The sequence below is a fragment of the Temnothorax americanus genome, unplaced genomic scaffold (genome assembly GCF_048541705.1).
Source record: "Temnothorax americanus isolate GAGA-0224 unplaced genomic scaffold, ASM4854170v1 Scaffold31, whole genome shotgun sequence".
NCBI lineage: Eukaryota > Metazoa > Arthropoda > Insecta > Hymenoptera > Formicidae > Temnothorax > Temnothorax americanus.
In genome coordinates this window covers 1,384,656-2,465,454 of record NW_027509453.1, presented here as the reverse complement: position 1 = coordinate 2,465,454, position 1,080,799 = coordinate 1,384,656, and the positions used below count along the sequence as shown (strand labels likewise).

At 42.1% G+C, this 1,080,799-nt stretch overlaps 81 protein-coding genes, 17 long non-coding RNA genes and 2 pseudogenes across 264 annotated transcripts in view; 52 read left to right on the top strand and 48 right to left on the bottom strand.

The window, feature by feature from the left end:
* The first annotated feature begins 312 nt into the window (after window positions 1-312).
* On the top strand, window positions 313-3,577 carry LOC143900951 (52 kDa repressor of the inhibitor of the protein kinase-like). Of its 2 annotated transcripts, XR_013257922.1 has the most exons (4): window positions 313-967; window positions 1,055-1,677; window positions 2,017-2,210; window positions 3,459-3,577. XR_013257922.1 is itself a non-coding variant. In XM_077412749.1 (3 exons), the coding sequence occupies exons 1-3, from the start codon at window positions 696-698 to the stop codon at window positions 1,290-1,292; spliced, it is 441 nt and encodes a 146-aa protein (XP_077268875.1). In that variant the 5' UTR covers window positions 375-695; the 3' UTR covers window positions 1,293-1,307. The 2 variants fall into 2 exon arrangements, 1 of the variants encoding a protein (XP_077268875.1); XM_077412749.1 differs by lacking the exons at window positions 2,017-2,210; window positions 3,459-3,577 and having other exon boundaries at window positions 375-751; window positions 821-967; window positions 1,055-1,307.
* A 19-nt stretch (window positions 3,578-3,596) lies between these two features.
* Window positions 3,597-5,412, top strand: LOC143900948 (uncharacterized). Of its 2 annotated transcripts, none has more exons than XM_077412746.1 (3): window positions 3,597-3,905; window positions 4,580-4,988; window positions 5,234-5,412. In XM_077412746.1, the coding sequence occupies exons 1-3, from the start codon at window positions 3,713-3,715 to the stop codon at window positions 5,409-5,411; spliced, it is 780 nt and encodes a 259-aa protein (XP_077268872.1). In that variant the 5' UTR covers window positions 3,597-3,712; the 3' UTR covers window position 5,412. The 2 variants fall into 2 exon arrangements, with proteins under 2 accessions (XP_077268872.1, XP_077268873.1); XM_077412747.1 differs by having other exon boundaries at window positions 3,684-3,905; window positions 4,584-4,988.
* A 3,394-nt stretch (window positions 5,413-8,806) lies between these two features.
* LOC143900952 (uncharacterized) lies at window positions 8,807-9,535 on the top strand. Its single transcript, XM_077412751.1, has 2 exons — window positions 8,807-9,028; window positions 9,224-9,535. Exons 1-2 carry the CDS (start codon window positions 8,891-8,893, stop codon window positions 9,419-9,421), a joined length of 336 nt encoding a protein of 111 aa, XP_077268877.1. The 5' UTR covers window positions 8,807-8,890; the 3' UTR covers window positions 9,422-9,535.
* A 3,000-nt stretch (window positions 9,536-12,535) lies between these two features.
* Window positions 12,536-13,262, bottom strand: LOC143900944 (uncharacterized). The gene is made up of 2 exons (XR_013257917.1): window positions 13,122-13,262; window positions 12,536-13,053 (listed from the first exon to the last, which is right to left on the bottom strand). It is a non-coding gene; the product is annotated as an uncharacterized LOC143900944 (long non-coding RNA).
* A 116-nt stretch (window positions 13,263-13,378) lies between these two features.
* On the bottom strand, window positions 13,379-13,767 carry LOC143900946 (uncharacterized). Its single transcript, XR_013257919.1, has 2 exons — window positions 13,581-13,767; window positions 13,379-13,500 (listed from the first exon to the last, which is right to left on the bottom strand). It is a non-coding gene; the product is annotated as an uncharacterized LOC143900946 (long non-coding RNA).
* LOC143900947 (uncharacterized) lies at window positions 13,768-14,273 on the bottom strand. 2 transcript variants are annotated; one of them, XR_013257921.1, is made up of 3 exons: window positions 14,256-14,273; window positions 13,881-14,145; window positions 13,768-13,780 (listed from the first exon to the last, which is right to left on the bottom strand). It is a non-coding gene; the product is annotated as an uncharacterized LOC143900947 (long non-coding RNA). The 2 variants fall into 2 exon arrangements; XR_013257920.1 differs by having other exon boundaries at window positions 13,881-14,133.
* Window positions 14,274-14,386: 113 nt separating this feature from the next.
* LOC143900945 (uncharacterized) lies at window positions 14,387-14,763 on the bottom strand. Its single transcript, XR_013257918.1, has 2 exons — window positions 14,588-14,763; window positions 14,387-14,467 (listed from the first exon to the last, which is right to left on the bottom strand). It is a non-coding gene; the product is annotated as an uncharacterized LOC143900945 (long non-coding RNA).
* A 1,721-nt stretch (window positions 14,764-16,484) lies between these two features.
* Pa1 (PTIP binding protein Pa1) lies at window positions 16,485-19,038 on the top strand. Its single transcript, XM_077412745.1, has 3 exons — window positions 16,485-16,711; window positions 16,928-17,088; window positions 17,148-19,038. The coding sequence occupies exons 1-3, from the start codon at window positions 16,643-16,645 to the stop codon at window positions 17,371-17,373; spliced, it is 456 nt and encodes a 151-aa protein (XP_077268871.1). The 5' UTR covers window positions 16,485-16,642; the 3' UTR covers window positions 17,374-19,038.
* Window positions 19,039-19,702: 664 nt separating this feature from the next.
* Window positions 19,703-20,509, bottom strand: LOC143900950 (uncharacterized). The gene is made up of 2 exons (XM_077412748.1): window positions 20,180-20,509; window positions 19,703-19,984 (listed from the first exon to the last, which is right to left on the bottom strand). The coding sequence occupies exons 1-2, from the start codon at window positions 20,507-20,509 to the stop codon at window positions 19,817-19,819; spliced, it is 498 nt and encodes a 165-aa protein (XP_077268874.1). The 3' UTR covers window positions 19,703-19,816.
* Window positions 20,462-21,050, top strand: LOC143900953 (uncharacterized). The gene is made up of 2 exons (XR_013257923.1): window positions 20,462-20,573; window positions 20,769-21,050. It is a non-coding gene; the product is annotated as an uncharacterized LOC143900953 (long non-coding RNA).
* A 6,837-nt stretch (window positions 21,051-27,887) lies between these two features.
* LOC143900936 (uncharacterized) lies at window positions 27,888-32,847 on the top strand. The gene is made up of 2 exons (XM_077412732.1): window positions 27,888-29,263; window positions 30,347-32,847. The coding sequence occupies exons 1-2, from the start codon at window positions 28,155-28,157 to the stop codon at window positions 32,784-32,786; spliced, it is 3,549 nt and encodes a 1,182-aa protein (XP_077268858.1). The 5' UTR covers window positions 27,888-28,154; the 3' UTR covers window positions 32,787-32,847.
* A 148-nt stretch (window positions 32,848-32,995) lies between these two features.
* LOC143900873 (ester hydrolase C11orf54 homolog) lies at window positions 32,996-37,946 on the top strand. Its single transcript, XM_077412611.1, has 6 exons — window positions 32,996-35,429; window positions 35,536-35,634; window positions 35,701-35,936; window positions 36,084-36,405; window positions 36,496-36,701; window positions 36,992-37,946. Exons 1-6 carry the CDS (start codon window positions 35,381-35,383, stop codon window positions 37,130-37,132), a joined length of 1,053 nt encoding a protein of 350 aa, XP_077268737.1. The 5' UTR covers window positions 32,996-35,380; the 3' UTR covers window positions 37,133-37,946.
* Window positions 37,947-38,411: 465 nt separating this feature from the next.
* LOC143900937 (speckle-type POZ protein B-like) lies at window positions 38,412-40,907 on the bottom strand. 2 transcript variants are annotated; one of them, XM_077412735.1, is made up of 4 exons: window positions 40,830-40,907; window positions 39,311-40,221; window positions 38,801-38,957; window positions 38,412-38,700 (listed from the first exon to the last, which is right to left on the bottom strand). In XM_077412735.1, the coding sequence occupies exons 1-3, from the start codon at window positions 40,902-40,904 to the stop codon at window positions 38,867-38,869; spliced, it is 1,077 nt and encodes a 358-aa protein (XP_077268861.1). In that variant the 5' UTR covers window positions 40,905-40,907; the 3' UTR covers window positions 38,412-38,700; window positions 38,801-38,866. The 2 variants fall into 2 exon arrangements, with proteins under 2 accessions (XP_077268861.1, XP_077268860.1); XM_077412734.1 differs by having other exon boundaries at window positions 38,412-38,687.
* Window positions 40,908-44,377: 3,470 nt separating this feature from the next.
* Deaf1 (deformed epidermal autoregulatory factor 1) lies at window positions 44,378-50,880 on the top strand. The gene is made up of 5 exons (XM_077412874.1): window positions 44,378-44,442; window positions 45,380-45,737; window positions 46,372-46,863; window positions 46,985-47,443; window positions 47,872-50,880. The coding sequence occupies exons 1-5, from the start codon at window positions 44,393-44,395 to the stop codon at window positions 48,070-48,072; spliced, it is 1,560 nt and encodes a 519-aa protein (XP_077269000.1). The 5' UTR covers window positions 44,378-44,392; the 3' UTR covers window positions 48,073-50,880.
* An 8-nt stretch (window positions 50,881-50,888) lies between these two features.
* On the bottom strand, window positions 50,889-53,749 carry Wcd (U3 small nucleolar RNA-associated protein 18 homolog wicked). The gene is made up of 8 exons (XM_077412873.1): window positions 53,479-53,749; window positions 53,105-53,262; window positions 52,768-53,028; window positions 52,518-52,692; window positions 52,262-52,447; window positions 51,773-51,964; window positions 51,531-51,699; window positions 50,889-51,449 (listed from the first exon to the last, which is right to left on the bottom strand). The coding sequence occupies exons 2-8, from the start codon at window positions 53,254-53,256 to the stop codon at window positions 50,986-50,988; spliced, it is 1,599 nt and encodes a 532-aa protein (XP_077268999.1). The 5' UTR covers window positions 53,257-53,262; window positions 53,479-53,749; the 3' UTR covers window positions 50,889-50,985.
* Window positions 53,750-54,935: 1,186 nt separating this feature from the next.
* On the bottom strand, window positions 54,936-66,273 carry LOC143901004 (sperm-associated antigen 6). Its single transcript, XM_077412872.1, has 10 exons — window positions 66,145-66,273; window positions 65,383-65,645; window positions 64,986-65,196; window positions 64,710-64,888; window positions 64,462-64,635; window positions 64,246-64,398; window positions 64,020-64,169; window positions 63,781-63,939; window positions 56,754-56,899; window positions 54,936-55,160 (listed from the first exon to the last, which is right to left on the bottom strand). The coding sequence occupies exons 1-10, from the start codon at window positions 66,167-66,169 to the stop codon at window positions 55,022-55,024; spliced, it is 1,599 nt and encodes a 532-aa protein (XP_077268998.1). The 5' UTR covers window positions 66,170-66,273; the 3' UTR covers window positions 54,936-55,021.
* Window positions 56,049-63,701, top strand: LOC143901010 (uncharacterized). 3 transcript variants are annotated; one of them, XM_077412883.1, is made up of 3 exons: window positions 56,049-56,261; window positions 59,756-60,886; window positions 62,037-63,701. In XM_077412883.1, the coding sequence occupies exons 2-3, from the start codon at window positions 60,704-60,706 to the stop codon at window positions 62,118-62,120; spliced, it is 267 nt and encodes an 88-aa protein (XP_077269009.1). In that variant the 5' UTR covers window positions 56,049-56,261; window positions 59,756-60,703; the 3' UTR covers window positions 62,121-63,701. The 3 variants fall into 3 exon arrangements, with proteins under 3 accessions (XP_077269009.1, XP_077269010.1, XP_077269008.1); XM_077412884.1 differs by having other exon boundaries at window positions 59,756-60,916; XM_077412882.1 differs by lacking the exon at window positions 56,049-56,261 and adding an exon at window positions 56,348-56,643 and having other exon boundaries at window positions 59,756-63,701.
* A 453-nt stretch (window positions 66,274-66,726) lies between the features above and the next one.
* Window positions 66,727-68,400, top strand: Pldn (biogenesis of lysosomal organelles complex 1 subunit pallidin). The gene is made up of 5 exons (XM_077412880.1): window positions 66,727-66,956; window positions 67,572-67,679; window positions 67,762-67,849; window positions 67,968-68,054; window positions 68,136-68,400. Exons 1-5 carry the CDS (start codon window positions 66,892-66,894, stop codon window positions 68,250-68,252), a joined length of 465 nt encoding a protein of 154 aa, XP_077269006.1. The 5' UTR covers window positions 66,727-66,891; the 3' UTR covers window positions 68,253-68,400.
* A 470-nt stretch (window positions 68,401-68,870) lies between these two features.
* On the bottom strand, window positions 68,871-86,617 carry LOC143901003 (adenylate kinase isoenzyme 5). Of its 2 annotated transcripts, XM_077412870.1 has the most exons (14): window positions 86,472-86,617; window positions 84,090-84,182; window positions 83,791-83,971; window positions 79,037-79,604; window positions 74,211-74,378; window positions 74,007-74,117; window positions 73,654-73,796; window positions 73,329-73,511; window positions 72,812-72,934; window positions 72,597-72,750; window positions 72,143-72,411; window positions 71,822-71,986; window positions 71,398-71,656; window positions 68,871-71,101 (listed from the first exon to the last, which is right to left on the bottom strand). In XM_077412870.1, exons 4-14 carry the CDS (start codon window positions 79,056-79,058, stop codon window positions 70,857-70,859), a joined length of 1,842 nt encoding a protein of 613 aa, XP_077268996.1. In that variant the 5' UTR covers window positions 79,059-79,604; window positions 83,791-83,971; window positions 84,090-84,182; window positions 86,472-86,617; the 3' UTR covers window positions 68,871-70,856. The 2 variants fall into 2 exon arrangements, with proteins under 2 accessions (XP_077268996.1, XP_077268997.1); XM_077412871.1 differs by lacking the exons at window positions 83,791-83,971; window positions 84,090-84,182; window positions 86,472-86,617 and adding an exon at window positions 80,512-80,807.
* Window positions 86,618-86,859: 242 nt separating this feature from the next.
* L(2)37cd (general transcription factor IIIC subunit l(2)37Cd) lies at window positions 86,860-91,341 on the top strand. The gene is given in 8 exon segments (XM_077412869.1): window positions 86,860-87,000; window positions 87,886-88,041; window positions 88,122-88,695; window positions 88,771-89,346; window positions 89,440-89,648; window positions 90,119-90,302; window positions 90,373-90,452; window positions 90,455-91,341. Coding segments are annotated over 8 exon segments (1,992 nt in total). The 3' UTR covers window positions 90,527-91,341.
* Window positions 90,706-101,783, bottom strand: LOC143901007 (uncharacterized). Of its 5 annotated transcripts, none has more exons than XM_077412877.1 (7): window positions 101,461-101,783; window positions 100,684-100,796; window positions 97,768-98,636; window positions 93,908-94,257; window positions 93,010-93,170; window positions 92,055-92,239; window positions 90,706-91,315 (listed from the first exon to the last, which is right to left on the bottom strand). In XM_077412877.1, exons 3-7 carry the CDS (start codon window positions 97,861-97,863, stop codon window positions 91,022-91,024), a joined length of 1,086 nt encoding a protein of 361 aa, XP_077269003.1. In that variant the 5' UTR covers window positions 97,864-98,636; window positions 100,684-100,796; window positions 101,461-101,783; the 3' UTR covers window positions 90,706-91,021. The 5 variants fall into 5 exon arrangements, with proteins under 5 accessions (XP_077269003.1, XP_077269002.1, XP_077269001.1 ...); XM_077412876.1 differs by having other exon boundaries at window positions 100,705-100,796; XM_077412875.1 differs by lacking the exon at window positions 100,684-100,796.
* A 1,826-nt stretch (window positions 101,784-103,609) lies between these two features.
* Ckn (CRK like proto-oncogene, adaptor protein) lies at window positions 103,610-128,062 on the bottom strand. 3 transcript variants are annotated; one of them, XM_077412718.1, is made up of 7 exons: window positions 127,712-128,062; window positions 108,787-109,065; window positions 108,299-108,622; window positions 107,834-108,171; window positions 107,312-107,698; window positions 106,738-107,199; window positions 103,610-106,623 (listed from the first exon to the last, which is right to left on the bottom strand). In XM_077412718.1, the coding sequence occupies exons 2-7, from the start codon at window positions 109,055-109,057 to the stop codon at window positions 106,366-106,368; spliced, it is 2,040 nt and encodes a 679-aa protein (XP_077268844.1). In that variant the 5' UTR covers window positions 109,058-109,065; window positions 127,712-128,062; the 3' UTR covers window positions 103,610-106,365. The 3 variants fall into 3 exon arrangements, with proteins under 3 accessions (XP_077268844.1, XP_077268843.1, XP_077268841.1); XM_077412717.1 differs by lacking the exon at window positions 127,712-128,062 and adding an exon at window positions 125,925-126,562; XM_077412715.1 differs by lacking the exon at window positions 127,712-128,062 and adding an exon at window positions 118,339-118,678.
* Window positions 111,156-117,615, top strand: LOC143900930 (glucose dehydrogenase [FAD, quinone]-like). 3 transcript variants are annotated; one of them, XM_077412721.1, is made up of 7 exons: window positions 111,156-111,880; window positions 113,557-113,733; window positions 113,879-115,735; window positions 115,827-116,095; window positions 116,190-116,343; window positions 116,986-117,149; window positions 117,244-117,615. In XM_077412721.1, the coding sequence occupies exons 3-4, from the start codon at window positions 113,969-113,971 to the stop codon at window positions 115,971-115,973; spliced, it is 1,914 nt and encodes a 637-aa protein (XP_077268847.1). In that variant the 5' UTR covers window positions 111,156-111,880; window positions 113,557-113,733; window positions 113,879-113,968; the 3' UTR covers window positions 115,974-116,095; window positions 116,190-116,343; window positions 116,986-117,149; window positions 117,244-117,615. The 3 variants fall into 3 exon arrangements, with proteins under 3 accessions (XP_077268847.1, XP_077268846.1, XP_077268845.1); XM_077412720.1 differs by having other exon boundaries at window positions 113,557-113,751; XM_077412719.1 differs by having other exon boundaries at window positions 111,157-111,880; window positions 113,557-113,747.
* A 2,642-nt stretch (window positions 128,063-130,704) lies between the features above and the next one.
* On the bottom strand, window positions 130,705-135,513 carry Sirt7 (sirtuin 7). Of its 4 annotated transcripts, XM_077412690.1 has the most exons (7): window positions 135,350-135,513; window positions 135,100-135,277; window positions 134,704-134,827; window positions 134,532-134,630; window positions 134,266-134,363; window positions 133,538-133,753; window positions 130,705-133,023 (listed from the first exon to the last, which is right to left on the bottom strand). In XM_077412690.1, exons 4-7 carry the CDS (start codon window positions 134,628-134,630, stop codon window positions 131,868-131,870), a joined length of 1,569 nt encoding a protein of 522 aa, XP_077268816.1. In that variant the 5' UTR covers window positions 134,704-134,827; window positions 135,100-135,277; window positions 135,350-135,513; the 3' UTR covers window positions 130,705-131,867. The 4 variants fall into 4 exon arrangements, with proteins under 4 accessions (XP_077268816.1, XP_077268814.1, XP_077268815.1 ...); XM_077412688.1 differs by having other exon boundaries at window positions 134,704-135,277; XM_077412689.1 differs by having other exon boundaries at window positions 134,787-135,277.
* Window positions 135,514-135,911: 398 nt separating this feature from the next.
* Window positions 135,912-137,918, top strand: LOC143900914 (testis-expressed protein 9). The gene is made up of 6 exons (XM_077412694.1): window positions 135,912-136,088; window positions 136,350-136,737; window positions 137,115-137,288; window positions 137,359-137,493; window positions 137,555-137,689; window positions 137,778-137,918. The coding sequence occupies exons 2-6, from the start codon at window positions 136,354-136,356 to the stop codon at window positions 137,871-137,873; spliced, it is 924 nt and encodes a 307-aa protein (XP_077268820.1). The 5' UTR covers window positions 135,912-136,088; window positions 136,350-136,353; the 3' UTR covers window positions 137,874-137,918.
* A 2,902-nt stretch (window positions 137,919-140,820) lies between these two features.
* On the bottom strand, window positions 140,821-147,152 carry Cul1 (cullin 1). Of its 2 annotated transcripts, none has more exons than XM_077412687.1 (13): window positions 146,830-147,152; window positions 145,540-145,772; window positions 145,263-145,425; window positions 144,966-145,184; window positions 144,638-144,892; window positions 144,266-144,559; window positions 143,906-144,169; window positions 143,637-143,816; window positions 142,604-142,753; window positions 142,274-142,513; window positions 142,097-142,200; window positions 141,796-142,015; window positions 140,821-141,532 (listed from the first exon to the last, which is right to left on the bottom strand). In XM_077412687.1, the coding sequence occupies exons 2-13, from the start codon at window positions 145,698-145,700 to the stop codon at window positions 141,452-141,454; spliced, it is 2,331 nt and encodes a 776-aa protein (XP_077268813.1). In that variant the 5' UTR covers window positions 145,701-145,772; window positions 146,830-147,152; the 3' UTR covers window positions 140,821-141,451. The 2 variants fall into 2 exon arrangements, with proteins under 2 accessions (XP_077268813.1, XP_077268812.1); XM_077412686.1 differs by having other exon boundaries at window positions 145,540-145,757.
* Window positions 147,153-148,983: 1,831 nt separating this feature from the next.
* Fwe (calcium channel flower) lies at window positions 148,984-155,902 on the bottom strand. 2 transcript variants are annotated; one of them, XM_077412707.1, is made up of 6 exons: window positions 155,712-155,902; window positions 155,488-155,608; window positions 154,912-155,119; window positions 154,703-154,810; window positions 153,616-153,777; window positions 148,984-152,488 (listed from the first exon to the last, which is right to left on the bottom strand). In XM_077412707.1, exons 1-5 carry the CDS (start codon window positions 155,712-155,714, stop codon window positions 153,654-153,656), a joined length of 564 nt encoding a protein of 187 aa, XP_077268833.1. In that variant the 5' UTR covers window positions 155,715-155,902; the 3' UTR covers window positions 148,984-152,488; window positions 153,616-153,653. The 2 variants fall into 2 exon arrangements, with proteins under 2 accessions (XP_077268833.1, XP_077268832.1); XM_077412706.1 differs by lacking the exon at window positions 153,616-153,777.
* Window positions 155,903-156,754: 852 nt separating this feature from the next.
* Atg18a (Autophagy-related 18a) lies at window positions 156,755-168,311 on the top strand. 7 transcript variants are annotated; one of them, XM_077413015.1, is made up of 11 exons: window positions 156,755-157,311; window positions 158,089-158,171; window positions 158,667-158,833; window positions 159,644-159,838; window positions 159,926-160,042; window positions 160,123-160,277; window positions 160,357-160,533; window positions 160,623-160,730; window positions 160,908-160,990; window positions 161,907-161,969; window positions 163,610-168,311. In XM_077413015.1, exons 1-11 carry the CDS (start codon window positions 157,151-157,153, stop codon window positions 163,723-163,725), a joined length of 1,425 nt encoding a protein of 474 aa, XP_077269141.1. In that variant the 5' UTR covers window positions 156,755-157,150; the 3' UTR covers window positions 163,726-168,311. The 7 variants fall into 7 exon arrangements, with proteins under 7 accessions (XP_077269141.1, XP_077269144.1, XP_077269140.1 ...); XM_077413018.1 differs by having other exon boundaries at window positions 156,756-157,311; window positions 161,907-161,963; XM_077413014.1 differs by having other exon boundaries at window positions 156,756-157,311; window positions 158,658-158,833; window positions 161,907-161,963.
* Window positions 167,282-173,022, bottom strand: LOC143901054 (transitional endoplasmic reticulum ATPase TER94). The gene is made up of 13 exons (XM_077412996.1): window positions 172,825-173,022; window positions 171,204-171,563; window positions 170,620-170,812; window positions 170,315-170,549; window positions 170,079-170,212; window positions 169,754-170,002; window positions 169,504-169,668; window positions 169,308-169,430; window positions 169,005-169,217; window positions 168,628-168,936; window positions 168,333-168,494; window positions 167,807-167,961; window positions 167,282-167,622 (listed from the first exon to the last, which is right to left on the bottom strand). The coding sequence occupies exons 1-13, from the start codon at window positions 172,839-172,841 to the stop codon at window positions 167,532-167,534; spliced, it is 2,406 nt and encodes an 801-aa protein (XP_077269122.1). The 5' UTR covers window positions 172,842-173,022; the 3' UTR covers window positions 167,282-167,531.
* A 1,116-nt stretch (window positions 173,023-174,138) lies between these two features.
* Window positions 174,139-175,610, top strand: LOC143901069 (leptin receptor overlapping transcript-like 1). Its single transcript, XM_077413030.1, is given in 6 exon segments — window positions 174,139-174,170; window positions 174,172-174,192; window positions 174,304-174,378; window positions 174,464-174,662; window positions 174,817-174,979; window positions 175,194-175,610. Coding segments are annotated over 5 exon segments (426 nt in total). The 5' UTR covers window positions 174,139-174,153; the 3' UTR covers window positions 174,931-174,979; window positions 175,194-175,610.
* Window positions 175,611-175,882: 272 nt separating this feature from the next.
* On the top strand, window positions 175,883-185,412 carry LOC143901055 (transmembrane channel-like protein 5). 4 transcript variants are annotated; one of them, XM_077413000.1, is made up of 11 exons: window positions 175,883-176,163; window positions 181,877-182,051; window positions 182,125-182,258; window positions 182,342-182,664; window positions 182,750-182,901; window positions 182,998-183,082; window positions 183,163-183,311; window positions 183,393-183,783; window positions 183,842-184,524; window positions 184,606-184,739; window positions 184,817-185,412. In XM_077413000.1, the coding sequence occupies exons 3-11, from the start codon at window positions 182,171-182,173 to the stop codon at window positions 184,945-184,947; spliced, it is 2,136 nt and encodes a 711-aa protein (XP_077269126.1). In that variant the 5' UTR covers window positions 175,883-176,163; window positions 181,877-182,051; window positions 182,125-182,170; the 3' UTR covers window positions 184,948-185,412. The 4 variants fall into 4 exon arrangements, with proteins under 4 accessions (XP_077269126.1, XP_077269125.1, XP_077269123.1 ...); XM_077412999.1 differs by lacking the exon at window positions 175,883-176,163 and adding an exon at window positions 181,174-181,761; XM_077412997.1 differs by lacking the exon at window positions 175,883-176,163 and adding an exon at window positions 181,174-181,771.
* LOC143901065 (uncharacterized) lies at window positions 176,406-180,551 on the top strand. Its single transcript, XM_077413023.1, has 5 exons — window positions 176,406-176,615; window positions 176,714-176,928; window positions 177,341-177,542; window positions 178,051-178,253; window positions 180,440-180,551. Exons 2-5 carry the CDS (start codon window positions 176,776-176,778, stop codon window positions 180,494-180,496), a joined length of 615 nt encoding a protein of 204 aa, XP_077269149.1. The 5' UTR covers window positions 176,406-176,615; window positions 176,714-176,775; the 3' UTR covers window positions 180,497-180,551.
* Window positions 185,413-185,557: 145 nt separating the features above from the next.
* Window positions 185,558-200,632, top strand: Dnah3 (dynein heavy chain 3, axonemal). 2 transcript variants are annotated; one of them, XM_077412981.1, is made up of 13 exons: window positions 185,558-186,250; window positions 186,363-186,592; window positions 186,971-187,240; window positions 187,379-187,741; window positions 187,816-188,026; window positions 188,147-188,374; window positions 188,636-192,460; window positions 192,671-192,976; window positions 193,262-198,304; window positions 198,390-198,547; window positions 198,916-199,121; window positions 199,527-200,089; window positions 200,245-200,632. In XM_077412981.1, the coding sequence occupies exons 1-13, from the start codon at window positions 185,735-185,737 to the stop codon at window positions 200,539-200,541; spliced, it is 12,216 nt and encodes a 4,071-aa protein (XP_077269107.1). In that variant the 5' UTR covers window positions 185,558-185,734; the 3' UTR covers window positions 200,542-200,632. The 2 variants fall into 2 exon arrangements, with proteins under 2 accessions (XP_077269107.1, XP_077269108.1); XM_077412982.1 differs by lacking the exons at window positions 185,558-186,250; window positions 186,363-186,592; window positions 186,971-187,240 and having other exon boundaries at window positions 187,562-187,741; window positions 187,833-188,026.
* LOC143901061 (UNC93-like protein MFSD11) lies at window positions 200,556-211,537 on the bottom strand. The gene is made up of 2 exons (XM_077413019.1): window positions 211,125-211,537; window positions 200,556-204,379 (listed from the first exon to the last, which is right to left on the bottom strand). The coding sequence occupies exons 1-2, from the start codon at window positions 211,209-211,211 to the stop codon at window positions 203,084-203,086; spliced, it is 1,383 nt and encodes a 460-aa protein (XP_077269145.1). The 5' UTR covers window positions 211,212-211,537; the 3' UTR covers window positions 200,556-203,083.
* A 118-nt stretch (window positions 211,538-211,655) lies between these two features.
* LOC143901052 (rho GTPase-activating protein 44) lies at window positions 211,656-219,520 on the top strand. 3 transcript variants are annotated; one of them, XM_077412987.1, is made up of 10 exons: window positions 211,656-212,606; window positions 213,038-213,191; window positions 213,328-213,613; window positions 213,928-214,152; window positions 214,268-214,565; window positions 214,627-214,866; window positions 214,972-215,762; window positions 215,848-216,020; window positions 216,306-216,353; window positions 216,435-219,520. In XM_077412987.1, the coding sequence occupies exons 1-10, from the start codon at window positions 212,554-212,556 to the stop codon at window positions 216,732-216,734; spliced, it is 2,568 nt and encodes an 855-aa protein (XP_077269113.1). In that variant the 5' UTR covers window positions 211,656-212,553; the 3' UTR covers window positions 216,735-219,520. The 3 variants fall into 3 exon arrangements, with proteins under 3 accessions (XP_077269113.1, XP_077269112.1, XP_077269115.1); XM_077412986.1 differs by having other exon boundaries at window positions 216,306-219,520; XM_077412989.1 differs by lacking the exons at window positions 216,306-216,353; window positions 216,435-219,520 and adding an exon at window positions 216,097-216,139.
* Window positions 219,521-219,576: 56 nt separating this feature from the next.
* Window positions 219,577-220,532, bottom strand: LOC143901064 (acyl-CoA-binding domain-containing protein 6). The gene has a single exon (XM_077413022.1). The coding sequence runs from the start codon at window positions 220,380-220,382 to the stop codon at window positions 219,663-219,665; it is 720 nt and encodes a 239-aa protein (XP_077269148.1). The 5' UTR covers window positions 220,383-220,532; the 3' UTR covers window positions 219,577-219,662.
* A 51-nt stretch (window positions 220,533-220,583) lies between these two features.
* Window positions 220,584-222,212, bottom strand: LOC143901063 (histone-arginine methyltransferase METTL23). Of its 2 annotated transcripts, none has more exons than XM_077413021.1 (2): window positions 221,883-222,212; window positions 220,584-221,303 (listed from the first exon to the last, which is right to left on the bottom strand). In XM_077413021.1, the coding sequence occupies exons 1-2, from the start codon at window positions 222,066-222,068 to the stop codon at window positions 220,719-220,721; spliced, it is 771 nt and encodes a 256-aa protein (XP_077269147.1). In that variant the 5' UTR covers window positions 222,069-222,212; the 3' UTR covers window positions 220,584-220,718. The 2 variants fall into 2 exon arrangements, 1 of the variants encoding a protein (XP_077269147.1); XR_013257963.1 differs by lacking the exon at window positions 221,883-222,212 and adding an exon at window positions 221,676-221,874 and having other exon boundaries at window positions 221,161-221,303.
* Window positions 222,213-222,326: 114 nt separating this feature from the next.
* LOC143901067 (protein dj-1beta) lies at window positions 222,327-224,496 on the bottom strand. 2 transcript variants are annotated; one of them, XM_077413024.1, is made up of 4 exons: window positions 224,256-224,496; window positions 223,432-223,593; window positions 223,161-223,350; window positions 222,327-222,890 (listed from the first exon to the last, which is right to left on the bottom strand). In XM_077413024.1, the coding sequence occupies exons 1-4, from the start codon at window positions 224,361-224,363 to the stop codon at window positions 222,763-222,765; spliced, it is 588 nt and encodes a 195-aa protein (XP_077269150.1). In that variant the 5' UTR covers window positions 224,364-224,496; the 3' UTR covers window positions 222,327-222,762. The 2 variants fall into 2 exon arrangements, with proteins under 2 accessions (XP_077269150.1, XP_077269151.1); XM_077413025.1 differs by lacking the exon at window positions 224,256-224,496 and adding an exon at window positions 223,989-224,012.
* Window positions 224,497-226,645: 2,149 nt separating this feature from the next.
* On the top strand, window positions 226,646-239,864 carry LOC143901050 (uncharacterized). 3 transcript variants are annotated; one of them, XM_077412983.1, is made up of 7 exons: window positions 226,646-227,866; window positions 230,214-230,573; window positions 230,671-230,751; window positions 231,683-235,289; window positions 235,741-236,034; window positions 236,588-236,786; window positions 238,909-239,864. In XM_077412983.1, exons 1-7 carry the CDS (start codon window positions 227,819-227,821, stop codon window positions 238,979-238,981), a joined length of 4,662 nt encoding a protein of 1,553 aa, XP_077269109.1. In that variant the 5' UTR covers window positions 226,646-227,818; the 3' UTR covers window positions 238,982-239,864. The 3 variants fall into 3 exon arrangements, with proteins under 3 accessions (XP_077269109.1, XP_077269111.1, XP_077269110.1); XM_077412985.1 differs by lacking the exon at window positions 238,909-239,864 and adding an exon at window positions 236,890-238,667 and having other exon boundaries at window positions 235,756-236,034; XM_077412984.1 differs by lacking the exon at window positions 238,909-239,864 and adding an exon at window positions 236,890-238,667.
* On the top strand, window positions 239,676-241,132 carry LOC143901068 (basic helix-loop-helix transcription factor scleraxis). 2 transcript variants are annotated; one of them, XM_077413027.1, is made up of 3 exons: window positions 239,676-239,817; window positions 240,100-240,331; window positions 240,609-241,132. In XM_077413027.1, exons 1-3 carry the CDS (start codon window positions 239,741-239,743, stop codon window positions 240,717-240,719), a joined length of 420 nt encoding a protein of 139 aa, XP_077269153.1. In that variant the 5' UTR covers window positions 239,676-239,740; the 3' UTR covers window positions 240,720-241,132. The 2 variants fall into 2 exon arrangements, with proteins under 2 accessions (XP_077269153.1, XP_077269152.1); XM_077413026.1 differs by having other exon boundaries at window positions 239,682-239,817; window positions 240,055-240,331.
* Window positions 241,133-243,240: 2,108 nt separating this feature from the next.
* Window positions 243,241-257,506, top strand: LOC143901053 (uncharacterized). 6 transcript variants are annotated; one of them, XM_077412990.1, is made up of 8 exons: window positions 245,131-245,204; window positions 245,616-245,716; window positions 246,948-247,232; window positions 247,339-247,474; window positions 247,943-248,125; window positions 248,601-248,704; window positions 250,875-251,291; window positions 251,649-257,506. In XM_077412990.1, the coding sequence occupies exons 2-8, from the start codon at window positions 245,690-245,692 to the stop codon at window positions 253,131-253,133; spliced, it is 2,637 nt and encodes an 878-aa protein (XP_077269116.1). In that variant the 5' UTR covers window positions 245,131-245,204; window positions 245,616-245,689; the 3' UTR covers window positions 253,134-257,506. The 6 variants fall into 6 exon arrangements, with proteins under 6 accessions (XP_077269118.1, XP_077269119.1, XP_077269116.1 ...); XM_077412992.1 differs by lacking the exons at window positions 245,131-245,204; window positions 245,616-245,716 and adding an exon at window positions 243,241-243,546; XM_077412993.1 differs by lacking the exon at window positions 245,616-245,716 and having other exon boundaries at window positions 245,118-245,204.
* Window positions 257,452-261,559, bottom strand: Zyx (lipoma-preferred partner zyxin). Of its 5 annotated transcripts, none has more exons than XM_077413001.1 (7): window positions 261,158-261,559; window positions 260,798-261,076; window positions 260,592-260,735; window positions 259,882-260,380; window positions 259,372-259,709; window positions 258,655-259,070; window positions 257,452-258,567 (listed from the first exon to the last, which is right to left on the bottom strand). In XM_077413001.1, the coding sequence occupies exons 1-7, from the start codon at window positions 261,182-261,184 to the stop codon at window positions 258,315-258,317; spliced, it is 1,956 nt and encodes a 651-aa protein (XP_077269127.1). In that variant the 5' UTR covers window positions 261,185-261,559; the 3' UTR covers window positions 257,452-258,314. The 5 variants fall into 5 exon arrangements, with proteins under 5 accessions (XP_077269127.1, XP_077269129.1, XP_077269131.1 ...); XM_077413003.1 differs by having other exon boundaries at window positions 259,882-260,356; XM_077413005.1 differs by having other exon boundaries at window positions 260,592-260,740; window positions 260,798-261,124; window positions 261,208-261,559.
* Window positions 261,560-263,676: 2,117 nt separating this feature from the next.
* Window positions 263,677-265,925, bottom strand: LOC143901070 (uncharacterized). Its single transcript, XR_013257964.1, has 2 exons — window positions 265,840-265,925; window positions 263,677-265,019 (listed from the first exon to the last, which is right to left on the bottom strand). It is a non-coding gene; the product is annotated as an uncharacterized LOC143901070 (long non-coding RNA).
* Window positions 265,926-265,983: 58 nt separating this feature from the next.
* Mvl (solute carrier family member malvolio) lies at window positions 265,984-272,460 on the top strand. Of its 6 annotated transcripts, XR_013257962.1 has the most exons (14): window positions 265,984-266,142; window positions 266,672-266,864; window positions 267,073-267,195; window positions 267,332-267,558; window positions 268,019-268,157; window positions 268,238-268,399; window positions 268,484-268,642; window positions 268,726-268,776; window positions 268,885-269,267; window positions 269,355-269,565; window positions 269,755-269,825; window positions 270,945-271,108; window positions 271,360-271,394; window positions 271,508-272,460. XR_013257962.1 is itself a non-coding variant. In XM_077413008.1 (13 exons), exons 2-12 carry the CDS (start codon window positions 266,691-266,693, stop codon window positions 271,391-271,393), a joined length of 1,734 nt encoding a protein of 577 aa, XP_077269134.1. In that variant the 5' UTR covers window positions 265,984-266,142; window positions 266,672-266,690; the 3' UTR covers window position 271,394; window positions 271,508-272,460. The 6 variants fall into 6 exon arrangements, 4 of the variants coding, with proteins under 4 accessions (XP_077269134.1, XP_077269135.1, XP_077269133.1 ...); XR_013257961.1 differs by lacking the exon at window positions 271,360-271,394; XM_077413008.1 differs by lacking the exon at window positions 270,945-271,108.
* Window positions 272,008-276,132, bottom strand: LOC143901062 (prostatic acid phosphatase). Its single transcript, XM_077413020.1, has 7 exons — window positions 275,730-276,132; window positions 275,289-275,387; window positions 274,504-274,926; window positions 274,257-274,380; window positions 273,943-274,154; window positions 273,688-273,865; window positions 272,008-273,544 (listed from the first exon to the last, which is right to left on the bottom strand). The coding sequence occupies exons 1-7, from the start codon at window positions 275,826-275,828 to the stop codon at window positions 273,408-273,410; spliced, it is 1,272 nt and encodes a 423-aa protein (XP_077269146.1). The 5' UTR covers window positions 275,829-276,132; the 3' UTR covers window positions 272,008-273,407.
* Window positions 276,133-282,273: 6,141 nt separating this feature from the next.
* LOC143900999 (uncharacterized) lies at window positions 282,274-288,722 on the bottom strand. 2 transcript variants are annotated; one of them, XM_077412865.1, is made up of 8 exons: window positions 288,564-288,722; window positions 287,514-287,815; window positions 287,244-287,423; window positions 284,865-285,058; window positions 284,628-284,790; window positions 284,072-284,220; window positions 283,647-283,997; window positions 282,274-283,414 (listed from the first exon to the last, which is right to left on the bottom strand). In XM_077412865.1, the coding sequence occupies exons 3-8, from the start codon at window positions 287,302-287,304 to the stop codon at window positions 283,271-283,273; spliced, it is 1,062 nt and encodes a 353-aa protein (XP_077268991.1). In that variant the 5' UTR covers window positions 287,305-287,423; window positions 287,514-287,815; window positions 288,564-288,722; the 3' UTR covers window positions 282,274-283,270. The 2 variants fall into 2 exon arrangements, with proteins under 2 accessions (XP_077268991.1, XP_077268992.1); XM_077412866.1 differs by lacking the exons at window positions 287,244-287,423; window positions 287,514-287,815; window positions 288,564-288,722 and adding an exon at window positions 285,553-285,580.
* Window positions 288,723-289,945: 1,223 nt separating this feature from the next.
* On the top strand, window positions 289,946-292,634 carry LOC143900998 (uncharacterized). 3 transcript variants are annotated; one of them, XM_077412863.1, is made up of 7 exons: window positions 289,946-290,180; window positions 290,286-290,565; window positions 290,650-290,807; window positions 290,886-291,076; window positions 291,185-291,455; window positions 291,560-291,815; window positions 291,944-292,634. In XM_077412863.1, exons 2-6 carry the CDS (start codon window positions 290,309-290,311, stop codon window positions 291,799-291,801), a joined length of 1,119 nt encoding a protein of 372 aa, XP_077268989.1. In that variant the 5' UTR covers window positions 289,946-290,180; window positions 290,286-290,308; the 3' UTR covers window positions 291,802-291,815; window positions 291,944-292,634. The 3 variants fall into 3 exon arrangements, with proteins under 3 accessions (XP_077268989.1, XP_077268988.1, XP_077268990.1); XM_077412862.1 differs by having other exon boundaries at window positions 290,283-290,565; XM_077412864.1 differs by having other exon boundaries at window positions 289,946-290,197.
* A 473-nt stretch (window positions 292,635-293,107) lies between these two features.
* On the top strand, window positions 293,108-312,187 carry L(1)g0196 (inositol hexakisphosphate and diphosphoinositol-pentakisphosphate kinase). 14 transcript variants are annotated; one of them, XM_077412850.1, is made up of 32 exons: window positions 293,119-293,392; window positions 293,632-293,774; window positions 293,935-294,046; window positions 294,144-294,239; window positions 296,912-297,109; window positions 297,189-297,329; window positions 297,410-297,500; window positions 297,664-297,839; window positions 297,974-298,266; window positions 298,669-298,863; window positions 298,973-299,059; window positions 299,137-299,325; window positions 299,438-299,535; window positions 299,728-299,865; window positions 300,342-300,371; window positions 301,068-301,302; window positions 301,381-301,816; window positions 301,895-302,028; window positions 302,118-302,232; window positions 302,320-302,559; window positions 302,638-302,751; window positions 303,026-303,201; window positions 303,323-303,471; window positions 304,449-304,496; window positions 306,758-307,063; window positions 308,258-308,479; window positions 309,193-309,433; window positions 309,666-309,757; window positions 309,830-309,938; window positions 310,224-310,601; window positions 310,692-310,839; window positions 310,915-312,187. In XM_077412850.1, the coding sequence occupies exons 3-32, from the start codon at window positions 294,014-294,016 to the stop codon at window positions 311,155-311,157; spliced, it is 5,151 nt and encodes a 1,716-aa protein (XP_077268976.1). In that variant the 5' UTR covers window positions 293,119-293,392; window positions 293,632-293,774; window positions 293,935-294,013; the 3' UTR covers window positions 311,158-312,187. The 14 variants fall into 14 exon arrangements, 13 of the variants coding, with proteins under 13 accessions (XP_077268972.1, XP_077268976.1, XP_077268973.1 ...); XM_077412846.1 differs by having other exon boundaries at window positions 293,118-293,392; window positions 310,692-312,187; XM_077412847.1 differs by having other exon boundaries at window positions 297,673-297,839; window positions 303,044-303,201; window positions 310,692-312,187.
* A 4,342-nt stretch (window positions 312,188-316,529) lies between these two features.
* LOC143901000 (protein Fer3) lies at window positions 316,530-320,216 on the top strand. The gene is made up of 4 exons (XM_077412867.1): window positions 316,530-317,240; window positions 317,915-318,069; window positions 318,543-318,702; window positions 319,199-320,216. Exons 1-4 carry the CDS (start codon window positions 317,193-317,195, stop codon window positions 319,349-319,351), a joined length of 516 nt encoding a protein of 171 aa, XP_077268993.1. The 5' UTR covers window positions 316,530-317,192; the 3' UTR covers window positions 319,352-320,216.
* Window positions 320,217-323,279: 3,063 nt separating this feature from the next.
* Window positions 323,280-357,742, top strand: Actbeta (inhibin subunit beta). Its single transcript, XM_077412861.1, is given in 7 exon segments — window positions 323,280-325,469; window positions 325,471-325,539; window positions 325,541-326,204; window positions 348,644-348,864; window positions 349,643-349,871; window positions 350,693-350,870; window positions 351,036-357,742. Coding segments are annotated over 7 exon segments (2,379 nt in total). The 5' UTR covers window positions 323,280-324,692; the 3' UTR covers window positions 351,277-357,742.
* Window positions 357,743-357,798: 56 nt separating this feature from the next.
* On the bottom strand, window positions 357,799-361,837 carry LOC143901001 (uncharacterized). Its single transcript, XR_013257937.1, has 3 exons — window positions 361,321-361,837; window positions 360,429-360,569; window positions 357,799-358,888 (listed from the first exon to the last, which is right to left on the bottom strand). It is a non-coding gene; the product is annotated as an uncharacterized LOC143901001 (long non-coding RNA).
* A 700-nt stretch (window positions 361,838-362,537) lies between these two features.
* LOC143900980 (cyclin-dependent kinase-like 4) lies at window positions 362,538-367,766 on the bottom strand. 4 transcript variants are annotated; one of them, XM_077412816.1, is made up of 6 exons: window positions 366,079-366,993; window positions 365,722-365,998; window positions 365,357-365,551; window positions 364,089-364,380; window positions 363,408-363,759; window positions 362,543-363,153 (listed from the first exon to the last, which is right to left on the bottom strand). In XM_077412816.1, exons 2-6 carry the CDS (start codon window positions 365,887-365,889, stop codon window positions 362,847-362,849), a joined length of 1,314 nt encoding a protein of 437 aa, XP_077268942.1. In that variant the 5' UTR covers window positions 365,890-365,998; window positions 366,079-366,993; the 3' UTR covers window positions 362,543-362,846. The 4 variants fall into 4 exon arrangements, with proteins under 4 accessions (XP_077268944.1, XP_077268942.1, XP_077268943.1 ...); XM_077412817.1 differs by having other exon boundaries at window positions 365,722-365,978; window positions 366,208-366,993; XM_077412815.1 differs by having other exon boundaries at window positions 362,544-363,153; window positions 365,722-365,978; window positions 366,079-366,992.
* A 654-nt stretch (window positions 367,767-368,420) lies between these two features.
* LOC143900962 (zinc finger CCHC domain-containing protein 24) lies at window positions 368,421-378,295 on the top strand. Its single transcript, XM_077412789.1, has 4 exons — window positions 368,421-370,049; window positions 370,366-370,617; window positions 375,582-375,746; window positions 376,422-378,295. Exons 1-4 carry the CDS (start codon window positions 369,855-369,857, stop codon window positions 376,542-376,544), a joined length of 735 nt encoding a protein of 244 aa, XP_077268915.1. The 5' UTR covers window positions 368,421-369,854; the 3' UTR covers window positions 376,545-378,295.
* Window positions 373,071-374,693, top strand: LOC143900865 (uncharacterized). The gene is made up of 3 exons (XR_013257898.1): window positions 373,071-373,952; window positions 374,438-374,537; window positions 374,621-374,693. It is a non-coding gene; the product is annotated as an uncharacterized LOC143900865 (long non-coding RNA).
* Garz (Sec7 domain-containing protein garz) lies at window positions 377,490-385,780 on the bottom strand. Its single transcript, XM_077412765.1, has 15 exons — window positions 385,507-385,780; window positions 385,096-385,294; window positions 384,793-385,020; window positions 384,618-384,724; window positions 383,884-384,529; window positions 383,443-383,813; window positions 383,177-383,354; window positions 382,984-383,099; window positions 382,697-382,888; window positions 382,291-382,626; window positions 381,964-382,172; window positions 381,631-381,876; window positions 381,055-381,553; window positions 378,863-380,983; window positions 377,490-378,543 (listed from the first exon to the last, which is right to left on the bottom strand). Exons 1-15 carry the CDS (start codon window positions 385,627-385,629, stop codon window positions 378,439-378,441), a joined length of 5,676 nt encoding a protein of 1,891 aa, XP_077268891.1. The 5' UTR covers window positions 385,630-385,780; the 3' UTR covers window positions 377,490-378,438.
* Window positions 385,781-386,667: 887 nt separating this feature from the next.
* On the top strand, window positions 386,668-388,836 carry LOC143900964 (uncharacterized). Of its 2 annotated transcripts, none has more exons than XM_077412792.1 (3): window positions 386,668-386,849; window positions 387,918-388,060; window positions 388,520-388,836. In XM_077412792.1, exons 2-3 carry the CDS (start codon window positions 387,929-387,931, stop codon window positions 388,715-388,717), a joined length of 330 nt encoding a protein of 109 aa, XP_077268918.1. In that variant the 5' UTR covers window positions 386,668-386,849; window positions 387,918-387,928; the 3' UTR covers window positions 388,718-388,836. The 2 variants fall into 2 exon arrangements, with proteins under 2 accessions (XP_077268918.1, XP_077268919.1); XM_077412793.1 differs by having other exon boundaries at window positions 386,673-386,849; window positions 387,946-388,060.
* On the bottom strand, window positions 386,794-388,009 carry LOC143900965 (uncharacterized). The gene is made up of 3 exons (XR_013257931.1): window positions 387,869-388,009; window positions 387,008-387,180; window positions 386,794-386,931 (listed from the first exon to the last, which is right to left on the bottom strand). It is a non-coding gene; the product is annotated as an uncharacterized LOC143900965 (long non-coding RNA).
* A 1,423-nt stretch (window positions 388,837-390,259) lies between the features above and the next one.
* On the top strand, window positions 390,260-392,302 carry Gxivspla2 (phospholipase A2 group XII). Its single transcript, XM_077412790.1, has 3 exons — window positions 390,260-390,649; window positions 391,282-391,349; window positions 391,686-392,302. Exons 1-3 carry the CDS (start codon window positions 390,415-390,417, stop codon window positions 392,010-392,012), a joined length of 630 nt encoding a protein of 209 aa, XP_077268916.1. The 5' UTR covers window positions 390,260-390,414; the 3' UTR covers window positions 392,013-392,302.
* Window positions 392,303-392,534: 232 nt separating this feature from the next.
* On the top strand, window positions 392,535-393,837 carry LOC143900872 (uncharacterized). Its single transcript, XM_077412610.1, has 3 exons — window positions 392,535-392,599; window positions 392,933-393,292; window positions 393,559-393,837. The coding sequence occupies exons 1-3, from the start codon at window positions 392,535-392,537 to the stop codon at window positions 393,566-393,568; spliced, it is 435 nt and encodes a 144-aa protein (XP_077268736.1). The 3' UTR covers window positions 393,569-393,837.
* On the bottom strand, window positions 393,668-417,989 carry Enok (histone acetyltransferase enoki mushroom). 4 transcript variants are annotated; one of them, XM_077412762.1, is made up of 6 exons: window positions 416,940-417,989; window positions 408,633-409,412; window positions 404,040-404,506; window positions 402,357-403,870; window positions 400,003-400,355; window positions 393,668-399,926 (listed from the first exon to the last, which is right to left on the bottom strand). In XM_077412762.1, the coding sequence occupies exons 2-6, from the start codon at window positions 409,176-409,178 to the stop codon at window positions 395,577-395,579; spliced, it is 7,230 nt and encodes a 2,409-aa protein (XP_077268888.1). In that variant the 5' UTR covers window positions 409,179-409,412; window positions 416,940-417,989; the 3' UTR covers window positions 393,668-395,576. The 4 variants fall into 4 exon arrangements, with proteins under 4 accessions (XP_077268888.1, XP_077268887.1, XP_077268886.1 ...); XM_077412761.1 differs by lacking the exon at window positions 416,940-417,989 and adding an exon at window positions 416,043-416,907; XM_077412760.1 differs by lacking the exon at window positions 416,940-417,989 and adding an exon at window positions 416,049-416,907.
* An 862-nt stretch (window positions 417,990-418,851) lies between these two features.
* Lark (RNA-binding protein lark) lies at window positions 418,852-440,977 on the bottom strand. 27 transcript variants are annotated; one of them, XR_013257930.1, is made up of 7 exons: window positions 440,830-440,977; window positions 435,559-435,722; window positions 434,903-435,448; window positions 434,691-434,760; window positions 434,477-434,576; window positions 433,786-433,869; window positions 422,175-422,447 (listed from the first exon to the last, which is right to left on the bottom strand). XR_013257930.1 is itself a non-coding variant. In XM_077412785.1 (7 exons), the coding sequence occupies exons 2-7, from the start codon at window positions 435,700-435,702 to the stop codon at window positions 423,897-423,899; spliced, it is 915 nt and encodes a 304-aa protein (XP_077268911.1). In that variant the 5' UTR covers window positions 435,703-435,722; window positions 440,830-440,977; the 3' UTR covers window positions 423,752-423,896. The 27 variants fall into 27 exon arrangements, 20 of the variants coding, with proteins under 20 accessions (XP_077268897.1, XP_077268895.1, XP_077268908.1 ...); XR_013257927.1 differs by lacking the exon at window positions 422,175-422,447 and adding an exon at window positions 423,752-423,906; XM_077412785.1 differs by lacking the exons at window positions 422,175-422,447; window positions 433,786-433,869 and adding exons at window positions 423,752-423,906; window positions 431,695-431,739.
* A 2,277-nt stretch (window positions 440,978-443,254) lies between these two features.
* On the bottom strand, window positions 443,255-454,795 carry Tkv (serine/threonine receptor kinase thickveins). Its single transcript, XM_077412714.1, has 4 exons — window positions 454,638-454,795; window positions 445,371-446,379; window positions 444,955-445,270; window positions 443,255-444,861 (listed from the first exon to the last, which is right to left on the bottom strand). Exons 1-4 carry the CDS (start codon window positions 454,720-454,722, stop codon window positions 444,730-444,732), a joined length of 1,542 nt encoding a protein of 513 aa, XP_077268840.1. The 5' UTR covers window positions 454,723-454,795; the 3' UTR covers window positions 443,255-444,729.
* Window positions 448,531-461,559, top strand: LOC143900928 (uncharacterized). 2 transcript variants are annotated; one of them, XR_013257914.1, is made up of 4 exons: window positions 448,531-449,418; window positions 459,469-459,651; window positions 460,797-460,872; window positions 461,009-461,559. It is a non-coding gene; the product is annotated as an uncharacterized LOC143900928 (long non-coding RNA). The 2 variants fall into 2 exon arrangements; XR_013257913.1 differs by having other exon boundaries at window positions 448,531-449,502; window positions 456,745-459,651.
* A 5,929-nt stretch (window positions 461,560-467,488) lies between these two features.
* Window positions 467,489-468,795, bottom strand: LOC143900923 (large ribosomal subunit protein eL34). The gene is made up of 4 exons (XM_077412712.1): window positions 468,706-468,795; window positions 468,467-468,538; window positions 467,898-468,095; window positions 467,489-467,728 (listed from the first exon to the last, which is right to left on the bottom strand). Exons 2-4 carry the CDS (start codon window positions 468,529-468,531, stop codon window positions 467,632-467,634), a joined length of 360 nt encoding a protein of 119 aa, XP_077268838.1. The 5' UTR covers window positions 468,532-468,538; window positions 468,706-468,795; the 3' UTR covers window positions 467,489-467,631.
* An 87-nt stretch (window positions 468,796-468,882) lies between these two features.
* Cox17 (Cytochrome c oxidase copper chaperone COX17) lies at window positions 468,883-469,583 on the top strand. The gene is made up of 2 exons (XM_077412713.1): window positions 468,883-469,058; window positions 469,334-469,583. The coding sequence occupies exons 1-2, from the start codon at window positions 468,958-468,960 to the stop codon at window positions 469,416-469,418; spliced, it is 186 nt and encodes a 61-aa protein (XP_077268839.1). The 5' UTR covers window positions 468,883-468,957; the 3' UTR covers window positions 469,419-469,583.
* Window positions 469,584-469,791: 208 nt separating this feature from the next.
* On the bottom strand, window positions 469,792-478,656 carry LOC143900922 (zinc finger-containing ubiquitin peptidase 1). 4 transcript variants are annotated; one of them, XM_077412708.1, is made up of 9 exons: window positions 478,400-478,656; window positions 475,961-476,206; window positions 473,677-473,963; window positions 473,292-473,595; window positions 472,583-473,013; window positions 472,096-472,498; window positions 471,898-472,025; window positions 471,589-471,812; window positions 469,792-471,491 (listed from the first exon to the last, which is right to left on the bottom strand). In XM_077412708.1, exons 1-9 carry the CDS (start codon window positions 478,417-478,419, stop codon window positions 471,447-471,449), a joined length of 2,088 nt encoding a protein of 695 aa, XP_077268834.1. In that variant the 5' UTR covers window positions 478,420-478,656; the 3' UTR covers window positions 469,792-471,446. The 4 variants fall into 4 exon arrangements, with proteins under 4 accessions (XP_077268834.1, XP_077268836.1, XP_077268835.1 ...); XM_077412710.1 differs by having other exon boundaries at window positions 477,832-478,655; XM_077412709.1 differs by having other exon boundaries at window positions 473,695-473,963; window positions 478,400-478,655.
* LOC143900925 (uncharacterized) lies at window positions 474,685-475,347 on the top strand. Its single transcript, XR_013257912.1, has 2 exons — window positions 474,685-474,879; window positions 474,955-475,347. It is a non-coding gene; the product is annotated as an uncharacterized LOC143900925 (long non-coding RNA).
* Window positions 478,657-483,569: 4,913 nt separating the features above from the next.
* Window positions 483,570-501,991, top strand: Reck (reversion-inducing-cysteine-rich protein with kazal motifs). Its single transcript, XM_077412704.1, has 8 exons — window positions 483,570-483,967; window positions 493,277-493,329; window positions 497,395-497,478; window positions 497,784-497,820; window positions 497,892-498,239; window positions 498,413-498,845; window positions 499,008-500,382; window positions 500,540-501,991. The coding sequence occupies exons 1-8, from the start codon at window positions 483,880-483,882 to the stop codon at window positions 500,921-500,923; spliced, it is 2,802 nt and encodes a 933-aa protein (XP_077268830.1). The 5' UTR covers window positions 483,570-483,879; the 3' UTR covers window positions 500,924-501,991.
* Prp5 (pre-mRNA processing factor 5) lies at window positions 501,746-506,153 on the bottom strand. 3 transcript variants are annotated; one of them, XM_077412701.1, is made up of 8 exons: window positions 505,952-506,153; window positions 505,653-505,865; window positions 505,354-505,501; window positions 504,753-505,061; window positions 504,360-504,684; window positions 503,160-504,282; window positions 502,546-503,077; window positions 501,746-502,468 (listed from the first exon to the last, which is right to left on the bottom strand). In XM_077412701.1, the coding sequence occupies exons 1-8, from the start codon at window positions 505,969-505,971 to the stop codon at window positions 502,046-502,048; spliced, it is 3,093 nt and encodes a 1,030-aa protein (XP_077268827.1). In that variant the 5' UTR covers window positions 505,972-506,153; the 3' UTR covers window positions 501,746-502,045. The 3 variants fall into 3 exon arrangements, with proteins under 3 accessions (XP_077268827.1, XP_077268828.1, XP_077268829.1); XM_077412702.1 differs by lacking the exons at window positions 505,653-505,865; window positions 505,952-506,153 and adding an exon at window positions 505,552-505,588 and having other exon boundaries at window positions 505,354-505,472; XM_077412703.1 differs by lacking the exons at window positions 505,354-505,501; window positions 505,653-505,865; window positions 505,952-506,153 and having other exon boundaries at window positions 504,753-504,863; window positions 504,953-504,976.
* A 1,301-nt stretch (window positions 506,154-507,454) lies between these two features.
* Window positions 507,455-765,656, top strand: LOC143901042 (uncharacterized). Of its 15 annotated transcripts, none has more exons than XR_013257956.1 (8): window positions 507,464-508,012; window positions 532,971-533,121; window positions 585,943-586,050; window positions 613,192-613,315; window positions 759,505-759,627; window positions 761,503-761,675; window positions 762,279-762,540; window positions 763,009-765,656. It is a non-coding gene; the product is annotated as an uncharacterized LOC143901042 (long non-coding RNA). The 15 variants fall into 15 exon arrangements; XR_013257949.1 differs by having other exon boundaries at window positions 507,467-508,012; window positions 763,006-765,640; XR_013257950.1 differs by lacking the exon at window positions 507,464-508,012 and adding an exon at window positions 508,567-508,581 and having other exon boundaries at window positions 763,006-765,641.
* LOC143901031 (aminomethyltransferase, mitochondrial) lies at window positions 509,866-512,497 on the bottom strand. The gene is made up of 5 exons (XM_077412959.1): window positions 512,124-512,497; window positions 511,565-511,905; window positions 511,167-511,486; window positions 510,906-510,988; window positions 509,866-510,699 (listed from the first exon to the last, which is right to left on the bottom strand). Exons 1-5 carry the CDS (start codon window positions 512,407-512,409, stop codon window positions 510,362-510,364), a joined length of 1,368 nt encoding a protein of 455 aa, XP_077269085.1. The 5' UTR covers window positions 512,410-512,497; the 3' UTR covers window positions 509,866-510,361.
* On the bottom strand, window positions 522,409-605,639 carry Dati (zinc finger protein datilografo). Of its 3 annotated transcripts, none has more exons than XM_077412934.1 (13): window positions 603,929-605,146; window positions 602,084-602,194; window positions 573,526-573,814; window positions 550,557-550,750; window positions 546,622-546,651; window positions 536,691-536,850; window positions 534,941-535,108; window positions 534,577-534,699; window positions 534,287-534,427; window positions 533,630-533,821; window positions 532,568-532,788; window positions 532,167-532,320; window positions 522,409-532,040 (listed from the first exon to the last, which is right to left on the bottom strand). In XM_077412934.1, exons 1-13 carry the CDS (start codon window positions 604,970-604,972, stop codon window positions 531,913-531,915), a joined length of 2,955 nt encoding a protein of 984 aa, XP_077269060.1. In that variant the 5' UTR covers window positions 604,973-605,146; the 3' UTR covers window positions 522,409-531,912. The 3 variants fall into 3 exon arrangements, with proteins under 3 accessions (XP_077269060.1, XP_077269062.1, XP_077269063.1); XM_077412936.1 differs by having other exon boundaries at window positions 550,566-550,750; XM_077412937.1 differs by lacking the exon at window positions 546,622-546,651 and having other exon boundaries at window positions 550,566-550,750; window positions 603,929-605,639.
* On the top strand, window positions 552,101-553,363 carry LOC143901035 (uncharacterized). The gene is made up of 2 exons (XM_077412972.1): window positions 552,101-552,323; window positions 552,490-553,363. The coding sequence occupies exons 1-2, from the start codon at window positions 552,230-552,232 to the stop codon at window positions 553,041-553,043; spliced, it is 648 nt and encodes a 215-aa protein (XP_077269098.1). The 5' UTR covers window positions 552,101-552,229; the 3' UTR covers window positions 553,044-553,363.
* Window positions 607,038-636,465, bottom strand: LOC143901041 (uncharacterized). Of its 2 annotated transcripts, XR_013257941.1 has the most exons (3): window positions 620,440-620,721; window positions 618,425-619,022; window positions 607,038-607,177 (listed from the first exon to the last, which is right to left on the bottom strand). It is a non-coding gene; the product is annotated as an uncharacterized LOC143901041 (long non-coding RNA). The 2 variants fall into 2 exon arrangements; XR_013257940.1 differs by lacking the exons at window positions 618,425-619,022; window positions 620,440-620,721 and adding an exon at window positions 634,421-636,465 and having other exon boundaries at window positions 607,044-607,177.
* LOC143900863 (uncharacterized) lies at window positions 637,582-639,961 on the bottom strand (annotated as a pseudogene).
* On the bottom strand, window positions 685,505-757,148 carry LOC143901046 (uncharacterized). The gene is made up of 3 exons (XR_013257958.1): window positions 756,909-757,148; window positions 752,626-752,753; window positions 685,505-686,116 (listed from the first exon to the last, which is right to left on the bottom strand). It is a non-coding gene; the product is annotated as an uncharacterized LOC143901046 (long non-coding RNA).
* Window positions 765,657-766,432: 776 nt separating the features above from the next.
* On the top strand, window positions 766,433-776,139 carry LOC143901025 (ATP-binding cassette subfamily G member 4 pseudogene; annotated as a pseudogene). The gene is made up of 2 exons (XR_013257938.1): window positions 766,433-766,742; window positions 771,422-776,139. The product of XR_013257938.1 is annotated as an ATP-binding cassette subfamily G member 4 pseudogene (transcript).
* LOC143901023 (transcription factor 12-like) lies at window positions 775,507-893,461 on the bottom strand. 12 transcript variants are annotated; one of them, XM_077412942.1, is made up of 17 exons: window positions 893,273-893,461; window positions 876,993-877,042; window positions 874,758-875,010; window positions 874,436-874,464; window positions 874,018-874,062; window positions 793,225-793,306; window positions 790,178-790,314; window positions 787,528-787,812; window positions 787,078-787,236; window positions 786,211-786,269; window positions 785,460-785,613; window positions 785,238-785,355; window positions 783,748-783,904; window positions 783,360-783,449; window positions 780,963-781,108; window positions 780,716-780,870; window positions 775,507-780,636 (listed from the first exon to the last, which is right to left on the bottom strand). In XM_077412942.1, exons 1-17 carry the CDS (start codon window positions 893,352-893,354, stop codon window positions 780,592-780,594), a joined length of 2,046 nt encoding a protein of 681 aa, XP_077269068.1. In that variant the 5' UTR covers window positions 893,355-893,461; the 3' UTR covers window positions 775,507-780,591. The 12 variants fall into 12 exon arrangements, with proteins under 12 accessions (XP_077269068.1, XP_077269074.1, XP_077269075.1 ...); XM_077412948.1 differs by lacking the exons at window positions 874,018-874,062; window positions 874,436-874,464; window positions 874,758-875,010; window positions 876,993-877,042; window positions 893,273-893,461 and adding an exon at window positions 851,351-852,503; XM_077412949.1 differs by lacking the exons at window positions 783,360-783,449; window positions 874,018-874,062; window positions 874,436-874,464; ... (1 more) ...; window positions 876,993-877,042; window positions 893,273-893,461 and adding exons at window positions 781,701-781,790; window positions 851,351-852,503.
* A 5-nt stretch (window positions 893,462-893,466) lies between these two features.
* On the top strand, window positions 893,467-893,954 carry LOC143901045 (uncharacterized). Its single transcript, XR_013257957.1, has 2 exons — window positions 893,467-893,606; window positions 893,692-893,954. It is a non-coding gene; the product is annotated as an uncharacterized LOC143901045 (long non-coding RNA).
* On the bottom strand, window positions 893,821-898,726 carry LOC143901040 (type-1 angiotensin II receptor-associated protein). 3 transcript variants are annotated; one of them, XR_013257939.1, is made up of 8 exons: window positions 898,482-898,726; window positions 897,987-898,134; window positions 895,703-896,027; window positions 895,408-895,442; window positions 895,191-895,302; window positions 895,029-895,104; window positions 894,668-894,867; window positions 893,821-894,426 (listed from the first exon to the last, which is right to left on the bottom strand). XR_013257939.1 is itself a non-coding variant. In XM_077412977.1 (8 exons), the coding sequence occupies exons 3-8, from the start codon at window positions 895,739-895,741 to the stop codon at window positions 894,356-894,358; spliced, it is 471 nt and encodes a 156-aa protein (XP_077269103.1). In that variant the 5' UTR covers window positions 895,742-896,027; window positions 897,987-898,134; window positions 898,482-898,726; the 3' UTR covers window positions 893,821-894,355. The 3 variants fall into 3 exon arrangements, 2 of the variants coding, with proteins under 2 accessions (XP_077269103.1, XP_077269104.1); XM_077412977.1 differs by having other exon boundaries at window positions 894,730-894,867; XM_077412978.1 differs by lacking the exons at window positions 897,987-898,134; window positions 898,482-898,726 and adding an exon at window positions 897,199-897,540 and having other exon boundaries at window positions 894,730-894,867.
* Window positions 898,727-898,888: 162 nt separating this feature from the next.
* Window positions 898,889-901,711, top strand: Mccc2 (methylcrotonyl-CoA carboxylase subunit 2). The gene is made up of 9 exons (XM_077412955.1): window positions 898,889-899,143; window positions 899,442-899,695; window positions 899,778-900,049; window positions 900,141-900,288; window positions 900,352-900,767; window positions 900,848-900,982; window positions 901,063-901,199; window positions 901,260-901,345; window positions 901,412-901,711. The coding sequence occupies exons 1-9, from the start codon at window positions 899,030-899,032 to the stop codon at window positions 901,527-901,529; spliced, it is 1,680 nt and encodes a 559-aa protein (XP_077269081.1). The 5' UTR covers window positions 898,889-899,029; the 3' UTR covers window positions 901,530-901,711.
* Window positions 901,712-901,957: 246 nt separating this feature from the next.
* Window positions 901,958-926,234, bottom strand: Qsm (Zona pelucida superfamily protein qsm). The gene is made up of 8 exons (XM_077412960.1): window positions 925,823-926,234; window positions 909,195-909,296; window positions 909,004-909,113; window positions 908,675-908,850; window positions 904,058-904,288; window positions 903,366-903,513; window positions 903,068-903,212; window positions 901,958-902,959 (listed from the first exon to the last, which is right to left on the bottom strand). The coding sequence occupies exons 1-8, from the start codon at window positions 925,893-925,895 to the stop codon at window positions 902,712-902,714; spliced, it is 1,233 nt and encodes a 410-aa protein (XP_077269086.1). The 5' UTR covers window positions 925,896-926,234; the 3' UTR covers window positions 901,958-902,711.
* On the bottom strand, window positions 909,536-914,007 carry LOC143901048 (uncharacterized). Its single transcript, XR_013257960.1, has 3 exons — window positions 913,905-914,007; window positions 913,719-913,819; window positions 909,536-909,855 (listed from the first exon to the last, which is right to left on the bottom strand). It is a non-coding gene; the product is annotated as an uncharacterized LOC143901048 (long non-coding RNA).
* A 2,698-nt stretch (window positions 926,235-928,932) lies between the features above and the next one.
* Window positions 928,933-939,100, bottom strand: Conv (insulin like growth factor binding protein acid labile subunit convoluted). Its single transcript, XM_077412823.1, has 12 exons — window positions 938,739-939,100; window positions 935,203-935,460; window positions 934,797-935,084; window positions 934,316-934,553; window positions 933,995-934,241; window positions 933,658-933,912; window positions 933,222-933,538; window positions 932,850-933,147; window positions 932,285-932,765; window positions 931,903-932,166; window positions 931,499-931,727; window positions 928,933-929,591 (listed from the first exon to the last, which is right to left on the bottom strand). The coding sequence occupies exons 2-12, from the start codon at window positions 935,450-935,452 to the stop codon at window positions 929,246-929,248; spliced, it is 3,213 nt and encodes a 1,070-aa protein (XP_077268949.1). The 5' UTR covers window positions 935,453-935,460; window positions 938,739-939,100; the 3' UTR covers window positions 928,933-929,245.
* A 916-nt stretch (window positions 939,101-940,016) lies between these two features.
* LOC143900978 (uncharacterized) lies at window positions 940,017-941,819 on the top strand. Its single transcript, XM_077412814.1, has 4 exons — window positions 940,017-940,212; window positions 940,295-940,332; window positions 940,477-940,742; window positions 940,824-941,819. Exons 1-4 carry the CDS (start codon window positions 940,140-940,142, stop codon window positions 940,957-940,959), a joined length of 513 nt encoding a protein of 170 aa, XP_077268940.1. The 5' UTR covers window positions 940,017-940,139; the 3' UTR covers window positions 940,960-941,819.
* A 168-nt stretch (window positions 941,820-941,987) lies between these two features.
* LOC143900977 (uncharacterized) lies at window positions 941,988-949,662 on the bottom strand. Its single transcript, XM_077412813.1, has 3 exons — window positions 948,548-949,662; window positions 944,630-948,358; window positions 941,988-944,543 (listed from the first exon to the last, which is right to left on the bottom strand). Exons 1-3 carry the CDS (start codon window positions 949,617-949,619, stop codon window positions 942,718-942,720), a joined length of 6,627 nt encoding a protein of 2,208 aa, XP_077268939.1. The 5' UTR covers window positions 949,620-949,662; the 3' UTR covers window positions 941,988-942,717.
* A 1,584-nt stretch (window positions 949,663-951,246) lies between these two features.
* On the top strand, window positions 951,247-953,838 carry LOC143901037 (uncharacterized). The gene is made up of 3 exons (XM_077412973.1): window positions 951,247-952,601; window positions 952,827-952,961; window positions 953,491-953,838. The coding sequence occupies exons 1-3, from the start codon at window positions 952,373-952,375 to the stop codon at window positions 953,685-953,687; spliced, it is 561 nt and encodes a 186-aa protein (XP_077269099.1). The 5' UTR covers window positions 951,247-952,372; the 3' UTR covers window positions 953,688-953,838.
* LOC143901047 (uncharacterized) lies at window positions 953,598-958,082 on the bottom strand. Its single transcript, XR_013257959.1, has 3 exons — window positions 956,262-958,082; window positions 954,466-954,719; window positions 953,598-953,674 (listed from the first exon to the last, which is right to left on the bottom strand). It is a non-coding gene; the product is annotated as an uncharacterized LOC143901047 (long non-coding RNA).
* Window positions 954,771-956,105, top strand: LOC143901038 (uncharacterized). The gene is made up of 4 exons (XM_077412974.1): window positions 954,771-955,043; window positions 955,285-955,522; window positions 955,590-955,678; window positions 955,750-956,105. The coding sequence occupies exons 2-4, from the start codon at window positions 955,318-955,320 to the stop codon at window positions 955,960-955,962; spliced, it is 507 nt and encodes a 168-aa protein (XP_077269100.1). The 5' UTR covers window positions 954,771-955,043; window positions 955,285-955,317; the 3' UTR covers window positions 955,963-956,105.
* A 583-nt stretch (window positions 958,083-958,665) lies between the features above and the next one.
* On the top strand, window positions 958,666-960,295 carry LOC143900972 (uncharacterized). Its single transcript, XM_077412807.1, has 5 exons — window positions 958,666-958,776; window positions 958,849-958,987; window positions 959,101-959,232; window positions 959,324-959,524; window positions 959,588-960,295. The coding sequence occupies exons 1-5, from the start codon at window positions 958,762-958,764 to the stop codon at window positions 959,968-959,970; spliced, it is 870 nt and encodes a 289-aa protein (XP_077268933.1). The 5' UTR covers window positions 958,666-958,761; the 3' UTR covers window positions 959,971-960,295.
* Window positions 960,296-961,982: 1,687 nt separating this feature from the next.
* Window positions 961,983-967,481, top strand: LOC143901034 (uncharacterized). The gene is made up of 2 exons (XM_077412971.1): window positions 961,983-962,754; window positions 965,076-967,481. The coding sequence occupies exons 1-2, from the start codon at window positions 962,439-962,441 to the stop codon at window positions 965,417-965,419; spliced, it is 660 nt and encodes a 219-aa protein (XP_077269097.1). The 5' UTR covers window positions 961,983-962,438; the 3' UTR covers window positions 965,420-967,481.
* Window positions 967,482-968,070: 589 nt separating this feature from the next.
* LOC143901044 (uncharacterized) lies at window positions 968,071-969,108 on the top strand. Its single transcript, XM_077412980.1, has 3 exons — window positions 968,071-968,398; window positions 968,508-968,714; window positions 968,872-969,108. The coding sequence occupies exons 1-3, from the start codon at window positions 968,294-968,296 to the stop codon at window positions 969,106-969,108; spliced, it is 549 nt and encodes a 182-aa protein (XP_077269106.1). The 5' UTR covers window positions 968,071-968,293.
* Window positions 969,109-969,570: 462 nt separating this feature from the next.
* LOC143901033 (uncharacterized) lies at window positions 969,571-978,615 on the bottom strand. 9 transcript variants are annotated; one of them, XM_077412965.1, is made up of 6 exons: window positions 978,313-978,615; window positions 978,009-978,122; window positions 974,457-974,656; window positions 973,065-973,262; window positions 972,403-972,555; window positions 969,571-971,770 (listed from the first exon to the last, which is right to left on the bottom strand). In XM_077412965.1, the coding sequence occupies exons 3-6, from the start codon at window positions 974,571-974,573 to the stop codon at window positions 971,249-971,251; spliced, it is 990 nt and encodes a 329-aa protein (XP_077269091.1). In that variant the 5' UTR covers window positions 974,574-974,656; window positions 978,009-978,122; window positions 978,313-978,615; the 3' UTR covers window positions 969,571-971,248. The 9 variants fall into 9 exon arrangements, with proteins under 9 accessions (XP_077269091.1, XP_077269093.1, XP_077269092.1 ...); XM_077412967.1 differs by having other exon boundaries at window positions 978,009-978,085; XM_077412966.1 differs by having other exon boundaries at window positions 978,325-978,615.
* A 4,187-nt stretch (window positions 978,616-982,802) lies between these two features.
* On the top strand, window positions 982,803-986,259 carry LOC143900932 (U-scoloptoxin(01)-Cw1a). The gene is made up of 5 exons (XM_077412722.1): window positions 982,803-982,976; window positions 983,226-983,300; window positions 985,467-985,589; window positions 985,929-986,030; window positions 986,114-986,259. Exons 2-5 carry the CDS (start codon window positions 983,226-983,228, stop codon window positions 986,189-986,191), a joined length of 378 nt encoding a protein of 125 aa, XP_077268848.1. The 5' UTR covers window positions 982,803-982,976; the 3' UTR covers window positions 986,192-986,259.
* A 3,067-nt stretch (window positions 986,260-989,326) lies between these two features.
* Window positions 989,327-1,010,727, top strand: LOC143901018 (uncharacterized). 2 transcript variants are annotated; one of them, XM_077412914.1, is made up of 8 exons: window positions 989,327-989,623; window positions 998,497-998,543; window positions 1,001,313-1,001,449; window positions 1,002,541-1,002,756; window positions 1,005,882-1,006,567; window positions 1,006,707-1,006,900; window positions 1,006,982-1,007,150; window positions 1,007,540-1,010,727. In XM_077412914.1, exons 2-8 carry the CDS (start codon window positions 998,504-998,506, stop codon window positions 1,009,347-1,009,349), a joined length of 3,252 nt encoding a protein of 1,083 aa, XP_077269040.1. In that variant the 5' UTR covers window positions 989,327-989,623; window positions 998,497-998,503; the 3' UTR covers window positions 1,009,350-1,010,727. The 2 variants fall into 2 exon arrangements, with proteins under 2 accessions (XP_077269040.1, XP_077269039.1); XM_077412913.1 differs by having other exon boundaries at window positions 989,329-989,623; window positions 1,006,701-1,006,900.
* A 1-nt stretch (window position 1,010,728) lies between these two features.
* On the bottom strand, window positions 1,010,729-1,019,546 carry LOC143901039 (uncharacterized). The gene is made up of 3 exons (XM_077412975.1): window positions 1,019,031-1,019,546; window positions 1,013,632-1,013,853; window positions 1,010,729-1,013,244 (listed from the first exon to the last, which is right to left on the bottom strand). The coding sequence occupies exons 1-3, from the start codon at window positions 1,019,101-1,019,103 to the stop codon at window positions 1,013,063-1,013,065; spliced, it is 477 nt and encodes a 158-aa protein (XP_077269101.1). The 5' UTR covers window positions 1,019,104-1,019,546; the 3' UTR covers window positions 1,010,729-1,013,062.
* Window positions 1,019,547-1,020,171: 625 nt separating this feature from the next.
* Window positions 1,020,172-1,023,163, top strand: LOC143901026 (uncharacterized). Of its 3 annotated transcripts, XM_077412952.1 has the most exons (4): window positions 1,020,172-1,021,498; window positions 1,022,220-1,022,423; window positions 1,022,516-1,022,908; window positions 1,022,985-1,023,163. In XM_077412952.1, the coding sequence occupies exons 1-4, from the start codon at window positions 1,020,427-1,020,429 to the stop codon at window positions 1,023,047-1,023,049; spliced, it is 1,734 nt and encodes a 577-aa protein (XP_077269078.1). In that variant the 5' UTR covers window positions 1,020,172-1,020,426; the 3' UTR covers window positions 1,023,050-1,023,163. The 3 variants fall into 3 exon arrangements, with proteins under 3 accessions (XP_077269078.1, XP_077269077.1, XP_077269079.1); XM_077412951.1 differs by having other exon boundaries at window positions 1,022,516-1,023,163; XM_077412953.1 differs by lacking the exon at window positions 1,022,985-1,023,163 and having other exon boundaries at window positions 1,020,175-1,021,498; window positions 1,022,220-1,022,335; window positions 1,022,516-1,022,660.
* LOC143901028 (UPF0415 protein C7orf25 homolog) lies at window positions 1,022,932-1,024,981 on the bottom strand. Its single transcript, XM_077412956.1, has 4 exons — window positions 1,024,628-1,024,981; window positions 1,024,040-1,024,472; window positions 1,023,405-1,023,931; window positions 1,022,932-1,023,342 (listed from the first exon to the last, which is right to left on the bottom strand). Exons 1-4 carry the CDS (start codon window positions 1,024,979-1,024,981, stop codon window positions 1,023,256-1,023,258), a joined length of 1,401 nt encoding a protein of 466 aa, XP_077269082.1. The 3' UTR covers window positions 1,022,932-1,023,255.
* A 309-nt stretch (window positions 1,024,982-1,025,290) lies between these two features.
* On the top strand, window positions 1,025,291-1,029,417 carry LOC143901029 (zinc finger protein 346). 2 transcript variants are annotated; one of them, XM_077412957.1, is made up of 8 exons: window positions 1,025,291-1,025,431; window positions 1,027,211-1,027,726; window positions 1,027,833-1,027,906; window positions 1,028,055-1,028,207; window positions 1,028,298-1,028,392; window positions 1,028,513-1,028,820; window positions 1,028,899-1,028,958; window positions 1,029,057-1,029,417. In XM_077412957.1, exons 1-8 carry the CDS (start codon window positions 1,025,392-1,025,394, stop codon window positions 1,029,206-1,029,208), a joined length of 1,398 nt encoding a protein of 465 aa, XP_077269083.1. In that variant the 5' UTR covers window positions 1,025,291-1,025,391; the 3' UTR covers window positions 1,029,209-1,029,417. The 2 variants fall into 2 exon arrangements, with proteins under 2 accessions (XP_077269083.1, XP_077269084.1); XM_077412958.1 differs by lacking the exon at window positions 1,025,291-1,025,431 and adding an exon at window positions 1,025,487-1,025,637.
* An 8,026-nt stretch (window positions 1,029,418-1,037,443) lies between these two features.
* Eph (Eph receptor tyrosine kinase) overlaps window positions 1,037,444-1,080,799 on the top strand; it is a 100,551-nt gene continuing 57,195 nt past the window's right edge. For 13 of the 18 annotated variants that reach the window (XM_077412931.1, XM_077412927.1, XM_077412919.1 and 10 more), the window contains exons 1-2: window positions 1,037,444-1,038,844; window positions 1,076,389-1,077,062. In XM_077412931.1, coding sequence (XP_077269057.1) covers window positions 1,076,933-1,077,062 — 130 coding nt within the window. In that variant the 5' untranslated portion in view covers window positions 1,037,444-1,038,844; window positions 1,076,389-1,076,932. Of the gene's footprint in view, window positions 1,038,845-1,070,497; window positions 1,070,572-1,076,388; window positions 1,077,063-1,080,799 lie in introns of those variants that run through there. The other 5 variants (XM_077412932.1, XM_077412923.1, XM_077412925.1 and 2 more) reach the window with 4 other exon arrangements.

Below are 1,080,799 nucleotides of genomic sequence, written 5' to 3'. Positions count from 1 at the left end.
GTAAGAGCTGAAGTGGACTAAGAAATAAAAATAATTTATTTTGCTTACGCCATTATTTTAGTTTTATTTTCTACTTACTTCTCACTTCTTACGCCTAATTCTTACTCCGTGTATTGTAGACGACGCTTCAGAGGTTAGTTTTTTCACAAGCGATCAGCTGCGGGCCCGATGGGAACCATGGTGGGAGTATAGGACTCTAGGTGGGGGTAGAGTTGTCGCTTCTCTGATTATCTAGGCCTCTAATCCCCTCTAACTGGCTAGTTTGGACACGAACCATTAGCACGGACGCAAACCATGTGCGGTTACCGAGCGAAACGACGTAGTTGAGGCGCACTTTCTCAGCCGGCGCGTTGGAAAATGCGACACACAAAAATTGACAAAAAATGCCGGGATGGCCTCTCTCAGCTAGGTTTTCCTCTGGTAATGCTGATAAACAAATGTGACTTTAAGGTGGCTCTAAAGTGACATCGTTAGTCAATAATACAACTCACATAAAACTTGATAAAATACATTATGATTTTTCCTAAACATCTTATCTAAATAAAAATTATTAATATTGATAATGTTCCCATTGATTTTCATAAGTAGTTTATAAATTTATAATAACTATAAAAGGTCGATTGATTAATGTCACAGTATAACCATACCCAGTAGCGACACTCAGCCGTCCGACCCGGAATAAAATTTTAGTGCGCATGTGCGAGTCCGTACATCTCACAACATGGTTGCGCCCAGTTGCGTCTCGAACATCGTAGGTAACCTCAACCTCCACAGTTTTATGACATATTTTTTATTTGAATAAATTGTGTCTTTTTATTAGTGATAAGAAAATTCCGGGTGTGACGTGCTACATTAAAATGAAGTTAATGAAGAGAGGTGGATATAGTTGTGCCATGAAGAATTGTTCAAATATTTCTGGGCGTGAATCTGGTCCCAGTTTTTTTCGTTTTCCAAAAGACCCAGATAGGTAAAAATAATTTCCATTAGCGGATTTGTTAATTGAATTATATATCAAGTGTTTTTTCATTAATATTTTATACAAAACATCTTTCAGAGCAAAATTGTGGTTGGAAAAATGTGGTCGCGAAATTAACACGTCACCAGAAAATTTATATAAAAATTACAAAGTTTGTGGTGATCATTTTAAATCGTCGATGTTTTTAAACGATTTGAAAAACAGACTTCAACCACATGCAATCCCCGAACAAATGGAAAATGATAAATCTTTTGAATTATCAAGTGAAAACAACGCAACATTTAATTTGAGTGATGATTCTGAGGAAAATACATAGTAATATCAGGTAAGCAGTTTTGAACTCTGTGTGTGTGTGTGTGTGTGTGTGTGTATGGTTGGAAATATCAAAAATTTTGTGAACATAATTACTATATTTCAGTTGAGTGTGATATCATTAAATCTAACTATGATAAGCAACAATTGGAATACTTTTTTTAACATTTTTACTATTTTTTATGTAAGTATTATACAGTAACAGCACATAATGATAGTGAATATTACATGTTTTCACTTATTCCAATTATTGTTTCAGTTGACATTGACATTTGGAGCACATTCTTTCTACTGAAGGATGTCCATGAGGAACAATTAATTAAAAAAAAATGGATATCTTAATATTTATATATTACTAAAATTTTCAGTAAAAATTATGAAATTTTAACGCAAGTATTCGGAATAAACATAAGTATTTTTTTAAATATTTTTATGCATTTTTACTCAATGACAGAACAAATAAAAATATTAGCTTTTGCGCCCAATGATCTATATTCGCTTTTGAGCTCAATAATTATATATATTTTGTATACATTTTACAATTCTATTTACACAATAAGTTACGAAAAATTTTGAAATAAAATGATACAAAATACACAGAAGTATTATTTTCATTTCTTCTACTTCAAGAAATTCTTTGGATTATAATTAAAATTGCGCAAAAAATCTTTTTTGATTATATATACTCATATACATTTTTTAATTATATATGTACATTTCAATTGTAGCGCCGGTACATCTGACAATATGGCGACGTACCACGTGACTTGAGGACAACTACATCAAAGGTGCCGACACTCAGTGTCGCTACTGGGTATGGTTATACTGTGTTAATGTTGTCTTGATTCTTTCGCGTCAGTGCGCAAGTACTGTGTAGATAGTGTAGATGATCTAGCAGCCGACTCGCCGTCTCCCCGCTGGCGTATATAACCTCTTAGCATGTCCATGACATTTTACTTCCGTGACACGCACATGCATCATCACTTTCTCGATCAAATATTTCTTAAAAATCCATGGCAACACACAACCTTTCATATACCACTGGAAAGCTTGTGATTTCATCTTTCAATGTTCAGTTTTTTATTAACACCTCTAGTTTTTCTTAAAAGATATCATATCATTTCCGGTAAAAATTCAATAACCTCCCATATAAAAGCTATGTTAAAAAGTGATTTTTTATATTGCTCGTTTGCAATAATTTACATGGCAACAGGGTCTCAAATTTTAAGAGATGGTTTATTATATGTTAAAAAACAACCTCCCAAAGTTTTATTTATATGGCTAGTCTTTTAGTTTACTTTAGAGCCACCTTAATAACGTCAAAAAAGATAAATATGTATCATATAAACGATAATTTTGAATATTATTTATTATAAACATTGTTATGCGACTCTCAAAAGAGACGTAACAACGATTCACGTAGGTTGGCAGCCTTGCACAGTACTTGATGCGAGGTGCGAGGTTATGTCTGTTCGTTTATATTTTTACAATAATCCCGCTGTTTCTCATTTCCCCTTTCTATCTCTTCACGAGTGCGGAGACAAAAAGTTAGCTAAAAGTAATAGAGAAGGCATAGATATACGTGTAGCAACAGCCGTATGTTATGCTCCGCTTGCCTAGCTGATTGCGACGTTGCCGCGCTTTCACGAGCCATCGAGATACATTTCGTGCCGACAGCACAATTATCTCAAGTTATAATTTATTTCTTTAAAACGGTGTAGTGAAGACAATTGAAACTTGGCAGATATTTTCATCTATTCGTATACTAGATGTACAAAAAAATTCAAAATATTAAATTAGTATAGCGCTTCTTCAACATTTTTTTTAGTTGTTTTATCCGTCAAAATCGTCTCTTTCCATAAGAATATGTGTAAAATCAGTGAAAATTAAAATTTTTATATCTCAACAACCGTTTAATGGATTTGTTTCTATTTTTTTGTAGCATCAGGAAGACTAAAAGAACACAGTCTCACAAATTTTTATCCACTTGGTAGTTGAAAATAGGTCCGATACTGTGACCGGACGGAGGTTCGGTGTTACCATCACTTGCTCTTATGCTTGGTTCATACGGTCGCCACTCGGTTTTGATCTATGCCTACCGAGAAAGATTAATTGAATTTACTGACCCTTTCGATGACTTGCACTAATTCCCCTTTTCTGCTTGTTTCAGGTTCTCCTCGTGGACTCTGGATCTCCGCTGGACCGCTCCGTGGACCGTCTCAGGACTGCAGCTGCGCACCACTGACTACGCCTCAGGACCTTCGCTGGACCCATGGTAGAAATACAAGGGTATGCTCATACCGTGTCAGACCACTGCGCATTCCCACCACTTTTGTTTAAGCTTACGTCATATTCGTGTAGCATCGGAATGAATCGGATGTACTCGGTGATTCGCAATGGCTGCGTTCGCTCGGTTCGCTGTTTATGTCGAGTAATTCGTTTGTGATTATTACAGTGTACGCAATGACGTGTAATGTGAAAGGGTGTGGGAACTATCTGGCAAAGACCAGAAAGATCGAAGGAAATAAAATAAAATATTTTTCCTTCCCAAAAGATCCAGCACTGTGTAATAAGTGGCGTCAAGCATGCGGAAAAGAAAATATTTCACCAAAAAATGGTATGTACTTTTGTATAGTAATAGTTGCTTTCCATTTACACTCAAGTGATCTGAGTCACTCAGATATGTGAGTATTTTTATACTCAGGTAAGATATGTCATTTTGTATTTACTTGCTTATTTTGGTGACAAAGCTATCGCATAATAATAATACCGGTCCATAGCCTCACTTTTAATGTGAGTTTATTAGATTCATTAAAGCACATGGTCTCTGTTGAGGACGATTAGTTTTCGCGCTTCTCGAACTTTCGCGATCGGAATGCTGACACGAGGTCGGCACGAGGCGGGCCGGGATAGACCAAACCACCCCTCTCTTATCACCTGTGCTCCTGCTCCGAATTCTGTCGCAGATATCAGCTACCGGCGTGCGAGTGTGTATCGTCTTCAGAATAAATGCGACTTTCATACATAACGATCTGATTTCTCTGTGCTACCCTATCTCTCGCAACCGTGCGTTCCCAGATTATCGCAACAGTCTCGATTGTGGATAAAAACTCAGCTGAATCTCACTTGCCATCATGCAAAAGGAACGTGCATTTAACTGAGTTATGACGTCACAAGTGAGAATTATCTGAGTTTTGATGTAAATGGAAAGCAACTAATATTGTACCACAGATTTCTCTTGTTTATTATTATAAGCATATATTTAAGAATCTTAAACCTTGTTTGCTTCAGCTAGGATATGTTCGAAGCATTTTGCTGATGAAGCTTTTACGAAGCCCTTACAAGAACATCTACTAGGTTATTCACCTACACGAACTAGGAAGATACATCCTGATGCTATCCCGACGTTGCATCTCCATGCAGTACCTCCACTAACATCAAACGAAAATGTGTTAGCTGAAACAATGCCTTTGCCTGTATCAAATGAAGTTTCGATGGATGTTGAACAGACACCAGCATCGTCCAGTACAGAAGAACAGACACCAGCATCGTCCAGTACAGAAGAACAGACAGCAGCATCGTCCAGTACAGAAGAACAGACACCAGCATCGTCCAGTACAGAAGAACAGACAGCAGCATCGTCCAGTACAGAAGAACAGACACCAGCATCGTCCAGTACAGAAGCTATCATGTTACAAATGTAAGTTATAAATTACTGTTCCCATCAAGCACAAAGTATACCCAGCAAATAAGAACCGTATATGTGTCAGTAATATAACATCGATATGTAATGTCAGCTCAACCATATTTACACAGTTACATAACAAACCACATAAATGTGCTGACATTACATATCGTTATTATATTACTAATACATAAATATATATAGTTCTGGTTTGCTGGGTGTAGTTTTAAAAGTAGCACTATATAGTTTTATGCTTTCAGACGTCGTCTAGAAGCCCAGGTAGCCGCACTGAAAATACCGAGAGAGGCATTACTATGCCTCATTAGGACTAGGACATATATTAGGCTGCGCGAAATGAACCGAGCGATTGCAATCGCAAATCACAGGCAAAAAAAAAGAAAGATGTCAAAATTTACTAATAAAAAACCTGTATATTAAATATTTGCATTTATTGTTATTTGATCTTTTATCTGCATCTTTCCTCTGCATATATAGTTCTTTATGTCGTACGCCACAATATATTTTTGTTTTGCGTCTCAGCTGACAATTCTTTTCCAATCGTTTTCCGACCAGTTTTGATTAAAACTAATAATTCGCAGAATTTTAATAATAAATGACTGGAAATTAAAATCTCGTTTTATGTGAAATTTTTCCGTACGTCGCAATGATTTTTATTCAATGCACACAATTCTTTTTTTCTTAATAATAATAATATTTTCTGTAATATCATATATTTAAACAAACCCACATAAAATAATTATAAAATTCGTCAAATAACAATAACGTTTCTAACATCTACAACGAGAGACAAATTCGGGAAACGATGAGCGTTTATCCGTATGTCACGTGCGTTTTTTATATTTATATATTTTCGTTTATATATATTTATTTATTTATAAAACAGAATTTTCTCTCACATAAATGATCAACATTATTTTGTATTCACATATTGTCCGCTCAAAATGCTTTTATAAATGACTATTATAGATTCGCTGCTTAAATGTGCCGCTCAGTGTGACGTAAGCTTGAACAAGTCGCTGATTGGCTGGGTTCGGAAATATGCGCAAGAGCATACCCTTGTATTTCTACCATGGCTGGACCGTCGCGGGATCTCACGCCTCTGATTGGATCGTGGAACGCCGACAGGTAAGTAATAGGAATCAGGTACGGGTCTCTTATCAGGATCGTCGCACACGAAATAAATTTGTAATCTTTGTAGCTGATAGAATATGTAATATATTTCTTCGTTTCAGATTACAATTACTAATCGCGCACACGAGTTTTTCGAAGTTGCCGTATACGACTGCGTGTACTTTGGCAAACGTTAATGTTCATTTCTATGTCGCTACTCCGACAAGTTCTTTTCTTTACGCGCCCGGCGCGGGATCTTCCCGTCTCAATCGTAACTCTACGTCTCCTTATTGCGAGGAGATGGAAATCGTTAGCCGACCGTTCGCTCCGATATCTCGGGAGAGACTCCCGAATCTTCCACGTCGCTCGACTCCCTCACTCTCTACATTGGTTCCCCACTATCGTTCTGTGATCACGCTATCCACAGATGTGTCTGCATGATCGTTCGGAACTACGCAGCAACTGACGCAAACAATTTTTTTTGTGTCGCTTTCACTTTTCGGAACAAAAGCTGTTTTTCGACCTTCAACCACCATTACATTTCTGTATTCCGGACTTCCCCTTAATCGCATTCTATAAGAAAATTCATGGGGATACGCAATCAACGACATTAGTTTTTTTTTTTTTTTTTTTTTTTTTTTTTTTTTTTTTTTTTTTTACTAAACTCAATGTTTTTATTGCTGAAAACCCGCCTTGCTTTTGCTATCAACCAACAAGTGATTTGCAATTGTGTATAAATCTTATACTAGTTTCAGGGTTAATAAACGTAAATGAACAAATTGGCGAGGTATTGATTCAATATATAATCATCAATCTTTATAAGAAGAAAGAACTTTGTTTTATTCACATGATCCCGACTTTAGTTACTTATTGTTAACTAACGCTTACATCTACCTTAATTCTAACGGTCTTTATAATGAAAAATAATCGTACAATATTTCTTATACACAAAACAAATTGATTTCGATCATGTCTCATGACTCGCTATATTCTTTAATAGGACAACATAATATGAAGTAAACTAAACATGATCGGAAGAAACATCAAAATACTTAAGTCGTAATTTTCTTATCTTATAAACGTAAATACCCAACACCATAATATTTGATTCACTTTGGTTAAATCATATTAATATCTAGATTGCCGGATTCGGCATGATGGCTGGCTGAGACTCTTTTGCATCACTGTCGTGATCTCCAGTCCTGGCTTCCGTATCCTCGTCGTCCACCAGCTCCTCGATGATGGGGCCGTCGTCCAATTTAGTGATGATGACCTTAGGCTCAATTTTCCCAACGTCTTTGCGGGCGCCCTTCGTCGGTATGGCAGCTGTAGACAGCAGGCGGCTGCAATACATCATCCTTAATACGACGCTACGTGACGACAAAAAGATGTAGGTAAAACAGACGACTCCCAGCATCATTTTAAACACTTTAGATATTACAGATTGTTTTATTGGCTAAAAAGTCTTTAAATGTGTATCGACTTTAAATGTAAGAATAGATTATAAACAAGCCTTAGTGCGCACTCAGTGTGCATTAGTGCAAGCGCCCGAATTCGCTATAAATCGTCTTAAAAACCATTGCACGTAAAGCCCGTATCAGACTACGGATTGGGATTGAAATTGGATTGAAATTTAATAAATCAGAACAGAGAAAACTAATCTCAAGTTTAGTGAACTTTGCTCTGATTGGTCAAATTTCAATCCAATCTCAATCTCAATCCGTAGTCTGATACGGGCTTAACAAAGTTAGTCATAATCGTAAGGCCGTAAGAAAATAGACCAATAACACTCGATTATTCTTCGAGCTCAAGGAGAATAATCAACTGATTGGTCTATTTTCTTACGGTCTTACGATTATGACCAGAGAGAAACCTGAGAGAGGCCATCCCGGCATTTTTCGTCAATTTTTCTGTGTCACATTTTCCGACGCGCACCCTGATAAAGTACGTATCAACTACGTCGTTTCGCTCGGTAACCGCACATGGTTTGCGTCCGTGCTAATGGTTCGTGTCCGAACTAGCCAGTTAGTGGGGATATGCTGCGGCCTCGCTCGGCCACGCTCGGCCGCGCTCGGCCGGCCCGGCGCCTCGGCAAGCTTCGAGCGAGGAGAGAAGGACAGACATACGATTTACGATTTACTGTCTCCGTCTATGACTGCTAGCTGCCTTGGCACGCGCCGGCTATGCGACGTTGCCACGATGCCACGCATTTCGGATATCGCGTACGGTGTCTCGCCGAGTGCCGAATCTCGAGTTGTTAAATATATATATATATATAATTTATTAACATAAAAATTAAAATTTGTTAACGTAATACTATTTTTGTTAAGTAAGGAAGGAAAGGATTTTTAGAAGTCAGAGGAACAGCTACGCATAAATAAAATATATCACCTATATGTATATTAATATTGTTATTTTATTTCAAAGTAAATTAAAAGAAGTACGATATAAAAGTATGATATAAAAGTTATATATTATTTCTCATAGTAATGAATTTGGATTCCGGTGATTTATTTATCTTCTCCAGCTTCGCCTCTGCCTCTTCCTCTACCTCCACCTCGTCCTCTGCCACTGCCTCTGCCTCTGCCTCTGCCTCTGCCTCTGCCTCTGCCTCTGCCTCTGCCTCTGCCTCTGCATCTGACTCAGGCCGTCGCGGCCGCCGTCGGCATCGTGATCGTGAGGGCCGTCACGGGCCTCGGGTCGTCGTTGCTGTCGTCGGCATCGTGGCCGTAGGAGCCGTCGCGGCCGTCGTCGGCATCGTGGCCGTGGGGGCCGTCACGATCACGATGCCGACGGCGGCCGCGACGGCCTCTAGAGCCACGACGTCAACGACGACCCCGGCGGTCGTAACGGCGCCCATGGCCACGGCGACGATGTCGACCACAGCAACGGCTCCGACGGCGACTCAGCCGATCGTATTAAACGTAAGTGTTGAAATAATGGGATAATTTCTTATCATTATTGATAATGATTATTAACACTTTGCAATGACAGTCGCACATATCACATGTGACGCATACGTGACAGCGTTCGACAAAGTGTTAATAATGAAATTTATTTACGTATATATATATACACGAAAATGTCATTTTACTTAAAATATTTATTTTTTGTTACAGCCTGAAACGTTAAGCTCGTTGGTGCGGGCGGTATACAACGCGATGCGAGGGAGAGGCAGAGGCAGAGGCAGAGGCAGAGGCAGAGGCAGAGGCAGAGGCAGAGGCAGAGGCAGAGGCAGAGGCAGAGGCAAAGGCAGTGGCAGAGGACGAGGTGGAGGTAGAGGAAGAGGCAGAGGCGAAGCTGGAGAAGATAAATAAATCACCGGAATCCAAATTCATTACTATGAGAAATAATATATAACTTTTATATCATACTTTTATATCGTACTTCTTTTAATTTACTTTGAAATAAAATAACAATATTAATATACATATAGGTGATATATTTTATTTATGCGTAGCTGTTCCTCTGACTTCTAAAAATCCTTTCCTTCCTTACTTAACAAAAATAGTATTACGTTAACAAATTTTAATTTTTATGTTAATAAATTATATATATATATATATTTAACAACTCGAGATTCGGCACTCGGCGAGACACCGTACGCGATATCCGAAATGCGTGGCATCGTGGCAACGTCGCATAGCCGGCGCGTGCCAAGGCAGCTAGCAGTCATAGACGGAGACAGTAAATCGTAAATCGTATGTCTGTCCTTCTCTCCTCGCTCGAAGCTTGCCGAGGCGCCGGGCCGGCCGAGCGCGGCCGAGCGTGGCCGAGCGAGGCCGCAGCATATCCCCACTAACTGGCTAGTTCGGACACGAACCATTAGCACGGACGCAAACCATGTGCGGTTACCGAGCGAAACGACGTAGTTGATACGCACTTTATCAGGGTGCGCGTCGGAAAATGTGACACAGAAAAATTGACGAAAAATGCCGGGATGGCCTCTCTCAGGTTTCTCTCTGTTATGACTAAAACTTTGTTACGTGCAATGGCCTTAAGTCTGGTCAAAAGCAGTCTTAAGACTCCGTTCGGCCAATTAAATGACCGTATTAGCAACTTAAGACATTACTTAAAACGGACTTCAAATAAGATCCGACAATGAATACCGCCCTAGGGCCGGTATTCATAAGTCTTCAAGATCGTCTTAAGTAATGTCTTAAGAAGCTAATACGGCTCTGTGATTGGTTCATGACATCTTAAGATTAAACTTAAGACGGTCTTAAATAACTATGAATACCGGCCTAGGACTCTAGTATGCATGGCATGTATTTTCAATGGGGAGCAATAATGGGTCCCTTTCGGTGTAGATGAGTGCACTATTTTTAGGCTCGCAATTGGCTAGAAGGTAGAAATAATGCGCTTATCTACACCGAGAACGGAACTCATTATTGTACATATTGTATGTATGTACATACATATGTATGTACAATATGTATACATATCTTTATATTGGTTGGTTTCCAGTTAATGATGCAAGTCAACACGTCAAGCGTCAAACGGGGAGCACACACTTCTGCATAACGCATAATGCGTAAGCATAAAAAAATTGATTGGTCCATACACATGTGCATAAGGAAATAGACCAATCAATTTTCTTATGCTTACGCATTATGCGTTGTGCAGAAGTTTGTGCTCCCCTCTTTGCTCTGGGAGTTTCTAAAGGTGGAAGCACATGAAAAGCAGGAGCCATGAGCAGAATGAAGAAGCCATATGTGCATGCGCTATGATATCTGCATTCTGCCCATGGCTTCTGTATTTTCAATCTACATAAAAATACATAAGCATAGTTTATATAGATTGAAAATTCAGAAGCCATGGGCAGAATGCAGATACCATAGCGCATGCGAATATTGCTTCTGCATTCTGCTCATGGCTTCAGCAATTTTAGTGCTTCCATTTTAACTGGAAAGCACCTTGTATGGACCAATCAATTTTCTTATGCTTACGCATGAAGGTAGGTTTTTATGGGCAGTGAAATGCAGGCAGCAGTGAACAGCAGTTTAGTAATTTTCTAGAAATGTTTGGCTCACTTTCGGCACAAATTTTTGCTGCTCGAAATTCGGGCTTCAAGCGGGGAGCACACACTTCTGCACAACGCATAATGCGTAAGCATAAGAAGATTGATTGGTCCATACACATGTGCATAAGGAAATAGACCAATCAATTTTCTTATGTTTACGCATTATGCGTTGTGCACAAGTGTGTGTCCGGGCCCTTAGTATTGGCTGTATAGGACCATCAGTTAGCAAAAATTTGCGCCGGAAGTTAGCCAAACATTTCTAGGAAATTACTAAACTGCTGCTGATTCGTATGTATTTGACCGAAAATGTATTTGTCCGGGAAAGAATCTACCATATGAAATCGTTTGTATTTTGTATGAAGACTTTTGAAGTGCAATTGAAAAGGTTTGTGAGTCATTCGTTTAATTGTAATTAATTAATTATTTTTACACCATGCATTTAGCCGAAATAGATAAATTAATAAAAGTTTTTATACGGAATCGTTTGTTTGTATGAAGAGTTATGAAGTGTGATTAAAAAGGTTTGTGAGTCACCCAGATAATTTTAATTAAATATTTATAAACTCGGTAATTAGCCGAAATATAGATTTTTAGTTATTTATATGTTAAAAGAAGAAGGCGCTAGTGTTCCCGAAGGTCCGTCTGCAATTAGAATTAATATAAATGTTTTAAAAATTATTTTATAGTGAAATAAATAAATATACAGGCTAATAAGTCTGTAGCTATAAGCGATAGTTGCTAATTAAGTTTGTAAAGATGTACCAGCTGTGCAGGGTGAAGAGCAGGTTATCTCAAACGCCCTGCCACAACCCAATTAAAAGAGACTTAAATGTCATTACCGCTGAGAAGTACTTCTTGCCATTTAAGTTAGCATGTCAGAGCAAACGAATTGTCCATTGCGTTCCACCTTTAATTTTTTTACAGTCGTTTATTAGGATTGCCCTACTTTTAAATTGAGCGCTTTTTAATGTATTATTATTATTAAACTACCAATATCGATATATTATTAGTAATTTAATATTAAAACTTGACAGATACTACGTTTACGCGAGCGTTACTTCTGTAGTAACTTACGATAATTTACTTCGCGTAAACGAGTGATATATATCGTAAGTTACTACAGAAGTAACGCTCGCGTAAACGTAGTAAGAGTGACGTAAACTAATTCGCTTATAGTATTATAACAAAGTATTATGCGCTCAAATTCTCGAAAGCTAGCTTCTTTACTATGCTCTCTCTTTATGTCGATCGATTCAGATAAAAATCTCCGAAGTCTTTCTTTCTCTCGCGATATTCCTAGAGTAAAACTGTACAAAAACTCTACGAAAGTGGCGATATTTTTCACGGATCTGGTTTGAGTCTCGGCTCTTGGGGAAGGTACGCATGTAGAAAGAGTACGCCAACACAGTTTATCCTGCTAAAATGGTTATCAATCTCTATAAGTTCTTTATTGTTTACACATAAATTATAGAATATCTAAACGTTTCTTTTTTTTCGATGTCCTGTGAAATTGTACAATAGAGTTACAAATAAAGATAAAGCCACACTTTACGTATAATCTGATTCAGTCTTTGCTAATGTTACATAATAACGTGCGAAAGAACTAACAGTTAGACTATTTAAGAGGCTATTTAAGAATTTTAATTAAGATACTGAAAGCATAAAACTGTTCAGCTAGCTTTACACAAAGATATTGGTCTTCTTCTTTATGAAATCGTCAAATTATGATTATGATACATTTCTACATTATCACCAGCATCGAATCTAATCTTATTTATCGTGATACTCTTGAGAAACTGTTAATCCATTGTCTTAACTCGATCGCGGCGCAGAACTGCGTTCACCAATGTTGTTCCTCTCCCTCCAATCGATTCCCGTAAAAGCTGTCTACATATTGAACAGTCGATACAACGACGGCGGATTAGTCTGAAATTAAGCACACGTTAACAATCACTCTTCTTGCTAAAATCACAATTCTCTTTTCAATCGCATACCTTGATTATGACATAGACCAGCACGGGAGTCAGATCGTCGGCAGCAGGTATGCCTCTTTCCGACGCCATGGAGAGGAGATTCATGATGGTAGTCGCGCAACGAAATACACACTGCAACTTATCCCTAGGAGTCTTATACGCCGATATATTCAGCCTGCGCCCATGACCAGTGGCATTCGTAATGATGAACTTTTAAAATGTGTAGGTCCTTGTGATTTGGATGAGTTACGACCTTTGCCAACTTTTTGATGTGACCGTGAAAAAGCTGGTCCCTATATACATCTCCATCTTCATTTAGATAGAGCGCATTGTGGTATACCCGTGCCATGACGGTTCTTTCCACTACGACTCGCCAAATCTAACTGGTCGACGCTCGCCGCTGAAAGTAAGAAATAAGTTCAGACGTCTCTGAGCACTCCGTTAAAATCAATTGCGAGATAAATAATTATATTCATGTACATTGCCAGATCGGATCGTTATCCATTTCCACGTGGACCTTCCCTAGAAAATTATCCACGAGATCCTGTTTCTCGTCTGTTAACGTAAGATTTTTAAACTCTTCGCAGAAACGCAGGAGAAAAGCCTTCTTTTTTCCAAAAACACCCTCACACAAACGGATACAAGATGATTATTGATAGCATCCCGATCGCACGCATAATCTGAAAAATATTATTATTAAACGGTTAACATCTTACATTTAAACATCTTACATTTACTTATACGTTACATACAAAGATGATATTTATATATAAACAGTACCTATCTAAGTGAGCTAATGTCGACAGCAATCCCTGAGTCCCTGACGACATCTGATTAAATATGCGATATAAGGAAATCGCTTTTGATAATCCTCTCGAAGTGATTTGAAGAGCTTTCTACATCCATCGTCATTAAATAGACGCACGCAACGTAAAGTTTCATGAAGATGAGCTAGTAATGCTCTATTCTGCAGGTTTATAGCTTCTGCCAATTGTAGTTGTAAAAACGCAACCAGTTCGTTTTCTTTCTGCAACTAACAATGTCTCTGTAATAAAATGTTATATACGAATATTTGAACATTAAGTAGTTAAGTAATCCATAAAAAAATCACACTTTCTTTTGTACGCCATGATTGAAAAATAATACAATAAATACCTCTGAAGTATTCAAGGTCAGCAGTGCTAAGTACCATACGTAATTTTCTTTTAGCATCCGCAAAAGCATAAGAGTTCTACATTATTCGAATCGATTGAAAGTCTTTCGTCTTCCACCTCTTTTGTACGGGACTGATTGCTTTCGACCGAAGCTGTATCGCCTAGCTGCGCTTCGCTTTCTTCTGTATTTCGCTAATATATCATCGGTAGTATCTGAAATTAATCAAAAGAACAATTTATTACTGTCTAAAACTTGCAGGAAAACTTGTTTCGAAGAACATTCTCTGTTCCAAATAATACACCTATCCTGTCATCCTCTTTCTTATAACGCACCTGATTTGGCGATGCACCTAGCTCCAGAGCTTGACAACCTTGAGCAATCTTAGAGAGATCATTCAGATCATCAGACGAGCTTCTCGAAGAGATTCGCTGCTGAGATCGCAATCGTAGTTAACGTAGATGTCGACGACGCTCTGGGCATCCGCACAGATCCTCGTAAGCGCATGTATGACCACTTGTGCTCAAAAGAGCTGCTACAGGTCTCGAGGATGTTCATAAAGATCTCCTTAAAGAACACCTCAATCTGCATCTTGAGGTGCATCTTGAAACGGGCGAGCAGCGCCAGGAACAGCGCTAACGACAGCTCGAACACTTCCGGCACCAAAGACACGCCATTCTTCGACAGCACGACACACAAGTACTGTTTAATGGCGATAACAAACATCTCGTTAGAGCGCAATATTGGACCGGCATTCTGCAAGATTCCCAGAAGTAACTGAAGCGACAAAATCTTGGAACGGAGCTCGTGCGATATTGGATCGGGAGTGCCGTCCGGCAGCGGTTTCATAGAGAGCTTGCAGAGAGCGAGAAACACCAGGACTGCATCATTTTGCAGCACATGGGTGAATTTTGCAGTTACCATGTTGTCATTCTCAGCGGCTGCCTCGTCACCGTTGTTCTCCGGACTACCGTTCTCCAAACTAACTTCCTCTTCCAATGGCACCACGGATTTTACTACATCATCAAGAATACTCTTAACAATTGTTTGAGAATCAATGTTATCATTACTAGGAGCATTCTCTGGACTAACCTTGGCTTCAGTTTCGCCGTTTGCTATGACAGAACCCTCCTGCTGATGTTCCCCATCAAGCGTCACGATCTCTTCCTCCGCCTGAGTATCCATTCGCTCGAAGATCACGTTGATCATCTGCGTGAGTCGCACGGGCTGTTGTTTGATTCACCAGGTTGCGCGACGCCAAGTAAACGTTGTAAACAGTACGAATTGTTTAACAGTACCGTACTCTCGTGTACCTCCACACCTCCGCTGGCTTGTCATTACAGTCAGCAGAGCTTTAATAATCTGCAGCTGCACACCCTCATCGGTCTGTGGACCGGTGAAGCAACCGCAGATTGTCTCGACAATGCGCACAATCAGCAGCTTGTTAGGCTCCGTTGAATCAGGCACATTGCCAGTGAGATGGCTATATGCGATTAACTTCTGCAGGCAGTCCAGTGCTGTGTCACCACAATCCGTAGTTACTAGCTCTGACATGCTGATTCAAATCGCAAGAAGTACTTCTCAGCGGTAATGACATTTGAGTCGCTCAATTGGGCTGTGGCAGAGCGTTTGAGATAACCTCTTTACCCTGCACAGCTGGTACATCTTTGATCTCGTTACGGAGGTCCTCTGCAAGACAGAATATTAGTCACAAACTTAATTAGCAACTATCGTTTATAATTACAGGCTTATTAGTCTGTATATTTATTTATTTCACTATAAAATAATTTTTAAAACGTTTATATTAATTCTGATTGCAGACGGACCTTCGGGAACATTAGCGCCTTCTTCTTTTAACATAAATAACTAAAAATCTATATTTCGGCTAATTACCAAGTTTATAAATATTTAATTAAAATTATCTGGGTGACTCACAAACCTTTTTAATCACACTTCATAACTCTTCATACAAAATACAAACGATTCCGTATAAAAACTTTTATTAATTTATCCATTTCGGCTAAATGCATGGTGTAAAAATAATTAATTAATTACAATTAAACGATGACTCACAAACCTTTTCAATTGCACTTCAAAAGTCTTCATACGAAATACAAACGATTTCATATGGTAGATTCTTTCCCGGATATTCATTTCCGGTCAAATACATACGAATCTGCTGCTGCTGCATTTCACTGCCCATGAAAACCTACCTTTATACGTTGTCAAGAAGTGTGTGCTCCCCGCTATGGTTCTGGAACCTGGAACGCAGCCCAGCAGAAGGAGACAGAATCAGACAGAATGCGAATAAAATATAACCTACAATGAAAGCATCTCAACCGTCTCAACTTATTTTTTAGAAGTCTAAAATCGCGAATTATAAAAGAAAAATGGAATGCACTGAGGAAGATTGGTCTGTAGAATGTTCCGATGATGAGAAATATGAGGTGGATGAAAAGGTGAAATATCTAACTTATTTGACGTCAAGATTCAGTTAAATCATTATCTATAATCTTGTATATAATTTTGAAAAAGATTTTTATCATAATTTATTATACATATTTCATTGATTATATTTTGACAATTTGCTGATAAATATGTGTGTCTTAGCTTACATTTATAACTTTACCATGTTAATTTTTGACAAGTATCTTTATTATTGTCTGTTTGCATAGCATAAATGGAATATAAAGGCTGAAGACATAGTTTCATTGATTGAAGGTTTAGAAGTAAACAATTGTGTTCTGGAACTTGAATGGAAGTGTCCTGGCAGACGAGGACCTTCTCCTGTTCCTTCAAACAACCTACAACAAGAGCTTGAGTCTCCAGAATACAAGTCAGCATCGATTTTTAATTATCCTTATTCAATTTTTTATATTGATAATATTTTTACAGGACTGAAGAAAAGTCGGACTTCGATTTCATGGATGAAATGTCATCGCCGAGATTACCAGTTCGGAGAATCGGTGAAAGTACTCCAAAAGGTAGTGCCAAAAAAAAGATTGCCAGTTTTAATGGAGTAATATCTACAATGTTAAGACATCGTAGATTAGAGCAACAAGAAATAAATTCAAGTCCAAAGAAGATTGAATCTCCTAGGTTAAAGCCACACCCTACTTAAAAATATACAACGTTTATTTCCGGTTTGCAATAATTTGTATACATATACACAAATTGAACCAGTAGAAAACTTCAGATAAAGTTTAATATAAACATAAAGATACTGTATGAACAGAAAGTTCTGTGTGCATGTGTGTATATATATGTGTATGTGTATTAGACTGCTCTGTATGTATACTGTAATAATAATTTCTAATATTTTTACTAGAAGTTCTATTAAAGAATGAGATGTTAGATCTATTTAAAAATGTCCTCAGTTCATCCTAATACTTCCATACTACATACAGTAATTGTTATGAATTGATATATTTCTGAACAGATATTCATCAAGATATCTATATTTTTCTGTCAACATTTGTAAGAGAATGTAAAGATATACAATAATATACATAAAATATTAAAAAGGTTTCTACAATTAAAATAGCCGGTGTATTTTATTTTATAATTTAAAAAAATATATAAATAGCATCCAGTATATACGCGCCTAAAGAAAAACAGCAACACTTATAGCGTTTTTTCTTGGCTGCACTATCGCCCTGCACTGCCCTGCACTACCCAATAGCGTTGCACTAATGTTGCACTAGTGTTGCACTAGTGGGCAATAGTGCAGCCAAGAAAAAACGCTATTACAATTAGTAGCAACGCTTTCATTATCTTATATTTTAAAAAATAATTTTATTAAATATTATTTCCTTTCCTTAATTACATTGATTTTATTAATGTCACCAGAAGATATCTTTTAAATAAAATAATTTAATGTATTTTTTGATTAAAAAAAAAGAATATAAAAAAAAGGAAATTTAAATAAATATATAAAAAATTTAAATGCTGACCTTTCGCAAAAAATTATATTAGAGGTAGTTCGGGTATTTTGAACCACCCTAAGCCTTTTTCAATGTAACTTGAAAACTATAAGACAGATATATAGGAAAAACAAAATTAGAAATGTTGACATTATCGACATCGAGGAAGTTCGGTCGTCACTGTCGTCAGTCCACTCAGTCCAGCATTGATAGATCATGGCATACTTTCTTTGTAAACTTTTTGAATTTTTGCAATATCTTTAAAATTGAAGAAAATATAGTACACGAAAATGTGCTGTGACGTCATACCTTATATAAGAAATGACGTCATCATACCTTTTGAAGTTGCCGTCATCAAAGAAACTTTAGCAAGCTATAACTTTCTCAAATTTAGGTTTTTTTTTAATTCGAAAAGTACTAAAAATCGGCTTAGATTCTCTACATTAATTATGGATACCGCTTAAGGGGATGCTAAAGCCGTCCAAATTACCGACAATTCATTTCAAAGCTCTCATTTTGAAACGGCTTTACAGATCGCAAAATCCTTTTACAGGAGTAAAGTAGAGGTACTAATGAAGGGTGGGATTGTCAAATAATTAGTAATAATTGAAAAAAATTTTAAAATGCTGTCACCTCAAAACCTTATTTTCTGATATAAACAGTTGTATACGTAATATGTACGAAATTAAACTTTCCCACCCTTCAGAAGACGTCCACAAACAATAACGTACCTTTGAAATTGAGATTGAAAGCCTGGAATAAAAATGAGAGCTTTGAAACGATCGTGTATATTTTTCACAAAAATATTCACGCAGAGCAGCAATTATGTCACAGCAGTAGTTCACGGATCTTGCGAGAGATGGCGAGATGGCGCACGCAGCTGTGGGCAGTTTCTGGGTTGGCTACATTGTCTGGTTTCTACACAGCAATCGAACAGGACAGATATATGATACCAGAGAGAAACCTGAGAGAGGCCATCCCGGCATTTTTCGTCAATTTTTCTGTGTCACATTTTCCGACGCGCACCCTGATAAAGTGCGTATCAACTACGTCGTTTCGCTCGGTAACCGCACATGGTTTGCGTCCGTGCTAATGGTTCGTGTCCGAACTAGCCAGTTAGTGGGGATATGCTGCGGCCTCGCTCGGCCACGTTCGGCCGCGCTCGGCCGCGCTCGGCCGGCCCGGCGCCTCGGCAAGCTTCGAGCGAGGAGAGAAGGACAGACATACGATTTACGATTTACTGTCTCCGTCTATGACTGCTAGCTGCCTTGGCACGCGCCGGCTATGCGACGTTGCCACGATGCCACGCACTTCGGATATCGCGTACGGTGTCTCGCCGAGTGCCGAATCTCGAGTTGTTAAATATATATATATATATATATATATATATATATATATATGTATATATAATTTATTAACATAAAAATTAAAATTTGTTAACGTAATATTATTTTTGTTAAGTAAGGAAGGAAAGGATTTTTAGAAGTCAGAGGAACAGCTACGCATAAATAAAATATATCACCTATATGTATATTAATATTGTTATTTTATTTCAAAGTAAATTAAAAGAAGTACGATATAAAAGTATGATATAAAAGTTATATATTATTTCTCATAGTAATGAATTTGGATTCCGGTAATTTATTTATCTTCTCCAGCTTCGCCGCGCCCTCTGCCTCTTCCTCCACCTCGTCCTCTGCCACTGCCTCTGCCTCTGCCTCTGCCTCTGCCTCTGCCTCTGCCTCTGCCTCTGCCTCTCCCTCGCATCGCGTTGTATACCGCCCGCACCAACGAGCTTAACGTTTCAGGCTGTAACAAAAAATAAATATTTTAAGTAAAATGACATTTTCGTGTATATATATATACGTAAATAAATTTCATTATTAACACTTTGTCGAACGCTGTCACGTATGCGTCACATGTGATATGTGCGACTGTCATTGCAAAGTGTTAATAATCATTATCAATAATGATAAGAAATTATCCCATTATTTCAACACTTACGTTTAATACGATCGGCTGAGTCGCCGTCGGAGCCGTTGCTGTGGTCGACATCGTCGCCGTGGCCATGGGCGCCGTTACGACCGCCAGGGTCGTCGTTGACGTCGTGGCTCTAGAGGCCGTCGCGGCCGCCGTCGGCATCGTGATCGTGACGGCCCCCACGGCCACGATGCCGACGACGGCCGCGACGGCTCCTACGGCCACGATGCCGACGACAGCAACGACGACCCCGAGGCCCGTGACGGCCCTCACGATCACGATGCCGACGGCGGCCGCGACGGCCTCTAGAGCCACGACGTCAACGACGACCCCGGCGGTCGTAACGGCGCCCATGGCCACGGCGACGATGTCGACCACAGCAACGGCTCCGACGGCGACTCAGCCGATCGTATTAAACGTAAGTGTTGAAATAATGGGATAATTTCTTATCATTATTGATAATGATTATTAACACTTTGCAATGACAGTCGCACATATCACATGTGACGCATACGTGACAGCGTTCGACAAAGTGTTAATAATGAAATTTATTTACGTATATATATATACACGAAAATGTCATTTTACTTAAAATATTTATTTTTTGTTACAGCCTGAAACGTTAAGCTCGTTGGTGCGGGCGGTATACAACGCGATGCGAGGGAGAGGCAGAGGCAGAGGCAGAGGCAGAGGCAGAGGCAGAGGCAGAGGCAGAGGCAGTGGCAGAGGACGAGGTGGAGGAAGAGGCAGAGGGCGCGGCGAAGCTGGAGAAGATAAATAAATTACCGGAATCCAAATTCATTACTATGAGAAATAATATATAACTTTTATATCATACTTTTATATCGTACTTCTTTTAATTTACTTTGAAATAAAATAACAATATTAATATACATATAGGTGATATATTTTATTTATGCGTAGCTGTTCCTCTGACTTCTAAAAATCCTTTCCTTCCTTACTTAACAAAAATAGTATTACGTTAACAAATTTTAATTTTTATGTTAATAAATTATATATATATATATATATATATATATATATATTTAACAACTCGAGATTCGGCACTCGGCGAGACACCGTACGCAATATCCGAAATGCGTGGCATCGTGGCAACGTCGCATAGCCGGCGCGTGCCAAGGCAGCTAGCAGTCATAGACGGAGACAGTAAATCGTAAATCGTATGTCTGTCCTTCTCTCCTCGCTCGAAGCTTGCCGAGGCGCCGGGCCGGCCGAGCGCGGCCGAGCGCGGCCGAGCGTGGCCGAGCGAGGCCGCAGCATATCCCCACTAACTGGTTAGTTCGGACACGAACCATTAGCACGGACGCAAACCATGTGCGGTTACCGAGCGAAACGACGTAGTTGATACGCACTTTATCAGGGTGCGCGTCGGAAAATGTGACACAGAAAAATTGACGAAAAATGCCGGGATGGCCTCTCTCAGGTTTCTCTCTGGCTGGGCGCTCGGCGGCGACCGGCGACTCGGCGCGGCTCGGCCAGCTTCGGGCGGGTAGAAGAGCGCATACATAAGCATAGCCAATAGCCATAGCCATAGCCGGTCCGAAAGTCGGCGTATGCGTTCATATGCGTTAGCGCGTCGGCTGACTTGACTCGTCTGTTATGTCTCGCGTTTCCCTTCTGATGTTGATTTATGAATAAAATATATATTATGACATTGCATATGACAATAAAATATCCCTTCCCACACTAGGCGTGAAACACTATCGTGTGTCTCTTATTTAAAATAAGTAATGAAACTAATAACAAAAAATGTTAGTAAAATTGATCAATTACATAAATAATATCTAATAAAACTATATTATCTTTATTTTAAAAATAAACTGTATATAAGAAATAAAAAACAGAAAAAGCGTAAATAATAGAAATCCACTCTTGGCCAATATGTACGCTTTCTTCTAAAAAAAATCATGTTATTAATGTAGAAAATAAATTATTGTTAACACAAGAAAAGTGAAATAAAACATTAAATTATATATTGTTTGTTTTAGAAATATTGTTTTGATAGTATAATTACTTTGCTAATGGCAAATACATGTAATATAAAATTTAAAAAAGGAATAAATTATTTGTGCAACAATATGATAAATTTATTGTAATTGTTCTCAAATAAATGCATGGACACAACGTACATATTGTTGCTCAACGGAAACCGCGAGAAGGTGCGGTGGTCTTTTCCGTCAAGAGAAAATGTAAAAATTGTTTTCTTTAATATTAAAGAAAACAATTCTTTACATTTCCTACGAATACAAATAGAACAAAGAAAGAGAAAGATAGAGAGAGACATAGAATTGGTATAAAGGATAGACATAAAAAAATATAAAAAGATAGACAAAAATATACAGGACAGAACATAGAAAAAGAAAAGATATTAAAAGAGTATTAGTTTTAATTTACACGATTTATAATTCACGACAGTTTGTGACAAAATTGCATATATAAAAAAACATTCAAAAAATTAGAGGTACATGTAAAAAAATATATACAGATACAGACATATGTATACATACATACATTAATTATACATCTTCAAATGTTCTCTAGATTACAAAATACAAAACATAACAAATAGAATTATATAATTCTTCTGACGTGAATTATATTAGATTGTCTAAAGTAACCTTTACACTAGAAATATCAAATAATTTTTTACCGTTTCAATTTTTAAAAGTAATGTTACATTAATTATGTTAAAAACATCGAATAATTTTTTTATTATAATCTACATTTTCTACTTTTACAATAAAAAACAAAATATTAAAAAATAGAAACGGTTGAAAATAGCTTTTGGTATTTCTAGTGTTTAATCGGAAAAAAATGCACATGTTTTATTTATTATAATACTGAAAATAATAACATTCCAGGTAGCAAGCACTCGTCATTTTGACGTCAATATTTGGTCATAATTGGTCAGTAACGTCATTCGTCGATTAAGTGACGTATATTTAACGTCATGTTTTAATACGTCAAAAAGACTTTGTAAAATGACATTATATAGACGTTTACGTGACTACCCAGGTAGCAGACAGTCGTCATAATGACGTGATTGTTACGTCATTTTATGACGCATATTACGTCATTTATTCCTAAAGTTTAACGTAAAAATGACATATTTTTCACAGTATTTTTCACAGGAATATTCCTGCATTTATAAAGTGTTTCGTAATTTTATGATTGACGTGGTGAATTTATGGTATAAGTGGATCTAGTTGCGTGTGTAATTATAGTTTTATGACAACTACTTCATGCAGTGTTATAACTATCAAGAAGATATTATTACAAGATTTTTGAACACTTTAAAGATGTACCTGTTTTATAGATAAGTACAGTTAATAAGAAAGCATCAGGGTGAGAAGATCGTCACTGTCCACTGGATCATCGAAGTCAAGCGACTCCGACGCGGTACTGTACTAGGATGGGTGGGTGACCGCCTTGAGAGAGCGTCTATATGCACATGGCATGTAACGAAACAGTTAAAAAAACTTTTTTTTTCTTAAATAAAGAAAAAGAACATATTTTTATAAACGTTTATCAAGTAGACAAAATTTTTAAGTTTTAAAATTTTAATTTCATAAAAAACATTTCTAGAAACCGGTATGTCGTACATTGAACCTATTTTTGCCGTCAATAAAACGTCAGAAAATGACGTCTTTGGGATGTGACTTAGGACCGTGTAAAATACGTCATTTTTACGTTAAACTCTAGGAATAAATGACGTAACATACGTCATAAAATGACGTAAAAATCACGTCATTATGACGATCCGACTGTCTGCTACCTACTGGTTTATAGCAAAAATATTTCAGAAATCATCCAAACTATTACGACTACAGCCAATTTTTGAAATTAACAAAAGAAATATGTTATAATAAAATCAAAATCGATATAAATAATGTTATTACAAAAAAAACAGATATAAAACTTAATTTATAACCACGGATTAAATACACATATATACATATATGTATTTAATGAAATAATAATATATATATTTCTTCTACATTTTTTACACAATTTAAAATAGAAAAAGTTGTTTGATTTTGCCAAGGGAAACATTCTATAGGAATGTCGTACTTAAAAGTACAATTTTGTGCAAAATTATGTACAGCTGTTTAAAAAAACAACGTTTTAAAGAACTGTCATTTAAAACCCGTTTTTATCTTGAAAAACTAACATGAAATACGTACATTACGTCCGTATACATTCAACGTACGAGTAGGTAGGCTACGCCGGTTCTGGATCAAGGCGAGGTGCTCGCGCGGGGTGCGGGGCGAGGGGATCTCGGCGGCGCGGGGATCTCGGCGGCAACACCGATGACGTCATCCCCTCTCCACGCCGAGATCCCCGCGCCGCCGAGATCCCCTCGCCCCGCACCCCGCGCGAGCACCACGCCTTGATCCAGAACCGGCGTAGCCTTTTTTATAACCTAATTTAATTATTTATAACATAATTTAATTATTTATAACCTAATTTAATTAATATAATCATTTAATTTAAAAGAAATTTACATGACTTAAACTATGGAGTTGCACGCAGGAAGAGATGGCGTCGAAGACCTTTTTTTTTTCTTAGGTCTACGTTCAACAAAAAAAATTAACAAAAAACCATATTTTACGTGACTTAAACTATAGAGTCCCCATAGTGGGGAAATGGGGGTGGAAGACAGGAACGGACGCGTAAGAGGCCGGATTGCTACTTTGACACATGTAACTCTTGCTTCCATTGATTTAGAATTTTTCTGCCTTTCCTTGCTCACTTGCGCGCTTACGAGACGGGATAGATTTTTTATCCAAACAAAGTGTCCGATGTTGTTATCTCGCGTGTCCTGCAGGTACAACAAATTGACGTGCTTGTCTTTTTTATCATCGGCGAGCCGCATTGGTAAAATTACAAGTTCCTCCTTCTTCTCGACACAATACACGTTGATGGATATATTATTGAAACGTTCGAACGTTTTAATCTGACTTAAGGTCATTGGGAATTCAATTTCTTGAAGATTGAGCACCGATGAATAATGGGGGTAGGAGGTTTGCCGTACTGTTTTTTTTTTTTTTTTTGCTGGATGCAGAGCGGCCACCACTGACCACGCGAAACACGCGTTGTCCTTGGAATGCACGTTGACCACCGCTTTCTTCAGCATTATCTCTTGCGGCAATTCTATCCAACATCCCGCGTGCATAGGCTGGTACTTGTTCACATTAACGATCAGATTAATTATACGCGACAACGTCCACCCGCTGTCGCGTTCCTGAAATTCTTCCAGAGATGCTAAAATAGGCTCGGCAACGTGCAACTCGTACCATTCTCGCAAATCGGACAGTCGAAGGAGTGTGAAGCTTTTCGTGTCGACACTTTTTTTCGCACGCTTGTCACTTGTCACAAACTCACCGTTAAATACCGTGTTTATTTTGATATTGGCGTGCGTTTGCATGACATTCCGCACACTATCGAGTACGACGTCCTTCGCATCTTCAAGAAATTTGCGCGGGTCAATGTGCTTGGAGTTTACTACCGCACCGGTCAATATACAGCCTCCGAAAGCGCTATCAATCTCATGCCATCTGAGTACCGCATTATCATCATCATCCTTTCGCGCATCTGCACGTTCGAAACGTTTACGTATCGAATCTATCAAATCTTCGAGTCGTGCGATACGAGAATGTTTGATCTCAAATGACAATCGCGGCTCTTTAGCTTGTCTACGTTCTTCTTTCAACGACTCGAGATACTCGTTGCATCGTTGCTCCCACACACTGAATTCGTCCTTTGAATTTAACAGAGCGGATTGCTCTAACAGGTCCAACTCTGTATTCTCCATGTTATACCGTCGTACGATGTTCGCGAAGTAACCGCAAGCGAGAGAGGTTTGGACAGGAAGAACAGAACTAGGTTAAGTTGCGAGTCTAACTATCTAAATTATTTACACAAATGTACAATGCTCGCAATTAGATTGCGAGGGGCGTTGCGAGATTCTCGGCGCAAGGATTAAGCGCAGATTTACGGTCGTACACTGTGGTACACTGCGAGAACGGAAAGTGTTCGTTGCTTTCGAATTATAAGTTCGTGAGACTGCGAACAAAAAGAAACCTGAGACTCCTGAGAGCGGCCATCCCGCTTCGGGGGACGCCTGTCCTAATGCGCCCTCTGAGTGGACGTCAACTACGTTTATTAAAGACCATCGCACCTAAAGCCCCTTGCACAATAGGCAATAGGCAATAGCTAGCTTTGTCGGCAACCTTGTCGCTGTCGCTATCGCTATCGCTATCGCTATCGCCTATTGTGCAAAAGACTTGAAATTGCAGGCATATAGCATAATGGAGGATTCACATTGGGTCCGATCACGTCCGATGTTCGACGTACGACGATCCGACATCCAATAACAGAATTTATTATTAGAGACAAAAATTTCCTATTGGATGTCGGATCATCGTACGTCGAACATCGGACGCAGTGTGAATCCTCCATATGACCGCTGTACCAATGAGCATCTTATGTACATTAATATAGCGATTTTATGCTAGATGCTCATTGGTTTAGGGCCGGTCTACAATAGGTGTTGTAAGTCACAAGTAGTAAGAATTGGCCAATCACAGTTCATATTATTCTTCGACCGCAAAGAGAATAATGGACTGTGATTAGTCAATTATTACGACTCACGACTTACAACACCCATTGTAGATCGGCCCTTAAGGCCATCGCACACAAAATTGCATAGCTTAGCATAAGCATAACGTAAGACCGCTAAACCAATGAGCATCCAGCATGAAGTCGCCATATTGATTTACATAAGATGCTTAAAGGCCATCGCACACAAAATTGCATAAGCTGCATAAGCATAGCATAAGACCGCTGGACCAATGAGCATCTTATGTAAATCAATATGGCGACTCTATGCTGGATGCTCATTGGTCCAACGATCTTATGCTATGCTTATGCAGCTTATGCAATTTTGTGTGCGATGGCCTTTAAGGCCATCGCACACAAAATGCATAGCTTAGCATAAAGGTGCCTTTTCATGCTGACGCTCGACGCTCATTTTCAGCGGCAAGAAGGTCGCATGACTACAATTGACGCCGGCGTCAATTGAAATTCATGAAAAGGAAAACAGCGTCAAAATTTTGGCGTCTTCGCGCTGCTTTGGCTTTGACGCTTGAAGTTGGAAAAATCCAACTTCTTTTTCTTGACGCTGGCATCATAGTGATGTCACATGACAATGCTCTGCAATGCTGTTTTTCAGCGTCCCATGAATTGGCACCTTAAGCGTAGCATAAGACCGCTAAACCAATGAGCATCCAGCATGAAGTCGCCATATTGATTTACATAAGATGCTTAAAGGCCATCGCACACAAAATGCATAGCTTAGCATAAGCGTAGCATAAGACCGTTGGACCAATGAGCATCTTATGTAAATCAATATGGCGACTTTATGCTGGATGCTCATTGGTTTAGCGGTCTTATGCTATGCTTACGCTAAGCTATGCATTTTGTGTGCGATGGCCTTAATTGGTCCAGCGGTCTTATGCTATGCTTATGCAGCTCATGCAATTTATGCACAGGCTGCATAAATAGTTTCTTTCTATTTGACGTAGTTGACGTCCACTCATAGGGCGCATTAGAACAGGCGTCCCCCGAAGCGGGATGGCCGCTCTCAGGTTTCTCTTGTTCGCAGCCTCGCGAAATGAAAACAAAACCAACGAACACTTCCTGCACTGTCCTGCACTTTCCGTTCTCGCAGTGTACGACCGTAAATCCGCGCTTAATCTTTGCGCCAGGAATATCGCGCCGCAACGCCTCTCGCAATCTAATTGCATTCTCGCGTACCGCGTCACCGCGGTGTTTGAACATTTGTACACATATGTGTAAATAATTTAAATAGTTAAAGACTCAATCTCTGATGGAGACTCGCAACCTAACCTAGCTCTGTTCTTCCTCTCCAAACCTCTCTCACTCGCGGTTACTTCGCGAACATCGACGGTATAACATGGAAAATAGAGAGTTGAACCTGTTAGAGCAATCCGCTCTGTTAAATTCAAAGGAAGAATTCTGTGTGTGGGAGCAACGATGCAACGAGTATCTCGAGTCGTTGAAAGAAGAACATAGCCAAGCTGAAGAGCCGCGATTGTCATTTGGGATCAAACATTCGCTAATCACTCGTATCGCACGACTCGAAGATTTGATAGATTCGATACGTAAACGTTTCGAACGTGCAGGTGCGCGAAAGGATGATGATGATGATGATAATGCGGTACTCAGATGGCATGAGATCGATACCGCTTTCGGAGGCTGTATATTGACCGGTGCGGTAGTAAACTCCAAGCACATTGAACCGCGCAAATTTCTTGAAGATGCGAGGGACATCGTACTCGATAGTGTGCGGAATGTCATGCAAACGCACGCCAATATCAAATTAAACACGGTATTTAACGGTGAGTTTGTGACAAGTGACAAGCGTGCGAAAAAAAGTGTCGACACGAAAAACTGTGAACTCCTTCGACTGTCCGATTTGCGAGAATGGTACGAGTTGCACGTTGCCGAGCCCATTTTAGCATCTCTGGAAGAATTTCAGGAACGCGACAGCGGGTGGACGTTGTCGCGTATAATTAATTTGATCGTTAATGTGAACAAGTACCAGCCTATGCACGCGGGATGTTGGATAGAATTGCCGCAAGAGGTAAAGCTGAAGAAAGCGGTGATCAACGTGCGTTCTCAGGACAATGCGTGTTTCGCGTGGTCAGTGGTGGCCGCTCTGCATCCATCCGAAAAAAGATCAGAACGGGAATCCTCCTACCCCCATTATTCATCGGTGCTCAATCTTCAAGAAATTGAATTCCCAATGACCTTAAGTCAGATTAAAACGTTCGAACGTTTCAATAATATATCCATCAACGTGTATTGTGTCGAGAAGAAGGAGGAACTTGTAATTTTACCAATACGGCTCGCCGATGATAAAAAAGACAAGCACGTCAATTTGTTGTACCTGCAGGACACGCGAAATAACAACTTGGGACACTTCGCTTGGATAAAAAATCTATCCCGTCTCGTAAGCGCGCAAGTGAGCAAGGAAAAGAAGAAAAAATTCTTTTGCGATCGGTGAGGATACATTTTAACAGTATTGCCAACAATTAGAAGAAAGAAAAACTATAGACAGTATTTAAAAAAAAGCTAAATAATAGTTAAATTTTATAGATTTAGAAAAACACAGTAAAATGTTTCTATTTTTAACTCCTTTATTTTTCACTGATTTTGAGAATCAGATGACATGATTTAAACTTAACTTCTTTTCTCACGTTTATCTCTCACTGCTTGCATTTGTCAGTAATCACATCATTACGTTAGAATAAAAAAGCAAGTGAAAAAGATACTTAGTTAGAAGCACTCTACTGTAATACAAATACAAATACTCAATGGCAATTGGAAACATTAATTTGTTCAATAATGAATAATTAGTTTCAAGTAAATTAATTGTTTTAAAAATTATATTAATTGGTTTAATATAAATAATTTATATTATAATTTATCTGAGACTAATTATTCATTATCAAAAAAATTAGTAATTTTTCTTCACTAATTATTAATTTTCAAGTAAATAGCAATTTATTTTTACTAATTACCAATTTACAAAAAGAAATTAACTTATTTTCGACTTTCACGTAACTAGAAATTTTTGTCTGGCCAATTACCAATTTGTTAAGTAATGCATAATTCACTTCTATCTAAATATGATAAATTTTTACGTAATTAGTAATTTTTTGTATTTAATTACTAATTTACTAATTCAATAAAAGTTTAGGTAAATATGTAGAATAACGGCACCCTCTTCGATAGACGCGATAGAATAATAAATAATCCGCATTTGCACATGGCACGACTGAAAATAAGTATAATATATAATTGAAATGTAAATATTTTCAATTAATAGTACATATTTTATGTAATTAGAATTTGTAATTAGCTAGTAGACTAGCTGAAATATTTGTTAAAAACTAAATCGTTTACATACACACATACTTGTTAATATAGTATAAAAACCTTTTAATAAGAAAGAAGCCAGAAAAAAGCTTTTTTAAAAGAAAGAAATCCAGAAAGAAAACTAAATTGACAACGCGGCATTTCAATAAAATTATGTAATATTTTATATTCTGTATAAAAATTTAAAAATTATATTTTTTGCAGTTGTTTACACTACTTTAGTTCGAGCGCAAGATTGGCAGCTCACCCTGCGAATTGTCGAGAGATGAACGACTGTGCGATCAAGTTGCCGTACAAGTCCTTCAGGTGGCTGAGTTTCAACAATGACAACAGGAAATATCGAGTTCCTTTCGTGGTGTACGCCGATCTGAAATTCACCCTAAAGAAGACGGATGGTGATGCGCAAACGTCTACGTATCAGCATCATCAAATATTTAGCATAGGGTACTACGTGCGCTGCGCTTATGACGACTCTTTATCCGTATATCGGTTTCGTCGCGATAAAGATTGCCTCACGTGGTTCGCCGAGGAACTTAGAAGAATAGCGCGTAACGTAAAGTCTATTCTGTCCGGTAATGTACATGACAGGTTTCCCGCGACAGATTTCACGCACAAAGATTTACAATGCATTCCCATAGTTTTTCATGATTTATCGGGCTATGATGCACATTTTATTATTAATGAAATAACTACAGCATATGAAGGAGGTGTAGAAGTGCTTCCCATAACAAAGGAAAAATACATATCTTTTACGAAGAACTTCCATATCAAAAGCACCGTCGATAATGAGAAAACTTTCATGAAATTACGATTTATCGATTCATGTAAATTTTTCAAGACCAGTCTCGATAAATCGGTATCTTTTCTCAATAAGGACAAGCTCCGAATCTTGCAAAATGAATTTTGTAAATTGCCTAGAGAACATTTTGATTTACTGATCCGAAAAGGCGTGTTTCCGTTTGAGTACATCGACTGTGTCGAAAAGTTGGAGGAATGCTTACCACCGCGCGAATCGTTTTATAGTTCGTCGACTGATGACACTGTATCCGAGAGCGATTACGCGCACGTCGTCAACGTCTGGCAGCGGTTCTCCATTCAAACGCTCGGCCAGTACAGCGATCTATATCTGAAAACTGATGTCTTGCTGTTGACCGATATGTTTGAAAACTTTCGCGACAGTTGCATCTCGAGTTATAAACTCGATCCCGCGTACTACTGCACTCTATCCGATTTTACGTGGGATGCGATGTTAAAGCATACGCGCGTCAATTTTGCACTGCTTATCGATATTGACATGGTCATGTTCATCGAACGCGGTACACGCGGCGGTTTGAATCAATGTTCCAACAGATACGCGCGTGCCAACAATAAGTACATGCAGTCGTACGACTCATCGAAACCATCGTCGTACTTGATGTATTTCGATATAAACAATTTGTACGGTTGGGCAATGTGCCAACCACTGCCTTACACTGATTTTCGATGGTTAAAGAACATTTCCGATTTTGACGTGACAACCGTTGCGCTAGACTCGCCGACGGGTTACATTCTCGAGGTCGACTTGGAGTATCCGCAATATCTGCACGACGCGCACAGTGACTTACCGTTTTGTCCGACGCGCGATAAACCACCCGGTAAGCGGCAGGACAAACTCCTCGCAACTCTATATGATAAGAAGCAGTATATTATACATTATCGCAACCTGCAGCAATGTATTCGTCACGGCCTTCGCGTAACAAAGATCCACCGCGTATTGCAATTCGCGCAATCTCCATGGCTTCGCGATTATATTGAGCACAATACAAAATTTGGAACACTGGCTAAGAACGATTTTGAGAAAAATTTGTACGAATCGATGAACATTGCGTTATTCAGCAAATTTACGAAGAACGTGCGCAATCACGTCGACGTACGACTCGTGACGAAATGGAACGGGAGATATGGCGCGGAGGCAATGATCGCGAAACCAAACTTTCGCAGTCGAAGCGTCTTTTCGGAAAATGCTGTCGCGATCGAAATGCAAAAACTCGAGGTAAAGTTCAACAAACCGATCTACGTAGGTATGTGTATCCTCGACATAGCCAAGACCTGTTTGTACGAATTCCATTACAAGTATATGTTACCTTTATATCGCGAAAAATGTAAAGTTATGTACACTGATACGGATAGTTTAATTTATCACATCGAGTGCGACGATGTGTACGATACTATGAAGCGCGACATTGACAAATACGATACGAGCGATTACGCCGTCGATAATGCGTACGGTATCCCGATCGCCAATGAAAAAGTACCGGGCTTAATGAAGGACAAAAATCACGGTGCGATTATGACTGAATTTGTCGGGATTAGGGCAAAGATGTACGCCTTGCGAGTAGATGGTAAGAAAGACACAAACGAGATCAAAAGCGAGATCAAGAGCAACGTCGTAGCCAAGGAGATAACGTTTGACGATTACACGTTGTGTCTGCGTGATGAAATTGAAACGACGCGACAGCAGTCTAGCGTAAAGTCCGAACTGGACGAAGTGCATTATACCATAACTAATAGGAAAATCGCTCTAAATCCGTGTGACGATAAACGATACAATGTACCTAATTCTACTGAGACGTTGCCATGGGGTCATTACGAGATACCTTTGTAAATACTTTAACTGTATATTTTATAAATATATGACTTTTTGGAAATAAAAACAAACTTATTTGTGCATATTATAAGAAAGTTATTTTATAAAACATTATCCTTGCGTATCTAAGAATTGTGTGAACTATCGAATCTCAGTCACTTTACATAAACCTCATCCCCTTTTTTACGCAACACTTTTTAAACGAGATACAGATCAAGATTAGCAAGCGGGATTAGTTTTCTGTACTTTAACGATTCTAAACACTTTCATGGTCCAATTTGGCGCGCGCGCGTGTGTGTGTGTGTGTGTGTGTGTGTGTGTGTGTGTGTGTGTGTGTGTGTGTGTGTGTGTGTGTGTGTGTGTGTGTGTGTGTGTGTGTGTGTGTGTAACCTTTCTCAAAGATTGTCTTAACTTTATTCGTGCGACGCGAGTCGCCCACTTTCAATCACGTGGGAACAGCGATCTTTACGCGGCTGGTACACTGTTGTTATATAAGAACTTTTCGCGATCTCGGAGATAAAATCATCGCCGATAGGTTGCATGCCGATCAGTTTCAATGCAGCTTATGGAAAATGAGAATATATATAATTGTTACTAAAAATCTGGTGATTTAAGAATTACTTGACCGTCTCTCCGCCGAAATTATAGCACTGCCGGAGCATCACTCTGCTCTTCTACCGTTAGGTTCGAGCTGGCCGTCTCCTCGCACGAAAGACTGAATTAGCTATCGCGAATTGGCTACCGTCGTTTCGTGTCTAGATTTTCACGCTTTTTAGAAATTGGTGGACGCGAACATAATGCCTAATTTTCGTTTGATATGTGGCTTTTAAATTGTGCGAGGGAACAGCTCGAGAAACCCGTCATCCTTACTCTCCCGTTCCCCATTTTGATCCGTCTTGCGCCTCGCGCAAGAAAGAAAAAGCGTGACACTACAAATGCAATAATATAACCGTCGCTTAAATGTATAAGTACAAAGAAAGATCTACATGCGTTTTATTAGATATTATTTATTTCAACAAATATAAGTATGAATAGAAAGAAAAACAATATATATATATATATATTCGAATATATAGACACAGTATTGTTTACAATAAGATAATCATGAAAAAGTCGAAACACTAGTAGAAGTAACACGATATATCATGCATTGCTGTTGCAATGATACCTTTTCTTACTCAACGACGCAAAAAAGGTACATACTCATTTAAACTTCAATTATTTTTTTACTCGTTTCCTTAAAGTGCATAATATATTTTAACTATTTACATAAAAATGTTTTTATTAGATGTTACACAAATATCTATATAAAAAAATATTACTTTTTCAACATTTTTCTAATATTTTTAATTAATTTAAAAATAAATACAGAATTGTTCATAAAATACGAATATCCGTTTTACTTTAGGAGAATCTTTATGTATATATGCATTTGTTAAAAAATATTTAAAATAGATATAAAGAAAATTATAAAATAATGATGAAAACAATTAATGTCTTAACTGGATCTTTTATACAAGTATATTGTTTAAATCTTAAAATTATGGAAGTATTTGGCTCTCTCCTAATGGACAAAATTCTCAGTCAAATACATTAAAATAAAAATAACTATTACTATTTTACCCACCGTACTTTCCCCACTATGATCTCTTACTGTTGTCTATACTGTTGTTTTCTGTTTAAGAGTAACGTTCTTGACAAAGTGCCTTCTATTATTCTCATATTCATACAGACTGCGAAAGGATAGACGTGCCTGTTGATAGTGAATTAGTTAGAAATTAAATATTCAGCAATTATATAATAACACTTTTATAGGTATGTAATCTAGCCTTTTCACACACACATGCAGAGAGAGAGAGAGAGAGAGAGAGAGAGAGAGAGAGAAGGAGAGAAAAGGAGAGAAAACATAATATTTAAATACATAACTTGCGTTTGCTTTATTAATATTACATATCAATATTAATATAATACACACTAACAAAATGGCTTTTACAATATTGCAAAGACTAAATGATACATTATTCGTACTATCATCAAAATATATGTACTGAGCATACTTTATATTTTCCATATTATGGCTACGTAGTAATTCCAATAAGAAATTACATATGTAACAAATCACACAAAGAGTGCCTTAAAATGAATAAAAGAAATATAACTATAAAAGTAATACGTACATATTGCTTTTTGTGCAATTTTTATAAATTAAGTTTTTTCGCCAATATAACAGATTGCTACTTAATCAACGTAGTACGTGTTATTTAACATTAATGGTCCTTACTTTTTATAGAATTTGTTAGGGGAAAACTAATTTCTATATAATTTACATAAAAATTAAGTTATTATATTATCTCTAATAGCTCATTACAATAATCTTTATCATACTTATTATTACATAATGTAACAGCTATCACTTTTTCGTATTTTAATTATTCTAAATAATATCATTAATATGTGATTTAGATTTTAGATAATTTGTTAAAAATACTTTTTAATTTAACAAATTACCAATTTTTATGTGTTTTTCATGAATATTTAGTAGCATTGCGTTTAAATTCAAAGTAAACATTATAGCGACAGGAAACGGCAATTCTTGGATTGCAAATTTTTCTATGGACTCGATAAACTTACCGCCTACTACACTTTCAGAAGTCGCAACAAGTATGTATATAAATTTTCATAATTTAATTCAGATATATATATATATATATATATATAATATTTCATGCCCTTATATATCACATTCCTATATACTATGTAATAATAGTTCTACAGAATGGAATGCGTCCCGCTTTCCGCGAGGTGAATGTCGATATAAGTGCCTGCCCCTGTCTAACCAGAAAACCTTTCAATCTTACCGGAATAGGTAAGAAAAATCTAAGAAAGATACGTAATATTTCACTAAGAAAACGATTTTCTTCTTAAAATACAGGTTTAAGCGGCCGTCCGTCGGTAATACATGTCGGTGATTATATAAACATTATACCGACCCCGCGACCTAATAAATCAACTTGGAATATTGGGAAAAGGTGTGAGATATTATTATCAGCTGGCCACGATTCTTTCATCTTCGGGTCTGGTTACGCAGTAAAACCATACATGCCTTATAACGGACACGTATGTCTTATAAATACCTTTTATGCACAAAAGTATGATAATATAATTTTTTAAATACTATTGTACTGGCAGAATAAAGAGAGACAATAAATTGTGCGATAAACTGTGCATTATATTAATTGATTTATTGTTATCTACCATCGTTGTTTTAATATTCTATGATAGTATGTTATGATTTGTTAATACTTGCTTTAATACAAATCTCATCTTTTTACGTTTATTTGTCAAAAACCCGATCACTGTTGTAGCTCATTATGGACGCGATGTAGAGCACCTGCTTTTATCAACAATAGGAGTCGCATTGTTTTCGCAGACGCAAGTAACGGACAGACAAGGATAGAAATGTTAACTAGACCCGACCAAATGATATGCTCCCTTATGGGCAATTTTTTCATCAGCGAGGGCAAGCAGGGCAATGTTCTCAGAGTGCGCGCCAAGGGTCGCGAGTCCATTGTTGATATTATAACAATAATTCAAAGCATTCTCCACAGACACTTCTATGAAGAGGATCGTACTATTGGTAACAAGCATTTCAATCTATTGTAGTTATAATCGATTAAGAGAATAAATAAAAAAATGTTTGTATTATCTTCTGTGCCTGATCTTGCAGCTTTAGGTGGTGTTCTTCAGATGAGAAATGGACGAGTGGCACAAAACGTTATGCCGGAACAATATCCGCCGCGGGTGTCATCATTTATCGATCTCGCTAGATGGTTTAAATGTCACGACCTACAACTTAAATCAGATCTGATAGCTGTTGGTACAATTATTAACACCGAACCGGATATTTTGTATGAGGAACAACGTTACGATTCTGTAAGTAATTTGCACATATGTAGCAGGACAAGTGGATAACAGAGACTATTTATCTTCAAATTACTCTCTCCTATCACCAGCAAAAACTACCGTTAGTTATAAATTTGAATTTCTTATTTATTAATTAACATAATTGTATCATTCGCTTATGTCAAAATATAAGCATTTGTAAATATTAAATTTAAGTAAATTAAATTAATAAATCTTAACACATTTACTTAAGCGTTAATCAAGACTATGATTACGGTTTAAATTGCTTAAACTTTAAGAAATATTTATATGATTTTCAGCCTCTGCCGAGAAGGCACCATCAGTTCCACAGTTTTTCCACTGACGGAGTAGGCGGCCAGTTTGTTAACGATATCATGAGCACGGTCGAATATAAAGGATATTTCAATTTAGCGAACAAAATTTATATGTGGAATTCATGATCTTTCTATTCTTAAACTAATTTCTTAAACAAATTTCTTATGTGTTGTTACATGTAAACAAAAGTTTATGTAATGCAGGGAATTGTCTTGCTGAAGTACTTAAAGATTTAGTTTAGTGTCATACAAATCTGAAAATAATTGTTCAACCATATAAATAATTTTAATTATATACACTCAAACAAATTGCAAAAATGTCTAAACTTTTTGCAGCATTGTCATGTTTGAGTGTCCTACATAATTATTTTGATGTTTCAACGTAATTATTTTTAGATGTATGTCTAGCCTAAGTTTTACATATTTCAGCAAAACCGGTTTTTCCGTGTAGGTATATATTTCTGAATTTGTGACGAACGGATTGTATCAGATTATAATATTTTATAAGTTTTTTGACGCATTTTTAATATAATTATAATGAAGTTTTAAAGTTCTTAATATTCGATAAATGTTCTAATAATTAAGTGCTAAAAATAAGGATTTAAAGGTATAGCACCCAGTCAGAAAGGTGACGTCGATTTAACGTTAATTTGAAGAGTTTGACAGCTGGTTAAATCGAATTAATCGACGTCTTCGACGTCGAATCACTGTGGATCGACGAACTTTTTGACTGATTATACCTGACTCGACGTTGATAATTATCGACATTGATTCGACGTCGTGAACTATATATTTCTCACTGGAAATCTTAACACTCTGTTCCTTGAAAATGTAAATACATTATAATTTAGTTATTTTAAACAAGAGCGATTTAAATTCTAGTATTTTCCTATATAATTGTATAAGAAATTGTGTAGCACTATCTAAAACTTAAAAAAATATGTCAAATAATTATACATAGTAAACGATAAGGTTAAAAAGAATAAATTTAAACGACAGAGAAAAATTTTAAGCATTATTTTTTTATGTTATAATTACTTAAAGCAAGAACAATCCTAATTTTTTTCGATATACAATAGAATAAGAATTTTTGTAGCGCTATTCATAATTCTGAAATGAAATAATATTACATGGAAACTGATAAAATCAAAAGAATAAAGTTTTAAGGAATAAAGAAACATTTTGAACAATATTTCATCTTACATATTTCAAATCAAGGAGAAAGCAATTATTCACGCGCGTTTTCCCACTCGCGCGTGTCTTGAAGGAAAAATTAATATCTTTCTCTGCTGAATATTGTCAATGTTGCGCACGTTTCTGTTTTCGAAATCGACGAGTTTTCTCTCGAGAGATATTTATACTACATACAGACTATTTGTCTCGAAAATAGCTTGTGTTAAGATTTCAAAAACTATATAGTAACTTCAAGTAAAATAAAGGTGAGGAGAGATCAATTTGTATACGTCTCTCTCACATTAAGTGTGATTCCATTAATGTAATTCTCATCATAATTCCCAGAACGATAACTAAATTGCCCGGATGCGAGTAAGCTTTTATTAATTGCAAAATAATCGAACGTATCCAGGAAACCTGGGAAGTGCGGAAGATTATGGATTAAGTTCGCAGAATTTGGCGATGCGCTCCAACTCGGTGCCGCGCGCGAGTTCAACTTCATCCGTCTCTGCAACAAATTGCTTCTCTGCATTTATTTGGCATTACTATACATCATTATTTCACTGTACACAAAGGTTCAAGAGGAATGCAAAAATGGTGGAAGCGATGTAAAGGTCGTACCTGGGGTGAGCGGTGACTGCTTTCAGCGTTGTTTCACTCATTTCCTGGGAAGTCGATATTCTGGGTCTATAAAGCTTGTAAAGTTTCTAACATCAGGTGTGGGTGGGAGTTTGCCAATGACTTGTAACCCTCGGTATTAAGCACATCCGTCAGATGTCTGCAAAAGCACGGATTAGAGATCGCAAGTTCCATTGGGTTTACCCGCACAGCCAAAAAATATAATTTTGATCGTTGAAAAAGCAAATTTTTATATTTTAGTCGATGAACTGACGCGTGTGCGTTGCAACGTTGCAAGCACGCACTTATTCTCTCTAGTGATGCTAGACGGCAGACCGTGCAGCATGCTAACAGTATATGTAAAGGATGGTGCTGGCAACGTACACAAAGCGAAGTATAATACATGGACATGGTCTTCGCTTTGCGTGCATTGCCAGCGCATTTCCTCCACATATGCTGATAACATGCACGGTCCTCTATCTGGCACCGTTCTCTTTCGCGACATTAACTTACGATTTAATGATGTCTAGCGCCTCTGCCTTCAGATAATCGGCCCTATAGAAATCGGCAAGTATGAGGATCTCTGCTACGTTCTCAACGGTTAACCGTGTGCAAAGTATTTTCTCGCACATTACTTTTAGCTTCGTTAACTCATACTTGTCCGCTGCGACTAACAAGTCCGTGATTTTCCTCAGATTCTCGAGATTCTCCACTTTGCCGGTGTAAATAAATCGCAACATTTCTCTAACGGTTCCATAATCTATGTCTTCAATTGTCACGTAATTGTTTTGTGTTTCCGACATTTCGCTTTTTAACATTCTCGAGAAGTAGTGACTTTGTGCAACGAGAATTGCTTTGTGCGCCTGAATCTTTCTTCCATCGACACAAACCGTTATGTCGGAAAATTCCGGATTTTCGAAAAGCAGTAACCCGACATTATCGGGTTTAAACGGTATCGTTACTGGATTGTAACTGGATCTTACATAATCAATTACGCTGATCTCACAGAATATCGTGAGTTTGTCGTCTGGCAGCAGCCCGTTGACCTTGTCCAGAAGAAAGTTTCTCCTGACGAACTGTTTACAACAGTGGTTTCCGTCGAGAGCATACGATAGTATATCATTACTTTCTATTATTTCCTTTTTTTCTTTTTTGGCATTGAGAATGGAAAATTTGTGTTTGGCATTTACAACTTGTGACGTCCTGCACCAGAGAGTAAGTGACAGCCATTCATACCCGCGCAAGCCTTGCATTTGCAGGCACCATTTTATTTTTTCATTGACCCCTTCTGGGAATATAGAAGAGTCTAGAATGTTTAAGTAGCATAAACTGAAATTTTCGATGGTCCATTCAAATAATATTTTCCTCATTTGGAAATTCGTGCGACATCTTGTAACAATATTCGACGGGCCGAAGAGGACACTCTGCAGGCATTTGAAGTGAAATAAAAAAATTATGTGCAATACGTTTTCTAGAGTTCTCATAATATATGTCTATTACTTATAATTTTAACAAAATTGGTGAAAAGTGAATAACTAAATAAAATTGTGTCTTAATCCTGGGTATACACATTGGGGTCTTGACTCCAGATAAAGTTTGAAACTCTACCATTGATAGAATAAATAAATAAAGGAGATAAGACCGTCTGCCTTGTAAAAAAAAGTTTGAAGTCTCTTCAATAGCTAGCAACTGCCAAAGCAATCAATTGTTTGTTGGTTTTGCAACAATTAATACTTAAAATAAGTCTGGGAGCTCTCAAACTCCAGTGTGTATTTCGTGCAACTTTCTTTTACGACTAATGTAATAATAATTAATAGTATAATGTTAGAGCCAAATAGCGCGCGCAAAGCGGGTGTCTCTGTAATGTCTAGTAATGGTTAAACAAATTATGAAAGATTAGAGGGCAAAATTGATGCGTTATAGAAAATAAATTAGTAGTCAATTCTTATTGAATAAATACCGCGCCACGGCATGGTGAACGAGATTGCTACTTGTCGCGGCAAGGTTTGGGAGAGTAATGTAAATTACTCACGGGAGTGACCTCCGACGGTCCAGCGCCAGCGTCCGGCGTCTTCGGCAGAACCCAATGCTCTTCTCTTTTTGACATTTTTCTACACTGAGAAAAAAAATGTGCTTACTTTTAGTAAATATATTTACTAAAATTAGATTTACTTAATTTAAATTTAAAAAAAAAAAGAATAAAAAACTAAAAAAAGTGTGCAAATTAGAAACTTGCACATTGCTTCCTCATTACAGATCGCTATCATTGCTTTTATTTTATTTCGCTCACAAAGCTCCTCTTATGAAGAAGCTTGTATTTCATTTTATGCATAATTATTAGTATATTTATTAGTTTGTCTTCCTCATAGAGAGAGCTTTATAAGCGAAATAAAATAGAAGCAATGGTAGCGATCTATAACAATGAGGAAGCAATGTGCAAGTTTCTAATTTGCACACTTTTTTTAATTTTAAAAATTTAACCTTTTTATATGAATTTAAAAAAGGTCAGCTTAGTAGCACAAGTGAAGTTTTACAATTGACGCAATGTCAAATCGATGTTGACTTTGGAAGTTCAGGCTACATATGGTCCATATGGACTTCGCATATATGGATCTTTGATCGCGTATATAAAGCTGGATCTAATCAACCAAATCTTAAAGAATTATATATGAAATAGGGATAGAAAAGACTGAAAAATATAATACAATTAGAAATAACCTAATATCTCAAAATTTGCGAAAGTTAGGACTGCCACATTTTTCAAAAAATTCAAAATTTTATAAAAAATAAACCCTTTTACCGTTATTATGAAGTATCTTATGCAAGCCAGGGTACATACATACACGATAATAGCGGATTCCGCTTTTCCGTTCAAACGTGCGGGACTCAACTCGCGGAAACGCGGAATCTATAATAGTTACTATGGTTACTATTCTGTTCCGCGTTTCCGCGCTCCATGTAATAGCACCCTCAGCCTAACGTCAATAAGGGCTCATGCACAATGCTGACAGGTGGCGGCGTCGTCACTTGTGAAATAATCAATTTGTTAATTTTTTAATAAAGATGCAATAAATCATTAAGGTAATGATGGAGCAACACGTAGCAATTAAGGAGCAATCGTTTTATGTTGGATATACTTGCAGAAGACTGTGAGAAATGTATTTTTCCAAGAAAATAAACAGTTCTTTGCTAAAATATCATACAAAATTAATTATACGAATGGAGCGATTGAAAATCCCAATAGAGCGAAGCAAGAAATAGTTATTCTACTGAAAATCAATAGGAAATGTTGCCTAAACTCTTTGAGATATAGTTATGAACAATGGAGCTATTATATTACGTTTGAATATTTCCGCCAATGGCTGCCGAGCCATATAGTTGACCACCAGGCGGCCGATAAGTGGCGGCGGCGTCACTTGTGAAATGATTAATTTGTTAATTTTTCAATAAAAATGCAATAAATCATAAAAATTATGATGGAGCAATAAGGAGCAATTAAGGAGCAATCGTTCTATGCCGGATTTAATTGCATAGAGTTATTAAAAATATGTTTTTGAGTAAAAATTATAAATTTTACGTTTTTTTTAATATCTTAAAAAATAATACTTTTAAAAAAGGAGCAATTGTTGATTCTGAGGGAGCAATTAGGGAGCAATCGTTTGAGTTATAGTTTATTAAAAAATATAAACTTGCAGCGCCAACTTATATTTCCGGTGTTGCGGCCGCGGCGCACAGTGGAGCCGTTTGCGCAAATCGCGGAAAAAATTATGTTACTTGTAAAATATGCAATGAATAATCATAGAACTTTTCAATAAATAATGATTCACTAACCATATTAAAAACGATAGAAACTGATGTGCAGCTGATAAGACATTTACAATAAGATCCCAAGTATTTTGTAACGTGAATTTCTGATAGATTATGTAAATAAACGATTCACTAACTATATTAAAAACGATAAGAAATGTTTTATCGTTTTCTATCGTTGGCGGTTTTCAGGAAAATCTCTTGACACACAACGCATTTTGCTGAGCATCGGTAAGTAAAGCATAACGCTTTATTTACCGATTGAAATAACTTCAATAGAATAAATAAATATTTTACTCCGCATTTGCAAATATCTAAATTGATGTACCTTCCGTTGTTTCAATTTTTAAAGCTATAATTTATGCAAAGAAATGTGTTATATATAGTATTGTGTTATACAATTAACAATTATTAGTATAATTTGTACATATATATAAGTATATTTGTAAAATTTCAATAAATCTCCTATAATTGCAAACGTTTGGTATACTTCGTGGTTTACTATGCAATGAACATTAGACACACCTACCAATGATTCGTCGACATAATAAGTACTGTTGTGAGCTTGCCTTCTCCCGTAAGCACAATAATTAAATCGATAAATAATAGTGCTCCAGGATGAAAAGTTTAAAACACAATATATTATTTGTTTTACTCAAGGTATTAAATTAGCGTAATATTAAATAATTAAATAGATAATTAAATAATTCTCAATTCTTATCTAGTAGTCATATTTAACAAAAATAAATTGCGCAAGAAATTGATTAGCTAAATCATCGTGGTCATCACCGAAACAGTTATTATCGGACATATTCGCGTGGCTATACGTACCTATAGTTCAAGCTGCACCTTTCGTGCACATCGAGATCGAGACGGCATCAGTGGACGGATTCTAGCTAAAGCGAGAGTACGTTGACGCCGTTTAAAATTTAAGAACTAGTGTATTAGCTGAACATTATAAATATACATATTATCATGAATTTATCGGCTAGCTCAAATGTCAATAAGAATTGGCGTAAAACATGAAAAAATGTACCATATGGGAGAACGCTAATTAAATCGTCTTATCTACAGAGGAAATTGTACATTGCCTAACTTTTACATGTCAAAAAAATGGTTTATTTTTGTATCCACAATATTATTCAATACGCAATTTATTAATAAATTCTGACATTTTGCTTACTGATCAGTGAGATAGTAAAATGAGAAAAAGTTCTTATCCTTATTAATCATCATGTTTAAAACAAAGAAGCATAAAATAAGTGTAGAGAAAGATAAAAAAAATGAAGATTTATTAAAGATGTTGACAAATCTATTATGAATTATATATATATATATATATATATATAAAAATATATTTGCTAAAGTACTGCAGTTCAAGCTTTTCCCCTATATAATTTCACAATCTCCGCTTAAAAGCGTCTGATAATTTTTAAAACCCCTATTATACATTATACACACACAATACGCATATTTGCTTTTATTTAAAATACAGGAACATCTGAAAATTCATTATTTATTTTTGAACAACATATGGCGTAATATTGCGTAATATGTAAAATAATACATGTAAATATGAGCGGGGTAGGAGGGTCAAGAGAAGATCATGCTGTGCTCGGGATTTCTATCGTCTCCGAATCGAGGATAGAAATCCGTCGCTGTGCGGCGCCGCGGCGCCGACGCCATCACGCAAACGCGGCAAACGAAGCTAAGTATTCGGAAGTATTCGGAAGTGATCCAGACGTTCGGCAGGTAGTGAATTAGTGAACAATGTGAACATCAGTGAACATGGCGCACGAAGACTCGGAAGATGCATTTGTCAGTTTCCGTGACCTACTGTACGAAGATGAATTTTCTTCAATTTCTTCCTCCGAAAACGGCTTAAGCCCCTTGCACAATGCCAAGCAACAGGCAATAGGAACAGGAGATAGAAATCAGAAATCATGTATAAATGTAGAAAGAGTGACACAGACAATAGACGTCAATAGACACAGAAGAGTTTCCGTCACGTTGGAAATTCTGTGCCTATATTGCCCGTTGCCAACCAATCATAGCATTCGAATTTTTTAGGTTGTAATTAACGATTTTTTTGTTATTTCCTGTTCCTATTGCCCGTTGCCTGGCATTGTGCAAGGGGCTTTCCCTTTGAACATTCGCTCTGGCCCGTCCACACACATTCATACGAATGGCAAAGCTCGGATCTGATCCACGACTCGCGGACCGATCTGAGCGCATTCGGCGAACGGTCTGGCCTGGGTCTGGCCGATCTGTGCCTATTCGGCGCGGATCGGATCTCGGGTCTCGGATTGCCTCGGATCATCGTCCACACCAGTACGTTCGTTCGTGTTCGGCTTGGCTCGGATCCGAGCGTGCTCAGGTGTGGACGCGCCATTACTCGAGACTTCGAGACTCGAGAGAGAGCTGGAGCTGATGGGAATCACGCACACGAAGAGAAAGCATGTGTGTGTGCCACGCAACGTGCGTGTGCTCGGAACGCGCTCGGCGAGGCTCGGCCAGCTTCGGAATAGTAAACGAGGACGGCGACAAATGTTCCGTCTCTTTCTCGCGCGCTCGATCCTACCCGTGCGCGAAAGAGACGGAGCAATGAGCCATTACGTGGTGCTCGTCTACCATTCCGAAGCTGACCGAGGCTCGATGGCGGCCCGCCGAGCGTCGCCGAGCGTTCGGTGCGCACACGTACGTACGCGCTTCCTCTTCGCGACTCGCGCGCGCTCTTTGTGTGTGCTGAAACGAACTGTTCGGAACGCGGCGAAGAAGGAGCAGGTGGAAGAGGCGAGGAGACGAGACCGAGCGCGCGCGCGTGGCTTGGCGCGAGGCGAGGCGAGACGAGGCGAGAACAGCCGAAATGGAGGAGAGCCAAACATCGGAAAGTGTCGCCGTGCTACCGGACATGTCCGAACCGTTGACGAGCGAGACCGAGGAGGCGGCCGCGCTGACGAGCGAGCACGAGGCACATCCTGTCGCGGTCACGGCGAGCGTCACTACGGTGTCGGGCGTGCCGGGCGTTCCTGGGGTCGGCGTGCCGGTCTCTCTTCCCGTCGGCTCCATCATCGGCGTAGCGAACTCGACCAATGGCACGACCTTCAACGTCATCACTTCGGATCAGCTGCAGGTGCGCCCGTGGGCCAGCGGTCGTGAGCGGTCGCCGGCACGCTTTCTCGAGGAATCGCGGGGAATCTCGTCGGCGGACGCGGCGCTTTTTTTTTCCCACCCGCCTGCTATCGTTCCCGATGACGGTGGCAACGGGAAGCGTTGCTTGTACGGCGTGCCGTCCCGTCGACGATGTCCCTCGTTCAATTTGTCGTGGGAAGCTTAGCACGAGTTTTAACCTTTTAAAAAAATTTACAGGCTCAACATATTAGTTTTCATTCTTTAACGCAAATTTTGTGCCAAGATGAGGTCGTATACTTGGATTATTAATTCTTGTTATTTATGTCATTTAAGATTGGACAGAGACACTCTACAAAAGTGTTCTGGCTCAATCCTTTTAATCTTACGCAATATAAATAACAACAGCAGTTGAAATGAAACATTGCCGCAGAACTTAATTGTCTTTGTATTTCGACATAAGATTGATTTGGGCAAGCACAGTGTCTGGTTTATTTAGCTGTAAAGCTTTTTTTAATTAATATAATGTGCATCTAAAAATTTGTATCTTATTGCAAAACACATATGTTTAGGAGTAAAATAAAAAGAACGCGCTGGTTTTCAATTGTACATACTTGAGATATATTTTTCATTTACAGCTGCCAGGTTCAGGGCAGTTCAAGCAGATGCTATGCGTCGACAACGGATTCATTTGCGAATCGCGTCACGACAAGGACTCGGATCCTCTGCGTTGGAATGGTGAGCTGAAGGCGACTCACATAGTCATTCAGAACAGCACGGATGAAACGGAATCTGAGCAGATACATGTGTCGACGCCCAGCTCTCAGCCGATATACAGCTGGTCGGATTCGGCGAATCTGGCGGTGCTACCTATCAGATGTAAGAACACGAATGCGGAGTTGCACAAGAGTAGATTCGGTTCCGGCGGTAGAGGACGGTGTATCAAGCTCGGCTCGGATTGGTACACGCCTAGCGAGTTCGAGGCCCTTTGCGGCAGAGCGTCCAGCAAAGATTGGAAACGTAGCATTCGATTTGGTGGAAGAAGTCTGCAGACTCTTATCGATGAACAGATCTTGAAACCTCACGCTACCTCCTGTACCTGTGCCGCGTGCTGCGATGACGACAGCGCGGTAAGCGGATCAGTAGATTACTCGCGAGCCCAATATTCGTGTTCCGCATGTTCCAATGTGTGAAATGTATGTATGCTCGATATATTTGAGTTTAAATTGTATAATATTGATCTATTCACAGACAGGACCAGTTCGCCTCTTCACTCCGTACAAACGTCGAAAAAGACCCAAGGATTCATCCGATGGAGAAACTCCCTCGCGCAAGCACAAGATTGAGACTTCGCGTGACGGCAGCAATAACGATGAGAGCGGCGACGAGGTTGTTGTGCCTGACAAAGAGGTCTGGCCGCAGTTCGTTTCTGCTGATGGACTGGTCGTGCAGCAATCTCAGGAACAGGACACGGTTGTGCAGAATGCACAAACGGAAAACGGTCAAGGCGATGACGTCTTTAAGAAACTGGATGAAATGTCGAGCAAAATGATGAAGTTGGCTTACGAATTTAGACGTATTTTGGAAGAAGCGAAGGAGTTGAACAGGCAGCAGAGAAGGGAGCAGGCGTTGGTCGCGCAACTCGGCGGACGGGCGGATGTAATCGAAACCGTTGGATTACAACCGGCGTCTGATTCGCATAACAAAAAGGTAAAAAATATGCCTTTGCGGACAAAATATTTTTCGCTTGTGTTCTATCTTCAACGTTCCAATTTTTATATTATTATAACCGTCTTTTCTTATAAATAATTCGAAAACTTCAAACTTTATAAGTATAAATAAAATTAGGCAATTCAGACCAACAATTTGGTTCACATTTAATGCACGTTTCGGTGCCGAAGTAGATTTGATAAAGTTTCTAGTCTTCGTTTGTACACAAGTGTTTAATTAAGATTGGAAGATTACAACTTTCAACTGACCTCATTTCAAGCAGAAACTCGGCATCATTATGCACAAACTGCATGGTTTGTAGAGTTATTAGTTACTTGAAATCTACTTTGAAGCATAAATATAAATATAATAATTACAATAAAAAAATATAAGTATAATAAACACAAAAATATGTACAATAATTTCAGTGTGCCAACTGTAATCGAGAAGCGTTCGCAGAGTGCTCTCTATGCAGACGCACACCGTATTGCTCGACGTTTTGTCAACGTAAAGACTGGGGAAGCCACCAGATAGAATGTGTGAGGGGTGCAGCCGAGACTGTGATGCTCATAGTTGAAAGCGGCAACGGGGATACGAGCGCTCTCCCGACGACCGCGACGGACCAATAGCTAGTGTTTCTCACGCCAATTCACCAAAGGAATGCGAAAAACGAGAAATCTGATAGGGAAACATTGAAATTCAAGAAAGAGACGTAGATTTGAAGCGTTCACGTTACGCGAGAATAATAAAATGTATATTTATGTACGGTAGAAAATATTTTATGTGTATATGTTATACATATACGATATGCACGGACGGGCGCGCGCACAGACATATATGTACGTACGTTTATATGTATATATGTATGCGTGTATATATGTATTAATGATTATCAGGCTCTGAGATATGCAATTGACGGAGGGAGACAAGAAGAATCAACGAGAACCATTTGATATATCTGGATAAACATTTAAATATACAATGCTAAATTTATATTAATACTAAATTTGTATTATATTTATTGACTATAACAATTTATTTGAAATTAAATGCTTTGGTTCAAACGTGGCCCTCTCTAGCAATCGAAAATAAAGAGAAAAAAACAAGATCTTATTAATCACTCGCATAATTTCAAGCAAGATAAAATATATAGACGGTTAAGGTACAATGGACAGTGTGCATAAATTTACCAACTAATATTACAGGATTCTTATGTCCTCAGAGTCTTTGTAAACGCTAGGAAAGATTTTATAATTGTAATTTAGCCTTGAAGTGCTACTGTGAGATGTGGTACATATCTAATATCACGCCATTATTGTGTAAAACGTCATCTTGTTTTGTTTATGCACTAGATTTTCGAATCCTCGACTTTATTCTTCGTTATATTTTGCTTGATGCGAGTATTTATCTCACTATCATTGTATATCGTGTTAGTGAGTACCACTGCTTTAATGAACTGGATTACAAATATAAGGCTTTTGTTATTATCGTAAGAATTCTTATATTATCATTTCTAGATTTATTCGTTTGACACCATATATTGACTCTACATATGCATATATGCAATTAATAAGATTGTTTTTCTCTTATTTATCTTTTGATTGCAAAAGTGATGAACTATTGAAAAGAAGCTTTTTCGCGAATTATAAAGCAGATAAATTATACAAAATTATATTCTTTAATTATATTGTAATAAAATTCTAATTTAAATAATCCATAATTATATGTAATGCTAAAAATCGAGAAACTGCGATAAATGATAATCTTTAACAGTTCTTTGACGGTTATCAATATATAAATACAAAACATTCTGTTGAGTAAAATTATTTAAAATAATTTAAATTATCGAAAAAGTTTATAAAACATTAAAATCATTTTTATTTTTATTTTTTAATAAGACCGTATTCTTATACTTATTTTAATATCTATCTTTCTCTCTGTCGAGATGATTTTGATTATGCAAAGAAGCATAAATATATTAACTTTCCAATTTTCAGTTAATTTTTCGGAAATTATCTGAAAAATTGTCTTTGCTTGCTTTTTCATATAAAGAATCATTTTCCTCCTTTACTGTCAGATTAGAAAACTGTACATACATGAAAACGTGTGTACGTGTGTATATTTATGTGCGCGCACGCATAATATAACGTACATCACACACACATATATATATATATTAAATTATGATAATCCGCAGCTTGCTAAGTAAGCTCGTAACGACTCGATGTTTTTCGAACAAAAAAGTATCGAGATGTAATAACGAAACAGTATGTGTATGTATGTATGTATGCGTGTGTACATGTTATTTTAGAAATATTGAGTTCTAAATTACTTATTTAGAAATGTATACGGAGCGCAATATATACGAAGTTCTGGATGATTTACTTTCAATGAACATGCAAGCGACAAATGACCAATGGTGACAATCACCACAATTCTATAAGATAAATTTGTAACTTAGACGTTACATTTCGTATATATCCAGGAATATGTCATTCATTGCACATTATGGGCCGATTCCACAGTCTCCGATTAACTTGATCCTCCGATTAAACTCACTCTTCGTCTCTTTCTAGGACAGTTAGAAAGAGATGCAGAGTGAGTTTAATCGGAGGATCACATTAATCGGAGACTGTGAAATCGGCTCTTAGTCATTTTGCTTTTCTAAACATTCATGTGAAATATTATTTGAGCCTGATTTATTTATAAAACTCTTACACCTATATATAACATTTTTTACTCATAGTACAAATATATTAATAAAGATATAAAAAAAAATATTTATTGCAATTAGATACGCGGTAAATAGGAGAACTGCAATGCGTACAAAGTCTGTATTATATGTAACGTGCAAAAATCCATTAGACTGCACGCGTATTGAGATTTGTTTAAATGAAAAAAAGAAAAAATAGCTTATAGTCTTTATTACTTTGTACAAGAATTTTCATAATGGCAAGATGTATTATTTGTATATAATCATTTTGTGTCTCTTTTAAAAGCGATATTCGAAAAATGATATTTAAATGTTAAGAAACTTTATCTTAATGAAGTGAGGATGATTTAAATGTAACACATTTATCACTTTTCTAAAATTCTTTCTTCAAAAAGAAAAATTGCTTTAATGCGAAGAAATTACGCACTTTACTTTTAATAAAGGCAGAATAAAAAGATTAATTTTTTTTTTCTACTGCACGAATGCGTTTCTACTGCATGATCTTGAAACAACAGTATAACTTGACATGTGATACTATAAATAAAAATATGTACAATTTTGCTTTTTGAACGTGTGTGGAAATTTTTGTAATTTCTTGTTTAAGCGTATGTATAATGTAGCACTAGTATCTTTCTAATGTCGCGTAGCTTTACGACCGTGGCTTTACCTATACTGTGTAATTAATTGTACGAATAAACTAATAGCAGTAAGTAGGATAAAGCAATTAAGATATACCTATAAAAAAATTTAATTACACCAAATCTTATATATTCCATACAGATTTTTATACTGTATACAAGCCATTAGAAAAATTCTCTTATGAATACAATCAATAATTTCCATAATGCCTCAACCTATACAGTAAAGCGGAACCTGTTCTATTTGAAATGCTGAGATAACCACTGCCAGGGGAAAAATCAATCGTTTGTGACATTCCTATGATGGTTTGAAATGTCGGGAAGTTCGAGAACACGGTAAACGATGGTAGATGCAACATCCTAAATGCATTGTGTTTGTCAACCGATGCCGCACTCAGTATCTCGGAAGTTGGATTAAATTTCAGGCTCGTAACACTAGTCACGAGATTCATCATTATCTTTACAGGCGCGGGGATTTGATTCTCCAGTACAGTTTTCATGTTGTACAGATTAACCACACCCTGCGCGCTGCCCGTAGCCACAAATTGACCGCTCGGGGACACGGCGAGCGATGCGCAAGATAAGCATCCGTCATCTATGGCACGATTGATGCACGTGCGAGTATTCAAATCCCATATATACATCTCGTTGCCGTCTGCGGTTTGAATAAGAAAAAAGATATGCCATACTAATCTAGAAATCTCGTGTATACAGAAGATCGTACAAGCCTACTCACCACCGTGCGTGATAAGCGTTTTACTGTCTGGAGTAAACGCCAATACCCTACATTTTGAATTCATCTTGAGTGTGCAGACTAGTTCTTTAGTAAAACTGTGTAACAAATATATCTCGCCCAATCTTCCGCACAAGGCTATTAATTTGCCATCAGGGGATACTTCGTAACGCTGGAAATACCAAAATATAGCCTTCAATCTACAAAAGTTGTTTCTGATATGACAGATCGATGATTCGACAAACCTTCATGTTTGTAATCTTATGTGGCAGAGGTAATTTATACGTCTTGTCGTTCATCAAATCATAAGTATAACAATACGGATAATATTGGGAGCCAAGCAAAATTTCTGTTCCCTCCTTCATAAATGTCGCTTTGCTAATTGGATATTTTTCAAATTGCACGCTATGCAATTTTTCATTTGTATGTCCATCCACCTGTAAAACAGAAACAATTTATTATTAATAATAATCGACGAACGTTCTAATAATTCAATTGATTTAACTTCGGGAGAAATTCTTATCTAAAGGCTCGCTTTCTTAAAGGCGAGTTCAAGTTTAAAATGTTTAAAGATACATTTCTCAAGTAATGTTTTTAAATCGAGATAACGTAAAATAATAAGATTACAGAATCTGAAGAAAAATACAAGCAGAAAGCTTGTAAAGATTTATCACGCTATATATTCGATTACATCTTCCTGTATTTAAAATTAAGAAATCTTTGCATTTAAATACCTGAAATAGGGATAAGACGCCTGATGTACCAGCGACCAAAGCCACAGTGGATGACGGATGAAATTCTACGCTGGTAATAATAGGGCCTTCCGTGTGAGTGCTTCTATTCAAAGCCTTGAGCGCCTTAATGTCGATAACGTTTTTCAGTAGATTCTTTACTTTCGGCGCTTCCAAATGGCAACTGTGCTAAATATGGGAAACAATATTAAGATTACGATCCATTGAGCCGAAGAGGAATTCCAAGACACCAAAGTACCTTCAAGATATCGCTATCCAAGTCGTCGTCATCATCCTCATCCTTTCTTTCGAGTTCAGCCCACTTGGGCGTGCCCACGAACAATTTGTATCTGTTCTTCAAATATGTGCTATACAATTTTTCCGGCCTCTCGCACGGTAATTTGCGATTTTGCATATTCAGAGCTGTATCTACGCTGTTGGAAAATATAAAAGTCCGTACAATAAAGGAAAAATATACAATACACGTATCAAAAGATATTTCTTCTTACGTGTAATTGTAATCGTCCTCGTCTATCCATGCCGCTTTCTTCTCCTTCGACTTCGTATCATCGTTACGACTTGAAACTGAAGTATCCTGATCTGATTCAGCCTCGCCAACTTCGCTGTCCTCGCTGTCCTTCTCATTATCCCTGCTATCGTTTACGATCGTTTCGGAAACATCAACGGCTTCATCTTTTGCCTTCGTCTCAGACTTATTTAATAAGTTATTTATGATATCGCTCGGATCGCCAAAGACTATTTTCTCTAACCTGCAAATTAAATGTACCATTAAACATTCGCGTCAAAAAGATTATCACGCTCGTCTCATTTTCCAAACGTTTTTACCTAGCCTCTTCCTCAGGATCGTACTCATTTTTTCGCTTTTTTCTCAAAGGCGCCGTGAATTTTCTATTGTATAATACTTTCGACCGCTTCTCAGCTTTGCCGTCATCTCTGTCACGTTTAAAACCCTTTTTACGCGAAGTCTTCTTATCCATTTCGCTCTATTCGGCAAAACAAATTTAATGAGGATTATGATTTATGAAATTAACCGCTATTTCCTAGGACTCTATTATTTCCAACGTCTGCTAACCTCAAACCGTTAACTTTCAGACTAACCAACTTCTACTGGTTATTCTGAAAGTTAACTCGGTTAGAGGTTAGCAGACGTTGGAAATAGTGGTCCTTAATTAAATACCGTAATATTTCTTTGTACGTACCTATTATATCTCTTCGTTCGTTCCAGGAGATAAACCTTGTCTCGGTCACATGTAGCGTGGCTGTCGATCGACAAGCACGTCGGCGTGGGATAAGTCAGATTCGTTCCAAAATGTACTGACGAGTGACGAGTGACGGTGCGGCCTACTCGTCCCGAGAAGTGGAACCGAACTTACTCTGAACTTAAACCAACAAATGTATGTATGTACAGTACTAACAGTACAAAAAATTGCAGGAGCCATAAGCAGAAAGCAGAAGGCAGAAGCCATATGCGCATTGCGCATGCGCTATGGTGTCTGTATCTGTAGGAGCTCTACGCGTTCAGCAGACAGCCGCCGGTCGAACATGATTGGCTGATAGTGATTGACACCCCTGTCATGCGTTTTGAAACCCTTTCTCAGTAATTGTCAAAATTCAATCGAAATGTATTTTTCTCACTTGTAACCTTTCTCGACGACTCGCATGATCAGCCGATCAAAACGAAGTCAAATGAAAAAAATCACATAATTTGGAAAAAATAACATACTTTGTCACGTATGAAATTTTACACCATACGTCATCAAATTATTTTTCTCTTAGCAAAAATTGCCTGAAATATATTTCTGAACGTAAAAACCTACAAACAGTCACATGACTAGCACGTAGCGAGACGCCTACCTTAAATTCGCAAAAGTTAAACACAATATTTCCCGCACAACAGACGCACGTGACGGGAATGCTTCACCTGTCTACTTACACCATGATAGTAACTATAAGGAGATTTTAACTGAGGAGCTACCAAAGTATTTACTAGGAAAGAAGAAGAAAAAGGATAGAATGTTGATAGTCAGATACAGATGCGGGAGTGAGGTGAAAGGCAGTGAACATTGGAAAAAGGAAGAGGATAGAAGATGCAAAATATGCCAAAAAGAAGAGGAGAACGTAGAACATATACTAAAAGAATGTGAAGCGACAAAAAGCGAGATACAGTTAAAAGAATTTTTGGGAGAGGAAGGAAAAGGACTAGAAGTAATGAAATGGATAGAAAATATTAGAAAAGAGGCGGAGAAAAGGGAGGGGTTGGAGGGAGAAGAGTAGGAAGGGAAATTGAAGGACAGTTAGAATATTAAGAGAAAGGGAGGGTGAGTACTAACATGTGAGGTCGCCCAAAGGCCAGGGGGCCTATTACGTATCTTTTCACGAGGTAAAAATGCAAAAAGTGAACAGATTTACTATAGATTTCGACCAATGAAATCGTAGATTAATGAATTCTTTCACTTTTCGCATTTTCACCTCGTGATAGGTAATAGACCCCGAGGATTTGAAGAGAAATATGAGATTTGTAAAGGTTTGGGTACGTTCCTGAAAAACGCCTTGTAAAGCCGCGAGGCACACAATAAGAAATATATTATAATTAAATCGCGCAGCCAAAATCATTCAAGATCTTTCGATAAACGCAGATTTAAAATTAATTGAACCGTTATACGATTTTTAATTACAATAATCCATATTCACAAATGCTTCTCGGCTATACAAGCAGAATACAATGACGAAATATATAATTTATCATCCCTCATCGTTATAAAGCGACAAGCTGGACTCCGTGTTCTCGGACGACGATTTGTGATCGAAGACGAAAAGACCCTTCGGCTGGTACTGCTCCACAGCTTCCAGAAGGCTGTCCGGATAACCGGGCGAATAATATCTGAAACAATGTAGTGATATCCGTGACGTAAAAATTTAGGAGATAAAAAAATTTGTCTCAACGACATCTGCCTTCAAAAGAAATACTTGAACTTTAAATTTGATGTCGACAGAGGAGAAGAAAAGAAAAAAAAAGAAGAAAAGAATTAAAATGCAGAGTACAATTGTAAGAGCAGAAATGCTATCTTTTGATGTATTAAGATTGAATCTATAATAGATTGAGACTATATAAATTAGAGATTAGAGTTACATCAATTCAGAGAAGAAATGGATTAAAATTATATAAATTTATCTGAACTGATCGAATTCCAATCTTCCAATTTTTGTATTTCGATTGCGTGTTGAAATGAATGGAAATAGAGGAAAATTAATATTCGTTTCAAGTATGTTTTAGTTTTATTTGCCCTTTTTTTCTCGGAACAGACACGAGAACATTATCATTCTCTTTGCGCCGATCGATACGTAAAACAGATTATCAACAGAAAAACAAGAAAAAAATAAAAGATTACAAGCGATTCAAGCGAATGAAGACAAGCTCTAGGCTCATACGATGGTTATCCGAAAAAAAGAACAGTACAGCAAAATCAGAGGCTAACATGTGAGCAATAAATGATGATGTTACCGTTAAATTATTATAGCAATTTATTGTCTAACGGTAGAAAAAAACGTGGTGCACGTTATTTGGACTGTGCTATATAATTAAAATAATTCAAAGAGAATATTAAACAATGAGAATTTATAAAAAGTAAAAGAGGAAAAGGAAGAAATTATTAATTCAGATCTTATTGCGCGCGGAAATAATAACTGGGACGATTTATTGATCCTGCGCGCGCGCGCGCGCGCGCGGGTCTCGCCACGAAGCGCCACGCGACGATGTACGCACTAAGTACTCCGAGTTGGCGTTTGGCGATCAGCTGTGACAACATGGCGGGCGTGCTGTTTATCGCACGGTCGATTTAAATTAAGACACCGGGGATCCAGAAACGGTGCCGCGGCAGTTATTTGCATACGCTGGCGGCGCGTGAACTGGCGTGAACGCGATGGTGACGGTTAGCCCAGATTTCTAGCAGACGAGGCGCGAGTCTCGCCTTCGCCCACGCGCGTAAGTACCTTCGACGGGCGAAAGCCAGAAAGAGATAAGGTTATACGCGAGCAACTAGTGTTTGTAGTAATTAATTCATTCTGTAAGCGTATCGCGAATCGTCTGTCGCTCCTCTCTCCCAAAGAAATTAGGCCTCCGTCCTGATCCCGCGTACGTAACAGCCACTTTGCGACAGGAATCAATGTATCTCGCGTAGGGAATTAATTATGAATTAATGACCTGACTAGATGGCCTTCCACGAAAGGGACAAGACACTGAAGTTCTTGAATGAGCAGTTGTCGGAAGAGATATTTTGCGTACGCGCGACGTAGAGAAAGCAGAGACTCGTGACAGAGGAGGAATCAAAGATAATTGCAACTTTGAGAGACAGAAGTGACACACGGTGAGGGGAGGACACGTTTGGTAAAATTGTTTTGCAATGGATGTCCTTCTGATTTTACGTTAAACTACGAGGATGAAAGGGGTAGAAAAAGGAGAGCAAAGGAGAGTAACCTGACGATCTCCTCCGGGAAGCAGCAATTGATTATTGTTATGTATTCCGAGAGGGTGGTGCCCGGCTCAGCTTGAATCTCTTGTACCTTTTTCAAGCCGCCGGATGTGACGAACAGCCTCCTCGCCCTAGCGTCGTGCGGCAAGATCTGTGCGCGAAGAAACACGACATTACATACCGTACATATATACCAGAAACAATTCGATTATTACACATAAGAGAATTGCCCCCCCCCTCCCACACCCACCGTCCTCGTTTCCTCTGCAACGAAGAAGGTCAACGTTCACGTGAAACAATCGGTTAATATTTGTCGACGTAACGGGCAGAGGCACCGTGCCGCGCGGAAACGCGCTGTCGTGTATACAGAATCAGAAATACGACGTAGGAAACGTTAGAGGATCGCGTATGTTGCAACGCGCCTAAGAATAAGGCTTCTCTGAAACCTGACCTGCACCACTATCTGAGAGCGCATTCTCCAGGCTCTTCTCATGCTTTCTTATTCTGTGCTTCCGGTAAACTGATACAAGTCAAGGGAAAGCTGAGCGTTGCTTAAGTTAATCGTTATCTGGAATATATGCATATTTCGAATAACCATTGACTTAAGTGCGCGTGCATATTTGTACGTGTGTTGTAAATCAGATCGTGTACACTGTTAAACGATGAAATTAATCGTTCTATTTGTCTGTGTTTCCAAATTTGTCATTTAAAATTGAATGCGCGCCTCTTGGAAAGCGTGGCCCCGGTGTTAAAACAAGATAAATCTTGTTAGAACCACACCGTTCTTCCTGTAACGAGTTCTCAGCTTAAACTGAGAAGATATATAGCACTTGGGTAATGCTGTGCAAAATATAGGGAGAAATGTTTCAAGCAAATGCTGTCACATTAAACAAAATATATCCCCAAAAAATGTCGAGATTTACGTACCAATAGATTTAAGTGCTAAGTTTTAATTTCTCGCTTTTTCAGTCTACTCGACTCCTCACACTGCATATTTGTTCTCGTAAACATATGTCAAACGTCGCGTTACTCATCGTGTTTGTGATCCTAATTCTGACTCATCAGTTAAAGCAATGTTTGCTTCGCATGCAATCGAATGTTCGCCTATTAAATCTAACTATCTTTGACGTCAATAATCGAGATGACAGCAATACATCGGGATGATTGTTTGTATATGGAACAGCCTGTTAAGAGAATCAATAATCTTCCCATTAAACTTCTCTTACAATTCTGAGTCGTACTATCGGGATCAGAAAATTGTTTATTGAGGGAAAGAGAGAGAGAAAAAGGAAAGGGGAGAAAAGTGTGCGTATGTGTGTTTTAAATTGAACTAAATTAATTAAAAATTAAAAGCGAATAAAAAATGATTCCTTTTGTTAATTTCAAATGGTCTCGCTGTCATAGAAATTTATAATACAATTAATAAGCTGTCGAAAATTATGATATTATATTCATTGTATTTTAAAGTTTCTGTTGAACAAACGTGATAAGAAGCAATCGAATTATCATTTTTAATATCGCTAGATATGAATTTTCATTATCGACTCTTATCTTATTAACTTATTATCTTATTAAACTTTATATATATATATATATATATATATATATATATATATGTATATTACGTATACACTCCGTGTACAGAGTACCCACCCCACGTACCATTTCGTATTTAATTTTTAATCAAGATGCTTATTGTTAGAGTCAACAGAGTGATATGTTCAATTTCTTGATTCTTTTTACAAGTTTCTAAATTATGTCCGTAACAATATTTCAAGTTACGTAACGAAAAATATATAATTTGTTTTTTCCGAAAAATGCTTTGCGCTAAGTTGATATCGTAAGATAAGAGATAAGTAGGTGTACACCTTATTATATTGTTGATATAATTAGCATCGTTTAAAATTGATTTACGCCCTAATTCCTCGATAGTTCACATGACACCACGGAAATAACACTAAATTCGCTTACATAAAAGTCGTATAATTTTCATAACCGCGATGTATTAAATTTTGCAATCGTCATTATTTAATTTTACGCATTTTGCATTGCAATCGAATGCAGAAATCGGCCTTATTCTTGGAGGAAAAAGGAGAGATAAAATTGGAAAAATGAAAAATAAAAAGGGGGAAGGAATAAAAATTCGGCAGTGGTGTTTCCTCAATTCCGCGTCGCTGCGTAGCTTTATTGACCGGTTCTCTATCGTTGACATCGAATTTCATCAACAACACACTATCGTTATTAATAGCATCAATTTTGACGCAGTATTTATCATAGAGCACTCTGCGCAGTTTTGAACATAAGAATAATTTATGTCCCTACACATATAGAGTGTTATAAAAAAAGTGTTTAAGTGTTTAAGACTAAGGATATATAGTATTCAAAGAAGAGTATATCAAACCCAAATAAGTTCAGAAAAATTAAGCACGATTAATAAAGTCTGATCTCGCTAGAAACGTTTTCCCATTTTGACAATGCAGCCGACTTGCTTGAATTTCCGCATAAATTCATATAATCTTTTTAAATTGATTTTTGCATACATTTTGTGTGTAAAAGTATTAGGGTGAGATTATCGAAAAGTGAATACTTCTCTTGATGTATTACTTATCCGATATTTTATTCCGAAACGCCTTGCGAGGAATATTCATTTTTCGACGATTATATTTTAATATTTTTATGAGGAACGAGGAGATATGTGTAAGACTTAAGACTCGATTTACATAAAAAGAAAATTATGTACAAAAATTCGAGTAAGTTACTTGTGGTTACTAAAACTGAAAATCATTTCTATCTTCGACGTAGTTAATCTTTCTATGTTAATTAATCTTTTATTTTTATTTTGCGATTATTTTTATACTGTACACGCTTTGGATTTTTTTTTTTAGTATCTTAGTACGTAAACACGTGCCGTGTCTCGATTTTTCAGAGATATTTTATGGCACGTTCGCTCGCGTTCTCTGCGTGTTATTTGTTTAAATTTACATCGCTCGCTCTCGTCTGTTTACAGTTTGTTTCGCTCGACGTTGGACCGTGAGTGGAGCTGCGCCATACTGATGTATAATATAATAGAAGACATTGCGACACGTGCGTTTTCAGCCACGTTGCATCATACCCGATGACAAAGTATCAAAACCGCTCACTCGTCGATCTTACCCTCATTGCAGTTCAAGAGGGACTACCGAACCAACCCGGAAGTTCCATGAAAACGGCTTGACGAACAATTTATTCGTGTGCTTAATTTTACGCCGTATTCAGAGCTAAGTTTGGAAGCCAAAACGTCCCCTCAAGCGCGAATGCGTTCGGACTGGAGAGATGTGCGTTTGAAAAAGATTAGAAACTGCGCTTTTGCGTGTGCGAACGTTCCGTCGTAGAAAGAGGAAAGCTGTACGGAGCTATACGGAGCTACACGAGACTGATACACAATTTAATCGTGGACAATTCGACGATTGAAGATTAAAGAGTTAGGTTTAGTTGACGAAAAACGTACTGATTTTTGCCGTAAATAGCGTCGTTTCAAGTATTCGCGTGTAATCGCGAGCGCTCGGTACATAAAGCGCCGACAACGAGTCGAGATATAGCTGCCTTAAATTTTCAAGATAAGCGACAGTTTGAATGACGAAAAAAAACAGGGACGCTTTATCACTATACTCCTACAAGTTGCACATTACGTATTTGCACATATAGCGTATCTATAAAATCTCTTCTGCGAAGTCTCCTAATCAGTTTTTCCGAGATCACGCGACAGAGACCTAAAAACCTGCGCTAAAAAAACGAGAAGTTGCGGTTTGAAAAATTTTTTCAAGTATCCGAGCATCTAGGTTTTCACATTTGTGACACAATTGCGAGGTTTATTGATTGTATATTCGTGCGAACAGTTACGTTAAAAGGAGGAACGGCTCGGGCGGGTGCGTAATAAAATAATAAGAGACAAGATCGAGGAGTTGTCGCGATCAGAATGATAAATAATCAGCATTGTGTGATCCTTAACACGGGCGAGGCCAACAATTATCATCAACCGGTCTCGGCCAAGCCCTCGGTTGTCTCGGTATCGAGCATCGACTCTGATGTCAGCGACAGAAGGGACGTACGCGAAGAACTGTACGCCGGGATCTTTAGGAGGCACAGAAAAACTATACTGGTATTAGGCAGTTTTCTCAAGATGTTAAGGGTGAATAGGAACATGAACAATTACGCTAGCATTAAACCCAATGACGAAACAGATGAGTAAGCTAAGTCGTTGCCGGATCAGTTGAGTGACCGAGAACTTGCGTTTAATAGCGTTTTCTGCTGGGAAAACTAATGCAACACTAGTGCACACTGAGTGCAATTTTATTGTTTAATGATCTACTGTGTTTAATTTGACAAATTTTTGTCAGTAGAACATTAAATACTGAAAATATGTGAACTGATTTTTCACATTGGAACAATAAAATTGCACTCAGTGTGCACCAGTGTTGCACTATTTTTCCCAGAAAACGCTATTAAAGTGCAATTTGAGTATAAAGATAGACTTTATCGATACGTTTTTCTTTCTCTCTTTTTTAATATATATTATATATATATAACAAATACGGCCAGATATTTTTTTAAACGTAACTCGTTGAGCACTCGAAACGTAAAAAAAACTTCTGTAAATAAATAAATTTGTATAGAAATTTTGTAAGATATCAAATAAGTGGTAATCTTGGTTCTAAATTACTCTAAATTACGATATCAATTCTGTATAAAATTGCTACAAATATTTGCTCTCAATTATTTTATAGATAATTCAAGAGTTACGCTAGATTAAATCCAGTTTTAATATTTAAAATCTCCGGTTTTATATTTTTACATCATTGATTGTTTTTAATTTGTTTTTCTGACTCTCTTTTTACGAATTATTTCTAGAAAAACATTTTTTTCTAAATCACTGATTAAAAAATAACAAGATCAATGAAAGAATACTGCCAATTGAAAGATTTACATAAAAATAGGGAAAAAGTTCTTATATAAATATATATATACATAAAAACATTTTAATTGTTGTGAAAATGCAGAAAAAGGTAGAGAAAAAGTAATTCACTTTGTAATCATAGATCAATCCTGCCTATCAAAAAATCAATTGATATAATATCTTTTGACGTGTTTCTTTAAATTCTCGTCATTGGTTTTAATATTATTCCATGACAGCTAAATGCAATACATAAAGTTTCGGTATATTTTAAAATTTACGTGAATTTTCAACACATTCATTCAACATTCATAAGAGAAAGTTCGATGTCGAATAATTTTCTGTTTTGTTTTTGCAGAAATATTTGGACAGGTTGCACGATCTGAGCCGGATATACGCCTTAATTGCTTTAAGATTTGAAACGCACCAAAAGTTTTGGTAAACTCGCTATATTTTTTCTGCATTTCGTCGTGCATTATGCAGCTGCATTTTAAAATTTTCTCGTCTTAAATACGCGTCGTCTCACATGTTCCACATTAAAATGTGACGTTTGTGTTTTATGGACGTTTAAAACTCTAATGTTCTTCACGCTTTCACAATGTACTGAGAGAGAATTCTTTTGTAGAATTTAAGAAAAATTTCTGTTGAAAAGAGATAAGAACCGCTAATGTTGCCGATACAATCCGAAATGACCCATCAAATCGGCCAGCACCTTAATGTATACTGAAATTACTGTGTTATTGTTGACGAGCTTAATATTTATTAGAGATACATAACTGAGGGCATATGTAACAGTATAAGATTTGTATAATACATATGAACTAATACGAATATCAAATCAATGCCTTATCACTTGAAACTTTAACGTATTTTCTAATTTCATCGGTTGATCGTCGATTGATCATCAACATTTGTTTACTTGATTGCTCTTCATTGTCCTATATCCGAACATTTTTGTACAATTCGTGTCTTTGTATCAGATACTGCCATTAGAGAATAAAACGATAAGGTAGACGCGAATTAGTGAGAGCAACTTGGAAAACAATCATGCGTTCAATTTCCTAAGGCATACCTAAACAACAATTTTTAAATGAGTTTCTATTCAATAAGTCATACATCTCTCTGTACTTAGCCGAACCACTCGCTGTCGTAAGACTGAAACATGTGCTCTTTTGGAACATTAAACGTGCCATACTACCTTAGAAAAAAAAACGTTTGAAAGCGCGCGCGAGAGAGAGAGAGAGAGAGAGAGAGAGAGAGAGAAGGATGAGAGGAAGGAAAAGGAAAACAACTTATGTATTTCTGAGCATACATGATACGCAGCATATCTATATGTAATGGCAACGCAATCGCAATTATATTCTGTACCTAAGTGCAATCTAATCGAAAACTTGTTTTGTGCTTTCGAAATAAACAATCGAAAGTAACTTGGCTGCAGATATCAATCAGAAGATCTGTAGAAATATAAAGTTATTCGAGCAATTGCAATTAAGTATGCGTAAGTGTATGCGTGCGTGTATGTGTGTGTCTGTGGAAATTCTTATATATACGTATGATAATAGCGTTAGAAATAATTCTCTTCGGAACTACCAAGATATACTTGAAATCTACATATATCTTATGGGAGGGTATAATAGTTTTCACGAACCTAAAAGAAAAGGAAACATTTCGCGTCCCTTACGCGCAGCTGCTTCTGACCAATTTTTAAGTAGAGCAAAAATTTGTAGGTATGTTAGTAGCTTCGTCGTATATTCGTTTGCATATATTTAAATATTGTGCAACGTAAAAACATCCACGTAATCACGAAACGCGCGATCTTCATTGAGCGACGATGAGAGGCAGCGCGAGCTATATTTTGCAATCGATTGTTAAGATCCTATGTGACTTTTGTAATGAGCAACTATGTCCTAAATGCGTTGTTGTATTGGATGAGAAAGAAAATTTGTATTATCACTTTGTATAACGTATCATTAGAACGTATGTGAGACACACTTAATAAAGCATTCATATTATGTTTAATAAATTCTCGGATACTGTTCTCTTCGCCACGTTATTACGATCGTGAGATGTTCAGTCATCTCGATTGGATTGTAAAATCTTACCTTGCTAAATTGTCCCAATACATATTTCAGGATATTAGGCGGCACGTCGTGCAACAGGGATTCAAGAGCCTCGACGTACATGCATTTTTGTAGAATCTGCTTTAACGCCGTGTTACATTTCGCCTTCAGATCCTCGGAACTTTTCGGATCGTTATGCAACTAACGAAATTTGTAATGCGTGAGATCGGAAATGTTAGCAAATTCCGACGGAAAGAATAACCGATTGAATAACTGAATACCTCCAGTAGCTTGGACAATATGTTCGCGACCGCAATCGCTTTTGCATGTTCGGGCGTGTGCTTGCCAATTTGCCCGATAGCCCAGACGGTCACCGCGAGAATATGATCTTCCGTTTCCTCTTGCAGCACGACCGCTAATTGCACGACACCCTGACGCGAAATAATTATTCTAGCGTGTTGTACAAAGTGCGAAAAAATTGCCTCTTTACTTCCACTTGATTCGTACTTTGGATCCTATCACAGCCACGGCCAGCTGATCGGAATGACCGGCGATGTAACCGAGCGCCATGATCGCCGGTAATCTGGTCGCCGACTTTGAGGTGTTAATTAATTCGATAAGCGCAGCGATGCCGCCGGAGTTCACCACAAGTTGCGCCAACTGAAAAGTTGCAGATTTAGCGAGAAGAATCTCCGCTGAGAAGTCGTTGCGCCTTCCGTTTACCTCAAACGTGTGTTTGCAGATCTCCCTGGTTAAAATCGCCGCGACTCTACCGACATTCTCATCTGGATGTGCCATGTGTACCAAAATGTCTGGTAAGATCCCTGCCTCAACCACAGCCTCCGCCAAATCTGCGGAGTGCTTAGCTATGCTGCTCAGCGCTAATAACGCTTGACGCTGCAGACATTTTATAATTGTAATCCAGCGTTAATATCTCGAGATTGTTTAACATACGATTTGCGTCAAATTACCTTCGCCTTGGCATCGAGATTGGTCAGAGTTTTCGCGAGGAAGAAGATTGCCCCGGCATCCACCACTGCCTGCGCGAGTTCGATACTGTGTTTACTCATGTCGCTGATGGCCGACGCGCCGATTTGTTTAATATACAATTCGGGCTCTTGCAGACACAATACGAGAAGAGGTATCGCGCCTGACGATGAGGATACGATTAAAAACAGCAAAAAAATATTTCATCAATAAGCAAGCTTTCATCTTCATCGCCGAAAAATTAATCGAGATAATTTTACCGGTATCCACTGCCGCTTGAGCCAAGTTCTTATTATGCCTCGCGATATATCCCAGTGCCCAAGCGGCCGCTTCCTTCACTCCGGGATCGAAGTCTTCCAGGCATCTGACTATAGTCTGCAGGCCGTCGTTGTGTACGACTATTAACGCCAGTTCCGGCGAATGCTTGGCTATCGCTCGCAAGACGAACAGCGCCGCTTTCTTATAAAATTTCTGCGACAATACATTTCTCTTAATAGCTAAAGAAGTATATATCTTTATAATACACGCGTATAAAAGATTCATGGGATGATTGCCCGACTATGTCAAAGTTTTTTTTCCGAACAAGAGGAATACGGCGCTTCGGATTAATTTCATTCTCTATCACGATCGAAGTGCTTACATTTAAGGAGCTCGTACATTTTGTTTGTCTATGTTCTTCATCAAGTGCGACAGTACGTCTTTTCTAACGACGGCGTGCGCCAGTCTGGGATTGTAATTCGCCAGCTTGCCGAGAGCGATCGCGGCCACGTGTTGGATGGACGGTACGGCGTCCGCTAGCAAAGGACGCAGGAGGTCTATCGCACCAGCCGCTTCCAGGCAGTCGATGTTGTTCGACTTTGAGGCCAGATCCGCGACAGACTGCACGAACAGCAATCGCGCCTTTTGATACTGATCGAAAACTATGTACAGAAAGAGATAGAAAAATGTTATTAGTAATATACATATAAAAAAATATAATAATATATAATAATCTTAAAAGGCTCTGATTAAAAATCAAACGTATGAATAATATACATATTATACTACTCCAATTATTTTAATATATTATACATATTAATTACATGCTTTATATATATATATATATATATATATATATATATATTATTCTAATAATATTCAGTATAGAATATATAAATATGTATTAATATACATTTGCTATAATTGAAAACTAGTTACAGAAAAAAATAAAAAAACATGTTATTAGTAATATAGAGCAATATAATAATATATATAATAATATATTGTATTACTTCTATATTATTCTAATATAATATGCAGTATATATAACATATATAAATATATATTAATATACATATAGTATAATTTTTCACACACCCAGAGATGTCAATATATCTTCATTGGCATTTGATTATTATAACAGAAGAATAATAGGCGTACCTTGTAAGATTGAGCGTGCCGTCATATTAATTTACTCCAAGATATACAGACGCTGCATCTAAACATCAGTTCATCATTGCCACGCATCCAACGTACGATTCTTGTCGCGGAACGGACTCTTGACAGCTCTCGGTCTCGGCGAGGTCGTCATCTGTTTAAAAAACGAAAAACTGCCGCTTTTAGGATCGTGGCAAACGGAAAAGCGCAAACAAGTGGGTTTGAAGGGGACGCGTACGCTTGAAAGTTATTAAAATATCAACTTAACCTTTTCGTTTTCTTTTGGAAAAAGTAAATTGCTCCTCCCACATTTTGGACTATACAGAATAATTTTTCACGTGTCTAGATGCCTGAAGAGAGATGAGATCTCGAAGATACAATAAGGCCTCTCTTCGCCTCTCGCGGTCCGAACAGCTCGAAGTTCGAATCTCCGATCTATCGATCGCGCAGGTACAAATAACAACTAACAACCTTCGTTTCAAGCGTATCGATTGGCCGCAAGCTAGAGAGAACTGAGAACCTCTCTATCCCGCGGCCAATCAACACGCTTGAAAAGTTTGTCGTGCGGCCAAATGAATATATCGGCCTACAACAGTAATCAGCTGACATGGGACGTGTTGACGACGTCGACGAGGCTGTCAAGTCTCTCTTCACGATTTCTTCCTTGCGGGTCCCTGAAGCGCGTTATTACGCCCGACACGCGTAAACGGCGTAATTACGAATGAGGTGAGAGGGAGAGCGACGATAAAGATGATGACCGACGTCGGGGAAGCCGGAGTGGCAGAGATTCAATTGAGACCCGGGGAACAATTGAGGTAACCTCTTCGCCTACTCGTTTAGATCGGGCCTTTTATCTGTATGGCACGTAATTAAATTTTTAAGGCACTCGGGGAGCGAGTCCTTCACGTCAAAATATGAGAGAGAGAGAGAGAGTTCGTGTTGATATATTTCAACGCGTAATAATTTTTGAGATACAGTCCTACAAAGTACTCGCTCCCTAAAATCTGTCCTGAGAATGCTGTTATTTATGTATGTACTTTGTATGTTCTAAACAGTTTAATATTTATTATCTGATTTTTAAATGATATACGATAAACAGCTTATTTTAGTCTTAAAAACGATCTGTTATGAATAGAAATGACAAAAAATAAATTATATACATTAATTAGAAAACAAGTATGATTTCCTTTAATTTTATTCTAGATTATAATACAAAGAAGATACCAGTATAATGTATAATTTTCTGTTTATCGTATTTAAGACTTAAAATTACATTGTTGTCAATATATCTAAAAATCCAGTTAGAATAGTTAGATGATAATAAATGAATATGGACAATAGAGATTTGTAATATAAATATAATATATTAAAATTGTATAATGCAAAATATGAAAATATATGATTTAAGAGTATTACTTATTCTTAATTAGCGAGGATGCAGTGGATTTCTCAGAAGCGGTAGAAAAATTGGCAAAAGGTCTCTTGAGTATTTATCAACCTCCGCTGGAGCAAGTTAAGCAGGAACTTTTCGAGCTGACGTAAGCATATAAAATAAATCAGCGACACAAATGATAAAGATTTCATTTTGATCGTTTGTGTTATATATAATTTTTCTTACAGAAGCAAACAGGAGGCCCTGCTCGCTCGAATGCAGCTTGAGAATAAAAAGATACACGAGACATTCGAAGATATAGATTTAAATGATATGGTGAGACTCTTTCCCCTTCTTTTGCGATACAGATTGTGGTTTCATCCGCCATGTGCTTGGAATATTGATATCTCGATCTCGCGACAGAGAGAAAAATTACATAAAAAATTTGTTTTAGTTTTCAGCTGTTAAAATTTATCAAGGAAAATTAGCAGTGGTAAGGAAAGAAATGATTAACATTCACGAAAGGACTTCTAAACTAAAGGTGAATTATTATAAAACTGATTCCTAAGGTATGCGTACACTAATGTAGGTATTTTCACTAATATAAGAAGACTTGTTACAGAAACGCGTGTTGCGTTTGCAACAGATTAAACAAAAGGAAGCGATGAATAGAGAGCAACAACGTGAACAAGAGTTGCGCAGGGAACAAGAATTAATTGGCAGATCTACAAGCAATTAAGCATGTATAAATCTCAATAAGCGATAAATTTATATAAATTATATATATACATAAGTGAAGTATATAAAAAGATTTACGTATAAGAGAAATATATAAGGATTCTACGTATTCACGCTGTTATTTATAATAAAATTGTATGTAGACATTATCAGATCACTTTTCCTGTTAAAGAAGTGGAAAAATTTTCAAATCAAATAAAGCAAACTTTCTAAGCAAATTAATTTTTTATTATAAATGTATTATATTGCTTAAATATTGATTTAATATTTTAAACGTTGACGGTTATAATACTAGTTTTCTATTTTAAAAATGACACAAATGTTTATTATTGATTTACACGTCACATTTTATAGCCGAGTAAATTAAAAAATACGCATAAACAAATTGCGCTGGTCAAATTTAATTTTTTTTCTAATTTAGTTATATAAGTTATATAATATATATATATATATATATATATATATATATATATATATATAAGTCAAAATCAAATTCTAAATAATATAGATGTTTAAATGTTATTAGAAACGGCAAAAGTCCATGTAAACAATAAAAATATCAGTTGAAACCAACTTGGAAAGCGCATTTATATAAAACGCAATGAAACACGAGGGAAAATAATATCTTAAATTTTATTTTATTTTTCAAAATAATCTTTTGTACAATCTTCAATATTCGCAATATATATCGACGTATATGTCGAACGATGTCAAATCCATTACTTGTAGGCTTGGCTTGAAATAGACGAAGGAAAAGAGGATAATAAAGAGATATTGCAAGAAAGTGAGACTGTAATACCAAAAATAGCGTCAAAACCTTTAAAGCGGTCTCCTAGATTGTTTTTCGACCTTTATGTATTTTTTTCTTGGCAAAAACCGAAACCGTTTTTACAATCTTTTTAATCCCTCTAGAAATGGGTGTGTGTGTGGGCCACAATTTAATCGTTCGCTTATAAAAGAATTAATTCAATCAAAAGTTAATCAAAATTACAAAAAAGACTGATTTTTTCAAATTACGGTCAAAATTTAGAAAAAACTTATTTAACAAAAAAGTATCGATCAAGATTTATAGCCAGTCATATAAGAAAAACAATAAAAAATAAGAATAATTTGAATACATTGACCAGCAATGAAAAAGACTTCGCAACTGTACTCCCCTCTTAAGTCTATTGCAAAATTAGTCCACTTACTGAGATCCAGTAATCTGAGGTACTCTTGGATTAAACGGCGTATTAAATACACAGTACGTCTTGCTATTTACTGCGCGAGACACAATATGTCTCTTGACAATTCATACTAGTCTGTTAACATGAACTGAGATAAAATATGTTCACTAGTCGCATGATACACTGAACAAAATTTCGTATTATTATTTCGAGGTAGTAAAAATTAGACTTGTTTTCGGTGTAAAATGCGACTGATGATTATATTATTCCAAATTATCGTCGACAAATCGCATATAAATACAATTATGAGTAATATAAATACGATATAAGTACAATATGCAGTATAAGTACAATTGCGGACCTGCGCAAGTGAGCTCTATGTGATATTATTAGCCAACCCTGATAGCTTACAACTCTCAAAACTATCGTGACCTCGACGTTTTTTTATTAGAATTCTCGAATCTATAACTCCATACGCTATTAAAATATTATCCGGCAAGACGTATGTATAAACATATGTGTGTATGGACAGAATAAAATATCTAAAAAATTTAAGAAAGATATCAGCTGCCAGGAAAATAAGACATTACTTATTCTTACAAACTATAATATTAAGAAAAAGTGTGAGAGAAATTATGTACTTGAGCACATGAATAAAATAAAATAAAAGAGTAATTATTATATATATATAGATGTAATTAATATATCAATAGAATAATAGAAACAAAACTTTGGATAAAAGTAAGCAAGTTGCGTTACATACTCGGTAAAAAATTTTTCATGTAAAAATATGTCCAAATATATGTTTTCCCTTTGTTGTATAATCTGTCTTGTATAATCTTTTTTGTATACGGGAAAAATAATAAGAATTAAAAAATAATTAAAAGAACAATTTTCGCATTGCCTTTTATAAAAAGTAAAGTTTGAAATGAGAAAAATATGCCCATTTATACACATATGTAAATGTAATAATCGTATATAAAATATATGATTATATACAGAATATTGTATAATCTAATCGCTATTTTATTTCTTGTATGCAGAAGTTAGTTTTGTAATTATGTTTCAATGATTCATTTTAAATATAAATATTTCATACATAACAATATATTGTATATTTTTATATGAAAAATTTTTTACCGGATATTCTTAATATTTTAAAATTAACGAGAAATGTACATGTATATATTATTCGCGATATGTTTCCAATTACGACTTTAAATTTGGCCGTTTATATCGAATGTGTGGACGGATTAATTACACCGTTTAAGTCGTATCTTTTTTCAAGGCACGCTATATCGAAAGACATTACGATCAAAGTTATCAAAGTTATCGATACACTTGAAAGTTCCAACACGTAATCCGGACTCCGGACCCTTTCACGCAATAAACAATTAAAATTGTCCAGCAACATTAAAAAAGATCAGCGAACCTTACTTTCACATGTGAAGATTCTGCTGATAACCGTCGATCTCGTTGTACATTTTCCTGATGGGATCTTTTGGCAAATAGTTGTGCATCGCGGGTGCGACTTTATTGTTGCCGGGTACAATGCCGTTGGCTAAATGCGCTACACCGTTCTGCAGCATATGTGTTCCATTCGCGATACCATTTTGATAAGCATGACCGTTTTGTTGAATATGTTTCATATTGTTTAATACACCATTAGAGATGGTACCTACACCTAGAAGACAATAAACATCGAAATATATTATTAATAGATACAATAAATAGATACAACCACACATTTCTTAATTATTGTTATCAGGAGATCGTTAGGTTTCGAAAAATTTTTGTAATTAAATTGTTTTTTTACTTGTCAACTGTAATACTTTTTCTGATTCTTTCTGATTACAGAAGGAAAAAAAACTTAATTAATTTAGAAAAAAATAATTGACCTTAAATTGGGAACTTAAAGTAGAGAGTCTAAGAATAAAAAAAGTCGATTTTATACGCCAAACAAATACAATAATTGTTTACCTTGAGCAACAATTCCATTTTTCGTCGCATTGGCGATCTTTCCAACATGATTAGATACGCCGTTGACTGTTTGTTTGGCATTGCCATTAGGTATGGCACGTTCATTCGAGGCATGTATCCCGTTTGGGTGTCCCTTGATTACGGGCGAATCCGGATCACGTAGGCTTCTTTCTTCTCCGCGACGTGCCCCACGCATTAATTGATATAATGCAGCGGCAAAATCCTGCTGCACACTAAGCACATCCGTATCGCCGTCCACCTAAGGAATACATTACACCTCATAAAAATGGACCTATTTCATTAACGTATATTATTTCTATTATGTAATCGTACCTTTGTATTCCTACTGAGACTCTATTCTAAACAATTTCGTACTACTAATGCTAATTCAAAACTCATCTCAACATTGGTCCGTATTACGTACAATTATTAACCGACTATCGTTGTCCAGCGTTTTCAACATGGGAAGAGACACCTCGCGAAAGAGCTCCAATCTTTTCCTAAATGCCGAAACACTGTCGTCCAGTCTTCCTCTCCCGAGTTGCAGTTTGGAGCAATCAAGTAATACCAGCGGTGGTTCTTGTCCAAACTGTTAATAATTAATACAACGCAATTCGTCAATAATTTGTTAATGCTAAGAGATATTTATCAGATAGACAGGAAGTTACAAAATCATCGATTAAATTGGTAAGCAGAATTGCGATTTTAAGGTATAATAACACAAGCAATTGTGTGTTCTACTTACTTTATTCTGAAATTCCTGCACTTGATTCAAGTCCCTCGGATATCCGTCCATGACGATACCATCCGAGTCTCGATTCAAAATAATCTGTTGCTCTACAAGTTGCATCACGATATCATGTGGGACCATTTCGCCCGAAACAATTGCGTCATTCACAACCATATTAGACGATGCCATCGTTCTTAATAATTCTCCAATACTTATATGCATCCACCTTGGCATATTACGGACGGTTTGAGCGCAAAGAGCCGCCTTATTACTTCCTGGTCCACCTAATATACACAACATTATATTACACAAAATGTCATGCAATGTAAATAAGTTATTTCTCTTTCTTAGAGAAGAAAGCTGACAAAAAATAAAATAATAAAATGGAGAAAAAATTAAACAATTTAATAGTTTTACTTTTCATAATTTAACAATCAACCTCTTTACATTGTATTGAAATAAAACATACCTATGACCCAAATAAATGATGGTAATCCTTTTCTCGGTTTAGCAGCGGTTTTCGGTGTGTCTATCGGTACTGCAGCTGGTATCCTATCAGTTCCCACAATTTGTTGCGGTAACGGCGAACCCGTAGTCGATTCTTTTCTCCTTTCCACTTCGACCTGAAATGCGATATGATGCAGTGTAGCGATATACTACTTTTGATTGCAATTTCAATCTTACCTCGGCTTCTAAAGATTGAGGTATATCCTGGTCCTGAATTTCACCGCTTGACATCCCGAGAATTCTAAGAACGGCATCTCGAAAACTAACGTAGACCTCACTTGGATTACGTTCACCATTTATCTGTAGAACAAATTTTTATTTCTACTTGCAGTAAGCGTAATTTGCACGTGAAATACAATATATATATAATACAATAATACAATTTGAATATGTATTACTTTATTATTCTCATAACATTTCTAAGTTATATCCGGCTAATTATTTTCAAACTTTTTGGTGTATTAAAAAAGATATTGTTTTATATAATAATATTCTCCCATTCTCGACTAACGCATGCACTTGCCGCTTTCCTTTTACCTCTTTTTAAAATGATAATTTTTTTAATAGTTGTACAATTGTGTATCGAAAACAGAAAATATATTTCACGTATAATAAAAATAATTTTTCTTTTAACTGTTACACAGATCAACAAAATTTAAACTTAGCGGAGCGCATTAATAGAGAATTTGCTTACGTCAAGTAACATTCCACTTTGATCAAAATATTCCGCAACTGGCATCACATTCCTATAAAAATTATGCAATTCCATTCTAGCTAATCCGATAATAACGTGGCCGAGTTGCGCACCGAAATCAATTTGCCTCTCCAACACTTCCTGCCTCCACGACACAAGAACGACGCCGTTAACAATTTTTATCTATAAATAATGTATTATATGCATTTAGATTGTTGTCTTATCTGAACACTGTACATAGCTAGCGAGCTATATTGGGAGATGTAACTAACCTATAAAATAAATTAATATTTATATTAAAAAAGAACGAAAGTGAGACACTCACCTTTTCAGCATACTCTACTACATCGCGCATATTTCGCGGATATCCGCTTACAAGAAATACTTTGGATCCCGGGGACATTTTCATCTCGAGCATGAGTACTTCTGTGACGGTTTTGCTACTAAGTTGTCCAAAATCTTGCATATCTACATCAAAAAAATTATATATACGACACGTTGCAAAAATATAGAAATTTCTTATTTACACAGACGTTATTATTTAAATAAAAAAAATTGAGATTTAATTTATATATTCTTAGAAATCTCACTATTCGCAACTAAATCCGACTGATTTATACATGTCGCATGTTAACATTTTAAATATTTATACTTATGAAATAAAAAGCAAACATGTACCATTTCCCAGTGCATATTGTTGAAGAAGATCCATCATGTTGATATGCGTTATACCTTTCTTCTCTTGTATCAAATTGTCGCAATATGTCACCTTACCGCTACCGGGACCGCCTATGAAATAATCGTAAAGTTCAACACGTTGAATGTCGATTCTTAAAATATGATGATTTAATTCTAAATCCGCGACAATTAATTAATACTAACCGAGCACGAATATAACGGGAATTTTTGGTATTTCAAATTTAACTGGGCCAACATTTTGTTTCGGGAAATGTCCATCCGGCGGAGTCGCCAAAAGGCCAGCCTCGCCTCGCCATCTTCCTGTAGCTCGAGCATCGTTTTCCTCGAACATCTGCGATCCATTTTGCTGATCTGAAATATGCATTTGCCACTTTGTAACGTATTATATCAACACGATGGATCGAAATATTCGTGCCATTCGGGGAATTCAATTTAAAGTAAAAATATTAACAAGGCCTCCTTACAAAATTATTATTAAAAACCATATCATTATTCAATATTCTTCGATTCTAATTTCAATTTTAAGAAAATCAGTGATAATTATAACGAATGTATGAGCGCATAAATAAAGAATTCACGCGTTTGTGGATTAACTATAATAAGGATCTTATATAAAGAAATTTAATTTATTAAGCAATCAAAATAAATTTCTGCGGCTTTTCTATGTTATTATTTTAACGAAAAGCACGTAAGCACGTAAGTGATGCGTATTCATCAATACGCAGTTAACACGTGGCATACTGAGCCAGTTTTAATGTAAAGCGAGCATTAAAAGTAAAAAGCAAAAAGATAAATTGGGAAGATTCATGAAAACATATTTGCATGAAATAGTCAATTAATTGAACGTTTCTATTTTACAAATCTAAACTGGAAATTAAAACAGCAAAAACGATAGCCTGTTGAAATAAATTCGACGGTGCATAATATCGTTTCAACCAGATTGTTTCAATTTTAAAATGCTTGAATTATTAATTTTCTAACTGAAAGAGTTCAGTCCATTAATTTATTGAATTTTATTCTTTATGAGAAATCACCACATTCTTACTACATTTTGTTACAACACGTTGTACAATATATTAGTATCTATAGCTCATCAACGGTTGCGTGACAAAACCGAAGACTATACGCAGAAGTCAAAGGCATAAAATATACATTGTCGCACTGATATATTATCTACTACATGCAATGCATGTGTGAAATCAAGTATTTACTACGATTTGAATCAAATGCCAATACTTACAATCTTAAATAAATTGCATAATTCAAAACTTTTTAAATTTTCGCATAATTCTGGTATTTTCTATATGTACAAAAGATATAAAAATGTCATCGCGTACAAACGATGATATCATGTAACTTAAGCGATGCCGTCACTTCAACATATAGTAATTTTTGTAAAGACAATCGTAGATATCTACGATGGATAACTCGATGAGACTTTGCAATTCATTATGTTCAATCTGATCTTGTGCAAAATTTAAAATCTATAATAAGTACCGAATCAATACCTACTCGCTAAAAAATATAATTCTAATAGAATTTTATTGAATAAATTAATTATCTGGATCTTTTATATCTATCTAATTATCTTTTATATCTATTAGTCTAGGAATCACAAAATAAAATTACTTCAAATTTTAATCACGGTTTTGGGGGTAGGTATATCTATCTAAAAAATATGTGAAAATGTACAAAAAAGCTATATTTTAATGAATATTATATAAACATTGTATTAATTAATTTCAAAAAAGTACACATAATAATACATAACCATCTTATTTGACACCTTAGTAGAGAAGACAGTTATTTAAAATATTAAAATCGTTATAATATTGAATTTGCTTAATGTCAAATCGTGCTTTTAATGAAGTGAATCTTTTTAATAACGTTGAAGAGAATATTTGTGATATTAAAAGTTGTTTAAGTTCTAACTATTGTTTGACACTAACAGAATATTTTCTCAAAAATTATTTGTATTATTTCTATAAAAATTTTAATAGCTCAAAAAATATTTATTTGATCGAAAAAATTATTTGTAATTAGAATTTTTTTAATTAAAATTACTTTTCACGTCAAAAAATCATTATAATTTTTATGTTAAAAATAATACCGCATTGCATGTAAATTTTGATCGCTATAAATATTTAATACAGCTGATATTTAGATTCATTTAAAAATTACAAATTAATTAAAATAATGTTGGATGTTTATGAGCCTTGTAATATATGAGAAAGCGTGCCACTATTTATTTAATAATAATATATATATATATATATTATAATAATAATATTAAATTAATATGTGTCCATTAATTTTTAAACCGCATGTATTACGACGTAAGTTTACTGTGATGACAAAAAAGACTTTCCGCTACGACAATGTCACTTGTATAATATCGATCGCGATAATGCATTTGCGATAATCATAGACATCTTGTTACGCGTCCAAGTTTATTCCATAGATATATCGTGAGAATTCGATGATTAGCATAATGGAAGAAGTGGAATTGACAGTGTTAACCGTTTTGACTTGCATAGATAAACAGTTCGTACTCGTTCAAGGCGCGAAATCAGCATAGTATATAAGAAAGGACAACAGAGAGATAAATGCTTTCCTTATTGCACAGTTTGTATACGGAAAAGGGAAGAGAAGAAACGGTCGCTTTTCTTGCTAATGCGTATTATTATTCTCTTTTTCACTTATTTTTAATGCGATTATATCATGTTCGATACTGACAATAAGCGAGAGAGCGGTAATGAGTGGAAGAATAAATAGACATTGGTTAATAACTATAATGACAAAATTACTTGGTAAAAATTTACCTAAAACAAGACAATAAAAATGTAAAAAATTGCTAAATATATTTTCAATCTTAATAGAATTTCTTCGCAAAATCTGTTAATATTTCTTATGTGAAATTTCTGAAAACGTTAATTAACAAAAATAGTGTTTCTATGCAAAACACTTATCCGAATAAAACGCAAAAAAGAAAACCAAATATGATGTTATGAAAAAAGAGTGAAATTAAAATGTTATTTCAAATATATTTAGGAGAATAAGTAATATAGCGGTGAGGTAATTCTTTGCCAAGATTTGAAACAGCGAAACTTTTAGTACCGTAGAAACCGGAACCTATTATCAAATCAATTAAGACTAATTTACGTGGTGAACGTCTAGACTAGATAGAATCAATAAAAAAATCTCCTTTTAATAAGGCTAGCAACCTGCTAAGAAAAAAAATACTTATATCTATTCTTGGCATCAACAAGCCTCGAAATTGAACGGATTTCCAGATGACGAACCAAACGAAAGATAGGATTATGAATAAGAAACGTGAAATAGCAAAGAAAAAAAAGAAACAGCAATGGAGAAAGAAGTGCTATAAATGGGATGTTGGAATATCAAATTGTGATGAGAGAGCTTATTCGGGACTGTTCATGTGTGAAAAATACGAACAGAACGTTTGTAATATCGATAATATGCGAACGACAAGATTCTTCATATCACTCTAGAAACCAGTAACCAACCATATGATAAATGTAATAAAATGTCAAACACGCGTCGGATGCTAGCAAGCTCAAAAAAGGAGAGAAACAAATTACAGAATAAATTCCAAGAAATATTAGAGAACGTTCCGACGCAATATCAAACCAGCAATGGGAGATTTCAACGCAAGGATTGAAAACAAGGTGAGATAAAGCAAAAATTCGATGGAGACATCGTAAATGATGATAGGAAAAGTTCCAACAGAAATCTGTGCACAATATTTGTTGATTTAAAATCAACAACGTATTCTACGAATATAAGAAACAACGCAAAATCCTCCTTTGCCAACAAAAAACAGGGATCTGTTATAGTGTATTGACGAACCGAAACATACGTCGCGTACGGACTCTGTCATCGGCAAACATTGGAAACGATCATAATCTTATCAAGAGATACGGTAATGTCTCGTGCCAAGTGTACGCGCAGTGAGACATTACCGTGTATCTATACGCGAGCCGACAAGTTGAGAGATCCTTAGATTAATATCTAAAACACGAATAGGGATATACAGTATAATAAACAGCAGTATTTAGAATTCATTGAGAAGTGTAACATCGGAGAAGTGTAACTAGAGAACAAAATACCTATGGGAAGCGTTTGGAAGAAAATAATTGACATTGTTATTAGATAATTAACTCGATCAAGAGATAGATGATAACGTGGAAAAGGCCTGGCAAAAAAATCTCAAAGAATATCCAAGAAGGACCAGAAAATAAATCCCAATCGCATCAACAACGAACCATTTGTTTTACCGAGAAATAAAGAAATTAGCAAAATAGAATATCTAAGATATTGAAGCTATTACTTGTTCTATGTTAAGCAAAAAATGTATGTTATACTATTTTATATATTATAATATTTTTCCGTCGGGGATTCCGAAAAAAATACGGTTGCACGATTTCTCAATTATTTAGGAACAAATCCGAGTATTATTGGCACTAATGCCGATAATTGGCGAACATAACTGTCTCGTCTAACTCTTTAATGCAAAAATGTATGCAATAATATAATAGTGTCTGAATTTGTCACATAAAAATCAGTTTAAAATAAATGTTAAAATTTATAATTGGTAAAATAACAGACTTGTTTAATTCTTTAATGCAAAAAATTAAATGTTTAATTATTAAATGTTATTAAGTATATTTATTAGAATAAATAATATCTTGTAAACTATATTTTAGTAATATTTGCAAAATTGAATTTAACCTTTAGAGGCCGGGAAAAGGACTTAGATTTTTTTTTTTTTTACTATTTTTTCCTTATTCAACATACAAATTTTGCCTCAAAACATCAAATAGCCTGTGTTTTTTGGGTGGTCGATATTTCGACCACCCCCGGCCTCTAAAGGTAAAAGGACTATATTTGGGACATAGAATATTTTGGAATTATATAAAACGAAGCTTTCTCTCTCTCTATATATATATTTTTTAAACTATTATAATAATCATTATGGATATACTAACCAGTGTCCAGGCAGATGCCCATAGTAAGCTGTTCAAAAGCTGACACGATCCTTCTACGGCCATTTACTCACATTCCGGCAGACAAACTCAGCCCCTCTTCAACACGTACAAAGTTCCGAAGAGTTACAATGTACAGCTTCACGAAAACTTTCACATTAGACAAGAATGTTTCTCGTATCACGCGTTGTCACTCGGCGATTTTTGCACTCGATTTTTCGGTGGCCGATAATCAAAAATAGTTTCGACGCATACACTCGTTCGATTCTTCAAGTTCAACCTCGTTTATCCATGAAACTTTATTTTCTCCCCTACAAAGCGACGTCCTAACGACGGAGGTGTATGCACTCGCCACGGGTTGATTTGCGTCTGATCTATTCGGCGTAGCTTCTTCAATAGGCACTTGAGAATGAAACCAAGTAAGATCAATGTCCACATCGACGTCGTTTGAACCTTAGAGAGATTTACTCGACGAGTCCACAGCAAATAATTGCAGTTAATGTAATTTCAAATGTCACATCGTATGCACTTGATTTTTATGCTTGAATAACAACTATGTGGATTGAGCATTCTGAAAATAATAAGTTATCAGCTTTTCAAGATGTACGTGAAAGAGAGTTTTTGAATTATTATATCTTCTGACCGCAAGTTCTTATTTTCCATACGTGCCACGTATCCATTTTAATATTGTCGCTGTATTAATTGTGCAATATAATATTTTATTTGTGCTTTAGCGAAATCAAATTAGAACAGATAATTTTGATAACTGTTGTTCAGTGCAAAATTAGCAGAAATGTTTTAGAATTTTTTTTATTAAAAAAGAAAAAAATGTCATTTTTGTCATTTATTCGTCAAATCTATTTTAATAAAATTAAGCTTGTGGTCCGGAAAAAAGATAAATGCGTGTATATAAATGTCAAATAAAATATATTTAATAATTAAGAAAGAAGAAATGTAGTATGAGTGATATGTAAATGATCTCGTAGCAAAGAAAAATTGATTACGAAAAGAAGTTTGAATCAAATTAAGGAAAGTGTTCATTTGTTCGAAAAAACAGTAAAGAAAAATTAACATTAGCACTTAAAATGTAAATTAAACTACTTATTCCAGTGAAAAATACAAAATTCGTGTTAAATAAATTAAATAATTTTAAAAGAAAAATGAAAGAGTGACATGAAAGCTAGAATACATATTAAAATTAATCATTTGTAGAATGCAGAAGTATAACTAATATAATCAAGTAATGTGTTTTGAAAAAGATAAAGGGCATCAGCAACAAGATCTATGTGTTTTTTAAGAATTTGCAATTTAAGCTGACTTAAGATAAACGTATAACGTCGCGATTCAATTGGAGAACATTTGAGCACCAACGGGATCGAGTCAACCCCCTCAAAATAACGACGCGGAAGATCTAAACGCGTCGCATTTCGATAAACATTCAAGGAACATTCGATTGATCTCCCGTAAGTGCGACTCACGATGGATGAGTGATCGATGAGTAAATTCGCACGCTCTTCCCACGTTCCTGTCGAGTGGAGGTAAGCTCGAGCTACCATCCGAGCACCGATCTACGCGAAGAAACACTTGGAGGAACACTTAGATGTTGAATGGAGCACCCTCGAAATATCTCGCGTTCACCCGGAAGTGCCGGCGCAAAGTGTGTCGCGTGCGGCACACCGTAAACGGTTGTGAGTCACGGCGTTACCACGGCGCGAGCTTTTGCGACGAGCTTCCTCGGCACGATAATGCCATAATGATTTGCCAGGAGGAACGAATGGAGGTCGTCGTAAAAACCACACATCGTCATGGATACCGCGCAAGCGCCCCGTTTCTTTTATACATTTTGTCCGTGTACTTTACATACAGCCGCGATAATAGACATTTGTACTCGATGTATGTGTGTGTGTGTGTGTGTGTGGGTACGTACGTGTAATCATATGCGTGTTACATGTGAGGGGTTGTAACGTGGGGGTTTCAATGTCAAGTTCTTGCCGACGCTACTGTTCTCGAACAGAGAGGTTCGATGAGCGGATAGCGAGAGTAACAATGTGAAATGCGAATATTATACATATATATTCAAGTAATAATATCGTTTGCTTCTGCGTCTCGTGGAATATAATAATACAGTATATATACCGTAAATACGAGATAATGTAAGAACACGATGCAATATTGCAAATGGAGATGAAAATGGATTCAAGCGGATGAAAATGGAAGTAAAGGAAGGAGCAACATATTTATTTTCCTCATATTAAATATTTTTTGATATTTGTGTGTGCAATACGTCTGAAAGTGGTTATTTAAATTAATTAAGGTGTCTATAAAACGCCTCAAGATCAAAGACGTCAAAGACGTCGTAAATCGGGTCATAAGACGTCTTTGACGTCTTATAAAAGTATAAGTTCTCTGAATATTTACATAAGAAGTTTTTTATCGGGTAACGATATCATTTGCCTCTGTATCTCATCGAAATATAATGCAACGTGATAAAATAAATATGAGATAATATAAGATCACGCTGCAGTATTGCAAATATGGATCGAGCGGATGAAAACAGAAGTAAAGAAAACAGCAGTGTTATTATTAAGTTTCTACTTTTACGTCTCGTATGAATTCACATCCATTTTCCTGGTATTCAAAATATTTACCATCAAATAACTTAATTAGATCGAATTACTATCGAACATTTAGGGCCGCCCTAAAGGCCATTGCACGTAACAAAGTTTTAGTCATAATTGTAAGGCCGTAAGAAAAATAGACCAATCGCACTCGATTATTCTTCGAGCTCAAGGAGAATAATCGACTGTGATTGGTCTATTTTCTTACGGCCTTACGATTATGACTGAAACTTTGTTACGTGCAATGGCCTTAAGTAGAATTATAAAAATTCGCTTAGTTAAATATATGAATTAATCGCGTCTTCCAACACAAGTTTTCGTGTTGGAAGAACACAACGGAACAAAAGGTCAAAATGGTGTCGAAAACGGCTCCAAAATAATTATTAAAAGTCACTTCAAACGTCACTTCGATGATTTTCGTCATGACTCCTTGTTCCGCTTGGGTATAAGAGTGTGAAAAATAATCAGTTTTTTCTTAGTAAAATTGTAAATGCACATTCATATTTTCGTGGGATCTCTTAGAGGTTGCAACAGCTGCGCGCAGAAATACTTCTTTAACACGGGAGTAGGAATGAGGACGTATCGGGCATTTAACGCGCGCGAAGTTAATATGAAATTTATTACTCCCGGTATTTACAATCGATCGAGAAGCACACGTGAGAACCATAACAAGAAAGTATATATTTACGATAAACCTGGTTTAGAGAAATGTGTAAATTCTGTATGCCTCCATTTGTGCATTATTTAAACCTAAATGCAAATTACACTGTCATACTTGAATATTCTAGCTTATTAAATTGTAACTTTATTAAAATTTGTCTCCTGATGAAAATTTTTTAGCACTTTCGAAAGTTATAGCTCTTTGCTAGCTTTTCTAAACTTCGTCGTTTATTATTATAATATACACATTACACATATATTTTCTGATATTATATGAATCTTCAATTAGCTTAACTTTTCATACGTAGTATAATACGTATAATTCCAATTTGAACTATATATAATAAAAAAGATGGTTGTATAAACTTGTTTTTAATCTGAATTTTAAAGCTTATCGTCGTTCTTGATCTGAACTCTTTAGTTCAATAGATAAGGAAAGAAATGAGAATCTAAATAATACATGCTGCTACAATGTAAGTGATTATGGAGGAGATTATATGGATTATATATATATATATCATATATGTATATTAATTATAGAAAATAAAACTGAACTCTATCTACTTCTTAACATTAAATCACAAAAAATATAAAAAATTTTTTGAAAATTTAACTTTACTGTAATTCGATTTTTCCCATGAATATGTTTGCCATCAATATGTTTACAAAAAAGTGCATTCTTTATTTCTTCTTTTGAAAAAAAACCGATTATACAACAAACATGACATTGTTATAAAGATTCAATGATTAATTATTGAAATATTTAATCTTTTAATTTCAATAATTTCGATTCTTATTTTTATTATATATATTGTCTAATGACGTGCGGGAAGTTATATAAATATATATATATATATATATATATATATTTATTTATTTATTTATTTATTTATAATTTTATTTCTTTGAATTTTCTTGATTTTTTTTATAAGACTTGAATATCTCAACACGTCCATTCATATAAGCGAGAATATAAAAAACGAGAAAAAGTTATGAATATTCCCTGAGACACTTATATTTAAGCAGTAGACATGTCCAGGTAATAAATCCCAATCGATACGTAAAATAGCATATGCTACAATGTGCACTACATGCTTTTCGTAGACGTCTCAATCATTTATTAACGAATGATTGTCCATGTAATATACTCGCCCCTTTGTAATAAGGTAATAGCTTTTCTTACTTTATTCATGTCTTTACTTTATTTTTTTTACTTTTATTTAATTAATTTGTCAATGGTTATTAATAATATTCACCTTTACTTTCTTAAACATTCATATTTATGGACTGTTTTATGATATTTGTTATGTGATATTTATATTATCTTTTGCATGTCAGAATATTTTCATATTGTGTAACAAAATATGTTTTACATCTTTATAGAAATAACTTTAATAAAAGATTTTTACTTCAAAACCCATTGTGTCCTTGTGTCGAATGATTATAACGGCGAAAGTAATAAAATTTATTGAAACTTACGGTTGTTGTACTTTGTACATGTACGTGCACATAAATATATTTTCAAACTGCAACGTCCATAAGCCTGCTTATCGGCCTGACAAGCCGATTTGTTATATAAAACTGTTCTCCTCCAGTAACAATTGCATCTTTTTTGAATTGTGAGTCACTCCGACAGTCGTTTCATAATATACTTTCTCAGCTGCACTCCAACATAATCAAAACATAAATATTAATTATTCGAGAGGTATATAAGAGTCGTTTTCAAGGTATCACTTTAGTACGAAGTTCGCAAGACAATGTAAGACCTATCGACTCACCAATGAATATTTAATAGAGATGCCTGTTATCAGTCCTGTTTCAAGAAATTATATGCTTGTATAAAGCCATCTAACCCATTTTACCATACTCGGCTGAAAGTATAAGAAGAACGTATGTCGATTTAATTGGAATTTAACGAGAAACTGATGGCTCGTGTAACATACGCGGCTATTTAGAGTAACGTATTTTCTAAAAAAAAAAAATACAGGCCTTATATTTACTTCGCATCTTAATGACGTGACTTAATATTTGAAATTTCCTACTTATTCACTTTCATTTCTTTACGTAACAAAATCATCCGCAAAATTTATTGATAGTAAAAACATAGACATGAAGTCAAATAGCTTCGTATATTAAATCATATATGAAGTTCTTTCTTTTGTAGTTTTATACAAAGTACTTCTGAGAGATTAAACACTTGCGTTATTACGGTCTTTAGATCAAAATTTTCGTATTTTGCTTCCTCATAGAGGAAGCTTTGTAATGGTGAAAAAATTTTTTTTCGAGATTTTGATGGAAATAGGTTTAGAATGTTCTAAAATGTCGAAAAATCATATTAGTAAAAAATGTCCGGAAGTATGTATGTATGTGTGTGTGTGTGTGTGTGTGTACGGATTTTTGTACACGCATCTACTTCTACAATTTTTTAGATACCAGTTTGAATTTTTGCACACAAATAGAGTATCATAGAAAGTATGTCCTCCTCAAATTTTATTGAAATCGGTCTACCGGTATAGATTTTATGCAGATTTTCCTTTTTTTGAAAAATGTGTTTTACGCTGCCGCTTTCTCAATATTTGAGATAGCGATTTATTTTTAATTTTATTATATTTTCCAGTTTTTTTTTCTACCCCTATTTCATATATAATTCATTAAAATTTGATTGATCAGATCTCGTATTACACACATTTGAAATTTCGAAGAATTCGTACATACATAGAAGCTTTATAAAACTTGATCTGATCAACCAAATTTTAACCAATTATATATAAAATAGGGGTAGAAAAGACTGGAAAATATAATAGAATTAAAAATAAATCGCTATCTCAAATATTTATAATATCGGGCTGATTTTTTTTATCGATAAAGTGTTGTTTTAGTTTTTAAGTGGACAAGTATTTTTAGTATTTTTTAGTGAATGTATATAATTATTTACGCAGTCCCCAAAAGAGTTAAGTGTGAAATCAGAACCTTTGCTAACAAAGCTTCCTCTATGAGGAAGCCAAAACAAATAAATACTGATAATTATACCTCGAATAAAATAAAAACTTGCACACTTAGGAACTATGAGGAAGCAATGTGCAAGTTTCTACTTGCACAATTAAAAACTACGAGGAAACAATGTGCAAGTTTCTACTTGTTTTCAATTGTGATTTGTTTAAAATACATAGCTATTTGATCACGCTTATCTTTCTACTAGAAATAAATTACGAGTGATTCGGTTGCATAAAGAAAAGTTATCATTTCCTCATTTTCCTATAAATAATTTCTTTTTAAAGACGTTTAATCTCATACCGTACAATATTTTTGAAAATGTTACTAGAAATTATTTTGTCAAATAAAACAGGCTTATTAGATATTAAATATTTCATAAAATATTAGCGGATGCATTTGCGCCCACACGCAATCTTATAATATGAATTATTTCATAGGGCAAATTAACGTACAGCCGGTTATATCTCACGGATTCTTGCATAATTCCATCTTGTCAAAGTAGAGGACATATGGCCATTCTTTTGGAACATGCATATCTATATCTTATAATATGTGACGGCCGTTTTCTACTATACATTCGTTCAGACGAACTAAAAATGATTGACAAATATTTCTCGATGTGTCTCTCATGTGTAATTTCTCATCATTTCAACTTTTTAAATAAAAACCTCTGTCTCTAATGTACTTAATATCGTTAAGCTTTCAAAATACTTTATCAAAGGCTTTTTCATTTTCCAATAAAAAAAAATTTATACAAAAACATAAATAATGTATATAATTATGTATAAAATATATCGATATATATATATATTTTTTTTTTCTAACAGTAGCCAAATATCTTGAAAATTAAGCCCAGCTGGCAAAAATATTTTGGACAAAAGTTGTGTGGTCCGAAGAAAGATATAAATATAAAATTATAAATATAAATAATTCTTTTTATATGTATAATACAAATCTTCTTCATACAAAAGTATTAAGCTAGAGATGAGTTATCAAAACAGTCAATAGTTTACGAATTATATTTCGTACTGTATTCTGGCACATTTTAACATAAAATATAAAGAATCTCGTAAACTACATGACTTTTTAATAATACCTTAATATTTTTACGGACAGAATAATGAAACGAGTCGATTGGGTATAAAGAAAACACATAATAGACTTGCCTTTCAAGGAAACAATATGCGTAATTGCATATTGCAAATTGCACAAACGACGCTGCCATGCGCAGTGCACACTGCACGACGAGCTATTTTGCAATCAATTGAAATTTTCTCGATACGGCTGCTCCTGAAGACGAAGCATTGCAGGCCTTACAAATTGTTACACGCGTTCGGAGGTTCAGGATTGTCAAAACACGAGCGGCAAGAAAAGGGAATAAGTAGTGGGGTGCAAGAAGTCGCACGTCACCGTTGCGGTTGCGTCGTCACCATCCGATGTCAACGATAGAGCTGAAACAAATAAGGGACTTGGTCGTCGATAGGTTACGAGGAACGACGCTTTTGTGAGCGTGATTCGAAAACTTGTTGTATTTATTTAGAGAAGCAATACGATATGAGCGAAGTCGGTGATCCAAGTGACACCGAGATGTCTGATAAACAGGACGACAAGGATCCGGACTTCAACGGGGAGGATTATTGTCGTGAAATCGACAGCGACGACTCCCTCGCCGAATCGCTGGACAACGATATTAACGTACGTCGAAATGCTCCAATATATTTACTTTAGTCCTGTCGTTTTAAATTTGGATAGAAACGTACTTGTTCGATTCGATTTTGTTTGAGAATGAAGGTCTCGAAAGGCAGAAAATCGTTGCGCGATACCGAGAGAAATAGCTCGAATGTTGAAAGCGACGTGTTTTTTGAAGGTTAGAAAATCTGTCGTGCCGATCGAGTAAAACGAGAGCGTGCGTCACGATCGAATTATAGCGCGAAATAAAATATGAAATAATATGACGTTTTTATAGCAGAGATATATTTCATGAAAACTGACGGTGGGGAAGAGTTAAACGTTTATCCTTTGTGTATATTAATAATCTATCTATATTTCCTGAAATAGAACTATTTGTGTAATTTACTTCCCCACGCTTAAAATAAAATACGACTATCATATATATATAATATTGTTTGCATAATAAGTATATACTTTTCACCCTTCTCTTTCCTTTTTTCTTTCTTTCCCATATATAAAGTTTAATTTTAAAGAGTTAAATAAATGTAATCGAATAGATGCATTATTTCGTGGAAAATTATTTTTCCAAGACCTACGTATCTGATAAAAACTAATAATAAATATATCTCTTACTTTTTTTTTACAAAGGATTACATTTTGTTGATTTAGGCTGCGATCCACTTGACGCTACAAATGCTTTGGAGCGTTCTTCTTCTCCTTCTTTCTTCATTGAAAGAAAAGAGAAGAGGAATGCTTCGAAGCATTTGTAGCGTCAAGTGGACCGCAGCTTTACTCGTCACATTCTATATTACAAACTTGTTTAAAATTCTATGAGTTTGTGATTTATGAGATATTGTCAATTGTATGTAGATTATATTTTATATATAGATCCTTTTTGTCTTATCGTAGATAAAGGAAAATAATCCACAAGATGGCAAAGATGCGGGCCCAGTAATTTCCGGACACAGATTTGACAAGAAACTAATATGTATTAAATATCCCGGAAATGTAGTCAACGTCGATAAAGCTATTGAAACGTTGGGTGGCATTAGTGCCATTTCTATGGTATATGATAAAATAATAAATACTATATCCAATTAGTTTAATTACATTATCCAACTCTTATATCTGATTGTGTTTAACAGACCGTAGACGTTCCTAACAGAAGATTAGAACTGCGGTTCAGACCTGACGACGGTTACAGCAAGCCTACTTGCGGGGATAGACATAGTACAAACGGTTTCTTGCTTAGAGTTAGAGTGAAAAAGAATAAGGTAACACAAGTCAAAAGTGCTACGGTGGAGCTTGTAAAACCAACATCTATGGACATTACAAACTCGGAAGCTACTACTTCTCGCATTAGTAAAGATCTTCATACATCCCATTCGGACAATGAACAGATTAATGCAACATTTAATGTCACGAGAGAAAGAGACAATTATGAAGGCGATATCAGTGTCGATAATTCGACCATCCAGGAAGAAGACCGCGATCTTGACTCTACGCATTGTAGCGAAGAAGCAGCTGAGAAAAAATATACTGTAGATAACGATGATAAAAATTTATGTGATACATGCGTAGACAAGAATCCATCGAGAAATAAAAAAAACACATTTGCTTTTGACAACAATAAGTATGAAAATTTATCTCAAGAGACAGACTATGAAGTACCGTACTTGAAAATATTGGGAAGAATAGAGACTGAATTCAAATTTACCAGTATGTTGTATACAAATTATGTACGACGTTATCTCTATATTAATTTTTCTCATATTAATGTCTTTTCTTTTTTAGATTTATGTGATTTTCAATATCTACCAATGACACAGAACAAGTCGAATCCAAAGAAATTGGAATGCATATACAGCTTGATTTATCCAACGGGCATTCCGCTTTACTCTTGGTTAAAAAACGATGTACCTTACTTCCTACCACCAGCTGTCTTCAGCAGAATGGACACTGTACAACAATATATACCGAAAACCGAAATAGATTCAAATCCGGAGAATGTAATTGGTAAAAGCAAAAAATCTCAATCAGGCTTTCCCAATTACATATACTTTTCCACGTCTGAAGTACCCGCCGCGGCGCCGAAAGGCATTGAGTCTGCTATGAGGGTGAAGTTTCTTCAAAACACGCACTTGGAGCAAGTACGCCAGCTCTTCGAGGAGCGTCCAATTTGGTCAAGAAACGCCATTATGTACAAAACACAATTTACATCCGAACAGTTGAAAATATTATTGCCATCTGTAGCATATTATTTTATGACTGGACCGTGGAGAATTATGTGGGTGAAATTGGGCTACGATCCAAGAAAGGATATTAATGCAAGAAAATATCAGACACTGGATTATAGATTAAAAGCTATGCGTAAGTTACATTATTTTTGACTGTCAAAGATATCTGAAGTATCTTTATTTAACATAAAAAATATTCTATGAAATTAATTTTTGTGATCCATAGATGGATTAGGTTCAACTGTCAGATGTAAAAGAAATTATTCAAATTATACATTACCCTATAAATCAGCGCCTGTATCCAAACAGAAACCTGCAGTACTTACTGCCACGTTGAGTCAGAAGCAAAATTTGAAGAAAGAGCGGCATTTATATGAGAATGTGTACATATACCAGGAAGGTATGGTACCTCCTTCCCGACAAATGTTTTATCAGGTTTGTCAATAGTTTTCTCTACAAAAATAGTATGTTACGAGACGAGGGTATTAATTGTAAAATAACATTATAATAAGGCAACTAAAAAAAGGCACAAAAGATTCGAATAAATTATATGATTGAATAGTTGAAAGCAAAAATATTCTATTTACCAGTCAGGTTTAACGGATAAAACTGTCCGAATATAACTTTTAAATATAACGTTCATACTCAAACGATCTGGAGCAATTCTAGATAATCTAAAATATAGTCCTGAAATTGTTTATACTTTGTAATGTTCGTATTTACATTATGAGTAACGCTCAAGTTTTGGTCCGGTCTCGCTCCAGCAACGATTCGAAAGAATAAACAATGAAAGAACATTTGATCAGACCGTGAGCGGAGCATGAGTGGACCGACAGTGTGTATCGGACCTTACATTGATTCCGAGCACTATTATAAATTGTTACTTCCACTCATTCTGTTATTAGTATTGCGACGTCATGGTAGGAGAAATACAGGAAATGCTAGCAAAGCTTCCTGATCCTTTACCTGATGCAAGATGTCACGAGAAGAGAGGATGGCTACCAACTGGTTTTGACGTACAGTGCAGGGAAATTTTAAATAAACAAGTGCGGGCTGTTTTGAGAAAGAGGATGAACATTCCTGAGGACCGTACGTGTCAATTTTAGTTCGCTAAAAATAAAATTATTTATTTGAGGATAAACTTATATTTTTATTACAGATCCAACGTCGCTTCCACGGAAACGAAAACGTGGAATGAAATTAAAATATAATAAACTGATTAATAAAAGAACACAACAATAAAGAATACAACAAATTCTACAGAAATTCAGGCAAATGTTACTTCTACTTCAAAATTAAAGGAACAAGATTAATAATGAAGATTGCAGAGCTCGAATCCAAGTGATGAAAATTATAATTATGTAAAATAAGAAATTTTGATTACATATTTGCAATCAAGTTTCTGTTTTCTTCTGTGAAAATATTAAAATGTAACATTCTAATACTTAACATTTGTTCACGAAACATTGGATATAAGAATATGTTACAGATATATTTATATATAACGTATATTAAAATAAATATAAAATACAATTATCCTCAACTAATAGTCATAGAATTTCTTCGTATTACACGTAGACCTATATACATTGTCTACTCGACTGTACAGCTGCGAATCATAATGAATGAATATCTACATATTCAATCTGAGAATTAAGATGTGAAGGCATACATGGCGTCTGTGAACTTCATCTTCATCTTTTCTCATGCCAAAAAGTAATTTACCTAATAACACTCTACGTTAGGTACATCATCGCTTCAAACTTCGAAAAAAAATGGCAAAAGCACAGATGAATTTGTCGCTTAATCTAAAGATGCGCTAATACTTCGACAGCTACCGGTGGCGTTTGATCGCCACTAAGGATAACCGGTTCGGATTCAGTTTGGACAATCCTAACGAGATTTGCGTCCTTCTTCGAGGATACTAAAGTAATATTAGGCGCGACATTGGATTCGGCACAATAACTTGGCGGTCGACTCTCCCTTGCTGTGCCAGGAGTCACGATACTTCCCGCATTTGACCTGTAGGTCGGTGGCGGCGACGACGTAGGCTGCAATCGGTCCAATAACAACAACCGAAGTCTATACTCTTGCATACTAGCCTGTAATAAAGTATTCATGTACGAAATATTCCAAAATCACTGAATGGTTTTTTAATAATAACAGATCCTTCGAATAATTAAAAATAGTTTTCTTATCTTAGCAAAAGTATCGAAATTATTTATTTCAATCTTCAAATGATTTGTAATATACTTTAATTAAGTAAATTAAATTATATTAACGCTAGAATAGTTTCAAGGGAGTTAAAATGATCTATTTGACATTTTAAAATAATTTAAATAAGAATTATTCATTTTTAAAACATCTTCTATTTCCTTGACTTTTATTGAAATTTTTATTGAAATTACATAGATAATTAATTTTATTAATTTTTCTCTTTTTCTCTTCTCTAAGATTTCTTTAGTAGAAATAAATATAAATTACTCTTCGGTAGTTCTAGTGTTAATTCATAATACATATTTTTATATTAAGTAATGAAGCAAATTAAAATTCTTTTAAAATCTACCTGAGATTAACTGAAGAATATAGTTTTGTTAAGTATTTATCTTCTGAAATGGAGTTCACGAAAAGCCTCTCTTTCTCTCTATCTCAATAACTTGTTACTCGTAAATTACAATTACTCGACATTCTGGCTGATTGTGAGAAAGACTCGACTCCAAATTAGATGATAAATCTACTCTTAAATCGCTTATGAAAGCGATTTGTTATTTAGTGCAATATAACCGAATAAATTTTTAATAAAACGCTTATTTAATAAAACGTTGCTTTATAAATATATACCTGATAGCTCGGTGGCGGCGTTCTAAATTGGAATTCCGGATAGATCATAGCGGCGTATGGATGTATCGGTCTCGCCGGGGGTATTCTACCGGAAATGCTTGTGAAGCCGAATAAGCTGCCGCAATAATCTTGATTAGTTAATCGCCATGCCACTGCACTCACTAATACCAGAAGCACTCCTATACCTGTAACAAAAAATGCATACTATAATTATAATACAAATAAAACGACCTACAATCTTCATTTGTCACTCTATAATGGTCTAAATAACTGAGACACAAGTTGCTCTTTACGTAAAAATAAGAAAGAAAATAGATTCCAATAGGTATTATTCCTTTAGTCAAAAGGCAGCGGCGTCTGTTCGTTTGTCTATTCCTCTATTTGTTCCTCGAGCCATTATTCCCTCGATCTCACGGTTTTCGCGTGTGTAAGTGTATAACATCAATCTCTGTAAGCGGCGTTCCCTCAGTGTGAGAAGCATTCTAAGCGGGTCGCAGCTTACATGCCCACGTTTAGAAAGTAACTGTTGCGAGCTCGAGTTTCCCTATTCTCTCCTCTCTCTTCCTCGATCTTGCTGCGCGCCACGTGCAGTTGATCGCTATGACAATCTACATGTTACGTCTTATTCTTCAGTCTCCGATTACAGGTTTCAAGAATTTCTTATAATTCCGTAATTTAAAAAATTCATTTCTCTTGGGAATATACCGGTAAATGTAGTATTGATATCACTCTTTCATAATCCTTTTTCTACAAACAAATTGTTTGAATTTCAGAAACAATACATCGCCAAATCAGCCGAATATAACGACAAATATACATGCTTTTTTTCATCACATAATTCACATAAAATATCGTAGTCTCTTTTTTAAAAACTCAGTTATTATCGACGCTTAATTGCTAAACTTTTTTTTATTAACATCGACGGTAACGAATGAGGAAAAATGCGTTTATTTACCGGACATAAATATTCCCAAAAGATGATCACGACCAGAGGCTTTAAGAGCGCCAAGGAGGGTGCCTGCACCGGCGCAGACTAGACCTACGAAGCCGACACCCAATATGGACCAGCGTACTGGCGGGGAACCCAAACCGCAACACTGTTTTGGTACTGTGTCCCTGCAATGCAAAAAAAATTGAACGATACATGTTCGTTGAATAAACGTGACATATTATACTCTCGTGACAATTATATGATCGCGATTGCTATATATTGTTACAGCGTAGCATCAACCGTGAAGCTATATAGTTATATGGCTCTTAAATGATATGTACATTGGTCATGATGTCATGAAAATGAAACAAGGAATTCGAACAAATTATGTGATCAAACTATTCGAATGACATGAAACTTTTGTTTAACTAGATGCCAATAATAATTGTCTTCTAAATTTTTATCTCTTAAACATCCAAACGTTTTCTGAACTATTATTTCATTCAACTACGCGCCATTCTAATAATTTTGTAATCGCACACCAATAAAAATTAAAATTTAAAGAAAGGTTAACTATAAATATTGGACAATAACAGTTAAAATGTGTAAATTATTGAATCTCAAATAAAATTTACAAAAAAAAACGCATGAAATGTTTATGACAAAATTTTTCGAATTTTTCACTTGTTTATAATCTTTTGCAAAGTAGATGAAAATGTAAGCAAAATATAGACAAACTGTGGATTCCAGAATATAAAGAAACGCATTTAAGAATGTTCATGACAAATATTAATTTTTTTTTTTCACAAAAAAAAAATATATATATAAACAAATTGCAGATAATCAAATCCCGTATAAATTTCATAAAAATTCGCATTTCAGAGGTGTTTTCCCTACCCGAGAAACAAATTTCGAGGCTCACCTGCCGAAAGCAGACACGCTAGCAGGTACAGGGAATGGTAAACCGAGGCTGAGGCCTCTGAGGCTCAAATGCGGGGGCGGGGGGTGAAGAAAACCTCTGGCGGGTGGTACCAGCGGCACTCCCAGTGCGGTTGATGCCGTCTGGCAACCTGGCGTGGCGGCGGGATACGTCGGTATGGAGCAAGATCTCAGAGCGCGACGATGCTGTCTGCGTATTCGTCGCTCTCGTCTACGCGCGTCTCGAATACCGCTGGGAATCTCCTCGGTCTGGCTCGCCAAAGCCCCACTCTGAAGCCCCAGCTCTGTCTGCGCCTCCGTCGAGGTAAAAAACCGACCACCGTCTCGTGCTTCCTAAAATGTAAACGAGCTGTGAATTTGAGCGGCTCAGCTCGATCTAGCCGCGCGTGACTTTATTACGAATCGTCAACTTTTTGTCGTCAGACTTTAAAATACGAATAAAATCGCGCGGAATATAAAATATATTCATGTAAAATTATAAAAGTATATATGTGATAAATTATATTAAGATTTTATCATTCTCTTAAGTATATCTAATAATAAGACATTTACGTAGAAAATTTTAATATTCTTGTTTCTAATCTAAATTTTTTAATGTAAAAAATGCATTTTTATTAAAAAACAATACGTATTAACGATCCCGATATTATTCTAAAATAAAACATTTTTTAATCCTACTACAGTTTTTTTTTTTTACAAACTATAGGTATATAAGTCACTGTAGAAAACAAATTGCAATAAAAACAATATTCTATTTTTATCAAAAAAAGTAAAATAATATAATTTAATGTTGAAATAAATTATAATATTATAATTATACGTTAAGTACATTTAATATTCAACTAAATAAGAATTTTATTGAAAATTATATTAAAATAGAAAAAGGACGAGAAACCTTTTATTTTATTAAATTATTATTTTACGTAATTTAATCATCGCTCTACGAAAAATTTATTGTGAAACTCTGACAGGGGCGATATTTTTCGCAATAAATAGTCCGCCGTGCTTTAGAAAGATATAATTTATCAATAATATTATTATTAAATTGATTATCAATTTAATTGGGTAAACTTTATTATCCCAGCTTCAGCTCGGGATTGCGTTTCAAGACCGACAAATAATCGGCACGTATAGTTATTTGTTGAACAGAAAATCATATACACACACTTTACGCAAAAATATTCAGTATATAGATTCCCGACTGATTATCGCATTCTTTTTAGCATGGTTGAGCAAAAAACAGTATTTTTTTGTAACTATAATTATTCGTAACTTATAATAATGTGATAGATTTTAAAACCTATGATAGATTTATCTAGTCGAACATAGCAAAAAAAAACATTGTAAAAGTCGGTTTGGTACTTCAAATCGTAATTTTGAAGGAATTTTTTATTTCAAGGCTTTTAATGCGCCACAATCTCGTATGTTCGGGAGTGAAACTGCGGTTTCACACATCAGTTGTTAAGAGTTCAAGAGAATAAAATATAAAAAGTTTCTCGTTTTTTAGTTTAATAATCTTCAATAAAATTCTTATTTAGTTAAATGTATTTAACGTATAATATTATAATTTATTTAAATATTAAAAATTGTATTATTTTAATTTTATACTTACATTATTCTAACTTTATTTCAAATAGTTCTTGATACGTCGGACAAATAGTTCTGGTTAAAGCAAATTACTTTAGGAGAAACATCTTATGTGAGACACAGCACCTTTATCTTACCGAGAGTTTACTTAACAGTCTTTATCAGATTTCAAGAGATTTGCAGTTCTGCACGAGTTCTAAAGAAAGTTCTGCTTTTTAAAAGCAAAAGATATTGGTTAAATAAAGATGAGTTTTTTATGAACTTATTTGAACAAAGGCAAGTTATGCACTTATTTATACATTTTATAAAGCGTTCTAACGATAAATTCTTCTTAAAAAATAATTGTAGTATTCTTTTTAAAATAATTTTTATCGCTCGTGAAAGGACTCGTACCTCTGAATACAGTGGGAAGTGGGATGATGCTTGATTTCCAAGAGTTATTTTAAAATACACTGAAATCGATCAGCGTTTTACTTTTATATCCGCAGATATGTATTTTCCTCGCGCGCGATAAAAATTATTCAAAAAATAAAAAGGATTGTTTATCGTTAAAACTCCTTAAAGTCGTGATAAGCTTAAAACTGTATAAGAAATATTTTAGAATACACCGAAAACTTAAAAATTGATCAGTCTTACTCATGCATAAATAAAAGCGCCGAAAAGTTATTTAAAAATAAAAAAAAACAATTACCGTCAAAACTCTTCATAAAATGTTATAATAAACTCGGAATCACACAAGAACCATTTTATTAGTTAAGTAAAACTGTAAAATTGTAGAAGATACATAATTTTCTTATGTCGGTATATTTAAGAGCGCTTGTGTGTGTACTCGTCTCTGTTCAAATTTAACCAATATTTTTTACTAGAAAACGGAAGTCTTTCTAGAACTATGTAAAACTACAAATTTCAGGAAATTTAACGAAAAATGTCTAACTTCCGTGAGACAAAGTCAAACGCTGTTTCATGCAGTTTATCTTGAAGTCCTGCTTTAATAGCCAGAACCATTTGTTTAATCTATCAAGAACTATAGAACTATTTGAAATAAAGCAAAAATCCTCAATTAAGTTAGTTTAATTCAGTAATTTAATTAAGTTAGTTAAGTTAAAATCAGGTAGTTAATTTTAATTAAGTTAGTTTAATAAAAAATGATTCCAGTTTCAAGTTTCTGCGTCAGTTCCTTACACGACATATTTCCTGCAACAATTAACTTTTCTCTTTCTTTGTCTACTTCAAATCAAGGCTACGAATAAAGGAGAGATTTGACATCAATATATAGGAAATATGTCTCTCGATACGGAAGGTTGAACAAGAGTATTTTGAAAAAACGAGATAAAATGCTGTTCTTGCTTATGTTTCGTTGCATCTTTGGTGCTCGTTTCAAGTTGGTTTTTATCGATACTTTCATCGTTACGGACCTTTCATCGTTTTTATTGACATTTCATCATATTTATTCACATTTTATAACTATATAGTGTGCAGTTCATACCTATAGAGTGTACAGTTTCAGTGTGTTTTTATTTTTTACATAAACTTTCAAAATAAAATCGGAAAAAACCGAGAGCTATATTAATTTTATCTTAATTATTAGTCTGAAAATAAATTTCTTTGCTGTAATAAACGCTGTAATAAACATTTTTTTACACACACCAATTTTTAATTTTTGATAGAATTTTATTCGAATTTATTAACATAATTTTTCTGTTGTTTGAGTTTTCGCAAGTTTTTATTAGAATTATTTTAAAAATAATATTATCATACATTTAAACGTTAGAACTTTATATTCCAAATTTTTGAAAACTTTTCAATTTATTGCAATAAGAAAAAAAACAAAGCTTAAGCTCTCTTTAAACGATTCTTTGTACTTACGATATACAAAATTATATAAATACAAACAATATTCTATTCTGAAATCTGTGATGCAAATTATAAATGTGAATTTTAAAGTTACTTATAAATTAATATAAATAATCTAATTTAATTATAACGGAATTGTTACGTATAACTGAATCAGAAAACTCGTTTGACATTTGCGTGATCCACTCCGCTCCGCGTAAAGACTGTACGTACAATTTCTAAGACATTTAAACGTGTTCATAAATCATGTTACACAGCTCGGAACGCGCAGAAAGCCACTTTCTTTTAAATAAAGACAATCCGAACATTTTCAAGGGTACCCTTAATTCCTCTCAAAGATTTCGGTCATTCGACTGGCTGCGCGCGTGACACGTCGAGAGAGGAAACGAAACGAAACGGTACCTGTGTTTGGTCCGTGCTGCTCCTGGCACTATCCACAGCGGCACCGTCGACGGCGACGACGCTCACGGGTCTCGGGTCGGACGGGGCCTCGGCCATCGTGCGATCCTGAGCATCGGTCCCCGCAGTCGTCGCGACTTCTCCGAAGACACTTTTCCCCGTCTCGCAATATATGATATCTCGCCTGGATCGTCCTCGTTTTATTCCTCCTTAGGCACCTCTGATTTTTTTATTTGTGATTTCCTCTTTTCTCACTCATCCGTCTTGCATTAATCTGCGTCTCGTCACGATTCGATGTGAAACGGCTCCGGTTTCCTCTGTTCAAGTCACCGACGCACAACTTATTGGCTCGATGACGTTAATACTCGAAGGTGAAACGTCGAGGGTCCTTCCTATTTCTTTATCTCCCTCTCCTCTTCTTCATCAGCGATAGACGCTAAGTGCACAATTGGAGAACGTCAGGTATGGCAATTCCGAGAAACGGATATGAACACAATGGTAACGCACTCGGCGCCGTTATCGTCTATTGAACTGGCCGGCCATACGGCAAACCGGTCCGTCACGAAACTAGATCCTTTCTCCGCGCCGAATATCACCGCGCGTGTTAACGCACTCTCAACACAGCCTCCGGTTCCACAGTATTCCGCTAACTCCGCATGGGAGCGGCATCGCGCGAGGATAACGTGTTAGTTCTCGCCATTACGGCGTAAATCTCTCGTAACGCGGCCAAGCGCACGTCCCTTCTCAGCCGACTACCGTCTGATCCGCGGCGATGTTGATCCCGCATGGTCTAAAAACCAAAGCTCTCTGCTTTTTCATTACCCTACGCGACACGGCCATCCTTCAGGATCCTGCGGTCTTGCGTGTATCGGCTGTGAGAAAAAAAAATTCTTTCAGACACAGACGTTTGGTTTGCCGTAAATTGATTCGCTTGAGAATCCACATGAGAGAGAGTGATTTCCTTATCACAAAATTTACTAACTTCTAATTTAAAAAAAAATCATTTTTTAACGCAAGTAAATAGAGAAACGTGTCATATACGATCGGGCCGGATCTTTGGGCCTGATAATATTTTTGCACCAATTTGTATACATGCCTGCCGAGAAATTTCGACGTTATAATATAAAATCATTTTAAAATAAAGATATTTCGTTTTTATTGTGATTTTCAAAAATAAAACTTACCCGGACCTCCGACTATTACAAAAATTGTAATATGTTCCTAATTTATATACGTTTCTCAGCTCATCGAACTACGCGTTAGTTAAAGCCGAAACGCAAGCTGAAACTGGAATAATACAATCACATCGATAATCAATTTAATGATAATGATGCTAAAGCATCTTTAGAACCATTGCGAGAGATTTATTGCAAAAAATATTTTTTATTCTCAATATTTCTCAACTTTATTTTCTATAGCGTAACAAAATTTATTTCTAAAATTTGGATTGTTTTTTAAATAGCAAAATTTCAATTCGACAAAGATTGTCTTTTATTTTATTCTACTCCCCGTATAGATTTAATACAAATATTGCATAATAATAATATTGTACAACACTACGCTTTCCCTCTTCAAATTCCTGTAATGATAAGTATAAACAATGGACACATATATAGAACCTATGTATATAGTTATTAACTTATTTATTGTGTCATTTATCTTGTAATCGTAAAATATGAGAACTACGCATTTTGTAACTTAATAACTGCTTAATAATAAATACATCATAATTAAAAAAAGAGAAACAAATTATCTCTCTATTCTTTTCAACTTGGGACACAGTATATAAAACTTTACTTTTGAACCGAACAATAATACAATGGCATGTACAATTACTCCGCGATGTGTCATCCAACTCAAAAGACTTGAAAGCAAAAATTATACCGTTGTGACATCAAATGGAAAGTGATTTTTTAATATAATCCAACACGAAACATTTGTAATATTAAAATCGTAAAATGTCTTTTAATTAAAAAAGCTGATTTGAAGGAAGAGAAAAGCTTATATAAGGTAAAAAGTTTCAGTATTTTATTTTAAAAATACCAAAGAGATAATTATAATTAATCAAAAAAATAATTAATTAAAGTTGCGAGCAAATTGTTTGCAAAATATCAAAATTATCTTTATTTTAGACTATTGTACTTTTGTTCACATCCAAATGTATGTCTATCTGCAGTAAAAGAGACCGTAATATTTTCTTATTCTTAGAATTTTTAAACCTATTTCTTTCTAAGCAATCTGTATTTTTTTTTTTAATTTGTTTTTCACGCAAAATTATCCTCTCGTTACGAGCAGCCTGTACATCTCGATATTTATTGGCTAACGATCTCCTAGCTAAATGATTCCAATTTTCGTGTAATTTCAAGTGCGAAGAAATCAACAAAAATACTTGTATTTTCCATTTAAATTGGTTTAACATGATCCGTTTTAATTGTTTTTTGTAAAATTTGAAAGATCGAAGTAGCCAATCGAATTATGAATTATGAATTACGAATCACGATCGCTCGAAAGATAAATATGCCACTAGGCTCTTCCGCTAAGCTTTTTATGTCCGAAAAGAAAAAAAGAAAGTATCTTCTTCGCAAAGAAAACACGTGTCTTACATTTCGCGTTTAGTGACGCACTTTAAACAGAATCAAATCGGTTCCGGACAATTGCGACACGCGTCTCTTTGTCAGAACTACTTTCTACTCTGCTCAAAATTACTCTCTCCCCACCCACGCATAATTTCTCTCCCACAATAACCCTTAACGATGTCACTGTAAAAAAAACTTATTATTGTTCCAATAATCGATTATCGATTTAAGTGAATTTGCTGTTTCAAAAAAAAAAAATAAATAAAACAGTGTTTCTCCAGCCTGACAAATAATCGGCGCGCAAGTCACTGAATTGCAAAAAGTATCCGTACAAAATTTATACATGAATATTTTTAGAAGCTACCAAGATCCAGTCCGATCGAAGAGACGGCATCCTCTCTATTTAATCGCGTTATCCTTTCCCCCGTATGGTTCGCTCTGTCTCTCGACGATCACCTGCAACCGCAACCCGCATACATCTTATAATAAACGCGTTTAAATCGCGGATTAAAAAGCACGGTGCGAGAAAGCATCGTTCCCCGCCCTGCTCCACCCGCGTATCTCTCTCTCTCTCTCTCTCTCTCTCTCCTCTCTCTCTCCTCTCTCTCTCTCTCCTCTCTCTCTCCTCTCTCTCTCTCTCTCTCTCTTTCCGCACCGTTGCGAGAGGCACCTTCTCTCGGCACACTTCCAGCATGGCGAGAATACATGCGCGAGTTGCCATCGAGACACGTCTGTAAACCGCACACGTTCGAATCAACAACTTCAGAGCACTTGAGAGTGTCCTGCGACCTCGCGAGCGAGCCAAACCGATCCGCCGCGGAAAGAAGGTGCTCCCGCGTAACGTACGTTCGCGACAACAAACGGTAAATCAGGCCTACGAGAGAGAGAGAGAGAGAGAGAGAGAGAGAGAGAGAGAGAGAGAGAGAGAGAGAGAGAGAGAGAGAGCCTTTTAACCGCGATTGGGGTCGCGGCAGATTTCCCAACGGACCCCGCGGTCAAGCGTTCGGAAAAAGAGAGAGAGAGAAAAAAAGCGATCACTCGCGGGGGACGATGCTCCTTCGCGTGTCACTGTTAATAAACAGCTGGAAACGGCACGTCGCACTCCCCCCGAAACACTCACTGAACGGATCCGCGATCGCGCGGGGTTCCGCGCTCCGATCTCCTTTGTGCCGTCGGCCGTCGTCCGTCCGATCGATCTGCCCGGGAGCGTCCAAGTCGCGCGCGTTATCTCTCAGGTTATATCTGTCGGCGGAGCGAACGCGAGCGAGAAACACTACGCGCCGGGGATAGCGGCTCTACTGATTCGAGTGACTGGGCGACTCGCTTCGCTTCGCTCCCGAGCCCGAGTGCTCCGACCGACTCCCGTTTGTCGAACAGCCGAACAAGACGTGTATGCACGTCGTGTACGGCGCGCGACGCGCGACTGTCACTCACTCGTTCACTGTGTGCCAACGCCAACTGCCACTGTGTGGGTGCGCGCGCCGCGCGGCCGCCGAGCCGAGCCGAGTCGAGCCGAGCGCAAATCACCGTTCGGGTCTCTCCGGCGCGACAAGGACGGCCCGCGATAACTGCCCGAGCGCGCGAGAGGGACGGAAAAGCGAACGCGCAATATGGTGGCGACTTGCCGAGAGAGAGAGATGTTATGGAGGATTCGCACTGCGTCCGATGTTCGACGTACGACGATCCGACATCCAATAGGAAATTTTTGTCTCTAATAATAAATTCTGTTATTGGATGTCGGATCGTCGTACGTCGAACATCGGACGTGATCGGACGCAATGTGAATCCTCCATTAATGCTAGGAACTACCGAAGCGGTGTCGAGATGATAATCTCTTTTGAAAAATTACTTGAATTTGTATAGCGATGTGTTTTCCGAGATCTTACGCGAATCTCGTTCTACATAAAGACACAAATGATTGAATCGATCAATTTACTTCCCTCCTTCGTCCTTCCCTTTTTCCATGTATCTGCGTATAACTTATAAAGATGAAGAATCCGTATCATCTCCAGTTTTTGTCAAAATGGAGCATATTTTACTAATCTACTTAAATGGTAGAAATTAATCGTCGATTATTGCGTTAAAAGAAATGACTGAAAATTGAATGTCGCATAAAATAAAAAAGAAAACTTTGTAATTCAAATTTTATAACTTTTCGGTTTTTTTAGTGAATCTTATGGCCTCTCGCGCTCTCGAAATGATATAAAGGATCTAATTTTGCAATTGAATTAAAGATGTCTAAAGATTGTTTTCCTCCATGTATAAAAGGTTCAATCGGGTTTTCTTTGACAAAGGATATAAAATGTGTTAATCTCGGAGATATCTCGCTGTTCGAAATATTTTTATTGTCTAACTACTCGAGATCGTCACGTGGGCATGCATGTACGTCGGGATATCTTTTACTTTTTTCGAAAAATTGAAATTTTGTCGATCCCGACACCACTGCGGCTCTACGAACGAAAGGGGACGATCGACGATCGTGCGGGAGGGAGAAGGGACGAAAGGTGAATAACAAAGAACGACGGAACGAAAGACAGAATGGAAGGCGCGTTTTTAACGAACGGGCCCCGTCCACGAATCCCTCCAGATTCATCTCGTCGAACGTCTTCGTGGTCGGGGCATTCCCCGTATTAGGGACACAGAGTAGCGTAGAATCGATGTTGCACGAGATGAGTCTGAAGCACCGTCGATTTGTCTCCTTTCTCGCGCTTGAAGCGTAGCGATTAAAAAGAAATAGCTTAGTAAGCTTGATTAAATCGGCCTGGTGACTTTGTCGCGTCATCTTCTTTTGCTTGAAGTTTTGTTCGTCAAAATAACGCTTGTCCATATTTTTTTTTAATTTAATTAATGTTTTTGATTAAAATATATTTAGTTAATATTATTCGAGATTTCTCTCTCTCTCTCTCTCTATCTCTCTCTCTCTCTTTAAATTGTTTATAAAACATTGAAATATATATTATTGGATGAGTATTATATTATCGAATATTATTCAAAAAATATATATATATTTCGAAATATATAAATAGATTTCTCGAATATAATATTCGACAATATAACACTCGAATAATACATTTCAATATTTTTAACGAGAAGAACTTCATTTCGAATCAGTTAAAAGCTATGTGATAAAAAAGACAGTAATTTTTTCGTACGTGCTCTTTAAAAATGTGTTCTATTCCAGTTTAATTTTTTTTTTTTTTTTTTTTTTTTTTAATATATTTGTCTAATCTCTCTCTAGAGGGAAAATAATTTTTATACCAATTGAGAAATGAGGAATAAATGTGTCCATTGGCTTTATTTAAAGATCAATCACCCTTTTCTTTAATCGATAATTCAAATAATATATTTAAAATGCGCATTTATATATATAAACCAACATGGAAGGAAGGGAGGTTGTACAATGTAGTTAGGCGGGCATTTGGCTCGCTGTAAGCGAGATTATAGCGAGACTGTAGCACGCAACACATATGTTTGTACAAAAATTATAACTAATTAATATACTGTGTGTATAGGTATATGTTTCTGTGTCTGTCTATACACCATGTAGAAAGCAATGTGCTCAAGAAACTGCCGATTAACTGCCTAGCCTCTACCTGAAAGCGCAAATTCTGAATTCATATTACCTATAATGTTTGAAATTGGAAAGCAAATTAAGAAACAAAATATTATTCCTCCTCATTTCTATTACATATTACGCGAAGATGAATCTCCAATCTACGCGAAACGAATTTATTTAAAGAGATAAAAATCACTATTTTTTTTTAATTTAATTTTTTTTTAATGGCCAAAGGATGTCATTAAAAGAATAGTTGGATATCCTGTGTGTGTGTGTGTGTGTGTGTGTGTGTGTGTGTGTGTGTGTGTATGTGTGTGTACAATATATATGATATATATATATATATATATGTAAAATATATATGTACACACACATGTATATACTATATAGAATTATAATACATCTACAGTAATTAACAAGACAAATCTCTAATTCTGCACTGGGCAGTCTTCTTCATTTTTCATTAATTAATTCTAAGTATATAATGATATACCTCAAAACTTTATATACGTTTTACCAGGTGTTATTTCCTTATCTACAGAGCGCGATTGGATTTGGTTATAAACAACAACTCTCATTAGAACTAAAAATAGAATGTGTCACGCAAGAATGGTGTTATAATAATTATTTATTTTATCATAAATCATGCGTTTTGCATTTTCAGTCATTAAAACTGGTACGTAAAGTGATCTCTCATTGGGAAAATGGGCATATAGGTCACTTTTGTGTGTAGCAAATATTAGTAATACGTAACACGTATTAATACATTTGTATAAGTATTCAATTATTAATATAATTTTGTTCGTACAAAAAACATTTTTTTCCAGCTTGAAATATCAAGAATGTTATGTAAGATTTTTACCATTTTGTTTCTCGATGGATTCTCAATTTAAATCTCTGCCATTTGCATCAGTTATTGCAAAGATAGATAAAAAATGTTTTCGACGTATCATCTTACAATACTATAAGTATATGCCGTATATAGCACCTTATAAAAAGTTTCTTGCAAAATATTACGTCCAGATCGCAAAACGTACCAGTGACACGCATTTTCGGAAGACCGTCTTTCGAGCGTCTGTCTCAAAAGTGTCCCCGCAGCTACCACTTCGATTTAATACATATGAATACCTTCCAACTGCTTCGCCATATCCAGATGTGCCACACAGTAATGGTAAGCTATGTACGTTTCTATATTCATTAGTACAGATAATAAATACAAAATGTTAATTGGCATACATTACTTGTATCTCTGTACTAAACCATATTGCCTTGAAATTCTAAATACGATCAATAGCATCCCTCATAGACCTCTCTGTTAAAAGAGGAAGCACTATCAGTGTCTCCTAAAAAAAACATGTAGGATTTTATAAATGCATATCGGGATGCAACCAAGTGCAACCTGTTGATTATTTTTCACCATTGTAACAAGCTCCCTACGAATATGTCTCTAACGTTCGGAGTTGCTTTATTTGGGCGATGGAACACATGATTATCTTTTTTTGCACCTTGCTTTCATACAAAGTCAACTATGAGTAAAAAATTTTCGATTTCTATCGTATTATCGATTTAACAAAGGACGGAAATAGAAAAATATAAATTGGAATGTACGTATGTTAACGGAAACCAGATTTTTTTAGAGAAGAGGGGTCGGGTTTGATTAGTTACAAAGTTACAGATATAAAATGGCTTTATACAGAAGACACATGTGTTCTTTTCGAAATGCCTGCAATATGACCCGCATAAATCATAATTATACTAATATATCTGTATCCGTTAGGAAATTTTATTCCCTTTCTCCCCTCCCCCTGCCACATCAGTATTTCATATTCGTTTGAATACTGGGTTGCCCTAATTCATTATAGAATAGAGCGACACGTATATTATCACTCGTTTCTAATATTGTCCATTTTTAAAGAAAAAAAGAATAATAAGAAAAAATATAATTCTACAACTACTCCAAACAAAAATAGAAAAAGATTGTGCATTATCACTATAGATGCAATACCACAGCTGCGTTCAGAAATTTGCTGGAACGTTCAATGTTTCCATGCAAAAATAAGTAAACTTCCTCTTTCAATTAAAAAAAAAGATCAGAGCAAAGTATAAATTACGCAAAAATAATTCCGGAAATGCGTCAATCTACACAATATGAAACAGAATATTCTCATCGATTTCGAGCGACGTAATATGTTATTTGTTCTTTTTTTTTTTAATAAAAGATTCTGTTCTTCCTCGCAACGAAGATATAGATTTATATATCAGTAAATATTTCCGTCTTTAAGAATCTTAGAATTTGAAATCCTCGAGTCTCAACGCGATTCGTACCAGTTTATTCCGTCGTGAATTGCAATTCACTTGTGTCTAATTGTGTACGTTGCACTAATCAAATTTATTTATTTCATGTATCAAAGCCTGCAATCCTATGGCAACTTTAGTTAAATAGAAAAGTGCAAACGAAGGCAGTGACGATTATGAGTTCAGGCCCTGGCGTTTCTCTTCTTCGAGCATTGCGTCGAGCTCATCTGTAAGATTGGCAAGCATATTTCCAATGTCGTTCAAAACATCCGCAGGTTCACCACCATTGGAATGATGATTGATTAAGTGACCGCCGATACCACTGTTGGGGCCACCCGCCATGTATTCTTGTGCTCGACTGGCCCTTTGTTTTATCGTGCCGGCATTCTCGTTGGCAAACGGTAATGAATCTGATTCTGTACTCGAACTTGACTGCAAATATAAAAATAAAATATATATATCATAGAATCCAATGCAATTAATAACGTATGTTACATCATTATTACATCATAAAAAACGGATACATTAAAAACTCTTGAAACGTACTTTAAAACTAGCGTCTGATCCGTTGCGATGTTGCAGGGCGAGAGATGCAATTAGCTCGTGCTCTTCGTTAATATTAACGCTGACGCTACCCCACGAACGTGACATGGAAGAAGACGGTCGATTTAGTTGCGGAGGCGTGGAAGGTGCCGGCGTAGGCGCCGGCGGCGGTGGCGGTGGGTGATGAAGCAAATGGTGATGTTGATGATGATGTTGATGAATGTGATGATCGTCGCATGATGCGGTTGGCACTGGCCCGCTACAGTCTATCACGACGTCACCGACCGCCGAGCCACCGATACCGATTACGGAAGAACTAGTCGTGTCTCTAGAACTTTGTCGTCTTGGGGGTGATGGAGGACATCGTTTTGGAAGATGCGGACTACTCTCGAGCCCGTACGTTAATTGATACTTGTTATCCAAGTCTCTCGGCAAGGACTTATATTGTCCCGGTGTCGCAGTGACCTGAAATTACAAAACAATTGAATCATCGAATCAGCACAAAAATTTCTCTCGCTCGTTTTCGTTTCCATTTCGTTCCACCATACATCCATACGTTCGAAACAATCAAATATACCTTGGCTACGGGCCGCGGGCGAACGAGACAATGTCTTGGTCGTGGAAGAGTGCCACCACCAGCATCAACAACGGAAGCATCATTCGTGGGTGTAAGATCGCCGTCCTCGAAACTGCGGGGACGCCAATCGAGGGGTTGTGGATGCGGTGTTGGTGCCGGTGAAGGAGGATAGCCAAGAGGCGCATCTTCTAGACTCTCCAAAGATTTTCCCCGGGAGCTAGTACGGCCAACTGTATTATAGTCGGTTGGAAACGCGGCGTACATACTTTTCCAAGCAACACCAGAAGTGGTATCGTTTCCACCCCTTTGAAAAGATCTAAGTACAGGCGAGGAACAATCCTCATCAGGCGATGGTAAATCAGGTCCACCTCGTTGAATAACAACGTCCTAAAAAGTCATAAATTATGCGATATTATCTTCTATTCCGTAACATTTTTCGCGATATGTTGATCAAGGTAATTAAGAGATTACACTCTCTTAATGAATTCGATATTGATGAAGATCATAGGGAACATAATTTACCTGTGTATGTCCAGGATGTGGTGGCAGACGCGCAAGGTCGAGTGGCTGTATACGCTTGCCAGCGCGAATATCCTTAACTCTCTTAATTGCTAACAATAATTTTTTCTGATGCCCTAACCGTACGATACCGATGTCTTCAAGGTCCTCCCAAGTGAGAGTTGTCACGTCCTCGACGGATCGCATACCCTGTTGATGAAGTGCGCCAAGATATTCCTCGAGCCTGAGAAGCCTGAGCCATTCTTCCAACGATCCGGGTACATGCTCCGGCAATCCATCTCCTATAGACAAATTGTCTATTTCCGCTTTTAGTCGTTTCCTATGATTAGGTTTCTTGATACCTGTAAAATAATGTGTAAAACTGTATGTACTTGTTTAAATATTTCAACGAGTAACATCTCTATGAATTAAATAAATGCATTTAAGAATGCGCTTAGATTAGACTTGCTAATGCGATATGTGTCTCACCTATAGCCGTGAGATCCTCCGGTGTCATGCGCGTTATAGTAGCAAGATCGTAACCCGCGGAAGCAAACAAGGGGAAGTATTCTTCAAATTGGAGCTCGTTTAACCAAGCGTGAACGACGTCGAGGTCTGCCGGTCGGTCAGGATGACTTCCGAGGGAACTAATAGAACATCTAGGAGATGAGGCGAGAGCGCCAGGTCCTCTAGGTCCCAAGTGATATCCAGACGCTCTTCCAGAATCTAATGACGCTGTAGAGTGCCTAGAACCGGAACCTGATCCGGAACTACCGGGACTGTCTCTGCCAGGACTCTGGGTCATATCGATACCTAAGAAATATCAAAACATTCATATTTTTCAACCATAGCGGTAAAAATCTTTTAATAGCAACGTATACTTGTTATTTAAAAAAACGATGTTTTTTTGCGCTCTTCGCATTAAAAAAGAATTAACCTAATATAATAATAATAATATGACGTCGTATAATTCGTACCTTGATCTTCGGCGTGGGCATATTTGCCGATGACCGGCGGAAAGGCGAAGCCCGAATGGGTAAAAATAGGTCCCGGACTTTTTCCAGATGGCATCCCGTAGGAACCATCGTCCGCCGTGCCCCCGGGGCCGCTTCCGGAAAGGAAGCAGCTATCCTCGCTGCTAGCATATCCAGCCGAGCCAAAAGAGGAACCGGAGTGTCGAAACACGTCTGGTACAGCTGGTGGTGCTACTTTCTTCGCTTGAGTCACGGCTTTGGACGGCCGGCTCATACCGCCAACTGTAACATGTATAACAGAAGGTTAATTTTAAATCAACAAAATATCAAAACGTACATCCGTTTACTCTCTAGTTAAAAGTATGATCATAACGGTGTTCCGATATATATATATATTTTTTTTTTTCCAAATTCTGCGAGAAAGAAAAAAAGATATTTGCAATCTCACTCTTTATACTGATACCGTAATGTAAGTATCAAATTTCAGCAAGTTTTATACACATTCGGTTCTGATAAACATAATGTAAGGCTGGTTTCGTCAGGATAGCACGTAATAAATGCTTTGTGCGTTGTAAAGAGATAAACATGGTCAGTTATTAAAATAAGTAAAAATTGTGTCAAGAAACACGTCTGCACACCACCACAGTTACGGACAACACAATTGTGTAAATAAGTAAAAATTGATTGTGTCAGGAAACACGTTTGCAACTGATCTGCAGCAGGCATCTGACATGCAGGCACATTGTTGTGATTATTGAATTGCTTTGTAAGAATAGGTACACTTGAAGAAGACTCGAATTAGAGTCGAAACATCGTGTTGAATTTTAATTAAATTGCCAGTTATAGTCAAAGAATTCTTATTATTATTATTTTTTATTACATTTTCCATTTGGTGATGATTTGTACGCAAATAAACTTTGGAAATTGTAGCTTGATGTTTCAGGCACCTATTATTACATGTTTAACTTTTCACCAATAACAAATTAATTTGTTTATAAGTCTGTTTGTAACATGCTGCAAAAGGTACAATTTAAGCAACCGGTCGCCTAAATCCTGCCTGTGGGTCTTTTAAATCATACCTCCTTGAAAATATCAAATTTAAAAATAAAAATAATTAAAAATATAAGATTAATGAAAGAAATCACTAAATTATACCTATTTTACTAATAATTTATTTTAAAAAAGTATTATTAAGTACTTGAAATTAATAAATCACAATAATGAAAAAATTAGGACGTCTCTGTCGTGTTAACATAATTTAAATTATGTCGCGTAACGTATAGAGATGCATGCGCATGAGTATACAGCATGATTTCCTAGATCGTATCGGCACAATACAGGAAATCTTATGATAGTGCGATTTAAAAAACTTGGTAGATTTTATAAAAATATAAATTTAATCTTTATAATAATTTCAAATATGCATATGCAAAGAATGTAAAATATTCTACAATAAACCTCTTTTATGAAAATATATAAAAATTTATAAGAAAATTGTATGATTACATTATTATATATATATATCAGCTGTATAAATTGATCAAAAATGTACATCAATTGTACCGGAATTTTTTAAATGTTGTTAGCACGCACTAGGCCACGAGCGTGGCCTAGTACCTAGTAGACAGCGCACTAGTCTATTGAGCCAAAGGTCCCGGGTTCGATTCCCGGTAGAGCTAGAAAATTTTATTCGCTCGTTCTCCTCTCGGAAGGCAATGGCAAACCACCGAGAGTATGTCTTGCCACAAAAACTTCTCTAAAGAATAGCCGTTCGAAATCGGCGTTAAACTGTAGGTTCCATATACAATGTGTATAATCCACGTGCGCAACACATGTATATGAAGAGAAGTCACCACGCTCGGACACGAGTAATAGAATTTGGAATGGAATGGAGCACGCACAAAACGCCGTCGTGCTGTGAAATAGGCGATTGTTGCAAAATAAAGAGTCAGATGTAGCCCAAGGTCTTGCTTACATGCTGCAAGACCTTGGCTACATCTAAGATGTACATCAAAAATATAGGTCTATAAAATAAAAAAATACGCGATTGTTGCGAAATAAAAAAAGTTAGATGTACATCTAAGATGTACATCTTAGATGCCCTGTAATATTTATTTACAGCACGACGGCGTCGTGCGTGCAACATGCAGCTTAAATGTCTATTAAAAAGGATGGCTACTCAAATCAAAATGATATAAGAATTAGTTCTATGGAGGATATTCGTCTATGGAAATCTGTCGTCCATGCCAAAGTTGAAGACAATTGTCTGCACGGTTGTCGAGTAATTAATTATTGAATTTATACTCTTATCTCTCTCATATATGTATACAGGCAAATTTTACGACACCTTTAATGTAGACAATGTAGTGTATATAATCACACATACTCAGGAATGATGAGAATTTAATAAAAATAGATGCAAATAATTATTTACATGTTCAGGAAAGACTTTTACGACGACTGAAATGCCTACATAGTTATAAAAAAATTGTAAAAATAGAATAGTATATTGCTACATTTCAACGTTACATAATAACATCCCAAATAGCATGCATGTTGCATAAGACGTCGTAAAGATAGAAGATCTGAGTTATTTAGTAGGTTTTGACGACATACAAACAACGATTTAAAACCTTAAGAAACAGCAAATTAAAAATGTCCTCCACATTTTTATTTGCTTTCATTGGCTCGTTTATGTTATGGGACGAAAACACACCCACAAGCTCCGCCTGCCCCGCCGTCCACTCGCAACCAACTTCCTTAAAAATTTCTGGAGAGAGGTACTGGTATATAAAGAGACGAAGCTGCGGTGGAGCATACTCAGTATTTCGCATTATCCAAGCTTGTCTGTGACTCTGCGAATTCGAGTCTTGTGTGAGCTGTGCCGACGAGGGCTCTATCCCTGGTGCCGTTGGGATAACGGACGGCTGGACGGCGAGGACAGCGCGGTGTCTCCCGAGGTGCAGGTGTCTGGACACCCCTCCAAATTGGAGGATAAGAAGACAACGAGGCCGCCGCTTAAACGACAGGCCGACGAGGACTTATTTAGCCCAACCGAACAAATTACACTGCGTTGAAACCGATTCTCCTTTACAAGGTAAATTAAATACTACTAATCACTTCCAATGCTTAGCCGAGACGGTATAGAATTACTAGGGCGAGATGACGAGGATTTTATAGAACAACCACTTTTGCATACAATCCAAAAGAAAAAGCTGAATTATTGGGGCAAAACTTTCAAAAAATATATCAAGAAGCAGACAGTTTCATATCCACATGAAAATGTAGTAAATGAGTACGTTGAACTCTCAGATGAAAAGACACCTCAATGTGATTTAATTACTCCTCGCTTAATTTTCGATATCATCAAATCATTTCCTAATAATAAAGCCCCCGGCTCTGATAAGGTCACCACTTCTATGCTAAAAAAATCATCAGATAAAATCGTAATTCAGATCTATTACAATATCTTAAACTCTTTTCGATTATATTATTTTCCTTCGTGTTGGAAGACGGCAAAAATACTCGCTTTTCCTAAGCCGGGCAAGCCACAAACTTCTCCGACTAATTATAGGCCTATAAGCCTTTTAAGCTCTCTAAGTCTCTAAGTAAAGTTTATGAGAGTCTTACTCACGCGGATTGATGCCTTTTTATCAGAGAATAATATCATAATCAACGAACAATTTAGCTTTAAAGCACGCCATTCTACCATTCAACAATTACTTAGAGTCACAGAATTTTTCGCATTGGAGATTAACAAAAACGAAGCTCAGCTATGGTGCTACTCGATATACGAAAAGATTTCAATTATGTCTGGCACAAGGCCTTGCTATATAAGTTAAATGCTCTTAACATGCCAGAGTACATAATCAAAATAATTCGCTCATATCTAAAGAATCGCAAATTTATAGTAAATTTCGAGGGTAAAACGTCATCTATCTGTGAGGCTATCTCTGTAGTCCCTCAGGGCTCTATCTTGGGGCCCATTCTATTTAATATTTTTATAAATAATATTCCCAAGGACTCTAAGACTGAACTCGCAATCTACGCTGACAATACTGCCGTTTACACCTCCTTCTGGAGCCCGGCTATACTCGTCAGCAAATTGCAAAGACATGTTGATGCCATTGTTTAATTCTGTAGAAATTGGAAGATGGCTATCAATAACGAGAAAACCGAGGCTATAATAATTATTCGCAAAAAATTTTCAAGACCTCCATCAATAAAAATGTCAAGTTTTAAAGTTTCTTGGGCCACTAAAGTGAAATATCTCAGCGTTAACATCGACGCAAGCTTAAAATGGAAACCGGCAATTGATGATAGAGTTAGTAAAGCTCAGAGAGCTCTTAGAAAATTATATCATCTTATAAATAAAACAAGTAATCTTAAGACGAAATATAAACTATTACTATACAAGACTTGTGCCAGATCAGTGTTACTTTACGCGGCTCCGGTCTGGGCAACAGCGCACAAATCATACATTGAACGCATACAAATTATGCAAAATAAGTTTCTTCGCATCATACTAAATCTCCACCAAAGTACGCACCGCTGAATTGCACACTCAAACTCAAACTGAATATATAAATGAAGTTATTCAAGAAAAGAGTCACGGTACGGTCTCGCTTCGCGTGTACTTGGCGCGAGACACTACCGTGTCTCTTGATATAATTTTTCCCTAAATTATGTTTATTGTTTTTTTTTTTTATTCAATTCTGAACGAGGCACTTCCATACCTCGAATCTCAATAAACTATTTTCTTTTTACTTTCAGGGATCTTATATATTGCCATCGCACTTGTACCTTTTGGAACAAAACGCATGTTAATTTTCGCTTAAAGAACGCTCCAAACTTCAACTACATGGCTACAAGAATATGCAATAAAAAATAAGGGGTGTTAATTGAAAAATTTGAAGCAACCCTGACTTGACCTTAACGACTCCACAAAAGGTCTAACTAATACAGTCAGTAAATAGATCCTTTTAAATCTTACAACTCTTGTCTAAAATATTTCTTCCGAAAATATCATTTTTTCCGAAATAATGTTCTGACCTTTTTGTTGCACCCTGTATAAAACGCGCACTTAAAATTACAGGCCAGGTATATATGACGAGCATCTAGGCATACTTTCTATCATTGGACATCATTCCATATATTCACAAAGGCCAATTATTATTTAAATATAATGAACAATATTCGAAGGGTCCTCCACGTTCTCAGTATCTATACCATAATCAACTCATTACACGGACACTCATACAGCAGTCTTCATGGCAATAGTAATAGTAATAACGGATGGACGTTGCAAAAATTACTAAGCTCAACTATTGATTTCTTGAAGCAGAATCAACAATATGTAAATCAAGAATTACCGGATATGACACCCCAGTTTGGAGACAGATACGATTTTATAGTGATCGGCGCTGGTACGGCTGGAGCAACCATAGCCGCAAGACTAAGCGAAGTGCCACAAATTAAAGTACTGCTGATCGAAGCTGGTTCCAGTGAAAACCTCTTTATGGATATCCCAGTAATCGCTCCCATCTTCCAGATATACAGTAAAATAAATTGGAACTATCAGACCAAATCATCCCACAAGTACTGTCGTGGCATGAAAAATAATAGTTGCCATTGGGCGAATGGAAAAGTAGTCGGTGGCGGTAGTGTGCTAAATTTTATGATAGCATCTAGAGGCAACGCCGAAAATTACGATCGATGGGCCGAGATGGGGAACGAAGGCTGGGCATACCAGAACGTCCTCCAGTATTTCAAAAAACTGGAAACAATGGATATTCCAGAGCTGAAATCGGATATTAACTACCACGGTACCGATGGACCAGTACATATCACATACCCGCCATTTCATACCCCGTTAGCAGAAGCCTTTCTAGAAGCTGGCAAGGAGCTGGGATATTCACTAGTGGATTACAACGGAAAGAACAAAATAGGATTCTCATATCTGCAAACCACAATCACAAATGGCACTCGCATGAGTAGCAATAGGGCATACTTGCATCCCGCGCACGGTCGCACCAATCTTCATTTGACTCGTGAGAGTACGGTGACAAAAGTGCTAACCGATCGTATTACAAATCGAGCAATCGGCGTAGAATTCATCAAGAATAAGCAAACAATACGTGTGTTTGCGAAGAAAGAAGTAATTCTATGTGCAGGTGCCATTAGATCGCCGCAATTATTAATGCTTTCCGGCATCGGACCAGCAAAACATCTTACCGACCTAGGCATAAATATAATTCGAGATGCGCCAGTCGGCGAGAACCTCATGGACCATCTAACCTTCTTTGGATTGACATTTACAACAATTGCAGCAGCAGGTTACAAGTTTTTCAATCTGATAAATCCGTTTCATATATCGGACTTCTTAATCAATCAAAGTGGACCGTTTACGATTCCGGGCGGGTGCGAGGCCCTCGGTTTCGTCAACACAAAACAGCCAAGAAATAATAATAATTTACCAGACATCGAATTATTGTTTGGCGGTAATACAATGAAAGAGCTTGTTCCCCCAAGGTTGTTCCAACTTAAAGATCCTATAACTCAGGAATGGGATAAGTACAGACTCAGCAATGGCTGGACTGTTTTACCAATACTGCTGAAACCTAAAAGTCGCGGTAGAATAACATTGTTAGCTAGTGACGTTAATGTTAAACCAGAGATCGTGCCAAATTATTTCGATGATCCAGACGACGTCAGGACAATGATTGCTGGGATTAGAATTGCGTTAAGAATTGGTCAGACAAAGACGATGCAAGCGTTCGATTCTAAATTGTTAAACATTACTTATACGGAATGCAACAATTACGAATATGACTCCGACGCTTATTGGGAATGCGCAATAAGGATGCTATCAACGACACTTTATCACTACTGTGGCACTTGTAAAATGGGACCTAGTGGAGATCCGACTGCTGTCGTCAATCCCAGATTAAAGGTATTTGTTTGTAAAAACATAATAGAATATTCATGCGGAATATCATAATAAGCAGCATGTGTTTTATAAATTCATATGTAATATTTCGCAGGTTATTGGTATTCAAGGATTACGAGTAGCAGACGCATCCATTATGCCCGAAATTATATCGGGGCACCTAAACATTCCTGTATATATGATCGCCGAAAAAGCGGCAGATATGATCAAAGAAGACTGGGGTTACTTGGAAAAGTCATAATTATATAATGAACTTTTATGAAAAAGTAGCATTATCTATCAACGACATTTTATAACTACTGCGGCACTTGTAAAATGGGACCTAGTGGAGATCCGACTGCTGTCGTCGATCCCAGATTAAAGGTATTTGTTTGTAGAAACATAATAGTAGAATATTCATGCAGAATATCATAATAAGCAGCATGTGTTTTATAAATTCATATGTAATATTTTGCAGGTTATTGATATTGAAGGATTACGAGTAACAGACGCATCCATTGTGCCCAAAATTATATCGGCGCATCTAAATATTCCTGTTTATATGATCGCCGAAAAAGCGGCAGATAATAATATAAATTCCTTCAAACGACATATTTTATCCAAACATATAAGTAATTATTCGCAAAATGTTTGTAAAAAAAGTTGTATGCAGAAAACAAATGTAAAGTACGCTGTAAATGATGCTGTAAATGATGCAACTAAAATGTTTCATGGAAACTGTAATAATATTATTGAAATAATCTCAACTACTTGCAACAAATAATGATATGAATATAACAGATTTTAAGAAAAAGATTAATGAATCGGCTACTCATCTTGTAATGAAATTGTATGCTTATGGCATACTTTAAATCGTAATATGATTCATGAAATTATTAGAAATTATTCTTCATTTTTTAATAGCATTTGCTTTCAATTTTTAAAAACAAAATATGAAAACATAGACGGTTTATGTAATATATTGCAGATAATAGAAAATGCGTTTAAAAATTTTAAAACTGAATATGTAACGTTTCAATACTTACAAAATATAAAATGCTTGATAATGCCGTCATTTCCTGTTTATAGTTTCATTATTTTAAAAAAATATTTATTAACAATTTGTATATCGTTTCGAAGAAAATATTTCTTTCAGTAAAGAAATTGAGAAAATATATGCATTTAACTTAAGTAAATATGTCATTAGTACCCACCAAATAAATAATTTTATTGAATAAAGTAATTTTTTTTTTATCAAAATATTTTTTTCTCAGTGTATGATCAAAGAAGACTGGGGTTACTTGGAAAAGTCATAATTATATAATAAACTTTTATGAAAAAATAGCATTATCTATCAACGACACTTTATCACTACTGCGGCACTTGTAAAATGGGACCTAGTGGAGATCCGACTGCTGTCGTCGATCGCAAATTAAAGGTATTTGTTTGTAAAAACATATTAAAATTTTCATGCAGAATATCATAATAAGCAGCATGTATTTTATAATTAATTCATATGTAATATTTTATAGGTTATTGGTATTGAAGGATTACGAATAGCATATATACGCATCCATTGTGCCCGAAATTATATCGGCGCACCTAAACATTCCTATTTGTATGATTGCCGAAAAAGCGGCAGATATGATAAAAAAAAGACTGGGGTTACTTGGAAAAGTCATAATTATAATGAACTTTTATGAAAAAATAGCATTATTTTATTATATTTTTACTCATATAAGATATGTTTACTTTATAATTACAACGATAATATAAATTCTCATATTTGATACATTATACGTGAGATATATCTTTTAAAAAGCAATTGTATTTAAAAAGAAATTCAAGTATTAGTTAATTTATTTCATAAATTCAAAGAGTACCTGTAAGTGTAAAAGTGAGAGACAGAGAATATTTAAAAAAATAAAAAGAATATTATATAATTCTAATTTTATAAACTTTTATTTATTTAAATTAATAAAAATTTAAAAAATGTATATTGCAAGGTAAATATATATAATTTGCCAAAAAACCACTTTTGATTTAATATACAATGTTTATTAAAGGAAAACCACACAGAAAACACATAAAAACTCAACTATTTAAATATAGAAGATAGAGAGAGAGAAACTACATAACAGTTTAATTAAAAGAAATTAATTCTCGAGAAACTTTGATCTGCCACCTGACTAAAAGTTCGAATCATTTAGATAAAGGTCAAGGTAAGCAAGATTGCCGAATAATCACATATTTCGTTATTTTATAGCTCTAATATTTATTTATAGCACAACGGCGTCGTACGTGCAACACTCATCTTAAATGTCTATTAAAAATGTCTAGAGAAAAATTACTAGTATATAAAATTACATATAATGACATTTTAAAATTATAAACTTTACAAAGTCTCTACTGTGATCGTGCATTTTGAGCCTTATGTTTACTTATCTCTCATTGTCTCGTTTAAAAATATTTTAGTATTAAATTGGTATGGTAATATGTATATAAGAATTTACTTTCTGCTGAAAATCAAATTTCCTATTTGATTTTAAGACGGTGAGATTAAATAAGAAATTTGATTGCGGTTTAGTTACATATCTCGTATAACATTACAATATTCGCGCACTTACGATGTAAGAGATTTTTCCAACTGCCATAAATGGCTTTAATGCATTTGTTCAGGGGCGTACTACTCAGCATCGCTGTTGTCTCACGTGTACTACACAGATTGCCTTCGGAGCAGCTTCTAAACAGGCTTTGATTGGCGCCAAACCTGCCCGTGGGCATTTCGCGCGAGTATAAATTCGTTATTAAATTATCCGGAATCCCATGAGACAGACAGATCTCTACGGCGGGGTCGCGAAAGCTCTTGTAGGTGGACGACAACTTTCTCGACGATTTTTGCAGAAATCGTTTTCCAGGCGGCAAGGGCGGAGGCCCCAGACAGTTCGTTACGGCAGTGATCGCCATTTGCGTCTATTGTTTGTTCCAAATCCCGTTTCAAACGTATAGATGATTTCTCTTTAAAAATTCTGACGCGCGATTGTCACACGAATTGAATCGTCACGTCACATTGGTCCCTTTTTATAGATTTCCGCGCAGTTGCATTATTTATAAAAAAGCTTATGCATTAAATTCTATATGAAATTCTTAATGTTTCTGATTCTCTTTACAATCTCCGTAATTACGATAAGTCGCTTTGTATGGACTTTTTTTCAAAATATGTAACGTTTATTATAATCACTCAAAAAAAAATTATTATTGTTTTGTTTTAAATTCACCATAATATGAGATACTTTTTTATTATGTTATAAAGTAATTATTTATTGGCTTAATTAGACCAACTTGTTCAATATCATCATTACTATTAAAACCACTGCGGATCGGATCTCAATTCGATTTATATTATGGACTTTTTAATTAAACCACCGAACAGAATATTAAACAAAAACACTTATTTAAGCAATATTTTAATTTAATTATTATAAATCTTATATATATAAAACCGATTATTCAAACACCATGTACGGTAGAAGCACCAATTGGGTTTAATCACTTTTTAAATAGAACAATAATTCGATTTGTGAAGCATTCGAAAATCAGTTTACTCCATAAAAGTTTGAGAAAAATACACAATATAACGTGTTTATCGAATTCGGTCGATCGAACGGCTGCGCTCGTCTTATAAAGGAAAAGCACCGCGACAGTTCCAAATACAACTGTTGGAAAGTGCGGTTTAGATCAGCGCAAGCGCACGTACGGATCGGCAAAACGACACATTGATGGTGACAAACGCGAATGGAGATCGAAGGTGGGTGAACGGGTTCCGGAGCCCTGGCGTGGGCCGCGTGGGCTCTGCTATACAGGATACGAGTGCGGGTAGTGCGAGAAGCACGGTCCATGAATCGACGCGAGAAATGGAAATATTGCAGGAACATATTGAATGAGGGCAGAAGGAAGGACCAAAAAGAGAAAAAAAAACAAGGAGATCGAGTTGACCGCTTGTCAAAGTTTTGCGCAAGGACGACACGTGGTTCGCGATCCGCTGGAAGAAACGCGTATTACCCCTCCCCCTCCCCATTAACGGCCACTGAAACAATTTGCTTTTTTCTAAAAACGCGCTCTGCATTTTAGTGAAAATATTTCGAAAAAAAAAAACGAGAAAACAGATAAAAAATAAAATATATATTTATTTTAATACGTTTAATAATTATAATATATTTTATTAATAATTAATATATTATATACATATATATTTTTTAAATCAAATATATTTATATAGATTGAAGCTAAAAGAATTGTGCAAGTTAGTTTGATTGTACTGCAATTTTAATACGAGTCTTAGTTTTCAATGACCTAAATCTACATTTCTTTAATTATAATAAAAATATTTTAATGTAGAAAACTATACATATATAATACAATACGTTTGTGCGTGGATTAGGGTAAGGAGGAACTATTTGAATCAGTTAAAAAAATCAGATAAAAAAATGTCAAGATAGAAAGAGGCCTTTTAATTTTCACCTACGTGCCATGCAATTTTCCCGTCGATAATAAGTGTATGCGATCATCTCTTGTAATGCTCATTTTATTCGAAGATTATTTGAACATTTTTATGTATCGTGAACAATTAAAAAGCATATTAACATTAAATTACACTCTTACAATTTATATATAAGTGTAATTGTAACATTAACATTTTTTATATAATTTATTCAAGAAAAAAAATATACACATATATTGAATTATACTCTTGAATAAATATTATACTCTAATAATATTTATTCAAAAGTATAATTCAAAACGTCAATCAAGTTTTAAGCGTTCTTTTTCGATTAAATTACATACTCCAGTTTATGAAAGTATGGAAGGCACACACAAAATTACATTATGTAACAATTACATTACATTATCTCCTAATTAATTTAACGACATATTTATTAATATATATCGCTACCTAAACATTGTTATACAGAAATTAAATAGCGATAAAATTAATCTTACAATTAATTAAAGCATATTATCTGGATTTTTTGCTGGAAGTTACCCGTCTGTGTCTGGGTCAAAATATTTATAGAAATAAAAACTCTTTACATCGAGATCAATTTCGTTGAATTTAATTAAATTGATAAATATGCAAAGCTTTATCGAATTTACAGAGAATCGCCGTAGCACGCCAAGTTACGACGACAGAATTGTTAATGTGAATGCAGCTTTAAGGATGCTATGGGCGTTTAAAAGCGCATGAACGAAAAAGAAGAGATAGAAAAGACCCGCAACTGCCCACGACCGGACCGAGCAATTTGCATAATGTATCGAGGTGGACGATCGCTGAAGTGAATCCACTGGATCCTCATCGTCAAGGACGAACGGAAACGAGTTGCCTTGCTCTGCATAATTATGATATGGCTTAATCGTTTTGTATCGCCGATTAACATTCTTTTTTCATTATATTGTTCCTCACAACCAAGGTACAATATAACGCTCGAGAAATTTTTAAGAGAGACATGTCCGCAACATGTCAAAGTTGTGAATAAATCCATCACGATTGACTTTGGTTTCCGAGGCGATTAAACGATCGTGACGAAAATAACAATGATATCGCTGTTTCAACAGCGGTTGGCATTTGATAACATATCGAGATATCTCATGATATAGTATTAGAGCTCGAGTATTATTTGTTTCCGCGCGACTGAAACACCCGAAGAGATCAATACTTCAGTGATGCAACGGATAATTGCAAATAGGGGCATCATCAATAAAATTCTCGCCGCGGTTACTGAAAAAGTATGTCAGCGAGAACATCATCATCTTGATAAGAATAGGAACGAAGTGATGATCGTGCATTATAGCGCGCATTGATTTTCTTTGACGTCTCATTAGAATCGAATATCAAAATGCGCGCGTTATTATACGCGTAAAGAAATCTGATATTTTTGTTTCCAGATATAATCTTGTGGTCTCTAACAGTTGGTTAGCTCATCCGAAATAAATCTCGAAGAGACTAAATCTACAAGTTCTCTCAAACTTCTCTCAAGTTTCTCGGAGCTCCTTCGCCCACGTGTATATACTCTTCGTTAACATACTTGCGTAAACACATGGAGGATTATGATGTAAGAAATGATCGACGTGTATGCGAGACGAAGATTTTAATATCGATATACTTTAATCAGTGTATTTGATCGAAGAAATAAAAATAGAAGAGCAAGTTCCGTGTGTGATGAGTATTTATATATAGCATCACACGTATTTACCTCTTAAATGCACACGGTATCGAGAAAAGCTGTGTTCTATATTTATAAAACTTCTTTTGTTAATTTTAATGAATATAAGGGTTAAAATCTTTTGATTATTACTCAGAATATTTTCTGCAACGTGTCAAGATCAATTTTGACATTTCATATAGTGTACGTTACAAGCGTTGAAGGTTTTGATAGAAACAACTTGCAACAAAACCATCAATTATACGATTTTGAATCATACATCTCAAATTAGCGTCAGCTTATAAATTCGTCGAGTTCGCATTCATTATTCATGCGCTGGTCCGGAGCAGTTTTTAAACAAAACGACAGGATACGAAACATATATGAATCTATATATTATACGAATTATGACTCGCTCGAATGATGAATTTCCACGAATTTATCAGCGAAGCGTGAATTACAGATTACAAATTGTGCATAGTCCAACGTCAATTTCATATCATTGTTAGCTGGTGCTGTTTGAATTGTTCCTTTTAAAGCTAGTAAAGTACTCTATGAAACGTTTCAAATTTCAAAAATCAAAGTCTTAAATATTATACATTGAATAAAACGAATTAATTAAACACTGCATCGATTATTTTTAACGTAGATTTATTATAGCAAAACCCATCAAAATTAGTGAATAATCAGCCATATCATTCTTCGTAAGATTATATAACTGCTATATATTGCAAAAAAATTATTACAAAGTATAACATGCTCGTTAAAAAATTGTCGGATATAATAGTGTTTTATAAATTAATAAAGATTGCCTTAAGAAAAAAATCGTAATATTTATGATTTTTCTCGCAGTATTTAAAGATAATGCTTCTCAAACAGTCAGAACGGCTGTTAAAGCAGTTAAAGCTATTAAAGCTTTCTAAAAAACATTATCTTTCCTTTATCTAGACTTTCATAACGTATAGGAATATTCGTAACAAAATATAAAAAAGGTAATGCTATCGCATATCTTTATGCAAATCGAGTAACGATTGTGAGAGTCGATACTGGAAAGCATTTCCTCCTCTATACATTCTGACGAACGTGAGTTGCAAACCCATTCGAGTTCATCAGCGGTTCTATACAATTCGGTCCTGGGCACAATCCAAGTGCACTCGTACATCGAGAACGCTGATTTTGCACAACTTGTACATCGTGAAAGAAGAAAAATAAAAGGTAAAAAGAATAAAGCGAGGCAAGCTTAGCTCTTAACTTTAAATATTGAATTTGTACGATAAAAATTTAAACTCTTTTTTCGCGTTCACGTGCTACCGATTTATTAATTGAACAATCAGAATACAGAATTGGAAATAATTTCCCATAATTTCAAAAATCTTTTTTTTTTCAATACGTTAATCATATCAAATCTATGCGATAATATTTCACAGTAAAATAAAAATTAATAGAAGTAATAATTAATAGAACCAATAATTAATAGAACTGTAGAGGGATTAAACACAAGCTAAATTATTTTGCAAGAATTAGTTACCCGTCAAAATTTCATCTTTATTAACCGAATGTCTCTAATAAAAAAATTCATTTAAATATATATAACATAATTATGCACGAATAATTCGTTTATGCATCAAAGAGTTCGTAACGACAACGTTTTTCAGTTTTCAGATTTCTTTTTCGAGTCATTTATCTTTGTTATCATTTGCATTTGATAAGATAACATTTTATATAATATCGTTAAAATCATTCAATGTGTGTTAATTAAGACAGATAATTACCAAGATCTTTTTCATCTAATCACTTGGATTAATACTGATTTTTATAAACACATTTACTATCCATATTTATCCGTGTTTGTGCATATTAAGTGCCTCAGAAATACACGTTAGAAATTATGAAGTGCGGTACAAAATTTAATTTCACAAATATTATTTCGTGACCGCTCGCAGCCGCCTCCCTATACCCCCCATCTAATCAAGGCTAATTAGACAGACATTACTACAATCTAACTAAACTAGAACCTGGATTTCCTCTTTTCTACCTTAGTAGTAACTATAGCAATGATAAAACCGGATCAATACAGAATACCTTAACATTTTAACATTAGACGTCAAAATAGTATACTAAAATTTAAAATTAAAAGAAATAAAATAAGCTAATAAACCTGGCTGAGGTTCATTAACCCATTTTTTAATAATGAAAAATGCAGTTGCATGCACATATCTCTCAAATATATGAGTTTTATGCAAGGTAAATGCAATGATAATGCTATGCAATTTGGATTTAAATACAGCATTATACATTTACCAATTTATTTTAATATCACATAAACACACGCACGTGTAAAGAGGGAGGAAGGGAAACGAGGGATACACATTCCTGTTTATCGATGTTTCACGATGGTAATCTCTGTAAAGTTTAGTCCCACTTTCTCAGAATTATTTTTAAAATATTGGACTGTCTGAATATCTCCCCGAGGAGGAGTTCTAGCGTTCTTAAGTTAGTTTTTAAAAAAAGTTCCATCGTTTGAAATAGAGAAAAAACGCCATTTGAAAAACTAGGAGATTAACTTTGCGATGGCTCTCGTTACCTCGAAGTCTTAACTTTCATCAGAGTTCTTAAAAGACTTAAAATAATTTCACAGTTTTATATTAATTCTACATTAGTCGTTCAGAAAATTATGTCCAAGATCTCAAAAATTAACTTAAAAAATATTATAAAAAAAAGCATGATAAAAAGCATAATACAATCATCATATGTTGTTAGATAAAAAAAAAAAAGTACGCTATTATAAAAAACTTTTGCACAATAGTATTGTTTTAATATACGATGTTATTGCGAAAAGTAATAAAATACATAATTTTAACTTTGTGCTCCAAAAGTTTCAAAGCGTTAAAGTAATCTAGTTAATTTTTGAATGTGTTTTGTATAGAAAACCAGATTAAAAGAACATTATAATAAAGCAAATTTTCGGATTTAAAGGATATTAATATGAAAAATATAGAATGTAAAATAATTACCGTATAGTCGTGAAAATTTTATTTAAAAAAATATATATGTATATTATCTAGCATTATGATTTCATTAAAAATAGTTTTCTACCTTAAAAAGATGTTGAAATGAAATAACTATGCCACATAAAAGAACAAAGAATAAGACATATTTAAATTCAATGAAAAGGATTAAAAAGAATTATTAAGATTAATAAGAACATTATTTTTAGAAAAATTTAAGACAAGAAACTAAATCTTTTTTTAATGCCATTTTTGGTTATTTAATATTTCAAATCTAATCAAGCGCAATTATAATGTACGATGCTCCGGAATATATTTTTTCATACAGAACTCTTGTATGGTATACGCTTTTGAACTGTTCGGTTTAAAAATCAAAATATAAAACTGCAAACCTTTTACTTCGTTCCCAGCACAACGATATGAATTCCACTTAACATTTCGACAAATATCATTACTTTCGATAGACAATAAACTGATCGTAAATTATCTACCAACGAAAACGTAACGAAATTACAACACCAACTGTACATCAGAATCAATCGGATAACGAAGCATCTCGCTCCGAAATAAGATTATAGAAACGTAACAATCAGCGTACACATACGCATACACACACAACACACGACGACAACGTATGTACACATGCATACGCACACCAAACAAACGCACGCACACACGCCAACGCGCCGTATGCAAGCACACATACAGCGCGCGCGCACACACGCACACACACACACACATACATACATACATACACGAAGCATATGCGAAATGCGAAGACCAATGTAACATGATCGATCTCGATACGGAAAGGCGAAAGTCGGGAACGATCGTTCCCGGCGAGGACGCGGAGAATCCCGTTTTCACGAAAAGTAAAGGGGGAGGGAGGGAGAAGGAGGGGGGGGGGGGAAAGGGCGCCGGGGAAACCGTGCGCGGGGGGACGGAGGAGGAGGAGGTAACGTTCGGCACGTATAGAGAGATCTCGTGACTGTGACGATGGCTTACCGCTGATGCGTCTCATGGCGGCTCACGACGCGGCTGCTCGCGCTCGAGCTCGAGGTCTCCTTCGGTGGGCAGCAGCGCGCTGCGCCGTCGTAAACGCGTACGTGAGATCCCCGCGCGCAACATAAACAACATACCACGCGGATCCGGGCGCCGCGGTATCATCTGCCGCGCCGTGTACACGTCGCACCCGCGGCGCGTCGGCCCGCACGCGCCATTGCTCTCTCTCTCTCTCGCGCGCGCGCGCTCGCGCGAGTTCGCTGTTGGCTAGCTCTCTCCTTTCTTCCGCGGAGTATTCGGGAATACGTCCGAGTATATACGGCGTATACTCCTCTTCCAACGCGGCACGCGCGCGACGCTGTCACCCACGCGCGCTGCGTTCGGCTCCGTAATCGCCTCCCCCCCTGCGCGCGCGCCCCCGAGCCCGCTGCCGCTGCCCCGGCACACGCGAAACCGCACGACCGCGGGGGCGAAGGACAACACGCGAAACGTTTGACGAGCGTTCGCACAACGCGACTTGCGCACGGGGGGAAACGATGCGACGCGCGACGCGACGACCGAGCACCACCAGACGCGCGATTCACCGCGGCGTGCTGCGCGGTGTGCCTTCTCGACACTCGACACACAAGAGTGCCGATTAGTCCCCGAAACCGCCGCCAGGGTGTGTATCGCCAGCGGACGGACGGGGACAGACAGGCGGTGTTCGAAAAGAAATAATAAATAAACATTATGACAATACTCCACGTCTTCTATAAATAAAGATATAAGCGGGGAAAATTCTTCTTTAGTTATTGCGAGATATAATTTGTGGTATTCGATCGATAGAAAAGTTTTATTCCGCGAACTTGAAAGTAGATCAAAATAATCGATTTCAAAAGTCGATTATTCATAATCGATGATACCTCGAAAGCATTAATATAATTCGTGACTTTTTTGCAGTTTGTAACGGAAGAGTTTTAATTAGAGAGTTTACGACGGAATTTCTAATTGCACAATTCGCGCGTCCTTTTAATTTAATTTCCCTTTCCAATCTCAATGCTATTTGGTATATCGCAATTAATCTCACGTTTCTCGCGATAATTCAAATCGAGGCTACAATTAAAAGATATTATACCGGATGACCAATTGAATAAAAATTTTTAAAACAAATCTTTTTATACTCATTTGTTTACCGATGTAGATTAACTTTAATCACGGTTCAACTCACTTCTTATCTTGTTCTAATTTTCAAAAAACTAGAAACAGATGAAAATAAATTAAACCGAGATTAAAATTCTCTTAATCAGCGTATAATTAAAACGACATTGATGATTTCTCGATCGTTTCTAAAATCATTATTCGAACTACCGAGAAAATATTATATCGCCTTAATCATTCTTTTTTCAAACATCTGAATACATTCGAAAATCCATTAAATATGCAGAAAACGACTGTTTTGTTCGAAGAACAAAAACAAAATGATATATCGGTCGTTTACAAGTGGCATCTTCGGGACGGAAAGCTTCAAAGGACAAAGTCCTGAGATATACAAGTTCGTGCGGCGATACAGCGATGCTGCACGGAATCACCATGGCGACAAGTCGTAGGCCTCTCTCTCCCTCTCTCTCACGGCCTCCTCGTTCCTTTCTCCACGTTCCCCGTTCCCCCGGCATACGCGCAACACCTCTACCTGCCTCTCCGTCGCCCTGCCACCCACCAGCCACACACCGCACACCGTCGACCGTCGTCCTCCGCCTCCCTATGCCATCCCCACACGCGCGGCTTTTTCCCGACTACGTGTTTCGACTCACCAATGTCCGCGAGTTCCGCTGCTCTGCACGTCGCTCGCCCGAATGGGATCACCACCACCACCTCTCCTCGACGCGGTTCACGGAGACGGGGCGGCCGTACTCCTGGCGGCGACCTCGCGCGCACCTCGCGTCATCCTTCCGCCTCCCGGAGTCCCGGTTCCCTGCTTCGCCGTGGGCTCTCTCTCTCTCTCTCTCTCTCTCTCTCACTTTCTTCGTCGTTGACGTTCACCGCTCGTCCGTTCAAAGACGCCGAGCACCGCGACCCGCGACGGCGAAGAACCTCGAGCGCGGGATCGTGGAGCGTCGCGATCTCGACGCAAGAGCTCCGCCGCGGAGGTCCTGCAATAACGGCTGCCTCGGCTAATTTTCCGCCGGGGAAGCTGTTCAATGACGATTCGTCACCGGTCACCGGCGACGAAATTCCGGGTAGCCGGGGTTGGGTTTTGCACCGGCTAACAATGGGATGGGAGCGACAAGGAGAGACGTGGGCCGGGCCGACCACAGGCGCCCGCGCCCGTGGAACGGCAAAAACGATACTCTCCTGAACTCTCCTCTCGCTCTCGCTCCTTCGCGTGCATGTCCCCCGCCAGTGCAGGCGCGAGACCCGCGCGAACCCCGATTATTAATCCCTTTACGTGCCCCCCGTTCAAAGCTTGTCCTGGACTCTGATCACAAAATTTATAGCTTCTAATTAAAAAAGAAATTTACAATTAATTAGCTCCTATTTTTTCTCATTTGATTTTTAATCCTCTGAATCTCTTTGACATATATTTTATAAATTATTTTTTATCCTCACTTCATTTCTACATAACGTAACATCGTTTATATTTCCAACATTTGTACGCTATTACACACGTTAAAAGAAACTAGGCAAGTAATGTAGGATTAATAACGCGTATCAAGATCAATGGAATTAGGCCCCCTTTTTTCAACCCTTACCTATTTCATTCAATAATAATTTTTTAATGAGTTGACGTTTAAAATTCTCTGAAGCTTATTCAGGACGGGGCATCCAGGGCTCGTCTCAGTAAATGTGAAATTTTGCTTTTGAGCGAAAAGAATTTAATTGAGAATTTCTTAGGATGTCTAACAAGACGTATACAAGATTGTACCTGAGCGATATTTCATTTATCGTGAAAGTTTATAAATTCGAGAAACATTCTCTCGCGAAAAAAGAAAAGATAAAGATAAAACGACAAAAGCACGATAACGTGACGAGTATCTGACTACTTTCGCAAAGCGGACCATTTGTATCGAAAATATATTTTAACCCTTCGCGTGTAACGTCGGGTCACTCGTGCCCTGGCGAAAGTGACCGTCCCCTGTGACTCTGTCCCTTGTTCATATAAATATATTGTTTAAACAAATGGAAAAATCGGCAATATAGCGATTGATCCTTAAAGTAGGATAGTTAATAAGGTAACATAAATTTTTTCAGATTTTTTTAGAACACTTAAAGTATTTTTTAGGCGTCGGACACGACGTGACCCAACGTTACACGCGAAGGGTTAAATAGACACGTATTACTTTCTTTCTTGACATAGTGACACACGTTTCTATTTATAAGGGTCTGTTTTCTATTTCTGAACCAGCTGCGCCAGTTTAGAGCTTATCTTTTTTCCTTCCGATGTGGAGTAAAAAAGATAAACTCCGAACTAGTGCAGCCAGTTCGGCAATAAAAAACAGACTCTATGTTGTATAAACTTTAACTTTCTTATCTAATTGTAAGCACTGAAATTTTAACGAAAAAATTCAGGTTTTTATATATAAAAAAAAAAAAAACACGTTACACAGCACATATATGCTAATGGTGTTATAATTTCTAGGAAAAGCATTCATTTTTTTAAGTATACAATACTTGCGTACATATATAGTAACCTGGAAGAATAATAATTACCATATTGCATCAGGTCATTCAATATATTATATTTTATAATTAATATATTGCTTTAAGAGAATTGCCGATATTATATTCGTAACATGTTGAATGATACATTTATAAATTCTCTAACCAAACAATATTTTTTAAATTATACCATTATATATCAGTTTTGTTATTGCTTTATTCACTTTTTGTGCTTCTCTTTTATTATTTCTAATTTTCAAATTAGAATAGGAAAACCTTACTTTTTTAGATTTTGTCTTTATCAAAAAGATAAATTTATTATTTATTCTACCTATTTTATTTTCATGCAGTAAATATTTTCTTAAATCTCTAGAAGACAATTTGGAGAGACAATAAGACAATTATAAATACAAATAATTTAAATTATAATAATTAAATTATACAGAGATATTCAATAGAAATATGTACATAGAATATTTATGTTTGTATTCCTACATTTTATATATATATATATATATATATATATATATATATATATATACACGAATATCGTATTGATTCCCAGATATCAACCAAGAAGTGTAATTCAAATAAACATAGTCACAAATATGTTATATAAAATCATTAAAAAACAAATCATATTAAAACATGTAAGAATAAACACTAGACAGTGTCTTACATATTTTTATACAGTTCGAATTAAAATATAAGAAAAAAAGAGAAGCAAAATATTGGACTCTTTGACATCCTTTACTAATGCGCATTAGTGAGACAAATAACCAATTGTATCTGCACATACTATTGTAAATACATGTATATATTACAAATAAAACGAATAAATAAATGTTAAATAAATACATTTTCTTTTCCGTGGAAGAGTTTACGTGTATATCTTGTGAATTACACCGGTAGCTCACAAGTTACGACTTTCACAAATTAGGAAAGGAAATGGCTCGATATTTCGTACGGTATGTTAAAGACAGGTACATTTGGCCAATGTCAGATCTATCTTTACATGCCTATAAAATACATATCAATTAAATAACATAGATAATGCGCAGTAGCAATAATTTAAATTAGGAAGCTCTTAAAATGATAAATTTGTTTTTAACTACTTTATAAAAATATGTTAAATGACAATGAGATGTTCGCTAGTATTCACGTATTCTAAGACACATCCTAAAAGAGATACCTAACTATAAAATGTCTATATATTTAGTTTTATATTTATTTATGTATTACAATACGCACTTGATAGACAGGAATGAGTATGATCGACTAGGGCAAGTATTAAGCCACTTTTGATTAATTCGAGTAAGGACACTAAATAAAACAATAAATAGAAAAATAAAATAATTTTTCTATAAGTTATTAAAAGAGTTTCTAACGAGTATATGAAATGTGTTGAATTTATAACCATTGTTATAAAAAAATATCTATCGAACTAAATTTATATTGTTTTTACACTTGACCCAACTTATTTGCAAATATAGGAAGGATGACATTCTTGAAAATATTAACATATAAAGTTGGGTTGCAAGAAATAAACGTTTTTCATTATTTTTCGCACAAATTAATAATAGTGCTAAATAATAAATCTATTAAAATTATTAATTTTGAAACATTATATTAGAATATAAACCAAACAATTTTACGTTAAAAATAAATACATTTAAATAAAATAATTTAATTTTTACGTTTTAACAATTTATAGAAAAAAAAAATTTTTTTCAGAAACACATCACATACCACGATTTATATATTATAATAATTACCGAATTGTACAATAGATCATGTAAAATGGTGTATAAAAATCGACAATTCTCTTGAATAAAATAATATCAAGTATCTAACAAAATCAGACAATAGGGGGTACATTTGAGGAAACAAATCAAGCTAAACGAGAAAAACATTTTTGTAGTAAGATAAAGATAAATGTTTTGTTGAAAATCAATAGCTATTGTTGTTCACAATCTTTAATTAAAAATGTGCGCTCCGTTTGCCTATCTTGGAGGAAAGTTGAGATAACCATGGCAGAGCTCGATAACTTCTATTTTGAAGTGGACAAAAATAATAGATTGCTTTTTCATCATTAGGAAATACTTCCAAAATTTCAGTCTATTTCTTTTTTAAAGCTTTGAATACTGGAATCAAATTGCTATAAGTCTACAAAATATCCACGAGTTTCATTATGATATGGAGGCTTTAAATACTTATGTATGTAAATATATTGTATAATATAAGATTATATTGTATAATCCCGGTAAATAGTCGGCCAAGCATATTGCATAGATTTACATAGAGTGGATGCTACCGCTTCCTCTTCATACCCTTACGATATCCTTTGCCAAACCAGCCTGGATTCTTTGGAGATGCTACGGGAGTGTCCGCGCGAATCACCAGAGCACCTTCCTCCTGCTTCTGCTCGTTCTCGGCCTTTATCGGTGCTGGACAGTCCCCGTCACGTTGATAATACAAACAGGTAAGGGAGCCCTCGTGCTCCATACAAAACGAACACGCTGGTTTCGGTTTCGGTGCCTCCGCTGGCACGTTTGGTATTTGTATAAAAGGATAATAAAATAATGGCGTCAACTGGGGATACATGTACATAGGAGGGAATGGCAAGCCCATAGATAGAAACGGTAATGCGGCGAAAAATGGTGCCGGATAAGTGGTCGTTATATCAGCTACCGCTATGGACGATATGCAGTCTTCTTCGTCGGTTTCTCGCACCGCGTGCAAAACGTTCTCATCGCTGCTTTGGCTTAGAGGCTCCTTAACGGCTGGCTCCTCGAGGCATGGCTGAGTTTTGGTGAGTTGCTCGCCGTTTTGAAGCTTTACCGCGTGAAAAAAGATCGGATCCTTCGTGCGATTATACTGCGGTATCTCCAGTCCCAAGTGGCTCATGACTTTCCTCATCACTTCGTCACATTTCCCGTTTATCTTTAAAACCGCATTCTCGTCTTTCGGTGTCCACTGCAAATTGACGATGTACAGAGAGGCTCTCTTCTGCACGGGCTTGTCCATTTGCCACAACCACGGATACTTCTTAAGAACCTTCAGACTAGAACCCAAACACAATATAACATCCGCTTGCTTCGCAGCTCTACTCGCTCCGTTCCAATTGATTGGCCAAGGCAGATTACCCCTCTCGCCGAAATGAACGATAGAATCTTGCAGCATCGAATTACATCTGTGGCATAATCTTCCCGTGCCGTGCTGGTATCGCGCAGTCTTTTCAGTAACGTCGAAAAGTCTCCAATATTCTCTAGACGGCTTGCACGCTCTACAAACTTCCACATACATGTTGCCGTGCACCTCGGACAGAAGATTACGCGGGATACCACTGCGTAAATGTAATCCGTCACAGTTTTGGGAAACCACATGTTTGAGAACTCGCGCTTTATACAATGCGTAAAGGGCCATGTGCGTCACGGTTGGTTCGGCTTGACTGAGATCATGATTCCTGTTGGATAAATGGTGTAACAATAGAGATACACGAATTATAAATATAAAATAATATAATATAAAATGTATAAAAATGTAAATCAAATATTCCTTCCTGTTTAAATTGTTATCGACAGGTATTATATCTATCGTGCTACGATTATTATTGATAATAATTTGTACTGAACCGTACAACGTCAAAGAGATCTTACGGCAAATTGTCTTTATTCATTTTTGCAAAATAGTAAATAATAAAAATGCGCAATCGATAAATGTAAATCACTACAATGGACACAAGGTAACTAGAAATATAAATAGAAACGTACGTGGGATCTTTTGCAAATTTTATCGAGCAGTTTCAACTAGTCGACAAAGATTAACGAAAGAAAATGAAAAAGGAAATATTATTGACCATTATATATGTGAAATTTTATTGAACAGTCTCGACTTATCGAATAGCGAAGGCTGATGAGGCAAAATAAAACAAAAATTATTGGCACGCAAGATTAAGTTTCAGTTAAAATGATTCCTACCCAATGTCCTTCCCTTGTTGCATACGAGTCCAAACTCCGTTAGTGCCTCTATAGTCTGGAATAGATGCCGCCGTGCTGATACCAGCGCCAGTGTACACCGCGAGTGACGTTGCTCTACTGATCGCCGCTGCCAAGCGTATGCATTTTTCCTCCAGGATTTCCGGCGCGTCCTCAACTTCCTCCAATCTTGCCTTTATTTTGTCTCGTTTTTCTTGCCTGCAAGTGCAGATAAAGTGAGTTACACATAATTTTGTATTCCCTTTAACATCAAAGAATATATTGTCAGCGTGTTAATGCGCGTCTCATTGACATTGTGCCGCAACTAAGAATTGTTACATAGCAAAACGTTATTAATATAGATTATATAGATATAAATATATTAATAATAATTTATGCACGAAAGGAATTTTATATTTGTTTATATTCCATTGGAAATTATAATCTATACCAAAATGAAAAGGTATTGATGTATTAAATATGTATATTTACTAGATATCTTTCTATATTATTAGAACATAATTTGTGACCAACAAGATATATTTACGTGTTTTATCACGTAAGTGAAGCATCGCACACAAGAATGTAAAAAATAATACAGAAATATCCGATAAACCTGTGCGAGCCCGGGACAGGATCTTAATCCGTTTCCAAGGCGGAAATTGACTACGAACGACGGCATCGTCGTCTATTCGAAAATCATAAAAATATCCTCGTAATGGCCACATTACCGTAAATTAACCTCCTTCACCACGTCGCTGCACGAGGCGAGTATCCCGGTTTCCTCCGCCGTCCTGTCAATCTCGGATTTGTGCAAGATCGCCGCCACCTGACAAAAGAAACGTCACGCTTCAGTGAGATTTGTTTACACGATATCCCGGAGGATATCTCGCTGGGCGGCGAATAGATTCAAAGGTTCGAAACGTGATTCGCGCGAACCGCGAACAATAGCCCGGCGAGCCGGGGATCGGCACGGTGACGGCCGACGCGCGCGTACCTTCTTGAGGGTGGCCACTCTCTCGTCCTTAACTTTGAACGGCTTCAAAGCGGCGGAACGTCTTCGCGACAGCAACCTCTCGTCTCTCGTCTCCTCCATCTTTAATCAAAACGGTGCGCGCAGTGACGTACCATTGCCCATGCTTTTGATTTTGATACGTTTTTCTCCTTACGTCTCCCGTCCGTCGGTTCTCGTTAAGACAAGGATCGACGTCGGCGGTCGGTGTCTCGCATGCCTCGCGCGAAAAGTAGGTACCTTTCCGAGTACGTTCCTCGTCTTGGGTATATCACTGACAACTGGACAATGACAGATACGACGATAAGCGGCGAGAAGCGAGCGGATCGGTCGATGTGTCGACTTCGAGGATCCTTTCCGCGATTAGATCTTCCGCTTCCGCGCGTTAACGACGATAACACTCGCGTTTTTCGGTACGAGAAGGGTTAGGTTAGGTTAGGTTTAGGATTAGCTAAACGGGGAAACGTCGAAAGAAGACTCGACGAAATGTCAAAAGCGATTGCCAATGTCTGCTTGGAAGGATTAACGAGATTATTCAATTGAACACGCTCACCTCGAATTTTTGGGGCCGGAAACGCTTATTCGCCACCTTGGAAACGTAATTTGGAGGAGTCGGTGTGGAGATGAAATTGTCGCGCGCGGGGTGAAAGGAATGATATTCCGTGCCCTCTCTTTAAACATCACCTTACATGCGTACACGTTTACATTTAGGTGGACTGCTGTGTGACACGCTGCGATAAAAGTGAAAATATTTGATGATCGGATATATTTTGTTGAAATAAAATACGATGGGGAGCACTTACGTGAAAATTGTTGCGTTGCCGAATTCTTTTGTTGCAAATTTTCTCCAGCGTTTCTGGTTTCTTGCCTGGATGAATATACACGCATATATGTGTTGTTATACGCATCGTATAAATTTTACATATCATTCACTTAATAAATCGTATAATTATTATGCAATTGTATTAAAATATGTCTATATATATATATATTTCCTTTCTCTTCCTTTCTCCTAATGTATAACAATCGATAAAAACATACTATAAAAAGAATATAATTATAACTAAAAAATAATTAGAATAACTTTGTAAAAAAAATGCGAAAATTATCCTTTTAATTATTCTTAAATTCTTATTATTTTTCTTGTACATAACAAGAAAAATAACATGTTTTTATATGAAAAATTTTTTGCCGGGTTAAAAAATTCCATGCGATTTTACTAATTAATTACATGATTTTAAATAAGTTTGTAACTTTTTACACAAAATAAAGTTATTTTAATAACTCATTACTCCTTGCTTTCCGTCGAAAAATTTTCGTCGATTAAATTTATTACATTTAATTTCAAATGTATTTATGTACTATTTGCATTACACTATTATCATATTCCATCAATATATTTTCTAACCTTAAAAGGTGTCGCTTTCATATAGTGGCCGATTATTTCTCTCACGGTGTAAACAACGATATTCCAAACGACTTTTCAAGCCTCCTTTTTATTACAAAGAAGCACCGAATGAACGTATTTCTATAAAAACTAACGTAAGTTGGTCAAATCAAATATTTAACCTAATTCCATCGTGTATTTGTAACAAAATATATAACTTACATTCGATATATAATAAGGATATGTGAGACGATTAAGCTAGATCTGGTCACATATATATATATTAACCGAAATGCAGCCTTATAAATTTATCTCAGAATGACTTATATCTCTTACTGAAAGTTATTGTTTTATTAATTGCCATATATTTAATTACAAGCATGTATAATTTGTTCAACAATGCGATATTATTTTAGAGACATGTCTGACGATTTATTGGCAAAGGAAAAGGAGTTCTATCGACTGAATCGCGATCTTCAGCTGAAGACGCGCGACGTAATGAAGACCGTTGATTCAATCATACATGCCCGTACCGAAAATTTATTTAACGATGCGAATCCAAATTTGGAACGTGCGTGTGCAAAGTCTGCGCTCTTAGGAGATACGGCGCTGAGGATAGACGAACAATTAAGAACATCGTCAATTAAAGTCTCCGAAGCTCCATCGGTAGAATGTATCGACGACACTGAAATTCCAAAGAAAGATAGTAACGTCGGAAATAAAGCTGTTATCACTTTGCTCAAGGGCAAGATAGATATGCTGTATAAAAAGTTACAAACGGTGCAACTCGAGTATAACGATAAGGTATACGATGCCTCTTCTCATTTTGTCACTTGCTGTTGTAAATAAGGGAGTGTTTGAAAAAAATTAAAATATGCGACTGCCCCTAAAAATTCTTAGACTTTATGGCCAGTCTACAACGAGTCGTTAATCGTTAGTCAGATGTCGGAAGAAATAGTTATAAGCGTATCGCAAGGCAATCGGAGGCCTGTAATCGGTGATCGTAAGAGATGGCATTTAACCGATCGCTTATGATTGCCGATTACAGACTTCTGATCGCCTTACGACACGTTTATATGACCTTTTTCCGACTCTCTTCCGACATCTGACTAACGACTAACGACTCATTGTAGACTGGCCATTGTGAAAATAAATTTATGAATTATCATGTTTGTACATAGTGCGATTATTGCAAAGAATTGGAGGTGGAGAAGAAGAAGCTTGACGACGCTCAAATTAAACTGCGCAATCAGATAGAAACGTTAAACGATACAGTTGCAAAGTTGGAACGTGTGAATTCGGATACGCTATCAGACTATCAAGCTTTGAGCAACGAAAATATTGTCTTGAAGAAGGTATCTTTATAGCCTCTGTTTGTTATGTGTTACACAACTGTTAGTCTATTACAGTGATATTCCCTTTTAGGACTTGGAAAGTTTTAAGAAAGAGATAAGAACGTTGAATCAACAGTCAACCAATCTCGATGTGAGATTAAACAGATCTCTAGAAAGCAACGAGAAACTCAAAAGTGCCTTGAAGTGCAGCCAGATAGAAGAGAAGGTATAATAAAGTATACCTAAATCTGTACAATCTAAATCTGTAACGCGTATCCACTTTATAGGAATTAAGAAATCAAATCAGAAAGTTACAAGACGATAAGAGATTAGCCGTGAAGAATTTGGAGAAACAGCGGTCGGAATTGGCGCAAGCGTTTAAGAAACAGACGCTACTCATAGATAATTTGAAGAAACAAAACGTACGTACATATTGTATTTCGTCATTAACTTCTTCTATTTGTGCGGCATTACATAATATGAATTTTTTTTAACTTTATAATTTTGTAGATACATTTGATGGCAAATGGGCAAATCACCTTGACGAAAGAAGACTTTGCGAAGTTATTAGAGTGGAAACCTCAAAAAGTCACTGATGTATCGTAATAACGTTTATGGTAATATTGTTCCTAGTCAATCTACATCCCGGGACCATTTCTAAATGTCCCCCTTTCAGGGACACTTTGTATAAAACATTAATCGAATGACCGTAACTTGTGTACTGTACAAAAGATGAAATTAATCCCATATTTTATAGCTACTTATATTTTACAGTATTATATATTACAGCACAAATCACAGATTTGATATACATCTTTTTATAGAAAGCGTGTATGTATTTATTTCACGTATCAAAATCAAGTATTATCGAATCGAAATATTTCATGCTTCATATCAATAAAGACTTACATTCGTGATTTATCAGATATTGTTATTTTTTTTTATTAATAATTCTGCGAACATTTATATTTCATGTTTCTGTTCCATTCCATATGCATGCGTGTGTTTACATCAGCAATTCATTGACTTTATATAAAATAGCAAATGCACATCTGACTAAATAGACCGTAAAAGGATTTGCAGATTTTTTCAACATATCCAACAAGTATATAAGTGAATGTTCTACTACGGTAGACAGGCAGCAGATTGGTATCAAATGTATCCGCATTAAACTTCTACTAACAGAACTTACAAACGTAACAGGACGGTGTATCTGCATCCTAGAGATTTCGTTCGGCCTCTGTCGTCATATTTTATTAGCAAATTGTGCTATATTTCTATTAACGTAACATGTCAACGACATTGCATACAAGTCTCGCATTAAATCTGCAGCCTTTCTGTTAAGATGTGTAGCAAACATTCTGTAAGATCTGTTCTCGACAAACTCCGTTGTCCACGTAATCGTAAGAAAATGAGATCTTCGCAGTCGCTATGGAAATCATACATTTTGCGGATAAAACTTGTTTTTAGGCTTGACAATAATTTTTCTATTTCTCCTATCCGAGGATTAAAAGCAATTAAGGTAATAATAGGAGATCGCTCTAAAAAAAATTGATTTCCATCGTGACTATATCAAATCCAAGTCGTTTTTTTACGTTTCACAGTTTCAAATGTCTCATTCGGTTTATTTACATAACTTCTGCGTTTGGTGCGAGGAATAATAACTGACAATAACAAACTTTCGAGTGTACAAAAATTCGAAGCGTTCAGGTTTTGCCGCGAATATCAACGCGAATATAAATATCCATTATTTGCCTTTACAATTGCGACGCATTTAAAATAGTGTCACGCGACGAGCTATACGAATTAAAAAATATATATATGCAGTTCATCAAAATTATCAATGATATTTCACTGAGTGTTACACATGAATGTTAAGGCCTCCGCACAATGAAAAATATAAGGAACAAGGAACAGATATATTAGCGACTGAGCAAAGCTAAAAATAATCAAAGGCCCGCGTATATTAACGAATAACAATACGATCTCGCTCGACTAATTGTAAGCAAAGCTAAATAATCAAAGGCCCGCGTATATTAACCAATAACAATACGGTCCTAATTAATTAGGACTAAAAAATCAAGAATAAAGTTAGATGCACGATGAAAAATACAGGCAACAGAAACAGGGAATAATATACAGGCAATAGATTTTTAACCTATCGGAAGCCGTGTATTAATGCTACACCAGCTTTATTCCTGATTTCTTATTTGTAATCGCTAATATCTGTTCCCTGTTCCTTGTATTTTTCATTGTGCGGGGGCCTCTAGTGTTCCTTCTGCGATAAAAAGATTGTAAATCTTCGACCTAGGTGATGTATACCGTAGTATATGTCTAAACTTACAAAAAACTTACAAACTTATTTTCGCAAACAATTCGTCGAAATCGCTTCTTTTTATATAGAAATTAAATAATAGCAAATATCACAAGTACATGGATAAAGACCGTATGATAATATAGTCGGTATCCCTCTGCACAACCTATAGCTCGAATAACATTACGTTAATGCTTTCGTAATTTGAAAAGGAAATTCGCAGTACACTTTAATAAAATACATTAAGTTAATGTTTTTCTGTTAAATATGTAGACGTTGTTACACTCACCCTGCGGGCAAGTACGTTAATACAATTTAATTACAATAATTCTCAATTTATTCCTCTTTAGATTTTTATCATCGACAATATGCCATGAAAAAATGTCATTAATATTTGAGTATCTAAGACCATGATACATGTACTTAAAAATTCTAAACTTCTCTCTCCTCTCTCTCTCTCTATCTCTCTCTCGTTCATTTTTATACACATATTGAGTTTCAAAACTCAATCTCGAGATGATCGTACCTATTATGAGCGCTTATAATTACAGGATCTACAACTCTTCTTGACCCTTATTGAGGGCACTAAAGTTAAGATTCACATAAGCACCACTTGTAGCTTACGTTTGTTACTCGTTTATATATATACTTTTGCATTTTTAAATCCTATTATATCATAAATATTCTTACTGTTTCGATATTGCACGAACATCAAGCGTTTCTCGCAACTCTTTACCACAGCAATAAAAATTTTACAAACATATAAACAAATGTATTCAAGATCAATATCAATCATCATTAAGTTAACCAGCATATTAATCTTCAAATCCTGTTTCGGCCCAAAGATAATCGAGACAATCACCTCACCAGACTTTGCATAGAAAAAATTATACTCTTAAATTTAATTGTGTAAAATGTTGATTTCTTTTCTTTAGCGATCGCGTAAATTGAGTGAATTGGTGTTATTATACTCTCGAAAAGAAATTATTAGCAGATTTGTAATTTCTTGTAATTTCAAATATTCTATCTAGGACACGCAGAGTTGACGTCATTATGCTATCGCGCAAAAACATTTGAATTGCTATGATTATGATAGAATTTTACATATATTGATATAAAATTTTCCGGCTTATGTATGCCTATTGTAAAAGTTAAACTTTTGCTAAAATGCATTACTATCTATGTGCTTGCAAATTTTTGTACATTCTGCCTTTTATTATATAGTACATCTTATTGTAATGTGTGTGTGTGTGTGTGTGTGTGTGTGTGTGTGAAGTTGATTTCTTTTCGTATAACCAATTACAATTTATGATAATCTTTTATATATATACATATATAATAGTGGACATAACACATCTTTTATACTTCCTCCACATTTACAATACGCTCCTTTCAGTTTGTAAAAAATAAATTATTCCTAGTATTTTCAGTTACCAGGCTGGAAAATATTGGTGTTAATAATGCAATGAAAATACATACTTCTTTTTTTTTTAATTTTATATAATTATCTATTGATTATCTAAAGTCTTAAATGATGATCTTGTAATACTACAGCAAAGCGATATTCGCCTCGTTTTGAAAATCAGCACAGACAGTAACACACCTAGCATTGGCTAATAATTACGAAATAATTTTATTAACAATCTTTTACGCTATATCCATATATCTTTTAAAAGATATATAAAAAGCCAGACTCTAAATGCGACCAGAATGACAGTATAGTACAAGGGTATTCATACAGAATAAAAACAGGGAAAATTACATTCGAGACCTTAAATAAATAAGTCTGATACGTATATATCAATGAAAGTGAGTGAGTGAGTGTGTATATTATTTTCATTTTGTTTTTGTTGCTGTATCGTTGCCCTGATCATGCCAGATAGCTGTAAGTGTCCTTTTGCCCTTCTGTGCGCTCCAAATATTCTTTTTCAATTAAAATATCTATACATTTCTGCAAGAAAAGTATTTTAGGTTTATTGAAACATTGGTATTATTATTGCGTAATTTTTATATTTACACAAATCAGTAATATCGTCTTTATAAGATTTTTAAAAATATATGAAGGGATAAAAGCCATAGTGGGGTGTAAGTCAAATTTTTTAAAATATTGACTCGTGTGCATAGATGCAATTTATATATTATATAGATTGCATCTGTGTGTGCACACGAGTGATATTGGAAAAAACAGAATCTTTTTCAAATAAATAAACTCACCTTAATGACATGTACTCTCGGCTTGAATCTAGAGCTTAACTGGTTCAATACTTCCGCCACCAACTGTTGATGTTTCAATACTTTCCGCATTTTCATAATTCTAACAATTGCTGCCTGAATTAAAAGTTTCCTATCTTCTTCTATGTGTTTGTGCGTAGTCTCTTGTTCAACCTTTAATTCCGTCTTCATCGGTATATTAATATTTACCCTTAACTTTTTGCTGTTAAACGAATAAATACTGTTGTAGCAATTGTTATAAGTAGTAGTTAGAGATATGTATATACATATAAAAATGACATACTTTTTGTATCCTGTAAAAAGTTCTACCGTCGATAACGGGGTCAGTTCAGCTACATCATCGCTAGCTGCGGTTAAAAGCTTGGCTTTCAAAAGTATTTGAATAACCTGTACGAAGAAACTCTTAAGTATTTTATATTTTCAACATATTGTCTATCACTATATCAGACTGTCACATTACCTGCAGTAAAAAATCCATCTTTATTTGTGTTGCATATTGCAGTTGTTGTATTGTCCATGATGTAGATCCATTGTACGCCAACAAAACTGCCATTTGGAAAGTCGATGCTTGCAATGTATATCTGTTCTTAAAACAATTTGTATGTAGCTCCCCCTTAGACATATTATATAGCCAATTTAACTTTCTGCCGCTGTGTTGTGAACTATAGAAAGTAGTGAACCTATGTACAGATCTTTCTAGCTGCAAGTGAAAATTATGAGTAAGTAAGTAAGTAATCGGCGAAGGTCCCAAAAGAAAAGATTAAGATTCGATATTTTTGGCACGTTTTACCTCGCTTGGCAAAGAAAATGTAAAGGACTGTTGGAATGGCCATGAACCAGAAGATAAAACTTGTATACTGAAATCTATATCTAAAGGTTCAGCAGAATTTGTCAAGTGCCTCCTGAATTGTTCATTTAGATCCTTTGATACACCAATGTCCTATGGATAAATTGTTACAATTACATTTGTAATATTTTTTAAGAATTCTTAACAACAAAATGCGTTATCTATTGATAAGATCTCAAAATTATACACAATCTATAGAATACTACAATAAAGAACTAATTCTTAGAAGTGTATTTTACATGTTAACAAGCATCATATAAATATATATCTGCAAATATTGAATTAATCTTTCCAAATTTTACATTATAAAAAAATATTTCAATTAAAATTGTTCTTAAAAATAAGTGTCTTGATCGTTGAATCATAAAAAAAGATCTACTACATAGCCTATACATCGCTCAAACTTCTGTGCACTGTTTTTTACTTGGGAATATTTCAAATAGCTTGTTTATCAATCAATTCAGAAAATATCTACAACTGTATCGCGAATGTTTATTAAAAAATTCAGAACACTAAAAATAAAGTTACGTTCTCGTTCGATTAATCCTTTGTTGCAAAAATTTTTCTGTTGAACATAATTTGCGGAATTTAGTACATGGAGGTTTTTAGGATTGCTAATTGCAAATCTGAAATCGAAATTTAATAAATCAAAATAATGGATTCAATATAACAGCCAAATTAAAAAAAAACCTGTTTACGTATAAAATTATACACATAAGAGTTTTTTAGGTTTCTGATTTTAAATATGCAATCAAAATTTGAAAATACAAAATGGGTGATACAATATCAAAAATTTTTTTGCTATTTTTTTACGAAAATCTCGCTCTTAGCATAATCCAAATTCGATAAGGACGTAGCAAGTTTCTAGTTCCATGTTCCTTTTTAACAAGTTTTAATCAATGCGAGAATAGAATAGAAAAATTTAATCTCATATTTTAAAAACATTCCGTATATGTGATTAAATAACATGTTATACCTGGAACATGCGTTGTAACTTTGAAGTATACTCAAATCCACAGGCTTGTTTCAGCTTAGAGATCATGGAAGCCTCTGCGTCGTCGCTGGCAGACATATGTTGCACCAATCGTTTTGCTAACATCTTGCTATAGAATTTTTGAAATACATCTTTGTCTTCGATATATTTAAATACTACCATCTGTAAAGAAAAATTATAAATGCCATTAACTCGATTTCTTTGTTCAGAGAATTCAAGCACAGAAATAAATAAATTTATCATATACTTACAACTTGATTAAGAGTGTCTTCAAGTTCCGCCTCTTCTGGATTTTTACTACTCTTTTTAAGTAGCAGATCGCAATATTTGGCTAATAATTCAGGTGACTTACTGCTGCTATTTGCTGCCCTTGTGACAGAATTGCTATTTATAAACCGTCCGCAAGCCTTGTCCAGGGCAGCAACGAAGCCGCTATCATTATTAAATGCGACCAACACTAAAGCGTTGTACTTCTTGTGTACCTCCAAGATCGTGTTTACATAAATTTTCGGATCCTGCGAGTGAGAAAGACCGTCAATTCACTTAGGCGATTCGCGATATATCACGTGTGCAATAGTTACATTATCAGTTACATTAAATAAAAAACGTACGTTAGCTGCCGAGTCTCCGCACTTATCTATAGCTGCGAGACCTTGATTGGCAATATGACTTTCTAAAAGATTTCTCAACTCTCCAAGGCCATTTGGTATTCTCGCTACTAGCTGATACATCCTACCCAAATCTGTGTTCTTATCAGCGTCCAGAAGATTCTGGAACTCAGAATGGAATATATCCAGATGTTTCTCGATAAGTACCCTCTCGCATGTTTTCGCCAGTCGCTCGTGAGTCGTTTGATGCAAGTAAACGCGCACTCGCTTCTGCTCTTCCAATAATCTTTGTTCAGCCTGCACAGAAAAGAAGATGCAAAGAAGAGTAAAATATAATTCTTTCGCATATTTATCAGTATTCTCTTTTGGAAATACCTTTTTCATATATTCCGTTACAGGATTTTGCCTAAGAAATTCGGAACTCTCGCGATTGTAGAATCGTTCCGTATCCTCGAGAAAGATGTTTTCAAATGAATCTTTATACACCGTTAGATTTTGCCCTTTCGCACCCGGGTCTTCCTCGTTCAAACCCAATTCTACGTAACAATTGATGACGCCGCTAACTAATCGGGTATTTATCGTCTCACCATTGCGTTCTCTCTCGATTAATTTAAGCACTGCATTAGTAACCTAGACGAAAACACAGATTTGTTGCATTTGTGCATAACAAATACACCTTGGTACTCGCAAGAATATTATTTACCTGTCTATTTAAATGTTTAAATAAATTATCTCGCCAAGTAACCAAGGCTAATTGGTAAATTTCATAAATTCCTTTACGGCCTTCCTCGCATTCTCTTCGTACCCAATGGCGATTGAGGTATGCACATACGCCGTTTAATACTTTACTACTGAATTGATATTCCTCCCATTGCCTCGTGTAGAACTGCAGCACATCCTCGTCCATCAAGTCAACGCCGTGCTGCGAGTAATACATTACTATTGTGACACTCGTTCAAAAATCTTTTGATCGAAAGCACGACATTTATAATACACTTACTTTGAGTAAATTAATAAGATAATTCCTAAGAAAATCACGCAGGCGTTTGTATAGCTCCAAACCCACTAACTGCGCGCCTCCTTGCTGAATTTGTCCCTTTTTACTCTTAGTTGAAGTCCTGGTTAGCTGCTGATGAACGCTCGTACAATAATTATATACATGCCTATAGAAATTTTACGATGTAATAGGAAAATACATGACAATGCAAACGATCAGTTTGCGGGAGGAAAAAAAAGAAAAAAAATTAGAGAATTATCTTTCGCGATATAAAGGATACGTGTACAGCTCTATGTATCTTGGCTTGGACATGCCCTGCCTGTTATAGACTTGCTCTATGCCCTCGCGCAGATCTCCCCAAATTTGATCCAAATCTATCTGCTTGAGGCCCGGGGGACCTTGATGACTTCCAGCCCCTCCGCCACCTCTGTGCCCCGACATCCTGTTCCTATACGCTTGTCGCGTGAGCGTCACTGCCGCTGTATGCTATTATACTTTCTGTAGAAATAAACACTGGATATCGTTTTTTTAATGGGATTCACTTAACTCTTACAGAACAAACATGGATGTTTCGTGTCCGATTGACTTCTATACATGGAAGTTTCTCGAAATTTCTCGAAATTTCAAAGGATCCCCACTTATACTACACTTAACTTTTTTTCCCAAATGAAGTACAGACACTTGTTTTCTAGAAACTTGAAAATATAAAAAAAAATTTTGTGAATCATTTTAAATAAATGGAAAAGTATAGTCGGACACGTTGATACCCACGTTTGTATGAATAAGGTGCCGTTCTTCACATTGTACTGTAAAGGTTAATTACACACACATACGTTGCACACGTTACGACTCAAAGCGTAAGTTACGGGACGATAAGGTACAAGCTGATGAAAAGAGATCGCTTCTTTACATAAATATGGTACCATCTAGGATAAGGAGCATTTCCGTTATCTTCGAATCATTTGTATAGGATATCTTTAAACTCGAGATTAAAAAAAAAAAAAAAAACGAAAAAAGTCCGGAAAGCCGAACGACGCTTAACACGTGTCGCAAATCGGAGCGGATGTACTCCATCGTGAATATTCCAAATTCGTCGCAGATAAAAGAGCTTTGTGAAAGGGAAAGGTTAACCGACGGATGGGTATTCCGTTACATTGTGATGCACGACTCATTCCTTCGGAGCGACCAAGACAGAGAGAGAGAGAGAGAGAAAGAAAGAGAAAGAAAAAGAGAGACAAAGAGAGAGAGAGAGAGAGAGAGAGAGAGAGAGAGAGAGAGAGGGAGAGAGGAGAGACACGCACATCAGGCACACGGAGAACGAAGTAGGAGCGAGTGAGCGCGACGGAAAAAGAGAGAAAGAGAAATGTCGAAATAAGGCCTACTCGCGTTCTCGTTGTGCGCACCATATTCTTTTTTTTCTCTCTCTCTCTCTCTCTCTCTCTCTCTCTCTCTCTCTTCGTTTCTCGCTACTCTCGCGAGGCGAAAAACGACCGCCGTCGGAGAGGAACAAGAGGCATCGTCGCCTCGTGGGACGTTAAAAGGGGAGAAAAAAAAAAACCCACGCGCTCACCTGAACGATGTTCACCACCACATAACAGGAACAACAACGGCCGAGGAGCGAGTCTCGTAACGAAAATGCGGCGCAGGGCTCCGCTCTGTTTCGCAAACGCGTCGGAAACGACGCGAACGCTTCTCTCCACACGAGGAAATTTGTCGCCGGGAAACACCTCCGCTCCCTTTACCCGTTACAATCAACGTCCTGTGCGACAATGAGCGCGGCGACGGCGACACAACACACAACCGGAGCGAACCCAACGGTGGCTCAAAAAATTATCTACCACCGCGGATCCGCTGCCTCGGTTCTCGAACAGGTTAGGCCGCCAACGTTAACGTTGCCAACCGCAGCGCGCGATCTAACCACCGTCACCCCACTATGAAGTTGGCCGGACAAATTCAACGTATCGAACTTTCATTAATTGGAATCGATTGGTGGTCGTTTGGTGGTCTTTGGTAGTCTAGTCCGATCGTTTGGTGGTTAGTCATTTTCCTGTAAAATAAAGATGAAATTTCCGGTGTGAAGTTAGCCGGACAATTTTTATTTTTCAACCAATTTAACTTTTTTATAGCTCATTCGACGCGGAATCGTTTGGTGGTCACGAATATCGTAATTAAAACGTTTGGTGGTCAATCATTTTCCTAAAAAATAGAAAAAACCGTGCGCTCTCTCTCACGGAGTCATGCGACCAATGGCGTGAGAGAGAGTACGGTTTTTTCTATTTCTTAGGAAAACCATTGACCACCAAACGTTTTAATTACGATATTCGTGACCACCAAACGATTCCGCGTCGATTGAGCCCTATCAAAGTCAATTTGGGTGATAAATACAATTGTTCCGACTAGTGGCACAGAGGTGATATATGTCCGGCATTATGCGCATACGGTTTTTTCTATTTTCTGGGAAAACGGTTGACCACCAAACGATTCCGCGTCGAATGAGCTATAAAAAAGTTAAATTGGTTAAAAAATAAAAATTGTCCGGTTAACTTCACACCGGAAGTTTCATTTTTATTTTACAGGAAAACGACTAACCACCAAACGATCGGACTAGACTACCAAAGACCACCAAACGACCACCAATCGATTCCAATTAATGAAAGTTCGATACGTTGAAGTTGTTCGGCCAACTTCATAGAGGTACCACGTCCCAACGAAACATACGGAAAACAACGGAAAATACTAAAAATCTGTAAAGTGCTAGAAATCGCGCTCCGAGATCTCGGACGGAAAAAGAATTGACCAATCACATTTAAACAATTCGGACAATTCGGACCAATGTGATTGGTCACAATAAAGGCTGATTTGCTGATTGTTCTTTTTACATTCGACTAGGATTGGTCAATTTCTTAAAGATTACGGCTTAAATCAACGGTTATGGCCTCTATAAATCAGCCTTAAGGCTTGCTTCAGCGCTCCTAAAACCGTTCCTAAGCAGCTTTGCAGCTCTAAGCAAGCCTGAAAAGCTGCTTAGAAAAGGTTTTTCCCAAATTTTAGCCAAATTAATTAACGAATCTCATTAAACTTATGCTCGTTTTAATCAGTAAGATCAGCCGCAAGACGGTACAGAGCCGGATTTTCCATTTTGGCTCTTAAAAAATTTATAATAAATAAAATACGGACTCGCAGCTAAGCAACCCGACAGAGGTCGATAGTGTTACTCCTGTCGTCCTGTCGACCCTTTAATAAACAAACAGCATAGGTATAATAAACTGATTTGACATTTTTGAAACAGTCTGAAAATGGCGGACCGGAAAAAGTCCACAAACTTTTACCTGATAAGCTCTGGTCCTCGTAGTGTTTCTAACAAAAGAAAATAAGACGAGACTGTTATACAAGTTAACAGAATAGATCGATTGTCCAAGTGATCGATTTAAATAGAATGACGATTTTTCATAATCAATTATATCAATAATAATTAATACGTCATTTTTTCATTTTTAGCTATTTAATAATGAATTCCATCCACTCCAATTAAATATATGTCACGTATGCCTGTTAACTTGCATTGTCAGATAATATATATGCACAATTTGTTTATCAATTTACACATCTAATCAAATACTACAATTTCTATTACATCCGTGACAAATTTGTTTTCTTTGTATGTACATATTGCAAGTGGCCACTTAAGTTTACTCGGATAAGCCTTAAAAAGTAACGCAAATGATAAATAAACCATTCACTATATATTTATTCATTCTCTTCCTATATATTTTACTTATTACACCGAACTATATTTATTATTATTGGGGAACATTTTTTTACACATCATTCGAAAAATGATCTGAGAGAGAATAGCTCTAAATTGGAAAATTATTTCTTTCAGCAAAAAAGCCCGCCCATTTAATATTTCGAAGAGGAATTGGATATTTAACGAAATATTAATGGCATGTATATCTCCAATTTGACAACACATTTAATCTTAATTCGTTCCGGAAATTATCGCGGATTAACATGTCCATCAATTTATGTTCTCATTAAATTTGCAGTGTTTCGTCAACAGAATTTGCCGATACGGTAAACAGAGTACCGTTAATTAAATCAACAAAGAACATCGATTCGTAGCGCTGACTAAACTTTTAACGAAAAACAAAGTTTTCACTGCAATCTCAAGAGAAAAGGACCAGCTTTCCAATGTGTAAACTTCTCTCTCCGCATTTTTCTCGGTGCAAGCTTTTTGTATGAGGCTTATATGGAAAAGGAGCGCTTATGAGACAAATATACAAGTCCAGCGGAATGAAACCAACACACGCATTACTATGCAATATCTTAAATTTTTACTCCCACAGAGAACATGGTTTTCTATATCTTAAATAAGCTGTACTTACTTAAAGAACATAATTAACTTTTCTCAGCGAATACAGCAATATTGCGGAATCACTCTAATAGAATAATAATCACATATATCCTTCAATTGTTACGTAATGGAGAGCAAGAATGTTATCCTATCTCGAATGTAGCGTGATTGAACGGTATTCATTATCGTTTTTCCTCTATATCGCTCTTGCGACCAATTGTCCGACCAATGCTGGAAGAGAAGGCGCGACGAGGCTATAGAAGAAAAAAAACTTGGTGCAAATGCAATTCTACTCATTACATCTAAACCTCATTTTTGCTCTTCATTATATTTATTAATCGCGAGGACATTACATTCCATTATTCTAATATATGCTGATTAATCTTGAGAATTCAAGTCAAAAATACTCAGCAATATACGTAGCATATACAGGATATTCCACTTTTGCCAATCGATCAATCATTCAATCGTTAATGATAAAATCTATTTATGAATTCGATCAATTTTTTCTTCAACGAGAAATAACGAGACATTTTTATTAATTGACATATAGCTATTTAAATTTGGACGTTAAAATTCAGAAACAGATAAACAATTTTTTTTTCAGGCTCTTGAGAGATTTCCTTCTAATTTCTTGATTAGAAAAAAAACTATTCGCAATTGCTTATAATTTAAAAGACTATCTGTGCATTGACCATCTTAGGATTTAATATTAGGTCTTTAATTTACTTAAAAAATTATTTTAACGGCTCGTTCTCCTTAGAAGTGGGATACCTTGTATAATTAATGACACACCAGACACATACATGCTTTCGATATTTCTCTTATTGTGTGACAGCACACGCACGTAACTGCATCGATCACAAGAATTTATTTTATTATGAGCAATCATTTCTCTAAATATAAATCATTTATCGAGTAAAAGCCAGACAACAATACAACATCTTAGTTTCTTCTTCTTCAATAAATTAAGTAACATATATGAGGAATGTGTGGGATAAGGGGAGAACAATTTGTAATACAAATTTATAAGTTTCGAATACGAAAAAAATGTATACGATATCGAAAAGGTTTATATCGGCACGGATATTACGAATAAAAAATTCAGCTAATGACTATGATGATTAACAAGCGCTTTTGGCACATCTAATCTCAGTAATTTAGAAAGCGCAACGCAGGTAGAACAATACGAAGCTAATATTCATGCGGCTAAGTGCCCTAAGTGCCTTTGCTCACAATTTCTAACATATGCATATTTTCAATCGTTTAAATGAAATATTAGAAATCGTGCGGTATAGACATCCGTAAGAATACATGCATATATACACGATATGTCACGTAGTAATATATAGTAGATATTTGGGAATTCTCTTACACAACCTACTCTCTTTTTTTTTTTAAAGAAAACTTGACTTTAATGCTTTGACTTGACTTTAACTTAATATCGAGAAGGATGAAGAAGCCTATCACTAAAATTTAATACAATGAAATGACACAACCTGTATGTATGCAATATTCAAATTCGTGATTATACAAAATTCGCCTGACATGAAATTGTGCCAATAATAAGGATTATTATGTCCCTCTGCCATATCGCACAATAACATGGTTTTACATATATATGGTATGTGAATTTTCTTTGATATAAACGCGTTACATAACTGCGCTAGTCCATTTTAATTGTTAAAAATAAAAATAAAATAACTCCAATACGTATGCAGCAAAGAAAAATCAAACGGAATGTTTCATCCATCAAAGTCTTAGATTACAATTACATGCCGAGAGATTACAAACGCTAAAGATTTAACTCACCCTGCGCACGTATTTGTGGCTTAATCAAATTGAAGTTTACAATGCTACAATAAGAATTGTAATACCGCATAAATATACAAATAGCGTTTCCAAACACATTTAAATTTTATGGATATACAGTTTCATTTGGCAGAGAAAGGCTTATCTATAGACGTAATATTATACATAAAAGGAATATCAAACTAATATATTATGACTTTCACGCTTCTTGTATGACATTCTGAAAACGATGTGTTTTACAATTCAAATGCGGAAGTATTATTCAGTTTCATTTGTCGGGTTGACTTACTTAACTTAATTGTTTGCAAAATAAAGCGTTTTAATATTACATACGTTAAAATAAGTTACATCATCTACAATTTTCTACCGTTCTGCCTGTTAACGTTTCATGACATACAATGGACAGATGGACCTATTGGATAGCTAGGCCCATGAACATCATTTTCTATGACAGTCTTTGACTTTGGCATTATTAAAATGAAGCAACAAATATTTTTCTATACTGTCTTCGTAATGTATCCCACTCCGTTTTATATACAACATTTCATACAAACATAAGATATAACAAGCGCATACAACTCTTATCAATGTGTTTCAAACATCGAAATAAAGATGGATTAAAACAGAGAAATCCCGGTACTAAGTATTAAAGTTCAAGAACTTGCTTTCTAGATTTCTTCTCAAACCATAACACGTTTGAATTTATATGTTCGTGATACAATTTGTATTCGACCTTGTCCCAAAGTCCCGATAAATGTCTTGTGGAGTTATTATTGGGACGCTTAAATTACAATTTGTATCGACGTTAGAGTAAAACGAAGCGCGCAACGCTCATTTACTTATTTAAACTATTGATCATTTAAACGATTAGTTATCACTTATGATCATTCGTACAAAACAAAAAATTAGATTGCTCACCCAATTAATTCCTAAAGATCAAACAATACTAGCTGGGGTACTGCTAACACCGATTGGCTGAATATTTTCAACTAGTGTGGACCGCATGCTCGATGATGGAGCTGGAACATCCATCGCTGCTGTTCTCATTTCGCCAAAAGGTGCCCTAAAGTATGGATATCACATTAATCTTTTCAGAAATGCTTCTCTTTTTTTTTTTTTTTTTACTATCAAGAACATTTATAGCATTTAGATGTGAGTCTATATTTATTATTTCTAGCTTATCGATATAGACCGTTTCCCATCTATAGCTTATCAAGAGACATAATCATACGTAAACTTCGCAATGTCTTACTTAAATTATAAATGTTAATACGCATTTGCTATCAAAAGCATAACATAGCAGCATTACTTTTAATATAGTTACGGAAATAAATCAATTGTCAATGATCGTTTGACTTTTTGCTTTTGTCAAAACGTTGTCGAATGTATGTAGTGTTATGCATGATAGAATTAATTGTCATACATCATGTACTCATCACATTGCTAACATAAAAAGAAAATTCTTTTATCATTACTGAAATTTTAAATACAAAAGACGATTGTATCCGACAAATTATAATTTGGAATTAATTTCTTTCCGCATAACTGCATGCACACAGGTACAGAGATTAACGCAATCACATTTAATAACTAAATTGAGATGTAGACAAATAAATTAGTTATATAAATAAAAGCAAAAATTATATTGTAATTATAATTCTTATAATAATAAAAGTTTCAACATAATAAAATATAGATTATATTAATCAACGTAATAATCGCGGGAAATAATTAAATGCAGAAACATCACACACAAGACACATAATATTTACTATATTAAACAATTAAATGCTTATAACAGAAAGTTGATAAGCAAATAACGTGGAATGTCAATTAAATAAACAAACTTTACTCTAATTCAATACCAAAAAATCTAACTAATGAAATTTGAAGATATTTCAAATCTAGGTTTGATTTCTCGAAGAATATTTGATTATAAAACAATCTAGTTATTACAATCGATACTTTGTTATTTAAAGAACGTTATTTTGTGGAAATTATCAAACAATCTCCAAATTATATCATACTCGAAAGTATTTCGATTTTCGATTCAGTATCGAATCAGAGCAGCTGTACAATAAAAAATACATAGAATGACAACAAAGAGTATATGCCGAGAACAGAATGGACATTTGTAACGAAGCATTGTACTTAGATTTTGTAATAACATTAAATCTTGTATATTATTGCCTTAGTTAGTGAAGTGGTGCAATGCATGTTTGATGGATTTATGTAGGCCTCCAGACGTCAGGATCCTCCATCAGAGTAGTATGATGATCTGTAGTAGGAGGCACTGTACCCTGTGGGGAACCCACGCCCGACGTCATTCCTGCTGAGTCGGGCCTGGATCCTCTGTTATTATGTTATGCATTAGTAAACACTTTACAAAAACCATATCAAAAACAAGATAAAGTTATTTCACGCCAACGCGATGCGTCTTTCATTAACTCTATGAAGTTTTTTGCGACGATCGTTATACAGCTAGAAACGAAATAAACCGTTATTTTTTCCAAACCGTTGTATCTTCCTTCGTCTCTTCGAGATATCTCTGGCACACGCAGTTCTAACACGCTTTTCTCACAAAACCAAAGCAAGGCAGCATTAAAAACACATACACAATATAAAAATCGCTCTTCCACCCCAAAGCAAAAAAGGTATACGTTAAAAGGCAGAGGAAAAAAGCATACATTATGTAGTTTTTAAATAAAATTAAAAGCGATGATATCTGGATGTGAGACTGTGTAACAAGTATCCTGTTAATCGAAAAGAAAAATAGATGAAATGAATAGGCAATTGATTTACAGCACTCATTTCCTTGAAAATTATAATTATGTTATTTTGGAGCACATTAGCGACTTCTTGTCAACAAAACTACATCAAATTGACGATGTAACCTCACAATACAACATTTTAAACTTTCCATTAAACTGACGTGTACAAAAACATGGAATTATTAAAAACAAATCAATTACAAAAATAGCTGAAAAATTAAGAAAGGTACAATCACAGTACTGCGAGACGTTCTATGCGAAGTAACAATACTGATCGCAATCCTTTTGATACATTTTTGCATCAATTCAATTCGATTGTTTTATCAAGTCAAATTGACTTGGTTTTGGTGATAAATGATTATTTGTATTGACGATTAAATATAAATTATATTTTGTACGTGGAAATTTCTGCAATTGGCTTATTTCCTTTCTTTTTGTCAATAAAGCTTTTATTTGATTGTCTTATAGATTATACCTTGAGAAATCTCCGAGGAAATTATACTTACTTTTTGCCCAGGGACATCAATCCGTATATTATACCCGTTGTAAATATTAAACCGCTGCCAAATATACTACTCAGTCCAGGACATAGGAAGACTGCTGGCAATGCTATTCTAAATCAATAAATACAACAATTCAATTCGATCGTAACATAAAAAAGTGAGTCTATAAATCTGCGATTCAAAAACTATGGAGGAAATAAAATGAGACTTACAAACAGTAAGCGGCCGCTCTATTCCAATAAGGCTTCTTCTCCACCCAGTCGCTTATATTCTGTACAAAATCGATGAACAGGCAGCAACAAGGCGCTTCGACCATTACGACCAGAAAACCAGCTACCATCTGCCACATACCGCTGATCAAGCAATCGATCTGACCCAAGAGTATACCGGCGCAGTTCCAGGCACCGAGAAAGATCGCAACTGCAAATAAACCGGGCGATCTCCATTTATGAATTACGTTCCATTTGAGAAAGCTTGTAGCCTGAAGTCGTAGTCAACTTCTGTATCTAGTATTATACAAATTTCACACAAAATTGGTATGCAAATCAACCTACGAAAGGGTGAAAAGAGGCAAAAGCCACTGCTCAGAAATCAGATAAAAGGGTGATTTTTTCTGGTCGCCGAATCGAGCGATTGAATAAATAATGACATCTCGCATACGTGATACACATGTATGTGCGCGCGCGCGCGCACACGCGCGAGAGAGAAAGATATCGAAATATCGCACGATGTGCGGGAAAGGGAAAGAAAGCTGCAGGCGACACGGTTATCGATATGGACGGGCTTACTTATGCTGCCCACGGTGCCGAGTCCACGACCCGCGTACTTCATCCACCAGGGCACGTCGTCCTTGGCGACAGGGTCCTGTCCGGGCCTCTGCATGATCGATGCTATTTTCTCGCCAAACGACTAAAAAAGGAAAAGAAAAATACGGTCGAACGATGCCGCGGGTGCGCTCGTCGTAGCGCGCGTCGTCGATCGACGTGATTGAAAACCGTATCCGTTTCATTACCATTTTCGACGTTGCACTATTATCCTTTTTGTGCGTCTCAGCTGAGAACGCTGACAGTACCACCGCTGTCTGTTGATGTACAGGAAAATCGACCCGCTGCTTTTGCGTCTGCGACCACGAGGGCGCATCGTATGTCTCGTATATATATATACGGAGTTCCTCAAGCAATGAGAGTTTGGACTTTTGGGCTGCGCGCGTTCCAAAATTCACTCTAGTTAACTAAAATGCTATAGTGTACGCGACGTAAACTATAGATTTTAGTTACCCAGAGTGAAATATGGAACGCAACCTTGGACACACCACTCGCGGACGACTTTTTGATTGGTTTTGATCCGCCACGTGTCCCGACTAATTACGAGGGAAATTTGAATTGTTATCGATAGATATTTATAACGTACTTAAATAAATCATTCTTTTTTTCAAAATCAAACTATTGAATTAGAATAACAGGATTAAAGAGGCAATAAAGAGGTATAAAAAGATATATAAGGGTTATTAAAGAGATATATTAAATTATAAACATAAAAGTTATATTACAGATTTTTAGATTACACACACGAAAAAATTTATTTAAATAAATTTAATATTTTTTATGTTAACAAAGATACAATTTCACTTGTATCTACAATTAATTACAGACAAATATAAAAATAAATCCAAATTAATAATATTATTATTTTACAAACATTAAAATTTCTATTCTTATTAATATTTTTCAAATGGATTTATTTGTAATAGTAATATTTGTACACGTAAAACCATCGAATGAAATTAATTTCTTTATTAATAAATCTCATACATATTAACTTGATTTAAACCTTTTTAAAAAGCGCACCATAATTAATTTTAATATGGCGGACGGTGTCCAAGCTTCCGGTCGAGGTGCTCTACTCGCCAACTACCGCAGGGGGGGGGGAGGACCGGCGCGTCGCCATGGGAACGGAACGCACGGAACGCGGACTGATGTTTCGCGTTCCGTTCCGGCCTGTGTTCCGGTCCGGCCAGCAGCCGCGACTGTCAGCTGTTCGATATGGAACGATAGCCAAGCCAAGCATTTAGCAAAGTGCAGTCACTTGTAGGAGTCGGCCGTCGTCGGACACAGCCAGGAGCGAGCCCCGGAGCCGAAAGCCAGAGGCAGGCAGCCAGGCGTAGCGGACGAGCGCGTGTCCCTCTCTCTCGCTCGTTACCAGCGCGCGAGCGGGACGGACGGCGCGGCGCGGCGGGGGCGGACGGCGCCGACAGCGAAGGGGGAGGGGAGAGGTACTCGGCTCGAGGTGCGCGAGGTACCCGCGCGGCGGACGGCGCAGACGAGAGAAGAAAGAAGTTTACGTTTATACACGCGGGAGAGCGTGTGGGGCCGTGTGGCGTGTGTTCCTCTCTCTCGCGCGCGCGCGCGTACGCACGCATAACACGTACGCACGCACGTGCCGCCGAGATTTATGCGAGAGATCCCGCGCGAGATCAACCTGGATGTATTAACGCAAGGGCTAAGGTACAGCATATCAGGACTCATGAACCTCGCGGCGAACCAGACGTCCGACACGACGTCCGACGCGCAGAGCAACGGGCCCTACTTCGTCAACTTCAATCAGGACTGCACGTAAGTTTCGTACGCCCGCGCCGCGCTGTTTCGACGACCGTCGTCCTTTCTCCGTTCTCCTCTCTCCCCCTCCCACCCCTTTCCGGGGGCCGTCGCCAGATTGCCACCTCCTTTGTCTGACCCTAACCTCGCGCGCGCGCGCCTCGTTTTGATTTTTGATCGTCTCCCCGTCTCTCGCCTCTTCTCTCGCTCCCTCGACGTATACGCGCATATACGTATGTAATCCTAAACGATGTATACACGTATATATACGAATGTCCGCCTCGCCGCGCCAAGGTTCGCGCGTCGCGCGACTCCGCGCACCATCCTGTTTCCCTCGCGCGATGTTTTTCGTCGTTTGCGTCATTCGCCGTTCCCCCTTTCACCGATCAATTGCGCGTTAACGAGGGACCCCAGCCTTCGCGCGCGCGTGGCGAGGCGGGAAGAGGCGAAAAAGGAAAAGTCGCGATATCGCGCACCTCCTTCGTACGCCTGCACCGTACGCGATGCCAGTCCGCTCGGCCTTATCCAAGGACTTAGCCTCCAGCTTCTCCTCGCGCGATTGCGTATCATTCGCGACTCCGTTATTACTTCTCTTTTTTTTTTTCACACGCGATATTTGCACGCGCGAACGACGATGTGACAATAATATCGAGAGATGGAGAAACAAAGAGTACATATATGACTGTAGATAGTCGAGGGCACTCGACTCTCTTTGTGTTTCAAGTACAGTCACGTCTCTTTAATTGAAAAAGAAAGAGGAGAAATAGCTTTATAAGATTCCTAATTGTCTTTCAGGTCCTTGGCGGTGGGATCGAAGTCGGGATATAAACTTTATTCCATCAGCTCCACCGGGCATCTTGAGAAAATATATGAAAATGGTAATAATTGGTTTTCCTGCATTCCAATAATTCAGTGCCAATAATTCTAGGAGGTTGGAGATAACTGCTACAATAATAGATGATTGATTGAGCGATAGTTAGCGATAAGCTTCGTAGGTGAGATAAAAAATGGTATGAATATCTTTTATGTTGAAGATATTTATAGCGTTTTTGTCTTGCGCCGACACGCATTGTCCGTCCAGCAAGTTTTACGTGTCTTATTTTCATTATCGTAGGCAAAAATGACAAGATCTTGTATAATATGAGTAAATGAGACTGTATATTCAAATTAAGTTGCGTATCTTTTTTACTTTGCATGTTACTATTATTATATATTATATTATGATTCAAAATAATTCAAAAAATTTTTATTAAGTGACATTTATTTTTTTTTTTTACTCTGAAAAGCCACGTATCTCTTGTTCATCGTGGCAATGACTAATTCAATAGAAACCTTTATTAATTAGAGTATTTCTTTTTTTCGAGATGATGCAGAATTCGAGGACATATGCATCGTCGAGCGATTGTTCAGCAGTAGCTTGGTGGCAATCGTTAGTCTTAAATCCCCTCGGACGCTTACCGTGTGCCACTTTAGGAAAGGGACAGAAATATGTAACTACAGTTACTCGAATACAATTTTGGCTGTGAAACTCAACAGAGCGGTAAGTTATTTAAATTTATGTTTACGTTTTTTTTTTCTTTAATCGCGGTTAAACAGATTCGACTTAAGTGTTGACCTTTTTACATAGCTTATAACGTCTCTGTTAATTTGAAAGCATTGCAGTTCTACGTAAACCTTGACTTCTTCATTGGTTTCATTACAATTGCGATTTTTGTGGGAAGGGATTGTAAGCCTGCTCGACAAATAATTATTAACACTGCTAGTACTGAACTCTATGCAATACCCCGCTTATATTTACATTCAATCACTTGATATTGACTTTACAACCTTGAGTAGGTCTTGGTTTAAAGATTTTAATTTCCTCTTTATGAACATTTGCAATAATGAGTGTTTTATGTAATGTGGTCCAGGAGCCTCAGAGGGCCAGAGAGCCTTAGAATATAAATTTTATATTCTATATTTTCTATTCTGTATATATTCTCGTATATAGGATCAAGCCTGAGACCTGCTAATTACAAGTCTGCTGTTTCCACACGTAACTACGCGGCATCCAAATTTACATTAACGAATAACTAATATATGCTCTTATTTGCACACAAAAATTAATATGACTTAAAGAATATATATAATATTATATTAGACATATATATATTTATGTGACCTATTTGCTTTTCAATCCTGAATTTATGTCCCACGACAGTTCTCACGTATTAAGAAATACATTGTATATACTAATTGTATATACTAAATCGCAAATTGTCATATTTGATCGTAAAATAAATGAGCTTTGATATGATGTTTAATGTTTTTCATAATTGGAGTATACTGAAAATAATATCGCTTGTTTCAGAGATTGGTGGTGTGTCTGGAGGAATCGCTATACATTCACAATATACGAGATATGAGAGTGTTGCACACAATTCGCGACACTCCGCCTAATCTTACAGGTCTTTGCACACTTTCGCCAAATAGCGACAATTGTTATGTAGCTTACCCAGGATCGAATACGATTGGGGAAGTCCAGATATTTGACGCAAACCATCTTGTAGGTATCTTAAATAAATTTGAATGAATCAAATAGAAACTTTGACCCATCAGCAATTTTAACCTTATGTTTTTTTCAATTGTACAGCAAGCCAAAACAATGATACCTGCGCACGATAGTCCATTGGCAGCGATCGCTTTCAGCTCGGCTGGCACCAAAGTGGCGACAGCCTCTGAAAAGGGCACCGTGATTAGAGTCTTTGACGTAAGATAAATCACAGATACAACGGTTGTATTTTATTAATAAACCGCTGGCAGTTGAAAACATTATTTCTATTTTCACAGGTTCACGAGGGTACAAAGTTATTCGAATTTCGTCGCGGAGTTAAGAGATGCGTCACGATAAACAGTCTTTCATTCAGTATGGACTCCATGTGGCTCTGTTGTTCCAGTAACACGGAAACTGTGCATATATTCAAGCTGGAGGAACCAAAGGAAACGTAAACATCGCATTCCGCCGTTTTTAATATTCCATGAAACATAGGAAACATAGAAACTAATGTGTTACTCGCGTCGTAGGCCAAACAAACAAACTGCAGACGAAGCACAAAGCTGGATGGGATATCTGACGAAGGCTGTGACAGCGTCGGCTACATACTTGCCGTCGCAAGTGACTGACGTTTTTACTCAAGGACGTGCTTTCGCTAGCGTCCACTTACCGTTTCAAGGTTTAAAAAATGTCTGTGCCATCACTGTGTAAGTATCTAAAAATTTGCTATCTTAAATCTACGTATGCTACGCGTTAAATCCATTACATGTGATACATTTACTTGTCTGTGTTTCAGTACACATAAAGTACCAAAACTGTTAGTGGCTAGCGCCGATGGTTACTTGTACGTCTATTCCGTGGATCCGACAGAAAGTGGATGTTGCACCCTTATAAAACAACACAGGTTCGTAATATTATAGTCTTGACGAATCTTACAAAAGTAATCAAATGATCATTATTTTCAATTGTTGATTTCTTGGATCGTTACTTTTAATCGTCATTTTTAAAATAATATTAATAGACGCATATTAATAGAGGCTTAAGAATGAGGATAGATAGATGCTTTACTCACTTTTCACAGATTAGACGATAAAGAGCGGGATGAATCAGATTGTGGCGGTTCTGGTTCAGGGACAGCAGCTACCGCGAATAATACAAATACAGGTATGAAGACAGAAATTTGGACTGTGCATTTTGTAATAGATAGTTGAAGCGAGCTGACGATAAAGATACATTACCGACAGTTAATTTGAAAGTACATTTAATAATGCGCGAAACTTCTTTCTTTATTATATATCCAGTACAGTACGCGCGCGCTTGAATGTGTATAGAGTTTTTTTTGTCTATTCTGTTCAAAAGTTATAGTTCTGTGATTTTGTGATAAGTTTCGCAATTACTCGAGCACTAACAGAATAGTTTAAGTATCTTCTTCTTTGTTTAAAGCATGCCACATATATACACACACAGTTGGTACTGGCAGATACTTGCAGATATTTTACGCCATAAAACTAATGACGAATAAAGTATATTCATGATACAATTGATTTCAATCATTATTGAATGTAAGTAAAAAGAAAAGTATCATTCTTTCTTCAAGTCAATCTCGCTACATCCCATCCATGAAAATGGAACAGTGAAAAGAAATAATCTGTCGACAGTAAATTCAATCAATTAATTTCAAAGAAGCACTACAAGAAAAATATAAAAACTCGTATTTTTGCTCAGACGAAAGTCGTATTCCTATAGATCTCGCTATGTCTCATTGTGTAGTAGACAAATCGTTACTTCCTGTATTTGTAGTTAGATTATAGCATTCATTAAAGTTGATCCAGTATCAGCTCTAGTGAAACGCTTATGTTGTCGGCTACGTACCATGCGTGTGAGTGTGTATGCGTGTGCCGCGTATTCCAGACACTTTTACTTTTATGATTTGCTTTATGTCTTCTTTTTCTCGCTTCTAGCCCCCTTATAAGTCAAATAGCCAGATAAATTTCTTCAGGGGCTCAGGGGAGGGGGGGGAAGGGGCCCGATAGTTGACCTTACTTGATGTACTTTTTTTCTTTTTAATATTCCACCGAAGCCTGCATAAATAGCTACGCGGGTGTGTTGCGTGGCCGCTCGCCAGACTCCATGTCAGGTACTGGTATGTCCTCTATTCTGTCCCTCGAAATTTTTTTTTTCGCTCTCATTCTCCGTACACGAGACACCTAATTCTCCTTTAGAGCTTTTTCTTTCTCTCTGTGTGTGTGCGCTTTACTACCAGCGTTCGCGCATTTATTCCATACGTACACGCAGCGAAAGGAAGAATGAGAGCAGCGCTGAGTAACAATGTGCCTTTTCACGCGGCCTACATCCTCGTTAATACGAGCAGTTTATATTATTGTACCACGATAGTACAAGTCTTATTACGCTTATTAACTGTAAACCGAACGAATTTTTAAGGACGATGTATAAATGAGCATATGATACGCGTATGCACAGGACATGCATGTAGGCACTAGTCTATATTCCCGGGGTATAAATCACTAAGCACACGTTATGCAAGTTGTTCTACTAGTCAGCAGATATAATAATGTTCAGTATTATCGCATCCCGTTACGAAATGTCTTGAGAATTCCTACAAGCAGTAGTCTGTTTTTAGAAGGCTACCTGATAGATATCCTACTGTTATAACAATGTTAACGATTGTACATAATGATCACTAATATATGATTATTAAAGTTGTTAACATAAATGGTTGGTATTAATTATATGGTATTTAATGTCATAATTATACATGGTGTTATGTGGCGGGTAACAGTGACGCGTATTTTTTAGAACAACTTTTTCACTTACTAATCATCAAGAGTACCTGTATGACGTACTTTCGTTAACGGTATCGTTCCTATACGTTAAGCTCAGTATAATGAATGAGATTAATGAGATGTATAAAATTAGATACGGAAAACAGATAGATCTTTTTATCTAATATCTTCTTCCTCTTTTTTTTTTCTCTTGGTCTTCGGATAGTGTAATCGAAAACAGGCTATAAGAAACAGATAATAGTGATTGTTTGTTTGAAAAAAAAGTATTAAACAACTTTGGAAATAGAGTAGTAGAAAATAAAAGTCATAATACTTAAATCTGTCTAATCTTGTAAATATCGTTTCATATTTTCTCTGCTATTCCTACATAGTATTTAATTCTTGAACAAGCAAGAAAACATTCACATCGTCGCAAATACGCCAAAGTGCTTTTCACAAAAGACAAGTGTGCCACATACGCACATATGAACGTTTTTAGAATAGTTTTTACTCAATTGATACATGTAATTTGTTAGTTTTCTTGTTCATTCTCAAATCATGTTTTATATTTTACACTTTGCAGAGAGTGGTGTATGTATTAGAAAATTAAATGCCTGTGTGAGATTACTGATTTTCTTTTTAGAGAAAACCATAATTTCATATTCATTAACAAATTCATTAGTGAATGTATTTCACGGCAATGTGACGTAGACAATGGTGAATGAGATATTTAACATTTGCACTCAGATAGAAACGTATTGTCCTGGATAGTACTCGAAGAGAGAGTTTGTATTTCCAAATTCTAAAGTTGTGGATCTCAGAGAACGAATTTGCACATTAACGAAGGATCCAAATCCAATCGTGAACGTATCTGAATGCATAAAATATATCATGTATCATTGAATGCTGATCGTCTGTATACATCTTTATCGTTATATCCGCTCGAGATAATGCGATCGAGATGGAAACTTGTATAATTTGAATGTAAATGGATTTGTAGAGTCAGAGAAGTATCAAGAGATGATAGCAGCGACGGAAAGCCCACCGAAAGGCGGCGGCCCGTTTCGTCTGGACGACGATACCGAATTCCCACCTGTCACGCAAAGGACAGACTGAGCGTAATAGACACACACACACACACACACACATAATTAAGGCATATCAAAAGTTCAAGCCGAACGGAAATGAGAGAAAAGCCGTGCAAGAGCAACGAAAGGGCAAACGAGGGGCACAGAGTGCAGAGGACGTCCAGTATTTACAGGCGGCCGTATATCCAGTACTCCGAGTTCAATAGAACCAAAAACAAACACAACAAAAATCTGTAGACGTTATTACCGAGATTGTCACATACCTTGTACGCGTTAAAGATTTAAATGGAATGTGCACGCTAATCGTCAGGGAGATCGGTCTTTGATATGCGTACAAGAGAGAGAAGTACCTTTGGGTAGCACTCTCGGTTAATATTAATGAGCTCGCGGATTTTTAAGCGAAATTTCTTTCGTTAGTTAACTAGACATTGCATTTGCAAAAGCAATGCAATATATCGCGCGGGGAATATAGTAATCCAATGATAACGATTTTGAAGCGTTTACCGCAGGAATTGTGTAATGTATCGTACTTTTTACGAACATAGAGGCTATAGGAGCATGAAGTATCGTACTTCTACATTCTATTATTTCTGTGTTTTATATGAAGTACCTTATATAGAAAACGTGCGTTTTTTAGCCTAAGATATAGCCTCCAATATCGGAAATCATGGACCAGTGTAATTAAATTATTTTATTTTGACGAAATGCCATGTTCTAAGCGATTCAGAAAAGCGACGGTTATTATTTGTCTGGATTTTCATACATACACGACATATATTTTACAAAAAAAATTATTTTGGTTTTAAGAGCACAGAGATGAAAAGTTGATAAGTACAAGGATGCTTGGCTAATTGATGAAAACCAATATAACCTATTAGAAGATTATGCAATCTTTTTTATAAATAGACGACGAACGTGAAACTGATCTCATCCAAATTCTGACATCCCGAGTAATGTATTTTAAATATAAATTCAATTGCCCCAAAATCTATATAAACAGAATTGGATTTATGCTTCCTACCCCATTATAGAAACTATACAAAACGGCAGGATGTATTTTTGCTGTGTTTAAAACAAACGATTGAATCTGCGACATTAGCTCACACCTGTTTCATTGGATTGCTATATTTTTTATGGTAAAATCTTTATCTTCTTTGTGTTCAACAAAGAGAGCTCATCTTTGCTAGGTAAAGATGTAAAGACATATAAATATGTGTAGTAAATTGTCGAACGATGAGCTTCAGCTGTAATTCTTGTATAAAATGTAAGATCTTTTGACATACGTTAGCTTCTTGTAATAGAAGAATGTAAAACATGATCAGGAGGTTGTATAATTTTGCCAAAAAAACGAATATCAATTTTGTAACGATATGATGCTTTGTTGGCATTTGGAGTTTAAAAAGTACTTCAGTCTTTTTACGTGACAACTAAGTACGAGACGATGAAGAAAAAGGGAAAAAGGGATTCATTCCATCTTTCTTAAAATCTGAAAACATTTTAAAAATCATTCACATTATCTCGTATCAGGATAAGTTTCAAAACTACGCGTAATGAATTTTAATTCGATGAGAGTTTTGTATCTGTTATTATCAGACATCATATGCTGTATATCTTAATGCTTTATATCAGATTATCATGTGTATAATATGTAATCGTATCGAATGTGCAATAAGTCTCTTTGAGCGCTTTTTCGAATCGATTATCGAAAATTGTCATGACATGTAATTTGTATAAATAGCTAATTAACAGTAGGAACAGAGAATCTTCGATATCTTCGTTTTCGTTTAGTACCGAACTTCGTTAGCAATCGTTTGACTGCGAATAAAATCTCTCCATTGATCGGTGCCAATTTACCGGAATAGAAAAACGACACTGGCGCTGGCGAAGATATTTTGTCGTATAAATTAAAAGTGAGGCACAGCCACGTTTTCTTTTTCATTGATTCTTCGTAGCGTATTGTGTAATTTAATGGATCTTATAATATATCTCGGATTACAATAGGAAGTTTCTCTCTTTCGTGTGAACCGAGGCATTCGACGCGATCGCGAGTATGTCAGTATCGTAGATCCATAAATGTGTAATGTCGTTACGGCGGTTTTGTACTAACGAGTTTTATTTGGTAAATAGTCTTACTTTTATAAAGATAAATAAAAGCGTTAAAATAACCAATGTACATATGAACGTTCTAAGGCTTAAGCTTTGTGAACGTCATTGCGTATGAAGTTTCTTATTAACACACACGTGATTGTGCTGGTCTGCAAATGAAAAAATGGAAAAAAAAAGACACTGCGAGAGTCTTTCCTTATCTACGATTAGTTCAACGTCCCAATTTTTATTTGTATTTAATAAATTCTGACGATTTTTTATAAATCAATCGATGCTTTTTCTTCATTGAAAATTGCGTTATCACAACTCTGTTCATAAGAAAACTTGTGCTAATATTATCTCGTATACATATCGCGCAAGACTAGCAATATAATGGTTACGAGTCTCCGAATCCTCCGAATGAAGAATAAAGGAATTTTTATGATTTTTCCGAATATATTTTTAGCTTTTTTTAATTAACATTCCTATTATGTGCGTAGCTTGTTATTTTCATAAAGATAAATCAAGCAGGGAATAAAAAATATGCAAATGTAAAAACTCGAGAACTTTCCGTAGATTAAAACATGCGTTCAATTTTCTTGTAATTTTGTTCTATAATTAGATCTATTAAATTGCTGTTTTTATGCTGAAATTAAAGTATTACTTTCATTTCAGTGACACTGATATGTAAACGTATAAAAATTCTGCATTGAATATCAGTCGTTACCTAGAAAGAGAAATTTGTTTCTGATAGCAATATATTAATTTTTGCGCCTTTTTTTTATTTTAATCCTAATGTTGGAACTTAACCAAGTATGTCAAAGTGGTACGATCAATTATGGCATAACAATATCAACAACTTGCCAGTCTTGTAAAAAAATCGAACAGATCTTTCTTTTTATTCATATTGTATTTAGCAATCTTATTCGGCTCCTCCATCATCAGAAATTTCAACGTTTATAAAACTGCGAACGGTTATAATGCAGATAATCGCACGATTCGTATGACGAGATTGAAAAAAGGCTCTTTATCGTCGTATATGGATAATCATTTACTATTAAGGGATATTTGTAAAATCGTCAACGTACATCATCATTAGTTGACATCTCATCTCGACACGGCATAATTTTTTTTTTTATATTACTGCAATGCGTGAGTGTGAACAACAGAATGTATTCTCATCGAGTACAGTGATAATGCAGCAAAAGGGTCCATTCCGAGTTCAAGCTCGACAAAAATACGTAAATTGTTAACACATGTAAAATTACGTAGCAAAATTGCAATGGATATTATGCTTATCCTTATAATACGTGCATACGCGGTGTAGCGTCATCTCACCGCTCTGTAATGATCTTCCTGCGATTGTATTTCCATCGCACATTCATGTTACCAAATATTGATGAAAGAGAAAGAACATTTTGTACAACAATTCTGTTAAAAGACCAAGTTCCATCGATATAAAGAATGGTTAAATGCAAAAAAATGATCATCTGACAAAGCAAGTTTTCAATCGATATTTTATATCTGACTGTTTCTTAGCTACATGAATTAGGGTCCGTGCCCTTTTCCTACAAACACAAAGCCGTATATACCTTATATAAAATTTCCATTTTATCTCCATCCATTTATTTACGCTCTTTATATCTCAATTATATCACTTAAAAACGATTCATGTGCAATACATTATGTGGTAACAGACAGGCCCTTTTGTCGTATGCTCACTGTAATGACATAGAAGGAAACGAAAACTTAGCTATAGAGATCGTCATCTCCATCATCTTGAAAGGCTTGATCGCCTTGCGTATTATCTTGAGCACCGCCTGCTCCACTTTGTGGAAATCTGCAAATAAGTTTTTTTTTTATGAAAGAATATTTTTTATTATGTACAAATTGTTCTATTGAAAATATGTATCATATCTTTAGCATTTAAAAAAACAGTATATCCATAAAAATTTATAGTTTTATTTCCTTATTAAATTTTTGCACGCGTATTGGAATTCGAAAAAAAGAAGGAAAACTCGTACCTGAAATTAGTCCCGAATCCTCGAGATTGCTGAAGCGTTTGCGCAAACATTTCGTACTTGCGAATGTCGTTATCGGATACTGAACGACGCGCGAACCTCATTGCTTCCTCGAAGTGAGCTCGCGTTATTTCTGGTACGGGATCATCCTCATCCATCTGGAAAAAGCATAGAAACTTAGAACTTAAGAGTGACATGCATATGTCGATGGCAATTTTTACTCTCATCATTTTAATTTCTACATAACTGTATATATCTTTTAATATTGCCGGAAACTGCATATAAAATATGATTGTTATTGCGTATGCGATTATGAAAGAAAGTTTTTTCCCTCGCAGTCGGGAAATATTGTACAAACTTATCGTGCTTGCATCGTAAAAAAATTAAAAAATGTGTAAGAAAACCCTTTCTACTGATGATTCAAATAAAGTCGAATGCTGATTCAGGTATGAATCATACAGATGATGCAGCAGAAACGAGTCTTTGAAATAAAACGCCGTAAAATGTATTTTATAACAAAACATCTTACGTCCATAGATGCGGATGGATTATTTGCTCGTTCTTTTTCCCTTCGAATTTCAGTCTCGATGCACTGTCTAATGGCAAGTTTGCATGCCCGTTGGCAAATTTCTGTCAAGTCAGCACCGGAAAAACCGTGTGTAACTTTGGCTATGTAGCTTAGATCTACGTCCTGATAAAAAAAGGATTACTCTTGTTTTAATGACAATTAAGAAAGATGCAGAGAAAGATATAAATATACATAAATGTTACATTGATGGTACTAAAAATTTTTTGCTTTATAGACAAGTTTACGAAGTTATTACCTTAGCCACGGGCGATTTTCGGAGATTAGCGCGGAATATTGCTTCTCGGGACTTCTCATCCGGTAGCGGTATGTAAATTAATTGATCTAATCTACCAGGTCGTAAAATTGCCGGATCGATGATGTCGGGCCGATTTGTCGCTCCTATGATGAATACGTTCTTCTTCGCGCCCATACCGTCCATTTCCGTTAATATCTGATTTATCACACGGTCCGCTGCACCACCGGCGTCGCCGACAGTGCCGCCTCGAGATTTCGCGATAGAATCGAGTTCGTCGAAGAACAATACGCACGGCGCTGCTGATCTTGCCTGGAAACAAACTTGTGTTGTTAAACAGCGATTTTGAATCGTCCATCAGAGAATGGGAGAGAACTTACCTTGTCGAAGACATCTCTGACATTGGCTTCCGATTCTCCGAACCACATGGTTAATAATTCAGGACCCTTGACAGAAATAAAATTCGCTTGACACTCGTTGGCGATCGCTTTGGCCAATAGTGTTTTACCACAACCGGGTGGGCCGTAAAATAGTACGCCTCTTGACGGTTGCATACCGAATTTCAAGAATTTATCAGGATGCTCCACTGGATACTGCGCGACGAGAATAAAACATTAATAATATATGTAATTTGAAACATACATATCTCACGTGCGTATATTAGGCTTTGTATATGTTCTTACTTGCACCAATTCTTGCAATTCCATTTTGACGTTTTGTAAACCTCCGATATCATCCCAGGTAACCGTCGGCACCTCCACGATCGTCTCGCGTAGAGCGCTCGGGCTGCTCTTCGTCATTGCATACTTTGACGGGAAAATACTTTCACTTAGAAAACGGTGCAAATCAATTCAATATAAAATCAAGATGGTAACCCACCTTAAAGTTCTCCATTGTTACCGCAAGCGAAGACAAGACCTCCGCATCTATATGGTCGTCCTCCAAGTCTATGAGGTCCATTTTTTCACGAATTTGTTGAAGAGCCGCTTCCGAACATAAAGACGCTAAATCGGCGCCAACGTGTCCGTGAGTTTCTGCTGCAATCTGGCGATATATTTTTTATATTATTTTAAAGTATAAAATGTGATTATTTTTTATTTCTTAGGATTAACGTGGAAATAAGTGGCACCTCTTCTAAATCGACGTCGTCAGCGAGTTTCATGTTCTTCGTATGGATTCTCAAGATTTCCAATCGGCCAGTGGCATCCGGTATACCAATGTCGATCTCTCTATCGAAACGTCCGAATCGACGCAATGCTCCGTCAATGCTGTTCGGTCGATTGGTAGCTGCCATTACAATCACATGGGAGCTTTGCTTCATGCCATCCATCAGTGTCAACAGTTGCGACACAATACGCCTCTCAACTTCGCCGTGCGTCTATGTGTGGACAAGAAAATATGATTTTTATTTCAAAATGCGATTTATAAAAAATATTGAGTTTGACTTGGCGAACCTTTTCACGTTTTGGTGCGATTGCATCAAGTTCGTCGATAAATATAATAGCCGGAGAATTTTTCTCGGCCTCCTCGAACGCCTTTCGCAAGTTGCTTTCGGATTCACCAGCTAGTTTGCTCATAATTTCGGGACCTGTATAGAAAGAGGGGAATTTTTTTAAATCTCATACTTTGCTTCATATTCTTTATTTAATATTTCTCTGGCGGAGGGTATATATATTTACAGATTGCGTACCGTTTATGAGAAAGAAGAACGCTCCAGTTTCGTTGGCCACAGCGCGCGCAATAAGAGTCTTTCCTGTTCCCGGTGGTCCATATAACAATATACCACGTGGCGGCTTGACACCGATCGCTTTGAACAGAGACGGATGTCGCAGAGGTAATTCTACCATTTCCTTGATTTGCGCCAATTGCTTGCGGACGCCGCCGATATCGTCGTATCCCACGGCGTTCAATGCTTCCTCTTCCTCCTGCAGATAAATGCTTTTCACTATCTGCATCGATATGAAAGGTATCAAAAAAACGGAATATTTTTCTGACCTCTCGTTTTATCGGATCACCTTCACAATGTATCACTGTATCAGGCGCCACAATGCAAAATGGTCCCGGATCAGTTTCCACAACTTTGAATTCCACGGCTCGCATACCTCCGCGTACAATGAAGTTGTCATCTTTGTGAATAGGACGGTACGCTTCCAAAAAGTACGGCTTTAAATAGACTTCGAATAGGTTCCTGTAAAAATGTAAAGATATGTATTTTATGTGCTAATATAATATTATGTAATTACAAGTGCATAAAAAATTAATTTTATAAAAAAAAAATAATATCAACCATGATTTTACTACAATTAGGTAGTATTTTAAGTTGTCCTCTTTTACAATTGCTAATAAATTACACAAATAACATAAATATAACTAAATGTTATTGGGGTAACGTGTGGTTCTACGTGAGAACGATTGACTCATAATTTGAGATTCCAAGTTCGATCCCCATGTATGAGCTCTCAATTTTAAAAGATTAATGAAGAGTTGAAAATTAGGTCATGAGTAAAGTATGAGGTTGAAAAGGTGATCCACTTCGGAAAACATTCCATTTATCATCCAAATCTTAATTTTAAATTTACCCTGTAAGACCGTCGACAGTGTCGTCCATTGGCAGCACATGAATACGTTTTCCATACTTGACCTCCGGACAAGCTTGTACGGAAACGACATCGCTCAGGCGCACGCGCAAGTTATTTCTGACAACCCGGTTCATGCGGATCTTCTCGTCCGGGCAGGTGTCGTCCGAAAGAACGATGCACACCGTCTCCTTACGCCTCTTGCCCTTCAGCAGTACGGTATCACCGCGAAACAACTGCAACTCATCCATTTTTGCTTGGGAGAGCGCAACTACGGAATTGTCATCGGCAATCGCCTCGTCGACCAGCAGTCTGTTTGGCCTATCCTTCTTGCGAAGGATAGCCGTCGCCAAATCTTCACCACTGAAACAAATAACATTAGTTAGATATCAGTTGTAATCAATGTATTACCGTATTCGACATTATCTTGTCTAATATTCGATATATTGTATAAAAATAAATTTGCATTAAATATTTTCGTCATAAAATGTTATATTCTCATTGGTTAATTTCACCAATGAGAATATAATGATTCAGACGTTATCGAGACGACAAGAATATTTCAAATCATTGGAAAAAAAATCTAATTAGAAAAATAAGTAAAAAAAAATAAATGAAGGAAACGACTTTGAAAGTTATTCCAAGCTTTTTAAAAGTTTCTGATTAGAAAAATAAGTCAAAACGTAAATAATATTCCTTCTTCAGATGACATTCTTTTCTTGAAGGAAACAGCTTTGAAAGCTATTTTTATAGATTTTTAAAATTATTTTCCTTTTATATTAATTAATTTGCTATAAAATGTTTTCATGATGAAACAAACATGACTTTGTATTCTGAAGAGGAAAAACTAAAAAAAAAAGATAATGACATTATATTATATACATACATATGTATATATATCCATATATACCTATATATGAAGGGATAAAAACCAGTGGTGTCATTGACTTACACCACTATGACTATTACCCCTCCATATATATATTGCGCAATGCAGTTTATTTATCTGATTAATCTGATATCTATGAAAATTCTCGTAAATTATAATAATCTAAAAGAATAATTTCAGAAGACGACGACACGTAACAAGTATGCGAAATTAGCATATTGATCAATTTTAGACACGTAACGCGAATGTTTCTCGTGACAAGGATCATTTGCGTCCACGTTCGCGATTCTCGCGAACAAGCCATGTGACATCGCGGGCGAGTCGAGCGTCTCTCCTTTCCCTTTTGTCACGTTTGGCTCGAAGCACAGCCTGCACAGCCATGATCGCGGGCCATGACGTGCCCGAAAATCGACGGGGGCGCGCGTCCGTTCCCCGGATAACACTCCCCCTCCGCGGGGGAGGTGTGCCATCGCGCGCGAGGCGACGGGGCGCGATCCGCGCGACCGTTCGTCATCCGTCGTCCGGGTCCATCCGGGTCGCGCGCGTCGAAAACGCGAAAAAAGGAACGTCGCGTCGACATGATGACATCGTGAAATTGAGTGCCGTGGTCGGCCGTGTCGCGCTGCTCCGCGCGACACACACGTCGGCGCCGCGGTACGCGAGCGAGCGAGAAAATCGGCGTTGGAACACGCTGGATTAGGGATACTAGGAGCCTCGTCGACGTGGTTTCCTCACCTCTTCGGATCACTCATCGTCCAACCCTCGGTTGCTTCTCCGGCCCAAAAACAAGAATCCGCACGATGCACGATCTCTTCCCTCGGTAGGCGCGATGAATCTAGCAACTAGCAACTGCAAACTGCTAGCAACGGAGTCACAGAAATGCAAAATGCAAATGAAGGAAAACTGTGTGCACGATGACTCGCTTCTACCCGTTGCCAGATCACAGAATAAGGGCGCGTCCACACCAGTCTACACCAGTCCACACGTCGCGAAACGACGTGGGCGACGCGCGCAGGAGGAAGCGACGTGGTGGCGTCCAATCAGTTTGTCGCTTCTCCGAAAACGATAGCGTCTCTCCCACTTTCCTTCTTTGTTCCTAAAGCCCGTATCATAGTACGAATTGGAAGGATTAATGGAGGATTCACATTGCGTCCGATCACGTCCGATGTTCGACGTACGACGATCCGACATCCAATAACAGAATTTATTATTAGAGACAAAAATTTCCTATTGGATGTCGGATCGTCGTACGTCGAACATCGGACGCAGTGTGAATCCTCCATTAGTTAACTAGAGTGAATTTTGGAACGCAGCCCTGGGGCCCCGTCTCGAGAAGACGATTGGTCCGTGAACTGTGCCTACCCATCTCGACGATGTGTGTACGGGGCTTAAGTCGGTTTTACGTTACGCGTTAATTCGCGGTTGACGCGGTTGACGCGGTTCACGTAGAGCGAGTGCTCGATAAATATACACAATTGTCAAATCGATTTGCAATGGCTGGGATTAAAGGTTATTCAACGTATTCCCGATCGTTTTTCACGCGTGCGGCTTTCCGCGGCGTGAATCCTCGCGAAACGTCCTCGCCGCGGGGATCTCGCCGCGCGAAAACCGTGAAAATCGGCTGTCAAAACATAACCTCGCCGCGCCGTTGTTGTCACCGTCGTTTGACGTTTCGCTCGTGCACGGGGCCCTCGCCCTCCTCATTGAGTTTCTCTTAATTTAAGGGCAACGCGCGACTTTCACGTCACGGTTCCTTTCATTCGCCTCTACGATTCCTCCTTAAATTTCGCGAAAAAACGAAAATTGCATTTCAGAAAAATTTCGTTCTGCAATATCGCGTAGTGTTATTTTTTCAATCTATTTCCAGACTCGCGCGCGCGCATTTTAAAACGATCGTTTGTCCGTTCGATACGAGAAAGATTTATATAAATTTATCGCTTTCAAATATTGCTACGGCTCCGAGACTGGACAGCCAAAAATGCGTTATTAGGATTAAAAGGATGTAGTCTTTATAATGCCGTTTAATGTAATATGTAGAGATTAATATTGTGCTTTTCTTATTTCATGATATTCTTTCCTCGTGACGTTCATCCTCGAAACAGCGTAAGTACCTTTGCGAGCCAATGATTGGGATATTTTCTCTTAAAACTCACAGATAACTATGATGTCTATTAATCAACAAAATGTAATTGTTGTACAACGATGTGATTACAGATTGGTACTGCTAGCATTTGCTGGTTCCATCGGAATGACATTTGTCATTCTTGGTTGTGCATTACCCATATACAAGTGAGTGCATCTCTTTGCATAATCAATTCATTTCAGATATTTAGTTCTCTGAGGATTAGAATGTTGCAACACGCACAATTTCTAGAGTATGGTGGCCATTTTTCGTCGTACTGTTCTACATACTGGCACCTATTCCAACTATAGTAGCACGCCGCTATACAGATGATTCGGGAACCAACAGTAATCCGTGTTTAGAGTTGGCGATATTTATTACGATGGGATGCGTGGTGTCCTCCTTTGCTCTTCCAATTGTGTTGGCGCGATCTCCAGAGGACCAGCCAGTGGTACTTCGCACACGTTTTTGCATAGAACATTATTATGAAACTTTCAAGCCTCAGTGATATGATAAAACAATTGCAATGAACAGTTTTATTTTAACTAACAATACATTAGGTTTGAATCGATTGGCTGGATTATGTGATTTATTTGTACTTACAGATACAATGGGGCGCTTGCTATCTGACATTAGCAGGCAATATTGTTGTGTATTCCACTCTAGTCGGATTTTTCATAACCTTCGATCAGGACGATACCGATTACAACATGTGGTGAGGTACTGCTGCATCGTACTTACTCATCGTGATAAAAAAAAAAAAAAAACGTGAGTGATATGCGAGTTGATTCATCTTGAAGGTAGCAAAAGTTGGTCCTTTGAAATACCGAAGCTTATGCGATATTAATTACCGATGAGATAAAATCATTACATTTTAAAAAGTCTCTCACTTATTTTTAATATAGAACTTACACAAAAGACTCGCGGCACTAATTAAAAATACGCCACTTATGTCATATTATAATGCGTGTAATTATTTCAGGTTTTTTATGCGATTAAAGGGAAAAAAATATCAATCATGCAGTGCACTGACTGAAAGCTACATGTTTATTCTAAATTATACTATGAAACTTATTGTACACAGTTTACATAATAACCTTAATATGGATATTCTACTATATTGATGCTGCAAAAAAGGAAAAAAATAGTATTATAGTGCACTAACGATAGAATGTCGGTGAGGTTACGCTGGTACGGCTACGCGGTACATTGGACTCTGCGCGCGTTACGAAGCAGCGAAAGAGGAATAATATGCATTTGATGTCTTAGATTTTTCGTATGGGACTATTCAGGTTAGCCTGAAGCGCAACAATGCAAGGATAATGTTGAAAATATTTTTTATTTAATCTAAGTCTTTCGTAATAATATAATGGTAATAAAAGTTGCGATTTATTACTTATTACACATCTTATCTCTTCAATTATCCTCGCAAAAACCGGGCGGGAATGTTTCCCAGTCACGTTAAAATAAAATAGCTTGAAAATGATTCTCACATATGCATTTCTTATATATAATTGTTAAGTTTTATAGATATGGATTATATATAGTTTTAGATATATTTAGTTATAGGTAATATTGTTACAGTTTTAAATATATAGATTGTTATAGTTTTTGAATAACAAATAATTTGCAATTCTATAATTTCTTAATTTAAATTTGAATAAGTTTCACACGAGCCACTACTTTATATTTCAAGAACGAGAAGAATTTCGAAGAAATCGAGTTTATTTGTTCAATAACAGGTAGAAATTTTTTAATTGCGTACATTTTTAAGTTAATTCGAATGGGCGCTACCGCGGAGATAATTTCCGGCCACTTCCTGTAATCGGAAATCATCATCGCGTCAAAATGGCGCTTGTTTAAGCGTAAGCCGGATTCAACTGGCCAACTGGCGTCCAATTGTCCATTTTCGTAGCGCATTTTACGTTCGAGCAGCACAGATTCGATCGGTGGTAATTGTTCGATCTTTTTTCTCGTCTACAATATACTTCCAGATTCCGAAGGAAGTTCAAAGAGATTCTCAAGCGCGTCTCAAACCTTTCCCCTAGGGATCCTCCAGAGAGGGATCGGACTAAGTGGGTATCGTTGTCTATTGGTCGGTGGCCATTTGTTTCAAGACCGGAAACAGAGAGAGAAAGAGCGAGCGAGTAAGAGAGATAGAGCCATACACACACGCGTGCGCGTGACGCGCGTGACCGTAATCGCAACGAAACGAGGAGAGGAGAGCGAGTAAACAGAAAACCGCGTCGTCACGGTATACCCTGTCGTCGTCGTCGTCGTCGTCGTCGTCGTCGTCGTCGTCGTCGTCGTCGTCGTCGTCGTCGTCGTCGTCAACCTACGACGCAGCGTTCTCTTTTATTGGCGTCAACGATCGGAGAAAGACGAGGACAAGTTAGTCGTGTAGGTTAGTACGCCAGTGAAACGATAATTAGTTAAGGAACTTTACGGTGCCCTTGCCTCGTCTATGATTATTTCACGTGAAACGTTGCTCTGTTTCTGTAGGACTATTAGGCTATTCTCATCTACGCGCCTGACGAAAGAACGGTGGTGTACGATTTAGAAATATGACGGGTTGCAGTGCAGATTATTGTACGAACTCATCGAGCAAAGGCTTCCAAATGTGTAGATTCCCACGAGTAGAGAAAAGAAGAAAAGTATGGATTGTTAATGTTAACCGTGCAGACTGGGTTCCTGGAGTGAGTTCGACATTGTGTTTAGTAAGTACAAACATAATATGTTTATTTGACTTATGTCCATTTCTACCAATATAGATTAACTTTAATCACGGTTTAACTTACTTTTTATCTTTTTCTAGTTCTTGAAATTAGAGAAAGATAAAAGTTAAGCCAAAATCAAAGTTAATCTGCATTGGTAGAAATGAATATTAATGATAAGGAAAAGTTTTAAAATCAATTTTGCTTACTTAAAAGTTAATGTTCTTTGCATTTTTTATAAAAAGATTACTATAAGTATTAACTATTATCATTTTTACTATTAATTTTACTATTACTTATTATTTTTAGGACTAAATATAATTAACAAAAATAACAAAGTTTTAATACACAAAAATAATCTATTTTATTGTTATTTCTTATTTTTTCTAATTAAATTACTCAATATTTTTGTCAGATTCATTTCTCAGACGAGATGTGGAGAGAAACACGGGGAGGTAAACGCCGCTTGAAATCTACAGCAGTTCCAACTATTTTTGGTGATCGTCTGATACAGACATCTGTACAAGAAGAAGATGAACCAAAGAATATTCCTGAAAATGAACATGAAAATTTTAATAATACATCGCAAGAAGCACAAGAAAGACCCATAAATAATGGTAAGATCTCATTACATTACAGTATTTATTAGTGATAATATAAAAACATTTTTTAAGAAAGTAAAGAATTATATGTTAAAATTTTTAATCTTTTAATGTTTATAATACTTGAATTTTGTATACTTTTTTCAATTATTAACCGACATTGAAACTATAGAACTTGTTTTGATTATATGACATAATATCGGAGTATACTATACTACTTTTCTCTTAATTAAAAATGAAACCTTAAAAAATGTTTGTAATAATAATAATTATTTGAAAATTATGAAGAAAATCTAAAGTGTGTTCAAAATTATTTTAAATATAATAAATATATCGCTTTTTGTATAAATAATGAAATACAATACTTAAATTATCATTTTTATCATAAATTAATCGAAAATTCGTACTTTTAAGCTAAAAATAAATATTTATTACTTTGTAATAGGGCTTCTTTTGAAACCAGTATTTAATTTTTTTTCTGCGAACAAATGTCAGCTTTTTATTTCAAAAAATTTATGTGCAGGTGATGTTCACAACAATTCAGAAGAAATTCAGGAAACTGAAGGAAGTATTGAAGAATTGAAGGAAAAAACGCCTTTCGAAGAAACACTTGAACAACGATTTAATAGATTACAAAAATTATATGACAAATCGGAAAAATCTAGGATTGCTTTGAAAAAAAGTCTTATTGCAGCCAATAAACGGAATAAAAAATTACAACAGGAAGTACGTTCAAACAAATTAAAGGAAAGTTTATCTTGCATTCTAAATGAAGATCAAATTAAATTATTAACTCGAGAATATAAAAGAATGCCTCGTTGGTGCAACGAAACTTTGATAAATGCTTACAAATTAAGATTTGCATGTGGTACAGCAGGTTATGAAGAAATATTACGGCAAAAACTTCTTTTCCCTTGTATTAGAGTACTAACAAAAAAATTGGAAAATATAAAATTTTTTAGTGGTGAGGTAATTACAGAAGTATTCGAATTTTTAAAAATTAAAATTGCTTTGAAAAGGATTTGTACAAAGATTGTATGATAGTTCTCGACGAAATGAGTATTACACCAGGAAGGTTTTACGATACATCAACGAATATGTACGTTGGCAATGTAACTCTAGTCGGGCACGATCATACTGCAACGGCTACTCATGCATTAGTTGTAATGTTAGCTGGGCTTGGTGCAAGGTGGAAACAAGTAGTGTGAGATACGATCTTACGGGCGATTCTGTAAAAGGTGCAAATTTAAAACCTGTGATTGATGAAATTATTATAAAAGCCGAAGAAATTGGATTGCGCGTCCACGCAATCACCTCGGACATGGGCCCAGCTAACCAAGCTATGTGGAGAGCGTACGGCATTAATGCTTCGCGACATTCACAAATAATTAATTGGTGTACGCATCTGTTCGATAAGGAAAGGAAATTGTATTTTTACGCGGATTCACCACATGTTTTTAAAAATACAAAAGCGGGGTTTTTAAATCACAAAATTATTACTACTCCTGATAAGTTTTGCGAAAAATATTCTTTACTTTCAAATGTAGCTAATTGTGAACATTTAAATGACGTACTTAACGAAGATGAAATTAACGATTTAAAGTTAGCACCCAAGCTACGTAAAGAAAATTTAGAAACTAGCAATCACTTTCTAAAAATGCGAGTTAGCAATGCAACCAGAGTTTTTTGCGAAGAAATAAGTTTAGGATTATACAATACTTGGTAAATTACAATTATAGTGATGAACGATTAACAACTGCGTGGTTCATAGATTTTATGGCACAATGGTTTTATATCATGAGCAGTAGGAATATTGGAATAGCTTTAAGTCATGAAAGGCCTGAAAAGTATAATGAAGCAATTGAATTTCTTGAAGAGGCTATTGAACTTTTCACATGTATGAAAGTAGGCAATGATGGTAGGTGGAAACCGTTTCAAACTGCGTTAATAATATCTACAAAAAAAGGGTTATTGAATTATCAAAAGATTTATTAAGTAATGGTTTTACTTTCTTTTTAGCATCTCGATTAACACAAGACTGTATAGAAAATTTGTTTTTGATAATTAGACTAAAAAATGTTATTCCAAACGCTCTGCAATTCAAAAATAATTTGAAATATTTCTTCAATTTGTAAAAGTAATTATCACGAAGACGATCGTCAATTCTTATCAGAGTTTTTAGATATCCTATTAAAAAATCGCTCTGTTAACTCGCATTTTTTAACAAGTAATACTAGTAGTTTTGAGCCACTTATTTTTAATCAACGCCAAAATCTAAGTCAGACTGAATTAAATGTTTTATATCACATAGCTGGATATATCGTAGCAAATATTCATAAAAATCAAAAGGTTTGCGATGTATGTATAAATGCTACCAAATCAAATACAATGATTAATGACTCTTATACTTTATTAAGCAGAATCAAAACCAAAAAACGAAAATGCTATTTTTTTGTAAACATTGAAACATTTAAATTTTTCATCCAAATGGAAAGAATTTTCCGAATGTTCTATAAGCAAGTGCATTGGCATAAAATTAATTTGAAAAGTTTTTTGTCACTAAATACGAAAAAATTGCATTTTCATTACCCGAATGCCAAAATCTGAAAAAAAAAAATTATTCTTCGTTATCATGCGTTTAAACTGAAGTTCAACGAAATTAAAATCGAATAAGAATGCAACTTATGCCAGTAAAAATGTAGCAATGCATGAATATATCAAATAAAATATCTTTTATTCTTTGCTTTTATTTGGTTTCGTTCTCTTTTATACTTTGTTTTTATAGAAATACAATAATTGGCAGTTTTAGGATACATTCTTTCAAAAAATGTATGCATTATAAGTCATTTATATTACGCTACATTTGTTTGGAAAAGTAGAAAATAAATTAACATGGATTTATTTTGTTTCAGATGCAATCGTCTGCTGCCAATATACATCTAGTATTGAAAAAAAAATTTAAAATATAAATCGAAAATGTGACTGATCAAGTTGTACAAGATTTTTTTATACATTTATTATACACAAATTAAGTTTACACGATTCAGCAATTTTCAAACACTTCATATACACACTTTTGAACATTTTTGCATTTATATATTTATTCTTTTAAGTTACATCTGTTTTTTGTCATCAATATATATTTTTTACGAATCAATAAATATTTTTTACGAAAGGAACTCTTGCGCATCAATTACCACTGAAAGAATTTGTTTATATTTTATTATTTGTAAATAAACTATAACTGTAAGAATTACTGTACAACATTTTCGGTATTTAAATATGAAATATTTTATTTTTCTTATTGTATAAAAATAATTTACTCATAAAAAAGTCATGTAAGGTTTCATTGTTGAGATTTTTCCGCGATGCTGATTGCTTTTTTATTGCACTTATTTCGTAAACATCTATCATTACTTATTTTGACAGTTTGTGTATTAATTCGTTAATAGTATAATGTAATAGGAATTGTATAATTAAAGCTAAATAACACGCGCGTAGCGCGCGTCTGTCATGTCTAATTATATAAAATATACACATTTGCATTGAAACACGTTTGAGTTTTGCCGCTGAATATACTACTTCCGGTTTTGAAACAAAATGGCGACGGTTAGTCCGATCCCTCTCTGGAGGATCCCTACTTTCCCCGGAAGTAGCTCGCGTCGTATTGCGAAACTTTCGGGCGTGCCCGAAAATCGCGATATTCCCAATCGTGCCTCATCGAATTCAAAGGTGCGGGTGCGCGTCGATATAATCAAGGCGCGAAAAAGATTCGAATTTATATCCCGCTTGTGATCCCGCTATGATGATACACGCCGGCGGCCGGCATTCGGCAATGAAATATCGAACGCTGCCTCATTTATTTAAGATAGAAAATACGACGTTGATCGTTAAAGAGACTCTAATTTGCTTTATTTGCGTGTTTTGTGATGTATATTCTTTTGGTGTGTGAAGCTGAACAGTACTTTGAAGATTTTAATGTGCAAAATTCATTTACTTGAGAGTTAGGTTAGGAATAGCCGAGGCTTATCCGCGAAATAATTGCGATCAGTCATTTTACCGCTATTATCGAAAGAAATTATAACCGAAATAATCACCTAGCTGTGGATTTAAATTCTAACATAATTTGCGAATGTGTGTTTCGATAGATCCAATTGTGCATAGTTAATTGTCAGAATCTCGTCGAGGAGTGTCATCGATGGAGAGGCTGTCGAGTAACGAGAAACACGATTGAGTAGATTTCTGTAAGTATATGTACTATTCGTTCTCGGAATCAAGTTTTATGGAGTGCACATTTTAGAAGGGAAATTAAACGTGTTTGTCATGTAAATTTCCCTTCTGCTTTATAGGCCAATGTGTTTTATCTAACTAGATAATCGCACATCTGTACCAAGTCATTTCCCAGTAATTGCAATGTAAAAGTATACAACTGATGTTTATCTTATTTACTCGCATGGAGGAAACTATCGTCGCTAATCAGCGACTGTTTTTTCTTAATTATTAAGGAATATAATTATATCTTGGGTGAGTTTATCTTAGAATAAGTAATATTTTTTATTGTACACCAATAATATTTACAAAATTATTCTCTTTTCAGAACTTGGTTTTTTTTTTTTTAATATATTAGCTGATTCTCTACCAGAATGTCTTTTGGAATTCGAAAAGCAGAACTTTACGAATCTTCTGACCAATATATCCAAATGCAACAGCTGCTACCAACGGGACTGGCAGGTAAGTACGGTCCTTGAATGTCTGATTAACTAGAATTTTTATAAAACCACCACTAAACATAAAATGGAACATTATGTTTTTAGGAGAAAATGAAGGATACGGTATGTCGGATAATCTAAGCTCCATTATTCCGTATGCTACTTTAAGAATGCGTAACGTTCGTTTACCTAACGAAGAATGTGCCAATGCTATTGCCAATCATCTACGATCAAGCGATAAGTTTATGCACGATGATCCTGAGACGGAGCAGTTTAGAATGGAGACGGTGAGAACAATACCGCAGTGCCTCACCGTGAAAAGAGCTATCAGGTCGCAGCTACAGGCGACTGTTAATCGGAAGGCAATAAGAAAATCGATTGGTTGTTGGAAACTGTTTAAATATAATGTCAGCTTAAAGTTTGCAAAGGTAATATTGATTTTGCCGAAGCCGTTTTTACGTTGTCTTTACGTTACGTGTAAAAAATTAAGAAACAAATCCTTTTTTTATATAGATTCGGGTGGCAATGCAGAACTTTTTATCGGCAACGAAATTGTGGCGCCGAACGATAAAAACCATCGAAAGTCACTATGGAAGCGGTACAGCGACGTATTTTAAATTCTTGAGATTGTTATTCTTTCTCAACGTAATTTCTTACATTTTGAGGTGCATACGTTTTATCCTGTTTTGCAGCAAGAACTTATTTGTGATACGTTGATAAACATTTTGAACAAGATTTTAATTGATACTTTATGCTTGCAGCGTATCTTTTATTGTGATTCCGCAGGCCATGGATCAGACGCATGTGCCTAACAATATTGAAGTATTTGATTTTTTAACAGGCAGTGTAAGTGCAATCATTATTTTATCGTGGATAGCATGCTTAAATAATACGCAAATAGCACGTAAAGATACCTTGGTTTGCAGGGCTTTTTATCACGCACAATAATGTATTATGGTTTTTATTCCAATGGCACAGTAGACACACCATTTGGAACCAAATATAGCATCCCATTCGCCTATTTCCTAACGCTACTTTTTTGCTATATAGTTACATTTGTTATACTGTCTCTCAAGTATGTTACAAAATTAACGTGATACGTGATTAAATTATTCGATTTGTAATTTAATTGAATATAACAGTAAATCTTTTCTAGAGTTATATCCTCTTATCGAAAGTCTTACGTCGAAACACGTGGGAAAGTGCACAATTTATATAGCGACAAAATATTTTGCGGATGGGACTTCAGCGTATCTTCACCAAAGACTGCTGCTTTACAATCAGCATCGATTTATAAAGAATTGGAAGAGCTGTTAGCGGAAACGAGGCACCATATACGTTTGCATTGGTTTGACAAATGTTTGTTAACGATAACGCAACTTGCCGTAACGTCCGTTGTTATATTTATGATTTGCGGTGTTGGTGCACTCGTTTGGGTCCTATTAAGTCATTACAATATAGAAGTGCCCGCAACTATCTCGGTTATGATTGTACCAACAGTCATTACTACCATCATTCACATCTTCCCAGCGATTATCTCCTACCTAGTAAGTAGCCTGCGTTTTCTATTGTAAAAATAGTTCATTATAATATTAATATTTTTAGGCATCGTTAGAACACTACAACAACAAACGCACGGAACTTTATGTGACAGTTGTCAGAAATTACGTGGTTGCCGCGACGATAATCGGCACTTTAATCGCCTTCTGGATAATCAACAGTACATCGCACTGTTGGCAAACGCACTTGGGGGAAGAAATCTATCGGCTTGTCATATTGGATTTTATCGCTTCGCTATTCGGGACGTGTTTGCATCTTGCACGTTCCAAGCTGTATAAAAGATTTTCGACGAAAGTTTGCAGACCGGAATTCGATATCGCTCGCAATACATTAAATCTTATATACAATCAGACGCTCTTTTGGATGGGATTTTATTTCAGTCCGTTGATGTCCGTTATGATCGTGATAAAATTAATTTTTATATTTTACGTGAAGAGGTACGAGCTGAAAAGATACTACCAGCGGCCGTCACGGCCTTGGCGTGCGGCACAAACGCAAACGCTTTTCTTGGCTCTTGCGTTTCTCAGCATTATCATCGTGCTGTTCACGATAGGATACGTCATCACAAACGTGAAGAGTGACGAATGCGGACCGTTCAGAAATCATCCTCACACTTGGAATTTTATTGTCGACGGAATGTTATCGTTGAAAAGAGATAGCCCGTTCTGGAACGTTGTTTCAAAGCTTGCGAGCCCAGTAACCGGCGCTGTAATATTGGTTGGCATGTGGTAAATAATTTATGAACACACGTACATATATTAAAATGATATAAATAGAGGTACTGATTTATTAAGTATTTTTTGTTAAAGTATCGCGGTGTATTGTCTACGGGCAGAAACGAAAGCGAGTGAGGAAATGTTACGAATTTTGTCCGACATGCTTCTCCTGCAGTCTCAAGATAAGCAGTTTCTGTTAAAAAGTTTCGGTAAATGTGCTAACAAACGTAAGTCACGTTTACTATTAAATTATATAGGTATCCTTGTGCATTGTTGTTAACAAAACATATCTTTCTTTTATTAGGTGCTAGGTCTGTTCCTAACGAGATTAATCTTTCCCAGGATGTTAGGCTTGCCGAGGAAAATCGTGGAAATGAAGAAGTTTTACTTTCTCGCCGACGTAACTTACCGTCGACTAGTTTTGAAGAAAGATAATTGTAAATGAAGATGAAAGTTAATAATATGCACTAGTTGACAATTTGATGACAAACTGCCAAAACATGTATTAGAAAGGTTTATTTTCGTACAGTTATATTTACACTTAAATCTCATCTGAGAATATTGCTTTTACGATTGCCTAAGGGCCAAAGCACATATGACAGTCATAGTCGTGGATGTAAGTAACGCACAAGCTTTAGCGTATCCTGATTTGTCAGGTCGAGGACTACGACCGTCGTATATCGCTACGCCATGTTATGTGCTTTGGCTCTTAATCTGAACATTCAAAACTGTCGTATATGATAAAATGAGAACATATTTTTGATATAACAAGTATTTTATATGATATATACAAGTAATAATTATTTATGTAAGTAGATATTTGCGGAAGATATATACAAACCGTAATCTTTTATTTTAATATATAGAATATTCGTAAATAAATCCGCGATTTATCTTTTATATCTTTTTCCGATCGTTTCCAATAATCTCCATTCCGTTGTCATAGTTACGTGATATACATACGTGTAGCATGTTGATTTCAAGCAAATAAGACATTACCTTTGTCGATATACTTGTCACTTAACTGTTTGGATCTGTTAATTGGATATTCGTAGATAAAATAGCAAGTCCTATCAAGAACTTATCCATACATTTTCTAAGATTTAGCAATTTTGAACGATATAATGATAAGACATTTTTTTCTTTGGCTAGGCTTGCTAATGATATTTGCGATTAGAGAATGTGCCTTTGTATCTTCGATATGTTAACTTAAGTGACAGAAATGGCTGAAGGAAAGGAGATACGTGGAACTTCGGGCAAGATAAATGCAATAGCGGAACATAAGGATAATCCGTCGTCGGGAACGTCGAAAGCGCTTGTAGAAAAGCAAAAGTTCATACAGGAGTCTTCGTGGACGAGAACTGTCCCGTACAAACACTGGCATAGCTATGTGAAACCTACCGACAGTATAGGCAGTCTCTTCACACCCGGCATTCCCGCGTATCGAATCAGAACCGTGACCAAACGCGACGTCAAGCCTGCACGATGGCATCCTTTCAGTGCCGACGGAGTTCTTGCGAGTCCCCCTCGTGCTTTCATCGAACGACATAATGAAGAAGTTAAGCGAAGAATTGCAGCCGAGAAGAGACGTGACTCTTTGCCGGAAAATATAGTGAGCCTGAAAGATCTGGCGGATGATACGTGGTTGCGGAAGAAAAGTCGGAGTGCGAGAATCTTGATGAAAAAAAAGTTATCTCTACGCAAGGAGAGGATAACAAAGCGAAAGTTGGATCGGGAGGTAACGAGAGACATTTTTGTAAAACTCACAAGTGCTTCAAATAAAAGAATTTGAATTTTTTTCTAATTCAATTGATAAATGGATAATAAAAATATAGCATCGTATATTATAGATAAAACGTTATGTCGAGGCGGAAATTCCAAAATCCGTGGAAGAACAATTAGCCGAGTTAATGGCGATAATCGATAAGGAACAGGAACGGTTAATAAAACCCGAGGATGTTGCTAAAGTAGTTTATCTTAGAGATCATTGCATAAGCGATCATCACCTACAACCATACGATTACGTTAATATCGACGCAGCGAAGAATCGTATCATTGGCAAATTACAAGAACGGGAAAAGTAAGCATACGTTATTATATTTATTTATGCTATTTATTCGGAACAGTCTAAACGTTGCTCATTGCAGCGTGTTGACTTTGCCAAACGTTATTTAGTTTCCTGATTTGCCTCAGTATATTCACAGCATCATAATTTTACCGGTATGCGAAAATACAATAAAAAAAGTAAAAGTTAAGAATTATATAGGATCATTAAAGGAGCAGAGAAAAAAGAATATTTTAAAGAATGTTAAAGAAAATGTTTATAAAACTAAACATGTAAGATAGACAAGTATATTAATATATTTCAAAATTATTTTCAAAATGTGCCACGCATTTTACCGATTACGATAAGTTCATCATAGGATGCTTTTGTTAAAGAGAAGTGCGTTTCTTGCAGCTTTGACGTTATAATGAAAAGTTTGGAACCGGAAATAATTGATGACTATAAGCGAAGCCTTCGTAGCGCGATAGTGGATTATATCCTGATGGATTCCGATGAACGGAAACGTTTATCTATCGAAACGTTCCCTGTCGAATTCCCCGTTTTATGTGTTCGTGCGCCAGTGCCCTGGCATCAGTCCAAAGTCACGGCATGTCATTTGGTGCGGCATAATCTTTTTATCGGGAATGAAATACTGAGAGACATCCGAGATTTATGGTTTACAAAGTAAGATTGTATGATAGGCAAGCCAGAAAAAAAAGAATCTTATCTCTCTTTTCGATGCTTATAAACAATTGAAATAATTTAAATAAGGTACATTTTTTTTATTATCGAGTTATAAACTAGCGATCTTCTCTACTTTAGATATCGTCAAGTAAGAATAATTCAAATGCAAGATTTCGGCACGCTTCCCGTTCCGGCCGCGGAAATTGAACCAAGACTCGATGCTCTGTGCGTTGCTGCTACCGATCTTCTCGTTAAAGAATGGCTAGCCGACGTGGCGGAAATCTTTCTCGAGAAGAAACACGACTGGTCGCAGTACTTTGAGATGCAACCCGACGCGTCCACCGCGATAATCGAGAAGTACTTTCGTAGTGTCAATTCCCTATTGTCGAAACAATTGCGAATTATGATAATGAAGACGCTAGAAGATGTGAAAGACTTCTTCGTGCGATACGAAGCTGGCAATGCGTTCGAAGGAGATTACACGGATCTCATGTTTCTCGAGTAAGGTTCGATGATTCATTTCTAATACATATATATAAAGGGTGAACTCGAATACAGTAGAAATTACATTGTAGAACTCCTTTCATAACAGTAAAAGTGGAACCGGAACTTCTCACGACACAATTGCACTGCAAACCGAGCATCCTAAAGTTGCACACTATGATCTCGCGATGTTTTGACAAGATCATCACGGTGGGCGCTACGATACCCAAGATCGAAACCATTCTCTTTCCGGAATTGAAAGATGCGGGTCATTTATTTCCCATTTCACGATTTGAAGATACGGTAATTATATGTATAATATATATAATACATTTGTGTGGTGTGTAGGTAATAAAAAGTTGACGAGAGTATGCCAAACATTCGATGAATTAATTGCATGACACTTCTATCGCGTTATGGTAGGTATTGAGCATCATCAGCGATGTCTTAGACGTGATCGGTAGACATGCATCTGGTCCCGATAATTATCTCAAGTGTTACCAGAATTTGCTGTATATTACGAGCGGGGTAGCGGAGAAAAAATTAGATAATTTCTTTAAGCTCGAGCCAGTACCACTGTTGCGAGAGTTTGAGCAACAAATAAAGGCGTACGACGCTCTGCGAAAAGAGATTTGTATGTTTCGATGTAAAGTAAGTAACATAATTAAATATAAATCATAGTTAATTCCACAAGAAGAAAATCAATAATATTGTTTACATCAATACTAGAAAATTATATATCTAATCTAAAAACATTTTTATTTAATGTATTATAATATCTGCCTTTTATTCAATATAATATTATTTGAAATCAACAAATCAGGGTTCTCAGAAAAAAATTAATAACACTGCATAAAGGCATATCCGAAATTAATAATGATTTATATAATTTGGGTATTTCTTCGATAATAGATCCCGCTGAACATGATCGAGATCGATTGCAGTACCGTGAACGATACGATGAGAGAAATTCTGCACGCGCTTCGAAATAGAATATGCGATTTCTTTGCGGATGAATTACGAGCTAACAATCGCGAATTATGTTCGATCTTCGATGAAATAGCGGAGAACATTTCGAAGATGCCGGAAACAACGCAGCAGGTCGTCGAACTGTACAACTACTTGTGCGAGAGCCGCGACACGACAATGTTCAATCTGAGGAGACGATTAGCTCGTTCGATCGAGCTGACATTGTTCCTGTTCGATCATCTGCCGCCCTCGGATGAGGACATCCATTTAAACTCACGCACCATCACCTGGCCGAAGGAAATGGAGGTCGTGATGGAACTGGCGAGTAATAGATTGAACATGAGAAAAGACTTTTTAGAGACCGTACTTCGTACGAGACGAGATGCTTTTGAGAAGAAGATAGTTACGACACAACTGGCGATTGATCAATTCAAGCGGAAGGATCCGCCAGTCCTCACGATAGAAGAGATGGAACAAGCTGTGGAGGAAATTGAGCATATTTCCGTAACCATGACCGAGATTCGTAAAGAAGCCGAAGAAATCAACGAGGAGGAGGGACTGCTGGACATGGAGCTGAGCCCACACGTGGAGCTGCCGACTATGTCTAGCACGGTAGACACCTTCGACAAACTCTGGCATACTGTTTTGGAATTCCATCGGAATTACGACAAATGGTTCTACGGACCGTTTGTGGGTCTGGATTCCGAGCAAGTGCGCGAGGAGACTGAAAATACATGGCGAACTCTGTACAAGCTGTCACGAATGCTGACAGAGGTACCAGGCGCGAGGCGCGTCGCCGAGATGGTGCGCGGCAAAGTTGAGAAGTTCCGGCAGTTTATTCCAGTATTGCAGACTATTTGTACACCGGGTCTGCAGGCCCGACATTGGGAGGCGATCAGCAAGGGTGTCGATGTGACGATAGTACTAACGGACACTAGCAATCTGTCGGAAATGATCGAGTACGGTTTACCCGCTTACATCGCCAAGTTGGAAGAAATAGCTTCGGCGGCCACAAAAGAGTATACTTTGCAGCGGAACCTGCAGAAGATGAAAGAGGAATGGCAGGAAGTATTCTTCGAGTTGACTCCTTATCGAGAGACCGGAGTGTTTATATTGTCCGCCGTGGACGACATACAGATGTTGTTAGACGATCATATTCTCAAAGCGCAGACTATGCGCGGTTCACCGTTCGTGAAGGCATTTGAGGAGGAGATGCAACTGTGGGAGGAAAAACTGATAATGATGCAGGATATCATCGATCAATGGCTGCTCTGCCAGGCCACTTGGATGTATCTGGAGCCGATATTCAGTAGCGAGGATATCATGCGTCAGATGCCGACCGAATCGAGGAACTTCCGTAGAATCGACAAGATTTGGCGTAATATTATGTTGTATGTCTATGATAACAGACGAGTGACCGACGCTACCGCGATGCCAAATATGCTGCAGGAATTCAAGGTTTGCAATTTGCTTCTCGAGGAGATCCAGAAAGGTCTGAACGACTATTTAGAGAAGAAGCGTTTGTTCTTCCCGCGATTCTTTTTCCTGTCGAACGACGAACTCTTGGAGATCCTGTCCGAGACCAAGGATCCGCAGCGAGTGCAGCCGCACCTGCGGAAATGCTTCGAGGGTATCAGCAAGCTCCGTTTCACCAAAGACGAGGAGATCATTGGCATGCTGTCGGCCGAGGAGGAGTACGTGCCTTTGAGCGGCAAGATTTATCCGGCCGATGCGAAGGGTATGGTCGAGAGGTGGTTGTGCCAAGTGGAAGAGCTCATGGTCATATCGCTGCGCGACGTCGCCGAGGAGAGCATAATAGCGTACTTCGATGCTATGCGGGAGGAATGGGTACTCTCGTGGCCCGGTCAGATCGTCATCTGCAGTAGTCAGATACATTGGACTAGCGAGGTGTACGAATCCTTCGAGGAACGTTCCACGGCATCTTACTTGCACAAGTGCACCGATCAAATAGAGGATATCGTGGCACTCGTACGCGGCAAATTAGAACCCGGCGCCAGAATAACGTTGAACGCTCTAATAGTGATAGACGTGCACGCTCGAGACGTGGTAAAGCTGCTGGTTGATAAACAGGTCGACAATCCCTCGGACTTCAACTGGATAGCGCAGCTTCGTTACTACTGGCTGGACGACTGCATTACCGTCTCCATGGTCACGACTAATATCATGTATGCCTTTGAATATCTCGGCAACACATCTAGATTGGTAATAACGCCGCTGACGGATAGATGCTACAGAACCTTGATGGGCGCGCTGAAGTTGAATCTAGGTGGTTCGCCGGAGGGACCAGCGGGTACCGGCAAGACGGAAACGGCCAAAGATCTCGCGAAGGCCATGGCCAAGCAGTGCGTGGTGTTCAACTGTTCCGAAGGACTCGATTACAAGGCGATGGGCAAGTTCTTCAAGGGCATCGCGCAATCGGGAGCCTGGGCGTGCTTCGACGAGTTCAACAGGATCGAACTGGAGGTGTTGTCCGTGATCGCGCAACAGATTCTGTCGATACAGATGGCCATAAGCATGAAGCTTGACAAATTTGTGTTCGAGGGCACCGAGTTAAAGCTGAATCCCACCTGCAACGTCATCATAACTATGAATCCAGGCTACGCCGGTCGGCAGGAGCTACCGGACAATCTGAAGGTGCTGTTCCGAACGGTGGCGATGATGGTGCCGGACTACGCCATGATCGGCGAGATCACCCTGTACTCGTACGGCTTCACGGACGCCAAGAATCTCGCAGAGAAGATAGTTCACACCTACAAGCTGTGCTCCGAACAATTGAGCTCTCAGAATCATTACGATTACGGGATGCGAGCGGTTAAAACCGTGCTGATAGCGGCTGGCAATCTGAAGCTCAAGTATCCGAAGCGCGACGAGCATGTCCTGGTTCTTCGCGCCATTGTGGACGTTAATCTGCCCAAATTTTTGTCCCAGGACGTTGCTCTCTTCACCGGCATCTACACGGACCTCTTCCCGGACGTGCTCCTGCCTCAACCGGAACGTGACGAGCTGGTGGATCTGCTGAGGACGAATCTGCAGAAGCGGAATCTCCAAGCTACCGACTGGTATCTAGAGAAGATCGTGCAGATCTACGAGATGTTACTCGTACGGCATGGTCTTATGATCGTCGGCACGGCCCTGGGCGGGAAAACTCAGGCCTATCAGGCGCTGGCCGACTCTCTGGGCGATTTGTCGGGTATACGAAAAGCGACGATGCGAGAGTATCGCACGGTCTACCGGGTGATCAATCCCAAGGCCATCCCGCTGAGTCAACTCTACGGCAGTTTCGATCCGGTGTCGCACGAATGGAGCGACGGTGTGCTGGCCAACACATTTCGCGAGTTCGCGCAGTCCATCGCGATCGAACGCAAATGGATCGTGTTCGATGGCCCGGTAGACGCGATCTGGATCGAGAGCATGAACACCGTACTGGACGACAACAAGAAGCTCTGCCTGATGTCCGGCGAGATCATACAGATGTCCGGCAGGATGAATATGTTCTTCGAGCCAGCCGACCTCGAGCACGCCTCGCCCGCCACCGTCAGCAGATGCGGCATGATTTATATGGAGCCCTCTCAGTTGGGCTGGCAACCGATTTTCGAATCTTATAAAAAGCATCTCAAGGAGAAACTGTTGTTCGAGCAATACGAGCTCATTGTCGAATTGATCGAATGGTTGACCGAGCCGATATTACGTTTTATCCGATATAATTGTAAGACTTTTATAGACACATCGGAGATACATATGTTCTTAGTAAGTATAGTGGAAAAATCTATGTAATGCTAAACTTATACTCAATTTAATAAGTGATTCTGTTTAAAATAAAACTTGATAGAAAGAGAGAAACCGTTTGAACTTATAATAGTTTTTAAATAGTTTTTAAATGGTTTTTAAATGTATGTGCAATTTTTCATGTATTTTAACATAAAGTTTCAATGTAACATCTCTTTTTGTGTAATATAGTCTTTTACAAGAGTATTCAGCATGATGTTGGCAGAGGAGACGCAAGTGAGCACAGTATGGCTTCAGTGCGTATTGTTATTTAGCATAGTTTGGGGCATTTGCCCAACATTAACGAGCGACAGCAGAAAAACCTTCGACGTATACCTACGAAAACTATTACTCGGCAATATCGACGAGTATCCTAAGCCGAAGGTGTTCAAATTGACGAAGCAACAAATCTTTCCTGATAAAGGTACAGTGTATGAGTGGATTTACGACAAGAGGAACAACGGATGCTGGATATCTTGGATGGATACTATGCAGCAGGTAAGAAAAGCAATCATGTATCGAATGAGAGATAAAATTAGAAGGAAATTAACATTCCTCTTATATGTTTTTGAAATTTACTTGAGAATACGTGGATTTCATGAATTTTAAATATCGAAAAGGAATTTATAAAAATTAAATAATTAATAAAAATAAAATAAAATCTTTAATTTAACTTTAACAAAAAAAATTAATTAAAAAATAAAATAGTAAAATATCTAAAATTCTGTAATTTGGAAATGCAAAATAAGAAAATAATTGGCATGTAGAATACGTGCGTTTCAGGCACCTTTACCAGCAACGGCGAAAGCCAGCGAGTTGATCATCCAGACAACGGAGATGTCCATACAGCATTTTTTCATCAAACAATTTATGCGCCAATCGGTACCGCTTTTATTCGTGGGTCCGACGGGTACCGGAAAGTCCGCGATTGTATTAAATTACCTTGTCTCGTTGCCACGGGAGAAATTCCTGGAGAATGTTATGAACTTCAGCGCGCGCACGAACGCGCCGCAGACGCAGGAGATGGTCATGTCGAAGTTGGACAGAAGGAGGAAAGGAGTTTATGGTCCCGCCATGGGGAAGAAGTGTGTGCTATTCGTGGACGACCTCAGCATGCCGCAGGTGGAGATCTACGGCGCCCAGCCGCCGATAGAATTGCTTCGTCAGTGGATAGATCATGGCTATTGGTTCGATCCGAAGGACACCTCGATACTGTACCTAGTAGATATCTTGCTGATCGCGGCTATGGTACCACCTGGAGGTGGCTCCAATGTCGTAACACCGCGATTCACTCGTCACATGCACGTGATTGGTATCGATTCTTTCGAGGAACCCACTATGACGAAGATCTTCTCGTCGATCCTCGACTGGCATTTTGCCAAGGGCTTCGCCCCAGAGATTTCGCGACTAGGTAAGATGGTGGTGAACGCTACCTTGAATGTGTTTCTCGAGGCCATCAAGAATTTCCTGCCGACGCCGTCGAGGAGCCATTACAAGTTCAACTTGCGTGACTTCAGTCGGGTTATCGGCGGCGTGCTTTTAGTGCCAGCTACTAGAATGAAAGATCCCGACAAGCTTATTAGATTGTGGATTCACGAGGTGTATCGAGTTTTCCATGACAGACTGATAGACGATACCGATCGCGAGACGCTGTTCGGAATGGTGCGACACACGTGTTACGATCAGCTGCGCCAGCCATTAGACAAGGTGCTCGCTAATTTGCTCAAGCCAGGTGAGAAAGCGATCAGGAGTTCTCACATTCGCGACCTCTTCTTCGGGAATTACATCGAGCCCGACGCCGACCCGAAGGTGTACGACGAAGTGACGGATCTGGAGAATCTTCAGGAGAAAATGGATTACTATTTGGCCGAGTATAACGCGGTTTCGCAGACGCCGATGAACCTGGTGCTGTTTCGATACGCCATCGAGCATGTCTCTCGCGTTTCCCGAGTATTGTTGCAGGATAACGGTCACGCCCTGCTCGTCGGAGTTGGCGGTTCCGGTCGCAATTCTTGCGCCAAACTGGCGACCAGCATGTGTGAGTATCAGATACATCAGATCGAGATTACGAGAACTTATGGATCGGCCGAGTGGCGAGAGGATCTAAAGAACTTACTGTTGCGCGTTGGTTGTGACGGCAAGCCCACCGTTTTCATCTTCGGCGATCATCAGATCAAGGACGAATCCTTTATCGAAGATATCAACATGATCCTGAACACCGCGGACGTGCCGAACTTATATGCGATGGACGAGAAGGCGGAGATACTGGAGAAGATGATGACCGTCGCACGAGATGTGAGCGGCGGCAAGAAAGTGGAAATGACACCGATGGTGCTCTATAATCTGTTCATCGAAAGGATTAAAAAGAACCTTCACATAGTTTTGACGATGTCGCCAATAGGCGACACTTTTCGGAATCGTCTCAGGATGTTCCCATCGCTCATCAACTGTTGCACCATTGACTGGTACACAGTCTGGCCCGAAGATGCCCTTGAGAAAGTGGCCAGGATGTCGTTGAGAGATCTCGATATCGGCTCGGAACTGCGAGAGAAATGCGTGCAGATGTGCAAACAATTTCACACGAGTGTCTCTATGTCGAGCGAGGATTATTACTTGACTTACGGTAGACGGTACTACGTCACGCCCACAAGTTTCCTGCAACTAATCAAATCATTGTACAGATTGTATGGACAGAAAATCGAGCAGATCACCGTGCAGCAGAATCGCTACGAGACCGGTCTGGAGAAGCTGGACTTCGCTGCCGGCCAAGTGACGATCATGCAGAACGAGTTGCATCAATTACAGCCGAAGTTATTAGCGCAGTCGCAGTTGAGCGACAAGCTAATGATCCGTATCGAACAGGATACTGTCAATGTGGAGGCAAAGAAAGAGATCGTGGCGGCTGATGAGGCCTTGGCGAACGAAGCAGCTGCGGCGGCTCAAGCAATCAAGGATGACTGCGAAAGCGATTTGGCAGAGGCTACCCCAGCGTTGGAAGCCGCCCTATCGGCATTGGATACTTTGAAGCCGGCAGACATCACGATCGTGAAGGCGATGAAGAGTCCGCCGGCCGGCGTTAGATTGGTAATGGAGGCGGTTTGCGTGTTGAAGGGTGTAAAACCAGATCGAGTCCAGGATCCGACGACTGGTCAGATGATAGACGACTATTGGCCCGCGTCCATCAAGTTGCTGGGCGATATGAAATTCCTAGAAAACTTGAAGAATTTCGATAAGGATAACATACCACCCGCGTACATGAAGCGTATTCGCGAGAAGTTCATAAACGACCGGAGCTTCCAGCCGGACGCGATAAAGAAGGTCTCCACTGCGTGCGAGGGTCTCTGCAAGTGGGTGCGCGCTATGGAGGTGTACGATCGCGTGATCAAGGTCGTGGCGCCGAAGAAGGCGATGCTGGCGGAAGCGGAGGCCGCGCTGGCCACGCAGATGGAGATGCTCAACGAGAAAAGAGCCCTATTGCAGGAAGTAACGCAGAAGCTGCAGTCGCTCAACGACGAGTTCGCCGAATGTATGCGCGAGAAGAAGAAGCTGGAGGACCAGATCGACTATTGCAGGCAGAAGTTGGAGAGGGCGGAGAAACTGTTGGGCGGTCTGAGCGGCGAGAAGAGCAGATGGAGCGAGACGGCCAATAAACTGGGCGCCAGCCTGGGGAACGTGATCGGAGATGTTTTACTGTCATCCGGAATGGTGGCCTATCTGGGAGCGTTCACGGTGGAATACAGAAACAAGCTGATTGACCAGTGGCACGCTTCTTGCTTGCAAGCGGCTATACCATGTAGCGCGAGATTTAATCTAATCGATATACTGGGCGAGCCGGTAGAAATCAGGGGCTGGACAATTCAGGGACTACCGGCCGACAACTTCTCGATTGAGAACGGTATAATTGTGAAGCACGCCGATCGTTGGCCGCTCATGATCGATCCGCAGAATCAGGCAAATAAATGGGTAAAGAACATGGAGAAGCCGAACAAGCTAGCGGTGATTAAGCTCACGGATCCCAATTACGCGAGGGTGATGGAGACGAGCATTCAGCTGGGATCGCCGGTGCTGCTGGAGAACATTATGGAGGAGATCGATGCAATCTTGGAGCCTGTGTTGCTGAAGAACGTGTACAAGCAGCGCGGAGTGCTGTACATGAAGTTCGGCGAGACCGTGCTGGAGTACAACCCGGACTTTCGATTCTACATCACCACGCGTTTGCGAAATCCGCATTACCTGCCTGAGATTGCGGTAAAGGTGACTCTACTGAACTTTATGATCACGCCTCAGGGTCTGCAAGATCAGCTGTTGGGCATAGTCGTGGCCAAGGAGCTACCAACGCTGGAGGAGAAGAAGAATCAGCTGATAGTGGAGGGCGCGAATAACAGGAGGATCTTGAAGGAGATCGAGGATAAAATCTTGGAGGTTCTCACGACGTCCGAAGGCAACATACTCGAGGATGAGACCGCCATCAGGATACTCTCGACCTCGAAGATGCTGTCGGAAGACATTCAGGCAAAGCAGGAGATTGCAGTGAAGACCTCGGGGGAGATAGACAAAGCTCGCAACGGTTATAAACCCGTCTCAAAGCACGGTGCGGTTCTCTTTTTCTGTATCTCCGAGTTAGCTAATATCGATCCTATGTACCAGTATTCGCTACCGTGGTTCCTGCACCTCTACATCATGGCGATAGCCAGCAGCGAGCAGTCGGTAGATCTGAACGCGCGAATGAAGAGTCTCAATTCTTACTTCACGGCAAGCATCTACAGAAACGTGTGCCGTTCCCTGTTCGAGAAGGACAAGCTGATATTCTCTCTGGTCCTTTGTGCCGGTCTGCTACGCGCCGCTCATAAACTAGAAGAAGATCTCTGGGTGTTTTTGTTAACAGGTGGAGTAGCTCTCGAGAATCCTTATCCCAATCCCGATCCCTCATGGCTGTCCGACAAATCCTGGTCAGAGATCGTGAGAGCTAGTCTTTTGCCGGGTCTTGAAAAACTGAGGGAGTCCTTCCAGTCCAACGTGTCGCAGTGGCAAGCATATTATGATCTGTCGAATCCGCAGGAGCATCCTTTCCCACCGCCGTTCGAGCACGAGGACGAGAGCTTGAAAAAACTCGTGATCCTGAGATGCGTGAGAACCGACAAGCTAGTCGCCGCCGTTCAGGCGTTTGTCATCCACCATATGGGCGCGCCTTTCGTGGAACCTCCGCCCTTTGATCTCCAGAGTTCGTACGACGACTCGAGCAACGTCACGCCCCTCATCTTCGTGCTCTCGCCCGGATCGGACCCGATGGCCGGACTGATCAAGTTTGCCGAGGACCGCGGGATCTCGAAGAAGAATCTCATGACGATCTCGCTGGGCCAAGGCCAGGGTCCGATCGCGACCGGCATGATTGAGCGCGGTATCAAGAGCGGCGAGTGGGTCATCCTGCAGAACTGCCACCTCGCCGTGTCGTGGATGAAGGAGCTCGACCGGATATGCGACGAGATTATCGTGCCCGAGAAGGCGCATCGCGACTTCCGTATATGGCTGACTAGCTATCCGTCCAAGGGATTCCCGGTGACCATCCTGCAGAACAGCGTCAAGATGACGAACGAGCCGCCGAAGGGACTGAAGAACAACCTGCTGCGGAGTTATCTGAACGATCCCATATCGGATCCCAAGTTCTTCCGCGAGTGCACGAAGGTGGTGGAATGGAGGAGATTGTTGTTCTCTCTGTGCTTCTTCCACGCGGTGGTGCAGGAGAGACGAAATTTTGGTCCACTCGGTTGGAACATACCTTACGAGTTCAACGAATCCGATTTGCGTATCTGCATTTTGCAATTACAGGTACGGTAACATTTTTTTTATTTTATTTTATTAACATTGTTATAAAACAGAGGATTATTATAATTGTGCTATCTTGTTGATCTAGCTGTTTTTAAATGATTACGACGAGGTACCGTTCGACGCGCTCACTTATCTGACAGGAGAATGCAACTATGGAGGCAGGGTAACTGATGATAAAGACAGACGCTTGCTGAATTCGCTGCTGAAGAATTTTTACAATCCCGAAGTTATTACAAATACAAAGTAATATTGCTCGTTCTCAAGACCACTTATATAGAATTGAACTTAGACTATATAATCTGAGTATTCTTGTCTTCGATCTTTCCATAATGAAAGAATTTAAGTTTAAATAAGAAAATTATTCATTATACATTTCTAAAGAGATTATAATTTCAATAACATTGTAATCTAGTGTATTGTTTTATTTAATTTATTTTAATTCTTTTTAACGAGTAAAAAAAATATTTAAAACTTTGTTTTCAATTATTTAAAAGATAACGTTTAACATGGTTATATTTTTCTTAAAATTACCAAATTTGTCAAATCAAAACATTCTTGAGTCTTTTAATTTTTCCGTTATTAATATCTTGTATAATTTGTAATCTTTGCAGGTACTCGTTTTCCCCGAGCGGAATTTATCACATGCCGGAGGACACCGATTATGAAGGATGTCTGAAGTACATTCGCAGCTTACCGATAAGTCAAATGCCGGAAGTTTTTGGCTTGCATGAGAATGCGAACATAGCGAAGGACAATCGAGAAGCGATGCAACTGTTGGCCGGTGCGCTTTTAACCCAGCCACAGATCAGCGGAGTAGGCGAGTAATATACATACTTCTTTATTTTCAACCTTAAATCAATTTTCATAATCGCTGAAATCTCTTTATTGCTTTTTGCAATTAAAATATTGTTGATGTTAAACTTACAATTAGCAATATTACGTTAAATTTATTAATATACAGTTTTTACGTGGCTCAATGCATTTAGCTTAGGCTTTGTATACACTACTGAAAGAGAGTTATAAAAACATAGCGGAAATAATTCATTGAAAATTATAATATTATAAATATTTTACGCAATTTTTTATTGTAACGTTGCCATATAATACAGCAATATATAAAAATGTTGACCAGAAATCTGTTTGCAGTGATGCAACGTTGCTGTCTCTTCGTGTCACGATATAGCTCGCGTAAAAATAAAATGTTCACTAATTTTTTCATCAGGTATCGAGAAAGACACAGACGAGGTAGTTTTCGCGCTGGCCGGCGAGATTCTATCGAAGATGCGACCACCGTTCGATATTGAATATGTATCGAGCAAGTATCCGGTACTCTACATGAACAGCATGAACACGGTGTTGCGTCAGGAACTCTTTAAATTCAATGAGCTCACCGAGGTCATTAAGGAAACATTGGACAATGTACGAAAAGCCATTAGAGGGCTGGTACTGATGTCACCGGAATTGGAGGATGTCTACCTTAGCATGAGTATCGGCAAGGTGCCGCTTGCTTGGGACAGAAAATCTTACCCCTCGCTGAAGCCACTCGGCAGCTACGTGAACGATCTGTTGGCGAGATTACAGTTTCTGCAAGACTGGATCGACCGCGACGCACCGAATGTGTTTTGGATATCCGGCTTCTTCTTCACGCAGTCGTTTCTGACGGCGGTGTTGCAGAATTACGCTCGCAAGCACAAGATACCGATTGACCAGCTGGACTTCGAATTCGAGATCACCCGTTTCGAGACGAGCGTCAACGCTACGCCTTCCTACGGGGTTTATATAAATGTACGCAGAGTTTTACTAACGTATAATATTAAATAATAGTTGTAAAGTTAAAGTTCGACTTTATATTAAAATTCTATGGTATTATTTTATCGCGATGTGTCGCTTTTATTTATGTTTTTTTTTTTTTATTATCAATCAATCTTCATTATCCTCAGGGTCTCTTTTTGGAAGGAGCTCGATGGAACAGAGAGACGAGATTGTTAGACGAATCTAAGCCTAAGATAATGTTCGACGTGCTACCTATTACATGGATAAAACCTGGCGAAAAGGCTAAATTCGACATAAGAGACGTTTATTACTGTCCAGTGTACAAGACGAGTGCTAGACGCGGTGTATTAGCTACTACAGGACATTCTTCCAATTTTATACTGTACATCCTAATCCCGACGGATCTGGACGAATCGCATTGGATTAATCGAGGTGTAGCTGCCCTTTGTCAACTCGATGATTAATGAAAACGATAAGGTATAAATCATCAGAGCGATTTATATATGATGATTCGTTGTATCAATGGACAATATATTGAAAAACTGATGAAGAGAATATATTTAATGGAATTCATTAAGTAGAAATATTTTAGTTATTAAGGAACTTTCGCGCAGTGGACCTTTACAGCCTTCCTACATATTAAATGGCAGTCGTGTGTATTTTTAAACTATCATATAATATGTTCAAGACTTATAAGTCAGGAACAGGTAGATAAAATTCGCAGAATCGAGAAATTAAAAAGTACAAATATTTTTGCAATATTATAAATATATTTACTAATAACAATCACACGTCATCGTCATTTATAACATTGTTTAATCTCATATATATATATATACATTATAACTGCAGTCCATTTGATGCTGCAAATGCTCTGAAGCGTTTTTCTTCTTCTTTGTTCATTAAAAGAAAGGAGAAAAAGAATGCTTCAAAGCATTTATAGTGTTAAGTGGACCGCAGCCTATATCGTCTAATATGATAAATTTATATGAACATATATATATATATATATATATATATATATATATATACATATATAGATATCATAAAATTTCATTCATAAACTATTTAACAATAAAAACAATAATGATCATTCTTGATTGATCCGTGATCGGGATTATACGTGCTTTTAGAATAAATCGTGATCTTTCTCTGTCAGGTACATGTCCAAGGAGCAAATCTTATATGCAGAAAAAAAAATATTCTGTACAAACATACGCATTTGTATTATGGAATGTAACGCGGACTGTAATATATGCGTAAGAGGAACTACAACACGAAGTCCTCTTTCTCTTTGCGAAAATTATGGAGGCAGGAAATGCGTTCTCTAAAAGTATCACGATGTCTCGCGCGCGCGCGTATACATATTCATTAGTAGAGTATCTTCAATAGAATTTTGATTGTCAAGAGAATAGTTGATCATCATTGATATTTCTATTTGCATTTTTATCCACTATCATAAAATATATCTAACACGTCCATGATTAAATAAAATATAAAAAAAAAGAGTAGAATGCATGGGTATTGCATAGAGGATGTCTCAAATGTCGCATGATTAAACCTTAACAAAAAAGATCTTAGCTTAAAATTTTGTTACTAAGAAACTCGTGTCGTTTTGCGGTTTCAATTTAATACAATTTTCAATTCAATTTCAAGATTCGATTTTTTATTTTGTATTAATTTCTCTTGTGTTTTTTAATTCTTGCTCTAGATTTGCTTTAGGAATTGTGAGGAAAGTGTCCGACATTTAATACATCTTGCATGCATGCCGCAGTTAATCTATACGTCCGCCGCGATCCTTGAGGCAAGCGTCGATCAATGAAGGAACAAGATCCTTAAGTCTGATCTCGGACAATTCAATCGAGTTTCGAGCTGTAAATGTCACGTACCGTTGTGCGCCCACACACATACACACGCATAAACATACGATCAAACGATAAAGTCGATATACTGCGTTACGGACTAGTTAAACGCGAGTCTTTTTCTGGCGAACTCATGTTACAGACTAGTTAATCACAAAATCGCAGTGCGTTGCAAAACTGGTGCGAACAATCGTTGTTAAAAACAAACCTGATCTCGTAATTATTAACGTTACATGTAATTAAAACTTACAAAAAGGAGCTCGCAATGAATGCAAAGGACGCTTACACAGCCTTCGAGTTTGTGGATGAAAAAGATATAAATTATTATCGATTAGCTCGCTATAATTCTTACATTCCGATAACAATATCGAGCAACCGATTAGATCGATGCTTTTAAAACAGCGTCTTTCGACTCTCTGTGAGTGTCGCAACATTTTCAGCATAATGAGAACGTTGACGCCGATAAATAAATGCATATACATGCATCTATTTATTGCATTTATAGATGCATGTTGGCACACTTGCATATATAAAGATACCGCTTTAAAGGAGATACTATCTAAAGCATAGTTATAACATAAAATATATATATATATATATATATATATATGTATATATATATATATATATTTTTTTTTTTATATATAATCCCGAAATATAAAGTGGATATTGAAAAATATTTAGAAACTGGAAGACCATGATACATTTCTGATATCCTCTTTGTCGTTATCGATCGTACGATGATATTTTCATGGACTTGAATGTAGAGACTTCTTACAAAAGCATGGAATTGTCAGAAAATGAAGATCATTACGAAAATTCGCAATTTCTTCACAGTTGATATCCTTAACTATGGTGCATATGTTTACTATATTTAAAATGTTGTAAAGATATATATTGTAAAGAGTCTCCAATTATAGGATTCATGCATCACGTAATACTTAAAATTTGCAAGGTTATCTTATCATTAATACACTAAAATAATTTATGTTAACGTTCGAGCCGACCGTGAGTTGTTCGCTTTACTTTTAACGCGGCTTTCCGTGTTCCACGGTGTTATCTCTCGAGATCTTTCGCGCACTTGATTTGCATCTGAATTCGCTGTGTGTCTTTGCAACTTAACGAATGTATCTAACTAGCTTTATCAATCTTCGCCGCTCGTGGCGTCGACCAACGCCGGGTCAGTCTCCCGCGGGGTCTCGTTGTTCGACTTTTTGGCCTTGTGTTCGACGTAGCAGAAGGCCCCCGTACCGAGAAATATAGTCACGAGTAGCACCGCGAGCTGTATATGCAGTCCCGCCTCGGTGGAGTACGAGAAGCTGATGGCCGCCGCGACAGATTGGCAGAATTTAAAGAGAGCGAAGGCCGGCGCGCTCTCGTTGGCGAACATGACCCCCAGCAGCGAGTAGACCTGCGTGTTGAAGCAGGCGTCGCCAAAACCGAGGGTAACACTGCCTATCAGCGCGAGGGGCGGCGAGGGCTTGATGAAGCCTTCTTTGTCCGTGTCCCCCCACGGGGCGTCGTTTGGCAGATTCAGGAAGATGGTGACGAAGGCGAACAGATGCACTACCAGACCGGTGATCACCACCGGCCAGCCGCCGCACCTGCCGGATATCTTGGACGCGAGGATACCAAAGATCGCGCCGCCTAAGACCTCGCCGACGCCGATGCCGATGCCGGAGTATCCCACGAAGCTCTTGCGATTGGGGCCCATTTCCTTCACGAAGCCAATGCTGTTGGAATACACGCCGGAGTAGAAGGTGAGCTCGAGACCTGTATAGATGAACGTTAATGACAGGATCAGCATGTTCGACGTGAGAAAGAGTTTGATCGCATCCACGAAGGCACGCCACGCGGTCACCAGCGGTTTTTCGCGTTTTGGTTCCGGCAGGCGCAGCTCTTTGTCAGCGTTCGACACCCCCTCAGCCTCGCCCAACGATAGCTTCTGCGGCGTTTTTCTCAGGAAGAGCAGCACCCCTATGCCGATCACCGCGACGCTGGTTAGCACGCTAAATACGATCGTCCGCTGCTCATGGTCGATATTGGGCTTCGTAAAGATTAAGGAGACAAACAAATTGCCGGCGAACTGCGACATCTGGAAAATCGCCCAGAATACACCGGCGTTCCGTGACATGGTCTCATTGTCACTGTTCTCTGTCAGGTATTGCCCGTGACCGGTCCATATCAGGGCGGCGCCGATCCCGACGAGTACGGACATGGAGTACAGCAGGGCTTCGTGCGGATAGAAAAACGAGGCGATGAACAGCACGTAACAGCAGGCGCCCGTGAGTATCGCCACCCGTGGCCCGGTCACTGAGATGTACGACGGTGCTAACCAGTTGCAGGTCGCAAACACGGCGTAGATTATGGCCAGGCTGATATAAGCATCAGCCTTGAACTCTCCCTTTCTTTCCTTTTTGATGCTGTCCAGGATAGTTTGCTGCGAACAGAGGAGATCGACGTGAGAAGATCAGCATACTTCTAATACGCTGTTCCTTGCAACGACGTCACGTAAACTTTCTGCGATTCCGTCGAGTTCCTATTGTATTATATGTATGAAGGTCGGTCACCGTTGGACGACTCACCCATAGCGACCGACTTGGAAATTCCAATTGGAAATAGTCGCGCTGCATGTTATATGTCAGATAGTTTCTCTTTCATATGAATGAGAGACTATTCTGTATCTCATATAGCATTTGCTGTAAGGGCACATTTCCCAATTAATTTGGGAACTAAGTTTTTTCTTCGTGAATTTAGTTGAACGTCACCTCTCTCTCTTTATTGTATTTAGTACAAAATGCAGATTTTACTGAAATGAAGTTGACACATATGTATCTGTTTTATTTTAGCCATTGAACAGTGGTACAAAAAGTATTTCGGATGATGTCGTTGGAAAGTGACCAAACGAGAAACGGGTAAGAATTCGAAGAATGTTAATAAGAAATAAAGCATCAGAAAGCGCATTGTATTGCATATAATTCCGGTATCCTTTTTCAAGACTGAAACTGGTTATTCTGTATTTACAAAAACTACAAAAAACAGGACTATAATTTACGTATCAAGGATAACCACAGAATACCAAGTGATGTAGGAACGTTGCTTTATATTTTTTTGATGTGCCATTAGAAGAATTTGGGATGGTCTGATTTAATGCGCTGCATATTAATTGTCAATCTAAGAGGAAACCTTTCTTCATTTCCTCTTTCTACAATTTCCTTTTTTTAAACAGATAAGGATATATAAAATCATTTCAGAAGGAATTTATCAGGTTGGAAATATTACTCGTGCAATTTTTAAAATAAGGCGAGATACAAAAACATAAAGAAAAATATAGTCATTTCAATAGAAAAATTGATTAAAATAAATAAGGATCGTTAATGTGCGTTCTAATTAATAATCATTTGGGCAACGGAAGATTCGTAATGAAAGCGCATTCGCGTTATTCACGATTTCACCTATCGCCATTATCGTATCAGGAGCGAATCGGTCGAACGTAATCGCGTTCTCATAGTTTCAACTACGCTTTCACACATAGGAAAGCATAGTAGCTTTATTTTACGTCGTATTTCCAGATCTACCGCCAATTATTTCGCGGCGAACATCGTCGAATCTTGTTCGCGCTCGAAAGTTATCAGTAATCGACAGTCGTATCACTATTGGTGATGTAACATGCAACGCATCAGTTTTTCTTTTCATATGCATATTACGCGCAATATTAACGTCATTACAAGCTGTAAGTTTAAGTAAATTCTGACAAAGAAAGAAGCTGTGGATATTTTCGCCGATTTCATTACAATGTATAGATATTTTTTTTTTGTTTATCGCTAATATGATTATTCACATAAGTACAATGTTCTATGTCAAGATAGCGATTGTCAATACGTAAGCGATAATGACGAACAAGGGCGATTTTTCGGTGAGATAACAATATATTTTTTGACGAATATGTTTGTAGCCTCGTTTTCATAAAAATTCGGTGTCAAGTATTCGTACTGATAACGGCGTTCGATAAGATCTGCACTGGTATTGCAAGAGATCATATAGATAGATGTTTACATAACTTTAACATTATTGACCTCAATGCAACTCTCGAAAGAAATCTATAAGAATTCTAGATAAAGAAAGTGCAGCAAATCTGGGACACGTCGTATTTTACTTTTATTACATTATTGCATGTTAATAAAACAATTTCCGTTTCCGATAAGAAATAAGTAAAATTTAAACGCGTAACGTGCAAATTAAAATGCGTCATCAATAATTCTAAATTTTTCAATTTTTTTATTATTACAAATCTCTTAAAAAGTTCAATGATATTGAAATTACAATTCCATTTATTAAATTTCTTGCTTGTAGAAATAAATGTTACAAATGTTTGTAGATTCTTTAATATCATTATCTATATTTTTCAAAAAATGTTCTTTAGCAAATAAAAGCGTTTATTCTATTTAATTTATTCAGTTAAAAATTATCATAAATCTAAAACGGTACGTGTGTTATCTACGAACTTCTCTTATCTCTTCCGGTAGCTATATATTTTGCATAGCAAAATACATTGTATGATGACATTAGAAAATTCAATTAAACTGTTTACACAATCGAAACACATTTATCAGTTAATGAAACATATTTATCGACGGTCGTTTGTGAGTGCAAGTCTATTTCCTTAACTACCGAACGTTTAGTTAAGGAAATATTTGTAGCTAAGAAAATATTTGTAAACCGAGTCCCTTCTTGGCAATGTAAGCTGAAGTAATAAATTTATTCTAACTACCGAACGTGTCGCATAGATAACTGACGTTATTCGACGAGGTCTCCTCCTCCTTTCTCTTATATACACGAGACTAAAAGTGAAAGGAGACTGCGTCGTATCTCGTACAGCTGCATCAACTAACGAGGCATTCTGTTTTAGATATTTCTCTGGGCGCGCTATCAGGGGTCCAGGATTTTTTCGTCGAAGCAATGAATTACGCCTGATTGAGCGTCTCGTCTCTCTTCATCCGAGGGAGTCTCTTCGAGAATCCGAAGTCATTATGATCCTCGGTGAATTGCGACACGGCGAAGGGCGACGCGCAAAGTGAATTCGGCGGGAACCGGTTGCGTCGGTTCAGGTTTTCAGTTCAGGATACAATTATCGAGCACGTCTAGGATACATTTCGTTTTTGCGTTGGCGAACTCTCTCTTTCGCCGCACTCTTCGGCAGTCCGTTTCCAGAAATTCGCTACAATAGGCAGGAGGATTTCGCGTCTTGAGGAGTTCTAGAGTTTCTAATACGAAGTTCCGACGATCAAACGTAAAGAAAGAGGAAGGAACATAGTATCCGCAGTATCAATTTCGTTATGTACAAAAATGTAACACCGTTTTGTCTCGAGATTGAATACTTTGCATAATTTAATCGGATCAATTCCCGGACAATCCCCAATTTCCATTCTACGATAATGACCGGCACGTTATATCGCTCGAAATTAACGCCGAGTTCATGTTTACACGAAGCTCAAAGTTTACACGAAGTTCAAAATAACGAGATGTGAAATAATTGCGTCGATAATTAAAGAATCTGAATGCAATTTAATTTAATCACGTGCATATACAACGTAAACTGCACCTTCCGATGCGCTGCAAGAGGCGATATGAAAAGTAGGTAATCGTGAAATTTTAATTGGAGGATTAATCTTCAAAATCTTTAAAAGAGAGAATTAATATCTTAGCTCTTGAAAGATTAACGTAACCAACCGATGAACTTTTTACGATTAAACGTACAAAATAAAGCTATCACCGCGATTATAAAAACTTTCGCGTAAGAAAAGTGCGATAAGATCGCCCAGAATTATACGTTATCTAATTATCGTTATTCGTTATCGTAAGAATTCGTAATTGACATGAATGTCCGTTATTTTCGGTTAATTGTCAAAAATAAACTCTGACATAGCGTTAAGGATACTTCATTTTGAATTAAGTTTTCGAATTACTATTAATTGGCAGAGAACTTTTATTAAGACAAATATTTTTTAAAAGGCGAGATTACGAAATATCATCGCTCTAAAATCGTTGTACATCTAAAACGACTTTGAAATCTTCGTAAATGATTAATTTTTTCATTATGCAAGTGTTGATTGATCCAATATATCTAAATTACAGTTACAGTTACAATTCTTCGCTTTCTCTTGCAAAATTTAAGGAGGACGGTCCAGAAAATATATCACGGTAGAACTCTGAGAGCGCCGGTGATCCAAGCTACGCCACTGTACGGAATATCAGAGTAATCTATGACTTTTGTGGGCTAATCGGACTTGACATCGTTAGCGGCCGGTGAATTCCCGCGCGCGCGGGAACAAAGACCGTCGATCGCGCCGCGGCGATCAATTATTCGTCGCGCGTCGGGGTGAATAGAAAAATTTCACAGATATCGCGTATCCGTAGATACTTCTGAATTACGGAGATAACGGCGATAATGTTTAATAACATTACCAGAGCGGCTCTCTCCAGAACACGATTCTCGCGCGCTCTCAGATTACCCTCTTACGATATCCCGCGGAATACATTTATGTAAGTCTTTTTCAGATAGTGGTACGAGGTATGAAGTTCGAAAGATCATTCATAAAAAGAAACAAGCGAAAAGCAATTATGCAAGAGGACTGAGCGGCTATATAAATATTGTTATTATATCCTGAAACAATACTCCCTAGTCCTAAGGCCAGCTCAGGCTGGCTCGCTACGCGAGGACAGAAACCTCGCGTAGAGCAGGTTTCTGTCCCGGGGAACAATTTCAGGTCGCGCAGATAAAGTAACAATTACGAAACGTTAAAAGAGCTGAGATAAAAAAAAAACTCGGAGAGTCAAATCATAGAGATAGAGGTAACGTAAACAAATTCATGTATTAAATATGAGGGAAAAAGATAAAAAAGAGAGAAAGAGAGCGACGAGAGAACTTAACGTTCCTAGCGATAGTATTTAAAAGAATCAACGATTTTTTTCTCTTTATCTTTAGAATATTACAAAATAATTGTCTCTAGTCGTCCGGTAGTCCCATTCTGTAACTCTTAACGACAGTGCTATCGTTATATTGCCGCGTTGCGAACCTTTTTTACCATATATTATACCAGCGCAACGCCAATATAATGATAACGACATGCACTGTCGTTGAGAATTGCAGAATCAGGGCCCGGAAATTGTTTAGGTCTCATCCACCAGGCATCGGTTTTGGCTTTTGAGGGAGAAAGCTCTAATATGTAATGATCGTTCACAGACCGCAGATGTTTCGCAATGCAGAAAGTAGTCGATAATGCTATCGTGTAATTTGCAGGCGTTCAAGCCTCGCGGTCGACCGGTTCGCTCTTTGCCTTTTGTGCCTTTTGTGGTAATTTCTAAACCACGCGACTAATCGACTATCTGTACTTTCTAGGATTTTACAGACTAATGAAAATGTTTTATTTTCGTCGCAGCGGTTAAACGTAAAATGAAAGTCAAATCGTTTGTTATCGAGGCGTCCAGCGAAATTAATTTCCCATTCGTTCTGCCTCTTTTTCTCTCTCTGAACTAAAATCACGTTCGCTCTCCCGCATCGAGCGTTACTATACCTTTGGGTGTTCGTCAACGTGGAACACGTGGGCACGGAAAAGCGAAAGTAATTCAGACAAATCGCTTACGTTTGAACGTTTAGTACTCACTTCTATCAATATAGATCAACTTTAATCTCGGCTTAACTTACCTTTTATTTTTTCTATTTCTTAAAACTAAAAACAAAAGAACAAATTGGGCCGAGATTAAAGTTAATTTATATTGACAGAAATAGACGTAAATGCCACGGAGAAACCTCCACCTCGAGCTCGCTGGAAAAGGGATCTCAACGTTGATCACCTAATATTATCCAATCATCGTTAATCCTGCGAGAATGCCTGCGTCAGAGGGAATGAAAGATCGCGTGGCAAATAACGTTTTTCCACGTTCAAACGTTAGAATTGCAAAAATGCATTGTTTTAAAACCAGAGAAATCTTTGTTACGCTGCATTTATTAAAAACAAGTTATTTCACGAATTTTATTGCTTTATTAATTATATATTGTTTAGTTTTACACAAATAATGATTGTCTCAAAGTAAATAGACTTCGATTTTAATCACGCATTACTTCACCGCGGATAAAACTAATTGTACGTTTCGTCGATCGTGTTGTAAAAAATGTTTTTCCACGTTCCAGCGTTTTGGAATTGTAAAAATGCATTGTTTCAAAACCAGAGCAATCTTTATTACGCCGTGTTTATTGAAAGCAAATCACTTCTCGAATTTCATTGCTTATTGTAGTATATTTTTCAATTTTGCAAAATGATTGTCTCAAAAAAAGTAATTTTAAAATAATAAATATAGAATAATTATTTATGTCCGTTTAATCACGCATTACTTCACTGCGGATAAAGCTAATTATAGATACTTTGCCGATCGTGTTGTATAGAAAACGTTTTTCCACGTTCAAACGTTGGAATTGCAAAAATACAGTGATATACAGTGAAAACGAGTTAAAATCAGAGAAGCCTTTATCACGCTGTGTTTATTAAAAGCAAATCGCTTCTCGAATTTCATTGCTCAGCAGTTACATATTTTTCATTTTTACAAATTGATTGTCTCAAAGCAATTTTAAAATGATAAATATAGAACAATTATTTATATGTCCGTTTAATCACGCATTTCCTCACCGCGGATAAAGCTAATTATACGTTTCGTCGATCGATTGCGTAACGTAGAAGATAAATACGATAGATTAATACGATGTGAAATTGTTAACGATAAATTTGTTTTCAGGGCGAACACACTGGATTGCGCCCCGAAAAGAAACAAATTTTTAACTCGCATCAGGGATACAATCGCAGATTGTCGAGCGATCGCTGAAATAGCGCGCATTGTCGCTTACCTGTCGTAATTAGAATACAAACCGTTTCTAAATCAGGTATCGCTCCGAGAGTGATCTCAAGGGATCTTTCAAGAAGTTAAAAGAAAGCTCGCGACGCGCAAAGACCCGTCTCCGTTCGTACGTAAAGTATAACTTTCTACTCCGAACGAATCGAGCCATCATCTCGATAAGTAAGTCGCAGTTTAAGCGACAATGGAAAACGCGGAAATGTGCCACGACGCAAGTACGATAATAATAATAATAATAATAATATCGATAACAATTATGTGCGGCGCTCTTGTCTCACCTCTATATTGCCCATCGTTTGAAACGCCGTGAAGACCAGCATGAATCCCACGCTGAGGAGAATCACGTTCAAAGTGGAACGATTCATGATGATCGCTGGACGGTGTCACGGTTTACACGCGTGTACTTATATACCTGTCGCGCGTGCGGCACGGGAGTGTGATTCGCGTTTTGCGCGCTGCCTCGAAGCGGACTACTCGTCGACGGCTCCGATACTGTTGACCGCCGTTGACTTGACAGACGCCAGACGGTGGCCGCATGGGCGGTATAGAGGAGAAACCCCGCGCGGGAGCGACAGCGCCGTGCCCCGTGCCTGGCATGTTGCTGTAAAAAGAAAAAACAGCTGACGTCGTGAAGTTGGCGGTGAGTCGCGCGACGATCTATCGATCGCGATCGTCGATAAGTCGCTCTTGATTCTCAACCGACAATCGAGTTTTGTTCGATATGCCATCGATCGATCGATCGATCGATCACCTTGGACGAGTCCGGGTTGGGGGGGGCGAGGGGGCTGGAGGGGGCGAGATCGTACTGATCACAGGCGGGCAGGCGGGCGGCTTTTGCGCGGGTTTGACGTTTCAGACGTTTGACCACGTTTGACGGATGAAACGGATCTATCAGCCGTGCGCTATCGCGAAAAGAGTACGCGACGGAGAGGGAGAGACCGAACGGTCGATGAAAGAAAGAGGAAGGAGAGAGAATCGAGTCGCAAAAGCCGAGTGAGGAGACGGTAGGTGCGCGGGGAGGCGGTCGCCTGATGCGACGAGCTTCAGGCCGATCGTGCCGAGGTGAAGCGCGAAGTTCGCCGCGCTACCCGACGAAGAGGACGCTTAAAACGCTCGACTAGCGTGACGTAAGAGCGCCACGGCCACGGTCCCACTCGCACGTCGCACTTCGGGACGTTTCCTCTCGTCTATTAGAATCCGGAGAAAGAGGGAGAGTGGCGGGAGAGAGAGATAGAGATAGAGAGAGAGAGAGAGAGAGAGAGAGAGGAAGAGGAGGTCGGCGAAGAAGGAAGAAGTGTTCAGATTCACTGGATTCACCTAACCCAAATCGATCGGCGCGACCGGGCGAGGCGCTGGCTCGGATCGCTCTTTTATCGCCGGATCTTATCGATGGTGCGCGAGAACCGATCGGCCGCGAGCGCGTCGACTCTCAGCGCCGGCCGTGAGATCATCGCGCAAACATTATGACGGACGCTCGCCCTTGCCGCGACACGAAGGACCCTCCCTGCCCGTCCCGCGCTCTACCACCGTCGCCGTCGCCGCGCGAACACCACGGCGAGAGAGTCGCGGAGGATGCGCGAGCGTGAGTGCGAGTCGCGAGGCGTCGGTGTGTAGAAAAAGCCCTGTCTGCGGGAGGATCCGGACCGGACGACGGGTTCGATTTTTCGACCGAGTCACGACACTCTCTCACCACCGCCCCAGCCAACCATGAAGAAGCAGTTTTTCCGGGTGAAGCAGCTCGCCGATCAGAGGTTCTCCAGGTAGCCGAGCACAGAACCGCCCAGCCCGCATGACTGTTGCTTCTAATTTTATCTATTGCTGTATTACGCCCGCGCTGTATCGCTTCAAGTATCATGCGTTTTTCCTTCTTTTTTTTTTTTTTTTTTACAATAGATTATAAGGGTTGCTGTATGACTCATTCGATTTGACGTTAAAGCCTCGTCTAAGTAGATGAATCTTTTTTTGGAGTATAATATTGTCAGAATTGTCGATGGATTACGTTCTAGTAGAAAACACATAGCCGTCGTGATCAGTCGTGAATCGTGATAAATGGAACCAAAATAGACCTTGAAATTACTTATATTGGATAGATTAGAAGTGATAAAATAAAGACTGCGAAAGATAAAAGATAAGATCTTCTTGGTATCAAATATACAATATCTCAGTAAAAGTTTATTTCTCGTGCGAACAGAGCTGGTAGGACGGAGGTGTTGACGGACGATCTGGTGGCTACCGACAAGCATGTTGAACAGATCAGACTAGCTCTCACCGGTCTCAGCAAACGACTCGGAAATCCGCCGAACCAAACCATCGCTCAAGATCCGGCTCTCAAGGAAAAACGTCTGGTAAATAGATATTAAAGGATTCAAGTTCTTATTAACTGTAAAATTTGGAATATACTCGTTACAGATTATTTATATCCAGTGCTTTTGTTGTAAGATTTATGAAATGGTCGTTAAATATTAAATTTTTATTTCTTAGAAAAAATGCCCCGAGTACACACTCGGGCAAACCATGTTGGAGAACGCCGGCGAGGACGGTCTCATGAGTTTCACGCTGGTGGAGTGTGGGCGAGTGCAGATGTCGTTGGCTAACGAAGCCGTGGAACATGAGGCTAAAGTCGAACAATATGTGGCCGCCCCGCTGCAACATATTTTAGACACTGATGTACCAAATATATTGAAGTATAGGAGAAACTTGCAACGTCTTATTTTGGACATGGACAGCGCCAGAACGAGATACTTCCAAGCGATTAAACACAGTACTGGTAATGATCGTTAAATTTCAAATCGTTGTCTCAAATTCTTTTTTAGTTGAGGTATTCGCAGCACGAATAGTATGTGAAGAATACTGAAACTTTGAGCCTATCATCTTTGTTTTGATTATTTGATACATTGTTATTTCTTCAAGTCATTTTTTATTCACATTATATAAGTGTTTGATATAATCTATAGATTTGGAAAATTATTTGATATGTTATTTCTTTAATTTATTTTTTATTCGTACTATATAAATGTTCAATATAATTTGTGTTTACTAGATTTGAAAAATTATAATCTAAAATAGTTGAACTTTATGCAGGTGCAGGCGCAACAAAGATAGAAAGCTTGAGGGAAGAATTAGAAGATGCCGAATTGAAAGTTGAGCAATGCCGGGATCAATTGGCCGCAGAGATGTTCCAGCTTATGTCGCGAGAGACTGAACTAGCTCAGACGATTATTCAGTATATAAAACTTCAACGAGCGTATCATGAAAGTGCATTGCATTGTCTTGAAGATCTTATACCCACAATGGAAAGCTATATTAGTAAGTTTACGCGCTTTTTACAATACAATTATAAAGATGTTGGTAAAGATCGTGACAAATTGATACGATTCGTAAACGAAAGCGAAATATGCTTGTACTACGATCGCAATTACAGATGATAACGAAATGAAGCCGGTATACGGATATCCTCTTGAAGAGCACCTTAGGGTAACAAACAGAAAAATCGCACTGCCCATACAACTGTGCGTATCCGCGTTACTGCGTCTGGGTATGGAGGAGGAAGGCCTTTTTAGAATAGCTGGCGCTGCCTCGAAATCACGACGAATCAAGTTGAGCCTGGACGCCTGCTGTCTCAATTTAACGACAGCCCTTGAATACAAAGATCCGCATGTTATTGCTGGCGCGTTGAAATCATACTTACGGGAATTGCCGGAGCCTTTATTGACGTACAAGTAAGTATCACATCTAATCAAGATCAATAACTGTCACTATATGACGTCTGTGATTACTCAGATTGTATCCCGAATGGATGGCTGCTGCAAAAATCTCGCACAGCGACATGAGATTACGAGCTCTCTGGGAAGTATTGTATAAGTTACCACCGGCGAACCTAGAAAACCTACGGTTTTTAATTAAGTTTCTAGCTGTGCTCACGAAGAATCAAGATGTAAATAAAATGACGCCGCAGAACATCGCTATCGTCATCGCGCCAAATCTGATTTGGAGTCCGCAAGAGGACGCAAATACAATAGTGTAAGCAATTCTTTCTTCGACATGCACGTATTTGTTTGAGTATTAAAGTTTAACGGGCGATTAACACAGTGTTAGAAAAGCTGCTTACGCTTCCGTTGTTTGCAGGATGAACATGAGTACAGCGAACAACTCTAGTCTTATAGTAGACCAATTAATTACATATGCGGATTGGTTCTTCCCCGGCGAGGTGGATTTTGATCGCGATCTGGAAATCGGGATCGTGAACGATACGGAACATCAGACCATCGGTATGCGCCGTTGCGTATCCAACAGCAGTCTCAGCGATCACGGCGAGAGCCCGACGCAGGGCAGCCCGAAGCCAGCGGCACGACGGAAGAATAAACCGGCGCCGACACCGCCGGGCGGCAATACTCCGGATCGGCACGATAAACCGCCGCCGACACCGGACAAACCACCGAGAGCCTTGACATCTACTCTGAATCGATCAACGTATAAAAGCCAAAAGCACGAAGTGAATACCGAATTGATACGACACGACAGCTACGTGGAGAAATACGAGAAGCATCCGGAGACGGATGCAAAATCGCAGTCAGTCTCAGAATCGATTCCGACGGATGTTCATCCTGACGATGATCCCGAGCGGTTGCGAGAGACCGTCGTTCACCAAAGTGAAATCTTCAATTGCAATGAAGCGGACAAAAGTGTTCAAGAACCGCAGAAATGCGATGCGAAAGTAAATGTGCCGAGTGCAAAAGAGAAACCAAATGGGAACTCGTCCGACAATACGAGTGTTGCTAAAATAATTACAGAGATGGAGCATAACGAGACTATAGTGCAGAGACCAAAACCAGTGCCTACGGAGAAGCCATCCACATTGGAAAGGAGAAGACCGGTCGCAGCACCGAGAAGTATAACGAATATTGTACATAACACAGGTGAGATATTGTTTCTTAAGGTTACTCTGATTCATTAACCCTTTTTGCTTGGTTGTGACGTTTAAATACCTGTGTTTAATTTTAGCGGAAGAAGAAGTGGAGTTGCGTAAAAAGTCAGATAGCAATACGCATATAACACCGAATGACAGAAGCAGTAAACCGGCGATACCCGAGCGACCGCCCGGCTTAATTCGTCCGTCGAGTCTTATCAGGCAGCAGCCGCGTTCTACTAATGACAATACAGAGACCGATCCAGGGGTAAGTAAAGATGATTTAACGCAACCAATTCACTTCGTCTGTACAAATGTATGATAATTATTTATAACAAATGTAGTTACTACGAGTGGACAACAAATAAACACTGCCTGGATATTACATTTTGAGATTACGTAAGCTACATGTGAAGTAAAAAGCTGCGCACCGTCTCTGATTCGAAGCTTTCTCACACATGCCTATTCGCTTTCTATTCACATTCTTTATTATGTATTCCGTTATATAATAATCTACAAGACTAAGTCCTTTTTTTTCTTAAATCGTCTACAGCCTTTAACCCTGGAACGGGCTCACGTGTATTCCGTGGACAAGCAGCAGGTCAGTATAATACAAGTGCGTGGGGGGAACAACGCCTTCCCGGGCGAGAGCACTGGCAACACGGCAACTTCGAACTTGCAGAGAAGCCCAAGCGTGGGTAGCAGGCCGTCGTCAATGTCGTTGTACGGCACCGAACGCCCGGAGAAGCCCGAGAGGCCGGACGCGCCGCACGAGCAAGCGAAGGCGCACACACGCACCAGATCGGAAGGTAATATTATAGACGTCCAAACGCAGACCAACACGGTGGTGACGGTTCTCAAGTCGCCGCAGCAGAAGCCAGCCTCGCCGAGGATTCACCAGCGACCACCGAGGCCACAGCCGCCGCCACCGCCGCCACCCACTGCGCGACCTAAATCGGATCAAGAGAGTACCAATCTCTAGCAAAGCACGGTACGAAGCAAGAGGCAAACGCGATCTTGAGAGAAGGACACTCGAGGATTCACCGATTTATTACAGTTGAGAACGCAGTTTTACACGTGACGATATGTCACCGATGGAAAAGTGGATACGAATTGTAAAAAGTTAAATGGAAATCTTCGTTCGAATGAAAAAGCATCGTGATCGTATTTATACAAAGGAACAACGGAACGTCCGTTTGTTTCGGTTGATTGAAAACGAGGCGATCGTATTCGTAAGTTTGATATAAGATTCGGACACAGAGTTACTCTATTTTTTTTTCCGCGATCTCCCTATTTGTACGACCTCTTATTATATCTCAACGGATAATCCTTCGAAGAGCATTCTGACAATTGCCATTATACGAAAACGAGAGGAGGATCCAAGTGTGTATTTGGACGTTTTTAAAGGTGTTTTGCATTCGGCAGCTGTTAGCACGCTGCGTGTGTGTGTTGTTTCCAAACCGTTTTAGGTACATATCTAATTTCGTAATCAATCATAATATTTTTGCAGCCTATTATCAATTTTTATACTTATTGCGAATAAGGAGAAACGAATTCTAAGAGTAAGAACACTTCGCATTTTCACCGTAAGCATACAAGCGCACAAGACTCGGTGCGCTTAATATATGCGTGAAAATATAATTACAGGATTGACTTCAACCCGCGAAACGTTAAATGACAGCATTTGCGCTCACAGTACGAATTTTCAACCGATACGTCCATTGAGAGAAAAACGAATTAATGTACGAGATGACCGACATGATCAATATGTTGGAATTGATTCAACGGGTGATATTTATTAGTGAAGATTGTTTGTTAATCGTTATGAAACGGAAGAGATGAACGCGTATCCTTTATATTCGACCGATTTGACGTGCGACCCTGAATTATTGTTAATACCTAAGATTCGAAAGAACTTTTAATATAGTTAAAGTATTCATTTTTACATGTTTAAATCACGGTATATTTCTATGCAATGAACTCGTGATCCCGAATTATCAGACTAACAAGGAAACCCACGGAAGTGTCCCCTTCCAATTTTGATGAGTTTTTAGTATGTTGGTCTCTAGATGAAAATGAGAAACACGTATTTTTTTTATTTTAAAGTACTTTAAAACAATGACCAAAAATTTTTTAAAATTTTTATATTTTTATAAAAATAAAAAAAACTAAAATGAAAAAATGTTTATTTCGTCATTATTCTAAAGTGCTCTTCAAACCATTCAACTTTTGCTTAAAAATATTTTTCTCTCTTTTATAGTTTCGAAGATATTCGGCTCGAAAGAGGAAAGCCGATTTTTTTCAAAGAGGTTTCATCCCCTAAACACGCGTATGGCCACGTATAGAAAAAAAAGGTTTTGGGGAAACTCAAAACACGACTAAGTGCCACATCTTCCAGCACAACTGGGTCTGCGCCGTGATCATAGGGACAAAGATCTCCCCTCATGCAGCATCCCTTTTCGTCAAAGTCTCTGCAACGTCTCTTTGCTCGTTGTTGAAAAGAACCTGTCTGATTATTTGGAATACTACTCGCGACAGCGACAACACTTTGTATCGATTGACTAGTAATCACGGAGATGTAGACATGAGGCTGTCTACGATTATAGTTGGTGTACTCCACTATATGCCCGCCTAACTCTTGTCGTCCGAGGAGATCGTAGGTGAGAGTGTCGAGTGTCGATCAGGGCAATGAATATTGCTGTCGAATTTGTTTGTCCTACCACTTGGTAGGAGCGCGCGCGGCCACCACAATGTGTCCCTTATTTTCATCTAGAGAACAACATACTAAAAGCTCATAAAAATCGAACGGGGACCGGGGACATTTCCCGGGGTTTCCTTATAAGATGATCGCGCCGAATGGTTGCGTATGCATATATGTCGTACACATATGTATCTACAAGAGATTTGTCAATCGTATGATTATTATTATATTCTCATATAATATTAATAGGATATCAAATTTATGATTTTACTTTCTTGAAAATTATATACGTAAATTTTTAATTTTTAGCTAGCAATTTAATCGAGCAGCGTTAATATTCTGGATTCCATTTTTATGGCGTTTTCCGCCGAACTTTCGTTTTGTCACACGGGCAAAAGATCTCCGAGTTTGTTGTATTTTGTTTCACTGAGAATGCTAGATTTGTCAAATTTAAGAAATTAGCATATGGTTAACATTCATTACTTATATATAATATACATAGACTAATATATATCTTGATATAAAAGATTAAAGATTCGCGAATAATTAAAAGTATGTATATTTGTTGAAAGTTTTTTTTGTTTAAAATTTCGTGCAATGAATCAATAAAGTTTTCATTTTACAATGAAATCAACACGATGAAATAGTTATCCGTTAAGAAAATAAAAATGCAGTATTATTGAATATTTAATTATGGATAAAAAGATAGATATAATACGTTAACGATGATTATATTTTATGAAATTGTAAGAAATAAAGTTTATCGGAGTAATGACGCGCGAAACAGACTTCCAAATTATATAACTGACAAAAACTGACAGTTTTTTTGTCATTTTTTTTTAGATTTCAGTTTATTTGTTGCTACAGATAACAAACCTTGCATTCTCTACAAATTTCCGCTTATTTTATAATCGGTATCGCTCGCAACATTAATTAGGCAGCGAGTGAATTATAAAAATCTAGTTAATGACAAATCACGCATTTACCTAAGGTGTGCTTAGGCTGTGAATGTAATGGACTATTAGAGGAGTTTATTTGTACATAAATAAAGATTTACTCTATTAGAATGGCGATTGGATTAGTACAATATAAAATAAGGCACGTGATGGATTTCCACGCGAGATTATCAGTACACTGGATTTATTAATATACGTAAAACAGAATTAACAATCGTAAACGCAGTGTGCTTGTGTACAGAATGGTGTAGCATTATAAAAGAGCTGCGATCTGCTCGTTCGCGATTTCTTTAGGTGTCACACCGTCGTTATCCGCTACATTTGATTGAGCTCCGATCGAAAGCAAGTACTTGACCGCGTCCACGTGATCGCAACTTACTACGTAGTGAAGGGCCGTTTGCCCGTACTGATCCCGCGAATTTACATTCGCGCCGCTCTTAATCAGGTAATCCAGGATACCGAGATAGCCGCGATCCGCGGCCCAGTGTATGGGATGCATGCCCTCCTCGTCCGGTTTGTTCACGAGCGCGGGCTCGCCGGTTAAAAATTCTCGTACCTTCGCCTCGTTACCCTCTTTGATCCAATCTAAGAACGTCTTGTCTTCATCGTTCAACTCCACGCTCCCGTACGACAGTTTGCTAAATACGATCCATTTCGGAGAGTCGGCCTTCGCCTCCTCATCGTCCCACGCCGGATTTATCCTCGCGATCCCGTGGACGTAGTTTTCCATCGCGGTCTCGCGGCTCATGTCCCCGAGATTCTTCCATGCTTCCCACTTGTGCTTGGCTTGCACCTGATACCAATTGGGCCTCGGGATGTCGCACGGGCCCACGGTCGCTTGTTTGTACAGACCGTAAAATGCAAGCAGCTGGCCCGAATCTAATTCCGATACCAATGTCTGCAGATACTTGGCAGCTCTGTCGAAGGTCTCCTCCAGATCGGTCACGTCGCTATCTAAATCGCTTTCGGCCATCGTTCACGGACTCGCGCGATACGTCTTCAATCAAACGTACTACTCTTATCGATTTTACTTTATTTCTCTCTTCCTGGAGACGACTAAATCTTTCCCCTCCAAAGAATGCTTACGTTCGAGCACGGAATTTACATTTTCCGCCTTCAAGAACGTTACGTGTCCGTAGCGTTGATGGATACCGGTTTTCTTATCGAACGCTACGAAAGCATCCGTGACGCAACCGAACTGGGAGAAGTACAGGCTGAGCTCGTGACGGCTCACCGTCCAGGGAATGTTGGCGATATTAATTGAGTATCTCGCGAGACCATTTGCAATCATGGTAAAAGTTGGATTCGCTTATTCCGCTCGTTGTATATTCAACAGGTGTATCGTATGATCCTGCATCAATTCGTGCAGGTTGACGTCGGAATTCGTACCGAGACTGTCCAGGGCTATGTGCACGCACGACAGTCCCCACTTGTTCAGCAGATGCTCTATGGACCAATCGGCGCTACGTTCCTGGTAGGTGCAGAGGAATCTCGCGCAGGGATTCTTTTCCAGCAGAAACGCCACGACGACCACTATGTCCTCGAACACGGTGGGCTCGTAGAAGCAGTCGGAACCGATGATCAGATCCAGCTGTCCGAGCGAGAACAAGCTGGATAAGAAGTAGCCCCAGGTAATGCCGACAATTTGGACCTGATCCACCACTCCGTTCAACTCGCAACACCTCTTGATGTGCTGCAGAGTCCTCGGTTGGCTCGCCGAGTCGCTCAAAGTCACGACGGCGCCGCACTTGCTGGCGAGGATGCCGGGCAGCGACGTGCCGGCCCCGATCTCCAGAACCCGCTTGCCAACCAAGTCCTCTCTGTTCTCCCAGAGATACCAGGCGAGCACGGGCGCGCAGGGCCAGGTGTAGAAACTGTAATTAGCCTGCAGCAGCTGCGAGCGGTAAAATCGTTGGTTAGTGATCGGACTATTCGTCGGAAACGAATTTTATTATTTCTTTGGGACTGAGATTGTTGAAACCATTCGCAAACTCGAGTTACGTAACAATCATTAATGGAAAGAATTTGATCTCGTAATAATGTTGAAAATTATAGTGTTAAATTACTTAAAATTACAAACTCGAGAAACAATAAACAAAACAGCGAACTGTTTAACTCGGTTAACATCAACGGTTTAACAATCGCCAGCGGATGACCGCGCGTAACGTTACGTTACAATAGCGCTCGTTATACACGAACTCGCGACGACGCAAAATTCTGCAAACCTGGACAGTCCCGTGCGCGGAAAGGGAAACTATAATCTTACGGGGTGAGGAGGCGAGAGAGAGAAAAAATTTCACACGCGCGCAGAGTCGAGGCCCGACGAAACTGGCTCTTTCGCAGGAGGAGGAGGCGCAGGATCGACGATCGACGACCTAACCAAGAGGCGACGTAACACCGGTAGCCCTACCGCGCGTGGCCGGAAATACGGCGGGCGCGCGAACTCGGTTACCGTCGCCGTCGCCGCGCTCACCTCGGGAATGAGGATCTCCAGGCTCTCCTCGCGCTCGTCGTCCTGCGCGGCGCGGCCCTGCGTCTTCCGCGATCCGAAGACGAACCTTTTCACTTGCTCGGGCACCGCACGATCCCCATCGGACATTGGGGCGCGCGTGGGTCGTGGACTCGTGTCGTGCGATATACTCTCCTCTAGACCGGGCATCACTGACGCGCCCCTACGCACGCACTTAATCGTTCCTCATCGTGCCCGCGTTGATTTACGCGCCGTTCGAGTCGCCGGTATATAACGAGAGCGACGCATCGCGCGTCGCAAGGACCCGGGGATATACGGACGCAGTTTTGTCGCGAGTAGTCGGTGGCGGAATCGTCGAGGCTTCCCGCTCGATATGGCCGCACTTCCTGCTCTTTGTCCTCTCTCTCTCTCTCTCTCTTCTTACATCAATGAATTATAAATGCAAACTTGAAGAAAATAACACGATTCTTTATTATCTGTATATTGTTTCCATTAAAATGCATCTGAATTTCAAGTATAATTAAAGTGGCAACTCTCACTTGCCACCGTGCCTCAGTACGCTTATTACAATTCATCTTCCACTTTCGGTATCGCAATTTCCACGCTTCGGTACATACATTACTTATATAATTTATTTTTTTCACCTTTTCAGTACATATATTCATTTTTTAGTTTCCACGCTTTTTTGGTACATATATGATTTTTTCAATTCCACGCTTCGGTACGTATATCATTATAATTTCTTTGGTTAGAACTACATTTTTTTTTTGTATGTGTGCGTTTAGAGTATACGAATCTTCCTAAAATCAAACACATCAAATACATCAAATTTATGCACCGGGAACTTCATAGCCGCGGCTATAAAGCGAAATTTTGGAGAATTTTATTTGTAGCCTTCATATAGTAACCCGTTCGCGACACATTTGGCTCTCTCCTCGTCCAGCAATTCCTTAACGATGGTCAAGCTAAAATCAATAGCGGTCGCTGGTCCTCGGCTCGTTATGAGATTGCCTGTAAAAATATCAATCCCGGTGAAGCTTGGACGTCAAATCGCCGATCGATTTATGTCCATTTCTAACAATGCAGATTAACTTTTAATCTCGGGCAAACTTACTTTTTATCTTCTTCTAGTTCTTAGAACTAGAAAAAGATAAAAAGCGAGTCAGTTCTAGTTTCTAAGAGAATTAGAAAAAGATAGAAAATAAGTTAAACTGAAATTCGGAATCGACATCAGAGATATCAATATCACTCGACAAGTATACGGTAAGCCAATTGTCATACCGTCAACCACCACTTTATCCTCGCAATATTCGTAGTCGTCGCACAGCTCTTTCTTCATAGACGGGTAAGAAGTGATGCGTTTTCCCTTGCCGATGTTGTGCGTTTTCAAGGCTGTAGGAGCCGCACAGATAGCCGCTATTAATTTGTTCTCCTTGTCCTGTTTTTGCAACAACCTCCCAACTTCCGCTGACTAACAAAATGAACTTTTCACAGTTACTCCGTACTTCGTAGCAAAATCAGAGACGCGCCGCTTGCTGCCGAACAAACTTACGGACGTGAATGCCTTAGATCCGTTGAGACCGCCGGGCAATATGACAATGTCGTAACTCTTATCCTGAGTAGCGTCGGTGAACAAGGCGTCTGTGCAGATCTTAACGTTACGGCTGCACTTCACGCAAGTGCCATCCCACACGCCAGCTATGGTGACTGTAATCTATCCAATTGTATTTCAATATACTTCCAATATGCTTATTCGTTTAATTAACAAACAATATCGCTTACTCCTTGATAACGGCCATAAACTGACACATATATTAATATATTATTAATATAAATTAACAAATTGACAAATTATTTAATATCTGTCGTACAATCAGAAGCTACATATGCTCCTATTATTGTGATATTTAAAATATATAATCGAAAACACTCGCCAAATGATAAAACATGAAAATTTTTATAAAAAGAATTGATTGAACATTATACATATATATATATTATATGACTGTGTCGAGCAATATTCATATACTGCCAGTTCCGAAAATCTATAGTGCACGTAACGCGTGCTATAGATTTCCAGATTCAATGACAGTGAATATCAGGACATACATGACACATCTTATAGTTTAATTTCTGCCAAGGGTATACCGTGAGAGAGTGGGGATTATTGATCGCTCTGGAGCGTCATTCAAAAATAAGATCCTGACGATCGTCGGGCGGCGAGAGACGTGGGGGCCATGCCCCTTCGGAGCGTTACGACGAAAAGAGAGAGAGAGAAAAAAAAGCGAGGACCATATATACATATATGCCCTACAGTTTATTTTCCGTCGGGAGTGTCACGAGACTGGGGATTATCGATCGCACTAGGTGACGTACCCCGGCGCGCCGTAGGACGTCGACAATTATCACGGCCTCCATTTCCTCCGATCCATCGACGAGCAACACGATCGCGGTTTTCTCTTTATCCTTCTCTTTCTCTGCCATGGTTTCGGCGCGGAAGGCCTCTACCTTGTTCGATCCGGATGGGAAAAATCGGGAATCGAGCGAAAATCGTCCGTCCGACCGCGTCCAGCGACCAGCAACGTCACGCACACACGCGCGCGCACGCACGCGTGCGCGGCACGCTGTCGGTGTGTCGAACCGGCCGGAGGGTTGGGTTCGTAGCGCGTGCGCATCGCGAGCAACGAGATACGCAGTACCGGCGAAAAAACCGGTCCATTGGTCGCCCCAAGATCTATCGAGCAAACTTCAGGAAAGTCTTTAACTTTGCGTTGTTCGTCGGCGCGATTAGAATCTTATGGATATGAATGTTAAATGTTGATGTAACAATATCAAAAGGCTGTCCGAAAAATGCTTTGATGTGCCCCGTCTTTCTCCGTCCGTCGAATTTAATCGGGACTTATTTTTCGCGCCAATAACGGCAATCGCGTCGCACGTCGCTGGATCCACCGTTGACGCCGCGCATGCGCGACAAACTGCGTCAATACTTTTTGTTATTGTTCCAGAGAAGCTGTTGCTTCATGTTCTGAGTATTCTAAACATAGATATTAGACGGTGCATTATTCATTCATTTTGGTATGCGACAAGCCGATGACGGCGTTGAAGAACAAAACCAGCCGACTATTGCCTTTCCAACGAGAGCGCGAAATCTGCGTGACATCATCATCATTATCTCACGAAACCATTTATCGAGGAGAAGAATTTGTTAATAATTTTGTCAATAATTAATTTCTCTTTTCAATACGTGGAAAAATAGATTGCATTAGAGATGATACGAATATTTAGTTAGAAATCTAGCCGGAAACAATTCTGCGGTTGATTATCAATGTCCGTTTCTATCAATGCCAATTAATTAACTTTAACTCGGTGCAACTTACTTTTTCATTTTTCTTTCTAATTCTTATATACATTTCTACGAATGCAGATTAATTTTAATCTCTCGGTTTAACTTACTTTTTAAAGTTAATCTACATTGCAACGACATACATAGAAATGGACATTATACACAGTGAATGGACCTTAAGTTGAGATTGAAGTAGATTTGAGGATTGGGATTTGAACAGATTGGGATTAATAAAGGTCTATCCAGACAAACTTGCATAGCGCATAAACATAAGCATAAGGAAATTGATTGGTCCATATACATATATATGCAAGGAAATAGACCAATCCATTTCTTCATGCATAATGCTTATGCACTTATGCAAATTTGTCTGGATAGACCTTGAAATTATTTAATTAATCAAATTTTAATAGAAAATAATCCAATCGCATTTTACGCGCGTCCATATGACAGCAATGCGATTGGATAATTTTCTTTACGCATGTGCTTATGCGCCTGCAAGTTTGTCCGGATAGACCTTAAAGTTTGTTCTTTGTAACTGTTCCATTCTCGGTCATCGTGTAAATAACTTTGCGTTAATACTTTCTACACCCAAAATGAAACATCACGTACATAATTAGACCGTTGATTTGAATTAGAACGGGAGGAATATAATGAAAAGTACAGAAAATTCAATTGCAGAATCAATCGGTCTAATTTCCAATTTGGCGTTCTAAGCCGCGCGTCTCATTGGTCGACACCCTGGCCTGCGCGCTCCCATACATACGTCGATCATAAAATTTCCTCGGGGAAACTCGTCAAACTCGACAAAAGTCAAAAGGTAAAACCAAAACGAGTCCGGTCAGGCGCTTGCGAATCCAAGGTAATAACACGCGAGCGTGAAGTGTTGTACATACATCGTATGTTCAAAGGGACGCGCGGCATTCCGCGAGAGGCCACGCGACAGGCCGGAATCGGAATCGCTGCTTCGCGAGTACGCAGTACGGCCGGGCCGCGTCGCTACCGTGCGCCGCACTATGGCCGCCGCGTTTGGGTGTTGTGGACATTGAAGTACGGGCAGGAGCAGGAGGGACCCTGAGGAATACGCGGCAGCCGTCGCCGTCGTCGCCGCCGCCGCCGCCGCCGCCGCTGCCGTCGAGCGGGGTCCTTTCCCGCGAGGATCCGCACTCCGGCCTGCTCCGGCCCCCGCACTCGACGCTGCCGCCGCGGAGGCAGTGGAGGCACTCTCGCGTGCGTGCGTGCGTGCGTGCGTGCGTGCGTGCGTGGTGCGCGCGCGGGCACACTCGCCCTTGCCTTGCGATCGCGCGGAGCGCGTGAAGGAAGCGAGGCGCGATCGTCCTCCGGGGAAAACGATGACGCGTCGTGCGCGTCGTTGAGCGAGAGGCTGCCGCCACGGAGCGCGGGGACGACAGCACGGGTGAGTCGCGCGTCCGTCGTTCGTGGGCCCCCGCGACGCGACGCGACGCCACGCGATCTTACTTATCGCGTCGTCGGAGTCGGGAGTCGGGATCCGATCTCGATCGCGCGTGACAATTTTTGCGAGCGTGCGTGCGCGCGCGCTCGCGCGCGTTCTCTCGCTCGACGCACCGCGAAGATTGTGTGTTTGCCTCCCGGATTTCGCGATCCGCGATCGAGAATCTCGAATTTGACCGTCGCGATCGTCCTCCTCGTTGAAGGCGCGTCTCGAGCTTGCGCGCTTAATTAGCCTGTTTGCCGCTTTCACCGTGACTCAAGACCACTTTGAAGCAAGAGAGAAAGAGAGAGCGAGAAGGAGCGTGTGAGTGCGCGCGCGCGCGTGTGTGAGAAAGAGGGAGAGAGAGAGAAAGAGAGAGAGAGAGAGAGAGAGAGAGAAATGAGAGGTAGCCATAAATACTATACTTTGAAATTATATATTAACAGATTACACGAACTGTGGATACCTTAATTTCGTGAGTTTACTTTATATTGATATGGTATGAAAATATCGCGAACTTACTTCTTGTGTTTATTTCAGTTTGTAGAGCTTGAGAGGATTGGGCTTCTCATGAGGGATGTAGATGTCTTGTATTTGCTTTGCGTCGGGAAAAACTTTTCGTCATTTTACTTGAAACGCGTGTGTCCGAAACTCGACTAGCGTGTGTTTGTAACTTATATTGGAAGTTCATTGATATTTCACATTCGAGGAAGAAGAGAAAAAAAAAACTATTCTCAAGAATCAACAATAGTTCTGTAGATGTGAGCGCGAACACTGTTTAAACAACAACTGATGCTCTTTCGTATGTTTTCATTTGATAAATCAGTGGTATGCAAATACACTAAAGGTTCGCACTAACGCTGTAGAAAATTATCGCGGAGCTTGAGCCGCGCTCTCCGTTACGTTGTGTCTCTGTAAATAAGCCGCGCGATGCATATACAATGTAGTTTTTCTTATCTTTTACAAAGACGCCGAGATGCGAGCATGTTAGCGGTAAATGTTGTTGCCAAAATCGTCTTTCCAATCATATTGATGGCATAACTATACGGTTCAGGGGGTGGATGATAGGAATTTACTGAAAATCCAAGATCAAAGCCGCTCAAAACGCTGGAGAAAGACGGAGCAGCTTCGGAGGAGGGGGAGATGTCTGCTGGCACCCAGGGCGAGATTCGGGTTGGCCCTTCGCATCAGGTTTGCCATATATATCTTGAAAAACTTTCTTGCTAATTTTTAACTGTCTTGCACAATGTGCCTATCCCGAGGCTTGCGCTATTATCGTAGACGTTTGTTTCGCGAGGTAAGGGGCGTGTGGACGAAGTTTCGAATTGTCATCCTCCCCGCATCGATCGATCGCTATTACGTAATGACTTTATATGTGTAATCGTTATTGTATGTGTGTGGATAAAAGAGTCCTCGTGTTGTCTTAGGTAACGTTGAATTTTTTCCTCGTGATGATAAAGTTTCTTATTACAGAAAGCACTTGTCATAGAAAAACAATCTCCCTATCTCTCATGGCTGATTAAGCAATTCATGGAATCGGAAACTGAGTATCTTAAAAATATGATATACAATTATGAGAAGAGATATTCGAGCATCTGCATTGCAAAGATAATTTCTTACTGCATCGAGCACCATAATGTAGTTCTCCATTTTCAAATGCACGGTCCTGCCTTGAGCAAAGAAACGCGAGAGAGAGATTGTGGGGATCTTCGCACGCTCTTTACGTCAATAAATCAGATAAATGTAAACGAATGTAAAGAGAGCTGCACGTTCGCGCGTGTATGTGCGTACACAAATGTCCACACAGATACGCACGCGCTGACGGACAGTGAAAAGTAATGCTCCGATCGAAAAGTTGTACTCTCTCCGTGGAGAGAGAGAGGAGAGAGAGAGAATATTACATAAATATTAAATATATATATATATGTAATCCAATCTGAAACGTATGAAGTACGCGGATCAATCTTGAAGTTTCTCAGCGATAAGAGCGATAAGGCACTCGGGATCGGCATACACGACTCCGTGCAGGAACCACTTCGCATTTCTTTCGCATAACTTCGCCAACTCCGAAAATTTTTTATGACAGTAAATGTCACGTTTAATGTAAATCCGAGGGATACCTTCGCGAGGAGACACTTTATGCTAATCGGGGGGACATTCGAGCCACGAATCGAAGCCGCGAAAGACACATCGATGCCGCTTTAAGCGGCGGCTTTAATGTAAAATACTTTTGAAATTATTACAAAGATAAGATTGGCATTCCGGTTCCCATCCGATGGTTCAACTAACGCATCACGCATTAAAGAGCTTCGAATGTTTCAGGTGTAGACCTGTCTCGTCTGCTGCACGTGAAATGTATTCGTTAAGCTCTCCTGCGATACTTGTTGTATCACACGAACGATCGCCGTGGGCGGCGTGTATGAACAAAAGCCGGTGGAAAGTCTTTCTTTGCAAGCGGCAACGCGCTGTGCGTGAAACACGTACTTGGGAGCCGATGCATTAATGGTGGTTTAATTGCGGCTCATTCGGCGTGAAGACGCTTTCTTAATTCGGAGTGGTGTTCAGTCACGGTGAAATAATTAATTGACACGACCGATAAGCGGATCGACCATCGCCCTCGCACTGTTTATACCTGTTGGCATACAACAATTATTCGCGATTGCTTACTTGAACCATCTGTGAGCACGAGCGCTTGTACAGACCGTCCTGAAATCTGAAGTCACCTTTCACTTCGGCGCGCTTTCTAACGCGTAGAATATTCCACATATATATATATATATATATGTATATATATATATATATATATATATATTTCAAATATATATATATGTATATGTGTGTATATATATGTATGGGATATTCGAAGCGGTATCAACGAGAACCGTCAAACGAAGAGGTGAAGCTTTGTTCTCCATTCGGTAGTCCGCATTTGTATCTGTGACTAATGGGCAAGCTGCATGCCGATCAGTCACAGATACAACCGCTTATTCTTGCTACATTCGCTTTTTTTTCCTCTTTGTTTTACGTACGTTTTGCAAACACCCATTAGAAAACATGTCGCGGATCATGACTTTGTAAAACGATAAATACATTACGCAACTTATGTACTCGTAGATATAATTCTATTTTTATCGCGTAATTATCATAAACGGAGTGGCCGATTATCGCGTTAACGAAGTGCGTGCATGCTCGCGAATATGTATCTCGCGTTTATCTTTACAAACAAAGAAAAAGGGGATTATAAAATATTCAATGACACAATTTTTCTTGTTTGCGTATAGGATGAAAAAGGAAGACAAAAAAAAATATTTATTTATATATGTAACTTCATTATCGATACCTTCTTGCGAAAAGAGAAAAAAAGAAAAAAAAGGGGGGGATTTTTTACAGGACGGACTTACAACGGACTTGTTACAAAGTGATTAATTCGCGGAAGTTAGGCCGTGTTGAGAAGGCGAGCCGGTGTGTCACACTTAACTAACACGCTTTGGCATCATCGGTGCTAACCGCGCGCAATCCCGAATTTTGGGATTTACAGGAGTTGGTTTCTTGTCAGGCCCGTTTGCCTGAGTATCGGCCGGGTATACCCCCCGGAGAGCTGCCACCCGATCCAGAATTCTCCAAGGAGCGCGAGGAGCTAAAATGGGTACCAGCCATGGCGTTGGACGGGGATCTGCTCATGTACTTGAGGGCGGCCCGTTCAATGGCCGCGTTCGCCGGTATGTGTGACGGCGGTTCTCCAGATGATGGTTGCGTGGCCGCCTCCCGAGACGACACTACCATCAACGCATTGGACACCCTCCACAGTTCTGGCTATGATCCCGGTAGGGCGCTCCAGGCACTCGTCAAATGTCCCATACCGAAAAGCGTCGACAAGAAGTGGTCCGAGGACGAAACTGTACGTGCCACTTCGTTCTCTTTTATTGACAACATTATGACCACAAGAGAGAGTTTTCTAACGGGCGGATTTTTGTCCTTTTCGTTGTTACCCGCAGAAGCGATTCGTCAAGGGCCTACGGCAGTTCGGAAAGAATTTCGCGCGTATTAGGAAGGATCTACTGCCTCACAAAGATACGGTAAAGATTTCATTTTTCATTCTCGGTTTGTTCGTCTTACCTGACGGTTCGTCTTTTTGTAAGCTCGTGCTTTTCACCCGCGTTACGCTTTTTTTCCCCTACGCTTTAGCATTTATATTGCAATCAAACGAATGGTTGTGATAAAAAAAAAAGTGAAAATTAGAAATTACAAAAAGTGTAACTATTTAGTCGTGCTATAAAATAAAAGTGATTCAAAGTTACGTAAATGAAATATTGGAGAAAATAAAGTCGGTTAATGAACCAAGCTGCTAGTGCTAGTATTATAACTTAAATAAATATGAACAGAGACATGCACACGTCAAACGTTTCGACCTGTAATAAGGTCATCGTCAGTGCGCAAATCACAAACAGCGGTGAATATAACAATAATTGTTATTAGAATCATAAAGTATGAACGCAAGTTGTGGAATTTGTTGTAACGCTTATAAATTTCGTAGAAGCTCTAATTGTACAGCAATTTTGTTGGATGAGTTTTATGAGTCTCATGATGTGGAATTTGGAATTGTGTCGCTAGTCCCTACAATTACCATGTTAAATTTTGTTGAAAACTAATACTGAGGTTAGTAAAACTGTGGATGTTACTAAATAAATTTTAAGTAACATCTGTTTGAAATTGGAGGTTTTTATTTCAATTTCATTTTTCAACAAAATTTAACATGGCAATTGTTAAGTTGCTGCAAAGATTTCTCATTCTTTAAAGTCCTGCTTGAAATAAAATTGACAGGCGAAACTTTTTTTAATATAAACAAAAACAGGACTATTCTAATTCATATAAATTACTTCAGCCAAGTAAATTCTGGTTTTGTTTTAGTCGGCAAATACATAAATCTTTTAAATTCGAAGCTTTGTTACGGTAGGAGAAAGTTTTATTGTGGTCAAGTGTCCATTTTTGTACCTTGTCTCTGCACAGCCGGAGCTCGTCGAATTTTATTACTTGTGGAAGAAGACGCCGGGCGCAAATAACAATCGACCACATCGGCGACGCAGACAGAGCTCGCTACGGCGAATTCGTAATACGCGCAATTCACGCGCCGGCACACCTAAGGAGGAGGTACCCACGCCAACTAAGGACACACAGCCGACGGCCAACATTAGCGCGAAGGAGGCCGTGTCCGAGGCTGAGACCGTGCCGGTCGGCACTCCGGCCAGCCACAATCCCGGCGGCGAGATCAGTTCCGTGACCGAGGACGACAATTCGGAGGAGGACAGCGACTCGCGTGACACTAATACGAACGGCACGGCACACTCGTGCCAGCACTGTTTCTCCACCAACTCGAAGGATTATCAGGTGGCCGGCAAGGATCGATTGTTACTCTGTGCAGAATGTCGATCACACCTGAAGAAGACCGGGGAATTGCCACCTGCGCCGCCTTATCTATTCCGCCCGGTGCCGGCGGAATCGCCTGAGAGTCCTGGTAGGATGCGCACGCGGAATAAGGCTAAGGAGACACCGAGACCAGCGAGACCGCGACGAACCGGTGGCACGGACACGCCCGATCAGGAGAAGCAGCAGCAACAGCAGCAGCAGCAACAGACGCCCGATAAGAGTAAGAAGAAATCGTCCGGCAAAGCGGACACGCCCAAGAAGGGTCAAAAACGCTCGGGTCAGGTGGACGACGCCTGCAACGACGAGGACAAGGACGCGCAGAAGCGGAAGCGCGGCGGTGGCGAACGGCCCGAAAGTCCGTCCGAATCTCTCACTACCGACAGCAACTCCCTGATGGATGAGCCGGAGAGAGAAACGGAGGGCGACGCAAACGAGAATCAACCGACGCCGCCGACGGTCGCCGGCGTAGCCGGTGCGGAAGAGCCTGTGAGTAGTCCGGCCGTCACGACGCCCGAGGAACCATCCGAGCCGACGCCGGCGTCCACCCCGGTGCCAGCCGTGATACAGAGCCTGCCAATATCGGTACCGGTGATACACAGTCTGGAGAAGAAGCCGCCCGGCTTGCTGGACCAAGAACCAGTGGATCAAAGCAAGATGATGGACCAGGCGGAAGACGTGCCGTTAGCTATGACTCAACCATTGAAGTTGGAACCGATGCCAATTGAATCGACGATGTCGCCAACGATGTCCAACGAAGAAATAGGCAAGGATCCCGAACCGACGCAGCTGAACCTGAGCACGTCTGCGCAACAGGTTGGACCAGTTTCCAGCGACGCCGGTCCGACTACGGCTCGCAATCTATCGCAAACGATACCTGGTATTATAACGAGCGTAGGCTCGCAGGCAACTATCTCAAGTTCGCAAATTCCGGTAATATCGCCCGGTCAACAGCAGAGTGGTGCTGGCATCGGTGGACTGCCGACAAGTCTGAGTATGCAATACGTACAACCACCACCGCCGCAGTTACCGGTGCAGAACGTGCCACAGAATTTATCGCAGAATATACTACCGCAGATGGCACCGAATAGCGTTCCGCCCAGCGCGCAGAATATGGGACCAACGAATCTTCGTAGTCATGTGACCGAGAGTTTGCAGAGTTCCGCGCAAACGCTGCCGCAGAACATGACGGGACCACCGCCATTGAACCTCAACATCTCGCAGAGCGTGTCGGCCGGGATCGGTGGCCCAATCGGGCAGATGCCGTCGATGCCGAGTCCGCCGTCGCAGCCGCTCGGCCTGACCGTGATGTCGGCCGAGAGCAGAAACGCCGAGAGATTAGCGGATGACAGACTGTCGAACGAGCGGGCTCGAGACAGCAGAGTTCCCGACTCTCGCATGGTGTCAGATCGTATTCCGGAGCGGGCGAGCGAGAACAACGAACCGGAACAACGATCGGAGCCAAGTAATCTGTTTCAGCCAATACAGTCCGGCGGGATGCTGCCGATGGAGAAGCCCGTGGGTATCTACAATCTGGCCGGAACTCCACCGATGGAACCGCAGAACTTGAAAATCAAGCAGGAGATCATCCCACCGGAACTGGATCCTCTGCAAAGTTTGAAAGAAGTCAAGGTACCGGGCTTCCAAAGTTCCTCTTTTCCCGGGCCGAGCTTGGATAACATCAAGAAGGATCCAGACGGCACGAGCAAACCACCAACGCCGAGCAAGCACTCCGTACCACCTGCTAGTCATACGGTACCATCGATACAGCCGGTTGCGGCGTCGCCGACGCCCACGCCGACTCCGACGCCGAGTTTGCCACCGCCGCCCAGTTCGATTCCGCAGCCAGTGATGCATCCCGCGCAACAACCGAGCCCGCACATGGCACATCCCTTTCATCCGCATCATCCGCTGATGCATCACTCGCTGTTCACCGCCATGCATCCGTATCATCCTCATGCCTATCCGGGATATGCGCCGCTCCAGGGAGGATACCCGTCTTTCCCGCCGTATGCCTACGGCCCAGTGCCTCACGCCATTCCGCCGCCTTCGCCGCAGCGTAGCCAGGAGAGCAGCAGCGCCATGATGGCGGCGCATCACGCCAGCACCAGCTCGAGCGTCACGAGCAGGGAGGAGGGCGAGAACCTGATCGCGAGTCATCATCATTCATCCAGCATGCATCAGCAGCCAACCAATTTGCACCACGATAAACTTTTGACCATCTCCTCGCACAGCTCCCACAGTCATTCCTCGTCACACAGCTCGCACAGCAGCCAACGCAAGGCGATGGTCTCGGCAACGTGCCTGACGTCATCTAGTTCCGGGCACCATCATCATCGTCCGCCGCAATCGCAGCAACCGCAGGTCGTGCCAGAGCCGAAGATCGAGCAGGACATGGACCAGGAACCGGAGGATCCCGCCAGCCCCCGTGGACCGTCGCCGGAGCCGCGTATCGAAGATTCCGAGTGTCACCGATCGCAGTCGGCGATCTTCCTGAGACACTGGAATCGCGGCGAGAACAACTCGTGCACGCGCACCGATCTGATGTTCAAGCCCGTGCCGGACTCGAAACTCGCGCGGAAGCGCGAGGAACGCTCGCGGAAGCAGGCGGAGCGGGAACGGGAGGAGCGCGATCGTGCCGCCGCTGCAGCGCAGCAAGCCCGGAAGATGACGACGCCCGAGAAGCAGCCCGAGGTGTGCAAACCGCCCAGTCGTGGTCCCCTCGAGCCCGTCGTTTCGCCTTACGACCGTTACGCCACGCGTCCAGGTTCCTACGCGGATACCCCGGCGCTCAGGCAACTGTCCGAATACGCTAGACCGCACGCGGCCTTCTCACCTGCGAGACATCCAGCTCCGCCCGACCCGATGCTGCACTACATTTACGGACGCGAAGCCGCGGCAGCTCAGCGCCTCGAGTTGGAGCACTTGGAGCGCGAGAAGAGGGAACGCGAGATACGTGAGCTACGCGAGAGAGAATTAAGCGACCGATTGAAGGAAGAGCTGTTCAAGGGCACACCCAGACCGATGCCGGCGCCACCGGTCGATCCTCACTGGCTGGAGATACATCGTCGATACGCTGCCGCCGGCATGGCAGCGGGTCCCTCTGGACCTCCTCAAGCCTTACACCAATTCGGCATCTACGGAGCACCACCGGGTCCGAGCCAACTCGAGAGGGAACGACTCGAACGACTAGGTAATTGTTGACAAATCTAACACACTTCTCGGCGGTAGAGATAGAGACCTCGTCGACTATTTACATTCGTTCGACCGTACGACTTGTATTTTTCAAAATTCGAATTGATTAAAAAATTTATAGCCGAGAGGCTGATGTAAGAGAAAAATCGGGTAGGTCGGGGGTGAAAGAATTAGTAGACCGAGAGCGCCAAGACTTTTGAGGGATGCGACGTAGGTAGAGACTAATTGTTTAAAACAAATGGCCGATTTCTTCAGCGCCAGTTAACTCTGTCCACGAGACGGCTAAGGAGACCTTGGCTCTCTGTATCATAACTGTAGCGGTAGACATTTGAAAGGAGCGACTCCTCCCTCTCTTTCTCTCTGAGATAACTTTATTCCGACGGTTAGCTGGAGATGAAGAAATCTGGCATGAGAATCGTATCTGTGATCTTCGAGTTATGTGATCGAAGCGCTGTCGCGTTTAGGGATTCCGACTGCAGCCGGCGGGGGGCCAGCGGGTGGAGCGGCTGGCCATCCCGTGGCGGCTCATCACCACGGCCAGCTGGAAGAACGGCTGGCTCTGGCCGCTGACCCGATGGTCCGATTGCAAATGGCTGGCATCTCGCCCGAATATCATGCTCACACTCACGCGCATACGCATGCGCATACGCACTTGCACTTACATCCGGGACAGCAACAGGCCCAGCAACAGGCTCAGCAACAGCAGGAAGCCGCTGCGGCTGCGGCTGGATTTCCTTTGCCGGGTAGGTCCTACACAAATCCAGGATGTTTCTTCTAAAAGCTTCCCGAAGAGCTACTCCTTTAAGAAAACCGCCGCTCTTGCTTATTCCTCGTCGCTCGGCAGCCGTGTATTTTCTCATTGATCCGTCCTACGTTACCTACACTTGCCTAAGGTCTAGGTCAGGACGATCCTTCTTTCCCGCACCGTTATCGTCAGCACGCCTGCGATTTTTCAGTTGCTCGACTCTGATCTCTGGCTAGTCGCTTATCACCGTCGCAGGTGCAAGTGCGAGTGAGTGTTGTCGAGGAATAGGCGCGAGTGTGCGTGTGCGTGTGCCTGGAGATGTGAAGTAACACTTCAGGGATTATTTAGCTTAAGGGTTTATTGTTTAATTCCGCGCGCGGAGTTCTCTCTATCTTTACAAGTTACGAGAATACGCTTTCGCTAAGCGAGTACTCTTTCGAGATTAATTATTGTGCGCGCCAGGCAATGATTGAATAACAATGCGAATTAGTAACGTCTCTTGAATTCGTTCTCTTGTTTCTTATAACACACGTGGTGATCTTCGTCCACAGCTGCGGCCAGCGCCAATTACCCTCGTCCCGGTTTAATGCCGCGCGATCCCGCCCTGGCGCTTCACCCGGCGGAACTCCTAGGAAGACCTTATGCGGATATGGCGGCGCACCACGAACAGCTGCAACGGCATCTCATGATGGAGCGTGATCGGTTCCCTCCGCACGCGTCTCTCGTGGCACATCACGAGGAGTACCTAAGGTTCGTCCCTTGAAATCACTATCACAGCTTACCTGACTATGTTGCATAATGCTATGACTTAAGGCAGTAGGGTGTACCCGAACTAACAAAGGGTATTTTTTAGACAACAGCGTGAGCGCGAGCTTAAAGTTCGCGCACTGGAAGAAGCCGCACGTGGATCGCGTCAATAAGCATATTTATATATGTATATAATATATACATTATATATATATATATATATATATATATATAAAATATATATATTATATATATCTATACATATATATATAATATACGCAGATATATGTATATCACTCAAACAATTTAGGCGCGATATGTTATATACATATATTCGCGTATATTAAACGTATGTACGCGTGTAATATACAATACACTTAGCGTTCTTTCGAGGCACGGACGATCTTTTGAAGAGCCATTCGGGATATCGCTGTAATTTACCATCTAAGCTCAGAAGTTATTTTTATGGTCTTTCAGATCGATGTAAGGAAAGAAATTATATATATATATATATATATATATATATATATATATATATACATACACATACACATATATATACACACACACATGCGCGACGAATATGATAATTGTAATTGTCTCGCTATTGTAAATAGTACAAGATATTTTAGACCCGGCGCTACATCATCGGTGCTGGCACATTCTTAGAGAGATTGAGATTTATATATACATAAATACGACAAATGCTTGATATATAAGCTATTTTCAAGTTCTCTAGATATTATACCGTTATAATTGCTCCTTTGCGCTATCAACGTCACCGCTCGTCGATCGCGCCCAACCTCGCGATTGATCTTGGTTTTATCTTTTTTTTAAATCTGATTTTAAGTGGTACACATGCCAAAGTGCTTGTATGAAGTGCGTTTACACCGCGTTTTTTATTCTTCCATATGTGTATATACATGTGTTTTTAAAAATATATACATAGAGAATATATATATATATATATATATAAGATTATATGTATTAAATATATGTAATTATGTATATATATATATATAATTATGTATATTAAATATATAATGTACAGGATGTCTGAAAATTACCGTTCAATCTTTCGTGTCCAGATAGAGCGAATTGAACTGAATAGAAAAGTCCGTAAAGATAATGGACTTTTCTATTCGGTTCAACTTGTTCTACTTGTCCACGAGAGACTGCACGGTAATTACCAGGCACTCTGTATATAATTATATATATGTTTTATAAGAGTTATTCTCTCGTAAGTGATAAGTACGATCATGTAAAAGTGATGAAAAAAGAGGAGTCGAGGGCGACAAGCCGAACGGTCTTGGAGCGAGTGGAACGTTTTGTTTATCCATCTTTCTACACGCCAAAACTTTTACCTAGTTTCAATTAATTTTATATTACGTCGCATTAGTAGTGCGTATAAGTACAATGAGAAAAATGACTATGTCGGTGTTTACCTTACGTAAAAAAAAAAAAAACCCGATGCACGACGCAGAGTCATTTCGAGCATTTTATAATCGCCATACGACAAACCTTCCACATCAATCTGCTCGATCGTCCGCATAGTCGCGTAAAATGTGTAATCTAAGTTTTATTATTATTTTATTAATATATCAGACACTCGTGAATATTTTCTATATGTATTTCTTAAGGTATTTCTTTTACCTACCCGGTAAGCGGCGCGGTTCATCAACGATTAACGATAATGATTAAATTCATGGAAATTTACTTCTGTCTTATATTAGCTGACCCTGCGTAATGTTTCTTCGACAATATCGAACATTGAAGTATAATCTTATATGACGACCACTTGAGAAACATGTAAATTTTATGCTGTGTAACTGATTCGATGTAACCAAGTTATTTAATTGAGTAAATATTTCATACGAAAATCGAGGAATGGCTCAGCACGTTTTTCTTCCAATTATTCTCTTTCTCGCGCTCTAGGTAATCCATGCATGATTATACGTCGCCCAGCGCTGAAGTTTGATCGACGAGCCGACGAGACTATAAATTTTAGTGTTTAGTGTTTTCAGCAGCGTAATCGTGTAAAAAAAGAGAGAGAGAGAGAGAAACTGGAAAAATCGGGGAAACCGCGGGCAGATGGGAGCACGTTGTAACGGGGGACGTTAATTAGTTTTGCAGATGGAATTTTTTCCCTATACCCTTCTCTATCGCCCGGTCGCTGCGGTCATCCACGTTTTTATTGAGCTTAATGCGAAACGCAGCCGCCGTCCACTTTACACGGAATGCAGCGCTCGGCGGTGTGGGTGTGTGTGGGAGAGAGCAGGGACGAAGTTGAATGCGTGTTGTGTGGAGCATTTCTAGCGCTTCTATCGCAAGTATGTACTTCATTGTAAGTTTGACTTCAGTACGCGAGGAGCGATCAAATGTGTAACCAAGATTCAATTATAGCTTCGACGTTCACACTTTGACACTTCTCGAATGCGAACACATTACCTCCTAAGATACATGATATTTTTACAAATGTAATTTATAATTTATTTATTCTGCGTTTTTTGTTTTTTTTCTTTCGCCGCAATTTTAGCGCACTGTGATAGAGCACAGAAAAGGAGGAAAAAGAGGGGAAGGAAAGAGCAAGACAGAGAGAGAGAGAGAGAAGATCTTTATCCGTCCCTGATCGCACACACGTGTGGCTCACATGCGTGTCGGACGACTCGGAAGGCTGAGGGAAAGAAGGAGCAAAGGGAGAGAGAAAGAGAGAGAGAGAGAGAGAGAGAGAGAGAGAGAGAGAGAGAGAGAGAGAGAGAGAGAGAGAGAGAGAGAGAGAGAGAGAGAGAGAGCGATAACGGGACGGGGGGATGTTAAGCATGCGTGACACAGAGAGATGAGGAAATTTCATATTCCGGAGGAACGGAAAGTGGCTGTGCCTGCCGGTCGCTCATTGATGAAGACGGCGTCGTCGTGAACGGTCGGCGTAATCGCTATTCCGTAGTCGCGTCCACGGCATGGCGGCACGCAGGCGGGAGGAGCCGACGAGGCAGCGGTACCAAGCGAACGCTCGAGAGAGAGATCGCACTCATAGGTGAAAAAGCATTTTTGCGACTGTCCGTGCGATTCGCGTCTTTCGCGTCAGCCGCCGAAAATAAGCGGATTATTCATGTCTCATTGCGCGAAAGAGGAAGATAATATAAGATTCGGCGCGCGTTTTTGCCCGCGTGAGATTTCTCTCGAATGGACCGTTTATCTTTGGACCGCTTCTTCCGGTTTTAACGTGATTGTAAACGTACGAGATAGGCCTGATACTGATAGAGCGATTTAGGGACGCGGGTGCGCAGTCTGAAGGAACGCGATCTTCGTTGTGCAGCGTGAACACGGCCTTCGGCGCTCTGAGAACCCTGATCCCGACCGAGCCGGCCGACCGGAAGCTGTCGAAAATAGAGACCTTAAGGTTGGCCAGCAGTTACATTAGCCACTTGGACGCCATGCTCGTCGCGGGTGCCATAGATCAACCCTGCACGCGTCTCTTAGAGAGCAGCGGCGCTTGCCCGACAAGGCCGCAAGTCTGCACCTTTTGCTTGGCCATGCATAAGAGATACGTAAGTCGTCAGCGGCTCGCGCACAGTTTACGTCTCGGACATAGTGACTTTTCTACGCGTAACTTGTAGGAATACACGTATAACGTTATTAAGTTATTATTAAATTACAATTTGTTTAACGAATATCTACGATTAAAATATGTAAATAATTATTCATCTTTATGTCGACTCTTTGGATTAGCGTATACATCCTTCTCATTACGCTCCGTCGTAAAGTGTTAAGCTAGACGATTAGCAATGCGATATATTCTCATATCTTTTCGTTCCGAATTTTCAGAGCTTTGATATCACGCAGGGAATCCCGGGCTATTCGAACGAAGAGACAAAACCGTGCGTCTACGTGCCGACGAGCGCAACACGTTTCGACTTAAACGTGAATGATATCTAAAGCCTAAAAGCCAACAGTGTAACACCTGTATATTTTTTTTTTGTAAATATTTCGTGCGATCTCTCAGTACATCTTGCGACAATGACATATTGATTACTAGAAATAGCATGTAAAATATGTAATTAATGACTACTTATTTCATAATTTTGCGCTGACATATAACCGATATCCAGACGGTATCCTGACTTCGTTGAGGAACAATATAATTTTGATACACCTGAGATACTTTGTATATCCGATTTTTAAGCAATGGAAATATTCAAACTTCTCCTAATTATTAAAAAAAAAAAGTAAAGAGCGATTATTTTACGTTTCGCAATTAAAACAGGACTGAAGCTAGTAAAATTTAAGAGAACAGAAGCTGTTAAAAATTAAAAAGGACAAAGGTATTAAAAGTTGATTTCTAAAATTAATATATATAAGCTTTTTATTTTTCAATTTTTCCAAAATATAATATCTTGAAATTCAATCTTCGCGATTTTCAAAGAAGAAAATCTTTTTATCTTCGTATCAGTCGCTTCAAGCTTCGTAGATTCATCTGCAGATGTCATCACTGCGATTTTGAAGTATAATAGCTGCGAATAAAAAAGGGAGTATCTACGTGAAATACTCAACGTAATATCGGCGACGATCGCAGAATTGCAGAGCAGAACTTCCAACTGTACGATTTGGATTTTTCTTTTCGCGTTGTACGTGTCGAGCAACAAAACGGTAGTTCTATTTGCATTAATTTGTATTGTAAAACGCTGGCGGACGTCGTTCCGACGAATTGGGTCCGGAATCCCGATCGAAATCCGTTCCGAGACAACTCGGTAAACGAAGGGGGGTGGGGGAGGGAATTCGACGCCACCTTTCCGCCTCCGCGCGTCGTCCCCTTTTTGTCTCCGTTCTGCAAACACCTGAACAGCGTTCTCGCGCCAGTCAGCTAATAGCTAATTTGCGGGCGACGCTAGTCAAAACAGCGTCGCACACGGCCATTTCGCGTCGCCGGCGACGATCGGCGCGCCCGATCGGTTCCCCCGCGCGTAAACGACCCCCGTCGAATTTCCCTCCCTCCCCAGGGGTCCTCGCGGCCGAGCGTGGCGACGTTCCGTCGACGACGCCGCGACGCGACGGCGACGGAAGTCACCGCAACCGGAAGTCGCGGTGTTCCCTCCCCCTCCCCCTCGCTCCGGCGAGCGTGCGCTCGCGTTCAGTTTGAGTTTCTCAGTTCCCGTTCTCATTTTCGTCCGCTCGGTTTTTCTCGTTTTTTCGCCGTTTCGTATTTTCGCGTTCCATTCCGAGGTTTCCGTTGAGTTTCCACGATTCGCGCGCGACATCGCGTCGTCGCGGGGGATCGCCGCCGCGATCCGTGGATCATTTCGGTAAGTCCGGAGGCTTCGAGATCGAGACGCGATTTCGGAGCACACATCTGTTAGCGTCCGATTTACTCTTCCTCGTCTCACCTTCGCCATTGCAGAAAAGTTTTCGGCGAAATTGGGCACGTAAGGATCGCACGCGGGAGTCGGGGCACGCCGATCGCGAGAAAGAAACGCGGCACGGACGATCGGGAGATTTTTGAAAAAGGTTAGTCGATAATCGCTCTCGCGTGTGTCACCTTTGAAATTTACTTGGGAGATGAGACAGCAGTGTGGAAAATTCTAGGAAAGAGCATCCTCTCGCAACGTAATCTCCCCGTTGCTTTTCAATGCGCTTAATTTAATCCTTATAAGTGCGCGGCTTTGCAACGTCTGTAAAAGCAGCCTTCCTGGACAGGAAGGCTCGGAAGGTCATTATTTACTTGGGGAAAAAAAGGGGGGGGGAAATACTCGGAATGCTAAAATTGCCCATTTAAGGAGTTATCTCGTCGGCATTATGTGAGGAGGCGAGAAGTGACTTCAAAAGACTTTTCTGAACGAAAAGAAACGCTTCGAGTCGCTTTAGCGCACTTGTAAAATTGTTCGAAAGCTATATTCTTTTCTCTCGACAATTAACGAACAGCCGTAAAAAAATATTATGCGAGAGAGATGTGATATGAGAGAATTCAATTAGAAACATTCTTTCGAGTGCATTTCAAAAAGTAAGGGCTACGTTGCAGAATAAATGCGCCTGTAAGTTTCTCAGTCGTCGTCCCAGTAAATTTTGAAGAGAAAATAATTATTGGCTTATCCTTGTATCAAAAGTCGAGCTGTCCAATTCAAATGTATTTTAAACACATTTCGCCGCGTTCCGCGTACGCGAGAGCGAGATTATATAAATCAGAAATTAAATATAGTAACGTTATTTTTATAGTCGCCACTTCGATCAAACTCCGATTAATTTAATTGGCAATCAACTCAACGAGCAACATTTTAATTTGTTCAATGAAAATTTTTGCAGTCACGTCCGAATATTCGGTGTTTTTGGATTCCGACCGCGCGGGAGGAGGCGTTAATTAACGCGGCCCGGTGTATTACACACATACCCGACGGAAGCGTGCGCGACGACGCGCGATTGGCTTTACCCGCTCACGATAAGGTGCGCGCGCGCACGCAGGCGCGCCGAGAGCGGCGAGAGCCCGAGTTGTGGTTCCGCGGACACGGCGTAACGCGGCGCTGTCGCCCCGGCCGGCCGCCATCTTGTAAGAGCTGCCTGCCCCGTATAGTGTTTGGAGGTTTACAGCGAGACACGGGACACGGGACGGCAGCTTCTCCGCCGGAGGCTGGAAGTGCTGCTGAAGTGGTCGGTGCTACGGTCCTTGGCAGTCCCTGGGCAGTCCAGGTGACTATCGCGCGAGGCCAGGGTACCATCGAGCCGCCGGGACAGCCGCCAGCGGATCCTCCAGCGCGCCCGAATCCGTCGAAAGATGGTGAGTTGGTTGGTTGTGTCCGCCGTTAACACCCTGGCCCGGAGTGGCCCGGAGGAAAGAGAGCGAGCGGAGCGAGTGAGCGCCTAGATATTTATCGCGAGCGTCCGAGCTCGCGCGCGCGCGCGCGCGCGTACACACGCACGCACGGACGCGTCCCTTTGGCACGACGACGACGACGACGACGTCGTCGTCGTCGTCGTCTTGATCTTCGTCGTTGTCTTCGTCGACGGCGGCGACGGCAACTTCGTCGTTGGCACGATCGACCCCCGGCGTCGCGGAATCCGCGTTTTAACCTGTACGTGTCGTCGCTGACAACGACGTCGACGACGAGGAGCGACCTGTCGGAGCGTTCGAAATCGCCGTTCGCGCCAAGTATTTCCCCCCTTCCCCTTTTTCGCTCTCGTTCCCGGGGAACGATCTCGTCGCTTGGCAGTTGCCTCCGTCGCGCGTGTACGCCGCGCGCCCGACCGGGCGACTTCCGGGGTTGTCGAGGGAGACGGGAGAAGAGAGGGCGACGAGAGCGGGAATGGAGTCCCACGGCGAGACACGGATTCTTAGATCGCCGTGGGTACGCGAATCATCGCGTCATCGATCTCTCGTTGCTGTCGCGAGTCGCGAGTGTAAACACGTCGGGGGCACCATTCTCGCGCGCGTGCGGCTCCGCGAAGATCGGAGTACGCGGCGATCTCAGATGAGATCGCTGCTACCTGCGCGCTCTCTCTCTCTCTCTCTTTCTCTCGCTCTCTCGCCCTATCCCTCTCTCCCTCTTGCCGCTCGCTCCGATCTCGGAGACTCGGAGCTGATTGCGAGACGACGCGCGTCGTGCGTGCTGCTCGCTTGTTTGGTCGGTTGCTTGCTTGTTTATTTGCACTTTTGACTGTCATCGCCCGCCGTCGTCGCGAGGGGGAGGGAGGCGGGGGGGTGAGAGGGAGATATATATATATAGAGAGAGAGAAGGAGCAAATGAGAGAGAAAGGGAGGAGTGCAGCGGTGTGTCAAGTCCGCCCGTTTCCTCTCATCATTTCACCCGTCGCGTGCTTCCGCGTGAAATTTGCGTTAACTGGAACGTCGACGTGCCGTCGTCCGTCGTCGCCGCTGCCGCCGCCGCCGCCGCCGCTGCCACGGCCGCCAGTCGATACTCCGCGTAGCTTCGCTCCTCGACGCTGCCGGATGCCGATCGCGGCAGCTGCGCGCGGCGCGTCGCGCGTCGCGCCGAATCTCCGCGAGGATCTGTCATCCGCGAGATCTACGCTTCGCGCGATTTCCCCCTCGTTCGGGGGTCCCCCCGTAACCGACCCCCATGACGCGCGGCAGAAATTCCTAGAGTGTCCCCCGCTCATTCGTAGGGTTCGCCGAGACGGGTGGGACGGGAGGGGGGCGGGGCGAGGAGTTTGACGATGCGATTTTGTACCCTCCCGAGTCTCCCCCCGCCGCGTCCCTATACCCGGACGATTCGCGCGATGCGTTTGCGGGGGGGAAGGTCACCGCTGAGATCGGTCGGTATTTTTCGCGTTGGAGGTCCTCCTTTGCGTATTTATCTAATCGGGAATTATATGCACAGGATGGAAGAATATAAAGGGTGATCACATCGGACAGAACGCAGATATCGCTTCTATCCGCTTCTGAAGAGATGCCTCTCTTCGCGACTATTTAAAATGGTAATTCCGACGCGCGGAGGCACATTCGTGCGTTTCTTCTTCGCATCTGCCGTGTGGCGAGGATTGGGTGACGTGTCAGCTTCCTTTTTTTTTTTTCCGGACGCAGCGGGATGCTTTTGCCCTGCTCTCCCTTTTGTTCCGACTTTTCTCCGGTGGAGCATCGTGGCGTCCCGCCGCCGTGCAGTCGTCCGTCTTTGAGAATCGATGATTCTCCATCGGCCTCCCGTCTGTATCTTCATTCTTTCCCCGGATACATTTTTAAAAATTTCTTTGGACCAGGACCGTTTTGCCGAATGAAATTCCTCGAGATTTTGCACGTGACTTCCGCGCCGTCCTCCCACGCACATCCTCGACGCGTCTCGCGCTAGCACGTGACTTAACTGCGATTTAAATAAATCAACGGCGTTTAAGTGACGGCGAGAATTCAAGGAAACGAGGAAGAGCCGTCGATCGCAAGAGCCAGCGGGTATGACACGTGTCGACGTATGGATTGCCGGCCGGTGTTGAAGAAGGTAACGCGACGGTTACTAAAATCTTGCGATACGTTTCTGATTTCCGTGGTGAATTTACGGACAGTCATGCGGCGAAGGAATAACACAACGGAGACGAAGCTTTTGCGTAGCAAATAAATTCTTTTGGCGCAAAGAGGAACCGCTGGCAGTAGCTAGCTCGCTCGCCGAACACTTCCCGCTCTATGTGCAGACGTGGTGCAGTGACTCATCGTTTAAATCGCTAAACAAACTCCGGTAGTTCCTTAGCCGGCGCATGTGTACGTTCATCTGCATAATGTGACAAAGTCGCGCGCTTTAACTTCGCGCACGGAGAGGAAAGGAAAGGAACAGCCCTCTCTTCCTCTATCGTTTCGCGTTATCCGGTTCCTGGAAGAGATTAAAGGTGAAACGTCGCGAAGTACGAAACGCCGTAAACTTTTCCCCGTATTATACGCATTCTCGGCTCGCACTCGCCCCTCTCGCACGGCGAGAGCGCTCGGTGCTTCTAATTAACGTTTCGAAATCTGGCGTTTGTGTATGTATACAAATCGTCGGGCGGCAATGCCGCTTCTGAATGTATCCCGCTTACAATATCGCCCGACTGATGGATCTGATGAGATTATAATGACAGGGATAGTAATATTGCTAATTTAGGGAAGCATCGTCGACAGCGAAGGAGGGAGAATACAGCGGCGTCGCTCGTATTTGTACTCTGCATTTACGACAGTTTTTCACTTTCATTGTCTGTTTTTGCCTGTGCGTAAATACATTCACGAACGACGCTGTCATTGATTTGCGAGAGGCAAACTGTTGTCGAGGGATATTCCCCGACGAAATGAGTCTAAAGTGGAAGATCGTAGAGAGCCATGTGTCTCAGAGTTAACGGTTAAATAAACGAAAGGCGAATTTAACGGGACATTAAAATTGATAAAATCAAACGGAGTAAATTTAGATAATTTGATGATTAGATAATTACTAATAAGTTTTCATTTATTTTAACTTCACGAAGGGAGTGAAGGAATCCACTAGATCCAAAGTCTTTCCATTTCTCGCAATTGATTATTTTTTTTTATTTTCTATTTTTCCATTTGTCAAAAACAATTATATTGCCCATTAAAACGCACAAAATCGCGTCACATGTTTCCACTAAATTCCAACTCGTGGAATCTCGAAGGAGCTGAAGAATTGGTCGCGCCCCCGCATGATTTCCGCGCGATAGCGAATTAAAGAAAGGACTTTGCTTGTTGCACAGAGCTCGGCTTCGACCGGTGGTACGGAGGGGTCTAGTCCTGCCTCCAGCCCTGCCTCGGCCGCGAGTCTTACGATGGCTGCGCCGAAATACGGTACGCTGGTACCGAACCGTATTTTCGTAGGCGGCATCTCGGCCAGCACCAGCGAAGCGGAGCTAGCTCAGGTTTTCTCGGCCTATGGCAATGTCAAGGCCACGAAAATTATATCGGACCGCGCCGGCGTGTCGAAGGGCTACGGCTTCGTCACCTTCGAAACGGAGGAGGAGGCCAAGCGGCTTCAACAAGAGGTTCGTAATTGACGATTGATGTTAAATTTCTTCGACGAACAATCGACCGAAACGGTCGGGCTGGTTCCTTCATTCGTCGAGGCCCTTCTGTTTCCGCTCGTTCCAGGCTGAATGCATCGTTTTGAGAGAGAGGAAGCTCAACATAGCGCCCGCGATCAAGAAGCAGCCCTTCTCCAGATCCTTTGACGGTAGTACCGGTTCGCCCCCTTCCGTGCCTACAAGTACTTACTACTACGCGAACGGTATGTGACTCTTCTTCTTCTTCTTGATTATGGATTTCCGACCGCTCGGAGTCACATTACCGCGGTTTAAACCTTTAAATTTATTATTACTTGAATTTTCGTTCCTCAATGGACGCAGTATCACTTTTTACCAAGTTATCTTGGATCTGTGATTTGGATATTTTATATTTTTGGATGTTTCTTACAGTGGAATATTCTTCCACTTAAAATTTCATTTTATTTTTTACACTCGTAATATTCGAAATAGATATGCAAGAATATTTGTATGATAACTCGTTGCATTAGAAGAACGGAATTCAATTAGGGAAAGATTTGTAAGAGAATTCTATAAAATTTCCCGATTTAACCATACCATATTTTGTATATGAATGTTCACATTGCTATGTGAACATTAAGAGATATGTTTGAAATTCATCTGTTTTGTAGAGAATTTTGAGATACTTTGTATATATGTTTTTGATGTGACAGTATCAGGGACGATTGAAGATTGCAGAGATCGCGTTTTTAATTTCTCTACTCCTTCGCCGGTAGGTATAGGTCTCGCTTATCAGAATGGCATGACATTCTATAATACGGCAGCTGCCGCACCAGCGACTTCCATCGCTCCACCTACGGATCCAGGAACGATTTATCAAGCCACAGGAGTGTTTGGTAAGCGTCACTCGCCACAATGCAATCTTACTGGAAATTGTTGCGACAAAACCCGAGGGATGCTACGAATTCGTGTTTATCGATATATTTGAGTGAAACATTTGAAAGATAAAATTGAATTTTGTCGTGAGATAAATCCCTCTCACGAATACAAATGCAGACAATTTTGATTATGGATTTCCGACCGCTCGGATTCGCATTACCACGGTTTAAATCTTCGAGTTTATTACTCGAATTTTTGTTTCCCAATGGACGCGGTATCACGTTGTACCAAATTATCTTGGATTTGTAATTTGGACATTTATATTTTTGGGTGTTTCTTACAGTGGAATATTCTTCCACTTAAAATTTAATTTTTTTTACACGTAATATTCATAATAGATATTCAAGAATATTTCTATGATTCGGCCGCGTTAGTCATTTGTCTCGCAACAGCCTGCGATTTAAATTTATTAATCTTCACTTAAATGCCCAGGGCCTCAAGCCGCCACCGGACATCAAACGTTCGCTCCTGTGATGTATCCATGTCCGGCTCCGTCGCTGTATATGCCACAGCAATACCAGTATTCTCCTATGCCGGTACGTAAAATAAATACATATTGCTTACCCAATCGTTTTTCATACTTCTACGTCGTCTTCGATTCTCCGTTTAGATGCTCGTGGGTTTCCCCTCACACGTACATATAGATCCTAGCATAAGATCCTGACCGTCTTTGTCTGTATTTTGTATTTTTATTAAACGGTACATATCGGTTACGGTTTGACAGACAAACGGTCTGATGGGAGAAGCCATACCACCGGCGTTTCTACCCAACCCTCAGCAAATGCCTACTTACGTCCTTCTCGACGCTATACAGTATTGAGGTCTAAAGGTATAAGGTCTAAGCTAAACGACTAGCATGCCGCTCTTTTTTTAGGGCATTTTACTTTTTTTCCCTTTTCCCAGCCTATTGATGCACGGCCAGTCGATGCATGTTTTTCTTCATTGCCTTTTCCGTCTCACGACCTGTACCTTGTACTCACCGGTGTCGCTCATACTAATCTTTGACAACTCGCATTTTGCCGTAACCACAGTATTAAATTTAATCGTGATCTAAACGTATAAGGAAAATTAAGACCGCATTGGGAAATGTGTGTGAATATATATAACAAAGAGAAAAAATTAAATGATACGTAATACGATTGGCAGTTGCGTATAAATTTGATAGATCAATTGATATAATGGAAGCCTAAGGAGAGATAAAGATGATATGAATGTGAATCATAACATAATTCTAATAAAGTTGCAGTGATATCGATAATAGAATAACGTTTTTAATCGTCATAATGATAAACACGTAATAATCAGCCTTGCAATCATTGGAAATAAAAAGTTGTAACAACAAAAAAGGAAGATAAATAATAGATTATCGATGGATTTCATTAACGTTTAAACGTGATCTTAGATCTAGTCCATGTGATCTCTCTAATTTCTTGTCTCTCTTTTTCTCTCTTTTCTTTATTCCTTTTCTGTTTTATTTCTTTCCCAACTTGTTTTAATTTTCATTATAAGTCTTGTTGATATACTGTGATTAAATGTTATGATAGAAATGTCAAGGTGCTTGTCGATTTGTTCAGTATGGTTGTCTGTCTCATTTCTCGTATTGTAGTTCGTTTCAGTTTCTAGAATGACACGAGTTGCACTTAATTCAGCTACGAATCCGAATCACACGCGATCGTTTCGCACGCGGGGCACGTTATTGAAACGATATTGTGTAATTTTATCTTAACAGGTAATTTCTCTCGAACCGAAATTCTATGCTTAGAAGAATAAAATAGATATATTCGAAAATCATTTTCTGTAGATCATTGATAATGAAATTACTATAAGCATGCATATATGCAATATGGGTTTAGAATGATCTCTTCTTTCTTTTACACACACACACACACACACACACACGAGATGCAAATAGACTAAAATACTTAGGGTAGTAAAATTGTTTACTTTGCGTGAATGTTGATAAGTTGCCAATAATTATGCCACGTAACGATTAACGCTTCACCAGTGTACCCAATCCGACTTGTTTCTTAGTTTCGCACACTGCGCTCTTTTCTAATTTGGAATTATCTAGGAAATGACGTATTGTTATATGGAAACAATACACGGATTGAGATATTTCTTAATCATCTTCGCTTGACTTTCACATAGTTACGTTTATTGAGTTATTATTTTCATCGCAATAAGGCTGTTGCTGTAAATGTTAGTTAGTTAGTTGCGGTTCAACCAATGCTTCCTATTTCTTTAAATCAAAACAGAAAGACGTGCATAAGAATGACAATCGTATTAGATACTTAACGATTATGACATTTGCATATGAATGAAGAATTTATTTTCCCGTTTAGCATTCTATTCTAATTCTATTCGTCATCCGTACGATAATGTGGCTTACATGAAAAACAAGTTCATGAACCTATGCGAATGTGCTATAATACGCCGTTTATATCGTCTCGCTGGATAAATAATAGATCGGAGCAGTAGCTGAAGCACACATCTTTTTTACTTGTCAACATGTACAAAAAAGGATGTGCACTTGAAGCAAAGCTTTTCCCTCATGTGATCAAGGAATGAGATTCAATAAAGGAACGACTAACATTTACAGGAATGCTTGTCATAGATGTGAATATTTACGCGAAATACTCGGTATTCATGTGCAAAGCACATTCCACGACGATGGATGTCTAAAGGTGTCTCCGTTTCTGTCTACAGTACGAACCGTACTACGCAGGAGCGACCGCCGGGGCACCTCAGTATTTGTACGCTGCTACCGGCAGTTCGCCGAGCAACACGAATGGTGGTGGAGGTGGCAACAGTTCCGGCAGCAGCGGCAATAACGGTACAGGAGCTACCAGCCCGCCGACGGGTCCACCGCCACCTCTCCCACCACCGCATCCGACGCACTTCTACGCTCCTGCCGCGCCGGCCCCGCATCATCATCCACCTGTACCAACGGGCCCTCCTCCCCAGGCGCAGGTGGATCATCTGTACTATCCTTTTGCAGCCGGCCCGCATCCCGCGCAGCCGCACGCGCCTATGGGACTGACCGAGCAGCAGCTGTTGCTGTACACCACGGATGGTACTTCGTGCCAGCAAACCGCGTCTGACAGCCAGGCTGCTCCGCAGGAGGTAAGTTCCTCTCTCACCCTGGCTGCTATATCGATACCTTCTTGACTTATTCGCGTTTAGCGATCCGTCTTCGCGATGTCGAAATGTGTCTTTGATGCCGCTTCCAAATTTCACGAGAATAGAGCGGCTCGCTATTGAGTCGCAGTTTTTCTTATCTCTGTAAAACAGTAGTGTATGCGTTAGTAATTGTTATTAATGAAATGTCGATGCATGTCAGCGCGATGAAGATTCATTTAATCGCATCCGGGGGATTAGGATTATACAACAAAGAATCGCCGTGAATGCTCGTTGGTAAATGCACGTTTCACTAAAGCCTATTGAGTTAGGCAGGTATTATTCTGTGAAATAAAATCGTAGGATTCACGTCCGACGCCAAGCCACTCGGAGCAACCGCATAGCGAAGTGCAACAGGGCGCTTCAGGTTCACCGGCAACATCTCTGCTGCCCCTAATGCCCGTCAAATTCCCCGTGTCCGGTCGTTACCATACTAATTACCATCCAATCGCGATACACACGCCGCACGGCGCGCAAAACGACAGCGAGGACTGCACCGCCAGTCCGATGCACTGTCGCATCCTCTACCCGACCGTGTACCTACCGCACGCACACCCGCCGTCGCCGTACACACATCACAACGCGTCCGGTACTAGTCTCCTGCCGACACCGTTCTCGGCCTCGCCGCATCAGTCCGGTTACGACAACAGCAACGCGAAAACGTACGGCTACAATTCCAGAGACTACAATAAGTATACGGGCGGTAACAATTTACGCGGTCAGAATCACGGTTACTCGTTGGCACATCATAACACGCACGCCAAGTCGCAGAACACACACGGTTCGCAGTCACACAACAGCAAGTGTAGCGTGAACGCGGCGGACGGGTCGCACAAATATCCGACGATAGCGATGTCGTCGCGATTGCCGGTACAGTACAATAGGAGAACGGCTGGCTCGAACGTGGGCTCGTCGGCGATTCTCAGGTCCGGCGGCGGCTATACCTCGAGTCAGGCTGCGCACAAGGTCAATCACGCAACAGCGTCCAACTATTCGTACGCGCCCAACTATTCGAACGGACGCGCGAGGTATTGCGGCGACGACCAGTATTATGAGATTAACAAACCGTCGATGGCCGGTGGTTACGGCTCGGGTCGTAAGAACTGCCTCTCGAATAACAATAATAACAACTATAGAGGAAACGCTGCCCGGTTAGACGTGCACGGAAACGACAGCAACGGTCGGCCTAACAACGACACGGCTCAGACGGACAGCGCCGTCGTCGTCACGAGCACTTCAACGACGCTGTCCTCTCGCCTGTCTCCATCCGAACGAATAAACGCGGACGCGTCCAGCCAGGAGAAATCGGCGAGCCCACCGCCAGCCCCGTACTCACCCATGACACGGCCTCTTCCAACTCTCTCCCCGCCCACTCCCCAGGTCCAGTTTTACGCTCCGGCTCAAAATCGTTATCAGCCGTCCTCCATGCCCCTGTCCCAAACGCAACAGCAGCAGCAACAGCCCGCCGGCAATCAACGCAGCCGGTACTCCGTCGGCCAGGCATTATCGTCCGCCAACCGGAAGCCGTCCGACAAGTATTCAAGCACTACTGGCTCGCAGACGACCATGCTGCGGCAGTCCAAGTATAAGATGAACGGTATAATGCAGCCGACTGCCACGGCGGTGGCGAGCAAACTCGCCGACGATACTCTGGGAGGCGCCGGCGACGGTCCTGGTAGGCTACCGATAACGCCACCCGGTACACCGCGGACGGCCGGCCATCCCGCGGCCGGCGATCAGAATCAGCTGAGCGACACGTGCCATCAGATGCAGGCGCTGACTCTGTAGACGCTTCCTACGCTCCCCTCCTCCCCGTCTTTATTCTCTTTGCCCTCTTTGTTGTCTTCTTGATAAGAGTAAATATTTATCTTATATAAGAGTCGAGAGAGCCCACGCGCGACCTAAGACGACGGCTGCAAACTGTGAAAAACAGTGCGGAAATCAAGACACGCAACTCTCATACACACATACATCCAAATATATATATATATATGTACACGTATACATACATGCTACGGTATAATTTCTCTGGTGATCTCAGACTCGACATGCTAAAGACATTTTATAGAAATGAAATCTTTCCCGGTTTGATCGACATGGCTCGCTGATCGCTCGAGAATCCTGATGGAGGATTATCGTACGAGCGCGTGCAAAGGACGATATATTATTAATAATATGTGCGGAGGGAAAGAAAGAGGCAGATGTACCTAAAATGAAACACTAACTGTTCTAGATAGATCTGCTTCTTTCTGTACTGTAGCGGAGAATTGACAAAAATAAAACTTCTCTATCTTAACGCATTCACACAGAACACAACACGCACACACACATACACACACATATGTTATAGGTACGATACGTCATTTACATATATATATATATCTACGTTATATAATAATATACATATATATATATAAATATATATCTATTACAGTATATCCGATGTTACATGCGTGATAGGCTCGACAAACCATGAATCTCGCGAGCAAGGCTAGATTAGTTAGCAAAAGATAGAACCGAGAGAAAAAAAGGAGAAAATAACGTTGTTATCGTACAAAGACGATGTGTTGTCATGTGTTCAAAAACAAAAAAAAAAAGATGAAAAACAAAGCAGAAGGGTAACAGGGAGGCGAGATAGGGTTGATTTCATAAACGGTTGCTCAAGGCACTGCCACATCTTCATGATTTTTCGTTTTCCATCCCCCCGTGGGGGGGTATCCGTACTTATAGTTTCTCTCTCTCGTTAGAGTAACCGTGAATTCTATATTTCATCGCGTGTTTGTTCAAACGTAGAGCGGACTAAACAACTGGATTCCGTTATGCCTTTCGTTGAGACAAATTTCCGCGCTAAACGTCGTACATGTTGTTGCTGTTAAATACCGTGGGAAAAAAAAATAATAACCGAGACCCAAGTACGAAAGATGAGACGCCCCGTATACCCAAGTGAAAATAAGATAAGATATTAAAAGAGGAGAGAAATAATAATAATGAATTAAAAAAAAATGTGTCGGCTGTGAGCTTCCAAGCAAATAACAATAATTAAATTATTATAATATTAAAGGTTAAATAATATTCTACCTAATTGTTACGAAGGTGGATTTCTTTTACCTGTAAATGTGAAATAAATTTGTTATCTCGTATCTCGCATACCGTAGCTATGATTGTCCATTCGGGAGAGAAAGAGAGAGAGAAAGAGAGAGAGAGAGAAAATAAGAAAGACAGATGAGATTTGTAGCGCCGTGAATGTGTCGTGGCGCATGTTACCTGGAGATTTCGGCGCTACCCGAACGTCGTGTCGATACGTAGCTAGATACGAACGCGACAGACAAGGCCTAGGAGAAGGCGTAGAGATAATATCCGAGAGTGAGTTGTTATAACACAAAGGAGATTAATTTATTGAAGAAAAAAAAGAAAGAAAAGCACGAGTGCCTTCTATTTGTTTTCGTGATTGTATTGTTGAACATTTGTTGCGTTACGTTCTCCAAGAGCCTCTAATGTTGTTATAAGAAAAAAAGAGATGTTTGAAGAATGTTGTTCCTCTATTTATTTATTGATTTATTGGGCACGTGTGATGCTAGTGCGCCCAAAACTGTAGCCCCCTCACCCCCTCCCCCCCCCCAAGCGAATTCGGAAGTGTGAGAGTATGATGATACTGTTGTAAAAGCGTGATCCGATGAGAAGTACGGGAGTACCGTGTAACGAGAGAGCGAACTGTTAAAATACAGCGAAACGGAGTCATGTCACGTCATGTCAAGAGAGAGAGAGAGAGAGAGAGAGAGAGAGATGTTACGGAGGGAGAGAACGGAACGAGTGTGAAGAAATGTTGCGAGTGCGAGTCGTGTGAATGAGTGTCGCAAGTAGAGGGAGGGAAAATAGAGAGAGAGAGAGAATGAGAGAGAATGCAGCTTATTATGGCACCTAGTACGTATAGGCGGAACACGAGAGAGAGAGAGAGAGAGAGGACATTCTCATATGTCCTCTCACGTGTGTAGCGGTATGTGTATGTGTACATATCCATCGTGTGGGTGCGTGCATTTGCATATACGTACGCGTGTATCGATATGTACATATGCACATAAAAAAATATATATATAATATATATATATATAATGTGTCGAAGCGAAATGAGACAACGTATACCGAAGATATCTAGAGTATAACTGCGAAAGAGATACGCGTTATTTAGTCGTGTGTATTTGTGCTCGCCCGCGAATTTGGATAGGTGGCTGTGATTTATTGCGTGCAAGTACAGGTTTATATGTGAGCAGCGTGGCTCGTGTATCTATTCACACACAGGCACACGCATATTTCATATATATATATTATATATTATATATATATTATGTATATATATATATATATAAAATACGCGTATCTATTTAAGAGAAAGAACGCTAGACTATTAAAAAAAAAAAAAAGTGCAATTCTATGTTGACTTTGGTACAACAAAGCTAACAAATCGAACGAATATTGTTAGATTAAAACGAGTATTACAAAACCTGTGTGTACTAAATTTAACGTAGAATGGTGCTGTAACTTGATTGGAAAAAAAAATATGATAAAATATATATTACACAAGATATATTATAGTTTTAATCTAAAGAGGAAAAAAAATACAGCGGAGTCTAAGATAGACACCAGAGCTACGTGTAGTAAAAAGTATAGGATCTACGAATGTAACATACGCAGCAAAGAGTGCATTTCGGATCGTGGAATCTCGTCCTGGGCTCGCCTGGCGCATCCGCGACGATCGACGTCGCGGCGGGCGAGAGATTTGAGAGACGCGAGCTTTCGAGATAATCCGTGTTAATTTATTTATCTCCCAGCCGGAGCTACGTTGCTTCGGCGATACGAACACCGGCGACTTGGTTGCGGGGTATTATTAACGTGAGACAATCTTTTTTTTTTCCCGCGAGGGTCGACGACAAGATTATTTGCACACTGGATACATCGGACGATAATGAGTATTTGTTAACGTTTATTTACCGTGGACAACACAATTTCAAGATGCTTATCGCTTACTTGATGAAGCGATGCCGGGATTATTTTTCCTAAATTCGCACCGTCGCCAAATACATTGATGCGCAATGTATCCATCGTGGAATTATAATTTGAATATACCTCCGTGTAGATAAGTGGAATCGGTGGTACGCCAGGAGGAAACGTAAAGAGGGTCGCGTTCCACGATCCACGTGTGCCGGTGAGACAAATTTATATATTAATAAACATAAATTATACACAAAATGGCATACAGGTTATATATATATCACAAAAATTATATAAGATTTAAGTACTCTATGGTAATAAAAGAAATATGTTACGCGCATAAAGAAAAGAGATGCAAATATCTAAAAAGAGATGTTAATAATAATAAAGGACAAACATCTGTGCATGAAGATCATAGAGAAAAAAAAACCACTAGTAAAGGGACGATATAGAATGAATCTGCTGTAAATTTCTTCTGCAATTATATGATAATAAGAATTATTAATGTGTACATATATACATCTGGTGTGTGTATGTGTGTGCGATTATGTATGTACAGTTGTACACACACCATATGTCTACAGGTTGTATAATCGCGGACTTCGTTCTCGGTTACAGTTTTTCTCACGAATCTGAAATTGGCTTTTCCATAGTAAAAAATAATCCAATTACAGTTCTCGAGACAAAAATTTAATTTTGAATTTCAGGGAAATGAAGGCCCAACAAACTCTTTATCTTTCATTTAATTTCAAGAAGCTATAACAGACAGGTAATATTGAACATTTCAAGTTATTGCGAAAGAGATGTTGAAAGAAACTGCGTGCTCGCAATATCGAATTTTTTGTTAAGAAAAAACGAACCTCGAATTCTTGAAAAAGTCTGTAACGGGAAAGAAGTGCGGTAGAGCTTGAGCCACCGTGTATAACTATTAACAACAATCACAATAGTAATATTACAGTATATATTAATAGCAAACTCTCATTGGAGTGAAACACGCTCGATCATAGACTGATATGTCATTCGGTAAATGCAAACTAAAGGTGCAGCCTATGTGTCTGCATGCGTATTGAAACCATCGGGTAGGAACGGTCGGCAGAAACGAAGTGTTACTCTTTGGCCATAAATAACAAACTGTATTTTTATTGATACTATAATACAGAGATCATATAAGTCTCTCCTCGATGTAATATCTTACCCGGCCATGTGAAAAGGTTTGGAAACTAATTGCATCGCAAAGTGTTAGGGATTTTTCTTTCCTTTTCGATTAGTCTTGCAAGGATCCGTCTTAACAAATACGTTATAAGAAATGGCACGCTTCCTCGCCGATATACCGATATTGTCAATAACAATCGTACTCGAAAATCTAAAGTCTATCTCTAAGTAAATGGATCTCGAAGCGGTATTCCTGTCGATGACAGACTACACGTTAAATACTTCACGATACATCGAATACTTTACTAGAATCACAATAATAATCACATCTGCAGGAAAATTACCTCGGACGTCGAACTTACATCTACTATCAATTCGTCGACGTTATTCCGTAACGTACTGAGAAAATGCTTCGGTTATGGCAGTGACGGCAAATTCCGGTGCATCGATCTTACAACTGTTAAAGATTAGTCGAATATAAATAATCGCTGACAATCGTTTACTTTTCGTGTCAAATTGTAAAAAAGATACAAATATGGATGATAGTATCGTTCCTTAGCCTGCTAATAGGTAAAGTGTAGAAAAAAAAACAAAAACGATTCTTCGTTGATGCATAGCAAATATCGGTCTCGAATACGTGAGATGTGAATAGTAGTAGCGGAATGGAAAAACTATATGCATAAAAAAAGGGCCTATAATACCGTGTATATAGCGGTACTTAAATCGTTACACAGTTAATCACAACGATAATTGATTTAACGTTCTCTTTCGTTACTCCCGAGTAAGTTTCAAACAGTGTAAATCGCATAAGCTTTGTCGCGCCCATATAGTTTATAATTCGGTCGTCATATGAGACGTTAAGGCTTGGACGCGGGTAGCGTTGCAACTCTTGCACAAAATGTGATCGTCCAGGGGATAGCAGCCGTGTCCCTCCGAGTCGGATGACAATACTAAACCGCAATCCTCGCACTTGTAGCACTGAATGTGGAAACTGCGATCCAGTGCCACCACTCGTATGGTCTCGTCCTTACCAGGCTCGGGCATTATAGGCAATTTACAGACGCAGCAACGCGGAGCGAATTTCCTGCCGGGGCGAGAACGCAAATTAGCTACCAGGGTCGAATGAACAATGATTAAAGAGACGAAGAAAAGAAAGAAGGGATGGACTCACTTGTGGAAACACTGAATGCAGTGTATTTGATTCGTAGCGTCCACGGTGAACGGTATACCGTCCAGGCTTTGTCCACAGACGACGCAGGTGAAGCACGAGGGATGATACGGTTTGCCGGTAGCTCTCAATATTCGATCCAGTATCGGTCTGGTACAGACGCAGCACTTTTCCAGAGTATTGAGATAGTCCTCCTCGCAATAAGGCTTGCCTTCCAACGAGTAGAAGGGTTTCCCCTGTAGATTGACCTTGCACACGAAGCAGCAGAAGCAATTTATGTGAAAGACTTTGTCCATCGCCGAGCATCCGGTTCCTTCTCCCTCGACCTTGCGCCCGCATTGCGCGCAGATCCCATATATATCGCTGTCCTCGGTATTATCTTCCATTCCTTGAACCAACAGATCCGTGAGAACGTCGACCTGTAGATAAAATCAGTCGCTTAATCATAGACACTTATTACTTTACAATTGTGATCGATTATTTTATATAGTCGTCGTGGTCAACATTTGACGAAATTGATCTTTAAATGAAATAAATTATACCCTTGTCTCTTATTGCAAATAAATGAGATAATTTACAATATATATATATATATATAGTTACTTCAGAAATAATAACCGAATTAGATGTGCGAAGTGTTTCTATTTTTACAGTTTCTATTTCAACAAACTAAAGAATTTGGATAAATTCGGTCACGCGGTACAGAATTTCGAGACTCACTTCTTTAACGGGAGACACCTTGCCCTGCGGTTGAGTAGACGCGGCCGACCCGTAGCCGGAGTACATGGAATAGTTACACGACAATTGTGACGGCGGTCTAGGATTAATCGGCTCGTATATCGATTCGTACGTCGAGCTGGACTGAGAGCTCGGGCCGTAGATATCGGCGGGGTAGTTGCCCGACGGGAAGTCGGTCTGGTAAGTGGCGCGTCGCAGCTCGCTGTAGCTCGACGACACGGGACTCGGTGGCGGTGGCAGCTCGTCGGGCGGCGGTGGAAGCGAATTCCCGGGGACGCAGGCGACGTACTCCGACGGCTCCGGCGGCGGTGGCAAGTCGTCTGCAAAGCGAAAAGGTCGGCGATGCTCGATCAATTTATCGAAAGATCGCGAAGCTTCTGAAGACTGCGTGCCCACAACTCCTCAAAGAAATTCAAACGCTTAAACGCTTTCTCAATTCGGTCAATAACTACCGCGACAATTCTTATCTTCCAGATTTAGCAAGATTCTCACCAGCCCCGTGCGCGGCAGGAACGTTGCAGTAGGTGTTCTCCATCTTGGGATTCCACTGGATGTTGCTGTATATAATTTCCTTGTCCATCTCGTACGGATACTCGTACGTGGAGACCACCGCGGGCACCGGCGGCTCTACGTTGCTGTACACCGCGTTCCTGGTCGCCCGACTCGCGCGATCGTCCGCCACGACGGGCACCTGAGGCGCCGGCATGTTTCCGACATTGGAATAATAATTCTTCTCGTCGTATCTATACTTGGGCTCGAACTTCTCGTCCGGTTGACGCGCGTAAAGATTGTCGTTGTTCTGATAGAGCTTCGACGCCTCCTTGCCGTTCGCGGGCACCATCTGCGAGAAGTCGTTCTTTATGTCCAGCGGGACGTACGGCGAGGGAGCGTTCACGTACAGATTTGAAGGCTTGTCGCTCGACGCCGTGTTGTTGAGAACCGTGCTGTACGACGGCACGGGCGGTGTCTTTATGGTGTAACTTTGCGGTATCTAGAACAGATGGTTATCCGCCGTCGTTGGGGTTCCCGTAAACAGTTTTTCCATTTAGTCGAATATGTATACGATCTCTCGTTACCGTTGTTGCATCCGTATTCGGGGATGCGTGCGAACGGGGGGGGGAGGGAAAAACACTGCGTTAGCGTTACGTGACAGGTAAAGATGTAGATAAGATCTTAGAGCGAGAAGCTTATACAGGATTCACCTGTGGCTGAGATTTCTTCGGCTTCGGCGGCACCGCGGGCCCGACCTTCTTGCCGGGCTTGGCCGCGCCCTTGGCCGCCTCGTCGCCGATCTGCAGACCCGCGATCTGCTGCTCCAGATTGCCCATGTTCGACATCCTTCTGTCCTGTTCTGCGAACAGGTTAAGTTAGTTCTGCGAGACTCCGCGGACTTTATCGTCGATCTTACCTGACACGAGAGGCACGCACTTCCAGGAGGTTCGAGCACGAGCCGCGGTATCCCCGGCGCGAGGTGGCTCATAAAAATCAAAAGAGGGACTCCGGGCGGCCACGCGGCCACTCGATCGAACCCACGGCTTTGACAGCGGTCCGCACTCCGCCAGCAGTCGCGTAATGGCAACGACCCAGACGACCCTGCGCGCACACTTTCTACACTCAAAAGAGAGAGAGCGAAGAGTGTATCGTGTATCGCGTATCCGCCTAATATCCGGCAGCCTCTGGGACCTCTCTGTAGAGAAAGAGGAAGTCAGGATACACGAGAGCGCGGAAGGTGTGACTGAAACAGGAAAGAAAAAACCTCATGACTCACAGCACGAGGTTGTCGCCGAGCTGTCATTAACGCTTCGATCGCGCTTATACCTTTCGCAGCGGTATAACGATCTACCGAAGGGCACGTTCTCGACTCGTCGAGGATCCTCGGGGGGTGGGGGGTGGGGGGCAGGAGGTCGTAAGGATGTTCCTTTCTCCGCCCCTGGTCGTGTTCCACTTCGCTTATTCTCTTCGACGATCGGGGCGTGAGCGTGAATCACGGGACCCCGTTATCGGCAAGGCGACGAGACGGAATTTAAGTCGCGCGTCTGGTCGCGTTATCTCCCGGCACCACACCCACGGACAGCTGGTTTCTCGGCTCGCGCCGGTGACGATTCCCCGGATTCCCCGAGACCCCGAGGTATTCTCTTCGAGCACGAGAGCCGTCCGGACGCCCGCGAGCACCACGGCGGACGCCAAGGCGGTATCTACCTCCCGCTCCCGCCCCCGCCCGCGCCGGTGAGAGAGAGTCCGCTGGACCAGTTTGGACGCGCGAGATACTCTCGAGATAGGAGATAGTGCGCGTGAGATGTTAAGTATGACGCATCCACGGATGATATCGTCATCGGGAATAAGAAGCCAAAAGATTCCAGGTTCTCGCGCGTTATTACGATAGATTTACGATTAATTCGCCTGAAATTTCATCCTATTCGCGAGTTAATGAGATTGTCAGGCATTAATTTTTTAATACAAATAGTGAATATTATATTATTATTATTATTATTATTATCATGAATAATATTATTTAAAGCTGCTTTTGATACTTTCATCTAGGAAATAAGACCGATCGGTACACACGTGTATGCATATGACCTCTGATATATTTTTTGCTTTCGTCCATACGGAAGGAGAGAACTCCAGAAAGACTTCCAGGATCGACCCTGTGAGCGACTTGTATTATTTATCAGCTGTATAAATAATAATGTTTGGAGACGCGTCAAGCGTTAAAAAACCCACCATGGAAACAGTGCTACTTATATAACAACTTTTATTTCCCATTTATCATCTTTTTAGTGAAGGAGGAAAAAGATTTTCCATTTATTCTTACTGTAGTATTCGTCGGGCAAAATCACGTCATCAGTATTCCGAGTTTTCCTCGTTTCCGGGATTATCCAGAGGTTGACAATGAATCACGATGAATGTCACGATTTTTCGTTATTTAATGCCGTAAATCGATGCCAATTGAACGCGTCGTTTTGAATGACTGAAAATCAATAAAAATTGAAACCTTATTGTTTCATTTACTCCCCAAATGTCCATTTCTACCGCGATCTCAAATTCTTAGAATCAGGAAAAGATAGTAAAGACAAGTTAAACCGAGATTAAAGTTAATCTACATTGGTAGAATTTAGAATTAAAACGGTTTGACAGATTATGTCGGGCTAAAGTCGAGTAAAAAGTTAATTAACTTTGGGCGCGCTACTCTTTAAGGTTATGCAAAATACATTTAGTGACTCATTAACCTATCACATTAATCTTTCGGTTAAAAGTTTGAAAATTAACTTTTTACCCGACTTTAACCCGACATAACCTGCCGTCAAACCGTTAAACTCCTAACTTATTCGAATACCCCTAATATAGTAATTCCAACAAAAAACTCCGATTAACGTAATCAGCGATTATCTCGTCAAGTAACATCTGTGTTACTGTTTTGTTAACGCGAAGAGAATGAATACTTAATTTCTGCCGGTTTTAACCGCCGACCAAGTTAACTTCACCGAAGTTTATTGCAATAAAATCGTCATATAATTCCTTTGTACTTTGTATATATCCTTCGAAGAAACAAATCGCTATAATAACTGTGGGAGTTAAAATCGACGAAACTGTTTTTTTTCTTTTCGTTCACCTGTTTCGTTCATTTTGCCGTCTTTACTTTAATTGCCATTGTGCCAACCTAAACGATTGCGTAATCGCTTTGCTTAATTGCAGTTATTTGCATTGCTTACATTGCTTATCTTCTCGCGAAAGACAACAGCTTGTCGCGCATTATTATCGTGCATTACAGTTATATCACACTTTGTACTGGTTTATACTACTTGATGATTAGACTTGATGGATATATATATATATTGTAATTTTTCCCTATTTTCTACAGAAAAACAAATAAGTAAGTGGATCAACATCGCGAGCGCATATATGTATACGTGTCATTATCGCGCTATTTATTTTATCGCGATTAAAACTTTCTGTTACTTCATACTTACTCCTAAAATTTCCACACTCTATATTGTAGTAATTGTGTAATATTCTCTTATCTGTTAAAAATTCTGTCACCTATATTAATTTCGTAATAATTCCTTACATCTCTCTGTACAACGGGATAGCTAATCAATTGTGAAACTGTTTTTATTAATTATCTCTACGTGATAACTTACTTATCGCAGCGTCTGTATAAACGATTTTAGTTTCAACGTCGAATACCGAGATAGACTGGAAAAATGAATCTGCTCATCTTTAGTATCTAATCGTGGGACACTAAAATAATGCCGGTAGAGATATCGAGTTATACGCGTGGCAATCGTCAAGCAATACATGTATTTCTTCGTGTCATCGGACAAAATATACTTTTTTTTTTAAGGCATCGCTCTTATTCTAGAGAGAGTAACTCGATTTTGTTTCTTATCTAGTTGATAATGAATTACAGTCACTATTTTCATTTGTGGATATTTAAAGACAATAGAAAAGTGTTGTTTTACTGCTTGCAATAAAATTTCCAATCAAATATTGTGTCTCCAGAAGAAAAACGTTCTCAAAGACGTCTATCCCTTAGACATTCTGCTCATAATGTAAATAAAAGAAATAAAATAAAGTGCCGGTCTTTGAAATTGAAATGCTTGAAGTTACGATTTTTTTCAACCTGTCCTATAATTACATTCTGATACTTTGTCGACTTTCAAGAATTCAGATTTTCTCGATTAAAAATTCCGAACTTAAAATTATTGAAATTCTCGGGATCGAGATTCTTGGAATTCTTGAATCAACTCCTTTTCCCCGATTACATTATAATTTAAAAAATTACAAGATATAATACGATTATTAATAATCGTATATCTGTATACATATATTATATAAACAATCTATAACTGTTATACTTACACATATTGTTATACACAAATTATATATATACGCATATCTTTTCATACTCTACATAGATAATTCTATGACTTCACAATGGAGTTTAGTTCAAGCCGATTTAATTAAAAATTATATACTTAATTGTTATATCTAGTCTCTATTTTCTCAATGTAACAGAATTTAAGTGATTCTTATATGAGACATATATTGTACGTACATTATATATATTATACATATTTTCAACTTTTATCGATATATGTATGAGAGATCGAATTTTCTTTTCGTAAGTCATACACAATTGTTAGAATTAGCGCCAGTATAATCGTCGCATTAATAAATCTATTTTCCTCCGCAATCGCTACATTCTTCAGCGTTACGTATCGCGCTATATGTTCAACCGCGCGCTGACTGCGATTGTGTCAAATGTCGTGGAATCTGCAATATTCCGGAACTGTGATGAGTGTGAATTGCGATACGCGCGCGCGGAAGACACTTCTCTGGCATAATAAAGATGCGGGGGGGCCAGAGTACGGAGGGAATGAAGGACGCGCGTGTTTCGCGCAATTTAATGCCGTTCGTCGACGGCGATAAACCCGGGGATCTCCCGTGTTCGTGTTCTTTTCGTGAACCAGGACACGCGCGCGCGCGAACCTTTTTTGGCCTATTAGCAATGTATTGTTTCCTCATTAGCAAATATATGTTTCTCTTTTGTAATGTCTGACGTCATTCCCGCGCTCAGTGACGTGGCTGGCTGAACCAGGCCCTTCTCGTCGTGGACGAACGTTTTCCTGAAATGCACACAACGGATCAGAATCGCTATTAAATTATAAAAACCTTACCATTAAAAGTCACTTATGTTCATTTCTATCAATGCAGATTTACTTTAATCTCGGTTTAACTTGTTCTCTTTATTTGTCTTATTTCTTAAAACATAGAAAAAGATAAAAAGTAAATTATTTTACATTAAAGTTAAGCTACATCAGAGTAGAAATGGGCATTTATAATTTCGATCCAAGTTTGATCAATTTTGTCGACGTTCAATTCAATTGAAGCAGAATTGCTTACAGCTAGTGTCTGTTTCTATCGATACAGATTAAAAACTTTAATCTGTATTGTCCAATATACTTTTTATTAATCGTTTTCTAATTCTTAGAACCAGAAAGTAATAAACGATCACTTTATTTTATCTTTATGACGGTTATTTTATCAAGACGTATCTACAGACGTATGTTTTAATTAATTGTTAGAACTATTAATTTTCTTTTTGCTTGACACGTCTAGAAAGAAGGATTAGACGTCAGAAACGCTAAATTTTGTACAGCTAGAAATTTCTTATGTCCATTTCTACCAATGTAGACGTTTAACTTTAATTTCAATTTAACTTACTCTTCATCTTTTTCCAGTTCTAAGAATTAGCATCAATAGTTCTATCCGTTCTATCCTAACAAAACACTGCAATGTAGATATACGTCTTGATAAAATAACCGTCATATATATAGATCTAGATAAAATAAAGTTAATCGTTTGGTCGAAGTCGTTCTTCAATGTCGTTCTTCTGCTTTCGATCAAGCTCCGATTAATATAATCGGCAATTGAAATTAACTTTACAATTAGTCAAATAAGAGCTCGTTGATAATCCCGTCCGCCCCGGAATTTCGCTCCGCTACGTCCCTGGCATCAGCGTCCCACTCCGCATACTCGGCCAAGTTCGCAGCGTTCGACTGACTCGACTCGCCGCGCCGCATTCGGCGCATTCAACAGCTGGCCAGTGAACGACGGAGTAGTGGGTGAACGGTTTCTTCGCGCTTCATGGATCGCAACGCGTAGTAGGCTGTATCCGATGACACAGCTAGCACGGACGTGATCTTCAGCTCCAACCTCGTTGGCCCGCGCGCGTTTTTCTTTCTCGAGGTGAGTCTCGAAACTTTCTTTCGGGGGGGAGGGACACTTAGACTCCATGATGATGATGATGAAAGATAATTTCCTCCGTTTTCCTCCTTTTGTTCGTTTTTGTTGCTTATTTGTAAGTAACGGTAAACGGTGTTGTTCTCCGTTAAGCGAGCGCGTTATCTCTTCGACGTCGTCGCTCCATTAAAGTTGTTTCGTCGCCGTCTCCGACGATTTTCCGGATCGAGGACTCCATTCAGCAGAGGGTTGATTATGCATATCTTTTCTTCTAGACTCTAGAGTGGAAACGCGAAACGTGAAAAGTTTCATATAACTGTCTCGATCTTTCTATGTGTTGAATAGAAAGAGGTAGTCACGTGAAACTTCACTTCGCCCTGGGGGAAAAGATACATAATCGACCTCCAGAATCGTGGCCGCGTAGTGGCTCATCTTCGCTCGGCTGCGTCACTCGAGCATCCATCAGCCGCGTATATGCCGTGGACAGGAGGTCGACTCTACCCCGCAAAGTGTCAAGGTGTCTTTTTTCTTTCAGAGTGCCGCATCGATACACCATGAACAACAGTTACGATGTCAAGCCCAGTGACGATGCCGCCGTCACGACAGTGCCGCATCAGCGTATGCACGAGTCGGAGCCGGGAAAGGTCACCGAGAACACTTCCCTGTCGCCCAACAACAATCAGACCTACTTCGCCGACGAGAGGGTGCCGGTGCCGGAAACGGGACACGTAAGTTTGCCTTCGTAGCGCTGCAGGGATTGAGTAAGGCAATGAGAATGCGAGACTATAAATTACAAGATAATTAGACAATGGAAGAGAATAAGACAATGAGAAGACGGCAATAGGAATGCGTGCTCTCTTCCCAGTCAGTCGCCAACAAACTTGACGTCATCGATCTTGGCCCACACCTGACGTAAACTTTAATTCCTTTTTGCAGACGGGGTTTAGCTTTAGGAAACTATGGGCTTTCACTGGGCCTGGCTTTTTAATGTCCATAGCTTATCTGGATCCTGGCAACATAGAATCGGATCTACAATCCGGAGTGGTTGCAAGATACAAGGTATGCCCTGCAGTCAAGGACAAAAGCAAAAACTGCAAAAGCTGCCGCAATCAGTTTTATTTGCTTTACTGTCAAACTCTCTTATCTTCTTTTTTTTTTTTTAAATAATATTCCTTGTTGACGTCTTCGCTTTCAGTTATTATGGGTACTACTAAGCGCTACTGTCCTAGGTCTCGTTATGCAAAGACTCAGCGCGCGCCTCGGCGTGGTTACCGGTCTACATCTGGCAGAGATGTGTTACAGACAATATAAAAAAGTACCTAGATTTATTTTATGGATAATGATTGAAATAGCGATTATTGGTAGCGATATGCAAGAGGTAATAGGAACGGCTATTGCCCTTTACCTCTTATCTAACAAAGCGTAAGTGGCCGATACGATTGCTAAATATTTATCTTTAACACGCGCAAGCTAACGTGTACAAAATATTCCTTGGAGTATGGAGCATTTTAAAGCGTCGTAGCTCGCGATTAATCCCTTCGGTGTCGAATTCATTATATTTAATCTCTGCTTAAAAGAACCTAAAAAACCATTCTAACTAAATGCAAAATACATGGGGAATAAAAAGGATTTCATATAATATACGAAAGATGGATCATAATCCATGATCCATAATCCGTGATATACGTATGTATGTTTGCAAATTACGTTTACTTATTTTGCAGATATTATTACGTTAAATTGCATACTTTTTATGCATTTTGTTACCTCTCTTCGATTATTATCTTCATTTCTCTTTTCCCGTTTTTCTTTACCATGAATTTATAATTGTAAATAACGCACGTAAATATGCAGATTTGTGAAAGAGAAAGTTGCGTTTCAGGATTCCTATATGGGGTGGCGTACTAATCACAGTAGTCGATACATTCACATTTTTATTCCTAGACAAATACGGATTGAGGAAACTGGAGTTTTTCTTTGGTTTTCTCATCATGATCATGGCTGTTACCTTCGGTTACGAGGTAAATTCATTTCTTAGGATATATTTCGATATTGCGTTGCTCATTATACCTTATTGCTACAATGTCTTTCGATGTTTCAGTATGTCGTTTCCGAGCCCTCTCAAATAGATGTTATAAGCGGTATGTTTGTTCCATGGTACAATGGAATGAATTACGATAACAAGGTACTGCTTCAAGCGGTGGGAATCGTCGGCGCGGTTATTATGCCGCATAATTTGTACCTTCATAGTGCCTTGGTCAAAGTGAGAATAATGACCATACTATAAATATATTATGTGATTATGCGCTAATTTCTTAATATATATGAAATATCATTTATTTTTTAGTCCAGAGACATTGATCGAAGACAGCCTGCAAAGATCAAAGATGCCAACATGTATTACTTCATTGAGGCCTGCATCGCGCTATTCGTTTCATTTCTAATCAACGTGTTTGTCGTAGCTGTATTTGCTCATGGTCTCTTTGACAAGACGAATGACGATGTTGTGAGTACAAGTACAGTTACTAAAACCGATTATATAGGTGATTTCGGACGAACAGTTGAATTAATTTCCGTTTTATTTCGCAGTATAAACTTTGCGAAGCAAATAATTATACTCTCGGCATGGAAACTTTTGTTGTAAGTGTTTTATAGCCTTTTATATTTAATTCTTTTCGCTGTACAAGCACATGTAAACTAGTGTTCTTTAGTCAAACGTTTTCAAGTATCCTTTCCTCTAAATTCCAGCAAAACAATGCGACATTCAGTGCTGATCTTTACAAGGGTGGAGTCTTCCTCGGTTGTTCCTTCGGCGCAGCCGCAATGTACATATGGGCCGTTGGTATTTTAGCCGCCGGACAATCGTCCACGATGACGGGCACTTACGCCGGTCAATTCGCGATGGAAGGATTCTTAAATCTGCAGTGGGCACGATGGAAGCGAGTCCTCTTCACTCGAACAATCGCTATAGTCCCTACGTTCTTAGTAGCGTTTTTCGCCAACATGAACAATTTGAGCAGCATGAATGATATTTTAAACGCTATAATGAGCTTGCAATTACCGTTCGCCACCCTGCCGACAATTGCCTTCACCAGCAGTGCTCAAATCATGGGTGAATTCCGAAACGGAATGTACGTAGCTTCGTCCGAATTTTCAATACTTTTAACACATAGAAACGTCCTTCTTTACGTTCCGTAATTATATTATCTGTATTGCAGACTGAATAAGATCGTGTCAACCGCTTTATCGGTCCTAGTGATAGTGATAAACATATATTTCGTGGCACAAACTGTCCAAGAAGACCTGCCCAACAATTGGGCTATCTACTTAGCCATGTCTGTGTATGCGTTTTTGTATCTTATTTTTTGCGCTTACTTGGCTATCCACATGGCTGTGAGTATGGGTGCAACTTCCCTCGGCAATAATTGGGTATGTACATTTTTGCCTATATTTATAATACGTGCGTGTGCTATTTGCTTTGACATTAAATTACGTCTTAGCCACAATTTTTCAGCATCCTGATAATTATATCTAGAATATAATAAACTTTATTTTTTATAATAAAATATGCGATAATCTTTTCTTTTTAATAATTTACTTCATTATTTTTTATTTCAGTTCGTTACTAAGTACATTGGTACGCCCGTAAGTCCGACCCTAGGTATATCAAATCCTGCCGTTTACGCCAGGTAAGAATTTTAGCGACAATCATTTATCGTAATTGTAACCAAATCCAGTAATTTCGCCAAGTAACGCTAATCATGTGTTTGTCCTCACGGCAAATTTTTTTTAAACCGAGAAATTGTAACAAAACTGAAAAACTGTAGTTTTGCATGTATCGCTTGAAATATTTGATGCAATCGAGACTAATCTTGTATATAAAACTATTTGCTGGTATAGTAATTTCATACGTGTGTCTATTTTGTGTGTTGTATGCTTTAGCGTCAACTGTATAATAAAAATCTTTTACAAAGCTGGAAATTTACTCAGAATGTGACTTCATGCGAATAAAATGCATTTATGTACTGTTGCATCCGCGTTAAGTTCGTCGTTACGAACACGCGATCGTATACCAAGCGCGATTGCAACAAATATATGCAATATCTTTCGACTCGCTTTTTAGTTATAAAGCTGGAAAACGCTTAAATTTGAAAAATAACGAATTTAATGAAATGCGTTTATAGACTGCTTAAACATATTTTTTTCTGAGATTAACAATTGGGGAAAAAATATCGTGAATTTAGAGATGATTGAGAGTGCAAAACTTGCTTGCGATGTAACTTTGTGTGTTAAAATAAATAATTGCTAGGTTGACTTGTGATTCATGCTTTCTGTACCTCACTTGTAAAAAGATAATTGTCTTCCTGTTATTTACTAATAATAGAACACGTTTGAATACTCACACTTGTACGTCTGACTAGATTAAGTATGTGACTTGGTACGTTAAGTGCTTTTTTAATTGTAAGGTATTCTTATCGTGCTGTTGTTTGAGAGCTCTATTTTCTATAAATTCCTTAATTATTTCTGTTTCAAAAGTAACTTCTAACTAATGCACGTATTTATAAGTGTATCATATTAAAATGTTTACTTTTACATTACACTATTTGAGCTCTCGTAAAGATATTTGTTTACAATAGTTTGGGAGTACTGTCCTTTTAAGAGTTCTTCTAAATGTAATCCGTTATCATTAGTTGGTGCTGTGTCAAATGTATATAAATGATCTCTAAGGAAAGATAAATATATAAACTACAAGATAACGTAAGTTTAGCTCTAGTTTTTGATACAGACAGAGTTCTTTTCATTCATAGTTTCCACAATACGTCGGAAACCTCGTTAAACGCTTAGTCGGAGTAATGCAATTGAATGTGCAATTGAGACAATATGTGGCCTTTGTGTTCCACGAACACGTGAAAACAATGTCGTGTCGGAAAGGTGCTTATATCGTCTCGTGATGTCAGCATGGTGCCTCATGGTACGTGTACGATCAATGAAAGATATATTTTTACGATAAATAAACAATAATGCTTTTTACCACAAAGTTTGCTTCGTCATCGTTATTGAATGATATATATTCCGAAACGTCGTTGCTCCTATACCATTCTGTTGTCGTCAATTTTCTTCGTTTCTCTATCGTTTGTTTCTTGTCTCTCTAAAAATTTATGTATGACGAGTGATTAACCGAAACTATTTTCATTGCATGCACATTTTTAACAAACACAAAAGTCTGAAAATTAATCGAACGGCTGACTTATCATAAGGTAAGAATGCTATACGTCGAGAAATTCATGCCGTTGCCTCGATTCGACTTAGATTCGTTTCAAGACGCGGGCAACGTTCTAAAAAGTATCCTTAAATGTTAAATATATTGCAGAACAAATCCAGCGTTTACTATTCAAGAAAGCGGCAGTTTTACATCTATATCAGAATGGTAACATCTTCACAAGTATATCAGCATCGGATATGTAAACGATGTATGGGGATAGAAAAAGTCTGTTTTCAATTGCACAATCGAATAAGAGGTAATAATGCCTAATGCATCGCATTGACATCCCATCGTTAAATTTATTAGCATCATGATTTTTTTAATTTTTCATTATATGATGGCTGGATAATTCAAATGTTAATTCGCGCATAAAAAAAAACAACATATATTGATATAATATTACATATTCAGCAATCTTTCTTTCATTTAAGTATTTTCTATAACGATATATATATATCTTTTAAATATTATTAACATATTTATAATATCTAGATTCGTTTTGCAAATTATGTATGTGCATAATAATGTTGGGTCTCAACAAAACATTGAGATTTGTATTAAATACTCATGCATAATTATATACCATGTGCAATATAATGTAAATACAATTTCGAATGAATGAATTTTTATTGGTCTGCATATAAAATAAGTATAATATCCGCAATAGCAGCAGATTAAAATCTTTTTTGGCGGATTACATATTATGCTATTGTTTGTAATATCACAAAAATATTCCTAATAAGATGCGCACGTCATTTTTTTCCCTCTTTATTTATAAGTACTCTAAAGTAAGTCGAGACACGCACGCACTTAGTCGCAAAACTAAGTTGCAAGATGTCAATTTTAAAACAGGAACATGTTCCGCATATTTTAACTTACAACTCGCAGGTGTACAATCGCATTCGCAAAATTCCAATTAATATTATATATGAAAATTAGAAAAAGATGTATTCTCATAAAATGTAATATTATCTGCATGATAAATTGAATTGCTACTGCGCCGGTTTTGAATGACCGAATTTTTGTAAATAAAATTTGTTTACAGGCAGTGTTCTGCATTAGAGCTGTGTGTTTCTCTTTCAAAACTTTTTTTTTGTCACATTTTGAAGAAGCTCGCGAGAGGTCCAAGTTTGAAACATCACGACTAGACAATCACTGTAATATCACATGTATCGGACAGTTAATCGTAACAATAATTAAGTTGTGCAGCTATTCTATAAAGTAGAAGTTCTTGCGTTTCATAAAATTTTGTGACCAAATTTGTTCATTGCATATTTCGCAATATGCTAGATTACTTACATTGAACATTTATTATACAAGACATTTATGCATCTGACGATATATTACAAATACGCGTGTTTTATAAAAGTACCTGATTATTTGTCTCTCTCGGTAGTCATAAAATAAAATAATTTTATAAAATATTATAAAATTTCAATATCCATTTGCCTATTCGGATTTACTATTTCTTAAAATAGCAATATATATATATTATAATTCGCGATGGTCGGACTTTGATCTTGCTCAGTTCCAAATAAGTTATTATCGTGTAAAAGTGAGCAAACCTAAGTTTCCAAAGGAATATCGCGAATTCAACGTAGATGAAAACATATTATTTCATGAAAATGAGCAAAAGTTCGAAATATGTCTCTAATATATCACCATAAAAAATAGCACATCACGAGGTTGATGTGATATAATAAATTATATCACACACATATATGTATATATAATGATTAAATTGTGTTATTCGTTATAAAAGAGCTTCTTTATAAGAAGCGCTTTTAAAATAAAGCATAAAAATATTAAAATAAGAACTATTTAGTGATTTAAGCAGTCAGATAGACATATATATATATATACTATATATCGAACATCTCGTTCCAAATTTTAAGAAAAATTTGTAAAAAAACGCCTTGCTTAATTTTGTCGCAGGCATTAATAATCAATGATTACCCTATATTTTTTAATACTTTTCGCCATATTAATTACTTCTGCCAAATACCCGTTATATGGCATCGTTATAACCATTGTACGACAAACGAAAATAATACTGTCTATGTTCTCTTTTATGTCGCCAATACAAAAAGCCGATTATTATTAGGACCAATAAAACTAGCATTAATATGGACGATGTCAGGATTGCTGAAACAAATAAAAAATGCTAATTAAAACTCACGAGATGAACCATCTAAAGAATAATAATATACAAAATATCAATAGCACGGCATGATATAAAAAGAAGTATATATAGATATTTAATGCGATATATTAAATGCAATAATTACCGATGACATCGCTAGAACTTATATCATTCCGATTAAACATTCCTATTAAACATTCTCTCTCCCAATCTTCAGGTACAACGTCTCTCGTTAAATTAATAAATTCATTTAAGGGACACAACGTAGCGCAACTTGGTAATGTCATAAGTATCGGCTCATCAGTGGTATTTTTATAAGAAACCTGTGGACAAAGAAAGGATGTGTGTCAATTACAAATTGGACGAAGCATTTTGTATAAATAGTAAGCAAAATTCTTACTGTTACAAAGTACTGATTTTCCGAATTCGTCCTTAATTCTACGAGGATCGTAGCAGCGTAAGGTGGACAATGAGGTTCGAATAAGTTCAAAGTCATAAGCAAATTCGCTATGGTCTCATCGTGACCACTGTATACCCATATCTTTCTGTCAGGGTGTAAGGTATGTTGCGCTTTCTTGACCATGTGATCTATCATTTCTCCGAGCAGTGGACCTAACGATACAAAAAATTTTCAAAGTTAAGTTAAAGCATAAAAATATTAACAAATACAAATATAAATAAATTATTAATACAACTGATTTTAACTAATATTACCTGATTTTAACCTTTGAAGTATCTTGTTGTAGGATTCCGTCATAAAACTAAGTATAGCAATAGGTCTCAGTTTATCTGGGAACACCGACTTCGTCCACTGCGGTAGAGTTTTGTTGTACAGTTGCTGTAAAAATAAACTCGTTGCTGTAAAGCGAGCTCTTTGTTGCGTGCTTACTCAAGCCAACGAGTAAATTACGATATGCAAACGTATACACAACTGATAATATAGAATAATCTCGCGACGTACCTCGATAAATAAAACATCGTATAGGTGTTCAACCGCTCTAAACGATGACATATCGTCCCCGGTGTTCTCACCTAAGTAGACATAGAGCTTTGCGTTCGCTTTATTTATGCGTTCCATTTCCGGCGACGTTAACAGCTTCTCCAGCTCGTAATCGTATCGCGCGCAGAATTTGCTTCCCTTCAACACGTAGTCCTGCTTCTTCGGGACGGTGTGCACGGGGATTGGCATCCATTTGAGGCTGTCCCACACCTGTGCCTTCACCGGCGGATAAAGACCCGCGAGATTCGCCTCGGCCGACATCAGGGTACGATCTACGTCTGTACTGTGAACGTAGACGTCGTACGGCGAGTAAAGGTCGCTTAAAAGATGAGAGTAACGTTTTCTCAGCCAGCGTCCAAGAAGCAGGTGTTCATGCTTTCCAATCTACATTGTCCGAACGTTTAGTATCAGTAAAGTTAGCACGAAAAGAAATCGATATACAGCAAGAAAAGCAATCCTTAAAATCTACTCGACATATTGAAATTTTTTTTCTTCTCATATTTGCTGTGTCAATCTATTTAAAACTTATATATTGCGTAGTTTATTTTCTTTATCTTTTTTAGAATGGCAAACGGTCGAAGGTTGTGCCAGAATCGAACGTCGCAATATTATGCTACACTTTTCAAGAAAGATTATGATAAGATAAGGAAAAATGACCAGGAAAAATATTCGCAATATTAGAGGACAAAGCATATTCTCTGTAACCGTTTATGCCTACGTTTGCTTATCGTAATTGTCTTCCTTACATTCGTTAACTGTCCATATGGAACCGGCCAGAACGATTCGTTATTGTAAGGATCGTTCTTGTAAGGCCGAACAGGAGTCCTATCTCCATGCCTGTACAACTGTAAACAAGAAACGAGCTCCGTTATGTATTAGCAATAAAAGTTTCGTAAGTAACCACTTAGCATTAAATGTCAAAGCGAAAACTGTTTTAGCGTTTTGCCTCTAAAATTATCCATATGCATCAATTTTAGCGACGTTAAAAGACACATCAATAACAAAACATAAAAATATCGAGCTATAAATATAAACATGAAAACAGTATTGCGTAATAAAAAGGTATTGAACCTCGGAGTTACGCGTAAACAGCTATATTAAAGCAAGAGGAAAAGAAACGAGCGCCAAATCTATCAGACGTGTAAGGTCAACGATTCGTCGCGCGATTCGTCACTTTGCTCGCTCACCACGTTCGCGAAGACGACCGTGCCCAGGTCGAGGTCGCCGGTGCCGGAGCAGCTGACGGCGAGGATGCTCGCGAGGGCGACCAGCACTCCGATGTCCATGTCCGCGCGTGACGGTCTCTCTTGGTCTCTGCTCTGCTCGGCGTCGGCTCGGGGCGGCGGCGGCGGCGACGACGACGCGACCGCACGTGTTGATCGCACGTGACGTCGCGGGTCCTCTCGGAGCAGATTCACCTATAAGTATCCGTACGTCGCGCGCGCACACTTACACGACGCGCACGCGACGGCGACGTGGCGACGTGTCGTGCGTGTACATACGTACATCCACACAAAGAGTACGTACGACTCCACTTCGTACGCATTTGTGCACAAAGAACCCCGGCGCTCCCCCCCCCTCCCGGCCTCGCCAGGACTGTTGCCCCGTCACCACATTTTACAAGTTTTTCCCCCTCTGCCCGACCTCTCTCTTTTTGTCTCTTGCGTTCTTTCGCTTTGTCTCTCCTTCATTTTCTCCGTTTATGCACGGTCACGTGGTCAAGCGCAATGGGGGAGGAAAGGGGAGGAGCAATGTGTTAAGTGTAAGGCGCACTGCGCAGTTTACGGGGGAACAGCTGTTTCAGAATAGGGGAGCTCCATTCTCCAACTCCAATGCTCCATTATGCAAACGTCCGCGCTTGCCGCTTACGCGGCGAGTTGCACGACGGGTTCTTGCAACGGGGAACCCGATCCGGTGCTTGGAGCACCGTTGTCTTCGCCGGCACTTGACATTGGACGTTGGACGTACGTCGAATGAGTCACCCGATGAATCGCCGAAGGCATAAAATTTGCAGACATATACAATTCTTCCGGACTTGATGCAAAAAAAAACTTGTCAAAACCTTGAATGGCACGAATTCTTAATGTTTTGACGCGTCTATATCTATATTGATATGCACGTAACATAGCTTTAGTAAACTCGAGTTTTGAGTTTGAGAGATAGGTTCCTTATTGTTAGATCCTCTAATTCCCTGAAATTATTTTTCTGACTCTAATGATATTTGTTCGGTACTTAATACTTTATGATGTAGTGGTAAACATTGTTCCCGGCAACTAACTTAATCTTTGCATATCTGAGGAAATAACAATAAATAACAATAAAGCCCGTCTAAATAGTCCAGATTATCGATACAAATAAGATTCATTTTTAGCTGATTACCGAATTATACCTTTGTTGACTGCCTGATTGGCATCTATTAGGGTTTATTAAATCATCTTCCGAAAGTATATTTAATTCAATACTTTGTGTATCTCCTACCACTTCAATTAGTTTAATGATATATATAATCCATTTATCTCCGTTGTTTACAAATTGCATTGTTGGCATGACTAATGAATTTAATGTTTACACAAGTTCAACATTAATTTCATTCGTCATCCCAACAATGCAATTACATGATTTTTCTGTATTCTTGCCAAGAACTACATTCTCTGAAAAATTACGGAAAAAAAAACATTGTTATATCTATCACAGAGAGAATGAATTAATAATTAAATAAATTGTATTATTTGTGTGAATCAGACTGTATTTCCGTATTTGTGTTTATTGAGAGCGATGAACTTATCATACTATTAGAAATATCCTTTTTTCTTATCACTTCTTTACTTTGTATATTTAAATCACTGTAGCTTTCTTCATTATAATAATTTTGTTTATTTTAATTAAACAAACAAAAATAATTATAATGAAGAAAGCCACTGCATGGTAATGTGGGATTTCGTAAAGAAAACGTAAGATCTGATGTTGACGGCGCACCTATTTGTTAAAATTATATATTGAAATTTTAATCTATCCTTTTAAATATTAAAATTGAATATATCAATGTGTTAGATATATCATAAATACATTGAAATTGAAATATCGTGCAATAAAATCAATTTAAAAAAATACCAAATATATTAAATGTTTCACAGAGGTCTCAATACATACCTAAATCTTGATTAAATGAAGATATCACATTTTCACTACATGCTTCCTCCTTTAATATTTTTTTTTTTTTTGGATACATTTGTGAAAGATTTAACATCCTTCCCATTTTTACTTGAAGGAACTGATACTCTCATACGCTCTTGCTGTGTATCAACAATTTCACACACACACACACATTTGCAATCTCACTTTTTTTTACTATTTAGTGATAATTTAGCTAAAACATTTTTTATATTGATGTCATCAAATTTGTTAGAAATTAGGCAAATGGGGTGTAGTGGGCATCGACGGATTTTTTATTGGAAGGCAAATTATAAGTTTCTTTTTTCGCATCATCTTGTATTATTGAATTTTTTTTTCTTTTCTTGTGCCATTAAAAGCTAATGCTGGTAATTTGCCCGTTTTTACAGGAATTTCCGTGACAAGACCAAAACTCGGTCTTACTTTATTACTTCCTAATATTCCTATATATTATCAGACTTTCGTTCAAAGTATTGTCCAATCGATACTTTTCGTCCGGCACAAGACCTGTAATTCAGACATTACCTTATTACATGTATGCTATACAACATACGCATATACACACAAAAATATACATACCGCACCCGCACCGATAATTCTAGGTCTCCAATATATAATACCAGACAGAGAGCCAAAATTCGTGACTGGCATACAATATGTGCGATTTTGCAACCAGCGAGCCTCATCAATCGATAATTGTTCGGCCATTTTTTAGCCAGATAGAAATTCTTCCTTATTGATTTCTGCCATCAACTCGTTATTAAGTTGCGCTATATCGTTTTCGTTTAAGCTAATGCCATTAAAAGATCTGTTCACTGAAGAAAGTCTATCAGCACTGCTGCTGATACCAGACGAACGTGCTGTGATTTCGTTAAGTTCAAAATTAACCTGAAATTTACTTTTTCTAAAATATTCTGGTTTTGAAATCAGATTCGTAAATCATAGATACCTAATACACTAGTCGCGCTAACTTTACTTGTTGAGTGATGCATGCATTCCTTATTGTCCAACTCAGATATATATAAGTCCTAATTGGTAAAGTGTGAAGTTGCCAGTTATATTTTGCACATTGGCATTGTTTTTTTTTTTTGTGTCTAAAACAATTGTTTATCACAATTACCTTCGTGAAATCATTCATGTGCTCACGTATCCTTGCTATACATCTTTTTCTCTCTATTTACCTGTGGTTAAAGAAGAGTTCTTTGTTTCGCTACACTTAAATTCCGAAGAAGTCTCCTGGCATACTCAAGCTCCAAATTGTTTTCCCCTGTGCTTATGTTTGTGGAATGCAATGCTGATAATACTGCTGCGTTAATCTGAAGGAAGAACAGGATCTATAAAATGAGAATGACTCACGGAAAGACGATATTAGGTCCTCGTTAGGTTTTCTGTGCGTTAATCTCATTTGGTAGATTATTCTGCTTGTCCTTATCACCTCACTCGAATGCCGCCTGTCGCCGAATCTGCTCTCCATCGTGGAAGCAAAATATCTTCGAGATCCATCCCCGTACATATTATCTATAATCAACTGCAGTCCACGTGAATGTTTATATGTTGTTCGTAATTTTGCGGGTCCGCACTGTACGCGTCGGGGCGCAATCTCCCGTTCGGAGTTGGTCCGCGAAAAGGAGAGGAAATTCAATCAGGAAACTGAATCGTCGTTGGTAGAGTTCTGCTCACTTTATTTTACAGTTTCGGATTATCGCGCTCGACGTGTCGCTCTTCGTGGCTTCTGAAGGCTCACTAAATTCCTGGCCTGGTGATCAATGGTCTGTCTTCGCAGACGTGGATGTCTTTGTCTGATTTCGTAAATATTCGATCACGCGTTCCGCACCTGCGGCGACGAGCTTCTAACACCGCGTGATTCTCCAAGGACGAGAATGTTAGACAGAAACGCGAAGAATCGGTGGATAAAAGTACAAAGTTATACGTTGCATGTATGCTAGGATAACTCGGCTCGCCCGAAAATCGGCCATCGGGAGGTAGACGTATATCGCACGTCCGGCACGTCCTCGATTAACGTTAACGTCAATGATTGAAAGCCACGACATGAAATATAATAAATCATATGCGAGACGAAAAAGACGAGAAAATTTCGAAGAGAAACGATAGAATTTCATCGTCGTCAGATGATTGCAGATTAATTAATTTCAATAATGGATTTGATAGAATATCTGAACGTCACGAACAGTCCACTTGCTTTTTCAAAAATAAAAAAAAGATTTAAATGATTTTCTTTTAGCGATGTCCCTAATTCAATTAATTTCTTTGTAATATTCTAATTCGATGGCACTTCAAATTGCAACAATTAAGAAAGTAAGCTGAAGATAATTATCGCGAGACTCAAGAAGCAAATTAGGAATTATTTGGTGGCGAAATAAATGTTACTTATTCGGTCAAATTAGGAATGTTCCACCGAAGTAGAAAAAGCGAGGTAGAACAAATTTATTTCACGTCCGAATTTTATACATAAATTTTGTATTATTTGGACTAAATTCGCGTGCTAAGTTAAGTGGTTCATCTGTTCGAATATTATTGACGTTGTTTCTTTTTTTAACAGGTTTATTAACTTGTGGTCAAGAAAAATGGGTCGAAATTTTTTAAGGTTTAATCTACAATAGGTGTAGTAATCCTTAAGTCCTAAGAAATTAACCAATCATATACTACGTTTACGCGAGCGTTACTTCTGTAGTAACTTACGATAATTCCTTCGCGTAAACAGGATTTTGTAGTAACTTACGATAATTTACTCCGCGTAAACGGGTGAATTATCGTAAGTTACTACAGAAGTAACGCTCGCGTAAACGTAGTAATAGTTAATTATTTTCCTCACATTCGATTGTGATTGATCAATTTCTTACAGCAAATCTTAATGGAACACTTAATAAAGTTGTAGGGTAGTATTTCATTGTCGGATCTTATATTTAAGACCGGCTGGAGTATAATCTTAAGATGTTGCGAACTAATCACTCGGGTGCATGTTAGATATAACGGAGCCGTATTATCAACCTTATACATTAATTGTCTTGAAATAAGAGCCGACTATGTATACTAGTCTTAATTTTACTCATTAATTCCTCCTTTGGAGTAACGATTGCTTGTTCGTTGCTTAGCAAAGAAGATTTTACAGAAAAATATTGCTCTTTTTCTTACCTATGTAACAGGAGATGAGGTAATATGCGAAATCGAAATATATATACGCAAGCCGTCCGCGACTTCTCTGCATATATTTACTTCGTTTACTGTTGGTATGGTAATTATGCGCGGTATTATTCACTTTATTCCGTTGAGGTTTCTCTGGGATATCTGTAAACTGCGTCGTAGTAAAATGCTGTGCCAAAGATTCTGGAATATTTATCACAATAGGTTGCGCCGGAAGTACAAGCTGAAATAAATATCAGTGATATATTTGTATGATATTTGTTTTCAGGGAAAGATTAGTTTTTAACTTGTAGCCATATATTACTTATAGCCATACATAAATTACAATCCTTGTATAATTTTAATTTAAATATGAAAAGTAAGTAAAATGCACAAACAGCAGGAATAGTTCTTAGTTGTTGAAAAATGTATCCGGTACAAACGCTTTATAGCTTATATCTGTAGTATATATTTTTATTACTTATTAGATCATAATCTGCCTGCTCTAGAATCCGTTTTAATGTGCTATTTGTATAAAGATCACCGCCTGATTTCATACATATTGTATACATACAATATAAGTTTATTTCTATATTTCATAAATCTGTAATTTGATGTAATTGTTCAAATACAACTTTAGGTTACCTCTACTTTTGCAATCTATATCTCTTTCATATATATTGCAAGAATACTTTTTACTATATAAGTTCAGAATTAAATTTGCATTTTACACTTACCTGTATTTTTACACGTAAAATGTAGCCATCAGGTATTAGGCACAAGCAAATCTGATAAATAAATTGAAAATAGTTTAAGCACGTTTCTCGTTTTGATGATGATGATGTGTGTGTGTGTGTGTGTGTGTGTGTGTGTGTGTATATATATATATATATATATATATATATATATATATATATATATATATATATATATATTATATATATATATATTTATATAACTTTAGCGAGAAAAAAAATATATATATATAATTTCACGTTAATAGTATTATTATAAAATTATAGATATTTTTTTTTTCACTAAAGTTATGTACATTTAACTACAGGAAAAGAATTGTTTAGAGAGAGTGAAAACGTATAGCATGTACGTTCTTTTTGAAGCTATCCGAGTTACATTCTACTTATTTTCGTGTAGGTTTAAACCTAAGAAAGTGTTCTCGCTAACTCACCTTGTATATACACAGCTACATGACTTGCTACTCATAAAGGGGACTAATGCTTTAGCTTCACTTTCTACCTTGTTCTCTTTCCACTTTCTCTCTTCTTAGGAAAAAATGTGGCCAAGGGGGAACGGACGCTCTCACTTGTAGCCTTACTTGTGTCGACAATGACGGGCGAAATTAGTCGTAAAATAAATTTTACCAGCGAGAATATGTCTAGCGTAGTGTAGGACAAATCCTGATTGACAATAATTAAAAATTTGTATATTTTCACATTGCACGTATGTACATAAAATTTTATCGCAATTCATTCGGTACGTATAAATGTTCTTTTGAAACTAGAATTATCATCCGTTAATAGTAATATTTATCATTATCATTGTGTCGGTAGTGTACACTGTAAAAGCCCCGTTTTTTCTTAAAAACCCACGTAATTTACACGTAAAATACATATAACAAGTGACTATTGTACATGCTTGCATGTACAAAAGGATTTACTTTCCCTGTATGCATTACAATCTATATAGAACTACACATAACTATATATAATACATACAATCCACCTTAGAAAATATTAATAGAACTATACTTTTTATATATTTTTATACAGATTGTCCCGGAAGTCACGTACCTCCTTCTAAGATATAAACTTTAAAAAGCGGACATGATGAATAAAATAATTATATATCTCTATATATATATATATATATATATATTTCACATATTCTTAAATATGCGATAAAACACATGATACATCTACATAGTATACGTAATTCATAGACATTTTATTATAAAACAATGCAAATCTGAATGTATAAAAAAAATGCGTTGTACCTTTTTCTACGTGTTTTAAAATAACGTTTGTATTGTTTTACAAAAATGCGTAGCAAGCCACTTTGATCTCTTACTTGACAATAAATGCAGATAAAAGTGTCTTTCGATCGAACTTTCGCCGAGACTCAATTGACCCATTATTCAGCGGAGAATCTACAGACGAGAGAAAGTGTGCAACTTCCGAAACAGGCTGCATTTGTAAAAATATACAGAGACCTAGTTAACTTTTTTTTTTATCACAATTCACGTTTACTAACGTAATCGCAGATTGCATTAGGACAGCTTCGTCTCTATGAAAAGCTTTGTAAAACTAAAAGAAATCTCCGTACGTTTGCTATAATTCAACATTAGTAACCCAAACACTGGAAATAGGTTCTCGGCTGCGTAGGAATAACAGTCGTGACATCACAGTCTTCGTTGGCGATAACGCTGCATAAAGTTGATCAGCAAGTGAGCGACGAATGGCCATAGGATTAGTAAGACAAACAAACGCGGCGGGCATTCTTGCAACGGCCACCATCGCGCATACGTGCGTCTACCGGTGTGCTCCTAAAATAGAAAAAAGTATTGACGTCAGCATTTTTATACGCGATAGATAAGATGCGATGAATAAATAATGAAACGAGAAGTATTACTTCTTATTCTATTATAATAAGATGCGATAAATAAATAATAAAACGAGAAGTATTACTTCTTATTCTATTATATTTCAAAGAGATAAAAAGTACGACATTATTATTTCCATTGAAATTGGATATATCTAAATAGTAATGTTACATACCGTTTGTGGCGCCAGCGCTTGCAGGGCTTGCCCTTCCAAACTTCGTACTCTGGCCGTTATACGATCCAGATCTCTCTGTAGATGCTGCATAGTTGTCGCGATCTGATTTAGGAATTCCGCATTGACTTTATTGTCGTCTTTCTTCGTTCTCTGTCTACCTCTCTCTCGATGGCCCTCCGTTGCCGTTTCCGCGTGACCGTTAGCGTTGCTGTATCCATTAGTCAATTCAGTGTTTTCTTTTACAATATTCTCAGTACTTGAACGATCAATTCCGTTCTTCACGGTGCTTTGTACTTTTTGAGGAGCAGTAGTTGACTTAAGTGCATCTTTTTGTGCTTTCTCCGGCGCTGTCTGTAACAAAATCGTATTATTTGTATAAGACAGAATGGTTGACGTAAATGTAAATATAAATGTTAATGTCGTACTTCAACGGTATCTATAAATTCCTCTTCTTCGCCATCGGTGTCCTGTGGCAGCGGGCTTGCAGTGCGACTGCTGGTCGGGCTGGTTTCCAAACTACTCGTTATATGCCGAGAAGCATTCATCACTCTGTGAGGTGATGTTTCTCTAGATGCTGATGAAATAAGAAAGCATTAGAGACAAAAGATTGTAGAAGAAAATATTTTTTTATTGTGTATGTTGTGTTTAGTCAAGGAACTTGAAACTGTTATCATGTTATTGTATTATATTATCACACTGATAACACAGAAAACATTGATAACTTTGAATTATTTCAAGTATCATAATAAATATCTGATATTCTAAATGCTCTTCCAATATCTTCAATTTAGATCTTTAGTAAACATGATTATATAAATGCGATGTTTTGGTTTATTTCTTGGTATCTGATTGATTAATCCTCGAATAGTTTTAAATAATATACATGCAGTAGATTATTGCTATACATGATATGTTAACGTTGAGATGAGATAATGTAATTAATTGAAATTTAAATATTGCTAAAAGTAAAAAGAAATGAACCTAATGGTGAACCAGACAATGGTGATCCCGGTTGGGAGCGAATACGCTCCAGTACTGGTCCCACGAGTAATTCCAAATCCTCAGCCGGCACGCTTTCGTAGAAGGAGTCCAAACTGCCGAGAAACGTTGCCACATTATCCGTGTAAGACATCGTTTCGACAATCTGCAACGCAATGACGTTTAATACGTTCATCTTTGTGCGCGTTTGATTTTTATTGTTATTTCACAAACGCTTACTTTCTTCAGTTCCTCCACATAATTATTCATGGCTTCTGTACGACCCATATTGCCAAGGCGTGTCCACGCGTCCCATTTCGCTTTCTTGACAACTTCCCAGAATGCGGGTTTAGATTGTTGACAGGGTCCCTCGGTCGCTTGTTTGTAGTACGAATAAAAACGCAGCATAATCTCATGGCTAGGCTGGTACGCTCCTGAAACGTTAAATATTAACGATATATCAGACTGTCAAAATTATAATCGTTAAAAATTATATTATATTTCCGATTGGCATTTTTATTAATTCTTGCTGAATATTCAAGATTGCTTTAACATATTATAGCATCCGTGTTGCAAAAACAAGAAGATAGTATTAATCAAAATTTATATCCTGATTAAACGAGCACTGAACAGAGATACAATGTGATACACGATGATATTTTTATCTTCTATCTCCTTGACCCCCCCAGCTAAAGTGTTGAAAATATTCTCTTAGGCATGACGGAACGGATTAATAATATAGTAATTTATACATCGCATGATAATTACGTAGTCTAAAAAAAACGTATTATTATATATTACAAGCTATACTATGTGTATATATTAATAACAAATATTAGAAAAACTGCAAAAATTTTAAATTGTATTTCCAATGAAATTTATGATTTCAGAAATTAATGTTAATATAGGAAACTGTTGTAACAATTACTGTGAAAGCTCATCGTCTATCTTTGTCACCAGGTGATGCCTCATTAAATCATCTTCCTCGACTTCCTCGAAACTCAAATGTGATATGTCTATATAAAGTTCGCATCTCTTCGATAAAACGTGTGATGTACTTTACACTTTACCATTACAATACAATTATGTCTATATACTTTTTTTTTCAAGACGTTAATTCGTAGTACGAATACTAAGAAATACTAAGAAATCGACGATATCAAGAGACGTGAAATAAAAAGTATTGCAACTTTATCCGATGCATTTTTTGTACTTCGTCTGTTAATAAGTGACCTGGAAAAAAATAATTATTAACAAAATTTCATAACTGCTGGTGCAACACAAGTTACTTTTTTGTGATCAGTGAAGAGTAACATTCTAGTTTTAACTACTAACCGTGTCTTGCGCACTGTTAGAAAGTAAAGTGGGGAGTAATACAGTCACTTAGCTATATGAAGTGACTGGAAAGTACATTCTCGTACGTGCAATATCTAACGTAAAGGCTGCACAATAAAAAAAAGCACATGTATAGATTTTAATGACAAAGCGATCTTGATAATACGACATTAAGATTAATCGCGAAACGTTATTTTGATTTATAGATATTAAAAGATAATTTCTTGTTTTTAATTACAGCTCCTAATAAGACTTTTACAGAAAAATAGTCAACACAAAAGAGCAGACATAATAAACAGCGATAAAAAAAAATGGTTTGCGAAAATAAATATTGTAATTCTATGTCCACCTTTCAAGCTATATACTATGAATTATAGCGTTTGAGAAATGCAAATCAGCAAGTCCGTCACATTTTTCGACATAATTATCAAATGTGAAGGGCATTCGCGTCGCGGCGCAAAGAGTCTCAAAGGTGAAGCTGTCCAGCAGGACTGACGATACGGCGGACATGAAGATTTCTTCCGCACTGCGCGGGGACTCGAAAAATGGAATTATTTTTTCCCCAATAACGTTCTCCACGCCGCGAGAATGAAAAATTGACTTGGGGAACATTCACTTTCCTCGACATGATTAAATCTTGCCAATTTCTCCGCACGGCAGCGCGTAACGACGTCTGCAAGATCTTCGTGCTTGTTTCCGTATATAAAAATAAAACCACCTGCGATAAAAAGAAAAGCTAAAAGTCGCTCGTACAACTGATTAAAGTTTAAAGATCCACTTCGCGTGGGTTTTACCGTGTCGTTGCGCCAATGTTTTCAGATTAAAAAGATATTTGTACGAATCTCGATGGAATCAATTTTTTTCCGACGCTTCTCGAACGTCGCGGAAAAAAGCTTCGTATTATTCATCATCGCTTTTTCAACGTTATGAATAAATGTATGAGCCGTTTTTCGCGCGAGGGCGACAAATCAGCGGCGACATTAACGTGGACTTTAACCAGCACGCAATAAAGCTACACGGCCGAAGAAAGAGAGGCGAGAAAGGAAAAGAAATCAACAAGCGTGGAAGGTAAAAAGCGATTGCACTAGCGCTGCGATATATCTGCCGCGTTCGCGTTCCCAGGCGAACGCAAGAGCGGATATGCGAGGCGTGTGAGAGGCAAAACACATTTCCGAACGCACGGCCAACGAAATGTACCGCGCTTAAGAAATCGAGGCGTGTGTGCCTGCAGCTCGGTCGCGATAACGCCGCGACGATAACGCGGGGCGTAGGGTCGTCTCTCACCATTTTTCGGCAGGCTCCTGATCACGTTCACGGCGGCGTTGAACTTCTCCTCCGTCGTCATGTTTTTTTCCGGAGGGACGAGCGGCGCGGCGTTGCGGTATATCCTCTTTACTTGCCTTCTCCTACGGTATCCCACTGTCCCTTATCGGGGACGCGACGTGGACACGGCCGCGATACCCTCTGGCAGTATAAGAAAAAATAAAAAAAAACCCAAGAAAAGAGGAAAAACACTTCGGGACCGATCTCGGCGGCAGCGCGAGCGTGGCGTACCTGGCCGACGACTGGCGGCTTACTATCACGTCGACTCGTCCACCGTCGAGAACCGGACTGGCCTGTTTGCAAACCGCGGAGGGACTGCCGAACCGACTGCCGTTGTTGACGTCTGTCGGGACGTTGATCATCCAGGCGGGTCACGCGATGGCCGCGATGACGATGACTGGCTGCAGCGACAATGACTGACAGATTGTTGTCATAGATTATCGTACCGTTTGACGATTGGCGGTCGTCCGGGGCAGCGCTCGCGGGCATGCGCGAGCCCGAGTTGTCCAGGAAATTTCAATAACCTCCGTCAGCTGTAAATGATTAATACAAATTAATTTCCACAACTCTTTCGATCGACCTCTCGATATTGATCCCATGCTATCCAGCATGGTCCCGTGCCCTCTCTCGTCACGGGCAGGACAAATTATGTATTCTTCACGAATAATTACATTAAATTTCATTAATAACTATAGATATCTCTAAATTATTGACAAATAAAATCGCACAATCACAGCTTTAGAGAAGAGACAAACTTCTTCTCATTTACCTCTGTTTAACTTGTTCGCACAAGCGAATATCATGTAAACTACAATTATAATCCTTAATAAATTAAATTACGTGATCAATTGTCACGGCTTTCTCGGGGTGAACACTTTTACTATTTTAGCTAGTATTCTGCCTTAACTTGTCGCAAACATTGTGTAAACTATAATTACTTTTACTATTCAACTGATACTCTGTCTTAGCTTCTTGCAAGCAAATATTATGTAAACTATAAAATACAATCCTTAACAAATTAAATTACATAATTAATTATTATAGCTTTCTCAAACACTAACTTTTACTAATCAACCGATACTCTGTCTTAGCTTCTTGCAAGCAAACACATTATGTAAACTATAATCAAATATAATCCTTAACAAATTAAATTACATAATTTATCACAGCTTTTTCAAAAACTTTTGCTATTCAATCGATACTCTGTCTTAGCTTATCGCCAGCAAACATTACGCAAACTGTAAACAATTATAAATTATAATCCTTGAAAAATTAACTTACATAATTTATTAATTGTCACAGCTTTCTCGGAGCGAACATGCATTTCTGTTATTCAACTGATATTCTGTCTTAGCCCGTCGCAATAAGCAAGAATTACGCAAACTATAATTATATACATAATCCTTAGCAAATAAAATCACACAATTGTTATAATTGTCACTCTCAAGGCGTAGATTTCTATTCGTTCAACTGGTTCTACATTAGTCTCAACCAGTTCCATCCTGCTCTACAAGACTATAATTCCTCGATGCGTGTAAAATTGCACAATTATCGCTCCCAGGCGCACGAGCTGTCAGATCCGTCCACGATGACACGCTACGGGAACACGGGAAGGAGCGAGAGAGAGAGAGAGAGAGAGAGAGAGAGAGAGAGAGAGAGAGAGAGAGAGAGAGAGAGAGAGAGAGAGAGAGCCGGTCGACCTGGAAGGAGGAGGCACGAGCCCGCAATCCCGTCCCGATTTTTCCAACTCTATCGCTATCGCACGCGAATTCGCTCGAGCGAGCGTAATTGCGAAGCGTAACGAGCCCCGATCTTCGGGCAAGAAACCTGACACTACCTGACAAACCGCACGTCGCACGGTGCAATTTAATTCGTCTTTTTTCGGCGATGGGAGAAGGCGGGAGAAGGGGTTAAACGCTGACCGTATATCTCGTTGATTTCTGTTTTCCTCTCCCTTCTCTTTCCAGGGGGGGGGGGTCCAAACGGCGGAATCCGAGCAGCTCCAGGATCGCGCGATAACCGCAAATTGTCCGCGAGAGACGGAATCGGAGAAATTTAAACGCGCCGTCACTGGCGGCGAAATCGTTTAACGTGTCTCGCGATTGTCAGGCGGCGCGGGCGCCGCGTCGACAGTTCCGTCTGCACTTTTCTGCACTCTAACTCTATCGCCGCGATGTGCAGCTGCGTACCTTTTGCACTTAAAATAAAATAAGCGTTTTGATAAATCATGCAATTCGACGTTGGGAGGGAGAGAGGGAGAGAAGAAAACAAGAAGTACGAAAGATTCAATTGCAAAGAACCTACATCCTTCCTTCACTTCGTTCTCCGTTGCTCCTCCAACGTCTGAGCGTAATTGTGAAATCTGTCTCGTCGCCGGTGCAGAACAGAGAAGGTACAACCAGGTACAACGTCGTGCAGCTGGAAGGAACAGGTAGAGTTATGGCACAGTATATACTGTGCCGTCGGACACATAGAAAAACTTAAGCAGTAAAACTCAAGCAGTAAGCAAATCAGCCAATCACAGTCAACAACTTAAGGCACGGCCCTGAGCGGTAGCGAATCCATACCGTTGATTTCTTACTGCTTAAGTTTAACTGCTTAAGTTTTTCTATGTGCCAAGGCCCTTATAGTTCATGCCGATCGTAACATTTGTTAGGGCCTCGGCACATAGAAAAACTTAAGCAGTTAAACTTAAGCAGTAAGAAATCAACGGTATGGATTCGCTACCGCTTAGGGCCGTGCCTTAAGTTCTTGACTGTGATTGGCTGATTTGCTTACTGCTTGAGTTTTACTGCTTAAGTTTTTCTATGTGTCCAGGCCTTATAACTGTACTTACTGTACTAACTGTGTAACTTCAAACCCTGAAGCCCTGAAGAAGCAAGTGGTCGAGTCAAGATTGTATGTATCCCGCACGCGTCAGTATTTCTTGAATGAACACTAAATCGCGTCGTTCTTCGATTACCGGAAATATGTCCTGACATACGCAGCTTTTGTGTCTAGCAGGTCGAGCAGGTTTAAGACGTTCAATGATGACTTCGTTCGGCCGCGGTCGCGGATGGTCCAACCACCAGAGCCAGGACAGAGACCAGGGTCTACGTAGGCCAGGAGGAGGAGGAGGAGGAGGAGGAGGAGGCGGCGGCGGCGGCACGTTCGGCAGCAACAAAGTGCTGAAAGACATAGTGGACAAATTGGTTTCCCACGACGAGCGCGAGGGCCTCCCGCCGCAGCTGATCCAGGAGATCGTGGACTTGTTGACCGTCGCGGTCAACGAGGACAGTCTGAGGTATCCCTCGGTTCAGCGAGCTTCCCTACGGCAGTCAAGCGATCGTCGTCTTGCCACCTTCTAACGCGAAGTCGCAAATTTCAGGCACGTGTGCGACTCCCTGTGGAAGCAAGCGATATACCACTCGCTGACCACAAAGCTGGCGATGGTGTTCAGCGACAACAGGGTCGCTCTGTTAGAGGATAATAACAAAAACAGCATACGAAGCCGCTTCTTACGTTTTCTACAGGATAATTATATGTGTAGGTACTTGACGACGCTCTGCCTGTTTGATCTCCCATTCTGTATTCGTGCTACTTATGTTCGCATTGTTCTTTTAGCTAAGGAAAAAGACAGAGCAGAGGATAGAAAGATATTTGCCAACAAAATCTTACTTCACGCAGAAGTCTACTATCACATGAGACTGAACGATGGAAACAGATTAAAAATATTGGCCGAGCCATTAATTCAATATTTGGAAGATCTGTTGCAAGACAATCCTAAGGATAATATTTATTTTATCATGATACAGGTAAGATTTTGATTTGTAACACGTATATAAAAAAAAGGATAAAATGGAGCTTGATCATTTATAAAAGTGTGAAATGTATGATTATCAAGAAAAATCTTGTCTTTTTAGCTTCTTAGATCTGGTAAAGATCTTTTCGCGGCGTGCCCGGGAGGATTAGAGAGCTTAATAATGACAATCAGGCAACTGCTGGTGAAGGAAAACTTGCACAGTCCTGAAAATTATGCAGCTTTATTGCTGGTGATAGAACTAGCCAATAACGACTATGAAATTAAGGACACTCGGGTGAAACATTTTTATTTCTCAAATATCAAATCCCTCTCTTTCGAACACCCGTTCACTCACGAAGAATTAAAGGTGATAGCAACAAAGACTGAAAATGGTAACGATTACTTGTTAAACGTTAAGTGAAGGAATTAATAAATAAGTGAATGATATACTTCCGCTACCATCACAGATAATTGAGCAACTTTTTGATGGTTCCAGATAATAAATTACAGGAAGTAGATAACAGTCAACGAATCGTAAGAGAAGACGCGAAGAATGATGTATCTGGGCAAGGCAATTATTCAAAGAATTCTATTCCAAGAGCGATACGCGGTTCGGGTGCGTCAGACAAACCCAAAAAAGGAACTAATACGAAATCAAATTCACTGAGAACGACACCGCCGAGGGAAAGGAACAAAGCTTGGGGTCACGACGATAGGTTTCACGAGCATTATGAATGAATATATTGTACAAGGTATATAGACAACGATACATTCATTTTAATTTTAACGGCTGAAATGGCAAAGTGAATTTTACTTCGACTAAATGTTTACGCGCACTTGCGTGCATAACGGCAATTATAAGATTGTTTCTACATTGCAGTTGATTGTCGGTCTGTTGACGCACAGAATAAATGAAGTTACAAAAGAGATTTTAAGAAAGATCATGGATACTATGGATGTGTGTATACGCGACGTTATACGCGACGTATATTGTCGTGGTTGCGATCAGTGTGAGCAAAACCATATTGGATTCCTTTTTTCGACAGAGAAAGAGAAGAGAACAGTTCCATTTTGTCCTATTTCGACATCGAAAATTTAACGGAATGTGACATGCTCTGTTATTATCGTGCTTTTATCTTACGCTCAGGCAAAATTTTCAAGTGCCATGCGTTTTATGTGAGCCCATCCCTTGGAAGATCAGAATATACAAGTTTTGTAAGCAGTTTATTTATGAACATATATCGTGTCATTTAGACATTTTAATCTTCTCTCTCCTATGATTCGCAAGGTAGTCTATTGTGGATTATTGTGGATATTACTTTTTTTTTATTCTTATTGTCTGAATAATTTTTGTTATAGCGGCATCATGAAATTCTAGAAGCGTCGACGTGATTTTAACTTTTTTTTTTTTTTTTTACAATTATATTAATCTCTCAGAATAGAAGTACATCTCTTTCGCCCATCGGAACATTATTCGAGATTATCTCACGATTTACTAAGAACAAACGACATCACAGAATGCTATATAATGTATGTATTAAGTATGCAAATAAAGTAAAATTGCAATTCTATTATTTTCTACTCAAATATCTCGCCTGCAAATTTGATGCTGCAAACGCTTTGAAGCATTCTTCTTTTCTTTCTTTATTGAAAGACAGGAGAAAAGGAATGTTTCTCGGAGCAATATTAGTGTCAAGTGGCCCGCAGCTTTAGATTTGTTCCAATTCTTGGAATAAGAAAAAGATAAAAAGGTATACATTAATCCGAGATTGAAGTTAATTCTCATAGCGGTAGAGAAATGGATACTCTGTCAAAAAAAAAAGTCAAACTGCACAGAACAAACCCCGATTCTTGAACTCTCTTACAGAAGCCTGGCTTTTAGCCGGTCAACTTGCAAATTTTTTGTAAGAACGGAATTTGCGCATTTACGTTTATCTCGCAAATGAATTCAAGAATCGGGTCAATCGGGGGGGGGCCCCTGCCGGATGATCGAACGTCTTCCAGCCACGCTGTTGGACGGAGGTGACGCACGCGCGGAAGGCGCGGGAGAGATCCCGCTTTCTGCGGGAACGCAAAACACGAACACACCACAAAATTCGGATCTCGTGGGGCGCACGCAGCACGCACGCACATTTGCCCGATTTGCCGCGGAGAACCCGAGAACCGACCGTGTGCGACACTGCGACGTCAACAGAGAGACGCGAGTTCGAAACGGGCCGGGAACCGGGAAGAGCCGCGATCCGCGATCCCCGATCGCGTCACGTTGCGAGTCACGTGCGAGCGTCGTCGCTGCGGTTCGCACGGATCATTTTTGCGAACTATACGAACGGTAAGTGTCGCTCGATTCACGTGCGAATCCGTCGGCCGTTTCGCACGATATGCGCCGCAACTCCGCCGCGACACCGCTGCTCCGTTTGTCGGATTAAATCGCGGGACACGGAGGCAAATATACGCCTCGACGCCGCTGTTTGCGATTGGTCAGACCTTTACAAACGCGATTATCTCGGCGGATGTGCAAACGTCAACGCGTCTCTGTCTGCCCGACAAACATTTTAATCTTCGTTGCAGGTTGCAGCTCGCTAGGAAAAACGTACGTCGAGCGACGGCGCACATCGTCGCTTATTAACACTGTTAACACGGACGCTCGGAGGAGGGACGCTTCGTAAACGTCGTTGGAAAAGAAGAAACACTCGCGTGAGAGAGAAGGACCTGTAAGATTGAGAGAGCAAAACTGCTCGCGCTTAGCTCGCACACACGTCTCTCTAGTAGTATTTATTTCTCTCGCACTTGTTTGTGTATGACATTAACTTTAACCGATTGACGTATAATTAATTAATGCGATTAATGATTAATGTGAGGTAATATGGTAAGTTTCAGTACGTGGGACGCGGGTGTCTGACGTAAGAACGGTGAAACAGGTGTTTGTTTTATCAATGAAACCGGATCTGACATGTCTTACACTGAACTGGAACATGGTTACCAAGTAAATTCTTTTTATATAAAATCCGTCCGAAGACGCGAGAGAGATTGCACCGCGCTCCGCGCGTTGACCCGGTGCCTAACGAGGGGTTTGTTCGCAGGGTCTCAAGAATGCGAGCAGACCGATGTTCTACATAGGAGACATAAATACGGTCCAGCCGTCTGTTATTTCGTCGATCTATCGTTCGTCGAAAAGAGTAAGTTTTGGGATTGTTGTTTCACCGCTGTTGAAATACACGTGGTTGCGAGCGTCCACGATGTTGCACGAGGCACAGTTGGAAATCTATCCTTCAGTTTCCTAACCGGAGCACATACTATGCACACATGAAATTTTTATAGGTATAAAAGCACACTTTTCCTTCTTTTTTCAAGTTCTATTCTTGTTAGATACGATATACGAGTAATTTTCTCGATCGCGCATCTGGTTGTTGATTGTATGAAATACTATGAAACCGCGATTCACATCTGATGAGGTATCACAGAAATAGAAAAGCAACACGACAGCACGAACAGAGCCACGTGGTATTTGTGACGATCGATTGTTATCCGAGAAACGGATTGATTTGAGATTAACGAAACGGCAATGTTATCTCGTGTTTACGTCACGAAAATGACAAGCGTGCACGTGTCGAACAGCGTGTTTAGAGAAAGATAGCGTACGTTCGAACGGAGGTTAGAAATCTATATTAGGAATACGTTTACGATATATGTTACGTAGATATTTTCTCGCGTATATTTAAAAATACGCACGATCCACGTTTCCTTATTTGCAATGTACCTGCCCCTTGCAACGGTGGAAATGTACGAACAGTTATGTAAACACAGTCGATACATTTTATACGCATCAAACGGCCGCTAAGTAAATGTTGAAACTCTTGTTGGTCGGTTGATTGCTAGTACCTAGATAATCGAGAGACATACCCTTTTATTACGTAATCAGCTTTTAAAGGAGCCAAATCAATCGACACGAGCATTTGCGACGCACATTAGTAAATGTTTCTGCATAGTGGAGTGTAGGAATGCAAGTCGGTGAAAGAGTAGGATAAATTCTGTGTTTTTTTTTCTCCTCATGATGTTTGGCCAGACAGGGATTTATCTCATTATGAGGCACGTTATCCAAGCACGAATGGTACGCACTACGCACATGATACAGCAGTTAAATTTTCTATCGATGCATGTGCAACGCAAACATTTGATCGTTCCGTTTGCCCCGCGTGGAAATACGTTTGTTAACATTCATCGTCAGCCAATTATAACAGTGCTAATATTGACCGAATTATAAATTGCTTCTATAATCGTGCCTGATAACATTATTACAACAGGTAACTGCCTGCGAGTTCATTCAGAAGGTATTCGCCGCTCGTTAACAGTGTATGAATTCAGGCTAACAATTACGCATTGTTAGAATCTAAGTCACTCTACAATTTAACGCTATGTTAGGTTCTTTTGGTGGTACATGAATATGCTGTCGAAAACATATCTGAATTCTAGTTACAATGTGATAATGTTCAAGTGACAGTGATTTGAAAATAGAACTGATAATTCTTCCTTTATCTTTCTATAATCGTGATATGTTAACTGCAATCACACTTCGAGCGATTGATATTGAAAACATATCAATTAAATCGTTGCTTATCAGAACAGGAGACATCAGAATTTGTGGAATTTTTAATTCTTGAAGATACATGACAATGATTTTTATTCCCAAGGTAAAAGTGCGCGTGTACATGTATGTGATTAATGAAATATATATTGTGATACTCTAACAAGAAGGTGGTTTTAAAATTAACCCCGTCAGCAGTTCGTCATTATATATTCATATCAAGACAACTGCGTGTGCATATATTTTATACATATATTTCATGATCATAGGAATAACAATCATAATCAAAAAGAAATAATAAATATTCACGGAATCGTACGTAATGATAAAGATTTATATCTTCAATTGAACGCTAGCGGGTACCGTATAGTTTTCTGTGATAACTCATCGGATATTTTTAATCAGATAAAAATCTGCTGTCACAAGTACTTTTTCTATTCGTTTATTTATGTTATAAATAATAGGAAATGAGGGGATAGATTCCACTACATTTCTTCAGCTTGTTATAATACTTTTTCTTCTTTTTTTTGTTATATTAATCTCAAATCTTTTCTAAATCTTTCATTGCAGTGATTAACAACTAGCTCGTGCTTCGGTTTGCTTGTCGCTGCATGACCGGTATTGCATTTCTCATTGAGTCTGGATTGTAGTGAAGTAGTAAATGGTAAAAACGGAATAAACAGAAATAAGTGAAAATATAAACGTGTAGATTAATGAAAACTTCACACTGAATCACGAATTTAAAAAGATAGCGTGATTTTTCATCTTCCAATTTACATATTTTCACGCTTCGTTGCTTGATATGTATTACCTTTCTATGTAGGCAATAACATATGCGATCAACGTATAACTTACTTATCAAAAGATCAAACTAAAGAGTATAATGAGTAATCTTACGAGAGTTCGCGATGAAAATTGTCCTGCTGACGACAAGCCTAGATTTCTATCCTGCCTAAAGGCATACTGGGTGAGCACTATTTAGCTTGAAGATTTTACGATCTTCCTCACTGCTTGTTATATAGCGGAGTTTAGAAGTCACGTTCATTTTTAAAAACTGTAAAAGTCAGGCTGTGACGTTCTTTCACTTGAAGAAAAAAAATGTGTGTGGTAGTGAATTTAATTTTATATTATATGTATAGAAGTTTTTTTTATTGAAATGTTTATTATTTTCTACTTATTAGTATTGCATTTATTATCAAGATGTGACTTGCCTACACGGTGTATCCTCTTGAATAGCTATCACTGATCGTTTATTTTACTTTCTAGCCCGAATTATCAGAAGGCAACCAAGATGACGCTTATATGGGCGGGAGTGATGTGGAAGGAGAGGGAAAGCAAGTCCTGGTTGGGATATGCGCAATGGCGAAGAAGTCGCAGAGTAAACCGATGAAAGAGATTTTGACAAGGCTCGAGGAATTCGAGTATATAAAAATTATCGTCTTTCCAGAAGAAGTGATATTAAAGGTGATATATATCCGTGTTATGAAGCTATGCTATGCTTCTGTATTACAAAATTTATATCTTTTGCATTTGCTCTTTACAGGAACCTGTAGAAAATTGGCCTGTGGTCGACTGCTTGATAAGTTTCCATAGTAAAGGATTTCCCCTTGATAAAGCTATAAATTATGCGAGTTTACGTAAACCGTTTATTATTAATCACCTCCCAATGCAGTACGACATTCAGGTAGACTTTTAAAAAATATTACAAAATATTAATATATTTTTCTATATGTACCCTCTACGTACTAATGTAAATTGCCGTAGGACCGAAGAAGAGTTTATGCTATACTGGAGAGCGAAGGTATCGAAATTCCACGGTATGCCGTTCTCGACAGAGATTCGCCAGATCCGAAACGTGAGTTGCAAAATTTATTTGCACTGTTCGTAAATGCGTCGTAAATATCTCCCGCGATTCAGTTAAGAAATCAAATAGCTATGTACTCGATTGAGTTTAGGACACTCATATGTTACTTGTGTTGTTTATCATATATTACTTGTGTGTTAATCTTTACATATAGAGAATATAGACTGCATTTTAGAACACGAATTGGTGGAGTCGGAGGATCACGTGGAAGTAAACGGCATTACTTTCAACAAACCATTCGTGGAAAAACCAGTATCTGCCGAAGATCATAATATCTATATTTACTATCCTACTTCGGCTGGAGGAGGAAGTCAGAGATTATTTAGAAAGGTATATATATTATTTTTCTTGAAAGTAATATATGATCCTTCATATAAGATTTAGGAAGCAAGCGTTGTTTTCTTAAATTGAAAAAAATTTTAAAACGAATACTTAACGAATATCTGTTCCTGTTCATTACACAGATAGGTAGTCGTAGTAGCGTATATTCTCCAGAATCTCGCGTTCGCAAGAGTGGTTCTTATATCTATGAAGATTTTATGCCTACCGATGGCACTGACGTTAAAGTCTATACCGTGGGACCTGATTACGCTCACGCCGAGGCGAGGAAGAGTCCCGCCCTCGACGGCAAAGTCGAGAGAGATTCGGAGGGCAAGGAAATTCGTTATCCAGTGATATTGAACAATGCCGAAAAACTCATTAGTAGAAAAGTGTGTTTGGCCTTTAAGCAAACGGTGTGCGGCTTCGATTTATTAAGGTATGTGATTGTATATTCGCATGCAATGCAACTAGCACGACTGTAAGAAATTAAATCTACTTTTTTCAATAAAAAACTTTTTTTATAAACAATGAACGTTGTTGTCCGTTGAAAAGATGCGTTTCTTTTATGTAACATTTATTTTGAACATATCTGTATAACATTACTAAGACATACTAGTGCATTACATGTCGACGCAATACAACTGTCGATGTGGTTATCAGTGTTACTTTAGAGCGCATATCGCGTTACACATTCAATAGCCTTGAGTTTCGTTACAACATCCATGAACTGACTTCAGTCGGAAAACAGATATTGACACGGCCGTGAATGTATTTGCGGCTTACATAAGTAGCTGAAAGTCAAGTGCAATTAATACAGCGAGCGTGGTTCTGGTTACAGAGCAAACGGCCAATCGTTCGTGTGCGACGTGAATGGATTTAGTTTTGTAAAGAACTCGAACAAGTATTATGATGACTGTGCCAAGATTTTGGGGAATATGATACTCAGGGAACTGGCTCCCACCTTGCATATTCCGTGGAGCGTTCCTTTTCAACTGGACGATCCTCCTATTGTGCCAACTACATTCGGCAAAATGTGAGTCTAATCGCAAGTGGCAATTAACATATGAGCAATTAACCTATGAGCGTTCTTAATATTGAAGCATGTTTTTTAATCGTTATTAACTACTTCGATACTTATCCAGGATGGAGTTGCGCTGTGTCGTAGCAGTTATTAGACATGGCGATAGAACCCCAAAACAGAAGATGAAAGTAGAAGTACGTCATCCGAAGTGAGTGAACAAAATCTTATACATTTTCTTTCATGTAAGAACATTGCGAATTAATATACATATATAATATCTCGCAGATTTTTTGAGATATTTGCAAAGTACGATGGTTATAAGCACGGTCACGTAAAACTAAAGCGCCCTAAACAGTTGCAAGAGATTCTCGATACAGCACGTAGTCTACTAACGGAGATACAGCATCGTGCGGCGGGACCCGAGTTGGAAGAAAAACAAGGGAAACTGGAGCAACTCAAGAGTGTCTTAGAAATGTATGTAGCGATAAGCAAAATAGTCTACTACTTTAATGAATTAAATTAATCATGATATAATGTTATTGTATAGTTGAGCAAATTTGTAAAAAGATTATTAACTATATTGTAGGTATGGGCATTTCTCTGGCATAAATCGTAAAGTCCAATTGAAGTATCAACCGCGAGGACGGCCGCGGGGAAGTTCTTCCGACGACGGTAGCGATCTTAGTATGCTTCGTTTACTTTTTCACTATTTTATACAATATATACATATCGAACATATATTTTTAGGGATATATATTTAGTGGATATGTATACATATATAATATATTTAACAAACAAAAAAGATATATTTTAGAAAATTGTGTATCTGAAGAAATGCACGTATCTCTCTCTCTCTCTTCACTCTTTCTTTTTCAGATCGATTAGGAGAACCGTCTCTAGTCTTGATATTGAAATGGGGCGGAGAACTGACGCCGGCTGGACGTATTCAAGCGGAAGAATTAGGACGCATATTCCGCTGCATGTACCCCGGTGGTCAAGGTAGACACCTTAGTGGTTCGTATCTTATGTTCATATGCTTGCCATGCTCGCTTTTAAGTTTCTACACAGTATCGGAGATCGTTTTTGTAATAATTTCCCTCTATTAGTTAAACTTGGTCTGGGTTTACCCCAGTGATATATACGAACTACATAATCTGAAAACCTCTGGGCTTTCGATTTACGAATTGTATTTTGAGAACGCTATATTGTACAAGTTGCAAAACTATTGGACGGCTTAAAAATTGGCGCACTAAGATTGGATTGTATTCTTCCATGATTTATATCGTTATATCTTGTACCATGTGAGACATAAAAAGCTACATTAGATTAATATCGAATTTGTACGAGAGTAACGGCCAGTGTAGCAAACACTGTAGCACTAACAACCATATTGGCAATCATATTGTAACTGGTAGTTAATAGTGAGATGTAGTAATGTTACACTCAAAGAGAGTCACAGATAGCATAATTTATCTCAAATGTTATTTCAGAGGAAGAATCAGAGGTGTTACCAAACCACGGTAACCTTTTATTTACGATCAACGCTTATTACATAGTTCTCTGTAGATTGTTGTCCTTAGAAAATAGTGATGTTATACGGTCGTCGGCGCTAACAGTAAGAGTACACTTGCACATTTTGTATCTCTTTATTTGAACGATTTCCCGAGTTGCCACTCGACTCAGCGGAGACGAGCTGTTGTCGGCAATTTGGGAAGAGCATGGTTTTAGCGTACACCACACTCACCATTTGCCACACGCTTTTTCTATGCTAATGTTACGTTTTAGTTAATTTTGTTCTTAATGGCACTACAACATGTGAAGTGTAAATTTCTTTTATATACAAGCTGTTATGCACGTACACTTTGTACAATATGTTTTCTTCGAAATGTAATTTTTCATTAAAATACCAGCAGAGGAGTTTCAAGGTAACTCTAAAGCATTTAGAGACATGAAAAACTTTTTGCAGTACCTTCCGCGCGTTGTGACACGATATACAACGTTAATTAACGTCATTAATCCCGATTAATGCAATTTTTATGACACGCAATCTTTATCGCGATGATCTCGATACTAGAGCATAGGTCATCTCGACAACTGTTTTTCTTTTGGAGTAATCTCTAAATTGTTCCGTTGTCGTTGTGTTCTACGATTATGATAGCTGTGTCTCGAGGAATCCCGTCGTTGTGTTGATATTATTCCCCCTTGTGTAAACGTAGGTGAATACGCAGGTGCGCAAGGATTGGGTTTGTTACGCCTGCACTCCACGTTCCGGCACGACTTGAAAATCTACGCTAGCGACGAGGGACGTGTTCAAATGACCGCGGCGGCTTTTGCGAAAGGGCTGCTCGCGTTGGAGGGAGAGCTGACACCTATCTTGGTGCAGATGGTGAAGAGCGCGAATACCAATGGCCTTCTGGACAACGACTGCGATAGTAGCAAATATCAGAATATGTGAGTAGAGGATCTTCATCGAACGCCTGAATTGTAACTTTTGCCTCACGGTAAGCGATATTATATTTGTAACTACAGGGTGAAAACGCGCTTGCACGAGCTGCTGCAGCAGGACAGAGAATTTACTCGCGAGGATCGAGAACAGATCAATCCGGGAAATGCACTGAGCATCAACAACGCTTTAGACTTCGTCAAGAATCCGGTTCGATGCTGCCAGCACGTTCACTCTCTCATCCAAAAGCTTCTGGACATCGTGCGTATCAAGAAGGAAGACGCGAAGACGAAGGACACGATACTCTATCATGGCGAAACGTGGGAACTGATGGGACGTCGCTGGGGAAAGATAGAAAAAGACTTCTGCACGAAGAACAAACGTTTTGACATATCTAAAATACCTGACATTTATGATTGCATAAAGTACGACCTGCAGCACAACAATCATACGTTGCAATTCGAACACGCGGAAGAATTGTACACGTACGCTAAATCTTTAGCGGATATAGTAATTCCTCAGGTATCATTTCTTTTCGCCGCTAATTCTATCAACATTTTACTTTTTTATAAGTGAATTACGTTACATATTAATGCATAGGAATATGGCTTGACGGTACAAGAGAAGCTGACTATCGGTCAGGGTATATGCACGCCTTTGCTGAAAAAAATACGGGCTGATCTGCAACGAAATATCGAAGAATCTGAGGAAACTGTCAATAGGCTTAACCCTAGGTACAACATTTGAGTTCTACTTGTAAAGAGTTTTCTTCTCTAATTGAGATCTTTTTAATAATTATACGATAATCGTTAATGATCCATAGATATTCCCATGGTGTTTCGAGCCCGGGGCGCCATGTACGTACGAGGCTGTACTTTACAAGCGAGAGTCATGTACATTCCTTGCTAACCGTGCTGCGTTACGGTGGTTTACTCGATGTAAGCGAAATATACGTTATACACGTTATAGCTGGAAAAAATAATCTCCTACGCTGTCTTGTAATTTCTTATGTATGCGATCCGCAGGTGGTGAAAGACGAGCAGTGGCGACGCGCGATGGAATATGTCAGTATGGTCTCCGAGTTGAACTACATGTCGCAAATTGTTGTTATGTTGTACGAGGATCCAACCAAGGATCCAAGCAGCGAGGAACGTTTTCATGTTGAGTTACACTTTAGTCCTGGCGTTAACTGCTGCGTGCAGAAGAATCTGCCGCCCGGTCCCGGATTCAGACCACACTCGCGCAATGAGAGCAGCCACAATGTGGTAAGACTTTCAATTATCCGCTATGATACGCTAACAATCATACAAATTAAATGAACTTTGCCGGTCTTTCTTTTTCAGGGAGAGTGCGGTTCCGGTCAGGATACTAGTTCACAATGTAGCACCCGGATAGAGGAGGAAGATGCGGAATTGGGTATCATCGAGGACGATGTAATAAGTCTTACGGCGCAGGCTGTGAGTAGAGTTTTGCTTATTAATCGCAGTTAAATTTTTAGCAAATATATAGTTATGTATATATATATATAGGCTCTATAATTTAAAAAAATTAAAACTTGATACGGGCAATAAGAGCCAAGTATGACGTTTAACCGCTAAAATTTACGAAACGTTCGTAATTTTCGTAATTGACATGTATCTTATTGCCCGTATCAAGTTTTAATTTTTTTTCAAATATATACTTTTTTTCTGTTCTCAAAATTCTCTCTTAAATAGTAACACAATGCGATAGGCAAAAATTTGCTTTCAGGATACGCCTCCGCCATTAATGGAAACGGATACTGTGGACTCTATGCTAGACAGTCCGACGACCAGTCGTGGGATCGACATGATGGATCTAGATCCGAATATGATGGACGAACCGTACGATAGTGGATTCTTACAAGGCTCGGCACCGATTCCAATTAGGTCTGCTATTCGCTTGTTAATCTGATTTGCATTGAGTATTTTTCTATGCAAATATTTATCATCTTGATAAAATAATACGTTAAGAATGGAAGTTTTATTTTGTGTTGCAATATATGTGCAGCGCCAGAACTGTGGCCGGGCATGAGGCTGCTAGGCTTGGCAGCCAATTGGCGGCGAGTCAACGACAACGGCGAAGCAGAGAGGCAGGGAGCATCGTGGAACCGCGCGCGCGAAGCTACGATCATCAGCGGCAGGAGAAGCCCGAGAAAGGTAAGTGCGCTTTGATGTGCAAGTTATCTGTATCGGTGAGCAGATTTATGCTGAAGTAAGTGTGAAGGATGTCGCCGATAAACGAGCGATATTTGAACGATGATGTAACATTAACAAACCAATCTGTTCTTGTTGTATATGCGTGCATACACACGGGTATACGGAATGTGTATGACGATATGTAAGACGTGTACGGTATCCTTAACACGTTAATGGTTTGTGCATGATTATAATTATTGATTATTATTGGTCTTCTTTACACACTGATACACCACTTTAATGGTATTAACAGTTATCGACATTTATAGTATATATGAATGCTATATATGAGAATGCCGTATATCCTTCCTCCCAAATTGTATAATAGCTTCACATCACGAAATTTATATTTTATCACGATAAATCCTATTTCCCTCGCACACAAGTAGTGATTAACGAAAGATATATCGATATTTAAACCGTGCTTGGTATTCGATATTTTAACTTAACGAATAGATGGTTCGATATAGATTGCCGTGCAATTTTTACAATTTGAAATTAGAAATATTTACGATATTTATAGAAGTATTACTGTATTTCTCTGAATTTCGAGGTAAAATCACACTGTTACACACACCACACACACACATTTGCAGATTTGATATTTTGTTATCTAAACAAGAGCAGATATTCGAACACCGTGAATTTATATCATTTTTACGGAATATCGCAGATGAATGGGATTTGAATTGTGCGCGATAATGATAGTATGGTATTTGTCTTCTTTTCGAAGAATATACCGATTTGCAGGAACGCGCGCAAATATATGATGACGTTTAATATATATTATGTTAACGTTATAATATATGTTATGTTAACGTTAAAGGAATCGGGCTATTAGAGCTTTTAGGGGCTAATTACTGGCAATTGAGCTGATGGTGGAATGTCGTCATAATTCACAATGCTCCCTTCTGTGTTCTACTGTTCTCTTTTTGTAGCTGCGGACAAGCTGCAGTATCAGAGCTTGGACGCGGTCAACAAAGAAGGTATGTTTGTACCGTCTACCAATTTTTACAGAATAATTCTTCAAGATAATGCACACGTAAACTTTCGGACGATACTTTACGCATATCCTTCTTATTTTTGCCCGTAATCGAGTAGATCCGTTCTACCCACGTATATTTTTTTCTCTTTATTTGGATACTAAATGTATCTTTTTTTTATACCCGTAGAGAAACTCTTATGCACATGTTGCAATGAAATAATTCCGTCGATCGATATTAGCGTGCACAGTTACGCTGCGATGAAATCTCGTATCAGCCGTAGCGCAACTCTGGATCTCAGAGTAAAGCAGACAATTCCGCGGATCTTTAATTTTCGTTGCAATTAAAATGTGCATAGTTGTTGGACCGATATATATATATATATATCAGTACCCGGAATGCGCTTATGCACATCGTCGTACTACGAAGTGCTGATTGAAGTGACTGCTGACTCTCACACCCTACACCTTATACCTCGTAACTATAGTCTCTAGTCTCATCCCTTCCTCAGTTAATGTATATTTTGCCCGTGTTAATTTTTCACGATATGTTGCGACTTGTAATCTGTATTTGTTGATTTTCGTTACTTTTACTTTAATCAGTTATACAAATCGCACGTACTGTATAGAGAAAAGATTGGTCTTTTCTTTTTTTTTTTTTTGTTGTTTTTAATGGCTGGATCTCCAGAACCACGCCAGACGAAGTGCGAACCACGGTCTGGGTTGATCTATCCGGAAAAAAAAACGTCTAATATGTCTTGTTTCATGTAATACAGCCGAGAGATGTGTATTTTGCCAATGCCAGGGTAGGAAGCGGTGATTCCAGTTGAAATAACTCTTTGCTCAGCGATAGTTGTGCGCGTGGAAGCCAACTAATCAAGTATCGGCGACTGTCTGGGCCACACACGCATACACCGTGGTGTGGTCCATTCAGCTGCCCACCCGAATCCTCGATCCCGAGATCATCATTCCCAAAATGGAACTCGCAAGCGTCTTCATTGTCATCGAGCCTTCTTTCGGGGAGTTTCACGTGCATTACGCCATATACGTTCATCGCATACGTTCATTACGTTCAGGGTGTCATCGAATTTCATATCATTGAGTCTTTCGGACGACAATAATAATCGCTCATTGATTATTCACTGCCTCTTTTTTTTTGTACTCGCATATCATTTCATTTTGTTGGTTCATCGTCATCGTCATTTCCATCTTTCGTCGTCGCCACTTTCATCGATCGCGCCGACCTTCTCGTCTTCGAATAGGTAGCTCGCGAAGCATGTAACATCTTCACCTCGCTCCTCTTCTCCATTCTTCACGCATAATTCATAACAATAGTCGAAAGGAAAAAGGGACTCGGACCCAAGAGAAGCATCGTATCTATCCGCTATATCATTACGGTCGTGTACTAATGCCGTTCGAGTTTCGGCACCCTAACAAATGTTAATGTACGAGGCTGTCTATATATGTAAAAAAAAATCGTGTGGTTTGGTTGGCTTACTGGTTGCATGGCTATCGTGTGCCACGGTTGTTGTGTGGTGTGCGTACTCGTGATTCCGACATACTCGCTAAGTTGCGCGCAAAGGGTCGAAGGTATCTACTCTATCCTTAATTTACTTTATTTCTTTCTCGACGAATCTTTAAACACCGAAGCCAGTAAAATGTAATATTCCTTTAAAGTATATTATTCATTTAATAACAATACGAGATTAACTTGTTTTCTATGTGTGTTCAATATTTACGTATTTGATATAATACATTATAGTAATATTTATTTATATTCTACTCTATAAGTATTGTAAAAATAATTATAATAGACTTTAAGAGGTCTTTACGCTGACGATTTTTATCGCGGGTGTTACGGAGATTGTTTTATTTTTCGTACATAATTTTTTTAATTGCTCTCAATTTCAGTAATACGAGAAAAGCGTGAAAGCAAAGTATATCGCGAAGTCATTTTTTACATCGGTGATCACTGGATAAAACGTTCGATTTTGTTTTTATCGCGAGGCGAGAGCAGCGGTTCAAAGATTCGTCCCTTACGTTTCTTTAGCAAAATGGGTTTTTTAATCGGCTCTTTCTCTCTTTTGTTTTCTTTTCTCTCTCCCTCCCCTCACTACACCGTCATACCGAATGCTGCACCGTACCCTGCCGTCACCCTTCTGATAACGCTATCACACCTGGATCTATGTGCCTGCGCATTTCGCACCCTCCCTACGCATCGCACCGTACCGCACCGCACCGCACCGCAACGCAACTCGCTATCAGCCGCGGGACCAACTCCGGTGGAGCCTCGCGGCGAGGAACGCACGTGGAAACCGGCGACACTGCTGCAGTCGTACAGCTCGCCGGAGCTGCCGGTTTCGCCGGACGAGAGCTTCGCTTCCTCGTGCTCGCTTCGCAATGCGCGCAACGATAGACAGCTATCCGCCAATCCTTGCTCGTTGCCCGACCCGTCGTTCGCGACCGTCAGCGGCCTGCCGGAGCGGACTATCACCAGGCACCGTGGCCGCGGCAGAAAGTACGAACGCTCGCGCTCCGAAGTGACCTTGCTTCCATCCGTCGAACTCTGCGGTGAGTTCAGGGGGTAACGACAGAGATGCAACGCGGACCGACGGAGAGGTCGTCGCACATGTCGGGGTGGCACGCGGAGGAATCTGGTCCAGTCCTGGTATCAATGTCGATGAAAATTCTGTTGATAATGAAACAGTAAGGGAATAAGTAAATGTTACCATCTGGTTTATTGATTACTATCTGATGGCGACCGAGACTATCTTCGTTCGTAAATCGGTAAGTAACGTTTCAGATGTAACGTTTCGTCCTCTCTTTTTGTTGGTGATTTCTCTTATTGGCATTGACACACGAGTCGGATGTGACCAGATTGCCTCTTTTCCATATGCTACTCCGGAGTTCCTGCGACCTCAATGCCGGATGTTGGAAATCTCGATTCACGAGACCAATACGAAATTGATCTCACGTGAATCGCCGCATTGTTCTCACCGTATTCCGAATCTGTCGAAATTATAACGTCCCATTTTTCGGGCAAAGGAATTACATAATTAACACGGTGAGCCGAAGGAGACCAGAATTGTAAAAAAAAAGGGAGATAATCAAGGGACCATTTTTTTACCGTAATTAGTGCAACAAATTAGTCCGGCACTCGCAAAGTTTAATTCTTTAGCAATACGTGTTACTGATTTCTTCAATTATGTAGCTTGATATTCTTTTTTTCGAAGGAAGACCAACACTAATTTCTGTTTCCTAATATGGATTATTCCCACTAATCGAGGTTCATTGAGAGACTCGACTGATCTTCTGCCTCTTAAAATATGTTTTCAGAAAGAGGCAGGGAATCAGTTGAGGATTAAGCGTAGCAACTAACATTCGTGGGAATAGTCCTATGCTCACCGATTCGCTTTGCTCGTTATCTCTCTGTCGTCTCTTTCTCTCTGATTATTATTAAATGTCCCTCTTCTTCACCTTAAAACGCGAGCATAAATGCAAGCACGGGCACGAGCACGAGCACGAGTCTGTGATAGATTCTAGAGCTTCACAGCCGATCTCTGCCGGCTTTTAATATAAGGGGACATACTGTTTATTATATAACAAAATGTTTACGACATTCACCGTTATCACTACCACATCGATACCGATCCACGAGACTAATCATCATCACTGTCCGGAGTGTCTATATCAGCGTCTGAGTTCCCTCCCCCCGTCCGTCCAGACACCCCGTGTCCAGGCCTCATTCCTCTTCTCCACCCCTAGACTCGCGATCGCGGATCATTCAACCTGATCCTACCTGCACAGCAAGGCGCCACCGTCACAGTATCTCCGGACAGATGAGTTATTTCAAGCTGTTGGGCTACAACGTCAGCAAGAAGCTAACTGGCTCGGCTAACAGTCTCTTCAGCACGGCGGTGATAAGCGGCTCTTCGAGCGCGCCGAACCTAAAGGACATGGTCCCACCTCACGCGTCTGCGGTCGCTGGTATTTTATATATCTAATTATTTAATAAGTAACGAGTAAAAGAGTTCAACGCGGTTGATGCGCAAGTTAATTTTATATCGATCTTTAATAACTGCTGGGATATATAATTATAAATCGCTTCTACTAATGATCCTAGTTTATTATAGGATTAGCTTGTTTTACTTGGATTTTCCCACGGAAAATCACGCTATTTTTAGACCACTCAATTTTGATCAGTTACTCACTTATTTCTTGTCAAAGAATATGAGATCATTTTGATTTAATTGTTACCGCATCGCTAAAAATTGCTTAAAGTAGAGCCGAAAACGTCCGATTTATATTATATAGTTATTGGATCGATATAACATATCGATTAACTTACGTACCGCATCATCAACGCTGAAGGCCCCTTTTTATTTGGCAGTTATTAATTTCATTATCTCTCTCTCTCTCTCTCTCTCTCTCTCTCTCTCTCTCTCTCTCTCTCTCTCTCTCTCTCTCTCTCTCTCTCTCTCTCTCTCTCTCTCTCTCTCTCTCTCTCTCTCTCTCTCTCTCTCTCTCTCTCTCTCTCTCTCTCTCTCTCTCTCTCTTCGAGAGAGTTCTTTATTATCCAATTATTTATCCAATTATTAGAATACAATTATTTAATTACACGTACTATATATAATAAAATGATCTAGGTGAATAAGTTAAAATAATGAAGAATATTTATAATTAGTACATTTATTCTATAGCGATAGAAGGTTTCGGCGGAGTACCCCCCATCAGACCCTTGGAAACTCTGCATAATGCGTTATCGCTACGTCAACTGGATTCCTTCTTGGATATGATGACCATGGCGCCGTTGTACAGGACTCCGGCCTCGTCGCCGCCTAAGTCATCGCCGGCCGGATCGACGCACGAGTCGCTCAATCCACCCCTTGTCCACGCCGGGATCAGTCGCGAGTACCACTCTTCTGACACAGAAGCTGTCAGGTACCATAAAAAATGACATAAGGCATGCTCGTGAGTATTAAGTTCTTCTCCTGTGCGCCAAGTAAGATCGCTTCCAAACTTATTCCGAGTGTGTTGTATCCTGTTACATCTTTTTCCGCTGACCGTATTAAATAATTTATTTAATTTTGTAATTCTCCATTGCTAAAAACTTGAGTACGCGAGCTGTGATTGTTTGACTTCTGGTGCATTATCGCGTTACCACCCCGCACAGGTACATTATGCCGACACCGATACTGTATAAGCCCCTTGGCGAAGCAGAAACGTGTGACACCAGGAATCTACCGTCACCTACCAGTCCGAACAGTGCGTATCTACCCTATCTGGCTGTGATAGCAATATCACATTTATTTAAAAAATCTTTTATGTATCACTTAGGCACAGGATGGAGTAGCGAGCCGCAGTCTTTTCTGTCCGAGCCATCGTCACCTGCGCCAACATCGACAGGCGAATGCAGTATGTCTATAAGCTTAATTAGCAACGAGAGGTGAGTCTCAAATGTCTTGAAGTGCATAAATTTGATCTATTTCTTTTTTTGTACTTCCTTTCCTTTCATGTTGAATTAATATGAATGGTAGTGATAATTAATATGATAAAACTGGTTTGGTTATTTACACTCTATAGTTCTAAATTTACTAAATATATCATTTTGTAGTTATATTTTAGTTGGTTTACTTATAATTTACGTATTTCTCTCTAACTCTCTATATCTAATTACGGTGTACGTTGGAATGTTAGTAGTGTGGTAGAAATAACACCTATCCATTCACAGTGCTCAACTCTTTATCGCGCCGAAATTCTCCCCGACTTGCCTGGACGTCGACTTTAACGAATTTTGTATTCGTCTCGATCAAGAGAATCGAGAAAGTCGCGGCAGCGTCTCATATACGGATTATTACAGCAACGAGGACGGTCAGATACGCAAAATAACGCAAATACCGCAAGTGATACAGTCAGGTGCTAGCGGTGTGCAAACAAAGCTCGTGTGTGGCGATGATCTTCCCTGTGACAACATCGACGAGGACGAGGATCACACGTTGACTTTAAAACAGAGCGAAGAGCAAAAGAAACAGGATGTTAAATCAATATTCGAACCGAGGGACGACGTTAATTCAGCGAAACTAAGCGGCAGCTACAAGAAGATCGGGCGGTAGGCAAAAAAAATCCGGTTTTACACAATATATAATATATGAAGTGACGTTTACCGATATTTATCAGCGGCGTCGTTTGCTTATTTTAGTTTCCTCGTGGAAAGCACGGATATATCGCACGGCGACGTCCGAATTAAGGACACCGACAACGCCGGTACTTCCGACAAAACTCCGACGAAACTCTCTACCTCTCAGAAATCCGACTCCTCGAGCGCGGATAAATCCATCGCGGAAAGGGTAAAGAAGGATTCTAAAAAGGGCGGCGGCTTGCACATTGGTTCTCAAAAGCGAAAGAACTTTTCTCGTTCGCAGAGCGTCACGACGCCGAAACTGGTCGCGCCGAAAACCGAACAACAGACTTTCAGTTACTCGAGACAGAGCTCGTTCTCGACCATGTCGGATGCGGATCTGGAAAGTTGGAAAGTGAGCGCGGATCCGACGCATTCCTCGGGAACGAGCCAGCAGGAAGAGCCTATACTCACTGTAGCCGGCAGTCTCACGGATAGCTGTAACGTCACCGTGGGCTTCGACATTAAAGAGGAGGAAAAGAAATAGATATTCGATCGTAAATTTTAATTTACTCTGATAGTTTTTTTCGACACCCACGTGATATTAGATCTATTCTTACGACGTAGAATTTTACGAAGAATTTTAGAAAGGGTAGTTTCCTAGCACGAAAAGTATTAGAACACAGCAAGTATTAAGCAGGACTGGAGAGTCATTTTAATGTTTCATAGCATTGTCCATTAAGGCTGATAAAAGTATACAACCAGGACCAGTCGTTTAGAGAGAATTATAATAGCGGAACTTTTAAACCCCCTCTCCTTCCAATCCTTATGGCATTATATAAATGAGATATTAAATCAAACAAAGACAATTTATTCTTGTTTTAGCTCGAGAAATATCTCGAGAAAGTGATTAATCTCTCTAAATCACTTTGCGACTTAAAAAAAATATATTTTATCAATACAGGTAGAATAATTACGATAGCTTACTTGAAATGATGTAACGGTAGAGTTAGAACTTTACGGGTCTTTTCTATTAAAAAGATCAACGAACTACTCGACTGATAATAGTGGGAGAAAAAAATTAATCCTTTTACTTACATATCATCTCTGTGCGCTTTGATTAATTTTTAATTTTGATTCAACATGTATTCATATTATTTGGATATACACACATTCTATGTATTTATATTACTAATATTTTTTTGTGAGAGTCCATATTAAAAAAAATTAAGAATCGAGAATTTTTAGCCAACAAGAAGCAGCTTGATGTTATGTTTTCGATCGTTTATCATTTTAAGATTCTTAGAAAACGATTTTTCCGAAATAATATTCCCCAGGATCATCGTTGTTGACTGTGAATCGGTATTACGCGCGTAGAAGATTACCTCTTTCCTAAAGAGATTACTACAGATGTACAAACGCGATGTAGATAAAGATAGCCATTATGTGTGCTTCAATTAAGTATAAGGATGACTAAATAGAGGAACAGAAGTGAAAAAAAAAAAAAATACATGTAATTACGAATGTTGAGACCACCTAAGAAGAAATGTATATTATTAAATTTTGTTCTTCTCTTTTTAACTAAATTGCAATAGTTTTTTAAATTAGTATATAGCCAGATATTCTTGAAGTTACCGAATGCACGAGACTGAAGACGCTACGTACGCTAGCTTAATGCGTGTCAAGTGACAACGAAAATATCTCTCAGAGATCTTACTTCGTATGACATAGTCGAGAATATTGCGTTCTTTACATTTTTTTTCCGTATAGTGATATAAGTACTGGAGAGGAAGATTTTATCCGAGCCAAAGAAAATATCCCAGTTAAGGCGATATGACTACGCTTGAAGTTGCACGAAGGAACATTCCCTCTATTGGCTTATGGCTTCGTATTGTGAATCAGTAACGGAAAATACGTAATAGTTATTAATTGCAGATTAACCATACTTGTAAAATAGTAAGCAGCGTGCTCATAGATACGAAAAATATGTACGTACATATATATATATATATATATATATATATATATATAATACATATATATATATATATATGTTACAAATTTTAATAAAACAATCCGGAACGAAACTGTTTTTGAGGGTTTATTTTTCCTAATATTCTTAAGTTAATAATTAAACTGAGCGAGCTTGATTACAAAGAAAGCTTATAATATGCCTTGCCAGATGTCTCTTATTTTTTTTTTTTTTTTTAATAACGTTGCAGGGATAACTGGGCAACTGTCTCATCGATGATTTTACGGCGATTTTATTTTTGATAATCCTTCCTGTCTATAATTGGCTTCAAAATTAAACCAACAGCGCAGAGTCAATTTGCGATTTTGACGGACACGTGCGCGCCTTTTTCGTCCGTTCGAGGGACAGCCAGCATATTGTTCACGAGCGAGAGTGCGGTCTGAGGGGTGCGCTCTACCCCCTGAATCAATTAAATAGATATTAGCCGTGTCACTTGACGCGGCGAGAGCGAGAGACCGACCCTTACAACGAGCGCGTATAAACATCGCGCGTTTCCGCGTGTCAAATCGGATCTCGTGTTTACCCTCCCCCGAGGTGACTTCGACGGGGGGTTGCATAAAGTTATTAGTTATCCCTCGGCGCATCCCCCTTTCGTCTCGCGACATTTCCGCGTCCCGGGAACGCTCTAATTACGTCGCGCGAGTAGCGTATGATTTATCCCCCTCCCCGCCATATTTTTTTTCGCCCCCGAAACCCCTCTGGTATTTTCGCCTCGCAGTAGCGCGACGCCGACAAATTGTTTTCCGATTGTCGTTTTGAGTGCAGATTTATCGTCTGGATAGCCGAACGCGTTACGATATTCTTGGAGTTAAAATTAATGTCTCGGTCGAGAGATTTATGTTTATGTAAAACTATTTTGTTCATAAAAGAATATATATACTAAGAGAGATATTAAGAAATTTATGTATCTCAAATAAATAAATTGAATGGTTATGCATGAGCATTCGTTGTATACTGAAGCATGAATGTTTCTGGATTGGCATAAGTAAACCTCTTTTCTACATTTTGCGAATATTTGCCCTTTTCTTGGTAGAAAGTACCTTGAAACTTCTTTCTAGAACACATCGCTTTGACCGAGTCTTTTTAAAAATCTGAGAAAATTAATCTGTTACATATATAATTTATATATTTATACTCTATCTTTTAAAATAAAATTTATAATTTATACATTTATATCTTCAAATTCTGAAAGGGTTGACTGAAAATTTCACAGCAGAACCGATTTTATAATTATGTCGCGACGAAATATCGTACGAACAAATATGACGAGTTCGAAGCGCGAAGAAAAGTATTATGCGCGTAAACGTAATATCATTCAAAATATTTGATAAAGGGAATCCGTATGGAACTGTAGGCGTAAGAGTAGAGAACGACGTGGATGTTTAATACTACCCTCTGCTGTAATATGAACTATATACATAACTGCAAGCTGACGCCCCGGATCGATGTTCCAGGCGTCGGCGCCGGTGAGCTCTAGCTCTTTCCGCCGTCATTTTCTGGAGCGACCGATATGATACGAGATACGATATATAAAATCAAACGCGAAATTAAATTTTATTCGCACATTTCGCAGAAGAAAAACGGGCCAGGTGGAAGTTCACGTCGAGAGAGAAATTAGAAAAATCCACATTAAAATTAAATGACATTCTTCACTCCGTTGTTTCTTATTCCCGGATTTTTATTGTAATTTTCACGAAGAGCGCCTTATAAATATATATTTATTACAAAATCGCTTCGGAACTGAGATTTCATCGGAAAGCCGCTGTTTACCGCATCATTTTCCAGTTCTAGTTATATACGACATTGCTTGCTCAAAGTTTTGTTATTATTGTATTGTTGTTATGTACTATTACTTATTATTTACTCTCTACTCGAAGTTTAATTCATGGAACGTAAATTATTCATTTCTTACTCTTAGAAGTCGTCTCTGTCTATCTTATCAGTTTGAACCACTATATTTTTAATAATAAATAATAAGTCACAATATTTAATTACATGTAGTATGAATATAAGGAAAAATGAAAAGAAATATGATTAAAATTGATATTGTATCTGATCTTTGTTAAGAAACAATCTACGCTAAATCTTTCCCCGAAATTCCGTTCGCAGCACCCTGTACTACCCTCTACGTCACGAAAATAGGGCGATTTCTAGCAAGTTCACGGGAATAAACGGGATAATCGGAGCGAGTCGCGTAAACGCCGCGCCGTCCTTCGGATTTCGCACGTGTTCGTCCGATCCGATTTTGATGCGTCGCTAACAATGCACCCCCGACCCCGTTGCATCGTCGCCCACAACGGGGTCACGCCTATGAGCAAAATTATAGGATTTCGTCACGGATCTTTCCAGACTTTCCTGACGCTTATTACGCGGATTCGTCGCGGAAATCCCTCGAGCAGTTGCGATGAGAGGGTGATCTAACGCGAGAAACCGACGCACGTAGGAAAAAAATAGAAGTCAATTAATATCGCAACGCATAATATAAATTAATATTTAACGATATGATATGGTATACGTTAAGAAACATGTATTCAGGTACAAATTAATGTTAAGTGTTATTAAACGTAATAATGGTTTAATGTTAATTAGATAGATCTCTATAAGAATCGATCTATTTTATTTTAACTACGTTCTCAATCAGAATAATCCCGTAAAACGTCGCATGCAATACTCGCATGCAATAAGAGAAATCTCATTAGAATAGATATTGAATTTAGATGAGATTAAAATTCTCATTTTCAACTTTAAATCTTAACAAACGACAAAGTATACACGCGTACTCTGGAGCTGTAAACACATACTATTTCAAAAAGCAGCAATTATAAAAATAAAAATAAAATAAAATTATTCGAGATGTAGAATAGAGTATAAAGCATATATTTTTTCCGAACAGCTCCGTGACACAAAACTTTGTTACTCTTTATTTGTTGTTTTATATAGTCTTAAATCCATTCTTTCACACACATATATATATGTACTTAATCTTTACAAATCTAAATGCAAATTTTTTAACAATTTGTATTTTATCGTTAAATATTGATAAGTCAGTAACAATACATTGCAATATTAATTTTGATCACGTTTTTTTTAATTTTTTTCCCTTCGAAGTGTATATTAAATATTGTGACCCATTGAAAATATAGCGGCTCAAATTAATTATTTGTGTACGTATAAGTGGAATTTTCAGAATAAAAATCAAATTCGTTATTTGTGAGTTGGAAGTTTAAAGTACGAAAGCATATTCTGTGCAGATTATGAATTATTCGAAAATTTTTAGGTGACGAGTTTTAATATTTAGCTCGTAATGTATCATTTTATCAACATTGTCGACGTAAACTGAAATCAATCAATCAAGGTTTCATTAAGATAAGGCAACGAACTTTTAACTTCTTTATATAATTCCTCTATCTCTGCAGATTCTCACGATAGCTCAATATATTTTTCTCCGAAAAAAAAAAGACTAATGAAGAAGACGAAAAATCCGGCCAACACATTGAATAAAACTAATGCTTTATGGCTTGTTTATTACAAACTATAAATTTAACATAAGATCAATATAAAATCAATTTAATGCGCGGATGAAGGTGCGATAGAAATTTTCATACGTTTCTTTTCTTTTCCTCATTTATCACTTCTACATATCACTCATTTCCTACAACAATAACATAACTGAAAAATTAGAATTTTTAACTTGTTTGCAAAAAATAATGCGGGAATTCAATACACTGAATGAAGAGCTAATACCTATAGTTAGATCTTTTTATTCTTCTAATCTCAATTATTACACCAAAATCACATTTAAAAATAATATTACAAAATTTTAATAAATTCAAAACATTCAAATTCATTTTCCGAAAAACTTAATTTTTTGAGTTACGTTATATTGCTGCAATTTAATTATTCGTATACACACGGTGAATTTCTTTATCTGGTATTGCGATACCGGTTTCGACATTTACCGAGATCCTCGTTAAGTCCTGATTACATATTGATGTGAGAAAAAGGAAAAATCAAAACAAAAAATTCTTATCGTACATACATATTGGCTTTGCATTATATTTATAGTCCAAATAACGCATCCTTATTCGCCAGGCCGAAAAGCTCGATTTTAGCGTTGTTCAGTTCCTGTCCATCGCTTCCATCTTACAATCTTTCGGTCGATACCCGAGATCTGCTCTCGCGGCACCGGTAGGCCGCGTCGCGGTAAGCACCGCCCAACGGGGATACGAGGGGTACGAGGGGGCCCCCAATGTCGTGGCTGCGTCGCGGCGCACGCGTCTCGCGATGAGCGATCCGCGCGCATTCGGTGATCACGAAGGGGGCGGTTACCCCCGAAGGGGGGAGGTGTCCACGAAATTTCCGAAAATGCACTATCCCGGTGAAGGGTTCTCAGAAGAACGGGACGCTTGGGCCCCGAAACGTCGCAGGACGTCGTCCGAGTGTCGTCGCGCGCGATTACCCCTCTTTTTTTTAATTTTTTTCCATCCTCTGTAAGCGAGTGAGTCAAGCACGCTGGTGGTATCCGCTCGTCGCTGGACAGGAAGCGGGATATGAGCTACACCGAACCGCTGTGGGAGATCAATGGAAATCAAGCACCAGTGAGTTCCGCACGACACGATTCACGGTGTCACTAACTTATTAATTGTAAAAAAACAGAAGAGAGGGAAGGCGATCGTTATCGGCATGTTTTCGCTGTCGATTTGACTATAATTAAATTATAAATGAACCGAAAAATACTGCCTGTGTGATAAGCGGAGCAGAGTGATTAACGCACATATCGCCAATAATCAAGTGAGATATACAGGATCAGATTACAATTGCAATTCGATGTGATGCATTTTAATAATTAACAGTTAATTAAGCCGAAATTGAAAGTGACTTCGATCAAACTCCGATTATCTCAATCGGTGATTAATCTATCTAGCTAATACTGGAAGATTGGATTAATTCGATTAAAGTTAAACGAAGTTCATAAAGGTGTCTGATACATTTCACGCGAATATCGCAAGGTACAAGGATATTTAAAAAAATTTCCTGATTGTGTATTCATAATTTAAAAGATTTATGATATTATATAATAGTTATTATATTATAATAACATGTAAAAAAATATCTCTTAATTATTTTTGATACGATTAGAAAATAAATTATAATATTTATATTTTAAATGTAACTTTATTTCTAATTATGTATAATCTATTAGAAGCGCTGTAGATATGTTCCGGATTCTCAGACGAAATCTTATGTATTTTTTGAAACCTGCATGTAACAGGTAATCGCGGCGGAGATGTCGCAGTACGTCGGCAGTGAGATTGCCAGCTACCCGATGTGGGACAGTTCCGTTTTGTACCAGGCACAGCCGCCTGCTCATCCGCACGTAAACGAGCACGGATTGTACAGGCAACCTTGCGCGTTGTTGCACCAAAGGTAATTCATTCCACGAAGCTGACGTGGAACTGTCCACAAGAGAGAGTCGAAAGGTAAAGGGATATTTAGAAGAAGATTTATTAATTCTTACAGAAAGTTTGGTTGTGGTTTTATTGTCATTCTCGCCCCTATCTCTTCAGAAGCCAGAAGCATCTATGCATTTAACGTCCAACACTTAACAATTAAGCTTTCGAATTTTGTTCTGAAAGAAGGATTTTGGTCCGGTGCAAAATTATTTCTGTATACTACGTAGGAAAACGGCCACAACAAAATTTCTGCAAGAATGATTAATTTCTCTTTTTTACTTTCCAAGAATCCCTTTACCTTTTGACTTTTCCTCTGCATATCCGGTTAGAATGATATTATTTTTTATCTGTTGAGCTTTCACGAATGCGCGTGAAAGGTCCTCAATACACCGATTATCATATTGAAATCATATGATAAAATTGTGTATAAAATTCTGAAATTTTCAGTCGTTATACGCCGAACGGCCGTTCGCCAAATTTGCCATCGTCGACGACGAAGAAACCAAGACGTCGAGTGGCGACAGTATCACAGAGGAGAGCCGCGAATATCCGAGAGAGACGTAGGATGTTCAATTTGAATGAGGCCTTCGACAAACTCCGCAGGAAAGTAAGTACTTTTATTTTAAAAATAAAACATTTAAGTTATATTGAACGTGTATTTCTATATTATATTGTGTTTAGTCTATATATCCATAAATTATCAAATCTTGTCAAATTTAATTATATATTTTAAATATTAACAAATTTTAGCTTAAATAAAATAGCTCATTTTTAAAGAGAAGATATAAAAAGCTTTTTAAAACTAAATGTAAAAAATAGAAATTATTAAAATAAAATAATAATTTAATTATACAAATAAATTGATCGTGATAAAATTAAAATAATTGTAGTTATGATGAAAAGTAAAGTTACTACAAGTAAAATTTATAAAAATTCAATTTTTACTTAAAAATATATAGTATATAATATAGTGTACATAATATTGATATAATATAGATAAAATTTTATTTTTTAATTATACAAATTAATATTTTTTATAATAAAAAAAGTGAGTTTTTTCTTCCCGTTTCTGATTCGTTAATCCAATCATTTCTCGTGTCCAGGTACCAACATTCGCCTACGAGAAACGGCTCTCAAGAATCGAAACATTGCGTCTAGCGATCACGTACATCGCCTTCATGGGTGAACTACTCGGTATCGAGCCAAGTAGTCCAAAACCGGAGTACATACCACGGGAGTACTATTTACCGAATTGAATCTCTTTCTCCCCTTTTGGACGATTAACGAGGCGCTCATGAACCTATGCAAGTCAATGTCTTATTGGCGAAAAACTTCTAGTCGGCGAAATCCAGTCTTCCATTATTGATTAGTATTATAGCGTTAAGTATCGAAATGTAATTTAACACACGTTCGTATATAGCACATTCTTCCACAATATTACTCGATCCTTATTTTCGTCTTACTACTCCATTAATTTTTTCGATACTATCACTATTCGACGTTGTTCAGAAAACACTATGTACGAAAGGAATGGAAAAATAGTATATTAAAATTCTAATGAATTTGTCGCGTCCCTCAAAACATGTTCTAGTATCGAAAGGATTAAATTCTCAATCAAACCTTTTCTCTTATCATGCAGACAATAATCTTGTAACGCTTTATCGTGTCGATTATTGCAAATCTCTTACGATTAAAAGGGATGATTGCAATATTAAAGGATAAAATTAAGCTCCATTGTCGTTTATTCTTCGTAAATACACGCTGTATATTATAAGATGGCGTTGAACTGCAGCAAAATAAAAAAAAAAATTTACAAAACTTTGATTTTGAGAACTTCAGTGTTGAGAAAGTTAATCGGCAAACGATGGGAATCTCATACATATCGAATTTGTAAAATTAAGAAATTATACTTCTCCGATACTTGTTGATAAGAATATATTCATTGCGACCCGTACTTGGCTTTGTTAATGCAATGCAACCCCATCTTACATCGCTGCTATTTTTTATTTTAATAATATAATTGCTGAATGTATATATATACTATTTGCCGCTGATTACGAAAACTGAGGAAATAAATAAGTGTCAAAATAAGTTAAAATAAAGATTTAAATGATAATATTATATCTGGCATTCTGCGAGAATTTTACGTTTGTACTTGGACCCTGAAAATAATCTGAAATTGCTTATCACCCTAAATTTTCAATCAGAAAACCATAAAATTTTGAGACTGTATTACTTTTATATAAAATATAATTAATTTTTGTAAAATTGCACGGCAATATTGGATATATCTTTACACTATATTAAGGCATCTTTATGCGTCTATAATATGTATATGTATAACGTGATTTTGTGCATTTAAAAATGCGTTCCAAAGTACGTGAACAAATTCATTTAATGCAAGTGTTTATTATTTAATTGAATTCGGAATCGCGATCATTCAATTTTCCATCTTTTATACGAAATTAAAGTTTACTTCAACGGCAATACGCGACTGAAGGGAACGAACTGTACGAAGAGGAACTCTGCACGTGCATCGCTCGATAGCGGTGGAACCTGCGCGAGATAACCCTTCGATTTACTCGACGTCGGCAAATATACCCTTTCTTATCAACCCTGCGTTGACAGAACGGTATAATCTCGCGAGATCAGAAGACCGACCGTGAGGACGATACTATAGGACGTGATCGCGCTATAAGGGGATAAAGGGTTGACCGGGAGGAACCGGTGGCCACCCAAGAAGGCGGTCTCCTTTCTCTCTGTGCCGAGCCGACCGTTTAACAGGGCCCCCTTTGATCTTTTCTTTTTCCCCCCTTTTTGCCGATTATTTTTCTCTTTTCTTTCTCTTTTAAGATTGCCGCTGGAAGATCGCTCGCTCGCGAGAAAGGGAGAGAAGACATAATGGAGACGCTCGAACGATGCGAGTGAGCTTGTTAGGCTGACGTCTCAATTTTAACGCTCTCGATCGGGAGTCGAGAAGTCGCGGGTATTCGAAGGGAAAGAAAGAGAGAAAGAAAGAGAAAGAGACAGAGATGCTGAGGGTGGGCCCCGCATGCGTGGCGGCGTTCGCATAAGCGCCAGAACGGGCCACACGCATTCACCTTTCGCATATGTATACGAGCGAATATGCATGCACATGTATTTATGTGTTTACACTTGTATATACTTACATGTATACACACATGGCGAGCGTTACGCATTCTAGATGCCACGTTCGGAATAAAGACAAGTCCCGAGAAGACAAGAAGATAAAGTACACGCAGAGGAGAGCGGGGAGCGGTAAAATAACGCGGGCTAAAAGGGCTCTCTGTCGGGTTGTGGGAGAGACAAGGGGGGGGGGAAGAGGGCGAGGGGCAGATGGAAACCCCAGAGGGGACGGAAGGGAGAAAGACAACGGTGGATGGCGTCGCGGGGGGTGAAACCCGCGGGGAAAAGAAGAAACGCGAAGATAGGAGCCTTGGCTCATAATAGGTGGAGAGGCCGGCGCCTCTCGTAGCATCACCACGTGGCATGCGGCCAACTACTGTCTCCTGATCAATATGCTTACGGCTGCCTCGCCTCTCTTTCTATCCCTTTCCTCTCGCGTCTTTCTTTTGCGTCTCTCCGTCATGAGAGAGCGGCGGATCAGGCGTTTCGTTGACGCGATGCGATGCGATGCGTTATCCGGCGTGTCAAAGGTAACCCAGGAACCATGTCGCCGTCCTTCTTCCACGTGATCCCAATGCGCGATCGAAGGATCAACTTCCTATGCGACGTAAGTACACGAGATCAGGTTGACGCGGTGCGTTCATTGTATTATATATCGAATAAAATTGAAGAAATTAGATGTAAAGATAATCTTGATTAATAAGATAGTTATATCATCGTGTGGCTTTTTTCATTCTAAAAAGACATTTCCCAAATTCCTTTTTTAAAACTCAAATTGGTAACCCCTTGCTTACACAATATTAGATAAATAACGAATATATATATATAAATATATATATATATATATATATACCTATTCTTGTGGCACCAATTTCGTAATTAATATAATTAATTGAAAAAATACTATTACATCATTCAATTATTTTAAGTATTCAAAATCGGTAATTATCGCATACGATTATTTTAAATATTAATAAGATAGCGGGGAATATCGCTGGAGCTATAATGAGTAGCTCTACAAATTCGATCTATTTTTTTTTTATCAAAGAGTGAAGAACCATCGAAATTTCTGCATTGCGAAAAATATAGCTGCGATTAAATTTGGAGATCGTTCTCCATGTGTAGGTCGTCCGACATCAATTTTTCTTCGCTCTCCAGGCAATTACAATCTACGACGTTACAAATATGTGCGAGCAATATCGTTTTTGCGAACAAAAGTGAAGATCTATGGCGATCCTTGCTCCCGAGGATTCCGAGATAAATATCTCGCGTGGGTGGGACAAATTGGTCATCCGTTTCTACTCGAGCGTTATCTTATCATCGGCGAAGTATTGCCCGTGATATACCGTTGGCGCCTAACAGGTGGTCTCCGTTCGCGCCGACCGGCCGCCTCTCTTGCGATCGGTCGACGCTGCTAATGACGCCAAGATCATTGCGATACTGCGCGAATCGTTCGCAGTACCACGCGTCAGTCACGTGGTGCTGACTGCTCCGAGTGATCTCTTCGTCTCTGTTTCTTTCCTTCCTCCTTCCTCTGCCTCTCTCACTCACTCTTTTAGTATCATTTTGTTAAAACCAGATGAAAATTCAAATAATATATATACTACGCGACTAAACCAAACCCGCGTTCTCATTTCTTTTTCTTTTATCCTCCTCCTCTTAAATCATCATCCGATCCTGAAGGTATCGCGCTCGCGCAATATCATCATCAAGGGCCGACCCTACATACTTATATGTGCGTACAGGATCTTTAAATATCCCAGCGGTGGATCACGAAGAGCTATCGAGTTATAAGGGACCACCTATATAAAGTTACCGAGAAGTTTAGTCGGCCGTTGTAGTACCTATATCGTGGTGGGTGGGTGAACAGTATCTCGTTGGTCGTGCTCGACACCGCCGACGGTAGTGGGTGGTTGATAGTGGTGGTGGTGATAGTAATGGTGGTGGTAGTGGTGGTGGTGGCTACCGCTGGTTGCTGGTGCTGCTGCTGGCTGCTGCTACTGCTGCTGCTGTTCCTGATGCCGGCTCACAGCCGCTGGTTATGGTACGGTGGTGGTGCCGGTATCGGTAGTGGTGGTAGTGGTGGTTGCCCCTCAGTGTCCGGCGCGCCTCCGACAAGCGTGCTTCGGTCGTTACGAGAGGATCCTATATGAACTCGCTCCCGGCGTTCATCGCGGATGACATCGGCTGATTTCCTGCCGTCGTCGCGTAACAGAGAGACGGCCAGAGAGACGGACCAGGATAATAACGGCGAGTGGGCAAAGTGGAAAAAGCGGCAGGTGGCGGACGAGAAAGAGGAGGAGGAGGAGGAGGAAGAGGAGAACACGTCGAGGAAGCCGGAGTCGGGACGGGATTACGATCGTGTACGTGGAATTACGCGGATTACCGTCGGCTCGGTCGGGTTGTCGCTGTCGCACGAGGAAGGATGCGATTAGCTTCGACCACGCTACGGTGCTCGTCGTTGCTAACAGGGTACGCGGTGATAAATCTGCGCGGGTCGTTCGCGCGGGTCAGGACGGGTCCGCGACGTTTGCCGCATGCGGCAGCCAGGCACCACGACGACGACGACTACGAGTCCTGCTAACCGACGAGCCGCAGGATCCTACGCGCGCGGGAGGAGTGGACCACCGCGTACGGGCACCCGAAGATATCCGGAGGGGGAACACGGGGGAACACCGTAGTCGCGAGCGCGCGTGGGTCATTACGGGCGGAGCGTGCCCGCAGTCGGAGCATCGGCACACGGGGCCACGCCAGACTTTTAAATGGTGCATTATTATCCCGGGGATCTTAGTCGTAGTGAAGAGTTAGATATACATAGGAAGTGTCCGAGAAAGTCGAGAAGACCCTAGTCGATAGCGAGCGACGTCGCCGCTTCATTCGTTCCGAGGAGCCGGCGTGACAGGGAGGAAGAAAGAAAGGGATAGAGAGAGAGAGAGAGAGAGAGAGAGAGAGAGAAAAAAAGCGAGGGAGAAAAAGGGGGAAAGATAAAGAGAGAAGGAGAGAGAGAGAAAGAGAGAGAAAAAGGGGTTAGAGTAGCGAAGTGAAGCGTGCACACACAGTCAAGTTCAACGACCCGCTCGGATTAGCTCGCGCGAACGAGCGGAAGGCCGGCTCAAGGACGGTGTTCAGGAGGAGTCCGGCGGAAAGGAAGACGCACGGAGGGAAAGAGAGCGTGAATAGCGCAAAATATACATATACCTACAATTATATCTATTATATATATATCTATACAAACATACATACATATATATATATATATACATATATATATATATGTACGAACGAGGAAACGCGTTTAAGGGTGAACGTGAGAACGCGGAAGCAAAGCGAGCGCGAATGGCCGAAACTACGAGCGGCGTCCACCGGTCGGTTACGGCGATCCATTGCTTGGGTGAGATCTATCTTGAGGCGCCGGCAATCGGTAGTTGGTGATGGGGGGTTTAGGCGAGGATGCCTTCTCCCTGTCTTCTCTGTCGTCATCATCACCGTCGTCGTCGTCACCGCTACGCGCCGTCATCCCCTACGCCGTCGAGTCGTCGTACCGTTCCGTCCCACGTCGTCCCGTCGTCCCCAGTGACCGCCATCGTCGTCGTCGTCGTCGTGGTCCCCGTAGTCCCACGGCACCACCGCAGGCAAGGAGCAAGCCCGTTATTAACGGCAACCAGAGGAGGATCCTCACCGGCGCGAGAGACTTCCTGTTCTTCGGCGTCGGATGCGTCGGCGGTAACGGCGTCAGCGTCAGCGTCATCGTCGACGGGGAGCCTAACGACACCCGAGGAGGAAGGAAGCCTCTACGCGCATCAGGTAGGACACTCGGGGTACCGGTATCGGATCAAGAGCAGAAGGAAAGAAGGGAGCACCGAAGCAAGAGAAGGAGGAGGTGGAGGTGGTGGGGACGAACGAGGTGACTCGCCGTCGAGATGCACCAGGTGCCCTACGAACGCAGCGGCACCTCGAGCGAAGACCGAAACGATAGGATCTTCTGGGAGCGGGAGCAGCCCGAGTGCGTCAGGCGGGTGCTGCAACAGCAGCAGCCTAGATCCCACGGTCGTGCCCGTGCCCGTGCCCGTGCCCGTGCCCGTGCCCGTGCCCGTGTTCGTGCCCGCGTTCGCGCCCGCGCCCGTGCCCGCGCTCGCGTACGCGCGCGCGCTCGAACGCGCCGATTGTCGACGACGGCGGCGAGGACGACGACGAGGACGACGACGACGACGACGACGACGACGACGACGAGCGGGATCGTCGATCGGACAACAGCGACGACTACGACGACGACTACGACAAGACAGCGATTACGGCGGCACGACGCCGGGCCCCACGTGGACCGCGTGGACTCGCTGCACTGTCTGGGCCCGGTACGCACCGTCCATAGCAGCGCCCCGCCGACGCTGCCGTCCAATTTACTGCTCATAGGACTGGCACTCTGTTGTCTGGCTCTGCCAGCGGTGCAGCCGCGTCTCAGCAACCACCATCAAACGTGTCCGGGTTGCCCGCATCAGCAACCGCAACAGCAACAGCATCATCATCATCATCACGTGCACCACGAGGGCCCAGCGAGGAGCGGCCTTTTCAAGGACACTGTCGCGCCCAGCCCGGACGATCTTAGGCTGGAGGCGATCAAACATCAAATCCTGCAGAAACTCGGCTTGAGGACTCGCCCGGACGTTAACAGGACGTTGGCCACCGTGCCCCGGCACTTGGCCCTGGAGACCCTTTACCGGGCGGAGGCGCAAACGCCGCCGCGCTACTCTGACCGGTCAAGGGTCGACTACGAGAGTGAGTATTCGGGCGAGTTCCTCTACGGCGGCGACGAGTACTCGTATAGGAATCTCGATCAAGAGACCACCACCACGGAGGGTAACGCCAGGACCACCGCCAAGTCCTATCAGGGCTACGACGATGTTCAAGAGGAGCTGGACGACTTCTACGCGAGGACTTCGGAGATTATCACCTTCGCCGAACCCGGTGAGTCCGCTGATACTCCCCTCAAAAATCTTTAAGTGCTTATGCTCGCACTTAAAATAAATCGCATTAATTTCCCTGTTCTCCGCATTTCGCCGCAAAAGTTTAGAAGATTGATTTCATTAATTGTACGAGCGATATCAAGAGATTCAGTAATTCGACGATAAGTACATCGATATAATAAGCGTAACCGACACGTGACCGTGTCTGCTGTGTCTATATGCCATTGGTCTGACGTTTGATTTCTCTACTGAATACTCCGAGAGACGATCAAAGACGATTCAAGCAACGAGGGCCTAAAAATTACCTGTAAAATACTAAAACTATTAAATCAATGGTCCCAGTTTTTATAAAACGTAATAAAATACAAAAAAAATTTAAGATGTTGAAATGTGTAATTTTTAAATATGAATTGTGATATCAAATATGTAATGTACAGTATGGTGCCATCAATTCGATGGGTCATAGAATTCTGACTTTAATAGTTTACTTTAATAATTAATAATTATTAAAGTATCCAGCCAATAAGCCAGAATTCGATAACCTATCGAATTAAGGCACTTTACTGGTACACAATTTTATTACGATGTATCATTTATATAAATCCTTATTAATAATTCTTTGTGCGCGTAATAAAACTGTGTACATTACACATTTAAAAAAACGTTACAATTTATATTTGAAAATTACACATTTCAACATCTTAGGTTTCTTTCGTATTTCATTACGTTTTCAGGATTGGGATTTCGGAATCGGAACCATTGGCTTGCGTTCAGCAGAAAAAGTTGCTTTATAGCTGTTGTAAAATTCGCGAATCTGGTTGGTGTACTCTTCGCTTCGATCAAAATTAAAAGCATCCCAATCAGATTTACAAATTTTACAACAGTTGCAAAGCAGTTTTCTCTACGCAGCCATTGATTTAATAGTATCAACGTTTTACATATATAATTTTAAAAAGTCTGCTACAAGAATCGGAGGTCAAAGCTTCTTGAAACCGATATAATTTGACAGATTCGCACTTCGACGCAGTGGATACGCAGGAAAATGATTTCTTCGTTGTCACATTCGTGACAACAGAAGCGCAACAATTAACGCAAGATGCAGCATGGCAAATTGGATTCATCGTTGTTATACCGGTTGCTATTATCGACCTCACTTTCTCCTCGCATCCTCGACGCGAAGCACATGGTATTTCGCGAGGAAAATTTCCAAGAGAAACGTCGCGAGTGTTCCTGCGCGGCGCCGATATCGAACAATCGAGAACGATCTAGAGAACACGAGTGTCCTTGCCGCACACGAATGCGATTTCTAACGCGACCGATCTCACACGTGTATAAAGCTCGTTTCTGAGAAAACGCTTTCTAACATGACCGCCGGCGCGAGGTGCCGGTGCTCGTGGGGAATCCTTGAAAAAGTTGCAAAGATTTCTGCATGCGAAGCGCGAAACGTCGACGTAAATTGCGGCCGCCGGGTCTTGCAACATTGTCAACTTCGCTCGATAAGCGTCGCGGCAATCTCAATCAAAATATTCCGCCTACATATAAGAAAATTATTCCGCATCGGATAAAGGACGTTGCTGCACTTATAGACGCAGGCTATTGTACATACGTCATGTATGAATCCTGCAATTATTAATTAATCGCGATACATCACGCGAAATCATTAAAATAATCAATAATGCAACGTTTAATACATAATGACGTCTGAAAATCTGAAATCTTACCACCGCTTTTAAATAAATTTTGTACATAATTAATAATTAACAATCGCATATAACCATACCAATTTAAATTGAGCTGGAAGCAAGTTTCTTGGCTTCTCGAGTTGATCGGCCTCTTATTTCTCCAATGATTCAATACAATCTTTTTTTCTGATTTTAGTTGTTCAATGTATGTTTACTTGCCATTGGTGTAAAAAAAAAAGAATCATCGAGGATTATGACATTATTCAATTATGCAAGCAGTTCTATATTATTTTAGAATTTTAGATGTATAATATGAATACGAAAAACGAAGCTAGATTCAACAATCGATAGTAATTCGGGGATGTACTTACAGACAAATTGGAAAAACTCGAAGGCCAACGGCGATTTGATATTGCGCTTTCTTCCTGTCGTTTGACATCGCTAGGATGAAACTATATTGGATTAAACTTATCAAACTATTGAATTGAATGAAACTATTGGATGCCAAATTGCACGAGGAGAACTCATTGATTTCCATGTCTGATTGGATGACCCGGTCACTGGATAGAAGCTTTTCTATAACGGCCATGGTACAGAAAAACTTAAATGGTAATAAGACTTAAGCAAACTGACCAATTATAGTCAAGTATTCTCGGAAACTTAAGATAGCTAATATTATAGTCAATTTGTTTACTGTTTAAATCTTACTGCAAGTTTTTCTACGTGTCATGGCCCTAAACCCTTCCCCGTACGTCTCGATACGCTATAATAACGACCACTTGACTGTATCGATATAAATCGAAAAATATAGCGACGGTTCATTCCGTTCTTCGTCTAATGATCGCCTTTCAAATTAGTGTAACTTCTCGAGGATCACATTGCTCACAATTGATACTCGACATGATTTTTGACGGCTCTTGTTATGGTAAGATATTATAGATGTAATTTTTTATAAGATTATATTGATTAATAATGAACGTTTATTGCTTGCGATTTGTACACGCTACGTATAATTTGATCAAGTTACTGTAAAGTAATCAGATTGCTGTAAAGTCTCAAAGCAATTAAAAACCATTTTAGTATCTAGAAAAATAAGTTTAATTCTTTTAGAAAATAAAGGATAATTCCTTGAAAAAATTTTGCAATTTTTAACATTAATCTCTGCGGAGTTAAAAATTTCCTTTTCTTAAATCTCTCTCTCGCGAATAAAGGTGTGTGTTAATTTTCGATTGTACATTCTGTGATACGTCAAACGTAGATCTGAACGAATAAAACTTTTGTCTTGCTACCGTGAGACTTGTGAAAATGGAGCGTACAAATACCTCTGTGTATTAAATAACAAGTACGCGAATGTGGATTTGAAATGGCAAGTTGCAATAAGCTTAGCCTCCGATAACAGGGCGACTTCCACGAAACGCCAAACAACACGTCGCATGTTCAACACACAGCATGCTCGATGCATACGAATATACAGTGTAATAACCTGTGGTGTGTGTGCAACGCGACTTCGGGGTTAATCCATCCGCGTGTATATATTGCATTATTTCTCCGGTAACGACACGTAGGGTAACGTTTTATTGCCATCTGATATGACGTAACGAATACGTTTATCCATTAAACCCGCATAAATGATTCTAATTAACAATTGATTCCGACGGTTTTACGCGGCGCTTAATTCGCTCGGATTAACATCACCGGTGGAAATCGCGTCAAATAAAAAAAAAAAACAAAGAAAGAAGTTCACAATAGTAAATCCAAAGCTGACTCATCGCAAAATTTCGAGTGGCTCGTCATACCTGCAACTTCTACCATGATTCCCATGCATTATTCACTACAACATCATTTTAGTTTCACTTCCTTGTAGTTTCGCCTAGTTCGGGTCGCGTCCACGACGCGATTCGTGTACGTAATTGCGGAAAATCGCGGTCAGATCTTTTTCCGGTTTCAGCAAATGTCCACGACGTCCACGACGAATTTCGCGGGCGCGAGCGATGGGTGTTGGTGGGAGGAAAGGTCGGGGTACGCGGGGGAGATTCGAGGGTCGATCACGCGGGTCGATCACGCGGGTCGTGCCCGACGAAATTTCGGTGCGGGATTGACAGGAGAGGCGGAACGCACCCCCGTCGCTCGACGGCGAACGCTTGACGAGCCGTTCGCACGCGTCCCCGCCGGAGCCACACACCTGCAGCCACGTGGCCCGCCGCAGTCGCCGCGAGTGTTGCGACAACAGAGAAGCGGTCTATAGTTCACTCCGCAGAGAGAGAGGGAGAGAGGGGGGGAGAGAGAGAGAGAGAGAGAGAGAGAGAGAGAGAGAGAGAGAGAGAGAGAGAGAGAGAGGGAGAGAGGGGGGGAGAGAGAGAGAGAGAGAGAGAGAGAGAGAGAGAGTTCACAGTAACTCTAAGTTTAACAATAAGGGTAATAGAACCCCAAGGTAGAAACGGTAATGTTGCCGACTCGTTGCCGCGAACGTAGCCCCCGGCGCTTGCATCTTCGCCACCGTTAAATTAACGAGCCCCGCGAGTTTCGTGCCCCTCTTCTAGAGCCGCGTGCGAAACGCTCGGCGGTTTGTGCGCATTCGCATCATTAGTTTCTCGCTTGATAGCAGTGATATCGATTTCGGAAAGTCGATTCGCAAATATAGCAGCCTTGCTTTTCTATCAAAATTAGAATTCTAGGAACAAAAGTCTAGGAACCTAAAAACTGGAACAGTTAAAAAATCTGCGAAATTAAGAAATCTTATATAGAAATAGAAATATGCAGAAACAAGAAATCCTCGAGGTCTCGAAAATAAAACTGGGCTTCACAAAACTACACATTGCACACACATTTACGTTTCTAATTTCTCTTGTAATATTTTATTTATATGTATTAATTTCTAAAGGAAAAAAACTTTCAATTTTGTTCTACATGGATAGATATTACGAGGGAAAGTAACTTATAGCGAATTAATTACGTGTTGCGACAAAACGGAAATTCGGCTTAATTACGCTTCAGCGCGGCATTATACTCGGCTCGGACTCGTTCGCGATCGATTCGCGCGAGCCGACGAAGTTTGCAAACTTTTCTCGGCGCGATATCGATTCTTAGATCCTCGCGCGTTCCCGGCGCGAGAATTTCAAAGCGGAAATCGGGAGAGCGCTCGCGGGCGCCTCCGCCCGCCGAATTTCGGTCCCCGCGGGACCCTGCCCGCGCCGTGGTGGTTCTCCGAATGATTTTTCCGGACACCTCGCGTGCCGGAGGCGTATCGTAATGCGCCATACGTGATACTTTAACGTTAATGTCGCCGTGTCACTATACATAGCCGATGAACACGTCATTCTTTTTGAAGAAACTAAAGAAACTATAAACGCGCGCGCGCGACCACCATTGCGCTCGGCCCGGCATCGACCGCGGGCGGCCGGCGGGCGCGCGGCACGCGGGGGTTGCCGCAGGGGAAAGTTTGTGTTCCACATTTTTTGTCTACGTGAAACGCGCGAAAAAATGCCGCGGAACCCGGACAACGGCGGGGGTTCCCACTCCTCGCGGTCTTTTGCCAGTCGTACTCGACGTGCCGCGGGTACTTTTCTCTACCTACCCGGTTGAATCGATATACACCGACCGCGCATACAACTCCGGACTGACGGACGATAATTACTTGTCGCGTCGCCGCGAAATTTTCCCAGCAGACGCGCTCTCGCCCTTCTCGCCCTCGTCTTCCGGTTCGTCGTCGAGCCGCGATCGGTCGCGCGGCATCGCGCGCGCGAAACAGAATTTCACCCCTCATCGCTCATTCTCGCCGATATCACGGCCGGGCCGGAATCGCGAGATCCGGTGACACAATTTGTAACACCACGCGACAACCGGGAGATAAATCAACGTAACCTGTGACGCGTATTTTTATACATATCTTACACTTGTAAATTTGTGCTTCCGGGGCATTCTCGATCACTCTTAACATCTTACCAGTGGATGAAAACATAGTTGGATGATAAAAGTAATATTTCTACATAATATAATTGTCAAAATTTGCACACGTGTGTGACATAGCGGCTAATAAAGTTGCTCAAACCTGACCCGGTTTCTAATATATATCACTTCCAATCAATCCGCGATTTTTTCTTACGAGTTTCACCAATCACGCAACGTGAAACTTAAATGTCTTAATTAAAACATGTTACTTTTTAAATATTTCCGCTGAACACTAGAAAGGAAAAGTTCTCAAGCTCAGGACATATTCGGTTAACTGGGGTCCGGAGACGAGCGATGTTTTCGACGGGCGCTAGAAAAATGATCTCGGCGGGAAAGTTTCGCTCGTTTAGCGCCACCGTCAAAAGCAACATATAACGCGCCGGTACAGCCTGTTAACGAGTTTTCTAATAATAACCGCGCGAGAGTCAAACTCTGTCGTCGAAAACAATTTTATTACTATTATTTCAGGTATCGTTCCGCGTCGCCCTTTCCCTTGCCAAACTCCCATCGATTGGGCCGTCCTCTCCCTTAAATCTCTCTAACGATTACATTGCAGTATATGATTACGGAGTAAAATCCCTCCTACGGGCGCGCGCGAGGGGATCAACCCCGTTCGACTTTTGACCGCGACTTGTCCTGCACTCTTGTTTCTCCCTATCCATTAATCGTATAAAGTAAATCCTAAAATAGAAATAGATAGGTAGGTAAATAGATAAAGAGAAAGCTAAATGTTCGAGCATTCAATTAAGAACATATTCAGTCAATTAACGATAATAATTATTAATTGACTTGTTTTATGAATGTTTTATTATAAATTTATATCTTTTATTTATTATAAGTACAATTATTCTAATAATTATTATTCTAATAATAATTTTAATTGATTAGGGGAGACCGGGGCTAACGATAAGCCGACAACGGAGCTAACTTGACACTAGGCTATTTGCCAATTTAAATCTATCGTAGAAACTTGCCTTTCCTACTGTAAATGCGTCTTTATGTGCCAGTATTATCAACGGAATTTGGTAACATTCTGAGTTATAGCGTAATTTTTAACGCGACATAAGCGTTTTTGATAGTAAAAAGTAATTTTTCTGATCTCTCGAAAATGTCTACTCTTTCATCGAGCTTTACTCTTGCGAATCCACCGGTAAGTGATTTTGATGGGAAATTCGATGCTTTATACGAATCCGATAATAATTTTTGCATATTTTCAAAATTTTTATATTTTTGGAGTAACAAGAGTAAAAAACGACGTTCGGGGCTAAGTCGACAGGGGCTAAGTCGACACGCTGTTTTATTGGTTCCCAATAACAAACGATGCTTGTAATGCAGCATATGGCCCATGACAAATGTGTGCGCACGTGTAATCGCGAATTTACTTGCATAAATTGTTTTTCAGACATGAGTTCAGATGAAAATAATTGAATGTTCAAAAATTTTTGTTCTCATTATTTCCAATGATTGTTTTACTTAATTCCAAATTTTTGTACTTTCTAAATACACGATAAACAAATGTATATTTAGTTTCAGACAATAAAAAATAAGTTCCAGATCAAATTGTGTCGATCAGGCAAAGTGTCGAGTTTACACCCCGGCATTTTTCAATTTGAAAATTTGTCTTCGCGTCACTTTTCCTTTCCTGGCGGCAAAACAAAGCGACGTACAGCAAAACTTCCTGAATCAATTTTGTACCTGAAGATACACTCTTTAAATATATATCATTGAAAAAATTTGCCTAAAAATTTTAATTAAATATTAAAAATTGCTTTTGAAAAAATAGTGTCGGCTTAGCCCCAGTCTCTCCTACAATTTGTTTTATATAAATAATAATTATCCAGTTTTGTTTACTTTTAAAATCATGTTAACAAATGTATCGCAAACGTCTCAAATACCTTATATATTTCTTATAGGATTTCTTATAGGAATATTCTATATATTTCTTTTCGGTGATTAAACGATTTTAACCAATATGACGATCCTCTGTCTATTTCATACGTGGCCGATCGAATAAAACGGGATAATTCGTTGAGCGTAATCAAATTAATTCATTTTCCCGATCTGGTTATTCGGTTCTGCCAGGCTGATGCGGAAAGAAAAATAAAGCGGGGAGATAACGTCCTTTCACGATAATGCAATGGGAGATTGTACGAATGCAATCGACAGTAGAAAAACTCGTAATGGAGCTCGCTGGGCGATCGAAAGTTTCCACGGTGAAGGCTACCAAAAAAGATCGTCAAAACTCGTTTCGATGGAAACCTTTCAGGCGTTATTGCAAATTACAGGGGGGGATGAATTCTGTGCGGTGAAAGCAGGATGAAAATTATCGTCCGGAAACTATCTCGATGTTGAAGAATAAATAACAGAATCGCATATCGTATTTCTTAGAGTTGAATCATAAATTTCCAAGGATACTTTAGCGCGATATTAATAGATTATTTAAATAAGGCGGAATAATCTCGCGACGTGGTTTAAAGATCGGGACGATACACACTTTTTCGTAAAAGAAAACGCAACAAGGCGTATCGCGGAACGCTATTTAAAAATTCACTAGAGAGAGAGGATATCCGGACCTTGTACTCTCGACAATCGATACGAAGTGCCGGCATATGGCCGTGTAAGTCTCCCGATAGCGAGTAAGCGCATGAGGACGTGTTAACTGTCAGCAACAGCGGCAGCAGCAATAGCAACAGTAACGGCGGCAGCAATAGCAGCGTGAGCAACCAGCAACCGAGAGGTTTACAACCCGTGAGTAACGTTCCTATGCAAAAACAACGTTTATATTCTCGCCACCCTTCGGCGGGCGGGCGGGCGAGCCATTCCGAAGCGCTTGGACCATAAGATACCATAAGAATTTATGCGTCTCACTCAACAACGCCACCAACAGCTACCATTTCGTCGGCGTCGTTATCGTCGAGGATGCGAAATCCCGAACTACGAGAACGACGACGGCGACCATGGCGAGGAAGCAGAAGGGGTGGCTGACGGATAACGAGAGACGAAGAAAGTGTCAAGTTACTGAAGAAGATTAGGCTCTAAAAAGGAGAAGAGTATCGCCGATGACGATCCCTCTATTTTTACAGAAAGAAAAAAATATTTTAGCAGCAGATTCGTATTTGAAGTGATATGGATAATAATGGATATATCTCCGAAAAGATCCCTTATTCTCCATCGATCGAGACCGATCTACTTGGAGCTTATTAGAGTTAGTTAGAGTTAATTAGAAAGGGGAAGCAATTCTGCGAGAAGCGCCGCAGAGAGAAAGAGAACACACGATGCTCGATGCCTTCCAACGATGCGACGTATATAGGACGATATGCACGTTATTCCCCTCTTGTCTACTATTGTCTACTATTGTCTGCTCTTGTCCTTTTTTTCACTTCGTCAACCCTATCGCGTTCTCTTCCTCTTCGCGAATTCCATTCCCTTTAGACGCGGCCATTCCATCGCCATTATCAAACGATGCCGTAAGCCAGCAGTCATAATTTTGGCGGTTTATTGTGCCTCGCGTTTCTCATGTTCAAGAGGAAACCATTATCTCTGACAGGGTGTATTGCGTACGGTGTATTACCCAGTCGCGCCCAATGACGAACGGCCGAATCCGCTCCTCGTTCGCTCGCTCGCTCGCTCGCTCGCTCGCACGCGCGCGCGCGCGCGCCACTGGCGGTGGTTGGTGGTCCCCATGCAACCTGCTGCCAAGGATCATTTGCTTCGGTTAATTACACGTAACCACGCGCCTCCGCTTTCATCTAAGCGCGACGAAAGTCACGGAGATTGATTTGCCCCGAAGAAGTGTACGACAACGAAATAAGATTCGAAAGACTCGAAAACCTCGTACCTTTTCAAAAAGATATACATTAGCAACCAGAAAGAATCTGCGGAAGGGTGAGAATATGTATATGGAAGATGATTACTCTTTTCACAAAGTGCGAACAGTTAAATTATTTTTATTAAAATTCCACGGGGTTATCGTTCCTTGCCTCACACAAATTTGCCGTCGACCACAAAGGTCGTCATTGCCAGCTTTAATGATACAGCACGATCGGTTAATCGATTCTGATACGCGAATGCGGATTGCGGCATCGAGAGAGATGATTAATCGCTCGAGAAGACTCGGCTCACTAAAATCCCTGTGAACTCTCAACAACATCCAGTAACAATTTCAAGTACGCATGTTCTATTACATAAGTAGAGGCGATTCCAGTTCTGCATGAGACACGCGTAGCAACGACACCATTTAGCAAAACTTGCCGGGCATCTTGAGAATTTACGAAAAGACAAGGCGCCCGCCATTAATAGCAATAGAAACGATCTTTCGTATAGTAGTGCTTGTTTTGCCGCTTTATTTATTAGTAAAACTAGAAATTAGTAAAGTAGTAGCGAGATAGTAATTAATAGCTATTATTAAGCTATTATTAAGCGTCATCGCCTCTGCAACTTTTTAGATGAAATTGACCTAACAGATTGACATAAATGGATTCATTTTCGGTACTATATAAATTGCAGTTGTAATACAAGTTTTTTATATGCAATAAAGGATGTATATGTATGTGAACTACCTATACCAAATTTTCATAATATCTCTTTATCAACAACTTGCGAGTGGAAATGGGTTCAATGAACTAAATACTCGCGCATTTTGAGTTTTAGGTTGATTTTAGTTGAGGCGCTCTGTTTGCTAAATAATACACCAAGTAATGCGCTATTATACATAATACAACATTATTACATGATGAAAATTAATATATTAATTATACTATATAGGGTAAATATCTTCATCTATATTATATTTCGATATACAGTAAATTTGTTAGAGATTTATTTGCTATACCTAAATCGTTTCCTCTAGTCGGCAGGAGATTACTTTATCAGTATTATAGCACACAACGGCATAAAAATCCGCGTGCACAAACGAATAGCATCGCGACACGATGGGGCAACCTGAAACGCGGGGACGAAGTGACGTGACGCGACGCGACGCGACGCGTCGCGTCGCGACTCGGCGCGACACGATGGGCGAATTGACGCAGTATTTCTCAGGACATTCGTCATTGCCCGGATGAGATCCCGTAGACCAGAAAGATAGAGAAAGAGAGAGAGAGAGAGAGAGAGAGAGAGAGAGAGAGAGAGAGAGAGAGAGAGAGAGAGAGAGAGAGAGAGAGAGAGAGAGAGAAAGAGAGAGAGAGAGAGAGAGAGAGAGAGAGAGGGATTCCTGTCGCGCGCGTAGATCGGCCATTATGCGCGCTAGACGGTTGTCCTCTTTTAAAAGAACTTGGCGGCGGATCTTTATGAAAGCTCGAGCGTCCGTGGCTCGTAACTCGCGGTTAACAGTCACCGACTCGCAAAACGTCCTCCTATTTAGCCTCTTTGACTCGAGGCAGCACATGCTTTAGACTCCTCCACTATTTGGACAGGCTGACTGTCTATTAAGTCTGATCCAATTCGATCCTGTGATTTACTCGTCCTTTGTTTTCTTCAAATGCTTCACACACATGCACGCATCGTTTACATCTTTTATGTATTCATTAAATTGACGCGAGATTTGTCATATTAGTAAAATAAAGTTAAAACAAATTTCAACAAAGTTAAATAGTTTTGTTTTTATGTAGAAATCAATTTTTTAGTTCCCCGTCCCCCTCTTAAAGAATTCCGGTTTGCTAATTTTATTTCAACTTTACTTAACATTATCTAACTTATTTACTAACTAATACATATAGAAAAACGACGAATTCTTTTCGCACCAACTTGCAACCTAATATTTTACATTGCTACCGTTTGATGTATATAATTAATAAAATTCATCGTATTTTTATTGTCCTTTTTCGTTCTCCATCTTACTATTAGTCGTGCATTAATTAACCGCACCGATTGCACATCGTACTCATTGTTCTCATTCATACATGATAATAAAATGTTTGCGTAAACATCGTCCCACTTCTTCGCGAGTGATGCACACGCGAGTTGAGTTACTCCAAGTGTCCAAGAAAGTTTAACGCCGCTAATCCATCTACGAGCTTTTAACGCGGATACTTTATTCAAGGCCACCTCGTGAGAGCTAATACGAGACGGAGACGATCCTCTCGCGGACCTTGAAGCGTCGCCGGGAGCCGATACAGCGATATGACGAGAAAACGAACGGTATCGATTGCGTTTACATTCGTTCTCGCAACACGGCGCGACGCGGAGGCACTTTTGCGGTTCCATTATCCCTTTTTTTTTTACGATTGTGGAAAGATTGCGCCGAGCGTATTATATAGACGGGCATATATTTTCGCGCAACGCCGCGATTCTATAAAAACGCCCTGCCAAATCGTGAAAGAGGACGCGATAAAAGTTGTGCTATAAAAAGTCGATTGAGATACCGAGTGGGGCCCGATAGGCAGTAAACGACGTCGGTTAATTTTTTTCCCCTTTATTATTTATGGAGGCGCACAATGGCCGATGACGTGCGATTTAGCGTGTGTGACGACTTCTCGAGAAATTCGCCAATTTTCCCTCCCCGAAAGGGTCGAGCGTGCATCCCGAATTTCGCTCGAATAGAATAGAGTTCGTTCAACCTGTGGGAATTCCGAGGGAGAATACCGAGCGGATACTACGCGCGGGGGTTGAAATTCGCCCGCCCTCGCAATGCCTCGCGACATGCACTGTCCCATCTCTTCCTCTTTCCCTCCCTCTTCTTCCTCCCTTTTCTTTATCTTACCCTTTCTTTCTCTCGCTTTCTCTCTCTCTCTCTTTCTTTCTCTCTTTCTCTCGCTTTCTCTCTCTCTCTCTTTCTTTCTTCATTCTCTTTTTCACTTGCTCTCTCCCGATCTCTATCTCCTCGCATTTCTATCTCTTCTGCCACTTTTTTAATTCTCTTTTTTTCGCTCCTCCCTTTCATCCCTTTTCTCCTCTTTCTTTTTTTTCTCCCGCCCTTCGTTCTCCATTCGTTCTCTCTCCTTCTAGCCCTCATTCTCTGTCTCTTTTTCACTTTCTCTCTCTCTCTCTCTCTTTATGGGGAGTATTAGAACTGGGAGTTTGACGGTTCAGGATGGGATGAAACGGTTCGGGATGAGTTGGAGTGGGGCAGGGTCGAACTCATGGACGAACGAGCCGACGGATAGGACGGCTGGCGCCTGTAGTCAGATCGATGCACGTGGCTCCAGCTGGGCGCCGCTCTTCGTATATCTCCTACACCCCCTTTATTCCCTCTTGACTCTCCTCATCCTGGTACACTCTCCGCTTCAGGCTAGAAAAGGGTAGGTTACTTCCTCTCGCTCTCTCTCTCTCTCTCTCTCTATCCCCCTCCCTCTCCCTCTCCCTCTCTCTTTCTCTGTTCCCTTCGTATGTTTCCCGATCGTCTCGCGTCTTCACCCTCGTGCTTCTTCTTTCCTTCCTTTTCTTCCCCATTCTTCCCTCCTGTCCTCCTCCGTGTACTTCCCTTCCGTCTACACTCTTATCCTTCTCCCGCTCTCTTCTTCCGCCCTCCATCGCTTTTTCTCCCTTTGCCTACGCGACCTCTCTATTTATCCACGAGTTCATCCTTTTCTCTCTTTCTCTCTACTCCCCGCTTGTCCTTCCCGCATTCTACCCCGCGTGCTATCCACCGTCGTATCTTTTTCCTGGCATTGTCTTTAATTTCTCCGATGCACGTTCGTCTAATGTAGTATCGGGGTCTTGCTGCGTACAATCGCGCAACCCCGTTCGCGTAAAACGCGTAGCGTAATTCATTGTTCCGTTCCAACTCCTCCACTCTCCCTGCTGGGAATCTCTATATGATTCCCGATTCTCAAAACTAAATTGCAAATAAATCGTTCGGTTTATAGTGATACTTCGCGCGAGCGCGCGATAACACCTAACTATCGAACACTGCGCGATAAAAAAAAAAGAACCTTTACCGTAGCCCTCTTTGACAGTTGCTCCGTTTAAGTATACACTTGTACACGGCAACTCTTGAGAAAATCGAGACAGTCGCGTAATTTCGAGACTAGAGAACGTCCGACCTTGTTCGATCGTTTCCACTCGCCTCTTCTCTACGCGCAGATCAGACAGCTCGGTCGCATAGGTCGCGATTCCAGCTTGAACCGCACCAGCCACACCCAAAGCGACGACGGACACCGTCGATTTTTCCTTCAACGGGGGAACGACGCGCGGGTGAGATCGTCGCTCGATCGAGTCGATCGACGACGGCCTGCAGGTCCGGGATGGCCGGAATGGTAAAATCGCGGGATTCGGGGATACGTACGCGTTACCGCGTAATATGATCACGCGAATACGTCACACGTGCTTTAAACAGCGGGCAACGTCGTAGCTGCGAGCGACCACGTGGCGATAGATCTGGATCAGGGTTACTAACTGGCTATATCTGACCCTCTTATTTGACTGGTCGTATTACGGTCAATCGCCTCAGCCCTACACGATGCGAGTCGGATATCGCGCTTGTATACGTGGTACTATGTCTGGAACACGTCAGTGACATGTCGCGCTGTAATTAGATTCACACTGGGCTTATTCGTTGGACTTCTTATCTGGTGACAATACCGCGCGATCTTTGCGCGTTAGAATGTATATGCATCTTATCCATATAACGCGCGCGCGCGCGCGCATGTGTGTGTGGAGAACGCGGTATTATTTTAAACGCTTTATCGACGGACGACGTCGGGGGTGCACCATGCGTTTTCTTCGTCCACGGCGACGCGGCGGACATCGCGAGGTTCGATCGAACTACCTTTCTATACTCCGCTTTCGACAATAATTACTGGACTCGGTAATCACGCGCACGCAACCGTTTCCGCATACGTCGTCGGTTAATGTAACGTTTTACCGTGCACATCGCTAAGATAACTTATCTCGAACTCCGAGGCCCTAACTCGAGCGGCGTCCCGCAGAACCGCCCTCGAGAGTAGGAGAACTCACCGTGAAACCTCACGAACTTCCGGCTTTCCGCCCTAATAATCACTCTCCTACTCGGCGCCCTAACTGCGAGAACTTCCTTCCGTTTCCGCGTGACTTCACTCCCCGGACCCACGAATTTATACCCGCCCTTAAGCGCGCCCCCGATTTAAGCGATGCTTAAAAATCGCATTCTCCTCGTCTCTTCATCAATCTCAAGCCGCAATCTCCTCGCTTCCTGTTACAACCCCGTCCCCCTTGTCTTGTTCGTTCTCGTTCCCGGTAACAGTTGTAATCCCCCTTCCACCCTCCTACCGCGGATCGCTCTTACCTCGAGCCAAACTTCCACTTCCTACCGCACTGATCTAGTCTAATGCACTTTGCTGGTCCACGCGAATTCGTTTCTTCCGTCCCAGCGATCGATCCGATGTCCGTTCCATCAAGCGATCATTTTCAAATACGAGTCCGTCCGAAATGGTTATCCGATTCGTTCTCTTCAACCTCTTCGCAATTAAATTCAATTTGGTCATGTATTCTCTAAACAACTTCGACATTAACTATCATTGTAATTATCAAAGTCTCTCGAAGCTAAAAATACCTAATTAAATAAAAAGATCCTTCTAAATTTTCGTTCCATTATAATCCAGAGGTTGTTGAGGCTGCGAAATTTAAGCCAAGAATCGATTCGAGATCGGCTCAAGAGTCTGCAGATAAAAGAAAGTGCGGGGGGGGAGGGATACGTTGTATACTAGAACTTTTGGAACCACTATCTTAGGGGACCGTGGTACACCATTTGTCCTTACGAAGATTCCTGATGGTACCCGGATGATGAAAGTACGCGAAAGAAAATTCTTCTCGAAGCCTTGCCGTTATCTCCGACCACCGCGCCGTCGTCTCCGTTTTGCTGTCTGGCTTCCAGTCGCCTCAGCAGTTTTTGTGCGGGACCGACTCATTGGGAAACGGCGGAGTAGGGCTTGCTCGGGTGGTGCTTCTTCATTTATTCATCCAGCCGCGGATCCTCGCAACGATGCCGATTCGTACGACAGGATGTGCGATCTCTCCTCTCGTCTCCGCCGCGTCTCGATACATCGGGACGGCCGCGAATTGTCCTAGAAATCGCTGCTTTCTCTCGCTATTTCCCCGGCCTTCGAAGCGGGGAGTTTCGTGTTTATCCCTCGAGGCTCATCCTATCTCCGACGATCTCTCCGTCTCCCGACTCCAAGGACGGACCAAAATCTCGTTCGTCGGCGAGTTGTCAGTGACAAACTATGTAAGCTGCCGCTTACATTCGACCGGATCCTCGGATAGTCTTCGTTGCCGCCCTTTCCTCCCAATTTCTCTCCCGCGAAAGAATTATAGTCTCCGACGCTTCGTCGGGAAACCACTCGCGTATCGACGGCGGAAACATACCGCCCTTGATATCGCCGCGCGTTTCGTCAAAATAGAACCTGAGCAATCGTCTTTGAAAGTCATTGCCTGCTTTCGACGGTGAAAGCAACTTTGCCATTATGTAATTTTCTGTTGAACATTTCCCAACGATCCACTAACAATAAGTTCCTAAGTATGTATACGCCGTTTTCATTAGCATAATAAAAATTGTCAAGCATAAATAAGCTAAAGAGTGTTTAGTGAAATCTTTAACTAAGCGCTAGTATAATACTATCTCTCGTTGAACGTGACTATTGTAATGTCTTCCACATTTCATCATTCACTTTTAATTTTCTCGATTGTCAATTTCGAATCTGTTAACGATATCGCGCCTTTGTTACCGATTTCTAAGCAGCAGTCTTTTAAATATTTTGATTTGATTCCATTTTTTAATTTCATTTTGGTCTCAAAATCTAGTCTAACCTTAGCCCTAGTCTAAACCAAGCTAATCTTATCCCTAATATCGCTGAAAACCGATCCCGATTTAACTGCGGTAATTCATCCTTTCGCAGACACACTTGGCGGGATGATAGCAACTCGGTAGGTACTGCCAGGTCGACGTCGGCAACGTCGCTTTCTTTTCCCAAACGTTTCCCTCATCCTCTCGATCCTCTCGTTTCCCGACCACAATCCCCCGACCCTCGATCCTCCGCGACGTTTTCTCGATTTTCTTCGGTGCCGTCGCGCCTTTTCCTCGATATCCTATAGCGTGGCGCGTTTCAAATGGACAACTTGGCGACGGAAAGACCTTACTTTGCTTTACTGACATGCGCGTGTGCGAAATTTATTTTCCGCCACCGGGAGAGATCGCGCTAACCCCGATTACACGCGGTCGCGACCGATGTGAGGAATATGAAAGGCAAGGACGCGTGCAAAATTTTTTTTTCTCATTTTGGATTCAATAATATTATTTAAAGCAGAAGACAATATAAAATATGCAGGCCATATGGCGAATGTATTATATTTTAATCGATCCCCACATTCTCGATATTTCCACTAAAGAAACATTGTCTTCGACCTTATAAAAATAATCATGATAAAAGAAAGGTTTCTTTTTAATAATTTGTGTTTTTCTTTTATCTCAAAATTTATATTTCTTCGCTCTTCCTAATCGATCATATTTAATTTTCATAAAAAGCATATTTCTCAAATAGCAAGGGTGGGTTTTGGATTGTCTCTTTGTGTGCGCTTCTGGGAGAAGGGGACGCGCGGAAAGACGTCGGGACGATATATCAGCTTCTCCAGGACGAATCCAGAAGACCTACGAATATCGAGCCGTATATCTAAGGTCTAAACTCGGAAAAGTACTGACCTTTTTTTTCCCACGTCGCCCCGTACACTACCTCCAATGAAAAGGCTTTCTATTAAATTAGAGAACGCGGAAATCTCGGAGGGGTTCTTAAGCGACGGTTTCGGAAGAAAGCGCCGCCGGGAAAATTTCAAAAGTAGGACGACGCGAGTTATCTCGCGGCAGTTATCTGACGCAAGGTCACGAGGAGTTTGCCAATCATTTTCGAAGCCAAGTGAGCCGCTCGTGGCATTCGCGATTCTAACATGCCAGCTAGATCTGATTATTTAAGAATCTACCTATTTCGAGAAACAATAACGACCCGCTTTATCTCGGAAGCGTCATTGCTTCTAAACTTAACGTTCGCGGTTGCGATGCACTACGAGGCTGCGTTGTTTTCGTACACACCGTAGATTCACACGTTTACAACACACCCCATTAACCACCCCATCCTCGAAAATGATGGACCTATTTTGTTGTCGGAATGATCGATTAAATCTACATCCTTCGGTGTTTTAAAAAGATTATTTTGTAGCCTTGAAGTTTCTTTTGCATTTTCAAATTCCATTCTGTTTCCTAGTTTTCCTACGTAGCCTTTGTATTGTGAGATTATTCTTAGAGCGTTTCTTGGAAAATTTTGCCCCATCGAGGACATAATAGACATGATATAAGGCCTATAACACTCGAACCTTGGCCATGCTAATAGCTTGATTCGCTCGATAGCGTTTACTCTGCACCGTTACAATCTGGAGCCACGCTCCACGCGCTGTACTTGATCGGTATCATCTTTTACATTTATAGTAACTCTGCCACTTTTGGCAAAACCCAATTTGACATGCAAATAATTTCATTTTTCTGAAATCATCTACGGTTTATAATTGTAGCGAAAATTAATCAATTAAAAGACTCTAAATCGAGATGCAATCGTTTACGAAAATGTTGCTAGAAATTATAAGATAAATGAACATTTAATGTATTGGGGAAAACGCGATTATTGAAGCGTGATGCTTCTGCAGCTTTGACGTTAAACGCGTACAAAAAAAGTGCGCCATGCGATGGACGACCTCTCGTGTGAAATTTATTCCGAATGATATTCGTCGTAGGAGAAAAAAGTCTCGTCGCCCCTGTGCGATGAGAGAAGAGAGAACCGGGCGCAGATTCCCGTGGTGGTGTCGCATTGCGGCGCACGGGGGGCAAAAGTACCACCCGATGTACCGACCTCGAAATGTGCGACAGACGACGCACTCGAAACTCGAGCGAGGCCGTTAGAAAATCGAACTACGAAAATGTAGAACACGCGACCCAGAGCGAGAGAGGGAAAGAGAAAAATAGAGAGCGGGAGGAAAAGAGAGAGGGGGAGAGAGAGAGAGGGCCCAAAAAGAGAGCCCAGTAAAAGAGCGTGCGGAAACTCAAAGATACGAGATTCTTTACGCAGAGCGAAAAGTCGAGACAGAGTTCATCATATCGAGATGTCGAGTGTCGAGTCTCGAAGAATAAGTGACCGAGTGCCATAAGTGCCCTGTCGAAAATTTCCAACATTTCATGTAAAGATGTAAACCAACAAACATGGCGATTTTGGTAAGAATGTTTTTGCCCGGAGTAACAGATATTAAGTTTTTACGACTTAAACATACGCGACGCTTAGTACGACGATCGCTTGGAGACGAGGGGAAGATGTGGAGAAAGAAATGTGGGGAACGAGAAATGAATTCACGGTCGCGGTTGTTGTAATTTTGTGGGAGTACGATATACAGGGATGACATAACCATTCGGCCATCGTGAAACTCACGACGCTTTCTTTCCATCTTAATCCTCATGCAAAGCGTTATGTCTCCCAGTCCGGATGCAATCGGAGAAAAATGAGCGACTTTCGGGACACTCTGTGCGCTAAGGACGGACGCCAGTTTGGGAAGCCAACGCGTAATTTCGGCGTCTTGGGAGCGATCGTGCTACAAGTATTCCGCCACTAAAAATCCGTATTAGTCTTGTTGTCGATCATGTGCCAAGGACGTGGAGCATTCTGGAGCCGCGTTTTATATATCGCGCTTTTTCCTCCACATCCGCATATCCGCCTCAATCTCCTCTCGCTAAATCATGAGACAAAAAAGTTACCCTGTTTCTCAGTTGGACGCGTTTAATTCACAATGCGAAACGTTAACAAATCTTAAACTATAGGTATAGATAGATATATCACGTATTGCTACGCAAATGCCTTCATAATAATTCTCAAAATGCAGAGATATTATGAAAGAAGATAAATGCTCGTATCTACGATAATAATTCATATTTATGCTTTTAATAAGAATAGAAGGTTTATAAGTTAATAAATGTATAAATAAAATTAAACAATAAAATTGTGTTCGGTTTAGTTTAGCTTGATTTAATTTAATTTAAATCTTCTAAATATTCGTAAAATTGAAATATCGTGCAGTTATTCGACAATTTTATCATCAAAAAACTATACCGCTCTGGTTGGCTCTCGATTCCATCTCCTAAAGGAAGGAAGATCGAGTTGAATATGTTCGGGCGTGGTGCCTTCGCGAAGGACGAGAACGTTACGAAATTATTCCATTGTGCTCTCTCTGAATTTCGTAAAATCGATTGAAACCTTCCTTATCTTTTCCTCTAGAATCGTCTGCAATATTATAACGTTTTATTTACGTTTTACCTTTTTAAATTTGACTATTCCTATAATTTTCTGAAATTAAATTCTCTTATAGTTCTGTCATTTTTGGCATTACTCCATTTCCCCTTGATGCAATTTAATTTTTAAATCTACTCTCGCAACTTGACATGCTTTTACAATAGGCCATAATCTAAAAAAGAGAAAATTTCTGAGATATTATCAATATATATATTATATGTGTGTGTGTGTGTGTGTGTGTGTGTAGAGATGGATAAATAGATAGATAGATAGATAGATAGATAGATAGATAGATAGATAGATAGATAGATAGATAGATAGATAGACATTATTTTAATTAAAACATTTCAAAGTTAGAAAATTTAAGAAAATTTAAGAAAATTGTCAAAATATACAACATTAATGCAGTACAAGTAGGATGATAATCCCCTGTTGCGAGTTACTGCGAATCGCAACGAGTCTTCGCGAGGCCTTATCGCGGACAGTTATCATGTGTCGAATTATTCGCGAACGATCGCGAATTATCACATGGGAATTTTCGCGTGACGTGACCGGTCATTGCGAGTCATTACAATCGCAAAGACGACGAACGGCGATATAATCGCGTGTATATCGGCCGTCGTAGCGCGCGCAGCGACGCGGCTAGTTGACTGCGGAGACGAGGGTGCGGGTGGATGGGTGGTGGTGGCGGCGGTGGTGGCGGTGGCGGTGGCGATAGAGGGTTACGGCGAAGGGGTGCGCGGTGAAAGGCAGAAGGCAGACAGGCGGCAGACACCCTGTGCTTATCCCTACCCACCCTGGTCCGTGACTCACCAAACCGTTAAAGGATGAAGCCGCCCTGCTTTCACTCTACGCGCGCCACACAGACGCAAGACGAGTGAGAGGGAGAAAAAGAGAGAGAGAGAGATGAGAAGCGGCGCTTTCGAGTGAACGAGCGTTGAACGCAGCACGTGTACGTGTGCCGCGCGCTTGTGTGTTTACGTGTGTATGCGCGTATATAAAGGGTGGTTGTGGGAAGCGCGAAGCTTAATTACAATGATTAGATTCTTTTAGGATCAATTTAGGATCGGACTTTTTCTTAATTGAAAGATAAAGGCACACTAGTTTCTTTTTTTATATCATAAGATTGAGAATCCAGCCGTTCTCTGGCCTTGTTTTGACGTAGCTTTTGGATCGCGATTGAACAGGATATTAACAATTTGATTGAATAACAATATACATGATTAAACGATAGAACCTGAAAGTCTGATTTATTAAAATTTTAGTTCAGAGCTTGATTAAAGGAGGTTTGATGACTACAACAAAATGCAGAGTTTCATGAAATTTTAATATGTTGTTCTAGAATGCAAAATAGAATTATGTGAATTTTTTAGGAATTTTTCACCGTCCCGTTTTGAAAAAAATCTACTCAAAAAATTTTAAAAGTACAATTTTTGGATTAGATTTTTTTCAAAACGGGACGGTGAAAAATTCCCAAAAAATTCACATAATTCTATTTTGCATTCCAGAACAACATATTAAAATTTCATGAAACTGGCTGCATTTTTAATATAGGTTTTTATGGGAAATGATATATTGCATATACCTTCAGAATGAAATAAGTGCAAGAAAAAATGCAAATGATAAGGAAAGAAAAATATGCACATGTAACTTAATAATTTACAAATAAATGAGCGAAAGAAAGGGGAAGGTTACCGCACATTTCGTAGAAAAATTAATTATTAAAGCATAACGTGCTTGATTTTTCGTCTGCTAGACTGCCACGGTCGTGAACGACGTGAACAGCAGCACGCATTATACGCACGCGGCGACCAATCAAAGCAATCCCCTTCATTCCCACTACTTCAAACGCTAGTGCGCTGTTTCCAGAACCCCCGTGTCCCACTACTCCCTCCGATGAAGCCATCGAACCTCCTTAAGGTTTAATGTAAAACATTTGAAAAATATGCTGATGTGTTCCGGGATGAACTTTTTCTTCAAGGTAATATCAACAGGGAGCCTGTCGTAAAATTTTAGATTGAAGGTTGTAAGACACCCTGTATATGAATGAAGTCCGGCGCGTAATTTCTAAGTACATGGCAAAGGGGAAAGAAAAAAAAGACGAAGTCTGGAAAAATCTATCCATGCGGACGCGACATTTTTATCGTAAACACGCCGGAAATTAGCTATTGCACACATTGCGTTGCACATAATGCATATATATATATATATATATATATATATATATAGTCAACGCTTTATTTTCAAAATTCTTTCTTTCCATAAATGCTAATTGCCCCTCTCCCCTCTCTCTCTTCCTTTATGATTCGTATTATCAAAAATTTATTCAAACGAGAATATTTATACGATTCACCAGTTCAGCAAAAAATGTAAATAGCTTTTAATATTTTTGCCAAACTTTTAGTCTCGTGCTTCTGTTACGACACATGTGGAGAACAATTTTTTAATATAATCTATATCTCAAATTAGAACACCATAGAATCTTACAAATTACGATAATTTAAATTGAATAACAAATTTAATTCCGCCGAATTTTGTATCTAATTTTCCCAAATTAAAATATTCATGTTCTGTTACAGGGCACACGTTGAACGGCCAGCCACTGCTAGAATTCCCAATGGCGAGCGGCGAACCGGCACTGGAACCTCTGAGAATCAAAAGAGCCACTCTGTGGGCGAGAGTTGAGCTCAAGCATGCCCATCACTATCAGCATCATCGTCACAATCAAATAAACCAAAGAAATATCACTCTCTGGGTATTTAGAGTGCACTGCGGTAACACGACGCATCTTCGAGGCAAGGTAATCTATCGATAATTTCATAAAGATCTTTTTTTTTTAATAATATAAATAAAAAATTAGCTTTAGCTTCCGCTATTCTGCTCCATCTCATATCAAACATATGTGTATGGGTCTAGTTTTTATTCTCATTTTTCTTATTCTCCTTAGATCAGATATATCTTCTACTTTTTTTCAAATTTGTGGATCTATTACTCATAAAATAGAAGAAAGTCCCTTATTATGAGACAGGATCCTAATATGAGATATGTTAAGCTAAAAGGCCCTATATAGGCCCTATCTGTTGATCCCACCATGAAAAAACCCCGCCATCTCATATTAGGTTGCCTATCTCATAATAGGGGACTTTCCTCTATGTGTGTATGGGTATATATGAGGTGTAAATGTATGTAAGTATACGCAGTGTACTGAGCTCGGATCCGTAGGTTCGCCAAGCCTAAATGACTGTGCGGATCAGTCATCCCTGCGGAATCATGCAAATTTCTAATAACAGAGTTTTAATATCACGCGTGATCCTTCGTTTTAACTTTAATTAATTGCGGCCCACAATTCGACAAAAAATCCAAAAATGTATTTATTTAACAATCAAAATATTTTTCACAATCAAATTAATTATTTGCGAAAAGATACTACTCCAACGTCCTTGTCTTTTAAGACACACACACACACACACACACAACACACACACACACACACAAAATCATTAATGCAGTCTTACAAAATTATTATATTACGTTAGAATAAAGTTCTCTTTATCTGAAATAAGCGGTTCAATTTACAGGAACTCGGGCAACACTTAGAGATGGTAACATCTCTTGTGGTGAACGTCGGCCAGCTCGGCTGGCAGAAATTCGACGTCACGAAGGTCGTCAGCAGATGGTACACGACGAACTACTCGAAAGATAAACTGACGCTGCTCGTCGACTGCAGCGGATGCGGCTCGCACGTCCACGTATCGACCTTCGACGGGCACTCGCCGCACGTGATCGAGTCGTCCCTAAATCCAAAAGGTAATTCCCGAAGAAAGTCATAGAAAAAATTCACGATAAATTCATTCGTTTAGTTCAGCAGTCGGCAAAGGTAAATTTTTATTTTAAATTTCGTCAATAAAAAATTTGCTCTCTTTATAAGTTAAATGAATATTCATATATCTTCTTGGTCCGCACAAAACTTTTACTATTTTGGAAGATATAGAAAAAGTTTGCCAACCTGATTTTTACGCACTGAGAAAAAAAATTTGTTAATCCCAAAAAATATTTAGTCCGATACGAGCAACTAAACATGTTAGTTAGTTAACTAAACATTAGTTGTTTCAACAATTATTAAGTTGCACTAAAAAAAAGTATATATGCATTCGTGTCAACCTTTAAAATTTTTAAATCAAGAATTAATTAATTTAACTAATGTTTAGTTAAACTACCTAAAATATTTAGTTGCTCGTATCGGACTAAATATTTTTGGGGTTAATAAATTTTTTTCTTTGCGTTGATTGGAAAATCCTTGTAAATATCATCTTGCAAACTAGCGCAGAAATTTTTGCTATAATTATCCTGAATTAATATTAAACTTTTTTTACTATAATGATTTTACTATATTGCAACACATGTAGGATACTACGGAATCCCAACTTTAGCTAGCTTTCAATCAGATAATTGCGAGATCAATAATTGTTTTATTCGAGAAGATTGAAGCATTCTCTGATCAATCGCGTCGTCGAAAGATATTACTGGTTCGACATGATCGATCAAGTAACGTTCCACGATTATTTATAACACAATCACTACTTTAGTCTCACATGGAAGCGTGCTGTAATTAGAATGTTTTCTTTCAGGCGATCACGATCCGGATAGACCGTTTCTAGTCGTGCGTACTGATCCAGCGGCCGCGAAGCGCGTTAGGAGACGGGCAATCGAGTGCAGCGGCGCGATAAAAGGTCAGTGCTGCAAGCAGAGGTTCTATGTCAGCTTTTCTCAGCTTGGATGGGACGATTGGATTATTGCTCCTCAGGGGTGAGTAAACCATTTGTAATGCAAATAATACATTAGCCCTAATCAGTCGGTAATAATGAATTTTCGAGCGATGTATTCCCCAAAGAAAGCACCTCTAGCTATTTCGAGACATTTTAACGCACACGAGTGTCGCTATCGATACGCTAATACGGATTCTCTCGACAGATACTACGCCAATTACTGTAGAGGAGACTGCGCGGCTGGTCACAGAACGCCGGACACATTTCTCAACTATTATACCCACGTAATCGAGGAATACCGGAAGATGGACCGGCTGGCCGGTATGCAACCGTGCTGCGCGCCTCTCAAGTTCTCGCCCATGTCGCTAATCTACTACGGCCCGGACTCGAACATTATTAAGAGAGACCTGCCGAAGATGGTGGTGGACGAGTGTGGTTGTCCTTAAAAACGCGACAGGGAAACGAAAGAGCACGCTCGAGAGAAAATCCGTCGTGCGCTCTGCCTTGTAAAAAAGAAAAGAAAAAGAAGTAATCGCGGAATCGTAACCGCGAGCCCGGACTCGGTCTGACAAATCGGTCCAGAAACCGTCCGAACTCCGCGAGATTCGTCTCGCGTTAGAAAACGGGAACGTCGATGAGCCGGAAATCGATCGAGCGCGCGGAGCTCGAAGAGTAGTTCGCGCGTGGACGGTTTCCTGAAAACGATCGCCCGAGGGTAGACGGTATGCAAAGATAGTCAAAAGAACTAGGTAATTTTGCTAGATTTACACGCCACACATCGACGCGATTGCGTTCCCGAGCGCGTGGTGATAAAATAATAAAAAATTAGCCTTTCTATATATATATATATATATATATATATATATATATATATACACAAAATATAGAACGGTCGAGTACGTAGATTAGATCTTACCGGTTGGTAATTTGTAAAGAAAAAAAAGAGAAGAAAAGAAACGCGGCGTCTCGGTTTCAAAGCGTCGTTTACAATACGCATATAATATATTTATCTATATCTCTCCGGTTTATTTGTACGCGATCGTAAAAGGCAGAGAAGAGATACGCGAAAGAGTTATTCAGAATCGGTATTCTTACCCAAGAGCTTAGTCTTTCTTTATTAGTTGCGTGATGAGAATGAGAGAAAGCGAGCGAGCGAGAATGAGAGAATAATTAAAACGATTGAAAGTAAAAGACGTGACTTTTACGATTATACATATATATATATATATATATATATATATATATGTATATATATATATACATTCTCGGACGCATACACACATACGTGATTCAACCGAAGTATAGAATATTCGCGTACAAGTGCCGCGCGCGCGCTCATTAAGTATAAAGACGAGAAAGAATCTCAATCTCTCTCTAATTGCCTTGTTTTTTATGCAAAACTCGTGAAAGTATCGAAAGTAACGGTTTAAAAAGTAATAAAAATGCTATTTAAAAGTAAAAAAATATACATATATATATATATATATATATATATATATATATATGTAATATATATTATATTATATATTATAAATATATAATACACACGCGTACGCACGCACGCATACGCAACCATATACACCGACACACCTATACGCATAAGTACACGTAAATCCAGTGCCGGGGTCGGGGGTTGGAAACGAGACGGGCGGGATGAAAAGTACCCCATAAGTTTAAAAGAAGCGAGAGAAAAATTATTATTATTATTAATTATATTGTTAAGCGTAAGGTTGGCCCTAGAACTACGATTGGGTGTTGCGAGCGTGCGTATATTTCGACGATTTTTACAGATAAACACATACCGATAATTCGATAATCCGCTAAACGCAAAAATATATGACAATATTCGAGTACGCGCGATTAAAAAGAGAGGCCGCACACTTCTGATATCTCGTACCGTAACGTTAAGAGCAGTTTTTGCAATTTTCCTTAATCTGAATAAAAAAGAAGATACGTGCCCGTGTGTATTTTCGCTGATAGGTATAACGAACTCGCGAAAGTCCTCTGGAATGCATATACCGAAAATACGTCTAATTGCTACGTTTCTAACAGCAAGATTGTCAGAAATTAGAAAACGATTCGGGAAATTACGGGAGAAAAAAAAGGGAAAATATGCATGAACTAACCGATAATTGCGGAAAAACAATAACGCGACAATAAACGAGGAACGGGGGGAAAGATGCCTTGAAACATTGGACGACAATTTTCGAGTGGCGGCATACATTGTTTTCCAAAGCATCACTGAAAAAAGGCTTTGGTTATGATAACCAAGACTTGGTGAAATAGCTTCAACTAAAGGGTTTAATGATTATGACAAAATATTTGGTTAATGTTAACCAAGTTTGTTAACATTAACCAAATTTGTTAACATTAGGTAACCAAATTATTTCGTCATAATCACTAAACCCTTTAGTTGAAGCTATTTCACCAAGCCTTGGTTATTATAACTAAAAACCTTTTTTCAGTGCAGTTCCTGCTCTGTTCCTGAACGCGTTTCGAGACGTGATGCGTCAACGTGATTTATTGTTCCAAAGCGACGCGCGCGAAAAGAATTAAAAAAAGAAAGAAAAAAAACTTAAAGATATAAATAAAATTTTTTTCGTGGGATGTCACGTTCGACCCACGCAGCCTTACTGGGCCTTATTAAGGTATCGTCGTACTATTATTAAATTACTATCAAAGTAACGATAAAGCTTAAGTAACGATAATGAACACAGCGGAGGGACAACAACGGCGAATGTGGTGTGAAAATCAACGGGTGTGAACAGCGCGATAACGTATTATTGTATTCGATCGGCGATGTAAAGTCAATTGCGATGGGTGAAGAACGGTGTGTGATTAAGGGGTTATAGGACCCTAAGGGTTGGTTTATAATAGCCGTAACCGTTGATTTAAGCCGTAATCTTTAAGAAATTGACCAATCACAGTCGATTATTCTTCTCACATTCGACTGTGATTAGTCAATTTTTTAAAGATTACGGCTTAAATCAACGGTTACGGCTATTATAAATCAACCCTTACAGGAGTAAAAGTCAGAAAAAAATTGAGGAGTTGTAAAAAATTGTAAATTAATAAGAGTATGAACTTTTTGTTATGTATGTTGACTATATTTAACAATATATCCTTTGTATAAGACAATTAGATTTTATGATGCATATTAACATCACTGCAGTGACCATTTCAATTCTGTTCTGCGAAAGAATCATACTTCAATGGTAACTATATCCTAGCCTCAACAGAAGTGATCTCTGAAATTAGTATAATTAATTCTTTTTATTCATTAAAGTTATAATTGTCGGTTCACGGAGCAGATAAAAAAAACAATATTTTGCAAAATGAGTGTTATATAAAGTCGAATTTAACTCTTTACTGAAAAATTCGAGCTAATTGTAAAATAAATAAATAAAAAGTTATGAAGTTTGTGAAAAGCATCCATGAAGACCGATGCATACAATTATGATAATCATTTTTGTCAAATATGAAGTTAATTGAATTGATTAAGCCGTTCTCAAGTTATCGTGGTTACAGTTTTAAAAAATGCTATTCTAAAAAATGAACACAGTGATGTTAATGATGTTAATATTCACTATAAAATCTAATTTTTTTAATACCAAGATATTGTTAAATGTACTTAACAGACATACATAACAAAGATAACAAACAACTCGTACTCCTATTATTTTACAACTTTTTGCAACTCCCCAAATTTTTACTTCAGAGTCCTGTAACCCTTTAACGGGATCGTAGAAAGATTCGTGGTGAGGAAGAAAAAGAGGGTGTAATCCGCCCGCGAAAGGGTTCGAAAGTTTCCTCGGTGCGACATCGACTGATGCTTTTTTTTTCTTCAAATTGCTGGTGCAAGAAAGAACTAGTAAAAAAAAGAGTGTGTATGTGCGTGAGTGTATGTGTGTTGAGAGGGAAAATTATAAATACGACTAGAGACATTCCGCCGTTCAGCTAGAAGAAAGAACTACTTGCGTCCATGGTACAGTTTACGAATGACTTTAAGCGAGCGTATTTCTATAGCACCGTTAAGGAACATTTCTTCGAATTCCTCTACTTCTTCATCTTCTACTATTATACTACTATTACTTCTTTTTCTACTTAATTCCTTTTGAAGGAAAAAAACTATAAGTACGTACAAGTCTCGATAAAGAAGAAAAAGCCTTTAACAAGCTCAAGGAGTGCGTTTACGACCATTGTACCGATCGTAATGTATAAAAAGTGAAAAAAAGATAATGATGGTGATGATAAAAATGATACTAATGATAAAAAAAAATAATGACAACAATAATATTAGTAATAACAGTAATAATAATATTAATAATAATGATGGTGGTAATATAAAATAATAATAACGGCAACAACAATAATAATAATAACAATAATATTAATACTATTAATGATTATAATGGTAATATATAATATTACTACAAATATTACCAATAATAACAAAATAACAACAACAACAACAATAACAGTACTAATAATAATACTTATTAATAATTAACAGTTAATGCATAACAAAAATAATAATAAGAAGAACAATAATATATTAATAATGCTAATAATAATAATCATAATAGAGTACCGTTAATATAATACTGAAGATATTGATAATATTCATATTAATAATACTTTAATGACACAAAAGATAATATTAATAATAATATGCATAAGGAAAACGGAGCGCGGGCATCAAGGCTGAGCCGACGAAAGTCTACCCTCCTTAATTTAAGAACGAAAACTCCAAAGGAAGTGAGAGGTATTCGACGCTTTGAATCACTTTCGTGATCGTTTGAGACGCTGATCTCGTCGACCGATCCGATGGGCGACAATACGTCACCTTCGCGACCCAGTGTGCATAAAATTTCAAACGCGAGAAAACGAAAAGAAGAAGAAAAAGGAAGCAAATCAAATTCATAATTCCTCTCGTATTATCGTTCCTGACTTTATATAGATCGCTTACGTGTTACTTGCGCAAGAAATAATAAACGAAAAGTCACTATCTCAGTATTCGAGTAGTTTAACCAACTAACTAATTAATTAATTAACTTAAAGAAAAAGAAAAAACGGAAAAAAACGTCTTTTTTATCTCTCTCTTCCAGTAATTATCCGCCAACTTGGAAGGTGCGATGGTCGCCGCTCTGGATGCGTGCGACGCCGCGGAAAACACACACGACGCGATTTGACACTCTATATATACTATACTTGCACTGACTTCCGCGAGAAGGGAAGGATATTATGAGCTTTCGAGCTTCGAGAAGATGCGACCCGCGTGCGATTGCGCTTCCGCTTTGGCGGAACGAGAACTTCCCACCACGAGGAATGCCGCGTAAAATATCAACCAGATCGCGTTCGCGCGCGATCACACGTCGACTTCGGAAATCTCGGATTCTAGACTGAGGAGACGCGTTTCGGACGAGGACCCCCCCCCCCTCTTGCCCCCTCGCAAATCCAATCGCGCTCAAACGACGTAGGGAAAAAAAATGTTTTACAAGTGTTTGCGAGGAAAGATAATAACGCGCAATTTAGCGAATAAATTCGAGCAAGTGCCCTTGCACTTAAATGCCTTTTAGCGAATTCTCGTCTCGGAGCTTGCGCGTCGATTCCGCGCACTTTTTGCGTTTAGCGAGTAGTAAATAGCGAGTTTTCGGAAAGTACTGATATTTATTAGCGCGCAGATGTTGTTAGCGTACACGCGTCATGTTCATCTAACGATACAATTTCGTAGTGCAGGTAAAAGTGCCTTATAACGGTCCTTCACGAATACGAAGTGAATTCGTTACGCGAATTTTCTCCGGCCGCTGACCAACGAGCGGATTATTTTGCGAGAGGGTCGTCCGGGAATCCGCGCAAAATTTATCTGCGATTAACAATAGGATAACACGATTATTGTGAGTCTAATCGATTTCCGAAGTCGACCGGAAGAAAAAAAAAAAGATTTCGCGTGACGGTCAGAGGCGATTTTGAGTACTGGGGCGAAATGCAAAAGGTCGATGGAAAACGATTGCGCGTGCGTATGTGTATGCGTGTTTTGTGTGCGTATGCGTGAATCAAAATAGAGAGAGCTAGATAGTGAGGGAAAGAGGAAAGAGAATGCGAGAGAAGTATATTGTGTACTGCAATATAAATCTAAAAGGCGCAGTTGGAAATTCTATACTGTAATATATTACTCCGATATATTATCATACAAACATAATAATTTAAAATAACCCTTGCAGTTGTAAGTTTTGAAAATAAGCTTTGACTTGAAATTTGTAAAATTCAGTAAATTGGCAGCAAATCGCTCTTTGCATACGAAACTAATAATATGAAATTGATTATGAATCACGTTATTAAAAGTAGATTTCAAAAGTATGAAAAGGTATCACAAAAATTTCTTTTAATTATACATTCAACAATTCAAGCGTGATGATTTTAGTTTCAAAGATCTAATTGGAAAAATTGGCACTTAACAAATGTACGGTCAGAGTGCCGATATCCTCTAAAAAGTCGAATACGCGAAACACTTAATTGTATATAACTTAAGTTTATGAAAAAAGAATGGAGATGATGGAAGGGGAGAATGAGCGAGAGAAACGGAGAGCGAAAGAGGAAAGCGGATCAATGTAGTGGCGATCATCCCGATAGGATAAAACAGGTCGAAAAGTGAGTGATACCAAGAGAAAAATCATGTTCTCTCATCTTCTCTTAGTTCTTAGTTTCGGCACGGCGTTAGCCGGGGAGAAAAAAAAAGGAAAGGGAGAAACGAAAATGTGTGTCGGTGATTTTTTCGCGTTCGGCGAAGATTCCTTCTTTCTTCCCGTCGCATTTCCTGCAGGGTCAACGCGTCCGTTGCGAGATATTAATTATATATTTCAAAGATGGATGCAATTCCGAAATAAAAACCCCTTAAATATGTCAGATATAGTTGCAAGTTGTTAATTTCTTTTTCAGAAAAAAAAAGAAAAGACAATTATTGCCTGATTCCTTCCGAATGTCATCTTTCTTTTCGATAAGTTTTCACCATCCACTTCTTGTCTTGTTTTATGTGTACGTACTATTGTGACTTTCTCCATATTTTACTCTTCCTATACTTTTAAAAATAAATTTAATATAGGCGTATTACGTAATTGTCGAGAATTTTGATGGCGAGTCTCGAATCACGAATTTAATTAAATTATTCTTTCAGAATGTGTGTAATCCGTTAAATATTAATTTTAAATAAATATATGTTCTTATTACATTGTCAATACGCTTTTAGAATTATTTTTAATATAAAAACATATAAGATAATTCAATTCAATATTACAAGTATTTTGATACAACGCGAAACTGATCGTTTCTGAGATTTATTGAAAAATCTTCGTTTTTTATGTGACACGAAAAAGTTGATGAACATCGCATTATTTTCTCTGTTTTAACTGACATAAGATGAAGATGTTAATCAATATAGATGGACAGATTATGAATGGAGATTGGAGTGGAATCGGCTCATTATCAGACTAAGTACAATTAATAAACATCAACACATTGTCTATTAAGTAAATTAATGTAAACATGCTATGTGATATTAGAACATTTATTATCTTTCCCTTATTTTCGTTTGCAATAAGAAGAAATAATAATTGATCCTGACATCGTTAGAAACGCTAAGAGGGTAAATTTTTCAATGCAGTTTATTTTATTTAAATCATTACGACACTTTTTCCTCAGCCAAGATAATATAATTTAAAAATATGGTGATTTTTATCTTGAAAATGGAAAACAATTCTCGGGGCAAAATTAATTTTATTTAATTGACGATACCTCGCAAACTAGTCATACAAGGTAGGTAATTCTGCACTCGTTCGAAAGAGTAGATTCTTAGCTTCTAAACGAGACCAAGATCGTCTTGTTGCGATTTTACTACGCGAAAAAATCGGCGATTTTTTGTCGACACGTGATTTCGATCTAGTGACGGAGTTAGGCCAACGCACACGTGGTGCGTTTCTCTCGACGGCGGCGTGTCGTGTTTCAAAGCACGCGTGTTACACATGTTTTCGCACCAGCCCTTTTAGTTACGCATTAGCGCACCTGTCAAATCACACGTCAAAAGTAAGTACGTGCGCGTCGGACTTTCGAAACGCTGTAACTTGATGAAAAATTGACGTAGCGACATGCGACAAAAACTATAATCTTCTGTGTTTCGCGATATGCAGATATTTATAGTAGGTGCATATACTTTTGTCATAATACTTATATATGTGTTTAATAAAGAGAAATCGAGGGAAATTTCTCGATGAGAGAAATCAAGATAATTTATATAAAAAATTCTTTCGTTTCGCAATTATCGAAATATTCGTTGAATGTCATGTATATAATCTTTTCAAGCAATGCAATATTATATTTATAATTAATATTATATATCACACTAGTATTTATATGTAATATAAAATCGAGTTAAATATCAGACGTGAATGGATGGGCTACGAAAGATTAAAGTAAAATTAACGTGATATAACAATGAACGCAATTAATAATCATTAGCACATTTTCTCATTAATGAAATTAATTAAAAATACGTTATACGCGTCTGTGAAGTATTTACTGTCGTTTTACATTCACAGAATGTATGTCATATTATAAAAAATCTTTCGACAGTTTATATATAATGTTAAATATTCAATCCTGAAAAGAAACATTGAGGCCAAACGCAGATCTCCTTTGTTAGAAAAATATTTGAGAGAAGAAAAGAAAAAAGTAACCCACTCAATTTAATATATTTCTATATATCGCGCACGGGCTATATATATATAAATATAGTAATTTATCTTCATTTCACGCGCGTATTCCCTCATATAAAAATACCTGTAAACATCTTTCACCTTCGCTATTTATGAAATCACTACAAAAAATAAGTGTGTTCGACGTCACACTTTGTCACGTGTACTGAGCGACTTCTGTGTTGATACTACACACTTATTCGTTCTGCAACGCATCTAAGCGTGTAGTTTCAACATAGTTAGAAGGTGTACACACATAGAAACAGAAAGTTAAAGCGCTCCGCTTTTAAAATATGTAATAAATATCAGTTTTTTATTTTACATTTTTTTCGTGCGCATTTTTCTCTAACAATAAACAATAAACTAAAAAGCTCGGTAAACGACCAGATCGTTAATGCGATAAACTCTATTTCATGAGCATTGTATTCTTATCTGTATACAACAGATCGACAGATATAGTTATATAAACATGTCTAGGATTGAATATTTTCGCTCGAGTTTCCTAGCCCATCGATTTCAAAGGGCAATGGATCTGTGAAAGACATTATATTTTTTAATCTTTTAGCTTATTAAGTCTCTCGTTTTTCTTTAACGTAAGAAGAACCGTGAAAAAATAAATAACGAATTTAGATCTCGTAGACAAAATTTACGAGATTAAATAATACAAAATATTTTACTGTCCCATTTGTTAATATTGCAAATTCAATTTTTTTATAATAATAAATCGTCGAGGGAGAAGAAAGATTTTTAGTCTTTCCGTTTATTTCTATGTGCATATTCGTTCTATATCTAATATGATTTTGATTTTCATAAATCCATTACCTCAAAATTAAATGTAACAAAAGACTCACCAGAGCGCGATGGATGGCAGCAATGTGTATACGCCGCCCCGCCGGTGTCGTTGTTTCTCTGGCCTCCTCCTGCTCCTCCACCTCCACCCCTTCTTCCTCGTGTTTGTCAGATTATTTTCGGAAATCTCGTAGAACACTCACCTACGAAATCAGTTAATTACTATCGCGCGCGCACTAAGCACCCGAATACAAATTACGTGACTTTATTCACGATGCGTATTCTTAACGCACGATGCGCGCTTTCACATCACGAGGGAAAAAAATATCGCAAATGGCAAAAGAGAATCGTATACGAGGCTGCGACCCGCTCTCGACACTTGATGCAGTCTCGCGAAGTCTCGTAATCAGCACGACCGACCGAGCAATCAATCTCGGGGACGAGGAACCTCGGCAAATCGTCGATATATACAAACTACAAACGCCAGTTTCGCGCGATTGACGATTGAGATGTCGGATTTCAATTGGGACTGTACATATCTACATACGCATTCGAATGTAGTTGTACCCGCCAACAATAAGCGGCGCGGCGACGCCGAGATATTATTAAACTTATCGACGAGAGGCTATCGGCTCTACATACATATATTAATTGCAGTATATCAATTGCGAGAAGTAAAAAGTAATCAATCGCGCGGCGACCCTCGTTGGCTGGTCGTCCATCAATCCCGTTCGGAACATGGGGCTCGACGTCTCGCGGTGCCTGCCGGCCTGCCGCGGCCGCGTCTCGGAGGGGAATGCCATTGCCAGGGCCAGGGGCCAGGGAATCAGGGAATGCGCGCTCGACGCTCGGCGGCTCGGCCGCGTGAACGCCAACCGCCAACCGAGCGAGTAAACAAAGGCGCGCGCTCGCGCGCTGCGCGTCGCTAGAAAACAAACGTCGACCGTTACTTACCGCGCGCCGCGCGTCGCCCGTCATCAAATTCGCCGCCGCGTTGCGAAGACTCCGAACTCCGAACTCCGAACTCCAAACTCCAAACTCCGATGAGAGTGATGCGACTGTGATGGCGCCAGGCGCGTAGGAAGAATGTAGGATCTAGGATTCAAGCGGCAACGGCGAGCGAACCGACCAATCGCGGCCGAGATTTTTAAATGGCGGCCGGCGCGTTTTCTCGACCGTGATTGGCCGATCCGCTAATTGCCGTGCAAGTTTCGCGCGTTCTTTTACCGTACCGTTATCGAAGGTAAAAAGACGGATCATTTGGCTTTTTATCTCTACCTTTAATCTTTATATCTTTATGTTTTAGATATCTCACTCTATTGTCCAGATTTTCGAAGAGTAATTTTTTTATTCCTTTATAAATATTAATTGCTAAAAATTTTGCTTAGGATCGGCCTGATTGCAAAATGAATACGCGAAATATTTCGTTTCTCGAATTAATTATCGACGTTATTAAACAGCGCGACGAAATGTAAAAAGGCAACGACAATAAAGTAATTCCTATGAAAAAGCTGTACTTTTCGCCGTAAGGAATTAAACACTCTTATTACTTTCGAAACATAAAAAAAGGCAACGGTAATAAATTAATTCTTATTTAAAAAAGCTACTTTTCGTTGCGTTGCAAGGAATTATGTACTCTCATTACTTTTAAAACGTAAAAAGAGGACAACAATAATAAATTAATTTAATAAAAATATAGATAATAATTAATAAAAAACTATATAACAATTTTTTTAATTAACGCAAACTTTTTGTTTAAATTTAATAATTCAAGTAATTATATTTAACAGTTGAATTTTGCTATTAATAATTAACCTATCAATATACTCGTTGATTATTATAATGCGCGAAATATTTGCGGACAAGAAATTAAAATATCAAATTCAAAATTGCGCAACAGAAATCAATATATTATCTGTGTCAAAATAAAAAATTAATCAAATAAATCGCTAATAATAAAGATCAATACACATATAAGCATAATTACAACTTGAACGTGCAAACTTTATCATTGAACAAGTTTGTCTATTTATAACTCGACTAATTGCAATCTCGATAATTTTGTACTAGAATTTTTCATTTCAATTAATCTCCAGAATACGCTATTAAAGTATGCACATGTGCGAAATAAATTGCGAAATAAACACACGATGTGGCTGCCGAAACGCTTTCCGGAAATTCGGAAACATGAAAATGTGGATATTCATATGTTCCGGTGTATTTCGATATAAAATGAAAGGAAATCTCAGTGTTTATTTTCTTTCTTACAGAGTGCGAATAAATCGCGCATTACAAACACACTATCGACATTTTACATTTACATTTGTCCATTTATAGAGTGTGGAAAATATAAATATGTGTACATACACGCTCCACGTCTCGCACATAATGAGTTTCTCTGTACAGTTCATGAGCTCTCCCTTGCTCTTCCCTCGACGTTAATATTACGAAAAGGAAACGTGCTCTTTTATCGGGCACGATCAACGATTTTTCACGCCGGGCAGCTCGAGCTTTTTTCTCTTGGCGTTCGTCTTCGACGTAAGAGCCGGCAAGACACAGCCCTTCGATTCAGGGATCAGAAGCCCTTTGTGCTCCAGCCGTCGAATATACGTGGTGTTCGGTATTACCGAGACCGGTCCGAAGTAACGTAATTCGCGCGGCCGATTTATCTGCAGCTTACTCGCGGGATTCGCGTCAACCCGATCTCCCGGCGAGCTCTCGCTTTCCGTAGCTTCGAGTTCCATGTTATTCGCCGCTCGTCTCTCTTTGATTAACGTCATCTGCCATCTGAAAAACGATAAACGCAAGTTACTTGTAAGAATAGAAAAAAAAAGATAAAATCTATGAAATAAAACTATAACTTTACACTCATTTTTTATGTTTTTTCTTAATTTCTATATTTACAATTTAATAGCATAGGTATGCATTGTTTGTAACGGAATGTACAACTTATTTTTCACTGCGGGAATTTCACTATTTTTCAATTCATTTAAGCTAAACTAATTTGTCATTGAGTTAGATTAACTTATCATTAAGTCAACCTTCCGATGCTGCTACGGCAGATTCTGGAAGACGTTTCCGCCCTCCTGGTCCCGAGCAGATTCATCGCGGATTCTTTCGCGACGAGTCGCTGTAGTTCACCGAGAAACCTGTCGGCGAAACCATCCTGCGAGAAAAACGGATGCTGCAGTAACGCAAGGCATTTCGGTCTGGCGGCAGGATCTATGCGAAGACACTGTGTCAGAAAATCGATTGCCATCGGACTCCACGTTGGGAAGAGACTTCGGAAAGCCGCTGGGGATCGCGTTAAGCCGGCAACCTCATCGGCTTTCGCGTGCCGGAGAAGTATATGTTTGCCGCTACCGTTTGCCGGCTGCTTGCTGTGAAGAGGACCTGTTTTCGACCAAATATAACCGCATAAAATTTAAAAAAGTGATACAACTAATTGTAAGTAACTTACATTTCCATTTAGCGTAAACTCTAAATGAAAAGTTTTATCCAAAAAAACATTCCGCATAAGAATTATATGTTAAAATTAAGTGTTTACTACTCTTAATGTGTGAAGACTTGCTGCTATCATTTACGAAAATCTCAATAATATAACAAATCAACATTGTTGCGAAAAACAAAAATACAGGTTTATCTCTGAAATTAAAGTATTTAATCGAGTCTCCGGTTAACAGAATTCCGATCATCATTCATCCTCTTCATCCCTAACTCACCGAGCATCTTCGTGATGCGGTACAGCTGATCGACGTCGCTGTCACCGGGGAAGAGCGGTTGGCCGGTGACCATCTCGGCGTAGATGCATCCGGCCGCCCAGACGTCGATCTCTCTGCCGTATCTGGAATCGCCAACGAGGAGCTCTGGCGCGCGATACCATCTCGTCGCTACGTAATCGGTACAGGACTCGTTGGGCCCGGTGACGTAACGCGCGAAACCGAAGTCGCAGAGCTTGATCACGCCATTCGGTGACACCAACACGTTCTCGGGTTTCACGTCGCGATGCATGATCTGTCGGAAGGAAAATCTTTTGTCTCATTCAAGCCAGAAAAAAATAAAACTCTAATTATATTAAAATTCTACTTAGCGAGACCTATAGAATACATAGATAAAGCCGAATCTTATTGTGAAAGTAGAAAGAGAAAGAGAAATTTCTAAAAACAGAAAGGTCAAAATAGGAGAAACCGTTCGAGGAAAAGGATCAAATTAATTGTATGGAAAAGTGCAGACTGTATATCATTTGTGAAATTCTCATTTGAATTGCAAACGGGGAAACGCGTAATGTTTTTCGTATGCTAGAACTTTCCGAGCCAAGCTCGACTAAATGCGGCAACCATTGCCCTCGTTTGTTACAATGCTATCATTCATTAGGTATCCGGCGGTCGCGTGTTACTACACATGCACGGCTTGCTGCAACTTGGAATTTAAGCGTCACGGCCGTGAACTTTACTGTAACGAAGGTGTACTTATTGCCAAAGGTTGCTGATATACGAAAAATGATATGCGATACATTAATATGCGATACAAACATACTTTGTATTTGTATTAATTTAAATGGATAAATTAATCGCCACTTTAAAGGCACTTTTGACGATTTATTTCACGTGCGCGTAACTCTTTAAAAGATTAAATGATATAAAAAAATTCTAATAATATATATATATATATATATATATATATATATATATATTGCCCAAGAATGCCGAAAGCGTTTTATTGTTCTACATCTTTTTAATGCAATAACGGACTCAAAATAAATCGTGATTTTTAGGGAAAAGTATAATTAAGCTTTTATTATATATATAACAGCAATATATATATATTTTTTTTGATAAAATTTATTTTATGTAACTCTAGAAAATTCTTAATATAGCGATACGATATGAGAAGTGAAAATAACCATAATTACAAAATAATTACAACAGAAGATTTCGCTACACTATAACAAGAATATAATTTTATTAAGTCCTGCAGACATTTTGCTCACTTTGTGATTGTGACAAAAATCCAAGCCGCGAAGTATTTGGAAAATATATCGTCTTGATTTCTCCCTGTCAAGACCATTTTCACTTTCCTCCAACTCATCAAGCACGGTATGATCAAGATACTCGAACACGAGATAAAGCCGCTTTCTTCGGCGAAACACTTCGATCATGCTCACCAGGTTCTCATGACGTAATTTCTAAACGATATCACGCCGTTTAATATTAAGCAATGTTTTAAGTAATAAACATAAATAAATATACTGTTTCATTTATTGAATAAATAATTAAATAAAAATTCCACGAGCGCGTAATTTATTTCATTCACAAATCAGTCCTCAATAATATAATCTTAGTAATTAATACCGACCTTTAACATCCTTATTTCACGAAACGCCATTTTTCGCACCTGAACATCTTCCTCCGTCTCCAAGAACTTTTTTATCGCCACTATTTGTCCGGTTTCGCGATGCCTGCATTTCATCACGAGTCCGTAACTCCCCTCGCCCACTATCTCGATATTTTCATATTTCTCCATTTTACGCGCAAGATCGGCGGCGAGAAATTTCACAAACTTTTTCCGTTAGTGAAAAATCGTAAACTCTTGCGCTCACCAAGATTTACACGCTGAAAAGCATATCATGATACTGAGTGAATAATAATATACACAATTATTATTATTTTTAAGTAATTCTATAAGCTAAATGAATTTTGTAATTTGTTTCACCTTTCAAATAACAGTATTAAATTTGTAGAATTTCACATCACGAATAAATTTTAACCAATTTCCGGTCAAATCCATCATTTTAATACCAAGAAATATTGAAAATATACTACGAACTAAAGCTATACGAACAAGCAGATGCGATAAAGTCACAGTCTTGTGTATATTTGATACGATCGAAGAAGCCGCAATTCTAATGTTGCCTCGCTCGCCGACGAGCCTGGACTGCTCCGAAAAGCCTCGTGCACGGCCCTCATCGATGATTATCGATCTGTCGGTAATTAGTAAGGGGTAGTCCTCGCTCGATGAAAGCACAGGTGAACCGGTTAAAGGGCGAGGGGGTCGAACATCAGAAAGAAAGGACACTTCTGTAATGTCAGCGATTCGTTACACAAAATAAATAAATATCGACTTTTTTCAGTTAGAAGCTTTAAGCATTATTATCTTATACCTAATAATAAATTGTGTGAATTTTATATATTTCGTCTTTATGCTTTTGAATACTGTTCGAATATTAAAACGCAGTTTTATGTCAAAGCTGGAAATGTAATATCGCATTATTAAATTAAATGCTACTATAATTAATATTTATTTATCCTATGTCACATGACACATATAGATCGCTACTTACGTGTGTTATTAATAGTACATTTTAATATAATTCTTTGAAGTCAGATTATCTATTAATTACATCAACACTCTAAAAACAAGATAAAAACAGATACGGATGTGTACATAGATGCCAAGATAAAGAAAACGTATACCGGACGTCTCAATAACATCACAATCAATTATCACATGCAATCCGATATGCATTCGAAAACATATATATATTTGAATTCTAATAATAGCGATGTAAAGAGTTGTTGCAAATTCCAATTTAAGACACATCGTAATACCTCCAGCCCACTTTACGAGCAATAAAAGCATGGTATCAAGTGCATCAGATTTAAAAAGCTGGTACTGCGCGCTGTAAGTCTAAAATTCCGTCAGCACTTTTGTCATAAACGTCATCGTATTATCACGCCAGAAAACTAGACGAAGGCTCAACTCTGTAAATAGTAAGTCTCTTTTATAATAAAATCTTTTGGTGATACGGATATCCATGCGTCATTTAAGGAGTTCCAATCTCCTAAGCCGAAAACAAACCTTGATTGTCTATTTCGTTTTACATACATATATAACACGACACGACGAACTGCTGAGACGAAGACTCGACTTTGTGTCAGATGTGCAATGTTCGAAAGAATTAATTAATATGTTGAAATGTGAAAGCAAGAATTTCGGAACGGTTCACGGCGGCTCGATCCTATCGACGGCAACTCGAGCGATCGTTCAGACGAATGCAACTTCCCCGCATTGTCATGTCATTTCGCGTCATAAGCGATTTGTTGCCGCAACTCGGTTGAATACAATCGATACACGCGAATAGCAATTGGAGTTTATTTATAGATGAGTTCGGTGACTTTCTTCTAGATATCGTGACCGAAGGCGCAGCCGACGGTCCTTCAAACGACAAACGCGATTTCGACATTAAATAGTAAAAATACCGATGCAATATAGAACGTTTCTCGTGCATTGCGGCACATTTGTCAAGACTTTCCTAGACGAATAATAAGAGCATTCTAGCCGTATGCATGTCACGTACAATAATTATTTACAGTTTGTAATAAAATATATCATTATTAATTACTTGTAATAATTTATAAATTATAACATATTACTGATATAATGATCTAAAAATCTTTTTAATTTGAGATGTATTCGGTAAAGTGATAAAAATACTAGCTAATATGAAATAATATCAGTAATAATACATAACATAATTTTCTTCAAATAATTATCAACAACAATATATCCATAATAAACTGCGTTACTTATAGTACAATTATATAAGATTATTATAATTATAAAATTAATATTTATTAATATTATAATTAATATTATATAAGATATAATTACTAATAATCACTCCCCAACATTCCGTCAAAGATACATATTTTTCAGTAGTCAGATCGAAATAATAGCGACCATCGGAGAACATCCGGAAGTCTGGGTATTTAAGAGCGCCGAGAGAGATGCATCCAGAATTAAATTATTCGACGGACATCGTGCGTGAACGGGTGCGTCTGTCAAGCCACGTGGGCCACGACCATGAGAAGCTAACGCGGATCGATCAAGAACAGCAAGAAGGAACTCGCTTGAGTCGGGGGGGTCCATTCGGAGGCGCCGTGTCGGTCGAGAGCAAGCACGGAAATAGACACACCACATGGCGGGGCTCAGCTCTCCTCGGCTCTCTCCGCTCCCTGCATGCAGGCTCCGTTCTGCCTTTACGCGTTCGCTACTCCGCACGCATTCGTTAGTCGCGCGTCTCTTCGCCCAAACGCCGGATCGTCTTCAGTTAACATGACGCGCGGCGAGCGCATCATACTCGGACAATCGTATTCGTCGCGATTGAGGCCCGTTTCGAGCCTCGTGGACCCAGTCGAGCGAAACTGCGTGAAAATCGCGTGAAAATCGGAAACTTCGGTTGTAAGCTTCAGATAGTGATCCTGAGAAGACTGATGCGTGCAGACAATCCGAAAATAATCTTTTTTCCTTATATAGAGATCGGATAGATCGCTCGCATCAGTATTAATATGCGAGTTCAAAACGCTTCGAGTGGTGACTTTGACGCGTGCGATCGCGCGGAAAATGGATGTGAGTCATATGCAGGTTGCAATTTAACACTATCGCGACTGATAACGTAGAACTACATATTTTCATTTCTATAAAAATAATACGTTGAAGTAATATAGCGTCCTTCTGTGAGCTAAAAGAAGAGCATCCGCCGTTCCGTTATATTGTATGGCCGCAAACGTTAAAACGTCTCTCAAGCAAGAGATGAGTCATTAAGAATTTAGGACGCAGTTTAACGACGAGACTTTGCTGTCTGGATTAATATATCCGGATAAGCTTGATATCCTAAAATTATAATAAAATCATCAATATCTGAAATCGGGCAAGCGTACTTAATGATAAATGCAAAGAATATTTCACGAGTGGAAGCAAACTTCCACTGTTGCTAAGAGTATAAAATATCGAATCCGAAATATCGAAAGATTTCGAGGAAGCCGTTTCCACAATATGTGTACAAAAATACGCATCCCGGTAACACATGTAGAGAAACGACATCCATCCAACATGTGCGTGAAAGCATGTAAAAGCGATCCCTGCAATGTAGAAGCTAAGCACTCGTTTTGAAGAGTCCGTCCGCAAGAAGATGGCACTTTTCCGAGAACCGTTACATCGCGGGAGAACGACTGACGGTGAAGCGACCCGACAAAATTTCGTGGTGAAAATCCAGAGAAAGGAAAAGAAAAACTCGAGATTGTAATATCTTCATTCCTTGAATACTTTCTTCATCAAATATCTCCGGTTTCACGGTTTCCTCGAAACGCCGACGACTCTGCTTAAAAGATTCGCGACGCTAATTCCAAAGTTAGAAGTCATTTGTGCTAATCATCGGAGTTGACTATCGCATTATTGATCAAAATAAAATCTCAAGGAATGTCAAGAACCTGAGGAGTATTAGCATTCGATAATTTTAACATCTCTTTCCCTATAATCCTGGAAGATTAATGAAGAGATAGAGATCTCGACGACGAGTCAAATGGAAAGAACGTTTGTATTCAAGGACGGGGAGATGATAAACGATTAACGAAGGGAATTGTCGCCGGTGGCACGAGACGACGACACCACCCGGAACCGATAAACTTGCGAACCGATTAGATAAAAATATGGCCGCTTGCCATTCGACACCTGCTGTGCAACGCCTGCAGTTGCAGGACTCGAATCGGATCGGCTACGGTGCGATCAACGGCATAGGTTCTTCGAGTCAGAAGGGTCTTCAGCAATCGACCTACCCGCCGCATCTACTCAATTGGGTTTATCTGGCTTTCGCCGAGCAAAATCCGTCGCAACCACCTGACCAGGTAGCCATCCGCGACGATTGGAGCACTTGACGATTAGGATTTATCATTGAGTCAATCCTTAAATGATTGTCTTAGAAATCAAAGGATTTATTTCCGAATCATCTTAAAACTCTGTATTTTTAAGAAATTAAGATTTGTTGGAAAGCCTCATACAGACATATCGAAGAAATCTCAATCGATGAAATAATAATAAAAATTTCTGAAAGATCTATCACGGTGGAGAAAATCTAGGCAGTTTATTACTCGATGCTGTTTTAAAATAACGAGCCTGCTATTTTAAATAAATCGTCGATTGGATTATCTGTTTATATTTTAGAGCAAGCTGCTTCCTGCGGTCTGGAATAATTTTCCCGGTACGACGTCGCAGGCTTATCTACGTCAGAACGCGTTGAATCCGTCCGGACCTGTCAGACCCATGAGAGATAGCGTGGCGGAAAGTATCGCGGATTTAGCGGTACACTTTAACGAATTAGCTGTAGGCGACCGGAAACCGGCGAAGAAGCCGCCGTCAACGTACCTGTGTCACTTGTGTTTCAAGAAAGGACACTACATCAAAGATTGCCCGCAGGTCGGTAGTTTCTTCCGGGATCTTTGAATATTCTTCTTCCTCTCAATAATAATATGAACTGTACATCAGCGTCCTAAAATTTAATTTTAATACATTAATTTAAAAAAACTGATATTTTCTCGTTTTACTCAATACTTCTATAGATTAATTCCGTATTTTCAACTATTTTATGATTACTTTAAAGTTTAAATGCTTTAGACAATTATTTTATATACAATACGCAGTAATAATAAATATTTAGAATACAAAAAATTATATACATCTTAAGATTTCTTGAGAACAATTTGAAATCGATTAGAATCGGTAATTTTGGGACAATTTACAGAAATTTCTATTGATTGCAATCGTGATTTGAAGTTTGAAGTCAAATGCACGGAGTAAAGGATAGTAGCAATCGAATGTAATCTTTGTGATATCATATGATTCGATTCCAAGATTTCAAGATGCGATTAACCCATTTATCATGTGATTCATTGAAATCCTCGATCGATTATCGTGTTTCATCAATGTCCTTCAACAACAAGACAATGTTTCAAATATATCTTATCAGATCATTGTTACAAGAACATAAAGATCGATTAATTGAATAGAGCATTGGATAAAGCATTGATAGAAAATTGGAATTATATATAGAAAATAAAGATAAAGATTAAATGGACGACTTGTGCTTCAATAAATTGAGTTCAAATCATTAATACGTCTCAAATTTGGAAAAGAAACACGTCTTTTTCAACGTGTTTCTTTTCCGTTGTTTCGTAGAATATTCTCAAAAATTTTTCAGCACAATCGAAGTATTTAAATATACGTGAAATGAACGGAATAACAATAATGTAAAATATATAACAATAAGAAATTCTCGTTTCTCGAACAAATATCCGGAGATTATTCTTAACTACGCTGTAATTTTTTTCATCATCAAAAAATCTGTCTTTCAGAAAGATTAAATAATACAAACGTAAAACATGGAAGAGAACTTTTTTTTTCTCTCTGCCTCTTTCTCGAAGTGACTCAGAAATAAATCACTATCAAACACCAAATCATCATAAGTAGGTAATTTAGCGATAACTCACGTAAATGGCACGCGTGCCCCGATGTAACAACAGCGCGCGTGGCTCAATTGGGCGCTAATTGACAACAAACAGCATCTCTGGGACACATGACGTCACAGGGTTAATCATCGCGATTCGAGAGTGAGCCAATTAAGCCGCTTCTCCTGATGGAGACGTTTTTTCACGTAATTCCTATTAATTGATAGAAAAGTGGAATATTAATGTCATTATTCTCTAAATTTAAAAAAAAAAAAAGAATTGATTGACACTAGATGTTTTGCAAACAACAGTTTCTCGCGCATATCTCGAACATCTTTTAATTATTGTTTGTAATTGATACCTATTATTTGATGAAATTTATTGAAATATCAAGCAATAATAAATGCACGCGATTATTCTCAATTATTATACTATTCCGTGTGTCCAATTAATATTAATTATGTTCATTGATATTATCCCAATCAGCAGACAACGTTTATTAAATGTTTTTTAAACGTTTTTTTTTTCATTGATTTTACATTTGTAGATTTTTATTGCCAAAAAACGTTTATTAAACGTTAAAAAAACATTTATTTTACATTTAAAATCCGTTTGTTAAATAAACGTTTTTAACATGTTTATTTTATATTTATTTTACATTTATTTCATATTTATTAGTTATTTGCAACGTACATGTAACAAATATTTTTTTTACGTTTGTTTAATATTTATTTTAGATTTAATTTACATTTATTTTACATTTACTATTCATTAAAAAACATAAATGTAAAAAAATGTGAATTAAATGTAAAATAAATGTAAATTTAATGTAAAATAAAATTATAATTATAAACTATAAAGTAGATATATAAATATAAAATAAGAATAATAAAGCAACTATAATTTTTATGAATTGATATATAAAATATCCTAGAAATATTCTAAAGACGTTGTTATAAACTTGATTAATCTCTTTATTGGGGGATTTTTCGGATTCAACGGAATTTTCCGCGCCATTTTTCATCGCGCGCCACGCGTGTACCGACTCGCTCGTCAAATCTTTCATCTTTCGTTCTCCTCTCCCCTCTCCGTACCCTCTCCGCCCTAGCGGCAGAAACTCAGGGTGCCATTACATGGAGCGCGGAAACGCGGAAACGCGGAAACGCGGAAACGCGGAAGCGCGGAACAGAATAGTAACTAGATTCCGCGTTTCCGCGAGTTGAGTCCCGCACGTTTGAACGGAAAAGCGGAATCCGCTATTATCGTGTATGTATGTATGTATGGCTGTGTTTCGATATTCACTGCCAGTACTTAACGCAGCCTATGTATGCATCATGTATGTATGTACCCTGGCTTGCATATAAGATATACTTCATAATGGGTGCGTTCAGCCGATACTCTGCTAGCCTAGCAATCGTGAGCAGTCGCTCGTTTTCGCTCGTTTCCTCTCCTTTTAATCCATTGGGTCAAAGGAGAGGAAACGAGCGAAAACGAGCGACTGCTCACGATTGCTAGGCTAGCGGAGTATCGGCTGAACGCACCCAATAACCATCAACATGATGTTTGGATCTATAATATTATACTGCCACTTTTATTAAATAATAAAGTAATCGAAAAGTATGTGTAAAAGCTTTTTTTTCAATGTGATTAAACAGCTCCGAAATTTGATGGAGTATATTGTATCCGCGTTGACAACGGATTTTGACGCGTTCGTTCCGCGAGTTTGTTTCTCCTTATATTACATGGAGCACAATTTGCGCGGAAAAGCGGAACAGTATAGTGACAAATAGACATTTGTATTCATTTCTTAAAATTGTGTTCACTTAATTCATTGCAATTTTTATTAATATGCTTATCTTTTCAGCTTATCTATTGAATACAAGCATTTGCACCTATTGAATACAATCAATAAATACCGTTAAAAATTAATATTTTATAATTCTCCGTTCCGCTTTTCCGCTCAAAATATGCTCCATGTAATATTAAGGCATTCAAAACAGACGGAACGGATCGACGGAAATCTAGTAAATTTTGTCTTCCGCGCTTCCGCGTTTCCGCGTTTCCGCGCTCCATGTAATGGCACCCTCAGCAGCGAGCGTATCGATCGGACGTTTTCTTCTTGTGCGAGAGTGATTATAAGACAGAAATAAACTGTTATAAAATCAAAAGACTCAGTGTTCAGTGTCTTGACCGCGTCGCCCCAGGATTAATTAACCGGTGTGCACACGCGGGAGCCGGGAGCGTCCAAGCTCATCACACCGTCCAGCACAAGGCGGATGGATATACAACAGTATGTATACATCTTTAGTACGTATTTAAGGCTACAACTACATGTTCACCGTAAGCAGTCGTAACGCTCGTCATAATCGCTATCGTAAGCTCATCGTATGTCGTTGATTCAGCTTGAACTTTTTACAATTACGACGCTTGTCTGGCGTTACAACCTAACCTAACCTAACCTAACCTATCAGCTTTTATCTCGGAAACGAAGCATTTTAGAGAAAAATGTTTCAGTTTGTATGGTCTGAAGGGGGACAAATAATGGTAATATTATTTTTCGGAAAAAGTCGATTTTTCAAGGTCATGAAGGTCATTATTATTTTTTTAAATGGAATTGTTTGATTTTTTTTATTAAAATCATTTTACCATTATTTGTCCCCCTTCAGACCATACCACTTTTGTGTAAAACATTTTTCTCTAAAATGCTTAATGATAGGTAAACTGATATTGTTTTAAAATGAGACGTGTATTTGATCTTATCTACGATATCTTCATGTAATATTTATTTACAGAAATAGTGGCCGAAAAATTCCCGAAAATTAATGAGATTATATTTGGCAGGAAAGCCGGGACATGGTTGTCTCAAGCCCCCTCACGGATACAAAAAAAGAAGTGAGTTTTGTTTCGTGTGTGATTAATGAGGCATCCGTATTCATAATATTTTATACCTACACGTTTATTTTTTATCATTATAGATGTAATAATAACGGCGGCGATGAGGAAGAAGATATGAAAAGCGACAATGATTGTGATGCAGAGAGGATGTAACAATAACGGCGACGATGAAGAAAAATGTACGAAAAGCGACGATGATTGCGATGCAAGTAGTAGTGATGCTTCCTGCAAAAGCGATAATAATGAAGAGATAGATCTCTGAAAATCGACAGAAAAACACTGGAAATTTCCAACTAAGCTATATATACTTATTCTAACTTTTATAATATAATATATATATACATATATATACATATAATTATATACATATATTATATACATATAATTACATACTTTTATAATTATAATACATATAATTAAATACTTTGTATTATATGTTGTGTATTTTTGCTAAATACAATACAAAAATTGGTTAAGTATTTCTGATTTATATTTTTTTCAGATTTTACATTCGAGCGGTTTCGGGAGTACGGTATATAGGGGGGTGTAAAAATTTTGAAATTTTTTAGATTACAAACACCTTTTTTTAATGTTAAAAATACCTTTTTTTAACATTAAAAAAACGTTTTTTTTTAATGCTAAAAAATGTTTTTTAAACATTTTTTCTAATTTTAATAAAATGTTTTTTAAATGTTAAAATAACATTGTTTTAACGTTGAAAATACGTTTTTTAAACATTTAAAAAACTGATTTTAAACGTTGAAAAAACGTTCTTTTAACGTTAAAAAAACGTTTTTTTTAATGAATAAAAAAGGATCTATCCCATTGATTAAACGTTTTTAAAAACGTTTATTAAACGTTTTTTGCAATAAAAAAAAAACGTTAAAAAAACATTTCTTTGCTGATTGGGATACGGTCTATTCACCGACTGGAACCAATATGTAGCTTTCGATGATCGATTCAGTCGTTCAATTATTGCCGAATCTAAGAAACTAAATTTTTTAGAGACGGAATTTAGAAAGATTCGTATAATTTTCGCAGGCACGACCGAAGGGTGAGGGCCTGACGCCGTACCAGGGCAAGAAGCGGTGCTTTGGCGAATACAAGTGCCCCAAGTGCAAACGTAAATGGATGTCGGGCAACAGCTGGGCCAATATGGGCCAGGAGTGCATCAAGTGTCACATAAACGTGTATCCTCACAAGCAGGTGAGCGAGGAGGAGGAGCTTTCCGCCCGTTACAGGCCTCTCCCGCGCAATTAAGCTTTAGATATAAAATTAGTCGGGATCCTCCTCGCGGCGAAGTCCCCGGTCGGACTCGCTAAAAGACTCTTGGAACCGTTTCGCTCTCTCTCTCTCTCTCGAAATATTGCGCGGCCGAGAGAACGAAATCTCGTGTAAACCGACGCGAAAGCTAATTATAGTCGCATAATCGCTCGCTCGCTCGCTCGTTCGCCCTTTGCCGCTCGGTGTGCAGAAATACCCGGTCGGAGTCACCGGTAATCGTTACGTTGCGGATCCCAAAAGACGTTCACGAAATTCCTAATATTATAATTGAGCGTTAGCTATCCGCTGCGCCGAATACGTTAAACGATCCCAGAATCGCTGTACAATCGCCAAGTCTCCTAGAAAATCGAAATTAACAGATTATATCAATTTAACAATATTAATGATATTAATATAACATATTAATATAAATTAATAATTAACAACGTATTAATATAAATTAGCTAATTATATTAATGATTTAAATTGCATCGAATGAAGGAAAGATATCTTTTATATGCAAGACGAGAGATATACTCTCTAGCAAAGATTTCTATTATTATTTCTCGCGAAACGCAGAGATAGAGTGGGCGGTAAAATCATTTCTATTATTTTCAGAGACCGTTGGAAAAACCCGATGGTCTGGACGTGTCCGACCAGAGCAAAGCACATCCCCAACATCTCTGCGAGAAATGTAAGACGTTGGGCTATTATTGCAGACGCAGCGCGATAATAACTTAACGATAGCCGCGATAGCTGATGTACAATCGCTTATCATCATAGACGTAGCTCCCTTTCTTGAAGATCTGTCTGTGATTATTATTAGCTCCTAGGGTCAGAGAACATTTTATTATATCCCTGAGAACGATGCCCTCGTTTTTTCTTTACTCGAATAACACGCGTTTCCTCGCGTGTACGAATATGATAATATTCGTTGTCAAATATGTCCATATACATAAAATATTATTCAATATACATAAATATAAAGCGCTGCGATTGAAAATCGTGTCTTTGGTCATCGCCTGAGTCGTGCGATAAAAAAATTCTAATCATAAATGTACATAAAAATATATCATTCATTTCTTTCTCTCTCTATCTTTCTCTTTCTTTCTATGATTTAATTCGTATTTAATCTCGCGAACAGAGACACTGTTCAGATCCACATCCGCATCGGCGTACGTGTTAAGTGTATCGAACGAATTGTCTTTTCTCAGTTCACCGTTAAAATCTTCTTGTTGATGCGATTAATTGGATCAGCGAGATAAATTGGACGGAATTCGAGGAAGGGAAAAAATCAAAGAAAGGAAAATAATGACTGCAAACGAAATATTCGCAGTAGTTCCGAGTTGCATTAAAACACAACACCGACATGCAGCCCCTACGCGTTCAATATTGTTTCATAATATTGCGCAATAATATATGTATTAATTAATTAATGTTTATAACTGATATCAATGATTACATTTACATCAGTATTATTCACGCAGTGGTATTGCACTTTCTCCATATTGTGCAATAATATTAATCGCTTAATACCTATATTGATATTAATATATATCGTATATTAATATTAATAAAACTTATATTATATTGAACGTATCGCATCAATAATGTATTGATCGTGCAGGGACTGCTTTATTTATTGGATATATTCTTTGGCTCTGGGACATAAACATAATACATATATAAAAAAAATCTCTTCTTATTCAATATATTATTTGCATATGTACAGATTGATTTACGATATAGAGCGAATGGAGAAACATTAGAATTGTGTTAAAAGTATAAGTTATAAATAGCGGCTATGAAACCGATGTGATTTCGTAAAGAGCTCAGTTTTCGACGCTACAAACGCATATATAGAACGGATTCTTTTCACCTGTCGGAAACGCGACGACTAGCAAGATCGTCTTCCGCATATTTACATCAATATCCTGAAATCGAAACTCGTCGAAATCGCAACGGTTTCTTGATTCTTGTTCTGCGAAATCATTGTCAATTAATTCGGCATTCTCTACGAATCGCATTAAACATGTACATGTACGTGTCTAACACCATGTATTCATGCAAATATGAGAGAAGTCTCTTACCTGTCGTAGTAGTAGAATTTGTAAATGTTTAAAGAGAATTTGTATGAATCATTATTACAGTTTGCACCATTTTCTATGTGAAACACATGCAACACGCCGATAAAACATTAATGGCAAGGAACTGATTGATCGGTTTTTTCAAAAGATGATTTGGCCTAAGCATTTGGCTTGTTCGCGAAGAGCTCCTTTCGTCGTTTCGTCCGTGATGCAGAAAATTCGAAAACGGAAATATCGAGTGCTGGAAGTGGTGCTGAGAACTGTATTGTATTGTCACTGTTATTGCTAAGATTATACAACGCACGATAATCTTGACAATAACGCGTACACACGTATATAGTACATATATATAATATATATTATTTGTATATAATGAGTGCTTTCCAAATATACAAACCAAAGATAACAATGACTCTGCGTCTACGCTCATCCTCCCTTATTCTCCCTCGTCTATAATCAATCACTCTCACTGTCTCTACACAGAACATAATCACGCATTGTAGAAATGTTTTATATAATACAATTTATACATAGGAAATATACAGTGGTCAAGGATTAGTGACGATGAAGAGAAGATCCGCTGCCGGATCCTCGCTAAAATACGACGCGGAGTTAAACGTCGTCGTCGTCCCCGTGGAATCTACTGTCATCTTCTGCAAATAAAACAGTCGGTTACGTTCTACTTACCACAACTTCTTCCACAACTTTGAAAGAAATGAACCATCTAATTTCTTTCTCTTAAAATACTATCAAGCTATCATATTAATTTCTCACAGTCGCGGTCGCGTAAAGACATTATCAAACATTATCTGTATGTTTCGTCAATGAATCTTTACATAGTGATCATTCTGTTATCTTTAGCGTAAAGAATTAAGTAGCTTAATCGAGACAAAGCAAATGCATTTCGAAGAGTCAATCGACCCGGACGATTGACCCCTCAAGATCCTATCAAGATATAGGACATCGATTCACCTCAGATGGATCCACACGGTATGGAGAATTTTCTGTCGCCGAATGCTGATACTGCGCCGACTGCGTATGCTGCGTGCACTGTTGCTGCATCAGCATTTGCTGCTCCTGTTGTTGCTTCCATTCTTCATATCTTCTCATCGCAAGTATTAAGTCGCGATTCTCGTCTGCCAAACCAACATTTTGTGCCGTGTTCTTTATCAATTTACTGTGCTCTTCCTCACTCGGCGACATTGACTGTTGCTGTTGTTGCTGCTCCTGTAAGAGCTGCTGTCGTTCGTCCGTCTTTTCGGTCAAAGAATTCGCCGAGTAGCAAATGTCAAAGAAGGTCTGAGCTGTCGGTTGCACTGCGACCGGACTAGATACGCTGGGCGCCGGTTGGCTAACTAGAGTGATCACTTGCTGTGTCTCCTTGCCCTCAGTATTGTATATCAATGTCGGTAATGGAACAGGTACCCCGACGGATTGCGCAGAATTTAGAATATCCAAGGGCTGCGTCACGATCTTCGTATCTGTGTTATTCTCGTTAGAGCACACGATGTCCGCCGAACAGAAAGTACTTTCTGGTTGCGGCGCTATAGAGCCCGGAAAAGACGGTGGCTGTTGTGCTTGACCGACCAAGCTGATAACTTGCGGCTGCGATAACTGCTGCGGCGACGGTTGCGGAGGCAGAACCGCAATGGGCGGTTCCGGGAAGAGTTCCGCTTTCAGATTCGGCAGAAACGCGTCGATCGCTCGCCACGTGGGTGCCCAGAGATTGGAACTCGGCGCCAGAACATTGGCCGACGACATCACCAGCAGCATATTCTTCAATGATTCGGGGATCGCTTCGAACAAAAGCTCGCTATTGTCGGCGTGCATGTACGCGCGTAGAAGTTCTAATACTGTTAACCATAGCGGCAAGAAACCGGGTAGAGATAGCAATGGAGTCAGACGTTGAAGAAATACCTTGGAGAGCAACATCGCGACCCTAACTCTCGTTTCCTCGACGCCGATGGGATCGTTGGACGCGATCGGACCTAGTAATTGCGCCAACAACGGGAATAATACCTCCTCCAAACATTGCGACCACTCTATTCCGGACAGCTGCGCCAAATCTTGCGCCATCAGGGTGCTTTGAAGATACGCGATTGCCGAGGTGCGTACCAGTCTGCGAGCGTCGCAACAGAGTCGCGCGATACTTTGCAGCAGCGGTCGCCAGGCCTGCGGCCACAAGGATATACCGTCGTCGATGCTACCTTCCTCTGCCCACCATCGGAATACCTGTGCAATTCTCGTGTGCAGCGTGTATATCAGCTCCAGCAACTGTACCGGGCTCCGTTGATAATCAGCCGATTCCTCCGCGGAGTTGCATACTCTGTTCCGCTTGCCTGCACATTGCAGCACCGCCTCGGCAAACGTTCTCACACAATTGACGCACAGATCGAAGTTGAAGGGCGTCACATGCGCCATGTCGCGCACCAGGAAGTTTAGGCTGTCGCAGCATTTGACGAACGCCGCCGAGTCGTGCGGCTGAAGATCACGCGCCAAAACTATCGTATCGGCGGCTACCGGAAGCGGTGCCTCGGTACCAGTGGGCGACACCAACACCCATTCCGGCACAGGACTGATGGGTCTGGGATCCAAGACCGACGCCCGAGCATTCGTTGTTTCGTCTAGAACCGTGTTAGATCGTTTGGGTGCCAATGCGCCGGCACCCGCGCATTCCAGCAGACTGAACACTACCTTCCAATCTTCCGCGCTATGGATGTTCGCGGCGCCCGTCTTCAACAGCTCGAACAAACCGTAGGCGATTTGTCGTGCCAATGGCACAGTTGTCGCGGACGGCAAGTGGGTCAGAGGTAGTAGAGGAGATAGACACGCAAACTCTTCTCCGCGTAAAAGCCTGATCGCCAATCTCAGCATGCCCACAGCTACTCTTTCGAGCAAATAAGGATGGTTCTCGCGCGCCGCCACCGTTAACAAACGATCCAAGTGACTCTGGACCACGAGCCAGATGCACGTTACTCTGTCACGATTCTGTATAGTTACTTCTAGTAACAGTTCCAAGAGAAATATAGATATATCCTCATCGTTAGGATTCACCGACACCAAAGCGCCAACGAGAGAATTGAGTGATTCACTCTGCAAAGTAACGAGAATTGTTAGAATAAATATTAAAGTCGTAACCCAATAATCACGTATCATCAATTTACCTGAAAAAACTTGCTTTCTTCTATAATTTCCTTGAGATAACAATTAGCAATAAACTCCATAGCCTTTTTTCGCGCGGTCGCCTCGGCGGGATGTGGCAGACGTGACGTATCCATAGCGATATAGGAATAGAAAGTGGAAAGTATTCCCTGATCACCCGGGGAAGTTTTGGGCGTGGTCGGTTCCCGGAGTAGAGATATTTTGCCGGATGGATCGATGAAGTCTTCCGCCTCCGTAAGATTTTTCGGTAACAATCTTGCCTCGTAGAGCGACTGCAAACAATCGATGATGTTCTTCCAAGACGCTCTCAAGGCATCCCCATGTAAATGCGTAATCTTGAAGAGAGTGCGAGCAGCCATTTGAGACTTTGGACTTCCACCGAGATGTAAAACTACTTGCTCGGACTTCCCGCCGATTTGCAGGCCCGTGAATTTGCAGAGGCTCACTATGAGCGTATCCAAGTCGCCGCACATGCCGTGGTAAGCACTGATCGCCGCGCAACTGAGAGAGAAAAGAATGAGAAGCTGTAACTAATATAGGAATCAATTCATCGTAGGTAGCAAAAGAATAAAACAAACCTGAGGAACGTTTGAGCGACTTTGCGTTGCAACGTTCTGTCTGGTGCTTTATCGTAAGCTCGGCAAAGAGCACTTATAATGGGACCCCACGTATGTTCAGCTAAGTCTTTATCGATGAATTCACCGGAATTGCCTACTTTCAAGTATGCACTTTCAGGCCCGCAGCCTCTTCTCAGTAAAACTTTCCATAAATAATTTTCTTTTACTAGTCCAGTTTGTTCGGCCGGCATCACGATTTCCTCTCCTCTGCAGAAATAACAGATAAACAATATTTATAATTAGAATAACATTCGCGCATGGTCTGTGTCTAATTTAAATATTTCTAACACTTACTTAATTGAAGTATATATCTCGTCGAGCATATCCTGATCAAAGTCAACGTCGCCGTTAACTTTCTTCAAATTTTTCTTAAATTCATCAGCAGTCATAGGATTGCTTTGCCTCCTTACGTTATAATTATGTTGATCGACATTTAACATGATCACCGCGTAAGCTAACGCAAAGGCGGCGTCGGCCGAAGCAAAGGGTCTACCATTGCTATCCTAAACACAGCAACGGTTTGTTATTCCATCTCGCGCCTGCGTTATTTCTAATAAATACTAAAATATATATATTTATATATATGTGTTTGTGTTCTAATAAATACTAGAATATACGCACATGCCAATGTTCGGCAAATTTCTCGAGTAAAAGAAATATAAGAGGGGCTTCTCCGGGGAGCCTGAACGATTCCAGGTAAAGTCGCAAAGCCTGATCGATTCGAGTATTTCTTAAATCGAAATTATGCACGAAACAATTGAGAATGTTCATGTTTTCTTTCTTGCTGATATATTCGCCGATCGCTTTCTTGTCTAAACCAGGATTCTCTCTTAAAAGTTTCGCGACTTTTTCAGGATCCGAGTGACCTGAAGTATCGCTTAGCAGACCTTGCTCCGTAAGCTTTGCGATACCCGCCCGCGGATTCTCGTTGAACTTTTCTGTGCCGAGAACCAACCACTGGAAATAAACAAAGAGAAATTTGGTAAATTGTAGTTGCATCAGAAATAAGTGAAAAACAAGTACCTACCCGCTTGTTCGACTTTATAGCGAGCAAATCTTCACGCGTGGGCAGATTTGACGATGCCTCGTGACGCGACGGTTTGCACAATTCCTTGCAGCCTTTGCAACGAATCTCAATGCCGACAATCAGCATCATTATGGCGTCTAAGGAAATCAGTTGCATGGTATGCATACCATTGGTCATTGGCAGAGAAACATTCTAAGAGAAAATTTTAAAGATATAAAGACTCTAGATAATTTAATAACACTTTTATATATCAATCTGCAATAATATATACGAGGAAAAAGATATACCTTAGAAAACATTTTCATAAGTTCCTCGTACAAGTTTGTAGAGTAAAGTCCGCAATCGTAATTTAAATATAATTCAGCAGGCAAACCGGGTATTCTCCATAATCTTACTATGGCCTCTGCAAATTATAGAAATAAAATTTAAATTATAAATATATATTGCACAATCGTTTATTACTACGAAATTGAAACGTACCAAGCGCTAATTCCCGTTGCTCGTACGATATTCTATTAGATTCAGAGACAACTATATCCATTAATTTAATTAAATAATGTTCCAGTTGAAATTTTAGGTGTTCTCTTTGCGACTCAAACAGCAAGTGCGATACTTGAAGATTTACAGCGAGGATCGACAATCTGTCTGTTCCAAGTAGCTGATACATAAAAACAATACATAATGCATTTCTTTATTAATGAACGACGTTATACATATTTATATAGTAGTTAATTAGTTCCTCTTACCAAGATTAGATTCCTACACAAGTCGTCTTTAGCGAGCGCAAGTAGAGACAAGAAATTAGAAAGAGCGTCGGCTGCGATCTCCAACGCTACTTGCAATAAGCTGAGACCCAAGTGAGTCATAATTTCATTGTTCTGCTTGTCAAAAGGACTACACAGAGAAATGAGAAATCTGAACAGTTCGCGAACGCACAACGCACCGTACGGCGCTCGCTGTTGCAACGAAATAAATCGGACACCCTGACTATTCACATACTCCTCGATTTGTTCAGACTCTTTCACTTTAGTCGCCCTAGGCACGTTTTCATCTATTGACAAGTCTTCCACGCTACCAGTCGGAGATTGCGCTAAATCGATGCTTTTCTCTTCGTCACCTGCAAGATTATTCGAAAAATAAGGTTTGGAAATTGAAATTTATTTTAAAATAGTAAAAAGATCAAGTACCTTGATTTTCCGAGATAGACAGCTTGCTCAATGAAGGGGAGATAGATTGCATAATGGAAGATTCGGATTCATCCGCGATTTTCTGATCAGCCGTATCTTCCTTCTCCACACTTTTACTTTCCGCTGAAGTTGCAACTTTATCCTCCACACTTTTACTTTCCGCTGAAGCTGCAACTTTATTCTCCACACTTTTACTTTCCGCTGAAGCTGCAACTTTATTCTCCACATCGATATTTTCTGACGTGCTATTCGCCTCGATCGTTTTTATCTCGCTCTTAATATCTCCATCGCTTCCATCTTTATCAATCTCCCGTTTCTTATCAGCCTCCTGATTATCCGTCGCTTTGATACAGTCGTTTCCATCTTTAGCATCCTCTTTGCTAACATTAATTTTACTCTCACTCTTCTCGTCCTCGTTTTTATCAACACTTGCATGATTCAACGTTCCCTGCATGTCAACTATATTGCCGACTGGTGAAACAGGTGTGGTGGCCAAGTGATTGGCTCGTATTTTGTCAACCGCACTTGAAATACTCGATTCCTTCTCGTCAACGTCTTCGGTAGTAGATTTGGATTTTTGCTTCGTATAACTTTTTTGTTTTCTACTCTTGCCACGAGTATTTTCAATGCTGTTTGTCCTCATTTTCTGTAAAAAAAAAAAAATTATGTTGCTTCACGTACAGAACGTTATTGCTCGTATGTAAATACTTTAAATCGCATATTACAAAACTTACTTTCATATTCGGCAAGACTCTGGTATCTTCGACAAATTGAGGTAGCCTGGTGAACAAATGTTGAACCATATCCCTCAGACAATGCTCCGCTGTTTTTCTAAGTATTTCTGTAAAGATATTTTATTACGACACGCTCGCAACTTGTCAGCAGAAACGTGAGATCGCCATAACTCACCACTAAGACGTGTTTCAAAACATATCCTAAAGCAACTCAGCATAATTTCGCATACACTTTCGTTGGAGAGATGATCGCCAGCAGGCGACAGCACGAGAGCTCTCAGAACTTGCAAGACTCTCATGAGGACCACTCCGTCACCAGACGCATCAGCGCCCACAAACCTTGCGCGTGTAACAGCATCCGCTATGGCTTCTACGCATATAGCTACAGCAGGATGGTTAGAATCTGAAAAACAACATATGTTACGTTACAGAACAAAAAAAAGTAAAAATGTTTGTTGACACAATAAACGAGGCTAACCAACGAGACCGTAAGAAATAATCTTATTAACGGCAGATAGCGCTAGACTAGTCACAGGTCCTGTAGTTTCTTCAGATCTAATGATTTCCAGAAAGGGAGTGAGAAAGACTGCGGGTTCCAATTGGGATAGATCTCGGTGCTCATTTAACACCTCCTTCAAGGTACTCAAGCCCTTCATGAGAGCATCCTGGTCGTCATCCTGAAAATTAAATTACACAATTAGAGAACAAATCTTTAAGATCTTTTGCGAATTGTCTCTGCTTCGTTGTCAAATTTGGAGCGCCTCTACCAAACAATTTCTACAACCTGTTTGATTAGGAACAATAACAGATGTACGTGCCCAAAACACTGACGATAATCGTCTTATTCGCGAGAACAGTTCGTGCAGGTGAAGAAAAAAGATCCGCTAACCTGGTGAGAGTGCGACGACCATCGGGCACCTCGCCGCATCGCCGTCACCAGGAGGCACACCTCGCCCTCGACGACGTACAGGCCACCCCTACAGGGGCCCGCGGGCCTCACGATTCTGCTCATCCTCGCGCGTTTTCACCGTTACGCCATAGCAGAATTCCGAAAGATCGTACAGCACAGCCGGATAAAATTCGATCACCGGACGTTTCGCGAAGATCCGTCACGTCGAACAGCCACTTCCCACCACTGTCCAATACCGCTGACTTCCAACACGATAACCATCGACTTTACCGTTACCGTCAACCGCCGTCGATATTCCACGAGACTCGCAGTTAGCCGTAGCGCCGACGTTCGATTAGTCGATACGCGTGCGTTGAGAGAATGTGACGTGTGACGTCATCTGTACATGGTTGGCAGCTGCAGTATGCAGGCCCGTAATTGCGCGAATCGCCTTTCTGTGCCAGCAAACTCGGCTAAATTTTCGCGAGACTTCCTAAAATTTCAGAAGTTTATGAACCGCGAAAAGCGCCTGAACTGAAATTCCGAAAATTTCAGGAATTCTTGTCTTATCTCAAATACTTTTAGAGAGTGATAAACACCAAACTCTAATTAATTTAACGGATGACTAATTTATCAAATAAAACTTGTATCATTTTGTTAATGTGGATATAAAATATTAATTTTCATTCTTTATGACAAAAAAAATAATTCAATTAAAAATAACCAACTATAAGAATTTCGGTTTATTTCTACCAACGTAGATTAACTTTAATATAATCTCGGTCGAACTTATTTTTATCTTTTCTTAGTTCTAAAAATGAGAAGAGGACAAAAAGTGAGTTAAACCGAGATTAAAATTAATCTGCATTATTGATATAAGTTATTAATCATCAGGAGTTCATGCAGTCACGGTCGCCCTCATATTCTCCTTGTCCGGCTTTCCTTATTCGCGACCTCGCTTATTGACGCCTCGTGTGCACGAGACTTACAATTAGGCCCCGGACACACACTTTTTCGTAACAGTAACAGTAGGATTTCGACCAATCGTGTTATTTGATTCGGGAACGTATGGCCGTATACATTTTCGAATCGAGCAACGCGATTGGTCGAAATCCTACTGTTACGTTCTGTGGAAAATGTGTGTGGCCAGCTAACCGGAGTCGGGAGTGGTAAAACGTAAAACCTGTCGGTCAGCTGCCAGTACAGCAGTCAGCAGTCGCGTCTTATCTCTGGACGGATTTGCGTTCGTTTCTTCACCGATCTCCCATAACTAGCAAGCCAATTCTTGCGGTGTGACACAGCATTAATTTATATTCTTAAAGCAGCGTTAGTCACAGCTGAAGGTAAGGGCGAATTCGAACGAACGAGGTCCTTGATCTCCTGACGTTTGTCACGCATACCGTTAAACCCTGCGGCCTGCTGCACCTGCGTTCCACACGAACAATATAAATTATTATCGATTCTTTTTTTGTCCTCGTGTGCCTCGCGCGCGTGTTGTTACCTTTGCTTACGTTGAACGTTGAACGTTCGCTGTTGTTTCTCACGGATGATATACTGCTGGTTTTTTTTTCCTCTTCCCTTTACACTGACCAAAGTAGTCGACTTGAAAGAGACAGAATTGTCCATAAATGACGATGTCCTTGATTGTACAACTGCATCAAAATCGGCGAAATGCTGCAATAAAATCATTGTATAGAATAATTAGGTGGCAAGTCGAAATTGTCACCCTTTCGAGTAAATAATTTAGACGATATGGTCGGTTTGAAGGTTATGACGTTTGTCAAATCGTCACGTGTCACGTGTGTCGGGTGTTAATGATGTAAATACAGACTTGCAAAATTGAGCGATTAGAATATATAATTGCATTTTGCTTCAATTAATAGAAAGGAATGATTAAAGAAACGATTTTTAAGATCTAATTAGAGTAAAAAGGGGTTATTTGAGTCAGTTGAAGAAAACATCGGATACAAGATTTTCAAGACAAAAAGTCCCATGACTAATAAGCCCCTCCCTATCTTGAAAATGAAAAGAACTCTTTTGATCATTTTTTAGCCAATTTTTTCTTTATCTGACTCAAGTAGCCCCTCCTTACTCTTTCCCCGTAGTCTAGTAATTAATATTTATTTGGACACATTGCTAACGTAAGATATGGATGCTGCATGAATTCGTGTAACACATAATTGTCGAAAGAGTGACCGATCGATTCAAGCCACGTCCGATATCCAATGATGAAATTTAAAATTTTATAGAAAGAGTTACTTATACATATATTACTACTTGAAGCTTGCAGAACGCAAGCTCTCCTTTGTCAGTTTCCCAGACATCGGACGCGATTCGAATCTTACATAATTAAACTGCGTACGTTATAACGCGAACACGCGAGGCATAATCGAGTGAAATGATCCCTTTAGCTCAATATAGAATGGGTTCGGTTTCCAGTACAAAAAGGTCCGTCATGCCGTCGACGCGAGACCTCGTCAACGAGCTGATCGCGAAGGACTCGATCGTCATATTCTCCAAGACGTACTGTCCTTACTGCACAATGGCCAAGAAGGTACTTATGCTCGGCTTCACAACAGACCGATCTCGATAGTCTCTCCCTGTGGATTCATCTCCCGAGAACAACCAATAGAGAAACGATTACGTCAATAATTTATTTTGTAAATTGTTCGACGCACATGGGCTTGATGTTCTTAACATCGGTGTGTCTTTTGAATTAACCGATTCTTATTTTCTTCATAATTTTCAATCTAATGTCTCGGCCATTTTATATCAAAGTTTTTCCGCGTCCTTTTTACGCGGCCAATCTAGAATTTTTAAAAGAATCATGACGCGTCTTCCACAATATGCACAGTTGTATAAAAATTTAAATATAATAATAATTTACTATATCTAAATTACTATCTAATACTAATTATTATCAATATCAATATAAATTATCGCTAGTTTATTTATCGGGATAACAACTTCTTATTTATCTATTTCAATTTATTTAATCGAATTTTATGTGCAGGTATTTGATTCGTTGAAGAAGACGTACACGGCGGTAGAGTTGGACGACAGGGAAGACGCGCAGGAGATACAAGACGTGTTGGGCGAAATAACTGGCGCCAGGACAGTGCCCAGAGTATTCCTCAACGGAGAGTGCTTAGGAGGCGGTACCGACGTGAAGAAACTGTACGAGAGTGGCGAGCTCGAAAAAAAATTTTGAATTTTCCTCGTCGAAGCGTCTTGTGATCAATTTCAAATAATTCGTTTGTAAGAAGGAGCAACCTATCCTACCACGATAAATAAAATATATCTATATGTTGATGCGGAGGAAGAAAAAGATATCTTTCGAGTGAATTTTGATTTCCGTCCGATTTTGCGTCCAACGCAAATTGTCCACTGGCGTTTCGACCTAATACGAACGTTTCGGTTCCTCCTTCTGTATAAGTACAATGAATCATATCGTGCCAACGATACATCACATTGGATCGTCCTCGGGTTGAAGGGATTCACGTGTCTTCGCGATTTCACAATGCGGTTCGTCAGAAATCAAAACTCACAAAGTCGCTATGTCAAAATTTGAAAAAGTGAAAATATTAAATATTCAATTATCACGAATTATCAGCACGGATCTCACTTAGTTGGGTTCAAACATACCTACATGAAAATATTTTATTCGCTTTGAAAAACTCGATTTTTAAGGTCTTAACCCTTTGATGCCTAAATTCGTAATAACTGTCTGATCATCACGTAACTATAGTCTCGTTGGACTCGTCTTGCTTCACTAAACCACGTTATGTAAATAAAATTCAAAATTTATAATTATTTAAAAATTTTCCGAAATTTAACCCTTTTAGGTATGCATCCTGGATTGCGCTATCTAAATCAAATAAAATAATGAGTATCTGGGTTTGGGATGTTAAACTAAATGAGAATTTATCCTTTTTCAGTTTCTCATATAGTTTTGGAAACTATATATATATAATTGTAATTTCAATCTCACTTTAGCCCCGTCTACTTGAACCTTTTGTTTACGGAAACAGCTTATGTCCATTTTCTATATCAATGTAAATTAACTTTAACTAACCTTTTATTTTTTCTAGTTCTAAGATTAAAAATTAATCTACATTAAATAGCAGAAATAAATATTATGAAATCAAACGAATTGTGTTTAGAGTATTATAGGTACCTACATTTCTAAATCGCAACAACTTAACTCGGGAAATTAATTCAATATAGCTCATGGCGAAAATTGCTGGAAATTTTCTTAATTTACCCTTAATCCCTTACTCTCCTTAATTTCTAATTTTTTTTTCGTAAAATAAAAGAAAATGGATAATTCCGTCTGATTAATATGAAAGCTGTATTATCAACGTTAATTAGTGATTAAGTAAATTGCAGTGCGATCCAATAAGTCGTCTTTAAAATTATTAACACGACTGACAAAAATTGATATGTAAAATCTACATAAGGAAATCTATCAACTTCTGCCCCGAATTTATCAATCGAATTACATTAATTAGATCTCAGCACGAAATGGAAAAGCTACGGTAAGTACGCGTGTCTCTCGCGCGACATGACGAAGTACAAAAAAAGCAAGCCCGTCCATCAGCGTCAGCTGCTCTTTCTGCACTCCCCTTCCTTCTCACGCAAATCGGTATATCAATCTCGTAATGTAATGAAAAAGATTTATTAACACAAGTAGACGAGAAGCGATGAAAAGCCAAGGCGCGACAATCGAGTCGACGTCGTCGACAACACGGGGCACCACGTGTCTACCTCGACGACTGCGGTGGGCCGGGCCGGGTGGGCGCGCACAATACACATGCCCGTCTAAAAATACCCGCAGTCCGGCGAGAGTCGTCCGATCGTGTCGATCCGGGGCTGATCGACTCGAAGAAGCGAAAAAGAGGAACAGAAATGGATCTGATGCGGCATCGCAAAATTATAATCTACGTGCTGACATTCCTGGCGTACGCCTGGTCCGGATGGGGCGCCGGGCTGCTGACGAATCTACGGGACGCCGTGCTGGCGGCGGAGACGGTTTTCCACGACCTCTTCGCCAACGTCATAACCGTGGCGAGGAAGATCAAGGACATACACGAGGTGATCGACGCCGCCGTGGAGGAGAACTGCGTCTTCCAGTGTCCCGACGGTGTGTAATGTTGTAATGTGTATTATCCAGGGGGGGGGGAGGAGAAAGGGGGGCTGCGATTTCACATGTGTCAACGCCGACGGTTATCAGAGGTTATCTCCCAACGCCGCTATTGGTCAATTCTCCGATCGATTCGCGCGGATCTCCCTGGCTTTTAATTGCACTTTCTACACCCCCCCCTTTCCTTCTTCCTTCAGATTTGCGGAATGGCTTCGATCGAAGTTCGATTAATTAACTTTAATCTGTAATTCTTTCTAATTCTTAAAACTGGAAAAGGATAAAAAGTAGGTTAAATCGAGATTAATACTGTGTACTGATAGAAATGGACATAATTGTTGCGTCTCTGTCAAATTTCGCGAATACAAATATACAAAACCCGTTTTTTTTTTTTCAATTCTGTTACGCTTTCCATAAAAATCGATCGCAGAAATATCATACATTGCGGAGGAAGATAATAAAACGACGAATTAATTAATAAGATTTCTCCGCTTGTTCCTCGTGAGTGCACAAACGTAAACGCCCGACGGCGGCGACAGCTGCATAATAAGTGCATACATGGTGCGTCGCGATTGGACGAGCTCACGAGCGGCGTTGCGGCCGGACTAATGGCGCATTATTCAAATCGTTTTCAGGATCCGCGCCGAAGGCAGACTGGAATCACAAGCCGCAAAGCGACGGATGCGGTTCCCTCGGGATCCAGGTCGGTGTGCCTCCCTGAGAGAATAGATGAACAATACGTGACTGAGCAATTGTTTTTATAATAAAATGATTTTTGTCTCGTCTTTACATTTGTCAATTAACTGCGCGAACAAGTTGCGCATCATTTGTAATTTATATTATTCATAATATACAAGTTTGGTCAATTCATCATTTGTAACATACAAATTAACAATCTAATCTACGACAATTTAAGTTTATAATTTAATCAGCGTTGATAATTCAATTTAGTCGAGTTTGCAATTTAATTTGGTTGGAGTTTCTATAGTTTAATTTGATTAATCGCGCGGTCATTACATATCGTTATGAATATTTGCAGGTGAATCAGGAATACCTTCCGGTCACCACCGAAATGACCAAGTGCTGCGACGTCCACGACATTTGCTACGATACTTGTAACACGGATAAAGAGAAGTGCGATCTGGAATTCAAGAGATGCCTCTACAGATATTGCGACACGTATCAAAGCACCGGCTACAGCATCGTCAACACGTGCAAGGCTGCGGCCAAGGCCCTCTTCACGGGAACGATCGCGCTGGGTTGCAAGAGTTTCCTCGACGCTCAGAAGCAGGCCTGTTACTGTCCCGACAAGCGGAGCAAAAACAAGAAACCGAAGAAAGCTGCGCAGGCCGGCGGGGAATTATAACGTTGCATATTGGAATATAAAAATGACATTATATATAATATAATTATATACCACAAAGCGTATTACATACAGAATAGGAATTTGTATCGACCCTCTGGCTAACGAAATCTAGATTTTTGTAATGCCATATGTATTATAGCAGTATTAATTTAATAAGAAATCTTAAATTAAGCGTGAGAAATGTGAATTTTATATATAAAAAATAGGGCAGCTACGTCTCTCGTTATAATTATAACGATTATAATTGTTACTAATTAGAAGTTATATTAAAGCGAAGATGATAAGATATAGAGGCACGTGTAGAATTGATCGCGTCGGAATTGAGAATGATTTTCCTCTTGCAAGCCTGAATCGTGTTCGTCTTTTGAAAAAACAGTGGACGGTCTTTCGCGATACAAATGTCAACGTGACAACTGTCCCCGGGCAAAATCACCGGACCGAGACCGGTGTGAATGATAAATAATAAATTGTCAAGTTAAATTGTCGGGACAATCGCTGACACTTCCGTAAGGTGAGGCGAAAATGGGGAACGCCAATTCCGCGCAACCGCCGAAGGTACAGAAAGACCGGAAGGAGGGTCACTGCAAGTAAGATAATTTCTACTTTATGACGCGAAGCGGTATCTAGTCCCGTACGACTCCACGTTTCTGATATTTACGGATTCTTGATTCATCCTTGGCACCCGACGTATAGGCTTGCTCAAGTTGCATCATGCTAATTTACATCATGCATTTTGAATTTTGACGTCAGAAACGATGAAAAGTTGCGCATGATTTTGATGATATATCCATAAAAGAAAAGTTTATGTACACAATTTTAATAGATTTAATGATTTCTCTCCAACTAATAAATTATTTACGCAAACGTAAAAGCGCAAGAATTGTTCGCTTCTGATGTCACAATACAGAATGTTGAAACTTTTCGACGAGATCAACACAGAGCGCAGCGCAAAAGCGTACTTTGCAGTTTCGCCCTTCACGTAGCGCAGATACCGGAAAAGGCAGACAACCCACGAACGAAAGCGGAAAAGCCGCCGGCCAAAGTTCGCAGAATAGGCATAATGTCCGGCCTCGAGCGACGAATCCCTTCATCATTTTCTTCCTGCGACTTCGCAGCAAGAAGCCGAACGAGCATGTCACCGTGATAGCGCGAGCCGCGGGCAAACTGTGGTCCCGCATGACTCCCGAGCAGAGAAAGAAATACGTGGATCTCGCCAACGAGGAAAAGAAACGGCGCCAGGAAAGGAAACGGAAGAGAAAACGTTCGTCCACGCACTCGAGGTAATTCACGAAAAAGAAATGAAAGGACGGCGCGTAAATCACTATCAACTCCCAACCGAGTGAATCGTTCAAGATAAAAGTGAACCGAGTCTAGAAGCCATAATTTTATGTCTAATTTAATAATAAACTATGAGAATGTGACTCGTAAAATTCACGAGAGAATGTACATTTGCCAAGGTATCATACAGAAATTATGGACTTATTTCACTTTTGCTCAGAATCTTTCAAATACAAGCTAGAGATCTGATCGCACTTCCTATATTCAGGATGAAGTAACAAAGCTTGTAGAGGATCGAGTTCGCGCAGGATGATTCTGCACACTACGCGTACGTCGTACATACATAGCACCTGGAAACGAACAAAGACACGATCACGTATTTTTGATTTCTTTTTTATTTGTTAGTAGTCTTTTTTTAGATCTATGTACAATAAATATTGATGTATTTTTATACATTATTAATTATCTTATTCAATTACTCTAAGCTAGGCGATTCGCCGTTTTTCTTTCGTTTTCTTTGCGTTCTCTCGTCTGAAAAAATTAAACTCGTGTAACGTTTCGTACCATAAATATATTATTTTTTTTTGTCGTCACGACCGTTCCGCGAAGCGTCGCCCACAACGAGGGAGGGAAATTACGCGGTTTCGGGACAATGTGTTCAGGGTAACGCGCTCATGTTACCGATGTTCCTCTTTCCTTCGCTTCGCGAAGAGAAATCGACGTACGCGCGCGCTTTCTCTCGCGATTTCGATACAAAAAATAATTTCGGCACGAGTCTCGCGACGCTTCGTGGAAGAGCCTGATTGCGCGCTCCGTTATTCATTTCGAAACTAGAGCTACCCTCTCGCGATATTAGATAATAAAAACATATAATAATGAATGCTCGAACGAAGGCGTGACATCGTACATGTGACAATTAAAATATAACGCATGATTACGTTTCCTGTGTGAGTTTCTGTATATATGTATGTTATGTTTTGTGTGCGTGTGTGTTTCACATCTGTCACAATAGTAATGATTATTAATGGTGATAATAATAATAATAACAATTCATAAAAATTATGTAAACGATGGCGTTGACGATCGAGATTGACGATTTTACACTGGTGAGACGATGTCGGCGACAATTAATCGACTTCCGTAATAATACAATTAGGATTATCATAGCAGTTACGCAGATACCTTTTTTTTCCTTTATGATACAGTAAAGTACAAGTGTGCCAACTTAAACAACAATGCTCAACAATTGATAATATCAAACAGAATATTATTCGTAAATATATTTATATATATTTATATATATAAATACATAAAACGTAACACTGCTGCGGTTTCGCGAAGGAATGCCCTACTAAAAATAGGTGTCCGCATTTTCTTTTCTTTTATTTCTTCCATCCCTTACTTTTCTTTTTTTCTTTCGAATTAGAGGTGAAGGGCAGCGCGGTACCTTAGCCGACGGAAATTAATCCGCCCAAGATAACGTCTCGTCTCCCTTCCCCTTTTTTCCTTCTAATTTAAATGCACAAGTATACGAACTCGTGCCTTCGAAGAATCACCGATCGATAACTATGATTAAATTGTACCTTGTGTGCAATCTTTGTCGACAAGTTAAGAATCAGTTTGATACGAGCCTTCCTCGAGCACAGAGGAGAAACATCCCGCAGTTAAACGGGCGTAAGTGAAGAGGATCGTATCAATTATCCTCCCTTAATCTTCCTCTTCCTGTTTTTTTTTTTTTTTCTAAAATTGAATGTGCAGTTAAAACAGTAATGCGCATTATATATTCGCGTAGCGAATTTCGGACGTACCGGCGTATATAAGACACACGCTGATACACTAGTGATTCGCGAATATATTTTGCTGGGTAAAGAATTAAAATACACTATGTTTGACGAACGGATTTGCCGAACATGGATTCTGCTTCTGTTACAAGTGCGTCACTCAGTTCTCTCGCGATTCGCCGCACTGTTCATTACGGCTATCGACCGTCGGTGTTCGCCAATCACAGCGAGCACCATCATCATCAGAAGCTGCGTGGAGTACCTGGATCGGAAAAAGAGGATTGCTGAGGCAAATAAATCAGGGTGACGAGAAGACTCGAGCAAGTCTGGCTCGTGGACAGAGCTGATGAAAACGGCGAGCAGTCGGTCACGTAGCGGGAAATCGAAGATGGGCCGCCGTCGATGATCGTATCGAAGAGAGCATTAACTTGTCGCGCGAAAAAGTTCGTTCGTCCGTCCGAACGTTGAGAGAGATTGATCCATTCGGGATAGGCGATGATCGCAGCTAGCGCGGCCTCATCGAGCTGTTGAGAGGCTGCATGAGACCGCCGTTGATGTAACCGTGGTACGTGTAGACGGCCGCCGGGTTCTGCTGGTGCGGATCCTGCGGATACGGCGCCGGGACGTTGACCACGCCGACCGGCAGCTGACTCGCCTGGTTCATGAAGCCGCCGAGCTGCGCTGCTTGATTCATGTAACCGGTCGCCGGTTGTGCTACCCGGTAACCGTACTGAGCGGCCATGAGATTCGTGTTGAGAGCGACATTCGGGCTGACGCGGCTCGCGGCGCTCTGCATCTGCGGGCAGGCACCGCCCGGATCGAGGGTCTGCCGATAGAGGCTCTCGTTGGGATACGGCTGCGTGAGCGACGGCATGTTGTTCGCGGATGAGCGCGAGGTGGACCGGCCGGGCGGTCCGGGCGTGCCAGGCGGCACGGTATTAACGTTGTAATAGTTCTTCGTGTAGCCCAAGGGTCCAACCTGAGGTGGCGTCGGCAGCTGCCGCGACGACTGCGGGGGCGTCATGGTGTGTGGGATGGGTGGCGGCGGCGTGAGGTTCATCGCTGGCGGCGGCGTCGGCGGTATCATCTCCAAACCATTGGTGAGCTGCTGTAATTTCGCCAGACTGCACGAATTGGTGGTCTGATGACTACCGCCGGAAACGGACAGCGGAGTCGGCGCCGGGGTATGCGAGTGCGGCGGCATCGCGCTCGTTTGTATGTAGAAATTCGTGGCGGTGGTGCAAGGCGTCGGCGCGCCAGAACGACCGCTGCGATGCTGGATCACGTAGGTATTCTGTGTGGGGAAGCCTTGCGAACCCGCCGCCACTGCCATGTAATTGCCCTGCGAGATCACGGCCATGTTGTGCGAGTGCGCGGCGTGCGGCGTGTGCGAGTGCGGATGCGGCACTGCCGGAGGCACGCTCATCGACGGCGACTGCTGATACTGCGGGGGCACCGCCACGTGCGCCGTGTGCGCCACGGTACTGCTGTGACTGGTCGCGACACTGTGCTGAGAGGTCTGGGTGGAGTGGGACGTCGGTGGAGTGGCCCGATGCGACCTGCTACTCTGTTGCGTCGACCTGGACCTATGTGTGGTCTGTGAACCGCGCTTGCTGTGCGATTGAGATTGTTGAGTTTGCTGCGGTTGCTGTTGAGGCTGGGGCTGCTGCTGATGCGCAGGTTGCTGTTGCGACTGGGTTTGCTGAGACTGACTGTGCGCCATACTTTGACTCTGCGCCTGCTGCGCCAGCGACAGCTGCATCGGTTGCGGCGTGTGCGACTGGGGCAACGGCTGCGGCGTATGACTTTGAGGCAACGGTTGCGGACTCTGCGTAGGTATACTCTGCGGCGTGTGCGACTGCGGCATTGGTTGCGGCGTATGACTCTGCGGAAGTGGCTGCGGACTCTGGGTCGGGATGCTCTGCGGAGTACGCGGCTGCTGGAGAGATTGCGGGGTGTGTGGCTGATGCATCGAGTGAATGCTCGGGTGATGGGCCGGCGGAGTATGCATCGAGCAGTCGGCGTACTGTACCTGCTGCGGCATATTCACCGGCACCGACGACGTAACCGGCGTCGCAATCTGCATGGGAACCGAGATCGGCACGCTTACAGACGGTGGGATAGACGGTAAAGCACTGGGCGGTCTCTCCACGCTGTTTTGCGACGCGAGATCGCTGGCGATGGAAGTGGGCGACTCCAGACCCAACTGACTCACATCTAGGTCGCACTGGCTGTAGTGCAGCGAGTGCACCGAGTTAGTCGTCGAGTCCGGCGTGTAGACTCCCATGGACGGCAGATCCGGTTGCGACGGCGGTGTTCTCTTCACCGAACCCGGATTCTCCAGATGCGGCGTAGTCTTGCCACTCTCCGGCGAATGCTGCTTCAGTTCTTCCGTTTGATTCTGTAACTGCAAGGTCGTATCCTGATGCTCCACAGCGGGCAACGGTTTTTCCTGCGGCGTGAGGGGCTCAGCTTCCGACGTCACCGCCGCGTTGACGAGAGCGCACGTGTCCTTTTTCTCCACGAGTAAAGGTTCCGTTTTTGGTCGCGACAAATCAATTTTGGTATCCTTCGGCGTTTCGGGAACGAGCTCCTCTTTGGGAGAGCTATCACGGTCGTCCTTTTTCGGCTTGACGCTGCTCTCCGACTTCTCGACTTCCTCCTCTTTTGGTGAAGCAACTGGTTCAGGTACTGATTTCGATGCCTCCGGACTGCAAACTGGACGCTTCTCAGTCTCGGAGTCCTTATCACATTCGTTTAAAGTTTCAGTCTGATCGTCGCCGGCCGCTAGTGATAGATCCGCTACTTCCGTCTTCTGCAACGAGCTCTCGTCGTTGTCTTTCTCCGGAACCTTGTTATCCGCTTTCTCGTCCTCAAACAATTCTGTCACGGGATTCTCCGTGCTGGGCGAGGCCGATTGCGTCACGAGTTTAGGCGTCGGTGCGGCTATTTCTTCCTCTTCTCCTTCATCCTCATCGCCGCCCTCATATTCGCCGGAACTCGCGGATACCACTTCCGTTTCCGTGGGAACGGGTAAACCACTATCTTCCGTGGTCTCGCTCTTGTTGTCAATGTTACTGGAGTGCTTCGCGGACGGTGACTCCGACACCGACGATTGCTTGTTTCGAACGGGAGAGTTCTTCATCGACTCGGGTGGTGGAGACAACGAAGGAGGCGGTATCACAGGACTTTCGGCTCTATTCTTCGTGCTGGGAGATTCCGGCGTAAGTTGCGGCATCTTCAGAGCCTCCGCCGTCGTTTTGCCTCTCCCCCGCCTGGACAGTGGCGAGTTCTTAACATCTCGCACTTCCTCTTTACCATTACACTGCGTCGTCTCCTCCAGAGCTTTCTTCTCCTTCGCCTGCAACTTTGTTTGTCTGCTGGTAACTTTCAACAAAAGATCGTCCACTTTGCATTGTTTCTTTGCCGGTTTAGGCGGACTCGACGCGGAATCTAATTTGGGGGGTGTTTTTCTAGTGTCCATCGATGTTTCCTTCAGAGATTCCCTTTCTTTCGCTTTACTATCCCTCTCTCTTATTTTCTCCTTCTCCTTCTCGCGCTCCCGTTCAGTTTCTCGCTCTCTCTCCTTTTCCTTTTCTCTTAGAGATTCTCGCGTCCTCTTCCTACTGCTGACTTCTATTTTCTCTTCCTCGACTTCAAGCTTCTCGGAATGTTTTCGTTTTCGCAAAGGCGTAATGACTGATTCGGACACAAGCGTTTTAGGTGGTCTGATCCTTCTCCTCGACATCGTCATTTGCACTGACTTCGGCGTATTCGTCGGAGTTACGTTCTTTGCCGAGTTCAGGGCACGCGCGTTTCTCGGTGTAGACGTTACACTCTTAGCTTCTGTTTCCGCGCGAGAATCTTTCCGATTCTCTGTCCTCTCGGAACTACGGCTTTCTCTTACGGATTCTTTCGGTTCTCTCAACTCTTTCGCCGCTTTAATTTCCTTCGTATCTTTAACATCCTTCTCTTCTTTGGACGCGTCCTTGTGAGACGCTGCAGTCTTCTGCAAAGTCTTCGGTTTCAATGGTGTCGATTTCAAAGACGTCGGTTTCGAAGGCGTCGATTTCCTTTGACTTACTCTCCTACCGCGTGGCTTCTTCTTTATCTTCACTCTTTGTATTTTCTCGACAACGGCTGGCACGGGCTTAGGCTCTATCGTAGGAGACATTTCCGAGCTAGCGTCACCGCTCTCCTCTGGATTCTGATACGGATTAGGGATTTGCGTGAGCAACGGTATCCATCTGAGACAGTCGGGATCCAACTTGATGCGGAAACTCTTTCGTACTTTCGCCATGTGAACATCTACCTTGCTCCAATCAACTACCACAGCCACTTTATTAGTGTTCGCATCTCCCGGCAGATGAACCGACCTTATAAATCCGAGCAATTGCATTGCTGTTGCAATATCGTGCGCTGACACGCCAGTCTCCTTCGTGATGTCGCTCAGCTTGACATTAGTATCGCTTCGATGCGCGTCCAGATATTCGAGCACTACGCTCTTCCAAAAGGAATGATACGACACTCGACCAAGATCTGAAAGCGGTTTTTCTGGCGTTCCCGGGATGCCTTCGACCTTGGATAACAGGTAACTGAATTCTATGAGAAACCTGCCAAAACCTTGTCGTTGATATTGCGGCAGGGTCATAATGCAGGACACGTTGTACCTCTGGGCCGGACAGTGTTTCTCCTTGCTGAAGTAACCGACCAAATGACAGCCGTACTTGTCGTTTTTGGTCATAGCATAAAAGAGAAACGGCTCTACATCGTAATAGAGAGTCTTGTGATCCAAAAATAACTTTGCCAGTAAACACAGATTTTGACAGTATATTTTGTTTACGTTACCATCGATCTGGAATATCAAAACGTTCCCATTAGTTTCTTTCTAATCAGACGGAAGAAGCGATAATACCTATTATGATACGTACCTCAAACACGGACAATCCATCGCACCTATAGATCTCGGTGGCAGGTGGATGTCTCCACTGACACTTGTCCATATGCCTGTCCAATACTGCCCGGCTTTTCGTATACTTGAGACAAAACTCGCAGAAGAACAATTTCGGTAATCGTGCGTATTCCTGAGGGAACGGGCTAGAATACCATGTCTCCACCTCGTATCGACCGAATACTATCGCAGCGGGGTTCCGCGCATTGTCGGACGATTGTTCATTCTTGTCGTTGCTAACCGTCAGCCGAGCTCTCTCACGAGCTTCCTGGATGAGATCCACATCCTTCTGCGTGACTCCTGGCGGTAAGGTCTGCGGCACGATTAGTTCATCTGTAAAAACAAGAAAAATGATTACGAGTGTTAACCGAATTCCTCCACCGACTATACATTTCAATATTATCATTCAACAATTTGTTTTCTATTTTTTTCTCTGTTGTTATCAATCAGTTTTATAATTAGTCAATGTTTAAGTCATTAATGCAATTGCTTTACGTATGTATACGAGATACTGCTACCTACTGCAACAGTTGGTTGTATGAGAAAACATAAGAAAAACTATGTGTTCCATGTAAAAGAAATCCGACGAACAAAGTCGTAAGTAAGAAATGTCATGAACAATTTGACATGATAGTTAAACGTTAAATATATCATATATTTGTGCATAGTTTAAAAATTATAAATTTTAAAATACTTTCCTAACTTACATTCCTAAGTAAGTTTGAAGTGCGCATTAATGCCGCACGTTACAAGATAAAAATTAAAGTTACTATGACAATGTTCTCTAAATGTTTGTACGAAAAGCGATTTTACTAAGGTTTATTATACATAATTCGAATACTAATGATTTGGGTAAACTAGGTGTCAAAATAACGGGGTATTAGTCACGTCCTGTTGGAGAAATCAACAGTTAGTCAACAGATAAAAATTAAGCAAAATTAATCGAACGGCATTAGCATGGTGACAATAGCAATCTAACGCAATATGACAAAAAAATGCGAATAATAATACAGTTGCCGTTAATAATGTGAGTAGTTTCCAAAGCAAAGCTGTGGGTTAGATTAGTGGGATGTGTTGGCAGAGTATCAAAGTTGGCTCTTCGTCGGCAGGAACTTTTTTTGTTCTTTTTCTCTTTTTTTCGTGAAGGGGTAAGGGGGCGGTGTTAACAGTGCCTGCTAAGTGTCAGCAGCAGCAGGTAGGCTCCGATGTGAATGGTATAAGGAGGCGGCTGAGTGAGATAAGTGCCACCCAGTGCCGTGTTTCTTCAGTGCCTGGAAATTGTATTTCGGTCTTTTTGTACAAGGAGAGGAAGAACAGAGAATCAATCCGAAGTGTTCGATTAAGCGTCGCACAGTATGCAAAACGAATTCCATTTTGCATGAAATGTACAACCAAAATTGACCACTCGTATCTTTTTCTTTTTTGGAAAATAGAACTTTGTAATCTGTAAGTTGACTTGTCAAAATTCAATCAGAGAACTCGTTTTGCGCGATTAATGTACGAAAACCATGTAAACCATAATATAAATCGGTCAATTGGTCAAAATAAAGAATAGTCCAAATGTACAATGAGAGACCAAAGTTTCTCTATAAAAGTGCGAATGTTATATGTACATGATATGATACATTGGCAGATGCGACTATGGTGTATCCTGTACAAGTATCCTGAAAAATGAGAAATAACTAAATCTAAAGTAACAAATACAGGATGAAGACCTCTACATAAGGACGTATTCTTCAAAATTGTTTTAGTATTTCTTGATTTTGACAGCCATCTCCAAATATTATGCATGGACAAAGGAAAAAAAATGCCAGAGCCAAGTAATAATATGATTAACAACATGCAATAGTGTCCACAGTGTAAAACAAATGAAAATAAATTCTTTAAATTGTTCTAATAGAGATGTATCTTCCAATTATTATATCTCCCTATCTCTTCTGCAATAAACATATCTACAAGTCATCACTGGTTTTACACCATGTAGCAGATAAACGTCCTATCAAGAAACCTGATTGTTCGCAATCTCTTCTTAAAATCAGCCATACCACAAGTTGTAATTATTTTTTTATATACAAAACATTTTTCCAGTTGGATGTCTCCAAGCTAGACAATTTTTGTAACTTTTCTACAATATCATCGGAACAATCACGTCATCTTAAAAAAAATTATCGGACATCAGACGCACGTGTACCACACATCATACCACACCACACCGCCAACACATCCACGTGGTCGTGAGCGAGGATTAGATTAGAAGGAAGTCTTCATTGCGACTTTTTTTTAGGGTGCATCATCGAGGTTAGGAACTTGTGAACGGGTGGGGTAGACTCTTACCCTTCCTGGTGGAGCAGGGTGTCGCGCGGGGTGTCGTGGTGGTGTTGGTGGTGGTGGCGCTAGTACAGGCTCGTGGATTGGACTTTGGATTAGGACTTGATTTGACAGGATCGGAACCGAGGCCTGAGGATTTCGCAACGGCGGGTGCAGGGTGGCGTATCTGCGTACTCATATCCGAAGCTGTTTGCTTCTTTCGTGAATGCTGCTGCTGCTGCTGCTGCTGCTCGTGTCTCGACGGTGAGGCTGGATCCGCGGCGCACTTCACGAGCGACGTGTTGTCATGCATCAGTTTTCTCCTCTCATGCTCGTGTCTTTTACTGTTCACCGCAGTTTTTACCAGACCCGAGGGCGTCATCCTCGGTAATTTCTCGTTAATCGAACTTAATACATTCTCGTCGGAAGGTACAAAGATACCGGGCTTCGGTAATCTCGATATCTCAGTGGTAGCTTCAGTCTTTTTACGATCTTTGAGTTTATTCGTGCCAGATGAGTCGTCCGGTTTGTTTCTCTGTGCCTCTCTTCCTCTCGGAATTTTATTCGTTTTAGCAGTATCCTCCGTGTTAGGCCTTTTCCTCCGGTCTGGCGCGTAATTCGGCGCCGGTATACCGGCCGATCTCGCCCTGCTATTTGCGGGTGCTGAAAAAAAGTGACTCAAGCCGTCGAATAGACCTCTCAATTGGCCGCTTCCAGGCTTGACCTTGTTATCCTTATCCGCGCTCGGAACCTGTGCGGTATTGCGCTCGGATTTATCTTTCTTTTTGTTATCTGACAAATTAACAGTAGCTGGCTGTTGTATATGTAAGCCAAATGTCGGCGTATCACCCACGTTGAGTTTGGGTAATGGCGCGCCAAAAGTATTGGTATTGCTGAAGAAAGGCGACTCTACGTTCAGTTTGGCGGCGGCGGCGGCGAAACCCCACGGCTTGTCCTCGTTGAGGTCACAAGCGAATGGCGCCTTCGCCTTAGGAGACTCGATTCTCCCATCCTGGACTTCGTCCGACAAGGAGGAATCGCTGCTCTCGCTCGAGCTATTGCCCTCCTCGTCGTCTTCGTCGTCTTCATCGTCATCCTCATCACTACTATCGCTGCCTTCCGAGCTCTCGCTGCTATTACCAGCCTCGCTGCTGCTGCTACTGCTGCTAGATACTCGCGGCGTTCCGACCTTTTTCGGGTTCGCGGTACCGCCCCGGGTCGACCTAACGTTAACGTTCCGCAAGAGTCTAGATTTATCACCGCCCCCCACCCGCTTTAGTTTACTGTGCTCAGCGTTAAACGCGCTCAATCTAAAGAACTTTTGCTTCTCCTTGGAGATCCTGTCGTTCTTTTCCTCGAGCAGCCTACCCTGGCCTGCGAGTGGGGTGGGGGGTTGTGGTAAAGGAGAGGAAATCAAAGGTGGTTGACGAGGGGAGACAACACCCGCATTACCGTCCGTGCAGCTGTCCACCTGAGCCACTCCCGCGCTGCCCTTCTTGCCCGGATTCGCGTTCGCCAAGCTTTTTCTGGATACCATCGATCTGCAAAAAAAAAATCACCAACAACGTGTACATTAGTCCTGACATAAAATCGTTTTATTACATATTTTTTTATCTCAATTTTTATTTTAAAGTCAAAATTATTATCATAGGGGCAAACACAACGAGTGAAAGAGAGATTTTGTTAATTGAATATGCAAGCAACACTTACTTTCGATTCTCACGTAACTTGCTGAACCTCTTTCTCGCGCTCGTCGGCGTGTCCTCGGTCGAATTTGCATCCTGCGCCTTGCCCCGCTTACCGTCGTCCTTGCTCACCGGCGTGTGCGCCGTTTGGCAGTGTCGACACTTCCAGGGCGCCTTGTTCTTCTTGTCGAGGGCGGGATCGAGGCAGGCGGGATGGAAACATTTCACGCAGCCGGCGCACTTGACAAGATAATTCTGCGACTCCCGCTCCAGCTGGCAGCCGGCGCAGGTTGGCGAACAGTCGTCGCAGGACCAGGTTATTCCTCGATCGACAAGTACCGAGAGCTCCGGTGGCGCACAGGAATTGTGCAGGGCCGCACCGCAGACGCTGCACCTGCTTAGCTTCTCGTTGGCGTTCCGCTTGCTGTTGTTGTTGTTGCCGGCCATCGTGGCACCGAGGCACTCTCTGCATATCGGCAATGGAGCCGGCAACTGCGGAAAACGGATAGAAGTCGATAAATCAATGGAGTAAAAATATCCAAATGAAAGTATTTAAGTAAGTAATTGTAATATAGCGCGTAAGTATACATTAATAGAATTTATAGGATTTATATTTTCAGCTTTATTCTTAGTTTATATACTAGGGTCTCCGAGACTTACTATAATTTTAGATTAATTCTGAATAATTGTATGTATTTTTCAGTTTATTTACAATCGAAAAAAAAAGGAAGTCAAAATACGGTGATTTTCTCAAGAGTTATAATAAAAAAAGTAGTGAGGTCCTTCCAACCTCAGTGGGGTATCTACGTATACGAAAAATAAGTGTGTATATCCTGAGTTAAGTATACATGCTCGTGAGATAGCGTCAATCATTGTTGAGAGTTTCTCTCATCTGGAAGAGGAAAATCCTATAAAACGCAAAATAATTTAAACAGTGAAACTTTCGATGCCATGCCTTCACGCGTCAGTGTATATCAGCCGCCACATATCGGCCGGTTCGATACCATCTATTATTACGTACCACATATACAAAAGACGAGTGAGTCCCGGTGTGGAACATATAATTATTCATTTCGGTAGCGGTAACGCAGAAATACTGGCTAGACACGGCGGTACTCGTATGCATCGGAGGGGTGCATCTTATTAAGAGCGCGTTGCATCAACGGTGCAGCGACGGTAGCGATAATTTCGAAGAAATGCTCTTTCACAAATATTCTCTGCATTCACGGAAACGCGTTATAAACTATTAGCATTGTGTAACATTTTTAAGCTTATATAATTAATTAAAATTATTCATAATTTTAATTTATATATAAATTAAACATTAAAATTATATTTAATTATATTTAATGACTTAATATTATTTATATATAAAATATAAATGAGTTTCAAGAAATATTGAACAGCTATATAAGCAAGCCCTGTTCGATTCTTCGCAAAGGGCAAAAGAAAGCTTTCCATTTCTCTACAAATCGGCTCTTTTAGATAATTTTTGCACATTTTTTAAAACGTTAAATTGTTGAAACATCGTGTAAAAAGAAGCAGCGATCTAATGCAAATACACGCACGGGGTTGTTGTTCCCTTCAGTCCAGAAGAACGGTGAATTAGAGAGAAAGTGTATGCGGTGCGGGCAGCCTTCGTTTCTCGCACCAGACCGCTGCGACCTGTTGCGCGATTGGACGACTCGCTGTATCGGCGCGCTTTTACGCGTGCATCCGCAAATGCTTCACGCGCGAACGTCGCCCCCGTTAATTTCATTCCCCGTCGAAGTCGCGCGAAACACGCTCCGGGTCATCGCAACCCAGGGCGATATTGTGCTGTCGGGCGTTACAAACATCGACACGCTGGCCGCCCAAATTAGCTTACAATTAATCGCGAAACAAGGACTGATGACGGTATCCGAAATCGCGCCGCTCGCATACCTCCAATAAGATCTCGAACTGTTCTAAAAACTTAGACAGCACGCATATAAAAAATCGGGACATAAGACATCTTTAAGACGTCTTAATGACGTCTTTGGACAGGTGCTCTCTAGGAATCGTTCCAAAAAATTTTTTTAATCCGCAACTTATCAGATAGACATTCAATAAGTCACACTAGAGTTTCGATACCCAGACAGCACGCATATCCAAAATTGGAACATAAAACGTTTCAATGATGTCGTTAAGACGTCTTATGTCCCGATTTTGGACATGCGTACTGTCGGGGCATTGAGACTCTCGTGTGACTTACTGAATGTCTGTCTGATAAATTGCGAATTAAAAAATAATTTTGAAATAATTCCCAGACAGCACCATGTCCAAAATCGGACACTTTTAGACATCTTTAAGACATCTTTAAAACGTCATTAAGACGTTCGTTGGACATCGTATTATAAGACGTCTTAAAGATGTCTGTGTCCGATTTTGGACATGGTGCTGTCTAGGTAGTCCGTCAATCGGCATTTGTGACATGTGAAAAAATTAATTAAAATTCAGCTCGAATCTCTCGGTCTTTCAAGAGGGTTGCTCCCCGACAGAAAAACATTTCGAAATATTTCCTCAGTGACTAATACGGGCAATTTGCATTCTAGCGGAGTCTAAGGCAAATGAAATTCCATCTCGCTGGATCGCTCTCGAGGATCAACGACTCTCTGCGTGGAAGGCATTCAGCTCGGACACGGACGACTCGGACTTATGCGTCCCCGCGCGGACCAACAAGGGGGTGACGTCGCCGACGAGCGTCGCGATCGACCGCGGGGCGGCTGGTCTCGCCCGTTGTGTAATTTTCAAAATGGTCGTTCTCGCAAAACAGCGCGCGGTCGGCGATCGATCGCTCCCGCGGCCGACCGGCGATTTGCGGCGTAACGACGAGGCAGCCGGGGAAAAGAAAGGGAAAAAAAAGCGCGGGAAATGGACGCCGAGCGACGTACGGCACCCGTCATCGGCCCCCCTGCGCGCTCGCGTGAACGCGGGGGAGTAACCCACCTGATGCGCGACGGGGACGGTATCGGCGAGGACCCGCGTCGGCGCGCCGCAATTTTTCGCGCTCATAACGCGGTGGGAGAAAGAAAGGGAGCGCGATTCCGCGGACGGAGGATCAATAAGAGAGAAGTTATACAAAACGAACCCACCGGAAGTCGCCCGAGATAGCCCATCGTCCCGGCGCGGCGCGCGATCTCGACCTTTCGTTCCTCCCTCGCCTTCCCGTCCGTTCTCCAGCCGTCCACCGACCCCCCCCCCCGTCGGCCCCGCCGTCGTCGTCGTCGTCCCACTCCAGCGGTCGCCAACCGACATTCCCAACATCGCCGGAACGTGGGCACTACGGCGTGACCCGGCGCAATACTTTTCCGGCTTCGAGCGTTCCTCCGGTTTGCGCGCGCGAACCGAGCGGCGCGTAACGCGAGCGACTCGATGGGAAGAGATCCGCGATTAGATTCGACGGGTACGCCGAAGCCGTCCCTATACGCGTCTCGCAACTTCAACGGTCTAAGCGGTTTGCTCCAATTGTTTGAGAGAAATTTTGCGTTTTCGCGAGAACAATCTGGTCTGACTGGTCTGCGAAGCGTATTAGACTTATGTCTATTTATACCACGGTAGATTAACTTTAATCTCGGTTTAACTTACCCCTTTTATCTTTTTCTAATTCTTAAAACTTAGAAAAAGATAAAAAGAAATGGACATCAGAGATTTTTAGGAACTACCACTGGAGCGCGAAACGCGAATCCTCAACGCGGAACCGCCAGAGAATTCAATGGTGAACACACGCGTCCGAATCCGCAGCGATTTATTCCATGACGAATTACTGTTTCATTCTGATTATTTCATAGCGACAATGCCATTCGGGGCGATTGCAACGCGATATCGAGAAAGCTAAATTTACTCAAGTACGCGAATTTACTCAAGTACGAGCTTAAAGTCGTAAAAAATGCGCAACTGTTGCTCCAAGAGATGACAGCGAAGATAAAAACCACGATACAACGCTAGAAGCTTAAATTAATGAAATGAAAATCATTGCTTCCTTCTGGTATCGCTAATGTCAAGTAGAATTAAATTAACTCTTTTATCTAGCTTTAATCCTATAATAGCTCCAAAAGTTCTAGTAGTAATAGTTCTAGTCGTAATAGCTAGTTAGTCAATAGTTGGAATAGTGTTTCAGTCAGTCTTATTAAATAGAGAAGAATCAATCAAGTTGAGATTATCTACACACAAAAAAAAAGAATATTCTTGATTTGAAAATATCTTTCAACGTGGAATCAATTTAAAATGAGATTATATTACGTTAAACGAAGAAAACTTGCTTGAATTAAGTCATTTATAGTTCAACCAAAAAAAAAAAAAGTCGAAATTCTTATAAGAAGATTATAGATTGTTGCGTATGTGTACGCAACAATAATGCGTTAATTTGAATATACATATAAATTTCGATTCAAAACTTCTTTTCTTCTCGCAGTGTTAATAAAATTAGATTTCTCTCTATCCTTTAACGGACCATATCATCAGAGAAGTAAAATATATGGGAGTATAAAGCTGCAATCAAGTCGACATCGTCGGTAATTTCGACGGGTCACAAGACGCACGTCCCAGAGAATGACTCATCATCGACGCGCGACGTTACTCGCTGGTCAAAATGACTCACCTTGGGCGCGGGCGGTTCCCTGGGCGGCGTATGAGCGGCATCGCTGAACTTCTTGAAAAACGGCGGCCTGTCCGTTTGCCGGAAGAGTTTGCCGTCCTGGAGCACCAGGCCCCGCTCGACCGCTCGCTTGGCAGAGAGCTTGAGGGCGATCCTAAGATCGCCCTCGGTATCCTCCTCGACACGGTGACTCTGCCTAATGTACCTCTCGATGCTCCTCAGATTCGAACCCTCGCGCTCGCCAAGTTCGCGCACAGCCTTGCCCAAGACCTTGCTGATGTCGGTCGATTTGGAGACCCTGAGCTTCTTGGATTGAAGAATCCCTGGATCCTTGTACGAAGACTGGCCCTTGTTGAAGATTTTGAGCACATCGCCGCGCTTCACGGCGACCTCCAGGTGCTCGGAAATCTCCTCCTCGTGGAAATTGTGATGCTGGCGTATCGCGTGACATATCCGTTCGACGCTCGGTCGTTGCTTTTGGCTACGGATCTTACGGATCGCATCTAAAAACCAGGCCGACCACGTCTCGGGCGCCTCGGGTTCGTCCATCGCGTCTCCGTCGGCGGCGCGGACGGCGCGGACGGCGACGACGACGACGACGACGACGGCGAAGTCACGGCCAGTGCTTCCTTGTCCCCTTCCTCCTCCACCTCCTGCCGATAGGCGACGTCACGGTCAACGACGGACGTTTACATTCTGTTATGACTCTTCAGTTTTCCCGGCTTGGATGCTAAGCCCTCACCGCCTCCTCTCACGTTCTCGCCGCGGGCTATTGCGCTGACCCTGAAACGAGAGCACGGATTGAACGGGGTTGCAAAAGTCGTGCGTGGAAGTCTGCCGAGTTTCGACCCCGCCGGCGCTAAACGATCTTTCCGATATGCCGCATCGCGTGGCATATCCGACATTCCCTAACTCGAAAGCTGTCCGGCAACTGGCAATGTATCTCGTGCAAGAAATCGATCGAATTATTCGCCACCGTTTATCGAGATACTTATCCAGAGGAATAAATTACGTGCGGTGTAATTCTAGAGTAAATTTCCTTTTCGATACACCGTAAATACGAGCAAACACTATAGCTTAAGGGGGATGCCACGTGGGAGCGGTGGACTTTTAATTAACGGGTTCGATCCCTCATCCCATATACGGATTTTAAATTCGTAATCCGCGTAAAGCGGCTCCCTGCCACCATTAAGTTGAGGATTGCGCATGTGACTGATACCCACATCTCACGTTAAACAAATATTGCGAATGTTCATAAAAATTCATCTTTAGAAGAAGCCAAGATTTACCTAGGACTATGGAACCAATGTTGATTGATTAATTAAAACACTATCCTACATCACGTATAATAATTATAAATTAATTTCATCATTAAGGAAAGTTTGTTATTTTAATCACAGTTCTGCGCCTTAATATATGTCCGTTCAGTGAGTTTTGTATATTTAATCGCTACAGTAGAATTTTCATTATCATAAGCATATAATGACAAAATATTGCGTAATATGATTAAACAAGACTAGCCTCATGGGTACTGTATTAAATAGCACACTCTTAATTTTTTCCATTTTACGTTATTATCAAGCTATACGCGTCGCTTAAAATGATATATGCTTTTTGCAAACGTTTTAGAAAATGTCGATATCAGTCGACATATCAAAATGAATTTTACACGCTCGTTCAATTCGACTCGCGTTCCTCGCGTTCCATTATCAGGACCGAGCGCGCGAAGATTCCTGGCGTGCCCGCGACATCGGAACTCGCCTGAATTACACCGGCTTTCAGAATCCTATTAGGTGTATCCAGATTTATTTCGCGCGTCTTTGTTCGCCCGCTAACGCGTTATACAACACCGCGCGTTCGATTCTTACGATCGGGTCACGCGATTTTCGACTCCGGTCGTAAACGACTTGTCCGGTTTCCCCCCTGAGCGATGAACTTTCTCCTGCGCGCGCGAAGCGTGCGTGCGTGCGTGAGCGCGTGAGAAGCCGCGGCAGCGCGCGCACACACAGCGCGGTACGGAGCAAATATTTAAAACCACCGTGCCTGACAGCGGGTATTGCGCAACGCGCGAACAGCTCACAGCCTTATTAAAATCGGTCGCGCGTATACGCCGAGACGCACACGAGCGCGGTGAAATCTCCGCGGGATCGTGATACAACGAAATATGATAAGAATAGAGCAGATATGTCGATTGACCCCCGAGATAACTGTTCCGCCAAGAAACTTCGAAGACGCTAAGCGTACAAGGTGTCTCAGACCTGGCAAGCCACTTTTTCACACACGTTCGACCGCCTTAAAGCGGACCTCTCCTTAATAAAAATACCGAGCGAGATCGTCATTTGTTTCAAATGATTTCTAATTTAACGTCAGATTAGTAAAAGTGGTCAAGCTAAAGAGACATGAAAGAATAAACCCTAAGATGGTGAAAAGATGATAAACAAGAAAAAATTAGGAAAACGAGAAGTGAGAAGTAAAGCTCTTATTTATTATCGACAGCGTTTGTAGCAATTTTTTTTCTATAAAATTCAGAACTCTTTTTCTAAAAATTGAGCAAAAACATGTCCAGTAATATGCCTGTCTCTCAATCATTTTGTCTCGTTTTTCACTTTTAATCTAATTCCATGATTGAAATCAACTTTCAGAAAATCAAGAGGGTATTATAACATTTCAAAGTGAGTATCTTAAAGCAAAAAGCTCTGTGATCCAAAAAAGATTTTCTCAGAACAAACTTTTGCACAGATCCAAGAAGATATTACTCACAACACTTTCTCGAAACGTTATATCGTCATTTGACCGCTGAACTTTCGGAAAAAAAATAAGAGAAAAAGAAAAAAAAGAGGGACGGTCGCGACTGACTCTCCTTATAGCTTCGAGAGTTTCTGCCGTCGCGGCCTAAGCGTGAGAAACAACGAGCGCCCGGCTTTGGTGGCCGCGTGGCCTAAACGCTCCCGATCGAGCACGTGTATACGGCGTTTATTTAATGCGCGCGGGATACACGAAGCGCAATTCTCGGGTAAGGAGAGTTCGGCCGTAGGTCGAGCCGAGAGAGATCCATTGTTCGAGAGGAGACAAAGACCACCCACCGTTTTCGTGCATTATCCATATCGCGTATGCACGCTTCGATCGCTGACGGAAATCGCGTCAAAAGATCATTGCCCACTTAGCAATTGGATAATAGTCGCGCAATCTGGAATTACATCTCCTTCTGACCGTACGGAAGATGCTCTCCTGCTTACATCGTTACAGACGTAATTAAATTTATACTAATCTAATCCAACTGTCTCGCGCAAAAGTAGTTCTTTTAAAGCAAAAAAACAAATAGATTGGTACATTTATTCAATCCGTGAATCAAATTTATAAATTTATATAATCTGATCAACTACTCGAACTACTCCGTGTGTGTGTGTGTGTGTGTGTTAAAGTAGTTCTTCTAAAGTCGTAAATAAAAAGACAAATCGATTCGTATCCTTGACAAATTTCGGGAACCACAAATAACTGCGTCTTAACCCTATTTCCTCCAACCATGCCGAGAACCATGCCCTTTCGTGTCCCACGAGTTTCTAACAGTCGTTCGTTCCGGAAAACCAATGATCGTCAGATAATCCCCCCACCCCTAAGTTGTTATAGTAGAAAACATCAGGTAGAAATTTCAAAGTCCTAGCTCATTTACTCTCGAAACGGCGAACAATCAAAATCTCGGTGGGACACGAAAGTGCATGATTGGAGGATTACGTCAGTGTTGTGTGAAAGGTAAGTGAGAATTTTTTTTTTCGATAAAAATGTATTTTTGTGTATAATTTAAGCGTATTTAAAATATTTTTGTCGTTTAAAAAAAATTTGACATTCCACAGAAAACTATTATGGCTCAGAGACAGGTGGAAGAGGTAAGGAGCTACGATTATAAAACAAAATTTAAAATTGTAAGTAAAAGATAACACATTGATTCACATTTATTTGATTCGCGAATCGAATTAACATCATCCGAGATGCGAAAATATTGGAAATAGAGGCAGCAACTTTTACGCCTCGATAATAATTCAGACGCTCTGGAAATTCCCGAAACGGACACGTCCGAATAGATCAGATATCGACTAAATGTCAATGGACGTGAAAGTCTCGACAGAAAACGTCGCCGATACCGCATTCGGGCGAGCACGGAAAAGGTTTAATTATGCGAGAATCAAACGCGACAGCTGTGCGCCTCCGATGTGGCCGCGATACGAGTTGACCTAGGCCAGTGATAATAAATATACCGGCGGTTTAAGCGTCGACACCCGCCGAGGAAGGCGAGAGAGAGAGAAAGAGAGAGAGAGAGAAAAAGACACTGCGGAACATCCAGTGAGACCGGCTTCGTTCTAAACCCTCGGCCACCGGGGTACTTCTCACCACGTGCGCGGTCTATTCTCGAAAGTGACGTCTACGGTCCCCAGGGACGGGTCCCCGCTGTTTCCCGCCAAAACTTCACTCGACTTCCGGCAACCAATCCTTTCATTCTCGAAGCGACGAAGTGAGTCGCGCGTGATGCACCACGTACCGCAGGAATTTTCCTATATCCTTGAACAACCGGGGGACGACCACCTCGAGACGCGTAGCACGCTCTGGAAACTATCGCCTCGAGACGCGAATGAAATATTCCGTGTGGGAAATTCGACATTTTCCTCGATCGTATTAAAGTCATTTGAAAAACACAGTTGTAAATGTAAAGTATTAAAGCGTTAAATGTGTGAGATCGAGAGCTTTCCTCAAGCACGCAAAAAAAAAAACATGGAGTGTGACGATCAATGAAACTCGTTATTCGTGTATTCCGAAACCCCCTGTATAAATCATATATAGATTAAAAAATATAAATTAACTGGACGCTCGGGCTGTCGCGGAAAATTCTATCGCGGGCAATACTTAACGAGAGAAAAAGAAGTTACGCGGCTCATATTATTATCGCCGGAAGAGTGACGCGACGTGACGCAATTCGGCGACACACTCCAAGGCTCCCGTTGCACCGGCGTAGATTAGCGCTAGCGCGCGCGCCCATTATCTCAGTTTCGTCTATTTTAAGATGTAGAACCGCTATCGGGAAAAATGAAATAGCGAGTCGTTAACTCGGATTCTCGCGACATTCGCGACAAAGCTAAGATCGCGCTCTAATCTCGCCCGTGGAAGCTATCGTTACGTACCGCATTGTCTCCAAAAAGATCAAATCGTAATCTCTGGAAAGGAGAAACGCGGCCGAGACATTGGAAACCTTTCGAACGCGGAGTGCACGGGTCAAAACCGAAAAAAAAAGAGAAGAACGCGGAGAAACGATCCGCGTTGCGCGCGGAAACGTCAATGGAACGCGCCGCGCGTTTATCGCCGCGGTTTTATCGCGCTGCTTCAATGAGAGATGATACCCATAGTACTCGCATCTTTACTATGCGGACTTTTAACGTTTCCATTGACGAGCGCGGTTCTTTGAGCGCGCGCGCGAGCGAGCGACGGGGGAGGGAAAACAGAGATTTTCCACGATGAATAATGACACACTTTCGGAGCAAGGCGACTCGCGAAATAAATGCCGCGAGAGAGATCCCGCGAAACTGAACTCGCGGGGAAACCTGTGCTGTCTTCAATTTCGACGGGGAAACGTGCGAAAATAATCCACGACGGGAACGCGACGTAAAGGACGCGTCCAAACCTGTTTCGCGCTTCGAACGGAAGTTACCAAACCTTCCTGGGACGTGTAGGATCCTCCGTGGACGAGTTAAGGATCGATCACTGCGTAGGACAGAACAGAGAGAGAAAGAGAGAGAGAGAGAGAGATATGGAGAGCGACGGAGGAAGGAGGCCGCGGACGCGCTTTTCGCTCTCCTCAGTCCTCTCCCGCCGTCTTTCTCCGCTCGCGCGCAGCTATATCTTATTAGGCGAAATGAAATACCGGCTGAACGAACACGTCCATCTGTTTGTCCGTCGTTCGTCCGGTTAAGACGATGGGGCCGAGGGCGAGGAGAGGCCGCCGGCTGCGCGTGTTTACCGGGGCCCCTCTCACCCGACAAACAAACGAATGAGCGAACGAAAGAACGAACGAACGAACGAACGAACGAGCGTGTGGAGCGTGTGTGAGCGAGCGAGCGAGCGAGCGAGCGAGCGACGGCGGCCGAAGGTGAGGACGCGGAGAAGAGCGGAGACAGAGACAGAAAGAGAGAGAGAAAGGAGAAAGAGGGAGAGAGCGAGCCAGCTGCCGTCGCTACCGAGGCGAGGAGCGGTTTGTCGTCGAACGACCCTAACTGCTGCCGGCCGTCGCCCGTCGCTCGACGAAGCGTGCACGCGCGAGAAGCGTGCGTTTCGCCCCGGCGGAGTGCGATCGAGACGACGAGAGGCGAAAAAGGCAGAAAAAGAGAGAGATGTAGTTAAAGCGAGAGAGAGAGAGAGAGAAAGAGAGCGAGAGACGGGAAGAACAAAAAAACGGACGAGTGCGAAGTAGACGGACGGACGGGCGGACGAGCGATCGATCGGTCGGTCGCGGCGACACGCAAATTGGCGCGCGCGACGGAAAATCGCGGGAACGCGATGGAACGAGCCTGTGGGAATCGCGCCGGGTCACCGCGAGCCCACCGCCACCGCCGCCGCCGCCGCCGCCGCCGAGCGTTAAACGGCACTTGGCCGTCCGACGGGTAGCCATTTTGAGCGAACGTTCTCGCACGGGAGAACCGTTCTGCCACGGCGAGCCGTGGCAGCGTAAAGCGTAAATCCGCGGCGAATCGAACGCGTCGCGCGCTCGAAAGCGACGGCCGTCGGCGACGACGGCCGTCGCCGAGCGACGCGACGGCGCTCCCGACGGGAGCCGAGAAACGCGCGCGCGAGAGCGAGCAAACGTCACGGAATATCCTCGCGGGACGTTGACGCGGATGAACGCTCCGCGCGCCGTCGGCCGACGAGCGGACGTCGTCGTCGGGGCGGACGGACGGACGAGCGCACGTCGGTGCGCCCGTGCGACGGGCAGCCATCTTGGGGGCCGGAGAGTCGCGCACGGGCCGCTTCTCGGGTTCCGTTCCGGAAGCACCGCGAGCACCGCCGCCGTCCAGGCCCAGGCGTTTCCGCGCGGTCCCCGTCGGCCGACCGCGCGCGCGTTTTTCCTCGTTCTTCTCCGCCGCCGTCGCCACGCGATCGCCTCTCCGTTTCCCCGCGGCGGCTCGCGGTTTCCCGTCGGAAAAAAACGTCGAATGTCTCGCGCGGACGACGCTCGTCCGTCGCGGGAAACCTCGTACTCGTTTTTCCCTCCTTCTCTTCTCCCGCGCGCTCGCTTTCTCACGCCGACGGCCACCGCTCCCGGCCCCGTATGCGTCGCGCGGCGACGGCGACGACGGCGCGTGGTTTTTCCACGGACGACGTAAGATCGTCGTCGGGATCGTCGGCGGCGATCCAGGCGGGCGCGACGTTTACCTGTACCTGTGCGCGGCGATCCCATCGATAAATCCATAGAGCACCTACGCGGGCGCGGGTCCACCGGGTGTACCGTAACACTTGGATACGTAATCACGATCACCAATTATCTCGCGACAACGGCGTCACATTTCACACAAATCAACAAAGGTTACCCACTTGAACAAAGATGGCGGTCGCGCGGGGGTTACACGCTACGCGCACGCGGTGGGGAGCGCACTGCGCACGCCGCGCGCTCCGCTCCGGCGAGCGACGACGGAAGCGCGAAACACGGGAACGCCGCGCCGCCGCGCCGTAAAAGCGGCACGCGCGTTGCCCCGTCAGCCAATCCCGGCGCGGCGTCTCCGTCCGACACACACCGACGCGTCTCTCGCACGCACCACGCGCTCTCTCTCTCTCTCTCTCTCGCGGCCCGATCACATGGCGTCCCGAGGTCCCGAGTCCCGAGTTTACGATGAGACGTATGGTGCGCGCGCGCGCGCGCGCACGTGAAAACGAGATTGCACGTATGCGCGCAGCGGGGCGATTGTGTTAGATTAACGCGTACATATGTCCCGGCCGCGCGTATATCTCGTACGATCGGGTGCGTTAATAGCCCGCGAGCTCAAACTACTCCAACTCCACTCGCGAACGAATTAAGAGTCAAAACCACGTGCTAGACTGGCAAACACTGTGACGCAATATATCTATCCGACGAGAAAGGAAGGGGTACGAGAAGGTGGGAAAGAAGATTAATGGTTATTCTTACGAACGGTGCACAAAAGAAGAACGTCGCGACGTCGTCCGTCGACAGTCGCGCAAAAGCGCCCACGTGGAGCGAGAAAACGAGTGATGGGAAAAGAAAGGACCCGCACTGTTCCTCTCTTTGCAACACATTAATAACATTAATGCACTCACGGGGACGTTTCGCGACGCACGAGAATCTTCCTTGGTTCTCCTCGGAGGACGAACGTGCGCGCGAAAAAGCGTGAGAGAAGTGAGAGACGCTTCTCGAACGTCGCGCAGAGAGGAAGAGGAAGACCGGCCGGGGTTGTGGTTGTGGAGCGACGACTGACGAGCGAGCGTCCGTCGCGTCCGAATGCTGACAGTGCTGACGCTGACATGCGCCGTTAACGCGCCCGACTGTACACAGACACGTCACCGGTTTTACAGGTGTCGCGCGTACGTACGCGCACTCCGCGTGTATGTGTGCGACGCGCGCGAAATACGAATCGTCTGCGTGCGTGTGTGTGCGCGCGCTGCTCAACGGCGATGCCGCGCGGCAACGGCGAACACGCGCCGGGTTTCGTTCTCGTCCAGCGTCGATTCCGCCACGACTATGGCCGCCCGTTTCTCTCGACGAGTGCCACTGCCACGCAACGCGGCTGAAACCGCTGAGAGAACGAGGCGCGACAGGGACGTACGTATTCGCTAAAACGAGTCGTTCCCCCTTTTTCTTCTCGCGCTCCGGAGCAAACCCTTTTCTTTCTTCCTCCCTGCGCTTCTTTCCCGTCGCTTTCCCGTTTCAAGCTGATATAGGTTCGCTCTTTCTTTTTCTCTTCACTTTGGGAAGAGAAAGATGAAAGATGAACGGTGCAAAAAGTCCAGCTGAAAAGAACAGAACTACGTTGGGAATTTTTTTTTGTTTCCGAGGCTTTTGCATTTTTGTTCGGCGCCCGAGGCGACTTAGGTGGCAAGCTGACGTTATTTGTCGGTATTTTGACAATGAAAACTCAATAAATGCCGCCTTTTCTCTCTCTCTTTAAAAATGCAGAAAAAGGGACAATCCAAAAACTGAATTTCATGAAAATTCAAATGAACGAATGAGTAGATGAACGATTTACACGTCGCATGTGGTAGGTTTCGGTCTCGGAAGGTCTCTTTTTGTATAAAATACGCGTGGAGATATTTATCGTACTAAAAGGAAATCGATAGCCTTATATAAGACAGACCGTCACGGAAAAGCGACAGATCTTCCACGTCAATCTAACAATAATCTACCTCTATACTTCCTTGTTCGTTAAAAGAACCGAAGAAACGCGACTATATTCGCAGAGGCAAATTGACCCTAGTCCCGCGATCGAACGATCGTCGTAACTGTTCTCGAAAGGTGCTATGTATACAGGAAAAGGTGCCGGGCTTTAATACGACACTGTTGGGGCGGCGAGTGACGCGCGTTACTCGCGCTGTTTATATGCAAAACGCACGGTATGTCCGATGCAATTTCGTAATGAGATTATTGATTTTTTTTTTTAAGAACCGTGTCCCTTTTCCGCCGCCGCGCCGCTCGATACGTCCTCTCGCCGTCCCGCTCGCCGCAGTTCGGCCGCGTATCGTCCCGCCCGCACGACGCACGCGTGCGGCGTCTCGCATAATTGAATACCCTACGCTCGATCCCGGCCGGACGGTATCGCCCGACCAGCCGCGGCCGCGCGTATGCGAAGCTAACCGGCAAATTCTCGGTACGATATCTACATACCTCGGCGATTGTATTGATTTTCCCCGACGGTATGTAAATTAGCGTGCCGCGATGTAAGTATCGCGCGAGGGAGAAATTCTGCGCAGTTTGTCTCCGAGCGGACACACTCGGGGCAAACAGGCCCGCGAGACGATTCAGTCTTGTTAATCCGGCAAATTGATATATTTCTTTTCCTTCGAAATCACGCCGTCGACCTGACGCGGCACGTGCTGCTCGAGTATCTTCTTAAACGCTAATAAAACAGACGTTCGTTGAATTTTAATAAATGTAAATAACTTTGTAACCGTCCGGCTGCAATTGCACTTGTAATGTAAAGCTCAGATACAAAAGACGAAGGTAAAAAAAAAAAAAAATCATTAAGACGTTTATTAAGTACACAATTTATAACCGCTACCGCGCCTTGGCGCCGATCAAGATTGGAAGTTCGGCTTGCCCTCGTAAGTACATCCGGATGTTTGTACGATCTGCGCCGCCGCCCAAATGCCGCACTTTATACAAGTGTCTATGCTTTTGCCTTGGATAAGTTGCGCGAGAAAGCCTGAAACAAGTTTTCCAATCAGAAAAGCCGGTAAATCCGCAATTGGTTGCCGTTGTAGCGGCGAGGAATCCGTACTCACCTCCGACAAAAGCATCTCCGGCGGTATTGGTGTCCACAATTTTCTCCTCCGGCACTTTTACGACGGGATATTCGGTTACCGTCCCGTCTTTGGCTAGGAGTACTGCCTCGGCACCTTGCGTTATCACGACGATCCTTTTCCTCTTGTCGTTGATCTTCTCCATCTCCGATATCTTCAGCGCGATTTGCCTTTTGTCCGTCTCGTTAAGATTGTTGGCCTTTGCAAACGCTTCCGCTTCCGTCTCGTTTCCGAACAGGATGTCCACGTAGGGGAACGCCGCCAACATCGGTTTTTGGAAGAACTCGCACAGAAACGGCGCGCTAAGATTCATCATGAATATCTTGTCGTTCTCGTGAGCGTGCTTGGCTACCGTTTGTATGGACTCGGGGCTGACTGTCAAGAAAAATCCCTGAAGTACGGAATAATGAATTTTTGTTAGACGCTTTACGGTTCGCTCCCTCCCGTAGATTCATTGGGAAATATTTTTGCGTTTACCGATATATAGATGTATTTCGCGATGTCTATCAGATGCTTGTTCTCGGGCTTTTCGATGTGCGACGGCGAGAAGCGATTCGCCGCTGCTAGATTGGCGCACAGGGAGCGTTCTTTCCCCGTGATCAGTACCGCGCACGTTCCAGTCGGTTCCTGATCGGTATACTGGTAGCGGACGTTCAAGCCGTCCGCGACTGCCTTGTCCTCCAGGATCTTGGAATACTTGTCCTTACCAACGCAGCCCATGTAGGTGGCAACTTTTGGTTTTTGCAGGAACCACTGTGTGAAACAAAAACGCCGATTATTTATCGTCGTACGAGTACCGACGTTTCTCTTCTTTCTCACTCAAATAAATTTGGCGATATCCAAGCAACGGTTCTGTGTGAATTTTACTTACCTGTGCCACTCTCATGGTGTTCTGTACAGATCCACCCGCGATAAAGCTAGCGTTGTACAGGTCGATCAGCTCCTCGTATAAAGGCTTGTGTTTTTCCTCGGCGAGAATGGCATTGTTGGGTTTCATGTCGTACTTTTGTAAAAATTCATGGTCTATGTTTGCTGAAATGTCCAGGAGGGGATTTCCGATTCCCAGCAGCAGCCCTTCCCTGAAACGTTCATAACATTTCCAGTCTAGATACCAGCAAATTTTTATGAACAAAACGCTTTCCGTAAAAACAAAACTAATTAACAGCTAAGTGGTTTTAGCCGCTTTAAGGCCCAGTTTCACAAGTGTCGGTTAACTTTTAATCTTAGATTAACTCACTCTTCGTCTCCTTCTAACATCCCCCTTAGAAAAAGACGAAAAGTGAGTCAATCTAAGATTAAAAGTTAACCGACACTTGTGAAACTGGCCCTTAAACTACTTAGCTGTTAATTAGTTTTGTTTTTAAAAGTCTATTTGACTGATTAAACCTGCAATACTTAAGAAGTTGTAATACTTTAGAAGAGTTTAACAATAATTATCCTATGTGATAAGATAAATTACTTTTGTGTTCAAATGTTTTTCAAAGATGTGTTTTAAGTTATTTTGTATTTCTAATTATTAGACTACTACGTGAGTGATTAAAAAACAGATTCTTGTATTTTTATTTTCAAAATGATTGTTAATTCCGTATAAATAAACCTCTATATACGATAAACATAGCTCGTTTTAATAAAAACCCAATTTATTTCTGAATAATATTAATATAGATCGCTGAGAATCAAAGCGACCCATGCCCGTATCATATTGTACCCCGCGTATGAGGCACATTGATACAAATTTCATTTTTTACAAAAAAGGTTTAACATTTCTTATTATTAACCTACAACAAAAAGGCAATCAAAAGGCCTGTTCTCTCCAACGTGAAAAGAAAAAGAACAAAAGATGAACCGTGCAAGAAGTACAGCTAAAAATCGTATCAATGTCCCCCACTTCCCTCTAAATGATTTCATTATCTTCGAGTCGGAGGGGTTCAATCTGAAAAAACATCCTCGATAGAGTAAATATTGAGAAACACACGCGGCAAATTTCGTATTTCGCGATGCCATTTTGAAGCGAGCGTATCCGAGCCGCTGAGCGTATCGGAGCTCGGTGACGAAATCGCGTCGATGAGAATCGACCTTGACGATTACATAACCTCCATCTCTCCTTCCGCGATCCGATTAAATTTCATCGCGAATCCGACGTTGAGATCGGTCGGGCAATTTTTAAATTGAAAAAAGACGCAGCACGGGCAAACGAATGAACACATTTTCGTAGATAATTGTCTTTCATTATCAATTGCCAGGAAAGCACATGCGGCGTGTACATAACCTTTTGATGCCGACTGACGAATCCTGACTCACATAACATAACCTCCGAGCTCCGAGAAGAAGATAAAACTCGCGTCCAGTTCGCGCAACGGACGAGATCGCGAGATAGAAAAAATAAATTAGAAGATGCGGGAACGCGAGCAACGAAATGTCTCACTTACCGTAAGTCCTCGGCCATTTATGGACGATTTCGATTTCCCGTGCGATCGCGAAGGAACGTACGCCGAGGATGGTCTGCTGCGATCACGAGGCGCGCCACCGACGTTTCCCGCTCCTCGTGCGTGGAAACGCGAGAGATCGAATGGCATCGATTGTCCGAAGCCGCTTCAAGAAAATCGCTCCGTCGTGGAACGACGTTATCGCTAATGTCATCGCGGTCCGCGGTGACTCGTCACGAACGGGAGGGAGAGAAGGGGGGGGGCCCCAGGATGTTATCTAAGAACTACATAATGAGACCGTAACTTAGCAGCCTATGCTAATTTATAACTAAACGAGGCTCCCATTGAGGATTATTTCAACGCAATATATGTAAATCGCTTCCCACGCACTCAAATAATCGCATCTTAGCGGCATTCTTTTGCAGTTTATATATTCAAACGCGAGTGTTATCTTACATTTACGCTTCGGAAGAGCGAAACGTAGCTAACAATAAGACGAAACCTAAAGACTATGTATAGTTTAATAGCGTGATAAGTTCTTTAAGTTTTACTCGCTGGTGCGGTTCGAGAAAAGCGCAAGCCAATTGAAAAAATACGAGATCCAAGTCAGAACTGAAACGTGCAAGATAATTTATTCCAGTGACACATCGCTTTAATTAGATTTTCTTTGATTTGTTTCTCAACGTCGAACACTCGAGACTCGTGTAAAGGAAAATCCGTCTTTTAATATGCATGTGAAAGATGTACGCAACAATTAACTTCGACATCCTAGATCAGTTGACGAGCTCTGGAGATGAAAGATGAGTCTTTATTGCTCAATTACACGTTGAATATTTTCGTCACGACTGGAAAATTTTCGTATCATCGAACGGAGAGCGGCGATATCCTGTAACACATATATTTTACACACGAGGTTTTATTTACGGCGCGACTTCGATTCTTCGGGAAGATCCGTCAGGATTGAACAATAGCGAGCTAGCTTCAAACATCTTACCTGCGGAATCTACTTACCGTTACGCATCTACATCTAAATAGTTAAATACTAGCAATGGAATCGCACGAAAATATCAAGATCTCTCTTGCTACATATTGAATCGTAACATCAAAAACGAGAAATCATGAATTTTTTTTTACTTTGCATTAGTTGAAACAGTTTAATTCTCTTATATTTCGTATTTGACAGTGCTTAAAATATATTGAACATTTTCGTTTCGTAGATCGACAACCATGTGTCTTCGGAGGTTTTGATCACACTTCACCGTCGCTAAAAATATATAACTATAGATTATATATTGATTCGATTATATATATTAATTTATTGACATGATAATAAAAGGGAAATTTTTCCATGTAGTTTACCAATGTGCATCAATGAGCACAAATGGCAACATGCTAAAAGAATTAATTCATATTTCGACGCATAATTAAAAAGAAAAAAATTTATGTTATTTCTCGCTCCTGACTGTCATGACTTAATATGATTGCAACGAAAAACCAAGTGTTTTTTTTAATATCTGCAAAAGTGTAACCATATTATAATCTCGACGAACTAAGCTTCCAATGTAACCGATGAGAAATAAACAGCAGGAATAAGAATTACTCTCATGTGTGAATGAGAATTAAAGTCGTAGCAATTTCAATCTCCGAGCCAAATTTACGATATTCGTTCATTAGTCTATCTCGGATCAAAAGGATCCGATATTTCACGAGATTTTACAGGAATCGCAGCGCGGGGAAAGTACTCGTTCTTACGATACCTTCGTGCTCCCGCCAAGCGGAGGGAGACTCTCGAGAATCCGCTCTAGGGCGAGATTCGGTGTGTGCGAGCACATGTCGATCTCACAGTTTTGTCCGGCGCACCCTACAGAAGAAGAGGATTCCTCTCGTAGAGACGGAGCTCTCCCTTAAGAAGCGCCGCTTCTCCTAAGAAAGAAAACAGGACTCTCAAAGGCGGGTGTGAAACACGCGGGGTGAGAATTAACGCGGTATCGTTCGCAGTTTTTTTTTCTTTTTTTTTTCTAATTACTTTTATTCGTTTTCTTACGCGTGTCGGAACGATACCGACGACGACTGGACCCGAGTCTTGGACGCGGTAACGCGACCCCACGTCTCTATTCAAGCATATATCCGGTATATCACCTCTCCCGTTCTCTTTCCGACGTGGTACAGAGTGCTGTGTTGGAAAATTACCTCTTGCTACACCACGTGGCTCCTCCGCCAGACCACTCGCGTCGCTTCTACCCGAAGATGCCCTCGCTCGTCTCTCGAGCTCCCGGCTCGCTCGCTCTCCTTCGAGGGTACATCCTTCGTGGACGATGCTCAGCGTAGAGGGCTATCATCGCGTCCTATATCACATATCATATTACAATACAGCGTGTTACAATCCCTGCTGTCGCGTTTCTATTTCGGTTTTGCGCTTTGATTTTTTTTTCCGTTTTTGGTAATCGGCGGCAACCGACGATGACCGATACGTGTGTGATCGTTTTTCTATCACGCGAGATCAAGGGGGTAAACCCGTGTGTCCCGACGACGTGCGTCCGTATTTTTTTTTCCCGTTACATGTATACATTTTTCTCGGGTTCTTGCGCCGACCGTGTCTCTCAAAAATCCGATCGGCGATTCACGATCTCCACGTGTCTCTAGGTGAGAACTCTGCCGAGAGGGACATGGTTTTTTTTTTAATCTCTCTAAGCGCCTGCGAGGGTCTGTGCCGGCGCGTGTCCGAAATCTCAGCGATCTAGCTACAGAGACTGGGCTCGGAACTTCTCATCTCGTTGAGCTTCTCGGCGGCCAGCGTGTCCCGAACCGTTTTGCAACTCGGGCTGCGTGACTTTATTATAGACGTTGACGGCGGACGGCGACGGCGACGACGACGACGACGACGACGACGACGACGACGACAGCGGCGACTGCGACGAGGGCGGCGACGAGGCTGACGACGGCGACGACGGCGACGGCGGCGATGACGAAGACGACGACGACGAGCCGGAATCTCGTACGTCCACGTATGGGCTACGAGAGCGAGACTGCCGACCATCGGCAGACCTTCGCTATCCGACGACTAGTCCGGCGGCACCGACATTACCGTAATCCTCGAGGGAGTGTACTTGCAGTACAGCGATACATCGCGTATCCGACGAAGCTCCCCGGTGTGCGTGACGACTCCATGCTCCCCGAGTCTTTTTCTTTCCCGCACGCGTGTGCCATGCGCGCGCGACTCGGTGTATCGCAGATTCCCTTTTCCCCGCGTACCCGCATCAACGTACGAGCCTCGTCAAGCTATGTCAAGCCTACGTATCGCGGGTCGGGGGTTCACCTAAGCGGGTGCCAGTTGCGAAGGAATAACGCCAAAAAAATTGAAGGAAAAAAAAGAAGGGGCTAGAGTATGAGGTAAGACTGTCTCAAAACCAGTTATAGGAGAGTATTATTTCAAATTTTTAATACTTCTGAACTTAAATGTGTTCAATAATCTCCCCCCCACCCTTTTTAAGAAACTTGAAAACTTATACTCAAGCCTAAAACACATTAATTTTCTGAGGTTTCAATAAATGGACTGAACTTTTCGACTGATTGAACTTTGAATTACAGGATGGTCCATTGGTTCTGAGACATCTTGTGTACGTTCTCGACGATCATGCGCCAGGGATTGCCCGAACTCGATGAAACGGTTCCGTGCATCGGTACGGTTGAAGCCAAAGTTAACCGGCGTCCGACGTACTCGCTATGCACCGATCAAACTCGCAACTCTTGCGACCGAGCCGACGGGAGGAGGTCCGACCTCCTCTCACGCGTCAACCTTACAGGAATACTAGATCGGCCGATCTTTTCTCATTTTGTTTTCCCCGGATTTTCGGAATAGTCTACGTATTATCGGATCAGCAGTTTGCTCACCACATCTCAGTATGGAGAGATGATCGAGTAGCGTGCCTGGTTCTACACGTTCGTGTTCCAAAGTCACTCTGAGAGAGGCTCGCTCGGTTATCTCCGAGGACCCTGCGCGACGTCTCTTAAAGTAACTTTGGGAGGGGAAGAGGAATGGTGACTGCGTATAAGCTACAGAACGTGGCCGGTCGCCTCTGCCTTGCCGGTTGGTCGGGTGGAAAAGCGATCTCCAGCCAAGTCCGATTCCGTAGACCTGCTCAACCTCCGAGTCTGCAAGTTTGACTGGCACATAACAATGAGTATTACCATGTACATACCGACAAAAATATCGGGTTAATATACACAAGAAAAAAAAAGAAATAATCACTCATTCATCTATTTACATTTACTTCCGTGTTTGCTTGATACCTCTGGAAGCAGCTTTAACTTTGACTTTAACCGAAAGTCTTATGCAGGTGAACGGTAATCGCACTACAAAAACGTGAATGCGGCGAAAGGATGGCAGATCTTTCCTCTGTGCTTACGGAATAGGGACAACAATTAACCGAGAAGAAAGAAGAAAGTCGACAATCTCTGAAAATCACGCCGATAGATTAATTGTAAATACGCAAAATCTATAAATATTTCTATTTTATATAATAAATTATTTATATTTTAGGTAATGTGTGTGTGTGTATATATATATATTTTTTTTTTAAATAAATGAAATTTAAAAATTGGGAGACTTTCATCTTCGTCTCAGTTTGAGTTTCAGTCTACAAACGATATAATCGTTCTCGACGAACAAACTCAGCCTAGTTCGAGAGAGCCAGCCAGAAAGGGAGAATTCTCAGTCACAATTCAAGGAGACGTCGTTCGCACGTGTTCTGACGTTTATTAAAAAACAAGAACTTGCAAAAAGCACACGTAAGTGAATCACGTACAAAAAAAAGAATGTACAAAATAGGACCTCATCTCGTACGTTGCTAACGCGAGAAAGGTGCGTAGCAGGCTTATCGGAATTCGATATTTCCCGGTGTTCCCTTGTTTTAATACGTATAGAGGGAGAATTAGTATTCCACGTCCGTGTATGCGTGATGAAGCGACTTATTCGCGCTATATGCTAGCTCGTGCGCGACCACCTCACCCGCGGTGCCAATTGGTCTGAAAACATCAGTCATACAACGAACGATTTCACTTTATGTTCTTGACGGCCCTTAATTCTTTAAGACAGTGCAAAGATAGAGGAACCAGGGGTCGAAATCGCTATAATCTCGATACTTCAACTTCCGATGCCGTAGGTAGGGAAATGTATCGTGCGATCGCCGTTTCCCGCGTCTACAACGTCGAAATCTGAACTTTTTGTGAAACTATAGGCCTGTTCGTTTTAGCTGAACTTCTTGCACAGTTCATCCTTTCTCTTTTTCTTTCCAACGTGAAAAGAAAAAGAGGAAAGATGAACTGTGCAAGAAGTTCAGCTAAAACGAACAGGCCTTATAACGCATCGCAAACCCTGTTTTCGACTACTGAGACTGAAACAAGCAATTACAGAGAAGAAAAAAAAAGAGAGAAGCAGACACGTCGGACGTAAAGAGACACGCCTAAAGTTATGATTGTCTTGAAAACGAAGAGGGAAATCGACGGCAACGTATCAGAGTTTGATTAGATCGCTTAACATTCGATACGAATGAGATTATGGTTCGTAAAGAGTAATAAAAATGACACAGATCGTGTAAAGATTTTTCAGAAAACTTTACGAGAAGTTATAAGATTCTTCCAGTATTTTCAAATTGATTTCTTTACTTTAAAATGATCAAGATCTAAAGAAAACGACACCGTTGCTGAATTCAGAAGCTTTATCTTGTAGATTTAAAGCAACAAAATGAAACGTACGAAGGATATTACGCGGAGTAAAGAGGATGTTACAGAATCATCGTATAATCCTTTCAAACCACAAAAACACAAGTTTATTTAAACACGGCAAAAATTACAAAAATATAAAAAAATTTGAGTTTAAAAAAGTGTCTTAAGCAATTAATTTAACAAAAAGTTCAATTCTTTTTCAATCTTAAATTTTGTCCACACAACAGATTTAACAATTTCAAATTGACATTGAAAAACATACAAGAAGACATAAAATATAATAGTCGTTTGTAAAATTTTCGCCACGTTAAAATCGATGTTGTTACGAAATTCCTGTGGCTAGCAGGATACTTAATGATTCCGGAATATCCTACACATTTATACACGTATGCGAGTGCTGAAATCCTTTCGCCGGGCATGCATCGCGTGATCAATTGAAAATTTCCCACTGGACTTTCGCCACGAGGGAACCGTGAAATCCGGGAACGATCAGCGACACAATCAACGCACGATTGCGTGCCCGACGAGCGCGAAAACGTTACGTTGCATTATACTGTATACGCATCTTGTCCTCATTTTTCCCACCCTACCGAGAATAAAATGTTTGTGGTAATGAAAGACAGGTGAGGCTCGAGAGGAATTTGCATTATAGAACTGAGAGAAAAAAAGTGATTATCGAGATGGAACTGTGCACACGTGAACGTGAAATAGTCCTCGACATATCGTGGAGAGGCACTAATTTCCAGTGTTACATTGACGATATAGTGCAACGTCTATCAGGATGTCTAATCTGTATAAATGATTATTTATATACACGTACAATTAAGGTGTAACAAATAATTTGATTAACTTAATTGTGACCTAAGTCACCGATGACAAACTGATGACTCTAACTGATCTCTAATCTACACCATTATACAAAAATATTCGATGGTCCGTTTATATACACAATTTAAACTAAACAGCGCTATCGTTAATTTATATTATAGAAGCTTGCACTGTATCGCAATTAAATAAAAATACAAGAAAGTAGAAGCAGTTCGAGTTGCTCGATGGAGAAAACATCGCAGAGCTCTACCTATGGATCGACAATCAGACTTGTGAAGGGGTGGCAGCAAAGAAAGAGACAGAATTAACACGAACGAACACGCCGCGCGCGTTTTGGATCGAGATTCTGACGGGGTATTTAATTTATTTTCTTTTTCTTTTTATTTATTTATTGAGCCAGTGCGATGCGGAAACGCGCGCGCGACGCGCAGGAAGCCAGCGAAGGAAGCGCGCGTCCGATCGTACGCGATCAAGATTTTCGTGGTGCGACAAGGGAAGGGGTCGGGGGTTGATTTTGTGGATGGTTGTCGTTGTTGCTGGCAAGGGGTACGCCGCGAGAGAAAGAGCGGTCGGTGTGATATAATTAAAGAAACACGCAGTACACGTCGTTTTTTTCTTGTGAATTTCATAAATACATGTTATTACATTTCTCTTATATTCAGCATTATTATTAGCAATATATCGTGTGGTTATAATTTGTATAATCTTTAAGAAAAAAAAACACGGTCGGTTTTCTCAGCAAAAAAACAAAAAGCGTAGACGGAAGAATAGAGAAAAAAAGCTTACAGCAAGTCTCTACGCTCGAAAAAAAAAAACGGAAGTGCGATTATTACAGACTATAGCACGTCTTTTTTTTACGTCCAAGTTAATCCTACGTTAATAAAAAGATTATGTTGCTATACGCTAAGAATAATGTTCCGCCACTTGGTTTTCCATACAGAATCGGCGCATCTCCTACCGGGTCTACGTCCAATTATAACTCTTTTTTTTCCTTTTTGCAGCGAAGGAAATAGCATTTGTAAAAACAGTTTTCTAAACGGTCAGACCCGCACGCTACCCTCCCTAATTGGGTCGAGACTTCGGCAAACGCTTTTCTTTTTTTTTCTTATTAAGCGGAGTCTTCTCGATGCACCTTCGCGAATACGCTAAAATCGCAAGCTCTCTAATTTACACCTTTACGTAAAATTATCCGTAAAAAAGAAGAGTGCTACTTAGAGCGACGTAGATTCGACAGTCTCGGAAGATGAGACCCGCTCTCAATGCCAACATCTCAAAAGTCGTATCATTCTTTCAAGAAACCGCGTCATAGTTATCGCTGGAGAATGTACTGAATTAATTAAAAGAGAAAAAAGAAAAGAGCACTGAGATCGAGATGCGCGAAGTGGCCAATCCACGAGATAGTTTCTAACGCGATCAAAATCACGACGTATACCATCATCTCTGGTACAATTCGTCACCTTTTTTTCTGCAACGATATGATCGCGTTTCACGGATAAGAATTTCATACGCGTGTGCTCGTACATGCGGCACATTATTTTAAAAATATGTAATATGTATTTTAAATATGTAATAAAATTTTGCAAGATGAATAGAGATGCAAAGACGCAAATTGAAGACCTTACGATTTTACCGTATTCGCGAGGATGCGATCGAGAAGGCGCAGACCGTGCTAAGCGTGTACAAGCGCGCGTGCATAAGTAAAGCGATATCTTAATGGACCAACCGCGAGTATTGCTCACGGAACATCGCGCTACTCCCGACGGTGGGTCTCGCATCCGTTTGACGCACTTGAACATAATCAGCGAACATCTGCTTTCCGAATCTGATCTACCTGCTTATCCCATTTATCTCGAACGCGCGACGACGCAGTCGCGTGAAAAGGGTTGACGATCGACAACAATAGCAGAATCGCGAGTGTTCTGACAAATGTGTGTCAATTACAGTGATGTCACGCAATATCTACGCTAAGAGAATGTTACCTCGTCCGGCGGTTCCCGTGGGAAGGTGCGTAACGAGCGCGATCACGAAGTCTAGCAATTGCGCAGCGGAGGGATGGATGCGTCACAGAAAACCCGAAAACTATCAGCGACTCGACCGCTGCGAGATACGGCCCCACCGCGACGCGATCGTCGATCCTATATTTTCCATGAATTGCAAGAATTATATTTAAGCTACAAGTCCAAGAGAGTAAGAGACTTTGAGAGAAAAAACAACGTTTCTTTTTCAAAGGTCGACAAGTGTGTTCACAGTGGGACCGCATCCCCTTCTTGACACGTCGAAGATACCTGACTTTATACAAATGTATGACGAAGGGAGGGGTGCAAAGGTGTTCAAAGTGGACAACAAAAGGTACGAGAGGATCGATAAGCCGGGAGTCTCGGGAGAAGATACGAAGGATTCGTCGGGTGGGAAATGATTATTCCCATAATTTTTACGTGTTCACTGCTATTATTCGGTTGGGCTATATTTGCTTTGCTCTATCTCTGTGTTTCGGGAGGTAAATTATCTTTTTTTTTTCCGTTTAAATAGATTCGCACTGCGGGTAGAGCACTTGTTTCTCATAGAGCGGGCGGCAGATCTTCACGCGTGCAGTTCGCAAGACGGCCAAGAGTATCTCGGTTCCGAGGCTTCCTGCTAGCGACAGAGACCCGACGGACCGACGACCGACAGAGACCGATCCGAGCCCGACGCGACGATTTAGTATGGTGCGAACCGGCGCGACGGCGATGGCCCTCGTAATCCCGGTCTGGTAATCAAAATTGTGTCACGTCAGTCACGAGATCGGTGATGCGGATCAAAACACGGACAGATATAGATTGTAAATGTTAAAAGGTTGCAATATATCTGCGTGGTACGAGAGAAAAACAGAAGACAGAGAAATGTAGAGTAACAGAGCACGTACGTAGAGTGAAATATCGTAAATAGTAGTGATGGGAAGGAGAAAGATGATAAAAAAAAAAAAAAAAAAATAAAAATAAAGAGAGAAAAGGGGAACATATACAACTCGGAGAATACCTCGTTTTTCTCGCTAAACCTTTTTACTGATTCTTTTGTTTTACGATAAGAGGAATTCGCGTAACTCGCGTTAAAACACGTTCATATCCTTCGAGCACTCTTCTTTATGAAAGATCGCATTTCGAAAATGTTACAATTGTTGGCTCCAATTGTTGTTCCAATGGAACAAAGCGAGACGTTCCCAAAATGTGTTCTTCAATCATGCGTTTTTAAAATGATCTACGTAAATTCCAACTAATCATCGATCACAATTTGTCGCATGGAATAAAATAATAAAGCATTCCAAAATGGATTGATAATACTGAAAATCTATAGTTCACTTTTTATATGCTATAGATTTTCAGTGCTGTCAGTACATTTTGGAAAACATCTATGATAGAGCAAAAACAATATCACCGAAGCGATGATTTTCCTTTTTAAACAATTTAAACAGAAACAAAGGCGTTGCCTCGGAACGATCGTGACATAAAGAAGAGGGCGGTTTAGTATTATTTCTAAATCTCGCGGCATAAGGATTTCGATTCGGACGTGGTATTTATGACCCAGTGGCACTTCACTCTACTTACCTACGCTCTTCAAACGAATCTCGGCTGAAGTCCTCGTACATGCCTCTACTATAACAGCGGTATAATAAATAATCGAATCTACCAATGAGATCAGATCAACATATACCATATACTGGCTCCCTTGTCCAAGGCTTAACTTTGTGAATTAGTCCCTGTATATACATATATTCACGTGCAATATTCGCGTGCCTCGCCTAATATGACTGTCGACTTAGGATCGGGACGGAATGTTTTGTGCCTATTACGCTATCTCGAGAGTTCGGGGGACAAGAATTGTAGTAGACGGGGATATAATATGCCGGTCATTGAATTGTCAAATTTGCTGTAAAATTTCCTAAATCTCCATTATGTCGGACATACACACATACATGCCCGCACGTGCGCAGGCGTATGTGTGTGGAGGAAAAATTTTGATCTTTCGCCGAAAAGTGGACTCGACAAACCTTCGATGATGTACATACGTTTAGTAATCGTTTGCAGACTCGAGCGCAGAAACGCAACGGATGATTAACAACTATAAAAACCTACGACAGCGGAGTGCAAACAGCTATCTGTGCTAACTCGCTATCTGTACAACTCAATCGTAAAGTAGAGGGCCGGTGAGGAGAATGTAGGATGTAGCTAGTCATATGAGGCAGGCAGCGGTAGACTGGATTTTTAACCCATGCGACTTGTCAATATCACAGCTTCTCGCAAATAAAAAAAAAAAAAAAAAAAAAAAAAAACAACAAGAGTATTATCATAAAAAATAAAGAGCCATTTGCAGCCCAGGCTGGGATAATATGGGGTAATAAGGTGGTAACGTGCAACAACAAATTCAAAGTATTTAGAAAAACTGAGAAATTCAATCAATTTTGTTTTCTATTTGAACGTTTTGTGCGAATGGATTTACATACATGAAAAGCTTTGAACCTCGTGAGTAGAAGTCAACTTCAAGAACTATGGATTGCAGTTTCGAAAAGCACGGACGAACTCGAAATCTCTTCGCGACATTTTTGTCTTCCTCTGCGCGAAATTCCGATTCAACCGAACACAAGATAATTTAATAATTTTTGTGTTTGCTACAAAGTTTTAAGCGTATTCAAATCAATGTATCTACTGATATAATTTCAATTGAAAATTTATCTGTTCAAGTAGTTATTTAATGCAACGCGTAAAATTACAAAATAACAAGAAAATAGCGATTGTTGCGTAATCTAAAACAAGAAATTACCTTACATTACAACTGCGAAATATGTGCCACACAAGGAAAAAAATATACAACATTTTATCGATACTAAAAAAAGAAAGAAAGAAAGAAAAATATACTCAAAGATTTGCTTAATTCAAAAATACTTTTAAATCTCACTAAAATGACATTTTTGTTAAATTTGTTACGGCAGTACTTTGACTATCAAAAAGAGACAGTACACGATTTTAGGTAATAAAAGATAGTGGTTGCGCATCAGAGAAATTGAATCAAATTCCAATCGAATCGATGTTACAAGATTATGTTCGTAAGTTTGTGAAACTAAACTTGGAAAGATTGACGGGAGATACCGATATATAAACTTACTGATCCAAATTGTCTGGAGAGCTGGTTTCTACTTACGACACGTTTCAAAGACAATCGATTCGATGCGTCATTCCAAAATCGCGCCAGCCCTGTTTGTTTTTCTTTCTTTTCTCTATCTACAATCGTACGAGAGTTTCGTTTAAAATTGCAGAGCGTATCCTGGCTCGCGGTAGTGCGATCGAGAAATTCTAATTCGCATTCCTTAGGTACGTTTCTTCATCCCAGGCCTCCGCGCCACTCCCGGCTGAGTGTTGTACGTAATAGGGAGCGCTTGAAACACAAAGGATTCAGTGAGAGACATACAGGCCAATTTCGCAGTTAATGCCATGGAACAAGAGAGTCTATGAACTAGGACATCCCTAGAAGAGCAGTCGACATGTTCAAGGAACAATCAGTCGAGACCCGGAAAAAGATTCGAACACCATGGGACGCAGACGACGTAGGCGGCCTGCTTATTGTATTTCTGACGCGGGTTGCTGTTGCAGCGACAAGAACGAGGCGTGACTACTCGCTAACAAAATGAGTCAAAGACTTACTCTTGTACGACTTGAACGCTGACCCGGGACTGTCTCTCTAGGGTTGCCCGCGTTCATGGACAAAGATGGTACGCCTGAGGTGCACTGAAATTTAGAATGTACAGAAACGTCCAAGCGTCATATAATTAACATTTCACTACGACGGAGTCTGCACTCATATGGGCATCGGGTCGACACTGGTACGTGTGTAAAAGTATTAAAAGTCTTAAAATCTCAAGTACGAGAAAGTAATATTTGCATAGATGATAACGATCATGCGTTGTGCCGCGCGATAACATTGTCAGAGAGAAGTCCCGTTTAACATACGACGATAGAAAAGAAGACAGAAGAGATAAAGAGAGAGAGAGTGTGTGTGTGTGTGGCAGTACATTTAACGAAAAACGTCGAAAAGGACAGAGGTTTATAATGAAGTAGACGTGAAGTGAATACTTGTAAATTTCGCGTTCGCTTATCCATAACTTAACATTAGCTATTTTGTGGGAATAAAAGAAAAAAAATTATATAGGAAAGATTTACTATAAGAAGATACAAGCTGAAATCTATGTAAGAGAAAGAAAATGTGCAACAGAGACTAGAAAAAATGTCGACGAATCACCGAAACCCCAATTCGCATGAGCTGTTAATCCAGCCTGGAACGTTCACAATGTTAAGTCGGACGAATGGGCAGTCGGTACGCCGGGTACCTACTCACCTGAACCGGCCGTTGTTGCCACTTGGAGGGGGCGATCGGCGGCTGAACATGCCATACTCGTTTCCACGGGAGAAGCCAGTGTCACGCATGGATCCCATACCTAGAGGAGGCATAGGAGGCATTGGGTCTCGTCTTGGTGGTAGAGGTGGCATTGTCATTGGTGGAAAGTCTAGCCCGCACATGGTAGATCCCATGTCACTGGGCCCTGTCATACCCGTAAACCGCCTCTCGTAGAGGTCCCTGGTGTCCTCGAAGCCGCGCCTGTCGTAGTAGCTATCGTAATCCTGTTGACAGAAATCCCGAACGGGGAAATTAATACAAGGGAAGGTTGCCTTACCATGCTATCCGTCAACACGTAAACCGTCGATATCATGGATGATTCGAATACATAGCGTGTAAAAACGTTGACGAGAAGAATAAACTTACCCCAAAGCGGCCACCACCCATGAGCCGGTCCCGTAGGAACGGTGGTGGCGGCGGTGGAGGATATGGATCACGTCCAAACATTCGGTCCCTGTATCCGTTTCTATCTGGTCCACCTCCCATTCCTCCCTTGGGACACTCCTTGGACCAGTGACCGCCTCGTCCGCATCGATAGCATTGTTCCGGATCGCCCATGCCTGGCCTCTGGCGCACTCGACTAGTAGAGATCTGGACCTTCATCGGTTGTCCGTCCACGATTTGCCCGTTCAGCTCCTTGATGGCGTCGTTCACGTCGCCGGTCGCTTCAAGATGAACGAAGCCGTAGTTCCTCACGATGTCGCACTCGACGACGGTGCCGTACTTGGCGAACAGTTCGCGCACCTGCGGTGCCTTGGTGTTATCTGTAAGATTGCCCACGAAGATCTTGGTCGTAGGAGTGTTGGGTCCCTTACGACTCTTTGCAGCCTCGCATTTTATCGGCTGTCCATGAACCATGTGTCCATTCAGGTTCTGTATCGCGTTTCGACCTGCTTCCTCATTCTCCATATGCTACGCGAATTAAAAAGAAAATGTCGATCCATCGTTATCGATCTTGATAATCATATATCACTGTGGCTAGGCTATACCGATCGAGGTGTTGATTCGGTTGATACACTTACCACGAAGCCATAATTCTTTACCACGTCGCATTCCACGACTTTTCCATACTTCTCGAACAGTGGCTTTATGTCCGCGTTCGAGGTCTTGTCGGCTAAATTACCAATGAAGATTTTAAACGTGCCAACGCTGCTAAAACCCGGCATTTTGCGGCTCGTACAAGAACCTAACGTCACAAAGATGTACATGTAAGAACAGAAATACTCTTTTGTTTTTTTTTTCCATGCAGATTATACATAATACATAATAAATAAAAAAAATATACATTTACATTGCAATTGAGCTTAGAATCACTTGCACTTTAATTATTTTCTCTTTTACCTATTTATGAAAAATTAAGGGCCGGTTGTGTTCCAACCTGTTGGTAAGCTAACTAATAGTTAAATCATATGTCTATCTTTGTCTAATGTGAAGGCTAAACAAAGACATATATATGATTTAACTATTAGTTAGTTTACTAACAGGTTGGAACAATCGGGCCTAAATGTGTAAAATTCGTTTATCTCGTGAGATAATCTCAAAACCAATAGATAATATTACGACTCTATATAAAGTTGATATTTTTTATCGCAACGATAATTCAAGTAAATATAAAAGCAGAGTTTCATTGTCCATCCGATGTGTCTCGCGACGCCAATCCATTTAGCGTGCTCGTCCCCCGCCATATTTATTCATCGCCGGCGGCTTAGATGTCGGCGCCGCATAGCGTTGTGCCGCTAAAGCGAGGCATGGCAGCCGGATAATACCGGCGAGCGTGGATTTCGATGCTACGATTACAATCTCCATATTTATCCGTGGCAAATACCCACAGAAATTAAACAATCTTAATTAATTACGACTAATTACAATTTCAATATACGTCGCGCCAGAGCAATTCGGTGATCGCGACAATCGCCGTTGGAATTGAATTTCTTCAAGATTACCCGAAAACGTTAAATCGAAAAGGATCCAGTCTCATCATTATTTTTGTCATCTCTCAAAACAGCGCTTTCCGATGCTCGTGATTCTCGCAACGATCTCTCGTCTCGCACGACGCGCCCTTCCCGCGGCTGATCGAAAGAAAATCGTAGTGACGCGATCGCGTTTAGACTTCGATCCCGACGCTTCCCTTTCCACCATCTTGCCCACGATCCCCCGGTGACTAATTTACGCGCGCGGAGGTCCGGAACGCGCGTTCCCACGGTCTCTAGCTCCTAAAAGCGCATCCCCGCGAAATATTCGACGCGGTTGTTCGCGATATATGTATCGTCCCTCCCGCCCAAGAACACCGTGAGAGCCGCGCGACTATCTTCCGCCGCCGTGAAAGTAAGTACGTACCTGCGTCGAACGTTGCTCACGATATCGTATCGGAATGCGAATTCGGATATTCCGCCGAGGATCCGCGCGGGATTTCGCGGGTCACCGGATCGCACGCGACCACGCACCGGATGCGATAGAACCGACGAGCGGAGTTAGAACGACGAAGAGTCTCTCGTTGCTGCGTGAGAGAACGATCTGCGGCACCGCGCGCACCGAGGAAATCCAACGTCAGTAATGGCGTCCCGCTTGCCGAATGCCGCGTCGCACCGCGCGGCGCGCACGGAGCATCAGTGTCGCGTCGTGCGTTCCGCAACCTACCGTGCGCCTGCCGGCAACGCGACGATTGGTGCGGACGGAGTCGCGCGGGCCAATAGCGAGCGGCGCCGGCCGAGCGTAGCCGAAGGTACGCGAGCCAATGACGAGCGACGCCGGTTGAGCGCGGGAGAATCCCAACTCTGCACCCCTTTCCCCGTTTTTCGACACCATCGCTTTCGCCCCGAATCGTTTAATTTTTGATTGGAAATATCGCGCTTCTTTGTGGGCGCTAAAACGGAGTGGGACGCGGAAAGAATGCGTATATATTCGCTCCCAATTCACGACGTGTCGTCTCCTTCTGTTACGCGAATACAGGGCTCGATTCTTGAATTCATTTGCAAGATAAAAGCGCAAACTCAGTCCTTACGAAAAATCTAAGTTGATTGGCTAAAAGCTACGCGACAGCCGATCAACTTGTAATTTTTCGGTAAGAGCAGAATTTGCGCGCGTATACGTTTCTCGTGCAAATTTCATGAATTCAAGAATCGTGCTCTACGAATTAAACGCAGGGAATTAGAGAATTGAGAACATAATTAGGAAAAATAAACTTATTGACAAAATCATATATATAAGCACAGCTTTCTATATATCTAAATTACTCTACTTCGATTTTCGTTTAATTCCTGGTTTCTCGTTTCCATTTATTGATCACGTTTCACGTCACCATTAATCGGGTTAAATGACATATATCTGTAATTATAACTTCCGAAAACACATGCTCGTTTACACGAAGAGAGTTATTTTATTTTCATTCAAAGAAATCTTGAAATCTTCATCTTGTTAAAAAAAATACAGCAGATATACTTCTCGTAATTTTTTATCTCAAGTTGGAGATGCAATCATAAATGATACACTTAGTGTTTACGTTTCTTTAAAACCGGATTTATAAGCCTACATATCTTCGTTAACGAGTAGAGTAATAACTGGTGTTATAAAAGCGGATTTAACGAGCGTTTATGCTTTATACTTATTAATTATAACTACTGATGTTATTAACCCGATTAATGGCGTGTAAATATAAACGTAGTCAACGTTTCTAAGAATTTCTTGTGCACGTATGTACACATACATATAAATAAAATTTTTATTTATCAAGAAGCGACTATGAATACCGCATATACCTCGCATATATTTTGAAATAAATTTCAAACTTGCATAAAAATCTACTTTTATAAATATATTAAGCGACATGAATAAAATATGTTAAATTAGAATTGGACTTTGGTAGAAGCAACATCAGATCTTATACAGAAATGGTGAAAATTCGTTTAGTCATCCAGTTTGTATTCGTTCACGATACTTAGTATGTACTTAAACGCGATATTTTTAGGAATAACGTCGTCAGTGTGACGGTGCGCTTTGTCCGCCGCCCTCATGCCGAATTTTCACGAAGCCGGCCGAAAAACAATGAGTCATTCACCCGATTATCGTTTTCTAGTCTCACAGAAGAAATAAGGCTAATATTTTATTTGTTGTACGACAAGTTTTTTCAAGGATATCGATTGACCGCAAAACAAAAAATTTCTAGAAACACGAGAACTTCTCCCGCAATCAGTCGACATGCTTGAAAAATTTGTCGCACGACAAATGAAATAACCAACTTTGTTGTCCATCCGTTAAATTAGACCTCTCGTTCGATTCGGGCTGTTAGCGCGATCGCGATTGAAACGTTTAAGGCGACATTATTTTCTCAGCATTGTCATTGGTGGTCGGCCAAAAGTTGCGGATTACACGACAGTTTTCTCGCGAAACAATACGCAATAATTGGAATCTTGCCGAAAGCTCGTGCATTATTAACGCGGTATTATTAACTTCGAGAAAACTGATGGGGTAACCGAAGCAACGCTCAGGAGCAATCGTTCGTCGCGGCGGGATTCGAGCATTCAAGGATGACACAAGAGTCGCCTCGACTCTCGATCGTGAGGTCGTGAACGATACGAGTAGTCCAGTCAAATTAGACATTTGAGCTCGGAAGTGAAGCGGTATCAATGAAACCTTTTTAGGGTTGTTGGGGGGATGTAGAAGAGCTTATTTCTGATTTGTCGAGCTAATCGGACCGATGGGTTTTTAAGGGGGGAGGGGAAATGAAAAATTTCGTTTTTTTGCAATAACTCGGCGAATTTTGACCGTACATGATTTACTAACCCCTCATTTTGTAGCTCTTTTAAAGCCCTATAATTCATTTCCTGAAGACCCTAACTTAAAATCAATATTTGTCGAGTTCTAGCGAGTCCCGAGCGCACTCGACTCGACACGCGCCGTCGCATGGCCGATCGTCATCGCGGCGGCACGCCGCCGCGCCGCCGGCGACGATCGGCCACGCGTTAAAAGCGCGATTTCCAGACGCTTCCCTGGGCTCAATTTTTAACGAATCTGAACGACTGACCCCTCGTTTTGTAGGTCTCTTTAAGCCCTACAACTTTGTCAGTGGCGGCACATTTCTATCTATTAATGGAAACTAGATAAACGCAAAAAACCGCGACAAAATACATTTTTTCCCACTTCACCGGCTAGAACTCGACAAATATTGATTTTAAGTTAGGGTCTTCAAGAAATGAATTGTAGGGCTTTAAAAAAGCTACAAAATTAAAGGTTAGTAAATCATGTACGGTCAAAATTCGCCGAGTTATTGCAAAAAAACAAAATTTTTTCATTCCCCCTCCCCCTCCTTAAAAACCCATCGGTCCGATTAACCCGACAACTCAGAAATAAGCTCTTCTACATCTCCCCAACAACCCTAAAAAGGTTTCATTGATACCGCTTCACTTCCGAGCAAAAGCCTTTTTTTTGTCTAATTTGACTGGACTAGAGGGCCGGCCGCGGCGATGGAAAATTACCGTCACGGGCGTCACGGCCAGAGATCGGACGAGCGAGAGCGACAATGACGGACGATAGATCGCGTCGGGCGCGAGGGAGGCGTCGTGAGTCGTCCCGTCGAGAATTTTCAACTTCAATCTCGCCGCGGTGCGAGGAACACGGATCGAGTTTAACAAATTCGAGTCTGACATCGTGAAAAGCCAACGAAAGGAACGAATAAAGAAACACGGTCGCAATGCGACGACGCGGCGACGCTACGATTGACGTACCGGCGACGCGCGACGGCGGCGACCAACGCGCGCATTCCCGATCGATAAATCGCAAAAAAAAACTCGATAGGAAAAAACAGCGGATCGCAGATCTCCAAACGGAGTACACGCATCGCGATCGATAAACCGCGGATTCGGATTCCGGAGTACGTCACGCCGAAAGCGCGGATCTCTACCTCTACCCTTCCCACTGCGTGACAATGGAAGCGCAGCGATCGAAGCCCACGGCGCATTTTGACGCGGCGCCTCGCCCGAAATTCCCGGGGATCGTCTTCTCGTCTGCCGCGAGAATCGTCGACCTCGAATACTCGACTGCCCCGGCGAATGGTTCCGACGGTTGATCCGAGGGGCGGTCCGGGGCGCCGGCAATTCGATCGCGAGATAGCACGGACTCACGGAGACCGGCTAGACGGCGCCGGATCGAATCGAGCGGAACGCCCGCGCCGCGTCGAGCTCGACGTGGCGTGTCGAGCTATCCCGATCGCGTCACCTGCTGCTCCTCGCGCTCGTTCGCGCGCGCGTGCGGCCGCGACGATCCCGATGGCGGAGTGAGAGATATGTTTCGGTACTCACCAAGTCAGTGGTCCGTAAAACTACGCGACAGAAACAGGATGCGAAACGGCACACGCTTCCCCGAGATAAAAGATGGCGAAACGGAAGTGCGCCCGGCTACGCGAGGGGGGACAGTCGGCGTCTCTTCCTGCGCTGGAGTCACTGTTGCCAACTTAAATCGCCCGACAGTCGACACCCGATGTAATTCCTGTAGGGGCTTTTGTATTTGTTTGGAAATTTTCATAAGAATATTTATGTATGAACAGAGAGAAACCTGAGAGAGCTAGGCCATCCCGGCATTTTTCGTCAATTTTTCTGTGTCGCATTTTCCGACGCGCCGCCTGAGAAAGTGCAACCGCACATGGTTTGCGTCCGTGCTAATGGTTCGTGTCCGAACAGCCATAGAGGGGATATGCTGCGGCCGCGGCGCGGCGCACAGTGGAGCCGTTTGCGCGAATCGCGGAAAAAATTATGTTACTTGTAAAATATGCAATGAATGATCATAGAACCTTTCAATGTTGACTTATAAAAATTGCAAAAATGTATATCTATTAAAAATTAATGATAGGAACAAGCATTTGATTGAAATTAAATAAAAATTCAATTTACATTTAATTTACGTATATAAGAGCAAAGTAATTCTTGCGTCTCATCGCTTAAGTCTAAATTTTTTTTATGTGGTTTACTTCTTAAACTAGTTATTAACGGATCGGATGACACGAGCATATAAGCCTCTATAAATCAGCCTTTAAGAAATTGTTCAATCACAATTGAATTTGAGAAGAATAATTGACTGTGATTGGCCAATTTCTTAGGGCTTAGGGCTTAGGGCTTAAAACACCTATTGTAGATGGGCACTAAACGCGTGACAAGAAGCGATGCGGTAGCGGAGTAGCCAATCAGTAGCCAATAAACTTGGTTCTTACAAAAAGACGGCACGTTGATTGGTTAGCGCGTCGCACATCTTAGGGTTGGTTTATAATAGCCGTAACCGTTGATTTAAGCCGTAATCTTTAAGAAATTGACCAATCACAGTCGAATGTGAGAAGAATAATCGACTGTGATTGGTCAATTTCTTAAGGTGCGAATTCATGGGACGCTTGTTTCAGCGTATCGCGAAATCACGTGATTTCGCGCTGACGCTAGCGTCAAGCAAAGAAAGCTGGATTTTCTCAGCTTTAGCGTCAAAGCCAAAGCAGCGCGAAGACGCCGAAATTTTGACGCTGTTTTCCTTTTCATGAATTTCAATTGACGCCGCCGTCACGTGTGATCATGCGACCTTCTTGCCGCTGAAAATCAGCGTCGAGCGTCAGCATGAAAAGGCACCTTTAAAGATTACGGCTTATTGTTAAATCAACGGTTACGGCTATTACAAACCAACCCTTACCGCGCGCGGCAAGCTTTTCCGCTTCTGCGTTCAGGAGCCAATAGGATGTTTATGGTCTATTCAGATCCTGTGATAATGGCCGTCGGCCGACCAGGCCAATGAGGCGCGTATCCGTCGTCGTTCGTGTTGGACAATATGGTGCGTTCACGTTTTTATGGAGGATTCACACTGCGTCCAATGTTCGACGTATGACGATCCGACATCCAATAGGAAATTTTTGCCTCTAATAATAAATTCTGTTATTGGATGTCGGATCGTCGTACGTCGAACATCGGACCACATCGGACGCAGTGTGAATCCTCCATTTCATTCTTTTTTTTTCGTATATTCTACAGGATTCAGAGATTTCTTGTGTCCATAAACGACATATAATATGATATTATTAAAATATTAGAATACAGAATAAGAAACATAAGAGAATGGCTCGAAGCAAATAAAGCTTACCTAATATATCTTACATATCATATGATTATCTCGATATTTTTAGATTCGGCGTTAGCTATATTTCGATAATCTTTCATATTCCGCCAGGTTTTATAAACATATTTTTACAAAGTTGCTCAAAGATTGTTGAAATGTAATTAATCATCAATCTTCTATCTAAAATATCTGCTAGTAATTTATATCTGATTTTTACTGCTGCGTTTTTGTTCTCTACATTTGCAATGGTTTTTTTTAAAACAACATCCTTAATTAAATTTATTAAAAACATACAGCACCTATATTCTTTACACGTTTCTGTTCATTTTGTTCACTTATTTTTATATTCTGCACATCGAATACAACGACGCGGTGGATACATCTATAAAAGAATGCATATTTAATACTTTTAGTATAAATACTTTTTAATATAAATTTCATTGTCTTCAATCAATTAACAATCACCTACAATTTTCTTTTTCTGTTTAATTACATGCAAAAGTTTCATACATAACAATCTTCAACTTGATGAGAAAAAAAAAAACTTTTGAAAACACTTATAAAAAAGGAAGAGAACCTAGTTTTACAATCTTTTAATTTACATAAAAATTTTTTTGATTGATTAACGATTTCGATCAGTAAATGCTATATAAGTTCGAAGGAATATGCAAGATTACATTTACTACGTTTACGCGAGCGTTACTTCTGTAGTGACTTACGATATATTACTCGTTTACGCAGAGTAAATTATCGTAAGTTACTACAAAATCCCGTTTACGCAAAGGAAAATCCCGTTTACGCGAAGGAAAGAAGTAACGCTCGCGTAAACGTAGTAATTGCCTTCTAAAATAACATTACATCATTATACACTGTTATTGCATTATATAATTGTTAACTTTTTCACAATTTCTCCTCTTTTCTAGTCACTTTCTCTGTACAAAAGCATAAAATCTACATCGGCAGCGTAATGAAAACATCTTGGGATGATCGACGACCGATCATGTATATACCCAAACTAGTATTTCGAATGGATTATATATTCCATTTGTACAAGTTAGAGAAGTTACAAAATTTTACAAATAATAATATAACCTTGCGCATAATTTGCAATCGCCAATTAATGTGTAAAATTTTCGCATTATGAGATAGAAAAATCTTCTCAATCCTCAATATTTAATTATTTCACGAGATTACGCGCAATAATCATAAATTGTAATCGTACATTAATAATTTATGATCGTGCGTTAACGCGCGAAATTTCTGCTCACGCAAATTTCACGCATATGCGCAACGCGTATATTATGAAGCTAATCTTCAATAATAAATATATTTTGAGGTACTTGAAAGAGAAATCTCTCTCGCGGCACGTGTGACATAGGCCGCAAAGTAGCATTAACTTAGTTTATACAATATTTCATTAGGCACGTTACACATACTTTCAAATTCCGAACGGAGTGACGTGACGCAAATGCGAAATGCATTTTATGCGGAAATACATTTTATATGACTTGTTACATGTCGAATATGCGATATTTTCACACGCTGAATTCGTTTTACACGGTTGTAAGGTCAAAAGTAGTGTATACATTTTCTTTTATAAAATTATATGACTATCTCATTTCTATCTTCAAATAGAATACCCTTCGCTGATTACATAGTCAACGAGGTTCAACATGGTGAAGCGTACCAAAATCATCCCCAACTTTGATACGTTTCACATAAATATAAAAGAAAAATTTATACACAAAATTTTCCAAATCTTCCGCGTTTACCTTTTCTTTAAAAATTTATATCTGCAACGAAAATAATTGTTCTTCAATGAAAGATAAAAGAATCAGAAACACTTTTATATACAAATATCTCTCTCTCTATCTCTATCTTTTTCTCTATATACAATATATACATGTCGCTTATCTTCTACAATCGATCATTCATTTCTTGCATACGTTCATTCACACTTTCTTTCTCTCTCCTTCTTATATACTTATAAACTTTAATCATCAGTCTTCAGGCTGCAGTCAACAATTCTAGTGTCACTAAGGGCTTATTTACAGGAGTAGGAAGTTGTTTGTTTAACTAGAAGAAGAGTCAGTTTCTCATAATCACGTCAAGCACTACACGATCTTGATACTGATGTTATCAACGTGTAGTTTCGACAGTGTCTTTTTAACGCGAAGAGCAGTTAAACGAACTGGTGGATTCGGATGCCAACATTCCGACATCATTTTGCTTAACGCATATAGGACCTGCGAGGAAAAGAGCGATTCGTTATTCGATTTGTAAAAAGATGGGATAGTTAAATTAGAAATTTACTTTTCTTAGAAAAGTGTTTTTCTTACCGAATCGTTATCCCATCTTGTTGGAATAACTGGACGCAATCGTTTCACGCAGACTACCAAGCGCATATCTTCGAAGCCCGGGTCGTTTGGTACGACATCGTGATAAGGCAAGGCGTAAGGCTCCACCATAGAATTCTTACCACCTGTCACGCACCTTCTGCACGCTTCCCAAAACACGAGACCGATGGAATACATATCTGCCATTTTGAACGCGTCGAAGGAGGACGTGTTCAGGGTCTCGTCCAACACTTCCGGTGCCATGTAACGGCGTGTACCCACTCGAGTATTTGGCGCGATGTCAATCTCTCCGCTCTCGCTGTAAAAAGATAAATTTCTCACTCTCAATTTGCATTCTAAGAGGAATACTAATGGCGAAAGATGTATCTCTAGACTTTAAGCATCAAATGCTTACGTACCTGATGTAGCGAACGGCCAACCCAAAGTCAGCTATGGCACATTCCCCATTTCTCTTAACTAAAATATTTCTGCTCTTAATATCTCTGTGAGCTATTGCGGGTTTCCCTTGTGTACCGAAGATCTCGGTGTGTAGGTGCGCGATACCAGACGCGATCGACGAACAGGTCGCTAGTAAGGCTTGATGATCCAGTACAGTTGTTTGCAGGTAATCGTGCAATGAACCTCTCTCGTGATAATCCGTGATCAACAACATCTGAGTCCAAGAGCCAGTTCCTTTGATATCGGCGGCAATGAAGCCCAGGATATTATCGTGTCTCATTAGGACGGTTTGATAGATCTCCGTTTCTCTGAACCAAGACGCCTCCTCTAACGTGAAGAAAACCTTCACCGCCACTTTTTCACCGCCTCGCCATCTAGCAAGCCATACCTCGCCGTAACGTCCCTTTCCCACGCACTGCGACATGGCTAATTGTTTCGCGATCGTCTGTTGTACTAAAAGCGGCAATCCTGAGCCCGATCCACTGCTCTGATCTATGAAATCCCTGAGGGTTCCTTGCGACGGCACCAGGCACGGATCTCGCTCTTTCTTCCGGCATTTGTGATACAAGATTCCTATCGCTATCGAGACGATGACGAAAACCGCTGATAGCGCTACTGCCAAGATGATTAGCGGCGCTCCCGATCCGATGACCATCGGATTGGTATCCGCGGTAGGACGGGATTTGTAAGTTATTTCGGGAAATTGATCTTTGTTGCACAGAGATGTACTGTTACAGCACGTTATGCTCTTCTCTCGTAAGTGAGGAACTTGATTTCCCTTGCACTGCATGAAGCCTCCCTCGGCGGGCGGCAGGCAACCGAACGACCATTCGGGCACGAATTCTCCCAACTCGGGCTCCCACACCTCTTCCACAGCGCTGAAACACTGGCCTCCAGCTCGTAATTCGCAGGTCCCATTTTGCCTGTCGTCCGGGCAATGTCCGTCGCAGTAGCAAATAATGCCCAACGCTGCAAGAGGTACGATATTATTAGACACCGTGATGTGAATGAAATAATATAGTATACATAGAAGAAATACGCAAGACTCTAATATTAATCGTATATCCAGTCATTCAAACATTTTATTTTTAGATCACGCATGTGATTCCTCCTGAGATTAATACTTGTTCATAAGCGAGCCAAGAGCGGTAAAGTGCGAGATACGTCGCTATGAAATTGGGTGAACGATGCGTTACGCGAGGTACGGTAAATAACTTAATGATAATCGATACGAAGAGAGGCGAGACTATATATATATAGGCGCGGAGTTGGTTGAACGGATTCGAGAGGTTGTTTGACAAGTCATGAGATGTGTCGTGTGGGCGAACGACCGTCGTCGCGTCCCACGGAGAGGCGTGCACCACCACAAAGAGAAAGGAGTGGTACGTGCGTCCCGACTCGGGAATCGGGGATATCTTTCATCATAAGCGTTTCCGCTCGCAAGTTGATATAAACCATCGAGGACCGATAGTCTTCATCGTTCCTAAATTTCGCGCAAGCATAAAAGAGAGCACCATATATCAGCATCATATATTAAAAAATATCACTATGTAGGATCATCAGTAAAAGAAAACAAGATAATAGAATTAGGGGCAGAAATTTGAAACAATGAATTAAATTTTAAAATCAGTAAATTATATATAGAAATGCTGCGTGACAAAGTGTATAGTATATACTTACTGTATCATCAAAATTTGAGACGTAAATATCAAGAGTAATTAATTAATATAAATCTCTTTATTATTATAAGAAGAAACAATTCTTTTCAGATTGATAATTCTTATTGAAAATATTTCTATTGTTGCATCATTCGTCAATATTTAATCACACTTGAAATTTGAAGGTTCTATTTATTAAATCTCAATTACGATTTGTGTGCGTGCGTGCGTGCGTGCGTGCGTGCGTGCGTGCGTGCGTGCGTGCGTGCGTGCGTGCGTGCGTGCGTGCGTGCGTGCGTGCGTGCGTGCGTGCGTGCGTGCGTGCGTGCGTGCGTGCGTGCGTGCGTGCGTGCGTGCGTGCGTGCGTGCGTGCGTGCGTGCGTGCGTGCGTGCGTGCGTGCGTGCGTGCGTGCGTGCGTGCGTGCGTGCGTGCGTGCGTGCGTGCGTGCGTGCGTGCGTGCGTGCGTGCGTGCGTGCGTGCGTGCGTGCGTGTGTGTGTGTGTGTGTGTGTGTGTGTGTGTGTGTGTGTGTGTGTGTGTGTGTGTGTGTGTGTGTGTGTGTGTGCAGTGACGTAAAGCATCCAGAATTAGATGTGTGACTCCGAATCGAGCCTGATAGGCCGCGAAACCGGAGGAACTGCAACGAGAGCATCCGCCTCCGTCACGGTAGCCGATAACGGCGAATTCGATGCAAACGCGGTGTCACGTTTCTAACGAGTATGCGAGCGTCGCGACGGCCGTCGCGGGACGCAAAAGGAGAAAGAGGAAGAAAGCCCGAGACACGCCGCGCCGCGCCGCGCCGGAGGCCACGCTTATCTACTGCCGCGCGGAATTACTCTCTCCCGCATCTATTTTACGGTGACCGCTCTATTTATAACGCATGAATATCTGGATGACGGATTCGATTCTTCGCGCGTTTTGCGTCCGTTCCACCGCTCACGCTCTCTCCTCTTATTGTTAGGGTGCCACAGAATCTTTTAACTTTAGTATTAATCCCAAATGAGAGAGATTCAGTCTCAAATTAATTTATAAATCTGGCGTTGAAAGCTGAGGATTTGGATAAAACGAAACGCGATACCGAAATAGCGATAATCTGTTATACATATGCCTTTTCTCTTTGGCCCCAAGTCCTTCTAAGAAATCCACATTGGGTCGAATTACATGATAATCTCAGTCCGACTTGGCGAAATTCGACCTGCAAGTTGCAGGAGCATACCGTGACCGTGCTTTTTAATAGGGGCAAGCGTAAACAAGGTATATAAACGTGAAAGCAACGAACTCTCAAGTGTCTCGACGGCCGCTACTCTCGCTTATCCTTGCGTATCTGGAAATGAAACGTAAATAGCTTCGCAGAAAGTATTTTTCCACATCAACAACGTTCTGTCAACGCGCACGATCGTCGAACGGATACCATCGCCGTCGTGGCCGGCGATTAATAACCGTGATACCGCGGATAATACGCGTAGATCTGGAAAAATAATCGCCTAAGTGACACTTATATCGCGATATCGATCTCGGCTTTTTATCTATAGATGAAGATAATGACAGTTTTAGAACAGCGAAAACCCTAGAGTCTGCACTTATGATATTTGACAACTTTCTGAAAAAACTGGGATAAAAAAGCATAAAATTTGAAAAAGCTACTTCACATTTACTGCTTATCTTAATTTTTATACTTTATTACTTTTCCAAAAATAAACACTTATAAAATAAACTGTCAGGAGGCTTCTCAAAGCCTGCATCAAGACTGTGCATTGGAGACTGAGCATCGCAAGCTGACGATTGCAATTTGATCAGTAAACTTTATTAATCCGTTTTATTCTGATTAGTTAAATTCTAATCTTCAATTCACAATTCTCAATGTACAAGTCTGATACGGGCTTAACGATCGGGTCCCCGAACGATCGCTTATTGGTTCGACCGCCGCCACTGGCGAGAAAATCCGTAATGAACTGTTTAGAAAACTGTCGTACACGCGCGAGTGTGCGTACGAGGCTCGCGCGATCGGCCGAGAGGCGGTAACGGTAAAACGCGCATATCTGCTTTCGTGCGGCTTTCGCGACGCAATCGGCGTCCGTAATCGCATCGAAGGTTTCAATGAATCGCGCGAGGCGACGTGCCAGCTATATAGTCGCGGACTTTATCAGCGTGGCAAAGAGCAGTATCAGCGATAGCCCCGCGCGTCTATGAGTCGCGCCGAATCGCGAAGTCCGCCGGCGTCTCTAGAGACGCGGCGCAGCTATTTCGAAACTTGGACTTTTTTTTTCTTTTAATTGACAACGTCGATCTTTCCGTGACGTCGTAATAATTCAAGCCGCAGCACGACGTCGAAAGTAATCGGATCGAAAAAGGTACGGATCGGGGACGCTTTATTATCAGTTATCCCTAGGGAAAACTGTGATAGCAGGGCGCAGACGCTGAAAACAGGCATTAAGGTGATTGTAACTTATCGCAGATAATAAACGAAATTGGTTGTACTAATTTAAGCGAGTGTGGAGAAACAGTTGCGTAAATATTGGACGTAGGCTAGCTCGCGAGAGTTGATTTTGGTTTGTACAAGAGGACGTTGATACGTATGCCATGTCGAGTGCGAAAGCTCACCCTTATCTCTCTTTCTCTTATCGCATTATCAACATTTAGAGTCAGTCAATAAAAGATATGTGATTATGGGGGATTTTGTGTTTCCGTTTGATAGACATTGAAGTATCACTGATAAAATGATTTTGTTAATAAAAAAAAAGGTCAATAAAATGAAGGATCTTCGATCTTTGATCTTATCGCGTCATATAATTCCATAATATTTATCTCGTGGTATTTATTATCGCGATGAGACTTTTAACTCGTTCCCGGCCGAATCTAACGATCTTATCGAGGCGGCTTGGGCTCGGGACTACAATTGATGCCGAAAAAGGCGACATTTCGGAGACGGCACGCTATCGCGACGCGGAATGGCATTCGCGCCTGGAAGCGCGCGCAAGGGAAACTTGGGCTGCATTCCGAAATTCACTGTCAGCAACTTTCAGTACTGAAAATCTATAGTATACGCGACGTAAAATATAGATTTGCAGTACTGACAGTGAATATCGGAATGCAGCCTTAATACCCGCCGCGCGCTGCAAATAATATCGTCGAGCAAAGCGGCGGAAACTCACGGACGGATTCGCGCGCGTGCAAGCGTAATCGTGATACGTCGCGATGCACGTGTAATTTTCGTGGAAGGACAATCAGCCGCTCGCGTAATCCCGCTCCATGATAAATGTGCGTGTGCGGCCGTGATTGCGACCCGGAAATCCCCAGCCGATGAGCGAGAGACGCGATTTTATCTCCGGCGCGACTCGCGAACTCGCAGCATCCACGACGACTCTCGAACGAAAACTTGGGAGCGGGCTACAATTGTTCAATTTTCGACACCGCATCAGGCTTCTATAATTGCTGATTGAAGTCGACAGCGGTTTGCTCGTTTCTAAGAAAAAAATGATTGGGGGGGGGGGGGAAACGGAACCCATTAAACCTCGGTCAGCTTTAAACAATCCGTTTGCCGGAACGACTCATAAATATCGTCGATACGTCAGTTCGCCTGCGTTTTACGTTGTCGCAACATAAAAAATGTTCTCGCGCGTCTATACAGCCTCGAACTCTGGACCCACCGAACGTGGCGTTCTTTTTGTTCCGGACGTAAATTATCGGGAATCTCATTAATCATCGTTTTCACCGAGAGCGCTACTACTTTGTTATTCAGATCGAGCGAGCCGGTATGCGTTTTTTCTTTTTTTTTCTTTTCTTCGTATTTCGACAGATATATTCTTAAATCCTGAGGCTATGTATCTCGATGTGATAGCGGTCGAATTGTTTCCGGCACTTGGGGAAAAAAAAAAAAAAAGTTCGTTGCATTACGAGCGAAGAGCAGCCACGTTACGAAACCAGCGTATTTTTATATCCCGGATACGGCTCGCGCGTTTGGATTGAGAAAGGCCGCCTTTTATTCGCCTTATTCATCGTACGCACGATGTACGTACACGCGCGATGTCCTTGCGAGCCTCGCGGAAAAAATCGCGCGTCGTACGTCATACACGACGCGAGAAAGAGAGAGAGCGAGAGCGAGAGCAAGAGCGAGAGCGAGAGCGAGAGCGAGAGAGAGAGAGAGAGAGAGAGAGAGAGCGCGACGAGAGGAGAAAGGGTGAACGGATCGGAGCCGGCCCGCGTTTGCAGCGCGAAATTACATTTGGCGTATGTACTTTGGCGAGGGAAGGGGCGGGGGACGAGTGTCCCGCTGAAACGACGCCGCGTTTACAATCCTTTTGATGTATTTCGAGCCCTACGCGCGCGGGCCGCCGAGGCAATATATATATAAACAATCTCTCTATTTCCTATACGGACAGACAAATTCCGTCGCGCCGCATTTAGCGTCGAAAGTGGTCGTCGGTTTGCGCCCCGCGCCGTTTCGATTACTAAATATGACGATCGCGGGTTTTTGACGTCAATGACCGTGGGAGATTGGACCTATAGCGATAATCGAGTCGGCAATTTTTTGTTAGAAAATTACTGCTCGAAACTCCTCATTTCTCGCGAAGAAATTGCAAAAGAACAGTCGGTTGCTTCATCGCGGAATCGACCCATCGCCGTATCGTTCCACTATCGTCCTTGCAACATTTTTTCTAATCTAATGAGGTCATATGTAGCTTAAGGCGACTTCGATCAAACTCCAATTATTATACTGTACTTTATTTGTTAACGTGGATAAAAAAGTAACATTTTGTTCAATATAAAAGGCTCAGACAATTAATAAATCAACAATTAAGAATATAAGGAGCTTAGAACCGCAACTTGGTGTCAGTTTATATTGTACGTTACTGCTAATTTCTAATATATTACCCTATCATTTTATCACACTGAAGATAGTCTAATTGTCTAATAACAGACCGAAACGTATGTAATTTTGTTTTATTGTAAATACAGTGTTTCAACGCCAACATCCAGTTACGGTTCTAAGCTCCTTATATTCTTGATTGTTGATTTAATATTTCGTTATTTAATTTATGAAAAGGATTAGATTAGGAACAATGAATTGTATATATATATCAACAATTAAAGTACTTTAAATCGACCGTAACTGGCAATATATAACGTCTTTTCCGATATGAACATTGAAAAACTGTGAGCCAACTTGGTTTGTCGGATTCACGCGGCACATTTTCAGGTCATCATCGAAACATTATTAATTTCGACCATAGGTTTTGGTCGGTTGATGTAATTTCCAAATTAAATAGTTTAAATTTTTATTGCGAAAAAATTCCAGGTTCAAACCCTGGCTGGGGTAATATTTTTTCGCAATAAAAATTTAAACTATTTAATTTGGAAATTACATCAACCGACCAAAACCTATGGTCGAAATTAATAATGTCTCGATGATCTGAAAAAAGTGCTGCGTGAATCCGACAAACCAAGTTGGCTCACAGTTTTTCAATGTTCACATCGGAAAAGACGTTATAGTATATTGCCAGTTACGGTCGATTTAAAGTACTTTAATTGTTATTCTAATCACTGGCGAAAGAAATTTATTATTCTGTGAATTATATATCGTCTGTTCATTTGCGAAGAGCTTTCTGGACCGGTATAATAATTAGAGTGAGACAAGTATATTTTGTTTCACTCTAACTTATTGCACTTAGTGTGCACCAGCTCAGAGTTCTTCGGAAAAGAACAAACGGCTCGCTAGAAATTTTTATTTCAAGCAATTCTGTTTGTTAATTTAATTACCGGTTAAATCCGATCATCGATTAATATAAGTTTGTTAACATATCGAGGCATATTTGGAATGCGTGCTTCCCACGTTGACTATTCAGAAAGCAGCAACATCGTCTCAAACATATTACCCTCACGGCTGAGGGTAATATAACGTTATTGCTATATATTGATCGTTATAATATTAATAAAATAATATATCTATTACTATTGTACTTTTGTTCATTATAATATTAATTACCAATACAACAGTAATAATATAACATTCATCAAATAATCAATAGTCGCGAGCATTTAGACGGGAAATACTCCGAATTCGTCTCGGCACGTGAACAAATAATGCACAGCATCTTAGGGAATTCACAACTCTACGTGTAAATATATGTATGTCGTAAATGTATGCCGAAAAAGGTAGCGTCGGCGTCGTGAAAAACGGCTTTCGACGATATTTCTGTAACAAGGCTCTGTCCAAACCGGATGATTTAACTTGTCTCTCGTCGTCGTCATCGAGCGCGGTCGCTGCGCAGATTAAGAAAAGAAGGTATTAAAAAAGACGACGGTCATACGGTCGCACTGCGTCTCGAAAGGGTTAAAGTCTGGTGTCGTCGTTGTCGCCGCGGCGGCGACGGCGGCGTGCGGCGTCATCCCCCGCGCCGATCGGATCGGTCGGTCCAGCATCGCGCGCCCGAGGCCGAGCCCCGTGAGACCGAGAGAAGCGCGAAGAAGAGAGAATCTCGCGATAGAGAGAGAGAGAGAGAGAGAGAGGAGGAGAAAAGAGGGAAGGAAAGGAAGAAAAGTGGAAAAGGCGTCCGTGCGAGAAACGAAACGGCACTCTCGTCGCGCCGACGAGAGGCGGGCACGAAAATTCTCGGCACCGCTGGTATTTCAGTCTCCAACGTCGGAACACAGCTAACCTCTCATCTCCGTCTCCCTCCTCTCTCTCTCTCTCTCTCTCTCTTTCCCTCCACTGTCTCTCCCGTTCTCGTCCCGACGCACGAGACGTAAAAAAGCACGACCGCGTGCCATGTCGAACGGCGCAGTAATTCCATCAGAGAAAATGTATCAATGAGAAAACGGTTTTCCCGTGGAGGGAAAAACGAGCGAGAATAAAAAACAAAATTGTATACCGGAACGGAATACAGGAAAAACACTCGATATACACTGAATACACGGGATACCGAGGGTCGCGGAACCAGCGTTAACAGCGTCACGGAGGGATTGTCGATCGCGTCGACGGCGTTTCCTCGTATCTAGGGGTGTGTTTCCTGGAAGTCGTGGCAAAAAGCGTTACGATGTAGGGCGCGCCGGGCGACGATCCCTTCACGGCGACGCGAGGGGCGACCCGTCGGTCGGTCCCGTCGCGTTTTCGACTCCGGACGAGGCGGAAGAATGTGCGAACGAACGAACGAACGAACGAACGAACGAACGAACGCGCGGAGGAAAAGGCGACGGAGAACCGGGAGAACGCGGAGAAGAGACGAAGGGCAATCGGGTTAAACATCTGTGCGGCAGAAGGCGAGCGGCGCGGGGACCGGGGCGATCGTTTCTCGCGTCGCGCGAGGAGCGGTCCGCGTCCGCGATCGATTCTCTCTTCTCGCGCGGGCGGCCCCCGCGGCTGCCGACGGCCGACGGCCGACGGCCAACGTTCTTCGCAGAGAAGACACTCGGCCAATTCCTTCTCCGCCGCCGTCGGCGGTCGGCGGCATCTCGCGCACATACACGCGTATACACACGTACAACGGCGCGTAGCGAACACGCGCGTATGCACGCGCGCCACGATCCGAGCGTAGAGCGTGTCACGCACGAGCGGCTGGTAGCTGGTACTCACCGCCGAGGCATCTCGCGGCGAGCACTCCCAGGCCGAGCCACAGACCATATTTACATCCGCCCGTGTTAGCGGAGAGCGCAGCCATTTTCTACACTCGGGAGCACATACTTCACTGTGACGTAGAGCGCTCCGCGTCGAGCCACAAGGCGCAGGCCGCTCGCCCTCGGCCGTCTCCGTCGCGGCTTCGGGCTTCGGTGGGGGCGCGCGTCCATGGTGGGGCGACGCCTTCGCGCGTCTTCGGCACGGCCGACGGAGAGCGCCGATCGGCGGCGCAGAGCGAGCGAGATGGCGATACTGGAGGGCCGCGGGCCGCGACTCAGGCCCGTGCCGAGGATCCGCTTCGCCTCGCCGTCGAGGCTTTTATCCGATCTGGCGGCGCGATAAACAGAATCGAGAGACGCAATGACGAAAGTGACGAGAAGTCTTTGGTATATTAAGTCGGATTGCGCGAGCCTTCACACGTTGCGAGTGTTAGAACGAATCGTTTTTGATAAATTCCAAATTGAGAGGCCTTGATTTTGTTATAAAAAATATGACTTTCTTATTGTTAGTAAAAATATTATTATAAAACCCGTAAGGCGGCGTAAGGCGAGCGTTTTCTGTTCCTTATTATACGAACGAGTTTCTACACACAAAAATATATACATTTATGCAGTGATTCACGAAAATGATCAAATCGTATCGTGTTGTTATAGATAATATAAATTTCTTTTAAAAATTCGTGAACAAAGATATCTATATAGCAAGAAGAATATTTTATATACGTATATTATGTTAATATATTGAAAGGCCGTTTTCGTCGATTACCTCTTTCGAATCAATTAATTATTCATATATTGTTGTGTAGTACATTTTGATCGCTTTCGTGAGTCACCGCACGTATAAATGAGAATTACGACATTATTACGAATAACACACGTCGCGTCAACTTGATTTTACGCGCAGAATTTTGAATAAAATTAGGAAGAAACGAAAAGGGACGAGAGTCTCTTTCTTTTCGCAGTCGAGTCATTTCACGGTATTTAAATGTAAGATGCAACAACGGCCGTGTCAAATCGATTGTTTTGTCTCGTATTTCGGAAGCTCGCGTATAGGTACCTAAGGCCCATTTTTCCGAAGATTATCTCTCTCAAGAGATCGGTCCCTTCGGACATCTCTCGCAGACGAGCCGTCTAGAGTCTAGAGAATTTGCGCGTGACGCGTACGGGCCTGACGTCGTCGCGTTGTTGTCAGCGGGGAAGTGCGCGACGCGCGGCGCCCTGCGGGCGCCATGGTGCCGCGATCGGCGGCGGCGGCCACGGCGGCGCAGAGACCCGGAGATCTTTTTCCGTCTCTCTCTCTCTCACTCTCTCTCTCTCTCTCTCTCTCTCTCTCTCTCTCTCTCTCTCTTTTTTTTTCTCTCCCTCGGACAGATCGCGATGCTCGCCAATGCTCGCCTCCTCGGAAAAGGCGCGAGTGTCTATGCGCGGCGCGTCAATCCGCGGAATCTAGAACCCGGTTAGAATCTGCAATCTTTTTCCCCGACCGCGGGATTCGCGAGACCGAGTTCTCTTTTTCTCTCTCTTTCTCTCTTTTTGCATACTCCGGCGGGTCTTGGATGCGCGCCGATGTTGTAGAATAATTTAAATTGAAATTATTATATTATTTTCAACGTTTTCGACGCGTTTTCAATGTTTCGCGGTATAGTTGCTGGTCAACGAAGCGCGGATATACGTTGTCGATCTTGTTACATTTATCGATAAAGCAATCGCAGTTTCTCGCGAAAAGCGACGAGAGAGAAAGACGGCCTTGATATGAAAAATTATGCTTGACGGAGCGGAGTCGTACGTGACGCGCTTCTCACTTCGAAGAGGTCGGAGTCCCTTCCAATCTCTCACACTTGTTCTCTATCCTCTTCCGCTCCCTCTTCGAGAAGTGGAAGCCCGGCCGTATTCAGACCACGTATCGAAGATCGAGGATTACGAATAGAGGATTCAACTGACAATAAAACGGTACGAGACAAAAGAGGCGGAGGAGAGACGTAGATCAAAGAGATTGAAGTTTGAATCGAATTCGAATCTCCGATTCGCCATCCTCCGGAGTTCCTGATGCGTAATTCTGATTTCAGGGGCCTCGCCGAGATTTGAAAGAAAGTGCGAGGGGCGTAACCGAGGAGAGCGGACCTGTATTTTGGCGAGGAGATCGAAAGGAGCGACGGCCCGACGATCAAACGCTACGGGGGTGCGCGCCACGCTGCGCTTTCAAGTAGCGGACCTAGCGACGCGCATGCATCCGCTCGCATCCGCTCGCATCATACGGCCCGGCCCGGCCCGGCCCGGTCCGGCTCGGCCCGACGTGCGAGTATATCGCCATCGATATCAGATTACCGGTTAATTGCCGACGGCGCGGCGCGCTCGGCACCGAGGATTTGTTGCGCCCGAACAGTAATATTTCACGCTTCAGGAGGGCGACTCGCTACCGCCTTCGAAACGACCTGACGCCTAATTACGCGGCGCGATTTCAACGAGGGGTTGAGGCGAGACCTGCGAAGACTCTACGTCTTTTAACAAAATCCATCTCGATACTCTTGCACAGAAAAAAGGAATGTCAAATCAAAACTTATATACTCGTATATATACGCAACAATCTATAAGATTCTCTTATAAGATTCTAGATCCGTTTAATTTAACACTATATTTTATGTAATTTAACTATTTGATGAATATAATTCATTGCGCACTAATTACCGCGCCTGGCTCTTATTGCCTCTTTAATCATTTTATTTTTTTTATTTTAAGAAAGCTTCTGTACATTTGTATTTTACTTTTTGTAAGAATTTTTATTTTTTATTTCAACTTTTTTTATTGAACCATATAAATGACTTCTTTCAAGCAAGTTTTCTTCGTTTAACGCAATATAATCTCATTTCCAAGATTATAGATCGTTGCGTATATAACGAGTATGTATAAATCTTGATTTGACTTTTTTTTTTTTGTGTGTGACGATATAATACTTTATATCAAAGCGGTATATAATTTTACGTCGCGTATGTATAATTTTTGCATTTCGCGTATCCGACGTTTCCGTATTTTTTAACAAAATTATCCCCATTGTATTAAAAAGGGATGTCCGGGCAGAGAGGAGAGAGAGAGAGAGCTGCCCCTGAAAATATGTTACATTTCTTTTCTCACTGCTTTACTTCGCACGCGACTCCGTGAAAGTGAAAAAACGAATTCGTAGCGTCGTCGCTCGGACGCGGTGAATATTAAGGTCCGACAAAAGGCGCACTGTTCGCGAGAGAACAAAGCCCGTGGTAATTCTTTCAACACCGCGGCACGGCAGCTGCCGAGACGGCGGCGCGCATCGGGATTAGGTCGTCGCGGAACGACGCGCGGCGATATGCAGCGGCGGTCGTCCGCGCGTAACCTGTTGCGTGCGTATCGCTCGCGCGTGAAGTCGCGCGATCCAGATTGAAGCCGCGAACCCGACGCGACGTCCCTCTCGGGCGCGCGTTCGTCACGCGCTTAAAGGCGTCAGTCATTATATTTTTAGAGATGATCCTCGGCACTTTTATGGAAAGACGTCCAGACGCGGCGAGGCACAGCGCTATACTTCTTTTCTCTTCTCTCGGCGAAATCGTCGCTAATTTTTTTCATGTTTCGTCGAGGTTTAATCCTTCGGTGAACGTGTGCATGGGATGTATTTTACATCCCACAACAGCTTGTAAAAAATGAGTGTGTCTCGGACTTATTTTAGTACAGAACCGATTATTTGAAAAAACCATTAAAATTTAAAAGTTTTAATCTGTTAATATACTTTTAAGATATGTGCGCAACAATGAATAATATCAAACAGAAAATATTAATTGGTTTAATATTCATAAATAATGTGAGGCACGTGTCCCGCTACGTTTCAAATTTCCACGCGCTCACTGAAGGATCAACAATAAACAAGACCGAGGGAGCAAACGTGCGAGTGAGCAGATGAGTGTTCACTCCCGCGGCTAGATTTCAATCTCGACGACTGAACTTTCGGCGCGTTTAAGAGGTTCCAATTCCCCTTATTACTCGCCTTAGAATTGGTTCGTGTTACGCGTTTAAAACGCATCTCGACGGAGTTGAAATTCCACAGCCGCGCGCGACTCCCGCGTTCTCGCACCTCGATGTAAATCGCTTAATATCGCTTGCGCATAGCGTTGCCGCGTGAGAACGCGTGAACGGGATGACAAGCAGCCTCGGCGATTGACAGTAAATCACTTAACATCGCTATTAAGCGCGCGGTGTGCGCGGTGCGCGCGGTGTGGAAACTGTTAATGCGCGGCCCGACTTATTTTCTCTAAAGTAAACGGCTCTTCGATACTTCGCCTCGCCGCCGATCGGCATTCTATGACGTAGAAATTATTCTAGTCTAGCGTGTACTTATAATGATTTGCAGATGCTGGCAAAAGACGCAATAAAAGTCGCTCGCGTGCGAGCGCGAGAAGCCTGAAAGCTTCGTCCGTAAAGACCGTAAAGACTATAAAGACCATGTTGGCTTCAATGGCAACGTCTTATACGCGCAATTTCTTGCAATTAGCCTACTTGAACAAGGGGCCTCGCCTGTCGTTCTACCGGCGATCGGCCGGAAATCGATTCGATCCGGTGACCGCATCGGGAGAGACCGCGTATGAGATAATCGTCGCTCGAAGCGGAGCGTTTGCGAGGAAAGAAAAAAAAAAGGAATTGATAACTCGGCCGTGATCTATCGTCCGCTTCGCGGAAAAATCGCGGCATGCGCGAAAGAACGCAATTCGCCGCCTGCGGACAATCGATGACTGTGGCTTTCATTAACGCTTAATTATGAATTATTGTAGATCGCCGGGACGAGCGGGCAGCCGGTCGGCCGAGAGGCGGCCGATGAATATGCATCGTTCGTTTCGCGAGGCGAATATAACGGCTACAATTGACTAACGCGAACGATTGCTAATTGCGGGGGATAATTACCGCGCGGGCTCGCCTCGTTAACTGCCTCCGTGGCAATTCCGATTGACTCGGGAGTAAGTACGAGGCAAATGACAATGCGCGATGCCGCGTGATCCCGGGGATTTCACGACCGTAAACGGATCTTGCGGAATGTCGTTTCTTCGGGCGTAAGCCCCTCCGGATCCCCGGATAAATTAGAAGCGCCGTGTTTCCTTCGATTTTATAAACAACCGTAAACGGATTTTACGCGAAATCCCCGGCGCCCATCTCTTATTCATGAACGCCTTCGGGACAGTCATGTCGGGGCCCCGAGAGACCTTTTTAAGCGCCGTGTTAACGAAAAAGGACGAGTTTCGCGCCGACAATCCGGAGCTTCGAACCGGATTTCGGGATTAGAATCAGATACCCCTTCTACGAAGCCGCGTTCGTTTTATATATATATATGGGCGAAGGGCGACGGCGATCTCGCGCCTTCGCTGTACCGCATCACTGTCCGGTCGGCTTCGGGGAACGGCGACAATGGGTAACAAAGGCAAGCAAGGGACCGTCCGCGCTCCGTGTTGCTGCTGCCACGAAATCACGATCCATTCGTCTCGCTTGAAAATATATTATGCTGGCATGCAACGGACGCGAGCTGCCAAAAAGGAAGAACGGCCGCGGCTTGTTGCGCACGGACGTGACGCGGCGGAACACAATTACCATGATCGGCCTTCGGCCCCCGTCAACTTTTATCGTTGTTATTTCACGTCACCTCGAACGAAGGAGACGTGCTCCATGGTGTTATTTTTGTCAATCCTCCTCCGACCCTGGCACCGACGTCTACGAAAATTTTGTTGATAAATCGCGAGTCATCTCTTCGAGTTCTAACACAAACTAATGTCCATTTCATACCAATGCGGATTAACTTTATAATCTCGATTTAACTTACTTTTTATATTTTTCTAGTTTTAAGAATGAGAAGAAGGTAAAAAGTAAGTTAAACTGGAGATTAAAGTTAATCCGCGTTAAAGTAAAAGTAACGAATTTTTAATCGTAAATCGGAAATCATAAATGTAACCAAAATATGTTTAATCTATTTTATAAATGGATTTACATTTATCCAATGGTTCTTAACTTGTTAGAACGTAAGAAAGAAGAAAAGAAATCTTTGTGCTTGCACTTTTTGCATTCAGAATTTTCGGTCTCTCTCTCCCTCAATAATATATTTATTCTGTTTTAGGTGCAAAAATTTTTGGGAATTTCAAGCAACGCGAACAGTGGATCTAAGGAAAGTGAGAAACCATTTCTGATTTCAGGTAGGGAAAAATGCAAGAACGACAAAAAATCTATTATAGTTAAAATTTTTTTCTGAATCCCCGAACTATTCTATGTATCGACCGAATCGTTCTAATATAAAAGAATATTCATTTTCATATTTATCGCTTCCCGCAGATTATTCTTTATTGACCTTTGGCGGACAATGAGTTGAAATATAAAAGAGAATTTTCGAATGGATCGCGGTGATAAATAGGATTCTTCTCCGAAGGAACCGGGTGTGCTTACGCCTCGGCGCATTGTACGACAGTGGTCGGATACAGCGAGAGCAGGCAAGAAGGTCGGGGGCCCGAAAATCCCGATCTATTCGGCGCCAGCTACGAGGGCCGTTCTCCATGGAAGTATATTTCATTCGTCGAGAAAGACGAAGGGGCCTGAACGGCTCGACGGTTGGAGCCACAAAAGAGCGAGATCCTCGTCTGGCAACTAACGCGCCGTAGCCGTCCGCAGGCCGTTCAGGCTTCAGGCCCTTGGATCTTGGATCTCGGCCTCTCCTCCCGTCCCTCTCTTTCTCTTTCTTCCTTTGCACGCACGATATAAACCTCAGTCCCGTACGCCTTATAGTGCGACCCTGAAACCTCCAGAAACTAGAAATAAATGTGCTTCAATTAAAATGCACTTACAGTTCTTGCAAAACTCTGCTATATGAACATTATAAACACACATTTTGTAAATTTATACATTTATAAAACTTGGTCAAGTTAAAATTTCGCTGGAGAAACCAGCTCGTAAATGTATAATATCGTTACGCATTACAAGCCTAACAAAGATGAGATCCTCTGCGTTAACGGAAGATTGAATAATATATGATTTTTTATTGGTAATCGTCATCACAGGATGCTGGGCTGACCCACGCAATTATTCGAATCTTCGTCGTTTAAGCGAGGGGCTATAATAATATATTTTTTGTTCGGGAGTACATTGTACTCTTAAATGACGACCCAGCGACGGACGGTCAAGATTAGTCGGTAGAAGGTTACATTGGATAATCGATCGTAATTGTGTCTACTTAGCCGAGGGGTCCCCGAAGCTGTTCGAATAGCCCACGAGTCCAACTCGTATCGCGACCAAACCGTCAAAATCGAGATACAAATACAACAGCCGATTGAGATAAGCGTTCGACGTTGCGATTCGTGTTTGCTATTATTAGCCATCGAGTAATTCTAGTATTTAATCGCGCGATGTAATGGAAAAATCGAGATAACCGGCAGACCAGGTATATTTCTTATTAATTTCCTTCAAGGATTTCGCAGAGATTTCTCTTCTCTCCTTCTTCTTCCACTTCTCTCCTTCTTTCTTTCTCTTTCTTGATGCTGGATCTTAATCGACCGTCGTTACCTTCATCATTGCTGTTTGGCGCCGAGATAATTAATCGTCCTGTTCACTACCGCTTCGAGTGGTCGGCGAAGGATGCCGCGGCTACAGTGGGTTTATCACGAAAAAAAAAATAAGGATATGGAAGGGAGAGAGGAGGAGAGAGAGAGGTGATGGCTTCCTGGAGACGAGCGCTCAAATGAATTCGCTCGACGCGGCGCACGTTGTAAGGAACGACTACCTGCTCTACGATAACAGTTCGACTTCCTTCGAGACGTAGAAACGGGACTCGTGCCTACGCAGAAGCTGGATAAGGATATCTTTAGAGGTGCTTTTTATCGCTGAGAGTCAGGTGTGAATTGGGGCCACCAGTGATTCGATCAAAGAGAACGCACCGCCAAGAATGAGTCGCGGTCTGGAGAGAAGAACAGTAGCCAGCAAAGATTGATCGATCTCTTCTGTCGATCAGAATTATACTACTTTCTTAACCCTTTAAGAGTCGCGTATACTCTTGAACCCTCGGATTGATACGCGAACTCAATACCAACTTTACTGATGGGTAAAACTTTACTCGGAATAGATTTCAGTTGATTATCACGTAAGCTTAATTATCATGTAAGTTTCAGTTATTGTAGATTCTAAATCTCTGAATTAACACGAAAATCCGGTACTATGACAGAAAATGCGATACTCATTTTGTTAGGGACTGAACGAACGATTTCTCTCTCGATTTGTTTTTCGGCAACATATTCAATTTTGTTGCAAAACACTCACGCCCAAGCATGACCGGCCATTACGACGAGACATCCTCGACTCGTGTGAGAGCTACGATTTACATTCGATTTTAATCGGGCATGATGTAACCGAGCGCTTAAGCTAATGAACGAGGACTCGCCGCATTTGGTGCTTCGTTGAACACGCGAATTCGACGTAACGGCTATATTTAATTCGCCGGCGTTGAATGGACTGTATATATGAGATGAACCGCCAGTTAATAACCATTTGTTCTCGCAACGGAATACTTCCAATAATATCAAGAATAAGACGAGACGACTGCGTCTTATTGAGATAAATTCGACGACGTGTCAACTCCGATTTTTTCTCATTAAAAAAATGATCGCAATAAAATATTCAAAGCTGCTTGAATATTAATATTGGATGGATACGCTTTAGTCCTTAATTTAACGACAACTGAGAATCTATAAAGAGAAAGGTCTCTTTCGTAGCGTTATACGGTCCTGGGGCTAGCTGTTTCGTCCTTATAGGCACACGCAGAAGGCGGCAAGCGATATGTGGGGGCTTCATATAACAAAGATTCATCGGGACCGGTTTCGTATGCCACCCTTTTTTACATTCTCCCGAGAGGCCCCGCCGAGCCGCGGGTGTGAAAACCGACACCCACCCACTTGTTATTTTGTCAAACACGAGCGTTGGAAATTATAGGAATCATACGCTAACGCGTATCTTCTGAAACACTTTTACGATACAAATTGTTCCTAATCTCGCGTGCACACTGCGCTTCACTTAATTTTATAATATAGCGTGCTGGTATAATCACAATTATAAGACATCATATAATTAATATTATGCAACTATGCGTATTGCAACATAAAAAATATATAATTGAAACGTATATTATAATTTATCACAATATACCTCTGCTATAAAAAGAGAATTTTGAAATGTATGTTATACACTTTAATTAAATCATATGTATTGAAACATTTGTCAAATTTTATCACGAAGATTTTACTCCATCGACGAATTTCGCGCGTATTATTTCGAGTGGTGGGGAATTTCCTCGCGAACACAGTGACGATAACGCGACGCAAAGCGCGTCGATCTAATAATAATGTCGCGAAATGATAGGGACCCGCGTATTACGACACCTACCCACTTTGTCGTTTCGCTAAACACGATCCAGAAAATTATAGGAATCACGTGGCGACGCATATCCTCTCCGAGAGGCGGCCTCGCGCGTCTCACGCCAAATTATTCTCGACTGTGTGCACGCTCGCGCGCTACATTTTACAACCATCACGTAGTGACACCGGACAATTGTTGTTTGTGGCCGATGTATTCTCCTGTGTAATTCCGAATGGAGGCGCGAAATTTAACGGCCAGCCTCCCCCGTACACTGTCGAGAGAGAGAGAGAGAGAGAGAGAGAGAGAGAGAGAGAGAGAGAGAGAGAGAGAGAGAGAGAGAGAGAGAGAGAGAGAGAGAGAGAGAGAGAGAATTCTATACGTGTACCATTTTCTGTCTCTGTTAATTAAAATTCAATTTTATTCGGAAGAAAATTTTATATTCTTTTTCTGAGATTAAACACTGTTAAATTTATAGTGTCAAATTGTATTAAATTTGAATCATTTTTATAACCGTTCCTATAGGTCGCCACTGCTTTTACTCAAGAGTCATTAATTTGACTAAAACAATGTTAATTTAACTAAACCAATGGAATTAAAATATAATACTGTTTTGTGTTAAAATAATAAATTTCGACATACACATGGTGGTTAAAAATAACGAAACGTTATTTGAGATTCGAGGTTTAAATTTTATCCTTTAATATTTTACAGTGAAATATCGTTGTCCGGAACTCGTTTCGAAAAAATATTATTTCCCCTTTCCGTCTCGTAAATGCCGTGTTACCGTCTCGGTGCCGGGGAACGATTCAACTTGATATAGCCGCGATGCATCTCGGCACGCTCGAGGGAATCGAAAATTGCAATGCGCGCACGAGTAGGTGTACCAATTTCGCTTGCTGCTCGCAGCTCGCAGCTCGCAGCTGCGGTGGTTGCAGCGAGCGATTCCGAGGCAATTGAACCGAGACGAAATGCCGCGCCGGCCACGTCGGCTAACCGCAGCGATCATATTCTCGATACGGCCTCGAGCCTCGAGAAGGGTGTTTTGCGCGCACCGGTGAGAAAGATTCTGCGGAAAACTCGAAATCACGGTTGTGGGGGAACGGGTCGCCAAGCCCGTTCCGTGAAATCGGATTAGTCTCGTGGCATCTGACTTTTCGTCGCGCCGTTTTTTTACCGTCGAGACCCATCCTCGCCATTCTCCGCACTCCTTTTCATCCTACCCGCTGCGGACGGGAATTTTTTAACTCGAAAAGGAAACGACGAGCTCGCGTTCTAGTTGTCCGGTCACGTTCCGGAATCGACGAGATCGCAAAAGATCGCTCGACGATCACAAATACCACGAGAATGCGGCTCTTTTCAGGATCACGTCGAACGAAGCGTTATAAATATTTCGCGTTTGAATTTTTTCTGTCTTCCATCCACGAAGTCGGAGTCGATCAAAGTCTACCGTTCAGTCTATTTAAATACAATATATCTCGTTTCCACTGTGTTTTAACAATAAATTCTTTGAGCAATTTAGAAATTGCTTCTCTTCACAAAAATATTGAAGGGACGATCATTGAAATTAATTGCGGAACGATATCAAAATTTAATTCGCCGAAAACATGTTGACTTCAGTCGCTTATTCATGTCGGCTAAAAATTAACGTCAACCGGGCATTTTTTATTGAGAAATAATCAATTTTTAAAACACAATCCAAAAAGGAATTATATCATCAAAATATAATAACGGAAAAAGTAAACGATACATAAAGAACGTAAAGATTTGAAAATACAGATACTAATTATCTATTCGCCGTTTTGATTTGGTCGCAGAGTGTTGCTCTTATTGCGGGACCGCGGGAACGGCGAACAAAATTCCGGCGGGTTCTAAGCCGTAACATTTTTCAGGACGCGGTAAAACGATAGGCGCAGCATAGCACGCCAGGTATTTAATGCCAGCCCGCCGCGCTGTCCGCATTCTCAGGTGACAAGCCTTAACATCAGCTCTCACCGCTCGCTGGACGCCGACGCGACGCGGCGTTTCTGCACCACCGTGGAAACTATAGCGCGCGTAGTCGGTCCCCGGGCCCCGATCCCCCGGCTACATATATGTCCATACGTGTGCCCAACAAATAAGGCACTTGTTTAAGGCGCTCCGAGGCTATAGCGAGACTCGCAACGGGCCCCGCCGGGACGGGTTTTGCGGGCAGCCCTTTTGCCATAATCGGCAACACAATACCTGTCGCCGGTCGTTCGCGGGATCGCTCTCCTCCTCCTCCACCCCGAAATCACAAGCGTTCTTGCAAGTATATCGCCATACAGTCCATACACGGCGTGTGTTAACCGAGTCCCTCGCGCGTACGCAACAGCAACATCGGTCCAAAACCACTAACGCGATTCTGGCTATTTCGCGAATTTGAGAAATGGATTTATTCTCTTCAAGCACGCGCGGGACGGATGGAAAAATCCTTGTTTATTCAAATTTAGTCTCCAGAAGTTCTTTAACAATCCATATTAAGTACCTCGAAAATAAAATATCGAATTAAGAAATATTTTGATGAACAATTTTATTCGAACGATAATCATTATTTTAGTTTATATTATCCGAGAGGCCTATTTTATATATCCTGGCATTTTAAAGTTTAGAAATTTGAATTGTGCAGAATTACAAAATATGTGTTTATTCATGGTAATTACGTGTGATCAATTTTACGAGGCATATTGCATTGATACGTGCGCCTGTCGAATGCAGCCACGTACACACATCGGGCGGAACGAGCGAGTTCACCACGTGCTTTCTATATGCGCACGCATCCGCGTGCCTGTCATTAACCTGCGTTTAATATTTACGAGGGATCGTACCCGCAGGGAGTATTGATCCACATAATTCTTTAGGCTACGGATTCTAGTTCATTACTGCGGATTTATACGCATAAATACACAATTCGGGAAAAGATAGTACAAAGAAAAAAAGAGTTATGAACCAGGATGTAAGTTTTGTGTAAAAAATCTAATAAAAGTCTGTTGGAGACACGGCATAAAACTAATCTTAAAAAAAAACCTACCATGTATCATTCTTAAGAATATCCGTCGTAGTAATATAGTGCAGGAGATTAGACAGGAGTATCACATTGAGAAAATGAGACGAATTCATAAACAAAAATGTGGTTGTAAGAAAAATGGTACGCCTAAATTGATGTAGATATTGACTACTGAATTCAACAGAGACAACTGCCGAGCTTGTACACAACTGTCAAATGATGAAAAAAATTAAATAAAAATACAATTCTTTAAATCCAAGCAATTGAACATGAGAACAGATGAATAATTCTCTTTTATTTACTGCATACGATAAAGGATGCACGATATGATATATATGTTTCATGGATTCATGGATTTTTTAATTTATATAGGATTTTTAATTAAGAAAGGTCTATTCTCAAATAAGTTGTGGAATTTGTTCACGAAGACAAAGTCAATATAGTACAACAAATGCGACATACTATAATAATATTAGCAATTGCTGATTTTTTTGGATTTTATTATGTGTTTTATTTAATTAATAAAAAGCACAAGATTTTACTTCTCTGCCTTTTTCGTCTTTGCCGAGGCCTGCTGTGCTTTCATAACCTTATAGACGATCTTTTGCTCTTCGATTAAGAACGCACGCACAATCCTGAAAATTATATGCAAGCTCGTTATGCGAAACTTTATATGCTTATTGCATTATTATTTATTGAAGTGACGATTAATCCCACTTTAAAAACAAATAATTCTCCATCTTGTATCTAGTGAAGAAGCATTTAAAATATAAGCATTTTAACACGCTTTCGTTAAATACATACCTTTCTTTTACACATTTGTGACACAGGACTCCGCCGTAAACCCGCTTGACAGTCTTCTTACGTCTACACATACGCGAACGTTCCATTGGTCTCGCTGGCTGGATACCCCTGAGTTTATCCTTACATTGTCCACACCTTGGGATCTTCTTAGGTTTCTTCAGATATTGGTAGACCAATTTGCCACCTGGCGTACGCACACTAGAAACAAGAATTCACCTCAAAATCAGTTCTTAATAATATATAATTTATAAATATTTAATTTATACCCCAAGAAACATTCACTCTAATGTGACATACACTCCGAAAAGTGCAGACTGAATATTCGCAATAATGATGGTTAAACAAATGTTAACGCGAACAATAATTCAATTTATCTAATGATTTTCACTGTCCATTTGTACATGAATTTTATGCAGCTTGGTGCAAATGATCAAAACATAACCTCAAACTCTTGAAACTGTTTACCGCGACCAACGCTCTACTGTCACCAAAATAAAACTTCGCTGCAAACGGAAATCAACGTATCTTGCCTGGAATTAATATTTTCCATTATTTACAGAGATACTTACACACGCCTTCTGTTGCTTTTTGTGTTGTACGACAGGCGTCGCCGATAGGTTAGCCGCTGCACCATTTTGACGCTACAACGAAAATCACCTCGTTAGCGAGAGAAATCGATTTATATAGAATCGCGACGCGCGTAACCAAACACCGCAGATTTCTACGGGGATCGTGTGACATTAATGCATCTTACGATTGACACGCGCAACGTGGATATTATAAAATTATGTACAAAAACGCCACGAACCTTAGTCAGATCCAAACGGAAAAGGAAACGGCGTTTTGCCGAAGAGAAAGACGTTTCTACGCACACGCAGTACGCACGCGTGTCGCATAGCGAGTTACCTGCTGCCGCCATCTGTTCGTGAAAATATGAGTCACTATAATGACGATAATGAATACCTACATGGGATAAATTCTTCCATAGTTTGATATATTTATAATTGGAATTGCACGGTATCCGCGTTTACGCCGGAGTTTCTCCTTATAATTAATAAAAATGGGTAACGCTTCAGCGAAAGTAGAAGCGAAGCCGGAAGAAAAGAAGAAACTGAAACCTTGCTGCGCCTGTCCTGAAACCAAGAAGGCGAGAGACGCATGGTATATAATATAATTCAAGTAACATTTACCGAACGTGCGATATAGGTTAGAAATGTTTCTATCTCATTTCGCGTTGAACAAAATTTTTAAATTAATACTTTAATTAATAATACAGTCGTTCGATAGTTGCGTATATTCTATTCTGAGGTGGTGCGTAAAATTATGTATAATCAAAGAAAATTAATATTTATTTTGCTGAAGTATTATTTTATACATAAAATATTTTAAATCATATAGTGTTATGTCTAATTTATAACTCTGATTTTTTTTTTCAGTATTATAGAAAAGGGCGAGGAAAATTGTAGCGACCTCATAGAAGCGCATAAAACTTGTATGCGATCAATGGGATTTAACATATAGAAGAATAATAAATATTTTGACACCAAAGGCATCTTTGTCGCAAAGAGCATACTCGTCAATGGATCTTGAAGTCTCAGGTTATACATGGTTTATATGTATATGTCTTTGTAAATAATTTTCTTCTTAGACTTGATAAAAAATAAAGTATTATGTAAAGCTACAAAAGAGTTCAAATCTGAATAAATTGATTTTATTCTGAATGAGCTCCGAGGAATATGAAGTAGACTGTTATGATGTAACTATATGTAAGAAATAAAAAAAATAAAAAAAAAAATCATACTCGTCTTTTCAACAAGATTTATCGGTCTTAAATGTCCCAGCATTATTTGCGTTCATTAGGATAGGACGAGAGAGATCAAGGAGCGAAGCCGTATTGGGAATTCTAACAAAGCATATATTTTAATTTGATGTGTGGCTAATGCAAAGGTTTTACTCTTGCATAACAATTCCACAGCTTGGTTTCCCTGAACACTCCAAATAATGAACAGATTCTTAAATCGATATATGGCGAAATCTTCAGTACTATAGTTGTAATTTATCGGTTTTTTTTTCTTTGACAGTTTTTACAGCCAGTCAATAACGTAAACGATGTTATTGCGACGTGGTCCTACACTGGGCTGAAAGACAAACTTACATTTGACTGGTGCACCATAAATACCGAAGCTATAAAACAACGGCGCGACGTCCTCGCGAGGCATCGCGTCCTCGTAGAATGATCGCAAATATATTTTTTTAACTATAATAAATAGATCTTAAATATATCAGTACAATTTATGAAATATGATGAGAGAGTAATAATAAGAATTTTTACTAACTCACGTAATCGTCGAGTGTATAATATAAATAACAAGTAAATGGACTTTTTTTTCATCTATCTTCTCGTTCACAGCATTGCGTTGGACTTACGAGCTATGACATAAGTAGCCTAAAGTCGTTTGGATAATTAAATAGAATATTTTTAATTAATATGAAAGTAGTTGTACTTTATGTGTGGGCAAGTGAAATTCGATATAACGGAGTGTGCAGATGTGTAATATATATGTGTGTGTATATGTGTGTATGTATATATAGTACATAATATATATAATATATGAAAATGCGATTTTTTTGTCACTTTTGCAGACACTCCAGATTCTTTCGTAGAAGCTTTTTATCAATCAAAATGCGTCAAAGAATATCTTTCGTGTATTGTTATATAAAATTTGTCGTAAGGTATACACCGTACGGCTCTCGGCACTTTTTATATTGACTAAAAGTCGACAACGCTTCGATGAAAATCTTTGTCACAGATTGTAGGATTGTAGAACGAGACAAGTGCTGGGAACACCGTGTTGATTCTGGAGCGTTTCCAAGAGTGTGTTTGTTAGACTTATGTGAGTGATCAGCGTCGTATTGATAACAGCATCACAGCTACGAAAAAGTCTCGTTTTCCAAGCTCTGCCACGGCTTTTTCGATGGTGCAACCGATCGGTACAAGACGATCGGTCGACTAAGGATTAGCACAGCCTGTTCGGTGCGACGAAAATTGAGCAGAACATTTTGGACGAGAAATGACGGTCGATTTAACGCTATCTTCCCACGGGGGCCTTTCGTCCCTGTTTCGATCTGATAATTTTCTTCGCGGAAATTTACGCGCACGTAGTACGACAAATTTAAGATTAAGAACTTTCTCCGTTCGGGAAAAAATTACGTACGCGTTTAAAACGACAATCGCGTCGCGACGAAGAGCCATTTTTTGATATTTAAATATTAGCTCCGCAAAATTGTCCACCGCGTCACAGGCTTCGCGCGGGCACAACGATTCAAGAAGTCAGTCCATCGTTAACGGCTAGAGAGATGCAAGAATATATTGTTAAATAATATGATCTGCAACTATGTATAATATGCTACAATGGAGTAAGTCTGCTAGCGATAGAAGAACATAGGACATCATGGTCACGTAACTTCAAGGATGTCGGATAAGATTGGTTTGAGGCAGTAGTCTATAGTCTTTGCCCGAGGCTTGATCATTTCTCGGACCAGCAACTCTCACCTGTCTTGAGGAACTCGCATTGATCGTAATACTTTACTTTGCTGAAAAAAAAAAAGAAGAATCACGAGAAGAAAAAATAGACGCGTCGTGCGTACTATTAATAAATGAAGAGGCTATTTAAAGACGTCTATATGTTACCTGGTACTGCGCTTCTGTATCCATGGTACCGGTTACAGCCACAACTTGATACTGTCTGGCCTTCATTGCCGCGGTGGACTTCCGCACGAGTCTCATCGCGCCGGGCGCGCTACTCGTGCTATTGAAATGCGTCATTTGCGGCGGACTATGACTCGGATCCAGCACCAGCATGGTTATGGAGCCGTCCCTTAGCTGTTCCACGCCCATGATCGTTCTGCTATGCCCTGAATTTATTAACGTTGAGTGTGTTAGCTTGGCTCTAACTTCTGAAAGATACAAGATGAAAAATACTTTTGAAAAAACGTTTACCTTGATGTTGAAGATAAAGAGGTGGCTTGAATTCTTCACATCGTTGAAAGTATTGCAGAACCCAGTTGAACAACTCGGGATGGCCGCCATCCGCGCTGGTAGGTCTATGAAAGTCCACCAGCTGACACCTGTACGAAGTCAGGGAGAGAAAAGTGTGCGTCGTATGACTTGGCGACCGATCGCGATCATGGAACTTACTTTATCCTCAAACTAGACAGCAGCGTGAATACCTCCGTGGCGCCGATCCACTTCCTAGTGTTAACGAGTTTACCGCCGAGCTGCTCCGCGCCCTGAATATCAAAGCCCTGCGCCCACGCCCATTCGATCATCTTCTGCAATCTTGAGATCGACGGCATAGAGCTGCGCAGGGGATTCTCCGTGGAGCTGTTCCCGCCGGCCCCGGAGCTCCACGCTTTGTAAACTAGATCGTTGTAGCCTGTGTGCTGCAAGAGAGACGAGATTAGCATCTGCATGTTTCTGTAACCGCAGCCCCAGCCCTTATCGCCGTAGGTCGATGCGTAATGGTCCACAGTGGAACACATCCAGGTATTCACTACGTTACTGCAAGCCTGACTAATGGCTCGTACTTTCGGGACCAGCCCTGCAAGAGAATAAATAACGTTGCGAAGATTCTCGGGTAGAACTGGACTCTTTTTGTACACAAGACATTGTAAATCGTACTTACCGCGTGTACAAGAACTGCCGTCGTCGATACCGCTACTCTCGGCGACTCTTAGCTCGATTTGTCTCTCGAAGAAATCGGCCACCGTCATCTCGCCCGCATACACAGCCCGCTGCATATTGGTGACGCTCTGTTCTCTAAAGTTACCCTGATTATCCATACCGTACTGCGCTCTCAGCATCTCGAATTCGCGCTGTTCACGTAGTTTTCTCACTTCCTTTTCTCTCCTCTCCATATCCTTCGCTAGGAGACGATCGGTCGACACGTCCGGCGTCACGGGCGACGGCGTGCTTTTCTTGCTGAAGTGCTCTTCGATGTGCGCCATTAGGTCGTCATTATTTTTAAATAATGTACTGAGACATACCGGACAGGCAGGCGTAGAGTCGCTACCAACGGTAGCCGTATCGGATTGCGAGCTGGTTCCGTTTGCGGGGCTAACGAAAATAAATAATCGTTTAATTCATTTATCGTATAGTTGCGCTATTAATTCACTGTTATCTCGAAACCCTGGTAACCATTTCCGATAGACGGCTATATCTGTATCGTTTTCAATCGTATCTTATCGGTTTCTATCGCTTTAGATCCAAATAAGGAAATAAACGATTCACTATATAACAATATTAAAAACAATAAAACGTTTTTTTATCATTTTCTATCGTTGGCGGTTATCAGGGAACGCCACGTTAAAATATCGTAAGTGGATGCGTCGTACCTAAGTATATCTTTGTGCTCGATATTGACATGTAACTCAAGATCAGAAGAATTCGGAAACGACGTAACGCAAAGGGGGCAGTTGAAGACTCCGTCCCGCGACGGCGGCGAGTCCGGCGGGAAGGACGGTGAGGTGAGATCAAAGTGTTGGCGATTGATATGCTCTTCCAGCCTCGGCGGACTGTCGGAACTGTACGGGCACATCGGGCACTCCTGCACTGGAAGTTTCGGGGAAGCGTGCGAGCGCAGTTGCAGATTTAGGCCTGAACGCAGCGGTGAACCTTGACCCGCCGCACCTTCCAGCACTGAACAAGAGGAAGCCATGCGTTAATTTACACATTCGTATTCTCACATCGAGTACGGTCTAAACAGGGTGTATCCGTTACCCGCATTGGCATTGTTACCGTTGTTATTGTTGTTATTGTTATTCACGTTGGGATTCGCCACTTGGACATCCGGCTTCCTCGACGACAACTGCTGCTGCTGCTGCTGTTGCTGTTGCTGCTGCTGCTGCTTGACCCGCTGCCCCAGAGAGCTGCAGCCCCAGCCGTTCTGCAGATGAGGTGGTCGCAGAGACATGGACGGCGAGAGTGCCCGGCACTCGTCCCGTCTGTTGTGCTCGTCCATCAGCGAGTCGTCGTCGATAAACGCCATCAAATCATTCTCCGGGGTGCTGCAAGTATACAAACAACAGGGTCAGCGTTGATCTTTGTTCACTGGAGCAATAGAGCATGCAAAACAATATTTATGCACGAGCGCGCACAGATACGAGTGCCGCGAACACTGTGCCAAGTACTGCCCAAGTACTACGTCTGTGTGTATTGTAAAATTTGTATTACATTTCAGTCAACAAATCCCTCTCGCTCTCCTTGGCGCGCTGTCGCTTCTTCGCCATTTGCCACATGAACAATTTCAGCGGTTTCAATCCAGCTTCGCCAACCCGTTTATCTCGCCTAGGTGGATTCTGCAACCTCCTCAGATCCGTGCGAGTATACCTATACATGTTTTGTTGACGATATGACGATACGCTGTCGACTGGTCAAATTGGTGTCGACTGTCGTGGTGACAACTCGGTCCAGTCATCTGGCTTGTTATGGCGGGAAATTAAATGCCGGTGACGTTACCGGTAATTTACTGGCGGAAACTTCGTTACCGGTTTTATTTTCACTGCAATTTACTGCGCGTCGGTAAATATAAATTTCTACGCGACAGTCACACCAAATGAACGATATCGATTGGTGGTGACATCTCGTTTATTTCGGTTCGGGAGTTTCGGGAGTCATTCTTTTCGGTGTGTGTCGTGCGTGTGTTTAGAATTATGCATAATTAAAAATGTTTTGCATTATCGGTTTTCGCGTGAGTGCGTGTGTGGACGATTGCCACGGCGACGTCCTCCTGCGCCGCGCGCCGCGTATATACCTATATACTCAGCACGTCAAGGATCGTTTTGCGGAGCAGGGTCACCGCCGAAGTAGCGACAAGTACCTAATCCGGCGGGAAGAGATGGGCCGCAAGAAGAAGAAGCAGTCGAGTGCTGGTACTGCAACCGTGAATTCGAGGATGAGAAGATCCTCATTCGGCGTCAGAAGGTAAAGCACTTGAAATGTCATATCTGTCACGAGAAACTATACACTGGACCAGGGCTTAGCGTACATTGTATGCAGGTACACAAGGAGGCGATAGACAAGGTACCGAATTCATTGCCTAATCGTAGCAATATCGAGATGGAGATTTATGGAATGGAGAGCATACCAAAGGAGCACGAGAGACAGCGAGAAACGGTGGGAGACCTGAAAAGGCGAAACCCGACGGTCCGTTAGGTTCTGCCAGGTGCGATGTCCGGTATGGCGGGCCGGTCTACCCGGGATATGCGATTTTAGCCGATCGGAGATGTCGCAATTAAGAGCGACGCATGGGAATAAATCTGGTCCCGGGCTAAACGTATAGATATTTCCAGCCGAGTTTTACGTTCAATAGGATTAATTAAGCTAAACAACATCAATTAGACATATTCTTCTAACTACACGTTCTTCCAAAATACATTCTTTTCACTTGTATATCTTTTACATTATTGAGATTGAATTCTTATCGAGACATTCTGACTTTTCGAGTTTTTGGAAATATAAATTTCTTTTTACTTGCAATATGACTGATCTGTTTTATTATTATCACTTTTGTTTATTATTAGAAGAAAAGAGGATAAAGCCAGACAGGAAATTGAACCGCCGTGAGTGCCTTTTTATAACGGGCACGTTGCAGAATCGAAATAAGAATCATGGTTTGATTGACGTTAGGAAAATCTTCAGTGTATTCACTTTCTAATAGTAATTTGATATGATTTTTAATATGATAATTTTTAATATGACCATAATACTTTCCGTAAAAATAAAATTTAGTAAGTTTAACTAACCTACTCGATATCCCACTTTTTTATGGTATATAAACAACATAAATGCAATAATAATAATAATAATACGAGTCAAAAGAAATTTATATTTTAATTAATCTACTCGATATTTCACTTATTTATGATATTAACAACATTATATAAATGTGATAATACGAGTTGAAAGAAACTTATATTTCCATCCTTTAATATCAGAGAGACGCAACGTGTAAGAAGCACAATTAGAAAGAACAGTGATACTCTATCCATTCCGTCCAACGCACCTCGGAGTCAGATAATCCAAGTGAGCGCTGTTGACGTGGACCAGCATCTCCGTGGGCGAGATCTCGCCCAGGTCGCAGAACGGGCAATTGGCGGCGCCCTGGAGATGGTACTGCACCATGTGCGAGCGCATCTCCTCGTCGTTGAAGCCCTCCAGGCCGCAGATCTCGCACGTGTAGTTCATCTCCGGCGGTTTGCTGGACGCCATTTTTAGGGTGTCCGTGATAGCGGCTTCCTCCTTTCGAATCCTTTTGTGTGTGCCAGAAGATTCAGTCAGAACATCATTAAGGGAAGCGCGGGAGGATTTACTCACACCGCCGGGTCATAAATTTTAGCACTGCCGGTTAATCGCGCGCGCTACGCGACGACGCGGGTAACTGTGGGATCAATTCGACGTTTCCGTAGTAAATAATGCAGGGATACAACACGGCGGGTCGGGTAACGTAATCCTTGTGTAAATACCGTTTATTTACACCGGAAGCTTTTCATTAATTATGTTGATAGAGGCAGAAAATAGTAAATTTTATGCGGCGCGTATCCGTAACGCACGCAAACCGTGAAAGTAAAAAAATAGTAATTAATTTATATACGTTTATAAAATACTTTCGTATAATTTATATATTCGTAATTATAAGTAATATTAATCTTCATGATATCAACGTGCGTATTAACACTAATTAAGTAAAAAATAATTATATGATATAATAGGATAAGAACTGTTGCCATTTATTCTAATCGTAATTACTTTTTTTTCAACCTTCTCTTGGTTTTAACTACTTATCCCCATTGATTCCCCAAGAACGGAAAAAAAGTTAGATAAAAAACGCTTCCACTCTGGCGATCGAACGACGAGCAACGCAACGAGGGTGAGGTCGCGAGTCGTGATTTCCAGATTCATTTACGACACGATGGGTTAGCACGCGCCGAGGCCGAGAGTTGACGACGGATAATTTGACGTTATGCGCGCGATTTCGATTAGTCTTTTCCGATAATCGATACGACCTCAGGATATCTTATGGCGAACAAATCGACGACTTCCGCTCGTATCTTCCGGAAACAATTCCGCCGGGAATCGACGTTAATTAGCTGATTAAATTAATAAAACGAACTTGAACTGTCGAATCTTCTTTCGTGCGCTCTAACTGGAATAGCGAATATCGAAGATTAAATTTAATTAAATTGAATGGAACGGTAAATCGTCAGATTGAACCGATCAACACGCACTATTTGACACTAAAATCGGTATAATTTATTAACTCCGAAAACACAATTAGAAGCACTCGTTCCAACAAACTCTTCTTATCTTCTGAAAATGGTCTACAGCGGTATCTTCTAAAATACCCGAGAACACCCGAGAAATTTCACCGAGGTGACATCGTTCGATTTTCTCCACGTTTCCCTTTTTCCTCGGAAGCGCGATCGAACGGGGGGCGGCGGGGGAAAAGAGTATCCCTTTCGACGACCGTGAAACACCAAGTTCGACACGACGCGCTGTCTACATAGTAATTACATATCGAATTACAATTAATTATTCTCTCTATCTATTATTAATTATCTTTATTTTTCAGACTCTTTCCCGAGAGAAGAGAACTCTTTTCCCTTTGATCGGTGTTTCGAACACCGCAATTGATACGGATTAAATTTAAACACGGCAATTGATACGGATCGAAATTGATACGCGTCGAGATGATCCGCGGCATCTGATCTACGGTGTCACCGTGATCGACTCCAATTAATCGCGCTCACTGCAGCGTAATTAACTCGGAGCGATCGACAGCCGGACCTGGATCCGCGAAACCGCGTTCCTTCCCGAGGGGCACCGTCGTCCGTTCACTCGATTCAAAAACGCTGCACGTAAGGGTTTCTCTCTCACCTCCGGCAAGCTCTCTTCACCCCCCCGCACCAGCGGCACGGCTATCAGCCCCGCGTCTAATGCCGTATCGCGACGTCGGAGCGGCGGCGAGTCAATCGATGGACTCTCGCCAGCCGAACTAGCCGAAGGCCAGCAGGAAGTCCGAGTCCGAGGCAGTCCATAACTCGTTCCCCCGCGGCCGAGATGGAAGACCGATTCTCTTCGCGATCAACGGCGTCGACGGCCAACGAGGGACGACGAGACGCATGTAACGTCGCCGCCGTCTCGCGACGGCGGCGGCGGCGGCGGCGGCAACGGCGGTGGCGGATGAAGGACGAGAGGGGGAGGCGTCGCGACTCTTTTTATTCGCTCGCCCCCGGCGAAACTAGGCCACCGAGTGACTCGTGCGAGAAAACGGCCGCCGTTGGGTTGGGTTGACCCATTTCCGGGCCCCTTGCACCGGCGAGTACGCACGCACTCGGAAGCCGAAACGCCGCCGGGCACACTTATCCTTCCTTCCTTCCTTCCTTCCTTGCGGGCGCTCTTCCGCGCGATACTTCCGCTCCGCTCACACGCTCGCTTCACTCACCGAACTGTCGGATCGATCATTCGCGCTTTTCCCCGCGCGCTCGTCCCGCGGCAGCGGGACCGACCGATCGCCCTAACGCGCCGCCCCGTCGCTCGGCTCCATATGACAGCCACCGCAGGCAGAGGCAGTTCCGTCCGTCGGTCCGTCCGAACGATTTTCACGACTCGCTTCCCCTCGCGCGCAGGGGGTAGCAGAGGGTACCCGCCACCCGCTGCATGGTCGCTCGCGGAGCGCGACCCGCTCGGACGCCACCGCCACCCCCGACGACGCTCCCAGCGCCGCTTGGCACCCCTTTCGAGTACGCCGTCGGTAACGACCCGATGCCCCGTTTCAAGGGTGGTTTATGAGAAACCCGACGCGCGCGGTACCGGCGAAGCTATCGATCGTATAATTCTAATTACCATAGCAATACTTACAATATCAGATGCACAGAAAAAAGAGAAGGTTTCAAGATTTCCACGGAAACTAAAGATACTTTTAAATAAAAAACGTTCTTCTTTTCTGTGTACAGAAGGCGTCATTAATGCCTTCCTAGCTGTGTTCTTGGGATTTCTATAGTGCACGTTACATGTATGTACTTCAGGTGGAAGGCATTAATGACGCCTACTATACATATCTGTACCTTAGAGATAAAGAATTGTATCTCTACTTTTTGTAAAAATAGAATCGATTTACTTGTTCTAATAATATACCAGGATTGCAGGAGCTTAAATTGTATAACGACAAAGGTTTCTGATGACCGTTATTACTAGTTCCTAAAGTACAATGTTTAAAAAAAAGTCCTATTGGAAATTTACGTAGAAATAATTAACTTTAAACCCCGTTTTCTCTAAATTTATATAACGATATAGAGATACGATTCTTTACTTCTAAGGTACAAATGTATATTGTTAGAAATAAATGAAGGACGTACAAAAAAAAAAGATATGTTACAATATAACTGATAGCAAATTTGATTTTAATATACGAGTTCGATCTACATCGGATCCAATGTTTGTGTGAGTAGGCTGATCCAAATTATTTCAAATATTATTCCGTGTTATTCCGTTTAATATAGAGAGTGCGGGATGTGTGTAGTACGTGACACTTTTCCCGAATACTTTCTAAATAGAAAGACAATTGTAACGGGATAACGCGCGCGCATTTCAACCGGCGCGCTCATTGTCGCGCGTTCCAATTTCTCTGATTGTCGTCGTATTGTCTTTCCATGCTCGAACTCGTAATGACAGGTCGGCGCGTAAGAAAAGGGCCGCGGCGAGGCCCGGCATTATCCAAATAGCAGAACGCGACGCGATTGTGTCTCCTCGTTGTCGCATTTACAGTCTCCACGTCTCGGACGGATGGTTGGCGCGTCGCCCGCTTATTATCTTTCGCGGCGCGACTTCGCACAAACGGCCGGGGATGCGTCGCGACGCATCGGGATTCCGCACGCGACCGCGACACATTCGCGCGCGATGGAATTCGATTTCTCACGGTGCAGCGACGCCCGTTCGTCGCTTCATCGACATGCAGTCGACGACGCCGACCGCGACGCGTCGCGAGATACCGACGTTCGACGAACCGTTTACCCTCTTCGCCTCTGGTCAGTCGCCCCCTCTTTTCCCTCGTAACAAATAGATCCCGACGGGGAATTTATCTGACAACGAATCCAATTTTCTTCCAAATCGAATACCCTCTCAATTTTATGTTATAAGATTTCCGAATAATAACGTGATCTTGAGTTATAATAAATATATTATACTGTTAAATATTAAAGGATAAAAAACCTTGAGTTAAATAAAATTTTGTTATTTTTAACTGCCATATGTTGAAATTTAATAAAACTAATATTGTTTTAATTAAGTTTATGGAGTAGGAGTAGTGGCGACCTATATACAAATGACTTAAATTTGACACTGCGAATTTAACAGTGTACAATGTATTTGCATAATATGCACATTATGCACATCACATTTCTAATGTTCTTTAATCTTCTATTCTTACGTATTTTTCAACATTTATTCTATCTCTCGCTTACCCTTGACAGTAACATTTTTACGATTTTTATTTCAATAAAACATTTTTTTATCTAACGGTCCCTTTAGAGACGGACTTTATTATTTAGTTGGCGAGCAAGAGAAAAATTACGCGACAATTGGCGACGATGACTTTCTTTCATTGATTCAGGATGAATCCAAATTTACGTCTCGCTCGTCTCGCCCGGTAGATGCATACGACGCCGTCCAATTAGCCGATGCGTCTGCACGAAGATAATTAATAACCATTCCGAGTACTTGAGCGAGTTAAATCGAGTCCGGCGAAGTCCGGCGATTGCCGGGCTGTGTTCCCGGTATTAGAACGTTCCGATATATACAAAGAACGACATCGAGAATGTTTGTCTAAAGGAGAATGAATAGACAGGCTAAATGGATGTGACGAGAAAACGAAAATCTAATATTGTAATAAAATTTCATTGTATTACAATATTAAATATTAACAACAAATCTAGGCTGATTAACAACAAATAAGGCGCGAAAATGATCTATTTCTTTAATTATTTTATTTCACGCGCAATTAATTAATGACATTCCCCGCTGTTTCGCGTAAAGTTACGGGAATACAGAAGCGGAAAGGAAACGTAAAATTGCACCGACGCGACGTGTGCGCAAACCTCTCGTTAGCGTCGAAGTCGCGACGAGAGGTTCGTGAGCGACGCCAGAGTTAAATATCGCGGTCTCGCTTCGCAAATTAGCTGCATCCTCCCGCGCAGAATAAAGATCCTTATGGTATCCTCGTTCGACGAGGTTGAACCGGTATGCATTTGCGGCGACTCTCCGATCGCGTTCGCCGTTCGGCGATCGGCAAAACTGGTTTCCCCGGAATTGGCATTCGCAAACGGATTTTTGGTAAGACGCTCTCTCTCTCTCTCTCTCATCTCGCCGAATAATTGAGATGCATCCCCGCATCTTTCCTCGAATGTCTCTAGCGAGCGATAACGTAAACGCGAATCGATGGAATTTCGATGAACCCGGGCAAACTTTGAGCGAGCACATCGAAAACAGAACAAATTCAATTGAGACCTGAAAGCCATCATTAAATAATTAATTATTTATGTACCGCGTAATTTCGGTAAACAAGTCACCGACAGTAATTTTCAGTTTGACGAATGAGCTCTCGCGGCTAATTTAATCATTCGATTTCGAGAGCGGACATTGCCGGAGGACATACATTCTTACGCGTACCAATCGCCGATCGCCGCGAGCGAGATGACTGATTTGTGCGTCGTTACTTGTCGTTGTTAATTATCTATGCGCGACAGTAGCGTGGATACTCAGATAAGGTAGCCCCACACCGGTAGCACGTCGGAGGTCCGCTCGAGCTGCGGTCCAGCAGCGACGTTTGAATATTTATACGATCATGCGCGATTAACATAGTAGCGGACGTGTCTTGGGAGAGCTTCGATCGCGTAACCGGTCGTGCGTTTGCTTTACGTGACTGCTAGATGTCGAGAACAGACGTTGAGACTGCATTTATATTATCGTCTCTGAATCCCAAAGAGGATGACGGACGGCGAGAAAAATGTTGGAGTATAATCGAGTCCGGTACCAAGAAACATTCGGTATACAAGCATAAATAAATCTCGCTACAAAAAATGTTTCTGTTACGTGAATCGATCGGACAGTATTAAGTTGATGAAAAAAAAAAGTGCGGTACTCGTAGCTGGGTCAGCGGAATGTAACTGTGCATTTTAAACTTAATTTCCTTCAAATTAGTGGTTTAACACATTTTTGCATAACACCCGCCAATTGTGCAACGCACGCAAATGACACACCGCGCTGCCGTTATTTACATGTAGTAGAATATAACGGCCTCCCCCCTTTTAAAGGGACAGAATGCAAGGGGGAGGGAGAAAAGGAGAGAGACAAGATTAAAAGGGGAGCGAGGAAGAGAAGGATACTAAGGACCGGTCCGTTCGCTACCCACGTGCGCCGGATTGAAGGCGATTTATCGGCGGAATAAATTAATAAATTACGGCCGCTCCGAGAGAATCCGCTCTCCGATCAGTCAATCAAATATCCGAAGACGATGGCGAACGTGTTTTCGGACACCCGGACGAGGCATCGATAAAAAATGGATCGCCCTCCGCGCGGTCGAGTCTCCGGCCGCGTTAATAAATCACGAAGCGTAGAAAAATTCGGGCTATGCACTTGGACAGAATCCCCGACATTTAATTGAGCCGTTTGCCGCGCGTAAAACCGTGCAACGTGAACTTTTTTGATTGATTAATAATCCTATTTCTAGATACGATCGTGAGTAATGCCGGGTCTAATCTTATCTCCCTAAAGTATCTGTTTCTAGCGTTTGGAGCGAGCACGACGGACGAAATGTCCCCCTCTATAAACACGAGGATTATTTGTACAAAATGTCACGCGTGTCGATCGCCGGCTCGCGAGCGTATCGGGTATACGGGCGTATATCGGAAATATATTACGGATTTTACTTCGTACGTCGTATCGCGGCGTTATCAGCGGAAGTTACCCCGTCCCCGGGTTATCGGCTTTCCCTCTTCTTGGAATACGAAACACTCGAAGCGCGCTACAAGGCAAATGGGCCGCGGCGACAGATTTATGGGAGCGGACTGATTTTCGTCTGTGACCTGCGTGCTCTCGGCTCGGAGACGGATAAGTACTCGAGCAGGAGATAACCGCAGCCGGAGAACGAATGCACGGTCAAGTGGTCCATTACGCTCTCCTTTACTCTTTCTCTCTTTCTCTCTCGCTCGCATCACCGGATTTCGCTACTTGCGCGCGTAACAAAGAAACTCGCCACGAGAACTCGCCGCGCGGTCGAGAGGCGACGGGGAAGAGGAAAGAATGGAAAAGAAAAAAAAAATACGGCGGGGTACCGTACCGTGTGGGTATATGGTCGAAGATGTCACAATAGCGGGTTGCCCCGCGTGACAGCCGTGCGCGCCACGCGTCTCTTCCCACCCACACACGCAATTCCTCTCGCGCTGTCCCACTCTCTCGCCTCTCTTTAACTCTCTCTCTTTCTCTCGCCCGCCTTCGTCGTTCCCGGGGCCGGGGCTCCCCTCCGATACTCGGGGAGCCGCGGCACTGCTCCTCGTTTCTTCCTCTCACCCACTCACTCAAGTAAAAAGCTCGACTCGTGGCTCGTAAGTGCCACGAAAAGCTCAGAGTCAGTCGCTCGCGAGCCGCGTTCGAGTGCGCACCTCTCGGTCCCGTGCGAGTGCCACGCGCGTCTCGTCTCGACATGTGACTCCTTCGTGTCCGAGAGGCTACCTGACATCTTCTCCTCTTTTCCTCTCCTCCTTCCTTCCTTTTCTTCTTTTTCTCTTTCGCGTCTTTCCTCTTTTTTTCCTCTCTGTTCTCTCACGGCGAAACACACGTGCGTACGGTGGTGAGATGAGGTGAACGCGCGTATCGTTGCGCAGGGATTCGAGAGAAGGGTGCGCTTCGCATGGTGCGCACGCATCGAAAATGCGCTGCTCGATGATGCTGATGATAACAGCGATCGCGACGATCTTCGCGCCCGTCGCCGGGAATCCCTTCCTCGACGCCGCGCAAGGTAAACAATCTTTCATCTTTCTTCTGCACGGAATTTATAAGGAGACAGGCGAATCGTGGGATAGATTGAATGGACGATGAATTTATTTTTCTGATACGAATGAACGAGTGAGTTAAAATTAAGTAAAGTCGAATTCCAGATTGAATAAATTCAATAAATGAATTAAAGAGGACTAATAACGATTCATTCCCTCTGCACAGAAAAAAAAGAAGTTGCAAATCAACACTTATATATATATTCATATTATACATATATGCAACAATCTTGAAGTGAGATTATGTTGCATTAAACGGAGAACACTTGCTTGTGTGTGTGTGTGAATGAAATTGTTTATATAATCGAACGAAACTTTATATAGTTCAAGAAAAAAAAGTTGAAATTTTTATAAGAAGATTATAGATTGTTGCGTACATACGAGTATATAAATTTTGATTTGACCCTTCTTTTTTTCCTGTGTGCTATAAACTCCTAATTTTAATTCATCTTCATTCTAAGATGCGCTGCTCTATCATTTCTCACGCGCGTTCTCGACGAATTATACAATTGGAAATTTTAATTGGAGAATCTGCTGATATATATAGAAACTGTAATAATTTAAATATTTAGTAACAAAGTTTTTAAAGTTTGAAAAATGCTTAATGCGTGTCCATTGAAAGTAATGTAAAATTATTGACGTTTGCACTGAAATCAATTGATCCCGCCAAAGATTTTTTTTTGTAAATAGAAGGATTACGAGAGCCGCTATTTTAGGGTGGCGATGCCTTATCGCATCGCCAGATGAACCACCGATTATTTTTAAGATCGGTCGGCGCGATGTCGCGCGTTTAACGGCGCTTCTGCGCGGCGCGCAAAAATACGAGCCCCGGGACAGATTCATTGAACCCATTCCTCCGGCGAGTGTTCGTCATCGTAGGCATCGTACGACGTACGGCAAGAAGATATCAGCGACAACTTCCCGCCACATGTGCGCACGGGGCACCGCCGCGCTTCTCCGATCTCTCCTGCTCTCCGATCCCTTCGTCGCGCTGATTTTTTTCGTGCCTGCGCACCCCGCCGCCCGCATGGCGATTTTTAATGTCTCGCCTCGTTCGCCGCTTGAAAACTCCTCCCCGTGGCCGGGGAACGAGCGAGCGGGCCACTCGGGGAAGAGCTTTTTTATCGCGATTTGAACCGAGCGTCTCGAGTTCTCACGGATCGTCGCGCGGCAAAAAGCTTCGCTTCCTTCCGCGACACAGTTATCCCCTCGGTTATCCCGTTAGAATTCTTCCAGTCGACAATTAAAATAGTTAAATTTTTTTTTTATAATGTGAGACAATCGAGACTGGACTTCTGATTTGCATCACAGTTACCACGATGCGTACGAGTCGACTCATCTCGAACGAAATAAGGAATATTGAGAATAGCGAGACTAATTGAGACACGTTTGTATACAGGGGAAAGAGAGATCTTGCGAGTTTCTTTGACATTAAAAGGAGCAATCTTGGAATATTTAATATTTAAGAAAGAAAACACTCTCGCTTGCCCGCACAGTCGCAATTATCACCGATATATGCGAGCTAGCGCGAGATAACATAATGTTAACGATATTACGCGCCTCTTCGCATTTTGTCCCCGATAATCGTAAATCGAGCGCAATCGCGGGTCGCAGACTCCCCGTCGGGAGTATTTGTTTTATCGAGATGAAGCGCTCCTTATTTTCCACGACGGCGCATTTTCTCTCTCTCTCTTTCTCGCCGTTTCTCCATATCTCTGATCCTTTTAATCTTTTCTGAAATTTACACGTGCACGTGCACGTATACGTTTGTGTGAACAAGGTGTCGTTAACGGTCCCCGGTCTCTCCACCTTCGGCCCGGCTCGGAGGCGTATTTGCGCGTACGTATAATAAGAGAAAAGAGAGGAAACATACGCATAAGCGAGGCAGCGTAATATCCACATACGAGAGCCAAAAGATGATAACGCGTCGCGATTCTCCCGCTCGCTCGCTGCTCGTTTGCAATCGTGCACTTATCAATACGCAATGCGGAAAACAACGCGGAAAACAACGCGGACTATCTACGTGGTGGACTATTGTCTAAGAAAAAAACCTACATATATGCAGGCTCTATAAAATCAAAGATTCACTACGTCCAAGTATCGAATATGTGAGGAGAGAAACTAATTCTTCGTTCCATTTACACAGGTTGGAATTTTATTTTAATATCGAGTTCTATCTTTATTTCCAGCTTTGAATTTAATTTTTATCGGACTGTAATTTAAAGCTTGGTGCAATACGTGCGCTATGAAAATATCACAGCATTATTGGGTCGTTCTCATAAATCAACGGCGATTAGATCTTCCATTCATCATTCACAGTTCTTCCATTCGCATCGAGCGCGATACCGGGGTGTAAACAGCGCCGTAATAGACATCACCGACGACGCGAGTGCGATTTACATAGAACGCGAATTGCATCCATGTGTCGCAAATGATTAACACGTTACGCGTCGGTTTTGACGGGCGCAGGCACGCAGAAGCAATTTATTTTACACGACTGGGAAATGTACGTAATCCGCTGGCACGCGCGTATTACAAAATTTGCCGCTTGATTTATAGTTACACAGCACGCGCGTCAATGATTATATGGTCCCCGTGGCGTTACGTAATTATTCTAACTTAATGATATACGGACACGACACCTCCGTCGTATATATTGGAGATGAAAGAAATCGAACGTTGAACAGAATCTGATCTACATCAGTAAAATTTCATATGATTTTCTCTCTCTCTTTCTTTTGCCGACGATTATGGTCTAATAGTCAGTCGTTACATTATTATCGTGCGAGAATACAATTTTCGCGCGTTCGCATAAATAATTGCACAAATTATTTGACGGGAAAACAGCCATCGCGACTTTTTAGCGACTTAATCGCGATGGGAGATCGCTCGCGATCGTATAACGATGTCCACTCGGAATTGATTAATTGATAAATGGGCGTAAGGGAAGCCGGTGGTCGTTTTACAGGATTCGCGTAAAAAAACGGCGGGATAATTGGCAATTTATCGCGCGTATACGCACGTAATTCGCGCCTTTCAATGCCGGCGAGAGTGTCGATCGTAACGATTCCCGGGTGTAAATTTTGACGCCGGTTCTAGGCGCGTAAAATCCCCCGTCGCTCTCGACAACGCCAACGCCGAGCGTGTAATTTCGCGCGTGTCTCTCGCCGCGACTGGAAATTGGAGCGGCGACTTACGCAAGCAAGAGTATAATATGCATAATGTATACGAGTACGCGCACCCACAGCCGCACTCTCTCGATCGCCGATCCGAGATCGATACCCTTAATTAACCATTAACATCCGCTCATCGCCGCCTCCGATACGCCCTCGTTGGACCGTCAATGCATTATTATGCGTCGGCTCGTACGTTTTCCAAGTAGTTCTAATACCACGCGGATCTGTGGGGGAGTTCCGCGACTCAATGGCACTCAATGAGCCATTATACTTCTAATGCACTTTCAAAAGCTGAGCGAGAACCTTCGTTTAAAAAAATACATATTAATTTCCTGAAACTGGTGCACGATCGTTGATATCGCGAATGTTAATTATACGAGTTTTACGCGCGCAAAACGGAACTGTCGTTATTCCATTATTGTGAATAAATATCCAAATTTACATTTTATATATAACTGATGTGCGCGGTTTCGAAAGATCTGAAAATTATTTATACGGTTTAAATTTTAATGCCGTTGCGTATCTTTGGAGCAGGAGTTTCGTAAGTTTCGAAATTTCCTGCGTCGTCACCCGCGTACCGAATCGATAATTAATTTTCATGTCATTGTACGTATATCACGCTCAATGGCAATTAAATCGGTGGTACGCATTCAGAAATTCTGGGAGACACGTGCGTTGTAGTAATTTGGTTGATCGAAATCTGTTAAATCTCTCTGGAAGGGGTTCTTTTTTCTCATTTCCTTTTCTCCGGTTTCTTTTTTTACGAGCGGACCTCCTCTCGACGATTCCGACAATAAAACGCAGTCGAAAGCGTCGGTGAACACCGCGCGATGTCTCATTCTGTTCACGTAATAGAAAATAATAAACGGCAATGATGAGCCATAATAATGATTATCCGCTAAACGATGATGTAAATATGGAGATAAAGACGGGAAAGAGGAAGAAGGCAGCGAGATCGTCGGGGACGCATGACGAAGCGAATGTACGAAAGGAGAAGGCGGCTTGGGCGAGCATGTATAAACGCTTTCTTCGGAGCGTGGAGAACTTCCATCGATTTGTCCCGTCGTGTAGTAGCGTTTCCGACAGTCACAATCGCGGGGAAGAAATATCCAAGATTTGTAGATTGATATAATTACAGTGAAGAAACACAAAACGATATTACGCACTATTATACATATATTATTAAGTAAAACGCTGACGAAGATGAAGAAAGTCACATTCGTGATAATTGTATTAGTACAGTGAAATATAAGCTTTGTGTATAATGTAGTTTTATATTTTCAAATGATATAAATCGAATATATATATATACAAATGCAATCTGGCGATACATTAAAAACTCAATTGATCGGAAGGATAATAGGATTGTGATGGTTATATCAATTTCAAAAGACAGATCGCTCTCGTTACGTTAGAGACATAGATCGTAATTAGGGAGATACCGAGGGACTTTTTGTGGATTATTCTACGGCAACATCCGATGGTGTTCTTCGGAGGACCGGTTGTCGCGAACTTTTTGCCGGGGAGAAAAAAGAAGGAAGCAACAGATCTCGAGAGACAGAGAGAAAGAGAGAGAACAAACGAAGGGGTTAAAAGAGAGAAGGACTGCCAGAAGTCTCCGAAAGACTCTCCATCATGAAGATTACTTACATGAAAACCTCCGTCGATATATACCCGCTCGTGGCGTATACCGCGCGCGAGAGGAGAGATAAATAAACACGTAAAACCCCAGTGACAGCTTCACGCTGGATAAAAACATGTCGAGAGACACGTATCTCGATTCCCTTCTCTTTATCTCCCCCCGTGCCCCCTTCCCGCCGATCCCTTGTCGATTTCCTCCTTCTCTTTCTCTCTTCTTCGCGCCATAAAGCGCACTGGGCGCGAGTTTGATGACTGTATTAATTATGTATAGTACAATTCCCCTCCGACTCTACGTGCGCGCATCGTTCGCCTGTCGGCAGCATCTAATTATGCCTTCGCACGAGGATTATCGCGCCTGTATTTGCGAATAACGACGCGGCGCGTTCGTAATCGCCGATAATGGCCGGCAGATTGCGAAAAGGTATAGGCTTCGCGAGAATTGATTATCGCACGATTAATGAGTGCCAGCAGCCAGATCGACAATGGACGAGATGTCTTTTATTTGAGAAGAATATTTATATTTTCAAACCCCCAGTCCTTTCACTTATGTCGCGAAGAGATTAAGCATTTAATTCCGCGGTAATAAATTCCTCTCGGCTCGTCTCAATTATATTTTCTTACGCAACTGGAGAAAGATTTTTTTCTTTGGAATCCCTATTTGCAGAGAAACGAGCACTTGAAACTGTGTGGTGCGTCGAAAAAGGAATTTTATCGGCGTTCATTGCGATCTTGCACAGAAAAAAAGAAGTATTAAATTACAACTTATATACGCAACAATCCGTTATAATCTTCTTATTAAAAATTTCAATTTTTTTCTTGGTTGAATTATATAAAATATTTCATTCGAGCAAATTTTCTTCGTTAATGCAACATAATCTCATTTCAAGATTCCCATGTTGAAACTAAAGATATTCAAATCAAGAATATTTTTTTTTCTATAATACGCGCGAAGAGTTTTTACTGGCTTTCTGGAGTCAGCGTGCGCATAAGTACAGTCATATCCGCTGACAGGAGTGTGGGAGAATTGCGCGGAGTTTTTTTTTGTTTTGTTACACGAGATGACGCCGATGATGTCGCAGCCGAAAGACGCAGCTGCGAGCTGCGAGTGCAGTTATGCGACCGTGTATAAGTAAGTATGCAACGGCGGCGGCCTGCGGGTCGTGTATACATCGGTATACGTGCGGAGTCGGACAGTGCGCGCGAGGGAACGAATGTTGCACGACACATTCCCGTCGATCGACGTCACCTCGGGTCGCTCGTTTTAAATTCGTCGAGGAAACGCGCTCGCCTCGTTCCGAGAAGGATTCGCGGCGAAGCTATACGTCGATTCGCCGTAAATTACGCGCGTGAAGACACGCTTATTGTCTCGGCACGCATGTACCGACATACCGATCGCCCGAGCGGACACAGGATGCGGACCGAGCACGCAGGACATTAACGACATATACTGATACTGATAAATGATTTATGTTGCATAGATATCGCGATGCATTATTGACGTCAATCACGATCGCGACTTAATTAGACGGACGGTCAAGGTGGTTCATGCTCGACGGTCTTAGCAATATTATCTTCTCGATTCCCGTTAGAGACTGGCTCAGGAGCTGCTACGCAAAATCATATATTATGCACCGCGTGTAAATTTAGACGCGCCGTTTCGCGGATTACGGCGCGCTGACGGATTTACTGCAGATGAAATCTGTCATTATCGGCACGGGGCATCGGCGGCCGCGGCGAGTGTGCCATTAGGCGCGTTCGACGTGACGTTTGAAAAACAAAGAAGAGAAAAGCGAGAAACAAAGCCGCGAGAGAAAACGTCGAATTAAATTTACAACACGTCCCTGGGGGCACGGTTTATATGATCCGCGCAACGTGTAATCCACACGCGAGATGAACGCGCGCGCGATCGTTCTCGGGAGGATTCGCGAGTATTGTCGCGAGAGTATTATATTGTCGTTTCTCCTATTTTTGTTATGCTAATGTCAGAGAGAGACGACGGACTGCGAGACCGAGCTCCTTCAAGCTTCATCAAGCGCATTAATGGCGTTTAAAATGTCACCGGTCCCTCTCGGTGGAATCTTATATATTAGTCAAATTAAATGGTCTACTTTATTATAAGCGCTGCTTGTCACTTCTCGGCATACCCCACTGTCGTCGCCGATTTCTCTCCCCTATTATTACGTTATCGTTAATTATACAATTTCATCTTTTACCGTTCTCTTCGAGAAGTTGGAATATTTTCTCTCGTTTTGCGCTCTTTTTTCCTCGGATAAATTCTAATGCGGCGTCTCCGGAAAATAAAACGTTCCGCATTCATAAATGGCACGATTTGAATTGCATTCGTCGATCCGATGTTTCTCGTCAAAGTCACGAACATTTCGGCTTCTCGGGTAGCGCGTATACGTGGTAGGATAAAGTGAAGGGGGCCCCACAGTTTAGATCGGTGTAAACGCCGGATGGCCGCGAACGACGCCCGGCTATTTTTGTGTCGTCCGCAACAGGAGCCACAAAACGCCGCGTTTAAAGGCGCGAGACGCACTTGTCGCGTCGCCGCGCCGGCCGCGAATTTCACGTGCCGTGGAAACGCCAAGGTCCCTTGTGGCAACGATTCGATTAAAGGCCCGTCTTAAACGACCTGCGCGAGTTTTTACGACGGCCGAGGTGGTTGCGAATGCACTCACATGCGTAATGAGTAAAAGAACAAAGAAAAAAAGAACGGAATAAAAGAAAATGAAATCGAATAAAAATTCCCGCGTGCGGTCGAAGTCACGGCGATAAACCGAAGAGTCGAAGAGTGTGGCAAGTTTTCACGATCTATAATGGTAACCCGCGTTGAGAGCGGAGAATATGATTCCACACAAGTCATCGCCGATATATTTCAGGAACGGACGCGTGAATAACTCGGTGACAAACGGATAAGTGCCAGGTGTCGGTGAACCGAAACCGATATCTAGCCAAACATTCGTATATAATTTATTCTGTAATAGGAGAACGTTCCTCGGGACTCTTGAGCACCCTCCTGTTTGCTCCAGGAATGCAAACGATCCCCGGCGCGCGACTGATATCCCCCATCATTTCCGACAATACGGCCGTAATCATAATTCCTTGTATAAGTGTCGTGAAATTCAGATGATCTTGCGCGTGCTATAACTTTACGAATACTTCGAGTAATATTTGTAGAAGGTTTTGTAGGTTTCACTTTATTTTCACCGGAGATTATGGGTCGATTGATCGTAAGAAATGCGCTCTACGTTTGTGTATATACATACATAACCGGAATCGAACGATTCTTCGAAATGAAGCGCGAGAAAGGGAGAGAACAACAATTTGCTCTTAATTGGTATCTATTAGCTTCATTGTAACGCAGTGCATACGTGTCGGCGCGGCCGCCACGGCGGCCCTTACGATTTCAGTCGCCATTCAAAAAGCCCCCCCTTTCACACGAGTCACTTTGATCGAACCCGCATGTTAACCCCGCGTAAAGTCGTTAAAGATCTTTCACGTCAAACGCGACACGTTGGGAGGAGCCGTTGACAGCCATTCACGTCAGAAATATACATAGAAATAGGAATAAACGCGCGTTCCGGTCCATAATTCTCTGGTACATAATTACGTCACAATCGAGGCGTTGCGTTGTAAGGACAACAAACTGTCCACCGGCGATTGGCTTGAAACTCGAAAATCAGTCTTTCTCTTGAGACGAGCTCAAAAGTTCGTCGTTAAATATAAAAGTAGACTCTCGAAGGACAGGATATCTTATTCGATTGTTCGATCCAAGTAACGTACCAGACAATTTCCCCCCCGGTCGTTTAATAATTGAAGACGCTGGGAAGAAAGGGGACACACGGAATGCTTCTCGACTGCACGCCACTGCAGTTAGATGGAACGGAAGCTTTAATATTTAAGACCACCGACGAGAAACGCCCGCGACAATCGTCTCGACTTCTGTCCCATTTCATTTTACGTTCTGTTAAAAAAACGTTATTGCAAATATAATCGTTTCGCCGTTATAATAACGTTATCGCAGTGATAAATGTAAATTATTGCGTTCAAAAATGTGAAAAAAGACAGCAAAAATAATTTTTTGTAATTTTGTACAGATGAGAATAAAACATGTTTTTTTTATAGATAAATAAATTAAATAAATTAAATAAGGATGTATGTACGCGATCTTTGATTTTTGTTTTTGTAAATTGGAATCTCCGAATTTCAACTATATGTGAGGTCCCCCGGGGGGCCAGAGTTTTGACACTACGTGCCCCCGTGTAAACCCTTGAAAACGGATCCTTTCTCTTCCTCTCTGTCCCTCTTGTGCTGACGTAATGCAGGACACGCGTCTGTTTCGTGTCGGCGGAAAAGTGGAGGAAAGGTTCTCGAGCGTGACCGAGGTTTATCGGGCTATATAGTTTCCATCTGTTCTCTTGACGCACGAAGCTAATATCCGTCCTTCTGTTGCAGAGATGTCCTGTTGCTCGCTGGCTGCTGGATCCTGCCGGAATGTGTGCTCCAAGGTATGCATTTTAAACAAGTACATCATACTGCACTCTCGCATCGCTTCTTTAAGGGGATCCTAAAGCCGTCTGTAATACCGGCTTTTTTTCTTAGCACTAATCTTTTAGTTGGCTTTATAGAAATGCAAAATTCTTGTCTAGAATTAAAGTACGCATCAAAATCTAGGTCATGGTGATCGAATTTATATCGAAAACGAGAAAAAATTAATATTTTTGTTAATTTTTGGTATACGTGACGACAATATTTGCTTTGTACAAATATTCCACAATAAATATCCACAAAATTAGACCGGCATGACCTAGGGACAACATTTAAGAACAATATCGTGCAATTGGGTTCTCAAGTAAAATTTTTTTATTAAGCGGTATCCATAATTAATGTAGAGAATCTAAGCCGATTTTTAGTACTCTTTGAATTAAAAAAAAAACCCAAATTTGAGAAAGTTATAGCTTTCTAAAGTTTCTTTGATGACGGCAACTTCAAAAGATTTCGCAACAACATTATGACGTCACGCACATTTTCGTGTACTATATTTTCTTCAATTTTGAAGATATTGCAAAAATTCAAAAAGTTTACAAAGAAAGTATGCCATGATCTATCAAAATATACTGTTAGGTAAAAGTCGGTTGAAGACAGAATTAGATCTAAGATTGAAAGCCTAGAAAAAAGATTAGTTTAAATAAACTTTTATATGTGTAAAAGCACGTTCAGGTTGACATTGCGTGTAGCGAGAGATGGCGCAGCACGCGAAACAAGGACAGATGCCTCTCGTTAGACAAGGACAGATATAGATATATGACAATAGAAAACAGGATTAGAAATGTTGACATTACCGACGTCGAGGAAGTTCAGCCTTCACTTTAGGATCCCCTTAAGAGACCCTTAAGAGAAAATTTCTTGAAATTTTCGCATTCCAAAGATAAATGTAATTAAGCTAAGTTCAGTCCGCTTGATTGATTATACTACATGATAAAATTGAAAGTAAACGGCTGGGAGCAAAACACCGAGCGATTCGAAATCTAAAATCGCTTGTAAAATTAATATTCGAGATTGTATAAAGATACACGCCTTTTTCGCCGCGATAAGAAATTAGCCGTGGCCCCACGCCGCGGAGTACAATCTATTAATTATGCCCGGAGAAAGGAAGAACCCCGTGGGAATGTCAAAAAGACAATCTCAACGGCATAATCATTCGAATGCGATATCGCGCGGTTGATAAATATCCGTGGGCCGAACCCGGGACGATAAAGGACACGAAATATGTCGTGTCCACGGATATATTAGGATCCGGGAAATAAAAACGGAACGATAAGGAGAGAGAAAGAGAGAGAAAAAGAGTGGAAATGGATAGGTGGAAAAAAAGACGAGAGGAGAGAGAAGGATAACCTCGTTGCTTCCTTCGATGAGGGTATCGCGACGTGGGGTGCGCCTCGGCTGCAGCTTCTTTAGAGGTGACTGCGGGAGCCTCCTCTTCGGAGATAATATCGGAGACACCGGGGGGGGGGGGCCGCTGCGAGATTTACGCGAGAGCCCGGGGCGCCCCGCGGGCTCATTCATACGCAAATATTACGAATTGACGCGTTGAACACGGTGAACGTACCGGGCGTTATCAATGATATCGTGTCCCCATGCAGTTTATTCGGAGGGCGGGAGGGAGACGTACTTCGAGTAACCTTTTGCTGATTTCTGATTACGGAATGGCGCACACATGGAGGATCTCGTCCATAGAGGATATTTTATTGCTGCGGAGGTCGCGATGTGAATTTATTCGCGATATCATTATCCTTCAAAGTCTTGAATCTGAAATGAGGGATAAATTTGGTTGTAAAAATTACAAAGATATCCAGCGGTTTTTTTTTTTTTTACAAAAGACTTCGACATAATTTCTCGCGGTTCTGGGCGTTTTACATTTCTCAGTGTTCCCTGCGACGTTATCGCTCGATTGAAATGTGAGACACGATATAACGCGAGGTGCAGAAAAACTTTGGAGAAAGCTGTTTCTTCGGATCGTCTTGCCTGACTACTGATGAGCGCTTCCTTCTTGGCCATTTAGCAACGAAATAACCGGAAATCGTGACGGAAGCTCTGATATATGTGACAAGTTATTCTTGAGATGGACAGGAAAGACGCTTCTTCGTCGCGGGAACACGTGGGCGTTTTTTTTTCTTCTTATCCGGGTCAGCAGTATTTTCGTTGCTGCTTCACGTTAGGAAATACAGTTTTGCCGAATTAGTTTTTTTTCTAATAATTATATTTTATTTAATTATATATTATTACTTATATATTTAATTATATATGTTAAATAAATTATATCGTATATTTTCTTTTGTTGGTTAATGTAGAAAATTTTGTATTATATGTCAGAAAGATAACTCCAAAAACACACCGACACTATTTTTAATCTATACAAAAGCTGAGTTGTTCGTTGCATACAGTTGTTCGTTGTATCGGAGAGAACTGCAGATGACTACCGATTTAATTAGTCGACACCTCACAGTCGCTTGCCATCGTTCGGGAGTTCGGCAAATGAGAGCACGGAGCAAATTATGAAAGCTCGCGGCTCTATTTTCGGTATCTTTTGATCTCGGCTTTCGCTCGGAGGCAGTCGAGGTCTGATTTATCTGGTCCGAGATATATGAGCTTCAAAGTAGTTCATTTTAGATTTTTGCGAACGATAGTATTTTCTATGTCAGTTTCAATTGCGATATAAAAAACGGAGAAACGGTGATATTTTTTATTTTTCGTCACTCGTGTCACTTTATCGTTTATCATTATTCGAGCATTGTGAACTTCACACGTTTATGTTCAGCATAAAATAGAAATTTTTCACCACCAACATATTTCTCGGCGTTAAAACCGCCGCGAAAAATTTGCCAGTGTGGAAAATGCACCCTTTCAAGATGGCAACGTGATCCGGCTGCGCATACCTCCCAGAATATACCGCGACGGAAATACGTATACGTCGTACGTTTTCTCAGCTCCACATCACTTTTACCTCTAACATTTATAATACCCTAACTTAGAAATATTCTGGAAATATGGCCGGATTACTAAATTATAAAATAAAGTTTTCTTTAGTGGAGAAATTAATAAAAATGCCATCACAAACACATACGCGCGTTTAACATAGCTTGTAACGTACACAGAAAACTCGTATATATATACGAATGAATATGTAATCTTGAAATGAGATTATATTGCGTTAAATTATAAGCCAAGAAAACTTGCTTGAATAAAGTCATTTTATATAGTTCACAACCAAAAACAAAAGTTGAAATAAAAATTGAAATTCTTATAAGAGGATTGTAGATTGTTGCTTATACACGAGTATATAAGTTTTGATTTGACTTCTTTTTTTCCTGTACGCACTGTTATTTTAATAAAAATATACGATTTGTCGTCTTGGACGAAACTGCAAATTAATTTAAAAAATTGCTATTCGAAAAAAATATACGAAGGAGTGATCGATGATTTACGTTCCGCGGTCGAGTGTGACCTTTGACTGTGTCTATCGCCAGGGCCCGTCGAGAGCCACCGCATGTTGATGGATGGTCGTAACTCTTTTGACCGTGATGGACATACCGAGTGGATCCGGCGTGTCCTCGCGGAGGACATCGATTGAATCCGAGATGAGGACGAAACGCGCGAGAGCGATATCTGGCCCCCGAGCCCCCGAGGACGATTGTCATTCAGTGACGGGCAACAGGAAATCGCGGGGCCCGCGCGCTGCATTCGTGTCCTTGATTTTTAATAGCCGCTAATGCGCCGCGCTGCATTTCGAATTTGGGAAGTCCTCGACGCTCGATTCGAGTCAGCCGAGGCAAACATTAAAGTTAACGCCTCGAAATCCAAACTCGTCGGAATAATTTACACATTTATGCAATAAGTTTCTTCTCTGTCGCTACTTTATTACCATTATTTATATTCTTTCCTGCGAAGTAATTTTAAATCTCCGAGACGGTGTTGTTCTGAAATAAATTTTATTCGTGCTATGACCTTTCTTTGTAATTCTATCGCAATTCGCGTCTTTTTGTTGAGGTAATTTTGTCGCAATTTTTGTACAGATATCCCTGGTAGTCCTGGGTGCCGAGATCGAAGCGAGAGAAAACGCCACTCAACGTCTACTGGAGTTCTGTTCCACGGAGCTGGTGAGTTGCCACACGATTTTTATTTCTAAAACTCGATCCCACGCGATCGACACTCGCTTCTCTTTATTCAGCTCAGATCTGGATCGGAAGCCTCTCGACAATGGGCGCCTTAAACGATTTAGGATGTTTGTAACGCGATCCACGTTTTTTTTTTTTATTTTGCGGTGACGATTTTATGAAAGATGATCTCGGGACTCGCGGTCGCTCGATTGTGCCACTTTACTTTCTTCATCATTTCCTTTCTTTCTTTTTTTTCTCTTTTTTTGCAACCATCATCTCTCACGCTCGAATCTTTTTTTTTTCAGTTGGATTTTTGGTCCTGCGTGAACACGACGTTAAATGGTAAGCGTTCTGGGTATCCAAGTGTGCAACAAATGTTACCGCAAAAATATCGAGTTATTTTAATTCTACAGAGCTCAAGAGGAACGAGAATTGGACGGGTCGAGGATGCTGCCGTCTCGCTCAGAATCCAACATGTCGCACGACCTGCGCCCTGTCCGGTTCCACAAACGATCTGAACGAATCCTGCCGACCGAGCGACGAGCCCGAGTTTTTCTTTTGTCTGGAAAAGCGCGAGGAAGCCGAACGATGCTGCAACAACGTTTCCAATGATACGTGCAGGGCTATCTGCAAGGATATCTTTTACAAGCCCGGCAAGCAATCTAGCTTGAAGCTGTACAGCAGCAAGGGTTGTTTCCATCAGGTTCCCAAGTGTCTGAAGGGCGTAGCCGAAGTGAAGCATGCTGAGGATCCGAAGCAACGTTAGTTAACATTTGATAAAAAATCGTGACTCTATGGAGAGTAGGCGCATTAATTATCGAATTTGAGTTCAATAATTGTAGCAATAATTGTTTATCGACTGACATCAGCAAACGATTGATTATTTGATTTATCTATGTCATAGAATTTAGCTAATTCTATAATATCTCTGCAGATTTGCACTGTTGTGAGGAAGCGACGACTCCAACGTGCCTGGACACGTGTCGCAGAACTCTCCACACCGCGACGACCGACCAGGAGATCATGGACGCCCTGGCGGAGAAGTGCAGTCCCGTGTTACCACAGTCGCCGATGTGGAGCTGCTTGCTGAAATCGGGCTCGACGAAGCCGGCGCGGTTACCCTTGGACGCCGGCAAACTGGCATGTTGCACGAAGGCGACGAGGTCCTCCTGCCAGAGTTTGTGCTGGCGGGCCTTCCAGGCAGACTGGGAGACCGCATGGCTACAACTGGACGCACTGTGCCTCTCGTCCAGTTTAGAGGGTGAACTGAGGAGGTGTCTCGAAGACGCGGATGACTCCTGCGAAATGGGCTGCTCCGGATTGTCTTATTGTGCGCGGTTTAACGACAGACCTACGACTTTGTTTAGGTATGAATCGTGAATGTGACTAAGGTCTCGACGTATCAATAGTAAGCTCAAGCTTAGGAGTTTCAGAATTTGAGCATCAAAATCAACTCCAATTAGTAACGTTGATAAAAGTCTCTTTAGAAACTTGCGCTTGTCGTAATCGAATATTTAATTTCTTGCTAGAACATGCACGAATGCGGCCGACGAGGCGGCCAAATGGGAGGCTGATCATTGGTCCAGAGGAGGCATTATTCGCGGATTAGGTGTGCCCGTGCGCGCCGCCGCTTCCTGCCCGGCAGAGACTCTACGCGCGGCAGCCTGTCTTCTGCAGTTGCGACCTTGCGAGACGAGAATCCACGAGACGCGGCTCTGCCGCGAGGATTGTTTGGAGCTGATGGCGAGCTGCGTGGACTGGAGCGCGATTACCGGACCTCACACAGCGGCTACCTTGTGCGCCAAGCTGTCGCCGGGAAGACCGGACGCGCCGTGCGTCTCGTTACGGCCGTTCCTAGACGATCCGCAGGACGACGAGACTGTGATTCATCCCGATGAGGACATCACGACGCCCTGCAAGCGGAATCCTTGCCCACAGGGCCAGCTCTGCATGCTCCAACCGAATGGCGCCAAGATCTATCGTTGCGTGCCGGCTTGTTCCCTCGGCGAGATGTCGAAGCAGTTGGTACCGGTCGGATCCTGGATCCAAATCCCGCGATTCGATCAGCAGGGTTGCTTGAAGATTTGTCAGTGCACGACGCGTGGCCTGGAGAAGTGCCGTACCCTCAACTGCTTCAACTTCAAATCCTGCTGGGTGCACGACCGGTTCATCCAACACAAAGCCAACTTCTACCTCGAGTGCAATCCCTGTCACTGTTTCGAGGGCGAGTTCACGTGCTCCAAGAGAAGCTGTGGCGAGCTGCGAACGCCGTCTTTGCCTTGCGACTGTCCGGCTCATTACGTTCCGGTTTGCGGCAGACTGGGCTTTACCTTCGCGTCCGCCTGCCTAGCGAAGTGCGCCGAGCTGTCGGCCACCGAGGTGGAATTCGGCAGCTGTTCCAGTAGGGATCCCTGTATGCCCAATCCCTGCGACAGCTCGGAGAAGTGCGTCCGTAGACCCAGGGTCTGCCTGTCGCGTTTGCATAAACCGTGTCGGCAATACGAGTGTGTGCCGATAGACTGCAATCCCCGCGACGAGTCCAGTGGACCGGTCTGCGATCGGGAGAATCGCCAGTATCCCTCCGTATGCGCGATGATCCGAGCTGCAGCCACCTTGAGTTATAGAGGACCTTGTCTGAAGGGGTGCAGTTTTCGTGGTCCGGTGTGCGGCATCAACGGCGAGGTCTACGCTAACGAATGCGCGGCTTGGGCTGAAAGAACCGTCGTGGACTATCAAGGTCCTTGCGTCGCCGTCGGTCTCATAGGAGATCAGGCGAGACCTCGTTGCAGCGACGCCGTGCAGTGTCCAGCCTTGGAGAAACCGTATTGTATCGGGGTCACCCCTCCCGGAGCTTGTTGTCCTGTCTGCGGAGGAGCGGCAAGATTGTTCTACTCGAAGAAACAGGTACATATGTCTTTCAGATTTTCGAATTATTTTTTAGATGTTTGCGTTGTTTTGGGATGCACATGTTTTTGTAAATCACAATAGTGATTAATTTATATAAACTTTTGACTTTTGGACTCAGTTAATCTTTTTTGAACATTCATTTCTTCGCTTATAGTTGGACAGGATCTATTATATGATGGACGAGGAAACTGACAAGGACTCCGTCACTTTAGAGGCTCTCCTGGTCGCTCTAGGTCGCCAGCTGCAAGTAGCACAATGCGCTGTTCGTGGCATGATGACACCGGATCGCGATATCTTCATCGTTGTACAACCGGTTACCAAGAAGTTGTCGGCGCTGCAATTACGAGCTTGCGTGACAGAAACAGAAAAGCTTGTTACCAGGATTTCGGAGAGGAGTCCTCGGATCGCAGCAGAAGTACCTTTGGGTTCGCTGACCAGAGCCGAGATAGCCCACAGTTACGTTTCTAGTGCCATGAAAATTCGTGCTTGGTTCGCGACGATTATCGTTACCATCTTCTTGCTAAACGTTTTATCCTAAATTATGATCACGCCAAAAGGAAAATGAGATGCATCGCTTATTCTGTCCAGTATTTAAAGATACATTTTAACTGATCGCGTGAATTATCCGAGATTCATTATCGTCAAGGGACGATCAGTTGCAGCTATGAGCGATTAATCTTGTTTTCTGGTTCGTTCTTGGTGCTGAAAGTATTTCTTTACCTATAATCGCGATGTCATTCGCGGCGACGAATGTCTACAGCGTGTCTCGTCTGTGATTCTTCTAGTGCCTTCTAATATCGTACAGCAGAATGTATTTTTAGTTATCAATTAATATTGCCAAAGAGGAAAGAGTATATAATGACTGGATGTACAAAAATAAAGGATTTCCTGCGCGCGTAATCCGTAATGTCGTCGCGGGTAATCGAGAACTGTGCTCATAAATTATAAATAAAGACACCGTAAACTTAAGTTTTATATATATCATTAGTATATTGTGTGTTCACAAATGTGATTTTTATGCAAAAGCTCAGAGGGTCATTCAAAGAAATAAATCTTATTCTCTTTGTTATTAATTTCTTATCGATAGGAAAAATTAACATAGGATTTGATTAAGAATGCGTCATTCAAAGAAATCAAAGAAATAAATTTAATTCTCTTAGTTATTAATTTCTTATCGATAGAAAAAAATAACCTGGGATTTGATTAAGAATGCGTCATTCTCTCAAAGAAATAAATCTTATTCTTTGTTATTAATTTCTTCTATCGATAGGAAAGTTAACTTAGGATTTGATTAAGAATGCAACTGCTACGAATGTATGATTTTTTTGGCGTATACTGTCTAGATGTGGATTTACGCTGCTGAGCGTTTATTCGAATTTTTATTTCGTATAGATAAATTAATACAATAGAACTCGTTAAGGGGACAATGTGGGTGCTCGCATTTTATTTATAAACGTGCGAAAACTTGGATTGCCCACAGTGGTTTGTGCCAATGATATAAATAATGCTCTCACAGTCGTTAAGTATATTTTGTTATTGTACTGTTTGTTAAAAACAAGCACATTATATTTGCATGTATAATAAATTTCTAAACTTTTATCATATACATTCGCGTATGCATGATATCCTTACGGCACATCATTAAAATGATCCCAAAACTTTATAAAACTTTGTATCGACCTCGTGACGCGGTGTGAGCGCCAGACGCTTGCAGTTTGATGAGTTCTTCCTTGATGAGTCGAGACACTTCCGCTTTGGCCTTGCTCACTGCTAACTCGCTCGTCGATTCTATTGCCAGGTATAATTTCCTTTCGCCTTCCGGTGGCGTCTTCCCAGGCGCGATGTAAGTTCCTCTCACTGTCAGACCCGCCTCAGAATATTCTGAGATCTGAGCAAGAGCCTCCTTACTCGTAACTCGCCATCTCGCTTGTTGCGGGAAGTCGTTGATCTCGAGCTCCTCTTCGTATTTGCGGAATGTTTGCTCGCCCGTTTCCACGTCGCTTTCCACGAGATCTTCCTCGCGCGGCTGATAATTCAATTTAGTGTTCAGCTTCGCCGCCAATTGTTCCGCAACCGTCTTTGCCTGTGTAAAGGAAAAAAAAATTGTTTAATATCGTAAAATTATTGCGGTAACATTAGAACCAAAAATTAGAATTTTACCGTAATAAGATTTGTAGGTCCTGCACCCTTGAGTATAGCTTCTGCTGCTTGTTGAGTAGCGCCTTTCGCCTCGGCGCCCAGATTCTTCGCAATGTTTATCTTCGATGCCAATCTTCTGGCCAATTCAAGCTTATCGGTGGCACTAGGTATCGGTTGACCGGGCACTGTAATACTGGTCGCGCTTGGCTTAGCTATTTCACGAACGGTTCGCTTAGGCGCTAGCATACTCTCGATCTGTTGATCGATATCGTTTTCTATGTCCTCATCGTCAGAATCTTGCAGTCCCAAGGCTGCTTTTTGGAATTTCTTCTTCTCGTTCGCCAAAGCAGCCTCCGATTCGTCAAACTTAAATCCTTTGCCACTGAAACCACCTCCAGTATGAACCTTCTTTCCATCCGCGGCTTGACGGGCTTTGTAACCTTCCCACAATTGGCGCAAAGGTTCTGGAACGGGTACACCCGCTAACTCATACGCACGCAAAATATCGCCGGCGTAACGTTCTTGCTCTGACGTAATAAAGGTGTACGCGTATCTGAAAAGAAAACATACCGTAAATTTGAAATAAAAAAATACTTTATATCGTAAAAAACTGTATTGTAAAAGGTTCGACTTACCCTTTATTTCCGGCCCGACCAGTTCGACCACATCTGTGCACGTAATCTTCATAGTGATTCGGACAATCGTAATTAATGACTAACACCAAATGCTTGACATCCAAGCCTCTAGCAGCGACGGACGTAGCCACGAGCAATTTTGTTCGTCCCGCTTTGAAGTCCAATATGGTTGAATCTCGATCGCATTGGTCTATACCGCCGTGAAGAGACATGCAGGAATACGAAGCTTTCATAAGATCCTTGAGTAACGTATCTGCGTTCTCTTGCTTGTCTACGAATATAATGGTGGAGCCTTTGTCTTGATAATGTCCGAGGATTTCAAGTAACTTGTAGAACTTTTGGTCTTCCTCGAGGACAACCACATGCTGCTCGACATCCTTGCAGACGACAGAACGTCCACCGACCTGTACTTCGACCGGTCTCGTGAGTATTCTCCTGGCTAACGCCTCCATTTGTCGCGGAAACGTTGCGCTAAATAGCACCGTCTGTCTATCTGGTCTCACATTCTCCATAATACGCATCACCTGCGGTTCAAAACCCATATCAAACATCCTGTCGGCTTCATCAAGCACTACATATGTTACTCGACGTAAATTGGTAACACGTCCACTATTAGCAGCAAGCATGTCGATCATCCTTCCCGGTGTGCATACAATGATTTCAGCCCCTCTCTTAAGCTCTGCTATTTGCTCGGAAATACCGGTTCCGCCGTAAACACACACGTGTGAAAGACCGAGGGATTTTGTAAATTTCTTCGAATCCCTGCCGATTTGCATACACAATTCCCTAGTTGGTGTCATGATTAACGCGATCGGTCCGTCACCATCGGCCAACGGTGGTTGATCGAGTATATGACGAAACATTGGTAAAAGAAAAGCTAGCGTTTTTCCGCTTCCAGTTTTCGCTATACCTATGAGATCGCGACCAGACATGATTGCCGGAATCGCTTGGCATTGAATGGGGGTCGGTTTCTCATAACCGAGTTTCTTCAATACTTCCAATTCCTTCTTGGTTACGCCACATTGCGCCCAGGACTTGATAGGCTTTGGGCAACCTTTACCTTTCACGCGAATGCCCTCTAATTCTTCCTTATACGCTTCTACTTCTTCTGGTGTCATTCTTGCTGCAAGTGTATATTACATATATTTATTCATTCGTCAATAGAAAAAAAATACTTTAAAAATATGTATATAGACATACCAATCTCAGGTACTTCGACATAAAAGGACTTTCGAAATGGTTGATAATCTGTCGTAGCATGATCAACTTTAGCTAATTCTCGCTTCTGTTTGTTTGCTATACCGGCCGCGGTCTCGTGAAGATTCTCGCCCTCCTCTTCGCTGGAATACTCCAATCCATCTTGATTTTGCTCAATCAATTCTCCCTTCTGTTTCTGTACTTTTTTCTTAGCCACTCCAGTCACAATGACCACGCCACCGCTTTGTGATGCAGAATTAGTGCCATTGTTGGCACTTTTCGGAGCTTTACTGTCAAATTTATTCACTTTTCTCACTTCTTCTTGGACCTATTAAATTAATTAGATGTAAGTATATATAAAATCAACTTGAATATAGTAATTCTAGCAATACTTGCCTCTGCCATAAAAGCATCGAGTGGATCAATCTCCTCCTCGTCATCTTTCACCTCTTCCTTTACTTCCTCAATTTCTTCCTTTACACCTTCTTCTTTTGCCTCCTTGTTATTCTGTACCACAGGAGTCTCTTCGTCACTATCATCCTCAAGGGACCACTTTTTCATGGGTAGCTGAAGATTTGCCAAAATAGATGTCTTACCGTCTTTTTTGGTTGCTTCCAGCTCTTTCTTCTTCCTTTCTGCGCGCCATCTTTCTATCCTCTCCCTTCTCTTTTGCATTTCCAATTCCAGTCTCTTTTGCTCCTCCTCCTGTAATATTCAATTATCGTGTAAAGTAAATGTACCAATGGCGGAACACTTAACCTATGTCTGGATACCTTTGTCACTTTAGTTTTTAAATAAGTATATAACGTGAATTAAAATTAAAGATAAAAATATAATACAAAACAAATATTTTTATCTTTGATTCCTTGATTTTAATTCGCGTTATAACTTATTTAAGGATTAAAATGATGAAAATGTCCACACCATAGGGTTACGTGTCCAGGGATTGGTACATTTACATCGCTTGTTTTTCTTTCTGTAATTTTTGAAGGCTTACCTTGTCTAACTTTGTGTGATCGAAAGGCAATTCTTCATTGTCCCCCTTTTCTTTATCCTTTCTATCGCGTGAGCGAGACCTGTTGGATCGTTCTTTGCCAGAGCGTGAAGATTTCGAGCCTGTAAGACGCTTTTCTTTACTGTCTCCACTAGTATACCGAGAACAATCAATGTCAATAAATTATTTTATTGTTATAACCATTGTCGAAAACATCATCCATAAATTTGTGATCAGAGAAGAACGCCCACGAACGATTGTTTCAGATTAAGGTTACCGAAACTCTTTTTAGAAGGGTATACCGTTTTCTCTCGCGATCCCTGTCCCTCTCGGAACGCTCCCTTCTGTCGCTCCTCTCTCTGTCTCTATCTCGCGAACGACTCCTTCGCTCGCGATGTCGTCCCTTGTCTCTCTCCCTCTCACGCTCCCTGCTTCTGGACCGCCGTCGTTTCTTCTCGGGTTCGCCCGACCTCGATCTTGATCTCGATCGCGATCTCCGCCGGTGATGCCTGTCCCTGCGTCAACATTTATTCGATCGTCAAGTCTGAGATATAACGAAAGCGAAATGCGTGTCATAACCTCAACTACGAGTATCACTTACTTGTCGCTGCTTCGCACCATGTTCGCGATTCCGGACCTGTTGTACTATATCTCGAAACGTTTATGAAACTCTATCGCGCGTGCATTTATTCTTATTATTAATTATTGTTAATTAACACGAATCTTCGGAATATTGGAACTCCGAGCCGCTTCTCCCAGCCTGTCCCAGCCTCTCCATTTGTTTCCACGATCACGATGCACACGACCAATGTGCCCTCTGTCTGTGTGCTTCGAAACTCGGCAGACATTTTTCATGCGATCCGTTTACGAGCGCCTATAGAACCGATTTGAATACCGGCCTATAGGAGTGCGCTGTGCGATAAAGAAACCCGCGAGATTTAATTTGAATTTGCGACATGATCGTAGTTCTTGTATCTCTGATAAAATAAGTTTCAAACTTTATTAACTTTTTATGATTAGTCAAGATTAGTTTTTGAATTATTAAGCATTTGAAAGTCTCATTTACAAAACCGTTTGTACCCTGAGGCCTTTTTGGCTGAATTTCTTGCACGGTTCACCTTTTCTCTTTTTCTTTTCACGTTGGAGAGAAAAACTGGTGTAGCATTTTCAAAAATACGCAGTCGTCTTTTCCTCTAACCAATCAGAATTATGCGGGCAACAGCGGGGCAACCGTATGGGGTGAGTTGTTCGTTTATTATTTTGCTATTCTGTTTTTTTTTTTCAGTCCCTGTGTGGTGGATTCCGTGATTTCGTCACTTTATCAAGCGCGACTTGATTCACCGCCCGCATTACGCGATACTCATTAACTCACCCGAGGTTTAACTCCGGCGCCATTTCGCAATTTCGGAGTTTCCACTGACATATTGCTTCAATGTAAAAATATTTTTATGTTACAGATCGACGATCGACGCAAGGTTACAATTCCGCTGTTGCGCATCTTGGCCGGTAATTTATTTTTTTTTATTTCAATGAATTTGTAAAATTATACTACAAACGTAAATCAAATACATGTATAAATAATGATATATTATAAAAGAATCACAGTCTTTTTCGAACAATTATTAGATATTATATCTCAAAATTTTTATTGAAAATAATTAATGTAGCGATAAAGTGTTCTGTATCCCTTAAGAAAATTTAAAACGTCAAAGATTAAACACAGTATAAGAACGATAAATTAATTGACAAAATATAATTTTCCAATTGGATAAAGTAAATCTTATTTCTTAAAGAGATGTTTGATTCAATGCAGTTCAATGTATCTCAAGATCGTCAACATATTATACTTAAATTGATGAGAATTTCAAAACGCGATATGTAATTGGATTAAAGCGTCATTAAGAAAAACGATTACCGCCCATAAATATCGTGAAATAATAACTATGCTATTTTACGGCGTGCGTCGTATTTTCGCGAGCGTTAAATTCAAACGTTTGTTTACGCGCTTTAACCCTCGTGACGTCACCCTACGTCACGCGCCGCGCCGGCGCTCGCGCGGACTCGTCGCGCGTCGCGCCACCCGCGCCCCCGCGGTTCTCCTTGCCGCGCCATTGTTACTTCGCTCCGTGCTCCGGGTAGGAGCTCCGTACTCGTCGCGTCTTCCAAGTGTGAATTGCGCGCAGATACGATATCGAGAGTGATGAATATTTGCGAACGATCGTGTCAACGCGCGAGGGACAGTGTGACGCGTGGAAATAATCGCGTGCGTAAGGTGCAACGTTGGTATAACCTGTTGCGTCGCGACAAGTTGAACTCCGCGCTCCTTCCGCGTTACTCGTTTGTGTGCGATCGTCGTGTGTATGTACAGCTCCGGCTACAGAAATGGTGTCCCTCGACGGGACGGCAAGTGGGCAAGATTACGTACGTATAAGCACGCACGCATACCCTAGTCGCCGCGGGACGTTATTATTTATGCCGGTGCGTGTACGTGGCCAGCGCACGCACTTGACGTGAGACACTACCGTGTGTCTTGGAGTACTCGCGATGTCGGGAGTGTCGAGTAAAGTTAAATACGCGTGGTACTTTCTCTCGAGGATATATGAGATGCCGCCAGCGAAGATTTTTTCGGCGCGAAAAGACGGCATCGACGCGGAGCAGCTCGGTGAGTGCATTATTTTATTAACAAGCGTCGTGTATTTCTTTGCGTGTTTTTGAGTTCGTACATTTTAATTATCATTACATAGAGACGTCAGTGGATAGGTTTCGTTTAAAACGCGCAGGCATGCCAACTCTCAAACTTCTCTCCATAGTGACATTATAGTGACAGTGACCAGAAAAGTCGTTCGGTCGCCTCGATCGATTCGCGATATTTTCGATAATCGCAATTCCGCCTGCGATAGTTTTCGAATTGCGCCCCAGTCACTTACGCGCCGCAGTGCCTGGGTTCTCGGGATCGCGCACGCATATTTTTCGCGAGCGTTGCCGTTCGTTCGACCGCGAATTTCACGCGCGGAAAGTCGTCCGCGAGTGCTCCGCGAGAAGCTCGTCGCGAGCTCGTAACGGGTTTTGATTTTTTACTTTACTCTATTTCGATCGGGTGATCGCTGACACGTTCCAACGGAGCAACGGATCCGTCTCCGCGCGGGCCCGGACTCGATCGAATCGGCGTATTTCATTCGCATCAACGCGCATATCGAAAGAGCATGGCACCAGACGCGCGATCGTCATCAGGTATGAGCATATCGCTGTTCCGATATGTCAATTAGCTGCGCACCGGCGATTATACCTTATCGCCAGTGCCCGAATAGCGGCGGCTGGATAAACGAGGAAAGGCCGCCATTTTCTGATTCACTTTTATAGAATTTTTTCGCGTACAGATGCATCGAGCGTTAAGTTAAATTGAGAGAATTTTTCGAAAAACTACGATATTTAGCTCGAACAGAGAGCATCGGGCAGCTTTTACATCGAGTCGGCGCGACAGTTCCGTCAGGTAAACTCCGCGCGATTGTATTAGTTTCGATCTTTCGCGCAATATATGTAAAATTGGAGTGTCAGACGAATGTTCGACGAAATACGCGGTAGCAATTGGCAGTGATTATTTTTCCGCTGTGGCCGCAATCGCTTGCTTGTACTGAGAATATAAGTACCGTAGAAAATTAAAAATATCAAGTGTGGAAGCAGTAGCGCACCGGGAAAATCCGATAGCGCCAAAGAAGATATCAGAATTGCAGAAATGTCAAATGTCGTAAGTCATGATGCATCGAGTCGTGCCCAGTCGCCGTTTTTATCGCGATTCGCGATGAGTCCCGCGATTCTTTATATCTATCGATCGTTATTTTATTCGGTAGATGCAGTCATTGCAGTCGATACAGTATCGACTTTAGCGCTCAAGTCCCTCGAATGCTAATTGATTTCGAGATCTCTGCAATACCGACGTTAGGTGTGTTTAATGAAATATTCTACATTAGAGAGATAAATCGCGATCGTAAAGATGAAAATTAATTTCAACGGATTTTCTAACTTATTCACTAGATATTACACATAGGTATATATGATATATTTTAATAATAAATAATTTTTCAAAGCCTCCAAAAAAAGTACTATTTTTTAGATACAGACGGGTAAAGACTATGTGAATAATTATGCGATTTCATTGTTGTCGATAATATAGAATTATCAATATACATATATACATATATGAAGGTAGTAGGAATTAATGATAGAATAAAAATAAAAAATGAATTTCAGAGTGTGACTTTATAGAAGGTTATAAAGTTAAACTTTATAACCTTTATATTTATAATTATACTTTTATAATGTTTGTCATATTTTATAAAATATTATATAATAAAGTAAACGTTATATAATTTATTATATAATAAACATACATTATATATACATTACACATGATATATATATATATATATATATATATATATATATAATAAAAAATAAATATTAGATATATAATAAAACTACAAATGTATTGTATTTAAAATATATATTTATTGAAAGATGCTCCGGTATATAATTTCTATAATAATTCATTACTTTTAGATACATTTATATTATGTTTTACATAAATTTTATATATGATGTAATATATGTATATAAAAATAGATATTGCATTTATGCTCAAATTATTATAAAAATGCACATTTCTATAATTATAATTGATCTTATAAATTCTTCTACTAATCTGTTTTACAAGATTGGTATTATATTATATTATATTTAATAATACCACAATATTTTTAACGATCAATTTTAACGAAGAGCCCAATTATTTGACATTAATTCAATTTAAAGATCAGCTAGTGTGCAAGTGAAATTTTTAAAAATTATCTGTCAATTAAAATATCATTTGCGACTCGTCGCAATTTATTCGCGTTAGCAAACGAACCTAACTAATTGTTCGCGTGCTTGACGAATTTATGAACGATTCGTCGCTGTCAATTAATCATTTTGTAGCATTGCCGGAGATCGAGCAATTTCCGTCGCGAAATCAGCATCATTTCGCGGTGTAATATTTCGCTTTCACAAAGGGCATTCTCGTTACGGTACCCTTGTACGTTTTCCCTCGAACCTCGAACAATACCCCACCGCCGAATTGCGCCAAATCCGGCGGCATGTATCCCATGGCGATCGGCCGACCCAGGGTCGGGCTTGGTCCACCGGAAGTGACGCTGCCCACACGTTCACCTTCCGGCGTCAATATGGGCGCGCCTTCCCTGGCAGGTGGTCCTTGACCCAGTAACAGCCCGACGCGTTTCTTCGTCGTGCCCGTCTTGATCTGCGAAAGTATTCGTTTCGCGCCTGGAAAGTTCGCCTCGGCTCTTCGTCGTTTCGCTATGAGAAAGAGAGAGAGAGAGAGAGAGAGAGAGAGAGAGAGAGGGAGATCGATATTTTGTAAAACTGCAATAATTCGCGTTTCGCGTGACAAAGTTATAGAGAAGGGCTAGTTAGAGAAGATGAAACTACATTGGTATTTAGAAGCGATTAGAAGAGTAATTATCGTGTTCGGGGATTCATTAGCGATTTTTGCGAGACCATACCGACTAGCCACGTAAGGGCAGCTTCGACTGGTGTAGTGTTCTCGTTGATATCGTGACCGTATAGACATAGTCCAGCCTCCAGTCTGTAAAAATTAACGGAAAAAACTAATAAAATTCCACTTTATTATTATTCTTTATTGCTTGCTATTTATCTAAATCTTTTTAAATTAGCTCACACGTATATATATTATCTCGATTACACGTTCGAAGATATTATTTTAAGACGTAAAATATATCTTATATGTCTGTCTACCAATCTACCTTAAGCTATCTCTGGCTCCTAAACCGGCTAGCTTGACGTCAGGAATCTCCAAGATCCTTTCGACTAGGTTAATCGCGTCATTCGCAGGTACCGATATCTCAAAGCCATCCTCTCCGGTGTATCCACATCGCGAAATTCTGATACGACTTCCTGACACCTCGGTTTTAACACTGTTCATAAACTTTAGGGTTTGAAGATCGATTTTTACTAATGATTGGAGAACCGTCGCCGCTGTAGGACCTTGAAGAGCTATCAGACCTTGCTCCAAGGGATCCAAAAAGTCGATATACACGTTTTTGCTAATTTTCTTGAAATCATCCTGAAAGTAGAGGAGCGTTTATTGTATATCTTGACTGATGGCAAAATGAGAAGCGTGCAAATTCAGGTGCATTTTCACCTGACGTTCCAAAAGAAGTTGACTGTCTTCGTCCCGCCTACCCGCGTTAGACACCACGAAGTATCTGTCTTCATCGTCTTTAGTGATGATGAGATCGTCTAAAATTCCCCCCTTTTCATTGGTGAAGACAGTCAAAGTCGCGGCACCTTTGCTTAAATTTTTGAGATCGCACGTGGTTAGCGATTCCAAATATTCCCCGGCGTCTTTACCGGAAACACGCGTTTGCAGCATGTGACCGACGTCGAAGAGCGACGCCAACGATCTGGTGTGTAGATGAGATACGGCAATCGTCTCTCGATATTGTACCGGCAGTAGCCAACCAGCAAAATTGACGATTTTGCCTAAATAAAAAATCGCATGAAATGACTTTTTTAAATTATTACGTACTTTCTGTATTAAGTATTACTATATTAAATACTATAAAAATCAAGAAACGCATCTCGGAAAAGCTGTCTTATGTTATTTATTTATTTGCGAGCAAAATTCTGCAATAATTTAGCGTGAATTTTAGAATGTTATATAATTCGATATTAATAACTCAATTAAATTTCCAACTTGCCTTGCTTTTCCACGTGAAGATCGTAAAGACACGTCTTGCGGGCTTCACTGACGGTCGACGTTGATGACAGCCGACGATTTTCCCGGCGAGTCGCATCGGCGGTTGCACGAGGTGTCGCGGAATCGATCAAACAATTCGAACGCGACGTCGAACCACCGCCAAGTCTCTCCTTGAACCTCGATACGGTGATGACGCTGCAGGTGTCACGTACGCCTCCCAAAGCGTTTAAACATTTCTCGAGATTGTCACAGACGATGAATCTGCCGCGAGCGACGAAACGAAGCATGATGCTCCTTTCTCAATGCTTTATCGTTCACTAACTTGGATAGCGTGGCTCTGAACAGCCGCTCCGTTTTGGCTGTGATGACCCCGCGTGATATTTGCTATCAGACTCGGATGTAGCAAGTTTTAAAACTTGAACGTTCAAGTTTGACAAGCTAGAAAGTTTCTAGCATCGTGGACACAAGGCTTTAGATCTTTCTAGATATTTAATTATACTCGAGTCATCTACGTTGGCGTCATCAATTTATTATAAAGCGTTTAAAAATCGACGTTAGTTGTCATCCTCTATACTTTGAACTTTTTTGTGAAATAAATCAATTTTTTTTGTACAATGTTGCATTTTATAAATGAAGGAAGAGCAATGAGAAAAAGGTCCGTCACAGTATGTTCTCTGGAAAAACATATTACGCAAAATTGACCTAGTATAAGCCGTCTCTGTAAATTGTGTTTAACTACGCGATATCATATTATACGTTGTACCAACATTTCTGTTTACTCCTTCTGTTATCGGCAGGCAGTTATTTTTATCTCTATACGTAAGAGAGGTCATGGTACTAAAATGACGTGATAAACTATATAAAGGAAGGTATTATCGAATACATGATTATGGGAACCTATAGTTGGCAATCACGAGACTTGGAATGCTTATTAAATTTTTATTGTACCACGTAATAATAATAATAATATTAATAATAATAATAATCATGATCATCATCGCAATAATAAATTGTGATAATAATGACAATAATAAATGGTAGTAATAATAATAATAATAATCATCATCATTTATCATCGTAATAATAATAGTTCCGTAATAATAATAATAATAATAATAATAATAATAATAATAATGATACTTCATCATCGTCGGTAATAATCCAATGACAAATGTCAATATTTATATAGTAGCGTGTCGAACGGAGAAACGACCTTAAAAAACGAAGATAGTATCAATGTTCGTTCGTACATTTTGTTTTTTTAGCTTCCGCCGTTTTTTATCTTCTCGCTCGCTCTCTTTAGGATCTCTTCTACCTTTCGCTCTCGCATCTTCCACACGCGCATTCTCACTCGACTTTGCTTCCTCTTTTATTTAATCTTTTTTTTTTCGCTTTTAATCTCCCCTTTTCTCTCACACACACGCACACTTTTTCCCTCTGTCTCGTGTCTTACACAATTGATGCAAAATGTCCCTACACAGTCCGACGAATGTGTGTGTGTGTACTTTTTCCCAGTTATTCTCTTTAAATCAATCCTCACGATCGCATTTTGCTCGACGCTTTCCTCAATTTTTTTCCACCATTCCTCCTCGAAATTTGCTAGAATTTTGTTTTTTTTTAAAACCCTTGCACGTGTTGACACATTCACTCACACTAGTAAATCGGTTTGATATTGGAGGGACCGGGGGAAGACGGGTTGGTTGTGTGACGGGGTGGTCGGTGGCGGTGGAGTGGTGAGGGTGGGAAAAACGGGATATATCCGCGGGATTTGTATCGCACGTGAGAATGCTGTAATCAGGCAGAGGGTTGCGGGGGGAAGGGAGTTGGGAAATTGCAATACTGATGAGAAGAACGGATACATTGCGGTGAAAAAAAATAAGGCGTCAACGACGTCCCGCGTCCGTCGATCGATGACAATTTCGCTCTTCTCCTCCTCGATCGCTCTGTGATGTTTAATCGAGCGATCCGTTCGCGAAAAACTCATTCTGGATCGAGGGACGTGGCCGTCGCGATACCGTGAGCATCGAAAAATCTAACAACGATCTATACGATCGCGAGGGAAGAAACTGAAACTGCGATAGTGCGATCTGTGTGCTACAGAGAAAGTATAATAACTATATGTTGCCTCGTGTTTCTACGCGATTTTTGTTTCCGCTGTTCCGAATTGATTTTCTATTGTTTTTTTTCTTATTCAACCTGTCTTTTTGCTTTTTTCGACCTGTAACTATTGCTGACCGAGCTACTTTTGCCTCCTGTCGCCTCTCCTCCTCACCGCTCGAGTCCCCCGAGCGCGTCGATCTGCCGGGGCAAAGAATTTTCCCAAATCTGGGCCCGTCCTCTATTGGGATCGGACCCGAGGCACTCGTTCTGGTTGTCCGAAAGTCGCTCGATCGCGCATCGTTCCGGCAGGATCGTCGCGCTATGGAGAACGCGTTCGCACGTCTCGTACGCGTTGCGTGTGTTGGTTCATGTATGTACGTACATACGAACATACATACATACATACATACATATATGTATATTTTTATATATAGATATATATTCGGCTATTTTTCTTTTGGTCCTGGTACAAAGGAAACGAGAATCACTCTCTTTTTTTTTTCGTCTTTTGGAAGAAAAGTCTCGCGATTTCGAAAAATTGAAAGAAGTCGCCCGTTTTCGTGTAAATTTTGAAATTACTTCGAAAAATTCACGATCTCAAAAGTTTTTGTTCTTGCGTTTCATTCGCGGCCGTGACTTGATTTTTCTATTGACTTTTTACTGGAGGGGAGGGGGACTCTGTTTTGTTGCCTGTCGACATGCAATGTGCAATCACCATCGAGAAATTCTCTTTCTCTCTCTCTCTCTCTCACGTACACACACACTCTCTCTCTCTCTCTCTCTCTCTCTCTTTTTCGTTCGCACTGTCTCGCGCGCTCTCTCTCTCACTTAAGCTCCCTATATGTATACCTCGAGTTCGATAATTTCGTCTAAAATTCCATTTTCGCCTTAACTATACACAATAATCATAATATATAATAATAATAATCACGATTCGAATACATCATCGATCATTTTTCCGAATATAGATACAATAATTTCTTATTTTTCATCGTCTTTCCTATCGCCTTGCTCTCGCGCGCGCTCTCTTTCACACACTCTCCCTCTCTTTCTCTCTCTTGCAATTACATCTTGCAATAATAATCGTTTAGGTCGTCGTATATCTATACATATACATATACATATACATATATATATAATTTATAAAATGAAAATAGGTACAATTTTGGACGCTTTTCTTCGTCGAAAAAACGCTCCGAAAATTTTATTTTCGCTTAATAATGCCCATCGGTTGCGATTCTAGTCCACTTGGTAGTAAAATTTTGTTTATTCTCCTATCTCTCACATGCACATTTATATCCCATTTTCTCGTACTTAATTTCTTTCTCTCTCTTTCTCTCCATATATTGTATATATCTTTCATTCTCTCATTCTCGCAATTTACTTTTTTACCATCGAACACACTCATGCATTCTTCCATTCGCTCAACTCCTCACAATCACTTATCTTACGATGTTTCACTCGCAGGCAAGCCTTTGCTCTCTCATTCACAAAATTGCAGCGATAGTCGCCCTCGCGATATATATCTGCCTTTCCGCCGCTAATTTCTAAAAAAGACCTTAAATTTAGGCTGGCCGATCGCGTGCTTCCGGAATCGACGAGCTTCCGTTTGCGCTTACGAAGGAACGAATTTCACGATCGGGAGCATTTTTCACACGATTACCGCATATTTACAATTTAATTGCGGGTCAAATTCCTTCATTCGTCTCCCGTTACAACGATCCGAGCCATTAATTACGATTATCGTAGTCGCGTGAAAGATCGTCCAGCCGGAAGTCGTGAGGCACGAAGAATTTATTCTCGTTTATAAACTTCTTTTCCTTTCGCCTATCTTCGATCTACACGCCCGCGAATCGGCTTCGCGATCTTCCCGAAATGATCTCCGTAGTTCGAGTTCTCTTTATCAGACGAAGTTCCTCGATTGTCTTGCCGTATATAAATGTGAATTTCTTTCGTCGCCGTAAAAAAAACTTTAAACATTACACAAATTTTATTTCATGTATTGGAATTTCTTAAGAAAATTTGGAATTTTTTGCAAGAAATTTTTTGCGCGAAGATCACTTTCACTAAGCGCCAAGCCGACCCGCTCCGCAGACATTAACATCTAACAAACTCTTAATCCTCGATCGTAAGCCTAAAGGATGTTTCAAGGATCGGATCTTTTCCCATCCTCGATCTCGCGTTGATTACCTGTTTTTCTCGCGATCATCGATCGTGCAGTGTTCAATGGCGTCTATGCGCGAGCGCGCGCATCGCGACGCGCATAGACGCATATGTTCCATTGGATTTATTACTTACAATCTAATTACACATCGAAAGTAATGTCGCGGTAATGCTCCAACGTGGAGTCCATCGTATTTTGATATGTTCGAGAGAATCGCGATGTTTCGTCAAGGCCTTTTTCGCGCGCTGTATATTGTGCATCGAACGTCAAAGTTTGAGAAAAATCTTTTGAAAAAATATCTGTAGTCGAAATGGCTATTTTTGTCGAAAGTGCTGTTTTTCGGATCGCGCTTGAAAAGGCTTCGACGAAGCGTCATATACTTTTTCATCTATAAATTTTGCGCCGCAAAATCAAACACATCTTTCGAGCGTCCTAAATATGGAGCATGATAACACGATTGATCGACAAGAATTGAGCATGTTTCTCGGCTAAAGGGAGTGTAGTAACGGAGGGTGAACACTGGATCGGGGAATGAATCCGATTGAAATCGGTAATCTTACATTTCGATCGGATACAAGAATAATTGCTTCTCGAATCCAGAGGGGCCGATGCCCCGAGATTTTTCACTCACAGTCTTGCTCACCCGCCGTCACTATATCTGGAAAGGTTAATTGACGGTCGACTGATCGACCAAAAGATTGATTCCTTGTAGCTATCGATACACGCTAGTTTTGAATTCTCATCGAACACTGCCCACGTACGCGAGACAGAATCGGATCGTCGCGTACGTGGTAGGGAAAAGACTAGATTTGTTTTCCGAATTTCGAATTTTCCTTCCATGCACGCGTGCCCGGAGCTCCTTCCATCGCACAGAAGCACCCTATCGTTTTCATCGACGTTATTATCATCATCAACAACAACAAAAAGAAGATTCCTAGAGATACGCATTTGTTTGTAATGCGTTTTCGTGCAAAAAGGCTCTCGCGATTTCACAATTTGGATCTCGCTCTTCCACCGTTAGTCGCAATCATCGACCATTCTCGTCCTCATCTCGTAGATATTAATCTTCACATCGTAATCATCATCAATGAGACATATCCTACACAATGCGGAACTCGCTCGTAACCGAAAGAGATTGGTATGAATATAATTGTATGACATGCTTCCTCCTTTCTCTTTTTTTCTCCTTCTTACTACATTAGTATTCGCTTTAAGATAGCTTTTTTTTTATTTTCGTACTTCTTTTTCGCGCGTCAATTATTTCCGAAATTCGAAATTGTATGTACGTAGCTCGCGACGTGCATTGGCGCTTTGAGGATCCCATAGCTTCTCCAATTGCAACCAGAACGCGACCAGAATGACCAGCGAGGAGAAGAATAATTTCTCTCGCCTCGACATTCTTCGTCGCAATTTCTGGTTCCTTTAGCTCGTCATCGCACCTTTCGGACACTAATTCTCCATTGAAACATCTCAAATCGCGCACACCGCTCTCCGTCTCGATCGGTTATAACTCCGTGTTTGGTGCTGCCGCACATTAATTTGGCAATGAACAATTTTTGAATGATCGAGATAACAATTGCACGATTAATTTCAACATTGTATTATTTTATCATCGTATGAAATAGACGAAATGTGTGTGTAAACAGGTGAGAACTGTCTTTACTTTTCTGCACGACGAATGTCTAACACTTTCGAGAGATCCTAATTTCGAATTAATCCTAAGTAAAAATTTCAATTATTAATGAGAGTAGATGATTAATGAGAATAGATCATTAAGTGCGACAGTACTAACTGAACGAAGCAGCGCGTTCGAGACGGGGAGGGGGCAATCGAAATAGTTATCTCGCCGATCGACAATAAGGGATGCATCAAGAGTCGATAGCGATAACTAATAATAGTGGTAATAGTACTAATTGCAGTAACTGATAATAACTAATAGCGTTAATTAATAACGAATATCGCCGGGTGTACGAGCGCGTCGTATCGAGATCAATATAACATTAATTTCACTTTGGATCACATATACGTATATTTTTTTTATACTTAGAAATATTTCGAAGTATCGAATATTTACTTGAACACATCCAAAATTTCGATACATCGAGCGATAAGAGGGAAGATTTGTGTAAGAGCATTCTCCATTGCTTGCGAGTTAAGCGTTCGTACGCCCGGTATTTCATCGACAAGGTATATAATAGTAGGTAACGATAAAATTTAATAAATGCACGTGTCCTAAACTCCATGTGACAATCGTCAGCGTATTTTAAAGATTCGACACATTATCCTGCCTCTCTCTTAGGCAAAAGAAGCCGTCGTCGATCGCGCCCGCGCGCGAGGAACCACATGTATGAAAGATGAATTACAAAACAAGAAAAAAAAAGGATGCAAAGAAGGGAAATTAATCACGATCGAATTGACACAAAGAGAACTAGACATGTATCACATCGATTTACCTAATGTACCATACGCGAACGAGGACAGAACAGTTTACAACACGAATTCTAATACATACAATGTTGATAATAATATAATAATAATTATAATAATATTAATAATTAATAATATTGTTATAATAATAACATATAATATATAACATAATATAATAATAATAATAGCGATGTACTAACATTTCCTAGCGATAGCGGTAGCAGTGTAATAATAAGAGTGACGGTAGTGTTGGCACTATTATTATGTAATAGTTGCGGCAGGCTAAGCCTGCGTGAGTGTATGCGTCTAAGGCATGAGAGGAAAAAATAAGGAAGATCGTAACAAAAATAAGAATGGAGTTATTGACTTAAATTTAACATGACCTACGTTTCGGCGGACTGCAATTAATTTTCATAAATCGAAGACTCAATCTACGTGAATAGTAACTAAAGAACCGTAGTTTGTATACCATTGCGTATATGTATGAGTGTGTGTGTGTGTGTGTGTGTGTGTATGCGCGCGTGTTGACCTACTTTACTTTTTCAGGATGAGTGCAGCTCGAGGGTGGGGCCGCGTTAACTAACGTAACAGCTACGCTTAACAAACTAATTAATTAATAATAGGCAGTAACTAATCGTAAAAATCTCTAGCTTGCTTCATCGTTTTTAAACCAATTCTGACTAGCAAACGTAACTCGACGAGCTCGCTCGCCGAACGCCGCGTTTCCCGCCACGCTCGTTTTCCCCTCTTCCCTTCTTCCCTCCCTCCCCCCCTTCTCCGCGAATCTTCCCCTTACCGATTATTTTTTTTCTCATTAAATAGGAACTCTCTCATAGCGAGACCGAAAGTAATCGTCACGATAGAGACTAAAAGCGTGGTCTTTAAATAGTATTCTCGCGGTTCGGCGAACGAAAACGTTGCAAAGAGACAATTGAGGAGTACGTATAATGGGACGTGGAAGAAAATAAAATTCAATCCTCGCGACTCGTCGATTCGAACGAGCCTGATTTTCCCCACGGCGACGTCGGATACGCGTGTAAAATGAGATCGAGATTAGTCCCCGTACTCCTCGCCTTCTAAACGAGGAGAGTGCACTGGGTTGCACATAAAAAAGGGGGGCACAAGGAGGAACGTAAAATTTGAATAACCTCTACGCGATACGCAAATAAAAAAAAAGAGATTAAGAAAGCGAAAGTCGAATTCGATATACCTAAAGCGTAAAGAAAAACGAAGGAAAACACATATAAATCTCAATTAACGACGCAGTTTTGCAGGCTCTGTCATCTCCGTCTTTCTCAGTCGAGCGTTACCACGCGCTTAACTAAAAAGAAATTATAACAAACATAATGAAAACCAATCTCGCGCGATCGTTAACAACAATAAAATTTCGATGCCTAATTCTCTAATGATAATAATTATTATAATAGCAATAATAGTAATAATAAAGGAAGAGAGAAGAATTTAAAATTTCATAACGCGGTATCGTGTTCCGTTTTCTACTTTCGTGTATAAATATTTATTTGCTAAGTAACGTAGTTGCTCAGCGTAATTTGTATATGTATTTTTGTGCGTGTTTTGTGTATGCGTGTAATTAAAAAGAAAAGGAGCCGCGTGAAGAAGGAAAAGAAAAAAAGGAGAATCTCGAAACGTGGCTTCTCTTCCCTTACTACCGCTTCTCGTCGATTCACTTAAGAATTATTATTTTGTAACATATTATGGCTTCGACAATTCGAACTTTAAACCGAGGCATTGCTTCCTGGATTTTTTTCTCTCTCTCTTTCTCCCCTCCCTTTCGTTTCTCTATAAAATACGCCTCCAATTGCCTTCTGGCAATCTCATTGTAATAATAATGATAATAATTAATAACTAATAGTAATCATAATAATCGTAGGTTAACCGCGGTATCGAAAGGCTGGGGCTCGCTTGACGGGCTCTCGACGCATTTTCGATTTTATTCTTTTCCATTTTACCTCTTTCCAAGCTTTTCGCGTATCTTCGCCGATCGAGAATCGTTTTTCTACGAGCGGATCGAAACGTACGTGCGAGATCCCGCCCGGCAGCCTCGTCGGGAAAGCGTGAGGGTGGGTATTTTTATATGCAAAAGGAAAAACTCGACGGAACAACAACAATCGAAGCTTCATGAAAGATCCATTCGCACCGTACAATCATCTTTTTTTACTTTTTGAAAGTTCATCGTTTTTGCTTGTACAAGGATCGGCCCGGATCCTGGCCGGCGGTTTGACACAACGAAAAGAGGCTACGTTTTGTCAGCAACGCGGATATTTCCTCGTGTACGGTCCCGCCACCCTGCCGATTCCACAGATTGCGTCTCCAGCACCATATTTCGTTTTTGTCTCCTTTTTTCAAATTCGTCGATTTTCTCTATTTTCCTCTTTACCTCTTCCCTGCGCGCCGAGATGATATACGCGCTCGCGCAATCCCATGGAATGTTTCTCCCTCTCGAGCCTCCTCCTTCCATCTCTCTCTCTCTCTCTCTCTCTCTCTCTCGCCCTTTTTCTTTCTTCTCTCATTAAATAAGTACCGATTTCGCCTGTCCGAGTTGACACCCGTCTCGGCTTTGTACCCTTTTTTGACTAGAATTGAATTTCGAACGGAGGATCGCTCCCTTTCTGTCGCGATCTTCTCGGAGGCTCGAGATCGTTCCCCCCCTCCCTTTCTTCCTTTCTTTTTTTTCTGTCGAATGATGCTGGCCGGCGGGACCGGAAGTGCGTCGGTGTGTTTGCCCAAAAGGGGACTTCGACCAAACTCAATCGATACCATTAAACCTGCACGCGCATCCTCGTCGCGCTCTTCGGCGCGAGAAAATCGTGCAGGTGATTCGCACGTTTGTAAAGTCGCCCTCGTCGCGACGAGGCTGCGCGTCGAAAATTAACGATAACTTGCACTGTATTACTCGGTAACTAACTGTACGTAAAAGTCTGACATCTGAAACTTAACGTTCGCTTTTTTTTCGGAGTCGAGGTCAAGTCGTGCTCCGTTCCGTTGTCGAGATTACCGCATCAGAATAGTATAAATAGTATAAATTGTATCACTTTTTTGCATCAATTTTCTAAACTTTTCCAAAATACTTCTCGAGGATATAGAAATAAATGGGCGATATCTCCATAAGCATTTCAAAATTCTCTTTTGGTAAAATCGAAAAGGGTTGCCCAACACCTTTAAATTTTCTCTAAGGTACGGAGCGCGGCTGCCGCTGGACTCGCAACCAAGTGTATCGCGAACGGACGTGAGACAACATTGTATATGCGGGGGGATGAGTGGTTTGGGGCGGTGGGTGAAGAGGATTCTTTGTTCCTGCGGGAGCGTGATGAGGTGGATTGGTTCGCCGGTGGGGACGGGTGGTAGGGTATTTTGTATTGTGTAGAAAAACAACGCTGTAAGTGAAATAACTCAACGTTGCACTTGAAAGATCGATAAAATAACGGGGTGCGGGACACCTGAACACGCGTTGCCCGAACGCAGTCGCAATTCTTGTCGAGCAGGCTGAAACGATCCTGAAGTCGAACAGTTGATCCATCCGACGTCGGAAGTGCCGGACGGGCTTCCCAAAGTCGCCGAAACTTGGCGTTTTTCCTTTTTCTATTTTTTTTTTCACGTTGAATACTCGACGGATAATTTCGAACTGTAATCCCGGCTCGCGTGTTCAGGTACCCTCCGATCCGCGTCCGAGTCCCAAAGTCCCTGCTCGTTGATCTCCGTAGTGAGTGCCTCCGCGATTTCTTTATTGAATAGAGGCGGTGCGCGCGGTACGCGCGGCGCTACCGCTCGGCCCTTACTTATATACTGGAGTACGTGTAATTAATAATTATTCATGTGTGTATGCGGTACGGTTAACTGTTAATCAAGTCATCTTGAATGATTACTGTAATTAATTAATCGTTATCAGTTAGTTAAATATGGCTCCGCCGTGCAATCGTCTATCTCTCTCCTCCTTTCTCTCCCGCTATCTCTTCCCGCTTCGCGTCCCATCATCGTCAGCTCGCTTTCTCGCGCCTATCTCAGAGTATACAACGTACACGTTGGCTAAACTACAGACACTTAGTACACTTATTATCATATTTATCTGTTAAATGTCGATTGAATCGTGAAAGGAGAGGTTGCGAGCGACCGGTTGGTGAGGATGGAAGATTTTTTTGAATTTTGCCTTTAGGATACGTTTTCTCTCGATAATACGATCGAATCTATTTTTGCGCCGGTCGTTCGAGGTCCAAAAAATTGGGTTAGAGGGAGTAGAAACGTTTAGCCAAACGGTGGATCGGGACGGGAGAGGTTCCGGTAGGAAGTTGCACACGAAATGAATCCGGTATACTTCCGGTCGTGCCACTATACCCGATTAACGGTAGTTAGCGTACGACGAGATTCTGCAGACACTGAAAAAGACCACGTGCTTCCCGTATACATACTTATTTAACTGTTTAACTGCGGTACATTGTGATTACTGTCCTACTATAGCACTACTAATTGTGAGTTATACTTGAGAACTGTCTGTTTACTGTAACGGAAAACCCTGACGAAGGCACCCACTTAGCGGACAATATATTGGTTCATCTCTCACACATTCTCGTGTTCTGTCTTTTTTTTTCTATGCCGATTCAGTTATACGCTTTTGATAAATTTGCAATTTTCCGTAATTCATATACGTCATAATTTCACCATGTCTTTCGCGGTTATCATTTTCTTTCTTTTTTTTTTTTCGATTTGCCAAATAAACGGACTCGGCCTTTCATCTCGGACACGCATGCGGGGGGTTGCTCGGGTTCAGGTTGAAAGAAACACATTCTCCTGAACGGAAGTATGAAGAATATTTTGAAAAGAGTATCGCCTCGCCACGGGAAGACCACGCGTTATGATCGAGCCGATCGAATACGATCGGTACGTCGCGCTCGCATGATCTATCCGTGACGAGACAGCGCGATGGGTCCGCACGCTCGTCGTCGTCGACCGTTATCAATTGTGTGGATTGTTGGGGATCATGGCAGTCGCTACTTCTTCACGACTTCGATCGATCATAAGGTTTAGAGTCTCTGGATGCTCTCCGTTCCCGATGATGGTTACCTACTCTTTCTTTCCCATCCGCTTGATAGCCGAGATAAATATCCATATTTTCGCTACACATCTAACGTTAAACGTGGCATCTAACTCTTATTCTTTCTTAGCATTGAAAGCCATTCTCTTGAGAGACAAGAATGAGAAACAGAGAGTCACGTTTAATGTTAAAAGTGTCGAGAATATGGACTAAAGTTAATCAAAATTTGATTGCCGAACGTCTCATTTAGACGCCAAATTCCCAAATCGGATTGTCTCGGCCACCTCGATTGTTTCGATCTGCCAGGAACCTCGGAATTTTGCCGGTATGCCAAATGTTTTTCGCGGTCGTTCCGCATCTGTCTCTCGCGCGTTTTTTCCCGTTGACTCGCCGCCGTCATCTCTCTCGAAGTTATCTCTCTGGGGCCAGGACGAACGCGTGTGCGATGTGAGGTCGAATCGACTCGCCGAACGACGGAACCCACCGCCTTAACAACTATGGCTCTTTCATTTATATAGTGGACATTTAAACAACTTATTCCGGTTTTTAATCACGGAGGCTCGGTCAGGGTCACCGCGTGAAGACGCGAATGCCGCCGAGGCGCTCGCACTGCTAGACTGTCGGTTTTATCATATGCTGCGCACTTACGATACACACTGCCGCGAATAATATGCACATACGTCGTACGTCGTGCCGTTGCCCCCAACAAATATTGCCGCACAATCTCAGCTGCACCGCAAAATCCTTGCGCTGGGCGCGCGCGCGCGCGCACGATCGTACGTGACATATATCCGCGCGTTGTGAGATTATTTCATTAAAAAATTAAAACCCGATCAAAAACAAACCAACGGTTTTTGCTTGTAAAGCCGCACTCGAACAACGGCCCTTATGCAATTGCCGCTGCCACATTCCTCTTGGTTGTGTGTTCCTTATGTGGTTATTACACCTTTCGTGATTGCGTCTCGTGGAACAGGGGTCTCTCGGTGGCATCCAAGGTGCCTTTCTACTCTCTCACTCTCTCTCTCTTTCTCTCTCTCCCTCCCTTTCTCTTTCTCTCTGTACCTCGCGATCAAAGGGCTAAGAACTTCGTCTCGAACTTCATTCGCCGCTTTGTCCGTCACTCGAAATCTTTTACTCACTCTCTTTCACTTCTCATTGACTCTCATTGACGAAATTCTCTGGCACCTCGCCACCTGTCCGTCGTCGGGACTTAACCCCGACAAAGAGGCCGCCCACACGTCACATCCGGGTACTCTTGTGTCAAGTCCGGGATGCGTTTTGGGCGTGCGCACTCGCGCGTATCTCTCGCGAGTATGCACGCACCGTTCATCATCGGTACTGCATCCAAACGTATGCCAAAGGCCGCGAAATTTTGCTGCGTTTATACGTATTACGTAGCGCTACGAGCACAAACGCGTGTCTGTTATATCATCCACTAATTTTTGCTCTTTTCTCTCAAATTACCGTGAAAAATCGATCAAAGTTTTCCAACGGCGCCCGAGGAGACGCGTCTCCGCCTGAAAAGCAGGTTTCCTTCTCTCTCCCTCTCTCTTTCTCTCTCTCTCTCTCTCTCTCTCTCTCTCTCTCTCTCTCTCTCTCTCTCTCTCAAGGCCAGGCCGACTTTTCTTAGGTGGATCGGCGTTTCCTGCATGACGCGCGCGAAAATATAACGTTATTACAGGGCCAAATCGTATCTTTTCAAAAATTCTTTTTTAGACAATTTACAAAATTAATTAGCTTTACATATCCGTAGCGTGTGTAGTTAAGTGTAGACAAGTGTGCTTTAAGTGTATAAGAAGTGTAAAATTGTATTACTGCACTGTGTATTATGTGGGTGAACACGCGCGCACGCACGCACGCATGCACGCGTGCTTGTGTATTGAGAACTGTTTGAGCGCGCGGGGTTGCACGCTCGTGGGACCAGGGCAACTTCGCTTTAACTTGTGTTTCGTTGGGGCGTGCCCCCGCGTCGCGGGGCACACGCTCATCTTGTGGGATGTCTTGTTTGCGTTGGTTTCTGTCACTGTTGTTACACTGTATTTGTTCCTTGGCGAGAATACCAATTCTACCGCGGCCGCGAGCGCGTTTGCGCGCGCGTATCCGCGGATTTTTCGTTTGATTCGTGAAGGTCGAGTCGTATTTGTAAGTGTGTATGCGCTGGGAGTATGCACCAGCGCATCCGGGCTATGGCACTTTTTAGATTATTTAAACATTTAGCAAATTTACATGAAAGAGATTAAGATTATGGGTAGGGCCGATTTTGCAGGCGACGTCGCGCTGTGGATTTTCTTCATCATATGTATATATATATATATATATATACCTTTCCGTATATATATATTTATCATTATCATTACCATTATATGGGCCTCTTTTCGACTACCTGCTAGTCGTGTTTCCACGAGTGGGCTACGGTCGGGACGCTTACGTTTTCGGGTCGTCCGTGACGCTTCGGGGTTTTCCTTTCCGGATTCTCCCGTCGTTAGGCGTTCGTGTGAGCCTACGTCTCTTCTTGCATCTCTCGTCACTGCACATCAGCCGCTTTCTTCTCTCCCTCATCATCGTCTTTGCGCGGCTCGCTGCCTCTCTCGCGACGAAGACGGACGACCCAACCGTCTCTTTAGATTTTCCACGGTCTTTCGCGCCTTATCCGCTTCCGCTTTACGACCGCGAGCTCGTCTTGCGTCGCGACTCGCGGACACCGTGTACGTCCCGCCGTTTCCTCTTCTCCCTCATCGTCGTAGAGCCCGAAAATCTCACGCGGGCGCGTTTGCGCCACCGACCCCCTTACGAGTTACGGGCATATGTAAATCAATATATTTGTAAATCATTTTTTTTGTGTTTTTTTCGCGGGGTGACCCGCATTTTTTTATTATTACTTTTTCTTTATCTTTATCCTTGCTTACTTCTCAGTTGATTACAGAACATACACTACTAGATCTATTGTTTAACGCGCTTGTGTTTTTTTTGCATTACCTTTCGTTTATAAATTTAAAATTATGGTACACGTTCGCGGGGCACGGGCCGGCGCCTCGGGAATTCTTCGCGCGGGGTTGTGCGATTGAATTGCGATCGGGGGAAGATCAGGATCCATCCCACCGATCGTTACGTCGCTTTACTGATTGAAATAGCAACCCTCGGCGCACACGGCAGGATGCACCGGTCGAAAACAGTCGTCTGTCAATCGTTTCATGACCGCTTTTCATCATGAAGGATCTCGACGTGGTAGTGGTGGTAGTGTTTTGTATTGTGGTCTCGTTGTTGTTTTATTAATTTTTTTTGTGATGGTGATAGTGAGATGGTGGTAACTTGTAAACGCTGACCTTTCCATCCTTCCGTTTCGCTCTTTCGCGCTCTTTTTCTACCTGTTTCGTGCACCGTTCTCGATATATCTCGACGCTCGATTAAGGACCGTGAAATTAAATTACGATTCACTCGAAAATCGTTATTGGACGACTCGCGAATTCCAACGAGAATTTGCTCCGCGCTTCGATCGATCGCGCGACACGTGCTAACAGTTTCAGCCTAACTAAAGTTCTGTTCATTCGCTCCATTCTCAGACTCGCCGATATTGACTGGCATTCCCTTTGCTAAACAGATTTCCAAATCTATCAAATTTGCATACGAGCTCTCTTCCAGATTTTCTCGAATCCCTTTCATTCTCAATTTTGTGCAGCACGCTCGCATCTTTCGCACAGAAGCGCTATAAACTTTTGCTATACTACTTATCATATGTTTCATTATCCGCGATTTTTCTTTGTTATCCAAAAAACAATACGCGATTTTTTTTGTCGATGGTAATTTTTCGAAAAATCGATCCCTACGGTGTTAGGTGGGCGTCGAAATGTGCGACGATTTTTTTTTTTTTTTTTTTATATTAGATGTTTTCCTATCGTAACTGTACAATCCATCGCAATGCCGTATAGTATGAGTGTGTCTGTGTGTAAGTGTATCAGTGTATCAGAGTATCAGTGTCGAGAGAAAAAAAACAAGAATTTCCCGATCGACGATGCCCGAGAGAACAGCGAACGCTTCCGCACGCGATCCTTCCCCGAAGGTGTAAAATCCACCCCTTCAGGGTGGTGGCAAGGGCAGGAAGACGAAAGCGATCGCCGATCATCGTGCGGGCACGCGCCGACGACGAACAGAAGCTCTGGTTCGATAAGAAACGATTATCGTTGGTTGCGTGAACGAGGAGTATGCACTCGTCCAGCTTTAGGTATTTACATAGAAACTAACCCTATTTCGCATTATGTACGTTCGTTTAAGTTTACCAGTAAATTCTCAGTTTATGCTTGTGATATCAAGGTGTATTTACATACTACTTAATCCGAGGAAAAAACGCCCTGTAACGCAAAAACTTTAATAATAACGATCAATGAATCGACCCGCGGTTGCGATCGCCGGAACTCGAGGAGACCCGCTTACTCCTTTCTTTCCCGCCAAAAAGATGAGAATAAATTTAAAGATTATAAATTTCCCGAATTTTCTGAATTTACGATTTGCGAAAAATCGATCCTAATGACAATGAGAACGTTTTCGAGGAAAGGGCAAATTTTTGCAAAATTTTCCGAAAGGAAACAAGCTGGATGTGTCCGTCGAGTTCCGATCGCGAGACAAGTGCGATTGTTAAATGTAGCTTTGACGATGAATCCTTAGTGATCTTTTCATCTCTTGTCCCAGATGGTCAAAAAGCCTGGCTATCCGGCGGTTTCTCGGCGCGTGTCTTTTACGTTCAACGAAGATGACGACGTTAGGTTATTTTCGTAATTGGCGAACAAATGGACATGAAAGATGGGAAGGAGGTATATATATATCATGAAAGGGAAAATTTTTGTGTTAGGTAATTTCTCATTGTTCGTTTCCCGGAAAATATGATTTCCAAAAGTGGCGAGAGAAAAGATTTTGTCGGTTACATTCGTAGGCGAAATTTTGTTCGGCAAAATTTGGAAAGTCTACATTTTGCAAACGAGGCGAAGAGTGAATTTTCGGATGGAAAGCGAGGATTAAAGAGGCTCGGGGTGATTTTCAAAAATGAGCCGGTCAAGAACGAAAAAAGTCTCGTCGAGAGTCTCCGAAAAGAAACAACAGTAACGCAGTCGACACATTGATGAAAGATGTGAATAAATTCGGCACGCTACCATTCGATTTCGCACTCTATCAGTCCGCGATTGCCAGTTGAAGAAACGAAGAAATCGAATCATGTCGTAGATGATTGCTTATCGAATGGACTTTTCAACACACTTTGGCTTTCTTTCTTCATTGCTTTTTTTTCAATCGCCTCTCGAAATTTCCGTCGATTTTTACTTTCTTTTGGAAATCGCGTCTTCGTGCTCTGAAAAAAATATTTCCAACGAAACATCAAACGTGATACTCTCCGATGTGTTTTACGGTCAGCGTCTCGTCTTCATCGCGTCTGGTCTCATCGAAAGATAACCCCATCGAAAGTGTGGACCGATCCATAAGCTTATATACAAGTCAAAGATTCGGAGAGATGAACAGGACGAAAATTTGGTCGGTTTTGGAGATTCGGGGTGATAAGACGTTGTGAAAAAGGGTATTTTAGGGAGGCAAGGGGTTGGTTCGAGTCTCCAAAAGTTCGCTCCACGATCAAACCTACGGACTTTCCTTCACACTTTTCCTCTCCCTCGTCATCCTCATCTTCGTATCATCTTTTTCTTTTTGTTCTTTTGTTTTTTTTTGTTTCATCCACCTTCTTTATTTCCTATTCGTCTTCTTCTTATTCTTCTTCATCCTAAGTATTGCGAGAACGTAACGGTATATTGCAAGTAAAAGTTCAAAACGACGCAAGAGTTTTACGCGTTTCAGATTATATTACCCGGAAATAAAAAAATATTTCGCTTATAACGATCACAGGACCTCAGATTACCTGAAGCACGCCATTCTAAAATCTCACTCTCGTCTTCGCATTCGCTCCTCCTTGATGCTCACGAAGCATTCACGTTTACTCGATCAGCACATTCGCTCGACGGCGCGCCCGCGCGCCTACGTCGATCCCAAGGTCGTTCATTCGCCAAAATCATTCACGTATACGTTCTCTCCCTCTCTCGCGCTCTCTTTCTTTCTCGCTTTCGCACACTTCGTTTTCGACCTGTGCTATCGCATTCTCACGTCGACAATGCTTGGGACCACGTAAAACTTACGAGGGCGCGCGCTCCGCATTCACTCGTATTTCCCTTTCGCCTAACTATCCTAGTCTCATAGACCCTATATTCATTATTTATATAATATTTATATATATAATATATATAATATTTAGCATTTAGTTTTTTATTTCTCTCTTCTCCGTCGCGTGCTTTGCTCACGAAAAATGCTCGCTCTTTCACGCTTACCGCACCTTCAGTTAAACGTGTAAGTGTGAATGGGTTTCGCCCGTTTTTTTTTGTCTCTGTCATACTCTTCATACTCTGTATGTATATATAATATATATAATATAACTGTTTGTAATAACTATATTTTGTTTGTTCGCTTATGAGCTAATAGTTTTCGTGCTACCGACGAGCACAAGTTGCGCGCATTATATCTTCACCTTAAAAGTGTGCTGCTGATGAGTTTTGTAATATATGTATTGTACATGTGTACATATGTGTAATGTGTGTGTAATGTATTTACGTGTGTATGCTCGTGTGTGTGCGTACGTATCCGTTCCGACGACGCTCTTTTCTCGTGCAGCGCGAAATGTCAACGTCGCTTTGTCGTCGCGCGAAACGTTGATCGCAAGTGAGAGAACGTCCGTACGGATTGCGTCGCGTCTGTCTGTCACACACACGGGGAAGGGGATTTCGGTACGTATATAATTAACAACCGTACAACGCGACGACACGACACCACTCGCCGGTGGTGGAACGTTCGTCGCGACCGCGCGACGCACACACGTCACGATGAGCCCGCGTACGTGGGGTGTTATTGGTGTGCGATTCGCTCTTTAAGCATTACGGGAGCTTTTTTTACGATTAGGGGGTTTAGAGGGTGGAACCTTTTTAAGCGCGGTTCGGTGGAGATAGACGTATCTATGTATAATATTTATATATAGTTTAGGTTTGTTGAGCCTGGCCAGCACGAGACGGTCGAGGAATCGCCCGTTGGACCCTCGGCACCGTCGCGTACCGCTTGATCGGCTCTTGTACTAAAAGATCATAGTACCTCGGGGGCGCACCCCGGATCGTCCCGAAACGGAACGCCCGGGATGACTGTTTTTTTTTTTTTTTTTTTAAGCAGCTTCTCGTTAGTTATTATGGCACGTTTCGGAAGTCGAGGCGGTGGTACGGCAGTGGCGACGTGTCCTGAAAATCCTAACGGGACACGAAGACGACGTGGAAACGCCGTCGCGGAGTCCGTTCGACAGATCCTTGGATCCAGGACCGGTGTAGGAACAACGACGCGGAACAACCGCGCGGAAAACGCGCTGAGAATCGCGAGAGACGACCGTCGCCACTGCGATCTGCGACCGCCTCGCGCCGTGCAACGGTTTTGCTATACACGTACGTATTCTCACTCTCCTCCCTTCGTCTAGCGCGGTCCCATCCGGAGAGTTCGTCAACCGAGGATTGATACCCTCGATCAATTTCCGGTTGAGGTCCGGCCTCATATCGGTTCTACCCGAGGAAGACACCGAAGTACACATTCTTTCTCACGAAGTTCTTGCGTTTGTTTGACGTTTTCTTACTGCTGAGACAGCGAGTGAAATTCTGTTGACCACACTTGGGCGCAGGGGCGAATTACGTTAGCGACGACGATGACGTTTCGTCACGTCGACCGCAACAAACGTAATCGCTTTTACGCGTTCTCGGAGTTACCGATCATCTCGTCGGCTTTCCTCTTGACACCACGGTCTTCAGGCTGCTGCTGTTGTTGCTGCTGTTGGTGATGACCGATGGAAGACGGGCCCTGCTGTTGTTGCTGCTGATCGTGCAACGGCGTTGAGTGCTCAGTCGACGATTGCGACTGCTGCTGGTTCATGCGCTCGTTCTGCTGCAGGGTCGTCTGATCCGACGCCCAAATGGTCCACTCGTCTCAGTAGTAACTGAATTTTCATGGTTGCTGATTGCTCTGTTGGTTGACGACGTGATGAGCCAGAGTGAAACTCAGGGCGCGCGGGTCGCCACCGTGAAGCCTGAGGGCCTGCTCTAATCGCTGCTCCTGCAGCCGTAGCGCTTCTCCTGAAAGGTGTCAAGTGTCGACGTCCCGTTAGAAGACATTCACCGCAATATCGCATCTCGAAAAAGCCTCGAGCTCAAACTTGGACGCGCAATAGGCATGTCGCCAATCCGTATTGTAATACTTACCGAGATCCGGCGTTAGGTTATCCTGTTGGGACATTTGTTGGTTCGTATGGTGTCCCGGCATGCCGGAGGTGCTACCTCCGTTATGCTGTCCCAAATGATGTCTCACATCGCCACCCACCGCAGAATTTGCGGCAGCTGCCGCCGCTTGAGATACCTGTGTGTAAAAATGTGAAAAAAGATTGAAAAGTGGAAAAATATTAAGAAACGTTTAGCCTATTTTTTTTTCAAATTATTTCTTCGTCGAACAAGAAATATAATTTATGCGTTATTCTTTAAATTTTTGTATGTTTATAACATACGTTCCGAATACTCAAAATGATGAGTGTGAATATATTGAATCGTGTGTTTTTAACTTTGTGACTAAAAAATAGTCTATACGAAAAATTAAATTTTTTTCTTACCGCGAGTCTCAGGGCAGCTTCGGCTTGCGAACGGAGCAGAGCTTCCGCCTGATGCATCCTCAAAGCCTGCTCCGGTCCGCTCGCTTGCACTCCCTGCTGTTGGGGTCCCGTCGATCCTTGAGTACTACCGCTCATGTCACCGTTATTGCCCATTCTCATAGCCGCTGCCAGCGATGCCATGTCGACCGGTGAGAGATTAGATGATACGGAATTTTGCAATCCTAACAAAAATATTGCTTTCACATCTCGCTTACCATCGAAAGTGATTTAAAATTTGCCTATAAAGAATATATACCGCGCTTTTCAAATCTTTTTCAAATATGAATAGATCGTAAGGTGTATTTTAATGTACATCTCATTTCGCAATCTTAAATTTTTAAGTAGTTCATACGATGTGTTTCAGAGTCTTGGACTATCGCGAGTGAACCACGATCTGCGAAACACGTGTCAAGGAGGGTAGCTCGCAACCGCGTCCCGCGCTTTCATCGTGGGAAGACAGAGAGAGAGAGAGAGAGAGAGAGAGAGAGAGAGAGAGAGGCAGGAGAAGGATGACGGTAAGGAATTCCGATATTTGTTTTTCCTATCGTCGTTTCTTCGGCGAGTTTCTCGACAAGTTACGACTCGCAAAGCTCCGCGAAAGAAACTGCGTGCGCGATAAATTTTACTAAATTAACTTGCTGTAAGTAATATCACACGAGGTATCGATAATCGTGGATCGCGTTTCTGCAATGTAGAAACATCGTTTTCCTCGGCAACAAATGCAGTCACGTCGAACGCTACTTATAAACGCTCGATCGAGTTCTCGTCGAAGACACGAGAAAAGCGGGCAACGCGAATGCAACATCGTGAGCGGAGAAACAACATTGTAAATCAAGTTTTATCGGCAATAATTGGAACGAAGCTATCGGCAATTTCCCCTCTCGTGCAATTTCGCATTGATAAGTGATAACGCAGTCATCGGAGATTCGCGCGTCGCACGCTTGATCGATCTGCTAGATCGGGGCACAACTAGTTCTCGTTAAACATGATTTTATTATATATCATTTATTTATTCTCTCTTACCCGCTGACACGGCGGCCATGACAGCCATACGTTGCTGCGACTGCATCTCATCGTGATATTGCTGTGCCGAACCCGGTTGACTTCCCGTTCGCAGTATCTCGCTGAGCTTGTTGCCGCTCGGCCCCGGCGACGCCATATTGTTGTTGTTGTTATTGTTGTTGTTGTTCAGTAGACCGGTGCCTGCGCAAAAATCTGCTCTCGTCAGTATGTACAGGGCGACGGACAGGCGGGGGGGTTTCACGCACATTTTACTAGCGAAACTAGGTAGCATATGTCATTCCGCGTCGGTATATAAATCGGCACGCTAAAGCGTTAAAAAGGCAACATTCCGAAGTGGAAGTCGCCCGTAATAGCAGACCGTAGTGAGCGCCGTTCACATGAGAGAATTATTACTCAGACCAGAAATTCGTAAATATTTTATTTCGACTCAAGCATATATATTCATATATATTCTAGCTTACGTATACTACAATAAGTTCACTAATGGTACATCACAACAGAGTTATGTCATTAACGAAATCAGAGAAAAAAAGGTGAATAACGGCGAGGTTACAAACTGTGCTCGAGCAAATGCGACAATATTATATCTATTATATCTAGATACTTGGTGGGCGTTCGTTTGTAAGTAGTAGACGTAGAACAAGTATCGTAGCGTACCAGGTTCACTACCGGCCGCCGACAGTCTTCCGTTGCCGCTACTGCTATCCGAATGGGCCGACGGCGACGGGCACATAGGTGGTTGTTGCAAATTTTGCGGTCCTTCGGACTGACTTCCTCCCAACACGCCCAAACCTGCTCCTGTACAGCGTAAAGATGTTGCGTTAGAGCACCGCTCGGTCATCGGCGTCGTGTAATGTCGTAATTTTCTAACAACGTGACGATTTCGACGCCGCTCGAAATTTCTTAATATTAACAATTAGAGAAATGTAAACGTCTGTCTGTTATACCTAAACTCGAACTCGCGAGAATCTCCCTTTCCCGCCTCTCGGCGGCCGCGCGGCTCAGCACGTACTGCGCCGCGAACTGATGCTTCGGGTCCATCCTCATGTGCTCCATGTGGCTCAGGAGACCTTAACACCAGAGGAAAACGAACGTGGTCACAGTATAGAAAGACGATCGTATGGTCGCGCGTATACGGACGAATAAGTGTTAATTGGTGTAGACGTACGTTATACTCCACAGAACGAAAATCATAAGTTTTACCAGCACAGAATGAAACCGAACTGTATTTACTTTCAACTTCGAACCCCGAGCTACCGTCGGGCCCCGATCGGCCCGCCGATTTCGCGTTTACGTGGGCTAAATACTTACCGCTCTCGTGAGTGAAGACGGCTTGGCACACCGAGCACGGCCACATCCTGAAGCTCGTGCTAAGTTGACTGGTCTCAGGATGGCAGGCCAGATGCTTCCTAAGGCTACCCTCGTTGACGTAGTGCTTCCCGCACACTGGGCACGGGTGGTTGGCGGTCCGTCGCTTCGCTACGTAAACCCCGGCAACGGAGGTTGTGCAGTCAGCGGAAGGAACAATAGGGCGACACAATTTCAAGGTCAATGCCAAGCAGGATAAAGCGTCCCAAGGAACGAAAGCCGCCTCCTCCTCACCCAACTCCTTCACCATCCTCATGTTTTCTCACATTTCTCTTTCTCTCCCTCTCTTTCGCTCTTTTTTTTTCTTCCCCCACCTTATTTCTCACGCATTCGCGTGCACGCGCGCGCGTACGTACGCACAGATTCCGGTCGACCTCGAAGGCGAAGGGAGACCTTACGGACGCGGGTAGCCAAGGACCAGGAGAGAGCACTGACCTCGGGCACGCAGAGTACTCGTCGGCCGGCGCCGTCGCCACCGCGCTGCTTAACTCCCTTTCACGAGCAAGGTCGCTGGCCCAAAAAGCCAGGATATGCACACAGACGTACTCGCGCGCGTTGCACGAATGCGAACGTACAGAGAAAAAAAAAAGAAAACTCGTCGATAAAAAAGGTTATTTATATATATCGAAAAACACTCGTTCTTTGTTACATCGAGTAAAAACGATGAAAAGTTATCACTCGTTTTGTCAATCTTAGTCGATTTTTTATTCCGATCTAACAATAAGTCCTTGGGCTCGAAATAACGATAACGTTATATGCTCAACGTGCGCCCGCAATAGGCGCGATCCGTTAGCGTTCACATTTCAAATGCCGACCATGTCGATCACTGTGGCAGACCACCGCGCACCGTGTCGGCGCACTCACAATCAAGAATAAAACGCCGATTCCTCGCTTTAAAGTTGAACGAAGAAGCAGAGTAGGTTGACTTTTGTTCTCTGTACGTCCGCGAGTCCGCACACGTATATCGCGCACGCATGTGTCAAGGCACGCATAGAGGTCGAACGAGAGACACCCTCGAAGCACCGTGTACATGTATTAGCGAGAAGTACCCAAGTATTAGTCGGCGAGTGTGCCAAATGCTACACGCCTTTCCCGCCCAGGCGAAAACCAGTACGAAGAAGTGAACAAGGACAATGTGTGCGTATCGCCCGCGCCAAAGCAAGTTTTTGGGATGCATATGCGAAACGTACTTAAAGGCTAAAGAACGAACCACCCTTCGTGTCTTGACGAGCGGTTGCTCCACCTCTTTCTTAGTCTTACTCACGATTAACGTCGCCGCTCTCGTGTCTATGTCGGTCTCTCTCTTTCTTTCTCTATTATCGGAACCCTTAAGGGGCTCCTCGCAATCCTGCTTAAGGATTCTGGCGAAGAGTTAAATGCGGTTAGAGTAGACAGAGTTAAGTCTTTCGCCCGGAAAGTTAACGTGCGAGCGCGAAATTTGACGTTATGTTCGTTAATTAATCGGTGAGGAACGATACGGTCAAGGTTTCGTTTTCAAGCTCGCTTCATGCAACGATGCACTCCGCTTACGAGACTCCGCGCTCGGATTCCAGTTAATCGATCGGTTATGGTTAACGAAGATTAGTAGGTGCGCGAATGGAGAGAGATGGTAAGCAACGCGCGAGATGGAAAGGAGAGAGACATAGACGACCGGGCCGAGAGGGCGGTTGATACGCGATTTTTCAATACTTACTGGCAACTCCGGAGGCGTTCGGGTCCTTGTGGGTGTGCTTCATGTGCTCCATCAGCGCCTCACCGCCGAGGAAGAGCTTGTGGCATACTGGACAGCTGGTTGCGTTCGGGCCGCCGATCAAGGCGGCGTGTTGCTGGAACACAATACGCTGTTGCAACTCCTTTTTTGGGGGCCCGGAAGAGGAAGTACCGGAAGCAGGCACACGCGGCGCACCGGTAGTAGAGAGCCGACCCAGAGAATACCACCACAGAGTTGCGAACCAGAAGCGCAGGACAGGCAGGGCACAGAACAGAACGATTGACCAGTGAGAGTTAAGACACCAATAAACCGCCGCCACCACGGACTACTCCTTTGCACAGGGAATTCATGTCGAGTGTGTCTGGTAGGAACTTTGTGGTATCGCGCCCTGGCTGGGTTTCCAGTCGGTCAAGTGCGATCGAAAAAGAATCGAGATAACGAAACAGCAAAAAAAAAGACGAAATTTTCTCTTTTGAGGCGTATATCGCGATATCTTCATTTAATAATGATCCATTTACTACCGCAATTTATTCACTGCTTATCGAACGAGAAACACTTAACCTTTTATATTTTTACTTTGATCTTGAAATATTTTTTTCAATATGTTGTAATTAATTAAAATGAAGTAATTTAAATCGACCTGACTGGCAATATATATAACGTCTTTCCGATATGAACATTGAAAAAACCGTGAGCCAACTTGGTTTGTCGGATTCACACAGCACTTTTTTCAGATCGATATCGAGACATTATTAATTTCGACCATAGTTTTGGTCCGTTGATGTAATTTCTAAATTAAATAGTTTTAAATTTTATTGCGAAAAAATATCACCCCAGCCAGGGTTTGAACCTGGAACCTCCCGTATACCGTGCGGGCGTCGCGCGTCGTGCCAATTCGACCACTGAGGCTGTGGTAATATTTATCGCAATAACAACTGTAAGATGGAGCACCGATTATTAGGTCGACGGTGTATAATAAACAGAATAAATTTTTTCAATGTTCATATCGGAAAGACGTTATATATATTGCCAGTCAGGTCGATTTAAATTACTTTAATTGTTATTCTATATATACTGGCGAAAGAAATTTATTAATTAAAATGAATTAATCATCAATATTGCTTTAAAAAAGAATTGTATCGTACGTTTGGCAAATGGCTAGATTGCGGCAAGTGAATCGTCGGCGAAGATACTTGGAAAGGCATAGGTAGCTCTTGGAATATTACGGGATAGGAGTAAGATGTAAATTTCGACATTATTGGAATTACGTTCGTAATCTCCAACATATCGCTGTTATGAGGAATACTGTGCCCATGTATACGCTTTTTTCAAATACGTTTGTTATTGATTCTAATTTTGTAATCTCGGAATTTCATGATGTAAAAATAGAGATGTAGGAAGAGTCTTGACCGATTAAAAACATTGTCTTTAACGCCAGATCAGAGCACTCGGTTCGGGGTGTAGGAACGTGGAGATACAATGTTCGGGGAACTTGAAGCGAAGCCTAGACAGACAAATATATGTGGAAGCGCGGCGTGGGGTCCGGAGAACGATCGGAGCGGATTAATCCTTAACCGCGCGATCAGGGATTTCATCGGTTAATGCTGCTGGCATCGACCTCGTGTATGCATGTACGAAACCTAAAGGCCGATGCCAGACGTTGCGTTGCGAAAACAAAGCGAGCACTTTCATCGACCTTGGACCTCCGATCGACCCCGTGCGACCTCACCCATGAACGGGAATGCGAAGCATGGAATGACTAGCTTGTACCATACATCAGTTTTAACTACCATGGTCGCTGCTAGCACACATTTTTGGCTCGCATCTGCGCATTCCTTTCTCTTCTTTTCTCTGCTTTGCGCATTTTAACGTTAAACAAGATCTATCGTATGGTTTATCTTTTATACCGAACTTGCTGTGCTACCAACGGCCATATTAAAATCAGGATTAAAATGAAATCATAAATGAAATTCGACGTCCTTAGTGCCAGATAGAATGACTTTTTTCTCCCTTCATTCTCTGGCGCGTCACGCGGTAAGGAACCGATTCGCACCGATTGCATTATTCTCGCGTCATTTTTTTTGTCCTCTCTGTTGCGTCCCCCCTTTTATCGTAGTCCGTCTCTCTTCTTTCTTTTCCTCTTTTTCTATCCGAATAACACGCGAAGGTTGCTTGCACGCATACAAGGCGGTAGGTGTATACACGCGCTCGAGGAAAAACATGGCGGCGGCCGTACCTCGCTCGAAAGAGTGCTTAAAACGGCAGTAAAAGAAGAAGAAAAAAAAAGGCGCGAAAGAAGGAGAAGGTTGTGAACGGGCAGGAACGGGCTAAAACGAGACCGGACGGCAATGACCCCAAACAGTTTCGGGGTCCCCCATTCCTCTCTTCCTTCCTGTTCTTGCTTCTCCGATTCGCAACTTCTCCTTCTTCTTTTTCCCATACTTTTTCGCCTCTCTTCCCTCCCACATACCACGCCCTGAATCTGTCTCCGTCTTTCTTTTTATACCTGACCTGGGACAATCGCGAACGCGTTGAGGGGCAACGGACACGGAGCGGGACAAGGCTAAAACAAGTTCTGACGGCAATGACTTCGAAATTTTTTTAGACTTCGCCGCCTTTTTCTCACACGCGCATCTTCTATCTCTTCTCTACTCTATTGTCCTGTTCTCTATGATTTTCCGCTTTTCGCATCTTAAACGCGGATTTATTTTTGCGCACTCGCCTTTACAGACTTCTTCTCTTGTGTCGGGAGGGAAGGAGAGATGTGTATCTTCTTTATAAGTACCTACACGCTCATCTAAAGCCTCTTCGTACTTCCTCCTTTCCTCGACATTTTTAACGATGTGTCAGATGCCGGCGCAATCCTGATTTTCTGCAATCCCGACTCTTCCCGCTCGTAAACAAGCGAGACGGCATGCCACGCTATTAGAAAAGCTAAAGAGCAGGAGGGGAAGGATACCAATCGGACGATAATCGCCTCGTCGCATAGTCGCATTTATTTTCGGTTTTCTCCTTCCGGTTTTCCTGTTCGGTTTCATCGTTCGCGCGTACGCGCTTGTTCTCGCGCGTGTTTCTTCTCGCTTGGCTCGGCTCCACTCTTGTCCCACGATAAACTCGAGAGTGGGTGGCCGACCGCCGGCACATACTTATGCCTTCTATTTCCTTTTTTATCCCGAACCTGGTTCAGTCGCGAGCGCGTTGAGAAGACGGCGACGAGGACGGCATCGCTGGCCGTGCCGCCGCGCCGTCACCGCCACCGCCACCGCCGCCGCTGCATGTAAGTTATTCTCGGAGGGAGGCTGCGGTCCCTAGGTTCGACGCCCCGACCTGGCCCAACTGGAAAAAACCGGTTTCTTCGTCGCGCTCTTCCTTTTTTGCCTGCATCCTCGCTTTTTGCGCCGCGAGTGCCTCGACTTCTCTGACGCTCTTTCCCTTCTTCTTCATCCCGTTCGCCACGGTCGCTCCCCTTCTCTTTCTCTTTCTCTTTCCCTATCTTTCCCACTCTCCTTTCTCTCTCTCTCTTCCTCTCTATTTTTTTTTCTCTCTCTCTTTCGCTCTCTCCTCGTTCCTCCAATTTATTCTCTCGACTCGAGAGAGTGGACGCGGCGTGGGCGAATCCCCGAGGGACTTTATGATCCGCCGTGACCAGATTCATCTCTCTCGCGAGGCTATACGCGCGGTGTACTCGCTGCGTGCCGTTCTTGCTACTATTCCCAATTCCGTACTTCCTGGTCCCTGGTAAGAGGCTCTACATATATCTGCCAGAGCCGCCGGTTTTCTGTATTGCCCCGGGATCATCGCTTCGTCAAAAATACGGAGATTCTACCGCGATAGGTTCTGCGTGCACTCTTTGTTTATACCTCAAAACATTTCGATTGTATCGAAATGCGAGATAAATGTGGAAAGGAAAACCTTTAATTTGATCATTTTTGTTGAGGGTTGAAAGCGTTCGTGTGCATCGAAATTACTCGTAAATTTGCAAATAATCTTATTTTCGTTTGTTGAATAAATTTTCAGTGGCGCTAATCTATATCGGAAATAATCGATAATTGCTGAATAATAACGGGAGGGAATACAATGGTTGGCAAAGCGACGTCTATGTCTGATATTTTTAATCGCACTGTAAATAAATTGGTATTTGATTTAACCGTGATTAAGTATTTGATGGTCCTCCGATTAAGCGGCGGTAATTATAAATTTTATCGGATCCTTTGTTCATTGAGCGCATCTGATCACATTATTGGTCGACTGCTCGGCCGACACGATCACGCTTACTCCCTCGGATTTTTTCGCACCCTATCGCCGATTGGTTCCTCGATTTTTCCAGCGATTCCGGTCGTAGATTATCCGTTCCTCGAGGCCTGACGCGGGCCCGGGTCAGGGAGTGGCGTAAAAAGGAAGTGGGTGTGAGCACACGCGTAGCGGTGCGTGACGTCGGCCGCGATGTGGCCATTTTGTGTTCATAGAGACGGGACCATCTTTGATCGAGGGCCGAGATCTCGTTAGCAGAACGATTCTATTAGAACAAATCAAGACGAGAGATTTTTTGTTATGCTCGTGCGTACAATCAATACGATATCATCCGTGATTTGCGACGTTTAAATGTATACAACGCCCTACGGTAACCATAGCCACCAGCGTATTCTAAAAATTGCAATTAAATTGAAAAAAAACTTAATATAAAGATTTGAAATCGTTATAAATAATAAAAACTGGCCAATAGTATTGCGCAAACTTTGCGCGTTCAAGTCTATGTTTACACGCAATTGATTTGTTATTAATTTTAATATAATTTTATTGATCAGCTGTTTATTTTCTTTTAGCTTTTTATGCAGATGTGTCCGTGCTATAGCAATTAGGTGATAACAAACACATTTTAATAGTTACATGTTATTTAAGTTTCTCTTTTAATAAAAAAAAATTTGAAGAATTTATTAATTTCTCCACTCGAAAACAATTATTAAATTTAATATTAAATCTGAATTTGAAAAATGTAATTTATCTTCGTTTTATGACCGGAAAATAGGAATGTTTAATTTATTATTATTATTATTCTGTGACTAAATTTTTACGTTAAGAGAAAAGCGGAATTAAACGATTTTAATAATTCAAGAAAAAATGAGTACATTCTCCACGAGCAATTTAATTTTATTTTCTTGATGTTTTAAAATTGTAACTCATGGTTCATTAAAATCACAGAATATCATTCTCCTAGAAAAATGATGGTTTTCGGTAAAAGGTATAATAATAATAAATTTATATAAGTATTTTTCGATCGAAATTTTATTCTTTAAAATGTTAACTTTAATAACAGTTTATAAGGCGACGTCTACTTGTCGAAACAGATATTTCGCGCAATCAATTCTTTCAAAGTATAGATATCGAATGAGAATCGAGATAGGATTTATCACTGTCTTGTAATATTTACAGTAACACAATTATATCTTCGAACCGTTGCTCGAAGTTGAATATATTTTACATCGCAGTTGAAATTTTTCATCTACTTATTATTTTTTGAATTGAGAGCTCGGAATCGAGCGATTCAACGTGAATATGTATCGTTTATTAATAATTGACTTGCAAAAGATAGTATATGTATACTTGGCGTATATGTATTTCGTAGTGATAATAATTTGTGTGGCACGCGACTTACGCTTACTTTTTACGGCATATTGTTCTGTATACGCGACTGCATAACTTTTTTTACGTTCGCGCGGCGAAACGGCAAGCCGGCAGGTAAGTAACGACGCGAGCCACTCGATATGTATTATTTCTCGAGACGCCATCGCGACAAGTACTAGGAGTAAACGCGATCATTCCTTATGAATAGTTCTCAGTAATATTATCATAATTAATCGTGTCGCGTTGTACAATACGCGAGTAAAGTTGTTAGCGATTTTTCCGTCGTTAATAGGTATGAACGATTCAAAGTAATATCGACTCAAAGAATAAATTAAATTAAGTCAAGCACTATTGCGACGTATTTAATTAGCCGTAGTTAAACATGCATTTTAATATTTTTCAATAAAGTAACATAACTTCGTTCGTATACGTCGATAAATCTATTAAAATCTTTATCTGCGTTAAAAATTCTTCCATCGCACTAATTGACGTGAAATGTCGAGCAAATCGTAGCTTTGCACGATCACGCTTTTCCCGTGTTATTTTTTCGTAACAATGATACGAAAACTAATTTACAGTATCGCATAAAGTGCTGCGCGATCGTTGTATTGTGCGGTAATTAGTGCGCGGGCGATCATAATTAGCCGTGTTTTCGCAAGTGTGTAGTGTGAGTGCCATGAAGAAATCTAAGAGGAGGTCCGCCGACGACGGCGGAGTAATCTTTGGATAAGTTTATTATTTTATGCTTGAAATAATTGTTCATAATTATACATATTTTATGTAACCATTATTTCTTGAAATATTAATTATTTTAAATATTATAATTTGGATACACTTTTATCGTGCACCTCATCGTAATCTGCGATGTATAGCTTACAATTCCGCTGTTGCGCATCGTATCGATGAGTATTTTACATACCACAGATTTGAAGTAATGGATCTATGTAGATACATGTTCGTATCGGAATCTTTAAGATTTCAAATAAATGTAACATCTCCTAGATCCATTGCTTTAAAATGGATAAGCTATAAGATAGATTTGTGCCATGCAATATTTAATCTTGGATTTTATGCAATTACTTGTCGATCGACAAATGCACCAAGCTCGTTGTATCGATCATCTATTGGTATCTCATTAATGAAATGCACATCAATTGCTTGAAATTTTTATATGAAAAACTCACAAGAGAATATAAATAAGGAATTATAAGAAATATTTTACAAGTAGAATCGTCTTGATAAAATGTGATAAATAATGATAATAATTTTCGTAAAAAAGAAATTGTTTCTAAATCTACTAAAGATATTATTTCTACTTTGCCAAGCACTCTGTAGCAAAAAAATATGAGAATATAATATTATTATGAGAATATAATATATTATAGATAATATATTATTGTATTATAATTAAATTCTTTTTTGGTAGAGGAATTATTTTATTCTTTCTCTTTTTTCTTTTTTCATTGGGAAAAAAAAATTTAATAGAATTTAAAATGTGCGTTTGAACTATCTATATTTTTCCAAAATTAAATAACGTATATATTGCAAAAGAAATCAATACTCAGAAATGTTTTAAATATGTATAAGTCATAAGCATGGTAAAACAATTTATATTCAATATTCAATTAATATAGCACATTTCAATTAATTCATTTAATAAAAAATATGCTATTGATTATATATATTAATTTTTATTGTGCACTAAGTTTATCCTAATTTTTTATAGTTTCTTCGTACTTATTGCCAGTTTGAAATATCATTTTTAATATCACATTATAATTACGGATCTGAGCGCGAAAAATTGACGAAATACTATTGGCCAACTATCGATCACTTATAGCTTGAAATTTATTACGATCTCGACATTTTCATGTTAGGATTTTTAACTGTGATTATAATCTTCGGAATACGCTATTAATATGTGGCACGATATAACACCCCTGTATATACGATAGAATTATATTCCTTCTTCTGCTCTGATTTTTTTTTCACGGTTTTACGAATTACAATTTATAAAAGCGCATTTTAAATGCGGCCAATAATCAACATGCGGGCTCCACTCTTTTCCTCGGGCGGCGATAAAATCCGAAGGCCGTTTTGCGCGCGGTGCGCAATTCTTTTCTCCCGCCCTCCCGTCGTTCCTTCTTTCCTTCTTTTTTTTCTTTCCCGCCGCCGTCTTTCCTTGGCTTTTTTAGCAGTGACGAGGCCGCGAGACTCGGCGGCAGACAACCTTCGGTATACGATACTCGGGCTGTTCGTTCGGCTCCAGCGCGGCTCGCGGAATCCGCTAAGAGATATTCACCGGCTTGCTCATCTCCTCCTTCTCTTTCGTCCGAAAGAAAGAGCACGCTCCCTCGCTTCGGCTCGCTCGCTCGCGCGAACGTTATTTTCTCGAGACGAGAACGCTTTGTCTCCCGATAAGGAAGGCACCAGAAATTCTTGATTCCCTTTCTCCGTTCGCGTCTGACTCATAGCTGCTTTCGGAGCTTTCGGTCGAATGATGAGAAGAACACGAACAACGCAAAAGTCCAAAGGATGTATAAAAGACATCGAAAATATCTCTGAGAGCTTCTAGATTTTTGTATTGCTCAAGAACAATTTTCTCGTCGTGATAATATCTCTCTCTCTCTCATGCTCCAGAGATATTAAATAGTTATATGATTTTTCATCCCCTTCGTGGTCGTTTCGTTCTTGGACCCGAAAAAAATATATAAAAAACGTGCGATCGATAGGAATTAATATGCATCGCTAGTCACCCCGCGACTCGTTCTTCATCGCCATCCCGTGTTATTAATCTACTTCCAAGAGTCGCGCGCTGATAATTCGCGCGTAACACACGTACGTGAAAATCAGTCATTGACGAACGACGTGAGGCGAGAATAAGGGAGAAAAAAAGCGAATCTACCTAACGCGACGAGGGTTGACGACGGAGCACCCTCCGTGTTGTGCCAATAGGAGGCTCGGGCTCGGGTCGACCCCGAACGCGTTCGACTAGGCGAGCGGAAAAAAAGGAGCGCGTAGGGGCGTCGGTACAATGGGGGTACAAATCCCACCCTATCGAGAACGCCACGGGAATGATTTCATTAGTGTCCGCGCTGGTGATCGAACACGGAGAGAAAAAAATAGAGACGGAAAGAGTCATGGAGGCGGGGTCGAAAAAATTAATGCCTCGGAGTGTGAGAAAGAAGGAAAGCTCGAAGCGCGCGTGATCGGAAAATGGATTCGCGTGAATATGAAAATTACACGAAGCTTACTCGAAGTAAAATAGTCGTAAGAATAATCGATGTTAATGTGAAAATCGCGGTAAGTGCGGAGATATTATCCTAAAATATTTTACAGTGATGTATTTTTCGTTATGCGTGAAAGAAACTAAAATAAATGCGAAAGTTGCTACGGGATAAAAAGACTGAACGAAAAAATCGCGAGTACAAAATCTCGTAAGAGCGAGCCGATTTTCGAGGGGTTTTGCCGCGAAAGACCGTCCCGCGCGCCGTCCCACTTTTCTATTTTAATGCCGCAAAAGAGACAAAGAGTGAAAAGTCCTTCTGGAGATTCGCCAGCCGGTGATGTTTACCGACGAAAAAGAGAAAGAGAGAGAGAGAGAAAGGCTGTACTGGGAATCTGAGAGGGGAGAGGTATTCGGAGAGGAGTGTGGAGCGAACCTTGCTTAATTAGAAGAGCGTTCCGAAATTAAGAAGCGGCAATTAGCCGCGATCGACAGGCGAAAGCGTTTGTTGCGTTGCGCTCTTCGGTGATACATCATCGTACATCTCCATGACTGTTGCTATTATGACTGTCGCGACGTGAGACATTAATGAATTGCATATTCATGACGTAGGAAAAAAAAAGGAACAAGAGCCGCATTATAATCATTTCACAGTCTTTGCGTCGCGAGATCAATCAGGCAGCGATACTCTGTCTGCATTCAGCAATATACAATTTCACATGACGCGCCGTTAATTAAATAGGTAACGTGTATCAGACGCACGAAAAATGCGAAAGCGCCGTCATAATTTCGCGCCATAACGCTATCATAATTTCGCGTATTTCGAGAAAACTGCGTAACAGGCGAGGATGTGCATATATGTGTAAATAGTGTGTTTGTGTTTGTATGTGTGTATGTGTGTGCGCGCGTTAGTGTTTCGCGCGAATGGATCATTATAATGAAAATCGGAAACCACAATTTTACAGGTGTGACGAGTGAACATGTAAACGCGTCGTGAAACGAGTTGAAATTACAGCCGAAAGGAATTCCCATAGGCTTTCCCACATATTGACCCGATCGTTTTACCTTTAATCGTTGCCATGGGTACATCGAACACTGCGACAAAGAGACCAGCATGAAATGGAGATCAATTTGAATTAATGTGATACCATTAAATCGTCAGTCATTAGGTTTAGATTTTCAGGAGTGTTCATACCGATCGTGTACGCTCTCGCGGAAGAAGTTAAAAAAAAAAAAAAACATCGCGTAAATACCGCGAGCACGGTAATTAATTAGCGCCCCGTGTTGGCGAAAATACGGCGCGATAAGCGGATAAAACCACCTCCACATCCCACGCGCAAACAGATTTACATTTATCGCAGGCACATCAATCCGTACGCGGCCAACGAGGATCGCACGTGTAAAAAAAATCTAGCGTTAAACGTGATACAACCACCGCGCGGTTTTTAGCATAGCAAAGGGAGAGGGATAAATATCCGTGGCGAGAGAAAATAAATCTAATGGTTAACGAGTTTTTACCGAGCCGCGCGCCGGGGCAATTAAGAAGAGGGGGGGGGGTGGAGGAGGGTCCGGAGAACGGTGGGATGACAGGAAGGCCCCGGAGGTGAGTCGGAAGAAGGTCGGAAGATACGCGAGGAAGGTCCGCGAGGCGGTAGAAAAGGGGGTTGTATCGTGTTGCGCGACATTCAACCCTTGTACCGCTAAACTACGGATAAATACGGAAGGCTGCGCGCCATGTGAAAGTGGCTAAGAGCCACGAGAAGGAGAAAGAGGGCGAAAAGAGATCAGGGCTGGCCAAAAATTCGCGAGTCTCTCGGTAAAATATTCGTATAATTTCGCGTTCTCATTTACGGTCAAATTCGCGTGCCGTCCAGATAAGGAAATAAAAGTCTCGCGACGAAGATAAAAGAGAGAGAGAGAGAGAGAGAGAGAGAGAGAGAGAGATAGGGAGAGAAAGCTCGTACTCGCACGGACACAATGTATTACGAGATTGGGAGATTTTATATCTTGATGACAAGCGAGAAGAAATTTCGACGTGGGGATGAACTCTCTCGTGGTTCGGCGACGCGAAATTTAGGAGCGTGGCCGTATTAACCGGAGACATATCGCGGCAGTGTATCGTTGCGATGATCCGCCCCTGTTCCGAGCCGAGCGGGAAGAGGGTAAGCAGTTATAATAGGATACACCGAGAGAGAAGAGAAGAAGGACGAGGAGATGGAAAGGGGGAGGAGAGGGATGTGTAGGTACCATAGACGAGTTTCTATGCCCGGGTTACCGATCGTTCTCTATAATACATTTACGCTCCAGCCTATTATAATATTGTACTCTGAGTGTATTGTCTTTCTTAGCGGGATAATGTTTCACCGACACGCCAGGCCTCGACCTGGAGCGTAACTCTTTCATTTCCCCTCACTCTTCATCGTACTTCCGTGAGCCGTTCCTCTTTCTTCGTTGTCTCGCTCTTTTTCTCTTTCTCTCTTTCTCTGCGTCTCGAGCTATCTCGTGTTCCGGTTGCTTTTCCTCTTTCTCTGTTTCTCTTGCTGTTTTTTTTTTTTTTTTTTTTTTAACAACGATCCATTAGCTATCGGGGTAGGAGCCGGCGCGAAGGAGACGCGGGCGGCTAGGCGGTTTGAAATAGCGAAAACAATTTCAAGAAATCTGCCCCGGCGAAAATTCGATTAGCCGCGGAAGATGGGCTCGAGCTCTCCATTTGTTTCGTTTCGTTTCGTTTTATTTCCAGCAGGCGTACTCTGTTTCTGTCGCGCGCTCGCGCTCGCGCCGGCGGCTTTTAATTACTTCGCCGCTGCGCTCTCGCCGTAAGATCTTCTCTCCCTTCTTCCCGTTCTTCTGCATCTTCTCCATTTCTTCTCGCTGCTTCCCGTGGTTTTTCTTCCTCCTTTAACGCGAGCTACGTGCATCCTGATATTTTTGCCGATAAACCTGGACAACGCCGCCGTTCTCGCGGCTTGATACGTTGCTGCATATTTCGTATTAGTATTTAATCTGACACATTGATCTCGCGCGCATAAGCCAGCTATTCAGGAATAGTTTCGCACAGGGCGAGCCCTACCATTGGAAAATCTCATCAAGGCCGTCCGTTATACATAAAAAACGAAGGGTCAAATAACTCGACTGCAAAAAACATTCTCATTAGTGCGAGGATTATCGCACGGCGCGTAAAAAACCGGTGGCGGTAATGGGGTCGTCATTATGCGTCAGTTCATTCTTTCGTAACTGCGCATTTTTAGGAGGAAAAAAAAAAATTGGTGGGCTTGTAAGGCGGGGGCCGTCGACATGATTTCACGGGTGATTTATCGGGGTCGTGCGGGGGGACGGTAACGGGATAATCTGTAGGCTTTAGCCGTGGATTAGGTTTCAATTAGAGCGGCCCGATGAGCCGGGCGTTAAAAGAACGATATTTATTGCCGGGGCGTCCGACGTGTGAACGGATTAAGCTCGCGTAACCCTGGACGCGCGCCGCACCTGATTCCGCGATTCGCGAAAATCGAACGTCTCGAAATATGACGATGATCTACATTTTGCATATTTGATTATCTAGTATTTAATTCCCGGCCTTCATGAAAAAAATAATAAAATGAAGGAAAACGCATTAGTAGAAATGTTGTTTTACGAATTGTTACGTAACGTAATCAGCATAAATTAGAAAAAGTTTGAACGTCTTTTCTCGCGGCGAAGAGAAAGGAGGAAGAGAAGAAGGAGATGAAGGAGAGGAACGAAAGAAAGGGATAAGAGCGCCTTACGTACAAGCCGACAGATGCCTTCCCACGTTTTTTCGTTGAGACATATGCCCGGCGCGGAAGGCGAAAGGGTTGAGAAATTCAGTTGCCGGCTGGGTGGGGCGGCGGCGGCAAAAAACTGCCCCACGTTATACAAGATTCCGCCGGTAATCGCTGCGAGCCGCGATTCCACGCGAGCGAGGGGTGAATTCGATTAACGGGCACGGGGGTCATGGTCTTTTTCTCAGATCAGACCGTGTTTTTTTTTTTTATAAACCTCTGTCCCTCTAATAACCGGTCGGTGTCACGCACCCTTGGCCACCGTGAAGCTCGTGCGTGTGTAAACAACGATTGTTCATTCACGGCGATTTGTATGAGAAAATCCTTCGGTCTATCGCTTGTAACGCAACGTGTCAAAGAGCTTTTCGCCCGTCGTGACATCTTTGTTGGTCGGATTTCTGTCGAGGGCGTTAATTATTCGCCGTGATCGGTTTCTTCAAGTACTGTCCTGTCATCTCTGTTAGAGAATCGCTGTAATTTCTATATGAATTCAAGCGACGATCTTTATTCGATTTTCTCAAATCGATTGATCGTGTAACGTCGATTCTGTGATGATAAGCGCCGTATGAGAATTCAGAGGCAAAAGCTTAAGCCCAAGCACCCCGCGAAGGATCCCAGAGGAATTATCCAAAGCTCTCGATATATGGTTGCTTTGATAGAATAAATATACGCTATCTACAAAAGGGAGAGACTAAGAATTGATGGCGCGATTATTTAGGTTGGGACGTGCTTGGATTTGAATTTTCTATTCGCAAAGCTTGATGTTTGCCGGTTTGCACTTAAGCCCGACACGTCCGCCGCATCTCCAACGACGACGACGACGACGACGACGACGACGACGACCGACGACGACTGTTTTAACTTGCTTGAGACTTGCATCGATTATATAGGGAACTCTCGAAACGGAACAAAGGAAACGGCGGACAAAGAGCGTTTAAACGGGAATCTATCTGTACAAGTATCGAGGCAAGCGTGAACCCACCACCACCATATGCGTGCGTGTACGAATAACGAGAACGTGTCACGTGAGAAAGAGTTAATATAAGATTTCGGTCGTTAGAGGCGATTATAGCGAAAGTATATTTACGCGCGATCACACCGAAATCGATCCGATCTTTCTTCTTTTTTTCATTTCCCCTTCGGTTAATTACCGGCACCGCGTATCAGCGAATTTGCGAGTTGGACGTCGGATTTGGTACATACATGACTGACCTTCGTAGTGTGGGTACGGAGGCTGGACTCCGTGGCGAAACCCTTGCCGCAGATGTTGCAGTGGAACGGCCGGTTCTTCGCCCGCTCCACCTGAGCGTCGTGATTCCTCAGGTGTTGCTGCAAATTCGACAGTTGGATGAAGGCCCGCCCGCAGTCCGGTAAATGGCACTTGTACGGTCGTTCACCTGCGATCAGATACCGTAAGGCTTATTAGAATTTCGTGCGGCTGTGCACGAGCGTACGTAAATTGTGTTACGGTGGAACACGTAACGGCCCCGTACACGCTCGATCGGGAAATTCGCACCGGTCGTGCCACGTGATTTTCCTACACCTAGAGATCGTTCGAAATTCGAAATTTTATCTTCCATCGAAAGATGAATAAGTGTATTGGCATATCCATAAATCTTTCTACCATCAACTGTCGCGTATGACAATTTTTTATAATGACAATAATTTACTGCAAATTATTGAAAACTTTCAAGTTTTATTTTTAAAAATAAATTTTCATATTTCGATGGATTATCGTATTTGTATCTATTTATAGTAGTCACGGTGCTTTCCTATATTATTCGTAATCATGCGTAAAGTATTCATGTTCCGTAAGCCGTTTATACCGTTTACTTTTGATTGGCGTGTAAGAGTAGGTATCATCCGTTTAACGTATCACACATTCAATATTAACTTTGTCCTCGCGGTCTGGCGCGACGAAGATTGATGAAGAGATTGAAACGTCATTAATGACTCGTTTGTCAGCTCGCCAAGTATGTCTCTCACTCCTCGGCTCGCTCTTAAAAGGTAGAAGCTATGTGGAAAAACGCGCTTAGGAAGTGAATTGGCTGGTCAGTGACTCTCGGCTTTTTTTCCCCGCCGCTTTTTTTACGGGCATGCAACAGGTTTCTACATCTACATCGAAGAATAGGTGGGAAGAAAAATACCGCATTTTTCTCCGTATACCACACGGGCAGAAAGGCGCGGACAGCGCCGACTACTGCGCAAATTGGAGGTGGCTAACGCGTAAATATTTTCCATGCAAATGCGAGATGTTATTTATTGCACGGTCTCAGGAAAATTTCTGTTTGCTTCAAATTATGAATATTTAAGCGCCCCGCCCGTGTAATAATGATAAAATAACGTAGCCTCTCGATCGTTTAATCGCCTCGATCGATCAGCATTCGAGAGGCAGAATGCCTTCAGCTGCCGCTGCGTTTTTATTGCGTTTTTTTTTCTCCTCTCCACGGCTCCGCCGTTCGTCTCGAGTGGACTCGATTCTAATTCCCACAAGCGATTGGCTCAATTTAACTTTTATTAATATCGACATTCTTCCCCAATCCTTTTTACCCCGGGCACTTGTTCCTTCTGCTCTCTCGTTCTACCTCTTTACTTCTCTCTTTTTTCTCTCTCGCCTACCTCTTCCTCTTACTCTCAGTCGTTCCACGGGATTCATCTTTTATTCAATCGCGTGATTCATCGGAGAATTTCATCGTCTTCGATTTAATAAAAATAACTCTAGCGAGCAAAAAGCGTTTTTCACTGGATAGCACTGAGTGCGCACCGAAAACTCGTTGAGTTCAGATGGCACTGTCCGAGTGCACTGAAAGTGCGAATTTCTTGCGCTTCCAGCTAAACATCTCAGTGCAGTTCTGTGCATATTTGTCGCTCTGAATATGGAAAGCTTTATCATTAATTTTAAGGTCAATGATGACCTATTAAACTTAACTCTCGATCCAAGCGAACAAGAGTTATATGATAAGTTAAAAAGTAAGTATATATATACATATATAATCTGATTTTAGTTTTTGAGGTTATTCCAGGATAGATGGTCAAAAAAATGTTGATGAAAATTGCATTTCACGAAAACAATGCAGAGTAATTTCTTTTCTTTGTACAGTTTACATTACTAATATGCAAATTTTATGATATTTAGATCACTGGAGCGATGCAGCCACGTCATTTATACTCGATAAATACGAAACATACTTGTCCGATATTGGTCCAATGAAAAAGTTCAAAACGAAAAAACTGATGTGGACTCAGATATCTGCAGACATGATGAAAATGTTAAACATTTCAAAAACTTCATTACAAATTGAAAATCGATTTAAAACAGTTTTGAAGAGAAAGAAAAAAGCAGTGGAGAATAATTGTAAATCAGGTAGTTCTAGAGAAGAGGTACCTTTTGAAGAAGAATTGCGGAAGATTGCACATTCAGATGACAGCATTGAACCGGAGGTCTTACGAAGTGCTAAAATTGTGAAATATCCCAAATTAAATAATGCACCTGAAATTTCTGAAAAAATGTGCAAGACTGATTTCGCTAAGTATGCCATCGATGGCTCGCCGAAGGCAAAAAAATGTAAACGAACTAATGAAGAAATAAGGATAGAATTGTTTGAAAAAAAAGAAGCTGCAAAGGAAAAGCGACATAAGGAGAAATTGGACCTAATTCGAGAGTTGTTTGCCAAAGAGAATACAGAGTAATAAAAAGTAACAAATTGTTGCCAAAGAAAAAAACCAAAATAGCAATAAATATAATATAAAGCTGTTAACTATATATATATATATATATATATATATATATATATATATATATAACTACTGTTACTTATTAAAGTTTATTCATGGTCGAAAAGATCGCAAGTGATCAAGAAAGATTATATCTCATTTATGTTGTTTATAAAGATACACACATATATTAGGATATATATAATAACTATAATAACTATACAAATAATAAAACAACTTTCTATTCTATCTATATATAACGCTACATTTATATAAGTCTACGCGTAGACTTACGAAATAATAATTGATACTTTAATAGATAACATATAAAATATTAAAGTATTAAAATATTGCAAAAGCATTATTTTAAAAAAGAAAAAATAAATAATATTTTTCTCGCTTCAATTAATAACAAATTATTAAGAACAGTTATGTGTTGTGAAAAAAATATATTGGTAATAGTTTTGTATTTAAAGTTTCTTTTAAGTCTTTTATTGAAATTTTTGAAATTACTTTTAGCAACACAATTCGCAAATAAAATATCTTTTGAGAAAAGAGAGAAAAATTGATTATAGATAGAATAGAAAGTTTCTATCGATTAACTGAACTTAATAAGTAACAAGTAACTAAAGTTTCTATGTGTTAATGCAAGATGTACGCTTTTATTAATAATTTTGTTTGTTTTTTACATTATACGTTATATTATACGTTTCAATATACTTATATATTTGTTTTTTAGTTTAAACGAAATGATTCGTCATACTGTGATACTAAAGCGTACTATTGTGATTATATTTCTTAACGTATAATTGCTGAATGTATAAGTTTTGATTTCTTCAATACACACAATTATATAATAACGATACAAAAAGTACTTTTGTTTACAGACGATAAATAAACATACTATATGTAATTTAATTGTTATATCGAGTTATTTATTTCATGGAAAAAGTACATTTACTAATTGATTTCTTTTCATTTCTCCTAATCTACGCAGTAGAGCTTCTTGCTCTCCACCACCTTCATAATGAGGTTCTTCATTGTCTAATACAATATCAACATCAAAAGTAAAGTTGTCATCATTGTCAATGCATAAGTTGTGCAAGACGCAACAAGAAACTATGAATTTAGATATTTTATCAATGCTGTGAAAATCTAATTCAGTAAGTTGCCGAAAACGACCTTTTAAAAGTCCAAATGCATTCTCGATCAGTACTCGTGTTGCACAAAACTTCTTATTAAATTGTTTCTGTTTATCGGACAGATTTCCATAATCCCTATAGGGAATCATTAGCCATTCCCTTATAGGGTATGCCGCATCTCCCAATATATGAAATTTCCCTTCACAAATTTTTTGTAAATTATCATTGATGTCCGATAACTTTAAAACTCGGGAATCATGGATCTTTCCTGGAATCCCAGTGAAGACATCAATGAATCTTTTTCGAGCATCACATATACCCTGTAATGTAATTGCAGGAATATCGTGCCTATTATATATATATATGAAATGAGTGTAGTGGAGGAAAGACACTTTTGTATAGGTGTTTTCGCACGAGGTGGAAGGCGTTGCTGCATTTGTGTTAACTTATTTATGATAAGAATCCACTTTTCCGCGTATAAGTACATTTTGTATTCATGCAAATTTTGTTCTATGCTTCGCTAGAATACACGATGCGAATAAATTAATGATCACTTATTATTCCCAAATAATTAATTAAAATATACGACTTGAAGCATTTGTATATACATAAGAAACCGCTGGACATCCTTTCCGATGTCACCGATGTTACAAGCCGGTGTATTAATACGTTTTTAATTACCACAGGAAACATACGGTCTCGGCGGTCTCGGCTTTTTCACGAGTGACTATAAGTCCTTTTTTTTACGTTACACAGACATGTCGAAACAAAGTATTCTTTTACGTGGGGAAAATATTTAATTATGCAACAAGGATGGTCTCGTTTAAGAAGAAAAAAAAAGAACGTTAGAAAAGGCGCTATTGCATGGAATTTTTATGAAGGGACACTTGGTTTTTCCCTCCTTCGCCCGAGACCGTATGTTTTCTGTCGCGCTACAATTAAAAACGTATTAATATACCGGTTATAACAATAGCGGTATCGGGGGGAAGCCTAGTGGTTTCTTATTGTCGGCGCTTAATTGCGGGTTGAAACATTTATTTGTAGAATGATGAGCTCGCCCACGTGTACGCTCGCACATACGTAATATTCGCCTTTTTTGTGCGCTTGACGTTACCGGAAGCAGCGACGGTAGGAACAAACGCGGCGAGAAGGGTTACAAAGTGAGCACACCTCTCTCCTTCTCCCGTTCATAAAAGGGAAATAATGATATAGAACGCACGGCCGGTCATTCGTTTCCACGAAAACAGTCAGTTTTCCCGCACTATTACTTATGCGATAAACGTCGCGCTAACGCCGAGCACGATAATAAAAAATAAAAAAATAAAAATAAAAGGACATTGCGGTAACACATACATAGCATTGGTATTTCAAGCGTGCAATTGGCATTCATTTTTTTCTACCTCGTTTGTCATTTAATCGACCGTGTCATTAACTATAAAGGTGTTAATCCGGTAAATGCGCAATAACATGTGATTTATACAATGATCTCTCGTTAATCAATTTTTGTTAATTATTAAGTTTCCGCTAATTTGCTAAATAAAAGCGACAACACGATTGATGATTAGTGACGCATTCCGAAAGATAGATGAGTCTCTCGGTATAGCTTTCGCGAGTCGAAAGCAACGCGTTTTTTTTTAATAATTAAATAACTCCTCATTTTAATATAATAGCTTGCCATCGTGTAATAATTCGCGTGGTCTCGCGTGTGGATCTACGAAGAGTTATGATTAAATTTAAAATCTCGCGTGCGAAACGAAAGGACAAGAGATGGAACAAACGTGCGGGGAGAGGGAAGAGGGATCGCTCGAGGTTGCCTTGTCGAAGGGTCTAGCCCCCAACTCTTTGAAACCCCCTTTGTCGACTGCAGGAATTACGAATTATAAAGAACTTTTGATGAATCGATGCACTTCGGCAAGTATTCATTCCGACATTCGATATTGAACTTCTCTCTCAAATTTTATAAACCCTATCCTCATACGCAATGGGACAAAGACGTTACAATAATACTACATACGGTTATTGATTACGAAAAGCTATAATTTTTTACTAATAAGAGTACAATACAAGTTACGATTTGAAAAACAATTAATCACGCATTTTTTTCTTAATATCTCGCGCTTTAACATTTCGAAACGTTGTCTGGCTTGGACAACCATAGGTAAAATATAATATTTGTTGCCACGTTGTATTTTTGGGCGAGCTATAAATTCTATCCGTCATTTCGGGGCCCGGACAATTTCAATTTTATTCCATTAAAAATCGTGATCATTGTTGCACGAACGAATTTATCGCGCCAGACATTCTACACGAATTTCAACATTTAATTTTGACGTACGGTTACTACCCTTGAGCTCACTCTCCCTCCCTTTCTCTCTGTTCGCTCGGTTTGCCTGCCTCTCTTTTTTCTCTCTCTCTCTCTCTGCCAACACCCTGCTCCAATCCTCTTTCGCTCTCTCTCTCTCCCTCTCCCTCTTTTCTCTCATATCGTCGCTCTACCTCTAGCGTTGGCGCAAATCATTTTCGGAATATCAAACACCTCTGACAGAACGTCCAATGATTTCCCACCCCGTTCGCCCTTTCGCCGCATAGCGACCCTTTGACGCCGGCCGCGCCTGATGCGACTCTTTTCGCGAGATCTCGCGCGTTCGTCGGCCGCCGCCGGCCGTTTACGACATTTCCAGTGCATTTTTTTTCCGCGGCGCCGATACATCTCGCCGCACCACTCGTCAAAATCACCGGGCACGCGAAAGTAGGTAGAAAGCCCGACAAAAGCTCGCACGTGGTTGGACGTGTGAGCACGAAAGAGCCCGTGGAATCGCCACCTCCCTCCTTCCCACCTTTCCGCCACCTCGGTATGACCGCTGGTGTGTGCTGATCGTCCCGCACACCCGTGCGCCCCGGGTCTCGTACCGGGTGAATGTTATATGCCGGGTGGATAGCCACCCACCCCCTCGCGCTCGGCCATCCCCTTAGCAGCCCTCGGCCCGGCACAGCCCTACCGTTCTGCCGCGCGCGCGGCCCACTACACGTCCACGGCAGAAAATTAATGTCCCCTGCAATCCATGTATAATGCATTCGCATTTCGTTCAACGAACAAATGAACGCACCGCTAGAAAATTTACGTCCCATCTCGCTCACGACCGAGCGTCTTTTCTCTTGTTTCGACCTCTCCCTCTTTCTCTCCTCCCTCTCTCTCTCTCTCTCCCTCGTTTTCTTTCTATCTCTCTCCCACATTCCAATCTCTCTATCTCTCTCCATCCATCCCTCGCATGGGAATTCGCGAGCGGAAACGCGCCGGCCCTGACCAACTCGCGGCCGCGCTCGCTCATTCTCCCTTCCGGCCGCGCGTTTCCATCTCCCGCACCCCTCCTCTCTTCCTGTTCCCCGGTCCCCTCGTCCCGTACTCCCGGCGTCATCGAAATTCCGGCTGGAAATCATTAAATTGCACGCACTCACACGCACGTGCGTCGTTCGCACTGATGGCTGCTCTCCTGGCGAGGCCCCTTCACCTCGAACCTCCTGCTCTTTCGCTCTTGCGACCTTCTATGACACTCGTCGAACTATCCACACGAGTGATACCTCGAATTTTGGCGTGTACCCGGGTGAGGGGTGCCAAATTTGGCGAATACGCACTGTTTCCCGTGAAAAATTGACGATGACAGCGATGACGATGGTGCGCGAGAGGCAGAGAACGAATTTTCGCAATTATCGAGAGCGATGCAATATTTCGTACCACCCCCTATTCTCCAACATGTGAGACAAAAACGACCCGTTTGGTAGTATTGAAAAGTTGAGCAAAAACATTAGAATAGAATAGATATAAAGTTGCGAATAGAGATTCAATTCGTAAAGAAATGATTGTAGATATCGATACTTGTACAGATATCGTAAAGGTTCGAAGACCGTATCAAACTCGAACTATACGCCTAGTTACATTGTTATCAAGAATAGTGAATGAAACTATTTCACTTATCAGTGTATTTCAACTGATTTTCGTTTGATCAACGTATCTTTCGAAGTAGCACACTTTGCGTTAAGATATAGATATGACGTTCGAAGTTCGAACGATATTCTCTCTGCTCTTTGCTAAGCACTTTTTTATGTACATGCGTAATAAAATAGATACATAATTAAGCTTCAAAGAATATCGGATAATATATATAAATAACGTAGCAGAGTTTGCATTATCTTTACAATTAAGTCAAAATAATGATTAATGATGACGATTCTAACAGTTATATTACATAAGAAAAACGCATAAGAGTTTAACACTTAAATGCTAAACAATAATAAAATCAGGCGATTACGTGACGAGAGCGGTGTGAACTTTGTACTTTGCGTCTTTCGGGGTCACGTCGATCGCGTTATTCAGGCGGGAAAATGATATAAGATTCGTGCACGTTTAGGTGCAAAGTGGCCGTTAAAAAATTTAAGTTTCTCATGTACGGCGCGGATTGCATTAACCTTGGTCCGACGGGAAAGTATTTTCGGAAAAGGCGGTCTGTAGCCCGCCTCGGTTCGTTGCTATAATTAAAGCGCGCTTATCCGCGCTGCTCTCGCTAAAGCGAGAGTCGAAAAGCGATTAAACTTCAAATTTAGCCTAAAAGTACGACGGTAATGTGACAGCCTCCATTAATTTTCTTACATGTCCGGGAATCGTTGACGCTTTCTTCGAGTCGATGGAGGAAGCGGTTGTTCGCGAAGATATAAAAAGATTTCCGTTTTGCGACAAAGACGATCGTCGGATGTACGAGGTATGATTCGGGATCTCTATCGCGTGCATATTAAATTAGTTGCGCAAATTTGTCAATTCGTGCTAGTAAACGTCACTCGGGCGAGTTCGCGCCGCAACAAAAATAGAGAATTAATTATTTAGACGAGTTATGGGCGCACCGCGTTTATTGGTCTACATTAATTACGGTTTCGCTAGCCCGGCTAGTGCGAGACCCGAACAATTGAGTCGTTGTGTTTTGATAATTATTCCCGTGACAGTCATTAATAATCAAGCGTGCTATATAGCCGTATATAATTAACTGCTATACCGGAACCGCCTTTTGTTTTCCCCCGACAGCACCTTCGATATCCCTGAACAAATTCTTTCATTTTTGGAAAACTCCGACGAGATGTGTTGTGCCCATTTTCAAGAGATTTAGCTACAGTGCGCGAACAAAGAAATCTTGAGAGAGGTAAAGATTATTATTATATCAATTAAAAGTTTATTGAATGAAAGAGAGAGACGTTAAAAAGTTTTACAAGTTTATCGCATAAAAGATATATTATTATAGGATTAGGAAAGAGAGCAGGAACTCCCTATCAATTATAATCTGAAAATAAGCTGCTATCTTCACAGAGGTGTTAAAATGCGGTAAGCGGTTAAATGACTGTTTCAGCCCTTTGATGTTAATTCGTTTGTCGAAAACTGTCACCGAGAGGTGTGTCCGTTCCGTGGAAAATTGGCGCGTGGGGTGGTCAGCGTCGGACAGATGAAATTACTTTCCGCGATGAGAATCATTATCGGGAGGTGCCATCAGATTTATCGAAAGAAGAGCGCGGGAGCATTATCGTGGACGCGCCTGGAAATTTATAGGGTCCGGAGTCCGGAATTACCATGAAACCGGCGTTAGTGCCACGTTCGGCATAGCGTATATTGCGCTAGGAGAACACGTTACCGGGCACATAGAATTCGAATGAGAGCGAGAGAGTGTGTGAGAGAGAGAGAACAGGAGAGAACGAGAGCGAGAGAGGAAGAGGGAGAGTATGCATCCCTTTCCCGAGCAATGCAGCCGAGCGTTTCACGCATGCATGGAAATCATTAAAATAAAATGGCCGATAACAAATGACTGTTGCAAAGAGGGGAGCCCTCCCGGTTGGCGGCCATCTTGGTTCACGTGACCGTCATCCGGGCAACCACGGGCACGCCACGCCCCTTTAATGATTTCTACCCCCTGGCGAATGTGCTGTACGTACGTACGTGCGAAATTTCTCCCGTGTATGTGTGTGTGTTTGTTCAGGGATACGTTGGTGTGTGAGTATATCCCCCGCGTACGCGGGGTACAGTCATCATCAGTAGTCTAGGCCCTAGGCGAAATCACCCTAGTACAGCCTCTTCCAAACTCGCCGTCGGCGATTGTTCTCGAAAATGCATTTCGGGATTGAACGCCCGGTTTTACCATGGTGTAAAGAAAGTAAGGTGTGCTATTACGCAGGTTTTTGAACAGCCAATCAAATTTTGTTCCAGCGGCCGCCATTTTGTAGTGGCAAATTAAATTGACATATCACACTCATTTTTATACAATTTGCATAAAAGGATAATTTTTATATTTAAAATGGATGCATAATTTATAACAATAAGATGCATAATTAAAACAATTAAAAAGAATACTTACAGATAATAAAAGAATAATCACATGTATTTTACGTACAAAGATTAGTACATTTAAAAGCATGCGAAAAATAAAGTATTACCTTGATTCAAAATTAATTCTAAGCATTCTGTTGGAATTGCATCTGTCCTTAGTTTTCTGGCCTTTTTGGGCGTGTGTCCTGCTCCCAGAACAGATTGCATCCATGAAGCCTCTTTGTATGCATTTGCATGAAAATAAAGCGAACAGATACGAGCTACACATATGTGTACAAAATATTTATTATTTTTATTTATTTATTTATTATAGTATTTTAACAAATACATCAAAATAGAAAGTGTTTGTTTAACATACCATTTTTTACATTAATATTTTCATTTCCGCAGATAACTTTCCATTGCTCACTCATTACTGGATCTGCAGGAAATCTAAAAAATCTGAGATTTTCAGATCTCTTTTTCCCCGTATAACTTCGGCAACTTTTTACTGCACATGAAGGCATGTTAATATACTTTTTACTCGCGTAATTGCCGGGTACTGCAGCACAGACGTCTAAAATTAAGGTTAAGTGTCTTTCAACGTAAACATACGAATTTAAAAATGGAGGCGGTTGGTACAATGCGCAGAACGATACGAAAACGCGTCCTCGGTATGAGCACACCTTACTTTCTTTACACCATGGGTTTTACGTTGTATTCGTTGAAGAAAGTGGCTGTGTGTACAGTACTCGTAGCACGATGAATTATGCACTTGAGAAGTGTACGATGATCCAGTTGGATTCGTTTCCAGTCAGTTTAATTAGTTGCCTGGTAGTAACGGCGTCGCGCGAAGCCGGCAAGAGTCATGCGGTGTCATGCGAGCATCGTCAAACGAATTCGCAGACGCCGGGACCGGTAGTACGATTACGATTTCGGTTTAGATTTCGATGCGATGCACGAAAATTCGTGCGGCACTGCCATTTTTCCATATTCGTATCGTTCAAGGTTGAATTCAGCCGAGTCGTACGGCCGATACTGCATGGCTTCCTGGTTTTTGTTGGATCGCGAAATAATCGTAGAGATCATTCTCGCGTGTCTGCCGGCGCTCGAAATAAGCGAAACCCGAAATAAGCGAGATTACACTGGGATTCAATTCCGTTTCTAGACAATGCCAGGGTAACGATACGCCTGGGATGACGTCGTCGGCGGTGCCGTTGCATTTTGCAACTCGTCGTCACCGCCGACGACGTCGTGCGGGCTCAGCGCCCGAAAGTTCAAGGTTCGCGTATACACACAGCCATCAGCCGAGTCGAAGTGAATTTTCGAGTCGATAGCAGGCGGGCGAGCAAGCTCGGAGAATCTAGTCTCGGCTCGGCGGCGGATACTCCGTTTGATGATGCGGGTAAGGCACGCGGGCAAGCGTTCGGGAATCGCGGCCGGGCACAGCAAAGGGCGGTAATAGTTGATCAATAATTCCGTAACTTGGTTAGGCGCGCGTTTATTTTGCCGAATGCGACCTATTCGCTCGGCCGAACGTCAGCCGGCGTATTAAGCGGCCATGAAAGTTTTATGAGGCAAAGATTACTGCCGAGTCTCCACTTTGTCCCACGTGTCGTTATTACGCTTCCGCCGCGCTTCGTCCCCGCGTTCCATGGCATTGCAGCATTGGTTTCGTCGCGTTTTTCCCTCCCGGGAAACGAACTCTCTTTCGTAATGTCACTGAACGCCACGATCAGTTATCATTTGATGCCGCATAGAGATTGCGCGATTTACAAGGAATAAATCTGCAATTCTCTTAGCAAAATGCCGAAAATAGAATTAAAATAATTTAAGAGATTGCACATCGATCTCTCATTGTCCGATATTAATTGCTATACGTGTGTAGTATAGGTGACTAGAAAAATGTATTAAATTCATTATGAAGCCTCGAGGCAGCGAATTTATTATAATCTGACGAATTTAATCCTCTCACGACGAAGAGGTCGTTATCGCGTGGATTCGAGTATTCGCGAGCAAGGTCGTTCAACGCTTGAAGCTGCACCACGATTCTTCCTACAACTACGATGATGCCAACGAACTTCCTGTTGTTGTCGGTTAGTCTGGTCGTGTGCGGGTGGAACATTATTCGGGCATATGGTAGTCCCTTCTCTCTCTCCATCTTTCTTTCGCTCTCTCTCCCACGCTCTCGCCCTCCTATCCTCTCGGAGCGGTTCACCTGCCTTGCCCGAAACTCTTTACCTCTTATTTTTTTATTTCCTTTTTTTTTTTTGACCGATGCCTCCGCTTTTTCGGGCCATCCACGGGGAACATCGGGGTTACCGACCCGGTTCAGGCTCGTAACCTTTCCTCGTCGTTGTGGCACGCTTATCCACGCATCGAGGCCGATGAACCCTTTTTTTCTGCGATCGGTTACGACCCCGTAAATCGATCGACCGACACGTGGAATAATCGGAACCGCGATACGGAAATACGATGAGAGACCCTCTTGATTTCGTCCGCGACTTCATTGCGAGTTCGGTGTGAAATTATAGTTCCATTATTACACCGTTAGTCGCCGAGGTTATTGAGTTCAAGAATCAGCGTTCAACGAAAGGAGATTCGTATCCTGTCGGTAGATTTAGGGGAACTCGAAGGTTAAGGTTGGAATTGAGAGATCGCCAGGTACCGCTTTCGCTTTTATACTTCCGCAGACAAAAAACTCATCGAGCAGAATATACTTCGCCGACAACTTTTCTTCTTCGCCGTTGCCGCCGCGTGACGAGCTCTAATTTCGGGCCGGCCCGTAATTTTTCTCGCGGGCTCAGCCGAGCATAATTTATTCCCGATGCCTGATGAGACCTATTGTCGCCGAGACGATGTTGGCGCTTGCTCGCTCGCTCTCGGCGGCGAAGGGGGTTGAAAACGAGTCGAGTCGAGCGGGGAGGGCCCGCGGAAACGAGGGGTTGAAGTGGTCGCCGCGCTCCTAGTCAAGGAGAGAGGAAAAAAGGAGGACGAATTATATAAGACACCGGAAGAGGAGCACAACACGCGGCGCCTGCTTCCTCCATCCGCATCCGTCCGAGAATGGTTAACGATCGTTTCTGGATGCAGGACAAGATCATCGTCCCTTTCCCCTAACGACAATCTCTCGTCGCTTAACAGGCATTTCGTCGAGACCTTTTTTTCCTTGTTTTTTTCTCTTTCTTTCTCTCTTTCTCGTCGTGGAGCGACGAACCTCGAGTCATTAGGCAGACCAGGGTAAAAAGGGGTAAAAATTAATGTCTCAGAACGAACGCTCAGCCTGTCGAGTGGCCAGAGCTAAGTCCTGATGGCCCTCGTGTCTTTACGATTTTTCATCGCGAGCCATTTGTTCGTAAGACCCTGTAGAAGGCTATACTCTCTCTCTCTCTCTCTCTCTCTCTCTCTCTCTCTCTCTCTCTCTTTTTCTCTCTCTCTCTCTCTCCACCCCAAGTTACCAGTTGAACGACCTTTGATTCCTCGATGAGATTGACGCACAACTGAATTAATAACGAGCTACCATTCCAAACGGTTCTAATTATAGATAAAATTCGATTCGAAAGTGAAAAATTTGCCGACATATAAGATCATCTTGTTTTCAGAACGCAATACCTCGAATAGAACGGGAACGATAGAGTTGCGACGCGTTGTGAAATGAATGTTTGCGAGAAAGCGAGCTCAGTTGGGGCTTAAGGTAGTCGTCTCGTCAAGGCATGTATTAGATAAAGTTTTCGATTTCGGATTTTATATCAAATTATATGATCAGCTTTGCAGTCGATTTTTTCTGTGGCTCCTTACCGACTATTTACTCTAGAAAATCGATCTCGAAAATCACAAATTTTGCATTACTTCATACAGACGGCCAGAAAAAGAAGGCTCTATCACGGTTTCAATCACATATTTTCGCATTTTTCGATTAGATGAAGTGAGAAAAAACATTGCTTTTTGTACATTAGATTTCGAAATAAAATATATAATTTACCGGAGATTTCGCTGCTAATTTTTTAGTTTATTTTAGTGAAAATGCGGTAATCGAGCAGACATTTTTTGGTCGAGGTGAGGTTGGGAAGACTTGGCAACGCCGCTGGCTAATCACTGTAGTTGCAGGTTATGCATGGGGCTCGTCTTTCTTAGCCGACGTGGATAGTGGATTGACACCCCTGTCATGCGTTTTGAAACCCTTTCTCAGTAATTGTCAAAATTCAATCGAAAAGTATTTTTCTCACTTGTCTTTCTCGACGACTCGCATGATCAGCCGATCAAAACGGAGTCAAATGAAAAAAATCACATAATTTGGAAAAAGTAACATACTTTGTCACGTATGAAATTTTACACCATACGTCATAAAATTATTTTTCCCTTAGCAAAAATTGCCTGAAATATATTTCTGAACGTAAAAACCTACAAACAGTCACATGACTAGCACGTAGCGAGACGCCTACCTTAAGCTCGCACATCGTCGAAATCGTCCACGCGCCTTCAAGCCTGTCGCACACGGCGAGTATGTTTCACGTAGGTATACTTAGAGCCTGTGTAACGCGGACACGTATCGTACAGCGCACACAACGCCGAGCCCCGAAGTTTCCGACGTAAGACGGCGGAGATCCGCCGCGTTCTCGTATGCCGTATGGCGCGTTATATCTCCCACACATGCCGTGTAGAAAGTTTACTAGATGGAAATCTATATCTTATTTTACGGCCGACCGTGCTCAATATTCTTGACCCGCCGGCCTCGAGAGCGGCCGATATAAATGGTCCGCGTAAATCTTTCCAGTCCGAGGCTTGGCATTGCCGAGTATAGCGGCGCCGATAAAGAGATGCATCTCTTCTTCGCGGAGATGGAAAATATTATCGACGCTGATATTATAGTGAATCTTCGATGCGCCTTAACGGCTTTGGATTAATTATATTCCCAAGACAAGGAAGATACGTATAACAATAATGATATTTCATTGTTTAGATGAAATAATTAATATTATATCGTTGAAATTCAACAGATCTAACAGTTTTGTTTTATTCAACTCCTTTCGATATTGTGATAAATAAATCAGTCCTCCGTAAAGACTAAATCTAAGTCGCATAAAGATCTCAGACGAAGTGATTAATATTACTAAGTTATTAATAAAATCTCAGTAAGATACATCGTTAGTGCAATTATGCACAGATTCATGTTTTGCAGTCGTAATGTTTTCGCGATAATCGCGGTGCTGCACACATCAGCGGTATCTATTTGTTCCACTTAAAGATGCATTTTTATTCCGGACTGTCAGCGCGGACGGTTCTCATTTTGTATACGGCTTTCATTTCTCTTTATTGGATTATTGGACGGCCGATGCGATAGCACGCGAGACGCGTCATCGGTAATCGGAGTAATTGCAGATGCAAAATAAATATACGTCGTCGCGCTGGCGGTGTGGATTACCTATCTCGTGTATGCGCGCGCGCTACTAATAACTATATCGATAACGCGGATGAAAAGGAAAAAGGAAAAAAAGGATGAAAAGAGAGAAGCGTCAGCGTTCCGCCAGCATCGTGGCATTTGTCGGCGCGAAGTTATTGCATTCGAGGCTGAGGAGCATTAAGTATCCTCCTTAACCCACTGACCGGTTCTCCGCGGCGCGTTAAAACGTGATAGCGCTCACGGCGCGCCGCGAGCGCTCGAAGATCGTATCTGATTTTGCGCAAAAAGTCCGGCTTTCGTGCCAGATTAGAAAGTTAATCTACATTTCGTTAGGTGTAACACCGTTCACCGCGGCGCGGCGTGTAAGTGTAATTACACACGGCGCATATATCGCGAGACAAATACGACGGGAGGGCTGGGTTTGCAGCCGCCGCGAGTCCCCGTTTGCGATACATGTTCGAAATTCGGCTCTCTGCTCAATCCCCTCGCGGCGCGGCGGTGCAGCCATATGGCGACGCGACTTTTACGCTCCGAATAAAAATATCGCGGATATTGTTATTCACGGGCGCTTATTGGTAACGAATAACATCCATTAGCGAGCACTTGGAGAGAAATTCAATTACGATAAATAAATAACCGCGAAATATTATTTCGGTGCATTCGACATCTATTTATATGTACATTTTTCGAACAGCGCTCTGCGTTAATGAAAATGACGAGATTTCGAAAACGAAGTTTCCTGTGGAATAATTAATCTGCGCCGGAAGAGGCCAACGCGGATATTTTATTTGTATTTCAAATATTCCTTTTGTTTCCACGACGTACTTATGTTTCGCCGTGGAGAGGGATTTTCGTCTCGCTAGGAGAATCTTGAAGGAGCGTCTCCGCTCGCGAAAGGGTTGCGAAAGTAAGTCAGTAAAGCAAGGGTGAACTTTCGGCCGAATTCAAAGATTAAAACGGCGGTGTCTCTTTAAGCGTCTTGCGAGAATCGCGTTTCCGCATCGTCTCGATTCACCGACAGTCTCGGGCGTCATTTTTAATTGCTACTTCCGAAAGTGCGAACGTTTGTTCACAAAATGTGATCGTTAACGGGAAGAGAAACGGCGGCGTCGCGCTTTTACGTTGCGCTAAATAAACGATGAATTCACGAGAGCATGAAAACTAACGCGACCTTGCTTTTTATACTTGAACGAATACTTATTACTTCTAGCTGCATCTCGGACTATTCTATATCAGCTGCGGGCGATAAGATAGCCGCGGAAAAAATCACTCTCATGGCAACAATCTCAGGACGCGCTGCGGATTTGCGTGTTGCGGAAAAAGTGAACGCGCCTTGAAAAACGTCCGTGGAGAATATGTACAGCGATGAAATATAATAACTTCGTCTGCTCCGAGCTTCGCCGCGCATTTTAAAAGCGTACCTCCCGCGTACGTATATATTTTACGATTTTGCTTCTTTAACTTTAATTAAATTATGAAACTGACACGTTTCGATACGGTAGTGCTAAAATACCAAGTATCCGATATTAAGGCACAATCCGATTATTAAATCAGCTCGTGCATTAAACGCGGGCTATTCCCGAGGAGCGTTAAATTCCGTCTAAAAGTATCTCTCGAGCTTCCTTTCTTCATAACTGAACTCTGCCGAGAACTCTCGAGAGTCACGTGATTTGTCCGGCTAGGCGAGCTCTCGCGGTTTCCCTTCCCATTAAATTTTAATTAACTGCGAGTGGGAAAAAACGAAGTAAGTGCACTATACCCCACAATATGCATACTATAGCCCACGTTTTGCCATCCCGCGTAATTAGTTTCATCGACCACTAAGGCCGTACAAGGTGTTGGACAAAAAGATAGGAGACTCGCCGAGTCTCCGTGAAAAAGGACTTAACCGTTGTTCCTCGTTTGAGAAGCAATTCGAGAACGTGGTACTTGTGTATATTCCGCAATCATTCCTTCGTATAATTAAAAGTGCTAAGAAAAACAAAACAAAAAAACAACGAAACGATTCGTAGTTTCGACTTCGCGAAGGCTAAACTCGACTCTGTTCAGAAAATTCGCAATTTTGCAAAATAAATTACCGTCGCGCTCGCATTTTTTAATTCTGTTTTTCGCAGAATTTTCTATCGTTACTATGCTGCGCAAAAATGTCAATTCACTGGCTATTAGTTCGCCATTCGGATCTGTCAACAGAACGTCGTGCAAACATTGCACCGAGATTCCTTATCTTGTATCACAAACAGCGCCGTGCGGTGACAATCGGCGCGCGGGCGGGCTCGCAATGAGTCGGAAAAATTGCCAAGGCGATTCGCGATCGTGCTCCCGTCGTCGTTTCGTCGCGGTCTAATCGATAACGGAAGCGATCCCGCAACAGCAGGGCTCGACAGGCGTATAAAAAAAGATTGACGGTCAGTCTATTCATTTGTCGAATCATTTCGTTCGATACGATCGAAGGTCGAGACAGGGAAAAAAAGCGTAGGCGTACGTATCATCCTCCCTCCATCCCCACGAGATAGAGACTCTATTCAAATTAACCCTCACGGAAAAAATGCGGAACCGCCGCGGAAGGGTTGGTATAGAAAATTAGAATAGGCCGATGCGCGCGTCGCTAGGCTATGCATATGCGCCGTGACTGTACGTTCATTTCTTCGACCACGGACCATACGGCGTTCCTCCCGGCTTAATCACTTTTCTTTTCTTCCCCCCCCCCCCGAAGTCATATCTTTTCTCACCGAAGTTTAACCGATATTCCAACTCCAACAGATACGCACGGAACACATTCGATTGTAGCAAACGAGAAACGCGAAGCGGAGCGATTTTTTTGGTTATGGAATAAAAAACCACGAGGACTCTCTTTAAGCATCACGTATATATAATTATTCAAATAATATTTTTAAGATAATATTTCCAAATGTGTAATAATTTTGCAAATAACATATAAATTGTATCTCAGCGTGACGAAATTTTGTACGAAGCCAGTTATGCAAGGAGAAAGATCGCGAAGTTACGAACTTCAGTGTCTATCGATAATCGTGTCTTTTTAAGTCGCTATGGCGAAGCCGAAGTTGAGTGTGTTAATTACTAAATACGGACCGGTTACATCGCTCGCGAAATTGCATGAATGCATAAATTCTGGCGTACGAGCAATTTACGATTACGCTGCGCTGAACGCGGGCTGATATTAGAACTAACGCTCGTTCTGTTAAAACATTCATATTAGCGAGGCTATAGGTCGGCTATATAGCTGATTAGCCTGCGATATTAATCAACGAAAATTAATCAACTTCCGGGTTTAGAATATTCTCGAAATGCAAAGATTTCGTCGATAATTTTACCGCGAGTCGGCGGAATGTGGCCGCTGAAAAAAGAATATATTTGGGCGAAAGCTCGTTTCGCGACTTGTCATCGTCTCCTCCGTCGTCTTCGCGCTCGTAATTTTTATTTCTCGTGCTCAAAGCGTCGCCGTGCTGTTGTTTAATCTTTCATTCCGCGCCATTTGTGATAAAGGGACCACCGGCGTCGCTCTTTTCCGTGGCGCTCTCGACCCCCAGAACCCCCTTGCGCCGCTTTCTCCTCGCTTTGATTTTTCTCGAGACGTCCGCCGAGAGGCATTCCGCCGCATGAATTCTTAACCGGCGAAATTAGCGAATTAAAAGTGCGAGAGAGACGGAAAAACGCGCGGACCCGGAACAGACTGCTGCCGGGAGGCCGAGGAAGCGAGGTGGCGGACGAATGGAGGACTTGGGGTCTGGAATCCGGGAACGTTCGTCCTTTTCCTCGTTTTACCGCGGCACCTCGTAAATACGGATATGCAGGCTCGTTTCCAAACTGTTCCGCGTGCAGAAGCCGGGGACACGGTGAGAAACGGAGGTCGAGGCAGAAAGCCTTAATTTTTATTCATGCGCCGACGAAACGGCAATTTTTCGCAGTATTAAGTAGGCTTTAAAATTGTCCGGTCAATTTCTTCGGTAGGACGTGCTCCTTTTTTCAAGCATCGCTATCACCGCGTCGGCGTCGCCCTCACGGCGAGCTAGTCCCCTTTTTAACGCACTTGGCGGTCCTTCCGATGGACGCAAAATCGCGTGCTCCATTCCGCGGAAATCCTTTACAAATTACGTCCAATGAGAATACGTAGTTGCGTAGTCGCTCGGGGGGAGAATGCCGATGTGTTATCGGTAACGTGGCCATTACGCATCGGCGTCTTTCATAGCGTCGATTACGCTCATAGACGGATCATTAGGTCATAGATGTTACCAAATGGACGCCCAGATTACGGGCTTTCGCAGCGTTTAACAATCGCATACCAGTAGTCCTTTGAGATTGTTCCGCGTCATTCTATCTGCGCCGCTTTTCGAGCGGCGATTTTCGCAGCCAACACACGCGCCTAGTTAGCGGCTCCGGGAAAACCGATTAGTCCCTGGCGCGTAGGGCGGTCGATCATTAGATTTTGGCCGGGAAATTGAGTTTTGCCCGCTGCCGAAGGGATAATCTTTGGTAGCCTCTGGCCTGCTATGTGCATGGACTCTATCTGTTCCTCTCTCTCTCCCTCACTCCGTTTCTCTTTCTCTCTCCGGGTGCATCCCGATCGTCGCATACGCTCACGGACGCACGTGTGCATACATCCATGCGTGTGTGTTAGGTGTGTACGTTGCGTGCACGTGTGAATATACATATGACCGCGTTCGTGTGCTCGCGCGGTCGTGTGCGCTTGCGACGGTGGCGGCACGTAACTTCGGTTCCATTATTGAGCGATCGGGCGATCGAAAAATTCCCGCGCTTTTTCGCACGCGGCGGCCTCGGTGGGGCAAGCCGGACTCTCATTGGCCCGGCCGTTTGGTCATCCTTGCGCGCCGCTGGTACGAGAGGGGGTGAACGGACTCGCTCACCCTCGTTCTCGTTCTCGTTCTCTCTCTCTCTCTCTCTCTCTCCCTTGCACTCCGCACCCTCGCCAGGTATTTGTCTAGGCTACAGATATTGACCAGCTATCGATATCGTGGACACTCGTCGATATTATATTCTCCGTGCCGCCTGCCCTCCCACCGTCCGTTCTTTCGTTTCGCTCTCCCACCCCATGGATTTTACCGGCTGTGCGTTCTCGTGTAAATTTCGGTTAATGAATTATATGTATAATATATAGACACGCGTGCATATATGCGCGCGAACGATGTAACTCGTGTGCATATTTGCGGAGCGATGGAACGACGGGCGGGAAGGGAAGGGGGCACGTCGGCACGCCGGCGAATTCCCGCCGATTTTTGAACGCGAACGACCAATCGCCGCGTGCCCCGCCGCGCCAGAATTTCATCGAAATGAGAAATCAATACGCGGTGCAAACGCTGTAACGGGATTGTTCTGTTGCAAAAATGCGCGTTTCCGAGTATGTCGCTTCGCATTCGCATTACTTCGATATTAATTAGTACGTACCAACGTATTATTGTTTTCCCAATTTATATATAAACAAAATTAACAGAAAATTAAATAAATATAATTTTGGAATTGTGATTTTTATTCAATGCAAAGTACAATCTAATGAATGTATTCGACGTTATATATACTTTCGATGTTCGTATGTTTCTATAATGTTTTGATCTTTTACATTTAATCCGAAATGTCTTACTGATGAAAAAATTATCGGGATAACGATAAATATAAAGAATAATAAAATTGCGACTAATTAAGATCGACAAATTATCAGGCAAGAAATAACATTTATGATTTACAGGGAGTCAACAAGCTTGTTGAGTTTGCATGTTGTATGGATATAAATTTCGCACCGCCCAATCATTTCTCCTTAAGATGTTCGAAAATAGAAATATTTCGATTCGCGGCTAAACTTGGGCGAGCGCTCGCAGGTCGTCACGAGATACCGTTACAAGGTTTGCACCCTCTCCCTCGGTGCAACCGAGGTCGGGGGCTGCGCATACGGGTGCATTTAAAACATTTTATCGGTAGAAGTGTAGAAATCCAAAGCGACCCTTTACGTACGCGCGTGCATACACGCCCAACTCGAGCACCACCCTGCGAAGGAGGACGATGATGAAGGGATATGTGGGGATATGTGGGGAAGGGCGGTTATTAATGTAAGGGGTGGCTGAGCAGTAGTTATTTGGACGTGGGTGGCCCTCTCGCAATAGGGCGAGAGAAAGAGATCGGGAGAGGGAGAGAGCGAGGGAGAGAGGAGAGAGGGAGAAAGAGCGAGAGAGAGAGAGAGAGAGAGAGAGAGAGAGAGAGAGAGAGAGATGTAGAACAAAAAGACGGGAGGTCAAAATCGAAAGATGGGCCGGCTAAAATCAATGCAAGTCTTTCTTTCGCCGTTATTTAACGATTAAGAAACGACAAGCTCGGTCGGAGCGGCGCGGTGTGAAATAAAAAATAAAAAGATAAGCGCTAAGTGGAAAACCAGGTTACGCTGGATATTCTCGTCAAATCCACGATGTCTGCTTTTATAAATCCGATCAAGGGAAACTCGGCTCGAGCCGTATCGCGTCGCGAGTATATACTATACGGATTTACATTGCACAAAACGATTCTCTTCATGATTCGTCGAAGGATGATTTGAGAAAACGACTCGACGATTCGTTACATCGGCAAAGAAACGTCGGGGATCCGTTTACTTTGTCAACGAACCTTCCCTTGGATCGATTGTTACTCAGGGTTTCGTACCTCTCTCGCTCTCTCTCTCGCTCCGCATTCGGACGATTCGATTAAATAGCTCGAATACCCGACGCGGGCCATCTTTCTCTCGTTCTTTGTTTTTTTTTCTCACTGCTTCGCCAAAGCAAATCTTCGTTAAGGTCAACGAGATTTTTCCAAGGGGCTAGTAGTCGTACGCGGCGCGCGCTGACCGTTCGCTTGCGAGGCTAATACCTTCCGAGTGACTACGCTCATCCCTTAATGAAATTCTTTCTGCCCGGACGCGACCCATTGGCTTGCCTTTGCAGCCAGATCGGGTTTTCTCATTATTGCAAATCCTTCGTGCCCGGTCCGGTCTGATCGATGTTATTTTAGTCGCAAGCTGCCTCCTACGCGGCTGCGGATGCATCGTTATCCAAATATTGGAAGTCTCGCGGGGCGCGAAAGAGCAGTGCGCGGGATGATAGGATGCATTCGTTCATTCGTTTGTTCATTCGTTCGTTCGACCGTGTCTCTATGAGCGTAGGAATATTTTACTTGCACGCATGTTGCATGCACAAAGCAATTTCGCACTGGCGCGCATTGAAGTTAGTCACAATCGGGACGCATGATTGCCCGTACAGACAATAACTGCATATTAATTTATTGATTATTGGCTATAGCCCGGGCGATATAGTATTCATAGAATTTACTATAACAGCAATATATATTCGCGTGCACTAATTTATTGACCAATAACTCGGCGCGAGTTCTATAACGACGAGCCCTGGGCAGCAGCGGGGTGTGGTGCGGTATCAGAGCTTAACGCGTATTATTCTGCATTAATTTACGGGCGGTGCCGATTACGCGGCGGTCGACTTTAATCGGGCGTAATCGAAGAAAAAGCTTATACGCCTACCCGATATCGTTAACAACACAAGCAGTTAACAATACAAGAGAACCACTCACCCGTATGCAGTCGTGTATGCTGCTGCACGTGGCTGAGCTGCTTGAACCTGCGGTCGCAGTAGCTGCACTTGTATGGCTTCTCGCCGGTATGGACCCTGATGTGCTGCACGAGCTGGTGATTGCTGGAGAACGATTTGAGGCACTGCTGGCACTGGTGCGGCTTGACTTCGTTGCTGACGATCATGCCGCCCGGTCCGACGCCTAGACCGCCGACGCCGCCGCCGGGTCTCGTCAGTGCACTCGCGTGCATCTGCATCGCGCTCTTGTGCATGAAGATCTGCGAGAAGAACTGCCGGGGTTAGTTGGTACGCTGTACTTTTCGCCGAGCAACGGAGGATGGCAGATCGACCCTGACCGCCGTACATTTTCGTAGTCGATCGCCATCGCTTTTGCATTGCCGAAACTGAAGGGGTTACCTCGCCTCCTCGGATTTGCAAAAGTTTTACAAAAGCTTTGAATGCGATAAATCGTTCAGCTACGAAAAATATTTGTTATTGAGAAGTAAACGAGGCGAGGAAAACCACAAGATAAATGTAAGAAATGTTGTATCGTGGAACAGATTTTTACTAATATAGAGAAGTTATTTAGATAAGAATAAGTTCAATTAAATCATATTTCGAAATAAATAAATAGAAAAGGGAGAGTTTTGTTAACGATAAAAAGTATGTTGTTCCAAGATACTATATATTCTTCCACAGTTTTGGCAGATTTTAAAACACGCGCGGTTCGATCGATCCTCGTATCTCTCTTGTTTGCATCAGTTCTTATACGGAAATGTACTAAAGTTAAATTATAGCACTGTTATAAGTCAAGCGCGAAATTGTGTATTGCGGCGTTATATCATCTAATCCGCGTCGTAGTGGTGGTTGAACTTGGCGATTAGAAGTTACCAAGGTCGCGGTACTGCAAGGCCGAGAGCCAACGTTTATAATCGCGGAACGAAGGTGCGGTGTAACTTGACCTACTGACCGATACTACAAGCTCCGATTCTGAAACCAGCGTGAGAACTCGGAACCCCGACGAAATTTGTAACCTAGCTCGTTCTCGGTCTGATTTAGAATATCGTTGTGGCGCGCGTGTGTTTAACGCAAACGCGACACGATTAAGGCATGTAATTTTACGATCCCAGCAAATACATTTAGTACGTCTGTAGTATGTATACATTCGATCTGTCACGTGTCTTTAAACATTCAGTATCTGTCAATTTTGCGGGCGATTACTCCGTCGCGCGTCGTTCAAATGCTTACAGTTTATTATCGGCTTCGCTTCCATCGATCTCGACACAACGACGAAAATCTCGAGAAAAGAATCGGTCGAAAAATCGCGTTCACGCATATGGAGAGTTGCACAGCGGTGCTTACGAGAGCGGTTCAATCACTACTCCGGTTTCTTCCTGAGCGCCGTGAGGAAGAACCGAAACTGATAGAGCGGCGGATCGGGCCGCGTAACCGGCAGAGGAACGTTCAATTTCGGGTTCTCCTCATTCGGGGAACAGGTGTTAGGCCAGTACCGCGGGTGTGGGTGTAGGTGAACGAACGAAAGGGTTAACGTTAAGGCCGCGTACAGTCCGCGGCAAGAGTGGTCGGGCGAGGTAATAGAAGGGCCGAAAACTTGGCGGAATTAAAGCGGAGGGTAGCGGGGAGGTGAGGTGGGATGAGGAGATGGACGGATGGACTCGCGAAGACGGCGGAGGATTTTATTAAAATATGTTAAAACTGTAATTAAAATCGAAAAATCTCGTGAGAAGTTTTAAGAATCTTAGGTCACCCCTTTCGCGACGAGAGGAGCGCCTGGCTCCGTGAGAGCGAGAGGGGAGGGGGCGGCCGGGCGGGGGACGAAGAGAGAATTGAAATTGTCACCGGGGGTTCTCAAGTTTCTGCGAGTTCAACCCTTTCCCCCGTTCACCGTTCGACGTGACTGTGGATACTTGACGGGGTGACGACGATCTCGGTGCTCGTTGGGCATCCCTGGACTCTTTAATCCTCGTGGGAGAGGGAGAGGCTGCCCGACGCGATTTTATTCCGCGCCTTTTTCCTCGCTTTTTTCTACCTCCGCCCGGACACGGTCCGCCGGCTGTTGTTCGTCACCGATTTGAATGAAATTGCTCCTGTTTTGTGGTACTCAGGGGGGAAATGTTACGAACGATGAGGCTCCGTTTAATCGATGTACAAACGGCACGCCCGACGAGCATTGGGACGCGTTTGCATCGATTTTGTAAAATACGAGAGATATTAAAAAATTACTGATGCCTGCAAAAATAATATATTGGACGTATGGCGGAGATATAATAGATACTTTAATATAATTGTTTTAATTCATATGAAAAAAGTAGAGCTAGAAAAAAAATACGTCTATTATATCGAGTATATTTTTGTATATTTGTATTGTGTAATCTCAATCTGCTTGTTCGATATTTTTAAGGTGTAATTGCTTGCCAACACGGGTTTTCCCTTTCGAATTCTTTGCCCCTCGTAAACGGACTTTCACGATGATTAACCGGGAGTCGGGAGTGACAGAAGGGTTCGTGAAAAAACGGTTTGACGCCGAGGTCGGTTCGCGACGCGAATTTTTAACGACTGTCTCGAGTGCCCCGTCGAGATTTTCTTTAAACTTTGGATGTAAGACGTTTCGTCGATCAAATGACTATCTTTGCATATTGATAATTATCGAATTTCCTTACACACTGTCGACTTATGGTTGCATAGTGAAACGTAGGAATGAAATATATACATATATTGAAAGTTCGTACAATTTCGATCAATATTCTTTAATTTCACAAACGTATTATTATAAATTAAATTATAATAAAAGTGTAGAAATGGCGGCTATTATTTTTTAACGGTTCTCGGAGATAACGAGTCATGAAATTTCGACAGCATCGACATACGAACAATGTCGGCTATTATTCTCCCTGGAAGTTTTTCGTCGGAGTTCGGTGAGAATGCCGCAGTTTTCTTAAATTTCAAAACTACGCGGTCATTAATCAAATTTTTATCTCCTGGCAGACGGAAAATTGCGTCCCGACGCCCGACTGTACTGGCGGTTTGAATCTTTTTTTCTGATTTATCGCCGTCGCCAGCCGCGGTAAAAAAAAGAGAGAGAGAGAAAGAGAGAAGTCGCGGTCGCGCCGGGGCCCGCGAGGAAAAATGGAAAGAGGAAGAAGAAAACGGAAAGAAGAGAGTTGGCCCGCGGGCCGCCAGCTTAATGTCCTTAATAATGGAAAAATATATCAAATGACACCCACTGTATTTCCTTAGGAGCATCTCTCGTTCCGATTCTACTCATCCCGCCCGTCCTCCGCTCTTATCCCTTTGCAATATTCATATATTTTTGTTTCTGTGTCTCCCCTGTCCGCCATTTTTTATTAATACTCAGATCGCTCATTAAACTCTATCCGCGTTCTTTCCTTTTAATGCAGCAAAATCTAGGCAAAATCTCTCGCAAAGAGAGATCGCGACTATTTTCAGTCCACGTGATTTATTAACGCGTGATAAGGGACTGTTTTGCCTCTTATTTCGTATCTGTTTTATTTCGACGAGTCATCTTTGATACAGTTGCACCGAGGCGACTCACCGCGGGATTCTTGCATGAAAAATGCACGACCTCGTTTCCCTGCTATTCGAATCGCGACGGATGGTTCCGTAGCTCGCGTCGGCAGGTCTCCTTCTGATGCTGATGCTCGAAGGGATCGTTAGCATTTCAGGAGGAGCCGGCATGCAACCCTTCCTCCTTTCCTTTTTTTTCCCTCTTTCTCTCTCCCCTTTTACCGTGAGTTACGTCCGTGAGTAACGTCGGGCCACTCGAAGTGGGCTACTTTATACACTTGGAATACAAAGCGAAGGTCTCACCTGCTGACCATATGCCTTCTCTCCAGGCGCGCACACGCGTACACGCACACACGGTGCCCTCCGTCCACCCACGCACAGGTTGGCCGTGCAGCAGCGGCTCACATATGGTATATCGTTGCCCATGTACGCACGTATGTGTGTGCATGTGTGCGTGTTTTACGTATATAGTGTGCGCATACGCGAGTGCATACGTGTACGAAGACAACGTCCAATCTAACCTAGCATGACCTGACTCATTCGCGGACCTACCTACCCACCTATCTATCTAAACTACCGCGGCGGATAGTGTGTACTGTAATATAAAGGAAAAGGGGGAGAATCACCACCCTTTCTCTTCCCTCCGGGTCCCTATAATTGTCAGCTTTAATCCGCCTGAATCGTTGCACGTTGATCCTCCGCGAGGTATGTTGTCCGTTTCCGGTCGACACGGACAATCGTTCGCCGATCAGCTGCTTAAAAAGTACCTGGCGATTTGATTTCCGCGGAACCGATTTCTGCGGTCTGTCCTGTCTCGCTACCCTCCTACTTCTTGCATCTGTCTAATTTTAGAGTCGAATATAGAGATGCTCCAATCCTGACGTTCTCTCGTCTATCTATTATATCTCATTGAGACTAGTTTTTTTACCTATGTGAATCGGTTAATTACAGATGGATGGTCAAATATCATCGTCTATTATTCGATTAGTTTTATAATTTCTAAAAAAATTGCCGCTATTAGACTTACAATTAGTAAAAGTTACTCATAAATAAGTTTTATTATTTTTTAGAAAAATAAAATAGAGAAAAAAGGATTCAGTTTTGATTAATGTATTGACTAAATGTCTGAAAAAATTTTTTTTGATATTGTTACAAACACCAAGGCATCTCTCTTTTTATTTCCTCCTGCTATGGTAGGCAAAATCGGGCTTCCTGTTTCGTCGGCGGATAGGATCAAATAACACGACGCGGCACATCGAAATTAAGGATGCCGAAAGGTAGTCGTTATCCTGCGACTTGTGTGGGGTAGGCTGGTAAAGAAAAAAAAAAAGAAACCGACAGGCCGCGAGATCGCGCGATAGCGGGCTATCGATCGCATTAATGTGCGTCGGCGGATAGCCAGCCGAACCCAATGTCAAGAGTGCAGAATTGCTAGGCGAATATCGGCGATCGAGCGAAAGTCTATCAATGATCGGCCGGCCTTGCGGTCTTGTCACGACGTCGTTGGTAACGCTATATTCGACTCGGTTCGTATGACTCGACGATATAATGGATACAGGGTCGCCATTTCCATCGAGAAACTAATCGGGGACAACGGCGCGACGGGAAGAGAGCGATGTCTATTTTCACGAAAAAATAATTTCAATTCGAAAGTTCTCCGACGCGAGCCGCGCCAACTTCTACGAGAGAGCGATAAAATATGCAACGGTCATTTTTAGCGCGGCATCTTGAAAGTATTAATTATTAACGAACGTTTTCGGCCACTCCTGTCATGTCGATATTTTGGGAAATATCTGAACGCTCGTCGTGATTTTAACGTAACACGTGACACCTTAAAGACGAGAGATCTGAACGATCGAAGAGATTGTATAGCAATGGTTAGGTACGAAAGGGTTTACGTTTCGATCGTACGACGATCGTCCGATAAACACCTTCCATTTAACGGCGGGTAAAGACACTCTCGCAGATATAACTATAATTCGAATGACGTAGATAATTTAATAAGCAGTCATCGGACAGCGATCTCCACTTTGTGATTAATCGTCGGATTAAACAAACGAGTGAAGTACATCTAGGGATAGTTACACGCTATGTCCGTAAACTACTTATCGTGTAGGTACCTATAGTCTTCCCCTGCAATTGACTATTAGTGAACGAAACACTGATTTGTTTTAAGAAGTAATCCAACTGCGATTTCTCTTTCATCCCAAAATCTTTTAATATTTTTAATATTTTTGTTAGCATCTCTCATATTATTATTATTCATAATTATTAATGCGAATGTGTAAGACATAATATAGAGATTTAATATATAGACATAATACAGAGATTTAAATATGCTTCGGACGTTTATCGGGCTTTATAATTAGATTCATTAGAATCGTGACTGTAGCTATTTAGCACGCGTGACAAACGCACCCCCGGGGATAAGCTCTCTTCTGGAGCCACGTGGTCGCCGCTCTCCTGGCGTGAATTTTCGATCTTCGGCCTCAAACTAGCCGTGGAATATATCCATCAATAATTACCTGGGGCGGCAAGTGGTGATGAGGATGCTGATACGCCGACGGTACGTACGGCGGGTGGCTCGGCGGATGATTTTGGGGGTGAGGTCGGGGATGGTTTTGATGCTGGGCTTGCGGCGGGAGCGGTTGGGGCGCGGGGGGCGGTGTCCAAGGCCCGTGGTTCGGCCCGTGGCTTTCATTGGTGCCATACATCTTCAGGGAAGAATCTCGAGCACGCAACCTGAAGAGTCCCACCCGCCCCGATCCACGCGCGACGACACGAAAGGCCCCGGCACTGCCGGCATGATCGTGAGCGCTCGCGCGCCCCTCGATCACTCGATACAGAATTTAAAGTCGCACGTAGGAATATCTCTTCGTTTGACACGAACGAATGTATTGTAACACGTTTGCCGCTTGTAACACGTGACTTTGAAGTTCGCGTTCCGATTAAAAAAATATACATATACAGGACGAGTTCACACGCGGATCGCTATTGTTATAAAGTTCACAGAGGGTAGCTATCCACAGGGTGGTGTACGACTAGAATGGATCTCGATCGAGCCGACAACCGTATATGAATTTACGGCATTTGGTCCTTGACTAGTTGAACACAGACTGTTGACCGTTATTACGCTCGCATAAAACTCGTCCGCCGCGAACGCGGACTGGCTCTTCGATCGCCATTGTTCCGATCAATCTCACCCGCCGATCTTTTTCCCAAACGGCGGTTCCTCATTGTGCGCGTTTCACGTCTCAACCGGGCGAGGCCTCTTCGATCTCGATGGTGCCTTACGTAATCGAGAATGGGGAAATCATCGCGTGAGGAAACGATAGTGGCTGCCTTCGCATGCGTTTACGGAACCCCATGGTTTCTCTCTTTGTTTCACAACGGCGCGTGTGAAAGATATCGTTTGTCGTTCGCCGCGATTACTTTCTCGATCGGCCAATTAATGCTCGTACGCTCCATGGGTGTTGCGCAAGCGGCAGATCGATGTTAAGCCCGGCGATCGTCAAACCTCCTCATTAACTCTCGTTACGATTCCCTTTGATAAGGAACATGGCAGCGGTGTAGGCCGGTCGCGCTCGCAAGGCTGGTCGGGCGAACGGACCTTACCCCGACTGACCCGACGCTCGACCGATCATCATCCTTTGCGCAACGGTACCGCTGATCGTTGCTTAAGCACGTGCCACGGCCTTGCACTCGCGAACAAAGTCCTTGGCGCCAAAAGTGCTTCGGTTGCTTCGGCGCGATCGAGACTTCTTAATTCGTTAATTCTCTGTGCACTTTCATCTGATATTTTTTCCTCTTTTTCCTCTTCGCGTTAACAAAAGCCTTTGTTCCAGTTCTCCGACGATTTTTCGAATTGCGCGTTCGAGGTGGATCAATCAAATTTTCTTGTCGTTCTACGGAGCCCAACGTGAGCGGTTAACACGTTCGTCGCGAGTTTATCCGGGTTTCGACAATCTCGCTGCGTCTCGAGTCAGCACGCGGTATCGTACTACTTTCGTTCACCACGCTCGTTGCGATCCCGGGTACCGTGGGCGCGCGCGACTGTGCGACGGCGGCGCGGTTGAATGGTCCGCGGCCAGGGTACGGGACCCGGCGTGACGAGAGGTGTTCCAAGGAGTTCCACGAGACGAACCACGTCCGCTAAGAAACTATCACTTTTTCCGCTCGGGATGAGTTTTTTTATATGCACCGGGGGTAGGCCCGCGCGCGGATAAACCGGATGCAGAAGCGCGGACGTAGCGCTGTGCGCGAGCGCGCGGCGTCTCTCGCAAACTAAACCGGCCCAAAGGGGGGGACACGGCGATTTCTTGGTCTCCGTCCGCCGTCCGTGCGTGCGTGTGCTAAACGGGGGACGATGGAGAAAAAAAGCACCGTCAGCGCGCGCGGTGGAAAGGCGCGCTGATAAGGCGGTCGTGGTGAACGAAAAATCCGTCGTTGGCTACTCGAAGAGATATCGATTGAAATAACACGATATATTCCGGGGGGGAAGGCAGACCCGCCAATCGGTACGAGCGACACGGCGGAAACGGCCAATCGCGCCCGCACAGCTTTACGCCGCTTACGCGAGCTATAATATCTCTCCTCTTTCACGCAACCCCCCTTCGCTAGCTGGGCCCCCTGCTCTGTTCCCTGCCTGCCGCCGCGACTCCTCGTCATACGCGTCCTTCTCCTCGCCTCTTGCCTCTCCTGGCCGGCTTGTCCTCGTGCTCGCTTCTACTCCACCGCCGCCGCCGCCGCCGCCGCCGCCGCCGCCGTTACTTCTTTTCCTCCACCCTCTGCTCGCTCGCGGGCGCGCGACCAGAGAGAGGAGAACGAGAGAGAAAGGCGCGTCGTACATTCGCTTGGCGGGCGAACGGCGGAGTGAGAGGGGGACGATCAGCCCGGTTCAGGAAGTGTGCGCGCCGATCGAGGTGTCATCCTCGATCCAATGGATTTTTCCACTCGTCGCCGTACATTTTTCTCTGTATCATCACCAACGATAATGATCCTCCTCCGTTAAGTCGCATATCCCTCCTGTCCTGCTACCCCCCCCCCCCCGGACGCGGAAATTACTGTCGAATGATGTGCGAGGGGATAATTCAAGTTGCGTCTTGCCGCGGAAGCATCGACCTTTGCAGATTCGATGAGATAGTTTCGTGACGGAAGGGTTCCCGGGGGGTATGTGAGACTCTCTTTCTCTCCTTCCCTTCCCCCCTCTCTTTCTCTCTCTCTGCTGCTTTTACATACGTTATAATATTCCATTACATAGTATAATATATATTAATACAGATATTGATTATCCGATTATGGCTAATTTCCAAGTGGAAAGTCCGATATTAAGCTTTAATTAATTGCGAATCGCGCCGAATAATTTTGAACTAATTTAAGGACTACATGCCACCGGCCTTTTGGGCTGTCGGATAAGCTCCACGGTGAAGTGAGCCATTCAATTCCTGGCACCTTACCAATCATTCCGCCGCTCGTGCATGATGAATATATTTAATGAAATGTGCGGAGATAACGAACTGGTCGATATCGGAATAAAAATGCACGAGGATAGGGGAGCACGCTCTCGATCGATTTCGCAAAAGCACGTGAATCGTCTTCGTAATTTGTTAATGGTAGTTTCGATAACGGTTCTCATCCGTTTTTATAAATTATAATTCTGTTAGGAAAGCTATAGAGTTCATTATAGCCATATAAGTATATTGTTACAAATTATTATACCCACGTTTAAATTCAAATGGCATAAATTTCCTCTTGACTTAAACATTCAAGAATTTAATTAATTCAACTAATTATCACTAAATCCTATTAATTGTTCATGCGCCTAACGTTGCGTATTATAATATTCAATAATCATATTTAGGTGACAATTTTCATTTGAGGTACGATCGATCGGGGATTGAAAGTTTCGGTTTCCAATGGATTTCTTTCGCCGCGCGCGTTCGCCATACTCCTCCCTGCCTTCGGCGATTTATTTTGGGCGTGGAGTCGCGAAGGTTAACGGCGTAGAAAAGTGCGTGCTAAAAGCGCGTCCGCTTAGAGACGGAGAGAGAAAAAAACAGGGCGGAGTCTGCGGTGGAGACTCTTCGCCTATCCATCATGGCTGCTTTATCAGTGACGCGTCGCGATAAGACACTCGCCACACACGCGCGCGCGCGCGTGCATGTCCGTGAGAATTCTCAATGGGGCCGGAAGGAGAGAACACGTGACATGATCGTGTCTCTTTCTCCGGCTGATCTTTTTTTTTCTCTTCTTTCAAGAGATGGACGCGAGAGGGATTGCAAAAGTCCCGAAAGTTGTTCCTGGGCCGAAACTTTCAATCGGATTATCCGCATCGGCGAGATCTCCGTTCTCTGCTGGATGAAGGTCGACTTAACGAGATGGATAAAAAAAATTTGTAAAAAGCCAAGTATTCGCGAATATTAAAAAAAAAAAACGGGATATTGCAGGACGGGCGTTAATGCTTTATACATGTATAATTACATATTACTGCCAACATATATCTTTAGACACTTCGTGAAAATATTCTCGTTATATTATATATTTATTTTTCCAATTCATACTTCGGTATCCGCTTAAAAATTTCAGCTTGCATTGCATTATTCAGGCCTGCTCCGTTACCATCGTATATCGTTTAATATTTTACCTCACGATAAATATTAAAAAATGATACATATTGTAGGTCTCTGTATATGAATCTTGAGAATTACGTATTTTATAACTTATCTATTTTTCTATCTGTCCGTGTGTGTGTGTGTGTGTGTGTGTGTGTGTGCGCGAAAGTATTCGCGATTTTCCAGTCAGAATGTGGGTGATCGTACGGTAAGCTTCGTAATAATAAAGTTGTTAAATGACGACGGAGACTAGTGTGAAAAACCAAGAAAGAGAGAGAGAAAGAGAGAAGTGCAACGACCATAAACGAGTTGCGCAGCGTGTGGCGGTATATAGTAGAGCAGCCGTGTGGAGAAAGTGTCTCGGGGGATATCGAGTAATACAAGACGATCGAGATATCGCATTCGGAGTCCGTTCGAGTCGACGTGTTTTGAACGCATTATTAAAAGTCGCGTAAAAACAAATCGCGCGGCGTGATTACATTGCAACCATTTTCGCATTTCGATCGTCCCGTTTTCTCGTACGTAAACGCGCATAAGAAGAGAGGTGCAGATCGAGACGTATCAATTAAACCCATTAATTCACTGTCAGTAATAAGACCGGTTAAACGGTGACTTCGGTCTGAGCGAGTCGATCCGAGCGGACTTGCCAATCGAGGATTATTTTGCGCCGCTAAATACCTCATTGGATTACGCCGCTAATGCCTTATGAGTATTGGGCGTGTTGAATAATTGAATTATTGATCTCCTTTCCGCTTGCGTTAGGAGACGAGATTTATCGGGATATCGCGCGAACGAAGTCGCGTGTGCGGCGCGGATATAACCGCGTGTCGAAATAACGCGCGGTCGGGCTTACTCGCGTTTTAATTTAAGAGCGATTTACAGCGTTTGTTCGATCGCGCGTTAACGTGTATCGCGGTATCGCCGCGGTATCGCCGACCGATCGTGCGATCGTCGCGCGGATAAGGAGCGGGCCATTAACTCCGCAAATACCCCGGTATATATCGCGGCAATGAGAGCGCTCGACCGCGCGTTGTTCGCAGTCAATATTTTTCCCTATCGCGCGACCGCAGCGCGCCTACGCGAGGAATAAGAACGGCGCGGGACGAAGAAAAAAAGCGAGAAAAGAACGAAAGAGGATAGTAAAAGTAGGAGGGCGAGGTGAAGGGTGGAAGCAGGCGGCGGCAAAAGGAAGACGCCACCGCGCGAAGGCCGAGGCGCGCATTCTCGTTGCCACCCCTTCGCGAAATTACTGACCACGGGCAACGCGAGCAGCGCGGAAAGAAAGAAAGAAAGAAAGAAAAGACGAAAGAACGCGGGAGCAGCGCAAATAAAAAGAACTCGAAACACGAGCGTCGGTCGAGGTCGGGGTTGCGGGGAAAGGAACGAATGGGGTGATAGGCGGGGAGGAGAGGCAGAACATCGCAATAAAAATAAACTGCTGTTCGAGGGGCTGAAAGGCCGGCGGAGTTGCAGTCGGGCGAGGGGATGCGTATTGGGTGAGAGAAAAAGAAGAAGAAGTGAAAGAGAAGAAGGGAAGTATAATACTTAATAGTAGAAGAAGAAAGAGAGTGGCAAAAGAAGGCAGCGACGGTCGTTGGCGGCGGGCGGGGAGGAAAGTAAGGGGAATAACGAAAGAAGCAAATAAGAGTCTCTGTGTGAGCCTCTTCTTCCTCCACCGCCGCCGCCTGCACCACACCGCCGCCTTCGCGCTCCCTTCTGCACGGTGGGGCGGGAGGCAATGAACAAGAAGGCGCGAGCGAATGGGACGCGCGGGGCAGAGTAGAAAGGCCGAGCGAGAGAAAGAAAGAAGCGGGGAAAGAAGAAGAGAGGAGAGAGAAAAAATAAAAGTCCGGCAGGCCTTGGCTGCTGCAGTTGTCGACGGCCGCGTTGCCAAGTCTCATTTGTTTATCATTAGTTCTCCAGCCTCTCGTTTCGCGAGATTGCGAAAAAAATAAATCTCGCTAATTTTCCGGTCGAATTTTACACGCGCCCGCGAGTTTCGCGATACATTCGCTATCGGCGATGATGTCCCCGTACGCGACCCGGTCGGTGGAATTTCGATCGGTTTTGCATTACAAACGTAACAAATAGATAGCTATGTCGTAAGAATAAGATAACGCTACGATTAACTGCGCTACACTCGTCAATGCAATCGAAAATAAATAAATTAATTCGCGTGCGACGCAATCGCGCACGCATATCACTCAGGGATTATGTGACCGATTGTTTCTCAATGTAGAATTATGCTTTATGTTTTCCAGCAGTCCCGGGTGCCGTTAATCTCCGCCTATAACGATCACTAGAGAAGATCGCGGGGCGATGACAGAGGGGAGGAATCTGCGCCACCGACGCCTACGGATAGTCTACACGTGAGACATTTAAACTTTATGCAGAATCTGATTACTCGAATAATGGAAAGCCGCGGTTGCGTTTTATCGTTTATCTACTTAGATTACTTAAAAGGCGGCGATTTACATATTCCGCGCATAGACCATCCGTCGCACATTTACGCACGATCTACTCGCAAAATATCCAGACTGTCCGGTAATCAGAATAGCTGGATAACGAAAAAATAGCAATAATTTTTCAACCTCGCAATTTGGACTTTGTCTCGAACATCTTCGAGAAGGAAAAGTCAATCTTAAGTTTGTCGGAAAAGGTTTGGAAAGTCGGGCTCGACTCGATTTCGGTCTCCTTCGATTTCGTCGCGACTGTCACGTGGACTTTCTGAGTCATCATGCGTGCACGCATTCACGCATGCACACGTCGATCCGCGCATGCGTTCGCAATGTGCACGCGCGCGTGCTTTACACTCCGCACGCGTATAAATATATATACACGCCGCGCGTACAACCGACGTCGACGCTCGTGATCGCGGAGTCGCCGTGCTCCATCGTCCCCCTGTACACGTCTTTCCCGTCGCCCTCCCGCCTCCCGCTTCCTCCATCGCCCTCGTTGCCGGGCCCTCGTGCACTTACAAACGTTTGCATACAAATATACCAGGTATCTCGATGGGTGGTATGCTGATTAGGGAATCCACGCGCAAATTCTTCCATTATTTATGGATCCTCATTTTTAGGACGGTGGCGTTACGCCTCGCCGCGCCCGCGCCGGCCCGGCCGGCCTGGCGTAATTTAACATTTCTCCGCGGCTGGGATATTTTAGTTTTAATCGCTGTACATCGATTTGCGGGCGGGCAACGGTCGATGCTGCCGGCGATGCGACGCGACGCGCCGCCAACGCGGATTCGATCGCGCCGCTTGTGGTCGTTGCGACTTACCGCGCAAAGAAACGGAAGAGCGCGCGAAGCCGCGCGCACGTAATGACCGAATCATCGCTCGTTCTTTACGCGATCTCTATCGTTCCTTCCCCGATTCGCGAAAGTCCGCGATATCGATCCGCCCCGCGGACGGTCGCGTGAGAGCTATCGGGATCGAGCTTCTTTTCGCGATCGTCCTCGCATTCTCCGGTCTTTCGCTCTTTCTCCTTTCCTCGTCTTTGTCCTACTATTCGTCTCTCTTGCCCTTCGTATCGCCATGAGAACGTCGTCGATAATGAACGACCGACATCGTATGTACCACGTGAGGAACGCCGAGAGCGTCCACGCGCGTTCGCTCCGCACGCGGGATTTCCAACGGCGTTCGATATTTCCGCATTCTGCGGAATTACGAACGAGGACGCTCTCTCGGCCGTGTATACGTATTGTAGAATGCGACTGCATTCTTATGCCGCAATTGTTTCGGCTTCGCCCAACTGTCCGCAAGTCGAATGCAACGAGTTACATCACGGTCGCGCGCGTACGTCATCCCGGTCCCGCGATATTCCGATCCGCGTCGATGGGGCTATTTTCCGCCTGCGTAGGTATCCTTAATAAACCGCTTCTCATTTGTATATTAATAACGAGCAATTAAATAGGCGATTCACATATAGCGAGGGTATATATAATGAAAATAAGAGTTATACAAGATTGCGGCGAACATTAAGTATACATTTTAGAATACATTTCAGTTTTTTCTTCCGGTGCGAGAAAGAGGAGAGGAGGTCACGCTGATAAGTGCCAGGGGACCGATCCGACGGCGTGCGTAACGGCGCGCAAAGTTCGCGCGGTTAATTCTCGCGCCGCGCGCGAGTCGTCGCCGTCGTCGTCGACTTGTCGTACACTTTCGGTACGGTAAGAAAAAGGGCAAATAATACCGGATTTAAGAACCGGCTGCATCCGTGCAAGACCGTGTCAGATTACGCGCCGGTTCTCCATCCTCCTCTCTGGGGGCCCCTACCCGGTCTGGTCCCTCCTTCCCTGCTGACTCTGCCGTTGTCTCCCGTTCCTGAGATCGCGCTGCGCTCCGCGCGCGCGGAGCGACGAGAACCGCAGTGACGCCCGGCTGCACGGTAGTAAACGAGCCGCGATATAAATGGACTTCGATATTAATTAAGCCGACGCGCGACGTTCGGCTGACGCGCGACGCGACGTTACAAATCGGTACGCGCGGCACGGCGCGGCGAGTCGGTTCCGTTTTTAATTCGCGGTGATCGAAGCCGCGTCGCAAGCGTGCCGGTAGCTGTTCTTTCGCATTCATACGACGATAATGCAATTTCGCAGTACTCCGTTTCGATCACGCTCCGTTTCGCTTCCCCGTCTTTTCCTTCCTCTCCTTCTCGCGGGCGTGTTGCCGTCGCAAGATGGCCAGCGACGAAATCCTACTTTCACGCTCGCAGACATGTCATGCTCTCGAGAGAGGCTGCGGAGGCCTGGTGCATGGGGTCCTCGCCGCCGCCAACGTCACACGGACGTATCGGCTGGCCCCGCTTGTGGCAGTAACCTTGCGTTCTTGCGTCACGTCATTTTTTATTATCGTATCAAACGTATGCTAACGGTCGGCGTGACGCAACGCGACGCGACGCGACGCGGAGACATGACGGGGCGGGCGGGCGGCGGGCGAACGCGGTGATCGTGGTCGCGTCTGTGGGCAAGGTAAGACAATATGAGCAGGCTTGTCGGTGGTCAGTACCGCCGGTACAGTCCATGGAAAATCATTCCTCCTTGCTCTCTTTCCGACTCTTTGTTTTCGTTTCCTGCGCGCCTACTCCCGGGCAGCATGCACGAGCCCGGCATGCCAGGCTCGAGAAACGGGGCTTTCAGAGAGCTACCAGAGCGACAGCTGGAGCTCGGACCGATAAGTCGCCCGTCCGATAAGTCGTAGAATATCGTAACGATGATCATAAAATGAAAGGGGTATGTGTCCACGGGGCACGGGGGAGATCGCGAATCGATCGGCCGCGGCGAGTAGTGAAACGACGACGTCGCAGAGCAGGAAAATTATCTCGAGCGTAATTAACGTCAAGCCGGGGACGTTTAGAGGCGGTGTAATAAATTGGCGCTCTCGTTGACTCTCGCGCGGAAATGCAAATATCGAAAATATCGTTCGCGCGAAACGACGTCGCCGCCGCCGCGCCGCCGGTGTTGGCACGCCGACCACGATTGCGTTTGCGAGCCGGTCGATCAGGCGACGTGGCATTAACGTCTCGATATCCGCGCAACCTTGACCGAGTACGCGACCGATTGCTGAATCCTCGACACCTGGAGACGACCCTGACGCGCCCGCGCCGGTGAGAAATTGCGCGCGTTCGACCAACTGCTATCTTATCATCGAATCATCCGCGAACCGAGAATTTTCTTAAGAATAACATGTCGCGACGGATTATCTTCGACGATTTTAAGCAGCAGCAGCAGCAGCAGCAGCAGCAGAGAATCTGACTTTGTAAGAAACCGTGCGTTAATACTTCACCATTTCGCGACATTTTTTTTTTTTCTAAGACGGTCTTGCGGTCGCGGTCTTGCTCCGCTGCGAGTCGCTGATGAAAGAAAGCCGGCGAACTGTCTTTGATAATCTCTAATTTATTTTAATGACGCCGAAGCGTGACTCGGGGGAGAGAAAGAGAGACGAATCGGAACGAGACGGAGACTCGGCGAGACTTCGGGAGAATGCCGAACGCCTCCGACGCCGCTACGTTGTCGGAGGTCAGGTTCACCAGCCGCGCGATGCGCTCGATCTCTTTCTTCGCTCGTCGTTTTCGATGCGCAGATGGAGCTCGAAAGATCAACGCGATTAGAGCTGCGATAATCTTTTCTTTGTCAAGTTACGTAAGACGTGAGAAACAGTGTTGGAAAACGATTCTAAGTAACGTGCGATAAAATTGCAAAGCGTATACGAGTTGAAAAGTTTGATTCTTAAAAACCAATCGAAAATGAGATCAACGTATAAAAATGGCACAGTTATCTTTATTAGCATAATGCATAATATTGAAGACAATATTTATTTCCAAGCAAATACCTGATTTTTTATGTATCTTATATAATGCATAATGTCTACCGGAGTACGCGCTAAACGGAGTTATTTAACATTAATTGATCTTTGATAGGCATAGCTTTGATCGTAAAGCATGAATGAGAGTAGCGATTAAATATTGATACGATTTCGGTTCGGAGTGACGGCCAAGGTGCGAAATATCGCGACGCCATGTGGCGAAGGTCGCGTAACGACGCGTTCTTGCGAAGGTCTCGCGCAAAGCGGGATCAACGTTCCCAGGACGTAAGAGGATAGTCAAAAGTAACACCGAGTCAAATCGCGTGGAATCCGAAGGCCCCGAGAGTGCCGTGCTGCACATCGTGGCTCACGGTCGAGCCGTCCGCAAGCGGCGCGGCGGCGCGGCGGCGGCGGCGGCGGCGGCGGCGGCGCGCCTGGCAGAGAGAGAACGCAGGATGCTGGCCGCTGCATCTTGCATATATGTATGTTTTATGTCAGCGTGCATTCTGCATTCGCGCCGTTGCCACATCCTCCTCGAGTTCTTTCTCTCTCTCTCTTTCTCTCTGGTTCTTTCCCCGCCAGCCTCTCATTCCGCCCTCCCTTTCTCCGCGACGTGTACCGCGCGTCTTTTCTTCTCATTAAATCCCGTCCCCCTCGTCTCCCGCCTTTCGTCTTTTCTATCTTTTCTTCGGTTCCACCCGCGCTTCGCGAATCGCGCGGCGGCGACGGTGTCAACGAACTCGGAAAAGCGAATGCTCGTACCGAAAAAGGGGAACCCAAGGGGAAAAGCGCGTTACAATATAGCGTCGGAATGCTTAATAGATCGCTTGTCGAGATAAATAACCGCTCGAGCTATACCGAACGAAACATTAAGCAGCGTTGAGTACAAGCTCCGATTGTTGCCCGCCGTTGATCAACCGCAACGATGTAACAAGATGACTGGCTATCGCGGGCCGATGATTTTTCCTCCGCTCGTAGAGCGCCAGAGCTCGTTATCCGAACAAAACAAAGCTTAACTCGCTCATCGTGAGTTTTTTTTCTCAACCCGCAGGTAACTCAAATTTCTCCCCTCGTCGGAACCTCCCGGCGAAATTCCCACGAGAAACGCGCGGGGAAGGGTTGGCTTTTTGCCAGCGAAATAATTTTTTTTTGCGCGTACGCGCGATCCGCGATCAGCACGCGTAACATTTTCTTTCATTTATCTCTCTCCTTCGCCCCAAGCAGTCTTTACGTCTTTTATTATCTTAAAGAAAGTTTCAGAGGTTTACTTTTATTCTCAGTTTCGAAAGAGTTTATTATGTTTTCTTCTTATTTTATAATAAGTGTTCTCGTAGAGTTTATTAGCATACGTGTAATTTCTATCTTCGACTCTCTTTCTTTTTCTCTCCGATTCTCTTATTCTCTTTTCCTTCCACAAACTCTCCACGCCTCTCACTCTCGACTCTCATTTCCTTCTACACGCAAGCGATCTCGTCGTCTACGGTGCCGCCTGCCGCGCTGGCTTGAGAGAGTCGTGAAAAATACTGATACATAGTATTACGCGGAACTTATGCAGCCGAGCCGTGTACACGAAACCGCGTTCGGGATAAGTTTCTTGCCGATTGGCAAGTGACGGAGCGTCACGGGAGGTCGATCAGAGTCCGTCTCGACGTTGGAGTAGGTCGAGACGCGCCTCGTACCTCCCTCCCCGCATGATCGGTATACCCCGAAAAACAGACACGGTCAACGTCGATCCGCGATCGTGATCTTGATTTGCACTCGCGGTTCGCATTTAGCGTTAAATGTGATTGTCTGGTTATGAGTTTTATTTATTATATCACGAAAATCATATTCCAACGTTGCCGCGTTGAGAAAGATGGAGATATATGGCACTATATGCATAGAATATGAACGAAGCAAAATGTACCGAATCGACGTTTTAAGTTCGCGAAAAGCTTTTATAGATTTGTTCACATAAGTATTTGGAATAATTTCGTTAGGGGACATATTTAGGAAAACGTTCGAGAGAAGGATCGAACGGAGTGCCGGCAGATCGAGTATCTTCTTTGTTCGGAAAGGGAAGAGCATCCGCGGGAATATAAAGTGCAAGTTTTTCGCGAAGCGTGTAGTGTAAGGCTTTCACGAACGGTAAACGCGGAGATCTTTCTTCTCGAGTATCTCGGCGTCGCGTCATTCAGTGGGCAGTGTCGTTCGCGCTCGAAGGAGCGCGTCGTCCTCGTTCCGGAATGTGTGACCGCGGTACGCGATCCTGAGGAAGGACATGTTTGACGTGGGGCCTGTCTTAAGGCTAAAGCGGCCGGTTTCGTGAATGCGTATGACGAAGGAGCGCGTGGACAGCGAAGACGTCGCCCTGGCTGGTTCCGCTTGCGGTACCGGAACTACCGACAAGTTAGCCATGTTAGCCGGTACAATGGAGCAAATCCGGAAATGAAACGAGGTGCCAGGACATTCGCTTGCTGTCCAGTCGCTCCCCTCTTCCCCCCTCGCGCGGTGATACCAGGTTTACACGTAGTCAATGGAGGGACCGGTCAAGTACCAGTTTATTTGTTTACCTTTTCCATCACTTTTTTTCGAAGAAGGTGAGCAAGTAACTTGACTCGCATTCCTATTGACTTCGTGTATTTATGGGTTTCCATATTGCCTCTTACCTCTCGTGCGCGAGTCTTTACAGTAGGTGGATCACAGTTAAATCGCAGTGGTAGGAGCTAGGTAAAAAGATCACAAAATATGGCACACTGTTGCCCGAGTTCATCGTTCGGCACTTCGCGGCGCGGCTGGTCGCTCTGGTGGGGGCGGCGGATCCGGTGGAGGAGGGTGACGAAGAAGAAGAAGACTGTACGAAGTTAGGGGAAGGGAGTCGAGAAAATGGGGAGAGAACGAGGAAGGAGCGTTTGGAGAACTGACGGAATTGAAATTACGTAGAAGCGGGAAAGGAAGGAACGGAGAACGAGACGAGACGAGACGAGACGAGAGGATCTACCCAGCGCACTGTCAGCTGTCAACCGCGCACACGTTGTCAATAGTCTTCTTTCACAAGCGTTATTGCTATTCAGTCTGAGACGAGACAGATCGACAGTTCGACACCCTCGAGGCTCTTTCGCGGTCCCCCCCCGAAAGTCCCCACACGTTGGCCCCTCGAAGATGGTGTGAACGCGGTACGGTTTCCTCATGAAATTTTTTCTATAATAATGAGCGGTAGCTGTTTCTCTTCTTTCGATCTTTTCTCTCAAGAATCCACTGTCTTCTGTCGATCGGTCTCACTGGCTAATTCCTGCGTTCTCTCGGTCCCAATAATCTACCACTCGTTGCTTCTTTTTTTTTAAACGCCCAGATTGGTTCCTGTTTCCTTTACTGGGTTAACAGTGCGTGGGAGAGGAAAGGGAGATGATGAAGCGAGAAACGTCACTGGTACTCGTGGTCGGTACTGTCGTGGTCTTCGTGGTGGAGATGGTCGTCGTCGTCGTCGTCGTCGTCGCAGTCGTTGTCGTCGGCGTCGGCGTCGTCGTCGTCGTCGTCTTCGTCGCACTCTCGCCTTCTCGTATGTATGTGTGACGCGGTGCGCGCGTGGTGTCGCGTGAAGTTGATCGTGCGTGCGCACCTTGTGCTTCGTTAAAGAGTCTTTTCCGTATAAAATGCTGGGGCGCCGGCGAGAATCGGTTTGGCCGTCGCCGCGTAGGCTTCATGCCGGCGTCCTCGTCGCGGATTGGCCGCACATCATACGGTGGGGAGCACTGGCGCGAAGGTCCGAAGGTAGAGTACTCGCCTCGAGAAGCCACCAGAGCGGATCCAGGAGAGTATGAGAGTGGGGTAGCGCCTGCTGCTATTGCCGGCAACGCACGCTCTATCTACAGGGGGTTTCAGGGACGGCTAGGGTTGCATAGATCTACAACGATGACGCCAAGTTTAAATCAAGGATCGCGCTCCAAGTCGTTCGAAAGTCGGGCAGGTTTTCACAGAATTTAAAGACAGTGATTTCGCAAGTAGACAAATCTCGTTGCACGATCATAATGGTCTATATATGTGTTAATCCACTTGACTCTATGCGAGCTTGATCAAATAGCAAATAGCCATCGAAACGACTCATGTCGGTGAAGAGCGTTTCATTGGTTTTGGGAGCGACATAGAACGCCTAGTTCGGACCGCCAAAAATAGTGATTGGCACGGAGGGAGTTCCTAATTTGGAAGTAGTATGCGATCGACCAATGGTCTTCCGTTAAATTTGGGACCGTGCTCTAGTGGGGACGTAGGCGCATAGTAACGTGACGACATAAATTCTAGTGGGGATAAAGGCCCGTGGAAGATACGGTCGGACCCGTGGAACGAACTCGCCGAGTGGATCTTCCTCCTGCGTCCATCGGCGGGACAAGAACACGATTAAAACGAGAGAGGAATAGACAGAGAGATAGAGCGAGAGAGAAAGAAAGAAAGCGCGGAGAGAGTCGGAGTCTCTATCCGACAGTGCCCATCTTTCTCTTTTTCTCTCTGTCTCTCATAGTTTCTCCGCAGCTTCTTCCGTCTTCGTCTCGCGTTAGTTTTGCACATGTCGTTGTCTCTTCGTCGAGCTCTCTTTCTCTCTCATTTCATCTATTGCCGTCTACCTTTCGGACTTCTCACTCTCTCCCCCCGCTCTCGCGCTCGGGAAGAGCCAGGCTATTCACCCACGCATGCACGAGATGACGATGACGATGATGCCGGGAACGCTGGCTGCTGCAACATGCAGGCTCCGAACGGTCGTTGCTTTTCCGTTTATCCGCGCGGCGTTATAGTTATACCTCGAGTGCAAAAATGCACGATAAATTTCACGCGCGGAGAGAGAAGTGTGTCTTAATCCATTTACAGCATACCGGCGCGCCTTTCTTAATTAGCAATTATTGCAGCCACTCGATTTTCGTCCGCATCATGAAAATGTATCTCAATATACGAGTTGCTCACGCCGATATCTTTAAGATGCCTTTCAGGGACTTTCGACAAAGACACCCTCTCTTTCGCGGAAATCGCGATTCTTTTTTTTTCTTAACTGACCGAGTTAATTTCGTGGCCGCGAGACGATCGGTTCCCCTCTTTCTAATTGTCTGACCTCCATTTTTAATCTCGAAGGATAAAGAAACAACTACTTCTCCGTCGTATCTTTAGCGGATTTTTTTTTCTCGCGGTGTGCAACGCGCGAGTGACATTGGTGAACCGCCGTTGTTGTCGGCGTCGTCGTTGCCGTCGTTGAACGGCCTCGCTGACACAGATTCCGAATCGGCTATTTTTTCCTCCAGCCCGCTCGTGCTTTTTTATCTCCGCTCCTTGGTGCGTGCGCGCCTTTTTCTTCTCCGCGCCTCCCTCTTCGCGGAGATCGTTCGTTCGCTCGCTTTCCTTTCCTCTCCCCACGCGCCCATCTTCTTCTCTCTTTCGCGTCCTCCTCTCCCTCGCATTCTCAGCCAGATCTTGACCTACGACTACGTTTGGGCCAACATCTTTCGGTAGTCGACCCGTTCGAGCAAATGGCAATCTTTTCAAGACAGTTAATTTACAATGTCATATTAATAATGAATTTATATTTTATTCTGTTTCCTTTATATAAAAGTTTAAAAAATGCCACTTTATTTTTCAAGATTAATTGCATTAATTCCTGTTATTTTAGTTCCGCCTTAGTCATAACGTACCAATGCCGATTATAATAATTTCGCAATTGTTTTATTTGTTCAATGATTTTTAAATCGGTTTTTTTTCTGTAGCATAATTCTATTACAAATTATTTCAAGGAACTCTTCGAAAGAGATATATCTATCTAAAAACTCTAAAAGCACCAAGTTCACGCGCGTGTCTAGAAAATCGCGAAAACCGCGGTCATTTTAGCTGCGTTGCATTTCAACGATCAGCTCCGAGTGCACGCAAAATGCACAGATATATCTGTCTCGCCATCGCCGCGGAGGAAACTCGGAGAAGTAATTCTCCTCTCGCTTTCTCGCGCGTCTTTCTCCCTCTATCCTTCTCGCTCTTTTTCTCCTTTCTTCCCGCGCTCTCGCAGCCAGATCCTGACCTACGACTACGCTTTCGTGCGAACGCGCGAATTTCGCCCGAAAGTCGACGCGGCCGAAGGAGCGGATTCGCGGACCTCCGAGGTCACGGAGCGACAGTGGGGATCCGAGGCCGTGGGTCCACGAGGGGGGCCGCGACGTGAAGAGTGAAGAAAGAAGGCAGACGAGAGGGAGATCGAAGTAGATGGTGGAGGTGGACGTAGAACTGAGGGGGACGAGGAGAACGTCCAGGAGGATCCGGTGGCGGAGGAGGACTAAGCGACATGGCTCACGGCGGGATACAGGAGGCGTGAAGGGGGAGGGGAGAGAGAAAGAGAGAGAGAGAGAGAGAGAGAGAGAGAGAGAGAGAGAGAGAGAGAGAGAGAGAGAGAGAGAGAGAGAGAGAGAGAGAGAGAGAGAGAGAGAGAGGGCTCGATGAGGAAGAAAACGGACGAAGAAGTAGAAGAGGAAGAAGAAGAAGAAGAGGACGAAGAAGAAGAGGATGAAGAAGAAGAAGGGGGCTGATCCAGCGGCAATATACACACGGAGCGGCGCAGACCGCGGCAAAACTCTGCAGTTTTGCTCTGTTCGATTTTGCAAACTTATATTTAGAAGGGCAACGATCTTTTGCCGCGCTCGCGGCGGCCCCAGCGAGAAAGAGAGGAGAAGAGAGGCGAAGAGAGGTTCTCGGATACGCGCGCGGTCTCTCTCTCTCTCTTTCTTTCTCTCGCGGGACGGACCCCGAGATTTCTCGACCGCGAGAGAGCCACGAAATGGCAACTCTCGCTACCATTGCGTTTGTGCCCCGCTTTTTCTGCCAGTTATAGCCGTGTCTCTTTTCGTCCTCTCCCCACGCTCCTCTCTGTCACGGATTATTTTTCTTTGTCTCGGTAGCATCGTTATTATCTTACGTCAGCGATCTCGATCCTTTCGGTTCGACGGGTTCGAAATACCGTTGCCGAGTACAACGTCGCTCCGCAGACGCGCTAAGAAACCATTTAGACGCTCATATAACACTCATCGCAAAATATTCGCGATACGAAATCTATGAGATTGTTGTGAAATTTGAAATTAGCCCACGGATCGAACGCGAATTTATTTGCGAGTCGCGAATTTCCTTCGCTACGCCGCATTATTTCACATGGACGAATTTATAGATGGGCGATGCACGCTCGTGACGTATATTGAGTAATATCGCCCCGTGCACCAAGGCCGAAAACAGTGCGGTCCCTACGTTGCCCTATAATCGTGCATGCATTATGGGAAACTTTGAGGTCAGTCACCTCGGCGAAGTGTGTGTGTTTCGTCGTCGCCTTTACTCGCTCGCGGCGGGTTTCGCGCGGGCTCGCATGCCCCGCTCGATAACGAATTCGCTGGTTCGTCGCGCGAATACGTGCCGCTAATTGACATAATTGCCCGCAACAAATATTCGCGTGGGCCACCGGAAAAGTTTCGCCCGTCTATTATCGGAGAACCGATGTTTTGCGACGCTCACCCTTCTGTTTTCTTGTCTTCTTCGCCATGTAATGTATGTAATCATTACGGAAATACCACGACTGTTGTTGATATATGCATACGTCATTAAAAAGGAGTTCGCGCTTCTGGAATAGCCTCGAGCCTGTGTATTTCTGTCCTGAGCGCGATAATCGCGCAACACGTGTCTTCCCGTCGTTCTACTCCGTATATTATCGCAAATTCTCGCGAAAGTCGGACGATAATCGGCGACGAAATTCGTCGTTCGATTCCCCGCGAACCTCCGGCGAACATACCACGACGGGATATTTCCGCGATATACGCGCTGAAACGTAATATAAGCGTCGGGTACGCATGGCGTGCGCGGGCGGATTTCGCTCTGTCTCGTGGAACAAGGTTTTCTCTATCTCTTTCTCCCGGCCGCCCCTGCCCTGCGAGTGCAATCTTATCGTGGAGCAGCGCGCTGCACTCTCGCCGCGGCAGCAGAGGAGCGCGGAGTCAACGAACGATAAAAAAAAGCACGAAGAATAAACTCCGTTCCGCGTACCCCTCCCCGTTCCGCGCGCGCACTCTTCCTTCTCTCGCACGAGGAGAGCTCTACTCTTTTGCCATCCGCGTGTTGCAACCTCTCGGGCGTGTGTGGGCGCGAATGCGGCTTTCTTCCATCCTCTCTTTCCCTTCCTTCCCCTCTCCGCTTCTTTGACGCCCCTCTCCCCTTTTTTCTTTCTCTTTCTCTCTCTTTCCCTACTGCGCGTTCTCCCCGCGCTCTTCGCCGCCCCCGCGGCTCAGTCGCCACGCCGCTCCTCTTCCCTCTTTTTCTCGTGGTTTGTTTGGGGTAGGTCACGGCGAAGCCGCATACGAAAGACGGGGGAATGGGGAGAAAAGTGAGAAAGGAAAGAACCGTGTGCACGTCGGCGCCGGGGGCCCGGGTCCGTCGCGACGCGCGGCATCTTCCACCTTCCTCTGCCGTAAACGACTCTTTGTACCGATCACGTAGTTTTGACATGTCATTTGCGAACGGTAGTCGTGCTTTGATGCAGCCCGCTAGCGAAATGCATCCATACGGTTTCGATTACTCGTGGAAACAGAATGGAAAGTCATTAAGGGCTGCGTATCATCATTTCAATGTGAAAATTCCGAGTCTTTTGTGAGCACTTCTACCGTCAGTATTATCGCTCTGGTATTTTTCACAAATTCTTTTTTACTAATTACGCTAGTAGGTGCATTTTGATATCTCTTTTTTCGCGCTATTTTCTTTCTGACTTTACATTTTATTTAGTTACATTCGCGAAATGATGTCTCGAAGTTACTTATTTCTGTCACTTATAGACGACGCTTTCGTGAGAAACGTTTTTGTTTTCTCCGAGAAAATTAGATTTCTGAAACAAATCTCCATCGCCATTATCACCCGCTGTTCTTCCACAGATTCACCGACTTTTACGAGCGATCGAACGCATTCGATTAGGCCGATTTCGAAGAGGTCGCGGATGCGCGCGCGTTATTGTTGCCGATCATGCGATCCGAAAATCATAGAAAATTACTGAAAAGCCAAGATACTCCGTGACGATTCGCTCGGGACCGAACGAAAAGGGATAAAACGAGGGAGGGGAGGGCACCCCTCGTCTTGAGACGTCGTAATTCTGTCTTTGCCGTAACGGCTATCCGGCACGGAACTTGACCTCCCTTCCTTCCCCTCCCGTCATCCGCCCTTTCGGTTTTCTTCCTCGACTCGAAACAGAACAACCTCACTCCACCTCCCTCTGCCTTTCCCCGGTAACCAAAAGGGTTACTCGCTGAGAGAGGAAGAACGGTGAAACAATGACACGCGCGCGAGAACCGTTATTTAAATAGTACACGGGAGCCTTCCGGGCATGAGAAGGAAAAAAAGGCTTGCGCTTCTCCGAGGGACGCAACGTGAGAAAGATTGGGATCCTTGGGATTTGCATGCCGGAGCGAGATGTATCCACGCCGCCAAATAGATAATATGCGCTTCTTTTCGTTTTTTGCTATCGTGGCAAGAGAAGCGAGAAGAACGTAGTCATTATTTGATCGTTTTGCATCGTGTCGCGCTCGATTATTAAATCATATACTTCGCGACTATCGTCACGCTTCGTGCGCCTGCATTTTATTAATTTTCTTCGTTATATCTTAAAATAATTAGAAATCTGTCGATCCTGCAGCGATCGAAAGTGAGTTTATTAAATTTCTATCGTTAGTCTTTCTCGTTTCCCATTTAATTATTTAACCAAAAGTTTATAGATATTCTCAAAATGTTTTAGCTTCCATGCAGCGCAAAGCTCGATATAAAAACGTTTGTTACACCGAGGTTCTTATGCATATTGAGATAACGATAATACGTCACAATAATTTACATTCGTTGGAAAGCAACTCCATCTCTTTTGGTATTCCTTTCTTCTGATTTTTCTTTTTTCATTTTCCCATTCTCCCCTTTCTTCCTTCTTTCCTTACGGTTCTGGTTTCTCCTGGCAGCTGTTAGCTCAATCCGAAATCGTAGTTCCGGATCGATCAGGGGTGGATCGTGGTCTGGATGCAACTTGGCAATGATCGTTGCGCCGTACGAACCGGTTTAACGCGCGTTGAAAGAGCGAATTGGGGAGAAGCGCGGGCAAAAAATTCATTTGAATCAGCCGACCCGGGTCGAGCAGAGGCGTCGAAATAATTGGATTTTAATTTTCGAGGTAGCGCGAGGTAGAACAAAAAAACGCGGGTGCACCCCCGGTCCTGAGAACGGTTCTCCGCGAATGTTTATGTAATATCGTGGCGCACTCGTCTCGTCCTCTCTACTCCGCGGAACCCTTCATCTTTCTCACGAGCTCACAATAAATCCTCAAGTGCCCCGAAATTTTTTTTTATCAGGACGGCGTCATTGTCAGAGACAACAGCTGATCGCACACGCGTGTGTTATTCTTATCAATTCTTAATTAAACAATCCAGTTGAATTAAATTTGATTGAAGATTCGAAGAATATAGATTTTAATTAAAGCACACATAGCTTCTTGAGATTTTTCCGTGAGGCTGTGTTATCCTATTGTATTATAATTGATATAATATAACTATATGCGCAACGATCTTTTTTTATAATTTTATAATATTAATTTAACATTAAGTAAAATTCGCGTAACAGATTAATGAACAGATTAATGAACCTCAAGCTTTAAGAGTTAAGAATCAAGTCCGGCCTATCGAGAGGGTACTCATATCAGTCCCCGTCGCTTGGACATAATGAAAGGACGATGGCTCGCTTCGACGGCTCGGTCCGCGAACGGTGCGTGGGGACGGCACAAAGGAGGCGAATGTTTTAATTAAATCTCGGGGAAACGTGGAAACTTCGCCATCGCTCGGCGTTTTTGCGATTTTCCGAAAGTTTCGCTTCGCGCGCGCGGCGCGGGACGGCTTTTAAGGTGGCGATGGAAGAAAAGGAAGGACGAGGTGGAACACGGCGCGGCGGGAGAACGAGGTGCCCGAGCAACCCCCTTTTGCATCCCCCCATCGCCTCCCGCCACCTCCTTCCGTTACCTTTTCCGCCGTCACTCCGACCGCCGCCTCTATCGCCGCTAAAATAAAAGAAGCCGCAAAAACAAAAGAGCGCTGCGGCTACTTAACGAAACAAATTGTTGTTTCGTCCTGGGGGTTGAGAATTTTAAAGTTTCCAGCAGGAAGGGGAGAGTATCCCGCCTTTTTACCGCGCCGTACTCTCCTTTCCGGGATCTCACGCTCCGTTCATCAGTCGACAGTTTAACGTAATTCATGGCTCGTTAGTGCCGCTTTCTTTTCCCGTACTTTCGTGCTTGCAACGTTGTTGGCGCAAAGTCGCGCAAGGGAGCCCCGACATGCATCTCGCGTCGACGATCGTGCAAGCTGATCGGATACATCAACGCGATTGATATCAGTCGACCGAAAAATTGCCGCTTACCGATCGATGTACTTTCTCGCCGCGTGCGTGACACAAGCGCTAAACGTTACTGTACGGCGAGACGCACATTTCGCCGCATACCACGCGTCATCCGTTAAATCTCTAGTGTGATGTAACGACGCGCTCGTTAGTATAATACGAGCGCAAGCGAGAACGAGGATCGTTCGAACCGCCGCTGGCGGTCAGTTACGAGTAAGTAAGACTATTACACAATGTACAGGAACAAGGCGACACATTCAGCCGACGAGGTACAAAACGAACGGCGATACATATACGATACACATACGACACATGCCAGCGGGTAAAGAGACAAAATAATAAGATAACATCCAAATCAAAATAACGAACAGAATAAGTGAGCAAAGCGATCGAGATGCAAACGAGACGTTCCAGGGGAGTTCGCGCGGAAGCGAAATCATATAATCGGGCAGAATATAGCGAACTGAATGGCGTTGCATGTCGATAAACGAAAGAAAAATAATGTCAATGAGCGAAACGAGACGCAGCGCGTCTGCGACGTGCAGGATCGACAAGTTAAATGAAATGTAAAAGAAAAAAAACGACAGCGACACAGAACCTCGGCTGTCGGTGAGAGAAAGCGAGGAACTTAAGGTAGGGACACGCGCATAGGCAAGGAGAGCGTTAATAAAAGGGATTTTGTGAACGGGCTGAGTGTTCAACTCACTCGCTGCAGGGTGGACCAGCATTCCTCGAGGGTGCGTTCGCTGATGTTGCCCATTCCTCCGCCACCGCCGGCACTTACTGCACCTCCAAGCCCCGCCGCAGAGGCACGAGACTATCAGGCAAGATAGGATAGCTTATGTTAGTCCCTGATCCTCGTCGTCCTTTTGGCGCTACTAACCTTCTCTACTACAAAGCTCTTTTTCGTCGGACGGTAGTCCGCGAGTGCTACTTCGAATATAAAAACAAACGCGTTCTGTCGTGGCAATGACAAGCCGAGAACGGCGTGACGGAATGAGTATTTCTATCTCGTGTGGGCACGCAGAAGGTATAGTTACGGAGTCGCTCGATCGAGGCCGATAAGGTGTAAATTAATATCGGTACTTGCGATAATAATCATTTGATAATGCAAAACGAGATTCCTACGAAAGTGTATCATATCGCGAAACGTTTCCATGCTAAGAGATTTTCTCGGTTCTGTCGGTTCTTCCTGTAAGCGATATATTTATAGTCTCTCTAATTACAAATTGCCGATGCTCAGACTTGCTAACGCGATCTCAAAGTTCCGCTATCTGTCGGGAGATACGATGTGATTTTTTGCTTCTCTCTCTCTCTCTCTCTCTCTCTCTTTCTCTCTTTCTCTCACTCACTCACTCACTCACACGCACTCTCACGCTCTTCTTTCTCTCTTTTCCTCATCGTATTGAGACTCCGCGGCCCATGCCGTCGCAGAAACACGGCGCGATATTTTCTTGGTAACATCTTCCCGGCGTACCGTATGACGTATGCGTATGGTATTATCTGTGTTGCGCGGGTCAAGAACCCCGGGAGACGACGTATCTGCATCTCTCAGCATTGGTGTGCGTGGGCCGCGTTCGCATTTGCGGACCGCACTGCTACTTTGACGTGTGCGTGCTTTCTCGGTCTCATTCTCTCTCTCTCTCTCACTCTCCCTCCCTCTCTCTTTCTCTCTCTCTCTCACTCACTCAGTCGCTCACTCTCTCTGTCATTCACTCTCACTCACCCGCAAACTCTCTCTCCCTCTCTCTCCCACGATCGTGTAAGTTAGTACGATGTAGTAAGTCAACGTACCCTATTGGTGTGCATGTGTGCGTGTACGTGCGTCTGTGTATTTGTGCGAACCGTGGTCAGCGTATCTGAGTACAGTCACGTAATCAAACCGACGAAATTGTTGATGACATGTGACTCTGTAACGCTAAGATGACGCTAAATTAACGTAAAAACTATTGCGTACGAATTCAGCTGGTTTTCCACACAAACGTTGTTCGCGAGCAGCGCGTTACATAGGCGATAAGTTAGAAGTGGCATTTGGTATGTCGTTGAGCGAGAATTTGCATTAGTAACGCACGTTCTAACTTGGCGCCTCATTTTTGTGCGAGACGACAAACTTTCGCGAAGCGTTGAAACCGCGCTATTTACACGAACGCCAACATGTAGGAGAGACCTTGATATCTCGCAATACTTAGGGCCCGTCGACGCTGCCGGACGACAGCGTCGTTGAATAAATATTTTTCCCCGCGCGGAGAGAAACCTCGCTCGAAAGTATTGTCCGGCGTCTGTCGGCCTACGAGTGAATGACCCTATTTATCGGTGCGTTATGTATTTTTATCGCGGTCGCCTCGCCCTAGTTATTTATCGCTGCTCTCTTCGCAGTGGATACGGAGAGTCGCGGGACACCCGTCCGTTTCTCTCGCGAAGCGCGCGAGTGGAAGATAATAGAAAAAGACACGTATGCACGCGCGCATAATGTGCGCGTGGAACAGGGGAGATAGACTTTTTTTCGCGAATGTAAAACTCGGGGACTCCGGTTCGTTCCGCAGCTTCTCACCTGCAACTCGTTGACGAGCTTCTCCGTGAGCGTGGCGTCGTGGGAGTCCTGGCTGGTCGCGCCCGAACTCAGCATGGAGTTTTGTGAATTTTGCTGTTGATTGCCCGACATACCGGCGAGACCGCCGTTCTGCGCGATGGTGCCAGCCATGTTGAGCGCCTGCTGCTGCTGCAGATTCTGGGTGAGATTTTGTGCTTGCTGTAGATTTTGCGTGAGATTTTGCGCCTGCTGCTGCAGCGCCTGCTGGTTGAGCGCCTGGCCGAGGTTCTGCGTGAGATTCTGCGCCTGCTGTTGTAGCGTCTGGGACAAATTCTGCGCTTGGCTCTGGATGTTCTGTTGCAGGCTCTGGCTCGCTTGACTTAGATTTTGCGGTTGGTTGAGCAGTTGTTGCTGCTGTTGCGGCGATAAACTCGGCGTCAAACTCTGTGCCAAATTATGCTGTAAGGTTTGTCCGAGATTTTGCTGCATATTTTGTGTAAGCGCTTGGGTTAGATTCTGATTGAGCGCTTGAGCTGCTTGGACGGCCTGGACCGCCAAAGACGGGCTTGACGCCTGTGACATCGTCTGCGCCTGGGCGAGGCTGTGCAGACTCTGGGCCATGCTGGAGGCAATGGCGCCCTGATGATCCGCTTGCGGCGACGGCGTCGTCGGTGCCGGGGAAGACTGATGTTGCGGGCCCTGGTTAGTCTGGTTCATCGATAACGCATGCTGCTGTTGTTGCTGCTGCATCTGCTGTTGAGGACTCGCAGTTTGGCCGAGGGTCGCGTTCGCGTTCTGCTGCACTTGCGAAACCGCCTGTTGTTGTTGTTGTTGTTGTTGTTGTTGTTGTTGCTGCTGCTGTTGCTCGAGCGGACTATGCATCTGCTGGACTTGCTGCTGATGCTGCTGCGTCGAATTCGAGATTGGACTATGCTGTATGCCGGATGAATGTTGAGGCGGACCGCGTTGCGGCTGCTGCCAGTAATCCGACATCTTAAATACGTGCTGGCGTAGCGTGTGGAGGTTCGCGGCTGCCGCCGTGACAGCCGAGGCTTGAATCTCCATGGGTTCGGATTCGTTTTCAAGGTCGAGCTCCGGCGAGCTGCAAGGATCCTCGTCCTCCTCCTCGTCCTCCCGCTCGGTGATGTCCTCGGGTCCGGGCGGTCCTCCGCCAGCAACAACAGCAACACCACCGGCGCTTCCGCCGCCGCCGCCACCTCCTCCACCGCCACTTCCGCCGCCGCCGCCACCTCCTCCACCGCCGCCTCCTCCTCCACCTCCTATCCCACCCCCCGAATCGCCAGAGTGGAGATGATTCCCCGGGTGATGCTGATGATGATGCTGCTGTGGCAGGTGATGGTGAGGACGCGACTCTGGATTTTGGTTGTGCTGCTGCTGCGGATGCTGCGGCTGCTGCTGCTGTTGTTGCGGCTGTTGCTGCTGTTGTTGCGGCTGTTGCTGTGGCTGCTGCGGCGGCTGCTGTTGCTGATGGTGATGCTGCGGCTGCTGGTGGTCTAGCTGGCCGAAATCTGGTTGGGCTTGCGTCTGGGCACGCAGGTCCAGGGCCGCCGTCGCGTCCGAAATTTTGAGGCCTTCGCGAGAAGCCCGGGCTACCCCCTTCCGGCGCAGCTTGCCCGCTTTTTCGCACCCCTTCCGGTAAGCAGCTCGACGGCCGGCACACCTCTGCGCTCGCCGCCGTTCCTTCCTATCTTTCTCCTCGCTCGGCCGCTCCTTTCAGCCTCGGGATCGTCGTAACGATAACGATCCTCGCGCCGCGCCGAGCTTCGACGTGGGCGGCGGGCAACGTCAGTTACTCGCCACCTGCTGCGACTTCCCGGCCCTGCTACCTACCGCCTGGCTCATGAAACTTCCTCTTATGATTCCTCCACTCCCTCTTCCGGATCCTCTCCCAGATCTCTTCTTTTCTATCGCGCCTCCCCTATGTCGTTGCTGTCGGTTGCGATGCTTCTCGCGAGAACACCGCCGATCGGTGATTGTACGTCCGTAATGCGTCTTTTATCGTGATGACTTCTTACGTACGCAGGTGGCTGTCGTGCCGCGTACGTTTGCGTTCGTTCACGTTTTCGCGGTTCGGTCTCGATGGTCCTTTTCTTTTTTCTCTCCTTCTTATTCTTCTCCCCCTCCTCTGTGTGTCCTCATATGATTGGGTGTGTGGTAAATGTATGTGTGTGTATGTGTGATTTATATGTGTGCTTTGCGTGAGTTGTTGCGCGCGCGAGCGAACGTTCTCCAGCAAATAGGAGAACGGTCTATTTTCCTTCGTCTATCTAACTTAAACTCTAGCGTACACTTAAGTTCAGGTTAAAATTCAGGATTGCCCAGCCCGGACGGTGTGAACGAGAAGGATAGTCCACGCGGACGCGAATCGTTTATCGGTCGGAAGGGCTTCCGCTCCTCTTCGGGGTGAGAAATCGCACTCGCGGATGATTACCGCTCGTCCCGTTTTGCCCTGAGTATTTTAGCCCCGTTATGTTGGATGTGCGTGCGTGTTGTGTGTGCGTGCGTGTGTGTGCGTGTGCTCGAACAGGCTCGAAAAGTTGGTGTCCGCTGTTATGCGCGTCGGCCTGAATCGGTGAGTTCTATGATTTCTCTTAAGCGGGACGAGAGCGTTTCTCTCCGGGATTTCCGTCACTCCGTTTCTGCTTCTGCCTACTTCCTCCGATCGTCTTCTTCTGCGTCGCGTCCGTCGATGACTCCTCCTCGAAATGCGACTCTAGCGTTTTAACTCTTTAAAAGGAATTCTATTCGATTATCGATCACCGCTCGTCGTTACCGATATCGTCGATGGTAGTTGTGGTTGCTTCTTATTATCGTTTAGGTTTAATTAATATTGCACTTAGGTACACTCGTTTTTTGAACACACTGAAATATATATGTATGAGCGCGGGGTTCTCTGTCGAGCTTTCTTTCCGATTCTTTCTCTTTTTCTCTCCCTCTCTCTTTTCTTTTTTCTCTCTCTCTCTCTCGCTCGCTCTATCTCTTTCGATCTTTGTCTCTCTGCGCTTCCGTAGCTACTCTCCCGATCTTTCTGTCCTCTATCTCCTTTCTCGCTATCTTCGGATACGCGCGATCAATTCGCTAATCACTTTCTTCTTTGCAACCCCGCTTCTACTCGTTCGGCTCTCGGTCTTCTTACGCTCTTCTGCTTCTCTGCTTCTGCTTTGCTCGTCTTATTCTGCTTCTTCCGCTTTGTCCAGTCTTCCTCTCCTACGCGGGAATCTCTCGCTGCAACGCGTCTCCCGCTCGAAGCTGCAATCCAAAAAAATAAAATACATTTTTGCGTTGTTCGACGTCACGCACGACGAACATTCAACATCAACACTATAATTTTTTCTACGTCATAGGCAACTGTTTTACACGTTTTGTCCACGATCAGGATAGCATTTGAATGTCAATGAGACATATTCGAAGGTATTAGACCGTTCGAAGGCTGTCACAAAATTCACTGTGACTGTCGATAATATTAAGATCCGATTATAAATTCGATAATATTAAGATGTAAAATATTCTGACTCCCGGTACGTGAGAACAGCATTTCACATTTATTTAAAACATTGATTTTTGCTAGATGGCACTGCCTAAAATCAGCTGTCGCAGTGCAAAAATATCGAGTGCCGAATAACGCGACGTGAATCGAATTAGAAGAATTCTAATAAAATTTTACGAATCATATCAGGAAGATATTAGCCTCGAGATTTTATCATCTTATGACTTTACGAGGTAACGTTAAATGCGATTCTCTTTCGACTGACGTTTATGAAGGGTTACACTTCCGGCTGCGACACAAACAATAATTTCAACCAGCACTGTCAGAAGCACGCACTAATTAAGCGGCATGGTAAATTTCGCCCATTTGACACATCCTGCAGCTATCGTGTCGATAATTTAACATTACACAAATTCACGTCTTTCTTTATGTTACACCGATTGTCGTTGACGCGGATTTTCCAATTAATTTCGCATTTTAGAAAAATCATCTGGCTCAAAGTGCGAAAGCGAAGTGCGCGAACGTCTTCTGCCGTCGCATCGTGCTCAGCACTGACAAGGGAAAGATACGGGACTGTATCATGCGTAATGCAAAAATTCAGGAAAGCCGGTATGGAGAACTGAAAAGGTTTATAACTGAAAGAGAGTAACATGTCGATAAATCAAATATTTATTCAAATAAAAGTAGTGCCAATATAACAATGAGTAATAAATCAGAGTACAGTGAATAGGATAAAAATAAATGTCGAGAGCACTGAATATTCTCAGGAATGTAGCGTGAAGTTGTGATTTACATTGACGTAACATCATGGAAAATAACGCGATGTTACACTATGACACTGCCGCTCACTGCTGTAAAATTACGTTCGCGATTATTATAATTTTTTTACTGCTACTTCGTTAAATCGAGAATTTATATTTTTGCTGCAATTTTCAAATTACATCGTTATTTTCCGAATTATTTTCGAGCACGCGGTCAGATTTTTTTTTGTAGGGGCTGTCACTGAGCGATGAATAGGGTCGACGCGTTGACGATGATGTCAATGAAATGCCAAATAATTTGTTGCGACGTGTACAAGGTTTACGCGACGTGTACTAGGTTTACGCGACGTGACGAGCATTGTCGGCTGCCCGCTAAATTAACGGCCCGAAATGATCACGCACGCAGATATTCACATAATCGCTAACTCGTTTACTCGCGACATGGCGATTCGTTACGTTTATTGTCCGCTATGTAATTCCGCAACCACGAGCATCAAACTGATGATTCGCGTGACCATCAATTTCGAGGTTTCGAGATAACGGCGATCGAGATTCCCTTCGTCCTTTCCTCGATCTGCCTTCTCGTCGTTCGCTTTCTCGCGATCTTACCGAAGCACATCGTACCACACCGGAAATCGAGAGGGGATCGAAGCGTGTGCGATCGCGACGAAACACTGTCGAGACGGCGACGATGACGTACCGGGCATGTCAGGATTCGGAACAGGGAATAGGAGGGGGTGGGTCAGTGTGGTGGTCTCGGACCGAAAGTGGGGAAAACTGAGTAAAATCACACGAAAGTAGAAAAAGAGGCAAATAGCAGACGCGTTGATGATTGGGTGTATTAATCGGACCTAGACGCACGGTCGCCAAGTGTCGTTACGTTCACACAACTCGCGACACAAGATCAGCCGAGGCAGGATATTCCGAGAGAAAGAATCCGGAGGACCCCTTACTGGAGAGATCCAAGTGCGGATGACTGACGGGCAGATGCGGCAGTCGGTGATGGTCGGTAATACGCGTAATACGATCGTTGCACCTCGGTCCGGCTGCTCGCGACCTTCGTGCACGGTATCGGCCAAGACACTGTTCTTCCTCTTCGAAGGACGACGACGATAACGACAACGACTACGAAGACGACGATGACTACGACGACGACGACGTACGACGGGGGGGGAAAAGCTCTCTCCTCTTCCGCGTTCGAGTCCTTGACGGAGGAGGAACCGAAACTGACTCGGGTCTGCGGCTCGCGAGAAACGCTAAGTCCTTCTCCGTCGGGGGCCGGTGGTGGCGCGCTTCTCAGACCGCGTGCGTCTGACTAAAAGCCACCCCCTCGTGCCTTAAAGAACGCGTGTTCGGGTAGGGGCGTTGTCTTAGGTGGTGCGCGGCCGCGAAATTTCTGGCCACCTCGGGGCGCCTTTGCCGTACGTCGTTTCTTACCGCGGCGATTTCGTACGCGGGTCCGACGGGCCCGGGCGCGGGCCCAGGTTACCGTGGACCGACTCGTGACCCCGGCCGCGTCCACCCACGACGAAAATCTACCTCCGGGAGGACGAAAAACTGAGGCCGCCGTAGGACAGGAGTTTTCAAGCTACCCCTCTTTTCCTTTGCCCCCACCAGACACGACGCCGAGGCGCGCGCTCTATCTCCCCCTTTTCCTCAAACTCTCCTCACCCTTCACCCCGCGCCCAGGTGGGTGGGGGATTCTCCGCCGCCGACTCCGCCGACGCCTCGTACGGGGGTAAGCGTCGTAAGGGGTGAGAGAAAGAGAGTGGGGCCGCTCTCCGTCTCCGTTTCGCCCGGCCAAGAAAACTCTCTCGGAAGGAGGGTAGGAGAGAGTCGTAAGAACCGATTATCTGTCTCTGTCTATCTCGATCGCTATCTTACACTCCGCGGTTACGTTCTGGCGTACGTAAGTACGCGAGGCCAGGACAAACGGGCTCTCGGTTCGTGTACTCTCTTTTTGCTAAGGGTGCGTCCTTGAAAACTTTTCGTCCGACCGTCACGGATCATCTCCGTCGCGTAGACTCACTTGGACTTTACACGATCCTCCTTTGCGAATCAACGAATTCTCATTTAAGAGATAAGTATACAAGTCTCGAGACGCGCGCGACATGCGACCGCCACGAATCGGGATTCTCGACTGACCGAAAAATTGTAGGGGGCTTTTGTATAAGGGGGTGTAACAGTCTGAGATATACGAATAAAAAAGAAGGGGGACCGTCGTATAAAAATGGCCTCCTCCCTCGTGTCCCGTATGGCAACGCACGCGTGACTAATCGTGGGGGAGTGGGGTAGGCATTCTTTTTTATCCCTCTTCACGAATCGCCCTATGCCCAAGTTACGTGGCTCACGATCTGTATTCACGATATTAATGCGCGAAGTTTGCTCGCAACTCGATGGCGATCAGTTGATTAAGTGTCGCGGATTCATCGATCGGGCCAGGGAAGCGGATTCGAATACATCAGATCAATTCGGTCATCCGTCATCCAATACTCTTCCCCTCCCTTCCCCCCACGTTTTGAAAGTCAAATCGCGATTTAAACACGGATCATCGACCTTACGGAGGACGTCGACTTTCTAGTGGACGCGCTGATGCTCATTTCGCGGCGAAGGGTGGTCGATGGTCATCCTGCTCGTCTTACGCACCCTCCTCGCCGAAGTAGACAACCAAGCCATCCCTTCCTTCCCTTCTTCTCCCTCCCTCTCAATGCCTCTCTCTCTCTCATCTAACGTAGCTGCCCCACCATTGCATTAAGCTCCTATTTCTCCCTTCTCTGCCAACGTCTTTCCCCTCTCTGCTCGCTCCTTCGTCCGTCTCTCTCTCTCTCTTTCTCTCGCCGCCGGTTTTCGTAGCTGAATCTCGCATACGCCACCCGACACCCGACACCCTTTCCTACATCCTTTTCTCTCCCTTCTTTCCCTCCCTTTCTCGACCGTCTCAACTCGCGCTCCCCACCAGTCGGGCAACCCCCACGCGCCGCTTTTTTACGCTGGCTTCGTCCTTTTTTCCACGTGGTGTACACGTGGAAGTATGAATCCGGAAGGTGGGGAGGCGCGACCCCTTTTTTTCCGCAACCTGCCTCTAGCATTCACGCGAGAGAGCTCCGTTGGAGCATCCGAGACGACGCAATAACGCGTCCACCCTTTCGTCCTTTTATCTCGCTTTCCTCCCTCGGTTGGAAGAGCAGCGGCGGCAAGAAAGGAGCAAAGAAAAGAACGTCGCGTAGCGTAGCGTCGCGTCGCGTCGCGTCTGGTCGCATCCCACCACCCATACCCACGTCGTGTCCACCCTATCCGTGTCTCTTCCAACGCGCGTGCGACGAGGGTGGACCGTCGCGCGAAAAAAGTTAGCCAATGGGTCGGCCGTCTCACGATGGTGGAAAAATCGAGTGACCTTCGTCGCACGTGCAATGCCACGCGCGCGCGCGGTAACTTTCTTTATCGGCGCGACAGACCATCGAAAAATGTCTCTCGCTCCTTAAAGAGATATCCTACGATGACCGTTTCGGTATATCCGATGTGAGATCGATTATTAGTATGATGTATAGTACATTTTGCGTTACATGCCCGTACATGTCCAAGTGCAACTAGAAAGGGGCAGGGAATTAATGCAACTCGTTAATTCAGTTTAATTTTACTTTATGTTTGTAGGCATGCCTTTCGTGATTAATTAATCTTTTCACCGTAACTTTATAAGTCATAAGAAAGGAAAATAAAGTAACTCTTAAGTCTTTCAGAGCATCGCAACGAAAAGAAGAGATATGACAAATAGACAAATATAATTTGTTAAGACATATATAATGGTCAGTTGTAGATATTCGCGAACTATGCGACGAGTAATTTCGCAAAGCTTAAACGCAGGAATATCCAATATCCAGTTTATCGGACACTGAACCGACGGAAGGCAGGAACATCAGGACGAAAGTAACGCACTTCCGACACGAGGGTCTCTGGCACGAAAGTGCCCGGGCGCGATCTCGATCGAACTTCCGTTCGCGGCAGGCTGCCGCCGTGGTAAGAATTTCGGCTCGCATGCGGGTGGAGAGGAGGGATTCGCTCGTACGTCCGCTACGCGCGAGCGTGGTGTTCCTCCGGAGCTTCGAAAATAAGTACGTAGAGTGCATTGGGCAATCGAGGCTCACTTTAAATTACAAATGAAGCGGCCGGCGTACGCGAGGATAAAAACAGGTGAGAATCGAGCCTTCGCGCTCGGTTATGGGGTGGGCGGATTGTCAGGTACGCATACGCGTGCACGCACGCGTGTCGGTGTGTGCCGTACGCGTTACTCGTACCGCACAAACGTGCGGTACGTAACGTATGTACGAACGTATGTGCGTTACGTACACAACGTTTTAGATCTCAATCCCGATCCCGAATCCCCCTTGATCCCGATCGGCAGCTGGACTTCAAGAACCGACTAACGGACGGATACTTGCCGTGTACGAGAGTTGTTGCACGTGCACTTGCAACTCTGACGACCAGTTGTCCAGTTTTGCGCTCCGCGAATCGAGCCGATCGACTACCCCGATAGGACGTATGCGCCTTTGCGTAGGAAGACATTTGTCTTCTCGGCCTGATCCTGCCTACTTTGGATTGTCCGCCTTCTTTATCGCGAATGACGGGGGAGTGCGTGGAAATGTGTCGACGAAGGTGGTCGTCAGGTGGTGGAAACGCCGCCGGGATATTTGTTACCTCATGTCCCATGTACCTTTCGAATTTTTAGGCAGCAGGAATGACGTTATTTCTACTTCGATTAATCGATGAAAATTTATTAATCAAATCTTTAAAACATTCTTTTACGGCTAGAAAATAAATGTAAAAATGATAGCAATGCCAATATAATACATTCGACTTGTTAAGAATTTTATTGAAATTTTATTGTATGGAGAGTTATTTGACATGACCAATTAATACGATTCGATTAATATCTGTTTTCAGTTTTCATATTTTTTTAACGCGTCTGTCACGCAAAAAGATTTCCAGCGTAATAATTTGTTCGTACGGTCTTTTCGCAGGTACTCGTTTTGCTGCTCGTGTGAAGTAGCCCCGTCTCAACCCCTGATCGGAAGAACCACCCCGTGGCGAGGTGACGCCTGGCGGCGGAATAAGGAACGAGGAAACGAACGAGTGGAGAAAAGGGTGAGTCGTCCTAAGGTTTTTGTCCATGCTAACTCCTAGAATATCGATCATGGAGCGGTAATGGTAAATGCGAGCAGATGCGCGATCACATGATATACCCAGTTACAAACTCGAATGGTGTATCATCGAAATAAAAAAGCAATGCGGTAGCTTCGCGAAAGATATCTAAAAATAACTCACAGAAAGTTCGAAAGACTATACTCCACAGCTTTAGATACTATTCTTATATTTTTTTTCTTATATTCTTTGGAAAGAGAACGCTCTCGTAAAATTTGTATGGAATAAATAACAGGATATCGCCGAGTAGTAAACTTGTGTAATTTCGGTGAGTTTAGATATGAAATTTACAAGATGCAAGAAAGGGACGTTTGTGTTTCTTGCGTGACGACGGAAACGCGAGATATGCGGTGTAAAGACTACATCCTCGTAGTCATAGCGTCGAACAATTGAACTCACCGAGATCTGTTACATCGGTATTAATCCACGACCACCTTCATGCGCGTTGTTGTATTATCGTATAGCGAACGCGCCGCGATACGCGAGGCACACTACTTTATTCGCCGGGAAATGAGATTAGGATCGTCGCGACGGTCGCGATTCTCGTCGGATCGGCGAATCGGAGGAACGTGCAGCACGCGAGCCATCGAAACTGACGGCCCGGATTAAGAATTCTAACGGTAGGAGTAGCCGGTCGGCTGTAGGATGAAATGAGCGACGCGTCCGGCGCATTACGCAATGAAAGAAACAAATGAAGCTTAATAGAAAAACTGCCCGCGCTAGAAAAACCCATTCCGTCGTGCACTTAGTACAGCTGCGTCAGAAAGTGCATCGCCCGTTCTTTCTCCCCTCGTCGTCGACGAGCATACCGTGGTGAGCTCGACGCGATTTAACGTCCATCGAAAAGCTTGGTGCCACTTTAAACATTAACTATTTAACGCGGAGTTTTAATAAAATCTGTTGCCTTTCGTGGAAAATCGCGTGGATTAATTAGATATCGGCGTTCCTTCAATTTGTGGCATGTCGAACGAAGGTTGGAAGGGCGAAGCCATCGATATACCTAGACCATCGCGCGGAGTCAGTGATCCGGCAAACTGGACGGGCAACAGCGAGACAACTTGTGAATTTTTTAGATCCCGTTTGGATGGACGGCTAATTAACAGTAATCGAGCAAACGTGTAGAATTGCCTCGCCGCTGACTGGTGTACTTTGTGCTGGTTCTAAATTTGATTTACATTAAATATGAGAGAACGCTCGTCGGGACGAGTCGGTGCGCGGTGCGTGCATGCGCGAGTCTATATTCGCCGCATTAAATATAACCAAACGCGGCAAACGCGCGTAATGAATCAAATTATTTCGGACCGCGTCGCGGTCGAGGGAATAATTTACCCCGTGTGAAAAGGACAAAAGGGTTTAAAAAGGATGAATTGTAGATTTGGTCGAGTCCGCGTGTGTACTCGATGCGGCGTGGTGTGGCCCCGGCTGTTTAGACAACCGACCCCGCCGATAATCGATACTTGCCGATTCCGGATAATTCAGGATGTCAAATGCGCGTCGCGAGATCAAAGGCCCGCGTATGTGGGTGCGTCTCGTGCGCCGTTAGCGCGTACGTGCGTGCATGCGTGAGCATCGTCGTCGCGGCATGGACACGGAGCGCCCGCGGAACGCGTCGCATCTATTTTTCCCGACTGTACCACCACTGTCGTCTGCGGCTGTGTCAATAGGAGCCAATCTAAGTACATATGCACACACATACGTAATGCAGCTCGCCGCACACTGCGACTCGTGATGCAATCGTGTGCCTCGTGCCTCGCGCAGTTTCGACATTCTCTTTGTCCCGCGCTATGCGCAAAGTGTGGTAACGAATTCCGCGATCAGACGTGATCGATCGATCTGTCGATGTGGACCTGAAATTTTAACCATACTCCGCGATCGATCTCCGGCTCATCAAATCGCGTCCCGAACGCCTCCAACGCGACGGTGATCGCGATTTAGCGGTCGATCCGCGCGAGTACCACCGGCGTATCTATCGCTCTCGTGTTTTCTGAGACTTTACGCGAACCTCAAGAGATAAGATAAGCGTGCGCGGATCCAGGATCAAGGTGACGAAGATAGCATCGTGACTTCGGGCGGCATCGCGACAGTCGTGCCGGAAAAAACTGACGCGCCTCGCGTGTTATCGGAAAAATACGCCGCGCGCACCGTTCTTACTAAGCGAAACGTAAAATCTCAGCTTTGAAGCTCGGAAAACCTGCCCGTCAGAAATATCCGTATTTCTCATGAAAATATCTACGAGGATGTCGTAATCGTATTAAATTTAATTTTTAAAAGCGCCGATTGCCGAATCGCGACTACATGCTCGACGACGTGGAACGTCTTCGGAAGAGCGAGTCCTTTTTAATTATTTGCAAATCGTTTTTAATCGTTCAAATTGACACGGCGCAGAAAGAACGAAATAATTTATTAGATACGATATAATGGAAATACGAAGACGAAGCATAACGCGGATTCACGGATAGGGATTTCGTAACATCGATGATATACCGAGAAACAATGAATTTTATTTTTAATGATTTAGAACGAACGAATGATTTAGTAGAATTATAAATGCGACGAGCGAATCTCGTTTATTTTGTAGCAAACACCGTCGCGGGCAGATTTGTGCAATGACGAGAGTCATGAAAGATGGCAGACGCCGGTCGATGATCGGGAATATTTTTGCCTGCGCAGTCAGTACTTTCCGCCTCGTATATTTGCCGTAAAGTACGAGGGGGATAAAACGGGGGAGAGCGGCAAAATATATACATAGGAAGATCGTTAATCAAAGCGACTGGGAGCTCTGGTCCGGGATACCCGGCCGATGGAGCGAACGGCGAGTTTTGCCATTTTTGGGGGGGAAAATTTTCCGCGGAAATCATTGACGTCGTCCGGGTCATCGACGAGCTCTACCCGGCGGACCGAACAGCTACACAACACGCACACGGGGGCACGCATCTGTGTGTGTGCATACGTGTCTGTGTGTGTACCAGGGTACACAACGTGGGAGGCTTGTGTCTCGTATATCGGGGTGGTAGTTCCCGCAGAGAACGGCGTGCGACGGCCTCCCATTGGCCTCCCATTGGCCGGTCCGGGGGTGGCTCGCTGCAGTCATCGATTCAGGCAGTCATTGGCTGACTCGGCCCTGGCCGCCATTTTGAATGACTCCGAGATCAATACGCGGGGTGCGGAAAAAAAAGTGCATGCAGGCCCACCGCCGCCCCCGGTTCCCTCGGCCGTATCTCACGGCCGTTCTATCTCCGTTCGCACGCCACCGCCGCTCTCCCTCGCTCTCTATCTATCAACCGGTTCATGCAACCACCGACACCGTTGCACCACCTCCTCTTTCCACCCAGGGGCACCCTAACGCCTTTCCGCCGCCGACTACCACCCGCCCCCTCCCTTCCCGCCCGTCGTTACCGCTCTTCCTCCGATGGCATCCCCGGCGCAACAACGCCAACCATCGACGACCCAGTCGAAGGGGGTGATAGGGCCGTTCACATGTATATATGCGTGGAGGAACGCGTGCACGTACGATACACATACGCGAGCTCGAAAATCATCGAAAAAATATACGGCGAAAGCGGGGTTGCCGATGTTTCGCCGTGGCGCCGCCGCCGCCCCCGGCCGTCGCCGCGTTCCACCGTCATTTTCTTCCAACCCCCCTCCCCCCGAGGATTGTGTCGAGAGTATATGCAATTCTCTCTTCCTCTTTCGCGTGTGCGTTGCTACGTTGCACGCTACGTTTTCAACACAGGCTAACTCGTCGGGAAATAGGAAATTTGAAATCGAAGCTCCGCATCACCGCTCGCCGAGCCCACCCTCGTCCCTCTTTCTCCCGCATCACCCTTGATCATCGGTAGAGCTCCCGGGCCTGGCACCAGACCCGGGGGTGCGTCATCGAACTCGGGAAATAGAATGATTTCGCGTACCGCGCGCTCTTTTGTCTCGGGGATTCGCGATTCTCACCCTTTTTTCGATATTTTTTCCCCTTTTTCGTTTTTTTTTGCGAGCAAAGCGGAAAGTTTGCTCTGCTCGACATCGTGAAATGATTAATCCGACAAAGAGAATTTTGTATGAAAAATAATTTGCTACGTTGTCACGAATATACGATTAGAATCGCATGCAGTTAGTAGCAAATGCAACGATTATCTCTCTTATACAATTTTTTTAAAATATTTTTAAGCTTATCAAAAATTCGTTATCGTTTAAATGATGAAAGAAAATCAAGCCCGGATGGAAACTTATTCACGAAATCGAAATAGTTTACGTTGAGACGAAAGATTCATAATAAATACATAGCGAACTATACTCTCTATTGCCGAGAAATTTGTTCTGAAATATGTGTTAGGTTCGTCCTGTGACAGCCCAACAATCAAGTCGTTGCACACTACTTAATAATCCGCGAATTATAATGGTAATATACATAACAGCGATTCTCTAGCGGGTAACAGTAGTCATTACGGTAGTCGCTATTATTACGGACACTTTCGCGTCTAACTGTTTTACCGTAATAAGCCGTGGCTGTTCAGAGAGAGAGAGATATATATATATATATATAAGCGAGCGAAAGAGCGAAGCGAGCAATGGTAGGCAGGCGGCGCGGCCCGCGCGAAAGTATGCATTACGCCGGCTAAGTTTTATAGCGGCCGTTGTTAGGTGGTGCCGCGCGCGCGCGCGCGCGAGGGCTGTCATTACGGAGTAACTTGTAAAACAGTTGCCTTTGGACCTAATGTTATTTGCGCGATACGGATTTAAGTGCCGATCACCGAAAGATTTATCGTTCCGTTTATGAACCGGCCGCTAAGCGGCACGACGGATCTTCGTTCCGCGAGGAACTCGGCGCCCCTTCGTTCTCTCTCGGCGAATCGCGCATCCGACGCGATCCGCGGAAGAGGATCCGCTCGAGGGGCCTCTCCCGCTCCTTTCGGAGCGTGGACATGGCGAACCCTTTTTCCCGAGCGGCGACTCCGGAACGAAGATCTCTCTCGCGTTAGAATAATGGACAGAGGAAAAATGTATTACAGGCATGCCACATGCAAAGATCGATATCCAGTTAGTTGGTGGGGTACTTACGTTTGGAACCGAACTAACTGAAACAAGGACATAAGGCTTCTCTTGGTAGCAACGACTTTTAGATCACATTTTTAGTTATTAAGAATTTTATCGTTTTTTTTCATTTTTCGCTTTTAAATTTACGTTTAAAATCTAAAGTTTCTCAAAACTTGTTAAAAATATACTTTAGTCATATCTTTACAATTTACTTTGTAGGCGTCTAAAGTGTTATCTTTTTTGTTTCTTTCCCCCCTGTGTCTCTCGTTTGTTCCTTCGACAGTGTAGGTGTACTCTTCTTCTTTAAGGCAATGCTTTTGTTTCAATTTCGTTTCTTCTCTTTTTTTGGTGCTTTTTTTCGCGTATTTTTCTTGATTTTCTCTATTTTCTCCTTTTTCTTCTTAATCGTCGTCTTCGTAATCGTCGTAATTTTGAAATCAGGATCGCTCGAAAGTGTGTTTTAGCTTCTCTAAATTATTTAAGTCCTTTCGGCAAAACTTAAGAGGAGTTGTTCAGACGTTTTGTTTCACAGACAGAAATCGGTGATTGTTTTGGAAACGGCGAAATTAATTTTTCAATGAAATAATTATGACAACACACATAACAACACAGTGCGACGCGTCTGAAACAGAAAAGAAAGGGGGTCGCCGGGCCCCCGTAGGTCCTCGTTACGATCGATTCGCCGAATGACTTCGTGATTGACGGTGGGTCCTGCTCGCGGTGATTCACCGCGAACGGATCCACCGATTGCTTCGTTTTCTTAACGCGACTTTTTCGGTAGAACGATGTACGGTTACGGTATTCGGAATTTCGGATCTCGTGAAACGTTTGCGGAGGGACCGAGAAGCGTACGAGCAACGATAGGGTACATCGATAATGACAGATTTCAAGTTGTTGAATAAATCGCGATTTCCGAGAGCAATTTAATTTTCATTCAAAGTTAAATCAAGTACTAACTCGGAATTAAATAACAGTATACAAAAAGTAAAAAGTAAAAAAAAAACTAAAATGTAGACTTAAATTTGCAAAACAATTTGAAAAAAGCAATCTTTAAATTTTGAAAAGTTGAACTATAATTCTTTTAAAGGGGTTGCTCGGGGTCACCCTTCGCGCTACTAGCTGAAATGAAATTTCAAGTCAGATATCATCTTAGATATTGAAATAAAAATGCGATAAAATCAAAGGAAGACTTTATCCATGCAAATTACCCGACGGATCTGGCATCATCGATAGGTGTACCCACCCTTCGAGGCATCCCCCGAGTACACGTCGGCGTCGGTCAAAGGCCATTTGAATCTCCCGCGCGACAAAAGGAAAAACCCTTGGTATAAGAAGGGGGCCACGTGACTCGAGGAACGAATGAGCGTCTTTGCCACCTCCGCCGCGACGTTCTCGCCCGCCCCCTCCACCTTCTCTCTTTCCCCTTCTAGAGAGGCGCGCGGCGTCGCTCCTTGCGCGTCGTGGTAAGACGCGTCGGGACGCTGCCTCCGTCCTCCTCGCACCCTCGTAAGCTCCCTGTCTCACGTCCTTTCTCCCTCTCCCTCTTTCTATCTCGCCGCGCTCTCTCCATCCTCGTGCTTTCCCGGACTTTTCTCCTCCACGTGCTCCTCGCGAGTCGGCAGTGTCTGCTGGCACGTCGCGGGGTGGCGATCTTGGGGTAGAAAGGACTCTTCGGAGTCCGCTCTTGCTCCTCCACCTCCTCCTTCCTCGGCGCTCCCTCTCTCGCCGATCAGGTCTCGTGAGATCTTTCGTCTTACTCTTTCTCCCTTTTGTAGATCGCTCCTTACGTTCCCGAGCGTACAAGGTACTCCGGATCGCCTCCTCGGGGGAAGCCCCGCGAGAAGCCGCCCCCCAAGCCGTTCTCGGTCCCTCCTTTCTCTCCCGTACACGCGGACTTATACACGCGGCGCGAGGTCTTTCGCGTAATTCTCCGGTTTCTCGCGTACGAGCACCTCCGCGATCGCGACACGCGTCTTCGACGAATCGTCACGGCACGGCCCGCCGCGTTTACGCGGATATTTCCGCAGAATTTCGGTAACCTTTGATAGAGGCATTGCGAGCATCCCCGTGTCTGAGTAGCAACTGCGCCGTGGCCCCGTGCCGGGCACCCCCACCTCACCTCTTCGCCGCCTCTATTGCACCACACGCCGCCCGCCGCCTAAACCGTGCCGAAGCGAGCCACCAACCCTCTCTCGGACGCGCGCTGGCCCTCCACCCGCGCTCCATCTCGCTCCCTCACCCGTTCCCTGCCGCCACCGTTCGCCCTCTCGCACATTCGCCCGTACGCCCGTCCATCCGTCCGTTCGTCCGTCCGTCCATCCACCCGCTCCCGTTTGTCCTCTCTCTCTCTCGTCTCTCTTTCGCGTTCTCCGTCGCTTCTCTCGCACGGCCGTTGTTTCGTCTCGCTTTCTCTTTCCGTCCGCTCGGACCACGAACCGGCGTTCGCTCGGTTACTCGGACGCGCGCCTTCCTCTTTCGCCGTCTTCCTCGCGCCACCCCGCCCGCGCCCAGCAGGACGATGTGCGCTGTGTGCGATGCGTTGCGCTCCACATTGCCTGTGTGTGCGTTTGTGCGCTCTCTGCGCTCTGCGTTCTGCGCGCGGCCGTGCCCAGCCCGGCGCGCGCGCGACGCTGCGCGGCTAGGCGCACCGAGGCGTCAGGTGGATGACGCCATGTACGCCGCGCAGACCGTTTGTAATGACGGTAACCGGCCCCAACGCCGCTTCTCTCTCGAATCCGGATAAGTTTTCATGGCCAGCGGCGCCGACAGCTACGAAAACGATCGCGTTGATACGTCCCACCTCGACAGAGGGTGCGAATGCGATTTAGATCATTTAGTTGCGGGAATTAGACGCGGAAACTGGCGCCTAATTTTTGCTTCGCCTCTCCCTCCCCTCTTTCTCCTCTATTACGCTAGTAGCTCGTAGGCCAGAGAAGGTAGTTTTCTCTCGAAGATATAACGAAGTCTTATATAAACTTCGCAAGGCTCGTGATAGAGCGAATTAATCCGCGATTATTTCCATTGCTAATTAAAGTTATTTTTTAACTCGACAAACAATCTGAATTCTTGATAATTACTCGTGATAAATATCCGTGGTAGGTTGATGATAATCCGCTGTAGAAACTTCTTATTATTAAAGGGGAAGACGTCTTCTCAAGTTTAGGCGCGAGTTTTAACCGAGCAGTCAGCACCAAGTTGGGCATTCGTAAGATCGATATTTTCGATGCTACTTATATTTTCAAGGCTGGATTTAATTTGCGTCCACCGATCGTTGCCAGTAGACACCTGGGCGAGAAAGAACCAACGACGGCATCCCAGGAAGGAACGGATTAACGACCGTGCTCGAGTATTCAATTACAGGTTTTACGCGATTTAACGATAGTTAAAGTAGCAGCCTTCGCTAGTATCTCCAACACTCCATCCCAGGGGCCATAGAACGGCTGGTAAACGATGAGGGGTGGCTTCTCTGTCGCTACCCAATAACGATTTGGAGGCGTTATCGTGGCTTTACATCCCTTTGGCCCTGCCGTGACAGTAAGGTTAGCACGCCGTTGTTGCGTACACGCCAGAATGGAGTTCACGTTCATCGTGTATTTCGAATCGTGGCACTGACCACAGCACACCCTGTGGTACTTTATAGCGAGGAGATAGATGCGTGCGCGTGCGAAAGAAGATAGCGTTAAAAAGTACCTTTTTTTCTTTTTTCGTGATTTTAAATATTCCCAAATTTACAATAGAAATGTTTTCAGCAAAGAACTATATTTAGAACGCGTGTTTATTCAGAATTTGACTTATTAGTCAATAATTTTTTTTAAGTATTAGGATTGAAATATTTGCGAGACACTAACGATTTATCTCTAGTAATCTCGAGACAAGGATATTTATGTCAAATTAACTATTTGGATACTTAAATCAAAAGGGTGGCTTTTAATCTCTGGAGAAGCTCGACTTGCCTGGCACGTCGATCGGTTTACTCCGTCTCCGTCTCTCGTATGCAATAACAATTTGGAGGCGTCCGTGCGGCTTTACATGCTTCGGTACCACCGTGACAATAAGGTTAACACAACGGCATTGCGTACGCGACGTAACCGGGTACGTACACCATCGTATTTCGAATCCTAGCGCTGACCGCAGCTCGCTCCATCGTGCTTCCACGGGGGTTGCTCGGCCGCCCCCAGGTCGGCGTGCCTCGCCTCTGGAAATTCTCCAGCGGCATTCCCTAGCGCGAGCCTTTCGTCGATAGAGAGGCTGGATCTTATTACGACCTGCAGACTACGCGTCGAGGTATGATTTCGTTGCATATGATGCGGAGAGACTCGGGATCGATCTGTTCCTAGGGCTGGGGCCGACGTTTTCACGTCGCTCTCGCCACGATTGTATTTTCTGCCTACGAAACTTTTGCGTCCGTAAACAAAATATTCAATAACGTAAAATGGAAAATTGTGTTTTCCGATTTTATCAACGAAATTACATGTCAACATTTTAATATGAGGACTGCGTTCCTACATAGTAATAAGATATAAAAATATCGCATAGCGATAAGAAACACTTTTTATAAATGAAAAAAATTGTAGGATAAAAGAGCTTGTAATTGGCTTCGAGTTTTGAGATATCGTCAAACTGTTTTCTCCAAGTTCTCGTTTCTTTTTCATCTCTGAAGCATCAACCGCGACGAACGCTTCTTCCGCAGGAAGACGCAACCTAAAGGGAGGGAACCGCGGCAAGGAAGGGTGGCCACGGTTGAAAAAGAGGGATCTCGCAGACGATCCTTTCGTCTCCCTACCTACATCTCCGGCGGCTCCTCGTAATTGTATCGATTGTCTTAGGGCGACACTACGATCGACCGTTACGCGCCATGAAAGGTGCACCGGTCGCGTACCGTCTCTCTTTCTTCCTCGCGTCCCATCCCCCTTTCTTCGGTACGGGGTAACCCGCTTTGTCGTTTCGCTCGATCAAAAAATAAAAATTCCTAACAGGATGAAAGTTTGACCTGGATCTTTTGTGGACGGCGCGGTGAGAGGGGGTGAGTAAGGGGCAGCTCGCAGACAATGCGCCGACGAAATTTGCATATACGCGAACGGCCAACGACGACGGCATGTGGCGCATCGCATGGGCTAGTTCTCTTTCGAGACAGGGGTAGGCCTGAGGAGGGTCGATAAAAGGGAAAAAATTGGATTTCGTCGCCTCTATCGTCGACGCGTACGCTGTGTACTTCATCGGGATACAAAGAAGGACAAGGGCCGACGGAGAGCCCAGGTAGGTCGGTGGATAGGACCGGCTGACTCCGGACAAGGGGATGAATTCCGTTTTTTTTTCATCCCTTTTCCCGCCCCTCGTTGTACCCGACCCATCGCCCATCGGGTAATCATAATAATGAGAGGAGAAAGACCGGTTGACCATCGGGCGGACCGAGGGGCGATAAAACAATCGCGGCTCATTTTTTGCCGCGGCAGCTGCAGCCAGCGCGACATCAACCGCGATTGTTGGGTACGACCCTTGGACATTGTACGGGCCAGATTCTCGATTTGTCGACGTATCGCCCTTCTCGCACGGATTATTTTGATAGGTTTTTCGCGGCGTTAAGGAAAATAAGAAGTCGATTCCACTGAAATCATTTAAGCTCACGACGCAATAAATGACGTGATCTAAATCAATTTTAAAATTAAGTATAATACATTAAAATTAGAAAATTGTTGATCTAATTTAAACGATGCTCGCCGTCAACGTTCGCCTCGTCACGAGATATCGATTCACCTATCCGTAAGCGGGACGAAAGCCCGAGAGAGGATCGAGAACGTCGGAGGGACGGCGATTCGTTGGACACCCTCTTGGCTAGTCGCCTAATGATCGGCGGAGGAATCGTGATGGCGAGCGGGTGGCGGAAGAGAGACAGAGAGAGAGAGAGAGAGTTGCGGGAAGAGGTCGATGGCTGACGTCCTGGGTAATTAGTAAAAACAAAGGAGCCTGGCCGGGAGAAGGAATCGAGAAATGGTCGTTGGAGGCGAACATAAGAGACAAGCTGAAAGAGAAGCGGAAGATCGCGTCGGGGGTGACGGGCGGCGATGAGGGCGGCAGTGGGTAGACGCGAGATAAAATCTAAATGAGAAAGTAATCCCTCGACGTTGATGAGGAAACGAGCGAGAGGCGGCAGCGGCGACGGCGAGGGAGGCGCAAGGGGGGAGAAGGCGGTGAGAAACGATCTCTCCTAGGCGCTTCCTTTTTCGTCCTAGGTCATGGCACCTAGGCGCTCGTTGTGCGGTGGCCTTCCGCGATGTAAACACCTAGCGCATCACACAGCCGGCCCGTTGGTGCTATCAGGCTAAGCGCTCGGGCTTAACCTAACCCAACCCAGCGTGTCGACGACCATCGCCACTGCCGCTGCCGCATGTCCGGCGTATATAGGTGGTCCTATCGATTCCCACCTCGAGAAAATAACGGGGATCTCTCACGGCGGAGAGAACTCTCGCCGCGCTCTCCGCAAAGTTATTTCGCGAAAGTTGCGCGAAACGGCCCCCGTTTCGCAACCCTCTCCCCTTCCCTCCTTCCCTCTCCTGTGTTTCGTTCGGCAACCGCCGTCATTGCTATCCGTTTCGCACCCTCTCGGACGGCTAGTATACGGGTGGAGCGAAGGGCTCGCGGCTCGAGGGTAATGAAATGAAAACAAAAATCGCGGAGCCAACCTCTCCCGACCGCCCGGGAAGAGGAAGAAAGTTACACGGCCAACTTTCGCCTTTTTCACCGCAATTTGCGGCCGATTCAGCCATGAATCTCGGTCCCCGCCTCGTTGAACGGCTTCTCGCGTATTTCCATCCGTGTATTTCCCTGTACCGCCCCGTGGACGATCGCGGCGAAGGTCAATGTTCCCTACGTCGAGCCGATGCTTGCCCGATGAGAGCTCGCTCGCGGGCGCGCGGTTAATCGCGTTCACAAACGATCAATCGCGTTCGAGTTATTATGCTCCAATTTTCAGCTCGATCCGTTTGTTAACGGGCTATTCCGTGCTATTCATTCTTCTCCTGATTTAATAAACACACTCCAAGAGAGTACTCCAAGTTAATCTTACTCTCTGGCTGGAAATAGACAAGCTTGGCCTTTCTACAAGCGATTCCTTCCGCTCGTCCTTCGTCGAGGTCGGCGGCATGAGCGACGGTGGCCCAGATTTCACGAGGCTAAATCGCAAGAGTCGCTCTCGCGAAGGAAGCTCTCGTTTCGCGGATTTTTCAACATTCTCGGGAATCGCGTGACCGACTGTCGTCGAGAAAACGATGGAAGGCGGTGGGGCGCGGGAGTGTGGCGCGAGAGAGGACAATCCGTTTATTAAGTGTTCCATATGGGCCAGATGTCCATCCTTCGCGGACGTAACACGTGGATAATCGGAAGAGCTGAGCGTACCGAGCCGCCGATCACTGCGGCATATGCCGCGATCTCCCGAGAGAGCAGCTGTGGCCCGCATCAGAATGTATCGACAAGGTAAAGTACAATCTCAGAAGATTATCATGCCGAAATACGTAACACGTGTGGCTTCCTACGGAGCTTCACGTCGATGTTCTCTTTCACGAGGAAAACACGTCAATGAAAATATTCCCGAGTCAATTAATATTAATGAATGAATTATTTATTTGTATACGATGTTTATTATTTATATACAGCGTAAATTATAACACACGAGAAGTACGACGTATCTAAAAAGTTGGGGAATCACACGTAATTTTTAAATATTTATCGTGTTCTTCAAATAATTGTGTTTCGATCAAATTTGTTTGGCGGACAAAGTTTATGCGATTTTATATTTCGCCTCTGGTCGCATGGAAACGACCCCTGTTCCGCGATCGTCGAGTCGCCTCGATGTTATAATACTTACGGATCGCGCGTTTAAATAAGTAAGTCGCTGACTATTTTGGCCACTCATCTTCCGAGGTCATCGTCGCCGGGCCTCATTGTTCGGGTCTCATCCCTTTGTGCGCGCGTGTCTGGTCTGTTTTCGGAAAGGGAACAAAAGGTATGGAAAGGGGCCGAAAAAAGGAGAGTGAGAGAATTTAAAGGCGCCATTGTCCGCCGGAATATCTACGAAGAATGCGAGCGGACTGATTTCGCCGCGCAACGTGCCGTTTTGCTCCCATTACAAAAAATAATAATTAGCCGGGCGTTTTGTGTGCCGCTCGGCCGTAGTATAGCGGGGGAATTCTTTTCAGCGACACATACGGCGAGACGCGCTTATGTAGCATTCCTCGGGCCTATATGTCAATCGTCGGGTCTCGTACGCACGTCGATTCTCCGGCGCAGCCGGCGCATTCTTGGCACGCCGTTCGCGAGGCGCGTTAACTTTGTTTATCTATAAAGTCGCGTCGTTGATTAAGTCACGGTAAAGTCAGGCCAGGGGGGAAACGCGAGAGGAGAATACGGTTAAGATCCAGCAATGTTTCAAACTGCGCGGCGTAAACCACGCCGGCCAACTCGACTCCGTTCCTTATCGCGCGAGGAGCGGCCCCGAGAAGTCCTTACTCGCGCTCTTATATAATGAAATTCGCCGCGGCGAAGAAAGTTTTAAAAGTGCAAAAGTGCGCCGAGAGACAAAAGAGCGACACGCGGGGAGCTTGACAGGGAGGACGAGATTTAGGAGGATCATAAATCGAGACGACGTCTTGGCGTCGCGAGAACCTCGACGAGATTAGAGAGGAGGCGCTCTCTCGGTCCGCGTCTCTCTCTTTCTCTCTTTCTTTTCCTATCTCGAAAAAAGGATCATCGCGGAAACTTTGCTTCGTTAGCGACAGTTTTATCTGTGTCTGTTATTTCTCTGTAAAAGGAAAAACGAAAGAAAAAAAAACAAAAAAATTTTTTAATTACCCGACACACATAATACAATTCATGCGTTAGAAGATTATTTAGCATCAGATCTGATTTGATTTATTTGCATTCAAATTATTTTATCGATAATTATAGTGATATCATGAACATAAGAAGTGAAATATCGCAAATTTTAACGATGGAGAAGCGATACGTTTGTTTTTAATTGAAAGCAAAGTCTGTGGATTTTTAATTAAGAAAATTCTCTCTCTCTCTCTTTCTCTCTCTTTTTCTCCCAAGATCTACCTCTGCCGGTCCATCTATCCATCCATCCATCCATCCACCCATCCATCTATCGAGTACTGCCTGTTCCTCGGAGGCTCCTCAAACAGTTTTATAATTGATTTCATTTTCATTTATTTTAGCACGAACCCCCTCCCTCAGCTTCCGCTCGCTCTCTCGTCACTTCGTCGTGCCTTGAGAGAAGACAGTGTCACCCTCTCGTTCTCCCCTTCTCTCCTCGTAGCACCCCGTCGTCGCCGCGACCTCACGCCGCAATCAATTTAATGTTTTAATTAAGAGAGTATCCGTGAAAAATTAGATTTTAATCGGATCGCACCTTTCCATCGGCGTCCTCTCTCTCTTCCGCAGTTCTCTCTATTTATTTTGGGGCGGTGTCTTTTAATAAATAATTTTAATTGCTCCGGCCTTTTCAAGACAGGACTCTCAAACGAGTGTCGCTCGTCTCTCTCTCTCTCTCTCTCTCTCTCTCTCTCTCTCTCTTTCTCTCTCTTTCTCTTTCGTCAACGGTGATTTTTGGTGTGCCCAATTTTCCGCTGACCGATCTGATCAACCCGCGTGTTCGCGGTGACGTCCCTACGCACTCGCACATTTACGCGGTTAAATATATACTTTGTTCTTCTTTAATAATACAAGTAGAGCGAAACTTGTCGCTCTACGTATATACGTTTCGCAAGAGCGCCGGCTCGGCATTTGGCAAAAGACGTTGTTTTAAACCGCGACTTTTCGGTCATTCGGCCCACGTTCGTCCCATATCAAATCGCGCCGCGTTACACGTCGAAGAGAGAGAGAAAGAAAGAAAGCCGTATGTGCGTGTTTTCATTACGCGCACACAAAATTTAATTAATACCGTTACTCCGGAGGGCGGGGGAGGCGCGACGCACTCGCACGTTCGTCCGCATGCGATCGATGGATTGTCCTCGAACGGTCAAATCAGTTGCGAAACGAAGCTGCCGCGTCGTTGCCCGGTTAGCAGCCGCGCTCGGCGTGGTCTAAAAAAGAAAAAGGTAGGAGAGAGAAGGTCCACCATTTTCCGCGGCTATTCTCGAGTGTTATGCAACCGCCGACCGATGCATTTGGCCGGGCAGAGCTTTATGGCCGAAGCTCGCACGCGCAAAAATGTTTGTTTTAACTTTGGTGCCCGCCTACCCGTCGCCCCCTGCCTGCATCCCTTCCCTTCCCGCCCCTATTCAGCCCCCGGACGCAGCCTTGAATTATTCGGAATGCGAGAAAATCTGTAAAATTAGACCTTCCGCTCTTCCGTGCATCTCTGCCCGTCCCTCTGTCCCTCCGTTCCTCCTCCCTTTCTCTCTCTCTCTCTCTCTCTATCTATCTATTCTATCGCTGTGGAAAAGTTGGCCGAAAGACGCGAGCGGACTTTTCTAGCGTTACCGTAAATGCGCATCGATCTCGCCGACGGATTAATCGATGAGTCGAAATTAACCCGTGGGTATTCGCGTCACGAAACAGGCGTTGCTGCAAGTTAAAATAGCGCGTATACGTAATAAACGTAAATCCGTACTTTTATCGACTTTAACATTTCAGAGGAGTGAAAACGGAGTTAAATTTATTTATAGAAAGACAATTCGCGCATAATCGTCGTCGCGTAATAGGAAAATTGCATTTGATCTGATAATATAACGCTGCGTCGTCGTTGACTGAACGACCGGCAACTGCGAGAATTACGCATTTAGAAGTCGATTTCTTTTCTCGAACCAAAATACTGTACCGATGCTTTTAAGATATTTCCATTTGTAAGTCGCGGCATTAAACAACGAGTATCCCTCTTCGGCATGCTAATGGAAATCGTCTTAAAAAGTTGCCGCACGGCCCTGGGGATGCCACCTGCGAAATTTCGAAATCTTGCAACGCGTCTCGGTAGGCGTATTCCCACTGGAACGCCCAAATGAAACGAGAGAGCGGGAGAGAGAAAGAGAAAAAGAGTCGAGTAGCTCGCCCTTTCCATATTTTTCACCCTCCATTTTTACGCCATCTTTCGTCAGCAGCGGCCCACCCTCTCTGTATTTCCCCCGACCCTTTTCCACGCTCTTTCCCTTTTCTCTCTCACGCACGCCCTCTCTTTCTGTCTCTTTAAACTCCCCCTCTCGCTCTGCAACGTCCACCGTCCTTCTCCATTCGTTACATGGCTCTTCCATTGTTTTGATCAATAAAGCGCAATTGAAATGACTTTGTGGGACGGATACTCTTTTTTCATAACTGATGAATACAATCAAAAGGTACATTGTACGTATCAAACGGTAGCGGATCGATCAAACGTGAATGATTTTTAGTTTTTTGCGCCGGAGAGCTGGGCTTCAAGAGGCGATTTTCATTATTCAGCTCATGGACGATGGGCTTTCTGACTATTTAAATTTCAGTGGCTGAGAGATAAGAGAGACCGAGACGAAACTTTTTCTCCTCCTAAAAAGAAAGAAAAAATCTAATTTCCGGCTCGCGATTGGACGATTCAATCTGTCGTAAGGATAATGGAATCTGTAAAAGTAGTTTCTTTCCCCTCCTCCTCTTTTTAACAAATTGGGAGCTAAATTTTTTTTTTCAACGTTCTGTCGCATAACAACCTTTTTTCAGTAATTAGATTTTCCATTGATTTTATTTGCCTATTACGTTTTGTAACAAAACAAACAGCCTGCCATTGCATTTTATCGAACAACTCGTGAAGTATTAAATTTTTGCGGTTTTATGAACCTTAACATTTTATATACAGTCGAGCCGGTTCTTCCATTTTAATTCATTTAATTGGCTAAATATTTTTTTAATTACGTTATCCGTATATGAATAGACGAAACATCGGATAAACTTTAGCGCAACTTTTCATAGTAATAAATCTATTTTTATCGCGTGTATATATTTTCCTCTGAAATAGTATTAATCCATTGTTTTAATTGTCGAAAATAGCTATGTCCATCATCGGCAGGATACTATGAATTATTATTATCCTTTTCGCGCTATATTTTATAACTCGACGAAAATCATTTTACGTAGCGTACTTGAAACTTTGTCTGTACTGTTAATATGTATCGCGACACGAATTATTCACGAAACTTTTATATTCAACTGAGAAAAACTAAATATCACGGTGTCTCAAAATATTGCTCGTCTGAATATCCATTCTTCTTTCATATCATCGAGACACTTATTTAAAGACAGACACTCCGTATTGTTTCTAGCGCATTCGGAATAAGACGCGCCAAAAAAATATCGTCTGAATATCCATTCTTCTTTCATATCACCGAGACACTTATTTAAAGACAGACACTCCGTATTGTTTCTAGCGCATTCGGAATAAGACGCGCCAAAAAATATCGTTATTATTATTAAAATTGCGGTGGTAACGAGGGAAGACAGAAGCGGAGACCGAGCTTAAGGGAATCACTCGACCTTTTTTTTTCCTGTCCCCGCTCATCATCTCGGAGCAGGCTCCGAGTATTCTTCTCGCGGTGTGCGAGGAGTAATTATTTTTCCGGCCCTCATTCTCATGGCAGGCTGGTCCCATTCTCTACCCTCCTCGCACCCTCGGTGCCGAGGATCCTCCTCGCGCTTTCGAGAAGAAAGAAAATGTAAGGGTGACTCGGGATAGCGCAGGAGCCGACCCTTACGTCGGGGACGAAGCGTCGTACCGCGAGTAATTCGAACGGGAGAAAAGAAATTAGCGAAATTAAACGTCAGGCCGTGCCTCGGCGGCTCGAAAGGATCGAAGGGCGGCACGACAAACCCTGCCCTCCCTGCCCACGTCCTTCTTTCGCGTCCACTTTCCATCGGGCACAGACTATTTGCGATTAATTATTCGAGCGGCGGCGAGAGAGGTACACGAATAGGTGAGAGCGACGAGGACGTGGTTGGAGCGAAAGAGAATGCGAGAAGTATTCGAAACCGCTCCGATAGCATGAAATCACGGGCATCAGGATACATCGCACTTGAGTAAAGGGTTACAGCTAAACGCGCGCGACCGGATTCGCACGATTGACATTACGTGTATGCGCCGTGTGCGTTACATTCGTTCGGCCATCATTTCGATTAAAAGGCGCGAGAGAGAAAGAGAGAGACCGATATTTCGACCCTTGCCAAAGAGAGATATTTCGACGTAATCAACGGGTACATCATCAGAGAGATATACCCGCTGTTTAAATGGGGAAATTAAAAACTTATCATTATTGGGAATTTCGCGAGCGCGTCAACGTCACACCGATGAACGTTCTACAGTTTCACTCGTAATTATGAGAGAGAACATTTTGTCCCGAGCCACTCCTCGCGATACATGAGAGTGTCCCTTTTTTTATTTAAGAGCGGATTAATAAAATTTAATGAAATTAATAAAATACAAATAAGATAAAATTCGTAAAATTCACGGTGAACTCGAAGTGAACGTTAAGAACTGAATTAAAATCTTTCTCGGGCGCGCGCACGCAATCGTTCTACGATGTGGCAAAGTCGTGTGCACATCGGCACAGCTTGTAACAATCGATCCGATATTCGTTTGCGGGCAATTGCATGCAACGACAAAGCGCCGAAAAGCGATTCGTGAGTATTTTTAGTCGCGCGCGCACGTCGCGCATATAACTCATGTATTCGTTAAAACCTCCCCGGACAAAAGCAGCAGCACCTCGTAAATGGAATTAATCTGTCGATTCGTACCGTGCGTCCATTTAATATCCATCACGCGTTCATCACTGCAGAAGCGATCCAGCCGGTGCTCGCGCCCGCACGTTGCGAGGTTGCCCGCTTCCTCTCTCTTTTTCCCCTTTTGCCGCGGTTCGTCCTTCTTTCCCGCGGCGTCCGTCTCTCGCCATCGAGTTCGCGCGCGGGATTGAACTCGCCGAAACTTCTAATTTCGTGGAATCCGCGACGTTGACCGGCCGATGATGAAAAATTTTGTGCGTAGCATCTTAATGCGCCGCGCGCCCGTCGAAAACTGACCCCGCAGCTGGCCGCCTTAAAAAAGGGGGGCAGAAGGACCCTTCGTACGGGAGAGGGATGGCCCATCTCGCACGGGGTCCTCGCGAACGAGTGGGGGGTCAGAGAAGGGGCGAGTATCACGGTGTCCAGAATTCTTTCATTTTTTCGCGGGTCTCTTTCTCTCTTCCGTTCCCGCGCGAGCGTTGTATCTCGTCTTCCCTCCCGACAGACGTATCTCGAGATGGGTTGAACCTGTTTAAGGGCTGTGTTTAAAGATCGAATCAAAGGGCGATGGAAGGGTCGGTGAATGTATCTCCTGGAAACGCTATTGTAATTGTAACATCATCGTTCTCATGCCGCTGATTCGCGTCGAGACTATTGTGGGACGAACTCGTTTATTTATACTTTTCAGCGGGAAAAGAAGCGCAAGGAGTTTTTCTCCTGGATTCTGTGTGGGAAACGGGCATAGGCGTATTCTGTTAGCTATTACAAGGAATTTTCGGTACAACGATTTTAATATTCTCAACACACACACACACACACACACACAATGTGAAGTAGTTATAATTACATACGTACAAGAAATATCTGTATTATAATTTCTGAAAGTGCGGGATCGACGAACGAAACAATTTATTGAGTCAAGCCAATAATTCGTTATTCGCTGAAACTGATACTGGAACTTTTCTCGCTATGCCGCAATTTTTCCCCGTAAAAAGCCTCGATTGACAAAGAAGAAGCGTTTGCGCGCGCGCGTGAAATGATATTTCCGGGACGCGGAATATTTTTTTTTCCAAACTCATCTCGCTTTTATTCTCGACACACAACGCACAATACATATTCCGCCAGATTATTTATTGACACACGTTCACTTCACCGTTCCCCGATACACTTTATTTGTTCTTTATTATTTATCGCAGTCGAAATTCTGCGCATTGTTTTCCAAAACACTGCAACTAATCACCACCACCATCACCACCCGGCCCTCTTCCTCTTTCTCCTCCTCCTCCTTCTCCTCCTCCTCCGCATCCCAAAACCTCACACCAACCCTCCTGCTATTTCCTCGTACACCACCACCTTCGTCCCCCGTCCCCGTTCACCCTCTGGCACCTATTCGATCGATCGTTCCGCACGACCCTGCCACGGATTGTCTACGGTCGATCCTCGATACCTCGTCGGTTTTCGAGGTAGCTACGTCGACACTCTCGGCATGTTCGTCGAGGAAGCCGGGGCGGCAGAACAGCAGCAGTATCAGCGGCAGCAACAGCAACGATAGCCCGATAGCGACAGCAGTAGAATTCAAAGCGAATTTTCGGGGAGAAATGAAAAACGGGGGTTGCGGGCGACGTGAGATTTTCGACGTGCGAAAATCTCCCCGACGTCACTTTTTTCTCCCTTTCGCCACCGTCTTTCGGTTTTGTTAGTAGTTTTTTTTGCGTCTAAAGCGTACCCGGCAGAACTTCTGCAAGCAAGGAATATTAATGTTTGTTAAGGTCGAGCATGAGAGAATTCAACGAAGCGAGACGCCGGCGATTCGAAGTCACTTTTTGCGAAACGTAGATTCGATCTGCGATAGAATAGTGCATGTTGATCAAAATACTATTCGAGCATGAAGCGTATATACAGAATATATTTCCATTATATCGCGTATTCTGTCGCATAACTCTTCCATTTAATCTATTGCACATCGTATGAATTTAAATAACCATAGTAATTGTAATTAATCGTAATAATTATTTTATTGTTGATTCGATAATTGATTTGTCTAATTCTTACATCTCGTTAATTAAATTTGCATCTCTATCAGTTAAATTTGAATTGAAAATCACTTTTTATCACTACCGTTCTTATTTATTCCAAATGATTTAATTCAAATGAAGCATATTGCGAAAAAATCACTTTGAGTTTCCGCATCATTTCTCGCGAGCGTCCCCTTCGTCGTCGGTATAGCGATATAGCAGATGTATAAAAGAGCGCCGATACGATTCATTCGATTCAGGCGTATGCGAAGGCTTTTCCTACCTTCGCAGAAACTGTAGTCGACGAGGTAGTCGAAATTCCGCAAGGCCACTGTTCAACACTCCTTCGTAATCGTCATAATCGTCATCGTCGTCGTTGTCGTCGTCGTCGTCGTCGTCGTCGTCGTCGTTCTCTTCGCCGTCCTCGTCGTCCTCATCGGCATCCTCTTCCACTCGGCGCAGCCTGTTCTTCCAATTCATCCGACGCCGTGTCTCGCGCGTCACCCACTTTTCCCCTCGGCTTCGATTTCCGCGTCTCACCGTGCACCGATCTCGCGCATCGCGATCACTCTCACGATCGATCGAGTCCCGTCTCGCGCGCGTGTGTTCCTCTCCGGTGGATTCGCGGGTGAATCGCGATCGACGCGCGGCGCGGATCGGTCCTCCAAAATTCGATTTCGTGTGTTTCCCTTTGTTGTATCGTAACGTCGCGAAAACACCGATTTGTCGGTCGCGGCCTGTCGCACGACACCGCGCCGAAGACGACTCTACCGCGTGATCGCGCGCGAAATCCCAGCTTCTCCGCGCCGTGGACGAGCCTCTACCGCGTGCCTCTCGATCGAGCGCAAATCGGTTTTTCGCAAGTGCCGTGTGCTTGTGCCGGCGAAGATCAGGACTATCGGTGGTAACGAGCGTGATAGCGATCGTGCGAGTTTCCCGAGGCTCTCCAGCGATCTTTTTCCGTCTCTTCGTGCTATTCACTCTCGCACCGGGCCTATTGATCTCTCCGTGTGGATCCGTCCTCTCGACGCGGAACCGTTTCTCCCTCTATCGATCCACAAAGAGATCCAATTAGATCATTCGCCGCTTTTGCTCCGGACGCGGCGAGATCGTCGATTCTTTATTCGCGCATCGTTACCCGTCTTGGAAGAATTGGATAAGCGCGACGGCGCAATTGCGGCGCGTCGGCGATTCGCAACGCCAACCGGATGCGGATTATCGGAGACTCGGCGCATGCGAGTCGTCCCGGTGCGGTCTCGTTCTGGTTCGTGTCAGCTCTCGGTACACCCGTTGCACACGTATCGAAGTCCCGGCATATATTCCCGCGATCCGAATTCGAAATTCGCGGCTCGACAATCGATGATTAACGTGTCTCTCGATATCTCTCAGGATTTCGAGAATAAGAAACTTTTTTCTACGGAAGAAATCAATCTCCCTGACAACGCTGATCGCCGAATCCTTTTGGAAAATTCGATTTTCTCACTGAATCCGTGAATCGTATCGTATCCCCACCAGGATCCTCGCAAGGAGAGGAGGGACTTGACGGGTGTCTCGAACAACTCCGGCGACTCGCACGTGCGTATACGTGCGTACGAGCGTGCACGCGTGACGACCGTCGACCGGTATGATAATTCGCGTAGACGCACTCACACACTGCCACTACCAGAAGAGACGGACTCCGATAGAAGAGTATCCGAGCGGATGCGGGCCGGCTGGCCGGTGGTCCCTTCTTTCGGCGGCGGGCCCTTTCTTGCGGTTCTCGGCCGTGCGAGCTTTCGGTCGCGGATCTCCCGACGACGCGTCCGAGAGAGAGAAGCGGGCCTCCTCCTGTTGCGCGGGAGCGCGTCACTGAAATCGTCTATATATCTTGCAATCTTTATCACCGCGCGATCTCTCCTTCTGACCCACCTCCTCCACCCTCTCCTTTCCTTTGTCTCTCCTCGCTCTCTTTTTTTGTTCTCTCTCCTCTCCCTCCTTATCTCTCTGGGCTCCCTCTCCGGGCTGTCTCTCCCTTACGGCGATCGGTATCGCGCGCGCGCGACGGTATCAGTTGACGCACAGCTCGCGAGTTCTTTCGATGACGCGCGCGGAACCGTACTCGCGGCGGGTACCTCGACTTCGATATTTCTGCGATTTATTACGGCGCGACTTAGAAATGCATCTAATGCGGTGCACGCCGTATAGAATGCATGCATGCACCTTGGCGGGGAGGGCGAGAGCCGCGGAGAACCGAGAAGCAGCCGGAGCCGGAGTCGGCGGAGCCGAGCCGAGTCGAGTCGAGTCGAGTCGCGGCCCGCGGCAGTATCGGCGCATGCGCCACCGACAGACGCGAGCGTGTGTACTCTACTCGCGCGATCTCTAGGCAAGCTGACGCGAGCCAGCGAGAGCGCGGGCGAGAGCAGATCGGCGGACAGGGGTACCTATACGGCTACGTCATTCACTGGCGTGGAGACCGGGGCATCAACCGTGACTCCGAATCGGCCGGAGTAATAGTAAACTCAATGCCGCATGCCGGCTTTATCTCGAAAAACAAAGAAATTGTATGAATGAAATAGTGAAAATTTCAACTCTTTTCTCGCGCCTCGTGAAAGGCCTTTTTAACCCTTCTAATAAACAAATGTTTGTTATTTTCAAGACGATGATTATATTAGGACATAATTAAAATTGTTCAGTCATTTCTATTCATTTTCGCATTGAAACGATTATTGTGCCCTTGATAAGACCGCCCGCGGGAGAATCAACGGCGTGCAAAAACCGTGAAACGGGTCAGCGAATTTCGCGTGTAAGCAGGAAGATTCCCCGCCTCGAGGAGGTCCAGCGCGTACGCGCGACTCGGCGCGATTAGCGATTACAGCGACGAAATACGGGAAACTCCCCCGCGGACCATTCGCCGAGGCCACCCACGTCAGTAATTCCGCGCGGCCTGTTAGCGCGCGATCTGGAAAAGCGCTAAAATATCCCGATGTACTCGCGGGAGAGTTACTCGCGCGCCGTTAAATTCTTTTGCCCGGCGCTCTTCGTACGCTCTCGCCCGCGTACTGCTCCGATGCGCCGATCCGCATACTCGCGAATACATACGTGTTCGTGTCACACGTGTGTACCGCGCGTGTGTATGCGTGCGTTACCGTGTGTTTCCATGTCGGAGCATAGCCTATCCCGTAGCACTATAGCGACGGTATGGAGAGGGCTGCTCTCCGCGTTTCTCTTTCCGCCGTCTTTCCTCGGTCCTCGTCGCGGTGGGTGGAAGAGGAACAGGAGGAGGAGGAGAAGAACGAGGAGGAGAGTAGCCGGGTGTATAGCCCCCCGCTAGGTACGACACTGCGCGATTTTTTGACGACCGATGAAAGTTACTCGCGAGATATTCTATTTTAAACTTTCGGCCAATAGCGACCGCCGTCGCCGCCACCGCCGTCGCCGTTGCGCGCCTCCGCAACCCGGCTTGCCTCACCTTCTGTCTCTCTTTCTTCCTCTTCTTCCATCTTTCTTCTCTCTGTCCTTCTGCCGTGCTCTCGCAAGAGACTTCCTACATCGCGATAATTCCTGAAAAGGAGGGAGCTATTTTGCGCGGTACGGAGCGGCGGCGTGTCACGGACCTCCGCTTTGATTCTGCGTTGCGTCGACGCTGTGGGAGAAATAGAGAATGAGGACCCTTCGTCATTGCCGGAGGAAAACGCTACTGCAACAACGATGGTGCAACGGCCGAAACCGTTGTTTTTTCCGTCCGGTTGAATGATTTATCAGATCGGGATCGATCGGGTCGAGGGGGGAGTCGAAATCCGCGCGACGCGGTTGCAAACCGACAAAACGGCGGGCTTCATTATTAACCTCCCCCCTCGACCCCTGTGCCTCCCCTCACGCTCCATCGCATTGTAATCGTTTGCAAACGTTTGATCGCGTTATAAAAAATCCAATACTTTTGTTCGCCGCAAAATACAATTCGCGAGGTCCGATAACATTTTCGATAACCGCTTTTAATTGCGCTCTGTTGTTTGACGCCGCTATTGTTCCGCCAGCAACGTTGCTCTATGTTAATCAACGGAAAAACTCTATCGCGTTTAACTAATGAAAAAAAGGCGAGAAGACGCAAAATGTTATAGCAAATGTTAATCCTTGGACCGGGAATAAATCGATTTTTTTAATACAATTTTTTAATCGATCAAAGCACCGTTTTTTGTTTATTTAGTTTTATTGGTATGCGCGCCGTTTGTAACGCAGAAAATAATTACGGCGATAAATTAATTAAAGGGAACACGGAGCGAATTCCGCGCAGACCGGGATCCGCTGCGGCGTCCACGGAAAAAATATCAATCGATATCGTCCGCCGGCGAAAGGAACGCGCATTCGATATTCGCATATCCGATGCGAATTCCCGGCGGGCACAGCGGCGCAGAGGTTGCCGAAAAATAATTTTCAGCTGCCTCTCGCGCGCGCGGAATAGGCGCGCACACGCACCCGCGCGGATGATCCGTTGCGTCGGGGTCCCGCGGTGCCTTTTTCTTTTTTCATCGCCCACCCCCGCCATCGACCCGTCGTTCCCCCGGGCCACTCTCAACGGCCTCCCCCGTTGATCCCCGCACCATCCCCGTTGCCGCCACCGTACCGTCCAGTCGCACCACCCCGCGGGATGCGCGGCTCGGCGCGCCGCGCCGGCCGCTTTTGTTTTCCTCTATTTTCCGGTTTTTCCGGGTGGGCCGCGCCGGACACACGGCGATGCCAGTAAAAGCGGCGGCGACGGCCGGTGGTGTGTGGCGCAACAAGTAGCAGATTATAAAAATCACTCGACGGCTCGGGGGCGTGCTGAGGAAAAAAAAGGAGATACGGGGGAAAAAAAGCGTGGAGCGACGCGCGGAGGCACGCCGTTGGAGAAAGCGGGAAGGCGCGAGCGAGGGCGAGAGCGGTTGGAAGCAAGATCGCGGGATCGTGAGAGCGACGAGAGTGAGCATCGCGAGTGGGAACGAGAGGAACGAAGGACTGGGACTGGTGCGGAACGCAGAGGGCGCAGGAGGGTGGGGGGGCACAGAGGGGGGTACACGGCGAGTGAAAGAGGTCCGGTCGGAAGAGGGAGAGCGAGAGGGAGAGCGCGCGAGAGAGATGCCGGGCGTAGGTACACATTTATCTATACATATGTATGTTCCACCCGCCGCGTTCTCCGCTGCCTCCTCTACCCTCCCCCGACTCCGCTACTGCTCTCCCCCCGATCGCTACCTCGCTCTTTACCTAGCCGAGCTGTAGCGCTCCATCGCTCTCTCCTCGCCGTTCTCTTCTCTCTCTCTCTTCGCTTTCTCGTTCGCTCACTCGCTTGCTCGCTCTTTCTCTCTTCTCCGCTTATACTTCGGCTTTCGATCTCTCGCGCTCTTTCCGCCCGCGTATAAGCCGTGCGTGGCTATTTACATTAAACGCCGGTCCGTTTCCCTCCGCTGTTTCGCGCGGGAACACGCGCGAGTGCTAGTGGTTTGGGGGCGGCGACCATGGGGGGCGGGGGAGGGTGAGAAGGGGCTTCTCTCTTTCTCGCGCGATTCTCGCTGCGTGCGTCGAGGGGAAAATCGTCCGAAAATACTCGAACGCGAGAGGCGGCGTCGTTTCGGACGCTGTACTCGCATGGGTACAAGCGCGAACTTCCGCGGAAAAAGAAGGACCTTCTCTTCATCAGACACGCTGCGTCTCTCCCGTGTCTCGATTTTCGCGGAGACGATCGCGTCCGCGCCAACGCCGAGTACTCGCGGCGAGTGCTCGTTTGAAGAGCCCTCGACGATTTCTCGCGCGAGAAGCGCGAGGGCGTCGAAACGATCGCGCCACGATGGCAGCGGGCGTTCGAACCCGTCATTATCGTCGGACGAGTTCGCCGTGACGTGACGCACGCTTCGGAGGCTGCCGCGCGCGAATTACGGCCGCGCGGCCGTTCAATTAAAAATACGCTTTTAATTGTTTAAATATTCCCCTCGCGACGAGTCCGGGAGCGCGAGTCGGCGTCTCGTATTTTATTGTCGCATCATCCTTTACGAGCGCGCGGGCTGAACGGAAGTGCACCCCGCCTCCGGCGAGAGCGAGTCGCATGCCGCCGTCGAGGGAGCTTTCGAATCACACTTTCGGGCTCGCGAATCGACCGCGGCGGTTTAAGATCTGCGAGAGATCTCTCCGCGAGAATTCCGGCAGGTCCTGTCTCTTTCATAAGAAACGCGCCACGTGAGAATTTATCGACTTGCGCGTGGCCAGAGCGCAAAGCTTTGTCCGTAACGCGACGCGTCGCATCGATGCATTCGCCATGCACCGACGGCGGACTTTATACGCGCTGGCCCTCGTCCTTTCCGATCTCCAGTTGATCGATTTTCCGCGGGGTCGACGACCCCCGCGCTCGTTCTCTCGAACCCCTCGTCGCGTTCGCATACCGCGCGTTCGGCGCGCGAAGAAGAAAGGAAAGGCACACTTTCGGCGATGACCGCCGAATATCCGCTGGACACAGGGCCGGCCATATTTATCGACTAGGACGCACTAGGACGCGCGCTAGATGAAACTATATATTTACTAGAAAACGCGATCAATACTCACAATTCTGATGGGACTGAACATTATCTCGCCGCGCTCGTATGCCCCGTCCGGTTATTTCCGCGTTCCGTTAAATCGCCCGCGGTCGAACGCGCTCGATTAAGCATTGTTTTCTTGCTGAAAGCGAATTTTTCATTCTCCTTTCCTTGCCGATAGACTCTTCGGCATTTAACATTGATTAATAATAATTCAAAGGAGTGTGAGTGCCAGGTAAAAATGACACATTATATTAATGTAGTGTCATATAATGAAACGCAGTTATTAAGTTAGCAGCATTTATTCGATGTAATGCGTTCGATTGTCGCATTAAAATTCTAATTCTGTCTCAATATCCTCAAATTATATAGAATCGCTATATATAAAGTTGTTTCGTTTCGCATCGAATGTTCGGGGCACAGGTATATCGCTAATCTAACGCAGAGATTTAATGGATAAAAATACTCCAATATTCCCTTACGTGTTTATTGTTGCATGAACTTAAAATTGTACGTCGCCGAAGCGTAAATAATCGAGTTTACACGCGACGCAGAACCAGCGTGCCGCGACCGAATTAGTCGGCAATGAAAATATTTCGCTGGATCTGTCGAAATATATTGTTACAAACAATGTCCGATCCTAGCGGGCGGTTTTTATCTAACCGTCGCGCACTTGCATACGATTAAATCGTATTTCAAGCGATGACTGGCGACTATTTCCAACTCGCTGTACGGTGAATTTTATATCTCCGTCCAGACACCGACGAATAATAATTTTAACAAAATTTTATTAGTTGAGATCATTGCTATTATTGTGCGGCGCTGTGTATACCTTTTATACGCTACTTTTCCTGTATCGATTAAGACTATTAAGATACGAAAAGGTCAACGGCGACTTTCTCGGGAGACATAATTAATCCGATTTGGAAAGAACTGCAGCTGAAAATCGGCGATAATGTCGAAGATTATGCGAACCAGTCGCGAATGTCGTAATATCTGAAATCAATTTACATAGAGATAATGAGGTGTAACTCGTCCTGCGCAAATAGCAATATTCACGAGAGAGAAAAAAATAAATCAAATATTATTTTAGTATAGAATTTCAAGAGAACAATCGTTTGGCGACGGATCTTGGCATTTTCTCAGTCGGGGAATCGCGATGTCGCACGCGTAAAAAGTTTGTCGAGTGGCTATAGCGGCGCCTGATCGCCATCTTGGCAGTGACGAGTGTTCGCCCCGATATATTTTTCGCGGCCGCGTTAAGCGTAAGAATAAGTTGCGTCGCGATCGACTCTCGGCCGGCCGCTGCCAAGACCCGGAAAAAGGAGAGGCGGGTTTTCTAGAACGACTAAAAATAGCGCGCGTACTCTCGCGAAAATAAAATGGCAGTTCTACGCAGGCGGTGGCCGATGAAGAGGATAAGGTAGGACGTGGGGAAGGGAGGAGGAAAGCAGAAGAGGAAGAAGAATAAGAAGAAGAAGAAGAAGAAGAAGAAGAAGAAGAAGAAGAAGAAGAAGAAGAAGAAGAAGAAGTAGGAGGAGGCGGCGGTGGCCGCGCGGTCGAGGAGAGGCAATAGGAAAAAAAGGAGGCAAAGCATCTAAAATTGGCGGGACTGACTTTGCCAATATGCGGCGATGGCGGGCTCCTATGGCGAGTACCGGTTGGAGACGGCCTCTGGACCTAGGGAGTAGGATGTGTCTAGGAAAACAAAGAGGGAAAAAAGAAGCGGTGTGGGGAAGGCGAGCGGACGAATGAATCCTCTCTCTCTCTCTCTCTCTCTCTCTCTCTCTCTCTCTCTCTCTCTCTCTCTCTCTCTCTCTCTGTCTGTCTCTCAATCTCTCTCTCTTTCGCGGGCCTGAGAAAGCGCAAACGCGTGCGATACCGGGAGATACCCGCGTACGACGTGGTATAAAGAGCATGGGATAGCTTTATTACGGATTACAATGCGATGGCGGCCCCGAAGATCCCACGATAATGACATCGCGCTATCGTGGAAGCGTATCTTCCCGCGCCGCGACGAGGCGAAATATGCGGCCATGGTGACGGTAATGATATCGATATTGCGATCAGATCGAAGATACGATCTGGGCTGCGCGATGCGTTACGCGTTTAATACACTCCCGGACCATAACGCGGGCGACGAAACACCTTCGCGAATTAAAAAATGAAATGAAAGGCGACTTTGTGCGCGACCGAGTATACCCGAAGCGATGACTTGTCCGTTCGAACGAGCGCCACTTATCTTAATGGTGGACTTTACGTTGAGCGCTGACAACTTTCTTGGGACGAAAGTGAGACGCGCATCGTGCACATCTGCTTTTTAATAAAAAGTAGCTCCCGATAAGTCGAACGCATAAAATAACACTCTCGGTATAGCAGGAAGTGGATATATGTATAGTCAGGTAAAAAAAGCGAGGCGTTATTTCGTTTTCTTTTAAAAAGACGGAAACGTCTTTAATTCATATAATATACGATAGGATCTGCTAATAAAATTTATACTTCTGTCACTGGTACAACGTGAAATTCGGTCTTTAACCGACTTTTACCTAACAGTATATTTTGATAGATCATGGCATATATACTTTCTTTGTAAACTTTTTGAATTTTTGCAATATCTTCAAAATTGAAGAAAATATAGTACACGAAAATGTGCGTGACGTCATAATGTTGTTGCGAAATCTTTTGAAGTTGCCGTCATCAAAGAAACTTTAGAAAGCTATAACTTTCTCAAATTTGGGTTTTTTTTTTAAATTCAAAAAGTACTAAAAATCGGCTTAGATTCTCTACATTAATTATGGATACCGCTTAATAAAAAAATTTTAGTTAAGAACCCAATTTATAGTTTTTAAAAAAATAATGAACATAAAGCGCTGAACTATTTAAAAATTCAACGATCAGAATCGTATCTATATCGATGTTTTATATTTTTGTTTCTCTTCTACCGAGTGCGAATCATCATTCACTTCTGACGCAAGTTGCAAGCCAGACGCAGCCGGATTTTCAGAACGACGAAAAGATCATAAACGAAAAGAAGTGGGCCCCCTTCCCGCCGTTTCGCGGAGTCTCGTTCGCGTGTGGACCTTGCATCTAAAAGAACTCCGGGGAGAGGGATGACCAGACTGCACCATCCAAAGGCAGAGAAAGAGAGAATATAAGTCGAGGGGGGAGAGAAGGAAGCAAGACAGAAGAAAAAGCGCGAGAAAGAGAGAGAGAACGTCGACCTTGATGAAAATAACTCGTCGAACTGACCATACCTCTTGCACGTGAAGTTAAAAAGTGCAGCCTCGCTGCAGAGGGGATCCTTCAAAACCGGCGACTCGTTCGTTTTTCGACTGCTCCCTCGTCAGACTTGCGTGTCCGTTTGACGATTTAACACCGTCAAACATAACGAGAGAGCGTTCCGATAATTTAGCTGTTGTCACGTAATTGACCCCCACATTCTATAGACCTTTGTTCTGTGCGATGCTCGTTACTGTTTCGATTATTCGAGGTATTTCAAACTATTTGGGATCATGACGCGATGCTGAGTATATTTCCCTTTCCCCTACCCCCTCGAAGAGGAAAAAAGAAAACCGTTCTTGCACGCGGAGCTGAATTCATTGCTCGATGCGTGGCTTGGAGGATTATCGAGTGGCGGGTCGCGTGTAAAGGATTTCGCGTGCAAGAGAGGCTCGAGAGGCCGTGAGAGGTGAACGTGGGTGGGTTGGGAGCAGAGATCGAACGACCTCAGCTCGGACACGAACCAGAGCTAGTCCGCATTATCGACGTCGTTTTACAGGCACCATGGTGACCGATAGCGCTTTTGCTACCAACAGCTGACACATTGTGAATTCGAATCCGACTATAATCCCAAGTGGTTCGCTTCCCGGCTGTTCTCATTACGATTGTTTAAATTAGAATTTAACTTATTACGTTAGCTTATAGTATTATCAGTGCGCTACTCCGTAAAAAAAATTAATTGTTTAATTTGTTTATCGCGTGTATTTCGTGTAACGAGCTCCAGTTAACTCGTGGCCAAAATTAGATAAATGGCTATATTAACAGTTTAAACGCAACAACAAAAAAGTTATATTCTTACCATAGATTTGCAAAACGAGAATATTGTCAGTGAATGGACAATGTCTCATTATAATATCGCAGAATTTTGTGTGACATTCCCGCGCGAAGCCTTCATCGGTGCGTCGGGTACAGCGTACAGATTTGGCACAACAATACAACGGGATTTGCGCTGCGAACGAGTTTTTACTATCATCAGTCATCAGGCAAACGGCGAGATCTCATATTTACCTAACATTGCAGTAGAGCGTGTGCGCTCGCGCAGATAAATCATCATCGTCTGGTATCACGCAGGGGGGGGGGAGCATATAAATATAAATACGAACCTGTCATCACCACCACCCCACAGCACCGAGGGCACTTTTTATCTCGTGTTTCGATGCCGTTGCATCCCCATTACCGCCACACACGACGACCCCCGACAAAACGGTTCGTAAAAAAGGTATCCTAGAAAAAAGCTACTTAAGGGTGTCATGATTAGGGGTCAGTTAAAAAAGGGAAAAAAGGGGTAGCAATAGTTTTTCCCTGGCAGGTTGTTTTTTTTTGGCTATCGATTTTCATGCACCTGGCAAAAAACCGGCCTAGGGGTGTCGCGGTTTCGAAGGGAGACTAGTTTTTTTTTTAAGGGCGGGTTGCGTTAACCCTCGGAACAAGGTGCACTCCTGGCAAAGTGCACAAATTTCCTCCAAGCTGGAAGTAGCGCGACGTCTTTATCGGGATAATGGGAGAGATAATAAGACTTGACGTAATTATGTAATAAATAATCGGATATCGTTTTGCTAATTACGACGTTTAATCAATAGTTGCCTATCTCCTTGCTCTTGGCTCCGAGCTACGTTTCGCGAAGATTCGAAAGATTCCTGTTTGATCCGTAAGTACGTCAACACAAAGGCAGTCGCGTCGCTGTCTTAACGTCCACTTCGTTCGCTGAAAATTCAAAATTACCCGAGGCAGAGTCTCGCCGCCGTGTACTCTGCAAATTAAATAACGTATATTGCAATGGGTTAACGAAGTGTAGACTCTGTCGCTCGGACGCCTATATCAGGACGCCCACCCCCCGCGGTTCTGGGTCCCCCTCGCCCTCTGTCGCTCGTTTCGCCCCTTCTCCACAATTTACCATCTAAGTGTCGTCCTCCTCGCCCCCACCTGGCGGCCTATTTTACCCCACTTTCCCGTCTTTTCCCCTCTTTCGCCCTAGGCTGGCCATCCCATACACCTTCCCACCCCCACAACTTATCCCTACCCCGTGATCTCACCCCTTGAGGAAAAATAAGCGGCCGGACACCTTACCGGTCCTCACTAGCTAAGCCACGATTGGTCGATCGTCCGTAATCTGCAGGTAAAGTCTACGACATTTCGATGGAACCTATTGAAAACGTGATAAATAGTATTGCGAGCAAAAAATGTTACAATACATTATTTATTAAGTATCTTATAAATGTAAAATAAGCGAATGTCTTATTTCGTTTTTGTTTTTGGATCAACTTTTTTATAAGCGCTAATCAGCTTGACGGAAAGAGTTCGTCAGGGAATAAATTGCAAGAAATGTCAAATGTGTTTTCACAGAGCGTCGTTGCTATCTTGCAGATAACAACACATAGATTATGTTTACTTAACACGATAAAAGTTGTCACTTATATGAAAATATTATTTTTAAAATTTTACAATATTTCCGCATTAAACGTCTGATAAATCCAGTTAATGGAACACACAATTACGTTTCCGCGTTTCTTTTCAGTACTTCGACAAACGTTATACCATTTGATTCAACAACGTTGACATATATTTATTTATTACGTGCGGCAAGTGAATTAAGCGTGACGGTAGTGCACAACCGATTAATGACTTAAAATATTTATTTTTTAGTTAACTCTGATTTGTTTGTGGTGTTAGCATGAAAAAGGGCGCGCACTTTGCCGACCGATCTGTTAAATGATAATTATATGCTCGGATAATCGGGAACGTCGATCTCGCGGAATAAAAGGCAAACCGCGCGTCGCAAATGTTTGGCGAATACATCGCGATCGACGGCAGACGGGCGCACGCAAACCGCACACGCCTCCGTCCATGAAATCTCGTTAGCCGTTTAATTATTTGCGCGTGTTGAAAAGTTAAACGGTAGAGATTTTTGCCCGCGTCGTCGACGCTTATCTACAGAATACGCAAATACGTGCACCGGTATTATAAATTTTTTATTTATATACCCCTACTATTTTTTATCGGATAGCCATGCCATTAACGTTGGTCACGGGGACAATTTTTATTCGGAGTGAAATGGTGGTATGGCGAACGATTCAATTCCTTTTTTTCTCTCAATTGAATTGTATAAACTTTGCGACTGAAAAAAATCTCCCGCTTCTAGTCGTTGTTTAGAATAATTCTCGACAGGTCCCGAGTGAGTTGAGAGTGACAGGCTTCCGTGGCATGTATCCGGGTCGAGAAACTCGACCGAAAATCGAAATGCAAATGTCCCAGGACCCGTCTCCCTCCCCGGAGGGCTCTCTAAATCTCTTGCACGTTTACCGGCCGGCTCGGTTGTTTATTTTTTAATTAAAGTCTTCCGCGGAGGCAGCTTCTCTTGAAGCGGTGGCGGGATTAAAAAAGGTCCCCCGGAGTTATTAAGCTAATAATGTGTCTCGTGCCGCGTGCCGTACCTTCCGTGCGTAGATACGGAACGACAAGGGAAGATAGAGAGGGAGACAGGTTCAAAGAGGAAGAGCGAGAGAGACGGGAAAGGGTCGAGGAGGAAAAAAAGGTTAGCTGCGAAGGTTTAGGCGAGGGATAAAGAGGGAGGAGACGAAAAGGCAGCTAGAGAGAGAATTGAGAGGCAGCGTGGGAAGATGGTTGGTCGACAAAAAAAAAAAAGAGGGTCCAGGACGCAAAAAATCACTTCGGCACGCGCGCACACCTCCGCCCTGATCCTTTCATCGGGACGGTCCTCCTGACGGCTGCGAAAGTTTGCGAAAACGACGACTCGGCTTTCCGAAGTGACCTGATGCCTCGGGATGTGGACAGGCGGTCAGTTCGTGCGGCTATTCGTGTATAACGCGGAAGTTCTCGTCGAACGTCACTCCTCGACCTTGTGAAAAATAAATGCAGTCAAATTTATCTTGTCGGGACGAAACATATGACAGGTTTTCGTCGCGTCTTTTTGAAACGTTTCGTTTCTGATTTTCATTTTAAGCAGTTTACTGAAATTGGGCAAATTATTAAAAAAAAACAAAAGGTCGGTTAAAAAATTGTTAGGTATACGTTAATACGTAGTCAATGATAGTATATTACTTTTAAAAGATTTTGATTAATAGTGATTAATCATAAAAATAGAAGAATTTATATACCGCTTGATTATTCTTTATAAAAGGTTATCTTTGAAACTCGCAGCCGCAATCAAAAATAGCTAGAGAGTTTAATCAGATACGACTTATATAATTCGTTACCTCATGAAGCTTACGCAGTTGATCCACACACAAAGCAATTATACTTTGAAGAAAATGAAACGACAATGTATAATTGATACAAATAAAATGTCGAGGCGTGCTTGAGGCATGAAACTCGAACAAAAAGGTGACTTAATGCACTTCGAGGACGAGAAATCTTTCAATTATAATATGAATGTTTCAGACGCAGTGCCGACTGCGTCCTTTATAACACGGAATTTATATCCCGGCGTATCGAGCCATTTTCCTCGCCCATGATCGAAGCGCGCGCGTTTGTCGCTATTGTAGATGTTTCTGAGACAGGCTCGTGGATAGGAAGATGGGTAGGTAGAATGAGAAGGTAGGATGGAAAGGATGGTAACAAATGACCGGACTTCGTGGCGGAGTGGAGCGTGAAATAAATTCTCTATTATATTGGAAATTTGTTTTTGCCGCAACGCGAACATTCGTATTCGTAATCGCAGTGAGTATATAAACGTTGAGAAAAATGAAAGATTGGAGGAACAATATCGTGAAATCAAATTTTTGACAAACTTTTTGAATTCTCTCTCTGCGACATATAAAGTATTTTAGTTATTTAACTTATTCAGAGATGTTTTTTATAAATTGTTGAAAAATGTGTCAAAAAAATACACACCCGATTAATATTTTTAAAATGTGTAATAATAATGATATAGTGAATGCTAGCTGCAATATAAATAAATAGGTTTAATAGATATACATATATTTTGGGAATTATTTATCGTAAATAAATCGTAGGAGGTAAAAATGAAGAAAAAAATTATAATTTTATATAAGTTTATTAATTGCAAGTACAAGCATTATATGCGTAATAATGCAATGTAATAAAATTAAGTCAAGTCGCATCGAGATACGACGTCGTCGTCAGCGAAAAGAAGTCGCACGACAACGTCGAGACGGAGTAACGAACAACCGAAATGAGAAAACGAAGGCCGAAAGGGGCTGCAAAGAATGGCCGGAGGCTGTGGAAGGATGGAGGAAGGAAGGAAGGAAGGTCCGCTCGGCTGTATCTCACCCTCTCGGCCCACCCGCTCCTCCTCCGTCGCCCTCTTGCCTCTTCCTGGCCGTCATCTCCGGGGCGATTTTCCACGGCACCTAAGAGAAGGGGCCAATGAGACGCTGGGCGTCGGTATTGATCCGAGGCGTCGTCCAGGAGACGCCCGCTCCAAGACGCCCGGCTTGCCCGGCGCGAGAGAGCGGCCCCGCAGTTCGAGATAAAAGGACGAAAGCCGCTCCTGGAGACGAGCCGCGGGTCTTTCCGCCTTCCGTGTGTTCTGTATGTCCGCATGAAACCTCGTATATGATACGGCGTGGCCCGCGCTCTCCTGTCTCCCCTTAGCGACCACGGTACAAGTTACGCCGGACGCCGTACCGGCGACGCGAAGTCCTTTGTTGACGGTAATCCTGCCGTGGCCGCCGCAACGGCCGACCGAAAAGTGTATCGAAATGACTGTTTTCATCTCTAGGACAATATCCTTTATTTCTTTTTTTTTTTCGAACGAATTAGCTCCATCACTTGATTGCCGATATGAACCCGTTTTAATCGTTTATTTAACTTGAACGAATAAAAATCGAGAGAAAAATGGAGGTCTTTCGTTATATTCTTACGACAATTAAGATATATCTAAAGATTAATAATTATTGTTATTTTTCAGGTCATTGCATTATGGCCTTAAACTAGAGCAATAATTTTCAGCAGATTTCTCGAGTCATAGTTCAATGAACCATGAGTAACGTCGTATCATAAAATAAATTTTATATTTTTAAGATATATTACGAATATATATATATGTGTGATAAGCATTCTTTTTCCGCACTTGTTATCTCCAATGAAATAATATTTGCGAATCGAGTTTGATTCGACTCGAAGAGAAAGCCCGATCATTTCTTTAGATCGAACATCGTCTAGTTCGGTGCGTTTAAAATTAATTATATACTCCGTTATCAATCACATCCGGTTGCCGTGACAACCTCTATATAGCATATCCCTTGCCGTATCACAACGGCCTCTTCAATAGCGCGGGCTCGCTCTCATTCGCGTATGACGAGTATATACCCGACGAACACATACTGCACCGAATTGGCGAAAACACTCTCGTCCCGCCCGAGAAAACACCGTCGACACTTCTCCCGGCCAAATGAAACGAAAACATGTAACGCGAATGACAGAGTGGAACATAAAATCATCGCTCATCCGTGTGTCAGGTTGTTTCTCGTAATCAGTCAACTTCGCACTTCGTCAATATCGTTTTCGTCTAAAACGTGCATTATTCGTTTCTATTCTTCTTCTTTTACTATATATCTTTAAGAGACGTTATAGTATTACTTTATTATAATCTCGTGATTATTTCACGATTATGTATCATAATTATTTTAAATCGATCGGTAATTTGCGCGATTAATAATTATGATAGGTATAATCTCTCAGCGAAAACGTCTCATCGCGTTCTTTCGTTCGATCGCGAATAAAAGTCTCGCTACGTGAAAAAACTTTTCTTCACGTTTTCGTTTCTCCTGTCAAGCTGAGAGAACGCCAAAATATTCGACAGGCTCATGGTGCGAGGCGACGACATTATTCCGCAATCCGCACGACGATCTTGGCCGGTGTAAAAGGATAGCCGAAAGAATTTCCAATGCACGTGCGATGCCTAAGCTTTCAGCGCGCGGGTGGCGCGCGTCGGGACGCCGTTTCTTTTATTTTCCTTCAATTTCCTTCCTTTCAGGTTTCCCATCAGCCTTTCCATTAATATTAAAACAGGAGCGTAGCCTCGCGAGGGCTGTTTCAAAGAGGGTGGCGGTGGTGTTTCAGGCCGCGCACAGCTCTGTCGAGGTACTAACCGGCAAGGACGCCGAGAGTGGGGAGTGAAGGACCACGGTGAGGGCGGGCTAAGGGGCGTTCGGCTCGTTTTTCATCTTGATCTTCTAGAGTTACCAATTTGAACCAGCTAGACCCATCATCTCGCCCCGCTGCCCCGTCTCTTTATCGTGACTCGCGTATATAGATAGGTGTGCTTAATTTTAAGGGCAAGTTTCTAAGAATAATCCTTTACAGATATATTTGCAGAGAGGGAGAAAAAGAGGGAGTAGCGTTTCGTTTTAGTAGTAGAAATTAATTAATATTCCCAAGTATATGCCGTAACGTAATTGCGGTTATTGTATCTATATCTTCGAATCAACCGAAGAAGCTCGGCAAAGACGTTTCGTGGGAAAGCCTTCGGTTCTTGGCCGGTAGCTCGCGATTATTTATCGTGACCTGACCCTTTCTTACGTAACCCTCGCCGTGGGCAACCCTTCAGGATAGACCAACGGTCAGCGAACCCCCGGTTTCGGCATTATGGGAACCGGTTTTTCAAATGCGCGCGCGTACGGCTGCAATTTTTCCGGAGAATTTTTATTCGCGAAACCCGTTTGACCAGTCGACCGAACGCGTGTCCAGGTGGTCACTTCCTGGCCACCCCAGTCTGGGTCATTCTTAACTCCCCTCCCGGTTACCCGCTACTTCTCAATTCCGCGGCACGATTTGCGAGGACGTAAATGCGCTTCATGAATCCTCTGTCACGTTTTCCATTGCTACGTATATACACGACCGAAATGATTTTAACATTTTTAGCAGTTTTTAAAAACAATTCAATTTTGCCGATTGAATATTTGATACTGTATACGGGAAAATGATTTTTATAACCCGGGAAAAGTGCGATGACTGTCGATCGATACGATAAAATATATTTGATCGTATCAATGACATCAAAACTTTCAACCTCTGATTTTTCGAGCCACATCCTGTTCCACCTGTTGTAATTAATCGGGCTTATCGTATAACTAAATCGAAACTTATATGGATAAATATTCAGCCGGATATCCACTGTGCATAATACGAGCGGTTGATTTTATGGGTAATATATATATGAGAACGGGAAGTTCGGTAATTAATGGCTTTTATTCGAGAGCGGCGAACGAGTGAAATAAACTCGATCGCAAGTAATTCGAACGTCGTGCCAGTCTATATAAAACCTTATAAAATTTCTCCACGCTCGATAGTTTCGACAATGGGGCTTAATTAAATTCTCCGTAGCCTATAGCCATTAATTATTTTTTTCTCATGATTACGTATTTTTATATCGCGACCGCGCTCATCGCCGAATAAGTCTCAAAACGATGAAATGACAGGTCAAACTTGCGAGTATGTATTATGATTACGACTTTGATACTCGTGGCGGAATTTTCAGCCGTGGCGGATTAATGTTCCGCGTCGCCATTAATCTTGATACTCGGCCGCGATGCCCGCCGCTTTTTGTCGTCGTGCCCGAAACTAATGCGCGCGATTTCACGTCTGACAAGACGTTGAGAAGGTTAGCTCGCCTCTTCAGTGTTTTACATTTGCATTCGATGGCAAACCGCGCGGGGCGGCGGCGGCGGCGGCGGCGGCGGCAGCGGAAGGCGGTGGCGAGAGGCGGCGGAGAAGGGCGAGGTGGTTGGGGGGTGATGTTTTGTAAGATCTGCTCGAGAGACCATTCGTCTTAGTATCTGCCTCGGGGGGGGCGGTGAAATATAAGCTAGATCTACGAGAAAGATAAATGAATCCATCCTCCCGCCTCCCGCCGCCCCGTCTTCCGCCCGTTTCCACCCTTACCTTCCTTCCACCCTGCCGACGCTACCCTCTCGCAAGACGAGAGAAAACCACCCGGGACAAGAGTATCGTCCTCGCGGCTTCCTCCTTCTCACTCGAGGAACGCGTAAAAAGGGGGGCACACCTCGATTACGCCGATTATAACGACTTATTCGTCGTGGCGCGTGTGCCATTTGTGAAATGACGTCGCGAGTGGCACAATTAATCATATCAAATTACGGCGACCGTATACGAGGAACGTGCAATAAATACAACGTGGAGATAAATCGAGAGAACAAAGGGAAGAAGGCGGATGATGAGTGTCCTAAAAGTGGGCCGACAGGTGGAGAAGGCGAAACGGTGCGCAAGGTGCGTAAAAAAAGCGGCGCAACCGCCGGGAAACGAGATTCAATGAAGGGATCGCGAATGACAGCGGAAGAAGAAAAAAGAGAAACAAACAATTCCGGTGGCAAAGAAGAAGCCGACGGCTTCGCGTCTGGCGGCGTCTGCGAAGTTGGCGTCCGCCCTCTTTCTCTCCCATCGGATAAGCATCGCTTTGCATACGATCGCCATTTTGCGGGGAGCATAATTTAAATTTCGTTCTATTGTTTTGTCGCTCTTCTTACCCCCCCTCTTGGCCCACCCATCCTTGGAGCGGAGTCTCGAGTCGCCGGCTCCGGGGGCCACCCTCGCCCCACCTTCGTCACGCAACCCTTCGTGCACCACCGCGCCGTGCCTTCGTGCAACCCCCTTCGTGCCGCTGCTACCGCCACCGCCACCGGCATGGTGGTGTTGCCGTACCCCAGCGGCAGCGGCAGTGGCGGCCATTTGCATGAAATTAGAATCAGAATTTTCTTGCCGGAAAATTGGTCCCTCGCCGCCCAGCCATCTCGGCCGTGACTGCGAAAATTTTAATTAATTCGTCGCCGAGCATGTTGTCGCAACGTTCAAGATTTAGGCTCCATCCGCATCCAAGAAGATCGTAGATCGTATCGTTCGAGCCCGATAAAACGTCTCGCGAACGTCTTGTTTTAAATATATTGTAATATATTGTAGTGAATATATTACATTACTATACATATATATGCTATTCGCTTCTCTCGGAAGTAATTAAATTAGATATGTACTGAATATACACAGTTATATTCTCTAACTTATTCAACTTTGTTCATACTTTACAAACAATTAGAGACGTTGTTTCACAAAGAAACGCATATCTGTGATATACTTATTTCTATACATAAAAATTTTTATATCGCAACCATTCAATCTATACTGAAATCGCGTATATTTGATGATTCGTTACATCCACACATGTGAAGTGAATCTGATTTACATAAAAGCTTTGCGACGCGCGAAGTTCTATCCAGGATTTTTCAAGACGAGCAACATTTTCTATAAATGCAATTTATTAATTTTAAACGGCGCGTCATGTAATTACGACGTATCGGCGATACTCACCGGTGTCGGCTGTAAGTATCTCACCATCGCATTAAAGCTCGCAAGCTCGTTATCTGCCGCGGAAGGCACGATAGACCCTCGGCTCTCTGGCGAAAGGCAATGTATACGTCTCCACCGTGGAAGAGGACCCGCGGAGCGTTTCATAGCGTTTAGCCTTTATGGCGTGCGGTTCTCTGCAGCCATCTCTCGAGGTAGCTAGCTCGTCGTCGAGACCTCCCGCCACCCCCGCGCGCGCCCTATTCCCGACCGCCTCTGCGCACCGGTCCTCAGCCTCGGGCTCTCTCTCGCAAGCTCGACGCCGCGCTACGGCGTTACGCCGCGGGAACAATGGACCGAAATAAATAGCCCGTCTTTCGTCTTTTGTTTCTTGGGGGTCCATTGTTGCCGCCCGTAGATAAGAAAACAAGAGACTCTGTCGCCGTGTTTACGAGCCCCGGCCCCGGGGCTCTCCTCCTGGATGCTGCGGCCCCCTTTTTGCCTCGCCCGACAGCACGGCGCACACCGCCACCTCCGGCCACCACCGTCACCGCTGCCGCGATACCGCCACCGCCTCCGTTACCGCTGTCGCCGCCACCTTCCACCTACACGCGCCGCTTCTTCCTTCGCAACCGCCTCATCTTCTCTCTCTCTCTCTCTCTCTCTCTCTCTCTCTCTCTCTCTCTCTCTCTCTCTCTCTCTCTCTCTCTCTCTCTCTCTCTCTCTCTCTCTCTCTCTCGCTCTCTCTCGCTTCCTTTCGTCTTTCGTAATCCTTCTTCGCGCGTCGCGCGACGTTCTTCGAGATCCGGCTGACACTACACCGGCGTCACTGCTTCATTCCACCTGTCTGCCACATACCGTAAAACTGCGCGAAACTCACGCTCGCGGATTTGAGGTATCGAGATTGGCGAGGTTGTCCCGACGTCCATTACAATTGAGGCTGCGGTCCACTTGACGCTACAAATGCTTTGGAGCGTTCTTCTTCTCCTTCTTTCTTCATTGAAAGAAAAGAGAAGATGAATGCTTCGAAGCATTTGTAGCGTCAAGTGGACCGCAGCCTGAATTGCACGATCTATCTTGGTGCGTTTCATTTTAAAGCGATATAGACATACGTTCGTTGACTTTATGTCCGACTTAATGCAGCGAGTCTAATTGTCTTTTTTTAGAACTAGATTAAGAAAGACAGTTATTTAAGAAAATAATTTCTAAAGTTAAGATTGTGAAATGCATTTCTCTTCCTTTATTTACCAAAATGAAATGAATGTTTCTGTTCAAATACGGTTTGAATGAGCAAACGAAAGATCTTAGATAAAACGTGGCGATGCCGATGGTAGAGAAACGACGGGCCAAAAATCTGAATTAACTGAGTTACCGTGTGAACGAATTTAATCAAATAAAACTTTCCTGAATTACGGCTATCATAATTTCGTTTCGTATAAAACAGAAATTCCTCTATTAAATTATTTTCTCTACTTCGAGTTAATAACTGACGTTTTACGCGCGATCGCTGACAATTTCAATTTAACGGCGAAAGATCCAGCGGAACAAATTTCGAATTTAACGTTTATTTTAATATATATATATATATATATATATATATATATATATATATATATATATATATATATATATACGCACCCTTTTCGACGTGCCAACTGCATCACATTCGGAATGTCTTCGAAGATGGCACTTAACGATTTCTATCGTACTTACTGGATCGCGATGCTTGCGCATTCGCGCATTCGGGCAAAGGGACAAGGGGGGAACGAGGGGGGCATCAGTCCTTTATTTCGGTCCAACAATAGAAAAGAATCAGTGTCACAGAATGGTTTAGCAATGGCATTGCGAGCGGGGCATTCACGAACGTTTCTGACCGGTGTGTGTCGGCCCATGCACGCGCACCCCTGGACATGCTGGACACCGGACAGCCGTGGTCCCGTTGGCCGGGGGAACCTAATTTCGAAAACGGTAAACTGGTTTGTCCAGTTTCCACCTTTATCCGTTCCTTCGGCCTTCCTTCCTTTCTTTCGCGCTGCGCGCTCGTAGGGTAGCCGTGCGGCCGACTGGACCCAAAGAGTGGAGGACGAACGGGAGAACGGGGAGGGACCGTAGCGGCGGTCACTTTTTCGACTTGGGGTCCAGTCGGTCAGTTCCCATTAGACACACGACACTGGTCATAGTTATTCACGACTTTTCGCGACGATCGGTCGCTCGGTCGTGTCACGAAAAGTGTGACTTCTTTGGATTCTCCCCGGACTCAGAAGGGTTATACTTCGTGAAAGTGACATATGTGCTCTCGTGAAACATAGATTGTTGAGGATGTTGCCGCGAAATTGTATAAAGATGGTGCTTGAATGAAACAAAAACATTTAACTTAATCTTTTGCTGACTTGACTCTTACGATTAGAAAAATTTGTATAGAGGATAATTAATATCATAATTAGTAGAGAAAAATTGCGGGAAAAAATGCTATTATTGATAAAGATATATTGAAGCTATCCGAGCGAGTCTAGTACGAACTGTTGCTTGTTCTTCGAGACGGAAGGAAGCTGCGAATGAGGCCGAAGTTTGGTGGAAACTCGCGACAGAGACAAAAAGGGTTCTTGGAGTTTCTTCCTGACTCCTCGATCTCCATCCGTGCACCCTCGCGCGATTCTCTCACTTTCCCCGGGGCTCCTCCGTTCCCGAGAAGCTCGGTGTAATTCAAATTCGGTTAATTCCGGTGATTTTTCAAAGTTTCATTAGACGCCGCCGGGCGGTAGGAGGTGGCAGGGGGAGACGACCGGGAGAGACGTAGCCCCCGCGGGTGAAGTATGGCCCCATACTTTACTCTGCGGTCGGCGAAGGCGTCTTAGGCAACTAAGGAATTCTGGAATAACAGGACTTGCGAGACGAGGCGATGGTGGGTGGATGAGGGAGGATGAGAAGGAGGAGGGAGGAATATAAGGGAGGTGGGTTACACCGGGGCAAAGGATTGCCGCGCGCGGTTAGGCGGGGGTGCGGCGAGAGGGCACGGCCGGAAGGAGATCTGAAATTGAAGCTACCTCGATTTAGATTAGATGAATTTATATCGCTCGCCGGGAAAATCGCTTGCGGCACTCCCCGAACAGCTGATGGAAGTCGCTTTCTTTGAACAAAATGGAGATCCTTCGATTTCGCGACGAAGGGGGTGTGGATTTTTTTCATTCATCAATCTCGTTTCTTAAATACAGAATGTATCCAAAGAGAATTGGCACACAGAATTTACCGTCTTTCACTGATCTTTGGGTCTAGATTCTATAAAAAATTGTTACTTCGAGAAGAATATCGATAAGGTTTCTATAAATGTAATATATCGGAATATAATGAGAGAGATAAACCCTACAGTTTGAATTTTTATACCAAGCGGAACCAAAAGACAATCTTAGAATGATGTTTGCAAGATAAAACGAGCGTCCTACAATCTGTCGTAGTTTATGGTCGTCATAAATATCGTTCAAATTACAGTCCGATTACTTGCGAGACTTTCCGGTTGCTCGCCGGTCATCATCGTAATGAGGCCACGCGGCGACGGTGTACCGGGTGGCGGGATTTTTTTTCCTCCTAGAACGTATGCGAGCGAAAGGCGGCGGGCGTACATGCGTGCACATGACGCGACATCTGGCTTTCTCCGATGAATCGTGATTTTTTCACCTAGTTCCCGGATTTTTCAGCACGACTTCCTCTCCGGTGTCCTTCCGGTCACCTTGCTCGGCTACCTCGCCGAACCGGCGCGGCGCGGGCGAGACGATTGTCTTGCCCGCACTGATGATGGTTCCGCCTCTGTCGTCGCTCTGTCGCAAATGCCACGTGTCGTCGCTCCCATCATAAATAAGTCACGATAGAAACGGCTCGACAATTTTCTACCGTCGGCGCGGAGGTTGGTAACTTTGTAGCATTCATCGCGACGACGGGAAGCAACCCCTTCGCGTGCCAGCCATGGTCATTCCACCATCTTCCTACGCTACAAGGGCTACGAAAGTACTGAAATTACGCTAAATTGCTTCGGGAGGCGGTTCCACACTCGCGTGGCGTCGGCGCGAACCCCGCGAAAGAAGCACCCGTGCAATTGTCGTGCGCGAATAACACGGTCTCGCTGTTACCGTACTTCGCGATTGGCACGTTGCAGCCGTGTTTCCTTGAATCTTGTCCGTTTCGCGTTTTACGAGGAATGAATTCCTCGAATGCGATACGAACGTAAAGAGATGCAATTACAGGCATTAAGGGTGAGACACGACGAAGGGTCATTATGCGATCCCTGAAGAAACTAACGCGGCGGCTGGCGCGAAAATTCGCTGACGCCAGCTGCTTCCCCGTTGAAAGAATTTCCTCGAGGATCGTTCCGGAGGGTGGCATTCCCTTTCGCCTCTCCCTCCCCGCCTTTGCACCCGTCCAACGGTTCCGCGCAGTCGAGAGGAGTCCTTGGCGAGGGATGGTTTTAATGATTTTTGGGGGTTGCCAGGAATAGCACCCTTTCTACGGACGGGCGAAGGCGGGCGCGGAGTACGGGGAATTTTTAAGCCCTTACTTTCGGTAGGAACCCTCTTCTCCAGTACTCTCATCGTAGCCCTTTCTCCGCAGCTTTTACCCCGGCGAGAAAACCTGGGGGTGGTTTGTTTCGGCAGTATAGCGTAGAGCGGACGGGGCGGGCGGGCGGTGGGCGGTCGGGGGAGACGGAAGAGAAAGACTTGTAGTCCGGGGGTGGTTTAGTCAGTCCTGCGCGAAAGATGGCTGGCAAAATGGAGGGATCTCTTTCTATTATGCCTCGTCCCTTGGCACCGGCCTTTCTATACGCTCCAAAGAACTCCCTTATCGATCTCCGAAAAACGGGACACGCGGTATGGAAAGGAGAAAGAGTCTCCGAGATTTTTGATCGTCGATAGAACGAATGACAATATATGCTTCTTCACTAACTTGATTTTTAATCATTTCCTTTCGGACGATATATGTTAATATACGTAAACCAAAGAAAATATAAAGATAATTTTTAATTTAAAGCATCTATATTTAATTACGTTTGAAAAAAAGGTATTATCTTATTAATTTATGCACTAGACTCCTCTCAGGAAGAAAATAGAAGGAAACATATTTTATGCAGAGTCGGGAAGGATTTTTAAGATTTATTTTAGAACAATAGAAGAGTGAAGAGAAGGCGTAATTTTCTTTCTTACAATTTTTTAAATCTTTAATTAATTTATTAATCAAATATTTATAAAAATAAAGACTTTGCGTGTACATGAAAGAATAATCGGCAATCGAAATAATGATATTAATACTGTATTTAATAAGCGGATAGTTTTAAAATCTGGCCGCGGAAACCAACACATTTCGCGAAACTTCTTTTAAGCAATTACGATCGCGGCATATGGGAAGGTAAAATTTTTGTCGGGACCATGGTATCTTATTTTTCGCGGCCGCGGTTCGTCCGTAACCGCTCGCGAGTTGAGGAGATTAAAAAAAAAAGGAGACGAAACTCTGAAAAAGTCTCGGACCGTGCGTTGATGATGAAGCGCGGAAAACGGCTGCGGAAAAGCGCCGTGCGATTTTCCTCTTCGTAGCCTCCTCTCCTCCTCCTGCTCCTCCTTCATCTCGTCCTCCTCCTGTCGGGAAACCGGCGGGGAGGAGGGCGCGGAAAGTCGCCTTCATTAGTAAACTTTCGTTTAAAATTTCTGCCGTTCCGCGAGTAAGGGGCGGCAGGGGAGAGGGAGAGGGAGAGGGATGAGGAACGACGCCGAGCAAAAACAAACGCGCCCCTCCACCCAAACTCGATTTTAACTTTCGAGATATAATTAATTTTTCGAGACCGCGCGCGGCCCCGTGCGTGTATCATCGCCGAGAAAAAGAGGATACGGAACGAAAGGAACGAACGAGTCGTAATTATCTCGAGACGGTTTTACCCAACGGATGAAATGAATAGTCCGCTGGGTTTTAGCGCTCTTTAACATCGTCGCTTTGTCGCTCTCTACCAATTTTATAATACTGGAAACTATGTGCATGATGATATTTTGAAACTCTCTATTAATCCCGTCAGAGTAATAAATTTAGTAATTCTAGAAATCATTTAAATTGTTCGTAATTTGTCTCGCATATTTTATACAGAACGCACCAATTAAGTTTAAAGGGCTGAAAGGATATAAATGTTATATCAATAAAGTATAATAGAAGGTTTTTCAGTAGGGTTTCATGTGTATCGTGTCTATAAATTTAAGACATTTATATACGTAATTAAATTAATTATACGTAGTTCCTCCAAAATATGCATGTAATTTATATCGCAGCGAAAAGAGAAGCTTTGAAATGAAATAGAGGAGCGCATTAAACCAACAACAACAAAAAATCCTTTCGCTTGACACGTCATGTATTTTGTAACTTGCGTCGCTTCGGTAGCCGTAGTACTCTCATTCTCGAAGCGACCAGGGTGTGCGCCATGAAATAAATAGTAACGGAATCCTGTGCGAACTCACCACAACTACCATCTCACGCCATACGACGTGAGAACCCATAAACCAGGAATAACAAGCCGAGAGACGAGAAACCACCGGAGCTTCTCGCATATACACGTCGAAAAAGTAGCGGCATGGTCGAAGTGTTTGCATAACGTATACGGCGCAAAAATATTATCCGGACGTAATTCGAGAAAATTACTCCCGTGCATTTGAGAAAGAAGAACGACGACGATTATTAAGTAGAAAAACGCAAGCTAGAGTTGTACACCTTACAGAGAAGACGTAATATTTCTAAGTTATATTTATCATTCTCAAATTATTCTCGTAATTGCTCCCCCTTAAAAGGTCCTCGTGTAAAGTTTGCTCAAATATTTGCGAACGTAAATTTATTTACGAAGTAAAATGAGCCTGGATAATCGCGATGTTAGATGTTACAGTGAATAAAAGTGGATTCTTACGTACAAAGCGAGATAAACGACGATGTCGAATAATATTGCGAAAATCTTCGGGATTAATGCAGGAGTTCTATTTCGCGCGTGAATCTTAAAGAATATCTCGAACTCGTTCCGTCGTAAGGAAATTCGGATGATAATAATTTATCAGTATTTTTGCGTCCGGGAGAGACCAACCATTCTTACGGGGTGACGTTCTCTCGCGCTTACGGTGTGAAATCAAATTATTATCGGCGATTCTTGGCGTAATTCGATAACCGTTCGTCCGGAGAAAGCGAAGAATGATCTTTCCGTCTCTCCTTCTCCGCCTCTTGTTTTCCCTTTCTCTCATCCCGTGACTCGGCTCGCTCTATAGCGGATTAGCAGCCATCGCGAAGTGCCCGCTGAATTATTCACGGGGATGAAATATTGTTAAAGTGAGGTTTGTATGCAATTTTAATGCGAAAACGGTCGGCCAGAATGGAAAGGATATTCTTCGGATATCGCCTCATCGATTTCGCGGCTCGTTAAGCCTCGTTCGTCGCGAATCTTAGGATGAGTTTTGCATTTTAATGGAAACTTAAGAAACGCTACATTTCTAATTAACATATTTGCCACAAGCTGCGCGTAGAACACGCCATTATGCATCGTAGACGCGTAATCCACGCCTCCATAATATTTACTGGAAATTTAAATTCTCGAGTTCGGCCGTTTACGATTTTTTCCGTTATATTTTTTAATCGTAAAATAAATCGTAACGGACAAGCGTCTTGTGATTTGACGCTATCGCGATATAAAGGTACTAACAATACGGAACGGTGACGATGACGCAGTGGACGGCGAGGCGGGGACGAGAGCTCGCATGAGTCGAGAGGGAAAGAGAGCTGAGGATGCACGCACAGCCAGGTTTCTGCGGGCCTCCGCATTAAAACGAGAGGCGAATTCGAGTCTGGCAAAGTTTTAAATGATTTTCGCCGAAGTTGCCTCGCGAGTTGGTTTATTAGGAAAAGTCAATTTGCCCAGAGAGCTGAGCGAACGAGCGAGATCGACGTGGAGCGAGAGAGGAGGTAAAAGGAAAGAGCGAGAAGGAGCCAGAGGAGTGAGAGGGCGAGGGAGAGGAACGATGCTTTAGCAATGACGAAAAGGAAAAGAGAGAGAGAGAGAGAGAGAGAGACTCGACTACGTGTACAGGTCGGAAAAGTCCTACAAAATTACGACGTTGCATTTCTCCTTTCGCGTAACGCCCATGCCGGGGCGGGTACAGCGCTCGACGTCGACGGTGACCAGGGATGCTGCTTACTCTCCGAGAGACGTTCACGATCGCGTAGATGCGGAGAAATTTAAGGCACCTCGCACGCCGCGGAACGCGAGATGCAAAGTTCAACGAGAAGTAAATTGCTAATTGAAACTGTATAGTATTATAAAATAATCTAAGTCTTTGCACAAATATAGATATATTTCATCAACATTTTTTGCTGATAGACATTTGAGTCTTATATAAAATTAATTGATAGTGAACTAATTTGATAATACATGATATTACATATTAATCGAATAGAAAATAAAGAAGGATATGTCAAATGCAGAAAGGAGAATCTGCACGAAAAAAAAAATTATCGATATATTATATGTTAAGATGAAAAATAAGCGCTACATCCCTGGTATTGTGGTATCGAATATAACATTGTTATTCAATACAGAATGAATCAATTATACAATTGTTGCGTTTGTCACATAAAGCTATATATCTACCGATGTGGAATCTGCGCTCAGTACGTAAACGAGCACTCTGGAAAAACTCGTTGAAATCGCTTTTCCCTCCGGCATAAAACGCGGGTCTCTTACGTGAAACAAGAGCCAGGAAGTCGGAGTCAATTTGACCCCTGGGCTCCGCTGACCGTTCGCATCCCTGTGCAGTTAACGCGAACACGTCGGAAAGGGTGACACGGATATACAAGCAAAAAGTGATATTTCGCCAGGCGGATACCGCTCTCTCCCGGGAAGGATAAACCGGACAAGTTTATAAGCGGGAATCGTGTTAATTATATTCGTTTGGGATGTGTTGCGCGTAATTTGGAATATCGAGACGTTTGATCGTCGGATTACAATCACGTGCGCGAGAAGATCGATCTCGAACGCTTGCGAGACGGAGATCGAATCGATCGGCGGACTTTGAAGCCGTCCGCGTTCCCCGCGATGCGACGGAAAGGAGGGAAAAGAAGGGTACGACGGATAACTGTCGAGGGTGGCAAGCTGAGGAGCACTTGTTCGCAGAAGCCAGGTTCGCGCGCGCGGCGAGAAAGAGAAAGAGAGAGAGAGAGAGAGAGAGAGAGAGAGAGAGAGAGAGAGAGAGAGAGAGAGAGAGAGAGAGAGAGCGAGACAATGTGAGACCGGGAGAGAAAGGGCGGAAAAGAGACAGAGCGAGAAGGAGAGAGGTCCAGGAGCGGGTCCACCAGGCTTGCTCCTCCGTGAGGGTGGCTCCTCTGAATCAATAAGAACTGTTTCCCCCGCGGATACCCATCCCCGTCCACTCCACCCTCCCGCCCCCCCCCTCAGCCCCTTTTCCCGTCGTCCCGTTCGTCGCCTCGTTCGTGGCACCCCTACAGGCCGACCTACCACCTTCAACGCTGCTTCTCAGTTTTCTCCCCTTTTTCCTTTTATTACCGCGAGGAGGAAGAGTGGGTGGGTCGACCCCGGAGGCGGGAGCGGCCATCTTTATTTCTCTCCTACCCTCCACCTCGACCTCCTCTTTCTCCTCCGGCTTCTCCTTTCGTCTCCTCCATCCACCGGGGTAGGTCCTACGACCTCCATCCGTCTTGCCTCGCCGAGCTCCCCCTTTCTCTCCCTCTGACTCTTTCTTGCCCGCTTCTCTCGCCCACTGACGTGCGAGCTCGACCTTTTGGAAACGAGAGCCGCTTCCAACGGTGTCTTTCCACCTCTTCTTATTCTTACCGCCCTCCCGTGCCCTCCCTACCGGCGTGTGCCGTCTATCCGGCGCCCTTCCTCCGCCCTTGCGCGTCCCTGCCCCCTCTTCCTTCGAGATATTTCAGCAGTTTTCTATAGATCGCGCTTGCCGGGATGAGGTGGTAGCTAAACTGTCGCGTAAAAACAAACTTGTCTTTAGATAATCACACCGATGGATATTTATTCTTTCCCAAATTATTGTTTTTAATATATGCGTCATCTAATTATAAATTGAACAATCGCCATCTTTTGTACAATATACCGAAAAGAAGCTGAAACTCATCTATTATTATTAGTGGCTACTGAATGTAACGCCGCCGCGGTCAAAGAAAACCACTATGCAGATTGGGAAAAGTGGGATTACAAAGGTGGTTATGCATCATCGTTACTGACATTTTAAAGGATTAAACATATTTCGTGCATCTTCTCATCATTTCCGGGAACGAATTAGACACGCGATTGTAGCGTTAGCTCTATCACGCGCTCCCCGACTAATTTATTAGTCTATTTCGATTATGTTCAACGTTGTAATTATACACGTGTCAAAAAGTTACTGCACTTATCATTGTCAAATTCGTAGCTTTAATAGGTAATAATTAACGTTGAAGTTACAAAAGGGAGGGAAAAAAAAGGATTGCAGCGACAAAGAGGATATTTCCTGGACAAAGTCTCGAGTCATGCTGCGGATTTTCTCTCTCCCGCTCCCTTATCCGACTACCAACAACTCACTATTAGTTCCCCCCTATAATCGCGAAATCCTAATACCGAGGGCCAAGATCCCGGGAGATCATCCCGCGGCGCGTAATCGTCAGAATCTTCGACGATGTACCACAGGTGTCCGCACGGTCAGAGCGGAAGCGCGAGGTACGGTGGCGGTAGTAGTGGTGGTTACCGACGAGACGAAGGTGGTGGAATCGGTGGAAAGAGGGATCGAAAGAGAGGAGCGAGAGATGCGAGAGAGGACACAGGACCGTAGAGTGTTGGAGACAGTTGCCGCGGTGTTGCCGGATCAATTTCGGTGGACCGCAGACACAAACTGTTTCAGTGGACTCAATCGAGCGGTTCTATCGTTTGCCCGTTCCTTCTCTTCGCCGCCTCTCGCGTCTCCCTCGCACCTGTCGCAGCATCCGCGGCGTCTCTCTCACGCGCGAAGATCAATTCTCCGCCGCCGCCGCCGTCGCCGCCGTCGCTGCGTTCGTCTTGCCGTCTCTTCTCTCGCGTCTCTCCTCTTTTCGCTTTGTCCTGACCGCAACATTATCTCCCGCTGCGTGTTGTTTCACATCCACAAACAAACAGTTTTGTAACTTATCCACGTTCTATTATCATCAAATACTTATAATATCGTATTCTTGGAACATTGTAAGATTTTAAAATGGCCTAATCTTAATAACTTTTCTCCGAAATTTCATTGGATTTTATACTCTCGACGTTATTGTTTCGTTATATCTTTTGCTTCTAAAGGAAATCTAGGAGATCGAGCGAATGCTGGATAATCAACTTATTTCGAGAGCAAACAGAGTGCTTTGCTGCGACACATATAAGGGCTTGTGGACCACTGAGGGATAATACAAATGTAGCGGTACGTCGCACCATACGCGCGCGCGTCTTCAATTAAGTGCTATCTGCCTTCTAATTTCTAGCCGCCGACTTTTTCTCGCGATACATCTCACACGACTCGTAGTCATTAAGATTTTCACCTTGAGTTTGACAGCTGTCTACGCCACGTAAATATCGATCTTGCAACTAGCTAGAAATTAAATTATTCAGTCCTTACAACGTGTGTCTTCGATGCTCGAAAATATTCGTAAATTTATAATTGAAATAAATTTCCAAATTAATATTAAATTCTACGAAATGTCGTAAACATGCTAATAGCTCTATATGTACCGCTCGTCATATTTAACCTTTCGGTTGGCTTGTCGATATGCAAAAGCGATGGCGGAGAAGTGAAGTCAATCAATCGGATCGATTTAATATGCAACCAACTGCCGTCAAGAAGACGACGACAATAATTGGATTTTCGGTGCCATCTTAAATCGTGGGCGTCGAGGGTTGATTCGATGTTCGAAGGGTTGATTTTGTGCGTGAGGAGTGAGGCGGGAGTAGGGGTGATTAGCGACGCGAGAGAGAGCGAGGGAACGATGACGTGAAGAGGAAGACAGGCGGGATGACACGTTGCGAAGAAAAAGAGAGAAAGCGCATGTACTTGCGTATGTCGCTAGATTCAATTAAAATTTTCTTTTCTAAAAACAGAAGAGAACGACAGATGAGAATAGATGAAACAAAGTAGTTAGCGGGTTGCACGGAGGACTCTAAGGAGGAAAGGAAAAGGAGGAGAGTCGCGAGTTCGACCAAGAAGGCAGTGGGTGGCCGAAAGGCGAATGGGGTAACCTCCTCTAGATCTGCTCGCCCGCGAGGGGCGGCTGAACGTAATTAAAGAAGGAGGCGGAACACCGTCTTGCAACCCCCCTGGCTCTTCTCCCGGTGCACTTATTTCAGATATGGAAAATATAGGGTGGGCGAGTTTCATGGCGATGTAAGCGGGAGTTGTACCTACGAAAGCGGGATAACGGAGGCTGCGGGAGGACGAGCGAGTTGGGGGTTGGGGCGAGTGGGGCAGCGAAAGACTTCGTTGTTTCCAGAACATTTTACTCCGTTTCCTCCGGCTGGCGCCTGCTGTCGGCCTCTCAAAGGACGAATTCGAGTTCGCCGTCTTCCTCCTCGCTCTCTATCCCGTTGTCCTCCGGTCCCTCGCCCTCTCCCCTTTCCCTCATCCCTTTCTCACGCTTCGTACCTTTCTCTCAAAGCACTCAGTAATTCCCAGCAGCCCTCTCCTTCGAGAATCTTACTCTTGAAAATTTTCCTCTCGCGAAGATTTTCATAAGTTTCCCTACTTTTGCGTCGCGACCTCCGGCGAAGGGTCAAAAGATAATATCGTTCAAAATTATTTCATGATTTTTACCATTTAACAAAATATTGGTATCTTTAACTTTACTGAAATTATGGATAATCAGCACATATCACAGAAATTTATTACAAATATTTGCCAAAGTGTGTTTAATCTTCTTCTTATTTATAATGTATATAAATATACAGCAATTTATAATGATAATAATGTTGCGTGCACGTGTGCTTGGGTTTACATTTACATTTACATATATTATTTACTTTGCATTAACATTGTCAATTCTTTCTTTTTACGACTCGAGTCGGCAAACCTGTCTTTAACTTTTAATTGCGTCCGTCGTACAGAGTAGATGCGCAGATGCGATTTTAATTAGAAAACTCCATGTGTTTATTAAATTAAAAACATCTTACATTTTAACGAGACTATCTGGGCACACGGGGACTTGGAGCGTTCCGCAATCTGCCGGCAGATTTTAACTGCGCACGTTGCAGTTGCAACGGCCACCGGTGTTCATTAGCGTATGCCGAAATGGAACGACCTTCGCCGGCTTAGCGCTTACGTTTGAATTTTGGTCGCGTTAACCAATGATCAACAGATCAGACAAATCGTGTTTGCCGAAATATCGGGGAACATTCCGCGATTCATTCTCGTATTAATTTTTGCCGGCGCGGCGACAACGCCTGGCGCGGTCGCGCACACGATACGGTATGCACTCGGCATATCCGCACACATACGCGGCGCGCTATCATTATATGAAGAAAGTTCGCCCGGTCCGCGAAGAACAAAAGCGTCGGCAGGGGCCGTCCAATTAGCACGTAGTACTGCCTTACCGTTCTCCATCGTCGAACGGCTCTAAGACGTCTTTTCTCTGGCCGAGGATCGATAGATGTGTGCGTGAGTGTGTCTGTCTGTGTACATATCTTTCTGTGCGGGTCTCTCGGTGTGTGTGCACAAGCGAAGAACGGCGAAGGGTGGTAAAGAGGGTGGCAGCGCGGGGGCGCCGAGAAAGAGAGCGCGCGAGCCGGAGAGGCGTCGGTGCGAGGGAAGAAGAACGAGGCGAGATAGAGGCAGCGAGCGCGCGGTCCGCCCCTCGGGGGTTGATATTTAAATCTCCCCTTTTCTAATTTCTCCCCTCTCGGCCCGCGCGGCCCCCTCAGCCCGCCTCTGGTACTCCGTTCCGCTTGCCCACCCTCTTCCATCCAACCACCCCCGGACGTCCCCCCTGCCCGCCTGTCCCCCCCGTCTCTACACCCGCCACCCACTCTCCATTTCCAAGCGGCTCCGCCAGCGCCGGCCGCCATCATGAAAATATTAAGAACTCGGGAAAATGGCCGCCCCCACCCGCGAGCTAAGGAAAAGCTGGGGTCTCTCTCGCACCCCTCTCGTGTTACCGTTCCATTCTCTTTCTCTTTTCCTTCGTCCTTCCATCTTTCTCCCTCGCTCTTTCTTACTCGCCTTTCTCTCTCATTTTCTCTCTTCTCTCGACACGAGCGCGTGCACGCGCGTCTACGGACACGTACTACATGGACGCCGACGTCGGTGGCGAGGACTGGTGGGCCGAGGGCGGCGGAGGGAAGGTTGATACCGGTACCAAGGGGTAGTAGGAGTACACCGCACCTTCGCGAAGGGGTTGCAGCCAGCCAGACTTTCCGGGCAGAAACTCGTTTTCTCACCGGCAACTTCGTTCGCCTTCGTCTCTCCCCCCCTCTTTTCTCAGCAACGGCAGCTTCTTCGTCGGCGGCTCGCTCGTCGTTGGAGTTCTTCGAGTTCAGTCACTGTACGCACGGACAATCTTGTCTGTCGTTCTTGCACGCCGATCGATAAAAATTTATCATCCCCAATCTCGTAGCGACGTACGTCGAAGATGACTACCCGGTTTCACACAGATGCGGCTAATTTTAAATTAATCCTCCCTTTTGCAGGGGGCCTTATACATTGTCTCATTCTACGTCACATATGTCGTTTTGTACAATTTTCCCAAGATTGCGAAGATAATGTATTTATTTTATACCAATGCGACTAATAATAGAATCTAAGAAAATAAATCTAAGAAATTAGCGGAAGTATCAAATTAATGTTAAATCACTTAGACTAAAGAAAGCTAGATATCCCGAATAGATTCACGTTATTAATAAGAAATCCAGTCTCTCGAGAAGTGCAAGCCAGGGCACTCGGAATAAAAGATGCTCACGAGTACCTGGTTAACGTTATTTTTATTTCATGCCGTTGCCATTTGAATTGCAAAGAGGAAGGCGGCAAATGGAGAAGAAGCGCGCTTGTCGTTCCACGAAAAGAATAAAAAATGATGTCGCGGGTCGCCCTCCGTGACTTACGCGTGCGAGAGCAAACGCACCCGGCGCGGTTCAGATGAATGGGGTATGAGTTTGTCCCACATTCGGGCTCGCTCTCCGCACACTCTCTTCCGGCGCGGGTGTATGCGCGCATCACGTGTGTGCGTGAATGTGTGTGTGCATGTGTATATGTGAGTGCGAGTTGTGCTATGCGTATACGTGCGTGCGTTTGCTCGTCTACGGATTACCTCGAGCGGCGCGCGTCGTCGTGCCGCTATTTGAAACTCGAAACACACGTGGTCCACGATGTACAGGTGTGCGCCGCCACGTCGCGTCCTGACCGAGATTAATTACGGTGATCGAATTATAACTATCGGTAAACGGCCGCATTTTCGAACACGCGATGCGAAAAACCAACCGGCCGCGAAAAACCACCTTCCCAACGTGGCAGTTAATTATTTTTAAATCGCTTTAACGCTCGTTTGTAATGAGAGAGGATTGATGCACGCCGACCGGTGTAAATGCGCGTAATTAGTTTTTACTCACCGCGCCGCGCGGTGATTTACTTGCCGCTCGATAACGCTCATTAAAAAGGTAAAACCTCGTTCTCTATTCATCACTTTTGTTCATTCAACAACGGGCATTCGCGATTTTATTTATTTCCGCCGCGCCGCGAATTTTTGCGAGCGCGTCCCTTACGGCAGTTATTAGAATCAATTGATATGTGCAAGCAACATAGAATTACTATTTGATTCAATTTAATTAACTCAATATAGAAATTCAGATTAATTTAATATTTGCTTCAATAAATATGCATCAGTGACGTCGATGCAGAAATGCAATTTCTATTATGATAAACGCAGGTAATACAGTGTGTTCCCCTATTTACATTTATATAGAACTCGTAGAAAGTACCCGCGCGAAATATCCCCGGTATATCGACGTGGTGAAATTTGCGTTACTGACGACGCCCTGTTGCGAACGATAATCGCGCTTACAACGTCGACGTAGTTAACCCTTTTCGCGTAACGACATGATTCCCGCCACGGGGGAAAGTGGGGAGTGTACTATCGTGGGATAATCCTCCGGAGGAACCTGGGAAAGAATAAGTTGAGTATATTTTCCGTAAGTATACAATCTCGTAGAAACCCACAGTCGATCCCTTCAGCCAGCGTCGCTGCGTAACGTCCCGGGTAATACGTCTTCGTCAACGGGCGCCATCTTGGCCACCAAAGAGGGTGAGGTGGATCACGGGGGTGCGGCGGGGTGGTTGGGAGCGATTAAGAAAATGAAGATAGATACTATAGGATAAAGGAGTCCGGAGGAAGGCACCCGTGACGACGGCGACGAACAGGAAAGACGCGAGGGATTGAGCGGGGGTGTGCAGGGGTCGCGGATGGCTGGCTGGCTGGCTGGCTGGGCGATCAGCAAGAAATAGCTTAGAAGAGGGCTTGATCGCGCGGAAGATTTCCGACACGTCGGTTTAATCATGCGGCATCATTTCAGGGCGCACTGCGATCAATTCCGTCCCTTCTTCGGCCGAATTTACCCCGACGTTGGCGCGCCACCGAAGATTTAGGGCTACTTCGACGCGTCATTCACGGGTGAAGCGGTTGATCGCTTTCGGTACCACGTGTTTTAGGGCGCGATGTTATCCGCATCGTTCATACTTATAGCAGAAGAGGATAGGAATCTCAAAGTGACCGAAACGAGAGACGGATGATCGTTAAATTAAATTTATTCGAACGTTCTATTATAATTTATAACTTTTATGTAATTATTAGAAAAAGATATAACACACGCACACGCACACACACACACACACAATTCTTAAAACTGTTTTCAATGCATTGATGACCTTCTAATACTATAAGACTTTTACTCAGACTATGATCTAAATCTAAGAGTCAAAAATGTCGGCAGTCGATGGTGTATCTATACAGATTGATACAACTGAGTACGAATTAATGACGTAATTACAAATCAGGAATGCGTAGGTCGATCATCACGGCGATGTGTAACTTAATCGAGTCGTCGTTCCCTGGCCACCGTAACGCTCACAATGAACTACTCTGAAGAACGTTTCTGAGATAAGTTTGCGAAACGGCGGCGAGCTTTCGGGGGCGAGCGCGTTCCCGCGACGAGCGGAAGAAGCCGAGAGTTCGAGTCGCGGGGAAATATGGTTGGTTTGCCATTCATCTTTTTATGGGGCACTTAGGTGGGGTAGCCATGGCAACGCCCGTAGTATCAGGAGCAATCGTAAAATTAAGTAATGAGAAGATAAGAAAATATCATCTTGCCCGGGCTCCGCGCGACCCACCCCGCCGCAGCCATACACAACCCGCCTTCATGCCGTCCGCTCTCTTTCTCTCCTCCCCCTATCGCGCCCGCTCTCTTTCCACCCTCTTTATCCTTCTCGTTCTCCCGCTTCCACGACGACGGTCGGAACAACCGTGGTGCCTTCGGGCGGTTACCGGCGGTTACCGGAGATGGTACCGCTGGTAGCTTGGTAAAGTGGCTCGAGGTTTCCGAAGGGGCGTGATAGGGGGTGGGAAGGGGGCAAAAATGGGCAAAGTTTCGTCCGACCCATCCCGGCCCGGGCGACGGAATCGCGCGAGAATTTTCAGATAAACGAGGACATTCTGTCCGAAATTATGCTGCGACATCAGCGAAGAAGTCGGCGCCGCCCCTTATACTCTCCGGCAAACCCACAGTTTCTCTCGCTCTTCCGAAAGATACTTACCATTTTTCATAAAGCCGTTAGGCGATGCACGTGTTATGTTACGGGATGCTTTTAGAGCTGCCGTGAGTTACGCGGTCGGTCCTCGATTATGAGGCGGGACACACGCGATCGAGATATCTTTGTGATAAATATGTGAAAGTACAATGTATTTTACATCCTTCTAAAATCAAGACGCAACATCTAACAATTGGAAATTGCCCAGTGATTTTTTCATTGTGCAGTTTGCGAATATCCACGCACGAAAATGTATAACAATATATTTAAATCTTTTTTTTCATGCACATTTAAATTGCGATTGTTATTATAATAGATAGATATACGAAGATATATATTGGTGTCATCAAATTTATCGTACATTTAGTTGCTGAAGTATGAATTAAAATTAAATGACCGTGTAAGAGGTATTGCATATAGAATCGCTTGTTCTACATTTAATGGTTTAAAATGTATTACGCAAAATAACTCGTTATTTATAAAAAGAAAATTACCCTCTTTCGCTGGCTGATGGATGCCTCTTTGGATATTTTCAGAATGTCGATCCTGAGTGAATAAATCGCGGATGGAGAACGGGTCGCTCGCATTATCGCCGTTAACGTTCGACATTAATGTTTTTGTCGGCGGTTTGTGGTCGGGTAGTAAACAAGTGATACACCCTTTTAACCCATCCCTCGGTGCTCGCGTAGACGGGGTTGCATGCGGCTCGCCCACCTCCGCTTCGCCCATCTCCCCCCCCCCTCATCGCCCATTCGGTTGAGTACCCCGTATTCGCGCCCCCGCGCCATCCGCTCTCCTCTGCCACTTCCCTCTTTGCTCCCTCAGTACCCCCTCCCCCGTCTCTTTCCCCTTCACACGCGTGCACGATCTCTTTCTCCATCCGCGCTACTTCATGAAACGCGAATGTACACGTAACACCGCTTCGTGGCACCGATCCGCGTCCCCGTACCCTTGTAACGTAATCGTTTCCACTCCAAAAAGAGGCAAAGAGAGAAGCCAGGTAGAGACACGCGTACACACACGCGTACGCTAATGGCCTCTTCAAAAATGTCATCCTCGCCCCGGCGCTACTTCGCCCGGATCGTCTGACACTGACGGTGCGAGCCACATACCAGAATGAATTTTATCCAGCTCTTTGAGGTGCATTCAAGAGGCCAAGCGCAATTCTCGACAGAATAACCGTAGCTTCACAGCGAGCAGCCAATAATGCACGAGTCTTCAATTGTGATCAAAAATGAATTAAGGAGGTTCGATGGCTTCATCGGAGGGAGTAGTGGGACGCGGGGGTTCTAGAAACAGCGCACTAGCGTTTGAAGTAGTGGGAATGAAGGGGATTGCTCTGATTGGTCGCCGCGTGCGTATAATGCGTGCTGCTGTTCACGTCGTTCACGACCGTGGCAGTCTAGCAGACGAAAAATCAAGCAATTTATGCTTTAATAATTAATTTTTCTACGAAATGTGCGGTAACCTTCCCCTTTCTTTCGCTCATTTATTTGTAAATTATTAAGTTACATGTGCATATTTTTCTTTCCTTATCATTTGCATTTTTTCTTGCACTTATTTCATTCTGAAGGTATATGCAATATAACATTTCCCATAAAAACCTATGTTAAAAATGCAGCCAGTTTCATGACATTTTAATATGTTGTTCTGGAATGCAAAATAAAATTATGTGAATTTTTTGAGAATTTTTCACCGTTCCGTTTTGAAAAAAATCTAATCTAAAAAAATTGTACTTTTTAAATTTTTGGAGTAGATTTTTTTCAAAACGGGACGGTGAAAAATTCCCAAAAAATTCACATAAATCTATTTTGCATTCCAGAACAACATATTAAAATTTCATGAAACTCTCTGCATTTTGTTGTAGCCATCGAACCTCCTTAAATAGTCACTAAACCGAAGATGTTAGGTAACAATTAAACTTCAAAAGTGCTCATACACAAAGTAATTTTATTTTTTGTTTAATTTTGACGTTACTTTACTGACATCTTGGTGCGATAAATAAATAACGCGATATTTAACGAAAGTACATGTAATGTAAAATAATGTGACAGAGTGCGAATATTCGAAATTCCTCGACTTTGTGACATTTAAGGAACATCGTACTGCAGGGAGGTAATGCGAGCAAAGGATCGAAGGTTGAAAATCTGATCACGAAATCCAGTAATACGACGGGGTGGGAAATTGCTGGCCAAGCGCAGTTTCTCGAAAAGTTTTATGGGCAGAATTTTGCAAGTTCTCGAGGATGGCGGCACACCACGGGCCCGGGGGCGTCGGGGTAGGTTAGCAGAAGGCCGGGGGTTGGTCTCGCGGAGTTTAAGAGGGTAGTTCGCGTGGCCGTAAATTTTCTCCTGCAGGATGGTTCCGGTTAGAAAAGGGGCAGGGGGGCGGAGGGGCCTTCGTTGGAAGGGCCGCGGGCGAACGCTCGCTTGCGCCACACACATATCTTTCCACCATCTTCTATCAATAATTCCTCGCGAAACTTACCGCGAACTTGCTAGCGCGCGATAATGCAGCGCGCGTTGCCAAAAAATCGCGTCGAAGTTTGCGTGCGTTTCGCCGCCGGTTATCGTCAATTTTGCTCCGCCATTGTGAAGTAAAAAGGGAACGATAAGCACCCCACAATCGATTGTCGTAATCATAGTTAACCATATAATTTCATTGTACATTCAATAAAATTCTCTCTGTGTGTGTGTGTGTGTGTGTGTGTGTGTGTGTGTGTGTGTGCGTGCGTGCGTGCGTGCGTGCGTGCGTGCGTGCGTGCGTGCGTGCGTGCGTGCGTGCGTGCGCGCGTGCGTGCGTGCGTGCGTGCGTGCGTGCGTGCGTGCGTGCGTGCGTGCGTGCGTGCGTGCGTGCGTGCGTGCGTGCGTGCGTGCGTGCGTGCGTGCGTGCGTGCGTGCGTGCGTGCGTGCGTGCGTGCGTGCGTGCGTGCGTGCGTGCGTGCGTGCGTGCGTGCGTGCGTGCGTGCGTGCGTGCGTGCGTGCGTGCGTGCGTGCGTGCGTGCGTGCGTGCGTGCGTGCGTGCGTGCGTGCGTGCGTGCGTGCGTGCGTGCGTGCGTGCGTGCGTGCGTGCGTGCGTGCGTGCGTGCGTGCGTGCGTGCGTGCGTGCGTGCGTGCGTGCGTGCGTGCGTGCGTGCGTGCGTGCGTGCGTGCGTGCGTGCGTGCGTGCGTGCGTGCGTGCGTGCGTGCGTGCGTGCGTGCGTGCGTGCGTGCGTGGGTGCGTGCGTGCGTGCGTGCGTGCGTGCGTGCGTGCGTGCGTGCGTGCGTGCGTGCGTGCGTGCGTGCGTGCGTGCGTGCGTGCGTGCGTGCGTGCGTGCGTGCGTGCGTGCGTGCGTGCGTGCGTGCGTGTGTGTGTGTGTGTGTGTGTGTGTGTGTGTGTGTGAAATGCCAGTCAATGTTGACAACATTAGGGTGACTTATCGAAATTTAGACAACGTCGAGCGAAGAATTGGTCTCATGGTAGAAAGGGACGCGGGGTTAATTTGCACGATCGGGCTACAAATCACCATCCGTATTTACTACCCCGTGCGGACGTCGTACGTCGGACGTGGCTGGAGCCACAAAGTCGGTCGTCTCCTGCAACCCCTTTCTGGACGGTAGCAAAACACACAACCACCCTCGCGTTTCTCCTCCCTCCTCCCACACCACCTTTCCCTGTTCTCTTCGTACATGTACTTACGTATGTACGTCGCCGAGGACACTCGTCTCGTTGCACCCCGTCCCCCCCGTCCACCCCCGCTTCTGTATTTTCCTTTGCGAAGCAGCCACGACGGCGGACGTAATATGCAGATTCGTGAAATAAATGCTCGAAAGTTTCACTATAACTCTACGCGCAAAATCTCTAGCTCGTCCTGCGACCCCCCCCCACCCCCGGCCGCCACCCCCTCTTTCCTTGTAACCACTTCAGTCTCGCTCGCCTCCACACCCACGGAGAAGCGGGAGCCCTGTCCCCCTTCTTGCCGTCCTTTCAGGACCATTCAGGAGCACATCCGCATTATTTAGTGCTTCCGCATAGTCCGCGGAAAATGGCTGAGAAAGTTGCCGGAAAAAGCGTGCGCCGTATCTCGACCATACCAAGATGGCTTCTGCGTCCTCGCGGAAACCCACCTACTTTCTGGTCGCCAATTGCTTTTGCTGCCCGTTGGTTTGAAGAATTATGTCCAAACCGTCGCGTAAACATGATAAACTCTGCCCTAGATTTAACTAAATATGTCAGTCACGAAGATTGCTATTCCTTGGCTCGTTATTTATTACCTATTCCTACGAAACGAATAATAAAAACAATAAAAAGATGCGAAGATTTAGTTAAAGTACATTTGACGTTCGCTCTCTGACACTGGCGAAGCTGTTCATTAGTCTGCGCTAATGAAACGCGGAACTGGCATTAAATATTTTGATACGTCATGACGTACACATGATATTCATGTGACCACAATTGAGAGTCCATTGCCTTACCCGGCAGGGGTTTCAGCTTTCAAACCCGAGCTTTCACGCGGCTTGGGTAAACTGCGACGTGTCGGACGGGGCAAACTTGGCCCATTTTTCCGGCGCTCATCCACCCGCGTAAATCAGGGCGGAAAAAAAATCACCGGATTGACTCACTCGACGCTCCCCGTTCTCTCTTTCTCTCTCGCTTCCTCGTTTTTTTTTGCTTTCGCTCGTTCCGCGACCCTCGTTTTTTCCCTTTTTTTTTTAACCGAGAGCCCTCCGATAAACGCAGCCAATAAAAATAACGAGCGGCCACCCGCACGTACCTTCCCCACTTCTTTCTTCTCTCTCTTTCTCTCTCTTTTCCTCATTCTCTCTTTCTCTCGTGCACTCTTTCACATAGTGGGAGTTGCGGTGGGTAGGGGGATGTTGCTTTAAACCGCAAGCCGCCAACGAGAGGATACAGAACACCACCGCGTGTATCCTTTCGCAACTTACCCAACCTCCCTTCCTCCCTGCATTCGATGTCCCCAAATCCCCGCACTCGTTTCTGCCGCTGGGTGAAAAAAAATTGTCGTTCGATTTTATTCCCTCCGCTAAATCCCAAACGCTGGGGCGGGCGCTCGACGTGCCGGTGGCATGCGGAACGGGATTTTATGGAGCAGATTTTTTTTTTGCTACCCATCATCCGCTTCTGATTGGATTGTCTGCGGTGCCTTGCTGAATGCATGCTTTTTTTCGGACACGTCGCAGGGCGGGTAAATTGCAAAAAAAAGCATTTGTTTTGATTGAAAAACGAGATGAAAATTTCCACTTTTAATATCATGTTTTGCAATAAATAATGGCAAGATTTACTTTTAAATAAAACACGATTGTGAAGCAGTCGAAATGAAAACAATTTTTGAATTATAGAAAATACGCAAATCAACATTCGACCTGGGGAAACCTGTCGATTTCCCACGAGGAACTATCAAAGATTGATAAATGTTGCTGTCGATGGAAAACGTCATTAAGCTCGTTGACGAAAACCCACCTCTTCGTACCTGCTCCTTCGCTATACCGCCGCAACAAGTCCCTCGAGTGTGCGCGCGGACTTTTATCTCGTATTCGACTCCGACTTCCGCGAAGTTTCCGGAGCGGATTTCGAAAAGGCTACTATGCAAAGTCCGCAATACCCACGGAGACGAACTTTTTGGCCGGAGCCGTGAACACAGGGTCGCGTTAAACGCGCGCACAGGAGACACATATGTGGAGAACGTCGACGAGGATGGCGAGGGGGAAGGACGCACGTACTGCCGCACACGAGCAGACGAGGAGCGTTCACGTACGCGTCCACACGTGCGCTGGATGCAGCGGCGTCGTCTTTATAGCTCCGGAAGGTTGCTGCACCGAAATTACGTGTGAAACTCTACTATGTTAATTAATCTGAAAAAGTACGGGATATAGACTGAGAAAAACGAAGTTATCCTTAATTTTTTACCTTTGTATATAGAGGCAAAGTGTCTTCATGTAATAGGATTAAGATTATTAATGATCGATTTTCTTTAAATTACTGATATTTGTTTAATTGAAAAGCGGCGTATAATAATTGAAAGTTATGCAACTACTAAATATAAATAGACTTCAGGAAATGATTAAGAAATTGCGTCTGCCAATCGTATCGTGAAAATACGCTATATACGCTCTCACATTTATTTCGCTGTCGCAATTACCCTGATTAGAGGACTCTGTATCGTTGACGATGAATCGCCGAGAGTCTCGTAGCTCAGAGAGAGAGAGAGAGAGAGAGAGAGCTAATCCACGTTTGCCCATGCTGGAAGACGCCACTGGCGATGCGCGATTACTGGTGCGGGGAAGCGCTCACGTTTGTTTCTAGTCTCGTTTCGTCTTCCCTCGCACTCTCCTTGAGCGCGCGGCTACGGCAGCCGGCTAATCCCCCGGCTAGATTAAGATAACCCCGAAAAATGTTCAGCTAAGTCGCCAACTTCGCTCGCGAGACGCGCTTAAAACGTGAGAATCCCAGTCCCGGTGTTGTCGCCGTTCTTTCGGTGAACCATTTCCCTACCGAGAGAGCGTACCTTCTTAACCGGCTTGGATACGCGCCCTCGTAGATTAGCCTCTTTTCATCGCGTCGAGCGGATTTGCATCCGTGTCCGGCTCCCGTACACGATCGACGCGTGTTTACGCTCGTGCCGAGTGTGATCGATATTCTCCGGTCTTGCGACGTCGTTACTTCTTTGGGAAACGCGCGCAACAGCTCGTGAAACGGCGTCGCGCTTCCGCGACATTGCGCCGGAGATATTTGGCTGTCGTATTAATTTCAGCGCGCGACTACACGCGGCCGATCGAAACTGCGCGACACGTGTAGCTCATCGTCTTTCACAAAGATATCACAGAGTCCTGTATCTCCGCTTCGTGATGAAAATAAAATTGCCGTACCACATTTATTTCCATTACTTTTTCATCCCTTTGATTAAATATAATAAATGTTTCTATATCTGGATTAATTACAACACCTGTTCCTTTCAAATTAACACTCTATTATAATTGACGGAAAAAATTCGTTGAGTAAGAATCAAATTTGCACGTAAATTTATTATTAGTCTCGTAAGTGCAGAAGGTTTGATCACGCCGCGCGCGCGCGGTTGCAGCTTCTCGAGTAATAAAGTTAAAGAGAATCGTATGGAGTAACAATGCGTAAACAGAGTTTACGTAACGTTGATACAAGCTGCTTGTCGCCACGTGCAATGCCGGTGCCATCGCGGTGGCATATCATTGGGCTGGGTGCAATGAAATTACTCATCGTATCTCCGCAGCGCGCGTCTTGGCAGTGCTCGGCTAGATTGGCGCACATCGCAGGGGAGGGTGTCGGAGCAGGACGGGTTTGGTTTAGTTACCGCGGACAGGTTGAATCGACGACTGCGTATCGCTAAACTCACATACGTGTCGTACGTCGCATGAGTCTAAGCGGCTCCGACTTCTTTTTCCCGACACATCGTGTTGTTTATTCCGCGATTTACCCACTTTCGCGCATTTCAGACTACAAGAAACGAATAAAATACGGTTATATAACATCGTTTGAATAAAGATGATATTGACGACACATATGCTACGTCTATTTTCCAAACTAGTTTGCTTGAAGATAAAAAGATTTTCGATCATTGTATCGGGTATTCGCAATAGGCAAAATTGCAATTCGGTATTAGTATTAATAATATTTACCACAATTAACCAACTATATTGTAAGTAAAATTATACCATTGTTTCGGAAATATTCCATCGTAAGTATTAATGATGTTTAGTGTAATTAACCCACTACACCGCGGTAAATTATGGTATGTTAATTACTGCAAACGTCATTAATGTTTTGAAATAACGTACAACTTATGCATATATTTTTCATACTTTTTTTTGCTGCATTATAGATACTGTCCGTCTAGTGTCTTTTCTTTGCTATGTAATTATTGTAATCTAGATGAATTTACAATCGTAAGGTCCGCCGATATTTTAAGGGACTATGGACTATCGTCGGTCGCCAAGTAGCCCGTGACGCTGCATTTAGTTGATAAATTCATCGACAATGGCACCGTTCATCCATCGGGGTGCGTTGCCATCGATCGAGCCACCGTGCTTGACAACCATAATGCTTTCGCTCTCGTAAGTTTAATTATACCCGTCGTTCGGACAACATTGCCTCGCTCGATTAAGCGTGTCGCAAGAATCGTAAGCGCAAATGCGTCGCTATCGCAAGCCGCCAAACCAGGCGTCACGATAAAAACAGATTATATAAAATTGGCATAAAAAACTTTCCTCTTTAATTTTTAAATTGTCACAAGGCCTCCGAAACACATTTCTGCCTTTCTTTCTCATTGAAATGTAAATGGAGTAATAATTCTCTAAATTGTATGTCTGCGGGGAAATTTTTTCTCTATATTGAATTACTAAAATAGTGTAATGTGCTGACTCAATTAAAACGTTATAGAAAGATTTAAGGTGGATTCTACGCGAATAAGGGTAGGCGGTGGCAAAAAGAAGGTCCGAAGGCAAAGTACGGGCCGGTCGTTCTTCGAAGAGGGCCAAGCCCTCCTCGACATATGTCGCGGTAAAAAATGGCCTCGGAAAAGGGACACCCGGGGCCACCGCAAGGGCCGGACGAGTAATAAAGTAATTTTATGAAGTGGTCGCCGACGTCCGTTCCCGTCCGGGGGTTGGAACGAGTGAAAAATTGCCCGGGACTCCGTTCCGGGGGTTAGCGCTTGAGAATATCGTAACTAAACCGCCCTTTAAGTGAAAACATACTGTCTTCGTTGCGACCCGGTATCCCTATACCGTAAAAAATAGAGAGAAAAAAAAGGAAGAAAACCGGGGACCGGAAAAGGCAACTCATCCGTTCCATCGCGCGCAGCCGTTTGTGCAAAAAGAGCAGCGCGATTTCCTTCTTTGCACGAATTCCTCCCGACGGAGAGGAAGAGGCCTATGAATTTTTAATTAATCTCCGGAGATGAATGGCACGGCGGAGTTACGGACGGCGAGATACCGCACGCTTTTGTCGTGACACTCGTTCGTCTCGATAATTGTCGATGTTTATTGTGCCATTAACGTCGGATGCGTGCGGTGAGCAAAAAAGCGATTGAAGGATTACGATGAATGAAAAAGGTCAGCCCGCGGCGGGACTCGTCTTCTTTTTTTCTCCCGACATACCTGCCAGTCACGTCACTCCGCCTCTCAATACGTCCTCGTGACGCGTTTAGTGATACTCCGCGCGTATTAGAGATCGTTGATCCCTTTGTTTTTCTTGAACTTCATTCCGCATCTTTCTCGATTTAGTCGCAATCTGTCATAATTTAAACGAGATTTATTCTTATCCTCTCTAATATTAGATCACGGCGACGCGGGCTTTGTCGCGGAATCTCGCTCGTAATGCTCGACGCGAATAAACTCGCGGAAAACGTTCGGTTTCTGCGCATATTTGTGTACAGTTTGCACAAATGCGGATTTATAATACATAAATAACTTTCTGTCGCACGTAAAATATCTGTCTCCAATCGCAGCAGCGTTGATTAATGTTAATTATGTTGAATTAAATTTTTCCGTTCCATCTGCACGACTGATTCAATACAAATATAATCTAAAATTATGATGCATTTAATCCAAAAAGAGCCGACGTATAATTAAGATTATTGCCTATCAAATTTAAGGGCTTTTCTGTGAAATCGTGCGAAACGATATATTGGATAACGATCCGTACGACGCGACTGCGTAACGACTCGGTCGGTCCGCGCAGCGAAATAATAAATCAGAAAAAGCCACGGGAGTGGCCCGTGCTCTTCGCTACCCACCCGTCTTTCGGTAACTTCGTCGACTATTAGATTACGCCGGAGCATCTGCAGAATCTCGGCCCGGCGCCGTTAATTTTCGTTAAAAACCAAATGCCGCGCGGATGCGAGCGCGGTGGTTCTTCCCGAACCCATCCCCTTTCGACTCACGCCAACCTCTGCCCTTCCCCCTTTCTCCCCTGCCCGCTCGCTCGCCCGGCCGCCCACAAGGGCTGTTTTCCCGGAGATAAGTAAGCACGGTTTTACATGGTTACCCGAACATTAACGCGGTCTTCCAGACTTCCATGAAGATTTAACGTCGCCGCGTTTGTTTCGCTTAAGTCGCACCGGGAGGGCCGCGTGCGACACTCGGTCCTTTATTTCGCGAGAAAGTCGGGGACATTTCATAGAGATTCATCGGCCGCCCGGCTGCAAGGGACGCTTGCTGCTCTTGGTAATTGAGGACACGATGCGCTGCGAGGGGAAATGGAGATGCGAGAAGTAGCACGAACGGGCTATCGATTTATATTCTATCGCATTGAACGAAAAATATGTTGTTCAGCAAGAAACTCTATTTAATAAATTCCGAAGAATGAAAATAATTTTTTTACATTTTTACAACAATTTTAACGCTTTGCAAGATTTATTTAGAGTCTGCATTTCAATACTTAACAATAACAATAAAACATTACGATACGATTGTGATACTCCTTTGATAATAGTGTATAAAATTTATATTTTCCGCGTCGAGCAAGTTGATTATAAATTTAATGAATAAAAGAGATATATAAAGTAAATGTAAAATATACTTAGAGACATATACGTTTTGAGTGAAAAATGTAATATTACTTTTGCTTTCGTGGTCATTCTCAATATTCCTCGCTGTGAGCGAGGGGAAGTACAAGTGGCTGATCGTGTGAAGTCACCCCTTTGCTACCGAGTTCACCCCGCCTTGGAAAGATGTCGTCGCTGGTTTAGTCCCTCGTCCAGTGGTTTGCGTCCTGGCTACGCTCAATTTTTAATGAAATCCTTTGCTGTTAAGTCGTTTCTAAATAAGATACAATGTTTGCTCTGTTCAATTATCTAGTGTATAACTCAATGAATTGTAAATGAGATTATAAAAATTATGTGAGTGCGGATGCATTTTTAATAAGGTAACTGCTTTACTGCTTTTTCGCATCTTTGTAGGGCAAACACGAGCTTATCCACCGTGCAGATTTCATTAGAAGCGTTTTAACAGAGTTTTAAATTTATCATCCAATTCCCTAGAGCTTTACGAGCGCTCGTGTTTTACCCCTTTACTGCAGAAATGCTATATCCCTTTATCTCGTGCCTTTTCCGGTATCCTTTATTCCACGGTGTTAACTCTCTCATGAAACATATAAATAAATTTTAAGGTTGACAAAAATACGAACGAATCATAGTTTGTACACAAGATCGTCAAATTAGGAACGAAATAAGAATACAAAGTGCTCTTCTATTTACAACTACACGATATATTGCTTTTGACGACTTTTAATTAATTTAATTAATTAAACGATTAATGAGAAGCTCCCGTGTCTCATTGTACGTACAATTAAATACAGTGCAGATGCAATTACAGAAAGGACTACACCGAGAGACACCATTGATACTTCAACAGTTGCGTGCGAAACAATACCGAGCATTTTTTCCGCATTCCTGCCGTCTCATTGAGAATGCCCTGGGGCTCTGTGAAAAAAAAGCAGCGTGGCCCACTTGACACCCCGTGCGCGTTCTTTCTCCCTTTCAGCGCGTACAACTTGTCCGTGAACGTTCCTGGACTACTGGCACGTGCCACGCGCCACCGCTGCGCAGAATTTCTCGTGTCGAATAAGCGACGCGCGTATGTGTATACGCGCGCGTATGCGTATAATGTATATGTGAGTATCTGGGTTGCCTGCCGTTTTTTTTCCCACTACCGCAGCCCCGGAGTATCACCCTCCACGGGAGGGATGCTTTTTCTAACAGGTGGTGGCCCACGGCCGCGTTTTTTTCTCTCTCTCACCCCTGCCGCGCATCTGTTTTCCCCGCTTTTTTTCCGCTTTTTTACAGGTGCACCCATTATCCGCCGTTCTGCTTTCGCATCGGTATCCTATTCATTTTCCACGGACCGTGGCCGGCCACTCTCGCCGACTGCCCCCGCGTCGACGCTTTTTCACTTAATTAAAGGTCATAAACTGCCGGCGCGACCGCCTTACGACGACGGCGGAAAAAAAGAGGAAATGAAAAAAAAAAAAAGAGGACGTACTGTCCGCAAATTGCTCGTCTCGCTTTTTCCCCGTGGTTTTCCTCGCAAGAGGACCTTAAGTGGCATGAAAAGTTAATTACCGCACACACGACAAGCATAAAAAGCGACAGCGTAGAAACGTACTACCGCACGTAATAACGCTGGGAGCACGACTATATAGGAAGGTAATAAATAGGGACACTCTCTTTTCGGAATAATCAGCAAGCCTGTCAGAGAGCCAATTAAATGTCAGCTATTTTTCAATATATCGTACATCGTCCTTTAAACTTTTACATGTCATATACCTCTTTTACATTGTATAAAATTTTAATATTTTATATAAATATTTTATTAAAATTTTAATAATATAATTTTAGATTTTAATAAAATATTCATTATTTTAATTACAGAGAAAAATGAAGTAATTTGAAAGAAAAATATCGTTTACGTGTATCATAAAATTCGATTTAATACGATTATATAAAAAGATGTTCACGTTAACTGATTATTAAGAATTTAAGATCTTAATTCGAGGACGATACGATAAAGTCACATAAGGCGCGCCAGATGTTAAAAGACGCTTGATAGAATCGCACGCGTCGAGAGAAAATATTCCTGCTAAAATCTTATTACTTTATTGCCGCGCGGCCGTTAAGAGAAAAACGCGGCCATTGCGGAGCAGCGGACGAATCCCATTCCATTAGAACAAAGACGGGGATTACCAACCGGGCAGATTGCACCCCCGTCGCAAATGAAATCTCGGCTGAAACTTTTTCCGCGTTTAACCCCCCGCGCTAGAAGGCGGACCCCTTCCACCCCCCCTTCGCCCGTCTCCGTTTTCTAGCCGGTGCCGCGAGATGAAAGAAAACTTTTCACTTTCCACGCCGGGTTTGCTCGCGCGGTCTCCGCGGACCACGAAATCTTCTCCGCTCGCTTGCCGGATAAAAGGCTAGGGGTGTGACACGCGGTAGGGGCGAGCGCTCCTTCTTTTTCGTAGGTACTTTTTTTTAACGGCGTCCGTCGGAAAAGCCAAGGGTGCGGAGAGTCTATGTGCGCGGCAGTGGAGGGGACTCGAAAGGAAAAGAAGGCGAAGGGGGTAAGGAGAGTTTTTCTTTCTCTCTTTCTACCATCTCGGCCTCTCTCGCAAAAAGGGGTGGCAGGAGCGCGGGTACTGAAACTGGGGTGGGGGTAAGACCGGCGGTTGGCGCCCCTTAACTACCCCTCACCGGGCAAATCAATAAAAATACGAAAGTGTTCTTCTTCGGGATACTGCTCGCGCGGACAGATCCTTTCGTTCGTTGCAGAGCGGAGAGAAGTAACTGCGAACCTTAAATATAGGAAAGGAAATGTATTACCGTTTCACGAATATATCTTCTATAACATAAAAGTCAAGGATTTCTTGAAAGTAAAAATAAATACAATATTGTTAATATCGCGCTTTTAATTTTGGCCTAATATAAAGATACGTATTCACATATTAATGAATATAGAAAAGAATCAGTCGATTAAGGAATGTCGTACAGTTTATAAATCTTTTTTCACTGTAAATAGAAATGTATTTTAAGCGAAAGAATATCTCTGTTTAAAAACAGATATATATAACACGTTATTACATATTGTATGTACATCAGGGAAACTATAATATAATTATACAAGAATAATAATTATTCATACCTTTGTCGCTCACCTTCATGTATATATTTTCTTTTCTCTCGCTAAAATGATTTACATATGTACACTAATTTAAGCTAAATGAATCTCGTTAAGCGGGGTCATCGGGCCAAAAAGTAATCGATTAACTGAGCACGATAGAAAATTAGTTGAAGTAGCCTCGCTCAAGTGGTAGTCATTGTTTCTTCGTCGTCTTCCTCATCCTCAAGTGCTATGGCATATGTTGTTCGCTGCAAACAGCGTTCGAAGTTTGGCGGCGAGCGAGTCGTCCCTCGGACGACCCTCGTGTCGTTTTCAAGTCGGTGCAAAGTACCTTCAAGTCGAGGATACTTGTAAGTCGAAGCATTCCGAAGGAGGTGAGGCGGCGCGAGATGTTTGACTAGCGTCTTCGTGCGAGTCAGAAAGCCCTCGCGATTACACATGCGGTCTTACATGTGTCCAGTGTGTCCTGTAACAAAAAAAAAGTAATGCAAGGATGATGGCACTCGAAACATGCAGATTGAAGCAACGTTGGAGGAACATTGAATGTTAATGGTTTCGAAACGTATATGAAACGTTAAATATTGTGTTTCAAGAAGTTTACTGAATTATTGAATAGGCTTGAAAAAACATGACTTATGTAACAAATAATTAATTAATATCGTAGTTTATATTCATATGTTATAGAATGCTTTTGCTTATTCATATATTGTAGAATGCTTATGCTTGGTAGGCTCAAGCGCAATGTATAAGCTCGTAATTCGTTCGCTGGTAATATGCAGCGAATAAATAATTTTTGTTTCATCATGTACCGAACCATCGCCTCTTTCTGCAGTTTCGAGGCGAGCCATGGAAAAATCCATCCCCTTGCCGATAGGACGGGCGAGATAGCCGAGGGTGAATCTTAAAATACAACCCCTCCGAAGACTGCCGACCCTGCCACTGCCGCCCCCGCTCTCCCATCTCCGGTTTCTTCGGCAACCCCCTTTGCGCGTATCTTTTTCCCCTTCACCCGCCTTGTTTCGGTGGTCGTACGCCCTCGCGATCCGGCAAATCATCCGACGCTACGTTCTTTTGTTCCTTCTTCGTGCCGTGAAAGATTTTCGCCAGATGGAAAAGCTGGAATACTTCGAAGTACTCGCGAAATGCCGCGGCATAAATTTATTCGTAAGAACTTCAATACGGTGTGCGAATTCGGCGTTAAATAAAAAAAGATTAAAGATGTATTCTGTTTAACTTGGATATCCTTTTCTTTATTCTAGGGAGCTATCGATTTATTATCATGAACCGTTTTCAACCGTTTTCTTAGAATTAAGTATAACTTATCGGCGAAGAAAGATAACTTAAAAATCGAGAGAATTGGACAGTCTTATATAATTTCTCAGGAATAGTAGCTTTGAATAAGACTGCACTTTTGCACGTTACGTTAATTTTTGTCATTGGATTGTGTAATTCTTGCTCGATGTTGCCACGCGCGACAATCTCAATTGGCCAGAACTTGACTTGACGTCATTAAAGAAGGGGACAAAAATCCCGGGGTTCTTTGTTCCAAGCACGCCATTTTATCACTCCTCGCCTCCGCGCCAGACGAATACACCCCTCTTTCGGCATATTTCAAGTGACAAAAAGCATCCCTTCCGAGGACTGAGATTCATTTTCTAACCGTCCACCCTCTTCGTCTCGCTCTCACCGTTGCATAACCAACGTCTCGCGCATTAATTGCCCTTATTCCATGGCAAAAAGCGAGCAATATTTTTCAGCGTCATGTTATAAGTGTTATAATCTGATTACGCCAAGTTTTATTTTTACTTATACTGGAGTTTGTCCGAAAACAATATCCGAAAAGATATTTCAAGTGAGAAAATATTTCAAGTACTGAATTTCTAATTAATTAATTTGAACATATTTGAAGTTTAGTGTTAATGTGTTACAGTTTCCTGAAAATTTTTTGGTTTATAAAATAATAATTCTAATTTATGATAATTATATAGAAATATGTGAAACATATCTTTATATTGATTTACATATTCGGATGATAATCGGATATAAGATAATACAATGAAGTCTCGAAGTAGGATTTCTCTAATCGGTAATTTGATATAGAAACGATTTCAAACTTTACCAGCTCATGGAAAAGATGCTAAATTTGATTTCCGTTTCTCCCGAGTTCGTCATGCAAGCTTCTAGGAAATGTCTCATCGGTATGAATTTCTATATTTAATATAAAATATTATTTCTCTCACGTTTTTTCTTCTGCAAATTCCACATTCAGATCTTGTCTTTAATAAAACGGCAATAATATTTTGATCTGTTTTTATATATTATCCTCTCTCTCTCTCTCTCTCTCTCTCTCTCTCTCTCTCTCTCTCTCTCTCTCTCTCTCTCTCTCTCTCTCTCTCTCTCTCTCTCTTTCTCGTTCTCTCTCTTTCTTTCTCTCTTGTTGTTTAAAAATCTTAAAATAAATTATTTTGAAGAAATAAACGATTTAAAATGCTGATAAAATATGAATCGACATCGAAATCTGCAGTTTTTATAAATTGTCTTACAATCTGTGGTTCTTGAACAATTTCGTAAGCATTCTATTTTGTTACGGTTCAATTTCTGCCGTGTATATTTTAGGTATTAAGCGAGCCATCGGCCATTTTATTCATCTTTCATTCCCCCGAGCCGCATCGAGGGTCGGGGATGAGGCGGGTGGATCCGTAGTCGAGGGTGAGTTGACGTCAGAAAAACCACCCTCGTCCAATTCAACCATCCTTCCACCCCCGGCTTTTCCAACCCCTTTTCGCCATTCCGGTCCACTTCGTGGCAGTCGACGACTGCTGGCTTGCTACGGAGGAGGGGGTGCTCTTTGAAAAAAAGTAAATCCCAAGTAAAATGGCCGTGTAACGTTTCCGCTCCTTTCTCTCTCGATAGGAAAGAGGAGAGAGCGAGAAAGCAAGTTCATTTTCATGGAATTCAACCGGGTCAATTTATAAGACGCGATTCGGGCTTCGTCGAGGCGGCGCCTTTACAGAGTTCGGTTTTACTTTGAGATTAAGGGGCTTCCTCGAAACTTGCAATTTTAATTTTGCCTTAATCGCTCGTCTCGCTTAGCCGTGGCGTGGATACGAGAGAAAACAAGCCTATAGGTCACAACGATCCGCCCGGTAAAAATTGATCCTATTAGTTCATTAACTATTTTATAATTTTAAACTACAATTACACAAAGTTCGAGAAATATTAAATATCCATTTCTTTCGTTCAAAGTTCTCTCTTTATCTAAAAATCTATACACAGCTCTCACTGGTACAAATATGCTTCTAATCAATTCCTTCCTGCAACAAATATTTCTGCAACCGCGGCGACGTATAACGAATGCTGCACGACGATTCGGAAAAGCTTGCTCGCCAGATAAATATTTGGACGACGTTCGAATCACGACCCAACGACATCCTGTCGATTTCGTCAGGAGTAAGCCGCGGAGGATCTCTGTTTTCTTAAAAAGAACGTGACCCGACTCGGCGACAGGATCAACGATCGCTGGCCGTTATGCGCGAGCGTTGTCGTCCCGTCGATCCGGCAAACGGCGAACGGAATCAAAGCACTACCGAAGGGAGCTTAAAGCGGCACTGTTGCGCATCCCAAGTGAAACTTTAAAGTCGATTGCACGTGTAGACACGAAATTTAGCGCGGATCCAAATTTTGACGGGGAGGCGTCGCGACGCCGTCTCGCACTTTCCGACGGCCGCCGCGGATTTTTGCGCCGCTCGGCGCAGCCGAGTCCTTCCTCGTGATCGTTTCCTACGTCAACGTACTAATAACGAACATCGCGTAGATCTTCTCACTCCGCGTGTTAACATTCGCGACGTATCCGTTTTCCGTTTGCAAATCTTGAAGTACAAGACTGTACTGTACGTACATGTCCAGCACCGGCGGAAGCTCTAACTCACCTTCGATATAGGGCGCACGCTGGCCATTCCCCACCTCGTTCCACTTCTGCGGAGCCCTTTGATCGTCGCGAAAAAATCCGGAAACCCGTTTCTCAAAAGTGACCCTACCTGGCGGTAACGGAGCGCGGCCGAAGGGTCATAGGAGAGGGAGAAACGACGTCGGAGGGACAGAGAGAGAAAGAGAGAGAGAGAAAGAGGGACGGAGAAAGAGAGAGAGAGAGAGAGAGAGAGAGAGAGAGAGAGAGAGAGAGAGTAGGACGCGCGGCCCAAACGGCCCTTTCCGCATTAGCATAACCCTTACGGTTTGTCCACGTGTGCGCCGGTATGCCAGGGGGCCGTAGAACTGGTCAGGTAAGTTTTTTCGCACTTTTTAATTCTCGATGACCAGATGCCCGGCCAGCCTGCCGGCTTGCGCGTAGCAAAGGGAAGGGCGCCGCTCCTTTAGCCTGACCTCAATGAGAGATGACCTCCCCTTCTCGGCTCCGGATGACCCCATAAAAATCGCGGAACCGGTTCCCGGGATTTTTCGGACGTTTCAACGGCCGCGCAAGAGAGAAACGTACCGGGTGCGTACGAACGCGTACGAGACTTCAGGTAAACGCGCCTTACCTCGAGCGCCGATCGTTACGCTTCAACGTGAACCGGCATGTGTTCTTTCTTCGGTAACCGTTTGGTAATATTTGACAACCGAATAATTACATTCACTTTGGCGTTCCCACAACGATCTGTAATAGTCTCATCGGACAGTATTGAATTTTTCTAACCGTAAGTAACAATTTTCATATATAAAGAGAGCAATGAGAGAGGTATCGTTACGTTTTATCTCACGTAGAAATCTATATAAAAGACTATTACAAAAGACTGATGATGTAAAACATCATAGAACCCGCGGAAAAAAAAAGACGCGTTGAAACTTTATCTATACGGACTTTAAATGGACAATCGACTTTCTCCTAAGACGTGTCCTCTGAGGTAAGGCGAGCGTACGTCGAAAGGCAAGACAGCGCTCGGCGACGGAGCGCAGGTAAGATAAATCGCGCGTATCAAAAGCATCCATTTCGGTGTCAGAGACTCAAGTTTCCAGAGTTCAGAAATCTCTCGAGAGGATCGACGGGAGGAGGCGGAGGGAGGGGGAGGGGGGGGGGAGGATGAGGTATGACCCGGTGAAGGTAATGGACTTAGGTACAGCGACCGCGTTGTTACAATGCGCGGCGTTACCGCGCGATGTGAAATTAAATCGATGCAATCGAACGACAACCCTCCGCACTCTACCGCGCGACGCTTCACGGCCGATTTAGCTAACGTCTACACGCCGCGTTATCGACGACAGTGCGTTTACATTCAGGTAAACAATCGCGTGCATTAAGCTGAACTGGCGAAAGCGGAAACGCGATAAGCATATTTACAGCATGGACTACATGGACCTGACAAGACGCTACGAAAGGAAGGAAAAAATATTGAAAACTCTTGCATTATTTTTTTTTATATGCACAGATCTTGTCTGTAATCTTCCCAAGCTCAATCTGTAGTTTCAAGTCTTGAAAAATTGTTTCTCGGAGTTATTTAAAAGATTATTACATCGGCATATATTTTGACGTTTCGTTTGGCTTTGATTCGCCGACATGTCGTGGATGGAATCGCGACCATCGAGAAAATTAACGGCGAAAGAAATTCGAAAACGGCGAAACACTTTGCAGTCGTTTGCTCCGAGGGAAGAAAAAGTCGAAGCCCAGGGCGGTTCTCGATTCCCCTTCCCCGGGACATAGAGCCGGTGAGAAGTGACGAGGGTGGGTGGGCCAGCGCGGGGGTTGACGAAGGAAGAGAGACGGCGAAGGCGAATGGAGACGGTGGTGGAAGGAGGGCGGCATTAATTACGGTCCTTTATTATAAAAACTGAACTCCCTCCGGCCAGGAGAGAACGAAGAGAGAGGCAGATAAGGAGGGAAAAAGCCCCCAACTCTCCGACGGCTACCGCCCCCCCCCGCGTCCACCCTCTCTCGGTCCGGCCACCAATCCTTCCGACAACCCCGTGCCCCCGCCGCAGAACGTCTCCCTCTGTTCAATTTAAAATACTTAATCTGTCTTAGTCCGGAGCCGCGCGGGGTTGTCAAATGCAACTGTTGTCGCGGAGGACGACTGTCTTGCAAGAGTTACGAATACGCTCTTAATACCTTCGTCTCGAAATATCAAGCGCAGAATCACCAACTAGATTTCTATCTTCACGGAAAAAGTTCTCTCTTTGTAAATAGATGAGCGACAGGTAAAAGCATTCTTTTTTTTATTCATAAACCCTGATATCATTAAGACTTAAAATGGAAAAGTATTTTTAATCGAAAACCATTACATTTTTATAAAGTTTGTATTAACAGTAATGGAACAAGTCGTAAAAAAAAATTTGTTTCTTATTGTTTGGAGAGATAAGAATTTGTACAGCTTACTATCAATATAAAATGGGATACTATGCTTCTTTCAAATTATTATTTTTTTTTATTACGATAAATCTTCTAACACATGAATGTGATAACTTGAAAACTTATTACTACATAAAGGCGGGACTTTCAATCCACACTCGATGTGCTTCTATATACCATGGCTCAGATATATAACACATACATCATACATGTTCCAATGTTACGCATCGCATTTATAGGTTCGATAATCGGACGACCGGTGGTCGTTGCAGTTGAGAACCACCGTGGAAAATAAGAAACGGGAAAATGGCGAGGATTTTAATTTGCATCTCCCCCGCCCCTCTCGCACCCGTCCACCCATTCAACCACCCACCATCCCCGCGACTTACCACCCATCCAGCCTTGTCTTTTGCAGAGCTCGAGAGTCTAGCTACTTTCTCCAGAGGGGCGGTATAGAGAAGACAAGGGGTAAGAGCGGGCCACGGGATGGCGGCGCGCGGGGGCCAGAATAGCACGGGGTCGGCGCGGGGGGGGGGAGGGGGGGCAAACGGTTGGAAATATCATAGCCGCACGCGCAGAACGAAATTACCGATTTGCCTTGGGCGTTCCTTCCTTTTTTCCGATTCCGCCGAGCTCTTCGCTCGGGTCCGCTAAGCTTCATCCTTCTTCCTTTATCCTTCTGCGTTCTTCCCCGCGGCCGCCGTTCTTCCCCGGCAGACCACCCTTCTTCCAAAGCCCCGGCATGGCAAATAACTTTCATAATTCTCGATTAGAAAGTTTTCCACCTCGAACCGAGAGTGGAGAAGGGGCATCGTCCTCTTTTTCGATCTCCGTCTCGCTTTCTTCCTGCCGCCCATCTTCTCGGCCGCCCTCTTTCTGTTTTTCCTCTCTCCTCTTCCTCCTCCCGCGCCTTTCTTCTCGCCGAGCCCTTTCTCTCGACCGAGAGCCCACCAGCCGCGTCTCAAAGAAGGGAGATGAAAATCAAAATCGACTTCGATTCGAGTTCCGAGCCGTCGACCCTCATTATCCTTGGAATTCATCATTCCCGATCAGCCCCGCTTAAAATCGGCTTCCACGTCGTCGACGATAGATCGGATCGTGACTGTTGAATTTTTGACACTCGACATTTCGCCGGACGTGGTATTTTTCTCGGCGCGACGTCACCACGTAAGCAAGACGTTAATTACATTCTCGCGAGGCGAAGAGTGGATAATGATGTTTGCGAAAGCTTAGCGAAGTTGGCGCACGCGGCAATTACACGCTCGTAAACTGTTTTAACACTAGAAAGATGGGTTAGCTCGAGGTATCCTTTCCGGCCACAATTACGTAGGAAAAAATTATGGACAGCCATGTAATCATTCTGTGTTTATAATAATTCTTATTTTACGTGATAATATTTTACACGTGAAATCGACAGGTCTTGTAAAGAATTCTCAATTGCACGTATCAACCAAAAAATTAGTATCAGCGTATTACATTACGCGTAATATTTCAGCGACGTATTTAATGATGTAAAATAATATTTGCGATAAATTATAACTTCATATTATGCGGCGCGGTTGATCATCAAATGAGGTTTGTCTAAAAGCACGCCAAAACAATGCACTTTCAACGAGACTTCAATAAAGTTTCACAACAGCAGTTTCGAGGAGTTTGTGATCAAGACTGTACCGCGATCTTATTGAAAGTACCGAGCAAATGGTTCCCGGTTACGGTTGTAGGGTCAGCTCGAAGGGTCACTCGACATATGGCCCAGATCCTGGCCCCGCATTACGCAGCACGAATTCAATCCCCTCCTGATTTCGGACAATTCCCGCGAACACGCCTTTTTTATTCTCACAATCAGTCTTGCCACTTCTTCCTCTGCTCCAGCGGACCCGAAAAAAGAAGTTCTTGCCGTAGCACGGAGAACTTATATTTTTCTTAGCAAAACTTGTTTCTCAGCAATTTTTGATAGAATCGATAAGAAATAGTTTGCTTATTAAGTAAAAATTTTCATCGTTTCTTTTAATATTATATTAACTTTTAATAATGGATCGTTTCATTTTCACAAAAGCAGATAAGAACGCTATAAAATATAGTTTTATCAAAAGATGAATCTTGTTTAGTTTTTATCAACGACCATCACGAACTTGGCGAAATATTCTGCCACGTATAATTAATCTCTATCAAATAAAACTTTACCGGACTACAAATGTAAGTTATGTACGCCGAGTTTGCATGTCGCTACACATTAAATATTGCGCCTGAATAAGTGCGCGAGTGTCAGACTCGCGAGTGGAGAAACTACGAGACAGCGTGGAATAAAGAGAAATCGAGAAAGGGGAAGAAAGAGATCAAGGAGGCTGCCGCGCGCTGCCGGCATCTCGACCATGGTACCCACTTCGCTTCATTAATTTCTCGCAAAGACAGTGTCAGAGTCACGGGGTTTTCCGGCTGCAGGGGCTCCTGGGGACCCGAGGCTCCTCTCCGGTCTCTCTTACGGTCTGGTATTTAAATTCAAAAACGAGAGCAAGCCAACCGACTCCTTTTCTCTCTTTTCTCATCGTCCTCGTCTCGCTCGCGGCGTTTCCTAATGTTTTTCCCTCGTTTCTCATTCTTCCTTCGAAGCGCACCTCCGCGCCCACCGCCACCTCTGCCCACTTCCTTCCTCCTCCCGCGGGCCCCCGCTTGTCCGCCGACAGTACCACCCTCCGGCCACCCTCCCGCAGCCACCTCGTTCCACGAAGGCTCAGTCAATAAAGTATTCTAAAAAGCCCGCGCGAATAAGAGCCGTCTTACTCTCCCTCTTGCCCCCTACCGCCATCCAGCAGCCATCCTCATCCCCCTTCTCGTTTCTAGCTGGCAATCCCCTTCGCCCCTGCTACTTCTTCGTCCCTGGGCCACCCCGTTCGACCCCACCGTGACGATGGGTGGCGGAGGAGGAGGAGGTGGAAAAATAGGGGTGGCAAAAAACGTCAATAATATCGGCAAGATGGAAGCTGCACGGATGTTTTAAGGGAGTCTTACCCCTGTGGTTTTCGCTCTTGCCCGCGCGTCTCATTCCATAAGGGGGTTGTTCCGTATGTTTCGCATCCTTCTCGCTTGTTTGCTCATCGGCGCGACTCTTCCTTTTATCCTTCTTCTCTTCCTCTTCCCTCTTCTTTTTCTATTAGCGCTGCTAGCAGAGGAAATGTTCTTTCTCTAGAAAATATTAATATCCCTTCATGCCACTCGTGACAGCTACCACGTGTCGCACTTTTATCAGCGGGATTTGTAGCCGAGTATAGTTTCACTACTTGTTGATGCAATGTTTTATGTGGTGTGTGTGTGTGTGTGTGTGTGTGTGTGTGTGTGTGTGTGTGTGTGTGTGTGTGTGTATTGGCGGATAATATAAATTAATTAGAATTATTTGCAAAGTAAAGCGCTTCTCCAACATTAAAGGTATAATAAGCCTGCTATATCGAAGCCACGTGCTAACTGTTACGTGTTACGTGTTTCTTGTGGCTTCTTTCAAAGCGCTTTGTCACCAATATAACACCAACGCAAAATACTCGTTTATAGCGTAATTATCGTAAAAGCCGCTCTTGTACAGTTTACTACAAACTTTAGCTAATAGACTTCATTCAGTTCTATTAATAATAAAGACACAAATACTTGCAGAAAGGTTTATAAAACCATATTATTTTTTCATCTCAATGACAAAAGAACGGGCTAATCTTTTTTTATTTGACACGAGGAGCCATTTTTATCGTTCGCCATCACCGTAGAATTAATTCTAATTATAGAAGTAAGCTCGACACAGGGGTTCCATTTATTCGATTTGAAATGAGTGGAGAGAGAAAAGCGAAGCTTGCGAGAAAAACAAAAAGGGGTAGGAAAGATGCTGAAACAACGATTGTCCTTGGAAATGAAAGCTTAGTCGATCCACCCTCCGTTCGAACGTCCTAATGTAACAGCCGTGTCGAATAATAATAGCTGTTGCCAATTCGGCATCATCCGTTTTTAAAAAAAATTCTTGCGTAAAATGTAAAAATTAATTTTATTTTAATCATTAAGACGCTTGTTATTAATGAATTGCTATCGCAAATGTATTTACTGGGGCTATTTGGTCGGTAAAAAAATTAATCGAACTTAATTTAGAATCGATATCGAAATTGTAAAGATGTCGAGAAGGCTTTCTTTCGAACGCTTTTTGTATCTTTGCGTCGCACACGGGACATCTGAAAATCAAGCGGTCTATTTTTTTTATTACAAATTCAGTTAGTATATCGCATTCTCTCCGATCGTCGACCGTGCGCGCGTATATATGTACACGCGCGCGGCGTAGTATCGTTCGGTAATTAGCGATGCTGAGAGGACGTAAGTACCTACCATCCTCCTGCACCGGCATCAGTATCCACTTTCTTCCTCCTTGCTGCCGCCGTCCTCCCTCCCCCCCCTCGCAGCGCACCCGCCGCCACCCAATAAATGGATGGATAGATAGATACCCTTACGTACAAGGGAGCTGCACGCGGAGGTCGCGTTCAAAAGACCAAGAGCGAGCGTCCTTATTGGGTGGTAGGCTCTCTCGCGCGTACATAGAAACTACCCTCTCCCCCTCGCCGCTCCCCGTACGGCCGTACATACCAGCGATTGTCGTGGTGTGCGTGCCGTACACGTGCACGCTCACGCACGCACGCACGCAAACAGACGCTCCGACGCGCGCCACGACGTACGCGTGGGAATATCATTACCTCAGTTGTGTGTTTTCCGTTAATTGCCATTATCGGCGGAACTTAGTTACGGGCTGCGTTCCCCCGTGACGCTGCTTGTCGCTGTCGCGCGGCTGGTGGAAGACCCTCAAGAACGGACCGCATACGGGCCGTTCGCGTTCGGTGTCTCTCACGATACCGACAAGTGTAGCTCATAATGTGCATACTCGGACTGGCCATTGTGTTATTAGAACACCTCTTACTTCACTAGCTATAGAAGCCGGGACAAGAAATTGCCCCGTTAATTAGGCGATTATATCGAATGAGGCATTAAATGGCGGAGCTTCTGGGGGGACATTGGTCAAGCTTGTGGCATTTGAAGAAATGTAATGATCCAAGACGAGCTCGTTGGCGAATTGCTTCTAGGAGCATGTAACGGAGTGAAACTACGGGAGGTTAAATCGTCCAGCAAATGAACGCACTTTGTCGCCTCTATAGCAATAAGTTTGGCGAGGTGGCGAGGACTATGGTGATAAATTGGCTCTACAAGCGATTATGCGTCGCATAGAGGAGATGTACGATATATTTCCTTGGCCGACGAAGACCGGCGAGAAAGCTCGGCGCAGCCGGGCGGTGCGCTTTTCTTTTATCGCCCCGACTCAGCTACCCTCCGTAAGAAAATTTCTCGAAGAAACGCAGGTCTTTCTCCCGCCATCGCCAACCACCCCCCCCGTCCCTCCCATCGCCACTTTCCACTCTCCCACCTCGACATCGCCGGTACCGCTGCCGCTCGTCCCTCCGACTCTGCCCCGCGCCACCCACCCCCGCAGCACCCTTGCCGCCTTGCCTCCTCTTCCGGTTCTTCCTGCGAACACAATGGAGCCCGAATCCATCTCGGACAACCTTACCACCCTCCCGCCTCCGCTACCCTTCTTTTTCTTCGTATCTCGGTGGAACAGCGTCGAGGAATAATTCCATTTTCTTGTGCGAGTACAATTTTGCTTTCAATTTATTTTCCCCCCTTTTTCCTTCCCTGACTCGCTCTCTCGCGAAGATCCCAACAGCCGTGGATTGCCTCTCGCTTCCTCTTTCCCTCCCCCGCCTCCCGCCGTCCACCACCGCCTTACCTCCCTCGCCTTTTCTCGTTCTCCTTTTTCTGCTTTCTCCCTTGCGCTCCTTCTTCGCGTTAGCTTTCGTTTCTTCCACGGCGAACCTTCTTCGCCACCTCTATAACCTTCGTCGACGGAGCTCGCCCCCTCCGACGTTCTCCTACAGCCTCATCTCTCGCCTCTGCCCTCGCGCACTTTCACCACCCTCTTCAACCTCTTCGTACAGCCTCGCCGCTGTCCGTTTCTTTTCGCTCTAAACACTCCGTTTCTCTTTCCTTCCATCGCCGTTTCTTCCTTTTCCTTCGCTCTCTCTATCTCTCTTTTCATCGACCTTCTGCGCTCTTTCTTTCTTATTCCTTATAGCTTTATCCTACTGCCACCCCACCGCTCCTCTCGCCTCGCGACGCTCTTTGGCTGTTGTAATTATTAAACATTGCGAGAGCCAGCGGCACTAACAAGCGTTTTATAACTGTACGGGAAAGGTAGCAGTCGGGGGCGCCAGCCTTTTGTTGCTCTTTTCAAGAGAAGGCACGAAGAACGTGAAATCGACGCTCCCGCGAGACGTGGCCTTGAAAGAGAGAAGCCTGCCCATCGCAAGAACCTTCCGCGCCGACCGCGTCGTCAAAGAAGTCCGCTCCCAACGGGGGATTTTGCGTTAAGATGCGATTTATTGGAAATGCTTATTAAGAAATAAAGATAATGTATCTCGATATTACCAATGTTATTTGTGGCCTTTCTCATTTTTTACATAAAAAAGTCACTGCAAGTTACATTTGCGTTGACAAGTAATTTCTTGGCAGAAATTAAGCTATATAAGTTCATTGACGTTACTTTTCTTCTTCTTTTTTTAATCTTTTAAACAAAATATATTTCTTTCGTCTATATGCCTACTTTATTCCACTCGCATAGAAATGAAGTTTCCGACGTCAAGTTCGGAATGTTTGGTTTTTGGCAGCTTATGCGATTCTCCGCGCGGAAAGCGTATTAGGAAACTGGCTGGTGGGCATGCTGGTCTGATTAGCGGGCGAATCAAGCCTGGTTTCGTTTCGTGCCCGCGAGCGAGAATTTCGTGGATGATCGTTCTCGTCTCAATCTGGGTTTTAATAATTCTCCTGACACAGGAGGGGTCGAACGGACGCGTACAGACGTACGGAAGAATTTGGAAAGCGAAGTGAAGGGTGGCGAATAATTGCTGTGGGGTCGAGAGTGCTTTTTGCAATCCGACAAGGTGATATCAATTGAATCTTTCGCATACTTTCACGTGATATATATATGTATATTTCTGCTCTATATTAAATTTTTAAGGAAGATCATAATTATTTTCATGCAACAACACCCGTTTAATTTGTTAAATCAGAAACATAAAATACGAACGAAACAAACATAAATCATCTGTGCTATAAAATATCTTACAAAAAGAATATTAATATAAGAGAAACAGTCTGTATTTAACATAATTTGTGTGTATATCAAACAAATTAATTAATGTATGATGAAAACCATATGTATTTATTAAGATGTGTATTCATTAAGATTACGCTAGGGGATGAAACAGAATGTAATACTAGGGGATGACATTTTTTTATCCAATTCGATGACCATAAACGCTAAGGGTGAACTAAAAAAAAACAAAACCCCTCGCATCAGCTACCTCTCACATCAGTTACCCCTCTTGTCGGCTACCCCTCGTATTAGCCACCCCTCGTAAAAGTTTTTTATAACGTGATCGAGACGCTATCTGCCGCTTCTCGTTGCAACCCTTCCGAGCTAAGTTACCGACAAGAATCACACCAAGCTGGCATCTACAGTGGCTCGGAAAAAACCTTAAAAATTTTAATATCGACTGCGCGTACGGGAGAGTTTTAAGATACACTCTTTATTACACACATGAAGGAAAAAATATTATTTATTATAAGATAAAAATTATTTTCAGACGAATTATACTTCCGGCTACTCGTACTTAACAAACAGTCCTCTCTTGATGTTATTTAACATATTTTGTAATATTATATTTTATTTGTTTATACATATACGCAGTAAGTTGTTATTTTGTAAAAATAATTTACAGATTTTGAGAAGAGATTTTTGTATCTATTTCCTGCAACCTGAGCACTAAATCAAAATTAGAAAAATCTAAAGTAAATATTCCTGAAATGGTTATAAATGATCGCAGAAATGAGCGAGGAACGTATAGAGGGTAGCTATTAAAGAGAGGTAGAGGCTAAATTCGACGAGGGAATTCCCCACGTTCAAGCATTATCCGTTCAATTCGAGACGCAAGGTTTAGAACCACTTAATGGTCTGTAAAGTGTACAAAAGCTTTACCGTTCACTTCTATTGACGATTTTTTTTATTACTCGACTACTAAGCCGCTCGTAAATTTTGACTCCGTTTATTAATCTATTTTAGTTATCAGATATTCATTTTCTCCCTAAAAACCCTTTGATTCTCATGAAATGCATTCCGATAGAAAAGAAAATATCCATATCTATTATAAAAACAATTTTTGATTTTGTAATCGTTATCGTTACGGTGAACGCAACAGTTGGAATAAACTTTCTTCGGGGTTTCAGTCAACGTCCATATTTTACCACGCCGTTGATTTCACGATGGGGTCATGTAGGCCCCGCCTAATGCCTTGATGGGCCTGGCAGAAGGGTGCCCACGGACGAAGGGCGTTACCATTTCCAGATAATTCTTCAGATAATCTTTCGGCGTGACGGAAAGCGGGTCGCGGAGCGACTCATTCACCTCGTATTCATCCTCGACATTTATCGGGAATCGTTCGCGATGATAATCGCGTTTTCTGCGCTTTCTCACGCACGCATACACACGTACGGAGGCATCACCATACGGACGCGCGCGCACTAGTGCAACTGCGAGAGCTGCGCACAAAGCATCGATAACCACGTCCTGCCTGTGCCAGTCCTCTTTGCAATTTGCCTGCCGCCGTAGATTGCACCTGCACACGGTCTATTACCGTGCAAGTTCGTCCGCGGGAGTAACGCTAGCTTCAAGCCTTGGTACCTCATCCTTCCCGCGATGTGCAGGGGGGGAGGGCAGAGAGGAAGGTGGGAAAGGGAGAGGGCGGGGGAGGAGCGTCCCTATTATAAGTTGCGAACAAACTTTACTTATATGCTCGCGACTACCATCCGCATGCGCGCTATCTCTTTCTATTCCTACCCCCTCTATGCCTCGCACGTTTCACTTCTGCATCTGTTCCGTCACGAGATACTCTTCAATTTCTTCGCCGAAGAAATGTGTAATTCGAGATATTTCAAAAACAGCGTTACCCATCGGCTCGTGAATACGATTTTGTTTTATAGTTTTACATCGACATACGTATCTAACCTATTGACATGTTACTCTCGTTGACACGTTCGCCTGTCCTGCGATTAATTATCAATATTTGATTCAAGTGTTTGCTCCGATTCCTGCACATTAAAAATTTATCTTCCATCGAAAAATATTTTCGTCGATATTTTTAGTGCGATTCGTGGTTACAGAAAGGAACTTAAAGGACAACAATGGCAATGCTTCGAAGTCCACCCCGTTGACTCAGCGCTGACCAGCGGCAACTAGTTCCGTTGCCGGTAGCGGAAATGGACGGAGGGGTGCCGATGCCTCGGGGCGCTGACTGCTCTAATAGAAAGGCGCATAGAACTTGACCGTGTGCATCTATACACCGTTTTGCACGTACACGTCCTCATCCTCTCACTCCGTCTCGCTCTCTCTCTCTCTCTCTTTCTCTGTGTCTTACTCACTTCGACGACCTCTTGTTGCGCAAAATCTTGCCTCTAATGAGGTGTCGAATAATTGCTTATTAATGACCAACTGACCGCACGCGAGAAATTTAGTCGCATTGTCGCCGGCGCGGCTAATGACGCGACGAAGAAAAGACGCTGACCACTGGTCACTGAACCGAGGGAGATCCCCTTTTTGTGCTGCCGATCGCGAGATTTTTTTTCGCCCCGGATTGTTATCCGCTCGCTGTGAATCGAGAGGGGCAACGCGGCGGCATTGGAAATTTTTATTCTCTCCCGCGTTTTGAATATTATAAATGCCGGCCAACGCAGCGGCATTTATTAAACGGCCTTTCTTTCCGTTTCTGTTTAATTGACTCTTTTTATTCAAGATTACAATAATAATGTTCATTGCGCGTAACAATAACACGTAGGCCGGACTGGCCGTTATTAATTCGAGAGCGCGATTCAAAAAGCGAATCAAGAAATACAACAGCGCGCCGATATTATTGATCATACAAAAGTAATGAATCAATACATCGCGGGCAACGCGTTTTGTTTGCGGGTGGGCTGGTTACGGGCCGGGGCTGAATTATCGATAGGTAAGCAAACGGAATCCGGTTAATATTATTATTATGGTCATGATACCGTCTATAAATATTGAAGCCCGGCAACAATTTAATGCATCGCGTACGACGTGGCCCCGGTACGTATATACCCTGTGTCGATTTTAGCACAGACGCCGGGACTTATTCATGCGTCGTTCCGCCGAACTTGATGGAACTTAATTAAAGTTTCTTAATGAACATCGGCAGCGCTACCCGTCGTTACCTACCCGTCGGCGTGACGGCTCGTCGGAAGCTGCGCCGTTTTTATTCGAACGAAGGGAGAAAATCTTCCGTGTGTCGCGCGGAGTAGGAGGGAGTGACGACGACGATGAGAATGAAAGCGGAAAAAGAAAAGAAAAGAGGAAAGGAAACGTCGCGGGCCCGATACGTCCGCGATAAATCCTTTTCGTTGCGAGACATTTGAATCAAAAGGTATAAATTTCGTTGGAGGGCCGGCCCTCGTGCCGGCGCGCAGCGTCGCATCTGCTTGCGCAGCCTGGACATTGTCCTGTCCCAGAAATATTTGAAAACTGGTCTAACTGGACGTTACGCCGATTCGTCGGCACGAAAGAAGCCGCTGATCCGGTCGATCTTGTTTCGCGTCGTACCAGATGCTCTGCGAACAATATACAGCCCCGAACGAACAATTTCGGAATTAGCGCTCCCACTTCGAGCGGAATAAAAATCAGGGATTTTTCAATGAACTCTATCGATCATTGATATAGTGATACTTTGTACAAGAACTGTCTGCAGATGTTTTTGTGAATTACATTTTTTTAATGAGATTTATATTAGATACGTCACAACAATTAACTGTTAAGATACTTATAACACTGAAATAGTATCGTTATAATAACGTTAGATTAAGATAAAGATTGCTCCCAAGATGAGAAATTTTATTTCATAATTATTTTACAATCATCTTTCGAAATATCAGTAACACAGTTTGGATATTTCGCTGTAGCCGCGTGACGGGGAAGGATACAACTTTCACACAGACGGGGCAAGAACCTCGGACCCTTCTCTAGGTCAGCGGGGCCCTCGAACTGACCCGGAACAGGTTTACGTCTTGTCTCCGTCGCTTCTTTTTTTTTCTTCCGGTTGCAAGTCCGAGTCAGATTGACCTACAACCGATTGTCCATCTTGGCACGCTATCCGGCACGCGAAACTGGTTTTCTTTCCCACATATCCGGGGGCCGCCGGTCACTCGGGGGGGAGACAAGAGTGGGGCACTGTCCAAGTTCCTGGACACGATTCTCGCCCTTGGTCAGTTCACGATTTTATCCCGCGTTCGACGGTTCCGCGTGCGTGTGCGTGCGGACCTTCGAAATCGTCCTCGCCAGTGGCGGTCTTTACGTCGAGATATTCGAGAAAGGTGAATCGAAGATCAAAATACATGGACATTTAAAAAGATTGTTGGATAACTCAAAGTTTTTTATTAAACGAGGGTAATGTTTTCATCAATTAAAATTTGAATGCTTTAAGCGCTGCTTGACTCAACATGAAAAATGCTTTTTTTTAAATCATATAACAAAAAGAAGAATGTTCAACGTTGAGAAAGTATCTTAAATTTATTATATTCTTCTACACATATATATATATTTTTTAAACATTTCCAGTTCTTTAATTCGTTACGAAAGAAATGTATAATTAGAGCATTATTATGATAATATTTTTTGAATCTGCGTAATGTCGGTTATTGATTACATGCGTGTACTATTTCCGAGTAATTTTTTTAACTAAAAATCGCCGATGTTAATAAGCTTCTATTCAGTAGAAATTATTCTATAAGCGAGAATGATAAACGCGCGTTCCATACGTTTATCATTGAGATTGAAGTGCGTTTGTGATAGGTGCTGTATTAGGAATAAAGATTAAGCATGAGCGCGAGCGCGAGAATGGTGTCGCTGCCCCCACCACCCTCGACTTCATCCCCTTTTCATTTCATACCAGGCCGTAAGTACGTACTTTGTACTACCCCGTAGGATCGTCAGGTTTTCCAAGTTCTCTCCCCTTTCGAGGGAAGCCACTCGAGGGCGGAGTCCCGGGTAAAGCGGCCATACTGCCACCCCCGTCTTACCAGCCCTCTTCTAACCCCTCTAGCAAAATAAGGGATGAAAAACAGGACGAGGGCAACGGCGCTCCTACGAGCGTTCAAGCAAGCCGCCTTGCTTACGAAAGCTCCGCCGTGAGTTCACCCTCTATCGGGCTGATATTACCGCCCCATCGCCCGTAAATGTTAGAATTTAGAAAATCACTGGAGCGAGGTAATTAATTTTTAAGCATCTCACAAGGGCTGTGCCCTTCCCGGCACGTTTCTCTCCGTAACGAAGCGGAATTGTTCGTAACTTATGTATAACTTATATGCAGGCAATTTGGAAAAAGGTTTGTTTAGGGGCGCTAGATACGGAGTCTTTTACGATTCATATAATTCAGGTAATCTATTCGCAGTGTTCCGTATTTGTAAAATGTGTCCTGTACGCGTTCGCATCTTCTTCAACACGTTACATCAAGTTAAGTCGTGCCTTATCTACGATTGACTCAATTAGAACGCTTTTCATCTTAGAATCGACATTAGGAGTCAAAGCGAATCGATTTCTCATCATAACGTGATATTCCTCGATAAGTCGTCGACGGAGCGAGCTACCTCGAAGGTCGCCTACAGCGGTCGCATTTTTCTCAGAACTGAACTCGGTTAACAGAAAAGCAGATCTGCCGCTTCATTTGCGTGGCTTTCGGAGGAGTTCTCGTATTCCTAGATCGTCCTACGCGCGTTTCTGCCTCTCTCACTTCACAGACGATATTTCTCCGTGGAAGCTTCTCGTAGAGTGAATGCTCCTTAATTTCCTTTGAGCCGTTTGCTTCAGAGTAAAATCCACCCCCCCCCCTCTTTCCGCCATCCCCCGCCCCTGTACTCTATCCACCTTTCTAGCTGCTTCACGACGGTCCCTTACCAGCCTCGCCGTATAACCGTCCTCACCTCGACGCCGACGCCAGCTTTCTCTTTCTCTCTCTCGCTCCCTCTGTCTCTCGCGCGCTCGTCCTAGGCAGCCGTTCCTTCTCCCTCTCAACCTTATTCTGTAATTTCGTTTACAAATGAAAGGGCCGCGAGCTACGACTTTGTACACCGGGTACGCGTCTGCAAACGTTCCAGTCCCGTGACTGCCAGGATACCCCCGCAATACCTTGAAAAGCGGGCGCCTCCGCCTGTGTTGCTTTCCTTATCCTTATGTCGCGTACCTTCTAGTATATACCCGATTCAGCGCAGCGAGCCTTCGAATTTCGACAAACGCCGCGCCCGCGCTTCTGCTTCTGTCACTCGTCGAAATTATTCGAGTGCCGTTGCCGGAACGTCGCCGTCGCGCCGCGCTCATGCCGGCTGCAGAAAATATCCCGATACACATCTCGCCTCCGAAAAGTTCTCCCTGATATTTTTTAACTGTCGTTCCGCTCACTCGAGCTACATACTATTAAATGTAAAAATTAGCAGACAGCTTCAAACTTGAATTAATTCGTATACTTAATATCTACACAATACATATCGTTCCTGTATCATTTTTATAATTCTCGATTTTATCGCGGACTATTTCTAACGTTCGAATACGGACCGTACTCTGTATTCTTTAATTTCAAATGTTTCATTAAATTAAATTATATTCATTAAACTATATATTCTTCGCTTTCTTTTTTCGATCTCGACGGCGCGACTTTCCGTCCTAAATTCGCCGAGACCCCAAGTAGACTGGAGAACAAACTGTCCAGCACTTTTGCGGCGCCGGCGAAAACCTCGGCAATGCGAGATGCCCTGCACGTTCGGCACGGTATTTTAATTCGCCGGGAATGCTGGCCGACCGCCAAACGTCCGCAGAGATTTCTTAATACCCGCCGCAAATGCCTGGCGTTTGTGCCTTCGTCGCATGGGTATTGAGGGTCGTCTCTCGCGCCGGTAGTGGTGCACGTATCTAAAAAGAGAGAGAGAGAGAGAGAGAGAGAAAGAAAGAAAGAAAGAGGAAGTGTGGAAGATGCAAACGACGCCTCTTATTCTCTTACCCTGTTACAGTATTTTAAATATTTATCTCCATGTAATTTCCGAAACAAGACTAAATAAGAAATCGAAAGAAATTTTATCATCGCGATAAATCGCTGATGACAGATGTATATGCAGGACGGACAAAGGTCCGTTCTGGAACGCGATCGCAATTTTACGTTCACGTCGGAAGGGCCCATAGAATTTTCGCGGTCCAACTTTAGGCATCGATACACGGCGCGAGACGGGATTGTTATCCTGCAAGAAAATACGGCTGAATTTCGTGACCTCACACCCCAGCGCCGGGATACTTATGACGCCCTTGCGCGTACATAGTTGTTCGAAGCATCCTCTCTCCCTCTCTCTCTCTTTCTCTTTCTCTCTCGCCTTTCTAGACACGACCTCCTTATATACCCTCAAAACAACTGATCTCAAACCCAGCCTTCTCGCTCGCTCGCGATTTCCTCCCGTTTCGCCCCGCGGCCCCCCTCGCCACTACCCCCGCTGACTTTCTGTCGTCGCTGGCTTTTGTCTCGGGGCGCGCATTGATTTCTGGGGCCAACTTTGCTTCGTTGCCGGCGTCGTTAAATTATAATCGCGAAACACCCGGCTGAAGTTGCAGACAAAGCCACTGAGGACGAGGACCTGGGCTGCAGGTTAGGACGGGCGCGCGAGCGGGGGGTGGGAAGCCGCTTGGAAATGGAAGAGGACGGCGAGGTGGGCGCTTCGTTGTGTAGGGAGAGGGTGGATACCTCCGACAACTTTGGGATCCATCGCCGATTCTCGCGAAAGGACCTCAAAGTGACTCCTCTTCGTAGCTGCAGGCTCCTTTTCATCACCGACCACCGTTAGAGCTGTATGCACAATGCAAGCCGAAGACGCGGCCTTAACGGAAGATAAAAGATACCCCACTCGGTCTTTCTGACGGGTCACCGACGACCCACGCGATTCGTTTGCGTTCATCTCAGATTGAATTGCAGTTGGAAGTTGTAGATACGATGGCGTATGAAACGACAATAAGGCATTGAAGAAGATTTTCTGTCCTGATATTTCCTTTTTAAAGTAACTTGGAACTCACTGGATCTGTATAACGTAAAATGTAAAATTATCTTTGCCCTTATGCTACTATACAACACCTATAATCTTCTTATAAGAATTAATTCAACCTTTTATTTCAATTTTTCTTCTTGATTGGACTATATTGAAATATATATTACTATACTCAATCAAGTTTCCTTCATTTAATATACAATATCTTATTTCAAGATTATAGATTGTTGCATATATACGAGTATATAAATCTTGATTTAACATTTCTTCTTTTCTGTGTTCAAATTCTATTATTCTAATTTGGAAAACAAATAAAAGATCAGTTAAATTAAGATTAATCGATGAGACCGGCTCTCCGATTACATTCTTTGAAAATGCAAGTAAGATACAGGAAGAACAGATGCAGATTAGATTCGTCAAGTCAAGGATTTTAATGCACGGTTCAAAAATTTCTCGTTGAAAGATGGTTGAAAGAAATTCAATAAATTCTTCACGTCGCTGCGCTGATCTATTCCTCAGACATCGCGGTTGCTATTACTGCACGGATCGAGCTCGGCGTTGAAGCCGGACAAAGTTTGCGGCGTGCTGAAACTCACGTACGAATATTACGTAACTTCGGGGAGACTAGTTCCGACGACAATTAGGGCAAAATTGTAATTTACGTATGGACCGCACTCGCTGATGCGAATGGAAAAAGACTCAGAATATTCCCCAGAAAATTGCGCCGTTCCCCCCTACACCCCCCGAATTTCGCTAATACGCTGATGTGAAATTCGTGCCGCTGTCATTTCTCTGCGAAATTTTCCGGGACTGTTAACGTGAAGTTGCACGGAGACGCGGCGAAGACACTAGATCTCGCGAGAGTACCATGCGCTTCCGGTGGTTCCAAGGCGCCCGTGGAACATATCGTCACGACAAGGGGTTCGGGCCCCGCTTCTTGAAACTTCCGGCGCCCCTTTCCCAGAGCAAGATGCCTTAAATAAATGAAACTTCTAGTGCGTCGCGCAAGAACAGGCGGCACCGGCATATAAATTCTCTCGCACTGTAATTTCAAACTCAAACAGCAGCGCGGGGTCGACTCACCCCATTTGCGTTTCGCCATCTCGCTCGCGCCTCCGCGTCCGCGTATTTTGCCGGTTACGGGTGGTTAGGACGTCGGAGAACCTCGGGAAAGGGGTGTCGAAGGATGGCTGAGATTTCGGCGCGTCTACATCGGTGTTTGCACGCGTGCGTGTCTGTGTTATGCGCGCGTGTGCGCTCGTCCTTGATGACAGAGAGACGGCGACAATAATGGTCCCGAGAAAAGGCCGCGACGTGCATCGACTATCGATAGCGGATTTTCAATTAAGATACGCGTACATGCACGCCGATTTAACACTCTTACGCCGATTTGACCAATAGTCGAGTATCGCGAGATGAAGATGGAGAAATTCAATGGAGAGAAGTGACCTAAGACGCGGAAGTGCTATGAAATCGGGCTATTCAAAGGGGCCGAGATCTGGAGAACGGCTGAAAGGTGCTTTCGTGGCGCACCCGAGAATGATGTCCGGACGTGTTCGATCGTAAAATTTTGCACCCTCTTCGAAATTCAACGAGCCAGGTGAGAGAGTAAGCGCGCGACAGAAAGAGACAAAGAGGACGAAAGAGAGTCATCGCGTGCTCTTTCCGCATAAATTCGCGAAGGCCTCCAGCTTGGGCGCGCGAGAAAGCACCACTTCCCTCTCGTCCGCCCCGTTCCTTGCAGTAATTTCGAGCAGTCCTGCCTAATCTCGTCCTAAAATCTAATTCCGCCAACAATTTCTAAGCCGGTCCATTAAAATTCTAAGCACAGTGCCGTAGGAGGCGGTCGGGCGCTCTCTTACGCGCGGGACCAGGGGCAGGGTGGAGGACGACGAGGCGGAAGTAAACTCGGGATGGAGTGGTACCGCCAACGGGGCGATGGACGGGGGGAGGTGAGGGCGGGCGGAGGGAGATGGTTGCGCGCCCGGGGTGGTTGCCGGGGGGGTTGGGCGGGGTGGGTTGGGGTGGCTGAAACAATAAGAACGTTGCGGAGGCAGCAGCCCCAACCTTCCGCAACCCCCGCCATGCCGTAAGAACGCCGTAAAAGCTCGCCTCCGCGCGCTTTCATTGGCTGAGCCGGCGGCCAACGAGCGAGATATCGCGCAAATAGCGACGTCGTGCGCGACGAGTCGGAGAGAGAAAGAGAGAAGCCGCGGCGAGAAAGAGGGAGGTTTGGGCGAGGAGAGAAAGAGAATGCTCTCCGTGGAACGGCATATAAGCATTCACGGTGCAGCCGCAGTAAAGGACGCTTTTCATTGAGCCGTCTTATTGTGTCGGTCGCGCTGAACTTCCCAACAACGTTAGCGCGACTGTTTGCCCGGCTATACGCCCGCTATTTTCCTTTTCTTACGAGAGCGGCGTCCTCTTTTTATTTCACGGCAGTAATCAACGCGACTTACCGTCGACAAAGTACTTGACAAGATTTCTTTCGAACGTACATCTTAATATTGCGACAGCCAAAGGAGTTTCTCACTGTTACCTTTTTTATTATATTTTTTACTTACAAAGCTCACAAAGTTTTTACTTAATTAGCGATATTATTAGAAAATAATTTAATCTTTTATTAGTCGAGAATTAAGTTTTCCATCTTTACACATAAACTAAAGAAGCTGTTCTTTTAACGGGCAAGATTGGACCTAAAGGAATATTTTATTCCCCATATTGTGAACGAAGCACCGTATAGTTCTTACATGTCATCTATCGGTTTCGCACTCTCTTTAGATCGGTATATTCTCCGCAGTTAATTGATAACTACTTGAGTACACTTCTCGCAGTAGTTACTCTTACAATTAGTAAACCAATCTCGCTCGACTGCGGAGTCGAGCGCGGCGGAATTTTTCCTCGAGGACGCTGATGGTCTTCGCCGTCCGGGCGATTGTATCTTGTACCGCCGGAAAGGATAGCGCCGTGATGCGGAGGACGGAGAGCAGAGGACGATGGAAACCTCCTTTGCGAACCTACGGGGCAAATGCAGGTTTCAGGTTGCTTCACGTGCACAATTACCGGGCACAGGATGGGCGCGGGCGGGAATGAAATTTCGTCTTGTGCAGCAGGAGCAAGCAAAGTGTGCGCACCCTCTCCGTTCTGCACGGCCTGGGGAATTGAATTTCGCCACGAGAGAGCGAGAGAGGCCCGGCGAGAGAGGAGACTTAGCGAGACGCTGGAGAAAGCGACGGAGGAATAGAGAGAGAGAGAGAGAGAGAGAGAGAGAGAGAGAGGGAAAGAGAGAGAGAGAGAGCAAGAGAGAAGAGATCTCCGCTGGTTGAATGGGCTGGTGTAACACTGTTATTGCCAATAATGGCACGACTATGCGCGTGCATGTCTCGCCGACTGATCGAGAAATTTATTTACGAAAAGAAACGCCCGCCATCGGGCGGCTATCGACTGCCACCGTCGTTATGAACGCGAGATCAATTAGCGTCGACCGATTAATGCCGTCGCGACGTTTAGAAATTCGGCATTTGTTACAAGCGTAAATTAACCTACCCTTGATATTTTTTGGTACAAAAATTAAAAATATAAAAATTACAGTATTATGCGATCGCAGCATTAAAATCTAACGTCGAGTATTACATTGTTTTTAATCTCTTTTCGCGCCTGGAATGAAATAATTCTCTAAAAAATATTTTCTATAACGGTATTACGCGTGATCCTCGAATATATTAGATTTAACGGCATACATGTGTCGGATATCCATAAGCATTTGCAACATTAGAAGGATTAAACTGCTCATTATCTTCGCCTACCGTTGCAGAAGTCTTGTCGAAATTGCGTAGGAAACAGTCTGTTTCTTCGTCTTCTATCTACGCTTTCATTAGATTTACGTGAAAATTGTACAAGTGAATAGAAGCAAATAACAGCAGTCACTTAAACGTGCGTGTGTGCGCGTACGAGTGGCTTAGGGACACATATCATCCTTATATTAAAAGTTACCTATGCTTAAGACGCGATAAGTTTCTAATGCACGCGTCGCGACGCCGGGCGCTTATTTTTGCATCGCGCCGTCACTATTCATGGACTTTGCCAATCGCGCAGACAGCCGGTCGTTTGCTCGAAGTTCGACGACGCGTAATCCGCGACTCGAAGTAAATCGAATGAAGTCTCGAATTAAATACAGCCCTCTCTCTGTATTCCGGGCACGGCGAAAGGGAACGCAAGAAGACGAGAAGATGAGAGAGAGAGAGAGAGAGAGAGAGAGATAGAGGGTGGGTGGTAACGGGAGGAGAAGAAGAAAGAGGAGGAGGAGGAGGAGAGTGGAAGAAGAGGACAAGCTGACTCGGGGTGAGACGAGGCGAAGCAAGGTTCCTTGTATTTAATTACCAACTCTAAGTCTCCAGCCGGGAATGAGGCAGCTCCCACCCGGGCGTACCTCTTCTTCGCCATCCATACACCTTCCCCTTGCCAGCCCCTCGCACCCCCGCGAACCATCCTCGCGAGCTTTTGTCTTAAACGACGCGGAGAATGCATTGGCTGTGGCATCGCCGTTCTCCATGAGGAAGATGGAAAAATAATAATCCATCTCGGAGTTTTCGGCTATCTTCCTGAGTCATTTTTTGATGATTATTCCGTATATTATTTTTTTTTCTTTTATTCAAATATCTTATCAATAAGATATTTATCCGAATTATTCACATTTATTTTTCTAAAATAATAATCTTTAGAAAATAACCTGATTTAGTTTAGTTAGAAATATGAGATTAGAAAAAAAATAGTGAAGTCTTTTACGGACGCATATTTTTCTTAGTCTTATTGTAATTAAGTGCGGTGATGCTCAAAACCTAATGAAGCGCGTGTCACTGGTTCAATGAGTCTTCACACTTATACTATATTGTCTGAAGAAAATGTTGCGAAATGTTGAGAAAAGAAAATGTTTTTTGTATCTATATTTGCCGTTCGTAGTCGATCAAATTGCAATTTTAGCTACAACAAGTGCACCAATAATGTTATAATAAAGCCCATAGTTGAACAATATTGATGCACCGGTGTGCAACGTGTTTACGGTATTCCAAACATCGACTCAAGAATTTCAATGGAAACTCTGATAATCTTGCTACGGTTTCTCAAGAATCTGCTTTGAAGTTTAAAGTCTCCCGTGGACTCGGCCCGCCAAGATCGCGATAACAATTTTTTCCGTGGACAGCTCCGGCGCTGCGCGACGTTGATCCGGCCCGAAAATTAGACAGCACGTCTGGTGACATCAAAGAGCTCCCGGAGGCAGCAAAGAAGGCTTCCTGCCCCTTTTCATCCCTTAAATCCCACCCGAGCGATATTTGCCGGGGCGACTCGGCCTCTCGCTTTCCATCATTAGAGGAAACGAGAGCGGGAGAGACACGTGGGGGCGCAAGAGCGAGACCATGCCGGAGCTACCCTCTATCTCAGCCACCTTCCTTCCCCCCGTCTTCCCCTCCTCTTTCCCTCGTCCCGTTGCCTCTCTTGCTCATCCTCCACCGCCTTCCGTACCCTACTCTACCCATCGTTCTCCCGGTGTGCTGGGTTCGCGCAAATATCGCCTTTCATATTCCTTCGAAGGAGCAGAAAATCGTTACGGTGCCTTTTGCGCGCGCGCTACGGGAGAAATACCTAACCGCCGCTGTCGTCGTTCCTTTTCCCGCGCACCCGGCCTCGCATTAGCCGGTCTCGCCGCACGCGGACCTCCACTGGTGGGGGTGTAAGTAAGTAAAATCTCTCCCTTCCCGCCTTTCGAACCGCCCGCTGCCGTCACCGCCGGCTCCGCTCGCTCTCGTCCCCGTCTTTTGCGTCTATTTCTACCCTCTCTATCCATCTTGGTTCTCCTCTATTTCTCTTTCCGTCTCCGGCGAAGCTGCGCGAGCCTTCCGCTTTCTCTCTTCGACTTACGCCTCTCTTTCGTCGGGTTCGCTTGCTCACTCGCTCGCTCGCTCGCTCGCTCGCTCGCACCACCTCGCGCTCTTTCTCATCCTCCACCGCCGCCGACCCGATCCCCCTCTCTCCCCGGGAAGCCTCAACGGGGTTGCAGAACCGCCGGAGCCCGCTATTAACCCAACTCCCTCCTTCTCGTCGCTCTTTCTCATTTCATCGTAACCTCCCGCACGGGCCCTCACTCTCGCGCTCTTTCTCCAGGAACGGTCGTCCCCCCTTCCCCTCCTGCCATCCCTTCCACGCCCCGCGGTACCTAAGCGCGAACAAAGATGGCGGAAAACTAAACAACTAGGCGAGGGCGCAAGGAACTCTCGCTCGCCCTTTTATCGCGACGAAATTGACCCCCGTGCACATCGAAGAGGGGTGCCCAACCCTTCCTACCGGGTTTCTACACGCCGGCATCCTTCGAGAGGGTGGGCGGGAGCTGAGAACGAGGGATGGCAGGCGGTAGTTGCGGTTTCTGCGGTGCGCGGTCATGGATGGATACATATCTTTTTTTTTATCGCCGCGCGATTACTTCTTGCGGCGCCGATGGCTTTGGAGAATTCCGGGGTTTTACGATCGTAAACGTTCGGAATAGAGAATCGAGAGCCGCTTGCACATCCACGCTCGGTCTCGAACTTAATTAATTGTTACATATTGATATATTTATTTATTATATATTTCAGAATATATATATATATATATATATAAAAGAAATGTACGGTACAGTAAAATTAAATATACATTAAAAATAAAAACAAAATTATATTTTGATATGTCAAGAAGAAAATATAGGTTCTAGCAAGATTCAACTAAACGTTTCGCAAAAAAATTTACGGGATATAGAGTTATTGAAAGAAAGTAGTTAGAAACGGTCTAAAAATTTCAAGATAATTTTTTAAATTAATAACATATGAATAACTATATGTATATGAATAGCAATCCCATCACAAAAGTGCTTCATTCGCAAGTCCGGCTGAGTCGGCCGGTGTCCAAGCCTCAAAGGTCTCGTCAAGAAAGGCCTGGCGCTCGGTTGTCTTGAATAAATGATGCTTAATCTTCATATCAGAAAACCGGGTGAAGCAGTCGCGTGAGACTGCATGGAAACGCCGATGGGGGGAAGGGGGGAGGGGGAGCAAAAGGATGACGGTGGGTCCCGTACACACACGTAAACGAGATGAAGGAGGAAAGGAAGAGGATAGACTGGTGCAGTGGAAGCGCGGCTAGGGGCGCCCAGGAAATTTCTAGAAACTTCAGGTTTAGCAATTAACGTCAGAAATTAACGACGCCCGCCTGCCTCGAGCGCAAAGCGCCGGAGAAATTAGTCTCGGAAATTCTCGTAAAATTTCTCGCTCGCTCGCGGGCTCCGGCAGCCCCCGCGCTCGTTTCCACCCTCCCTGCCCCTCCTGCGGGGACCCCATCCGACACCCCCACGCGTCCCCTTCCCCCCTGCGCCGAAAACGCCCACGTCTCGCTGTACCTGAAGGTAACACGGTGTCGGCAGTCGAGGCGAGCGGTAACTTTCCGGAAATTTTCATTAAGCCTGACAGTAATGACGTCATCAGTCAGTCAGGGGCGACCTCGTTTGGAATCGTTCGCATTCGAACCTAGCTTTCGACTTCGGGCACGACGTCCGCAAATCGCTCGCACCCTTAGCCACCCGCTCGAAGGCGCGTGTCCCGGGGGTGGAGGCACCGTCAAACTTCTCACCTTCAAGAAAAATGTCTTGTGATCTGAGCACACCAATCTCCCAAATTATTATTCCGATTCAGAGAAGATGAAGTAGTAGGTTTCCGATCTTCTCTTTAGAAGATCTATACCATCTCCAATGGCAAACGTAGTCACAGAATTATCATTTCCGTGAACGAAGCAGTAATATAACGTATTCGTACTAAGGTAACAAGAGGGTAGCGTTTAAACATTGTGTCCGTAGCGCCTGACCAAACGGGGGGAAGGGGAAGGAGAAGAAGAGGAGAGAGTTTCCGCTGCACATCTCCGGATCGCGCGGTCAGATTAGCAGCGGCGATTCCGATAACCCGTCCGGTGCGGCGCGGCACGATTGCCGCCATAATCCTAAGAAAACAGAGACGGCAGGAACCTTCGGCGTGTCCGGCGAGGGATGTCCGGATAGGGCGATCCAGAAGGTGCACCTGCCCGCGGACGAGCATCGATCGAGCCTGGACCAGTCGTGGATGAGGTCCTTTTCGACGACGTGCATTTCGGACTTATCGGTCCGGGCGGTGAACGACATATCCGTTTTCCCAAGTAATCTCGCGGCGCTTCGGGCGATTCTCAAACAATTCTATACATCTCGGAGTGTCGGAAGTGGCTGAAACCGGGATATGGGAGGGGCACTTTCCGCAGGGGGCGACGTAACACCATAAAGAAAGAGGTAGATAGGGAGAAAGAGAGAGAGAAAGAGAGAGAGGGGGGGAGAGAGAGAGAGGGGGAGAGAGAGAGAGAGTGAGAAGAAGGGAAGGAGAGAGAAGAGGCATAAAAGCGAACGGAGATAGATCGAGCGAGAGAGGCAGTTAGGAATGGAGAAACGCCGTATAAGAGAGCCCGATAGCACAAGATGGAATAAGAGACGTGGCGAGGAGAAGGAGAAGCGTATAGAAGGCGACGGTACGTGAAACACACAATACACCTTCGCGGTGGGTGGCTTATCTAAGAGTCCATGCCGTAGCCCCGGGGGTGCAGTAATAACCGGGAGGGCGGGCTGATACCGGGCTAAGAAATGATAACGGCACTCGCAAGCCAGCCACCATTTTCGAGTTATATTGCCTCGAAAGCCAAAAGCGTGGCGGGAGGGGGTGGGGCAAGGGGGCTGAAGAGGGTAGGTGGGGGAGGGCGAACTGCCTCAGCTAACACACAACCTACGACCGAGCCGCACCTCTCGCTCTTCTCGCCACCACCTTTCCCGTACCTATATCCACCGTTAGTCGTTGCTGGAAATCGGGCGCTATCTGGGGCCCACCTATCCCGCCAGATATACACGCGCGACGCCCGTTTCGAATGCCTAGAGAAACGTTTTGCCTTCGAGAGCACCGTCGACCTTCGCCGTTTCGATTCGCCCCGCGGGAATAACTTGGGGAGACACATCGGTTCCGATGCGACAACGATATTCGATTCCTTCGTGCCAGCCATGAATTTTCAGGTGGTTGCATCTTCGATGTTGCCCCGGAGTATTGCGAGGGCGCCAGGGTTTGGTAATCGCATGCCGATGCGATATGTCACGCCGTTTTTTTTCTCCTGCGCGAATTCCACTCGGATTCGACTCCGTTCCGAATCGAGTCGAAGCACACCGGAATGTGGTTTGCAAGCGCTGTGATAATTTATTCAGCAGCTTCGTGGTTCACCTCGATACGTCTCGAAAAATACGGAAATTTTCCATGTGGTCTAACCGTGATTTAAAAGACATAATTCAAGACAGAAATATCATATATTTATATTTTTAAAATATCTTCAAAAAGAAATAAGAAATGATAAGATATCGTCCGAGTGGGAGTAAAAAAAATTTCTCGAGGCAAATGTCATTTTTGATGACAAGATATAACAACGGAAAGGACAGTACCTTTAGTACGAAGCGCTTATTTTCTAAATTGTATACAATTATGTCAGTCTAAAGATCAAGAGCGGGTGACTAGAGTGAACCCACCTGCGGGCGAATCAGGCGAGACAAAGCCACAACGTGACCAATCTCGCCTGTGTTGAACTGCGGCTTGAACGGATGTTTTGCATTTTGCCCCCAACGGCTAATTTATGTGAGAGAAATGCCACCCTCGTTTCACACCCTCTTGGCCGGTTGGCCGAGCGTTTTATTTTCACTTAGACCACGGAAAAGACTCTCAAATCTCCGTTGCTACCTGGTCGAGCTGCTTTTACAATTTTCTCTCGCATGTTATAAACTTCAACACTCGATTTTATATATAAAAAAAAAAATTTGTCACAATTTCTAAAAATCAAACTCTAAGAAAGTCCTTGAAAAAAGTATCTGTCATAATTTGTGCAATTACGCAAATATGAGAAGCTTGGATTAAAATTAATATCAGTTTTAAAAATAATCTGGAGATAATTCCATTCGCTTTAGCAAAAAGCGGATTATTGCTCAAAAGGTCGCGTTACATTAACTTAATGCAAGTTTAATCTCATATGATACAGCACATATAAATATCGAATTTCAATGCGGTAGAATACAGATGACCAGTCTAAACATCATATTACAAATGAAACAATGTTACTGCAAAAAAGTGCATTATAAATTACTCTTTTTCTGTGTTCTTCTTCTCGCGTACTTAATAGAAAGATTAAAAAGATTGTAGGCGAGTAATTCGAAAAGCGGTCAGGTTCGCGTGGAGTTAAAATTAATATGAGATTCACTGGCGCGCGGCGTGCTGTGTGTGAGAGAAAGGGAGAGAGCGAGAGAGAGAGAGAGAGAGAGAGAGAGAGAGAGAGAGGAGGAAAGGGACAGGGGTATATTTAGCACAAAAAGCCTCTAATTTCCAACGAGGGTGTAAAAACGGGGTTGGCACCCGCGTAGGTAGGTATACGTGGGCCGCTTGTTGGGTCTATAAAATGCCGCTTAGCTTTTTTACCTCCTACCTCCTACCTCCAAGCCCCCGAAGGGGTGGTTTTAACCCCGTTAAGCTGTTTCCCGTCTTTTTCCGCGTTCCTTTTTTACACGACCGGTAAATTGAGCGCGCGGCCTCTTCCTCCTCTTTTCGCTTCCCTTCTGCGGCGCGTTACTCTCGACTTTTTTCTCGCTTTTTACACTCCTCGTTTACCCTTGCCTTATACTTCGCTACGAGAAATCTCGCCGAGCGGCTGCTGCGACCCAGATTTCGTATTTAAACGTTTCACCTCTCCGCATTTATTCTTCGTTATTTTGTAAAACGTGTATAAAAACACTTTAATTAATATATAGGTGTGGTCAAATATAAAAGAACGAGTACGTAATTTATACATCATATCACAAATTATTACATATTAATGATAATGACCAAATTGCAAAAAATTTAACACAGATTGTTTGAAAGATTGGACTGACGTTTGCATTGGAAATATTTTCCGACACATAAAAAACTATTTTTATAAAAATTGACAATTTTTTAACGACCATTAAAGATTTTTATATATTAATCTTTATCTATAAATAAATTACATGTTCACTTAAAAATTATGATCACTAAAGGCTATATATATATATATATATATATATATATATATAAAAGCAAATAATCGTATTTAATAAATAAGTAGATTTTTTCGGTAGAAAGATTTATTACCCGCACGTGCTTAGCGTTGCGGTGAGTTTTCTTCGTGTGCAGCTCCGGCTTCTTTCGGCCGGCGCGGGCAGATAGGAAGTGCGAGATTAATAGACGAACAAATTAGCGCAAAGTTTGGCCGGGGTCCCCGCGTGCACCCGCGGCACTAATCCCGTGCATTAAAAGTTAACGTCGGGCTGGTACAGCCCGTGTGTCCTCCTGGCATTAGATTTCTGAGTTTCCCCGGCCGAGTTAGGGCAACACCAGATCTGCGTTTCAACTGAAAACTACGTTAGGAACAGATTCGAACCGATCCCACGCCAAGTGCTCGCGCGTGTATGTGCACCGGCCGTGTGCATGTGTGTGTGCGCGCGCGCGCGCGTGCGAGTATTTTGCACGTGTACGTGGCCCGCGTAGCCGGCCGGACCGCACGAGGAGATCGGGATCCGCGGCTGAAAAATATTGCTTCGCGCAGTCAAACGAAACTACCGGTTGAGATCCGCCGGCTCAGTTCGCGAAAGTAAAATATTTGCCGGGGTGGATCCCGATATCCCGATGTGTTTGACTCCTGTGTAAATGTCCGTGCATTCCGTGTACTTGTTTTTTCAACATCGCCAGTTAAACCTTTTCTAATTAAAAGGGATGTGAGCGGGCGAACGTGAGCGCTCCGCGTTAATTTAACTTTTGCTGAGTGAGAACGTTGTTTCTGTCAAAATGTGTAAGATTTTGTACGTTATTAATTTCGTGTAAAAAATGAGGTACGTACCGGTGAGAAGAATATTAAATTTTAGATAGAATCAGCTATCTTGCTTCGCGCGCAGTATTATTTCGACGCTTTATCTAAGGCGCCGCTCGCCATTGTAACCGACTATCCCGCCGGGCTAGGTGTGAGTAAGAAACTACCCTCAACATTAATCAACCGTCATCTTTGCCGGAAACCAGCCGCCCTTCCCTACCGCCTCGGCCCCTCGTGTTTTTCCTCTTCGCCAGCCTTCCCTTAATAATCCTACTCTTCATTACGTTTCTGAAGAAAGAGGCAGAATTTTCGTCAAAATAATATTTTTCTAAAAATTATATCTTGGCGTTAATACGATTAATTTATCGCATATACAAAGTATAATTGAGAATTATTGTTACCTTATTACAAACTAACGAGATCTTAACTTTCTTGGTAAAGAAATGAAATGAATAGAAAGATAATTAAAGAGTTATTATATAAAAAAAATTTTAAATACGCAACAGTCATGTGCAAGATTTATTTATTTTGTCATTCTTTATAAAAGTGATTAGTACACCTGGAACGAAATTTAATGTAATATAACGTGAGATATTAATATGGAAGTCAGAATGCGACATGGAGCATTGAGGATCAAAGAGGTGATCTTCTGCTCTTCTTCGAGAAAAGCGTCGATCGTTCCCCAAGACGACACCAAGGATCAATCGGACGGGCAGGCGGGTGGAAGTAAGGATGCCTTGAATAATGACTTGGTTGGCATGCGAGGGGATGGGGTTTGCCAGTCGGGTGCGCCATCTTGCCTCGGCTCTCTACTTATAATTATTGATGTGGCCCGAACTTTATATAAACTCGAAACTCGTCTCCCTCGCACCGTCGGTTCGCCACCACCACCGCCACCTTCACTACCACCGTTACTACTACTACTATTACTACTTGCTACTACTACTACTACTACCGCTACTACTATACACGCCACACGAAGAGAGAGCGGCACCAGCATCAGCAACCTGGAACCATCTCCACGCGGCGGGTAGAACCAACCCCCTGAGCCCCGGCCATCCCCTTCCCTCCCCGCGCGCGCCCGCGCGCCGCGTTCCCCTCCCCTCTTTGCTCTCCAACCAGGCGGCAGGAGGAAATTGTTGGAGTTTTCAAAGTCTGACGTGCAGGATATTATGAACGAGGGTATGGCGTCGTCGAGGAGGTGGAGAAGGTGGTGGAGTAGTAACCGGGGGTGCCTCCAGAGGGCTGGCGGGGGGACGGGGGCACGGCGGGAAACCGGCGGTCGGGCGAAGGGGTGACGGTGGTGCGGCGGTACCCAGGCAAAACTACCCGCCTCGGCTCACTCTTCTGCCTCCAGAACCACCCACCAGCCCATTCGTCTAGCTTAAACTATATTCCGACCTAACCTTCGCGCGTAGGGTACCTTCCTTCTCCGCCAACCCTACCTACCATTTGACAGCCGGGCGATACTTGCTCGAAGGCGATGCGCCGCCGATGCTTTTCGCACCCTTCGTCGCTTTTCTATACGCCTCCCTCTTTTCCCTCCCTCCACTCTCCGGCCTCTCCGCGCCGTTTTCTCTCGCTCGTTCTCTTTCCATCGCGCTTTCCGCTTCCTATTCTCTATTTTTATGCCGGGCTCATCCGGACGTCACAGGCGCGAGCGCGAGCGCGAGCTAAAATCGGAACAGCGCTGCAGCGCCGGGATGATACGACGACGAACGGTGGCGCAACGGAAGTGAGGAAGGTTACGGCTCGTGTTGACGTATGTTTTGTATTCATTGTCCGTGTGTTATTTTAGGTTAAATGTCTGTTTTCCCGCGTCGAGGGTATACCTGCATCGTCGCCTCGCGCCCTCCTCCCTCATGAATCTGTTCTTTCGCGCCGCGCCATTACGTTCCTCCGAGGCTCGCCTCGGGGGTCATAAAATTAGGGATATCAGTTTGCGTAGAAAATAAAAAATGATCAAAGAAACGTGTACATTTACGTTTTCATTTTTAGTAAGAATCAATTAAGATTTTATACTTACACAGAAAAAAAAAGTATTCTTGATTTGAAAATAGCTTTAGTTTCAACACAGAAATCTTGAATGAGATTATATTGCGTTAAGCAAAGAAAACTTGCTTGAATAAAGTCATTTTATATAGTCTAATCAAGAAAAAAGAATTGAAATTTTTATAAGAAGATTATAGATTGTTGCATATATATTACGAGTATATAATATTTTGATTTGAAACTTATTTTTTTCTGTGTAGCTGAGGAGCGGAGTAATTGCTTACGCGAAACTTGAGACTCGAGAATAGACTTTCAAGAGCATTAGAAATTATATACTAAACCGTCTTTCACATTGATGATGTGAAAGATGATGAGTTTGTCTTACTCGTCTTCGTAGTCGGTTTCGTGTTGTCAATAAATGACGAAAAGTAGATACTAATATTATTGATAAAAGGATGAGATGTAACAAATATAAAGCCTGCCTATTCGACAAAAACAGTCAAGATCGCATTTACTTCGAAATAATTTCATGAATAAAATTTCAGTACATTGGCAATAATATTGATGACGTTATCACACGTCGTCAGATCTTTTGCAGAAATATAAAGAAATTATATTTTTTCTCCTCGCAACGATCTTTCTTTATTTGATTAATTAAGGTAATATTTCGAACGGGTAAAACTAAGTTCAACAATCGCGACATTTGATTTCTTCGCATCTTCCGAGCGTCACGATGGCGCATAACTCGTCGAGGTTGCGGAAACTTTTTGGATAGACGATTCGTCGCGCGAAGTGTCACACTGACGGCGGAATATAGCCGAAGCACGTGTACGAGTATATTGTGGAGGTAGGTGGGGTGAGGTGTGAGAGAGTGCATGGTATATCTATACAGTGTCTACAGGGGGTAGAAGTATAAGCTTTCCTCTCGCAAATGAGGTAATATATATACAAAAGCTAATACGACCGAAAGTTGCCAACTTGGATGAGTCTCTCCTCCGCCTCTCTCTACCCGCCCGCTTCTCCTTCCCCGCGCGTGGACTACCTTCTCTAAATATTTTAAAGGATCGTGACACTCAGGTCTATGAGTTGTTGTCCTCGGGGAGGGATGCTCGAAACTCAAAATACCGTCGGCGTGAAGGATAAAAATATCACGATCTGTGACAATTGGACAGTTTCGTTTCGCAGAATTTTTTAAATTGCGCGCAAACTAAACGTGTTTTAAAAAAATTGCAACGAAAAAAACGAATCAGCCGGGAAAAATATACTAATGCGAAAAAAGATTGAAAATGGTATAGTTTATTGTCACCATTGTTTCCTACGAGGCAGAAGGATCCCCGTATTATTATCCTGATATATTATTCACGAAGGTAATCTCGTCTGTCGGATCCAAGCAAGTGCGATCAAAGCAAATTAAATTGCGGAAGGTGAGACTTAGCTCGTGTTACCCTGTTTAAAATAACCGGTGAAAAAAGAAGAATCGGCTTATATATGTAAATGGATAAATTGTGCAGAGCGCCTTGCGAGCCAATTGAAATTACTGCGCCGAGAAACGGGAAGACATAGTGGCTAGGTAAGTAAGAGTAACGGGGAGAAATGTTTCGACGAGAGAAATCCACGTTCTCCAAAATGGTGCTGAATGGGCGCAATAAAACCGAAGGCTGTATTTTATCGGATACGTTAACAGCTTCGTAAATCAGAGCCCGGACCATTTCGGGTTTAATGCGGCGCGTATCGTCCGACAATTTAAGACGAAGGCTTTGCCGCGGTTACGTCTTGGAAATCAAAATCTATGAAAGAATATTTAAAAGTACTCTTTACAGCTCGCTATCAGTTTATTATCTATCCGGAATATATTGTTCTGATGAATTTCTTTCTTACGTCCCTCATGAATAAATATGTTTTTCTAAGAAAATATACGTAAGTTTTCCGTATACATAACGACGCGACGCAACTATGCAGATTGCAGCAAGAAGCTCCATCAGACGTAGAATGCATTATCAACAACCGCAGCAGCGAGAGTCGATCGATCCATCTCGATCGTCAAGCTCTGGAGTATTCAACGCGAAGCAGCTTTTGTCGCGACGATCCTCGTCTCTCGCACCCTCGTAAGACTAGAAACTACGGGATCGTCGTCTCGCTGGCAGGCTCTCCCCGGCCGCGCTTCTTTCACAATCAGCGAGATTGAGAGCTTGGAGAGCGAAGTTAGATCAAACAAACGCGCGCGAGTGCAGTCGCGCGCGCATCGCGAATTCGCGAATTTGCGCGCGAGCCCGTCCGGGAGAACGAAAGCGGAGAGATGTGGAGCATAATCTAGCCTGTTTGAGGAGAACTGCCACCGACTGCAAGTTAGAACAAACTCCCGGTAACGTACTCTCCGGGAACGTCGTCGTAGCCGGCTACCAATCCGCCAACGTCGCGACCAAACCACCCTTATACCAACCCCCTCGCTTCCTCTCAGACGTATCCTTTCGGAAACGTTGCGCAATTGGATAAAATAATATCGTTCGCGGTGAGGATAAACGCACGTGGGTAGCCACAGGTGAGGGCCGCGGATGCTGTGTTTTTGCTCGCGATGCGAGATGCATTCGGGGAGAATCGCTCCCCCTTCCCCGCTCGCAATTTTACATACCTGACTTGAATAGAACGTTGAAATAGGACGTTGAAAATTTTATTCGAGCTCCGAAACTTTCAGATTATTTATATCTGGTCAGTGACCAGCAATGAAATATTCATGCGATGAACCCCGTCCTATTGTCTCTCTCTGTAAGTATCTGCGCGATTTAGATATGCAACGCGAGGCTCGAACAGAACACAACATATCTCTGCAGCGTAGGTCTGTCATTCCCGGATACATCCCGTACGTATACATATATATTACTGTGATATTTTTCAATTAAATGTATAAAAGGAAGTTTGTTTTTGGAAAACGATTTGCAGTGCCCGGACATTTCTAACGCAGTTGTCAGACGTCTATAATGAAACATTATTATATAATTTGTACATTAAAAATAATTTGTATTGTTAATCGAATTTCGTTTCGATACTTGGTGTATTCTGCCATCGTCGAGATTGACGATCAATCCGTTACGACTACCGGCATTTTCCCCCTCGCTCGCGTATCGCTAGCAATTAGATAAAGCAATATCCTGCGAGAGTAAATAGAAATAGAATTATCACAATTAATTCAAGCACGCGTTGAGAGCAGAGTTTAGAGAATCTACTTGACAATTTCGGATCCCGAGACGATCAAAGTTATTAAATCAAGATATATTAATTAGCATTTAAAGTAATTTTTTTTAATTAAGAAATAAACTGCAATTACACAATCATTATTTTTTAAAACGTTTGTTCTCTCTGCCTCTTTCTCTCTCTTCTTGTTTAATTCATGTTTGATATACAAATTTCTTATTTCTCTATTTTATCTTCAATAAATCTTTTTCAAATAAGATTGCTAAATGAACGAAATTTTATGTAATTCTTTTCCATGCAAATTGACAATTCGCGCAATAAAATATACAGTTAGGGAATATACATTTTTTTCCGATCAACTTAATACGAAATTATAATCATAATATTTAATATCGTTCTAAGTTATTAGAGATAGGGTGTTTTTTCGCCGGTGACCGAATCAGGAAGATAGAGCCGGCGGGACTGATGGCTCATGAATATTCATTTCTTGCCGGTTTCTTACAGGTCGACGGGGGTGAGCACAGAGCGGAGCAGCCAGGGCTGTACTTTTAAGCACGGGAGTGGGGGTTCTGGATCAATGCCGAGACCACGCCTCCTTCGTCTTACATCTTGCACCCCGTGTCACCCCCCAAGCACCGTGGGCACCTTCCTTTCCTTTTGCTTTTCCACCCTCTTCCCTATCTTCATACCTCGCGGAAAATCCGCCCCGGACGTGCAGATATGTATATTAGAGACAATAAAAACTATACAACATATAAACTTTCTGTTGATAATACAACATTGATTGTCAAAAAGATATACAGTGACTGCAAGATTCAGATATCTTGATATAAAAAAACAACAACATTAAAACCAATATAATTGAAACGTGAAAATATATACTTTTGTACAAACATATTTAAATATGTTTCTTATGTAATATATTATTTAATATATTCATATATGTAATGGCTGTGTGTATGTATAATTTACTTCTTTAAACTATTAAAGCCAAAAATTTAGAAATAAAACGCTTATCTAAAAAATGTACCTAAAAAATCCTATTTTCCTTACATTCAATTTATTACAATGTATCATCTGTCGTCGCAATTTATTCGGCAGATGTGCACTAACAGTGACTTTATTTCAAAAGTGTCCTGAATTATTTGTATCCTTATACAAGTAATTATTCAGGATATTAAAACTTTTTACTTTTGGCTTTTCTTTTTCTATTTAACTTAATGTACTCTCAATTTCACCATCGCACTTCTGATAAGTCATTTAACGAACGTCTTTTGGTTTACTGTTTTTAATTCCGCGATATTACTTGGTGTCATCAAATGATGAAAAAACTTTCAAAGGTTTCAACTCAATAAAATTTATCTTCGATATCATCCAGTTTGTTTCGCTTGTCTAAGTACGTATTACAATGGCACTATGTGAGAACAGTTTTTGTTCGTCAAATACACAAGTTGTGCTACAATAATAGAGCGATCGAATATGACGATTTCATTGCACTGAGATAGAGCGAATATGTGGCATCGGAAAAGTTTTGTGCCCAATGTACATACCTAATCATATGAATTCGACATATTAGAGATATTTTTTTATTTATTATTAACACGTTAAAAAATTTAAAATGTTTTTTTTTTTTAACGTTTCTTTTCTATAAAAATTTAGCGAATGCATACACGTATCTGTTGCATGTATTTGATAGTCATAGAACGTGAATATTATTATAGCGCAGTAACAACGAAAATAGTTTTTTAAAGCTAATCATCATACTGCGAGTCCTCTGATAGCTTAACGCACAGTGTTATTACAAGGCGCCGAGACAGATCCTGTAGCTTTGTGCGCCTTCGCATACTGGCAATATCTCATTGCGACATTGCTGTTTCTCATCTCATCTCGTCGTCTCTTCTCCCTCGTTCCGTCCCACCTTATCCGAACTCAACGACTTCGTCGTTCCTAACTCGCGGGTCCCGTCTTGTCTCATCTCGTCTTCTCGTCATTTCCCGGAGCCAGAGGCCCCGGGCTGTTCTTTCCTTTCGGAAAGTGAAGACGAACCTACGCCGGCTTCATCCAATCAGAGCCACGCGAGCCTCTTCCATCGTCGTCCAAATCAAACAGTACGGCTAATTACCGCCAGAATATACCGCGAACTATCTGGATCGTATAGAGATTACCCCGTTAATTATAACATCGACACTCATTTTAACATACGCTCCTCCGAGAGAGGCGCAAAGAAGATGTTGGAAAAGAATCTTCATAAAGAAAAACGTGTAAAGAAATGAGAACTCTAAACTCTAACTTTGCTAATTTATATTTGCAATTCTGCTAAGGAATTTAGTTAAACTTAGTTTTCAAACGTGACACGATTTCACATTTGGGTTTTGAGAATTAATTTACTATTCGTGACATATTCGTCGCATTTGAAGTCGTGATTCAAGTGAAGAATTCGAATACGATTTGAATTCTCTTTTCTAGAATTCAATAAACAATTTTTGAGAAGAGATTGCATAGATATCGCACCCCTGAAAGAATACTGTCACAACTCAAAAATTTACAATTTTCAGAGAAAAAAAACAAGATTAATTCAATTTTTTGAATTGTATCATAATTGGCGCAATCACAATCACGATATTTTGTTGTAATGAAACCTATATTGCTTCTTGTGAAGAGGTCTACTGCGATTCACTTGTCAATTCGCTTATGACACTATTCATCCAGCGACCGCAACATAACCGGTTTAAAAGAATAATGATATTTCTGCCCCGTGCAGCAGATTTCACACATCATTATAGTATGTAGGTAATATTTTAGGCATACTTTTTATGAGCTTAACTCAAAATTGAAGAGTTTTTTGAGTCATGACAGTATTCTTTTAGGAATGCGATGTATGTTTATACTTGAGTAATGAAAATTGGAAATATTTTTTCCAATTTTACATTGTCTGAAAAGACATTTAAAAACTTTTAATACGTATAAAATATTATATCAGTGAAAGTGTGAACCAAAGGTGATTTGAAATTGTAATTTAATATCACATATATTTCTTGTGATAAAAATTATTGCAGAATTCAACAGTTTGCGGATTAATTAAAAATAACTGTGATATGGTCTTAAATATTTTTATAAACTGTTCTCAATTATTAGTAGCATTTTATTTGGTGAATCTTTCTGCAGCACACGTGAATTGAGTAAAAAATGATTATATGTACGAGGTGTGTCAGAGAGAAAAGTAATGAGATTAAATCGATAAAACCTTTTATTATACATTTGTGACTAAATTATAATAATTTCTTTCAAGATATGACCCACCAGCACCTACATATCACTGCCAATAGTGTTTCCGTAATATTTGGCATAATCGTTTGAAGTGAGACTGTTTATGCTCTCCGCGTCACCGCTTTTTCAATTGATTCGAATAATTAAAAAAAATGATGCTTCTTGTGTTACAAATGGAAAGGTCTGGTGAGTAATATCGTAGTTCCTTTTTAGCCATAAATTCTCAAACTGAAAGCGCCGGATACTATCAAAAAACCTGAGTACATGATAAATCATAACCACCAAATTTTCTTTAACTTTTTATAACAATCCGTGGCGCTTTCAATTTAACATAAAACTTTATCGCATATCTTTATATTTATCGCTCCATAATGAAAACGGTGACAAAAATCAAAACGGTGACCAAAATAAATGTTTTATTAAGTGTTTCGTTAGCTTTTGCAATTTCGAAAAAATCGTATTGTTATATTATTTCCTACATATTTTATATTTTTCATAACATTTATTATATTATTTTCTATTATTTTATTTATTTAAACACAGAACAATTCAGAATAGGAAGCGCATACGTAATCGCGACTAACAGCGATCCCATAGCAGGTCGATCGTTCGCCTGCGAATGAATCACAGGTGTCTCAATCATTGTCACCGGTGGATCGACCGGTGCGTGTCGATTGGCAATCGAATGTGTCGGTCAATCGGTCGGGCATTTCGCGCCGACGTTTGGCGCCTCGAGAGTGCCGAAGCTGTTCCGAATGGAAAATCAATAGGGTGAACGAAGAAGGGGCCGTGCCATCCCCCTTGCCGCTCGCTCTCGCGTGGTCTCGCGGCTCTCAAGCCAGAATCATTGTCCGAATCATTGTTGAAGGAATCCCGCATCCGATCAAATCACTGGGAGAGATCGCCGGCCACCTAAGTACGTCATTTGCGGCTAATAGCCGACCTCAGCCAGACGATCTAATGCCCTATCATGGGATGCATCGATGTCGCGATCAACCGACAAGTCGATCGATCGCGTCTCACCGAGTAACGGAGTTTCAGATTCAGCATCACCGCAAGACGGTAGCGTAATATAATCGTGGTACATAAGCAAAATTCTGTCTTTGTTTAAACCGTACCCTCTGTAACTATATGTAATACTATGTATCCTGTTTATTATATACAAGAAAATGAACCGAGTAAAATAAAGGTCTCGTTTTACTTATGACAAAGATATAAGCGTTTTAATAAACTTTGTATATTGAATGAAATCTGACTGTAATTAAATCTTTTGTTATTCATCTTTATATTATAAAATTTCTTTTGATTTATTTCACTTTTATACTTACTGATTCTATATTAATGACAAACATATATGAGACTAACAAGGGGAGAGTCAACCCCCTTGACTCTTTGAATTTTGCTGAATTTTTAATATGTTACAATACACTCCATTCACTAATACAAGATACAATAACTCTGTCCAATGCGCAATAATTAGCATATTAAAAATTTAGCAAAATTCAAGGGGTCAAGAGTTGGTTGTCTCTTTGCAAGACAGAAATTAAATAGAGAGTGAAGACAATTAATCAGAGCCGTATAAGGTTTTTATAAACTTTACAATTAATCGTATAATAACTTTTTTATGTATTCTGATATTCGTAAGTTGCTGTAAAATTTTTATGCGGGTCCATGTCATAACTGTTCGAAAGGCGATAAGACGATTTGGATAAATAAAGGATTAAATTGCAAGGGGGTGTCTAGACGGGCTCAGTTTTCGACACTGCCACCGCGCGGCAGCACTACCTATTTCAGCCAGGTTTCGAACCAACTACCCCTGAACTCTGTCCCCCGAAGGGTTGTTTCCAACGAGTCGGGGTGATTTGCTTCGTTACCCGACGAGCGGCGAACGACTCCAAGGATAATCGACCATGATCATCGGTTACGCGTACCTACGAGATCATGCCGAGATCGGCGCCGCGCAGTTTACATCCCCACGTAATTATTCCGCAAATTCGATAAATCGACCCTTCTTCAAATGCCGCCGGCGAGATGCGGTCAGTTTAATGACTTGGACAGGCGCGACCAGCCGTCTGACATGAAAAAAGTCGCGTGAAAAGCTTGAAGCTCATGTCACGTGCAATGGTAAATCGCGAATCTCAAATAAAAGTAGTAATTTTTTCCGAAACCTTTTAAAAATACATTTTCAAGAACCACGACACCATATCATGTCAAAGAATGATTTATCACAAATTAATTAAAAAATTGTTTGTTAAAAGTTTAATTTGCACAACTACTAATAATATAGAGAACAGATAAATATCTAAAAAGAGAAACATTATATATATCAACAATTCTTTTTTAAAAATCAAAATCAATATAAATCTAAAAGCAATTATTTGATGATTATCTTCGACCCATTGTATCCCGTTAAAACGTCATCGTAATGAAAATAAAAAAAGCTGTTATATCGCGCTTTAATCACTCATCTAGAAAGCACTTATTATACGTTTCTGGATGAAACACACAACTAATCCACGATGCACAGTTGCGTCTAGACACAGGGACGCGCGTAGTTTTGAATGCGATTTTCTCCGAACCGCGTCGTATTGTGCAATTTATCAGTGCAATTTACCGGCGGAGACAGTGCCGGGGAAATTGAAAAACTTTCACGGCCAATTCACGGCTGCTTTTAATAATGCGAATCAATTTAACGCGGGGAGATAGAGCAGCGTCGCGAATGCACGTCGAGTCGACGAAGTGTTTTTTCCACGTTGACACTTCACGCGTCTATGGTATTTAATAAAACTTTGCCGCGTTTGATTCAATAGCGCACAATTGGCCAGCAAATAGCATGTCTAGTAAACGGACGGAGGTAAAAAAAGAAATTCATTGATAAAACGATGACCGTGTTCGATCTAAATACCCTTTTTGCTTATTTAGAAATGTTTATTTAAATAATAAGAAAAAAAGATTGCGGTTTTCTTTAATATTATTACAATGTAACGAGGAAAGAAATAAGAAAACGTTGGCCTATTTTTAACGGTAAACGATGTTGCCAATGAGAAAACTGCGCGGTAAAATCTTCGCGGTGGAAAATTCAATTGTAAAATTTGCCGAAGAATCCACAAACCCGCGGGACCAGTAGAAACAGCCAGATAGGAACAGCCATACCGACGATCAATAAGAAAGCTAGTCCCGCGAAGACGCGCCCGCAAATTCCCGGAGACGTAAGACCCGGGATAGAGCATGAGGAAGTATAACCAGTACACACGTAGCCGCGGGCGGCCCTTAGAAACATAATTAATATTTATCCCACCCCCGACGTAGGGAAGCGCGGATCCAGCGCGGACCGGTTCCCTCCATCTCTACCCGCCGGTCCACCCGCCCTGTGACCCCTCTAAAATCCCAGCACGCTCCTTGTAAAATCTAATATCTGACGTTCGGGGCTACCGTCCCTCTCTTCCTTCTCCTCTTCTTCCTTGGCTTCGCACGGCTTTTCCCTGATGGGCGCGGGGTTCCTTCCAGGTCGCCGTATGCCGTGCCTCGTAACGCAGACAGTCAGGGTAGCAAGTGGCAAGACGGAGGCGGGGAGAAGGAGAGGAGAAGAGGAGATCGTCTCGGATGATGCGCATATGGGGGATGATCGGGGCGCGCCGAGGGCTCCAGCGAAACCGACACCGAAGAAGAGGAAGGAAAGCAGTCGGGGGAGAACAAAAGAGCAGGGAGGGCAGGGTTGAAAGTAGAGAAAGAGGGCGAGAAGCGCGCGCGCGACGGCGGCAGCGACGACGACGTCGTCGTCTCGTCGGAGAAGGGAAGCCGAGGTAGAAGCGAGATAAGAAGAGAGCGGTTCTAGGTGGAGCCGGGGAGAGAACGCGCGGAGGACGAAGAAGGAGAAGAAGACGGGGGGTGGTGGAAGCGGCGGCGGTATAGCGAGAGAGAGAAAACGAAAACGAGAGGCGCGCTCGAGAGAGGCGGGAAAATCCAGGAAGAGAGAGGGAACAAACGCGAGCTCTGTTTTCCCGGGTGCCAGGTTCCTCGATGGGCGGCGTCAAGACGCTGCGGCTCCGCCAATGACGGTGGTTTCGCTGGATTTTGCGCCGCCACGATTCGCTGTCGGTGGCTTTCTTAGAGGTGCGACAGCGCGGAAAAATCTACGGGAAAAAGGCGACGAGAGCGAGGGTGGTATGCGCGCGCCACGGCCATTGGCCCGGCCCGGGCGCTTTTCTTCGCTTTTCAGGAACCTTTAAGGGGCCAATGGTACGCCGTTGCCGTCGCGAAAGGCGACCCCGAGTAATCGATAAGTTAGAGTCTCCTCTCCTGGCACGCGGACTGCTTCTACATCCTCTTCAACTCGTTCCGGCTGGTTTTTGTAGGAAAGTTTTGTCATTTATTTAACTTAACAAATTTTACAAGTCAGACACATTTCTTAATTCACATTGGAAACATGTACCCATTGATTAAACAGTATATGGTTCATTATTTAATGCAACTTTTATATATAATTTTTTAAGAAATTTTTCCTAAACATAAAATTATTTTTAATTCTAAAACCATATATAAACATATATTTATTTAAGATTTATTCTTATATATATATATATATATATATATATATCGCTCTAAGATAGAATTAAACACAAGAATTTTGTAACTTGTAAACCCTTATAAATATTTTCTGAAATTTTTATATAATTTTCTAGCATTACTAAAAATTATAGTAATAACATTTTTCAAGATATCTTTCCTTTTCATCTGAGCTTTTTTATTACACCCCCAGTAGCAGGGTGACGTCAAATTACGTCTTAATGACGTCTAATTGACATCTAGAGACGTCTTTGGACGTCAATTAGACGTCACCTTGCTACCTGGGAAACGTTTCATTATTACCATGAAATCTCGGCATAGTTTACTTTCTGAATTTTCGGGGAGAAGCAGCGTTAAGCCATCTTCGAGAACGCTCGACTTCAATACCAAGCGTTCCCCGTCTAGTAACGACCGCAGAAGCTTCGGGTTTAATTCAAACTCGTCATATTTCTAATCGTATCTAATAGCTGTCTGCGCATTTTTGCATCGCGAATCGCGATTGTCTGCCGGCGAGATCTCGCCCCCGCGACGTTGTTAGCCGCGGGGGTAGCGCCGGCAGTCACCTTCGAGACAATTAGCGAAGAGAACCAAGCTAAAGGAGAAAGGGAGTAACGCGCGGGGGCCCCATGCGCGCACCTTCCTATCGTTCCTTCGCGTGTGTCCGCCTCTTCCACCATTCGCCGTCCCCGTATGTATCTCGCCTTACCTCTCTTCCTAAATCCGCCTTATCCGCCCCGCCACCACCGCCTCCGCCACCATCCGCCCGCGCCCGAACCTTCCACCGACGTTCCTCTGTTCCTCTATCGCGCGTTCACGTGTCTCGTAACATTAATAATACCGGAGAAGAGCATACTGCAGCATCTTCTCTCCCCCTTCTGTCCCCGTCGTCCTTCTCTTTCGCTCCCTCCGCGACTACGCGAGAGGCGGCAGTCTTAGTTGCGAGGAACTTGGACTGCAAGTAAGTTCTCGGAGAGCCTGGATGGAAATTGACGTTAATGTGCCCCGAAAGCAGCCGCCACCCATCCTCCTCTCACCCCCTTCCTTCCCCCCGACCTCTTCTGCACTCCCCCGCCCGGTTTCTCTCGACGGAGCATCACACGGATGATCGTCGCTGCTACCTGAAAGAACCCACCCCGGGCAAGTCGAGGTAGTTAGCGAAGTAGTTGCCGAGATGGATTATGATGGTAACGTGGGAAGAATCCACGATCGCTAACTGACATCGCCGCTCCTTAATGGATTCGCGGCTGGTCGCGAACGAGCGTATAGAGGCTTAATGTCAGCCTTGGCAGATTAATTAAAGATAAGACGGCAAGCTTGCCGACTCCACATGTACCTCTCATCTCGATACATTAAGATCTCATAAAAGAAAGAACATGTTTTATCCTTCTATCATCTTCTCGTTCGCGATTGAAATTATCTTCTTATTTCGATCTCAATTGAAATCCTTTTGCAAGTATCTGATCTTGCGAAGTAAAAAGGAAAAGACGCATATAAAAATGGAATTATATAAGAAGATCGAAGAATCATTATTTCAAATACTTTAAAAAGAATCTCGAAAAAAGAAATTACGAACGAGCAATTATTTTTCGCGACATTTATCTTCTTATACGCGGACTTCCTTTAGCTCGTCCTTTGGACGAGGCTACTTAATTATCTCTTGCATTTCTGTACAGCCGGCATGGAGCGACCCCGGGATTTGCTGCCTTCACAGCGTAGTTGCAGTACTAACTGAAAAATCCGATTTACCGAGTTAAACGGGATTAATTACGGTAATTAGAGTTTGTTGTTCTAGAGCGCACGGGCATCTCGAACTTCCGTAATGTCCGAATGGGATTTTCGGGCTGTAACACGACTGTGACAATCCGTCCGTATTCTGCAAATGCGTTTGCCACTATAGGAAGATTTGCGAAAGATAAACGTCAATTGTGTTCAAAGTAAAAATTGTGCTATATCGTCGCGAGGTATCGCGTGGAAATTATAACAAATTACGAATTGATTGAAAAATTCGGAAAAGATTAAAGTTACGAGTCCGCGAGAACGCTATAAATAATCCGCTCAAATTACGAGTTACATTAATTTTGCCATTCACAAGTTACACTTCCAGATGATAGAATATGTGAAAAGAAAAATATCGCATGCGATATTCTCCCTTTTGAACCGGTCGCGATTTTCTTTTCTTGGCCGGCTTCAATCTGGCTATCTTGGATACAATCCCACGAGGGATCGCTTCCGCAAAGCTCGATACCTCCGGCAACTATTTCTACCCGTTCCCTCACTGTCCACGGTACGTGCCAGTTTAAGGTTCTCTGATGTTGCTTGACCACTGGTCAGCGGTGGGAAAGTGCCGCGTGTGCTCTCCTGGAAACTTCTTCGCCAGTATTACTGGTTCCGAACGAGTCCCCGGCTGTCGCAACTTTTCAGGATACGCATTAAAGATCTCTCTCATATTTTTTTTTTATATCAGTTAACGCCGACTTAAACGATACTTGTTGGTAACCCGATTATACAATAATTTTTTTGTAATTTTGTTTATTTTTCTTTAGAAAAAAAAAATGTTGAAAGTTTATCTAAACATGACGTGATAGTTATTTACCGGAAATTATGATATTTGTTATAAATAATTAGTTTCTTTGCAATGACTTTTGAAAATCATCTCAACTTATCAAAGTTGACAAGATCGAAGAAAATTGCATTGTCATCCCGATAGTTGGTAATTTCTTTGATTAATTCTGACTCGAGATTTAATTAGACATACATTCCCACGACTCCGAATGAATTAATTTAGTTGCCGTCTTCCGGACAATACCGCGAGACTTATTTTTATCTGAGCGAACTTGTTGCGATCAGTTTCGAAGGCCCATGATCCTGAAAAGTGACTTTTCGTTCCCGCCGAAATGGGACAACGGTAAACAGGTTTATCACGAGACCCGGTGGTCCGCCACGGCGGAGGTCTTACAGGATATCGCCTCGAGTCTGCGACAATGAGTACAATAACCGCGCGTTTACTTGTCCAACCAGCGAGCAGCATTCAGGACGAGTTGGTCGAGTTCCGCGCGCAAGCAGATCGTTTCTTGTAGCTTGTCTCTTCGCGGGACGATACGCTTTTTCGTATCCCGTCTCCTCGAAATAAAAGTAATAAAAGACGGCCGCTTCTTTCGGCGGTGAGAACGCGCTTTGTCGAATGTCCGACGTGGAAGAAAAGCATGCGTGCGAAATAGCACGATCGTCTAACAGATCGGAAGCTACGCAACATTTAATTTATTTCGTTATCCATGTCTCGCAAGTGGATATATGTCGAAGACGAGAGAGCGGACTAATGAGATTTTCTTAGGGCGTAATCTGCATGCGATATCTAATATCGACGAATCCTCGCGCCAGTAGGCAGCAGTACGAGAGCTACATAACGATATAACGATAAATATATAACTCTGACGCGGTAATGAAAGTTTCCCTACGAACATTCGAGTCTCCCGAAGAGCTAACATTATGATGGCATGGCTCTCCTTCGCCGCCGTTCTCCCTCGCCGCCCTCGTAGGAAGAGGTAGCGGCTTAAAACCCTCATTTGGAAAGTGTTGTCCACCGGAGCGAGGCAAAATCCTCCCTACGATCCTCAAGGTCACGTCCGGCGACTCGCAATCGTTCGCAGATCGATCGCGACGTCCCGCCGCTGAGTCTGCGTCCCGCCGAAAGTCGCGGGGTGATCCCGTTCGCGGTCGCGGCGTTGCGGTGAAATTTTTCGCGAGTCATCAGGAGCACCGGCGACGTCTCCTTTCCCGGTATGCTAATAAAACGGATCTTATGTGGCGAAGACGCCATTTTGAATAATGTCGACCAATCAGAGATCCCGCCTGGGCGTCTTGGGGGGGCGGCGGGGGCTGGCGAGGGAGAGACGCGTGCAGCACACCACTACGTGCTCCTCAACACAAACTGCTCTTATATTATGCTGCACTGTAAACCTGAGCTCACCCTTCCCGCTTGCCTCGCGGCCCCCCTTTTGTGCCGCTACCATCTTTCTTCGATCTCGAATCAACGAATCCCTACGTGATTTCTTCCAGCGACTCTCTTATGTCTTCCGTTTTTTAATATTGCAAATATCTTGACAGGTATAACAAAATTCAGAGTTTTTTTTCACCATTTAGTAATTAAAGTTATCAATTCATTTTTCTTATTTAAGATCGCGCGATAAATATTTTTTCACTTAATGTTATGTTCGTATAATAAAGTGATAGATTATTATAAGCGGCCAGATGAATGCCGCTACAGATTACTATTTTTAATACCTGCGACCTATTTCTGCAGATAATTTATAAATCAGACGAGAGCTGACGACATACCGGACGTCATATCACAGTTTACATCGCTTCGCCTACTCCGTAAATCAGCTTCCGCGTCGGCAAACGCGCGCATGCAAACAATCTTCGCGCTGGCACAAGCAGGCGTGCGACGAGGAATTATTTCCACGTTTGGGATTGCGTAAAACGTATAATCAGATGCAAATGGAATCCGAGCCCGCGGCAGCCATTTTCGAGGAAACAAAGCGGGTGTTCCCAAGATAGTGGGTGGTTTTAGTAACGACTACGGAGAGGCAAGGTGCAGAGAGATCCGGCAGAGAGGAATCTGCGCAAACGGGACGGAAAGATAGAGAGAGAGAAAGAGAAAGAGAGAGAGAGAGAGAGACGGAGGAGAGGGTGGCACAAGCAGGCAACTTCCCCCTTTCTCGGAGCAGTATCTTAAGTCTTACAGGGTGGCTCGGTACGTCTGACAAGCGACGTTAATGTATGTATGAGATCCAAGAGCGCGGAGACTACCTTCCATCCGACGTTTCATCCTCCTTTCCAGCCAGCCACCTTCTCGCGGGGGGGGGATCGCAACCCACCCCCGCAACCCGTCCTCCCTCCCGACGTACCATCCACATGTACGTGCGCCTTTGGGTTTCTCTAAGGGAGGTTTCTGTACAATGAAATGAGAAACATGAGAGGCCAACCAACAGACTTACCTATTCCAGCGCTCTCTTCCTTCACCCCCGCTCCGTTCCCGCTCCTTCTTAGCAGACAGAACGGATCCTTATCCAGCCGTCGTCGAAGAACTGCTGGCTAAGACCGAACATAGCCCGTTTCCAAGAAATTGACGTTAAGACGTTAAGACCGGATCAAAGACTGGGAGGAGCGTCTTATTTTAATGAAATATACATTACCTTGTGACGTATTTAATATTTTAGGAGCTAAAGATTAATCATATAGGAAAGATCGTTAAGACTCTCAGATTTATATGTATAGGTGCACCATCATTCGATTGGTGGTACTAATCTTTGGCGAGCGTGTTGATTAGAACTGCGTAATCATATAATTACAATGATAATCATGAAATTCCTATCCAACTCCAGCAACTTCACGCTTTCGCAATCTAGATCAACGTCCGTAATTAATCGCCGTCCAGCCATCGGCGCAAACTCGAAGTCCCGCGATCGCATTAGGCGATCACTCGTTTCGGCGTACGACCATGTTCATTACGTTAATTTCGAAGGCGCATCTTCGAGTTTCTACCAGTGACTGCACAATGAAACGAGAAGGGCGTAGGAGAAAGAGAGAGAGAGAGAGAGAGAGAGAGAGAGAGGGAGAGAAGAAGATCAGCGGCACGCCGACCCGGTTCCCTTCGTCTCTTCTACCTCGCCGACATCGCGTTACTCTCGTCCTCGCTATTCAACGATGTGGAGGCAAGGTCTTTGGAAGTGTGCTAAGACCGAATATAGCCCCACTGCCAAGGAAGCTTCAAGTCTAACAGGCAAGGCACCACTCACGAGACTCGTCCCGTGTAATCAGCAGAGACGCGGCCGCTTTTCGTGGCTGAGAGACATTCCGCGTTTAGAAGAAGAGAGAGAGAGGGAACGAGAGAAGTCCTTCTCTCGCTTCCGGGGTACTCTTGCGCGCAACGTGCCGGAGTCGGAAAAGGAGAGCACACGCACGCATCGACGATGACGTGCCTATGTATTTACGTGCATCCACCCTCGTTTGCCGGTTGTCTCGAGACGAGATCCTGGATTATGTTCGCGTCTCCACCCGTCCCCCGCCCCCTGCCCTTCGGCATGATGATGTACCAACCCTTTGCGTCACTCTCTTCCAGCGGTAGCGTCTCTGACGAGGCAACGTCACCCGAAAGTCTACCGAGTTCTCGGATCCCTCTTGACGCTGGCAACATTAATTTGTTATCAGGCGCAAATTTCAGATGCGACTGTAATATCGCGCGTCTTTGAGAAGCTTGAGCTAGGCTGAGATATAGCTTAAGGCTGCAAGTTTTTCTTCGGTTATACGTGAAATTATTATAACGAATGTTACGCGATAGTAAAATGGCAAAAAATGCGATGGCAAAAAATTGCAAACGCTTCTGTAGAGAATAAATTCAAATTAAAACCAAGTCACGCGTAAAATAATTGAAAGGAGAGCGACACGCCAGGCGCAGTCATTCCGCATAAAAGCTGCTCTTTCTGCTGACGAAATGCTGCAAAGCCGTGGAAAAGCTCGTGAAAAAGAATGCCAGTCGTTGCACCGGGCGTTGATGTCTCCACGTACCCGGTGGGTGTGACTTTTCGTTTTCTACCGACGAATCCCGGCTTTTTTCCTCATTTTCCACCCGCCTAGCCTTCTCGCCTCATCCTACCGACGCCGCTGGGTCAAGTCACCGCGGAAAGACGAGAGGATATATGCGTGCCGCGCGGTAACACGAGTTTATACGTCCTCCCCTCCAATTTAAACCACAATTGCCATTACATAACTGCGACCTGAGTGCACCAACATAAATTTCAACATTTAAATTGATATTAATGCCAATCTCATTGGGTGACAACGCATCCCTAAATAATGTGAATGCTAATTATTACGTCGCAATCTTTCACCCACGACAGATACGTCATCATGATCTACAGGATATTCGCCAACAAATGCACTTTGAATAGACTCTAGCTAAATTGACACTTCAAAATTATATCTTGCGTATCAACGACTATAGCAGGCATAAAATACAGTGGACCTGCATTGCTTTCGGTCTAAACTTCGAAAAGACTTTGAGACTCTAAAAAAGCTAGACAAACTTCTATATGAGAATTTTCTTTCTATCGTATCTCCATTCGGTTTCGTCTCACGTGAAAGCGTCAGTTTGCCGGAATAAGGGTGGCACCGATGGAAGGAGGCCGTCGGTGATGCTCCAAAGAGAGGGGGAGGGGGGAGACGCGGTGCCCCAAGGGTGTGTTCCGGAATCGGGGTAAGATGGAGGAAAATCGTTACTCACTAGTCGCGGGGAAGTCGAGGGTTGAGAGGGCAGAGCGAGGGCGAACGGGGAGGAGGTGTAGAGACTCCGCCGGTTGAAAGAGGGAGATTCGTGCGCACCCATACAGAGGCTCACGCACACACACGTGCTTTCGCACTCGAACACACACACGCACACAGAGTCGTACCTAGACCCTCCGTCTAGGTTTGGGCAAGACGATCCCGGGGAAAACGCCTAAAATACGTCGATATGAGACGACCTGAGAAATCCCCTCGTTTCTCTGCCTGTCCGGTCGCCGATCCCTTCACCCTCCGAGGTTTGGAAATATTTATTTTCAGGGATCGACCAGAGAGTTATGAGGTACGCCTGGCTCAGCAAGTTATATGAATACGGGGAAACCAAAGTTGGGGTTAAGACCTATGTTAAATTTATGTTTGCTCTGTATCTTCGGCTTCCAAAAGTTCGATGGACGCTGTCTCTATTTCGCGCGTGCATACATGTAAATACGAGAATTATTATCTTTCTAATAAAAAATGACTACGAAGTATGTAAAATAATATATAACATTTAAAAGACCGAAGGATTAAGTGGGATATCTTTTTTGTCAAATTTATACAAAAATATCCTTCCAAGAAAATGTAGCAGATTTCTAGCGTTCAAAGTAAATGTAACGTGTGAGTCAAAATAATTAATTATCTTGATGGCCTGGCGTATATTTCCCAGTAACAAACTAGTCCTTCTATCGGAACGAAACACATATATCGCTTTCATCTCCAGATATTCTCGAGGGTTTCGCACTTGTGTCTCGCGCTCGTTCGCCGATCTTCAACGCCGATATCGAGAGCACGGCGTACTCTAATTCGCAGAAGAGACGCAGCCTTATTCTACCCGCGAGCATCCGCCATTTTCCATCCGAGATACGCGCGGAGCAGCGACAGAGAGACGGGGGTAAGACATGGGGAGGGGAGACGCGCGGAGGGAATGAGAGAGATGAAGAAGAGAGAGAGAGAGAGAGAGTACGGAGAGCTCCTTTGAGAATTTCGATGTAAGACACTCGGGTGCGCTGTGGCAGCTTCAATTTAGATAATTAATGATACGAGCGTAGGTTAGGTACAGTTAGTACAGTAAGACCGAATGGAAAACAGTTTCCACCCCCTTCAGCCCCCGTTCCTACCCAAACCACCCACCCGACCGACCCGCGCCACCCCAAAACCTCCCTCGACGGGAGAGTTTCTCGAGACGGCGTAGTACCTTCTGCCATCGCGAGCGTGTCGGGGGGGAGGGGGTGGATCGGGGGAGAAGGTTGGAAACGGGTTGCGCGACGACGCGGGGGGAATGGGGGTTGGCAGAAGGGCGTCGGCGGCGGGGGTCGGCGGTATAAGGGTCTGCCTCTGTGCACCAGCTTGTTTTATCTCCTCTTCGAGATGGCGAGGCGTGAGAGGAAGAAGGAGAACGGGGGAGAGGAGGAGACGGCTGAGGGGGTGGCATGGGAGGATGGCTGACGGTGGTTTTCAATGCTGCACCCTGCATCCAGCACTACACCCGGCCGCCCGCTTTCCTATTTTCCACCAACACCAACCACCTTCTCTCCTCTTCCTCCTCTGCCACCCCCCTTCATCGCGCGAGTCGCGATTCTCGACGCGCTGCGACGCCCGGGAGAGCGGGATAGCTGCGGGGAAATTGAATTGAATCTCGAGATGAATATCGAATCGAACGAACTCTCTACCAACCAGCCAGCCACCACCCTCGGGCCACCCTCTCAACCTTCTCCACCTCGTCGGCGTGCTGAGGCCGTTACGCTTCGCCCTGGCCCCTGGTGCCTTTCTCCGTTCGCCTATTAGCATGATCGACTCGTTTTGCGTAATCTATTTATTTGCATTTCAATTTGAAATTGACGTTGACGTAACAAGCAATTGCCGGTTTAAAAGAGCCTATTTTAAGGCTAAATGAAAATGTCACGTGCCTTAAATCTCTTAGAAAAAGATCGTAAATAATAAAAAAGTGACAGTTGATATTGCCAAGAATTTAGTCTAAGGATATTGCTTTAATAGAAGTTTTTAAAATTATTTCTTATTATAGTTTCTGATTTTTTTTCTCGTAATTTGGAAGACGTAAGCTCCCCGCCGTCCGCGGTCGACCCGCGTTGAAAGGTGAAAACGCGTAGAAATTGCAATTTGCAAATCGTTTAACGGCCGCTTAGGTCCATTCTCCGTGCGAAAACTTGCACGGTCCAAGTTCCCGGAAGTGCCCCTAATGACTTAATTGTACACTTGTCGCCTTTGAGAACTTAAGATTCTCCTCCGGGCACGACAATAAGCATTGTCGTCCTTTGTGGACGTTCCAGTGTCTGCGGGGCTATGTATATCAGACCCACCGGCGAAACCAGAAACGAATCGCACCGCAAATTACGCAAAAAAAAGGATTATTTCCATGACAATGGCTTGCCGTAAGACAAAGAAACCCACTAATTAATATTTACGCGGCGTGCATTCAACTGTCTTGAATTTAACGACCACGTGGGTATGGTAATTTTATTCTTCGGATCTGGAGCGAGTCGCACAGCGGGATAAATTGTTGAGCAATATATATATGTATATCCGGAAGGGTTTTACTTCATTATAACGAGATATACAAAGATAAAAAAAAACAATATAATAAGGTAAATGAGAAGCCGTTGTCCGAGCGATAATTACAGAGTTTTTAAAAAATGTAATATATAAGTAATTAGACAAACGTTTCGGTCACATATTTGGACTCTCTTCAGTGTATATAAAATTAAGAATGCGGTTTGGAACCGTAGTCCGTAGCGCAGCGATATTACATGTAAATGCCAGTTTCAAAACAATGTGACCGTTGCCTGACAGTTTATATCTATCGAAAACTACATCTTTCTGATCGCATATTGCCATAATTATGGCGAGTGGAATTTTTGATACGATGTTACGTGTTTAAGCGCCCAAGTTACAATAATGTAACGGTCACATTGTTTCGAAACTGGCATCCACATGTTATATCGCTGCGCTGCGGACTACGGTTCCAAACTGCATTCTTAATTGTACACACTGAAGAGGATCCAAATATGTGGCCGAAACGTTTGTCTAATTATTTATATATATTACATTTTCTAAAAACTCTGTAATTATCGCTCCAATTTAACAACGGCGTCAGCTCTCATTTACCTTGTTATATTGTGTTTTGTACTCAAGAAAGAGCTTTAATCTTTATTTATTTATTTATACGAAGATAAAATTCCACACGCAACTTAAAATTACTATATAACTCGCCAAATAATAGCAAATGTATGAGATTTCTAATTCTAATGCAGTTTCTGCGCAGTGATATTCTAAACGAGTGTACATTTCGTTTCATCGCGTGCCGTCGGAAAATGGCCGACATGGTTGGAAGAATAGGGTCGCTTTAATCTCATATGTCCTTCAGGTTCTCAATTTCATCTTTGCAAACATTCTCTTCAACTTGTCACGTGATCACGAATCTAATTATGATGAATCTAACAACGGAGATAAATGTTGATTTTTTTGTTTGTAACTGAGGAAAAAAGTTTTTGCGGTAAAATTGAAAGATTTGTATCGCAAGCCGGCCGGGCGCGTTTGTTCGCAACTGTCTCGTGTCAAGAGAAATCTCGCGATCGATTCTGATTCAACCCTCACTGGAGGGGTCGGAGACAGGTTACATTAATACCTCGGGAGCATCGGCTGACTGACTGGTCGACGACTGGTCAGCGACGACTGTGGTCGGCATCTTCTCGCGGTCTACGTGAGTGGCCGGAGTAGCAGCAGGTTGCCAGGACCTGTCCTGTGGGAATCCTGCGAGCTGTCCTACATTCGTTGACCGCGGAAAGCGAGTCTGTTTCCATAACGCACGTCGCACGTTGCGATTCTCACGTGACTGGTCGGCGGCCACTCGGGATCGGGGTGTGTCTAACAGGTTTTTCCACGAAATCGCATCGCGAGACCGCCGCGAAGATTTTCAGATACGGATGTAACCAGTCTCGTGTCGTTTCCAGTCGAGGAAACCTCGGAATCTTTATTCGCGACTGAACGCGTTGCCGCAGCTAGAAATGTCTGAAAGTCTATTTCGCGTTAAAAAAAATCAAACACGTTGATTGTCGATCAACGATTTCGTGGAGCATCTTTTGTGAAAAAATAAATAATACTGCGATGCAATATCGCAGTGCAATTATAATACAACGCGGCTACGTTTTCTTCACATCGTTTACAAAAAGAATTAGCGTTCTCGCGATATTTTAGAGCAAACGAGAAGGCACAGTGGTAAAATCGTGAAAACATTTCTGGCGGTGCGAAATCCGACGGTAAACGAAAATCCGTGCGAAGCGGGAATTCGTCCGGCACCTTCTTTTCCATTCCGGATTATATAACCACGCTCGCGAAGATGAGATGGACCGAGCACGGTGGTGCGAAAACACGTTTCGCCGCGGAATACCCGGACCCTCGTTTCGACGTTTTAATTGTTTCGTGCTCGTCGCTTTTCGTGCGAGAGTGCGAGAAAGGAGAGCGGAAGCGAGCGAGACCGCCGCGCCGGGCGAGAGGGATGATATAAATATACGGGACGTTTAAAAAGTGCTTAAGCGCGTAGCCGGCCACCTAACTCACCCCCGTCGGTTGCGGTAACGAGGGTGAGACCGGCGAAAATTTAGCGTAAAAACCCAGAGGTTAAGCGAGAATTAAGCGCCGGCAGAAGGAGAGGCAGACGGAGAAAAAGAGAAAGAGAGGCATTGCCAGTAAATTAAATGAGCTTCTCAATGTTTTCCGCCAGTTGCGTGTCATTCAACCGCATTCCTCCCGCTTTGCCTTTTGATCGGGTTACATCGACGTGCCAAGTCGCACAGATAAATTAATGACGAATAAATCGAAACGTTTTCCACTCCTTTTCGTGCCTCAGTTATTTTCGCTACGCCTAATTTATTTTGACTAGGAAATTATATGCGGATTTCTTCTCGGATTTTTTTATTTTACTTGTATTTCTATTTCTGTGCTTGCATTGCATTGTGTCAAAAACACATGTACAAAATTTAAATTATTGATTAAAGTAAATCGTTTAGTGAAACAAGTTATTACAAATTTTTGTTCTTAACTTTAATAATTAAAATATAACAAATAGATTATGTTACTTCTTTAAAAATTATTATGTTCAATTATTATCGTAAGAACGTTACATAAATTTGCATCTTTATTCTTCTTTTTGCGAGAAGTATTATTATAAATTTTAATTTATCCTCTTAAAGCACAGTGAGATGTCGGAACATAATCAAAAACATTCTTAAAGCAGTATGTACCTTCATAATTAATAATGTAACGTAAACTGTATGTTCAAAATATGAAGCTATACGTTCACATTAATCTCATTCTCTATTTTTGCAAGGCGGATCAGATAAAGCGGTTAAAAACACACGGACGTTGTTCGCCACGACAAATTCGCGTTCACCAAAATCCTGCCATATTCAAAATTCGAATTTGGCAGCAGGGGCATTCATTTTGCGAGTACGGCGCCGGGGCTTTCTCAGATATATGGAAATTTCCTTAGCCGGGAACGTATTCAGAGGGGAGGCCAAGTAATATAAATTCAAATCAGTCCCTGTTTTCTCACACAACAAACTTGGAGGAACTCCGAAGCTGGTTCTCCGACGGTAGTTACTACCTCCTTCCTACCTTCCCCGCCACCCTCCGCGAACTAAGTACCTTCCTGTCCTGCCAGTTACCACCTCCTTAATGAAGATATGTGACAGAACCAACCGCCGAATCTCTACATTCGTCGTATATCCTTCCCGCATAGACGTAAATTTCAAAAATAAAACAACGATTTGCAGACTATTCAAAGAATGTGCCTTGCTTGGTTTAGTTGCTCTCTACGTAGCTTTTCGTTATCTCCAAACGATTTAACTCTGAATAACTATATAGGTAAATTTGGACAACGCGCAACTACTACACACAAAATACACAGACTTACAGATACACACACATATAAAGTAAGTATATATGTACGCGCACAATAGGGTTAATTTGATTATAGTAAATAAATAGCCTTATTGCATGAATCATTGCATAAATACACAGATATAAATAATACGTTGAAAGTATCTCACGTTTATATTATTTCAATAAATAATTCCAATTACCGTATAAAATTCTAACATTCTCAAAATTTTTAATAAAAAGTGCGATATTTATTTCTATTTTCTCGGAACTTTTGTTTGAGGATATGTCTGGCATTTATGTTGCCATTAAGTCAGACTTCATCTGTTTTATTATAATTGTCAGAGAATATTGGGTTTTTCGAATCAAGACGGAAATTATTAAGCGCGTCACATAATCCCTAAAATACCGCCCTCGTAAACCATACCCCCGCGTGCGCGGGTTTGTAAGAAGTCGAAGGATTATATCACGAAATCAATTTGCCGGTCCAATCTCGAAGGAGTTTGGCCGGGAGAATCGACGATGAAGGAGGAGGCAGGAAATGCGTGTGTTTCGCGTTCCTTTCCACTATCCCACCACTGTCGCCTCGCCCCCTTAATACTCGCCGCGATTTCCATAATCTTGGGAGGCGCCTGGCACCCCCTTATAATATAATAATATACGCTAGAGAAGGCTCGCTTATACGCGCTCCGAGGGGTTGCAAAATGGCCGACCACGTTAATGCCCCCTTAATATTTAGGGATCTTGCACGTCTGCCAGACTCGAAGCCGAGGCACCTCTCCGCCACCTCCCGCCGTTTCCTCTTAAAATCCACTTTACTACTCCTATTAAGATAAAATATATCCAGCTTAGCCAGCACGTTTGTTTACCGCAAAAGATTTTTAAAAAATGTGCACAGTTACGAACTAATCCTGTTTTTTTTCTCATTGATAACATTTAAAATTGTACGTTCCATTTTTAAAAGTCATTTCAAATTTGTTCCTCTAATTTCTATCTCTTTCATTAGAATATCTATTTTAAAATTGTTGTAATAAATTATATATATTTGTTGAAGCATACACATATCTTTCTTTAACTTATCTTTCTCTCTCTCTCCTGCCCTCTCTTCAATTACCCGCTCGTATTTTAATCCCGCAACGACATTCCGCGTCGGAATCTTAACTCGGAAACGTGCGGCGCACGTTCAACGCGAATCGGCAATCGCGCGCGCAAGGCGACGTGGTTCCGTAACTATTCGCGGAATCTGAAAAGTCAAAATTCACGGCGTCATCCCCGCCGATTCCGTGCCGGCTGTGCCACGCGGGCCCTCTCTCTTACGTGGTAACGCCGCGGCGTCGGAAGTGGAACCGTAGGTATTGCCGGAGTTCTCTAGCAGGATCCTGCCGACGACGACGACGAGGGAGTCGGGGCGGGGTACGTGTACGCGGGGAGGTAAGTTGGAAAAGGGGGACGTGCCCACCCTCGTTCAACCACCCGGCGAGGAGAACCCCCCGCGCAGCCCGGTACGACGATACCGGGGGTGGTGGGTGGGAAGGAAGGCGAGAGAGAGAGTCTAAGGTAGATTATATTATTTCTCCGCCCCTGCCGGGGGCTCACCCGCCATTTTGTGAATGTTAAATCATTTATTGATCCAAGGAGGTGCCACCCACCCTCTTACTCGCGCCGACCTACCTCCGACGCGAGAGATACCCACACCACACCACCCCGTACCACGCTGCACCGCGCCACCGCCGCCGCCAAGCCACCCACCCGAGTACGCCAGCCACCCGACGTCTGAAAGGGGCCGATCCTTATTCCGCAAAGCGAATTTATATGCCCACCCCGCGCGCACGTGTGGGTGAGCGTGTGTACTGTGAGCGTTGACTGGTGCGCGCGTGTGCGAGGGAGAGAATTTCGAAACGAAGGGCGAATTTATGGCCTCGCGGGGCGCACGATTTCTCTCCTCGGTCCTCTTCCGGGCCCTCCTTCAAGGCGGCGCGCACCTCCTTCAGATTTCCTCGCGGGAATTCCTTTCCGAAGTTCCGGCGCGGGAAGTCGTCCTTCTTGCCTCGCCTCGTCGGCATCGGCTGCTGCGGTTCGTTGCGGCTGATTGGACGATACATAGATAACATGCATGACGCATCCCCGTTCGCCAATCGCGATCCCGACGTTCAAATCCGTCGGCTTTTCATTTTTTAATTATCGCGAAAAAGATATCGACAATGCGCCTATCGGTTAACGCGTTGTAAATTTAAGGTAATTCAGAATACATATCTACCACTTATTAATGAATCTTGTACAAAAGTCTTACAGCTATCCTTTATAAACATTTATTCACGAAACTTTTCATAAACTTTCTCCATTTGAAAGCTAACGTTATCGACTATAAAGAGAATCTCGCCCCAGCGTTAATAATAATCGAAAGGCGTCAGGGTGTAACTTTGATGAGATTTGATAAGAAAATATAAGAAGAATATCGCGTGTTGCATTCATTGTCAGTGCGCAGTCTCTTCGGGACAGGCTGGAGAAAAAGGCGAATTTTTCCACGCGCAGAATCGTAAAAATCCGCAACCGGGCGAAGGTGGGGTGGTCGGAGGGCAGGAAAAGCGGTGGGAAAGGAGAGAACGAGGCTGAAAAATAAGGGCGAGGTCAGTCGGACGCGAGCCGCGGAAAAATTCGCGTTAATGTAAAAATCACCTCGTGTTTCCGGTGTACTAAGAGTGCATTAGGCCCCGTTGAATTTTTCCGGTGCACTTTGGATTTTCTGTATGCATCGAGTCTAGTTCGGCGTCAAATCGAATCGGGAATACTTCTTGATGAATAAAACAACGTCAAATCATAGCCAGGTAATAATGTACACACACACACACGCAGACAAATATGCCATCGCGAATAATGTTTGCTTTGCATACAATGCCACACTTCGCATACAAATGTTACATCGAAATCGTAATTTTCATTAATCGACACGAAGCGAAATAATTGCGCTTCGAACAAACGCCCAATTCGGGAAAAGAAATGATGCAACTTGCAGATTTTTCTAATGTCTAACCGTGACGTTATTAAGAGAGAAACCACCGTCACACACCATGTTACGCCGACATCATTGATTTCCAATTACAATTAATTACATTTTGTTTTATCATACGATTTGATATTTGTTAACTACGCAAATATTAGACGCGCGTTAAATTTTCATCGCGTCAACGTTGAACTCAATTTCCGCCGCATGACACGTGAATTAAACGCGCGTTTATTGATAAATGCAATTTTTTAACAGCGACAAACGGTAAAATGGAAAACAATAATAAATGTCACGTGTTTTAAATAACCTAGTGCTGTATGATATATTATTCACGATATACATATTCGCTGAAGAAAACTGAGATTAATAGCTGAATGTAAAATTCCATGAATGTAAAATGTGGCACACTAAAACATATGCGCATATCTATATACTTATTCATCGCGAAAACAATTTTTATATAACAATTATTTCTTAATTTGTTGTATAATATTTTATATTTTATACCAATTTATATTATCGTTAATTAATGCATATGGAAGACGGTACAAGCATTTTGCTACGGAGAGAACATTAAATTTTGATAAGACGTAACGTCTGAAGGTTCATGAGAGGTTTGAAACGAAAGCTTCCAAAATCGTCGGTTCGCGTCGCCGCGCGAAATTTGTGGTTTAAAGGGGGACTTCGAATGTGCCGCCGTCGCGCCGCGCCGTGATTACCAAAACCTCATGAATTCGAGAGCAGCGTTATGATTTTATATTCGACGCGACGGGCAGACGGCGTAATCGCGCGCCAGTCGCGAAAACCGCCGCGCCGCCGTCACCGCGGCACGCGACATCCAGCCCGACCGCCGCCCCATCGGTTTAATGCAATCCGGCTCGCAATTTCGCGAAATATGCCGGGCCCGGTCGCGACACCCGCCCGGGGAAGAGGGAGGGAGAAAGGAAGACAGAAAAATCGCAAGAAAGTGCAAAAGTTCGCCGTAGGCCACAAGTGCCCTAACTATCTCGCTACCGGAATTCGGAGCACTCGGCGATTATATGGACGGCGACATCGAAATCTCAGTGGTCGTCGAAATTTGCGGGACGGACGCGCGAACGAGCGTCCTCGCCACCCCTTTTCGTCCCCATGTCGCCCCCTCGTTGTCCGAATTCGCATTCCGACGCACCAAACTATCCCCCTTCTCGCCCGCCACCCCCTTGCAAACCTCCTCCCTCTCCCTTTTGTCGCCCTGTGTCGACCAAACCAATTCCGCTCACCTCGGTTTTCCTGAGCGGATAGTTGACGCGTGACAGTCCGCTGGAAAATTTTCTATGGCTGCGAGCTCTTTCGAGGAAATATTTAATTTTGCTAACGAGCTGTCATCTTCAATAAATCATAAATGAATAAATTTCGGTCAACGCATCGAAAGAAGTATTTCGAAGGAAGTCGCGCCACGTTTTGTATGTTATTATATTCATATAAGCAATTTTGGTAGATCATGTGCTATTTATTACTAAACGGAACTGATTATATTTAGATTCATTACTTGTTTACTTTGTATCGAGTAATTTATCTCCTATGATTACCGCGCTTCTCTTTATCAAATTAAAATTTATTACGTATTATCGGGAATAAATAAATGAAACGAACTCTTTTCCAGAAGAAGAGTAGATAAATGTATCTATTTCTTGCAAATAATAACATGGGATACATATATTTTGCATGTTTTTTCGATCTCTTCCTCTCTCTCTCTCTCTCTCTCTCTCTCTCTCTCTCTCTCTCTCTCTCTCTTATTTAATAATTTCACGATAGATATTTGAGATATACTAGCGTAAAATCTAATATCATCTTATTAAGACAGATGATGAAGCAGATATTAATTTCACAATAGTGGAAGAACTAAGTTTGGACAAAATGGATCAATTAATCACAAGAATGTCAGACTAGATTTTACATATTCGCTGAGTTATATCGACTCCTTTACTTCTTGCGACGTGTATTTAATATGTCTTCCCGAAATAATAATAATAAAAATTTTAAATGCAGCATTTTTAACATTGTTATTCGTCTGGAACGGCCGGAATCGTCGACGGTCTTTCCAAATTTATCCGAAAATATCGCTGAGCGGAGAGCTTAGAAGCCTTGCGATAAAGCGTATGAAGTTGCCGAGGGCTAGGGCTTAGGCCCACGGAAAATGCGGGATTTCAATTTGTTGGTCGAGTTCTGAGACGTGCTCGCGGCGTAGGGTGTACGGGGCGCCATAGTTTGGCAGCCCCACCCCTGACGTGCCGTTTTGCCTAGGGTCGAAAGGGCGGACGAGGGGCGACGCGGAGGCGGGAGAGGGTTGCAAATGATATAGGGGCAGCGACGCCATTTTGAATTAGCCGTGCTTAGAGAAGCAAGTAAGAGCGAGCCCGAGGGCGGAAGGACGGAGAAAGAAGGGTGCTCGCCTGGAAAGTGAGAAAGTGACGGTAGGAGGGGTGAGATTTTTATGAGAACCCTTAGCAATGGTTGCCGGGGCTCACCCTCTCTCTTTCTCTCTCTTTCTCTCTCTCTCTCTCTCCTCGAGTCTCCTCACCGAAAACTCTGCGAAGCGTACTTTCGCCTAAACAACCACTTTGAACTTTGCAAAAGGACCGTCCGTGCTACCGCTTCTTTTTGGCCTTATATTATTTATAATTGTTAATTAATTTTCACAATCTCGCGCGTAATACGCTTGCGAGAGGTGTTACATTTATTGTCGTTTGGGTCACAAGCTCCTGCAAGAGAGTACTTTTTGATTTCTGCAGAAATATCGTTTTTAATCAATCACTTTTGATAAATCAATTAATTTATACGTTACGAATGTCGTCACTTCGAAATGCGATTTGAGATGCTCTTGCAATATTGCATTTACTTGGATAATCGAGTTATCATGAATTATATCGCATCAATGTTACGCTATATTATATCAGGAATGAATATAATATAGTGTACCTATAGAACGGATTATTGCAACCATTTATTGTAATTTGTAGAACGTCGCATGAAAGCATTTTTGAATATTTATTGCCGCTAAATGGTAGTCATATTATAATTATATTTAATCAATTTAATCAGGAAGATAAAATACGATTCCATTCTACCATTTTATTTTAAAGTTCTGCACTATGCAATTGAACTCGTGTTATCCATGTTTATAATTTTCGAAGAAAATATTTCTCTTGATTTTTGAAAAATATAACTGCATCTAATAAACGCTTTTAATAAATTAACGATCTATTATTGGCGCATTATGTACTTACCCCAAAATGCTTTTTACTTTGGGAAATAATTTTGTAGCGATAACGTGATTAAATTTTAGGTAACTTGTAAAAAAATGTCTTATTGACTTTTATCTGAAATATAGATCGAAGACATGATAATCGCGAATGCTACTATCAATTTATTTTTAAATTAAGGAATCATTTTCTCTTTATAAGTAAAAAACAAAGTTTTTTCTTTCGCTATTCTGCGTTTATATCAAATGTTCATGAGTATTGTTCCTATTTTTATTTTTTTATTATTCTTAAGTTAGATATTTTGCTAGCTATTACTTTTCCTCGAATATGTATTGTAGTCCAGGAAAAAATTTTCTTATACTTATATAAATTATATATAAAATATGTTCATATATATTTTTTATCTCTTGTACAATTTCTGTTCGTATATATAAAAAAAATAATAAGAAAAATAATTGTCACATTGTTTTTTTTATCAAAAGCAAAATTGCAATTAAATTATACAATATTCTATATATAATCATATTTTATGTACAATTATCACATTTATATATAATTGTATAATATAATTGTATATATAATTGTATGAGTAATTTTTTCTCTTTTCCTCAAACTTCACATTTTTCACGTAAAAAAATGCAAAATATATTCTTTTAATTATTTTTTAAATTTTTCTTTATGTTATTTTTCTTGTATATACGAGCAGAAATTAAACAAAAGAAAAAAAATATGTATATAATTACATATAAAAATTTTTTTCCTCGGCTATCGTTTATAAAAACGAATATACGTTTGTAAAACGGTATTCATAATTCGATCTTATAAGTAAGATCAGATTTTAAGTGATCTTAAAATTCTTAAATTTCTAATAAAATAATTTGATAGAACTTCAAGATTGTACTTAAGATGATATTAAATATAATATACCAAGTCCAAAAATACAAGTCGAACTTGTTCGCTATACCGCCCCCCCCCCTCTATCACTTTTCTATTGTTAACAAAAAGGGAATCACCTTGTTCGACGTATTCTGCTGCAACAAAAGCGAATTTCCGAGTACAGGTAGCACGTAATAGATGGCACGAGCTGTAATTTCCATGAAATCGATACGGCAGGGATCTACAGTTCCACATCCGTAAGAAACTGAAATTAAATTGATAACACATTGATAATAAAATAAAAAGCATTAATCGAAAAAATTTTTGCACTATAAATATATATTTAAAAAAATATCTTTAAAAAATAATCGCACAATTTTTTAGAACGGAAAAATGAGGTTGCGAGAACAAGTTAAGGTAGATCCCATGGAGAATTGCAACAAGCGCATGCATCAAGCAGCTTCTATAAAGAGCCCTTAAATTTCCGGGCTTTAAGCAGGGTAGCTACGCGGAAAAATCTATGACCCGGCTTAAACGTGGCACCTCTAATTGCGCCGGCACGCCGGAGGCCGTTAAAGTAAGTCTCAGCTAGAAACGCGTTCGTACAATGAAAAGCAGAGGAGAAAAGAATATAGAGGGGATTGGTAAGGAACGAAAGCCAGGTACTTAACCGATTGTAGAAGGAGGAAAAGCAACCGAGACTTTAACGGGACTAATTATAACAAAAAGCTAAACAATTTTCCGCCGCACTACGAACGCTCCAATTATCGAGATTGACAGTCGCCAATTCGGTTAATTAGTTATTACAAATTAAAAGTGCGACAAGGCCGCGTGCAAGTTTCAAATATTATATGTGTGAGAAAGGTTACGCTATTACCTGCGAGTAAGTTTCCGTAAATAAATAATTAATCATAACAGTGGCGCCAACCGATTTTTATCGCAAACATTGAGACGGACGCATTACCATATATCAATATAAAAATTTCCAAGTCATATCCCAATCATTATTTCTTCGCAATTAAAGCAATAAAAAAAGTGATTTTTATTAACGTAACATCCAATCATGCATAATTAACCAGATAATCAAGAATCGCGCAAAAACGAGCAAGGGGGGAGGAGAAAGGAGGGGAGAAAGGCGAGGAAGGGAGGATAAGATTCGCCGTGGAGCGAGGCAAGTCCGATGAAATTTATAATTTGCCGAAGTTCCTCTGGCGTGGGCGATAATGGGGCCCGAGTTGCTTTGGGTCTAGCGCTTCGTGACTTTTTAAGTTTTAAATAGTTTCGCGCGAGTTTTAATTAGGAAATTCATCCCACCGCCCTATTCGCCTCTATTATGCTCAACCACCCCACCATGAGCGGCGGCGACGACAGCGGCGGGGCACGAGGGAGGTGACGGCCCGTTGAAAGGGGTACAAAAAAAAGCACAACGGTCATCGTTTTTTCCAGTTTAGCAGTAACGAAAATTACGACGAACTTATAACGAAGTGAACTTTTCTCTGATCGCGTTATTAAGTAATTACGCTGTAGTTCGATCGTGAAATAGCGGCTCGGTCCAGCTCTCATATTGCACGTTCCGTAAAAAAAAAAAAAGAAATCCTCGACGCTCTGGGCGTTTTACTTTGCAGAAACAGAAGGTCGCGTCTTAGCAATTTGCTCGTGATAATTCGTAATGATGCATTTATTAACAATTTATAATTTATTAATTAATTAAAAACTATTATATTTAATTTAGAAATTACATCAACTGACCAATACCATGGTCAAAATTAATGTCTCGATATTGATCTGAAAAAAGTGCTGTGTGAATCCGACAAACCAAGTTGGCTCACAGTTTTTCAATGTTCATATCGGAAAGACGTTATATATATTGCCAGTCAGGTCGATTTAAATTACTTTAACTGTTAATTTATAATTTATGTATTTTTAGATATCGGTGTATTCAAAGAAGTGTTTGCCTGGGAAAAAAACCTCTTTTGCCGCATCACTCTAAGTATTATTTTCTAACCAACAACGTAGACAAAAAAAAAGAGAACAAAACAATAATTAGTTTAATAGCTTAATAGCTTAATAGTTTAATAGCTTAATAATTAGCATATGCTCGTGTATGATGTAAATAAAGTAGTTATCATCAGGCTGTTTCTACGTCGTTCACAGGGTAATTGTATATATAAATAATGAATTGTTTTTGCTTCCTCATAGAGGAAGCTTTGTTTTCGAAAAAAATTTTTTTTTTGTTTTTCTGAACGTGTTCAGAATGTTCTGAAACGTCGAAAAATTGCAATTTTAAAAAATATTTGTGTGTGTGTGTGTGTGTGTGTGTGTGTGTGTGTGTGTGTGTGTGTGTGTGTGTGTGCCAAATTTACCAAAATTTCTATAAGTCCAGAACTAATCAACCAAATCTTAACGAATTATATATGAAATAGGGGTAGAAAAAACTGAAGATTATAATAGAATTAATAAAAATTGCTAATAATCAAGGGGTTCTTTTTTAATAAAATTTTGATTTTTTTCAGAAATGTTTGTTTATGCTTTAATTTCCGCAAATTTGGAAATATCGATCTATTTCTAATTTTATTATATTTTTCAATCTTTTTTCTACCCCTATATATATATTTCATATATAATTCTTTAAGATTTGGTTGATTAGACTGAGCTTTATACGCGATCAAAGGTCCCTAATTTTTAGAAAAATGTCTGTAACAGCTTTAACTTCTGTAAATTTTAAAAGATATCGGTCTATTTTTAATTTTGTTATATTCTTCAGTCTTCTCTATTTCTATTTTATATAATTCTTTAAGGCCGGTATTCATAGTCGGGTCTTATATTCAAGATCGTCTTAAGTATAGTTTTAAGGCGTCATCAGTCAATCAGAGGGCTGTATTAGCATCTTAAGACGTCACTTCCTCTATGAGGAAGCCAAGTGCAAATTTCTAATTTGCACCATTTTTTTATATAAGAAGATAAATATGATTTATATTTAGGGGTGTGGAGTGTAAACTTGAAAAATAATATTGAGTTGTTGGAAATGAGACAAGTCCATTCTTTAATACATTCACATTACTTTATTTATAATTTCTAGATCATTTTTTATAACTAATAAGAAATCTTGTTAAAAGATGTAACGAAATATATAATAACAAATAAACGAATGATAATATTTCAGATAGGCATTGTGAATATATGTAGCTTCTATATGCATTTTTTGATGCGTAATTAAGATGACGTCAAATATCAGCGGTCATGTCAACACGCATGATTGATATAGCCAGAGGAGAGCGTTTATTAATCACGTCCTGGATCACCTTGAGAAAACTCGCGTGACTCGCGGGAGACGCGGAGAGACGGAACACCAAAGTGGAGCGTCTTCATTGTATTCTATGTGGCCGGTAGCATCGATCGCCGTACTTTTTGCCTTTCCCCCTTTTGCTTTGATACGTCCCGGCCTGAGAAGCATCATTCCCCCCGTCCCGTAGCAGCTCTCCCTGGCCGTCTCCCCCTGACCCCTCGCGCTGCAGCAGCCACCACTCCGGCAACACCATTCGCCGTTTACTTTAATTCTTATCTGAAATACTAGAGAGAGGCGAAGGTGGTCGGTCCCTCGCTCTTTCTTCCCGCTTTTCCGACTCGCCTCGCCACCCTCCCTCGTCTCTCCTCGTCCACCCACGATGCGGCACCCGTCTTTCTTCCTTCGAGCTGCTCGAAGAGGTGGGTCACCTCCACCTCCACCTCCGACTTCTTCTCTCGAAGGCGGAAGGAGCAAAAAGCTCAGAAAGAAGCGAAAGATCGACGGGTGGGGGCTGACCCGGGTAGTGGGGAAGCTCGCGATTATTTTTAGAGGTTTGTTTGCCCTCGCAGCTCGCGGCGGAGAGAGAGATCGGGGAGCAGAGAGAGGCCAGATATAATACTGTATTTAGATAATTAGTTCTCTCGGCCGAGGGACGATACATCGGCGTGTTCATTAAATCTTTAATACGGAACAAAGATGTTATTCATCACATTTATGTTATAAATATTCAAAAAAGTATATAATCGAAATAAATATATAATCAACGTAATAAATTATGTATGACTTATAAATGTGTATCCATAAAGAATTGACGATAAATACATTTATAGATTAGAAGAATAAATATCATATCTCGACAAACGCACAATTATAAATTTTAATGTGACAAAGAGACGGTAAAATCTTAAGTAAAATCCTAGCAAAAATGTTTTCTTTGAACAAAATATAAATCTGTTGGAAATTTGATATTGCCATTATCTTAAGAATTCTTACGACGCAATTTTTTACTTCGAAATAGTTAATTAAAATAAAGTTACGCCGTTTTTTTCGCCGACTAAGGATTTTCGGAAGGTATATACTCTTAACCTTTCCCGCCTGCCTTTTTACGACTGGACCGATCCTAAACTTACCCACCTCTCGTTGTATATCCGTCTTCTCCGGCGACTTTACGAGGCTGCCCTCCGGAGCTGCTCTTTATATCGTTCGCACTTTTTAGAAGGACGTAAAAGTAGTACCGTACGGATGCTTAAAACCTACCGACTTTTTAGCAGCAATCTACGTCCACCGCGGGAGGCGGAAAACGGGCCGCGGGGGCGGGAGTAGTTATCTATCTCGTAAGAATCTGAAACGCTAGTCGAAACGCACTAGCGTCCCCTTTCCGTGCACGCGCTGCCGCGCGTTATTGCGCGTCAAATGCGCGCGTTTGAAAAAAAAAAAAGCACGCATTTGATTGGGGTAATCTATGGTCGAGACGCATGTTCGACGCGCGTTATAACGCGCGGAAACGCGTGCATGAAAACCAAGGGTTTTTAATTAAATATATTTCTTCGAGAGCGTTGCTCGATTCTTTTATCGCAAAATAAACCCATCATCGACTTTTCTTCTTTGAATATATAATTAAATATTCACAATACTTATTTATTGCAAAATTGATTTACGAGACTTAGAACAGACTTTATTTTAATTCTTTTGCTTTGAGATTGTTCAAATGCTCTGAGAAAATTGCGCGTGCATTATATCGAAACGTGCGTGAACGTTATTAAAAGAATATATTTGCGTGATTTTTTCTCGCTACACTTACACTCCAATAATGTAACACATTTATCGTATGGAAGAATTGGGATTGTCTATGCCGTGCTTTAAATTATGCGAAAGTATAATAAGAACGTAGGCCGCTTTGTGTAACCTCTGAAAGGACCGCTGATTAGAAATTCGTAACAAAAGAAAAAATGCTGACCGAAAGGGCTTCCGGGTGTCCGAGCTGCAAAACCTGTTTTACGATAGTCCAATTTTCAACCCTTTCTCTTCCGCCTTCGTCCCCCTTGCATCGACCCCTCTCGTCCTTTTGCTCCAGTAACCTCTAGGGTATAAGAAATTATCGGACTCCTGAGAAATATTTTATTCCTGCGCTTTCGCAATGACGTTGCATGAAATAGACGTTTACGTTGCACCTAGAAAGGCATTTCAATAAAAATCTTTGAATCAGTGGATTCATATAAATCCAAAGCATATATATTAAGTAACTACGTTCTCATTTAACCTGATTTATTGTCCATTCATAATTCAACTTGGAATAGATATTTTGCAACACTTTGTCGAAGATCGTTTAATGTTTAATTCTCAAACGAACGATCGCAAGAGACTCTGTGAAAAAGAGAGACGAACGAAAACGTGTGACCAGCGTAAAATTCATCGCGGCCGCAAACGACGTAAAAACAAAGGTTCTTAAATTTATGGTACAATCAAAAAGTCTTTATTATTTTCCCAGTGACGGCGCATCGCCATCTTTTGTTTTTGCCCTCTGCCTTGCCTTATGACGACATAATTTATCCAGCCGACTATTGTCTCTTTCAAGACATTATCAAAAGGACGAGATCTTTGCCCGTCCCTTCGTTTCGCAAACGTGGAATAGCGAGAGATTTATAACCTTTTTTTTTATAGAGTGATCGATTAATCATTGTCGTCGTTATTATGCCGAGTCTGTGACAGAATAATCTTGAAGCTCCAATAAAGTAATCATTGCTGTGAGTGTCGCGAAAATTGGATTAATCAATTATTATCGAGAGAGGAGATACAAAAGCTATACAGTTTAATACTCGTAAATTTTTCTTCAAGATAATTACATCGAAATGAAATAATACATATCATGTTAAACGATGCAAATCAAAAGATGGAGCACCTCATTTTAGCATAATAATGCCGTATCAATAACATTAATTTGAATTGATTGGCCTATCGCAATAATACGTGCGGTAGTTGTATGTGCTTGTTATACGAACTGTAATTGTATCGAGTAATTTATTACAATACCGCGGAATGCAAATGTCTCTTAATTAATGCGGGCGGAGGAACAACGGACTTTTTCTCCTCTTTAGTCTCACGGCATGCTTCCATCATGGCAGGCGATCGGCGGATAATCGAAAAGCTAAGCGACGGGAAAATTGCGATCGGAGGGTGACCAATCGTCCGTGAAAATTGAAAAACTATTTCGATCTATAGCGTTCACACGCAGAGGACTATCGAGTTTCCCGTTGCACCCCATCCCTCTCTCTCTCTCTCTCTCTCTCTCTCTCTCTCTCTCTCTCTCTTAGTCCGCGAGCTAAAGTACCCGCTTTCTAGGATTCTCAATTATTATAAAGTGATCAACGGATAATAACCGGGCTATTAAATTGTTATGTTCCACTCGTCTCGCGCGCGTTTTAACCAGAATAACGATCCTACCGCGTACCGCGGGAGTATTCAAAGTCTCGCCGTGTGATCCAATCGATGTATAATATTTATCTGCCGTACATTATCTACGAAACGTGCTATTACATGACAGCTATATATTACAATACGCCCACAACGTGAATAATTAATAATGGCAATGCCGAGCGATATATACGTGACCGGAGAAACGTCGATCGACACGATGTACGCGACACGCGTACATTAATAAACGAAATAATGAGATTATTATGTAATCCATAGGCGTCCATCGTATCTTATCTATGGAATATTTTATATATAGAGGGGGAAGCGGTAGGAAAGCGCTCTGTTGCGCGAAACAAAGGGATCCTTCGCAAGCAGCTGCGCGGTGTGTCGACCCTCGGAGAGTGACGGAACAGGACCTTTTTTCGGATGCTTTGGTCAGGTAAGATTTGCATACCGGTCAAACGAGTCTGCCGGCAATGACATCACGGTCATTCTCGAAACATGCGTGTGGAATCTAACGCGCTTCCGCGAACGAATTCAGTGCGTCCGAGTGTCGTTCAAAAAAGCGTCGGTTTAATCACTCGTCGAGAGAAAAAACGGAGTGTGTGATTTAATTGTGTGTAATCAACGTTACGTCTGTAATGTGCGACCATAAAATAATCATCACTAATCGACATTGTGTTCTTAATCTGACAGACGTGAGCTTGGAAATTATTAATTTCCGAGAGAAGGAAACGAAAGAGGCTGATAAACCTCGCGAACGTGCCAAATTAATAAACATGCTGAATTTAAATGGATATTAAAATTTCATTATTCGACTAGTTCGAAAACGTCTGGCATGCGATTAACGAATCGGCATAATGTCAAAGTTTAAAAAGAATTTGGATTTGGAATATTGATTTTGTATTATATTATTAACATATATTATTTTTATTTTTATATCCAAATTTTTCCACGACGTTTTCTTTTTCACATATATGTTATCGATACAACTATATAAGCTGTTCGATCGATCTTAGCTTAAACAGCGCCGTCTTATATGGCAAAGCCGAATAATTCAGATGTAAACGCGGAGAGTTTATGATCGGGAACGATCGAATTGTGTTCACGCCTGCTGAAAAATCTTGCTCGCCAGCTGATCCTAGACGTAGCGTTTCGTATTTGCGTCATGTCACGTGTACGTATACGTAGTACGCGCGTTTACCCGCAACCGTAATTTAATATCCCCTCGATCGCGGATCGTGCGATCGAGCGACTTGATGCGCAAATTAATTAAATTCCAGCCGCGCGCTCTCGGAAAGCCTTCGGCTCGTTTCGCGTAATTGCGCGTTTCGTCTCATTAACGCGATCGTCAAATTATACAAATTCGAGTGACCCGTGCGCAGAAGATATCTAGAGGGTATCTAGAAGTTATCTCGTAAAGAGTGCCCTCCGAAGCATATTGTCATATTCTGTGAAAAATATCGCAAAAAAAGCGAGCGTTATCGCATTCGATAACTTATTTGCGACAACTTTGTTGAGAGACATAACATTTATTTTCATTTTCACAGTTTCAGTATTGCGGAATTACATTGTTTTGTGTTATACTTTAAATCGTTCCATATCTTTAATTATATAGTCTCAGTTGCTCGCAAATGTAAAGATCGACGTGTACAAATTGTAAGTTTTTATTATTCGAGATTTTTTCGTCTAAAATTCCACTACATTATTTACTTCAGCGATATTTGCTATCTCATTTATCTGTCAGCTTACATTCTATCTTATTTCTTTCTATAATATCTCACGTAATTAACAAAATATATCGCCGCTCAATTACTCACTCTGAAAAATAAGAGTATTGTCCTCTTGTATATCTTTGATTAATTAAATCAACAAAAATTATGTACGAGATACTTAGGTCATCAAGCGCGGTCAGAAGCGATTCAATATCAACTGTAAATGTTTTTTTCACTTAAGATATTTCTAATTTAACAATTAACAATTATAAACTATATAGATATAAAAAACTTCGACGAAAATTCATCGTCAAACGCGGTCATAAGCGATTAATTTCCAACTGTGAATGTTTCTCTCGCTTAAAATATTTATAATCCAACCATTATGAACTATGGATAAAACAGCTGATAAAAATTTAAATTTATACCGTTACAAAAACTTCCAAACAATAATAATTAATTATGCATACGACTAAAGATATATTTAGAAATAATTGTTTTTTCGTAAAATATCAGAAATAGACACAAAAAAATATTCATGAAATTCAAATATATGTCACACCTTTTTATATTTAATATGTTTATTATTATGTTTACAGAAAAATAAAAGGTCCTTCTCTCTTTCGGCGAAATTTAAAAAAAACTAACGCTGAATGACTAAGATACGGGAGAAGGAGGAACATGGACGATCGGCCCTTACATTCGCAGCCGTTTCCATTAACGAGCCGACGGAACCGTTGCAAGTTTTTGCATTCAGCTCCCATGCAAGAAGGTAAGAAAAGATCCGCGCAGAAAATGAGAAAACACAGACGAATCGCGATTTCTCGCATACCTTTCGCATTACTGGCCTCCATTCCCTTCCCGCCTCACTCGCCGTTTACCTTTCCTTTCCTTTTCCACCCACGAATTTCTCCCTTACCCGCGCGGTCCACCTCTCGCTTTTCTCCCCTCCAATACCTCTTTTTACTTCCTTTTTCCTTCCTTTCGGCATGCTACTCTCGTTTTCCGCTGTTTCAATAAAAACAAAAACCCAAGAGCGACTTCTCCATCTTGAACTGAAAATACGCCATGGAATATGCCGTTCGGTCAATACGCGTGGAAAAATAAAAAAAAAAAGGTATCATTAAAACGCAGCGGTGAATAGAGATATTTTCAAATATAAAACATTTTATGTAATTGCGTTTCAGTATATAAAATTTTAAGTTTTATCACATTCTTTATCTCAGCAACTATATAATGTCTAAATAACGCCTAACCGAGTTAGTCACGCTATTTAATCTAAATATCTATATAAAGCTGAAATTGTAATTATTTTTCAGATGATATTTTCTCTCTCTTTCTCAGATGTTGTTTATAATTTTTTTTCCCCTCCCAGAGACATCCGACATGTTGGAGGACATTGGTGAGATTTCTCGGTAACGACGGTGACCGCCCCTTTCTTCGGTTTCCGTCGAAAATATTTCCGGCCATTTTTCGCCCCACCAACGCAAGTCCACCCTCCGAAAGAAAAGCAGCGAAGGTGGGGTAGCCGTAGGGGGTAGAACAATGGAAAAAAGTACCGCCATCTTTAATTCTGTCCCTATTCGTCTCAACGAGGAACGAAGAGCGGTTCATCCCGATGAGAAGAAAAGAATGAAGTAAAATCGATAGATTCGGTTTTGTAAATCTTTTCAAAATTTTTTGCTCCCAACATATTATTATTGCCTAATTATTACTATAAAGTATTCTGCAAAGTAATTATCGGCAGTGCGTTTCATAGATATCGGTACTATTATCGCACACTATTTTATTGAGGAAAGAAATATGGATAATGCGCCAATTTTATATTAATTATATCCCAAGATTCCCAAGACTCTTGACGTATCATTCCAGTGCAAGATGATAATATTGAGATAAATTGGAAATTATAAAATACTATTTCATTATGCTTCAATTAATAAGTTTTTTGTTTAAATCTGAATAACTGTAAAGCGAAAAGGCGTAATATTAAATTGTATTTAATGCCGATTATCTAGAAAATCATTACTTCGAAAAATTTTAGATAAGATAGATAATTTTGTGTTCATGTTAACAATTATAACCAACAGCTAATTCTATTGCAGCAGGATATCTGACTAGCCAATGTATCCTGGGACACCATAGAAATCAACAGGTTCGGGTCGTAGGTGCTAGATGGAGATGCATTATCGCAAGCACTAAGTTCTGTGTCTCAATTTAATTATTGAATTATTGTATACAATTTTTTGTGGTTGTTTATTAAATAAATTGACATAATTTGGATATAATAGTGAATAATTATCATTAACACGATAAAAATATTGATGAAGCGACTTTAGTGTTAAACGACGTTATCATTTTTATCGTTAATTGGATACTCGCGAGAGACTGACAAGAATAAGTATAACATTTATAACAGAATTGCAATTTTTTGCAATTCAGTTGTTGATAACTTTGTGACTGATGATGCAACGTAAAATTATGTCACAGCTAGTAAATTTCTCTTGAAATTAGATAGACGATACTTTTTCATGCAGTACTTATTCTCAAAAATTGTAATCTAAAAACCAGACATTAGTTCAGTTGTTATATTTTAGAATATTTCATTCCACCGAGAAGATTATTCACTACGTGGAAGATATTCATTCCTGTACGATTGCGGCCTTGCGTTTCAATAATAATAAAGGAAACAAAAAAAACTGTTCGAGCGCGTCAGTAAAAGAACTCACGTCATAATAAAAATATAGGAAAAAATTCTCGTATATAATTATTACGTAATTTGCAATCGCTCATTCATATATGCATACTATCGTCGTAATGTTTTCCATTTTATTCATACGGAGTGTGCGCAGTAAAAATGAGTTTAATAAACTAAACAAAGAGAGAGAGAGAGAGAGAGAGAGAGAGAGAGAGAGAGAGAGAATCGATAAATTATATAAATAATTTAAAGAAAATGTTAATAGTATAATCTATATCATAATAAACGTACACACAACATTTTCTAATATTTTTGAAGCAATGAGTGAAAGTAAAATAAATAGATCGAATAAGTTATAGATTTAGGTTCGCGATTTATTGTTCTAACATTTTAAAGATATTTATGAACTTGAAAAAGGCCAATTAAATATTTTAAAGTATATGCTCGAAATTCCAGCCTTCTATTTGTACACATAAATTTATCTTACGAAAAAATTTTTTTTACAAGTTGAATACTTATATTTACTATCTATACGATTTTTATTTTAGACGTCCATTTTACCTCACAAAAAATTTCTTTTATTAAGTTGTATCTCAAATAAGAGAAAAATCCACGAACGTATTATTTAAAAACAATCCAAAATTATTTAACGACACAACTGACCAAATTCTTTATTAAATCACAACGTTTCGATTCTAAATTGGGTCCTTATCTCTCAAGTGAGGTATTTTTACACAGCCTCAACAAGCACAAAACCATCATATAAGTCGCCAAACGCTGATTCCTAGCACCATCGCGCGTACATAAGACGATTTTGTAATGATGTCAATGATATAAACAGAATAATCGGGGAACATCCTGTTTACTACATTCAAAATGTGTCATGGTCAAATTCACGCTTAGGAAAATATCTCACTTGATAAGGAGCCAATATAGAGTCGAAACGTTGTGATTTAATAAAGAATTTGGCCAAATGTGTTGTTAAATAATTTTGGATCGTTTTTAATATTTACTGGCGAAGAGAAATTATTGTTATTGTATATTATTTAAATATTATGCACTTGTTTTGTGAAATCTTTTAATGAAAATAGTGTACACGCGTGCAGCGTGCGTTGTCCCAAAATTCATGCGTAACTTAGAGCTCTCATTCGTTAGATTTAAATTGCTTTCGTTTAAAAACTATTATTTCGATGGATCTTTGCTAAAAAAAAAAATTGTTACTCCTCTCTCGAATTGCGGAACACATGGTATATCTATTATAATAAAAAATATATGTTATACATATTATACATATAATTCATTGTTTCTCATAAGCTTATTATGAATTTATGATAAATTATTATTTTTTGTTACTATATCGTTTCTCCTGACTGATGTAATAGAAGCGCAAGGCTACAAGAAGAAGGATTAAGAATAAAAAATGTTTTCTCTAAAGTAAATGCGATTTCACTATAGTATGGAACACTCCTGATCATAACGATATAAATCAATTCTAGTTTTCCGTTTCGTTTTCGATCTATGTAGATTAACCGTATATTTCTTTATCTCCATTAAAATTGCATTAAACAATATTTCACTGATAAAATTTTCCACTAGAAAATAATGTGGATTATCCCATTCTTCATATGTCCTTGGAAAGTTATCCGCGAGCGTAATTGTAAAAACTCTCCCATTGCGCAACAATAATTTTATTATGATGATAACTTCCAAGGTTAGCCTGAATAATAGTTTCATTGTTGATAAATGAACGACTAATCAGTTCCTCATGTTCATTAAGCGCCTGCGTATGTATGTGTTTCAACGACACTCGTCATTGCACACATCTTTAATTAATCTGTCCCATTAGATGAATTTTATGAGATTGTAGAACCTTAACAAATAATTTACTACTAAAGAAGAAAGATTTATATCAAATTTCTAATTACTGTAGACGTCACATATCCGGACGACAAATTATGAGAATGCATTACGTAAGAATTGGAGTGTCGGTCATTATGGTTAGACAAATGTCAAATATAATTAATCCATGATTAACGTGATCTAATCATATACCATTAATGTCGATAACACACAATTGCAACTTTCACGCTCACTAATGTAATTTTATTCAAATCTTGCAAATGCTATTTATATTACATTTGCGATTTATTTACGATTTCTAAGTGTGCATTTACAATTAAAATGTGCCTTTTTACTTCGCTGTTTTTCCCTTTTCTCTTCGTTACTTCTACAACCGATTTTTTGTAGATATTCCATATTTTACAATTTTCTTTCCATAATAAAATATTTAGGAAACTGAACTATTTCCTTCTTCTTTGCACATTCCCTTCGCACAACGCCATTTGTAGATAATTAACATGTACATATTTAATTATACTTTCTTCTTTTTATAATCCAAACTTATAAAACTTATAATCCAAACAATTTATCAAAAATACATTTTAATATTTAATTACTATTATATCATTATATATTTTGTAAAAATTGAAAAAATAATAATTTTATGTAATAAAAAAGATACACGCTAGTTTATTTGAAGAATTTTTTCTCGGAATATTTTATAACCAATTTTACAGACGCTAGTGGAATAACACCTCGTTCACTCATGTTATTCACTAACCTTGAACATCTTTATATCCAAGGATAATGAAAAAATGCACAAAAATATGCAAATTTGCTGGCCTAAGTCATCGGCAAAGTTCAGTCGACAAGCATAATATTTAGAACAGGTTTTGTGAGTCACGGCGGCGGTTTCCAACGAGATGTTTTCGAGGATAAAGAGAGAGGATAAAGGAAGGAAAGATAGTACTATACGTGTCGGCGGGGGCAGTCTGCCGATGGACGAACAGATGTAACATGAAGTGCAGAGGCCACCTCGTCGAGACACTGCGAGACACATTGCATCGTGCGTCCTGACAGATCGCACGCGTTTCGCGGGCTCTATAAGCACGCGAAGCGTCTGTTATTCGTAACTCCACAACCGTGTCCAATTCTAGCAAATAATCTCTGTTCAGTTGCTAACTAGTTATCCGAGTGCTTAGCCAGGTACCAGAAAAAAATTTTCAGTTGAAATTCACGGAGATCTTTAAGCGCGACAAGACGTACCGGGAAGAGAACATCGATGAAAGACACCTTTATCGTGCGGTAAGTAGCTTGATTTTTATATCAAGAATAAATTGCGAATTTACAAAAACAATGTAGATTTAATAATGAAAAAGTCAGTTAGATAAGGAAAAGCAAGATTTCACAGTTTTCTTATATAGGTACGTTGATAATTAAAGTGTTATATAAGAACTATGTTATCGTTTTTGAAAACTTGTAGATATTATTGAAGAACAGTTTTCAATTTATATAAAAAAGAGAATACGTTATCACTGGGAATAATGTTATCTTGAATATCTTTAGGCTGAAGGTCCATATTTTCTTGTCTTTCCTCAAAATTTGTATTACCACTGTGTTGGAGAAAAGAAAAATACGTTTAATGGAAATTATTCAGTTTAGTAAACTTTTCGAAAACTTGCACATTGACTTTGATGACATATGATTTAAAAAAAAACGTATTTTAAGTTTCAAACACGTTAAATTAAAAAATCCATTTATTTAATTTAAAAAAATTACAAATTATTCATTATTTTTGTAATTTTGCTCGTATGGATGTGTGTGTAGATTTTTTATGTGCGTGTTTGTGAGTGGCTGCGCAAGAGTGTGTGTTGTATAACACACATACGCACATACATCATATATATATATTATCAATATTCTTTTACAATAACAAACTTTCCATAGCAACTAAATTAACATTGCTGCTTTTGTCTTCACACATGTATATTGTAATATATATATATATAGGATGTAAAAGAAGTTCCATATTCTCTTTTTTAATCGTATACAGCTTGATTTGAAATGAAAAGTTTGGTAGTATCGTCTAACCTAAAGAATTTAATTTTTATATGTTGCGTATAGTCTCATTAAGCTTTAATGTATAATAGAAGCACTAATTTCTCATCAATTTTTTTCTGATTTCTCTCATTCACGTGTGTAGAATGACTTAGAATAATATTCTAAACAATTTTTGCATAGTTCAATTGTAACATACATAATGTTTTTATGTCATACAATGCCTTTTTTTCGTTTATGAAAAGATTTAAATAATTTCATTTTTTTAAAGCAATAATAATATATTAATGTATGTATAATACACTATTGTCTTGACAAATTTTGTTGAATCAAGCATCAATAATAAGAGATTATAAATCTTTTTATTTATGAAATAATGTAAAAGAGGACTATTTATATAAAAACTATTTAATATTTATTTTTTATGTAATGTTCTATTTAATCAGAAGCGCGCGCGTAGCGCGCGCCTGTAGAGTTCTAGTTTTTATAAAAAAGAGAATACGTTTTTTAGAAAAAAATATGTATAATATATCTATTTTTATTCTATAACATATACTAGTTTAATTTCAAACTGTTATAATGTTCGATAGTTATTCTTTTTCGACAGTCTAAATTATTACAAAATTATCACTGATAAATGTTATCAATAATTGTTATCTATACGCTAATTTGTTATCTTATGTTAGCATAATCTGCTTTGTTGTATTACGGATAACATTCAATATTAATTATCTTTCTCTCTCTTGCATGCACTTTTTTCTTTTTATATTTCATCTACCATTGCGGTCGATCCTGTAATATCGAATTTGACATTTAACCAATATCAGTTAACCGAACTGCAGACAGATAATTTAATAACGCAAAGCTCTATTAAACATGTGTAAGGTACATTGTAACATTGACTCAGACTTCAAAGGGAATAAACATCGAACTTGTCGACCTTGCAAATACACCCCAACTCGTGCTCAACTCGTGAAGAACCAAGACTTTTAAAGATAGGTTTGGCATTGAGAGAAAAAGGTTTATTGAAATTCTTGAAAGGTTTATTAATAATCTCCCACACATTTTCCGCCAAATAATTTTGTTAGATCAATTTATAATTCAGCGATCTAGCAAGCCGTTTAAAATCGTATCACCTATAAGTGATATCATTCTTGCAACAAGAAACTTGTCACATGTTATCCGGAACCGACTTGATTCTTGTAAAAAACGTGTTTTTAACGTTCTTTAGGTACCGTCCCAACCAAAAGTATGCAGAAAATATTAAAAACTCTGATATTAATTCTCCAGGGATCCAGAGACAAAAAAATGTATATAAATATAGTTACGGAACATCTAATAGAATGTAAAAGACGTAGATATAGTGACTGTAAATAACTGTTACTACTTTTTTTTCAAAAAAAATTTCAAAAAAAATTGTAAATCGTTTATTGACGTAAACTTTTTATCTAAATTGTAAATCGATTTGAAATTTAGCCCCAAACTTTGAAAGAGAATACACTATATGATATTAAATTTTCGTCAACTTCGTTACATTTTAACTAACTCTTTAGAACATCCTTAACACAAAAATTTAAGAGACATGATAGAATCATCACGTTAATTTGGACGGTGTCATTCAGCTTTTAAATAACACAAAGGTGACACGTATAAATATAATAGAAAACACATTTAGATTAAAAAATAAATATATATAGATCATAAGAATATATTCCACTGCATTAACAAGATAAGTGTAGAGAAGAAAACATAAAAACCATAAATAACGGCAATAACATTAAAAAAAGGCAAAATGCTTCTTAAAATGTTCTTCATTAATATTTATGACTGTCGTCATTAACCGAAAAAACATGTCCATAGTCAGTTCCAATTTAATAAAATGACACATCGGGAGGATCTAATAGCTCATATGTAAAAATATACCTTGAAACTAACTATGGAGATATTTATTTTTCTTTTAATGCAATTTCGTAATAACGGTGCCGAATCTTTTATAACTTCAAATTTGTCCACATTTCAATTTCTTGCTCTCTTATTGCATTAATGCGTATATATTATTTATACTTTTCGCGAAAACATTTTCTTTTATCATGCATTAAACATTTTCATGAATATGAGGTCACACAATATAAAGCATATGATGTCTCAACTCGGACTCGACGCGCTTCTTACTGTAAATTATAGTTTTTTGTTGTTATATAACAAGCATAAGCATGCACTGCGTAGTTATATATACTGATACAAAAATCGACCTATCTTATAACCTAGGTGATTTAGAAGCTCGAGAAATATAAATAGCATTAATATAAGGAAACATAATTTGGAAGCAAAGAAAGATAATATATGCGTGTTGCATGTGCAAAAAGAAAGATAATTGATATCACCTTCTCGCATGGCAATCAAATGTAAAATGTAAAAAATCACATGTGTAACGCTGAGATCAATAAAGCGTACGTAGGAAGCCGAGATTACGAATGTAGAGTAGAATAGAACTCTCATATTTACGTCATTTAGATTTGATCAGATGCAAATAATAGTCTAGAAATAATGACCGATATAATGGTATGCAACATCGGTCGTATCGTGCAACAAAAAAATATAAAACGATGAAATTATTCAGTATAAGAGTTGTAGAACTTTGGAGTTTACTTAGTCATTCGTTTCATTATTTGTCATGCTAATGTAAGAGATTATGCCGACATATTCATGCAGGAACGTCCGTAATAAGCCGTATATTCGTCACCCGTAAGTTAGAAACACTATACTCGTGTGTTTAAAGAACATTAATGAGTAATTTATTAATAAGTAACTCTTGGAAGATATTTCAGCCTGATAACTTGATAGTTGTTATACTTATTTCTGATTGAATTAGATAGTCTACACTGACTATAACACGTGTGTAACCTTTAAGAACCTAAAATCTTTTCCATGCAAATGATTCTTAAAATAGACTAATATCAAAATATACTGGAGAAGTTAAACGTTTCCTTAAAAAAAAAAAAAAAAATGAAGTTGGAGCATTATAAATCGTATAAGTATCTGCGATGTGAATTTATACTTACTTAAATCATTTTCTTATTTTTTTTATAATCTTTATAATTTTTATAGTCCTATATATAAATATAATAAATATGAATTGAACATGAAAAATATATGAATATATATATACATACATATATATATATATATATATATATATATATATATATATATATATATATATATATGTATATATATATTCATGTATATATATATATATATGTAGATAAAATTGTTTTTTATTTAATTTGCAACATAAGTGGCTATTCTACTCAATTGTAATTAATTTTACTTGACGGCAAACTTTACTGCTACTTCTGAGTTTGTATCATACATGACATTATACTAATATTTCATGACATCGTTTCCGTTACTGTACCGCGTACTGACATTTTTCTGCATGTAAAATAGCCGAAAGCTGACCTTGAATTAAAAAACTATTTTAAAAAGTATTGACTGTACAAATTAGTAACTTTTATAATTATAATAACGCTAATAGATTATCAATTTAATAAGATGAAATTTGATTCTGAACCTATAATGAAGGAAAGACAGACTAATATGTATATAAACGCGATATATTTATGCGATTCGCATGCATACAATTTCGTAAATTGGCGTTCCGAATTCCTCAATCCAGAAATAAGGAATGTATGTTTACGTAACATCTAACACTTGCGCAACTGCCGGTTCGTGCCAGCTAATCTATTCTTATTATAAATTAATAGTCGTAATATTATTATTAATTAATAGTTGCGTAACAACGCACTCAGCCAGTTTTTGGTGCATCATCGAGTACCATCTAAATACCACATCGCAAAAACTGCAGTCATTTCTTGTAATGTAAATTGAGATGTAGAGATAGTAATTCAGCCATTATATTGCAGGTGAACGAGAGACGGAGAGAATCTCGTAAGAGGAAATTGGAACATGAAGAAATTCGATTGATACAAATGATCGCTAGCAATACCGGAAATTGTTGAAGAAACATTACGCACAAAGAATAGAAGTCTTTGTTTTGAATAAGCATCCGTTCCCTTCGGAAACGGATGGTGTAAGAAATTATACGTAATCCGAGTGCAGGATAAAAAGAATGCAACTGCACGAGAAAAAACAACACATGATATTAAAATAAATTATTACGCAATTCGAACTGTTATAAACACTGTAAAATACTTAATATTTAAAAAGTGTAATAATTCAGAGAACATTATGCACAAGTTGAACTTTCGCATCCATATTAACATGTTCACTGATTGTTAATCAGGGATCAAAGATACGATTCTTGAGAACAAGGTCCAGTATTAGCTGCGTCTAATATTTCTTTCAACATGCACAATACGTAACTGTAACAATACGTAGCCGCGGATGAATCTTCGCGCACGCAATATGCATTAGACATACATAACTCACCCCACCTACGCAAGTCAGACAGATTTTTTTATAGTGTAGCCGATAAGCCGATAAACCTGGGTGAAGAGATAGAAGGAAAGTGCGGCAAGAGATAGACAGTGCAGAGAGAGAGAAGATACTCTTATTGTTAGTAGGTCAATTAAATCTGTAAGTCATGTCGACGAGACGACGTGCAACAAACGCGCTGGGTATGTCGCGGGCCCGGATGGCCGACATTCAATTCAAGAATCTGTCGTTCGAGGTACAGACTGGATATCGCGGGACCAAGAAGAAGATTCTGAAGGATCTGAACGGCGTCTTCAAGGCCGCGGAGCTGACGGCTATCATGGGACCGTCCGGTGCCGGGAAGTCGACGTTGTTGAATATTCTGACCGGATTCCAACAGGGACAATTGACGGGCACGGTCGAGTATGTCAGTAGCGAGGGTAAACAGAACTATAACGAGTACAAGAAGCAATCGTGCTACATTCAACAGACGGACAATCTGTACGGTCTGTTTACCATTCAGGAGAGCATGATGATGGTGACCTATTTAAAGATCGGCAATAATGCAACGAAAATATTCAGGCAGATACTGATCGACAACATCCTGGAGACGTTGCAGCTGGCGAAGGTAAAGGACACAAAAGTCAACCGGCTCAGTGGAGGACAGATGAAGAGGCTGAGCATCGCCCTGGAACTGATTGACAATCCGCCGATAATGTTCCTGGACGAACCGACAACCGGCCTGGATTCAATGGCGTCCCATCAGTGCGTCTCCGCGTTACAGACTCTGGCGAAGAGCGGTCGAACGGTGATCTGCACCATTCATCAGCCGAGCGCCGCGCTCTATCATATGTTCGACCATATTTACTTGGTGGTCGACGGCCAGTGCATGTACGCCGGCCTGCCCGACAACACGGTGAGCTATTTCGCCCAGCAAGGTTTTCAGTGTCCCCACTATCACAATCCCGCGGACTACATGTTAGAGGTGGCCAACCGGGAGTATGGAGATTACAACAATCAACTGATCGCGGCGGCTAAGGAGTATTGCCAGAGAGAGGAGACACCCCTGAAGATGCGCATCATGAGGGAAGCGTCGTTCTACGACGATAAAACGAGAGAGATGATGGATCCGCCCTCGGAAATGACGAAATTCAAGATATTGCTATACCGTTACTCCCTGATAGCGTATCGAGATTGGTCGATAACTCACATCAAGTTAATGTTGCACTTCCTCGTGGCTATCTTGTTGGGCTTACTGTTCGCGCATTGCGGCGATGATGGCAGCAAAACCATCAACAACGTCAGTTTCTTGCTGGTATGCGGGATGTACTTCCTCTACACCAATTTGATTCCGGCCGTGTTGAGATTCCCTTTGGAGCTGGCCATACTGAAGAAGGAGCGCTTCAACAACTGGTACCAGCTGAGGACTTACTACACGGCCACGCTAGTGATGAATGCACCGATACACATATTTTCCAGTGTTATTTACTCATCCATCACCTACGTGCTAACTAGGCAGCCCCAGGAATGGTTCCGATATCTCATGTTTCTACTCATCACGACCCTGACGGCTTTCACCTCGGAGAGCGTAGGCTTGGGTCTAGGAACACTTTTCGACCCCATTAACGGCACCTTCTTTGGGGCTATCACCGCGTGCGGGATGCTGGTACTAGCTGGCTTTTTGGCATTTTTCAATCACATGCCACAGATCCTTTACTACATTAGCTTCATGAACTACTTCAGATTCACCTTTGACGGCTTAGTACAGGCGATTTATGGCTTTCAACGAGAGCCGATACAGTGTCCGAGTGATATCGATTATTGCCATCTTCGAACACCGTCGCTGATACTAGAAGAGCTGCGTATGACCAAATCTATATTCTGGATCGACGCCGTCGTCCTGTTCGCCTGGTTCGTGGTTATTCGGATCGCGTGTTACATGTCGTTAAAAAGAAGGCTTTCGAAAGTATGATGAAGATCCCCTGTGTATATTGCTAGTAAAGCGGGTATTATCATTGTATTTAAAATGTAGCGTAATTCACCGAGATTCTTTCGGCTTCCGTGAGCACCGAAGAGGTTTGTTGACATTCCGCAAGGATGTGCCCGCTGAATATTGTTGGAAGAAATTTGCATGTCAGTATGGCTGTGACAGCGTTAGTGTGCTCATCGCTTCGTAACAAGATCTTTCCGCCAAGGTAGAAGGTGGTGAATAATTTCGAAGTATAGTATGTCTCTTATCTCCGTAGTGATTTTTCTACGGTCTCAAAGATAGAGAAATGATAGTTTGTATATAAAGTCGAGACGTGTCGGTTGCAACGAAAGAAATGCTTACGCAACTCATGTGCAGCGGGAAGTAAAAGTAACGCTTGTAATTGAGTTCGGCTTTTCCAACTCGATCTGATACAAACCAGCGGGATAAGATACGGAGGATGGAGTACGGTTGTAGAAAGTGGACTGTGACATTGTAGACGCCAAGTGCGAGACGATACTTTCACGCTTGTGCTCGATGGAGCACGTGCTGGGACAGTGATGAATATGACATCATATTTTGCGCGGCTTTAATTAAAGATATGAAAATTTTATTGCGTTTCGTGATTTATAATAACCTTCTTCGAGCTTTATGCCATAATCATAATTTTTTCCGGATATAATTCAGGTACTTTTTGACGTAGAACTACGTAGAACCCCCCTTTCTCGGGGCGTATGCGGGTACGACTGCAACGTTTTCATGCAACGTTTTCTTTTTTTAGATCGGATTATAAATAGCGCTAAAATCGCTGCATGCGTGTAGCAGCTCATCAAGTATTCAATAGGCTCTATCCAGTTTGTAAATACACTACACCTCTCCGATATCTTTGTCCACATTTGTATATCATTATGCAAAAGCGGCAGTTTCCGCGAGAACTGCACTTATAAGTTTCCTTCCATTTTATTTTTAAAAGGATAAATCTGATAAAATCAGCAGAAAAATATTATTGAATAAACTATTAATAGAGATCACACACACACATGCAATAAAATTATATCCTTCGTCGACGAAGAAATTTTGGATGTTAAGGATATTTATTATTATAACGACTAAATAACGTCAAAGACCATCAACAATATATTAAAAATTTAATATTGAATCTCTTTCGAGTAAGTGTTATTTAGTTTTATGCGATGAAAATGTTTCTTCCAAACCCGCTCAGTTAAAGGGAATTATGCAACACGACATAGATTTATATTTCTCATAGAGAAAGAATAAAGCTAAGATCGATAAAGCAGCGGAAGGCATTTCGCGAATTAGGTAATGTAAAGACGCGGGTCGTAGGTCAAAAACCACTGAGCGCATGGAATTCGCAATAGGATTTCTTAACCGAAGCTAACCACGTGTTTCACATTAGTCTAAGAGCGACGATGGACCGCTAATATCGCGGTCGTGCAAACATAATTTCGTAACAATATTATATAAGACTGTACATGCAATAGAAGTTGAGAAATAGTTAAATTAATAGCCTTTCACCAACGAATGGAATTACCTACAATAATGAATTCCTCGGTAATGAACGGGAGAAATAATATTGTTGTCGAATTCGATCTCGCAGATTAAATTAATAAGTTTATTTCCGTTGCGTTTCCCTTCGGGAAGAGACGATCGGCGACTTATCAAAAGTGTAGCGCGATGATCTTGTCTTGTATATGTAACATGAGGTACGAGAAATATAAACTTCAAAATATGGACTACAAATGCTTGCATGTACTGCAATAGTTCGTAAAGTTTGGCGGCGTATCAATTAAAAATGAGCAAGTACAGGATTTGTGGCGTGCTGTACTTGTTAATGTCTATAAGTATCTACATACTGTGCATACATATAGCTAATCGTTATTCTGCGTATAATGAAATACAATTGAAACTTAAATCAGTATGCGTATCATAGGAGCAAAAACGTAAAACGTAATATGTAAATATTGTCTAAAAAATACTGAGAGTATAATATACAAATAAAATAACAAATGAGAAAGAAAAAAAATGCTAATAATGGCAAATGTAGCGCGTATAATTAAAATTATATTAAAGAAAAAGAAAGAAACGTTTAACGGACTGCTCGGGGATCCACGCTACACTGTGATTATGGAAAAAATGGTACATTTATTATATTAGTGATAGTAATATTACTAATGATATAATTACATATTTTTTTTCTTTCTCAATCGATACACTTGCTCACTCTCTCATATTCTTTCTCTCCCTCTCTTGCATTCTTCCGTTTATTCTTTTTTCCTCTCTCTCGTTCTCTCTTTCTCTCTCTTTCTCTGTTTTATTCAGTTTAGATATTTATATTCATCTCGTACTTCATTAATATTAATAATCGCATTCTTCTTAATCGCATATAGGGTCGAAGAGATCGGTTTCAACATCCTCTAGGCCCATTCACACAAACTGCCTACAACCCACTTACGCATTAATCTTTTTTTTTTTTTTATTACATATTATACAATATTATATATCTAATATAGTTACACTCTTATATATATATATATATATATATATATATATATATATATGATAATTATCGATTCGCAGTTGTACCAATAAAACTGAACCATTACACGCAATTAGACCGCAACAAATAGAACCCCTTATGTTCTCCTCGATATTTGCCGCTTAACAGTAATCATAAATTGAAATCAGAATTTACAACCAGCTCATACCAAACGAAAGTGCGGTGCCCCCTTGTTCTCAATATGCGCATACTTGAAAATAACGTCTCATTAAGAATATAATTATTTCGTTTCATGTACAAAGGTCTGTGTGAAGGGGCCACTATGGCCGACAATTTCGACTTCGACCCCCTGTGTAGACCTCTTCGCTCTTCAGCTTCATTTTGACTATCTACGACTATCGACACGTGTCTAGCTTAGACTGGCTTACGAGCTATTTATTGTCGTTATTATTTTACATGATTACCTTCGCGAATACAGATGTGTGATCGTGTATTTTATTAGTGTCTGTGAGCGGCTCTTTTTGCAATTTATCGCAATGTACATTTATCGTTATGTTCTCTCTTCCTCTTTTTCGCTCTCTCTTTCTTCATTTTTGTTAAATATAATTTTATAAAACGTCGCCAAAGCAACGTAGCGTGATTAATGATGATTAATTAAACATGGAGCGAGGTTGTGCGAGTTCTTGCCGATCAGATTGCCTACAGTCTACAGATCCTGATCGAAAATGAAAGTGATTTTATGATAGGTCTACTATCTAGTGAAAATATGTAAGCATTTTATAGCTTATAAAAATTAGTGTTGGGATAATCGTTATAATTATTCTCGTGTCTCGTGTCATTAGATGGTTGAAAAATAAAATATTTAAAATTTTTTGCAATGTCAGTATTGTATCAAATATTACAGAGTATTAACAGTACTGTATGATCGCATTCTGATTCGTAATCATAAAAAGACCTTTATTTTACATTTATATCGTGCATGCGTACGCGTTCACCTGCGTTTTGAAAATATTTTTTCACATATCATACATTATATGCAACCAAGGCAGATATTTTGTCCAAATAATTCGACCAATTTGTAGTTAATAAATAAAAAAAAATAGCTTTATAATTTGAATATAATATAATTATAATTATTAATAATAATTTTTTAACAATAAAATAATATAGTTGAGACATCACTATACGAAACTATTCGACTTGAGTTTAGTTAAAAATTGAGCGAAAGAGAGAAAATATTTTGCAGATTCCTACAATATACATATGATATGTTTGACAGATTTTGATATGAATAGATCTTAAAAGAGTGCCAGTAAAGGAAAAGCCTGTCACAGAGGCTGAGCAAGAATATGTAACATTCGTCCGATCTTTCGTAATTTCTATGAAATACTGTTATGCTTTTGAAGAAAAATATAGCTATAGATATACGTTACGCAAGAGAAGATACTCTCGATAGATGAGAAGAAAAAGAAAGTAGAACGGAAAAGAGGCGAAATAAACACGGGCACTCGATGCGTTTGCGTTGATTTCTTTTTTTCAATAAAAAATTTATTTAAAAATCTAAATAAATTAAAATACATGGCAACTGGGTACAGATACGTTTGAGCTATATTTTTGTTCAAAAACAAAAATGTCCCGTTTTGTATTTCTCACGAAAGATCTTATCAACGGTAATTAATCGATAATAATAATAATAATAATAATAATTAATCATGATTATGACAGGTTGATTGGTTTGGCTCTTCTCTTGTGCGAGCTAAATCGTGTTCATAACGACTTTATATCACTCCTTATGAAGCATAATTTATTTCGTTCGCTCGATCTACATTCCACTTCACCGCGTATATATAAGTACAGAAAGTCTGCCCGAATGATCGGGCAAAGGTAGCGCAGGAAGAGGAGCGCCTTGAAGATCTGAGAAGATCCAGAATGATTCGACGATGTATGTTACCAAAACCAGTCGATGCCATCGAAAGATCGTCTTTTCTCCAGCAATGCAGCATTATGAAAGAAAAGCACTGCATAACGCATTTTTGAAAGTGCATCCGTAAACATTGTTATATGCCATAACAAAGATATATTTCACATTAAGCGTACGTTGTAGTATTTTTCGCAATGCGCACGTCTTGGCACATGTAAATGCTTTTCAATTCTTGCTGATAATGTATATGCATATCTCATAATTGTGAAAACATAAAGCGTGTAATCTGGGACAATAATTGTAGAGAGAGAGACCTCTTAATTCTTCCTTTTTGATCCATATTTTTACTGCCCAATGCTTTTCCCAATGCCGCAATAATATTTGAGACAATCCATTTCGTAGTTGCAATTTGTAACCGTGTCAAGACACGGATAATAAAAGATATAAAAATTACTAATATACAATTCAAGAATGTCCTAAAATGTCTTAAATGAAAAATCCTTCATTATTCTTAAGTTAAAAGATCGTTCGAACGATCATTGTAATAAAATGATTAACAAATTATTTATTGAAAGTAATGCAAATGTTATAGTGTCTCTTATAGTGTTACTTCTTATAATGTACGCTTTCGGTTTTGGGCACGGATCGTTCACGCTATTTTCCTATAATTACTATAAAAATATTTTATAGAAAATCCGAAATAATTAAAATGGCTTGTAATAGAAATAAAATGTGATTTGCATATAATAGCATGTAAATTATGCTTAATATAAACTACGACTGTGTGAATGGATTAATAATATCCATATCAATATTAAAATCAAGAGAGTCCTATAAATGGCACTTAAATGGCATACATAATCAAATCCTAGCCGTAAAAAAACTCTTGAAGAATTGTAAAATAAATACATGCCGAGATAACTTTGTTAAGTGGGGTATCTTCACGGCTTTCTTACTTTCTCTGAGATAGTAATAGTTCCGTTCAAAATGAGAGTATTTAAACAACGCAATGTCATAAGAAACATCCATTATTATTTATACGTTCCTTGGAGCTTTTTTTTTAATGCATAAAATATATATATTTTGTATTATATAATATATTTTATTTTTCTTTAGTTTTAGAAAAGCAAATCTCGTATGAAATAACATTTACGGTTTTCATTTTCTTTGTTTCCCTAATCAAATTATTTTAAAAAAAAGCTGAAAGCATCGAAAAATGATTTTCTTATCACATCGCGATGCAGTTAAAAATGGTGTTCTCGCGAGCGTGAACGAACCGCTAGCATCTTCAATTCACATTCTGAACGCTCGTAAATAATAGTCTCTATATATACAATATTGCCAACGTCTAATGATCAACATAAAGGCGACATGATCCGTATGCCATATTGGCCAAGAGTTAAATTCTGCTAAAATCGGTTTTCTTAAGACCAAGAGATTCTTGATCAAAATATGCCGATTCTGTTAATTTATATAATCGAAAAGTATATTTAAATATATCTGATCGATTCGGAAATATGCTGCCTTTATTTTCATCCCTAGCCAATGACTCTGTTTTTCGCCAACTCGAGTTTTCTTCCTAGCTATTGCGCATTATAACGTAAACGTGTCGGTAGTGTATACACAGAAGTGGGCAATTTAACATGAGTCAGCAGCGAAGTTCGATCTTTAATAAAATCTTGATCGTACTACACATTATATATCTCGAAAGAGGAACCATATTCCTTTGTTTTTTTCTTTTCGCTATTTATAAAAATAATTTGAAGCCGCCTTGAGGGGGTAGATGCCTCTTAAAACTACTTGCCCTATGCTTAGGTGAACGCATATGGAACTTCTTCCCTTATTAATTGCATATTAAAGAGCTGCGAAAAAAATTATGGGTATTTCTGTGTCGCTCTTGCTACAGTACCAAGACACGTGTCCTTAAATGAATAGATATAGATACTTTTAAGTAATCCCAAATTATAAGAAAAAAAAGTTATACGAATAATAATTAATAATATAAATATTAAATAATAAACAAGATATTTTTTTAAAAAATATGATTGAAAATGTCTCTTATCTACTATCCTTTTCTTTCTTCTATTAATGTAACACACCACATAATATCCACAATTTTTTGCACATTCCCACAACTTATAAGAGCAGAGAAAAATCCTGTATGGTTATGTAAGTCATAATTCATTGTTTCTTATCGATTTTAAGATGTATCTACCCCTTAACACAGAATGATACCGCCACTGAGCCGCTGCTACTGCGGCTGTGGTGGATTGTGCTGAAGGGAAGGTTGTGGACCCTAAAACAAAGATGTACATTTTATTTATACATCCCAAGGTAATCTTGCTCGTGCGAATTTAACTTTGACAGAATCTTACAGGTAATGCGGGGAAGGGCGGTTGGGAGTGCGCGTGTGGATGAGAATGCGGATGTGCTATGTGCGCTGCAAGGTGGCCTGGTAACTTCGGGCCATCTTCGGCTTTTTCTTCTTCTCTTCTTTTTAAACACGCAGCTTTTGGATTAAGGTTCCGTTCTAAACAAAGGAAAGAATAGATTTAAAATACAAATATTTATACAAATTAATACGATGCAACCGATGATCAAGAAGCGTGTCGGTACACGTACCTCTGACTTGTTGTTCAAGTGTCATTATAACTTCAACAGCCATGTTGAGAATACCGAGCTTCGTTTGAGGTTTGTCCGTCTTTAGATGTGTCATACACATTCTACCGAGTTCCTTTAGAGCCTCATTGATATCCCTGATACGTATCCTATGATGAAAAATAAAATAAAGTTTAAGCATGCTAATTATCTTTATTAAAAATAAAAGAATATCTTTTTTTAAGTCTCAATGTCAAAGAACGGAATAACGTTAACTACCTGTAATAATCTTGTGATAACGTTATTTGTAATAAAATATGTCTTTTAATATCTACTTACATACTCATCGCATTAAGCAATATTCTTTTTGTATATGTTTACAGTGAAAGAAATTAATGTAGCAAAGCCAATTACGAGAAATGTAATTCTACCACAATATCATATATATTTTGTGATTCTTAATTAATACAAATACAATTGTGTATACGTATGTGATAGGAGTAAATTTTTCATGCATATATATATACACACACCAGAACATGCCGATTTCGTAAAATAATTTATGTGGGGAAACATGTCATTTATCTTCATCGTCATCGAGAAATATTTTTAATATATTCATGTTACACTGTCATGTGTGTCACATATACATAGAATACGGGCCGCCGTTTACTACTGACCAGAATTTTCATATCACTGTGGATCAAATATAATCTATTTCTTTTTTCTTTTTACGTCCGCTGCGTATATCATTGATCTTACCTTTCCCTAGCGTTATTTGCTTGCCGCCTCTCTTTCTCCCTTTGTGCCTTCATGTCGGGATCATCATCCTCGTCCTCGGCGCTCGAACAACAGTTGCGCAATAACAATACGCGATTAATCACCTGGCTCACGTCACAACTTACTCTAGCCTATATCGCTTAAATTATCTAACGACAATCGAATTACTAACGTGAGAGACACGCGCGCGACACAGTCGCAAATTGCAAGAAAATTGCTTTTGACTTGCTAGAGTCTAATCACCTAATTGTTGTTCGAGCGGATTTCGTACACACATACATACGTTTCTTATTACGATAAACAAGCGATATGATAATGAACACACGCAGGTGGTTTCGTAATTTTGAAATCATGGATAATAAGTAGGTTACGAATTTAAAGGCCCGTATTCTTTGCACAGAACAGTCGACGGCGAATAATCACGTCAAAGGACAGTGATCTTTCGGATCAAAAAATGCAGATCTTCTATTTTGACGCTGCTACCTAGAAAATTAGAGAATGCAGATGATATCTATACAATTGTCAATAAAAATCCTTTTCCAGAACAACACAATTTAGAAGGATTAAAAAAAAATAATCACTAGAATAATAAGAAAGTAAAACAGTACACAAATAATTAAAAATACATAATTAACATCAAAATAGATATCTGATTAGGTGTCCTATTGAAAGATCGATATTGATCGATTTTGATTTTAAGAATGTATGACAATTCCTTAAAAATGTATGTAACACGTGTATTATGCCAACACAGTTTATCAGTTTACAAATAATACGACATGTTCTTTCATTTTTACAAAGGTAGTAAAAGAATGCGCTTGTGGGAGTAAAAAGAGAAAAAGTCTATACAACTGAGCAATTTGATGCAACGTTCAGTGATGCAGAAATAAGTGCGAAATGTTCTAAAAACGAAGTGGCATGCCTAGGGACCGAATCGCAGCTGAATTAAAATGAGACTGATTTGTAGGTACGCAAGAGAGAGCTGTTAAAATTCCATTCTTGTCTCATCTCATTTCTGTCCTTAACCAGAAACATTTTAATTTTCACGCCTGAATACGGGCCTTATACAGTGCAAGGGATGTGAGGAGCATTTCGGATTGCGGGACATTTGTACTCATCTTGTAACGAAGTCGTAAACATGCCGCGCGTTTCCCCCAAATTACGTTTCGTGAATTAATCGTCTCCACGCTTTATTGCTCGTTCACAAATAGCACCTCGTGGTGTTTTTTTTTTCTTTTTTTTTTTTTTTTTTTTTTTTTTTTGCATGCATACGACTAGGTGGCAGGAACTTTCCCCGGGAAAATGTACAGCGGAATTTTTTTTTGTTTTTCGTATGTTACGCTCGGCGACGCGGACGTACATACGCGTATCGTCCGCACCGTAAAGCAGGGAGCACACACTTCTGCATAGCGCATAATGCGTAAGCATAAGAAAATTGATTGGTCCATACACATGTGCATAAGAAAATATAGACCAATCAATTTTCTTATGCTTACGCATTATGCGTTATGCAGAAGTGTGTGCTCCCCGCTTAAGCGCGTACATGTATGTACATCATCGGGATTGTGGGAGCGAGAACGGGACAGGAGGAACTGTTTGTATCAAGATGCAACGAAGTGCGTACTGCGTGTGTTCACTAACCTTTCACGCACGTTGTTGGCCTGGCGACGTTCTTTCTCGCGCACCGCTTTGGTGCCAGGATCGTCGCAGTCTTCGTCGGCGCTCGAACAACAGTTGTTCAAAGACACAGCAAGTTAGTTCGGGAATAAATTTTCGAAGGTCGGAAATTAAATTCTAATTCGCTCGATTTTCATGGGGATTCTCAAGTTAATGCAGCGATATGATTTATCTTTATTTTTTTCAACGTCCATGAGACTCGGGGCGAAACGAAACAGACGTTGGACACGCGGCGTGTCGACTGCAGCTTCTCTTTATTTTTATCATCGTTTTTATCACTCGACACGTCTAATCTATCAAGGAATTTATTTAGGCGAATTTGTCTCTTGAAAATTCTGTTTCAGATACTTACTATCTGCGCGATCGCTTCGTTCCCTTTCCTTGCGACGTCGAGTTGACTGTAGCAGCCCCGATTACCCCGGCCACCGCGAGCTCGCTGCTCGATGGCTTCGTCTCGCCCCCGCTGCTGTCGGGTGGATCTTTCCTCTTTTCTAATGCAGGGATGTATTCTGTTCATTATTAATACTGCCGCGTAAAATGTTCACGAAAATCGCATTGTTACATATAATTCGCAAGGCAGAAGAAACCAGGTGAAATTCATGTCAATTCGAAGCGTGTGATTTTCATTTCTTCGTAATTCCGAAGGCGAAACGTATTTCAAGAGGGTTTAAAAAAAACACAGACCATGACAGTAGCCTAGTCGAGCATTGTCGACAGATTATCTAATGCAACCGCGAAAAAATGTCACGGGCTTATCCGGAAACGGAGAAAGAACAAACGCGACCGACCTTCGCCGAAGACGGCGATCACGATCTTCGATTATCCCGGAGCTTTAGGCAAGGAGGCTTAGTCACGAAACCGTGAAAAGCGTCCAATTAGGAGCAGCTGGAAACGCGCTTTACTGGATTTTGCTCAACCCCGATTCAACCGATCGCCTTAAACTTTTTCTCTCTCTCTTTCGCCTGACGATTCGCAAGAGTATTAGGCTCACGTATGCCGCGAATGTGTCTGTTTGAAAATAAACTCGTGAAACAATCGCGGCGGATAAATCAGATGCACGATTATGTGCGCGAAAGTGCGATCCTGGACTGCGAACGAAACGTTCACGGTGGAAATATTTGCGTAATCAAACGTATTTCCTTAAAGGATTCGGGCTATTTAGTTCTCAATATACGCTGCTTTTCACGGAAGTTACCCCAGACGAGATTTCACGAATTTCCATTCATTCCTATGCGCGTAAACAGTTTCCAAACCCGCAAGAATGTTCTGCATTCCTTCGACCAGCTAACGTAGGATCTCCTAATCCGTAGTAAAAGGATACCATCAAATGTTCTCCGTCGGCATAATGACTCCAAGAGCGCGAGAGGCCGAAAGGGACGGACGCAACGAGACGGAAAGAGAAACGAAGAGCGAGAGATAACCAAACGTACTCGCGGGAATAATGCAGGCACGACCGCCGGACAGCAAAGACTTCGCGTGATTTATCTAATATTTCCTTATTCGGCCGCGAGTCCGTTGTGTGGAACACCTGGGAGCTCCTTCCCTTTTCCCTCTCCTTCGCGGGAATTCATGGGAAAAGTGACTGCTCGATGATGCGACGATGCGAGAATAGATCGTGATCGAAAGGACGCGCCGTAATCATGATTCTTATCGCGGGATTCTTCTGATTAAAAAAATCATTGGACATTTTTAACGCGAAAATAGTTATAGGCCGAGGAAAGACCAACATCAAGCCATCAAAAGCTTGTTGTGGGAATCGCCGCTGTAATCGCGAGCTGGTTTCTCCTACGTTGCAAATTATTATATCGCGATTCATCATACGCCACTTCGGGGTCAACTTACTGGCATTCGTCACAGGTAACCTTTCGATCTTGATGGAACCGTCCGTGTCGGGCGTAGGCGTAAGACCGGGGTAGGAACCTTGAGGTTGCGTCACCGTTACCGCAGAATGTGGACTCGTCTGGAAGAGATAGTATTATAGCGTATCGTGGGATAAAAGGGATTCCTCGTGATTGTAATTGCCCTGGTATTTCTTATTCGTCGCTGATTGGCGAGGCTTCTTACCAAATGATCCAGCTGCGGTGGTGAGGTGTGCGAGTATATCCCGCCGTGTGGACCGACCGGGCCAAGATGAAGGGCCACTTGACTTTCGGCGTGATTCCTCAGTACGTTTATGGCATCGTCTAACCGCTCCTCCATCCGTGTCCCCTGTACCAACAGAATACCGAAAATGCGACTCGATTACGCACCGATAGTTCAAGATTGTCCTGCTGCCTTATTACATATTATTCGAGGGATACTATAAGGGGAGACGTATCATTGACGTTTTTATTTTTTCTTAGATTTTTACGATTTATTCCAGAAAAGTTTCACATGGAAAATATAATATTCAAAGTCAATATTGAATTCTCTTATTGCGCTTCTCTAAGTGCTCCATGGAAAGATAGTTCTGTTGACCGAAGAAGTAGATCTCGGAAGAAAGATAGTATTACAAGAATATTATATAAAAGAAGGATTCGACCGATTATTTAATTAAAGGGTTTAATACGGTTTAATGCCGAATGATTTATCGAAACGCGTTTTTGTTAATAGAAAAATACAAGCTACGATTATACATTGTGCACAATATAAAGACCTCATCACAATATATAATCATAATTAATCGAAAGCGTAATAATCAGCAAAAAGTGCAATGAACAGGTTGTGACATTTGTCTCGTGGCGTAAACATGCGTAAAAGAAACGTGGAAAAGAAGGGAGCGAATGAGAAGAGGGGAGAGGGCTAAAAAAAAAACTGAAATTCGGCGGTCCTCACCTCGGCGTGGTCGCGAAGGAAGCCGATGGCATCGTCTAGCCTCTGCTGTTCAGGCGCCGGCTTCACACACAACACCAACGCAACAACAAAACCAAAAAAAAAAGAGAGAAACAACCAAGTCAACACAACGTTCACAACAAACAGGGCGGAATGAATAAAAGTGTGTGTGTCAAATGAACGGGAGAGAACGATAAACTTAATAATCTTTTACGCAAATGGGGGGCGGGGCGGGGGAAGATATAAATAAGTAGCCGCTCGTAACGTAAGGGAAGCACACAAACGGTGATTTCTCGGTGCAAACGCGATCATGCACTTTGTGCAATTTCAGTGCTGCGTGATTATATGTGCGAATAGCGACCGTAATATCTCGTAATAAAAAATTAATCTTTGACACACAAAAAAATAAGTCTTTGACAGTGCGAACGACGACCTTCCTTTACTTCCGCTTGTATACCATTCCTCCATTGCTCGTAACAATCCTCCCCCTTCCCCCGCAAAAAAGATAAGAACTGCGCGCGTGATAATTGATAATGCTGTTGACGTGTCGCATCAGCGTACGTGTGGCGAAATAACGGCGGAATAACGGTGACCAACGCTTATAAAAGTGAAAAATTGTCCCGTGCGTGTTTTACTGAAGCGGCCAAAATTATACGCGCGTCCAAGAAATTTTTCAACGATGTTCGATCGATCATACCTCGATAGACTTCCATATATTGCAAGGATTGAGAATCAGCAAAATAACTGTACCGGTAAATTGGTAAAATAATTTGAGAATGGACAACGTTGAAAAGATTCCGTGGCTTGTGCGGTGGCCGTGAGATGGTCGTAATTAGTAATGGTAACAAATACAAGATACCTCGATACATACCATGTGAATACCACGATTGGGGTCCGCCGTAAAATGCGGAGATACTGGCGCGGCTCCAGGTGCCCAACCTGGTGCCGAGCCGGTTAAAGGTGGTGGCGAACTGACGGGCGTAGATGGATTACTGCTATAACTGGATACTGATTGGTCCGTGGGATAAATCTGTGAAAAACATCGCGATAACGTCACGTCGTGACATAACATTACGAAGTACGATCGTCCGAATCATCCGCGAAGAAACGTCATAAAATAAAATGTATCTGACCATCGCTATAAATATTACTTAGATTTCGAAAATGTCTCTAAGTGTTACATAAATTATTCAGATCATCCAAGTATTCTCGTTTCATCTAACGAATAATATCAATTATTTTACAACGTTTTGTCTCTGTTAAATATTTTTTTACTCTGTAAGCGTAAAAAAATTTGATGACTTGACGACCGAGAACATACTCGGGTGCTCACGACGGATGCGAGGGTCTTGCCGAGGGTGTCCTCCGTGGTGGATTGCTGGTTCGTCGTGGGCGCAGCGTTGGGCGCGGAAGGCGCGGTCGTCGGTGCACCAGGACTATGGCTATATTGCAACGATGCCGGCGACGGCGCCCCTGTGCCGCTGTTCGCCGCGACCGCGGCACTACCCCGGAATGTCGACATTGGCGGCAGGGAAGCCGCACTGGTCACCGCCGAGCCCAGGATCGGCGCTGCAGATTCACCGTTCGGCGACATCGCCGAGTATGCCTGAAACCGCCAAGCGCAAATGGTTCGACGCTCGGTTCTTGTGGTAACCCCGTCTCGGGGCGAAGTCGTGGGAATACGCGATCGCGTCTTCAACGTTAATTATCGAACTTGCGTCAGTATGTTGGAATCTCTAGGTTCTCTGTCGTAGGAGGAATTCTAGGATTTGCAGGAGCGTCGTTCGATATACGAAACAGGAAGATAACGACATCAACGTGTCATCGTGGTTTATTCGATGCAACAGTCTACGCATCTCAAGCTTAATCTTCGTAGATTTTCTTTATCTTCGTCGCAGAAGGGACTTCAGGAGAGAGACTTCGGGATGTTCGGGGATTCCGCAGGATTTCAGAAGGGATGTCTTCTTTGAATGCATGTCTTCGTGCATGCGTGCGCGAAAGTCCCCGTTACAAGAATCCCGAGTAATTTCCAGGAGCCGCTCGGCGATCTGTACGATCGCCTCAAGCGCATCTTTCTGGTCATAATGGATCGCCTCGACCAGCTTTGATATCGGATACGCCGAGCGTGGGATAGCGCTCTCGCACCTACTGAAACCGCTCGTAAAAGTCTAATTTTAAGCCAGTGCCGTCGCTCTATGGAACGTAGTGTATTTATCAACAAATTAGAGTAGCCGGGGACGCCTACGGAAGACGTACACGCCGCGCGTAAAACAGTCGTCTAATCGACGCGCCGCTTTTACGAAGAAGCGTAGCGACGAATATCGACGGCGAGACCGCGTCGGATCTCGACGGATAGATAAGAAAAACTTAGAGACAGCGTCTTTTCTTCGATGAACGCGCGTTCTCGGAAGATGGGTCATTTAAACTGGAAGATCGTAAATGTTTAAATCTTTGGTTACCGAAAGAAATCTTACCTCGCTGACGCTTGACTCCATCCTTCTTGGGCGCGTTCGCCCTAAATCGTACAACATCTTTACGACGTTTCTTGTCATATCACGTAGGCCAATAGGCCTCGCTGTAGCTACGCAAACGACAATAAAATGGTTTGTCTTACAGTCATTAAAAGTCGGGCTTTATGATCCGAGAGCGCCGGAAGTTTACGGCGCTTTATTGTACATATAATATATATAAAAGAATGACGTTTTAATGAAAATAAAAATAACGTCGGCGATTTCGCCATTTATCGGCGATTCCCGAAGGCATCGCGACGTCATACGCCGGTAGCAGAAGCCTCCTCTCGTTGTCTCAAACCGGGTACGAGGTGCCACGAAGAGGAGGATTTCGTGGTAACCATGAACGGCGTAAATCAAACGAAGGCTGCACTTGACTAGAAACACAGAGTAGCGGGAGGGTCGGGGCTATATATAGACGCCAGTGAGTCATTTGACGTTACTCCGGGTACGTGGAGCACTGTCAACAGTGTCTCTCAACCATGGCGAGGCGATGAAGAGAGGAACGCCCCTCTCCTCGCGCGCACGCGACAATCAACCGGGTGGTCCGAAATAAGACAGTCGGAAGAGACCACCAGCTGGCCCGTCGGATCACGGTCGACGATGAGGATTAGAGCCGACGCCGGTTGGCCGGAGAGTAATGGCCGACCGAGGAGCGACGCGCGGCTCGTCCTCGAGACGACCTGGCACTTCGCGCGAATTCGCGAATCGCCGAGACCGTCCGCCGGTGAGATTTAGCGACGGCATTATATAGCGCGATCAGAATTTATCACGTTCCGCGGAAAGCCATCAAAATGATACGATAAATCTCCGAAAAGTTCGCGTATTTGTGCATGTTCTCGATCGAGAACGTCGAGAATCTCGCATCTCTCCCGGAATCTCGTCCGAGAAGAGTGCATTTCAAACAGCCGTCCGTCCGTCCGCTTCGACGTACAGCGACGTCGGCTAAAACGGGATAAAAGTTCGCGAATAAGCGGAATTCCCGGCCGAGCTAAATTCAGCGATCGCGACTTATCGCGATGAAATTACCGCGCGCCAGTTCTCCGGTTCGGAAACTCGATCTTTCGTCGTCGAATTCAATTTTTATACGTCGATTACGCACTCGAGGTTTCGTTGAACCTCGTGACTTTCGGGGCAGAGAGGAAGAGAGGCCCCAACGCCACTCGGGAGGCACGTCGATCTTCCGTAGCACAGAGATTAGGTCGCTCGCCCTTAGGTTTTAATCTGTCGACTTCCTCGTCGAACTCACGTGTTCTACGACAGAGAATACGGGAGAAGGAATATCGTCGTGTCTATTATCAAGTTCCAGAGACGTCGTTTTCGCGACGGCGACGGCACCGTAGGAACCAGCAGCCGAGTCACGCGTGATTGATCGTTTCTTCGGGTTCGGCCGCGGCATGGGGATAGTCGGGATAGAAACGAGAGAAAGAAAGAGAGTGAGGTATAGGAGAAATCACTTACCATGGGGTCGTGGGGTAGGTGCATGGGATAGGCTGGCTGCGCCAGGTGAGAGGCTGCGTATCCACTGTATGGGGGTTGGACACCGCCGCCGCTACCCGTCCATGGGTCACCGGGACCGGTTCCTGTAGTATTACCATCTGCAACAAGAGAGAGGCGCGGTTTCGATCAATCGTGTGTCATCCCATCGTTATTCGAATATCCGAGATCTAAATAATCGATTCAGAGCATCCACATTCAAAAAAGGGAGATTTAAGAGAGAGAGAACGTCTCAATAATAGAGGTGCAATGATGGGGACTTTTGCGATGTTATGAAGACGTTCCGAACGTTTCTGCCTTTTGATACAGCATCGCTCGTCATATTCGTAAAAATTTAAGTATATATCATTGACGTGTAAAATACCGATGGAACCCTCGTACACGTATCCGGGCACTTTCTACCTCATTGGAGCGGGAAATAATAAATAATAGAGCACGTGGCGTTCAGCGAGCGGAGAATGTCACGCACGTGCCCGGATAATGAGCGTCCAAATCGAGTTAAAATGCATCCTCGTGGCGTTTAATCGAATTTCCCCACTCGTCAGAGGCGCCTTTTGCACTCCGCTTCATAGTGTTTGTACAATTTCGGTCGATTAACGCGGCGTTCCGCTTCGGACACGCGCCGCGCCAAACTTCCTAATCAAGCGGCGATGTCATTCCTTCCGCAGTAATTATTTCGAGAAACGAGTATCCGCGAGTATATGATACAACTTCCCTGGACTTTCGCCAAGTCGAAATTTCGCGCTTTCTAACGTCTCACTCGGTCCCGGGCGTCGTTTGCGGTGAAGTCGCGCGCGCGCGCACATTACACACACCCCCGGTATAAGGGCCAATAGACGCGGCACCCAGAGCGCGGACCATTATTTCAGTTGAAAACAACAGCAATAAGCTTCGGGAACGTATTTCTTGATACTTTTACTTGATATAATTCCCGTACCGGGCGCTCCTCGACGAGAAAACGGAAACTAAGCCAAACTACTCGGGCGTTCCTACCAACTACCGGTGTTCGATGTCTGATAAAACTTTTTCGCCCCCTCGTCGTTGGGAGGCCCCCCCCCTCTCCCATTTATAAGCCATTCCGGTCAGCTACCGGGTGCCACGAGCGCCGACACGTATTTCAAAAGCGTACTTAAAACTGCTACTTTTCTCATCTGATCCATAATAACGAGACCTGCGGTGAAAACTTCGCCGTTTTCGTAGATCTATCATTGTGCAGATCGTCTAAAATATTTGCATATTTAAGCACGCGGAATTCTACGGATCATATGTTTCGCCAATATAGCCTTTTTACAACACGCTCAAAATCCTTTTACACACACAGAGAGAATTTTCTTTTAAAATTTACCCTGAAATCATGGTAGTTGTGGAACAACATGTACCAAGAATTTTATGCGAGCTATTCTGATTAATATCCACAATAATAAAAAATATTAGTATCTATTACATTAAAATATAAAATATGTTTGATTAATTTTACTAAAATATATCTAAAAAATTTCAAAAATGTTTCAAAATTTATCAATCTGCATGGTAGTTTTTATCACGTTGTTTGTAAAATGTCTTGTATATTTTAAAAATTCCTTGGTTGCCAAGTTGTCCCAAGTTTGTAGTGAATTTAAGGGTAAAACATAACAAAAAATTCTCTCCGTGTATAATTCATGATTTAATTTAAAAAATGCTGTGTTATTTGTACTTGAGATGTTAAGTTTGGTATAAAGTTTCCTACGATTTTCTGAATAAGTCTGAGGAGCTGCGACGAATATCCGTGGACTGCCGTGGAGTTTAGAGCGTGACGGTGTACATGTACACCTGTCTTGCAAGATAACGATAATTTTTCAAAGATCCGTTATAATCTACGAAATAAACCGTAAACCGCAATTATAGCTCTATAAAAATAAGTTACAGCTCCGACTAATAGAGCAATTTGCGCGACACAGTAATTATTATTAGACAAAGCGAATATTCTGCGCGTTATTCAATTTTAGCGCAACGAATCGATATTACAGGTAGTATCGCGTAAGGGAATGTGAGTCACATCAAAGCGACTTTCCGCGAGCGGCGAAAAATTATTAAAATAGCGAGACTAAAGCCCGTATCAGACTATCGACTGCGAAGACCGACCCGACTGCCGATCGCGACTGCCGACTCACATTTAGCCAATAGATCATGGTCTATTGGCTAGATGTGAGTCGGCAGTCGCGATCGGCAGTCGGGTCGGCCTTCGCAGTCGGTAGTCTGATACGGGCTTAAGACGCGCCGTGGCGCTTCGATAAACGTTCGTTACGACAGCAAAGTAGTATAAGCGCGATTGGCAGTGGCCGGTGCCGAAGCAGGCGGCGGAGAATTGCTTTTATTGGCAATATCTCGTCGACGAAGTTTCCCCGTGGATTTTTTTTTTTTTTCGACGGCGCGCCGGATATATCCGCGAAATCCAGCGACGAACTTCGACGCCCCCGCCGCGCCGCTTGAACAAATAACGAGATTGTTATTGTTTTTACGCGCGACAGACAGAGCGGCAAATTTTACGAGCGAACGTTAAACAGTTGAATATTAGTGCGCTCGTAAAATCCCTTTTATCGTCCATTCGGATCGTTATGCGATTTCTAAATGATATATACGTACGTATACGTACGCGCGCGCCTCCATGCCGATGGCTTATGCTGATTTGCAGATAACGATCGATCTATCGAACCTCCTCCCCCCCCCCGAGATTCGCACTATCTCGTTTAATTACATTCACATCCGCTGATATCGATTATTAACAGATATAAGTCAATAATCTATTTCATAACTACTTTCATAAAATTAGTAATCTATAACGAGTCTGTTACTATGTGCTCTATTTTCGTTCTTTATCTATCGTGATGTCTGCTTGCCCCAGAGATCTCAAGGATGCAATGATTCACTTGACAAAAATCCGTTTTTTTTTCTTATCGAAGCTATACTAAAACTGAAGTATAGTATCTTCATCTTTCTTATTTTTTATTAATGTATCTCTTGTTTTCACTTACCGATGTAATAGGAGTCCGCGTAAAGGGCATTCTTCGGCGACGTGTATCTCGGCGAGTCCTGCCCGAATTCATCCGAGCCATACTGCAACAGAAAAAGCAAATATTCATTATCAAGAATTCGTTTATCAAGCCACGTATATGTAAGCTTAGAAAACGGAAGAAATCCTAACGCGATTCGTTCGAGCGAGCGATTCGCGGAGTCGACGCGCTGCAACAAAACGGAAACGCCGCCGCGTATACTTATAATTTTCTCGTCGCGCTGTTCTGCGAGCCGCGAAACTTTTCGTCGACTTCAGCATCGACGTTTCAGCATTTCTGGCGTAATGAGAAAAATTGCGCTGTAATTGAGACGACACGCGGACTTCACCGTCGACTATTGGGCAGACACCAGCGGCGGTGTTGCATCTTCGTTTCTTGCGACACCTTTGTGCATTGTATTATAGCGCGTCTCTCCATCGATCTTACGATAGACCCGGTCGACTATTACGACACCGACCGACGTCGTGGCTCGTAGCGAGAACGGTCATTAATTCAGCGACATAGACGCGCGAGAGGAACGTGTGCGCGCGCGCGCGCGCGCGCACGCTTCTAGAGAAAATCGCTATGATGGAGTCATTAAACGGCTACACGCATACACATGCGCACGGTTATCCTTGCGCAACGCGTACATCAATAAAAATCTAAGATTAGGTCGCTCTTTTCGATCCAATTAACGCTGTCAATCTTCATAGGGACGAGCAGGAGGTTTGATTTAACGATGTTCGTCGTGCCCTGGCAACGCGCGATATTCTTCGCGAGAAAGAGCGTCGAACCTGAAACTTGTCGAAGATGCTATAGTGACGATATAACGCGTCAACTCGTATCAGCGAGATTAAGATTTGCTCGTTAGATATACAGTGCTCCAATTTTTAGAACGCGACGAAGGCCAGGGAGTAAGACGATAAATCAATTATTAGGAGCTTGTTGGGATTGGATGCTCGTTAATATAGAGCTGTACGTCGAACGTGACGTAAGACAGCGATGATAGCGCGGAAGCAGTTTCGTGCGCGATGATTGTCTAATCCCGGTATTGTGCTCCAATCATTTAAATTAAATGAAGGATAAAGCAAACGGCGTTATTCAATACAACTTAATTACTCATCCATTATGGACGTCGGGGACGTCTCTCCAAGTGACCAAATAGATCGGAAAAAGTTTCCTCTGAAAGAAATCGCAGACCGGAGACGGATTATGCGGTCGCGAGTTTACATATACAGAACATTCGTGCTCTCAGCTCCAAGTTATAGATTTATAGGTTGGCGCTTCTCTTTCATTTCCTTCTCCCTTTTCTTAAATCGAGGTAGATACGAAGGCTTCGATGTGGAAAAAAGGCAATGTAGAAAGATGATGCACTGAGGGTGCACGCGACAGAAACGGGATCTATCGATCGTTCCGGTAGGTAAGGATTACGGATAGATACAATCGAGGGACTTCGCGTAGTCCGCATTTTTCGGTAAATTTACCATTTTATAGCTGCCGTAGTCCGTGTGGCAGACAAACATGCTGGCGGCGGGAACGTGTGCGCGCTGATTCGACGATGCACGGACTTCGTCCTCGCGCGCGGGTCACGCCATGCAAGGGCGGCACATCGCACCACCACGAAGGCACGTTGATCCGGTGACGAGCTCCGGAGGAGTTGCCGCGCGAACGAGAGGAAGACGAAGCGGAAGAAGAGTAGCCGGCCAAGTAGAGAGGAACGAGCGAGAGGAAGACAGCTATCGCGCGCGCTGCAACCCCTCGTCCCAATTTCTCTTCTCTTTCTCTATCCTTCCCTCTCGTTTTCTCTTTCTCTCTCTTTCTCTCTCGTCGTGATATATGTTAAAATATTCCACGGCACTTGCTACTTTACTCGCCTACACCGCGCCGAAAACTTTCGCGCACGATGCCGGTCCTCTTCCACCCTCCCGTTCCGCTCTACCCGTCTTTATCTCTTTCTCTCTCGTCGTGCTTTTCCGACACGTCGAAAAGTGCCGCGCGCTCGCTTCGCGCGGAGCGAGGGCGGTGCGGTGGTATAGGAATAAACTTCGGCCGCTAACGCGAGGACTATGGGGCGTCAGGCCGAAATTTAACGCCTTCTCCGGGCCATGAAAGAATCGTACAACTTTGCCGACGTCGGAACTTCGCAACTACGTTTTACGCGCAGATCGCCGTCCGGAGACTCTCACGATAGATCGATAATCGCAATGCGAATCCGGACTGACAAGGGGGAGAGCGAGACTCGAGTTGAGTTGACTTGACTCGACTCGACTCAACGTGAAACAATATACCGAGCAACGCGGACGACTACGCGCGACTGTCGGCCGCGGTATCGCGCGTTCACCAGCGTCGATCGAGAACCGCGCGGTCGAGGTGGGAGCGACGCGCGATCCAATCGTCGTGGCGCTCGTACGGACGCGCGCGGTTACGTGAAAGAAGCGACGCGGAGCTAGGCATCTCCTCCTCGTGATATCTCCGAGCTGTGCTGCCGCATGGCTCGCGCGATAAGCCCGTCTGTCGCGGGCGACTCGTAAACGCGCGTAAGCGCGTTCTACGAAGAGAAAAGCGCGCGTTTCCGTTCTTTGTAGCGCATTCAACCGGGAGAGTCTGCTGATCGACTCCGAGGAGCCCGAGGATAAAAATGCGTTGCGGCCGTAATATTAAAATGGACACATCTCGATCGCGAACGGAAAACAGTCGTATACGCTCCGTCTCTCCCTTCTCCTTTGCATTAATATGGTACAAAATGGAACAGAGATAGAGAAAGAGGAACGAACGCGCTATCGCTGACATACGCATGGCAAATGAAATCGTTTTCGAGAGCGTGCAACGCTGGCATCGGAGTATCTGGGAGAGATAGAGGAGTAATCGGGGCCCGATAAAAGTATCGAGCTTTATCAGCGAAACCGGTCGATAACGGCCTTACAAATAAAAACATTTCTTCAACCGGGGAAGAGAGGTCGAAACTGGTATTAATTGGATGATAAACTGCGCTGCACACACAAATTTCCCATTAACTTAAATGAATTGGTTTGACACCCGCGGTCAAATATAAAACTTTAACAGTCCATTTGATACATCATATACCTTTCTCCTCTTTTTTTCGACCTTCGTTTTTTCTCTTATTCTTCATGGTTGTACTTTGTAACAAATAAAATCACAATCAAAAATTAACGAATTTAAATAGCGTTCAAAAATTAATCGATAAACTCTGAACAAAGCGCACGATGGAAATAACACGTACGTCTGTTTAATAAAAAATTTAAATTATTCAATGTATTTTTTAATGAGGAGAGAAAACAGTCTCACTTGTCGTTCCATTTACACAGATTAGCGTTCAATCGCTAAGGATTTACTCGGATTTTCTCGTTAGCCGTGGATCAACGCGAAATTCGGCCGAGCGGGGAAAAATGTTTGCTAAGCGTATCGCGCGCGAGACGTACGATATTCACGAGCCGACATCGCTAAACGGGCCATTAAATTATTCACCGAAAACCGTAACGGCCACTTTAACCCGGGCCCCGTGGAGACCCAGGGCTGGACAACGTGCGCGGACACGACGCGAGAGACACCGCGTGGACAATAATTCACGTTTTATTTCCTCCTCGCGGCAAGAAAGGAAAGGACACGCAATGATAAAAATGTCGCCGTGGTCGCGACGCGGCGGATCAGAAATCTTAATATGTCCCCGGTCGGATGTCCACGGCGGTCGGTCCGTGCTGGAGAGTCAGCGATTTCCAGCCAATATAAATGTCCTACATTGATTTAGTTCTCCCTTCCTACCCTTCTCTCCTCGATGGGTCTTACGATCTATCGGGAGGGTGAGACGGAGAAGACGGCGGTGGCCGGCGACGCGAGAGAGACTCGGACTCTGAACCGACCGAACGAAAATGTCTCTGTCAGGGAAATTAGCCTTCGAGGATCTGAAATAGGACAGAAGGGTGCAGGCACGCGCAACCCTCCTTGCGAGACGAATGTTATGAAACCTTCGGAAAATTGAGCACGTGATGGCCACCTCACGTTCTCGATCAACCGCGTCGTCGTCGTCGTTCATCCCCCACATATACTCCGGAAATTTTACATCCATAGTCGTGATTCACAACTCGCCTCGCTTGATTTAACCCTACACTGTACGAGGCCAATATGTGAACTGACTTAATCAATGTCACTTCGTAACTATGAGAAAAAAAATGTTATACTTATACGTCGCAAAATAAAAACTAGAAATATTATTATAATAATGGTAATTCATAACAAGATAAAGTAATAATAATTAAGAATAATTTCTCTAATCAAAACACAACAGTTCGAACAAATGCGCTAAAAATTCTGAAACTGACAGCCACGATTACTTTTTCTTTACACTCGCTCTTTCCTATGATCGTTATTAAGTACACGTGGGCGGAAATGAGCTGAAGGGTAATTAGACGAGACGAGACACGAGAGAGAGAGAGAGAGAGAGAGAGAGAGAGAGAGGAGGATAGGGGAAGGATGTAAAAGGCGGAGGGTCAGTATTAACGAGATAATGGATCGCCGATTATCCCCTTATTAATTTACGTCGAGACGTTTGCCTGTCGAGAAGCGAGTAGACGAAACCAGGTGCCTCGTCGAAGTAATGAATTTTTTCCTTTTTCGCTGGACCTTGGGAATTCCCACGAAGACGTCTTCCATCGTTGGACGATCTCTCACCTCGTAGAGGACGTCATGAGAACAACGTGCTGGAAATCGATTCGATGTGGCTACTAATTTTCGACGCACAGAAACCAGATTTATTATTTTACGCCCAAACAGACGCCTCGATAATAAATCCACGCATAATTGGCGAATCGATAAGCCTTATCGGCTGCGGAGTCGTTTATTCGCCACGCTGTACGCCACTTTTTCCCCTTTGTCGGCATAATGGGTTAATGGCGGAACGTTTGTAAGAGAGAAAAAAAAAGAAAAGATGCAACGGTCTTGGCAGTTAATGGGCCTCGTGTGTCGTAGATGACGGCAAGATAATTTCAGTCAACAGCCTCACGCCGGCCTCCATACACGCGTGTATAACGCACGCGAGCGTACGTACGGAGGCCGGCGAGCCGCGTCGCACGTGTTGGTAATCCCCCCCTCACAAATTGCCGGCGTCACGCAGAAGTACAGCCGGCGATATCAGCAATAGAGAATAATTCAGACAACTCGATGCGAAATTTGTCCAGTCGTGCGATAAGAGGTGCGTCCGTCGAGCAAATCGATAGTATGCCCCCGACCAAGAAGATTTACTCATTCTGAATATTCGCCCCGCACTTCCATTTCTTACTTCTCTCGTATCGCTTAATTATCCGATACCACAGGCCGTTTCGTTCGCTGCAAAATTATCTGATGAATTATTCGCGATGAAATAAAATAATAAAATATTTCTCTTGTTTCTTTATCAATTTTTAAGATTAATCGCAAACTTATCTTCGACGTTCGCTATTCAATTCTGCAATTTAAAAAATTATTCGTAAGGGGTGTGTTTCTATTTCGTTCGGCGTTTACACGGTTAATGACATTGTGTTGCAACCCTAACTTCTTGCGCTGTTGGCATGCTGGGTGCTCGTGCAAAATCTTAATTCGCAACGACATAGGGGCGCTCATAAGACGGCGGAGAGAAATGTGGGAACTTCGTGGCTCGATAAAAGCTGTTTAGCACGATATGGTAATGACTGTCTCTTCTTTCCTTAAATTATGCCTCTTAGTCTCCCCCATGTGCTACGGGATCGCGATGGGTTCCCATGGCGGAGAAGCGGGCGGCCGTAAAGGAAATACCCGTAGATGGAATAGGCATGTACGCGACACAGGACGACTTCCGGTTGCGCCATTTCGAACGGCTGCCAGGAATTGGAACGTCTTCTTGCACTTGTCACGAAGACGTTATACCTCCGTATAATCTCTCCGAAGGCGAAACGGTATTAAACACATGCTGAATTATGCAATACCTTCGGTTACGTCACAGCAATAAAGAAACATTTATATTCATTTCTATGTGAAGAAAAATTATCTCACAAAAGTTCTAAATAGCCTAAGTTTTACTATCCTAAATATGTATCATATACACAAGGCTTTCCCCTATATAAGGATTATATACATACTATTAACTTTCCGTTACTCAAAGACGAAGATTAGCATTACCTCTGTTTTCTTAATATTATTTTACTTTAGCCATGATTTGTCTAATAAGGAAAAATTATATTAATTTAGATAATAATTTCGGGACGCTAAGAAATACTGATTTTAAATGATGTTATATCAAATCATCCTCATGCGAGAACCTATTGAGAGCTCCAATTTCACAGAATCGTACTTATCGTATCATTGCGAGCATCAAGATATCGCAACCACCGAGGGAACGACCCGGGAGAGACGAGAACTTGGGCGAAGCACGGTCACGGCAATATTTCAGATTTGTTTAGCAGACGTTATTTCATCCGTCACCCGATCGGATGTTGTGCTGACGCCGCGGTATTAAAAAGACTTCGCATTTATCTAGTCGAAGAGAGACGATAAGAAGTCGATTTAGCGACAATTAAAATTCGCCTTATCGGCTATAGTTTTATTGTATATTTCATGTAAGAATATTCCCTTATATTTCACGGATGCGCGATCGTGTCCCATAAATTGCGAGATTGCATGTTATTCTTGAAAACTTCTGCGACAATTTATTTGCAGAATATACGTCAAAAGTTGACGTCTTCTGGTCACGCGGTTACATTGGAGGACCGTAGACTCGTAGAGTCCATGGTTTTTTTGTGAGAGGATATTTTTATGCGCTACCACCGCTTCGACACGCCATAATCGTCGGATGACTAAACGCGCAGTCGCGTGTAATTTTCGCTGAGCTGTCCCGAATATCTCCGAGACAAAGCGGCTTCATTTAGATACAACGTCGTTTTTCGAATTAATCGCGGAGAGGAAATGATATGCGTTGTCATCGAGTCGGGCCAGCCAATTGTGCACATAGAGAAAATGTGATCGAGATGTTTCATCGAAGAGAAATAACGCGTGAATTAAAAAGCGACTCCGTTGCTTTTACGCCGCGAACTGCTGCAACAACAAAGTATTTATGAGAAAAACAAGTTTATCTTTTTGCACGAAGAGGTCACAGAGATCTTAGAAAAATGACGAAACTAAAAGATAGATCGGCAAAGTAACTTGAAAAAGAAACAAGATATTGCTCCCTTATAAAATTTATATTGAAATAAAACTCTAAAACTAAAACTAATCCTAAATAAATAAAAAAAATTATCGCTAAAGTTAAGATTGCCCGAAACTATCTGAAAATAGAAATTCTTGTATCCGAATTTTTTCTTAATACGATTTCAAATGATACGAGCTCCATGCGAAGATATAAATCTCCTGAGAACAGGGCGACGATCATCGCAGACGCGTATAACTGATCGGCCGGACGGCCCTCGTTCTAATTGGTGCCCACTAATTGTTAATTATCAGTAGTACCCACCCGCGGAAACCTGACGTAAGAGGCTTAAAACAATTTACACGGCGAGGCGGACCCGTCTCCGCAAGCGTTACCAACACCGTCGCCGATCGCCGTCGGTTTACAACGTTATAACACACAGGGCAGGTGTGCATATGTAATTCCGTATGGATGCCACCACCGCCAGGCAGCACCACGTGAAAAGAGACCAGAGATCCGCGGCGGTTTACATTATTTATTAGGCGTATCGTCGACGCGCGTACACACCGAGTGAGAGCTAAGATAAACGGCTGCATAATCAACAATTAGCCGGTTGATACGCGCGACGCTACGTGATAATTTTTTAGCGAGCGAACGCTATCTATGTTTGCATTAGCGAGACGCGTTTTCTCGCTTTGCCCATACCTTCGTCTCTATCACTTGTGTACCTTGTGCCAATTAATAATTGTGTCACTACAAAAGTTGGTCACTCCGAGATCGATACACCATGATCGAATATCATCAAATTCCAAAAAGACTCGTCATTCGCAAAGAGCGAAGAAATTTAGTGCATATTTTTCGCAAAAACATTTCACCACGTCCAAAAATTTACATTATAAAAATCTGAAGTTTCACGAAGCATCTTTTAAATCCATCTTTCTTGAGTTTGATCATTCAAGGACAAAATACTACTAAACCATCGTAGATAACCTATAACTATTCCTATTATTAATAGCAGAAGTCGATAGCAACACGCACACACACAGGCGACAGTTCTGTTACAAATTTAAGGAACAAAGACGCGCTAGAAGAACTCGTCGCCCGCCCGCCGACGTAGAAACAATAGTTGGCGAGGAACAATGAGAGCAGGCGAGCGAGCTGAGTTTTCTTTCTCGACTGCTATACTACGTCGACTCACTCGACGAGAATGCGACTTGAGCCCATGTAAAGTCAGACCGCCGCAAAAGGATCAAATCCGCGGAATCGGCCTCTCTCGGCGCAGCGATCACGAGCTCTCCTCTCTCTCCGCTTGCTTCTCTCAGTATCACCCAATAGAGAATATAATACATCGAACGCGTGCGTGTCACCGCACTATACCACCGCGGAAGAGAAAGAGAAAGAGCGAGAGCGAGCGAGAGAGCGAGAGAGAGAGCGAGAGAGAGAGAGAGAGAGAGAGAGAGAGAGAGAGAGAGAGAGAGAGAGGAACCGAGTCACTTCTCGAGAATGTGATTTAAGTCCTCGCATAAAAGACGACGTTGCGCAGAATTACAAGCGGCACGCAGTTCCGTCGGTCGATAGGATACGTCGACAGGACCGAAGAGAACCCTCCTCTCCCGCGTTTTACCGTGTAGAGAATACCGAACGATCGTCTATATATATCCGCGCGACCATTCAACAGAGATGTTGCTCGGACGTTGAGAATCGCAACGCTCGAGATCAGCTCGCATTCCCCCATGTGACCGCGAACAACGTAGTAATGTCAAACTCGAAACAGGACGCGTACAACTATGTCATTATTACATTGTTTTACATGTATTAAATACTCAGCGGAGAAGCGCGCTAACTCCATTATATGCCCCGACTCCATTCCAGATATGACTGCATTTCAAGTAGATATCGGAAATTATGGCTTTAATAATGTAGTAATTTTGTCCTGTACACAAAGCCGCAGAGAATGCGAGCTTGGGAAATCATTTCATGTCACTCTTAAAAGAAAAGAAAAATAATAGAGAGAAAAAAGGGGCGTATAGTCCAATTATGTGATAATTAACGCTTTTCCATGATCGACAACTCTGATGCCGCTAGAAGCGTTTCGTAATTACAATTGTTACTTCGGCACGTTAACTAGACGACAAAATGCCTTTCCATGTTTTTCCGCGAATATGGAAATATCTTCAAGGTTACTAATTGTATAAGCATCTTTCCTTCGTATCATGGTTTACTCATTAAACAACGCTGTAAAAAATTTACAGGCAAAAGTTCGAAGAGCAAAAAAAATTTTGCGAATCGTCGTTAATTCTTACACCGTAAAGTGTAGGAAGCATGAACGAAAATTTAAGCTCATCGAAACGGCGCGGCGGCGAGAAGCAAATCCGCACGAACGAGGCCAAGATTACCGTAATGGCTCGCTTTACGATTACAGTTATCAGGACGGAAATCTACGAAAGCCCGACGTTAACTGCGGAAACCAGTCTTGAGAGGCTGCCAACGTCGTCCTTCAAACCGAATCCTTCGTACCTTCCTGCAAACGCGTCGACATTCGGAATTATCCGGTATTTAACTTCTCTAGAAATTTCACGCTTGCGTTTGTTCTCCCATGCTTTATTCCTCCAAGTTTTATTTTCGTTCAACCTCTAATGGCTTCAATTAGTATTGTAAACAGGCTGTGTGAGACAAAGGACTTAAAATCTACAGTTATCGAAATGTTTGCTAAAAGGGATATAGCCGGACCGGAAGAATATCATCGTTTCTTTTTATGGAGAACTGAAAACTTTCACAACTTCATTATTTTTACACCGTATACATAGTCTATTGCAAGAAAGAGAAATGAGAAAAGCGAAACTCTACAAACAGACAACACATACTCCGTTAGAATATTTCATAGATAATCTCCATATGTGTTATTATATATTAATTTTCTTACAGTGTAAATAATTATTATTTACCCGAGATTCGTAATTAAACAATTTCTTTACACATATCAAGGAAACTTCCTTTTTAAAAGATCTTAAAACTCTCATCTTTTGAAAACACTTAGCTTTTTCTGATTTCCCAAGCCATAATTATTCAAACACCGTACGCGGTTCGACGGCAGTCATAAATCTTAACGTCGACGTTAAGATAAGAAGAATGTATCTACGATGTATCTAATTAATATAATTGTCCTGACGCGACGACGTGTATCGGAGTGTTCTCTCTCGGTTGAGAGAAAAAGCGAGCGAGATCGAGAGAGAGAGAGAGAGAGAGAGAGAGAGAGAGAGAGAGAACTGCTCCAATTTATTTGTAACTCTGGTAGTGAAATACACCTGCTAGAATTAACGACCGCAGTAATCAATTAATTCTCATTAATTGAGAGAGACAAGGTATACACGCCGGATGAGTTATGATTGAATCGCGATAAAGGGCTGTATCCGCTTACAGTAAATTAACCGGATGCTCGACCACGATGATACGTCGCTCCTCCTTGGAAAAAGAATTTTCAATTATGCACCGGTAACGGATATCGACAGCATGACATAATCTAATTCATCAGCGCCAGTTGATTCCGGATTCCCCGATCTGTTCGAAATTCTTTCCATCTAACAAAACTTTGCTAACTTGTTCGATAAGACTATATTATTCGAAATAATATCCGGGTAAAAAGGGCGGCGGTGTGGTCTAGTGGTAGAGCGCCAGACTCGTAGTCTGAGGAACCAGGTTCGAGTCCACTAGAGCCATGTAACATGGAAAAGTTTTTTTCCGAAAAACCGCGCCCCTCCGTGCAAGATGCGGAGAAAACTGGGCTCCGTCTTTCGGAAGAGACGTTAAACCGTTGGTCCAAAGGAGGAAACAGTAAGGTAGTGGATGAATTCGAGGTTAGGGTTGGGTACGTCCTATCAAAACGCCCTTTAAGGCCCCTTGGGGTATATAAAGTAAAATTCTTTATCCTTTATCCTTTAATATGCGGGTAAAAAAGAAATACGAAAACGTAAGCGGAAATATAAATAGCAAACGGATATCGACAAGAGGCGAGAGACGGAAGATTCTTGGAATTCCGTGGAAATATTCTTTCACAGGTGGCGACGGTGGACGCGACGTTTCCCCTTCGTGTGTGTCTTTCGTATGCAACCGTGACCACCGTCTAATACGCGGCGCTGCGGCACATACTAATTAGCTCTGCGAGCGAAACGCGCCATGAATACAACTCCACGTGGAGAGAGAGACAAACATTAGACATGAGAGCGACGGTGCTTGAGGCTAGGTCGAGGCTGAACCTCGAGAGAGACACTTCCTGTCGCAACGATCGCTACCGGGACCAAATAACGTCTCGCTTTCTCTCGCTCAATTATCAAGAAGTCGTGTATCGTCGTTATATTTTCAAGATAAATTTAAAAAGTTACCCTCAGTTTCGCTATAAAATATAAAGTACGATCATAAGAGATACAGAGACCAATTCAAAGTCACGTACAAGGACTAAGTTAATAATTTTTTTTTTTTTTTAAGATTAAAGTTAACGGATTAAGAGTGTTTTTCCCCTATAACAGGTGCTCGAGTCGTAAACGCAATGTTCGCGGTCGAGTAATAAATATCACGCGAATTTCAGCTGAGATATCAAAGTGCGTTCGTGGCGAGACATTGACTCGCCTTGAGATTTACGAGCCGTGAAATTTCCGACACGCGCCGGACACCCTCACAGACACGATTACGGCAACGCCGAAATCGATAGGAATTTATCGTTAGCGGTTAACGCGTCTTAGCTATTGCGATGCTATGTGATCGATGCGCGCAGCACACGCTATCCGATCGCATAATATTCACACACTGATAATCGCGAAATCAATCCGTTCTAATAAACAACGAAGATAAAATCAGACCGCAAAATCTCTCCGCTTGTCGCATTGTTCCCGGCTTTAAAGGCGATCGAGAGCTCGTATTCCCACGGTACTCCCTACACGCTCCTTTCAATTCCTCTCGTTATATTTACCCCGCTTTCCTGCCCCCCGTACTGTTTCCAATAACTGGGTGACGAGCTGAGCTGCATGATCGGACCGGTTCCGGACAGGTTGCTCGGACTGGACGTCTGAAATCGGTCCGTCGCCGCCGCTGCCGCAGCGTTCTGCAACTGCCCGAGCTGACTCGGGCTGTTCCTGTGCTGGTTGTTGCCGCTGGACGTCACCAGCGGACCGGCGCGAGAACGATTGCACGCGACCTGCAGCAGATTCGAGCCGCTCGCGAGTCGTCCCGAGCTCATCGAAACCTGCCGCACATGCGCGTTCTCCGCGTGAACGTACCGCTGGCTGACCTGAGCACTTCGCCGTACCTTACACTGATTACCCTGACCAGCGGCCTTCGGCTCGTGGCCGGATTTCACGTCGATCCCGAAATCGCTCAGCTTGAAGTTCTGTTGATTCATTTTAAAGTCCGCGTTGTTCTTGAAGCTACGATCCATCTCGATTCCGCTCGCGGTATCGAGTAATTGATCTCTCGCCGTCGCTCTTGCTGAGCAAATAAATCCTAACTTGTAAACGGCTGTCTATCCAACCCGAATTACAAAATCGCGAGATCTTGAACATCCGCGCGTTCGTTACTGCGCGGCACTCGTCGCTTGAAATGTTTTCTACGAGCGGGATTCCTCGGTGACAGCGCGTTAAGTGAAATGAGAGATGAAATTAATCGCAGATGACTGTCGCGGCGATACGTTTGACAGTTCACTGATCACGCGGCGCTCGCCGCCTTGACACAGATGATCCAGCGTTGATGCACGTAATCCTTCCAATCTGCGACGCGACTCGTCGTCGACGGCGGTATATTCCGAAACGGACACCTTTGAACGTCTTCCAATATTCGCAAGTCAAATTTTCACTCGACTGGCACGCTCCGCACCGTTTGGCGATCGCGCGGATTATGTCACCGTCCAAATAGTGACCGTATAGTAACGATGAAACGCCTTGCGTCGAGCGTCACGGAGCCACGCTATTCGTCACGCCACGTGATACATGAGACGACGAATTAACATTTAGCGAAACTCAAGAACTCGCTCGCGCGCGCGGAGTTTAATCGGAGGTTGCCGCGTTTTGCCGCGATCGCCGATTATTGTGGATCGGCGCAAACGTTTTGTTATACTCTTTGCTCGCTACAATCGTTAATCACTGGTGAAAGTCGCGGAGCGAAAACGAGTTTCGCGACGAAAGAATCGTCTTTGACTTTGCGTCTCGAAAAATGAGACGAAATTTTCGGCGGCTCGACAAATCGACGAAATCCATCATCGAACGACGAAATTACGCGCTTTTGGCACGTTTGAAAGGCCGCGGAGAATGTCGATAACGAGCTATATATTTATAAAACAAAAATCGCACTTATTCACCGTAATATCGAGACCGAAAAGTCTTCAACTAGAATTCCACGTAAATGATTCGCGTGCCAATTAAACGCGTTGAATCGCGCGACGCCAAGAGGAGGCGGTGCTACTATTTTTGCAAAACATATCGACCGTGTCTACACGCACTCGGGGTTCTCCGCGGTTTCACTTTCGCGGGCCTGTTCGAATCTCGCCCGTAATATGCGGACTCACGTTGACGCGAACGCAGTTGCATCACACAGTGTCATGCACGAATCTGCCACAACATACGGTTTTCGCAGTGAAGCGTCCTCCTCGTCCGATCGGTTTGTTGCATTCTCCGCATTGGAGACTTTTCTACTAATGTACGAAATTTTTAAACAGCAATTATAGCATGTACACACAACACACACACACACACACACACACACACACACACACACACACACACACAAAATGCACTCGCGCGCGAAACGTCCCACGGCGGAAACAATCGGAAAAGAGAGGGAGAGAGAGAGAGAAAGATAGAGAAAGGATTAGAAGCCAACGGCCAGCTGGTTAGCCAGTAGAGAGACGACTGGTTTTGTGTTACCCGACTCCATAGGCTACACACCGCACACGGCACGGAGGAGGCTGGGGTCCAGCGCACACCCCTCCACCAGACGATACACAGAGCAAGTGTGCTTACTCCCCCCTTGCGGTACGTACGTAGAAGTCTCTTACGCGTGTATGTGCACCGATGCACTCTCGCTCCATGTAGGCACGTTTCTCTCTCTGTCTCTGTCTCTGTCTCTCTCTCTCTCTCTCTCTCTTTCTCCCGCTTCTCTCGGCCCGTCCCCACAAGAGACGCTTGCAGTCTTTCGCGCGTATGCACTCCGCCGCAGACGAAATGCAAGCGTTGCACTCCGCGTGAGAGTCGAGTAACGTCTGCGCGCGAAAAAAATCGTGGGAATTAAGATCGGGATGCTGCGCCGGAAGGACAGCGATACGACTGCGCGATTTGTCACGTAATAACATAAAATTGCCTTCGATATTGCGTTTAGAATGATTAACGTCTATAGAATTGCATTTTTATATTTCTGACATAAATTGTTACGATCCCTCTTGCGATGTTTCCAATATTGATCAAATTAGAACTTGCGCGCGGCTCGCTATCGTTTCCTTTCATCGATTTTCGACATAATTAAACTCGGGCGCTTTCGTTATTACTGCGGAATCGAGCCGCAAAAGCTTGTATAAAATATCTCGGATAATATTTAATAGCGCAACGTTCACTCGATAATAATGTAGATCATAGAAAAGTGTAAACCGAATCGGATATTGATTCGCGAGGGAGCGAGCGGTTGTTTACAACGGTTGCCTATCTGCCCCTCGTTTCACGCCGGATCATTAATCGTGGATCGGCGCGATATCTTAATCGCCTATTACTTTCCGTTTCATTTTTTTTTTTTTACAAGGGGTCAAATACCTCGGCGCGGCATCGGAGCATTATTTCCAAGCCATCGGCCGTAATGCGATACTATCGATTTAGTATTTCTCGCAGTCGGCACGACTCGTCAGAATTTACGAAATGCTTAATCTTTAATTGTTCGCTTTATCAAAAATCGAAAAAATTCGCCTATCCCTCCTGCGTTCTGCCCAACGTTGATAAACAATTTCGCAACGCTACAACTGTTCTCTTTTCTGTAAGTAAATAACTGCTAAACAGCGGATAAGAATAAAATCCATTAAACATAAATTTGAAAGAGTCGAAGGAAGCTAAAATCTTGTATTAAAATAAAAGATAAGTAAGATATATCTCACCGGAGAAATACTATCGAGTTTAGAAAAGGATCGCTCGTTCAAGCGAAATCTATCGAAAAGAAAATTAAAAAAACCTTTTTGTTTCGTCAATTCGTCACTAACTCGTAAAAAAATGAGCCCGCATCGCCCATTAAGCCACGACAGTACTCGATTATTCTCTCGAAGTTTCCAAGATGCAGCTCGTTGCATTACGCCGCTGCATCTCTCTCTCTCTCTCTCTCTCTCTCTCTCTCTCTCTCTCTCTCTCTCTCTCTCTCTCTCTCTCTCTCTCTCTCTCTTCATCTCTCGTCAAGCACCGCGCCGCGGGAATACAGAAATAGTTTATCCGCGGAGGGATTTCGGGAGAAGAGGCCGAATGGAGCGAGAAGGCGGGAGAAGGCGGAAAGAGAGGAGGAAGGTGAACCGAAGAGAGAAACGACAGAAAATACGAGCCGGAGTTACGAGTTACAGCGGAAAACGGTGGATTATGTGTGTTTAACCCTCCCCGGCCCGCTCGCCCTCCTCCTTCATCGTCCCAGCTTTCGTCCCGGCCCCCCCTCGTCCCGCCGCCGCCTCTACGTTCGCCGTCGCGCAAACGCGCTTCCGAAAGCCCCCGAGTTATGTTTGAGCACGAAAAGTAAACTTCGACTTCGTGGCGACGTGAGGCGCTTTGTGAGGATTAGGTGGCCGCCACTGGGTGAATCGATTCCTTTGTTCTTACTTTCGCGGCTCACGGAATCGATTCTCCGCGGGCGGAATCTACTGCTGCATCGACAGCGGCGTCAAGGTCCGACGGATCTTCGACTCGCTCTCTCGTGCGTGCGAGCGTTTAAAGAACTTGAGAGAATCGCCCAGAGAGAGAGAGAGAGAGAGAGAGAGAGAGAGAGAGAGAGAGAGAGAGAGAGAAGATCCAGGTCGATTTTTCACAAATAATGCCGTGGAATTTGAAACGGTATAAACAAAGAGGATCGGGACGATCGCTTTATTATTAGATGTAATTGTAGCTGCGTGGGATAAAAACATCCACATTGCACGCTGTGACTAATTGCTAATTATTTGTTCATTACAGACGAACGCGGACAAAGATGCGGGTTATTACTTTACGGGTTATTACTTTTTACGTCGATATATTTATCATTTATTTCGCTCATTTCAACCGTGCTTCTCTGAAAATCCGGCTCGAATATCGGTAGTAAAATAATGTAAAAATAACAGCTGAGAAATGGCTGGAGCACAACGACTTCGAAGTACCTATTATTTCGGGAGCTGCACGGGGGCGTTCAAGATCTCGGGAATTCGTACTGGCTTAAAAAAGACGCGAATGCGATTAAACGGATGTCCACGGCCTCCGCAATTCCAGACGCGACTCCGATCCCCGTGGCACAGCTGAGCTCCTCGGCGACGCAAAGTGAAAACGCGGGGAGGTAAACCCGAGGAAAAACCAGCCCTGGTCCGACGTGCAACAGGTAGGGAAGCCAACGGCAGAGGGTCGATGCTGCAAGTCGAGCGAGCCGCGGACACCGCGAGTGCAGCGACGGTGATCGACGAAATCACCTCTGGCGCGATTTAAGTCAAGGTGAACGTTACGGGAAGAGTCTGAGGTCGACTGTAACAAGGGCCAATCGTGGCACTCGCGATAATCGCCGCGTCGCGATATTTCTCTCCATAAATTGTCTGCCAAATCTATTACGATAATTGCAGAAAAAAAAATAATCGAAATATTAAGCTGCGAATCTTCGGAAACGAGATAAAAGTTTATTAAACCTGCGATATAGTCGGAGTAATCTGTATTCGTATCACTGGAATATATTGCGCGGGATATACGTGAAATTAAAGCCACAGAATTAAACGTCGCATTTTACGATTCAATGACATAATGGGATACATTGCGCAGCGTATTCCTATATATTACCTTTTCCTCCATCTGTATAATGGACATACTAATCGCGCGATCGATGCGGTAACGCGCATACAGGTAACGAGTAGGTGGTTCACCATCGATCCGAATCGGATCGCGAGGTGAAGTGCGGTAGCAATTCGAGCAACGAGGCGAGCGAGCGAGCGAGCGGGCGGGCGGGCGATGCAAAACTCTCGTCGATCAATGCGCGACTTACCGGTTGCTCAACGAAACTGGTAAACGTACCACTGCCGCGGTCCGCGAAGTGCCTAATCGCACACCTTCACCTAGATATCTCGATGCTTGCGACGACGACGACAACGACATGTCCTTTCGAATCGAGTTGCGACGTGCAATAATTCAACCGCGTCACCGGCAGGTAAATTCTTTTTTCTTTTACTCACCGCAAATTGCGATAATAAAGAAGTCGAAATCGACTCGTGCGATTCTCGATAAAGTCAAGATGAAATATTATGCGGATTGTGTAATAATCGGCGTGTCGGTGACGATTATTCTTATATTTTGTGTCTTCGAGAGACGTGAAGAGAAGTGAAAAAATTGTCGTATATATCTTTAGAAAAAAATTTCTGAATTAATCCTTAATTATAAATGTTACACATAAAATCCCAAAAACTATTATTTTCGATATAAAAAAATTATTGCTCTCTATTATATACGTATTCGCTGTTGTATCTTGTATTTTTTAGCATTGATTGTGTATAGAATAAAATGTTATTTTTCTTAAAAAATATAATAAAATTATAAACTAAGTAGTAGAGAAGTCCTAAGAAATCCCCCCCCCCCATAGCTGAAGGAGTTAAATAAATTATTAAATCTGAAAATCACAGATTGACGATTTTTTTTCTATTCCGCAAATGAGTTTGCACGAGGCATTTCATCTCTTCTAGTTTGGTCGTAATCGGCATAATTCATTGAATGCGTCGGAACATAAGATTGCAGATCCGCGATCGCGCGAGATCGACCGACATTTACGATCGGATAAAATCTCGATCCATTCGAGACGGGCGTAAATTTATATCGTGAACGTGGCTGAGCGAAAAGAGAAGAGGTGAAAAAGCGTCCGCACTCTTTCCCTCGCTGATGGTTCACAGACCCTCTATAAGCATATGCGACTCGTCGTCCCCGCATGATTACGGTCCCATTCATGTGCAACCAGTTCGGCTCGGTTTCTTCTTCGTACCGATTTCAATCTAGCCGCAGCGTGCGTTACATATAGGCGCAGCGCAACATATAATCGTCGTCGCTCTCGTCGTCATCGAATCGCGTATACAACTCCGCTAAAAACAGGCGGAACAAGAACGTTCACTTTTAACGAGCCGGACTGTACGGCGCGGAATGATCGAGCATAGAGATCGCATTGCGAAACGAGCCGTTGTCTCTCTTTTTCTTGCGAGCGAGAGAGAGAGAGAGAGAGAGAGAGAGAGAGAGAGAGAGAGAGAGAGAGAGAGAGAGAGAGAGAGAGAGAGAGAGAGAGAGAGAGAAAGAGAGAATCCTGCGAACGATAAATCGCGCGAAGCAAAACTTCTCGACAAAAATTATACATAATAATTTTGCAATTGCGCGACGCGTCCACAATTTGCAACATATTTATGTAGAAATTAAAAAAGTTAAGTTTTAAGGAAGTATCGAGTTTTATTTCCCCATCCGCGTTTTTCGAACTCTGCTCTGATAGAAATTCAAGGCTTAATTGCTCCGAGATCTAGCCGTCCGCGAAAAAGGGGGGAAAACGATTAATCGGCAAAAGAGCGTGTTCGTGGTATTTGTATTTTCTATCGGTACTGTACCGGTTTTAAAGGACTGGCTGGCGAAGGAGACGGTCGGAGCCGGGGAACGTATCGCACACGCACGCAAGACAGGTATCGCACACGCACGAGAGATAGGTACGGAACGTGTCCGTGGGTAGCGCAGCGACGGTGAAGGTGCGCGAGAGAAGAATGAACGGCTAGAAAAGGAATGAGAATAGAGGAAGGGAGAGACACAGCTATAGAGAAAGAGAGAGGTGAACTAGCCACTGAAGAGTATAAACTGGCCAGACTGCCTGCCGCCGACACAACGTAATGCAATCTGTTAGAAAGAAAGAGAGAGAGAGAAAGAAGTGAGGGAGATCGGGAGGCAACGAGAGGACGAGGGAAGCACGAAGAAATTGATAGCTAAGATCGAACAAGCGAGTAGGACGAGACGACGTTGTCTAAGAGATACCACGCGTCGACGCAGTAGACGTTCTTTCCCGGTAGAAAGCACCGCAATGGTGGTGCGTTCGGGCTGTCTGCGATTTTTGTATCTAATATGATTATACCTGGAAGGAGACCCGAGAACAAGCCAGACGGCCTGTCGCCGACGACGGCGCGCTCGGAGGAGACAAACGAAGAGAGAGAGAGAGAGACCAAGGAGAGACAGACCGAAGACAAAGAAAAAGAGAGAGAAAGGGATAAAGAAGCGAAGGTACAAGGTAAGGGAGGAAGTAGGAGAGAAAAACTGATAGCCCAGGTTCACGGAACGAAGCGGGATCCGAGAAAACTCGACTCGCGTTGGTTACTCCATGCAGTCATACGGCGCATTTAAGCGTAACATGCGCTTTTCATAGGGGTGTATGTTTAGCTAAATATTTATAAAAGACCATTATCGTCGATAGGCGAAAGGTCTTCGCCGAGCGGATCGTCGATGGTGCTCGATCTGCACTATGGCCCTCAAATCGATTGTTGTTGCTGTTAAGCATATCTTCAGTGGAGACGATCATTACTTTGCTACGATCAGTCAGAAAAAAGATAATATAGAACCAGATGTTGTTCACCGAGTCCAAAACAAATTGTCCAATCAGTCCAATCAAATTAATCACCGAGAAACAAAACGCAGCCTGCCTGTCGCTCTTTCGCACGCGTTCGCGTGATGCCAACGAGACAAAGGATAACGTTGAATAGAAGTAAAAAAGTAAGAAAGAGAGAGAAACGAGGAGATACCTTCCCAATTGGAAATAGTCCCCTTGAGAACGTATTATACACCTAGAATATCTGCAGGTTCGTTAATAACCGTTCACTTTATCTAAATGCTCCGATCGAGATTCCGCTGTCAACTATTTTTCTGATTTTGCATAAACACGTAATTAAAATCAAGCCTCTCCCACCTATATCCCGCCACGTCTTGACACACGCGCGCAACAAATAATTCGTTGTACATACCAGTTGCATAAAATAAACATGTTATTTACCGCAAATTTCACGCGCGTTGAACATTGCGTTTGACGTACCCCGTGTGAACAGTTCACCGCATTTTCGAAGGAAACAACGGCGCGGCGCGGCGATAACGCGCCCTTTGCAATCATTAATTATTCATTTTCAGTAATCATTAATTTGCTTAATGAAATGCAATCTATTATAATATTTGCACATTAAAACGGGATGTTTACCTTCCATTTGGACGTAAGGGACGTCTCGTTATATCGATATTACAAAAATATATTCCAATCCATCACTATAATGCTATATAAGAGCGAAGATTTTGGAATATCCTGTACAGCAAGATTGCGCGAAGAGCCATTGATTGACAGTAGGTCCCGGTCAGTTTTTTAAGCCCGATCTATTCGAGAATCAAATAGTTTTAGACCGCAGAAAAAAATAGTGTCACTACCATTCGGTCCACGCGAATTTCGCCGACATTGATCTCGTCGTTCTACGATCATATCTGTCGCGAACAAAGCGTGACAGAAACAAAGGATCTACAATGCAGATAAGCACTCTTGCGCGGAGTTACAATGCTTAGAGATATTTAATCGATCTCTAACAGCGTCCCGGTACCGTTAGATTATCGATTCAGAGCACTTGCCGACCCGGAAATTAATTCGGCCGTCGTACGTAAAAGGAAAGTGAAATATATAAAGCTTTCGCAAGAAAAATTAATGGGTTCCTACTACCTATAATTAGTCGTGAGGAAAAATATGGAATTAAAATTATGTCATAATAAAAAATATAAAGGAACCATGATAGTAGAGCTCGCGATATCCGTCCCAATAAATATTATAAAAATCGTTTGTTATGTTATGTCACACATTACGTTATAAAATCCACGACACATTTGTACGCGCATTACGTATTACTTTGCGTCATAAATATGGGGACCGCTTGTAAAACATCGTGACTTTCTCGACGACGTCGCGGAATCTTGCGATTTCCCAGCGAGATTTACAGATCGTTTTCCACGAGGCGCGGTCGAAGATTAACGTGCCGGTTATAGGTAAACACGTAAAATGGCTGTACATTACAGCTGTATAAAAAAGCGGCATAAACACGAATGACAAATATTTCCGCGCCCGCGTGGAAAACGACGAGCGGCGTCGGGTAAGAGGCGCGCGCTGTTAGAAAGTTGAATGAATTAAGCACGCCCGGCGGTGCTTACGATCGCGACTACCCACGTGTTCACGCTCCACGTTAGGAACCGAGCGGACGACTCACGTGAGTGCAGTTGGCGTTTACGATTCTCGCACGGAAGCGTTCTCGTGGCTCTTGTCGTTGCTCGGTATTGAACTTACCTAAAACAAAAAAGATAGAAATTAGTCAGCGATGACCGAGATAAACTTTATAAATTTTATAAAATTTAATTTAATCTCATATTTCATCAATTAATACTGATATTGCAAGCGAGAGAAAAATCATCGTCCATAGCTTGGAGAGAATTATTTTTCTTCATTTATTCAGTGAGGATATAAAACAATATAAGAATAAAGAAACAAAAAAGATTATGCGGAATGTTCGCGGAACTAATTATCCACGGAAGGTGTCAATTGTCCATCTACGCTGCTTCCGACGGCCGGAAACGACAGCGCGAAGCCATTTACGCGAAGACCACTCCGGCGATTGATGCGTCCCCGAAGAATAGCGTCTCCGTTACGGACATCGCGGACTTGTTCGCAAACTAACAAAAAGAAAAACAGAATGCATCGTTCTTCCTTCACCAAGGCCATGTGACTTGCGCATCACGACAATTCAACATTCATCATCCGAGTTAAACGCTTCTTAATAAAAAAATAATTTTGTTTATTACTGCCCCAATATTTTTTAAGATTTATTATAATTGATCGTAATTGATAACAAAATAAAACGTTTTATTGGTAATTAATGTAGCCTAGTGAATGTGTAATTAATGGTATCCTAGAAAATAAAACACAAGAAAATAACTCCAACATAATCATCATTGTTGCCGTATCTCCCTTATTACATATATAAATTATTTTATGTGAAAGAGTCACAGTGTAACTCGACATCGTTTAGAAATCGATCGGTGTAAATGAGCCTTAACTCCACCGCGCATGACTTGCGACGACGAGTCTTTTTCCGAAACAGGACAACGCGACAGGACAGCGCGCCATTTTTGTCCTCTCGAGAGCCGACCCCCTTTATGGTATTCGCGAGGGAAAACAGCGCATCTCTTTCGTACTTTGAAAGATTCATTAGGTACACGGCGAGCAACTTCTGCCGAGAGGCAGAATTGTCGCGAATCCGAACTTGGAAGAGCCGTGAACGCGTACTTTTTATATCGTCGCCCTGGAACGAGAACAATCAATGTCATACCCGCGACTCGAGAAGGCAGAAGGTAGACAACGTTGTTTTTGTGATGCGTATAGAAGCGTACAGAGCCTTCGTCTCGTCAAAATGGAAACGTCAAGCCTTTCCCGGTATAGGACATTGATCGTTCTCATCGCTCTAATGTAAATTTCGTAAGGCCAAAAACACGCCTCCTACGTATATCTTGTCTACACCGCCGCGCCTCTGCGTCCGCTTCTGTATATTTTACTGTCGTATCGCTATGTAAGCATATGTACAGCAGATCTGGCGAAAAGCGTGAAACATCTTTGAAGTGTACCGCGCACGCACACGCATACACACGTACACCAGTGTTGTATCAAATTCGATCCTTTTTCAATTTTCATCTGACATCTCGCGAGAAAGAGATTTTACTTTGACAGATTTCGAAGAATCGCGACGTCCATCGCAAGTTAAGACGCGTTCGCGGCGGACTTCCGCGACGTGACACTTTAAAGCGACGGCCGGAAGTCTCCCACGCAACGGGTGACGCAAAAATACTCGCGACTGACTCCGATAACGAAAAAAATAAAAGAAAAAAGGGGAGCGCGAGATGGAAAAGAAGGATGAGGAGGAGGAGGAAGAGGTAGATAGAGAATGGGCGGGCGAGGGCAGTTTGCGGCGATAACGAACAGAACGTCGATTCAACGACACTCGTAAAGCCGGACATTTAACGATGGCGATTTAACTGTCGCTGCGCGCAGCGCGCATACAATGTGCTCCAGTCGCTCGCGCGGTTCCTCTGCTACCCGCGCTCGCTGCACAATAATAATTATGGCCCCGGCTATGATTGTTTATGGAGGCGGCAGTTAAATTACCGCCGGTTGACGTTACACGGACATTTCGGCGGCTGCTTTCCCTCCGTTGTCGCTGTAATTGTTATTTAACAGTGGTCGCCACCGTTCTCCCTCTCCCTCGTCGCTGAAATTCGGCCCCGCTTCGCCGAATTAAGTGCCGCAGTTCACGCGCGTAATTAAATGCCCGGTGAAAAGCGCGGAACGCTTAAAATCGCGACAATCAATTTCGTTCGGGCTTCGAAAAAGCTGTCCGTGAAGAAACGTGGACGCATGCGAATAATGGGATAAAGTCCGCATGGTGGATCCTGACAGTGTCATCTAGATAAAGTAGATAGACGAACGTCGAATCTCACTGCGACTTCCGCGAATTTATGCGACGGTGTCTTTCTCGTGAAGTTTCGCCCGTAGATATACGACTCTCTTGCTGACGGACTCACGTCACCCTTCGTCCGCCGGTTGCTTCTATCGCGTGCTTTTCCGTTATCACGATGTACGAGATCGGATGAGACTTGAGGGGTTCGGTGTGAGAGCGAGATAATTTGTGAGGTCTATTTTATTGTTAGATATGACCTCATATTTATCCTGCACTTACTTATTCTTGCGCGCTAAAACACTTCGCGAATCTAGAAACCGGGAATTAATTTAATTTGTTCCCGACAAATCGAACACTTAACTTGCAATTTAAATGAACGTATTACCATGATGCCAATTAGGAGAATTGACAGACGTAGCTTCAAGAAATAGCTTCGCGTCAATTTACGGCAAGACCGATAATCCTTAAATAATCGATAACCCAGTCCTCGATTCCAGAGAATAATTTAGCATCGGAGACGATTAGAATTTCCAAAACATCCGGAAGCTATTATTCAACGTGCCGAGGCGCACGCGCGTTCCTATCAATTTATCATCGAGACGATCGGTGGCTTGTGGCGGTAAGGTGCTCGCAGGTTCTACGTAGATGACACGCAAACAATCCCTGACCAGCCGTCACTTGACACCTACGTCAAGTGTTTAATGCGAACGCACAGTCATCAGATGGATATCTTGTGTCTATCCAATTACGCGGACAAGTTTCATACGGGAGTAACATATCCCTATTGTTTTTAAAAAAAAAACTTAAGCATAACACGTCGATCTTAAACGAGACACGATGCATATATTCCGCAAGATATGCTTCCCCTTTGCATTGTTTAAAACCGACAAATTCCAATTGATATCCAAAATGTACTTGAACTTCAATTGCGACTGTTAATTTAGATGGTATCGAGTGGCCGACAAATTCAGACTGGAAAATATTCGATCGAGCTTACCCCCAACGCGGCGTGCGTTAACTCGATTGGCCGAGAGCTTCCGTGTAATTCGGAACAATTCATAAATTTATTGCGACATCGGACAACACACAGAGATCCCTCTCTCGACTTCCCTTTCTCGCTCACCCTTCCTTGTTTCTCGTTTCGTTCTACTCTCCCTCCTTTTTTTCTCCCCCGCGACTCTCCGATACTCGTTCTCGCTCAGCCAGTGGGGTTGAATTGCCCGGAGTCGCTGGAGAGAGAAACAAGGATGAAAGAGGGTGAAGAGGGAGACTGTACCAACTTAGACACATTAAAAATTTAATAACTCGGCTCGCTCGGTCGGTCGGTTGGTAAAGTACGTAGCTATTCGTCGAGCAGAGGAAGAAGAGGAGAAGGAAAAGAAGGAAAAAGAGGAGAAGGAAGAGGATGAGGAGAATCCCTTTAAATCCAGAAGCCCACGATACTCAGCGACACTCAATGCATCTTACACGCTTTTGGAAATTGACATGAAATGTCTTTCCTCCGAAGAACCTATTAAATTATAATCGAGATGAATTAAATTATATTAAGTCATATTAAAGCTATGTTAAATATAGTAAGTTGCAAAAAAAATATATCACAAAATAAAATTAATGCTTCCACATCCCTTATAACTAAAAAAATTAAAAAAATAACTTTTATTTTGGATATGTAGACGAAAAGATAATTATAGATAGAATGATTATTATATAGCCATTCTTTGAATAAAATATCACACAAAATATTTCGGTAAGCCGATTAGGATAAGAAAATTTGTCACAAACTGAGAGACACTGACAAGCATACCGTCGAATTATGGCCATCTTTGTCCCGTAACTGTATCACCGTATCATTCATCTCCTTTTTACTCGCGGCAACCATCGGGTTCTCTCGTTCCGTTGTTCGCTTAACAACAGTAAGGCCATCTTCATTTCGCAATTTAACTCACCCTCGTTCTCTCTTGCTCACTTTTTCTCCCTCTATAGAACGTTTCATCCTAACTCGATTTTCGCGATATTTACGGCAAATGAATATATTGTAAAAAAAATTCCGTCGAAACTAATTTCCATTCTATATATAATTATAATATGCGAGTAAAGATATTTCGCAGTGAACTGTTCAATTATTCTATAGCAGTTACAAAAGTACTTAACGAAAAAGATGTCATCACACAGTTCAATTAATAAAACTTCCAGCCTTTACTGTCTCCCTATTTCAACCTTAACTTAAATTGTAATCAGCTTCTATTGAATTCAATAATTTTATTCTCGTTTGCAGGAGTCATAGTCAACCCTGAGACACCCGATAGTCGACGACTTTGGCCTTCTTCAATATGGCTAAAACTTCTCTCACGAACGTTCTCCGAGCAACCTCACACTCTCGCCCTCGCCCTCTTTTCCTTCTCTCCTCTTCGCGGCAGTCGCGCTACGAGAAACTGCCATAAATTCGTCTCCTTGTTGATCTTCGGGAGTTTTACGGCTCCGTATGTCGGGTGTACCAATAAACGGAAACCTCGCCGTCGTGCGTTTGTCGTGCGGATCAAACTGTCGAAGACCTCGAGTTTCTGGCTTGCGTTACATTTACAACCTAAACGCCGGGCATCCGGAGGATTTTACAAATCAAGTATCGTCCGCATTCCATTTTCATTCCTCGACTGCAATCCGGCGATGATCGCGTTAAAAGTCGTTGTTAAAATAAACCTCGCAAAAACGTTCCCTATATAATTATTTACGTTGAATTTGATTTTTATTATAATGCGCGGCGATCATCGTTAATTATTTCCCGTTAGAGACTGAAGTATGCAGATTCGATCCTGATTTGTACAAATTTTATGCGCGAGATTCGCAACGCGTGAGATACGTTTTTCCGTTATTAATCGCGCAACAGCGAGATAACGGCCGATTAAATTCATCGGCGGAATAATTACCGCGAGCGCGCGCGGCTCGATTAAATCATCGGATTGGGAATTTAAATATCACGCCGAGAGAGAGAGAGAGAGAGAGAGAGAGAGAGAGAGAGAGAGAGAGAGAGAGAGAGAGAGAGAGAGAGAAAGACACCATGAATTCGTCATTCGGCTAAGATAATGACCTCGTCGACTCGCGAATCCTCACGCGTATATCAGCGTCAAATCTGGACGAATCGTCGCGCATAAGCGCGCTGATAATGGTGCGCGCTCGAAAATGGCTATGCATTTCGGATTATGCAACCAGTTAATTTTCCACGTTGATTAAATCGCAACGGTCGCGTGTCATCGTTCCGTTCTTCATCCGGACGAGCGACGGCGATAATGTCACCGAATGAGCTCGTTCGAATAGCGATGAATTCGCGCGTATCGCGACCGCGATTCATATTTCGATCCTAACAACCAGCATTTTGCAAGTTTATTAAAAATCGCTCCAACAATCACTGGTTTTTATTATTACTGAAAAATTGTACTTTACATCATGACACATACGTTAACACAAATTTAAATTGAACAAGTACATCAAAAGTCGCTTTTGCTCGATAAAACACATGAAAGTTTTAACGATTATAATAATTAATTAAAGTTAATTAATATTTCGTATAACAACCGAAGAAATATGGGTCGAATGTACAATCCGACTTGAAAGTTTTCCCGATACTAAAGCACTAAAGCGTGGATGAAAAGCCGTGAACATCTCTCGCGCTTGGCTTCGAAGCCGGCTCTCGAAACGGCAACCGTTTCTACATGTCGCTACACGCGCGAGGGGGCAAAGCTGCGCGTGTATTTCCGTTCTACTAGCGTGTTCGTGCTGGAGGATGAGGGTGGGAAGCGTTACGACAGGAGCACGAGAGGGGGAGAGGACAAGAGAGGGTAAAGCAGAGGGTGCCGGCTAGAGGCATTATAGCCCTGCTACAAATCATAGGGCAGACCCCCACTCGGGGCGAGCGCGTATACGTATTCCGCGCGCGCGTGTATGCGTGCACGCGTATATGTGTAACGTGCACATGTGTGCGGGGGCCGGTAGGGTCGGCTGACAGTGGGACGTTACACGCTCGATGTACTGTATACTCCGTGGATACGGGCAGGGGGTAGGTTCGCCCCCGAAAACTGCCGCCTCTACCGAGGGGCCACGGCGCCCTCGGGATTGAAATACGCGTCATTACCGTTTCCCCCCTTGCCAACCTCCTCGTCCCGCTTTCTTTCGCCGGAGTGACGTCGCCGTCCTTTCTCGCTGATCTTTCCCGTAACCGACAATGCGGAGATGTTAATTGAAAACAGAGCGATGTAGTAAATCCGAGGATCCTGTCTTTTCATGTGCATCCGCGTTAACAATCATTTTTAATTAACTCGTTTTATTTAATAAATACCTGCTGCCTATAAAAAAAATAACAAAATATTTTAAACAAGCTACATCTCGAGTTGATTAATTATAAATTTGACCAGGAAGTGAAATCAATTAATTTCATTCACTTCTCGCTAAATAATTACAAAATTCTCATTGTCAGCGACACAATAAGAAAATAATTATTATCGCTTTATCCTCGTTACAATTCCAATTTGAAAAGTTTAGCAATAATGACAGGCCTCGTCGTCTGCCCTCAACCTTGAAAAACTACGGATATTGGTACCACCCCTCGAGATGTATAGGGCGGATAAAGAAGAGGTTGCGGGGCGCAGAGCGAGTAACGTGGGGGTGCATACCGAGAATTAAAGCGTTTCAATTATTTGATCGGTCGATAGAATTATACGCGTCGAAGCGGATTTAGATTGAAACAGGATGAGGCGGGTAGAGAGGGTAGTAGAAGAAGCGCGAAAAAAAGCTTTTCCTTCGAGAGGGTAACGGGACACAAAGCCGATCACCACGACGCACCGCACCCCCGAGCATTATACACGGTGTCGGAAATTGCTTTACTCGTCCCACCGTCTCATTGTTATCTGACAATCCTTTTGGCGCCGATCATTCTTATTTCTGTTGTATTTTTCCGCTCGATACGAATAGCGCTCGCTCCTAAGAAGATATGACCAAGTATGTAATAAATAACCCTTCAGTAAAAATGATGCATAGTTCTCCCGTGAAAAATGCTGTCGTGTATGTTTGCCGGAGCGCGAGGACATTTCAAAAAATGCAATTGCAAATAATATGAAAGATGTTTCCTCGTTCGCGATGTGACCTCACGAGGAAGAAGAAATCGAAGAAAAGGAGGAAGAAGACACGGAGGAGCACGAGATTAAAATGTGTCTGGTGCAACTATACTTCACTCGCCGCGCGCAACTTTTATTTTCGTTGCTCGTTAACTCGCAGCTCATTCATAAATTAACAAGTTCGAGGAAACGCCGAAAAAAAGGGCGGTGCAGTCGCGGATTACGGTAGGACGGGATGACGACGAAAGCAAAACCGGGTTTTCGAGCTAATTAGAAGCCCAGTGCCGACTCTCGGTAATTAATGGCTATTTCGCTATCGTCGAGCGCGCGAAGATGCTTTTTCGACGGAGAAACTCGCTCGCGCGGTGAACAATAACGCCCAGAATGATGACAGCAATTGCGGAAAACGCGTGCATATTAAAGAACGTCACTCTGACAATTTCGCCGGAAAAAGCAACGCACGTCCAACTGAAGTAGATTGTCCAAAAAAATTACCGAGATATATGCTCAAAATATATTTGAAATGTATTAACGTGTAAATCTTTATAAATCCATGTATAATCATCGCGAAATATAAACACGATGTGATCAAGTTCGCGTTAATGTAAATTTATGTTCGACAGCAAAATTCATTCCGGCGTAATTTCAGCGAACCCAGATTTAAATGCTATTGAGGCCCATAAATAAACCATATATTTATTCGTGATAACGGATACGCGGCGCGATCTGCGTAAAATGCATTATTCCACGTAAATAGCATCGAAAATCGGTCTCGCTGGAATTATACCGATTTCAATCGGTAATAATATAAGTCGAGGTAAGGACGAGGTATAAGGTAAGGTAAGGTAAGGTAAGGTAAGGCGAGGCCGCGTCCGCGCAGCGTAAAGTGTATTAAAGGCGAAGTATAAAAGTTCAGCGACGCGCAAATTTACGAGGCGCGTGTGGGCACGAGATAAATATCTTACGGCTCAGTACTCCTCGCCATCTTTTGACCCTCGTAGCGGACCGCGAGTAGCGGGCTGCGTATATTCGCACACACTTTTCGCAAAGCGATCGAGCTCGCAGAAACGTTTACGCGCCGAGCGGCAATCGGTATGCAGAAGGGCTGCTTATTCGCGTTGCTCGTTGTTCGACTGAACGACCGAACTGAAGAAAAATCTCGCGGCCACGTTGTATATGTAGCTTAAAACGACGTGAGCAATTTTACGGTTAATAAGCATTATTGGATAACGCGCGCACGCGAGAGAGAGTTACGGCACGTTTGTACAGCGTCCGTATCGTTAGCTGGAATATAGATCACAGCGGTAATTAACCGCATATAGGTAATTTTATATCCGTGATCACACATTCTAGATAATTTTACGAGCAATCACGTTATAAAATACAAATAAGTTATGATACTGTTTACCGTAAAAATGCGAAAATATATTAATCGACGGTCAAGGAATTTGTATCGAAACGATCGTACTTTTAGTCCGCATTCGTCACAGTACTTTTATGATTTTGCTAACTTCTAAAATCCATTAATTGCGCAATGTGATATATTTTGTGTTTCATCAGCATACAACCTCCCTCGAGTGATTTGTTGAAGAGCGAAAATATTTACGGTCAAATTAAGATATGCTTCTCTTCATCTCAATTCCGCGGGCAACTTTTTCTGCAACGCGAGAATATTTCTTCTGACGTGGTTTGCATGGTGGAGCGTGTAATCGGCTCGGCTTGCACCTGTGCGTGTCGAGCACGCGTCTCCTCGCGGAGCGCCACGAACAACATGTCGTCCACGTGTATGCGTGGCCGAGCGGAGAGGAGAGCAAAGGGAGAAAAACGGGGAAAGAGAGCGGTGGAGAAGGGGAGCGAGAAAACCCGTTACCTCAAATTACACGGCTCGGTTTATTATTTATTGTCGGCAATTTCTGCTTCCACCGAGAAGGTGCATCCGACCGACGATCGAAGGATGATTTGTGCGTCGGACGCTCTCGAATCCGCGCGATCGATCAATGAGGATGCGCACACCGCGCGCGATCGGCCAAGTATACGTATCGCAATTTGAATTTCTTTCTCGATCGTGGCCGATCGTTATACTCTTTCTCTCTCTTTTTTTTCTCTCTAGCTCACGAAGAAACGCGGAAAACAGCTCTCGCGCGACAACTTTGCGGAACGATAATAATGACGCGTCCGTGTAAAAAGAAATACGCACGCTCGCTCGATGCTGCATTATTGGGGACGAGGACGCGATAGAGAAGTCCGAAACGCGGGCCGGTCCTGTAAGAATGGCGTTCCACTTGGCGAACGCAATGACCCCGCGCCGTGCACTCCGCAAGACTTATATGCTTCCTGACATTTTCAGACATTCAATTACCGCGACGCGAGGTATTGCGCGGAGAGCCCGCCGCGCAAAAACGTAATAAATCGCTCTCTCGCTCGCCCGCTCGCTCGCCGGCCGCGATATACCACGTGCACGCGTGTAAATTCGCACGCACGCGTATCTACACGTACCCTCATCTTCGTATCGCCTTGTACGCGCTTCGATACTTTACCGAGCCGAACGAAAGGGTCGATCCCGGAATGCCGAGCGAGTGCGCCGATCGCGGCAAGTACCAGACCGGAATCCAGAATTCAAATCGAATCGAGTTGGCGTCGATGAAAACCCTCGAGACGAGGAAGTTGTTGCTCAAACTAACGGTAAAGTCGTTTAATGCCGCTGTGCCGCCTTAATATCGGAAGAGTTCTCGCCCGCCTCTCATTGAGGGTTTCTCCGTTATTTAAAGATATTTTCTATATGGTCAATGAATAATCGAACAGTCTCAAGTCTCAAGACGGACAAGAAATATATTTAAACGCCAAGCATGAACAAGTTCTTCTCCAAAAACTTATTACAAAGTAGGAATATACTTTTAAGCATAAACGTCAAATTAGTAGAATAGCGATTAATATGCGAAGACTAATAATTACAGTGACGCCATTAATATAAAGACATAGTTTTATTAAAACTAAAGAGATGGAATTATTAAAAATAATCTTCAACAATAAATCAGGTAGTTGTATGTCGGTTGTATGACTGCGTTTGAAAAGCAGAAATGAGAAAGGAAATGCGAAACGAGCGGGCGAATTTTTCCGGTAATTGTTCCCCGCGAGAGATCGATCGACACCGATTCGCCCGACTTTATTACACCGTTTCCCGCACGCGATTAAATTACGCCTATGACAGCGCCTAATTTTGTTTCAGCATGTACTAATAATTAATGCGGTCGCGACGCGGCCGTGCTAATTCGCCTGTGCGTTTTCTCTCCTACTCTCGCTCTCGATACGCATGTTAGCGTAACACGACGCGAGAGAGATCGATGCGACGCGCGCGCTTCGGCACCGTAAATAAATAAATGCTTGCCCGGGCGATTAATTAAATGATAACAAATAATAATGACGTGTGAAATTGTAGCCGCACCTGCGGCAATTGCGCGCAAATGTTAAGTGCAGACCGATCAATCCGGGGCACGGTGCCGGTGCCGAAATATTATTACCGTTCTGAGCGTGACTCGCCATTTTTTCGGCGCTTCCTATTTTTATTATTTATTATCGCCGGTGGAAAGTGGATTATACATCGATCATCGCCGGGTACATCGATGTTAAAACTCCGACTCGGCACGGCCGCAAAGCGCTATAATTGGAACGTTCAAAAAGATTTAAATACGCCCTCGAGACCGGCGAAGCACGTCGAATTAAATAAAATAATTACTATCCATTTCCGTCTTTATGATTATTAATTAAGTCCGATAACGAATGCACTTTTATGAAGCACAAGGGGAGAAAAAACAAGGCTTACGTGGAAAAAAAATGTTCAATATTTTTAACCGTTCTGGGTACAACGCAAAATAGCTCGAGGAACCGTTCGCGATCGAATTGGAAATACAACAATTGCGAGGTGCGCGATTTATAGCATTTGTCCCGGGGCGGTGTCGCGCCTGTATCGAAACGCGGAGAACGCTCTTTGCGTTTTTTAAAAGATCGCCGATTCGCGAACGAAACGGCGGAGGGCATTGTGATATTGCGATTTTAGTGTCCGGTTAACGAATGTCGATGCCGCTCGTTAATACGTGAAGAGCCGCGAAACGCCGTTCGAGCATTCCGACCGCGAGAGGCACGCCGGGCACTCCGCTATTTGCATAAACACGACACGCACACACCTGTAAATAATTTCTTTTCGACATGGCGCACTTACACACGAGCGTAGATCATCCTTGACACGTTATGGATCGCGCGGATGCAGCACTCGCGCGATTTACATAGGGGGTCCTATTCTAACGGGCACCGCGCAAATTTTTTCGCAAATTAATGAGACCGCATAGGAGGCCGTAAATGGGCTTTCTAATTTTTCAGGAGACAATGGCACGCCTCTGCGGAACGAACCAACGAACGAATGCGCGATTAGCATATAGAGTGGATAATTAATTGCTAGGACCACACAAAGGTCCCTTTTATTTTATTTATTTATCTCTTTTCATTATTTTTTTTTTTTTTTATTCCCTCGTATATTTTCGGTCGTTTTTACTCGCGGCCGCGACCTCGCCTTCCGTGATTTTGCGCGCGCACGCGGAGCTCGTATTCAAAGCCCACATTTAACGTATTTCGTCTATATACCGTGCGATCAACGTCATCTTGCACCGAGAAATAATCGGCTGATGGGTTTAACGCTAATCACGGAACATGTTTAACGCCGTTATGAAGACGATGGTGTCGGACGAGTTAAAAATCATATGGGGCACGCTACGAGGACAGCTTTTCGAAGGGAAAAACAATTCGAGGTATCGACCAACGAGGGTACTCGAGCACGAGTGCACGCGCGTGCGAGGGTGCGTTTTTCGACGAGCGCGGCGCGGCCAACGGTGTCGAGGGCGCTTCACTGATTTTTCAATTATACACCATCGCATCGAGTGGAGTATCATTTTTGAAACATCAACGACACTTCGCACATCGGGAAGCAACAACTGTTTCGGCGCGCTCGAGTGCCCCGTCGCGGCCTCTCGGAATTACGCGCTTTTAATTGAAAGTAACGCCTAACGGCTCGTTTCGAATCCGTAAATTATCCGCGTAATGCACGCATGCAGTGGGACGAGTGTCGATAGCAGGGCGAATTACACGGCGAGTTACAAGCGTTTTCGGCCGGCAAGCTTTCGCTACAGTAACTTTGAATTATTAATATGATTAAACGCGCGTGTGTAAAAGTGCCGTTTGTTAATTTAAACGCCGTTACCTATCGGTTATTAGCGGGTTTATAACTCTCGCGTTGGTCCGAACTCGCGAATCAGCTTTAATCACGAATGTAGGTACTCGTTACGAAAGTTTTAATCGATGAGAGCCTATATGCAAAGTTGTAAATTCCTAACGTAATTTATCGCTCAATTTCTATAAATTTCTAATTGGTTTAATTAAAGCCAGATTATGCGGCAAAGCGCGAATTGATCTCGATAATTTCACCGAAAGACGGGAATCGAGAGGAAAAGTGGACCACGAAGGGCCGAGAGGAGTGAGACAAAAGAACCGATAGGCAAGGAGAGGAGAGAGGGCGGTGACAGAGATCGAAATTTTCAAAAGGCATTTTCTCGCACCGTGAATTTCCGCGGGACATAGAAACGTACTTAAACCGTCTTCCAAGAGGGGGCAATAAAACCGCGATTGGACCTCGTCGGGGCCGTCGTCCTCGCCGCTTTCGCGAGATATCTTACAGATAAAGATAAGGGGGATGCGACGTTCCGAGGTGTCGCCGACCGTCTCGTTCCCTTCGACGACGACGACGACCCCCCCCCCCCCCGATGGTAGTCTCACGACGCCACTCTCGGGAGTGAAATGCCCTGTTACTTAAATATTTAACCAAAGCCGACGAAGTTTCTCCCCGCCCTGCGAGAATATGCCACCCCAACTTATTCCTCCGTCCTTATTTCTTCTCCCTGAGGTTATTAAGAGAAACCAAGGAGGGATGCCTCGCGGTTGCTCTTTTCGTCTGTTTGCTCTTTTTCGTCTAATATTGTTCTTTATGGTTGTGTTTTGGATTTTTCATACATATCGGAGAATTTTGACCACAAAACTTGAAACTAAATAATTTTCTAAAGGTTTTCACTAGAAATATAACATAACTAAATAAGAATTATATGTAAGTCATAAGAAATTTATATTTTTCCTTGCTATATCCTGGGCAATAAAAATTTACTCTCCTTCCCAGTATGTATCGCATCGTTAAAACATTAAATTATATTTCGAAACGGAGCAATTCTACGTGAATTCTATACGCAATCAGTTTTATCAATTTCCATGTAAATGCAGCCCTGAAAGTCCATATATATTAGATTGTACTAAGCGTTAAAACGTATCGATGACAGTGTCGAAACAAAGTTACGTTTCTTTCTTTCTTTCTTTCTAAACGAATTACGGGAGCTCGTTCGCTCGCGCGGGCGAGCGAGGGCGAGCGAGCGGAATCGTACGTCGCGCGATGAAACCCGGTCCGAGAAAGCGCGCGGTACCGCTTTATGGGATTTGCATGGTATTGATTTATCGTTTAACGAAAGCGCGCGCGATGCTTTCGCGGGCGAGCGGAAGAATGGAGTGGCCGTGGATGGCACAAACGACAATAAAATATCCATTTTAACAAACATCAGACCACCGAAAAATAGCCAAAATTCAGCGGAGCGGCCGACGACCATCCCTCAACGCGGTATATACCCGGCGGACCGATGATCAATGGCTCGCGCAGACTTCGCCGCCTCTGTGAAAAGTTACAGTCGTTCCCTATTTTACCGTGCCGCTCATTCGTATACGTGTGCGCGGCGCGCGCGCGTGCGTACGTGCGTGCATGGGGCGACACAAAAGAAACCGATTCTGTGTGCGAGGCACGCTGCATTGTGTGTACGACGATACGCGCGCGGCCACGCACGCTCTCTCACGTGCGTGGGCGGTTGATTTTTCAAAGCACATAATAACGGAAAGTCAACTCCACGATGCCTCGACCCACGGTAATGGAGCCATTCGTTGAAAACGGGGTGAAACATTATTATCGGTCAAACGCACGCCGAAATATGTAAATCGCGCGTGTCGCGGGGTCGCAATCCCGGCCGGCCGTCGCAATGCATCGCGGAATACAGAGGAGAGGAGAGTACAGGCGGAATATAATTCGAGACAACAGTTTTCCACCGCGCCGACCCACCGATATAGAGGCCGATTCACGATTTGACGACACAGTCGATCACAAAACGATTCTGCACCATACAAGCGAATCGAATCTATTGTCACAAGGAAGCTATATATAGTAACACCCGAAATGTTCCCCTCTTTAATCCTGCAGGATGTAATTTTACTTTCTTTTTAGATAATTACGTTCGAGTAGTAAGAACAGTGTGTGTAAAAGAAAGGGAAATGCTGTTTTACGTTTTCAATTTACACACAAAACAAGGATGCATATTCGATCGAAGAAAATAAATGCAGTCTTGGGAATTTTATAGAAAATTGAAAGTCCCGTAACACTAGGCAGAAACGTTATTTATCTACATAATAGATACGACCGTGTGGCCCGAGATTCCTTTTACGACGAGTCGATAAGACCGATTCTTATCGCAGATCGTAGTAATGAACACACGTCCGATGTAAACGAGAGTGGTAATGTGATGCGAGAGACGATAAAGAGATAATGACGATGATCACGGCAGGGTAACCCACACTTTGTTCTACGGCGCGGCGCGATGATAATAATAATTGCAATTAGGCTTGGCCCCATGAGGAAAGTGACTTAATGCTATGCAAGAGTCGCGCCGAGGCGAAAAAGGGATTGTGACTATCGTCAAATGGAGAGGAACGGTCATCAGGCTCGATGATAATGCCTATCGACGATGCCGATCTAACGCAAACAGCGAGAAAAAATTTCGCTTTGATTCGATTCTCATAATTGCTCCTCATCAAGGGAAATATTGGAAATAATAAAATGCACGATAAATCCTCGCGAACATGTCGGCGCGCGATACTCTCAACGCTTTTTGCATAGCGCGGTGGCGCGATATGGAAAGCTCGCCTGCAAGCGGTAGGATTTTTGGTATCGACTCTTTTTCGACGATTTTTGTACCATTTTTTAGAGCCGTCGAACACGCGCGCTCGAGGGTGAAAACTGCGGCGAAAAATTGTTATTCGCGCGGACGATTATTATCGTAGCGCGCTTTTGCGAGGGGAGGGGGCGGACGAGCGATAGTTGAGAACCCGCTCTCTCGCGCGGCCCCTAGGGCGTAAAAATGATGTTTGCACCGATACGAGAATTACGAACGATTTCCCGGGACGAGTGACCGCGCACCGCGCCTCGTTATTGGGCACTTCGGCCTGGACCCGACCCGTTGGCTCGTGTCCGCTTTATTTTCACGATACTCCGCTTTAATTCTCCAATGCGAATAACAATTATGTAATATAATTTCGTTGTCCGTCCGCCAGCGCAGTACACGCACGCCAACGAGCAAATATGTAGAAATTTTCGTTCCGCTAGAACGAAATGAATTTTTAAGCCACGCGCTCGGTAAAATCACGCAGCGGAAAGCCGTCATGAAAATTGATTACGTGACTTTAAGCCGTTCCCCCGCTCGAATTTATCGCGATGCGTTTCCTGCGTTCTGACGCCGCCTTTTTGCTGAACCCGAACCCATGGTCTCGGACGATGCGCGATGAGAAGTAAAAGTCGCGGAGAAGCGAGACGGAGAAAGCGCGACAAGAGTGCGAATTTGGTAACATCGTTTGCTGACTTCTTCCTGTCGCGCGTCAATCAAGCAACGAAAAGTGCGATAAGCGAGCAGACAACATGGCGCTCCTCGGGGACCCGTGATTATCAGTCGCTTTCATTAAAATAAACGGCAGGCAGCTTTTATCTCGCTGCACCCCGGGGTTATCTCGTCTCTCTCTTTCTCCCTCTATCTTTCTCGCTCTGCCATCGCCGTCCTCATCCCGATCTCCTACAGCGATTCTAAATCCACCGACGAAGGATATAGACGAGGGCAAAGTAGGTAGCGAAGTGGAGAGAGAGAAGCACGCCGCCGAAAAAAATATTGGAACGCGTTTCTTGGAAGCGACGATACCGCCCGAGTTGCCGCGCCGCTAATTACTGCCTCATGTTGTTCGCGCCTATCCTATACCGTAAAAGCATTCGATAACACAGTTTCCCCCCGAGCTCTGGGACTTTTTTTCCCGATAAGCCGATGCATTAAAGCCGGCCGATATCCGCGCGTACAAGGCGCGTTCCGATTTAAGTAGTTCAACCACTTGATTGAAACTGCCCTCCCGAAAGAATATTCTAAATACGATAAGACGCTTCTGGATTCCGCTATAATGAATAAAAGGACCGTAACGGTATCATTTAACGCCTGCCGAAGTAACTCGCTAACTTCGGTCTCCGCTTGTTCGATGATTAATTCTCGCGACTATCAGGTGACTTTTTATTTCCGATCTGACGCAAAGTTACCCTCGTGGCTACCCTACCCTAATCCCGTCTTACGTAAACAAATGGCTCGCAGATCAATAAATATCACCGGATTCTTTTTCGACGCATTCAGAAATCTCCGTGTCTCGCATGCAGCCGTGACCGTCCTTCTTTCGTTCGACGCATAATCCTCCTTAAGACATTCTCCCTATCCCCCTCGTCGAGATTAACCCGAAGGAGATCCGGAGGTTTTCGTTCGATATATAAACGGCGGCTGCCTGACCAACTCGCTCGTATAATTGGTTGTCAGTCAAGTAGTCAGTGCCAACCCCCTCGGGGCGGCCGCGAACGATTCTCCTTGGCATCGTCGTCCATTCGTACTTATTCGAATCCCCTAAGGACACCGGGTATATAGACACCAAGCTGAAATCCTGATGGGATTCCACGTACGGACCGGAGAAAGGATTCTCTTATCGATTCCGACCTCGAAACGTGTCGGACGGGAAACGACGTTTTAAGCAACGGACCGGCCCGGTTAAGATAAGAAAAACGTTTCCATTTGTACTCGGTTGTCTTACAAAAGAGAGCAGAATATACGAATGGTGAATGCTGTAACTGATCGAGGTTCATCGCATACATTATTAAATTGTCAAGCGACGATATATATAAGCGAATGATTGTTCAAGTTATTTTTCCCACTTTAAGTAAAAGTATTATGTCAATGTAATTTAGAACTAATAGAAGTACTATAAATCAAAAGTTGTCGTTAACACTATTTCATCTAATGGCACATACGTTAAGGAACACATAAAAGCGATACTGAAATCTTCCGAAAGATCGATTTCGATAGATCGGGAAATTTTTTCCCGCGGCAAGGGAAAAGCGAAAATACGAAAGAAACGCACGATCGAAAAAAGATGCAAGCCAAGGAGAGAAATTACCACAATCATCTCGAGCTAATGGCTTTTGGCACGAAGTAGACTCGGTAAAGTACCCTTGACCCGTCTAACGTGCGATAAATAATTCATCGGCCGATTCCGCCCGAAGTGCTCACGGACCGGCAACGGTGTTCTAGCAGTAGGTAACAGTAGCCGCGGATAAAATAATTGGACGCTAATTAAGAAGGCCCGATTAAATGGCGGCCTGCTGAATAATCCCGGCATTCGGTTGCGCGGATCGGTCACCGTAACTCGAGCGAAAGGATGGCACAATGCGCGAATTAATTTCCAACAACAACGCCGGCGCACTTTGAGTGACAGTTTGTCGTCACTTATTTACGTAATATATCCCGCAGCCAATTGGGAATCGAATAAACCCCGTCGTTAACGTCCTTTCGTGTCGTAATAGACAGTGGTACGTATTTATATTTTATGCGCATGCTATGACAACCGGAAATGCGAAGCGAACCGATCGTTGACGAAGCATATGAAAAATAAATGGATAAAATACGAAAAATGAGAAATGAACAAAACCGATGTGTTTTGGAATCAAAATATCAATATGAATTCTATATTATTCTCTTCCCCAGTACGACTTCTAATGTTCAGCTGTAGATATCTCGACTAATAAAGCATAAAATTAAACAATTAAAGTAATTTAAATCGACCTGACTGGCAATATATATAACGTCTTTCCGATATGAACATTGAAAAACTGTGAGCCAACTTGGTTTGTCGGATTCACACAGCACTTTTTTCAGATCAATATCGAGACATTATTAATTTTGACCATGGTTTTGGTCAGTTGATGTAATTTCTAAATTAAATAGTTTTTAATTTTAAAATATTTTAATTCATAAAATTAAAATATACATATCTTGTACGCCTCATATATCGTCCTCTCCTCCATGCGTGATACAGATATCATCGAACAGTCGATTATGGGGCCGTCGAATGGATACCACGTGATCACCGAAGGCAAGTTCATTTCCTGGTGCATTAAGGCTAACAGTTAACGCGATTGAGCATTATACGGTGCGTACGTCGAGTCCGGCGGCGTCGCGTAATGCGAGTAATTAATAATTGCTGGTACGCATCAAAGCTTGTCATTAATCTCCCTGATGGCTATGGTCGACGATGCGCGAAACGTTTTGATCGTTTGATAGCAAACCGAGCGATTTTCACGGTGCAAATCGCACGGAGATGCGAATTGCGCCGATTACGCCGAAAACGACCTGTGCGTAAAGCAATAATGCACTCCTAATCGAAATCTCGTTGTAGAAGTGTGTCCTGTCAAAATTTCGATGTTCTATATTCGGAATATCGAAATACCTTTGCGAGATAAACAATTCTTTAATTTCAATAATCCTATAGGGACGAAAGCTGTCGATGAACATATAAGGAGAAATTGATTGCGACAATTAGTTATAATAGCTTTGACATTAAAATTAAAGTCGCAAAGTGTCATGAAATACACATACGTGCGCCAAACGCAGCGTGATTCAGTTCATTGAATATTATACTTTTTCTCATTAATCAAAATCGTGGGTCGAACAACAACGTGCTAGCTACTTGGCTTTCTCCTAATGACATTTTCAACGCCTCTAACGAATCCTTCGAGCGTACATTGTTCAATTTGCCGCATTCGATACGGAACGCGAGGCAACGAGCTAAATACCGAGGCGAACAGCGAACAGTGCGTATCGCGATGTGATTCCGCAATCCTTCCGTTCTCACAGTTTGCATTTCGTTAAACAGCGTAGACGCAGGAAAATGTCATTTCCCCGCGGTGCCGAGCCCCTTTCTGTCCCGGCGTGTTTTCCATCCGTCGGCCATTAATCGTTCTGTGCGCGGTGGTGGCCTAAACTGGATATATCTCGCAATGCACGTGCGCGACATTTCCACGGACGTTTCCGCGGCAAATCACCGGCGATCCTGCGCGGGCGGTTCAAAGGAGCCGACGTTTTCCCTAAACGGCAAACTCCTATTATATTATCAAGAAATGCGAGAACACACTTGCTCCTTTTATCTGGCATTCTATATCTCTCTTGCTCCTTATCATTTTCAACATAATTACTTCCTATTTAATTACTCTATAATCTGAATCTACCATAATGCGATTAATGACTTACAATTCTAACTAATATATATATTCTATTGTCTATGTCACACAAAATAATAGCGTCTTTCTATTATTTTGTCATTTATTGAATATTTTTTGTCTTGTATATATATATATATATATATATATATATATATATATATATAGAAAAGTACAAAGTATAGATCTACGCTATTCTACTACTCAGTTCCGATCTTATAATTTATATTTTTGCCGATGAAATACATTTCCTCAATTCCGTATAGCAAATCGCCCAATTTACCGACGCGATGCAGCGTTATATCGATCAAAGTCACCATCCGATGCAGCAATTTGGAATCGTCGACGAACGTGACGCAACGTCGTCGACGGGAACGATCGCACGCGCTAATAAATCGCGGCTCGTTACTACCCGCGACGTAGCGTCGTACGATAGAACTCGCAAACCCGATAGTATCGCCGCGGTTTCTATTTCACTTTTATAGTCCCGTCGACAAGGGGGGAGGGCAGGCGGTGCGCCATTGTCACGGCGAGCGGTACAATTCGCCACGGACGGAGAGTTAAGCGGCGTCGATCTCCTTTAATGGCTCGCTCCCGTATGCACCGATTTCTCAAACTTCGCAAAGCGCGATCCGTACGCGCGCGCGGATTTCCTCGAGTGGGCTCGCTTTCGCAAGTTGGCCACGTGGACGGCCGTCCACGGCGAGGCACGAAAATGACTTTTCGTACAGCTGCGGATTCCGATCGCGTGCACGCCCGAAAGGGAAAAAGAGAGAGGAGAGAAAACGCCGCGAGCGATCGTCACAAAAGTGCTCAACAACAGCGGCAGGCGCAGCAGCAGCAGGAGCAACAGCAGCCGTTGCTGCGACCCATTGCAGCCTAGCGCGCCGGTGCATAGACGCGTGCGCGAATATTACGCGCTCTCCCCGAGCGCGATGGATCGGCCGTCTAATGCCAGCAATTTGCGGCTATTGCTGTTATTTAACGGTAACACTTTGCACCGCGCGATGCCGAGAATTGAGGCAAGGAATGGCGCCGAGAGAGAGACCGCGAATCGACGATTCGGTTCTGCTACATAGATAAAAGTAGAAATGTCGTTATTAGAAAAATCGGCAATCTGCCGTTAATTGTTAGTAGTTTAATAAATAATCTACATGCGATAAATAATCTTCGGTGCCCATCATAATTATATTTTTTTTATAATTAGACAAGACACATCGAGATGAATGTTTGCGTTATCGAACTTTCGTTATACTTCGTTAAATATTTCATAATTTCATGTTAATGACTGTTGCGATAATAATTATGGTTTTAATATAGAATTTCAGCATCCTCTCTCTCTCTCTCTCTCTCTCTCTCTCTCTCTCTCTCTCTCTCTCTCTCTCTCTCTCTCTCTCTCTCTATCTATCTCTCTCTTTCTGAATTATGAGTGCTTTCCATAAAACACTAACAAAATAAATCAGTTTAATAAATATTACTCTCTGAAAATATGTTTTAATTTTCGACACCTGCAGCCCTTCTGCATTTCGCAAACGAAATCGCACTCGTGACAAAGAGCAACGCTTTTACTTACTCCCGTTACACGTCAACGTCCCGCGATACGTATTTATAAAAATCTCACCGTACATCGATGGTCCTTCTTATTTCTTTACACACGAACGAATATTTCGCGAGGGCGGATTTATTTTTTCCTATGGACAATGCCTCCTTGGCAGGCTATATCCCTGCAGGATAAGACGCAGGTAATTGAGGACGCGCCAAAGGTTGAGCACCCCCTGGTCAAGGGGAGGCCTCCGATTGGTCGACGGTGCCACGCACCTGGCGGACAGCTGCTACGGAGACGACGTATGCGCATGCGTAAGCGCCGTTAGCACGCATATATGCGTGAATGCACGCGCACATGCGCATCGTCATCGTTTCACGTTGCCATCGCGTGCACACGCGCGCGCGCGCGCGCATGTGCGTGTGCATGCAAGCACGCGTATACGCAAATACTATGCTCTTCTGTCAATATTAATATAAATATGAACAATAACAAATACGCGTGTAAATAACGTGCTCAAAATTGCAATCGATAACAGCGGAATCGAAAATACATTTAAATGCAGAACGTCGATATTAAATTCGAAAATTCATAGCAGCACAAGTAGAACGAAAATTTACGTTATAGAACCGGGACGTTTGATAACACGATAGCGACAACTTGAAATGACCATTTATAATATTATTCTTATCTTTCGGTTAACGTTAATCTAACCGATCTGCCCTAAGATTACAATCAATTTCTCGAGATACATTTAATTGTGCGTTTACGAAATAACCGGAAATCCTCGGAAGATCCCGCTGTTGGGAAAACCGTGAAAATAATCCACTTCGCCTGGATGGCACATCTGGGCAAATCCGAATGATTTTTCCGAAACAGGTAGAGAATGATGGCAATGCCGCACCACGTTGGAATCGGAAACAATAGTCACGGGGGGTGAGCTAGCCACGGGGAGTCAGGGATTTCGTTCATTCGTTCACAAATTTGTGCGACGGCACACTGTGTCCCAGCAGGTCCTTCCACCTAGGATTATGGGTTTTTAAAAAACACGTACAACCAGTTTTCGACCGGCTGGTAATCTGGTTGTTTTACCCGCAATAATAATGAAATTACGCCTCGGAAACAATGATACTGTGTTTAAGGCTCTTCTGATTAATTCGAATCAATCCTTGGGACTTTTTACAGAAAAAGGGAATAAAGCGTAATAAGAAATATAATACTGCAGAAAGATTTCGCAAGCTTTGAGAATTGGAAAATATACTTAAACTTGACTTTCGATACCGTAGACGTGTGGAATTAATTTTAATATTTATCCATGGCTACGAAGCTAAAAATATTTTATTAAGCAATAGTAAAAAGTTTCGTAATTAAAGATGAGCGGTGAGACGTTCTACTGATTGCACAATTTGATCGTCAATAGAGTCGAAGACAAGCCCGAATTGGGCACACCTGTGTCAAGAGAGCCACGCAGCAAACCTGACGTGTTCGGATGTTTTTCCTATCACGATCACATTATGCTTATCTTAACAATGCAATGCAAAGATATAGTACGGAAAAAAGTGGCGAGAAAGTCATGCTCTTAAACATCGTGAGATATTTATCGCAAATTTCTTAGATACTCCTTCATTCGTCGCAAAATTCGTCTTATCACGTTTGCTACTACTTCGAATTGTAATGAAAGCTATCGGTTATTCTATTTCGAATTGATTTTCATAAACCGATTCCATATTCGCCGGTAATGCATATCGGTAACCAGTTTTAACCTTCACCGTGTTCGGTACACGCTCTTTCAACATCGGTAAACGATTTATCATCCAAATCATGCTCGCAAAAAGAAACGTACGCGGCGTCGCGACGCCAAGTCATTCCGGTCTAGACCGTGTATATCATCGAGATCCGAGAGGGAGCAGTTTTTCCTGCGGCGGGAGGACTACATTTTTTTCCATGCTTTTTTTTCAACTGTAATTCTCTTCGTTGAAGAGGCACTCTCACTCAAACGCCCTCTCGTCCGAGGGAATGGACGAGTAAGGGTATATTAAGGACTGTTGAGAATCTAAAAAAGGGACGTGGAAAAGAAAATAAGAAACGGTGCGCGTGGTGGAAAAAAAGAGAGAGAGAAGACGAACGAATATGCTGACGCGACGTTCAGGAAATGACCCCCGGTCACGGGCGCAGAGCGCGACCATAATTCTGACCAACGAAACCATAATTCCATGGAACTTTCCTGTGCGGAAAGAGGCAAGAGGGCTCCCTCCTCACACTCATCCTGTTGCCACTGGCCCGGAACTCGGAACGGGGACCATGTCTCGTAATTTCGGATCGAATTTCAAGGGGCCGGTCACGCGGCTCGAATTAAAATCCGTGTCTCCGGAAAAGTAAGAATGCGTGAAGAGGAGAGGAAGCTGCGTGTCGATTGGTCAAAGTTCAAGGAACGTTGAACTCTCGACATGAGGCCTCGCAGTACCTCAATTCGAACGCTCTTGAAATTCTTCATTGTATCAAAAGCGATATCGGTGTGCAAAAGTTCCATTAAAAAATCGATCAAATTTGTCAATAAAATAAATAATAAAATACATTTATATAATTTCTTTTATCTTATCATATTATCATTTAATTTACTGCAATCATTTTATGAAGTATATACAGCAAACTTCTTTGGTAGCAACGTCGGAAAGAATCGCTCGAAGGTGAAAAATCGCTATCTCAAAGGTACGTCGACTATAGTCCGCGATGCAAACGGTATTTATAGCAAAAGTCAATAATTTTATAGTAGAGTCGCCATGGACAACTCGCGTACGAGAAGTGACCGGCGGCAGATTTATCTCGCCACTCGGTATAGCGCGGGATCGACCTCGCGAAATCGAGCCGGGCCGAGTCTTTGTCGCGGAATCGCTCTATCTATCGACAACAATTATCGTTTGGGCGATGCAGAACGATGCAATTTCGCGAAATTAGTCCGCGAGAGCGAGCAATTGTCTATAAGGTAATCCCGGAACGATCGATCGAACTTGCCTGCGAGCGACGTACACGTGGCTGCATGTCTATTCCGATGCATCACCGGGTAGGTATTATATAGCGTATCCACGTCGCATTAGAAATCATTTCTATCGCGGATATCGTTTCGTTTCGCCAAGTCAACTGTGCGGAGAAATTTATCTTATCGCGTATTCCAGTGAGCGGAGTTAATTCTTTGGTCACTCGTAAGACCAGATGTCGCGGATCGGCACGAGACTCTTGATTCGGAATCGCCAGTTATCGCCTCGAAAACAAAGATCTACATCGGAGATGAAGATAAACAGTGAGTTTCAGGAAACTCGCGATGTTTAAGAGCATTTTGTTATCTGGAAATTTCCCGAAACGATAAAGCCAGGTGCCGTTCCTGACGATCTATATCAAGACACTGGCGCCGTTAACTATACATTTTTAAGGGGAACTTTGAAGACTAAAAAAAATATTTATAAATACATAAGCAAAAAAATAAAAGAACTATACAGTTTAAAAGTTTAACTTGTTAAGATTTTCAGGTTACACATATATAGACATTATTTTAATTTACTAAAAAATTATCATATATTTGCGTATATACCTATATATATATTGAGAGAGACGCGTCCCCCTCGTCCTCCCCGCTAACGACACTCGCGATCAAGATTGTGTAATATCTCGTAGATCTTGCGATATGCGATATCCATATTTGTGCTTGACAAAAATATTTCATTATTTTGACGGAATCGATTACGAGTTCGCTGAAATTATACGCGCCAACGATGAGATTCGCATCGTCGATTCCGGCGAACTAATCGTCATAGAATTGAGAATCAGTTTGCTCAACGGCTGTTTAATGGCCGTTGCAAAATCGCCGTGGATACGAACGTACTTTACGAGCGAGGCAACGGTGCTAAACGCGTCCCTCGAGGTAAAACTTGGTTCGTGACTTCCTCGTCAGTCGTGTGCATGGCACAGTCGCGAAAAGTTTCGGACTCCGTTGAATACACGACGTTCCTACGGCGCGAGCGCGGCGACGCCGACAGACAACAACAACGGCAAGAGCCGCGCGCTCGTAGAGACGTAAACTCGCTCGCGCTCGAAGATCACCGGGAAGTAATCTGGGGGCCAGGCACGGAGGTAGGCACGATCTACCGCGTGATCTCCGCGGAAATCGAAACTGGCTCGTATATAGGCGCTTCTATTCCGGGCCCCGATGCACCCCGATGCAATATAACTCGTACCAACACCCGCCGTTTTATCTTATCCGAAGATAATTGGATTTGCGAATGCAAAACGGCGAATTACGAATTACGCTAAGGAACTCAAATGTTTGTCGAGAAGTTCGATTACCGCGAATATTTTCGCGTAAGAAAGTTGATTATATTTTACGTCAAAACTGCAAGCTCCTAAAAATTAAGTTTGCTAAACCCAACCCTTATATCAACGTTAATCTAAACACTATACCTAATTAACACCGTTACAGAGAAAGGCGAGAGATACATCGCTGCGAGGGGTAGCGCCATAATTATGACATAATCGTAAACAATAATAACGAGGAATTTGACGGAGGTATTACGAAGATTGCGGGTGTAGAAGATGGAGACAGGCACGGGAACAGGCACGATCTATCGCTAGATCAGCACGAAAATCGGAACTGGCTCGAACCAACCTAATCTAAGCTCTATCTCGTACAGAGGGGGAGGAGAGGAGGAGGGAGGAGGGAGGGAGGGAGGGAAGAGAGAGAGAGAGAGAGGAGAGGAGAGAGAGAGAGAAGAGGAGAGGAGGAGAGAGAGAGAGAGAGAGAGAGAGAGAGAGAGAGAGAGAGAGAGAGAGAGAGAGAGCGGGAGAGAGAGCTTTACCCTCCCTGGGACGCCTAACCTGGCTAACATGTTCGCGTTATGGAGCTGCGGCACACACTAGACACGCACGCACACTCACGCACGCACACTCACGCACGCATGCACACCTGTGTATCTGTATGCATGCAAACGCTCCTACGGTCCTACCCAGCGGTCGTCCGCCTGCATGTGCATGTCCGCCGGGCGCGTTTTGCGCGATTATGCGAGAGCTACCCGCTATGCAGATCGATCCCTCGGGTCGAAGGTGAAGCCCGTTTCGGTGGCAAGAATGCCCGCGTGTAGACGCGACCAGCGCGCGGGTGCGTGTACGTGTACGTGTGTGTGTGTGTGTGCGCGCGCGCGCGCGCGCGCGCGTGCACACGCGGATGTTGTGTGTACGCATATGAATCGGGACATTGTGTATTTTACCGCGTGTACGTATCGGAATGTGCGCGCTTCGCGAGAGAGAGACGGAGAAACTTTAGGGTAACGATTGAAACGTTTATTAATGCCGGAGACGCTTTCGCATATAATTCTTAGCCGACTTAGATATTCGGCGGGGGATTTTGTCGGTAGTCTTCTCGGAAAACGTGCGATGGAAATTAATCGGACGTTGCAGCGTTAATTTCGCGCAATACGCTCGCGCGTCACGCCATGTTAGAACTCGCGGGTATCGTAATCCGTTATTCTCGATCGATGCGGTCTATCACGCTGTGATTGATAGGGGTGTTATTTCCTTATCGCGAATAGCTAGAGACAGAATTCAAGGAAAAATTTAAAAGGCTTCGAACGGAGAGAATCTGGTGCAATCGTATAAAAGAAAGGGAGGAAAATTGAGATAGAGAACGAGGCGAGATAGATCTATAGCACAGATCGAACGAGTCGGGGGAATAAAATAGTTTCTCGAACAATGCGAGCCCGACCTAGACACGCAAAGGGCGAAGAACCTTCGCTCCGTGACTTTCAGCCGAAACCACTCGTCATCCTTTAAGAGTCTGGCGGTCGCTGATTAAGGCTTCTGTTCTCGTGAGGAAGAGGGCCGACAGGGGAAAGAGGGAGAAAGAAAGAGAGATTAGACTACGTCCATGAAAGTTTACGGTGCTTGGGCACCCGTAAACGCCATATGGCCCGAAAGTCGCCATGTTTCCATCGTTTTCTTTCGCCCCGGAGCGGACTCGGGTCCCTACGCGTCTTTATTTTTCATTTTTTTCACGGTAGCTCCCCCTCGTCTCGCTACTCGCTGGCTCGACTCGAGTTCTCGATTCGATGTATTTCTCTTCGAGTCTCAGAAAACCCCGAAATTACACTTTGACTCGCTCTTAATCTAACTTCATTAGCACGAGAATAATTTAATTAACAACTTAGGGATTAAATGTAAATAATTGTGTTAAATCTACTCGGATATTTGTGTCGAAACATTAAACTATAGATGCTATTTATAAATCAGATATGATAGAATTAAGATGAAAATTAAAAGAGCGTGAAATTAAAAATTTCACGATAAAGATCGTTATAATTAGGGGATATATATACGAGAAAAAAAAAACGTCAACAGAGAAATATAAACGTAAATCTCTCACCGGCGCGGCGAGCGCTCTCGGCTACTAATCGGCACACGATGGGAGAGAGGAACTGTTAACTCACCTGAAACAGAAAGAGAACGGGACCGTTATTAGAAGACATATCTTACGGACGGGGAGCGTGTAATTACGGCACGGTGATTCGTGTGTATGTTTCCACTGTTCGCGCGTCCGCTGGCCGGCCGACAGTGCGTGAAAATCTCTGAGCACGACAGACTATCGAACTATCCCGTCATGTCGTCACGGGCGACGCCCACTCGCACGATATTAAGATGAGAGAGACCCACATCGGCGGTCGGCGGTCCACGCAGCCACCGGCCATCGGCGGAAATGCTAATCGCGCCGCCTAATTCCGTTGCGTCGGCCGTTCGGCTACGCCGTTATAAACGGCCCCGTATTCCCTGTCCTACGACTATGTTAATAAATTCTCCACGCTGTGTTATTGGCGCACGCGGATCGTGCAAGCCGTCGCGCGATGTGTATCAATATACTGACGCCGTACACAATTAGCATGACTATAAATTCCGTGCCGTTGCGAATGATAATTAAAATGCGCGCACGACTGTACGCCGTGTCTAATTTCAATTACAAGATCGCGGAGGTCTATTTCATTAATATAAAATTCATGATTATCACCTCTGCGCTAAAATAATGTATGTAATAATGTAGTAGATAATGCAGTAAAAAAATAATCGGAATTGATATCTAATTTCTAATTTTTATGCTATTACGCATGATTATATACTAAGTATATTAAAGAAAACTCGATCAAGCACACGATCTCAGGAGTTCAGTCGAGTATTTTACCCGAAGCTCGATATCCCCTTGTTCTCGCAAAGCTTTATACTACCCCCGAAAATCTCAATTATTCGATCGCGGTCTAGCGCGGCATCGCGTCGCGTCGCAAGTCCCGTCATCATCAACGTCATCATCATCAGCGCGAACAGAGGATCGGCGGAAGATCGGGGGGGGGGGCGAATACGCGCGAGAGGGAAGTTCGCGTTTGGCGGATATGTCGGGGGGCTATGTTTCGAAACACATCCAGCTGGCGCCTCTCGGCGCTATAGCGGGCGTTATAAGCCCGCTACCAAATCAAGCGTGTGTGACACACTAATAATCGGACGTATATATGGTGTCCATATAGTACTCACAGATACAAACACACGCACGGGGACACATAGGCGCACGGTTATGCGGCTCGTATGTGCCGTATTGCTATATTGCGCCCGCGGTGGACATACGGAGGAAATGTGCGTCCGTATGTGTGCGTACACACGGATGCATGTGCACGTATTCGCGTGTATATCCCCGCGCGTTTGTGTATGTACACGAGCGCGTTTCGAGAACGCATACCCGCGCCTGTTCAGAGGGAGGATGATGATTGTTGGAAGATAATCGAGATATCCGGCGCCGCGTAGTTACTTCCTAATGGTGGCGTTTTCAGTCATCGCTTTAGCTTTAGCTTGCGTACTGCCGCCCTACTTCGCCGGTATACATATTATAATAAATGCCCGACGAGTACGAAAGAAACTAATAGAAGTAAAGTTTCGGCATCAAGTATTCATCCGATGACCGGCGTAGCTCGTGCGCTAAAAATTGGCACAAGATACCAATGGTGAAGAACTGAAGGTACTTCTTCATCATTTAGATATAAAATATAAAATAATGATTTTTTTATAGAATAAATCTAAACCGATATTAATTTACAGACGTATCATTATATGGTTCTGTTGCTCAAATATATCAAATACATCAGTACTTATACCGTGTTAATGTCATGTATGATGCATTGGGACAATAGATACATTTTGAAGAAAAAAAAGGGATTATATCTACTCTTAATAAATAGCAACCTTTCTATAAATTTTACTAAAAATATAATACCGGGTCTCGGAAAGATCATCAGTTTCATCGAAATTAATCGGGAATTGAAAGCGGGCGCGCAGACAGGGTATTTGAATACTTTATAAACGCTCGGAGTGCAACGCGGAATAGAGTCGCAGCCGTAACTGCCCGGGTATTAATTTACGATTATATGCGTTCCCGCATTTATAGCGCGAGCCGACCGAAAATATACATCAAACGGGAGCGCGAACCGGAGTCGGCGATCGTCGGCCGCCGGTAGATCTCGACGCGATCTTTGTTTTCTCATTTTTCGACCGCTCGACCTCGCCGGCGCTAATTGTCATAATCGCGCAGAGCGCGCGGCTTCATTAGGATCGCGCGCGCACACTCGCAAATATGCTCACACGGACACGCGCGCGCTTCGTATGTGCGCGCATACGCATACACGTATGCTGACTTAGGCAGGTACACAGAATATGCGCAACGCATATATAACGGTAGATACGAGGCGAACGCATGCTCTCGCGCGCGCGCGCGCGCGCACAGAGGAACAACGCACGTGCGAGCGTGTGTGCGTGCGCGTGTGTATGTGCGGAGTATACGCGTGTCCCGGAGGCGACGTATCCGCGCAAACAGAGCCCGGGGATAATGGTTATCAGCAATGGTTATATCGGCGGACGTGTGTTAGGGTCCTAGGATACCGCTATTAGTACGGCTCTAGGCCGCGTGTAATTATACCTCGCGCGCGCCGCGCGCGAATATGTTTGTAACCGCCGTATCTATCGTATCTGTTTAGACGCGCGTATACATATATATGTATATATTGTGCTTCAAATTGTGGAGAACTATGCGCGCGCGCGTGCGCGCGCCAGAGAGAGAGAGAGAGAGAGAGAGAGAGAGAGAGAGAGAGAGAGAGAAACAGACGGAGAGAAGAGCAGGATACGCGTTCGGCGTGTGTATACGAGCAGGTCACGCGCGCGCGCAACTTGTAGCTACAAGCACGATCATATGGGTTACGCATACGTGCGTCGGGGTACTAATGCTAATCCCAACCATAGATTACGAGACGGGCGGCGACGATCGACCGGAACTGCCGCCGTCATGGAATTTCCGCGACTCCTAGTTTCTAGCTTTCCGCGGTCCTCCGGCGAGCGAGAGTATATACAGTCAGCGCATCTCATCTCTTTCATCTCATCTAGATAACATTCACCGCAGAGGACTATATATCTCGTAAACAGATATAATTGCAGTGGAAAAAATATATCAATTTATGTTACAAAATTCGCAAGAGTAACATTATAATTTTTTTATCGAATCTCGCGCACGCCGAATTATCGTAACTTTTTTCTAAATTATCTCGTGTCATAAATACACGAGGGTCGAGGGATCATCAATAACAATTTTGTAAGAAAATAATGATTGATGGCAGGCTGAAGAAAATTTCATTAAGATAATATAAGTAAAGAATTACTTGATTAATGTTCATTAATATAAGCTAATGTGTATTTCGCGGACACAAATTCACCTACTTTAATCGACTCGTGTCGACGATTCGGTAAAAGCACGGTAATGAACTCGCTGCGATAATAAAGTGGCACTTGTCGACCAATTCGACGATAGGGGAAAGAAAAAACAATCAACTTCGAGACCGAAGCCAGGTCGCCGTCCCATTTATATCAATTCTATTCATTGCCGCTTTTAACCTAGCACTCGCGTGATCAGTGGCTCTCATCGGCCGTCGCCAACATTTTTCAGCAGCGCAACAAAGCAATAAGCAGCGAGGAAATCGAATGAAAGCCTAAGAGCCATATATCTGCGTGTAATTTTTAAGTGAATTACGTTCGACGTTAGAGTTCATATTATCGATTACTTCGGTTTAACTCACAAGAATGTTTCGGAGGATGGAATTTCAGATATAGCACATTTACACGCGCGACCGATATACACGCGCAACATCGACACGGCCACCATATTTTACTCGGAGTAAATTTGGTCGCACCGGTAACGCGCACCGTGGGAAGGCAGGTGAAACGGAGCGACGTAACGGACCCATCGGTTTCATTGATTCTTTTTTTTTCTCTTTCTCTTTCTCGAGGCAATTATACCGACCTCCAAAACGAGCGCGCGCGCGCGCGCGCGCGCGCGAATGTTATTTCTCTGACGATCGCCGCGCGTGGACCGCTCGTAAAACGCTGAATGTCACGACGATTCAGCGACGACGACGACGGCGGTGGCTTTCACGATCTCGCCGATCGGCGATCCGGCCTGCACGCGCGCGCGATTCTCTCAAATTTTCATCTTAATTGAAGCGGGCGTACGTGCCGCTGGACCACCGCGATCGACGGCCACTTTCGCTTTTGCGTTTCCTCCCCTTCGCCCCGAACTGCAGCTTCGTTTTCGAGAAATATCCGGATATGCATATACGTTATCCCGCATATTAATCGTTCACTTTGGAAATGATACGAATTTTTATACGAAAAGATACGAGAGACGACGGATACGTAAGGATCATATGTACGACTTCCAAATTGTCATGGCTGTGGAAGTACGAAGAAATTGAGTTCATTAATCCATATGATAGGATTATGCAAAAATGGAAGCAGTTATGACAAGTCATTTATTATGCGGCGAGGTAGATGTGTGTTATTTTTCTTAGCTCTATCTTCCTCTGTATCCGGCTGAAACGAGCTTATAGAGAAACGCGCCATCGCGGCGAAGCACGTAATATGAATCTTCATTAATAACGTAGAAATGGCAGATCTCAGCGCGACGTCGTAAAACGATCGGATAAATGCAAACGTCTGTTGCACGTATCCACTTATTATAACCGAAGGATATACGCATAAATTTCTTCGAGAATGCATGGTCAAGTTCCTTTCGAGAAGAGAAAAAAAATTAAAGGTCAGCATAAAATCGCGTGGCGAAAATAAAATTGAATTGAACTTTATCATTGCAGCTTAATCCATCGAAGTGATACACATGCGACAGCACGAGCGACTTAATTTCCGCCCGGGGTTACCCCGGGTCCGCGCATTGTAATACCCCAAAATGGACGCGGCGAGCTAATTAAGTCGGACGTAAAGAAAAATAACGTTTCATAATGAAGGTGGATTTTTTGCCTATTTTTCGAGCGCCGTCGTCTCCCCCCTCGCCGTCCCGACGCCGCGTCGGGGAAGATTTTACGCCCGACAAGCTCTCGGAGAAAAAAAAAGGTCGTCCGAGTGTACCAGAGAGAGCAGCGGGTTTAAAACGTTGCAAGTGCCGTACCGGATATGAGGGACGCGGAGAGGGACGGAGAGAAGGAGGGCGCGCGCGGACCGGAAATGGCCGCCCTTAACCCGGCGCGATCAAAAACTGGTTTCGCCAGACACACGAAAGCGCCGCCGAGAGATGAGGGAAGCGAAGAAAAAAGTGAGAAACAGAGAAAGAGAGAGCGAGCGAGCGAGCAAGCGAGCGAGAGAGAGAGAGAGAGAGAGAGAGAGAGAGAGAGAGATCACTTCCACCACCGCCCTCCTTCCTACCGCTCTCTCGTCGGTAAATAACGGATAATTTCGCTCTCGAATAAATCGAGGAAGGCAAAAGTTTCGGCGTTAAAAAACGTTTAAGCCGTTGCAATATTTTAAGGGAGCCGCGGAGAAACTTTAATGCAGTTAATCCGGAGTGACTTCCGCGAAATATAGCCCTGGGAATTCTCGTAGCAACGCACCGCGTTGTACTTTTCTCTCGCACGAACGACGAGAAGCGCGGGTTTCCACGGTCAAAACAGTCGCGGGAAATAAGTTGCAAATATTAAGATTGTCAGACGTGATGCTCTACTAAAAAAAAGCTCTATAAGGGAAAAGGATCGACGAAGATCTATTTCAAGATCTAATTCAAGTAACTATTTACGCTGTAAAAGTTACTTAAAACGCAAGTAAAAGTGACAGTCTTATTTGCATTTTATCTGTTTAGTTCACATTCATTAATTTTATATAATTGACATAATTTCCTTTTTAAGTGCTTTAACAACTAGCGATATTTAAAACGATGTGTTTAAAACTTAAAATTTGCAACACAGTCCCGTAGTTACGATTCCATCGATTTGTCATTACGGGTCTCTCGTTTTATTTTCTACAGAAGCGGCAATTAAGCGAATTGAAATTGACGACGAAGATACTGAAATAATGGACCGACAGCTGTCGATCTAACACAACACAAATGCGTGACCTACTCGATCTCATTTGTCTCGTAACGCTTTGCGTCATTAAATACGTCTTTTGCTTCGGTATAACGCGAGAGGCATAATTACAATGCTTTTGTACCGTTAGCGTTAATAAGTCGTCCGATCGAGCCGGTCCCGAAGCCCGAGACGATGTAAAAAAGGTCACCCAGTCAGAAATAAGTAATTACGGAACGCGCCATTAGACCTAATGCCGATATTCTAAAAATGGAGTACTAAATTAGATTCCTTTGTGCTTCAGTAACGTTACAAGCTCCCGGCTTAATTGGCGCATTATCGCCCATCATAATTCAATTTAGGAAACGGCGAACTTGGTACGTACTATATCGCAGTATAAAATGAGATTAACAATTAAGTCAAGTTTCCATTAATTATTATCAACGCGATTCATTTGTACGTGGTAATCAATATTCTTAGGTCAGTTAAAAAACAAAATTTTTCTAAATCACAAAAAAACACCAAATATATTAAATTATATATTCTATAGAATAATCCTACTTTTAAGGGAAGAAAATCCGACGGATAGGCAGATTAAATTTGCAGTCGCAGGTCGAAAAGGAGAACCGCTGCGAACAGTCCATAAGCCAGAGAGGATCTAGCGGCTGTGTAGACTGTACTGAAATAATGTACAGTGCCGTACAAAACGGCAAGTCGGCGAGAGAGGGGACGCAAAGAGGGACGAGAGGGAGGGGAAGCGCGCTCTCCGACTCTCTTCCTCGCATCGCCCTCCGCCGCCCGTGTCCCTCGCCAAGCCTCGACGGGGTAACAATGGTGTGCAAAGGAGATTAACAAACAGAATAAGCTAACGCATAATCGCATTATTTCTAGCTAAGCCGCATTTAAATTAGATAGAAATTCCATTTAACGAAACAATGCGGGGATGATGAGTCACTTCGCCGTATATATACGCGCTGACTCGCAATGTCGGAATAGACATCATCCCTCCCGTCCCTCTTACCCCCCAGCCCTCTTACTGCAGTCCCAGCATTCCCGGCGCGATATTCCTCTCCTCTCCCTCCCCCCTCCGCTCTCGTGAATTTCTGATTTCGCGAAATTCTTACAGGCCGGTCGTGTTATCGCGCCACCGTGCTCCGCGAGTCGCGTCGGAATGCCAAGCGCGTATATATATTTTGGCAACGGTGTATATTCTCTGTCCAGCTCGAGGAGTCTTCTTTCATCTCCGACTATAACATTTTCGTAAAACCGACCCGGACGAGTTGAGTTCATTATTTTTTAACGACAAGAGGAGCCACCGGCCGACGATACAACACGCCTAAAATATACGCGGAGACCGGGCGGTAATAAGGCGAGCAGATTACATTGCGAAACTAGAGCGAGCAATACTAAGTCGATAGCGCGGGAAGAAAGGATACGCTATCTCGACAGGATGTAGGATTTATCCTATCTCGAGAGACCGCGGAATGATATCGCCCGTTCTAGTTTCGAGGAAGCGCGATATTCCGTGCCGGAGTCTTTCGACCTATCGGATTTGGAAAAGTATTCCCCGAAACACAATACGCAGCTAAACCCCGCGTCGTCGACTGCCCTCTGACATTCAAGGATCTCATATTAGGTCGCAATCTAGACGGCCCAAGCCGTCGTTTATTCAAATCAGCTCGAAAGTTAGCGCGTATACCATCGCAATTTATTGATGTTAGAGCGGTCGGCGCGAGTTCGATGCGTCCGATATTTCGCGAAAGGTCGCCGTCAATTTCACAGGGGAGAAGAGATTCGTCGCGCCGCGCGGGGTCACGCAGGGATTTCTAGAGCACCCTGTACGATAGAGAAGGGCTCGCAAAAAGAGCGAGCCGAACGAGACGACGAGCCCGCCCACGTGAGAGCGGTCGCCATATCGTGACGTAATTCTGACGTCATTGTGCCGATAGCGTGCTCCGCACGCTCCGTCGGGTGCACGGGGAAAATCGTAAAACGCGTACGATCCCCCACCAATCCCGTCCCTCTGCCCGCCATTCCACCCCTATTCGCGATTGACGCGCAATCCGCTTTGGGGAAAACGTCTTTCTCGCGCCGAGACGTCGCGCCGTCGCCGGGATCTCGCGAGGGGGATTTAGATTTTCCACGGAAAGTTCCGCTCGCCTCTTTCGTCGGAAAGATATTCCCTCGCGATATACGATTCTTCGTGCTTCCCCTCTTTCCCCCTCTCCCCGTTATACGCGAACATCGGATGCGATATCGTTCAGATTGAATTACATCGGACGCGAACACGAATTGTATTTTGTACGAGTCCGAAACGGCGGTTTCGAATTGCCACGGACCACACGAGAGCGCAATAACAATATCGAAATAAAGAGAGAACGAGATATATTCCTGCGGTGTCTATTGAGGAAAAAAATCGTCGGTTATGCGAACGAATCAAACACCGGTTGGATCCAATTAATCTGGAAAAATCGTGTGCCTTCTTGTTACGTATTTCGAAATGCCAGAGAATCAGCGCAATTCGCTAAAATTGCATACCAAGTATAATTTTCACGAAAATAAATAGACGTGCGTCAAATGTAATAAAATTGTTTATGCGGTATCTTAATAATTTAAGTCCCTCCCGCAGACAGATCCCTATAATATCGAAGATGAAATCGGGAAGTCTCCTTCCTGCCTCGCCCCCAAAGAGTAATCGGATCGTTGAATGAGGGCGCCCCTCGATCTTTTACCTGAGGACCGCCGCCCACGATCGACTGGTAGGCCGATTGAAAGACGCTGCCCAACTGCGTGAGGCCCTCGTCCTCCATCTGGAACATTATGTCCGCCCCCGGCGAGCCGTTGTTGTTGAGATTATTGTTGTTGCCCATCAGCTTCTCCGTGCTGCCGATGTCGGAGCGGAGTATCGTGTTGGACTGCATAACTCACGGGCGGGGAACGCGGGCGCACGTGCCTTGCGATGGATGGCTCGCTCGGAGCCGATCCGCGAGCGCGACGAGTGTTCGAGCGCGCGCGCGCGCGCGCGCGCGGCGCGACAGATCGACACGCACCGGCGTGTCAGACCCTAGCGACGTCGGCGTCTCGCGGCGAACGACCCCGCGCCGTTGTCATCGTCGCTAAAAATCTCGGGAGCACGGGAAGACGGACGGTGGGGCGAAGGAGGGTAGGAGGGGATCGAGAGAAGGACGCGCTGTCACGTGACGAGGATCCGCTTCGCGGAGGAGGCCGCGGCTCGGGAACAGTCGGGGGGAGTGCGGGTGCGGGGTCGCGTCCCCGTCAGGGCGAACATACCACGCACTTGTCACGATTGTCGAGAACGGGCACAGAGACCGAGGGAAGTAGAAAGAGAGGAACGAAAGGGGAACGCGACGCCCGTTTCGGAGGTCTGCCGGCTACCTTTACCGTCGGCTGTCGATATCGCTGACCGATCTTCGTCCCCTTGGCGAAATCACCCGCGGAGTCATGAGCGCGCCGTATCGTCGTACCAGTATCACCGTTGCGTCGTGCACGAGCGTCAGGACGCACACGCGCGCGATCGCTGCCGTCGCTCCACCAGCTGCATGGCGTCGGGGGTCGGTTTTCGAGGTTAGAACGCGGACGTACACACGAGAGAGAGAGAGAGAGAGAGAGAGAGAGAGAGAGAGAGAGAGAGAGAGAGAGAGAGAGAGAGAGAAACCCGTCCGGCGGCGGCGGCGGCGGTGGCGCGTCCTACCGCGCGCGCCGCATCTCCTTCGGTTCCGCGAGCGAGTGGCACGGATCCGCGCAAACAAGCGATACAACGTTCACTGGTTTATCTGCGGATTCACTTGCGTCGCCGATACGGTTTGCGGAGGAAGCGGCGGAATACGAGAGCGGACGCGCGCGAGAGATCCTCTCTCCACGGGACACGCGACGAGACTGACGCGTCGCGGTCGCGAGGGGAGGCGATCGCAACGGCTCCTTTCCACCCCCCTGCCGCCAAGGGTTCCCATCCCTTCCTCGGGCGCCCCGCGCGCGGACCCCACTCCGCGCGCCATCGCGCTACTCCGTGCGATCGCTTCGCTCCGCTCGCTCGCTCGCTCGCTTCTCTCGTTCGTTCACTCGACGACGATTCCTTTCGTCCCTTTTAGCGCCTTCGTTGCTCGCAGCAACCCCTAACGCGAAGGGCCAGCGTTTTTGCCTGCGAAGAGGCAGACGTTCGCGTATCGGCGACAAGAGCGAGCGTGGGTGGTTCCTCTCTCTTTCTCTTCCTCTCTCGCTCCTCTCTTGTCCGCAAGCTATATGCCCCATGCCGAAAACATCGGCCCACTTGTTGAGTCGAAAAGAGAGCGAGCGCGCGAGCGCGAAGGAGAGCAGGACGGAGCCCCGGAAAACAAGAACGTGTGGGTAGGATATGCGTGCGTGCATACGTATGCGTATGCATACGCGCGCGGAAAAGTGCAACGAGATAAAAAGCTTCGCGGCGCTAACGACGGGCAGACAAAGAGGATCGGCCCCCCGTGCGCGAGGACGCGCCACTACGCGGTCGCATTCGCGATTATCGCGTTTCACTCGGAACGCCGTTCGCGAAATTCCCCGCGGCAACAATATTAATATCACTTCCGTGTGTACGTGTGTGGGCGTGGGTGTGCGTGTGCGTGACACGAGGGAGAAAGAGAAAATATATATATAGAATGTATATCTCTCACTATTAATAAAATCCACACGCACATGCCAAAAAGTATCTTATAGACGAAGATATGATTGAAGATCGTGGTGGAAGTTACGATGGATCCTGCGATTCTTTAGGATTTATCGAGATATCTGCTCCAATATAAAAGCGCAAGTTATTCACGAATGTGCGGGATAAACGGAAGCTTCGACGGAAGCTACGACGGCGGGTGGAATTTCACGGCGGATTTCGTTGTAACGAGTCCTCTATTGCGAGTTTCTTCGAAAATGTCCGATCTCGCCGACGCGACGCCCAGTTAATTAAAAGCTCGGCGCGAGTCTCGCCGCTGTATAATGGATCGTCGGCGAATTTTAAGGTGGCGTGCTTAACTTTTGCCCGAAGTTAAATGGCGTTGTTTACCGCGCCCGGCGAAGTTTAATGATATCGCGGCCGAGAATATCTTCATTTCGTCGCGCGAGCTCGCGCGGGGATCGAGGGGGCAGGGGGGCAGGGGGGGCAAGCCCCCGTAATGACCCGCGCGCCACGATTTCGGAAAATCTGTCAGAGAGGGGGACAAACGAGATATCTCCGTGGCGCCAAAGGTGCCTCGTTAGTCGGATATTCGTGAGTAATTTTAGTGTCGTACCCACGCGACTGGCCCGAAGGTTTATAATTACCTAACCTCACCCGACCCAATCTAACCCACTTGGCAAACGAGCGAGAGTTCCAGTTTTCCTCTCACCGAGCGCCGGATACGACGGGCGAAGCTCGTTTAAAAAAAGAAGGAAAGAGTCGATCGCGACCGAGAATTGTCGACGAGCCTCCAATTAATATCTGACCTGACTTTACTCGAACCTAACGACGCGCGATATATATATACGATCGTTTATAAGACCGGCGATTATTATGACGATTGCGAGTGGGCAATCAAATTCCGATGGCAGGAATGGCATAATATAAGTATTTGCGTTTATATGTGGCCAAATAGTTCGCCGTTACATTGTAGCGACGATTGACATCAATTGCGGACGGCCGCTTTATTGAAGACACTTGATCTCATTTCGATTCAACATACGAGCGAGCGCGAACAATATCAATTTTTATGGCGCAGGTTAATCGGTATTTTATTAATGTAAAGGGAAACCTATACATATTCGTCTTCTTAAATTGTTAAAAGCGCGCAATGCATTAAATTAGACTCGCTGAACGTAGCGGAGGTGTAAATGTAACAAGGTGTTCGTACCTGAAAGACGACAAAGTGCGAACACACTTGTCGCCGTAATGAGCCATAAAGTAACAGCCGACAAACAGTCAACGGGAAACGGTCAACGGTCAAAATAAATGACCATCCTGTAGGAACGGCAGGTATATAAAGAAATTCTCGCTATTTTGAAGCTGGTAATGACAGTAAAATAATGTAATATGACAACCGACACAATGCGACAGTGTCAATATGTACAGTTTGGGGATTCGTTTATACCTGCTTTTCGAAACACCTTTGGGAACGACGAGAAAACTTCATCTTTTCGACCGATAATGATCCCAACTACGATGACCCACTAATTTCGAAACCCTCGTCAAAAATCACGTGGAAAACGTTTGCCTGTTTTAAACGTTACGTCCAATTGTTATTCTCTTCTTTTCTAATTTCCCATCTTATTTTTTATTTTATATTAAGAGGCTTTTCTCCTCTTTCAAAAATTCAAGGTATATCGCGTGACAATAATGCTCTGATTAAATGTAAAAAAATATATACATAATAAAGACTAGAGAAAATAATAAATTATGTTTATCTGTAAGCGCCTACGCCTCTTAATAAATGTCTCTTTGTATCTATTTATAAATTTTTTGTTGTCACAAAATAAGAGCAGCATCCGCGAACGAAGAGCACGAAATGTGTCGCGATTGAAATTTCTCCGAATCGGAATATATCGATAAGATAAACGAGCCACTCTCTGTGTTTCAGGCACAGTCGCTGGCAAATAATGACACAATTTAATTAAATAATTACGCAACGTTTGCGTTTGTCGACTCGCTGATAAGGAGAGGCTGCGCCAGCGCCAGCGACTCGAGTATCGATCATCGCGCGACAGCGCTTATACCTCCTGCGAGTTTTGACGATCGACGCATCTTCGGCTGATGCGACGCATTTCAGAACTTCACGGTGATGCTGCGAGGACCACGAGAGAGCCCGGTGGCGTCCCTTGATTGCCGTTAATGCAGTCGCGATAAATCTCGAAAGATACTCGCTACTCGCCGCGCGACTAACTCAAGATCGGTGGCATATGGCGTTCTCAGATCGGATCGTAAAGCGCTTTGCAGGATCGGCCCGGATGATAATATGGGGAGGCTTCGATGAAGAAACAAGATACACGAAGAAAATACTTCAGAGAAACGGCAACTTTTATCAGGATGTTTTCTCGTATACGAGAAGACTATATTCCACACCTTTCTTCTTTTCATTTATAGAGAAGTTTAAAAGAGATCAATGCAACATATATTAAGCCCTTAAATATTAAGTGATCGAGAATATAGTCATTTTACAGCGATATCATGCGTGATATAAGTAGCACTGCAAAGAAATTTTTTCCTGCTTTGCCAGGAAACGCGTAAATAATAAAAATTAATAAGAAAAAAAAGAGAAAAAGGAAGAAGAGACACGACGTTGCCTCTCGAGGTGTTTCGTCATTGGACAGCTAACAAATAATTAGGTAACCTTGCCTGCCAACTGTGTAAACTTGCATCTCCTCCTCGGCATCGGCGTTCCCGCTCTTTTTACACCTTATCGGGTCGCGCAAAGACGACGAGGCGAATAAAGGAGAGAGGAAGAGAAGACATGAACGCAGAAGTAGAAGGGAAGATCCGAGAGAAGTGGAGACGAAGAAAGGTGGAGAAGAGTCGTCGACCCGGACGCCTCTTCTTCTCTTCTTTGCGCCGTTGTCCCCGCCGCACGATTCCCCTTTCGAGAGAGCGTGAAAAAAATAATAAGATCGTTGGCTGTCGGAGGTCGATTCTCCTCGTCTACTCCGTTCTCCCCGCGACGCGCGCACGGGGGGAACGCGACAAAAACGTCGACCGGCAAGAAAACGGAACTCGGTGTCTCCGCGTCGTCGGCAGCGTTACGACGCGACGCGCGGGTTCAAGCGTTTTCAAACCATAACTGGGTATCGTTATACGATATACGTCAAATAATGCAGCTGGTATCCTCTGTAAATTACCCGTATAAACAAATAATTGCACACGAACAAATTCATTTATATAGAATCTGTTGGTATTGGGTTGGCCAATAAGAGTCCGTGCGGTTATTTATAAGTAACATTTATATAAGTAAAAAACCGCACGGACTTATTAGCCAACCTATGATTTGAAATTATAATTTGAGATCGGTTGTTCTTTTCATGTCGCAAATTAATTTTTACCATCTCGTAATTTTCAATGAGATTTGTAGGAGCAAAAGTAATAATATTCCAATCAATACTAACCTGACATGCGAATTACTAAAAACCATTTCAGAGAATGCCGGAAATAATTACACTCATACGCGATAATCTTTGCACGGGGAAAGGAAAACGAAACGATGATATTTCGCCGAAAGGTAAACGCGGTAAAAAGCGCGGACGAAGCAAAACCTCCGCGAGAAACCGATTTAATTTCCCCCGTCACAACCCTTTCGTGGATATCGTGTCCGAGGGTGAATGGCTAAAAGGTAATAGTTAATAACAGCGCAGCTGAAAGGGGGATCCGGTAATCCTCTTCTAATTTCTAAAACAAAGAGAGTCGCGGATCGTAGCACGCCAACGGAAGCGGGAGAGGAAGAGGGAGAGGGAGACGGAGGAAGGAAGAAAGAAAGGGACAGAGAGGGAGAGATGAACGGGCGATTCGAAGGAAACGAGAGGGAGAAAGAGAGAAACGTTCTCTCGTTGGAGGCAAAGCCGAGATCCCGGGTTCGGGGAGTTCGAAGGGGCGAAGGAGGAGGGTGAGCGGGTGGTAGGAGAACTGAAATTGGGATGGGAAGGTGGGAGGGGGGCAGGGTTCCACCCTGGAACACATTAACTGCAGGGCGACGGGGTATATAGGGGTGGGTTGGGGCCGCGCCACTGGCGTAAGCCGAACGGAAAACGAAATCGTTCTCGGGAGCGTGCGACGAGTAGCTACGGCTTAATTCTGACCTCTTGTTAACCAAGTGGCGTAATGGAAGTAACACCCCGTACGCTTTCACGTCGTAGAATACTTCCTTCGGAAATTATCGGACTTAACGCGGTGGTTGAAATTTTGCTCTGGGAATTAGTCTGTTCTATCTCCGGTTCTAATATTGGGTGAATGTTACAAATCTAAAACTTCTTCTCTCTCTTCTTTTTTTGGCTGAAAATTCTTCGAAGTTTAATCGCGTGATTGTCTTAATTCGATTGACTCAATTGTAATTGTATGTATACATATAGTTATATAAGATGTCTGTAATAAAATAAAATACTATTTTCAACGTAAAACAGTTATCTAAAATGAAATAATATAATTTCTATTCATGTATGCCGTGTTAATTAGCGAGATTAATTCAGCAGATTTGTCACACGTAATCACAACGCGAAGAATCTCGGTGATTTATCATTACCAAGGCTTGCCACGTGTAATCCTTTGAATTAATTCCATTCTATTTCCTCGAGGACGAGGACGGACACGAACAGAAACGAACGTTCTCGTGTTGTAAGATTCGCGAGATTAATCCCGATTAGCCTTAATAGAGGCTAGATAGCGGTGTATTTCCTCGATCGATTTGTCCAAATATAGATCAACTAACGAATCTCGATCACTGCGCGATGTGGCCGCAATAACGGGGCCTATGGTATGTTCGCATACTAACATATCAAACTGTGTACACCTTGTGAGAAAGACGTAAAAAGGAGACGAAAACCGAGTGCCATATCGAAAGAGACGTATTTCGTTTGCTCGCAGCGTTTTATTTTTTTTTCTTTACCGTGTGCTCAAAGTATCTTATCTCATCGATCTTTTTGCTCGGTCGGCAATCCGCACTGCAAGAAAATTATGCCTGTAGTTTCTTTATTTCAATTTCTATACTAACGACTCTCTCTCTCTCTCTCTCTCTCTCTCTCTCTCTTCTGTTTAAAAATTTCTGGATGATAATTTCAGGTAACTAATGAGATTTTTTAAATTTTCTATTTTCTATTATATTAAGAAATAGTTTCAAGTTTACATCGATATCTAATTTCTGCAAGAAGCATGTCTTAAGTCACCTATCATTATCTGATCCAACAAAAGAATAATTCACGGAGAATGGTGATTACATTACATCGATATCTCGATATAACAGCAAACCGCGTCGAGCCCTACGCCAATGTGAGGCACTGAACGAGGGGCGGCAGGAGCACTAGTAGCGTAGTTAGGGGTGGCTCGGTAGGGATGCTTTAGGGTGAGATTTAGTACCAACCTCCGTCGCTTAGTCTATACCCATCCTGTGTATAGTGTACGTAGTGCATGTCCCGAGAGTCAAACTATAGTCGATACTCGGGAGAGAAATACCAAACCACCACGAAACACTATCCGCGACGATTCATATCAGTCTTCGCTTATGATACTACCGTAGTGTCTCCCAAACGGAAGTAATATCGCAGCTCAAAAGCCATCGATATCCAACGAGGAAATGTAACCCGCGTTTGCCGCGCGAATCCATCAATTTCACACAATTCGTTATTCCACAATTCGACTACGCGAACGACGCCAAAAGCGCTCTGTCTTAAATTATTAAACATGCCCGACACGCGCTAACTCACGGTGACTAAAACCGCGCGCGACGTTAAGGCGAGACGTTATCCGTCGTCCCGAGGTTCGCCCCACTTACTGTTATCTTATATGGCAGTACTTAGGGTGCATTACCCGAATGCGAAGGTACCGAGCCCCGAAATTTCTATTAGTTCGAGCGAGCGGGAGAAGGAGGAGGAAGGAAACCACTTCACGAAATGGGACCCTTAAGTTACCGAGGGGGAGCGACGCGAAAGAATCCCGGGACAACTTCCTGCGGCTCGATATATACGCCCGGAGCCCTTCGATGTTACCAGGGCCAAGCTCGTATCTCTGTCCCTTTCGAGAACCCCCGATTGTTACTAAAACATATCCCCGCTTTTGTAATATCGCTACAAGGATCAACGGCATCTATATCTTTACGCACATTACATTTCGCCTCAGCGAATTTCTCGCACACATGGAATTTTTATTAAATTATCGATCTACATTTCTCTTTTGCGTCCGGATATAAAAAATAAATAACAAAATAAGAAAAAATTAATTAATAATGAAATGTATCTCTACATAGCTAATAGTTATATTATTATACGTAAAAATTTCTTAACAATTATTTGTAATGCATAAAAATAAGACAAATATTTCTACAAACGTTTCGAAAAAATATCCTGTTTTTCCGCTTGCTTATTCTCGTAGCACTTCTCGCTCGACTGAAGGATTCACACGGATGTTTGGCCAACGTCTTCCGTAACGGTAGTCGTTCCGAGACTCCGAAAGACAACTCCGGGGCACTCCGGAGGGATAGAACGAGGGATTGTAGCTCGTTTCGTGAGTAAGGTTTCTACGGAAGGAGGAGGAAGGAAGAGGTGGAGCAAGGGGCGGGTATTCTCCAAGAGAATCCTCGGGACCGAGAGGGAGGCACAAGAGTCAAGTAAACTCAAGAACGGCGGCCTCTTTCATCCCCGAAACTTCAAAAGCCGTAGGAGAGAGCGGCTTCGCTAGTCGCGCCATATGCTGCCCTTCGAGAGTAGATTTTCCCTCCTTTTTTCTCTCGCCGCCGTTCGCGATAATAAAATTCTAATCAGTTTTCCCTGTGTATCGCAAGGATAGTTTTCAAGGGCCTCGTAGGCGTGACACTGCGCATCGATGGGAAAGGATAAGGGAAAGATGAGACCGCATAACTTCGGAGCTCGAAGTTAATCAAGGATACAGGTCAAAAAATGGAAACGGTATTTCCTAGGTCGTTGACCCAAATATAACGCCCATGTCTAGCACTTAACGAGAAGAAAACGTCCATCTAAAAAATTCCGAGAAAAATTTTCAAGGAATAAAAATACTTTTCCAAGACATAAAAATTTACGATATAATTTATACACATGTATTTGACGGTGACAAATAAATTTAGTCCTACTCTGGAAAAGTCCTAAACGAATAAAATTATTTTCGAATAAAATTGTTTTCGAGTTCTCTCAACTAAGATGTCGTCACCTCAGACTCGGTTAGACCCTTAACGTAACGTAACGCGATGTATATGCAAAAGGAAATTAAACGCGGCGTAATGCGTAATGCAAATGCAGTTACTAGAGAAAGATTTAAGAGACGCGGCATCCCTTAAGTACACGTCGAAACAGATAATATAAGCTCGCTACGGGGTGCATGGCTTGTTTGCACTGGGGGCTGTTTGCACACACGATCTCGCGGCTTTCCGCCGGCACGAAACTTCCCTAGGGGAGGGAGGAGGAAAGCCGCTTCATCCCCGCGGGTCCGTTCACCGCGGCCGTATATATTCGATTTTCAGGACGACCTGTACCTTTCCGCCCCAGGCCTGTTGGTTTTATGCTCCGACGGAGCTGTCATTTTATATTTTCCGACGGATTATAACCTGCAAAGCCGTGTCAGTCGAGGGGGTCGAATATTTTACGGTTGCCGGATCTTTAATTACTCGCGACTACCAACAGCTCAATTTTAAAATTTATATCCTCACTCTTTTTCCGTCTCGGAAGAATCTATTTTCTAATTCTATTCGTTTAATCTCTCGTACGGTTGTAATTTTAGCGAAAATATCATCCGACAGAACTTGGAGGAATATTCAGTTGTTGACGCATAAATGCAATTTATTCGCTAAACTCTGCATCATCTACATATCCGCTCTGCACGAAATATAACAAACGCATTTATCCGGAATTCATTGAAATTCCAGCGTACATGTCGGACCGATATATACTCATACGCCCGAGTAATATACCTGACACAATACAAATAATTCGCTTCACGTAACACGGCGGGCTTTGCATAATCTCGCAAGCCCCGCAAGACCCGGATCGGTATCATCGCGGAAGATTGGCCGCGTATTTTCGATAACGTCTGGTCAGACAGCCGACAAATCATCACGAGCTATCGAGGGGGCAACGGCTCGGGGGAGGAAATTGAAGATAGAGCGAGAGCACCCCCGAATTTCACAGCCCGCTACGCCACAAATGAAGCACACTTGGGTGGTGCTCGATTTAGCTCGTATCATCCCGCACCCTCGGCTGAGCACTACGCATCGAGCAAACACTGCCACGCATGTAGAACAAACACACACACACACGCGACTCGGTGTACACGGTCAATGAAGAGATATATGAATGTGCGAGCGATGCCCCGAAATCTTCGCACGCCTCAATTGCTCGCGAAAAAAAAGAGCTTACCCCCTGGGAAAAATTACTCGCGCCGTATGTGCCGTTAATTTGAAAATTTTGACATAGAAAATTTTACATGGCACATTATGGGCTTTAAGATACCAAAAAAATATAACAAAACATTGACTGCTTGGATTATACCTTGAACTTTGAGTATTCATAGTTATCAGTCTTATGATAAGTTGCGCATAGTAAAATATAAAAACGATAAAGTTGATAAGATACTGCGAAGGTAAAATATTAATAAACAGCTGATAAATCCGAGATTCTTTCATACGCTGATACGAGTAAATTTAGAAAAGATTGAAATGGGAGAATCCGTTTAATGTCATTGATATGTTAATTGGCTCAGAGTTCTCACCGCGATCGTTAATCCCCCATGAAAACGATCGCGGGATACACGACGACCCACTAGTACCCACTAGAGTAGAAAACCCCCGCGTACGGGCCACGTGACCCTTTGAAGGGCGGCGGGAGATAGTGGCCACTCGAAATTTTGTGCTAGTCGAAGGTAATAGATTAATCGTACGCGTCGGTGGCCGATGAAAGAGCCGTTAGAAGTGGACGGGATCATTAAATATTGTATGCGCCATGAAAAACTCAGCCATCCATAGGACCGGCCGTATGGGCCACTTTTCAACCCTTCGCACAACGCAACGTTTCGCGTGGCGCGATGATATCTCTTAATGTTCCCCTTAATGCACCGCAAAAAATTCTCACTTCAGCAAGTATGTCGTTCGTACTAACCGTGGACGTTTATAATAAAAATATTTTTATCAGCAACCGTGTATGACATAGAACGAATAAATATTGATATTAATAATATTTTATATTAAATTAAATTAAATTGTTATCTATTAAATGGTTACCTAAAATGTATCGGGCACTTTATTAAGTAATTCATCATAAATAATTTTGATTTTGATAAAAATAAAACTATTTAATTTAGAAATTACATCAACTGACCAAAACCCATGGTCGAAATTAATAATGTCTCGATGATTGATCCGAAAAAGTGCTGGTGTAAATCCGACAAAACAGGTTGGCTCACAGTTTTTCAATGTTCACATCGAAAAGACGTTATATATTGCCAGTCATGGTCGATTTAAATTACTTTAATTGTTAAATAATTTTAGTTATTGCTTTGAAATTTCAGTAAAAGTTGACGTTTGCGCGCGACGGCTTTAAACGGAAATAATTTTATAAATTATCCGTGAAAGCTCCTTTGCGTTCATTGCAAAGATGGTCGATTATGATTGCGAGGGAAATCCTTTTCCACCCCGGCGAGCTAGTAATTATTATTGATACATTCCCGGTAATAATCTCGACGACCCAATTAATACTATCGGCATACCGATAAGCGCAGTTGCGATACATGCAATAATTTATCGCGATAATCCCACAATGACCGTAAACTATCGCTCACGCGTGCATTTTGGTCAGCTTGCACGGTATTTCGCATACTCCGCGGCCCAACAACGGCCGCCGATGTATGGTACATCGCTGTAATCTGTAATGCTACAATAGGCTGTACTTCCGTATTAGAATTAGAATAAAATTCACTTCGGTGTGTAACGAGGCATTGACAAACGGCGCGAAGCGAGTTATCTGAAATTACGCTTCCACACGAAGCAGAGAATCGATAAAAAGATTTATTGATAGGGCCCACGTAATCATTAACGGTTCTTGCCGCGAGATATCTGATAAATTAATAAATGTTATATATATACTTAGTACATCGATATAAATGTCATATATATTAAAATTACTGAATGCGATCGACCTTTGCGCGTTCGTAGAAAACACACAAACACGCACGAATAATAGAAACGTTAAAGAATATCACTTCTAATCGTCTGAAGATACAATTACGCTGTTTGTGAAGATAATGGAGGATTTTTCTTAGGACGAAACAAAATCTCCCTGTTATTTTATCTCGATTTATCGACGACTAATCGTTTTCCCACAATACGTCTCTACAGCGACGACGAATTAACTCGTGCGGACAAACAATGGCGAGCGTATACGTGATACCGATCGCGCTCGAAGGCAGAAAATATGTGTATAGATCGCATTCGCGGTCTCTCTCTCTCTCTCTCTCTCTCGCCCTCTCTCTCCCTCTCTCGGTTCTTCACCCAAGCTGATCTCACCGCCCCAACGACCATCGTCAACCCGTCGGCCGGGTGGTTTACCCGGTGTAAGTCGACAACTCACTCCATAAATCCGAGGCGCTCTGTGTACTTTGTATACACTGCGGCGAGTTTGCACGAGACGCGTGCGCGCGAGAAGAACGAGATGAATGACGGAAAAGCCGCGATAATAGTAGGAGCTGCGAATAAAGTGATTTCTCACCGTTGAGAAAGTCACGCTTGCAAAATGATGAAACAACACGACTAAAAAAATTTATTGAATGATCAAAAACATCGTTACGAGGAGAGATCTGTAATACCTACATGCGTTTTATTCGAAGATTATTGCGGGGAATAAAACCGGAATCAGCATCCTCGCGAACAGTGACAGAGGCATCGATATCTCGCAGGTAAACTCGAAAAGCTATAATTTCCTTAAGCGTAACGGTACCTTCTGCGGGGAAAAAAAGATATCGATTCGCTCGCCACGCACTGTAATATAACACAATTACATCTTTGTACGAAATGACGAGCATCCGCACGCGGCGTTTACCGTATGTATAAGTATCTCGCGTGCCGTTGCAGCCTCCCGAATCGGAATGCGAATATGACGCGCACTCTCCCCGCGGTTCGCAAATAAAATGTGATTAAACGCAAATATGTTTCTCGGCGAGACCGTCTAAAACTCGCTCGCATTATCGTAACTCGACTTCAACATGCTAAGCTCAGTGTAGAAAAGTTTCGTATCTCGTAAATATCATTAAAATATTACTGGCTCGTATACCGGAGAAGTTTTCTCGTCATTAATTGCACAACACGGAATCGGAATAAATTAAAACAATGCTAAACAACCGATTTATTCCGTATCTATGTTCTTCGTACGCGTTCACTATACAAAATAATTTTTAGAATGTGACATGTATAGCCCATTGTAATCGCAACGGTTGGTCTACCTAGCTAGTAATAAAATTGTCAGCGTATCTAGAGAGAGCGTGCACGTGTCGCCGCGGAAGCCAGTGAAAGAGAAAAAGGGAACGAAGAAGGATGAGATTGAAGCATAAAAGGATCCAGACAATACCACGACGCGAACCACTTACTGATTCTGATAAGCGGCCGGCCGATTGATCGCGAAACGCACTCGCATGCTTTCAACACGCGAAATTACGACCTCGGTATGGCTATTGCCGTGACGAAACACGCGTTACGGAAATAAAAAAAAAAAAAGGTCGGATTTCTCCCAGCGCGCGCTACCCGCGTTACGTCACCAGCTATTTCTGATAATAACGTATGAAAGCGGCTAAAAGGCATACTAAATCTCTCCGCGGGCAGTGATAGCCTTAATTTAACAGCGTAACTCGCAATGGAAATTGGAAACGCAAGGATAAGGTAAGTCCGTGATTTGTACACAAGATCCACTTTAGATTTCGTACAAATTATAAACTTGTCATTCCTCCTTTACAGCTTTCTCCAACGCGAGTCCTTCTCACTTCCTCGTATACGAAAGAAACACGAGGTAGCCGAGCAAACAAGTGCAATGGCACGCAGGGGGGATGAAGTAGCGTGCGCCACGAAAAGATCGGAGCGAAGCAAGAGATGGAGAAAGAGGACGAGAGAGGAACAGCGTGGCCGGGCGAGAGTGCACGCTGCAGAGAGGAGAGGTAGGTATTCGTTGGTGCGCCACCAGCAACAGGTGCCCGTCAAACAACGTTCAACCAACGTCTCTAGCAGCGAGTCGCTTCTCTTTCCGCGCCCCGCGCGCGCTCTCTTCCTCTTCTTTCTCCTTCTTCCGCCGCGCCGGGCTCGCCTCGCGCGCACGCGATTCTCGATAATTGATTCGCTGACGAGACAGGACATACTCCTGATCCGCGCGCACGATACAAGTCGTGGAGAGAGGATCCCAGGGTGTGCTATTCGTCGACGTCGTTTCACGCTCGATAAATTTCGCGCGCGCTCTCGGCCACTGATAAATAATTCCCCGCGCATCACGGCTTCATATTACGCAATCATCGCGATTATCTCCTCCCGCTGCGCAAATTACGAAGTCGCGCTGGGGAATAAAATATTAAACGCAGATACCCCGTTACATATATAACGTCCTAAACCTACTTACGAACCACCTTTCCTCAGCGGATTTCTCAATCAATCTCGAACTAATTTTCCCAGTTTTTCAAAAATTGTTTGCCACGTGTAGTACTTAAAATTCCTAAAATTAAACCCACTACCAATTAAAAACATGAAAATAGAAACATGTCTAAATACAATCTCTAAACTATCTTTAAAAAGATAGAGTTAAATTAATGTCCAAAGGACATCAGCAAATGCCTTTCTCCTTCTCTCACGTTTTGATCGTCGAGAATCGATAAGTAAAACGGGGAGCCACTTTTCCGTCTTTCATGCATGTATTAAACGATCTTCGAAAGCGACTTTCTAGAGTCTACAATTTGAAATTCTTCGAAGAATGCACATAACGCCAAAAGAATCAACCGTGTAATCTCACAAAGGCCTAAAGGGCGGGAACGTATCGGAGCGTCGGACTTCACGGCGCCTCTTAAACAACGCTCAACTTTGTTTTCGAGATGGGCGCAACCGTTTATTACAAAGCACGAGATGCGCGATTAAATAAATGATACGGCGTATCCTCCCGTTCGTCGCGACGTCAGCGTGAAAACATCGATATCGACGAAATTCGCAATACCGAAATTCGACGGCTGCGCCCTTAAAACGAAATCTATTCCCACAGAACTCTTATTTTATTCGCTCAGTTTTTTTTTTCAGCATTGTGCTTAAAAAATCTATCAGATCAAAAAAGTAAAATAACAATGATTTGTTTCCGTCATTATATAATAAACTGTTTCATACGTGATAAATTAAAAAAATGTGTAATCTCCTTGTTCTCTTTAGACGTTTATTATCTACAATTATTATTATAATTATTTGTTCTTTGTTTTGTACCTTGCAATTTTACTTGATTGAAAAGTGCGTTGTGTTGTGCGTGCACGGAGAGAATTTTTTGTTATATTTTACCCCTAAATTCACTACAATAAATTTGAGACAACTTGGCGCAACCAAGGAATTTTTTAAATATAGAAAACATTTCACAAACAACGTGATAAAAATTACCAAGCAGATTGGAAAAATTTTGAAAAATTATTGAAATTTCTTAGATATATTTTAGTAAAATTAATCAAACATAATTTATATTTTAATGTATATATATATATATATATATATATATATAATAGATACTAATATTTTTTATTATAGTAGATATTAATCAGAATAGCTCGCATAAAATTCTTGGTGGTACATGTCCCACAACTACTATGATTTCAGGGTAAATTTTAAGAGAAAATTCTCTCCGTGTGTGTTTAAGAATCTCTGCTTAATTTGCGAGCAGCTCTCGCGAAATCCCTTCGAAATTAACATCGATTTATATCGAGCGAGAGGCGGAGAAGAAGTCGACATAAAGCGAATCTTTCGTCGAGAACTTTATGGAACGCGCGGGTAATAAAATGCGATCGAAATTCACCGCGTAATTAAACGCACGAAACACTCCGTCGGCACGATCAGAAGGTAAAGAGTTAAGACCATTTAAGGGACTTATTCGTTAATTAATAAGTAAACGGCCCGTTTTCTCCCCGATCAGTTTTCATCAAAGATATTTTTGTTTTGTGCGCCGAGAGACGCAAACAAGAGTAAACGTCCGGGAATCGCGGATCTTACGAGGCAATTAAACGTAAAACCTGCAATTTGACTTTGAAAGCGCATTTAAAAACTCCTTAATTACTTCACTAACCCGATACGTTCGCGCAGAGAGGGCGTAAATAGCCGGGCATTAAATGGTACATCGAAGCACATTGCGTCATGGAGAGAAACAAGCTCTCTAATATACAACTAATACGAGAAAGTAACATACGCTGCAATAAAATCGTCCTCTGTCTCGCGATTGCTATATTTCAGAAATAAAAAATGAATTTCATTAACCTTGATACGAGCTATAGCGTGATGCATAAATAAATAACCCTCACCTTGTGTCTAATAATACATACAAGAGAGATACGTAAAAACTTAAAAATACCACCAATTATAACTATCTGAAACAAACACCTGGCCCTCCGGTAAAACCAGTATTGCTTATCACGTTATACAAAATTCACTCGAACCTGCCCGTACACATTGTAACGACTGCCCCGTGTCTGCCATGAGCATCAAATATATAAGTATATGAAATATACAGCACGTCGCGTCGCATCGAATCCGCTTCGAGTTCTTTGGAGCGTACATAATAAATCCGGCAGCACGAAATGCCGGAATCTCTCGCAGAAGTGCGCGCGGTCGCGGACCATAAGGACAACGCGTAAAATATGCGCGGCCATACGATACGCCCGTATTAAATGTGTTAATGTCGTGTGCAAAAAAAAAGCGGTCCGTCGTGCCACCGAGGGAAACAGGCAGCGACCGACAGCGCGTGTAAATTCGTGCCACTTACACGGCAGCCTCTCGCTATCGGATCGGATCGGAGGCCAGAGAGGCTCCCAGGATTCCACGAAGCCACGAATTAGTGTGAAACCATCGGTATGCCCGGGGGGCCCGGGCACGATGCACGGACTATACACGTCCATAGACGGATACGAAAGACCTTTGGAAAGGGGGGCCCCGACTGCTGCTGCTGCTGCTGCTGCTGCTGCTGCTGCACGGTCTGGTGACCGCAGCACGCGACACCATATGGTCTGCCGTGACCTCCGTGCACACAAACACGGAGGGGCCTCAACTCTTCACGAAACCCCCGAAAAAGGCTCGCGGAATTGCGGGATCCTAACCGAATCGGCCGGTGCACCATCCTCGACGCGCGCCCCGAGGATTGCCCCTTCGGTAAGGCGGCGGAAATTCGTAACGTGCCCCCCCCCCAAAAAAAAAGTCTTCCCGGAGATCAAGAACAATGTATGCGGACGCACAGGGTGCTCGGAACCACCGGATGTCTTTTCAGCCGAAGATACTGGAGTTCGAAGAAAAGCAGAAAAGAACAGAAAAGAAAGCAGCGCTTTTTTTTCTGAATAAAACAAGGTGTGAATTAAGGTAAACGTAAATACAAAAAAAAACAGCATTGTTTCGACACGCTAACTGAAACTTTCAATGATTTATAAGAAACTTAAAACAAGTAATTTTTACCTGCCACAATAGTACGAGACATTTAATATTTAATCAATTTTTTTATATTCTCAGATGTTTATATATATAGGCTTTAAAAATTGTTCACGGAAAAAACTTGATTCCATACTCGTCGAAAGATTTATGATTGAAAGGTCGTTCGGTAATTCCGGTACAAACGTATAAGTATAGATTTACTGGCGATAGCTAGGATACGATCAAACGCAGTGAACACGTTGATTACGAGAGTCAGTGACCCGTTGTCGGCCCGAAAATTACGAGGCGGACTGCAGAACGGTCTTTCGACGGCACGGAGGGTTATTTATTCCCATCGGAAACGGCGCGAAATGTTTTTTTAATACCGGCGCGGGCGACGGCGACGACGGCCGCACGTTTGAGAGGGCTCGAAAAAGAGGGGGAACGAGCACGGGGACAGCGGACGGTGCTAACGATAAGTGAAACTCCCGTAGGAGCCACTTGGGACGGCGGTTACAGCACCCTCGAGGACGCCGTCGGTGCCTATATCCTAATAGAAACGTAATCGCGTAGTTTTGCCCGCGCTGAATAAATTATCGCGGGGGCTTATACGAACGAGAGGGATCGCCGTATCGCGTGGATTAGCGACGATCTTCGCCGTTGGGACACTCGTAGATTTATCCCACTCCGAACACGACCGCTCCCTTATTTATTATCGTTTCCATTCCCGCGGTAACGTATAACAGAAGTGATCTTGTTTTTCTTATATGATCATGTAAATTAAGAATTCTTAATAAATTGTAGAACGCATATATCTCCTTGGGAATACGTGAAAATAATTAAGTATGGCTAATTGTGTGGCAAACGCAGCAATACGAGAAATATGAACGGAGCAATCATCTTATCTAGATCATACGAAAAAAAAAATATTTCTTTGTATTTTGCAAACTATGACGTCTTCGAATTTTGCATTTGGCAGAAAGAAATGAGGAACCTTGACGATCCTACGATTTATCCGTTAATAAATCAGTTAAATGGTTACATCGAAACGATTTACACAGCTGGTGGAATGCTTGATCGCGCCAAAAGACAATTTGCTCCTTTTTCAGCGAAAATCATGCAAAGCGAATGACAAATATTGAATTTCTTACAATCGACCGATATTATATCTGTTTGCGAAAGGCTGAGCTCTCTCCCTCTCCCTTTTTCTCTCTTTACGCACGCGTGTATGCGCGTCATTTACAGGTTACGATCGTTCGTTGAGACACCAGACTCTAAACAACAAATTTGACGCGCCAGCATGACTCGATTGTTGTTTAATTTCGCGGATCCTTGTTTACGCGAAGTGAAATATTGAATTACGAACTGCCTGTGTAATCATATATCGCACGATTGTAATGCATATCGGATTTACCCAGATAGCCTATTAACCATTCTTCGAAATGCATGAAGTGATAGATGTTTGAAAAGATAATTTGATCTTGTCATTGCTTTGTTATAATTATTATTCACAGTATTTCAGTAGAATACAATACTTTAACGTAACGTATTCTAGAGATTTTCATTACAGACCTAACACGTTAAATAATCGAGCCGTAATACGAAAACGTCGATGTCGTTTTGGATTTATAGCCAATCAATGGTATCACGTAGATTTGGCACGTTCGTATTCATAACTGATATACATATACCAGTGTCATTTTCACAACTTATATGATATTGATTTTTATCGCTCAGCTGATTAAAAGATTCTTTCATTTCATGGCAGAATATTGGATTTCTTTTACTTTATTTCAAATATTTCAATAAAATATTAAAATATCAATAAATATGGATGGATAGACTATAAAAGATTAGCACGCGTTATATATAATTAATAATCATTAATTTTCATTAAAGAAATTATTTGAAATGTTCAATACTGAAAATATATAATTATAAAATATTTCCATTCCTTTAATTTTTTAATTTAGATTTATGATTACATACGTGTTGAAAAAAAACTTTGAATATTGTTTTCTTTCGCTTGCCAATTTATACAATATTTAATCCTGGAAAAGAGAAATGGGGCCAAACAACCTAAAATTCTATTAAAAATTATTTAGAAAGAGCTTAGAAAAAAAAGGAGAAGATAAAATAATATTTTTAACATTAACAATTTTCCCCATGTATTTTATATCGATTTATTTTTATTTTACACAAAGACATATAAAGAACGTGTTCTTCCAATCTTCGTTGAAGTACGAACACCATGAAGATACTTAAATTAAATTAAATTAGCCGGTCCATCTTTTTTATAACAACAAATATGAAAGTCTATTTAAAGAGAAGATTTTAACTTTTCTCTCTCAATTTTTTCTCCGATATAAATTCCATATGTATATTTTATACACGTTTTATATAATCTTCATTTATAGATTATATACTGCGCTATCGGATTTATTGATCCTCAAATTAAAATAAAAAATAATTTAACATTTACCGATACGATGTGCAATAGCGGAATTATAATGCAAAGTACATTGATCCGTAAGATAATAAATATAACTAAATTATAAGAGCACCTGTATATGTATAATTTAATTTCAACAAATAATTATGCAAATTTATTTTTTTACTCATCCTTCAAACTGATATTTTATAAAAATATTTCATAAAACTCACATTTCATAAGCACGTAATTTAAATAAAAAACTCAGTTATTTCAGTTATTGCAATTTTAGAAAATTTCACAAAAACGGTGAAGTGTATCTTATTATATATATATATATATATATATATATATATATTAAATATATATATATATATATATATATATATATATGTTACATTGCGGTGATAAATAATTACTTTTCTGTAACAAGCAATAACAATTAATAATATCTTATCATCTCTGCTCCGCCATCGCCCAATGTCTTCGAGCCTTTCCCTCTCTTGTTACTTCTGTCACTTCTGTGACACCTTTTTATGGTACGAGATTCACTCACAAAAATATAGTTAAATTACGATCGCGCAAACATCTTATACGACACATTCTCGATATTTATCACACATGTTATATAATACTTTGTAATCAACAAATTTTGGGAATAGCATTAATAATTTCTCTGATGTGATATCGCGCGAAACAACACGGTTAATGAAATCGAGCTAATTAAAATAAAAAATTATAAATACATCAATTAAAATGAGGTATTATATCAAACAAAAATTATAATTCTCGTCTTTCTCTCTGACTCTTCGAGTTTTACGTAAATAAATAAGTTGCGCGAAATATATCCGCTTCGAGAGAACAGTCATGTCTCGATACATTTACGAATCGTTAGTCACAAAAGTTAATTAACTGCGCGGCTTGATAAGCGTTAAAAATTCAATACATTATATTCACGTTTTCTCTTAATGAAATGATAAGTGGTATATAAGTATTGGTAAAAAATGATCGCCTTTAGCATCTTTTAATACGTCGCGCGATCGCGTTTTTTAATATGTCGCGCGATCGCGTCTCGGGAGATAATAATACGACACGCGGAGCGCGGCTCACCTCACCGCTGCTTGTCGACGCGAGTCTCACTGCGCGAATTTAAACAAGGTAACCGCGTCACAATATAAGTTAAGCTGTATGTCGCAAAAAACGAGTGTCGAGCGCGATGTGCCAACCGATCATCGCCGCTCTATGAAATATTTAACGTATATATTATAAAATAAACATGCTATTCTCGTCTTGTGTTTCAAATTAATTTCTATAAATTATCGCGCACTGAGCTGAATTTAAAGAATTTTTACCTTTGTCTCGATCAAAAAAGTATTTATGCCAATTAATTTATTGTTACTTCTTTCCAAATTTTTCCGAGCGAAACAAAATTATATGATTTTAATACATCGAAAATTATAGCTGTAATAAATCAAAGAAAAGAAATTAAAACGCTACAAAAAGGTGCTGCGATCATTGTGCATTATTTATTAAAATTATATATAATTCTGATTCTCTCGCGAATAAAAGAATTATAATAACAAAGTTAAATATTTCCATTTTCCAGTCACAGAACAAAAGGTATACTTAATTTTTTAAATTAAATATATCACTAGATTTAATCGTTGTTTTCAAGTCAAGTAATTAATCGATCAAATTTTTATCAGAAAAAAAGTAAAATAATTGGTATATTAAAATTTAGTCCTATTCACTCCAACGTTTTTCCCGCCCTTTTAATCCTCGCATCATAACTCGAACGAATTGACGAAATTTATTAATGTTCCAAAGCGCAAATTAAAGCTACTACTTTTAGCTTTAATTTACGCTTTGAAACATTAAATTTCGTCAATTCGTTCGTGAGTTATGATGCGAGGATTAGAAACTCGTGGGATACGAAAGGGCATGGTTGGAGTGAATAGGGTTATTATAAGTAAAGCCAATTAGTTACTATAATACTATATACATAGTATTCACGCGTAAGAAACTGAAAGATAAAATATTACTGAACAACAAAAACCGATCATTTGAATTGTGAAAATCAATAAGTGATAAATCGCATAAAGATTGTTATAAGGATGTAAATTCTACGTGATATCATTGGCTAATTTTAATCCCTTATAATTAAAAACCTATTAATTATTCTCGTCATTTCCATAAAGATTTTCGACCTAAGTTATTTTCCAGAATACGTTATTAAAATATTATATAATAGAATTGTGAGATACTCTCACTTTAATATAGCGTTTAACGCTAACATTTGTTATCGTCTGATAGAAAAAAAGCATAAAAATGTTATTTTAAACGGCGGGTATTTTTAGTTCCTACGTGTTCGTAAGGGTAGAATATTTCGACTCGAACGGACTCGAAGTTCTTGGGAAAATGTCACGGAACGTCGGCGTTTCGTGCCGGCTGCCACGGAATGGTAAAATCATCATCCTCAATAACGCCGCTCGCAAAGATCTCGATCGCGAGCCTGAGCTCATCCGAATATTTCTCGCTCACGTCAGACGCCGAAGAGACACGAGCAAAAAACTTAACGTATGAGCTAATCTAATTTACGCGTATGAGCCGTGAAGACATACGATATATCTTTTCTTTTCAAAACACTCACCCAATGTTGCGTCGCCACTACTTCTCCTTCCGTTCCGTCGAGGTTCTACAGAGAAAACAAATAGAGAACATTGTTAAAAACGCTGTGCGGAAACATACGAAAGATACGTTTCACGTGATTGCGATATGACACGCTGGTGTTCGAATGCAATATCTAAACGCGGTTGCTATCGATCGTGGGATTCAAGAGCTGCCTAATCATTGATCGAGTGAGTCACGCTTGTTTTCGACGCTGGCTCCCCGTATATACGGTGCCGCGAGAAAAAGCGAAACCGATCGTGATAATTAATTTAATAAATAATGAGTAATGGAATTATGTTGCGCGATCAACATTTCCAGTAGCAGTAGTAATTTTCAACAATCACACGAGATGAAAAAGAAAAGATAAAAATAGAATAAATGTAATATCGAATACTTACATCCTTCTTCCTTTTCACAGTTGCAGCACCTGAAATCATATTACAAAATTTATTTTTAAAAAATAATGCATAGTGCGAAGAATAATCCCGATAAAAAAATTTTCCCGATAATAAAATGCAACGTAAAAATATAGAAAATTTGTGGGAATTAAATTCTCTCTCTCTCTCTCTCTCTCTCTCTCTCTCTCTCTCTCTCTCTCTCTCTCTCTCTCTCTCTCTCTCTTCCTCTATCTCTTTCTCTCTGTCATTCTTAATTTCCGCATCCGCATATATTTCATTATCTTGATACTCGATAAAGATAATGCGATAACAAAGGACTTACCGCCAGCGGGATTAGGTAACCGTGTGCCGTTGGTACCAGCGGGGGTTGCCGGATTCACGACGGGGGTAGGAGAACTGACGGTACCCACAGTGACCGGTACACCCCTGGTCCCGAACGGAAAATACGGTGAGTCCGGGGGGTATGTGGTACCCTCGACGCCGCCACCACCACCCCCGCCGCCGCCCCCGCCACCCCCGCCCGGCCCCCCGCCTGGTCCACCCGCCGTAGGACCGAATGCACCACTGCTGTACGCCTGAAACAGAAACCGAAACACACATTCTTTTTTTTCTCAATTTTTTCATTTTCGTCTCTGGTCGCGACAATTATAATCGCAATATTGCAGCGACAAATTATCGATATAATAATAACGGTAATAATACGGGATATCTGCATACTGAGAATATCCCAGCTACAAAAAATAATTTTTCTCATTAAAAATATCGTATAATTATACCTTTTAATTTACAAAAGTATTGTGTAATTATATATTTTTTTAATTTACATAAATAATATTACATAAAATTTTACCTTTTAATTTACAACAAGTACTACGTTTTTATTTAATTCATGACACATTAAAGTTTTTTTTCTAAATTAACTTCAATCAAAAAAGTACTGCATTTTGCATTGATTACGGATAACTATCACAAGTCATGAAAGAAGAGAGGAAGGATGAGGCTGGGGGAGTATGCGAAATGGAGGAAATGCGACAGCGATAACTCGGAGGCGGCTTCAATAAATCATCCATCGAAATCAATATTCCTTATCAGCTATGTTTTAACGACTGTCGATTAGATACTGCTCTTTCTCTCTCTAGTGCTTTCGAAAAGTTCAAGTATATCGTATTCGCTTCGTTTCTGCTGTCATCTAGCTTACAGAAACAATGGTTGACAATTACCATGTCTTCTCACTCTAGGCATTATTTCAGATTTGTTACAATTTATTACTACCATAAAAATGCAAATAAAATTGATAGAAAATGGTCAAATCTGAATTTTAAAAACCAATATGTTTTTAAAACATTGTAAAAAAAACTCAATACATATCTAATAAATATCTAACCGATACATATCTAATCAATTTTGCTGATTTTTTAATCAATTATATTTTATATCTAAAGGAATATTCTAAAACATAAATTTAAAAATAATCACGTTTAGAGTGATGCTTCTTCTGTGTCACGGTATAGGTTTTCAAGAATTGCAATGAACGGAAGGTGTGTGGAATTCAAATAATAATATCATTATCTTACGTTGAATAGATATGAATGCAAGGTCTCTGCTGTCTCTCATGTTCCACATATGTATAACGCGTTTACTTATAAGAATCATCGATAAGTGACAAGAGCTTCTTGTTTCGTACGATGACAATTTTAAAAAGTAGTGCAACAACTCGAAAATAAGTGTTATAACAATCTTTTTAATTTCAACGACACGCGCGCCAAAAAGAAAATATTTTTCCTCAAGTTCTTTCCTCGTGGAATACGTGCAAGTAACTTGATGCACCGAATACATCGTCACGGATGAGAAAGAGCGTAAGTGATAAGTCGCGGGTTGATGACACTCAGCCTCGTGGAACAACAAGATATTTTCGTTTCGTTTCGATTCGACATTACAATACTCATGCGCTCATGCGCATATAATATACTGTGGATGTTAATTGTTAATTAATTAAGATGATCGATATCAGTATGATAAATGAATGAGAGTTAATTCATAACTATAATAGCAAAGTCACGAAGATAAATTTATATCATTAAGATTAACGAGCCAGTCAAACACACATGTTGATTTTCGCGTTGAGTTACTCTCGTGCCGATAAATAATATCCTTCTCAGAAAGGATATATATCTTTTTCGCGGCAAGAAATGAGAACCGCTTTCCGAAAATATCACCCGAGGTAAAGTTTCGGGATTACGCCGAGGATGCCGCGGGATGGGAAAGCGCGGAGTCGGGCGGCGCGGAGCGAGTAACTTTTTCTCAGATAAATTTGCTCCTACGACTGCAATAATTATTACGGTCCTATTTCTTACATAATCCCGCCTCGTTTAGAGGTTCAAGTCGCAGCAACAAAGGGAGAGATCTTGAATATTCCAACTTCTCTCGCGCCGTCGGCGTCGGCGTCGCTCGGCTCGAATGGGCAAGGAAGGAACAAAGGGCGATAGGTACGCGTGCAAAGAAATCGTTGCGATTCGTATTGTCTCGGCGCGAAGGTCAATATCAAAAGATCACTCACCATTCCGTTGTCTATCGTGGGGCCATACGGCGTCTGAAAGCCTGGTTTTTCTGAAACAGATAAAACAAATATGTGAAGATCAATTTTCCAGCAAGATGCTCTTTGCTCAAGAGATTGAATAACCATCGCAATTCATTGTGCAGTGTCAAAAAATTTCATAAAGCTATCGGTTATGAATTGTATATAGATACATATAAATTGTAATAATTGTAAATTATATCAAATATACGAAATGAGGATCATAATATGGTACATGTACGAAACTTTTACATAAATTCAACGTTCCTGCTCTTGCGAGTATCGGAATAATCCTTCGGCAAAATAAAAGAATAGACGCCGCGCGATAATAAAAGGAAAACAAAGGAAGAGGATACCTGACAAAATATCCGCAGTATCGGGTAGGGGATTAGAAAAAAAAGAATATTCCGCATCCCCACGGTTCGCAATATTCTTGGCGCGTGAGTCGTTGGGCGAAAAAAGGGGAGCGAAAAGAAAGTTCCCCTCTCGAGAGAGAGGAGTCGATGCAAAATTAATGCCGGGCATAAATTCGCGATGCGTCTTTATAAATCAAAATCGCGATCGCGCTAAGAATCCGAGCGCGAAAATATGTATACGTGCGTTTTCCACGTTGCGACTGATACGCACGCGGAATAAACAACGAGATAAACATTACGAGGTTGCCGCAAGTCCGGGGCTTCATCCGTTATTAATGCCCACCCCGTAACACGTATACCTACCACAGGAGTCGCGAACCTATGGCGCGAGGCGCGCCATGTCTTGCGGAGAATTTATGAGGATCGCGGTTGGATTTACGTTTTAAAAAACCGCCCGGAAAGAATTGTAGGGCGACGCGTTGCCGCATCGAGATTAATTTTTATTCGACGAGATACGCCCTAGCAAGTAAATTTCCGTATTGCCCCCATTTCTCTATCCTGTTCTCTCCCTCTCCCCTATATTAAAAAAAATTATACTTAACATCTTGTAATCCTTTTTCATCGATGTATCTTAACATACGAAAAGAATTAATGATATATATACATAACAATAGAAGACGTTATGAATTAATGAGGCGTGGATTTAAAAAGACAAAAATATATTATTGCGTTGTCCGAATTCCATCCTTCTTTCTTCATATCCTTCCGATCCCTCCTACGATCGGAATTAGTTATCCTAGAAAATCTCGAAACGATGTTACGATGTTCTGAAATTCGCAGAGTAGCGATATCGCAGAGTAGCGAGATCGCAGAGTAGCGAGATTCACGTACGGGAACGTACACGCGTCACAGGTGTATACGTATTACATTATAGAGGATGTAGTCGCGCGTGGACGATAGGGCGAGTGTCCTCGGACGGCACACGATCGCCCGAGATAACTATGAATCCTAACAGTTTCGGCTTGCTCGTGACATGTTTGCCGAAGCGTGCGGCACCGACTCCGCAATATCATGCATCAAAGGACAAGCTAAACCATGGTCCATCGTGTCATCCTCAGAGCCGGCGCAAGCCCGCTCGACCGTTATGACGTAGTGCTGAGCGCCGGGCCTCCATGTCACGACTAGTTCGTCTTCCGCGTTGCCTCTGCCGCCGTCATCCGTTCGGTAATTGTTCGATGAAGAATTAGCCGGGAATGCTGGTTGCGGGTGTCGCCCTCGGTCTGGACCGTATACGTAGACGCCGAGGAACGATCGCGAGATGCGTGCGACCCGCCGCTAATGGCGGATCGCTATGTCGGATACATTTACACGTATCACGGCAGATTTGCGAATTTCAAGTCAAATTTAGAACTATCAATTTTGGACAATAATAAATGCTATTTGGTATAACATAAAATTGAAATATATAATAAAACATAATATTAACTTCAGAAAGAGATACGTTGAGTTTCTCGATAAAAATTTTTATCTAAAAGTGATCTTGTTTTTCTTTTTTTCATGTTTGGTTTTCCTCACACGTTCGGCTGAGCGGATAGTCGGAAACGTTAGATTAATGCGATATTTACGCGGAAGAACAAGAAGCGGTCTGATAAGGGAGAGAAAGAGAATCAGCAGTAGCACGTTCTGCCGACGCGGAATTTGTTACGCAATGCACACCGGCGATGTCCGATAGTATCCGTATGGTTTTCAGGCGGCATTAATTCGATATTACACCTCGCGATTCGCGCGACACGACCTCGAAAACCGCTATACAGCGGGCAATTTTCGACGAACGACACGCGACCACGACGTGTCGGTCGTGTTTTGCTCCGCTGAAAATCCGCAAAGTACCGATCCGCGATCGCGAGATATAGAAGACATGTGGAGGCGGCGGAAATTGACTATCGATATACATATTTCATTAATTATTGTAATCGGTTGCATTAAATTATACCACTCGTGACAAGATTTACTCAGATACACTTGTCACTTGTGTAAGTTTTTATGTCTATTGTGATGGGATATCTAATTGAATAATTAAGTGCTCCGAGTCTTTGCATATAATTTACGATACAATATAAAGTAAATGAAAGAAATGCTGGTTAAATTGAAAAGTTATTAGACAAATTAATTTGATAAACAAGCACACTCTTTCCCTCTCTCTCTCTCAATTTCTAATTTCTAATTAAATTAAATCAAGTTATCAAGCTTTCAGCCAGCTTCTAACGACCATGCAAGCATCAGAGATATTCGCGCATTGAATAAAAACTGAAACGTGAAAAGTCGAGTATCACGCCGCGTTATTGCGCGACGAGGCCAAAACTGCCGGACACTTTCAACGTTGACGATCTCGTAAAAAAGAGGCATCCGTTCGTGTGGAGTGCGCGGCATCCCGTAACAAAAGTGCACGCATAAAAAAAGCAGAGAACGCGAATGCGACAAATAGACACGCGCGTGAGTGTACGCGGCCGCGGCATCGAAGTACCTCGGGACACTCCGCATTTCGCGCCCGCAAAAATATAGCTCTCGACTATATAGAGATTTCGCGATTTGATGTCGCAGGGCAATGGCCGAGGAGAGTCGAAGAGGATTTCAGCGTCACGTCGCGTTAAAGCTTAACCGTTGAACTTAGTGACTAATTACAGGGAGAGGACAAAACATACGCTAAACCATTCACGCAGAAAAGGGTAGCTGATGCCAGCAAGAAGCCAACCGTCTGCGAATTTTTTAAAAATTCGAGGACAGATATGCACAAAGGAATACGCCGGGATCGTATTGAGAATGCTCGATCGAGTGTGTTTAACACGATCCTGACTTAGATGACCATCTGGACTCTGTGAAATTGGTAGCTCATTTTCGTCACTTAATTGTCACAACTTTTTAAAACGCATTAAAAATTCTAAAATTGTACGGAGAAAGACTAGAATTCTATCAATTATATATCTGAATTCTGATAATAAATGCTAATTTTACAGAACTTCTGCACTCTTCATCTTATATCGCAGAGATTTTTTCCATTAAAAAATAATCCCTTCAACCAGCTGGTCTCGCAGAGATTGCTATAAAAGCATGCTTTCGAATTTCACACCCAGCGAATTATATCAATGAAGTAGGCAAACTATTATTATTAAATATCCTTAAATATATTACACACACACTCGCTAAGAAGTATTTTAATATATTATAATAACAATAATATTATCAATATATTAATAATAAGCGACTTTTAAAGAAAAAAATATTCTATATACAAGTACATACGTTAGATTTGTTGAATCACGAAAAAGTAAGGAGTGATAAGCAGATTAAAAAAAAAAGTTCAGGGACCAGTTTGGACGTAACGAGAATCAAAGAGACCTGCAGCTCATGTAAGACGAACGGCGCACAGGTGAATCGCGACAGCCGGTTTTCATGTTTAACCGAAAAATAATTCAGTCGGCTATCTCGCCGTTCTATCGTCTCTCGCGGTATATCCACCGGATCACCTGCCGAGAGCGAGCATGCCGCACGCAGGTTACACGCCGCTCTAGCGCCAAGAAAAATCTCGCGGGGTGTATCACGGCAAAGACGGAGCTCGTAAAGCGGTAAAGGAAATAATTGAACACCTGCGCGCGCCGCCGAGGCGGGCTTAATTCAATTAGCTCGCCCAACAAATGCCCGACACTTTCTTTGTGCGCCCGATGTAAATTTTACAAACAGCTTTGCGCGGGGACCTCTCGCGTAAATCTGGATATGCGACGACCAACGTTGCATCTCCAACAACTTCAGTTTACGTTGGTATGTATTTCAGGATAAAATTGTCATTATATGTATCTTAATTCAGCAACTTTGCGATTATGATCAGAAAGCTAAAGTGAAATCAAATCATGCATGCAGTTCTGACTCGATTTTGTCAATGGCAACTTCTTACAAGATCAAGAAGCTGTTTGGAGTCTGCAAACTGAATAACCTAAATCTTTAATATAAAAAATAATTGAACATGGAAACTTAAAAAATACTTTCATTAATAAAAAAAATTCTCTAATTTTATAAAATCGTTATTTTAATAGTCATCATAGTGTAATGTATAAAATGTATTTATTTCATTTAAACATATTTGCGATATATAAAATGATATATTCGTATATATAATGATATTGTTTAATTGCTTCACACACATAATCCAAATTTTTTTTATATATTATTAATCTTTTGCACTTGAATCTCCGCATTCGCTAACTTTATTACTGGATCGACCCTACGTGCGAATTCACGTGTGTATCGCGCCAGTGCATAGTGCCACGCGACCCAAAAGGGTGTTCGAGGCTTGTACAGGTAAGAACGAGAAGGAAGGGCGACGAGAAAAGGAGCCACGATCATTGAGAATACAGAAACGGCGGTAGCGGGGGCCCTACCACCCTCGAGGCCTACGACCCCGAAGAGAGGTGGAGTATAGGGTTTTACTGAGGGAGTAAAGAATAGAATCAGACGAGAAAGACGAAAAAAAAACGTAGAAAAAAGGCTCAGGTAGCCATTGGTGCTCAACCAGGCCTGCGCGATTTCTATTATCTTGGTTGTTCTGATAAAACTCCGCTACATATCCCGCGAGTCAATTATCTCTAAATTATTACAAAGAATATATATCAACTGCCCCAAGATAGCACCCTTAAGGGGATCCTAAAGTGAAGGCTGAACTTTTCCTCGACGTCGGTAATGTCAACATTTCTAATCCTGTTTTCTATGTCATATATCTATATCTGTCCTTGTCTAACGAGAGGCATCTGTCCTTGTTTCGCGTGCTGCGCCATCTCTCGCTACGCGCAATGTCAACCTGAATGTGCTTTTGCACATATAAAAGTTTATTTAAACTAATCTTTTTTTCTAGGCTTTCAATATTAGATCTAATTGCACGATATTGTTCTTAAATGTTGTCCCTAGGTCATGCCGGTCTAATTTTGTGGATATTTATTGTGGAATTTTTGTACAAAGCAAATATTGTCGTCACGTATACCAAAAATTAACAAAAATATTAATTTTTTCTCGTTTTCGATATAACGTCGACCACCATGACCTAGATTTTGATGCGTACTTTAATTCTAGACAAGAATTTTGCATTTCTATAAAGCCAATTAAAAGATTAGTGCTAAGAAAAAAAGCCGGTATATTACAGACGGATTTAGAATCCCCTTAAAGGCGCGCTAAATAAATGAAAACAACCTAATAAAGATATACGAATATGCACGATTGTTTTTGTCACATTATTTTTAAGAATGAGTTATCAAAGTTGAAAAAAGCAGAGCTTTAACAAACCAAAATAAAAATGCTGTCTAAATTGTTTAAAAAATGTGAGATATTATTTTTACTGTAATGTTCACTAGATGATAACCCTTGGAATCACAAGATCTAAATCGCGGATGCACAGTAAGATCGTCGAAGCGAGAATAATCGAGATTAAGAAAAACGTGCACGCTCTACTTTCAGACCTTTATATTCTCTGGCTCCGTACCTACGCTGGTGAGCTCCGTAGGTCCCGAAAACCGCAGTGCGCGGCCCGAGTCCCACGGGGCTCAACGCGGAAGCAGGAGGAAGCGGAGTTTCAGGAGGCAGAAATTTTGTGAAGACGAACTTCTGGCCACGCTCCAATTTCCCCCTCCAGCCGAAATCGAAAGAAACGTCGCGTGTGCCGTCAGGAGTCCGCGGGAGTACAAAAGAGCGCAACTGGCCCAAAGGGAAAGAACGGAGAACTTTGGTCTTGTGAGATGGTCGCTGAGCTTCTTTTACTTAGGATACACATCTTTCTATTTAGAATAAAAGGAATAACAGGATTATCTGCTACTTCTTTCTCACGAATTTATCCATTAATAGTACAAAACTTAAGAGTATTAAAAATTAATATATATGTATGCTCTTGAAAAATATTTGAATATTATCTCATATTACTTTCTCCTATGTATTATCTTACCACATTAATAATAAACCATTTAAGTCATTACATAGAATAGGGAAATGATGAAACAATTTCATAGTCGATTATTTTCTTTCAGTTGTATACAAAATAAGAACGCACGAAACAATAAATCCTAGACGGTAGTATAAACAAAACATTTTGAAAAATCATAACCTTATCATAAGCGCGCGAAATTAATGTTAAATGAAAAAAATAAATAAAAATATGTTAAAGACTGCGAATACTTCGATACTGAATACCGATACTCGCATGAGCGTCACGGTCGCGAGCGAGCAAACGAAACAGCAAAAAGAAAGTGGTATATAGCGTGACAAAGTCGGCGAACTTGCAGCGGAGGGAAAAAGATAGAAAGAGAGCAAATGGAGGAAGGGCGGTAAGAGGGAGGTATCGTCCGTTGCGCCGTTCAGAAGTAAACGGAACAGCGAAGGTGTATTTTGTGGAGGAGAAGGCTGCCTGCCACGCGACCATGGGGCCCCATGGTGGGGATGTCGGCGTGCCAAGGGGCCCGCGGGACCATGGCGATTGTAGACCGCCGAGGGGGAGGAGAGGGCGGGCGTGTGTATACGGGGAGACAGGGGGAGAAGGAAGGTGGCGAGGCAAAGGGGGAAATGCAGCAGCAGCAGCAGCAGCAGCAGCTGTCGCTGCCAGTGCCCCCCTTCGTGTTACCCTAGAAGGGGCCCACTGGAGGACATTGGCGCAGACCACGGGGGCCCCAGTGCATCTCAACCTGTCGCTGTTAAAATAACCGGCAACGTTGATAATAGGCGATTTTTGGCGATCGTTTGGTATGGTTTGGTATACATGTACCAAAGTTGCTATCCGTGGCTGCTATATTGGTTCTGGTGCAGTTTGGTATCCTTTGGTTGCTTATACCAGAGTCACGCCAAAAATTGTGAGTGCGTTCCACTCTTATCGCTCGCAACGCTCGTGGAATCATCTCATCCTTGTTGTTTGTCAAATGTTAAACAAGGACGAAATGATGCTTGCGAGCGTTGTGAGCGATAAGTGGAACCCAGCCATTGTGTCACGTCGCGCGTCAGCTTTGCGCGATTTGAACTTTAAAAAGATGCAGTATGAAAAATTTTTGATTAATGCCGTAGAAACAAATTTCAATATTAAGACAATAAATGATTAATTAGAGTTTTAGATGAACATGAAAGAGATTAATATTTCTTTTGCAATATATAAATTCTTACGTCCTGGTGCTAATTCCAGAGTTCAAAATAAATTTCAGAATTGAGGACTATAAGTTGCAAGATACAAGATACATTATGATAACTTATAACCATTTCAATAAATAATAATTTCTAATAAACAATGTACTATTACAAAAATAGCAAATTCGCGCAATTATGTCGTCAATGCGATCCAATTTTGCGTTGAACAGTTGAATTTAATTTAAGTGTTCGAGAATGTGGGTTAAACGCAAGTTGCATCATGCTTGTTGGTAAACGTTGCACGCGGCAACGTTTACCACGTATTCGAGAAACGCTCCTTACATTCTCGATCGTCGCATAATATTCGGATCGAAAACGAGAAGAGATCGGATCGATCGCTCATGGCGATTCGCGCCGAGTAAAAGTACGCCCGTCGTCGATTCCATCGATCGGTGAAAACGGGATAGGCGTGTGTGCAAAATCGCATGTATAAAAAAAAGAAAGGCGCGCGCGAGAGAGAAGAGGCGAAGAGAGGAAAGGAGAGAGAAAGGAGAGATAAAAGAGAGGAGAGGAGAGGAAAAAGAGAATCCAAAGTGGCCGGAGTGCGTGCGCGCGCGTGCCACCGTCGGCACGTGGCACGCACGTGTTCCGGTTTCTCTTGGATCTTGCTCGCACTCACTGACGACGCCTCTACGCGACGCTCTCGACACGCGTGTTCATTCACACGACTTCACGAACGACGAACGCGCGGCAGGGCAACGAGGATGAAGATCCGAAGGCAGGAGAGCGAATCTTGGTGGTTGCCCTCGAGGGTATACATTCAACATTCAACAGGTGATCTCGCGGCACTTCCGACGCCATTTTTACTTCCGCGATACAGCAACGAGCGTGATAAAGCTTGAGAAACTCAAACTAATTATTGGATAAAAAAGATGCATACCACTCTTTCTTTTCTCTCTTTACGGAGAATTGCGCGGCGAGATGAATTTGATTATGTAAAAAGAGATCTCTCCACGGTACAATAGTTCGTATATAATTTTCATTTTAGTTAATTCATTGCGTTTTATTTCCTATTCTTTCTGAAAAGTAACCGAAAAAAGAAATCATAGTTAAATCAGAATAAAAATTGTTCTTTGGTAACAGAAGGGTTTGACGCAACGTGTTCGATCGACGTTTCTCTCAACGGATTCTCATGAATCTCATGATCGTTTACCCAATTAGAAGTAAAATTCCTCCGAGCTTCGTGCGGGCCATTGAACGATTGAACGTCAGAAGGTGACGTCGCGCGCTCGAGGACAGTGGCACCTGCCAAAAAATCGGAGCCCCTTTTTCGTAGCCGGCGCCGTCAGGAGAGAGAGAGCCCCGAGTGCACATTTGTTGTTCGAACCCCGCCGGTCGCGTGGACGAGCGCGTCGCGCATACGCATACACGCATGGCGCGTACATAACATGCGTGCACGTACGCGTACCTACTATATGCGCCTCGGCTGCATGTGAGCCAAACCTAACGAAATCTGGCCAGATGTCTATTTCGAACGTGGCGCAGGTCGGTGCCGCGTGTCGTCGAAAACACACCCAGTGCATATGCGCTACGCGCGCACGCACGTACATACGTATACCTACACCTATATATGCATGTATGCATGATGCGTGCGTGCATGCGTGCGTGCATGCCCACACACACGGTTCTGGCCAGATTCGTTCTCTATCGGATTGCACGTGCTTGTTGGTGCTTTACAGGTGGCATTGCACCATCTCTTCCTGACTTTTGTCGTCACTCGAAACAAATCTGATAATTAGAGAAAAGTGGGAAGAAAATAATTTTTTATTAGATACTATTAACTTTTTGCTATTAAACTGTTAATGAAATTTTAATTCATTGTTCAATACTTCATGTATTCAATATTTTACTGATTAACATTCTTAATATTTTAGCCACGTGCAATCGTATACGTTCGCAAGTTTGCTTTACATATATTCAGTGTAAAGTAAAATTGAAAGAGAAAAATTTTATGTTAACGATAGTTGTAAATAGAATTAACAGCCTCAACAGATTTATGCATAATTATGAATATTAAATGCTACATTACGTTACGACGTTTCGTTGCGGCGCAACAATAAAATATAGTTGAGAACCATCGTGGCTACGCCAATGATGTGCAAGGGGATACTAGGATATGGTGCCCCTTGTAGGGTGGTGCTTTCAGTCAAGCTGGTAAGAGACACGACTCTCTAGGACGATAGGTATTTGTCCTCACGGAGGATGATATTCAATCGCATCGTGATGAGAAGATTTTCGAAGATAAACTTTTATTTTTGCCTCTCTACTGCCAATCCTGAAATATAACTGTATCCCCCTTTCGAGTCGTGACTCCAAATGTTAACGGTAAAATATAATCACCATCAAAATGTACATTCGAGGAAAATGAAGGAGATTTTTATAAGTCTTTAAGACGTCAGAAGAATACTGATCGATTGCGAGACGTTTCAGCAGCGCTTCATCGCGAATGACGAACGTGGAGAATCGTATACGCGGATCATTCGGCATCTTTTTTATCGCGCCAAGCTTGTTTCTGTAACCCAGTTCTCGCCGCGGCTAATGGACTTTTGCTCTTCTCCGCGGAGCGTCGCAAATTTGCGGAGAGGAAATGAGGGTGATAGGGGGAGGGATGCACAGAGAGATGATAGCAGAAAGAAACTTTGAAAAGTGAGCGGAGTATATGACTGCGAGAGAAAGAAGGACGAAAAGCAACGGAGATACAAAGCGGCGGGAGGTAACGAGAGCAAGGGTGTCGACGGAGAAAGAAAGAGAGAGGACCCGGAGCGCGAGTTTCACGCAGTGGCAAATTCATATCGACCATAACAGGAGCGAGGCGAATGGTGTATATACGCGGTTTGGTAACGAGGGACTTGCATTAGTCAGGAATTCTTAAGTGGCGCACACCCGTGTTTTTCGCAAAAAGCCTTAAAATGTCTTCCATTTTCCGTCGTTTGCCTTTCGCCGCCAGTTGTTTCTGGCCGCCTAAAGTAACGGTGATGAGATCGAGTGCGATACGCAGCGTGTGAGAACTGCATATACTTTACTCTCGAACACAATTTGCAAAAAAAAAAACATTTTGACGCATTAGACGATGCCAGAAAAATTCTTTAAAATTTCGATTAAAATATCGATGTCGCATGATGAATATTCAAGATAATATATTTTCCATGCTCATCATTATGTATAATTAATATAATATATTAATATATATAATAAATTAATATAATATGATATTATATTAAAATAATAAATTAATATAATTTAAATATTTCTATCAATTAGAGAGAAAAATACCATTTACGGTCCGGACTGAATCTTGATAGCCTATAAATAATATTGTGTAATTTTGTATATTTTTTCCAAACTCAAGTATTTAAGTTTACTTACAAAAACAGTTTCGTAAGTTCAAATTATAATTATTCCGTTTTATAAAAATAATAAATATGTACGATAATGATGCAATTTAACTCGATATACATATTATTGATGTAATTATGAACTTTTCAGCGTAATAAGAGATTAATATTAACAATATCGAAATATAGCAGTTGAAATTGTAATTGTAATTACTCCGTTTTATGAAAGTTGTATAAAAGTAATAAAGATGCATATTAATGATGCAATTTAACTCAATATAATATATTGAGTTAAATTTAAAAGTTTATTATAATTACGTTAATAATATTATTATTAACGTAATTATAAACTTTTCGGCGTAATAAGATTGATATTAATAATATCGAGATAAGGCAGTTGATTCGAGCAGGGATTCGCGTGACCTATCGACACCACTGCACGCGTTCGCTCGTATGCTTGCGAGAGAACGAGAGAGAGCGAGCGATGAAGAAAACGCAAGGGAGAGAGAGACAGGACGAGAGCGAGAGAGCGAAAGAGCGAGATAGCGAGGCCGATATACAACGGACGAATAGGGAACGATCCAGATTGGGAGAATGCGCGGTTGGGAGAGGATGCTCGTTGGCGGGGAAAGGGATCGAGTTTAGGGCGACGGGTGAACGGGGACGGTCGAGGGCGAGAGGGGTAGAAGCAGATGCTCATCGAGTCCCCGCTGTAAATGTAGATTATGCCCGCGCCCTTAATTTGTGTGCGTGCATACGCGGCATACGTGAACGCACTCTGGACTTGGCCTTTCCTAAGGAGAGGATTGAAAAGCGTCCAAGGAGATCGCCGCCCGCCGACTCTGGATAAAATTCGCCAGAATATATTTATAACCGCGCGATACCGCTATCTCCTTCGCGGAATCTGCCTGCATCTCGCGTAAACGCGCGCTCTCGCCTCTCGCAAAATTGCACCGCTCCAGTATTAATAAACCACTCACGCAGTATTAATAAACGAAGCGACGGTTCTGACTGTGGAACATCGCGGAGAGAGAGATTCATACGGAAAGATTAAATATATAGGGTTTTTTTTTATCGCGGATAATCGTACATTTTCATTCATTATTGTGCCGATCGCTATAAGATGTTTAAATCGCGTTAAAAAATTAAGTTTTCAAAACATTAATTTTCCAAAGGAATTTTTATAAAAGAAACTGACACTTTATTTTATAAAAAGAAAAAAGATTTTTCTTTTTTAGATTTTAACTTTTTTTTTTTCTTAAAATCAGTCAGGCTTGAATGCGAGAGGGAGGCAAAATTCTGCGGCAATCTTAGATGGTGCGACGTCGCGATGGTACATTTTTCCGACACCGGCAGAAGATGACGCACCCTCCTCCATATTTTAAGTATGTGGGTTTTCGACATGAGCCATTATAAGTTCGAGGACGCGCGCGCGTGAGGCGCGTGCACGCGAGACGGGGAAAGAAAGGCCGAGAAAGAGGCGGCGGTACACGGGAGTGAGAAAAAAAAACGGAAAAAGAGAGAGACGGAGCGAGAGGCAGGTGCATCACGGTGACACTCCCTCGATAATTCTCCGGAGAGAGAGGAGAGAGAGAGAGAGAGGAAAGAGAGAGGAGGAAGAAAGACGGCAGTGGCCGGAGAAAGAAAAAGAGAGAAGGACCTAAGTCACGAGTGTTGTGTCTGGAGCCTCGTTTATGGTCGTTCGGATAAACTCTCGCTCCGAGGAAGGAGTTTCGAAAATGGCTCCGGGACGTGGGGTTCGGCGGACCCCGGCCGGAATGTTGAGCATGGCAACCTTCGCGGTACGATACGGCGGGATATCTCGCGATCGGGGGAGAGTCGCGAAAACGGCGTTATTAGGATATTCGACGGGCCTCGCCCGAAATATTTCGCTCGCGGAAGGCCACCTTATTAAGTATTCCGTACGGGAAATTGCGCGCGAGTCGTGCCATGCGCTGGCCAAAAAGACACACGCGAGCTAATGATATTTCTTCACTTAAAGCACTGAAATATAAAACGGATACCCGATAAAAGAATATTTAACGATTGAGAGTCGCAACACGAGGCGGCAGCGCAATAAGTGGAGCGACAACATTTCGAACGTTCGATGCGCGAACGCTCGCGCTATACGTGAATCACACATACGTGTGTTTGTTAAACTATATTTTATCGAGCTCGCTACTTCCTGAAACAAACTAGTGCCCCAGGTAGATTATACTCGTGAGTCACACCGTGCGCGACTAATTTTAGATCCGTTGGGTTTCGGCACCGCGTGTGTGCGTTTTCCTCGCATTACGCGTAATTTCGAATCAGATTATTTTCTCGCGCCGGCACGAAACGTTTATCTTCGCCGACGGACCGCTCCGGAACGCATCTCGTCGCCGCGACGGCGAAACGCGGCGCGAAATCATTCGCGAAGCGACCGTTTTGCCGGCGAATTATGAAACACGGAAGGACAATGGAACGCTTATCTCTCCGACCGCCTTTTATATCTGTTTATGTACATACGTTACTATGTTGCGTTGTGTGTCTGATAAAATTTCAGTCGATCGGTCAATTATGCGCAATATGGGAAAGCAGTCAAACCAAAGACCCCTGGAGGGAATAGGGAATGAAAACGAACACCGGAAGTGTATTTTCGGTAAGTAGGATGGACGCTCTATTTTCGGATACCCTTGCACTTGAACCCCGTGACGATCCTCGACTGCAGGAAATCATAAGGATGTTGCTTTCGCGATTTACTTTCGTGACAAGACTCTATCCCGATGATTATTTCCCTCGTCTTCTATTAAAATAATATTATTAATTACATATATAAGTCTGTTGTCAATTCTCCAACTGTTATCCTCTATACGCTTGCGATTAGACCGAAATTTAATACGAACTGTTTGCAAAATAGCATACGGAGCGATCGTGCCGCGAATTAAAGGCTCGCGACCGTCGTAATATAGCTCGTTAAGTATGGCACGCAAAGTAATACGAGCCTTAATAACGACCGCGGCGCAGCAAGATCCGCGACGAAGGTCTGTTCGACGCGAAACGACAATCGTCGAGATGTAACGGGCCGCAACGGACCGACGACAGTCAACTGTCTCATATTTATCAAATTATGAGAAACGAGACTCGGTGAATCTGACACCCGGTAGAAACATTCGAGCGTAAATAACGAGCCCCATCGATCCTGGCCGCAACGGTTCTTCGATCGGCGAAGAACGGAGATATGTTTAATCTCTTCCATCGTTGAGAAATATTTCCGACGTGAAGGCATTCGATAGACGCGATATCAAATATCTTGTTATCATTTTAATATTGCCGAGAATATAATCGTTTGCAATATACTTTGACGAAACGTAACTCGGGGTGATTGTTCATTGTTTTGAGCGACTCGTAAAATTACGCGGAACGTTGTTTTGTAAACCGCTGCGCGCAAGGGATCGCCAACCACGACAGAGTACGTTGCCCTTTTCCCGCGCCGTCTCTCATTTGCCGCCCTAAAAAGTTTCATGGCAAACGCAATGCCGCGCAATATAAATTATATTTATACCGAATAGCCGGCGCAGAGCTCCCGCAGCGTTTTCAAAGGAATATGGGAACGCCTCGGACGACGAGACGTTCTAAAACGCAGTTTTTGCGGTCTTTCCGAGACGCTCGGCTGCGCCGAACTTAGCCTACGGGAGGCCCTACAGGCACCGTCGTCTTATTCCAAACAGCGTCTCAAACCAAACAAACGTTTGAGACTTTGTTACCAACTAATGCCACGGATTCCCGCGCAACACATCTCGCGCCCTTCTCTCTCAATCGTAATTTCGTAATTGCTTTGTGCGCCCGGCGATAATTAACGTGGGAATTTCGCGGTTTCAAAAAGCGTAATACCATGTGAATAATTCGACGTCGTCTGACTAGGAGCAAATACACAGTAATTGTACCATTATTTGAAAAACAAATCGAGGAAATATAGTTGCAAGCTTGATATAAGTAAGTAAGATGCAAATATTAGATTCTTTTATAGTTTTAATTATGATATTTAAATATGAAACAGGAGAATATAAAGACTTTATCAATATATTTTTTAGATATATTTTTCTCCAAAATAAATAAATAGATATAATATTCTAAGATTATTTGCAGCACTTGGAATCTTCTTTATCAAGTGCTTGTTTAATCGATAAATAACGGTAGAAGTGATCAAATAATAAATATTTAAAAACCACCAAATATTAAAAATTAAAACTACCCAAACCTGTCAAATATTAGATATTTAAAGACTAGCGGGGGGGGGCTAGAATTCTGACACGTGCCGCCGCGATAATCGAAGATTGTCGAAGGATGAGAACCGCTTTCGAGAGGTAACGCACGATTCCGCGGCACGCAACGGCGCATCGCTCCGTGGCTGTTTCTCTGGCAGGTGTATGAAGCGAGAAATAAAAGAAAAATGTGTTCGCGGAGGCTGACTGCCGAGGGAGCGAGAGGAAGGCAGAGGTATCGAGCGAGGAGGGAGAGAAAGGAAGAGAGAAGAGAGGTTCGCGAGAAAGGAGAGAAAAAAGGATTCGATTTATGGACTCTCGCATTACATCCGAGCGATTAACCACTAACGATTCGTACAATCGCGGTGGCGTCCCGGCACGTGGTGCGAGCGTAAAGCCTCGACGCAGATCGGCGAGAGCGGAACGGAGCATCGCGACGGCGATCATCTCTTTTCCCGGAAGCCTCCCTATCGGCGCTCCACTCACCCTCGCGCATTCATACGAGCACGCTTCACACACATGCATACACGCATATACACACGCACACGCACACGCACACGTCGCTCCATCGCTCACACCGTTGCACATGACAGCGGTGAGCAGCGTACGGCGACGCGGACGTCTCTCTCTGACGCGTCTAGGTTATGTTGTTCGCATCCCGGCGCGGCGCCGCGACGCACGGCAAGTAGGCGAGGAACACGCGCCGACGGAGGGAAAATCGTCGGCGTCGGGGCAGAGGGTGATCAGAACGCGGGGAACACGAGGCAGAGAGCCGTCGCTCTCGTCGCTAGTTGCCGTCGACGGGGCAGCACTGTCCAGGGCACTGACAAGCGAACCAAAACACAGAGCGGAGAGGTAGGTAGCCCTGGCGGCCGTCGACGACACGATCGTCCGACGCGCCGATCCTCGGCGCGATCGCGGGCTCGATCGACCGGCGTCTCGTCGCCGACGGGCCGTTAAATACGCACGCCGCACCGGATAAGAACACCAGAGACACCGGAGCAGGCGACGGAGACGGAGAGGAGAGACGTCCGTCGGTTTCGGTCTTCAACACGGGTCACGCACGGCGCGAGGTATCCCGTGCGCGAGGGGAGACACGGGCACTACGGACGACGCACACTCACCAGGCTGCTTGTTGGCGATCTTGTTGAAACAGTTCTGAAAGACCTCGTAGAGATGCATCGGCTCGTCGTCGCTGGCCGCCATGTTTTCGCACGAGACGTGAAAACGAGTACGAGTGGACGTTCCGTGGTCGAGGCGAGTGGGCACGGTTTCGCGGTGCGGCCGCGCGCGGAGCCACCCTCCTCCCGCTACGATCACCCACACTACTGAAGTGCGCCGCTTCACGGACGCGGCTCTTATACCCGCGACGCTGCCGCCACCGCCGCCCGCCGCCGTCGCCGTCGCGGCACCCGCGCGCCGTTTTCGAATCGCGCCGATCCCGACAATTCAAATTTTGTACGCTGTAAAGAATTATACATGTACGTCAATCGAGTGATTTTACGAAAAAAATTATATAAGTCATGTTCTTTTTTACTTTTAGAAATAACAAGTTCTAAACGAGGAATTTGATGGGGGATTCTCTCGGTTTCTCGACTGGAGACACGGAACGATCGTCATGGATATTTGTCGACAATCGTTCTCTTTCAGGACGATTTTTATTCGACGGATGTTTGCATTTAAATCTTTTATTCACAAGTCAATAGTAGAAATGGTTATACAGAATAGAAATCTGAATATATTAAAAATATTAGGTACGTACGCCGATCTGTGTAGAAATGTTACAATACATGAGATTTAAATCGTTGTATTCGATTAATTCGCCAAATAGACGATAGTAATATCATAATTCATAAATATAATCATTAGTTGATTAAAGTAACTAATGCCTCTATATAGCCATTGTTATATCGCTATTGTGTCATTAAACAAAATATAGAAACATTGTATACAATATATATTTTAACGTACCGCATAAAATTCAACCAAAAAATAGAAAATTAACACGAATAAATAACATAATCTTTGATTTTTGGCGATATAAAACATTATATGTAAGACAACTTATGAAATTCAAACAATTATTTATCAATGCTAATATAGCATTATAATCTTATGAAATTAGAATCTAAAATATCGTTATGTCACAAACATGTGTATATCGCATGAATTCGAAGCTGCTTTTTCGAACAATCTCTGTTTCAATCTTAAACCCCTTCAAAATCGGAGTTCCGTGGGACGGGATGAGAAATTTCTTCGTAATCTTGCCTGCCGTAACCTGTAAATAATTCGGACGAAATAACATACAGTCCAATTTCGCAGAATCATTGAGAAGCAGGAACTGCTGCTGCAGCACATTACACTTTCATGCAACATAAATGCGGGCGAGAAAGCAGTTTGGCAGTAAAATAAGTGCCACAACTGGTAGGTACATAGAAACCTAGGTAACTAAAAGTCGTTGATTATTAAAATAATGCACAAAGTAACTATAGTTTGCAGTAAAGCGTACGTGCACATACTTAAAATCAGATCTTGTCGAAGCACTACAAAAGCGTAGACGCGTAGCCAGTGATTTACTGACCCATGGCAGGACTCGGTGCAAATACTGTGGCTAGGTTGCCACCTCTCCCCTGGCCTATTCGCAGCAGGTATATACTCGAGACAGGACGAACGATCAAATTTATGATCATAAGGGCTGCGCTAAACTTATCGGACGCATCTACAAGTTAGTGAAATCAGACTGCAGAGACAGATTACATCTTTCGTATAGAATAGATCGATAAACAATTTTAACCTAACCTATCCTATTTGCTTTTTTCTTTAATGAACAATGTGAAAGACATATATATTACGTATAATATGTTCGATATATATACTCACCCCTGTATTCTGATGGATAGTAGACTGCTAACGTAATCACATCGAGAAATATAGATAGTACATTTATGAAAAATGCCTGTAAAACAATATAATAATCACGACCAATTCTAAATAAAAAAAAAAAATAATAAGTCCTCTTCTCTTGCTCCCTTAATAACTTACAAATTGCAGTGGTTCGTCCGATTCGACGCTATGAACAGCCCAAAATATACAAACAAAGAATAGCAAATTATAGAACAATGCAGATTTTGGACACCAATTTCCCTGCATACCCCTGTAACGTATATTTTATATGTGACATAGATTACAATAAAAGTACAGGTTCTTACAAATGCATAAAATTTCTCCACTTCGGAAGAATATGCAATGCTGTGCTTACCACGTTACCAGCATCAAGTGAATTGCAAATATGATCTGAAAGAAATATAAAGATGAACGATATCCTTTTTCGCCTTTGTTCAATTATCATGCAACATTTATATAAGTATTTATAAATTTAACTGTCGATCACAAAACGGAAATAAATTTATGACTTCATATACATATGCACAAATGTCAATTTGTTTTCGCAGTAAAGTGTTACGCATTTGCAGAAAGTACGATACAATGTCACGCCGTATCGATGAAAACACTGAAACAGAAAAGAATGTAGCTGGCACTATACGTTTACATACCTTTAAAGGAAAATGGGATAAATTGGTTAGATTAGGCATCTTTGTCGCGCGACAGTAACCTCTGTGCTTAATAATGTCAAAAAGTATGGCAGATCAGTTGGAATTACGTTTAAAAAATATCTCTCTGGCTGACAAAGAAATATCTAATCTGCTTTTTCCGCCTACAACTTGGATTTGACAACAACATGAAGCGCACGTATCGCGACTACTGCAACTACTCGGACTACTACTGCAACTGCTAACTGCTACTGCGTATATTGTCATATATCAGCTGTGCAGCAGCAGTGTTTTTCGCAGCTGCTGCCATCTAACGCAATCGCTCCGTCTAAAAAAGAAAATTCGTAAAATTGTTTCTAAAATTCATGAAATTAAATATCTAAAATTCTCATAATCATCCAATCAATATTGCCATTTTGTGTGCCAGTAAGTATCAAGACTGCATTAGCTGTATATATCTTATTGTTAGTCAAAATATCTTGATGAGAGGAGAGAAAAAAAGAAAGAAAGAGAGAGAGAGAGAGAGAGAGAGAGAGAGAGAGAGAAACAGAGAAAGAGGGAGAACGCCGAAACATTTCTTTCTTTTATTAAACAATATGCAGATGAGAGAAAAAGATAAAAGACTTGATTCTTCTCTTTTCACATCTCTCTTATTAAAAATAAATTAGATGTATTTAAGAAAAAGCTCTTTCTTATATTTAATTCATTAATTGTTACTTTATTATTAAGTTCATCTTAAAAATATCTACACGATTTGTATTATATATATATATTCTTTTTAATTATTCTTTTTTTATATTATATATATATATATATATATATATATAAAATATATAATATATAAAAATAATGTAGCTAAAGTTTCTAAAACGTTCTTGGACCAAAAATTATAAACTTGTCCTAATTAAAAAGAATTATAAAAAGAAATATATATCTCTATAATATACATAAAACAATAAAATAATAACAAAAAAAATTTTTAATTAATAAAGAGATGACAAAAGAGATAAAAGGAGTCGCAGAATTAATTTTCACAAAAACGGTGATTTCTGCAAAGCAAAATATACAAGTGCGAGAACAATCTCCAAGATTTCTGACTATAAGAATATAATAAATTGTTAACAAGGCTTGGAAGTGATCCGTTTAATCCGAATTACATCCGCCCGTATACTTGCATATATGTAAGATAATAAAATGAAAAATTCGTGTACGAATCACGCGTGTATATACATAAACAGATCACTGTATTAAAATCGCGATATCTGTGCGTACCATATATTGTTCATATATGAACAATTTTTTAAACGCGCTGAGGATTCGCTTTTCGGAGTTCAGACAATCAGGAATAATATGGCGGCAAAATCGCGTTTTGGACCCAAAAATCACGGCGCGTTTCACCGCATTGACCGCCATTCGGAATCTATCGACGCGCAATGTACAGTTTTCGAACGTTGAAACTCAGGCGAGTGAGTATAGAAACGAAAGAATATTATTCGTACCTGGCGATGACCGTACATCATGCATGCATCGCATACTTTCACCGAATTTCGGGCGAGCGGATTGACGTTAAGATTTTAAGATGGAAGACGCTGCCGCGGATGCCGGGTCTTCGGAGCGGATCGCGGCTACGTATACCTACAGCGATCGGCTATACGTTCGATATACGTTGCGACGAACGCCCGACGCCTCGCGAGTCGCTCGCCAGTGATTCTGGCATAGATTCTGGCGCGCCGGGTTCACGTCTGAACGACAACGACTGCGAGAAATACGGCACGACGCGAGCCGGAGTCGCGGGCGGGCGGGCCGGAGCTGCGACGCGTTCTGCAACCTGCAACTGGAACCTGACCGCGATTCAAAATCTGTCGTGACGCGCAGCGCGCACGCTCGAGATTCTCGAGAGGCCTGCGGCACTGCCGATAAAACATCATTTTGTTGTAGTATATACCATTTGCAGATGTAGCACGGACGCGCACCAAAATGATGTTTTATCGACAGTGTCGGAAAGAGAAAAAGTGAGAGAGAGAGAGGGCTATTACAATATAAAATATATAAAATAAGTTAATATTTATCGAGATACATGAGATATAAAAGAGATGAAAACTCAAATCCATTGGTCAAATTATATGTGATATATTGAGTAAAACGTAAAACAAAAACTTTTACCTTTTACTAATACTTGCATCCAGTATGAAAAATGTGTTGCATTATTATTATTTTATCTAGATTAAATATTAAATTATCATGTCTTGCGAGTTGACGAACTTTTGTAACAGTTACGTATATTTACCTTGGCACTAATTTTTATATTTTTATTACGACGTTCTTGTACAATTTCACGTAAGCGCGTCGCTACGGGCTGAATAACTTTGTTGTTGGGGTCAGAGATGAAAAAATAATCTCCGCATCCCGATGTGCCTCCTCATAGTGCTTGTCATCTGTGATACAATATTTTATTAACGCGTTGTCGCAGTCTTCAACCACTTTTTCGTAATTGCTCAACTCTAAATAGCTGATTTCTGTATATAGTATTACAAAGAAATTGAGCTTTAAAAATTACTGGATAAAAAAATCATATTTTCTCTTCAATAAATTTCGATTAAATTATAATCATATTTTAATTTAAAACTTACAGAATATACAATATTGATAATTAAAAAAATTTTTTCGACGTTTTTGCTTTAAAAAGTAGAGTTCAAGTTGTTCAAAAAGGATATAATTAAAGAGACAGCCCTTTATTTTTAAATAATTCAAATAATCAAAAAAATCTCGGAAAATAATATACCTTGGATTCTGTCAGGTGAAAAACCAATTTATCTTTAATAAATTCTTCAATGGTGTTGATAAATTTTTCCTTAGCAGCATCATAGTACGTGTTTTCATATATTTTTGTTAAACACATATAGGTACTACGTTTACGCGAGCTTTACTTCCGTAGTAACTTACGATAATTCCTTCGCGTAAACGGGATTTTGTAGTAACTTGCGATAATTTACTCCGCGTAAACGAGTGATATATCGTAAGTTACTACAGAAGTAACGCTCGCGTAAACGTAGTACTAGCCTAGCCTATAAATAACCCCGCGCGACCATCGATTATGCATCGAATAATGCCAGTCATGCACGTATCTAATCGCGCACACATATGTGTACGTACGTGTGGGTCCCATATAATAAGAAACAAACAATCTCTTCTACGTGGCGTGGCCACGTGCGTCACTGAGCACTGAGCAGGTTCACTCGACTTGCACTGACTTGCACGTTACGAGACGTGTCAATTGTTATTGTGTTGACTGTCATTTCTCTCGTGGCGGTAAAAAAGTATTTATGAACGATGTTGCGACGGAGTCGTTATTTGCTGAGGCATTTTCGGCCCTCCGTGAGATTTTATCACGAGGAAGCGTCTGTCATCGGCAGCACGCCGGACACCAGTTCACTGGTTTATCAGGTTAGGAAGTACAGTTGTGCATTTCACTGTTCTTTTTTTTTTTTTGTAACTATACTTGTGCCACTTTGGAGGAAAATATAAACGTCATAATTTATAAAACTTATACACGAAGATCAACCCTTGATATTATAAATAATATTAACTTCTAAACATGTGCTTCTTGCTTTAATTATGTAATATAAACAAATCACGTGTCTATATAGATATACCATAAATATATAAATGTACTGAATTTTGTAACATGAATAAATTACGTATCTATCTACAAACATACTGTAGACGTAATTATTTTTTGCAGGAGAATTACGCACAAATGAAAAATCTTGTTGATCAGTTGAAAGACACTGTGGAGAAGATAGTTGAGGGTGGCGGACAGAAAGCCAGGGACAGACATGTGGGCAAAGGGAAGCTCTTACCTCGGGAACGAATAAATACTCTTTTAGATAAGAATTCGCCTTTCTTAGAGTTCTCGCAATTGGCGGGTTACGAGATGTATGGTAAGGACGAAGTGCCGGCAGGAGGAATTATTACTGGCATCGGAAGAGTAGAAGGGTATATGACCCATAGATGACAAAATCAACATTTTAGATTCTTTCGACATCAGTGTTTCAACCAAATAATTTTTTTTTTTCAGCACCGAATGTGTAATACTTGTAAACGATAGTACCGTAAAGGGTGGTTCGTATTACCCCATCACGGTCAAGAAGCATTTACGAGCACAAGAAATTGCAGAGGAAAATAGATTAACTTGCATATATCTGGTCGACAGTGGTGGTGCAAATTTGACCAAACAGGCTGATGTTTTTGCCGATAAAATGCACTTTGGCAGATCTTTCTATAATCAAGCGAACATGAGCGCCAAAGGGATAGCCCAAATCGCAGTGGTTATGGGAAGTTGCACAGCAGGTTTGTCATTATTTTCCATTATCGATATTTAGTTCAACATTTATTTTTTTTTGTTTTACGTACTGATTTATCATTTGTATTCATGTTATAGGTGGTGCATACGTTCCTGCTATGGCGGACGAAAGTATTATAATTGGCAATCAAGGTACAATATTTCTGGCTGGCCCACCACTGGTAAAGGCTTCAACGGGTGAAGAGGTTTCAGCGGAAGACTTAGGAGGAGCCGCGCTTCATTGTCGGTAATGATTTTAAACGCTACACTGATCGTAAATGTTCACAATCAGTTATAATTAAAATTGTAGGCAATCTGGCGTAACCGATCACTACGCGATAGACGACACGCATGCTTTGTATCTTGCACGTCGAATTGTGAAAGATTTAAATCTGCAACAGTCTATGGATGTAAAAATCAGTAAAAACATTGAGCTGCCCGTCCACGCCATCGATGACATCTATGGCATCGTCGGAGCGAATCTGAAACGTCCGTACGATGTGAAGGAAGTCATTGCGAGGATCGTGGACGGGTCAAAATTTCACGAATTTAAAGCGCAATACGGCGAAACCTTGGTCACTGGATTCGCCAAAATTTACGGCTATCCTGTTGGGATAATTGCGAACAACGGTGTATTGTTTTCGGAAAGTGCTCTAAAGGGAACTCACTTTGTACAGCTTTGCACTCGAAGAAAAATCCCTCTTATCTTTCTGCAGAATATTACAGGTACAATTATATAAACACCGTTAATGTATTAAAATTCGTGTCACACAATTTTATATAATTAAACAAGTTCATCAATATAGGATTTATGGTGGGTAGAGATGCAGAATTAGGTGGTATCGCCAAAAATGGCGCTAAAATGGTAACAGCGGTAGCATGCGCGCAGGTGCCGAAAATCACAGTGATAATCGGGGGTTCCTACGGAGCTGGGAATTTCGGTATCTCTTTTTAGCTACTTTAATATTTTCTTTCTGAAAAGAGAAAAAGATAATTTAAGATAATACGAATATCTGAATAGGAATGTGTGGTCGATCTTATTCCCCGCGTTTCCTTTACTCCTGGCCAAACGCTAGAATATCTGTAATGGGAGGAGAGCAAGCAGCGAGCGTATTAGCGCAAATCACGAGGGAGCAACGTGAGAGAGAAGGCAAACAGGTATGATTTAATTTTTGTTTCTTCAACATGCAGATATAAATACATATTTCGATTTTGCAGTGGACTCAAGAAGAAGAAGATAATCTCAAAAATCCAATTATAAAACAGATCGAGAAAGAAGGCAATCCATATTACTCCAGTGCTAGGTAAATTATTGTCGTTGCATAAACAAAAAATTAATTTTTTCTTACGAATATCCTGATATTTTTTAGAGTTTGGGATGATGGTGTGATTGATCCGGTGGACACGCGAGTTGTACTCGGCTTGAGTTTGTCAGCGAGTCTGAACGCGCCTATACCTGACACTAAATTCGGTATTTTCCGAATGTAATACCAAGTACCAAAACGAGTGAAAGTATATCTTGAAAGTACCCCACGTTATTGTTAAGCTTTATGTTTTTTTAAATATCTGATATATATACATATATGTATACATGCGCCAAAAATTATATTTTGTAAAGGAAATTTTTTTCTATTGTTATACATTCTAAATATATGTTTTGTTATATTTTACGCTGTTGATGATTTATATTTTTAATAACGCTTACATGTCTATAATTTCACAATTCCTTCCGAATGCATCTTTCCGTCTGACAGAAGCATCTTCGTTGTATTTTTAATAACAGAAAATAGTATATTTTAACTCAGTTAAAATCGGCCTATTATTCAAATACGTTCTTTATTATTGTAGTTTATTTTTAATGAGTATTAGGGGATAATTGTGACTTAAAAAATAATCACTGTGCCGCGCGTCTGCTGTCGATTTATTTATTTTACATTTATTTAACGTAATAATTAAACTGAGATTACAAATACGCAATTAATAATTACTTAGTAAATAATTAAGTCGCATTTTAATATTACACCTCGTCGCACGACTAGGTCTTCGTCTTTCTCCGCTCGCAAAGGCCAATTTTCTTTTGGCAGTCACTCTATCAAGAGATACGGCAGTTACTTACGATATATAATTTAAAAAAAGATAATAAAACTAAAAACTGAAACGTTGCGATTGAAAATTCGGCGGTCGCAGAGCGGAGAAATCATACATATGTTACTGTTTATTATGTTAGCGCCAAGATAGTTAATCCATTATTTAAGCTTTCTTTGAATTCCAAATTCGATAATTTAAATTTTATCGAATTTGTCGCCTAACATTCGATTCTCGTTAAACATATTTTCAATATCACGCATATAAGTATTTTAACATGGACGGCAATTTTTCAATGAAGACAAGTTTTCTCTTGAGGAAATTACGCGCTATACTTTGAAATATCGTTATTTCAAATCAAATTTCATTCAAGGTATATTATGATTATACACTGTCTGATCACCGTTATATAATTAGTGATCTGCTGTTATGACGATCGAAATCTCTCGATTATTAGTGAGCAAGTTAACTATCATTCGCAGAAGCAATACTTCTTATACTTTTCCTTCATGTTTTTAACATATCTCAGACTGCGTCTTATTTACAGTTAGCAATCTTTTCGTCAGGAAACACGAATCTCATCTTCTACAGCAGTTTGTAGAAGCAAAGAAGGACCAAAAAGAGAGACAAGCTCAACGCACTACACGAGGAACCATTGAGTACCACCTCGGTGACTTTGTATTTAAACTGTTCCTTTATCTCTTCTGCGAGAAACGCTCTTTCGTGCGTCTTAATTGTCGTCGGGTCGGACTGCTCCCTGATTTCTTCAGCGATCACCGCCCTTTCCTTCGTGTGCGTCCTGTTCTTTCCTTTTCTGATGAATCCCGAAAGCACTAACAACATACGAAGTACATGTACACACCGTAACAGGAGCCATAAACATGATGAATACACGGTAATTATTCAAACGCTCATTCTCTTGGCGAGATGAAGATATATACCTTGATCGATCGTGACGTCATCCGCGGAATCGACCTTGATGAACGTCGACATGGTTACCTCAAACAATTTATTCTTGTCGGTGCTTGACATTTCAATGGCTCGTCTTTTCCTGCCGAAACCGATTTGCCCGTTGCTGCATTCGATCTGAAATAAACACACGCACGCATCTTAATAAACTTGATGAAAGAACGAGAGGTAGCGGCGTCCGACAGAGCGGAAAAAAAGGATAACGATTGTGTAAATGAAGTTAAAAAGTCGCTGATTTAATAATCGTGCTACGAAATAATAAGGCCATACCCCTGGACACTTATCCAAGCAGACGTTAACGGTGCCGCGGAACTGAACGTAGGTGCTTTCCGGGAACTTGAAGGCTCGGAATTTCGCCGTCAGGAAGTCGCCGTCCACGGTGTTGAAATTTTCGAACAAGTAAGGATCGACGGAGCACCTGCATAAAAAAAGAAGTGTTAAATCAAAATTTGTATACTCAAATTAACGCGTTCATTGTTTCGTATATATACATGCACTCTATAATCTATATAACAATCTATAATCTTCTTATATAAGAATGTCAACTTTTTATGTAAACTTTTTTTTCTTCGTTGAATCATATAAAATTACTTTATTCAAGCAAATTTTCTTTGCTTAACGTAATATAATCTCATTTCAAAATTTCCACGTTGAAACTAAAGATATTTTCAAATCAACAATATTCTTTTTTTCTGTGTGTGCGCAAATTATGTATATGTGGCTAATGTGGCATGTAACTGGTTTCGATGCACGCGTTGCCGCGCGTTTAAATTGCACGTCAAACGCGCGCGTTTGAGAAAAGCACGCATTTGATTGGTGTAACCCTGTAACTATGGAAACGCATGTTTGACGCGCATTGGCCTTATAACGCGCGGAAACTGGCGGAAACGCGTACAGTGCGAAACAATGTTTGAAATGTTTCTTCAATCGAGTGTGCAACGGCATCGACGTTGATCAATTACCCGTTAATAATAATCGTTTCCTCCTGCGTTTTGGTGTCGGTGACCAACATGTAAGTCACCAGCAGGCCGTAGATCGGCGCTGAATCGTTGTCCAAAAATATTTCCATCTGCAACGGCGTACCGGGACTGACGTTGAGCTCGCCGGTCACCAAAGCTCCACCCTGCCTTACTCCGACGCCGAGGATCGGAACTGGTGCCGCTCCCGAAATTTCCTCACGTATGTCAATCACTCTAAAGCAGGTAAATAAATTTCTTTAAAATCTGATCTATCTACATCTGTTTAAATTCGTGGTATCAAGTTATATTCAGTCCTTTTTAACCTGTAAGTCGCCACTGTGCTCCTACTCGATAATGTCATTAATTTAACTAAAACAAATACTAGTTAAAATAATACCAGTTTTGTATTAAAAAAATAAATTTCGGCACACATGGTAGTTGAAAATAACAAAAAATTACTTAACTCAAGATATTGGTTTAAATTTCATCCTTTAATACTTAACAGTGTAAGAGAGAGTTAGAAAAAGAATATAATATAATTATTAATATATTAAATAATTAAAAATAGTATTTATAATTGGATTTTTTGAAAGTTGACTTTAAATATTATCTCTAAGAACTTTCCGGAACTTTCGTAAGTTTTTCTTCTCTATAATTTCTATGGGCATATCTTGCATCACAGTAGGTATAATATATGTATGTATGTGTGTATATATATATATATATATATATATATATATATATATATATATATATATATATATATATATATATTTATATATATATATATATATATATATATATATATATTTATATATATATATATATATATATATATATATATATATATATATATATATATATATATTTAAGTAGTTCGCGATAATTGAACTTATACAATTTAAAGGCTTTATGCATGGTATATATATATATATATATACATATATACCATGCATAAAGCCTTTAAATTGTATAAGTTCAATTATCGCGAACTACTTAAATCCATCTGATTGCGCCACACATCAAATCCGCAATAAACTGCTCGACAGAAACGGATAGAACCGAAAACCGCAAGGTCGCAATCGCCTACTTTCCAAAATGAAATCATATAATAGGGGCGACTATCATCTGGCCGCGGTACGGTAATCAATGTTGCGTATCCAAATATGCAAATCCAAGCCAGCGGCAGTTTGTACACGCCACACCATCGCGATGACCTGTGACGCCGTGCCGCGCCGCGCCGCGCCGCGCCGCAGTTATCTCCGTAGGAAGATTCGACCTACTTTACGGTCTTATGCAAAATCGCGGAAGATTATGCGCGCGACCCCGAGCACGATCCATTTTATCGAGATAAAAAAAAGCAAAAAGCCAACCATCCGTGCGTGCTCGTCGCATTTTCCGGCCACGTAAATCAATTCCGAGCCGGTATATACGCGTGCTCCAGTTCGTGCAGACTCATCTCTCGCTTCCGCGACGTTATGGCATTGGATTAAGTACGGGCAACCGGGCGGCGTGGATCGTCGTCCTAGCGAAATCACGGTGACAGACGAAATAACGAAGACGAATGTTCGCCAGAATTGGTAGACCGTGAAATTACCAGATGGCTAGGAATCCGTACGCGGCAATGAGGAACGAGGTAGAACCGGGCAGATCGAGTTCTAAAATAAAAGGCGCGTATACGGAATGCAGTTCAATAACAAAGTATCGGGACTGGTACATTGGGAATCATTAGTCATTATTATGACTGTACCTCGTGTGTTATTTTACATGATTCCATCCTCGTTCTGTGAACCGTCATTCTCCTTTTTCATTATCTCGGACACAGAGCGCGCTTTGTTACATCGTTTTCTGACGCGTGACGACCTTTCGTATACGCGATATAATGTTGAGTAAAATATATTTAATTATACGCGACTTATTTTCTATTGAAGGAGACACGCAATGTATCAGGCATGCTCGGGGAGAAATTCAATTTGTCCGAGCCATCATTAACTGGAGGAATCCTTAGAATTTTCTATATTTAACTCTGTTCGTGGCTCACAGATTTTCTTCGAAAGCGAACAAAACTAACCGAATAATTATTCTTCATAAACTAAATAACTCCGGAATTCATCCCGGAGCAAATAGGCGCATGCACAATGCAGCAGTCATGCAGCTCTGTCGACAAGCAGGGATAAGTTAATGGGAAGATTTTACGTCGCGTGACTCGAACCCGCGGGATAGTTGCAGCGATGTCATCCCTTGATAATTCAACAATAAAGATTTCGACCGCGGCTTCCCGGTAGCGGACGATGCGGCGATTTACGGAATTCGCGCGAGATCCGATCCGTCGAAGTGTACGTTCGATTAACGCCAATAAATTACTGCCTCGGCGGCCGGCGGCCGGCGGCAGTCGCGATAAAAATTCCTCGCTGTGTTTTCTTGAGAGCACGTCCCCGGAGGGTACTTGAAGAATGTCGACCGGCGAAGCGACTTTCGTTCGGGAGAAGGCAAGGGATCCTTCCGACAGGCCTCTCTTCTCTCTTCGACGCTTCGTCCAACATGCTAAAATCGCGCCGTGGCTTTTCTACCATCTGTAAAGGAACCGTTGCGCAATGGACTCGGCTGTTCCGTCGTTCGTCGCACCATAAAAACGACTCTCGTAATGTCACCGCGTGTCTCAACTATACACAGGATGTCCCGCTATTAAATTCCTCGGCGAACTTAATAAGTACTTGATGTCGGTCTTCCTTTCGGAGAAAGATTTCGCGAGAGGCCGTCACACTTGCGCGTTGCGTCCGTCTCTTTAGCATTCAGCTTCAAATTCTTTGGCATCTACTCAAATGGTAATTCTAGAATTCACTTGAATCTGAGGCTGAAGGAAGAATTTGTGATTTAATCACGTCGCGGAAGCTCGTTTCCATAATCAACGTTTATTCCTTCCATCTGCTCTATGTCTTCCATCTTCCTGTGCGAAGCCATAAATCGCAACGTCTCTTTTGCCGTGCTCGATGCAATTTTCCCTGTAGGATCTCAATCGTCCGGCTATTCCTCGCCTATTTCTGCGTACTCGCGCCGAACCGCACGTTTCCCCGAGTAAACGTTAGACCGGCTGGAAACAGCTCCGCGCGAGTTGGATGTTGGATGTGAGTGACCCGTCAAGCGATTTTCGAGGTGAAGAGGGAAAAAGCGGGAATGCTGATTAGGTCTCACGGATTGAAATATATTATACTGGTTTTCCAGCAGCTGCAACGCGCGTTCGACCGTTGTGCAAATAAATCAGACGGCAGTATCTCGACTCGTTTACAAATTACGAACTCTCGATGATGATGACTCCTGTAGTGGTCTGGCTAGCTTCTGCGCGCATATTCAGGTCAAGTGGAAACATTTATTTGCTCGAATGTGGATCGGCCGGTCAATCGTTTTGTATAATCATCGAATTTTCCACACAATTTCACCGTCCTCGCCGATAAAGCAGCCCCACCGCCGCGTCTGCTTCGCATCGTCTTGTTCCGTAGGCATGCAAATCGGCGACCAGTTTTACTTTTTCGCCGGTAAGTCGCCGACTTGACCAATTAAAGAACGAAAACAAAAAAACATTTCAACATGCCCCAGAAGATCGCCTGATTGCAAATTTAATAAGATACGATATTCTCGCTGGTTAATACCCGTTCGGCGAAGCTAACGGCGTAAACGAGATCTACGCTTATCTAGAAGACGCGGGAAACGATAACGCTTATATTCATCCATTTGGGTGGCGTAGAATACGACGTAATTGCACTTCATTATACTAAGTGATTTTAAAATTATTTATTACATATCGTCGTCGAGATATATATATATATGAAACGCCGATATAAAGTTCTCCCCGAGACTTTCCCGTCTCGGAGACGAACGGAAGAAGGCGTGTATCACTTAGCAAATTATATCCTCGCTTTGCATTTAGCAAACATAGTTATCTCTAGTAGTAAAAAAATCTATCGGAAAGAAAAGGATGCTTAAGCAATCTAACGTGAATGGATTTCTTGCTTCTCGAGCTATCTGTAATAAATCGCGGTTGGCCAATAAGAGATGCCGCTTTTTGCACGACGATTGAGCTATGCTCGTTGACTCGACAGGATGCGATTGTCACACGTTCGCCAAAATGGTAGGTCAGGCTTCCGTACGGAAAAAAGTGTTTTCTCTCACACTCGGGCGCGAGAGAGAGAGAGAGAGAGAGAGAGGCGCGACTTCCGGGTAATTAAACCCACTCGTTTGCCCATGCCGAGGGATCATTTCGTACGAAGTGTGAGAGAGTCTTGTCTATCGCGGCAGGTACGACGCGATTAACACTGTCGGATGACTGGCGAGAAATGGAAAGCTTGAAGTACGAGAATCTCCCGGGACGGCTAAGTCAATCTAATAGATTTGATAAATATCACGCTCATTAGCAGGATGCGCCTCCTTGCGATTTCTTCTATTTACGTTACCCACTCACTATCTCCGCGGCTTTATTGCGCGTTATTACTTGTGTCACGATGAATTACGCATATTTATCGCAACACGACAAAAGCGAATACGATTGCGTCCGCGTCATGACGAATGCCGGATACTTGGTGTCGTAATATCAAACGCCTTAATGTCGAGTGATTGATGACTTACTCAGGTTCCTGAAAGCCCGCCGGAAGAACGCTCCGCCGTACCGCCGTGTGATTGGCCGCGACGGTGATTTCAGGCTCCACGACAACTTCGGTGATTACGCATTTCACCGTGAACGTGCGTTTGCTGGAATTCGCAGGTTCCTCCACTATTACCCGATGATAGTACATCTTCTGACCCTGCGTCATCAAAATTCATAATCCCGATACAAAACGTTATATCCCGTATTATGTAAATGCAGAGGTTTCCGCGCGACCTTTTAAGGCGGAATGTACGTTAACGCAGCAGTTGAGAATTAAGTCGGAATTTTGTTAAATAAAATTATGGTTTACCGTGACTTTGTTGACGACTCTTGTAATGCCGCACCGTAACATGTCCTGTTCCAGCAGCGATAATTTAAACGTGGCTACGCCATCGTGAAACTGCGGCTTACAAGCCTCGTCTGCAAAAGTAGAAATTTCGTTGTGAGTCATAATTTGATTTACTCCCAAGTGCCAAACGTAAAATGTTTGAATATATTCACCCGGAAAATGCTTGAATTGCTGGAGATATATCTTCGCCTGCGGACTACTCCTCACTATATCCACTTCCATCAATTGCTTGGTACATCTTACTTTGCTTTGCACTGAAACAGAAACATGAATATTTTATAAGAAACACGGAAACACTTTTGCAAAATATGAGTGATTTAAAATATTTATTTTCAAAGAAGCTCTTAAAGTGAAAGAATAAGAAAAGTTATATAGAACGTTTCTAAAATATAAATACGATTGAATTGGTCTTCCTGTAAAACATTTAAAAATTTTTCGCCACTTCTTATATCTTACGATCTTTATATGCAATTAATATTAATCATCGCTTGAATCGATACTTAAAATATATATCTCGATAAGAGAGAGAAGAATTTTCAAGACAATTTACGATTTTGCTTTATGGAAGAATGAGAAGTTAGCCATATCCGCAAACTAAGTTGCTGTGTATACCACGATAATTGCCCCATAAAGTCGTAAACGTCTCGACCTTGAAAAGCGAAGAGCGCAGCGATGCGCTCGGAAAATGTGTGATGATGCATATTCCACTGGGTTAGATCCTGTTTATTCGCGGAACACCATGATAGATACTTTCACCGTTACCGCGCGGATGACGTCAATTAAGCCACGTATCGAGAGGAACGCGTCCCAATCCTGAGATAAGTTCAACGAGAGTTATGAGAGATAGAAAATAGAAAGTTTACATAATTTTTACGAAGTAATTCAAGTGCATTGCATCTTTCTCATATGTGCAAGCTCTTTCACCAATTCAGGAAAGAATTCTTTCTTAACAAAAATGCCACTGGAATACTCTCGAACGACCTGTAACGTCGTCGAAGATTGTGTCTTCGTGAGCGTCAAAGCAGGAAGCGACGCGGGAACAATCCCGGGGATATCGTCGCGGGTATAATTCAACATTAACCTCGGAAGATACGCGAGGTAGCAATATTTTTCCCGTACTTAACGCACGCGCTTCGCAGCGAGCCCGGCGCGCATCGGGCAATAATTCACGGTGAGGTATCATCGTCACGTGCGCGCAACTGTTGGGGAACGTGGCGAACGTTCCCCCACGACAAGGTGACTGAGGTGAGGACCTAAGCAGTTTCACGCAATGTATCCCCGATCGTCGGCTGCATCCCGGAATAGGCAGTCCGGCAACCACCGGCCAAGCCCTCCGTCATGTCGCGATTCCCGATAATGAATGACAGAGTGAACAATCAGGGACTGTGACGTTTTAATAACGCTCGCGGACGTCGCTGGTATCATTAATTTTCTGCTAGACGTTTCAAGTATAGGCATCGACTTGCTCGAAACAAGCCAATTAAATTATAAATTCATTTTCTTTTTTTCTCTAATTTTTTTACTGATCCTTCACACATGTAGCTTAGTTACTTTCCGTTTCACGGAACACAATGCGGGTCTAATATCACGATAATGGGAGGATAAATAATGCAACTAGTAGCCGAGATGATTCAATGAGAAATAAGATGCCCCGAGCTGAATTTTTACGTGGTTTAGCAGCTCATTTGATCGCTCGAGGCGATACCAGAATCCAGAGAGAAAGAGAGGAAGCCTTCACGCATGTTCCGCGCGGTCTGCAGAAGTCATCTCGTTCGCGAGAGGCAAAGATAAACAAGCGTCACGTCGGCTGACAGACGCTGAACGACCGGTAGAATGTTTAATATACATTGTAGGCGAGCGTGCGCTTCAGGAAGTGCACGGAGAGACTGGTGCTTTCTTTTATTTCCTCCGGCAGACAAATTGATGTTCAGCCGGCAGCCGGTCGGGAGTCTGCCGCGCTCGCTGCGCCCGGATTGCAGCACTCCGGAGGATTAGCAGGTACTATCTGACAGGCGTTGATCAAGTCCTCGAGTCTGCGAGCCTGTCGCGTCGTTGCCGACGACGGAGACGGAGACGAGCGGACGACGGCGGCGACGGGCCGAAATGACACGGACGATAAGGCTGCGGAAATCACCCGTGGTGATTTTACGTCGTTTTAATGGGACCATACGTCTCTTCCCGGCCGGGCCTTCTCGGAACGCAGGAGAGATTATCTCGAATCTCGAGCGTTTTCTCATCTTTATCCATGCGATGCAGTCGCGTCACGCACGAGGATGGTCACCGCGCGAGGACGGTCTCGAAAGGTACTTCCTCTCTCCTCGACTCGTTGAAATTGTTCTGTCCGCTTAATATGCGCCAACTTGTTGTCATCAGCATACTCGGGCACTCGGTGTCGACGGCCAGCGGCGTGACGCGACGACGGACGTCGCATTTTTCTCGGTATTCACGGCGGAAAGAGCCACTTTCATTTTTTTTTTTCAGCGGAGACCGTCACCTTTGACACAAAACGTGTCGCGAATATTCATCCCCCTCCGCTAATGACTCTCCTCCGATCGTCACCCAGACGCTTATCTGAGCGGACTTTATGCAACGTCTGTCAGTCAGACCGTCCCGCGCGCGCAGTTAACGCGTAAATTACGTGACTGCGCAGCGTGTCGCTTTTAAACCTCCCTACGAAGCTACGGCGGTCTTTTCCATTAGCAAGTTTAAGCGTTCTCGCGAAGGTAGCGAAGGCGCGAGTCGCGGCTGATCTTCTGCCGATCTCGGGGAGAAGGAGGTCCGTGACCTTAGCTTCCCTTCCCCGACCGTCGCTCCCCGCTGAGTTACCACTCTTCGACTTCTTCCTCTTCTTCTTTATCTTCCTTCACCCACTGTTCTTCCCTTCTTCCTGAGCTTGCCGCGGCAACGTGGTTTTTCCTTTGCGTGGTCACCGTCTTCGAAAGCGGCGATCCAATATTACGCTTCCGCGTCTGCATTGTTCTGTCAGAAAGCTATAAATCGGGCTACTAGATTGGAAACAATTGATGCGCAAAAAAATCTTCGAGCAAGAAAGCCTCAGCGTTATAAAAATTTTATAGCGACATTACTCTATCTCTTCTTTTCTTGATATAAGAAATTTTCGAGAACTCAAAAAAGGAACGTACACTTTAATTTACTCTGCATCTTCGTATACAATCTTCGGAGATGACGGATTAATTAAACCGAGGCTGAAACTAACTTGCGTTGATGACGCTAGCCTTGAATCGATCAAAATATATCAGGGTAGACCAGAGTTCCTTCGCGTATTATTTTCTGCCGCTCTGCCCGTCCCGATCGCGAATTTACTTCACATTTACTCCGCCCGGAGATTATTCGCGACGCCGCGCTCACGTACTATCGGGCATAATTATCAGCTTCAAATGTGGTGCACTCGCTAATCCCTCGATCTTATAGCCCGAGGTCCGTGAACCTGACCTTCTTCCTTCGTTTTCTTCCACGTCGCCGTTCGCGCCCCTTTTATCCTTCTTTATTATTCGACGCTTCTTATTTCTTCCTGCGCTCTTCTACCATTAAACTCGAGAAGGTACTACATACTACCTCCGGTCCTCTCGTCGATCCTGAGAGAGTTCCGCTTCTTCTTCTTTCCCCCTGCTTCCCTTCATCCTTTCCCTTTTACAACGCGCTTGCCATACTACCGGCCACCCCCCGTCGTCTTTCGTGCACTTCGACGCGCCTTCTTCAGCTTGCAAGATTAAGATTTCCGCAAGATAACCGATAATGACCTCCCGACTGATGAGGAGGATTCGCGACCTTCGATCTCCTTTTCTTCTTCGTATGCCTTCAACGCGTGCCATGGGCTCCCGCTTTTCGTACGTTCGCTCGTAAGTCGGACTCAATTCACATTTGCATGACCAAAATAAATTTTCTACCGATTCCTCGTAACCCGGTTCACGCGACCCACTCTCTTATGCTCGTTTCCATTATCTTCAACGCGGTTTTTGCCCGACGAGCTTACCGCGCACCGCCACTTTACTATTACTTTCATTTTTGTATTCCCGTTAACGCGCCTAAATCCTCTCAAGAGTAACGAGTCCATCATGCTGTAAAACAACGCGTTATTTTTAGTCTCATGCCGTTCCCAAGGTAAAAATGATAACGACTTGATTCTAAGAAACGTACCAAGTACTTAAGGTTCTTCCCTTTTTCCTCGACTCGTCCGATTCCCATTTTCCATTCATATTCCCGTTATGGTAAAATTCAATATTACTATAAAACCAGCAATCGGCTGCCCAATGACCGGTTTCGTCTGCTGATAACAGTGCCAATTTCCGCTAGCACGACATTTTATTTTGTTCCGTATATAGCGCGGAATTCGCAAGAGCGGCTACCTCGTTGCGCTACCGAGAAGAAGCGAAGTAAATTGCGCCAATTTACGATCGTCGGAATTACAATAATTTGTAGCCATTACTGCGAAGTGTTAAGATGAGACCCCGAGATGAATAATTACGCTTCTGCGCGGCTGCGTTCGGGCTCCCGCGAAGATCGAACGTGCGGGAATCGGCGGTCCTGCGTGGTGCAATAACATATCTTTTCCGCTTTCCGCGGCGAGGTAAAAATCAACGCGCTGCCTGCTTATTACGCTTGAACACTTTGTTGTTGTCGGAAACGATTAAGCTTCAAATAACACAAGCACTAACGTCAAATCGGTTGGTCCTGGAACACAAATATTCACGGCAAAAAGACAGAGACAGTCTCTTCTTCTCTTTCGCGAGGCAGGTATCTCTTGTTGTAACTATAGCTATACGCATAAAAATGAAACGATCCTTCAATTTTTCTCGTACGAAAGCGAACAAACCGAACAACGGTAAATGCGACGGTCTTACATTACAGTAATCAATTAATATTCGCGGGGAGTTATCGCGTATGGCGTGCTGGCTGGCGTGGATAACAGTACCGAACGATCGGAAGGAAAAAAGAAATGGATAGCGATTGCGCGCTGCCGGTTTTTCGCGCATTGCGCGAGCAAAGCGACACGTTGACGTGGCACAAGGAAACTCTTACACGGATGTGACACATCGTATTAACGTTATCTATTAGCATTATCTATTGTAAATTAAACGGATCGCCATTGGCGCGAACCGGATCGGTGGCACTACAAAAAGCAATCGCGTCGTGCAAATATAAGATACGCATGCAATATATATATAACGAGTAGAAAATATAATCTCCGTAATAAGGGAAATGTATATAGCGCGCATACGTGAAGATTACGAATATACTAATTGTAAGTACGATTATATCACTCCGTTTCGCTGTAATATACCGGATCTGTGAGTGACATTAATCTGCCATTTAATTTCCGTGAATGTACATAAATCTTTTTGCAAGAATGAGTGGCTCATTTTTTATTTTCATTTGGCTTATTTTTTTATTTACTCCCGTTATATCTGCAGCTAGGCTACATAGGTTTCGAAAAAGCATAAAGACTATACGAATCGTTAAATGATACGCCTCTTCGTCGTGATGTAATTACGTTTCGCGTTAAACGGTATAATTTTCAGCCGCTATATTACGCCGCTTATATTTAGTCTCTTCTCTACGGTCTTGCTTAAGAAGCACAAAAATCACATGTAATCGCTTAGATATCTCATTTCCTATTTTTATATATCCCATCTTATTAACTTTAATTGTGATTCGTAAACAGAGTGCGGAAGTACTGTTTTCTCCTCTTTCTTTTGGAAATACTCTTCGTTGATTCTGCTGATGTACGAAGCTAGCCGCGATCAACAAAATTCGCGGATCACCCTGATCCATTGCAAATCGTATATTCGTATATATTAATTACTATGTGACGAAATTTAATTGCTGTTTATAATTTTAACGATCGAGACGTCTTCGTCGACAAGGAAGTCGGATAACGCACGAATCACTTGCGTTATCGTTCGCGCGGGGTATCATGCATATGCGAGTGGACGCGTATAACGGGGGGAGGCGAGAAAGGGCGCTGCATAACAGGATCAGAAAGTTCTTAATCAAAGCAATGCAAGTAACGTCGGGTGATAAAAGAGGCGAGCGCAGGCGAGCTATGGCGAATACACGCGGTAACGGTGATTCCATTCCGGTTGCTTTTACCCGCCGCGGCAGTACGCGCACGCCGATTACAAGGGCCGCCAGCTCGGTAAATCACTGATCATCAGTGATCATTAGCGGCCCACAATTCTGTCGATCGAAACTCGAGAAAACGACGGAATCGTCGGACGGCAGAGGGACCGGTTACGATCACCGGGTACAGATCGTCGGGGATTAGAGCACGCGAAGGATGAGGCACGTATACGTCGATGGATATCTAGTTAGTGCCTTCCTCGGTACTTTCTCTGCCGACTTCCTGGATCCGACTGGGCTATTATGCCCACCGGGGGAACGATGTTTCGGTTGCAATCGGATTGGCACGGTCTGATGACTTGATGCAGTTGCCAGTAGTTTGCAAGGCAAAATTTTCCGTAAACGATAATTATGAGATAGATCTCTATAAATATGATAATGTAATAAGTTCCGACTAATTAATTTAAATATTAATTTAATCATTATATCATTAGATTTTAATGCAATAAAGTTTATTTTGGCATTAGACATTTATTGCTCCGGCGTCCAATTTACGCAATACCGATTTTCTCAGAATCAATTATATAATTTTTTAATAAAAAGTATCCGCTACCGCATTATTTATATTTTATTTGGCTGTTTTTATACTTGTTCTCCTTTTACATCAACTGAGCGTCATGCGAACAATTCCCTTTTGCAAGCTTCCAAAGAAAGATACCGCACAACTCTGCCGATCGTGTAAAATCCACAAGTTATATCGCGTGTGTTATAATTTTTATTTTTAAGCTGGATACGCCACACGCGAAAGGTAAGGCGAATCGCGTGAGATGAGCGAGGCGCGTCCAGTGACAGTAATACAATCCGATATTCACGGCAAACCGAGCGTCGCGAGCATCGACCGAATGACTACAAATCGCGCGCAGGAGAGAGATTCCCTTTAAAAGCGACGGTCGCCTTCGGAATTCGACGTTTCTCTCGCTGCGTCGTTAATATCGGCGCTACCGTATGTCGCCGTCGCGAGTAATCGCTAGCGCGGAAACGATCGATCGTCCATCACGTATACGGACCCTCTCGGAGACCCCGAACGGTTAGAGAAGACGGACGAGTCACACGCAGGACGAATCAGAGAGAAATCTCTAAGAAGCCTCAATCCTTAAAATTGCTTTTGGAAACGATAAACGATTGACACTTCCTCGATGACTAATTTTACCAGATTTACCAAACTATTTTTCTGTACTATCTTTATGATTTTTTAATATTTAAATCACAGCTGTGAAAAAATATCTTCCGTTCTATCCACGATACGTACATCTGGATAAAAAAATATTTTTTTACGGAAATCAAATGCCTTTTTGACAAGCGTGGCACATTAAGTTAAATTAAGGTGACAGTTGGAACGTGTTTAATATTCTGCTTCTTGTTGGAGCCTCTCCTATCTCCCGGAGCGTGTCGATCGGTGAGGGATGCTGCGAAAATGTATAATGAATTATTTATAACGTCACGCGGTATACAAATTATGCGCGCCGAGAATTACCGTTATACATACGTTTTCGGTAATCCTGACGACGATTAAGTCGGCGTCCCACGGAGCATAGCCGCACAATTATTTAAACAATTTTATGGCTCGGCAGTGCATAAAACGCTCGCACGTGTCGTTATTTATAGTCCATTGTGCACTTTTCAGATCTGCATTCCGCAGACGCACTATCCGCGAATCGTAGCGAAATTTTTGTGAATTTTTCTCCCGTGAAAAATTTCTTTCATTTCATTCAAGGATATTCCATGGCGCAAAAATCATCAATTAATTATTATCGTTATACAGCCAATTTTATTAAATCACATATTACAAGATGTACTTGTATTGCGCAACAAAATAATTTATATGGTTATATATAAGCCATAAATATATGAGCTTTGATTATAGATTCTCGGATTACATGATTAGTTTTTTCTATTTATTTCTTTTTAATGTTAAATGATTCGACCAATGTAGCTCTATAACGGCAACTATGATCACAATCAATTCTCGTTTTCTACTTTAAAATGACTGTCGGCATTACGCTGACAAATATCGCCCGATAAATCGATCACTCAAAATCGATTTACTCTCCGAGAGTAAATCGACTGGATGAGATAAGATCTCGCAGAGGGATAGGATCCTTTGTTATCTCAGATGCTACTACGCGCGCGCACGGCTGTCATCTCCAAGATATCGAATCAAGTCCCCGGAGTATATCTGACTTCCGGTAGACTGCTTTGTTATCCGGACTGGTGCTAGACGCAGCCCGAGCACGGGAATACATTTTCCAGAGGATACTCGCAGCGCTATCTGATCACAGGATTTAATTGTTTCCTCGAGTCCCTCTTTCCCGCGTAGGTGCTCAGCAAGTTGGAGCACCGCGGTATAACGTGGATGCTATACGTAGATGCATTAGACATGTATAAAATATAACAGATAAAGCATCTAGTAAAAAAATCCGCGAGCAGTCCTCGTTATCTTCCTCTCTAATGACAACGCACCAAGATACCTTATCTATAATGCTATTCTGTGCAATATATATTATACCGTTCGCGTTTCTCAACTACTGAACTACTGAAATGTTTCTGAATATACGAAGCAGAGTGTGCCGTTATAAAAAGAATGATTCGCTGCAATAAAATAAAACTTTACCAACATTTTACGGTCATTTTTATTAGGCTCGCCTAATTGACTGGTATACGATCGTTACATTCATTACTCGAACTTAGAATGTGGGTAAAACGTATACGCGAGGGCCGCGTCACCTGATGAAATAATGACGTAGGGATAATTATGGAGTGTGAATCATGAGAAAAGGTATAACAAAATATTGCAATTACGACGAATACGTCAGGGATGGGAAAGAGGATCACGAGACACGGTAGCACAGCCATAGTCCGTAAATACGTGCAGTGGCTGTGGTATCGGAGCAGGTGTAAATGACGAGCGATAGGAGTAATTATAGGTAATAAACTGAAATGACAGACTATGACGATATTACACCGTCCGCGCCGGACATACATTCTTTAATCCGCCGCTCGATAATTAATAGGCATGGCCGATAGCCCCTCATGGAAAACAGATTCACCGTGTTATAAAACGACATGTCTTCCCGCTGTTATTTAAATTGTTAAAATCGGCTGCGTGCTCTGGTTGTGTCATCTTGCAATTTTCTCTCCGATTAGAGTAACACCGATCATTTTTCGCGAACGATCGCGAATAAATCGCTGCGCGATCGGGCGGCCTTGAGTGTAAGCGTTCACTTCGCATTGCGCACTCATGTTTCTATAATACTTTTACTTCTACTTCGTTAAGATTATTTCGCATTTCACAAGGTCTACCTCCCGCTTCTTTAGCGCCGCACGATTATTTGTCTTCATTAGGATTAATTTTCGATTAATCCAGCATAGCTACATCAGTACAGTTACATTGAAAATAGACGCAAATACGCAGCTAAGTGCACTTGCTCAACGTATCGTGCAGCGTGCTTCTGCGAAATGAAAACACGCAATCGGTCGTCGGTCTCCGTTTAAAATATATTCCAAACATAGTCGCGCGTCACAGCGCTTAGTGCATCTTCTTGCGCCGCTTTTGTTAACGTATGAATATTGACGTTAAAGTAATCAAATTAATATAATTTGGATACTGGATATGAAAGAGATCTGATCTTCCATTAACTAATCCATTGATTAATCGAAAATTGCAATCGGGAATTTTTCATTCATCAAACGTATTTTTAATTCAGGTCTCTGTGTTATGATGTGTCTTTATTAATAAAACAAGAGTGAGCAGCGGATTTGGAAGATCGTTTGCCTGGCATCCGGCAAAGAAAAAAAAACGATCACGTGTGATTAATGATTAGTTGATGATTATACACGTGTCTAATGACGAAGTTCGCGTGTAACCCGTGGCTCGCTGCTCGCCGGATCATTATCAATCATGAAAATGAACGCTCCTGACAGTGAGAAAGAGAGCACGGGGCGTAAGGAAAACAGCGATTTATACGAATTAGTTCTTTTGCCGAGAAGGAGCAAACCGGTACCGAGGAAAGTAGCAGGATAACACTTCGTGATAAATGACGCAAGTTCGGTGAGCAAACAATTTCGTTCCGCGCATCATTCGTTATATCGCGATTGATGCTCCGCGGATGCGGAACACTGTAAAATCGAAGTTTTTCGGTCCTACCGGCACGTATCCTCCAGTCTCCAGTTGCTACCAGGAAATGTTTTCGCAATATTTTGCCATACGTTTCCTGGTAGCAACTAGATACATTGAGGTCACGTTAATGCTAATGAAAAAAATTGCTTCATTACCGTTATTAATGTAATCTCGTCGAGAGAAGCTGATGAGTCTTTAAAATTCTGCTTTTTCTGGAGATTTCACGATCAAGCCACCCTGTTCGGATGGCTCTGAGAGATGTATTTTCTTTGATAATTCCAGCAATGTGTGTGGGAATAGAAGATTTATTTTTAAATCATTTATAAATTAAAACAAAAATGTATGACGAATTGAACGTGGACCGCTTCAATGCGCTTAAGCACCGTTTCTCCTAGGCTCACCGTGAAATCTCAAGAATTTTTAAGACAGCTTTATGTTAATTTAATTAGTGTGTAACGGAATTAATCAGTCTCTGATTAATTCACGGAAAAAATTTAACGTACGTAATGCGTACGTTATTTAAATTATTTAAATGGAAAGGAGCATTAAAAGATCACATTAGTTATTGCCGAGGATCGCAAAAGTGTTTCCGTTAACATAAAGCAGAGAATTTGTCCCCTTGCGCGCTCTTGCTGATGGTATCTCCACAGACACACACACACACACACACACACACACACACATTACACACGATGCGTGCACACGAATCCGTAACACTACGCATGTACCGGGTGACACGCATGCACTCAAGTGGTCCGACCGGTATCCGCCATATTTGGCTGGGCCCCCCCACACACATACACACGTGAAGTACAAACATAAGAACTCCTGAGAGAAGAGGTTATGCTCACAAAAGGTATCGACGTAAAAATACGATATTCCCCCAGGCAATTCGGTGATGACCCCAAAAAATATATAATATATCCGCAGTTTTATAAATATCCAACTGACATATCCATCAATAAGTTAGTACAGGAAGAATAATCATTATACATTAAATGTGGTAATTTAAATGCATGAGAGTTATATAAAATTTATATAATTAAAATTTAGATTAAGAACATTTAATTAAAATCATAAAGATTTAAAATAGTAAGTGCTTTTACGTTCCATTTAATTTTAATAGATAAAAATCCATTATTATAGCTAACGGCGAACGCGTTAAAGTACCAATCAGAAAGGGAACGTTCCTACATTGCAACCTGAAGAATAAAAAATAATCGCGAAAAGATATCGTAATATTTATGGCTTGGAATATGTTAAGATGTGTCATTAAACGCGTGACGAACGGTTCGTCTCTCTCGATGGGTTGGGTCGCCATTCATAAAGCTATCGCAAAAATGACGTGTCAGGGTTCACTATCCATCCACGTTCTTTTCCTCGTGCCACGTCGAGATAACTGTACAAGACGTCATTTAATTTGTGAGTTACGAGAAATTGAACGTTTACTGTCGTTGCCATTTCGCTTCAGGCGCATTCGATATGCCACATTGACCTTCGATCACTTCCTTTTTGGTATCTGAACGTGCCTGCGGCAGAACGCGCGCGGTTATCTTTCACGTATAAATAATTACGCAGGAAATATTTGTCCGTCTTGGAATAGCTCATGAAACTAGGGTCACCGAGTGAGAAGACGTTGAAAGGTGTGACGAGAGAGGTGCTGAGAAGGAAATACGTTAAATGCCGAAGAAACCGAGTACGGGAGGTGCTGTCTAAGTCGGCGAAGGAAAAAGATCGCTGCCGATAGAGCACGTCTGGATGGACTGACGGAAAAAAGTGTTGCCGTTACGTCAAATATACGCACGACAGTGCAACATCGATTATCTGGTACATCAGTGCGGCAATCGATCTCGCGATAGCCATCTCGAGACTTTGATTTCTTTGCTTGATTAATGACATTTTAATAGATCAAGTCACGCTCGTGCATCCCTTTCGCGAACAATCGCCTCGCGTTTATCTCTTAAGACATTTATTTTATTAATTTCCTGTTGCTGCTTATCCGCATTGTAACTCATTGTTTGAGCATATAAATCGTCATTATAAAGTTTTTTTTAAACAAGATAATTATTTAATGATGCCCCTTAATATGATAGTATTAGATATATAAATAATATATGGCATTAATTAAAAAGATGACGTCTTCCTTTATCTATTCTATTATTGCAAATTTCTGTTTGCATTAATTAATTATTTTTTTATTTTGTTACATACGCGATTTAGATTTTAAAAAAGTCTGAAAAGCTTTTGATCTCTTCTGCCCGACTTCGTCGGTAAACGCGAACCGATCCAAAGATTCGCGAGTCAGGAAAAGTCTGATCGCTTTGCTGGAAACCGGAGCTCGGCCTTTTTGGCCTTTTTTCGATGATCTCCCCAGCGCTCTGTCCAACGCGTCCGTGCAGATTGGCAACCGGTTTTCCTATGGCCTCTCCCAGCCGATTCCTCACTCCCACTCTCTCACTCCCACTTCTGTTTCCCATTCCAGGGCCCTGTGCATTCCCCATACCCCACATCCTCATCTCTCACAGTGCTGTAACATTACAGCGTCATCCTACATCTCTTTTCATACTAATGTTTTCAAGGATGAAAACAATTAGCGACATATTTTGCAATATGAGAATAACGTGTGTGTCTCTATTTTTACTTTTATATATTCTTCTTAAATGTTCTTTTATATTTTCCAGAGATACGTTAGAAAAAGAACCGGCATATCATTAGTTATTTAGCATATAATAGTCATTATTTAACTGAAAAGTGACCGAAGATTACCTGACTTTTTCCCTATAGAATATTTTAACAAAATAGACAGCTATGTTCAAATTTATATTAATTATCGTGCAATTCCCCTTTTTCCACAATCCAGAGCAATTCAGACAAACAGAGAAACGTGCTATTGCTTTTCCCGCAATCCAAAGTAATTCAGACAAGCGAACTTATTGATTTAATCGACAGATCTTTTTCTCTTCTCTAATAAAGAAATCGTTTTTCAAGCTATGTATTTTTATATCGTTCGTAAAATAGAATTTATAACGGTGATACATATGTTATAAAGTGCAACCTTCCTGTTTTCTCCGAGTCGATCTTTTCATTTAACGTTCAAACGGGTCGCTTCGAACGGGTCTCTATATTTCAACGGTGGGCTTACAACTTCCTGGGTACGCAACTGGCTCTGATCCTCGCCTCTCGTATTATTCCTCATTCCTGACCACGTGTTTGAGCGCGATTATATGGAGAGCACGAATGAGTCGGTGGAACTGTTTTGCCCTATCCCTTTTCCGCTCGGTGCGAGCGCGTTTTCGCTTTCTCGTAAAACTCCGGTGCGGTTTCCATGCGGTATAATGAATAAATTGACCTTCATGAGCCGCACATGGGAAAAATTCCGTAAAGAACGGCCGTACAAAAAAAACCCGGCCAGGAAGCGAACAGTTTTAAAACCGCGAGAAATCTCATTATCCTCGAACACGAGCGAGTGCGGCCTGACATTTCATTTTAACAGAGCGCGCGCCAATTTTCTGCATGACTCCGTTCTCTTCGCCAATTGTCGATTTTTCTTACCTATCGTCGATCCGTCGATGTTACGCGCCCGCGGCCACACGTGAAAACCAATGAGAAGAGACTCCGCCCGCGAACGGAACGGAATACCTTGCAATTCGCATTTGCCGTCTAGCAATTAAGTATGATGTTAATAACCATAATGGCGGTAAAATAAGAGAATAGAGCGCGCAAGGCGTAACAACGGTGAGCTACTTAGATCAAATTTCACCTTCTCTTTCCTCATGATTCTCCCACTCGCGCACGCATTCGCTACAAGAACGGACTGATGTGCCTCAGCACCCTGCTCGGAAAAGCGATAGAAGTGTTTCTTCATATGAAGAATTTTATTAATTTATAAAAAGGAAGCGTAATTTATATATATATATATATATATATATATATATATATTGTCCGTCATTTTGCGTCAAACTCTATCTTTACTGAAAAACTAATTGCACTTCTACACAAAGGCAAGGTTTCCTTAGATCGAAATCCACGATAAATATTGTATCTCTCCTGCAATTCTTTAATAATAAATAACACAGAAGAGGCTTCTGTTGGTAATGGCAATATATCATTAATATAGAAATATAATAATTAGCATTATTTCATTTTCATAAATTATCTTCGGTCGTAAGGAATTGTTATTGCGTCACACCGTTAAGCCTTTTTTTTCTATACATATAATTTATATATATATATATATATATATATATATATATATAATAATATAGATAATTCTGTAGATATATTTCGAAAGTTTTACCAATATTTTACGCATATTAGCAAAAAAAACATTTAATCTTGGCTCTCTGTCTTTCCCGTTACGGACACACGTTAGTGCGGGAGCTAGCTCACATTGTTCACGGATCTCCCATTAATTCCGGGACGATAGTCAGTTAAGATCGTTCCGCGGATTCTAGGAGAGAACGAAGGGCAGGTGGGAAACACACGCGCAATCACAAAACACAGAAAATTGCATTCCCTTGCTCACCTTCCCTTTCTTTTCGCGATTATCGCAGAATCCTATTTCTCCTCTCCCGCGTTTGCCTTCCCCCGTAGTCGTAAGTCAGCTCAATTATGTCCATTATACGAGTCTAGATAATCAATTTCGCAGACTGGCGATGAGAATTCGACGTAACCCCGCGATGGAGTAATGATACAGGAAGGAAGTCGATTGCGATCTATCTACTGACGAAGAAAAGCTAAAACGCGAGCGAATATATAAATAATAGGAAATAATAAATTTTCTCCTAAACATCATGAAACAACACGAAAAGAGATCCCCATTAAAGATCTATATAAAAAATTAATTAATTATTGATATAGCTAATTTAGCTATTTTTATATTATAATCGCTAAGTGAACTAACTTTCAAGTATTACAAAAAAAGAAGCGTGATGTAATCGTTGCGGAGTTGCTTACGCGTTATTTTTATACCGGGGGTACACTCTTTTATCGATCGCTCTAATTTACATAATGGTTCGCGCAATTTTCCAATACAAATATAGACACGGTAACGTATAGGAGATCACGATGGAGTCATGGCGTGATTCATCAACGTCTGTGGTTACTTACACACGACGAATTTCCGCGCGCGCGAGTGCCAGATAGTAATTATTTTCCGCACACGTGTTCCTCTCTTACACAATCCCGCGCGCAATCGCACTAATTTCACATTTGCGAAACCATACAATTCATTCGACGTATCTAGCTGCTATTAGGGTTAATTAATTGCACGTCAACACGAAGGGAGAGAGACTCGGGAGGAACAATTGGAGCAGCCTCGATTCCCAAGGCACGATTGGAACTCGCAAATCGGTCACTTCCACCGATGAACAAAATGTATAATTAACAGTATGATTATCTTCAATTTGAGTAATCCCAGTCAGTTAATTTCGAATGCAAGAGCGTCGCTCTGTCCCCTCTCGTTTGTCCAAGCCGAGCGGCCCTTAACGGATAATTAGCCTTTTATCATCTGCCTTGCCCTAATTGCAATAAGTGTCGCGCGATTACTAATTACTAGTTTTGTTCCCTGATTGCGGGTACTTTTTAATTGCGCGTTGTGCGTCGAGGATGATGCGAGCGCGCGCATTGTTTGCACAGCTCGCGAGCGAATTTCACTTCCGAGAGAATCTCCTTGATGAAAGAATACACTCGGTACGCCTCGTAATATCGCGTGACGTACGCGAGGAGAATTCGCGACCGCTGAAAGTGATCTGAAAACGTATAAACTCATCGGTAGGTGTGCCTGACGATTTTTGAAGCTCGAAACACGCTCGACTCGTGTCGAGGGAAGAAGCGAAGAACTCCTTGCGACTCTCGCGAGCCGCAAAACGATCCCGACGTCGTGCGTGCGTGTTCATTGTCGGTTTGTTCTATCTGCGGTCGAACACTGCCATTTTCATAAACAGCCGGACCGTGAAGCGAGTAGGAAAGAAAACGTCTTACCAACGTCAACCAGTAACGAGCTTAAAGTCAGTCATAACGAGCGCGTCGCACGACGCATGAGGGAACGTCGCAACCTTGACTGGGCTATGCTATGATCTTTCTCGCGATACCTCGTGTCGTATAGGCATCGCGATCTAGGACATCCTACTTAAAGAGACGCGCGTGCGTCAGGTGCTTCGAAACTTTACGATGCATTCTGTGCGACGCGTCACGACACTATACTTATTTGTTATGCCGCGTCGGCCCGGTCGGCCGCCGATCGGCAGCGTAATGCGTAATCAGCTTGGAAACAAAGGAACGTCACTTTCATTCGCGACTGTCATGTTTCCTCCTCGTCACTGATTACTGTTGAACGCTGTAATCGAACGCAGACAACGCGGTACGCGGTACGCCTGTACTCGGTACACGTTTGAGATTTCTTCGACGCGCGTACATTTCCCTCCGTATACTTTCTCCTACGCGTTTATTATTTTAAATAAAATTCCGGTGGTCGCGGAGACCACGTTCCATCGCGACTGAATCTAAGCGTATATCGCTCACCGTTGGCGCCTGCGAGCCCGACGATGCATATCCAGCACAGGGCCAGTCTCCAGAAACGGTCGGCCATGTCCATTCTCCGGGGTAATTACGAAACGCGTCCGCGAATCGTGCACTCGCGATCTGCGTCGGACAGGTAAACAAAGGGGCGAAGAGAGGAGGGACGGACGCGGAAGAGGAAAGGAATGGGAGAGAAGAGGATCGAGTTCGTACTATCCGCGAGGGACTGTCATTTAGCCGGGCGGGGACGACGCGGCTCGGCCCGGGCGCGAGGAGCCGAATTCTCCTCTCACCGTCCGCGAATATATCCTCGTCGTTAATGGGAAAGCTCGAGGACTCGCCGGAATGGGCCTTGGCGAAGACGCGCGAGCGATGTTCCCCGTGCGAACACGCGAGAGACACTGACGGAACAAGAGACTCAGAGACTGGCGGGAGACTCGGGAGAGTTTGAACCGCCAGCACTGCCAGCCAGCAGACCCAGACTGCAGCATTGACCAGTGGCGTAGAAGTGGATCAAACGTCGCAATAAAACACGATTTTACACAGTTTTGATTAAACGACAAAACTGACCGACGCAAATTGCGAGAGATCGATTTTTTCACTTTTGATTCTATAGGCTGGTGAATCCCCGCCGGATATGCCCAAGGTTGAAACCTTAAATAATATAATGCGTGAAGATGTGATCGTGATAACATTCTTGCATTAAAATTTTTCTTATTTTATGACTGTTCCTTTTTAATTCCGTTACATAGGGAAAAGTCGAAAACAATTATACCCGCGCCCTTTCAATTTTCTCGCAAATCGGAGCGCTACTTATCCGGAGTTAAATTAATATTTCTGATAATTATATGTTAGCCGGATTTGCGGTCCAGCATCATCCGTGGGCATAATAAGCCCCCATACGCCACTGTCATCGATAAACAAAAGACACACGGATGAGAAAGTGGCAGCCGCCGTAAACCGATCGCAATGGCACGATCGCACATATATGCGTTCGCGCTTGCGTGTGTACGTTGCGCGTGCTTATCTGATAACCGGAATGAGCTTGCGGGCCGGAATAACTTGCGGGAAGATATAACAAGTCCCTCGCGCTAATTGATTTATAGGCCGAAGAAGATTCATCGAGGTATTCCAGATAGAGGCGTGTCTCACCACCCTGCAGAGTCGATCACGCCCCGATACGCGAGATCCTGCGCCACAAGCGCCAAGGATTTGGGCCTTACAAACGCGGTCTCAATATCTTCGACGAATCCTGAGCCGATATCGCGCAGACGAACCTTTTACAGAACGGGTTATCTTTTATTTTTTCTTTTTTTTCCTCCATTTGTGTCTTCGGCTCACGGGCGGGCGAACGTTTTAACGTAGGCGTGTGGGGCCAACGGCACCTCTCGCTCTGGGCCTTACATGGATGCATCGTGAGTCACTGCCCAAAGCGGCGTATGTAAATGTGTTCTGCCTACTTTATTCATACGCTCACAGGCTGCGACGACCAGCGCCGCGGAGAAAAAACGGCATTAAAACGCCTAACGACGACGTTTTGCGAACGCGATGAATTAATATCCATTGACAAGTTAGAAAATAAATGATAGTAAGGTGACACGAGGTCACGGAGGAGGCGTGCGAACTTTTTCTATCGACGATAATCGTGTAGACCGTAGAATTTAAATGTGCTTGTCCTTTCTGAGTCAGCGATTTTTACGACGGAAGCCAATAACGTCGACGTGGTCGCGGCAATTTGTCGATGAGGGAAGAGACAAATGTAAATTTACCGAGAAATTTACCATGCCTAAGAACCTCGAGGTCTCTTGTGTCTCGATAAGACCCAGACAAGCGGTGTCTGTCCCGCGGGGCCCACACGGGGGTACCACCTTCGTGGTTCTTCGTGAGAGCTCGTACCCGCTCGTGCACGATACTTCTTAGCCATTATTGGGCCTCTGGTGAAAGTGTCTGGTTAGATATTTCGTAACCAGATATGAATATCGAAACGAAATCTCGTATCTTACAGATATATCGCAGATCCAAAGATCGTAAGACAGAGAAACTTTCTGAAACGGCATTATATTTTATCATTTAACATCTCTTTATCTTTTTATTCATCTTCCGTTTTCATTGAAAATGGAAAGTGTGCGAAATAAAAAATAATCTGAGAAAAAAAAAGACAATTGATATTTGTGTAAATAATAAAGATTTAATAATAAAATCAATCAGATAAGATTTCAAAAACACGTATTCGCAACTGTCATAAAACCTGTAATTTTGATGAAGCAACGAAGATCGGCGCTTTTTGCCAAGGAATACTCCGTTAATTAAGCGTTAAAGCGACGTTAATCCCGATCGAGGGGGCAGGCCGCCGAGCAGAACGGCAAGAGGCGTGTGTGCATTGTTTTTTTCCGGTATGCCAACCGAAGCTATATTAATCAAATACGCCCGTGCGTCGTGTAATTTAAATTCCCGTTAATCCACCGAACTCGCGTGCGCGCAGGGGCATTGTCTCTTTCTCTCGGGATATCGTGATCACGCGGGGTTACCGATAATTTCCATCGCGCGACTACGTTAACGAAGTGCGAATAATAAAAGAAAAACCAACGTCGTCGTCATCGTCGTCGTCGTCGCGAATGAGTGTAATCGACACATCTTCTATAACGACGCCTAATAAATTCGCGACGGCGGCGTGCCCCTTCGCGGAAACAATGACTCTTCCACTGTTTCTCGCCCTCATTAAAAACTCCCCGTTCTTCCTTTTTTTTTAGCGCAACACGATGCACCACGTTTTATCGTGCGGATACTAATTACGGTCTCCTTACGAGATAATGAAATAATCTTACTACGCAAAGCTCGAGAGACCGCTGACTTCCTTGAGAATTTTTTCAGTAAGTCGCGAACACTTTATTAGCCGCGGAACAGGCTACGCCTGCAAAACAACGCGACAGCAAATTAATATCGTGGGATTAGTCGGTGCTTATTAAGACGATTCGTCCACTAATCATCGACTAATCCCTCTCGTACATTTAAATTGTTAATTACTGCATGGATCCGGCCGCGGCTATCAAAAACGGTTTCTTTTTATGTTAAATCTTGATTAATCCATTCCTGTTAAATGACAACAATATATGTGACTTGTACAAGATATATATTTTACAAAAATAAATACACAACGACGTTCAACGTCCCTACTTCCGAGCAAAATACAATACGGTCTATGTACAACGCACACAGCGTATCACTTTTTTCGAGGAATATATTAATTTATTGTACAATCACATCGCTTCGCGCTTCAACGCGACGTAGATAAAAGCCTAAGATAGTAAATCGGAAATATTTAACTGAGTTAGCGATATGTGAAGATACTTCATCGTGTGTTCATCTTACTATTTCCACAGAACGTTAGATATCTTCCTAAGAATTGTAAACACTAGTTTCGGCAGGTTAACGAAATCTCATAAGGGTGCAGAAGGAAGCAACGACTATCACGAAGTACAGGCTCGCCCTGAGGCTATCGGACGAGCTGGAGTCAAGCTGATTCAAAATCTGACACTGCGAATTTCTATAGTGTTTGACGTTCCCCACGGAATCGCGCGCGAGCACGCAGAGCTCGTACTTGGTGCTCGACTCCTTCAAATCGTGGATCTTGAAAGATCGCTCGCTGTAAACGACGTCCTTCTCGATCATGGATTTGCTGCTGCCGGATTCCCGAACCACCACGTAAAAGTCGCCGATGTCTTCGCGCGACGTCACGTACCACGTCGCTTTCCAACTCTTATCCTCGTTATTGCTGAAGAAAATTATGATTTATGATTATTTGAAATTGTCAAGAATATTTATAACGGAAATTCAACAATGCAATATATATATATATGGGCAGATCCATTACTTTTCGACCAAAGGTTGCGGAGGTGGGTCACCGATTTTGATGCCGATTTTTTCCTCGAAAGTACACTAGAAAAGGAAATGATCCTGAAAATTTGAGTCCGATTTGATCAAATCCGGCCGCTGGAGAATTTTTTGAATTTTGAAAAAAGTCGATTTTTCAATCATTTTCAAAAATTTATATCTCAGCTTCTATATAACTTAGAGACTCGTTTGAGGCCGCATTTTTTCTGTAAACTTTCTACTTTTAAGGAAAAAATTGGTCATTGGTTTACACTCAAGTCCGGCTTCACGGCGAGCTGCTAACTAAACCATTGTTTTAGAGAAATTTTGCCTATTTTTGAAATGCTGTCATATCTACAGTTTTCGAAGTAGAGGGTTGATCAGCAGCTGATATTTTTTGTTCATGTATACTATGAAGAAATCTACCCATTTTTTGCTTGATTGCTTTTATTTCGTTAAGTTATGGCCATCTAAAGCCGATCGATTTTCGAAAAATCGCCATTTTCAGATAGCCAGAACTTTTTTCTTTCAACTCGAAATCTTTTGAAATTTTCAGGGAATATACTTTATTATATCCTTAAACAACCCTGAAAATTTCAATTTTGGATTAGAAGTGGTTTCCGAGTTATGAAGTTTTTAAAATGTTAACTTTTCGATTTAATATGACATTTTTTGTGGTTTTATCATCAATTTTGTAAATTTAATGTAAATAATTGATATTTTTCGAAAAATATATTCGAAAATAAATAGCAAAACGCGCGGATTGTTTGAGAAAATTGAGAGAAAAAATTAATATTTTTTATTTTAATTTATTTGTTTAAAATTGTTCAAAGTTTATATATATAGTACTAACGTTAATACTGTTCTTTTTAATGTTATTTTGTTGTTATTTGGAATATTGTATTCAACATATTATTAAAAGAAATAAACAAATATTTATTTTTTAAAAATTTTAAACAAATAAATCAAAATAAAAATATTAATTTTTTCCCTCAATTTTCTCAAACAATCCATTTTGCTCCTTATTTTCAAATATATTTTCCAAAAAATATCAATTATTTACATTAAATTTACAAAATTGATGATAAAACCACAAAAATGTCATATTAAATCGAAAAGTTGACATTTTAAAAACTTCATAGCTTGGAAACCACTTCTATTCCAAAATTGAAATTTTTAGGGTTGTTTAAGGATATAATGAAGTATATTCCCTTAAAATTTCAAAGGATTTCGAGTTGAAAGAAAAAAGTTCTGGCTATCTGAAAATGGCGATTTTTCGAAAATCGATTGGCTTTAGATGGCCATAACTTAACGAAATAAAAACAATCAAGCAAAAAATGGGTAAATTTTTTCAGAGTATACCTGAACAAAAAATATCAGCTGCTGATCAACCTTCTACTTCGAAAACTGTAGATATGACAGCATTTCAAAAATAGGCAAAATTTCTCTAAAACAGTGGTTTAGTTAGCAGCTCGCCGTGAAGCCGGACTTGAGTGTAAACCAATGACCAATTTTTTCCTTAAAAGTAGAGAGTTTACAGAAAAAATGCGGCCTCAAACGAGTCTCTAAGTTATATAGAAGCTTAGATATAAATTTTTGAAAATAACTAAAAAATCGATTTCTTTCAAAATTCAAAAAATTCTCCAGCGGCCGGATTTGATCGAATCGGGCTCAAATTTTCAGGATTATCTCCTTTTCTAGTATACTTTCGAGGAAAAAATCGGCATCAAAATCGGTGACCCACCCCCGAAACCTTTGGTCGAAAAGTAATGGACCTGCCCATATATATATGTCTAAAATAGAACGTACTAGTCGATACTTCGATATTTCACGTCGGGTGTGATATCGAGTTCAGGCTCCTCTTGAATGTCCCTCTCGCCGCAGTTCATGAGATCCTCGGTTATCTCCGAGATAAATTTATTTGTGAGATAATTCGGACTCTTACACATCACGTTTGACCATTCCGTCGGAAGCTGCGTCTGAGCTTTTAGCCACCTTTTCAATGGCCGCACATGACAATCACAGTGCATGGGATTTCCTAACATGAGATAAAAATATATATATTTTAAACATCTATATGTGACAAAGAAAATTTGATTTTAAATATAATTTTTAATTTTCTTTAGCGATTTTTAATTATGAGTTCCATTCTTTGTTGTTTTTTATTTTTTTATTTTTTTATTTTTTTTTTTAATTATTTAATCTATCGTTACCGGAGTATCTGAGCACAGTGCCGTTCTGAATAATCTTCATGAACCTCTCGTCGAAGACGCCGATCTCGTTTTCTTCCAAGTCGAAAAATTTTAGATTTGGCAACGGTAGAATTTTGTCGAGAGGCACATGGCTCAGATGATTGTTACTTAAGTGCAAGTTGGTTAAATTTAACGGCGGTACAAAGACGTCTCGATCGGAGACGTCATTTATATCATTGTGCGATAGATCCAGAGTCTGCAAAGCCGTTAAATTCCCGATTACATCTGGAATAAGACAACGCTCTAATAAACGACGATTCTTAGCAGGAAACATCGGCCGGTAAGCCATTATTCGATTAATTGTCGAAGCTATTAAAAACGACATTCCCAGTTTACTACTCACATCTTCTGATCTCATTAATGTTATTATGAGAGAGATTTAAGTATTGAATCTTCTTAGCACCGGCGATGAGGTCGAAAGTGACGACCGGCATTGTGTTGTAGGATAAGTCGACTTCCTTCAGCCTATAAGGGATCCAGGGATCGTTCGGCAGGGTCTTCCGGGTAATAAATGATATCTTGTTATGACTAAGGTTTAGCCTCTCCAAAGACAGGCAATCGTCGAGCAGTCCGTGCGTCTTGTTGTCTAGCTTCTCCAATCTATTGTGCGACAGGTCGAGTGTTCGCAGAGACACCAGACCTTGAAACGCGCCGTTCGGTATGTAGCTGATGTTGTTGTTCGTCAGGTTCAATGTTAGCAGCTGCAGCAGGCCCTCGAACGTCCGGCTCGTTACGTTGTTTATTTTATTGTTTGCCAGGTTCAGCTCGAACACTATCGGTAGACGGCCGAAGGCGGCTTTTTCCAGTTTCGTCAAGTAATTATCCTGAAATATTTCCGTCGGTAAAAATCCGGAAGATTACCTGTACCTCGGGGGAAACGCATTGCCCCGTAAAAATTTTTGTCTTACCTGCAGATAAAGATACTGCAGACTGCTCAGACTGCCCAGCGCTTGCCAGGGCGGCTTTGTAATGTTATTCGCTTGCAGGTTTAAGATTCTCAAGGTCAGCAGGTTTTCAAAACTCCCGTCCTGCAGGTTATCGCCCAGCCGATTCCGCGAAAGGTCCAGCGAGAGTAGCGCATTCATCGTAGGCCACACATCGGTGCTCGGAATCTCTTCCAACAGATTCTCCGAGAAGTCCAAATGGCCCAGAGAAATCGGCAGTTGGAAAATCTTCGTCAGGCGATTATTTTTCACCGTTAAACTCCTAAAATGTAATAGACGTATTTTATTTTGCAAGCATAACATTTCTCAATTTTATTAATGGACAGCGACGCGCACCTGCAACTGGCCAATCGAGTGAGACTACCGCGTGCAACGTCGTTCAGTTGATTGTAGCTCATATCGAGTTCCAGAAGCGTCGGCAACGGCCCGAACGTCGATGGTTTTATCTTCTCCAAAGAATTGTGCGACATGTTCAAGATTCGCAAGCTGAAAAGCGTCTGAAATACGGCGTTGTGAATTTCGGACAGATTGTTGTGCGATATGTCGATCGTGTGAAGCTCGTACAGCTTTGGAAAAGTTTGTCGTGGAACGGAGTGTATCAGGTTGTGGGAAACGTTTAATATTTTCAGGCCCGTCATGTTGTGCATTGGAATCTGCAAAAAGATATATCTTTAAAATATTAACTCTCACTAAAATAGACGTAATAAAAATAAATATTTTAATAGAGCAATATGAATCGTCTAATCGTTTGCATCTAAAGAATTTTACTTACCTGATTTAGAGCCGTAAATAGATTATAACTGAGTTGTAGCTCCATAGCATACGATACGCTGTCGAAAGAATACTTGGAGATATTTTCGAGTTTATTGTGGCTGAGATCCAATAACGTGATGTTCACACAATTCTCAAAGGCGCCTGGTTCGATCTTCGAAATCTCATTGTGAGACAGATTTACTTTCGCCAAATAAATATCTTTAAACGCCAACTTCTCCACGATCGTCACGAAATTCTCGGAAACGTCTAAAAGCTACCCCGACAAATTGGTTATTAAAAGAAAATTGTGCAAGGATTACATGAGTATAGTTTTTCAGATGTATGTACGTATATACCTCAGCGAATTGCAGCTGATGAAACATTTGGAAGTCGATCTTTTTAATAAAGTTCCGAGATAGATCGATGGTGCCGATCCTGGTAATGGAGCCGAAAGTTCCACGACCCACGTCGTCGATTTGATTGTCACTCAGATGTAGCCGTCTAAGAAAACGCATTCCACGAAAAGTGTTTGAGTCGAGTTTTCTGATCTTGTTGTGGCTCAAATTCAAGACCTTTAAGACAGAATTCCGGGCGAAGGTTCCTCTAAAACGAAAGAAACGATCTTAGATAACTTGCGGAAATTTAATCATGGTTACTATTTCTTCAAGTTTGTCAACCTTTTCAAATCGGCGATTGCGTTGTGCGACATGTTGCACCATCCCATCTTGACGAGATCGGCCAAGTGAGATGTGTCTAATTTGTCGATTAAATTGTGAGAAATGTCCAAAAACTCAGTGTCTCTTAAACCCTTGAACTGATTCCTCTTCAAATCTTTTATTTTGTTACCGTGAAGATCAAGAGTTTTCAATTTCTTGAGTTGCGTTAGTGCTTCCACAGGCAAGGAGGAAAGTGTGCCTGAAAAATATAAAACTCGGTCAAGAATTATAATTTTATATTTACGATCTCTTATATATAAATATTGTGTAAAGAAATAATATTTGATTAAAATCATATTTGTGTGTGTGTGTGTGTGTGTGTGCAGTATCAAAATTAAGCTCGTGTAAAATTATATCGTTTTGAAGGTCTAGATGGAAGATAGATGATCAGAAGCGGTATGCATTTCCTACTGATGATACCTCGCGATGAGATTATGATTACCGTTACTAATCTCCAATTTTTCCAGCTTCGCAGCCGCCGCGCTTTCACCGAAACTATTTCCTGGCAAGGTAGATATCCGATGCCCGGTGATGCTCAACAGGCTAAGATTGCCGAGAATCTGCAAGGCCTCGCGAGGGAATTTTTCCAAGTCGCTGTTTATCACGTACAGCTCCTGAAGAGTTCGGTTCACACCGAGGAAGCTGTGCTCCTCGATCAATCTCAGCGGCGTGTCGATGAACTTCAGCACTCGCACGTCCAACGGATACAGAGCGGGCCCATAAAATCGTACTGCGGATCCGCAAAAACGGAATTGTTCATTCAGCCGATTTATTTCGTCACCTCTTCCGCAAGAATGCTATACACGTATCTCTTCTTTTCTACGACGTGATATAATAAATCGACTCACCTATGTTACATTTATATAGAACCAGTTCCTCGATCGGCATGCCCTCGTTCCCCAGATTCGTGAAGGCAAGGCTGAGACTGGCCAGATTCGTATTCTCACAACGGATATACAAACCCCTGTCACTACCCCGAAGGCAAGTGCAGGGGTAAATGTAAATCGCGTCTTTGGGGCATCTGAACCTCGGCCCGGGCGGCACGTAGCCGCTCATTATGCACACGACCATGCCCAACAACAATAGTGGCGATAACATTTTAATACCTTAAGAAACACAAAGGGAAAAGGAGTCTACTTAATACTTTCGTAATTACATGTTATACAACAGTTACGTAATAACTGAGTGCGAATAAATACAACAATAGATATAACAATTTTTATATGAGAAAGTACTGTTTAAAATAATTACACATGGTATAATCTACAGTATCTACAGTCTCTTCTTCAATAGAAATAAAGAGTAAATTACGTTGAGAGACTATGTTACATTTATATTACGTCACACAAGGATTAATACCGATATTTGTTTTATAGACAAGGTGCAAACTCATGATATGTTTATGTTTATGGTGAACGTTTCAATTAATTACTTCTGTGACGCAACGCGCGTCTCGTCTGAAATGTGAGAAAGTTTTCGCTGCGTGAATTCCCTTAGTTAATCGCGTACACAATAGATCAATAGACCGATCACCATGCAACTTACACACCTAATAAATAAAATCGCAGTTCAGCTTCAAAATCGCAATTGCTCCTTTCGCGAGCGAATTGTTCAACGGATTCTTCAAAGTTCGTTGCCTATGTTTGAGCAAAAGAACGATTACATCAGTCGTTCAATTCGCGATCCGATCCCGTCGCTTATTATCCCCATCGTGAATTGCCGAGATCCCGCAATCTCTCGATATTTCCGAGCCGCGCGGAGGTGACTAACCGCTAAGATTATCACGATAGCCCAAAAGTGTCCTTGAAGACGAGACCCTGCTTTTTTCAAGGCACTCGACGCAACCCACGCACGATGTGACCTACGCACCGACCACTGGGTGCGTAGCAAAAAAAAACGCCGTGAAAAATCAAGATCTCACGGATGATCCTCTCGTCGATCGTGCTTCGCTAATCATAATTAATTCATTGATCGTGTACCAACGATAGCGTTTCCCACGCGATTCTAGAAAGGAGGCACGCAACTCCGGCGATCACGCTTTCTGTCACGTCGCAAATTATAAGCTATCGTAGAGACGTTTAACTCATACGTCAATTACGATTTGCCTCGTGTTGCGCGGCTTGCAAAAGAAAATTACGAAAGCGGCGGCTTGTCCATCCGGAAATGTTAACGCAATTAGACCAATGCGTTTTCACTGTGAACTATCGCGAAAACGATCGAGCCACCTGCGTAACCGTGCATGAAATTTCGATAGAAAATTGACGGTTGCGCGCAACGACGCTGCACTGCGGTTATTATTGCAAATTGATTGTCCTTCTTTCGAAACTTGGACGATTAGCAAATATAATCTTCGCATAATAACCGACCTCCTTTCAAAGATCATCATTTGGTCTTAGTACGATGGATGTGGCGGTGGATTTGAAAAGATCGATCGGACATGAAAAAAATATACAATTATCATTGTTAGTAATTAATTATAATATATTTTATATGTAACTGTTTATCCCTATTTCCAACTTTTCTCTGATTAAATTTAAACATATTTCTCTCTTTATTATTATGAAAAACATTTGCGTTGTAATTTTATCATTAATTAACAATTGCGCGGTAACAATGAAAGTTGAATTGTCAAATTGTACTTTCGAAGCTCCCGCAATTAACGGTAGCGTACAATTAAAATAATCGTGGGACCCACCGATCTGAGAAATGGAAAACTATGCCTTATTACAGCCCTAGTAATTCAAGCAGGCAAGAAGAAAGGCACGGTGATCTAGTTCAAGCATCGGTATACAACGCTCGCGATACATAATATACGAGCACGATATGTAAGAAGAACAACAGCATCTGTATTATGAACGAGGGAGATTCATCGTGCTTATCTCAGGCGAGATATAAGGCTTGATGAGTAAAAGTATATTTATGGATTTAGACGTAGAAGCTTTAAGTTATCATCAGTATAATCTGCGAATCTGAGATGATAGAGTTTATAAGCAAAACGATATACCCCGAGAAAAACACACGCGCCTTTCACTTTATTTCAGTTGATATTTGTACCTCATAAACCCAGGAACTAGCCACTGGACCGAATCACGCTGGTCTCTCGTGACGCCAAACTCGTATTGCATCTAAGAAAAATGAATGTACGCCAGTAGGTACCATTGACGTAACGATACTTGAATATTTATACCGAACTATCTTAAGTATCTGACTCAAAACTCGAATAATTTTTTCTCGTATTTGTATACCGACTCGAAAATATTTAGAAACTTGATGAAAGCCATCAATAAAGAGTAGGCTTTCCCGAACGTGAGACTTCCGCTTTTCGAAAGCGGAAAGAACGACAGCGGAGAGAAAAAGAACTTGCGCCACGCTCCACTTTCTGAAAGTCTATCAATTAGAGCTATTGTGCTAGCGTAGCAAAGGCAGTCGACTTTACGTAAAAAATTCACCACAACCATCGTAATAAACACAGTTAAGTACTAAAATTAGTTCCCATTATAGAACTCCCTTGTTGAACTGAGATGCACTTTTCCGTGTGTTTCTTCAACATAACAGGTGAGAATATTTTCGTTTCACCAGTCGTCCTTGCGGATACCGCACGGTGCAACACCCTACGTCTGCATTCTTTAACCGTGTGTGGTTTCTTATTTGTAATATTACATATCTCTCTAATAAAAAATATATCATCGACTCTATAACGAGAATAATTTTTTAAAAAATTTAAAATAAAGACTATACTCATCTATATTATTTTACAAAATTCTGTAACTTATAAAGAACTTTGTTTGTAAAACTATTATTATTGTTCTAGAGTTTAAAGATAAAAATAATGTAATGGAAATCTTGTATTGAATGATAAACGCTCTAAAAGTAAAATAATTTGTGCTAATATTTAATTTTAAATACACTAACAATGAGTCTGAGTAATTATTAAAAATTACTATTATCGCAATGAAATAAAAATAACTTTGTGTAAAACTACGTGAGTTAGTTACATATTAAAGACACTTAGTTCGAGTAAGGTAGAAGCGTAACGTTCTGTGCGCGCATTAAAGTCACCGTCTGCTGAGCGGAGAAATGACGCGCCTAAACACACGTGGATACCCAGCCGCGAACATTACGAAACTTAGCACCGTTTGGTATTTAAAAATAACAAGTCTAATAAACCATTTGATATGTCGTTATTCCGTATCAGTAATACAGAATGTCAACGTAATATCTGTGATTATTCCAATACCGGTCGGCGAATTGCAAGACTTTTAAGAAATTATTTTATTAAGAAATAATTATATTAAGAAATTTTTTAGCATTTCTCTCTCTCTCAATTTCAAGATAACCAGGAACAAAACAATTTTATCATTTATTACAAAAATAGTCACGGTACCTTATTGTTACACTTTGCCCGACAATTCTCAAAAGCACGAAGGTCGTTGTGACTTTATTCAAGGATGCACTGCTGGTATCCTCAGGGTTACATGTTCCCCGCCGAGTGGGTTGTCCTTTTTGTCCTCACCATGCAGGACCGGAAAGAATAAGAGAGAAGAACAGAGAGGAATACACGTTTCGAGTGTTTCACCGCGTGTCTTCAAGACATTCTGTATGTGGTTCCTGGATGAAGCTGCCGTGAAAACTGAGCCGAGGCAAGGAGGTAAAGAGAAAGGCAGCCTAAGAAGTAAGGCTTCCCTCATTGGCAGTTGATACGCGCTGTCCTTTCGTGGACATCCCACCTTGTGCCACTGCGAGAGAAAGAAGGAGAGACTCGCCGCAATTACATTTTGATAAAATTGTACCTTCGAAGGTCATGGCAGATCAGCTGCATTAGTGATCTGACTAAACTTTCGGTTAATATAAAACACAATAAAAAATAATAATAAAATTAAATATTTTTTAATCATTCGTAAAAAATACAAAAAGTTTCTATTATTTTTAATCATTTGTTACGAAGGATTAAAAAAGATTTAACTTGTTCGACTTTAAGTTTTCTTTATAATAAGAACGTAAAAAATTATAGATTATATTATTATTAACAAAGCTATTAAATTATGAATATTTCTTCATTCATCTGTCTTTTTATATTTTTTCTCTTTGACCTGCATTTTTAGTTTCTTCAAATTATAAACGTTACACAAGTTAATAAATAAATATTATTGGATAATTTTAATACATAACATAACATTTAACCTCTGGCATGTATAACGATACGATCCTGGCAAAGTCTCGTGTAGAAGAAAGTCGAGTAGCACCTTGGGATTGGTTGCCGCTAGTGAAAGTATCTTCACGTAGCGTATTAGTTACCTTGGTACTCAACTGAGTACTGAGTCCCTCGATTTACGGCATGAAGCCGACATCTGTTGGTGCACGGATTAATTTAAATAAACATTTCCAACTAAAAAATTTAAGAAAAATATTACATTATTTTTTTTATGCCAAAACATTTCAACAATTCGTATTTATCACTTTTTCTTCTTTACGAATTTGTTAAGGTATCTTTAATCTTTCCATTCAAAAAACTATTCGGATTTTTTTGTTCTTTGGAATATTCTTTCAGTTCTCCGAAAACATCGTTCAACAAAGCAGGATGCGATAGTTAAGCGTCGTTTAAATAATAATGAGAAAGAATGACGGGCTTTTTCAGAAATTACATGGCTATTAAGGTCATTGAGCTCTTCGAGTTCTACAGTTCCAGACAAAGAGTAGTCGCGCAGTCGGTTGCGTTATCCATCGAGTGATCGAGTGATAGCGTTCGTCAGTATCGAACTGTAATCTCGGCATCAAAAATTAAAAAATGTTTGCTTTAGAAATTGCGATTAATATGAATTATTTTATAATATGCGTGCTCAACTTTTCATTATTATTGAGTAAGTTTCAAAATTAACTGTATCAAATTTCCGTAATTGCTTGAAAACTTACAGTTATTTTTGTGTATTTTTTGTTATACAGATACAAAGATGACGAATCAACTTACTTTGGGCCATTTTGTAAGAATCTATTTTTTTAATTGCTTTAAAAATTATTTATAATATATTATATTTTGTGATCAAAGTTAAAAATTAAAAATTATTTATAATATATTGTGTTTTATGATTAAAGTTAAAAATTACAAATTATTATGTTGTATAAAGGACAGAACTCGTTTGGAAACTTACGAGGAGATATCGAGTGAACAGAACGACATCGACGTATTCGCTAATCTAACGTTTCGTTTTACGTGCAAAGATATGCCGTCCGGCTTCTACGCCGATGTGGATTACAATTGCAGGATATTTCATGTTTGCGAAAATTCAGGTGATGGATTCCCAGTGATCTGCGCTAATGATACAGTGTTCGATCAGAAACAGCGGATATGCACGGACGATGAAAATATCGATTGTCAGCACGCTCATGAATGGTATGTTTTACGATATTTTCAGATCTCGATCGAAAATTATATGTTTCTCTATAAGACATAATTAATAATTATTTGTTGCAGGTACTACTTAAATGAACTATCTTATTCCGCGGACATTGAATCGAGAACGATCACAGAAGAAATTATGGAGGAAGACGAATCGAAAGTAGATCAAGAAGATATAGTGCTTTCTGTTTTGCCACTCATGATTGACTAAAAATATTCTTATCTTACATCACATTATGTATTCATTTATGCATTTTACGTTTATACCGTTATAATGGTTCTATACAAATCAAATTATTATACGCGCGGCGTGAAACGGCTTTGACTGGAATTAATTTATTTTATTTTTCTTTCTCTGCTTGACGTGAAGTTATTATGCGTACGGACAATTAATTGCGTTTCAATGCAACATTTGTTGAACAAATTGCTTTATTTTTTTCTCTTTGACGTAATATTTTATCAGTGAAATTTAAATTGATAAATTATATTATGCTTATATTTAATCGTCACGAGAAAAGTGAGATAATGATATTTATAGAATTCTAAGGTAATATTATTTTGCTTTCGTAGTAGTTCAACGTTCTAGTGATTGCGTGTAACATCATGATTTTAACTCCGATCTCTTTTGTGCTCGTGTTGCATTCTGATACACATTTGCTACATGCAACGCGTAAAACTGGTGAAAAATAAAAAAAAAAGAGAAAGAAATGCACGAAAAGAGAGAAAAAAGACCTTCAGCGCGTGGTAGTCTAGAATAATCTCAAGTTTATTCCTGACTATTGACTTCTCAAGGTTCTTGAAAGTTGTAGCGCCGGTATTTTCGACATCATTATTGCAGAAGTAATAAAATTATACTTACATATGCATTTGCATGTATAACTTTACTACTTCTTGCAAGGAGAATCATACAGAAATTACGAATTGCATAAAATTAAAAACATAAGCTCTTTTATAAATAATGTCGGCATGTGAACTTTTTTAGATCTTTTCATCTTATTTTTCAGTTTATATTTTATGCAATTCTTAACATTTCTGATTCTCTTAACAATCTTCATAATCGAGTTCCGTTTTCTGTCTATTAAATATTTTCAAATGTTGTGTGTATTAGTTATAGTATAATCTTTTTTGCAAAACTTTATAACTATATTAATATTAAAATATTTATTGTATTATATAAAAAATTAAAATTATTAAAATTAATTAATTTATAATTATAATTTGGAGGGAACAACAGCATTATTTACTGGATTATACAAGGTAGATACAATTCATTTATTTTTAATCAGACATAATTAAAGAGCATGTCAGTCTTAAAATCTATGCTAGCAGTTCAATATTCTTTCTGCAATACGACTACATGACATATAATTTTTAATGCCGTACTCGTTATATAATCCTTAAAAAAATATGAAAAAGTGTTACCCACCACCATATAATCCCATGACAATGAAATAAATATCTTCTGCGAAATGGCGCATGATTATAATTGCGAGGAATTGTTTCCATAACCATCTACGAAAATACCGTTTCTTCAGATTCTAAATATTATCTATTCTAACTTTTGAAAATATACTCTATTTGAATCCCGTGTTGCTAAAATGTAAAGTAAAATGTATCGAAAGACAATGTGGACGCATCCATAGAAACTATTAATATCTAACTCTTCAACTAATCACTTATTTTCAGGAAGTAGTGAAATTTTTTGACGCAAAGAATCATTAGGCATAAAAACCGTAATCGTCACAAAACTACATTGTTTTATGAACGCGACCACGACAATATTAATATAAAAAATTAAAGCTAACCCAATATATAATCCGATTTGTTTCAGACTTCGAAGAAAGCCTGCAATGTGTAACGACAGAGACGTATATAAAATTCTTAACAAGGCACACACATTTAGTATTTTAGATTTTAATACAGTATACATCAAGAACGATAAGTAAACTTGATCGGGCGAATCAAAATACTATTTTCCATGATGATAATATGACCTATGGTGGTTTGGCCAAGTAATCCCCGGACCCATCTTATCATTGTCGTATACATATTTAATCTGCGGATTTTCCGACCCGAACAAGCTTTGTCGGATCATACCGAACATGGCCGATGCGAGGGCCATGTTGCTGATCATACCAGCCATGGTAGCAGCCGCTCTCGCGTGAGCCAAGGCCATTTGAATGATGAAACTTATCACGAAACCGATTCCAGGCATCAAAGTGTTCATCTTCATCTTCAATGCTCTTCCGAGATGTATCACCGTGCTCGTGACTTTCCTGGACATAAAGTCTTCTCGCAAAAGTGGCAACTGGATCCTCAATTCCGAGCGTATATTCTTGTCGGAGGACGATTCGGTGTCCTTGATCCTATTATCGTTATCTGGATCTTCGAGCTTCTCCGTAAAAACTTTCTGCTTCGCTAACTTTTCTGAATACTCATTCAGCAAAGATCTGAATTCGTTCTTTCCACGGTGTTCCCTTTTACGTTCCTCTTCACTTTCCATAGATTCTTTTTCAAGCTCATAGGTAATTTCTCGCTTCAAAGGTGTTACCTTCAGTTCCTCCGCGCTGAGATCCTTCATATGCTTCTCAGGATTATCTTTCTTTAGATGTTCCTCGGTAAAAGCCTTCAATCTGCTCGCAAACTTCTCGTTCAAACGGGTCCCGAAGAGTACGCTGAAAGCGTTGTAAGCGTTCTCTACGTCGAGGAACTGAGCGACATCACCATCGGCGAAATCCGTTGCGTTGGCCTTGATTTTATCCAGAAACATGGTGATTATCTGATCGTCGTTTATGGATCGCTTAATGTCCGCGTACTCGTCGCTTTCTTGTAGAAGCTGAAAGTTTGCCTCTTGCACGTCATCCAGACTTCTCTCCTTCTTTTCCTTATCCTTTTTGATCTTCTCGTGGTCCGGCCGCTGATCCAGTACTTCTTCCATGATATCGCTGATGATCGTCAGGATACTCGGCAAGTTCTTGTTGTCTTTGATCTTCGTAGCTCTACCCTCGCGGAATCCACTGAAACTGATGCCGACTTCGCCGTTTCCGTAACCAGTAAGCTTCAGGAAACCCAGATCTACCTGAAACTTTTCCTCCATCGCCGTCTTGTACCAATCCAGGAAAATATTTTCCATGGATTCCTTCCTCGTCAGCAGTTCCTTCTCAAAATCGTTCGTGGACATGCCAAAGAAATTCTGTACCTCGGTCTCTGTCGATCTTTCGAAAGGCAATGACGGCAAGCCGATCAAAGATGGCACGGTGCTAGTGATTACTGGCCAGATGAAAATGCCCATGCATCTGATGAAGCTCAAGCTAAGTATGCACTGAACTACTTGCGACAGTAAACCGCGATTCGTAGTATGCTCGTTCAAATCTTCCACCAGTTTCAAGATCTCGTACTGATCGGCAGTTAGAGAATTTCTGACTGTAGAATTTAAGGTATCCACGAAGTATTTCTTTGGATTCTTTTCGGGATTTCTTTCCACAATTTTCTCGGATTTCGTAATATTAACTAGAAGCTGAAGAAAGTCGGATTCCGTGATGTTTGGGAACACGCTGTCCATTGTCGTCTCCGAAGCCCGTTTAATTTCTCCCTCGGTCTCGTAGTAAGAATTTAATAATTGATCGGTACTTCTTCGTCTCCTCTCGTGTTTCTTGGACGATGCGCCCGAGAGAACGGATTCCGACAATGAACCTCGCTGTTGCTCAAGATCAGACAAATGGACTCTTTCCTTGGAAATATCTATAAGGATGTTCGACGGTTGTCCAGGATATCCGGGAACGATTCCTTGCTCGTCTAGAAAATAAAAGAAAAGCATAAATTAATAATCTTGAATATTGAGAAAAGAGCTAGTGTGCGTTTAACGGATAAGACTGATTCACCTACTGACGAAGTTTTCGAAGCTCTCGATGCTCCACTTATCTGGTTCGTCTGCTCCACTACGTGCGCAACTTTTGACTGAATCGTCTGCTCCTTCGTCTGCGACTTCGCCTCCTGCGATTTCGACTTCTGCGGCGCGTCCGATAGAATTTCAAGTTGCGAATAATTTATGCCGCCAAAGCTAGGCAATCCTGGAAACTGAGGAATTTGAAATCCGCCTGGTAACATAGGGATTTGAGGGAAAGGAAACTGTGGTAAGCTGGGGCCTTCGGCGAAAGGATTTCCGGGAATACCCGGGATTTGGCCTGCGCCAGGAATCTGGCCGATACCGGGGATTTGATCCCCGCCAGGAATCTGTCCGATACCGGGGATTTGACCCGCGCCAGGAATCTGTCCGATACCAGGGATTTGACCCGCGCCAGGAATCTGTCCGATACCAGGGATTTGACCCGCGCCAGGAAACTGACCGATACCGGGAATTTGACCGACGCCGGGGAATGGAAATTGACCGAAGAACTCCTCGAAGTTCGGCAGATTCGGCGAAAATTGCCTCACGGTCGGCCAAGTGACATGCTGGGTGCAGGTCACGAAATTATTGCTTCTCGCGCATTCCAGCATGTTGGTTACGTATTCGCGACGTGTCGAATCCGGTATTGCCCTTTCCGCTAATCTAACAATGTTCATTTCTCGACCAGTTAGAAGAGTGCCTATCACAGGATTATTGACATCCAGATAGGAATTTTCCAAACGCGGCGACGAATTTTTGCTCAACAGATTCTTCAATGCATTCTCTATTTTATCCTCGATCGTATCTACAGCAGTCTTCGGCGTATTTTCACTCTTCTCATTAGATGTCTGATTCTCGGAATAAATGTTATGCAGTAGAATCGAATTGAGTTTTGTCCTCGGCAGAGTTCGATAGCTTCCAAAATTGGGAAAGTTTGGCAGTCTCGGGAAGAATTGAGCAATAGTTGGCCAAGCTATATTCCTCGTGCACTCGAGAAACGTGCTCTCTCGAACGCAAGTGACCATCCTTTCCACGAAGACCGGTCTTGCCGACTCCGGTAACAGACTTTCTGCGACCTGTACAATATTACCTTGCTGTTTCGTGAAGTGCGACGTAATTGGCGATCCTCTTGAAGTTAGGACACCCGGCGTGGAATGCTGCACGGCCTTGAGAATTTTTAAAATTACACCTTCCGGATGTTCCGAAAAGATGGGATAGAACCTGGTGTCTGTGATGGTAACAGTAGCGTCTCCGTGCTGGTCGACTTTAACGTCAGTCTCTGAAAATGGTGATGGGTCAGTTAGATTCTGAGTTAACGCGGACTTACTGTTTGTCGCTTGAGGATATCCTCCAAAATTCGGAAAGCTGGGCAGTCTAGGGAAATATTCCGATAAACGCGGCCATAGGACGTTCCTCGAGCACTCTAAAAAGTTACCCTTGCGAACGCATTCTATCATTCGATTGACGGAAGCTGGGCGGGCTGCATCGGGTAACAAACTTTCCGCTATCTTAAGGATATTCAATTGCTGATCGTTAAGCAGATCGCCGAACTCTTGCGTGCTGGTGATTTTGACACCCTGATCATCTCGCACGTTAGGCGAAGACAGCTGAATCGTCTTGAGAATGTTGAGTATCACCGATTCGGGATGTTCCGTGAATATTGGCACGAATCGAGTACCAGTAACGCTAATCACGGGACTGTTACTCTGCGGAAATTTTGTTCTTGAGATTATCTTTACGTTGGAATTTGTTTGCGATTTATTCCACTCCTGCTGGTCCTTGTTAGCCTGATGCGAAGCGTTCCTGTCTTTCAATGATACTTGATCTTCTTGTTTTGGTGGTTGTTGGGTGAGTGATAAATCATTGGGAAACTCGGGGAAATTGGGAACGTAAAGAGCGACCGTGGGCCAAATGACGTATCTGGTGCAGTTGAGAAAGTCGTTGTTCGTCTGGAGGCAAGACATAACTTGAGCGACGAGAGGAGCTCGTGCCGGGGGCGGTACAAGGCTCTCTGCTAATCGCAATATGTTAAGTTGTTTCTCAGTGATGGTTGTCAAAACAATTACGTTTTCGCTGACGACTAAATGCGAATTTTTCGGTGTCGCTCTCAAGAAAGTACGTACCTTTGTTAAAATATCTGTAACCTTATTCTCTAACTCGCTGGATGCTTTAGAAGAAACTTCACTTTGACGAGATAATAATATGGAAATCGGACCGAGCGATTCTTCTGCAGTGGAATTACTAGATTCCGATGGTGTCTCAGTGATCGGTGGAGTCGGTGTAGTCGATGGCTGGCTGCCTCCCCAAAACGGTGGTAAAAACGAGGAAAAATCGGGAATCTGAAAATCCGGGAAATAACCGAAAACATCGGGCAACTGCCAGTCCGGTAGCCAATCGGAAATATCCGGTAGACCGGGATTAAATTGCTTGACCGTCGGCCAAGTGGAATACTTAATACAGGTCACATAATTGTATTCTTGAATACATTTAACGGTCTTCTGAACGAATTCCGGACGATACGGAATAGGAAGTAGCTGCTCAGCCATGTGTATCGACAATAATTGTTCCGGGGGGAGTACAGCGACGTAAGAATCCGTACTGGCGAGAGATGGAGGTGATACCTTCGCGTGCTCCTTCAGGGTATTCTGAAGGATGTTCACGATCACCGCTTCTGGCTTAGGCTTCCGCATTCTCGTAGCGTCAGCCTCGACGACTTCCGGAAGCTCGCCCACGAAACTGGGAAAAGGAACGATAGGATACTGCGGGTACAACGCTATCGATCCAGGGTACCAACTCTGGTAATCCGGGAAAGCCGGCAGCGTCGGATGATACTGCTGCACCATCGGCCAGGTGAAGTACTTGACGCAGCTGAAGTACTCGAACCTGCGCACGCACGAGAACATCCTGTCGGAATATTCGCGACGTATCTCACCGGGTAGAAGTTTCTCGGCCATCTGCAGGATCTGGAGTTGACCGACGGTGAGCAGTGCCCTCAGGGTTTCATTCGTCGGATCGATGTAGCTCGGCGCCAAATCGTAGGTAACTTTCGACTCCAGAGCGCCCTTTAGAATGTTGAAGACAATAAACTCGGGCGTCAGCAGCCGCGGACGATGTACGTTGCTCTCCGATCTTGCGGACTTGGCCCTGTTACCCTGAAACAGGTCAATCAAGTTTATCTCGATCGGAGATAAGTTGTTCAGAGACTGCTTGACTGGCTCCGGGAGATTGTCGAGCACGACGGGCCAGACAAAGATGCGTATGCAATTCAAGACACTGAGACCGCTAATGCATTCCCCCATGTTCTGCACAAACGACTGTCGCTGCTTCGTCTGCACCAGTTGCTCGGCGCACTTTATTATTTCCAATTGGTTCTCGGTTAATTCAGTTGTGTTCAAGCTAGCCCAGTACGTTTCATTCGCAGGTGATTCCCGCGTTAGCGCGATATTTTTCAAAGTATTCAGCAACTCAATTTCCGTGAATTTCGGAATGTCAGGGAGCACCTGGATCGTCTGTTCCCTCAAATACTGAAGAAACGTTCTGTTCTTGATTTGATCCTGAAAAAACGCGGCTTGACTCTTCCACTTCTGAAGGCGGTTTAAAGTTTCCGTCGTTGGAGGTGATTGATCAAGATCCTCACTCTGAATCGTCGCTACCACGTTCACGTCGCTATCACGTTGATTGCGAATCTCGTCCTTTTCAGCAGCGTCAACCTCAACCAATTTCTCTGAAAAAAGACTTTCTTTATCAAATTTTTCCGACTGTTTCGCACCATTGCCGATGGATTCAAGGGCGTCATTTCGTATAGATATCAATTTTTTTATTTGACCATCCACGATCGACTCTTGCTCTCGACCGGGCAAATTGCCCTGCTCAGCATTTAGGTAGACAGTCGAACTCTTGTACTTGGACTTACCTGGAACGCTGGCTCTGTTCTCTCTGTTCAGATTCACATCTTTGTCACCGATTTCTTCATCGTTCGAAACCTCATCGACGGCGTGTTCTTCTTCATTCTTCTCAGTTTCTTCCGCTTGAACATGATGTAAACTACGAAGCTCATTGCGTACATCCTCACTCACATCCTTGGTATTCTCTATTCGTGCCTCATCCAAATTATGTTCCGCCACATTCTCAATCTGCCCCGTTTCTTCCTTATTTAAATCTCTATTTTTCGTCTGTTTCGAGCTGGCTTCCTCCAAATTCTCTTCAAGATTAGAAGAAGGGTCTGCGTGTTTCTCCTCTTCCGGCTCCGCCCTATCTTCGTCGCGGTTCACATCCACGTTTTTCACATTCTCGTGCAATTGTTCGACGTTGATCTTAATGGTATCTCCCTGCGAATCCGAGCTGTCCTCTGTGATACTGTCCGGTATCTTTTGTTGGTCCAGTTCCACGGTATCGTCGGACTCGACCTGTGCGTCAAATCGTCGAATACCTTCGTCCTTCTGCGCATTCTGTTTGACGGTCTGTGCGACATTCTCGCCATCCTGCAACACGGGCTTACCGGAGAGGCTCACGTCGTTCCGTCGTCTTTTTTTCGCCACAAATAGTAAGCTACCTTCATCACCTTCGGCAGCTTCGGTCGGGATCTTTTCAGGATCCTCGACGAGTATCTCTTCCGTTGGATCCTTTCTTTCTTCGCCACTAACATCTTCATCTGTATCATCCTCTGCTACCGCCAAGCTTTTTCGAGCTTGATCCACTTTCTCCTTGTCCACGCCATCAGGATTGAAATCGCTCACCGGTTCCGAAATTTTGCCGTGCACTTGATCCGCAATGACACCGTCGTCATCGTGAGGCACACTCCGCGCTCGTGCGTGAAGGACGCAAAGCAGAAGGATGAAACAGAGAGGGACGAGCCGGTGGATGCTCGTAGTTGACCGTGGGCGTCGAGAGTTGAGTGCTCTCATGGTCGCGGTCGAGAGGCGAATGTCTCGGCCACTTCTGAGCCGGTCTATGGTCAGCCACACACATGGTGATACACATACCATCGCCTAAAGCACGCCGACTGTAGCCAGTTCACGGACAAAGAAGCAAACCTGTAGATGAATAACAGTCTGGCATTTCCATTTTTGCGGTGCCCCTCTACGCGGCTACTTCGGGGTTGCGGGGTAACGAGCTTCGCAGCCAACGAGTTCGCCGTGGCCGACCGGTTGCGTTTCCTGCGCGGAAATGGCAATGGCATCAGGTGCATTAATCGCTCGATTTATCCCGACACGCGATTTTCTTAACGCAATTAATCGTGCAAATTAGTCGTACCGTTCGAGTGTTAGTTGTCTTGTTTGCGGAATGAGTTACTTGTCGCGAAGCTGAGGAAGTTTATTTACTTCAGATCGTTTGACAATTATGGTTTACGAGCGCTCTTAGCGCTTGGGGCAATACGTTAGAAGAAGAAAACGAGAAACGCCGTAAACATAGCTAAGTGCACGTACATTTTTACGATCAACTCATATACACAATATCGGGCACATCGAGAAACAGAGTCTAAAATAAAAATCTATATCATAATTAAATCGCTCTTTACTCGATTTTTGTTTTTAAATCTATGTAATTAATCTATTTGATTGATGAAGACTCGGTGTAGTTAAAATGTTCCATTTCATTGTATTAAAGTTAATATATAAATTTAATTTTGTTTCTTAACATCTATTTTTGCTTGTTCATTGGCCCTTAATTACTTCACACAGTCGTAAATATTTTTTAAATATTTTTTTTACCATTTTCTCATAAAAATCTCTTACTCTTTTTTTTTTAAATGAAACGCTTTTACTTTTCTTTTATATATAATGAAATGATATTGATTATATTATTTGTATTAATTAAGAAAACTATTATTAATTATAATAATATCCTATAATTAACTAGGAAAACGTCTTGTTGTAAACATCTAATATCGTCCAATTATATTTTAATTATATCAATAATAAGAAATCACTGATGTTTTTTAAAAAGATAAAAACTCATAATTAATTAGAATGCAAAAGCAAATTAATTAGCGATGAATGAAAAGCGAATGCAATTCTTAAGCGAAAATCGGAAGAAGCAAAGAAAATAATAATCCGTAGGTCTTTCAACGCGATGTTGCATAAATAAAGATCACAGATCGGGTTTTGCGTTCGTATTTAATACAGTCTTGCTCGCGCCGTCTCTGCTCGTGCTGGTGTAAAGGGTTGAATTTTTAGTCCTTGAAGGAATCGAGACTCGTAGGAATGGCCAGGAAGAAGGGGGCATCCTAGCGTGGGGAGTGGAGAGTAATGCATTTTTACAGCGAATTTTATTTTTCAAGATGGTCGGTGCGATGCTCCCTACTTCTTCCCTCTCTTCGCTCCTTCCGTACTGGATGCGCAAAGACGATGCAATAAACCTGTATTGCCTTCCTTTGCCGTCTGCCTTGCTTACGGTGCGTTCACAACGTTTAATGCCGCTTTTACTGCTTCGGCATCGTTTCCTGCGGTTCCATTCTCGTTAACGATTTTCGATACTTTCATATTGTCTCAATCACTTGATGTTAATCCCTAAAATATTAACGTATTTTTTCTATACTGCAAGAAAGGGTTATAGAAAACTGTAATTTCTTTATAATATAATTTCGGGCATCTTTTGCATTTTATACTTTTACCTTATTCAGGTATTATATTGAAATAACATAACTAGCTGTACAGCAATCTCTTTCGGCTCTATAATAAGCGTAACGAGGTAAACCGCGTCGATCATCAACCATGACTTTGCTTTGAGCTACTTACTGACGCCAGACCGTTAATAAACTTTATGACGCATAATGTTTCTTGTAATGTTTCGTTACGAGGTCAGGCAGCAGTTGTTAAGTTAGTCGGAAGCGCGGTGCATCATTCGTTAAGGACCACTACTTGCAGCAACGTTGCACAAATAAGTGGCTGCTGCTGTCGTGCGTTTGGAAGATTGACGCGGCGGTAGTTAGGAGAATAAGCAGTACCAAGAAAACAAGTTTGACAAAATTTGTTCACAATTGCATACTGTTCACAAACGGATATTCCAAACTCGTAAAATATTTCCCGAAGTGAAGATTATACAAGTGTGCGCGCGTGTGTAATCGACGCGTTGCGGGGAATTTCATTGGAAAATTGTGAAGCAATGCGTTCCAACTACTCTTGGTTCAGCCACTCCTTTTCAAGGTGATGGCCACGCGTGAACGGTCGTTGCACGATGACCGTGACAGTGACGCGACGTAAAAAGTGAAAGACGGCAGGTACGTGTTATTCCTAAAACTTCTCCTCTTGTCAAAATGTAACGTCGTTTAAATAAAGGATCTGCTAAAAATGAGATCTAGTAAATTTTATATGTCAAAAAGGAATTCACATAAATTATTAATTATCAGTAAAACATTTTCTCGAGCAACAGTTGTGGATTAGAGAATTTTATCGCCGTGTAATTTATTGTAAGACATGCGGTATGTTAAAAGAATGCTTTCTAACGTTAGAATTCGGGTCGTTCTCCGGATTCTCTGAGGTATTTGTAAAATATAGGTACCGAGAAGGAGTCCGAAAGAGGTGCGCAGAAAGTCGGCGCGCAGCGAGCGGGCAATTCTCTTTCGAGTTCGAACCGCTCGGTTAGTCGGAGGGAATCATACGGCTGCTCGTGCGGGTCCGAATAACACGTATTTCGTGTAGTCGCAGGGGTTCAGGAGAAGGCAGAGGGAAAAAAGATCGGTCGAAAGAAAAGGATCGTAAGTGTCGATGAGTCCGGGTGGTGGTAAACCGGTCTGAGAATGCAGGCGATTGGCCGGATCTTGGCGTACATGCTATTGGCAACTGCATTTACGAAAAATGTGCTTGCAACGAGGGCCGCGAACGTCAAATTTTCGAGGGACAGCTATAAAATCGCACGATGCAACACCACGAAACTGGAGTTGGTCCCGGAACCGGCCTCGCTGATTTCTGACATCGAAAGTCTTCGGAGTATCCTGGTGAACGCATTCAAAAGGAAACCAGTTCAAGGTGAGGAACGTAACATTATTTCTACGTCTATTATAATAAAAAATAAGCATGAGAAGAAGTAGAATTAGAAAAACTTTTTTGCGACAATAGATTCATAAATTTCAACATTAATTTTTTTTACTGAAGTGATTATATATATATATATATATAATTATTTAAAATATGTACCTATCCATTTTAAAATTATAAATAACAATGTTAATTATATTGATATATATTATGCAGAAATTGAAGAAAAGTCTCGCACTTTTGGACACAAAAGAATTCAGTTCATGCTGATGCCGATGATGTATAAAATGGGAGTGATGATGACAATGATGATGGTAATAATAGCGCTCTCAGCGAAGGGACTTATTGTAGGTAAGCCCCGTTACTTTCATAACCCAATGAAAAATGTTACCCACACAAATGTTTAACAGTCTCGTGGCTACCTGTGGACGGCGTAACCTGCATACATGATTAAGTGATATTGCTGACCCATTTACTGAATATATGAGTTCAGTATTCAAGAGCGTTAGATTCACACGTGAAACTTTTTACTTATCCCAGTATTTCTCATAATTATTGATAAATGATATAAAAAAATAAAACACATAAAAAAATGTTTTATTCATTTCTTGTTGATTGATAAATTACTTAAATTTATTATTCATCATCGTGAATAACAAAATCCTGTCGTGACAGTCGTAATCGTAAAATTTATTATTACAATTTTCATTTCGCTCGATAACCGGTTTACTTACTAATCCATCTGTTAAATTTATTGTCGTTGGAAAATATTAAGTTTTATAAGATTCTCCAATCCGTAAAATGTGTGTGCGTGCATGGCTTATCTTATCTTAACATATACGGAACGGAAGTTTTAATCCCTGCGTTTCACTATTTGCAGGAGTCATATTGCTGGTACTTAAACTGAGCACCTTTCTGACGAAACTTCATTCCGGCTACCACACAACGCAACCATGGCCATCACAACAACCAGTTCACGTACACGTTCACAGCGCTTTTCCCCATGGTCACCCACAAATGTACCAAAGTTGGGCGAGTGCCCCTGCATATGAGGAGCCTTATTACTATAAGGGATAAAATTCATATAAATTACATATATTTCGACCAAAAGATTTTTACTGAAAAGCCATTAACCAAAAATAGGTCATAACAAAACGTAATAGCCATCAATAGAAGCTACACTATTTGTATGATTTTAAGACATTCTTTGTCTTCTTGCGTTTATTAATTTGCGTTTATTAATTTATTCAAATAATATTATTAATATCTGATTTTTTATGGCTGTAGATATTAATATTCGCCATGGCATTGCTATTCAGACGCTATTTTTGGAAGCACTTAATCGTGCGAAAAGTAAGAATTAAAATGTCAATTTAAAATAGGTCTTTTTACGCTGTGACCGAGTTCTTTGCATATTTTACTGTAAATTAAGCAGATACAGGTATACCAAAGGAATTTTCCTAACTTATGATAATAATTATAAGTTTGCAAAGTATAAAGAGCAAAATTCCTTTTCTAAAGGAAATACAAGTAGCGTTTTATAACGCAATAAATTTGTAATTATTTATTGATAATTTATTTATCATGATAATCTAATATTTATTACACATATTATATATAATAAGATGTACCACACGATGTGCCTTCGTAAAATACGTAATTGGATAATGTCCTACGCACATCGTATGGCGAATTTAAAAAAGATACATTTATCTCTATCATGTTCATCAAAGAACAATCACATACAAAATATTAATTTGGCCTATAGTTATGTGAAATGCGTATAATGTAAAACTACATTTCCGTACAAAACGAAAAGTATTTATATTTAAGAATTAATACTACATACACATACCTCATGTTACCAATAAGGATATATATATAAGGCATTAAATATTATTAGAAATAGATGTTTTTAGAGAAATCTCTCTTATCCCCACATTCCTAGATTGTTAAAATTAATATATTTATCGACGAGCGGCCAGTGACCGCTGTAGCGAGTGACCACTGAGCGAGCCATATTCATGTAACGTCTGTTCCGCTGTAAATAGCCTTCTCCGGTAAACGAGACCCAGTTTTCCCGGCCTAAGGTAGCCTGGCGTGGGGTATCTGAATGAAACAAAAAAGTAAAATATCTCTACTGCGCTTCGCGTAACATCGCGCAGTCTACATGGCAAGCGAACAGGAGAACGACGCGTTATATAGTGTATATCGGAGAGAAGATCAGACGAATCAAAGTTTCTAAAAGAGTTTCATTTAGTATTTTTTGTACGTTAGTGAAATGTTCGTTTAATTAACTGTGAGCGGGTCACGAGTATCACTGATGACACATCATAATAGTGTAATATAGATGCATAGTTACCGTGAAAATGATATAAGTGTGGATCTAGCATCATATAATCTCATGTTTCATACAACATAAAAAAACATAACGTAAGTTATAAAAATATTAAGTAATTTGTAAAATAATTTAACGGTAGTAGCTTTAATTATTTATTAAATTTATCAAATTTATCAATTGTATGTGCAGATTATTATAAAAAAATATATAGATTTATTATTTCGAGAATTTATCTTAACATCGTGTATAAATTTAATAAATATAATCGTCAACAATACATCTTCTATTTTGGAAGAAAAAATTTGTAAATAATTCTCGATATATATATTTTAGTCAATAATATAAATCCATTGTAAATTCGAGGACATGAATGGGGCAAAAGTTTTCGTTTGCCATATTATTATCTGGCTAGTAACATCGTCAAAACTGTTAATTGAAGCTGAAGAAAGATGGAACAATTCTCAAATCAGCCTCAGCAAAACTCAAAGCTTGAAAATTTTCCCGGGAATCAAGTTTTGCTTGGCGAACAGTGAAATCAATATTCATGTGAGAGTTCACGACCTACTACGAGGTATTGACAGTATTTAAATTTACTCTGCGCTTTACCTTTGAAGAAGATTAAGATTTCTCTTCTTTAGAGACGGAAGTGCAAGCAAGAAGCAAGGATAAGAAGAGTCCATTAGAAAGAATGGGATACATGATGCTGATGACGCCATTTATTATGCAGGTTTCTTATTTACTGTTCTCATTAAACATTCCTCCCTAGAAGAAATGATCAAATCCGTCTCTTTTCCACAGATACTCTCCCTACCGGGCGTCCTAGCGACCATTAAAATATCACTTTTAAGGAGTATCATGGTGGCGCAATTAGCAATCGCAATAATGATCTACAATTTGATCAGAAGCTCTCAAAACTCGGAAGTTGTAGTCCGTCGACCGCATCATCACGCGCACTATCGTCACAGACATCACGATCAACCAGACGACGAGGACGAATGGTTCGGTAGATAAAATACGTATACGAGTGTGACAATGAGAACAATATATTCTCGTGATGCAGAAGCAATTTTCCAAAGCGATACACTCAAAAGTTACGAGGAGCATCTGTGATATCGATCGAGAGTTCGTAACGCTCAACGTGCAAAATTAATTTATTAATTTTTAAAGTTATTTACATGTTTTTATATATAGAAATTATTAAATTATTTTCTACATATGTTATATATATTTTTTTATTTGTGAACAATGTGATTCGCAATAAGAGAAAATATATCATTGATCTCTCGTCGGCTGCGTACTCAGGTACTCACCTGTCCGCGTTTTGCCTCGTATTAAGCAGAGTGACGGTATCAAGATGTCGGCTGCGGACTGACCCACTTCGGGCCTCCACATAACGGCATTTTGGTCCAGATTCTCACATTTGCGTGCAGACATATCCATTCAGGTTTTCTCATTTCTCTCTCGGTAAATTCGACATCGAAATCGAAATTAGAATTCCACTGTGCTTCTCGGGAAACAAAATCTCTCGACGGCGGAAGCACAAATGGCGTTCTTACACGCGAATAAGAAGAACATACAAGTTGATCGTAACGCAAATATCGGAAGCTTCGTAACGACGAACTGAATCTTCGAGACGTCGATATTCCTGATGCGTATATGTGCCAGAAACCCACCTTCCGCGAGCGATTGGCATTGTTGGTATGCCACGAGGATCGTCGTGTTGAAATCGACACCTCGCAATACAAATCAGATCGGCAGGCCGTTTTCTGGACTACAAAATGCATGATGCACAGTGCGTACCCGAGCAAATAAGAATCAAACGTTCGCTTATCGCGGATACTGCTTGAACCGCGTAAACATTACGTGGAAAAATTTAGATCTCTATCGCCGCTTCTACAGCAACTCGATATTCCACGAACGAGTGTCTAATACCAGCCCGTTCCAGATTGCAACGGATAATCCAACGATTGACGAATACATCGGGCAAGTCTGGAGAAATTTTACTGGGCACGAAGAGTTTGAGTTTCACGACTACAAAGAACCTGATATCCATCAATTGTACATTTTCAGATTGTCACGAAAACAGAATTTTGTCTCGCAAATGTCGCGTCGACTTAGTTGTGGTATTTGACACTTTCTATACATGTTTTACTGTAATACGCGCAATTTTAACTATTATACGCAACGTCCAGGCTTCGTCTCCAAGATTATAGCTCATCGTGACCAGAAGTTTATAACGGTGCTAACTTTCGATCGAATCGTGCGATTTCTAATCTTGTCAAATCCAGTACGTCATATATATTCAGACGAAATTTTCGAGGCACAATTTCCGAATCGACGCGAATGGCTCTGACCTTCATTTTACCGTACTGTCCAATTTACAGGCAACACCCAGAAAACTTAAAAACAAGAAAAAAAATTTCTCCAGTAATAAAATCCTCGACATTTTATCGAAGCTACATTTCACGATTTTCTTAACAGATTATTTTAATCGAAGCAAATTAGCTGTAACGAGATATCCCTAGAATGTGTCGTATACGCTTTGCACAATATATGGCGTTAAAAAATGCAAGATTCTGCTGACATTATTCAGTGTCCGATTAGTTGACCTATGCGCATTGAACGTGCATTAATTTATTATAATCCTGCATCGTCCAGCACTCCCAAGAGCGCTCGTTTCTTAACAAGAAACAACCATCGATCTGACAGCGTTAAGTGTGAGAAATTAAAACGAAAGGTCATCTAATAAATACAAGCTTATCGTGATCGATGTAAATGTCTTCACATCCCGAGCTTGTTGATGTCCACCAGAAAGTCACCTGTGTCAGTAACAATTTAAATTAATTTTGTGTAATAAATTTTAATTAATTTACACCAGTTAATAAAATTTAAATAAGTTTACGTACGTTAAAGAAAGCCTAAATTTCTTTTGTTGATAAATATTAATGTTAATTATTCTCTCACAATGTTGAGTTCAACTTAAGATAAAGTGGAATATCTGAGAAAACTGAAAGTTGTGCAGTTAAATACAATAATAAAGAAGTATACTATGTCCACTAAATGACTTGCGTGAAGAATTTAGATAAATATTTATCGTCGGTATTTGTTCTAACCAATCACACAATGACCATCTTGTAACTGCATTTCATAATTTTCTATACTGAAGAAAATCTAAACTTTAAGACCGAAACATTTGTAACTGTAATTTTAAAAGATTTACCTTACTATATACAATATAATTTTTGCTTCACCATCGGCGTTCGCTCGTTTTACTTGCCTTTTATATTTATTTTATCTCTTTGATATCTTGTGTGTGTGTGTGTGTGTGTGAGAGAGCTTTTTTTATATATATATAATTTGTATATAAATATTTATCACACTTTTCTTATTTGTGTCACTCGTAACTCAAGTAAAAACGTCGATAAAATTTAATGTTATGTCATAGACAGCAACATTAATATATCTTATAGCGCGGAACGCAATTTACAGCCACGATACATTCGATCCACGACGATCTACGATCATTAATGAACCCCGGCGCAATTACCTCGCAGCCAAGTATGCAAAATGTGTGAAAGCATCTGCCCATCGAGAAAAACGTCAAAGGCCTCCTGATTTTTCCTTCTTGTCCCCTTCACGCTTTTCTCTTCTCCCTCGTTGTCTTCTCTCCGTCAGATCGTTTAATAGATAATTCGCGGAGAGGACGAGAACATTTTTCTCGTTAGTTACGTCACCGCTGCATGCTCGGAGGATTCGCTCGTGCCATCATTCAGTCGCGTGAACTCGAAGCCGCAGGGATCTTCGTCAGGGATGTCGTCCTTCGTGGTGAGGATCCAAGGCCGACGGAGGAAAATATACGTTATCACGCGATAAAGCAGACGCGATTTTCAATTACAGAGGAGATGGGGCGATCTTCTGTGCCTGCTGTGCTACCTGGTCACGCAACATCGCACGGTCGCGGACGATAACAGCGTTAACAGGCCTTATGAGTTCTCCTTCAACATAGTCGATTTTCAACATAGATTCGAAAAGAAAGGTATATCGAGATCGAAAGAAGTGTCGGGCGAGATTTTTATTATTATAGATAAATGAATTACATAATTCTCAAATAATGTGCTCACAAGTGTTTTTGTGTACTTCTTCGTTAAGATGTCGAAGGGCTTATTACCGGGGAATACGGTTTCATCACAGCTGATAGTGTTTATCACGAGACTGGATATAAAACCGACAAAGATGGGGATTTTATTATTACGAGACAGAGGAACCGGAAAATAACGAGTTGTGAGTTATATCTTTATTAAAGTAACAAATCTAAATTTTATGTGTTTTGGTTATTTCAAACATCTGAAACGTTTCGTCTTGGTCTAATAAGTGGAGGACGCGCAAGAGATATTTAAAGATAGGCCGGAAGCAGCGAAGAAATTAATCGAAGCCGTGATGAAGGCCTGCGGCGGCTGTAAAATACCAATAAAGCACGAGGACGATCAACCAAAACCTATCAAGATAATCACAGAGTCGCCGCCGCAGAAAAAAATGGATCCGATATTAAAGCAGATGATGAAGATATTGACAGGTAAGATGAAAAGGAATCTGTTTGCAGTGAATGAGATAACTATAAATTCACGCTCTTTTACAGCCAACACGTCTAAGAATATCAAGAAAGAAGACACGAAAAACATTACGAAAAGCATGGCGCGAGCTGCGAAGAAGCTGTTGTCCGAGGAAGACAGTCCGAATAAAGTCGCCGTGAGTGATCGAGTCCTGGAAAAAATGGCGAACGATCTGTACTATCAGTTCAACTACACGATAACGTCGCACGGCCATCACGAGGACGGCTATCGCGACGGAAGGAAGAACGGTAGCTATCGATCTCAAAACGAAAACGGTATCGACACGCAGGTGAGGTATCTGTCCAACGAATTCGGGCATCAGCCCAACATCACGTTCGTTCCGCAGACGAAGGCGGCCGACGAGGAGCATGCTCTCAAAGGATACTCGTTTCGTTGGTATTGGTCGTAAATTCGCGATTTCGTGTAATGCCGATTTTATTTTAACCCAGATTTGTTAATCTGAATATGCGAAATATGCTAACACTTATTTAAATAATATGAGCTACGTCTAGAGACTCACAACTTTCCATTTTGAAAACTTATCGTCATTAAGGATAAAATAATTTGTCACGCAATTAGCACGAAAATAATTTACCACAAAATGAATCATTCACTAAAATAAAAATAATTTAAAATATAAATATTCTGATAATCTCGTCTAAAATATCATAAAATAATTTGTTTTTGGAAATGAAGTTTTATTCGTCATTTTTTAATTGTCTCTTGGACACGGCTTTTTCTATAATATGCACTTATACAAGTATAATTTAGATTAAGTTACATTACAAATTCAAAATAAATAAAAATATTACGATGAAAAATCTATTTAAATTTACGTTTAATTTCTCACAATTTATTTAAAACATTGATGAGGACTGTAAAAAATAGGTTTGTGGGCTTTAATTTCCTTTAATTTCTAACGGGAATGAAAACGGTATAAAAGCAAAAATGTAGTCAGACCAGTAAAATTGTGTGGCCGGGCTAATCCACAATTAAAAATTTCATTAACCTTGCACGTTTTTTAAATTTTCAATGAAGAAGTACTAATGTTCATTACTTTCAGTTCACAAATGTATTAGTAATAAAAGCGTTGTTTATATGTACATTAGGGTCAAGTATTTGGTACTTGTCGACCAGATGTTTTAGAGATCATTACTAGACTGACTTGAAATTCATATTCGAGAGTAGCAAATACGTGATAAAACTGTCACATAAATAATAACGAGATAACGGTAACGATAGTAAAGCCCACGTTAGTATTTCTGTTCTACAATAATATGTTACACTTGGTTTGCACGGTTGTCCTTTCAGATATTAGAGAGGATGATTCTTTCTTAAAAAAAAGAAAAATTCAAATTATTAAAAACAAACGTACTGATTGGCAGCGCGAAGAGACCTTTACGCGAACAAGCCGTATTTCGTTTTATTATGACAGGTTCCATATACGTATGCGCAACTTATCATAATGATATTCGCGCGCGCCACTATGCCTATTACATCGTGTAATTGACGATTAAAAGGCGACGCGAGCAAAATACGGAAAGGGCGAACGTCGTAATCGTATACAGTGAAAGGTAAGGCGAAAATTCCCGTATGATTGATGCATAATTCACGAAACCGACGGCTACACGTTCTGAGATCGTGTTAATTAACGGCACAAGAACCCCATTGTGACACGTTGTGACAGTCGAGTTGTCACGCGCGCCGGCGCGCGTGACTACGAGGCTCTGAACTTCTGAAAAGCGGATTACTATTCTTATGGTGATCGAACGAACGTTAAGTGATATTTCAATCTTTCCAGTGAAAGGCTTGTAGGCGAAATGGACTTAAACAAACAGTATTATTGCACTTGAAATAATTAAATCAAACGGGATAAATACGTGAGAATACATAGAGCGATAAAAAATGTTCGGGGTGTATTAGGAATAAGAGTTATTAAACACACATATGTAACTAGCGATTTAAACGTGTTTCGAAGCAACGATTTCACTATGATTTGATATTTCTTTGTTCTTGAGACGATGACAAAAGCCAGAATTGGGTTAACATCGTGTAGCCGATCAAGTGGAATTTTTGTCGTCGGTCTACGTACTGTTAAACGCGTGTGCCAAGTCGCTCGTACGCTACTTTAAAATCGCTGCTACATGTAATTCGAATTCTGTTTTTTGATCGTCTGTAATTTTTTGATCGTCTAAAAAATCAAAAAAATATTTTATAAATTTTTCTAATTAAAAAAGCGGGTGCTGTATATGTTGTACTTGCGTTATTTTTATTGTATTTATTTTTAGTCTAAAAAAAAAATAAAAGTCAGATGACAAAATTAAAAGGTACGAACTAGATAATAGAAATATGGAAATAGAAAAGAAATAGAAGTCTCGTGAGAGATGTTACTTCAAAAATGAAAGTTGTCGTGATTTCGTTGTTACTCCATGAATGATTTGCCATGTATTAGTGACATATAGAAGAGGTATATCCCACTTTATCGAGATCGTTTCCATTCAATACATCGCGAACCCGCAATCCCTCTGGAACGATACCGCACGTTTCGTCGTGGCGCCCACAAAAGACCACCACGGTGGAGGGGTATCCGGTAGACTTATATGAAACCAAACCCACTATTGGCGGAAGTTGAGATGGAAGGGACACCAGTCTCATATATGTTCGACCACGCACGCTCCACAACCACTTCGAGCTTGTGACACGCGGTCCAAGGCTACGGTTGACGGTCAAGATCGGAGGAAAAAAAACGGAGCACAAGAGGGTGACGGACGTGGTAGCCAGTCGACCAGGGAAGCTATCGCGCGATTTTCGGTGGTGATAACGGTGCGCCTCGATCGGTGAGGGTCGATATAAATTCGGCGGAAAAGACGGGCAACCATGAGAATAATCGCGCCAGTTTTCTTGGTCCTCGGACTCGCTCTGCACGTTCATTGCACGGAGGAGAACAAGCCGAAGGAGGATGACATCGGCATTCTGGAGTGTATGTTCACGGACCACGCGGGAAATTGCCTCAGGACAAGACTGGCCCGCGACCTGGACCAGATCGAGTTGGAAATTACCGGGAAGAAGAGCGAGCCGCCGATGAGCGCGGTAGTCGAACAAGCTGGCAATATAATCGCTGAGGTCGTTGATGATCTGCAGGAGAACGATGCGGAAAAAATCGTAGAGGAGGACGACGCTCAGGACAATATAGGTGAAAATTAGAAATCAGAAAATTAGAATAGCAATATCATCAATATATATGGAAAGGGAGATAATTTTAATATCTTACAATCTCTTATTTTAATATCTTACAATTTCTTATTGACATATTAATTTCTGAATTAATCGCTTTCTTTCCATGCAATCGCTTATTTCGATATTTCTTTTTTCTTTCTCTTCTTTATTATTGCTTCGCTGATGTCCGACAACATGTGACTCTTTACTACTTATCCTAAAATAATATAAACTCTTTCTCACTTTTGTACAAACAAGGCCGAGTAGTGTGTCAGCATAATTAAGCTGTCGTAGATCGAGATCGGCGATTTCGCGATTCAGATTTCTAATCGCGATGAGACGGCACGTGGAGCACGTGTAAGGTCGTCCACGCACGTCGTATTTTCTTCTGCGTTTCCCGAGAGCCACTGTTGGACAAAGTCGGTTAACTCTTTCCGAACTCGTAACTGCTTCCTTTATTGGAGATGTAACGACGGGAAGTCGGTTCATCTGAGTGCCCTGAAAATTACTGTGCCGATTTTCTTCTCCATTACGTACTTTGTTTCCCTATAATAGTTTTCCCGAAACGCGTAGCCATTGTAGTCAATACTTTTAAATAAAACGAAAAAACGTACATGTGAAAAGTAATTTTGGTGTAAATATTATCTAGGATAATTAACTTTTCGATTAATTTACGATTACGATTTCCATTTACGATCAACTTTAATATCATGATGTAATATATATATATATATATTACATCATAATATTATATAAATAATATATCACAAATAGTAACTGCTATCGATGAAGTATCGTAATTATAAATCAATCAACATCGTGAACAGAGGTACCGTTCAATCGGAAGTGGAGTCGCTAAAAAAGGAAGTAGTATCGACGTTGGTGAATGGGATCTACGAATGAACGACGTTCAACTGTATCTTAGGCCGGTATTCATAGTCGGTTCTTATTTTAAGACCGTTTTAAGCAAAGTCTTAAAATGCTAATACGGCTCTGTGATTGAGATCGTATACTTATGGTCTTAAATATAAGATTCGACTATGGATACCGGCCTTAGATCAATGTAGGAAAGTAAATCGCATTGACAAGGCGAGCGAGTTTCGCGGATTCGGGTAACGTGCCTCGCGATCATATAGAGGTGAACGAACTTTCTGGCGTTTTGCACAACGTTTAACCATCGACTGGGCGTCAATGGAAACGTAAACATTATAGTTAACGTTTCAAAGAGGCAAAGTAAACCGCAAGTTAACGCACGATCGGATCCACAAAGTTCCCGTCTGGGTCGCTATAGCGAGCTGTTTAAATGTTTTGCACGCAATTGTGCTCGTGTGCGCGTGTCGCCGACGTTGTAACGCAGTTTACGCTAATTTAATGTCACGACTTAGGCAAGTCGACGGTAACGGTATCGCATCACTCGCCATTTTCTTGCCTATTTTTTCCAGCTAAAGTCAACAGACACGAATCATACGTACGGGCGGAAAAAATAAGAGTCGGTCGTCGGTCCGCGAACGTTAATTTTAAATTCGTAGGACAAAGAACGTCACGGTTTGATTAAAATCGCTCTAACGAGATATTAATCGTCAGATTTGTCAAAAAAAAAAAAGCAAATAAAATCTTAGCTGATGACTGATAACGGTACCGGAAATATTATCTTCGTTATCTTTTGGAGCGTACAAAAAACTGTACGGTACTCCCGAGTAAATTGCCGACGACAAATTGAATAATTCGACGGGCATTACGCTAATTCGCTATGATTCATATCTATTTAACATTTCGTCGACGGGCAAGCGTGGAATCAATGATAGGAGGTATCAGTGGCATTTCGTGAATCATTGGATCCATTCCACAGACACCTTGACCGGAAGAGGTATCTTTAGGACACGAAAGAGACATTTTTTTTTTATATTGCGAGAAAATTCCGCGAAAGCGATCCGTGTGACTCTTTTTAAGAAAGTTGTACCGGTTGCGGACGATTATATGACGCTTAAGCCAAACGAAATACACTATACGGGTTAAGGTTTGTAGGTCAACCTGCATGGAGATCCTTGCATTACGTTCGCAAGATTGCGTGCTTCGATTAAGATCATGTCCACACCGAATTTATTTAAAGCAATTTTTGGCTAAAATGCCACTATCGCATTTATAATAAGAAAAGTGTTATTTCCAACATTCGCTTTCGCAACAGTTGCAATTATCATTCACTTTCACGTTTTACAAAAGTCCTTTCTGCGCGCAGACTCGCAAAAAGGAAATTTTCTCGCTGAAAATTTGTATAATAATACTTGCAATTTTTTTTAGAAGAGGCGCGGAAGAAGAAGATCAGCAAGAAGAAGCTGAAACATTTGCAGAAAATTCTGGCATTGGTGATGCTGCTGAAAGCGAAATTCAGCCTGTTGCTGCAACTGATAAGCACCCACTTCCAGTTCAAGTTCTTCATCATCGCTGTTATCTCGTTGATACTGAACGCCGCCAGGTTTTGGATAGAGATCAAGAAGAATAATCCTTCCAAGGTTATCTACTACGAGCATGCACAGCATCAGCATCACTACGATCACGAAGATCACGATCATGGTTATTGGGGAAGATCGTCGAACGAAACGCCTCAGGAACTTGCTTACCGCGCTTACGTACCCAAGGACTGACATCAAGATCGCATAAATTTGACCGAGGAGACGATCCTTTTGCGCAAGAAACATCAAAGAAGAATCGAACGATGATACAAATTTCATCGCAAAATGATTATCGCCTCATCGTTCTTTTAATTTTATATAGTTAACAACTTTAGTCTGAGAGTCAGGAAATATTTGCGACACAACATCGATATTTATACATTGTATAGTATTTATTTATTTAATTTATTGCATCGTGAGAGCCGGCATATGTTACACGATCATCTTGAGTTTCATTTTAATGATGGATAATCGGAGAGATTTCTCTGACCTCTAATTATCATATATAAAAATACTTTTTAATCACCTTAAGTCATACCAAAGTTACTTACGAGTACCTGTTCTATCTCATTACGAAGAGATTTCTTAGGATCAACTATTTCAATTAAAAGAACATGCTATTACTCGTATCGTGACTCAGCAAATCTTAGACCTAAGTTTAACGTCTCTCCCTCTCTCTCTCTCTCTCTCTCTCTCTCTCTCTCTCTCTCTCTCTCTCTCTCTCTCTCTCTCTCTCTCTCTCTCTCTCTGTTTCTCTCTCTATATGTTTATATAATAATAGCAGAACAAATTATATATTCTCTACGAAAAATTTACATTCTCTAAAAAAACTCAGCAAACCTTAGACCTAAGTTTAACGTCTCTCTCCCCCCCCTCGCTCTCTCTCTCTCTCACTTTCTCTCTCTAAATGTTTATATAATAATAGCAGAAAAATTATATATTCTCTACAAAAAATTTACATTCTCTAAAAAAACTCAGTAAACCTTAAACCTAAGTTTAACGTCTCTCTCTCCCCCCCTCTCTCACTCTCTCTTTTTCTCTCTAAATGTTTATATAATAATAGTAAAAAAATTTATTTTAAAAAAAAATTTTCTTTGCAAAAAACAATAATAATTTGTAATAGCTACCGTTAATTAATTTTTACAGAAGCGTGTACTAAAATTTTTGTTAATAAATTTTACAAGTATACGATTTCTTTCGCGTGTATTTCTTTAAGGTACGATTGCAGCGGGTTGCGTTTATCGACGAAGGAAAAATCATCTCGTCGCTACGGAGAGAAAACTTTAGCGGTTCTGATGCACGAATCGCGTGACCTTCTTCAGTCGCACCGGTGGACCATCCCGAAATCTTTGTATTCCTCGTCATAGCACGACGGATAATGCGACTGGAATCCTTAAGGAGCGGCGATACTTTCAGGGTGTTTCACCTTGCTACTGATCGTTTCAATGATAAACGCACGAGATTTATGCAACGATTGCGGCACATCGATGCGCCATGAACCGCAGGAAGAAGTTTCTTACGAAAGAAACATGTATCCGACATTTTTTTTAGTAACTTTAAAATAAAAAATAAAGAAACGCTATATATTTATCACGTAGATAAATTTAAGATAAAAGTGTCTGTTAATTTAATTATTAAAAAAAAGAGAGAATTATTTAAAAAATTATATTTATACATGAAATAATTTATTGTTTCTTCTTATGATGCACACAACGCTATTGATAATATCTGGATTTTGTGACGTAATCTACATTTATTATTTTTACTTTTCTATAAAATTTTCTTTTACCTATTGACAAATTAATGAAAACATAAAGTCACATCTTGTCTATATATAAAAACTTTTTTGTTAAAGAAACTACCGTGTATTTCCTCTAGGAAAACTAATCTGTTCATGCGTATTGTCGATAACCAAAAGCAAGCGCGATTTCGTAATTGGATATCTACATTTATCTCGTTGATACTATTAAGTATTCACAACCCGAAGAAATGCTGCTGGCGACGCGGCCTTAACGAAGATAAAGCCCGGCCGGGGCTGCCCTCAAATTTCGATGGCCGAATTCGCGCGAAAGACATCCCGTCTTCGATTGGAACGCAGCCAATCGTGGAATGGGACTAACGTATCGCGTTTGGGGATAAAATAGGTAACGACGATATATTTTAGAGAACAAGTCCATGAGATCAAAGAGTTACGATCAAAGCCAGAAATTGAACTTCCCTCCACGTAAGAATTTCGGCACATTTGTCAGTCTGAATGTAATTTATATCTGGCCTTCGAATTGCACGTCTCTTTGGCATCCTCATAGACGATTCAACGCACTTGGCTCCTTTTGAAAATAATCCTTTTTCAGTCGAAGGATCTCTCTGACTGTTAATGTCTTGATAAACTATCAATTGTCGTTAATGTTTCGCAAACAAAATCATTTCCTCTAATACGCTTGACACAATTATGAAAAGAAAAGTTTCGGAAGTTTTGAAACAAATGCATGAATACGCTATTCGCAATCGCTGCATTGACAAACCGTATATACTCGATAATTTAATACCGTGCTCAATTAATTTAACAGCAGATTGAAAATAAGCGAATAAAGTTAATAACTTAATAAAAAGTTACGTTCTTTCAAATATCATGTGTGTGATTTCCTGCGTCAAAAAAGTCGCCGATCATGCAACAAAGTATTTTTTATGCTTATAAGTATAATATAAATAAAAATTGCCAAATGAGCACATCATCAAGCCGTAAGCAGCGGCATTTGCATCGGGCCTTCGAGGATGATGTGGACGTCTGGCGATGGTCATTGGCAGACCAAACGTGATGGATTTACTGATTCAAATGTACCGAGAATCGGCCATTCATACAATATTCAAGATCTTTTCGCGCAGGTCACTATATAACACCCTTCTGCGAAATTCACATCATCAGTCTTCTCAAAATCCCCGAACACAAAACTACAATCAAACGTCAGCTTTACCGAGGAACCAACCGCAGTGACAAGGGACCACCAGCGCGCTCGAGGAGATAACATAGGAAGGAACACGTGTATTCCGCGATATCTCATTAAAATCATGACGCGAAAGAAGCTCGTCGCCGCGTTACTTCTCGGTCTACTCGCGATAGCTCTGAGTTTGCCTCAACAGCCGAAATCCAAGAGGCCTACTCCAGTATTCAAGGTCCTTAGAGAGACGTCGATATTTCTACATTCTTTTTCACCGGCGAATGCTTCACGGATTATCGCGTGCGCAATTCATGATAATCAAATTTTTCAATCAAATTTTCCAGCAATCTAAAACTGGTGCCTTGCTGCTTCCCGACAACGCAACGCTTATTCGCGAGAATATCGTCGATACATTTTCGTGCAAGGACAGAATTTACGGTTATTATGCCGACATGGAGAACGAGTGCCAAGTGTTTCACGTGTGCATGCCGCAAACAAGGAGCTCAATTAGATGGAGCTTCATTTGTCCCGCCGAAACAGTTTTCAATCAGGTGAACTAATATTTCATACGATAACATTTGACTCTGTGTGTCAACGTATTTTTGAAACGAAAAAATATTAAAAGGGATGCTTTGATATTAAATACAGTGATAATTTATTTTTTCTTGGTTTAAAAATCAGAGACATAATATTCTGATTTACTTACAGGCGACATTCGTATGCACACAAACGGACAGCTCGATACCATGCGAGGAATCGGAAAAATATTACTCTCTAAACGAGAACATTGGAAAAGAAGTGGAGGAGGAGGAAGAGGCAGATCAGGACCGAGGGAAGAAAAATGCGACGAAGATTTTGAAACCTGAAGTGGAAACGCTGTCGAAAAAGTCATCCCCGAAAACTTCGAGATTGCTAAATCGAGAGAAGTTATTTCAGCTTTATTAAAAGTTGACATTTTTTAATCGGCTTATTAAAAAGAAATAGCACTATAAAATGTGATGACTATTATGATTAGCCAATCTCGATTAAAGTATAAAAGAAATTTTAGCTTGCCCCGGTCAAGGATGACTAAACGCTCATTTAGAGTTTAAGTTAATCGCTTATACCTTATAAACTTGCCTCGTAAGAACCTTCATAATGGCTGCAGATAATGCGTAGAACTAAAATTTAAGTTATTGTCACACAATTATTTTACAATGTAAAATATATCATTTCACATAATTACGATGTGAGTAAAATAAAACTCTGTACAGTACTAATAAAATACGAATAAAACACAAATCGTATATTACGTGTAACTATGTGAAAAAATGTATCAAACGTTCATATATGTAATTAATATTATTCATCGAATATATAAAATAAAAGATACTGGGAGGAAAGTTGAATTTCTTTACACAGTGACAATTTCTTTTCACATGTTGCATTCATTTAGATATATATTTCAAGAAAAAGTTAACACAACATGTGCGTGATAATTATTATTAAAGAAGGATATTATACAATACGTTGAGGTAAAAATCATGTAAATATTTTTTATGACTAATAATATATAAGTACAGGCGAAATATACATCTAATACTGATAGCTAACTGCTAAAGCGCACGATACAAGGAGAAACTTTACACGATTGTCCCAAGCCTAAAATGTGTAAACATCGTGTCGCGATAATCTTGCAAACGTGAAGGGAAAAAATCAAAATAAGAACTTATTAGATAAGCAATATATACACGCGACAATAAAGAGGTGTTGTTGGCAAATCTAACTATTTACAGCAATTGATATGTATCGATATTGGTCTTTCATGAACTTAATATAAAACAACTTAAAAAAATATAAAAACTGCATTAAATAACAATAAATTCTCTGTTACTATTATAGGTTTCGTTAATGTTATGATTAGATGATAGATTTAGACTTAGAGTAATAAACTTAAACTAGAAACATACATGCACACGTAAGACAGCTAGAAATAGATCCAAAACCATCGTCCGATTCGTCAATCATCATAAAATTTTCATGAAATCGCACAAGTCGCGACGCGTGAAATATCATCCACAACTCTTGCGTTTCATCGTTTTTCTATTCGATATCTTTGGATAACTAGCTATCATGTCTCGGATAGTCGAGACCTATTTAACTTTTCGTAATGCCGATAAAATAATAAAACAAACAACAATTATACAAACGCACATATTTATATAACAACACTCAGACGATGAATATGTTTTTCATTTTCGAATTGGCGCACCAATTCGTAACGCATACATAGAGAGATGTAATTTTGAATATTAAATAAATGAATCGAAATCATCGATTTGTATTAAAAAGAAACTATGTATATTTCATATGCATATTTTTTATGAGATGGAAAATTGTCTCTTCAGAAATATGATATAGAATATGCTGCATCCGCGATACTAATAAAAAAATAAGAATTATTTACTCGATTACGGTTGTAATATCGAGTAATATATAATTGTATCTGCAACTATTTACATAAACTTATGTATCAATTTTATTATTTATATAGCATGTATGTTTACTAAATGCATTCCAATAAATCTATTTCCATACAAACAAAATATGTTAAATTTTCTTTTTATGTCAGAGTAATTATTCCATTGTAAAAAAAATATATTCCTCTAACTTTAATTTTAAACAACACATGTGTACGAAAACTATGAAATATCTGGAGAATTAAAAGTCTCTGATTGTGTAATATATTGTGAATATATGGATCTCTTTGTCGTGACAAAAATGCGATGGTACCTTTTGAAAATCTAATTGTATAAAACTACGCTCTCTTTCTACCCTGTATTGTCCTTTTAAAAAAAATATTATTTAAGGTATATAATAATCTATTTTACATCGCATTATATAGAATACGAAATCGTATATTTCGAAGTAAGTTTTCGAAATATACGCAAATTCATCACTTTCAAGCTTTTTTATTTCTTCGTGCAAATCCCTTCTATAAAAATTTTTCCCTTTTCTTAAATTTTTTTAATTAAAACTTTATATCTATTTATGTCTTACAATTAATCTATAACTTAATCTAATAAATAACAATAGATTTTGAAAGTTACGCTTCGGAGTCCATCGTAAGGTCCGCTTCGATTTCCTCGGGACTCCTCAGGTCGATCGCGAATCTCTTCCTGGCGGTGTTGTTCGTGGTGATTCCGGTCAGCTTCTCCTGAGCCTTTACGGCTTTAGAATAATTTTCGAAAGCTGCAGCAAGAGCGTATGTCAATTGCCTCGCGTAGTACTTCGATTCGCAAACGAAACCGTGACATTCGAACGGTGACATTCTCCTAAAGTTCTCCGTCTCACGGACGACGATCATAGAAAAGACCCTGGTGTAAACGAGATCCTGTACTCCGTAGGAGATTGTCTCGATAGGATACATTCTGGATAAATTTGCGTCCTGCTTCCTCTTGTCCAGCGGCAGCAAGGCAACTCCCTCCTGGGAGATTACCAGCTTTATAAGAGGAAGCATTGTGTTAGTCGGCAAAGCTTTTGCGGCCGAGACCATATTATCGACGGGTCTTCTCGTGTGCTTGATGCCCCAGAGACCTCTTGCATCATGGGACCCCAAATATTTCACCTGAAAACGGCCTGCCTAAGTAGTCTTGAATACGTAACGCGCGGATCTCCTAAAGATTCTTAAACAAAACTTCGAAATCTTAACGACGCGTCCTTCATTTAACATCTTAATTCTGAAGAAATTGTGCAGAATAGATTAATTAATTTTTTATTTCATTTTTAATTTAAAGTTTTATTTTATTTTATCTTAAATATTAGAAACACTAATAAGGTAATTTTTTAATTTAATTCAAAATTTCCGCATATAGAATTTTTTCTAAAAAATTCATTTTATACTATATGCAGAATAAATAAATATACATTATATATTACATGAGTGTTCATATATTGTTGTTCATATATTGACAGTGTAATTCTGTCTTGACTATTTAATTGGAGAACAGCTAGAGTGAATATTAGTATAAGATAATAAGTTAGGACTCTCGAAATTAAAAAATCGATTAATAGGATGGCTATGAGAATCAGACGCAGTTATCGGTGCGTAGGTGATCAAAATAACTAATTTATTCCAAATAAATTACATTCTCATAACCATTGACTCATAGCTCATTGACTCTCATAGCCATCCTATTATCGATTAGTATAAGACTTTCGAAAAGTTCAATCTCTTATTTGAAAGTTTGAAAATTATACCTGAAATACTTGCGGCAAATCAGCAGACCCCTCGAAAACATTATTGTCGATGGAGAGACGCGACAGCTTCGACACGAGATCCTTCTTCTTATCGTCAGAAGACACCGGACTCTTCTCCTTCTTCATCTCTTCCAGAAAAAAAAACTGATCCTTCTGTTTCAAATTCATATTCCTTAACACGCGAGTCTACTGAAGTAATTATTTTAAGATCGAAATTTTGAAAAATCCAAAAGCGATCATTTGTGATCTAAACAACTGATGATTAAAAGTTTCTACATGGCCGGTATTCGTAGTCGGTTTTTATTTCAAGATTGTCTTAAGTAATGTCTTACGATGCTAATACGGCTCTGCATGATTGGGGGGGGTGACGGCTTAAGATTGTACTTAAGACGGTCTTAAATATAAGAACCGACTATGAATACCGGCCTATAATGGATAGGGAAAAGAATGCGAATGTGCGTAGTGAATTTAAATCAAGAAGAAGCAAAACACGGAATGAATAACGGGATAATTTACAACACGACGACGCTTTGTATTCGAGAACATTGTAATGACAAATATAACGCTAATGGAAACGGCAAATCGATCCTCGCGCAACCAATAATCCTGAGCGCGCCTTTCTACCTGCGTTCTCCACGAGAGAGTCTTAAAACGCTACTCACGGGAACGTTGTCGAGTCGGCAGTGCCTTGTCGTTGACCTAGGCTTAACTTTAAGATGGTACTCCACCACGTTCGGTATGTTCGGCGTGTTGGGCACGACTGAGCCAGAGGCGGTTGACGCACGTTCAGAACCCTCGCTTCCGGTCCCAATCCGAGGCGCTGGTGTCGACGATCCACCTCCACCAACGACTTCCGATGTCTAATTACATTTTATCAAGTTATATAAATGTCGATCTACTTTCATATTTTTACAATGCGCCCCTTAAAATTCTAATTTTCCACAATGTAATTCGCTCTATATCATCATTCTACAAAAATTAAAAAATATTAATGTAATGAACTCGACCGACATATAAATAACACAAATAAATAAAAAATATGCCTTATATGGTCAAAAACTGGAGCTTTTGTGTCTAATAATATTATTTGCGTGAATTTATATCATTTTATCGTCCTAACAAACCACGTTCCGTTACTATCTGTCTTGAAACGCAGTCTCAAACTAAAGCTGGAAAATAGATACAATCACATAATTAAATTAATAATCAATTTAATAATACTAATACAAATCTTTAGAATATAGGATATATCAGAATATATATATATATATATATATATATATATATAATATAGAAAAAATATAGGATATATAAGATACGAAATATACAGAATATGTTGCGAAAAATGACACCAAAATGACAGAGTTCGAAACACTTCGAATTTGGATTTCTCCACTTTCTGGAACGTCTTTATCAGTTCGACCATTGAGAAATGTGATGATATTCATCGCAACAGTAGATAATTTTATCGATAAGAAGAAACGTCATTTTTAGGTGACGCGTGTATAAACAATATATAAGTGAATCTGATCGACGTGTAAATAACGCAAATTAAAGAATATCTTAAAATCTCTACTTCTTAACGCAATTATTGCCGATTTTAGCGATTTTTTAGTATTTATAAAACAACAATTAATTAAATCTTATACTTATTTCTTGTTAGATATTTTAAAAATCGTTGTACGCTGAAAATGCAGTCATAAGCATAAGTCTTCTTTTTCATCGTATTCTATGAGGAAGAACATTTCGATGGCAATAATTCGCCAAACGCGCGTAAATTCGTGCTTGACATACATGTATATAATGAGCTACTACATAACAAACGTGAGTCATAGCAAACGTGATTGTAGAATTGATTATACAATTACATTTGTATATATATTTGTATTGCTAATTACGGCATTTATGTGCAGTATGAAATTTAAATGTGTGTCTCAAAATAAATAAACAAATCTATCTTCCTGTAGATTTATATTAGATGTTAATTGTTACTGTTCGCAACGGGATATGTGCTACAAAAATTATACTCGCGTATACGCGAGTAAAAAACCAACCTTCGGTGGAGAATAGATTAGTTGCTCAACGTTATGAGTTGTATCATTATTAACGGTAAGGATCTTCTTCAGGACATTGTCCGTTCTCTTTGCGAAACCAAAGTCTTCGTCCTCCATAGCTGATTGATATGAAAATATGCCGCTTCTTCCTCTTGTATTTTTTTTCTCGTTTCTTACATCGGGCAGAGATAACAGGCTACCTGCAAATAATTTGCCGATCAGGATACATTTATTCTATCGTGCCGTCCGGAGCTCCTATAATCTTTAAACAGTGAAATATAGAAAAAATGTTTGCAACTCTTCTTACGATAATCTACTTCCGGTCGCGTTCCCTGGAACGCGGCCTCTAGTACATGCGAATAAGACGCGCGTTTCGATGAATGACTCGCGAGTTTGCAACAGACAAGAAGAACTCACCCCGTGTCACATATATAGTAATTATTATTATTTGAAGGTGCGCCCGGACACGAAATTAAAAATGGACTTAACGTCCGAATTTAAACCGGAAAACAGCTGTCGGGCAGCACGTGTTGCACCTTGCATCGTACTGGTTCCTCGGAGCCTCCTATTTCTTCCTTTTTCTTCCACTTCACTGCACCGAACCGTATATTTGTGCTATTTATAGTGAAATCGCTCGGACAAAGCCTCTATTTACAACGTTATGACACAATAAGGGAATTAATAAGAACTGTGCCTATTATTTCGATCCTATTCTTCTCCTATTATACAACACTGTCAATAATAATTATCTATTCATTCCTCGTTTCCCCTGTCTTTATAATTACTCTTTGCCATAATTTGTTAATATCCTATATATTAATTTACGTACTGTAACTTCAATCTATTGTTGTGTTATAAATTAAACAAACGTAGGGGGAAAAAATTTATACAACGGATAGACGTTCACTGTTTTAACTTTCACTGTTCTCTGCAATACGCGTAGCGACAATGACGGGTTTTTGTTCGCGTTTCTGTGATTACATCCCGACAGCGGATGCGCGCGGGATGCAATTGTATCGACGATTTTAAACGTACCGGGGGTTCTTTCAGTCCACAGGAAATGAGTCAGGTGACCGACAGTCAGGCGAGGAAGGATTCATTAATGTATTCCGTCGGTTATAGGTGTGGTGTGTTTCTGTTATTCGGCTTCGCGCGCGCTTTACGAGGCATCCACGATCATTATTTCAAGAGTAATAAAAATTTTAATCTATGTGCATGAAAATGCAGATTTAATATTGTATAAATTACATATACAATCACACAAACCACTATATGATACAAAATTCTTTAAACAAAATCTTATTCTTCCTCTATAATATTTTCTCAGTAAAATAACTGTATTTAGCCATCAAAATATGTGCTACATAAATATGTATTTTAAAAAATTCTACTATAAAAATTTCTCTCTCTCTCTCTCTCTCTCTCTCTCTCTCTCTCTCTCCGGATATACATTACATTTGAGACGGTCATTATCCATGCGCCAGAAATTTTTATAATAAGTTAAAAAAAATGGATCTAAAAGTGGCACAAAAAATAGCGTGTAAAAAAGAAACGTATTTTATGGGACGTCCTGTACGTAGCTGGTGCCTGTACACCTGTCGCCGAGTTACACCCGCGTACAATAGCAGGACTGTTAATGCGAGCGACTATTCAACGGGTGTCTCGCAAAAACAGAATTTTCTAAAATATACGCTTTATGCGAGTATCTCTTATCGCCGTCCCGTAAAACAGATAGTTTGCATGTTAAACCCATTATTATCGCGCACACCATCGAGAAGTCAGAAAAACACCTCGTATAATTAATTAGCATCCGTGTGCATGTGCGTGAGCAGTATAAAGAGGAGAAGGTTCGGGATGCCCGATAACGGTAGCGTTAACAGATGAAATGGAATCGCTGCTCGTTATTACGGTTTCCTAGATTTCCGTTAGTTTCTTCGACGATACTTCGCAGAATCTCGGCCTCTTGTACAATAAGAGATAATAAAGAGAGAATTACTAAAAAGGAAAACGTTCAAAAACGCTCTAATGGCGCAGACAATCGCGCTGCCCGTATTAATATACACGTCACGTTGCACGACATTATATTATAAAGCGCACGTTCTCGCCCACATCGGCGTCGATATTCGCGCTCTCGTCGGAAAGGAAAAAGTCGCCAACGCCGCGTAAATTTATACGTTATATTTGGCCGGCGATTACATCTGACAACGCGAAATCAACCAATTCCCCTTTTCATGCTCGTGGTAGGGTGGGAACCGGAAGCGAGCGCCGCTGGATGTCTGACCGGAAGCTATTACGGTCGTGTCACGAAGGAGATTCTAACGATGCGTGCCACGCATACGTCCTCCACGGAATTTGAACGGCGCGGCGGATTGAATTCGTTGGGGGAAAAGCTTGACGGTGTGTTGCGCCGCACGATTAAATCGTTCTAAACACGAATTCCCAAAAATATAAGCATATGTTTCTTTCTTCTCTCAACGTATCGAGAGATCTCTGATAGAGTAAGCCGGTAGAATCGAACTTAGAAAAAATTGTGCACATATAGAAGAGATCGTTCCATATGGCCTCCGATAAAAACTATCCGATGCCTCTCATTTGCGTACTTACACGCTTCATTTCGCCGATACTCATTTCGCGAGGCGCAACGGCCGACGAATATAACTCAGGTAGAACCGTAGAACGAGACGTTCAGGCAGAGCCATCCGTTCCACTTGTTTTTTTTTTATCAGTTTTCTTCACTTTTGCAATTAAAATTGTTTTGCCACGGCTCGTAAAACATGGCGATAAAACATAGTGTTTCACAAGTTCAAACTTTAGATAGAGAACGTTATCAACGAGATAAGCTTGTAAGATACACTTTATTCATGGTAACAGAACAATTTGAACGTAGTTAAAGTTGTAAAAAGAAACCTTCTTTTTTGAGTCCTTGGATGATTTTTCAATCACGTGTTACTGATTCATCGATCATTTATTCGAAGATTATTTTATGTTGTTTTTTTTTTTTTCGAACAATAACGAAGTGGCGTCATCATGATCATTGAACTGCTTTATCATATCGTTTGTCTCACAGTCAACATTCGCGATAAAGACGACACGCCAGGTGTCGTAGATTTACGGTTGAAATTCTCGTTGCTAAATATTCGACGAGAAAACACGCGCAATTATTCAACGTGAAGCGACTTATCGGTCGGTGGCGCAAACGCAGGGATGCGTGCGATTGCATAAGCGAGACGGGAGCGAAACTATCGGGCGAAGAATTTATACGATAGCCACGCCGAGCGCGGCACCATCGATCGTTAATTTAAACAATAGCCGCATGCTAATTACAATGATCGTCGCGAGCCGTCGGACCCGAGTTGGAAATCGAGTTGCGGCAAGTCGCAACGCGCGACGAAACACAAACGCGATGCTCTTTATCGGAGAAATCACGATCCATTCGGACGAAAAGATCCGATCTGTAGCGATGGACAACGGAATTCCATATCGCTCCCGATTCGAAAACGGTCGGAGCATCAAATATTAAAAACGCGGCGGATTACCTTCAGCTATATTTACCTTCACTTTCCTGCGTTCAGCGACGGTTGACGCACGATTGACGAAGGCACACACAGGGTGCATTCGTTTACGCAGGGCTGCGTGCAAAAACATCATCCGCCGAATGCTGAAAATCTATAGTGCACGTATAACATATGCCGTATAGGATTTTTAGCACTCGGGTGATGTTTCTGCACGCAGCCCTGCGTAAACGAATCCACCCACACACAAACGCGCGTTTTACGCACAGCTCGTTCTAAATCGAGGTGAATTCGATGCGTGGCGTGCGTTTCACCCAGGTGCGATCGACCGATCGCGATCTTACCGTTCGACGCACCTGCGGCGAGCGACGGCGGCGGTGGCGGCTGAAAAAGTCCACGCTTCCGGAAACATCGTCGCGCCGCGGCGCCGGGCAGAACGATGACGCGGGATGCGACGGCGGCGGTGCATCCGCGTGCAACGAGACTCGCCACGGCTCTGCACGGCGTACCCGCGGACCTCTCCGTGCGGATCCGAGACCGGAATATCTAGGAGAGAACGATTGACAGGCACCTGCGGTATGCACTGTCGTGTACGTGCGACTGAAAATGTGGGACAGCGCGCGTCGTCGCCGCCGTTCGTTCGTTCGGAATCGCGCTGACTGATAAAACGAGCCGCGATATAGGCGTGTACGTATACGCACGTTACGTACGCGAATGCCTTTGTGTGTGAGGCCGATACACCTGCAATAAACCTAAGGTGACGCGGGCGATAAGGCCTGACGCCGCCGACATTAATCACAATCGCGACGAGGAAGAGGAACTCTCAGATCTCGGCTTCGAGATCGAGGGCTCTGATTTTGAATTATCACAGAATTTATCGCACAGAATATTTAGTTTAATCATATGTCTGCATGTACATTCATAGATCGACGTACATATAGAGAGAGCGTAGTAATTTTATAGCCATTTGTAAGTTATAACAATTTTTTTGAATAATATTTAAAGTTGCGTCTTTAATATATAGAATTTAATAATAATGGACTCATTAACACTATTGCGGAGCAACTTCCTGACGTTCACTCTCCATCATAATTCTTATTACTTACATAAGTAAAACACAATAAAATTTATGCGACAGAAACAATGCGCAATAGCGGCCTCGGGAATTTTTAATCACGAGAAACAAAAAATTTGGCTGTGTCTAAAATATTGCTATCTTCCGTCAAATCTATCCGTCTCTCTCAGTTTGCCCTCTTTCCATCCTTCATTTCACACAGATATCAATCATAATCGCATTAAGTAATATGACGTAATAAAATACACACAAGATTCCCCATTAATGAGCGTTTATAACTGCAATTAATATGGAACGCTGCAGCCGTAAATGGAAACAATGCTTCTCCCGCGAATTTATAATAACGCGGCATATGTGTCGTAATGCACCAACAATTATTTGTTATATCATTGGATTTATCATCGGCAATCAACGAATCTTTCAGGAATCTCTCTGATTCTTCTTCAGAAACTATCACCGATTCGCGATGAATTATTTGACGCTTGGCGAGCGGTATAATAAAAACGTGAGAATAACTTTCATGCCTCTCTCTCTGTTGGCATCCGGCGACAGGAAAGAAGACGCTCGGAAGTCAAGGCGTTATGAAATTGCGGCAGATTATACCGCAGAGCGCATCGTGCGAAGATGCTGGACGAGTGTCGCGAGAGAGAGAGAAACATTCCTTCGAAATATATCTTCTTACATTTCTCAAGCATAGTATACTCCAGCTATTTTTAGAAAAAAGTGCAACGACGTTTCTAAACCATCAGTAGGAACTTGATTTGGGATCTCAAGAGATCGCTAAGTAACAAATTTTTGCCAAGAGAATTATATCTAAACGCACAGAAAAAAACAAGTATCGAATCAAAACTTATATACTCGTAAGGCCGGTATTCATAGTCGGTTCTTGTATTTAAGACCATCTTAAGTACAATCTTAAGATGTCTTTTTTTAACCAATCACAGAGCCGTATTAGCATCTTAAGATATTACTTAAGACGGTCTTGAAATAAGATCTAATTATGAATACCGGCCGTATATACGCAACAATCTATAATCTTCTTATAAGAATTTTAATTTTTCATTTCAACCTTTTTTTCTTACAATTAGTTGAATTATAGAAATGACTTCATTCAAACAAGTTTTCTTCGTTTAACGCAATACATTAATTATTCGAAGATTATAGATTGTTGCGTATATATGAGAATAAGTCTTGAGATTTGACACTTCTTTTTTTCTGCGTGTATTTTCTATATCATAGACTTTATGTTTTATTTTAGAATCTTTCTCTCGCGTTTTGTAATTCAGAGGTCAACGATTTCTCAGCCTAAATTTAAATCAGGACTATTTTACAGAGTAAACGATGAGCTAACGATGACGAATTATTTAATGAGCGGGAAAGACATTTTCCTCGCTGGTGTTTTTCCAGCGTAATTTCATTTACGCGTAAAAAGTAATAAAGAGATCTTCCCACGGTTGTCACGAATATTTTGCAATCGCTCCAATATCTAATTAGCAGACAGATAATTTAATTAAGAACCACAGTCTGTGCCCGCGGTTTGTGGCACTCCGCATCCGCACGCAACGCGAGCTGCAATACGATCCGTGCGAAATCAGCCGTAAGAAGAGAAGGGATGCGCTCTCCTAGTGTTTGTTTCCTGTTCTTGAAATGCATGCCATTATTGCATATGTGTGTATGTATGACGCAATGTTTTAATAATATAAAAGCTACGAAACGCGTAACGCACGCAATTGAAGAATTGCTCCGTATACAGCGTAAAAAATGTACTATAGATATTTAAAATTTTTCTTTATAGGAGTCTTACAGCTAGCTTTTATAAATAAATGATATTTTAAAAACTGAAAAATAATTAATCTTTCAAAATCTAAAATAATGTAATTATAAAAAATTAAAACGTGATACTTGAAGTTTTTGCTTCTCAAAGGGAAAATGATGGTGCATAATTCATGGCGTAAGTCATCAACGACCCGTAACGGCCGGATGTCTGATTTTCCACCGAGTTTACATGTCAATCTGGAAAAGCTCACAAGTGTCAATTATCCATCGTTAATTGGCACGAAACGCGTTTCGAAAATTAAGGGGCTCAAAGCGGAAGATGCTGACGCACGTGTAACAGAATGCAAATGAGCTCGACCTCGCGGGAGATGCGACTCGCGATTCTTAATTCAGCAATGTATCACAAGGTCATCACGTTTTTAATGCGTTTATGAAGATATTTTCCCGGAGCAGTCAGCCGCGCGCACGTTAAACGAAATACTCGTAAATGTCATCGCTGTCCCACAGATTTATGTCCCACAGATGTAAAAAAGTAAAACGGGCTATTGAATCTCCCTAAGAGAACTTTATAAATTAAAGATCTTGAAATGTCTCCTTTGTATTGCGCAATTATAGCATCGCGATAGATCGCGATAGATCATAAACTCGCGCACGCGCACCAATGTCCAGCAACGGTCATTAAAAATCTCATTAGCGAATACGAGCGTTAGTATATGTTAACAGGTCGCAATACTATAAGATTGCTATTACGATCCAGGGTGAAAGTGTTGGTTGCCAAAACATGAATGGCGTATGTCACATCATGGCATTGTACAATCGCGAGAATCTCAAGAAGCAATAAGAGACAGAACGACGTAGATTCACATTCGTTGATTTGTGTTAGGACGAACAAGCTTGAGCGTTGCGCGACACCGCAACCTTGGATGTATCTCGCACGATAAGAATAACGAATCATTTCGGGTCCGACCTGCTGACGAGCATTTCCGTTTTGCAAAAAAATCTATAATCGAAAAAAAAAAGGGAAAAAAAGGATCGTATCTAATCGAAGAGATCGACGCGTTGATCTCAATCCCTCCAGCGTGGACGTACAAAACAGTAATTAACGATACGATCGCGCGAGCTAAAAGAGTACTCGATCGCTTATGTAACAGAATGATACGTCAATCATATTCTTAGCAAAGTGAAAAAGCACTGAATACTGATATTACAAAGACAAGACTCTGTGTTCGATATGTAATTCCCTTTTTTGTCACTTATATCAATTTACACACACAGTCTGTACTTACAGTACTAATAAAAAAGAAAAACGTCATTGCTTTCTCACTAGTTGGAGAGATGCGAATTAAATTTCAAATTCTTTAATTCATTATCGCAGATGTGAACTGTGTATATTTTTACTTGCATAACCAGTATTTTCCTTAGTCGTTTGTAATTCTAACAGCGGCCAGAATAATTAGACACATAACTCCCAAGTAAGAGTAGCTAATTTATTGAGCGCATCTTGATCAAGTGAGATATCAAGTCTCCTTTAAACTCTTTAAATTGACTGAAGATTTCCACGAGGTGAGATATTGCTCAGAAAAGAGTCTCAGTTAGTACCGTTTTTATTTTATACACAATAAAAAGATCTAAATAAAATTTTATGGAAGCAAATTTCTATGAAGATCCAGATGTGAAAAAAAGAGTAATTATAATAACCACTCGAATTTTCTTGTATTTCGAGGGAGACGGAAAGAAGAGCACAGGTATCACAACGGTTCAAGTACGATGGTTACGAATATTTTCACGGGTGTTAGAGCACGAGACGATTGCGCAAGAGAAGAATCTGCTGCACCACAGAAGAACATCCCTCCTTCCACCGCTCTGGGATCTTCTCTTTCTCCGTTCGTCTGATGTGGGAGCTCCAAGAAAGAGAGACTCTCAAGAGTCCCCCCTTTTGTGTCTGGCTGATGTGTCTAAAGCCATATATATACCACCACCTCATGGAGCCATCCTTTGAGAAAGATACTTTGGAAGTAGCATCACCTTACGAACCTGAAGCAAATCGGACAAGTGCGGCGGTACACGACAAACTGAAAAGACAGGGAACACGGAAAGATAAATGATCACCACGCAGCGCGACACTGCGGACTTAAGGGGATCAGATTTTTTAGAAAAGTAAGCACACATCACTTAATCCTCCACACCTCATCTCTTTCCTACTATAATTTCGGTTACTTTTTATTTCCAAAAATAATAGCAGCACTTCGAAATTATACAACAATAAAGTTAAACAGATATTTGTGAATTTAATTTTACCTGTAGATGTTTGTAAATTTAATTTTATCTGTATGAGATAAACAATTATTTTTAATACACTTTTGATTTAAACATCGATTATTGAGTAATTAAATTTTCAACTTTTAGATGATTTCGAGGTATCAAGTAATAATCTGCGCTCTTTTGCTTTTCGGCGCGGTTTTACTGTATGAAACAATGGCGGTAAGTTAAAAATCTTCCTTCAAAAACCTGTTTTTTTAACTCACAAACAATATTGCAGTTGTAAAAAAGAAATTTGTTTACAACTCCATGAAAAAGATTATGTCTTTGTCACACAATAATTATACAATATGCATGCACGTGTGGTGGTGGTGGGGAATATATTTCGTAAATATTCCACTTTTACAAAACCTAGCAGGGTGTATGAAAATTATCATTTTCATCGTCGCTTCTCACGGTATATCGCGTAACAATAACAGCGAGTGAACCATAGCTGCACGCATCATCTTTCTCTTAAGGTGGTAACATGAAGTAATTCATTAATTAACCCGTGTTACACGAGCATGTTTTCTCGTCCGCGTACGAGGTGCCTCATTAGACGAAAGTCTATTCTCGATTTAATCTAAACGTGTTCTGCGGTGGTATATGTATATAAGTCTGGTGGTATATATATAAGTGCAACTCGTGAATATTTCCATAATGGCGAAATTCTAAATAAACCATGAATTTAAAAAAAAAAGTAACACGTGATTAGCCATATTTTTTGTTATTTTAATTTAAAAATATTCGGGTGACTATTATGAGATAATAATAAATTTATATTCACAAAATATTACAAAATGTTATATTAATTAATTTTAATGATGAGAAGAAACAATACATGACCATTTGTGTGGATTCGTCGCATCCGATCCTGCAATTAACAGCTATAGAAGACATATTTCACCGGAAATGATGAACGCGAAACCGATGAAAATCGGGATAGAGAATAATAAGCCGAGAAATAAAACGCAGCTTCAATGCCACGAAGCTAACAAACGGAAAGATAAGATACTCAATTAATTTATACTATGTTTTTCACTATCCTGCTTCGACTAACGTATCTTTCACGACGTTATTCTGTAAAGACAAAATAACTCGCGATTATTTTCATGTTTAAAACAAAATTTATTTGTCATATCACATATATCAAAATGTTTAGTCTATTCGAATTATTTTCTTCTTCAAATTATACATAATTGTATACATGCAGTTTGCACCGTTTACTTTTTCATTAAATAAGCATCGCGTGGATTTGCTTGAACTTCGACACATGTCATTCCTTAGAAGTAAAAGTGCAACGTAACAGGTGAATCACTTTTTCGGTGCCGGCCTTCTTACCAAGCGTTGGAATCACCAGTTAGATTCGGCGCGTGGAGAAGGAAGGAACCGTACATCTGCATACGTATGTACATGTGAAATCGTAAACACGAGATCGTATACAAAGCCGCGGAGATGCGCATCCGCTAGGGAGAAACAATGTAACCCGACTTCCGGTCAAACATTGGCACGTGCACGCACGTACTGAACGGTTTCGAGCCGACGCGTCGTGTCGCAACTGCCTCCTTATTTTTTCTCGTTTTGACCGATGGCCAATTACGAAAACAATTCTATATCGCGTTCTATTTGCAGCGAAAAACTGGGATAAGCATTAACGTATTTGTTAAACAATGTTAATTAATTTAAGAAATATACATTTGCAGAAAAATTATTTTTAATGTTGCTCTAATATTACATTTATTATAATTCAAAAATATAAATTAGCTGAAATTTCAATCAAGTTGCTGGAGAGAATAATAATCTATTTAAAATCTTGAAAATAATGTTTTTTGAATTGAGCAACTTTTGTAGAGCATAATTAAAAGCATACTTTTATATACTGCATTTCTTTGCATGTAATAATTAATGCAAAGAAATAAATTATGAAATTTATTGACGTAAGTTAATTAAGGCTGAATGTATGTACGTGCTCGCATTAAAGAGAGAGGAAGTCCGATTTACAACATGTATACACATTCATGCCATTGTCGAGATGATATATGTCGAAACGTATTGTTATTGTTCCAACAGAACAATAACAGTGGCTCTGCGTATGGTTATGCTTCTCCAAGTTTCACTGTTTTCGCTAATTGTTTCGACGCAACCACCGAGATTTGCAATGCAATTTAAAACGCGCCCTAAATACAGTGTGACAATTATGTAATTGCTTAAAAAAAAAACTTAAAATCGTATAAGAATACAAGATGCATTTCACTAGAAAAAAAAACGATTTACAAACAAATCGGTAACACCTGTTAGGAAAAAAAAACGATAGTTATCTGTACACGCATAATTATTTGTGCGTTGCAGCAAGTGGATGGTTACACACCTGGCGTAGACTATCCAATTTACAATTCGGTGCCGTTCGGACTTACGTTTACCTGTGGAGGGAAGTTACCTGGTTATTATGCCGATCCCGAGGCCAGATGTCAGGTGCGTCCATATGGTCACCGAACAAATTCTCATTTCAATAATCGAGATTATTTAAATGCGCGTTTCAGTAGTATCATACATTTAATGAGATTGTTGATTTCATTAAGAAATATACTTAAGAAGAGAATTGACACGTGTAATAAATTATTTTTAAACAAACAAACTGATTATTACAAAAAATATGTTACAAAATAATAATCGAATTGTTTGAAAAAAGATATATTTATAATACTTTGTGTAAGATTTTCGGAGAGGTATGTAGAAAAGATTGGAAAATTCATTGTCGATTGATAATTATAACAATCTTATTAATATTCATATTTTTCTTTTTCGTTCAAGGTGTGGCATTGGTGCTTGCCAAATGGACGTCAGTTCAGTTTTCTCTGTCCGAACGGTACAGTTTTTAGTCAAACCACTCGCGTTTGTGACTGGTGGTTTAAGGTACCTAAAAACTATTTAATATAGAGGCACGCAATTATGTCAAATTAATTTCGATACCCTTTCAATTAATTTTAATATTACAGGTCGATTGCGATGATTCACCGAGACTTTACGGCAACAACGACGAGCTTTACAGAGACGTGAATGGAAATAAGATCTAAGATCTAACAATTCCTATATTTTTTATATAAATAGTTGTATGTACATTAATAAACTCTTTTATATATAAGCTTCTTACGAACGCGTAACGCCATCGAAACTATATATAACTCGTCTGCGAAGAGTAAGGTGAAAATAATACGCGAATTCCTAGTTTGCCGATACAGGATGAAAGTAACAGGGATGCCTGCCTTATTTATCGCTGTTAAATAAAATAGAGTTTGCGAAATGGATTAGCAATTTCTTACGGTTTTATAAACTAAACAATTATGTTTTCACAAAATTGAAAAAGTGCATTCATTTTATTTAACCGCATTGTTCCTAGCGCTACGTTTTGTACGAAATTTTCGAGAAATGTTCATCTAAATGTATACTGCAAAAAAAAATCGTAAATTTAAAAAAATACAAATCCTGTTCAACCGAGAAATTAATTGTAAAATTGTCGCGGCTGAAGAAGCGCTCTTTATGGCAGGAGCGTTAAATCAAATTCATGCTTGACAATTTCTTGGCATGATCGGACAATAGAAAGTGAGAGCTCGACTGACCAGTCAGACCCCACCCTCTTCTCTATCTTTCTCTGTCGGATACTAACCGCGATGTTACAGTTTTCCGTTTGCACTTTGCATGCGCGTCTCGTTACGCGGAACACCCGCGGCTCTTTATCCTCCTTTCGTAATTTCGACTCACTGATCCAGGAATATGCTTGATTTTACGTGATTTTAGCATATCACGTTCGCGCAATCGTTTTATGCGAAAACATCTGGGGGATCATTAAAATGCCGACGTAGCTTTTATTGTCGTCGACTCATCAGTCTCGATTATAGATTCTTCCGCATAAAAACGCATTTTTATAAAATCCCAAGGATAACGCGATTAAACGTTATCCCCGTTAAATGTAAGCGGTATTAGTGTCTTAACGATAGTAAAAGTGACGGGAAAATTGACCGGTTTCTACTTTTAATGCGCTATTTACGATGTCCCACCCGATATTGTCGGTTGTACTCCAAAAGTAAACTGAAAAAATAGGAAAATAGTAAATTAAAGTATTAAATTAAAACTCACTGAGGTGCAGCAAGATTTATATTGAAGCACGATAATTGGAGCGTGGAAAGCGCGCAGTTATGTTTGTCGAAGATAATGTTCCGCTATCGCATTAAATAAGTCAAATTAAACCATAAAAATCATTAAGGACAACAACCTTTCTCGACGAGCGATGCAAAAAAAAAACACCTAACTCGATTTCACGTGCTCGACCTTCCGCGCGAAGAAAGCCCATGATTGCGGGTATAAGTACGGCGAGTCGCGATTCGAGCAATAAGAGGAAAATGAAGAAAACGATGAGGAATAAGAAGCGTCGTCCTTGGTGGCCGATGGCCGGTGATAGAGGAAGAAAGGACTCGTGGACTTCTCGAGTGGCCAAGAAAGCGTCGTGGACCTCATATACAGCGGACAAACCTGTGACACGAGGCCAGACGCTCCTTTCTTTGTAGCAAGCAGGATCTTCCACTCGACTTCGAATTATTAATGAAATTTTCGAATCTTTCAAGAACGAACAGAACTCACTTCAGCGTTCGTAATTTATTTATTCGGTTCTAGCAATTAGAAACAAAGGCAATTATATCTGCTCGGTTGACAGCATCAGAGTTTGATTCTAGCGAGTAAACGAGAAACTGTAAACGTGTGTTAATCTGGCAGAATTTTTTTCTAATTTAACTAGCGGAATAAATAAACTTTACTGGTATATGAATGTAGACGTATTGAGATAAATTATCGATTACACGCGTTTCGACGTCCGTAATGCAACAAATGTAGTGAATCTTTTGCGCGATGCGACATGACGTAATGTCGGGAATATGACAATCCTTACAACTACTTTATAAATGCTCCTGAAGAAATCTTCGCACTTGTATCGCACAGCGATGACGTATCGCTGTTTTCTTCAAATGTCACTCGTCGATAAGTGGCGTGCAAATTCTGCGTGTTTAATGTCACGCATTATAGCGACGCTTTAATCTCGCGCGATTGTCGCATAGAGATCCTGTTACTCCCTTCGGTATCGGCAACTATATCCATTTGACCCTGAAGAATAATTGATTGAAAACTCGATGTGACGGCCGTGCGCGGTGTCTCCGCGTGAGGATTACGAAAGATATATCCGTCACGAAAAAACCTACATTTCCTACATTTCACCGCGGATTCGCCGCGCCGCGCTGTCGCGATACGCGGAATCATTATCGCTCGGAACATCCTCGAGGCATGCGTGTCGCCTACGACTATTCCTACGGCATCCTTTGTCAAGATATTAACGCCCGACGTTCCACTTTCACTCGGCTCTTCTGATCGATCTCTTATACCTATCCTTCGTGGTGTGTACATACACTTAGGTTTCAGGTCGGTGACAGATGACGAAGGGATCGCGACGAATACGGAATACCCCGAAGGCAATGAAAGACCTTTGATGGAAGGTCCCCCTCCCTATTCTCTAAAGTACAAAGCTATCGTAGGTGTCGAATCGCATTATAAATGTCATGAAAATTTAACTGTTCATTTAGCCGATCCTCGACCGATTTTATCCACTCCTATCTGTCATCCGATCGCGCTCGGATCTTTCACAAAGCTCAAGCACCGGCGGTATTTAACGCAATAATACGCCGCAGGTATATAATTGCCACAGGTTATCAATTGAAATCAAACAGATCGCGACTGTAATCATTCACGTATGTCGGACTCGTTGTAATTATACGTCTAGGGGGCTCGTTGCGAAGCGAAACCGTGATTTGACCCGATGACTATTTGCAGGCCGAGAGCAAATATCGCGATTGCGTGTTGGCCGCACGCAGCAATGACCTTATAGCATCGATATCGAATCCCCGGGCTCCGCGTGCACGAGCGCGAGAGCGTCTCGTTCTGTCAGGTGGCGACGCAGGTGTCTCTCTACGTGCCGTGCCTGCTCGCCCAGTCTCTCTCATGCCTTTCTCTCCCGGTCTCTGGGTCCTTAAAGTCTCCAGTGGAATTACGCCTATGCCCCGGTCGGGCCCCAAAGACGCCAATGCGCCGTTCGACTCCCTCCTTCGGCCTCGTCGTCGGTCGTAGAAAGCTCTCAACCTGACGATGGTGGTCGGAGCGCAACGCTCCTGCTGGTGGCTTTTCCACTTCCATCGCGCAGTCTTCTGGCCGGACCGGACGCCGCGATCTCGTCCCGCACCCGCACGAAAAACCGTCGTCTCGTCTCCGTTGTCCGCGGTCCCACCGAAAAATCGCACGGGTATTTTTCCGGGCGCACGTCACTGTCAATTTTCCTCGACGAGGTGTTCGTACCTGTCATTCGTGATCGCACGGTATACTTGTGAATTTGCATTTCAAGTGCCAGTCGATGTGAGGACGGTGGATTTCATGAGGGATTAGCGAAAACCGAGCGGAGCCGAGAGAGACAGGTTTGATCGTCTTTTCATCTGTTTGCGTTGTGCGCTGCAAATTACGTTCGCCACTCTCGCCGGAGCTGCGTAACCGAGGAGACCGAACGTATTTTTGAAAAATACAGATTTAAATTTGTCCCGTTTCGGAACAAGTCTCTGGCAACTATTGATCTTGCGAAATTTTCACAACGTTGAATGTTGCTCGTTCGAGAAATGTTTCGATCCTTCGGTGAAACGCACAGTGTATCTGTATGTTTTATTAATTTCGAGATTATATTGGATATCTGTGCGCGTTACTCTGCTCGAAAGCAAAGAAAGCGGAGCGCCGCAATATTTCGACAAATTTTATGAAATTTGTATTGCCTCATCAATCTTAATCACAGTGTTTATTTAGAATAGAAGGAGCTCTCAGCTCCTACCGCAGTCAAAATATCATTGTTCTCTTGCGACAGTTTATGCACCGTGCGAGACCGTTTCGGTTCAAGATAGCCTAAAGAAAAATTCAGGAATTCGTTATCCCTAAAACGATGAATTTGAAATGCTACATCTTCAATATATTTATTAGTTATATATAAACATAGCGATATTGCTACGAAGTACAAATAATATACGCGGCTGATGAGTCAGATTCATTCGAGTGAACAGAGAAAAGGATCCATAAAAATGAGGAACGCGAGCATTAAAGCGAGTCGCTTCGAAGACCGCAATAAAGACAGGACTTTCGCTGCTCGTCGCATCCTGTGCGCCTTCCTGCCCCCGACGTTTTTTGCATCTCGATAGCAATGACAACGAGAGCAAACTGCGGTTTTATCATCGAATTTTACCACGTTCGATCACTTTCCACTCGCACGTTTCCGCTCGAGCGAGTGCAGAGTGGCGCGAAATCGAAAGGGCCGCGCGAAATCCCGCCCAAAACAGGCGACAACGCAATCCGATCCCTTTGCGCAATGTTTCCCCATCGTCGAAGTAGTCGAGCGAACATATATCGTTCCAGCGAACTCACGAATTTCTAATCTGCTCGTCGGGAATCGCGAGTAACGAGAAGAGAGTTCGTTCGGCTTAAAGACGTATACTCGGTCGCCGCACACGTGCGACGGCATGCGCGCACCACACACACATGCCACGGCACGCACGCATCGAGTACGCACGGTGCACGCTCGCTCCTCGAATCTCATTCCCGATGAAAACTTTCGTCGGTACTTGTGGTAATTTATTCCAGAGTATTTTTACCAGAGCAGGAACTGAATCATACGTTGCCACGAAACCGCGAGAAGAAAAAGTTTTCGTCTGAAAAGGACCCTGAGAAGATAAGCAAACGAGCGAAATGATTAGCTAATTTGCACGACCCCCTTCACCCCCCCTTCTCTCTTTCTCTTTCTCACATAAATTTTAATACATTAACTATCTTTCACCGACCCGCATGTGAGAACACGATCGAACTGATGAATATAATAGCCTTATCGATTTATAGGGCAAGACATTTCTCGAGCGCCTTAACTTTTGATCGAGTCACGATAGCATTCGCTGCGTTCTTATTGTGGGTTTATCTAAATCAAGAGTTCACCTCGTACACCTATACACAACCGACACCGACTTCGTCGATTAGGTGGAGTAAGTTTTCCGTATAGCCTCGACGGTACCCCAATGGACCGTTCTCTCTCTTTCTCTATCTCTGCCTCTCTTTTACCCGTGCGTAATTCATCGCCTCGCTCCGTCCAACGCGTTCTAACGCGTCCACCACGTTCACTTTCAATCGGCGGATTCCGCGAGGCGATTGTATACACGTTCGAATGTGAATTTAATTTACGCGAGGAGCGCGTGTTAGACACACGACACGCCGCCTTGCCAGCTCTTCTTAATGAGATTCGCTCCTTTTCTCAATTCCATATCGCAACTAAACTCTAACGCGCTTAAAACCCATCGCGGCGCATAATTTCAGCGTTTCTCTCAAAGCGGAAAATTTGAGACGTTAGAAACTATCTCAGTTGATTCTCCACAACGTTCGTCACGATTATTCAGTTTGCACAGCTTCTCTCCGTTTCTGTGAGGACCACGAAGTATCCATATGTCTTCGTGAACGGGCCTGCAATACCGCAATACGCGCGAGAATTTTTGCCGCGCGCGAGCTTCGTCTTGTTACGTAATTATAAAAAAGTTTCATAATCGCGCGGACCGCGACCGGCCCATTTTCTCGGCGCGACGGAGGGCGCAGCAACGACAACGACAACAGCAGCAGCAGCATCCGCAGCAATAGCATCGACGGCACGTGCTCGCCCGTTTGCGGGATCTTTTTCATAAACAATATTGCACCGCGCCATGGCGTTACGACATAATCCACGTCCGTCGTCGCGGGCAAGCGCGAGCGGCTTTCTCCCGATACGACGGCGGAAAAATAAACGAACGACTTCGCCATAATCGAACGGCCGAATAGCTTTACGGCCAATCCGTGTGACTCGCGATGATCGAACGAACAAAATTCCGTTTTCGATCGGTCATTAATGTCGCCGGATGGATCAGCATGGCTGGAAAAGCAATTGACCCGGGAAACATTTGCGACTATGCGCGCAGAAAATGCGCGCGGGAGAAGTGAAGCGGCAATAAAATATCTTCTATATATTTGACCACCGCAATAATTAGTGAAGTACGCTTCAATTGGGAATAATTGCATGGAAGATAAATAAAATTTTAATCACCGACGATGGAGTTAGGCGTCTTAACTGTCTCGGGGTATACGGTAACTGTTACTTTATTATCTCGTACCCGCCGGCACGTCTCGCTGTAAATAATCTCTCAGGAGGTAATCGCATTCACGAGGAGGAGAATTAATAAATGAGAGAGGATAACCCAGGCGAAGGCGTATGCGCTTGGAGAAAAAACGTGTAAATACCTCCGAGTGGTACACAAATAAGAATAACGGAATGTGCAATAAGTTACCGCTAATCCCTGTCAAACAAAAAAATCATTGTAAAAAGTCGTCGTATTATTTGGACATAGATTTCATGTATCCAAATTTAATAAGTGCTCTTTAAAAAAAATTATTATCATTGAAATTATAATTTAATATTTATTATAATTTACTTACTATAATTCACAAATTATTATAATTAATATAACTATTGATCAATCGTTCTTTTCTATTTTGATTGTATTAATGTCTTTGAAAATAGAATATACACGCATATTTTGCAGAAAATTGAAAAATGAACTATACAAATATCTTAATTGTTTGATAGAAATCGGACTTTTGAACGCTCATAACGTTTTGCCTGAGGATAAAACGAAATTTTGACCATCAGCACTTTCATAGTAAGATAACCAGACTGACGGTCGAATGTGTCAACGAGTAAAAAGTATGTCACATCTCCTGTACGCGACGATGTTGCGAGAGTCTACTTTCGATAAATACTCATTTATTTGGCAAACATAATTTCATGGCTGCAATTAAATAATTTGTAACACAACACGTATTTTCCTATTACTATTATCATAAGATCATAACCCTAAATCGTTCCAATACTTTTACACTTGCTGCAGATGTCGAGTTACGTACGAATAGATCGAAGAAGCCGCAGAGAGCGATAAAGTACATTGTATAACTTATATAATAGAGTTTACAGTGCGGTAGGAAGCGTCGTATCGTAAAATATCTCTTATATGAACCTGCATCGGACCCTCATTGTACTCTCCTCTGAGCTCTGTAACGAACAATCGTTCGCACGGAATAGGAAGAGCGGGAAGACGGATGGCGGCGCGCCGGCTTCACGACACATTAATCGCGCTAATTATACACGGAGCGCAAGTCTCTTCTTAAGGGAGAAATTCGTAGGAGACGGATTCGTTCAATTTTTCACTCTCCGCCCGCTCTTAAATAATAACTTTCGAATAGTTTCGCCGGCTATCAAAATAGCATCTATTCGCGCGTTTATTCACACGTTATTCGCGCTTACGTAAAAGCCTCGTAATGAACCGTGCAGGGTTATTAATTACATTGATATTAATAGTTAATCCGCGTGGAGAATTGTTACACATCGAGAACCTATCAGAAGTAGCGAGAACCTAACTTTTTACATCGTCAATTTTGGTAACTTGCAAGATGTTCTTTGGCAGCCATTGCACTGTCCGATATATTTAGGTAAATAAGAATAAGTCTTACACAATAAATCGGTGAAACGACGCAGTTGATGCTTTACGGTCGAATAAATTTTATTCTCAGCCGAGAGTGAAATCATTTATTCCAAAGCCGGTTCTCTCGTCTCAAGGAACGGCAAGAACGACCGAAACACTTTCTGATCAGCTTGATCGAACGAATTCTGAGTGTTGCTCAATGACGCAGTTTCTAATCAAAGGCTGAAATACGAGTTGAATTTCGATCAGCTCGTCAAAAATCAAAGACACATTTTGAGTGCGATTCCAAAATTGGAGTCGCGGCGAATCGATATAGAAATAACGGCAATTATTTATTATCGCTTTGTTGCGCAAGAACGATTGATCTACGATAAACGATTTCGATTAGTTCAATTCCGTGGTCATTGGAGCGTACGCAGGTGTTAGAAGCTAATTTCCGAGTACTATCGTGACCGTAAGCTATTTATGTATCTCAAATCTATTCATTAAATTTTATTTCGCCTTCAGGAAGAAGTTAGACGTATTTCTTTTACATGTAAATTATTAATAACACATAAAATTAACGAAACATACTCTCGCAAAAAGCACACATAAATGGATTATGGAAGAATTTCTAAATTCTAATAGGAGAAATCGTTCTAGTGTCAGAACGGAAGCTCGGAACGTGGAAACGCGATATATTGGCGAGATATGATGAAAATTGTAATGTTTTAAATAAATCTAACACCTTTTTAAAAGCCGGCAAAATTAAAAAAAAATTTTGCCGAGATAGGTAACGTTTCATGGTTTTGTTTAAAAGAAAAAAAAAGAAAAAGTATGTTTCAACAAAATGTTTTTATAAATTAATTTTAATCTTTCTGTCTTAATATATCTTTATTCGATGTTATGCCATTTATTTCTGACAATAACATTTAAAATTATTTATAATCTGCTTGTCTTTCCAATATTCCAGACTTTAAATCATTTTTGTATATTCAGACGCGTTTCAATATTTAAATATGATATAACGTGTAAATATATATTCACAAAAAAACATCAATATTGGCCCGATGCGTGTTTACTTGATTCTGGGCACAGCTGCACAGAATTTCGTTTTATTTGTAGCGCTCAAAAGTTCCCGATGCGGCCCTGGCGTTCGTCCAAGCAAATTCAACGTTTCATACTCCGCAACCAGATAGTAATCTAATTTACGAAAGATATTTCTTTTTTACGCGCACGCACGACCAGCAGCTCTCGTTACGATTATTAACATTTGTTCTCTGCATATGTTTGCCTTGCACAATCGCACACTTTCTACGTACGAGGCAAACAATGCTTGCAACTAATACAACAAACACTCTTCTTCAGCTATGAAGCACGATTGAAATAGCGAGAAGCGTAATGTTCGTGACTGATCCATTGATCTGACGGATTACGACGGATTATATCCATTTTAAGCAAATCTACTTTATAGAGATACGATCATACTAAAATAAACGTATCTGATCTGATCTGTCTGTATTCATTGCTCTGGATAAACAGGCGAAATACGCTACAAAAATATCTGTATTTATAGATATTTTTGAAATTTGTAGCTTTAACTTTTTACAAAATATCTGAGTCGTTTAGTTTTTTATCATAAATTTTGCAGAGCAAACAAAATTGTATCCATAAAATATATTCTTATCTCAATATCTCTTGATATTTATGTTCTCTCTCTCTCTCTCTCTCTCTCTCTCTCTCTCTCTCTCTCTCTCTCTCTCTCTTTCTCTCTGTAAATGTCAATCGCTGTAAATATCGCCTTTGAAGGACATTGAGATACATTACTATTATCAAGTCAAGAAATTAATTATGCAATCCTCTAAAGTATAACTAATATTTTTTAAGATTGTGCATTTATAACAGGCATAATACACAATCTCATATTTCCGTTAAAATAATCTGAATAATGCTCGTTAACAAGAGATAGAACAATATCTAGAAAGATAAAACCAAATTTCCTTATCGGAATTCCGCATTATCGCAGTATGTAATATTAACTCTTTCGCTGAATTTTGTTGCAGTCGACATCAATTTTTCTCGATCGACGATTAATTCAATAATACAGCTCGAAGCGACCACTCGAATAGCACGCATGAGGAAATGAAAGCTTGTGCTGTTTCGGCATACTACACTTTTGAAGGCTATCGACTTTTGCAACCGCACCTTAGCGCAATGCTTAGCATTCCAAAAACTTTGTTTATTATAGCCGGAAAAATGCACAGAAGTTTATATAAATTATTATAAAAAATTAATTCAAAAGTAAAAATATTCAAGATATTGTTCTTTACTCTCGATTAAAAAGATACTATAAATAATGTATGTCTCTCTATAACTGTTTTGTTTTTTAATTAATATATTGTCTGGAAACTTTTTCATTATTCAAGAAGTTTCAGAAAAAAAATTCTTGAATAATTCAAGCAAGGTTGAGAATCTTTAAAGTGCGCATATTTCTGCGCACTCGCCAATCCGATTTAAGAAGGTGAATCAATTGAGCAACTGGTGGTACCAGCCATCACTTCCGGTGACCTTTAGTGGGCGTGGGTGACCGTTACTCGCATGTGTCGTAACATAAAGTAGTTTACCGTAAGGTAACGTTATACTAGTAACATATTTCGCGTGCATCTCGATAGGGAAGATTCTTTCGGAAAATGTTCGATAGATGATAGAAACCGAAACACATGCAAATTATGCTTAGAGATCGCATCTTTCATTTCTTATAATGCATAATTAAGAAATTGGAGCCTTCTGGCAACATAATAATCCTCCGTCACGCACCAAAGGGTGTTATGTTCACACACACACACACACACACAATATGCAAAAAATATTACATATATAATACCTACAAATATGCCATAGAAAGTAGATAAATACAAGAAACGCTGATAAAAAAAAATACCCAGCAAGTTACATAATAACGTGATTACAAAACGCAGCAGGTATTATATTTAGCTGAATAAAACTTGGCCGTGTCGAATAAAAATTCACAAATTTTATTACGATTCGGGCCTAATTGGCGCAGCTTCCGGATGAAACTGATCTATAATCAGGAGAGGATTTCCCATGCCCGCCTGAGAAACGCGAAAAACTCGTTCTTCGCGTTGTGACACAAACAAAAGGAACAATTACGAAAACTTGTGTAACTGAATAATGTAGTCGTGTACGGCTGCAACGTGAGGGAGGTATCCTCTCTCTTTCTTTCCTATTTTTACAGAAACGATAAGAATCTGTTTGGGAACTGGAGCGCGATAGCGCGCTTAATTAATGCGAGCACATTTCTGTGCGGAAAACTGAGAAGAACATAAGAATCGCGTGTATTTACGTTCGAAAATCACGTGTCGTCTCTCCGCTTAATTAAAGGCAATAAGCGAGAATTGAATTCGCATCCTGTTGCGTATCTCTGATCATTGTAATTGATATTAATTTGCATTAATCAAAGACTGGACACATAGCGATTTTATAATATTATGTTCGTCAATGAACCTAGTCTCAATCTGATTAGATCCGATGACTCAAGCCTCGTTAATGGCTGACCGTACAAGTGTATGGCCAGCACAGAGTACATTCGTGGCATGTAACTATATCAAGTCCACGATTGGTAATCTAATTTGGTACTGGAAGGCTGCAAGGTTACTTTCACCAGTACAGGCGAGAGGGGAAAAAAGAAATAAAATCTCAAGAGCCACGATGCCATTATGGAATGTGAATTATCGACGGTGATCGAAAAATCAAGGCCATCCGTTACATCTACGAAGTAGCAATTTGCGGCAAATTTAGATCAATTTCAATAAACCTCGCGCAAGTAAAAGTCGTGATATACAAGATACTACATGTGATATACAAGAACTATAAGTACGATGTATACGACTTCATTAAAAATTCTAAGGCGATTTTAACCTCCAGAGTAAGAGATGGCAGACCCGTTATTACAAGAACGCATCAACCATCGCTCGCGTGATGATCTAACGTAAGTTATTGAACCAGCGGATTACCGCATCGTGAATCTTCTTCGAAAGATTCCATCACCAAGTGCTCTCTAAGTAGACCAGTGCGCTCCATCAGGAGCATCGATAGACTCCAATAATTAGACGTTCGCAATCACTACTGTAAAGTCACACTCGATTACGTGATCGCGCATTTATATAACACCCGCATTATCCTTGCATTATATGGTTAGCAGTGGTGACAGCACAGAGAAAGTACCTATCCGTTCCCATATACTCGAGCACAGTCTATACGCGCGGTGCTAAGGCACACTACTTTGATTATGCTCACCGATGTACAGTGCCGTGCGATTGTTATTCAACACCCTGCGGAATTCAACTAAAATTTCGCAAGTAGAAACCTCGTCGCCCTCTGAAATATCTTGCGCAAAAAACTGACGACAGAGACATTTCCAAAAACGCCTCATGTATATATATATATATATATATATATATATATATATATATATATATAAAATCGAAGACAATATAAATTAATAATTATCTATGATTATATTTTAGAATTAGATATAATCCTATATACACGCACATCGTAATTTCAATAAAATTATTTGTAAATTATACATTGAGATTTTAGCGAAATGATAAATTAATATAACTCTTTTTTCAAATTTTGTCAAAGGTTTTAATCTCTGAAATTAAATTGCAGCGCAGGTCAATTAACTAATTAAATAATAATATAACTGTTCCGTTACTAATGTAATTAATGTAACTATAATGTAATCAATTTATTTGTTACAGTGCCAATATGCGGGAGAAACGATGGCTGCTGCTGCTCGCTCTGTACGGTAAGCGCAATTTCTGTAGAATCTGATGATTCTTCTTTTCACGACGAATCATGATTCCCCGGATACTAAACGGAGCTTGACAGCGGGACTTTTACTCGATTTCTACTATTTCTTGAAATCCTGTTTACCGTTCCGCAGAAGAAAAAATCTCTCCCCTTGTCCATCTCGCGATCCACCGTGATGTCGCGTCCTTAGTATTTTTGGACTTTCCACGGCCGCGGAGGAATGCCGAAGAGACAGTGGACGACTGCAATACAAAATAACGGCTACCTTCCATAACAAATAAACCGGAATTTAACGGGACAATAAGTTAAATGCTGATATTAGCACAGATAAAATTTGGTATAATAGCTACTTAAAATATTTTGTGTCTAAAAGAAAAAATAATTAATTTAAAAATTATAAAATATAAATTTTTCTCTCACATTTTGCTCGCAATCTCATAAATGTTAATTAAAAATTCATAAAGAACATTTCACGGATCATTAAATATGTACTAAGGCAAAATGGATATTTTGATCGAATTATCAACCGAGAGACGAGAGAGATTAATCTTTAAAAATTACATCAAGCACATTTGGTATTCGTATTGCGATTCGTGGCTACGTGCGATTCACAAAAATGCTTTACAGAAAAGTTCCACGAAGAAAGAGGGTCCCGTCGTGAATGCCAAGAGGTTTCCTTTGTCTTGTCGCGAAGCATGAAGCGTATAATCTTAAGAGTCCGAAAATTCCGGATAAGATACTCGGCAAACACGGGCATTAACGTCATCCGACTTAGCGCGGCGACAAAGAAAAGCTCAGAAGATCCGATAAAGACGGGAATTCCGTGGAAGCTGTCTCGCCCAGGAAAGACTACGTCGCGGTTGTTTGCAAACGCATACTGCGAATTCAAGTCGCTATCGACCTGTTCCCCGCCCGTAATACTCATTGGAGCGGTTTACATCAGTCACGTGACGCTGTGTGTTAGCATTTAGAATGCTTTCTGACATTTTCGCCGGTTGGGCAACATTCTATCCGTCCGAGATCTTTAAAACCCCACTTAAAAATCACGAAATATTTTAGAACGCCATTCTTACGGCATCGTAAACTTTTACGATGTTAATTAGCGACGCTATATTAATCTCATGACGATGAACGCAATTTTCACATCTTGAGCGTCATTACGCATCAGCGTAGATACCGCACGTAAAGAGTGCACGTAAATGCGTTTCGTGTCGCGCATCATAATTTCTTAATGAAGATCATCGCCAAGGCGAGAGAAGACTCCGTCACGCCCTTCGAGGAAAGAAAATGTCAGATCATTCCCATTCGATCGAGACCACGCGTCGGACAATTGAATGAAGCAATTTGTTTACACACCGACATAAAAAACGACGACGATTTCGTCACGAAAAACGTTTTATCGTATAACGTTTTACAAGGAAGGAGCACGCCCACGTTAACATTTCCCACAAACGGAATGCGAGCGCGTTCCCATAATTCATTTTTATGCAACGCGCCGACCCGTACGGCGCGGCGCGGCTCTTTATCGATCACAGCATGGAAAAGTATGATCCCGTTATACGATTGCCGGGCCTATCATACACATTTTCAACATCACTTTCGAGGACATCCACTTTCCGGTCCACGAGCAGCGTTCACGTCGTCGTCGCGCAACCCTAATCGATTCAACAAAGGCGCGAACATGTTTTTCCTTATGTATGTATGTACGTGCACCATGCGCGAGAATCGTGTCGAAAATAACGGGAGCGGGAGACGCGGTCGTAAAAACAACGACTGTAAGTCTTATAAAAATTATTGGTCGGTTACTTGGCTGCCAACTGTTTTCTGCATTCTAAGTTTTGCTGATGATTATTCAAGTAAATGTTAACGGTGGAATTTATATTAAGTCTCTTTCTTCGAGAGACTGAAGCCAATACATTCGCGGCGTGGGAATTATCGACATCGTCTATAAAGATATACATCGGGAGATAAATGTCATATTAGAAAGCGAAAAACAATTTCTGCGTTGATTTACGCTTCGCGGACTGTCCACACTTTGCGTCTTAATTCCTCAGCTGTTAGGTCTCAAAATAGCCTTGAACTACTTCAAAACAGTCGCAAATATGATTCAGTAGCAAGGCTTTACGGAGCCACTAATATAGGCTGGAGACGGCACTTTGCTTCTCTCGTGATTTTTAGAGATAGAGATGTAAGTTTGATATACCGAGATAAAAATTAAGAGAATTTGATTAAAGCAAGAAATCATGAGAACAAAAATAAATAAAATAGACAAATATAGAAACCTAGTAAAAATCCATGTGGAATATCCATGATTAATTGAAGATTGATGCTATGTATTACAAGCTTACCGCATATGTGGCTCATGTATTATAGATCGTAAATCAACAAAACGTGGAAAGGAAACGATCAATAGACAGCCTTGATCCGTTTAAGAACAATTACCCAACCGAATGCGCTCGGTCGGCGAGAGAAAATTGCAACACTTATGTTGGGTTCTCACCACACTGCTCGTCTAAGTTTTGCAACGCCGACGCTTCTTCGCGATTTACGTAATTCGCGATGCGTGATGGCCTTTTTCCTTAATGTATCAGACTCATCGAGGCCATCGATACTCCTCAGGCGAGCAAACCGAACTATATTTACCTCGAACGTGCGTGATTAGTCGCGCAACTGTGCACTGTGGAAAGAAAGTCATGACATCGATCCACGTTTCCCGATGATTTTTACGTTCTCATTAACAAGATCGCTCTTTTACGCGTTTTAGGAATATTATTGGCCCACGCCGTCTCCGCAGCACTCAAGACCAGGCCAAAATTTAAAATTGCGACAACTTCCACGTCAACGACGACCACCACGACCGAGGAGCCTCACGTGGAAGAAAATGATCAAGTAAATTCGGAGGTATGCTAAGAAAACAATCATATTTAGAATAGATCGCAAAATAGTACGATTAATTAAACGTTATCTAATAGCTTTTAAATCAATAATTGTACAAATCCTGATATTGTGTTTTCAAATTAAAGACGATTACGATCAATTTTGCATTATCTCGAATTGACATACGGTCCTAAATCAATAATTATGATCAAAATAATTTTAGTAATTTCAATCTTTGATATTATAAACAGGAGTAAAAAATATGCTTCGTGTACTTCCTGCACGTTTCAATGAAAACGATTAAACCAAAATTATACCGATATCATCCTTGTTCGAAATCGTGCGATCGTCTTGTTCAGGTTGCACGACGTAGGCGAAACACGATCTATCGTCGATCGTTGCAAAACCAATGCCACAGTCACGACGATCGTGTACCAAACGAGTTCTCATTTCGCCAGTGCTTCTTCGCGAATAAAAGGGGTCTTGCAAATGCAACACGACATAAATTAGCCGGTAATACATCTTGGAAGCAAGCTAGAGCGCATTGACCATCGTGATAATATAACGATAAACATCGCGTGTCGTGTTCCAAATCATGAAAACAGCGCTGCGTAAACTCCTATATGCCACGTAAATCCGGTTTAACAGCGCGTCTCAACTGTATTTGCATCTGCGTAGGCGCCGTAGCACTTTGATTAATGTACGCCGGCGTCAAATCAATTAACGTTCACGTAAACTCACGCACGACAGGTTCACCTTCGCGCACAAACGAGCGAATGTGACATCACATCAGATCGAGCTCGAGTGCTCATCCCTAATCATTATAGCACGACGTAGCTGCCTCTTCAAGCGTGAAATAACTTTTCTACAAGATATCGGTCTATCAGACCGCGCTCTTTTCCGTCCACGAATACACGGAAACTGTCATTACGGTAAAATCGGTATATCGAATCAAGGGGCCGTGTTTTCCGCAGGAAATGAAAGCCATTTTATCCGACATAGTCATCACGTTTGTGATAGGGTAATCTTAAAATTTTCAAATCCTTTGTCTTTAATACTATTAGCTTCGTCATTTGGCGAAAAAGAAAGATATTGTAATTCACTTTGCTTTTCAGACGACAACACTCGCGACCGAAACCAACGGAACGACTGGGCACACTTTGACGGGAATCCCACAGATCGATTACATATGGGATCCGAATCTGCCGCGCGAGTTAAACGGCTATAATCTCAGTGATTATCCATTCTATAATAGTATACCCGAGGATATAGATTTCAAATGCGACGGCCTGCACGACGGATTCTACGCCAGCGTGCCGCACAAGTGCCAGGTAATTAAAATTTAATTACACTTACATTATAGAAATACTATCTAATCGAGAAAATAAGTGGTACCTCTGGAAAGGAAGAAAAAAGTAACGCGAATTTCTACGCCGAACGATGGCCGTTATATCGAGCGATGGAAATCTATTTATTAAAACATTGATGCTGCTGCGTTTGCAATTTGAACAGGCGATAAACTATTATAGAATTATCTTTTCAATAAAAAATCTGTGCAAGTAGAAACCTGCACATTGCTTCCTCATAGTTTTTAAGTGTGCAAGTAGAAACCTTTGCTCACAAAGTTTCCTCTATTTGTTTTGGCTTCCTCATAGAGGAAGCCACTTCATATACAATTCGTTAAGATTTGGTTGATCAGTTCTGGAGTTATAGAAATTTCGGTAAATTTGGCACAACATACACACATACATACACACATACCGACATTTTTTAAAATAACGATTTTTCGACGTTTTAGAACATTCTGAACACATTGGCAAAAGCAACTTAAAAAAAATTTTTTTTTACGAAAACAAAGCTTCCTCTATGAGGAAGCAAAAGATACCGATTCTAACGCGGTAAAAAGAAAATCAAGAGAGTTGTCGCCTGAATCAATTCTAAAGAAAGATCTTTCTCAATACGGCGATGTTTATTACTGCCGTAATAAACAGGTGTCAATGATCCGAGAGCGTTGCCTTCTAATTTCTAATGTTGGCGGAAGATATAGTGATCATTATTCGACTCCATCAGCGATCGGTCGACGGTCGAAGGCCTGATTGATAAGTTGACATCTGCGCAGGCAACCACGAATGAAAGCGAGTTCTCGGGCAAGACACGAATGCAAAAAAAAATGCGTATCGATTGAGCACACTTTTACCAATCATCGCATCGCTGAGAGCGATCGTTTCACCGCGCGCGAATTCCGGCATCGCGGGTTTGACTACATAAAAACGAACGATTGAGAAATCATCGTTGCAGATTCATTCGCGTCGTTTGAATAAAACAAAATTACACAGTCCTGATGTAATTACTATAAGTGGTAAGCAGTAATTATTGCGATTGGGTGTGTGTACCAAGGACAAAGCGTGATATTTATTATACAAAATCGAAAGGACGTGGGCGCTGCAATTTAAATCATCGCGATGCCAATTTCTGATACGTTCGCACTCATATGACAAAAATACTCGGCGAAGATAGACCTTGATGATAGTCATGTAATTGGCAATTGCACGATTAATCAAAATTTTGCGATAAACATAACATCATGTACATATAAATCTGCCAAATGATATCATCGCGACGGACATAGATTGTACGTTAATGGAATAATTGAAGTTGAAGTGTCTCAAGGAACGTCAAACAATTGATTGGTCATCGTGAATATTTCACTATCGTTAATTGCAAAAGCAGCAAGGTAAAAAAAATCGATATCGAAAGTGAAAAACCTTTTGCCGGCTGCAATAACAAGGTCACTGTGGAAAGAAGCTGAGGTAGAGGACTTTCGTGGTCCGCTACGCTTCCCGTCCCTGACCGTTCCGCGATTCACGTGCACTCCTAGAATTGTGAAAGCGATTGCAAAGTAGCCCCTTTCCGACCGGACTCGGCTCGTTTTCTTATCGATCATTTTCGCGAGACTGTAGAGAACGAATGGAGCATTGTCATGCAAATGTTAACGAGCAGAGTTCGTCGGCCGGGACGTGCTCTACGCGGCGCGTCGTAGAAAAAAAAGGAGGATGTCGAGAAGACCGGTCATCCTGTGAGCTTTGCGAAAGATTTGTCGCGAAAGAGAAATTGGGAAATAAACAATTAATTCGCCACTGGGGTTTCCTGTCAGGAAATCACTTGCGATCGCTTGGATGATTTTCTAATCTTTCCAGCTTCGCGGGCGAAATTTACAATTGTAATGATCCTGCTGATTAATGCGCGCACTTCCGAACGTGATCGATGTAGCGCCGTAACGTTTATGAGGACGATAACATTCTTAACTCGCGATACTAAGGAGATCCAAAAGATTGTGTGAAAACGCTCGTCGGAGCGTTCTGAAAGATGCGTTCTGAATAATTCTAACACTTTAGTTGTCATGCAAATAACCGCGATTTATTCTCCGGCATTCGGCATAGAGGAAATCTCGACCGACCGAACATTTTGCCGACTTTCCACCGTAAATTCTTCACAGAGTTGAAACTATCGGGGATCGGAATCTCCGAACGTACAATAGTCTTATATGTGATTCATTCAAAGAAATTCCGATAATTTTGTTGAATAATTGATTAAATCAGTTCAATGTTTCATTGTAAAAAAAACTAGGAGATCAATATTGTGAGGAACAAGAATAAATTTTTAGTAAAGTTGCAACGATTGTAACTGTAGGTACTGAAGTTATCCTGCGCTGCATATGCGTGTGAGGCTCGTTAGACGCACGATTAGACATTCGATGATCGTCTGACATTTACATGTTACGAGTTGAGTAAGATTCATGATCTATTATTGGCAGGGAGGGGGGAATCGGAGCTTCTCTACTTTTTACGATCTAGGGATCTCGGTGAAACGGTGCCGGACATTTATCGAAAGGATGTGCTCTGAATGATTCTAGATAATTCCCCTAGATAATTCTACGGCGTTTGCACGTTCCAGATAATACCACGGGGCCCTCACACACACGCGAGTCTTTTTCATTCGTGACCGTACCGTAGAATACACATTTATGCGACTCCGTGCCAATTATTCGCACTCGCACACACGCGGCCGCCGTGTGAAAGTTACGTGCGGTGGCGTGCGGCAAGATCGCTCGCGTTCGTTTGCGGTGAAAAGTGTGCTGAAATCGTCATGTCGCCGACGTTTCGTTACCTCGTGAGGACAGCCGACGTAACGAATCGCGAGCGAGATTCGCGCGGCAGGCGATCAAAAGGAAAACGATCGAGGGCGCGTTCAAAAATCTCGAAAGTCTGACGCGCGGCGCCGATTTGCCGCCCACTTTCACCCATCGATCGCAATTCGGTTTCGTAAACGCCCAACGTCGAAATCCATTCCGTATTCTTAATGGCCATCGTTATCGCAATTAACGGCGCGCAATTCTTATCGATACGGCAGACATGTCCGGCGATAATTCTAACGTCGCACGCGTGTTCTCCTCAAGGTCTACCATCACTGTCTCTTCGGCACTCGCTACGACTTCCTGTGCGCCAATTTCACGGCGTTCGACCAGAAGACCTTCATCTGCCACTTCGTCTCCGAGGTCGACTGCGCCAATTCGAAAAAGTATTGGCACAGGAACGATGCCCTTTACCAAGCTGCTACAACTACGACGACTACGACGACTACCACGACTACCGTGGCGCCGGTTACCGCGCCGACCAGTCGAGCGGCTGTACGCGATCGGATTCCACCCAGAAGGAGACCTCCAGCGAGAAGAAGACCCTACGATTACTATGAGGAAGATTATTATGACGACGAGTACGGTCGCCCACGTGACTTTGTCGGCCGAGACGATTACGAGTACGATGATCGGAAGTACAGACGGGATCGGGATCGTGAGTTCAGGGATCGGGACCGCGATCGTGACTTCCGGGACAGGGATTCGTCGGCGCGCGGTAGAGACGATAGGGATCGAGACGCCGGTAGGGACAGATACTCAGGGAGGGGAACTAGAAGAGACCCACCCAGGACGAGGAATCCGCTGGAGGACGATTCGAGACCTCGGGGAAGGAACCCGGATCAAGGTATCAGATCTACGTCGAGAGAGGTGGACGATTCAGATGTGTACGATAGACGCCCGGAGTCGAGAAACAGGGATACCGATGAACGAAGATATTCCGATAAAAGGTGAGAACACGTTGATCCTATCGAAAACCACTTCGACATATCTTATATACTATACACAACCACACTTTTAGATCTTGCATTGTTTGAACGGTACACACTTACGAAACCTGATATTACATTGTGTTCGCGTCAGATATAGAGATGATTACGACGATAAGGAACCTGCAGCACCTTCGGCGAGCGCGTCGTCTAACACGGAAGGCCTGGTGAAGCCGGGTGCACCAACCAGCTCGGTTTATTCGAGGCCAAGAGCGCCACCGAAGATTCGGCGACCGGTACCACTTTCGGAGCAAGATAAATACGCGTACAAAACCACCCCCGCGCAGCCAATAGGTAGAATTTACCTGAAAAGATTTTCGACATTGGAGAAGTTAGTAAAGCACTTAATGAAAAATAATTAAATTATGATTAAAGAGGAGCCACGACAGAGACCGGCAGATTTGGAGGATGATTATTACGAAGACGAGTTAGAAGAAGTCAGACCAAGCAGGAGGCCGCTCAGAAGAAGACCCTCGTACAGGGACAGAGACAGAGACAGGGAAAGAGATTTCTATGAAACTCGGGACCGGGATCGTCCCCTCAGGTAAGGTAACGTACACAACACCGATAAAGTTATACTCAACGAACTAAACTACTAAACAAAATCATATTCATAAATGAAATTTATTTTTAAAAAGAGTAATTGTCATTGTGATTGAAGCAAAGTCATGAATCACTAATTATATCTTATATTCATTCTAATGATAACATTAAAAAATATATCGTTAACATACAATTATTGACATAACATATCTTAATATATTTTGTCATCAAAATTTTCACATAAAATTCTAAAATTCGTTTGTAACGAATATAAAAACAAGGGTGTTGTGCGAATCAAGCTACAAAAGTTTAATGCAATCATTGAACTTCACACTAATCACTGACAATAATTAATATTACAATTAATGATAATAACAATTAATGTTTTAGAACTCGTTATCATACATCGCCAGAAGAAGTAAGACCCAGGACGCATCAGGATCGCTCGAGGGATCGTTACCACGATCGAGACAGGGACCGAAATAGGGATCGGGCTCTCGATCGTGGAAAAAATCGCGGTCCCGAGAGATCCTCGGATCGCGATTCGCGAGGAAGATCGCAAGATTCCGACAGACAAGAGCGACCGTACTCGCCTCGGCTTCTCGATCGCGAGCGAGACATCGAACGATCGCGATCCTCTTCGAGATCAAAGGATCTATCCGACACCACTGAAGTATCCAGAAGACCCAATTCGTACGATCGAACAACCGAGAAAACCACCACTACAACTACCACAACAACTACGACGACTTGTTTACCAGAACAACTTATTCGTAAACCTGAGGAGGACTCTGAAGAGACGGTGACCGATCGAACGGAAAAGCTATCTTATCCGGAACGACCAGCCAGACCTATTCAAACTCAAAGTGGTCGTGTGGTGGACGATACTCAGGTGGGCGATATTCAGGATTATCACAGAAACTTGTCCGAGAAATCTCAGAGAACGTCTCAGCAGGTAGATTACCAAGATAGAGACCTGGAAGGTAGAAACGTGCAGAATCAACATCAGGTCGCGTACCCGGATGAGTACTCTTCCGAGTATTACGACGAGCCACTAGAAGAACCACCGTCTCCTCCTCCACCTCGAACCACCGTTCGAATCGTGAAGAGGCCTTTCCTACCGTCTCGAGGCGGTAATCCCAATCCGCGGGGATTATCACCGGTCGGCTCTAAAGCATCGCAATCGCCCAGAAGAGACGAAGAAACAACAACCGACCACCGAAGCACTTTAAGCAAAAACGAATACAGAGGTTACTACGTACAAGAGGAACAAGGTGACGGTAGAAGCGTTAATCATCAGGAGCCATCTCTGAGAACGGATGATAAGCAAACGTATGACGCTTACAAAATCGTTCAGAGCGATCTTCAGAAGAAACAACGGCAAGACGAGTACGATAGCGCGATATCCAGACCAGCTACGCTACGAAAACCGATAGAGAAGAACAACGAGGAGGAAGTCTCGAGAGGCCCGGAAGATCTGTCGAACTCCTCCAGAGGATACTCCACTCAGAATCAATCGTACGATTTGCGCAACCATCAAAACGAGAATCTAGCGCCTAAATGGATAGAGAATTACTCGAGCGAGAAGCACGCGAATGTCGGCAATGTGCCGACATCCTCGGGTTCCCCGATCCGCAGCAAGGTAAGACTTTCCTCCGCCGAGACCACGCCGAACATCTACAGCTCGACGTACAGGAACGAAGACATTCAGGATCTACCGTCCGGACCGGGCAGCTACAGAGCGAAGCAAAGAATCAACGAAGTGACGCATCGCCTTCAGGATATCCCCGAGAGCGAATACGACGTTACCCTAAATGATGCCCTGACGCCGACCTTGCTTCAGGAAGCCAATTTGCCGAGCGGATTCGTCCTGCCTCTTCACAGACAGTTGGGTAGAGATACCGTGCTACAGCCTTCCGAGAACAACTACAAGCTCACCAGGCCGATTAATCAGCAGCAGCAACAGCAGCAACAGCAACAGCAACAGCTGCTGCAGCAGCATCAGCAGCAGCAGCAGCATCAGCATCAGCATCAACAACATCAACATCAAAAATCGTTCGTTCCGAGTCCTCAGTTCCTGCCAACGAGCACTAACAATAACGATCGGAGCCGAACGGTGTATTATAGGACGCCGGAGGCAATACAGGTCAGCGGAGCGCAATACAGACAGAGACCATGGCAAGATTACACGGCGTACTAACGAGATATACATCGTGATATACCAATTACGAGTGTTACGGAAGGAAGCGTTTGAAGTTTCACGAGGCGCACATCTTGCCTCACGAGCGCTAAACGACTAATTTATACTGCCACCGATCGATTTAGGAAAGGCACTTTCATGGAAGAGAAACGCTTAGTTCTTTTATGAAACTGGCTTTCCGCGAACGGACCCATCGCGTTCGACCCTTAGCCCTGTTGCAATCAGATGATCAGTGTCTTTCATTCCAAAGAACGCGCGAGACGCACCCGTCGCGCCGCTCTGAGGGTAGAAAATAATCTGCGGACGATTCAGTTATAGGTATTAATAGCTCGCGTGATTTCGGGTCGATATAAATTATTGGAAATTAAAAAGATTGGAAAAGGGACGAGATTATTGTCAATCGCGAAGTGGCGCTACGCCATATATAATAATTCAACACACACAGAGAACAATGAGATATTAATCATCATGATACTTATCGATACTCATTATTATTCACGCGTATTGCGATGAAAAGCAAAGGCAGGATTAATGTTCAACGATAACACCGATCATAGATAATTCGTTCTGAGATCTTCGCTAGAAAAATTCTTGAATGACTACTAGGTCCATTTAAAATCATGTATAGCACCACACAGACGTTGTAGCATACGTCATGTAATAAACTCGTTTCCTCTGAATTAGCAACGTGATACAATAACAGAACTTAAAACGTGATACATTCTAATAACAATTTAATTTGCGATATTAATACATGTTATTCATATTAATCGAAATCGTCACGAAGGGTTCAGAAGTGCTGAAAAGATATCACCATTTTTCTTAATTATAAACAAACTTGTAAATAATCCTGTAATTCTATATCTTATGCACATACGTTCGAGTTAAATTTGTGCGATTCAAAATATGTGGTCCTCTATGAAAAAAATACTATATATAAGTTCTATCGTCGAATTCGATAGCTATTACTAGCGGATAAGTCTTCCTGAGCGTATATCTTGTCTTAAAGCTATGTCGATATTTACGTATGATATAAAAGAGTGAGGAAATATACTTACTTGTTATTCATTGCCCCTCTTTACACTTTGATGGCTGTAATATACAAATATACCAGTAACATAACAGTAATTCTAAAACGTTCATTTGCAGAATTTTTGAAGACCTTTATTTTTATTTGTACTTTATAGTACGAAATGACACGAATTACACAACGAAATATCTGCCATTATGAGAAATTCATAAACATTACAAGATCAAAAAATAATCGTAAAGACAACCAAATAACTTCGTACTAAAGTTTAAAGCGACAATTTTTTTCAAATAACCTTAAATAACGCTGCTACTTACACTGCCTGTTAATGTGCAAAATATATAGGGTGTTTTTGAAAAAATTGTAATTTACTTGTTATTAAAATCATTATTGCAAATTTTATTAAATTTGAATCAATTGCAAAAGTAATATTTTTTTTTTATTATCAATAGATATCTTAGAAAGCCTGTAACTCGAATAAAAGCTTTTTCGAATATACGTCGATGCCAAATTTTTTATTTTTGTAGATCAGAGAAATAAAAAGTTTGGTCAAACTTTTCAAAAACATCCTATATAAAAAAAAATAGAAGTATATCGAACATTGGTATCTGTAATATTATGTAATATTTACATTGAAAATACTTCATAATTAGATCATTCATTGTGCCGAAAAAATGCAATCGATCAACAATAAAAAGATTCAGTCATACATAAAATACATCACAGAAACATGATTGAAAACTTAACGGAGCCACGCATACACAAATTGCAATCGTTGTAAATATCTAGTTTTCCGATAGAAAAAAAGGAAACATTCGAACACATTCCTAGCGAGAAATGTTCAATATCCAACAAATATCTGCTGCGACTTTTGTATAAACGTGGCTGCAATAAACAGGATATTCAGTCAAATCAATGCACTGGCATAATAACAAATAAGCAGACAGTACTAGCCATACTTTGGATCAATATAATGAACGTGAGTTGTCGCTGTATTAAAACTAATGCAATAGTAATTCGCCAGTACCACTCGCCACTTTTTAGATTTGTACTCGCAAACTATAAAAATATCAAATCTATAGACGGCGATCAAAGTCATTACTATACACTGAATAGTTGCTACGATTTTTTCGGGTTCTAATGCATAGATTCTGTACAAAAATGATAGAGTACAAGAATAGGATACGTTATATAATATGTATAATTCTCGAAAGCTTACTTTATTAATCTTTTACGAGCCAAAGCCCGCGTCCGTCATAAATGATATATAGATATAGATAATACATCTTCCAATCACAATTAGGTTAAATTATAGGAATAATTTGTTGCTGGCAAGAGTATGCAGTGCCCAAATGGCGAAGAGATTATTTACAGATTTTATTATGTTACAGAAACATCAAAGAGATTAAAAAGCATAATATCTTTTTGGTATGCACCCGCTTCCAAATTTCTTGCAATTTAAATAAGTACTAATTTGGATTCATGAAAATGATTCGATTTATTTGGCATTTGTCACAAGTGAAAGCAATAATCACAAAGAAGAAATCCCGGATGAGAAATTAATTTAAATATCTATAATTGAGAAAGATTAATAGAAAAAATTATGCTGCCTGTAAATCGCAAAAGATATTTATAATTATTAAATACTTGAATTTAAGTATTTAATAACTTTGATAAATATATTTAATAACTTCTTATAGAGAGATAAAAAAGTGAATTAAAAAGGTAATTTAAGACAATTTAAAAGAAGATAAATTCAGTATATTAATCACATGACTTCATCGAATATCATTGTAAAAGAGAGATAATAGACTTATTCTTATCCACAATAATGACACAACATTTAATATAATCTTCCTAAATTTCAGCTACTGCGAGGATGGTGATGAAAGAACGATCACCTGATTATTATACACTTATTAATAATAGTAATATTTACTGACCAGCTTATTAATATCAATGTAAAAAAATTATGCTCTCAGTGAATGCTTAAAATTATCATAAACATAGTCCATTATGCCTTATATTCCTTACAATCATCACATATAAATATAGATTCGGCGACTAGCGTGAGAGTAATAATGCTTTTACGTCCTCGATGAATAAAAAAAGTGAGAATAAAAAATTATGCCAAAAAATATTCCATCTTTTGGAGCTAAAAATATATGATTATTACAATTATATAATCATTAGAATTATATAATTTTATTATATAAGTTATATAATAAAAGTATCTAATTTTAATATAATTTTGTTACATTAATGGTATTGTTTCGCTCTCGTATATGTCCAATTGAGAGACATATCGATAATCCATCTCCGAATTAATTATAAAAGCATAATTACTCGCGCAAGTGCATCTTTACATTTGGCCTCTTAATTCATTTTCGTTCTTCGCTTCTCGTGCACCCAATAGCTCTCCTGCTGATACTCGCACGCAATTACGTAGTGACGATTCCTAAAGGAATCAAACAAGCATCGCTGACCGAATGTATATATATATATATATATATATATATATATATATATATGTGTATTCCCGCATCAAAGTCCACTACAGCCTCGTACTACATACGTTCTATCGTCAGACAAGCATACATCGCACCTATATTCAAGTTCGATTGTTTGGTACACGCGCGGTCTGTGCATCTTTATAATTCTCCCTTACATTTTATTTATCATTTTACGCTATCGGTGGATCGTCGTCGTCGTCATCGTCTCTCGTGACTATGACATTGCCGTAACGATTGTGGCGATACTGCCGAAATCGTTGTAGCCATTTGTATCGTCTCGCGCCGAAATACAGCAGTACACCGACTACTATGAGGAAGGTGGGTATCAGCAGACCGGCGGCTACGGAGCTACCTAAATCAAATTGATTGAGAATTTAGTCGCTAACGTTCGCGTTAGCTACCACCAGTTGTTAGCTTCGACGGATCGATCATATTCTTCCACAGTCGCTTCTAATCATATCAGTGAATGAATAATAGAGAAGTTAAACGGGGTTATCTCTAATCATGAGTTAAGACGCTCATAAACGAGCGTAAGGCCGACTGTACTCGGATATTGTCCGTGAAATGTTTTTTAAAATATATCTTCGAAAGGTGACAATGTTATCAAAACCCTATTTGTTAGCAGTTAGAAGAACAGGTGTCCCTAATTTTTTTTTTCATCGTAAGATCCTGATGTTGAAGAGCAAACAAACAACATTCAACAGCGCATTACTGCGTTTCCCGGTGTGCACGTACGTACCTCCTGACTCGGACCTCTGCTCTGGCCTGACGGTGGTAACGTCGACGGTCTCCGCCGTGGATTTAATCCTAACACATTCGCCAACATTCGCAAAATAAAAATCTCGTTGGCACTCGCAGAACTGCTGGCCGGTGCTGGTTTCAAGGCACCTCTGATTCTTACCGCACTGCACGACGAGTACCGAAGCGTTACACGGCCTGTGCGGTTGTTCGTCATCGCCCTCTGAAAAGAATCGCCATCAATACTTTAAAAGTGAATGAATCGCCCGAGCGATTCAACGTCTAGCGGCATTGCCTCCGACTTGCATTCAGTAAACTCGCGAGCTAAATCTCCGCTTTACGTTACAGCTAAAAATAGAATACTTCTTCACGAGACGTATAGAAAGAACATTTATGTGAAATTGCGAAACTTCGTAAAAACCAATTGCATTTATTATCGAATATTTCGAATAAATATTATATTTTGTGATATACGAGTATAAAAACACAGAGGTATCGGCAACACATTTTAAAACAGCTCGAGAAATATAAATATTCGCTGGGAAATCTACAAAAACGTTGCAAAAAGATAATGATTAATAAAAACACGAGTCGTCATTTTAAAACTGCATGTAAAGCGAAGAATGTTTCTACATGTTAATCTAGTCAACTAAAAATATTTGCTGCCAACGTTATCTGCTGGAATAATAATGAGATTTGCTTCGCTCACTCGCTGATAAAGTAATATTGCTAAAATAACGCAAGCTCAATTCATCAAAACAACAAAAACAATGTTCAAATACTACAAAAAAATTATGATTATTGAGGTAACATTTAAATTTTAATCCAATCAATCATATAAACGTGGCAATTTTGTGATAGCAAATAAAGATAAAAAAAAAAGAGAGAATATGAGTCATATTTTGTTATTATACAGATCGCTCTCCGAGACATTCTAAAAAGATTAATAATTATTCCATCTAAAAAGAACATTCATCCAAAACACAATAAAATATTATATGTATAGATAAATCTTGCATTGAATAAAGAGATTACGTGCTGATTCGAAAGCTTTGTTCGAGACTGTCTGTGCAATCTTGAAGAGATAAGCCATGTAATTGTCAAGACAATGCGACATGCACACCATACACGCATAAATCGATGATTATACATAGGTATATACACGCATCATGTGAGTCTTAATCGAACGCGCTACGTTTCTTATCCGTCTCGTTATCACCGGCCAACGTTTCATTATCTCATCCAGAGCAGAAGACACAAAGAGACACGAGGATGAATGGCATTTTCGTAACTCCATCGAGAGCCCGCGTGACGCGTGATTGGCTGAATCAGTTAATAGAGATGAATTCGTTTTATCAACAGCATATACGGGGAGTTAACCGCACTGAGGTTGAATCAAGCGTATTATGGGACTTGGTTTTTATTAAAATGACTGGTGTTACATTATTTCTATAACGTCATTCTACGTAATTTCTCTCGTTGAAATATCGATGTGAAAATGCGTGGAAATGTACACGTCATTCCATAAATTGCCGGAAATAAAAATTAACGTTAAAGAAAATTTTATGTTGAAAAAAAAAAAAATTTCTCGCACATCAAGATTTTACCTTCGCGAATAAGATTAGTATCGCTGGCCGTAAATATACGACTTAACAATGCTGCCACAATTTACATCAAGGCGCGTTTGAATATAATCACGTAATTCAGAGACGGGCAGATTCGCCGTCGTTGGTGTCGAGTTTCAACGGGGTTTCAGGGTTTCGAGATATATCGTATTCGATTCATTTATTGCATTCTCGTTGAGTCGCGGCACACAATGCGGATCACTTTTCCGCGATAACGTCGTAAAATCGGATCGTACGGGTGAACAAAGAGTCCTGTTCATCTCGCTTTCATGAAGTCACACAGCGGGCGGCGATCCGCCGTTAAATCGTACCAGAATCGAAAGGAAATTCTATATTCGAAGAGACATTCCTACCGCGGATTGGGATTACACGTGGATTGTGTAAATATCTCTTCTCCTCGATAACACAGAATCCGAAGTGATATCGGAAGAGAATGAAAGGGATAATCATCGCGAACAAACGATCATCTAAGATCGAAGCAGCTCCGAATTATCCGCGTCCAGAGAATATAGCTATACGTTCGTTACAAAATCTTCACATGCTTATCAGAATCAAAGTTTAGAAAATAAATGAGAACATTGCGCGTTAATTGATACGTAAAAAGTGCATTGTCCAATTAGCAGAAGAGAAAATTGGAACTAATATTTTGCCGATATTCCATTCGGTACGAGAGACAGCTGCCAATATCTCGAATTATTGAAAAACATCGCGATCAACAAAATATTCTGATAACAACAACGCGAAATAAATGCAATTCCGCAAACCTCGCCTGCGTGAGTAATTGCTATCGCGCTATATCGTGACTTTCAAATAATATAATTGATACGGTGGCGGTAGGCGGTATACGGCAAAAAAAAGGGGATATGCTAAAAATACGAGAAAAAGTACAGAACAGCTCCCGATAGTCCCGATGCAGATTTAATAATCTCAGAGTGAAAACTCGTGTTACAATGTTATCCATAAAACACTCGAAAAGAAAGCTATACAGGAACACTGTTTGCGTGTCTTCGCTCAATTCCACGTCGACTATCCAATTTCGTCCGACCGAGTTTCGCCACGTAAACGCGAATTCACCGAAGGATTTCACGCGTGCGCGTGTAAAACAGTATCCCTCGCAGCCTCGTCTCATTTATTATGTATACGAGCCATGAAAATACTCGCGTAAGACACTCAAGTCTTCACTTGGAATTTCCCGGAGCATACCTTATTAAGGCATATCTGGAATATCCTTTTAAGAAAATTGATTAGAAGGTAAAAGAAGATACGAAAGAAACGTAAAACGCTGATATATCGAGAGACTGGCACCTAAACATATTTTGAGTACGCGATTGGATACAGCAGGGTATTTCGTTATTAACACTCCGTATATATTATTCCGCGTTATGGCGTACGAAAAAGCGCTGCGGTAGGCGAAGGCGCGCGGGCGGCCACGTGCGGTACACGTGTAAGTCAAATAAACAAACGTGTAATGAAAGTAGGAGCAAAGTAGGCGGAGGAAATCGTGCGTTTTCTCGCCCACCGAGAATGTTGAACTACGCGCGCGGAACGTCGATATTCGCGAACGTATATACCGTTCTGTCGGTTGTCTTTTCGACGAATTCTTCGCGCGCGAGCGCGTGCTTATATAACCTTCCGGTTATTTAAATTAATACAAAGGCCGTTCGTTGTAATGTGGAACGGCGTGCATGAGCTCGCAACATCGTCGAGTCGTCTCGTTTTCGAGACGCGGCACGGTATATATAAGTACGGCCGATACACAGATATATACGATCGATAAAAACAGACGGCGGATGAAACAATGTTGGGGCCAAAGCACATTATGACAGTCGTAGTCGTGGACGTAAGTAACGCACAAGCTTTGGCGCGTATCCTGATCTGTCAGGTCGAGGACTACGACCGTCGTATATCTCTACGTCATGTTATGTGCTTTGGCCCTTAAACCTTAAACATCGACGACGAAGCCGATCGCGACAGACCCGTGCGATTACGTGACCAATAAATAACCGTCGAAGGTTTCCGGAAAATCTCTACCTGACAAAAATGTAATTTTCCCAGATAAAAAACGAACCCTCGTCACCGACAAGTCACGGTGCTCAGATAGATTAACACCGTAGAGGTGCAGAGTATTCAAAATGTGATATTTTTCTCTGAGGAATCTAAAAAAAAAAAACAACAAAACGTTGGCATCAGGAACGAAACGAAAAAGGCACAAAGCCAATTCGCCAAGAAGCAGAAATTTTCATGAAAAAACGATGGTACGAAACGCAAGATAAATGTATCGTTGTATACGTGTCATTTGCGTGGCATAAAATGCACACGAGCAGATAAAAATATCCAGCACACATTAATTAGGAATGAAAAAAGCATGCAATTCAATATCGACGTATAATAAACTGACGCGGCACTAATTGCGTCACGGTCCGATTTCTACCCCGAAGCTATCGACGATTATGTCATGCAATAAAAAAAAAAAAAAAATGGGGGGAGCACATGGACGTACAGATACGAAAATACGCGTGGCGAGATAAAAAACATATCCTTAAGAAGACGGTAATGTTATCGCAAATGAGTTCCTCGCGCACGCTTCGACGTCGTAATTATCGGGGGGAAAAAACACGGAGTCCTCGTATAATAGACTTGAAAACTGAACGCAACGTAAAAGTGCAATAGACGATAAATCAGCGAGCGCGCGGCGATGCGAAGAAAGATGCTTCAACGGAGGTCGAGGTCGAAACGTATATATCTATTCGATATTCGATCAGCGGAGAACGATACAAACAAAGCGAGATATTCGTTCGTGCTGTGTACATTTATCTGCGAAATTCGACGAATTGTTTTGCGTGGACAGAAAACGCGCGGACGAAATTTCCACGCTGAGAAAAGAAAATGTTAACTCGACTAAATGCGTTCAACTGATTACTATTTTTTTTTTTATTAGAATCTTTAAGTATTTAAATTAAATACTTATACGAGACATATAAAATCTAACATGACTTAAATATTTAAATATTTCAATTAAAAAAAAAAAAAAAAAAAAAAAAAAATAGTAATCCGTTGAACGCATTTAGTCAAGTTAACATTTTCTTTTTTCAGCGTGGAAATTTCGTCCGCGCGTTTTCTGTCCTCGGCAGCGTTGTCGCGCCAATTAACTTGCATTTTTATCACGTCGCGCGTATACCGTCGACAGATTGTAAGGCCCGATTATTGCAAAATTATCGCCGTTTATCACTTCCTGCAATTCCGCGAAACGCATTAAAGACGCGTCCACGCGTAATTGTGTATAATAAAAAATAATAAGACACACGTTGGCTATCGATGTTTCTCGCCGGGAAAAACGCTTGGTTTTCGATACAGAACCGCCGGAAACGTAAGAAAACGAGAGGGTACGGGAGAGAGAGAGAGAGCGTCACACGTGTTGCGGATTCTGGGTTCTGGGTCGATTCCGCGTAGGAGCAGCCGAGACGGAGGCGACGGCGAGGCACGGTGAAAGAAAGACAGAGAGGGAGAGAGAAAGAGCGGAAGAAGACCATTGTAGCTAAGCTGGGGTAACTACGGCGGCTCGCTCGGACGGACCAATTTCGCGGCCGCTCCGGCTTCAATTTACCAGCCAGACAGCGCAGCGGGCCTGGCACGACGCTCTCTTTTTTTCCCTCTCTCTCTCTCTCTCTCTCTCTCTTTCGCTCACTCTCTTTTTCTCTCACTTCCTCTGTTTCCCGGCGTTTCACCATGTATATGTGTATATATACGCGAGAATAAATCCAACGTGTGCACTCACCTGCGCGACCGAGCGTCGACAGAACGGCGAGACTCGCCACGATGAGATAGCAGAAAACGTCGCTGCTCCGCATCTTTCCCTCGTCGGCTTCCTTCCCGTCGTCCACTCGTCTACCTTCTCGTGCCGTCAACCCGCGCGCGTCAACCGCGATCGCATAATAACAAACGTACGCGTCGTCGGGTATTTCAAAGGTCGCCCGCACCGCACCGCACGCTCGCGCTCGCACGTCTCGCCCTCTCTGTCGCTCTCTCGCTCCCGCCGCCGTGCGTCGTGCGTCGTCGTCGTCGTCGTCGTCGGTCCCGTCGCTCCCGCCGTCGCGGTCGTCGCCGAGCCGGGAAAAAACGGAGAGAGTCGCCCACAACGGGGGTCCGCGCCTCGCCGGTTCAACGCTCAAACGAACGCGCGTCAGCCGCCGGCGCGTCACAACGCTCGTCGGTCGTCGGCCGGCCGCCACCGCTTTTGACAGATAAATGCCACGCCGCGCGCCGCGGTACGCGTTCAATCATCTGTTATTAAACGACCATTTGCAATTATCGAAGCCAATTGGACCGTCGAGAGGTCGCCGTCGCGAGTCGCGACTCTCGCGACTCTCGCGACTCTCGCGACTCTCGACTCTCCGATATCTCGCAGGCCGAGCAGGCCGACTCCGATTCCCGTTTTGCGGGAATTTCAAAACGAAGATTGACGAGTATATAACGAGGAAAAAGTCAGCTTTGAGACTCGAATTTTTCACACGCGTAGATACTGAAATATTCCGAAAATCCTCATCTAATTATTTCTCAAAGTATCTGAGAAGTTTGACATGTTTTTGTTTTTTTTTCAGAATTGTTCATAAATCTAAAATATGAGAAATTCTTAGAAAACTGAGAAAATATTAACAACGTCAACATTTCGCTACTTTTATCGTGTCTTAAAAAAATACGTCATTTCCTTATTTAAAAATTTAAACCCTGTTTTTTTTCCTCCAAATTTTTATAACAATGTAGACACGATTTTTTAGTTCTACGATACAGATATATGGATAAATACGAATTTATATGGAAAATGAAAGAATCGAATCCACACACACACACACACGCGGAGGAGTCTATCACGTGATCGCGTGGGTGACGTTGGGTGACGTCCCGACGCGTCACGCGTGCGCACGCGCACGGTAAATCCCGCCGTAAAAATTTGCCCCTTCGTCAGCTCCCAATGCTCTATAGCTCTATAGCTCTATCCTAGTCCTATCCCTGTCATCATCGGATGGCTTCGTGACGACGACAACAGCGGCACGTGGTGTCATGGCGAGTGGTGTGTTGTTGGAAGACGCCGCTAGCGGCTAGCCGAGTAGGTACCCCGCGTCCGCCCGATCGCGTGTTCCCTGACTCGAGGTGTTGACTTAAAAGCGTTCACGATGAAGGAGGATTCCGTGTTGAGCTTCAGGTGGCAGAGCTTCCCGACGCACATGGTCGGCTCGCTCGATACCTGTTACGAAAAACAGCAGTTCGTCGATCTCTCCCTGGTGTGCAAGGACGGCACGATCCTCAAGTGTCACAAGATGGTCCTGGCCAACTCCAGCTCCTTCTTCCGTCGTCTGCTCCTGGCCAACGACCATCCGCATCCGATGATCGTCCTGCACGACATCGAGGCCGACGATCTCAAGACGCTCGTCAACTTTATGTACTGCGGCGAGATACAGGTGGTCCAGAGCGAGGTTAAGCGACTGCTCAAGCTCGCCGAGATCCTCGAGGTCACCGGGCTACGGCACATCCCGACCTCGTTGCTGCCCGACGGCTCCAACAACAAGGAGCACTACGACGCGTCGAAGAAAACGACGGTGTCGCGACTGCGACTGGAGGAAACCAGGAACTCGTCCGGCAGGAACGTCGCCGTCGCCGTCGGCTCGGAGCACGAAACGGTCACGAAAACGCAGAGTAAGACAGCTATGCAGACGAGGCTTGTGACCAAGGCAAATCTTTACAAAACGACAGCCAAAGTCCCTCGGGAAACGTCCAAGAACGAGGAGATAAACATAAACGAGCTATGTCAACGGCTAGAGACCAGCAACTCCGGTATCAGTATTATAGACATTAACGAGCCAAGTACAAGTAGAGGAGTGCGGAGAATGCCGTCCCCGGTGCCGCAGCGAAAAGAAAGAAGAAAGGAATTACCGACGCAGCCTGAGATCAGTTGGCAGAGTGTCCTGTCTACGATAACGAGCAAGCCTCTGTCCTTCAAGAAAGTGCGTTGCATCATGGACGAAGTAGAGATCACGGCGGGAAAGCCATCCACCTGTGTACCAGAGAATAGACTAAATGAGCCGCTAGACAGGAGAAAAGTTAAGAGGCACCGGTCCAGCAGTGAAGATAACAGTTTAAATGCGGTTTACATAAAGGACGAAATCGATATATCTTCGGACGTGGAAGAAGACGTTGACATGGATCCTCTGGAAGTTGACGAAGTTGACAATGAGAACTCGGAAAGCAGTAAGACCATGCAACGGTTCTTTTCTCAGATATTGGTCCATCCGTTAAATAAGAACACTCATCCACGTACGGAATTCCTTCCTAGAAAAGATTCAAATGGTTAATGTGACTAAGATTTTTCATAAATCGATAAATAAGTGTATATATAAATTTCGCTCACGTATTGAACTTTGATATTCATATACGTAAAATTCGAGGTTCCAAACTGTTTATTAACTGCTCGTCATTTCCTTATTTTTGGGTTACCTCATCTTGCTGTTTTACGATAAAGCTGTGTAAATCGTAACTTATTTTAAAATCTAGCTGTACGATTAATATTATTGTTTAATATGCGTCTTATTTATGCGACATTTTAATTAACATGTATCAATTATATATACGCATACGCATACAGTATATATATAGCGTAAGAAACCATAGCAACTCGATTGTACAGCGGTTTCCTTGGAAGCAAACTTGACGCGTCTCCTTACGGATAAGTTTTTGCAATTGTTCCTACGATTTTACATATAAAATGAATATGGATATAAAGAATAAAGTAAGTTGTGATAAAGTAGAACAAGCAAGTCATATCATTAATAACTTAAACTCGGATAGAAATATAACCGAAGAAGAGTTTCAAAATTTCATGCATCGCGTCACTGAAGTAGGTAGGTATTAGCATTCGATTATACTGCATGCAAATGCAAATTTATATCTGTCAATAAAATTCTTCGTTCAGAGAAAATCGTGAAGAAGTTGGCATCTTCCGACCAAAAGGAGCAAGAATGTGGGAAAAAGTTAGCCGATGAGATCTTAGAGAAAGGTGTTCAGAAGGAAATCTATGAAGACGGAGAGGTAAAAATTAAAACCGATCGGTCAGTAATTAACAAATATCCGTCAAAGAAATATGACTCTTCCAATGATCCGAACAAAATGTCGCGAGGTAGATTGTTCATTTATTCATATATTACGCTACTGTTTTATCTATTTGACGCGCAGCGATAAATTATAGATTGACACGATTCATATGTGCAGAGATGTTCATGAAGAGCGTGGAAGACGATGCTAAAAAACGAGCTGAAGATCGCAAAATTAGAAACGAACGAGCGGAAACGTTGAAAAGAATTGCAAACGGTGCATTTAAAGAAGGCGATTACGAGAAGGCCGTGACTTATTACGGTAAAGCGTTAGAACAACGTAAGGATTCCTCCGTATTGTGGAACAATCGTGCGTTATCGTATACGCACCTCGGATTATTCGAAAAAGCCTTGCACGACTACGAGTGGGCATTAAAACTAAATGACTCAAATTTAAAAGCTCTTTTGAATACCGCTAAGTGCTACATGCGTCTCAGAAACAGGGAGAAGAGTAAAGAATATATACAGATGGCCAAAGAAAGAAATCCACATTTCAACAAATTTATCGATGGTATGGTCGAATATTTTAAAACATTTTTGATTTTACGCACGTCGCCTTTAATAACAATTTATTTTACGTTTTACAGAATTTCAGGAAAATATAAAGCTTCAGTTTAACGTTCGGGCAATCAATGACGATGAAATACAGTAAATTCTTTTTCCAGAGAGATTATACATAAACATTATTTTATATAATATATATAAATTATATTATATATATATATATATATATATATATATATATATATAAATTACGGTTGATAAATTAACAATAGATAAATGCTTGGTACCAGTATATATTTTCATCGTGATTTCCAGCGTAATTTTCATTGTAATGCCCAAGTATTCCGAATAATATCAAGATTGTTCTATACTTGTTGCATTACCTTCTTTAATTTCTGACAGAGATCTTGGTTCGTGTAAGAAAACTGTACACTCGATGCCCTGGAAAAGAAACGCAATCAATTCGGAACTGCAAAGCAATCTTACATAATAAATATATTTACCTGCATACGCGCTGCTCTTACAAATCCTTCATTAGCAGAAACGGTGATGCTTTTCATACTTTCGCCTGTTGCAAAAATCAATCGTGAACGATCTTTAATTTTGCCGCCTAAGCGCAGCTCCATAATTCGTCCAGTGGTCACATCGTCAACAATTCGCACTTTCTTTAACAATTCGTGCGCCCGCTGCGTCTCTTTCGGACCACCGATAACATCGACGATATTCATAAAATTATTATGTGCCGTCCGGCAGACCACAAGTTCCTTGTCTCGGAACAGATTTTCTAGGATTGGTTTTATGGGACGTTTTCTTTCCATTTCTGCTTGCTGGGTGAGCAACGGCTCTCGATAAACGTAATTATTATATCCATTAGCCATGTTCGTAACGTAAGCCAGTAGCGCCGATACATCCAGATTCAGAAGTCTTATTTCGGTTGACAGTACAGATGTATTTAACGACTGCAGGTCCACATTCAAATCCTTTTCGGAATCGCTTGTAGAGTCTTTGGAGAAATCCAGTTCATCTTGTTCTACCTCCAAAAAATAAACAGAACAATAAGTATACATCGAGTTATATTATTTTCCACGTGATATAATTGAATTTCTTTAAATATGTATCAGAGATAAATTATACCGACTGTTTAAGTTCTCGTCATTCGAATCTATCCTGTCTCCCTCCACGATGATGCCCATTTGCTCCAATTGCAAGGCTAGCGGAACCTCTACGCCGTAAGCAAAGTGAAATATCACATCTGGTGGCCTGTAGCGATGCAGATGGCACTTGCTACATACAAGATACGATATGGCTTGGTCCAGGACAGATTTCTGTCCGTATTCTCCATTGCCCAGAGATATCAGAGTTAACGCTCTAGCATTCCTCGCTATAACCTTCACCCACGAAGCGCCGCTATTGCACACCACGTCAACCTCCAGCCGAGACTTCTGATACTTGAAAGGTCTCATCACGTTGACAGGATCCTTTGCGCAGGACAGCCGAGCCACCATAGCGTCGAGGTGAGTCAGGTTCGAGCTCTGAAGGTGTTTCTTCTTCAAGTTTCCCGTATACCGCACCTTTGTGAGAAAAGTATCGAGTTGAATGCTCTTAGATTAATTTTACCAGATGGAGTAGAATAAACTAAAACTTTCGCTCATTTCCAGATCACAATAGACGCGTTCGAGATGTATATTCCCCTTTATTGTCTACATCGAAATTTAATTAGTCTTACCTTTTCCAAGAATTTGATCTCCTGCTGAATCTTCCGTATCAGTTTGTCAATCCCGTCGATCTTGTCCATGAGCTTCAACCGCTCGACCATGCTGTGGCCGCTGGCGATCTTCTCCTCGAGGCATTGGAGCAGCTCCGGCAGTTCGTCGCCTTCCATCTCGCCCTCCATCGTCGCGACGGGACTTGACGGGACTCCTCGTCTCGCCGACGGCTGCCGGCGGCCGACGGTCAGCCGCGCGAACGGAATCGAATCTTCCCCACGACGACGGCCACGACCGCATGCGACGGCTGGCCGGCTGGCGACGGCGACGGCGCCGGCGGTCGGTCGAGCGGTGTGCATGGTGCGTGCAGCCATCTTGCGCCGCGGGTCAATATCACGTTCGCGTTAATGTCGTCGGCTCGCTCCGGCTCGCGGCTAGTGTCAAACTCACCTCAATTAACCTCAACCAAAACTTTTCGCTCTCCGGCACTCGACTCGGACTGACAAGCGACAGTCGATGCCGACGACGTGCCGACGTTCGTGCCGCGGCGCGACGAGGCCTTCACGCGTCGTTACGTGACGCGAAGCGGTGCCGACGGGTGCGGGACGACGAGAACGACGATCGCGGGGACGACGACGACGGGGACGACGTATACGCTGCGCGGAATTTCGCCGTCCACGTGAGCCTCGGCGAAGATCGAAGATCTCCCGCCGATCCGCGCCCGATGGAAACGACAGTCGTTTGAGTACACTACACTTATAGTCACCGCAAAACGAAAGGGAAAATGTCCAGGGTCAAGATCATAGAGAATCCAGAAGTGCCGGGTGAGTCGTACGTCGAGAGGCACCCGGGACGAGCCTTTCCCCTCGCTGCGACGGGGAATTCATTCAACTCGCAATAACGACAGCGCGAAACCGATGTCAAGAATAACAAAAGAAGATTGTCTCAATTAGCGCGCGGTCCGGTAATTGGGATTATTTGAAGCTCCGAAGCTGCCGGATCGTGACTCGCCGGACGAGACGATTATCATGTGTGTGTATACATGACGAGTAAATTGCGAGCAGCCGTACGTCAAAGAGTCACGCAACGCGCACATATACGTGCGTCAGTCGCGCGACGGCCGACGTGCGAGCCCGTATAATGACCGTAATGACGTTACATTACGGATTTAATCTACGGTTTGATTTTCTGTTTTGGTAGAGTTTTTAAGACGCGCTTACGACGTTTATGTCGATCTCGCAAAAAGGGCAATCGATATTTCCGAGCACGTTTTTGATTAAAAAATACCAAGAAACTGGGGATAATCGAATGTAAACATGTCCATGTAAAACAGAAACGAATTTCTGTTCGCGACCACGATAATATCTGACATTTCAAGTTAACGCGAGTTGTAATAATGTTCGGAAAAAAGACGTGTGTTAAAAACGCTTAAAAACCATCTAAAGGACTGAAAAATTATTTCGTCTCTTTCAGAACTTTCTGCTAGCTGGGTATACGAAACGGTTCTGAACAACAAATATAAGAACACGTAGATTCCCTGAAATTGAATCGTTCCAAAAATACGCTCAAGCGGCATTTTTCGTCCGTCGTCATTTGTGTATCGATTATGTAACTAGCGCGATATCGTATAAGTAATATCGAAGATAGCGGCTACGCGTGACGCGGGTGCTGAAATAAATTACGTCAGTGCTGCGGCGCAGACGTGTGATAAGCTAAATATAATGTATCGCTGCCTGGGCGCGAGATGTACTATCGCGCGATGTCGCGTGTCTCTTGGCTGCGGGGTCCACTTGACGCTACAAATTCTTTGGAGCGTCCTTCTTCTCTTTCTTTCTTCATTTAAAGAAAAGAGAAGAGGAACGCTTCGAAGCATTTGTAGCGTCAAGTGGACCGCAGCCTTTGTACATCGGCCGGCCCCGCGCGAATTAACGTTACGTTATGTATATATTGCGCGCGCGTGCAATTAAATACGATTCTCCTGTAAATATTATAAGGAGCGCGATAGGCATCTGCGTTTTAGCGGCGCCACTCGACTTATATCTGTACGTTTCTCGCCGAAAGCGAATCATCTCGCCCGGTCCGCGATCATTATCGCGATCGTAAATCTCGTAGGCCGCGGCGAATCGGTATACCGACCACGTCGGTAAAAATAATGCACTGTTGTAAGTCCGAGTGCGCTAATAAACTTGTCCGACACTCTTGACGAAAGTTAAAGATGCTCGTCTTCCGCCCTTTGTTCGTCAACTGCTACACTTTACCGTTAAGATCTATAAAAAAAAAAACGGTATAAATTGGCATAAAAAAGTATAAATAATACAGGGGCACGGAAACGTGTATCGCTCCATAATTATCTCGCCATGTTACAGATCCGAAAAGCGTCCTCTCACAATAGAATGACAATGATGTGAAAGATTACCGCAGTAAAACCGCGGGATGTCGCATGATTTATAACTTTCGACTTTTATAAATTCCTACGTGCGTCTTGAAGCGAGAAATATATGGTACCGCTCTCTGTTCCGGTCGAAGATTCTTTTTTCTCGCTTTCGCGCGAGAGCGCAGGGATGACTTAGAACTTTTTTTTTATCTGCATTCTCTCGCAACAGGACTCGAGTGTTTCCTGCCACCGCCCCCGCCACCGCCGCCGCCGCCGCCGCCACCGCCTCCACCGCCACCGCCGCCGCCATCGTTTTCGTCTTCGGCGAACAAATCCTCGAACGGCAATGCACTACCGACAACGACGCAACAGCAACGACCGGCGACAACGAGCGAGAACGTGATGACCGTCGCGACGGCACCGGTGGCGATCGCGACCGATGGGGTTTCTCCGACCCTGGGCACGTTCCCGAATTCGGTGCCCGCCGTGCCACCGAGTCCGTACATGCTGCATCCGACGATGCAACCGCAAACTCCCGGACAACCGCCAACCCCGACCCCCTGGTGGATACCCACCGATAACGATACTTCAGAGCTTTATGCTCAATGGTACAGCCCGGCTTACAAGGGTGCAGGTGGTACCGCGCCGGTAGCGTCTCCCGCAGCGACCTCGGCCATGGGAAAGAACAAGAGCAAAAACTTTTACAAACGCAAAAACGAGTTTATCGATCCGGCACAGGATGCGGGTAATTAGGGGATATAGGGTTTATGCGTGATGTATTTTAAAATTGGAAAATAATGGAAAAAGCAAACTGTTAATAGTATATAAATATTTATTTCTGTGTTCCTCAGAGAAAGTGGCGAGTGCGCAGAGGGAACTGTCGCAGCTGATGAACCCGCTCAAATGTGATCTGTGCAATGCAGTCGTAAGGCCCGGCTAATCGTAATCGGATAATTAGAAACTTTTCTCCGTTTAAATTTAGTTTTATGCCGAGAATAACTCTGCAACTGTAGATCTCACGTCCAAGTAATTATGAGCACCGTATATCGACGAAGCGATATCGTACTTTGCAGATGAATTCCACGTTGCAAGCGAAATTGCACTATGACGGCAAGCCGCATCAGAAAAAAGTATCGATGTTTCTCAATCAGAGCGTTAAAAAACAGAAAACGGAAGACGGGCAAGTGAGCAGTACGACCAATAACGACTGGCAAAACTACTGTGATGTAAGAGGCCTACAATGTTTTGCCTACAGTTATGTATTTACATACATAAATTGCATATTAATGTACTTCGCATACGATCTACATTGCTAGATATGCAAAACGTGGTTTACGTCGCAAACAGACGCCACGCAACACTACGCGGGCAAAAAGCACATTAGGGCGGCAAACGGCGGGTGTCGGGCAAGGTATGAATCTGCATTCGAGTTGTCTAATAATAATTGCGTGAACGATTCAGCGCGCGTAACAAATTCAACGATCGAGTTCGGCTACGTTTGTGATAATAACGAAATTGTTGCGACTCGCAGACCGTCGAAGAAGCTGTCAACTCAGAATCAGTACAATCAAGTGGACTCGACGGGCCGCTTCGGAATTGGAATGGCCTTCCAGACGGACGCGCAATCTGCCCCGGCCATGGCACCGATTGTACCTGACGGCATAACCGCGGTGCCGAGTCCAGCCGTGGTATCATCCATGTACACGCCACCGCCACACCCCACGCCGTATCGCTGCGACTTGTGCGGAGTCTCGGCCAATCGTCAGGATCAGTTGGAGACGCATAAACGCGGAGCTCGACATTTGAGAATGCTCAGGCTCAACGGACTCCCTGAACCCGGTAGTATTAGTTAGCAAGATAAACGTGATATGTATGCGTGTGTGTCGTTTTAATTGACTGATTTGTGTTTTGTTTCAGCTGCCGAAAACGAGAACGCTTCGGGACCTATAGATTATTCTATTTATCGGACACCATCGGGTAAGAAATCGTTACACATTATATAACGATTAAAAAAGAAACACATCACGATTAACACAATATCGCTATGGTACAATGAATGATTTTTCGCTTCGCAGGGCAGTATTACTGCGCACCGTGCAATGTATCGTTAAACACGGAGAACACGTTCGCTCAGCACATCGAAAGCAAGAAACACAAAAATCAGTCTAATCCAAAGTTACCCAACGCCGTGGTAGCGGCAAAGAAAGCGAGATTCAAGACAAAATAAAGCCGTGACGACGATATTACTTTTTAACATACAATGCTACAACATTTCGGTTTTTTTGTTGTTGTTTCCCCTAACTTTCGATTCCTTGCGTTCGTTTTCACGCGTACCCGTTTTGTCCGTCATAGTTGTACGACAAGGAGATACACAATATTCGTTTTGAGTTAAGTGCAATAAACTCTGATTAATACGAGACACTGACAAAAACAAAAGTTGCGCGACTGCGTCTCTCGGTGTACGTGCCTCCCCCTCCCCCCCCCCGAATCTTCATTAAACCGCGGAATTAACGCGAGGCTAAATCGAGCGTCTGATGGGTGCGACTGATGGGAAACGTAAGTCTGTTAGTTACGCGAGGCGAATATTTACATTAAATGCCGATTAACTCTAGATTAAATTTGTAGTAAGTCGAGCGCGGTGATTTAAGCGGCGGCTCATTAGAGCGCGTCTCGACGCCGCGACTAATCGTCTTCCGCATTTATTCAATTACGAAGATCATTAACTCGAGCCGCGCGACAACGTCACGAGATTCGCGAAATCCTCGGCCGGGGGTGCGTGTACACAACATGAAATTTATGCGTCGTTCATTCCCTATCTCTATCTCTCTCTCTCTCTCGCGGCCTTCTGCCGCGGTTTATGGGCGAGCGAACGAGCCGAACTCTTGTCTATTAATTACCTCGTATGGCGGAGTGACGTTTCCCGCCTCTTTTTTAGTCGTCCGCGACGAATATGTTTCTCGTAGAATAAAACCGGCGGGATCAAAAACGTCGGTGTAAAACATGAATCAACAACGAAGCACCGAGCAGCGCGACGTTTATGATAGGCGTCTAAAAATGGTAGCGGAGGAAATGAACGACCTTCAACGTTCAAAACGCGAGGAGAACAAACGAGAACATCCAAGGAAATCTTCAATCATCGCGGCCGACGTGATCTCCGAATTCGCCGCGAATTCTCACGGGCCGGGGCTGAACGAGCGAGCCGGGAAGAAAGAACGAGAGGGTTGAGAAATCTCAACGCCGCGGGCGACGCCGTGTATATTCGAAATTCCTCCGAGGCTCTAATATCCCCCCCGTTCCCCGCTACTTCCCCCCTTTCCATCCTGGATGCGTGACGCACCGCGCATACCGGCGATTTTCTAATGAATCCCGGCAATTTAGCGGCCCCCGATTCTTCTCCTCGTTTATCGTTCATCTTTTTGGTTTTCCGAGCATGGAGCATCCCCCTCCGCGTGCCCCATTAGCAGCGCGAGATTAGGATCGTCCGCGCGCGAGCGGACTTGTAGATCGGTCGGTTTATATACCTGCCTGACTGCGCTTCGGATTTTTTATGACCCCGAGCGCGAGTGGTCCACGTGTAACGCCGTCTCGTTTTTATTTTCCGCCATACGCCCGCTTATATACCCGCTCTACGTCGATGTGTCCCTTTTCCGTCCCACGGAAGACGCCGCGCTGCTCTCTCGCCTTGGGTTTTACAACCCGAGAGCCTGCGAGCGGAGTCGCTTCGCCGTACCGTATTTCGTCGCGCGCGTGCAAAGTCGTAAATTAGCGTAATGAATTTGTATGTATATGCGGGGCATATGCGTTTCCCGTCTAAACATCGTGGCCGTTGGTTACTCGAGAAATCGCATTACTGATACATTATTGATTATTATTTATCGTCATTGTATTATTGTTGCTATTCGACAGGCATTGATGTGCCCCGAACTAACGAATCATCTCCAGCTGCTTATCCTAAATTTGCTTCGTATAAAAATTCTACAACTTGATGTTACAAAATGAGGGTGCAGGTCCATTCAGTAGACATGAAGGAATATCATACCGCGCGTTTGTAGAATTAGGCTGAGACTCCAAACAAAAAAGTTAAACGAAAAGTACGATTACGTGAACGTAATGTATACGGGCAGCACGCGTCTAAATTGCGGGATTATGCTCCAATTCGAACGTGTCTCCACGTGGTAAGGTCTCCACTTGGTATTTTCTCGCTCCCCGAGAAAAGAGGAAGAGTTTTATAACGCTTTTACCCGCGCGAACCTCACGTCGAATGATTAAAGCACGATGACACGGTTCGATTTTGTCGACGAGGCCGTCGGGCCTCGGGGAGGGGAAAAAAACACAAATTAATCTGTGACGCGGCGGAGATTTTAAGAAACGTATAAAGTTCCATTAATCGTCCGTCCCGCATTTCGGTGGAATTCGTCTCGATGACTGGAGAGAATTTCTGAGAAGCCTCCGGGTCAGAGCAAAGAGTCGCTTCCACCTGCAACGGGCAGTAGCGGTGCAACCAGACGCCGTGACGAAAAAATCAATCGATCGACCGACCGATCGCTCCCTCGTTCGAGTCAAGGCTCCGCCGATCGGTCCCCGTCGTTGTCCTCTCGAACTGCGCTCGATCTCTTGGATAAGAGAGTAACACGCACAAAAATCACCTATATATCGGCCGTGACTCGCGTATAGAAAATCGCAGTCGCTGCGCAACGCCACGAGCTATTATAGGGACGCATGAATAAACCAGGGAACAAGAGCGAAAAGAAAACGTCCCGATTGCGATATTACTCTTTGTGGAAACGTAGATTATAATCGTAGAAACGTGTGCATAATAATGACAGATATCGAGAGAAACTTCCAAACTTCAAAGTATGCACTCGGTTAAATATTAAAAGATGAAATTCAAATCGATACTTTGAGGTAAATAACATTTTGTTATTTCCAATTATCAAAATGTGTGTCGAAATTTATTATTTTAACATAAAAGCGTATTATTTTAACTCTATTGATTGAGTCAAATTAACATTGTTTTAGTTAAATTAACGACATTGATTAGCAGCAGTGGCGACCTATAGGAATCGTTAAACTCAATTTGAGTATAATTTGACGCTATAAATTTAACAGTGAGAGCTTTAGAAAAAAACGATGTGAGTAAAATCTGAGAAATGATTATCCGACAAACGGCCGGTTGAAGTAAATGATAAAATCGTAACGTTTAAATGTTTATATTGGATCATCCCATAAGTAGGTATAATAACGATTTTATAAAAGATACTTTTAAAATAAAACCAAAAATTTGACATTTTAATTTCAATCTAAAATATATATTTTCCATTATTGTTTATAACTCTTCTTAATCTTAAATTTCCAATCTCCTGGCAATAAAAAGTCTTTCGGTTTTGAAAGACTAAATCAAATTCCCTTTTATACCCTTTTATATTGTACGTTATTTATTGAGATGATCCAATTTCTAACAGCAATAATATCATGAATGTGCTGAGAATAAACCTAACTTACTGAGAACGTGCCTATAATATTTTTTTACTTTGCTGTATCCTCCGAACATTCTCAGAATCCACATGTGCTGTTAGGAAATATAATTGGATTGACGGTTATATATTTGTATATCTCATATTTTCGTATTTTACATACAAGAATGTATGAAAAATCCGAAAGAACGCGCCTGCAGATTTCGCAAAGCCCGACGGTTTCTCGACGATGCCTTGTTCCCTGATGCATTAAGAGATGCCCGTCCGGCCGATGTTGTAACGATGAGCGATGAATGGGGATTACAACGCGTAAGGGAGCCGACGGATGCCGAACGGGGCGTAATCGGTCGTTACGGAATCGTTCGCGCGGAAATCCTCTTCCGCGGTCCGCGGATTGGATCCTGGTGTCTATATATCGAGAGGGAAACGCGTCGGCCGATAGATCGTCTCGGATGGCCGGCATCGCGACTCGGGTATATATACGCGCGGGTTGAGCAATCGGCTCCGCTCGATCGCTGAATTCCAAGGTGTAAACGACGGAGATTAACAAGAGAGAAACTGCACGCGAATATAGACTCGCTTCGACGCGATTCAGCTTAATAAATTACTCCGGCTATCGAGAATTTTCCCGGTTCCTATAGGCTGCGATATAAATAATAAGTAACTCGATTTGACATTAGCGCGTATACACGAAGCGCTCCAGAGAACCCGTCAACTTGAAATTTTCTAAAAATAACATTCACTTTCCATGTATAATCAATCGCTGATTTTAGACGAGTCAAGTTGAATTATACATATATTGCGCGCAATTTGTATAAAAGCACCAGATGTGGTCTATATTTACACATTTTCGACGCAGCGCGGTTCACGCGAGTGGTTTCCATTTTACTTAATATTCATTCGCTTTCCTAAGCTAATTGCGGTCTCGAGCAGTCTCGAGCGGGTTTCACCGGCGAATCAAGCGGCCCGTTTGAAGCGCAGCTTATTTTTGCGCGATCTTTTCTAATATCGCTAACGAATGGCTAACCGAGTTAGCGCCGGTCGAACGGTACCGAAGGGAACCGGACGAGAGAGAGTAGAGCAGCTCCTTTGTCTCGATGTCGATTCCATTGTTCCGGCCGATGCGTAGAAAAAACTTGAAGAAGCAACACGACGACGACGCGCGGACGCCCACGAATCCTCCTCGGCGAGTTGAAGTCGACGGCGACGGCGACGGCGACGGCGCGCGGTCGTCCCGACAAATTCGTATAATTATTTCTCGATTAGGCGAGTCGGTGGACGTTGCTCGAGATTAGATCACCGGCGCGTTAACGGGACAAGCCTACTCACAACAGTTTCACGTTCTTCATCGCCGTCCGTCATGCAGAGTATACTTGCCCAATTGCGGAAGAGTCGCGGGCGATTCCGAAATTAATCCGAAATTAACACCTTTGATTTGTAGATCTGATTGTAAGATAGAAGGAGAAATAGCGCAATTCGTCACGTTCTAGAAACGCGATCCTTTTCGGGCAGCACGTTATTTCATATAAAATATGAGCCGATGACAGAAACGGAGAAAAAGAATTAGAGAAAAAATAAGAAAGGATGTGTGTCACAGGTGGGACAATAAAAATGAATAACGATGCCAATTTAACCGAATCTAATCCAACGCTTAATCGTTATCGTCGTGTAACTAAAAACCCGCAATCTCATGCAGCACTAAATTAGGAATTTCCTAACAGCAGTAAATGATTATAGACTTCCGAGAAGGAGGAAGACACGGAATGGGAAAGAACATCGCTCCGAGCGGCGAACGCGATGCGCGGTGCGTGCGGTGCGTGTCGCCGAGAGGAAGTCGTGAGGGCAGGGTGAGCGGGAAGGGAGCAATATAAAAACTGATCGGGACGCATCTCGGTGGGGCCGGCCTTTTGCGGGCCACCAATGTTGAGCCGTCGAGAAAATAGAAAATCGTGGTGTGCTCCCTAAATGCGGGCGGTGTGATGTCATGCGGAAATAGCCGTCCGTCTACTCGCCGTCCTCACCGACGTCGACGCGCCAGCACATCAACCGCGGCCGCAACCGCACGAGATAGTGAGCAATAGAGAGAGAACCGAATCTCGATCGATCACCAACGATTATCTCTCCTCGCCTTAGCTAACGAAAGTAGAGAGGATACGACGCGCTGGGTCGAAACCGGTATAATTTCCGTGGGTCCAATTTTCGAGATTGAAGTCACGGAAAAACGTATCCGACGCTAATTGCGTATCTGTCGACACTAATGAGCCCCCCTCCCTCTTAATCGGAAAAGCGTTTACGAAAATTAATTTACCTCTTGTTATTTTTTCTTTTATCTCTTTTATCATTCCGTGATAAATTAATTACGTATAATTAAATTTAAAAAAATTAACAGATGTTAAAAAAGTATAATAAATCTTTTAGGATAGATTTCACGAAAATTAAAATAGTAAATGATTAATGGGTATTAATTCTTAACGCTCATTAACATCTATTGATAAACCTGCGTGCTGATGTTAACCCATTTATACAAAACTGTTAAAATACATTGTTCACCGTATGAAGTAACGTACAACATGTAGATCGAGATGACATGCATCATGGAAAAGAAGTAATTAGACGCGATCGAGTATTTATCTTACGTGTGTCTTTTTAAAGATTTATTTGCAAGGAATAAAATATTCAGCGCTTATTTCGTAGTACGCGTTTACGTTTTTCCTAGTAGAAACAAATTTGTTGTCATAAAACGCTCAGGGTTTGTTGATATGGCTTACGACGTTCCACTGTGTACACAAGATCTGTGTTGGCATTCTAACCGCGCGCGACAGACAACGGTATGAATCTGTTATTTTCACGCGGGACCTTAATTGCGACAAGACCTAAGAAGAATACAAAGTACAGCGATCACGAAGTTTAAGTAATCAATTTCCGTGACGATTTGTGTAAATGTCGAGACGACGGCTTTATCAGAATAAGTAGATACATTTCGCGCGGTTTATCTATTTAAAATACGAATCGAAATAACGGGAATTACAATTACATTCAATCAATTTCAACGACAGAATGTACAAACATTCTCAAGATTCTCACGAAAGATATTTTAAAATGTCGTGAAAGAATAAAATATCAATAATGTCATTTATGAGATTTTACTCTCAAATGCATTATAATTTTTATGACTTAATTGTTTAGATAAATAGTGAGAAAAATAAGAGATAAAAAGAAAAATAAGTAAAATAAAACTGTAACAATTATATGTGTGATAAGTATACATTTTTAAAATATAAAGAAAAACTAGTCTTTTATTTCAATCATTCAGTGTAGCATATTTTATAGCATAATCCAAACAATTTATTTTCAAAAAATAATGATAATCAATGGTACGTACTACGTATAACGCATTAATTTTTTCGTTTTAATCTTTCGCTAAACCTATCCATTTACTGACAATTTAATTTGAAACAAAATAGAACGACTTAAGATCGAGTAATCACTTTATCGTGGAACAGAAGAATTTTTTACACGGATTATATTATATCTCAGAGCGTTATCAATCGCTACAGTGTGTGTCTTGCAATTCGCGATTCTACCCGAGTTATCGTATGTCTTTTCTCGACACTTGTATCGATCGCTCGAGCTATCACTATCCAACATTTACGAGCCCTTAATAACCATAACTCGTATCGCGACGATTACAATTTTCCCTGTATCTGCCGCAATTATGGCAACTAATTTAATGCTTCCGGCGTGCCCGACGAATATACGGATCGACGGAGATCGCTAATCTTTCTGTTATCGAAAATTGTAATTTAGTTGCGGCTAGAGAGAAAGAGAAAGAGAGAGAGAGAGAGAGAGAGAGAGAGAGAGAGAGAGAGAGAGAGAGAGAGAGAGAGAGAGAGAGAGAGAGAGAGAGAGAGAGAGAAAGGGAGAGAGAATGGTAAAAACAGCCTCGATGATCGAAATTTCGTGTCTTCCCATAGTTCCCATTATGCGTCAAGTCAAGTGTGGGTTCATTTTTCACACGGGTGACGTTCTAATACGCCCGTTCAAAAAGCGATAAGAAAAGCCGCGCTTTTTTCGACGTTTTTTTCGATCAAGTTAACTAAAATCCATAAAGGCGATAATGCTGTCGACAAGATCATGCGGATAAGCGGGACCGATGATAACATCGTCGCGTTTGATGCCCTTCCTGTGATTTTTTGTTAAGAATGCAAACCCCGCGCTTTTTCGCCGCTCGATTTAAATATAGAACGCAATTCCCGCCGTTTGAGATGAGAGATTGGAAATCAGGCTGAAATCTGAAATGGTGCAGCTCGAACGTTCTTCAATTCTTAATCCATTCTTATTACAATTCAAGAATACTTCTCGCAATATTTACTAATCCGCTATCCATTTTTTCGAATCGGAATTAAAATCAAACTTTATAGATTTATTTTTATTTAAACTAGGGGTACTTTGATAATTATCAAGCTGTCGAACATATATAATAATATTTAGCATGACAAAGATATACGATACATATAACAAATAACAAGCTATCCAATTATCAATCGAGAAAAGTTTTTCGGATCGATCTGTTATCGAGCAGCAGGAGGAGGGAAACGATTTCGGCGCGGGAGTGCCGCGATAACGGAAACTCGAGCACAGATTTCGCGCGGCGCGCGGCAGCCTCTCGATCGCGGGTGCCGACGGCGAAAGTCAAGAGTCTCGCGCGCGCGGGGATATATTCGACCTGGGACATTCCGGATGAATGCGAGACCGCGAACGACCGAGCGGCCGACGTCACGCCGCGGGCATTGGCGCGCGCATGTGCGCGGATTACACTTGACGGGCTCAAAAAATCAATGACCTCGCCGCCGCTCTCTCCGCGATCTCGCGAAATAGGTTCGCCGTCGCCGTCGTCGTCCTTTCCGTACGTACATACTTGTCGAATAACGGGCGAACCTTCGGCTCGCTGTGATCTCTCGTGATCCGGACGGCCGCGGCGACGGCGACGAGGCGACGACGCGCGAGACGAGAGAGATCGGGCGTCGCGCGCGCTCGCCGCCGAGGCCGAACCGCCGCGCCAAATGCATGCGCGGGGGGTGGGGGGCAGGGAGAGGAAAGCGCGAGAAGCGAGAACGTCGGCGGTCGGAGCACGCTGGCTGGAGCACGCCGGAGAGAGGAGAAGAGAAAATGGCCGGCGCGGCGAGGGTGCAGCTCGGGATGGTGGCGCTAGTGTAAGACGGCCGAATAGCGGTACGCGGCGAAACCAGCCGGGCAACCTCCGTCGCTTCGGCGCTGCCGCTCGGCCGCTCGCCGCTCGGCGTTCAGTTCAGTTCGTGTCCTCTCGCTGCGCACGACGGTTGCGGCCGCGTCGACGTCGTTCCCACGTTCGCGTCTCGCGGAACAGAAACTGAACAAAAAAAAAAAAAAGAAACAGAAAGAAAGAAAAGAAAAGAAACACCCGGGAGAGAGAGGAGAAAGAAAGCGGAGAGACAGGGCAGGAGAGACCGAACGGATCGAACGCGTCGCGCGAGGAAAGGAAACACCGAGCAGTGCGACTCGATAAACAAAACGGACAACGGTTGAACGGTAACAGTTTCTGTTTTCCTTTCTCGTTGGAATTCGGTCGGAGTAAGGAACGCGAGCGCGAGGCGCTCCGAAGGTGTCCCGTGAACGTCGCGCCGGTTCACTTCGCAGTGAAGCGGTCTGCAGTGTGAAAGTGGTGATAATTCAGTGTGCGCGTCGAACGTCGCGGGTCGCGGGCTATCGTAAAATTCGTAAATCGTTCGCTGACTATCTTCAGGTGAATTCTTCGGGTGATCGTACGTATACGGCGGCAGCGATTCGCGACTCGCGTCGGTGCGAGGTGGCGTGCGAGGGAGAGAGAGAGAGAGAGAGAGAGTGAAGGAGAGAAATAGAGAGAGCGAGAGGGGGGAGGTGGCGAGAGCGAGAGAGGAGCGCGTACGCTCTCCCTCCGTCGCGTCGCGCCGCGCGGTGCACCGCGCGCCGTCCGTCCACCTTTCGCGTTGCCGCGAGTGCACGGGATAAAATGGCGCTTGCTTTCGTCCGTGCACCTCTATCGACCGTGACGAACCGCACGGCGGAATCGCGTCGGCACCGTTCGCCGCGGCCCTTCTGAGGGAACGTCCTGAGCGACGTCCCGCCGACGTCGTCGTCGTCGTCGTCGTCGTCGTCCTCGTTCCCCGTCGCGGCGGCGCGTTCCTCCGATCGTCGACGGCTCCGCACGTCGCGTCGTGACCGTCGTGCCCCTTTCTTCGCTCGGGGTACTGTGCGCGCGCGTGTGTGTGCGTGCAAGTGCCGGCGGAGCATCGCGGGAGCTCGGCATCGCGGCGATTTCGGAACGGTTGTCTGCGGAGCGGAGCGGAGCGGATCCGGAGCGAGCTCTATAGGTGAGTCCAAGTCCACATCTCTGCTTCTCGAATCTGTCATCCCTGAACTCTGACGATGCCCGAGAGGGAGAAATTCCCGAGCGGGCGAATTGCAAATTGCGATTCGCGCGTTTCGCGCGATTCGTTTAATCAGCGCGCGATGGCATCGGGCGACAGCCTCGCGATAGCGATTCGCCACTCGCTGCGGCCTCGGGAGCGAGGATCGCGATAACCCGGAGTTAATCTGCGCGACGCCCCCCGAGGCAGCCCAAAGGTAGCCCGTAGATATATCGCGCCGGGGGCAGAGATTTCGCGGAACCGCGCGCGTGTCTTATACGCGCGTACCCGTTACGCGAGACTCGTGGATCGCGAGACAACTTCGCGACGCTCCACGGGGACTCGCGTTACGGCGAGAGGTATTAACGATCGGTATCACCGGTGAAAAGGCATTAATTCCGAATTCGCCTCTCTCGTTCGCCCGACCGTCCTGCGGATTCCGATTCTTAGCGCCTTTCCTCGCGCTCCGTCGCGCGTATTAGTCGCTCGTTTTATCGTGCGAAATTGGAAAAAGTCGTAAAACGAAAGCGCTTTACCTCGTAAGCGAACGAGTGAATGCGTTTAATCAACTTCCTGGATTCTCCTCGAGATTCCCTTTTTTTTCTTCTTTCCCATCGACCTAATCGGAGCTGATACGCGCTCCCATGTAATGCATATCGTATATTAAAATTTTAATTATTACGATACGTGTATAATTGGCGATTACCTAATGGTATACTTTTGTAATCATTATGATATTTGATTTGCAACCTAAGGTCTGCAGGTCCTAAGGGTCACGTTCGACCACTTTCCCAATTAGTCCGGATCTATTTAAATGTCGCGTCTCTTTTGGATTGTAAAATTTATCAAATTAAATCTGTCAACTGTGCACAATATGTAATTAAATATGTATATCAAATTAAAAAGTATGCGCAAGAACGCGCGTTTCAATTTCAAAATTTCCCAAGAATATAAAATAACTGACGATAATTACAAGCTCAACGAGTGAAGCCTGACATTTTGCGGCCAGTTTTTTTAAAGGAAAAATATCCGGCGAGGGAAGTGGTCGATCGCCATGGCTGTGCAAAGAAATTTTAGGGTGGCGAAGGTCGCCCGGCGACACGCGATATGCCCCGCGTGTATACATTAGGTAATACGCCTGTGTGCACAGAGAGACGAGCGTAAAGTTTTCGCGCGCGCCGAAGGACGCGCCTTCGGCTTTAAAGCTTATATAGCGCGGCGCACAAATACCGCGCGCGGCGCGGCGCGACGCGTACCGCACGGGAAATGACGGGACAGAACGTGTTTGAGCTCGACTCTCTACGCGCAAATATTTTACGCGGGCAAACACTCGCCACTCGCCGCGACGGATCGCATCGTTTCCTCTTACTCCCTCGCGGCCCGCGCGCCCGCACGAGAAGATTTTCCTTTCTCGTTCCGTTACGTAATCCATCAAACGTCGAAACGGTTCCGCGCCGGGGAACCATTCTGCCAAGAGCGGTTTAGGGTTACGCGTGTCCACTTTGTCTAATTTTTTTTTCCACGGGGTAGTAAATCTTCCTTCTGTATTCTTCTTCGAGATTAGGGTCGGGCAAATATTATCAGCAATTTTCTCTTATGACATCGTTATCGTAAATTTTTTTTTATCCCTAGTCGATAGCGATGAGTTATTTGGTACTTGGTATCCGCAACAAGGACGTACTGACCACTACGACCAAAAAAATCAGTCTCGATATATTCAATAAATTAATTAATTTTAGATATTCGTGCCCAAATTTTAGTTATATATTTTATTTGTCAAAACCTCATTCTATAGTCTCATGCTTTTTAATTTTTCATGTTTCGAAATAAATTACAATATCATAAATAAGACATAAACATAGAATAAATTTAATTTGAGTGAAAATTATTCACCTCTCGTCTATATCGACTACAAATTGTTGACCGGCTTTCCAATAAATCCACGTAATGAACGTAGAAAACGGTCGTAAAAATACTCGAGAGATCGGTCGGCGGGAAATGAATTTTCGTGACGTGGTCACATCACGAATATGTCGACAAGCGAACCGATCGTTATCGCCCGGCTGACAGTGGACGTTTAGCTAGATAGGAAGTGTGGCAATTCTCCAACCATTGGATAAAAAAGGGGCACCACACACCCTCCGCTTTTCTACCTGTTGTCGGCTCGGCCAGGTAACAACGTGAATCCTATACACGGGGTTTACCTCGAGTTTGCGGAACGTGTCACGGCTTTCAAACTTTACTGAATCGCGGTAACAATGTTTTTCCACCAATGACGAGCGCGTTAAACGCGAAACGGTCGACTAGGTATGTGTGGAAATGTAATCCAGTATCAAAATTCACGCACCGTTTTGAAGATCGGAGCAGCAAATTCAGAATCTTGATAAATTATATTATACAATTGAGCAAAAATTTATAGTTACGCCGTTGCAACTGTTTTTCTGAATCTGAATTATGTTGTGGGAAAAATACAAGGGAAAATTTCACGTACAAATACTGAAAGTAGCATGCTTTTCGCGTACCTGTTATCTCGATTTTTTTAAATATATATTTTTAATTATAATAGATGCAGCTAACATTTTTTATACCTTTCGGCTATATCGCATGTGTTTCAATGAAAGAACTTCTCTCTGTATTTTCACATTTATAAAATTTCTGTTTTAACAGAGGAAACACATGTAACGATGGAAAACTTGTAATTATTTAACACGCCCGCGGCAAAATGCTCTTCTCGTTTTACAAAATAATTCCAGCGCTAAGGGACTAAAACGGAGAAAGTATGCCCGGCACGCAAAATAACGACACCCTAGTTTATTAACCATTAACCCGTCTATTAACGATTATACTCGTAACATTTAGCGGCTCGCGTGCAATATCGTGCTCTCGCGCGTTCGTAAAACACGACAGTTTCAAAACAGTTTCCGCTTCGTTCGCAAGCGTGTTGAAGTATAGCGGCCGCGGCGGTGTGGCCTCGTCTCGCGATGTAATCGTGTACGATCGATTTGGTAACGACTGAATCGCCCCTCGCGATCCACAAGTGCATTCGAATCGCAAGAAAACAAGATTAATAAAACAAAGTGGAAATGCCGTTGCGTTTCGTAAGCGCCAAATGTATGTCACATGCATATTTCAGCGTATAGTTTTTAAATTTAATTCCTCTCTTATTCATGTATACAATAATTAATTCATAATTTATTTATGTATATAGTTCATCTGTACATTTAAATCTTCATGTTTTAAATTTAGGGGTACTTATATTATATCTTGTTATATCTAAGCCAACGCGGAGAAACTTCATATTACTTGTATGACGTAAAACAGAACTTCCGCAGGAACATATACATACATATATGCAATGTATATAAAATATCTTTAAAGCGTGTAGTATGTATGCATGTAGTAGTATAATTATACAAAAGGTATATCCGGATGACTTTAGACCTCCAAGGTGCATTAGAGGGTTAATCGCGTGTGCACGTAGAATATAGGCACCCGCAGCGACTTACCCCGTGTCTCTCGTTTTCCCCCGTATTTACGGCGACGTGGCTCCAAAGCTTACGCAATTTCATAAATGAATCGACCCGCTTCCGTCATTAGGGTGTAATTCCATTTTCGGCGTCTCCCCTCTTTTACCGGCTCACCACGATTAGCCTCAATTCGCTGTGTAACGTATAAAGGCCGCTAATTTGTCCCGTATCTTCTTTCGTCTCGCTCCGGAGTTGACAGGCGCAACCGTCTTTCACATGTCGGACACGGCGGGAGAGAAAGAGAAAGAGAGGGAAAATGTCGCCGGCGACGTGAGAACGGATCCTCGATGTTTGTTCCGTGCTCGTGGCGCTATCCGGTCGTCGAGATCTTGTCCGATAATCGTCGGCGGACCGTTAGACGAAAATGATCGCGAGCCCCGCTGAGATATCGCATTGCCCCCCCCCCTTTCCGTATCTCCCCTCTTCGCTCGCTCCTCATCTCGCTTTGCGTATGTACGTACTTGGGTACGCTCCCAGGGGCGAATCTGCGTGAAAATTAATGAAACCTAAGCTTCAGCTGTCAAGAGACCCTACAGGCATCTTTGGAGCACTCGGACCCCCCCAGGCAAAACGTTATCCGAAATATTATCCCCTCATTTTACTTTAATGAAAAGAATTAACACTGTAATTCAAGATTAGAGCAAATGATTGTTATTAAACTTATCGTTGCGCCGATTTTGCCTGGCTTCATTGTTATATACATATGGCCCCAGAGTGTGCCTAGACGCAAGAAGGGCTGTACGGCTTTGCAGAATAATTCTCTTCGCGAATATACATATATATTCGCCAACGTCTCGAAATCGCGCGTTATCTTTAACCCTAACGTTTGCGTAACGCTCCAGAAGCGTTTAGTCCCCAGGCCTCGAAGAGTTCTCGTACTTTACTGCGCGGCTCCGAAGATCAATCCCAATCTCATTGGCGTGGCGAGGATCGGAGCAATTAATTATGATTACTGGTATTATTAGAGACACGTACTGGCGTGTCTATCGGCGGTCGACGCGTCTGCGTGCGTGCGTGTGCGTGCGTGTGCGTTCGTTCGTTCGTTCGCGGCGTGCTGACTCGGCCGGTTCGTCGGACATGTACCTACTCTCGCACACACTCGGGCGCGCTCGCCGCTGGTGTAATTGCATCGTGAAAGTGTTACAAAGCGATTCCCGTCGGCCCTGTGAAAACGCGTCGCTTTGCGTCGCCTCGCGTCGTCGCTCGATCGAGCGCGCACCCGCCGCGCCGCGGACTTGTAGAACGTAGTGAAAGTAGTGCAAAAAAAAAACCACCTGGCTCGTCCTTTGAAAACCTGCAACCCGTGCCGTGCATATACCGGTTCAGGCATGCACGCGCCAATCTAGTCCCGCGAGTTAGCGTCTCGAACTTCTCAAACGCTCCAAAGGGAAAGAAAGTTGCTCTCCCCTCGAAAAAAGCTTGACAAAAAGAACGCACAAGTCATGGAGAATCATCGCATTTTTTTATTAAACCAGTCTTTTATCGATAATCCACCTCCTAAAACTCTTTAAGCTGAAAATTACACTTATTATGACATTTTCATTTATTTATATGATTCTATGAATATATATATATATATATATATATATATATATATATATATATATATATATTATAAAGGCATTATTATGCATCGCTGTGTACAATGGGCATTATCGCTTTTTGTCTATTTTCATTTCCCACTTTTTCATGTTTAAAGGGTCAGACAAATCCATGAAATGACAGTGGTTTTTCGAAAACCCCGAAACAATCCGGGATTATGCGGGGCATTAAGGAAGTTCCACAAAACCTTGAAATGCGTCGTCATGGACAAGCCGGTCGGTTATAATCTCGCTTTACATTTCCGACCACGCCGACAGGTCCTGCTGCAACCGCGTGTAATCTCGCTCGTTCATCTGGGATCTAGGGTTACCTGGTGGTCGTCGCCGCGGCGAGTGCACGTAGTTCGAGCGCATTGTGCCGCGCGTGCATCTCGGGGGATATTACTACACATTCGCGAGCTTTTATTTCGACCGGACGCGGAAAATACTTACGAGCTAGGCGAGATAGAATCTCTGAGAGATCGTCGCGTCATATCGCATCACGTTGCGTCGCTTCCGACGAGCGTGCTCGTGAAAATTCAATTTTCCGGGCCAGCCCCTCGACCGGCCGGTTATTTATATTTATGAAGACTCTGGCATCGCCCCTCCAACTATCTCAATAATATATTACTGCGAAAAATAATCGTGCTCCTAATGGAGAACGCGTTCGTAACTGCAATATTTTAACAGCAACTTTTGTTTGAAAATGCGTTTAATAATCGATCTTCAAACTGGATACCCTATCTTTGATTTGTTATTATATTTAGACAATAATGTTATTTTTGCACCGAACCGCTTGCGTAATTTAATAATTGTTTTTTTAATTGTAATTTCTGGCAAACTAGCTTTTAGCGATTGCAATTTTTTTCTGTCAAAGACGCGATATAGATTCGTGTCCTTACAAAAAAAAAGAAATTATCGAGCATAGTTACAATTTAATATGTGTAAGCATTATCTGTGCGCGTCCGTACATTTGTTACAGTCATCAGATACCACTTGAACGATTAATTACACCCCTGATACGTTGCTAATCCCCGTCGTTTAAAATTGTACGTCACGGCCGCTCACGCGGTGATCTCAGTGCGCGCTGAAGATCATTAGATCTGTGTAGATGATTGATATCGGGGATTTCTTCATAGCCGTTTAAACGAGACGAATAGAAACGTCACCTTTATCTGCTTACGAGAGCGTCGACGAGAAGTCCAATGTGTGTTTCCGAGATGGTCGCGTCTTCGCTCTTTAGTCTACAAATTACGTGCGATACGAGATTCTCGTTTATAGCTACTGGAGTTTTTAATGGAGCCCTCGGCTATTTGCATATTTCCATGACATCTGCCACGGACTGACTTACTGCCTCGTATCGAGCGACACGTTCGCTTACACAAGCGACGGTGGAATTGATAATTATCCCGCTGGAATTAATAAATCCCGTTAAAAAGACCGACGGGGGATTTTTATTCCCCACCTATAGCAAAAATATTTGTCGTGATCGTGCTCGAAGATTAACGCGATTATCTCGATACTCCCGACGGCGTTTAAGCGCACAATTTTTCTTAATTGTTCACTTTCGATATCAAATTTCTCTTACAAAACACCCGGTGCGTTTCCCATCGTGCGCATACTCATCGTTAACGCTTCGACGGTTGTAAGCTGTAAAGAAAAAGAAGAGTCAGTTAAAAGAGAAAGAAAAGAACCGCCCGTTACGTAATTTTGATTTATTCGCGAGTTTTACTCGCGTAGTTGCGGTGTCTGTGAAGTTGGCACCTCATTTTCAAAAATCGGAAATTTTATTAAGAGTTCCATTTGCACCCACAATAGTTCTACGGTTCCTGATGTATTTCATAAATAGTTCCGTCGATTTAGATAAAAATATAACGATTTAAAAAAATGAGGTGCTAACTTTCCGTGGCACCTCAAGTTTCGAAAATATTTATTTTTATCGCGGAATTCTATAGTTCTTGAAGAGTTCTACAGTTCTTGATAGGTTTTAGCGATAGTTCTGGTCTTTAAGTATTTTTAAATAATTTTTTAATTTGAGCGCTGGCACCTCAGGTTTCAAAAAAATTGATTTTTATCATGGAATTCTATAGTTCTCAAAGAGTTCTACAGTTCCTGATAGGTTTTAGCAACAGTTCCGGCATCTAAATATTTTTAAAACAATTTTTTACTGTGACCGCTGGCACCGCACACATTGCAAGACTAAAGTCATGAATCGCAGGCAGTTTTGATCGACTTTTTGACAGTTCTTGATAGTTCTCGCATAGTTCCAACAGTTTTTATAGGTTTTAGTAACAGTTCCGGCTTCTACATTTTTTTTAACAATTTTTTACTGTGACCGCTGGCACCGCACACAAGAGTAAAGTCATGAATCGCAGGCAGTTTCGATCGACTTTTTGACAGTTCTCGATAGTTCTCGCATAGTTCCAACAGTTTTTATAGGTTTTAGCAACAGTTCTGGCCTTTAAATATTTTTTTAGCAATTTTTTACTGTGAGTTACTCCTTAGTTCTCTTGAAGGTGAGGCGCCAACTCTGAGAATAAAAAACTGTTAAAAAATATTTAAAAGCCGGAACTGTGGTCGAAACCTACCGGGGTTTTCAGAACTATCGCAGAACTGTACGAAAATGCCGAAAAGTCGGCCAGATCTGCCTGCCTGCACCTCCGTGTTTACTCTTGTGTGCGGTGCTAGCGATCACAGTAAAAAATTGCTAAAAAAATATTTAAAGGCCGGAACTGTTGCTAAAACTTATAAAAACTGTTGGAATTATGCGAGAACTATCGAGAACTGTCAAAAAGTCGATCGAAACTGCCTGCGATTCATGACTTTACTCTTGTGTGCGGTGCCAGCGGTAACAGTAAAAAATTGTTTAAAAAATATTTAGAGGCCGGAACTATTGCTAAAACTTATCAGGAACTGTAGAACTCTTCGAAAACTATAGAATTTCATGATAAAAATCAATATTTTTAAACTTGAGGTGCCTGCGGTCAGATTAAAAAATTATTTAAAAATACTTAAAGACCAGAACTATCGCTAAAACTATCAGGAACTATAGAACTCTTCAAGAACTATAGAATTCCGTGATAAAAATAAATATTTTCGAAACTTGAGGTGTCACGGGAAGTTAGCGCTTCATTTTTTTAAATCGTTATATTTTTATCTAAATCGACGGAACTATTTCTAAAATACATCAGGAACTGTAGAACTATTGTGGGTGCAAATGGAACTCTTAATAAATTTTCCGATTTTTGAAAATGAGGTGCCAACTTCACAGACACGTAGTCGAGCGTCGAAAGAGAGAGACCGTTAATTTTTCGGCTTTTATCATACAGCGCGCAGCGTGTCGAAATACTTGCGGGGCGTGAATTACAATCGTATTCGTCCGTTTCGCTGGACCACGATTTCTTAGGCGGTGGAAATCGTTTGAATCGCGCGACGCGCAATGACAACCGATCGATTCACAGAGATATCGAGCAACGATCGGGAGCCTATATAGTCGAGAGCACACACACCTGTGATGATATAGTAATAATAATTACGACAGTATAACTCGCGCGCTTGGGTTGCGAAACTTCCCGTGGATATCGCGACACTGCGCGCCACGGAGTGAAAGGTCTCCCCACCTAGATATCTATAAGAAGCTTATCGCGTGGTCACGTACACGTACACGTATATGTATACCTGCACCTGCACATAACGTACATATACATATATATGTATATTTGCTCGCGGATGCAAAGTCGACAGTGAAATTATTTAGGAATTCACGAATGGTTTATCAACGATGGGCGATTTAATTAAAACGTTCGGACAGGGCCACCTTTTACGATCGCCGATATTCGTGCCCGTCGATATTAATTTGCGAAATCGGCCGCGAGACAAATGCTTTCGTCGACCTAATTGTTCGACGCTCAGGCGCTTTATAAGCCGATTCTCGCGTGGCCAGCTCGCATTTACATACATTGTGGCGCATACAACGACGTCGAGGACGATGGATACGAATATCGGTAAACGTTATCTTCGATTTTTCGATAGACCGCCTCTTGTCTCCTTATTCATCGGTACTTTCTCTCGCGCCGATCATCGCCAGCACCGGGTGGGATAAAGCGATCGTTATCGTCTTTGCGAAAGAGTCATTCGTCACCCCAGCCAAATGCGAGCAAGATCGACGGGAGGGAGAAACGGTGTTCTTCTTTTCGCTCATGAATTTCTCGCGAGGGTAAACGCCGCTTCATTGTGTCCACGTGGCCGACTGCTTTAACTTTCTGCTTTAACGATCGACACGCGCATCCCTTTAATAACGATTACTGTGATCAAAAGCATTGTGAGGACGCATTTACGCCTAGAATAGACAACTGCAAGTTGTTAGGGCCAGCAGGTTTTAGCGGAATATATATTTTTAATCTTATTCGGGAATTTTTTTTTCTCTCTAAATAAATAATCGTGTTTGCCTCATTCTTTTTAAGGGCAGTGGGAAAAAAAGCAGAATTAAATCAATTAAGAAGGAAATAAAATTCGAGTTAGAAGACGTAGAAATAATAAATTAAGAGTCAGATTTATCTTTCTTTTAAATAATAAGAGACGAAAAATAACGATCTCGCGATAAATTCGCGGTGAAAAAATATTCGACTCTCGTTTCTCGTCGAAACGAAGATCCGATCGTTGATTCAGGGAGGGCCTTGCGTTGCATTATTATTCGATAGCGGTTCTAGAGGGGGAGAGCTCTTTTGGTTGGTAGGTGAAGAATAAATTTTGCACTGTCACTGGAGGAGAAAAATGTGGCAGCCGTCGCGACGAATGGAGAAGTCTGGCTCCGATTATCGATATCGTTCGCGGCCCTTCGCACCACGCATGTAACGGTGCGATCCTTTTCTACATTTTAATCATCTGGCATCGTTTCTCGAGGGATAGAATTTCGGGAGTGCCTTAAATTATTCAAGAACAACAATAAATCTTTAGAGAAAGATTTACTTGATTTTAAAATTCGCTTCTGAAATACGTTATTAAGTGCCACATTTTCTATTACAAATATTGGTGCGTTAATTAGATATTTATGTTAACAATAAGGTATAGAATAAAAAAATCATATCGTCATAAAGGAGCACACTTTTCGTGCAAAATCGTAACAGGATATGTACGACTTGTTAATGATGAAAGGCTGAAGGCCGGAAGAATCGTATTATTTTCTGAAAAAAACCGGCGCCAACCGGAGAGTAGTGTAGCCCGCGCGACAAATTACCGACGATAATTACCAGGATTTCGTTCGTCGGGGGAGATGGATCTAGGTTTATTTTCTTGTTGACGGCTCGCCGTTGAATGGAAGAGTTTCGCCTCCTGCGTCCGTCCGCTGCTCGAATTTCATGGGAATCTGGCCAATGGTCGTGGCCCTCTCTACGAACCTTTCTTACGCGAGTCTTGCGTCGCGCATATGGCCGCGTTTTTTTTGTCTTTTTTCTTTACCGGCGACGGGCCATTTTTTGGGAAGTGGGCGTACCTTTTTCCGGTTTTCGGTCCATTGTGTTCCGTCCTGCTTGCTTCGCTTCACCCGCTCGCCGAGAATGCGCCGACGTTGCACTCGCGCGAGCGCGTGCAGGCACAGGACCGGATTATCCCTACCTGTTCCCTGTTCCTGCCACGCACGCACGTATTGCACGTATACAGATGCCCGCGCCTGCCGTGGTACGCGGCGTTTTCTATACGTCGCGTCGTACGGGAGAGGTATTTTCGCGTTGGAACACATGCGGCAACTCGTTTCGCTTAACACCGCCGCGCCGCATGCATGGCGATGGTTAAACTCGAAAAGTCGAAATCCACTCTCGCAAAATGTCTAAAATATTGGAAAAGGAATAAATCAATTAATTGTTTTCTTATGTTAATGTCTAAATAAAATTATTATACATAAGATTTAAATATATCTAGATTTCCATTATGCTCCGAAAACGAACTCCTGATTCGTTCTCCTGGACTCATCGATAATTTGTCGTGTAGAGTACGTTTCAAATAGTACTGCTTTTGATTCTTTCATTATTAACAAGTTGTATATGTCGTGTATGAAAAAGTTTTAGAATAATTATTCAAGCAATTATTTAAACCATTGGTATAAGACGTTATAATACATCAAAAAAGGAATTTCATGCGAAACAATTAATTTCTTCGCGCAAACTCAAATACCAATCTCGCCGTCTTGACGTTACCAACTTATCGGCCTATTAATCGCGATTACAAGCGCGTGACATTAGGCCAGAGCCGCCATAAATCATGTATCTACCTTGGCAATCTTGGCATCTTTACGCGAACCTAAGGCTTTCGAGCTTTAAAGTTTTATCGCGCGAGTGCGCGCACGTTCGAGCGATCGCGCTCCGCTTTCTGAATTTTCCAATAAAAAGATCGCTGTATATAACGCTCGAGCACAGCCGTTGAACCGGAAAGATTTAAACGGCTACCTATTTATGCCGTCTATGGTTAATAGTAGCGCGCTGCCAATAGCCAACCGGCCTAACTGTTCAGTGGCAAATAGATATTGAAGAATGACGACAGCGCGCCGCATTTTGATGAAAGATTCCGCGCGAGAGGGACGTGGCCACACGAGATGGTAGAAACCGTTAGAACTAGTGCTTCTCTTTCCTCCTCCTCCTCCTCCTCCTCCTCCTCCACCTCCTTTTGGCCTTCTGCTCGCGCGCGCGGTCAGTTATCTCGTCGAGAGGATCAAAAGATTTGGGTCGAGGTTAATCTCTACCTCCTCGTCGTCCGACAGGCACCTGCGATTAATTTCGTATCTTTTCTTCCAGTTCCTCGATATTCTTCTTCCCGTCTTTCCTTCTCACTCTCCCCCCTCTCGGACACGCAATTTTCGAGAAAAAGGACGAGAAACGCGTTCATGCTGATAGTCGAGGACGAGGCTCCAATTTACCTCGACTCTCGCGCATTTTAATACCCTGTAATTTCGCGCGCGTAAATATTTACCATAAGAATATCCGCTCGAGCGGGATTCGCATCGGCGAGGCATTTTTTCACGTGAGACCGCGCGCGATTATTTTGCGCAATCGACGAAGACGAATACCCCGTCGTTTCCCGTTTTTGTTCATGCGCGCGGAAGAATCTCGCTTGTAGCTTCCTATACCGCGATCTATCTGCCGCTCTCTTTGCTCTGTAAGCTCCGCCAAATGTGTAAATTTACGGATCAAACGGCACGTTAATCGATCCTTACGACATCGGGCTCCTTACGCCCCGAGCACGCCGCGCCGCGCGTATGTTTGTTCGGGATTCTTTATTCGTCGCTATAGATCCTAGTTTGCGCCGTCTATCGGGCTGAAAGGAGCCCGTGGAAGGATCCAAAGGCTTTCGATGTCCCGTCTTCGCTTCTCCTTTTTTATGATCGTGCACGTTTGATGTGTAACGTGTGTCAGTTACCCTCTTCTCGCTTTCCTCATCTCTATCTCTCTTTCTTGCCTTCTCTCTGGCTGGACCTTCCGAGTCTCTATACTGCCTCGGGAGAATCCTTGGCTAAATATTTGACGTGCGAGCGCGCGCAGCTGCGACGGGATTCCGAAACGCCGAACAAACGACTGGGGATCGGCAAAGATACCGTTCATTATGAAATTCCACCTGGTAATCAGAGGGCGAAGACTCCTCCCTTTGCGAGCGCAATGGATCGAATTCCCTTTAACAAACCGTTTACAATAACATATCTACTGTTCCTATTTAATTTTAGCAACACTATTATTATTTTATTATGTACGTTAGACAAATTAGCGAAAAATTCTTGTTCTAAAAATAGATGTAGAGATAGGTGTTTTTGAAAATCTTTTGACTTGATTTTGGCTCAAATTTTTTGCCTGTGATGAATCGAGTGATATTTCGTCGCTCTACTAAAAGATAATTTATCTATCTAAAATAGATTCTCGTGCGATCTGGCGCATATAGAAATAAATGATCACCGCGATCATGTGCAGCTGATGAAAAAGCATCGAGTCGGAATAAACGGCCTGCATGATCGGTGCACATTCGAAAAGAGAGCGTCGTGGCGGGAGCGTCCTTTGAGAAGAATATTGAGCGATTTTGCCGAAATTTCACGGTGTTTAACCAATCGCCACAGTCCGTCACCTGTCCAGTGGCCGATGGCGTGTGAGAAAGCATGCGTTTAACGCATAAACTCGGCAAAGCGGGTAGTTTTCCTTTGTCAGTAGGACGCGCGTGCACTGTCCGGAAATATCGACGTCGCGCTTGGAGAGATGCCAGCCTCTCGGAGCGTATATGTATGTATATGCTGTGCGTCTGTAACACGTATCGCATCTGAGGCCATTTATGCCTCGACGTGGGACACCTGGGGTCTCTCTCTCTTTCGGAGACGACACTACCGATTCGACACCTCTCCGTATTGAAAGCCGTTGTCCATTCGCTCGTGTAAAAGCCGATCGGAAATAAAGAGAGGGCGGGTCAATTTGTCCGCACGATTTGGAGAGCTCATGGGGTGAATTGCGCCACGTAACGTTCTCCTGCTGAGAACAAACGTATGTATCGCCGTTATATATAGGAACCTCATTTAACACAAGGTATATACCGATTATCGATCGTGTACGATTTTAACCATTTCGGCACCCTAACGTATTTTCACGTCTCCGGCCGTATCATTTTCTAAACTGTCAAATTTCCTTTATTTTTTAGATTAGATAATTTAATAAGAATTTCTAGACAAATATCTAAAATTATGAATGAGGTAATATTCCCTACATAAAATACATAGAATATTTATATTAATATTCTTATGCTAATGATTCTTATTAAAAGGTTTACAATAAGCTCGTCGATGTTGTTATAGAAATGAAGTAAGAATGCAATCGCACATAAATTGCTATACAAGATATTCTCAATTAGAATTCGTCAAGAGAGATTTATCGTTATCCTTCATATTCCATCAAACAATGGTTCAAGACAAGAACGATTCTCGATGCAACATTCGAAGTCAGATATCGGTACGGTATTGGAGGTAGATTGATATCTCATCGCCACGAGTTTTCTCAGAAACGGTGACTCAACTTTTTGTATCGCGCATCGCGGCATTATTAATACTGAGAACCAACATTACAGAGTAACCAAGTTCTTATCGTGTTTATTATCATTGATATTGCGAAAGATAAGAGGCGAGGGAAAGAGAGGGAAGTAGTTCGTGAGAAGAAATCGGATTCGTTTAGATCGATCGCGGCATTACGCGCGCTCTCGGCTTTTTTGGTTTTATCTGCGGCTGGCTTGCGCGATGCAAAAGTGGGTTAAGTCAATGTCCGAAGGGAGGCGATTTAAAAAGCCGATATTTACTGAATTTTCTTTCGATCTGTGTGCACGTCTCATCTTTTTATTTCTTTCTTTCTTCTTATCTCATCCTTTTTTCTGCAGTGTCTGATAGGAAGTCTGAACGGGCTGTTGATGATTGCGTGATAGCGGCTATTCATCGACAGGCAACTCTCATAAGAGGTTAATGATTCAGCCCTCGTAAATCGTTTAAAGAAAGATGAAAGAAAAATATATAACGCGTATTTTACGTGAGAGAAAACGCATATATTCCAGCGCCATTTAAGTATATGCACGCGCTTTCGTTGTCTTATCGTAATAACGGTACCCGCATCCTTCTCCTATTTATTTAATATAATTATTGCGTGAGAGAGAGAGAGAGAGAGAGAGAGAGAGAGAGAGAGAGAGAGAGAGATTTTACATCGAAGAAATCTCGACGCTTCGTTAAATAATATATGTTTTTTGAGTGTCGTTATCATCGCATCACGATTTACGCGTAGGCGTAAAAGCGCTTTCGTGCCGACTGATGCGCGAGAAGTTGGCGACATTTTCCTTAAAAAATAATTATCCGCAGGTGATTTATTTGCTATGAATAATGCGATCTAGTATTTATTGCGAGTCAATTGTTTTCACACGCAATGATTGGTGGCGCCAGGCCGCGCCAGTCGACTAATGCCAGTAAAAATGCAAGTGTAAACACTTATTGATGCAAACTGGCGCTAGTAATGTGGCGTTTACTGGCGGTTATTGGCCAAAGCATATAACCTCAAAATTTGAGGTTATATGGTTGTTGTCATTTACTGTGTGTTTAATAAATGTTAAATATTTTCCATATTATACGCCAATCACTGTGTAAACACTTGTGAGTTTGCCAGTTGGTTCTGGCGCCAATGAATGCCAGTCAGTTGGCGCCACTAATCATTGCGTGCAGTGAAAACCGGCCTTTATGCGCAATCACCGTTTATCCGTGCCAATCGAATGACAATATAAGAATCTTACAATTGCGTAAAAGCAACTACCTTTGAATTATTCGTTATTTTACAATTAATTAGAGAAGATGCTATTTTCGGCCAGGCTGAATTTTGGTATAGTCTAATGATAATTGCGATTTTTGTATACTTTTTCCGTTTTAAAAGCGCAGTTCTTTGTTGGAATAATAAATCCACATACTCTTAAATCGATAATTGATTAACTTTTGATGCTAATAAGCATTCTTTTTAAATCACTGTCAAAAGAATTTATTGCGAAAAGTATCCCAGCCAGGGTTCGAATCTGGACCTCCCTACAATCCGTGACGAGCGTCTTTATCAATTTGACCATTAAGGTAATCGATGTTTTCCTGTTTTCATTTACAAATGGCTCACATCCATGCAAATGCGAATGTTTTCGAATAACACAATTTCCGGCAATTTTAATTAAATAGTTTTAATTCATTATAAGTAACGAATAATTCAGACGATTAAAACTGCCAGAGATTGTGTTTTTCGAGAACATTTACATTTGTACGTATATGTAAACCTTTTGTAACTAAAAAACAGGAAAACATTGATTAATATTTAATGTTTGCTAATGTTTCAACCAACCTATCCATTTTTGCGTAGTCGTCAAATTTCTTCGACTTTATGAAAAATAGTACTTGAGTTAACTATAACAAATATTATGTACCAGAAACATTCTTCATATAATAAGAGAGTTAATGATACAAATTATCAAAAATAATTGATATTATTGAAATAATTCTAACAATGTGATAATAACATTATTATTGTATATTATACACGTCTATTTATTACCAGAAGAAGTTCTCTACCTAATGTCTTACGAAATCAGTGTACAAATCTTTAATTAGCGGTTTTACTCCTCGATTAGTTTCGACAAACGGGGATCCCCGATCCTTTGTACGTGTCGACAAAGTGAAACGCTTAATCGGCATCCGAGTGGATCCTCTCGAAAATTGAGAAATCAGGAGCGTGCGTACGAGAAGAGCGTGCGCACGCCGCGCCGTATGCGTGTTTCCTCCCCTTTTCCCTTATCCTCCTCGCTTCTTGATGTCCGTCTGGGTTATATACGGAGAACACGTCTACCTTTCCTCCCCTATCGAGCGGCTACATTAGCCTTTGTAGATAGCGTTAAGTGCTCCTGAGTATATCCAGGCCCGCCAATGCCGGTGGATCCCAGCTGTCTCGGTATATATCGGTACGTGCGAGCTCCACATCACACGAGTCCCGGGTGCCCGACTCGACAACGACTACTAGTGGCTCCGAAATCACTTCCTTTTGGGCAGCGCACGTTACTCAAACACGATCGGCGTCGCATCGAGAGATTTCGCTCGAGGGATCGAGAAAATAATTATCTCAGTCTTTTTACGAAAGTGGAAAATCAGCATAGGCCGTATATTAACATCAGCGTTTTAATAATATAATAAGAAATATGTATATTATATTCTGAAACATATATTATAATTTATGTATATACATCTAAAAATGACAAAAGTCTTTATCTAATATTAATCAGACTATCAGTCAGGTATCGAATGATATTAACAAAGTTTGCTTGACAGAAATTATCCTGGTTCTTTGTTCGATGGATTTCTTAAAAAATCGCTCTTATCTCTCATCGGGAGTGCGAGTTTCCTTGAAATCGTACGGAATCATCAGAGGACGCACTCGCGCGCGAAATCACTAATTATCGCTTTCTGGTAGGATTAATGGTAGGATTACGATCGTTATAATTTCTAGCGAGTACGGACGACTCGGGGATCGGCCTTCTCGCGCGCGAGTCATTAGTATTGCTTCTCCCGACGTTAGTGTCCCGATAATACGCGCGCCGAGAGACTCGGCCGCGCGCGAATGTACCAATTATTGAGCTCGAATGAAAAATGGACGAATGGCGCGAGAAAGATAGCAGCCACACCTCCGGAGTTAGAGTATAATCTCTGCCATCCGAATGGATCGCGCATACTTTTCTCGTCATTCGCGCGAAACGCGACATTTCGGTAGACGAGCGACCGCTCATTTTCTTTTCTCACAATCTGTCCGAAAGGAGGTACATACCTACTCGCGCCTCGCTCTACCTGGACTTCGAGACGCGCGAACTAATAATTTGTCTCTCGCGCCGCGATCCCCGTAACGAGTTGAAGTTAATAAAACGTAATGACAATGTCGGGTACCGGGTAAAGCGAGATATACGTGTCACGCATCGGACCGTAATCTTATATGTAAAACAGCTCGCCATTGTACACGGTGTCCCCGTAGTTACGAGAGATAGTCTACGAACGAGATCCTCTTCTTGCCTGCGGGCGGCCGGGCAGCGCGATGATGCGCACCGGCGCGGCGCACCTGATCAACGATCCGCGAGCAGTTTTTTTTATTTCTGCGCGACGATCTCCCCTTCCGAAGCAGCGAGGTATTCCTCGTGTCTAATGTGCATGAATAATGAGACCATTTGTTGAAACAACAAAATGAGCACGAAAGGGAAGAGAATAAAATCTACAAAACAAAAACAGATTCAATATGCTTAAAATGATTCTCGATACCTACCAAAATACTTTTCTTTGTATATCATATTGCTTTTTATGCGTCTTGAAATGCGCGTGACTTCGAAACTTGATATGAGGATCCTCTATATAAAACGCCTATCTCTCGAGCTTGTACGTCGAAAATTTGGACGGCCGTGAGCATGAAATGCGCATGCAACGAAAACAAACGGCGGGTGGTGCAAGGCGAGAAAAATCGTGGAGGCACGACACGACTCGTAAAAGTCTCGGTATAATGGTCGTAAAAACCATGCCCGGCCGGCGCTAAAATCGTAACGATGAGTCCACGAGCTCATGGCTTTGACGATCGACCGGTCTCGTCTTTGCTTTCGTTTGTGCTTTAATGAAAGAGAGAAAAGAATCCACGTGGAAATGGTGCGGGTCAAGCGGAACGTACGGTTTAGTCGTCATATTAAAAAGCGCAATTTTGGCCACGTCGAATTCTCCCTGCTTTTGTTGTCAAAAATTTAATCGCCCCTACTCTCGTATCGCTATAATTACACTCAAATATTACAAATATTTGAAATTTAATTTGCACAGCAATGTAATACAATATATTACGTGCGGCGTGATATAATTATATATTTGTGAATTATGTTTAAAATTGAAATATGAAGTATATTAATATTTGCGTAATGCGAAACCATAATGTTGTTACGTTTTGCACCGCATACTTACAGATTTATTTCGCCGTCATCCGCTATCGTGGCGACGCATTGATTTTTTTCTATCGCCTTTACAACTTCGACGTTACAGATGCATCAGCTTCCTGGATACACGTTAAAAGTGTCTTTTATAGTGCTCCTGGGACGGTACAGCGCGACTGTGTACGCATATAGGTACACATCTGTGTGACCAGAGATAATTCGAACCACGTATACGCGATCACTCCCCGGTGACTCGGTCTATTTTCGAAATTCCATCCCCTTCGGCCAGCGCCAAAGTGCACTCCCGTGTAGCGCATTGCCGTTACGATTACTTTTCCTTCTCGTTCCAGCGTTTCTTCCTTAAATGTACACGCGAGCACCGACCCGCGCGTTAATCGAAGAAATCTGATGGTATCGCATCTCTTATAACGCGTAACTCTCGTGTTCAGAAACGTATGCGTGTTTCGCAAATCTTATCATTATAACGGAAAGTGTCAATGCATGTATTTGTTTAATTTTTATACAGATTTTTAACGTAACGTGATATTTTTAAGATGACTTAGCTTGTGATGAATTTATGCCATTATGATATGAAATGGACAACTATATATATATATTTTGTTAAATATTTATTAAATATATATTGGAAAAAATTATATAAAATACCATGTTATTTAAAAATGCAAGCTTTCCAGCTTAAAATGCGAAAATTGTAGAAATGCGTTGCACCAATTCAGCTCCTGATTTTTCTGATTTCTCTCAAATTACGTAAACATAATTCATCTCATTCTCCTGATGTATGTGATTAATTAAACGCCTAACTCTGATATCATAATCTTATAATGAATCGATTTATTTCTTTTTAAACTCGACGTGCTCAGGTTACAAGTTCGGCATATGACACTGACGATATCCTGGGTATCTCGAAGGAATTTTAAATGATCCAATTTATCATAGTTTCTGAGAGCACGAGCTCGGTCATCGATCCTCTTAATTGGGAAGACATATATGACGCCTAGCCGAAGAAAGATGGTCTGTGGAAGAAGATGGCTGGTTTATTTTATCATCAGTAATTAAAAATTCGTACATCTCGCGCCGACCGGACTACCAATCCCAAGCCTCGATTAATTATCGCCTGGAGTGCGTTTCATTGTTAGGATTATTTTTTCGCGGAGGCCATTACACCGTAGGCCCGGGAAATGCAAAGGCCGCGCGAGAGAGTCGGAAGAAAGGGCGCGAAGAGAAAAAGAACGTTTCGAGAAGTCCACTCTACCGTAGGCGCGAAATTGCGCGGAAAGAAAGTGCTCGGGGTGGTGCCCGGTAACCGAAGGTTACCTTCGAATCCCGTTCAAGGTGTACGAGATGTCTGTCTCGCTCGCTTGTGCCGTTAATTCGGTACGCGCGCAGGTCGGACATCGGGTTATAATAATTTAGTATATTACACTACAAGGGCCGAAAGTTGAATTTTCGGCCCTGCGCGTCATGATGCCCCGAGGCGAAGCCGAAGGCATCATGACGAGCAGGACCGAGATTTCAACTTTTGGCCCGCGTAGTGTATACGATTTTTCTTCATGGCCGGTCGAAAGTACGTTATTAATTTTACTTTTTTTAACTTTAAATGTTAATAAGCATGTTTTTGATGCCTGCCCCCGACATTTGCGGCACGAGCGAAGCGAGTGCTGCTGGTCGTGGGGGCAGGCATCAAAAACATGCTTATTAACATTTAAAGTTTTGTAAAAATAAATTTTGTAAAAATAAATTAATTCCATTTTATCAAAAATGTATTTATTTTTATTAGAGTTTAACAAATTATATTAATTATAATAAAATTTATAAAAAAAAACATTATAAGCTAAAAACTCTTATTGCTTTTTTTTATCGTTTTCATTTTTACTTGAATGATCACAATTATTAAGAAAACTTCCATAAAAAACACAGTTTTCAAACTTGATATTAGAGTAGTTAGAAGTATAATATCTCCGGTAAATATACAGTTTTGATAATTCATGATTTGATTATTTAAATTTAAATTTTTAGACAAGCATTATGATGATAGTTTACTAGTATGAGTATTAGTTTCATCACTTTTTCTCATTTTTAACGGTGGTTCATTTTCTTGTTTTTTTAGCAAAGACTGAAATTGGTGGTTTTCTCATAAAATGAGTTGGAGGTAATTGGTTAATATATTCTGTTAGTACTTTTCTTTTTGTCCGTGTTGTAATCGAGGTTATTGGAGGTTCCGGTGTTGTTAACTGATTTAATTTATCAATTGTTACTAGATCATCTTCACTTATTATAAAATCATCAGAAAAATCATCGGAATTAACATCTTGTCCCAGTAGTTCTTAAATTTTTATTTGCAGTTACTGTGCCACTAGAATAATTTTTACTAGTCGATGGTTGTGGATTCAGATGATCATTAGATACAGTAGCATTAGTAATACATTCATAAATTTTTTCTCTATTTTTTAACGAATTTTCGACGTAACCTGTAAATAATTAAATTATTTATAGGTAATATATCAAGATAAAAATGTGTAGTATCTGAATATTTTACAGAGTATTAAATTTTTATGTATTTATACAATTAGTAAATGATAGGAAATATCTACAATCTAATTAAATAAATAAAAAAGTAACCTTGTGCTACTGTAATTGACTTCCATCCACCTAGTTGTTTAAGCATGGTAGTGCTTGCTCCTGGAGTTAGATAAAAGCGTTGCACCCGTTCTACGAAAGCAATGACCGGTGTACTGTTTTGGATTTTCCAAGTTTAGGTATGCAGCTATAATTTGAGGTGTCTCCCCAATTTTATTCTTGCCAATAACTTGACATTGACACTTCCCTTTATGATACTGGATAAAAAATCTATCAGTAAATCGATCTTCAGGCCTCAGTGACGTGTACTGAGTAATTTTCTTATAGAAAAGATCTCCGATAATAAATTGTCGAGGCACGTCATTTTTCGACTCATGAATAGAAACAAGATACTTATTACCGTTGTTTTCTACATCTTGGATTTCAAGTTTCGTAAGTTCATCACATCTAAGAGCTCCACATATGCCAAAGATTAAAATAACACCTGCAATTATTATAGAAATAGATTTACATGTCATGATGAGTTGATTATTATTAATTTAAGTATACATTAAAAAGATGAAACATTAAGCAATAAATAAAAATTAATATAAATACTAACCTTTGAAGCTAAGTGAACATAGTCTGGTGCATTGTTAATAAATTTTAAAATTTCATCCCATTTCAATACCAAGAACTTTTTCGGTTTGTAACCTTTAGAGTTATTTTTGACTAAAGCTTTCAAGTTAAGAAAATTACCTATGTTAACATTGTCTCTTGAATTTAATGTGCTTTTCAAAATTGACCAAACACTCCATAAAGTTGCGACGGCTTTAATTTTTTAGATAGGTCCTTAAAATACACAACCAAATTATTTTCTTCACAGTTTGACAGTGAAGTTTTGTGTTCTATCTGCCACTTTTTATACGTGTCGTAAACAAGATTGTATCGATCAACAGACTTCTTTGGCAACGTATCTGTATTTATTGTCAATCGCGCTTCTGCATCGAAATTTCGTATAACTTCTTCCTCGTCTACGGATTCATCAGATGACATATTGTTCATTTTTGCTAGATTATTGAAAATTGACTTTAATAATATTTTAATATTAAATTAACTGACGAGACAGAACAATATTGATGACTATTTTTAAGGTTAAAGGGCGTTAAGGTTTAAGGTTATAGAGGGCGCGCGTGTACTTCTCACAGGGAGTAAATGTTAAACTTTCGTCCCTGCTATTAGGGACGAAAGTACGTATTTTCGACCGAGGTATGAAGAAAAATAATTATCGAGATAAGAATATATAATCCCGCGTTATACTCTCTTAGGTGCACCGGTGAAACGAGAGAACGGCGGAGCAAAGATCTTTCGACAGCGCGTAGATCGTAATCGTGTTATCTTGAGAGGAGAGTTTTTCTCTTTTTCTTTTCGCTTTTATGCCTGATTTAGCCATTCGCCACTCGCGCTTGCGCTCGCGCGCTCGCGCGCCTCTGATATCGATCTCTCGTGTATTGCGCGGATCATAAATTAATATATAATGCATCGCGTACTTTCACGAGACGCGCGCGCGACTTTCGATGGCTCGTTAACTCGCCTTGCTGGAACGCCGAGATGAGAGGCGAACGCCGGCCGATGGAAAAAGCAGACGGGAGAATCGCGCACGGTGTACACGCATGCACGCGTCTTTTATAGCCATCAGAGGGAAAGGGAGAGAGACAGGGAGAGAAAGAGAGAAGGATATTGTAGTGTCCGTGCATTAGCGGGACTCCGGCACGGCCGAGTATATCATTAAATATGAGAGCCGCTGAGTCGGGAGCAGCTCGATCCTTTCTTTTTTCGTTTCCTCGTCGCTCGTCCTCCGTTCTCCGTTCTCCGCCTATAGCTCCTCTTTCCTCGTCGCTCTTCCGCCTTTTTCTGCTCTCTCTCTCTTCCTCTTCCTGCGTCACTGCGTTCCAGCATCTCTTCTCTCTGACCGGCAACTCGCCTCCCTTACGTCGCTCGTCCTCTTCTCCCGTTTTGCTCCTTCATCCTCCTTCCGTCTCTCTCCGTCACTTTCGCACTAACCGACTTAGTTCTACCTGAGTCGCCGAAGTCTCTCCCGCGGCTTCGCTACCCTCTACTTCTGTCTAAAGGTGCGTTTATACTACGCGAGCACACGAATAGATGATAATGTGATTGAGGGCGAACCAATTTGCTCCCCTAGAAGGGCGATAAACTATCAAAAGATGTTTGTGTGAACGTTTGTGCGAGCATTACTTCGAAGCTATACGTTTGGAGATGAATTAATTTTCAATTAATCTTTATTAGTTTTATATATTAATATTACAATATTACAATAATTAAAATTAATTTCTATATCTCTGAAGCGAAATAAATCGATAATGATAATTTTCTTGATCTGATTTAAGAATGTGAAACGGATTCGTATACATTGCGAGATTTTGTTTTTTGCAATGGAATTTTAATACAATGGAATTTTAAACCAATCAAGTTACGATGCACTATATGACTGAAGAATGAGATGTAATTGTTATTCTTCACGTCTCACAGCGCATTGTCGCGAGTAGGATTGAGCGACAGTCAGGGGGATTCATTTGCGATAGTGCAAACGCACCTTTACGTCTCCTCCTCTGTCTTTCTCTCTCGTGGATCTTCTCTTTCCGCTAGCGATGCTTCTCGTAATTGGCGTGACACGCGATCTCCCATTCCTTCGTTCTATAAGTCGCGGGAGAAGCGAAGCGTATACGGGCGATACACTCGAACGTCGCGTCGTCCTGCGTCCTCGAGGACCCGACGCGATGCCAAGGTTAGCGGCCCGATACGCGGGGCGTCGCCGTCGCCTTATTCTCGATGACGGATACGGCGAAAAGTGCGGTCTCCCTCCGACGCGTTCAGCTCCGTTTTGCATAGAAATGTATTTATCGCGTCCGACGGAACTACGGTGATATCCACCCGCGGGAATATTCCGACAAAACGGAGGGGAAGTACGAATTCGTCGCGCGCTGAAGAAATTTGCGACACAAACGGCGGCGTAATCCAGTTTGGCGACGAATAGCGAAATCGGATGCGAGGAGATGAATTGTAAGCCTCCTTCTATAAGAGAAGAATTTCTGCATACTTTCCGTATACAACGGCGGCTTTGTGTATATAGCCGTGGATCCCCGCGCGTTCTAACCCCCTACATCGGGGCCCTATTCACGTTTATGTTAATTCCGCAAACGAGCGGTATTCATGGAGGGAGATACGCGCGGCGTAAAAACTTGGCGTGCAATTTTCTCCGTGAACGCGCGCGCGTAATCGCGGAAAAGAAACGCGCGACGCGTATACGTGGGTCGTCGCGAGAGAACGTTTCCCGTGGCTATACGCGGCCGGATTTTTTCGCGCGCGAAACTCGATGATTTATTATTAATGAACGGTGGGCTGACTTTCGAAGGAAACCATTAATTATCGAGCCGTGCAGATTGCCGCGAAACCGCGCTCGCTCGACCGGACCTGACCGAGACTGTCGTGACCTCGTTTCCAACTGCAAATTATAACTTACGGGCTTTGCATTATTTCCCATCGCCCGTGTCTCCCCGGCTTCTTGAATGCGCTGTCGCGCGTGATCCGCATGGGTTTTCTTTTTCTCTCATATTTAGGTCGGAATGCCGGATTAAATCGCGAAGTCGTCTGTGATCTCCCCGTAATTTATTCCGAGAAACTCTCTTCGATGTCCTCTCCATGGCCATGCATCGAAGGCTGGCTTAAGCGACGCCAAAACGATAGCTCGATTTCCGATAATTGCTCGATCGATCCGCCGCTACCACCCTCACCTCCCCCGGCACTCTGTTTCGACGGGGCGAAAATTTGACTAGTCGGTTTTTCGGCTTTTTTCGGCGACGGGAAAAAATATCGTGCTCGATACTGCGTTCGACGTGAATTGCATCTCGTCAATCGTCCGATATTATTTAACCGTCTGTATCGCGTGAATAACCGCGCGCATTTACCCTCCGCTCTATACCCGCTTTTCTTTTACCCTCTTTTTTTTATTCTCTTTTATCGCTGCCCGATTCACAGCGGGCAACCGATGATTCGATATATTGCATAAGATCGATGCCGATGGAAACTGAAAAAGGTAACCGACCGCGCTTAGATAAAATCTGAAAAACGAGGTCGCGATTAAGGTGGAGAGCGAAGGGGGAATTGTAACAATACAATAATAACTAAGCCAAAAATAGTATACTTATTTTTGTTACACATTTCCACAATTCATTTCTCTAATCCACTAAATTCAAATTAAAATTCAAACGGCGGAAGAAAATGTATATTTCACAGAATTCTAAACTTTTCAACATTTTGAATTAAAAAAAACACTTTTGCGCCTTTCGCAACGGGTTAAACCGAGACGCTGTAAAAAAACTTGGAACAAGTTGAAGTAGATTGGATACATATAAAAGGGAAAAAAAGTCCCCCGAGGCACTAGTCTCTCAAACCCTCAAGACTCACCCTCCGACCAAAGATTTTCGACGGAGGGATTAACTGTAACACGAGTCCGACATCACAAACTCGCGTCTTTACGAAGTCGTCGTTTCGATATCGAGCGCGTGAGAGACTTGGACAGCGTCTCTCTTGCCCGTCACGACCCAGTAATCGCGGCCGTCATCAGTCGTCGGAGAGACGACCAAGTGTAGCAGGTATCAGCTGTTGCTTTTCTCTCTCCGTTGGCTTCTGCTCTCCCGGCTGACTTTCCTCGCTCGTCTCGCCGCGCGCGCTCGCGCGGCCCTTCAGGGTCATTAAGAATCCATTAAGAGTTTTCCAAACTCGGGAAACTAAATATAAACTAGGCGGCCGCGAGCGTAGCAGGTGGCGTCTTAAGCGACGCTCGTACAAAAAAGTACGAAACGAAGGAGAGAGCGACGATGGGGAGAAGGAACTCTGTATACGCTCTCCTCGTTCTCTCTCTTTCTCTCTTCAGGGACAGCCCCTTCGCGTTGATGGAAGGATTATAACACTAGGCGCATAGATACTTTGCTTCTCTCTCTCTCTCTCTCTCTCTCTCTCTCTCTCTTTCTTCGGGCTGGTCCATAGCGATGACGACTTCTTCGGGATAATTATCGTGAAGGCGTTTCGAACGGGCGATAATCCGTTTAGTAGCTAGATAATATATATCCTTTCAATAGATGCTAATCAATATCGTATGCAGTTAATTATACGATTACACGGTATTATTGCCGAGGTACATTAGCCTCAATCCTTTGGACGCGTAAAGTTGTATGCTATGGAAACAATAGGTTCGCGGCAACGCAGTATGTAGGTCATACAGAAAATAATAATGCTTAACGTCACAACATTCGAACGTTGAGTTTCGATTATGTGAGAATCATATGCGACGCGAAAGGTACTTCGAGTCGCGGAAAAAATGTCCCGAACTCGTGACATCTCATGAGCGACCTATCGATGAGTGAAAGTTCATTTCCATCGTCTCTCGATCGACGCGCGGATCCCACTCGGAATAGAGTTTTATTTACCGCCCAGGTGAAAGTCTTCCTGCACCGTACCGCGGGTTTAATTGAAAACCGTGGTCCGGAAGACCACCGAGAGACACCGCTTGCAAGATCGTTTTACGAACGATTGCACATTACTCATAAATATACATACACGTATCAATATGTACACGTCCTCTTTCTCGTGCCTGGGAAATTAATCATCTATTCATGCGCGTCGAGTCTTTGTTCCTGGGTGATTAAGCCCAGGCGATATTCTCACCAATCCTCGGGCCGAGCGATATCCGCTGTCGCGGGTGACTTCGATATGTTCCGTGTGCGTCTCACGAGGACAGTCCGCCGGACACCGGAGCTGGATAACATTCCTCCGGCATTTTTCAGCGGTTCCTTTTTTGCCCTGTTTCTCCTTTCTTCGTCATCGTTGGCCCTGCACTCTCCGCGGCGTTCTGATTGTACCGGTAATCGAGGTCGTTAATCACTGTTATTTGTCGTACGGCGACGCCGGAAGCGCCGAGGTCGTGGTTAACGAGAAAAATAGACATCGCATTTACAGCGAGCGAGTGAATGTCGGCAAACGAGAGCAACAACATCGACGAAAGAGAGACGAAATTGAGAAAGAACGAAGGAAAATTCACTCGCGGCTAATTTCCACCGAGACATCGTTCGCTTTTTCTATCTTTTTTCTATTTCTTTCTGTTTCTTAACAGAGATGCAAGTGTCGAATGCTTAACCGAGTCGTTTGTGAGTCCTCGTTTTACGTATGAAAAAAAATTAGAGCCTAATTAGCGAGAAACTTGATCTTCACAATTTCCGCCGTAATATTAATTAAAAGTTTTGAGAGAAATGTATATGGCTATTTAATAAATACTTAGCGAGTACAAAACAGCTCTAGTCTTTCTAGCATTTATGACTTTGTATATACATTAAAGGTAAATCTTCCTTAATCTATTTTATTTTCTCAATATATGGGGATCTTAGCTCAGAGACGTGTCTTTGTATTAAAGTACCCTCATAAACTGGCGCAGTAAGAGGACACCATCGCCGTCTAAAACGGCGCAGCGGCGGATGAACCTCGCCGGGATCATTACGATCGAGTGCACATCTAACGAACGGTTACTTGTTAATGGAACGATTCCCCCATTGAGGATCATCCGTGGCACCGTATGTGGGGTTGCGAACGGAAACCCCATGCTGCCTTCGCTTCCTCTGGATCGAGTACGACACCGGTTTCGGGCGACCCCCCGAATCTCTCTCTCTCTCTCTCTCTCTCTCTCTTTTCCCTCTGCTGATCACATTGCATGAATGTTGTTCCCGCGAGCCCGTTAGTTTCGCCTCTTAATTATAGGAAAAATAAAGCAATATTTTTTTCGTCCACGACTGGTTGTTTACAGACTTAAGGTAATGTTTCGACTCGATGACTTTTGGCGGAAACAAGTGGTAACATTTGTCATGACGTATACGATTTAACTTTTTGTTATATTCTTTGTCTGCGATGTGCATTTGAAACAATGGGGCATAATAGATAAAAGATTACTGTTATTGTGTTAAATGTTTATTCGTCTTCGAAAATAATGCGATAAGAAATTTAGAAAACCGTGAAAACAGAATTTATTTAAGCTGATGGTGATTTGACGATGCGTTCAATACTTGCATTCTAATTTTTACATTTGTTAGTATGATAAAAGAATACTAGTGATAGTATTGAACGATTTTTTTCTGCAGTTTAAAAATTTAAAGTTTTTATACATTTAAAAATTTGTGGTATAATCTTTTATACGTTTGCATTGATCCATCGATGCACTATTAGAAGAATAATGTGTTACGTTACTATAGTTCCCGTACATTTACGGAGTAAACAAAAATTCGCTTCGTTAGACATATGGGGATTCCCCAGATACCTGCCTCGTTTGTCGTGATATTAAATAAACTGGAATTTTATCTGAAATACCGTCACAAAACAGGCTCGCAGGCTGTACAAATTCCGGGTCAGAATCCGAGCGAAACCGTGCTCGTAACCAGCCGGTGTGTTTTAGGAGGGGGAAAGTAAACGGAGACGGGATGCGGATGAAAATATTTCTCGCGGGAGTGTGAGATCGTATACGCATCAGGGACAGGAGGGTAAAGTATCAGCTCGGTCAGCTAGGAGGAACATCCCAAGAGAAACCCCGAGGGATCGCGCGGGGAAAACAGGGCGTTCAGGGATGGAGGGACCCTCCATATGTCACGGGGACGATGCTACCCTGATGTCGGAGCATGGTCCGATCCGCGCAAAAATGCGAGGAGAATTGTGGGAGTGCGGGAGATTTGAGTAGAAGAGAAGAGCGATAGATATACAGCGAGAGAAAGAAAGAGGAAAAAGGATCGAGAAGTCTGGATAAGCCGGAAGTATGCGCTGGAATCGTGTGCGCGAGAGGACACACGGTTTTTTTCGTGACGAGATCCTTTTCTTCTCTTTTTTTTCTTCGCCTCTCGATAGATCACTTGTACAAAAGAAAGAAAACGAGGAGAACGAAACGGAACGACAAATTGTATCGCTTTCGAGTAGGAAGCGATAATTTCTGGGATTTGCGTACAGCCTTAAGCAGACAGGGAGGAAGGAGGCCTGATAATGCCTCGGGGTACAAAACAGAGATGTAGTCCTTTGAGAAATAATTTCGTTCCGCGAGGGGGAGGAGAACTCGCCTCGGCGACGCGACGGCGACTGACAAAAGCGTTTTAGCCCGTGAGAAGCTTCAAACTTTCCAGTCGAGAACTTCGCCTTCCGCGCCTGTTATTTATTGGATAAAGTAAGTACGCGTCGTTTCGCCGACGACGACGGCCGAAGATACGAGCTCCACCCTCTCGTCCACCCGTCCCCGCCTTCGCTTGTAGTCAGTTGTAATTTAACTTGGAGTATTAATGCTCCTAATTATTAAAAAGTATATAGCGATGAAAGCCCGTGTCTCGATCTCTCGCGTTCTTTTAAACGCGAATGAAAATTAATTAAAATTTTATGCGCATGTTAAAAAGAAAAAAATAAGTCTCACCGTTCGCGTCATGTTTATCCGCCTATCTGTGTCAAACATATATCATAGTTATTTATGTAGTTGACAATATATCTAAAAATCTCTCTTTAGTTCGTAAAAAAAAAAAAAACAGTTTGTATAATGCCTTTCGGGAATGATGCACAACACCTCGCGTTGAGCTAAGCATAAAACTAAATATAGCGGAAAGAGACAATCTCCAACGGCGAGACTTAGGAGAAGGGAAGAGGGATGGGGGCGAGATATTCCAACAAAGGGACAGTGCGAGAACGAGAAAATGAGAATGAGAGAGAGAGAGAGGGGGGGGGGGAAACGAAAGCCATATGGCCCTAGAGATGTGATGCGCGCCCACGAAAGAACCAACGGAAGAAACGTCGAGGAACAACGACTCCGGAGTTTTCGTTCGAGCCCTCTCGTGAAATATAGAACTATTGGGGCCCCGTGAGTAAAATTACGAGGCACGCGAGACTGTCCTCATGGGAGCCCATTGCCCGAAAAGACGCGAGTATATCATCGTGCACACGCACGCGCGTGCGTCGATACGGGAGCGCGTGTGCGTTCTCGAAGGATTGTCCCGCGTTGCTTCACGATACTTTAAACGCAATCCGGGGACGCGCGGTAACGACGAGAAGCTTATCGTCGAGATTAGAGACATATAAATTACGACGAGGCGTAAGCACGGGCTCTCCTTATCCGCGTACATACTCTCCTCGCTGCTCTTTTCGTCTTTTCTAACGAGGGGGGAGAGAGAGAGAGAGAGAGAGAGAGAGAGAGAGAGAGAGAGAGAGAGAGAGAGAGAGAGAGAGAGAGAGAGAGAGAGAGAGAGAGAGAGAGAGAGAGAGAGAGAGACTCCGCCGCGAGGGACTCGGAAAGACCGAGGAGACCGCTAATGGCCGAACTATTTTGACGTATGCGAACGTCGTACGGAACGTTTGTCACGGCGTCACGGATAAAGCGAAGGAAACGTGGATTAGGCTATCACCTGGCGCGACAGGCCCAGATTCTGTCTTCCTGTCGCCTCTTCGGGATCCCGTGTCCTTTATGCGCGCGGCTTTCCTCCTTTGCCTTCCTCGTCCCTCGGTTATCCCTCCTGGCGAAAACGCGATAAAGATTCCGTCGAAGCAGATTCTTTCCCCGTGAACGGGAAAAGGAATGGAGGTCAGGATCGCGTGACTGATCGCTGATGAACTCCACGGAGGCCATTAGCTTTATCATCGGGTGTCCAGTTGCATGCTGGACGACACACGATAAGAAATGTACCGGTTTTTCCTCGTTACTTTCAGTTATACGCTCGAACGACTCGTATTTGTCTCTTTAAGTTTCACGATATATCGCTCGGAAATGGTGTCCTTTAGTTTCGTACGCTCGCTCACGTATATCATGCAAGTTCTATTGCATTCCCTAATCTTGAGGACATTGATCTTTTGCTCTTTAAAAGGAGCTCTTTTAAGTTAAAACATCTTTGGAAAAGGATCTTTTCACTATTTTTTATTTTATTTTCTGCATTACAGTATATTATAGTATTGCGATAATTTTATATGATTAAAAAGATATCGGTGTGCAGCGAGGAAACACATAGAAGTGTTTCTCTCCGATTTCGACAAACTTATGCTGATACCAAAATACTAAACACTTATTTTTTTATATATATACATAAATTTTTTCAAGTTTTTTTACTGTCTAAAAATCCGTGTGAGAGCGATTTTATTTTTATCTTAGCTTGTTTATCAGTTCCGTTTACCATCAGTTTAGTTGCAGGTCTGATAAAAGCTTAAAAATGGCAAAAAGGGTTATCTTAAAATGAAAATAGAACACAGGATGTTCAAAGTGCAGGAAAATACGCTGTTTCCAAGATTTGTCTGACGCATATCGCGATAAACAATTTAAAAATGTAGTTATATATTATATAATATGTAACTATATTTCTATATAAATGATAGTATAAAAGTAACATCGCATTGCGGACATGAGTAGTACCGTGCGTGACATCGTATCATTATATTATTCGTGACTGCGAGCTGCGAGTTTGTAAGATAGGTACTATATTTAGAACTTCTGTTGATATTAATACTTTTCACATATTTTTTTACTTTTACAGTTCTTTTAATAATAATAATAATCTTTATACACGAAAGAAAGTAGTTTATAAAAATTACATAAAATAGATAAAAAATACAATCAGAGAAACATCAGTAATGTTAAGAGAGTAAACAAATGAGTTTCCGCTTAAACGTAGACACATTGCCGCCGAATATTATTAATATTAATGACGATATAAAATCTATCATTTTTTGTTGTTATATATTAAAGTATTATGTGATTAGAAATCGTAGATAATTGTCATATAATCGTGATTTTTATAACAAAAAAGCACAAAGAGAACATATAGCGTGGACATATCGAGTGGGTGAAATAGCACACGTAATAGATCTTTTTTTACCTATTTTCCGATTTGTCCGTATTTTGGAATACGACTTTGTTATACATGGTTGGATTCGGCATAACATCTTCCATTTGGTCTAAAAAAGTTTTTTAGATTACAAAAAAAGTGAGTGGGGTGGGGATGTGTGATCGCAATCCGACGCAATCCACAAGCCGATGTTTGTAGTGCAGCATTGTAAAGCACTCTTGAAAAACCATTTCATTCTTATTTTAAAAAATTTTCTATCTTTTATATAGTTTCGATGACATTCACTTTGAGGAAAAAAAAAGAAAGAAAGAAAGAAAGAAAGATTTTTTTCAAAGGGATATTTTACCCTCTAAAAGTGCACGCGTACTGGCACGTATAATATAACACGAGTCCCCTATTTTGATACAGATTTCAATATATTACAAGCTCATCAAAGTCGGAGGGAGGCGTGCTTCCGCATGCTTCCTCGTAAGTAACGAGGAAGCATAAAAACATAATCGACGATACCAACGCCGTTGATTATAGCGGAATGCCAATAAATGTGTGGCGAGTCTTATTTCTTATATTTCAGGCGCTCGCGTAAATGTAAGTTTCCTTCACGAAGATGTTTCGTTTAGATAATCTCTCCGTGCCTCGATCACGAAGACTATTTATAAATCATGCGAATCTTCAACACGCGCGCGTATACTCTTTGTATTTCAATCGTTTCAACGGGGTCGAAACGACCCGAACCGGATGCTTCGTCCGTTAAGTTTTCGACGCCGAGAGATCCGACTGAATCTCCCCGCCAGATCCGTTCGAGTAGAATGAATCCGATTGACGCGGTACAGCGACAGCGATATGACGATGCGCGCGGTGCAGCCGATACGTGAAATCTTAATTAAACATGAATGAGAATCGAACACGCGTTGCGTCTCTCGGTCGGACCGTGGTTTTGCTCGACGCAATATCACATCAGGAGCTCGCACGGCTCACTTTCACCTGGCACAAACGGCCAGGTTAGTTGCGAAATTCTCGCGGTTTTGTGTATATATCGATACCCGCGGATTTGTTCGCGTTCCTTCTTGCAAATCCAGCCGCGCTTTACGCGAGCATTTAATTCGCACGATGCTGTTGCTAATTGCATGAAGCGAATGCGAATAAAATTTACAAGCTTGTAGCGAATAGCAGCAGTTAAATTGCATCGGCTTTCATTTTTTTTCCTCACTTGCATATTTAACGCGCGGCGCGATAGTTTCGTAACAAAAGAAAACTGATTAAGGTTCATTACGCGGTAATTGCGAGCAGTGATTGGCGGACGGTATTATGAGTTTTAATTATAAAAAGAGGGGAATCCAGTAATGTTGGAAAAATCTTTTCTTTTCTATCCTCTTCCTCGTCGTCTCTCAATCTTTTCTTCTTTTTTAACATCAACATAATTTGACATCCTGAACGTAGATACACACAAGCGGCATAATTCAAAGCAACGGAAATAAATAATAGATCTAATCGAAACAAGCAGGGGGAGACTCAAAGGAAGACATAAAAGAAAAAGAGATGACATAATGGCTCAAAGAATTGTTTTAAAATTCTTATCTCTACAAACAGATCGCAATAAAATCTCGAATAGGACGATCGTGCATGAACGGAGATTCTAAAAAGTGGACCCGATCACGCGATGGCCGCCTTAACGACGATGTTCTCTCATTTATCAAGAATGGAAGTTGCCTCGCTTCTTGCGTCTATCCGTCACTCGTTAACCGGACGATCGTTACTATCGTAAAAGTCGGCTAGGCAAGGAAGAAAAAGAATGAAAAAGAGAGAAAAGGGAGAGATCGGGTTCGAGGTAAAAGACGTAGTTTTGGAAAAATAATAGCGCCCGGATCGGCTCCGAGAGTGGCGATCGTCCAAGGTATAATAATTTCGAGGAACCTACTCTCTTTCTCCTACGCCCTTCGCAGGCCTCCCCCGCTCCTCGCCCTGCGTCTGTGTCTGCGCTGCTTCTCTCGTCTCTCCCGAGTATACATCTTTTCTTTGTTACGTTTACGAGCCTCGTCGGATCCGGAGTAAAACCGCGCCGCTCCTCCCTCCTCCTCCTTCTCATCCCTCCCCGGTGCACGCGGCACGCCGGTGAAATAAATCCGTATATTCCGGGGGGTCTTAAATTCAACCGGAAATAGAATTTGTCCCGGGGCGGTCACGGGCGCCGGCAGTGGTGCGAGGAAAGTCCGACGAAACGCAGAAAACAAGAAGAATCGGACGAAAACGAGAGCCTGCCGAGCCGCCGAAAGGTGAAGAGCAAGAAGAGAAGAAAGAAGATGAGCGAGTACTCACACGTGGCTACGCGACATTATTTTAACGCTCTCTTTCTCTCCAAATAGCGAAAAAATGCTAATGAATAAGAAACAAAAATTACTCGTATTTTTCATCACGGGAAATGAGAATATAAGATTTCCGTTACGTTGATTAGAAATATAATTTCATGATGCGTTAATTATCATTCTTATGACAGTCTTGAAAGCTTGATTTTTTTCATTATTTACTTTTCATATGAAAGTCAGTTTGATAAAATAAAAAATTTCCTGTTGTAATGCGGTGTCTTACAATTAGTACAAATTAAAAGAACCGTTATCGAGTCAGAATTCTAAGATCGAGCAGCATAAATTAAGCGATAAATTTCCGTTATGTGTTGTATTTTTACTTTCCATGACCATCAAAGTGTCATTCATCATGTTTGGAGATACCGACAGACTTTCCTATCGGATAACGAACTTCTCGGAGGAACTAACTCAGTGAAACAGCGACGACGGGGGGCGTCTTAATCTGGATAAAAACGTCCAACCTGGCTACATTGGCGAAAGTTTCTCGCGGGGTTGTATGCAAAGAGTGGTCGGGGGTGTTCGCGGCGGCTGGGTGGAAGCGCGAACGCGACGTCACGAGACTCGAGGGGAGAGGGAGAGAGGGAGGCTTTTCACCTTGAAAGGAAGCAAGTGCACTCGAAGATATTCCCGAAAGCCGAAGAGAGGCATTGTACACAGTATGCGTGTATCAGAGGCGCACTCTCGGTTGTGCTCCCTTCTTCTTCCCTCCCCTTTTCTATGGGTTTGCGACGATCCAACGGGCGAGTGTCGCGGCTCGACGCGAAGCTCGTTGAAGGAGACGCGGCATCGCACAGAGGCAAGGCTTAAAATTTTCACGAACCACTCGAGTCGGGAGGTCTCCACCGCCTCCGAAATCTGCAATTTGGCGTAGGTACCTACCTGGGTGGTGGGTACACGGAAAGAGGTCTGGTCCGGAAGAGGACGCGAGGCAAAAATGTAGAGAGACAAAGGGAAGGAAAGAGTGAGGCTTTTGCTCGTTGAAGGAGGTGGCCAACCACCTAGTGAGCGACCCGCTAGCGAGAGAGACGATACCCGTCGTGTTTACGTCTGCTTTTCGGTGGAAGGAAAAAGTATAACTGGTAACGAGACGCGCGGGGATTGAACAAGGGAAAAAATGGGAAATAGCGTCTCAAAGGTACTCGCCTACGGGCAGCCATCCTCCTCCTCCTCCATCGCCACTTCAATCTCTCTCTCTCTCTCTCTCTCTCTCTCTCTCTCTCTCGTGCTCTCTCTCGAGACGAGCGGAGCTGTTTTCGGCAATTTCTCTAGCGGGTCTTATTAAAAAAGTGAATGAGAAGGCTGGGGATGAAAGGAAGCACTATGGATTTCTAGCCGGTTCCGAAGAGGAAGTCGTTCTGAAGTTGGAAGAAGGCGGAACGAGAAGGACGATGAAGGAGAACCGAAGAGGTGCGCCGTAAGGTAAAAGGAAGACATCTTAAATTTTTGACGAGACCACTCGTTGAGCAATGGCAACGGCAGAAAACGAGTGATACCAGCAGCGGTTGGTAGCCGAGCTAGGAGGCGCTGTCCGCCAAGCCGAGCCGAGTCGAACCGAGCTACAGCAGCAGCAGCGGCGGTGGCGGCGGCGTTTCACTGAAGTCTGCAATTTCGCGGATGCATCTTGGCTGACCTGGCTAGAGAGTCGGAGAGAAGGGGAAGAGTGAGAGAAGGTCTTTGCCCGCTTTAGAAGAACTAAAGCGCGCCTACCGCCGCTCTTTCTTTCTCTCTCTTTCTCTATCTCTATCTCTTTCGTTCTGTCTCTCCTCTGTCATCCTATCTCCTCGCCTCTTTCCTCTCTCCTTTTTTCTATCTTTCTTTCATACACTTCTTTGACACGCACTCGCTCTCTTTCACCCCTTTATATTTCGGCACTCTAGAATTTCGTTCCTACTTCGATCCTCGCGCCCGTGCCTCCTCGCACGCGGCACCCCTCTGTCTTTCCTCCTCTATCTTGTTTCTCTCGTTTCGTCGAAGAATGGCGAGACGCCGGCCAGACCCTAGAGCCCTAGCAGCCGAAGCGAAAGCAAAAGACGCAGTTGGCCGAAAAGGGATGGTCGATGTTTCGCGCCCTCTCTCCCTCCCTCCCTCTCTCTCTCTCTCTCTCTCTTTCTCTCTTTCTGTTTCACTCTCCTTGCCGTGTCGCGTTCCCTACAAGCGTGAGAAAAGGACGGGAATCGAAGATAGAGGAAGCGAGAGGGAGACGGATAAACGCATGGTATTGATCCTGGAACCCCCTGCTCTCCCGTCTCGCCTTATCCCGGCACCCTTCCACTATCGTGATGAACCCCAAAGTTTTGTACGGGGCTTTCGCCCCTTTTCCTATTTCTTTCTTCCCCTCGCCGTTCTCTCGCTCTCTCGTTACTAGCACTATTTTCTTTGCCACGCACGATAATTGCCCGTTGGGCAGTAAGTAATTCCGGTCGGTGTTCCTGGAACTCTTCGCCAATATGACGCAACTTGACCTTGAACTCGAGATATATCCTGTGCGTTTACTTTTCTTCCTTTATATGTGACACTTTTCTTGCCACTATAGGCTTGTTAGATCAATAATTAAAGGTCAGCATTTTTAAAAGAGACAATGTAGGTGAATAATGCGAGGAATGATATCTTGCGACTCGTTTCTTAGGGTTTTATACATGTAGCGCAATTTAATGTCATTTTATTATCATTTGTAACTATACAAATTATCATACATTTTCTGTATGTACATTATATCAAATAACGCAACGGGTGATTTAATATGCAGTGTCAATTTATTAAAAAGAATATTATAATAAAAATATTATGTGTATATATATATATAAACCAGCAACATCGTTAGTTAAAGTAATGCCTTTCTCAATGAGAATTACGAAGATGATACCGTATTTTTCAGAGATGTCAGAAGTTAGAAGAGTAGAGAAAACAAAATAACGTCTGTAGTTTTGCCTTCCCATTCATGCGAGTGATAGAAACGATGTTGCTTGTCTACGCATGTCGCATACCATCACCTTGGGAGCAAGGGAAGGTACAACTCGCGACCAAGCAGAAAAAGTGGTGTGTCTAGATTTTAATTAACGCCAGCTATCTCTTTATTTCTTTCAGACGCAGCAGCTGGTGAAATCCAACCGTATCGCCATAATGTAAAGCACAAGAAAGATTGATCTCTGTTCACCATTAAAGGAAGTCACGCGTAATAAATGAAGCAAGACGACAGTTCTGTGATATAAACTATTGAGCAGCATTGTATTCATAACGTTATCATTCGGTCGTCACCGAGACAAGAAATATCCGAAGAACGTGTGACTCACTGCCGTGTGTGAGTCCGTTGGAAGAATTCTAAAGCTAAATAAGAGCGGCCGTCGGAGCGATAAGCTGGAGCACAAGCGGGCAGGCAAAGTAGTGGCCGCTGAAGAAGGCGGAGGTGGTGTCGACGAAGAGGGTGAAGGAATCCAGCGGTGGCTATCAGTGGCTGCACGTCGTCGGCTGCCGTGACGCGCAAGACGACGACGCGACGCGAAGCGCAAGGGGAGGCATGAGGAGACGAGAGTGACGACGCTCTGCCGGTGTGCTGCATCCTCTCGCACGGATCGTGAGAGGACCGGCGGCCGTCCAACGCGGCGGCAGTGGGGCCCACACGGAGATAAGAATGGCCCCCTTCAATATGGCGAGCGTAGCAGGCCTCCTAGCCACCTGCGCCGCCGTTGCTGCTTCCGCTGCCCACCTTCTGCCGTTGCTGCTGTTGCTAATCTGCCCGCGAGGGACCCAGGCGGAACAAGGTAAGCGCTCCTTCGTCGTCCGTTCGGCTCTCTATTCTCTTCTCTCTTCCTTACCTCATCTTCTTCTGCCTTACCTATCTACGTAGGGCTAATCAAGCCGAGATGATAGTTCGCGGCGACACCTCGGGTCGCGATACATCGCGCCCGATTGCCACTCTCGGATGTATACTTAGCCAGATGTATCGGGTTAGGTAGGATCGAAACGGTTACTACTGCCGCCCGCGCCGCCGCAGCCGCCGCTGATGCGTGATCGACCGATCTGTCGATCGTCTCGAGAAGGCGGAGTTCTTCGATGATCGCTTATCGTCAACTCGAGTCACCGATGACTTAATTATCTTCACGTTCACTAAAGTTACTTCTTTCAATCCGGGAATCAAAATACTTCTCGTTAATCGTTGTGGTTCGTTAAGAGAAATAGTTTAGCATAAACTATCCGCCAAGAACTTTGTTTAAAGTAAATTGAGATTGTATGGCGAAAATAACCGTGACAGTATTGTGAAAAACAAGTTGATACAGATCATTTAATTGCGGAAAAGCACTTAATGCGACTGATAATTCACGCTATATCTCCTTTGTCCCGATCTGAGACACTGGTCCTTCCTTCGACTAACGGAGAAGCGAACGTAAGAGACACGTTAGCTCGCATCAAGCCGACGTTTCCTGACGCTCCGGTCGTAATTTCGCGGCACGGCACGGCGCGGCGGCTGCGTGATTTATTGCACGGAGACGCTGAATACGAAAGGAAGGGAAAGAGAGAAAGAAAGACCAAATTGCCACGACACTAATTGCGCGCGCGTACGCGCCGCTATACTTACCCACACGACTATCCTAGCGACCGATCACGTGGTAGCTATGAGTAGATGAGAGCTATGCTCATCTACTTTGACTCATGCACATTAGACTGTTATTTTATATAATCCGGCTGCTCCTCTCTTCCTCGTGGGACAAAAGTTTCTAATTCTTATTTAACGTCTCTTTTAATCATCTTTATCATGATATATGCGCTCGTTAAAGATTGAAGACTGTTTCTAAATTAGCGAAACTTTTGCAGCTTATGTTTAATAATCCTTTTTTAATTTATGATACCTCTCAGATACATTTTATTTTAAATTTACTCCGTCGACCGGACAATAAGGGGAAGAAATTTCAGGTCCACTTACATTAACTAAGCTTTTTGTTTCTCGTTTGTCTTTAATCGCGATATAATTTCTCGTCGCATCGGGATTCACGGTAACGCACTTTTAATTTTCTTTTTTCTTCACCCCTCCTTTTTTCCCTTCTTGCGAGCACCGAGTCAGTGTCCCGAGGCGATGGATGTTGTTTGCTCGGATAAAGGATTCTTCTGTGTGCACTGCCCTCGTCCTGATCGTTGCGAACGTGATTTAACGGAGCCAAGATTGGACCTTCCAGTCCCATTATGCGTTTCTGAAGATCATCCACGCGGGCTACGTTTTCCATATTTTAACCGAAAAAAAGTCTGGCGCCTGGGGCGTCTCGATGGCTCGCCCTCTCCGCGGCCTCTCTCATTTCCCCCTTTCGTAGAGGGGAATAACGATAATTTCGTAATGTGGACCAATCTTCCGAATTGCAAGATCGTCCGAGGTGCCGGTAGTTAGCGTTCAGGGATTAAAAGGGGGTCGTTTCGTCGCGCTTTTGGGGACGGTCGGCACGGCTCGAGACGCAGAGACGCCTTCACGAATTCGGCCAGCAAACTCGTGGCATCCCGCCTTATTTTATACGGTCAACGGTGCGGTTTTGGAACGTTTATGTAAAATAAAATGCACACGGGCGGCTGAAACCTTCCGCACGCGCGATTATACGAACCCCTGTTTAAAAATTCCCTAATTTATAAACACTAGAAATTAGTAGAAAATAAAATAATGGAACTTCTCGCATTTATTAGTCCTCGCCCTCTTTCCTCAGTCAAATATTGATTACATACTTTTAACGTCGTAAGAAAAAAAATATTTTTACAATATATGAAGTATATTCAATTTGCATCAATTTATAATTACTTATTGTATATTTTATTAATCATATTAAATGTCCCAGATGTAGGGAGCATCTGCACTGACCTTTATACATATATGTTCGACTAGATAATAATCAAGGCTAAGGTCTCTATCCCTCTTGCTACGCGCTATTTGCCCTTAGCGAATTTTGGCTGCCTCGGTTTCGAGATCTCCGGGTTACATCCTCCTGCGATCGCGACCACCGCGGACTAGCCGCGGCAAGTTTCCCCGACGACCCCTCGGGAGTTCTTCGCCCCCTCCCGGTACGTAACGCGTTTAATGGAACTTACCAAAAGGATCCGTTCCCAGTGGACCGTGTTTGCCAATGGAGGCGGCTAACTTCGTTTCCCCCGACTCGCACGAAACGCAAGCTCCTCGTTATCCTTGCCCCCGCGATCTTTGCGCCTCCCGCTTCACTTCCTTCCGCTGCCGTCGTCGTCGCTGCCGCTGCCGCTAACATCCGCGAACTTTATCGTTCGATCGCGCTCGTGATCTCTAAGACGCGCGTCCATTACCTTAGTTCCCGAACTTTACAGGTACGAGCGCAGCCGATAACTCCGAGGGCATCGCTCGCTCTCTCGGAGCGAGCTTGCTCGCGAATTACCAGGACTTAAAACTCTTCATTGGCACGTGACATCTTGCAAGATCGAATTCCTAAACTGCTTCTCGAAGTCCCGAATGCATACGTTTTTTTGGTCTCTCCTCTCGATATGCTTCATGGATCTAGATCGGTGATTTTCATTTTTTTCAACGCTAAAAAGATTTCCGAAACGACGATGAAATATAGTATATTTTTGAACATTAAAAGTAGTTTTGTTTACGTTTAAATGGTGAAAATAATAGGAGTATTTATTTTATGATCAGGATTTTTATATTATACCAGAAATCTCTCAATTAAGCGTAATTTAGCTGCACCTCCTCATGCACTCGATCGAGCTCTTTCGAGGAATTTAGACGAACCTGTAATACGGCAGTCGAAACTCAATTACTTTCTCGAAGCAAAGCCCATGAGCGCTACCACGTTCGCTACTACCGTCCACTCGCGTTCCGAACTCATTTACTGCAGAGGCGAGTCCATCGTTTTGCCCCCCGACGATGCGATCGCCGGGAGAGCCGGCGAAACACCACCCAAGACTCGAAACTTCCTTTCATTCGATTCCGTTGCACATTAGCGGACATTAGTCGAGAGCCAGCGCGAAATTAGAAGTGGACGAAATCGAAATTACGAAAAAAGTCTTCTTCTGTCTTCCTGCCTTTTCGTCTCGTCTCTATCGCTAATTTGTCTGCTGATTTCTTTATCGTAAATGCATTAATCAATACCGCCCCCTCGAAGCAGCTCTTCTCGGGTGACCCTCCAGGAGATTGATTAAATTTCAGTTAATCCCGGTACGAGCGATCCCTCGTTCCGTCTCTCGTCGCATCACGCGCGAGTTTCCGAAGCTCTTTCGCATCAGCGTCTCACACGCGCTTCGCGGGAGACGGAGCGAGTTTATCTCTTCGGCAGCAATGAGGAAGAAGTTAGCGATTCCCCGGTGCAGGAACGACATCGGGATATCGGGAGCAAGGAGCGGCGGTGACGGGCGGTAGCCGGGAACGGGTCTCGCGAGAGGCAGTCCTCTCTTCCCGAGCAAACTCGATTGCCTCCGCGAAAAGGCAGAAAGACTCGTTCGAGCTGCGCTCGTGGCCGTGCGAGAGCCGAGCTCTCGTCGTCTCTACTCCTTTCTC

Excerpts from the sequence above, each read along its gene's own strand:
- LOC143900951 (XM_077412749.1), top strand. The coding sequence starts at position 696 with ATGTGCGAGTCCGTACATCTCACAACATGGTTGCGCCCAGTTGCGTCT. Across the intron at positions 752-820 it reads CCAGTTGCGTCTCGAACATC|TGATAAGAAAATTCCGGGTG; the intron begins GTAGGTAACCTC and ends TCTTTTTATTAG. Across the intron at positions 968-1,054 it reads TTTCCAAAAGACCCAGATAG|AGCAAAATTGTGGTTGGAAA; the intron begins GTAAAAATAATT and ends AACATCTTTCAG.
- LOC143900948 (XM_077412746.1), top strand. The coding sequence starts at position 3,713 with ATGTCGAGTAATTCGTTTGTGATTATTACAGTGTACGCAATGACGTGT. Across the intron at positions 3,906-4,579 it reads AAATATTTCACCAAAAAATG|CTAGGATATGTTCGAAGCAT; the intron begins GTATGTACTTTT and ends TGTTTGCTTCAG. Across the intron at positions 4,989-5,233 it reads GAAGCTATCATGTTACAAAT|ACGTCGTCTAGAAGCCCAGG; the intron begins GTAAGTTATAAA and ends TTATGCTTTCAG.
- LOC143900952 (XM_077412751.1), top strand. The coding sequence starts at position 8,891 with ATGCCGACGGCGGCCGCGACGGCCTCTAGAGCCACGACGTCAACGACG. Across the intron at positions 9,029-9,223 it reads CTCAGCCGATCGTATTAAAC|CCTGAAACGTTAAGCTCGTT; the intron begins GTAAGTGTTGAA and ends TTTTTGTTACAG.
- Pa1 (XM_077412745.1), top strand. The coding sequence starts at position 16,643 with ATGGAATGCACTGAGGAAGATTGGTCTGTAGAATGTTCCGATGATGAG. Across the intron at positions 16,712-16,927 it reads AATATGAGGTGGATGAAAAG|CATAAATGGAATATAAAGGC; the intron begins GTGAAATATCTA and ends CTGTTTGCATAG. Across the intron at positions 17,089-17,147 it reads CTTGAGTCTCCAGAATACAA|GACTGAAGAAAAGTCGGACT; the intron begins GTCAGCATCGAT and ends ATATTTTTACAG.
- LOC143900950 (XM_077412748.1), bottom strand. The coding sequence starts at position 20,509 with ATGGGCGCCGTTACGACCGCCGGGGTCGTCGTTGACGTCGTGGCTCTA. Across the intron at positions 19,985-20,179 it reads CTCAGCCGATCGTATTAAAC|CCTGAAACGTTAAGCTCGTT; the intron begins GTAAGTGTTGAA and ends TTTTTGTTACAG.
- LOC143900936 (XM_077412732.1), top strand. The coding sequence starts at position 28,155 with ATGGAAAATAGAGAGTTGAACCTGTTAGAGCAATCCGCTCTGTTAAAT. Across the intron at positions 29,264-30,346 it reads AAAAAATTCTTTTGCGATCG|TTGTTTACACTACTTTAGTT; the intron begins GTGAGGATACAT and ends TATTTTTTGCAG.
- LOC143900873 (XM_077412611.1), top strand. The coding sequence starts at position 35,381 with ATGGACTCGATAAACTTACCGCCTACTACACTTTCAGAAGTCGCAACA. Across the intron at positions 36,406-36,495 it reads TGAAGAGGATCGTACTATTG|CTTTAGGTGGTGTTCTTCAG; the intron begins GTAACAAGCATT and ends CTGATCTTGCAG. Across the intron at positions 36,702-36,991 it reads AGGAACAACGTTACGATTCT|CCTCTGCCGAGAAGGCACCA; the intron begins GTAAGTAATTTG and ends TATGATTTTCAG.
- LOC143900937 (XM_077412735.1), bottom strand. The coding sequence starts at position 40,904 with ATGTCAAAAAGAGAAGAGCATTGGGTTCTGCCGAAGACGCCGGACGCT. Across the intron at positions 40,222-40,829 it reads GACCGTCGGAGGTCACTCCC|AGTGTCCTCTTCGGCCCGTC; the intron begins GTGAGTAATTTA and ends AAATGCCTGCAG. Across the intron at positions 38,958-39,310 it reads GCGCTAGACATCATTAAATC|ACATCTGACGGATGTGCTTA; the intron begins GTAAGTTAATGT and ends GTGCTTTTGCAG.
- Deaf1 (XM_077412874.1), top strand. The coding sequence starts at position 44,393 with ATGGCGCACGAAGACTCGGAAGATGCATTTGTCAGTTTCCGTGACCTA. Across the intron at positions 44,443-45,379 it reads GTCAGTTTCCGTGACCTACT|AAGGAGCAGGTGGAAGAGGC; the intron begins GTACGAAGATGA and ends AACGCGGCGAAG. Across the intron at positions 47,444-47,871 it reads CTGATTCGCATAACAAAAAG|TGTGCCAACTGTAATCGAGA; the intron begins GTAAAAAATATG and ends CAATAATTTCAG.
- Wcd (XM_077412873.1), bottom strand. The coding sequence starts at position 53,256 with ATGGATAAGAAGACTTCGCGTAAAAAGGGTTTTAAACGTGACAGAGAT. Across the intron at positions 52,693-52,767 it reads GAGGACGATTACAATTACAC|CGTAGATACAGCTCTGAATA; the intron begins GTAAGAAGAAAT and ends ATTTTCCAACAG. Across the intron at positions 51,700-51,772 it reads ATAAGATTACAAACATGAAG|CGTTACGAAGTATCCCCTGA; the intron begins GTTTGTCGAATC and ends TGGTATTTCCAG.
- LOC143901010 (XM_077412884.1), top strand. The coding sequence starts at position 60,704 with ATGATAAATAATCAGCATTGTGTGATCCTTAACACGGGCGAGGCCAAC. Across the intron at positions 60,917-62,036 it reads GTTTTCTCAAGATGTTAAGG|AAATATTTGGACAGGTTGCA; the intron begins GTGAATAGGAAC and ends TTGTTTTTGCAG.
- LOC143901004 (XM_077412872.1), bottom strand. The coding sequence starts at position 66,169 with ATGACGGCACGCTCAATCTTACAAG. Across the intron at positions 64,889-64,985 it reads TCAAGCGGCAGTGGATACCG|GCGCGATACCTCTTCTCGTA; the intron begins GTAAAATTATCT and ends CCTCATCGTCAG. Across the intron at positions 64,170-64,245 it reads TGGCTGTGATAGGATCCAAA|GGTGTCGTGCAATTAGCGGT; the intron begins GTACGAATCAAG and ends ATTTCGCGTCAG.
- Pldn (XM_077412880.1), top strand. The coding sequence starts at position 66,892 with ATGATGACCGACGTCGGGGAAGCCGGAGTGGCAGAGATTCAATTGAGA. Across the intron at positions 66,957-67,571 it reads AGACCCGGGGAACAATTGAG|CGAGGATGCAGTGGATTTCT; the intron begins GTAACCTCTTCG and ends ATTCTTAATTAG. Across the intron at positions 68,055-68,135 it reads AAAGGACTTCTAAACTAAAG|AAACGCGTGTTGCGTTTGCA; the intron begins GTGAATTATTAT and ends GACTTGTTACAG.
- LOC143901003 (XM_077412870.1), bottom strand. The coding sequence starts at position 79,058 with ATGGGCATCTGCCTGGACACTG. Across the intron at positions 72,751-72,811 it reads CTCAATCTTTAGAAGCCGAG|GTCGAAGTGGAAAGGAGAAA; the intron begins GTAAGATTGAAA and ends ATCGCATTTCAG. Across the intron at positions 72,412-72,596 it reads ATCATTTATTTGGGTCATAG|GTGGACCAGGAAGTAATAAG; the intron begins GTATGTTTTATT and ends TGTGTATATTAG.
- LOC143901007 (XM_077412877.1), bottom strand. The coding sequence starts at position 97,863 with ATGGCCGAGGCCCCGTCCGACCCGAGACCCGTGAGCGTCGTCGCCGTC. Across the intron at positions 94,258-97,767 it reads GCAGCACGGACCAAACACAG|GAAGCACGAGACGGTGGTCG; the intron begins GTACCGTTTCGT and ends TTTACATTTTAG. Across the intron at positions 91,316-92,054 it reads CGCCGCCACCGAGCTATCAG|GCTAGTATGCAAGAGTATAG; the intron begins GTATATATTTAT and ends ACTTTATTACAG.
- LOC143900930 (XM_077412721.1), top strand. The coding sequence starts at position 113,969 with ATGAACAATATTCGAAGGGTCCTCCACGTTCTCAGTATCTATACCATA. Across the intron at positions 115,736-115,826 it reads TCGTCAATCCCAGATTAAAG|GTTATTGGTATTCAAGGATT; the intron begins GTATTTGTTTGT and ends AATATTTCGCAG.
- Ckn (XM_077412715.1), bottom strand. The coding sequence starts at position 118,678 with ATGGCGATCACTGCCGTAACGAACTGTCTGGGGCCTCCGCCCTTGCCG. Across the intron at positions 108,172-108,298 it reads GGAGGATCTCACGGCTATAG|GTATCAAGAAACCTAATCAT; the intron begins GTGAGACACATA and ends ATTATTTTACAG. Across the intron at positions 107,200-107,311 it reads GCCCGCGGCCCGTAGCCAAG|GTCACTGCGACACCGGGACA; the intron begins GTATATTTGATT and ends TTGTAATTTCAG.
- Sirt7 (XM_077412688.1), bottom strand. The coding sequence starts at position 134,630 with ATGGAGGAGACGAGAGACGAGAGGTTGCTGTCGCGAAGACGTTCCGCC. Across the intron at positions 134,364-134,531 it reads GAGTGGCCACCCTCAAGAAG|GTGGCGGCGATCTTGCACAA; the intron begins GTACGCGCGCGT and ends TTCTTTTGTCAG. Across the intron at positions 133,024-133,537 it reads CAACAAGGGAAGGACATTGG|GAATCATGATCTCAGTCAAG; the intron begins GTAGGAATCATT and ends TTTATCCAACAG.
- LOC143900914 (XM_077412694.1), top strand. The coding sequence starts at position 136,354 with ATGTCTGACGATTTATTGGCAAAGGAAAAGGAGTTCTATCGACTGAAT. Across the intron at positions 136,738-137,114 it reads AACTCGAGTATAACGATAAG|TGCGATTATTGCAAAGAATT; the intron begins GTATACGATGCC and ends GTTTGTACATAG. Across the intron at positions 137,690-137,777 it reads ATAATTTGAAGAAACAAAAC|ATACATTTGATGGCAAATGG; the intron begins GTACGTACATAT and ends ATAATTTTGTAG.
- Cul1 (XM_077412687.1), bottom strand. The coding sequence starts at position 145,700 with ATGTCGGGGCACAGAGGTGGCGGAGGGGCTGGAAGTCATCAAGGTCCC. Across the intron at positions 144,893-144,965 it reads TTAAACATTTAAATAGACAG|GTTACTAATGCAGTGCTTAA; the intron begins GTAAATAATATT and ends GTTTTCGTCTAG. Across the intron at positions 142,201-142,273 it reads AGATGGATTTTTTACTGCAG|GTTATTCAAATACTTTTGAA; the intron begins GTAATGTGACAG and ends TTCTTCGTACAG.
- Fwe (XM_077412706.1), bottom strand. Across the intron at positions 155,120-155,487 it reads CGGCACCGTGGGCAGCATAA|TTGCGATCTTTCTCGGTGCC; the intron begins GTAAGCCCGTCC and ends GTTTATTTGCAG. Across the intron at positions 152,489-154,702 it reads TTGATGTCCCTGGGCAAAAA|GGCACCTTTTGGCGAAATGA; the intron begins GTAAGTATAATT and ends TCCATACTTTAG.
- Atg18a (XM_077413011.1), top strand. The coding sequence starts at position 157,797 with ATGCCAGTCCGCTCGGCCTTATCCAAGGACTTAGCCTCCAGCTTCTCC. Across the intron at positions 157,964-158,088 it reads GAGAGATGGAGAAACAAAGA|GTCCTTGGCGGTGGGATCGA; the intron begins GTACATATATGA and ends ATTGTCTTTCAG. Across the intron at positions 160,278-160,356 it reads CTGGAGGAACCAAAGGAAAC|GCCAAACAAACAAACTGCAG; the intron begins GTAAACATCGCA and ends CTCGCGTCGTAG.
- LOC143901054 (XM_077412996.1), bottom strand. Across the intron at positions 169,669-169,753 it reads ACGACGTCGATTTAGAAGAG|ATTGCAGCAGAAACTCACGG; the intron begins GTGCCACTTATT and ends ATATATCGCCAG. Across the intron at positions 168,937-169,004 it reads TCAGAGATGTCTTCGACAAG|GCAAGATCAGCAGCGCCGTG; the intron begins GTAAGTTCTCTC and ends GTTTGTTTCCAG.
- LOC143901065 (XM_077413023.1), top strand. The coding sequence starts at position 176,776 with ATGACGGGTTGCAGTGCAGATTATTGTACGAACTCATCGAGCAAAGGC. Across the intron at positions 177,543-178,050 it reads AGAAAGACCCATAAATAATG|GTGATGTTCACAACAATTCA; the intron begins GTAAGATCTCAT and ends ATTTATGTGCAG. Across the intron at positions 178,254-180,439 it reads ATAAAAAATTACAACAGGAA|ATGCAATCGTCTGCTGCCAA; the intron begins GTACGTTCAAAC and ends ATTTTGTTTCAG.
- LOC143901055 (XM_077413000.1), top strand. The coding sequence starts at position 182,171 with ATGTCTTTTGGAATTCGAAAAGCAGAACTTTACGAATCTTCTGACCAA. Across the intron at positions 182,665-182,749 it reads TCAGCTTAAAGTTTGCAAAG|ATTCGGGTGGCAATGCAGAA; the intron begins GTAATATTGATT and ends TTTTTTATATAG. Across the intron at positions 183,083-183,162 it reads TTGATTTTTTAACAGGCAGT|GGCTTTTTATCACGCACAAT; the intron begins GTAAGTGCAATC and ends CTTGGTTTGCAG.
- Dnah3 (XM_077412981.1), top strand. The coding sequence starts at position 185,735 with ATGGCTGAAGGAAAGGAGATACGTGGAACTTCGGGCAAGATAAATGCA. Across the intron at positions 188,027-188,146 it reads TTTCACGATTTGAAGATACG|GTATTGAGCATCATCAGCGA; the intron begins GTAATTATATGT and ends GCGTTATGGTAG. Across the intron at positions 200,090-200,244 it reads CCTACGGGGTTTATATAAAT|GGTCTCTTTTTGGAAGGAGC; the intron begins GTACGCAGAGTT and ends CATTATCCTCAG.
- LOC143901061 (XM_077413019.1), bottom strand. The coding sequence starts at position 211,211 with ATGAATCGTTCCACTTTGAACGTGATTCTCCTCAGCGTGGGATTCATG. Across the intron at positions 204,380-211,124 it reads AAACGATGGGCAATATAGAG|CAAACTATCCTGGACAGCAT; the intron begins GTGAGACAAGAG and ends CTCTGTTCGCAG.
- LOC143901052 (XM_077412986.1), top strand. The coding sequence starts at position 212,554 with ATGAAGAAGCAGTTTTTCCGGGTGAAGCAGCTCGCCGATCAGAGGTTC. Across the intron at positions 214,153-214,267 it reads CACAATGGAAAGCTATATTA|ATGATAACGAAATGAAGCCG; the intron begins GTAAGTTTACGC and ends TCGCAATTACAG. Across the intron at positions 214,867-214,971 it reads GAGGACGCAAATACAATAGT|GATGAACATGAGTACAGCGA; the intron begins GTAAGCAATTCT and ends CGTTGTTTGCAG.
- LOC143901064 (XM_077413022.1), bottom strand. The coding sequence starts at position 220,382 with ATGGCCGAAAGCGATTTAGATAGCGACGTGACCGATCTGGAGGAGACC.
- LOC143901063 (XM_077413021.1), bottom strand. The coding sequence starts at position 222,068 with ATGCCCGGTCTAGAGGAGAGTATATCGCACGACACGAGTCCACGACCC. Across the intron at positions 221,304-221,882 it reads TGGAGATCCTCATTCCCGAG|CTGCTGCAGGCTAATTACAG; the intron begins GTGAGCGCGGCG and ends TACCGCTCGCAG.
- LOC143901067 (XM_077413024.1), bottom strand. The coding sequence starts at position 224,363 with ATGGCAGAGAAAGAGAAGGATAAAGAGAAAACCGCGATCGTGTTGCTC. Across the intron at positions 223,351-223,431 it reads GATCTAAGGCATTCACGTCC|TCAGCGGAAGTTGGGAGGTT; the intron begins GTAAGTTTGTTC and ends TCATTTTGTTAG. Across the intron at positions 222,891-223,160 it reads GGATAAAGTGGTGGTTGACG|GCAATCTCATAACGAGCCGA; the intron begins GTATGACAATTG and ends ATATTTTTACAG.
- LOC143901050 (XM_077412983.1), top strand. The coding sequence starts at position 227,819 with ATGTCTGCTGGCACCCAGGGCGAGATTCGGGTTGGCCCTTCGCATCAG. Across the intron at positions 227,867-230,213 it reads GGGTTGGCCCTTCGCATCAG|GAGTTGGTTTCTTGTCAGGC; the intron begins GTTTGCCATATA and ends TGGGATTTACAG. Across the intron at positions 230,574-230,670 it reads AGTGGTCCGAGGACGAAACT|AAGCGATTCGTCAAGGGCCT; the intron begins GTACGTGCCACT and ends TGTTACCCGCAG.
- LOC143901068 (XM_077413026.1), top strand. The coding sequence starts at position 239,741 with ATGGCGGCACGCAGGCGGGAGGAGCCGACGAGGCAGCGGTACCAAGCG. Across the intron at positions 239,818-240,054 it reads GAGAGAGATCGCACTCATAG|GGACGCGGGTGCGCAGTCTG; the intron begins GTGAAAAAGCAT and ends AGAGCGATTTAG. Across the intron at positions 240,332-240,608 it reads TGGCCATGCATAAGAGATAC|AGCTTTGATATCACGCAGGG; the intron begins GTAAGTCGTCAG and ends CCGAATTTTCAG.
- LOC143901053 (XM_077412990.1), top strand. The coding sequence starts at position 245,690 with ATGGATTGCCGGCCGGTGTTGAAGAAG. Across the intron at positions 245,717-246,947 it reads GCCGGCCGGTGTTGAAGAAG|AGCTCGGCTTCGACCGGTGG; the intron begins GTAACGCGACGG and ends CTTGTTGCACAG. Across the intron at positions 247,233-247,338 it reads CCAAGCGGCTTCAACAAGAG|GCTGAATGCATCGTTTTGAG; the intron begins GTTCGTAATTGA and ends CGCTCGTTCCAG.
- Zyx (XM_077413001.1), bottom strand. The coding sequence starts at position 261,184 with ATGACAGCTCGGCGACAACCTCGTGCT. Across the intron at positions 260,381-260,591 it reads CGAAGAAATCTCAGCCACAG|ATACCGCAAAGTTACACCAT; the intron begins GTGAATCCTGTA and ends CATCTGTTCTAG. Across the intron at positions 259,710-259,881 it reads TCCTGCCGCGCACGGGGCTG|ACGACTTGCCACCGCCGCCG; the intron begins GTGAGAATCTTG and ends TTCGCTTTGCAG.
- Mvl (XM_077413007.1), top strand. The coding sequence starts at position 266,691 with ATGAACAACAGTTACGATGTCAAGCCCAGTGACGATGCCGCCGTCACG. Across the intron at positions 266,865-267,072 it reads CGGTGCCGGAAACGGGACAC|ACGGGGTTTAGCTTTAGGAA; the intron begins GTAAGTTTGCCT and ends TCCTTTTTGCAG. Across the intron at positions 267,196-267,331 it reads GAGTGGTTGCAAGATACAAG|TTATTATGGGTACTACTAAG; the intron begins GTATGCCCTGCA and ends CTTCGCTTTCAG.
- LOC143901062 (XM_077413020.1), bottom strand. The coding sequence starts at position 275,828 with ATGGACATCGGAGTGCTGGTCGCCCTCGCGAGCATCCTCGCCGTCAGC. Across the intron at positions 275,388-275,729 it reads CGGTCGTCTTCGCGAACGTG|TTGTACAGGCATGGAGATAG; the intron begins GTGAGCGAGCAA and ends TCTTGTTTACAG. Across the intron at positions 274,155-274,256 it reads ACTTCAAAGGTTAAAATCAG|GTCCACTGCTCGGAGAAATG; the intron begins GTAATATTAGTT and ends TTGTATCGTTAG.
- LOC143900999 (XM_077412865.1), bottom strand. The coding sequence starts at position 287,304 with ATGACGACGGAGGAGAAGTTCAACGCCGCCGTGAACGTGATCAGGAGC. Across the intron at positions 285,059-287,243 it reads CAGGAGCCTGCCGAAAAATG|GAGCGTACCAGCCTAGCCAT; the intron begins GTGAGAGACGAC and ends TTAACGTTTCAG. Across the intron at positions 284,791-284,864 it reads ATGTGGAGGAACTGAAGAAA|ATTGTCGAAACGATGTCTTA; the intron begins GTAAGCGTTTGT and ends ATTGCGTTGCAG.
- LOC143900998 (XM_077412863.1), top strand. The coding sequence starts at position 290,309 with ATGATGACTTCGTTCGGCCGCGGTCGCGGATGGTCCAACCACCAGAGC. Across the intron at positions 290,808-290,885 it reads TCTACAGGATAATTATATGT|CTAAGGAAAAAGACAGAGCA; the intron begins GTAGGTACTTGA and ends TTGTTCTTTTAG. Across the intron at positions 291,077-291,184 it reads TTTATTTTATCATGATACAG|CTTCTTAGATCTGGTAAAGA; the intron begins GTAAGATTTTGA and ends TTGTCTTTTTAG.
- LOC143901000 (XM_077412867.1), top strand. The coding sequence starts at position 317,193 with ATGAGCTACACCGAACCGCTGTGGGAGATCAATGGAAATCAAGCACCA. Across the intron at positions 318,070-318,542 it reads TGCGCGTTGTTGCACCAAAG|TCGTTATACGCCGAACGGCC; the intron begins GTAATTCATTCC and ends TGAAATTTTCAG. Across the intron at positions 318,703-319,198 it reads TCGACAAACTCCGCAGGAAA|GTACCAACATTCGCCTACGA; the intron begins GTAAGTACTTTT and ends TCTCGTGTCCAG.
- LOC143900980 (XM_077412816.1), bottom strand. The coding sequence starts at position 365,889 with ATGGAGAAATATGAAAATATCGAGATAGTGGGCGAGGGGAGTTACGGA. Across the intron at positions 365,552-365,721 it reads GTGAAATAAGGATGTTAAAG|AAATTACGTCATGAGAACCT; the intron begins GTCGGTATTAAT and ends GATATCGTTTAG. Across the intron at positions 363,154-363,407 it reads TGCCGTAGCAGCATCGGAAG|ATGGCAGATGACGTTAATCA; the intron begins GTTGACTTAATG and ends ATCGTTTTTCAG.
- LOC143900962 (XM_077412789.1), top strand. The coding sequence starts at position 369,855 with ATGGCCGCTTGCCATTCGACACCTGCTGTGCAACGCCTGCAGTTGCAG. Across the intron at positions 370,618-375,581 it reads ACATCAAAGATTGCCCGCAG|GCACGACCGAAGGGTGAGGG; the intron begins GTCGGTAGTTTC and ends TAATTTTCGCAG. Across the intron at positions 375,747-376,421 it reads ACGTGTATCCTCACAAGCAG|AGACCGTTGGAAAAACCCGA; the intron begins GTGAGCGAGGAG and ends TATTATTTTCAG.
- Garz (XM_077412765.1), bottom strand. The coding sequence starts at position 385,629 with ATGAGCAGAATCGTGAGGCCCGCGGGCCCCTGTAGGGGTGGCCTGTAC. Across the intron at positions 384,725-384,792 it reads TTTTGAAACACGTCTTAGTG|AAATACTTAGAAAAACAGCG; the intron begins GTGAGTTATGGC and ends ATATCTTTACAG. Across the intron at positions 382,173-382,290 it reads AATTTGCCGAACATTGGCAT|GATAGCAATGGTAGACCCTT; the intron begins GTGCGTATATTC and ends TGCTGTGTTTAG.
- LOC143900964 (XM_077412792.1), top strand. The coding sequence starts at position 387,929 with ATGGGTTCGGTTTCCAGTACAAAAAGGTCCGTCATGCCGTCGACGCGA. Across the intron at positions 388,061-388,519 it reads ACTGCACAATGGCCAAGAAG|GTATTTGATTCGTTGAAGAA; the intron begins GTACTTATGCTC and ends TTTTATGTGCAG.
- Gxivspla2 (XM_077412790.1), top strand. The coding sequence starts at position 390,415 with ATGGATCTGATGCGGCATCGCAAAATTATAATCTACGTGCTGACATTC. Across the intron at positions 390,650-391,281 it reads CGTCTTCCAGTGTCCCGACG|GATCCGCGCCGAAGGCAGAC; the intron begins GTGTGTAATGTT and ends AATCGTTTTCAG. Across the intron at positions 391,350-391,685 it reads GCGGTTCCCTCGGGATCCAG|GTGAATCAGGAATACCTTCC; the intron begins GTCGGTGTGCCT and ends GAATATTTGCAG.
- LOC143900872 (XM_077412610.1), top strand. The coding sequence starts at position 392,535 with ATGGGGAACGCCAATTCCGCGCAACCGCCGAAGGTACAGAAAGACCGG. Across the intron at positions 392,600-392,932 it reads CGGAAGGAGGGTCACTGCAA|TTCGACGAGATCAACACAGA; the intron begins GTAAGATAATTT and ends ATGTTGAAACTT.
- Enok (XM_077412762.1), bottom strand. The coding sequence starts at position 409,178 with ATGGACGAACCCGAGGCGCCCGAGACGTGGTCGGCCTGGTTTTTAGAT. Across the intron at positions 403,871-404,039 it reads AAGTTACGTGAGAATCGAAA|ATCGATGGTATCCAGAAAAA; the intron begins GTAAGTGTTGCT and ends TTTTTTTTGCAG. Across the intron at positions 400,356-402,356 it reads ACCCTGCTCCACCAGGAAGG|ATGAACTAATCGTGCCGCAG; the intron begins GTAAGAGTCTAC and ends TTGTTTTTACAG.
- Lark (XM_077412766.1), bottom strand. The coding sequence starts at position 435,702 with ATGCCGGGTTTTAGCAGCGTTGGCACGTTTAAAATCTTCATTGGTAAT. Across the intron at positions 434,761-434,902 it reads TGGGTGGTGGCCGCTTTGGG|GATTACGATAGCTACTACGA; the intron begins GTAAGTTTATTC and ends TTCTGTCAACAG. Across the intron at positions 431,743-434,476 it reads GGCAACAACGGCCGGTTCAG|TAGAGGCATGTACGAGGACT; the intron begins GTGAGTAGGTAC and ends CCGCTGTTATAG.
- Tkv (XM_077412714.1), bottom strand. The coding sequence starts at position 454,722 with ATGGCTGCGCTCTCCGCTAACACGGGCGGATGTAAATATGGTCTGTGG. Across the intron at positions 446,380-454,637 it reads CGCCGCGAGATGCCTCGGCG|CGTTGGGCATTATTTGCTAC; the intron begins GTGAGTACCAGC and ends TACCTCTTGCAG. Across the intron at positions 444,862-444,954 it reads CAAGATGGGATAACGATTCG|GTCCTATATGCGTTAAGCAA; the intron begins GTAAGAAAAACA and ends TTTTCCTCGCAG.
- LOC143900923 (XM_077412712.1), bottom strand. The coding sequence starts at position 468,531 with ATGGTGCAGCGGCTAACCTATCGGCGACGCCTGTCGTACAACACAAAA. Across the intron at positions 468,096-468,466 it reads AAAAGCAACAGAAGGCGTGT|TGTGCGTACGCCAGGTGGCA; the intron begins GTAAGTATCTCT and ends TCTTGTTTCTAG. Across the intron at positions 467,729-467,897 it reads CACAAATGTGTAAAAGAAAG|GATTGTGCGTGCGTTCTTAA; the intron begins GTATGTATTTAA and ends TATAATTTTCAG.
- Cox17 (XM_077412713.1), top strand. The coding sequence starts at position 468,958 with ATGGGTAACGCTTCAGCGAAAGTAGAAGCGAAGCCGGAAGAAAAGAAG. Across the intron at positions 469,059-469,333 it reads AAGAAGGCGAGAGACGCATG|TATTATAGAAAAGGGCGAGG; the intron begins GTATATAATATA and ends TTTTTTTTTCAG.
- LOC143900922 (XM_077412708.1), bottom strand. The coding sequence starts at position 478,419 with ATGATCGATCCGACAGTTCG. Across the intron at positions 472,499-472,582 it reads CGGCAGTTCTTGTACACGCG|GGCTGGTCCCGAAAGTACGA; the intron begins GTAAGTACGATT and ends ATTCTCTTGCAG. Across the intron at positions 471,813-471,897 it reads TCTTTATCTTCAACATCAAG|GGCATAGCAGAACGATCATG; the intron begins GTAAACGTTTTT and ends TAATAAATTCAG.
- Reck (XM_077412704.1), top strand. The coding sequence starts at position 483,880 with ATGCGCTGCTCGATGATGCTGATGATAACAGCGATCGCGACGATCTTC. Across the intron at positions 493,330-497,394 it reads GCCGGAATGTGTGCTCCAAG|ATATCCCTGGTAGTCCTGGG; the intron begins GTATGCATTTTA and ends ATTTTTGTACAG. Across the intron at positions 498,240-498,412 it reads TGCTGAGGATCCGAAGCAAC|ATTTGCACTGTTGTGAGGAA; the intron begins GTTAGTTAACAT and ends ATATCTCTGCAG.
- Prp5 (XM_077412701.1), bottom strand. The coding sequence starts at position 505,971 with ATGGTGCGAAGCAGCGACAA. Across the intron at positions 505,866-505,951 it reads ATGGTGCGAAGCAGCGACAA|GGACAGGCATCACCGGCGGA; the intron begins GTAAGTGATACT and ends ATGTTGACGCAG. Across the intron at positions 502,469-502,545 it reads GACCTACAAATCTTATTACG|GCAAAGACGGTTGCGGAACA; the intron begins GTAAAATTCTAA and ends TCCTTTACACAG.
- LOC143901031 (XM_077412959.1), bottom strand. The coding sequence starts at position 512,409 with ATGCTTCGTTTCGTCGCTCGCGGCAGATTCATCGTCTGTGACAATCTC. Across the intron at positions 511,906-512,123 it reads TCTTCACGTGGAAAAGCAAG|GCAAAATCGTCAATTTTGCT; the intron begins GCAAGTTGGAAA and ends TTTTTTATTTAG. Across the intron at positions 510,700-510,905 it reads TGCCCTTACGTGGCTAGTCG|CGAAACGACGAAGAGCCGAG; the intron begins GTATGGTCTCGC and ends TCTTTCTCATAG.
- LOC143901035 (XM_077412972.1), top strand. The coding sequence starts at position 552,230 with ATGGAAAGCTTTATCATTAATTTTAAGGTCAATGATGACCTATTAAAC. Across the intron at positions 552,324-552,489 it reads GTTATATGATAAGTTAAAAA|ATCACTGGAGCGATGCAGCC; the intron begins GTAAGTATATAT and ends TATGATATTTAG.
- Dati (XM_077412934.1), bottom strand. The coding sequence starts at position 604,972 with ATGGAGATTCAAGCCTCGGCTGTCACGGCGGCAGCCGCGAACCTCCAC. Across the intron at positions 602,195-603,928 it reads AGCTCGTCAACGAGTTGCAG|TCTCGTGCCTCTGCGGCGGG; the intron begins GTGAGAAGCTGC and ends CTTGCCTGATAG. Across the intron at positions 534,428-534,576 it reads TCTCGCGAGTTCGAGTTTAG|GAGCAGGTTTGGGCGTGTTG; the intron begins GTATAACAGACA and ends TACGCTGTACAG.
- LOC143901023 (XM_077412938.1), bottom strand. The coding sequence starts at position 805,820 with ATGGATCGTAGCTTCAAGAACAACGCGGACTTTAAAATGAATCAACAG. Across the intron at positions 787,813-790,177 it reads ACCTACCCCACGACCCCATG|GCATACTCGGCGATGTCGCC; the intron begins GTAAGTGATTTC and ends TGGCGGTTTCAG. Across the intron at positions 781,109-783,359 it reads GCCAACAACGTGCGTGAAAG|GATACGTATCAGGGATATCA; the intron begins GTTAGTGAACAC and ends TTTTCATCATAG.
- LOC143901040 (XM_077412977.1), bottom strand. The coding sequence starts at position 895,741 with ATGCCTAATCTAACCAATTTATCCCATTTTCCTTTAAAG. Across the intron at positions 895,443-895,702 it reads TATCCCATTTTCCTTTAAAG|ATCATATTTGCAATTCACTT; the intron begins GTATGTAAACGT and ends TATTTCTTTCAG. Across the intron at positions 895,303-895,407 it reads CACTTGATGCTGGTAACGTG|GGGTATGCAGGGAAATTGGT; the intron begins GTAAGCACAGCA and ends TATACGTTACAG.
- Mccc2 (XM_077412955.1), top strand. The coding sequence starts at position 899,030 with ATGTTGCGACGGAGTCGTTATTTGCTGAGGCATTTTCGGCCCTCCGTG. Across the intron at positions 899,144-899,441 it reads CCAGTTCACTGGTTTATCAG|GAGAATTACGCACAAATGAA; the intron begins GTTAGGAAGTAC and ends TATTTTTTGCAG. Across the intron at positions 900,050-900,140 it reads TATGGGAAGTTGCACAGCAG|GTGGTGCATACGTTCCTGCT; the intron begins GTTTGTCATTAT and ends TTCATGTTATAG.
- Qsm (XM_077412960.1), bottom strand. The coding sequence starts at position 925,895 with ATGGACATGGCCGACCGTTTCTGGAGACTGGCCCTGTGCTGGATATGC. Across the intron at positions 909,297-925,822 it reads CGGGCTCGCAGGCGCCAACG|TGCAAAGCAAAGTAAGATGT; the intron begins GTGAGCGATATA and ends TTTCTGTTTCAG. Across the intron at positions 904,289-908,674 it reads GCGGGCTTTCAGGAACCTGA|AGTGATTGACATACGTGAGG; the intron begins GTAAGTCATCAA and ends TACCTGCTTTAG.
- Conv (XM_077412823.1), bottom strand. The coding sequence starts at position 935,452 with ATGTTATCGCCACTATTGTTGTTGGGCATGGTCGTGTGCATAATGAGC. Across the intron at positions 934,554-934,796 it reads AAAATTGGAGATTAGTAACG|GCACACTTTCCTCCTTGCCT; the intron begins GTAATCATAATC and ends TATATTTTTCAG. Across the intron at positions 933,913-933,994 it reads ATCAGCTGCAATTCGCTGAG|CTTTTAGACGTTTCCGAGAA; the intron begins GTATATACGTAC and ends TTGTCGGGGTAG.
- LOC143900978 (XM_077412814.1), top strand. The coding sequence starts at position 940,140 with ATGTTTGCTTTAGAAATTGCGATTAATATGAATTATTTTATAATATGC. Across the intron at positions 940,213-940,294 it reads CAACTTTTCATTATTATTGA|ATACAAAGATGACGAATCAA; the intron begins GTAAGTTTCAAA and ends TTTGTTATACAG. Across the intron at positions 940,333-940,476 it reads AACTTACTTTGGGCCATTTT|GACAGAACTCGTTTGGAAAC; the intron begins GTAAGAATCTAT and ends TGTTGTATAAAG.
- LOC143900977 (XM_077412813.1), bottom strand. The coding sequence starts at position 949,619 with ATGGTATGTGTATCACCATGTGTGTGGCTGACCATAGACCGGCTCAGA. Across the intron at positions 948,359-948,547 it reads GAACAGAGCCAGCGTTCCAG|AGAAATTGGTTGAGGTTGAC; the intron begins GTAAGTCCAAGT and ends GTCTTTTTTCAG. Across the intron at positions 944,544-944,629 it reads TTCGAAAACTTCGTCAGTAG|ACGAGCAAGGAATCGTTCCC; the intron begins GTGAATCAGTCT and ends TTTATTTTCTAG.
- LOC143901037 (XM_077412973.1), top strand. The coding sequence starts at position 952,373 with ATGCAGGCGATTGGCCGGATCTTGGCGTACATGCTATTGGCAACTGCA. Across the intron at positions 952,602-952,826 it reads CAAAAGGAAACCAGTTCAAG|AAATTGAAGAAAAGTCTCGC; the intron begins GTGAGGAACGTA and ends TATATTATGCAG. Across the intron at positions 952,962-953,490 it reads AGCGAAGGGACTTATTGTAG|GAGTCATATTGCTGGTACTT; the intron begins GTAAGCCCCGTT and ends CACTATTTGCAG.
- LOC143901038 (XM_077412974.1), top strand. The coding sequence starts at position 955,318 with ATGAATGGGGCAAAAGTTTTCGTTTGCCATATTATTATCTGGCTAGTA. Across the intron at positions 955,523-955,589 it reads AGTTCACGACCTACTACGAG|AGACGGAAGTGCAAGCAAGA; the intron begins GTATTGACAGTA and ends TCTCTTCTTTAG. Across the intron at positions 955,679-955,749 it reads TGACGCCATTTATTATGCAG|ATACTCTCCCTACCGGGCGT; the intron begins GTTTCTTATTTA and ends TCTTTTCCACAG.
- LOC143900972 (XM_077412807.1), top strand. Across the intron at positions 958,988-959,100 it reads ACATAGATTCGAAAAGAAAG|ATGTCGAAGGGCTTATTACC; the intron begins GTATATCGAGAT and ends TTCTTCGTTAAG. Across the intron at positions 959,233-959,323 it reads GAACCGGAAAATAACGAGTT|TGGAGGACGCGCAAGAGATA; the intron begins GTGAGTTATATC and ends TGGTCTAATAAG.
- LOC143901034 (XM_077412971.1), top strand. The coding sequence starts at position 962,439 with ATGAGAATAATCGCGCCAGTTTTCTTGGTCCTCGGACTCGCTCTGCAC. Across the intron at positions 962,755-965,075 it reads CGACGCTCAGGACAATATAG|AAGAGGCGCGGAAGAAGAAG; the intron begins GTGAAAATTAGA and ends AATTTTTTTTAG.
- LOC143901044 (XM_077412980.1), top strand. The coding sequence starts at position 968,294 with ATGACGCGAAAGAAGCTCGTCGCCGCGTTACTTCTCGGTCTACTCGCG. Across the intron at positions 968,399-968,507 it reads GGCCTACTCCAGTATTCAAG|CAATCTAAAACTGGTGCCTT; the intron begins GTCCTTAGAGAG and ends CAAATTTTCCAG. Across the intron at positions 968,715-968,871 it reads CCGAAACAGTTTTCAATCAG|GCGACATTCGTATGCACACA; the intron begins GTGAACTAATAT and ends ATTTACTTACAG.
- LOC143901033 (XM_077412961.1), bottom strand. Across the intron at positions 972,556-973,064 it reads GCCGACTCGACAACGTTCCC|AAGGATCAGTTTTTTTTTCT; the intron begins GTGAGTAGCGTT and ends AATTTGAAACAG. Across the intron at positions 971,771-972,402 it reads ATTTGCCGCAAGTATTTCAG|GTGAAATATTTGGGGTCCCA; the intron begins GTATAATTTTCA and ends GGCCGTTTTCAG.
- LOC143900932 (XM_077412722.1), top strand. The coding sequence starts at position 983,226 with ATGATTTCGAGGTATCAAGTAATAATCTGCGCTCTTTTGCTTTTCGGC. Across the intron at positions 983,301-985,466 it reads TACTGTATGAAACAATGGCG|CAAGTGGATGGTTACACACC; the intron begins GTAAGTTAAAAA and ends TGTGCGTTGCAG. Across the intron at positions 986,031-986,113 it reads TTTGTGACTGGTGGTTTAAG|GTCGATTGCGATGATTCACC; the intron begins GTACCTAAAAAC and ends TTAATATTACAG.
- LOC143901018 (XM_077412913.1), top strand. The coding sequence starts at position 998,504 with ATGCGGGAGAAACGATGGCTGCTGCTGCTCGCTCTGTACG. Across the intron at positions 1,001,450-1,002,540 it reads ATGATCAAGTAAATTCGGAG|ACGACAACACTCGCGACCGA; the intron begins GTATGCTAAGAA and ends TTTGCTTTTCAG. Across the intron at positions 1,006,901-1,006,981 it reads CACCCCCGCGCAGCCAATAG|AGGAGCCACGACAGAGACCG; the intron begins GTAGAATTTACC and ends TTATGATTAAAG.
- LOC143901039 (XM_077412975.1), bottom strand. The coding sequence starts at position 1,019,103 with ATGCGGAGCAGCGACGTTTTCTGCTATCTCATCGTGGCGAGTCTCGCC. Across the intron at positions 1,013,854-1,019,030 it reads GTCGACGCTCGGTCGCGCAG|AGGGCGATGACGAACAACCG; the intron begins GTGAGTGCACAC and ends GATTCTTTTCAG. Across the intron at positions 1,013,245-1,013,631 it reads GCAGAGGTCCGAGTCAGGAG|GTAGCTCCGTAGCCGCCGGT; the intron begins GTACGTACGTGC and ends AATTTGATTTAG.
- LOC143901026 (XM_077412951.1), top strand. The coding sequence starts at position 1,020,427 with ATGAAGGAGGATTCCGTGTTGAGCTTCAGGTGGCAGAGCTTCCCGACG. Across the intron at positions 1,021,499-1,022,219 it reads CAATGAGAACTCGGAAAGCA|AGAAAATCGTGAAGAAGTTG; the intron begins GTAAGACCATGC and ends TTCTTCGTTCAG. Across the intron at positions 1,022,424-1,022,515 it reads TCCGAACAAAATGTCGCGAG|AGATGTTCATGAAGAGCGTG; the intron begins GTAGATTGTTCA and ends TCATATGTGCAG.
- LOC143901028 (XM_077412956.1), bottom strand. The coding sequence starts at position 1,024,981 with ATGGCTGCACGCACCATGCACACCGCTCGACCGACCGCCGGCGCCGTC. Across the intron at positions 1,024,473-1,024,627 it reads AGATCAAATTCTTGGAAAAG|GTGCGGTATACGGGAAACTT; the intron begins GTAAGACTAATT and ends TTTCTCACAAAG. Across the intron at positions 1,023,343-1,023,404 it reads TAAGAGCAGCGCGTATGCAG|GGCATCGAGTGTACAGTTTT; the intron begins GTAAATATATTT and ends TTTCTTTTCCAG.
- LOC143901029 (XM_077412957.1), top strand. The coding sequence starts at position 1,025,392 with ATGTCCAGGGTCAAGATCATAGAGAATCCAGAAGTGCCGG. Across the intron at positions 1,025,432-1,027,210 it reads AGAGAATCCAGAAGTGCCGG|GACTCGAGTGTTTCCTGCCA; the intron begins GTGAGTCGTACG and ends CTCTCGCAACAG. Across the intron at positions 1,027,727-1,027,832 it reads CGATCCGGCACAGGATGCGG|AGAAAGTGGCGAGTGCGCAG; the intron begins GTAATTAGGGGA and ends TGTGTTCCTCAG.